Source organism: Canis lupus, chromosome 25 (assembly GCF_048164855.1).
Source record: "Canis lupus baileyi chromosome 25, mCanLup2.hap1, whole genome shotgun sequence".
In the NCBI taxonomy this organism is placed as follows: domain Eukaryota; kingdom Metazoa; phylum Chordata; class Mammalia; order Carnivora; family Canidae; genus Canis; species Canis lupus.
In genome coordinates this window covers 43,048,320-43,924,461 of record NC_132862.1, presented here as the reverse complement: position 1 = coordinate 43,924,461, position 876,142 = coordinate 43,048,320, and the positions used below count along the sequence as shown (strand labels likewise).

The 876,142-nt window shown below is 37.6% G+C and overlaps 4 protein-coding genes, 2 long non-coding RNA genes, 2 other non-coding genes and 4 pseudogenes across 83 annotated transcripts in view; 8 read left to right on the top strand and 4 right to left on the bottom strand.

The window, feature by feature from the left end:
- Positions 1–4,433: 4,433 nt before the first annotated feature.
- ERC1 (ELKS/RAB6-interacting/CAST family member 1) lies at positions 4,434–549,611 on the bottom strand. Of its 34 annotated transcripts, none has more exons than XR_012017870.1 (21): positions 549,335–549,600; positions 514,221–515,041; positions 457,059–457,475; positions 438,005–438,079; positions 431,464–431,619; positions 430,123–430,215; positions 426,413–426,580; positions 402,585–402,752; positions 378,611–378,748; positions 376,947–377,087; positions 375,437–375,577; positions 364,408–364,601; positions 350,845–350,856; positions 320,152–320,287; positions 304,864–304,995; positions 271,036–271,196; positions 159,470–159,614; positions 96,408–96,506; positions 94,827–94,893; positions 49,621–49,809; positions 4,434–9,898 (listed from the first exon to the last, which is right to left on the bottom strand). XR_012017870.1 is itself a non-coding variant. In XM_072799507.1 (20 exons), exons 2-20 carry the CDS (start codon positions 514,887–514,889, stop codon positions 9,761–9,763), a joined length of 3,372 nt encoding a protein of 1,123 aa, XP_072655608.1. In that variant the 5' UTR covers positions 514,890–515,041; positions 549,496–549,611; the 3' UTR covers positions 4,434–9,760. The 34 variants fall into 34 exon arrangements, 21 of the variants coding, with proteins under 21 accessions (XP_072655608.1, XP_072655613.1, XP_072655607.1 ...); XR_012017872.1 differs by lacking the exon at positions 350,845–350,856 and adding an exon at positions 93,279–93,316; XR_012017874.1 differs by lacking the exon at positions 350,845–350,856 and adding an exon at positions 46,570–46,675.
- Positions 10,697–11,244, top strand: LOC140617686 (small ribosomal subunit protein eS19 pseudogene; annotated as a pseudogene).
- On the top strand, positions 71,797–72,217 carry LOC140616918 (small ribosomal subunit protein eS26 pseudogene; annotated as a pseudogene).
- LOC140617695 (uncharacterized) lies at positions 295,128–311,627 on the top strand. Its single transcript, XR_012017885.1, has 4 exons — positions 295,128–295,384; positions 295,649–295,799; positions 309,909–309,997; positions 311,241–311,627. It is a non-coding gene; the product is annotated as an uncharacterized lncRNA (long non-coding RNA).
- On the bottom strand, positions 333,760–333,864 carry LOC140617765 (U6 spliceosomal RNA). The gene has a single exon (XR_012017933.1). It is a non-coding gene; the product is annotated as a U6 spliceosomal RNA (small nuclear RNA).
- RAD52 (RAD52 homolog, DNA repair protein) lies at positions 521,259–640,713 on the top strand. 17 transcript variants are annotated; one of them, XM_072799529.1, is made up of 15 exons: positions 602,377–602,414; positions 602,968–603,002; positions 609,175–609,337; positions 616,745–616,846; positions 617,944–618,045; positions 618,676–618,769; positions 618,949–619,016; positions 621,370–621,488; positions 631,826–631,959; positions 632,600–632,640; positions 634,539–634,735; positions 634,917–635,059; positions 636,078–636,161; positions 636,548–636,736; positions 637,595–640,713. In XM_072799529.1, the coding sequence occupies exons 4-15, from the start codon at positions 616,763–616,765 to the stop codon at positions 637,654–637,656; spliced, it is 1,317 nt and encodes a 438-aa protein (XP_072655630.1). In that variant the 5' UTR covers positions 602,377–602,414; positions 602,968–603,002; positions 609,175–609,337; positions 616,745–616,762; the 3' UTR covers positions 637,657–640,713. The 17 variants fall into 17 exon arrangements, 16 of the variants coding, with proteins under 16 accessions (XP_072655635.1, XP_072655634.1, XP_072655631.1 ...); XM_072799534.1 differs by lacking the exons at positions 602,377–602,414; positions 602,968–603,002; positions 609,175–609,337 and adding exons at positions 521,259–521,461; positions 521,630–521,713; XM_072799530.1 differs by lacking the exons at positions 602,377–602,414; positions 602,968–603,002 and adding an exon at positions 521,260–521,461.
- LOC140617778 (U6 spliceosomal RNA) lies at positions 551,847–551,943 on the top strand (annotated as a pseudogene).
- On the top strand, positions 564,281–566,380 carry LOC140616900 (WD repeat-containing protein 31 pseudogene; annotated as a pseudogene).
- On the bottom strand, positions 639,057–789,588 carry WNK1 (WNK lysine deficient protein kinase 1). Of its 26 annotated transcripts, none has more exons than XM_072799477.1 (31): positions 787,819–789,588; positions 726,639–726,811; positions 711,705–711,925; positions 709,333–709,490; positions 689,718–689,806; positions 687,499–687,718; positions 685,321–685,654; positions 684,247–684,434; positions 676,137–676,214; positions 669,418–669,567; positions 667,683–668,141; positions 666,657–666,938; positions 666,465–666,518; positions 665,880–665,968; positions 665,621–665,783; positions 664,880–664,996; positions 664,394–664,567; positions 664,119–664,176; positions 663,865–663,987; positions 661,548–662,992; positions 660,354–660,437; positions 658,220–658,303; positions 657,522–657,582; positions 654,475–654,548; positions 651,896–652,557; positions 650,994–651,196; positions 649,042–649,236; positions 647,816–647,908; positions 645,518–645,559; positions 642,417–642,604; positions 639,057–642,034 (listed from the first exon to the last, which is right to left on the bottom strand). In XM_072799477.1, the coding sequence occupies exons 1-31, from the start codon at positions 788,590–788,592 to the stop codon at positions 641,717–641,719; spliced, it is 7,353 nt and encodes a 2,450-aa protein (XP_072655578.1). In that variant the 5' UTR covers positions 788,593–789,588; the 3' UTR covers positions 639,057–641,716. The 26 variants fall into 26 exon arrangements, with proteins under 26 accessions (XP_072655578.1, XP_072655581.1, XP_072655580.1 ...); XM_072799480.1 differs by having other exon boundaries at positions 647,837–647,908; XM_072799479.1 differs by having other exon boundaries at positions 669,418–669,564.
- Positions 778,759–787,657, bottom strand: LOC140617685 (uncharacterized). Its single transcript, XR_012017866.1, has 2 exons — positions 784,749–787,657; positions 778,759–783,973 (listed from the first exon to the last, which is right to left on the bottom strand). It is a non-coding gene; the product is annotated as an uncharacterized lncRNA (long non-coding RNA).
- Positions 789,589–828,579: 38,991 nt separating the features above from the next.
- Positions 828,580–828,765, top strand: LOC140617747 (U2 spliceosomal RNA). The gene has a single exon (XR_012017926.1). It is a non-coding gene; the product is annotated as a U2 spliceosomal RNA (small nuclear RNA).
- A 38,384-nt stretch (positions 828,766–867,149) lies between these two features.
- Positions 867,150–876,142, top strand: part of NINJ2 (ninjurin 2) — an 84,943-nt gene continuing 75,950 nt past the window's right edge. The window contains exon 1 of one of the 2 annotated variants that reach the window (XM_072799469.1): positions 867,150–867,297. In XM_072799469.1, coding sequence (XP_072655570.1) covers positions 867,265–867,297 — 33 coding nt within the window. In that variant the 5' untranslated portion in view covers positions 867,150–867,264. The remainder of the gene's footprint in view (positions 867,298–876,142) is intronic. The other variant, XM_072799475.1, reaches the window with a different exon arrangement.

Below are 876,142 nucleotides of genomic sequence, written 5' to 3'. Positions count from 1 at the left end.
CCCCTGGGCACTATTATTTCTATTTTTATTTTGTTTTACTTATTTATTTGAGAAAGAGAGAGTGAGAGGGAGTGTGAGTACACAAGCAGGGGCAGGGGCAGAGGGAGAGGTGGGGCTCCATCCCGGGACCCCGGGGTCGTGACCTGAGCTGAAGGCAGACGCTCAACTGACTGAGCCACCCAGGCGCCCCTGGGCACTATTATTTCTATTTTTAAAATGAGAAAACTGAAGGTCAAAGATGTCCAGTGAATTCTCCGAGGCCTCACAGCTCATGCATAAGCAGTGAAGACGAGACGAGAACGTAGGCCCCCCTCGCTCTTCAGGGCCCGGGCTCCCACGCCCAGCTCTGGCCGTTCAGCGGGCGGGGCACCCTGTCCCCTGCCCCCGGGAGCCGGGCGGCCTGCAGACAGCCGGCCTGAGAGGGTACAGCCCCTCCGACCGGTGTCCCCGGCCGGCTTCTTGAGTTTTCGCCGGAGGCGGGTGACTCCTAAAAGCTGTGGGACCTTCCTGACGTCAGCACTTGTGATAATGGCCAAGGGAGGCAGAGCCCTCCAGTCACTCGGTCGTCCTGGGGCCCACCGTGCTTGAGGCCCCCCGTGCCCTGGGAGGCGCGCATGGCAGGAGGGTCACACCGAGGCCCCAGGATGGCCCGACCCACACGTGTCCCTGCAGGGCCGCCCTGGTGGGGCGCGGGGCCTGCACACAGACTCCCCACAAAGCCTCACTTGCCACAGTCCGGAGGAACAAAATCATCACAACAAGAAAACTCAAGCCCAGGCCAGAGGAGGTGGGAGCTCTGGCTCGGAGTGTGAATTCCAGCAGGGCCCAGGCTTCGGTGGTCGGGGTCGACGGAGGACTTTCTCCCCACGCAGCCCGCGCTCCCTCTTATTGAACGTGGGTCAGTTATTCACCCTCACAAGCAAGCCTGAAGCGCGGGGGCCACTGGGGAGGCACTGGGCCGGACAGACAGACAGACAGACACATACAGGGAGGAGCAGCCGCTCAGGGAGGAAGAGGGGAAGGTGGGCTCAGTGTGGGAACAGCTGACCTGCCTGCGGATCCCTCAGATCCCCTGTGAGCAGGAGCATCGCTGCTTCCTCACACCGTGTGACGAGGAAACGTCCGGGAGGCCCGAGGCGGCATCACTGCCGCTTTACACCTCACGACTTTCTCACCAGGGGCTGGAGAGAGCCTGCACAGTGCGCCATCCCTCATCCTTGGGGAACAGATGGCCCCCAGGGCCGGCGCACACGCGCCTGGCGTGACAGCCTGCAGCGGACAAGGCGGCGTGTCCCTGCTGTCCCTAGGCTGGCCTGGATGCCTCATGCCCTGCAGGCCGGCAGCAAGTCTCCTCAGAGTCCCAGCTCACAGGGAGCCTCCCATCTGGCTTCAAGCTCTGATGGTGCCCGGGGTTAGTGAAAGGAACCGCCGAGAAACACCAGCAAACAGATGGCCCCAGCTTTGACCCCGGGCCCAATCGCTTCCTGGCCTTGTAATGTGGAGCGACTCTTCCACGGCTCCAGCCATGGCCTGCTCTTTACTACCTCCAGCAGCCCCCTGGTCCCTGGGCCTGGACACTTTCCAGAGTTGACACACACAGGTGCTTTTCTTTTTCTTTTTTTTTGGGGGGGGTGGTGATCAGCCTCTCATGGCGGCTGTGGTTAGGTCACTGGTGGTGTGGCTTAGGCTCCCCCAAGTTGGCCTTCTTCTCCGGTGCATTAGAGATCTTTCACAGTGTGGACTCATCCAACCTCCTTTTAAGCTATGTTTGCGGCCACCATGTCTTCTCCTCCATGGTCTTTTTTCTTTTTAAAGATTTTATTTATTCATTTATTTGGAAGGGAGAGAGCACAAGTGGGAGTGGGGTGGGGCAGAGGGAGAAACAGACTCCCTGCTGAGCAGGGAGCCTGCAGTGGGGCTTGATCCCAGGACCCCAGGATCATGACCTGAGCCGAAGGCAGATGATCAACCACTGAGCCACCCAGGTGCCGCACTCTCCTCGAGGGTCTTAAGCCAAGATCTTGACATTAGACTGCTTGCAATCCCCAAATACCCTACGGCCTTTGCCCCCTCCCTGTTTTTGCTCAGGCCTTTTCTGCCTTCCCCATCCTTGAACCCCTTTGCTGGCAAAATTCAGTTTGCCATTCAAGGTCAAACTTGTAGGTCTATGAAGAGCATTGCCTGCTCTTCTGTGCTCCCAGATTTTATTGGGATACCTTTCTTCCACTGGACTGAGGTCTCTAACAGAAGTGGCCACAGTCGTGGCTTGAAGAGCCCGAGCCCTGGAGACGGAGCTGGGTTTAACCTCGGGCCCTACCACTTATGAGCTACAGGACCAGGAGAAAGGTGTTTCATTGCCCCGTGCTTCATCTGTAAAATGGGAACAATAGCACCTGCTTCATAGGATTGCTATGACAATGAAATGAGATAAACATGGGAAGTGCTGACACCTGAGCCTGACACCTGGAAGGCATGCCCAAACTGCTGTTTGCATCTCTGGAGCCCAGAACACAGAAGAGTCTGAATACTGAACTGAGGGCTCTGGTGGCAGTTTGAGTGGGCAGATTACTTGGATCCTGGAGAAGAAGGTCCATGCGTGATGACTGGGCCAGCAAATTGAAGGATGTGAATATTTAACTCAGAGAAATTTCAAACATTCACGATAATGGAACAGTATAACGAACCCCGTGCATCTGAACCCGTTTCAACAGGTACCAATTCACGGCCCATCTTTCCATATGTATGACTGGCCCCTCGCCACCTCCCCAGCACACATACTGGTTTATCCTAAAGCAAATGGCAGATGTGAAAAAAGCAATTTTGTTTTACACTTTTAAAGGAGTTTTCAAAAAGGAAACACATAATCATATATTATTCCTCATGGGTTACGGCTTGTGACTAGTAGAAGGTGGCCTTATTTTCAAGGGAAAGGTTGAGGAGAGGCTGAGAGGTCAAGGGGTAGCCGAAGGCTCCCGCTGGGAGTCCAGGGCTCTTTCCAGGACATCTAGGAAAGCTTGTGGATCCCAGAACACTCTCTCACCCCAGACTCTAACTAGTTTTGTTTTTGAGAGAGAGAAGGAGGGGTAGGGGGTGGGGGAGGGAGGGGAGAGACAGAATCTTGAGCAGACTCCACACCCAGCATGGACCTGGTGTGGGGCTCGATCTTACAACCCCGAGATGGTGACCTGAGCTAAAATCCAGTTGAGTGCTTAATGGGCTAGGCACCCAGGCACCCCGAGGCTAATGAGTTCTTAAACATCTTTTAGCCAGCCTGAGATATTCCACCTCAAAAAATTAAATAATAGCAGTCTTTTCCTAATTCAGAGGAAAAAACAAGTTAATGGATGAAATTCTCAATTGCAAATTCTCCTCTCAAATATTTTTCCTTAAACCTTGTGGTCTCTGTGTCCATTTGTCTGCAATTGAGTGCTGGTAGACCATAGAGTGAATAAACAAATAGTGAAATGAGATTAATGGAAACCCTGGAAACAGCTGACCAGTGTAATCTGACAGTTTTCTGTGGACACATCTGCTTGTGATTTTATATTTTGCAGTATGATACATGTTCTGCAAGTGAAATTGTTCCTGCTTCATGGTGACAAAACGAGCAACATTGGGTTCCCAGGCCTGTAAACAGCACCGTCTCCCAGGTGTTCCTCCACCTGGCACGACTTCGCAGCAGCTGCTCGGGCTGAGGCAGGCAGGGCTAGAGCCCAGGTGTGGGGGAACCTGTCAGCAGGGGCCACATCGGACTTGCCTGCCTCCGAGTGCCAACACACAGTGGACAGGAATCTCCACAGGAGGGGGGCAGGGGAGCCAGCAGGTTGATCTCACCCGGGGTGGATGCAGAAATGGAGAGAGGCAGAAAACGCATTCTCATACACGTCCACCCAGAATAATTTCTTATTGAGCATAAGGCCCAAGAGAGACACCCAAACTGGGAATTTTCTTTTCTTTTTTTTTTCCAAACTGGGAATTTTCAAGCACAGGTTCTCTGGTTCCTTTATTTTTGGTATTTGCACTTCCTGTCGGCTGCTACAGCTCCCACATCCCTGAGCTAATACATCGGGTACACCCCAATGAAGCCCAAGGAGTCCCGAGTGGAGGCCCCTCGGCCACACCCTGGCTGCTCCCCCACCTGAGCTCAAGCTCCAGAAACGCAGCTAGATGTAATGGGGACCTGGCTCAGGGCCTAACAGGGCAGGAGGGAGGAGGCAGGTGGGAAGCGACTCTAGAGAGCTGTAAGGGGGCTGCCAGTGCAGGGCTTGCGCGGGACCTGCAGGAGGCCCACTCCTGAGCACACGCCCGCCAGGCCCGAGCCAGCCTTGGCTCCTCCGCCCCCGCCTTCACCGGGGCAACGCCGTGCTGGCATCTGAGGACTCCTCTCGCTTGCATCAGCAGACTGGATGAGGCTCAAAGAAAGACAAGGCACACAACTTTTAAATAACTTTATAATTTCCTGATGGATTTAGTTTGTGAATAAAAAAGAAAAAATGGACAAAGTGTTTACAATAATTATCAAGGCAAAGTTGACCATAACACAATTTGTTTGTAATGTCATTATCCTGTCAGTAACACGACTCCGGCCGTCACACACACACACACACACACACACACACACACACACTTGAAGGCAGCGGGTGCATTTGCATCACAGACATGATCATTGCAGCTGCTACTGTCACCACAAGGAACTCAAGCTAGAAGGAGTCGTGCCGTGCGTTGAGAGAGGGGAGCAGGTCCTGGGGACATCAGGCCTGCACCCCGGCCGCCCTGAGCGCTCAGTGGGGTCCCGGGCAGGCGAGCCGGGGGTGCCCGCCACACCACGGCGGATCGCAGTTACTGGCGGGCGCGGGAAGGAGAGCTGGGCTCACAGCCGGAGGCCGAATTCTCTGGCTTGGCCGCGTTCCTGTCCTTGCCCCACCGGGGTCCAGAGAGGCGGCCCTGGCCAGGGTGGCGGGCGGCCTGAAAAGCTTTAAGGGAAAGCATCTGGGGACCGAAGGCAGAAGGAAGTGAGCCGTGAGTGCGGCCCTTCGGCCTGCGTGCCAGGGGTGGGGTGTCGCTGGCTGCTATAGCACCTACTGGCAGGAAAGAGGCTGGGGGAGCGTGGTGGGGGGGCTCCCACACAGGATCAGGCACACTGACATGGGACCCAGGCAGGTCTGAGGGTGGTTACAGGCTCACACCCTCCGAAACCTCTACCCCGAGGTCCCGAGGATGTACAGGAGATCTCTGGCACAAATGGGACCCTCAGAGCCCCAGATTCCAATTCCTTTGACTCAGCAGTTGTCTCTGTCTCCCAGGCAGTCCTACCTACCTGGAGAGTGTTTCCAAGTGGGGAGCCCGGCTGTCACCTCAGCCCAGCTTGGGAGAAGGGGTAGGAGTTCGACTGCCCCGTAGCTTGAATTCCTTTATTAACATGATATCGCTTTGCATTTTTTAAAAACACAGCTCTTTAACTGTTCAGTTCTACAAACTACTTTTTAATATCTTAATCATCTCAACAATGGACACAATGTAACTGCCCCAATGCTCTGAACCACACAGACAATATTGACAAGCAGAGAAACAAAAGAGGTGGGATGGGTCAAAGATCCGCTCCCCCCAAATCAATCCTAAAACCACCTTTCCCCCAAAAGAGTCAGGAGAAGAAATACCTACAAGAGGGTCACAGCACTCACTAAACACATTGGGGAAAAAATCAGGAGACACTTGGTTACAGTTTTGACACTAAAAAGTCTGGAAACAGTTTTTGATTAAAAAGAGTAAGTGAAGACAGCCATTTTGTTCAGAAGGATTTCCCTGTAATGTGTGTGTGTTTTTTCTTGCCCAGACATTCCCTTAGTCCACGTGGGGAAAACTCCAGATTCTTTTAAAAACAATTCTTTGACCAGTTCAAGTCGTTGTCCTGAGAAGCACTGGCAGTGATGGAGGGTTGGCCTTGCAGGCTTGGCAAAGGGTGGGATGCCCTACTGCATCTACTCTCTGTCCTCACCTGCTTTTCCACAGCTCTGAACTCTTGTGGGTGGGAGGTAAGGCTGGAGAGGCAGACATGGAAGTTACTGATATGACGGACACAGGGCCCACCATGACTCAGGAAGCGCCATGTGAAGGTCACATTCCAAGTAGCAACGTATTCCTTGATTTGCTCTTTCCTCAAAACCCCTGAGGGTAGCTGGTGGGCTTGTGCTTCACTACTGGGGTCAAAGGGGAGGACAGGATGGTTCTGGGATCAGCAGGACTTTCTAGCAGCAAATCCAAATGCCAATCCTGAACGTCATAGGGGAGGGATCAGCTCAGCAGTTGACTAAAACTTTGTGATGATTTCCTCTTCCTCTTCTGAGGAGTGGGTGAGCCAACAAGCTCCTTGTGGAAAACCAAACAGATTTTCAGTGACAAAAGGTGAAAAAGGTGCCAGGTCACACTGACACTGTCAACACTGAAGGCAGTCTTGGGTCCCATCTGCTTTACTAGTATTTCTAAAGATCAACTGTAAGGGAGAGAAGCATTTAGCTTTTCATTAGACTAGAAGATACCAGGTTAAAGGTTAGAGCTGAGATGGATTTGGGGATTCTCATTCATATTTCTTAATATATTAAAGCCCATTTACAATCTTTTCCATTTCAAATGGTACCCAAGTCCTTGTAAATCTCAATTGAGATACTTCATCAAGGACTCAATGAGTACCTGGGATAGAGGTATATGAAAAGATGAAAAAAAATCACATTGTATTTTTTTAGTCACGAGCCCTGCATTGGATCCCACCCACTCTTCTTCCTGTCCCCTTTTATGATGACCTTGATTTGGGGCACAGATCTCTAGGTGCTAAGGGGCAACTAGACTTGCCAAAGGAATAGATGAGTTTGGTGAAAGGAATAGGCAACGTGCAGTGAGTTTTCAAGGCTACAGACCTTCGCCAGCAGTTGAGTGACTTTGTGAAACCATGAAAATCAGAGGAGTGTCATGCAATGATAAGTCTTTGTGTGATGGAAACTGCACATTTAGTAAAAGTTGGCTTGATGAATGAGCTCAACTTGGTAAGATGCTCTATGTACTAGACACTGTATTAATTTTGCCCCTATAATATAAAGTCAGGTCATGTTTGTTATTAAAGTTTGGCCAGAGCCTACTTTCATCAAGAACCAAACAGTCCCCAGAACCATTTGAGATGCTAGGATGACCACCCAAGAGGAATCAAGGTGCTTCCCTGGTACGGTTCACAGATACCAGACATATGATGTTTGTCCCAGGAGTTGTTCTTCTTAGAAACACTGCCAGAGGTCTTCCATAAGGTTTTGGAGGGGAAGCAACAGGAAGGATTGGAATGAAAAGGGGACGAAAGGAAGTGCAGTGAGAGTCACACAGCAGGTGGGTGAGTGTGGCAGATACTGTATTTGAGAGTAGAGACAGAATGCGCAGGATCTAGTGAGACCTGACTGATGCCCTCCCCTGCCAAACCTGCTGGAGAATGGCAGCCAGGGCCACATCACTTCTCCGGGCATGGCCTCCTGCCTGCCTGCTCTGGCCTGCTGTAGTCCTGTGAAGGGTATCATCATACCTCAGTTCTCTGCATTATGGTAGATAAAGTGACGTTCCAATACTTCAGGCCTAAGTACTGGGGACTTTCTATATGATTTACGGGCAGCGCAATAAATAAACAGAATTGAGGTGACTGAGCACAAACGACCACTACTTACTATCTAATCCCTACATCTCCCACCTCCCCCACTTCTGGGCAGCCTGGCTATCAGGAAGCATCTCAGTAAGAAGTTTATGAGCAGAGCCCACTTAACCTTCGATAAGAAACAGTCTACAGCTTCTCACAGGACAGACTGTTTTACACCAGGGAATTAGGGCAGCTGGAGATATGACCATATAAGTTAATGGGACAGTCGAGGGCTGCTGGTGGGAAGATACTGGGCTGATGGCCGTGGTCACTTTACAGGCAGCACCAGATTCTCTGGAGGAATAACTGGGGAGGGGGAAGGGGGAGAGTGCAAGGGAAGCACATCTAGCCCAGCAACTCTTATCAGAAGATGTGAGTGTCTGGTGGGCATCTGGCCAGAGAGGTGGTCAAAGGGCTAGATTTGGGTTAAGTAGTCTCTTTCTTGGTGCCTGATTATTTATGACTGCCACTGTCTAAGCTTGGGAAGAATGCCCTTCAAGATGTCAATACCTTCAATGGGATTTGCAATGTTAGGGTCAATTTTCTGATCTGTGACACGGAGCTGGCCAGGTTCCATGCAGTGTGCGCAGACGTGTTAAGAAAACACTATCCACTGCTGTAGCCACCCCCCACCAAACGCTACACTCTTGTAGAGTAACAGCAACAACAACAAAAATCCTGAACCATCAACTAAGATCCTGCAGGCAAGTAAGCAACTCAGCTTCGTGCTCCCCAGACTCATCAATTCCATTACAGTGAGCAATGAGAAAGGCTCATTTGTGAAAGATTCTTCTGGAAAAGAGGACTTCTACTAAGATAAAAGGAGTGGGGAGGGGAGGGGCAGGCCTTCTGCTGCTTTGATTCAATCAGGTATGTCTCATGGAATCCTTTATACTTCTCCATCCCTGGAGAGAGACTTTTTTCAAGGATGGGTACCTAACAGTGACTTACACACAGTAGGCATTTCATAAATATTCTTTGCATGAAAGAATGGAGAAAGGAATGTGTGTGGGATGAGAAATATTCACTTGTGCCAGAGGAGGTTCTAGACAATGCACAAGCCATGGTTCTGCGGGAAGGGAGGAAGGCCGGTCATGAACATCAGCAAACACTGGGCTGCAAGAATAGGGAACGTGGGTGGTGGGTAGCATCAAGGGTCTATCTAGCATGCCAATGAAGAGGAGCTTTAGAAGAAACCAGCCTGGCCCCACAGAACGGTCATCTTCTAAAGAAGCAGAGCTGCGGGTGGTGACGGCAGGGCCTCAGGTCAAACCCTTCTTCTCTTTCAGATCGAGATATATGATCTGACAGACTAAATAGAATAGGGTCAAAGGTCTTAAGCAAGAGGGACCACGGGGAGAACTGTCCACACTATCCTCTTGTTAACTGGCTGAGGAGGGCAAGGATAAGTGAGATAAACAGGGCTGGATAAAGACTCCAAACTTGGGGTATTAGTGTTCACTAAGCCATCATGAAGCCTTGCAGCTCCCCTGCATGAAACATTACATGTGAAAGCAAGCAAAAGAGACAGTAAAAAGAAGAGTCAGTTTCTCTTTGTCTCTGTTCTCTTTTCCCCTCTCTTTTTTAAAGATTTTTTTTTTAAATTTTTAACCCTTTTAGGAGAAAGCACCTATTGTAATATTAGAACACTCAGCTCTCTTAGTCCATTGGGAAGTTTCTTTCAATATGCTGAACTCCAAGGAGATTCCAGATTTACTTTTCACGTCAAGGACAGAAGGAAAAAGGGCTCTCTGCTCCATGTCCCTCTGTTAAGGGCAGAACCACCAGCTTCCACAGTAGTCCACTGCTGATGACTGGATGGCAGTTCTTCACGGAAATCTGGCCACTTACCAACCTGGACATCAAGAAAATTAGTGTAGAGACAATATCCAAAGTAGAAAGGCAGAGTTAAGCGGTCAACTGTAGAAAGGGTGCTGGAATCACACTTGAAGGACCAACCAAGATAGGATACAGTTTGTAGTGTTTGTTGGGTGCCAAGAAGTTTCTGGGTGCCCGTTCCTTATAGCTCTTCTTTCTTGGCTCCCGGATTTACTATAGCAGGCTGCTGGGCTGGCCACTCCCCATGAAGCAGGGTCAGGAAGACTCTTCTAATGCGTTGACCACTTGCTCCAGGATATCGGGGCAATGATCTGCTATCTGCTGGAGAATGGCATTGGCAAACTCCTGTAGTTCTGCATTGTCCCGTTCACCTTTTTCTAACTCATTCTGAAGCTGAAAGGGAAAGGAAAGATGGGCTTCAGATAAAATTAAATGATCCTGTTTGCACTGGGTTAAGAATTATTGTTCATGAACAAAGAAATGGCATTTCTAACAACAAGAGGGAATGGAGGGCATTATGCTAAGTGAAACAAACCAGAAAGACAAATACTGCATGGTATTGCTTGTAAGTGGAATCCGGGGCGGGAAGGAGTCGCATTCACAGAAACACAAAGTAGAACAGTAGCTACCAAGGGCTGGGGAGTTGGGGGAAATGGAGACAGGTTGGTAAAAGGGTACAAACTTTCAGTTATAACATGAACAAGGTCTGAGGATCTACTGTATAATATGACTACAGTTGATAACATTGTACTGCATTATTACATATGCTAAAAGAGGGGCGCCTGGGTGGCTCAGTTGGTCAAGTGTCCAGACTCTTGGTTTCAGCTCAGGTCATGATCTCAGGGTTGTTGGAATGAGCCCCATGTCGGGCTCTGCACCAAGCATAGACCCCGCTTGGGATTCTCTCTCTCCCTTTCCTTCTTCCTCCACGTTAAAAAAAAAAAAAAAAAAAACATCCTAAGAGAGTAAAAAAGTGTTCTCATAAGGAAAAAAAGAAGGAAATATTTGAGATGATATATGTGTTCTCTCGACTGTGGGAATCTTCATAATGTGAATCAAATCATCATGTCGTACACTTATATCACAGTTTTGTCAATTAAACCTTAATAAGCTGAAAATGAAAAAAGAAATGACCAAAAAAGTAGAGGCTTCTATGGGAAGTCTTCCTGCAACAAAGTCAACAACCAGGAAGTGGCCCTTTCCCCTGGCTGGCAGTGCGGAGGCCGCACGATGCCTGGAGTTACTGTAAAAGACGTGAACCAGCAGGAGTTCGTCAGAGCTCTGGCAGCCTTCCTCAAAAAGTCTGGGAAGCTGAAAGTCCCTGAATGAGTGGACACTGTCAAGCTGGCCAAGCATAAAGAGCTTGCTCCCTACGATGAGAGCTGGTTCTACACACAAGCTGCTTCCACAGCACGGCACCTGTACCTCCGGGGTTGCGTTGGGGTCGGCTCCATGACTAAGATCTACGGGGGACGTCAGAGAAACGGGGTCACGCCCAGCCCCTTCAGCAGAGGCTCCAAAAGCGTGGCCTGCAGGGTCTTCCAAGACCTAGAGGGGCTGAAAATGGTGGAAAAGGACCAAGATGGGGGCCACAAACTGACACCTCAGGGACAGCGGGATCTGAACAGAATCGCCGGACAGGTGGCAGCTGCCAACAAGAAGCATTAGAACAAATGCTGGGTTAATAAATTGCCTCATTCGTAAAAAAACAAAACAAAACAAAACAAAACAAAACAAAACAACCAGGAAGTGTACATGTTAACATCAAATGTTTGTTCATGAAGGTGTGACTAGTCTGAGTCCCAAAGATGGTAATCCAGCCCCAGAGCTCTCACGCCAGATGGAATATTCTCCCCGCTGTGTCACAGTATCACAACCATGCCCAGCATGAGGAGAGGGGTACAGGCATGATCTCAGGATCTTAGTCTTGCATAATGGTCCTTGTCCTAGGCAAACTTATATTTAAAAGACCTATCATCCTGTTTGCTATGTACCACTTGTATTCAGTATGTTGGACTATCTGCTAATTTAGCTAAAGATTATGCTGAGAAACACAGAAGACAGTCCTCTGTTTAGGAGTAAGTATAATTCTAACTTCTTATTGTTTCAAACACCGTCCTGGACATTCCTTCAAGCATTAAACCAGCATTTGGTAAGGGCCTACTGTGTGCTAGGTGCTGAAAGGTGAATGGATTTGGTCCTTGCCCTGGAGATAACCATTTAGGTTAATGGAAGAGACAAACACAGAAATGGATAATTAATTGGCACACAGTTTGGTGAGCGCCACAACCAAGGCCTACACATGTGCTCCAGGGGAAGAACAGGAATCGCTGTGCATCCTGGAGGGGTCTGGGAAGATGTTACTGCGGGCAATATCTGATGTAGCTCTCAAGAGCGGGGTAGGAGTCTGTAGGGGAGATCAAAGAAGAGGGTCTCAAGTAGATGAAAGAAATGCAGATGTGCAGAGCTAGGGAAGGGCTTGGCATAGAGCTAGGGAAGATGGAACCCTTCCATGTGGCTGGAGTGTAAGGTAAGGGGACTGGGGAGGGGATGGCAGGAAATGAAGCTGAAGAGGCAGAGTGGGGCCAGACTGCAGCTTTATAGCTAAGCAGTTCAGAGTTAATCTGGCAAACAAACAAACAAACAAACAAACGAACAAACAAGGAAGTCTACTAAGAGTTTTTAAATAGAGCGGGGACGGGATCAGCTTCATGTTCTGAGAAGGGAACTGTGAAGATACATGCACATTAGACTAAATGGAAGGAAGAATAAGCTGAGGGAGGTTCCTGTGGCAGGGGATATGGAGCAGGGCCAGGGGACATGGAGGGCAACAGATGGGTGGGCTTCCCAAAGGTAGGCTGATAGGAGTTGAAGTTCAGTGAGAGGGGATGGAGGATCATTTTGACAGTTCTGGCTGGGGACATGAGGCAAATAAGACTGAAAATACAGAAGGCAGAGCAGTTTTAGGAAAGGAGAGAGATAAACGCTGAATTTCAAGTGTATTAAGGATGTGGGCTTTGGAGTTAGGCTACCTCGATCTCAGTGTCAGCTGGCACTTACTAGTTTGTAGGACCTGGACCTTTCTGAGCCTCAGTCTTCTCATTTATAAAATGGGGCAAATACATTTATAGGGTTGCTTTAAGGATTTAATGAGATATTCATATAAAGTGTAGTACAATGCCCGACATAGAATGTTAGATGTTGTTATAATTATTGTTAAATTGGTAAGATTACCTTGACAGAGCATGTAGATTAAAGAGCAAACAGAACCCAATTTTAATTACACTGCTGACAGAAGCTACATGCTATGAGCCAAGAATTAGCATGCTGCTTCTTCAAATATATCAAAGAGTTGGGAATAGATTTTGCAATCTTCTTTCTGTTAAATGAGGACATGCAAGGACCAGATTTAGACTACACTAAGTCTCCCTCTCTCTCTTTTTTAAATATTTTACTTATTTGAGAACGAGAGCGAGAGTGAGAGAGAGAGAGAGAGAGAATGCAGGGGGAAAGGCATGAGCAGGGGAAAGGCAGAGAGGGAGAAGTAGACTCCCCGCTAAGTAGGGAGCCTGACTCAGGGCTCAATCCCAACACCCTGGGATCATTACCTGAACTGAAGGCAGACACTTAAACAACTGAGCCACCCAGGCACTCCTAGACTACACTAAGTCTTTTTTTTTTTAAACTAATGAATTTTATTTTAATTTTTATTTATTTATGATAGTCACAGAGAGAGAGAGAGAGGCAGAGACACAGGCAGAGGGAGAAGCAGGCTCCATGCACCGGGAGCCTGATGTGGGATTTGATCCCGGGTCTCCAGGATCGCGCCCTGGGCCAAAGGCAGGCGCCAAACTGCTGCGCCACCCAGGGATCCCTACACTAAGTCTTAACGCATTCTCAAGGTCTGGCTGTCATGTGAAAGAAGCCAAAGAAGCCAGGTGTCTTTTTAAATACAGCTGCACAGACTATAACCCAGAAAGACTGCCAGGTGAAGAGGCTACTAATCTCAAATGTCTCGAACGGAACTGAAGTCAACCATGCAAAGTAACGGAGGAGGGTTACCAGATTATAAAACATACTGTAAAAAGACACTAATTAGCAGAGTATAATACTGATAAAATTAGATCACAGGGATTTAGAATATGATCAGGAGGCATTTGAAATCGATGAATTATATTAGGTCAACTAGGCCTCATGGTTGGATTCCTGCTCATACCATATGTAAGCATAAATTTAAAATTATCTAAAGATCTAAATTTAAAAATTATGCCACGAGTATATATTCTTCTCATGCCCACACAAAGCATTCTCTAGGATATCATATGTAAAGCCATAAAACAAATCTTAATAAATTTAAGATTGAAATCACATCAAGAGGGACACCTGGGTGGTTCAGTGGTTGAGCATCTGGCTTCAGCTTAGAGTGTGACCCCGGGGGTCCTGGGATGGAGTCTCGCACTGGGCTCCCTGCAAGGAGCCTGTTTCTCCCTCTGCCTTATGTCTCTGCCTCTCTCTCTGTCTCTCATGAATAAATGAAAATGGAAATACAATATACCAAATCTATGGGATACAGGAAAAGCAGTTTTTAAAAAAAGATTTATTTATTTATTTGAGAGAGGGGAGTAGAGGGGTGGAGGGAGAGGGAGAGAGGGAATCTCAAGCAGACTCCCCACTGAGTGTGGAGCCCAACACAGGGCAGGGCTTGATCCCACGAACCTGAGATCATGACCTGAGCTAAAACTGAGAGTTGGAGGTTTGCTCGACTGAGCCACCCAGGTGCCCCTAAAAGCAGTTCTTAAGAGGGATGCTCTTATTATTATTATTTTTAAAGGTTTTATTTATTTATGAGACACAGGCAGAGGGAGAAGCAGAAGGGGGGGCGGATAGCCTGGGTGGCTTAGCGGTTTAGCGCTGCTCCGGCCCAGGGTGTCATCATGGAGACCCAGGATTGAGTCCTGCATCGTGCTCCCTGCCTGGAGCTTGCTTTGCCCTCTGCTTGTGTCTCTGCCTCTCTCTCTCTCTCTCTCTCTCTGTCTCTCAGGAATAAATAAATGGAATCTTAAAAAAAAAAAAAAAAGGCAGAAGAGGGAAGCTCTTAGTAATAAATGCCTACAGTAAGAAGCAAGACAGAGCTCCATCTAACTTTGTTTCTCGAGGATCCCTGGGTGGCTCAGTGGTTTGGCGCCTGCCTTTGGCCCAGGGCATGATCCTGGAGTCCCGGGATCGAGTCCCACGTCGGGTTCCCGGCATGGAGCCTGCTTCTCCCTCCTCCTATGTCTCTGCCCCTCTCTCTCTTTCTCTCTCTCTTTGCCTATCATAAATAAATAAATCTTCAAAAAGATAACTTTGTATCTCAAGAAAAAAATATCTATAAGAGAGTAAATATGATACACCACATTAACAAAATGAAGAATAGAAATCATTCTATTTGATGACCTTTTCAACAGATGCAGAAAAAGCATTTGACAAAATTCAACATCCATGTATGATAACTCAACAAAGAGGGTACAGAGAGAATATACCTCAACATAAAATAAAGGAAAAAAAAAGACAAAAGGACAAGGATTGGTATCACTGATTATGGAAGCGGTACTACAAGCCTAATAACTTAATAGAAAAATAGTCAGAGGATATGAACAAAAACTCACTGAAGAAATGCAAATGGCTAGTAAGCACATAAAAAATACTCAACTTCGATTAGTAATTAAAGAAATACAAATTAAACAAGATAGGGTTTTGTTCTCTCTATCACACTGGCACAAGTCTTTTAAAGACTGTTAACAATCAGGGCACCTGGGTGGCTCAGTGGTTGAGCGTCTGCCTTCGGCCCAGGGCGTGATCCTGGGATCCTGGGATCAAGTCCCACATCGGGCTCCCTGCATAGAGCCTGCTTCTCCCTCTGCCTGTGTCTCTGCCTCTCTCTCTCTCTCTCTCTCATGAATAAATAAATAAAATATTAAAAAAATATTGTTAACAATCAGTGTTGGGGAAGTGGGTACTTTTATACTACTACGGGAATACGGTGAGCAATTTGGACTCATTAACCAAATTTAAACACAAATATCCTTTGACCAAATAATTCCACTCTTAAAAGTCTACTCTATAGAAATATCAGTAAGAAATTCAAGAACAGATATACAAGTTTGTTTGCCAAGACAATTTGTAAGAACAAAAATTTACTAACAACCTCAGTGTCAAACAAGAGATGAGAGAGATTGATATGTTTGGAGAGATATATACACGTAATAAAAGTGAAATCCAAAACTATTAAGAATGGCTAGATTGAGTGGATGGAAGGGACTTTTCAATTTTACCCGATCTGTTTTTTTTTTTTTAATTCTTTTTAAAAACACTGAAGTATAGTTGACACACAATATCACCTTAGTTTCAGGTGTACAATACAGTGACTTAACAAATCTGCATGTTATGCTATGTTCACCATATGTGTAGTTACCATCTGTCACCATATGACACTATTACAATACCATTGACTATATTCCCTATGCTGGACCTTTTATTCTCATGACTTATTCATTTTATAACTGGAAGCCTGTATTCCTCATTTCCCTATCCATTTTGCCCAGCCACCTACCCTGCTTCCTTTGGTACCAGCCAGTTTATTGTATTTATGGATCTCTTTCTGCTTTATGTTTATTCATTTTTTTTAATTCCACATATAAGTGAGATCATATGGTGTTTGTCTTTCTCTAATTTCACTTTGCATAATACCCTATAGGTCCATCCATATTATTACAAGTGGCAAGACCTCATTCCTTTTTTATTTTTACTTATTTTTATTTATTTATTTTTAAAGATTTTATTTACTTATGAGAGACACGGAGACATAGGCAGAGGGAGAAGCAGACTCCCTGTAAGGAGCCTGATGTGGGACTCGATACCAGATCCTGAGATCACGCCCTGAGCTGAAGCAGACGCTCAACCGCTGAGCCACCCAGGCGTCCCTCATTACTTTTTTTATAGCTAAGTAATATTCTATTGTATATTTGTATGTGTATAGATCTATCTGTCTCTCACATATCACATCATCTTCATCATTCCTCTATTGACAGTCATCACCTGAGTTGCTTCCATAATTTGGCTGTTGTAAATAATGCTGCAATAAACATAGGGGTACATATATCTTTTCTAATCTAATCAGTGCTTTCATTTGCTTTAGGTAATTGGCCGTAGAGGAATTACTGGATCATATGTTACTTCAAGTTTTAATTTTTTGAGGAATTTCCAATACTGTTTTCCAGTAGCTGCACTGATTTACATTCTTGCCAAGAGTGCACAAGGGTTTCCCTTTCCCCACATCCTCACCAACACTTATTACTTCTTTTCTTAGTCTAGCCATTCTGACAGGTGTGAAGTGACATCTCATCACGGTTTAATTTGCATTTCCTTAATGATCAGTGATGTTAAGCATCTTTTCATGTCTTTTGGCCATCGGTATGTCTTCTTTGGAAAAATGTCTATTCAAGTCCTCTGTCCATTTTTAACTGGATTAGTTTTTTTTTATTTTCTTCTTTTTTTTGGTGATGAGTGGTATAAGTTTTTAAAATATATTTTTGATATTAACCTCTTACTGGATGTATCAGTTGCAGATATTTTCCCCCATTCAGTAGGTTACCTTTTTGTTTTGTTGATGGTTTCCTTTACTGTGCAAAAGCTTTTTATTTTGGTATAATTCCAATAGTTCATTATTATTATTATTTTATTTTTTATTTTTTTATTTTTTTTCCCCTCACCCAAGGAGACAAATCTGGAAAAATGTGGCCAAGGCAAATGGCAAAAGAAATTACCATGTTTTCTCCTAGGATTTTTATGGTTTCAGGTCTCAATTTAGATCTTTAATCCATTTTGTTTATATACTTCTGTACTGTTTGATTTCATGTCACAAGCAGCATCAATGTAATAAGAAATATGGATAAAAATATATAATATAAATATTCAAAGCTGCATGGATTTTTAACATGTAATCCTGTAATTCTGATATTGACACCGAAAAGGGACAAATAAAAATGTATAAAATATTCATTCAAAAAGTACTGACTGTTTGCCAGTGAAAAGGAATTTAGTTCTGATACATGGTATGAGATGAACCATGAATACCTATGCTAAATGAAAGAAGCTAGTCACAAAAGACCACATATTATAGGATTCTATTTTTATTTTATGTCCAGAATAGGCAAATCAAAAGTCAGAAAGTAGATTAGAAGCTGCCTAGAACTGAAGCAGGATAGGGTAATTGGGAGTGATTGCAAATAAGTATAGGTTTCTTTTTAGAATGATGGAAATATTTGAAAATTGATGTGCTGATGGTTGTACAGTTCTGAGAATGTACTAAACCTACTGAATTGTGCACTTTAAACAGGTTAAGTGTATGGTGTATGGATTATGGCTCAATAAAACTGTAAAAAAATACTGAGTAATCAGTGCACAATGTAGTAAATGCCCACAGACAGGTATAAAGTGCTACTGTCTTCAGTTTGGACAGAAAAAAGGAGAGAAGGGAGGGGAAGTTTCCTGAGGAATATGGCTGTTAGATATGAGAGGATAGACGAGAGGGTTGCTCTAAATGGAGGAACAGTATGAGCTCACAAGGCACAGAGGAGGAGGATGTGCACTTGGCTGCTTGCTGAAGTTCAGGAATACAGGAATCACTGGGTCTTGACAGAAGCAATACCAGTTCCTGAGGATGATAAAAGGCTGGCGAGGCTTGGGCACAATCCCTGAGGACCCTCATTCTGTTAGGTGGTTTCAGTGAGGCCACACCTAGGGCACTGCATTCCATTTCAGGCACCTCATTACCCGAAAAATGGAGACAAACTGGAATAAGTTCAAAGGAAAATGGCAGGTATGACTAAGAAGCTGAAATGATCACTTTATGAGGCAGTATTAGAAGAACTAAGCAGGAGGCCTGAACTAAGTGAAAACTAAGGGAAGGGGATGCGATTCTGACCTGCAAATGTCAGGAGGATGTACACGAGAAGCAGAGGACTGACTGCTAACAGGAGGAAGTATAACTACAAGTAACAGAAAAAGATTAAGGGGAAAAAACCAGAGGTGGACTGTAAGACTAGGCTTTTTCCAAGGGCTAAATGAATGGTTGGCCCCGGAAAAAGGTGTTTAAAAAGGGAGGGGATCAGAAGAATCAAAAAGTTTAGAGAAGGGACCACCCGGGGGGTGGGAGGGTGGTGGGGTGGTGGAGGTGGGTGGGGGTGGGGGCGTGGCTCAGCGGTTTAGTCGCCTTCAGCCCAGGGCATGATCCTGGAGTCCCACATCAGGCTCCCTGTACAGGGCCTGCTTTTCCCTCTGCCTGTGTCTCTGCCTCTGTCTCTCTCTCTCTGTATGTCATGAATAAAAAAAAAAAAAGTTTAGAGAAGGAAGTGTTCCTTTATTAGCTGGAGTTGCTTTCCCTCTGGTGGGGCTTTCTCTGTTCTCCAGGGATCGTGCATGGTTTGAGTTTTATCTGCAAGCAGTATTAGATGTGGACATGGCTGAGCAGGGGGAGAGTTCACTGGCACTCAATCCATTATATGCTAACATTTCCCGTCTTGAAAAAAAAATCTCAAAGATCAACTTTTCTTGTGAAACTGGAATTACATTTAAAATGAGGATTTTTATATTGACTTTGAAACGCAAAGCTTTAGTCATTCTGAATTCAAAGGAGTACAGGAATGTATGAAAGAAAAAAAAAAGACCACTTAGGAAAGAAAGGCAACGTGAAGTAAATCAAACTAAAAATGTAGACAGATGTGTTATACAGCACAGGTGTGGAAACAAACCTTAAAATGTGTTAGTACCTCGTTATTTTAAAATACTTCTTTAGCATGCGTATCACATGTTAAAAAAGGAAGTTTTTGTACAGTATCAGTATGCAGCAGGTCCTATGGTTAAATTGGGAAAAGGGTGTTCTAGCTTCTGAAGTGTAATTTACCAGATCTCACTCAAGATATTCTGGCTCCCTCTACCCTCTGCCCACTGCCCATACCCTGCCCCCCACGCTTGCCTATTCAACACTTACCTCCTCCTCAAAGAAAGACCCCTTTAGACTTCACATCAGAAAAGAATTTCCCAAAAAAGTACAAACATGTAATATTTGGGATTTAATGAAAATGCTTATTATATCCTAGCTGCAATGAATTAAATCCGTTTCTCTCCTTCTTTCCCTCCCTTGTTAAAGCTACATATCCAAACTTAGTGGATTTAAGACTGAGTAATCCAAAAAGATCTTCCACTTCCTATTCTCTATAATATTGGTGGGCTAATCTGCCACTGCAAGAATTGCAGTGAAAAATACTGCCTTCTTGGTTTACTTTCTTAAAAATAGCATAATTATAATGTAGCACGTAAATTCACACGATGCCCTCTATAGATAGAAAGATGCAATTTTCTGTGCATGTATTGAAAGCTTTGCATCTAAAGCAAACAACAAACTTAAAAACACTTCCAAAGTAAAATAATTTCCATGAAACTGCAAAACAGATTTGTTCCCATGAATCCTGCAAGCTCCTTCTAGAACTTAAACATTAAATCCCTTATCTCAGCACCCTCGTTTTCCCCATATTTAAAGTCTCTACTACAAAATCTTCCTCAAGTCTCTTGGGCACCTCAAGATTTAGTGGAAAGGGACCCCTGGGTGGCTCAGCAGTTGAGCGTCTGCCTTCGGCTCAGGGCATGATCCTGGAGTCCTGGGATTGAGTCCCACGTCGAGATCCCTGCATGGAGCCTGCTTCTCCTTCTGCCGATGTCTCTGCTTCTCTCTCTCTCTCTCTCTCTCTCTCTCTGTGTCTCTCATGAATAAATAAATATTTTTTTTTAATTTTTATTTATTTATGATAGTCACACAGAGAGAGAGAGAGGCAGAGACACAGGCAGAGGGAGAAGCAGGCTCCATGCACCGGGAGCCCGACGTGGGATTCGATCCGGGGTCTCCAGGATCGCGCCCTGGGCCAAAGGCAGGCGCTAAACCGCTGCGCCACCCAGGGATCCCTAAATAAATATTTTTTAAAAAGATTTAGTGGAAAAGCCCATACATACTAAACCTTAATTTAACTAAGATACTCTGGAAGAAGGGATTAATGGAACAACAGATGAATAGGTATGCACAGTAGAGAGAATATAAAATGATGTGCTTTGCACAAAGAAACAGAAATTTGAAAGTGTGGATTAGGGATGACTGTGAGGGTAGCAAGTCCTGCTGAGCCAAACATCCTGCATGTGGGATCTGGTGCCATTAGTGACAAAGGGCACAGCACTCAGGATGGCTCAGTACTGTTCATTGTGTAAGCAACCAGTGAATCTGTGGAAATTGCTACTAAGGTAATTGCAGACATTAAATACACTACCTCAAAATAACCTCACAACACTCCTTGTTCCTAATTTCTTCTCCAGGCTAACTTGAGCAACCCTTGCATGCCCCGTCTCTTGAATGAACTCTGTACTTCTAGTCTCTCCTCTCCCGGTCTTTACTGTGGCTTCAGAGGGCACTCTCATCCTGAAACTTTTTTATTTTTTTATTTTTTTTTCTGAAACTTTTTAAATCTGCTTCTCTCATAAGCTAGCACCCATTTTTCTCTCCTTTCACCATCAAACATCTCAATGGAATAGTCTATATTTGCTACCTCTGTTTCCCATTTCCCTCCTTAGCATCTAAGAATTTACTTTCTGCTATTCACTGAAACTGCTCTCTCAAAAGGTTACTAAACCAAGACTTCTACATTGAAAACTATAAAACATTATTTAAAGAAATAAAGATATCTTAACGGCAGGAATACAACATGACCATGCCTCGGAAGAATCAGAAGTATAAAGTGTTGATTCTGCCCAAACTGATTTACAGATTCAATGCAGTCCAAATAAAAACCTTGGCAGGTGCATGTACACATGAGTGTAAACTGACAAACTAATTTAAGGTGTAAGTGGAAATGTAAAGAGCCAAGAATAGCCAAAGCAATATCAAGGAACAAAGTTATAAGAACATGAAGAACAATCATGAAGAAAGGTATTACCATTAAAGCTACAGTTATTAACAGAGCTTGCTACAGGCACAAGAACAAGCATAAAGACCAATGGAACAGGGACTGTTGGAGAAGGGACTCCAGAAAAACAGCCCCAGCCTGGGAATAACCCCAATGTCCTTCAACAACTAGGTGACAAATAATGGTATATTCATTCACACAATGGATTATCACACAGCAATGAGAATGAACTATACCTATGCATATCATAATGGACACATTTCATAAACATGATGTTGAATGAAAGAAGCAAGACGTAAAAGGGTTCACACTATAGGATTCCAGGTATATAAAGTCAAAAAACAGGCAAGGCTAATCTCCAGTGTTAGAAGTCAGTTACCCACAGAGGGTAGAGCAGTGGCATGACAAGAGGTTACTGAGGTACTGGTCACTTTCTGCTTCTTGTTCCAGATATTACATGAGTGTGTAAAAATTCACTGATACTCCACACTAAGCCACCCAGGCACCCCCCATCTGTATTTTTTTGGATGCATGTTATAAAAGAAACACAAAGACCAAAACTCTAACAGCACAATCCAATGGCTGTAACTGCCTTCAACCTACTTGAGCTCCTCTGTGATATCTGTTCTGGTAACATCTTTGAAAATCTCTCTCCCTCTTGGCTCTCTGGCTCTCCTCTGCCTGTCCCTGTATTTCTACTCTGTCCTGTTGCTGTTTCTCTTTCCTTCTGCTTCTTCCCACACATGCAGGGGTTTCCTGGGCTCAAGGTAGACATTCCTCTGTTCTTCCTCTTTTGTCCTCTGCTTGGGTCATACCATCTATCTTTAGCTTTATAAAGTGGTAATAAAACCAGGAAGTAACTTAGTGGACATTTATTATGGGCCAGGTATTATTCTAAGTACTTTAGTGTACTAACACATTCAATCAATCAATTTTCTTTGCCAACTTAATTATTTCTTTTGAGGTGGGTTTTTGTGTGTTTTGTGGAGTTTGAATAACTATTAGCATAGAAAGCTTCACACGTATACAAGTGAAAGTAGTAAACTAACCTGTACATGACCTAAACTTAAGGAGTACCAAGGTATGTCAATGTAATTATAACTCTGACTCCCTTCTCTGAGTTTGACTCACATTTTTCAAATGCTTAATAAACACTTCTTTGTGAATGTTCACAAAGAAAACACATCAATTCACAGGTTCATATTGTTTAATGAACTATTGTTTTCACTTAGTGATTATGACAGTTTTTCACGTAATTAAATATTCTTCTAAAACACAATTTTTATTTTTAAAAATATTTTATTTATTTATTCATGAGAGACACAGAGAGAGAGAGAGAGAGAGAGAGAGAGGCAGAGACATAGGCAGAGGGAGAAGCAGGGACACAGGCAGAGGGAGAAGCAGGCTCCCTGCAGGGAGCCTGATGTGGGACTTGATCCTGGGACTCCAGGATCACACCCTGGGCCAAAGGCAAGTGCTAAACTGCTGAGCCACCCAGGGATCCCCATAAAACACAATTTTAAAATGGGTTATACATGATCCATTTTATGGATGTATTATAATTCAAGTAATTCCATTAGGAGAAATTTAGTTTGTTTTCAATTTCTCATTACTACCAATAGTAGTATGTTGAGTTTTCTAATACATAAATCTTTGCATATTCATAATTTTCCTAAAATTTCTGGGTCAAAGGGCATATACCTCTTTAAGCTTTTGACATGTTACCAAACTGTTCCAGAAGAGTTGTACTAATTGTCAGCCCACTGGCAACAAATAAGGGAGCTCATTTCCCCACCACTCAATACACTGGGCAACACACACACACACACACACACACACACACACACACACCAACCCTGCTGCTATGACGGGGCTATTTTCATTTGTAATTCTTTTCATTTGTAGCGAAGCCAAAATCAAGGCAAAACATTTATAAATATATTTATTGGCCATTTCTTCTTCTGGGAAATTCCTGTTAATGCCCTTTTCAGGCTGGTTTTTTGTTTGTTTGTTTGTTTGTTTTTGTTTAGTTTCTTCCTTGCTGATCTCCTGGTCACAGCTCTCTTATTCTAGTATTTTTGCTTATTGAAATAGCTTCACAAGCACATCAACCTTGGTTTGTAAAAGCACTCTTTCTAAAAACAGGTTGGATTAGGTTCCCTCCTCCTCTTACAATATTTTAAATGATCTCCTACCTATAAAACAGAGTCTAATCTCTTTGGCATGGCAGCCACAATCTGACTCCATCCTACTTTCCCAATTTCAGGTCCTGTATATAGCCTTGTCATGTGCATAGAGCCTCCTGGTATTTGCCCTCATCTTTGCTTTTATTTTGATGTGTTTCCTTCATCTACAATGCGGACAGTCTTCCCTCCTACAAATCTCTCTTCCCTGTCTTACTCATCCATCATGACTCAGCACAATTGGCTCTTCTCTCTGAGCCTTCTCTGTTCATACCTTGCTGGAAAATTAATTTGGTTTGGTGTTTCGAGAGTTGGCTATTTGTTTAATTCCCCAACTCTTCAAATTCCTTACGAAGCAGGAATACCAATGCTGCTTTGCAAAATACCCTGCACAAAACTGGTGATCGATCGAGAAGTGACTGGTGCATAAACTGAAGGAACATATGCTAATCCTGGAGGAAAAACACTGATAACTTTCCAAAGAGCCTTTAAGATAAAATGTGAAGCATCTCAGAATCAAGGTGGTATGACGATGCAGATGTTATAGCAGAGCACATAAACTGTATACTGTGGCATCTCACTTGTTTTAAGGTTCTCAAAAAATGGAAATGGGACAAGTAAAGGATACTAAGGTGGTCTCTGGCAGGAATTTTCTGGCTTTGTCTGCTGAATGTTATTATAATGTATTCTGTTCTTAGTAGCTATTCCAGCCCTCCCTGAACTCAGAGTAGTAATATGATTTCTAGAGGGACTCAAGCCAAGAATCACAAATGCAAAAGCAACTCCATCTGAATGCTTGAAGCAACACATACTAGAAGTGTGTGAACCCAAGGGAAGGAGAGAATGCTTCAGCCTCCACCACTGCTCAGGGGACAAGTAGACAGAGGAACTCAGAAAGAAACTGAGGTATTAAAAAAAAAAAAAAAAAAAAGAAACTGAGGTATTTCAGAGATGATGTTTTACAACTTCATACCCATCCAAAATATTGTTATAAAAGGCTAGCAGTAAGGGAAGGCACCCAAGTTCCCTTCCTGCTTTCAGTGTTAGGATGGTTCTCTTTCAGAGCACAGAGCTGATGCATGTTATCATGGTGTGAAGAATAATAAGGAGCATAGCTGGGCTGGATGGAGGAACAGAAGTACAGTGGGGGTAAGGATGGGCCAATTGGTTCAGGGAAATTTCCCCAGAACATTTACTGCTCAGGACAGGTCATGATTTCAGAATAGCTACTATATATCTCCATAGCCAAGTAAAGACATAGAGAGGGCTAACAGAGGTTCACAAAATTAGTCTTAAGGGAGCGAAAATAGCTTTATTTCAATATAAAGAGTTCTATTCATAGTCACTGGAGATGAAGTGAAAGAAGAGGATGTATGGATGGATATGAAGAAGGGATGGTTATAAGAGATGTAACTGAATGAATTCAGTTGTGTTTGGCAGTGACTCAGACTAATTCTTTTCTGTGGATGGTTTTGTGGTAGGCAGGAAATTATACAGAGATGCCTAGTTTGGTTGAAGCAGACAAGAATCTGAACTGGCAACTGGCATGATAATTGGAGCCTCTCGAAGGTAATGGATCAAGCTGAAATGGCTGACTACCCTGGCCAGATCTGGGCTGGAGCCTTCCAGTCCAAATCAGCAGGCCATTCAACCACATCTGCTGAGGAGATATGAAGACATTTAACTTTTGAGTTTGGATTTTCAAAAAACTAGAATAAAATGAAATGCCTTTTGCCATAATATCTGTTGATAAAACACAAAATGCATGTGGTCAGAGGGATCTGAGTACATGGTGGCTATTTCTTGCCTAGTCATTCACTTTTCAACAGGTATTCGGCCACTTTTTCACTCTGTAGAATCCCTTTAGCATTTAATACCAGAAAAAGCTAAAGTTCCTCTTGAAGTATGTTCTATGATTATGTCCCACAGATTAAGACTAACTCCCAAATCCTTTCTTCCTTGGTATTTCAAGTCTGAGCTTGCAGCTTGAATCTCCTAGTTTTCTTTCTGAAGTCTCCATCTGCCCCAGTAGCTTGTCAAGTAGAGCCTGAAGCAACTGTCACCATGGCCTGAGGTTCTGTGCCATGCTGAGTGGAAGTGGTCATGATCTTGAGGTTGCTACTGGTTCTGCTCCTCCTCTCTAACTTGTAATGAACTCCTTTGTCAGGCAATGTCTGATTTTGTTCTCATAAGAAGGCAAGGGTAGGAGTGCCAGGGTGGCTCAGACAGATGGTGGCTGACTCGATTTTAGCTGGGGTCATGGGATTGAACCCTGCACTGGACTCATCACGAAGTCTGCTTGTCCCTCTGTCGTGTTCTCTCTCAAATAAATAATAAAGAAAAGAAAAGAAAGAGAAGGAAAGGCTATTTATTGTCTTAGACCAAAAGTAAATACGATGTTGCTATTCCATGACTAATCTTCAACGAAACGGCATAATAAAAACAAGAGTTTAGCACCATTCCACCAAGGGGGCCTGTAGATACATGATCCACACTCAAAATTCCACTGCTGAACAGTTTGATAGTCCAGTGATCTCCTCAAGGTTCATTAGGTTTTATATCACTAAAGGGACTTCCTCCTTTCATTCCCTCAGGACAAAAGCATCAAGGTAGGAAGGAACCCCAGGTACTTGAGCCTCTCAAAGCAAGAAAATCATAAATTACTTTCTAGTATTTTCTAGTACTTTCAAGAACATGTTATGCCTGGCATAGAGTAGGTGCTCCCCAAATAGTAATTGAATGAATGCATGCCATATGCCTTGGTGTAGCTAGATTTCTCTATGTATTTTTACCTTTAGTTTTCAAAGGTTAAAAAGAAAACAAAAACAAAAGCAACTCAGGAGCTGCTCTCTTTCTTTACTACAGCTCTGAAAATTCACAGTGCCACACTGGCAGCTCCCTAGCTCTGAAAGAAATAAGTAGTTAAGATTTTTAGTCAACCTGTATCAACACAAAGCATATAACTTAGTTTTTTGTGTTTTTTTTTTGAAGATTTTATTTACTTGAGAGAGAGCGAGTGAGAGAGCATGAGCAGGGGTAGAGCAGAGGGAGGGAACAGCAGACTCCCCGCTGAGCAGGGAGCCTGACCTGGGGATCTATCCCAGGGCCCTGAGATCACCACCTGGGCCAAAGGCAGATGCTTAACTGACTGAGCCCACCAGGTGCCCCATAAAGTTTTCTTTTTTTTTTTTTCCATAAAGTTTTCTACACTAATCTCCTCCCCAACAAAATATCAAATAGTAGAACTACTGATTCTGAAATTGAGAATCATTAACCACAAGAGAGCTGAGAACTATCAGTTCAACTCTCATAGTCCTTCAAGTAAGACAACCAAGGCCTAAGGAGGTGCAGTGGCCAGTAGAGTTCAGACTGACAGAAGTGCCTGCCTTAGGAACACCTGTGTATTATCCTTCAAGCCCAACTACCAGTAGCTAGGGGATCAAACTACTCTCTCCAGAAGCACAAGATCTCCAGAGAAGAAAGGAAGTCCCCCCCTGCTTCAGAGGAAAGTTCTACAAGAAATCTGGTCTCGCTAGTTAACTTCTAGATCTCTTAAGACTTGTCATATTGGGGCACCTGGCTGGTGCAGTTGGTTAGGTATCTGACTCTTGGTTTCAGCTCAGGTCATCTGGTCTCAGGGTTGTGGGACTGAGCTCCGCACTGGGCTCCATGCTTGACACAGACTCTGCTTTAGATTCTCTCTCCCTCTCTCTCTGCTCCTCTTGCTTGTGCTCTGTTTTTCCCTCTAAGGTAAATAAATACATCTTAAAAAAAAAGTTGTCATATTGCTCACTATTGCTTTTCTTTTCAAAGTCAGTCAGTCATGAATTTGAGAAAGGCAACAACTGAGAGGTCAAGTAACCCAAGTCAAAATGGTAAAATGAGTCAGGGTTAGTGGCACCAAAACACATCCTGCCACTCTAAATTAACCTCCTTACATACAGCAGGGGCTGGAACCAGGCAAGTAAAATGGATGTAACAATCCAGATTTAGATTGTTATCTGTACATAAACCAGCACAAACTTTTGCTTTCTGATAACTCTATTTTGTATTTGCAGATGTCACTAACAGTTTAATTTCTAAGCTACTTCTGTCTAGACACCTCAAAAACACTGGCTGCTGCTTTCTGCCTATATCATTCTTCCTTCACTGAGATAATGTGAATGTTTTCTGTGTAGCATTCTGTGCCTAGGAGAACCTCTCAGGTACTGTCTTTCTAAAAGACTGTATCTTGATATAGGTGTTATACCTTCTCTGAGCAAGTGAAGGAGTGAACAGAGGAGTATAGCAAGAAAGCAGAAGGCATGACTGCAAAAGATAAAGTGGGAATAGAAAACCCTCATAACACCCAGTAAGAGATTTACATTGGTCTGTCTGGTCCCCGCTACAAGAGAACAGGGAATCATCTTTAGTGTAAAAATGTCCCTGGAACATTGAGGGAACTGTGATGCATCATCCTACTCAAAGAACAAGACTACAGTTGGTGACACTGTACTGTATAATTGAACTATAACTGAAATTTGCTAAGAGAGTAGAAGTTAAAAAAAAGGGAACTATGTGAGGTGATGGGTGTGTTAACTCAATGGCGTTGGGGGGATCCTTCCACAATGTAGATCAAGTCATCACACTGTACACTTTAAAAATCTTACAATTTTATTTGTCGATTATACCTCAGTAAAGCTGAAAAGAACCAGCCAGTTACCCATTTGGGTGGGGTGCTCACATGAAGCATGCACTTGAGGCAGAGAAATGGATGGCATTGTCTCCAATGGCTTTGCCAGTCCAAAGACTTGCTGAGTTAGTACATGACTTGCTGAGTTAGTACATGAGGCTTGAGAGAGTTAGAACCATATTTCTAGCTAGGCAGAATTTCATATGGTTGCCTAAGTTGGTCTGGTAGTATCTCACATTATCTCTTACAAATCTGTTAACTGACATAAATAGAGACATTAAAATTAAGGGCCTGTCATTATCAAAATGGAGAAAAATTTCCTTCCTTGCCAAAGAGATCCATCAGGACAGCAGCAGAGTTCTGGGAATCGCAGACACAGACAAGCTAGCTCGCCAGCCCAGTGTATTTGGTTTGGCTCTCATAAAAGAAAAGTGTCAAAAGGGAGAGGATGAAACAACAACAAAAAAACCCCAAACCCAAACAACTAATAAGAAATCTAATGCTGAAACTGTCAGGGCAGTGAGAACAAGGCTTGCTGCAGCTGAGATTTTAGTGCTAAACCAGTACAAAGCCTGATCCAGTCCTACCTCATTTCTCTGACCAAGCAGGAGGAGAGAAGGTAATTTCCTCCATCACAGTGGCATGTGCTCAAAACACACCCTATGCCCAGGACTGGTGCCTGCTATTTCTAGCACCTGGGTCTGATTCTGGGGTGAGTGTGGCAGGGAGAGACTGGAAAACCTCCCATAGGGAACTATGGATCCTGCTTGAGGTTTTCTGTTTTCACTGCCAACCTGACATATTCCTGGAGTGGTGTCTCCTGACTCCTTGGTGGATGACAGAAGACCCCTCAATGTGGTACAAGTTCCTGGCTCAATAATTCAGAAGGGCCTTGGGAGGGGTGCTCTGGAATCACGTGGGCTGTTCTGAGTGATTCCCCTGGGTATGCGTGGCCATCTTACAGAGGACCATGAGCAGCTGTGAGGGGCAAGCATAATACAATGATGTAGTATTACCTTTCTATATGTGACATGGACAAGGCTGGGGATGAGGTAGGTGTCTGGAGTTCTGTGTAACTAATTCAGATTGCTAAAGGGAAGAAAATATGTGATGTGATTTGAAAGTTCTTGGGGATGGTTGAGGTTCAAAGGATATTCTCATAGTCCCTAATGCTCAGAATTTTGCAGTCAGTGTTGAGAATGAGAGGCTCCAGGGACATTTCTAGTCCAGCCTGACTCAATGAATGTTAAGGCTTACCACACTCATAGCATAGTTCCCCAGAAAGTATGGGCAAAGCCATGGCAGTCCAGAGCTCAAATGGCCTCACCCAGCTTTATTTCCACATGGAAAGAGTGACCAAAGCTTGAGAAGGCAAGTCCACAGCAAAGCAAGTACTTCTGTGAAGTTTCATGTAGCTTATGGAGGGAAGGATCACCAGATCTTTTCTCTCTGAGGAAGCAGCTGGAGCTGGAGGTGAACTGAACCTTAAGAAGTTGCCAAGTGAGAATGTGCTCTTCCAGAAGAAGAAGTCATGGGATCATCCCACTGCACACAACCCAAGGAGGCCAAATAAACACCCCAGCAACTCCTGCATGTGGCTCTTTCCAGTTATGCCTGGCACCTATAGGATGGTTGCCTGTGGGCTGCAATACACTAGCTGGTACATAAGGGCCTAACACTGAGGGTTCAACTGAGTGTGTACGGAGCAAGAGAGGTGCTGGCAAAGCTGCAGCCCTGAGGTTCCAGAAACTTCTTCATAGATACTTTAAATGATCTACCATGAACTTTTCTCCCCTGAAGAAAGTCACAGTACTTGGTCTGTGCACAATGCAGGTGCACAGCACCTCTCTGCTGTGATCCATTACTGACACACACTCTGCTTGGGTTAGAAGGCAAGTGGCCTTGCAGCATCATGTGGATTATAACATTAACCAAAAGAGAATACTGTTATTACTAGAGCCTCCTCTGACCAGCCAAGAGGATTTTCTTCCAGAGGGGTTTTCGATGTGCAGTAGTGGGGAGAGGTCTGAAATAGAAGGAAATGTCCTGTCCCAACTGTGCCACTTAGCTTCATCATCTTGGGCAGGTCGCTTTACCTCTGTGGCCTCAGCCTCCTTGTATGCAAAAGTGCAAAAGAAAAAAAAAGGGAAGTGGAGATTCAAAGATCTCTAAATTCTCTCCAGCTTTAATTATCAATGTATGAATAAACATAGCTCATTCCTGATAAAATACCATTAGAACAGTGATCCCCAAATGAGAGCCTGCAGCCTATTTCTAGTTAGAGGAGTTCTTTAGATCTCATGAAGACTTCTCATTGTGCCTTCCCTGTGTCTCATCATAGGATGCTAGAGAAAATCTAGTTAGGTAACTTTTCAATGATTCCCTACCTTCCTGCTAGGTGCATCCTAACATGCCTCTGTGTTAAACATACTTTTAGGAGTAGTATCTACTGATTCAAATTTAGGCTAAAGACTTGCAAAATGTTGGTATGATTTCCCATATACTCTTGATGCATCAAATAGCCTAAAACCAGAGAATCTGAAGTATAATGATGTTTTATCACCAGGCCTGGTTTACACTGAGAAGATTAATCTGGTTTTTAATCTGGCAATGTGGCCTTTTTTTTTTTTTTTTAAAGATTTTATTTATTTATTCATGAGAGACACAGAGAGAGAAAGAGGTAGACACACAGGCAGAGGGAGAAACAGGCTCCATGCAGGGAGCTCGATGTAGGACTTGATCCTGGGACTCCGGGATCACACCCTGGACCAAAGGCAGGCACTAAACCGCTGAGCCACCCAGGGATCCCTTATGTGGCTCTTTTTTGTACTTTCCCAGTTACTCACTGTTCTTAACATTCTGGTGTTCAGGTACCCCAGGCATGCAAAGGTGATGATGCCAATGTGCTATCCTTCCTAAATATCTGCATTTAAAAAGGCAGTGTCTTGGAGGGATAACTGATTCAAAGGAATAAACTGAACAGTGCAATTTCAGGCATATAGGAAGGAGCTTTATCAAACATCCCATCCTACTACTTTTCCTTCTAAAAGATTTATTTTATTTGTGAAAGACACACAGAGAGAGAGAGGTGGAGACACAGGCAGAGGGAGAAGCAGGCTCCCCGCAGAAAGCCCGGGACTCGATCCAGGATCCTGGGATCACACCCTGAGCCGAAGACAGACAATCGCTGAGCCACCCAGGTGTCCCACATCCTACTACTTTTAAGCCACTACTATCATGCTTTTCTGTTAGGCTGGCAAAAGGATGTTAGTGTCTGGCCTTTTGGCTTAGGTTTACACTAGAAAACGGTATGATTAGGGGGTGCCTGGGTGGCTCAGTCGGGTAAGTGTCTGCCTTCAGCTCTGGTCATAATCCTGGAGTCCAGGGATTGAGCCCTGCATCAAGCTCCCTGCTCAGTGGGGAGTCTGCTTTTCCCTCTCCCTCTGCTCCTACTCACGCACCCCTGGTTCATGCTCTCTCCCTCTCTCTCTCTCTCTCTCTCTCGCTCACCCTAATAAATAAATAAACTCTTAAAAAAATAAAAGGGTAACATTAAGGGGTCTTGCTGGCTCAATCAGTGGAACATGTGACTCTTGATCTTGGGGTTGTGAGTTTGAGCCCCACATTGGGTACAGAGATTACCTAAGAATAAAATCTTTAAAAAAAAAAAAAAAGGTAAGATTTTTAAAGTCTGATAATATTAAAACCTAATTCATCAACCAAAACCTAATTTATAGTACTACTAAGTATCACTGCAATTTAAAACAAGATCTGTTAAGTGTTAAAATTAAAGGCTCCCTTTCACTAGGAGAACATAGGCCAGGTAGGGAGATTTTCTTTTGTGCCTAAGTGGTCTTTTATATAAAAATTAGTAGGCAGAGCAATAAAGGGGCATTCATACAGTATAGAAGAATACCTCTAGAAAATTCCTGATTTCATTCATTCACTAAACAAGTATCAGCTTCAAGTTTTATGTGCCTTTATGTCGATTACACAGCTTTTTTGAGGAAGGTCCAATGACTAACTTCTTTTCACATAGCATTTTGGACTGAAGTCACCAGCACACCCTGCAACTCCCCTGGGGGGAGTATTCTGTAATTAGTGGATGTGAGTAACAGATTGTGCAGTAGTGCAGTACCCCCCCTCCACCTTTTAATAAGCAGGGCCCCATGATTTATTTGGAATGCTGTTTCCAGAGTTTGTTTGAAAGTCAGTTGTTTGAAACCCAGAAACAATTACCTAAGTGGTAGTTAGGTTCCCAAGCAGTCCCCATGAGATACTGACCCATAATGCTTGCTCTGGGCTGAATCATGCTCCCTCCCCCAACTCACATATTGAAGCTCTAATCCCATATCCTCAGAATGCAGATAATTAAAGGAGCAATATCTACTTTAAAGATCTAAAGAGTAACTAACTGAGTTAAGATGAGGCTGTTAGGGGGCGTCCTATTGCAATGACTGGTGTCCTTGTGAAGAAGGGGAGGCAATCTGGACACAGGGACACCAGGGATGCATGTATATGAAGGAAAGGCCATGTGAGGATACAGTGAGGAGGCGGCCATCTGCAAGCCAAGGACGAGGCCTCAGGAGGAACCAACCGTGCCAATGTCTCAGTCTTGAACTGCTAGCTTCCAGAACTGTAAGAAATAAATTACTGTTGTTCAAGCCACCCAGTCTGTGGTATTTTGTTATGGCAGCCTTGCAAACTAATACAATATTGTTGGTATATGATGTCATAGAACTTAACCGCCATTCGTAACATTTTACATATTGGAAGATGCCTTCTGGGCTCTAACTCCGGACTTTAGAAAAACATTTTCGCTTGCCTCAGTGGCGGGTGAGTGTGGTCCAGTCCCATCTCTCCTACTTAGCAGAAAACCTCACTTCTATGGAGTAGCTCCAGCAGCAGGATGTTCTTAAAAGGGGTACAGGAGGTTCTCTTAGAGACTCAGGGAGTAAAAGCTACAACAGCTAGAACAGTAACTAGTGGCTGCTGTGAAGGGCTAGGTCATTCAAGTAGCAGGGACTCTTCAGACTGCAGGAAGGGAGGTCTGTGGCAGTATTTCCCCATACTGTCTGGAAGCAGGGCTTTAGGTTGTGGGGCACAGGAGAGCCAAGTCAGGAATGGTAGTACAGCCTGTATGTAGACTGAAGATTGCTTTTATTTTTTTTTAAATTTTTATTTATTTATGATAGTCACACAGAGAGAGAGAGGCAGAGACATAGGCAGAGGGAGAAGCAGAGGGAGAAGCAGGCTCTATGCACCGGGAGTCCGACGTGGGATTCGATCCCGGGTCTCCAGGATCGCGCCCTGGGCCAAAGGCAGGTGCTAAACCACTGCGCCACCCAGGGATCCCTGAAGATTGCTTTTATTTCAAGGTATCCTTTTGATTTTACACCTAAAAGGTTCTGTCCCATTGGAAGAGAGGTGTACTCCCCCACTTTTGTCTTTTCTTAAGTTTATATAAGTTTCCCTTAGAGAATGACTGTTGCACCTAGCCACTGTTACCACAGGAGCTTTGTATCCTTCTGGTGTGCTGGGGTAGAAATACGGTGGAGCCCCTGGCATACACCATAGGAGATAATGCCTATAGAAAATCTATTTCTAGACTGTCCCACCAAACATTTGGTAAAGAAATAGTTTGGAAGAAAGCTTAGGGCCATTTATTTCAAATGTTCTGACTAGACCAAAAACCTGTCATTTCCAAAGTTTCTAAGTTCTACTGGCTTTAAGTTTGCAGTGCTTATGCTGGTCATGACTTTTTTTTTTTTTTGTATCCACAGGATTAATTTTCTTCTTTGCTTCATTGTGGGAGCACTATCTGTGTAAGATGACATTGGAGATGACAGAGCCGTGTTTAATGTACTGGACTGTAGCAATTGTCAAGACTCATTAAAATACCAAGATGGTAAATAATTGCTCCTGCAGGAGCTCTAGGGAATCACGAGTGTTAACCTCTTCTCCCACGGGAATACTTTAAACACAAAAGGAAAAATGCAGTTAGGGAAGCTAGAAAACATTAAGATCTCTATAAACACAGAGCTTTGTAATTAACAAAACATTCCATATTCATACTTTAGAACTCTAAAGAGTCCAGTGCAAGACCAAGCTAATAAAAACTAGACTAAAAAAAGGTTCTTGCATTTTTCGTTGCAAAGTTAAGGACATGAGACCTGAATTCAGAATAGGTGTTTTATGTTCACTTTTATTTGGTACAGGCTAGTTGGAGGTAGGCACCAGTAATGAGGACCAAGAGCTATCCTAGTCAAGAAGTGGAGGGAAAGACCTGCAGACAAAACAGAAAAAGGAGAATTCCCCTTCTCTGAGAGAAGTAAGAAAGGAAATGGTTGGAGGGATCTTGATCTTTTCTATCAAAAAAAGTTCTGGTCTAGCTAAGCCTTTTAATATTCTCTCTCCACAAGCAAGATTATACTCCATTCTGCACCAAGCCTGTAGCTCTGTCCCCATTTAAGTGCATCCTTTCATGGGTGCACCATAAGGCTACTCTCACACTGGGAGTGAGTGCAAATAAAGCTTAATATCTGTGTAATTTCAGCTATGTAAGAGGTCCTTATTGTCTTTATATTCAAATCCTCATTTCCTCATCCTTTCCCCAACTCAGCTTTTGGAGGTTTTATCAGAAGACAACAGCAGGGTGTTCTATGGCCCAGCTTAGCACCCTGTCAGCCCCCATCCTCTCTTGTGGTGTCTGCCCAGCTCTTCCCTATCTTCCTCCCCCTTTTTTTTGAACAAGCTTTTCTCTGACAGATTTTCAACATCCAACTGGCAAGATACTCTGCTCTTTGCAGAAAAAGGTTAATGGCAGCTGTCAGAGGGAGGAGAAAGTGCCAGACTGTATGAGAGCAGCAGAGGGAGAGAAGCAGTGAGGCTACTCCACAGGGTTTTTCTCATAAATTTGTTCACACACACACACACACACACACACACACACACACTATTCAAGCCCAGTTCTGATACAGACACACATTTATCTTCACAGCTCTGCAGTTATTTTTGCTGGATTGCTGGTCTTGCCTCTCTCTCAGCCTCTCAAACTCTGCTGCTCTTAGTTTTTTGGATAAGGAGTTCAAACATCACAAAAAGGAGAAAGCCAGATCAGAAACAGTCAGGCTGGGAACCAGAACAAAGTTTGTTGCCCCACAAAGAACTATTCTTTTTCTTTTCTTATGTTCTCTTCCTGCTGTCCCCTATCCCTTGCCCCCCAACAGCTCATAAGTCCATTTGGCTCACTCGTGTGGGACAACAATCTGTGCAAATGCATTCAAGAGAGAAGAATGAAACGTTATGTTGTGACTGATAATTGATGCATTCCCTGAGTGAGGGTAGAGGACTTTTAGGTTCTGTGCCCAATACTGCCCCAGCATTACACACCCCTGATTCACCATCTTGAAAAGAGAGGGATACAAGCCAAAGAGTGATTGATCAAAATCAAGAAAACAAATGAAGAAGGAATCCAAGGAGATGACAAGGTCTGAGCCAAGTTTTGGAACAATACTTCCCTGGAAATTAAAAAATGGGACGGAGTGCTGGGAAAGGGAGCTGGAATTCAAAGCTCCATGACCCACAGAGCAGGCTGGCTGATACAAGTTCATTCCAGTGTGTTTGGGCCCCTGATTGGAGGCTGGCATTCATGGTGGAAAAAAAGAATTTGTTTTCTAAGGAGAAATTCCATTTTTAGCTTTTTAGCAACTGTTGCTTATCAGTCTAACTGCTTCAAAAAGTTAAAAAGAGACTAGTTGTGGGATATGATTTCTCTGTTTTCATATTTTACTAAAGTTTTTTTTTTTTTAAAGTTTACTTATTTTTTAAAAGTAGGCTCCATGCCCAATTTGGGGCTCAAACTCATGACCCCGAGATCAAGAGTCACATGCTCTTCCGGTTGAGCCAGCCAAACACCACTCTGTTTTCATTTTAACTATCATCGACATATTGTGAAATGCATAGATCTTTAAGTGTACAATTTGATGAATTTTGGTAAATCCATTTACCCACATAACTGTCTCCCTAGCCAAATTATAGAACATTTCCAACATTCCAGAAAGTCTCTTGTATTCTTTTTCTCAGTCAATTCCTTTGGTAACCAGTGTACTAATTTTTACCACCACGGATTAGTTTACCCTGTTCATAAATGTCATACAAATGAAATCATACATTAATTACATTTTATTTTGTATCTGGCTTTTTTGATATAGTGTTTTTGAGGTTCATTTGTAAAGTTACTTGTATTACTAGTTCATTGTTGCTTACTGCTTAGTAGTATTCCATTACATGATACATAATAGTTAAAAATATCTATTTTGTTAATGACATGTGGACTGTTTCCAGTTTGGGGCTTTTAAAAATAAAGTTATTATGAACACTCTAGTACACATCTTTTTGTGCACACTTCTCTTTAGTAAGAAGGGAACTGCTGGATTATATAATAGGAGTATATCTAATTTAGTAAGAAACTGCCTAACGGTTCCCCAAAGTCTTGTACCACATTAAATTCTTACCAGCAATGTAGCTGAGTTCTAGGGGCTGCATATCCTTACTAACAACTGTATTACCAGTTTTGTTAATTTCAACCATTTTTTTGTGAGATTGTAGTACAATCTTATTGTGGCTTTCATTTGTGCATTTTTTCATATGTTTAATTTGTGTATTTTCATCTTGTGAAATGTCTATTCAAGTCTTCTGTCTGCTTAAAAATTACGTTGTTTTGTCTTTTTGTTATTGACTTTTATTTATTTTTAAAATTTTAAAAAACATTTTATTTATTTATTCATGAGAGACACACAGAGAGAGAGAGGCAGAGACACAGGCAAAGGGAGAAGCAGGCTCCATGCAAGGAGCCCGATGTGGGACTCGATCCCGGGACCCCAGGGTCACGACCTGAGCCAAAGGCAGATGCTCAACCACTGAGCCACCCAGGTTGACTTTTAAAACTTATCTTCTCAATGGAAGTCCTTTGTTCAACACACACACAAACACACACACACACATACACACACACAAAAAATATTTTCTCCCAGCATTTTGATGAACACAAGCTTAAAGTTTTGATAAAGTCCAATTTTTTTTCATTTTTTCTCTTATGTTTAGTGTTTTATGTTTCTATGCCTGCTAAATTTGGGGCATTTTTAGCTATATACCTGCCATTTACCTAATATCTGAAATTAAAACACATTTCTTTATTAAGGCCTAAAACCAACTACCCATTGCTAACCCTTGTTTACGACGGCACAATTTTAGAACCAAAAACACTGGCTTTACCTAAAATTCCAGGGCTATTAAAGTTGCAGAAATGAAAGCTGCATTTTCAAAAATATTCAATCATTCAACATATAGGCTAAATATATTTATGGATAGCATGAGATGATTTGTATCAAATGGGCAAAATATTGACAACTATGATGGGGTTAGGGTGGGGGCACTAAAGGTCTGGGACTCAATGTTAGTTTTTAAATCTCTGAAAGCAAATTCTATCATATCCCTTTGAAATTTATTCCATGTTCACAGATTCTTCCCTGTTTAACCGGAATGTTTCTTTTTGTAATTTAATATACTCTCTCATTCTGTCCTCAGAAGAAACAGAAAAAAAAGGAGAAACATGGGCCTTCTTACCATTTAGAAAAAACCCTTCACCCTATAACTGAGCTCTGTGCCTTTAATTGTTCTATATAAGCTGCCCTTTTGAATAAATTATTTTAACAATATTTCTGTCTTCCTCTTAAGTCTTCTACTTATTTTATTTTTTGTTTGAGCTACAATGTCATATTCAAATACAGTCCTAAAATTTTGAGAGGCAATATTTACATTCCCTTTACACTAGAACAATAGACAATCAGGGTTGGGGTGAAAAAAACAACCTTAAAAATAATCTGATTCAAATCATCTCCCAATGCTGAATCCTTTCTACAACCCCAAGTGAACAGCATCTCATCCAATGAAAAACAGATTTCATATATGGCTATCCATTTGCTTGCTTACAGATCTAGTAAGCTTTTCTTTCTGTTGAACTAAAAACTACCTTCTTAAAATGTCTACCCACAGGTCATGGGGTAACACTGCATTAGTCAATATACAAATATACAATATACAGTTACAGTTCATTCTGTAACTGATTGTATCATCTTGTTGCTGCCTATAAGTAATATTTTGGAGTTGTCTATACTAGTACACTTCTTCATATTTTTAATACTCTTAGGCATCTCTATTTTCACAAGATGATGAAAATCTGAACCTCATATTTACTGACCTAAGTTTAAAATTTTTTTAAATTTTGAAATAATTTCAAACTTACAGAAAAGTTGCAAGAATATAAAGACCTGTCCAACTCTTCATCCAGAATACTTGATAACATTTTACTATCTTTGCTTTATCATTCATTTGTTGTATCTACATATAAATTCATAAATACTTCCTAATTGTTAAATTTAGATTACATATTATTTGGTAGAAGTATATCTTTGTTCTTCTTGTGCATATTATCAGAAAATATATAATGCTGATTTGTCCTACTAATGGTGATGTTAATTTACTTCAGTCACTTGGTTTAAATGGTATCTTTTAGGTTTTTCCAATATAAATTAACTAAAAGAGTTTTGTGTTATTGAGTGGAATACCTTATTTATGAAGAGATACTTTCACTATGCAAATACAAACTTTTACCTACTGGTTTCCACATTTATTGATGATTCTTGCCCAAAGCAGTTATTACTATGATGGTTGCCAAATAGTGATTCTCTTATTCCATCATTCCTTCCACTTTTATTAGCCCACACTCTTCTATAGGATACAGATTTCCTTTCTCTCCTATTCGCTTATTCATTCATTTCTTTATACCAGTATAGATTCATAGATTTCCATTTTATTCAATGGGCTACTATCTATTATCAATATTGATTTTGCTGCTCAAATTCTTCAAAATTTTTCATTGAGAGTTCCATGTCCTTTTGACATACCTACCACTCTTGAACACTTCCTTACTTTCTGATATAATAAGATGTTCTGGATTTATGTTGTACTATGCCATACACAGCCTTAGACTCAGATATGACTCTAAGGAGTCCTGAATATCTGAATACTTGGGCAGTAATATTTAGGGTCTCCTTAAAATCATGTCTATTTAAATGAACTCTGGTGTTGTTATACTGTTGAGATGTTAAAAAAAAGAAAAAGCCTATGGAAACTCACTGTATATACTGGAAGGATATTGAAGACGTGACTTATAATTTGATTCTAGATGAGGACCCATGGGGACTCCTCATTGGGTTTTATCTGTTACACAAACTCCATAACTAATCAAATTTCTCTCTTGACACTGCCTGAGAGCTCACTTCTGGATTCACCTTATTTTTCTCTAACTTCATTTCCCCTTGATTATTAGAATCATGAAAATTGGAACAAAGAATAGAGGACATTTCTTTAAGAGATTCTGAAACTCTCTATCCCTCTAGGGAGGCACTGGTTCCAGAACTACTCACTCAATTCAGATATTGTAAGATTTAGAACTGAGTTGCTGATTATTCATTTCATCCTTTTGGAATATGCTTCCCTTTAACCTCAAAGCTAACTGAATACAATTCTATGAATATAACTTCTTAATTTTATGATAAGTAAAAATAATGTAATGTGAGCTTGAAAAAATTATCTCAAAGATAAAATAATGGTTCTTTTGTATATAAAGATGTTTAAAAACAAGCTTTCTTTGGCCATAAGCTATCTGAAATATGACCTATTCAAAATTTAATTGGTTGTCGGACCTTAACAAGATTGCAGCTAGAGATGAAGTAGCCTTAAATTCACTATTTGAACAATGTATCCCTGGTGAAGTGTAGAGATAGAAAACTAAAGGAGGGCAGCCCCGGTGGCTCAGCGGTTTAGAGCCGCCTGCAGCCCAGGGTGTGATCCTGGAGACCCTGGATCGAGTCCCACGTCAGGCTCCCTGCATGAAGCCTGCTTCTCCCTCTGCCTGTGTCTCTGCCTCTCTCTCCTCTCTGTGTATTCTCATGAATAAATAAATAAAATCTTAAAAAAAAAAAAAAAGAAAACCAAAGGAATAGGACCCAAATACCAAGTCTTTAAAATATAATCTGCATGTATCCATTTACCTGCATACCAAAATGCTTAAAGTGTAATCAACTAACTATAGGTATTCCCAAATGAATCTGTTTAGTGTTTGGTGACTATATTGACTCTGGCCAGTGTGTGTAAATCACAATACATACAATTTCTTTAAATCAGGGTACTTTGACCCATGAACGATATTATGCTCCAACCTTGTTTCTACATTCACTTTCTATGAACCATTGTGCTGGTGACAAGTTGAAAAGTTGTTCATTGTTGTAGGGAAATCATGTTATACAACACAAAAGTGTATAAATAGGAGAGCCATAGACTTATAAATGTTTCCTCACCTCATTGTAAAATTGAATACAATCACTTGCAGCTATGAGAAAGGTTACACATAGGGGTGTGGTATTTCTAGTATCTGCATCTGCAAATATCTAGAGTAACCCACCTTATTGTATCTTCCTGAAATCAAGGAGATAATATGTAGCATATGTTTGACATAACCTTTTAAAGACATACCTAACACTTAGGTTAAACTCATTTTTATCCCTCCCAAATACACCAAGACCCAAATTCATGAGCTCAATGAAAATAAGTCTGAAAATTTAAAGCCTCTAATTGCCTGCATATACTGACAAGTTTTATTTGAAAATTTCCCACAATTTTCACATAGTTCTATTAATACTTGCCCCAAGAACCAATGACTCAACTCCTTGAAGAGATGTTAGTTGTATGTTATCTAGTGTCAATGCTGGATTCATGGAGACACTAACAAGATTTCCCACCCGAGAGCTGGCAAGAGGGTTTGGCAAAGAAACGAAGGCATCTCATGTAGGAGAAGCATGTATAAGTGTAGTGTGGGAAATACAGACCTGGAATTTCTGCTATAAGCTGTGATTCTGGAAAATAACAGACAGTGGTCAAATATGGGACTAAAATACATGTAGAAGATGTTCAAATCTAAAACTGAACTTAATAAGACTTTTTCTTAATGCTAGCCACTTTGTACGATAACAGCATTCTACTCTGACACTACCTTGATCTGTTTTTTCAAAGAAGCTTCTTTAGAGGTCCAGAAATACATGTAAAATGGTATAAGATTTATACATATTTGGAAAAAATTTCAACAATGTCTCTTTTTCCAATACTAAGTGACTAGAGGGCCTGGGTTCAGTATATATAAAGAACAGAAAGATAGCCTAAGTGGTTTGATACCATTTATTTCAAATTTATATCACACTCAACAGTATTGCATATTGTTTATGGAAACAAATATGTGCTTTTTATTAAAAAGGTACAAATGTAGACTGCAAAATGCACACCAGTTCTGGATAGCGATTGCCACTACAGATGATAAAGGAAAAATGCAATTGAGAAGGTTGAGAAGGAGTACGAGGACTTTATATTTAGCATTAAAAAAACCTCAAACCTTGAAGCAGTTATAACATAGTAATATTTTTTAATTCTGAGTATAAATCTGATGTTACATTAATCTCTATACTTTTTCTGAATGCTTAAAGTATTTCATTAAAAATAAGTTGGTACAACCACACACAAAGAAGAACATATGGACCCATACTGCAACTAAATATATATAATATAAAAAAAAAGGCAAGTATAGGTTTTCTCAATCTTTTGCAAAAACCTTTTGTGATTCCTGAGACATATATATACTTAAGGCTGCTCTCTTAGATAACAACATGGATATAGAATGATAGGAAGCCTGAGATTAAGAAAGCCCAGATAGAACTAGAGATATAGGGTCAGAATTTGTCATGCTCAAGATTTTAGAATAAGCCTAATGCCAAGGCTGATGGGGGCTCATCAGCTACAGTCTTAGTAAAATATTCACTGAAAATAATGAGGACTATCATCTACTATTTATCATCTCTCAAGAGGGTGACACCAGCAGCACATGACACTAATGTATATGCTTGCCTATTATCTATGTACCCACCTAACAAGTCCAATCCAATCAAAACTAATATATCGTCCCCCAAAACAGCTCCAGAGAGTAAAAAATTTGGGGGCAGACTCACAGAACTTAGAAATTAAGAGTCACTGCTATGAATAGTTTCAAGGCAGAGCCTAGAAAGAATTCATCACATTCTGCCATCTAGCTATCCTATAATTACCATTAAGGAATCAACCTATTAAGTTTGATAGGTTGAAAAAAAATCTTAATAGTTCTATGCGTCTACATAATCTTCTATCTTTCAAAAAAGGGATGTTTTTATTAGAGTAAGTGAATGCCAGTTTTGTCAATTTTATACAGCACCAGGAATAAAAACAGTATCAGTTCTTGTTTCCTAAGTGGATTCTTACAGAATTCTACACAATGATAAGACTTTATTTCCCAATTCTATTAGATGTCATAGTATGTTTGTTAGAAAGATTAGGGGCAGAACAGGAATCCTGAGAGTTCTCCCTCTGTGGTTCAGGTATTTGGGGTCTGGCAAGGTTTGAAGGTAGAGAAATCTATCAATACTCTAGGCCCTGTTTGAGCACAAGTGGTGATGGCAGCCACAATAAGACAGGCATACAAGATTCACTTGCACTCGGGATTCTTCTTTGATACAAAGCAAAAATCATGTGTTGGAGAAGGCAAGAAACCCTTCAGTGCCTACAGCCTGACCTTGCTTTGACAAGAAAAGCTATGTGCTGCTGGGGCCAGGGCAAGAAACTCTCATGACCCCTGTTCCTAGGCAAAGATTGGCCACTAAAACAGTAAAAAAAAATCTATCCTACCTTCTGCATTGACACTAGACAAAGAAATCCATCACCAGAGAAGAGACAGTAAATCCACTATGCCCCCATATTCTGAACTATCTTAAAGCAGAAGTCTTCTGGTACTAGGGAAGAGCAGGAAGTCTTTCTGTAGTCTAGACCTTGCACTAAAGAAGAGGGAGAATTGTCTGTCACTGGGGATGGGGCAGAAACACTGAAACCAGGGCTGCCTAAGACTGAGCCTGGAGCAGAAAAATGAAAAAACCTCCCCTGACCGGACCATGAGTACTGGACTGAGAAACAAAAGCAGTCTGCTACTTGAAGGGAAAGAGCATACAGAAAGAGCCTTCCATGACAAAGGCATGGGGAACCTACTGAAAGCTGAGAACACAGTGGAAAAACAAAAAAATCAGGGATCCCTGGGTGGCGCAGCAGTTTGGCGCCTGCCTTTGGCCCAGGGCACGATCCTGGAGACCCGGGATCGAATCCCACATCGGGCTCCCGGTGCATGGAGCCTGCTTCTCCCTCTGCCTATGTCTCTGCCTCTCTCTCTCTGTGTGTGTGACTATCATAAATTAAAAAAAAAAAATCAATACTCTAGAATTTATATTAAAGACATGATAGTGGTGGGACGCCTGGGTGGCTCAGCAGTTGGGTGTCTGTCTTTGGTTTAGGGCGTGATCCCAGGATTTCAGTATATGTGCTGCCGAAGCGAGCACTGTGTTGCCGAAGCGAGCACGATCCCAGGATTTCAGAACTGAGTTCTGCATTGGGCTCCCTGCATAGAGCCTGCTTTTCCCTCATGTCTCTACCTCTCTCTGGGTCTTTCATGAGTAAAATAAATAAAATCTTAAAAAAAAAAAAAAAAACATGATAGTGGTAGCTCACTGGAAAATTTGAAGCCTGTGGTGCACTAAAGGTAACTATAGCAAAAACAAGACTCAAATCCAGCTCAATTACTGACTTATGGAAGAGGAATGCCTATTTCCAGACATAAATATTACTGACCTCAGTTCCAATTGTTCTTTTTTTTTTTGTTTTTGTTTTTTTGTTTTTTTTCCAATTGTTCTTTTACATATAATATTTACCATTTAATAAAAAAATTATGAGGCACACAAAAAAACACAAGCGAACTTGAAGACGCTTGAGGATCAATGGAAAACTTGAGGCACACAAAAAAACACAATCAATGGAAAATTATGAGGCACACAAAAAAACACAATCAATGGAAAATTATGAGGCACACAAAAACTTGAGGCACACAAAAAAACACAATCAATGGAAAATTATGAGGCACACAAAAAAACACAAGCGAACTTGAAGACGCTTGAAGATCAATGGAAATTATCCAGATTGATAGTAGGAATCATGAAATATAACATGAAAGATAAAAAAAAACAGACATCCAAAAGATATGGGACAAGATCAAATAATTGAATAAATATGTAGGTGTAGTCATAGAAGAAGAGAGAAAGGGGCAAAAAATATTTGAAGAGATAATAGCCAAGAATTTTCTAAAATTAATGAAAGCCAACAAAACACAGATCCAAGAGATTCAGAGATCCAAACCAGGATTTTAGTCCAAACAGGAAATATAAAGAAAAACACAAGTAGGCAGATTATTTTCAAATGGCTGAAAACAAAAGATAAAAAGAGAATCTTGAAAGTAGTCAGAGAAAAAAGAAACATGACCAAGGAAAAAATATGTACATGAATATAAAAGACTTTTTATCTGAAACTATGGAAGCCAGGTAAAAATATAACAGCATCTCTAAAATATTAAAAAATGAAACAGTCAACCTAGGATTCTATATCCAGAGAAGAGTATCTTTCAAAAAGAAGGCATTATTAGCTTGCAAGGCTGCTATATAAAGTACAACAGACTGGGTGTATTTTGACAACAGAAATGTATTTTCTCACAGTTCTGGAACTTAGAAGTCCAAGATCAAGGTGTTGGCAGGGTTGATTTCTACTGAGGTCTCTCCTTGGCTTTCAGATGACTGCCTTCCTCACATGTTTTTTTTCCTTCTGTGATTACGTACTCCTAGCATCTCTCTGTAGGTTCTAATCTCTTCTTTTATGGACACCAGTTATATTGGATTAGGGCCCACCCTATCAGCCTCATTTTAACTTAATTACCTCGTTGAAGGCTCTATCTGCAAATACAGTCACATTTTGGGAGTTAGGGATTCAATATACAAATTTGGTGGGACATAATTCAGCTTGTAATACCCCACCTCCACTCCCCCAAGATTCCTGTGCTTCTCACATGCAAAACACATTTATTCTCATCCCAACACCCCAAAAGTCTTAACTCATTTCAGCCTCAATTCTAAATTCCAAATCTCATCTAAATCAAATGTGGATGAGACTCAAGGTATGATTCATCCTAAGGCAAAAATTCCTCTCTAGATATGAACCTGTTGAAACCAGACAACTTATCTACTTCTAAAATACAGTAGTAGTAGGACAGTTAGACATTCCTATTCCAGGAGGGGTCATGGGTCTCAAGCAAGTTCAAAACCTTGCAAGGTAAATTCTATTAGATTTTAAGGCTTAAGAATAATCCTCTTTGGCAGGATGCTCTGTCCTCCAGGTCCTCTGGGGTGGCAACTCCACCCCTCTAGCCCTAGGTGATAACCTGGCCTACTGAAACCTAGGAGGTAGCCCTGCCCTGTGGAACCAAGGAGGAAGAAATAGCCTTGCCTGCTAGACCTGTGCCTGGTGCTGGTGGAATATATGCTGTCTTCAAGAAACTTTTTTTTACATATAAAGACCCAGATAGCTTAAAAGCAAATATATGGAAAAAGATATACCACACACACATTAACCTAAAGAAAACTAGAATGGTTATGCGAATGTCAGGCAAAACACATTTCAGAGCATGGAATACCACTAGTTTTCAAGGGAGACATTACATAATAATAAATCAATTCATCAAGAACACATACCAATTGTTAATGTGTATGTACTCAATAACAGAGCTTTAGGATACATAAAGCAAAAAAACAATAAATAATAAAAAAAAGCAAATCTGTAAGTTTAGTTGGTGTGATAGCCAGCCTCTAAAAAGGCAAAGGAAATAAAACAATTCTGTGAAATCTTCTGATATAAGTTTCTGTTTCTATAGGCTGAGCAGTTGCAGATTATAGGGTTATGACTCAGGATGAGTCTGAATGGTTACTAACATCAATAGTAAGCTTATCCAAAGCTACTGAATGGCACTGAGGAAACTGTCTTGGGTTGCCCAATGGATAAATAATCAGCTAAGTATATACTAAACATTCTCTACACATATAATACTGTGCTAGGCACTTAAAAAATACAAGATGGTTCTGGCAGTGAAGAGGCTTCCCTAATTGGAGAAATAAGAATCTCAAATATGAAATACAAACTAATAAACTATGCAGAACTCACCAGAATTCACTTGCTCATTTAAGTTATTGAGAAAGTGGTACTTGTTGATGTGGTGCTAATTTTAAGATGAAAATTTTGTAGTTCAGGTCTTTAACAGACAGGAAGGCTAGAATAGGAAGATGGATATGAAAACAAATATAAGTGTTGTAGTACTACAGAAACCCTAAAGAGGGAGTGGCACATTCTGCCTAGGGTTTCAGGAATGGATACATAGAAGAAATGATGTCTGAGCTGAGCTTAAAAACTCAGATTCCTATTTAGGTATTGCCCAGGGAGACAAGGTAGGGAAGGGCATATTAGGCAGAAGGAACATGAGCAAAAGGGCAGAAGTATAAAAACTGTAGGTATAAAACTAAGTGCTTGAGTATGCTTCAAGGCTTAGATGAGAAGAGATGTGTATTTAATAAATAGGCCAAATGAAAGAAAGCCTTGTAGCATATGATAAGGAGTATGGGATTTATCCAATCTCTCTTCTTCTCTTATTCATTCAACAAACATTTATTTATTTACTTATTTATTTATTTATTTAATTTTTTTTAAAAAAGATTTTATTTATTTATTCATGATAGACACACACAGAGAGAGGCAGAGACACAGGCAGAGGGAGAAGCAGACTCCCTGCAGGGAGCCCAACGTGGGACTCAATCCCGGGACTCCAGGATCATGCCCTGGGCTGAAGGCAGGCGCCAAACAACTGAGCCACCCAGGGATCTCCTCATTCAACAAATATTTATTGAGCAGATACTATATGCTAGGCATTATTCTTGGGACAAGGCTCCTGTCCTGTCCCATGAGGGTGTTACTGGGCGGTGGGGATGGTAGCGGTGAATGGCACTGGACATACACAGTTGGCTAACACAAATGTTAGCTGCAGAGGGCTCTTCATCCCCCAAAACAAATATGTAAACACACTACACACACACACACACACACACACAAAATCGATGTGCATATTTGGCAATGATTTGGGTCTTACATTTCTTGGGCTTCAAAAAAACTAAGGTAAACCTTGATCGTAATACTTTCACAGACCAATCATTTTGAGTATTAGGGGTCATCTTTCTCAAAAACCTGCACTGTTCCCTTAAATTCTTACTTGCAGTGAGGTAGCAGAAAATTGTTTGGTTTCTCTGCCAATCTTTAGCAGCCAAGGAGAAGCTTATAGAAGGTAGTGTTAGTTGCTGTATTCCTTTATGGATGACCTAAATCTCCTGTTTCTCAGGATTCTCAGGGAAGCCTGCTAAAGACACAACTTCACACACCTCAGGCAGTAACTTCAGTGACTGAGCATATTCTCAATCAAGAAAAAACTTATAGGGGAGATCCCTGGGTGGCTCAGTGGTTTAGCACCTGCCTTTGGCCCAGGGTGTGATCCTGGAGTCCTGGGATCGAGTCCCACATCAGGCTCCCTGCGAGGAGCCTGCTTCTCCCTCTGCCTGTGTCTCTGCCTCTCTCTCTCTGTGTCTCACATAAGTAAATGAATAAAATCTTAAAAAAAAAAAAAAAAAGAAGAAGAAGAAACTTATAACACAGTTCATAAATGTGAACAAAACTCTTTTGATGATTACAATAGCCTGATTGTAACATAATGTATCATGACAAGCCTATTAATGAATTCTTGGTTTCATTCACTTAAAACTTTCAGAAAAATTCCTAGTTTGAAATTTCCTGTTTTGGTCTCAGCCTGGAGATATTTTTTTTCCCTTAGAAAAACTGAGTTAAAAAAAAAAAAAAAAAAAGAAAAACTGAGTTAAGTCCATTTCAGCATATTTGAAAAAGAGAACTAAGCAAAAATACTTTTTCATTTCAAAGACAAGCTGTTATACAAAGAAATAGTTTAATGTCAGTTCAGTTTTGATATAGCAGTATGTCAGTGCTTTAAGAAGCACTGTTCTTCTGTAAAATTTTGAAGTGAAAGTTTTTAAAATTAACTAGGCATGCATTCTGCTTCCAGTGGGCTTTTAGTTGCATTTTCACTATATGGCTATTAATATCCAAAGGAGCTATTAGGAATCCAATTTCATTCTCTTCTTTAGATTCTTCCCTCCTTCAAAAAGAGAGAAGTTAAATTTTCTATGGCAATATGCTAAATTTGAACGGTAGGCCTTATCTTTACTCATCAAATAAGTAGATAACTAAATCAGCTACAATGTCTACTATGAGGCAATATCCATATCATGGAGAAGTAAATACAGCTCTAAGACTCCAGTGTGCATTTCTTGATCTATGGGTTGACATTGCTGTCTTTAACATTATACCATGGAAATGTCTGTATGTAACAAAATTTTCCATCACACATTATGAGGAAACAAACAGTGTTTAACAAACAGCAAGGATTTAACTGGAAAATAGCACATAACTTCAAAATTCTGGAGAATTTTCTAAATTTACAACATGAATGCAATTAAGTCTCTCAGTTGGTATGACCATAGCCTAGGTAGGGATATCATCAACCCCTCTGTAAACTAAGAACAAAAGGAGCTAAGAGTTTATATTTTAAAAACGGTTCTATTTCTCTTTTTCTGTGTTCATTCAATTTTTCTTTTGTTCACTTTCCATGTCTGTTCTCTATAGCTATCCTCATTTCCATTTTTATCTTTCCTTTTTTTCCATAAAGATTTATTTGAAAGAAAGCATGTGCGCACATGCACAAGTGTAAGCATCAGTGGCAGGGGCCAGAGGTAGGTGGAGGCAGCAGGAGAGAGAGAAGGAGACTCTCCACTGAGCAGAAAGCCCAATGTGGGGCTTGATTCCAGGATCCTGAGGTCATGACCTGAGGTGAAGGCAAATGCTTAACTGACTGAGCCACTCAAGTGCCCCAACTCTCTCCTTTCTAAGCAGCCCTTTCTAATAACGGAGCAAGTCACACTGAGGGAAGAATAAAGTGGTACTTCTTGCAAAAGGTTATTTCTATTATCTGTTGAAGAACTGCTCATTGCTAAGAATCTTCAATCTGAACACTGAACTTCCCAAGAGAGCTCCTCTTATACCAATCTAAGTAGCAGCTGAATTTTACCAGTGTCTTGTCAAAAGTTCAAGTGAGAGACAGACCTGTTCCTGGGTCATCTTCTGCAGCTCATTCTCCCAAGCTGCCTGGTCATCGTCCAAGTTATAGGAAGCTGGTGGAGTAAGTCCACGGAGGATCAGGGGGTCTCGGTCATGGCAGAGGGCTGTCAGGTGTCCAATATACAACTTTAATTTGCTTCTATTTTGGTCAAGTTCTAAGAGGGGCTGGATGATCTGAAGTGAAAAAATTGAGGAAAGTCAAGGTCATTCTGAAACAAGAAGTTCAAATATCTTTATGCCTCCCAAGTCAAAGACAACTAAAGCTCCTCTAATCACCATTGACATCTTCAGGATTATAAAGAGATACAGTGCTGAGTGAAGTAAGTCAGTCGGAGAAGGACAAACATTATATGTTCTCATTCATTTGGGGAATATAAATAATAGTGAAAGGGAATATAAGGGAAGGGAGAAGAAATGTGTGGGAAATATCAGAAAGGGAGACAGAACGTAGACTGCTAACTCTGGGAAACGAACTAGAGGTGGTAGAAGGGGAGGAGGGCGGGGGGTGGGAGTGAATGGGTGATGGGCACTGGGGGTTATTCTGTATGTTAGTAAATTGAACACCAATAAAAAATAAATTAAAAAAAATAAAATAAAGAGATACAGTTCCACACACTCGAACATTTGCACTGTCCCACCCAACCACTTCTGTGAGACAGGTAGAGAGTGCTGGCTTAGTCTATCAATGCGAAACTGAGAGTTCCGTATTTAGGCAGGGGATTAAACACAGGACTAACTTGTTTTTAAAGAGATGACATTCCTGATATAGGAAGACTCCAGTTACCTCACAGTTTGTCTTCCCATTTATTTATGAGTGGTTACAAAAAACTGCTAGTGAAATCTGCTCACTGAAATCTGGACAACATATATTTCATGTGTTCCTTCACCTCCTGGAATGGAAGAAAAATTCTGTCTCTGGAGAAAGGGGCATGTTTTTCTTGGCCATGAGATGTGATGAGTGAACTCATTACTAAATCTGCCTCATCCTGGCTTAAGCTCCCCTCATTCATTTCACAGAGCTATCCGATATTCTTTTTAAACAGTGATTAATAAATTCTTATATAACACCAAACACCTGACTCACAGCCAAGGACTCTGAAATTCTCTCAGTTGTAACAATGGTTTGATGTTTTTCTTGAAAAAACAGTCCTGAATTAAAAATTTTTTTGTATTTCCTTTACTCTGGATGAATAACTATCCCTTGACTCCCTTTGGAAGCACATTAAATGACAGATGGCTTCTGCTCCAGAATTTCATCTGACAGCCCTCATGACAACACCCTGGTCAGGTACTTGGTAGTTGGTCAAAGCCTGGTGTACTTAGGAAGAATCCGTCCCAATCTCACATCTCAGAATGCTGAAATGTTAGAGCAGCATCTGCTTGATATATAGCAGCTGTGAGAGCTGTGAAGCCCCATCAAAATGCTGGCAATTCTCACAATGTTCCCAGGGCATACAAGGCAGAGGTCTACACCTACTGCATGTCACTAGGCTGGCATTTTCGATGCACAGGACACCTCTGGCCCACCTCATGAATAAGGAGCTCAATAATCTTCATTTACAGAAACAAGGACTGGCATTACTTTCAAAAGTGACACTGATTTCTCCCTGGCCTTCTCAGAGGCCTGCTCTTGATTCTTTGTGTCTTTCAGAATTCTTGAAATGAACAAAGTTTTATATTTTTCATTATGAAATCAATACATGTTTTATTCTGAAAAATATGGTGAAAAAGTATAAAAGTAGTAAAATAGTAATAAAGTAATAAAATAGGCTATCAGTGCTCCAACAAGACTACCATTTGCAACATTGGTGATTTTCTTGTATGTCTTTTTATAAACTTTTATACATTAGCTTTTAACAATTTGCTTGATACACTGTTTATCTGTTCAGTGCTGTATTATAAATACTATTCCAACATCATGTATTCCTGGAAAACATGGTTTTTAATGGTTGCTTTATAAATATACCACATTTCCTCTTTCTGGTATTATTTCCATGAAATAATTAAGAGAGGGAACAGCCAGGGCTTAATGGCTAAAATAATCTTTAGCTTACTAAAGAGATCAGAGTTCAGAGTTTAGGCCTATTTAATATTACATATGATAGAAATCGAAGCCTGGATATACAAACCAGAGAAAGTAAATCAACTTAGCATTATTTTACTTTTTAAACTCACATACACAATTCTTTAAGATAAAGGTTAAACACTTGGGTGCTGGTGTGGAAGGCTCTTGGGTTTTATAAGAGAACCCTAGTCAGCAGGCTCATGGCACCAGTTTTATCTGACATTTCCTACCAATGATAGACATATTAACACTGTCAATCACAGAAGGAAGGGATTGTTTCAATTAAAGCAGAGGATTTGGAAAGTTGGATGAGTTTTCACAAACATCACCAATCTCTTGAAAAGAGTTGCGTTTTATTTCTTTTTTTTTTTTAATTTTTATTTATTTATGATAGTCATAGAGAGAGAGAGAGAGAGGCAGAGACACAGGCAGAGGGAGAAGCAGGCTCCATGCACCGGGAGCCCGATGTGGGATTCGATCCCAGGTCTCCAGGATCGCACCCTGGGCCACAGGCAGGCGCCAAACAGCTGCGCCACCCAGGGATCCCTGCATTTTATTTCTGACCACAAATGCATACTCACTGCAGAAAGTTTTGTAAGGAATTCCAAAGCATAATCTTTAAAAGCAGTTTAAAAGCAGTATTTCTTTTTTTTTTTTTTAAACAATTTTATTTATTCATGAGAGGCACAGAGAGAGAGAGGCAGAGACACAGGCAGAGGGAGAAGCAGGCTCCATGCAGGGAGCCCGACTCGGGAACTGATCCCGGGTCTTCAGGATCACGCCCTGGGCTGAAGACAGCGCCAAACTGCTGAGCCACCCGGGCTGCCCTAAAAGCAGTATTTCTTTAAATGCATGCACACTTTGCACTTCAGTAACTAAACTGCCTAGTCATGGTTCTATTACCACACACCCAATCCTTAAGGCCTCCACACAATGCATCCCTATTTCATTTTACTTTTTTTTTTTTTTAAACTTGGCCTTTTCTTTCATAGACACACTGATAACAAATTTGGGGGTGGGAGTTCTCTTTTGGGATTTCCACTTATTCCTATTCTGTGTGTGTGTCTATAGTTGTTATCACATCTGGGCTACAAGGCTGAATAAGCTGGTATCTCAGATAATTAATGTTTGAATGCGAAAACTGGCATAGAAATGACCACAGAGAAAGGGGACAATGTGATAAATGGTAGTATTGGAGAAGTCAAATTTCTTATAAGTAATGGAATTTAGAAAGACACTACCTCACCACTATATGACTTGAGATGAAAAAATTTTTCGTTTTAGGGATTCCTGGGTGGCTCAGAGGTTTAGTGCCTGCCTTTGGCCCAGGGCGTGATCCTGGAGTCCCGAGATCAAGTCCCGCATCGGGCTCCGGGCATGGAGTCTGCTTCTCCCTCTGCCTGTGTCTCTGCCTCTCTCTCTCTCTCTCTCCCTCTATGTCTATCATGAATAAATAAAATCTTAAAAAAAATTTTTTTTTCATTTTAGGTCCTTGCTCTTAAAGATAAATTTCAAGTTGATTTAAATGCATTTCATGCTGAAGTGCTAACTGATTAAAAAACATGAGAGTCAAAACAAAAACAAAAACAAAACCATGAGAGTCTTTTGCACTCTAGAATTTTTCAAAGTCAAAATTAAAAAGTCAAAAAATGATGGAATTTGACATATTTTCCATTGATAAAAATTCATTCCGTTGTAATAGCCCAGATGTCTGTCCTTTCTTTCTATGTTAAAGGAAATCACTTAAAAAAAAAAACAAAAAAACAAAAAGAAAAAAACTCCATAGAGTTTACTATGTGAAAGCATAGGAAACAGCCCAAATAGCATATTCCCAAATCTACCACTAGAAAAAAAAAAAGAAAAAAAAAAAAAAAAAAGGAAAAAAGAAAAAATCACTTTGACCTCTCTGGGACACATTTTAACCATGTCAATCATGTAGGAAATGCCCTTATCTCTTCCTTTTCCCTTCTATCTGACTTGGGCAGGCCACTTAGAAAAGAAATCACATTTCCCACAAGGTGGAACTGCCACTGTCTAATCTCAAGAGGGAAGAGGGACACTTGCCAAGTAGAATGAGGGTGCCTTATAGCATCCATTAATTATGTCTTCTGTCCACATGTAACCTCAATATACTGCCAAGAAGTCTTACCAAAAACTATCAGAAATGTGGTCAGGCCACATTAATTCTATAGTTATGCAGAACAATAGTTATACACCTTTTTTGGAAAAAAGAAATTAAAAAGTGAACTTGTCGAGACAACTTCTGCTTATATAAAATATAATGCCAAATGGCAATATTCCCCCAATCCTATATTTACCAAATTGTTAAGGAAAAGAATTTAAATTGTAAAAAGGAATGAGAGACTTTTTGGTTGACATACAGATAGCTTTGCTTTGTTTCTTCTCGCAAGGATTTATTTGCTTACGTACTAGATTCTCAAACTGACTTCACAGGCCAGCATTTGATGACATATGCTGACAGAGGACAGTGATCTTCTGCAGTGTTTTTTTTAACCTCCTTTCCACTTAAGTGAGATTAGATGGGTAAAGGTTTCTGAGAAGACAGATGAGTTGCTCCTGTATTGTTCGATGTAGATTGTAACTGAAAATTCCAGAGTACTCCATTTCTGCAACCCATTTACCTCTGATATCTAAACATACTTTCTTAGACCATTTGGCTCTTCATACCAAGAGGGAATGTGCGGAGTGAGACTCCTAATTAGTCCAGTATATAGCCTGCTTTTCTCTTCCCACTCTGTTTTCTGTGTCAGACATGTACTCTAAGTATAGGTTAATCTGTTGTAACACATTCTAGGAATTCATTTTGAAAGGAATGGGGTATCTTCACGATAAAGACTGAATGAATAGGTACTGAATATTATTTGGGACTTAGGCATTTGCTCTTGGGTAACTCATATTTTGTTGTTTGGAAGATACCATTTAAAAAAAAATTTGGAAGATACCATTTTTTTAAAAAACTAATATTTATTGATCATTTACTGTGTTCCTGGTAACTTATTTTTAAATTTACTATGATTCTTCTGTAGTTAACTCACTGCCCTTAATTGGCTACAAAATTTTTTTGTTCCTCTTTCTCTCTGCTGCTGAAGCTTTCAGAGGCAGGTTCAAACGTCCACATGTTAACAGCATAAATGCTAGTGGTAGTTTTGATTTCTCACTGGGTTACCATTATACTTCTGTCCCCCAAAGTAGGTACATCAAGAAGTCCCAGAACAAGTAACATATTAACTTCCCAGAGACATTACTCTCTTAATTGAATTCTTGTCCAGAGGCCCAGCAGAGAGCTAATTCTGAAAAGTAAAAAATGAAACAAGAAAATAAAATTCATCAATCTAGTCTCAAAGCCTTTTTCCCCTCAATAACTAAGCTTATCTTCTTGGTCAAAAAAGGACTTCAGCTTCAGAAAGATGAAGGATAGTGTAAGTCTCTTCACAAAGGTTTGGAGCTTTGTATTACGTTTTCACTTAAGTGCAGCTATTCGGTGAAAGGATAGAGTTCTTAAAAAAATATAGTAATCCTCATAAATATTTTTGCTACATTGATTAGATATGCTGCATATCAAATGACATATAGTGAACCTAAAGTTATATAATTCACTTAACTTTTAGTAAATGCCTTTGTGCCGTGCATTTCATATTTGGTTTTAGCGAATTTAAAATAGGTGTGGTTCTAGTATACATTAAAAAAAATCATGAAATAATGGAACAAATGGTTGATTGTATATAAAAATTGAAATGCATTAAATTCATGATTTATTTTTAAGTTTACTTTTGAAGTTTACTTCAGGAAAACACTTAAATTGCTAAATAAACTTGGCCTCGATTGATTTCTTAAAGATTTTATTTATTGCATCAAGATTTTTTTTTTTTAATTTTTTTTAATTTTTATTTATTTATGATAGTCACAGAGACAGAGAGAGAGAGAGAGAGAGAGAGAGAGGCAGAGACACAGGCAGAGGGAGAAGCAGGCTCCATGCACCGGGAGCCCGATGTGGGATTCGATCTGGGGTCTCCAGGATCGCGCCCTGGGCCAAAGGCAGGCGCCAAACCGCTGCGCCACCCAGGGATCCCTGCATCAAGATTTTATTTATTCATGAGAGACGCAGTGAGAGAGGCAGAGACATAGGCAGAGGGAGAAGCAGGCTCCCTATGGGGAGCCTGATGCCGAACTCAGTCCTAGGAACTCAGGATCACGACTTGAGCCAAAGGCTGACGTTCAACCATTGAGCAACCCAAGTGCCCTGAGATTTTATTTATTTGAGACAGAGAGAGGGGAAGAAAGGGGCGGGGGGAGAGAATGAGCAGGTGGTGAGCAGCAGAGGGAGAGGGAGAAGCAGACTCCTCCCTGAGCAGGGAGCCCGATGCAGGCTCAATCCCACGACCCCTGGGATCATGACTTGAGCTGAAGGTAGATGCTTACCTCACTGAGCCACGCAGACACCCTCTATTTGCCTTGATTTAAAGCTTAGCTTAACTTAGTCTTCATGTAAAAAGTTATAAAATTCAAGTTTTTAAAAAATTTTAATAGTCCCTGAGATCTAACCTCTTTTTTTTTTTTTTTTTTTCTTTTGGGAGGCAGAATAAGAATCTTAAGCAGGCCCCACACCCAGCATGGAGTCCACCATGGGGCTTGATCTCATGACCCTGATATCATGACCTCAGCCAAAATCAAGAGTTGGATGCTTAATTGACTGAACCACACAGGCACCCCTGAGTTCCAACTTCTTAATTAACTTTCCTATTTGAAGTTCAAACGGAAGGACATTAATGGATTCTCTAAATATTTTTGGTGTTACAGTCCTTACCCATTTTTAATCCTACCAAATAGAAAAAAAATACATACATTTGAGAATGGCCTCATTTGATACTTCTCCTGCAAGAGGTACACTGAACAAAGATATGCCTACCAGGTCTGCACTCTCAAAATAACCCATAAAAAGTCAAAACTTCATATCACTTTATGAGATAGACCTATATGGCCCCCACCAAAAACCAAACCTTATTGTTAAAATTGAGAATTTGAGGAATTTTAATAGCTTTTGACTTAGTTTTAGAGGACTAGTCATTGAAAATCAATTCTATAGTAGCACAGCTGCTTTTCTTATAGTCAATAAACCTCCAAAATTTCAGGAAAAATTTACACATAACCCAAAATTAAAGGCAAGTAACTTAAAGGCTCCAAATCCTGACCCTCACTTCATAACTATTTTTCACATTTATCTACTATTTTATAGAATGTGACCATCTTACATTTATCTTCCAAGCCAAAAATAAAGATCATGACAAAAGGAAAACAATATAGAATATTCCTTGTGTTAGAAATATTTATTAAGTAACTCAAATATGAATTCTGTAGCAAAGCAGAATCCTTTCTTCAGCCTCCCTTACAGAAGACCTGCTATTATTACGACAGTTAATGAAAAATTTAGACCAGCTCAATTAACATTCTCAGGACTATATCTATATACTGGTGACAAAAATTCTCTCTTTAACCTAACTTTAGTTATGCTTCCCTGAACTCTCTTCTCAACTGCACCTTAAATTTGTGGCTTCTGTGTTCATCTCTACATTGCCCAGCCCTAGCAAGAATTCTGCTAAATTGGTTTATTAAGAATCTCCCATTCTTGCTATTTGATCGCCATAAATGTCAGATCAGGTTCCTCATCCTGCACCATTCCCCAGGTTGATATCCGGCCTGCCTTTAGCATGGATCCTATAGGGTCAGTTTAGCCAGAATGCACTTCGCCCTGATGTGTCCTCTCAGTAAGCGACCATCCACTGATCCCCACCCTGCTCCCTACCTAACCATTTCCATTATTTTTGTTGTATTCACTTCAAAGATTATTAAGCACAATCTTTCTCTCCACTGAAAAACTCCATTGCAGTGGTCCCTATACCTATCACAATGGTCCTGAATAAAGTCTGTCTTACTGTTTTTAAATGAGAATGGATATTTTTTTTTTCTTTAACACTGGGTAAAGGAGAGGAATAGTAAATACTCAGCTATCACTAGGAGTTCAGATCCAAGGACCACTGGGGTCACTGAGATGAATAAATGTTAATCAGAAATCTTACCACAGGGGATCCCTGGGTGGCTCAGTGGTTTAGCGCCTGCCTTTGGCCCAGGGCGTGATTCTGGAGTCCCGGAAATGAGTCCCGCATCAGGCTCCCTGCATGGAGCCTGCTTCTCCCTCTGCCTGTATCTCTGCCTCTCTGCCTCTCTCTCTCTCTCTCTCTCTCTCTCTCTGTGTCTCTCATGAATAAATCAATAAAATCTTAAAAAAAAAAAAAAAACAAATGACTTCCCCATTCTATAGTCAAGTTCCACGGCTATTTACTTAGGAATGAGAAATTATGAGGAAAAAATTCTAGGAATGGGGGAGAAAAATGAGGCAGAAGAGAGGCTCCTACTCTTTGAGTAGGGGAGCCAAATGAAAGCTGATGCTATGTTTAAAAGGAAAAAACTAGCTAGGCAGTTGGCCACAGGCAAAAATGGCAGCTTCAACTCCTTGCATGCCTGTGCACATACCTGAGTACTGAAATTGGAACTCATGCTTTATTTGATCCTTTGAGATCTGGTGCCTAAAGTACCCCTGCTATAACTGTTTGCTACAGTCAAGTACAACAACACTTCCTGGCATGATTACATGACTGCTAGACAGATGGATTTGAAAAACAGTAACATACTTGTTGCCTGCTGGGCAAACCACAATAACAACCTATCACAACATCTCATTTTCTTCTCTTTCTAATGAAATGTACCAACTGCACTGGAAGTGGAAGAGAAGACCAAGTGGAACCTTCTAACCTTGCCAGTACGTCAACAAACAAGGAATGACATAAGAAAGGATGTGAAAATACATTATAGGGAGCACATCCATTGGCTCCTTCTCAGTTTATAGGAACACAGAAAAGAGTCAAGTGTGATTATCTAGTAACTATGAGATTGGATAGTTTATCTGTATAAGCACTCCCAAACAGAGGCTAGTGTCCAGAGGGGACTGTTTTGTGATTAGCTTATTTCAAGGTCAGTTTAAAGGTGTGTATGCGTACATCTTAAAGAGTTGAAGGGGTAGACAAAGATAGTTTGCCATTAGTCATTATTATTTCAACTCTAGTGTCAAATCAAATGCAATAGGACTATGTAGATATTTAGAAGTCCACTGTGGAATGCTCACAGAGAGGCTGTGGCCACTGAGGGGCTCATTCTAGCATAGCAAGAGATCATTTAATATTTTCTCTGTCAATATGGCTCCTCATTAAATGGTGCTTAACAAGAACATGGCCAAGGCAGGTGTAAGTGGGAGAGAAGGAGTGTCTATCACTTGGAATGCATGGGATAACATAAATGTATCTGGAGCTATGTACAGATATCAGAAATGGGTGTCTGTGCTATTTAGAGAAAGATTATTTACATATAAGAATTTGATCTCTTAAAGTTAAAATCAGAAATAACCAGGAAACAAACTGACAGGTTAGAGACACATGATTTGGTGTGTATGAGAAGGCACAATTATGTGCTTGCAGTGGCAGGAGGGTGACAAGGAAAAGATCAAAGGAAAGATCTGAGCAAAATGGCCCTTAGCCATTTTATTTCATTTATTTTCAGCTTGAGCACAACTCTGCCAACTGAAAGGATAGGTGTGTTTCTGGATATTATAAAAGAGCACTTCAAGAACTGAAACCAGTACCATGACAAGAGGCACAAAGGGTGACTCCTTAACTTCTTTTTCTCATTACTATAGATTGAAATAAAGCTAGGATCCTACTGAGGTCACAGTGAATTCCAGGAGAGGTTAGGGTATGCATCCCCTACTTTCACCCAAGCAGCATCACTATGCTGCTCTTCCTTTCCTCTCTACCTCTCTCCTCCTGACCTACCAGCATGAAGAATCTTTATTTCCATTCAAAACATACATATCAAAAAATATCATATATCTGAGAATATAGGAAGGGATCTTGGCTGCTCTGACAGAGGTATCCTTGGATTTATGTCTGCCATAGTCAATCAGGAAATCATATTCATTTATTTATTTTTTATTTATTTATTTTTTTAAAATTTTATTTATTTATGATAGTCACAGAGAGAGAGAGAGGCGCAGAGACACAGGCAGAGGGAGAAGCAGGCTCCATGCACCGGGAGCCCGATGTGGGATTCGATCCCGGGTCTCCAGGATCACGCCCTGGGCCAAAGGCAGGCGCCAAACCGCTGCGCCACCCAGGGGTCCCCATTTATTTATTTTTTAAAAGATTTTATTTATTTATTCATGAAAGACACACACACACACACACACACAGAGTGGCAGAGACACAGGCAGAGGGAGAAGCAGGCTCCATGCACGGAGCCTGACATGGGACTCGATCCCAGGTCTCCAGGATCAGGTCCTGGGTTGAAGGCCGCGCTAAACCGCTGAGCCACCCGGGCTGCCGTAGGAAATCATATTTAAAAAGCAAATTCTTTCTGAAAATTTTATACACCATGAACAACAAATCCCACGGATTAACGATTTCTAAACATTACCTCTTTCACCTTTGGAGTCATCCAGGCTTTGGGTGGAAGAAAAAAAAAATTTGGGGAAAACAAAAATTAGGAAGATGGTTTTCTCTACTCATTTTCTTTGAGAATAAAACCTCCCATATAGTCACTGAATTAATCTCCTCCCTCTAAAAGTTAAAATTGCTTAGCAAAACACAAACTCTGATGGATATCACCATTTCAGTATTACTAGTAGGCTGATGCTAAGCAAAGCTTTATTATTTGAGGATAAAAATATTACTATGACAAAATAGGCTCATCATAAAAATACCAGAAATCCTACAAATTGTGACTGATGTTACTTACATAAGTTAACAGCTAGGGGGAATTCAGGATTAAGGAACCTGGGGCAGGCCAAGCCTTTTTGTGTATGTATGACTCAATTTTTGGAAGAAGGATCCATGTGCCCTGATTCCCTCTGATCTAAGACAGGGCTTATTAAGTATTGATTAATGATCAACTCTGAAGTCTATGGCAGAGTACAGCAGTCCCAAAAGAATGCAAGGAACAGAGTGGTCAGAAAGAACAACACAAGTGCTCTGACAGAGCTGACAGATGCTGAGGGAAAAATGGCAGAGTTCCTGGCAAGTAAAAAAATGCCAGCAGACCAAAGGAGAAAGCTCCAAGGATCCAGAAATGGGAGTCCGTCTAGGCTGAAGCAGGTGAAGTTATGATATTCAACAGAGTAGGGAGGTTCCTAGTATAGCTGTAAAGTCACTTGATAGTGGGGGGAAAAGGTTATGTTTGTACAGAATCTTCACATTTCTTTTATCTACCAGGCTCTAGCCCCAGCTTTTAGTCGTCATGAAAAAGTTACCAAACCTATGGACCCACATTCAAATTTTTAACAGTTTTAGTGAGGAAATACAAAAGACATAAACCATGTTTCCGATATAATCAGAATACCTAACACATTATGGGTGTTTAGAAAATAGGAAACAGAATGAAAAAGTGAAGTAGAAATTCCAACTCTAAAGATGAAGCAAAGTGGAAAAGCAACAAGAGAATACATCTTCGCTTCACCATGTTAACCTGCTGATGTCATTAGTGCTCTTCTTGGTCTCCTTCCAGAGAGTATACTTTCAGTGTCACTCACAGCAACTAACAGAAAGAATAGCTCTCTCCATGCTTTAAGCAATCTGCTCAAATACAATTTGAGGGGTTTCTTCATACTCTCTTGCTTTGTAGGCTTCAGCAGCTGAAACCTTATATATTGAGCTGTTAATGCTGATAAGAAATAGAAAGCCTTAGATCATCCACAGGAAGCAAAGTCTTTGCCATCTTCATCTAAGCAGTAAGGTCTCATTTGGTTTGGTGTACTTCTGTATTTGTCTATCTTATAACAATATTCACATTATTCCCAGATGTATCATTTCAAAGAATACTGCAAAGCCATTCTAAGCCTGACATTTGTGTCTCAGACTATCTTGTGAGTTCAGTGGTGTATGTTTTATGTACCCGACAGTTTTCAGATTTCCCTGGTTTCATTAACATGCCCATCTAAACGATCATATTTTTCTGTGCAGAAGAATAAAACATCAGGTTCATGTATTACTTAACAACCCCCTCCCCGCCCCCATACTGTATGGTTTCATTGGAAGGCATCAGGCTCCTCTGAGCTGGAAATCCTGCATCCCAGTGTCTCTTGGAGCAATTACAACTTGTACCTTCCAGGAAACCACATTTGTTTGCCTGGCTGCTTGCCTTATCTGCTTTCCTGTTAGTTACTTCACTCATGAAATTTTTTGCTAGTTAACTATGGAATTAAAGTAATGTAGATGGTCCTCTGTATCTTATGATCTTACTTAGAATCTTACTGACTTGAATATTTGGCAAAAGCTGCTGTGGCATCTCACACCTTACAGCACCACACTCCAAGCAGACACAGTAGCCTCCATTCTTTAGTGCCAAGGAAGGCAATGTGGCTAGCTGTGGCCATAAACATAACTCATTCAAACATGGTAGCCATAAGCAGGCAGGGCCTTGGCTGGTAATCATGTTAATTACTGGGCATCTAGTTTCAAAGACCGGTGAAGAAAGGCTTTTTCACCCAGAGGCTGCCCTTACCAGAGTCCGATTTATATCACTGATGTTATCTGCTATAGAACATTTGCACTGTATTGGTAGCTCTGTGAGGAAGTGAAAAACTCTACAGCAATACTGTGGAGTAGTTAAGAACATTGGCTCTGGAAATTGGTTTAATTCCAGGCTCTGCAACATTCTCACTATGAGACCTAGGACAGTTACTTTGGGGACAGTGTATTTTACGGGGTTGTAATAGTCCTGTGTCTACTATATAGAAAACTCCTTCAAAAATTATTAACTATTATTTTCAAGAATCTATTTCATCATCTATAAAATGCATTCAAGTCCATGTAAAATATAAGTAATTCTTCATAGCTTTAGCTGACAATTTTTTAAAAAGATTTTATTTATTTATTCATGAGAGACAGAGAGAGAGTGGCAGAGACAAAGGCAGAGGGAGAAGCAGGCTCTATGCAGGGAGCCTGATGTGGGACTCGATCCAGGCATCCCAGGATCACACCCCGAGCTGAAGGCAGACGCCCACCACTGAGCCACCCAGACGTCCCTGACATTCTTTAAAAAAAAAAAAAAAAAAGATTTTATTTATTTATTTGAGAGAGCAAGTGAGTGAGAGAAGATGAAGGGGAAGGGGCAGAGGGAGAAGGAGCAGCAGACCTCCTGCTGCGCAAGGAGCCTGACATGGGGCTCCATCTTGGGGTTCTGGGACCATGACCTGAGCCGAAGGAAGGTACCCAACTGACTGAACCACCTGAGTGCTCCTTTAGCTGACATTCTGACCCTGAGGACATTTTAACCCTATCATCTGTATTTAGCTCCGCCAACTACTGTGGACAGTGAGATAACAACATGGGAAATGTTGAGCAATAGGCCAGAGGTTGGTAAATTACAGTCCATGAACCAAATTTAACAGCACTGCCTGTTTTCTATAATCCATCATCTAAGAATGGTTTTTATGTTTTCAAAGGGTTGAAAAGAGAGAAAAGAATATTTGATAACATGTAGAAATTATATAAAAATCAAATTTCAGCACCCATAAATAAAGTTGTATTAGATCAGAGTCATGCTCATTTATTTACACATTGCTTTCACACTGCAGCAGCAGAGCTGAATAGTGATAACAGAGTGCAGAGTTCATAAAATATAAACTATTGACTGTATGAATCTTTATAAAAAAATCTGCCAATCCCCACAATGGATCAATTGCAGATGATAGGGTTAAGTGTAATATTAAGAAATTCTTATAATTTTCTCAAAGACTAGTTAAGATAAGTAATAATTACCATTAAAAAGTTCAATTCATAACTACAATGAGATTATTACCTTACTCCTGTCAGAATGGCTAAAATAAAAAACACAAGACACAAAAGTTTTGGCGAGGATGTGGAGAAAAAGGAACCTTATGCACTGTTGGTGGGAATGCAAACTGGTACAGTCACTGTGAAAACAGATGGCGGTTCCTCAAAAAAATTAAAAATAGAACTACCCTATGATCTAGTAATTGCATTACTGGCTACTTATTAAGAATACAAAAACACTAATTCAAAGTGATACAGGCACCCCTATGTTTATTGCAGCATGATCTATAATAGCCAAACTATGGAGGCAGCTCAAGTGTCCATCGATAGATGAATGGATAAAGAAGATGCAGTCTACATATACAATGGAATATTATTCATCCATAAAAAAGAGTGAAATCTTGCCATTTGCAATGACATGGATGGAGCCAGAGTATTATGCTAAGTGAAATAAGTCAGAGAAAGGCAAACATCATATGATTTCACTCATATATGGAATTTAAGAAAGAAAACAAATGAGTAAAATAAAGGAAAGGTAAACCAAAAACCACACTATTAACTATAAAGAACATGCTAATGGTTACCAGAGGGGAGGTAGGTAGTAGGATGGAGAAAATAGAGGATGAAGATTAAAGAGAATACATTTTTCATGATTAAAAAAAAATGAAATGAAAGAAAAATCAATTCACAATGAATATTATTTGCATCAAGAGTAATATCGAGGGATCCCTGGGTGGCGCAGCGGTTTGGCGCCTGCCTTTGGCCTGGGGCGCGATCCTGGAGACCCGGGATCGAATTCCACGTCGGGCTCCCGGCGCATGGAGCCTGCTTCTTCCTCTGCCTGTGTCTCTCTGCCTCTCTCTCTCTCTGTGTGACTATCATAAATTAAAAAAAAAAAAAAAAAAAGGAGTAATATCGAAACAAAACAAAACAATGGTGAAATAGAAAAATGAATTTGGCAATAAGCATAGAAAGAAAATTCAGTTGCAGAAAGTTATAATTAGTAAAATCTGATATGGGCAAAACTCTGAATGATAAATAAAATCATTATACATTATATATGGAAAAGAACCGATACTAAAATGGTTCAGTAGAATAAGAATATTGAAAAAATTGGATGTTTTCAATTACACATATGGAAAATTCATAAAATTAAATGGAATTAACTTGGTTTAAGCTCCAGCAAATATTCAGTGAAAATTCCCTGACAGTGGGTCTATCTTGATTTAAATGTTTGTGAATACATCAAATATTTCTTTCGAGTCAAACATTCTCAAGGTTAAACAAAAATTAAACATTAATGGGATCAAAACAGCATCCTGTACTAATTTTCAGGACAGAACATAACAGATGGGAGGGATTTTAGAGATCATGTAGGTCATCTACTCCCCTTCTCCTCACTCTACTTTCTAAATGAAAATTTCAAGACCTGAAGAGGTAACATGACCTGTAAATATGGGTAGGAGCTATGTTGCTCAGTTAGTGGCCATACATCACAGCTTGATGCTTCTCACCTTGAACAATTATAGAACATGCAGGCTTTATTAACTGCTTTTTATCTGAATAGTCCCTGTGGACAAGGTAACTTTCTGAATGGTAACCGGGCTTTCAGACTGTGTTCTCTATTTTCTTTTCTTTTTTTTTTTTTTAAAGATTTTATTTATTCATGAGAGACACAGAAAGAGAGAGGCAGAGACACAGGCAGAGAGAGAAGCAGGCTCCATGCAGGGAGCCCAGTGTGGGACTCGATCCTGGGACTCCAGGATCACGCCCTGGGCCGAAGGCAGACGCCAAACTGCTGAGCCACCTAGGGATCCCCCGTTCTCTATTTTCTGAACCAAAGAAGATTAGAAACAATCTGGGACATTTCTTAGAAGAATTAATGTTTCTTGATACTGAATATATTTCTGCTTCACTAACTCTTCCACCACTGCATCCATTCTGGCTTTCAGCATTACTCTCTAGGACAAAATAAGAAATGAATCTTAATTGGCCTTCTTGTTTCCAGTATTCCTTTTATGTCCATCCTGTACAGACTGCAAAGGCACACTAAGGTCTTCATGATCTACCTGCTGACTGCATCAGCCTCATGGCTTGTCATCCCCCTATCCTGACACGTGGGGTATTTTAATATAAGCCCATGAATTCTAGGACACACCTCTTTTCAAAAAGGAGAGCCTAAAATACTCTGCTCCATTAAATGTGGGATGGTCTTAGTGACCTGCTTCTAAGGAACAGAATATGGTAAGAGTGATGGTATGTAACTTTTGATTCTAGGTCACAGAAACCATTTGTGGCTTCATCCTTATTCTCTTCTCCTGAATCATTTATTTGGGGTGAAGTTAGCCACCTTGTGGGGGAGAAATCCATTTGGCGAGGAACCGAAGGATCTTGCCAAGAACCAGCATGAACTGTGGATGAGCCATCTTAAAACTGGATGCTCCAGGGCAGCCCCGGTGGTGCAGCGGTTTAGCGCCGCCTGCAGCCCAGGGTGTGATCCTGGAAACCTGGGATCAAGTCCCAAGTCAGGCTCCTGCATGGAGCCTGCTTCTCCCTTCTCCTGTGTCTCTGCCTCTCTCTCTATGTCTATCATAAATAAGTAAATCTTAAAAAAAAATCTTTAAAACTGGATGCTCCATTCCTATCCCAGTCAAGTTTTTGGATAACTGCAGTCCCAACTGACATCTTGACTGTAACCCCACGAGACATTCTAAGTAAGGACTATGCTGTTCAGAGGTTCCGGAATTCCTGACCCACAGAAACCACTGAGACAATAAAGGCTTACTGTTTTCTTTATGCTGCCAAGTTCGGGTTAATATGTTATGTAGAAATAATATACACCTTGAGCACTATCCATCGTAAACTAAGAGCATACTGAATTTGTTATGCTGTTTATGCTTCTATGACATTGTCTAAAATCATATCTGCTGGGGAAATGCCAACTGCTCCTTTAAGAGGCAGCTCAAGTGTCACCTTCTCTGTGAAAATTTGAGTCTCTTGTGGAGGCCTGGGCGGGCTTTCCTATTGTACCTTGTATAATTCTTTTCTGAGAAAATGTAGTTTAGTATTTGGTTGTCTAGTCTTGAAACATATATTTTAATCCATATACCTAAAGCAGTATATGGATTGGGAGTAGACTCCCAATAAATATTTTAGAGCTAGTTTTCTCATTTCAGTCAGTTTTAAATAAAATGATAAAAATCTCAAACTACACTTACAGAATTATTCTATGTGAAGTTAGGACTCAGATGTCAATGATAAAGGATTGTGGAGAATGGGGCTTTCAGTTTGTTAAAACACAAAGTGAGGAAATCAACATCCTGGTTCAATTTCTGGAAGATAAAACAATATGAATGCTAGATTTTAAAGAGTGACCCACCAACAAAATGACTATGAAAATCTAAACATTTAAGGTATTTTCATTTAATACCCAAAATGCCAAAAGCAAAATTTGAATTATTTTATATTGACATGAAAAGGGACCCAGACAGTCCAAGTGCTTTCTAGTTTTGCCAAATCCCTTCTCATGCAAAAAGTCTGTGATTCTACTCTTAAAACTGAGGAAGAAAGAGTAGTATATGTTCAATGTTGACTATTCTTTCAATGAAAAGAAATGAAGTCTTGCTAACAAGTGGTTTGCCTTAAAATCTGAATTTTCACCAAAAAGAACCAGCCATCTGTTTTGAATATTTTAAAGACTAACCCCCATTTTGTGCTCTGCTTTGATCTCCCAGGATAATAGGAAGACAGTGATACAGTCCAGCTACACCTCAATCAAGTGTGCTCATTTAATTTATCCCAGAAATGCTGACTGCCAGATCCGGCTGGAAACTTTAGCCTCATCATCCTCACATCAGGAAGAAGAAGACACATCAATGGAGAATAACTCTTTTGTTTTGGTTGATGATGCATTTTTGTATCCAAGAAAATATTCCTTTAACCCAAAACAGATAGTAATATTAAAGACAGGGAGAATGTATAGAAAATAACAAATTAGTGAGAAGCTGAGGACAAGTTAATGAAAGGAATACTTTAGAACCCTATTGTAACAAGGTTGTCTAATAGTTCAGATAAATCATATGATTCAAATCATATCCTCCAGGGATGCCTGGGTGGCTCAGCAGGTTGAGCTGATCCTGGAGTTGCAGGATCGAGTCACACATCGGGCTCCTGCCTGAAGCCTGCTTCTCCTCCCTCTCTGCCTGTGTCTCTGCCTCTCTCTGTGTCTCTCATGAATAAATAAATAAAATCTTAAAAAAACAACAACAAATCATATTTTCCAAAACATAACTCTATAAAATAAAAACGTGATATAATAGGCAACTGCTAGGCCGGTCTTCCAAAATGATTAAAAAGGGGTCCTATCATATGTTCGCTGGTAGGTGTGGGTGGTGAACTTAATGATGTTATTCTAGAAGGTACCTAGATATTGACTGGAGCTAAAATCAAGCTGAGAAACTGATACACATGAATGGTGTCAGATTATAGGATAAATAACTTATTAAGATGAAATTAAAACATTAAAAATATCTACTTAAAATACATAAAACCTTAAATAAAATATAAGCAACTTTCTGGGATGCCTGGCTGGCTCAGTCAGTAGAGCATGCAACTCTTGATTTTGGGGTTGTGAGTTCAAGCCTGACGCGTACCACTGTGCAAGGTGTATACCCTACCTTAAAAAAGAAAAAAAAAAAAAAAAACCATGTAACTTTCCTTTAGGGTAAAAACTCACCAGCTTTTTCATTCAATAAATATATATTGAACACTGCAGGGTCCTCATGTTTTCAGATGACGTGAAAATTATGTAAGATGTGAAGAATTTTATTTTACACAAAGTGCAAGGATATTTTAAAGATTTATTTATTTGAGAGAGACAGTGTGTGTGCACTAGCAGGGGGTGGGGCAGAGGAAGAGGGAGGACCCTGGAGCAGACTTCCTGCTGAATGGAGTGCCCTACATGAGGCTTGAACCCAGGACCCTGAGGATCATAACTTGAGCAGAAATCAAGAGCTGGATGCTTAACTGAGCCTAAACTGCAAGGATATTTTTATTGCCCAGGATAAATGAATGTCTCAATCACAAATTATATCCCAAAGAGGAAAAAGATAGCTTTTCCTCATTAGTCAAATGGTCATAATCATTAAGAACCAATGGATCTGAGAGCATATATTCCACAGACATTTAAAACACTGTAATTTTGAATCAGAGAAATAAATCATATGAGTCACAAGATAATGTCACCTTAAATTATTTAGCAAAAACTACAAAAATGTAGGATGTATACCTGTGGAACACTATAACCATGTATTCAGAAAACATAAGAGAAAAGTCTCTCTCGCAAAATACTTACAACTTTCTCATGTAGTCTAAGAGGTCTCTATGTCTGTTAATAAGCCCATGTAATCATTATGCCTGTCCAGAATTACTTTAGAAGCACAGTGCAAGGTGGTAGCTTCTACTTCTTACTATTGCCTGAAAATCATTCTCAGGTCAGAAAATTCCAGAAGAAGAAATCACCTGCCATCATGGGGTGCTTCTGAAAGGTAATTAGGTCTGATTTAATGTGTGTGGCTAATTTCCCATGACTTGAGGCCTTGGAGAGGTACCGATATAGTTGCTCAGGAATACTGGTAAACTTGAACAATTCAATTAGAGATTCAGGAAAGAAGATTAATTTCTATTGCTGCGGGAAAAATTAATTACTAGGATTGTGGGTTCCTTGTGCAATTAATGTTAGGAGAGAGGAGAAATCTGTAAAATAAACCATAGCATCAATGATCTCATAAATATTCTGGGGTTGTATCACAACCACTAAAACTGTCATTGCCACTATCATTTATTGAGCACTTCCTGTGTGCCAGGCAAAGGGCTAAGTGCACTAAATATCTTACATATTTAATCTGCACAATAGCCTTTGTTGCAGGTTTTATTATTGCCGTTTAACAAATGAGGAACCTGATGCTGAGAAAAGAGGTTAAGTGATTTGTGGGAGAGTATATAGCTACTAAGCAACATTCAAATTGGGTCTAAAGACAAATCATGCTATTTACCATCAAGCTAAAAGGCTGTAAAAATAATATAACTGCCTCATAAAGGACACAAAAGAAAAAATATTTTGGCAGTTTCATAGATGGGAGGTTACTACATTTTTAAGAAAGTAGAAACCTGTAAGTGCACAACTGTGCATGTATCACAATTATGACAAGAACACACATCAGAAAGACAGTAACAGTGGACTGTGAGACAATGAATATTAACTGAGGTTGTATCAGGGTGGTGGGATTATGGCTAATTCTTTTCCTTTTTTCTTTTTCCTTTTCTATTTTCCAAGTTAAGTGGTTAGTGTTGACTACAAATTCTCCTTTTCTCAATCCCCTTTCCTATAGCCCACCTGGCTTGTCCACTGGCCTCTTCAGGACTTGGGGCTCTACTCTTCACTCCTCTGCAACACGCTGCAGCCCCCACACCTCAGGGCCAGGGTAGCTGGGGGAGCAGCAGAGTGGACAGTAGGTGTGGGAAAGTTGGTGGTCCAGCTGCTACCCCCCATTAAAATACAAAAAAAAAAAAAATCAGCATCTAAAGTGAAATAATCATAAAGTGAAAATATATGCTCAAACAGCCCCCAAGATCCCCACAGGGGTAAGCAGCATCAGGTGGGAGGCAGGTGAGGCTGGCTGGGCCACCGCCCCTCCCTACCACCCAACCCAGGGGCTCCAGGACTGTGAGTGCCAACAGCCCAGGCAGCCCCTGGCTCAGAAAACAGTGACTTGGGCCCTGGCAGGAGGGGAGGGGATCCGAGAAGGTAGGGTGGTCAGGACACCAGTATAGGGCTTGGTCTGGCCAGCCATGCTTGGCAAAGGGACACATGATGACATGTGCATGCGAATGCACACACCCTGGAAGCATCTGCCTTGCCTCGGTCCCTTCCTTTGATCACCACTTCCTCAGGAGGCTCACCAGACGTGGGACAGGGCAGGGATACAAAAGCCTTTGGAGAGTGGCTTCCTCCTTCAAGGCCAGCCTCCCTGGATGGGGACCATTATTGCTTTAAAGGAATAGGGAAGGGACAAGAGCTTCAGCCTAGGTTAGGATCCTGAAGGATAAGGGCTGACCCTCTTCACTCTGCTGGGAACACCAGCTGGGGCCTGGACCTCGGAAAGCTGCCCTGAAGGTTCTGTTCCTTTCTCCAGACAACAGAGGTCCTGGAGGTAGGGTGAGGCCCTCCCCTGCCCCCTAAGTTGGTCCTGGGGCCCAATCTTCCTCAGCCAAGTGGCCTGAAGGTAGGGTGGGAAGGCAGTCTCTGACCCTCTTGCCTCCCAGCTGGGGTCCAAACCCAGTCCCAAGACAGAAAAATATTTTGATGAATTAAAAAGTGCCCAAGGAGGGAATGGGCTCAAAGGAGCAGGCAGCAGGTGATGTCAAAGGGTGCTCTGGTCTTTGATAAAGGCAGCCATTTGGCCCTGGCCCTCATCCTTTTCTGAGTCAGATGGGCACTCTTCTTGTCAGGCTTTGGGGGGCAGCCACTTACAGGAGATGGCAGGAGGGGAGGGGATCCGAGAAGGTAGGGTGGTCCATGGTGTACACCTTCACCCCCCGGAAGCTGAAGCCTGACTACAGCTGCAGGACCAGGAAAACAGTGACAAAGACTAGCATGATGAAGGTGTAGCTGAGGCTGGCCACCACCTTGGGCAGGTCTTATATAAAAGCTCAGATATGCATCAAGACACCAAGGTTTCACATAAAGGAAGTCCTTGCATAGTTACTTATGCACTGTGTGTGCATTCTGACAGGTAGAGAGGAGAGAGTGTACACACACACACACACACACACACCTGGGAGATACAGTGAGGCCTACTCCTTTCCTGCTTCTGGAATGGAAAATGGAACTGGGTATGGCTTTATCTTCATGGTAATCCAGTTCTAGAGGACTCTGTCCAGGTTTTAAGAAAAAAAGTAGTGAAAAGGGGTTTGAGATATTTCTAGGCTAGTGACCCGTTACCAGAGAAATCCTAGTTGGGAATAAGATAAGTAAATTCACCTGGAGTTGTGGCTCCTGGTGGCCTAAATGTTCTAGTGGGCTATTAGAAGAAGGGCAGAGGCAGTCATCTTGAAGGAATCCCAACACTTACAACACCTCTACAGCGCAAAAAATGTTTTTCTAAAAAAAAGTGGAACCCTTGGGTGCTTGCTTCCAATATGACCAAGAAAAGAAGGAATAATTACCATGAAGAAAAGGGCTGCCAACCATGTGCAGCTTATTCATTGCACCAACTGTGCCTGATGTGAGCTCTAGCAGTAGGCCATTAAGACGTTCATTGTTTGAAACACAGTAGAGGATGCAGCCATCAGGACATTTCTGAAGCAGGGGTCTTTGACACCTTTATGCTTCTCAAGCTGTAAACGAAACTTCTCAAGCTGTTATTGCAGGAATTATGCTATTCACAGCAAGGCAGTCAGGAATGGTATTCGTGAAGCCCAGAAGGACCAAACACCCTTATCCTGATTTAGACTTGCAGGTGCTGCCCTATCACCTTTGCCAAAGCCAATGTATGGAGCTAAATTTTTAAGTCTGATGAAAAGCTATCCTCTGGGGGGAAAAATGGAAATTATACTTTAAAAGAAAAGGAAAGAAAAAGAAAAAAGTTGGAGATAAAATCTGGTTCAATCACAGACGTTCTAAATTATGAAAGGATAAAGAAAGGTAAGTTGAATTTGGAAGTATAAAGGTAGGGACGCCTGGGTGGCTCAGTGGTTGAGCATCTGCCTTTGGCCCAGGGCATGATCCTGGAGTTCCGGGATCGAGTCCCACATCAGGCTCCCTGTATGGAGTCTGCTTCTCCCTCTGCCTCTTTCTCTGTGTCTCTCATGAATAAATAAATAAAATCTTAAAAAAAAAAAAAGAAGAAGTACAAAGGTAGACAAAACATGGTGAAAAAAATCGAGGCATGATTATCATTAGGAAATAGAAGCAGTATTCTATTTCTGTGATATGTTTATAGAGCATTCAAATCTCACCAGCATGTACTACTTTATCTTACTCTATCAACTATTATAGTCCACAAAACATATAGTTGTAGTTTGAATTTGGCAAAAAACTGCAGCCTAGAGCAAAGGTTCTAGAATTCTGAGAATATCTGCAAATTATCACAAAGCATGTGGGCTTCAGAAAATGTTGATTTTTTGGAAGAGTGACTAATCCAGAAATATTGAAAGATGGTGTTAAACAGAGATTTGGTGTCAAACAACTATATCCCGCTCCCATCAGGATTCCCTTGATGTATTAAAAGGAACATTAAACATGTTCTAAAAACTAAAAACAAGGACTACTTGTGTATACTTCAAGTGCCACGCAAAAGCTGTAGAGGAGGGTGTGCTAGTAGTGTGCAGGTCACCAAATACCTATTGTTTGTATAGCAAATTATGAATTTACAAACAACTTTCACAGTCATACTGCCTTAAGAGAAATACAATAGTTATCATCACACTCATTTTAGAGATGAATAAACTGAGGTTCTAAGAGGTTTATGAATTACTTAAAGTCTTTGACCTTCATTCAATACTTTTTTAATTATATCAAACAGCTGTCTCCATTTTTCTTGGATAGTTCATATGAAACAGAAAAACAGACATATTTGAACTTTGAGGAATTTAATATCTTAGTGCATTAGGGCCAGAAAAATGATAGTTGATTCTAATTCTGAGTCTGTCAGAGAAAAACAACTTTGGCAGTTGAAAGGTTGTGCTAAAAGCTAAAAGTTCTGTTCGAGTCATGTAAACAGATCAACATTGTCCTGCAGTTATTCTGGAAAGCCCAAAAGACATCAAGAAGGAATGATGTGCATGAGAGCTTTGTTCATAGAGGAATAATTATTTTTGTAACCAATACCTTTTCTGTCTCTTCCTTGCTGTGAGATAAGGCTGAATAGATACAGATAACTGGCACTTTCTTAGTTGAATGAGATTCAGGATCTGGTGAAGCTGGTGAGAATGCTGATGAACAATGCTTGTTTCTGTGCTCTGTTTATCAAGGACTGTTAGCAGTTTGGGGGAAAGAGGAAAACAGAAAGTAGAAAAGGATATCATCCACTGTTGCAGGAAAATATTACTGTCCCCCCAGGAGATGTAGCAAAGTCACATACCAAAAAGTACTCTCACTTCCAACTATTAAACACAATCCAGCACAAGTGTCTTAACAACATTACACATGTACCCTTTATATAACAGAAATACAAATTTGAAAGAAATAATTCCTGGTAGAAAAGAATCCTAACTTTCTTCTAGTCTAAGCAGCAAAGTGCTATTCCAAAGTTAAAAAGATTAACAACCAATTGAACAGAAAGAAAAGAGAAAAAAAAGTTTCTTAGGTTTTAAAGATTCAAATAAAAGCTTCTTGAGGTCCCAAGCCATTCTGATATTTTCCCTGGTTATGAGTTAGTGAAGTATATATATCATCATCTCTTCTCAAGACATAGTATTTCAGCAGAGAGCCGGTAAAGAAAACCAGAAGGGACTACTTCACTGTTTACTTTATTTCTCTTTAAAATGTCAAGACCAATCTAAGAGGGAAGTTCATAGCAATAAATGCCTACCTCAAAAAACAAGAAAAGTCTCAAATAAACAATGTAACTTTACACCTCAAGGAACTAGAAAAAGGAAAAATGAAGTCCAAAGGAAGTAGTACGAGGAAACACCAAAGATTAGAGCAGAAATAAATGAAACAGAAAAAAGACAATAGAAAAAAAAAAATCAGTGAAACTAAGCTGGTTTTTTGAAAAGATAAACAAAATTGACAAACAATAGCTAGACTCCCCAAGAAAGAAAGGAGAGAGGATTCAAATAAATAAAATCAGAAATAAAAGAGATGTTACAACTGATACCAGAGAAATACCAAGATCATGAGATTACTGGGCATAATTATATGCCAAAAAATTGGACAACCCAGAAGAAAAGTATGAATTCCTATAAACATACAACCTACCAAGTTTGAATCATGAAGAAATAGAAAATCTAAATGGACTAATTCTGAGTAAGGAGATTGAATCAGTAATCAAAACCCTCCCCAAACAGAAAAGCCCAGAACCAGATGGTTTCACTGGTGAATTCTATCAAACATTTAAAGAATTAACAGCTGGGCAGCCTGGGTGGCTCAGGGGTTTAGCGCTGCCTTCAGCCCAGGGCCTGGTCCTGAAGACCTGGGATGAAGTCCCACTTTGGGCTCCCTGCATGGAGCGTGCTTCTCTCTCTGCCTGTGTCTCTGCCTCTCTCTCTCTGTTTCTCATGAATAAATGGATAGGGTCTTTAAAAATAAATAAAGAATTAACAGCAATTCTTCTCCCACTTTTTAAAAACAAATAGAAGAGGGAGAACTCTTCCAAGCTCATTTTATGATACCAAAATCAGAAAAAAAAAAAAAAAAGCCAAAGGAAAAGAATAATTACAGGCCAATATCCCTGATGAATACAGACACAAAAATACTCAAGAATATACGAGCAAACTGAATTCAACAATACATAAAAGGATCATACCTCTGATTGGGATTCATTCCAATGATGGAAGGATGATTCAACATTTGCAAAATTAGTCAACACAATACATCACACTAACAAAATGAAGGATAAAAATCATATGATCATCTCAATAGAGGCATAAAAAGCATTTGACAAAACTAAACATCCCCATGTATGATATAAACTCTCAACCAAGGAGGCAGAGAGGGACCATACCTCAACATAATAAAGGCTACAGTTAACATATTTCAATAACAAAAAACTGGGAGTGCTTCCTCTCAGATTAGGACAAAACAAGAATGTCTATTTTTACATTTTTCCAGCATAGTATTGGAAGTCCTAGCCAGAGCAATTAAGCAAGAAAAAGACAAAAAAAAAAAAAAAAAAAAAAAGGCTTAAAAGCCATCCACATCAGAAAGGAAGATATAAAACTGACACTGTTTGCAGATGACATAATATTATATAGAGAGAACCTTAAACACTATAATAAAAACTGTTAACAACTAATAAATGAATTCTATAAAGTTGTAGGATACAAAGTCAATACACGAAAACTTTGTGTTTCTACACACACAATAATAAAATATCAGAAAGAGAAATTAAGGAAACAATTCTGTTAACAATAACATCAAAAAGAGTAACATACCTAGGAATAAATTTAACCAAGGAGGTAAAAGACCTGTATATTGAATTTATAGTAAAACATTAACCAAAGAAGACACAAATAAATGGAAAGATATTCCAAGCTCATGGATTGGAAGAAATGACATTGTTAAAATGTCCATACTACACAAAGCAATCCAATCTAGGATTCAGTATAATCCTTATCAAATTTCCAATGACATTTTTCACAAAAAGAAATAATCATAAAATATATAATGGAACCATGAATAGTCAAAAAAATAATCCTGAGATAAACTAAAGCTGGAGAAAGTCAATATTCAAGAAGTATTTACTGAAGGCCTATTATTTGCCAGACAACATTTAAGTGTCCTCTACTGTCACTCTATATTGCTCCTTGTTGATTTAAGACTAATAAAATATTTTCAAGACAAAAGGCATTCTTAGAAATAAAGATATTTCATAAAGACAAGAAGAACAGGTTAATAAGAGTACAAAACAATCATAAATGGGTATACAAATATAACAGCTTCCAAATGCATGAAGCAACAATTGAAGAATTCAAAGAATGAATTAAAAAATTCCAAGGGATCCCTGGGTGGCACAGTGGTTTAGCGCCTGCCTTTGGCCCAGGGCGCGATCCTGGAGACCCAGGATCGAATCCCACGTCGGGCTCCCGGTGCATGGAGCCTGCTTCTCCCTCTGCCTATGTCTCTGCCTCTCTCTCTCTCTCTCTCTCTCTCTGTGTGACTATCATAAATAAATAAAAATTTAAAAAAATTCCAATCATACTCAAAGATTTTAATAATTCTTTCTCAGCAACTAATAGATTGGGCTTCCCCACCCTGTAAGTTTTTTAGTAAAGTCATGGAATATCTGAACAAGTACCTATACCTAACTGATATTTATAGAACACTGTATGTAATAACTAAAGAATACCATTCCTTTCAAGAGTACATAGTGGACTCACCACTTTTGGGTTCACCAAAGTGGGCCATATTCTGGACCATAAAACAGAAGTCTCAGAAAATGTAAAATATTAAAATAATACAAAGTATACTCTCTGATCACAATGGGATTAACATAGAAATCAATAACAATACAACAACAAAAAAAACCCTCCCAAATTTAAAACTAGATACTTTTGCAAATCTACAGGAAAAAAAGAAGATATTTTAAAATAATAATAATTAGGATAGGGGCGGCTGGGTGGCTCAGTCGCTTAAGAGTGCCTTTAGCTTGTATCATGATCCCAGAGTTCTGGGATATCAAGCCCCATGTCGGATTCCTTGCTCAGTAGAGAGCCTGCTTCTCCCTTTCCCTCTGCTGCTCCCCCCTTGTGCTTTCTCTCTGTCAAATAAATAAATAAAATCTTTTTTTTTTAAAACTACTAGGATAAGTGATGTTAGCAAAGTTGTAAGATATTTCAATAAAAAAAAGTCACCTGTATTTTATATATTAGCAAACAATTGAAATTAAACATCATAGATAAAAAGTTACCGATCTAATTAAATGGAGAAATATACCGTGTTCATGATTTGAAAGACTTATTTTTTTTTTTTTTTTTTTATTTTTTATTTTTTATTGGTGTTCAATTTACTAACATACAGAATAACACCCAGTGCCCGTCACCCATTCACTCCCACCCCCCGCCCTCCTCCCCTTCTACCACCCCTAGTTCGTTTCCCAGAGTTAGCAGTCTTTATGTTCTGTCTCCCTTTCTGATATTTCCCACACATTTCTTCTCCCTTCCCTTATTTTCCCTTTCACTATTATTTATATTCCCCAAATGAATGAGAACATATAATGTTTGTCCTTCTCCGACTGACTTACTTCACTCAGCATAATACCCTCCAGTTCCATCCACGTTGAAGCAAATGGTGGGTATTTGTCATTTCTAATAGCTGAGTAATATTCCATTGTATACATAAACCACATCTTCTTTATCCATTCATCTTTCGTTGGACACCGAGGCTCCTTCCACAGTTTGGCTATCGTGGCCATTGCTGCTAGAAACATCGAGGTGCAGGTGTCCCAGCGTTTCATTGCATTTGTATCTTTGGGGTAAATCCCCAACAGTGCAATTGCTGGGTCGTAGGGCAGGTATATTTTTAACTGTTTGAGGAACCTCCACACAGTTTTCCACAGTGGCTGCACCAGTTCACATTCCCACCAACAGTGTAAGAGGGTTCCCTTTTCTCCACATCCTCTCCAACATTTGTTGTTTCCTGCCTTGTTAATTTTTCCCATTCTCACTGGTGTGAGGTGGTATCTCATTGTGGTTTTGATTTGTATTTCCCTGATGGCAAGTGATGCAGAGCATTTTCTCATGTGCATGTTGGCCATGTCTATGTCTTCTTCTGTGAGATTTCTGTTCATGTCTTTTGCCCATTTCATGATTGGATTGTTTGTTTCTTTGGTGTTGAGTTTAATAAGTTCTTTATAGATCTTGGAAACTAGCCCTTTATCTGATATGTCATTTGCAAATATCTTCTCCCATTCTGTAGGTTGTCTTTGAGTTTTGTTGACTGTATCCTTTGCTGTGCAAAAGCTTCTTATCTTGATGAAGTCCCAATAGTTCATTTTTGCTTTTGTTTCTTTTGCCTTCGTGGATGTATCTTGCAAGAAGTTACTATGGCCGAGTTCAAAAAGGGTGTTGCCTGTGTTCTTCTCTAGGATTTTGATGGAATCTTGTCTCACATTTAGATCTTTCATCCATTTTGAGTTTATCTTTGTGTATGGTGAAAGAGAGTGGTCTAGTTTCATTCTTCTGCATGTGGATGTCCAATTTTCCCAGCACCATTTATTGAAGAGACTGTCTTTCTTCCAATGGATAGTCTTTCCTCCTTTATCGAATATTAGTTGCCCATAAAGTTCAGGGTCCACTTCTGGATTCTCTATTCTGTTCCACTGATCTATGCGTCTGTTTTTGTGCCAGTACCACACTGTCTTGATGACCACAGCTTTGTAGTACAACCTGAAATCTGGCATTGTGATGCCCCCAGATATGGTTTCCTTTTTTAAAATTCCCCTGGCTATTCGGGGTCTTTTCTGATTCCACACAAATCTTAAAATAATTTGTTCTAACTCTCTGAAGAAAGTCCATGGTATTTTGATAGGGATTGCATTAAACGTGTATATTGCCCTGGGTAACATTGACATTTTCACAATATTAATTCTGCCAATCCATGAGCATGGAATATTTTTCCATCTCTTTGTGTCTTCCTCAATTTCTTTCAGAAGTGTTCTATAGTTTTGAGGGTATAGATCCTTTACATCTTTGGTGAGGTTTATTCCTAGGTATCTTATGCTTTTGGGTGCAATTGTAAATGGGATTGACTCCTTAATTTCTCTTTCTTCAGTCTCATTGTTAGTGTATAGAAATGCCACTGACTTCTGGGCATTGATCTTGTATCCTGCCACGCTACCGAATTGCTGTATGAGTTCTAGCAATCTTGGGGTGGAGACTTTTGGGTTTTCTATGTAGAGTATCATGTCATCGGCGAAGAGGGAGAGTTTGACTTCTTCTTTGCCAATTTGAATGCCTTTAATGTCTTTTTGTTGTCTGATTGCTGAGGCTAGGACTTCCAGTACTATGTTGAATAGCAGTGGTGAGAGTGGACATCCCTGTCTTGTTCCTGATCTTAGGGGAAAGGCTCCCAGTGCTTCCCCATTGAGAATGATATTTGCTGTGGGCTTTTCATAGATGGCTTTTAAGATGTCGAGGAATGTTCCCTCTATCCCTACACTCTGAAGAGTTTTGATCAGGAATGGATGCTGTATTTTGTCAAATGCTTTCTCTGCATCCAATGAGAGGATCATATGGTTCTTGGTTTTTCTCTTGCTGATATGATGAATCACATTGATTGTTTTACGGGTGTTGAACCAGCCTTGTGTCCCAGGGATAAATCCTACTTGGTCATGGTGAATAATTTTCTTAATGTACTGTTGGATCCTATTGGCCAGTATCTTGTTGAGAATTTTTGCATCCATGTTCATCAGGGATATTGGTCTGTAATTCTCCTTTTTGGCGGGGTCTTTGTCTGGCTTTGGAATTAAGGTGATGCTGGCTTCATAGAACGAATTTGGAAGTACTCCATCTCTTTCTATCTTTCCAAACAGCTTTAGGAGAATAGGTATGATTTCTTCTTTAAACGTTTGATAAAATTCTCCTGGGAAGCCATCTGGCCCTGGACTCTTGTGTCTTGGGAGGTTTTTGATGACTGCTTCAATTTCCTCCCTGGTTATTGGCCTGTTCAGGTTTTCTATTTCTTCCTGTTCCAGTTTTGGTAGTTTGTGGCTTTCCAGGAATGCGTCCATTTCTTCTAGATTGCCTAATTTATTGGCGTATAGCTGTTCATAATATGTTTTTAAAATCGTTTGTATTTCCTTGGTGTTGGTAGTGATCTCTCCTTTCTCATTCATGATTTTATTAATTTGAGTCTTCTCTCTCTTCTTTTTAATAAGGCTGGCTAATGGTTTATCTATCTTATTAATTCTTTCAAAGAACCAACTCCTGGTTCTGTTGATCTGTTCCACAGTTCTTCTGGTCTCGATTTCGTTGAGTTCTGCTCGAATCTTTATTAGCTCCCTTCTTCTCTTGGGTGTAGGATCTATTTGCTGTTTTTTCTCTAGCTCCTTTATGTGTAAGGTTAGCTTTTGTATTTGAGTTCTTTCCAGTTTTTGAATGGATGCTTGTATTGCGATGTATTTCCCCCTTAGGACTGCTTTTGCTGCATCCCAAAGATTTTGAACGGTTGTATCTTCATTCTCATTAGTTTCCATGAATCTTTTTAATTCTTCCTTAATTTCCTGGTTGACCCTTTTATCTTTTAGCAGGATGGTCCTTAACCTCCATGTGTTTGAGGTCTTTCCAAACTTCTTGTTGTGATTTAGTTCTAATTTCAAGGCATTATGATCCGAGAATATGCAGGGGACAATCCCAATCTTTTGGTATCGGTTCAGACCCGATTTGTGACCCAATATGTGGTCTATTCTGGAGAAAGTTCCATGTGCGCTTGAGAAGAATGTGTATTCAGTTGAGTTTGGATGTAAAGTTCTGTAGATATCTGTGAAATCCATCTGGTCCAGTGTATCATTTAAAGCTCTCGTTTCTTTGGAGATGTTTTGCTTAGAAGACCTATCAAGTATAGAAAGAGCTAGATTGAAGTCACCAAGTATAAGTGTATTATTATCTAAGTATTTCTTCACTTTGGTTAATAATTGATTTATATATTTGGCAGCTCCCACATTCGGAGCATATATATTGAGGATTGTTAAGTCCTCTTGTTGAATAGATCCTTTAAGTATGATATAGTGTCCCTCTTCATCTCTCACTACAGTCTTTGGGGTAAATTTTAGTTTATCTGATATAAGGATGGCTACCCCTGCTTTCTTTTGAGGACCATTCGAATGGTAAATGGTTCTCCAACCTTTTATTTTCAGGCTGTAGGTGTCCTTCTGTCTAAAATGAGTCTCTTGTAGACAGCAAATAGATGGGTCCTGCTTTTTTATCCAGTCTGAAACCCTGCGCCTTTTGATGGGGTCATTAAGCCCGTTCACATTCAGAGTTACTATTGAGAGATATGAGTTTAGTGTCATCATGATATCTATTCAGTCTTTGTTTTTGTGGACTGTTCCACTGAACTTCTTCTTAAAGGGGAATTTTAAGAGGCCCCCTTAAAATTTCTTGCAGAGCTGGTTTGGAGGTCACATATTCTTTTAGTTGCTGCCTGTCTTGGAAGCTCTTTATCTCTCCTTCCATTTTGAATGAGAGCCTTGCTGGATAAAGTATTCTTGGTTGCATGTTCTTTTCATTTAGGACCCTGAATATATCCTGCCAGCCCTTTCTGGCCTGCCAGGTCTCTGTGGAGAGGTCTGCTGTTACCCTAATACTCCTCCCCATAAAAGTCAGGGATTTCTTGTCTCTTGCTGCTTTAAGGATCTTCTCCTTATCTTTGGAATTTGCAAGCTTCACAATTAAATGTCGAGGTGTTGAACGGTTTTTATTGATTTTAGGGGGGGATCTCTCTATTTCCTGGATCTGAATGCCTGTTTCCCTTCCCAGATTAGGAAAGTTTTCAGCTAGAATTTGTTCAAATACATATTCTGGCCCTCTGTCCCTTTCGGCGCCCTCGGGAACCCCAATTAAACGTAGGTTTTTCTTCCTCAGGCTGTCGTTTATTTCCCTTAATCTATCTTCATGGTCTTTTAATTGTTTGTCTCTTTTTTCCTCAGTTTCCCTCTTTGCTGTCAACTTGTCTTCTAGGTCACTCACTCGTTCTTCCACCTCGTTAACCCTCGTCGTTAGGACTTCTAGTTTGGATTGCATCTCATTCAATTGGTTTTTAATTTCTGCCTGATTAGCTCTAAATTCTGCAGTCATGAAGTCTCTTGAGTCCTTTATACTTTTTTCTAGAGCCACCAGTAGCTGTATAATAGTGCTTCTGAATTGGCTTTCTGACATTGAATTGTAATCCAGATTTTGTAACTCTGTGGGAGAGAGGACTGTTTCTGATTCTTTCTTTTGAGGTGAGGTTTTCCTTCTAGTCATTTTGCTCAGTGCAGAGTGGCCAAAAGCAAGTTGTATTGGGAAAAAGAGAAAAAGAGAGGAGAGAAAGAAGGAAAGAAAAGAGAAAGAGAAAAAAAAAGGGAAGAAAAAGAAAAAAAAAAACGAAAAAAAAAAAAAAGAAGAAAAAGAGAAAGAAAAAGAAAGGAGAAAAAAAGGGGGTGGGGGAAGGAAACAAATCAAAAAGCAAAACAAAACAAAAACAAAAACAAAAACAAAAACAAACAAACAAAAAAAGAACCACCGGGAAGTATCTTCTGATTCTGTGTACTTTAAGTCCCTTGGCTTCTCCTGGAAGTTGTCAGTCTAGCTGGTGTTCTGGGGGAGGGGCCTGTTGTGCTGATTTTCAGGTGTTAGCAGTTGGGGGAGCTGCTGTGCCCCTGCCTGGTGCAGGGCTCGGTGGGGGTTGTTTACCCCGTGAGGCCGCAGGAGGAACAGCCCCAGTGGCGGGGCAGCTCTGGAAACCTGGATTCAGCTCCGGCAGGAACTCCGTCTGCAGGGCCTGGAGGCTCCGGGGCGGGGCCGCTGATCTGCTCAGCTGGGGCAGGAGCGTCCTTGCTGTCCTGGGCCCTCCCGGCCTCTGCCTGTCCCGGGGGAGGCGGGATCCTGGGCTGTGTCCCGGCGCCCTGTGCTCCGGAGCCTGCGCTGGTGGATTCGCGCTCCCGGGCCGCGCAACCCCCTCCGCGGAGCTGCCGCCCGAGCCCCTCCGAGCTGCTCCTGGAACCGCGCAGCCCCCACCGCACGGAGCCTCTTCTTCTGCCCGAGCCCCTCCGAGCTGCTCCCGGGGCCCCGCAGCCCCCTCCGCGGAGCCGCCGCCCGAGCCCCTTCAGCTGCTCCGGGTCCCGCCGGGTCCCGCCGTGCGCGCTGCAGCCCTTAGGGAGCTCGGCGCACTCTCCTGGGTGCGCAGTTGCTGTTACTGTCCCCGGGAGCCCGAGGGCATCCTCGCCCTCCTGGGTCCTGCTCCAACTCCCCGCGAGCCCCTTTCCGCCCGGGAAGGTCGGTGCAGCTCCTGCTCCTCCGGGACGGGGCTCTCCTGTCCTGGGGACACTCGCCCCGGCCTCAGCCCGGCTCCTCGCGGGGCCCCTCCCCCTTGGAGGCCTTTGTTCCTTTATGTCTTTTTCCCCGTCTTCCTACCTTGATAGATGCGCGAACTCTTCTCACTGTAGCATTCCAGCTGGTCTCTCTTTGAATCTCAGGCCGAATTCATAGATTTTCAGGATAATTTGAAGGTTTTCTAGGTAGTTTGGTGGAGACAGGTGATTTGGAGACCCTACTCCTCCGCCATCTTGCTCCTCCCCCTGATTTGAAAGACTTAAAGTTAAGATGTCAACTGTTCCCAAATTGATTTACAGAATCAATACAACCTCAATACCCCTCCTGCAGGATTTGTCATAGAAACTGACAAATTGAAATTTATATGAAAATACAAACAACCTGAAATAACTAAAACACCTTTAAAAAGATTAACAATTGGGGGATCCCTGGGTGGTGCAGCGGTTTAGCGCCTGCCTTTGGCCCAGGGCGCGATCCTGGAGACCCGGGATCAAATCCCACGTCAGGCTCCCGGTGCATGGAGCCTGCTTCTCTCTCTGCCTGTGTCTCTGCCTCTCTCTCTCTGTGTGACTATCATAAATAAATAAAAAAAATTAAAAAAAAATTAACAATTGGAAAGAGACTATCTGACTTTAACACGTTATAAAACTATAATGGTTAAGACAGTGTGGTAATATAGATCAAATTAAATGATGAAAGAAAATAGAAGGCACAAACATAGATACATATTTATATCTTTTTTTTTTTTTTTTTTTTTTTTTTTTTTACAAAGGTGCACAGAAATCCATGGAGACAGGACGGTATTTAAGAACAATTGGATATACATTCGGGAAAAAAAGAACCTTGACTCCTACCTTAATATACACCAAAATTAATTTGAGATGGGTTATAGAAATAAACATGGAAACAAAACAATAGTGTCTGGAAAAAGGAAAAAAACAGGGGGAAATATTTTAGCTCTTACATGTTATGCAAAAGTTTCTTAGAACCCAGAAAGCAATAACCATTAAAAACTTCAACAGATTAAAGACTTCTGATAATGAAAAGGCACCACTGAAAAACTGAATACACAAGCCACAGACTAGGAGAAAATATTTGCAAAATATTTTTCTCAAAAAGGACTGGTAGCTAAGCCATATAAAGAATGCCTATAACTTAATATTAAGATAAAATCCAATTAAAAATACACATCGGAGCAGATGCTTCAGAAAGGACTACATACAAACAGCCACTCAACACACAGTGATGACAAAGTGTTCATCACTAATCAGTAGCAGAATTAAAATGAAAACCACAATGAAATACCTCTACACAGCCATAAAAATGGTCAAAATTAAAAATATGGAAAGTATCAAATGTTAGAAAGATATGAAGCAACCAGAACTCCTATTTGTTGCTGATGGGAGCATTAAATGATATAACCACTTTGAAAAAGTAGCAGTTTCTTATAAAACTCAATACATAACTATGATGTAACTAAGGCAAGTCTATTTGTAGGTAGTTACCCCAAAAAATAAAAGCATATGTCCGCCAAAAGACATGTGTAAGAATGTTCATAGTAGCTTTATCCATAATTGTCCCAAACTGAAAACAGGCCAGATTATTCAAGAGATCCAAATAAACTGTGATCAGTCATCACACAATGGGATACTACTCAGCAATAAAAATGAATGAGTTTAATTCCAGTATAGTTAACATACAGTGTTATAATAGTTTTAGGTGTACAATATAGTGATTCAACAATTCTATGCATTACTCACTGCTCATCATAAGTGTGTACTCTTAATCTCCTTTTATTTCACCCATCCCCTACCCATCTCCTCTCATAATCATCAGAGTGTTTTCTGTAGTTCAGAGTCTGTTTTTTGGTTTCTCTCTTTTTCTTTATTCATTTTTTGTTTCTTAAATTTATACATATTAGTGAAATTATATGGTATCTGTCTTTCTCTGACTGGCTTTTTAAGCTTAGCCTTATACTCTCTAGTTTCATCCATGTTGCTGCAAATGACAAGATTTCATTCTTTTTTATGGCTGAATAATATTCTGTCACACACACATATCTTCTGTATCTATTCATCTTTTGATGGACACTTGGGTTGCTTCCATAATTTAGCCATGGTAAATAATGCTGCAATAAACAGAAGGACACATATATCCCTTCAAATTAGTGTTTCTGTATTCTTTGGCTAAATACCTAGTAGTATGATTACTGGATCATAGGGCAGTTATATATATTTTTTCCATGCCCAGCATTGAGCGTAAGGTGGGGCTTGAACTCATGACCCTGATATTAAGACCTAGCTGAGATCAAGAATCAGATGCTCAACTGACTGAGCCACTCAGGAGCTCCTGGTGGTTCTGTTTTTAGTTTTTGAGAAATCTCCAATACTGTCTTCCACATTGGCTGCACAAGTTTGCATTCCCACCAAGAGAGCATCAGGTTTCCTTTTTTCCCCATATTCTCATCAACACTTGTTATTTTCTGACCTTTTGATTTTAGTCATCCTGGCAGGTGTGAGGTGATATCTCACTGTGGTTTTGATTTGCATTTTCCTCATAATGAGAGATGTTGAATATCTTTTCATGTGTCTGTGGGCTATCTGGATGTCTTCTTTGGAGAAATATCTATTCATGTCTTCTGCCATCTTTTAATTGGATTATTTGTTTTTTTGGTGTTGAGTTAGGTCTAAGTTCTTTACATATTTTGGATATGTAACACTTTATCAGATATGTCATTTGCAAATATCTTCTTCTTCTATTCAGTAGGTTGTATCTTAGTTTTGTTGGCTGTTTCCTTTGCTGTGCAGAAACTTTTAATTTTGATGTAGTCCCAATAGTTATTTTTGCTTTTGTTTCCTTTGCTTCAGGAGACATATCTAGAAAGATGTTGGTACAGCTGATGTCAGAGAAATTACTGCCTGTGCTCTCTTAGTGGATTTTTATGGTTTTGGGTCTCACATTTAGGTCTTTAATAAAAAAAAAAAAAAAAAAAAAGAATGAATTTTAAATGTAAAAGTAGTTTTACACAAGAGTACAGACTATACGATTCCATTTATATGGGGTTCTAGAACAGAAAACTAATTTATGTCAAACAAACAAAAACATTAACTGTGTCTGTAGGTGTAAGAGTAGGTACAGACTGGGAAAAGGCAAGAGAAAATTTTCTTGGGAGATGTTAATGTTCTGTATCAGGAGTGGGCAAACTTCAATGGGCAAAAGCTGCCATCGTTTTTTGTATGCCTACCGGCGAAGAATAGTTTTTGCATTTTCTAATGGTTGGAAAAAACTATTTTATGATATATGAAAATTCTTCTTTTTTTTTAAAGATTTTATTTTTTATTTATTCATGAGAGACACAGAACGAGAGAGAGAGGCAGAGACACAGGCAGAGGGAGAAGCAGGCCCCATGCAGGGAGCCCGATATGGGACTCAATCCCGGGTGTCCAGGATCACACCCCGGGCTGCAGGCGGCACTAAACCGCTGTGCCACCGGGGCTGCCCGATATATGAAATTCTATGAAATAAATCTCAGTAGCTATAAATAAAGCTTTACTGGAACAGAGCCATTCTTAATAATCACTTATTGTCCACTGATGCTTTCTCACTCCAGTGACAGACTAGGACCCTACAACATCAGAACTAGATGTAGTTGCTACAGAGACCTTAATATTTACTATGTGACTTTTTTTTTTAAGTAGGCTCCATTACCAGTGTGGAGTCCAATGCAGGGCTCAAACTTACAACTATGAGATCAAGACCTGAACCAAGATCAGGAGTCAGATACTCAACAACTGAGCCACCCAGGTACCCATCCTATGTGATTCTTAAAAAAAAAGTTTGCCTACTCCTTCTTTATTCAATAGGGGTTTAGGTTACATAAGTATGCATATATATTTGTAAAAAATCATAGAATAGTATAACTTAAGACTTGAGCATTTCAATTAAAAAAAATCCATAAACTTATTTTGGACTTTATTATTTATTTATTTATTTCTTAAGATTTTATTTATTTATTCATGAGAATACACAGAGAGGAGACAGAGAGAGGCAGAGACACAGGCAGAGGGAGAAGCAGGCTCCATACAGGGAGCCCAACATGGGACTCGATCCCGGGTCTCCAGGATTAGGCCCTGGGCTGAAGGCAGCGCTAAACCGCTAAGCCACCCGAGCTGCCCTATTTTGGACTTTAATTAATACTCAGGGGGTGATGTATATAAGTGTTTCTTTTTTTTTTTTTTTTTTTTGTAAAGATTTATTTATTTATTCATGACAGAGAGAGAGAGAGGCAGAGACACAGGAGGAGGGAGAAGCAGGCTCCATGCTGGGAGCCCGACGCGGGACTCGATCCCAGGACTCCAGGATCACGCCCTGGGCCAAAGGCAGGCGCCAAACCGCCGAGCCACCCAGGGATCCCCATGTTTCTTAACTTACTTTGAAGTAATGAAAAAATGATATCAACTGACGTGTAAGATGGAAAGATATATGATACATACAACAAAATCTTAGAGACTAGTTTTTTTTTTTTTTAAAGATTATTTATTTATTTATTCATGAGAGACACAGAAAGAGAGGCAAAGAGAAAGGCAGCAAGAGAAGCAGGCTCCATGCAGGGAGCCTGATGTGGGCCCAGGCCCTGGGCTCAAGGCAGATAAGGTCAGCTTCATTAAAATAAAACTTCTATGTGAAAGACAATCTCAAGATTTAAGACAAGCTACACTTTGGGAGAAGATACCTGCAAAAGACATATTTGATAAGGAACTATTGTCCAAAATATACAAATAATTCTTGAAACCCAACAATAAGAAAACAACACTTTAAAAAAAATTGGGTCAAAGACAAAACCTTAACATGTACCTCACCAAAGAAGATATACAGATGGAAAATAAGCACGTGAAAAGATGCTTCACATAATACGTCTTCAGAGAAATACAAAACTAGTGAGATGCCACTACACATCTATTAAAATGACCAAAATCCAGATAACACCAAATGCTGCCAAGAATAACACAGACTCATTCACTGTTGGTGGGTATGCAAATCCTAATAGTCACACTTTAGAAGACTATGGCAGTTTCTTGTTTATAAAATGAAACCTAGGGATCCCTGGGTGGCGCAGCGGTTTAGCGCCTGCCTTTGGCCCAGGGCGTGATCCTGGAGACCCGGGATCGAATCCCACGTCGGGCTCCCGGTGCATGGAGCCTGCTTCTCCCTCTGCCTGTGTCTCTGCCTCTCTCTCTCTCTCTCTCACTGTGTGCCTATCATAAATAAAAAAAAAAAAAAAAAAAAAAAAAAAAAAAAAAAAGAAACCTACTCTTACTATATAATCCTGTAATCTGTGATCCTTGGTATTTATCTAAAGGAGGTGAAAATTTACATCCACACAAAAACCTGCAACACAGAAAGTAGGCAGTATACCTAGGACAAAGAAGGAACTAGCTAAGACATTTCTGAGGAGAGTATACACGAAATGCTATCTATTAAACTGGAGTTTACCTGGTGTAAGTATAGTTTGAATCCTTCTCACCCAATTCCCTATTTAAAGGAACAAGAGAACTAAGAGGAAAAAAAGAGAATGCAGTAAGAGAGGAAGGGAGGCAGAAAGGGAGATGGGTATTATGCTGTAAACTGTCAACATGTGTCTTCATTATGTAAACTTCATGTAAAGTTTATGTAACTTACATGCCTTCATGTAAACTTCAACGCAACTTCAACAGGTTGCAGACATTAATGATTAACATTAATCAAGCAACCATGACATACGGAGACAGTTTTAAAGGCTTTTTATTATATCATTTAATCACCCAATTAATCATTTTATTTATATTATATCATGTAATTACCCAATAACCCAACGAGGTAGGTATATTGTTCCCATTTTACAAATGAATAAAGTAGATACACAGAGGTTTGGAACCAGGCAATCTGGTCCAAAAGCCTACATTCTGACTAGGACCCTACAACATCAGAACTAGATGAAGAGGCAATCAACTCAGAACACAGGGATTCAGACAATGTCCAGAGGAAGCTGACTGCTATTTTATTCTTTTGTAAAATTCAATATGAATTGTTCTTGTGAGATACTCATATTTGCAGGTTTTTAAAATTTGAATTATGGCTACTCTATATTAAAACAGAAATGCGGGTGGGACATAACCATGAAAAAATAAAGGGACAATGACACCCTCTATTCTAGCAAGTCTGGGTTTCTTTTCTTTTCTTTCTTTTTTTTTTTTTAATTGAGGATCAGAGATACTTCATTTTTCTTTTTTAAAGATTTTATTTATTTATTCATGAGAGACACACACAAAGGGGATCCCTGGGTGGCACAGCGGTTTGGCGCCTGCCTTTGGCCCAGGGCGCGATCCTGGAGATCTGGGATCGAATCCCATGTCGGGCTCCCGGTGCATGGAGCCTGCTTCTCCCTCTGCCTGTGTCTCTGCCTCTCTCTCTCTCTCTCTCTCTCTCTCTCTCTCTGTGTGTCTCTCTCTCTCTCTCTCTCTCTCTGTGTGTCTCTCTCTCTCTCTTTTTATATATATATATATTTTTTTCTTTATTTATTTATGATAGTCACACACACAGAGAGAGAGAGAGAGAGGCAGAGACACAGGCAGAGGGAGAAACAGGCTCCATGCAGGAAGCCCGACGCGGGACTTGATCCCAGGTCTCCAGGATCATGCCCTGGCTGAAGGCGGCGCTAAACTGCTGAGCCACCCCGGCTGCCCAAAGGCTGGGTTTCTACACTGACCGCTTCTTCTTTTTAGGGTCTTCCTTCAAATTGGTTCCCATCTAAAATTCTTTTTTCAGAAGCCTTCCATCCACCTCAACTTTATCCAACCTTCAAGATCCACTTCTTGTTCCTAATCTCTACAGTTCCAAATTTGTCACCAGATTTCTGGGTAGTTATATTTATAAAAAAAAAATATCAGTAAAGTGAGGTCAGAAATCCACTTAAGTTCCTTTTATAAAGGAAATCCCTTACTGTTTTGTTATTTTCCTACACAGGAATACAATTCAATTCAACACACTTCTACCAAGTGTCTATTATGTCCAAAGAACTTTAAAGTAGAATATTCCTTCTTTTTTAATTATGGTATAATGTAAAGGGCACGGGATCTGATGTCAGTCCTGGGTTTAAATGTTTTCCACCTGTTACCTGTGAATCTTGGAAAATTACTTAACTTCCATGAACTCTGTTTCCTCATTTATAAACATCTTAGAGTGGTTGTGAAAACTAAATATGGGGTAAGAGATATGAAAGTGGCCCATAGTGTTTAACAGATGTTACTTTCCTCTGCAATTAGGATCCTCCCGCTTGCTAAATTCTAATGGCTTTTCCAGGGTTTTAAAGAAAGAAGCATTTTGCTAAAATCTCTGATCCACTTCTGAAAATACAAGGTCAAATTCTTTCTTGCCTGTTAAGTCAAAAACTGATCCTGGTATTGGTCCAAACTGTTTAAACAGCTGGTCCAATAAACAATTTGGACCACACTGACAAAACATTCTAATTCACTACACCAATCAATTTTGTAACATCTTAATCTAATACTTCCCTTCTAGAGACATATTCTCTGGAGATTTAAGAGATTTCCACTGTAGTACTAATCAAGAGAATACTTTCAGGATGTTTCAAGCTGATAAGATTATGTGGACAACCCAACTAGGACACACCATAAGGAAAAGGAAATGCCAAAAGAAAAAGAGACTTGTTTTTAAAACACTTGTTGTAAAAGCTTAACACTGATATCATCTCTAATTAAAAAAGAAAAGGTTCATAACACACTGGTTCAAATCATGTTTTGAGAGCTTTAGTGCTGATCTAATAGTCCTGCAACTCATTTCCAGATTTTAGTCAGTGGGATGGTGTGATACCAAGACCAACTGTTAAACCTCGTGACAAGTACATCCTTTATTGGAGGGGTCTGGTGCTAGTCTACAAAGTGCTTCCACAGAATGAGGTCCACAAAGAACACATGGCCATGGTACCTCTTCTTGATGGCTATGTACCACACACTACTAGCAGAAAAGTTTCCACCTGAAAGATGTTCAGTTTTCAAGTAGAAAAAATTTCTGAATTATACTCTTTTTTTATTTAGCATGAAATTACAGAAGCTAGATTCTCTGACTTACTTATGACTTTCCTTTGAATTTTTAACATTTCTCTCTACAAGTCTTTTGTTTCTAGACACTTCCTATCTTCCCTTTCAAAACTTCCCTTTCTTGTACTAGTAATATTTATATTAAAGCTAACAGCTAATTCAATGCTCCTAGTTTCAATATAAACATTACTGTTTCTTCTCTGGATCTCATGAATTTAGAAGTTAATTAATTCAATATATACTTAGGAGGGCCTACTGGATACCAGGCATTGTTCTAGATGATAGAAATATAAAAGCAAACATATTAAAGTCCCTGTTCCCAATGGGCCTACATTCTACTATTAAAGGAACACAGAAAGAAAAAAAAAAACAACAAAAAACAGGGACGCATGTGTGGCTCAGTCAGTCAAGCATCTGCCTTCAGCTCAGGTCATGATCTCAGGATCCTGGGATTGAGCTTCTGGCTTCGGGCTCCCTGCTTGATGGGGAGTCTGTTTCTCCTTCTCCCTCTGCTCCTCCCCCTGCTCATGTCCTTGCTCTGTCTCTCTCTCTCTCTCTCACAAATAAATAAATACATACAATTAAAAAAAAAAGAAAACAGATTAAAAGGATAGACAGTAGCAGGGACACATTTCACATGGATTTTCTATAGGTTGAGGGGAGAGAGAAGGGACTCTCATGCTTTCTAACTGGAGGTAACACTCGCTTTATTCTGTGTGTCTCAGGAGGGTTACCTGACAGCAAATTCTTTCAAAGAAAGTTTCAATGAATACATTTCTTTTATAGAAAAATTCAAGGTGTTTCTTAAGGAAAAAAATTCCTCAGCATATAAGAGATTAAAATTTTGGTGATTAAAAAGGAGATAAAATCATCAATATGTCTTAGATCAGCTACTAGTTCCTCTTTTCAGACCACAGAAATGCCTGGGGGCCTTAACATCACATCTAAATCCTCTTATTTATTTATTTATTTATTTATTTATTTATTACACCCTTACCTACAGAATGGGGGCACTGGACTAGATATTAATAGTCCTTCTCCCTCTCTGTCCTTCCTCCTTCTCACACTCTCTCTCAAAATAAAATAAAATAAAATAAAATAAAATAAAATAAAATAAAATAAAATAAACCCATTTTTACAAAAAACTGGGGTTCAAAGATTGAGTTAATTTCCCTAGGCCACAAAGAATGTGGAGGAGTCGAGATGCAAAGTTATATGTGGTCTGGCTCCAGAGTTTATGCCTCTAACAAACAATTCATCTACTTCTCACAACAACCTCCATTTGAAAGATGAAGAAATTGAAGTATGAGGAGGCTAAATACTTTGTTCAAAGTCACAAGCTAATACACTGGGGTGGTATGATCCCACCAGAGGCATTCTGCTCCAAAGCCTAGACTCTTAACCATTATGTTCTCCCACTTCTTGTGAAATTGCCTAGACCCTTTTAGCTCTATACTTCTAGGATTCAATTCCTGTCTCAGTATTGATTATATCCAGTAAGACTGCTTTGCTGACATATATATATATATACTGTGTTACAAAATGTTTTAGATGTAAAACATTATTTATATTCTTAAGTTTGATAAGGTAAATCATCAATTTCAAAAATTTGAAATTTTCTTAGAATTCTGCAATGTTTTAGGAGTCACTCATGCATTTAAGGTAAAACCCTTATGATATTATGACATTTATAGCACATTTTAAAAACGTGAAAGATCATATCATAGGAACTCCAGTTAAGGCCAGCTAATTACAACTGCACTGTGTTAAATCCATGGCAGTTAATATTTTCGTGCAATAAGCTCAATAGTGCAATAATTGAAAAAAACCCACCCAAATCAATAGCATTTGAACTCTTGATAGGAGTCACTCTATTAGGGAAGAAGAGAAAATAAAATGGAGACTTTAGGAACAAGTCTATGTGTAGGTTTGTTCATTTTTCAGTCTCCTGGTGAAGTTATCTATGGGCCTTCTTTCCTGTAACATTAACCTGTTTCTTCTGATTGGCTAGAAACGGTATACAACCAATATAATTACTTCCAACTAAGGCATGCCAAGAAGCTCCTATGTTCTGCCAAAATAGACAAGGCAGGTTCTTTTAGCAGGAAGGGACTGGTATTCTCTATACAACTACTGTATAGCCTGCACATCCTTCATGATGATAAATAACTACCCTTGCAGAGGGGAGTGTAAATAAAGAGAATTAACACATGAACTTGCTCAGCTTTAGCTTTGGCATGCAATGCTTTAACCCAAATAGCTTTTTGGCTGGTATACATTTTGCCTTGTACACCGTCAGGATAAAGTCATTTGGAAAGAATCCCATCTTCACAGTATATGCCCCTTTGTACAACTTACCTCATCATCCTTCTTGGCTGTGTTTGCTAGTGAGAGATCTACACATGTCCTCATCATTTTAAGAAGTATAACACCAAGATACAGACTTTTCAGGGAGAACTGACTCCAAAAGAGTGAGATCACCAATAAGCAAGGGCAGTGAATCCAGGGAGTGCAAGGCCACCAATATGTGTGAACTTATTAATTGTAATTATTATTTTTTCTAAGAAAAGGATTTCCTTAGTCAAACCTCCAGGGCATCAGATCAAAGGGAGATACTGCCACAGCTGGACTATATTTTCTAGCCAATTGGCCTGGAAAGGAGAATCTAGACAGTGTCCTGGCAACTGTTTAACACAGCAGCAATCCATAAAAGAGAGGATAAAGAATTCTTTAGACTGACTTTTTAAAAGGTCTTCCTTTACTTCTTTACTTTTTATTTTTAAGGATAGTTTGAGAGTAATGCCAAAGCCCTAGGGGATGTCCTTAGTAGGCACTCTATAAGAACCACTGACCTTGAGAATTCAGAGAATCCTTTTATAGATAGAATCCAAAGGTTTCAGTTCACAGTACAATTTTTTTAAAGACATATATTTATAATTAATTATCATGAAAAGTAGACCTCAAGCCTACTGGCAGAATATTTGAACAATTTTCTAGTTCCAGTTTGATGCAAGTCACTATAAACCTTACCAGGACACTGTAATATAACACTAGATAAGGTAGTTTATAAATAAGATCAAAACAGGACAAATTTAAATATATGCCCTGGAAGTTCTCCCAAAAATGTAAAAAAAGAAATTATAAAAGTGACTATTAACACACAAAAAGAAAAAAAAAAAAAAGGCCATAAAACCCAACCCCACTATGTCAGAAGCATAGCAATACACACAGGAATCAGGTGAAAATCAGAAAACAGAAAGCACACCAAACAATTTCATGAATTACAGAGAAACAGGATGTGAGAATGATTGTGTAAAAAAAAAAAAAAAAATTGAAAGCAAACAATAAACATTTCTAGAGTTAAGGAAAGGTGTTTCTCACCGTTCTGAACAAAATGGCTGAACTAAGAGCATCTGATTGGCTATGCCCATATACCCTCCTCCTCATCCTAGGGAAGAGAGATGACAAAGGGAACAATGCCCCAGAGCAGCATGGGAATGAAAAAGAGTTGGTTAGTATTTAAAACAAAGACATAAGCATAATGTAGTAGAAGAAAATGGTCTCTAACTTCTTGACTCTTTTATATTAGATTCGAATTCCCTAAATTCACTAACCTACCCAAATTAGTAATTAGTTTGCCATTACACTTCTACTCTTCCTACCTTTCCAAGACACTATCTCTAATCCAGGGCTGGATCTGGGCAAAATTACAAGGTTGGAGGCTTTTCTTTATTTTGCCTTTTCTTCAAACTTTCCTTGGTTTTTTTTTTTTTTTTTTCTTTTTTTTTCTTCCCACTACTCCCAGGCATCTGATTCCTTATATTTATTCATTATCAAAACCTGTTTCAAGGTTAGGATCTAATACTCATCTTATGTACACTGGCATAAATTTACTTCTGAGTATCAGGAACAGGCACAGACAGCAAAATGATTTCTTGGCAAAGAAAGACTCCTGACATCAGGTAGACAGTTCTGCATTCTGCCTACATTAAGACTGGTATTGTTTTTCCCTTTTTAAAATGTAAGGCTTGCCTCAACTGGCATAGTAAATGTCATAATACTGTGACTATACCTTCTGAATCTTGGAAAAAATTGCAATTTGGATATTGTTGCTGCTCTCATCTGCAATATTTCTTCTTCTAAGACAATGCCATGGCTATCATTCAGTGGAGATATTTAGTGGGGGAGTTGCCCTTGACTCTTTAGTCATATGGATGTAATTACTTAACTATTATTTTTTCCCCTTCAGCTATATATTTTAAGATTGAGTGTGATGGAGATGTTGAAATTTGATTTTTGGCAATGGGATATGAGGTAATCTGTTCACCACTCTCCCCATCCATCATTTTCAAGATCTTGGGAGAGTTCCCTTCTTCCAAAAGATTGGAGTTGAATATGGTTCCCTTCAGACTCATCAATGCCTTTTTTGCATTGACGAAAAGTTGAAGGCTACAATTTTCCTTGAGAATAATAAACACTGCAGGGATCAATCAAGGAAATGGGAAAGAAGAAATTTTCACTCTTCATAACAGGTGATGATCAGAGATTTAAAATTCTGCAACCAAACAACAGTTATCTCTAAACAGAGCTGTGTCTTATTGAGCTCACAATGAAAGAGTCTTTTTTTTTTTTTTTAATAAGGCATTGTTTTAACAGGAAAAGTAGGACACTTACAAATTAGTATGTATTTCTGAGGTTAATTGTTTTTTCTCAACCCAATTCAAGGATTCCTTATAGTCCTCAAATCTTTTGAGTATCTCCTCTTAAAATAATCAGAATCGTCTAGCACCACCTTCCTGTACAGAAATTAAATCTGTGTTTAAAAACACGAGTAAGGAGACTTCAGAAACGGATTATTTTTATTTTTCTAAACTTATAGTCTGGAATCTGTAACATGCTAGCATAAAATACATGAAAATAAAAGCACATTTATTTTTATAAAACATTCAAGAGCAGTCTTACCTGGTCTGGGGAGGGTTTATGATTGGTTTGATTGGAATGGGAGGATTTGAAGTGGTCATCCTCATAATTGTCAGCCATTAGCTTCATGCGATTTTGTGTCTAAGAGGAAAAGATTTATGAAATTAAACTGCGATAAAATTTCTGTGATACACTGTAAAGTAACAAGTGCCTTAAACTAATTCTGTCTGAAACAAAATTAAACAGGATTTCTGAAGAATCAGGGGAAAAAATGTAGGCACTGCTTTGAACAGAATTGTGTACTACCCCCCGCCCCTTCATGTTCAAGCCCTAATCCTCAGTGTAAATATATGGGGCTAGAGACTTTAGGAGGCAATTAAGGTTAAATGAGGCCATAGGATGGGGCTCTAATCTGATAGGACTGTGGCCTTTTAAGAAGAGGAAGAGAGATCATTCTCATTCTCTCTCATTCTCATTCATTTAAGCTCTCTCTCTTTTTTTCTCTCTTTGATATGGGAGGAGACAATAAGAAGTTGGCTTCTGCAAGCTCGGAAGAGAGCTCACATCAGGAACTGAATCACCTGGCACCTTGATCTTGGACTTCTCAGCCTCCAGAAATTCCTGTTGTTTAAGCCATCCAGTCTATGTTATTTTGTTATGGCAGCCCAAGCAAACTAAGACAGGCACTTAAATTAGTACAGAATTTTTGAGGGAAAGAGTAATCTCCCCCAATCAAGCCCTCTATGCAGTGTTTGCTTTATTTTTAAAAATAGAGACAGAATTATTTTTTAAAATAAAGACAAAATTATTGCATACATAGGATAGGACTCTGTAACTCTATTTTTTCACTTCATGATATGCAGGACTCGTATTTCCACATTACTACGGGAACTACTCATTTTTTAAACAACTATTCCATTTTGGGAGATGTTATATAACATACAGACCATAAATATTGGAGGAAAAAGTTATTACCTGTAAATGAAATGATTATACACCTAGAAAATCTAAGAGAATTAACTGAAAAACTATTACAACTTATAATAAAGTTGAGTAAAATGGTGAGATGCTACAACGATAAAATTCAATAATTTTTCTGTACATCATCTATAAACATTCAGGTTTCCAAAATAAGTCAGAGGTTCTGAAATTCTCTTCAACCCTAGGCTAGAAGATTATTATCCCATTGTCTTTTCTCCACGCTTACCAAAAGGAGAACTGGATTGGTGATTTTGTATGATCTGTTAATACAAGGCCTGAATAAATGAATGAAATATATATATATATATATATATATATATATATATACACACACACACACACACACACACACAATGTATATACATACATAAATGTATTATATAAATATAAAAATAAATGTAGAGGCTGCTTTTAGGCAACAGGCTTGGGCAATGGAACTTGAGTGAGACGAATGGCACACAGCAAGGGCCCATAGCGACCACCCATCACTGGGTTGATGCAAACTGGCTCATTAAGCAACCCACCTTGAAATAGCCACAGGCCATAACTAACCATGGGCTACTTATAACCAGGCACAGTTATCAAAAAGGAGAAAATCCAATACATTTCCATACCTCCTCACTCTGCCCTATAACTTATCCCTCATCACTGCCTTGTTACAGTCTCTCCTTTGCTGTTCTGCTGCAGTATATTCAATAAATTTCTTTCTTTGTACTGCTTCGGGTGAATTCTTTTACTGCCTATGCCACTGGCCCTTCATCTGATTGGGATGCCCTACAATTCATATATGCATAAACCAAATAGCAACATATATATTGCACTAACAAAATATTGCCAAAACTGAAAGTTTTAAAAAGCACTGAAAATAAACTTGCTAATATTAGGTGATTTACAAATGCTCACTGTTGGGACGCCTGGGTGGCTCAGCAGTTGAGCATCTGCCTTCAGCCTAGGGCGTGATCCTGGGGACCCGGGATCGAGTCCCGCATCGGGTTCCCTGCATGGAGCCTGCTTCTCCCTCTGCCTGTGTCTCTGCCTCCCTCTCTCTGTGTCTCTAATGAATAAATAAGTAAAATATTAAAAAAAATGCTCACTGTAGATAATTGAAAAATTAGAAAAAAATCACCTGTAAATCCCTCTCTGAAAATAATCACTCTTACTATTTAGGTGTATCCATTCAGCCTCTTCCTTATGAACATAAAAAGTTGCATATTCTTCTGATTTTTTTCCTCTATTTGTTCCCTATTTCTACTACAATATGATATTTTTTAAAAAAGATTTATTTATTTTAGAGAAAGAGAGCAAGCAAGCAGGAAAGAGACACAGAGGGAGAGGGAGAGAGTCTTAAGCAGAATCTATGCTGAGCATGCAGCCCAATGTGGGACTTGATCTCTTGACCCAGAGATCACAACCTGAGCCGAAACCAAGAGTTGGATGCTTAACTGACTATGCCACCTATGTGCCCCAATACGGTATTTTAAAAATTACTATATTTTATAGTGTATTTTGATAGCTGGTACAACAAGTTGTCCTTCTCCTCTACCAATTCTGCTTTGTCAAAATTTGATTGGGTATTTTTAACACATTTTCTTCCCTAGATTAAAAGCACTTTGCTTAGTTCCATGAGAAAGTTTATAGAAATTTTTCTTTGGTATTTTTTCATGTAATAATGCATGAGTAAGGGTTTAAGAGGCAAACGGCCTGGGTCTGAATTTTAGTTCTGCTCTTACCAGATATCTAAGTTTGGGGAAGCTACTTAAGTGCTCTGAGCTTTAGTTTATTTACTTTTAAAATGAGGATAACAATACTTTATAAGACAGTTATGAGGATCAACTGAGTTAATGCAAACACTTAGAAAGGTGCCTAGCATAAAATACACACTAATTTAGCATCATCATTACTATGAACATTCTTTATCATGTCATTATTATTCTAGAGTCTGTTGAAAATGGCAGAATAGGAGGACCTGAAGCTCACCTTGTCCCAGGAACACAAATAGATAACTATCAAATCCTCCTAAATACCCTAAAAATCAACCTGAAGACTAAGAGAACAAACTTCACAAATAAAGGGAGAAAAGAGGCCATCCTAAAGAATGTAGGAGGTACAGAGATGTGGTTTAGGGGAGAAAGGGATTGCAGGTGCTGCAGAGTGAAGGGAGAGGGAGAAAGAGAGAGAGAGAGAGAGAGAGAGGGAAAAATAAACAAAGAGAATGTTTCCCAAAGCCATTGGCTTGGAAAATGAGGGACTGAATTTTTGAGTTCTTACAACCAGCAGGGCTTACAGCCTGGAGTTTTAAATGTCAGCAGGCTTGCTCAGGATAGAGCCCCAAGGGCATTTCACTGCTCCTGGAGAGAAGCAAACAACCTGGGGGCAGACAGCCTAGAAACCACAATCTGAAAAACACCTGGGGTGCACAGGGGCCCGATTATAGAGTGCATCCCTGGGAGCAGCATTCAGAGGAAGCCCCTCTGGGAACAAAGAAGCTGGCTGGTGCCATTTTCCTTCCTGGCCCCTCCACATAAAACAGAACCACCTGTGAGAAGCAGCACAGGGCCTATACTGGTTGCCTAACTTGCTTACTAGTGTAAGCCCCACCAACCTGTGCTCTGTGGCAGGACTGCCCTTCTCAGTCATGCTTGCCCCAGTCCTAGTGCAGTGGGTTCCTCTCCCAAAAATCCATGCCCACATCACATCTCATAACTAGAGAATTTTGTAGGGCCTCAGTTCTGGTGGAGTTGGTGTCGGATCTCATTTCACAAGCAGACTACCATAGAGCTGGTTAAAACTTGCCATATTCAGGCCAGGAACCAAACATTGCTCACAGCAAGCAAGGAGAGCCTCTGCAGACCATGGGCCTGAAGGATAGAGGAGCCAAAACACAAGAGCAGAGTACATGCAGCAGGTACCAGAGACAGTCCCTGAAGTTCCAGGCCTGGGGCACTATACGGCCTCTTTTTCATAAGGCCATTACTCTCAGGAGCAAGAGATATAACTAGCTTTTCTAACACAGAGAAGAAAGCAGAGACTTAGACAAAAATGTCAAGACAGAGAAATTTATCCCAAATGAAAGAACAAGATAAGGCCATGGCCAGAAATCTAGGTGAAACAGATATAAGTAACTGGTCTAATGGAGAACTTAAAGCAATAGTCATAAGGACATAGGATACTCACTAGGTTCGAGAAAAGAATAGAGGACATCAGTGAAACCCTTATCACAGAGATAAAAGAGTTAAAAAAAATCAGTCAGAGATGAAGAATGCAACAAACAAAATTGGAAACAGGCTAATGCAATGACTAACAGGCTGAAAGAATCAAAGTAACGAACTAGTGACCTAGAAGACAAAGCAGCGGAAAATAATGAAGTGGAACAAAAGAGAGAAAGAAAAATTATGCCACATGAGAACAGACTTAGGGAACTCAGTTATCCTATCAAATGTAGTAACATTCATATTATAGAATAAATACAAGAAAAAGAGTGAGAAAAAGGGCAGAAAATTTATTTCAAGAAATAATAGGAAAAAAACAAAGAATAGTAGGAATCTCCCTTAATCTGGGGAAGGAAACAGACATCCAGATCCAGGAGGTTCAGTGATCTTCTATCAAAATCAACAAAAGCAGGCCAACACCAACATATAATTAAATTGCAAAATATGGTGGTAAAGAAAAATTTTAAAAGCAGCAAGACAAAAGATGCCCTTAACTTACAAGGGAAAACTCATAAAGCTAGCTGGAGATTTCTTAACAGAACATACCAAGTCAGAGGGATTGGCATCATATATTCAAAATGCTGAAAGGCAGATACGTGGGTGGCTCAGTCAGTTAAGCATCTGCCTTCGGCTCAAGTCATGATTCCAGGGTTCCTGGGATCGAGTCCTGCACTGGGCTCCCTGCCTGGTATGGAGTCTGTTTCTTCCTCTGCCACTCCCCATGGCTCATGCTCATTCTCTCTCTCTTTCTCATTCAAAAGTAAATAAATAAAATCTTTAAAACAACAACAACAACAAAGTACTGAATAGGAAAAATCTGTAGCCAAGAATACTCTCTCTCCAAGGCTGTCATTCAGAATAGAAGGACAGATAGCTTCCCAGAGAAATAAAAACTAAAGGAGTTAGTAACAACTAAACCAGCCCTGCAAGAAATATTAAAGGAGACTGAGTGCAAAGGAAAGACCAAATATGACAAAGACAGGAAAAGACAGAGAAAATCTCCAGAAACAATAAAACAAGCAATATAATGGCAATAAATACATATTTGTCAATAACTGAATGTAAACAGACTACACACTCCAATCAAAAGGCATAGGGTATGCCCTAGGAATGGATAAAAAAAAATAAGACCTACCTATATGCTGCCTACAAGAGACTCATTTTATTTGTATTTTTATATATTTTTTAAAGATTTTATTTACTTAATCATGATAGAGAGAGAGAGGGGGAGGGGGGTAGAGACACAGGCAGAGAGAGAAGCAGGCTCCATGCCGGGAGCCCGATGCGGGACTCGATCCTGGGACTCCAGGATCACGCCCTGGGCCAAAGGCAGGCACTAAACCGCTGAGCCACCCAGGGATCCCCAAGATCCCCAAGAGACTCATTTTAGACTTACAGACACCTGCAGATTGAGAATGAAGGGGTGGAGAAACATTTATCATGCAAACGGATGTCAAAAGAAAACTTGAGTAGCAATACTTGTATCAGACAAACTAGATTACTTTGTTCTTGTATTATTTTTGTCCTGCCTTGATATGAGTGATGCAGGCCTCATAGAATTTTTTTTTTTTTTTAAGATCTGAGTGAGAGTAAGCAAGTGTATGTGAGCGAGAGAGCACAAGTAGGGAGTAGCAGAGGAGAAGGAGAAGCAGGGTCCCACTGAGCAGCAAGCTTGATGCAGGGCTTGATCCTAGGACCCTGGAATCATAACCTGAGCTAAAGCAGACGCTTAACCAACTGAGCCACCCAGGAGCCCTCACAGATTTTGAGTGTATTTTCTCTATTCTGTTATTTGTAAGGTTTTGATAAAGATTGTCACTATTTTTTAAAATGTTTGCTAGAATTCACCAATGATGCCATATAGTTCTTGGGCTTTTGTGTGCTGGGAGATTTATTTTTTTATTTTTATTTTTAAAAAGGTTTTATTTATTCATTCATTCATTCATTCATTCATTCATGAGAGACACAGAGAGAGAGAGAGGCAGAGACACAGGCAGAGGGAGAAGCAGGCTCCATGCAGGGAGCCTGATGTGGGACTCGATCCTGGGACTCCAGGATCATGCCCTCGGCTGAAGGCAGGTGCTAAACTGCTGAGCCACCCAGGGATCCCTGAGATTTTTTATTTTTAATTCAATTTTCATTCTTCCATTTCTTTCATGTTATTGGTCTGAGAAGATTTCTAAATTCTTAGATTAAAAATTCATGATTCAATCTTGGTAACTTGTGTGTTTTTAGGAATTACCTGTTTTTTTCTAAGCTATTTGATTTGTTAGTGTATAATTGCTTACTGTAATCTGTTATCAGACCATGTATTTCTGTGGTTATCTCTTATATTATTTTCTCTTTCTCAGATTTTGGCATTTGAGTCTTCTCTCTTTGTTTTAGTGAATGTCGTTAAAGCATTATCAGTTATATATATTTTTTAAACTCGCCATTATTTTCAATGTTATATTATTGTTTATTCTGGTCTCTATTTTATTTATCCTGATTTTCTTTGTTATTTCATTCCTATACTAAATTTCAGTCAAGTTTCTTCTTTTTCTAGTTCCTTGTGGTGTAATGTATGTTGTTTATTTGAACTTTTTTTCTTAATATAAGCATTTGTAGCATAACTTTCACTGCTTTTGCTTCATCTCCCCTAAAGGAGTACATTATTGCGATGAGCATTGACTGATGTACAGAATTATCACCACTTTTTAAAAGATTTATTTTAAAGAAAGAGGGTGGGGCAAAAGGGGAGTCAGGGGGAGTAGGGGCAAAAGGAGAGGGAGAAGGAGAAAAGCAGATTCTCTGCTAAGCATGAAGCACAGATGTGGGGTTCCATCTCATGATCCTGAGATCATGACCTGAACTGAAATCACAAGTCAGATGCTTAACCAACTGAGCCACCCAGGTGCCCCTGTATAGAACTATTAAATCATAATATTGCATCTGAAACTAATGTAACACTGTATGTTTATTAGAATTTAATAAAATAAATAATAGAAAAGGAAAACTGAACATTAAAAAAAATTAAAGAATATATTTTAAAAGTAACTTATGAATTAAAGGAGAGAAAACTGAAGTGTCTGGATGGCTTAATTAGTTAAGCACCTGCCTTCGGCCCAGGTCATGATCCCAGGGTCCTGGGATTGAGCTCCACACCTGGCTCTCTGCTCAGCAGGGAGTCTGCTTCTCCCTCTTCCTGCCACTCTGCCTACTTGTGTTCTCTGTCAAATAAATAAATAATATCTTTTAAAAAAATAAAGTAGAGGAAATCATAATGGAAACTGTAAGCTATTTATAATCAACAACAAAAATGTAAAATACAACATACCAAAACTTGAGAATCTAACTTAGTCTCAGATGAACATTTATAACCTCAAACAAACTTTGAATATGCTTATTTTAAAAAACAGTGAAGGAGTGCCTGAATGGCACAGTTGGTTAAGCGTCAGACTCTTGGTTTTGGCTCAGATTGTGATCTCAGGGTTGTGAGATGGGAGTCCCATGGTAGGGCTCTGCACTCAGTGTGGAGTCTACTTGAGTTTCTCTCTCCATCTCCTTCGGCCCCTCCCCCACATGCTCACACTCACTCTAAAATAAATAAATAAATCTTTAAAAAATAAAGTCAAGGGATCCCTGGGTGGCGCAGCGGTTTGGCGCCTGCCTTTGGCTCAGGGCGCGATCCTGGAGACCCGGGATCGAATCCCACGTCGGGCTCCCGGTGCATGGGGCCTGCTTCTCCCTCTGCCTGTGTCTCTGCCTCTCTCTCTCTCTCTCTCTCTGTGACTATCATAAATAAATTAAAATAAATAAATAAATAAAGTCAAGACAAAATAAGTTAAGCCTAAAGTAAACTGAAGAAAAAAGATAAAGGCAAATATTAGTGAACTTTAAAAGACAGAGATAAAAAAAAGAGATAACTAACAACATAAAAATCAGGTTCTTTGAAATTAGAAATAAATGTCCAGCAAAATAAATAAGACATAAACACATAGTAAAAGGAATCAAAATAGGAGAGCATAACTATAGACAGCTATTTAAAAAATCATCAAATACTATATGTATGCCAATACATTTGAATACTTAGGTAAAGGGGATACTTTTCTTAAAAAACAACTTAACAAAAATGATGTCAAAAGAAGTATCAAATAAATCAACAGTTAATGAAGAACTTGCTCTTCATTTCACTAGAGAGTAATCATTCTGTGTAATGGTGAAAGTCTGAAATGAAAACATTAAATTGAGGGACAAGAGAGGGTTATCTTTACCACTGCTCTTATTCAACATTATAATGAAAGTTCCAGCCTGGGAAATAACGATATCAAATAAAATCAAAGATATAGAAATAGTAAAGGAAAAGATAAAACAAAACTTTCAATATTTGCATTTGTTCACTGTCTAAAGTATCCATGACATCTATATGCTATGAGACAAATGACTGTTAAATCTAAGTATTAACCAATTAAAAATGTAACATGAGAAAATAAAACACAACAATAGCTGGTAGGATGTGAAGAACTTAAAAAAGTACATATTTTTCTATATGTAAATTTTCTGTGCATGAAATCACAAACTATTACTTAAGAGCACTAAAGAATAACTTCAAAATGGGAGAGATAGAACATGGTCTTAGAATCCATGATGCCATTCACATAAGTCTTAAAAGCATAGGAAGCAATGGTAGTGGTTGCTTTGGAATATATACATACACAGTACAAGTGTCCATAAAAGTAGAAGTTAGTGGTATGGAAGGTGGGAAAGGGGAAAGGATTGATGTATGTGATTTGGAATGGGTGACACAGTTATCTCTAGCAATTTTGTATTTGTTTCTTAATCTGTTTGGTGAGTATATGGATAGATATTACCATTCTCATTAAATACTATGAGTCCTATTTCCTTTTATGAATCTTATGTTCTCCAAGCTACTATTATTATTTCATTATTTTATAATTCAAAAATAATCATGGGAACCATATGTTCCTTCTACAGGCTTTAAAATTACAAGCAAAAATGTTAGTTATAAAAATTTTAAAAGTCAACAGGCTGACATGCTGTATATATTAAACTTATTCTTGCAATTAAGGGGGGGAAAGAAGAGAGTGAAAGAGACAAATAAGAACAGACTATTTAAAAAAAAAGACTATTTGAGAGAGAGAGAGAGAGAGAGAGAGTGATGAGTGATAGGGAGAGAGAGAGAGAAAGAGAGAAGCAGACTCCCTGCTGAGCAGGGAGCACTATGCAGGGATTGATCCCAGGACCTAGAGATCATGACCTGAGCTGAAGGCAGATGGTTAACTGACTGAGCCACCCCAAGAAACAGACTTTTTTTTTTAAAGATTGTATTTATTTATTCATGAGAGAGAGATACACACACACAGAGGCAGAAACACAGGCAGAGGGAGAAGCAGGCTCCATGCAGGGAGCCAGATGTGGGACTCAATACCAGGTCTCGAGGATCAAGCCCTGGGCTGAAGGCGGCACTAAACCGCTGAGCCACCTGGGCTGCCCATGACTCTGGTGTCTTAAGGAGCTCCATACTATGCTCTTCTTAAGATAAGACCAACAAACAAAAGGAGTAAATCCTCAAGTTTTACTGACATGAAAGGTACTTTATATCCAGATATTTTCCTTCTTAAACCATGCCATGTGCATGTGCAGGTAACTGAATTCTGCTGGTCATTGGGGAAAGAAAGAGAGGGAAAGAAAAAGGAAGAAATTTACTAAAATAAACTTCTTTAGTTGTAAGCGTATATCTATGCATAAAGGTATACATACCCTTTCAGAGGAAAAGGAGTTCATTGTTTATTCTGTAATCTTTTCTTTTAAGACTGAGATGTCAGTGCTCAAACAAGGTATTAGAGAAACTGTATTGGACAGAAAAATACTTAAGGTAAGAAATGGTGTATGTTAGTTATCCAAACCTAGGTATTAAAAGAATAGTGCAAGGGAACCACAAGGGAAGGAGGAGAAACTGAATGGGGCAAAATAAGAGAGGAAGACAAACCATGAGAAACTCTCAAATCTGGGAAACAAACTGAAGGTTGCTGACGGGGAGGTGGGTGGGAGGATGGAGTAACTGGGTGATGGACATTAAAGAGGGCACGTGATGTGATGTGCGCTGAGTGTTTTATAATACACTGGCAAATTTAATTTAAATTTAAAAAAAAATGAAAAGAAAAGGTTTGAATTCCAGAGTTCTCTAGTTCACTAATCTTTGCTTTTCAGTCTGTGATTATCTTACTAACCTAAATAAGTTTTAGAAATAATAATACTTGGAAATCTTCTGAGATATTTTAGAAAACATATTCTTTTTTTTTTTTTAATTTTTATTTTTTTATTTTTTAGAAAACATATTCTAAATAAATTTTACCCTTATTAGTAAACTTGGGTTATTTACAATTATCTTCAGGAAGATATTAAAATTACTTCTGCCTATATTTGCTAAATCTTGGAAATAATTTTATCATAATTAATTTTATAATTACATTCTATTTTTTTTAAAGATTTTATTTATTTATTCATGAGAGACATACACACACAGAGAGAGAGGCACAGACACAGGCAGAGGGAGAAGCAGGCTCCATGCAAGGAACCTGACATGGGACACAATCCCGGTAATTTTATAATTAAACTTTAATTAGTTATACTGGTATTTGATATGCAAAATGAAAAAAACATAATCCCCATCAATTTCAGTGAGATGTATTAGATTCTGTGCTTGTTATACATTTAACAAAATATCAACAAATTATTTCTGAGCTTTTTTTAAAACTTCATATCATGAAAAACTATAAATTAGTCATTAATTCTTTTTTTTAAGATTTTATTATTTTTTTTTAGTAATCTTTATATCCAACATGGGGATTAAACTTACAACCCCGAGATCAAGGGTTGCATGCTCTACTGATGGAGCCAGTCAGGTGCCCCAGTCATTACTTATTCTTGAGTTGTGCTATGTATTTGTCTTTTTTTTTTTTTAAAGATTGATTGATTGATTTATGTTGGACAGAGAGAGAGAGAGAGGCAGAGACACAGGCAGAGGGAGAAGCAGGCTCCAGGCAGGGAGCCTGATGTGGGACTCAATCCCGGGACTCCAGGATCGCACCCTGGGTCAAAGGCAGGCACAAACTGCTGAGCCACCCAGGGATCTGCCTGTATTTGTCTTTTTTATACACAAATGATTGAACATTATTACTGTAGTCAGGAAAATTTGTTTTCCACTGGTTGAACAGCTTTCAGAAAAACAATGTGAGGCAGTAAAGTATGATGAGGGTGGTAGCAAGATTAGAAGGAATATCTGTGCTGAATTTAGCCTAACAGCTGTCATGGTAATATTACCTTTACATTCTATTTTATTTTCTCAACTGGTGCTTAAGTTCTATAACAGAAAAGTATATCTTCCACTGATTTTGTTTTGATTCTTAAATAAATCAATTTCGTAGTTTAATTTTGGTCCTGATTAGTACTTTTGGTTTTTAGATGGAATCCTGAAGCTTATTATCCTGCAAACACTTTCTATTACACACCAAGAAAAGTGAAGCCATAAAGAATCTTAGCTGCAGCAACCCAAACTAATTCTTCCCATTACTATGTTATTTTTAAAAATGTAATTATTATCTTTTGAATATTCTTATACATATATGTGGCACAAGAATTTGTGACAGTAAAAGTAAGTCTATCTTCTGCTCGTGACGGTTCCTTTTCAAGGAGCTACCACAGGGATACCTCGGTGGGTCAGCGGTTGAGTGTCTGCCTTCCGCCCAGGTCATGATCTGGAGACCCAGGATCAAGTCCCACATCAGGCTTCCTACATGGAGCCTGCTTCTCCCTTTGCCTGTGTCTCTGCCTCTCTCTCTATGTGTCTCTCATGAGTAAATAAAATAAAATCTTAAAAAAAAAGGGCGGGGGGGCTACCACAGTTACCAGTTTCTTGTGTGTAATGCCAAAGATTTCCCGACATTCCATGGCTATGTAACTGTGTAGCCACATGCACACACACACACATTTCCCTCCAACAAATGGTAGCATATTTGATTCACTGTTCTTAGCTATTTTTTCCTAATTATCTTGAACAGCCTTCTGTATCAGTAAAGAGCTGCCTCGTTCTCTTTGCTGACTTGTTGATGTAGATTTAGATTATTTCTAATATTTTGCTGTTACAAATAATGTTGTAAAGAATAATCTTATGACAACTGACAAATTTAAATTGTTTAAACTATCTATCATTAGGTTTTACATCATCTTCCTCCAAATAACAGCTTTCCTCTTAAGGTAAAAAGCCTAAATTTGTTTGGTCATATGGCTGGAATGTTAGATAGTCCAGGTTCCTAAGATACATACCTGGTTTTACACAAAGGTAAGGAGAGGTAAGAATAGATAAACACACCCATATATTTGGTGGGCTTTTACTTAATTTATATAAAGACCAATGAATAATGATGGCATCAAAAAATGTATACCACCTGTTAGAAAAATGTATTCCTATTTAGTATGGAAGGGTCAATATATTCAAGTAGCATATTTGCCCTCATTTTATTATTTCTGAGGTTTATGGAAATAATGACATAAGTGTATATTATGTTTTCATTACTGATAAAGCATCTAAGATTTATAGTTGCAGGCTCTGTTTACCAGCCTAAAAAAATTTCTTAATCCTTCCGCAGAGTTGTAAAGGGCATCAGATGAAATCACTGTTAAAAGTATACTTGTGACAAATAGGAGTATGATAGAGCTCCTTACGAATAGAAATTATTCTTCCATACTGCTATGTTATTTCCTTTACACCTTGTTTCCTCATATCAGTGTGGCAATTTCATGATGAAGACACATAAAGGATAGTGTATGTCAAACATATCACCATGTAGAAGCACTATGAGCTTCCCGCTCCTTCCCCAGGCTTCTCACCATTCCACGTGTAACTCTCTACTTGGTGTTTCTCATCTCCATGAATGTAGTCATTATTCACTGAGTTGCTCAATCTAAAAATTTCAGAATCACTCTAGACTCCTCCTTTTCCACTAATGTCTATATCCGATTAAGCCACAAAGCCCTGGTGATCCTGTTTCCAAATATTTCTCCTATAAATATTTCCCCTGTAATTGACTGTACAGTTTCATCTACATTACCTTTGATGTACTATTTTATTGCTTCTTCTAAATTGCTGTCGCAGTTTTATAGACTATTTGATTCTGATACTATCCTGCTTAAAAAAAAAAAAAAACAAAAAACCTATCCACTGACAGCAGGCAACCACCAGAGTCCAACCTTCTCAGTGAACACACTAAAGGCCTTCACTATCAGACCACATCATACAACTCTAGCTTCATTTTCATAATATGTTGAGATTATCCTTTTTTCTCCTTTTCTCTGAATCTAAATATTAATCCATCCCCAAATTCCTAAGATAAATTTTGTTAACTGTGTAATATTTTTACACATTGTTGAATTTGCTCATATTTTATTTAGAATTTTTGATTCAATATCCATAGGTAATACTGGTCTATGATTTGTTTTTTGTATTTGTCTGTAGTTTCAGCATCCAAGTTATGCTAAACTCATGAAATGTATCAAGGAGCTTTCCCTTTTTTGTATTCTTTGGAATAGTTGTGTTTTTTAAGATTAAAAAAATATATATATATTTTTATTTACAAGAGAGCACAAGAGGTAGAGCAGGTAGAGCAGCCGTTAGAGGGAGAAGCAGGCTCCCTGCTGAGCAAGGAGCCCAATGTGGGACTCAGTCCCAGGATCCTGGGATCATGACCTGAGCCACCCAGACATCTCTGGAATAGTTGTTTTAAGGTAGAAATTATTTGCTGTTTGCTGTCTGCTGGAACTTACCTCTAAAAACAACTAGGCTGGGATCCCTGGGTGGCGCAGCGGTTTGGCGCCTGCCTTTGGCCCAGGGCGCGATCCTGGAGACCCAGGATCGAATCCCATGTTGGGCTCCCTGCATGGAGCCTGCTTCTCCCTCTGCCTGTGTCTCTGTCTCTCTCTCTCTGTGTGACTATCATGAATAAATAAATAAATAAAATCTTAAAAAAAAAAACAAAAAACAACTAGGCTTTGTATCTACTACTAGGAAGATTTTAAGCTGAATCTAAATTTGTTGGCTTCAAGAACTGCTCAGAGGAAGACGGAGAAAGAGAAAGAGAGAGAGTGAGAGAGAGAGAGAGAGACACTAAGAAATAGACTCTTACTGTAAGAGAACAAACTGCTGGTTACCAGAGGGGGGATGGGCCGTGAGATGTCTGAAACAGGTGATGAAGATTAAAGAGGACACTTATCATGATGGGCACCAGGTATGGTATGGAAGTACTGGGTCACTATATTGTACACCTGAAACTGATATAACACTGTACTAACAACTATATTAGAAAATAAAAAACTTCAAAAAACCCAAAACTGCTCAGATTTGGTGAGTTACAGAGATTGTCATGAAGTTTATCTTATTTTCCTATTATTTTAAGTCTCTTTTCTAGATGTAGAGGTGTCTCCTTTGCCTTTCTCAAATATTGTTTATCTATATCTGGTCTTTTTCATAAACAATCTGTCCCCCTATCTTTCATTTCTAATTAAGTCATTAAATTCTATTTTGTAAGTCTTCTCCAAGAATGAGCTCTTATTTTCATTAACTTTCTCTATGGTTTGTTTTCTGTTTCATTAATTTCTGCTTTTATTTCTTGCCTCTCCTCCCCCTTCCCTTTCTCCTCCTCCTACTCCTTGTGTGTGAAAATGGGGAATTTGCTCTGATGTCTTTTTATTTTTTATTTTAAATTTTTTAGTAGTATTTTCACTGTTGCTCTATTCTGCATTTCCCTTAAGATTTATACTTTGACTCATGATTAAAATGAGCTTTAAAATTTCCAAATGCATATATTTATTGTTATCATTGTTTTTTTTAAATTTTTATTTATTTATGATAGTCACACAGAGAGAGAGAGAGAGAGAGGCAGAGACATAGGCAGAGGGAGAAGCAGGCTCCATGCACCGGGAGCCCGATGTGGGACTCGATCCCGGGTCTCCAGGATCACGCCCCGGGCCAAAGGCAGGCGCCAAACCGCTGCGCCACCCAGGGATCCCGTTATCATTGATTTTTAACATTATTGCATTATATTCAGAGAACTTGGTCAGAATAGTTTAAACTCACAGGCATATGATGGTCTTGTTCTAAGATTTAGTATGAGATCACTTTTAATAAATGTTTCGTGTGTGCTTCTAAAGAATGCATATCGTCTAATTGTTGGGTCCAGGGCTCTATATGTATACACAGATAAAGACTGTCAATAATGTCTTTTATGTCCTTCTTAGTTTTTTCATGTTTGATCTGTTAAATTTCTCAACATGGGTATAAACTTGTGAATTTCTCTTTTTAGGCAATGTCGTTCTTAGATCCATAGAGCTTCATGTCTGTTATATCATTCAGGTGAATTACTCCATTTGCAATTATAATGAATATTTTTATGCCTAATTTGCTTTTCGGCTTTAAAGCCTGTTTTGTCCAATAATCAGAGCTCTAATGGCTTTCTTTTGGTCAGTATCTGCCTGGCATATTTTTAAAAAATCATTTAACTCTCTTTCATTCTGTATCATTTTGTTTTAGGTATGTTTCTCAAAAATATCATATTCATTCATTCAACAAATACCAGGTGCTGTGATAAATGAACAAAGCTTCTTCCCTCATGGAGCTTACATTTTAAAGAATATTAGCTAAAGTTAAAAACAGCCTAGAGGTAGATTTTGTATTTTTCCATCTGTCTTCAATAAAATTTAATTCATTAACTGTAAATAAATTAATATATTACTGATATATTTAGATTTATTCTTAATATTATTTTGGATAATATATGGTATTTTTCCTACTACCTTTTTCATAACTTTAGGTGAATGGATGAAGAAAATTTTTATTCAATGTTTTTCCTCATTATTTTGAAGTTTCACATTCTATTTCTTTTACTTTACTGCTTACCTATAATATCAGCGTATACTTGACAAGTATCACAAAGTTATCACATCTTTATTCTTCTTTCTTAATAATATGAAGACTTGGGGCAATCTGTCATTGTTATTAAATTAACGTTTTATGCTCAATGCTTATTTAGATTTGCAACATTCATTCTTCCCACCCCCCAGCACTGCTTTTGGCATATCACCTAATTTCTTCCTTACTGAAGCAGTTCATTTTTAAATGAGAGAGAGAGCATGAGTGATAAACTCACTCAGTGTTTGTTTGAAAATATTATTTCACCCATACTTGTGGATGCAGAATTTTAGATTTGCAGTTATTTTCGTTAACACTTTGAAGATACTTATCACCTCACGTTCTCATGCTTTTTTATTGATTCTATTGAATCTACTGACAAATTCTTGTATCCTTGTACATGATCTGTCCTTTTTGGTGGCTTGTAATTGGTCTCTTTGATGTTCTGCAGTTTCACTGAAAGATTTGTATAATTATGTCTTTCTCAAGACTTCAAGTGCTTCTTCAGTTTGATCTTACATCAATAATAAAAATGTTTTATCCATTTTAATATTGTCTCTCCTGAATTTTTCTTTTTTTTTTCCTGATTTTTTTTCTATCATTTTTCTTAAAACTCCTATTGGATGGATGCTGTACCTTTTTAGTCTATTTCCCATGTATCTTATTTTCTATCCCAGTTTATCTCTCTCTTCTGTATTTTGGGTAATTTTTGCAATGTTATCCTTCAAATCATTAATTTTCTTTTTAGATGTGTTAATTGGCTCACTAAAGTTTTAATTAAATGGCTAGATTTTTTGTTTCATTTCATATTATTTGGCAAATATATATGTACTTTTTTAATAGTCCTCCCAGACCCCCCTGGCCAGCCCAATGCTTACTATGTGTCAAGCACTACTGTAAGAGCTTTAGGTAACTTAACTAATTTAATCCTCATAGCAACAATATGAAGCTAGACTGTTTGTATTTGATTCTAGCTCTGTGTATTCATCCTATGAACTCTATTATATCACTTAGGCTCTCTGTACTCCAGTTTCTTCATATATAAAATTGGGATAATTGCACCTATGTCTCTGCCTCTCTCTCTCTGTCTCTCACAAATGAGTAAATAAAACCTTATTCATGAGAGACACACTGAGAAAGGCAGAGACATATGCAGAGGGAGAAGCAGGCTCCATGCAGGGAGCCTGACATGGGACTTGATCCTGGGACTTCAGGATCACGACCTGAGCCAAAGGCAGACGCTCAACTGCTGAGCCACCCAGACGTTCCCCAATAAAGTCTTAAAAAAAAAAGAAAAAAAAAAAAAAAAGGTAAAGGATATGAACCAATGTTTCTCCAAAGAAAACATACAAATAAGCAAAACGCACACTAATGATGTTCAGCATCATTAGTCATTAGGGAAATGTATATGAAAACCATGATGAGATAACACAATAATCAGGATAGCTATAATAAACAATAACAAGTGCTGGTGAGAATGTGGAGGAATGCTAATATAATGATAGTGGGATTGTAAAATGGTATTACTCCTTGGAAAACACTTTCAGTTCTTCAAGAGGTTAAACATAAAGTTACCATATGACCTAGCAACTCCAGTCATATGTGTATACTCAGGATAAGTGAAAATACATTTGACACAAAAAACTGTATACAAATGTTCACAGTAGATTATAGTAAAAAAGAAATAATAATTATTTAGCAACTTATGAATGGGTAAATAAAATGAGGTTTATCCATAATGAAATATTAGTCAGTCACAAAAGGTATCAAGTACTGATACAACAAACGTGGATGAAACTTGAAAATACTTTGCTAAGTAAAATAAGCCACACAAAAAGGCACATGTAGATGATTCCATTTATATGAAATGCCTAGAATAGGCAAATTCATCTACATTTCTTCCCTATGACCTTTCATTCCTATCCTTTAAATATTTTTCCTCTATTAAATTATTTCCTCAATTTTTAGGAATGCTTTTTATTAGGGACATTAGGTGTTTGTGACATAATTTCCTTTTTGTAGTCTCACATTTGTTTTAATTTTAAGAGCCCATACTCTTAACTACCACACTACACTGCATCCCTTGTTCTTTCCTTACACTGTTATCTCTTAGGTTATTTTAAAATTATTTAAAAATATTGCTCCTGAGGTGCCTGGGTGGTATAGTCAGTTAAGTGTCCGACTCTTGGTTTCACCTCAGGTTGTGATCTCATGAGTTCTGGGATTAAGCCCCAAGTTGGGCTTTGAGCTCAGCACGGAGTCTGCTTAAGACTTTCTCTCCTCCCTCTGCATGAGTGTGTGTTCTCTCTCAAATCAATCAATTTAAAAAAACAAAAATAAAAATACTGCTCTTCTATAATCTCAAGTCTTTAAAAGATGTGGTCTTTCTGTTACATCTTTCTCATGGTGGACTGATTGTGAACTCATCTTAAGGGGCACCTATTTTTTTTTTTTTCCTCTATGGGAATACTGTGAAATTTGGGATCTTACAGTGATACTGGGGTTACTTTATTTTTTAAAGATTTTATTTATTTATTCATGAGACACAGAGAAAGAGGCAGGGACATAGGCAGAGGGAGAAGCTGGCTCCATGCAGGGAGTCCGACATGGGACTCAATCCCGGGACTCCAGGATCACGCCCTGGACCGAAGGCAGATGCTCAACTGCTGAGCCACCCAGGCACCCCCTGTGATTGCTTTAAAGAGGCATATACGTCTGGGATAAATTTTTATACTAATATTTCAGGTAGAAACTTCCCACACATAAGAGTAAATTTGCACTCTGAATCTGCAGGAGGTACAGGCTTCAAATTTTTGACATCTTATAGGAGATTTTGGGTTCCTTTCCAGAGGCATGACAGAGAAAAAGCTTCTTTGTTACCTACCAGTTGTAAAAGTTTGACTGAATTAGTCTTTCTTTCCCTTATATTTCTCTGACTGTTCTGTCCTGTAGCAAAGGTTCAACTCCAACTCCTCACCTCATGTAATCCTAATGTGTCTCTCCTCCTTTCTCTATATAGGCATGGAAATCCAAGCTCCTAGTTATACCTGGGTTATAACCAATTGTAACTTCCAGGGCTGCTGCTTCATCTGTTCACCTCCACCTCTGCATTTCAATCCCCTCTTTGCTTCTGACACCTGAGACTTTCCTTTTTCTCAATGAGCTCAATCATGCATCACACATTTTGAGAGGCGGTTAAGGCTTGCTAGCATCTTTAGGTTTGGAACAAAAGCATTTCAGTGTTATCTGGAACCTCTGTCAGACTGCAATAATCTATTTAAATATATTTTCTTCCAATAGATCATGAGTTTATGAGGGCTGGGACAAAGACTCACTCACCTTTGTATCAACCCAGTTCCTAGCAAAATTGTCAGCATTTATAAGATCTTTGATATGTTTGCCAATTCAAGAGTCTATTTTTCATGGTTGATACAAAATGAAAATAAGTTAGTAGTTCCCACTTTTCTCATCCTTTAGGACTATATTTTATTATTTTTCCAGCAATGAGATTCATATTTTGAAAGCTTTTCTACTGAATTATTTTTATTAAGTAATGTACTTTTCCACTTACATTAATTAAAAATAGATACACCAAACAGAATTTCTCATGACTATGAAAAATCTAGCATTACCACAATGAGTTATCTAAGCAAAAAGGAGAGAAAATGGACATTTTTACTAACTAGCATTTTATCCCCCCAAAACCTATAGTTGCTATTACTTGTACTAGTTTCAAAAAAACCTCCAGAATCCAGGGACTCTGGTTTATAAGTATTTATGAAGTTTTTTTCTTTGATTTTCTCATACACATACAGATTCATTTAAGAAAAGGAAAACTTTTGACTACAGATATTCGTGTATTTATTTTAGTGCTCAGTGGACTTTTTAAAAAAGTTCTCATGTAATTTTCCTCTCTTAATCTCAAGAGTACTCTTAGGGAAAAAAAGTACTCTTGGGTACATCGCCATTTATGGCATTAAGCTCACAGGATATCTGTTCTTTTAATATTCTCTATTTCCTACCAAAACCCTTTCTTTTTTCTCGTGGTAGAAAGCAAAACAAGTAAATATATAAAACACAAAAAACCCCAAAACAACAACAAATACACACAAAACTGTCTATCTGCTTGTTTGCAGGAGGCTAACCTCTTCCATCTCATTACAATCATTCCTTACAATACCTTACAATCATTCCTCTTAGAGAGGCTTGCATGTGAGTCTTTGCTTCTATAACAGAGACACATAATACAGCTAGGAGAATTTTTAAATATAGTTAATAGATTTCACTAAACTGAAGATAATCCATCTTAGCTGCCAGAAAGAATATATTAATGGTCCATCCTGATTATCATATATATCTAACAGTTTCCTATATGCCATGCAGATATTAGCTTTCAATGACAGAAGCCTATACTTTCCTTTGTCCAAAAAAAAAAATATTAACATGATGATAAAGACATAACAGCATTTTTAAATTAAAGAAATTTTAATAAAAATTTTTATTCTACATAAAAAAAAGATTTTATTTATTCATGAGAGAAACACAGAGAGAGGCGGAGATATAGGCAGAGGGAGAAGCAGGCTCCCTGAGGGGAGCCCAATGCAGGACTCGATTCCAGGACCCTGGGATCACACCCTGAGACAAAGGCAGATGCTCAATCACTGAGCCACCCCGGTGTTCCTCTATTCTACTCTTAATTTTGAAAGCTGTCATGTTTTCTGGCAAGGCCTAGTGTGTAACTGCTATACACTAGAGTGATAAAGTCAGAGTCAGATCCATAAAATCATTCCTAAAACTAAGTCACAAACTTAAGTTCCAAGAAATAAAATATATTGCATGCCAACTTGCCTACACTGACCCAACCTAATAACTAAAATGATACTGTTCAAAAACAAAGTACAACTGAAATTTTATTCCTGATCACCACCTTACTTTCTAGCATATATTTCCTCATCCTTGCAAGAAGCCTAGCATAAACCTATTCCAGTATTATTATCATCAGGATAATTTCTGCCAGCTTTATCTCTTTTCAAAGAAATGGACACCCTACATTCTGGAAAGCAACCAGAACATTTAAGAGGAATCCTGTGAGAATCACTATCATACCTAAGGAAAGAAGAAAATGCAGGCAGGTGTTTTCTGTTATTCTAGAAATCAAACAAAGGCCAGGATCTGAGAACATTTACCACAGAGTTTTTGTCTATGGCTAAGGCTATCTGGATAGTTGAGTATACAATTAAAGTTTTACCAATACAGAAGGCGGCCAGGAAAAAGTGACACTAAACTTCTTTACATGTAAGATACCTTAAGAAAAAAATCTTGAATGGTATTAAATACAAGTTAAAAAAATCATTTTCTGGGGCAACCCCAGTGGCTCTGTGGTTTGGCGCCTGCCTTCGGCCCAGGGTGTAATCCTGAAGACCTGGGATCGAGTCCCACATCTGGCTCCCTGCATGGAGTCTGCTTCTCCCTCTGCCTGTGTCTCTGCCTCTCTTTCTCATGAATGAATAAATTAAAAAAATCTAAAAAAAAACACAACTTTTTTCTCAAGGACAGTAGTACAAACCATAGGTATTGGTTACAACACACCCCCCACCAAACAATTTAGTGTTGGAAAGCAGAAAAATTTAGTATTATCCCTTCAAATAAAGCCTTTTCCTTAGTAAATACATAGAAATCAACTTAATGACTTTTATTTTTAAAAAGATTTTATTCATTCATTCATTCATTCATTCAGTCATTCATGAGAGACATAGAGAAAGAGGCAGAGGGAGAACCAGGCTCCCTGAAGGGAGCCAGATGCAGGACTCGATCCCTAGGCCCAGGGATCACAACCTGAGCCAAAGGCAGACGCTCAACCACTGAGCCACCCAGGCGTCCCTATGTAATGCTTTTGATTAAAAAAAAAAAAATACTTATGTTGTTTGAGAATAACTAAGCAGGCAGAGGAGTGACCTTCAAGAATTCTGAGCATTTTAAATACATGTATACACAAAGAAAAAAAAAAAACACTTTAGATGACATGAATCAAAAAATCCTTAAAGTAAGAAGTTTTGAGGAAATTTTATCTTTTCACAAAATCACGGTGCATGTGTGGGAAAAGAAAGAATGAAACTGGCACAAAACATAAGTTAGCTACAAATTGTACAACCAAGTGCATGTACACTGAAGTATCTTTAAATAAATCCAGGGGATAGGAAAGCATTCAGATTTTTATTGAAAACCATTCACACTGAAAGCAACTGACATACAAACTCTGCAATCCCACCTTTTCTTCCTGTTCTATGAGAATTCAATATAAAAGGACTTCTCTGTTCTTACGTGACTGTACAAACTTTTATATGTGGGTAAATCATTAGAACTGGCATACCATGACCAGTGCATTCTTGGTGTTTTCTCCATTCCCCAGTTACCTCTTAAATTATAGAAAAGTACTTTAAATGATCTTATATATTTATGGTTGTTGAAATAATTCACTTACCATTTGATAAACTCAAGTATCTTAAAAACTTTGATTTCTAGGGATGGCTCAGTCAGTAAAGCATGAGACACTTGTAAGCCTGAGCCTCACGTTGGGTGTAGAGATTACTTAAAATCTTTAAAAAAGACACTTTGAGTTTTAGAAATCAACAAGAAGCAGTAAGTATAGACAGATTCTAATAAGGAATACATACCCATTAAGGGCCATTTAAAAGAAATTAGAGAGGTGCCTGGGTGGCTCAATTGGTTAAGCATCTGCTTCTTGATTCTGAGTCAGGTCATGATCTCAGGGTCGTGGGATTGGACTCTACATTTGGCATGGAACCTGCTTAAGATTCTCTCTCCCTCCCCCCACTCCTTGTTCATGTATGCTCTCTCTCTAAAAAAAAAAGAAAAATAAATAAATAAATATAAAATAAACAAAATTAGAGACTGAATATATTAATGATACTAGACAGTAAAATTTGTCTGCTACTGGAGGCAACATTTTCTAAAACACATTTATATGTGACTGGGGTTGGGGGAATGGTAATGACTGAAAATTATGATTTAAAAAATTGGGTTATTGGGATGCCTGGGTGGCTCAGCGGTTTAGCACCTGCTTTCGGCCCAGGGTGTGATCCTGGAGACCTGGGATCTAGTCCCACATCGGGCTCCCTGCATGGAGCCTGCTACTCCCTCCGCCTGTGTCTCTGTCTCTGTCTCTCTCTCTCTGTGTCTCTCATGAATAAATAAAATCTTTAAAAAAATAAATAAATAAAAATAAAAAATTGGGTTATTGGGCAGCCCGGGTGGCTCAGTGGTTTAGCACTGCCTTTGGCCTGGGGTGTGATCCTGGAGTCCCGGGATCAAGTCCTACGTCAGGCTCCCTGCATGCAGCTTGCTTCTCCCTCTGCCTGTGTCTCTGCCTCTCTCTCTCCTCTCTGTTTCTCATGAATAAGTAAATAAAATCTTAAAAAAAAAAATTGGGTTATCTAAAATATAAGCAGTAAAATTTAGCCTATTGATTGCTTAGATATCTAAACTCAAGATACGCTTTTTGTTTTCCTAAATAGAAAAGGCAGTTTTGCCTGTCTTGCTTTAAGAATAAATGTTAGCTTTAATTTCTACTTCCAGAAGATGGAGCAGATATACTTTTCCCTAATCCTTCCAAAAAATACAAAAATACCGCTAAAAAAAAAAAAAAAGTAAAACTAAATACTGTATATAAGCTATGTATATATCTATATAAAACTACATTCAGGGGCCCCTGTGTGGAACAGCTGGTTAAGCATCTGACTCTTGGTTTCAGCTCAGGTCTGATCTCAGGGTTGCAAGATCAAGTCCCAGGTCTGGCTCCACAAACAGTGGGGATTCTGCCTGAGTTTCTCTCTTTTTCTTCCTCTGCCCCCTCCCCAATTTGGTCTCTCTGTTACTGAAATAAATAAATCTTTATCCCCTCCCCGCCAAAACTATATCCACACATAAACTCACATCCATACAAACATAAAAAGGATGGTGAAAAGACAGGAGACTGATTAGAGAAACTGGGGCCGAAAGCATGATACAAATGGTAAATTCCCTAGATTTCCTTTTTGCTTCGTATGTCCAGACTTGAGCTGAATAACCCAGCAGCCTGGAAATGCCTATAGTGACAAACTACAAACACCTCTGTTCTCCAGCCACAGAAGTCTAGAAAGGGAAGCGTCAGCATAGCAAGACAGAAACTAGACAATCACTGGACTCCAAATGCCACAAAAAAAACCCCTGTGGTCTAGTGATGCAACTGGGTTCATCTAATCACCCATAATTCATGTTTGACATCTGATTCATTTCAGAAGTAATTAAATACTCTCCATATGCTTCCAGAAGAACTGATAATATCTCTGGATTTCCTAAGCATGTTCAGATAGGAACTTCCAATTTTCCTTCCTGTTTTAGGTAAAAAAAAAAAAAAAGTTCCTTCTTTGTCACACATGTAGCTCCTTCCCATTTAGATTAATGACAATAAGTACTAATTTTATTAGCTCAGCAATTTGTCAATAAATTAATATTTACTTTTATCAACTTGAAAAATTAATTTTTAAAGTTGCTGATTTACCAGTATTCATGGACATTTGGTATTCATTGTATAATTGATTTTTAAAAACTCTAAATTTATGTTACAGGGGATTATACTGTTCTATAAATACACAGAAATATACTGGCTAAGGATCAGTTCAATGATATCAAGAGATAGATTTATCACCAAACAGGCTGATTTGTTTCCATTAAAATGTTTTTTATAAGGTAATTACTATTTATAATATAGAATTTTTGTTACTATGATTGGAAGGAAATAATTTCCCAAAATTAAAAAAAAAATCATACTTCTACTGGTATTTTGAAGCTCAACTGACTAGTCAAATATATGAAAGAACTAAATGGCAATTAAAATGAATAGGTTAACCTATCCAAGAGTATAAACAAACAAAAGGTCACTACACAGTTTTGCTAAGGAATTGAAAGCATTAAAGATTGAAAACCTCAGATGCTTTAAGGGAAATAGAGAAAACCACCTGCAATTGATAGGATTCAGACTGAATTATTTTCTTTAAGGAATTTTTTTTGGACTGCATTTATTTTACCTCTTCAAAATATTAGTGTAGCATTTATACCCCCCATCCTCCTTGTTTCCAGGAATATATTTAAATTTGCAATGTTAAAACAGTAAAATGGCTGTGGGGTACATGATATCACAACTGCCTGTGATATACTGTGCCATAAATGCTTAAAGGATTTTTAAGACCTACAACATGGAAAAAAGATCTTAAAAACCCTGAAACTTCATTAAAAAACTTGTAGCAGCTCATATCCAATAAGGCAAATTCTGAAATTAGTTAACAGTAAGTTGTATTGAGAGCATATATTCATTATGTAACGATGAAAAGAATGGCATGTATTAATATTTTAATATGTCTCAGAAACAGTAAACAAAACTTACCTATATTTTCTCTTAAGGTAATCTATTTTTGTGATTTCAATTATAGGCACTTCTGTTTTGATGACTCCAAAATCAGTATTTCTAGCTCTCACTTTTATCTGAAACATCATACATATTAGACTTAATGGCCTTCTTGACATCTCTACCTAAGGATATGCCACAAATACCTTCAATCAACTTTAGGAAAGAGGAATGTTCTACCTTCTCCAAATATGGTATTTCTTCTGGAATAATTGTCTCAACTAGTGTAACTACCTCCACTCACTCACCCAAAATGGATAATCTGGCCAACGGTCTGTGGGTAGAAGTGACCTTGGGCCCCAGCATAGAAGAAACTGCACAGAACCCTCTAGCTGTCCCTTCCTTCTGCAATGACTAAGGAGACTTCATAGTGACAGAGTTAAGCTATAAAAATGTAAATAGATCGAGATCATTGCACTATGGCACAGAGAACAATTCCTCAGAGTCACCAAGACATGTAGCAGATTCTGCATAATTGAGAAATTAACTTTTACAGTGTTACACCACTGAGATTATGGGGTGTTTGCTATCACATTAGAGCCTACGATACATACTATCTCTTGGTCTCAACAGCCCTTTATTTTTTAAAAAATTTAACTTAAAACCTTTTTCTTTTTTTTCTAAATTGTGGTAAAACATACATAAAATTTGCCATTTTGATGATTTTTACATGTACAGTTTAGTGGTATCAAATACATTCACTGTTGTGCAACCATCACTACCATCTAATTTTATGGCTCCTTGTATCCTGTGACTCTGAAATTCTATACCTTTTAGACAGTAAGTCTCCAATCTCTCCTCTCCCTAGTGCCTAGCAACCACCATTATATTTTCTGTCTTTATTATTTTGATTCCTCTGAACACCCCATATAAGTGCATTCATACAGTATTTGATTTTTTGTGACTGGTTATTTTTATTTTGCGTAATGACTCAAGTTTCATTCATGTTGCAGCATACTGCAAAATTTCCTTCCATTTTAAGGCCAAAGAATATTTCATTGTATGTGCAGTTGCCCCTTGAACAACATGGAAGTTATAGGCACTAACCTACCATGCAGCTGAAAATCTGCATATTACTTTTGGCTCCCTCAAAAATTAACTACTAGGGCAGCCCGGGTGGCTCAGCGGTTTAGCACTGCCTTCAGCCCAGGGTGTGATCCTGGAGACCCGGGATCAAGTCCCACATCTGGCTCCCTGCATGGAGTCTGCTTTTCCCTCTGCCTGTATCTTTGCCTCTCTCTCTCTCTCTCTCTCTCTCTCTCTCTGTGTCTCTCATGAATAAATAAATAAAATATTAAAAAAAAATTATATAAAAAAAATTAACTACTAGTAACCTACTGTTGTTTTAAAGCCATACTGGTAACATAAACAGTTGATTAACCCATATCTTATATGTTATATGTATCATATACCTCAGTCTTACAGTAAAGGAAACTAGAAAAAATATTAAGGGGAATACATTCATAGTACCCTATTTTTTGAAAATAAAAAAAAAAAATCCATGTATAAGTGGACCCATGCAGTTCAAACCTATGTTGTTGAAGAGTCATCAGTATACTTATCCATTCACATTTTACTTAGCCATTCATTCTTTGATTGGGTAAGACATTAAGGTTGCTTCTACATTTTAGCTATTACGAATAATGCTGCTATAAACATGGGCATACAAATGTCTCTTTGAGACTCTGTTTTCAATTCTTTTGGGTATATACCCCAAGGTGGAAATTCTGGATATGATAACTCTATTTTTAACTTTGTGAGGGACTGCCATATTGTTTCTCACAGCAGCTATATCATTTCACATTCCCACCAATATGGCACAAAGGTTCTAATTTATCCACATCCTTGGGAACACCTGTTTTCTATTTTTTTGATAGTAATCATCCTAATTGCTGTGCTATGATATTTCATTGTACTTTTAATTTGCATTTCCCTAATGATTAGTAATGTTGACATCTTTTCATGTTTTTATTGGCCATTTGTCTATCTTCAGAGAAATTTCTACTCAAGTCGTTTGCACATTTTTTAATTGGGCTGTTTACTGTTGTTGAGTTTTAGGAGTTCTCTATATATTCTGGATACTAATTCCTTACCAAACATATGATCCGCAAATTTTCCCCATTCTGTTAGTTGCCATTTTACTCTTTGGATAGTGTCTTTTGGTATACAAATTTTAAAATTTTCATTAAGTCTAATTTGTCTACTTTTTTCCTTTTGTTATCTGTGTTTTTGGAGTCATATCCAAGAAATTATCACCAAATCCAATTTCATAAAGCTTTTACAAGAATTCTATTGTTTTAGGTCTTACATTTAGGTCCTTGACCTATTTTATTTTTTAAAAAGATTTTATTTACTTATTCATGAGAGACAGACTGAGAGAGAGAGAGGTAGAGACATAGGCAGAGGGAGAAACAGACTCCACGCAGGGAGCCCGATGTGGGACTTGATCCTGGGATTCTGGGATCATGCCCTGAGCTGAAGGCAGATGCTCAACTGCTTAGCCACCCAGGCATCCCAGTCCTTGATCTATTTTAAATTACATTTTTTGTATATATTGCTTTAAGTAAGGGTCCAACTTCATTCTTTTGCATGTGGCTATCTGGTCTTCCCAGTATCATTTGTTGAAAAGATAGTTCTTTCCTCATTGAATGATCCTGGCACCTTTGTTAAAAATCATTTGATCATATATGTGAAGGTTTATTTCTGGGCTCCATATCCCACTGGTCTGTATGTCTATCTGTATGCCAATTAGCATACTGTTTTGATGACTATTGCATTGTAATAAGTTTTGAAATCAGAAAGTGTGGGTCTTCTAGTTTTGTTCTTTTTAAAAATTGTTTTGGTTATTTGAGGCCCCTTGAGATTCCAGATGAATTTTTGAATAGATTTCTCTATTTCCACAAAGGCATCACTGGAATTTATAAAACATTGAATGGACTCTTTAGGTTGCTTTGGATACTACTGACATTTTAACAATATTGTCTTTTTTTTTTTTTAAGATTTATTTATTCAGAGAGAGAGCATGTGTGCAAGAAGGGGGATGAGCAGAGGGAGAAGGAGACACATAGACTCCCTGAGTGGGGAGCCCCATGTGGGGCTTGATCTCAGGCCTCTGAGAATCATAGCCTGAGTTGAAATCAAGGGTTGGACGCTCAACCGACTTAGCCACCCAGGCACCCCAAACAGTAAGTCTTCAAATTCATGAACATGGGACATGTTTCCATTTATTTATGTCTTTTTCAATTTCTTTTAGCAGTATTGTTTGTAGTTTTCAGTTTTTAAGTTTCCCTGGTTAATTCCTAATATTTTATTCTTCTTAAAAATTATATTCCTTTTTTTTCTTGTTTAAAATTGAAGTATACTTAATGTACAATGTTATATTATTTTCAATATATTCATTCAACATATACAATATATTCATTCAACAATTCTATACATTACTCAGTGTTCATAGTAAGTATAGTCACTATCTCTCACTAAACATCATTATTACAATATTACTGACTATATTCTCTATATTGCACTTTTCATCTTTATGAGTTATTTATTTTATAATTGGAAGTTTTTACTTCTTAATCCCCATTATTTATTTATTTTACCAATACCCCCATTTACCTACCTTCTGGCAACCATCAGTTTGTTCTATAAATTTAGGAGTATACTTATTTGTTTTAAATTCCACATACATGAAATCATATGGTATTTCTCTTTCTCTCTTATTTCATTTAGTCTAATACCCTCTCCCATCCATGTTGCCACAAATGACAAATCTCATTCTTTATAGCTGAGTAATATTTCATTGTTTTTATATACCACCTTTTCCGTATTGATTTGTCTACTGATAGACACTTGGGTTGCTTCCATAATCTGGCTATTGTAAATAATGCTTCGATAACCAAAGGGTTGCATATTTTTTCTAATTAGTGTTTTTGTTTTCTTTAGGTAAATTTTTTTGATGCTATTGTAAATGGAATTGTTTTGTAATTTCCTTTTCAGACTATTCATTGTTGGCGTATAGAAATATAACTGATTTTTCTATGTTGACTTTTTAAAAAAGTAGCATCTTGCTACTTTGCTGAATTCATTTTTAAGTTTAACAGGTTTCTTTTGTGTGGAATCTTTAGGGTTTTCTGCATAAAAGATCATATCATCTACACAAAGACATAATCTTCCTTTCCAATTTGGATATTTCATTTTTTTGCCTATATAGTCTTAGCTAGGACTCCCAGTACTATATTGAATAGAAATGGTGAAAGTGGGCATTCTTTCCTTGTTCTTCATCTGAAAAGAAAGCTTTCATTTCAGTCTTTCACACTGAGGATGATGCTTGCTGCAGGTTTTTCATATATGGCTTTTATTACGTGAAGGTAGCTTCCTTTTATTCCTACTTTGTTGAGTGTTTTTATAATGAAAATGTGTTACATTTTGACAAATACTTGTTATTCATCAATTGAGATGATCATGTAGTTTCTCCCTCACTTCTTTCTGTTGATGTGGTGTATTACATCGTTAAATTTTTGCATATGGAATCATTCTTGCGTTCCAGGAATAAATCCTGACATGGTGTATAATCTTTTTAATATACTGAGGAATTTTGTATGTTAGTATTTTGCTGAGGATTTCTGCAGGAATGTTCAAAAGGGATAGTGGTCTGTGGTTTTCTTGTAGTCTCTGGCTTTGGTATCAGGTAATGCTGGCCTTACAGAATGAGTTAGGGAATATTTCCTGGACTTCATATTTTTGGAAAAGTTTGAGAAAGATAGGCATTCGTAAATGTCTGGTAAATTTCATAAGAAGGGATCCCTGGGTGGCGCAGCGGTTTGGCGCCTGCCTTTGGCCCAGGGAGTGATCCTGGAGACCCGGGATCGAATCCCACGTCAGGCTCCCGGTGCATGGAGCCTGCTTCTCCCTCTGCCTATGTCTCTGCCTCTCTCTCCTCTATGTGACTATCATAAAAAAAAAAAATAAAAAAAAAAAAAAAATTTTCAGGGATCCCTGGGTGGCGCAGCGGTTTGGCACCTGCCTTTGGCCCAGGGCGCGATCCTGGAGACCCGGGATCGAATCCCACATCGGGCTCCTGGTGCATGGAGCCTGCTTCTCCCTCTGCCTGTGTCTCTGCCTCTCTTTCTCTCTGTGTGACTATCATAAATAAATAAAAATTAGAAAAAAAAAAATAAAAAAAAAATTTCATAAGAAAAGCCATCAGGACCAGGGCTTTCTTTATTGAGATATTTTTGATTATTGGTTCAATCTTCTTACTAGTTAGAAAAGCTAAAAAAAAAAAATTCTGAGTAGACCTATAACTATTTCTTTGTGATTTAGTCTTGGTAGGTTTTGTATTTTTAGGAATTTGTCCATTTCATGCATGCTGGCATACAATTTTCACAGTACTCTCTTATAATTACTTTTATTTCTATAGAATCACTAGTAATGTCTGCACTTACATTTCTGATTTTAGGAGTATTCTTATTCCCTCTAGCTAAAGGTTTACCAATTTAGTGGACTTTTTCAAAGAATCAACTTTTGGTTTCATTGATTTTTTTCTTTCTATTCTCTACTTCATTTATCTATTCACATAAAGTCTTTATTCACTTCTGCTCACTTTGGATTAGTTTGTTCTACTTCTGTAAGTTGTGAGAGGGCAGGCTGTGGACTTGAGATCTTTGCTTTTTAAAGTAAGCATTTACAGCTGTGAATTTCCCTTTTAGCATTGCTTTCACTTTATCCCATAAGTTTTAGCATGTTGTATCTACATTTTCATTCATCTCTGTTTTCTAATTTCACCTGTGATTTTTTGATCTATTGTTTAAATGTATATTAATTTTCACGGTTTGTAATTTTTTCAGTTTTACTTTTGTTATTGATTTCTATCTTCATCTTGTGGTCAGGTAAGATATTTTGTATGATATCTTTTTAAATCTACAGAGACTGAATTTGTGATCTAACATACATTCTGTGGTGGAAAATGTGTCCTGTTCACAAGAGAAGAATGTATATGCCGCTGTTGTTGGGTAGAATGCACTTGATGTATCTGTGGTCTAGTTGGTTCACTGTGTTGTTTAAATCCTTTGTTTATAATCTGTCTGATTGTTATATCCATAATTGTGAGTGGGATACTGAAGTCTCCAACTATTACTGTAGAACTATTTCTCCTATCACTTGTCAGGTTTTGCTTCATATATTTTAAAGTCAACAGGCATGTAAATGTTTATAGTTCTTATATATTTTCTTGCTGTGTTGAACCGTTTATTAATATATAATATCCTTCATTGTCTTTTGTAAGTTTTTGATTTTAAAGTCTCTGTCCGTTATTAGTAGAGCCACTCCTGCTCTTTTTGATTATTGTTTGTATGTAACATTTTCCCCATCCTTTCATTTTTAACTGTTTTTGTCTTTTGATCTCAAGAGAGTCTCTTGCAGACAGCATCTAGTTGGATCCTGTGTTTTGCACCATTCTGCCAATATGCCTTTTGGAGAGTTTAATCCATTACATTTAAAGTACTTACTGGGGCAGCCCAGGTGGCTCAGTGGTTTAGTGCTTGCCTTCAGCCCGGGGCATGATCCTGGAGACCTGGGATCGAGTCCCATGTCAGGCTCCCTGCATGGAGCCTGCTTCTCCCTCTGCCTCTCTTGTTCTGTGTCTTTCATGAATGGATGAATAAAATCTTAAAAAAAAAAAATTATTGATAAGGAGGGACTTACTCTTGTTATTGTGCTATTGGTTTCTTTATATGCTTTATAGTTTTTTTATCCCTGATTTCTTACATTACTGTCTTATTTTGTGTTTCATTTATTTTGTTTTGTAGTGGAATGTTTAAATTCTTTCCTCATTCTTTTTCTGTATATTCTATAGCTATTTTGTTGATGTTACCATAAGAATTACATTTAACAACCTAAGGTTGTAACATGCTAATTTGAATTTATATCAGCTTAACTGCAATAACATTAAAACTCTGCTCCTTTTCAGCTATGTCCTTTATGTTTTTAGTTTTTAATGTACAAAATTATGTCTTTATACACTGTGTACCTGAAACCATAAACTAGTAATCCTTTTAAATTACTCATCTCCTAAACAGAAAATGAGATGTGGACTTATAAACCAAAGTTAGACTAATATGAGCTTTTATGTTAATAATTGTTTTTGAAAGTATATTAGCCTCTTAAATCACACAGAAAACAAAAAATAAAGTCACAAACCATTCGAACAATAAGTAACAAAAGTGCCATTTGTTTACCTATATTGAAATCTTTATTTCTCCATAGGGTTTCAAGTTACTGTCAAGTTACTATACTAGTAACTTGAGACCAGTAACTTATCTCTCATTTTATGGCAGGACTCCCTTTAATTGGGAATGTCTTATTTTTTTCCTCATTTTTGAAGGCCAGTTTTATCAGATAGAGGATTCCTTTTGTTTGTGTTTTCTTTTTCTTTTAGGGCTCTGAATATATTGGCCCACTATCTTCTGGCTTCAAAGTTTCTGATGATAAATCTGCTGAAAATCATTTGAAAACTTGTATGTGATGATTCACTTCACTTCTCTTTTTGCTTTTCAAGTTCACTCTTTATCTTTTGAAATTATGTTTAGGTGTGGATCTCTTTAAATTCATTCTACTTGGAGTTTGTTGAGATTCTTGAATGTTTATGTTGATGTCTTTCATCAAACTTGGGAAGTCTTAAGCCTTTATTTCTTCAATTATTCTCTCTAATCCTTTCTCCTCTTCTTTGGAAATTCCTTTAATACATATATGTTTATCCACTTGTTGATATCTCTTAGGCTATGCTCACTTTTTTTTAATCTTTTTTCTTTCTCCTTGACAATTTCCATTATCCTACCTCAAGCACACTGATTCTTCTGCCTTACTGTACTTTTTATACTAGAAAAGCTATTGTACTTTTCAACTTCGAAATTTCTTTGGTTTATTACATTTTCTATTTATTGATTGATATTTCCACTTTATTCCCACATTTTTTTCTTAACTTTTCCCACATCTTGTTAGTTCTTTGACCATCTTGAAGACTGTTGTTTTAATGTCTGTGTCTAATAATTCTGCCATTAAATCTTTTTTAGAGACAGTTTCTCTTGATTTTTTTTCCCCTTTAAACAGCACAAACTTGGGGGATCCCTGGGTGGCTCAGCGGTTTAGCGCCTGCCTTTGGTCCAGGGCGCGATCCTGAAGTCCCCGGATCGAGTCCCACGTCAGGCTCCCTGCATGGAGCCTGCTTCTCCCTCTGCCTGTGTGTCTCTGCACCCCCCTCTCATGGCTATCGTGAATAAATAAATAAAATCTTAAAAAAAAAAAAAAAACAGCACAAACTTTTACCTATTTCTTAAAATGCCTTGGGATTTTTTTGTTGAATACTGGACATCTGAATTTGCTAATATGGTAATTTTGGAAATCAAATTCTCCGTCTTCCCTAGGGTTTGCTTTTTTTTTTTTTAAGATTTTATTTATTCATGAGAGACAGAGAGAGAGAGAGTGAGAGACAGAGACACAGGAAGAGGGAGAAGCAGGCTCCCTGTGGGGAGCCCAATGCAGGACTCAATCCCAGGACCCTGGGATCATGACCTGAGCCAAAGGCAGATGCTTAACCACTGAGCTACCCAGGCACTCAGGTTTCTTTTTATTTAAAAATTAAAAAAAAATTTTTAAATTGATTTAATTTAATTTAATTGATTGATTGAATGTTGTAGGTTCTCTGCTGAGGATCAGCCTGAGGTATAAACTTAGTCTTTTCAGGTCTTTTCTGAGCCTTTCCCTGAGCATACATGGTCATTTTCTAATTTTCCTTGTATATACAACTGTTTTTGAATGTCCTGGTCTTTAAAGCTTGGCTCTCAATAGGGGAAAATGCAAAGAATGAAGGGGGAGAAAATGGGGCTAGCCCTATAAGTCCCTTGGAAGTCTTTCCAGCTAGAGGAGGAACTGCCTTACAACAATTGGGGGAAGGGAGGGACAACAACAATGGCTACCTGCTTCTTTGCACCTCCATGATCAGAAGCAGCAATCAGTGATTAGAGAGCACAGATTCCCAGAATTTGGAGGACAGGGCTCTTTTTGCCAATTCTGCCTCCTGCAAGCTGTGTGCAAGCTGCTGTAGGAACACATGCACAGCTGCCTGCCACATGGCTCCTGGTGGAGGATGGGTAGCTGTTACTTTGCTAAGAGCTGAAATTGACTATAATTAACCATAATTTACCAACGAAGTCCTCCCCCTGGAAACTGCAAGCCTTCAACAGACTCCAGAGTTCCAAAAAATTTACATCAGACAGATTCTGCCAGAGCAACTGTTTTGATGGGGATTCCTGGTGCCTCCTACTATGCCACTTTACCAGAATCAAGATCTTCTTGATTCTGCCCTGTATTCTCAGCTTCATCATTTCCTACCTAGATAATTGGAACAGACTCTAAATCATCCTGTCTTTAACCTTACCATCCTCTTATCACTCCAGGCCCCCTCAAACTTCTATTAACTGCCAGAGTTATTTACCTAAAAGAACACTCTGAAAACATCAGTGAGACTAAAAACCTCTCCAGAGCTTGGCATTACCTACACGATCAATTCCAAACTGACCTCAGCATTGTGAATACAAGGCTTTCTATGATATTCTTTTCCAGCTCTAGGATCTCATCTTATGTCACTCCCACATAAGCAGTATATATTTGGTAATAACCTCTTGTAGTCCTCTGATCTTATGATGCTTCATGCTTTTAGCACTCCCTATTGATGTTGACGGCTCTGCCTAAGAAGAATTCTTTACCAGTTTTTTTCATGAGGCAACCTCGTATTAGTCTTTTTAGGATTCTCCTTTCTCAGAAAATATTATTTCACCTCAGTTGCTTCCTGGCTGTCTCAACAATGCCTGTTGATAGAATGCATTCATCTATATTAATGAATGCTAATCATTACATAGAAATGATTTATATTTCTCTTTCAAATAAAGAGCAAGCCTGACACATTCAAAGGCAACAAATTTGTCCCATTCGTCCTCTTATTCCAATACCTAGAAAAATACTTGGCACAAAATAAAAGGTTAAACTGAATTCCTACCCCACATCCCAAAGTAAACTTGAGACAAAACAATATTCAGAATATTGGTGTAAAAAGTTATGTATTTTTATAACAAGTTCTATTTATATATTATGGAATCCTGAAGATATAGGAGAATGAAACTGTTAGGATGAAGGAATCAAGAAGTTATATCATCTTCACCCACATAGTAGTTTCCTAAATCTGTCATAACAAATTACCACAAACTTAGTGGCTTAAAACAACATACATATATTTTCTCACAGTTCTAGAGGCAAGAAGTCCAAAAGTTGGCAGGGCTTACTCCCTCAGAAGACTCTAGGGGGAGAATTCTTCCTCACCTCTTTCAGCTTCTGGTGGCTATTGGTATTCCTTGGCTAATGGCCACATCACTCCAAGCTCTGCCTCTGCCTTCACACTGCCTTCTCCTCTGTGTCTGTCTTCTCTTCTGAGTCTTACTGGATTTGGGACCAATCCAGATAATCCAGAATGATCCCATCTTGAGATCTTTAACTTAATTCCTTCTGCAAAGATTGCTTTTCCAATTATTTGAAAATTATTTGGACCTCATGGTCATTTACAGATTCTAGGGATTTGGACATGGACATAGACTTTCAGAGCCCACCATTCAGCCCACTATAGCATGTTCTCTATCCCCCCAAATTCATATCCTCATATGCAAAATTAATTCACTCTAACCCAACATTCCCCAAAGTCTTAGCCTACTACAGCATCAACTCTTAATTTAAAATCTCATCTAAATACTAGCAGCTCAAAAGTTTCAAATCTCATCATCAAAATCGGGTTAAGAACACTCTGGGTATGATCCATTCTGGGGAAGATTCCTCTCTGTTTGTTGACATGTGGAACTAGAAAACAAATGATCTAAACTACAATGCTGGGACAGGTATAGACAGGATAGACATTTCCATTCCAAAAGAGAAAAAACTGGAAATAACAAAGAGGTCATCAGTCCCAAGCAAGTTTGCAAACCAGCAGAACAAATTCCATTAAGTTTCAAGACTTTTGACTAAGCCTGTGTGGCTCTACCCTCTGGCCATGTGCTGGCTCCACTGGCCTCTGCCTCTGGGCCTCCTTACCCGCAGCAGCTCCATTAACATAATATCTTAAATTTTAAAGTCTTGATTTTAAGGTAAAACTAATCAATACTGTTGGAAGTCAAGAGACCAGTTACTCTTTCAAGACTGGGTATAGTGCCTGAAAGGCAGCATGAGGGCTAGTTTTTGGAGGTGTTGGTAATTAATGATCTGCTTTTTAGATGTGCATGTTGGCTACATGAATATGTTCCCTTTGGGATCCCTGGGTGGCGCAGCGGTTTGGCGCCTGCCTTTGGCCCAGGGCACGATCCTGGAGACCCGGGATCGGATCCCACATCGGGCTCCCGGTGCATGGAGCCTGCTTCTCCCTCTGCCTGTGTCTCTGCCCCTCTCTCTCTCTGTGACTATCATGAATAAATAAATAAAATCTTTAAAAAAAAAAAAAAAAAAAAAAGAATATGTTCCCTTTGTGAACATTCACTGATATGTATACTTATGATATAAATTTTCTATGTGTAAGTTATAATTTAATAAAAAAGATGTTTTCAAAAGGTTAAATCACAAAAAACTTCAAGCAACAGAGGTAATGATCTCTGATGGAAACTCATTTCCTTCAATTATAGCCCATATTTTGTTTTTCTATAATTATAATATTATGGCAATGAAAAGATATTAAGTTATGAGTGCTCTCACCAGATGACATAAAAGTGGGAAACTCAGTCTCAGATTAAATGATATAATTTAGCTATCTTTTCTATTACATATAAGATAAACATTTATTTCAGTGCACACCATAAGAATAGCTGCAAGGTGGCAGAACTGGTAATATCATTCAAGACAATAATTTGGATTACGAAATATTGCTACTATTTGTTTTGATGTCTAAATACAAATATAGTCAATAATGGCAATCAGCTGAAGTAGACCCAGCATTGAAAACTGGTTTCCTGTGCCATATAATTCCAGTTGGCTATTTTTTCTAAATAATAAAGCAAATACACAGTTGTGGGAAAACCAATATGATCTGGAAATAAAAGGCATCCAAATTGGTAAGGAAGAAGTAAAACTTTATTTGCAGATGACAGTATACTATACATTAGAAAACCCTAGGAGGGAGGGGCATGGAGGAAGAGTAGGGTCCCCAAATCACCTGTCCCCACCACATTACCTAGATAACCTTCAAATTATCCTGAAAATCTACAAATTCGGCCTGAGGTTTAAAGAGAGAAAGCTGGAACGCTACAGTGAGAAGAGTTCGCGCTTCTATCAAGGTAGGAAGACGGGGGGGGGGGGGGGGGGGGGGGGGGGAGAAAGAAATAAAGAAACAAAAGGCCTCCAAGGGGGAGGGGCCCCGCGAGGAGCCGGGCTGAGGCCGGGGCGAGTGTCCCCAGGACAGGAGAGCCCCGACCCGGAGAAGCAGGAGCTGCACCAACCTTCCCGGGCGGAAAGGCCTCGCAGGGAGTTGGAGCAGGACCCCAGGAGGGCGGGGATGCCCTCAGGCTCCCTGGGGCAGTAAGAGACACCTGTGCCCCGGGAGGAGAGTGTCCCGAGCTCCCTGAAGGGCTGCAGCGTGCACGGCGGGGTCCACGAGGGGCCCGGGAGCAGCTCGGAAGGGCTCGGGCGGCGGCTCCGTGGAGAGGGCTTTGCGGCTCCGGGAGCAGCTCGGAGGGGCTCGGGCAGAGGAAGACCTTCCTGCGGAGGGGGCTGCGAGGCCCGGGAGCAGCTCGGAGGGGCTCTGGCGGCGGCTCCGCGGAGGGGGTGGGGAGCACAATCCAACAGCGCAGGCCCCGGAGCACTGGGAGCCGGGACACAGCCCAGGATCCGGCCTCCCCCGGGGACAGGCAGAGGCCAGGAGGGCCCAGGACCGCAAGGACACTCCTGCCCCGAGCTGAGCAGATCAGCGGCCCTGCCCTGGAGCCTCCAGGCCCTGCAGACAGAGAGCTCTGGAGCTACTGCGGGAGCTGAATACAGGACTCCAGAGCTGGCCGCCTCCACTGCGGTTGTTCCTCCTGGGGCCTCACGGGGTAAACAACCCCCACTGAGCCCTGCACCAGGCAGGGGGCAGAGCAGCTCCCCCAAGTGCTAACACCTGAAAATCAGCACAACAGGCCCCTCCCCCAGAAGACCAACTAGATGGACAAGTTCCAGGGGGAAGTCAAGGGACTTAAAGTATACAGAATCAGAAGATACAACCCCCCCCCCCAAAAAAAAAGATACTCCCCCGTGGTTTGTTTTGTATTTTTTTCTTTTTTGCTTTTTGATTTGTTTGCTTCCCCCACCCCCTTTTCCCCCTTTCTTTCTTTTTCTTTCTCTTTTTCTTCCTTTTTTCTTTTTTCTTTTTCTCTTTTCTTTTCTTCTTTCTCTCCTCTCTTTTTCTCCTTTTCCCAATACAACTTGTTTTTGGCCACTCTGCACTGAGCAAAATGACTAGAAGGAAAACCTCACCTCAAAAGAAAGAATCAGAAATAATCCTCTCTCCCACAGAGTACAAAATCTGGATTACAATTCAATGTCAGAAAGCCAATTCAGAAGCACTATTATACAGCTACTGGTGGCTCTAGAAAAAAGCATAAACGACTCAAGAGACTTCATGACTGCGGAATTTAGATCCAATCAGGCAGAAATTAAAAATCAATTGAATGAGATGCAATCCAAACTAGAAGTCCTAACGACGAGGGTTAACGAGGTGGAAGAACGAGTGAGTGACATAGAAGACAAGTTGATGGCAAAGAGGGAAACTGAGGAAAAAAGAGACAAACAATTAAAAGGCCATGAAGATAGATTAAGGGAAATAAACGACAGCCTGAGGAAGAAAAACCTACGTTTAATTGGGGCTCCCGAGAGCGCCGAAAGGGCCAGAGGGCCAGAATATGTATTTGAACAAATCCTAGCTGAAAACTTTCCTAATCTGGGAAGGGAAACAGGCATTCAGATCCAGGAAATAGAGAGATCCCCCTCTAAAATCAATAAAAACCGTTCAACACCTCGACATTTAATAGTGAAGCTTGCAAATTCCAAAGATAGAAGATCCTTAAAGCAGCAAGAGACAAGAAATCCCTGACTTTTATGGGGAGGAGTATTAGGGTAACAGCAGACCTCTCCACAGAGACCTGGCAGGCCAGAAAGGGCTGGCAGGATATATTCAGGGTCCTAAATGAAAAGAACATGCAACCAAGAATACTTTATCCAGCAAGGCTCTCATTCAAAATGGAAGGAGAGATAAAGAGCTTCCAAGACAGGCAGGAACTGAAAGAATATGTGACCTCCAAACCAGCTCTGCAAGAAATTTTAAGGGGGACTCTTAAAATTCCCCTTTAAGAAGAAGTTCAGTGGAACAATCCACAAAAACAAGGACTGAATAGATATCATGATGACACTAAACTCATATCTGTCAAAAGTAACTCTGAATGTGAACGGGCTTAATGACCCCATCAAAAGGCGCAGGGTTTCAGACTGGATAAAAAAGCAGGACCCATGTATTTGCTGTCTACAAGAGACTCATTTTAGACAGAAGGACACCTACAGCCTGAAAATAAAAGGTGGGAGAACCATTTACCATTCAAATGGTCCTCAAAAGAAAGCAGGGGTAGCCATCCTTATATCAGATAAACTAAAATTTACCCCGAAGACTGTAGTGAGAGATGAAGAGGGACACTATCTCATACTTAAAGGATCTATCCAACAAGAGGACTTAACAATCCTCAATATATATGCCCCGATTGTGGGAGCTGCCAAATATTTAAATCAATTAATAACCAAAGTGAAGAAATACTTAGATAATAATACACTTATACTTGGTGACTTCAATCTAGCTCTTTCTATACTCGATAGGTCTTCTAAGCACAAATCTCTAAAGAAACGAGAGCTTTAAATGATACACTGGACCAGATGGATTTCACAGATATCTACAGAACTTTACATCCAAACTCAACTGAATACACATTCTTCTCAAGTGCACATGGAACTTTCTCCAGAATAGACCACATACTGGGTCACAAATCGGGTCTGAACCGATACCAAAAGATTGGGATCGTCCCCTACATATTCTCAGACCGTAATGCCTTGAAATTAGAACTAAATCACAAGAAGAAGTTTGGAAGGACCTCAAACACGTGGAGGTTAAGGACCATCCTGCTAAAAGATGAAAGGGTCAACCAGGAAATTAAGGAAGAATTAAAAAGATTCATGGAAACTAATGAGAATGAAGATACAACCGTTCACAATCTTTGGGATGCAGCAAAAGCAGTCCTAAGGGGGAAATACATCTCAATACAAGCATCCATTCAAAAACTGGAAAGAACTAAAATACAGAAGCTAACCTTACACATAAAGGAGCTAGAGAAAAAACAGCAAATAGATCCTACACCCAGCAGAAGAAGAGAGTTAATATGGATTCGAGCAGAACTCAACGAAATCGAGACCAGAAGAACTGTGGAACAGATCAACAGAACCAGGAGTTGGTTCTTTGAAAGAATTAATAAGATAGATAAACCATTAGCCAGCCTTATTAAAAAGAAGAGAGAGAAGACTCAAATTAATAAAATCATGAATGAGAAAGGAGAGATCACTACCAACACCAAGGAAATACAAACGATTTTAAAAACATATTATGAACAGCTATACGCCAATAAATTAGGCAATCTAGAAGAAATGGACGCATTTCTGGAAAGCCACAAACTACCAAAACTGGAACAGGAAGAAATAGAAAACCTGAACAGGCCAATAACCAGGGAGGAAATTGAAGCAGTCATCAAAAACCTCCCAAGACACAAGAGTCCAGGGCCAGATGGCTTCCCAGGGGAATTCTATCAAACGTTTAAAGAAGAAACCATACGTATTCTACTAAAGCTGTTTGGAAAGATAGAAAGAGATGGAGTACTTCCAAATTCGTTCTATGAGGCCAGCATCACCTTAATTCCAAACCAGACAAAGACCCCACCAAAAAGGAGAATTACAGACCAATATCCCTGATGAACATGGATGCAAAAATTCTCAACAAGATACTAGCCAATAGGATCCAACAATACATTAAGAAAATTATTCACCATGACCAAGTAGGATTTATCCCCGGGACACAAGGCTGGTTCAACACTCGTAAAACAATCAATGTGATTCATCATATCAGCAAGAGAAAAACCAAGAGCCATATGATCCTCTCATTAGATGCAGAGAAAGCATTTGACAAAATACAGCATCCATTCCTGATCAAAACTCTTCAGAGTGTAGGGATAGAGGGAACATCCCTCAACATCTTAAAAGCCATCTACAAAAAGCCCACAGCAAATATCATTTTCAATGGGGAAGCACTGGGAGCCTTTCCCCTAAGATCGGGAACAAGACAGGGATGTCCACTCTCACCACTGCTATTCAACATAGTACTGGAAGTCCTAGCCTCAGCAATCAGACAACAAAAAGACATTAAAGGCATTCGAATTGGCAAAGAAGAAGTCAAACTCTCCCTCTTCACCGATGACATGATACTCTATTTAGAAAACCCAAAAAGCCTCCACCCCAAGATTGCTAGAACTCATATAGCAATTTGGTAGTGTGGCAGGATACAAAATCAATGCCCAGAAATCAGTGGCATTTCTATACACTAACAATGAGACTGAAGAAAGAGAAATTAAGGAATCAATCCCATTTACAATTGCACCCAAAAGCATAAGATATCTAGGAATAAACCTAACCAAAGAGGTAAAGGATCTATACCCTAAAAACTATAGAACACTTCTGAAGGAAATTGAGGAAGACACAAAGAGATGGAAAAATATTCCATGCTCATGGATTGGCAGAATTAATATTGTGAAAATGTCAATGTTACCCAGGGCAATTTACACGTTTAATGCAATCCCTATCAAAATACCATGGACTTTCTTCAGAGAGTTAGAACAAATTATTTTAAGATTTGTGTGGAATCAGAAAAGACCCCGAATAGCCAGAGGAATTTTAAAAAAGAAAACCATAGCTGCGGGCATCACAATGCCAGATTTCAGGTTGTACTACAAAGCTGTGGTCATCAAGACAGTGTGGTACTGGCACAAAAACAGACACATAGATCAATGGAACAGAATAGAGAACCCAGAAGTGGACCCTCAACTTTATGGTCAACTAATATTCGATAAAGGAGGAAAGACTATCCACTGGGAGAAAGACAGTCTCTTCAATAGATGGTGCTGGGAAAATTGGACATCCACATGCAGAAGAATGAAACTAGACCACTCCCTTGCACCATACACAAAGATAAACTCAAAATGGATGAAAGATCTAAATGTGAGACAAGATTCCATCAAAATCCTAGAGGAGAACACAGGCAACACCCTTTTTGAACTCGGCCACAGTAACTTCTTGCAAGATACATCCATGAAGGCAAAAGAAACAAAAGCAAAAATGAACTATTGGGACTTCATCAAGATAAGAAGCTTTTGCACAGCAAAGGATACAGTCAACAAAACTAAAAGACAACCTACAGAATGGGAGAAGATATTTGCAAATGACGCATCAGATAAAGGGCTAGTTTCCAAGATCTATAAAGAACTTCTTAAACTCAACACCAAAGAAACAAACAATCCAATAATGACATGGGCAAAAGACATGAACAGAAATCTCACAGAGGAAGACATAGACATGGCCAACATGCACATGAGAAAATGCTCTGCATCACTTGCCATCAGGGAAATACAAATCAAAACCACAATGGGATACCACCTCACACCAGTGAGAATGGGGAAAATTAACAAGGCAGGAAACCACAAATGTTGGAGAGGATGTGGAGAAAAGGGAACTCTCTTACACTGTTGGTGGGAATGTGAACTGGTGCAGCCACTCTGGAAAACTGTGTGGCGGTTCCTCAAAGAGTTAAAAATAGACCTGCCCTACGACCCAGCAATTGCACTGTTGGGGATTTACCCCAAAGATACAGATGCAATGAAACGCCGGGACACCTGCACCCTGATGTTTCTAGAAGCAATGTCCACAATAGCCAAACTGTGGAAGGAGCCTCGGTGTCCATCGAAAGATGAATGGATAAAGAAGATGTGGTTTATGTATACAATAGAATATTACTCAGCCGTTAGAATGACAAATACCCACCACTTGCTTCAACGTGGATGGAACTGGAGGGTATTATGCTGAGTGAATAAGTCAATCGCAGAAGGACAAACATTATATGTTCTCATTTGGGGAATATAAATAATAGTGAAAGGGAATATAAGGGAAGGGAGAAGAAATGTGTGGGAAATATCAGAAAGGGAGACAGAACGTAAAGACTCCTAACTCTGGGAAACGAACTAGGGGTGGTGGAAGGGCAGGAGGTGGGGGGTGGGGGTGAATGGGTGAGGGGCGCTGAGGGGGGCACCTGACGGGATGAGCACTGGGTGTTATTCTGTATGTTGGTAAATTGAACACCAATAAAAAATAAATTTATTTAAAAAAAAAAAGAAAACCCTAAAGATTCCACCACAAAACTACTAGAACCTGTAAACAAATTCAGTAAAGTCACAAGATACAAAATGAACATATAGAGACCTGTTCCATCTGTTGTATTTCCATACACTAATAATGAAGTTGCATAGAAAGAGAAATTAATAAAACAATCCTATTTCAATTACACTAAAATAATAAAATACCTACAAATAAACTTAAAGGGTGAAAGACATGTACTCTGAAAAGTATAAAATGCTGATGAAAGAAATTGAAGACACACAAATAAATGGAAATATATTCTATGATCATGGATTGGAAGAAAAAATATTGTTAAAATGTCTGTATTATCCAAAGCAATCTATAGATTCAATGCAATCCCTATCAAAATACCAACAGCATTTTTCACATAACTAGAACAAACAATCCTAAAATTTGTATGGAATCACACAAGACTCTGAATAGCCAAAGCTATCTTGAAAAAGAACAAAACAAGGTATCACAATCCTGGATATCAAAATATACTACAAACCCATAGTAAATAAAACAGTATGGTATTGGCACTACAAGAGACCCAAGATCAGTGGAAGAGAAGAGAGACCCCAGATATAAACCATATGGCGAATTAATCTTTGACAAAAGAGGAAAGAATATGCAATAGGAAAAAGTTTCTTCAACAAATGGTGATGGGAAAACTGGAGTTACATGCAAAAGAATGAAACTGGACCACTTTCTTACACCATTCACAAAATAAATTCAAAATGGATTAAAGAGCTAAATGTGACACTTGAAACCATAAAAATCCTAGAAGAGTGCACAGTCAGTAATTTTTCTGACATCAGTGTCAGCAACATTTTTCTAGATGTTTCCTAAGACAAGAGAAACAAAGGCAAAAATTAACTATTTGGGACTACATCAAAATTAAAAGCTTCTGTACAGCCACGGAAATAAAACCAAAAGACAATTTATGGAATTGGAGAAGATATTTGTAAATGGCATACTCAATAAAGGGTTAGTATCCAAATTATATAAAGAACTTACACAATCCAACACCAAAAAAAACCAAATAATCCTATTAAAAAATGAGCAGAAGACATGAACAGACATTTCCTCAAAGAATACATCCAGATGATCAACAGATTCATGAAAAGGATCAGGGAAATACATATCAAAACCACAATGAGATACTACCTCATACCTGTCAGAATGGCTAAAATCAGCAACACAAGAAACAATAGGTATTGGCAAGAATGTGGAGAAAAAGGGTGCACTGTTGGTAGGAATGCCACGGTGGAAAATAATATGGAGATTTCTCAAAAAGTAAAAATAAAACTACCATATCATCCAGTAATCACACTATGGGGTATTTACCCAAAGAATACAAAAACACTAATTTGAAGGCATATATGCACTCCCAGGTTTACTGCAGCATTATTTACAATAGACAAATTAAGAAAACAGCCCAAATGCCCATTTACTGATGAATGGATGAAGAAAGTATGGTATATATACACAATTGAATACAACTCAGTCATAAAAAAGAATGAAATCTTACCATTTGGAACATGGATAGATCTAGAGGGCAAAATACTAAGGGAAATAAATCGATCAGAGAAAGACAAACATCATATGATTTCACTCGTATGTGAAATTTAAGAAACAAATGAAAAAAGAAAACAGACTCTTCAATATAGAAAACAAACTGGTGGTTGCCAGAAAGTGGGGGGGCAAGGGTGAAATAAGCGAAATGGATTAAGAATACACTTATTATGATGAACACTGAGACATATATAGAATTATTGAATCACCATACTGTACATGTGAAACCAATATAACACTGTATATTAATTACACTGGAATATAAACAAACAAGTACATAAGAGATTATTAAAGTACTATTTATCACAAGACAGAATTACAGGATGAATACAGGATCATTCAAAATGGCTGAAGGCTACTGAAATCTCTAACCAAAAGCACAGAGTGATGGCAACATATTTTGGTATAGTGATTAGCAGTGTCAGCACTGGAATGATAGGTTGTTATGATTTCTAGCCCAGTCACTGACTAGCCATGTGACCCGGGGCAAATTACTTAATGTCTCTCTCTGAGCATCTCCTTAGTAAAATGAAGAATTTCTACTTCACAGGGTTGTTGTAAGGATTAATTAATTCATGTGAAGCACTTGAAATAAGGCTTATAGGTAAAAAAATGTTAGATAAAAAAAATGTTAGATATTATTACTGTGAGATGACTAATGGCATGAGTACTGTTTTCTAGAGAGCCGTGTAACAGTATAGATAATTTAATCTGGTTATGTAAACTGCCCATGTAAAGGGCACTCTGTGATACCAAATGCTATAGTTTACCTAATATCACTCTTTTTGTTCTTTTTTTTGTTAAAGATTTATTTATTTATTTATTTTTCATGAGAGACACAGAGAGAGAGAGAGAGTCAGAGACACAGGCAGAGGGAGAAGTAGGAACCCGACGTGGGACTCAATCCCGGGACTCTAGGATCAGGCCCTGGGCCGAAGGCAGGCGCAAAACCGCTGAGCCACCAGGGCTGCCCACTCTTTTTGTTCTTTTTTTTTTTTTTTTTTAATTTTTATTTATTTATGATAGTCACACAGAGAGAGAGAGGCAGAGACACAGGCAGAGGGAGAAGCAGGCTCCATGCACCGGGAGCCCAACGTGGGATTTGATCCCGGGTCTCCGGGATCGCGCCCTGGGCCAAAGGCAGGCGCCAAACCGCTGCGCCACCCAGGGATTCCCCACTCTTTTTGTTCTTAAATGTAAATATCATTTAATTCTATATTCACTTTTAATAAGTATCCACATTAGTTCTAAAGAGACCAAAAGAGGCAGTAGGAATAAACTCTATGGAATATACTAGTCTGACTGATTCCTACCAAGAGAAGTTTAGTGGGGGAAAGGGGAAATAACCCTCAAACCAATCTTTCTAGTTTTACTTATGCTTAATGAGTTCCTCAGACCTCTCAATGAGTCTAAGAGACACAATGATAGATCATGCCACCTAACAGACACAAAAGTAAGCAGGAATGGGAGGGGTACAAGCATGGGGGCAGGAAATCTAGGATGATTTATTTGCATTGAGACAATTCAAGAGGGATCAGGAAACTCAGATTTAGAAATTCCCTGTTGTTGGGATGCCTGGGTGGCTCAGCGGCTGAGCATCTGCCTTTGGCTCAGGGCATGATCCCGGGATCCAGGATCTAGTCGTCCATCGGGCTCCCTGTGGCAAGCCTGCCTCTCTCTGTGTCTCTCATGAAGAAGTAAATAAATCTTAAAAAAAAAAAAAAAAAAAAAAATTCCCTGTTGCATCGTAAAAGGCAGCATCCTGATAACAGCAAGGGCAAGTTAGATTTGATGCTAGAAAAGAAGGGAAGAAAAGAGTCTTATCAATTTTTGGGAAGAATTTTCCTACATCTGGAATTGATGACAGAAACAATGGAACAGATGGATGAAAGGAGACTGGGAGGAATCCAGATTTCCCCCATATCTCCCAACCTCTGGACTTCACTTAACTCCAAACAAGCAAACTCATTAAAGGATGATCTATTTCTTTGTATAATACAAAAAAGGTTTTGAAAGGGATACTAAGTAACCGGGATTTATTTTTTTAACTTCAAAATGCAATACTTACTACATGCATAAAATAAGCAAATTCCTATAGATGGACTTAAACAATCCTTACATACATGTTTTCTTATGCTTTAGAATTGCTTTTTTTAAACAATCCCGAATGTCAAAAATTAGCAGGTAAATAGCTATAAGTAAATATTTGTCAAAACATGGAAAATAAAGAACTTTAGACTTCAAAATTCCTTTTCTCTATCCATTCAATATTACAGATGAAGAAGATAAAACTCAGAGAGGTAAGTTAGTTAGGTAGCTTGTGGTCTGGCTTTATATAAAAAACAAAAAATAAATTAGATGCCAATATTTAGGTATCAAGAGATTTAAAGGGGAAGAGGGTCAAAAAATACAAACTTCCAGTTACAGGATAAATAAATCCCAAGAATGTCATGGATAGCAAATTGGCCATTGTTAACAATACTGTTCTGGATATTTGTAAGTTGAGAATAGCAGATCTTAGAGTTCTCATCACAAGAAAAAATGTGTGTGTGTGATGATGTTAATGACACTTATCATAGCAATCATTTCATAGTACATACATATATCAAATTATGCTGCACACTTAAAACTAATACAGTGTTGTATGTTGATTATATCTCAATTAAGAGAAGAAATTTATTTAAAATTGTGGATTTTCTGAAAAGAAAAAAAAAAGAAATGATGTCTGTGTAACATGAAGCTCACATCATGTATGGTCACGAGTTGGAATTAAAATTGGCTGCTTTCATAAGAAAAGCATGTGGCCCCCAGTAATCACAGTTTCTCTCTCTGTCTTACACATTTCACTCAGTTCTTTAACTTATGATATCTGCCTGGCTCATTCAGCCACAGTGTTAGATGCTATAAAGTATCTGAATAGAACTTTGTAAATTCTGAACTGTATGTGTTAGCTGACTGTGTTATTACTGCTTAAGATTACACACTTAGTTATCAACAGAGTTGGAACTAGACTCAGGTCTCTTGACACTCAGTTTTATGCTATTTCTACTATACCACATGGCTTCACACATACAATAAAACCAGACAGCAATAGTTACAGAATGGGAATTTCTACATCTGAAAAAACAGCCATGCTGATGAGAATAATTTGGCCTACAATAAATAGAATTAACAACTGTAGTACAATCAGTGAATAATTTCTCTTTTTCTTTCTTCCTCTCTTCTCATGTTTCAATTTATCCCCAAAAGAGGATAAATGTGTGAATGGAAAAGGGCACAGAATGACTTTGCTAATGCTTAAAAAAAAAAAAAAAAAGAAAGAAAGAAAAAGAAAAAAAAACCCCACCCAAACAAACCAGATTTCATGGCTAGGAAATTCCAAACTACAAAGATGAGTCTTGAAGTGAAGATTAAAGTAGAGATTAAGATGAGGAAGTAGGAGGCAATTCCAGAGGTGAGGACAGTGAATGGGAAATGCTTTGCATCCAGTTCCTTTCAAATAAATCTGGATACCATCAGCAGAAAAAATCTAGCTGATCCTAACGTTTGTAGTGGTTTCGAGAAGGAAGTATGTATACTGAATAGTTAACACATAAAAATCTAAATTGAAGGGAGATAGGATAATTAAAAATAGATTAACATTTTCATCTCACCCAGTCAATAAGAGCTGTTAAATCATTAAATACTGATTGAATTGCAATCTTCTAGTCTGGCAACTTCTGAATATTGTGTATTTTAGCGTCTATAGACAAAAGGTTTTCACATGTTCTGTGATCACTCTCAGGAGACAATGTCAGGACTGCCCAGAGGTGGACATGTGCATATCGCAAATAAAGGAGAAAGTGGGCATAGTCAAGTGCAACAACAGGGGGTTGTCTAGCAGTGCCTGCATGTATGTCTTCTCGAAGAACGTCTGCCCCATCAAGTAAAAGATACCTGGCACTATATATGTGTGGTGGACAAATGGATATATGAATGCTCTCCAGGGATGGTTTCGTTATCAGGATTGTTTAATTGTTTAATTGTTTAAATTGTTTAGTGAGAACAGAGGACTACCAAATTTTACTTTCTATCAACAGCTTCTGTACTACTCAAGGTACTTCAACACTTGCTATTTATTTTCCCCTTTGTTCATTAACAACTCAGGAGCTCTTTGTAGCTTTCCCTGATTAATGTTCTCTGTCTAAAGGATGTAACATAGTTTTACTGTTCTCTCTCCAATTTTGTTTTTTTTTTTCTCTCTCCAATTTTGAAGGTCACTTTTAAACTAGTTCTAACACTATGATGAATAGAGTTTTATATGTGTTCCTGAGCTGTTTCTAAACAAGCCATTTTATAAAGAGAGCTTACTGAGAGGTGGCAGAAAAGGCACTACTGCCCACTAGTCCAACACATCAGCACATGCCTTTTTAGCTTGAGACTGCTATGGGGGTGATGCTAGGACTGGGAGAGGAATCTTGATGGCACAGGAATTCATGCACATGAGGGTCCCTCTGTCTGAGCTGAGTGGGAGAGCTCAAACACAAGTCAAGCCTAAGTCCTAGTGTATTCAATCCTAAACACTGGGTGAGAGTAAAAGGAAAGGAAACTGGCATCTCATTCCTGTGTTGGTACTTACTTGGGCATCAGACTTATTGATGTGCCCTGTGCTTAGCTGAGAAGGAAAAAGGACGACTGATGGGGTGCCTGCGTGGCTCAGTCGGTTAAGCGTTATAGAGGGCTGGTTTACGTGATCAATAGAATAAGGTTCAGGCAATGGTATGTCACTTCTGAGATTAGATTATGAAAGACATTGTAGCTTCCATCTTCATTGCTCTCTTCCTCTCTCTTGGATCACACACTCAGGGGAAGCCAGCTGTCATGTACTAAGTAACATTACAGAGGAGACTACATGGTGTAGAGCCAAGAATCATATGAGTGAATCTGGAAATGAATCTTGTAGCTCCAGTCAAGCATTCAGATAACTGTAGACCTAGCCAATAGCCTGACTGCACACTCACCAGGGACCCTGAATCAGAACAATGAGCTAAGCTGGTCTCGATTCCTGACACTCAGAAACTATGTGAGATAATAAATGTTTATGTGTATGTTTTTTTTTCTAAGATTTTATTTATTTATTCATGAGAGACACACAGAGAGAGACAGAGACATAGGCAGAGGGAGAAGCAGGCTCCATGCAAACCCCGATAAGGGGCTCAATCCCAGGACTCCAGGACATTGTCCTGAGCCAAAGGCAGACACTTAACCACTGAGCTACCCAGGCGTCCCTATGTGTATGTTTTTTTAAAGATTTTCTTTTTAAGTAATCTCTATACCCACTGTGGGGCTTGAACCTACAACCCAGAGATCAAGAGTCACATGCTCCACTGACTGAGCCAGTCAGCCCTAAATAAATGTTTATTTTAAGATACTAAATTTAAGGTAATTTTTATGCAGTGATAGATAATAAATTTTGGTAACTGCCATGACAAAAAATGTGGGAGTGGCTTTGGCATTGGGCAGTGGGGTGGAAGCTGCAAGAGCTGAAAGATTTTGAAGACAAGTGTTAGTGAAATTGAAACATGCCCTGAATAGGCTGTTAGTACAGACAGGCTTCGAGGAGGCTACCAATGGGGCCCTCAAGAGAAGTGAGCAGCATGTAAAACAGGGCATCCTTCTTAAGTAGTAACAGAAAGTTCAACAACATTACCAGCTGTAATATGGAAGGTAAAAAAAAATTGCACTTGATGAACTGAATGATTTAGTTAGGAGACCTCTGGCTAGAGGCCAGAAGGTGTGTGTCCTGGTTCCTTCTTGCTTCTTATACGAGAGGGAAAAAAAAGCACTAATGTGTCCACCTCTAGGACAGCTTAGCCTGGTCCTTTTATGTGTTTATGGGAACTTAACAAATAATAAACTTACTGGCAACACACTTCCCATGAAGAATTTCATTCAAAAGGAAAAGGCTTTAAATGAGTAACTCAGCCTTTGAAATATCTATTTTCTTGAGTAGTTAAAAGAGTTTTTGTAAATTTTTTTCTGCTTAGGAAAAAGAAGAAAAGATAAATCCAAAGTCATGACTTTCAGTATACTGGGTTCATACTGGTGTATTATTAGTATGTCCTCACACTATTTTAGCTCTGCTCAGAAGAAAAATCTATGCATACTACAGAGAATCAACAATAAGTTTAGCAAGTAAGAATTCAATTATTTATCATGCTCCAACTTGGTAGTTTTAAATGTTACTTTAATAAGTGGGTCGGGGGGATCCCTGGGTGGCACAGTGGTTTAGCGCCTGCCTTTGGCCCAGGGCGCGATCCTGGAGACCCGGGATCGAATCCCACATCGGGCTCCCGGTGCATGGAGCCTGCTTCTCCCTCTGCCTATGTCTCTGCCTCTCTCTCTCTCTCTCTCTCTCTGTGTGAGACTATCATAAATAAATAAAAATTAAAAAAAATAATAAGTGGGTCAGGGCCTGGGGCCAAGAATATGAATAACAAATGTGAGTTGTGTTTAATGTATCTGACCTACAGTTTCATTTTTCAGAACAAAGTTGCACCAGTTCTTCCCAAAACTTAGCAAATAAGAACCAATCACATTTTTACATACAAAACAATAGCTCTTTACATTCTCTACTCAAAACTATGAGACAGGTAGAAGAAGACACTTGAAACAAAATAAAATGATTTGAGTTTGGCCTACTTAGAATCAATATTGAAACAGTATTTTTGGGATGCCTGGGTGGCTCAGCAGTTAAACGTCTGCCTTCAGCTTTGGGCATGATCCTGGAGTCCCAGAACCAAGTCCCACATCAGGCTCCCTGCATGGAGCCTGCTTCTCCCTCTGCCTGTGTCTCTGCCTCTCCCTCTCTGTGTCTCTCATGAATAAATAAACAAAATCTTAAAAAAAAATGAAATAAAAAAAAGAAACAGCATTTTCTTTCATCAAAACTGTGATAAAAAAGCATGTGCACCAAAGTTGGGATTTGGAATAAATGATATTTTGTTGCACCCTAACCCTCAGTACCAAACAAAAGGAATTTACTGAACTTTCAGAAATTTATTCTCCTTTGGACCATGAATAAGCATGAGAAATTTTAGTCCAAAGGATAATTTATTTGCAAAGTTCCAAGTGCTTGGAGTGATTATGGTAAGTGCCTTTTCAACTATAACTTCACAGTTAGCATATCATGCTACATAATATTAGCCTTCACTGCTATGAGGAGGAAAAGAGAGATGACGGATTTCTCTTTAAATGGTCAGCCTTAGGACATGTGAGAAAAGGGGTCTAAGTCAAAATAAGAAGGGCATTAAAAATAAATTATAAAAAAAAAGAAAAAATAAGAAGGGCATTAACTTATTTACACATTCTGCTCACTATTAACAAGGGTATAACGTAATCCAAAATAAAGGAAGCAAAAGAGAACAAGTTCATATTATAGACTAGGTTATTTCTGAGATATGGGGATACTGCACACTGAATACTGTCATTCTCAGTAACCAGCATGATCCTAGGGATGAGGAAGTCTGAAAGAATATACAGAAGCGGGTTTATGGATGAGTGAAGGTATGCTAAGCTGGACTACAGTTAAGTGCCAACAGAAAGCAGAGGCCAGGTTCCTGGGCCTAATCAGAAGCTGTCAAAGTCCTCAGCTCTACCTGATAAAGCATTAATGAAAGTATCATATATGTTATATGTAGTTCCTTGCAAGAGACTAAAAAACTAGAGAGTGGGCAGAACCTAATAAAAGACAATTAAAGTATACTTCAGGTATTTTTCATATTGTACTTATTGAAAATACTTGGAGCAACACTGAAGCAACCCACTTCCATCAAGAATTTAGAGATTAGGGAAATAAAGTGGTCTTATGAGGGTTAAAAAATTAAAATACACGCAACACAAAAGAAAACTAAGAAAGCATACAGTAACACTTGACTGAAGAGTAGAGGTTATCCCTAGTACCAATCAGAATCACCTGAGTGTAAGAAAGCAGAACTGGGACAACTGGGAAAGACCATGTGAACAGAAAGGTGTTGTTCAGACTGAACAGGACAAAGACATGGGGGGCAGGCTCTGGGTAGCTGAGCACTGTGCAGATGAAGTTTGGCATTAGTATCTGACAGTTGACCAGCTTCCCCACGTGACAACCTTTCTGCAGAATATACACCAGGAGATCCTGACACATCACACAGCTCTGTACTTATATACTACATACAGATTTTCTTCTCTAGGAGAGCTTGGTTCTTGTTTTGTTTTCAAGATTTTATTTATTTAGAAAGAGAGCTTGAGCAAGTGGGGGGCAGGACAGAGGGAGAGAGAAAATCTCAAGCAGACTCCCCCGCTGAGTGTGGAGCCTCACATGGGGCTCGATCTCACAACCCCAAGATCATTACCCCAGCCGAAATCAAGAGTTGGATGCTCAACCAACTGAGCCACCCAGATGCCTCAAGAAGATCTTGGTTCTAACTGATCTTCAAACTTCCTGAACAGAAACAGGAGAGGGGTAATACTGACTTTGTTGGGGGGAAATGAAGCACAGATACATAGCAACTTACCAAGGTTTTTCTGTATTCACCAAACTACATATATGTACTATTTATCATTCTTCAGGCTCACTCAGCTAGTAAATTTAGCTACCCTGAATCTATTTATAGTTCTTCTATTTGAGCATTTTGGAAACTGACAATTTGTTCAGAATATATAAATATGGGCAAATTAAAATTAGTTTAGAATTCTTACAATGAGACAGACTGAGCAATCTGAAATTGTGTGACAAATCACTAATAAATATTTTTGCTCAATTTTCTTATGTAGTATGAAAGAAGTATAACTTCTATGCCAAACTAGGTAACCTGAAAATTCTTATGTAACAAATTACCTAGAAATGCTAGATAAAGTAGTTGAATGTGCAATAGAGAGAAGTTTCCCAGGGCAGCCTGGGTGGCTCAGCGGTTTAGTGCTGCCTTCACAGCCCAGGGTGTGATCCTGGGGACCCGGGATTGAGTCCCACGTTGGGTTCCTTGCATGGAGCCTGCTTCTCCCTCTGCCTGTGTCTCTGCCTCTCTCTCTCTCTCTCATGAATAAATAAAATCTTAAAAAAAAAAAAGAAGTTTCCCAGAGCCCTGCTTAACCTTCACCTAGGAGAGGGCTTGGTATATAGTAAGCATTAAATAATAATTGGTGAATTATTATCAATTTAGATGGGGGTCTGGAAGAATCTGTTAACAGTAAAGATGTGGATCAAGGAAGAAGGGATTCCTGTACAGCAGGGGAAATGTGAAGGCTGTCTTGAATTATAGCCGCAGAATTACAATTAGGAACAGTGATGGGATAGTGAATGCCATCTGTGCTTAAATATGACCTTCTTTGATATTTATAGCTGATTTGTGCTGTCAGTGGCCTTGATCAGTGGCCTTGATTTTACCTTCTGTGAAATGGAACTACATTATTAATAACCTGTTTCCCTCAAAGGAGGTGTTGTTAGAAGATGATGACAAAATTTTGCAAACACACCAAAGGGAAGCAAGACAAATGCTCAACATTACAGATAGCCAAGTATGTGTATGTAATGAAAGATATGAGGCCATCCTGACTTTATAAAGATCTTTTTGAAACTCAACTGATTTTTGAGGTCAGTATCATCACAGAAGAGAGTTCCTGATAGTCGTCTTAATGGTTCTTTGAGAATAGTTCATTGGAAGAGGAGGAGAATGGGAATATAGAAGGTATGAAGAATCACAGGTTTAATGCTGACAATAATTTTCATAATAAATTATAAATAAATTAATATTGAGAAGAAAAGGTTAAAGCCTAAAACATTTTATGTGATATAATTCAAAAAGTGATTGATTTAAAAACAAAAAAAGAGTAACCAATCAAAATTTTGGGCTTCTCATAAGTGAATTGACTTTTCTACTTATCTTACTTAGACCTAATTTAGCATTATTCTATTATAGAAAGTAGAAGCATTTGCCTACAGAACTCAAGAGTTGAAAAGTTCACAGTGAATAACATCATCAAGAATTAAGTTTCCAGGGTAATGTGATTATGAAAAATTAGTATTTTAGAGGTAGTTACTTGAGATTATTTTTTAAAAGCATAATGATTTTCTAATTTTTGTTCTCTTAAAAAAAAAACAACTCATCCTAAAAAAACAACTAAATTAATTCAGTCTAAATCTCAAGTGAGTGGTCAGCTAAATATTCTTTAAGAACAATAGTCTTAAACCTGTAGGACCCTGGAACGACTACTCTGATTGCCTGCTCTCAGAAGGAGACTATAACTACTCTTTATTTAATTCATGCACATCATGCTCACAGGTGATCAAGGTTCAGGTACCAAAGTTTAGGTGGGCAATTTTCTTGACCCCATGTAAAGGCCACACAAACTGGCCTTACAGGCTACCTGCTGAGTACCTACAGGGTTAGAGTATCTCTTCACCACCATATATAGGTTGGGGATCCAGGGAACCAAATACTCCTCTATAATCACTCTGAAGTTTTCAGGTCTCCATTTACTCAAGATGGTCAAAGTCTCTGGCAGGCTGGCTCCCAGCTGGTGCTTTTAGGAGTTGTTTGCAGATAGTTCAAAGAAGGCAGACTGTGAAGGCGCACTGTTAGAGCAGCAGCATGTGTAGTTCTGATATAGTACTGCCATCTCCAAAGACATAAAAGAAGCTAAATTATACTTCACTGTAATTTTATAGCTTTGAGTTTCTATCACTTCTCAGTAATTTGGAGAAGAGGGACAAATTCATCATTTCTTTTTTGTTTCCGGTCCTTCGGAGGCAGAGAAGGGAGGGACTGGAATATAAATAAATACCCTTTCTTATCTCTCAGGGGGAACAAATGATTGTCAGAAAGACTTGAAATAGCATTGTTTGTATTATTCTAATTCCAATATAACTTTTCGAATTACCAATTGTCTGAAATTTCCATATAAAGATGGTAGAAATAAGAACAAAATCAGCTCTTTTCTACCACTTAGTCCTTATGGAAATTTACCCAAGAAATTTAATCTTTTGGAGTCTCAGGTACTTCATCTACCTAATAGAGATAATAATTGTGGTAAGGATTAAATATGATGTATACAAAACTGTGCCCAGCATATTATAGTCAACTGTTAAGTGGTAGTCATTTTTGCAGTTTTCCTATTTTCACATATTTCTGAAAAGTCATAGAAGAGGGATGTATGCAAGCAAAAAGTCACAAAACTAGAACGTGAGTGAAGCAAAATATAAGTTCTAATATTCCTAATGCTGATAATTAAAGGCACGCTGGCATTTCAACAATGCTCTTTGATGATGAAAATGTTTAAGACTTAAGAAAGACATATTAATTATTTTTGAGGGCACCTGGGTTGTTTAGCCAGTAAGGTGTCTGCCGTTGTTGGCTCAGGTCACGATCCCAGGGTTCTGGGATGGAGCCCTGAATCGGGCTCCTTGTATAGCAGGGAGTGTGCTTCTCCCTCTGTCCCTTCCCCTTGCTCATGCATGGGTGGGCCCTCTCAAATAAATAAAGTCTTGGGCAGCCTGGGTGGCTCAGTGGCTTAGCGCCACCTTCAGCCCAGGGTGTGATCCTGGAGACCTGGGATCGAGTCCCACAGGCTCCCTGTGTGGAGCCTGCTTCTACCTCTGCCTGTGTCTCTGCATCTCTCTCTCTCTGTGTGTGTGTGTGTCTCATGAATAAATAAATAAAATCTTAAAAATAAATAAAGTCTTAAATTAATTTTGAAAAATGCTGTATTACAGTTGTATCATTATAAAACAGGTAAAAGAAAGGAAGGATAAAATGCACACCACTTACTATCCTCACTGCTCTGAGAAATACGTTCTTCCTCACAGGAGTAGAACACAATGTGCTGATTGTATAATTCTAAATACTACAGTCATACTGAGGGGCACCTGGCTGGCTCAGTCAGTAGAGCATGTGACTCTTGATCTTGGTTGTGAATTCAAGTCCCACATTGGGTACAGAGAGTACTTAAACACAAAATCTTAAAAAAAATACTATAGTCATATTGAAAAGTAAATAGTTATTATAGATGACTGAGAATGAGAGCCATAGTTACTGAAGTCCCCCCTTCTCTTAATGTAGCATGTATCACCCATAGCACTGTTATCATTGTGAAACAGAAATCTTTGAAAGGGAATAGAAGTGGGAGTCTAAGTGCTTTGGATTTGCTGTATTACTTAATTTCACACTAATCCTGTGAGGTAGGTAAGTAACATTATCCAAATGCTATAGAGGAGGAATATGAATCTCAGAGAAGTAATTTGTCTAACTGGTAGAAGAGACAGCTAGAGGTATAACCTAGGTTTGATTAGCTGCCAGGCTGTTAACTAGGAAGAAAGACATTCATTTTCCAATAATACAATATCTGACACACAGTAGATACTCAAAAAACCTGAAATGAATGGGCAAATAAATCAATGCAGGGATGTAATGCTGAGTAATGCAGGGATGATTTGCTGAGGCTGTCAGCAGGAAAAGATGGTAAAGCTACCTTCTATAGAATGGTTTTGTCACATGTTTAGAAAAACTAGGATTTTAAGCACTATAGTGTGAGCTTCTTTTTTAAGGCAAGAACTCTCTCTTTATGTCTCTCATGCCTAGACAATGGTGGAATAAAGGAATATATAGTCTGACTTTTCATCCTAATGCAGAAGATTCTAAAATTGTACTTGTAGTTGTCTAGAATCGAACCAAATCAGTTTAAGTTCATAGTCTTTCCTCTTACAATGTTATAGAGGACCTTTAAAAACCAGAAAAAAAAAAAAAAAACTAAAACCAAATCACATAGGTTTGAAATCCCAATCGGCCCATTACACATCTGTAGAGAGCACACAGGGGCAGAGCCAGACTTCACACTAACAGCAAATACAATATGGAGGTTGTAAAATTCTTGAGGTGAAAAGAAGAAAATAATGCTGAGAGAAAGGCCATTTTGTGACAGCTGCTGTGGCTAAATAGATTGTGTTAATGCTTTCCAGGGTTCCATGTGAGAGTTTACATTAAATCCAGCGTGGGGGCTTGACAATCACAGCAGGGGCTTCTTCATGACTTATAATCTGAACACACTGGTTGGCACCCACCACAGCACATCTGGAGTTTGTTAGACAACCTTTATTTTTTATTGGCTCTGGCCCCTTCCTCCAATGAAGGCTCTCCAAGTGCTGCTTTGCCACGAATGAGTCAAGGAGACAAGTTACCCAGGGGTGGGTATGTAAATTGGGACCATCTTAGAGGGTGATCCCCAAATCTGTAAATCCCTTGTCGCTTCACCTCTTTCTGACAATAGGAACTCCACATGCATGCCAAAGCTCATCAGGCAGTGGCAGTTCCACTTACTGGAAAGCCTGGTCAACGATAACTGCTTTCCTTGTTAGGAAATGGCCTTTAGATTGAGGTACATTCCAGCAATCCAAGGACTAGAAGCTTTAAATTAAAACAATATTGATGCCATATCCTCTTTCCAAAGGCCTCTCCCTTGTCTAAAAGTTAGTACACACACTTAGAAAAATTAAAGAATCAAATATCTTTGGCAAGACTAGTTCCTTCTTGGGACGCCTGGGTGGCTCAGCGGTTGAGCGTCTGCTTTTGGCTCAGGACATGATCCTGGGTCCTGGGATCCAGTCCCACATCGGGCTCCCTGCATGGAGCCTGCATCTCCCTCTGCCTGTGTCTCTGCCTCTCTCTCTGTGTCTCTCATGAATAAATAAATAAATAAAATCTTAAAAAAAAAAAAGACTAGTTCCTTCTTGCTCACAGCATCTTAGATACTCTTTTAGAGGGCAGGAATGTGAAACTCTACATGGAAAGGAAACAGGAAAATACTGTTAGGAAGGACTCCCAAGAACTACATTTATTTTTCTCTTTACATAGATCACATCACTACAGAATATTCAGGGCATATAGTTAGATGGAAGGACATTAAGCTGGTCTTTTTTAAGCTTATAAATTTATAGATTAATTAATATCCTTAACTTTCACCTATTGAAAACATGTAAGTCTTGAGAACCAAGTAATCAAAAGCCACTGTGAATGAGATGCAGTACTCTAGTCTGCTAGATATTTTATTCTCTTTGGTGTCTGAAAGTAGAGGAATCATGAGCTACTTAAATCTTATGCCTGTACATTCAGGCTTGTCTACTTAGGAGAACCTATATTGCTAAATATACAGACTCACAAAACAGTGAATGCCTTTTCTCAATAATACCCTTCTTTTTTATATATCAGCACCACTCCCAATGAAGTATTAACTGACGGATATAAGCTATACATTTAAGGTATACAACATAATGTTTTAATATGTTTATATCATGAAATCATTATCACAATAAAGCTAATTAACACTTCTGTCACTTCACAGTTACCTTTATAAAGAACACTTTAAATCTACTCTTAGCATATTCCAAATATACAATATGATATTAACTATAGTTACCATGATGTATATTAGATCCCCAGAACTTATCATCGTGCATAACTGAAACTCTGTACTCTGGACCAACACCTTCCCATTTCTCCCCACCCTCCTCGGCCATGGCAACCACTATTCAACTCATATTATCAGCTTTGATAAGCCAAATTTCAGTTTTGAACTACTGGACAGATGTCTTTAATATTAAGCACATTCTTCTTGTTTTACCTAACAGGTATCCAAATACTGGATGATCTCTTCTTATGACAAAATCTTTTAGGACACTGGAAAAGATTCTTTTGCTTATAAATGAGTAATGGGGTTGATTTTTGCTGGTCATCCCTCTATCCTGTAGAAAAGGGACATCTTTTGGTATTTTCCCTTTTTTATAGGTTGTTTATTCTTTAAGATTTTATTTATTTCCCCTTTCACGAAGATGGCGCCGAAGGTGAAGAAGGAAGCCCCTGCCCCTCCCAAAGCCGAAGCCAAAGCAAAGGCTTTGAAAGCTAAGAAAGCGGTGCTGAAAGGCGTGCACAGTCACAAAAAAAAGAAGATCCGCACGTCACCTACATTCCGACGACCCAAGACCCTGCGTCTCCGAAGGCAGCCCAAATATCCTCGAAAGAGCGCCCCCAGGAGAAACAAGATCACTATGCCATCATCAAGTTCCCCTTAACTACTGAGTCAGCCATGAAGAAAATAGAAGACAACAACACACTTGTGTTCATTGTGGATGTCAAGGCCAATAAGCACTAGATCAAACAGGCTGTGAAGAAGCTCTATGACATTGATGTGGCCAAGGTCAACACCTTGATCAGGCCTGACGGAGAGAAGAAAGCATACATTCGACTGGCTCCTGACTATGATGCTTTGGATGTTGCCAACAAAATTGGGATCATCTAAACTGAGTCCAGCTGGCTATAAATCTAAATATAAATTTTTTCAACATAAAAAAAAAGATTTTATTTATTTATTCCTCAGAGACACACAGAGAGAGACAGAGACACAGGCAGAGGGAGAAGCAGGCTCCATGCAGGGAGCCCAACGTGGGACTCAATCCCGGGTCTCCAGGATCACACTCTGGACTGAAGGTGGCGCTAAACCGCTGAGCCACCCAGGCTGCCCCTTTTGGTACTTTCTCAGCAAAGTGGGCCACATAAATAGAATAAAAATCTATTTCTAAGCAGTTTTTAAAAAAGATTTTATTTATTTATTCATGAGACACACAGAGAGAGGCAGAGATACAGGCAGAGGAAGAGGGAGAAGCAGGCTCCATGCTGGGAGCCCGATATGGGACTTGATCCTGGCACTCCAGGATCACGCCCTGGGCTGAAGGCAGATGCTCAACCACTGAGCCACCCAGGAGTCCCTCTAAGCAGTTTTAATGCTGGTCTACAAACAAATATATTTATTGTGTCAATACTGATTCTTGTTAATTTGAACATTAAATATTATACCAAAAATGCCATCAATTGGGATGCCTGGGTGGCTCAGCAGTTGAGCATCTGACTTTGATCAGAGTGTGATCCTGGAGACTTGGGATTGAGTCCCACATGGGGCTCCCTGCATGGAGCCTGTTTCTTTCTCTGCCTGTGTCTCTGCCTCCCTCTCTCTCTCTCTGTGTTTCTCATGAATAAATAAAATCTTTTTTTAAAAAAGGCCATCAATTGATGACTGATCTGCCAGAATAGAAAAGAAGTTTCTTCACTTGAAAAACTCCCAATCTTATTACTTCAGGCAGAAGAGCAAACCTTGGCAGACATGACGCACAGAAAATGTGACTAAGAATGCAAGAGATGATATTAGAAAAGAAGATTTAAGGACACTGCAAATAGTACAGGAATGGCCAGTGAAGAGCACTGAAGGTAAAGAAGCAGACTTAAAGATTCAGGTTTCTCTTTATTTTATTTAAATTTTTTTATTTTTAATTTTTAAAGATTTTATTTATTTATTCTTGAGAGACAGAGGGAGAGAGGCAGAGACACAGGCAGAGAGGGAGAAGCAGGCTCCTTACAGGGAGCCCGATGTGGGACTCGATCCCAGGCTTCCAGGATCAGGCTCTGGGCTGAAGGCGGCGCTAAACCGCTGAGCCATTCGGGCTGCCCCTTCTCTTTATTTTAAAAGATTTCTTCCCTCAAGTTTTAAAATTTTAAGATATATATAACATAAAATTTATCATTTTAACTATTTTTAAGTGTATATTCTTTCCATTAAGCACATTTACATTGTTGTCCAACCATTAACAAAGGGAAAATGATTAGCTTTTATTTTCACAGGTCTTATATAAATATAAAACATTAAATTTGGGGGGATTAGGTTGGAAAAGCAAAGGGCAAAACTTTGCTCTTATCTTCAGAGCCTACTCATCTCTGAGTAGCTAGAAATTAAGTAAAGATATACTGAGTGCCTTCCATAGTAGGGCTTTGGTTAGATGTAAAAAGTCAGCCTTTTTCATTTTAAGTGTGCAGAATTTTGCTAATTTCATCCAGCTAACTTAAAAAGAAAAAAAAAAAAAACCTTTTCATAGAAGACTTATAAATAACATCTTCTAAACCAGTGCTCTTACCAAGAACACTCCAATTCCTAGATATAGTCAGAAACTTGTGAAGAAGATTAAAGTCTCTGCTTATGAAAACTAACTAGAGGGACTCTTGGGTGGCTCAGCTGGTTAAGCGACCAATTCTAGATTTGGGCTCAGATCATGATCTGGGGGCTGTGAGATGGAGCCATGCAGCGGCTTCTGCTGGGTGTGGAGCTTGCCTAGGATTCTCTCTCTCCCTCTCCCTCTTCCTCTGTTTTTTTCCCCCTCCTCCCTCTCCCTCTGGAGAAAAGAAAACAACAATCTAATAGATACAAAGATCAGATGTCTAACATGAGACGCAAGACCTTAAAGTACAAACTGGCAAAGACAAAAGTAGGGACTGGTGTGAAAGCTAGTCCCGTTGCCCCTCCACCATGGGCCCTCCCTAGCATTTTAGTATACCTGCTGCTTGAGTTGCTGCACCAGACGATCCTTCTCCCGCTTCAGGGCAGCCACTTCCTCTTGGGTCTTTTTCTTAGAGGATGAAAGCTCCAGAAGAGCTATGTTGGCATCTTTTTCACTAATGGCAGCCAGAAGAGCTTCTTGCCTACAAAATAAAGAAAATTCCAGGACTTTCATTTATCCTCAAAACAATCCTTTGAAGTTATTATTATCACCCCCATTTTATGGGTGATGAAACCGAGGCTGAGAGAGTTTATATACCTTGCTCAAATTCACACTTGAAGTAAATAGTGCAGCTAGGAATCCCACACAGTTTTCTCTGACTCTAAATGCTTTTATCAATGTTATATGGACATGTTAATAAAGAGTTCCTATAGTTAAATGAAAAAGCAAACAAAATTAAGGCTTTTTATTTGTTTTTTTTATTTTTTTAAGATTTTTTAAAATTTATTTATTCATGAGAGACACAGAGAGAGAGAGAGAGAGAGAGGCAGAGACGCAGGCAGAGGGAGAAGCAGGCTCCATGCAGGGAGCCTGATGCGGGACTCCATCCTGGGTCTCCAGGATCACACCCCAGGCTGCAGGCGGCGCTAAACCGCTGCGCCACCGGGGCTGCCCTTAAGGCTTTTTAAAAACCAAGAATAATACTAATGATGGGGGAACACAGGGCTAGCTGAGGACAAGGCACGAGCTTGGGGCAACACACTGACAAGTCCTTGAAACAGGCAGAGGGACATTCCTCTACGGACTCAACTGCCTCAATGTTAATACTTTGCTAAGGGCAAAAGACAATCTTAGCGAGAACCTCAGGAGCCTTTAAGTTTACTTTAAAATATAAAAATTCCTGGGATCCCTGGGTGGCGCAGCGGTTTGGCGCCTGCCTTTGGCCCAGGGCGCGATCCTGGAGACCCGGGATCGAATCCCATGTCGGGCTCCTGGTGCATGGAGCCTGCTTCTCCCTCTGCCTGTGTCTCTGCCTCTCTCTCTCTCTCTCTGTGACTATCATAAATAAATAAATTAAAAAAAAAAAAAAGTATATAGTTGGGCAGCCCCGGTGGCGCAGCGGTTTAGCGCCGCCTGCAGCCGGGGGCATGATCCTGGAGACCCGGGATCGAGCCCCACATTGGGCTCCCTGCATGGAGCCTGCTTCTCCCTCTGCCTGTGTCTCTGCCTCTCTCTTTAGCTGTGTCTCTATGAATAAATAAATAAAATCTTTAAAAAAAAATAAAATATAAAAATTCCTTAAAAAATTTTCTTTATCTCTAAACCCCCAAGATATGTGTTGGCAGTCATTCCCCAAGCACATGGCCCACCAACATACATCTGAAGGGTCTTATGACTCAGGTTTTATTAGACAGTAATAAGTGACCTTTTCCCAAAGATAGCCAGCCCCCTCAAGGTCCTGGAAACCTTGCTTCCAAAATTCCTTAGAGAGTACGCTATCCTTAAACCCCTCTCAACTCCCAGGTATATCAGCCACCCCTCACAGGCCTAAGGGTGGGGGTGTGGGGGTGGGGGGCAGCTGGTCTTCCTGCCCACAGGTCCTGTCCCTCTGCTTTAACAAAACCATTTTGCACCAAAGATGTCTCAAGAATTCTTTCTTGGTCGTCGGCTCCAGATCTCACCTATGATCCCAAAACTTCATCACTTACACTTATACATTCTACCCATTTAATTCATTCTTTTGATAAGCATTCTGTACCATCCAGGCAAATTGAAGCATTACTGAAACTGAAAACATTCTTATGAACAGAGTGTACAACAAACTGTAAACATTAGGAAATAGGATTTAGAAAATCATCCATCTGTTCTTGGGGCATTCTAAACATCTACAGTTCTCTTTCTCTCATCGATGCAAGTAAGTTTCCAGTTGTGGCTTTATTTGGCAATGATCTGTGCACTTAGAAACAATAACTTAAATCTTACAGATTCCTTGTAGTTTAGCTAACTACTTTTTGGTTCACATCCAGAAGGAAAAGAAGGTGGGATTAGGAAAGAGGTGAACACAAGAAATTTACAAAATAATCTGAAGGAAGTTGGTGAACAATTAGTCTCCTCGGCAAAAATGCATTCCTCAATAGCTCATCTATTATTTAAGACATCTGTAAGAATGCAGGTTTGATTTATAGGAACTAACTATTAGTGGTGGCCTGAGCTTTTGACCTGAGGAAATGCTGAATCTGAGAATGAACTGCCCAAGTTTAACCTTGCTTCTGTCTTTTGTTAAGATAATTATGCTTCAATAGCAGTCATCTGGAAGAGTTTTAGTTTAGCCACAAACTGGAAGACTATCTTTTGCATATCCTGACAAGGATTTTCTGTTTTCTGGATGGGCAGGTCTGGAGAACTCTGACCAAGCAGTACTAACAAATGGAGGAGATAGATCAGCTTACATCATGGAAATAAAGATTTGTTTAACCAGTCTTTGCTGCTGGAAAGGAAGAAGATTCTCATTGACCCCAGTGTAATTTTCCACTGTCCCCACACTCAATATAATTCTAAAAAATGGCAGATGGCTTATCCCATGATGCTTTAGTCAACAGCAAAGGGATAACAATAGTCTAAATATATCCACTGATCACTTGAAAGAAATATGTTAAGTGGCGAAATGAGCTTAAAGGTGAAGGAGTTCAAGTTGGTCTCACTATGCACAATTTCCTGCTGATTGCTGTCATCTGTTCCCTTTGGGGAAGCTCAAAGACTGACAACGCTGGAATGAGAAATGTGTTTTCTTAATAAGGGTGCTGAAGCATTTCTGTGCACCAATAGTCAGAATTACGTGTTTAGCAGCAGGCAAATAACAGAATATGAATGAAATATAAATCACTCTATCTAATTAGATCAAATAAATGAACACCTTTGCAAAATGCAAGATACAAAGGTGATGGGATCGGAGCTCCATTGTGTGCTTAAGGAAATCATCATAATGTGAAAAAGTAAAAGGATTCTATGTTGGTGAAGCATCTTGACTGAATTCCAAATTCTTTTATAAATGATATGCTTGGCCAGCTAGTGTGGTATAGTTAATCTCTGGGGTAAAATGTCACATTCCTAAACTGCAATATAACAGGTGACAATTCAGATTCTAAATTTTAAAATAAAGGATGTAGTATTAGACTCTGAGCCACTGGAATAATGATGCCTTTTTACCAAAATGTATCATTTTAAGTCTTTTGTTCTTTTTATATAAAATTCAAATATTTTATTATGTTGGTTATGTTATTTTTTATTGAGCATTGATAATATACTACAAACTGCACAGAATCAAACTTTTTCTCCCATACCCATCGTTCCCAACTTCTAAAAATTCCGTAACTTAACATACCACTGTCTTTTCCATTTTAAAAGCATACTTTTTTTTTTTAATTTTTTTTATTTATTTATGATAGGCACACAGTGAGAGAGAGAGAGGCAGAGACACAGGCAGAGGGAGAAGCAGGCTCCATGCACCGGGAGCCCGACGTGGGACTCGATCCCGGGTCTCCAGGATCGCGCCCCGGGCCAAAGGCAGGCGCCAAACCGCTGCGCCACCCAGGGATCCCTTAAAAGCATACTCTTGATACTGATTTCTACAGGTGTATGTGGCTAAAAAGGGCAATTGATAGTCAAGAGAATAAAATGTTATGATCACATATTGTGTGGAGGCTGAGAAAAATCAAGGCCATCCCACCTAAAGTTTAGCATTAGCACAAGTACAGCCATCTTAGGCCCCTGTGAATAAGAGCTGAACTTATGGGAAAAACTGCAGAATGTCCTCAATGTCCTCGGCAGGTAATCCCATATCAGAAAGACAACAGAGCTCAGAATTGCCCTTGGCAGAGAATCCCATATCAGAAACACAACAGAGCCCACACCCACGGTAGAAAGTCCCATATTAGAATGAGAACAGAGCTCAATGCCCTTGAAAGCCCCACATCAAAATGTAAACAGAACTTGAGAAATTCCTCCATCCCTTCTGAAAATCCCCTAGACCAGCCTATAAAAAAACCAGCTGTAACCCACTTCGGGGTCCAAGTCCCTGCTCTGCTATGTCGGGTATACTTGGACCCAAGCTCGAGCTTGTAAATAAACCCTCGTGTGTTTGCATCGGTGTCGGCTCCTTGGTGGTTTCTCGGATTCGCAATCTTGGGCACAACACTGCACATATAAACATATAAACTTTGGGCAATGTCAGTATCTTTTATTGGGTATATTAGCAGTTATGTTTTCCTTTTGTTTTGAAAGAAAGAGAGATAGTATTGTTCTCTTATCTGCAATTTTGTTAAATCTGAAATGGACAACCATAGGAGAGAGCAACCTCTTAAAAAATTTGGAAGATAGGCAAGAAGATTAAAGCTAATAAACAGGGCAGCCTGGGTGGGTCAGCGGTCCCAGGGTGTGATCCTGAAGACCCGGGATTGAGTCCCACGTCCGGCTCCTTGCATGGGGCCTGCTTCTCCCTCTGCCTGTATCTCTGCCTCTCTGTGTCTCTCATAAATTTAAAAAAAAAAAAAAAAAAAAAAAAAAAAAAAAGCTAAGGTTGTTTAGCCCTCTACCAAAGCATTAAAATTAAAAAAAAAAAAACATAAAGCTAATAAACAGTCACAGTCATCTAACTTTTGAGAATAAGAAAAACTGTTGTTCCCTCAATACATCTGATATAAAAGACTATGGAGGATGCTTGAGTGGCTCAGCAGTTGGCGGCTATCTTCGGCTCAGGGCATAGTCCAGGAGTTCTGGGATGAGTCCTACATCAGGCTTCCTGCATGGAGCCTGCTTCTTCCTCTGCCTTTGTCTCTGTCTCTCTCTCATGAATAAATAAATAAAATCTTAAAAAAAAAGAAAAAAGAAAAGAAAAGACTGTATGGTATAGTTGAGCTTGGGCAGTTAAGTTTTATAGAGAGCACTCAAAAGTGTCAAAACTAAAAAATTTTAAAGAGCACTCTGCTTTTCAGAGGGTAATGGAATTCAGGGTGAAATTTTAAAAAAGCAAATTACAAAAAGAATCTTATTTTAGTAGCCATTTAACACTTAATAAAATTGGTTCTTTGAAAAAAGAAAGGTGTTTTCTGATAAAAGTAATATCCATTTATGGAAGAAAAACTGGAGATCCAGAAAAGTAAACAGAAGAAAACAGAGGTATCAAAAATGGTTCCTTTTCAATGAGTCTTGAGATGTGGAAGTCACCTATTCTAAGTCTAATATGGCTATTTTAAAGAAAGTGAACCTTGATGGGGATTAGTAATGGACTTTATGAGCTTTACTAACTAAAGTCTATTTGCAGAAGAGGAAGACTTCTAGTGAGGCACATTCTGATTTCATTTCCCATGAGCCCCAAGGGAGCAATACAAGCACGTATAATATGAAAGGTAATGTATGTATGCCACAAGCACAGAGCAAAATAAGAACTGCAATGCTCTTCCTGCTAAATTACTCTCCTAGTTCTGTTAATGTCTTTCCTCAGTTAAAAAAAAAAAGAAGAGAAAGAGAAAGAAAATGTATACACAGACATTTCAAAGTGATTGGTGACCCCCTACAGCTTGACTAAGATGCCAAATTACTGCATAATGAGTAGGTAGTAGCAGAAATCCAACTTTTAAGTCATTAAAGAGGTCTTTTCACTCCATCCCTGGTGCTTTAAACTACATACAGTTGAACCTGCCCTTTGACCTGAAAATTTTAATAGCATCAAGATGTCACTAAAAGTACTCTACTGTGTCATTTGAGCTTTAAGAAATAGTAAGACCGGGGATCCCTGGGTGGCGCAGTGGTTTAGCGCCTGCCTTTGGCCCAGGGCGCGATCCTGGAGACCCGGGATCGAATCCCATGTCAGGCTCCCGGTGCATGGAGCCTGCTTCTCCCTCTGCCTGTGTCTCTGCCTCTCTCTCTCTCTCTGTGACTATCATAAATAAATAAAAATTAAAAAAAAAATTAAAAAAAAAAAAAGAAATAGTAAGACCACCTCTCCCTTCTGAGAACATTTGGAAACAGGAGGCAAATATCCAAGGCAAATGGAGCTCAAAATCTTTCTGATAATGCCTGAATTTTTGAGAACACTACCACATTAGCCTGCAATCGCTAGTAAATAAGAAATACAATCATTGTTGGAGTGATGGTGGTTAACAATTTAAGAGTGAGCCCTAAATATGTGAGTGTTTTTAATAGAAATTTCACACAGAAAAGGGGGTATGCATGAAGGGATGCCACCAAGGTTTACTTTTCCCCCTCCTCCTCCAACTGGGTATTTCAAATTCAATGATTATACAATCATGTAGTGCTCACTTCGGCAGCACATATACGCAATCATGTTTCATAAATATCGTAATACTGAAAACAACAGGAGACAGATCAGATGAAAGTGAGAATAAGGTCAGTTGCTTTAGATGTATTATTGTCATGGACATGCAAGCACAGTTTAATTTTAAGATAAATTTGGAATCTAGATTCTCTTATTGATGCTTCCTTGATTCTGATGCCTCCTTTACTTCTTATTTAACCATTTGACTATCCACAGTGAGCAGTAAATTACTAGGATATCTCTTCCACTCTTTTATCTCATTTCCTGAAGAAATCTTTCTGATTATTATTTTCTCTAACTTCATTTACAGAGGTCTCAGAGTATGTTAGACTTACTACCTTTTTTTTTTTTTTTTTTAATTTTTATTTATTTATGATAGTCACACAGAGAGAGAGAGAGAGGCAGAGACACAGGCAGAGGGAGAAGCAGGCTCCATGCACCGGGAGCCCGATGTGGGATTCGATCCCGGGTCTCCAGGATCACGCCCTGGGCCAAAGGCAGGCGCTAAACCGCTGCGCCACCCAGAGATCCCCTAGACTTACTACCTTAATTAAGCTCAGTGAAAACCAGTCTGTGGGCGAGCCTACTTGGGCATGTCTGACCTTGCAAGTTTCCGTCACCTATTGTCTTATTATCTCTGTTTTAGGTACTCCAAAATATCTTCTTCGATGTAGAATGTCAACACTTAATAAAACTTTTCACCTATCATAATAAATTTCTTTTTCAATATCAATTAAATCACCACATTCCTAGATCCACAGGCTGACAACATCTAAATAATTTGACTTCTTTGCACCCCATAACCAATATTCACATTTTGTCGGTTTTTCCTTTCTAATGGTTTTTAATGAACCTGTGGCTTTGTATCTGCATGTTCACTATAATAGTCACTACCATCCTTTGATCATGGGTCTATATTATTCTTAAACCCATTCTGATTTCCCCATCCTTCTACAATGTCCTCTCCTAATTCACTTTCATCTGGTTTCTTACCACTCTACCTGAAATGCCTGTAGCTTTCTCTTTAAACTTGGCTGCTGGGATCCCTGGGTGGTGCAGCGGTTTGGTGCCTGCCTTTGGCCCAGGGGCGATCCTGGAGACCCGGGATCGAATCCCACATCGGGCTCTCGGTGCATGGAGCCTGCTTCTCCCTCTGCCTGTGTCTCTGCCTCTCTCTCTCTCTCTGTGACTATCATTATAAAATAAAATAAACTTGGCTGCTAATTTTTCTCTGTTCAGCATTTCTGTTCAGTATGTTCACAGTTTAAGTGATATTAATAAGCATGTGCCCTGTAAATGTCCTTCAATTGTTCTACACATTCAGGGTCTGCTTCCTCAACTGTGTTATGTTTATGGCTTATGTCTTTAAGTTTTTCTTTTAATGTTTCTATGTATTTATTGGTCGGTCTTCCAATTTATTAGCTCACTAATTTAAAAATATTTTTGAACTTTTTATTCTTTTTTTTTTTTTGAACTTTTTATTCTTAATTGTGGTAAAATACATATAACAACGTTTACCATTTTAACCATTTTTAACTGTACATTCAGTAGTGTTAAGTTCATTCATACTGCTGTGCAACCAATCTCTAGAACTCTTTATCTTGCAAAACTCAAACTGTAACTATTAATAACTCGCTATTCTTCCTTTCTGCCTCCAACCTTTGGCAACCATCATTTACTTTCTGTCTCTATGATTTTGATTACTCTAGGAATCTCACATAAAGGGAATCGCACAGTTATTTGTCTTATTGTGTCTGGTTTATTCACTTAACATAATGTCTTCAAGGTTCATCTGTGTGGTAGCATGTGTGTCAGAATTTCCTTCTTTTTCAAGGCTGAATAACATTCCACTGTATATATACACCACACTGTTTATCCATTCATCAATTTGAGTTGCTTCTGCCTCTGCCTATTGTAAATAATATCCCATTTTTAAATTTAAAATATAGTGTTTTCTTTCTAGAGTCTTATTCATGGCTTTCCACACCAGAAGCTTATAAATATTATTAATTCTATGCATTGCATATGCCTAAACTATTTTCTTTTATTTGTTATGAATTACTCTCAGTACTCTATATATTCTGGTATTATTTGCCAGTCTTCCTTTTCTGTCTAAAGCCTTTGCTTGAAAAATAGCTGGAATATAAGCTCCACAAAAGAAGGATCTTCATCTGTTCTGTTCACTAAGGTATTCCAAATTCCAAGAATAGTTCCTGGCATGGAGTAGGCACTTCACAAATGTATCTTCAACTAATAACTCCTCCAATTATGACTCCATTTCTATCCAATGTGGTGGTAGTTTGGTTTCCCAACTATTCCAACATATTCCCTTATTGAAGCTTCTCCCTTACTTCACTTTATTATTTTTTAAAAAAATATTTTATTTATTTATTCATGAGATACACACAGAGAGAGATAGAGAGAGGCAGAGACACAGGCAGAGGCAGAGGGAGAAGCAGGCTCCATGCAGGGAACCTGATGCGGGACTTGATCCTGGGTCTCCAGGATCACACCCTGGGCTGAAGGCGGTGCTAAACCGCTGAGCCACCCAGGCTGCCGTCACTTTATTTTTAAAGGTCCCTCCCACCCCCCCGCCCAGTAGCATGCTGGAAGGCAAGTGTATAGAGGGAATGGAAAAAATTTGAAAACATGAAGAAAATCAAGACTGCAAAAGAGACCACTAACTTTGGCTAATTTATAATTCATTTAAAGAGTTCTGATTTTCTCTAAGTAGAGAGATGACAACTGGAATCATAGGTTCAATTCTAGATGTCATAATTTAAGAGACAAAGTAAAGGGTATACAAGGGAAGGTGACATGATGGGGTTATAAAAGGGCATGTTAATCCAAAAAGATTTATCCATATAACATGGTAATTGCTCTCAGAATAGCAGGAACAGGAAGAGCAGAAATAAATAAGACATTTAATCTATGTTCCTCTAGAGGGCACAAATGGCATTAAAAGGAATAAAGTCACAAATATTTCAGTTTACATGATGAACATCTAATGTATTAACTCTTGTTAACAAGTAAAATTGAGGGCAGCCCCAGTGGCGCAGTGGTTTAGCGCCGCCTGCAGCCCGGGGCGTGATCCTGGAGACCCGGGATCGAGTCCCACGTCAGGCTCCGCGCATGGAGCCTGCTTCTCCCTCTGCCTGTGTCTCTGTCTCTCTCTGTCTCTCTGTGTGTCTCTATGAATAAATAAAAAAACAAAACAAAACAAAAGAACAACAACAAAAAAAACAAGTAGAATTGGGAAGTCCAAAAACTGGTAGAGCTTTCCATGAGTGGGTATTTAAAGAGATTATTAAAGATACTATATAAATTGTTTTGTTTTTGAGTATTATGTCTATCTTCTTTAACTGTAATATTTCAATAAAAACTAATGAGATGAGACAATAAGGAATAAGAAACTGAAAAGATGGCTTTGAATCAGAGTAGAGATGGTCTGGAATATCAGTAAGGAATACAGAGATTAGGAAATCCTTGAGGGTTCTGACCCAAACTTGACAAACAGAGGTTACTCAAAATACAGAATGATTTGATTTTGATAATACAGTAGCATTAGAAGTTCCAGAAAAGTAAAGCAAGGGTTTAGAAAGATTGATTTAAAGGCAAAGAGGGGGAGATTGGATGATTCTTAAAACAGGAAGGTCAGGATGCTACCTCTGGAAATGTATTATGAATAGAATTATCATATTATAAAAATTATTTTTAAGGAATGAAGGATAAAATGATGCTGTCTGAATTTTGGATTTAAGAGTCACAGGTGGGGGCACCTGGGTGGCTCAGTAGTTGAGCATCTGCCTTTGGCTTGGGTCATGATCCTGAAGCCCAGGATTGAGTCCCACATCAGGCTGTCTGTGAGGAGCCTCCTTCTCCCTCTGCCTATGTCCCTGCCTCTTTCTCTGTATCTCTCATGAATAAACAAATAAAATATTAAAAAAAAAAAAAAAAGAGTCACAGGTGGAGTATAATAAACTGCTATATAATTCAATGAATATTAAATTATAAAATATATCACATTTCTGTTTTGATGCTGGAAAGTAACTTCATTTTTAAAAATTTTTTTATTTATTTATGACAGAGAAAGCACATGTGTGTGCGGGGGGCGGGGGGGGGGGAGGAGCAGAGGCCTGACATGGTGGCCAATCTTAGGACCCTAAGGTCATGACCTGAGCAGAAACCAAGAGTCGGACACTTAATCCACTGAGCCACCCAGGAGCCCATGTAAAGTAACTTCCAAATGTCATCAAATACAGATTATCGTAAGGCCTTTGATCCAATAATAAATGCATGCTGGGGCCCTGCCTCATAGAACCTTCTTGCAGCACAGTAGCAAGGCAAACTTTGCCCAGAATAATCTGGAATCTTCTCGACCTTCTCTTGCTTTATGTCTGTCTCCTGAAATAAGGGAAGAAAATTGATTTATATTAAGATTTACACTGACATAAGTATGGGTAGAGAAGTTTATCCCAACTTGGGCTGGTTTATTTTTCAGAAGTCCTTGAAAAGAATCAAAGTTAACACAATAAAAACAGAAACTGCTGGTAGTTACAGCTCAGTAAGTGAGGTTGATTAAACAAAATTTAGCATGGAAAACCTGTATTCATTCTTCTCTTCACTTTTTATGAAATATGAGCATTTTGGTATTCCCAAACAGTAGAGGTTATGACACATTTGGAAAACAGTTCTACTGTGATATTGACACTTCTGTTATGAAGCTTCTGCCTGCTTCTCAGACTGGCAAAAACTTGATGTTTGTATCTAAATTTGTAAGAAAAAACAAAAGTTTGTATCTTTTCCATTTGTTTTAAAAAATAAAAATTAATTGAAATCTAATCCACAAAGAGACATAAAGCAAATCAGCGGTTGCCAGCAAATTAGACCTGGGGTTGAAGAAAGACAGGACAGGGAAGCAACAGAGCTTTCTGGAAATGTACTACAGCTTGACTATGGTGGCTGTAACACAGTGTATATGTTTGTCAAAACTCACAATACTGTACCCTTAACATGTATACATTTTATTGTATTGATAAAAGTCAATAAATTTTAAAATCATAAGAATTTTCTGAATGAGGAATGTTACATAGCAAACATGACAACAATAAGGACAATGCATTTTTAAATTATGGTAAAATATACATAACACTAAATTTATTATTTTAATCATTTTTTAGTATATCGTTCTGTGGCACCATATATTGACAATGTCGTGCAACCATCAAAATCACGATCTTTCTCCAGAACTTGTTTTCTCCAACTAAAACTCTATACCCATAAAATACTAACTCCTCATTCTCTCCTCCCCCAACCCAGGGCAACCACCATTCTAATTTCCCTCTTCTTTTTTTTTTTTTTTTTTTTAATTTATTTATTTATTAATGAGAGACACAGAGAGAGAGAGAGAGGCAGAGACACAGGCAGAGGGAGAAGCAGGCTCCATGCAGAGAGCCTGACATGGGACTCGATCCAGGGTCTCCAGATCACGCCCTGGGCTGGAGGCGGTGCTAAACCGCTGCACCACCTGGGCTGCCCTAATTTCCCTCTTCTTGAATTTAACTACCCTAGTTACCAGATACGTAAAACTATATAGTATTTGTCCTTTTGTATCTGGCTTATTTCATTTAGCATAATGTCTAAAATTATAATGTATTTTTATTCTTCCAAATTTAAATGCCCTTTAAAATATACCCTATAAGTATTTTTCCTAAGCTTTTCACACTTTTTATCTAAAGAAAAAAGAAAATTAGATCTTTAAAAATCTATGCCTTTTATTCAGTTATAGTTGGACTAGGTGGTGGTGGTGGGAAGAGCCATGATCAGATGAGCTGAGCAGAAGAGGAAAGGTCTGAGGCAGAAGCACTGACAGAACTTAGTGATGACACTGGCCTCCTTGGGGTCCGGATGCTTTCCCTAATTAAATCTACTTCAAAGGTATAATACAGAAGCATGGTTTCAGTGTTGCTAGACTGTACATAATTTAGAATTTCTGCAAACAATTTGTTTTCTGTCAGCATTAAATATCATTTATAGTCACACTGAGTACCTGGTTAAAACTGAAGGTGATTTTTATTATAGTCCTAATATTTGGTTAAACTTGAAATAAATATTTGATTATACAAAAGCTTGTCCAATCTTCTCTAGAGCTATATAGAGTATAAAAAGTACTAGCAACAGAATAAAGCAATCTGGAGATAAAAGGTCTAAAATAAAGAACTTCATGCAAAAATAGAAAGGCTTGGGCAGCCCCAGTGGCGCAGCGGTTTGGCGCCGCCTGCAGCCTGGGGTGTGATCCTGGAGACCTGGGATCGAGTCCCACATCAGGCTTCCTGCATGGAGCCTGCTTCTCCTCCTCCCTCTCCCTCTGCCTCTGTCTCTGCCTCTCTCTCTGTGTCTATGAATAAATAAATAAAATCTTAAAAAAAAAATAGAAAGGCTTTCTTTTAAGAAACAGGAATCCAGCTGCTCTTCCATGAATACTTTAAATAAAATTTAGCTTCCCTAACTATAAATAAGATCCCAATAAACTCTGGACATCCTTTTTACTCTTTTCCCCTATGTTTCATACAAAGAGTCATCTATTTGTTTCATCCTTTCTGGGCTGACTAGCTGACAATTAAGTAAAAAGCTTTCAAAAACTACACCTCAGCCCTCGGGATAATCAATAGTCTTATAAATGATACATTATGTGGTCCAATGTCCCAGAGTTTTGCTTTCCTGAAAACACTTTTATAAAAACCAATTTCAGGAGAGATTTTCATGGCATATTGATGACTGCAGAATGTTTAGATCTAGATCTTGCTTATGGTGCTCAAGATTAAGAAGGCAGCAGAGATCTGGCATTTAAGTAGAGTACCAAGCTTCCCTAAAGAGAAAGTGAGGTTGTTATGCAAAACAGACCAAAGCACAGATTTCCATAAGTTCTTTATTAGCTTAATACAGACATGCAAATTTTTTTCAAGCCAGCGACTAAAATCGCATCAACTTAATTATTAAATAATTTAATTAATTAATTAATTTTTATTAGATTATCTTACTTAAATTCCATTAGTTGACATATATCATTAATTTCAGATGTAGAATTTGGTGATTCCATCAGTTGCATATAACAACTCTCTCTCTATCATTAAAAAAAAAAAAAGTTTTACTTTTAAAGGACTTTTTAAATTTTTAATTTATTTATGATAGTCACACAGAGAGAAAGAGAGAGAGGCAGAGACACAGGCAGAGGGAAAGCAGGCTCCATGCACCGGGAGCCCGATGTGGGATTCGATCCTGGGTCTCCAGGATCGCGCCCTGGGCCAAAGGCAGGCGCCAAACCACTGTGCCACCCAGGGATCCCAAAGTAAAACTTTCTTGAAGAAGCCCCAGTACATTAAATGTGGGTAGAGCCCTACAGAAAACAGCATCCCTTTCTGACTCTAGTTAAGAAACATCTACCATAAAAACTGAATAGGATTGTAGAGGGAAAGCATGGTATGGTTTTTAAGGAAGAGACACTTTGGCATTATGCCAGATCCTTTAAGATTTTTGAATGTGAGGCTTTTGACTCAAGCTACTCCGCAAAATTGAATGACTTCAAGGGTTCTTCAGAGGAAAAAATGTAATTCCAGTTTGTCAAAAAACACATAAGAAATTTATACCATTCTTATTCTATTGAATAAGAATTATTATTCCAATTGTTATTGGTTGAACAAACAGGAAAGACATCTTTAAGAAAATGCATACAGCAAAATGAAAAGATTAAGGGAGAAAATGTTTTAGTTACTACAGACTAATTACAGATATTTTATTTAAACAACTAAAAAAGGGATCCCTGGGTGGCGCAGTGGTTTGGCGCCTGCCTTTGGCGTGATCCTGGAGACCCGGGATCGAATCCCACGTCGGGCTCCCGGTGCATGGAGCCTGCTTCTCCCTCTGCCTGTGTCTCTGCCTCTCTCTCTCTCTCTGTGTGACTATCATAAATAATAAATAAACAACTAAAAAATAATCTCCACACATGACATGGGACTCAAACTCACGACCCCAAGATCAAGAGTAGCAATGTCCTTCGGAGTGAGCCAGCCAGCTGTCCCTAAACATAGACATTTTAGTCAGATGTAAAAATGGGTGTGCAACATGAAAAACTCAAACATAAAAAACAAATTATTAAAAATGGAAGTCTGTGCTCTACTGTTGACTTACTATATCTGAATTTCAGAGGATGAGCATCTCTAACTTTTTAAGAAGCAGTCCAGGTAACTTGAGATTCACTACTTTACAGAAAGATGAACTGATTTAAAAAGACCAACAGTAAGATATTATAGGTATCCCTGATTCCCCACATCCTTGTCAAGACTGAGTTTGCTGTTGTTTTCTTTTTCTAAAGATTTTATTTATTCATTCATGAGAGACACAGAGAAAGAGGCAGAGACATAGACAATGGACCAAGAGAAGCAGGCTCCCCCCTCTCGTCCCTCCCCCGCAGGGAGCTCGGACCCGGGATCAGGAAGCTCAACTGCTGAGCCACCCAGGCATCCCGCCAAGACTGAGTTTTTATTTGGGATTTGCATTTACTGTTCCAAATTCAATAAATACATAGAAAATCTTCCAATTCTATAGTGAAAATGACCTGTTTTTTTAACTCTTAAATTCTGATGATACTGCAGACACTTAATAATATTGACCATTACTGGATTTAGAAATATCATGCAGAGAGGACTTCTGTAGTGTAACTCTACCAGCAGATTGTTTGAAAAAAAGTTTACGGAACATCTCCTAATACATTCATACGTAAATTTCCTCCTTTCTTTTTGGCGAGGGCCATCACAAGACAGGTGAATTTAGGATCTTCTGTTTTCTAAATCTCTGCCTTTAACAAGAGCTGGCAGCCACAGGAGTTTTTGTTGGGGATTATTCAAATCCTATCAAAATCCCTAGTGAATTATGTTCTTAAACCCACTGATTTCTGTTGGAGATGGTGGGGGGTGGGTAGAGGGATAGCTTAGCATGAGCCTCAAGAGATGAAGCTAAGTGGTGGGTTCACAGTAACATCTGGGGATGATGTATACAAAAAGATTTATACTGGTCTTCCTTTCATTTTTTCTTTACTATTTCATAATAGTATGTCTGTTCTGCCTCAAGTTTAATGGTATAATATGAACAGAAAATATCAGAATATAAACCTCCCTTATAAAGATATAGTCCCTTCAAAATAAGGCACACCTGTTATTGTTTTACTCACACTTTCGGGCTATACCACTTGTTATGTCTTTTAAGGAAGTCTCTGTTTCCAAAGGAAAATAAAGTCTTACACTGTTTCTCAGAATTCAAACTCCAGAAACCTCCATTTATTTAGTTGTCTGTTTTAAGAATTATTGAACGCTTTAAGCAATTAATCCCTGCACTTTGTCACTGTCCCACTGTTTAGTTAACCTTTCCCAGTCATAGATGGATAACATGTCCATACCAGCTGTCCACACTGTGCTACCATAGAGGTTTGCTTGCCTGTTTTTAAAGCTCCTATTGCATTCCAAGCCTGTTTGCTATGACATTTGTTAGAAGAATGCCAGTGGTATCATGGTACTCATTTCTCCATCCTGCAGTATAATCAAGAACTAAGTGTGCCTTGATTTAAAAAATTATCCAACATTACACAGAACATGTAATGTTTGAATTGGTTGGTATACTGCCTGAAAAAAAGTGGGTAATGTTCCAATAACTAAATATCCATAATATTCTTCAGGCTATATATGAAACATAAAAAAATCTATAGGGATATATGTAACTGTGGATGGTCTGAGAGGGGACTAGAGATACTAGGGTTCCTGAGATCTTAAAGGTCACCAAAAGCACTTGGTGGCCAAAATAGATGAAAACAAATTCAGTAGTTTATTACCTTCCTCTACTAATGATTCAACAATTCTATCCATCTGCTATCAATTTGTTGGCAAAAATGATAACAACTCCTCTCCTACACAGCTTTGGAATGAAACATCTGGTGGGGAAATTCTATAGGAATGGGCAAGGGGCTGTGCTTGCATTTGGCAGATGAATTATTATTGTTGTCAGCTTGGATGATCCTACCTTCTCTGCATTTTTCTTAGGTTCTAGCTACTTGTAAAATGCCAAACACAATTTGGAAAGCATGGTTATCACACCTATTCTTCCTTTGCATGTATATAAGGAGCACATGGTTACAGCAGGCATAAAACAACGAGAAATGCAAAACCTTCTGGTAAGTGTGTGGTTTTTAAAAAAAAATTTAAGTTTCCCTGTATAGCAATGGTATTATTTTTATTAGAGAAAATATGCTCAAAAGTAGTAAAGCAATAACCATCACTCCCTTCTACGTCACACATTTACTTCTTGAAGACACAGGAAAATGACAGGTAAAATAATATTTCAGGGGCAGCTTGGGTGGCTCAGATGTTTAGCGCTGCCTTCAGTCCATGGCCTAATCCTGGAAACCTGGGATCGAGTCCCATGTTGGGCTCCCTGCGTAGAGCCTGCTTCTTCCTCTGCCTGTGGCTCTGCCTCTCTCTCTCTCATGAATGAATAAATAAAATCTTTAAAAAATATATTTCAGAACAAGTTTTAGAATTTTACTGTATGTATAATTTTTAAAAAATACTTTATTTATTTATTTATTTATTTGCTATATATAGAGAGAGCACAAGCAGGAGTGGCAAAGGGAGAGGGAGAAGCAGGCCCCCTGCTGAGCAGGGAGCCCAACTGGGGGTGGGGTGGGCAGCTGGATCCCAGGACCTTGAGATTATGACCTGAGCTGAAGGCAGACACTTAACTGACTGAGCTACCCAAGGGCTGCTGTAAACTAAAAGTTTTTAAAAATCTTTTAGAAGTGTCGGGCTACTCAGTCAGTGGAATGTGCAACTTTTGATCTCGGGGTTCTAAGTTTGTGCCCCATATTGGTAAAGAGATTACTTAAAAATACAATAAACTTTTAAACTTTATTACTCTAAAAAGAATAGTAAAGTTTTTAAAGCTAGAGAAAATGATAACTATTATTGATTACATTTTGTTTGGGGCCTCTGGTTATCTTCGTCCTCAACTATTTTATCTTAGAGTACCTCTATTTTGTCATACACCATAGCAATGTACGCATTTTCCCTATTTCTGAAAGCTGATTGACGGCAGGAATGTTATCAAGTCTACTTTTGACTCAGCCAATCTGCTCAGCTGTAGTGTCTAACTGGTGCCTTCCTTGCAGGGGTAAATTCCATTTTCCAAAGTATATTCTCTCTATGTCTAGTTACCTCACCTGGTCAGAGGAGTAGTAAAGACAAGATAGTTTTCTGTTACTTCTAGTCTGTTCCACAGCCCAAAATTTCACTGCTAGCACACACAGTTATTCTCTAGGTCGGCATTTCTCAAAAGTATATTCCACAGAAGTATGGAAAGAGATATCAACAAATGTCCCATGAAAAAAAGATTTCCATGGTCAAATATATGGTATAGATTACATATCTTTAAAAAGATGCTATATTTTAAAGCAGGGGTAGCCAAACTACTGCCCACAGGCCAACCCTGACAAACCACCTGTTGATGTAGAGCCTGTGTGCAAAAAATGGCTTTTACATTTTTAAGCAGTGGAAAAATGAAAAAGAAAAATATTTTTGTGACATATTATGTATGAAATATATGACTTATAATATATGAGAATATATAAAATACAGCATTTTATAAAGATTTGAAATGCAAAATTTCAATGTCTATAAACAAAATATGAATGGGGCAAAACATACACATTTGTTTATGTATTTTCTTTTCTCTTCTTTTTTTTTTGAATTGTTTATGTATTTTCTATGGCAACAGAAAATCTGGGTGGGGGCAGCCCCGGTGGCGCAGCGGTTTAGCGCCGCCTGCAGCCCAGGGTGTTATCCTGGAGACCCGGGATCGAGTCCCATGTCGGGCTCCCTGCATGGAGCCTGCTTCTCCCTCTGCCTGTGTCTCTGCCTCTCTCTGTGTCTCTCATGAATAAATAAAATCTTTAAAAAAAAAAAAAAAAAGAAAAAGAAAATCTGGGTGGTTGTGGCAGACATCAAATTGTCCCCAAAGCTCAACATACTTACTATTTGGCTCTTCACAGAAAAAGTTTGCCAACCCTTTTGTAAACTATTTTCCTTTTTTTTTTTTTTCTAAAGATTTATTTATTTATTCAGAGAGAGCGAAAGAGAGGCAGAAACACAGGCAGAGAGAGAAGCAGGCTCCATGCAGGGAGCCCAATGTGGGACTTGATCCCCGGTCTCCAGGATCACACCCTGGGCTGCAGGCGGCGCCAAACCGCTGCGCCACCGTGGCTGCCCCTGTAAACTATTTTCCAAACTTAATGACCATGGAACCCTACCTTCCTCAGTTTTCTGGGGAACACCAATTAACACCTGGAAACATACTAATATTCTAAGAAAACAGTTTGGAAAGTGATGACTTAACAATAAGTCAGTGGATCTCAAAAGAATGAATAAAAGAGCATGAACATCTGGGAAAAAATTGACTGTAATCAATAGTGCCAACATGACTACTACAGAGCCGGCTACTCTGCTAAACATTTTACATGGATTAAGTAATTTAATCTTTATTATAAAAACCCTATGAATTTGGGAAAGGAGGTATCTAATAGGCAGTTGTATTGATGGGCATGGAGCCAGGCCCTGAATTATAAATAGATGTGGAAATGATGAGCATAGAAGGTAGGTGAAACAACAGGAGTGCATGAAACCACCACGATTAGAAGAGAGGCACATAGCACTGTTGGAATAAAAGTCTGTAAAGGACTGAGGAGAGAATAGTCTTAGGAGTAGAAGAAAACAAGGAGACAATGTATCTTGAAAGCTAAAGAAAGTGAATTTCAAGAAATAAGTGATCAAATACTTTGAAGGGCTTATAGACAAAGTCAAAACAAAGAATGCAAAATTTTCGTTTGGTTTAGCTTTTAGAAGGTTTCCAGTTATCATGGAAAGCAGTTTCAGGGCTGGTAGCATAAGCCATATTGGAAAAGGTTGAGGAAACACACACAGTGATATACTGTTCAGCCATGAAAAAGGAATGAAATCTTGCCATTTGCAACAATATGAATGTACTTTGAAGATACTATGCTAAGTGAAATAAGTCAGAGAAAGACAGATATTGTATGATTTTCACCTGTATGTATAATCTAAAATATCAAAACAAATGAACAAACAAAACAAAATATATAGAGATAACAGATTGGTAGTAACCAGAGAGGAAGGGGAGGGGGGTGAAAGGTGGGCAAATGAGTGAAGGGATTATTTGTGTGTTTGTATGTCTCTCTGTGTGTGTTTATATAGATACACACATACACAATATTTTCTTTATCCATTAACCCATTAAGGAACATTTAGGTTGTTACCATTCCTTGGTTATTGTAAATAATGCTACAATAAACATATCTCTTTTTAATATATCTTTTCAAATCAGCATTTTTTTTTAATTCTTTGAATAAATACCCACAGGAGGAAGGGCTGGTTCATATGGTAGTTCTATTCTTAATTTTTTCATTAATCTCTATACTGCTTTCTCTAGTGGCTGTACCCATTCTACATTCCCCCCAAGAGTACATGAGAGATCCTTTTTCTCCACATCCTCTTCAATGCTTGTTATTTCTAGTCTTTTTGATATCAGTGATAATAGCCATTCTAACTGGTATGAGGCAATACTGCATTACAGCTTTAATTTGCAATTCCCTAATTATTAGTGATGCTGAACAACTTTTCACGTCCCTGTTGGCCACCTGTGTCTTCTTTGGAAAAATACCTTTTTAGAAACTCTGTCCATTTTTAATTGGGTTGGTTTTTGTTGGTGTTGTGATGTGTTGTACAAGTTCTTTATATATTTTAGATATTAATCCCTGGTTGGATATATGATTTGCAAAATTCTTTTCCCATTCAGTAGGTTTCCTGTTTTGATGATGATTTCTTTCACTGTGTAGCTTTGTAGTTTTGATATAATCCATTTATTTTTTTTGTTTCCCTTGCCTCTGGAGTCAGATCTACAAAAAAGCACTAAGACCAATATCAACAGTTATCACCTATATTTTATTCCAGCTATTTTATGTTTTGAGGCCTAACTTTCAAGACTTTAATCCATTTTGAGTTAATTTTTGTATATGGTGTAAAATAGTGGTCTAGTTTCACTCTTTTGCATATGGCTGTCCAGTTTTCCCAATGTCATTTATTGAAAAGACTGTCCTTTCTCCACTATGTGTTCTTGGCTCCTTTCTTGTAAATTAGTTGTCTGTATGTATTTGAATTTAGTTCTGGGATCTCAATTCTTTTTTTTTTTTTTTAAAGATTTTATTTATTTATTCATGAGAGAGAGAGAGGCAGAGACACAGGTAGACAGAGAAACAGGCTGCATGCAAGGAGCCTGATGTGGGACTTGAACCTGGGAATCCAGGATCACACATTGAGCCAAAGGCAGGCACTCAACCGCTGAGCCACCCAGGCGTCCCTGGGATCTCAATTCTGTTCTATTGATTTGTGTACTTGTTTTTATCCCCAATATCACACTATTTTGATTACTATAGCTTTGTAGTATAGTTTAAAACCAGAGAGAGCACGATTTCTTCAGCTTTACTATTCTTTCTCAAGCTTGCTTTGATGATTTAGGATCTTTTGTGTTTCCAAATTTTAGGATTACTTATTTTATTTTTTTAAAAAGATTTTATTTATTTATTCATGAGAGACACAGAGAGAGAGGCACAGACACAGGCAGAGGGAGATGCAGGCTCCATGCAAGGAGCCTGACATGGGACTCGATCCCGGGTCTCCAGGACCAGGCCCTGGGCTGAAGGCGGCGCTAAACCCCTAAGTCACCCGGGCCGCTCAAGGATTACTTATTATAGTTCTGTGGAAAATGCCCTTGGAATTTACATAGGGATTACATGGAATCTATAGATTCCTTTGGGTAGTATGGACATTTTAACAATATTCCTGTAATCTATAAACATAGAATATCTATTATTCGTGTCTTCTTCAATCTCTTTCATCAGTGTCTTATAGTTTCACTGTACAGATCTTTCACCTCCTTGGTTAAATTTTCCTTGGGTATTTTATTCTTTTTGATGTAACTGTAAATAGGATTGCTTTCCTAATTTCCTGTTAATTCACTATTCGTGTATAGAAATGCCACTGATTTCGGTATATTGATTTTGTATACTGCTACCTTGCTGAATTAATTTATTGGTTTTAACAGTTGTTTGGTGAAGTCTTTGGGTTTTTAATATATAGTATTATGTCATCTGCAAATAGTCACACTTTTACTTTTTCCTCTCAGATTTGGATCCATTTTATTTCTTTTTTAGCCTAATTGGTAACAGCTACGATTTCCAATACTATGCTGAATAAAAGTGGTAAGAGTGGACATCCTTGTCTTGTTCCAGATCGGAGAAGAAAAGTGTTCAGTTATTTACCAGAGTTTGATGTTAGCTGTTGGTCACATGTGGCCTTTATTATGTTGATATATGTTCACTTGATACAGTTTGTTGAATTTTTACCATAAATGGATGTTGAAATTTTGTCAAATGTTTTTTCTGTATCTATTGAGATGATCACATGATATTTTCTCTTCATTTTGTTACTGTGGTGTATCAAGTTGATTGACTTGTGGCTACCGAACCATCCTTACATCCCTGGAATAAATCCCACTTGATTATGGTATTTAGTCCTCTTAACTTATTATTACTAAGTTTGGTTTTCTAATATTCTGTTGAGAATTTTTCCATCAATGTTCATCAGTGATATTTACCTGTAATTGTGTGTGTGTATCCTTACCAGGTTTTGATATCACATAATGCTGGCCTCATAAAATGAGTTGGGAAGTGTTCTCTCCTCTTCTATTTTTTGGAACAGTTTGAGAAGAATAAGTATTAAATCTTTGAATGTTCAGTAGAGTTCAACATTAAAGCTGTGTGGTCCTAGATTCTTGTTTGTTGGGTTTTTTGATTACTGATTCAATCTCCTTACTGGTATTCAGGTTTCTATTTCTTCATGATTTAGGCTTGGAAAATTGTATGTTTGTAGGAATTTACCAATTTCTTTAAGGTTGTCTAATTGTTTTGGCATATAATTGTTCATAATAGTCTTTTAAAATTCTTTGCATTTCTGTGGTGTCAGTTTAACTTTTCCTCTATCATTTCTGATTTTATTAAAGCTTGTCTTTTCTTCTTGATTAGTGTAGCCAAAGGTGTGTCAATTTTGTTTATCTTTCAAAGAACCACCTCATAATTTCACTGATCTTTTCGTTCATTTTGGTCTCTATTTCATGCATTTCTGTCTGATCTTTATTATTTCCTTCCTTTCACTGACTTTAGACTTCATTTGTTCTTTTTTTTTTTTAAAGATTGATTGATTTATGACAGACAGAGAGAGAGAGAGAGAGAGAGAGAGAGAGAGGCAGAGACACAGGAGGAGGGAGAAGCAGGCTCCATGCTGGGAGCCTGACGTGGGACTCGATCCCGGGACTCCAGGATCACACCCTGGGCCAAAGGCAGGCGCTAAACCGCTGAGCCACCCAGGGATCCCCCAGACTTAATTTGTTCTTTTTCTTCCTAGGTGTAGAGTTAGATTGTTTGATATTTATCCTGTTTCTTGCTATGATCTTCTTTATAAGAACCACTTCTGCTGCATTTCAAAGATTTTTATATGTTTTTATATTTTCATTTGTCTCTAGCTATTTTTTATCTCTTTGATTTCTTTGGTGACCCATCAGTAGTTCAGTAGAATGTTGTTTAATCTCCACATTTCTGTGTTTTTTTCTACATTTCTTCTTGTAATTGGTTTTTAGATTCACACCATTTTGTTCAGAGAAGATTCTAATTTTAATCTTTTGGGATTTATTGAGACTTGTTCTGTGGCCTAACATGCGATCTATCTTGGAGAATGTTCCACATGTACCTGAGAAAAATATGCCTTCTGTTGTTTTGGGATAGAATGTTCTGTATGTATCTATTAGTCCATTTGGTCTAATGTGTCATTTACGGCCAATGATTCTCTTTAATCAAATTTGTTTGAATGATCTACCCATTGATCTAAGGGAGTGTTAAAGTCCTCTACTGTTCTATTGCTGTCAGTTTCTACCCTTTGGTCCCTTAATATTTGCTTTATATATCTCGGTGCTATGTTGGATGCATATATATTTATAAATGTTACGTCTTCTTGTTGGATTGATCCCTTTATCATTATGTAATGACCTTTTTTGTCTATTATGACAGTCTTATTTTAAAAACTTAGTATGCTATAAGTATAGATACACCAGATTTCATTTCCATTTGCATGGTTTCTATATCCTTTCACTTTCCGTCTCTGTGTCCTTACTTCTGAAGTGAGACTCTTGTAGGCAGTATATAGATGGGTCTTGTTTTAATTTATCCATTCAGCACTCAATTTCTTGATTGGAGTTTAGTCTCTTTACATTTAAAGTAATTATTGATAGGTATGTACTTATTACCATTTTGTTAATTGCTTTCTGTCTGTCCTTTTTCATGTACTTTCCAGTATTTATTTATGTTTTTGTTTTGTGGTTACCAAGAGGTTCACATACAGCTTCTTATGTATAGAATGAGCTATTTTGAGTTGATAGCAACTTAATTCTTTTTTAAAAGATTTTATTTATTTATTCATGAGAGACAGAGAGAGAGAGAGAGGCAGAGACACAGGCAGAGGGAGAAGCAGGCTCCAGGCAGGGAGCCTAACACGGGACTTGATCCTGGGTCTCCAGGATCAGGCCCTGGAATGAAGGCAGTGCCAAACCACTGAGCCACTCGGGCTGCCCGATAGCAACTTAATTTGAATACACTTCAAAATTTTACATTCCTGCCTTCCTGCCCAAGTAATCTATTATTTATGTTTCGTTTTATATCTTTTCATTTTAGGCATCTCTTAGTGTCTAAACTTAACTACTTATTGTAGTTTTAGTTAATTTTTCTTTTGTCTTTTAACCTTCCTGTTTGATTTATAAGTGATTGGTCTACTACCTTTACTATTACCTTTTCCAGTGAGATTTTTATTTCCATATGTTTTCTTGTAACTAATTAGTGCTTTCCCCTCCAGTTTAGAGAGGTTCCTTTATCATTTTTTGCTAAGGTTGGTTAAGTAGTGAAGAACTCCTTTAACTTTTGTTTGGAAAACTTTTTTTTTCAATTTTGTTTATTTAATAGGCAGTAATTAGTCTCAGAAATCATTTATTTATTTATTTATTTATTTATTTATTTATTTATTTAGGTCGGGGGGGAGAGGCAGAGACACAGGCAGAGGGAGAAGCAGGCTCCATGCACCGGGAGCCCGATGTGGGATTCGATCCCGGGTCTCCAGGATCGCGCCCTGGGCCAAAGGCAGGCGCCAAACCGCTGTGTCACCCAGGGATCCCAGAAATCTTCTTCTTCATCAGATATTTGATATCTCCTTGCAAAGCTTTGGTTTTGAACTTGAAAGTGAAGCTTTACTCCAACAATACGATATTCTTGTGCATGCTGAAGTTCTTCTGAAGAAAACTGAATTCAATCCATACTTCTATGAAATCCAGTCTCTGTGTCAGAAGGTACATTGTACTTTTGTACATGGCCAAACTGTGCAAGGTGTTTGCTCAGCTTGAGACTGCAGTCCAGGGAATTTTTCTGACAAAAGCCACAGGTTGGTTTGTACTCATGTATAGCACCAGAGAGTCCCAAGCTGCGAAAGCTGTCATCTTTAGATCTGTCGGGAAAACTCTTAATTTCTCCAAGTCTGAATGATAATCTTGCTAGGTTGAGAATTATTTTTTTTTTTCCCTTCCACTTTCAGCCCTTTGAGTATGATGTACCACTCTTTCCTGGTTTGCAAAGTCTCTGCTGAAAAATTTGCTGATAGTCTTAAGGAGTTTCCCTTGTACGTATTAACTTGTTTTTATCTTGTTGCTTTTAAGATTTACTCTTTAGCTTGTTACCATTTTAATTATAATATATCTGGTGTGGATTTCTTTGTGTTAATCTTTTCTGGAGCTCTCTGGGTTTTCTGGACCTGTATGTCTGCTTCCTTTCTGAGATTAGGTAAGTTTTTAGGCGTTATTTCTTCAAATAAGTTTTCTGGCCCTTATTCTTTCTTTTTTCTTCTGGAAGCCCTATAATGTAAATGTTATTCCACTTCACATCGTCCCCAAAATGAATTTATCTTCATTTTTAAAAATTCCTTTTTTCTTTATTTTCTTATTTTGCTGTTTTATTTAGGTAAATTCTATTGCTTTGTCTTCCAGTTTGTTAATCTAATCTTCAGGTTCATCCAGTCTGCTAGTGATCTCTTCTAATGTATTTTTGAGTTCAGTTATATTCTTCAGCTCTATAAACTCTGTCTGAAACTTTCTTAAGTTTTCTATCTCTTATGTTAAGGATCTCACTGTGTTCATTCATTCTTCTACTGAGTTTGGTGAGTTTATGAGGATTGCTTTGAACACTTTACAAGGTGAATTGCTTATCTCCATTTCATTAATGTCTTTCTCTGATGTTTTGTCATGTTCTTTCATTTGGGACATTATTTTCTGTCTCCTCATTTTGCCTGCCTCTGTTTGTTTTTATGTGTTAGGCAAAAGAACTACCTCTCCCACTCTAAAAGGAGTCAGCCACCTTTTTAAGGAAATGGTACATGGATCCCAGAAGTGCAACCCCCTCTGACCACCAGAGCTAGGCACTCAAGTCCTGTGTGGGCTGTGTAATCCCATCTGTTATGACGGGGCATATCTGTTGTGTGCGGGTTGGCAGGGCTGTCACTCAACCTGGCTGTGACACATACTTGCACCAAGGAAGTGGAGCACTGACAATGGAAAGGTAGGATGAAATCTCAAACATGGCATATGCCAATGTCCCCATCCATGGAGAAAGTTCCAACGGTTTCCTTCCTCTCCAGTAGGCGCTTTAAGATTAGTAAGTGGGACTTCTCCACATGTGGTCTATGTGCTTTTCAAATTGGTGTTTTTGCATTAGGTCACAGGGAGAATGAGTCTGTGAGTGAGCTCTCTAATGGAGGGGGGAGTAGGGTTCTCTGTTCCCTACAGATCTATAGTTTTTCTGGGCATACTCCTTACTGTTTTTGCAAAACCTGGCATTTAGGGGTCTTATCTCTAGTGTAGGATTCAAGGGTTGGCATGCCTGATGTGGAGCAGAAACTGCTCATTCACCAGGGAATAGTTCAGTATTTTTGAGATCTTTGATGATGATTAACTGCTGCAAATGGGATGGGTCTTTTTTGGCAAGACAGTGTCTCTCCCTTTGCCTACTCATCTCAATGCTCTCTCTTTTTTGTAGCATCTCTGCTCATCCAGTTTTCTGGTCTTTTTCAGAGGAAATTATTCCATATATAGTTGCATTCTCCTTGGATCCATGGGAGGGAGTGAGTTTATGAACTTCATAAGCTGCCATCTTGAACCTAAACCCTAATATTTTATTTAAAGCAGTCTGTAAGCTGGTACACATGAGTAAAGTATATTCTTACAATCTCAGTTAAACGAAGAGTTAGTTGACATTGGAACTCCTGCTTTGATTATTTTGGAGAACAAAATAAACCTTAAGAAACTACTATAAAGAGTACAAACAACACATGTACATCTTCCATGGCTTTTTCATGATTAGAGTGATACTATTAAATTTTATAGGGATTAGAATGTAACATTATCATAGAATGTTCTTTTTTGAGTCAGATGAGGCCAAATGAAATAACTTCCTGGGAATTATATCACAGCTGACAAAGGGGCTTATTATTATTATCTATTGATTGGCTGGGAGTTCTGTTATCTTCCCTATGGTAGGTTTTATGACACTCTCTGCAGAGCAGTAATTCTTTTTTTTTTTTTTAACTTTATTTATTTATTCTGATGTACAGAGAGAGAGAGAGAAAGAGAGAGAGAGAGAGGCAGAGACACAGGCAGAGGAAGAAGCAGGCTCCATACAGGGAGCCGGACATGGGACTTGATCTCGGGACTCCAGGATCATGCCCTGGGGTGAAGGCAGGCGCTTAAACCACTGAGCCACCCAGGCTGCCCCTGGAGCAGTAATTCTTTTTTTTTTTTTTTTTTTTTAAGATTTTATTTATTTATTCATGAGAAACAGAGAGAGAGAGAGAGAGAGAGAGAGAGGCAGAGACACAGACAGAGGGAGAAGCAGGCTCCATGCAGGGAGCCCGACATCGGACTCGATCCTGGGACTCCAGGATCACACCCTGGGCTGAAGGCAGCACTAAACTGCTAGGTCACCAGGGCTGCCCTGAAGCAGTAATTCTTAATACACCTTAGCTCTGCTACTATTCTAGCAAGCTAAGAAAATTAAAAGCTTTTTATGAAGGTAAAAACAACACAACATTTTATACTAATTTATAAAGCTGATTATTTGATTTGTCCAAACACACGTTTGGGTAAGAGGACTTGATTTCTTATTATACCCGAGAATTTTATCACAATGAAAACTAAGAGACTGGATTGAGTACACATCCTGACTGGCATTTAATGTTATATTTGTAAAAGAAGAAAGGAATATCAAACTTAAAATAGTCCTATTGTAGAGTAAACATACATATGTCTTACATAGAAGATTATGAATATAAGAAGTTGTATTTGGATGTACTTTGAAAGAAACAAAAAGAAAGCAACAGAAAGAATAAAAGCAAGTTTCAAAAAACACCCCAGATCATCTCTGATTATGTGTGTTAGTTTTTGCAAATTTTTCTGAATTCTAGTTGCTTGTGCCAGTATACTTGAGGATACCTGCTTTAAGACTGAGGTATAGGAGAATGAGAAATTATTTGAGAATCTATTGAAAGATTGCAATTTGATGTTTTTTGGATTAAGAACATAAAATCGAAGTACTTTTTATCTATAAAAAGTCACCATTCTATGTAAAAGATAAGTATATCAATTTACAAAGTACAGAACAGTCAAACCATTCACAGTTTGGCTTCAACCCAAATTTTCCAGCCTGATGCTTTAGTTATTTGAAAATTTTCATGTTTCCCAAATATATACTTTCTTTTATTAGTACCTTTTATTTAAATCTTTTTCACTTAAAATTCAGTCTTCTAATCCATTTTGCTCCTGCTGGTTCAGCTCAGTTCAGTACACATTCATTAAATGTCTTGTAAAAGTGACAAAGGTCACAATGAGGATTAAGCCAAGATAAGGCCTCAATCTTAAAATGTTATCCTGAGAAATCTAGGTGACTAGAACATGGGTGCATTATGAAGTTTGGTGTAGACTGAGCCTGGAGTGCCCTACAAACCCTCTGAGGCAATAAGGTAGGTGAAACCTTTGGCCTTTTGAACCTCTGAGGAGAATAGTATGTTATTCTGGGTGGAAACTGGTGGCCTAATGGATTCTGGGGCCTTCTGAGGCAGTATATACTAAATAGTTAATTTATTTTTCAACTGTTTAATTTTGTTTTAAAAAGGAATTGGTTATTTCCATCTAAAAAGTTATTTGTAAATGACACTTGTAAACCTGGAAAATAATCCCTCTACTATTTGGTTGGTTAACATGTATATCAAAAAATTATTTCCCCTACATTAATAATGTCTTCCCATTAAAAGAAAAGAATCTTAAGTTGTTAATGTAAGCATAGAAGTCTTTTAATCTGGGACTTCTGTTGTAAAACAAACATATACCATTATTCCATTAAACATACGTGTTTAAAAATTTCAGGTATCAAGAGACTGAGAAGACAAGCCTTAGACTGGGAGAAAATATATACAAAAGGTACAACTGATAAAGGACTGTTACCCAGAATATACAAAAACCTCTCAAAACTCAATAATAATAAAATGAATAACCTGATTTAAAGATGGGCAAAAAACCTGGACATCTCTCCAAAAAGACACATAAATGAAAAAAAGTTCAACATCATATATCGCTAGGAACTGCAAATTAAAACAACGAGATATCACTATACACGAATTAGAATGGCCAAAATCCAAAACACAGACGTCAAATGCTGGTGAGAATAAATGACTCTCATCATTGCTGGCAATGCAAAACAGTACAGGCACTTTATAAAACAGTTTGGTGGTTTCTGCTCAAAAAACTAACTCTTACTCTTCCCATACAATCTAACAATCACACTCTTTGGTATTTACCCAAATGAACTAAAAACTTCTGTTCATGGAAACCTTATGTCCAAAAATCTGGACAGTGAAGTTTATAGCAGCCTTATTCATAATTGCCAAAAATTGGAAACAAGCAAGATATCCTTCAGTAGGCGAATGGATAAGCTATGGTACATCAAGACAATGGAATATTTTTTGGTGCTAAAAAGAAATGAGCTATAAAAGCCATAAAAAAAGATTTGAAAGAAACTCAAGTATGAATTACTAAGTGAAAGAGCCATTTTGAAAAAGATACATAGTATAAAATTCCAGCTATACAACATTTTGGAAAAGGCAAAACTGTGGAGACAGTAAAAAGATAGATGGCTTCCAGGGGTTAGGGAGTGGGAGAGATAAGTGAGAGCACAGAGTATTTTTAGGGCACAAAACTTCTATATGATACTACAACGGTTGATACATGATATTATACATTTTTCAAAATCAAAAGAATGTAAAAAACTGTTAGTGAACTCTAATATAAACTACAGGCTTTGGCTAACACTGATGTAATATAGATTCACTGATTGTAATAAATATACTATCCTGGTACCTACAGTTGATAGTGGGGGATATTGTGATTATATGGGGGAAGATTGTGTATATAAGGGGGATGGCAGTGTATGAGGGCTCTTTGTAATTTCTATTTGATTTTCTTATTAACCTAAAACTGCCCTATTGGGAGGGGCAAGATGTCAGAAAAGTAGGGGTCCTCAACTTACCTGGTCCCACAAACTTACTGAGATAACTGAAAGCTTGGGGCAGGAAAGCCAGCCCTGGAGAAGTGGAAACTTTAAAAATCCATGCCAGAGTTTTCCCTGATGGAAAACTGCTTAGCAGAGACATTGGGCAGAATCGCTGGAGGGGCAGTGAAGCCTCAAGATTCCTGGAGTCACTATAAGAGGAGGAGCACCTAGGGGAAAGCTCACCACAAACTGCTGTCTGATCTGGTAAATGGCTGGAGTGCTGCAGCCCTCAGGGCATTTGGGAGAAGCACTGGAGGTGGCTATTACCTCGTTCCCTTCAGAAGAGGCGGTCCCTGGGAGCATGGGTTCACTGGCACAGGGTCCTGGATTCCAGGACACCAAGTGGACAAAGCTGGCAATCCTGTGTTCCCCCTGGGACAGGTGGAAGCAGGGAGAGCACAGAACATTGAGAACTCCCCTGCTGCTGGGCACCTTGCAAGCTGTGCAGACCAGTGCACCCGTGCCTGCCCCCAGGAGCATCTAGAGGCCAGTGTGGACTGGGAGCCTGTGGTTAGTTGCTAGTGGAGAGCTGACTCCAGAGTTGGAAATCTGGCCGCTGCCATTGTTGTTTTTCCTCTTTGTTTCACCCTGTACCTGGGAGAGGCAGGGCCTCTAGGGAACAAAGGCCTTGCAGGATAAACAGCTCACACTGAACCCCGGACCTGGGAAAGGGTGGGACATCTCTGCCCAGGAATAGACACCTGAGAGTCAGTACAGCAGACCCCGCCCCCAGAAGACCAGCTGGAAGAACAAGGGAAGAGCAAGTTTACTGACCAAGCAGCACGGAAAGCTCCAGGACGGAGGGAAAATAGTATATAGACTAGAGGGTCCTTTTCTTTTCTTTTTGTTCTTTTTCCATTATTTTTATATCAGACTAATTATCTTCCAATACTTTTTCTCTTTTCCCACCTTAATTACAATATTTTACCAGCTCTTCATTTTTAAGCTTTTTCCTTTTTGACATTCATATTTCTAAATTACAGGTCTTAGATATGTTTTCCACTTCTGGATTCCCTTCAACACATTCAATTTAATTTAATTAATCCCGTAGATATACGGGATACAGGTTTTTGTTTTTTGTGACTTGTTTGGTTTACAACAGTGGAAGTCAGTACCTTCTAAAACACAACGAACATATACCCAGAACCAAGTGGAACACCATGTTGGTTCATTCTGTGAGACTATATTCTCTCTTTCTTCCCATTATGCCCCTTCTTTTATCTTGTTTATGTTTTGGTGGTCAATATTGGGGCTTTATATAAGTATTGCCGGTTTATATAAATTTGGGATTGAGCATCTCTAACATACAGAACAAAATACACTCAGAACCAAGAGGATCACCCTCTAGGACCCCTCAGGTAGACGACATTCTCTCTCCACTACCATTTCTTCTTCACCATCACCCCCCCTCCTTTTTTTCCTCTTTACTTTTTTATTCTTTTTTTCTTCTTTGTTTTTGGCTTTTTATTTTTACTACTTTGTTTTAAAATTTGTTTTTCACTTTAGTGGTCCTTTTATTTTGTTCTCTTCTTTTATTTTCTGGTCTCTGACCTCTTCGGAATCATCTAGGGTATATTTTACTTAGGTTGTGGTTGATATTTTTGACTCAGCTTGCTCACAGAGCCACTCTGCACTGGACAAAATGACTAGAAGGAAGAATTCACGACAAAGAAAGAACCAGAATCAGAACTCTCTGCCACAGAGTTACAGAATTTGGATTTCAATACAATGTCAGAAATTCATTTCCGAAGTACAATTATAAAGCTACTGGTGACTCTGGGGAAAAGCCCAGGAACAAAGTCTAAGACTTTGTTCCTGCAGAATTGAGATGTAATCAGGCCGAAATTAAAAACAGATTAAATGAGATGTAATCCAAACTGGATGTTCTAACTGCTAGGGTTAATGAGGTGGAAGAGAGAGTGAGAGACATAGAAGACAAGTTGATGGTAAGGGAGGAAGCTGAGGAAAAAAGAGAAAAACAATTAAGAGCCCATGAGGAAAGGCTTAGGAAAATAAATGGTAGCTTGAGAAGGAAGAATATACATCTACCTGGGATCCCAGAAAAGGCTGATAGAAAGAACTACAAAGTATATTTGAACAAATCATAGTTGAGAACTTCCCCAAATCTGGGGAAGGAAACAGGCATTCAGATCCAAGAGATAGAGAGACCCTCCCCACCCAAAAAAAAATCAATAAAAACTGTTCAACACTTCGACATTTAATAGTGAAACCTGCAAATTTCAGAGATAAAGAGAAAGTTCTTTTTTTTTTTTTAAAGATTTTATTTATTTATTCATGATAGACACACAGAGAGAGGCAGAGGGAGAAGCAGGCTCCATGCAGGGAGCCCGATGTGGGACTCGATCCCGGGACTCCAGGATCATGTCTGGACCGAAGGCAGGCGCCAAACCGCTGAGCCACCCAGGGATCCCCAAGAGAAAGTTCTTTTTTTTTTTTTTTTCCAAGAGAAAGTTCTTAAAACGACAAGAAACAAGGGGATCTTAACCTATATGGGGAGAGATGTCAGATTAACAGCGACCTCTCTACAGAGACCTGGCAGGCCAGAGAGCTGGCAGGCCAGAAAGGGCTGGCATGATATATACAGGGTACTAAATGAGAACAACATGCAACCAAGAATACTTTATCCAGCAAAGCTGTCATTCAGAATAGGAGGAGAGATAAAGAGCTTCCAGGATAGGGAGAAACTGAAAGAATATGTGACTACCAAACTGGGTCTGCAATAAATATTAAGGGGGACCCTGTAAAAGAAAGGAGTCCAAACAAACAATCCACAAAAACAGGGACTGAATAGGTAATACGATGACACTATATTTATATCTTTCAATAGTTACTTTGGACATGAATGGGCTAAATGATCACATCAAAAGACGCAGAGTACTGGACTGGATAAAACAGCAAGACCCATCTATATACTGTCTACAAGAGACTCATTTTAGACTTAAGGACACCTCCCAGCCTGAAATTGAAGGGGATAGAGAACCATTTACCACTCAAATGGTCCTCAAAAGAGCTGGGGTAGCAATCCTCATATCAGATAAATTAAAGTTTATACCAAAGGCCGTAGTAAGAGATGAAGAGGGACACTATATCATACGTAAAGGATCTATCCAACAAGAAGACCTAAAAATCATTATTTATGCCCCCAATGTGGGAGCTGCCAAGTATATCAATCAATTAATAACCAAAGTAAAGATACTTAGATAATAGTACACTAATAATAGGAGACGTCAACGTGGCACTTTCAGCAAATGACACATCTTCTAAGCAGAACATTGCCAAAGAAACAAGGGCCTTAAATGATACACCGGACCAAATAGATTTCACAGATATATAAAGAACTTTCCATCTGAACATGACTGAATACACATTCTTCTTAGGTGCATATGGAACTTTCTCCAGAATAGATCACATACTGGGTCACAAATCAGGTCTCAACTGACACCAAAACATTGGGATTGTCCCTGCATATTTCAGACCACAGTGCTTTGAAACTAGAACTCAATCACAAGAAGAAATTTGGAAGAAACTCAAACAGGAGTTTAAAGAGCATCCTACTAAAAGATGAATGGGTCAACTAGGAAATTAGAGAAGAGTTAAAAAGATTAATGGAAACTAATGAAAATGAAGATACAACCATTCAAAATCTTTGGGATACAGCAAAAGCAGTCCTAAGAGGGAAATACATCACAATACAAGCCTCCCTCAAAAAATCGGAAAAAACTCAAATACACAAGCTAATCTCGCACCTAAAGGAACTGGTGAAAGAACAACAAATAAAGTCTTGCAAGTCTTCTTCTTGCTTCTACCAAGCAGAAGAAGAGAGATAATGAAAATTTGAGCAGAACTCAGTGAAATAGAGACTAGAAGAATTGTAGAAGAGATCAACAAAACTAGGAGTTGGTTCTTTGAAAGAATTAATAAGATAGATAAACCCCTAGCCAGCCTTATTAAAAAGAAAAGAGACTCAAATTAATAAATCATGACGAAAGAGAGATCACCACCAATACCAAGGAAATACAAATGATTTTAAAAACGTAATATGAGCAAGTATATGCCAACAAATTAGGCAATCTAGAAATGGATGCATTTCTGGAAAACCACAAATTACCAAAACTGGAATAGGAAGGAACAGAAAAACCTGAACAGGGCAATAGCCAGCAAGGAAATTGAAGCAGTCATCAAAAACCTCCCAAGACACAAAAGTCCAGGGCCAGATGGCTTCCCAGGGGAATTCTATCAAACGTTTAAAGAATAAAAAATACCTATTCTATTGAAGCTGTTTTGAAGGGTGGAAAGGGACGGAATACTTCTAAATGCATTTTATGAGGCCAGTATTATCTTGATTCCAAAACCAGACTAAGACCCCATCAAAAAGGAGAACTACAGACTAATATCCCTGATGAACACAGATGCAAAAATTCTCTAAAAGATACTAGCCAATAGGATCCAACAGTACATTAAGATTATTCACCATGACCAAGTGGGATGTATCCCTGGGATGCAACGGTGGTTCAACACTTATAAAACAATCAACGTGATAGATCATATCAACAAGAGAAAAACAAGAACCATATGATCCTCTCAATAGATGCAGAGAAATCATTTGACAAAATACAGCATCCATTCCTGATTAAAATTCTGCAAAGTATAGGGAAACAGGGAACATTCTTCAGCATCTTAAAAGCCATTTATGAAAAGCCCATAGCAAGTATCATTCTCAATGGGGAAAAACTGACAGCCTTTCCCCTAAGATCAGGAACATGATAGGGATGTCCACTCTCATCACTGTTATTCAACATAGTACTAGAAGTCCTAGCCTTAGCAATCAGACAGCAAAAAGAAATAAAAGCTATTCAAATTGGCAAAGAAAAAGTAAAAATCTCCCTCTTTGGAGATGACATGATACTATATATAGAAAACCCAAGGGGATCCCTGGGTAGCTCAGTGGTTGAGCACCTGCCTTTGGCCCGGGGCATGATCCTGGAGACCTGGGATCGAGTCCCACATTGGGCTCCCTGCATGGAGCCTACTTCTCACTCTGTGTCTCTGCCTCTCTCTCTCTCTCTCTCTCTGTGTCTCTCATGAATAAATAAATAAATAAAAATCTTAAAAAAATAATAATAAAAAAGAAAACCCAAAAGACTCCACCTTAAGATTGCTACAATTCATAAAGCAATTCGGCAATGTGGCAGGATACAAAATCAATACCAAGAAATCAGTGGCATCTCTATACACTAACAATGAGTCTGAAGAAAGCAAAATTAAGGAATTGATCCTATTTATAATTGCACCAAAACTATGAGATACCTAGGAATAAACATAACCAAAGAGATAAAAGATCTGTATTCTAAAAACTACATAACACTTACGAAAGAAATTGACGAAGACACAAAGAGATGGAAAACCATTCCATCTCATGGATTGGAAGAATAAACATTGTCAAAATGTCTATGCTACCCAGGGCAATGTACACATTCAATGCAATCCCTACCAAAATACCATGGACTTTCTCCACAGAGTTGGAACAAATAATCTTAAGATTTCTGTGGAATCAGAAAAGACTCCGAATAGCCAGGGGGATAATGAAAAAGAAAATCAATGCTGGGGCATTACAATGCTGGATTTCAAGCTGTATTACAAAGCTGTGATCATCAAGACTGTATGGTAGTGGAACAAAAACAGACACATGGATCAATGGAACAGAATAGAGAACCCAGAAATCGGCACTCAATTCTATGGTCAACTAATATTCACAAAGCAGGAAAGAATATCCACTGGAAAAAGGACAATCTCTTCAATAAATGGTGTTGGGAAAATTGGACAGCCACATGCAGAAGAATGAAGAAACTAGACCATTGTCTTGCACCAGACAAAAAGATAAACTCAAAATGGTTGAAAGATCTAAATGTGAGACAAGAATCCATCAAAATCCTAGAGATGAACACAGGCAACAACATTTCTGAACTTGGCCACAGTAACTTCTTTCAAGATACATCTATGAAGGCAAGGAAAACAAAACCAAAAATGAACTATTGGTACTTAATCAAGTAAAAAGCTTCTGCACAGCAAAATAAACAGTCAACAAAACTAAAAGACAGCCTCTAGAATGGGAGAAGATATTTGCAAATGACATATCAGATAAAGGGCTAGTATCCAAAAATCTATAAAGAACTTATCAAACTCAACACCCAAGAAACCAAAAATCCAATCGTGAAATGGGCAGAAGACATGAACAGGAATTTCACCAAACAAATACACATGGCCAACAAGCACATGAGAAAATGCTCCACATCACTTGCCATCAGGGAAATACAAATCAAAACCACAATGACATACCACCTCACACCAGTGAGAATGGTGAAAATTAACAAGATAGGAAACAACCAATGTTGGAAAGGATGTGGAGAAGGGGGAACCCTCTTGCATTGTTAATGGGAATGCAAACTGGTGCAGCCACTCTGGAAAACTGTGTGGAGCATCCTCAAAAAGTTCAAAATAGGGCTACCCTAGTAGCAATTGCACTACTGGGGATTTACCCCAAAGATACAGATGTAGTGAAACGCTGGGAAACCTTATCCCAATGTTCATAGCAGCAATGTCCCTAATAGCCAAACTGTGGAAGGAGCCTTGGTGTCCATCAAAACATGAATGGATAAAGAAGATGTGGTTTGGGATCCCTGGGTGGCACAGCAGTTTAGCGCCTGCCTTTGGCCCAGGGCGCGATCCTGGAGACCTGGGATCAAATCCCACTTTGGGCTCCTGGTGCATGGAGCCTGCTTCTCCCTCTGCCTGTGTCTCTGCCTCTCTCTCTCTCTGTGTGACTATCATAAAAAAATAAAAAATTAAAATTAAAAAAAAAAAGAAGATGTGGTCTATATATACAATGGAATATTACTCAGCCATCAGAAAGGATGATTACCCACCATTTGCTTTGACATGTTTAGTGAAATAAGTCAATCGGAGAAGGACAATCATATTGTTTCACTCATACAGGGAATATAAGAAATAGTAAAAGTGATTATAAGGGAAAGGAGGGGAACTGAGTGGGAAAAGTTAGAGAGGGACACAAACCAGAGATTCCTAACTCTGGGAAATGAACAAAGGGTTGTGGAAGGGGAAGTGGGCGGGAGGTTGGGGTAACTGGGTGATGGGCAATGAGGAGGCCACTTGATGGGATGAGCACCGGGTGTTATACTATATGTTGGCAAATCGAACTTCAATAAAAATAAATAAATAAAACTGCCCTAAAAAATAAAATTAATTTAAAAGATATACTGAATTACTAAAGACATAGTTAAGAGTCTGTTTAGAGGGATCCCTGGGTGGCGCAGTGGTTTGGCGCCTGCCTTTGGCCCAGGGCGCGATCCTGGAGACCTGGGATCGAATCCCACGTCGGGCTCCCGGTGCATGGAGCCTGCTTCTCCCTCTGCCTATGTCTTTGCCTCTCTCTCTCTCTCTCTCTGTATGACTATCATAAATAAATAAAAATTAAAAAAAAAGAGTCTGTTTAGAGGACACTTAAGTCTGTCTGTCTAGAGGATGAAAAGATAAGATACAGACTGGGGGAAAATATTTACAAACTACATATTTGACAAAAGACTAATATTCAGAGTAAAGAATTATTAAAATTCAACAATAAACAAACACTCTAATTAGAAAGTGGAAAGAAAACATGAAGAGATATTTCAGTAAAAAGAATATATATGTAACAAATAAGCACATGAAAAGACAGTCAACGTCATTCTCCTTCAGAGAAACACAAAGTAAAAACTACAATGAGATATGATTATACAATTATCAGAACTGCTGAAATAAAAATAGAGACAAAATCAAATGCTAGCAAGGATGTGGAAAGATAGGACCCCTTACACACTGTAAGAATGTAATATGGTGCTACCAGTTTGGAAAACAGTTTGGCAGTTTCTTTTTTCCTTTTTTAAGATTTCTTTATTTACTTGAGAAAGAGAGAGAGAAGGAGCATGTGTGTGTGAGACAGTGTGAGTGTGGGGAGAAAGAGAGGGAGAGAATCTTCTAGCAGATTCTCCAGTGACAGGCTCTATCTCATGATCCCTGAGGTCATGACCTGAGCCAAATCCAAGAGTCAGACACTTAACTGACTGAGCCACCCAGGTGCCCCCGGTTGGACAGTTTCCTAAAATATTAAACATGCAACTACTCTACGGTCCAGCAACTGTACAACTGGGCATTAATTCCAGAAAAGTGGAAATTTAAGTTACAAAAAAACATGTACACAAATGTTTGCAACTGGGCTTTTTTGTAACAGACATAAACGAAACAATTCTGGTGTCCTCCTACAGGTGACTGGTTATCATAGTACGGAATATCACTCAGTAATAAAAAGGAATGAAATATAGATGGGACAATCTGGATAAATCTCCAGATAATTGTCAGAGTGAAAAAATCATCTGAAAAGATTATATACTGCATGATTCCATTTATATAATGTTCTTAAAATGATAAAAATGGAGAATAGATTAGTGGCTGCCAAGATATAAGGAAGGTAGGATGAGAGGAGTGCATGTGACATAAAAGGGGATCTCTGTAGTGACAGAAATGTTCTGTATTTTTTTAAAATAGATTTTATTTATTTATTCATGATAGACATAGAGAGAGGCAGAGACACAGGCAGAGGGAGAAGCAGGCTCCATGCCAGGAGCCTGACATGGGACTCGATCCCAGGACTCCAGGATCGTGCCCTGGGCCAAAGGCAGGCGCCAAACTGCTGAGCCACCCAGGGATCCCTCTGTATTTTGACCATATCAACGTCCATATCCTGGATGTGCTACTGTATACAGTATCTTGTTATTGCAAGATGTTGCCACTGGGGAAAATGCCTGTAGAGTACAATGGGATCTCTTTGTATTATTTCTCACAACTACATGTGAATCTACAAAATCTATAATTATCTCAAAAGAAAAAGTTTATTAAAATAGAGATTTCGTTCAGATTAAAATGAAAAATTATTATCTTGTCCATTTTGGCTCAATATTTGAATAGCCTAAGACTAGCCTAAATCCTAAGTGCAATTCTTTTTTTTTTTTTAAAGATTTTATTTATTCATGAGACACACACACACACACACACACACACACACACACACACACAGGCAGAGACACAAGCAGAGGGAGAGGCAGGCTCCATACAGGGAGCCTAATGTGGGACTCGATCCCAGGTCTCCAGGATCATGCCCTGGCTGGAGGCGGCGCTAAACCACTGAGCCACCCGGGCTGCCCTCTAAGTGCAATTCTAAGAGAATCTATTAGTGCTGGGAATCAAATGAAGTTCAAACACAAGGTAAAATTCTAATCTTACTGTAATACTGGCAATCACAAGATTAGATACAAGAGATGATTAAAGTAATGAATCCAAGAGTGGGCAGACTAAAACATAGTATACAAAAAGCCCATGGACACATTACAAGAAGAATATTAAAGTCAACCAGTTTTATATATAAATAAATAAATATTAAAGTCAACCAGTTTTATATATATATAAAATAGGAAGAGATCTCTTGGATATGAGCTGTGGCTGGCTCTACCCTGTCTCACTTTATGGATTTATGGCAGTTTTCCTGTTAAGGAACCATCCCAGAAACCATGTGTGCCTTACATATTTGCCATTCCTACTATGGTATGACATAAATAAATCATGGGGCTTGGGTCAGTACAGCCAGTCTGTAAAGTGATTCATGAGGCCAGCAGTATCATCCCCTAGGACTGTGTACTTTATTACAGTAAACCTCAGAACAAGATACAATTTCCTGACTCAAGAAGCAGCCTTTAAATCAGGACACCTGGACAGCCCTGGAATCACTTAAAAAAAATACAATAGGTCTCAATCCAGCATTGTTACTTAGTGCTGGCCTGCACTTGCCCCAGCTCTGTTCCTTTTAACATTAAATATTAAATTCAAAATGAATTCCTTTTGAGTGAATTATGGTAACAGAACTAGAGAATAAATTTAAATACATCCCATCCTTTTATGTTCTTTGTTCCCTGTTTTTCCTAACTTTATTTAGCCACTCAAAAAAATAATATTCCTCATGTCAAATTTCCCAGTCTTTAAAACTCATAAATCAAGAAGAGCATCTTTTGGTGCCTAAAATAAAAAGCAAATTATTTTGAACCTGGTTTCCCTCTAGTTAACTCATTAAGGAGCACCATGTTAGAGCAATCTTGGAGACAAAGTCATCTGGGCATTCTTTGGGCTTAGAGACCTATTACTGCAATCATTGTGATTTATGTAGGTATCATACATACTTTAAGCCAAGACTTGCAATAGTTCCATACTCTTGTTCAGGAAAACTGGAAATCTACCCAGTTGTAAAAGTTGTTTGTTGAACTCCTACATTACATTAGGATCTAATGAAGTTATCTTTTTATGTACTCAAAATTTTTTAATAAAACGCTTAAAGCCACTAAAACAAACAAAATCACATTCCTAGTTATCAAAAAGAACTGCTTTTAAGCCAAAATGTGAGTTTATAGCTAGATAATTAATATCGCTTTATGAATTTACTGAAGCCTCCAAGCCAAAGGCCCATCACATACTAATATTATTTTATACTTCTTGAAGAAACCCTGGAGAAAAAGTGTTGGGATTCTCCATTATGACCATAGAACTAACCCCAATACCTGATCTTTTGGGAAACAACTGATACAAATTTACTTTTATTCAATAAAGACTCACTTGATTGAATAGGTTTTGGCTCACATGCAGCCAAAGATACACAAAGCTAGGAGGATGCCTGGGTGGCTCAGTGGTTGAGACCTGCCTTTGGCCCAGGGTGTGATCCTAGAGTCCCGGGATCGAGTTCCACATTGGGCTCCCTGCATGGAGCCTGCTTCTCTCTGTGCCTATGTCTCTGCATCTCTCTCTCTGTGTCTCCCATGAATAAATAAATAAAATCTTAAAAAAAAAAAAAAAAAAAAGACTGTTCTAGTCTAAAAAAAAAAAGGAAAAGAAAAGAAAAAAAGAAACACAAAGCTGCAGTACTTTACTACATTCCTTTGCAGTAAGAAACTGGCCAAGAGAAAAGATGGACATTAGCTCCTTAGACTCTTCACACTCAAGTCATTAAAGTCGCTGGACTTACACATGCATGAGGTGTTCAAAAAATTTGAGCATGGCAACTGAGGATGAAGGCAAACTATAATAACTGAATCATAGGCCTATAAAGACAAATGCTTTCCAGTGAGTCAAAAGAGAAAAGAAATGACTATAGGAATTCTCAGCAACTACAAACAGACTACATGTTGATGACAATGGGATTGATCACATAAATCTCAAGGGACACAGATTTTTGTAAATCTTGTCATACTATGTTTTAGGGCATTTTAGGGACCCCTGGGTGGTGCAGTTGTTGAGTGTGTCTGCCTTTGGGAAAGGACATGATCCTGGTCTGAGGATCGAATCCCACATCAGGCTTTCTCCGGGGAAACTGCTTCTCCCTCTGTCTAATACTCTGCCCCTCTCTCTTTCATGAATAAATAAATAAAATCTTAAAAAAAAAAAAAGACATTTTACATTTTTTTTCTCTTAAAAGCGGATTCTTTACCATTGACCATACGGTCCAACAAGTTTCCTAAAAAAAGAATTCAGTAACAACAGTTTTTAATTAATAAATACTAAAACTTCTATTAAAGCTTCTGTAAACAAGAGGGGCAGATATAGTTCTTCTTAATGAGCTTTGGCTCACTTCCTGCATTTGTGTCTTGCTAGAAAAGATACCCAAATCAGGAAGAGGCAGTTGGCAAATCATTTACATTGGTCATGGAGTTGTTTTTCTCTAGGAAATGCCATAAGCCTTAAGGCACAGCCTGCCAGAGAGTGTAAATAAACACTGCAGAAAAGCTTTAAAATGGATGACATTCTAAAGAATCAACACATTGGAGAGATATATGGAAAACTAGCATGAAAAAAATGCTCTTTTCTAGAGAAGCCTTCAATTCTTAACCTGACAACAAAAGAATACTTTTTTGGGCTCATGTGAAAACTGATACCAATCACAAAATTTATTTAGTATTCTGCAGGAAATATAGCTAAGGACCATCAAAATAGACATGTTTGAGTTTTACAGAATTCCTCTACATAGAAATCACTATATTATTTCAGTTTTTCCATTCTAGGTAATTACTTTTGATTTGAATGCATTTTACATTTACTAAGCAGTTTCAAAAAGTAAACTGTGGCACTAGTACTGGCACTAAAATATATCCTAGTATTTCAGTGACACATTTCAAGAAGATACATAAGAAAATTTCCAAGAATCTTAATTCTACTTTTCTTTTTTTTTTTAAAGATTTTATTTATTTATTCATGAGAGACACACAGAGAGAGGCAGAGATACAGGCAGAGGGAGAAGCAGCCTCCATGCAGGGAGCCCGACGTGGGACTCTATCCTGGGTCTCTAGGATCACACCCTGGACTGAAGGCGGCACTAAATCGCTGAGGCAGCCGGGCTGCCCCAACTCAATTCTACTTAAACAATGAACTAGAAAATACCATCTTCTATTGATTCTCTGACTCCCAAGTCTAAAAAGAAAACAAAAAATCAAAAAGAGGGCAGCCCCGGTGGCTCAGCGGTTTAGCGCTGCCTTCAGCCTCAGGCGTGATCCTGGAGACCCAGGATCCAGTCCCACATTAGGCTCCCTGCATGGAGCCTGCTTCTCCCTCTGCCTGTGTCTCTGCTTCTCTCTCTCTCTCTCTCTCTCTCTCTGTCTCTTTCTCTCATGAATAAATAAAATCTTAAAAACAAAAAAACAAAAAAAGGCTTCCATTTAAAAAAAAACAAAAACCCCACACAACAAGAAACCAGAAAGCAAACACTTCAAAACCATCTATCTACTAAATAAACAAATGTCACAACATACTCTGTTTCCTACACAGTACAATAGCTGATTGATAATATCTACTTACTCTGTTAGGGTCAATCAAGTGATTTTCCTAGAAACGAAAGGAAGGTTGTCAATTTCTTCAGTTGGACCATAGCTAAGGTTCTTTTTTTTTTTCAAGGTTTTTTTTTTTTTTTTTAATTTATTTATCCACGAAAGACAGAGAGAGAGAGAGGGAGAGGCAGAAACACAGGCAGAGGGAGAAGCAGGCTCCATGCAGGGAGCCCGACATGGGACTCGATCCCGGGTCTCCAGGATCAGGCCCTGGGCTGAAGGCAGCACCAAACCGCTGAGCCACCCGGACTGCGCCACCCCACCCCTTTTTTTTTAAAGGTTCTTAATTGAAACATAAAGATTCTTCCTGTCAGTAAGGGCTATGATCCTCTTTACAGTTTATGAAGCTTTATTCTGTTTCCTCCTTTGTAACGAGGAACCTATATTAAAAAATATGAACATTAATAAATATTTGTAAATAGCTCTGAAGAAAGGTAAATGATATAATGTAATGTGAAAAAAGTATAGGGCACTTGGGTGGCTCAGTCAGTTAATGTCTGCCTTGGGTTCAGGTCATGATCTCAGGGTCCTGGGGTCTAGCCCTCCATCAGATTCCCTGCTCAGCAGAGAATCTGCTTCTCCTTTTCCCTCTACTCCTCCCCACTGCTAATGCTCTCTCTCTCTCAAATACATAAATCTTTAAAAGATAAGAAAAAGAAAAAGAGAAACTGGTTAGATATTTTCTCCAGTAAGTGGTTTCTGTAGCTTGATATGCAGCTACACAGAAAGACAAAAGCTACTCTTGTCACTCAGGTCTACTTCTCACCCAAATTTATTATCACAGATTCTACCATAAAGATAAGCCAGTTACTGTGCAAAATCTAAGGCTGTTATTTACATGTGCAAAGAGAAAATGTAAACATTTGAGTATCATATAAGTTTATTAGAATTTATATATATATTTTAAAAGATTCTATTTATTTACTTGAGAGAGAGAGCAAGCAGGAGAGAGAGCACTGAGGGGGAGAAGAGGAAGCAGACTCCCAGCAGAGAAGAGAGCCTGATTCAGAGCTTGATTCCAGGACCCCGAGATCATGACCTGAGCCAAAGGCAGATGCTTAACCAACTGAGCCACCTAGGTGCCTGAAGAACTGATATTTTTCAAAATTGTATGGAGAAGATTATAGTCATTTAATGTTTTTTTTTTTTTTTTTAGGATTTTATTTATTTGAGACAGAGAGCAATGAGAGTGAGAGCACGCACAAGTTGGGAGGAGAGTCAGAGGGAGAAGGAGTAGACTCTCCACTGAGCAGAGAGCCAAATGCGGGGCTCAATCCCAGGACCCTGAGATAATGACCCAAGCTGAAGGTAGATGCTTAACTGACTGAGCCACCCAGGCACCCCAAGTCATTTAATGTTTAATGATAAAAATATATTTTCTTTTTTCTCCTGTGATCTTAAGACATCATAGAGTAAATGTGTTCAATGTACAATAAAAAATTAAGTACTAAACATTAAACAGATTATGAAAATAAATAATCAAGTAAAAAATAAAGATCCAAATTCTTTTTTTTTTAAGATCCAAATTCTTAATTTCATTTGGCTATGTTGAGCTTCTGTACATCTTCAGTCAAACAGCTGTGTCAGTTAGAAGCTAAGTTGAAAGAAACACAATCTCTGTACTCAAGAGTTTATAGTTCAGAGACTGGTAAACTATAACCCAGGAGCCAAATTTATCCTACTGCCTATTTTATGATTATTGTTGGTATTGTTAATTGTAGTAAAATATACAGAAAATTTACCAGTTTAACCATTAAGTGCACAAGTAGGTGGCATTAAGTACATCACAGTGTTATATAACTATCACCACTATTCATTTCTGGAACTTGTTCATAATTTTAAACAGAAATTCTGTACCAGCGAAACAATAACTCACCATTTTTTTTTTAAGATTTATTTATTTATGATGAGAGAGAGAGAGAGAGAGAGAGAGGGGCAGAGTCACAGGCAGAGGGAGAACCAGGATCCATGTAGGAAGCCTGATGTGGGACTCGATCCCGAGACTCCAGGATCACGCCCTGGGCCAAAGGCAGGCGCTAAACCGCTGAGCCACCCAGGGATCCCCTAACTCACCATTTCCCACTTGCCCAGTCCCTGGTTAACGTCTAGTCTACTTTCTCTCTACATGAATTTGCCTATTCTATGTACCTCAGTAAGTAGAACTATATAATATTTGTTCTTCTGTGTCCAGCTTCTTTCACTTATCATATGATTGCGAGGTTCATCCATATGGTAGCATATGCCAGAATTTCATTTCTTTTCAAGGCTGAAATATATTGTGTATATACATATACATACCACATTTTGTTCATCTGCTTATTTGCTGATGAATACTTAGGTGCTTCCACCTTTTGGCTATTGTAAATAATGCTACTAAAAACAATGGTGTCCAAATATCTGAGTTCCTGCTTTCAATTCTTTTGGGTACATACGTAGGAGTAAAACTGCTGTGCCACTTGGTTTTGTAAATAAAGCTGTACTGTTACTCAGCCACATGTATTTATTTATGTATTGTCTATGATTGCTCTTATACTGTAGTGACACATTTGAGTAGTTGTAAAAGAGACTATAACATCTTTTCTATCTGGCTCTTTATGGAAAAAAGTTTGCTGTCTCCTTTTATTGTCCGTTACAGTAAGATATGGAAGGGGTGTAGAAGAAGCTAATTTTGTCTTATAAAGTTATGTGGGCTCTATGTGTGTGGGAGGGTGGGTGCAAATGTGCAAGCATGTTATGTGTGTGTACGTGTGAGTATGTGTATTTTGGAGGGGGTAATGGAAAGGGGATCATTAGATCCTAACACTACAACCTTGAAAAAATTATTTATATTTTGTTTTCACACCGAGGTTAGGGTCACATACCAACTAATTTTAATTTAGGCTTTTCAAACTATACTTCAGAGCTTCACTGAGCTTTACATTTTAATGATTATAGGTTAGCTATACTTCCTTATTTTCTCAACACTGTATTCTCCCTTGGCTTCCATAAAATCATGCTTTGCTGGTTTACTACCTAGCTCCTAACATCTCTTCTTTATCTCCTTTGCAGGATGATTTCCCCCTCATCCATGTGTTGAATTCCCTAGTGATCTATGCAGGCCCTCTTCTCATTTTATCTGACTATTCACTCCCTTCTGTTTGAGTTTCAGACCTAAAGATATTCAAATGTATATTGGATAGATCTATTTTATCATCCTGCATCTCAGTGGGTCACACGAACAACCACTTAGTTTCTCAACCCAGACACCCGATAGTCATCCTTAACTCCTCCTACTCTACTTCCTAACTCACCATATAAATTCAGCAACCAATAAATTATGCCTTTTCTATCTTTTAAATATTTCTCAAAAATCTCTTAAAGCTCAGAAGTGCTTTTTTTTTCATAAATGCTACTTTATTTCAGCATCTCAAGAACTCTAGACTACTAGTGTTTTCATGATTAATTTTGTCCCCTACACTTCATTTTCCACAGCAGAATCATATATATGAAATGCAAATATAAATGTCACCTCTATACTCAAAACATTTAATAGCTCTTTATTGCTTCCAGGATAGGATAGTCAGCCTCCAGCATGGTCTCCACTGACCTCCCACAATCTGGTATTCATACCATTTATAGACTCTCTTTCTATATTATACCAGTGGTGGGATCCCTGGGTGGCGCAGCGGTTTGGCGCCTGCCTTTGGCCCAGGGCGCGATCCTGGAGACCTGGGATCGAATCCCACGTCGGGCTCCCGGTGCATGGAGCCTGCTTCTCCCTCTGCCTGTGTCTCTGCCTCTCTCTCTCTCTCTCTCTCTCTCTCTCTGTGACTATCATAAATAAATAAAAATAAAAAAAAATAAAAAAATATATTATACCAGTGGTGATCTGTGTGGTCAATATAAGACAAGATGGTTGAAGTGATTTACATATTGTATTATAAAAAATACTGTAGGTTTTGTCTTCAGCATCCTCTCACCCTGGGATCACTCACTCTATGGGAAGCTAGCTGCCATGCTGCGAACAGCCCTATAGAGAGGCCCATTCTGTGAGGAAGTAAAATCTCCTGCAAATAGCCAGTGAAAAAATGAGGACTCTTCTCAATAGCTAGGTGAGTTAGCCATCCTGGCCATAGCTCTTGAACCCACAATCAACCTTCAGATGACTGCAACCTGAACTGACATCTTAACTACAGTCTCATGAGAGGTCTGGGGTCAGAAGCACACAGATAAGGGGTTCCCAAATTCCTGACCATCAGAAGCTGAGATACTAATTTTTGTTTTAGGTGACTAAATATGGGATAAAACTTGTTATGTAGATATATATAAGTAATAAAAGATAAAGGCTATATTCCTTACCATAGCACATGAGCTAGGATTATGGTTTTCTCTCTTCCATTATCCATTTTAATTTATGCTTCAATATTACTCAATTACTCACAATTTTCCATGCCTTATCAATTGCTATCCAGCTTTTCTTCCTCTCTTTTTTTAAGATTTCATTTATTAATGAGAGGCACAGAAAGGCAGAGACATAGGAAGAAGGAGAAGCAGGCTCCTCATGGGAAGCCTAATGTGGGACTTGATCCCAGGACCCTGGGATCATGGCCTGGGCCGAAGGCAGATGCTTAACCACTGAGCCACCTAGGCACTTGCTATCCAGCTTTTCTGATATCACAACCTCCTAGAAGCTGTCCCTGTTCATCAATTCCTTAATGACTCATATAATTTGATGACCAGTGCCAGAATTGTGTGCCACTTTTATACATGGCCAATTGCATAGCACAACCTGAGTTGTAGTTAATATGTGAATGATAGAGTGTGACCACACACACATGGTTTTATGTATACACTCCCATTTTTTATTTTGATCATGCTTTAATATATTTGTTTATACATCCCTCCTAGCATTTGAAATAGGTATTCAATAAGCTCGTATTGAATTAACAGACTTGTGTTAAATTTTCAATATAACCAGATTATATGAACATTTAAAATATGTAATTTTACTGATAAAGGATTAACATCCAAAATATATAAAGAACTCATTAAACTAAATTTTAAAAAATATTTAAAAATGGGCACAAGAGCAAAAAAAAGGGGGGGGGGTAGAAGAAAAGATGCTTAACATCACTAACCATCAGGAAAATGCAAATCAAAACCTCACACCTGTCAGAATGGCTACTATCAAAAGACTAGAAATAACAAGTCTTGGTGAGGATGTGGACAAAAGGGAACCCCCATGGATTGTTAGTGGGAATGGAAATTTGGTGCAGCCATTATGGAAAATAGTAATGGAGGGGCGCCTGGGTTGCTCAGTCGGTTAAGTTTCTGACTCATGGTTTCAGCTCAGGTCATGATCACAGGGTCATCGGATCAGGCCCACCCACACTGGGCTCCATGCTCAGTGCAGAGTCTTCTTGAGATTCCCTTTATCCTCTCTTGGCCCCTCCCTCTGCTCATGCTTTCTCTCTCTCTCTAAAAATAAAGAAAATCTTTTTTTTTTTTTTAAAGATTTTATTTATTCATGAGACACACACACACACAGAGAGAGAGAGAGAGAGAGGCAGAGACACAGGCAGAGGGAGAAGCAGGCTCCATGCACTGGGAGCCCGACGTGGGACTTGATCCTGGGTCTCCAGGATCACGCCCTGGGCCAAAGGCAGGCGCTAAACCGCTGCGCCACCCAGGGATCCCTTCCCCTAAATTAAAAACAGAACTACCATATGACCCAGCAATTCCACTTTTAGGCATTTATCCATAGAAAATGAAAACATTAATTCCAAAAGACACATGCACTCCTATGTTTCTCACAGTATTATTTACAACAGTCATGATACAGAAGCAACCTAAGTATCCATGAATAGATGAATGGCTAAAGAAAATATACACAATGGGAAATGTATACAATGTGATATTATTACCCAGCCATTAAACAAAAAAGAAGAGGAATCTTGTCATTTGCAACATGGATGGACAAGATGGACAACAGGGTACTATGTTAAGTGAAATAAATCAGATAGAGATGAACAAATACCTTATGACTTCACTTACATGTGAAATCTGAAAAACAAAACAAATGAACAAACAGAAGCAGACTCATAAATATACAGAACTGATGGTTGTCAACACAGGTGGGTGGCGGATGAAATAGAAAGAGGGAATTAAAAGGTACAGCATTCCAGTTTTAAAGTAAGTAACACACAGAGATATAATGTACAGCATACAGTCAACAATATTGTAACAACTACCTGTGGTAATATAAGGTAACCAGACTTCCTGTGGTGACCATTTTATAATGTATACAAATACTGAATCACTATGTTGTACATCTGAAACCAATATTGTATATCAATTATTCTGATAAAAAATATACAACTTTAAAAAACAAGAATTGTGCAGAACCAATAATTAGAATTCTCATCTATTTTTAATTATTCTAACTACAGACCAAAACTTTTTATCCTAGAAAAGAAATAGCCTACAGAGATATGGAGAATGTATCTTAGGTAATCCATATCCAAAACAAAACAAAAATTTTGTTGTTGTTAAAAGAACTAAACATGTAGATTTCAGGTCCTTAGTTTATTTTATTTTTTTATTTTTTTATTTTTTAAAAGATTTTATTTATTTATGCATTAGAGACACACACACAGAGAGGCAGAGACACAGGCAGAGGGAGAATCAGGCTCCATGCAGGGAGCCCGACGCGGGACTTGATCCCAGGACTCCAGGATCACGCCCCGGGCCAAAGGCAGGCGCCAAACCACTGAGCCACCCAGGGATCCCCAGGTCCTGAGTTTAGATCAGTGTTTCCTAATCTTTTTCAGATCATGGAATGAACACAAGGAAGTGATATTTGTTTTCATTTTTTTAAAGATTGTATTTATTTATTCATGAGAGGCAGAGAGAGAGGCAGAGACACAGGCAGAGGGAGAAGCAGGCTCCCCTTGGGGAGCCCACTGTGGGACTTGATCCCTGAACTCCAGGATCATGCCACGCCCTGAGCCAAAAGCAGAGCTCAACTGCTGAGCCATCCAGGGATCCCAAGGAAGTGATATTTGTTCAGAAAACTGAGATAATAAAATGAGGCTGCTCTTGGCCCACACCTGACACAGCAGTCTGTTGTAGCACCCTGCTTAAATTGTATTCTTTTTAAAAACACTTTAATTGAAGTACAGTTGATATATTATGTTTCAGGTATACAACATATTGATTTTGACAATTCTATACATCACTCAATGCTCACCAAGATAAGTGTAGTCATCACACAATGTTATTGCACTATTACTGGTGATATTCCCTATGCTGGACTTTTCATCTCCATGATTTATTTTATAACAAGAAGTCTGTACTTCTTATTCTCTTTCACCTATTTTGCCCTTCTCCCTACCACCCATCCCTCTGGCAACCATCAGTTTGTTCTCTGTATTTATGAATCTGTTTCTATTCGTTTATTCATTTTTTTCTTTAGATTCCACATTAAATGAGATCATATAGATTGCCTTTAAATTAAATTTTAAATTAAAGTTAAATTTTAGGCAATTTTGCCTAAAGGTGACAGATCTCAGAATGTCTTCTCCAATACTTAGAAGAAATACATAAAACACTGTAAAAGCCTGCAAAATATTCACTTGCAGGAACCAAATAAGACAAAGGACAAAACCTTAATTTGAGGTGCAGATAAGGAAATGAAAACAAAAATGCTGGTGTGGAATGGAGGAATTCTTAACTATGGCCAGAAACAATACCAAAGTTGGAAGTGAGGTTACAAAATGGTGAGGATTCTGAGTAATAACCCCAAATTTGGAGAAAATAAGATTGAAGTGTGAATTGACAGCTCACAAAATGAAAGTGAGGAGAAATACTTATGTACAGAAGCCTCAGGGCAAAAAGAAATGAGGGGGATAAGAGTTATTATCTGAGGGTCATTAAAGAATTTCACAAATGATCTGAACCCTACTCATTCCTACCAGGATGAACATGTAACATTTTATCAAATTTCAGAACACAAAAATAATGAGCCCAGGTTCTACAACAAAGACTGCATGGCTCTACTTGAGTACTGTCCCTTCTCCTTACCTCCCTCAGACTATAGAAAAACAGACCAAAATCATTTCAGCCCTACACTACTGTCTAAAAGGAGGAAGAAACCAGGTTTCAGTTAAGGTGGGAGTAGGAAAGATATCAGAGAATATTCATTCATTCTACATTAGAAGAAACACATCTGAGAATTTTATAATCAGCTAAGTAGTTCTTCAAGTATAATGGCAAAATGAACATCAGACATGCAAAAGTAAAAAAATGAAAAGAATTCAATACCCATTAATCTTTCCTGAAAAAGCCAATTAAAGATAAATTTTAAGAAGTGCTTGGGTAGCTCAGTCCTTCAAGCTGTTGCCTTTAGATCAGGTCATGATCTCATTAGGGAGTCTGCTTCTCCCTCTCCCTCTACCCCTCCCCACCGCTCATCCTCGTGTGTGCATGTTCTCTCTTACAAATGAATAAAATCTTTAAAAAAATTAAAAATTAAAAAAAGGTAACATTCAATAAACAAAAAAGAAACAAAGCAAAGAATTCAGGAAAGTAAAGAGAAAATGTAATAAAGGACAATGATAAGCACTGAATTTAAATGTAGAACCTAGACTAAGTAAATTTGAGAATTATAGTTAAAAAATAAAATGTAAATGATACAAACCTCAGCAAAGCTGTGATGACAAAAATGTCTTTAAATATTGGTAAAAAGTGTTAATTTCTAATTTTTTAGAGCAAAGGGTGAATTAACACTGATAGAATATTGTTGAAAAACATGACCCTAATCTCATTAATCTTTTTTCTTATCCTTGAGAGGAAGTCTTGGAAATTCTTCTCCTGTACAGTAAAGAAATATTCAGTTTAAATTCCATTTGATTTGTTCATGGCTAAAATTAAAAAGAGAGGAAACAACAAATGATGGCAATGATGTGAAGAAAGGGGAACCCTCTTGTACTGTTGGTGGGAATGCAAGCTGGTACAGTCACTCTGGAAAATAGTGTGGGGGTTTCTCAAGAAGCTAAAAATAGAGGCACCCTATGACCCAGCAATTGCACTACTGGGTATTTACCCCCAGGATACAGATGTAGTGAAACGACGGTATACCTGCACCCCAATGTTCATAGTAGCCCTGTCCACAATAGCTCAACTGCAGAAGGACCAAAATGTCCTTCAACAGATGAATGGATAAAGAAGATGTGGTATACATATAAAGTGGAATATTACTCAACCTTCAGAAAGGATGAATACCTATCTTTACATCGACATGGATGGAACTAGAGGGTATGATGCTGAGTGAAATAAGTCAATCGGAGAAAGACAATTATTATATGGTTTCAGTCATATGTGGAATATAAGAAATAGTGAAAGGGACCGTAAGGGAGGAGGGGAAAATGAGTGAGGAAAAATAAGAGGAAGACAAACCATAAGAGACTCCTGACTCTGGGAAACAAAGGGTTGTAGAGGGGGTGGGGGAATAGGGTAACTGGGTGATGGGCATTAAAAAAGGCACATGAGGGGATGAGCAGTAGATATTATACTGTATGTTGGCAAAGTGAATTTAAATAAAAAGATTTTAAAAATTCCATTTGTTCATTCTGTTAAAATCAAGTAAAATTAAATTAAATTTTTACTCAAAATGGCATGCTGTTATGAGTGAATTATCTACCCCCTATTTTCCCTTTTGTATATGTGCACAGAAAAATGACAGGAATCAATACTGACTCCAAATGATTATTTCCTAAGCACTTAACTTTTGAGCTTTTTTTTTTTGTTTTATTCTGCTTTTATTGCTTAAATTTTTAAAGATTTATTTATTTATTTTAGAGAGAAAGAGACCGTGTGTGTGTGTGGGGGGGGGCAGGGGAGACAGGAACAGAGACAGAATCTCAAGTAGACTCTCCACTGAGAGCCCAATGTGGGGCTTGATCCCAGGATTCTGAGATCATGACCTGGGCCAAATCCAAGAGTTAGATGCTTAACTGATGACTGAGCTACCAGGTCCCCCTGCTATTTTTTTAAAGTTTTAAAAAGAAAAGTATAACAAATAGATAAAGACTTCTGACTTGAGCTGTATTATCAGACATAAGAGCATGTGCTTTGGACTTCAAAGTTGCCATATACTTACTACCTGTGTGACCTGAGAACAGGTGATTTCTTGAATTTCATTTTTCTTATATATATAGTGGTAGTGCAAAGTCTTAAACTTCCCAAGATTGAGACATAAATAATATACCTCATTACAGCTGTGAATCTGGCACATGGAAAGTACTTAACAAATACTAATTTTCCTTAGGGAGCTCAGGTTTTGAGAACAGAAATAGAAAGAAGAAATTCAATTATACCCTGGGTTTTATATTTCCTCTCCAATTATATATTAAACCTCTAGTCAAGAGTCCTTTAGTCATGAGTCTTACCTCCCTAGATTCGTGTGGCTAACTAAGTTCTGTTTGCTTTGTTAACAACATGACTAAAATGCAGTGTAAAGGGGTTTCACAATATAAACTATTGTGTAGTTCTAGAATCTCTTCCTGCTGAGAAATCAGTATCTTCTTGACTCAATGCAAAAATATTATATTTAAAGCATATTAAACATCTCTTTTCCCCATTGAGATGCTGACAGGATCTATTGCCAACTGAAAGTAAGGTCGTGATTAGCAAAGAAAAACAACATGGGAATGATCAGTGATCTTAAAAAAAAAATAGAAAGAAGTAAAATAACTCTCCACAAAGTGGACACTACCCTGCCTTCAGTTCTATAAAACTACAGTTACATGCTTTGTTTATAAGGAAAATGTTTTTACAATGAAATCCGTAATTTAAAAGATAAGCCTCAGGATACAGTTTATTTAAATTAGCATGTAGGGAAGCCTTATTTAATAAGGGAAGCCCAGCACTACCAATTATATAGGTGCTGATCTTTACAGGACTGCAGAGAATGAAGTAAAAGCATCTGAGAACTGAGTTAAGAAGGGAAAGAGTGAAGAAGATGCATAACACAGATGTTCTGAGAGCATAGGAAGGGTAAGTCACTGGTTGTTAAAGTGATGAGTTGACAGTAACCACATAACTTCCTAAAAATGACCCAATATCAATACCAACAGAACTAAACTCCAAAGTTACAATCTGCTTCGAGGAAGAGACGTGTAGTTTTTACCCTAGGTACAGTATTTCTTTTCTTTTCTTTTTTTTTTTTTCTCTTTTTCTTTTCAGTATTTCTGATGTAGTTAAGAACAACCTTTTAAATTAAAAGCACCATGATGACTGCACGGGATACTTTCATGCCAAAATGATGAGAAGCAGAATTCTGAAACTGTAAAATACAAAGACTGATATCAAAGCTGCTATAATTTAAATGTCCCATGAAATATTTTAAAATCAGTGATCCAGGTAAAAGGGGAAAAACTAGTTTAACAAATGGTGCTTTCTTTTGGAGGAATGGAATCTGTAACAGAAAAAAATGGTCATTTGCTTATAAAGCTTACTTGCACAGAGCTCTGTTGATCCCATGTTGCCTACTTGGGAAATCCCCAGGGGAGCTATAAAGTCTGTTGTAAATCCAGGTGCTACTACTCTTGTCTGTCAAAACAGGGACATTTTCTTAATAAACATTTCAAAGCTCCCTACCATCAGGATTGACTAGTTTAGGGGCTGGAAGGAGGTGTAGACAGCATGAGTGACAGGCAAAAAAGACAGATTACATATATATTGATATTTATTTCATTCAAGTTCTAAGAGTATGCTTAATTCTTAAATTTACTCTAAATTCCCTTCTGGATACATCTAATGGATTCTTTACTGGTCTTGTGATCTAGTCTCTCAATTGTTAACAGAGCCAGCATTATCTTCCTGAATATGGATCGGATCATGTCACTTTCCTGTTCCCTATACCTACAGAATAAAAATTTTAATTAGCAGCATAGCATCAGAGATCCTTCTAGCTTTATCCTTCAGAATTCACCTAGAATATTATTAGTTCCAACAATACTAAATTTCAGGTAGTTTCTCAAATATACCTTAATATTTCACACCATTATGACTTTTCATATTTCATTTTCTCTACTAAGAATACTTCCAATGCTTTCTTGTCTTAGTTCTTTTCTTCTTCTTCTTAGTTCTTTGTAAGAAATAGCGAAAGGGTCTATGACGCCTACCTTAATTCCAGGTAGACTTGGGTGCCTCCCACTCTTAAGCTCCCATTGAATCCTGTTCATATCTCCATTATATCTACCATTACAATACATTATGATTTCTTGTTTTCCATGGCTTTCATCTATGAATTTTCCCAAAAGACCAGTAACGGGCACAAACTGCTTAACATTTAGTGAAATATAAAAAGTTCTTATAAATATTTTTCCAAAGTTCCAAATTTTGAATATCCATTCTGTGATTCAGAAATAAACTTGTCAACAGAATTACCTAAAGTATGCCAAACTAATCTCAAAGTCTCAAATTCCTGGCCTATAAAAAAAATAAGTCCTGTCATACATATGCTACAACATGGATGAATCTTGAGGATACTATGCTAAGTGACATACGACAACCACAAAAACCCAAATACTGTAAGATTCCACTTACATTTACCTAAAGTAGTCAAATTCATAGAAACAGAAAGTAGAATGGTAGTTACCAGGGGCAGAGGGGAAAGGGTAAAGAATAAATGTTTAATGCAAGATAAAGATCTGGAGATCAGTTTTACAGCAGTGTAAAATACATAACACTAGGGAACTATACATTTAAAAACTTGTTGAAATGGTAAATTTAATGTCTGTGGTTTTATCTCTAAAAAAAAAATCCTTGAGTTAATAAGAAAACTGCAAGTTAAAACATAATGACTATGATTAAGTCTGCTTTAGCAGTGCTTGATATATAGTAGACATTCAAATAGTTTTAATCATTGGATATGTTAAATAACTAATTTCTCTAGCAGGTAATGTGTATTTCTGGGATATAGTTTATGTCTCTGCGAATCTTCATTCAACCTCCAAATTGTGTCTGGTATTTTGTATAGTACAGAATGAACAGAATTTCAAGGGAAAATAGGAATGTTATTATCTAATGCTTTAAACCATTATGTATTTGTTCCTCTGGAAGAACAGTAAACACGGAGATGCAGTAAAGTGACAACATACTACTTACAGTTAAAATATTAGGAAATGAAAAACACCATATTCTTAACAAAAGGGGGCCAGAAAAATAATTTATGCTATATCATTTACAGGAATATTATGTTACCATTGAAAATAATGATAAAGATCAGTATTGGTTGATTTTAAAAGATTTGCATACTTTTTTTTTTTTTTTTTTGGTAAAGATTTTATTTATTTATCCACAAGAGACAGAAAGAGAGAGAGACACAGAGAGAGACATAGGCAAAGGGAAAAGCAGGCGCCCTACAAGGAGCCCAATGTGGGACTTGATCCCGGATCCCAGGATCACGCCCTGAGGCGAAGGCAGACACTCAACTGCTGAGCCACTCAAGCATCCCAAAATATTTTCATACTTATTGCTAAACTGGAAAATTCTTTTTCTTGAAGATACAGAGAATGAAGTCTGACCAGTTATATAATGACTAGTTAGCTCTAATGAGGATTGCAAGTGATTTTCATTTCCTTTAAAAATATTTATCACTGAATTTAAATATATCAGCACTCTTTTATAAGGAGAAAAATTAATAGCATTATAGTTATCATGTTGTACATTACATCCCCAATACTTACCAATTTTATAACTGGAAGTTTGTACCTTCTGAATTATCTTAACCCAACCCAATTTCCCATTCCCCATCTTTGGAAACCACATATTTTATTTCTTTTCCATGAGTTTGGTCTTTTTAGATTTAACATGTAAGTGAAATCATAGAGTTTATGTCTAGCTCTGACTTAGTATAATGCTCTCAGGCTCCATTTATGTTGTTACAAATGACAGAATTTCCATATTTTTTATGGCTGAATAACATTCCATTGTGTATATCTAATATGTTTTCTTCATCTATTCATCTATTCTGTCGATGGACACTTAGGTTGTTTCTATGTCTTGGCTACAGAAAATAATATCACAATGAACATGGAGGTGCAGATATTTTTGAGATAGTGACTTTGGTTTTTTTTTTTTCGGATATATACCCAGACATTAAATTGCTAGATGATATAGTAGGTTCTATTTTTAATTTTTTGAGGAACTCCATACTGTTTTCGATAGTGCCTATATCACTTTGCATTCCTAATAACAGTGCACAAGACTTTCCTTTTCTCCACATCCTCCCCACCACTTGCTATTTCTTGTCCTTTTGATGAAAGCCATTCTCATAGGCAGGAGGTGACTGCTATCTTATTTGTGGTCTTGATGTGCATTTTTCTGATGATTAGTGATGCTAAGCACCTTTTCATATAAGTGTTGGCTGTTTGGATATCTTTTTTGGAACAATGCCTATTCAGATCCTGTGCCCATTTTTTTTTTTTTTTTAAGATTTTATCTATTCATGAGAGACGGGGAGAGAGAGAGAGAGAGAGAGAGAGAGAGAGAGAGAGAGGCAGAGACACAGGCAGAGGGAGAAGCAGGCTCCATGCAGGGAGCCTGACATGGGACTCGATCCCAGGTCCCCAGGATCAGGCCCTGGGCTGAAGGCGGCGCTAAACCACTGAGCCACCCGGGCTGCCCCATTTTTTTTTTTTTTTTTTTTAAGATTCTGTTTATTTTTGAGAGTGGGTGTGTGCACACAAGCAGTGGGTAGGGGCAGAGGGAGAGGGAGAAGCAGACTTCCTGTTGAGCACGGAGCTGGACATGGGGCTTGATCTCAGGACCCTAGGATCATGACCTGAGCCAAAGGTAAATGCTTAATGGACTGAGCCACCCAGGCACCCCCAGGTGCCCATTTTTAATTGGATTATCCGGGGAGTTCTTTTGCAATTAAATTGTAGGAGTTCTTTATATATTTTAGAAATTAACATACTATCAGATATATGATTTGCAAATATTTTCTCTCATTCCATGGGTTGTTTTTCATTTTACTTAGACTTTCCTCTGCCGTACAAAAGCTTTTCAGTTTGATATAGTCCTATTTATTGATTTCTGCTTTTGTTTCCTTTGCTTTTATTATCAAATTCAAAAAAACATCTTGAAGACTGACATTAAAGAGCTTACACCTGTTATCTACCCAGGAGTTTTCATGGTTTCAGGTTTTATGTTTAAGTCTTTAATCTATTTTGATCTGAGTTTTGTGTATGGTAAATGATAGTGGTCCAGTGTTCTCAAAACCATTTGTTAATTATACTTTCCCACTGAATATTTTTGACTCTTTTGTCATAAATTAATTGACTGTATATGTGTAGGTTTATATATGGGCTCTCAGTTCTGTTCCACTAATACATATGTCTTTTTGTATGCCTATACCATACTGTTTTACCACAGCTTTGTAATATCATCTGAAATCAAGGAATGTGATACTTCCAGCTCTGTTCTTCTTTCTCAGGATTGCTTTGGCTATTCAGGGTCTTTTGGGATTCCATACAAATTTTAGGATTTTTTTCTGCTTCTGTATAAAATGTCATCAGAATATTGGTAGGGATTACACTGATGTATAGATTGCTCTGGATAGTATGGACATTTAACAACATTAATTCTTCCAATCTATGAACAAAGGATATCTTTTAATGTATTTATGTTTTCTTCAATTTCATTCATAAATGTCTGGTAGTTTACACTGTAGAGATTTTTCACCTCCTTGGTTAAATTTATTCTTAACTATTTTATTGTCTAGATGCTATTGCAAATGTGATTATTTCTTTTTCAGAAAACTCACTGTTAGTGACAGAAATGCAACTAATTTTATATGTTGATTTTCCATCTTGCAACTTTACTGAATTCACTGATTAGATCTAACAGGCTTCTGGTGGTATTTTTAGGATTTTCTATATATAAAACTATATTTCTACTAATAAAGACTCTTTTACTTCATCCTTTCTGATGTCTTTAATTTCTATTTCTTGTCTAATTGTTTGGGCTAGGATTTTCAGTACTATGTTGAATAGAAAGGAGAGGACTTCTTAAAGTTGATTTTGTTGGGTGACTTAAAAGCTTCATGAACTTGGATATCCAAATCTCTCAACAGATTTGGGAAGTCCTTTTTTAATTTCATTTCATAGACTTTCTGTCCCCTTCTCATTCTCTTCTCCTTCTGGAACTCCAACAATTCACAAATTGGTCCTTTTGTTAGTATCACTTATCATCACTTAGACTTTCTTTTTCCTGTGTTCTCCTCTGACTGGATAATTTCAAAGTTCCTGTCTTCATTCTCACTGATTCCTTCTTCAGCTTGATCAAGTCGGCTACTGAGGCATTTTTAATTTACTTCACTGAATTCTTCAGCACCAGAGTTTCTGTTTCGTTCCACTTCACAATGTCTATCTCATCATGAAACTTTTTGTTTTAGTCATACAGTGTTTTCAGGGTTTTGTTGAATTGTCTTTCTGTGTTTTCTTGCATTTTTCTTGTTCATTGAATTTCCTTAAAATAGTTATTTGGAACTCATTAAAGTATAAATTGTAGATTCCCATGTTTTGGGGGTTTGATAATTGGAAGATTATGATCCTGTGGTGGTGTCATGTTTCTTTGATTTCTGGTGTTCCTTTGAATTTTGTGTTGTCTTCACATTTGAAGTAGGAGCCACAACCCACTCCAGGATGTCCAAATTCATATTCTGTTTGCTCCAATAGAGTGCTGCATCCTCTGTGCACCTAGAGTTTCACAAAGGCTTTCTTCTTTGTTGGTGACTAAGTAAGTGTTCCCCAGAGGTTCACAGACCTCAGTCAAGAGCTGATTTATGGATCACTTCAGTGTCCACAGACAGGAACAAGGTCTGTCTCCCTACTATATGTTGCACGGGTGGGCACAATTCTTGCCATTCTTCCCGTGGTGTATAGTGGGAAATCCCACAGTTCCCACAAAGGCACTTCTGTTTGCATATGGATGCCAAGTATTTATTGTTAGGAGTATGTGGGAAGGACTAAAATGAGAAACATCTTATATAGCCACAAAGCTGACATCACTTCCCTGTCTTTCCACTCCACCCCTCTCCCACTTTAAGAACTGAAAAAAATTATAGAGAGATGTAAGAAATTGCTTCCCTCAGTATAAATATGGTTTACTATATTTTTATTTATCTCCATGCCATTTGTTTTGCTTTTCAGTGAAGTTGAGTGCCTTAGGCTGTCCTACTTCAATCATTATATTACATCTCATTTCAATTAATTTATATTACCTATTTGGTCTCTGAATACATCGGAATTTGCTTCTATAGGTGTACAAGATTGAAAAACCAGAGCAAACAGCTAAGGTGGAATCCTCCTACTTAAGTCGACTTAACAGCACACTCCTCACATTCATGTAGTTTCTTTAAAATTTAGAGTTGTCTCATAAATTCAAAAACATGACACCTTGGTGGGAGAGGACTAGTTCCAGTACAGCATTTTGCTAAGCTCATAAGTCTTTCTGATTTTACCCACCTTAGATATGCCAAATAAATGTCTGAGCATTTGAGTGTAAATTAGAAACCTTAGAACCTAAGTAGGGGTCACCACTGTGGCCATTGCAGAAATGTGAGCCACCCAAGGCACAGCACCATATCAAAACAGGAGTATCCCTAGAACTAAGCAGGATCAACTATTCAAGCCAAAAACAAATGAGTCATTCTTGATCTCTGTTTCCTTAACCTCAATATTTAATCCATGAGAATGCCAAAAGCTCAACCTACAAAGTATATTCTAGATGTGTAAGCTTTAAAACCATTAATTGGACCAGGGCAATACCTCTTTAAGTACTTCAAAGGCTTCATACTTCATTTAGAATAAAACTCAAACTCCTTTAAAGTCTTAAATGACCTGGGTCTTTTCAACCTCTTTGGGCACATTTCCTATGAATCTCTTCTTTTATTATACTCAAAGGTGTCTTTTTTTCTATTTTCCTATTTTTTTTTTTCTATTTTCCAAGCTCAATTCTGCCTCGAGACTCTGTATTCGCACTCTCTTCTGCCAGGAATGCTCTTATCCTAGATATTCACATGGTTAATTTTCAATATTAAGGAGATAAATTCAAGAAAGACCTAAAAGATGGTTCAATATCTGCAAATCAATCGATGCAATACATCACATTATAAAAGGAAAGATAAGAACCATATAATCATTTCAATAGAGGCAGAAAAAGCATTTAACAAAGTACAATATCCATTCATGATAAAAACCCTCAACAGGGGATCCCTGGGTAGCTCAGCGGTTTAGCGCCTGCCTTCAGCCCAAGGCGTGATCCTGGAGACCTGGGATCGAGTCCCGCATCGGGCTCCCTGCACGGAGCCTGCTTCTCCCTCTGCCTGTGTCTCTGCCTCTCTCTCTGTGTGTCTCTCATAAATAAATAAAATCTAAAAAAAACCCAAAAAACCCTCAACAAAGTAGCTTTAGAGGAAACACACCTCAATGTAATAAAGGACATATAGGAAAAATCCACAGCTAATATCCTCAATGGGGAAAAACTGAGAGCGTTTCCTCTATGGTCAGGAAATAATAGGGATGTCCACTCTCACTACTTCTATTCCACATGGTACTCGAAGTCCTAGCCACAGCAATCAGATTAAAAAAGAAATAAAAGGCATTCAAATTGGCAAGGAAGTGAAACACTGACTATTTGCAAATGACATGATACTGTATATAGAAAATCTGGAAGACACCACCCAAAAATTGCTAGAACTAATCAACAAATTCAGGAAAGTTGCAGGATATAAAATCAATGTACAGAAATCTGTTGCATTTCTATATACCAATAGTGAAGCAGGAGAAAGAGAAATTAGGCAATCAATTCCATTTACAATTGCACCAAAATCAGTAAAATACCTAGGGATAAACCTAATTAAAGGGATGGAATACCTGTACTCTGAAAAACTGCAAAACACTGGTAAAAGAAATTATAGGTGACGCAAAGAAATGCAAAGACATTCCATGCTCATGGATTAGAGGAACAAATATTGTTAAAATGTCTATACTACCCAAAGCAATCCCTATCAAAATACAAAGAGCAGTTTCCATAGACCAAGAAGAAGCAATCCTAAAATTTGTACAGGACCAAAAAAGACCCTCAATAGCCAAAGCAAATCAAAGAAAAAGAAAATCAAAATAAAGTAAAGCTGGAGGCATCACAATTCTGGATTTCAAGTTATATTACAAAGTTGTAATATCAAAACAGTATGGTACTGGCACAAAAACAGACACACAGATCAACGGAACAGAATAGAAAACCTAGACATTAACCCATAAGTATATGGTCAATTAATCTTCAACAAGGCAGGAAAGAATATGCAATGGGAAAAAGACTATCTCTTCAATAAATGGTGTTGGGAAAACTGGACAGCAACATGCAAAAGAATGAAACTGAATCACTTTCTTATGGTATACACAAAAACGAATTCAAAATGGATTAAAAACCTCAATGTGAGACCTGAAACTACAGAAATCCTTGAAAAGCGCACAAGCAGCAACTCTTTTCTAGATACATCTCCTGAGGGAAGGGAAATAAAATAAACTACTGGGACTACATTAAAAAAAAAAAGTTTCTACACAGTGAAGGAAAAAAAAAACTAAAAGGCAACTTATGGAATGGGAAAAGGTATCTGCAAATGACATATCTGTTAAAGGGTTAGTATCCAAAATATATATATAACTTTAAAAACTCAACACACACAAAACAGAATAATCTAAAAATGGGCAGACCTGGATAGAAACTTTTCCAAAGAAGACATAGAGATGGCCAACAGATACATGAAAAGATGCTCAACACCACTTATCATAAAGGAAATGGAAATCAAAACTATAATGAGATATCACCTCACATTTCTCAGAATAGCTAAAATCAACAGTATAAGAAAAATAGGCTTTGGAGAGGACATAGAGAAAGGGGAACCCTCTTGTACTGTTAATGGGAATGCAAATTGGTGCAGTCATTCTGGAAAAAAGTATGGAGGCCCTCAAAAAGTTAAAAATACAGAACACTACTATGATCCAGCAATTGCACTACTAGGTATTTAGACAAAGTACACAAAAATATTAATTCAAAGGGATACGTGAGCCCTGATGTTAACAGCAGCAGTGTCAATAGCAAAATTATAAAAACAGCCCAAGTGTCCACTGACTGATGAATGGATAAAGAATACATGATGTATACACACAACCACACACACACACAATTAAGGATCATCAGATACATGTGATAAACCTCTAAAATGAGAGAGGGCCAATTGGGTGGCTTAGTTGTTAAGCATCCAATTCTCACTTTTGGCTCAAGTCACGATCTCACAGATTAGGCGATTGAGCCCTGTGTGGGGCTCCACACTTAGCAGGGAGTCTGCTTGAGATTTTCTCCCTCCGCTCTACCCCTCCCCAACCCTGCCGCTGGCATGTGCATGTATTCTCTCAAATAATACATAAATCTTAAAAAAATAAGATGAGAAATTTTTAAATCTTAATAATTGAGGTAGAAGGAAAAACAATTCAGAAAACAAAAAAAAATGTTTTTAAAAAGATCTAATTTTCTCAGAGAAATTCAAGAAGATATAAAAGCTACAAAACAAGATTTAAGAGGTCATGAAAAAGAACATTCAGAATATGAGAAAGTTAGAATCTCATTACCAAAATAAAAAAATTCAGAAGGACTGAAGATAAAGTCAAGAAAATAACCCCAGAGCTGGAGGAAAGAAAGAAGTTAAAATGTAAAAGAAACTGAAGATTAATCTAGTGAGATCGTAAATCCAACTATTAGAGATTTTAGAAGGTAAGACCAATGAAATGGAGAAAAGAAAATGATCAAAGAACTAATTCTAGAATTTTTCTGAGCTTAAACAAAGGGGGAAAGAGAGACAATATATTCCTAAACCCAGGAGTCTTCATAAAAAGACTCTGGTCAAGATGTTTTAGTAAATTCATGTTTTGAGGCATATAATGTACAGCAGTGACAGAGCACTCTAAAAAGCTACAGCTGGGATTAAATACAATCTAAACATATTTGTGGATCAGAATGGAACACAAGTATAAAGTCAGATGCAGGGCTGGATACAGAGCCTGCCTGTAATTTGGATCAGCAAGTAAACTGGGGTGGTTAGAATTTGACTTTCAAAGAATGATGAGACTAAAAGCAGTTTATAAGATATATAAGCTCATTACTTAAAACTAGAAGCCAAATTTCCCTACCTTTATCCTTCCCAATAATTAATTGCTCTCTAGGATTAGGGCACAGAGAATCAGGAAGATAGCCTCAAGAACAGAAACAGAAACAAGGCATTTACTGGCTCTACGGGTTGATCTTTGTAAAAGCTTCAGTATCATGGTGGGTCAGAAACTACCATTAAACTGAAAATATTCATGGTACCACTATTTTTAAGTGCTCTTAACTAAAAAAATCTGTGTCTCCATCAACAATACAGAAATTATTAGATAGATAAATGCTAAATAAATAAGTGATGTAGTCACATGCAATACAAATAGCACAAGACTGAAAGAAAATGTATTAAGTGGAACAAAAACAAAGTGCAAGAACCCAGACACAGTATTTACTTTATAACTCCATTTAATGTAATTAAAAAACAGGTAAAATCAATATATGCTTTTAGAAGTCAGAATTCTGGTTACTGAAAGGAGGGGAACTCAAAGATGGCTTCTGAAGATAGTTATTACTGTATTTCTTAAACTAGGATCAACTTACAATACATTTTTCAGTTTCTGAAAATGTAGTGAACTGAACAAAATACATTCTCCTGTAAGAGTGGTGTACTTGAGTAAAGAACTTAACAAATAAGTTACTGAAATTAAAAAGAAAAACTAAACAAGTGTGAGACTTACCACTGAACATAGTTGAAGACAGTAAATAAATTGGAAGATAGTATCAGGAACTCAGAACACAGAAAAGACAGATAAGGAGATAAAGACAGAGAAATTAAGAGATATGGAAGAAAGATTTGAGAGACTTTAGTATAGGTCTACCAGGAGTTGCAAAAGAAAACAACTCTAGAGAGACTGGGGATAGGATACTTGAAGAGGTAATTGTTGCTAATTTCTCTAAAATAGGGGGAAAAATGAGTTTTCAACTTTAAAGCACTGCTGCATATCTTGTATAAAATGAATAAAAATAAAAGTTCTACTGTAAACATTTAGGAGCTCAAGCTAAAGGGGAAAAAAACAGGGAGAAGAATAGAGGTACTGACAAACTCATTTTGCATAGTAGCTCATCAGAGAGCCTATGAGACATTGACAGAACAGCAATTACAGTTTTAAATGTATGATTCAAAGTCACAAGTAACAAACAGGAGTTCTGGGAGAGTGAGGGAAGGCAAGGAGCAGTTTAAGTGAGCTAAATCTTAACCTGTGTAGCAAAGAGTCAATAAAAAAAAAAAAAAAAAAAAAAAACCAGTATTGAGGCTAGAGTAATGAAGAAACTTCAAAAAGAAAAAATAATGTACTATAGGAGGTGGAACTGAAAGCAGGAAAGATAGTAATGTTGCCTTTCTTTTTAAGTCCTTTTGTACTATTTGATTTCGCACCATGGTCATGTAGTATGTTAATTATATATCTCACAAAATAGGATAACAGAAAATGTTGGGCCTACAAAAAGTGAAGTTGCTGTTCCTAGCTACATAATAGAGGATGCTGATTCTCAGTCATTAAACAAAAGATATTACTTAAAATTTTAGCATTAAGTCCCCTGCTGCTGGCTCTAGGATTTAAATATCCCCATCTCAGAAACATGCACCCCTATGTTTAGAGCAGCATTATTTACAGTAGCCAAATTATGAAAGCAGCCTAAGTGTCTATCGATAGATGAATGGATAAAGAAGATGTGATACACACACATACTCTTATTATTCAGCCATAGAAAAGAATGAAGTCCTGGCATTTGCAAGAATGTGGATGGAGCTAGAGTGTACAATGCTAAGTGAAACAAGTCAGAGAAAAACAAATACCATGTAATTTCACTCACATATGGAATTTAAGAAACAAAACAAGTGAGCAAAGGGAAAAAGGGAAAGACAAACCAAGAGACTGACTCTTAACTATAGAGAACAAACTGATGTTACCAGAGGGGAGGTCAGCGGCAGGAGGCGGGGGTGAGGGGGGTGGGGGTGGGGAGATGAGTGAAATGGATGATGGGGTTTAAGGAGTGTGATTGTCATGATGAGCACCAGGTGATTAAAATAAAAACTTAAAAAAAAATTACATATAGGGATGTCTCGGTGGCTCAGCAGCTGAACGTCTGCCTTCGGCTCAGGGTGTGATCCTGGAGTCCTGGGATCGAGTCCTGCATCGGGCTCCCTGCATGGAGCCTGCTTCTCCTTCTGCCTATGTCTCTCTCTCTCTCTCTCTCTCTCTGTCTGTCTCTTGTGAATAATAAGTAAATAGAATCTTTAAAAAATTTACATATACAAAGAGACAGAGTAAAACACAGTTTACATAAAATTTCAATACTTGGTATCTGTTGTAATCTTGCTACTAAACAGTGACTGCTGGATTAAATGTAATAGATATTAAGGCAAAAGACAAGAATTAGGACCTTGGGGTTGGAGGAAGCAGAAAAAGGTATCAAACTAGGTTTTCCAGAAATGGCTGACATCCAAACTGAGTCTTAATGGAAAAAGAGTGTTAAGTAGGCCAAACAAGGGTACATTAACATTTAGAAGAGGACAGAAGCATATGGAAAGACAGGGAAAAGGGAGCTTAATATACTAAAGAACAGCAATATCCACTAGAACTTTTACATCATGTTAGAAACGTTCTTTATCTGTGCTGTCCAATATAGGAGTTGAGGAATAGATTTTAAATTTTTATTTAGTCTAATTAATTCAGTTTTGGGGGTGGGGGAGAACAACAAGAGAGGGTGAGAGAAAATCTCAAGCAGGCTCCATGCCCAGTGAGGAACCCAACATAGGGTTTGATCCCATGACCCTGAGACCATCATCTGAGTAGAAATCAAGAGTCAGACACTTAACTGACTGAGCCCCCAGGTACCCCCAGTTTTAATTAATTTAAACAGCCAAGTCTAGAGGCACCTGACTGGCTCAGTTGGTAGAGTGGGCAACTCTTGGTTGTGAATTCAAGCCCCATGTTGGGCGTAGAGCTTACTTAGAAATAAGTAACTAAATAAAAAAGTAAGATAAGGGACACCTGGGTGGATCAGCAGTTGAGCGTCTGCCTTTGGTTCAGGGTGTGATCCTGGAGTCCCAGGATCGAGTTTCACATCAAGCTCCCTCCATGGAGCCTGCCTCTCTCTCTCTCCATGTCTCTCATGAATAAATAAATAAAATCTTTAAAAAAAAAAGGTAAATAAATGAAATGTGAGGATATTTAAAAATAAATATGGGGTACCTGGACAGCTCAGTAGTTGAGTGTCTGCCTTTGGCTCAGGTTGTGATCCCAGGGTCCTAGGATTGAGTCCTGTATCAGGTTTTCTCTATATGTCTCTCATGAATAAATAAATAAAATCTGGGCAGCCTGGGTGGCTCAGAGGTTTAGCGCCACCTTCACCCAGGGTGTGATCCTGGAGACCTGGGATCGAGTCCCACGTCAGGCTCCCTGCATAGAGCCTGCTTCTCCCTCTGCCTGTGTCTGTGCCTCTCTCTCTGTGTCTCTCATGAATCAATAAATAAAATCTTAAAAAAATTAAATAAAATCTTAAAAATAAATAAATAACCATGTCTAGAAATTGAAAAAGAATGGCAAAAATAAGGAACATGATATGAAGAAAGGACAATGTGAAAGGCTGAGATATGAGCACAAGGCAGATAATGAAGGGCCCAGCATGTGTTGCCACATTGTTAATTTTTATTTATTTATTTTTAAAAGATTTTATTTATTTATTCATGAGAGACAGAGAGGCAGAGGCACAGGTAGAGGGACAAGCAGGCTCCCTGCAGGGAGCCTGATGTGGGACTTGATCCCGGCACTCCGGGATCATGCCCTGAGCCAAAAGCAGACACTCAACCGCTAAGCCACACAGGCATCCCTGTTAATTTTTATCTTGAAAGTCAGAATGAAACATGTGAGGCCTCTAAGTAGTCAAGAGACAGGATTAGCTTTATACTGAGAAAAGAGCACTGAAGCTGCAAGTGGCATACAGAACAAATAGGGAAAGAATAAAGACACATGGGTAGAAAACCTGCAGAAACAGTGGAGAAAGAACAAGAAGATAAGTTTATGCAGAAGTTGACCTAAGAAGTATGGGATGGTTTTGAGTGATATAATACAATTAAATATAAATAATGATTAAATAGAGACATAGCTTCATCATTTTGAGAAGAATACAGATTTCTGGCTTGAAAAACTGAATGAATTAAACATTCACTGAGACAGAAAAAACAAAAATAAATAAGTAGCTCCATCTCAGCTTTTATAATTTGTTTCCAGTGGGAATTGTTAAACTATTCTCCAGTCTCTTTAAAGGAGAAACCAAGCATACCAGAAAATTGAGGTCAAAAGTCTTGGGAGCTTTTAGCTTAAATCACTGTTGACTATTCCCTTTCCTTCAGAGTCCACATATCCCTTTGTCATTAAATCTTCTGTTCATTCTACCTCCTCAAATTTTCTTCATTGTCTAACCCTAATTCATTATTTCTTCCCTGGATTACTTTAATGTCTCTTTTTAGTACCTTAATTATTCACATTTTCCCATTCCTAAATCAGGTAAGATTTATAAGAGTAGCATTAGGTGACAAAAGGAAACCAAAGTTTCAGATCTGTTCCTTCCCATTAGTATATTAGTATAACTGGCAAAATTACTCACTTTATTAGAACCTCAGTCTCCTCAATTATATGAGTACATTGAAGACAACTTTCTCACAGGCAGCTGAGAGGCTTTCATAAATTAACCCAGTATGTATTCAGAATACGTGAAACAATCTAATAATAATTTTATTATTGGTGGTGGTGTATTTATTGTAACTTTCTGTATATCAAATAGGATTGCATTCACAGAAGGCGATCATTAAATATTTGTGTGACGTGCAGTTGGTTTGGTTTAGGCTGTTATAAAATTACTTTTGAGATATTAGATGTATATAGAGAAATTGAAAAATACAACTTTTTCTAAGATTTAATAAAAGCTACCTTTTAAAGAGACATCTATTCATTTGTCAAATGAACTCTTTAGGACTCCAAGAATGAAAAAGATGAGAGCCCTCCTTTCTTCCTTGAGAACAGAGACTGTGTCTTACAGTTATACTGCCAGGATGTAAAACAGCTCCTAATATAGCTTCAGGATGCTTATAATTTAATAGAAAAGAAAACATGCACACAGATCATTTCGACTGGTGGTAGAAAATGACAAGCAGTTAAGAGAAGTTCAGATTAAACTCAGAGAAAGTGGTGACTATTCCCTGCTGTGATAACAAACTGACAGAGAAAGACGGGGGAAGAGATAAAAAAAAAAAAAAAAAAAAAGAAAAACAGAAGGAGAGAAGTTAGGAAGGGAAGAAATGAGATGAAAGTGAGGTACAAGGGCCAGGGAACAGTGAACAGAAGGAAAGGGCCAGATAAAGAATCTTGAATAATATGCTAAGGAGCCTGAATTTTATCATGAAAACAATGAATAACCTTTGGAAAATTTGAAGGGGAAATGACATGGTCATATATGTGTTTTAAAAAGTATTAATCAGGAAGAAATAGAATAAAAAGACTAGCAAAGGACAAAACTAGCCAGAGGGTCAATTATTTAAGATAGTGTTGCAAAAAGAAAAAATGCTACAAGGAGAAAATATGTTGCAGAGATATAATTCTAAAGATGAGTAAGATGTGATTGAAAATGCTGTGGTGGTGGTGGTGGGGGGACAAGAGAAAGTAAGCCATTAGTAATTATTTACTGGTTTCTGCCTTGACCAACTGAGTAAATGGATCACATCTATTACTTAGATATAGTGGTATAAAAAGGGTTTTGTTTTTGATTCCGAAGTAATCTCTACACCCAACATGGCTCAAACTCAGAACCCTGATATCAAGTCACACTTGGATTCTTAACCTAAAACATTTCCTTATATGCAGTTTCTATTAAAACTCACGGGGGAGTTTTTGCTCTATATCTAAATTTCATTTACAAAGATTTCACATTTGAAATTTTTCACATTTCAAACACAAAGAATTATGGCACCTAGTCAGGCCTAAGTTCTTTTTGCATATAATCTTTCTGGTTTTGATAAAAAAAAGTTTTAACAAAGTTCAATGTGGAAACAGTATTATCATGCAGGATCAAAACTTAGTTTGCATCCTTTTTGGTCATAGATTAATTGCTCTTCTGCTTCAAAGGCAATATATTAAAAAATATATTACTCCTTTTGTTAGGAGTACTTTCAGTTTTATAGATTCAGGATTATCCTAAGGCTGTCTAGAAGTTTTCAGCTGATGATTAGGTAATTTAGGTGGAATAATGGATTTAACGCAGTTAGTTCTTCAATCTAATTTGTCAGGCCAAGGACTGTTAGGGCAGACTCTGACTTACCCCTTAACTAATAGGCTTTGAGTAAAATGTCTTGCTTCTAACCTTGTTTCACTTTGCCATAGGTTACAGATCAGTATAGTGAGGCTCTTTCTACCTTACTTTCATAAAATAAGGATTCATAGCACATATATAAAATAGTCTGAAATTCTTTAAGAAATCAGAATGCATTTTCAGGACTACTAACACCATACTAACTTTGGCTCATTTTCTCAAAAAAAAAAAAAAAAAAAAAAAAGTTTTCCATCATAAATATCAAAATAGAAGAGTGATGGTTTTGTATTGCAAGCAGGTCCCTGAAAATAATAAGGTTTATTTGACTTCAGTATGAATATTACAAAATTAAAAAAAATATCAAATTGAAGTAACTGTGTCCTGTGGTAACAATTAATAACCAAAAAAAGAAATAAGACACAAAGAAGCAAGCAGGCATGGGGAAGTGAAGAGCAATCAGTAGACAAATTATTCCATATCTTTTGTTATGAAAAAGGTTAAGAGATAAGATATACTGATGAAAGAAGAAATGCTGAGTCAAAATTGTTATCCTTAGATTATTCTTTAATGTCTACATATTTTTGTTTATTCTTTTTTTTCTCAAGAAAAAGGGATAAGTGATTGGTAAGGTCAAGTATCAGAATAGCAATCTTTAAAAATCAAATCTGAAAAGTAAATGGAATGAAGAAAGTTAAAATTATAATATTCTTTTTACTGAATTAACTTCCTCAACTTAGGTCCTTCTAATGTTAAATTTATAGAATTCTGTGAAACGTGCCTTCATCCATATGCTTACAATAAAATCAGTTGTCTTGGCTTCTGAGGGTTGTTTTCCTATGGCAGAAAATGCTAGTTAAAAAGAATAAGAAACAAAGCCAAACTGAGGGGTTATTGGACAAGATCAGCAATTTTGACCAAACCTCCAGACATAATCAGTTGGCATTTTTTTCAACCTCTAATCTAGCTTAAAACAGTACATTGTAAGTTCCTTGAAATTAATCAATGGAAGTTAAACAAGAAAGACTTGACATTTTGGAAACATGCATCAGACTCCTCTAACACTGAAGCAAACTGCTTTTATTTATAATCTTTCCTTTTTAAAAATGTGATTTTCTCTTTCCTCCTTATCAATCTCTTAAACTGCTAGACTACTACTGCAGATTAAAGGATAAAGGGACACCTAGATGGGTATTAATGAGATAATTTTTAGAAATTTTCCAAATTTCACGTTCTACCTAAAACTGAAAAGGGGAAGCCAAAGAACTTATGAATACCAAAACAACAAGCTTTTCATTACATAGTAGGACATTGTTCTATCAAATATTTCTTGAAATCAGTGGACTACTTTCAAGCCATTGATTAATCTTTGATTACTATGATCATGAATGCCACAACCACAACCAATAATGATAATAATTTAATTTTCACAACCCCAAAAGGTAAATGTATCTTCATTTTAGAGATAGTTAAGATACAGAGAAGTTAATTAACTTGTTCAAATTTACAAAACAGTGGCAGAGATTTTATCTCTAGTTTTGACCTATGTATTTTTTTAAAAAGATTTACTTATTCATGAGAGACACAGAGAGAGGTAGAGGCATAGGTGGAGGGAGAAGCAGGCTCCATGGAAGGAGCCCAATGTGGGACTCGATCCTGGGACTCCAGGATCACGCCCTGAGCCAAAGGCAGATGCTTAACTGCTGAACCACCTTTAAAAATATTTAAATTTTTACTACATACAATTATTTTTAAATTTCAGAGACTTTCAAAGACCACCAATATTCCATGTTCAGTACACAACCAGCAATCAACTTAAAAAAATTTTTGTACATTTACATCAAGTTGAGTACTGTGCTAAAAAGCGTATGTGTACAAGGGGGTGTTTACCAGCAGAGGCACAGTATGTAAAGAGGGGAAGAGATGCATAAGGTATTAAATACTCCATTGTTGTGAAACCTGAAAAAGAAAAAGGTATCAATGGAAGTATAAACTGAATTTGGGATTACAAGAGATTCATCAGCATAATGTTTCATAATGAAAACAAAACTGGAAGTCTTTTTTTTTTTTTTTTTTAAACATTTTTATTTATTTATGATAGTCACAGAGAGAGAGAGAGAGAGGCAGGGACATAGGCAGAGGGAGAAGCAGGCTCCATGCACCGAGAGCCCGACGTGGGATTCGATCTCGGGTCTCCAGGATCGCGCCCTGGGCCAAAGGCAGGCGCCAAACCGCTGCGCCACCCAGGGATCCCAAAACTGGAAGTCTTAAACTTTAAATATTGACATTGTTTTCAACTGATTTTGAGATTATTAGAAAACATTTTCAGAAATCAAATAGAGGTAGCTAAGGCACCGGGGTGGTACAGCCAGTTAAGCGTCTTTCCGCTCAAGTCATGATTTCAGGATCACGGATCAAACCCCATGTTGGGTTCTGCACTCAGTACAGAGTCTGCTTAAGACTCTCTCTTCCTGGGATGCCTGGGTGGCTTGGTGGTTGGGTGTCTGCCTTTGGCTCAGGGCCTGATCCCAGATTCCCAGGATCGAGTCCCATGTCGGGCTCCCTGCATGGAGCCTGCTTCTCCCTCTGCCTGTGTCTCTGCCTCTCTTTGTCTCTTATGAATAAATAAATAAAATCTTAAAAAAAAAAAAAAAAAAAAAAAAGACTCTCTCTTCCCTGGGACGCCTGGGTGGCTCAATGGTTGGGCATCTGTCTTCAGCTCAAGGTGTGATCCCGGAGTCCCGGGATTGAGTCCCACATTGGGCTCCCTGCATGGAGCCTGCTTCTCCCTCTGCCTATGTCTCTGCCTCTCTCTGTGTGTCTTGCATGAATAAATAAATGAAAATCTTAAAAAAAAAACAAAACTCTCTCTGCCCCTCCCCTCCATGCACCAGTTCTTTCAAATAATCTTAAAAAAAAAAAAGGACATCAAATACAAGTAGCTCATAATTCTGATGTAGCACACAATATGTACCAGATAATTTTTTAATGGAAGGAAAAGATATTTAGAGATTTATACATATAATATCTTTTAAAGGAATGTATGAGATACTGTATGGAAGCTCAAAGGAACAGTCAGCTCACTGGGAATCTGAAGAGGGGGAGATCACCAAGGAGATGATATATATATATATTTATCCCAAACACCCTGTAAAATGTGGCCATTGTTAATTCTCTGCAAATAATTCTCTCTCTCTCACACACACACTCATGCCTGCACATGTGTGTACACACGCAGAGACTCTGTATTCAAATCCTACTTCCAATGCTTTCTCTGTGACTAAGATTTCTGACTTGCTACGTTCAGAGTAAGATAACATACATTCCTCTTTGGTACCCATTAATGACATGTTACACTTCTGACAAGTATCCAAGAATACATAACCTTGAAATGTATTCTATTAAAAAGTAAAAAATCTTGGCAGGCTCCAGTGAGGCATGTCTAGGTTCCTTTCCCACTCAGTCACTGGTGAGACTTTTGAGTTTATTATCACCTCATCAGTATGTTTGTCAGCTGCTAATGGTGAGAGAAGACTAAGCCACTTACTAACAGAACTTTCTGACTTTTCTAAAGCAAAAGTAAACCCATGACAGATGGATACTTTTTAGGCCTACCATACCCATTTATTCATTTTAATTTATTGGATCAATTAACTCAATTCTGAATAGGCAACAACTAACACTAGATATGTGATTAAATGGGCACCATTCAAATACTCTATTGTCACTAAGAGCAAAAAAGTTATGATGTAAGCTGGCAGAGTTAAAAGCACTAAACCTACCTTTGATATAATGCTAATACTTGGGTTTAAGTCTGGCAGAGACTGAGAGAAGAAATTCAGAAGGTAAAACAGCAGAAGTGAAATCCTGGTAAAGGCAGTGAAGTGTCCTAGGAAACAGAAAAGCTAACAATATAGGCTTTAAGATATTAAGTAGTTACATGTTGCAACTGTAAATGAGGGATATGTGTGGTTTTTTGGTTTGTTTGTTTTCAGAGAGGACAACAACAGCAATCATTCCTTCTAAGCAAAATATTTTCCCAATGCCTTTTTTATTTTGGAATGTGGGTTCAGGTCTTCAATTTTTCTCTGGGTAAAATGTGGCCACAGTTAAATCTCTAACAAATCTAATCACTAACTAATTTGTTACATTTTCTGTCCATACTCAGAAAGAAAATTTACTTGAAGAATACTGAGAAAACAGATTTTAGACATAAACATAAGAGAATATATTCTAGACAGGGCTGTGTTTTCCCTACTGCATTTGATTCCCTACATACAGTTTATAGTATGCATAGAACAACAAGCTTTGAAGTCTTCTTCAAATGGTGTGACAGTAAAAGAATCATAAACATTGACCATTTCTTTACATTGAAATATAGTTTTATTCATTTACATATACATCATTAGTATACAAATGTGCTTTGAAAAGTTACAATATGTAAATGTAAGTAGATTTTATCTTCAAAATTAATAGCTTACCATGGCAGGAGGGAAAGCTGATACTCAAAGTGAAGGCAGAATACATTGTAAGGAACTGTAACTGTGGTACCGCTGGTTGTAAGTTTTTGTTTCTCCTATTACCAGCCTCATAATTCAAGCCATCAAGTGTGCTGACATTCAAATTAGAAATCTTCTACACTCCATACTTATGTCCAAAATTATTTTTCAAAGTTAAATATTCATATTCTTCATTATATATATATATCAACTTGGGCTCTTGTTTTTAAGATACAAAATTATGTTACAAATGTAATTTTCCTATTGTGATGCTGAAGAAGCAATAAGAAGAAAGATGCAAGAGCTAGTAGGTTTCTCAATTCCTAGAGTTTTCATCAATCTACTACTAAGGCATACAAACTTAATATTTAATCAGCAAGACTAAGGAAAATTAGATGTGAAAAATGAAGTCAGAGATTACTGAATTAATCTAGCAAAATCATAGATAGTATGGCTGTTCTAAAATGGGCAAACTGGGTGCCTGGGTGGCTCAGTTGGTTAAGTGTCTGACTCTTAGGTTTTAGCTGATCTCAGAGTCATAGAATCAAGACCCACATTGGGCTCCATGCTCAGCAGGGAGTCTGCTTGAGGATTCTTTCTCCCCCCTCCCTTTGCCTCTAAAATAAATAAATAAATCTTAAAAATCTTGAAAAATAAAATGGGTAAACTGAGTTTGGCAAACTGGAAACTGGAAAACAAAGTTAGAAATAAAAATTTAGAAAACATAAATATACTCAAAATGGAAAAATGTGTTGAGGCAAGATGTAGCAGCTTTCTTAATGAAAAAAATTCAGATATGGAAAACTTTATCAGTTGAGAAGAGGCGAACCTAAAAGTAACTGCTGAGAATTGTGGAATTAACATTAGTAAAGATGATTATACTGGAACTCAACACCCATCTTTCTGGAAGGGGGTTAGTATAATGAGTGCTTAATTCTTAGCAATTTCTACAAGTACTAGATCTTATAAAGAGGGGAAAAAAGATAAACCAGTAGTTTTGTTTTTTTCTCACTGAAAACTGTACACATGAGGATAAATGAATATGGATGTTGCTTGACATGTTGGAAAGAATCCATGGGCAATTCTAGTTACAGATCTAGTTCCAGTTCTGTCACTAAATTGGCCTTTTGACTATGCACAAATTACTTAGCCATTCTGAATGCCTCTTTCCTTAAATGTAAATTAAAAGAATGGAAAGGAAGAGAGGAAGCCAACATGTGCTGAAGAGTCCACTATGTACACTACACATTCTTATTTTCACATGTTGATGATCCTCAACGTTATGTTTACAGTATCTTTGTGAATTAGTTAGTATTCTATTTTCATAAGTGATGAAAGTCGATTGAAGGAGACTAATCTGCCCAAAGTCACACCTATAGAATAGGCAAGAGAGAATATGTGCTCAGCTCTATGTGCCTCTGAAGTCCACGATTTAAAAAAAAAAAAAAAAAAGAATGCATTAACAGCTTCAAAAGGTGTCAGTAACCTTAATTCTCCATGGGTTTCTAATTAGAAACAAGCCATCCCTTTTGCCTTTTTCTTACTGAAGACCTTTCTTCTGACATACTGACCTAGCTCCCTGACAGGTTCTTCCTGCCCCAATTTCTCTTCTCCCTCATCTACTTACCATTTTGTGACCAGAGTGATCTGCCAAAGAGATACAAACTTGCTTTTATATTCTTGCATAAAGGCTCAAAATATAGGGCCAAAAACTTCGGAATGTTTTCCGTGTTGCTTCCAACTTCCGCTCCTAACCTCATTATTCCAGTCATAATAAGCTACTCACTATTGCCCATTATCAAAAGATTAAAAGGACTAGTAGAAGACAAATAAGTACAAGAGTGAGGTATCACACAGCCAAAGGGAGGAGATAGCTTTAAGGGAAAAAAGGAATGGTGGGAATTAGTAGGGTAGCAAATACTACAGAGCATCTATATAGAATGAGGACAGTTTGCTCCTTAACTTCTGTTAAGTAAACAAATTCTGCAATTTCATTTTTTAAAATATTTTTTTATTTTATTTTTATTTATTTATGATAGTCATACAGAGAGAGAGAGAGAGAGGCAGAGACACAGGCAGAGGGAGAGGGAGAAGCAGGCTCCATGCACCAGGAGCCCGACGTGGGATTCGATCCCGGGTCTCCAGGATCGCGCCCTGGGCCAAAGGCAGGCACCAAACCGCTGCGCCACCCAGGGATCCCAATTCTGCAATTTCATACTGAAAAGGGTGTATTTCCAGTTAGGTATTTTCCCCCAAATGTAGATTAGAAATTCCTATAATTCCAAACACTGTATATGACAAATTCAAGTATCAAAAACTTTAACAGTTGAGACCTAAGCCCCTCACTACATCAAACAGGTAGACAGGGACATTTATTTACTCTCCCAATAACAAACTTGGAAGAAGAGGACTGGCTTCTTCTCAAAGCATTAAAACACAGAAACTTCTCTGATCATTGGTTCTAAAAAGATTAGCATTGCTGAACATGATATGGAAAGAACCCCTTATTTGTAGGAATATACTATTAATGTAGTAATGATTCTTAGTCTTTAATTTTATTAGCAAAAAATGAGAGAAGTGCTTAGTACCATCTCGTTGGGGCAGTGAATTCAATAAACTTATGGAAGAGAAGTAGGAACTGTTAAAGGAAGATAAATATTTATTATGTAAATACACAAGTGTTATTTATAAAATCTTCTAAAGCAACTACATACTTTCCCAGTGTATCACCTAAAGCCACGGGCAAAAGATATTCTATTTAAAGTGCCCATAGAGAATATTCATGCTTTACAACATGCTTTAGAGGTCTTAAGTTTCTAGGAATAAAGGTGCTTTACCTTTATTTATTTTTTTAAAGATTTTATTTATTTATTGAGACATAGAGAGAGAGAGAGGCAGAGAGAGAAGCAGGCTCCATGCAGGGAGCCTGACGCGGAACTCGATCCTGGGTCCCCAGGATCACGCCCGGGCTGCACAGGTGGCACTAAACCGCTGCACCACCGGGGCTGCCCGGTGCTTTACCTTTAAATTATACTCTAAAGTGAACCAGATAATTCAAAGCAGAAGCGGCATTTACTACACCGACAATTTGATGTATAACTGATGAAATAAAAACCATCACTGACAATCAAGTTCCACTGGGTATATGTGTAGTAGGCAACTGCTACTTTCACAAGGGATACCTGTCTCATATAAGAATATGTAGCAAAAGAAATTTAAGCTTGAGATAAAGTTACATATGTTTACAGCCAAGTGAAGGTCAACTGTTTTGTATTAAGTGTTAGAGGAAAAAGGACTGAGAAAATAGCAATAAATTTAGCTTGATAACAGTAGGTATAAAAGGCAATCAAGTAGAGTTAGTACTTCTTATTTGTGGTAGTTAGATTATATAAAGTAGTTGCAAATACTGAATTAGCAAATACTGAACTTCTGCTTCTAAGGGAAGTACCGTGTTAAGTTTGGGTAAGTATCCAGTTACAAGATTTTCATCAACCAATCAATACATAACTATATTTTATGTGTGTTCTTGTTAAAAGGTATCTTATTAGGGATGCCTGGGTGGCTCAGCGGTTGAGCATCTGCCTTTGGCTTAGGGAGTGATCCCAGGGTCCTGGGATCAAGTCCCACATTGGGCTCCCTATATGGAGCTGGCTACTCCCTCTCCCTATGGCTCTGCCCCTTTTTCTCTCTGTCTCTCATGAATAAATAAGTAAAATCTTTTTAAAAAGAGATATCTTATTAAATATATATTATTAATCTGTTAACATCAAACTCATCACCAACAACACTGTATCTCATGCCTGAACGGAGGTTCACTAACACACGTAGTTTCTCCATAAGGTCCATCACAGCCTTGTGTCTTAGGAACACTGAATGACACTTTGTGCAAAAATGGGAAACATGTGGCTAAAATAGAGTGTGCAAAGGATACCAGTTTACAGTTTGGGAGCTAAAACAAGAAGGCAAAACATCACCTTGTTCAACCTCAGCTGGTGATGGGCATGTAGGGTGAGTCAAAAGTTTTGCCACTCTGCCAATGTCCAAAAATGACTGTAAAAGTGTCATGAAAACTGATATCAGAGTTATAAGTAAATTTTAGCAGGTAGGTGAATTTGCAGAATCATGAATAAAGAAGGTTGATTATACTGGTTTCTCAAATTTATTAAATGAAAACAAACCTTAATTTCCTACCCAGTTAGTCAATCCTGATTCCTCTTAGAGTGACTATGATCTGAAAGGGGTCACTTTTTCACTTTCAGTGAAGTTTCCACTTTTAGTTTAGAAAATAAGCAGGTTATGTAACTGCACATCAAGAAACTAAATGGATAACAAAATACCTATTCACTATGCTTCAATCACGTCACTATAACTTCCTGAATCAGAACATGTAAATAAAACTGTAGATAAAATCAGTAAATACTGAGTTTAAGAACAGATCCGAAGAAGAAATTGGAATTTGTGATTTTTACCTCCTTGAATTATAATCTATGATAAGGATTCCCTTTTGCCAATTGTTTTCTTTTTTTTTAAGATTTTATTTACTTATTCATGACAGACACACAGAGCGAGAGAGAGGCAGAGACACAGGCAGAGGGAGAAGCAGGCTCCATGCAAGGAGCCTAATGTGGGAATCGATCCCAGGTCTCCAGGATCACACCCCGGGCTGAAGGTGGCACTAAACCACTGGGCCATTGGGGATGCCCCCCTTTTGCCAATTGCAAGGTGGAATCATTCTTAGAGGATTCTTAAGATGGAAAGGCTCAGAAAGGTATTGGTTTGATTCCTTGTCATCCATATTCTTCCAGCAACTATAACAGTTTGACTATATATATGAATACTCTACCACTGATTTCATGTAGACAACATCGTCTCTAAGAGAACTAAAAAAACTACTGTGCTCAGTAGTCAGAGAAGGAGAAGAATTTACTAAGTAGAGATATGGAGAAGTGGCATCTTAATAAATTCCTAAAGTTTTGTTTCTTTTTTTTTTAATTTTTATTTATTTATGATAGTCAGAGAGAGAGAGAGAGGCAGAGACACAGGCAGAGGGAGAAGCAGGCTCCATGCACCGGGAGCCCGATGTGGGATTTGATCCGGGGTCTCCAGGATCGCGCCCTGGGCCAAAGGCAGGCGCCAAACCGCTGTGCCACCCAGGGATCCCAAATTTCTAAAGTTTTGAAAAGAGATACTGAGAGTTTGCTTTTCTATTACAAAGTCCTATGAGTGAACACAGCTATAGTAAGGAGTCTGAGAAATATAGGGCAGATTTTTTTTTTTTTTTAATTACCATTCTAAGGGCAATGGGTATTATCAGTAGTGGTAAAAAAACAGTAGAGTAACATTTCCGCTCCTTCTCTCCATTCTTTCAAAAACACTTATATGCCATGCAATATCTTAGCAATGTACTGGAAATTAGAGAATAAAACGATATGCAGCATTAATAAATTCAGGATCTATATGGAAGAGACTATAGGTAAAGAAGCAAATAAAATACAATGTGTTCCATCTGTAATATCTCTAAACTGGAAACAACCCAAATTTCTATGGTTGAATGGATAAATTGTGGTATAGTCATGGACTGGAATACTACATAGCAGTGAGAATAAATGAACTCGAGCTGTATGTAGATGTAACAGTAAGCAAGAAAGAGATTGTGAAGATCTAAACATACTGTACTAAGAAAAATATTTTTGTGTAGGAGTGATATGAAGAAAGGAAATACAGACACTGAAGGATTTTGCGTCGAAGATTCACCATATCCAAACTATATGCCAAGCATTATGGTGGGCATTATGAAGCATGTATTATAATGAGGCAAGGCCACTTAGGAGGCAATTAAGGAAATTCAAGCAAAAATAATCATGAAGGTACAAATTATAGTAGTGACAGTTGCGCTAAAAAGAAAAGGACACGGGAAATCAAGTATTTTAGAGTGAAAAGGACTGGGTGCTAAAATGGTTGTGAGCAACGGAGGAGTCAAAGATGAGCCCTAGAATCATTCCAGAAGGAGCAGAAAGCATTTTTTTCTTTGTAGTATCTGTGTCACATTACACAGTATGTGTGTCCTTTCTGTAAGGACAGAAAACAAAATAAACTTACTCTTTAGTGTTAGCCAAGCCTTGCAGCCACATAAAAAAATTCTGAACTAGAAATTATAAGAGTTGCCAAAAATATTTTTGAATATTCTATAAATTGGCTAGTTCTTCCATATCACATAGGTAGAATGGGATACAAATAGAACACTGCAGACCTGCTGCATAATTGTGTATGTTGCAATCTACATGTAGAAACTATGTTTATAGATAAGGCAGTATTATGGGCAGGCTGACCTTATAAGGAAAATACTTGAAAACCACCCAGGTGTTATAATATCTTCAAAGGGTTAGAAATGCTGGTCACCAGAACTCATGATAAACAACCTAAAGAACATAGTAATATATCCATTAATTTAGTGCTGCTCTAACTATAGTAAACAAGTGAAATAATATAAAAGAATGTTCTACATTTGAAGAAGTATTATTAAATGAAACTCTTTTCAGTAAGACAGAATGCAATGTGTGTATGTGTATATTACATGTTTAGATATTTTGCTAAATTGAGCAAAGGGGGCAGCCCCGGTGGCGCAGCAGTTTAGCACCGCCTGCAGCCCAGGGCGTGATCCTGGAGGCCCTGGATCGAGTCCCACGTCGGGCTCTCTGTATGATGCCTGCTTCTCCCTCTGCCTGTGTCTCTGCCTCTCTCTGTCTCTATGAATAAATAAATAAAATCTTTAAAATAAATAAATAAATTGAGCAAAGGTCATCCAAAAACTCATGGGAGAAATAGGTAGCAAGTTAGCTCTAGAATAACTTACACTGCTTGAGTATGCTTCTGAATATGAATTCTTACGACATTTCAAGAAAAGTCTAGAGAATAATTAGATCAATATCTTACCAAGTTAATTTAAATTGCCTAAAATGATGTTCAATTCTCTTAGATATAAAAAGAGGGACTTTCATAGCTACACCTTTGGTTGTGTTAGTAAGTAATTTCTCTTTTATAATTGCTGGCCATCCAAAGTGGCAGAGAGTAGATTGGGTAATCTGAAGTACTCCCAAGGAAACTGATAGAAAAAAGATGAAAATTAGTATAGAGGATATAAAATTTTATTTTATTAATTTTTAAAAAGATTTTGTTTATTTATTCATGAGAGAGAGAGAGAGAGGCAGAGACACAGGCAGAGGGAAAAGCAGGCTCCATGCAGGGAGCCCAATGTGGGACTTGATCCCAGGACCCCAGGATCACGCCCTGAGCTGAAGGCAGACACTTAACAGCTGAGCCACCCAGGCGTCCCAGGATATAAAATTTTAGAAGGCAAAAAAAAGAATTGCATTTCGTTCGGATCTCTTCAATTCTTTGGACTTGGAGCCCTATGCCCAAGGCACAGAAAACTCTAAGGACAAACTTGCCAAAGCAGTCTTTTCTAATTTGGCATCTTTGACAAAAAAAGTTTCATGAAATCTTTGAGGTACAAATGATTTAGAAGTAAAACCTAGTGAAGTGAATTTGTAAGAAACATGAAACATTTAAATATATTGTAGTGATGGACTCGTTATTTTATTTATTTTCTCATATTTTAGTTTTTTAAGTAATCTCTATACCCAATGTTGGACTCGAACTCATAACTCTGAGGTCAAGACTTGCATGCTCTACTAACTGGGCCAGCCAGGTACTCTTGTATTTGTTATTTTAAAAAGCTAATATTCCTTTGTATAAATAAATAAATAAATATATATATAAATATATATAACAATTCAAAATATCTTTACAGAATTTCCCAGAAGCTATCACTGGCTAAATTTTAGTGGCTTTTAAGGACATCCCATTGACTGACACACAAACATACACACACCCCAATGCAAGACTGCAAAAGACATGCCTGACAACATATGAACCTGGCCAAAGGACTGCTTGAATCAGCCATAGCTTCTGAATAAGTGTTTTGTTCAAAGAAGCACTATAACAGCTCCTGTGTGTGTGTATATACAGATACATATTAGTTTCCAACTCATGTTCATTTTTTTCACTGTCTGGTAACATAAGAGAAGTCACTGTCACAAAAATCAGGCCAGGATAAAGGCCTCCTTCCTGGTAAACTAAATGGTTCACCTCTGCCTCTATATTCACATTTACATAGAGTGGAATAGATAACAGACATTTTGTAACTAAGTTTTATCCCTCTAACATTACCTCTCAGGATTTCATAGTACAGAAGTAACTCTGGCAGAAAGAATGAAAGAAATCTAAAAGAACTTATTATTTACAAAAATGTGTCAAATGCTGGCCACTGTGTATATGCTTTTCCATACAATTTCTTATTTCAGTTTCCTAAATCTACAAAACAGCATTTACCAGTTTCATATACATACATGAGGAAATTGAGATCCAGAGTAAACTAAATATTGAAGGTCACACAGGGCACATTAAATTTAGTTTTATCACAACATTAAGGAAATACTTAAAATATTATATAGAAGTAATACATTCTCATGGTTAAATTTTTTAAAAATTATTTTTATGTATGTAGAGTGAAAAATATCCCTCTAACCCTTGTCCATCATTTTGTACCTTCACTGATCCAGAAAACAGCAAGTGTGTGTGTGTCTGCATATGTACATTCCCATGCTTCCCTCTTTTCAACAAATGGCAGCATACTATACACATTGTTTTCCATTTTGCTTTTTTCATTTAATAATATCAGCTAGCATTTCAGATGCATATGCTATCTAACCCTACAATTCTACTTCTGGGCCTTTATTCTACAGATACACTTGCATACATGCAAAATACTTTTGTATAGGGGTATTTGTATCTTTATACAAATTTTATATTATTACAAATTTATTACTGTTTTGTAGCACTGTATTTAAAATAGCTAAGTATTAGAAGTGACTTAAATGCCCAACAATGGAGAACTCATTGAATATAGTACCATGGAATACTCTTCTGCTGGAGTAGAAAGAGTAATGATATGGAAAGATATCTCAAATATAAAACTAGGTCAGCAAAAGTTTAGAAGATGGGTAATGTACAGTATGCCTGATAGTGTGAGGAAGTATACTCTCTCATATACAGCTGGTGAAAGCATATGTGGTAAAACCTTTGTTGAGAACAATTTAACAACAAGGTACTAAAATAAAATACACATTATGTTTTGAGTCAAATTCCATTAAAGAATCTAGCCTAGAGAAATATGCTTACATGTGAAAAGATGCACATAAAATAATGTTCTCTGAAGTTTGGCTGCAATACTGCAAAACTGGAAATGATCTAAATGGCCTTCAACAGAGAAATAATTTTTAAAATAGTATAACATCTATATAATGGAACACTAACCAGTTGCTAAACAGAATATAACAGATCTTTATGTTGACATTAAAAAATAACCATGATATATTCTTCAGTTAAAATACAAATTGCAGAACAATCTAATATTTCATTTACATACATAAAATCAGAAAAACACATGTAAAATGAAATAAGAACCCTACCCCCACTACAAACATACGAACAGACACACAAGTATTCTATATGCTTTCCCATTTCTACTGAATAAAGACCTGCTACTTTGAAAATGAAAATTTGTTATAGTTAAGTAAAAACATGCAGATTTAAACACACCAAGAATATCTCTGTGGTGGCCACAAGTTTAAACACAATAATCACATTAATAAAATTCCAAGTCCTTTATTTTCTAACATTAAAACTCAATTTGTGATGTTTCAGTGGTGATATGAAAATGTCATATGTAGGAACCTAAATGGAAGATGAAACCTGAAATAATACCTCATTACAATAAATGCTTGTGATAAAATCCAAGTGATACTTTTAGTAACATAAATATATAGGACTAACTAGCTATATGTATGCATGGACACTAATTGGTAAATTCCTTGAGAAAAGAACAGGTATCCCATAAAGCACCAGAGACTGTTCTGCATACCTAAAGGACTTAGAACATAAATGGCAAAAAAACAATGTTAAGAAACAGAAATTCTGTAATACAGAAACTCAATCTGAGTCATGTAATAAGAAGCAATCATCTGTTTGGGGTTTTTGTTTGTTTGTTTGTTTGGGGGGTTTTGAACCAGTAACCAGATCAGAGATGGGGTAAATGATTTAAATTTTTTCTTTTCTGGGTAAAGCAAAGCAGAAAGCTAACAAATAAAGACGCAATGCTATCCTTAAAGCACACATGCAAAACTACACCCATATATAACATAAACAATATGGGATAAATTAAACATCAAAATTGTTTCTTAAATTATAATCTTAGCATAACTGGATAATATCACTGTTGACTTTTAGAAATAGGCAAACAGATACTAACCTGACATTAAGGGATGAAAAATGAAGAAAATCATCATGATGGAATAGAAAATAGCAGAAATAATAAGACAGCAATCATAAAGCCAGCATTAGTAAGTTCAAAAGTCAGGAACACGGAAGAAACATGGGCTTAAAATTCTTTTCTTTGGGAATTCTCCTCTTTTTTGTTGGGAAGGACATATTCTGACAATTATTCCCACAGAGGAAATGCTTTTCTATAAAGTCTTTCTCAAAATTATAAAGAGATGAGAATTACACAGTAAATGTTTGGCAGTTAACCTTGGAGAGACTGTTGCTTGAAGCAGCTATACCCAAACACTAAGCTTCTCAGCAAACAGGGCCTGCTGTGGCCCATAAACTAATCTCTGTGGAGGGCCCCACTGAGAATACCCACATGTTCTACAGCTAGTGCTAACACCCCTTTCAATCCTCCAAAGGGTCACTTGCAACTCTGTAGAAATTGCCAGTTTCTCTTGGCTCCAGAGACAGCTTCACCTGCAGGGTTTCATTTTTCTGTTTGACACCTTAACGTTGATTTTCCTATATAATACAAAAGAGCCCTCTCCAGTGCTTCTCACACAATTACACAATCACTCCATTGTAACTTGGGAGAGGATTAATGATTGGGTTTTATTTGATTGTAGTTTTGATTAATCCTGACTTTAATTTGTGACCTTTGCTGGAATCCCAAGGGCTGAGAATTAGAAAATGCACACTGTACCACTGTACTCTGAGTAGTCTAAGCGTGCCAATTTATTTCATGCCTCATTAGCCACAAAAGCTATGAAATTTTAGTCCAAAACAGCTTCACATTTTTTCAGGGTATGGGTACAAAATTCTGTAAGCTTTTCATTCTGATTTGAATATAGCAAGCCAATAATTAAGTCTATCCTGATTATACTCATAGGGTCTTAATTCCAATTGGCAGTTATCTCAGTAAAATATCAAACAAAGGCAAGTCATATCATGAAGCAGCTGTCTTGACTTCCTAAGGATTAGAATTAGTTTTTGTGAAGGCTGAAAAGAAAATTACATTTTAGAATGTAAAAATTAAAATATTTGTTGATAAAGTTGTCTTTGGAATTCAAACCAAATCCATATGAAAAGATTTAACCCAGTTTGTATTATATCTTAAAGATATTACATCATAGAAAAGGTGCTGTAGGTTTTAGTTATGTATCATTTGAGAATCAGGTATTTATAACATTTTTATAAATAATTTATACTACACAATACTCTCTATAAAAATTTTCTCTTTTGAGGTTCCCAGAACTTCAACAAATTATGTATAAGAAATTACAGAAGATGCTCTTTTTATGACACTCAATTCTGCTAGTTGATTAACTTTAAAAAAAGGTGACTAAAGAATGGGAAAATTACATATACAACTGTACATTGTTTCTCCAATTCTTGTTGCAGGTGAGGTCCAAAGCTCACCATATGATCCATTGACTTAAATTGTACATTTTTTTTGTATCTTGTCCAGTTTTTGTTAAAGTAGGATTAGAATAGAATTAAAAGATTTCTGAAAACGATGAGTCTAAAACACCTTTAGATTTAAAAAATTCCCCCAATATTTAATAATTATCTTACTCTTCATTCAACAATGATTTTTAAATGACTTCCTTGTATCCTTTTCAACAACATTCAGCTTCATCAAAATATTTGGTCTTTCAAATGTCACTGGTTTCATATAATCATAAAAATACTTATGCCACTTATTCTTAGTATTGTAATTAACAACATAATTATATTCTTGATATATATGAAAACAAACATAACAAACAGCTAATCATAAAACTCAAAAAGTTAACTGAGATGGGCAGGGTATATTTGAGAGTAGTCTACTAGCTGTTCTAGCATTCTACTAGGATCTTTAACAGAGTGAAAATAAAGCCTCAATTAATCTAACAAGTATCTTAGGGGTTAAAGAGAAATTCTGTAAATCCCATTATACCATTTGTCTCTTATTTTTCTGTCTCTCAAAGTACTGAGTCTAGAAGGTAAATGAACAGAATACTGTGTAGGTAGAATAGTACTAGGAAAGGAAAAACCCTATCTTATTATATATGACATATATATTCTTACTGTAATGAATGGTGTATTATCTCTGCTATATGTTTAAGAAAGGCATCTTTTAAATTAAATGTTCTTTTGTCATAAAAACTGAGGCTTCATATTTTTTTAATATATTTTTTTAAGATTTTATTTTTTTATTCATGAGAGACACACACAGAGAGAGAGAAAGGCAAAGACACAGGCAGAGGGAGAAGCAGGCTCCATGCAGGGAGCCCGATGTGGGACTTGATCTGGGGTCTTCAGGATCACACCCTGGGCTGAAGGCAGCGCTAAACCGCTGAGCCACCTGGGCTGCCCGAGGCTTCATATTTTTTAAAATAATTCTACTGGCCAAATGCATTCCTACTTTTTTATGCAGCTTATTTATATTTTTTGCCTACTTTTCTATTGGGACCAATGTTCTCATTTCATAGATGATGAAACAGAGGTCCTGACAGATTAACTTCCTTAAGGCTCTAAAGTGAATTAATCATATCCCTGGAGTTAACATTTGGGTATCTTTCTAACACAATTGGTATACAGGAAATACTGAGGAAATACTGAATGGCAGTAAGCTTGGCATATAGGGTCGGGACACCTCTAGCCCACGACCACCAAAAACAAGAAAACAAAAATGTTTTAAAAATAACATTTGTTATTTTTGAAAAAATACTGAAACAGTAATGGAAAACATCAGAATGTTTTTGATCTTCTTTATATGTATTTTGTTCAGTTGGTGATAAAGTTTGAATTACATATAGGAGGCAACTAACCTCTTTTTGCAGAGTGGTTTAGGGTCTCTAAATACCTGATTCTGGTTTTATCATTCTAGCTCAGCTGAAGAGTCTCATACTCTAGGCAAAATGGAATTCTTTTTCTAAACAGGAGACCTTGGTAGACACTGTTAGCTATTATTCAATATCTATTCCATCCTTCCTCCTTCGCTCTCTGTTTCTTTCTTTTTTAAAGATTTTATGTATTTCAGAGAGAGAGAGAAAGCACACTTCCAGTGGGGAGGGGCAGATGGAGGAAGAAAGAATCTGAAGCCAACTCCACACTGAGCGGGGAGCCTGGTGTGGGCTGGATCCTATAACCACAAGATCATGACCTGAGCTGAAACCAAGAGTCAGACACTTAACCCACTGAACCACCCAGGTGCCCTTCCATTTTCCTTGTTTTCTAATGGAATCTATATTTTGAATCAGGGAATCCCCGCCCAACTAAAGCAGGATTTTCTAAGCTCTTTTGTCAGTAAGAAATAAAAGGCAATCTAGTGGGTGGGTCTTTAATAAAAGAGTTAGACTCATTTGGCAAATACCTTTTGCCCCTTGTATGTGTCTTTGTAATATGCCTGCAAAGCTGCAATACCCAGACATTTTGAGAAAAGCCATGTACTAAAGAAACAGCGGGGGAAAAAATGAACCCAGACCCTTTTTGTATCACGGAACCACAAAAGTTGTTCTAGATTGCCTTCCTCCACACTTCTTGTTAGGTGAGAAAAATAAAACCCTGTCCTACTAATATTTTCTTATACTTTTATTGGAATAAGGGCATGATTTGGATTTTCATTAAAAATGAAAACAATGCTAAATTATATTAAAATAACCTGTCAAAAGTAATTACTGAGAAAAATCGTTCTAGCATTTACAGGTCAGTTTAGAGCTGAGAAAAGAGGAAGATGGACTGCAGTTACTCAGGGATAACTCACTAAATGCTAACATATAAGTGGCTGTAGCAGAAACAGAAAAGATATGAAATGTAAAAGATTTTGCAAGTAAAATATCTGAAAACAAATTCAATTCATGTGAAAGAATGGACCAATTCATAAATTTGGTAGATAATTCAAGCCTAAAAATAAACGTAATTTAAAAGAGAGAGGGAATTATTTTAGGAGTGAGCAAAGAACTGCCTTTGTTTAAAGGCAATATATAAATGTTTGTGGATTACAATCAAACATACACTCCCCCCACCCCCAACTGTTTTTTTTTTTTTTTCTATCACCTTTCATGCTTAAGGACAGGGGTCAAGCTCAAGGTACTGAAAGTATATTCAGCTGTATACTAATTTTTTAAAAGATTGTGTTTATTTATTCGACAGAGAGAGGGAGTATGCACAACTAGGCAGAGTGGCAGGCAGAGGGAGAGGGAGAAGCAGGCTTCCCACTGAGCAGACAGCTGGATGTGGGATACGGGGCTCAATCCCAGGAACCTGGGATCATGACCAGAGCTGAAGGCAGACATTTAACCAACTGAGCCACCCAGGTGCCCCAGCAGTATACTGCATCTTTAACAGAAATTATATATGGAGTGTGCAGTCATACCTGATTACAAATAAAGAGCCCCACTTATACCTGTTGAAATAATACAAACAGTAGCCACAGACAGGAGAAAATGCACTGCTAAGAAAAGAAAATATGCTATCCAACCCCTGAATTGAGATGCAAAAAAATACCCCTAAATTATGTTCTTGGGGGAAAAAAGGGTATACAGTTTTCGAAAAATATAATTATATATTTTGGGAAGCATACATAATACCTGGCTTAATTTTCCAGAGTACAAATTCAATCTTACAATCTTACAATCTTACAAATGAAAAAGTATTCAAATTACTCAGATCTAATGGAATACCATTCCATTTCGCTTATTTAGCCATAAGTGAAAACACTTATTTTTGACTATATATCTCCACAGGAAAAAGGAAAGCATGGCGAGCTTAAGTGAAATAGCCAGAAGGATAATTGATAACTCTATACAAGAAAGCAACTGCTCTTTTTTAAGAAGAAGAAGAAAAAAAAAAAAAGACACAGCAGTGCTTGTAAATTTTCTGCCATGGATAGCAATCATTTCTAGGAATTTCTAGTCTAAAATAAGATCATCTGCAAATCAATAAACTTTAAGAATCTAATTCTTTCCAAATAAAACCAAAGACCTCTAATTGTGTTTCTTAAAGAACAAAGTCTCAATGGGAGAATGGGAAAGGAAATAAAAAACCATTCAAAATAGTTCATCCATGTAAGTCAACACATTATATTAAATCAGAATTATAAAATTCAACATTAAAGATGGGATAGAAATTTAAAATTAAGCAAATCATCTTAGGATTTATGTGTAAAATTCTTGATCTATGCTAAAAGATCCTTTATGATGTAAGTCCTGCCATCCTCACATATCTTGAATACTTTTACCCCATTTTCTATATACTTAACCACCCTCACTTTCTTTCAGATATTTGAATAAACTAAGCTCTTTGCCACCACTGGACCTCTGTTATGTTGGTTCCTCTGCTTGGAATATTCTTCTCCTCTCCTGACCCCTAACTGGCATCCTTAGTCAGATGGCACTCCTATTCATTCTTCAAGTCTTTTTAATCTAAATCTTTAGAAATATAAATATTTTCTTCAGCTTACTGAGATACTGGTATACAACTAATGTAAGTTTAAGGTATACTACAATGTATGTACTGTAAAATGATTACCACAATACAGTTAGCTAACACCTCCATTCCATTACATAATTATGATTTTTATTCTTGGTGATAACATTTAAGACATATTCTCTTTAATAACTTTCAAGCATATAACAGAGCACTATAAATTACACTCACCATACCATATCTTAGATTCTCAAAACTTAATTTATAGCTCAAAGTTTATACCCCTGTACCAATATCTACCTCTTCATTTCACAAACCCAAAGCCCCTGGCAAACACGATTCTACTCTCATTTCTATGAGCTCAGCTCTTTTAAGAGTCCACAAAAAAATGAGAATATACAGTATTTGTCTTTCTCTGACTTATTTCCCCAAAGTCCATACGTAAGAGTCATAAAGGAGAGAACCCCTTTTTCTGGCTGAATAATATTCTACTGTATATACTATACCACATTTCCTGTATCTATTCATCCACTCTAGACATTAACCTGGTCTTCCACATGTTGATTACTGTAAATAGCACTGCAATGAATATAAGGGTACAGATATCTCTTTGAAATAGTGTCATTTCCTTCAGATATATGCAAAGAAGTCAGACTGATGGCTGATATGGCAGTTTTGTATTTAATATTTGGGGGAAACTCCATATTGCTCTCTGGTGGCTGTACCAATTTACATTCCTATTCAGAGTATAAAAGGGTTCACTTTTCTCCACAGACTGGTGAACACTTGCTAATGTCTTTTCTTGTCTTTTTGTTAGTAGCCACTTTAGAAAATGTGAGGGGATATCTCATAGTGGCTTTTATTTGCATTTTCCTGATGATTAGTAAAGCTGAGTGTCTTTTCATGTACCTGTTGGCCATCTGTATGTCTTCCTTGAACACATTTACTTCAACTCCTTTGCCACTTAAAAAATCAGGTTGTTTTGTTGCTGCTGTTTTACTGTTGAGTTATATAAATTCCTATGTATTTTGGATATTAAGACCTTATTAGATAGATGGTTTGCAATATTTTCTTCCATTTTGTAGGTTGCCTTTTCATTTTGCTGATTGTCTCTTTAGCCACGAAGAAACTTTTTAGGTTGATGTAGTCCCAACTGTTTATTTTTGCTTTTGTTGAGTTTTTGCTGTCACATTAAAAAAAAAATCACTGCCAAGACGATTCCCTCCCTATTTCCCAACCCTGTTTTCTACTAGTAGTTTTACACTTTATAGCCTTGTATTTAAGTCTTTAATTCATTTTGAATTATTTTTGTGTTCTATACGGCAGATGTCCAATTTCATTCTTTTGCATGAGAATATCCAGTTTTCTCAACCACATTTACTGAAGAGACAAACCTCTATTGATTATCTGTAGCTCCCTTGTCAAATATTCTCGACTGTATGTACAGGGGTTTATTTTTGGGCTCTCAATTCTGTTCTACTGTTCTGTGTGTCTGCTTTTATGCAAGTTTCATAGTGCTGTGATTACTATAGCTTTACAATGAGGTTTGATGCCAGGGATTGTGATGCATACAGCCTTGTTTTTCTTTCTTGGGATTACTTTGGCTATTTGGGAGCCTTTGCAGTTTCAGAAGTATTTCAGGATTGTTTTCTCTGAGAAAAATGCTGCTCTAATCTTAACAGGGATTGTACCGATTCTATAGATGGTTTTGAGTAATATGGACATTTGAACAATATTAATTCTTATAATCCATAAACATGGGATATCCTTCCACTTATTTTTCTTCAAATTCTTTCCTCAATGTCATCATTTGTAGTGTAGAGAGCTTTTACCTCCTTGGTTAAATTTTTTCCAGGTATTTCATTATTTCTAACGCTATTATTAATGGGGTCGTTTTATTTCTTTTTCAGAGTACACTGTTAGTATATGGAAACACAACTGACTTGTACATTGATTTTTTATCCTGAAATTTTACAGAATTTGTTTCATAGTTCTGATTTTTGGTATAGTCTTTAGGATTTTCTATATAAGTGATCACGTCCTCTCTGCAAACAGAGACAAGGTAACTAACTTATCCCTTTCTAATTCAGATACTTTTTATTTTTTATTCTCACCTAACTATTCTAGCTAGGACTTTCAGGACTATGTTGACTATGAGTGGTGCAAGTGGGCACACTTGTCTTTTTCCTGATTCCATTGAGAAATCTTTCAACCTTTCACCATTCAGCATGATATTGACTGTGGGTTTGGCATATATGGACTTTATTATGTTGTGGTAGATTCTTTCTATACCCAGTATGTTGAGAAATCTTATCATGAAAGGATGCTTAAGTTTATCAAATCCTTTTTCTGCATCTACTGAGATGATAATATGATTTTTATTATAAATGTGGTGAATGACATTGGCTGATTTGCCTATGTTGTTATATTCAGTTTGTTTGAGGATTTTTATGTCTATGTTTATCAGGGATATTGGACTGTAATTTTCTTTTCCTGTGGTGTCCTTATCTGACTTTGGTACCAGGAAATATTGGCTTTGTAAAATGAGTTTGTGAGTGTTCTTCCTCTTCACTTTTTTTGAAGTGTTTCAGAAAGACGTGTTACATCTTTAAATGTTTGGTAGAATTCACATCGGTGAAATGATCTGGTCCTCAGCTTTGCTTCACTGAGAGGTTTGTGATTGCAGATTTTTATTGTAGGTCAATAACAAGCAAACATTAGTAAATTTAAAAGTGTATGAATGGAACAGGGAAGAGAAGTGAGTGGTCAATTTTTCTGACAAAGCAGCTGGATCTCTTTTAAGGCTCCTCAAAATTCTAGGTTGCCCAAGCCAGTACAATTAAATGAGACTGGCAAGATTCAAATCTTGATGTGTCTATCCTTAAAGTTCATACTAGCAAAGATACCTAATTGCTAAAAGTTATGAAATACAAACTTGATCATGGGCTTCCTATATCCCTGCAAGATATTCCCATTGTTAGGGTAATATTACTCACTCTTCATATTTCTATGTCTCTGTTCCCAATCTCACTCCCTTGAGAGCTGACTGGCAAGTCTTAAACAAAGAGATACACATGCTTGTTTCGCCTCTAATGCTCTCCTTTCCTCTGATTTGTCTATGTAGAAAGTACATCCTGTTCTCTCTGCCATGTAGTAAAACATCTACAGTTAACTGGCTGTGCTAGTGTGTAGATCTGTCTAATTCAGGAGTAAAATATTAGAAAGGCCACTTGGTTGCAAATATAAAGTCATTTATGCTCATCAGCTTTAACAGTATAAAAATAACATTTCCATCTCCCTTGATCTGACTTCTCTATCTCTTAACTGGATCCAAATTCAGAAGTATAAATCCAGAAAATCTAAAATAAATAAATTAATCAATTTTAAAAATCCAGAAAATCTTTGTCAAGGGATACCAAATTTATCTGCCTGGGAGTAAAAATCCAGAAAAAAATGTGGCCCTTTAACTACATATACAGTGCCACTTTTAGAGGTTGAAATTATTGTTTTTTCCCCAATTCCCAAAAGTCCTAACCTCATTAGGATATTTGGGGATTATTTGTTGGGATTATTCAATTAAGATTCTAATAATAAATAATACAGTGGAAGTTAATAGCCAAAGTCTGTTTTAAGTGTTTCATATGTATTTGTTTATTTAATTCCCTCAACACTGTAATTTTTTTTTAAAGATTTTATTTATTCATAAAATACACAGAGAGAGGCAGAGACAGAAGCAGAGGGAGAAGCCGGCTCAATGCAAGGGAGGCCGTATGTGGGACTCGAACCCTGGGACCGCGGGATCACGCCCTGAGCCGAAGGCAGATGCCACTGAGCTACCCAGGCATCCCAACACTGTATTTTATTAATTCCCATTTTGTAAATGAGAAAATTCACTGTTAAATCATGTTTCACTTATGTGTATATGTGTGCATGAGAGTGAAAGAAGAGAGAGGAGCAGAGAAGAGGGAAAGAAGAGAGAGAGAACGGGAAAGGGAGAAGATGTAAAATGTTTTTCTTACTGGAGTCAAAGTCAAAGGGAGTTTGAAAGACACTGTTCTTAATATGTTGAGCTGTCTCCCTACAGGTAGATGAAGAGTCTATTAATTGCCTCATATACAATTTACTCACTTCCTTTATAGTTTGATAGAGCAATAATTAATGTTGAACTAAGATGCCACCGATACTTATTATTAGCTAATCTTATTAACTCTATGATACTACCACAGTTCCTGAATGGCCCAGAGAACTCACAAGGGCACTACAGAATATTTTAATTTTTTTTAAATTTTTATTTATTTATGATAGTCACACAGAGAGAGAGAGAGAGAGGCAGAGACATAGGCAGAGGGAGAAGCAGGCTCCATGCACCGGGAGCCCGACGTGGGATTCGATCCCGGGTCTCCAGGATCGCGCTCTGGGCCAAAGGCAGGCGCTAAACCGCTGCGCCACCCAGGGATCCCAAGAATATTTTAAATTTGTGGGGGAAACTTAGCGATTATCTGTCAGATGTGAAAATTACTAGCTGATGCTAACCCCCTGAGCCACCGGGGCTGCCCGGTTCTTATTTTTCATTACCAATTCCTCACTTTAATATAATTGCAAGTGAGGCTTTTAAAATCTCAAGGTCTTTATCTGCTTCAAATCTGCTATAATACTCTAGGGCCCAAGGGAAAACTGCCTATGAAGTGATCACTACTCTTCATGCAAAAAAGCTTATATAGCTGGGCAGCCTGGGTGGCTCAGCAGTCTAGTGCTGCCTTCGGCCCGGGGCATGGTTCTGGAGACCCGGGATCGGGATCGAGTCCTGCGTTAGGCTCCCTGCATGGAGCCTGCTTCTCCCTCTGCCTGTCTCTGCCTCTCTCTCTCTGTGTCTCTCATGAATTAAAAAAAAAAAAAAAAAAAAAAAAAATATATATATATATATATATATATATATATATATGCTTATAGCTAAAACACAAAAAGAATCTCAAATGCACTGAGCATTGTAATTCAGCAGCCACTCACCTTTCATGTTACCTCTATCCCTGCCGCAGCCTACAATACTGCCCTATACTGTAAGAGCAATACTGCTGTTCTTTAAATAATGAAATAAGGTCTTACATATGTCAATAAGCATTCCCACAAATGTGACCTCTGGGATTTATCTCCTGATATTTTTAACCATGTTGTCAGTATTCAGATGGGATTTACAATGAATCAAAGCTAGTCTGTTCACACTACATTACACCTACAATAGAATGCAATAAGATACCATAATATTTTCATTTGGTACTTTTTATTAGCTTATAGTTCAGTTTAGTTCTAGTCAATGAAAATACACAGTGCTTTCGAAGTTGAAAGCCTCTATTTATAGCACTTCTTTAAGAAGCTGAGATGAAAAAGGAATACCACAGAGGACATGAGTCCTCTGACCTAAAAACCAAGCAAAAAATGCTTGAGCAAATTTTATTTTATTTTTTAAAAAAATTTTGTGGTCTGTGTTTTTTTTTTTTTTTTAATTTATTTATTCATGAGAGACAGAGAGAGAGAGACAGACAGACAGAGAGAGAGAAAGAGGCAGAGGGAAAAGCAGGCTCCATGCAGGGAGCCTGATGTGGGACTGGATCCCAGGACTCCAGTATCATGCCCTGGGCCAAAGGCAGGTGCTAAACCACTGAGCCACCCAGGGATCCCCAAATTTTAAATAAAAAATCTTAGGTAGCATAAAGGCATCACTAACTTAGCAAAACAGTGATTGGTGACCACAGAGGTACTCCAGTATTAGTTTAAAATAAAGACAAAACACAGCTCTAAAACAATCTTAGTCTTTACAAATGAAAACAAAGATGTAATTATTAGAAAGATACAAGAGGTAAGCACCAAAGCTAAAAAGTGGTAGGATGAGAAGAAACTCCTTCAAATTGCTGACACCCAGAGCTAACTTCAAAGGGAGTAAATTCTATTCAATCCCAAGTACTAAAACGTGACAAACATGATTCCTGGGCCTGTGGCTCACTAAAGCATTCTGTTGAAAACCTCAAAGTAAGGGGTGGGAGATGGAAGGATTTTGGGGGTTGACAAAAGGGAAGAAAATACCTTAACTCAGGAGTCAAATCACAAAGAATTTATTTTATGCAACACTTAGGAAACTTTACTATTCCTTCTGTATTTACTGGCTCAAAATTAACTGATGTGATTAACTATCTGCATGACAAAAACAGAATTAATTTATTTTCAGTCTGAAGAAACTGACAACAGCTGCCATTTGCTAAAATAGCTCTCAAATCAGTGATAAAAGAGATGGGTTATAAATGGTCTCTAGGGCCATTCTTGCTCTGGAGTCCATCAGTACTTACCAGGATGGTGACTGGGAAGAAGGGGGTATTTACCCACACTATTCCCAGATGAAACCTCCCCAAAACAACCGTCAATATATTTCTATTGTTTGCGTGTGACAAATGCATAAAAGTTTGTGTTTAGTGCAATTATTTGGATATTTTCTAACAAATGGAATAACGACAAAATGAGGGGAAAACACTCTTTTAATTAGCACAGCCTCAACTGGAATATGTGTATTTGTTTTGATGAAGAAACACTGCTTACACTCTCTTTCACATCTGGAAATTATCGACATCTTTAAACAATATTACTTCATCATAATAGGGCTTTATGTCTAGTAAGAAGAGTTATAGAGTCTATTTCATAATATAACAACAATTTAATCTACCTCCTGGTGTCTTAGAATTTTAGTACTGAAGGTTTTAATTACATTAAGCCTGCCAATAAAATAAAAATAAAATGAATTAAAATATCAGACCTAGAAATAACAAGAATCCTTAAATACAATTTTACATGGAGAGCTGGAAATACACAAGCACAGTGTGACTGTCTTATCTCTTCAGGAAACTGGTAGCAAAAAAAGGTTCATTCCTTCAGTTTCTACTTCAATATTACCACATGGAACAAGCCCCTTTAATACCACCTGGTCTATTCCCAGCAGTAAATTCCACTCCCAGGCTTGTCATGGCTCATTTAGATAATACAGTAAGTTTCCTCTAAAAGTCTGCTTGGAGAGCTTACAGAGTTTAAGTTATAATGAGATACGAAGGTGTTTATCATGAGGTAGAATGAACTGTGAGCCAAAGCAACAGGAGCTGGATATCATGAGTAGGCTGAGAACAGAAAGGTTTTTTTTTCTCCCTCTATAGTATATTGGAAAAATAAACTATTCCATAAGACACACAAAGTGTGGGTAAAGATGAACATTTTTAAGCAGAAGTAAATCTCTACTTTACAAAAACTTAAACAAAATAACAATTCAGAAATACAGATGAAGAGGGGCAAGCACGTATTTCATCACTGTTTCTTCTACCTTCCCACATAAAATTTGGTTTAAGAGTTGTGATTTACCCCATACCTTAAGAAACAGCAAACTTTTTGAAACACATACTCTGACTTATAAGTAGCAATCAATTTTAAAAAAGTAGCAATCAAAACCCTTGTTATGGATTTTGAAGCATTCAGGAAAGAAAAATATGTATACAAAAATAAAGGCCACCAAAAATTAGGAGAGAAGGAGAAAAAGCTAACATACTGAAAATAAATTTGGTTTAAATGGAACTTATAATTCTGATAAATATTTATGAACTAAGCCAACATAAAAAGACACTCCCCTCCTGCTTGAGACTCATGAAAATACTGTATAAAACAGAAAGTAACAATGAGGTATCAAGCATGAGCTAGACCAGAAGTGTCAAGAATGAACATAGAACGCAAAGTCAGAGCACTGATGAGAGCTTAAGTGAAAATAGTGTGAGAGGTACAAAACTGGGTTACAGACCTGAAAAGCTAAGGAAAGACAAGGGAGGAGATTCCAGGATTCAGGCTTAAGAAGAGATGGAAATGATCTACATATATGAAGCTAGAAAAAAGTCACAAAGGTTGGCTCCTTCTGTAAAGTGGGGACCAGAAGAAAAACTTTGCCTACCAGGTCAGTGGAACAGCAAAGAGTATACAGTTACCGGTGGGAAAATAATCATCTATGGAAATCATTAGGTTCATGAGATACACAGAATTCTAAGCACAGAGATTCATATAAATATTGATCCAGAAACAACAAATGTATTTGGTCCCTGCACAAACTCAAAGCTGATCTGAATAAGACTTCCAAGAAAAGCAGTCCCACAGAAGATGAGCTCATTATTAAAAATTACAAATCATGTAAGAAAAATCCTTAAGAGAAAAAGCTAAAAGTTAACAAAAATCTGGAGAACTAATATTGTAAAAACTGGAAATAACTGAACTGTATTAAAGGACATTTACACAGAAATAACAGAAGTTCTCTTAATATAAGGGCATGTATCAAATTCTCCAGATGAATCGACATCCTTTTTCTCCCTTCCAGTAACTTTAGTGATGCTCAAGGCATACTGAAATATGGCAACTAGGAGGCAACTGTAGAAGACTATACTGGGCTGTCAAACCAACATCCATACTCCTACCCTCCTGTCTTCTTCCTTCCAAAAGTTTTCATGTATTCAATCCTTCCACAGTGTGACTCAAAGATAAAGACCCTTTCTCCAGACCTCAGGGGTAGATAGATACTAATTAAAACAATGCAAAAATGGTAAGCCCCTTTTCTCTTCCCAATCATTAGGCATGTAATTCAGGCTGGCCACATGAATTTGAAGGGAAGCCTATTATGGGAGGAGAGAGGAGAAGACTTCTGAGAAAGCTGTTCTTATATCTAAGGAGGAGTCTCAAGAGCACCTAGAAATGGTGGCATCATCTTGATAATAGCCTGAAGATATAATCAACATACAGTCTAAGGCCAGTATATTCAGTCAATGGATAATTTTAAACATTTCTATATTAAACTTAGCTATTTTTGCACCTCTTTGGCTTACTTTTTATAGACTATGTTTTCTTACTACAGTGTAATACTGTGAAATCAACACTGAGTACTCTCCCAATTTCATGAAAAGAAACCACCACACCTTGGATAGATTAAGGAGATTAAGGAGAAAAGCTCAGGAAACCAAAAGACTTTTATAATACACAAGGATGTACCCTACTCATACTGGCCATTTATTTTTAAAGATTTTATTTATTTATTTGAGAGTGAACAAGACAGAGCACGAGCAGGGGGAGGGGCTATGGGAGAGGGAGAAGCTGGATCCCTGCTGAGCAGCAGGGATCCTGATGTGTGGCTCAATCCTAGGACCCTGGGATCATGACCTGAGCTAAGGGCATAATCTACCAAGGTTACTGAGCCACCCAGGCACCTCCATTTTTATACTCACCCATGGAACCCTATGCTTCATTTTACAAAAAAACTGTGTTTAGGTCTATGAGCTCTGTGAAGGTAAGGAATTGGCAAGATTTAGGCAGGTTTCTCTATAGCCGATATGATTTGGTGTGAACTGTGAGAATAAAGTGTAACCACAAAAGGAAGAATTATGAAGAAAGCATTTAAGACAGAAGAATGCTTTTAGCAAAAGCACTGGGAAGGAGAATATAAAATAACTATGAATAGTTAGATGTTTCTGGAGAATGAATATAAAAAGTATAAAAGGATACATAGCCAGAAATTTATCTAGGGACAAAATTACAAAGGTTTGATTGAAATATGGGCCTTCTAAAGGTTTGTAAACGGAAGTACAACATAATCAGATTAATGTTATCATTGAAAGTAGGAACTGGTTATAAATAAATGTTTCAAATAGAAGCCTGGATATTAGAAAGGTCATGATAGTATTTAATCTGTTTCATATTTAATTTAGTGATATATCAGGATTACACTGCTCACTCCCAAAGATAAAAAAAGATCAAAGTAACATGAGACTTTATTATATTTCATGTTATGGGAAATGGAACCATGATATGAAATTAATAATTCTAATGTCTGCCTTTCAACAACAAAAAAAGAATAGTGAATAGAAATCTTGATTATTTTTAACATATAAATAATATCCATAAACATATCTGAATCAAATACATTTTTATGACAGAAGAGAATCATCTTATTTTCACCACCTTGCTCTTTTTACAATCTTAAACCCCAGCTCCAGATTTAACCATTTCATAATTCTGAGTGCTGCAAATGTTTTATACTTGAGCTAAGAAAAAGCAAACACAAAGAAAAAGAAACGAGATGGGCAGCCGGGGTGGCTCTGCGGTTTAGTGCCGCCTTCAGCCCAGGGCCTGATCCTGGAGACCAGGGATCGAGTACCATGTCAGGCTCCCTGCATGGAGCCTGCTTCTCCCTCTGCCTGTCTCTCCATCTCTCTTTCTTTTTTTCTCTCTCTCTCCTCTCTGTGTCTCTCATGAATAAAAAAATCTTAAAAAAAAAAGAGAGCAAAACAAAACTCCAAAATCCCCAAAAACGCAAAAAACAAACAAACAAAAAAACAAGAAATAATCAAAGAAAAGGTAAGTTATATGAGGTAGATGTACCCAAAGACAAAGGAATATCAAAAAAGACTGCTATATATTTGTGGGTACGCTGAACTTGAAAGGTAACACCAAACATGATGCCAGATTCCTGAATTGGGAGATATATTCTGGTAAGTCCACTCCAGATGTGTACACTACCACCTGTGAAACTAAAGCTTAATTTCAAGACCAGAAGTATTTGCTATCTCTAGTAGCTAATAACCAGCCACTTTGCTCTAAAAAGCAACAGTATCTCTAATAAGAAACTGCATGACCACAAATAAACAGAAAGAATAACTTCATTCTAGGCGGAAAATTATACCAGTGTTGATGGGGTATTATAAGAATATCACTATGTGGAAGAAAAGACAAAGAAGAAAAAGAGTGAGTCCAGCCACAATTACTTTCACACACACAGCAAGATATTCTGTTAAAATGAGAGGTTCATCTTTTTTCCCTCTGAGAAGGACTTATGTGTAAAATTGATGTGTATATCACACATATTTTCCATATCAACAGTTCCTAGCCAAATTAGCATCTTATATTTAATTTCCTAAATTATTAAACCAGAGAGAAAAGGTGAACTCTGGGCCTAAACAATATTCAATGTGTTGTAAAGACCAAACATGTAAAAAAAGACAAACACAAAGGCTTTTTAAAAAAAGTTATTTGGCTTTATATTCTCTTAAAATACTTACTTTCACTTTGAAGATAAAAATAATTCAGTACAATTCAAAAAATATTTACTGAGTGCCAGTTATATGTTGGGTACTAGGCACAGATTCAAGATGAGCAACACTTCTAAATGTCAGGTGTCCGGAGGAAGGAAATAAAGCTTGCAAATAAATGACTGTAACACAATGGGGTAAATCCTATAGAAACATATATGTAATAGATATTTATCATTTGAAAGTTCTATACAAAATATTTTTCACATAAACATCTTTTATCTTTGACAATTATTTTCATTTTCTTAGTGGTGTCTTTTGAAGAACAGTTGCTTTTAATTTTGGTCAAATCCAGTTCATCAATATTTTCTTTTGTGGTTAACATATTTTATATACCAAGAAATCTTTGTCTACTCCAAAGTTCCCAATTTGCCAGGTTTGCCAGGTTAAGACCTGGCAAATTAGTTGGCATATATAGAAAAAATTTTTTCTTCTCATACTCTACTTAAAAGACAACTATTTTTTTTAAATGCATTTATTAATGAGAGAGAGAGAGAGAGAGAGAGAGGCAGAGACACAGGCAGAGGGAGAAGCAGGCTCCATGCAGGAAGCCTGACGTGGGACTCGATCCCGGGTCTCCAGGATCATGCCCTGGGCTGAAGGCAGAGCTAAACCACTGAGCCACCTGGGCTGCCCTCTCCCCAGTATTTTAAAAGATGTTCCATTTTCTTCTGATCTCCAATGTTTTTGATAAGAACTCAGCTATCATGTTTTCTATGTAGTATGTCGTTTTCTCCTTGCTGCTTTTGTTTTTCTCCTTATGTTTTGTTTCCACAATTGAATTACAAGGTCAACAGATGTGGTTTTCTTTCTATTTATCCTGCTAGGTTTCACTAAGTTTCTGGGATCTGTAAATACATGTGTGTTATTTCTAAAAGATTTTTATTTTATTATTTTTTAAGATTTTATTTATTTATTCATGAGAGACACAGAAAGAGAGAGAGAGAGAGAGAGGCAGAGACACAGGCAGAGGGAGAAGCAGGCTCCATGCAGGGAGCCTGATGTGGGACTCGATCCCGGGTCTCCAGGATCATGCCCCGGGCCGAAGGCAGGCGCTAAACCGCTGAGCCACCCAGGGATCCCCTCTAAAAGATTTTTAGAGCAGTTATAAGGTTTATAAAAAAATTGATAAGGAGATACACAGATTTCCTATAGACTTCCTTATATTTATGTATTTGGAATCAAATTAGAGAAATACTTCAGCCATTATTTTTTCAAAATTTTTTTCTGCCTCTTTCTTACTCTTTTATCTTTTTTGTGTGTAGTTATCTGTATGTTAGTATATCTCTACGGCTCCATTCATTGTTTAACACTCCTCATTCTCCCCATTCTTCAAATTGACTATCTACTGATCTCTTTTAAAATTTATGGACTGTTTTCAGCTCTAGTCTGTTACTAGGACCATTCAATGAACTTTTCATTAAATTTCAGTTTCCAAATTTCTACTTCTCAGTAGTTTTCCTTAGTTGGCTAAGATTTCCTGTATCATCGATAAGGCATTTTCTTTTAAGTTCTTGACACATATTTATAATAGTGACTTTAAAGTCTTTATCTGTTAAATATGATTCTTAGGACTTCTTGGAGTTGATGTCTACTGCATGCTTTTCTTCATTAGGAGTTATATGTTACTGTTTCTTTCCATGTCTGACAAATTTTGAAACCCAATACAGTATGTTGTAGTTGATACACTGTAAAGGCTCTGGATTCTGTTATGTTATTCTGAAGAGCACTAATTTTTATTCCAGTAGGTAATTTTTTTTTTTTTTAAGATTTTGTTTATTCATGAGAGACACAGAGAGGCACAAAGACATAGGCAGAGGGAGAAACAGGCTCCCTGTGGTGAGCCTGGTGTCGAACTTGATCCCAGGATCCTGGGATCATGACCCGGGCCGAAGGTGGATACTCAACCACTGGGTCAACCAGGTGTCCCTATTCTAGTAGGTAATTTAGTTAATAGCTGACCTCCTTGTACTTTTGTAGTCTTACATTTATCCTTTGTTAGTCTGATCTGCTGAAAGCTCAGGGTACTTCCCAAACCTCTCTTGGTAAGACTTATCCTCCAAATTCAATCTTCCCTGACTTTCTTGGAACTTTAAGTTTTGTTGGTCTGGCTCTACAGCAGGCTTTATCGTAGGTCATGATCCCTATTCTTAAAACCTAGCTTTCTGTTACTTCAGCAAGATGCCAGAAGTTTTAACAAGCATTTTGCCACTCTGAATGGACTGGAACTTCAAATTCCCTAGCACTACTCTACCTTTAGTATCACAATTCCACTTTCATCCCCATAGTGGTTAGTCTCTGGTAAACCCTGGGTAGTCTCCTGTCAATGTGCAGCCTAGTCCTCAGCCAAGAAATCATGGACATCTGACTCCCAACTTCTTTTCAGTATACTGTTTATTCATAAGTTATTTCCAAGATTTACTCAGAGCATTTACAACTACAGAATCAAGACATCTCAGAAGGTCACTCAAAGAACTATACAATTTTTAAATGATAGAGATATTAGAGATTTAAGAAACCCTTTCATTTCTGAATAAAAGAACTGCAGACCTAAGAAGTTAAGTACAGAGTGGATCTTCCATTCTGAATATCTTGCTTTGCAAATATTCAGCTTCACTAATTTCAGAGGGTTTCCATTACTTTACCTCATTTGATCCTCACAACAATATCATGAGGTGGGTCTAAGTATTACTATACCGGTTTTATATAATGTAAGCAAACTGGTTCAAATGTAAATACATTCTTTGCTGCAGGGAGCATCTTTGATACTCCTACTTGGATCTTCTAAGGAAAATCTTATGGTTAAATGGATGGATTACTACCATCTACATCCAAAGCTCAACAGAAATTTTATCCATTCACAGAATGAGTAATTACCTCTACGGTACTTTCTGAGGGCATTGTAAAGGAAGGTCTTGAAAGGAAAAGTTCGCTTTGTTTTAACTCCCAAACCAAAAAAGTTCTCATCCTGGTATATTATATAACAGATTTTCTCAAAATGATATTGCAATTAGGTTAAGGCTTACCTAGCTGCATCAGTTAGCTCTTTAGCTGATACATTCCCACACCTCCAGTAGAGAAGAAAATGAAAAGAAGTAGGACAATAATCCTATTCCTTTCCTCTTTGGGAGAAAGAAGATAACCTATATTCTTGATTTCATCCTTGCACAGTACGGACATTCTTACACACAAACCACATATATTGATGGGGCAGAGAAAGCAAAATAAAACCTGAAAAAGAAAGGTACTTTGGGGCCCTTCATCTGAAATGTTTTATTTGCTACGTAGAGATTATTCCAGCCATTTGAGGGTCTTTACATGAAAAGATGATTAAAAAGAATGATTTTTTGAAGAATACGGTTTCTTCTATTTGGAAAGTATATGTGGCTCTAAATGGCTAAAAGGTAGATTAAAGTTTTAAGGGAGGAGAAAGGCATGGGATTATTTGCAATTGATTCCAATTCAGGTTTCAAGAAAATAAAAAGGTTTGAGAAAAACATAATACACATGCCGTATCTCTTGTGAAAAGCAGAGATCATGGTCAAAGTTTAGGAGCAGAAAGGGGTAAAAAATTCTAACAATTACTATATTTAATTCATTTCTTCCATTGTTCTATAACAACTCAGAGCCCCAAGTAAACTATTAGTCTAATAAGGGAAGATGCTAGTAACAGTTAAGATCACACATTCTATAAGGTGGATACATAAGCGAGCTGGAGATAATGGTAGAAAAAAGGGGGCAGAATCAAGGAGTTAAGCAAGACTAGAAAGGAAGACCCTAAGTCCCAAGGGATAGTTGATATAGACACAAACTCTGCTCTGTGTCTATACAAAGGACCAGTTCCACCAGTGTTACTTGTTTATAGTTATGCTATATAGCATACTTTGTTTTCTTTTTCAAGTATAGGAATTTTAAAAATTAATTTATATGATTTCCTACAGAATATTTAAAATTTAATATTTTAGGCTTCCAAGTTCACTATAAGACCTTTATTATATGTCTACTGCCTCTAATAAGGGCATTTGATGGAGGTATAAATAAATGTGGCTTTGCAAAAAGTATATAAGTTCTTATGTAACTTAGAAAACACCTCAATTTGTTACTAGGGTATAACTGTTCCTAGGATATATTTGTATAACTTTTTAATTTTCTGGTTAATTTGGAAGGTTGTCATAAATCCTTAGTTGGGATTTCTTTTCTTTTTTTGTTTTTTTAAAGATTTTTAAGGGATCCCTGGGTGGCTCAGCGGTTCAGTGCCTGCCTTTGGCCCAGGGCATGATCCTGGAGTCCTGGGATCGAGTCCCGTGTTGGGCTCCCAGCGTGGAGCCTGCTTCTCCCTCTGCCTGTGTCTCTGTCTCTCTCTGTGTTTATCATAAAATAAAATAAAAAAATAAAATAAAATAAAATAAATAAAATAAATAAAATAAATAAAATAAAATAATAAATAAAATAAAATAAAATAAAATAAAATAAAATAAAATAAATAAAATAATAAAATAAAATAAAATAAAATAAAATAAAATAAAATAATTATTTATTTATTCATGAGAGACAGAGAGAGAGAGAGAGAGAGGGGCAGAGACACAGAGGAAGAAGCAGGCTCCATACCAGGATCCGGCCGGACATGGGACTCGACGCTGGGTCTCCAGGATCAAATCCTGGGCTGAAGGTGGTGCTAAACCGCTGAGCCACCCAGCTGCTCAGGATTTCTTTCTTTCTTTCTTTTTTTTTTTTTTTTTTAATATCAGTAACTTTAAAATAAATTTCAAAATGAAATACTACAGGATATCAGAAGATAAAATAATTTAAAATACAGACTCTTTGGGCACCTGGGTGGCTCAGTTGGTTAAGTGTCTGCCTTCAGCTTGGGTCATGATCCCAGGGTCCTAGGTTGGAGCTCAGCATTGGGCTCCCTGTTCCTGCTTCTCCCTCTCCTTTTGCCCCTCCTCCCATTAGTGTTTGCTCTCTTGCTCTTTCTTGCACTCTCTCAAATAAATCTGAAAAAAAAAAAAATACAGACTCATTTTAACTATTCAAGGTGTAACAGATTGACATCTAACCTATACTATCCCCAAATAGCCTGAACTTTTTCAAGTAATCATTTTCAACTGCTTTCTTAATTCTAAACATATTCTATTTTTCTTAGAAGATTCTTTAAATTTCAGAATTTAGATTATATTCCTGGACTCTCCTAGGTACACATGAAAATTTACTGTTTCGTGAAGTTAGAACTTTCTTTAGCCAAAAGGCATCTCAAGAGTATATAATTTAGCCCACAGAGGATTTGAAATCTTTGCCAACTTTACTAGTGGAATGCTACTTAACAAAAAGTTCTGGAATCTCAAAGAAACAAAAGAGCTCTTCCATCACTTTCTCAAACATACTTGTTTTCAGGATAGTGAAATTCATAGCTTCATAAAAATTTTTATTAAGCATGAAAAATGAGTCCTTTTATTCATAGTGCCAACATAGGGTGGGATGGCAGTAGGAGTGTGAATGCAAGGCAGTGGAGAATGAACCAGCTATTCTAGAAATTGTACTACTCAAACTCATGACCTGAATTGATACTTAAAATTTACTATGGTTATTATAACTGTTATTTTATTATTTTGTCCCCTTCTCCAATACACCCTTTCTTTCTTAGGGAAGGAGAGTAATATAAAAGTGGAATAAGAAAATAATGGCTAACAAAACCACAGCATAAGGAAAGGAAGAACCAACATGGGATCTGCCAATAAAAATGTTCCTTTGAGAATGGCTAATCAACTCAAGCATTTCTACTGACTAACATGCTACCAAGTGAACAGTTTCACAGGTCTTCAAACGCAGGATCACCATTTGTTTGTTGCAGATGCTCAAAAATTACAATTATAAATGGTAGGGTTAGAGAAAAATGATTAGGTCATTCCTTTTGGTCTGACTTGGTCAGGATTATTGCAGAAAACTAGACTATTCCAGTGCTTTGCTAAAACAAAGTCTGTATTTTTTAGATATATAGGTCAGTTCTGCCTTTTCCTCGGGGAGACTTTTCTTATTCTAGATTCTTTAAATATGCATGTTTCATTTCTCTTGCAGAGTGCATTCCTCCCATATTTCTTCAACATTTCAAATTATCTGGTTAAAATGAAAAATTCCTTTTACTTATTCAATTATCCATAATTAAACAATGTAAACATTTAAAATATGGCAGGTTCTGCCATGATTAGAGTGAAGAACCTGGTCGTCACAGTCAATATCCAAAAGAAAGATAATATCTTTTTCCATTGTAATTTATTTTATTGTCATGAAAATTCTATGAAGCAGAAATAATTATTACTATTTTAAAAATGAGCAGACTGAGGCAGAGAGTGGTTAAAGAACTTGCTGAAGTCACAGAGCTAATAAATTCAGATTCAGGCTCTTTTATTCCAGGAAGTATGTTCCTACTAATTGTCATAAGTAACTAGAGGCAGGTATCACATACAACTAGTTGGAAGGAATAAACCCTTACAAATTAACAAAAGAATGAAGTGAATTCTGAGCAAACTGTAGAAATTGAGAACCCCCAACTGAGGACAGTTATAATAACAATAGTAAATTTTAAGTATCAATTCAGGTCATGAGTTTGAGTAGTACAATTTCTAGAATAGCTGGTTCATTCTCCACTGCCTTGCATTCACACTCCAATGCCAGCTCACCCTATGTTGGCACTATGAATAAAAAGACTCATTTTTCATGCTTAATAAAAATTTTTATGAAACTATGATTTTCATAGAACTTGCTCAACCTATGGAAAATAGGTACAGAATATAGCAGAAGAAAGACTATTCTCTTGTTCAGTTTCATAGTGAAAAGGAATCGAAAGGGATTGTATTAGAACCCACAATATATCATTCATAGTATTTTGTGTATAATTAAGTTTAGGTTACAGTTTTCAATGGAGGTTTTATGAATCATTACTTTTTTATTTGTATGGCATACTTTGGAAATCTACATTTTTTAAAAAACAGGGAATTTAATTCACTGTTCCAGAGGTAAAAATAAGGTAAAAACTGTTCCTTCTTTGACTTGGTAGTGCCATGTGGGTTGGCCTACAGGGCAGTGCAAACAGAGAGGGCCAGTTAAAGAATGACCACTCTCTCAACAGATTATCTAGGTAGAGGATTATTTCTAAAGTGCTGAGATAACTTATTAAAAGAAAGGTATTAAATGACCACTTTACTAAGATATGAAACTGAAAGACAGGAACAAGGGGAAATTTAAAAGGAAATTAAAGCAAGGACTACTTTTAAAACTTTATGTTGCTAAATCTGTATGACATAAAACTTGTGAAAAATAGAACTAAGAACATCATGGTGCCACAGAATATATTCTGAGCAACTGAAGAAAGTGATTTGAGAGACAAGGTCATCTATCAGAGCCAGATTTTAGCACTTTATTTCTAAAACTTTCGTTTAATATTTACTAAATTTCTACACTACTTACAAATTTCTCTTACATACTTGAATAATTTATCCCATGCCTTGTGTGAGTGCTTGATGTCACCAAAAATAGTTTTGCTAATTGTAGTAGTCTTCAGAAATGTAATCTCTGACCTGGTTGGAAAGGGAAGTCCCAATAGAGTGTAGCACTGTGATACCAAAAAGGAAAAACAATTACACACAACTCCCTTTCCATGGCTTGAAGTCAAGCATTCGTTTAAAACTTCTTCCATATCTTCCCAAAGTTCTAATGATAAAGGAAAATTCCCACACAAATACAGCACTATTCTGTTATACACAGATACTTGTACTTAGCAGGAAAGATGTGACAGGTAAAAATCAAAATATTGGTGCATGGAGAAAACAAAACAAAACTTATCAATACTGTGACTTTAGTGAGGGAGGCCTGTTTCTGCTTCAGAACATCACATGGGGATACTTTATTTTCCACAACATGATATCCATCCTTCTTCCATTTTCTTAAATCCTCTGGGCTCTGATTTAACTTGCTTCTCAGCTCTGTCCCCTACCGTGTTTTAGGAATGGTTCCCAGACCTCTCCCATTCAAATAATTTTGCTTTATCACTCAAAAGTTAACTCTACTACTCCATTTCCAAAATATCAAGCTTTTAATTTCACCTACCAGTGACAAAAAACTTGTCTTACACCTCTTTCACTAACTGCACATATTAACAAATTTTATCCTGATGATACTCAGAACACTAATTTCTCCCTATTTTTCCAGCATATAAATTTATTTCTGGCTTCACATACTCATCACTTCCAAGAGTAGATCATCTGTAATGCTTTTCCAAAAGGTTAGAATCTCTTAACCTTGCACTGTGGCCTAATAATCTATACATGCAGGTGACAACTCAACAACTGCTTCCTTCCTCTGTTCTTAGGTAGCTGTCAGGATATCACATGTGCCATGAAAACAACTCACACTAAGGTATCATGGCAAGATCCTCTTCTAGTCTGTAATCTGGGAACTCAACATTTATTGATAGTTCAAAGCAGTAGAAAAGAAAAGGTGATGTTAGCCTGAAGCACTACCTGAGCTGAGAAGTCTGGTTATTCTAAGTCAGAGAGACTCAGTATTTATGCAGAGAAGAAACTAATAGAAAGTGAGCAGAGATTATATGAGAGAAAACTAACAGATGAAGATTGCAGAGAAGAGGACCTGTGCTTCAAATATGTGGTAGAGATCAGAAGCTAGCCTTATGATGGAGAGAGAATATTTCTTCTGAAACTGAAGAAAAGACAACAAAAATATAGATAACTGCTAAAGTAAAGAAGGGTCACTGAGCTATCCCAGGATAAATCTGTCTTCATAAAACCTGAGGCAGGATAATTATGTAGGGTTGAGAGCTGGGCATGGTGCCACAATAAAGAAAAAGCAGCATCTATTATGGACTAGCTGACCTGCATATGCTCACAACAGATTATCTCAGGGAGCTACAAGATGTGGGACTAGTGGGAAAATGATGTACAGCAAGCTTCTACTAATATTGACAATTTGTAAAAACTGACTAGAGAGTGTAGCAAAACATTAATTGTTACATATGGGGAATATGTACATAGGGTCTCATTATACTACTCTCTCTACTTTTGCATACCTTTGAAGTGTTTATAAGAAAAAATGCTTTAAAAAAAGTGCCTCGCTATCACACGGTCTCAGGACCAACAGTCATGTCCCTCACTAAGCTCAACAATATGGCTGAACTTTCCATAAGATTTTAAAAATTTCAGAGATGCAATTGGATATAGTTATACACACACACACACACACACACACACACACTCACACAAACTCTCCCTCACTTGGATTTCAAAATTCAATAAAGAGGCAAAAATAATTCTATTTGACCAGAATTTGTTCCAAATTTGTTCTAAGGAGTGAGAAATACAAATCTGCATTAAAATTAAGCTAAATGTTTTGGTGATAATAAACTGGGTCAGATGATAAAAACAATGAGAAAAAGATTTTCTACTAAGCACATGCTTAAAAAATAAGATTATAAACACTTACTTCATCTCCAGAACTTCCTCTAAGTGTTTCCTTCTCTCTGCCCGAAGATTGGTCAAATGAGTTTCCTTTTCTGCTAGAGACTGTTGAGTGGAGGACAGCTTTGCTTTCATGGACTCCAGTTCTTGCTTTACTTTCTCCATGGCCATCAGTAATTCCTCCACCTATGATAAGTATAGAAAAGAGAAAAACTGAGCATTTTGATCAATTAAAGACAGAGGAGCTAGGTAATGGGCAAAGATTAAAAGCGCATACACACATCAAAAATCCTGTACTCTTCTTGCTGGATCAAACATATGTATCAAGACAATACACCAGATAAAGAAATAAAATGGCCTTCCCACCACTATAATTCTTCTCAGGTTATGCCAAAAAGAACTTCATTTCCTTGTTGATAAACACAAGTGCATGAAGGGCATCAGTTCAAGAAGTCACACTTTGCTATAGTCTGCCCCTTTTAGAGAATTTATTTGGAAATGGTTGACAAATTTCCATGGAAATAACAACATAACACACATAAAAACATAAGGAACAAAATCATAGTAAATATCTCTATAAGGATTTTAGGAAATAAAAAACATAAACTTGACTAATAACATTCAACATAAACACAAAGAAGTAATTTTCATTCATCCAAAGATTTTTCTGTTTACACCATTAAAAAGAATTTTTTTTGGAGAAAACAGCTAAAATTCAATCAGATAGTTTCTTGTTCTAAAGCCAGGTAGGTAGAGTTAACATGACCTCATAGAGAGGAGAGAGAAAAGACTTGAAAAAAATTCTGAGGGAAAGGAAACAGAACTCAAAAACACAAGGAACGAAGAGAACACAGTATGTACTTCATCAGTCACTTCCACTTATTCTAGGTGGTGTTCAAACTAGAATTACTTAAATAAACATATTCATTTTAATTCTGAAGCAAAATATATGTTGGCAAAAATGTGTTAATACCAAAACCAATCTGAACCAGGTAATCAACCAGCCAACTGAACCTTTCACAAGAGCTTACATCAGGTTGCTGCTTGCCAAAAGGTAATTTTGGTGACAACAAGCTTTTTCAGAGGAAGAGACGAGGGATTTGCCATTCAATGACTTCTACATAAATAAAACCAATCTGTATGATACTAAAACTGAGAACAATTTAGAAACAAAAATGCAATAGAACAAAAATCAGAGTTGTTAATAGATCCCAGAATGTTAGCACCTTAGACCTAACCAAAGCTTCCATGTTGATTGGGAACAGCTGTTAAACACTGATAATAAACAGATACATTTAGTGTTTTGGCACCTAAATCACTTTACTTTGTGTATCTTTTCAGAAGTGATCCAGTTAATGTTCTCCGTTAATAGCTGTGAGAACACTGCTATGAGAGTATATATTATTATACAGCTCTCCTTGGATATGTATTCACATATTTACAAGCTTTACTTATTAAACATGTATCACTACCCACCCCTTCGAAAACTGCAAATAAGTATGATTCCATTTTAATCAGTTTAATTCATGTAAAATCTTATTTAAAACTAAGTTGAAATGATATACCAAGGTATGCTGTTATAACACGAAATCAGTAATGGACAGCATCATTTATAAAAGCTCTAATAGAATATGGGATTATGCCCATCTTTTATGAACTCATCTTAAATCTCAAAAAAAAATCTCCCTCCCAACTTTTTTTTCACTACCTCAAGCAAGTTATGGTATCAGTTTCTTACATAACATAGATATTAATTAATTAATTAATTAATTAATTAATTATTTCATATTCTATACATACTTAAGCAAGCATGTATAAATAACTTATTCCTCCTTTTTCTACAACAAAAGGAAGCCCACTTTATATATACATGTATACATCTAAAATTTTTGGTGAATGTTTTATTGAAATACAACATAAACACAGAAAAATACACAAATGATAAATGTGCCACTTAAATAATTTTCTCTAAGTTGAACACACCAATGTAATGAGAACACAGACCAATAAATGAAACATTAAAGTCCCCAAGAAACGCATCTCAAATCCCCTTCCCAGATGAAGAGTTACACATTACTCTAGCATTCTACATTAGTTTCTCCTATTTAACTTCGTACAAATGGAATTACATAGTATATAATTTGAAGTACAGCTTTTCTTCACTCAGTGTTATATCCGTGAGAGCCTTGTTGGGTATAATTATAGTTCTACAATTCTCTTAACTGTGTAGACTGTGTGAAAATAACAAAATTTACTGAAGGCACTTTCGACAATAGGAATGAAAATTTTTTTTTCTAGTTTTACCAAGAAATAACTGACATACATTACTGTGTAATTTTAAGGTGTACAGTACAATAGTTAGAGTTACACATATTGTGAAATGATTACTACCATAGGGTCAGCTAACATGCATCTTCTCCCACAAACACAATAAAAAGAATGAAGAGAAAAACCCGATTTCCTTCTTTTGATGGCAAATCTTAGGATATGCTCTCTTAACAACATTCCTATACCACAGAGCACTATTGTTACGGTTGCCTACTACTACAGTTGCCTACTACTTATCTTGTAACTGGAAGTTTGTACTTTTTGACCACCTTCCTCCAAATCCCACATGACCCACCCCTTACGTCTGGTAATAAGACTGATCTCTTTTTCTATGAGTTTTTATTTGTTTTGTTTTGTCTTAGATTCCATATATAAGTAACATCATACATTATTCGTCTTTCTCTTAACTTCTTTCACTTAGCATGATACCTTCAAGATCCATCCACATTTTAATTTTTTAAGTTAAAAACTAGGGAAGCTTTTATTAATTTTAGTGGGCTAACTAGTTTTTTCATTTCTATTTCTTTTATGATTAGAGCTTCTTGTATACTAGATAAGAAAATTTTTTTGTCTACCACAAAGTCATGGAAATATCCTATTCTTCTAAATCTTTTATTTAATAACTCATTTCACATTTAGATCTACAATATAAATACAACTGAATAAATATAGTGTAATGGTCAAAATTCATTTTTATCAAAATGGATATTCAACTAAGCACTATAAATTGCAGAAGGACTTTAATAGGCATGGTAGGAAGGCACTTTTGGTCTACTCAGCAAACGATCAGAAATAATCTATTTTTTAAGGATTATTTATTTTTAGAGGGAGGGGAAGAGACAGCATGCAAAAGAAAAGGAGGAGCAGAGGGAGAGAGAGAGAATCTCTAGTAGACTCCCTGCTGAGCACTGAGCCCAACACAGGGCTTGATCTCATAACCCTGAGATCATGACCTGAGCCAAAACCAAAAGTCAGATGCTCAACTGCATCCAGAAGCCCAAGACCAGAAATTAAAGTCTACTTACAAATTGTAGGAAAGATAATTTCACAATGCTTCCTATTATACATACTTTTAAATTTCATAAATAAGCAATGTAATATATACATACTTTTAAATTTCATAAATAAGCAATGTGAAATAGTACATATATATAAAAGGAATATGTATATATTCCAGAACCAAGAACAATCCACACATCTATATACTCACTAACCATAAGCTTTTTGAGTGCAATTATCCAATTGTATGCCCTCAGTACACCTTGATAGGTCATCACCATTCTAAATTTGTTACTTAAACCCTTCCTTCCACTTCTTTGTTTTTGCCTTTGATACATATATTCCAAAATAAATAACTTTCATTCTATCAGTTTATGAACATTGTATAAATGGAATCTTCTGACCTTATTTCATCCAACATTATGATTTTTCGTGCATGTAAAAAAAGGGCCTACCCTATGTATATATTCAAGAACCAAAAGGAAAACATCACCTACATACTCACTACATAGGAGTTAAAAGCAATGAGAGCCAACAACTTTGAGCACCTCAGCACCCAGATTATAGTTTCCTACTAAAGTGAATGGGCTTCTTAAAAACAGAGCTCATTCCAGATGTAGGGGAAGAAATGTACAAAAGATGAACTTTGAACAATTTATGCCAGAAAGCAAGAGAAATGGGAATCGTGGCAAACAAGGATCACAATGCAGAAAGCCTGATAACAAAACCAGAAAAAATATATCACGAGAAAGAAAAAAAGGAAATTATACAGGAATATTCCTTCTGATTATAGGAACAAATAAATACTAGAAAATCAAACAGAGGGAGATTAAAAAATTGAGATTTATCCTAAGACTGCAAGGTTTGTTTAATACATAAAAATATATTTCCAACAACCTTTCATGATAGAAACAGTCAAGAAAGTAGAGAAAAAGAAAAATGTTCTCAACGTTATAAAGGGCATTTATGAAAAACCCACAGCTAATATAATCTTTAATGATGAAAGATGGAATCCTTTCCTTCTAAGACCAGCACCAAGAACAAGATTAGAATGTCCCTTCTCACCATGTTTACTTAATATTGTACCAGAAGCAATAGCCAGGAAAATTAGAATATACAAAAAGTTAAAAGGTATCCACACTGGAAAGGAAGACAAAACTTTACCTAATTGAAAATGACATGATTTTATATAGTGAAAAACGCTAAGAAATCTACTAAAAAAATTATAATCAACAAGTATACAAAGGTTGCATGATATAAGGTCAATATACAAAATCAACTGTCAATACACAAGCAAAGCACATTCCAAAAATGAAACTAAGAAAATAATTCCATTTAAAATAGCATCAAAAATAAAGAAATAGCTAGGTATAAATTTAATTTAAAAAATACATAACATGTATACTAAAAAATTGTAAGATTACTGAAAGAAATTAACAAAGATTTAAATAAATGGCAAAACATCATCTTCACAGATTGAAAGTCCAAAGTGATCTACAGGTTTAATGTAATCCCTATAAAGACTCACTATTTATGGAACATGGGGTTTTTATTACTTTTGGCTAAAGACATATCTTTTTTTTTTTAAAGACATATCTTTTTAGTAACAATAAATATGTTTTAAAAGAAGCCTCCTTTTTCTTAATACACCTTGAAAGGTCTTTAAATTTTTTCATATCTCGTCAAGTTGAGATTTTTAAAAGCCTCATTTTTATTTGGAATAAAAGTTTACAACTTGATTTTTTTTTTAAAAAGTCAACAAACGGCAAGCACCTATTAATAGAGGTCTTAAATACTTGTCAGAAAACACACACACAGAAGAAATTGTCACAGCCACCCCCACTTTCAGCAACCACAACCCAGACCAGTCACAGCCATCAACATGGAAGAATCTCCACCAGCAAAAATATTACAACTTGCTGAAAGCTCAGATGCTAGTCAGCATTTTTTAGCAATAAAATATTTTTTAATTAAGGCATGTACATTGTTTTTTTTAGACATAATGCTATTGCACACCTAATAAACTACAATATAGTGTAAACATAACACACACATACACGGAAACCAAAAAATTCATTTGACTCACTTTATTGCCATATTCGATTTATTGTAGTGGTCTGGAACCAAACTGGCAAGGTCTCCAAGGTATACCTGTATACGCATGTATATGCAAACACATAGCACACACATACACACTGTATTCAATATATACTCAATTGGTTTTGTTTCTCTCGGGAAACCTAACCAATAAATAACAAATATATAATACTGTTAAATTAATACAACTAATTATATTAATATAACCTCATATAGCAATTATATTAACATATAAAACATATTACATATGTTAAATGTACATTTTATAAGAAACTATATATAATATATAATGCACAATATAGATTATAAAATACATATATGTTTCATATATGTGTGTGTTTTTTTTTTGTGTGTGTGTGTGTGTGTGTGTTTTATATAAGTAGCTGGCTCATGTGATTATGGAATCTGACAGGTGCCAAGGCCTGTAAACTGAATGGGCATGTTCAAGACCCAAGAGAGGCAATAGTGAAGTTCTGGTTCAAAGATTGGCCGACTCAAGACTCAGGAAGAGCCAGTATTCCAGTTAGAATCCAAAAGCAGGCAAAAGCCAACATCCCACTTCAAACACAGTCAGGATTTACTCTTATAGTCAGGGAAGAGGAATCAACTGACTGGAAAGCCTGAAATGAACAGGATGAGGGCCACTCACCTTACAGAAAGCAATGTGATTGATTCAAATGTTAATCTCATTGATTTAAATGTTAATCTCATCCAAAACACCCTCACAAAAACACCTAAAATAAAGTCTGACCAAGTATCTGGGCACCCTGTTGCCAGGGAAGTTGACACATAAAATTAACCATCACAGTTTACTGATATTTTGTAGTTGTTATATAATACCTGACTGAAAAGCTATCTAAGAGTTTGTTAAGTATTGTGTTTGACATCTGATCTTTAACTACCTGGAATTGCTTTTTTGTGTATCGTGTGAGGTAGGGAGCCAATTTCATTTTTCCCCAGAAGAACATCCAATATCTCAGTATAATTTATTAAAAATCCATTCTATCCTAACCTTTGACATTCATCAAGTATCTTCATAAGCATGGGTAAGTGTCTGTGCTTTCTATTATAATCCACTAGTTTGCCTATTCTTAAAAAACTACAGTCTTAATTGTTATAGCTTTATATCTAGTAGAACAAATCTTCTCTTTTCAAAAGAATCTTTGCTATTTTTGAATTTTTGCAAAAAATATTTACTAAGTCTACCATAGTCTGCACTGCTTCAGTCTACCACAATGTTGAACAGAAATAATGACAGCATGTATTCTATTTTATTTTTCATCCTAAAAGAATTGCTTTAACAGTTTTATCTGTAAGTAGTATAACTTTTTAAAAAAAGATTTATGTGTTTATTTGAGAGAGAGCAAGCCTAACTGGGAGGGGCGAGGAAGAGAGAATCTCAAACAGATTCCATGCTAAACATGGAGACTGATGTGAGTCTCAATCTCCTGACCCTGAGATCACGACCTGAGTGAAAGCCAAGAATCAGATGCTCAAATGACTTCACCACCTAGGTGCACAAGTAGTATAATTTTTAATAGATATTCTTTATCAGGATAAGGAAATTTCCTTCTTAGATATTGTCCCAAAGAAGACATATAGATGGGGATGCCTGGGTGGCTCAGCGGTTGAGCAGCTGCCTTTGGCTCAGGTCAGGATCTCAGGGTCATGGGATTGAGTCCCGCATTGGGCTCCCCACAGGGAGCCTGCTTCTCCCTCTGCCTATGCCTCTGCCTTTCTCTCTGTGTCTCTCATGAATAAATAAAAAATCTTTAAAAAAATTTTTTAAAAAGACATATAGATGGCCAACAGACACATGAAAAGATTCTATTCATCACTTATCATAAAGGAAAGGCAATTCAAAATTACAATGACATATCACCTTACATCTCTTAGAATGGTAAAAATCAGTATACAAGAAACTGGTGTTGGCAAGGATGTGGACAAAGGGGAACCCTCTTGTACTACTGGTGGGAATGCAAACTGGTGCAGCCATTCTGGAAAACAGTATGGAGTTTCTTAAAAAAGTTAAAAATAGATGATCCAGCAACTGCACTACTAGATATTTACCCAAATAATACAAAAATACTAATTCAAAGGGACACATGAACTCCAATGTTTATAGCAGCATTATCTACAATAGCCAAATTAAATTATAGAAAGAGCCCAAGTGTCCACCAACTGATGAACGGATTAAGAAGATGTGGTGTGTGTATACATGTGTATAAACATACACAGACACATGTGCACACAACAGATTATTCAATCATAAAAAAGAATGAAATCTTGCCATTTGCAGCTAAATGGATAGAGCTAGAGAGTATTATGCTGAGTAAAATAGAGAAAGACATGTGGTTTCACTCATATGCAGAATTTAAGGAAAAAAAAACAAGCAAGCAAAGGGGGAAAAAAAAAGAGAGAGAGAGGAAAACCAGGAAAGAGCCTCTTAACTACAGAGAACAAACTGATGGGTTACCGAATAGGGTAGGGGTTGGGGGGAGATGGGGCTCAGTAGGTGATGTATCGGTGTTGAATCATTATATTATACACCTGAAACTAATATTACACTGTAGTTAATTAACCGTAATTTAAATAAAAACTTCAAAAAAATTCCTTCTTGCCAATTAAAAAAATTAAAGTTTCTACATTTATTGAGATGATATGACTTTTTCCCTATCATTTAAAAAAAATTTTTCCCTACTACCTTTTAATGTTGCAGACTATAGTAATGAATTTCTTAAAGACATCAATCTTGACTCCTGGAATAGGCCAAAAACAAATGTCTTCATGCTTATTTTTCTCTTTGATATACGCTAACTTTATTTATTTATTTATTTATTTATTTATTTATTTATTTATTTATTTATTTTTTAGTCATTTATTCATTGGGGGGCGGGGGGGAGGGGCAGAGACATAGGCAGAGGGAGAAGCAGGCTCCATGCAGGGAGCCTGACATGGGATTCGATCTCCGGACTCCAGGATCACGCCCTGGGCTGAAGGCAGTGAAGGCTGCTAAGCCATCTAGGGATCCCGCATACACACTAACTTTAAATTGGCAATATTTTATTTAGGAATTTTTGCATTTATGTTCATGGTTGAGATAGACCTAAACTTTACCTTTCCTGTATTAACTTTGTCAAGTTTTGTTTTGTTTTAAAGATTTTATTTATTTATTCATCAAAGACACAGAGACATAGATGGAGGGAGAAGCAGGCTCCCTGTAGGGAGCCTGATATGGGACCTGATCCCAAGACCCCAGGATCACGACCTGAGCCAAAGGTAGACGCTCAACTGCTAAGCCACCCAGGTACCACAACTTTTCAAGTTTTAATATGAAGTTATGCTTATCTTATAAAATATGTTGGTGATTATTTCCTCTTTTTTTACTTTCTGGAATTGTTTCTGTAAGACTAAGATTATTTGTTCCTTTTACATTTATTACAAAATCACCATTGTAACTCTCTAGGCTTGAAATCTGTAGGAAAAAAATTATTACTGACAAAATTTTTTCAAGTTTTCTTTTTCAGATTTAGCTAGTACTGTTAAATTTTTTTTTTTGCATTTGCTCATTTAGTCTATATTTGATATGTACTGGCAAAATATTCTTGTATCTTTTTAATACTTATAGGACTTGTAGTTATAAGTCCTGTATCGCTTCAAACATTGTTCACTGTGACGACTTTTTTTTTTTTAGTATGACCAAAGGCCAGTCAATTTTCTTAATTTTTCAAAGGACCAATTTTGGGCATTGTGAGTCTCTTTTAAATAGGGTGAGAAGGGGTGCCTGGGTGGTTCTGTTCATTAAGCATCAGACTCTTGATCTCAGCTCAGGGGCTTGATCATGAGTCCAGGCCTTGTGTTGAGCTCCATTAAAAATAATAATAATAAATAAAATAAAATAAAAAGGTTGGGGAAGTTGGTTGTCCATTAGATTCTCCATCTTGGGCTGCCATGGACCTTTTTTCTTCTAAGATGTTCAAGTTTAACAGCTACTGTTCAAGTTTAACAGCTCATTAAGTACCTATATTTGAATTCCCTGTCTATTCATCTCCTGATAATTTATTTTCTTTCCAACTTATGATACATATTTCATTAACACTCTTCAATTGTTTCTGTGGAAATTATTTTCCTAACATCTAGTCTTCTGTGTTGACAGACATGTTTTAACTTTCATTCTATACTTCTACTTACAGGATTTTGCTGTTAGTAAAATTTAATTTTCTTCACAATTGCCTTATTTTTCCATCCATTTTAGTGCCAGATACTCAAGGTATTCCTACCTCAGATTATACATACAACCAAATAAGTTTTATTTTTTTAATTTTAATTTTTTTTAATTTTTATTTATTTATGATAGTCACAGAGAGAGAGAGAGAGAGAGAGAGAGAGAGAGAGAGAGAGAGGCAGAGATATAGGCAGAGCAAGAAGCAGGCTCCATGCACCGGGAGCCCGACATGGGATTTGATCCCGGGTCTCCAGGATCGCGCCCTGGGCCAAAGGCAGGCGCCAAAGCGCTGCGCCACCCAGGGATCCCCCAAGTAAGTTTTAAAGCCTTTTTGTATTTAAGGCTAGAATGGTACCACAGGCCAGGATTTCCAAATAACTATCTCATTTGTGCTTGGGCTCTAGCCAGGGAAACAGTTTCAAGGTCAAACTGAAATACTCTGTTACTTTTCTACAACCCCAGCAAACACATCCAACTATCTCCATTTGGATAATCTATTCCATCACATGCCTACCACACAGCAGTTATTACAATTTTAGGTATAGTCACTGAGAGATGGAGGTAATGAAAGTTGAGGAGAAGAAACGAAGAGATATATTACACATTAAACAATGAAGAAATTCTCCACCATTTAAAAATGTGCTCCAGGTCACAGTATGATCTTCAGAAACATATGTTTCAAGACAAAAAAAGCCCAGGCCAGAGCTGGATTCAAGTATGCAACTTAACTACCTCCAGTAACATATTAAGAGAAAGCACAGGGCTTGATAGTGTGCATTGCCAGCAGGACCAGATGGTTTGCTTAAATCATAAGCTAATAAACTTTTACTCAGAATAAGGAGGAACAAATTATGACTTTACCACAGACCCATTTTCCTTAAGAAAGCAAAGCAATTAGGTGCTTCAGGTGCTGGCAAGAATGTGTTTTCAAGTTTCCCACCTTCTTCTGTTCCCCAATCGAGAACAAAATACTTTTTTGTAGTTGCCAAGATGCTTATGGAAAATCTTGTTACAGTTTCTTAGGGGGGTAAGAAGCATAAGCCTCCAAAGGAATAAAATGATTAGAAAAAAAAAGAAGTGTACAAAGGGAAGATTACCTGGAGGTAAAGCATTCATCATAGAAGTCAGATTTTCATTTGAGAAGTCCACTAGTTCTTTTGATTTCAAAGAAATTCTAGATTAGGAACCACTCTGTTATATAATTACCAAAATTTTAAAAAAATTGCCATGTTCCTGAGTTGAGCATTTTTGAAGTATTAGTGAGTACTTACACACATACATACCTTCTACTGTCCTCTCCCAACAAACTCCTTTAGGTATCACACAACACTACTGAGAATTTAAATTTATGGAATTTCTAAAACATGTATCCTAGTATTTATACTAGAAATATTCTCTTTTCCCATTATGCTATTTTTGTCAACACATGGTAATTCTTTGACAAGATATACGCCAATCATACAGCATTTTATGAATAGAAAATAGCTATAGCTATTATAACAATAGTAACAACACAATAGCAACTTACCTTGTTTGAATACTTTGTTCAAAGCACTTTACAGGTATCATTTGTTAAATGCTCAAAATGATCCTATGAGGCTGGATATTAGGTATTATTATTATTTCACTTTTACAGAAGACAATACAGGTTTGGAGGGTTGAAGTGCCTTATTCAAGGTCATAATATCTAGAGAGGATAGAATCAGGATTGCAACCTAGGCAGTGAGACGCCACTGTATTCAGAGTTAATGTGGCTTTGCTAGAGTATGTCAGTATTCCACAACAGCTTTCCACAATTATATCTAATAAGTCACCCTGTGGAGTGTTCCCATCCCAATTTTGCATCTTTCCATCTTTCCTTTCTCTCCCTTTTCTCCTACTCCCTAAATATTAATTCCTACCCTGTGCTAGGTATTATGTGTAAGCACTGAAGATATAACAGAAACAAAACAGAAATAGTTCTCTATAGCTCTTGAGCTTTCAGTCCATATAAAAATAGTCATTAATAAAATTCATAAATATTTAATTATAAACTGTGTATAGTGCTATGTAGAATGTACATAATGCCATGAGAGTAACATGAGGCTTTGATCTGTTTTGGGGGCCTGGAGAGTTTCCCCAAGAAAGTAAGAAGCAGATGGGGAGGAAAGGGGCATTCTGACTTGTATAATAGCCCTAAAGAGGGAAAATAAAGTGAGAAGATAAAAGATACAAGCCCTGAGAACAAGGAGAAGGATGCAAATGTGGTAGGAAAGGGAGAAAGGGGCTAGATATAGAAGGATCTTTATAGGCCGTATGAGAGATTTGGGCTTTTATTGCAAATACAATAGGAAGATACCAAAGGGATCTGACTAAATAAAGGAGCAAGAGGATTCAGAATGTGAAAATTAGAATTACTAAAATAATGGAACAAGGATTCTAGGCTGAACAAAGAGAGAAACAAAGATAGGGACTACAGAGGGAAGGAAAGACAGGGCTAATGGATTAGGATGAAGCAAAAGGAGAAAAAGAGGTTCAAATGACATGGAAAGATAGTTCAAATGAACAAGAATGCTAAAATAATATGCAGTTGTGTGTGTGTGTTTTTTAAGATTTTATTTATTTATTCATCAGAGACACAGAAAGAGAGACAAAGAAACAGGCAGAGGGAGAAGCAGGCTCCATGCAGGGATCCTGATGTGGGACTTGATCCTGGAACTCCAGGATCACGCCCTGGGCCAAAGGCAGGAGCTAAACCGCTGAGCCACCCAGGGATCCCTGCAGTTGTGTTTAAAGAGGAAGATAATATAATGAGTGAATGTGGAGGTAGGCTAGATTACAACAAAATTTAGAATGCCAAATATGGGATGAAGAAAGTCAATGGAGACAAAGGTCAAGAAACCGAAAGAACAAGGTAACAAATGAATTAATCCATGCAGATTCTAAAGTCAATGGGATAACAATCTTTAATGAAGACCTTCATTGCTCTATCTGAATGGCATGAGACTTGAAGAAGTAGGGGTTCTCATAAGAATGTCATATATTAATAGTCTGAAGGTATAAAAGAAAACAAGAAGGCTGAAAGTCCCACCTCTAACCCTGTGGTTCAGAAGAAAGTTGTATTTGTCACCAGAAAGAGTTGCTGGAAGTCATAAAGGAAAGGCCAAATTATACTTCAGGCAAAGAAGGTGAAAGCTTGTTCAAGAAGAAAAAGAGAAGTTCAAATATGGCATGATTTCACTAATATGTGAAATTCAAGAAACAAACAAACAAACAAAAATGAACAAACACAAAAGAGACAAAGAAACAAACTCTTCAATACAGAGAACCAACTGATGGTTACCAGAGGAGAGGTGGGTGGGCATATGGGTGAAATAAAGGGGATTAAGACAAATGAATCTGTGATCACAAAGTAGGAAGATGTAGAAGGAATAAGGAGAATATTCTGAGCCAAGAAAGTACTGAACAGATAGGGATAATGATGTGGTACAGATGATTGGGGGCTTATTTTCTGGATGAAGTCTAATGAAATTTAGAATGAAAAGTGCAGTAAAATTAACTCTACTAGATTCTTTGAAAAGGGTGGGCACTGGTCCCATTGTACCATGACTTCGAAACAAAGATGTTACCAAAGTAAGAATTAATAATTATTTTCTTAATGCATATGACTTATATGATAGGATTGATTTAATTTACTGTTTTGTTTATTGAAAATAAGATATTATAAGTCAGTCCTGAAGTAACTTAATGTTAACAGATACCACGGAACTCGGCAGTATATTCAACTTAGGAATTGTAAGATACTACTGCTTTCTTTTCCTCCTGATTTAATGAAGAACCCAAATATGAGTCGGAGTCACATATATATAGCACTGAGAAAGAAACCAAAGAAACCAAAGAAAACACATTTCTCCAATTCAACTTTGAGACACATTAGATTTCCTGACTTTTTTATTTATTTATTTGAGAGAGACACAGATAGCAAGAGAGAACATAAGCACAGAGAAAAGGGAGAAGCAGGCTCTACTGAGCAGGGCACCTGACATGGGGCTCAATCCCAGGACCTGGGAATCATAACCTGAGCTGAAGACAGATGCTCTACTGATTGGGCCACCCAGGTGCCCTGATTTCTTGACCTTTTAAGTAGTGTCCCATTTACCTAATAAGTAAACATTGTCAAAGGTTTGTGAATGTAAATAAAATTAGCAATGAGACTTTAAATAATTAAAGTGCTCCACTGGTAAGCAATTTACAAAATGTTTTTACCATCCCTCATAGCTCACATTCCCACTGGGCACTTAATGATGTTGGGTATTGCTATAAAAGCATATGGTTTATAAGAATCTACAGTTAAGACTGACTTGTAGAAGATGTCTTACAATGTAAATGCACATTGACTGGCTGTGTTTTTTCATCAGCAACTGCCTTTAAGTTTCTAGTAATATTATGCTGTGGTAACAAATCTTTAGCTGAAGATAAATTTTTTTAATTGAATTATAATTGATATACAATACCCTTTTAGTTTGAGGTGTACATCATGGTGATTTAATATCTTTATACATTATGAAATGATCCCCACAATATGTCTAGTTACCATCTGTCATATTCCATATGCTGTATATTACATCCCCATGACTAATTTATTTTATTTATTTTTTTGACTAATTTATTTTATAACTGGATGTTTGTACCTCTTAATCCCCTTCATCTATTTCACCCATCCCCCAAATCTTCTCTACTCTAATAACCAATAGTCTGTTCTCTATAAGTCTCTTCCTGTTTTCTTTGATCATGTTCTTTTTTTATATTCCACATATAAGTAAAATCATATAGTATTTGTCTTTCTCTGACTTATTTCACACAGCATAATACCTTCTAGGTCCATCCATGTTGTTGCAAATGGCAAGATTTCATTGTTTTCAAAAGTTTAAAGAGTGGAAACAAAACAATGGAAAGATCAAGCCATCTCAATTTTTCTTTTTTCTTTATCAACCTAGAGGGCTTGGGTAGATAAATCCTATAAAAAAGCCTCATCATTCCTAAGCGGGGCTTTAAAAATCAGACAACAATAAAATGTGGGTGCACATTTTCAAAGCAAAGCAAATGTTTTCCTGCTACTATGAATCTCATCATTTGAGTCACTGAGGCTGGAAAGCATCTTTAGGAAGGGCTAATGTTTTTCTCACTGCCCATTCCACTTAGGTGATTTTTTGGTAACAAAGCATCAAAACTAAAAACTAAAAATCTGAATTAAAGCACTCAAAACCAGTTTTTTTTGTTTCTTCCTTCCTTCCTTCCTTCCTTCCTTCCTTCCTTCCTTCCTTTCTTCCTTTCTTTCTCTCTCTCTCTCTTTCTTTCTTTCTTTCTTTTTTTTTTTTTTTTTATGATAGTCACACACACAGAGAGAGAGAGGCAGAGACACAGGCAGAGGGAGAAGCAGGCTCCATGCACCGGGAGCCCGACGTGGGATTCGATCCCAGGTCTGCAGGATCGCGCCCTGGGCCAAAGGCAGGCGCTAAACCGCTGCGCCACCCAGGGATCCCCGTTCGTTTCTTTTTTCAGAAGAGTGTTACTTGATTAAGATCTCCTATAATTTGCTTACTTCAGCCACCAAGCAGTTCATACCAGAATCAAGTAAAACAAAAATTTAGTAATTGCCTGGGTTCACATACACTCCATGGCTCTTCTCTAGAAAAGGATAGAAATAATCTAAGTAACATCACATTTTCTTTCTCTAGCATCAGTAACAAAGATGTGGTAACCATAATTTTACACTCTTCTGCATCTGGGTTTGAAAGCTCTTTATATCTCATTAGAGTTTGTGACAAACAAGTAATTCAGGGAAATATAAACAGAGGTGGAAAGACAAGACTTCCCTTGAACTTTGAGCTCTAGCAAATTCTCTTCTAAAAAAAAATTTTGAGGGGGGGAATCTCTAGGAAGTCAAGACATCAGGCTAAAGTACATGCTAGGAGAGTTGTACAAGCTGTCCAGCTTTTGAGAAGAAATTTCCTTTGTAATTGTAATCATTTGGCCATTTCATATGGAAAAAACATTAATTTCTTTTCATCACAGAGAACAGCAATCCCCTGACTAGCATAAAGTTACAGAGAACAAAGCATTAGAATTTGAGCTGCTTTTCTAAGATCAAATGAACAATTTGAATAAAACAGCTTCATACTCTTCCCTTAGGTTTTCAACAATGTAAGTTTACAGGCACTTTAATGGAAATTTTTAATCCCTCATATTTGCATTGCTGGAAAAAAGTCAGTTACCTAAAAGTAAAAAGAGTGATATTTCATCTATTGCAGATACATTTTTGTGGAGAAAACATGATTTCAATATAACCTCTGGAAAATGGTTACCAAAAAAATACTAACAAATGAAATGACAGTTATATGACCTTATCAAAAATTTATTAGTCAAAGAAGAAAAATAAAAGGGTAGGATTTAAGATCTGCAACCCAAGAATACCAGAGAGAACTCATAAGCATCCCGTAAGTGTGTATGTACACACACACACATACACACATGTACATACACAATCATTCTGGCCACAGTAATAACAAAGCTCAACATTTGTCTTTATAGGCCACTAAAACACTTGTGGGGCTAATAATTTAGTTCACTCCACTACAGAGGCTTAGAAAGATTATGAACCGTACCCTAAATCATAGCTAGTAAACAGAAGAGCTAGAAGCCACATCATTAACTTCTGGTTCACTGCACTAGCCCTTATTACCCCTTTATTCATTCATTAAAGAGAGTGGAGATAAGAGGTAGGGACAAATGAGTGCCAAAATAGAGCATGGGCCATGCCACACATAGATACTATCTGTTATGTAGGATAAATCCTGCTGTGCATATTTCTCTAGGAAAATATGTTTTATTGAAAATATCCAGGAAGGTGCAGCCAAGGAGAACATAAACTGCATATAAAAATCAGTGGGAAGCCATCTGACTCTCATGACTTCACCTTCAGCGATACCTTGGATGACTGCCTCTACCGTGAGTAACTTGGTTTATCAAACTTCTCAGTAGGAGATAATAGAATAAGGGCCAAACACCCTGAGAACTCATTACAAGCAAACTAAATATCATCTGTTACAGATCCGCCACATAGATTCCAAAAGTGCTTCCCAGTGCAGTAGTGGTTATACAGTTTAGTCAGAAGTACAAAAACATGTCTACTTTGAAAACCAATATTGGGCAACCCGGGTGGCTCAGCTGTTAAGCGCCGTCTTCAGCCCGGGGCGTGATCCTGAAGACCCAGGATCGAGTCTCACATCGGGCTCCCTGCATGGAGCCTGCTTCTCCCTCTGCCTGTGTCTCTGCCTCTCTCTGTCTCTGTCTCTCTCGAATGAATGAATGAATGAATGAATGAATGAATGAATACATAAATAAAATCCTTAAGAAAAAAAAAGAATGAAAGAAAACCAGTATCTACAGATTTTGCCACTCATCTCTGTAGTTCAGTTTTGGGGTATGCCAAGGCTTTTTTATTTCTTTTCCACTGCAGTTAATTTTTCATTTGATTATAACTTTTGAAAACACAGATGTGGTCCTTTTATTGAATGAAAAGGAAAAATCAAGCCAAAATTTAGAAACATAGATATTTCCTGAACTTCCATAATAATATAATCATATACTATTTTATCAAAAAATTTTCAAGAGCAAAAAACTATAATAAAAAAGGCAAACCAGGGATGCCTGGGTGGCTCAGCGCCCTCAGCTCAGTGCGTGATCTCCAGTGCAGGGATCAAGTCCCATACTGGGCTCCCTGTGAGGAGCCTGCTTCTCCCTCTATGTCTCTGTCTGTCTCTGTGTCTCTCATGAATAAATAAAATCTTTTTTTTTTTTAAGGCAAACTCAAATGCATTTACTTTAAGAATTACTGTTACAAACCACTTGTGTAAAAAGATTTAAAAAAAAAAAAATGTTTTTTTGGTCATACCATCGCATTTGGTTATTTCTTGGGAGCTCCAGTTTCCCCTTCAGAATTTCTTTACTTGTTGTCTACTGACCCCATCTGGCAAAATTATAGAGGAAGTCATAGTCCCTAAAGCTTCTGCCAAAGTCAGCCCTTTTGAGAAAGAGAGATATATATATACACATAGAAATTTTAAGGGGGAAAAAAACCCCCAAGATCAGGGGACAAAATAATATAAGGATTCTTAGCTTTATCCTTCTATAATAGATGATGAGAAGGAAAACACTGTAATTTTAAAAAGGTCATGCCACTGACTTGTAATAATTTTAAATTCCAGGCTGAGCCCTACTCTCACTGCATGCCACATATAAAATCTCCGTATTTTTACTGCCCTGTTATTTATAAAGTTTCCTGTCTTCTTTTTCAAGTATACTACACATGACTCCATCAAATGATTATCTTTTAGGGCTGTCAGTATTCTAAATCAAAGAATTCATGTTCCTGCCTTTTCCTTGTTACTCTTCAAGATGCTTGTTAGTATTTTGATCTTTTATTGGAAGAGTTTTATTAAAACCCTAAGCTCCTTTCTTTGTTTAACACAATGATGAGGAAATTATTTCAAAATTGTATTCAGCATACCTGGGTGAATAACATTTTAAACAGTGTAAGGTAGCTTAAATTTCAAGTACAGAGTTACTAAAAGGGGAGAAAGAGAAATGTCTGTTTAAACCATGCAAATTGGACTTGAACCTACAGGCTTTAGTTGTCTGCCATTCCTACTATCTACTAAAGGGGATAAAAATTATGAGGAAAAATTAAAGGAGAGTTTTAAGAACACACTGAAAACTCCATTTTATTCACCATCTGACTTACTGCACATTTGTGAAAGTGGCTACAATATTAACATGAAATTTCAATTCTTCTTTTGAAAATTCATCCTCTGGGTCATTTGAGTTTTTAGCCCTACAGTTATTTGAAGATATCTGGGTAATTTCCATTAATAAGTGAATTGAAATGCAGAATAATATCGGGTTGCCATTGCTACAGAATCTATCATTCCTTTAACTTAAAGCCCATTTCATACATCTTTCTAAGATCAAAAGAAGAAGAAGTCTCAACATGAAGATTTCTGCTATGGCAGGGTACAGCCATTTACTTCTTCTTTCAACAAGCCATAGATGGCAGAATTCTCTTTGAAGTGGCAGCCCTGTTGGCCTTTGAAGTCCCTTGTCAATTGCAGAATGGCTCTGGTGGGGTTTGTTTTGTAGCCAGCTGTCACCATGAAGACAGACATGACGTATTTCCAGCAGTCTCACTTCAGGGTCTGTCAAGTGACTGATTTCATAACCAGTCACCATAACAAAGGAGATTCAAACTCATTGACATTAGAACAAGAGTCTACAATGAAACTAAGTTCCTCTTGACAGAGCTTGATTTAAATATTGAAATGATTACACAATGGCAAAGAGAAAATGATTGTGAATTTAACTGTCACCATTTCAGACTCTTGGAATATTAAAAATGTACTATGTGTTTACCAATAAAATGTTTCATAATAACTTATTTTTTTTAAATGAAGTATCTCTGAACAAAATACCTTCAATCTTCGCACTGACCAAAAACAATGGACTTCTGCAGACATCAGTAATCTGTTTTAAAAGGACAGCTTATACTGCTAATTTACAACTGGATTTTCTTCCAAGACTGAATGATTCCACATAGTTCTGAGAAACATGCTTGTCTTTCTACTACTTTTAGACTGCTCACCTCAAAAATCCCTATCACTACCAACATAAAAATAGGTTTAAGATATAAAAGGATAGTGAAAAAAACGATAAACTTCTACAAACTATATAGATAGCCCATTAGAGTACTGTATACAAGGAAACAATCTTAATAGTACAAATCTAGCTAGCTTTAAGGTAGGAGATGGGACACAAATCCTGAAAAACCTAAAGTCAAATTTACCAATGATGATCAGAAGTATCAGTCCTACTGGAAGGAAATAAAGTAGGATCAAAAACATTTTCATCCTAATTTGATCACATCTGTTCTGTAGAATGTTCTGAATTTTTACATGTTTGTATAACATGGCTTACTGCTATTTCAGAGTTGAAGACTAGGTGATACATAACACCACTCTTTGCTAGCACCCACTATCTGCTAGGTGGGATAGAGTGCTATGCATTTACTGCATGAGACATAAGTCTTCTTACTTCCCACCATAAGGGTTAGTCAAGGATAATGAGGATTTCTAAATTTTATTTTTCCATTATAGCTAACCATGCTCTAAAATCAAACACTCTACACCACAAAAAAAATAAGCCTTCAAATAATAATATCTAATTCATTAAATCTACAATTATGAAATCTTTCTTGTTTCTCTGGCAGATGACAAAGTACTTCATCAAATCTCATGAAGAGGAACTGCAGGGGCACCTACGTGGCTCAGGGGTTGAGTGTCTGCCTTTGGCTCAGGTAGTGATCCTGGGGTCCTGAGATTGAGTCCCTGCAGGGAGCCTGCTTCTCCCTCTGCCTATGTCTCTGGCTCTTTCTCTGAGTCTCTCATGAATAAATAAATAAAATCTTAAAAAAACAAAAAAAGGGGGGCAGCCTGGATGGCTCAGCGGTTTAGCACCGCCTTCAGTCCAGGGTGTGATCCCAGAGACCCAGGATCGAGTTCCACATTGGGCTCCCTGCATGGAGCCTGCTTTTCCCTCTGCCTGTGTTTCTGCCTCTCTCTCTCTGTCTCTATGAATAAATAAATAAATAAAATGTTTAAAAAAAGAAGAAGAATTGCAAGAAAGAATAAAAAGAACTCAAAGTATTTTTGTAATAACTCAAAATATTTTTTGGTAACTAATATAAATCTCATAAAATTGCCATTGAACTTTTACATCGTTTAGTATATAAAGTGAGGCTTCTGTTACCAGGAGTGCAAAGATTCAGGAGGTCAGAATAAAATTTCATTCATTCACTCCCTATTAATTCATACACTCAACAAATATTCACTGAATGCCACTATGTACCAGACATGATGGTAGGTCCTAAGGATACGACAGTAAACAATACAGCCTCTGCCCTCAAGGAGCTTTCATTCTAATAGAGAAGATGGAGATACTCTCTTAAAGTAACAGACAGTAAATAAGTAATAATAACACAATGTTGTCCAACAAATAGTACAGAATGCTGCTGAGAAACATGGGAGAGACATATAACTCAGTCTTAGGAAGTAAGAGAAGGTTTTATGGAAAGAGAATTAAGATTTATCCAGACAAGAGAATGGAATAAAGGGAGGGAACATAAAGTTCAATAAATGCAAACCATTCTTCATTCTTCTGCAAAAGGACCCAATAAGCCCTGATGTTCTTTTTCTCTCTAGGAAACATTTCTATATCTAATAATTTAAGTGATTAAATACTATTAAGTATTTCTCATGATTACCAGCAGTTAATAGGTAATCAATAAATGTCAATATCTCAAGCCCTTTCATTGTATTAAAGAGTAAGATGCTATATACTCTCAGTATGTCACATTTTCTAGCAATAATAGAGAGTAAAGAGGTACTTTCTCAATTTATGTGCATTAGAGAGTAACTGAAGTCTATATTTTTAGCTTACAGCACATTTCTGAGCTAAAGCCATATATCGAAATCCCTAGGTAACAACTCCTTCAGGAGAAAGAAGGCAAGGTAACCAAAAATTGATATACACATAACTGAATCCCTACCCTAAACTCTTCTTCCTCCAGTTTTCCCCATAGTTCAATAAACACCACCACCAACAACTTAGCTTTCATGGCAGAAAATATGGCCATCAGCCTTGCCCCCTCCCTCTCCCTGATCTTCACATGGAAAAATCAGCAAATCCTAAAGAAATCTCCAAAGAAATCTCTCCATCTCAACTGCCAACACTCTACCATGTTCCTGGATTATGCAAGATCTTCCTAACAGGTACTCCCCATTGTGCCCTTGTTTATTTATTTTTTCCCTACTTATCCTCTATTTATTTTTCATATAATTGCCAGGAATAATTTATAACATAAAATGGATTTTTATCATTCTTCTGCTTAAAATGATTTAAATGCTAACCATTACAATTAAGATAAAATCTAAAATCACTGATATGACCATTCTACATAATCAGGTTCCTGCCTACCTCTCCAGTTTCATGTCATACCATCTGTTCTTTTATTCCTTTATTCACTCACTCACTCACCTACCTACCCACTCAGCCACCAACTCACTTCTACTCAGCATTCTCCACTAACTGGTAGTTTTCTTTTAGTTCTATAGCATAACTGTGCCATGCTCTTCCCATTATTAGGGTGTTCACACATGTGGTCTCTCTCCACTGAAGTAAATTCCTCAGCATTCTAAATCTCACCCATTCCTATTAACTTTTCATGTGTCAATTTAAGTATCAATGTCTTAGAGATGCCTTCTCTGGCCATTTATTCTAAATAAGTTCCCTTTGTTATACTTTTTTTATAATTCTATACTTCCATTTATTTGCCTGTATCACAATCCTAAAGAATATGTTTATGTCTGTGATCATGTGATTAATCTCCCTAGCATAGAAGCACCAAGAGGAAAGGGACCATATTTGGTTTGTTCACTAATATATTCTCAGTTTCTAGCACATAGTAGACTCTCAATAAGCATTACTTGGAATGAATAACAGAGTAATGGAAGAAATGGTAACTCCGAAGCCATTAAATTCTTAACAACACTAGGGCGGCATATTCTATGGACAGACACCTCTTTCTCACTTCTATAATTTTTCTGCTTTTCCTACTTGAATTCCATCATGCATGCTATTAACTGAAGTATCTGATATTGTATGAACACTGGGTAATCCACACACACACACACAATTATGATATCTCTTGAAAGTGACCTAGTCCTTTACTAACCTAGTCTTTTCAACATTATTTCTTAAAGGAATAATTATTTTTGACAAATAGGTTTTTAGACCGCAGATGTTTTTCCAAAAAGAAAAAAAAAGGATCAACAACATCAGGAAAGTGCTTGTCCTTATATTTATCAGTACAACAACTCTGTCAGGCTCAGGAGGAAAAACTAAATGGTAGTTGCTCTATGTGTATGTGTAAGTATCCATCCATCTAACACAGTATTCATTACAGAAGCCACTAGTCAGAGATGGTCATTTAAATTTAATTAACATTAAAAAATGTAAAAATTCAGTTTTTAGAGGTTTTAGACACATTTTAAGTATTCAACAGCAATGTGTGGCTAGGAGCTGCCATACTGAACAGAAGAGGTATAAAACATTTCCACTGTGTAAAAGTTATATTGAGTAGTGCTGCTAATAAAGACTACAGAGGCTTTGGTCACAATAAGCACTTGTGAAGAAAAAATGTATACTCCTAGAATTCACTTTATGTCAAAAGAAAAAAGTAACTTCTGTTTGGAACTCAAATCCTTTTAATACAGAATGGTATTTGGATACCATACCTGGGCACTAGGAGGGTACACTACAACTGGAATTAATTTTTTAAGGTATTTTTGGGACACAGGAAATGTGTGTTTGTGTGTGTGTCTGTGAGCCCGCGCATGCCTGCACATCTGAGTGTTTAAGAGAAAAAAACCATGACTATCCAAACAGGTATTTCCAATTTAAGATTATGCTGATCAAACACAAATTTTTTTTAATCTTAAATTTTCTATATCTTCCTACTTCTACAAATAAGGTCTAAGCATAATGTTCTCAAATCCTTATTTTGTTTTAAATTGTGTTAAAGAAAGTATTATTTTTCTTTCCTTCTCTGCTTTCCTTCCTAAAGGAAATCACAGAATAACACATGACTTTGTAACTGAAGGATAGCATCAGAATTGGATTTTACAGCATACATTTGTAGCCATTTACTAAAACTATTTTTATGAGAGAGATCTTAAATAAAATTGGAAAATAATGGATAGACTAAGATCCTGTGTTAACCTAAGATAGACTCTCAGAGAATGAATAACTCAACAATAAGAACGATACTCATCTGACTGACCTATTAGTTGGTTGTGGTATTCTCAGCTGATACACATACTCTACATTCTAGGCTGGGAAATGGCAGGGAACAAGATTTTCTCAAGTCAAAAGAATTAAAACTTCATATATGAAAATGGGAACTTTGAACAAAAAGCAGATTATCACTTGTGCTGAATTGACCAGGTGGTGTCTGTAGATACGAAGTTTCTCTCGGGCATTTTGCTAATCAGTACAACCCCTTTCCCCTCCAGCTATCAAGAGCCATAGTAACAAAAGCTCAGGAGTAGCTAATGTTTACTGGGTGCTTACTATATGCCAACTCTGTTATAAGTGCTTTGTACATATGACCTCTCTTTAGTGTGGCAGTTACGGTAAGTATCATCAACAGCTCTGGGAACTGACACAGAAGTAACCTGCCTGCAATTATAATTTTGAAGGGATGGAACCATATTCCAATCAAGGATTCTAACCCAGAACCCACTTTCTAAGCCATGATGTAATATAGCTCTCCTAAAATTCTGGAATAGCTTTCTCAACTAGAGAACCATAGTTTACAATCTTTGTTGTTGTTGTTGTTTTCTAAGATTTTATTTATTTATTCATTAGAGACAGAGACAGAGGCAGGCTCCATGCAGGGAGCCCAATGTGGGACTCGATCCCAAGTCTCCAGGATCAGGTCCTGGGCTAAAGGCTGCGCTAAACCGCTGAGCCACCAGGGCTCCCCAGCTTACAATTTTGTACCTAATCTATCACTTCTGCCTTCCTTGGACTTGCTTCTCCTAACACTCACCATGACTAATTTCAGCTTTTTAGGGTAAGCGTTTTCTCACTTAAGATGAAAAAGCCTGGGGGAAGAAAATTGATTTGAGGCAAGGAATATAGAGTTCTGGATATGGATGGTTTCAGGTTGAGATGTCAATGAAATATCTAAAAAAAGGTATGAAGGAGACATGAAACAGATTACCATCTACTTCACTGGTTTGGATCTCAAAAGAGAATATTGGGTTGACATACACATTTGATGCGGTAAAACTCTACTACTACTACTAATGCAGGTATCTTTTTTTTTTTTTTTAAGATTTTATTTATTTATTCATGAAAGACACAGAGAGACAGAGGCAGAGACATATGCAGAGGAAGAAGCAGGAAGAAGCCTGATGCGGGACTTGATCCCGGGACTCTGGGCCAAAGGCAGGCGCTCAACTGCAGAGCCACCCAAGAGTCCCCAGGTATCATTTTTTAGCACAATTTCTTGATTCTTATCCTCAAATAAGTTTTTCCCTTAGGATTTCTCATCTTAGAAAATGAAACCACTGTCTGCTCAGTTGCCTAACGAAATTGGAGAATCATCTTTGTTCTTCTCCTTCATCTTTACCCATACATGCAATTCACCAAGTCTTTTAGTTTTATTTGCAAATGACATTCTAAATCCATCTACTTGTCTCTATCCCCACTGCCGCTATGTAATTTACCTATTTCTTAATTTACAGATTCTTGCCTGGACCAGGAATCCACATAATTTTGCTTGCATGCTTCCTCAAAGACTTTATATAATTCTAACTTGATATTTATTTTTTTAACATTATAAGTTTAAAGAGTTGCAAAGAATATGATTTCTTAGGTATCTAAAAAATTGTTTTTAAAAAATAAAGCATCACTCTTTTTTAAAAAAGTATCCAATTAAATATAAAATACTAGGATGACAATATTCACTTTTATCTATTTAAAAACTGTAAAGACAAACTATTCTTTTTTTCCAAGATTTTATTTATTTATTTATTTATTCATAATAGACAGACAGAGAGAGAGAGAGGCAGAGACACAGGCAGAGGGAGAAGCAGGCTCCATGCAGGGAGCCCGATGTGGGACTTGATCCCGGGTCTCCAGGATCATGCCCTGGGCTAAAGGCAGATGCTGTACTGCTGGGCCACCCAGGGATCCCAAGACAAATTATTCTTAAGTAATTAAGAATTTTATGTGTTCCTTTTTCACTTTGACTTGGTATTTATGTTACATTTCTTCCTAAAATTTTATACTGATGTAATTTATTTTATGCTAGACTGTTTATATAAATCCTCTACTGTAATTTTACGAATCAAAGATATAAGTTTAAATTTCATATTTACAAAATTTCCTGTGGTCATAATCTATTAAGAAATTCAAATTGAGGGCAGGCCCAGTGGCGCAGAGGTTTAGCGCCGCCTGCGGCCCGGGGTGTGATCCTGGAGACCTGGGATCCAGTCCCACATCCCATGTCAGGCTCCCTGCATGGAGCCTGCTTCTCCCTCTGCCTGTGTCTCTGCCTCTCTCTCTGTGTCTCTATGAATAAATTAAAAAAAAAAAAGAAATTCAAATTGAGTGATCATGACAATTAATAACAATCAAAACATTTTATATTTTGAAAGAATACTATTAAATATGAAAAGTAAAATTGTATTAAACTGTGTCTTAACATTAAACATATTTACCTTAATGAAATTTATGGTATTTTTATTTTATTAGTTTATATATTCCTTGATGAATATTACTTATTCAGGGTTCAGTATCCATTCTATCATATGCTTCATTTTTACAGGTGTAAGCACTAAGTAACCTTTATAAAAAAATACATAGATAAGAGGGCAGCCCTGGTGGTGCAGCAGTTTAGCGCCGCCTGCAGCCCAGGGCATGATCCTGGAGACCCTGGATCGAGTCCCACGTCAGGCTCTCTGTATGATGCCTGCTTCTCCCTCTGCCTGTGTCTCTACCTCTCTCTCTGTCTCTATGAATAAATAAATAAAATCTTAAAAAAAAAAAAAAAAAGAACGGAAGGAGCTTTGTTATAGCAATATATCTCAATTTTTTGCACTCCTTCAGAATTATATGCCCCAAGTCACACAGTAGCTTATCGTTAAAAATTACTTAAAATCATCAGCTGGTAACTTAACCAAGCTATCCTTCAATTCTATTGAAAAGAAAGAATTATAAACAATCTAACTTTCCGATCCATCTTCTTAATACCAATATTTGGATCTATCTGTTTGTAATTGCTCCACAGAGGTTTTTTTTCCTTCCCTACAAGAATAAAATATTAAGATTCAGGAGAGGCATGCCTATTGTAAAGTGAGGGGTGCACACTGTGAAAAGGGAAGTAAAAAAAGAATCTGCTCATCTTAGGTGCCTTCTGAGGCAGATCAATTTTATTTTATTTTTTATTTTATTTTTAAATATTTTATTTATTTATTCATGAGAGACACAGAATGAGAGAGAGAGAGGCAGAGACACAGGCAGAGGGAGAAGCAGGTTCCATACAAGGAGCCCGATGTGGGACTCAATCCTGGGTCTCCAGGATCACACCCCAGGCTGCAGGCAGCGCTAAACCGCTGCGCCACCGGGGCTGCCCTAGGCAGATCAATTTTAGAAGCTGAGGACCTGTGGCAGTGCACTCTTTTGGAAAATGTTTGTGCATCTCCGGGTATATGTGTATCTCAATTTAAATACCTTTGGCCTAGGCTACTCTAATAACTCATCTGATCTTGCTTCCACTATAAGCCTCGTGGAATCCATTTTCCAACTAGTGGCCAGATGGTCTTTTAAAAACACAAATCAGCAGATGTTATGCACTGATTAAACCTCTTTAATGGCTTCCACCATTCTTAAACATAAACTCCTGGCCACCCCTTACTAAAGCCCTGCATGCCTTTCACTGCTCCAATCCCCCTCCTCCTGCCCCCTCATACCAGTTGTCCTCACACATGCCCAGTTCTTCCCACCTTACTATCGTCAAAAACACTGATTCCTCCCTACTCCTCACATGGCATGCTTCTTAGCCTTCAAGACCCAGGTAAATGTTACTTTCTCAGAGGACCCTCTCTGAGCAATCAAAAATAGGTTCTAACCTCCCCCAAATTCCACCAAATAATATATTGTCTTTTGCAGAAAACCTGTTCCTATTCTTTATAGCACTTTTGGTAACATGTAATTAGATGACTTTTTTTTTGTTGGATTAGTGTCTGTGATCCTCTGCAGACTGGAAGCTCTCTTAGGGGAGAAACCACAGCTGCTTTACTCATCACAATATATTACTCCAGACTACCACAGCACCACTGGATACTCGATAAAGATCTGATGAATGATTGTGCAAGCAAACTCATGAAAAAATTTAGTTATTTGCTTAAAATGCTTCAATAGTTCTCCACTGCCTTGAACATAAAATTAAATGCTGGAGTACAACATGAGACTAAATGATCAGACTGTGTGCAATTCCCACTCCCTTCCCTCCACCCTCCCATTCCTAGCTCGTGCCAAACATATTTATCCTGAACTATAGCTATTAACCACTACTTAAAGTTTCCTGGATATTTCCAGCATTCACATATGCTGGCCCCTCTATATGGAATATGGTGAATATCCTTCCACCTTCTTTTTGCTTATTTCCTTTTAAGACTCACCTCATGCATTATCCATCTCTTCCAAGAGGTCTTCGATGCACCTCTCCGATCTGGATTACATGCCTGTCCTTCCTCTTCTACTCTTTTTTTTCTTTTTTTAAGATTTTATTTATTTACTCATGAGAGAGAGAGAGAGGCAGAGACACAAGCAGAGGGAGAAGCAGGCTCCATGCAGGGAGTCCGACGTGGGACTCGATCCTGATCCCGGGTCTCCAGGATCAGGCCCTGGGCTGAAGGTGGTGCTAAACCACTGAGCCACCCGGGCTGCCCCTTCCTCTTCTACTCTTAAAGCTCTCTATTCAGATCACAACCATGACACTTATCAAACTGAACCATATTTTAGGTTCATTTTTCAGTGTTTCCATATAAACTATGAACTTCTTGAGACAGAGGTTGTCTTTATTACCTATTTCCAGTGCCTAGTGTAATATCTGGGAAACTACAAGATATTCAATAAATGTTTGTCAAAAGAGTAGGATTACTAAAAGGGTCATTATTTATTTTCTGAGCATCACTACCATTTAATTTACAAAATGAGAAATATAACTTACTATAAGTATTCAGATCAGTACAGGACTATGTTATATGGCCAGATAATAAGCTATCAACTCTGGGAACAATTAAAAGAAGGCAAGCACACACACACACACACACACACACACACACAAAAGTAAGAGGGCAACAGAAAGGATTGGAGGGTACAATTATAACTTTATTAACACACATTACCGTCTATAGGCTACTCAGTTACTAGTGATGCTTCACTAGTGGCGACTTGTTTTGTTTGAGAAAGTATTTGGGCATCCTGGTGATAAATGACATGTAACCAACTGGGTAGATTCACAGCCAATAGAGAATTTAATAAATCTTTAAAGAGTAAAAAGATGGGACACTTGGTGATTGCCAATTGTAGTCTGCACCCCACTCACTCATGTACTTTGCTCCACTTCCTCCACAAGTGTGTCTGACAAACCAGATGTGGCTGAGGATAAGAAATTTGACTAAGCTGAAATGAAGAAGACAGAAACACAAGAAAATAATCCACTGTCTTCAAAACGAACAATGGAATAGGAGAAGCAGGAAGCGAATCATGATGAAGCATGTGCCACCAATATGCATTCCATTAGCACTGCCTTCTTATTTTACTTTTTTTTAGCTATTTAACTTTGTAAGATGCAAAGAGGCTGGATCAAGTTTAAATGACTATACTACCCATTTTCACAGTAAAGAATCAAGAACTACAGAAAGTAAAGGCCAAGTCTGGCTCTCCCACCTGCCCATCTGGCTGGCAGGGAAGGAAAAGAACTTGAATGCTGAAGAAAGAAGTTGGGTACTCTGTGAGATCCAGAGTAAAAACCAAGTGAGTCCAACGTGTCCTGTTAGGCTGTAAAATGCCATTTAATTAGAGTGCCATTTTTTGTTGTTGCTCAAGTGATTTTAATTATTAAATGCACAATATTTAATATGCAAGTATCTGGGGAAAAATCTTTAGGATATAATCCTAAAAAATGCTCAGTGATCTAAAACTACCTGTAAATCATAGGTAAAACCTTATGATCTTCTGGGTCAAAATTTATAAGTAACATACAAGCCAAATAACAACAAAATAGTAATTTAAAAAATGAGTACCACTATGAAAAATGAATGTTGAAAAATAAAAGAATTCATGAGCAAATTTTAGTTATATTGAAAGGATATGTCTTTATCACTGCTCAAAACACTAAGAAATACTCTTTAGGAACAGATACAAATCCAGCTTATTGAGCCATAAGAAAATGTCTTATTACTTTAGAGGCATTTTTTAAACTTTTAGTTAGCAATGTAGTTGCAAAAGACTTCAAAGAATAAGTTTACTCTTAGTGAAGATATTTAAAACATTCTTTTCTAGTAAAAAGAAAAAAGCATTTCAAAAATTTAAGTTTATAGCAGCACTGCTGAACTAATGATACTGCTTCCTACCTCCTCACAATTCTGAGACATAAAAGAATGAATTTTACTCTAGTCTCATTTTAAGAAAATGGGACTCACATTCAACAAAACACAAAACCTGCTAAAACTTGAGCAGAGACAAGTTTCAGAAGAAGAAAGTCCACATAGAAAAGTAGAAAGCGGGCAGCCCCGGTGGCGCAGCGGTTTGGCGCCGCCTGCAGCCTGGGGTGTGATCCTGGAGACCCCGGATCGAGTCCCACATCAGGCTCCCTGTGTGGAGCCTGCTTCTCCCTCTGCCTGTGTCTCTGCCTCTCTCTCTCTGTGTCTATGACTAAATAAATAAAATCTTTAAAAAAAAAAAAAAAAGAAAAGAAAAGTAAAAGGAGCCCTTGGGCTTCCCCTGAAGGGATTATCCACTTTCATCTATTTGCCCACACAGGTTATAGAACATCTTCCCTCCTTTTTTTTTAAAGATTTATTTATTTATTCATAATAGAGAGAGAGGCAGTGGTATAGACAGAGGGAGAAGCAGGCTCCATGCCAGGAGCCCGATGCAGGACTCGATCCCAGGACTCCAGGATTGCGCCCTGGGCCAAAGGCAGGCGCTAAACCGCTGAGCCACCCAGGGATCCCCGAACATCTTCCCTCATGAGATCATTATACAATTTCTTTATATTTTGGGCATGAGCTCAATATGGAGCAGCATATATTGGAAATAAAGAAACTATAAGGGGATCCTATAAGAAGAAATGTTTTCTTTTGTGAGTTTTTCCTCTCAAACTTTAAAAGGCGATGTTTTTTATTTTAGTAAGAGAGATTATTCCCAAACAATTTTACTTTGCTCTTTAAGAAATCAAGAGATACAGATATCCTTCCCTTCTAACAGAGGGAGTTATTTCTTCTCAGAGGCTAAATTTAGGTAAGAAGACAGATAATTTCTGGACCTGAGTAAGATAGTAAGAATAATGTCCCTAGCCAAAAAAAACTTTACCCATTTAAGATACTTCAAATGAATATGTGTAGATTACCTTGGTATTACAATATACAATTAATACATATAAGTAAAATTAACAGTGGAGTTAGAAGACAGAAAAACATAAAAATAAGAAAAGAGAACAGAAGATGACAGAAAGAGGGGACAGTGATGAAGGTCACATGGCCTCAGAAATACAAACATAAAAGCAGCTTTTTCATAGCTTAAACCAATTAGGACCCAAATGACTGGTCTCATGCAATATTTCACTCAACAGCTTCAGATAGGCAGTAAGTAGCAGAATGGTAGAAAGATAAACAGGAAGAGAGAAAGAAAAAAGCATGCAAATAAAAGCAAATTATATATAGCTACTTTGGAAGACAGTTTCACAGTTTCTTACAAAGCTAAATATAGTCTTACCATACAATCCAGCAATTCTCAGGTATTTACCTAAATGAGTTGATAATTTATGTTCATACAAAAACCTACACATAAATGTTTATAGAAAGGCTTTATCCTTTATTGCCAAACATTGGAAGTAATCAAGATGTTCTTCAATAGGTGAAGGAATAAACAAATTGTGGCATGTCTATACAATGAAATATTATTCAGAAGTAAAACAAAATGAGTTATCAGGCCACAAAAAACCATGGAAGAACCTAAAAATGCATATGCTAAATGAAAGAAGCCAGTCAAAAAAGGCTACCCACTGTGTGATTCCACCTACAGGACATTGGAGAAAAAGAGAAACTATGGAGACAGCAAAAAGATCAAGGATTGGGGAGATAAAGGAAGGATGAATAGCTGGAGTACAGGGGAACTTTGGGGCAAACTATTCTAAATAATACTGCAATGGTGAATACATAACACAATACATTTGAATACAATACATTTGGCAAAACCCACAGAACTGTATGAGATGAAAGTGAACCAAAATGTAAGCTATGGACCAGTTAATAATGTATCAATATTGGCTCATCAATTCTAATAAATCTAGCACAGCAATCCAATATGTTGACAATATGGAAAACTTAGGTGAAGGAAGGAATATATGGGAATTCCATGTAGTTTCTGCTCAACTTTTCTGTAAACTAAAAAACAAAACTGATCTAAAGTAAGTCTATTATAAATAAATAACACATAAATATATTAAAATCTACCACCAAGAAAGCAAATGATAACTACTTCACACAATAGTACATTTTTAAATGTGTACTATCAATTTATATGTCATAGTTACAAGATGTATTATTGCCAACATTTCTATATGATCCCCAATATGTCAAGCAGAAAGAACTCTGTACAGAAAGAAAAAATAGGGACATTTTGAAAATGAAGGTAAGAATACAAAAAAGGTAAAATCAAGATAAAAAAATACCTCTTCACCTTGGAACAATGACTGTAACTATCCCTTTTCTGAAGCTCTCTACTACTACCCAATCTCTATTTAACCGTGTCTCAGGAAGTATTCAAGTAAGAAGTGGACAAGGCATTTATATAGGAACAGGGCACTAAAAGACACTACAGACTGTGAAAAGTTCCATTTTTCTTCAGTTTCACTAGTAAATGTCAGTTTGTCTTTCTATACTAAGCACTAAAGAAATCATATCCTCATACTAACACAGTTATGGAGGGACTCCCTTACGGCACATATTACAACATGTCTGCTTTAAAATGTACCCTTCGGGGACCTCCGGGTGGCTCAGAAGTTTGGCACCTGCCTTCAGCCCAGGGCATGATCCTGGAGTCCTGGGATCGAGTCCCACATCAGGCTCCCTGCATGGAGCCTGCTTCTCCTCTGTGTCTCTGCCTCTCTCTGTGTGTGTGTCTCTCATGAATAAATAAATAAAAATAAAAAAAATAAAAAAAATAAAAATAAAAAAATAAAATGCACCCTTTCTTGCAATGCAACTACCTTAACACATAAGACCACAGGGTCTCATCTTGGGGGTTTCCCAAAAGATTCAGGTTGCCCTCTCATTGAATTTTTCACCCTTTTGGCATGTATATTTCTCCAACAAAGAAATGTAAAGGAAACAATACCTGAAAAAATTAAATGTCATGAATCTCTGTAAGGGAGATTCAAAACCTCAAATCAGGGCAACCCTGATGGTCCAGCGGTTTGGTGCCGCCTTCAGCCCAGGGTATGATCTTGGAGACCCGGGATCGAGTCCCACGTCAGGCTCCCTCCATGGAGTCTGCTTCTCCCTCTGCCTATGTCTCTGCCTCTCTCTCTCTCTCTCTGTCATGAATAAATAAGTAAAATCTTAAAAAAAAAAAAAAGCAAAACCTCAAATCATACTCATATGAATTGAGATTAGAGCCTTCACTTGTTGAAACCATTTTTTCCATTAACATTTCCTATCTTTAGTTATCCTTCCTAACAAAATGTTAAAAGCAAGAGTAGAGGAATCTAAAAGACACAGAAAAATATGTAAAACAAACACCACACACAGCAGCAGTAAAACTCTTCAACAAGTCACTTTGGGGATGAGGCATGCCACTCTGGTGCTCTCAAGTGCCATGATAACTATGTCTGTCATACTTATTATTAACCTTGTTAATACCTTGTTATAATTTTAACTGCTCTTTCCAATAAGGCAGGGTATAAAATAAACTATCTGATATTTAAAATTAACATTTTAACTCAGAAATGTTTGGCTTTCCCATTCAAATTAAAAGCAGGATTGTGACCAGTTTTGCAATAAACAGACAAGTTCCATTTCATCTCACCAGATACATGAGCATATAGCATATACATTTTACTAACGCAGAGACTTTCAACATGAGTCATTCTTATGCAATTACATTTCAATTCTTATTTAAGTCTTGATACTTACACCTGATGAAGTGCTTCTGAAACCCTATAAACACATGTACAGTTCACCTAAACTATACTGGTTGGGTTTTTACCTTTGGTTTAACCAGCAGCATTGCCAGTAACTGTATAAAATTGCAGACCTGTTTTTCAGCACTGGTCCTGGCTGACTCCTCTTGTGCTAGCACCATTTCTCGCTCTGCAGTTATCTGTACACTCTCTCTTAGTGCTTCTTCCAGCTCTTCAATCCTGTCATCCTTCTTACGGAGACTGTCCTAGAAAACGATGGAAGACTAAGTGAAGTAGACTAATTTGTTAGCCCAGGAGAGCCTATTTATCAAGAAAGGATTATTTGCTTATTAAATATTCTTCCTTCAGAAAAATCCAGGCCAGAAAAATATCTTCACAGAGGAAAGAACAAGGGAAGAAAAGAAGTATAATAAGAGGTTGAAAAAGAATATTACTAAGAGCAAAAGGTCGAGTTAGTTAAGCAAGACAAGTTTGTGATGGATTTGTTCTCTGTAACAGAGAGAATAAAACTGTGTTAAGCAGCATAGGCAGCAAGAGCACGATTACTTAAAAACACAAAGCTGTTTTGAACTACTTTCTAAACTGGGCTTTAAGCCAGCTTTGATGAAGCCTAAGTAATAAGACTCAATACCAAAACATTCTCTCTCTCTCCAAAGTTCAGCCTCGATGAAAAAGTTAAATAAATAGCATGATTTTTTAGGTTATATTCTTCATACAGACAATTGTTAGCAAACTAATTTAGAAATGAAAAAGAAAGTGATTTTCTAAATGATTTCAAGATAGCAGAGTTTTCTCTTAATCTCATATGAGGAAACTAAAAATGGATATAAGTGGTTGTGCTAAGCATGAATAATTTATAGTCAGCCAACCAATTCCCACTATCCTTGATATTTTAAATAAGCTTAAAAATTAACTCCTGGGAATGTAAATATGGATTTCTAGCAGAAAGACAATCCTACAGAACTTTAAGAACATGTAAGAAAGGAAAGATCTTAGAATAGAAAGGATACATGAAGCAGAATTCAAACAGTATTAAAAATAGATTCATCAGGTTACTATAAGCATTTCCTCTTGAAATTCTTCTAGAATGCAAAGATTAAAAATAAAATGCTGCCTTTTATTAATATAATTAAATTAAAAACAACAGAACAAGAGTTGATAAAGCATTCTCCAACTTTCAGAATACTTGTATCAGTAAAAGATTTATCAAAGGATTTTGTCTTTCATCTATGCAACTCTCATTTAATTAGACTGCAGTTCACTTTTATAAGTGCAAGGCACAGAAAGTCCTTTCTAACTCTGTCTTCAGAAATCCAGACTGGAAATCTGTCAAAGTTAAGTCAGTTTTTCCTTTGAGCACTGAAAGAATGACATCTTGCTATTTAATATCTTTCATAATAAAAAGTTGACACAACTTTTTTTCTCTCTGTTTTCTCAACTAAAAAAAAATGAGGTTTAAAAAAAAGAATATTAAAAAAAAGAATATTCACATTTCAGTAATATATGTCATGTTCATTTTTTTTAAAGTGTTCACTCTTCTAGGAGAAAATGTTATAAAATACTGTGATTTAACCCTATAAGTAAGGTTCTATCTTCTACAGGGCAGTTTATCTATATAAAAAAAAAATACTCTTTCTTGAAATCTTAATGCTTCCAGGTGGCTTGCCATGAGCATGAGTGCAGCTTCCAAAACGGAAGTCACTGCTCAGGGTTTCTAAAACAATGTCAAGCAGAAAGGGACATGAAATGATTCTTGTAAAAACAAAGATTTCTTTTGATTCAAAGAAAATGAAAGGTAACAGAAGGATCCCGTGGAAAGCGACAGATGCAATCATCAGTGAGTTCAGTCCTCTCAAAATCTCTGATGAATAACTATTTGTAGTACCGTGGGATTCTGAATTACAGACTACTATAAGCGAAAAGAAACATGAATGTTTCCCATTACCAACTGGTTGTGAATAACTCAGTATGATGTTTTTGTCCAGTCTGCTGTATTCTTTACTCTTAAACTGTCTTTGGGAGATCTCGCAAGAGGTTTTTGTTATTCTAACCGAAATTGAGGCCAAAAAACATATCCCAAATAACTTCCCAAAACCTATTTCAAACAAACAGGTTTATCTGCATTTCTGCATGGCTGAAAACCAGCTCTGTGGCTTTATCAGTAAAACTTCTTTAGAGAGAGGATACTTGGTAATTTGTCATAATGCAGATAATCACTACAGGTTTTCATACTGAAAGTTTTATCAAAACCAGTAGTAAAATCAGAGGTGGTTTTTTTTGTTTTTTTTTTTTTTTACTATTTAAGAAAAGTTTATTTTTTACTATTTAAGAAAAGTTTTCTGGACTTAATGGTAAAGCCTGGCTCAAAATCGGTGTGTATAATAAGGACAAAGAACAAAAGCCAACAAATACCAAAAATAAAAAGCAGAAAACTGTTAAATGATATTTATTAAATACTATAAATTACATAATTATAATACAGTCGAAAATCAATGTAAAACTAAGTGTGGAGCCATATGCTCTAAGAAAGCTGTATCAAACCAGGGTGGTAACAAGAGAAATGAAGACAGTGAATACTCTTATCACCTTCAACACCAACAAAGTTCGTAACTACTTAATCCATCTAGTGAGAAAATTTGGCTCCAGTTTTATTTTCAGAATCTTAATATCTCAGATATCTGCTAAGGTAAACCAAGGAAGTTTCCTTTATATTGAATTCCACACCTTGAATTTGTTTCATTTAATAAAATCCTGAGCCAATGCCAGAAATGAATAGAATCTTTTAGTTTTACAAATACTGGGGTTCTAAGCACACTACTAGATCATTATTTATAATTATCCTTTCTTGTTTTTATACTTTCAATGAAGACTAAGTACATTTTTCTATACTTAGACTATAACATGGGTATTCTATGTTTTTCAGTTTAGAATACTAGAGAAAAGATTTTAAGTTTTAGAAAGGCCAAAAATGATCACCCACAAAGAATAAAGTATAGGAAGGCACTGGAATTTTTTATGGAACACAAGGAATTAGAAGTCAACTGAAGTAATGCCTTCAAAATTCCGAAGGCAAGATGCTTTCTGATCTAGAACTCTATATCCAAACTATCAATCAAATGTAAGGGAAGAATGCAAAGTCCTAAAAAATTTACCTCACATCACAGATTCTCTCAGAAAGCTACTAGGGATGTGCTCCATCACTTTAAGAAGTCAACCTAGAAAGAGGAAGACATGGGACCCAGAAAAAAAGGGATCTACCACAAACAAACGGGAAAGGGAACCTTGAGGTTAATGGTAAGCCTAGAGAGTAAGTACAATTCAGAGGAAAGGGCAGAAGCTCAAGGTAAGATGTTTCCAAGAAAAAAAAAAGTGGATGAATAGATTATAAGGTTAATAAAATAAGGGATGATGTATTCTCTAACAGTACCAACATCGAGAGAAATGTTATAGTAGGAGAAAGGAACTTGGGAATAAACTGGTGATATGTATACACATAAAAAATCCAAAGCTATTATTGCACCAGGAAAAACTATAAGTACGGGAAAGGAAATGTAAGCATAATATACTATATGCCTGAGACATAATAATGTAAAACTTGTATTAGAAAGATGGAAGAAAGAGGAAAGTGTGTGTGGTAACTTGCATTGAAAGGCTAATTCCTCATCATTCAAAGTAAGAAATCATTAGATAACTATCTAAATAAAAAAATAAGAAAACAGCAGTATAAAAATGTCATTTGGAGAGGTGGAAGTAAACTGCAGAAGAAACAACCAAAAAAGGTGAAAGCATCTTATCTTAGGGGAGCAGGAATCCAGGTAAGACAATGAGATAGAGGACTAGCACTATTTATTATAAGCCCTATAGTATCACATCACTTCGTAAATGATAATAATTATTGTTCAGAAAAAAATTCAAAATCAAATTTTAAAATGTTAAAGGAAAAAGCACATACTGCAAAATAATTAATAAGAATACATGAATTTCTGGAGGGCCCCTGGGTGGCTCAGTGGGCTAAATGTCTGCCTTCAGCTCATGTCATGATCCCAGCATCCTGGGATCGAGCCCCAGATCGGGCTCCCTGCTCGGGGGTGGGGGGAGGGGGTCTGCTTCTCCTTCCCCCCTGCTCTTGTGCTCACTCTATCTTGCTCTCCCCACTTCTCAAATAAATAAATAAATAAAGTTTTAAAAAATAATACATGAATTTCTGGAAATAATTATAAATGCAGTGACTATTTCAGGTATGGATACTCTATAAACACATGGGTTAACTATTTACTGGAAAGAGAATAGACTGGACAAATACATCTCAAGACAGGGCAAATGGCGAAAAAAATACATGAATTTTAAGTCACTTTTCCTCAGTTTTTTATTCAAAAGTTGAAGTTCTTTATGCCAATAATTTGCATAGCAGGTCAAAATTATGAGAAATTCTTTTCAGTCTTTAGGAAACCAGGTAATATTCTAAATAACATTTTTTAAAGAGATAAAATATTGCAATAAGTTCTGCTATTATTCTGAAAATACCTAAAGCTTAAATATCTCAATAGCATATGTGTAAGACGAAGTACCAAGCCAAGAGCTTTGAAAACTGTCCCCTATCTCCCCTCCTTTGCAAATAGTTTTTTTTTTTTTTTAATACCTATGAATATAGTACTGAGTAGATTTCAGTGATAGTTTGACAAAATTCTACAGACAACATAGCTCATTTACATTGAACTTACTGGTGTATTTGGGTTTGAAGGAAGAGAAAAATCTCGTAATCAATTCGATGCCAATACATGGTTACTACCCAAATTCTCTGAATGTATGTGAGCCAAAAAAATATCAGTTAGTAAAGAAGTATAGGACTTCAGAAACTGCAAAACACAAAAGAGTCGGTATACTTCTACTCTTGGTAAATAGAGGCTAGAGAAAGTAAGGGGATGTGCTGAAATGCCCGGGAAGTGTTTCAGTGGCTCCAGTAGTGACAGTGGTTACACCAGCTATGTCCTAAGGCTCCAGATATATGCTGTACACATTTAATTATACGCTCTCTTTTAAAAAGACCACATTCACCAGTCTTCAAGATAAATCATGAGGTAGTCCTGCCATTCTAAGTCTGTAATCCCAGAGAAAAGTACACAGAACCTCTAATATCCCTAAATCCTTCTATTCTTAGGATATTCCACAGCTTCGAAGGATCTGAAGTATTCAGAAAATAGAGGGTGACTTACTGGAAACTAACTATAGACAGAGATTAAAGTTAAGGTATGACTGGCACACTTTAGTTTGTGAAAATCATTCCTGTTGCTTATATGTATTAATGACTTCTTGCTTTAGCTTGGAAAAAAATCCTAACTTCTCCAACTAAATATACTATTTGTACTTCCCAATACAGTAGCCACTAGTACATGTGGCTACTGAGCACTTAAATTGTGGCTAGACTATATTGAAATGAGCTATAAATACACACTAAATTTTGAAGAAAGTACAAAAAAAGTGAAACATTTAATCAATAATCTTCACATTGATTATATGTTGAAATGATAATATTTTAGACATACTGGATTACATACAGCATGTTACTAAAATTATGTTCCCTTTTGGTTTTTTAAGTGAAGCTATTAGAAAATTCAAAATTATATACATTATTATTTATTCTGGATAACACAGCAATAACTAGAACATGGTATAAATTTATCCCTTGGGGCACCTGGGTGGCTCAGTCAGACTCAGCGTCTGCCTTTGGCTCAGGTCATAATCCCAGGGTACTGGGATCAAGCTCCACATCTAGTTCCCTGCTAGTGCTCAACTCACTCGCTCTCTGTTAAATAAATAAATAAAATATTAAAAATAAATAAATCATCTCTTTTCTTAGCTTACAGCCTATTTGCATACAGGTATGAGTTACATGGGTGAGAATTCTTATGGTAAACTGCCTCAAGTTCTAACAATCCAAAGCACTGACAATTACTGCAGTGATAATATTAATAAAACAAATTCATATAGCATTAACTCTTCTGCCAACAGAGAAAACCAAACTGGATTTTGGAAAAAAAAAAAAAATCAACATATGACATATCGCTTTAATACCTAAGATATAAAGTGCCTGTATTCGTTGTTCACTGTTATATAACAAGTTGCCTCAAAACACAGCAGCCTAAAACAATAGTGAACATTTTTTATCTCATACAGTTTCTGTGGGTCCGGAACTAAAAAACAGCTTAGCCAAACAGTTCTTGTTACAGGGGATCTCATGGTGTTACAGTCAAGATGCTAGTCAGGATTCAGTCCTCTGCTTCCACTTACACGGTTGGCAAGTTAGTGATAGCTACTGGCTAGGGGCCCCTGTTCCTCTCCACAGGGCTACTTGAGTGTCATTATGATATGGCACCTGGCTTTCCTCAAAGCAAGTGATCCAAGAGAACGAGGCAGACACATCAACATCTTTTATGATCTATCTTCAGAAGTCACATACTACCACTTCTGACATTTTCTATTGTTCATACAGACTAATCCTGATACAATGTGGGAGCAGACTACACAAGGGCTCAAACACCAGGAGGTAAGGATGATCTGGGGCCATCTTGGAAGATGATTATCATAGCACCCTAGAGTATACTTCCAGCCTAAGAAAACTGAACTATCAATGAAGCAATGAGGCATGAAAACAGTGATTATCAAAACTGCTACTGAGAGAAAAATACCTGTTAGGATAACAGGGTCTTTACCAGAAAGACACAGCTTTTTTAATGAGATTATATTAAGGTGGAACTGAATAACCCTAGATTTCCTGAAATAAATGTAAAAGGCAGACATTAAAGATACTTCACAAAATTAGGATATCCAATGGATATGAGATCAGCAAAATATACATTTTTTCAAAAATTATTCAGAATAAAACCTGCAATTGGATTGAGGTCTAATGAAATATTTTATGATTGATTCTGGTAGAAATGAAGAGTAATCCAACTTAATTTGTTAGTAGTTCAGTACTAAAGAATACTCAACAATATGCCAATCAATCAAAGGTGAACTGAAAAAAATCACTGGGTGGATGTTTAAAGAGCTATACATAATAGATGTTATTAATAAGTTTAGTCCTCACATTCTAGTGAAGTTCCTTTCTTTTGGGAATAAACACAGTTTTTAGGAAATATGAGAATAAAGTATTCCTGGTCCTATTGGCCCCCATGGACTAAAGACTCTCCTCCTTAAATTCTGTTCCCTTATGCATTTTCATTATAATTGATTTTACTCTTAAGGGGGAAAAATCACAAAATTTAGTGAAAAATAACAGCCTAATTTAAAATTACAAAGAGGGGGCCGGCGGCCGGAGCCAGCACAGCAAGAACTATGTTGCTTCTGAACACCTGCTCACTGGTACACCAGGGGTTGGAAAAATCACACTAGGCAAAGAACTTGCATCAAGATGAGGACTGAAATACATTAATGTGGGTGATTTAGCTCAAGAAGGGCAATTATATAAAGGTTACGATGAAGAGTATGATTGCCCCATTTTAGATGAAGACAGAGTAGTTGATGAATTAGAAAACCAAATGAGTGAAGGTGGAGTTATTGTTGATTACCATGGTTGTGATTTCTTCCCTGAACGCTGGTTCCATATAGTTTTTGTGCTGCAAGCAGATAACAGTGTACTGTACAAAAGACTTTAAACAAGGGGTTATAATGAAAAGAAACTAAAAGACAATATTCAGTGTGAAATTTTTCAAGTTCTTTATGAGGAAGCATTAGCATCCTACAAAGAAGAAATAGTACATCAGCTGCCCAGCAATAAACCAGACATACTGTGTGCCATTGACAACTCACTCAAAAGCCTCTGGTGTGACAGGAAAAGAGCCTGCTTTATAATTTTAAATAGTTCATATCACTTAAAATGAAAGCAGTATCTTTAGAATTTTACTTCAACTGCTATAAACTGTTTGCACTCATCTCAACTAACAAAGACCAGTTTTCCTACCACTAGATCAGGTGCTGAAACCTACGTACTATGCCAACTACACTTATCAAATGAGGTCGCATTAGACCACTTCATTTGCAGAGTATAGGGTTCAAAGCAGGGGGTTTGTGTGACTAGTTTTGGGGGAATGCGGGAAGCTATCAAAGAATTCTTCATATCCTTGAATAAGAAGATTCCTAGAGTCGAATGAGATTAGGGCAAAAGCTGTGACAGCTGTAACATCAGGAAAATTAAGAGTTTGACTGGATTATAGCAAATCCTATACTACTACTAACTCTTTTAATACACTCATCTGAACTTTGCTTCCTGACATCAGCTCTGTCAACATCAACTACACAGCACTGCAGCTGTAAAACTCTAAGTCTCCACAGCTTTTCCTTCAAATCAAACATTCAATAAGAACAGCAAAGGCAAAACAAACAAAAAACCTAGAAATTTAAAAGTAATTTTTTGTTCTCTTCAAATATCACTCACAAAAGTAAAAGGAAAAAAGGTTCAATACTACAATAACAGAAAAAGAAATCACTTGACAATGACAGATCTTCATAAGCTTTTTTATTTGTCAGCAGCAGAAGGAAAGTCACTGCAGATCTCACATAGATTATCCAAAGTAACCCAGCCTCTCCTGTTCACCTGTCCCTTTTCAACTTGACTCTGCCTTGGTTATGGAGGTCATTTCTTTGGGTTAATATTAAGAGCTGCTTCCTTTGGAGTAACCCGTACTTACCAAAGAGGCTTTAACATGTTCTGAAAGATACTGATATTTTCCTTAATATAAAGAGACAGTAATTCTTTATTACCCTCCACCCTACTGCTTATTCTTCCTCCTTTTTCCCCGTCCCCCAAGCATACACACACATGCAGATTTTATGAAAATCATTCAACATGGCAGAATTCAATTTCCAACTACTCATATGTTTACTGGGGGGAAAAATTGAAGCCAGATGCACTGATGAAGTCAATTTTAAGAAAAGAAAGCTAGCCTAACACAGAGACAGAATTTGGTTATATGCACAACTACTTTTTATTTTAAAGAGATGTTTTGGGTTAAAGTTTAAATATATTTTCTTCCTCCTTCTGTCCAAAGTCCCTCAAATATCTCCGCTATTTAGAGAACTCTGTTACAAACCTTAACTTAAAAATCAAACAAGAGTAGATGGATTTTATGAAAGAAATGGACATATATACATATAAAATGGTGCTCTACATAAATAACTTTTACAGAGCATATAGTACCAATAACCCTTGCAGTGAGCCAGGTTCTTATCTTAAAAATTCTGGGAGCTGGGTATCAGAAACTTGAGCAAGGACATAGGGTTTTTTCCTAATCTTACTGCATGTCTCCTCTGATCGATAATGCTTATAAAAAGAACAAGCAAAACTTTTCCAAGTCTTTACCAAAAATTCCAAAGATAACCTTTTACTTAAAATAATAAACAACTGATGTGGTCTATAAGAGGATGACTTTTCCCTTGAGGTCTTGGTAAAGGGAATAATAACGCCTTCTAATGCTCTCTCTTAAAAACAAAAAGAATCTTCTCAGAGACTTCACTTTCCAAATATAAAGGGGAAGTTTCCACAACAACATAAAGGATTAAACCATTCATTTCATTGAGGTGAGGACATAGTACTAAAAATTTTGGTGCCAAATGTAACTTTAACCACTTATTATTCTTTTTTAAAGATTTTATTTTTTTATTCATGAGACACACACACACACAGAGGCAGAGACACAGGCAGAGGGAGAAGCAGGCTCCATGCCGGTGCCTGACGTGGGACTCGATCCTGGGTCTCAAGGATCACACCGAGGGCTGAAGGCAGCGCTAAATCGCTGAGCCAGCTGGGCTGTCCCCACTTATTATTTCATGGGGAGTATTCTTGTATTAAGCTAAAAGGATTTGGCTTAACAGTTCCCATAGAATAGGGCTAACCTAACAGTAGGAAGTAGCTTTGTTAGGCTACCTACACATTAATATTATCAGTAAACATTCTTTCAGTACATTTCACTGGCTGTCAAAAAGAACTGAATTTTGGCCAGAGAGAAAAGTATCTAAAGAGTCCATTTCAACCACTGCTGAGCCTTAAAATGATTATGACTTGTTTTGCTTTTTTCTAAATGGTAAAAAGCAGCACAGTTTAGGCTAAAAGCTTTAGAAAATCGCACAGGCCAATAATTTGGGTAGGTGCTTCATCTGCAGGAAAATCAAATTTTTGAAGTTAATTTCAGCATATTTGCACAAGGTTGTTAAAATGGATGCTAATTTGTATGTATATTTTTCCAGTATAATCCCTAGCTCCATTTAATATTTGTCCGTAACATCCTAAAAATCTACCTATGTCCATAGTCTAGACAGAAAAAAGACCTGTCTTGCCAAGAAAAAAAAAATTAATTAAAGAAGAAAAGATGACATAGGATTAAATCTTTCAACAGGTCAAGGAAAATATCTGTTAAGAAACCAAAATTGATTTTTACAAGAAAGTCATTAATATATCAGAGGTATCTAATCAGGTGACACATCACATACTATTTCTAGAAAAGACATCAGATAATCTTAATTTATTTTTAAAGTTTTCTTAAATAATTATCCTCATGGCCAATGTGAAAACCAAAGATAAGTAATTCTCATTTCAGAAAGGAAAACAAAATTTCTTACCAAAATGGAAGAATTTTCATTTTTGATAGAGTAAATCCAAGCAAATTTTAAAGATAAACACAAACATTTCACTGATAAGTCATCTAAAAAGAGAATATGCCTAAATATATGTAAAGTTTCCCTATCTCTATTTCTATTGTTTTCATTCTCTTTGAACTTTATTCTTAATATTCATTGGTCTCAGAAGAGCTGACTCACAAGAACCACAGTGTTCTTCCAGCAATCCCATTAATCTCTTTGACAGTACCCTTTCTCAAGGTTAAATTCAAATACTTATCTTTGTTATAAATAAAAACAAAGCACCAAACCACTGTTGATATGAGGTTCTTTCCCCACCAACCTTCAGTCTACTTTGTCTTATTAGAATATGACTAAAACTTATAGTTTCATCCAAAGACAAAGTGAGTGTTACTGCTTAAAGAATAAAAATATGTAAGGTAAATATTCTCAGCTAACTGAAGACCTGACATTTTCTTTGTTAAAATATGCAAACTCCTTAAAGGGTAACCTATAAAATTTTAGAGAATATTAGAATGCTAAATGTAGCATCAGGCAAAGATTTTTTTAAATTTGTAACTAAACCTTTAAATTTTATTTTATTACTTATAACAATGATTTTTAGCTACACTTAATGAACGGCTACCTATGTAAAACAATATTTCAATATATCTGAAATGTTTAAAACAGCCCTTAATCTAAGGCAGATATAAACTGGTTGAGAAGGGAAAGTGATTAAATCACACAGGCTCAATTATAAAATAATATATTAAAAAGCAGAAAACGATAAAGTATAATTAAACATACAGGCCCAGGAACAGGGATAAGACAATAACAAAACAGGGTGTAGAGATCAACAGCAAAGGCTAATTTTAAGCCAGAATCTTTAGGTGGTAATAATAGAAATCCAAAGAAAAAAGATCCTGTGTAAGAAAAAGATCATAGATCAGAAAATCAATTTACTATATTTACGAAACACCAACACTATCAACTTCTCTAGAATATAGTAGCTATGCTAAGTAAGTATCTCACCTAAAGATGAGGTTAGAAATACTTAAAGGTTTGGCTGATGAAAGACTCCAAAGGCCATGCTAAAATGCTTGTGAATGAGAGTTCTGGACATCTACTGAAATGCCACTGAAATAAATAAACACTTTTAGAAAGAACCAACTATGTACCATATACCAAGACCTGGTTCACAAATTCAAATATGCGGGGGAAACAACATACAAATTATGAGTATATAATACAAAGCAAGAGAAAATAAGCTCTGAAAAATTTTTTTAAAAGATTTTATTTATTTATTCATGAGAGGCACACACACAGAGAGAGAGGCAGAGGAGACACAGGCAGAGGGAGAAGCAGGCTCCATGCAGGGAGCCTGAAGTGGGACTGGATCCCGGGGCTCCAGGACCATGCCCTGGGCCGAAGGCAGTGCTAAACTGCTGACAGCCACCAGGGCTGCCCAGCTTTGAAATTTTTAAAGCAGAAACAAAGTCTAATGGAATTAAAACGGGCTGATTAATTCCAACTGTGAGGATTCAGGCATGCTGCACAAGGGAGGGAAGGGAACATTTGATCTGAATTTTGGAAGATGGGCAGGCTTTCAACAGAGAGCTTTTCTAATTGCAACATCACCATCAGTCAAATCAGCTAAGATTATGCTTTCATATACCATTTATTTAGGAGGTCCTTATTGCTGGGATTTGCCTAATTTCAGTTTTTTATACAGCAATTACTTATGAATTGCACAATAACACCCTTTTGGACATATCCAGCATATCCCAGTACTCAGCCTAGTGACTAGTCCATAATAGGCACTCAATACATGTTTACTGAAGACAGCTACAGATTATCCTGAAATATTATTAGCCAATTAAAAAAAATATGGCTTACAAAAAATATTAATGAAACAACTCAGAACTAAATTTAATACAGAGTTAAGTTCTTGAGTAAGGAAAACAAAGTTCGGCAAAATTAAATGCTGAATATCAAGAGAAGAGGCACTATAATTAAAGAAAAAGATAATAGGAAAGGCTCATCACCAATGTGCCTCATTGTTTTTGTCATTCATGTCCAAATTCATGAATATCAAGCAGAATTGTAAAATAGTTTAGATGTATGGATCATGCTTGAAACACTTTAAATAACCACTGTATAATCAAGTCTTAATACTAGTCAAATATATGCCTAAGAAAAGCATTACAAAGACTTTGTTATAAAGGCAGTGAATTTTGATAAGTGTGTGACAGAAAAATTGGCCAAGGCAAGGGTCTGCATCAATACAGAATTTTCCATCTCCAAAGTCAGTAAGGTATAATAGAAGACATCTATCCACCTTAACCCAGGGAGATCACTGCTCTTTCTTGACCATTCTAAATACAATGGATCACATCACTCATCTCTATGCTGTCCTCTTAGCCTCTCAGCACCACTAATATGACGTACTTCCTCCCCTTCTCTGAAGACAATCTTCTCTCTTGCCTTCTATAATGCCACACTCTCCTTTTTCTCTCCCACCCCTCAATTGATCTTTCCATTTTAGTTTCTTTTCAAACACCACATTCTACCCAACCCCATTTCTACAGGCTCAACTCTAACTCCAATGTTCTTCTGTCAGTATTTTACTTCCAGATGTTATCACTGATTCTTATGGACTTCCGTATGATTTTTAAACTCAAGTCCCCAAAATTACTTATTCTAATTTCAACAGCTTTTCCCTAATGTCTTATATCTGTTCCAGGATTCAATGCAGGATCTCACATTTCATTTAGTTAACATTTCTTCTAAGTTCTTGCCAATCCACCTATAACAGTGTTCAGTCTTTGTCTTTCACTATCTTGATACTTTTAAAGTATACTGTGCAGTTATTTTATAAAATGTCAGAATTTGGATTTGTCTGATATTTTCTGATGACTGGAATAAGATTATACATTTTGAAGAAAAAAAGCAACACAAAAATGATATTGTATCCTCAGTATCTCATACTACTGGTAATGTTACAACCTTCATTTTATTAAGGTGGTGTCTGCTAGGTCTATTCATTGAACAGTAACATTCTTCCCTTTATAATTAGTAAACATCCCAAGGTATATATTCTGAGACTATGTCTGTCTAATTATTTCTCAAAAGTTCACTAACTTTCACAACTATCTGCTCTATAACAATTATTACTGAGTTGTTTGTTTCATGGTGATTATTTAAAATCTACTTCCTGGGGATCTCTGGGTGGCTCAGCGGTTTGGCGCCTGCCTTTGGTCCAGGGCATGATCCTGGAGTCCCGGGTTCGAGTCCCACATCAGGCTCCTGGCATGGAGCCTGCTTCTCCCTCTGCCTGTATCTCTGCCTCTCTCTCTATGTCTATTGTGAATAAATAAATCTTAAAAAAATAAAAATAAAAATAAAAATAAAAATAAAATAATATCTACTTCCTTCTATACTTATTAATTTGAAATCTTCTTCAGGAAAAAGCTGTCCTTACCAATACATTTGATTATTTATATCAGTATGGACTCATGAATATTTATTTCATTCTATGGATTAAATTAAAATACTATTATTTATTTTTTTACTCCAATTGTTTTAGCATGAGACATCAGGTGCTCCTTTAGGTTGGCTCCTCTGTGCTTTCCACAAGCCCCCATTCTTTTGTTGAGCACTTTCCCATTTTCTGGAAACACAAGGTTATCACTGTATTTTCCAAGCCCCAGCCCTGGAATCAACCACTTCTCCAAGATGCCTTGGTCCATTTCACTGGAGACAGGTGCATAGAAACCAAAATCTGGGTGTTAGTTATGCTTACTGCTTCTAAGCCTTCTTAATGGACATTTAGGAAATACAAGCATGTATAATAACCATATATATATATATATATATATATATATTTCTTATATACATATCAATATTATTTCTAATATTTCTTATGATATTCTTCTTTAAAATTTAAACCTTCATTCTGACAGTCAGAAAGTCTCAGTTAAAACCATGGCTGAGCCACTTAGAAAACTGTGTGGAACAAAAAAAAAGAAAGAAAACTGTGTGCATTTAGGTAAATAATTCAATTTCTCTGGGTCTATTTCCTTATCTATAAAATGTGCACAAAACCATCTGCTCCACAAGAGCAATGTAAAGGTTAGAAACAATGAATTACCAGGGCCTACGGCCAAAAGTATTGGGCACATATGGTCACTTATCATACCGTCACTATTCCTATTGTTATGGAGTCTAGTTTCACCTAATTTGTGAATAGTTAGGGTTACACATCAATTATCACACCACTGAAGTGAAAGTTTATACATCATATAAGACCAAGAAATATGCTCTCTGAATTGAATATTTAAAAAGAAGGGAAAGAAAGAAGGAGGGCAAAAAGGAAAAGGCAGGGGAAAGGGCAAAAGAAGAATGAAACACACAGAATGAAGTTAAACAGATACGAACCAAGTTTAGCAATGCAGTTTGATGAAGGAAAATGGCAAACAGTAACACCGACACCCTGGAACTTAAAAGAACCCACTCATTAAACTGACATTAAACTTACCAATGAAATGTGATCAACTTGAAGCAAGATGAACTTTCTCCTATGCTGAGGTGTCCTCACAAAGCTGTGGAATAAAACTTGCCTTTTCTATTTAAAGCCATTCCTTTATTGCTAACCAGTTGGTCTCAGAGGAAGGCAGCAAGCAGGGTTAGAAAGAGAAAAAAGAGGAGGATAAAGATGAAGAGGAAAACAACATGCAATTACGGATCAAATCTCTTCACCCAATCTTTTCAGACTGTCCTCGAGTTCTAACCTGTAGTTGTTGGGAGCTGTCATTGAGATTGTCCTCCCTTCGTCGAGCCTCCTCAAGCATCTGTGCACTCTTCTTCTTTTCCACCTGTTCCTTGTGCTTCAGATTTGCTACCTTCTTATTCTGGTCCTTCACTTGCCTATTGATAAAAGTGAGAAAAGCAAAGCTTTTCACATATATATATGCACAGAGAAGAATATTTTCATTTACAAATTTATACCGCTGACACCAGGGAACAGCTGAAAACCAACAAAGAAGTCTTGCTGCAAGATTTTTCTAACAATTCAAAATTCTTTCCTACTAAGGGTAGCAAATTGGTATTTAAGCATGTACTTTACGAAGCACAAAACCATAAAACAAAAGAAAGGCATGGGATAGTCTGAAATGACAGGAGAAATCAGTTCAGAGATTTATGTTGGATATAGGAAAAGTCTAGTACTGGCATCAAGGCTATGAAACAGTAGATCAGCTGATTAAGAAAAGTTTGGAAACCTAACTCTAATTTTACTATTATTAAATATTTCAAACTTTCAAAAGACTATAAATAATATATATGAATATGAAAATAATGATATAGTCTGCTTCTATTTTTCTGTGTACTCGCATGCTCATAAATAAACAAATAAATCTTTTTTTTTTTTTTTTAAGAGGGGGTGCCACATGGGTGGCTCATTCAGTCAAGCATCTGCCTTCAGCTCAGGTCATGATCTCAGGGTCCTGGGATCCCTGCTCAATGGGGAGTCTGCTTCTCCCTCTCCCTCTACATGCTCACCCAGTCTCTTGCTCCCAAATAAATAAATCAATAAATCTTAAAAAAAGAAAAGAAAAGAAAAGAAAAGAAAAGAAAAGAAAAGAAAAGAAAAGAAAAGAAAAGAAAAGAAAAGAATGATATAACAATCTGGGAACCTAACTTAAGCAACAGAACATCTTACCTAATTCAGAAGTTCCCAATTATATTCCACTACCTCCATACTAAAATAAGGATGACTTAAATCTAAATGATGTGTTTAAAAATCCCTTTGCTTTTATTATAGTATGCTACATATAAAGGATATTTCACTTAGTTTGCATACTTTGAAATTCATATGCAGTTTATTAAGAAATGATTTTTTCTTTTCCATACATGTCTTGAGATTCACACTAAACAATGAGTGTTAATGAAGTTTTTTCAATCCCCTCAATTTTCACTAAAGTATAAATATAAAAAAATTGTATCAACCCATTCCCAAAGTGATGAACAGTGCAGTTCGTTTTTCTTACTATTATATACAGTGCTGCTAGATATACTCTGATAGATCTATGCAAGAGTTTCTCCAAGGCATGGGCCCAGACACTGAAATGCTAGGCCGTACAATAGGTATACCTTCCAATTCACTATTTTCCAAAAAAATTGTATTAACTTGTATTTTCACTATAGTACACAGCAATATCTGTTACACTTCTAGGAAATGAGTGACACTTGGTACTATCTGACTTTCTAAATATTAACAACCTGATAGATATAAATAGTATCTTGTCATAGTTTTAAAATGCATGTAGCTTAGGATCCCTGGGTGGCTCAGCAGTTTGGCGCCTGCTTTTGGCCCAGGGCGTGATCCTGGAGTCCCAGGATCGAGTCCCACGTCGGGCTCCCTGCATGAAGCCTGCTTCTCCCTCTGCCCCTCTCTCTCTCTCTCTCTCTCTCTTTCTCTGTGTCTCTCACGAATGAATAAATAAAAATCTTTAAAAAAAAATAAAAAATAAAATGCATGTAGCTGACTATTTAAGTTGAATATCTTTTATTATTTCTCTTTTCTTAAATTTTAACTCTAGTACAGTTAACATACTAGTTATATTAGTTTCAGGTGTACAATACAGTGATCCAACAATTCTATACATTATTCAGTGCTCATCATGGTAAGTGTACTCTTAATCCCCTTCACCTATTTTATCCATCCCCAACTCTCCTCCCCTCTGGTAACCATCTGTTTGTTCTCTAGTTAAGAGTCTGTTTTTTGGCTTGTCTCTTTTTTTCTTCATTTGTTCTATTTCTTAAATTCCATATTGTGGAATCATATGGTATTTGTCTTTCTCTGACATATTTCACTCAGCAGGATACTCTCTACCTCCAATTTACACTGTGGGAAAAAGGCAAGATTTCATTCTTTTTACAGCTGAATAATATTCTTGTGTGTGTGTGTGAGACCTTCCATTCATCTATCCATAAACATTAGGGCTGCTTCCATAATCTGGCTATTTAATGCTGCACTAAACATAGGAGTACATACATCTTCTGGTTTTGATCATATCCATTCTGACAGTTGTGAGGTGATACTTCATTTTGGTTTTCATTTGTTTCCCTGATGATGAGTGGTATTGACCAATTTTTGTGTGTCTGTCAGCATACTGTATATCTTCCTTGGAGAAATGTCTGTTCACATCTTCTGCCTTTTTTTAAATTGGACTATTTGATTTTTTTTTTTCATGTTGAGTTGTGTAAGTTCTTTATATATTTTGGGTACTAACCCTTTAGCAGATATGTTATTTGCAAATATCCTCTCCCGTTCACTGGTTCTCTTGTTTTGTTGACTGCTTCTTATGCTGTGCAGAAGCTTTTTATTTTACTCTGGTCCCAGTAGTTTATTTTTGCTTTTGTTTCCCTTGCCTCAGGAAACATAGCTAGAAAAATGTTATTACAGCTGATGTTAGAGAAATTACTGCCTGTGCTCTCTTTCAGGATTTTTAAGGTTTCAAGTATCACATTTAGGTTTTAGGTCAATTTTGAATTTATTTTTGTGTCTGGTGTAAGAAAGTGGTCCAGTTTCATTCATTTGCACATAGCTATATCATTTTCCCAACACCATTTGTTAAACAGACTTTTTCCTCATGAATTCTTGTGTATTCTTGCCTCCTTTGTCGAAGATTAACTGACCATGTAATTGTGGGTTTATTTCTGGGTTTTTATTCTGTTCCATTGATCTATGTGTCTATTCTTATGCCAGCATCATACTGTTTTGATTACTACAGCTTTGTAACCGCATCTTGAAATCTGGGATTATCTGTGTTATCTCTAGTTTTGTTCTTTTTCAAGATTGCTTTGGCTGGCTATTCAGGATCTTGTGTGTTCCATAGATATTTTAGAATGATTTGTTCTAATTCTGTGAAAAATGCTATGAATATTTTCATAGGGACTGCATTAAATCTATACATTACTTCAGTTGTATGGACACTTTCACAGTGTTTGCTCTTCCAACCTGTGAGCATGGAATATCTTCCCATTTCTTACTGTTGTCTTCCCATTTTCTTCATCAATATTTTATAGTTTTCAGAGTACAGGTTTTTTACTTCTTTGGTTAAATTTATTTCTAGGTATTATACTTTAGGAGCAATTGTATATGGAATTATTTTCTTAATTTCTCTTTCTGTTGCTTCAATATCAGTGTATAGAAAAGTAACAGATTTCTATATATTGGTTTTGTATACTGCAACCTTACTGAATTCATTTATCAATTCTAGTAGGCTTTTGGTGGAATCTTTAGGGTTTTTTGTATACAGTATCATGCCATTTTCAAATAATGAAAGCTTTTCTTCCTTGCCAATCTGAATGCTTTATATTTCTTTTTGTCTGATGGCTATGGCTAGAACTTCCAGTACCATGCTGAATGAAGGTGGTGAGAGTAGATATCCTTATCTTGTTCCTGATCATAGGGGGGAAAACTCTCACTTTTTCCCCTTTGAGGACGATGTTTGTTGTTTCATATACGGCCTTTATTATGTTTAAGAATGGTCCCCCTACCCTGTTGAGGGCTTTTATCATGAATGGATGTTATACTTTGTCAAAAGCTTCTTCTCTATCTTTTGAAATGATCATGTAGGTTTTTTTTTTATCCTTTCTCTTATGGATGTGACATATGGTATAATTTATGACTACTGAACTACTCTTGCATCCCAGGTATAAATCTTGCTTGGTGATGTTGAATGATTTTTTTAAAATGTATTGTTGAATTTGGTTTGATAGCATTTTGCTGAGGATTTCTGCATATACAGTCATCAGAGATATTGGCCTGCAGTTCTCTTTTTAAGTGGAGTCTTTAACTGGTTTTGGTATCAGGGTAGTGCTGGCCTCACAGAATGAATTTGGAAGCTTCCTTTCTTTCTTTTTTTTTTTTTTTTTTATGCTAGTCACACACACAGAGAGAGACAGAGAGACAGAGAGGCAGAGACACAGGCAGAGGGAGAAGCAGGCTCCATGCACCAGGAGCCCAACGTGGGATTCGATCCCGGGTCTCCAGGATCGCGCCCTGGGCCAAAGGCAGGCGCTAAACCGCTGCGCCACCCAGGGATCCCCTTTCTTTCTATTTGAATAGTTGGAGAATAATAACTATTGATTCTTTTTATTTATTTATTTATTTTTAAAAGATTTTATTTATTCATGAGAGACACAGAGAGAGAGGCAGAGACATAGGCAAAGGGAGAAGCAGGCGCTTTGCAGGGAGCCTGATATGGGACTGGATCCTGGGATTCTGAAGGCAGGTGCTCAACCACTGAGCCACCTAGGCGTCCCGGTCTCTTCTTTAAAAATTTGGTAGAATTCATTTTCCTAAACTTCTTGTTTTGTTTATCTGAGTCCTCTCTTTTTTACTGGGGAGTTTGGCTATAGGTTTATTAATATTGTTGATCTTTAAAAAAAAAAAAAAACAGCTCCTGGTTTCATTGACTTCTTCTATTGGTTCCTTTTCTCTTTTCTTTTCTTTTTTCTTTTCTTTTTAGTTTCTATTTATTTCTGCTCTACTCTTTATTATTTCCTTCCTTCTATGGCTTTCGTTTGTTCTTCTCTCCCTAGCTCCTTTAGGAGGTTTATTTGAGGTTTCCCTTGCTTCTTGAGGTTGGCATGTATTGCTGGAATCTTCCTTCTAGAACTGCTTTTGCTACAGCCTAAAGGTTTTGGACCACTGTCTTTTCATTTTCATTTGTCTCCATATATTTTTTTATTTCCTCTTTGGTTTCATTGTTTAGTAGCATGTTATTTAGTCTCCGCTTATTTGTGGTCTTTCTAGATTTTTTCTTATGGCTGATTTCTAGTTTCATAGTGTTGTGGTTGGAAATGACATTGCAGGACTTTGACCTTTTTGAATTTGTTGAGACTTGCCTTGTAGCCTAATATGTGATCTATTCTGGAGAATGTACCAATATGCACGTAGAAAAAAAGGTGTATTCTACTATTTTAAAATGGAATGTTCTGAATGTATCTGTCAGATCCACCTGGTCCAATGTGTCTTTCACAGGCACTGTTTCCTTGTTATCTTCTGTTTAGATGATCTGTCCATTGATGTGAGGTATTAAAGTCCCTACTATTATTATATTACAACCAATTACTTCCTTTATGTTCGTTATTAGCTGTTTTATGTATCTGGGTGCTGCCCTGTTTGGTACATACGTATCTATAATTGCTATACTTTCTTGTTGAATTGTTCCCTTGATATAGTGTCCTTGTCTCGTTACAGCCTTAGTTCTAAAGTCTATTTTGTTCAATATAAGTATTTCTACTCCAGGTTTCTTTTCACTTTAATTTGCATAATAGATGATTTTACAACCCATCACTCTCAATCTTTAGGTCTGAAATGAGTCTCTTGTAGGTAGCAGAGAGATGGGTCTTTTTTATCGGTCACCATATACGTCTTTTGATTGAAGCATTTAGCCCATTTATATTGAAAGTTATTTTTGATAGGTATGTATTTATTGCTATTTTGTTGCCTCTTTTATGGCTGTTTTTGTAGTTCTTCTCTTTTCTTCTCCACTGTCTCAGTTTGTTGACTTTCTTTAGTGATTTACTTGGATTTCTTTCTCTTTATATTTAGCATATTACCAGTTTTTGATTTGTGATTACCATTAGGTTTATATAGAACATCTTATGCATGTAGCAGTCTATAGTAAGTTGATGATAGCTTAAGTTTGAGCTCATTCTTTACTCCTCCCCCGACGCCCACCACATTTTAGGTATATGGTGTCATACCTTACATCTCATTGAATCCTGTGGATGATTTTTACAGATTTACTTAATTTCATTGCTTCTGTGCTTCATACTTTCCTTACTCCTGCTTATGGTCTTTCTTTTCCATTCCAGAGAACCTCCTTTAACATTTCTTGTAGAACTGGGTTAGTGGTCATGAATTCCCTAACTTTTGTTTGGGAAAAACTCTTTCTCTCTCCTATTTTGAATGATAGCCCTGCTGGACAGAGTATGCTTATTCACAGGATTTTTTCCTTCAGCACTTTGAATATATCATGCCACACCCTTCTGGTCCACAAAGTTTCTACTAAAAGTTAGCTGATAGTCTTATGGGGTTTCCCTTTTATTTAACTGTTCTCCTTTCTCTTGCTGCTTTTAAAATTCTCTATCACTACTTTCTGCCATTTTAATTACTATGTGTCTTTCTGTGCCCCTCCTTGGGTTGATTTTGTTATGGGCTCTCTGTGCTTGCTGGATCTGGATTTTTGTTTCTTTCCTGATATTTGGGAAGTTATCTTTTTTTTTTTAAGATTTTATTTATTTATTCATGAGAGAGAGAGAGAGGCAGAGACACAGGCAGAGGGAGAAGTACGCTCCACGCAGGAAGCCCGACATGGGACTCGATCCCAGGTCTCCAGGATCAGGCCCTGGGCCGAAGATGGCGCTAAACTGCTGAGCCACCAGACCAGGGCTGCCCGGGAAGTTTTCATCAGCTATTACTTCTTCAAATAAATTTTCTACCTCATTTTCTCTCTCCTTTTTCTAGGATCCCTATAATATAAATGTTTTACACTTGATGGTGTTAATGAGTTCCCTAAGTCTATTTTCATGTATTATATTTTTTTTTCTCTCTCCTGTTCAGCTTGATTGCTTTCCATTACTCTGTCCTGCAGGTTGCTGATCCATTCTTCCATGTCCTCTAGTCTATTTGTTCCATACTGTATTTTTTAAAAATAGATTTATTTGTTTATTCCATAGAGAGACAGGGCAGAAAGGGCAGAGGGAGAGAAACCCAAGCAGACTCCTCAGTGAGTACTGAGCCCAACACAGGGCTCGATCCCACAACCCATGAATAATGACCCGAGCCAAAATCTTCAGTTGGATGCTCAACCAACTGAGCCACCCAGGCGCCCCATATAGTGTATTTTAATTTCTGTCATTGAGTTTATCTCTGATTTTTTCTAATGTTTTCTATCTGTTAAGGGTCCCACTCTTTTCTCAAGTCCAGTGAGTATCTTTTTAACCACTATTTAAATCTCTATCAGTCATATTACTTATCTCCATTTTGTTTAGGTCTCTTACTGTGATTTGGTCCTGTTCTATCATTTGGGATATATTCCTTAGTGTCCTCATTTTGTCTAACTCTCTGTGATTGTTTCTATATGTTAGGAAGTCAGCTACATCTCCTGTTATTGAAATAATGGCCTTATGAAGAGGTCCTGTGGTGTCCTGGACACAATGTCCCCTGTTCACCAGAACCAGGTGCTTCAGGAATGTATCCTTGCATGCTTCTTGTGCCCTGCTACTGTGGTTAAGCCACTTTTGCCTTCAGTTCAGTCATCTGCAATGGCTATCTTTGTCTTTTATGGGTAGGATTTTGTCCCTCTGTTGTTAGTGCACTAGTCCAGGGATCGCTTGGGCTTTAACGGAGTCAGACCAGGCATTTGCCAGAGATATTGGGGCAGGGCATGAGGTGCCAGCAACATCCATGCTGGTGGGAGGGGACCTGTAGCAGACTGGGACTAAGCTAGATTAGAAGGAATAGATCCACAGAAATGCTGCAGGGATGAGATGCACAGTGTCAGCAAGGTTTGCATGGATCTGCTGAGGGAGAGTAGCTGGTGTCCAGGCCTGGCTGGAGGGGGCATGTCCACTGTCAGTAAGTTAGGTAGCAAGTATGGGTACAGTGCTTGTTCCCACAGGAAGTCATGTGTTTACACTTGTGGGCCCAGAAGGGAAATGGTGCCCAAGAGCTTCTTTATTCCTGGAGAAATCTCACCAGGATGGCTCACTCCCCTTCCAGCACACACTCTGAGACTAGTAAACAAACCTCTCTCCAATACACCCCAGGTGTTTTTCAAACTGCTTCTTCTACCCTGAATCTCTAGGGAGCTATTTGTTGTGCTTTCTCTTTAAAAGTGGGAGCTGAGTTTCCTTTTACTCTCCTGGCTCTCCTGTGAGCCTGATTTTCAAATTTCCAGGTTTTAGGCCCCATTGATATATTAAGAATTCAAGAAATTCAGCACCTCTGGTTTTTCAAAGACAAATGTCACCGGAATTCCTCTTCCCCACCCAGGCTCCATAGTGTGAGTGTCTATTTCTTTAACCTCTGCATGTCCAAGGCATCTCTCCCCTCCACAGAAAATCCTGGGTCCACTGAGCTCCTTACTACTTTTCCACCCCTCCTACTCTCTTCAATGTTGCCTCTTCTCTACATTTAGCTAAGGAGAGTCTATTCTGCGAGTCTTTGGGTCCTTTTCTGGGTTGTTTTGAGTTATGTGGCTGTTATCTAGTTGTATCCACGGGATGAGGTACACTTAGGTTACTCCTATTCTGTCATCTCCCCCAGTAGTTCTGAACATTTTTTATATGGTATTTGGCCATTCTTGTTTCCACACTTGCAAAGCAGCTATTTATGTATTTTGCTAATTTTAAAATTAGGTATCTTTTTCTTAATGACTTACAAGTATTCTTTATATATTCTGTATAATAATCTCTTATCTATTATATGTTATACAAATATTTTCTTCCAATCTACAAATTATTTATTTTATAGCTGCATGGTATGTTTTCAAATATAAAATTTTAAGTTTTTAATGGGGGACGCCTGGGTGGCTCAGTGGTTAGGTGCATCTGCCTTCAGCTCAGGGCGTGATCCCAGAGTCCCAGGATTGAGTCCCACATAGGGCTCCCTGCATGGAGCCTGCTTCTCCCTCTGCCTCTCTCTCTCTCTGTCTCTCATGAATAAATAAATGAAATCTTATAAAAATTAATTAAAAATAAATCAAAAAAATAAAAATTTTAATGGTATCAAATGTACCAATCTTCATTGTGGTTTGCAATTCTATGACTTTTTCACAATATCTTCCCTATTCCAAGCTCATAAAGATATTCTCTTTAAAATTTTGTAACTTTGTCTTTCATACTGAAGTCATTAATCCATCTGACACTGATAGTATATATGGTATAAGCTAAAGATATAATTTCATTTTTGGGGTATGATATAAGGTAAGAATAAAATTTCACTTTTTACATATATATAGATAATTCATTGTCCCAGCAATACTAACATGCATTGTCACAACTGTCATATATAAAGTTTCTGAAACATGTGTGCCTATCTTGTGGCTCTCTGGTATCTTTGTGTATTTCTGTGTCAAATCTATACCTCCTTAATTAGTATACCTTTATAAGACATCTCAATAGTTATTTCAGGCAAGCCTGCTTACCTTGTTCTTATCAGGACTATGTTGGTGCTTCCTGACCTTTTCAACTTCTCATATAAATTTCAGAACCAGACTGTCAAGTTCCACAAAACCAGCCAATCAACCAATCAACCAACCAATCAACAACAGCAATCTAAACTCAGCAGCAGCCTTTTGGGATTTTTATTGAAACTTCACTGAATCTATTTAGGAAGAACAGACACCTTCCTGCTCTTGAATCTTTCTATTCATTGACAAAGTATGTCTCTCTAGTTAGTTATCTTTAAAAGGTTTTCAAAAAATGTTATAATTTCTTCAAATAGAAGACTTCCATTTATTTTATTCCTAGGCACCTTAAATGTTTTGTAGTCATTTTAAATTCCAGACACCATGTCGTTACACACAGTTCCTTATACAAAATAATCTCTCAAAAGTAGTTTTCAACAATGTAGGTATTGACAAAATTAACAATTCATTGTTATCTAGTATCCAGTACATATTCAATGTTCCCTAGTTATCTCAAAAGAAATCTTTTCACAGTTGGTTTGTTTGAATCAAAATCCATAAAAGGTCTACAGCATTCTTTGTTAAATCCTTGAAGCCTTTATTAATCTAAAGAAAAGTCCCTTACTTTTTCCTCCACCTCCTTTTGTTTAATACTAACTTCTTAAACTGATTCGGTTGTTCTGTAAAATGACTTACATTTTGGGTTGTCTGTTTCTTCATGGACTCATTTAACTCATTTCCTGCTTTTTCTTTTTTCACTCTTAGACATTAAGAGTTAGCTTTAAAGATTTGACCAGAATCAGTTTCAACTTTCTAAGTCATATTAAACAATCGTGTTGTATACTTCATATTGCCTCACATTGGAAAGCATATAATGTCTGGTTTTCCCACCTCAATGAAGCTAGGATTCATCAGTGGATTAAGGTAATGACAGCCTTCTCTTCTGTGTGTAAAACTCATCTTTCATCAACTTTTCACCTAATGGCCCTAAACATTTATGAACTTTTCCTGAATAAATTATTCCAGTGATGTATTTTATTACATTAACTTTATTCTAATGTTTTCTTGCTAGCATGTAGACATGCAGTTGATTTCTATATGTAGGCTTGTATGTAAACCAACTTGGTAAATACTTCTGCTAATAATTTTTCTGCAGATTCTTTTGGGTATTTCAGGGATATATTTTATGTGTGTGTGTGTGTGTATATATATATATACACACACACACACACAATATTCATATTATAATCATTTTACAATCTTTACATTCTTTTTATCTTTTCTATTGAACTTCCTAGAATTTCCAGAACCATGAAAACCATCTCTGTCCTTCTCCTGATTCAAGGAAATGCTTTTTTACAATTCATAATTGACTAGAATATTTCTTAATTTTTTCTGTGGAAAGTTTTTATCTTTCTTTGTCTGCCAAAAGTTGTCATTTTAGTTGTGAATGAGTGAATGCTTATTTTACTGAACATGTCAATGAGATTTTCCAATGTTAAACCAATTTTGTCAAAGAACAAACCCTATCTTTGAGATTTTGTACATTTACCTCTATAAATTTCTTTACTTTCCTCTAGCTCAACTATACATTTAAAAAATTAATGAAAAAATTCTGGCATTTTTAATGTTTTCTGTAATGAAGGTTTTTCAGAGAATACAGTTAATGATACCATCAAAAACAAAACTGGAATCCTCTTTATAAGATTTTGAAAACACAAATTCTCTTTTAGATTGAGTTGAATATGATTCCACTTACAGGCAACAGAATTTTTAAAAAATAATTTCTAGGGCATCCCTGGTAGTGCAGCGGTTTGGCGCCGCCTGCAGCCTGGGGTGTGATCCTGGAGACCTGGGATCAAGTCCCACATCGGGATCCCTGCATGGAGCCTGCTTCTCCCTCTCCCTGTGTCTCTGCCTCTCTCTCTATGAATAAATAAATAAAATCTTAAAATAAAATAAAATAAAAAATAATTTCTAAATGCTTCCTCAGCATAGAATTTTAATTATAAAAAATAATTCAAAATCCAATAGTAAATTAATGACATAGATGGTAAGACAAAAAGTCATTCTAATGTAAGTGCACAGTAATAAGCTATGCCAAGGCATTTCAGATCTGTACTTTCTGCCATCTTGAATATTCACAGAAAGATTCAATGACAGAGGTTATAATAAAAATAGTTACCAGCAGAAGAAGTAAAAATGTAAGGCATGTTTATATTTGATTCTCCTCACTACATAATTTTCTGTGCTAATATTTCTATTTTTATTAATCTGATACCATTCATATCGACTAATGGAAAAAACAGATTGGGCTCTTTGCATTAGAAAAGACCAAAAAATGGAGCAAGATTTTTTCATGATCAAATTGCTCTTTCTCAAAATTAAATTCCTAATAATAGTGGTTTACTAGGTACAAATATTCTGCTATTTTAGAGAGAAAATAATTTCAGATGATGTATAATTATTTTCACTCTGTATCTGTTGAATTCTGGACAGTGCTAGCAACCACTAATGCCTGTAGCAGTAACCTGGTTAACTTGGAACATAATGACAAATAGAGTAGGAAACCTAATTAAAATCGCCTATGTGTTTTTGGGTTTGAGGGCCAACTTTACAGGTTTAACTTTTGATCCAATCAAAATCCATTTCATTCTTCAGCACTTTTTATCATAATTATCTGAGAGTGAGTGATTTTTTATTACTCCTGACTTTACCTTCAAGTCATAGTAGGTCAGGGTGTTTTTAATTGTAGTTCAGAAAAAAGAATAAAACAAATCCTATTGTCCCTATCCTATTCCAACCACCATTCCATTCTAACTTTTAGTCTGTTTAAAAACCAAAAATGTTTATTTTGATTTTCAAAATATTAGTCATACCATTTTAATGATTATCTACATTAACTCCAAAGAGACATGATAAAATGCTAAGTACAAATACAGAATACCAAGCTGAATTCAAAGCATAATTCTAAACATGTGTGTACACATGCATAACCAAAAATTAAAATAATAAAAAGGAATAAACTTAGGATGTTATACTTTTTTTTCCCTAATGGTTTTCTGTAGTTTCTAAATTTCTAAAATAAAATATTTTTTACGGATTTTATTTATTTTACACAGAGAGAGAGAGTGGGGGGGGTGCGGGGAGCAGAGAGGGAGGGAAGAGGTGGGAGAAAGAAGCCCAAGCAGACTCCAAGCTGAGCGTAAAGCCTTACTTGGAGCTCAATCTCACAACTGCAAGACCATGAAATGAGGTACCCAGGTGCCCCAACAGACAAAATATATTTTTTAAAGATTTTATTTATTTATTCATAGAGACACAGAGAGAGAGAGAGAGAGAGAGACAGAGGCAGAGACACAGGCAGAGGGAGAAGCAGGTTCCATGCAGAGAGCCTGACGTGGGATTCAATCCCAGGTCTCCAGATCATACCCTGGGCTGTAGGCGGCACCAAACTGCTGCGCCACTGGGGCTGCCCAAAACAAAATATTTTTTAAAAACATTTTAAAGTTATGTTTTTAAAAAATGAGACATGGGGCACTTGGGTGGCTCAGTTGGTTAAGCAGTGGACTCTTGATTTCAGCTCAGGTCATGATCTCAGGGTCATAAGATCCAAACCCCATCAGGCTCTGAGCTCTACACAGAGTCAGCTTGAGATTTTCTCTCCCTCTCCCTTGGCCCTTCCTCTGCTCACAACATGTACATGTGTTCTCTCTCTAAAATAACTAACTAGGGCAGCCTGGGTGGCTCAGCAGTTTAGCACCGCCTTTGGTCCAGAGCATGATCCTGGAGACCCAGGATCAAGTTGAGTCCCACGTCGGGCTCTCTGCATGGAACCTGCTTCTCTTTCTGCCTGTGTCTCTGTGTCTCTCTCTCTGTATGTCTCTCATGAATGAATGAATGAATAAATAAATAAATAGATCTACAAATTTCATATGATATCATCCCCAAAAGTACACAAGAAACTAAATTAATAGTTTTACATGTTATACATCTAATTACAATGTTTTTGGATTATTTAAGAGCTGCTTTAAGGAGGGATTTCTATTTTTACGGCACTGTATCTATAACAATCTTAAGATAACAAGCCATAATGAAAAAGATTTCAACAGAGAATATAAAATCATTAACAAAGTGGAGCTTTTACATAAACATGCTTTAAATGATCAACAGTTTTTGTTTGTTTGTTTTTTTAATGTGGGACACTTCATAAATTCACCTGTCATCCTTTTGCAGGGGCTATGCTAATCTTCTCCGTATTGTTCCAAGTTTAGTATAGGCACTGCCGAAGTGAGCATCAATTCAAGGGTTTTTAATCAGCAAGGGAAGAGCATAGGGTGGGATAATTAGTCTCACCTTACATTTAATTTCACTCATTTCCATGTTTGTTCTCACTATCACACTGGTCTCCATGTTATATTATATTATATTATATTATATTATATTATATTATATTATATTATATTATATTATATTATATTATATTATATTATATTCTCCACAGATCGGAGGGGCAAGGCCTCTCATAGCAAGTTACTCAAAGTTAACTGAATTGAAGTGTTTTGACCGAAAGCTCTTTTTATAATTTTGGTTCTCAGAATAACTCTAATCCATTACCATTAATCCATGAATATTTCATGAAGCTTCTATGTACTAGGTATTATCTTGGGAATATGGCAGTGAAGAAAAAGACAAAAACCTCAGCATTCATTTATAGTCTATGAAAAGAGAGAGAATATAAGTAAAACACACTATATGTCAATGTTGTAAATCCAATGGAAAAATAATAAAAGAGGAAAAGGGGTTTGCGAATGGGGGTGAAATTGCAACTTTTTTTTTTTTTTTGAAGATTTTATTTATTTGAGAGAGACCAAGAGCAAGGGAGATCTCAGAGGGAGAGGGAGCAGGAGAAGCAGACTTGCCACTGAGCAGAGAGCCCAGTGTGGGACTTGATCCCAAAACCCTGGGAACATGACCTGGGCTGAAGGCAGATGCTCAACTGACTGAGCCACACAGGTTCCCCTGAAATTGCAGTTTTAAATGAAGTGCTCAGGAAAAGCCATACTGTGAATGTAACATTTAAGTAAAGATGTAAAGGAAAAAGAGGAAATAAGCCACACTGTGCATGTATTAAGGAGAAAGTGTTCCACACAGGGCAAACGGTGGATGCAAAGATCCCAATTTAAGAGCGTGCCTGGCAGACATGATCAAAGTAGATGGAGACACATCATAACTGGTAGATGAGGACATACAGGAAATGAAGGGCCAGACCCTCCAACAAGGGTGAACAAAAAAAAATTTTTTTTTTTTTGTAAAAGGCCAGATAGTAAATGTTTTACACTTTGTAAACCATTTATAATCCAGGTCACCTATTCTTTTGTTGTCTTTAACTGTTTTAAATATGTGAAAGCCAGTCTTAGCTTGCAGGCTATATAAAGGGTACAGGAAACTATAGTTTGCTAATCCTTGTTGCAGAGTTTTGTAGGTCACTGAAAAGTCTTTTGCATCTTTTTAAAAGATTTATTTATTTATTTGGGGGGCTGGGAAGAGGGAGAGGGAGTAGAATCTCAAGCCTCCCAGCTGAGTGGTGAGCCTGATACAGGGCTTGATTCCATGACTGTAAAATCATGACTTGAGCCAAAATCAAGAGTTGGACACTTAATCAACTGAACCACCCAGGCACTCCACCTTTTGCTTTAGGAAATAATTCCCTGGTATCATAAAGTACAAAAGAGTATCTCATAAAAACTAATAAAAATAACCTGATAAAAATTCAAGTTTCTATCAACTAAGGTAAAGCTACACATTTGTCTATAATTTAAAACCAGCATGCATTCTGGGACACGCAGGTGGCTCAGTTGGTGGAGCATCTGAATGGTGATTTCAGCTCACGTCATGATCTCATGGGTAGTGAGATGGAGCCGCAAATTGGGCTCTGTGCTCAGCAGGGAGTCTGCCCCTTTCCCAATGCCCCTCCCTTCACTCGTGTTTTCTTTCTCTCTCTCTCAAATAAATAAATCTTAAAACAAACAAACAAAAAAACATGCATTCTAAACCTGTCAAATTTTTCAGAAGAGTTATCCTTCACTTACTTACTTAGCAAATATTTATTGAATGCCAACCAAGCACTGCACAGTTTTAAGGAAGAAAATAGAATATAACCTCATTGCCCTAATAGAACTTATTTTTGAAAGAGGCAAAACAACATAAACTAATAAAGAAGCATCTCATAGCACAGTGGCATGTACTATGGGGAAAATAAAGCTGAGCAATGTAATAGAAATACTGAATGTGATAGCACAGTTTATTTAGCTACAATGGACAGGGTAGACATCATTGAGGAGCAGTCACAGAGATGTGAAGAAAGAGCCATATAAAAGAACCGGGGAAAGAGGTAGAGACAACATAAGTACAATTGCTTTGAGAATAGTAAAAGCTTGGCTCATTTTTTTAAAAGTTGATATGGTGGTATATAACAAAGGGAAAATAGAGGTGGCGAGAAGTCAGATGACCAAGAGCCTTATAAGCCATGGTAAGGAGACTGAGTTTTATTCAGAGCATACGGAGAGAGCACACTAAAAAGTCTTAAGCAAGGAGTGACAGCATTTACTCTAAGTTTTAAGAGTCAGTCTAGCTGCTATAGGGAAGAGACTAGTAGAGAACCAAAATGTAGAAGTAAAGGTACCAGTCAGAAAGCTAATCTGGGTAGTTTGAGCAAGAGATAATGCTTCATAGGAGGGCATGAAGAGAAATGGTTGAATTTCCGATATATTTGTGATGTGTGATAGGACTTACTGACAGATTTAATGGGGAGTGGAAAGAGAGAAGAATTAGGACTTAGTTGGTGATTTATCACCTAAGCAATGGGTGAATGACAATATTATTTATTGAACTGGAGAACACTGGGGATGAAGTTTTGAAAAGGATGGGCAAAATGAAGAGATCTGTTCTGGGCAAAGTTTGATATCTAATTAAAGACATCATAGAGAAATTATCTCCACAATATATTATTCTGGACGTGTGTGTGTGTGCATGTGTACACATATCTATATACATGACACATATGTCCCATATACACAAGAGATGAGAGCCATAAATATATGATTAATATTGAAAGTCATGAGACTTGAAGACATTTTCTGAGAAATGTATATGTAAAAAGGACAACAGGGCTGAGAATGGAGCCCTTTGAGTTCTAGGGGAATATGGGAGAGTCAAAATGACAACAGAGAAGAAATGACAAGTGAAGGACAGAGAAAATAAATAGAAAAGCCAAAAGAAAACAGTGTTTCAAGGAAGGGAGAGTACAAAATGATGCTGAAAGGAAAAGTAAGGTGACAGAAAGTGACTTTCAGACCTGGCACTGGAAATATACCATGAAAAACCCTGGCAAAAGCAGTTTTAAGGAAGTGATAAAAATAGATTAAAAAAATAGATAAAAGAGAAGCCTGACTTGATGAATTTGAAGAAAGGTAAGAAAATATAGATAGCAATTATACACAATTTTTTTTTAACAATATTTACTGAGCAGGAAAAGAGAAAAAGCATGTGTCAGCTAGAAAAGACTATCATGTTAAGGGAAGTACTTTCAAAGATGGAGGGTGGAAATATTAAAGCAGGTTTATGATAAGCTAGGAAAGAGCAAATTTTTAAAATAAAGGAAAGAATCATCCTTAAACTGGGGAACTACAATGGGATTAAGAGGAAAAGTAGTAGAGCCAAACTCAGAACAGTGACACTACTGTAAAAGAACACGCAAAACACACCAGTACAGATGCATGGAAGCTGGGGGATCTAATGCTGGGAAGATGCATTAGGTAGCATCTGATTCTCATTTTCTCAATGTAATATGAAATGAAGTCAGCAGCTCTGAGGTACGGGATAGGGATTTTGAGGATTGGGACAAGGGAAGACAAAGTAGGATATAATCATCTCTGAAAAATGTAAAATCAAATTTATTTATTTATTTATTTATTTTAAAGATTCGTTTTTATTTATGATAGACATAGAGAGAGAGAGAGAGAGGCAGAGACACAGGCAGAGGGAGAAGCAGGCTCCATGCCGGGAACCCGACGCGGGACTCGATCCCAGGACTCCAGGATCGCGTCCTGGGCCAAAGGCAGATGCGAAATTGCTGAGCCACCCAGGGATCCCCTGTAAAATCAAATTTAATAGATATCTGCATTAGAACTGCCTATATAATTGGGAGCACATTTGAAATATGTGGCCATAAATCTGAAATGAAACCTGTCATGACTGTAGTGTGACTTTTTTTTCCAACTACCATGCAGCATCTCTGTGCAAAGGCAGTAAAGGACAGGAAGTAGTGGTCAGAACTGCACTATTATTTTGCTGCAGCACTTAGCCAAGGTGTAGAATTCCAACAGATAATCATCAACTCCACATATTTAAATACACAGGAAAGGAAAGAGGGAAGTTTTAGGCTGGCCAGAAGAGGCACACAATCCCCCAAATCCAAGAAAGACACTGCTTAGGAATAGCACCAGAACAGAGAAAAAGAAAAGCAGAGAACCCATTCTCACATTTCTTAGTATAACTTGTAGAGCTGTTTTACTACAATGGATGGTGCTTGTTACCCAAACTATATAAAGAATCCAGCACTGTTGGTATATTCAAGATCAATTAAAAAGTCTGAGAAAAAAAACACACGAAGGGTATGACACAATGCTACAGTTGTACTGTGCCAAGAAATCTGAATATGTGCCAGAGAAACAGAGAACCAAAGAAAATTCCTGTCTTAAAATAATGACTTGACTTTTTGGATCTGTGGCAGAATAAATACACCATCATTTGTTTTCATTCTTTAAAGAAAGCTGGTCTGTGTTGTTCACTCTGGATTTCTCCTTGATTTACCGATAAAGATATCAGGAAAGCACAAGCACTGTATGGGGAATATCCCCATTTATTTTATGCATCATCATAATTTCTATCATTGTCTAAAACAAGACATATAACCTTAGACTTTTGAGCAAAATTTTGGTACTCAGGCCTCACCTCTATTTTTCCTCCCTTTTCAATTTTATTCTTCTTCTCCAACACTCCTACTTCATTTAATTTTCTTCTCCCTTTCCTATTTTTCTGTTTCTACGCTTCAGGCCTCACAGAATAAACCAGAGATCCAAGCCTTCTTGGTAGAAGTCAGACCTAGGAGATGGCTGGCCCCATGACCTAGGAAAAGTAACATTCTAGCATGAACAGGACAATGAAACACATATAGCTTTTTTAGTTTGTTACCTTGTTTCCCCACTTTCCAATCTGAAAAGTGCTTTGTGGATATTAAGGCATTTACTTTCATTGCCCCAAGGCTCTGTCAATGCCACAGTTTAATCATACCACACAATAGTGTATTAAGTTGGGTGTGCAGAAAGAACACACCACTCATACGGTTCAACTTAAAATCTTGAACATTTTTCTCTAATACGCACAGGGAGAGCTGGAAGCTACTGTGAGAATCAAGGCATTTTAATATAGCATTAATAAAAAGTAGATATATTAAGTAGGTAATGGTAACATTTTTTTCCTCTGGTGAAAACAAAAGCTAGGGATGAACAAATCCCAGAAGTGGTTTTCTTCATAACTTTTGGGTAAAACACAATGAAAATGATCAAGTCAATATTAACCACCATAGCATTCCACTGAAATGGAAGGAAAGAATAAAATGTAAAGTTTCTGATTTCATTAATACAGGATGGGCCTAGAGGAAGAAAAGGAGGCAAAAAAAAAAATTTGTAACTTATGAATCTAAAGATTTTCACTATATTTTCATCACAAAGACATTTAAATTCAACCTCCAAGGGGTCTTTGGCCAATAGAGTTCTGACTGCAAACAAAATATGATTTAATTTATAAAAACTCAGTATTCCACAATTGAATTATAGAAGTTTAATGTACACTCCTCTCTTGCTTTTTACTTTTGTTAGAAATATACTGACCTCATACTAAAATTCAAACCCCTTTAATTAGCACCAAAGGTCCTTAACAATCATCTATATTTCTAGTCTATATTTCTACTCCTTTTTTTTTTTTAAAGATTTTATTTATTTATTCATGAGAGACATAGAGAGAGGCAGAGAGAGAGGCAGAGACACAGGCAGAGGGAGAAGCAGGCTACACGCAGGGAGCCCAACGCGGGACTCGATCCTGGGTCTCCGGGATCATGCCCTGGACTGAAGGCGGCGCTAAACCGCTGAACCACCCGGGCTGCCCTCTACTCCCTTTTGCACTAAGATTTTTGTTTTGGGGTGTTTTTGTTTGTGCTTCTTCACATGTCTCTCTCTGCCTAGCATATAAGTAGTCATCCTTCAAAGAGAAGTTCAAATGGCAGCATTTGGCAAAGCTTTCTAACACTCCCCTGAACCGATCTGCTTCATCCCCATGTCTGCACCTGGACTACAGGTATATTATAGCATACGTAAAGGGAAATATTTTCTAGATTCTCTGTTCATAAATTATAATACTTAAAATACAAAAATATTAACTCTAGAGTTACAGATTAAATATAAGAAAAGCTAAAATATACAGTGAAATTCAAATTGCCAATATTGATTTAATATGCAGGCAAATCACTGCTCACAGTATATGTATGGAACTTACTACTATGGTCCAAGTGCTTCTGAGTAATAAGAAGATTAAATTGTCCCCAAACTTTTGTTTGTCAAAGTGGTTAAAGACAAGTTTTCTTCCTACAGTGCATTATAACATCATTTAAACTTTGCCTGAAATAAAAGCCACTTTCTTTTCTTATTGGTCCATTGCAATTATATCAGTAATATTTGGTAACAATTAGATCATAACCACAAAATGAATACGGATAAATATGCTAATTACAGGATTTCACCCAGATGACCCAAAATACGTACATAATTGTGTTTTAGACTGTCAATGAAATGAAAATACAAAATCAAAACATCAGCATGGTAAACTCATCAATCTCAAAACATGTTCAAGGTCCCCAGGGATGTGAGAGCCCCTGATGGGAATATAATGATAAGAGAGAACTATGGATTAAATATTGGTTTACAATTCATTACTTATGTGATCATTAGGCTTTCTAAGCTTCAGGGTTGATTTTGTTTGTTTAGCTTTTAATTTATGATACAGAGTGGTTATGTGGGAAAATAATGTATGAAAAATGCACAGCAAAGGATTTGGCAAAGAGCAAGAAGCTAGTGACATTCACTGTCACACATGCCCACAAACATGGATATCTAACTTATTATATTTTAATACATAAATTTAAATACCTAAATTCCCCATACATTAACCTGCAGAGAATCACAGAATATGCTTTTCCTATTTTGCAGGTGGTAGGAAGGGTGTGTATATGACTGAATGTTCTGTGTTTGAATGTTAGTCTAGCATTATGTCAGATAAAATTCTATAAAAAACATCTTTATGAGGATCCCTGAGTGGCTCAGTGGTTTGGCGCCTGCCTTCAGCCCAGGGCCGCGATCCAGTCCCACGTCGGGCTCCTTGCGCTTCTCCCTCTCCCTGTGTCCCTGTCTCTTACTCTCTCTCTCTCTGTCTCTTGTCTCTCATGAATAAATGAAGAAAATCTTAAAAAAAAAAAATCTTTATAAGTTTCTCATCATATATCAAGTACCTAAATGTTTATCATCAATCTTTTCTTTTGTGACCTATTCAAAACACTTTCATGAGGTTTTATTAATTCAACTTCATAGACAAAAAGCCCAGACCTTCAATAAAGTTTAGTAATTAGCCCCAAATCACAATTTTACACATTATGGAAATGGTACTCAACTCCAGTCTGTCTGACCGCAACTACCTTATACTCACTCTCTCTGCTATAGTAATTATAAGTGAAAATTGCTTATTTCATAATGTTTCTGAAACCAAATATTGATTGAATATGTCTTACATGATACATACAAAAATCAATGAGAAGGTGGAAAGTCATTGCTTTATAGAGCTGTTATCTTCCATGGCTTCCTTTGTTCTGAAGAAATTCATCCTTCATTCTTTTTATCCTCTTTCCAAAAGAGCACATATTGACTCATTTCATCTTTTTAATTGAACTCTTCAGCCCTAAGGTTGGGAGCATTGCTATGCAGTTCTGCCTTTTAAAAACTATATGTTCCCTCCGTTTGAAATGATGAGTGTAAAAAATAATACTTTATTCTACCATAGATTTGTCTCTTCATTTATATTAGATGGTAGATGTGAAAGTGTACTGTAAACTTAGAAACTAAATATATGTAAAACATTTTAACTTTTTAACTTTATGTAGACAGCCCAAAAAGGAGCCAAAGGCTTCAGGCAGAAAGAGTCAGGGAATAATTCTACATCTATAAGAAATTACTTCAGGGCACCTGGGTGGCTCAGTCTGTTAAGCGTGTGCCTTTAGCTCAGGTCATGATCTTAGGGTCCTGGGATGGAGCCCTGCATCGGGCTCCCTGCTCAGTGGGAAGCCTGCTTCTCCCTCTCCCCGCCCCCAACTCATCTGCTCACTGGCTCTATGTGTACGTGCGAGCTCTCTCTCTCTTAAATAAATAAACAATATTTTTTAAAAGATTTTATTTATTCATGAGAGACACACAGAGAGAGAGAGGCAGAGAAACAGGCAGAGGGAGAAGCAGGCTCCATGCAGGGAGCCCGATGTGGGACTTGATCTGGGGTCTCCAGGATCAGGCCCTGGGCTGAAGGCGGCGCTAAACCACTGAGCCACCGGGCTGCCCATAAACAATATTTTTAAAAATTTTACCTCAAGGTCATATGGTTGCCAAAAAACTAAACCAAATACCAGGTCACAGGTAAAGGTCAATCTCACCAAAGGGTAGAACCCACATTACCAATTAATTAAAAAAAAATATGTCTAAGGCATTGCTTGGGAGGAAATGGGCTGTGGAATGTAAGATTGTCTATGTTTCTCTAAGCTTTAATAGCCTGCAAAGTTCTTTACATTTCATTACTCATCAAATCAACAAGTATTTGGTTAAACAACACCATCAGCTGTCAAAAACTAGGGATATAAATCCATGAATAAAAATAATCCCTGTTCTCAAAAACCTCCCAGGCATCCAGGCAAATACAGTATATATACTGAGTACTACAAGAGTATACAGAGGAAAGGGACCTAACCTTATCTGGAAGTAGGCATGATAGTGATAATCAGGAAACACTTTCTGAAAAGTCATACAAGAACTTCCTTAAGGGATCACTCCAGGTTACTAAGCAGAGGATATAGTAATAGGTAAAGAGAACTGTACCAATAGAGCCCTGATGAAAAGGGAAATGAGTTATGTTGGGGGAAAACCATACTCAGTATGACTACAGCTTATTTTTTTTTTTTTACTACAGCTTAAAATTGGAGGAGAGTAGAGAAAAAGGAAGCTAAACTTAACAAAAAACAAATAACTATTTTATGCTAAGCAAGGAACTGGTATTTATCCCAAATGCGTAAGACTTTATGTAGAGAAATGATATAATCAGATTTCCAAAATTTAGAAAACACACTGAAGGGGAATCATAATTTGGGGGACAAAGGGACAATTAAATAGCTTTTATAGCAATGCAAAAAAAAAAAAATCAATTTGACTTTGCCCTGAAGTTACATTGATAAACTGAACTAGTAATGATAACAGATAAGCTACTATGCTTTATACTAACCTCTTTTATTTTTTTATTTTTTTATTTTTTTTTACTAACCTCTTTTAAATCAGGTAATGATAGACTGAGCTGATAGACTTTTCCTCTTACAATACATTCTATAAAAGTTTTCTGATTATTTCCAAACTAAATTATCATGATCACTTCTCCAAACCCATTATTCCTTGCTTCTAGTTCTCTTAGAAAATTATCTGCAAAGAACTCTCCTTTCTACATCTCAATTCAAAGATCACATATGAGGGGCACCTGGGTGGCTCAGCTGGTTAAATGTCTGCCTTCAGCTCAGGTCATGATCCCAGGGGCCTGGGATCGAGCCCCACGTAGGGCTCCTCACTCAGTGGGGAGTCTGCTTCTCCTCCTCCCTCTGCCTCAGCCACTCCCTCTCTGTCTGTGCTCACCTGCTCTCTCTCTCTCTCTGTCAAATAAAGAAACAAAATCTTTAAAAATAAAATAATAAGATATGAAGGGAATCAATTTTTGCTACCACTTTGAAAATAGTTAAGTTTTACAAGCTTAAGTGATTTTTGAATTTAGAAACTCATAACTAACATTGAAATGCTTAATACAGAGACCAAATAGCTAGCTACAGCATCTTAATGTCTTTTGTGGCCAGTGGGGGCATCCCAAACACAACAGAAACAAAATAATCGCACCTTAAGAAAAACAAAGTAAAGAAAATTAAAGCAGATACATTTCTTCCTGCCTATGACAAAGGTCAAGTTCTTCCATTCCACTAGACTTGTATTGTCTTCACTGACAAAGACCAACACAAATCACCAAACATCAACAATGGATAAACACTGCAGCTTAATTTTTTTTTAAAGAGAGCGTAGTATCAATGTGTATGCAAATAAACCAAATCACCTTAAAACTGACCATTAAGATTACTAATTTCCTCATCTTCATCTCCCAGTCTACAATCTCAAATTCTGAGATCTCGAAGTCATATAGGTTATAGAAACTGGAGGTTGGAAAGAAAGTTTCTGCAAAAGTGTAATCTGTACCCAAGCAGCTAACTGTCCTGAAGTTTTGTGATTCACTCCCTTCCCCTTGCTACACTCTCAATTCCCTGTTACTCTGTTATACTGCTCAACATGTTTTTGTACATAAAATGACAAGGTAACAGGGGCCAATGAAAACAATGCTTTTTAGTATCCTAAAAAGTTTAACTTGCCTCTGTACCCATGCCAATATGACGCTTCAGATGGTCTTTAACAGAGGCAATGGGTGGGGTGATACTGCCATCCTGAAATCAATGGAAAATGGATTTTTTATAAGTTCAAAATATGAGCTGATATAGAGAAATCAACAGGGATAATGTTAAACGTTGGTGAAAATGTTTTAAAAAGGATAAAGATCAATTCCAAAAATATTCTTTCATAGATAACCACTGTTCTAAAGCCTTGCCAGTCAAAGCATTCTCCTTAGCTGCTTTGACTGTTAGGGCTGTTAGAAATGTAAAAAGCCCAGGCCTTATCCAAACCCACATCAGAACTACATTTTAACAAACTCCAATACAATTTGTACATTAAAATTTGAGAAGCACAGTTCTAAATTACCTTACCAAATAAATCATATTATCTAAAACGTTAAGCTGTTGTGGCCCCCCCCCACCCCCCCACCCCCCCCCCACCCCCGCAGCAAGGCTTAAAGTATTGTGTGAATCATCAGGGCAACACCCAGAAATAATCTTGTCACTACTAGGGTGGATACAAGCAGGCTACAACTGGCAAAAGAGTGGCAATTCTCACCAAAGTATAACACATTCAATCCAACTTCTGACCTTCACACTCAGAGGAGCTAAAAAACATAAACTAAAAAATCTATCAATCTACATATTGCATCTAGACCTCACAAGGACATACAAAACAAGAAATAGAGGAAAGTTAAGGTATATGGTAAACATGAAATCTGAGAAACTGAATTTGTACTGAAGACTGTGCCATAAAGTGGCAATGACCCTGATGAGCAAGTCCACTAATGCTGAACCTCAATTTTCTCATTTGTAAAACAGGAAAATATCATCCATTTCTTACAGTTGTTATGATCTGAAGTGAGATAAAGAATGAGATTGGGAGGTACAAGGTTTTTCAGATAAAATACTAAACTCCACTCAAATTTATATTTCAGATATGTGACAATGTTTTAGTATAAGTATGTCCTGGTACTTACAAGACATCAAATACTAAAAAAAAAATAGTCATTGTTTATGTGAAATACAAATTTAACTGATATCGCAAATGTGAATTTGCTAAATCTGGCAACCACATAAAATTCAAATTTTAACTAACTGTAAATTTAGCCTTCCTCCCTTCTCTATTGAATTTACCATCTTTAGCTCATGTACAGAATGCCAGGTAACTGTCTACAGCTGCTACCAAGAAAAAATACCTTTGCCACTTCTCGATGCATGATAGCACAAAACTCAATACTTCTCAATAGAACAGTTAGGTAGATCAGTACAAGTATGTGCTCACATATATATATAGTAACACTATATTTCAGGAGTAGTTAATGGGAGGGTGTGGCAACCCACCACCCTTGTGTGACCCAATCCAAAAACACTAGGCAATATTCTTGCTTGAAAGGAAAGAAAATGAGGAAAACTCTCTTGAACAATAAGGATGTTTTAAAAAGTCAAAAGAATGGCAAATAGGTGCAAAAAATGCAATTAACAACAGATCATTCTCCTAGATTATAAACTCTTGTCTACAAATCAAACTCTCTGAAACAGAACAAAGTCAGAAATACTCTTGGGCCTATAAAATCCTGAACACTACAGCTAGAAAACAAAAAGGAAAAGAATGAAGCCTTCAAAATACAGACATATCTCTTCTTTGTAAATGATACCTTATGAGATTTTAGTGCCTAGTCAGACAATAATGGAAAAAACCTCTAAGATGTGCAATCAGAGAAATGGCAGGTTGACAAAGTCAGATTTTAGAAATTAATGTAGAACTCTTTTATCAAATTAGATGAAAGTAACAAGTAACTATAACAACAGGAATACATCTGAGCAACACATCAAGTATTTAGCTTTTATTATGTAATAATATAGGCACTCTGGTCTAAATGCAGTTGATAGAAAGTATCCCACAGACTTCAAACATTTGAAGACCAGCCTGCAATAGGCACTGCTAAATAAAATGGGGTAATAATAATATTGAGCCCAATTTGTGTATACCTGAAAGTGTGTAAAAGAGATATTTATAGGCTTAACTTATTGAATGTCTTGCCTTTAGCCAAAGTTGCTGCTAAATAAAAAGTAACAATGATTCTGAATCAAATCATATATTTTCATCTATTCATGGAATCATTTCTTTGCATTCCTTCTCTGGAGATAATGTCATTGAATAGTAACGAAAGACATGTATATATGTTTAAGGATAGAGATCGTGAATCTTCAGTCATCACTCTAAAAATCTCTCTGCTCTGTATTAAATGGAAACAGGGACAGAGGAAAACAGGAGAGAACAAGAGAGGAAGAGAGAAAGCAAATAAATCTATTCAAATCAGAAATGCTTAGTGGAGGACACTAAAAAACAAATACTACGGTTAAGGTTAAGTGTCACTACTAACTCAAAACAGGTGGTTAAAACATACATTTAAGAGTTAAGTATCTTGCCCAAGGTCCCATAATGAAGTTATCCAAATATCTAATCTAATCTTAAACTATCAATACTCTCTTGATGATCTGCTCAATTGGACTTGACAAAACAATAACTAAAATGGTGAAATGCTTCTGTATAGAAAAATACTGCAAAAAATAATTTCAAACTGGAACAAAAAAGGCTTTATTACACACTACAACCAAAATTATCTTTGCTACTAGAAAAATAAATAAAGATCATTGCCCCTGGGGCACCTGGGTGGCTCGGTGGGTTAAGCCTCTGCCTTTGGTTCAGGTTGTGACTGATCCCTGAGTCCTGGGATCGAGTCCCTCATGGGGCTCCCTGGTCAGTGGGGAGCCTGCTTCTGCCCCTCCCCCTGCTTATGCCTTTTTTCTCTCTCAAGTAAATAAATAACATCTTAAAAAAATCATTGCCACTGTTTTATTTTGTATTCCTTGGAAAATAAACTTATTTAGAAATAAGTATACTTCAATGGCATTTATTGCTAGAGTAAAAACTACTAAAATGAACCAGCTAACAATATTATAATTAACATAACTTATAACTCAGAGAATTATGTATACAGTAATGGCTTCCACAGACAAATTATTCCAGGGCAGAGTTTTGTTTAGAGATATTTAGATCAAAACCTGTCATACAAAAGACACAGTGATAAGACCTCCCTGTAAAAATATGTCCACTTGATGCTTAAGTCAGAGATGAAAGTTCTCCAAAGACAAGGCTTCAATGGTATTTTGTTACTAAAGCTGAACTGTGTTCAGACTATGCCATACTTGGAATTACATAAGGAGAAAAACATTTACAGTAGAAAATGGGAAAAATCACTTTTTAAATACAGTATTTGGGCTTGCTATTTTTATTGCAAACAATGTAAGATTTGTTCTGTAATAAATATGGTTTGAAATAGAAGTTCCATAAAAACTTAAACAAAATAAATAAAACTGGGAGTAGTAAGGCAGGTTAACCAATAATGTAAGTGAAAATGAAATTTCTTACAAGAACATGAGAAAGCCCAAAAGTTAAGGAACATGTATAAAGAAGAAAAGGAGCAGTGCCTGGGTGGCTCAGTTGTTTAAGTGTCTGACTTCAGTTTGGTCATGATCTTGGGGTCCTGAGATTGAGCCCTGCATCAGGCTCTGTGCTCAATGGGGCATCTACTTGTCTTTCTCCCTCTACCCCTCCCTCTGCTTATGCACACACACACTCTCTCTAATGAATAGGTAAAATCTTTAAAAAAAGAAGAAGAAAAGCAAAACAGACTGGAAAATGTCAATGAGGTGTTAAGAGAGCTAGCAGAAAACAATGTCACATAAACTACAAAGAAGAGTTTCTAAAGGAAAAGAGATTATAATATTTAAAACCCCAAAAAGGTCAGTAGGCCCAAGACAAAGTCACTCAGTTTGGCAACCAGTATATCACTGAAGCCATTTTAGCACAGCAGTGAGAGAAGAATCCAGATTACATTTGGAAAACAAAGATAGGGCAGCCCGGGTGGCTCAGCGGTTTACGCCTGCCTTCAGCCCAGGGCGTGATCCTGGAGATCCGGAATCGAGTCCCACATCGGGCTCCCTGCATGGAGCCTGCTTCTCCCACTGCCTGTGTCTCTGCCTCTCTCTCTCTCTCTCTCTCTCAAGTAAATAAATAAAATCTTAAAAAATAAAATAAAAAAAGGAAAACAAAGATAAATGTGGAAGTGGTGGCAGGGAGCATAAATGATTATTTCAAAAACTGTGCAAGCCTGCAGAAAAAGAAAGATAAAAGTAAGGTACTGTACTGAATTGAGGCCAAGGAAAAGATACTTAGATTATTTCCATTTCTTTTTAAGGATGGGAATATGTTTTATATTTGGAAGAATCTGTGGAAAGGAAGAGAATATAAGTAAGGAGAAGTTCATTTATAGAGCAAGGGTCTAAAAACTGAGAATAGGGTAAGAATAAAAAAGAATAGGAAAATTTAGCCTTGGAAAAGAGCTGGGGCATGAGATGCACTGAAATAAAAGGAAGATTAACATGAGTGAAATCAAAACCCAGGACTGTGGATACCCTAAAACTCTATTTACCAGGTAAAGGAAGGGAAGATGGGGGAGGTCATCTGCTAAGAGAGGAGGAGGAGGACAGTGTAAATCTGACTGGAGAAGCCTCTTTATAAACTAGATTAGTATAAGTAATATGAAAGAAGAGCTTACTGTGTTTCTTACTGTATTTACAACTCACACAAATTGATTTTCTCTTAAATGAATCAAAAGTAAGGGGACTTTTTCAAAAATATCATTTAGGTTATCAATTTAAACACTGAGAAGAAATACCAGGGAGTAGAAATGGGAAAGGGAATCTTTTTTCCTAAAATGCTTCAACATCTTATCTTTCTACCTATATAGAAATATAGCAACTGAAAAGGTAAGTCAAGTCTTAAAATACCATTACAGAAGAAATATGTTTCCTTTTCTCATTTTCTACACATACACAACTTTGCACTGGGATTGTACTTTGCACTAGGATTCTACTTTGCATTTTCTATTAATAGTGGTAAAAACCAATAAGAACAGTATAGTGTTTTAAAGAATCTGAAATATATCACCTTATGCTATCATATGCCGGATCAAATAGGACTCGATGAAAAATGCAGAGGAGCTCTATATATCGACTGTTTACCCTGTATCAGATACTGTTCTAAGTGCTATTTATATGAACTCATTCAATGTTTACATCAACCCTTTAGATTAGGTAATTATCCCAATTCTACAGATGAAAAATCTACCTAAGAAAATTTAAGCCATCTGGAGCTCTATGGCTCATACTCTAATTCTGACAGTAGAGTACATAAAATACATAAAGTCCTGAGGTTGAAATGAGAAGATCTGGCTTCAGATCTAAGTTCCACCACTTACTAGTCGGTTGACCCTAGGGAAATCATGTTCCCTACTCTTAGTTCCTCATCAGAATGATAATCTGTCCTGTGTAACCCATATGCTATCTGTGAGACTCCAAGATAGGAAGGAGGCTTTTATAAACAGTAATATATATGATACCATTACTATTAGAAAACAGCTGCTAGGTTAAGCACATACAGTCATATCATTTTTGGAACCATATCAGAAATTCTCATGCCTTCATTTACATTTCCATGCTCACATGCAAAAGAAATAACTTCTAAAATTCATGTTTCAGGGGTGCTTGGGTAGCTCAGTTAAGTGTATCTTATTTTTTCAGCTTGTCATGATCTCACAGTTATGAGATCAAGAACCACATCGGGCTCCACACTGGGCATGGAACCTGCCTGGGATTCTCACTCTCTCCCTCTGCACCCACCTCAAAAAAAAATTCATGTTTTCAATTGTGCTGTTAGCTTTTCTTCCTAATAAAGATGGACAAATAACTTAATGGGCTTGGAAACTGTGGTATTGACCTCAAGAGTGGAAATAATAAATCTCTACATATTTGCTGGGAAGATCATTTGAAATAAAATATGTAAAGGATCTATTATAGTGCCTCTGGCACTTATAAATCAAAGTAGCACTGGCTGCTTCATTATCATTTGTTCTACCATTCAGCAGAATCACAAAACAAAACCAAAATTTCAAGGGTGCATTGGTTTATGTATAGTAAAATAATTTCAAGATTCTTCTAAAAATCCACAGACTATGGCAACTTTCCCTCCAACATTCACTCTGCATTTTCTGTCTCTGATGAAATTTTAATTAAATTAAAGCAATTTTTCTTCTCATTCCCCTGGTGACTCCTCCTTTCATCTTCGTTTCGCTCTGAGTCAAAACCTGCTCAGTCTGATTCTTGCTTTCTGACTACTTTATCTTTTGAAGCACAGAACTTTGAATCCACTCTTCGGTAAACCTAAAACTTCTGACATTTTATGCAGTCATAACTAGATTTCTAGACATATCTTTCCTGGAGTAAGTGCTATCATTTCAGTTCCTCATTAGAGTTCAAGATAATGTTAGTATACCATGCTCTTATCTTTGTTAAAGTACAAGCATACTGACCTTGAGGTGAGACTGAAGAAACAGCAAATCCAGGGAGAAAATGTGAAAGAGAAAGTTAGAAAGAATTAATAAGGACAATATTCAGGAAATAATGTTATTTATAGACACAAACAAAACATAAAAGCACAGGATTAGAGAAGGGAAAGGTGTAACAGATTCTGCACAGGCACTAAAAATTAGTAATTTCAGATTTTCAACTCTCAAAAAGTGTATTTTCACATTAGATTACACCATCATACCTTAACGTAAGTTTGAAAGAAAATTTTTTGTCTAGAATTCACCATTTCTTAAAGGAGGGGAAAAAAGACAATTTATTAAACACAAAGGAAGAGAAGGTCAGCACTTCCCCTTTTTCATTTAAGTAGCTAACTGTGATTTCACAATTTAAATCATCTTAATTTTATACATATCCACCTTATAACTATTCCTTTAACCCACCCCACTCCATTTCTTGAATCCAAGTTATCCATAACAAAAGCAGAAAAACATTTAGAGCTTTAATCATTCTGTAGAATACAGACAGAATTCTAATTGATGAGGAAGAACTTGAAATAATGGTCCCAAATGTGAAAACAATAATAATTTTTTCCTAATTAGACCTAATTTTTTTCTCACTCCAAATCTACCAAACTCTCTCAAATGGTGCAATCTAAAAGCAATAATGAACAAGAACATATAGCTCTATAAATATCACTCCATTTCCAATACTGCTCAGCAGTTAGAGATGCAAAGTTGCCATGCTCAATATTCCTACATTGCATGAAGCCCCAGTGGTTCATTATTGCTTTTTATAGTAACAAGCAGTTTTCCCTTTTAAAACATTAATCAATTTCACTGAAGTTAGTATTATCCTCCAAATACTTAAGACTTCTTATGGCCAGTGCCATCCAGATTGTGTTCAGGATCTAAATTTTACTTTAAGAATCTAAAACAAACGGTTTATTTCTTGAATGCAAGCACCATTTCAATTTGTACTTTAATATTTTCTTATGTTTCAGTATTTAAAACCAGGATTTTTAAGTCATTGTGAAAATAACAAAAGATAAGGATGACAAGATTTATTACTTCCATTATATAAGATAAAGAGAAATGAAAAACAGATTAAAAATGACTCCCCTCAATCACACACTGAGTAAGTGGCAGATCCAGGATAAAAATGGGGGTCTTTGACATCTCCCTGGGCATATTTTACATGTTCTACGATGCTTACAAATTCTTTTTTTTAAATAGTTCTTTTTTTTTTTAATATTGTATTTATTCATTCATGACAGAGAGAGAGAGAGAGGCAGAGACACAGGCAGAGGAGAAGCAGGCTCCATACAGGGAGCCTGATGTGGGACTCGATCCCAGGACTCCAGGATCACACCCTGGGTCAAAGGCAGGCACTAAACCACTGAGCCACCCAGGGATCCCATGCTTACAGATTCTTAAGGGGGAATGTATAAAATAAATCCATGCATCTTTGGCATATATAAAACAGTAGAGAATGCAGATAACAATCAAAGGCAAACACAGGCCAATCTCTAAATGACTGTTCCCAATTATCTTTTCTATCTTTGTTAGTTATGACACAATAAATTAGAATAATTTTAGATCAACAATGACACTAACTGAAATTTCCGATAGTTGCAAGGCTTTAAATAAGACTTGGATGGGGCACCTGGGTGGCTCAAGGGTTGAGCATCTGCCTTTGGCTCAGGTCATGATTCTGGGATTCTGAGATCAAGTCCCACATCAGGCTCCCCACAGGGAGCCTGCTTTTCCCTCTGCCTGTGTCTCTGCCGCTATCTCTCTGTGTCTCTCATGAATGAATAAATAAAATATTTTTAAAATAAAATAATTAAGACTTGGGTAAATCTGTAGGGAAAAAAATTAAGCTTACTGCTATCAACAGTGAGCAACTTTTTATCTATTTTATTGTTCTGGGTCATATTTCACTTTGGCATCAAACTATAGCTCTTGGGAAATTAATGTGGAAGAAAAAATCTACATATAGAATAATCCTATAAAATTCTAATGTTTGCACTTTCAAGTAAAAATTTAAGGTGATCACTAAACAAAAATTCCTATAAAGACTGTACTAACAAATTACAAGGTGCTGTGCCACAAGAAATTTTGGCAAGATGACCTAATATAATTGACTATGCAAAGCTGTGTAATTTATTCTTCTTTTACATGAAATCAGTGAAATTCATCAAGGAGGAAAAGAAAGAAACAAGCAGCTTCCTGAGAAAGCAAGCTGAAGCAAGCAGGATCAGATAAAGAACCAGTCATCTTCAGTTATTCATAGTCTTAGTATCTTTTCTCTTTTTTTTTTTTTTTAAACACTATCATTCTCCCTCAATCAAGAACACACAACTTCCACAGCAGTGGTCACTTCTCTTCTCCTCAAACTATAGGAAGACCACAATCTCTGACACTGAACTTCATGAGTCAAAAATACATAACCACAAATCTAAAAGTAAGGAAATTCTTCTCTAAGGAACCATTTTCCTTATGAATTGTTTACTAGTTTATACCACAGCTATATACAGCTTAACATTAATTTTTAGACAGAAGATCTCTGCAGATCTTAAACTGAGTATCATTTTGGCATTTCTTTACAAAAAAAATTATAAATATGAAGACTAAGTATGTAGGTTTGCATTTTTAGGTTATACTGTATAGATGTCTAAATATACAGTGATACCAATATGAAGCAATCACAAACATAAAGCCCATGTTCACAATGAAGGGGTTCAAAAATAATTTTTAGGTCAACTTACATAAATAAACAAGGAGGTAGGTAAAACAGTCAAATATCTTATTATAATAGTATATTTATTCATTTGGTTATACACACATTTAAAATAGGATACATTAGAAAATAAAGTTAATTTGGAAATATTTCTTCTCCTCCCACATTCTCTGAAACAGTTTTATCTACTCTCTTTACGTGCATCTTCAATATCAATTCTCCAAGGACAGAATATTACCATTACTTTATGTATCACTAAGAAAGAAAAAAGTATATATACTAATTAAATTATGTTATGCCATTATTTATACATGTATCCCAGATTTAGAGATGTTAAAACGTAAAAATAAAAGTTATAATTGGTATTTCATTGTGATAAAAGAGGGAGGAGGTTATCTATATTTCTATCTAATCTACAGATCAAAAATAATCCCACAGGATCATATTAAATTATATAAAAATATTTTATAGATATGAATTTACTTACACTTTGTTACAGAGGGAAAAGGATAGGTGCATGTATAAACACATTACAAACATATAGAAGAAATGAATATAAAAATATCTAAAAAATAATAATATCTAAAAAATATATATAACAAGTGTATAAGGAACTAAAATCTCCATATGTTTGATTGATGAAAGGTCTGAATTCATAGGTGATGGAAAGATAAAAAGGAAGAAATATGGGATGATTAGATAGTGAAACAAGAAAGGCATTCTCCTTGTATTAACATATTATGTAGTTATTAGGCCCTCAATAATGTAGAGTCATAGGACAGAACATGGTAAACACCATAAAAAAATAGCACATATAAAGGAAACAGAAATTACTACTTCAGGGAGGTCAGGAAAGCTGGCTTTCTTTTCCAAAAAGATAACAGTTAAACAGAGTCAAATTCCCACAAATGAAAGTAGAAAAACAAAATTTTAATAAAAGAGAAAAAAATAAGAAAAAGCAGATAAAAAAGGACTCATCTTCTAATTTTGAGGTCCATTTTTTTTTTTTACAAAAAGATGTAATTCTACAAAGACTACCAAACCAAAAACTGAAAATATCATCCTGTAAACTAGTTCACATTTCCCAACACATTTTAGAGGATTTATGAAAAATAAAGACAACTCCATTTTCATTACATAAAATTTCAGACACTAGTAATCTTTAAAAGCAAATCAAAAATTCAAAAGGCCAAATCCTTGAGCCATGGGATTTAAGCCTACCAACTATCTTCCCTAATTTCTCCAAGTACCACCAGAAAAGTGCTTTCTCTTATACAGACACACATGCAAATAACACCTAGATTATATCTCACTCCTGGCAGGATAGGAAAATGACCCCAATCTTTGTGTTCAAGCTCAGTTCAGTACATTGATTTTGATCTATAGAAGTACAGACTTATCTCACTTACCAAATGAGATTAAGTTACTACTTTAGCGGCTCAGACAGCTAATTCAGGGGTTAATTACCTTGAGCCTAAATTCTGAGCAAAGTGAGAACACTCCTGCTTTAAAAAAAAAAAAAAAAAAATCAGGGTGGGGGGAGGTGGCAAAATCAACGAAAGTGGCTCCAAATCTTACTAGATACAGTCCACTTTAAATAAAGCCAGTTGTTTATAAATCAGAATGTAATTCCTGGGCAGCCTGGGTGGCTCAGGGGTTTAAGCGCCTGTCTTCCGCCCAGCGCGTGATCCTGGAGACCCGGGATCAAGTCCCACATCGGGCTCCCTGCATGGAGCCTGCTTCTCCCTCTGCCTGAGTCTCTGTCTCTCTGTGTCTATCATGAATAAATAAATAAAATCTTAAAAAAAAAAAAAAAAAAAAGGAATGTAATTCCCTTGGAAATAATATTATAGATGCAGTTTAGGTATTTTTGCTGGCCCACAAAATTTAAGTTTAGGCATGATGCAAATGCCTAGAACTCACAGTTCAAGATGAAGTCTAAAAAAGATGGTTAGCAGGGAAAATAAAATTAACCATCAAAAAGTGGAAAAACTAAGTGTCCTCTATTAGAAGTACTTACAGGACTGGCCTAGTAATATACGTGAGTGTGAATGAATAAATAAAGCGTGTCTTGGCTTCTCTTGCTTCCTTACCATAGTAGCAGCAGCATCCTGGCTTCCCCTTGTCTCTATGTACATCTGAGTTCACAGACCTGAAATTAAAAGTCTACAGTCCAGAACTACCTACTAACGCTCCAACTAACAACCTCGCAAGACATCATGACTGAATATTGGTCTTAGAAATTAAAAGACCATACTGAAGAGTACAAAGTTCAAAAAGTCTCATATTCAGGGGCACATATTAACTGGGTACCTTGAGTAGTACTTCTCAGGAGAGCTCAACCAAACCTTAATTGAAACCTTATCACTGAAATTTCCATCCATTACACAAGCCATGGAAAGATGCTCTGCTAGCACCATCACAAAGGAAAAGACAACAGCTGCTTTCTGTTGAAGTCTTAGTCTTCTGGGGCCAGAAATATCTCTTTATTGAGTCTAGACTGACAGGAAGGCTGAGTCAGACATGGAGAAACTGGCACCAGGCAACAAAGCGACCCACATTTCAATTCCAAAGTACCTGTCCTCTAAGATAGCATTCTAGAATGTGGGAAAAACCTTTGGCCTCAGCAAGATCTTCAAGTGAACAGCCTCTGAATCATCCAATTGTCTTCATCTTCCTCTTCTAGAAGATAAGCTCATTAATAAAATCTAGAACATAGGATTGGAGGGGGGAGGAAGGGAAAGACTCTGGAATTTTAGAATTCTTAGGCATAACTTTATTACCACCCACCTACTTATGTGATACAGGACCAGCCATCTAATCTCTGTGCCTCAGCCTCCTTATCTGTATTTTAAAAATCTATATAAGAACCCTTTTCAAAAACAAACAAAAAGGTCACTATGCAAGAAGGGGCAACTAAAATCAACAAATACAACTACTAAACAAATTATATTAAAAATCTGGGGCATCTTTCTTAGAAAAATAAGATGTACCTGATAAATATCAAAAGGAAGACATGTAAGGTTTGCAGAGTTCCTACAGGAAATCTTCACCCAAAATATGTGCCATTTTGCTTTTTAATGTTTCCACTAAAGGACAGAAAAAGAATTGATAGTCGAATATAAATGAGGGGGGTGCCTGCGTGGCTCAGTCAGTTAAGCAGTTAAGAGTCTGCCTTCAGCTCAGGTTAAGATCCCAGGTCCTGGGATCCAGCCATGCCCTGGGATTAGGCTTCCTGCTCAACAGGGAGCCTGCTTCACCCTCTTTCTCTGCCCCTCCCACCAACTTCCCAACCCTCCACTCCCCCCCACCATGCTCTCTCTCTGCACTTTCTCTCTCAAATACATAAATAAAATCTTAAAAAAAAAATACAAATGAGGTAAGAGTAATGCCCACATCTGTCACACTGAAACTTTGTTTTTAAAATGTCAAAATATATGCTTCTTTAAAATAGTTGCCTGAGAGCAAAAATCTCCTGTATAAGGAATAAATACACTTTCAAAAAGTGAAGGGATGGGACACCTCAGTGGCTCAGTGGTTGAGCTTCCGCCTTTGGCTCAGAGCATAATCCCGGAGTCCCAGGATCCAGTCCTGCATCAGGCTTCCTGTATAGAGCCTACTTCTCCCTCTGCCTATGTTGCTGCCTTTCTCTCTCTGTCTCTCATGAATAAAGAGGGGAGGGGGGGGAAGGGGAGGGGAGGGGAGGGGAGGGGAGGGGAGGGGAGGGGAGGAGAAGAGGAGGAAAGAAAAGAAAAGAAAAGAAAGAAAAGAAAAGAAAAGAAAAAAGAAAGAAAAGAAGAAAGAAAAAAGAAGAAAAGAAAAGAAAAGAAAAGAAAAGAAAAGAAAAGAAAAGAAAAGAAAAGAAAAGAAAAGAAAAGGGATGAGATCTGTTCCAGGCATTTGGGTGGAGATAAAGTGAGAAGAGACAGAGAGAGGACTAAAACAAAGGTAAAGGAGCACTGGCCTCTGTGTGGATGTCTGAACATCAGCATAGTAGAATCATTTGCAACCGCTTTGACGAGTATCCTCAAATTACTGACTTATTTAAAAGAATCAAAATTGGCATAACAAGGGAATCACTCATGATTTCAGGCAATAATTAAAAGGAAGTTAACTGTTTTATTCATAAAGTATTAGGTAGACAAAGATAGCCCAACCTTGGTCAAGGCCTCTAAGCTACTTCTGTTCTAGCACCTTCAAACCTTGTTTAACTTCCCAAAACTTTAAATCTTTTCAAAATGGTTGCTTCTACTATAGAAACACTTATAAAAGAAAACAAAAAAGAGAGAAATAAGTTTGTAATTACTATAATGGTTTGAATGCTTTGGTGGCAAATTATAAAAAATCTTGTTTCAAAAAAAAAAAAAAAATCTTGTTTCAAAATAGCTTAAACTGTAAGAAAATGTACTATATAACGTAACAGGAAGTCTAGTTTCAGGAATACTTCCAAAATGAGTTCAAGAATACTCCCAAATTGGCAGCCCCGGTGGCTCAGCAGTTTAGCGCTGCCTTCAGCCCAGGGCAGGATCCCAAAGACCCAGGATCGAGTCCCATGTCAGGCTTCCTGCATGGAGCCTGCTTCTCCCCCTGCCTGTGTCTCTGCCTCTGTCTCTCTGTGTCTTTCATGAATAAATAAATAAAATCTTTTTTAAAAAAAAGAAAAGAATACTACCAAATTGAAGATGACACAAACAAATGAAAGCACGTATTATGCTCATGGGCTGGAAGAATATTGTTAAAATGTCCATGCTATCCAAAGCAATCTACATTCAACGCAATTTTTATCAAAATACCAATATGTTTTGCACAGTACTAGAACAATCCTAAAATTTGTATTAAAACACAAAAGAGGGATCCCTGGGTGGCGCAGCGGTTTGGCGCCTGCCTTTGGCCCAGGGCACGATCCTGGAGACCCAGGATCGAGTCCCACGTCGGGCTCCCGGTGCATGGAGCCTGCTTCTCCCTCTGCCTGTGTCTCTGCCTCTCTCTCTCTGTGTCTATCATGAATAAATAAATAAAATCTTTAAAAAAAAAAAAAAACACACAAAAGACCCTCAACAGCAAAAGTAATCAAGAGAGAAGAAGAAAGCTGGAAGTATCACAATTTCAGATTTTAAACTATACTACAAAGTAATGAAAACAGTACAGAACTGGAACAAAACAGACACAGAGATCAATGAAACAGGACAAAGAGCCATGAAATAAATGCACACTTACACAGTCAGTCTACAACAAAGGACGCAAGAATATACAATGAGGAAAAGACAGTCTCTTCAGGAAGTGGTGTTGGGAACACTAAACAGCTACATACAGAAGAATAAAACCAGACTACTTTCTATCATTGTATGTTTTTAAAAACTCACAAAACTCCTAGAAGAAACCATAAGCAATAAATACTTAGACATCAGTTTTAGCAATATTTTCTGGCTCAGACTCCTCAAAGTTAACAAAAGTGAAAAAAAACTATTGAGACTACACCAAATCAAAGAGCTTTTACATAGCAAAGAAAACCATCAACAAAATGAAAAGGCAACTTACTGAATAGAAGATATATGCAAAAGATATATCTGATAAGGGTTAATATCCAAAACATATAAAGAATTCATACAACTGAACAACAAACAACTAAAAAATGGGCAGAGGATAGAACAGATTTCCAAAGAAGACATAAAGATGGCCAATTGACAAAAGATGCTCAAAACAATCAAGGAAAAGCAAATCAAAACCACAGTTGAGATATTACCTCACATCAGTCAGAATGTCCAATATCAAAAAAGGCAAGAAATAACAAGTATTGGTAAAGATGTGGAGAAAAGAGAACCCTGGGGGCACTGCTGGTGGGAATGTAAACTGGTGCAGCCACTAAGGAAAACAGTATGGAGGTTCCTCAAAAAATTAAAAATAGAAATTCTGTAAGACCCAGTAATCAAGGTTCACCCAAAGAAAGCAAAGACACAAATTCAGAAAGATATATGCATCCCATGTTTACTGCAGCATTATATATAATAGCCAAGATATGGAAGCTAGCTAAGTGCCCACTGATGGATAAAGAAGATGTGGTATATACATTTATAATGGAATATCACTCATTCATAAAAAGTTAAAAAAAAAAAAAAGAATGAAATTGTTGCCATTTGGGACAACTGGATGGACCTAGATGCTAAATGAGTTAAGTCAAACAAACAAAAAAAGACAAATGCCAGAATAAAAACCATAACAAATACCAAAAACAAAACAAACAAAAACAGAAATAGACTCATAAATACAGAGAACAAACTGGTGGTTGTCAGAAAGGAGGGGAAAGGAGGAATAGGTGAAATAGGTGAAAGGGTAGAAAAAGGTACAAACGTCCAGCATAAATGAATTAGGTCACGGGGATGAAACGTACAGTATAGAGAATACAGTCAGCAATGTTATAATAACTTTGTACGACAGATGGTCACCACACTTATTGTGGTGAGCATTTCATAATGTATATAAATGTCAAATCATTATGTTGTCTACCTGAAACTAATATAATATTGTATGTCAACTCTACTTCAATTAAAATATATATACAAAATAACCCAAAATGAATTCATAGACACAGAAAACAGACAAGCGGTTGCCAGAAGCATGGGTTGAGGGGGTGTGGAATGGGTGAAAGCTGTCAAAAGGTATACATTTCCTGGGATGTAATGCTGAGCATAGTGATTATAATTAACAATACTGTAAGATATATCTGAAAGTTACTAAGAGAATAGATCTTTAAAGTTCTTATCACGTGAAAAAATATTTCTGTAACTGCGTATGGTAACAGATATTAACTACAGTATGGTGTTGATCATTTTGCAACCTACACAAATACTGAATCATTATGCTGCATACAGAAATTAATATAATGTCATATGCCAATTATATCTCAAAAAAAACCCAATTTCTTTAATTAAAAAAAATTTTTACATAACTGTTGAAGTCTGAAAAGATATTAAATCAGAATTCTTTCAGCTTACATTACTCTTCTCTCAATATTTTAAACATTATGCCAAAGATAAGCCTCTTAGAAACTCTACTATGATCATTTTAGAAGAGAAACTCTTAACTACAATGTTTCTGAGCTAATCTAAATTGATCTACTTATAGGATAGGTAAAGCTCTAGGGTTTTTTTATTTTTGTTTTTGTTCTTCCTTAAATTGATCTATGAAGACTCCAAAAATCACCACGTAATAACTTTTTAAAATGTCAGCTTGGCTAGGCTAAAGTGCTCAGTTACATAACCAAACTCTAATTTAGATGTTGCTATGAAGGTATTTTGTAGATATAATTAAATCCTCTAATCCATTTAAGTAAAGGAGATTATCCCAGATAATCAGAGTGGGCATAACTGAATCCTCTGGAACGCCTCTAAAAGCAGGCTGAGGTTTCCCCAGGAGGGAAAAAAAACTCTGCCTGTGGACTTGGCAGAATTTTTGCCTGTACCCATGAAATTTCTACCCTGGTGATCTTCTCTTCCTGTCAGCTAGACATCCTGATTTCAGACTTCTTTTGTCAGTCCCCCACAATCATGCAAAACAACTCCTTGTAATAAATTTCTGAAGAGATACAGATATATATACATACATATATATATATCTCCTACTCCCTCTGCCTCTTTGGTTGCACTCCCAAATTACATACACTTCAGTATAAAATATGAATTCAGAAGTAGTATTTCTTACATTCAATTGGGAAAAAATTTAAATGTGCAGACATATGGATGGGCTTACATAATCCTTTTAAAATCTGCAATAAGTCACTGATAAACAATGGTACAACACTAAATCATCTAACAGGAGCTACTATTGTTCTACAAGAGCAATGCAAAGGACTAATCATTTGTATCTAGATCACAAAGAATAGGTCTGGAAATTCTTTATGAATTCTTTAAACCTTTTAACGTTGGCGATCCTTATATAAGAAGCACTAGGACACACACAAAGACTACTATGAATTTTCTCTAGTACAATGATCATAACAGTCCACTTTTTTCTCTTTTTTTTTTTTTTTTTTTCATTTGGAAGGTTGCTGAACACCCTTTAAAAATGAATTCTGTATCCTGAGTAATGGGGTAGCACTACCATCATACTAGTTAAGGGGCTACTACCTAAAGGGCATTTCAGCATTAGAGCCACATACAAGATGGTCTAGAAACAAAGATGAAGACAATCATAATCAACAATATCAGAATCTTACCAGAGAGAACACACACTTTTTCCACACAATAAGGTACCCAAGAGGTGCATTTCAACTTGACACATACTGGCTGTTCTTTAATTCTGATCAAGCAAAATTCCCGCAAGCCTCAGCAGTAGCAAGAGCAGCAGTAGCAATTCAGTCTAGTACAGAACTGTAGCCTTACATAACACTCACTTTCCCAGGAAGTCCCAAACAAACCCCCCTGACGGTGCAGGGACAGAAACCTGGCGTGGAAGGTACAGACTGCGGGATACTGGCTTTCTGAGAAACAGCATGGCCAAGAGGGGACACACACAGAAACACACAGAGACCAAAACCCCAATGGATTAGGACCATGGTAAGACAAATCAAAAGAAAGGTGACAAAATTCAAATGATAAATTATGGGGAGACAGACACCCACACACAGGAAATAGTGGAATGGCAACACAAGAAGCAAATGGTTAGTAAAAAACACAGCAGCCACACACATGCACCTCAGTAGTACATATGGGAACACAATATAATCTTAACTGTCATTAACTATTATTCATATCTTAAATAGTATAGCTGGTCAACAAATTACAAAGCAGATAGCAAAATGGAGTTTTAAACTTTCTCCTTTTTGGTAGCCAAGAAACTTTGTGCCAAATCCTAAAACAAAATTACAATGCTACTGGCCAGAGGCTAAAACTGTAGAGCGCTTTTCAACCTTCTCAGTTAACATTCCATGGAAAGAATAGATCCCTTAGAACTTTTTCAAAAATGTGAGAAATACAGTGGTTAATAAAAGCACTTGGTTGTGCTTTGGGTATCATATATAGATTTAATCCCATTTCTTAGTCTCTTTTAAGTCACAACCAACTCAAAAAATCAGTAGTAGGTCCAAAAATGAATCGAAAAGTTTTTCAAACAAGCTGCCTGGAATGACAAGCAATAATTTCAATGAAGACTTCTAATATAAGAAAACAAACTAAAAAATGAAACTTGATCAAGGAATTTCTCTTCAGGATTCCTGGGTGGCGCAGCGGTTTGGCGCCTGCCTTTGGCCCAGGGCGTGATCCTGGAGACCCGGGATCGAATCCCACCAAGGGCTCCCGGTGCATGGAGCCTGCTTCTCCCTCTGCCTATGTCTCTGCCTCTCTCTCTCTCTCTGTGACTATCATAAATAAATAAAAAATTTAAAAAAAAGGAATTTCTCTTCTAAAATATTAAAATATTTGGCAGGAAGTCACTAATTCATCAAAAATATTACATTTTAAAACTACTACAGCACTGCCGCTGATTTCAGGCCAACACAAATGCAGAAATGCATGTGTTCATGTGAATATGCAAGTGTGTTTGTGTGCATGCGTGCACGCATGTGCGTGCTAGAGGGAAAACTGAAGCACAAACATGAGAAAAGGCATACAAAAATATAATAATCTAATCTTGAGATTGGTAGTTTCTTAAGTCTAACCTAAAGAAGTCTATCCATTCATCTTATCCAGAACCAGAAAATGTTGTTCATATGAACTCTGTTCGAGTTCATATCAAAGTAAGAGCAATCTAGTATGTGGTCAGTCTACATTATTCACACTTTCACTATAGTGAAGAAAACCTGTGAGGGTTAGACTTCCTTGTTTTAGTTTCTTGCAATCAAAATTCTATGGGTACAGAAAAGGAGAAAAATCAATTCCAGAGGGGAGTATCAAGTCTACTTGTCACCCCAAAATTTTAAACTTAATAAACTTATGAAAGTCATCTCATATCTCCTAATCCTCAAGAACATAAAAATAAAATATTCCTAGGAATCAGCTCCAAGGAACCACATAGGCTAATGATTTCATTCTGTCACTGTTGTCTCTGATTATTTAGAAGAATATAGGTGATTGATGAAGTTCTACTAGAACTACTTCAATGTACTTGTAAATTTATGTTAAATACATGCTCTAAAAGAAGAGGTCAAAAGACACATAATATTTAGTATAAAACATTCTAATTAAAAAAAAAAAAACAAAAACAGAAAATTCAAAGAGTCGTCTGGCTACATCTGTAAACACAGCTCATTTTATAGAATTCAAAGTCAGAGACCCATAATATATAACCAAGTCTCTTAAATTATCCCCACAATGTCCCTTCTTCTAAATTTGACCTGTGCACTGATGTAACAGCCTGCTTCTCCACAATACAAACTGTGTGAAGTCTAAAAATTCATAGCCAAAAGGAGCATCGGGCTCAATGAAAAAGGTCTAAGCCAATGAAAAAACATTACCTCCTTGAAGTTGAGGTTCATTTGCTCTGTAGATAATAAGTAATTAGAGAGCAAGTAGCTATTTGTACCCTCCTGATTAGCTAGTAGAAAGCTTTAATTTCTCCACTGATGAATACTTTCTCACTTTCCAATCAATGATGTTGATGTCCACAGCTTCCTAATACATCCCCATTCTATGCTGCCTTTCAAATGTTACAGCAATGCATTTACAATGACTTAGAATAAAAAGTCTATTAAAAAAATAACATAAGCATTCTAGAATCTAAATCCCAAGAAGCAGATACACTAAACAAGTATGCCCCCAAAAGTATACAGTTTTAAAACCATACTTTAACCTTTCTAACATAGTAAGTCCACCATTCAGCTATCCTATCCTTACCTTTCCAACTCTGCAATCTTCTTATCTTTGTCATTCTTCTCATTTTCCACCTCCTTCAAGATTTCCAAGAGACGGTCAACTTCTGCCTGGGCCTTGCTAGATTCATCTTTGTACCTGGAAATCTCTCTCTCCAATTGCTGTATTCGGTCACTCATCTCTGGACTGGCTCTGGCTTCCAATGTTGCCTCATGTGCCTACAAAGAAAAGTGATCAAATTCTATCAGATACATATACTGGCAGTGGGCAAATCATGTCCCAAAGGACTATCTGTATTTCAAATTAAATAGATCATTATCAAATATGTACTAGCTAGTCTTTAATTTATGAAGTTTTTCTCTACTTAAATATTACATAGACAAAACATTAGTAATAAAATGAGAATAAAATGAGAAAAGTTATCATGGATTTCAAACGGATTTGTGTTTAGATGTATAACTCTGAATATCAGGCCAAAAATCATCATATAACAAGACATGTTTTTCTGAGTCTGAGACATACAAACAAGCCATGAGACTATTATTGATCTACTATTGATCTCTTCAATCTTTCTAAAAAAGGCATCACCAGAAATTCCCTGCTCCTGTTACTATAACCCATGCCAATGCTGAAATCAATTCCCACTTGATCCTTCCCTTCCCTTTTCTTATATACTGCTTTACCAAGCATGTATGAATCACATGGCCTGGAGCAGACAATCATATAGATATGACAAATGTGACGCCATAAAAAAGAAGGTACGTTATGGGACACCTGGGTGGCTCCGTCAGTTAAGCACCTAACTCTTGGCTTCAGCTCAGATCGTGATCTCAGGGTCATGAGATTAAGACCCACATCCAGGTCCACACTCAGCATGGAATCAGCTTAAGATTCTCTCCCTCTGCCACTCCTCCACTCTCTCTCAATCTCTCTAATGACTAACTAAATCTTAAAAAAAAAAAAAAAAAAGAATTTGGGCTAAGAAAATGGCTATCCGCACATAGGTACCTTACTAAGATAAGGATTCAGTATTTTACAAGATACAAAGTCAGAAATCAACAATCCCATTTAGAACCAGGAAAAAATTTTTATTCAGATTCCTGTTGCAAGGTGGCTCAGTGGTTGAGCGTCTACCTTTGGCTCAGGTTGTGATCCCGGGGTCCCGGATCAAGTCCCACATCGGAGTCCCTGCAGGGAGCCTGCTTCTCCCTCTGCCTGTGTCTCTGCCTCTCTCATAAATAAACAAACAAATAAACAAACAAACAAACAAATAAACCTTTAAAAAAAAGAATCCTGTTGCAAATGTAACTAATACCTTCAATGTATTCTGGAATGCAAAGCAATTTCAATAATTAAAAACTATCAAGTCTTCAATTTTCCTCCTGAATCTCTAAAACCATGCATGTATAATATATTTAAAGAGAAGGCAGAGGTGAAGATGTTTTATTTTCCTTTATTTAACAGGCAATAATACTACTTAGTTCTTTAAAATGGTTTGAAAAACATTAAAGGAGTAAAAATATATTATTAGGAAATATTTCAGAAAGCTCTGATGCAAAATGCCTAGAGTATAAGAGAAATGTTTCCATAAACTGAGCTAAAAAATTAAAGCTGAACTTCTAAGATCAAGACCTTTACAAACATCTTTTGTTTCAGGTTTAATCAATTATGAAAATCCAGTTAATAATAGTGGCCTTTAAAAAAGATTCCACTGGCAGATCTGTATTTTAATGTATTAGCAAAATTCTAACCTAAACTGGTATGGTTAACAGCCATAACAAAGTAAAATCAAGAGGAAAGAGAGCAACCTGGAATGCATTAACTCATTAAGAATAAAAAACAAGGGAAAAGCAGTGGAAATGCAGACACTTTCCAATGCTTGGGAGGGGGGGGATTTTGATCTCACAAAACCTTTTCCACATTGGATGAACCCCAATATACTTTAGAAAGAAGTAAAATTCTTTTCAAAGTATAGAGAGTTCCTACTTGAGGAAGGGAGAGATAAGGTCAAGTGCATTCACTTTCTACAGAGTAGTAAAAAAAACACTCATACAAAATAAAGAAAAAACACCAACCAGGGCTTTATGGCACTACTCTGTCACATCATTTACTGGTTTGAATGGGTGAGTTAACACTATTTCAGGATCCTGAAGAGAGAAGAGACAGGAAGAAGGAAAAAAGGTAGAAGGAAATGGTATAAGAAGAGAACAAGAAAGAAAAAGAAAAGTAAAAGAACAAAAAATGTAATTTTTTAAAACTCGCAATAAAAAAAATTTCTCCAGGAGGAAGACCAAAAAAAAAAAAAAAAGAAAAAAAGAATTTAGCACTTCCTACAATTTCAATAATTCAGAAGTTGAATTTGAATGTTTTCCTTAAGAATTCTGAGATTATAATCTCATGCTTAAAACACAAAATATGGAAAATCATGTACAGGGTGTAAATTCATAAGCTAGAAGTATTTCTGTTCCATTTCTATTCTGTTGTATTTTTTTGCTGGCACCATAACTGTTTTTTGATGATACAGCTTTGTAATACAACTTTAAGTCCAGAATTGTGATGCCTCCAGCTTTGCTTTTCTTTTTCAAGATTACTTTGGCTATTCAGGGTATTCTGTGGTTCCATACAAATTTCAGGATTGCTTGTTCTAGCTCTATGAAAAATGCTGGTGGTATTTTTTTTTTTTTAAATATTTTACACTTCTTTATTTAAGAGAGAGTCTGGGTGGGGGGCGGGGGAGGAGCGGTGCATGGGGAAAGAGCAGAAGCAGAGGCAGAAGCAGGCTCTTGCTGAGCAGAGTCTGACTTGGGGCTCTATCCCAGGACCCTGAAATCATGACCTGAGCTGAAGGCAGATGCTTAACCGACTGAGTCACCCATGCTGGTGGTATTGTGACAGATACTGCATTAAATGTATTGATTACTTTGGGTAGTATAGACATTTTAATAGTGTTTGTTCTTCCAATCCATAAGCATGGGGTGTCTTTTCATTTCTTTGTGTCTCCTTCATTTTCTTTCATCAGTGTTATTTTACAGTTCTTGGAGTATGAGTCTTTTACCTCGTTGGTTAGGTTAATTCCTAGGCTTATTGCTTTTGGTACAACTGTGCTGCTTCACTATTAGTATATAAAAATGCAATGAATTTCTCAACATTTATATTGTATCCTTGTGACTTTACTGAATTCGTTGATCAGTTCTAACAGTTTTTTCATGGAGTCTTTGGGGTTTTCTATACAAAGTATCACATCTGCAAATATTGAGAGTTTGTCTTTTTCCTTGCCAATCTGGATGCCTTCTATTTCTTTTTGTTGTCTGATTGCTGACAATTGTTAAAGTGTTAAATAACTGTGGTGAGAGGAGACATCCCTGTAATGTTCCTGACCATAGAGGAAAAGCTCTCAGTTTTTCTCCAATGAAGATGACATTAGTTGTGGGTTTTTTGTATATGGCCTTTATTATGTTGAGGTATATGCCCTCTAGACCTACTTTGTTGAGGGTTTTTATCATGAATGGATGTTATACTTTATCAAATGCTTTCTCTCCATCTACTGATATGATCATATGGTTCTTTTCTTTCATTAATGTGGTGTATCACATTGATTGATCTGTGAATACTGAACCACTGCTGCAACCCAGGAATAAATTCTACTTGACTGTGATAAATGATTTTTTTTAAATATATTGTTGTGTTCAGTTTGCTATTATTTTATTAAGAATTTCTGCAGCCATAGTCATCAGGGATCTTGGCTTGCAGTTCCCTTTTTTAATGGAGTCTTTATCTAGTTTTGGTATCAGGGTAATGCTGGCCTCATAAATGAATTTGGAAGTTTTCCTCCCTTTTCTATTTTTTAGAATAGTTTGAGAAGAAAAAAAAGAAATAACAAGTATGGTGGGGATGTACAGAAAAGAGAACAATTATACACTGTTAGTGGGAATGAATTTGATACAGACACTACAGAAAACAGTACGAAGTTTCCTCAAAAATTTAAAAATAGAAGTACCATACAATTCAGGAACTCTGCTTCAGGGTATATATCCAAAGGAAACACAATCACTATTTCGAAAAGACTACCTGTACCCCCATACTCACTGTAGTATTATAGTAGCCAAGACAGGAATCAACCTAAGTGTCCACTGATGTATGAATGCATAAAAAAGTCATACAGAATAGAATACTATTTACCCATTTAAAAAAAAAAAAGAAGAAATTCCTTCCATTTGTAACAATATGGACGAAGCTTGAGGGCATTATGCAAAATTAAATATGTCAGAGAACGAGAAATACTATATGATCTCACCTATATGTGAAATATAAAAAACTGAACTCAGACCAACACAAAACAAATGGCTGGTTGCCAGGAGCAGAGAGAAGTGTGTGTCATGCCCCATGTCAATGGGCAAAAGTGGTCAAAGAGTACAAACTTCCAATTATAAGATGAGTAAGTTCTCAGAATATACTACATAGTATGGTGACTAGGATTAAGTATCGTTTTGTATGTTTGAAAACTGTTGAGAAGTAGGTTTTACAAGTTCCCACAAATAGGGCAGCCCTGGTGGCGCAGCGGTTTGGTGCCGCCTGCAGCCTGGGGTGTGATCCTGGAGACCCGGGATCAAGTCCCACTTCGGGCTCCCTGCATGGAGCCTGCTTCTCCCTCTCCCTGTGTCTCTGCCTCTCTCTGTGTGTGTGTCTATGAATAAATAAATAAAATCTTAAAAAAAAAAAATTCCCACAAATAGAAAAATTGTATCCACATAAAAAACTAAACAAAAATAAACTTACAAATACACTATAAAACAAAGCAAAAAAAATGCTAATATAGAAAACAAAGACAACAAAATCCTAGACCTAATAAACTACTAAGAATTAAAATTGTAACAAATAACAAACCGAAATACCATCTGACAGTATTTGGTTCTATTTATTTATTTACTTTAGATACAACTGACATATAACATTATATTAGTTCCAGGTGTACACCATAATGATTTGACATATGTATAGTTACTGTAAAATGATCATAATATATCTAATTAACATCTATTACTACAAAATTACAAATAATTTTCTTCTTGTGATAAGAACTTTTAAGATCTACTCTCTTAGCAATTTTCAAATGTATGATAAAGTAATATTAACTATAGTCACCATGCTGTACATTATATCCCAGGACTTATTTTATAACTGGAAATTTTTACCTTTTGACTCCCTTTGCTCATTTCACCTGCTAACCACCACACTCCCCACCCTCTCTGGCAACCACCAATCTGTTCACTGTATCTATGGGTTCAGGTTTTTATTTTTGTTTTTATAATCCACATATAAGTGAGATCATATGGTATTTGTCTTTCTCTATTTCACTGCCCTGTTTTTAAAATGTAATAATGCTAGGGAAGTATTTTATGTCATTTACTAGAATGAGATAAAATCTGAAGTATAATATTTAACAATTGTTATGAATCTTATTACATCTTATTGCTTAACTCTTATTTCAATCTTACATTAGGAAATACATTTTCATTTATTCTAGGATATATTTTAAAGTCAAAGGTTTTTTTCTTCTTTCTTGAGAAGTAATTTCCAATATAAATTAATGAGTTTAAAAACATTCAATAATATAAAATACTCAAATTCACTTGACATCTAGAACTAAAAAAGCTATATAAGACATGTACATTGGGGCGCCTGGGTGGCTCAGTCACATAAGCCTCCAACTCTTCATTTCAACTCAAGTACTGATTTCAGGGTCCTGAGAAAGAGCCCCACATCAGCTGTGAGTCTGTTTATCTCCCTCTGTCCCTCCCCCCCATTCACACACATGCACGTTCATGTTCTCTCATTTTCTCTCTGTCTCTCTCTCTCTCTTTCTCTCTGAAATAAATAGCCATGTATATTTTTAATTCAGACCTCTGTGATATACTCTCAAATTCCTTGGGATAGACAACCTATTGATTCCATAAATATTTATGTGTTAATAAAACTAAAGCTGATTCCCAAAAATAGGCAAAAACTGTTTTTTTTTATTTTAGGTTTTAGATGTTATTCTAAACAGCAAAATTCACATATGTATCTTCACAAAACAAAAATGCATAGGTCTGTTCCAAATGGAAAACTGCTATAACTTCAGCTCCAACATGTAAAAAGTTTGGAAATCATGACCCATTCTTAAAACAAGAACAAGTTAAAAAACTGAAAATCAACTACTTTTCTTGGACCTATCGGAGAACTGAGGTCAAAAGGCAAACTACAACTCCAAAATGAAGAGACACAGACAAATCCAGAGAGTCATAGTTGAGATCTACCCACCTGGAGCAAAGCTGTTGGGAAAAACACTTCAATGGTGACTTTGAGGAGTTACTAGAGGCTGAATGTGGACAAACATGAAAGTGAAAAAGTCTTAGAAGCTGCAGTTTTGGGCAGACCCACCTTACTTTCACAGGCTTTCCCCTGAGGAACCCCACCAGATTCTGACAGTGAAGAACTGACAAAAACCCCCTTGTGGTTCTTGCAAGGGTGGGAGGCGAGGGTAGTAATTGTGAAATATGCCCAAAGTATACTCTCCCCAAAGGCAGATTCTCCAGGAATAAATATTTTAACAGAATTTTATCCCACCTGACAGATAGGGATTTCTCCCATTCAAGCCCCCGCTAGCTAAGGGGGAAAGCCTTTGTGAAGATCACAGCCAAGGACACAGGCTCATAAAAGGCCAAGACTTAATCACTAGACTATAGAAAGTTTATCTTCGCTCACACCTTACTACCACACCACTCCAGTAAAATAACAAAGGATAACAGTTGAAAAAGCTATAGGATGCAGACTCTCTCTGAAGAGAAAAACCCAAAGTCAACATAGAACACTAGAGGAATTTGAAGCCTCTGGCACCTACAGCTACAGCAAACATTAAATACAGCTCAACTTCTAGCCAGATTAAAACCTCACATATACACTTATTTACCTGCTATCTGATACAACATATCTGGCTTTCAACAAAAAATTACAAAGTATGCTAAAAAGCAAGAAAAGACACAGTCTGAAGAGAAGAAGAAACATAGCAAGCATCAAAATTAGACTCAGATATCTGACATTGATGTTGGAATTAATCAGTCAGGGAATTTAAAATAACTGATTAATATTTAAGGTCCCTAATGGGAAAAGTAGCCGATATCCAAGAACAGATGGGTGATATAGTCAGAGAGGTGGACATTCTAAGAGAGAATCAAAAGGAAATTCTAGGTGTAAAAAACATGTAAGAATAATTAATGCTTAAAAAATAATTAATGCTTTTGATAGACTCATTAATAGACCAGATGTGGCTGAAGAAATAATCAGTAAGCTTAAAGACAGGTCAATAGAAACTTAACAAAATGGGGGCACCTGGGTGAGCATTTGCCTTTGGCTCAGGTCATGATTTCAGGGTTCTGAGATCAAGCCCCGCATCAGGCTCCCTGCTCAGCAAGGAGTCTGCTTCTCCCACTCCCTCTGCCCCTTCCCTCTCTACTTGTGCTCTCTCTCTCCCACACCAAAATAAATAAATAAAATCTTTAAAAAAAAAAAAACTTCCCAAAATGAAAAGAGAAAAAAAATAATAAATAGAACAGTACAGGACATGGAGAAATTTCAAAAGGTGCAACATACATATAATTGGAATACCAACAGGAAAGGAAAGGAGAAGAAATATTATACGTAATAATGGCTGAAAATTTTCCAATGATAATGATACACACCAAATCAAGGAGCTCAGAACACCAGGAAATACAAATTTTAAACACCCATACATAGGCACATCATATCAAAACTATAGAAAATGAAAGACAAAGAAAAAAGTTTAAGGGAAGCCAGAGGGGAAAAAACACCTTACCTATAGAATAATGTTAAGAACTACAGTAACTTCTCATCAGAAGTCATATAAGAAGACAGCTGAGTAAAACATTTAAAGTGTTACAGAGAAAATAATCTCATCAATCTAGAAATCCATACCCAGTGTTATTATCTTTCAAAAGTGAACAAGAAATAAAGACTTTAATCTTAAACAAAAACCAAGAAATTCATAGCCAGGAGACCTACCCTGCAAAAATATATTAAACGAAGTTCTTCAGTGGGCACCTGAGCAGCTCAGTCAATTAAGCATATAACTCTTGATTTCAGCTCAGGTCATGATCTCAGGGATGTGAGACCGAACCACGTGCTGGGAGTGGAGCCTGCTTCAGATTCTGTCTCTCATCTGCCCCTCCCACCTGCCCCTGCTCATGCTCTCTCTCAAAAAAAAAAAAAAAAAAAGTTCTTCAGGCAGAAGCAAATTATATAGGTCAAAAATTCACATTTACATAAAGAGAACTAGAGAAGGAATGAAGCTTAAATTACATCTTTTATTATTCTTCTTCACTTAAAAGATAATACTTTAAAGTAATAACAGTAATGTACTGGGTGATTATCAGATATGGATAAGTGAAATGAATGATAACAATGTCATCAGGGAAGAGAGGAAGGAATTGGGAGGATTCTGTTGTATGGTACCTGCATGATACATAAAGTGGGATAACATTTTTTGAAAGTGAATTTAGTTTAAAAATACTTACTACATGATTTTTTGATATGACACCAAAAGCACAGGCAACAAAAGCAAAAACAGGAAGACTACATCAAACTAAAAAGCTTCTATACAACAAAGAAAATTATCAACAAAATGAAAAGGCAACCTACAGAATAGATGACAGTATTTGTAAACCTTATAGCTAACAACAGATTAATATTCAAAATATGTAAGGAATCACACAACTTGATAGCACAAACACAAATAATCCTATTAAAACAGGGAAAGGACCTGAATAGATACTCTTCCAAAGAAGGCACACACATTGAAGTGTTTTTCCCAACAGCTACACAAAAAGAAGCTCAACATCACTAACCACCAAGAAAATGCAAATCAAAACCAACATGAGATAACAACTAACCCCTGTTAGAACAGCAATCATCAAAAAGACTAGAAATAAGAGTTGGCAGTAGTATAGAGATGAGGGAGCCTTTTTATCCTGCTGGTGGGAATGCAAATTCAAACAGCCATTATGGTAAACAGTAAGAAGCTTCCTCAGAAATTCTTACATGGAGCTACTATATGATCCAGCAATCTCATTCCTGGATATACATCCAAAAGAAATGAAATCAGTATTTTAAAGAGATGTCTACACTCTCATGTTCATTGCAGCATTATTCACAAGACCCAATATATGGAAAGAATCAAACTGTCCAACAACAGATGAATGGATAAAGGAAATATGATGTGTATGTGTGTCTGTGTATACTGAAATATTAATCACAAAAAGAAAGGAAATCTTGCCATTTGTGACAACATGGAGTACATTATGCTAAGTGAAACAAGCTAGAAACAGAAAGATAAATACTGTAAGATCTCACTTATATGCAGAATCTAAAACAGCTGAACTTAGAATGGTGGGTGTCAAGGGCTGGAGGGTGGAGAAATGAAGAGATGCTACTCAAAGGAAGGGTATAAACTTTCAGTTATATAAGATGAATAAGCTCTGGGGATCTAACATAAAGGATAGTGACCACACTTAATAATACTATCCTGTATACTTGAAATTTGCTGAAAGAGTATATTTTAAAAAGTGCTCTCACCACAAAAAAATAAAATGGTAATTATGAGAGGTAATGAATGTGCTAACTAGCTTGACTGTGGTAATCATTCCACAATGTTACACAAATCATCATCTTGTACCCCTTAAATATATACAATTATTACTTGTTAATTATATCTCAATAAAGTTGGGGAGACAAGTAAAAAATGTATACAGCAAACTCTAAGGCAATTACTTGAAAACTATAACAAATATAACTGATATGCTAAAAGGAACGAGAAAATGGAATTACATAAAATGCTCAATTAAAAGGGGATAAAAAGCAAAACACAGATGAAACATATGGAAAACTACAGTAACAACCTCCTTTTTGGATTTAGGTGTTGAAGGCAATATATAGGAAAACATCAGTAATGAATTAAAATGAAAGAAACAATAATCCAGAATGAAACAAGGGAAAATATGAAGAGAAAAATGTCCATTAGTAAAACAGGTAATTGAAATAACAGTAGAGGAAAGCCCTCAACCTCCTCTACCCAAAGATAACTTTATTTTTTCTCATAAACCTAAATATAAAGCCCAAGATATAAGAGAGTATGTAACAAAGAGATAAAAAATAAGGGGTGCCTGGGTGGCTCAGTCAGTTAAGTGTCTGTCTTCAGCTAAGGTCATGATCTTGGGGTACTGGGATTGAGCCCTGCATTGGGATTCCTGCTCAGCAGAGACCCTGCTGCTTCTCCCTCTCCCTCCACTGCTCCCCCTGCCTGTGCACATGTTCACGCGTATATGTTCATGTGCTCTCTCTCTCCCCCCCAACCTTCCTGGTTGAATAAGTAAATAAAATCTTTAAAAAAAAAAAAAAAAAAAAACCAATATATGGAAAGAGAATGAGATTTAAAGTGTCAAGACGAGGCCATACGCTTTCTCATTAGTCATCAATATGAAATGAACTCAGTTAATGTAACTGCTCAAAAGTCATAGCTCCAATTCTCACCGAGTTGATAGCTCAGAGATTATAAATATGATAGTGTTTTTGAAAACTACAAATTGCCATATAAATCTTAGAGGGAAATAAAAGAAATGGAAAATAAATATCCATACCATATCCTAATATTCACCAGTATGGGTGACTATCACTGTTAAGTTATCTTAAGGAAGCTCAATATTAATGGAAGGAAAATATCACATAATTAAGATTTCTACACTGTATTCTTATACAGTTTGTCCATAAAGGAGCTGCATTTTTTCATCTTCCTCTGATCTGTCAATTTTCTAAGAGCTTAAGAATTCTCAGTAGCAAGATAAAATAGGACAAGAACATTAAGAGAACTGATGAAGGTATAAATGATATTTTGAACTTCAGGGATTATTACATCATTGGTAATTTATTACACAATGAGCACTATAGAGCTCTACTATATTCTTATCTAAAGCAAAGTAAGAAAAGTGGAAAATTTTTCTTTAACCTTTTTCAAATGTGATTCCATTTTCAGACACTCCTCCTTCTTCTGTTCCAAAGCAATTTCCAGTGTCTTAAGCCGTGAGTCCTTTTTGAGTCCTGAGGAAGCCAGGGAAGAGGCATGCTCTTTCAGATCCAAGAGTGAAGCCTGAAAAAAGTCACACACATGTAGAATAAATACTAACTACAAACAAAGTGGAAATGTAAATGTTAAAATTTATTATCTTGGTGGCTTGTAGTTTCTGTTTATTACTATTAGCTAACATTTCCATCTCAAGAACATTCATGAAATACAAAACAAAGCCAGCTTTAGCTTTCAAGGTCCTACTAAAGTTGAATTCCCAAGGAATATCAATTGAATTATAATTTAAGGAGTTCTATCAATACATATCCATTTCCATAAAATAAATGGAAGTAGATCAAGCTTTGTGAATATAAGTAGTCACTAGCAGTAGTAGTCACTACTTATTACCGTAGTAGCTACACTGACTTAAATACAAAATACTTTTCCCTTTTAAAAGGAAAGTTGATGGGATCCCTGGGTGGCGCAGCAGTTTGGCGCCTGCCTTTGGCCCAGGGCGCGATCCTGGAGACCCGGGATCGAATCCCACATCAGGCTCCCGGTGCATGGAGCCTGCTTCTTCCTCTGCCTGTGTCTCTGCCTCTCTCTCTCTCTCTCTGTGTGACTATCATAAAAAAAAATAATAATAAATAAATAAATAAATAAATAAATGGAAAGTTGACTAGAAACTTAAATTTCCACATATTGTCTTAAAGATATTAAAAAGAAAATCTGAGAGTGTCCCTAAAGCTCAGGTATTATTACATGATCACAAGGCATTAGGTATTTTTACTGTTTAGGTCACATTAACAGGATATTCCAAAAGCAAGACCAAAGTATACTAACTCATCTAATTGGTCAGCAATTACTTTAAGATTTCTCTGCCAATATTGAAATGCATTTTAAGAGCTAGTGTAGGGATACTGGGGTGGCTCAGCGGTTGAGCATCTGCCTTGGTCTCAGGGTATAATCCTGGATCTGAGGATCAAGTCCCACATCGGGCTCTGTGAGGAGCCTGCTTCTCCCTCTGTCTGTCTCTGCCTCTCTCTCTGTGTCTCTCATGAATAAATAAATAAAATCTTAAAAAAAAAAAAAAGAGCTAGTGTAAATAAGCTAGCCTCCATTTGCATATTCTTTTCATCTATCACCTTTCTTACCATTAGCACTGTATTTTTCCATTTAAAACTGCTTCATTTATTTTAGGATCTATGAGAATGTCATTAACAAGTAATAAATCAACTCATAACATATTGAAAGAGCTAAAGACTTAGGAAATGAATGATCTATTACATTTCTGCAAAGCTTCCCAAAATACCCCTTAAGGTCTTCTAAAAAAGCCTGCTATTAAGAAAATCTCGGTCAAATACATTTTTATAAGCATTATGTAAACACCAACAACAACATATACATACAATGCACTAAGCAAACCAAATCATTCTATTTTGGTAATCTTAACCTCTTTTTCTGAGAGGTCGCCTTGCAATAAGCTGACTTTTTCTTTCAAGTCTTTAAGATCTTTTTTGTAGTTATCAATTTCCTCTTGCTTCTCTCTCTCATCTCTGTCTCGCTGCTCCTTTAAGCGTTCAATTGTCCGCTCCTGATGAGAGAGCACATCAATATGTAAGAAAATTCCTTCCATACTTATCTCATATGACTAATTCAGCTTTTAACTGATAAAATTTCACACTTTCATGCTCCATTCAAAAGACAGTGGTAGGTTGTTAATAATCTACTTTTCATGGAATTCATCCTTCCTACCACTCTTGCAATAACAAAGATGTGGCTTTGTTCTTCTGATTCCTCTAGTTTTCTTTTCCTATAATAATCTCATATAGAACTGAAAGTCCTTATAGTATTCTATTGGAAAAATTACATTTATTCCAAGTATCCAGAAACTTTACACACACAAACACACACACACACACACACACACACACACACACACACAGCTCTAAGGGCGGTAACAGATATTTCTTTTTTATACGTAATTCACATGTTGTCCACAAGGCAATGGAAAACAATTCACACACCAAAAATGGAGGAGATTTGAGAGATTATGATATGCTGAGTTTAAAGCATAAAAAGGAGAGGGGGAGAGAACCCATTAAAATTTCTGTCAACAGATACTCAGGCAGTCTAAAAGTTTAACCAATTCAGGTACATTTCTGGGTATTATTTCTGACTATATTCAGGGATCAAGCCTTTATCCCTGGCACATAGCCGATAGTATTGTGAGTCCAAGAGGCTTAAGGAACAGTGATCCTGTTCCTTTAAAAAATCCAATTAAAATGCCCTACCAAAATTCCTTAAACTTCCTTTCAAGACATTAACACCTATCCAACTGGGCCACTTATTGAGTTAACCACTCCTAAAAATCGGGTTTGCTCATAAACATAAAATGAAGTAGCAAGGCCAAGAGTAGAAAAATACCAAGTATATTATGTTAATAACTAAACCCCAGGACTATACTAGGTACCAATATGGTACAGTAAAGAAGAACTAATTATATATTGCTTCCTGGTGGTCAATGTCTGATATTCTCATATCCTCAAATTCTAGTCGATGAGATAAATAAAAAGAACTTTTCTTTTTCTTCAGAAGATAGTAAATGAGAATATATGGCTTAATCTTTAAAAATTTTAGCCACTGGAGGTGCTTGGGTGGTAGTTAGTTAAGTGACTGACTGACTCTTGGTTTTGGCTCGGTCACAATCTCAGGGTGGTGAGATCGAGCCCTAGGTTGGGCTCCTACCTCAGTGTCGAGTCCGCTTGAGTTTCTTTCCCCCTTTCCCTCTGCCGTCCCTACCCTCTCTCTAAAATAAATCTTTAAAAAAGAAAGGAAAAAGGAAAGGAAAGGAGAAAAGGAAAACTTTCAGCCACTACCCTCTAGTGTGGAATCCATCTTGCCTAACAACAGATGCTTACAATGACAAAAACAAAATAAAAACAAAATGAATTTTCTATCCCCTTATACTATGTCAGAAATAGTACAGAAAGCTCTTTTCTCTTTTGCCCTAAGATATTCCTTTTGCCTTTTATATCCAAGTCTCATTGCCAGAGAAAATTTTAGATTAATGAGAAAGCAGAGGAAATGTGTCTAGAAAGAAGCCAAATCACTCACTTTCTCTGCAAGGGCCTCCTCCAAAGTCGTCAAGGCAGTGTCAGTGTTGGTAGTGTCAGCCTGCAAGGATTTGACTCGTTCTTTCAAGCTGCTCATTTGCTTTTCCTTATCTCTAAGTTGCTCTTGAAGATTTTCAATCTGAGTATGGAGGAAAAAAGGAAATTAACAGAAATACATATAATCACAATAAAAATCATTTTTAGTTGGAAACAAGTAGATTAGGGTTGTTCTGAGTGTGTGTTTCATAGAAATTCAGTGCTAAAGGCTTCATAACTTCATTGCAAAATTTTAAAGCCAGAATTTATAGCCAGAACAGAGAAAGGACACACATATAGCTATGGACATGTGTGCATAAATAAATCTCTAAAAAAAAAAAAAAATAAGGAAAACAGCTAGAGAGAAAAGACTCAACATATAGAGATGAGATTGAGAGAGGAAAGACATGAGAAATGGGATTACCTCAATAATGACACTGTAAATCATTTCACAGTGAATTGAGGATTAGAATAACAAGACAGTAAGAAAGACAAATCAGCTGTATAAAGAAAAATTATTCTTAAATGCTTGTTTAAAAAAATATATTTTATATCACCTTTTATCTAAGCAGAAAGCATTTTTCAATGAAATTCCCAAACAAAACAAAAAACAAAACAAAAAAAAAATCAATGAAATTCCTTATTGCAGTCATTCATTTCTTCATACACATTTGTATGCATTCATTTACTCAAAGAAGTATTTACTCAATTCTTTATTATATTACCAGGCACTAGTGGTACAAAGAAAAATGAATACACCGATTTTTATTATGTTATAAGATAAGAGAACTTACCATTATGTAGCTGAATCCAAGCTATGGATGGCCCCATGTATGATCTAAAGAGCACAGATTTTATTCTAGACAGATGGGAACCATTAGGTATTTAAGCTAAGAAATGGTCTGGTCAGTATTTTAGATGGGTAATTCTGATGGCTGTGGAGAAAAAATTTAAGGGGACTTGCATAGAGACATGGAAAATAATTAGAGCTTATCAATTCAGGTAAGTGATACTGAAGATTAAATGAGCTAAGAGAGATGGAAAAGAGGGGATGGGTTTGAGAAACATTATAAAGATAGCATGTTATCTGGGAGATTCAAAGTACACATAATGAAAAATATTGAGCAAAAAATATGAAGGAACTAGAGAAAGATAGTCTTAATAAATGAAAAGAAAATAAGGCAATTACTGTAGAACTCACAAACTTCATTCACTCACTCAACACATACTTGAGCTCTTGCTATATGTCAGAAACTTTTCTAGGTGTTGAGAATATAGAAGTAATCAAAACAGATAAAAATCCCTATCCTCAAAGAGATTACATCCTAATACAGAAGACAACAAATGAATGAAATAAACAGTATGTAGGATGGTAATAAGTTCTATAGAGAAAACTCAAACAGAATAGTCTCCTCTTGAGCTAATACTAAAGCTAACTAGTACATTTTACATGGCTTTCAAAAAGCAACATAAATGTCATCTCCTTTGAAAAGATTTTCTTGCTCCATGAGAACAAAATGCTCTTTGTACTCTATCACAATACACGTTATATATACATACACACTCTCCATTCCTTCATCTATCTATATGTTTATCACCTTTATTACTATTTATCCAATCTATATACATATTATAACACTAATCCCTGATCATATTGTAATTCTTTGTTTGATTCATATCTCCACAAGGGGACTGGATCCTGCCCCTCCCTGTTTTCTATCTTCATATCTGGCACACAGTAGGTATATAATAAATATTGCTTCACTAATCAGTAAATGAATAATATAGATGCTTGCACTTTTAAAAACTGTATTTAGGCATACACATAAACTCCTGAAACGAATTGAACTACAAAAGAAGCCTAGATATTGGCTAACAGACACATGAAAAGATGCTCAATATCACTCATCATCAGAGAAATACAAATCAAAACTACAATAAGATACCACCTCACACTGGTCAGAATGGCTAAAATTAACACAAGAACAACAGATGTTGGCAAGGATGCAGAGAAAGGGAAACTCTCTTACATTATTGGTGGGAATGCAAACTGATGCAGACACTTTGGAGAAGAGTATGGAAGTTCCTGAAAAAGTTAAAAATAGAACTACCCTACAACCCAACAACTGCACTACTAGGTATTTACCCAAAGGATACAAAAATACTGATTCAAAGGGGCACCTGCACCCCAATGTTTATAAGTATTATAAGTTTATAAGCATTATAAGTAGCCAAATTATGGAAGAAGCCCAAATGTCCATCAACCGATGAATGGATAAAGAAGATGTGGAGGGCAGCCCCGGTGGCTTAGTGGTTTAGCGCCGCCTTCCACCCAGGGCATGATCCTGGAGATCCAGGATCAAGTCCCATGTCAGGCTCCCTGCATGGAGACTGCTTCTCCCTCTGCCTGTTTCTCTCTCTCTTTCTATACCTCTCTGTCTAATAAATAAATAAATAATCTTAAAAAAAAAAAGATGTGGTGTGTGTGTATACACACACACACACACAAACACGAGAGGAATATTATTCAGCCATCAAAAAGAATGAAATCTTGCCATTTACAACAACTTGGATGGAATGAGAGGGTACTAAGCTAAGAGAAATAAGTCAGAGAAAGACAAGTACCATATGATTTCACTCATATGTGAAATTTAGGAAACAAAACAGATGGCTATAAGGGAAAGGAAAAAAAGAGACAAACCATAAAAGAGACTCTTAACTATAGAGAACAAATTGATGGTTACCAGGGAGGAGGCAGGTGGGGGGATGAGCTAAATGGGAAATGGATATTAAGGAGGGCAGTATGCTATAAGTGATGAATTACTAAATTCTACACCTGAAAATAATATTACACTATATGTTAACTAACCAGAATTTAAATAAAAATTTGAAACAAAACAAACATCAAAACAAAAGAAGCCTAGATACAATGTTCAGATAACTTTCTGCTTTTATCAATTTAGTATAAACTCGTTAAGGAACTGTCTGATTCTATAGGGAAAGAAACATCTTCTCTAGAGTCAATGAGAATTCCACAAGCAGAACAAACAAGCTATGCAAAAAGATCTGGTAAATTCAGAATAAAGTACTGTAAATACTGTGTAAGGCTTAGATTTTTATTTTTTAACAAAGAAATAATCATACAGGTAAAACCACTAAAATGTCTGAAATGGGCTCCAGTCTTTTCCGTGCCATTAAAAGTACAAAAGCTACTGTCAGAGAAAAGACCATCTCAGGTAAAAATCACTTGTCTTCCTTTAATCAGACACTACTATTAAAATCTCATATGGATCAATACTTAGGTTAAATTCACAATCAATAAAAAGAATTTTCCCACTTAAAAATCTAATACTCCATATACAAAGAGAATGCAATGCCCTGACAAGTTTAACCAGCTATGCATGTCATTCCAGTTGCTAACATATAAACTTTAATCTTTTCTTTGGTATAATTACACTGCCAATGAGACTTTCTTGTCAAGAAAGGACAGTACAAGAGCCATTATTTAAAATGAAATTTCACAGAATCAACCAAGTTTTACATATAAGAAAACAGCCCACCTAAAATACAAATAGCGCTTACATGCATCATAGACATAACCACCCTTCTTTCTCCCCCATCATGAGAATTTAAGAAAGAAATTAAGTTAAACTGCTAACAATACCAGTCATATAATTTAAATGTAGTCACACTATTATAGGAATCCACTATTCTTTGCTGGTCAAAACTTTTTACAATATACTCAGGTGCAAAAGCTACTAAACTTGGTAAAATCCTCATTAACTACTTTTCCCTAAGCTATGTTCTGTTTCAATTACCCAGATGTCTAAACAGAGTGTTGAGTTGGAGGGGAGGAAAAGGATGCCTATTCACTTCTAAAGAGGAGGAATAAACATTCCATAAAGAAAAGAACTGACGAAATGAAAGACAGTGGACAGTAAAACTGTCTCCTTTGGGCAAGTTTCCATCAGCAAGGAAGACCTGAAATAGACACAGTTATGTACAAACTAGCTGGGTAAGCAGAATAAACCCAAAGATGCTGTGGGGGGGTACATGGGAGAAGGTGTATATACAAAACTACTTCTCGTTTGTTTACCTAGCAACATGATGGATAACATGAACCCTACTGAAAGCTGCTGGGTTTTTTTCTTTTCTTTTTTTTTTTTTTTTTTTGAAAGCTGCTGTTATACATCCTCACTTTGGTTGAGATTCAAAATCATGTTCTCACCTGATGTTGAAGATGTAAAAGCTGATCACCCAGGTGGTGTCATATCATGGCATTTCAGTATTAATTATGCAATTTCTTTCTTTCTTTCTTTCTTTTTTTTTTTTTTTAAGATTTTACTGGGACACCTGGGTGGTTCAGTGGTTAAGCATCTGCCTTTGGCTCAGGGCGTGATCCCAGGGTCCTGGGATCAAGTCCTGCATCAGGCTACCTGCAAAGAGTCTGCTTCTCCCTCTGCCTGTGTTTCTGCCCTGCTCCCCCTCTCTCTTTCTCTCCCCCTTTGTGTGTCTCTCATGAATAAATAAAATCTTTCAAAAAAAAAGAAAAGAAAAGAAAAATACTCCGTTAAATATACTCAGACTACCTGCAAAAACAGAAACAAAAACAAACACAAAAACAAAACCACCTCTCCATTTTGTAGGAATAGAAACCACAGAATCCCTAAAATAACAATGTAACAATAACAAAAAATAATAATAATGGTGGTGATGGTAATAACAGGTAATAACTAACACTTAAAAAGAACAGTTTTCTTTTTAAGTCAGGCATTGTTGTAAAAACTTTATACATAACAACTATTTAAGTATCACCAGAAGACTATGAGATAATTACTAGGCAATCTACCTCTAGAATCCTACTCTTTTCTTTTTTTTAGGATTTCATTTTATTTATTTATTTATATTCATTCATTCATTCATTCATTCATTCATTCATTCATGAGAGACACAGAGAGAGAGAGAGAGAGAGAAAGGCAGAGATACAGGCAGAGGGAGAAGCAGGCTCCACACAGGGAGCCCGATGTAGGACTTGATCCCAGGTCTCCAGGATCAGGCTCTGGGCTGAAGGCAGCACTAAACCGCTGAGCCACCCAGGCTGCCCTAGAATCCTATTCTTAATCACTATGCTATAAATAAGTTCTGTGATGAAAAACAAACAAACAGGAAAAAGAGTCATATAAATGACTCAAGCATCTTTACATTAACCATCCCTTATTTTTAAATAGTGTTTACTAATAAACATAGTACATTATTACTATGGTCACTTATATGTTATCCTCTACTGAAGGAATGAAGGGTAGAGGAGGTAGCAAACCACTGCAAATGCAAAAGTACATCTGCCACGAACATATGTCCAAACTCAATACACTCAAGCTAGTGGGCAAAGCCAAACACACTTGATGTTCAGGATTTCAGTATCATGAACCTAATTAAAACAGTCTGTGTAGCCTGACTTCCAAGGCCTAAAAAGCAGCTAGCATGGACTAGAACACACTTGACAATGAAACTGTTAAAAAGATTTTCTCTTACTGTTTTTAATCATATTGAAAATTAGTGACTGCTGCAGAAAATGACATATTTTATATTCTTATGGGCTTTTTTCCTACTTTCCAGAAACCCTGATACAGAAAGAGATCATGACGTAACTACTAGCATATATTCAATATTTGCATGAATATAATTTTATAGAGATCAAAGGAATTGGTGTTCATTCTCTATGTCTATATCCGTGATGATAAATAGGAGGGGAATCAATCAGGTTTACACATATAGTTTATTATCAGAACTAATTAAGAATTCACAATTTTTTAAAAGGACTACTTACAGAAAGATGACATTTCCTTCTCTAATCATAGTATAGTTTAGTTAACTGGGTTGTAAAAAAAAAGAAAGCAGAAATAACATAATTATTATATAAAGCCTTTTTCTCCTCAATTTTTATTTTACGAAGAGAGAGAAAATGTATAAAACAAGAGGAAGACTAAGGCCAAATGCATGCTACTTGTGAATTTATCAAAGCTGCATACCAATTCCACAATGGCACAGATTTCTTGACATCTTTTGTTTTGGTTTTATCAGGCTTGCCAGTTGTCAGAACTATCATGTTTCAACGTGGGTGATTTATTCTTAGTCAAGTGGAACTGATTACTCCGTTTTTGAGGTTCTAATCACTGAGTAAAGGTAAAAGAGACTTCCTCTAGGATACAGTTCTAAGGACAAGGAATCCTAAAACACTTCTTGCAATCACCTAGCTACTTTAAACATCATTTCAAGAAAATGTTTAATGCTGTCTCCACAGTTGTTCTAAGTCATCAGCATCAACTTACTGTGTGAAGCAAGTTACTCTGGCTCTGACCATTGCCTACTTTGTTAATGGTACCTTCCAGTATCAATTATGTATGCATGAACTATCATAATATCAAGAGAAAAAAGGAATCTACAATAATTAATAAAATATAAAAAGAAAAAATTCACCAAGTACCCTAATTTCTAGGCAAATGTTTATCTACTACCCTATGCTCTGGCAAAAAGTATCAAGTGGGCACAACTATAATTTACCAAAATGAGTTTTTCCATTTATATTGGCTTTTAGATGTTACTTGTCCAATCATGTGGTTCCAGGGATTAGAAGACAAGAACAAAATCATAAGAAACCCTAAGCAATGTTTTAAACTGTTTAAAATGTTTAAGTTGTGAAAGGCTTCCATATCTATACTGGCAATTACTATTTATGGTCTTTAATAAGCCCAGCAAAGATTCTGGTGGATAACCAATTATTTCTTTGGTTGAGTTTCCTGCTCAACTGTGCTACTCTCTCATCATGTAAGTTATGGAACAGATTACTGTAATGAAAAAATAGCTGGCTATGTCACCTTGGGCAAGTTACTTGATCTAATTACTATAAAACAACACTAACGTTGCTTTTAATTCTAAAATACAACTGTATTCTTGGCGGGGGGGAGCTGAAAACATTAAAAAAGTAATAAATTTCATAGAGTACCACTATATTTTATCTTAAAAACTGTTCAGTTTGGGACAGCCCAGATGGCTCAGCGGTTTAGTGCCGCCTTCAGCCCAGGGACTGATCCTAGAGACTCGGGATAAAGTCCCACGTGGGACTCCCTGCATGGAGCCTGCTTCTGCTTCTCCCTCTGGCTGTCTCTCTCTCTCTCTCTCACTCCTCTCTCTCTCTCTCTCTCTCTCTCTCTCATGAATAAGAAAATCTTTGAAAAGAAAAAACACTGTTCAGTTTGAACTATACAAAAAGTGTAGGTATGACCTTTAGGAAAAGACACTAAGAGTCTACTGCTCCTGACATTTTATTAATTGCTGAGAGGGAAAGTTAAGCTTCCTGATACATTTGCTTATGGAACAGATAATGGAACTAGGGACCTCTTGAGTTAAAATAACTGGATAATGTGAAGCAAAATCTGAGGAGACCAAAGGTCACTGCTAGTGAAGCTCTGCTTGGTAAACAATTCTATAAATGTCTTAAATACTATTTTACTATGCCTGAGCTTCTGGTGCTAAAAACCAAAGAAGATCTATAAATGCACGATGACAGGCAATCATTCTGAGGCAGTGACACTGGTGACATTGCACTTAGGAACTCAACTCACGTCATCTGTATAAACGATATCCCTTTACGTTGCACAATAAAAATGGCTATCTAGATAGAACAGTCTTACATCTAATGGTTCAGTACATCTTAGTGATGAAAGAACCTAGTATTTTTAAATAACAAATTAAAGCAGACATACTAGGCTTAGTTTTGAAGAAAAAAGCAATCATGATTTTTGTTATTAACAATAACAAAGCCGAAAAAAATCAAAGACAAAACATCAGGTGGCTAGCTAAGTTACACCTGTTCTACCCACTGAATGGAATATTATGCAACCATTACAACCCATATACTTAAGGATTAATTGGGGATATGGAAACCTATTTATGATATACTATAACACGAAAAAGAAAAGTTACCAAAAAGTATGTACAGTATTATCCCAATTTGAAGGAAGGAAAAGTTTATTTTTACATAGTTTTCCTTGTCATAGGGTTCTCATCTTTTTCAAATATTTAGAATAGACATACATCACTTTGATAATAATAACAAAAGCAATAATTTTCTAAATGCTATCCAAAAAAGACATCTTAGGATTTGTGATAAGTAATTCAATTAGGATTATGACAAGACGAGTTTTCTTATCATATGTACTTATCAGCATGTGCAATCTCTAGGGATTTCTGCAGGACGTGTAAGCAACTCTTCATTTAACCTACACCTTCCTAGGTTCATACTGTGTGACCAAACAAATCAAGTTTTGGGTGGTTTCTGCAAAGCTAAAACAAGACTGGGAGACCACTAAAAAGTTCAAAGAAATTCAGATTTCCAAAAACCACTGGAAATATCAGGTCTGAAGGGAATACTAATGAGATGCTTCACATATTTTCAGTTTAAATTCAAGTTCATCTCATTGAACTTTTATGTTAGCTAAGCCAATTTTTATGGCCTGAAGTAAGCTAACTTGTACTAATAATCAACCCTAGTGTGAGAAGGATGGGTTTTCCAAGAAGCAGACCTTGAGACAGATTTCACTATGCAAGAAGTTTATTAAAGGGTGCACTTTGGATCACTAAAAGTGGAAAGGAAGGGGGTTGGGGGACAACAGGATTGTGCAGGGGGAGAAATTCAACTGCCACAAAGTTCCAAAGAATTCAGACAACCCTTGAGGAGCTCTGAATCTGGGATGATCTTTCAGAGTTGTCTCAAGTCAGGACAATAGATTCAATTCCTTGTAGCCTACAGAGATCAACCACTGGGACTTCTATGCCCTTATGCAAGGGAAGTCTCTAGCCAAGGCAACCTCCACAGGGGCTAACAACTAAGGACTGTGTCAACAGCACTTCCAGCACCGGGGCAATTACATCCTCAACCCTCAGGGGGCCTGAGGATACTCATCACAGTATCCATCATACCCAGCAGCTATCCTCTTTCTAGTTAAATTACAGTTAACATGAAATTGTTTGTATTTGAACAATTGATCTTGTATTTGAACCACACACATAATTTTATGTTACAAAACACAGAAGCCTTTTTTCCAAACTTGTTTGTTTCACAAATGGTGGACATTTTTAATCAGGAGTCCATGGTTGGCAGGGATGTATGATATCCCAGTCCACATAAATGAGCTATATACATTTTTATATGGAAAGAGCCCACAGCTTTCATCAGATTGTCAAAAAGGTAGGGGGAGTTAAAAATCATTCATCAGTGGCATTCTTTTCAAATATCCAGAATACTGTTTAAAATGAACAGCCATCTCACTTAAAATTGTTCACTTAGTTACTTTATAAAAATACTGTGTTACCAAATTTGCTGAGTCTAAAATAAGAGTCTGGCCTGAGAGAGATGTAGGGAGAATGGATCCAAACAACAGTTCTTTGTCTATATACAATGGAAATCTAAGGATCTTATCAAATTTAGTAAATTTTCCTTGGTAGATTTGGATAAATTTTCTAATCCAAAAAAATTCCTTTAGGAAAAACAGGGGTAGGAGAAAAAAGCAAGCAAGTCTGACAATTACAGGAAGATAAAGTAGATAAAGAACAAAATACATGTATGATACTTGAAGCTATTTTCTGGTTAGGGTGCACATACTGGTGCAGAAAGAAAAAACAGCATGAAAAGTTATTCCATCGAAGTCTGATTTAATAGCTTCTTCAGGTAGTTAATTATTTCAACTTCTTAATCAGAGTTGACAGGTAACTGGGCATATATCCAAATGGCTATTCCCACAGGTGAGAATGCAATGCAAGTTAATTCATGTCAAATTAAAAGCAGTTTCTAAGCAAAAGAAAATACTGACTATGCTTCAAAACTTTGATCCAGTATTTTTTTAAATCCTTTGTCCCTTTCTAGATACCTACCTATATATTTATTACTCTGACAAGTTCCTGCTACAAGAAACCTCTAAGAACAACCTTTATCACAATAGGGATCTGACCCTTCCTATTTGCTTGCTAAGTACCATTTTCAAGTTTAAAATGTGTGCTTGGTCAAAATAGAAATCAGGGCACTATGAACTAGAGCTTGCAAAACTATATGGCATTATATGGCACTCTATCAATAGAAAATGGACCCTGATAAACATAAACTCTCAAGTTATTCACTAATTACTCAAACAGAGTTAAAAATCCAAGGAAATGATGTTTTAATAAGGGTCAAAATTATTTCTATGTTGTACATAGCATTACAATATAAGCCTCTGAATGGTTCTTATTTATATTATACCTTAGCACTTAAAAATAAGGCATTTATCCAAAGGCTATGTTCTCTCAGGTCCATTCCTATTGCCAACATGATAATGTTGACAGAACAAGTTTCCACATTTCTCCAGATGAAAACTGCAAGGCTTGATCCCTATCCCAGGAATGCAAGGTTGGTTCAACATACAAAAATGAATCAATATAATGTACCATATTAATAAAGAACAAAACCACACAACCATCTCAATAAATCTAGAAAAACCATCTGACAAAGTACAACACTTTTTCATGATAAAAACACTTGATTTAAAAAAAAAAAACACTCGATAAACTAGGAATAAAAGGGAACTTCCTCAACCTAATAAAGGACTTCTATGAAAAATCTACACTGAACATCCTACTTAATGGTGAAAGCCTTTTTCCTAAGATAAAGAACAAGACAAGGGGGCACCTGGCTGGCTCAGCCAACAGAGTATGTAACTCTTAATCTCAAAGTTGTGAGTTCAAGCCCCATGTTGGGTACAGAGATCTCTCACAAAAATAATAAATAAATAAAAAACAAATAAAAATAAAAAATAAGGATACAGGCTTTCCCTAGCTCTATTCACCATTGTACTAGACATTTGGGAATAGCAATTGAGGAAGAAAAAATAATAAAAGACAGCCACATTGAAAAAGAAGTATAAATATCTCTTTGCAGATGGCATAATCTTATATACAGAAATTATTTAAAAATCCACTCAAACACTATTAGAGCTAATAAGTTTATTAGCAAAGTTGCAAAACACAAAACCAATATACAAAAATCAGTTGTATATCTGTATACTAAAAATTAATCTGATAATGAAGAAAACAATTTCATTTATAATAGCATCAAAAAGAATAAAATATTCAGGAATAAATGTAAAGAAGTTCATGACTTACAAATTGAAAACTACAAAACACTGAAAAAGGAAATTAACAACAGAAATGGATACACTGATCTCAAAATTCATATAGAATTACAAGAGACCCCCAAAAGCTAAAACAATCTTAAAAAGGAACACAGAGGATTCACAATTCCCAATACACAAACCTACAAAAATCTACAGTAATCAAGACAGGGTGGGATGACACATAGAGAGGCATATACATTGATGGAACAGAATTAGGAGTTCAGAATGAACACAGGTGTCTATAACCAATGGAGTTTTAGCAAGGGTCCCAAGACCATTCAATGAGAAAAGATTTGTCTTTCAACAAATGGTGCAAGGACAACTGGATACCCACATACAAAATATCAAAGTTGGACTCCTACCTCACATCAAAAATTAACTTGGAATTGAGTAAAGATCTAAACGTAAAATCTAAAGCTACAAAACTCATAGGAGAAAATGTAGGAGGAAATCTTTGTGATCTTCAATTAAGCAATGGTTTATTTGCTACAACACCAAAAGCAGAAGAAACCAAGAAAAAAAAAGATAAAGTGGCCTTCATCAAAATTTAAATCTCTTGCGTGTGCACCAAAGGATGCTATCAAGAAAGTGAAAAGATAACCAGAGACTAGGAGAAATATCTGCAAATCTGTTATGAGTGGAGTCTCCAATATATAAAGACTTTCCAGAACTCAATCATAAGAAAACAAATAATTGAAAAGTAAACAAAAAAAACATGAATAGGCATTTCTCTAAAGAAGATATACAAATGGCCAAGTATATGAAAAGATGTTCAACATCATTAGTCATGGAAATTCAAATGAAAACAACGAAAAGATACTACTGCATACCCATTAGAATGACTATTTTAAAAAGAAAAATACCACATGTTGATAGGAATCCAAAATCATAGAGCTGCTTTAGAAATAGTTTGGCAGTTTCTCAAAAAGTTAAACATGAAGTTAACATCAATTCCATTCTTAAGATATATACACAAGAGGATGAAAACATACAAGTTCATACAAAAACTTGTACATCATTATTCATAGTAGGCAAAAACTGTAAACAACCCAAATGTCCATAAACTGATGAAAGGATACACAAAATATGCTATATTCATCCTAATGAAATATTATTCGGACATAAAAAGGAATGAAGTACTGACACTTGAGTGAAGTATTACAACATGATGAACCTTGAAAACACTTCAAAAAACCAGACACAAAAAGCTGCATGTGATATGATTGTCCAGAACAGGCAAATCCATAGAGATAAAAAATAGATTAGAAGTTGCCAGAGGATAAGGAGTTATGACTGTTGACAGGTTCTTAAAAATGCTCTGTAATTGAATAGTGGTGATGGTTGCACAAATGTGTACGTATACACAAAACAATGAATTCTACAGCTTAAAATGGTAAATTCTATGATATGTGGATTATAGCTCAATTAGGAAAAAAAATCTAATTAACCCCTAGTGCTAGCTTAAATGTCAAAGTTCCACAATATCCATCAATGAAGTGTGAAAGTACTCTAAGCCTAAGATTTATCCTATTTTATTCCCCAAATTAACACAAAACAATTTAGCCGTATTTCTCTGTTCTTTAGACTTTAAAATTTTGATTAAAAAAAATTCTTTTGAATCTATGCAATACTCAGTCCAATTATCTTCCAGATGGCAATCTCTTCCACTTAGAGCACCAATATACAAAGTTTTCATCTAGACAAGTGTGCTTCTCACCTAAGGTGAATCTCTCTCAAGTAAATACGTAGCTACGCTAACTCACCTTCTGTTGTTAGGCCATCCTTTGTATCCCTTCTTTACACCTTAATCCCTTGCACTTTTTTAAAAAATATTTTTATACCCTGTGATAATTCCTGAAGTGGGTAAAACAATTTTAGACTGTTTGGAATTCCTTCTGATTTGAGGTGACTTCTGTTGGGAACAGTGGATGACAGCAGAAGCTCTATGAATAATAACAGATTAAAACACTGAGTAACAGAGAAATAGAAAAATCCCTCTTCCATTCTGATTAATAAGGTTGCAACATCATAAGAAAACAAAAAAGGGACCTAAAGCTATATCACCTATCACACACACACACAAAAAAAGGACTTCATATTCTCAACCCCTTATTCAACATTTTTATTGAACTGGAGCAGATATTTTCCAAAGATGGCCACAATAATACCTCCCACGTACAGATTCTTGTGCAATGTGACTTTGCCATGCCTCCATTAAGAAGTGAAGTCTATTTCTTGACCCCAACCCGGAATCAAGGTAAGTCCTATGACTATGACAGAGTACAAAGGAATACAAAGGAACCTTCTGCCACTTCCAAACCCACTCATAGCATAACCCATAAACAGTCAGACAGCTTCTGCTTCTAACATCTATGACTGTGGAGTCAGGTGCCACATAAGAAGTGTGACAACTCTCATCATGCTATGGGATACCCAGGACATATGCAGAAGCCCTGAGGCAAAAAACACCATGTAGCCATTTAGCCAGAGGCCAACGAGTACCTAGACAGAATGTAGGCAAATGAAAAGGCCAGCTTGGCAGTGGATCATCCAACTGCTGACACCCCCAGCTGTCACCAAACAAAGCAAGGACAAACTACCCAGGAGAGCCCTCCCTGAATTCATGACTCACAAATAAATGAGCATTCAAAAATGGTTTTTTAAGCTTCTAAGCTTTAGAAATACTTCATTATGCAGCAATAGGATTTTCTCCAACTACTATTAAGCAGTGCTATTGTTGCTTTAATCACTTATATCTGAAGTTTATTGTTTTTAGATGATCAGAATGTAGGGGTGAGGGGTTTTATAGTTTTTATTTTTTTGGAGAGAACTGTTTTGGAAGTAGAAGGGATGGTGAACAGGAATACATCATAATTAAAACAATTTATAATGAGGTAAACTTTTCCTAGGGAATAACTGATGAGTTATTACACTCATTACAAAATATCACTTGTATAAGACCAACATTATTAACAAACTAGAAGTTAAATCAGACTTTCCAAGTTCAGATATCAACCTCCTTAAGGTTTACTTGAAAAAGCGAGGGTGGGGGAAATGAGACAGAGGAAAGTTATATGAAGCCAAGTAAATTCATACAGAGTATATTCCCCAACAAAAATACCATCATCAGATTTCATCTACTATCCATTCTGCCTTTTGATAAAATATTTCAAGAATTTAGCTGTACATGTTCTCCATAAACAAAAAAAAATTTTTTAATAATAAATTTATTTTTTATTGGTGTTCAATTTGCCAACATACAGAATAACACCCAGTGCTTATCCCGTCAAGTGCCCCCCTCAGTGCCCGTCACCCATTCACCCCCACCTCCCGCCCTCCTACCCTTCCACCACCCCTAGTTCGTTTCCCAGAGTTAGGAGTCTTTATGTTCTGTCTCCCTTTCTGATATTTCCTACCCATTTCTTCTCCCTTCCCTTCTATTTCCTTTCACTATTATTTATATTCCCCAAATGAATGAGAACATATAATGTTTGTCCTTCTCTGATTGACTTATTTCACTCAGCATAATACCCTCCAGTTTAAACAAAAAAAAATTTTTTTAAACAAAAAATTTTAATTAAACTGTGTTCTATTAGAAAAAGAAGTAAAAAAAATGAAAAAAGAAAATTCTAATGTCTAAGTATATTAAGTTTTCAACTTAATGTCCAATTAGACTGACTTGGTCATCTCTAGCTTCATTAATAGCTGGGCTGTGACTTTAAAATAGTAACATTTAGAAAACATTGCAATGAATCCTTATTAAAAGTAAAATATGACAATTTTTTAAAATACTAATTTTCTGAGTAAAATACTAAATACTGTTTTTTAGCGATAAAAGATAATATTCTTCTATTTTATGATATTGGAAAAGTGAAGAAAGTAGCACTACCTTAGCCTAGACTCCAGAGAAAACAAATAGAACATATTAAAAAACCTATTCTTTGACTTCCTACCCAAAACAAAATAACAGAGGTGACTTAAAGAGCCAATCTAGGATCAAACAAACCAACTGCAACCTTCTAATTCTATATATCAATCAACTTTCTGCTACTGTTAAATCTAAACTCTAAATACCCAAGCCTAGGAAACTGGAGAAGTAAGCAAGGGGAAACCAACAGAAGTTACAGAAGCATAGAAGGGAATGATGGTAACATCTGTGTCACCAAATTAAACTCCAAGCTACATTATCATTTATAATCAATCAAGCAAGAAGCTGTACAATTTTAACACAGATTTTTGATGCAGCTCAGATTCAAATGCTCAATTACATTTTCCAGGTCAGTGATTTATTATAAAGATAAGAAATTTACTGTAACACAAAACTACTTAAAACCATAGGGGAGAACCCTCGGAAGGAGAAGACCAATGCTAATCCCATTGTACAGCATGCTTGGCCATCTGCTATTGTCCCATTCTGTTTTCTGAGCACAGCGTTATCTTAATACCCCACGGTAGGTAAATTTCTAGTTTCTGACAGAAAATCCTTAGGGCCAGAGAAAAGAAAAGCTGAATTCTCTTATTAATTTCCTAAATAAACTAAACAGAAAATAAAGATGAGAGTATTCACTGAAAACTTTCTCAGTATGTAAGAACTGGAAATAATTTTCCCAGAGACCCGGTAATAAGAGAGTTCACAATAAGAAAGAAAACAGTTTTGGACAGGGGTCTGCCAGAAATTTTTAAGAATTCCTGTTACAAAATGTTTAAAAAGCAAAGGCAGAATTCTAAAGCATAACACTGTGTAAAGGAACACTATTCCCATATTTTCATTCACACTGCTCTCTTGGCTTGGGATGTCTCACTCCTTCCCCATCTGCTCAGCAAAGTTTCAAGAGCTCCTTTTACACAAGTTCAAATAAAAAAAAAAAAAAAAAACCTCCTCGCTTTGTACCTCACTATACACCAGGTGTATCCCCACTTCTTTAACTCCCAGAAATTCATAACTATGAGAGAAGAAGCCACATCTTATTTAATTATCTTTGTACTTAGCACAATGCCTACTATATAGGAGAAGGCTCTATACCAAATGGATGAATGAAGGCAGTTTAGAGGGATGGGGGAGCCACAAAACACAATTTGACCATGCAGCTACAAATGTACTCAGTGAGAGAGAAAAAGAAGAAACAGCAAACAATACTCTAGTGTATATAAATATACACATTGCTTAGAAAGCTAGGAAAATGTGGGGGTAGTGGTCCTGAAAAAGCCCAAAACAGCTGAGTATATCACTGGCTCATGACCAAGGCATCACTGTAAAAGAATTATACAGAGTGATCTCTCCAACTGACTCAGATTTTTAAGACAGGTTTATAAGGATCTGAATGAAGAACACAGAGAAATAAAATTTTTTAAAAAGACTAGACCTGAAAACAAACTGTTACAAAAAAAAATTCTACAGACAACAAAAAGAGCTTTAAGAATTGCTTTAATAAATAATCAATTTGAAAGAGGTAGAATATATCACAAAAGTCTTTTCTGGGTCTACTAAATATTTTATCACTTATATGAAAGTATAAAGAATACGCTCATAAATAGGTAGAAGGCATAAAGCTGAAGATCCTCAAAGATTAACTGGCTGGATTCAGCAAAGTAAAATTTAAATTTAGTTGAGAATGAACAATATTAAGGTGTGCCTAGGTGGCTCAGTCGGTTAAGCATCTGCCTTCCGTTCAGGTCATAATCTCACAGTCCTGGGATCGTTCACATCAGGCTTAGTATAGAGTTGCCTTGCCGCTCTCCCTCTGCACCCCCTCCCACTTGTGTGTGCTCTCTCTGAAGTAAATAAATAAAAATCTTTTTAAAAAGAATAAACAATATTAACACCTTATAGCCACAGTGTGCAACACCTTACAGGTTCCAAGACACTTTAATACACATTACATCATTTAACAAAAACCTCCCGAGATAACTATTATGCCCTGTCTATAGATGAAAAAACTGAAGACTAATCAGTTTTACTGAGTTTCCCAATATCACATTTCATCTAGGGCCAAGAATATTAATATTGTTCTAATCATCTCTCTTGCAATTAGGTCCAAAGTTCCAATTGAAAAAGTAAAGTATGGAAGAAAAATGAGTTAAGACAAATAACTGCCATTAGAAAAATTAACCAGGGCAAATGAGAACACTGGGAGGAAGAGAAATATTTCATGTAGGAAAATATGATTTGAGGGTTGTCAAATGGCAAGTTCCCAATACCTAAAAAGTCATTCTACAGGAAGAGGATTATACTTGTTCAATATGACCCCAAGTCAATCTCAATCAGCAAATACTATTAAGTAGCTGAATTCTGATTCAAGGAAAGAAGGTCAAACTGTCCAAGTCATTAATTCATCGTAAGTGGACATATTTGATCATAAGCTGAATAAACCCTTTGCCAGAGAATTTACACGAAATTTTTTATCAGACAGTAAAATTTTATCAAGTAAGACTGTACATCTGTATCAGACATTGTTTCAAAATGTACAAATGAACTTCTAGGGAAAAGTAATTCTGATTTTAGAATTATAAAAATGTACCATGCAAATTTAACAAAACTTAACCTGCCTCATTATTTTAAGTTATGTTAAATAATATTTAATACATACATATTATGAAGGATAATAAATACACACAAACTCATTACCCATCTTAAGATACTTACATATCCCTCCTTATGCATCTCTCTGCCTTCCCTATTTCTAAAAGAAATGACAAAAAAATAAAAATAAAAAATAAAAAAAATAAAAGAAATGACTGTGTTGAATTTTTATCCTAAACATTTCTTTCCCTTAAAATAATAGGTTCCATTGTGTGACTATACCAAAGTTACCTACTCATTCTTCTCTTAAGAACATTTATATAGGGATCCCTGGGTGGCGCAGCGGTTTGGCGCCTGCCTTTGGCCCAGGGCGTGATCCTGGAGACCCGGGATCGAGTCCCGCGTCGGGCTCCCGGCATGGAGCCTGCTTCTCCCTCTGACTGTGTCTCTGCCTCTCTCTCTCTCTGTGTGACTATCATAAATAAATAAAAATTTATTAAAAAAAAAAAGAACATTTATATAATATTTCCTCAGTTTTGTTATGTTTTTATTCCAAATAAGACTACTATGAACATTCCTATACATGTCTTAGAGTTCATCTACAGTATCTGTATCCGGAAGGTTATGTTTATGTTTAATTTTATAACTACTTTCCAAAGTAGTTGTACCAATTTAAAAATCCAACAGCACTGTTCAAGAAATCCAGTTGCCATATTTATCAACACTTGATACTGCCACAGACTTCATAATGTTTGCCAACAGAACATAAAAGGATAGGTATAAAATTGCTTCTAAATCTGGTTTTATTTTACAGTCCCCTGATTACAGTCAGGGTAAATTGCTCGTATCTATTTGTAAGATGTATTTCCCCATATTTTACATATATATATATTTCATTAATAGGTACATAGTTATAAAAGTATAAAAACATGTATCCTTCTCTAATATATGTGGTATGCATAAACATCAAAATTAAGTGTTCAACTCTGGAATAGAATGGAGGACAATACTATCAAGTAAATCTATGCCAAGGAATGTCAACTGTATTTGAAATTTTACTTCTTACTAAGCTGAATAATTACCATTACTTATACTATTCCCTATATTCTTTGTATCTTTGAAACAATTAGTTATAAAATTTGAAAGACAATATAAACATATAATCAATAAGCAAGAACTTAGGAAACATAGCACCTATGACTTTTCTGGAAAAAATTTCAAAGGAATTCTAGAACAACCAAGAATTAAATAAAAATTTAAATTGGGATGCCTGGGTGGCTCAGTGGTTAAGCATCTACCTTTGGCTCAGGGCGTGATCCCTGATCCTGGGATCGAGTCCCACATCAGGCTCCCTGTGGGGAGTCTGCTTCTCCCTCTGCCTATGTCTCTGCCTCTCTCTCTCTCTCTCTCTTTCTCTCTGTGTGTCTCTTATGAATAAATAAAAAATCCTTAAAAAAGAAAACTATAAAGCTTGCAGTATGAAGCAGGAAGATGGTGGCAGAGTAGGAGGACCCAAGGCTCACCTTGTCCTACTAACACAACTCGGTAACTATAAAATTTTCCTAAATACCTCTGAAATCAGCCTCATGATGGACAGAACAAACTCTACAACTAAAGGGAGAGAAGAAACCACATGGAAGAAGGTAGGAAGTATGGAGACATGGTTTCAGGGAGACAAAGATCTCAGGTACTGTGGGGGAAGGGTCAGAGAGAAGGGCAAGAAAGAGAGAGGGGAGCACACAGGGGAAAGCACAAGGAAAACATTTCCCCAAAGCCACTGACTTGGAAAATGAGAGGAGCCGAATTTCATCAGTTCTTGCAAGCAATGGAGACTAAAGCCTAGAGTTTAAAGGTCAGCGGGCTTGGCTGGGATAGAGTCCTGGAGAGACAGCAGGCAAACAACCTGGGGGCAGACAATGCAGAAACACCTGGGGCACACAGTGGGGAAATTACACACTCTTCTCAGAGCACTCCCTTCAGAGATAGCATTCACAAAGACACCTCTCTGGAAACAATGGAGCTTGCCAGCACCATTTCTTTCCCTGCCCCTCAGCATAAATACAAGGCCACCAGTGGGAAGCAGCACAGCACCCACAATGGGCTGCTTAACTTGCTTACACTAAGCCCCACCCCCCTGGGCTCCAGTGGAACTGCCCTTCTCAGTCACACCTGCCTCAGTCTCAGGGCAGTGGGACCCTGTCCCAGAAGATCAGTACATATCCCTCCATACCACGTCTTCAGACCAGAGTTTTTTGAAGGGCCTCAATTACAGTGGAGATGGTGGCAGGTCTCATTTCACAAGCAGAGCAGAGTATACCAAGCTAAAACTTGCCACATTCAAGCCAGGAAGCAAACACTGCTGACAGCAGGCAAGGAGGGCCTCTATCAATGACTGGATGAAGGGCAGAGCAGCCAGAACACAAAAGCAGAGCACATGCAGCATACACAGGAGACACTAACACTCCCCTGCTTGGACAATACATGACCTCTCTTTCCTCATAAGGCCTGACTTTTCTAACACCTAGAAGAAGGCAGACACTTAGATAAAATGTAAAGACAGAGGAATTTATCTCAAATGAAAGATCAAGATAAGGCCAGAGATCTTTGAAACAGATATAAGGAACATACCTGATGAAGAATTTAAAGCAATGATGATAAGGATACTCACTGGCCTTGAGAAAAGAAGCCATTGGTGAGACCCTTACCACAGAGATAAAAGAGTTAAAACCGAATCAGTGATGAAGAGTGCAATAAATGAGATCAGAACCACACTTGATGCAATGAACAGCAGGCAAGAAGAAGCAGAGGAACAAATTAATGACCTAGGAGACAAAATAATGATAAGCAATGAGGCTGAACAAAAGAGAGAAAGAAGAATTATGCCACAGGAGAATAGACTTAGGGAATTCAGTGACTCCATCAAACATAGTTTAACATTCGTGTTATAGGAGTCCCAGAATAAAAAGAGAAAGGGGGGCAGAAAATTTATTTCAAGAAATAATAGCTGAAAACTTACTTCACGGGGGAAGTAAACAGACATACACCTCCAGAAAGCACAGGGCACTCTGCTCAAGATCAGTAACAGCAGGCCAACACGAAAACATATTGTAATCACATTTGCAAAATAGAGTGATAAAGTCTTAAAAGCAGCTACACAAAAGAAGTCATTAACTTACAAAGGAAAACCCATAAGGCTAGCTGGAGATTTCTCAACAAACTTGGCAAGCCAGAAGGAAATGGCACGATATATTCAAAGTACTGAACAAGAAAAATCTGCAACCAAGAATACTCTATAAGGCAAGGCTGTCATTCAGAATAGGAGAGAGGGTTTTCCAGGCAAAGAAGAACTAAAGGACCACTAAACCCGCCCTGCAAGAAATATTAAAGGGGACTCTTTGAGTGGAAAGGAGAGATCAAAAGTGACCACTAAACCCGCCCTGCAAGAAATATTAAAGGGGACTCTTTGAGTGGAAAAGAGATATCAAAAGTGACAGTATAAAGGTAGGAAAAACAAAAACAGTGTAATTAAATATTTCACTAAAAACCAATATAGGAACTCACACACCAAAAGGATATAAGTAAAATAACATCTACCTAAAATGGGAGAGGAGAGGAAGAAAGAATGGATACAAACTTGAACAACCATCAACTTAATATAGACTGATATTTGGGGGCACCTGAGTGGCTCAGTCAGTTAAGCGTCCTGACTTCATTTGGGCTCAGGTCATGATCTCAAGGTCATGAAATGGAGCCCTCTGTCAAGCTCCACGCTAGCAAGAAGTCTGCTAAAAGTCTCTCTCTCCCTCTCCCCCTGCTCATCCCCCTTTACGTGCTCTAAAAATAAAAAAAATAAATCTTTAAAATGTGTGTGTGTGTGTGTATAGCCTGATATTGCAGAAGAGATTATATGCAAACCTAATGGTAACCATGTAACAAAAGCACTAATAAACCTGCAAAGAATAAAGAAAGAAATCCAAATATATCACTATAGAAAATCAGCAAAAACATGAAAAAGGATGAGAAAATCTCCAGAAACTACCACAAAACAAGTAATAAAATGGCAATAAATACATATCAATAATTACTCCAAATGTAAATAAATTATATGCTCCAATCAAAAGACATAGGGTTGACAGAGTAGATGAAAAAACCAACACCATCTATATGCGGCCTACAAGAGACTCATTTTAGATCTAAGACACCTAGAGATTGAAAGGGAAGAGATGGAAAAACAATCACCACACAAATGGATGTCAAAAGAAAGCTGAATACCAGTACTTTATCAGACAAACTAAACTTCAAAGACGGTAACAAGAGACAAAGAAAGGCATTATAAAATAACAAAGGGGAAAATTCAACAAGAAGATACAACAATTGTAAATATTTATGTACCCAACATAGAAGCACCCAAATATATAAAACAATTAATAACAAACATAAAGGAACTAATTGATAATAAAATAATAGTAGGGAATTTTAACACCCTACTTACATCAATGGACAGATCATCTAAGCAGAAATCAGTAAGAAGACAATGGCTTTGAATGACACACTGGACCAGATGGACTTAACAGATATATTCAGAACTTTCCATTCTAAAATAGCAGAATACACATTCTTTTCAAGTGCATATGGAACATTCTCCTAGAACACGTATTAGATCATAATACAGGACTCAATAAATACAAAATGACTGAAGTCATACTACACACCTTTTCTAACCACAGTGCTATGAAACTAGAAGTCAACCACAAGGAAAAGTCTAGAAAGACCACAAATACATGGAAGTTAAACACCATGTCAAGTAAGAAATCAAAGAAGAAATTTTAAAAGTACATGGAAACAAATGAAAACGAAAATACAATGGTCCAAAACCTCTGGGATGCAGCAAAAGCTGTTCTAAGAGGGAAGTTAATAGCAATTCAGGGCTATCCCAAGAAGCAACAGAAACCTCAAAGAACCTAAACTTATGGCTAAAAGAGCTAGAAAAAGACCAACAAAGCCTATAGCCAGCAGAAGAAAGGAAATAAAGATTAGAGCAGAAATAAAATGATATTTAAAAAAAAACAGATCGGTGAAACCAGGAGGAGCTGATTCTTTGAAAAAATTAATAAAATTGATAAACCCCTACCCAGACTTACCAAAAAGAAGAAAGGACCCAAATAAATAAAATCACAAATGAGAGAAGAGAAATAACCAACATCACAAAAATACAAACAACTGTACAAGAATATTATAAAAAACTATATGCCAACAAATTGGACAACCAAAAGAAATGAATAAATTCCAGGACATATAAACTATCAAAACTGAAACAAGAAGAAATAGGAATTGAATAGACCAATTACCAGCAAAGCAACTGAATCAGTAATCAAAAATCTGCCAACAAAAAAGTCCAGGACCAGATAGCTTCACGAGGGTGATTTCTAACAAATATTTAATTACTATTTTTTTTTAATTTTTTTTTAAATTTATGATAGTCACAGAGAGAGAGAGATCGAGAGAGAGAGAGAGAGGCAGAGACATAGGCAGAGGGAGAAGCAGGCTCCATGCACCAGGAGCCTGACGTGGGATTCGATCCCGGGTCTCCAGGATCCGGTGCGATCCGGTGCTAAACCGCTGCGCCACCGAGGGATCCCTCTAACAAATATTTAAATGAGTTATTATGTATTCTTCTCAAACTATCCCAAATAAACAAAAAAAGGAAGGAAAACCTTCAAATTCATTCTATAAGGCCAGCATTACCCTGATACCAAAATCAGATAAAGAAATCACAATAGAAGAGAATTACAAGGGCACCTACATGGCTCAGTAGGTTAAGCATCTGATTCTTGATCTCAGAATCATGAGTTCAAGCCCCATGTTGGGCTCCATTCTGGGTATAGAGCCTACATTAGAAAAGAGAGACAGAGAGAACTAGAGGCCAACGTCCCTGATGAGTACAGCATACTTAATAATGAGCACTGAGTAATGTATAGAATTCCTGAATCACTATACTGTACATCTAAAACTAATAGAACACTGTATGTTAACTATACTAGAATTAAAATTTAAAAAAACAACAACAACAAAATTTTTTAAGAGAGCATTTTAGGAGAAAGGGTGAGGAGGAGATATATATACACATAGGCATACACACACACACACACACACACACAGTAAGAATGAGATATAGCCAGATGTAGGAAACTAAATTCCAAACACCTGCACCTCACCTTCTTCTGAAGAACATTAACCTTCCTCTCCTTCACATCCAGCATGTCCTTGAGGTCATGTATCTCTCCAGCTTGTGTCCCCTTCTCCTCCGCCATATCCTGAATTTGTTTTGTCTTCTTATTCAGCATGGTTTCCTTTTCTTCCAAACGCAATCGGAGAGCATCCACCTAAGAATTTTTTTTTACAAATGATTAATTGAAAGAAAGGAATGTAATCCCTTCCAAATACATGTGTATAGTTGCCCAAATGAAATTAAATAGAGTGGTATTCTATTATTGGTAAATATAATTATTGCTATTTAGAAATTAAACCCTAAAACTTTATGAGCGCTTTTGTAATAAAAATAAAATTTACATCAGTTAAGTAAACAATGATATCAGGATAAATAGATCTGAATCAAAGACAATATGAAGAACTATTATAAAGAGATCGAGTTTTGGCAATTCTATTGAAGAGTTTCAGCAGATTCCTGGGCCCAGTCACAAGAGTTTCTGATTCAATGGGTTTGGGGCTCAAGAATTAAGTTTTTCTAACAAGTTCCCAAGTGATGCTACACTGCTTTAGAAAATCTAAAATTAGAAAGAAAACCATAAACATCCCAAAGCATGACTCTTGCTGTATCACAAAATAGGAACTAGAGGTAGAATATGATGCTTTTTAGACTAACAATCCCATAATGCACTGAAACATCTGTGCAAAGGAAAGCAAGGTCTACTTTCAGGCCCAAAGACTAGTCTGCTAAAGTCTAGCATCCAATTACCTTTATCCCCCAAGTTTAACAGTTTTCTCTAAATATAACTTTCAAATAACTAGAAATCTAATGACAGTACTTATTTTTAAATCCATTCAAACCAAATTTCACTAAGCAAACTCATACACCAAAATTATTTTGGGTTTTTTTTTTTTTTTTTTTTTTTGCTTTTCCACTAAGGATTTATAATTCAGCAAACAGTTACCTACTTATTATAGCAGAACAGGGAGGTGGATTTCTTTCATCTTAAGAAAGAAATATAATGTGAAATATAATGTGAGTCATATGCAAGCCACATATGAAATTTTAAACTTTCTAGCAGCTACATTAAAAAATAAAAAATAGATAAAATTAATTTTAATAATATATCCTGTTTAATCTATATTATCATTCCAAACATGTAATCCTTAATAAAAACTATTAATGAGCTCTTTTATTTTACATTCTTTATTTCATACTACATCTTAAAAGTCCAATGCATATTTTATATACCATATTTCAAGTGCTCAATAGCCATACATGGCTGGTGGCTACCACAGTGAAAATACAAATCTAAGATATCAAGTATGTTTCTATAAAACTTCCTTACCTTGAACATATCGTGTATTATTTTTCCTGGCTGTCTGAGGATTAACCAATCCACAAAGAAAAATTAGTTAACATAGGTAATGACTCACATTTAGAGTATACCAAAATTATCAGGAAAAATCTAATATTGTATCTAAACTATAAGGTATCTGAGAACCAGTACTGTGTGTATGGTAGTACTTACTGCTTAGTAAGTACTATGGAAAATTTCCTACAAGACTAATCTCACTTGAGACTCTATAGTTAAGTCATTATGCACTTATAAATTATCTTAGACTATGTTGGAAAGGAAAAATATGTAAATAAACTAGATTTCACTCTGCTAAACTGAATTTCTACCAACCATGTCAATGCCACTAATTCCACCAAGCCAGTAATTGGGGAGTAGTCTTTTTAGTGTCCATTTGTAATTCTTCAAAGTTCTACCATGCCCCCTCAATAAACACTTTTCACTTCTGATTTCCTTCTATTCTATTTTAATAAATGATATATTGTAACCTTATTATATTCTGGAAAGGTCCACCTAAGAACTTTCAAACTCTTAAACTCTTATTTCTGAAATCTGTTTTCTTTCTTCTACACCTACTAAATCTATTCTTTATGCATAGCATAACCTTTGATATATCATCTCTTTTTTCATCATTCATCCCTATTCTGGTTTATCTTGTTTTTCTCCCAGCCTGAGCAATCCTTTCAAACAGCCTCTTATCATTTCAAATGGTTTTCTTCATTCTACCCTCAAGATTTCTGAACCTTTCTGCATATGGTCATGTATATGCTCGCCAACCATATATACAGTATATTAAAAATTCTCCCAATTCTATCCTCAAGCATATCTTCACTTGTATTCTCCCTATGTAAAATTTCACTTTCCCATGGCAATCTGGGAAACCAGGACTTAGAAAAGATAGTTATAAATAAGCAATAGAGGAAGAATTTAAGATTAACTGGTCTATCTCCAGATCCTATAATCTTAACCAATTATATAATACGCTACCCCTCTAAGAGCTAGACAAATATATATATATATTTCATTTAAGTAAAATTCTAGAAAATGTACACTAATTACAGTAATAGAAAAGAATAGTAATAGATCAAGAATTCCCTGGAAAGAGGATGAAAGGGGGAGCAGTGAAGAATATCAGGCAAAAGCAAAAGAAAGGGATTACAAAGAGGTATGAGAAATATGGGGAGCATGTTCATTATCTTCACTGAGGTACTGGAAGGAAATATAGGAAAATACTTTTAAGACATTGAGGCATGGAAGGCTTCATTTTTAAAGACACAGAAAGTATACACCATAAAGAAAACATACTGTTAAATCTAACTGTGCTAAAATTTAAACTTTCACATCATGATACCATTTTACAGTGTTGTTTTCCTTTTATCTATACTTTATGTGCCTGAAATAGTTCTTAATAACAGTAATATTAAAGAACATTGGTGAATGTTTATACTTGCTTTAAAAATGTCAATATTTTATAAATGAATAAAATTAAATGTGATCCAATATTGAATTTCAATTTTTTAAATTTATGACCATTTATAATCACTCTGAAAAAATTTAAATTATCTAGGTATAAATCTAACAAAACATGTAAAGGATCTATATACTGAAAATTACAACTAATAAAAGAAATCAAAGAAGATCTAAACATGTTCTTCCCTTGACTATCTTATAAAATGTCATGTGTCAAGATAGCCAGCCTACTTAAAATTTTCCTCAGAGACCTGGAAAAAGAAAAGATTAAAGTAATTTTTAAAAATGTTTTGCTAAAAAAAAAAAAAAAAAAAATGTTTTGCTAACAAACAGTAGAACTACAATAAATCAAGGCCAATGAATCCAAGAGAGATCACCAACAAAAATGTGCAAGTTTTGCTGCCTGCATAGAGTACTAAAGATCTCAGAGCAAGAATTAAAATCCAATACAAAACAATGATGAATTAGGTGATTTCCAGAGTTCCCCAACAGTCCTTTCTAAAGTGCAAGATGACAAAAGTCTTTACACTTCCTTGGTTTTCCGTCACCAACCTATTCAAATCACAAACACTCTACCATGCAAAGAAACAAAAAGATCTACAAGACAAATGTCAGAATTGAATACTGATTCAATTTGGAGAAAAGGATTGCCACCACAGAGCAAAGCCCTTTGTGGAATATGAAATTCAACAACCAGCCTGCTTAAGATGCCAAAAGAGCCCATTGACCCTTATCCACTTGGCATTCAGGCACAGCTCAAGCTGGCCTGTGTGGCTACTAATCCTATTTGACAGTATCAGATTTGGTTCCAATTAGCTGAATCCATTACAGAGCATCAGTCACGGTTAATTCAAGAGGGTACTTATTGAACCCACGGACTCTTCTGCACAGTTAAAGAGGTCAAAGTCTTAGAAAAGTATACATGTCAGAAATTTTTAAAATACATAAATTATATGCTAAATCATTTGCACCTAATTTCTACGTTCTAATTTGTATTCTGTATACTCTATATTCTACTTCTAACCATATACCACATATCCCAATAACCACAAGCAAAAAAACAAAGTAAATCACCTAAAGACGTTTCACACAATATTCCCAAAATACATTAAATTCTTTTTATAAGGGCAAAAGCCCAGACATTTAAACTTATAGATAAGTCTTAACTGCCGAATTTCCTTGTCTCTCAATTCTTCTCTACATTAATTTCAGAAAAATGAAATGTTTTCCACCTATGGGTAAGGAATCAGAATACAACACGAATACATCTCTTAGCATTTCTAAATGTTTCTCATCCTGATAGTAACAAAGTCCCACAGAACAATAACTGTAAGACCTCATATTGCTATTCTTTACCAAGAGTCCCTAGATGTCGTCGCTGCATTTTTACATTATCCCTCACTCACTTAACTGACTCGTCAACGTGCCAGTGCTACCAAGTCATAAATACCTGCATGCCATTTTGGGAGAATGTCAGGTATGAGACCCACAGGAATTGATGACTGAAAAGGTAAAAAATGGAAACTCTCGTAATAAACATACAAATCTTTGGTGTAAGAGTAGCTGGAAATGCAGGCTTTCATATAAAAAGTATCTCAATCACAAATATTATGTACTCAAGTCCATTCTCTAATCACTAAGTGATCTTTTCTTTACTAAGTATTCAGTTCAAATTACCAAATACACTTTCTCTTGGTCTGCTTTTCTCATGCAATGCAGAATTTAAATGTGCTGGTCTGGATATCTAAGATAAAAATAACCACAAAAACCACTCTGCTACTACTAGATTGATTGCTCTGAATTCTACACTGATCTTTTTGGTTAGTAGTGAGTACATAGTACAATTTTGCGTGAGGTCCATATTTTGCAAACCACAAAAAAACATATTCAGGAAAGCCCCTCAGAGACTAGCGGGACACACGTCATCACACTAATACTATGGCTGGTAGGAGGGATAAGACACTGTTTATTCTACCAAATGCACTGGAGGAACAGCATCCATCTAGCTTGCCAAGAGTCAAGGTCTGTGGCAAACAGGTTATGCCAACTTCAACAAAAACAGGTTTTTCTCTACAAGATTTTCTCTACCAATGGACATGAACAGAAAAATAGCTACCTTGCTCTTTTGGTCTCTCACCAATGATCACAAAACTATTAATTATCTTAAGCTATCTTAACCTTCTTTCATTTTACATCAATAAATACATCTATTTAAATATACATGAGCAGTAAGACTTGCACGGATACAATGACTTGTTTCCTAAAACTCCTATCTTGGCTTTGCCAATGATTTACATCTTTCTAACTCTCTGACCCCATCTCTTCCATTTTTTTCCACTGAATCCTCTGTCATTTTCCCCTTCTTACATCTCTACTTTATAAAACTTCCTCTGTAGAAATCAATTCAATCTTAGGCTTTAACCACCATCTCCAATTAGCAATAACCATGCCTCAGATAAACCTCACTGGCTACGTACGATAGATACTGCCACTGTACAAAGCTAACCACTATCTCCATAACAGCTTCCAAATCTTTATTCCTAACCCCAACCAGTTCTAAAATCCTGAGATTCTAACAAAATATTCTTTTTAACCCAGAACTCTCACTGAATATTTAGTTTAGAATGAGAGTTTCTAAAGAACCTTTTATTTTAAAGATCACCTACTATGGTCAAACATTAACATAAGTTAAATCTTATGGTGTTTATTATTACTTTCTGCATTTTTTCCGGTATTTGGCAGTATTTCACAAATGTTTTAGAAATTAATAATCTAAACTCCTAATTTTAAAACCAATGAACTCAAAGCCCAAACTAAGTGATTTGCCCAAGATCACTAAGTATAATTTCCTATCATTACATTTCCCATTGTTCTCATCTAACAAAGAGGCTGAATGAAGAGCACTGGGCCATGGGATTGACAACATCCACAAGAAAGCATTTTATGTATTTCTTTTTTAAGATTTTATGTATTTGTTCATGAGAGACACAGAGAGAGAGAGGCAGAGACACAGGAACAGGGAGAAGCAGGCTCCATGCAGGGAGCCTGACGTGGGACTGGATCCCAGGTCTCCAGGATCATGCCCTGGGCCGAAGGTGGCGCTAAACCGCTGAGCCACCGGGGCTGCCCCAGGAAGCATTTTAAAAGGCTATTTTGACAAACTGCATTGAGCTCTGCTTAAAGCCTTATACATGACAAAAAGGCTGAAGAGCTCAGAGAAACATCAAAAAGACCAAGGGTATAGATGTGCCATTCCATGGTACACAGTACATAGTACCCAGTACACAGTACTTTGCTCACACACACAAAAGGCTGCAAATTTAGTCTGAAAAAACCAATGTCAATATTGTTTCCATGCACTTTACCCTGAAAACTCATAATCTTCATAACAATCATGGTGATTCATAGACAATGATGTTGTTTTAAAGACAATATGGTAACAACTATACAAACTATACAAAGAATAAAATACAAAGCCGTATTCAGCTACGTAACTACAGTAGAAATGTTAATGTTGGTCTCGGCAAATATGATAAAGCAAAGCAGTCAGCCAACCTAGTTCTTCTACCCCGACCCCTCTAAGCTAACACATCTGTTAATGCTTCCTTATTCTGGTATCAGACTAACATTTAAGTAAACCTTAGAGCCCTAGCCCTCTCTGCATGGAACTCAAAATCACAGAAAGAGACAATTTCCCCATTGGAAGGACCTTAACAGTCACCTGATTCCATCTCTAATCTAAATTCTGGGTCTCTATATCTCCAATAAACAGTCTTCTCTAGTATTTGAACACCTCCAGTAAAATCCAGGTACATAGTTCCCCTCTAGAGGCTGCCCATGCTCTGCTTTTACCAGGCATAAAAGCAATTTCTGATCTAGAAGTTTAAAAATATTTTTCTTTCTGTAATTTTATCCACTGCCGCAGTTCAATCCCTTAGGCTAGATGTTCTTCCATGTAACATCCATTCAGACACATGCAGAATATCATGGACTCCCAAAGCATTTCTTTTCCAAGCTACCCTTCAACTATTCCTTAATATGCCGTGGTTTCAGACTCTTTCCATCTAAACACACTTAAAAGTGCCAACAACCTTTAAATCATTATACCCAGAACTCAATACATCACGGCTGATTCTCTCACCCTTACTTCTGGACACTTTGAAAACAACTGAAGATTGCATATGATTTTTTGGTTTTGAGGGGGTTTTCTGGCAGTCACTACACAGATATTGAAGGATTACTAAAGTAGATTGTTTTTGCTTTTGTCAGTGTTTATGGGTTTGGTTATTATTATTTTTTTTTTTAAGAATTATTTATTTAGTCATGAGAGACACAGAGAGAGAGAGAGAGAGAGAGGCAGAGACACAGGCAGAGGGAGAAGCAGGTTCCATGCAGGGATCCTGGGTCTCCAGGATCAGGCCCTGGGCTGAAGGTGGCGCTAAACCACCGAGCCACCCAGGCTGCCCATATTTTTATTTTATTTGCTAGCTTTTTAAAAAAGATTTATTGGGATCCCTGGGTGGCGCAGCGGTTTGGCGCCTGCCTTTGGCCCAGGGCGCGATCCTGGAGACCCCGGATCGAATCCCACGTTGGGCTCCCGGTGCATGGAGCCTGCTTCTCCCTCTGCCTATGCCTCTGCCTCTCTCTCTCTCTCTCTCTGTGTGACTATCATAAATAAATAAAAAATTTTTTTAAAAAGTGATAAAAAAGATTTATTTATTGAAAGAGAGAACATGCATGAGTTGGGGGAAGGGCAGAGAGAGAAGCAAACTCCCTGCTGAGTGGGGAGCCCAAACCACAGCTTGATCCCAGGACCAGATCATGTCTTAAGCCAAAATCAAGAGACAGGTACTCAACCAGACTGAGCCACCTAGGCACCCCTACTGGCCCCTACTGACTTTTTTTGGAGAAAGGGAGGGATAGAAAACTAAAGATTTTTATAGGCATTCTATTAAATTTTTATCCTACTTGGTTTAGCCCATTACTCTGCTCTAAAGATCTTTTGGAATGCTGAAATTTTTTTAAAGATTTTATTTATTTATTCATGAGAGACGCAGAGACAGGAAGACAGAGACATAGGTAGAGGGAGAAGCAGGCTGCCTACGGTGAGCCTGATGTGGGACTCGATCCCAGGACCCCGGGCTCACAACTTAAGCCAAAGGCAGATTCTCAATCACTGAGTCACACAGGGGTCCCTGGAATGCTGAATTTCTTATCTAACATGCACATTAGCCATCCCTCCTCCATATTTTGTTCCATCCAATTCATTAATAAAAATATTTAACACAAGAAGAGTCAAGGTTAGAGAGATACATAATCCCACCACAAACTTTTATGTAGGTTAACATAAACCATTAAACACCACCTTTGGGAAAAGTCATTTTATAGTTATGAAGTAACCTAATTATCATCTTATCTTACATTTCTTCCTCTTATTTACGCTCCCTTCCTTGCCAGTGCCTTGAAGAGGTATAGGTCTACTCCCCACTTCCCTCTGGCTGGCCCACCCCTGCACCCCTTCTCATCGCTGCCACCACCACCATCACCTGTCTCTTCGCCAGCTGACGTGCCCTCTTGCCCCCTGCACAGCACCATCCCTGCATTCCACAGGGGACTTGGGCAAGGGTGCCGAAGGTAGGCGAGAGGCACACAGAAACAAACCAACTGGCAGCCAGGCAGCCCCTGAGGAGAGACATTCAAAGTCTCCCTGCCCCCCATTCCTTCCAAGATCAGAAAAACTTGTCACCCCGCCTCCACAATGATGCTGGGGAGGTGGGAGGAAGAAGTGGGAATTCCCCTTCCCAGTACCCCAAGAATGTCTGAGCCTTCAATGTTTTTTTCTTTATTAAAATGTACTTTTATCTTATAAAATCAACCAATCCAAAATGATGTAGACGATAGCAGTGGCTCTGTGAAGGCGGCATCTCTGGTTTGGGAGTAGACAGGCCATGGGGACAGAGGGGGCACAAAGATGTGGTTACTGTCTCTTGCCTCCAGCTCTGTGGAGGTGGGTAGGGTCTACAGTGCAAGCCGGGGTGGGGGCAGGGGGCAAGTGTCTTGTGGGCTTTGGACAATGAGACTCTGACCTTGCTGCATTCCTACTGCTTCCACACCACTACCACTGCCACCACCACTACCACTGCTACCACCACTACCACTGCCACCACCACCACCACTTTCACCACTACCACTGGGTCTCTTCGGAATCTTGGGGTGGGGGGCACCTTTGAGGATCATGGCTACTACCGCCCAGGATTTGAGCGTGGGGAGTGGGCGTAGCCTCAGCAGATGGGACACCCGTGCCCTGCAGGTGTTGACAAGATACACCATCTGTAATGTCCTTGGCACAATAAAACCGAATGTCAGTTTCAAAAAAAAAACAAAAACAAAAAACCCTCTTCCACACTGGAAATCCTACCAAAAAATAATGTAAAATTCACCTTAGATGGCCTAGTTTTAATGCTGACTTTTAGTGACCACCATTTCCAATGAAAAAGTCCAATGGTGACTTTTGGTGATCACCATTTCCAATGAAAAAGATTAGGTGCACAAATGCGGCAATCCTCTTTGTACTCACTTGAAAATCAAAGTGACATTTACTCAAAGCCAATCTCAAAAACCCCTCTCATCTTCATGATTCCTAAATGATGATCAATAACAGATTAGTAATTTTATTTGCATGTGGCCCTAGCCAAAAAACAAAACATTTCATAGCACTTCCCAGACTAAGGAAACTTAAAATGTAGACTCTGATTCAACAGGTCTAAAACATAACTCAAGATTTTGTTTCCACATTTAATGCAATGCCTATCAAAATACCACAGCACTTTTCACAGAGCTAGAATAAACAATCCTAAAATTTTTATGAAACCACAATAGACCCCCACTAGCCAAAGCAATCTTGAAAAAGAAAAAAATTAAAGGCATCATAATTCCAGATTTTAAACTATATTAGAAAGTTATAATCATCAAGACTGGCACAAAAACAGACATATTAAATCAATGGAGCAGAACAGAAAACTCAGAAATGGGCCCACAACCATATGGTCAATTAATCAACAAAGCAGTAAAGAATATTCAATGGAAAAAAGTCTCTTTAACAAATGGTGTTGGAAAAACTGGGCAGCAACATGCAGAAGAATGAAATTGGACCACTTTCTTATATCATACATGAAAACAAATTCAAAATGGATGAAAGACCTAAACATGAGGCAGGAAACCATCAAAATCCTAGAGGAAAACATAGGCAGAACCTCTCTGACCTCAGACATTGCAACTTCTTACTAGACAGGCGCATCACCAGAGGCAAGGGAAACAAAAGCAAAAATAAACTACTGGGACCATCAAGATAAAAAGCTTCTACATAGCAAAGGAAACAATCAACAAAACTAAAAGGCAGCCTACAGAATGGCAGAAGATATTTGCAAATAATATATCTGATAAAGGGTTAATATTCAAAATCTAAAAGAAACTTATCAAGCTCAACACTCAAAAATAAAAAAATCCAGTTAAGAAATGGGCATAAGATATGAATAGCCATTGTTTCAAAGAAGACATCCAGATAGCTAACAGACACATGAAGCTATGCTCAACATAATTCATCATCAGGGACACACAAATCAAAACTACAATGAAGTATCATCTCACACCTGTCAGAATGGCTAACATTAACAACACAAGAAACCATGGATGTTGGTAAGGATGCAGAGAAAGGGGAACTCTCTTACATTACTGGTGGGGATGCCAACTGGTGCAGCCTCTCTGGAGAACAGTATGGAGGTTCCTCAAAAAGTTAAAAATAGAACTAGCCTACAATCCAGCAATTGCACTACCAGGTCTTTACTCAAAGAATACAAAGATACAGATTCGAAAGGGTACAGTCACCCCAATGTTTACAGTAGCATTATCAATAATAGCCAAACTATGGAGAGAGCCCATATGTCCACCAACTGATGAATGGATAAAGAAGATGTGGTGTGTATACACACACACACACACACACACACAAATATTATTCAGCCATAAAAAAGAATGAAATCTTGCCATTTGCAATGATGTGGATAGAGCTAGAGTGTATTATGCGAAGTGAAATAAGTCAGTCAGAGAAAGACAAATACCATGATTTCACTCATATGTGGAATTTAAGAAACAAAACAGATGAACATATGGGGAGGGGGAAAAGAGAAAAAGAGGAAAACAAAAGAGAGAGACAAACCATAAAAGACTCTTAATGACAGAAAACAGAGGGTTGATGGAAGGATGTGGATAAGGAATAGGCTACATGGGTGATGGGTATTAAGGAATGCACTTGTTGTGATGAATCACTGAATGCTACTCCAAAACCAATAATGCATTGTATGTTAACTAGAATTTAAATAAAAAAATTTTTAAACAGGGCACCTGGGGGGCTCTGTCAGTTAAGCATCTGTCTTCAGCTCAGGTCACGTCGTCAGGGTTCTGAGATTGAGCCCCACATTGGGCTCCCTGCTCGGCCTCTCTCCCTCTAACTCTGCTCCCATTCGTGCATGCATTCTCTCTCTCTCTCAAATAAATAAAATCTTTTAAAAAATAAGATGATTTTGTGTTTCCAGTAAGTTCTTAAGTGAGTGGATGCTGCTGGTCTTTGAAGCACATTTTGAATAGATCTCTTGGATGCTTTAGCATAATTTGTTTTTACACATCTTAGGCTTTCATTTTCATTTTTCATGATTAAATTATGCAAGGTACTCTTTTCAGTCCTATGATGGAGAAGACAACAACTATACGCAGAATTTCACTTGCTCTATCATGTAACATGATACCCATGATGGGCACCTGGGTGGTTCTGTGGTTGAGCAGGCCTCTACCTTTGGCTTGGGTCATGATCCCAGACTCCTAGGATCAAGTCCCACATCGGGCTCCTCGTAAAGAGCCTGCTTCTCCCTCTGTTTGTCTCCACCTCTCTCTCTGTGTCTCTCTGACTAAATAAAATCTTAAAAAAAAAATTGTACCAATGAGTATATACAAACTGGAGAAGCTCTACTTTTTATGATCTTACTCCAAAAGTCTTTACTTTTATCGGATAACCTCAATTATTTTGGAGTTTTGGTATTAATGCCACTGTTCTTACATGGGTCTGTGCCAAATTCTTACATTGATATTTGACTTTTTATTCCTGTCACATTAATATCCCTTTTCTACTACTTTTTTTTGCATCTCACTCCTTCCTTGTAGAGACAATTTTGTTCTTTTTAGCAGTTCTTTCTATGTGATCCATAGGTGGTAAACTCTCAGTTTGCATTAGTCTAGGGAAAAAAAAGTCTTTATTCTACCTCCATTGATGAATGATGGTTTCACTGGGTTCAGAATTATGAACTTCTTAAGTTTTTCACTAAATTTGAAGATTTTTACTCTTATTCTCTCTTGTTCCGTTGATGTTGTTGAAAAGCCTGCTGCTGGCCTGTTAATCCTTTTTAGGTAAACTATTATTTCCTCTCTGGTAGCTTTTAAAATCAGTTTATCTATGGTTTCATTGTGATTTATGGTAAGTGTGGATATCCTCCTATTCAAGAATTATTTGCTCCTAAAATGAAGATCTATTCCTATTATCTAGTCAGAAATAATCTCAGTGGGATGCCTGGGTGGCTCAGAGGTTGAGCATCTACCTTTGGCTCAAGGCATGATCCCGGGGTCCTGGGATCAAGTCCCATTATCAGGCTCCCTGAGAGGAGCCTGCTTCTCCCTCTGCCTATGTCTCTGCCTCTCTCTGTGTGTGTCTCTCATGAATAAATAAACAAAATCTTAAAAAGAAAAAAAATGAAATATTCTCAGCAATTACCTCTTCTAAAATTGCCTATTTCCTCTATCCTACCCTTTTGAAACTCCCATAGATGTTAGATTTCTATTTCAACAGACTTCGCTTTAATCCCTATCTTTTCTTGTTTCTTACTGCTCTCTTCATAAGAGACTTCTCCCTCAGACTCCTCACATGTATCTTCCAATTCACTAACTGTACCTGCAGCATTCTCTAGTCTGCAGTTTAACCACTATATTTTTCCTTCAGTTTAGTTATTATGTATTTCATATCTAAAACCCTGCTTTGTTCTTTAACAACCTGCCTGGTATTATTTATAGTGTTTTGCCCTTTCCTGTTTTAAATCCTTCATGTGTTTCATAATGGTACTATTTACTGAGTGTTGTATGTACATGCATTAACTCATTTAACTCTCACAATACTCTATTGTAATGCTATTATTATTCTCATAAATGCTATTTATTCTTCTCATGGTACTGCTATTACTCTTCTCATAAATAAGGAAATTGAAGCACAAAACGTATAAACTTACAAACAAGTAAGTGGCAAAGCCAAGATTAAAAGACATTAAACAACAACAAAAAAAAAGACATTAAACAATTATAGCTAGTGCTACCCTTTATTACACTTAAAAGCTTCAGCTTTTACTCTTAACCATACTGAAATAACAGCCCAATAAGTTTTATCTTCTCCTCTATCCTAAAGAGTGCTCCTATGCTTACTACTCCATTCTTTATTTCTAATCATTTCATTTATGGTCTCATTCTACTACCCAATGTTCCTAAGGGTCTAATCACTCTATTGGATTAGAGTTCTTACTTCTGATATTGGTTTGGAGTAGGTTAAATTCCACAGATGATTTAGTAATTTGGGATTGTAAATTCATTCTAAGCAGAGCTCTCATCTGTGGGTATCTGTAGAGACCAGGCTAAAATCAGTGTTGACAGCACTGTACTTACTCAACTCAAAGCTCATCAGAAGATACTTTCTTCTAACTCTAAGACCAGGTAAGTCAGTTTCTCATGTTGTCAACTGATACCGGAAAGAGGAATTTTTTCTAGTCCACTTTTTCCCAGGGTTTATGAAGGAGTCTCGGTTTCAAATCTCTACACCATTTAGTGTCTGCTATCCACACATCACCATTAAAATCCAAACCCCTGGGATTCCTGGATGGCTCAGGGTTTAGCGCCTGCCTTTGGCCCAGGGCACGATCCCAGAGGCCCGGGATTGAGTTCCGAGTCGGGCTGCAGGCATGGAGCCTGCTTCTCCCTCTGCCTGTGTCTCTGCCTCTCTCTGTCTATCATGAATGAATAAATAAAATCTTTTAAAAAATAATAAATAAAATAAAATATACAATACAATAAAATATAAAATACAATAAAATAAAATAAAATCCAAGCCCCTTAGTTACCAAAAAGAATAACCCTTCTAAACCTTAGTTAGAATCCTTGCTGACAGATGACTGTGTTGGAAGGGACGATAAGAAACAGGTACATCTGCCCTGCCATAGAGGTCTGCCAAAACAACTCTTGAGAATCAATATGGTAAATACACTATATTCAACATACCTTACAGTAGTTACACAGTCAGAATTACTGCTTTCAAACTTCTATCAAGTTGAAGAAGGAACTAAATTGCTCTTAATCCTCAATTCATTTAAAACTATCCAAGCACAGTTTTATTGTTATTTTATTATTTTTCCATCGACATTCAATATCCATTCCTCATTCAGTATGTAGCCATTCTAATGTGTGATGTTATTGAATATGCATGTAACTTAGAAAGAGGCTTATTTTTATATGCATATATTTTTAATTTATATGAATGTTATATACATCATTTTGTTCTCTTACTTTTTAAAAAATATATACCCATGGCCCTACGAATACTTCTAGATCATTGCTTTTGACTTTTCTATAGTATTATTACATGATATATTACCCACTGTAGTTTACTCATCTAACTCCTCTAGTAAAAAACATTTGGGCTGCCTTCAATTCCTTATTCTATAGTGAACATCCTTATGCATGTCCTCCTGTGGACCAATGGTAAATTTTCTCTAGGGAACATACCCAGGAATGGCATTACTGGAGCCAACTATGCCGTCTATGTTCCTTTAGGCCAAATCCTTACAAGCACTGAATATTAACTTATTTGCTCATTTTTACCAATTTGATCAATGGAGTATAGCATTTCATCATTTCTGAAATTTGCATTTCTTTATTTACTAATGAGGTTGAGGATCCTATGCTATATTTATTTGCTAACCACTTAGGTTTCCTTATCAGTTAATTGCCTATTTAAACCCTTCTCTCCTTCCCTCCCACAGGGAAGTGGAGGGTTAGGTAAATTGGGGAAGGGGAGTGAGAGATATGGGTTTCCAGTTATGGAATAAGTAAGTCATGGGAACAAATGCACAGCATTAAGAATACAATGATATTGTACATGGCAATATTACAGTATACATGCTAGCTTTTCCTGTGGTGAACACAGCATAATGTATAAACTTTCTTACAGTTTTGCAAGCATCTCTTTTTTATTCTGTATCTCAATCTTTGTTATTTTGGGAGGTGGTGAAAATATCTTCTCCCAGTTACACATTTGTTAACTCTGTCAATAGTGTTCTTTCTTGAACAGAAATCCTTAAATTTGATGGTGTCACTTAAAATATTCTACCTAAGATACATTTTTATTGATTAGTTTTATAGTTTTCTCTTTCACATTGAGATCTTTAATTGATATGGAGTTCACTGTTATATCTGGCACCAGGTAGGTAGCCAATTTTATTCTTCCTATAGTATATCAGTTTCCTAACAGTTAATTAGCACTAGTTTATGATGATCCCAACTACATACATAGCTAACTCTCTATATTTATTTATTTACTTTTAGTGCTCTATCTGCCCAATTCCAGTACCAGTACTATACCAATCTGGGATATACTGTTTGGTTTGGTTAAGTTTATGGGTCTGTAGTATATTTTCAGATGTGTTAAGGCAGATCTCCCACTTATTTTCTTTTTCTTCACTTTAATGTTAGAAAAGCTTTACTTATCTATATATTTAAAATTTTTCAATTGTGGTAAAATACACAAAACATAAAATTAGCCATCTTAACCATTTTTTTTTAATTTTTATTTATTTATGATAGTCACACAGAGAGAGAGAGAGAGGCAGAGACACAGGCAGAGGGAGAAGCAGGCTCCATGCACCGGGAGCCCGACATGGGACTCGATCCCGGGTCTCCAGGATCGTGCCCTGGGCCAAAGGCAGGCGCCAAACCGCTGCGCCACCCAGGGATCCCATCTTAACCATTTTTAAGTGTACAGTTCAGTGAATTTCTAAAAAATTACTGCTAGGAATTTTCATTGGAATTGATGTATATACTAACTTAGGGAGAACTGATATCCTTACGGTATTAAATTATACCATCTACTGATATCAACAGATATCTCTGAATTTCTTTTTCCTCATATCCTCCTATTGTCTTGGGCTTTCTTACTTTCTCTGTTTTTTGGAAAAACCTCAACATAAAAATAATTATTTTTGAACTTTTGATAAAGAGCCATCTGAACCATGGAATTTAAGAAGAGGCTGATTAGCAATTTAATTTTCATAATGATTGTTGTTCATGTTTTCTATTATCTCTTCAACCTTCTTTGTCATATTTTCCAGAAATCTATTTATTTGTTCTATCTTTTCAAGCTTATTAGAATATAACTGTTTATAATTGTCCTTTATTATTTTTTAAGAGTAGTTTTAGCTCTTAAGAGAAGACGGTATAGAGGTTTCCCATATACCTCTTGCCCCTACAGACGAACAGCCTCCCCCTATTATTGACATCATTTATCAGAGTGGTACTTTCTTTTATCAAGATGAAATTCATTTTACTTTAAGTTTTTGTGGGCAAGTCACAAAAAGACATATCATTTCACTTTTAGTAAGTACTTAAGTTAAATTCATAAAGATAGAAGTAGAATGGTGGTTGCTATGACCTAGGAGGAATGACGAGGTTTTTTGTTGTTGTTGTTGTTGTTTTAATGGTACGGAGTGTTTGTTTTGCAAAATGAAGGGAGTTCTGGAGATTGGATATACAACAATGTGAATATACTAAACACCAGTGTTCAGTCTTTTCAATCTTTTCAGATTGGCTTCTTTCATAAAGGAATATCGATTTAAGATTTCTCCATGTCTTTCACAGCTTGATGGCTGTTTTTAGCACTGAATAATACTCCATTGTCTAGATGTACCACAGTTTATCCATTCACCAACTGAAGAAAATCTTTTATTATTTTTAAATTGTATGGTACTGGTAGTCACTTCTTTACCATTTTGTAAGAGACGATCCTGTCTGATTAATGTTTTTAAAACAACTAACTCACCTTACTGTTTCCTGTATATTGATTGCTGATTTAGTTAGTATCTATTACCCTCCATCTTACTATTCCTTTGGTTTTGATTCTAGTTTTTTTCTTCCTAGTTTCCTGATTTGTATACTCAGCTTATTTGCTTTCATTTATTGTTTTCTGATAAATATAAGAATAAGACATTTCCCTCTAAATGCTAGAGGATTAATTATATCCCACAGATTTTCTTTTGCTTTCTAGTCTTTTTTTTTTTTTTTTTTTTTTTTTAAGTAGGCTACAAACCCAGTGCTGTGCCCAACATGGGGCTTGAATTCACAATCCTGAGATCAAGATCTGGGCTGAGATCAAGAGTTGGATGCTTAACTGATTGTGCCACCCAGGCACCGCTATTCTAGTCTCCTTTAACCCGAAGGCCATTAAGTAGTATATTTTCAAAACAAATCCAAAAGTATGTGTATCCCTATGTTTATTGCAGCATTATTTCCGACAGCCAAGATATGGAAGTAATATAAGTGCCCATTAATAGACAAAGAAAACATGGTATATGTGTATACACACACACACACACTGAAATATTACACAGCTATAAAAGGGATGAGGTCATGCCTTTGAAATAACATGGATGGACCTAGAGAGCACTATGCTTAGTGAAGTAAGTCAGAGAAAGACAAGTACCATATCATTCCATTCATAAGTGGCAATCAAAACAACAAATAAACAAACAAAAAGGAGAATTAGACCTATAAATTCAGAGAACAAACTGATGGGTACCGAGAGCAGGGGAGTGGAGGGTTAGGCAAATTGGGGAAGGGGAGTGAGAGGTACAGGTTTTCAGTTATGGAATAAGTAAGTCACGGGAATAAATGCATAGCATTAAGAATACAATGATATTGTAATGGCAATATTACGGGACACATGCGGGCTTTTCCTGTGGTGAACACAACATAATGTATAAACTTGGTAAGTCACTAAGCTATATACCCAAAACTAAATGTAACACTGTGTCAACTAAACTAAAAACAAACAAACAAAAAAACCACCCACCACCACCACCACCACCACCACCTAAATTTTCAGATTCCAGACTTTAGTTTTATGTTGCAATTCTTCATTACCGATTTCTAATTTTGCCACATTAGGGAGTCAAAGAACATAGTCCATGTAACTTGAATTCTTGGGAATTCTGACATTTACTCTGTGGCCTAGGACATTTGATTTTTATGACTATTCAGTAAGTTCTCAAGAACACTGAACATTCTCCATTTGTTAGTGCAATATTCTACAGAATACCTGTTTATGCTTATTGATGTTCTGGAAATTTTCTAAATTATTTTTGTTTTTTGTTTTTTTTTTACAGATTTATTTGTTCACGATAGAGAGAGAGAGAGAGAGAGAGAGGCAGAGACACAGGCAGAGGGAGAAGCAGGCTCCATGACAGGAGCCCGACGCAGGACTCGATCCCGGAACTCCAGGATTGCGCCCTGAGCCAAAGGCAGGCGGTAAACTGCTGAGCCACCCAAGGATCCCCTTATTTTTGTTTCTTTGATCAAGTTCTGAAAGGAACATGTACTAATGACCAGCTAATTGTTGATATACCTATTTCTCTCCATTACTGTTTTATACACTTGAAGGCAAATGCAATGTTGTTAGATGCATAAATGTCCACAATCATTGTATTTCTTGATCTACTGTTCTTTTTATTAATATATAATATTGCTCTGTATGCTTTATAACTGCTTTGCTCAGTCTGTTAACTTGATTTCGGCTCAAGTCACAATCTCAAGACCTCACAATTGAGCTGCATGTCAGGCTCCCATGTCAGGCTCCATGCTCAGCACAGTCTGCTTTTCCCTCTTCCTCTGCTCCCCACACACTCCCCACCAGTGTGCTCTTTAAAAAAAAAAAAAAAAAAGATAATTAGTGGCACCTGGGTGGCTCAGTCAGCTCAGTGTCTGACTCTTGTTCTCAGCTCAGGTCTTGATCTCAGGGTCATGAGTTCAAGCCCCTCATTGTGCCCACACTCAGCGTGGAGCCTACTTAAAATATATATATATAAATAATTTAACTAATGTTAAAATAAATCAGATTGGGAAGACATTTTCTTGATCCTTTTATTTTTTTAAATCTTTCTATTCTTTTATTTTTAATTCTGTTATTTTTTTGTTCTATGCTTAACTCTTATTGACAATATATTCTGTATCTTATTTTCTAATGCAACTGAGATTTGTATTTTAATCTAAATTTAACTTATTTGCACATACTGCCTTTACCATTATTCATACATACCATTTTGGCCAACATTTTTCATAGCATCCACATACCTCTTGTTTTTCCCCACCCCCTCCTCCCCAATTCTTTCTGTTCTCCACTAGATAAATTGAGTGTTATACTTAAGATCTGAAACTTAAAACATTGTATTGATCCTAGTGTATTAACAGCCATACTTACACTTCTATTTTCCTGTCATTTTCTCAAGTTTATCATTATCTGCATCTCCTCAAATAAGGCACTGCCCCATCACTACTGTGAATGGTGCCAACTTACCCTTTGGAGTTGGAGGACTGGTGGTGGTGGGCAGGAAGCCCCAAAATCTGAGAACCTCTGATGTAATAATATGAACTTCTACTCTACCAACACTCTTTCTGAAGTGATCTTCTACTCAGGTATAGGTAATGTGGAGGGAAAAGGGGGTGCTCAGAAGCTAATCAGGCCATCTTCACAAGCCAGCTTGAATACTACATCAATGTTATACTACAAGAACTGCCCCCCCTACTACCCCGTGGTTCATACCAGGCTAAACACTGCTCAGAGTAGTAATGGAGCAATGATCCACCTAGAGCAATGAGAAAGAAACAGTTACTGAAAAATATCCCAAAACACCTCTTCATGCCAAGTCCTCTTTTATTCTGAAAAACTGTTCCATATATACACACATATATTCAGATTCCACACAGGGAAGCATTATAGCATTATGTCAAGAACATAAACTCTGGAGTTTCAACTGATCAAATTCTGAATCCCAGGTAATCATGCAATAACTCACATAACCTCAATCTCTCCAAGCTTCAGTATGCCATCTTTAAAATGTTATGACAATTCTTATTTCTTAGAAGATTACTGCAAGGATTAACTGAGAAAATGAAAGAAAGTATATGCTCCTGCATGACACAGAAAGCATTCAATGTTAGACTTTATCAAATATGTTCTATAAATTATGGAAAAATTAGATGATCTCTAAAATGCACTCAGTCCTAAGGATATACTACTAACTCTAAGTATCCTGAGGAAGTCAAAACTCTAACTTGAAAAGCACAGCATACTGGGGCACTGGGTTAGGAAAGCAAGCAGAAGGTGCACGTCAAACAACATTCAGGTTCCACTGCCTAAACATCCTACAGCCATGGCAGCTCTTTATTTTGTGCTAAATGCTGATTCCCTGATTCAGCTATGAAAGAACTACTCCCTATAAACTGTCAGTAAGATACAGATGATAATATTCACCTATAATAAATAGAATTCTAAAATTCAATATCTGGGAGAAGAAAAAATTATACTAATTTGAAGCAGTAAGGTCTCCATTATTTTAATTTATTGATAAAATCGGTTCTACACATGAAGAACTCAAACAGAAAATAAATTCACTAGAACGTCCACAGTATGTATCAAGAATTAGAAACAAGAAAGTGACCATAAAATAGAAAATTTTCTGAAAATCTTATAACCAGTATTGAAAGTCCCAGGGTACCAGTGAGATTAGACCAAGGACCAACCAAAAGTCATATGGTAATTAAAAACTTCATATAATTCCCCACAATGAAAGCAAAAAAAACCAATATTTATCTTGCTTAATCCATAAAATTAATCTGAGGATCACATGAAACAACAGAGATCAAATAAACAATGCTTATAAACTTTAAGGTAGGTAAAAAAATTTGAAACCCATTGATATTTAATATTTCCCTCTAAATTCAGATAAGAGCTACATAATTAAACATCTATTCTAGCCACAACCACCTTAGGAAGTTGGTACTATTAATTATTCCCACTTACAAATGAGGAAATGAAGGATTATAGAGATAAAGGTAAATCATCCAAGGTCATATAACTGATAAACATAGATAGTTGCATTCAAATTTAGATCTGACTCCAAAGCTCATGCTTTTAACCACTATGTTACTAAATCCAGACCACCTCTGTAAAGATCAACAGATTAAAAGAAATGTTCATAAAATAGGAACCATTCCAGAGATACTATATATTGTACACCGCCCAACACAAAAGGGCCTCATTCCCTAGACCATGAATAGAAAGAAAATCAGTTCTTTTCCCATATCCTATTTTTCTTTAATGGATTTTTTAAAACTCCCTGATGCATGTTCTTTCTCAGACATACTTGAATTTAGTGATGTGACAGATCAAAGTCTAGGACAGCTGCAGAGATGAGGACAATATCAGTTAAGAGCAAATTATAAAAAATATGTGACAATTTTACAGAGCTGGCTCAAAGTGCCTCTTATTGGGCTCTAACATAAGAGGATACCTTAGAAAAAGTGACCCTGGTCAAATGTCACCAGAATAATTTGAGAAAAAAAACACATGCTAATAAATCGGCATATAATTTTCATGTAATTATCTTAGACTCAAAAGATTGTTAGCTTTTACACTGTTATCTTTTAGGATGAGATGGTCATGTTTCAGGCGGCTGTCCTAGTAACTTATAAGGGTAATCACTGAAACTCAGTTACTCCCACAATGGCTAAAAACAAATATAAAAACTATTCAAGAATGACACAAATACAGTCTTTACTCTCTATGGTACAAGAAATCAATCACAAGCCCATCTGTGTGAGACCTAGCGAATAAGAACACTATATGAGAGGGGTACGAAGAAAAGGATGGATTGCCAAGAGGAAAAAAGTCATTTATTAGACTGTGACAAGCTTTTCAATGTTTGTATTATCATTAACCAACTGCCTGGTTCTCTTAATTTATACACCTGTCACCTCTAGCCAATGCTATCATAGCAGTAAACTTGGAAATCGGCTCACCTCTAAAACACTGGCACCCTCTTCTGACCCTTTTGTAGTACTGCATGCACACCAGTTACTGGGGTGAAAACTTTTTTTGGGGGGGGGGTGAAAACTCTTAATAAGCCGTAAGTTAGTAACTTTGCAGGTAACATTTTCCAGATAATTTTATATTTGCAATTTCCTGGTTGAACATAAAATCAGCTTAATAAAACTATAAAACAAATCTTCTAAATAAAATGTATGCCAATGAAAAGAAAACCGTATTCTTTTAATATTTTCAGTTTATATATATAAGCTGATTTTAATATAATAGCTATAATGATGACAGTAAGGCTTTATACTGTATGCAATAAACTAGTTTAATCCTAACAACCTGATGAAGCAGACACATCTTACAGATGTAGGAAAAGTGAGGCACAGTGAAGTTAAATAACATGTCCAGGATCACATTCTTGGTAGGTAACTAGTAAAGCTGAATTTCAAACTCAGTAACTATGACCCCAGAGCCAAAACTAATTTTTATCTAAAATATCCCTGTGAGGAAGAATGAGGTTGATATCCTGCTAATATGAAACGTGATTGATAAAAAAAAAAAAAAAAAGTTCAAGTTGTAAGGAAAATTACAAATTCATCATCCAAATCTCTCATTTTCAGCAAAGTCCCAAACTGTACAAAAATCAAATATTACATGAAAGAGTTTTGGTGATTTCCCCATTCCTCCACACTTGATGATTCTCATCTTCTGTCATCTATATTGTTTTTATGCGTTCTTTTTAATCCTCATTCCTCTTTTCCATCTAAGTATGCCCTTATTTACCTATTTGATTCTTTAAAAGAAAAAGGAAAAAAAAACTAATCCACATCGTATGCTTTATTTTTCTTCTATACAGCAGAACTACTTATCTAATTCTACCTAAATTCCCTATTTCACTAGGCCTTTTAAAAAATACTTAAGACAATAAATTCATATAGCATCATCAATTCCTTCTCTTGGATCATTACAGATATGATAGATTCTCATCTGTATAGAATTATTTAAGGTACTCCTACCTATAAATAGGGCTGACAGACTAATCTCCTAAGGTTTCTAAAAATATTAACTTCATTTTTTTCCAAAGATTTTATTTATTCATGAGAGACAGAGAGAGAGAGAGAGAGAGAGAGAGAAAGGCAGAGACATACGAAGAGGGAGAAGCAAGCTCCATGCAGGGAGTCTGATGCAGAACTCGATCCCGGGACTTCAGGAGAATGCCCCTAAGCCATAGGCAGATGCTCAACCACTGAACCACCCAGGCATCCCCTAACTTCACTTTCAAACAAGATATGAGGGCACATTGTCTCATGATCTGTAGTTCAAAACAAGATCTACCTAGAACATTTCTAGATTCTGCAGTTTGCCTACATAAAGCTATTCATAATATCAGAAATTAAGAACACAATAATCTCAACAGAGAGTAACCACCCTCACTGCCTTTCATGACTAGAAGATTCACCATGGGTGAAAGCAAAAGATTCCTTTGGATTTCTTTTTTACAACTATCTTTTCATTTCAAAATGTTAAAGTATACTTGGAAGTACAAACTTGGGGAATGTTCAAAGAATTAAAAAACACACATAAACTACACCAAATTTAATTAGTTAGATCTAAGAACAATTGAAACAAGACAGTTATATTTTAGTATAGGAAGTGATCACATTGCTAAAGAATCATTTTATTATTCCTATCTCCCAAATCTAAGTATAACAAAAACAGCACAGGTGATATACATGAAAAGGTGTCAAGGAACTGATTTCCCTGCAAATGCCAGAATTCTTTTTACCTCAGTCTGTAGGATGGCAGCCCGTTGTTCTTTAGCAGTCAAGGACTCCTTCAGCACTTCAATGTGTTGCTTACTGTCTGAGAACTGGTTTGTGAGTGTTTCTAGCTTTGTCTGTAGGGCTAGTAGTTCTGTGTCCTTTCTGGACAGCTCCTGCTTCACCTGACCAATCTAGAGAAGAAAATAAAACACTGTAAGGAACAAAGAAATGAAACAACCACGTTTGATCTAGATCTTTGACAGATCTTAGTCACAAAATCTGAAACTAAATATAGTACTATTAGTTTTATGACAAAACATAATTAATTCATCCTTTTGCATCATCTAATCTTGGATAACAACCCATCACAAAAAAAAAAAAAAAAGTTTGTCAACAAATAGGGAAATTCCAGTTTTCATTTATTATATCTCCTAAATACTCTTCAAAATCCCTTAGATAAAGAACAGAAGGAGAAAAATTCCAAATTCAATTAGATTACTATGAAATAGCAAGAAGCATCTGAATATCACTGTGCTAATCAGTTTTCATTTTATTAAGTCAGACCTCTTAAAACATAAAGCAGGATTAGTGTAGAGGTAAAACAGAAGGGAAAAAGAAAACCTCCTAGCATTGCTATTTAAAGTTAAATTCGAAAGGTGCTGCTGGTATACTTTTTATTTTTTCATTTGCAAACAAAAGTTCACATAAAATCATCTTAAAAAGCCCACTTTCGTGTTATGTGGCATTATCAACCCATGCCTTTTAGAAATCATTTAATTTTGATGAGTTAGAGATATTGACCTAAGAAAAGATTCCACCTACAAAGTCCCATCAGCTACAACATGTCATATCAACTAAATTGATAAAAGTATATGACTTAAATGCATAAAGGCTCATTCTTTAAGAATCTACATGTGTAATTTGAATCTGAATTACTGACAGAGTAATCCGTAAGTCAAGAGGTGCCATTCACTCTCCCATAAATTTTTCCCCTCTTAAAAAAAATTTTTATGTAATACCTCATTTACATTTCTGTTTCTAAGAATTTTCTAAATAGTCTCTCATTCTAAATGTACACCAAATAAACAAAAATCAGACTTGCTTTTACCTTCTGTCTCCTGCCTAGTAAAGTAGCTGTGCACTAACAGATTAATTATTGGAAGTATAAATCTGGTAAGTCACTAATTTCAATATTACTGATGAAATGGAAAGTCCTTTGTTATTTTTTTCATTGAACATATCTACAGTATTTTCACTATAATAATCTTTGGTATAAAGGACAATTTTGAGAACAATTTCTCATGAGGAAATATGAAATAAATATTATTTTAAATAAAATTAGGCTTTTAAGAAGCCCTAAAAATATACTTCTGATTTACTCTTCTTGTTTAGCAAGAAGACAAGCATTTTTTCATATGCATGAAAATTCTATTTGTAGATTTAGTTATTCATTAACCCCACAAATATTTCTATTTGCTTACTGTATGCAAACTACTGAGGATACTAAGAACATCAGTGGAAGAAGACTATACATGGCAGCTATCTTCACCCTGTAATATGAGTATGTACCCTGGAACTACCACATACTATAATGCAGGGTATCTCCACCCTGTAATATGAATACATACCCTGGAGCTACCATGTACTATAGTGCTGGGGCATCTTCACCCTGTAATATGAATATGTGCCCTCGAACTACCACGAACTGAATGCTAGGGCATCTTTCATGACATCCCCTCTCCAACAAAAAAACACCTATTTATAGCATTCCATCCTTAACATACAGGTTACACTAAAAACACACTTGCTGTATGAATGAACATACGGGAGAAATGTTTAAAATGGTATCACTCCCTCAACTAAAGAACTGCTACAATTTAAAGATTATTCATATTTCCAATTACCTCCAATCACATGGTTAAAAATAATTATAAAATCCCTGTTTTCTCATCATCTACTTTATTTATCTATTTCATCTATTTTTATCTATAATTATTAAATAATTATAAAATCCCTGTTTTCTCATCCTCAAATAATGCTATATTGGCCATAAAGACTGAGAAGGGAAAGAAAATATTCTAATGGAAAGCAGAGTTTAGAATTAGAAGTACACATTTTCCAGAAAAGCTTGGAGCATGAGGCTTTGCAATCACTCACACCTGAGGATAAGTGTGTCTTTTAGTATTTACTTCTCTAAGCTTTGCTTTCCCAATCAATAAAATGGGAACAGGAAACCAATACTACTGTACTGTTTGGAGATTAAATAAAATAATGTCTGGACTGCGCTTAGCCTGTTGTCTGACACAACAAAGAAATATTTATAATAGCTAAGGGGAAAATAGTAAACTTACACATCAGCTAGTCCTCTAGACAATAGTTACCATAAACCAAATGAGTTCCTTCTAGATAAAATATTTCACTTTACTAGCTGTACTATAAAGGGGTCCATAAACAATAAAAACATCAAATTACCACAAGTTTTTATTTTTTAATGCTGCATTCCTGTCTTATCCCACAATTATTTTCAGTAGCAGTTTTTTCCTGACTTTGTGCAACATATGTGCACATGGCCTAGGACAGGCTAGAATACTGAAGAGCTCACCAGCACAGGTTCTGGAACCAGATTGCTTGACTTTAAAAAAAAAAAATCAAGCTCTGCCTCTTACCAGCTATTACCTGAGCATCATTCTGCTACCTTGGTTTCCACATCTATAAATTGGGCTTAGATGATATACCAACCTTAGCAGGTTGTAAGTGCTTGAGTGTTAGCTATTTTATTATCTTTTTATATTTTGAAATGGAATTTTAAGTTCTTTAGACAGAAGATTAAACTAAATTGAGAGACTTTATGTTTCATGCTAATTCTAATCTACTAGATAACTCTAATCAAATCACTTTCTGTTCTAAAATAAGTAACATTTGTTGGAAAATCACCTAATGGAGAGTTAATACATATGAAGCTAAAGCACTTTACTCATGAATATCAAATTCTAGGAAAGCTGATCTTAAAAGTTCTCAGCACAAGAAGAAAAAAATTTCGAGGAAGCCCTGGTGGCACAGCGGTTTAGTGCCACCTTCAGCCCAGGGCCTGATCCTGGAGACCCGGGATTGAGTCCCATGTCGGGCACCCTGCATGGAGCCTGCTTCTCCCTCTGCCTGTGTCTCTGCCTTTCTCTCTCACTCTCTGTGTCTCTCATGAATAAATAAATAAAATCTTTAAAAAAAAAAAAAAGAAAAGAAAAGAAAAAAAATTTGGACTATGTATGGTGATGGATGTTAACTAGACTTATTGTGGAGATTTCACTATATATAAATATCTTGTTACAAATCTGAAACTAATATAAAGATACATCAATTATACTTTACTTCATTAAAAAAAAAGAATTTCAAATTCAGATAATCTCAGAACCTAGAACATCTGCAGAAATAAATCACCATTCACGTAAATAACAAGTATCTACAAAAAGAAAAGAGAAAAAAACACACTTTGAAGTACCATCCATAGAGTGAAAAAAGCAACAATAAAGAACCAGAACAAGTGAGGGCTCACTGCACACAAAGTGACATATGGGTCAAACTGGTGAACAGGAGTCGGTTAAAGAGCAGAGCAGGCTGGTTAGTGCTAGTATTGGGCAAAGCTGCCAACCAAAGAGAATGAAAGTATAAGCCACCCAGAAGCCAGAGCTAGCAGGGTCCCACTGTGGGATCGCTGCACACACAGAGTAAATCTTACGGCAAAGACCTCAGCCTGAAGACCAGCCGCTCTCTTTTTCAGCTCCTCCCCTTGAGCCTCTTTCGAACTTAGTTCCTCCTTCAGTTGCTCTACCTGTCACGACATTGTTATTCTTTTTCACTTATGTGTCAACTTTGGTCTTATTATCTGCTTTTCAGCCAGATATAACAATAACCTATATAACACAATCAAACTTGTTTCCCTAGTTCCCTCTTGAAAGCACCCTAGATAATTTCTCTATTTTCAAGGGTTTTTTTAAATGGATTTAAATGTGCCAATCAGCAAGTGGAAAGCACAGATTATACTGTAAGCATATTTTATTATCAAATTGGGGTGAAAAATACAAACTAATAGAACATTGGATATGTGAATTTTTAGGTTCTAAAATTAACATAAATTGTCAGTAGTCACTGATAACAGATTCTTAAAATAATAAAGGAATATTCTACTGACTTTTATGCCAGGTATGGGCACCAAAGCAAGAAGCCAGAAACTGGAAAGGAAATTAGAATAATCGTGTATCATTCCTTTACAGTTTTCCGCTCTGAGAAACTGGAAAACTAACACAAGTGAGACGCAAGAGTTATTTTCTAGCTAATATTTCATAATCACAATTATGATTTTTAATTAAACCAAAACAAAGCTAGCTAATTTATAACTATGATAAACTAGACCCTTCAAGTTGCCTACATAGTTCATAGACTCAAACTAAATGGCTTTGGATCTAAGGAAAAACTACTGTGACTGAGTTTCTAAATATGGACTGACACGTCTTGCTGATATGTATTCCACTGTAGATATATCTGAATGCACATGGGAAACCTGATACAAATGGATCTTCTCCAAGGGACAGAGCATAGGGCTTCCCTTTATGGAACTTTCCCTTTCCCTTTATGAAGGGAAAATAATATATGATCTAAGTCATTTCAGGGAAAAAAAAAGGTGGAGGGACTGGGTTCAGCCTCTTAGGGTTTTGACTTTTAAAATACTACACAAGAGTTGCAGAACTTGGTTGGTATCTCATGTAGTGAGAAAAACTCAATTTGGATATAATTCTACTAAATCACCTCAGAAGTACTGATAGATATAAATATTAAACTGTGACAATACATATCAGCCTCACAGGAATAATTTTCTTTTAAGTGAAAACTTGAAGTAACTATACATCAGTAATTCTGACTTCAGTTTTAGGAAAGTTCCATTTGAAAGAATTCTAAGAATTCTATCTTTCCCTGAAGTCTGACAAAACAATGTGAAGTTCTTCATTATCACTAAGGAAATAGAGATATGCATCAGGTTTCTTAAACCTCTTTTAAAAATTACAGTATCACACACCATTACCTTATTTTTCATAAATTTAGAATGGCTCCGATAGACCTCCATTTGTTTCATTTCTTCCTCCCGTTCTTCAGTACTCAAGGCCCCATTTGATTTCAGCATCTGAATTTCCTCTTCCAAGTCTCGGAGCCCACGCTCCATAGAGGAAATTTTTGAATCCTGAAGACAATGGAAGATTTAGACATTAAAGTATTCACAAAGAATCAGAGAAGCTGAAAAACTCAGTCTTTACAGATAGTGAATTTAATAAAGATAAACAACTATCCAGGAAAACTGCTGTCTAGCAATTGGTGCCTTGCTTCTAAATTATATCTTTATGGCCACTTGAGTGAAAGGAGAAGAGTTCATATCTAGAATATGATTTTTCTTCTGTCTCTTCCTCTAGTCTGTGCCCTTTCATTAAAGAAGTAGAAGCAAAGGAAAGTTAAAGTTTCTTTGTACTTCATGGTCAATAAACTTCTAGGAAAAAATTTTATAATATTAACAGCAAAACCATTCCTAGCTACTCTATCATTCTACTCTGTGACCCCTAAAAGGTTTATTTCTGTTCCCAAAGGAAGAAGAAGAAGAGTAAAAATGTCTCAAAGATTTATGTAATAATACTCTCAATAATATTCTATAAGCATCCTACTGTAAGAATAACAAAGGGATGAATAATTATGCTAACAATTACAGTTTATCATATTATTTATTCTCTATAGTTCTCTACACATTTGAATAGTTCTCTACATATTTGAAGTATTTTGCATAACTTTTTTCAAATCACTATCCTTATAAACCATCATCTCCACAAATATCACCTCTCAGTAGAACATTCTTCTATGTTCAATTTCTTGGTTTGGTTTGTCACAGTATCTAGTTTATCCACAGATTACTTTAGATGTTATCAATTACAGGAAGATCATTTTAGATGTCAATTACAGAAAAATTCCTACATAGAATGAACACTTTTATATCTAGAGTTGTATATGTTTATTCACCTAAGAAATAAAGTAGAAGAAGCATAAATTAAGTACAGTTTTGTTTTATTTGGAATTTTAGAGAAATCAATCCTTTAGAAAGAAAGCAATTTTAAAATTACTTCCTTTTGTACTTTACTTCAAAGATTTCTTGATTGACATTCTTGCCTACCAGAATTCTTAGAGCATGCAGATGAAAGTTAAAGCATTTATCATGAGACAACTACAACTAGCAATTTTTAGGTTCAAGAGAGAGAAAGGAGATGGGATGTATTCCCTGTTTTGCATTGTATTACCTTTAAAAATATAACAAAAATTTTCCTTTATCAATCTATTCAAATTAAACTTACATTTGGTTCAAAAATTGTTTTTAATATTTTATTTATTTATTCATGAGAGACACAGAGAGAGGGGCAGAGACATAGACAGGGCTTCATGCAGGGAGCCCAATGTGGGACTCAATCCCGGAACTCCAAGATCACACCCTGAGCCAAAGGCAGATGCTCAACCACTGAGCAACCCAGGCATTCCCATTTGGTTCAAAATTAAATGCACTGAATTAATACTCTAACCCTAAATTCTCAATTACTTGTTTAAAATTAGTGGGTGCATCCCATTTCTATCACAGCCCCCCAAAAATAAAATTTAGTGGGCCACAATTAATCTCCTGGCCTATAAAGAATAAATACAGGCATAACTTGAAGATACTGTGGGCTGGCTCCAGATCACTGCAGTAAAGTAAATATCACAATAAAGCAAATCAAATAAATGTTTTGGTTTCCCACTGCATATAAAAAAATTATGTTTCCACGAACATAATTTTTAATGAAAAAAGTATATAACTTAATCTAAAAATAACTTATTGCTAAAAAATACTATCATTTGAGCTTTCAGCAAGTCATAACCTTTTTTGCTGTTAGAGGGTCTTGCCTACATGTTGATAGGTGCTGCTGACTGGTCAGGGTGGTGGTTGCTAAATTTGGGGTGACTGTGACAATTTCTTAAATAAGGCAACAAAGAAGCTTGCTGCATTAATTAAAACTTTTCCTTTCACGAACAATTTCTCTATAGCATGTGATACTGTCTAACAGTATTTTACCCACAGGAGAAATTATTTCAGAACTGGAGTCAATCCTCTCAAACCCTGCTGCTGCTGCTGCTACTTTACCAACTAAGATTATATAATATTCTAAAGCCTTGGTTGTCATTTCAACAATCTTCACAGCATCTTCACCAGGAGTAGATCCCATCTTAAGAAACCACTTTTTTTTGCTCATCCATAAAAAGCAACTCCTCGCCTATTCAAGTTTTAGCATAAGATTCAAGAAATTCAGCCACACCTCAAGTTCTACTCCTAATTCTAGTTCTCTTGCTCTTTCCACCACATCTGCAGCTCTTCCTCCACTAAAGTCCTAAACCCCTCAAAGTCATCCAGGAGGTTGGAATCAACTTCTTTCAAACTCCTATTCAGGTTGATATTTTTACCTCTTCCCATGAATCACAAATGTTCTTATTGGCATCTAGAGTGGTGAATTCTTTCCAAAAGGTTTTTGATTTACTTGGCCGAGAGATCCTTCAGAAGCATAAATTAAGTATAGTTTTATTTGGAATTTAACAAATTTTACAGCTGCTCTCTATGGCAGCTATAGCCTTATAAATATATTTCTTAAATAATAAGACCTGAAAGTCAAGGGGCACTTAGGTGGCTCAGTCAGTTAAGCATCTGCCTTCAGCTCAGGTCATGACCCCAGGATCCTGGGATCGAGCCCCACGTCGGGCTCCCTGCTCAGCACAGAGTCTGCTTCTCTCTCTCTCTCTCTCTCCCACTTCCCCTGCTTGTGCTCACTCTCTTTCTCTGTCAAACAAATAAATAAAATCTTAAAAAAAAAAAAAAAAAGGCCGAGAAGTCAAAATGACTCCCTGATCCATGGGCTGCAGAATGAATGTTTTGTTATTAGGCACAAAAACAACAATAATCTCTTTGTATACCTCTATCAGAGCTCTTCAGTGAACAGGTGCATTGTCAATGAACAGCCATATTTTGAAAGGAATCTCTTTTTCTCTGTAGTGGGTCCCATCAGTGGCCTTAAAATATTTAGTAAACCATGCTACAAACAGATGCACTGCCATCTAGGCTTTGTTTATAGAGTACAGGCAGCAGAGACTAAGCATAATTCTTAAGGCCCTAGGATTTCTGGAATGGTAAATGAGTACTGGCTTCAACTTAAGGCCCTAGGATTTCTGGAATGGTAAATGAGTACTGGCTTCAACTTAAAGTCATCAGCGCATTAGCTCCTAACAAGAGATTCAGCCTATCTTTTCAAGCTTTGAAGCCAGGCACTGACTTCTTTAGGTATTAAAGTCCTAGATGGGGATCCCTGGGTGGCGCAGTGGTTTGGCGCCTGCCTTTGGCCCAGGGCGCAATCCTGGAGACCAGGGATCGAATCCCACGTCGGGCTCCCAGAGCATGGAGCCTGCTTCTCCCTCTGCCTGTGTCTCTGCCTCTCTCTCTCTCTCTCTGGTTGACTATCATAAAAAAAAAAAAAAAAAAAAAAGTCCTAGATGGCATCTCCTTCCAATAGAAAGTTGTTTCATCTACACTGAAAATCTGTTGTTTAGTGAAGCCACTCTCATAATGATCCTTCTAGATCTTCTGGGTAACTTGCTGCACTGTCTCCATCAGTACCTGCTATTTTACCCTACACTTTTACGTCATGGAGATGGTTTCTTTCCTTAAACCTCATGAACCAACCTCTGCTAGCTTCAAGCACTTCTTCTGCTGCTTCCTTACCTCTTTCAGCCTTCACAGAATTGAGAGACTTAGAGCCTTGCCCTAGATTAGGCTTTGGCTCAAGAGAATATTGTGGCTGGTTTAATCTTCTATCCAGACCACTAAAACTTTCTCCATGTGAGCAATAAGGCTGTTTCACTTTTTATCATTCATATGTTTACTAGAGTAGCCGCTTTTAATTTCCTTCAAGAGTTTTCCCTTTGCATTCATAATTTGGCTGTTTGGTGCAAGAGGCCTGGCTTTCAAGCCTATCTTAGCTTTGGACATGCCTTCCTCACTAAGCTTAATCATTCCTAGTTTTTCATTTAAAACGAGAGACATGTGACTCTTTTCACTTGAACATGTAGAGACCACTGTAGGGTTATTAGTTGGCCTAACTTTAACATTATTGTGTCTCAGGGAACAGGGAGGCCTGAGGAGAGGGGGAGTTAGTTCTAGGGGAATGGCAGGTCAGTGAGGCAGGCAGAACACACAGATTTATCAAGTGGTGCCATTTATCAGTGGCACCCAAAACAACTACAACAGTAACATCAAAGATCACAGATCACCATAACAAATAGAATAATAATGAAAAAGTGTGAAATATTGCAAGAATTACTAAAATGTGACACATAGACATGAAGTGGGCAAATGCTGTTGAAAAAATAGCATCAAAAGATATGCCTGATGCAAGGTTGCCACAAACCTTCAATTTTTAAAATACGGTATCTGCAAAACACAGTAAAGTGAAGCAGAGTAAAACAAGGTTATGCCTCTAAACTATTTTCATTGTACTATCTGAAAATTCACTTTTAAGATTACTATACATCTTACTGGAAATATCAGGATGTAGTCCCTTAAGAATAACTAAGATACTAGGCATTTGCATGTGACTATCCAATAAATGAAATGTGGCTTACTTCTGACATTAGTTGGGGGTCTTGGGGGGATGAAAAGGGGCCAATGAAAGAGGGACTGGTGCTCCACACAAGACAAATCACCTCCAGCTATGAACTCAAGTTCTGTTCATCACATAGCCTACAAAGCCCCCACAAGGCCCCAAGAAACATTATCCATCTTAAGAAGAAATCATTTAAATTCAGAGAAAAGTTCTTATAACTATACTTAAGAAGCATCTATTTGCATAAAACCATATACCAATAAACTAAATATTCTTGTCATATCACCAAATATTAAATAAAGGCCCACAAAGTAAAAACAGTGTCAAACTTTCAAGGGAATATGAAGAGGCTAAAAAAAGAGAAAGAGAGAGGTTCTTATCTATAAGAGTCTTTCCACTTTTGTAAGAAAGAATATGATGTTCATAAAAATAACAGCAGTAGCAGCTAACAGTTTACAATATACCAGGTATTATTCAAAATATTTTACTTGCTATAACTAATTTAAAACTCAAAACCACCTATAGGATGGTGGTTTATCATCGCCTTCTATCAATAAAGAAATTGAGGCATAGGGAGAGGTTAGGTAACTTGCTCTGTGTCATACAACTGATTCAAGTAAAGCCAAATTTTGAATCCAAGGAATTTAGAAGACAAGCTCTTGATCAACGTAACACAGAGCCTAAAGATTTCTAACTATTCATTAACTTAAGGCATAGTTTTTCAAAGTATGGTCCATGTTCTATGTTCTGGATCCCCCAGACTTTTTCAAGACATCTACATAGTCAAAACTATTTTCATAATAATATTATGACTTTATTTGCCTTCTCCACTATGTTAACATTTGTACTAAAGGTATATAATGGTGGAAAAACTGCTAGTGTATCAGGACAACAGGAAGTAGCACCAAACCACACCAGCAGTCATTGTACTTTACAGGTCAGGCACTCACAGAAAAAAAAGAAAAATATATTAAGGGGAAAAAAAAAAGAATTAAGTAAGCTCTAGGCCCAATGTGGGGTTTACAATCATGACCCCGAGGTAAGAGTCACATGCTCTGCCAATTGAGCTAGCAAGGCACCCCTAGAAATAAAATTTTTGGAAGACTGCTTCCCTTGAGAATGTCCCTAATGAAGCAGTAAAAATTATTACTTTTAATTAATCGCAACCCTTAGGAATGCATCTTTTTACTATTCTTTGTGATGAAATGGGAAGGAGCTAGGCATCTCTGCCCATTGAAGTATGACAGACAGTTGTTCCTTAGAAATAGCACTTATGTGCCTCTTTGAGTTGCAAGCCACATTAGATACTATTTTTATAGAACATCATTTTTACCTGAAAGAACAATTGACAAATCATAGTTTCTAGGCTATTAGGCGGACATTTTCTAAAAACGAATGAATGAGCTTGTCTTAACAGAATAGAAGAGGGTCCCTGGGTGGCTCAGCGGTTTGGCGCCTGCCTTGGGCCCCAGGGTGTGATCCTGGAGACCCAGGATCGAGTCCCACATCGGGCTCCCTGCATGGACCCTGCTTCTCCCTCTGCCCGTGTCTCTGCCTCTCTCTCTCTCTCTCTCTCTGTGTCTCTCATGAGTAAATAAATAAAATATTTTAAAAAGAAAAAAAGAGAATAGAAGAGTCCTGAGATCAAAAGGTTTAAGCAGAGCTGATTTAAAGAAATTCTGGACAAGTCTTTTTGGTCCCATTTGAGTTATGATCTATAACTAAAAGGGAATAAAACTGAAGTTCTTTTACAGTGTCATTTTCATTGTCTTACTATTTCTTCTCAATCTACAAAGTAAGTGAAATATTATCACATACCACTTTCTAAAACACACATGGAAGTGTGTAATCATTTAGAAGTTTAAAAATCACTTAAAACTGACTCTGAAGATTTTTTCATAGATTCTTACTTACCTTCATTTCAATAACAGTTTGCAGAGCTTTTGTTTTGGCAGAATCAGGAGCATTCTCAAATCTCCGGTGCATCTCCTATACAAGAGAAGCAAAAGAGAGAGTAAGTGTCTTCCTTTTCGCTCTTCTTTTGTCTTAAATAGAGGTTAGAGAAAGACGGGGAGAGAGAGTAATTGTGTAAAAAAGATATTATACCATCCTTGTAAGACTGATCCCTGTGTACCAGACCTTCCTAGTGGATCAGAGAAACCACAGACTGCATCCAGGCTAAGGAACTCTAAGGGTCAAGCACACAGGGATAGAGTCCCTGTCTATGAACACCTAGTTATTTAAAATTAGTCAAACAGATAAAATCAGTATGACAGATGGAAACTACAGCACAAACCCAGATTGGTCTGTCGATTTTCCACATGATTCTAAGACATATAAATCAGAACTCCAAGATCCAAAAGGTAGACTAGAAATATTCCCTTTTTAAAAGAGAAATAAAAGCAGTCACAATCAGCCCGCACTGCACAAAGCTACTAAAAGCATTTGTGTTAACCACATCCTTTCTCTAACATCTACCCTGGAGTAACAACCTGGCTACCTATAATGAAAATCTCTCTCCAGTGGGGTGACAAGTAGAAAGACAAAAGAAAATAAGGTTGTTGGGCAAGTTTCCTCATAGTTCATTTTTATAAAATGTCAGAAAAGCACAGCTATTCTTTTTAATCTCAATTTTAGTGAGTTCAGAATCATGAAGAAAGGAAGCAATGGTAGTAATATCACAATTAGGGTCTTCGAGGGTCACAGTAAGGTTATCAGTCCACCTCAGGATATTTCCTGTCAGATTTTGTGAATGTCTCTGACTTAATCAGTCAATATTTCCAAAGTACCCTGGCATAGCTTTCTAGTGATCCCAGAGAATATGCAGTTGAATACTTTCCATCTGAACCATACTTAACCATAAGAAAAGGAATGTATACTTTTTCGCAACGGGTTTGCCGCCAGAACACAGGTGTCGTGAAAACCACCGCTAAACCTAAACCAAAATGGGAAAGGAGAAGACTCACATCAACATCGTCGTCATTGGACACGTAGATTCGGGCAAGTCTACCACTACTGGCCATCTGATCTACAAATGTGGCGGGATCGACAAAAGAACTATCGAAAAATTTGAGAAGGAGGCTGCTGAGATGGGAAAAGGCTCCTTCAAGTATGCCTGGGTCTTGGATAAACTGAAAGCTGAACGTGAACGTGGTATCACCATTGATATCTCCCTGTGGAAATTCGAGACCAGCAAGTATTATGTGACCATCATTGATGCCCCAGGACACAGAGACTTTATCAAAAACATGATTACAGGCACATCTCAGGCTGACTGTGCTGTCCTGATTGTTGCTGCTGGTGTTGGTGAATTTGAAGCCGGTATATCTCCAAGAATGGGCAGACCCGTGAGCATGCCCTTCTGGCTTACACACTGGGTGTAAAACAACTAACTGTTGGTGTTAACAAAATGGATTCCACTGAACCACCCTACAGCCAGAAGAGATACGAGGAAATCGTTAAGGAAGTCAGCACCTACATTAAGAAAATTGGCTACAACCCCGACACAGTAGCATTTGTGCCAATTTCTGGTTGGAATGGTGACAACATGCTGGAGCCAAGTGCTAACATGCCTTGGTTCAAGGGATGGAAAGTCACCCGTAAAGATGGGAATGCCAGCGGAACCACACTGCTTGAAGCCCTGGATTGCATTCTGCCACCAACTCGTCCAACTGATAAGCCCTTGCGTCTGCCTCTCCAAGACGTCTACAAAATTGGTGGTATTGGTACTGTCCCAGTGGGTCGAGTGGAGACTGGTGTTCTTAAGCCTGGTATGGTGGTCACCTTTGCTCCAGTCAATGTTACAACTGAAGTAAAGTCTGTTGAAATGCACCATGAAGCTTTGAGTGAGGCTCTTCCTGGGGACAATGTGGGCTTCAATGTCAAGAACGTATCTGTCAAAGATGTTCGTCGTGGCAACGTGGCTGGTGACAGCAAAAATGACCCACCAATGGAAGCAGCTGGCTTCACAGCTCAGGTGATTATCCTGAACCATCCAGGCCAAATCAGTGCTGGATATGCACCTGTGCTGGATTGTCACACAGCTCACATTGCTTGCAAGTTTGCTGAGCTGAAGGAAAAGATAGATCGTCGTTCTGGAAAGAAGCTGGAAGATGGTCCCAAGTTCTTGAAATCTGGGGATGCTGCCATTATTGATATGGTTCCTGGCAAACCTATGTGTGTTGAGAGCTTCTCTGACTATCCTCCTCTGGGCCGTTTTGCTGTTCGTGACATGAGACAGACAGTTGCTGTGGGTGTCATCAAAGCAGTGGACAAGGCAGCTGGAGCTGGCAAAGTCACCAAGTCTGCCCAGAAAGCTCAGAAGGCTAAATGAATATTATCCCCAATACCTGCCACCCCAGTCTTAATCAGTGGTGGAAGAACGGTCTCAGAACTGTTTGTGTCAATTGGCCATTTAAGTTTAATAGTAAAAGACTGGTTAATGATAATAATGCATCGTAAAACCTTCAGAAGGAAAGGAGAATGTTTTGTGGACCATTTGGTTTTTTTTGTGTGTGTGTGCGTGTGTGGCAGTTTTAAGTTATTAGTTTTTAAAATCAGTACTTTTTAATGGAAACAACTTGACCAAAAATCTGTCACAGAATTTTGAGACCCATTAAAACAAAAGTTTAATGAGAAAAAAAAAAAAAAAGAAAGAAAAGGAATGTATAATACTTTAATTATACCTTTCACCTAATTTATTCATTCCTGTCTGACCAGGAAGAATGGTTTAAAAGAAACAGAAAATAGAACTGCGCAATTCACCAAATTACCTCTTCCTGGAAGAACTGTCCTGAACTGACAAAAGTTCTAAATTATAAACAGTCAACAGTTTAAAAACCAGTAACTTCTGAACATCCACATTTACCAGCTGGTTGCTGAAACTACAGTGCAAACCACTATTAATACATACCACCCTTTCTGCTACTTTTCTCCCTGACTCTAGCCTTAAATATTCAAACAAGGTATCCCATCTGTATGTTTAACAAATATCTCAAACTCTTCATGCCCAAGAGTAAATTAAATTCTTGGTGGTACTCTAAAACCTGCTCCATCCTTCCAGTTACTCAGGTGAAAAACCTAATTCTTAATGCCTTCCTTTCTCTTTCAAGCCACAGTCAATCAGGAAATCCAGTTAACTCAACGTTCAAAATATATCCAAAACGCAAACACTCTTACCTTTGGAGTGAGCCACTAACAAAAATGTATCTTTTAGGGGTGGCTGGGTGACGCAGTTGGTTAAGCATTCGACTCTTGGTTTTCTGCTCAGAGTGTGATCTCAAGGTCCTGAGATCCAGCCCTGCACCAGGTCTACTTGGGACTCTCTCTCCCTCTCTCTCTGCCCATCCCCCCATATTTTCTATCTCTCCCCCTCCCTCTCTCCCAAATAAATCAATCTTAATATATACGTGTGTGTGCCTATATATGTAGATATATATACACATATATCTCTATATCTATATAGATATAGATATATATCTTTTTTAAATCTAACAACAAGCTCCTAACTAGGCTCCTCACTTTTTATGTTGCTCCCCTACAGTCTATTCTCAACAGAGCACTCAGAGTGACCTTTTAGAGTATGAATTTAATCTTGTCACTCTTCTGCTTGAAACTCTTATCATGGTTCCCTATGTGACTCAAAGCAAGCCAAAGTCCCCTCAGTAGTCTACAAGACCTCATGTTTTATCACTCTTCCCTCAGTCACCATGCTTTAACTACACTGGACTCCCTGCTGTTCCTCAAATATGCTAGGCATTCTCCCATTCCTTAGGACTTTACACCAGATGTTTCCATTACCTAAACTCTTTTTCATCAATCAGCTCACGGAGAGGATTTTCTCTCCTTCAAATCTTGACTCAAATGTCTCTTCTAGATTATTAGGTTTATGAGTTGTGATAATCACATTGTGGTTATACAAAAAAAAAAAAGTCCAAATGTTTTGGCGGTGCATACCAAAGTCTATAGAGGTAAGTTACATCATGTCAGGAATTTGTTTTAAAATCTTTGGTGAGGGTGATGGAAGGGGAGGAGGGCCGGGGGTCGGGGTGAATGGGTGATGGGCACTGAGGGGGGCACTTGACAGGATGAGCACTGGGTGTTATTCTGTATGTTGGCAAATTGAACACCAATAAAAAATAAATTTATTATTTAAAAAAATAATAACTTAAAAAAAAGAAAAGACATTTCTCCAAAGAAGACAAATGCCCAGCAATACATGAAAAGATGATCAACATCATTTGGGATCAGGGAAATACAATTCAAACCCATGAGGAGTTACCAACTCACACTAGTCAGAATAGCTAAGATCAACACCTCAGGAAACAACAGATGCTGGTGAAGATGCAGAGAAATGGGACCTTCTGTTGGTGGGAAGGCAGCTGGTGCAGCCATTCTGGAAATTAAAATATTTTAAAAAATAAAAATAAAAATAAAAATAAATAAAATCTTTGGTGGTGAAAAAAGAAGGAAAGGGAAAAAATAGGACACTGAAACAAAGTATGGCAAAATTTTGGTAATTGGTGTATCTGAGTGATAAATAAGTATAGGTTTGAAATTTTTCATTAAAAAATTAATGTTTAATGTAGCACAGCATATCTTATTTTAAAACTTAAAACTGACAAAAAAAAATCCACATGTCCCTTCCCCTTTACCTTACTCTGCTTTTCCTACTCATAGCATGTACCTTCTAACCTATACATGAATGATGAGTGAATGAAAACAAATGACTACCAAACTTTCAAGACTTAAGGGAACCTATGAACCCCTTTCTATCCCTGTGCTGAGTTACATACACCTCCTCTTACTTCCAGATAATCTTCCTCAACACTTACTACATTATATTTGGAATAATCTTCTCTAATATACCAGACTGTAAACTCCTTCAGGGAAAAACTGTCCTTTGTATTCCTTAAACACTGTGAGACATGTAAGTAATCATTAAAAATTATTTCTCCTCCATATCCATTCCTCTTTTGTTGGATGAAGGAAAGACTGAAAAAATGAATAAATCGTCAGCTAGTGTTAATCTTCACCTCTCTATTGGACCACTCTCTCTACTATATCAAATAAAGAAAGGTCTTCTTGTTTCTAAATCTTATAGCTGTTGTCAGTCCACATCCTTTCTGAACTCATTTAATAGTTTTCTTTTGTTTGTTTGTTTTTTAATGAGAGAGACAGTTAAGGGAGGAACATCTTTAAAATTTTCAACTGCCTTCCATTAAAGAATTATCCTAGCTCTAAAGACTTGTTCTCTGTCCTTTCCCCTATCATAACGACAGAGAGACATTTTCTAAATTCAATCCTCAGAACTCTTCTCAGTTCTATATCCCCAATCCAGGGACTCCACTAGCCCACATAGAAACTTACTAGGAATAGGAAAAAAACAACCCCTGTAGAGTAGAAGCAACCTCAGCATGAAACACTGGTTGAGTTTTAGGCCCCACTTGCTCCATCAGCAGGAAGCTCTTGTTTGGCTGAACAACAGGCACACCAACAATACAGGGTAGCCCTTCTCCCAAATCCCACAAATTCAACTACAGTTGACCCTTGAACAACATGGGTTTGAACTGTGCTGGTCCACTTAAACAAGTATTATTCTTTTTTTTTTTTTTTAAGATTTTATAATTTTTATTTGTTAGAGAGAGAGAGAGAGAAAACATGAGCAGGGGGAGGGGCAGAGGGAGAGGGAGAAGCAGATTCCTGGCTGAGTGGGGAGCCCACCTGGGGCTCCATCCCAGGACCTCAGGACCATGACCTAAGCTGGAAGGCAGACACTTAACCGACTGAGCCATCCAGGCACCCCTACATGTGTTATTTTTTCAATAAATATAGTACAGTACTATAAATGTGTTTTCTCTTATAATTTTTAAATAACATTTGCTTTTCTCTAGCTCACTTAAAGAATATGGTAAATAATACATATGACATACAAACTACATGTAAATCAACCATTTATGTTATCAGTAAGGCTTGCAGTCAACAGTAAGTTATCAGTAGTTAAGTTCTGGGAGAGTCAGACACTCTATACAGATTTTCAACTAAACAGGGGTCATCAAAAAAAATAAAAAATAAAAAAAAATAAAAATAAAAATAAACAGGGGTCAGCTTCCAACCCCGTCATTATCCAAAAGTCAACTATATTACATTTCCATCAATAACCTGCAAAATCTATTTCTCTAGCCTTGTAGTGGACATCTATTACTCTTTCTTGCCATGGTATCTAATCTCCCTTCTATGTTTGGGGATTCCACATTTTTTTTTAATTTTTATTTATTTTTGATAGTCACATAGAGAGAGAGAGAGGCAGAGACATAGGCAGAGGGAGAAGCAGGCTCCATGCACCAGGAGCCTGACATGGGATTCGAACCCGGGTCTCCAGGATCGTGTCCTGGGCCAAAGGAAGGCGCTAAACTGCTGCGCCACCCAGGGATCCCCGGATTCCACATTTTAAGACAGTCTTCCTTCCACAACAGAAGCTAAGGATGCCACATACTTTTTCCTCAGCCTTTCTGGCAGTTAAAATCCAAACACAAGACCTAATCTCCCCAGTCAGACACATGTATCACTTTGATTCAGAACCTTTTAACAGAAGAATCAGGGACCTGAATAGAGACAAGTCTGACAATGAGTGGCAGAGGAAGCAGTTACCTCAAGCTCCCAGTCTCAGGAATGGCAGAGGTTCCAAGGGTAGTGAGCAGTGTCAGTGATGTCAGCCAAACAGTGATGTCTTGGTGCTGTGTTTGTACCCTGTACCAAGAAAAGCACTGTCTACGACTAAACCAATAAAGGAGCATGATGGATTTGAAACTGTTTTTGGCTATATAACTTCTGTACCCAGCATTTCTAACCCTCCTAGAAATTCTGGGACTGGGACAGCTGGATAGCTCAGTAGTTGAGTGTCTGTCCTCAGCTCAGGTAATGATCACGCACGGGGTCCTGGGATCGAGTCCCTGCAGGGAGCTGGGAGCCTGCTTCTCCTTCTGCCTATATCTCTGTCCCACTCCCTCTGTCATTCATATTTCATTATAAAGAAATAATCTTTAAAAAAAAAGAAAAAAAGAAGAAGTTCTGGAACCATCATCTGTCTGGATTATAGCAATAGGCTCCCAAAATCAATCTCCCTAGTAACACACTGTAAGACTATTGCTTTAATTTATTTTAATTCTTTCTCTACTTCTCCATTCAAGCAATTCAGCCACATTACCAGTGAATTCCAGGGTGCCAAATCTAGTGGACACCTTTCTGTCCTCATCTTCCTAAAACTCTCAGAGGCCTTCAAAGCAGTGGGTCACTCCCTCCTATACACGTATTTTCTCTTGACTGTTATTATGAGACTACACTCTCTTCTTCTTTCTCTCCAAGTGCTCCTTCTGTTTCTTTTGCAGTTTCTTCCTTCTAAATTAGACCCCTAAATACTATAATGACCAGGTATCAAGTCCTAAACCCTCTTCTCTTTTCTTGCTAAACTCTCTATTCCGTAACATTGCTTAAAATTCAACTGAAACACTAGTGAATTCCTAGGCCCTCTGCTCTGATTTCACTCATTTATCCAACTGCCCATTTGACATCTCTGTTTAGATGTCTAATAGGTAATTTAACCTATACACTGTCCATAACAAATCTCTTAATTTTTATTTTCCTTAATAGAGCCCCTGATCTGATGAGTGTGATGAGAAAGGAGTCTTCTCCATCTCATTAAATGGCACTACCTTCCCAGTGGCTCAAGCCAAACACCAATGTCTCATTTTTCCCAGATCTTTATTTCCCACAACAATTCAAACTGCGTGCAGTGATTGTTCTAGCTTCAAAATATGTCTTGAATTATTCCACTTCATTCCATTTCCAGTTCAGTTTAACCCTGGATTACTACAACTGCCCCTAGTTTCCTTCCACTTCCTCTGTCCATTCTCAAGAGAGCACCAGGGTAATCTTCATAAAGCATCAACAAATCATTTAACAGTTTAGTCTGCTTTGAATCCTTCACAGAATTTCCCATTCACTTCTCACTCTCTACCAAAGCAACATGTTCTGACCATAATGGATAGAAAACTGGCCCTCCTGTTGTAAACTATTTTAAAATTAGGTAAAATGCATGAAATAACTTTTCAGACGCTGGAAAACAAGCACATAGGTCTATGGTACTTGAAAGAAGGGAAACAAACACTGATGGTTCAGACTTACTATCCCATCTATGATGCAAGGAGAGGAAGCCCAAACAGAAAAGAGCAGTCATACAAATCTCAGAAGACAGATCAATGGATAAGACTCCTGAGACAGTGGAAACGTACAAAGCAGACTATCACAGAGAAGGAAGCCAGCCATAAAAGCAACAGTGTCTAATCTGACAGGGGTCCCCTTTGAGTCTCTGGCCAAACACTAAGTGTGTGCGCACAGGGCAAGATTCCACAATGTCAGACAAAGAACAATTGCTAGCAACAGAACTACCAGAGAGCTATGAGTTGAGCAACTACCTGAATTCACATGGGCCTGGGAAAAATTCTAGTTCCAAATAGCCAAAATAAGGAGAACATCATAGGAACCAGACAGGCCAAGTCTTAAAAGTTAACTAATTTATTCCTGAAAGAGGAAAGGCTATCTACATCAACCCTAATCGCATTTACAAGCCGGTCTTCTAAAGATCAAGTTAATCCACAATTTCACAAGGCAAAACCTTCATTAAGAGAGTAAAATCCAGAACACACTAATCCAGAAGAAAATCTCAACACATTAGTTCAAGCCATAATAATCTCTCACTTACATTAAAACAACAAACTCATCAGTTTCCTCTGAGCCTCTAGTTTGTCCACATTTAATCTATTCTCCATATTGTAAGCAAGAGATCAATTGGGCACACAGCAGATATTTAATAAAATTTATTCAGTAAAATGAGTGTAAAACTTTAAAAAGTATAAGCAAAAATAAAATGAATCCCTCTAATTGCAAATAATCTTCATCTCTTAATAAAATTCTATAACCTATACATTTTTCATTTGCTATTTCTTTTAAATTTTTTTAAAGATTTTATTTATTCATGAGAGACACAGAGAGAGAGAGAGAGACAGAGACAGAGACAGAGACAGAGAGGCAGAGACACAGGCAGAGAGAGAAGCAGCTCCCTGCGGGGAGCCTGATGTGGGACTCAATCCCAGGACCTCAGGATCATGACCTGAGCCAAAGGCAGATGCTCAACTGAGCCAGCCACCCAGGTGTCCCTCATTTGGTATTTCTGTATCAACTTGAAAATATTAAAACTGCATTTCTTTGAAATACCTCACAATTCAGGTAGTGAGGTAATTTTATCTGACTTCTTTCCCATTACCTAACTCCAAATAAGATAGATTTGCAAATGTGTTATGGTTAAACAATAAATTTCATTTTGAATCCTAGCAAGCATGTAAGTAAAACATAAAGAAAACAAATCCATTTGAACAAAAAAAATCCTCCTTTGCTAAGCAGGAACTAGGATGCATTTTAAACCATTCACAGGCATAAAGTTTTCCTGGTAAGACATCTGTAAAGCATATCACTTGTAACAAATTTCCATTCAGAGGGCTGCACCTTAAAACTCATTATGAACACACCTGGCAGTTGGTGAGATGACAAGCTCCCTTTCCCACTGAGTACATCAAGCCTCTGATTCTTGCACTATTAATAAAGAGAGGAGACTGGAAATAGAAATGAATGTACTATTCACATAAAAATAACAACTAGAATATTCTATTTGTTTGTTCTACTTCACTCCTTTGGCCTGAAATTTTTCTTTCAGAAACAATGAGAGTACAGGCAGAATTATCTGGATCTTGTTAAACTGTCCACTGTGGTAGACAACAGAAAATACGCTCACTTTCTCTCATTATTTTACCAAAGAGTAATGACTAATCTAGAGTTAGAAGACAAGTTAGGAATTTTCATATTTTTCTCTCTTTAGTAATTTCTTTTAAAAAGTCAGTCAACTTTTACTTACACAACAGAGAGAAAGGGGAATTTGTGACTGAATAGTAGTATTTATGTCTGAAAAAAATTGTTTTTCAAGTTTTAGGTTTTAGCCTCCAGCACTCTTGGCTCAAGGGTAGAAGCTCCAGATTCTGACACTCCTTCACAGATTCAATCCTCCCCACAAGTTCTGGGTTTACTGTACTCAAAACACAGAGGAGACAGAAATAAAAATGAGGAGGAGAATAAGCAGAAAGAATCCTCGCTATTGTGTCTGTCAGACACCATTATACTTTAACCCTTTACCATCTCTAATGGCATTACTCTAGAAAACGTGATTTTCTTGTCAAAATGGAAATGGGCACAAATGACACAAGGAAAGAGGGAAGAATAACCTAAAAAAGGTATGCAACTATCTATATTTCCCAAAATCACTTTCAGAGCAACAAACTTCGGATCCCCTCTTTTTTTTAATTCTTCCTATGCTTTGTCTACTGTTTCTATTTTTTCTCTTCTCTCTTTTCTCTATCTTCTCTTACACTTTACACAACTGCCAATGATAACAATAGGTATTCCTCAGATATATTAGTTAGATTCAGAATTCCTAGCATAGAACCTTGTCAAATATTAGTGCTTTCAACTTCAAAGATTCCTGTAAACTCCAACATCATAGCAGTTATGCTTAACAAGGTTTGTTGATTGAAATATTAGAGACAAAAACTAGCATGAATATAATGTTTTAAAACAAATTTATACTTTATTTACCACATCTACATTTTTAAAATTCAGAGCATATACAGGCATCAAATATATTATTTATTTGGCCTGTTGGGTATGTACATGGAATGCAGATGCAAAAAATTCCATTGCCAACTTGGTATGTTCTGCCAATAGACTGAGAACCCAAACTCGGGTCTCAAATTTTGGTGTATAACAGAATTACCTATAAAGCTTGTTAAAACTCTGTATGCTAAAGCCCCAAGAAGTGGCCAAGACAAGTCCTGACTATGGTTCAATATTTGTCCAATAAATGTCTTCACTCTTCTATCAACCAAAGGAAAAGTATTACAGTAAACAATATAAAATTTAACAATCAGCAGTCCCATAAAAATGTAATTTCAGTACAAACAAAATACGATGCTTAAACTTATTTTTTTCTTCTTTGGCTTTTATTTGGGGGAATTATTATCTGTTATCTACAGAACCATTTTCATAAACAAAATGGAAATCTAATCACAAAAACTATCAGATATGAATGCCATTATAATGTTACTGTATTTCATCAAATCTAAGATGCCATTGATTGTAGTAGATACCACTGTTTTATGTAATGGAAAGAAAGGGAAAAAAATACTTCCAAATAAATCATGACACAAAGCTTTATCATTCAAAATTTTTATTTTATACTGACTGTGAATTCTCTTCTACTTATTTAACTACAGTTTAATTATATATCATTTTGAACTGTTTTTATAACTTTCTCCATGCCAGTAACCTTGGTTTCAATGCCAATTCACCGCATATTACTGATGACATGTTGACCAACAATTAAAGCTAACATGAGAAATACCAACAATGTTCACACCCTCAACTAAAGTGGTAACAAAAGGAACAGGTACTGTCTGTGAAAGTACAAACAAATCCAGCACAACTACTGCCTCGCTGACAGACTGTGAGATGCCATCAAGGGTAAGATTTAACTCAATTCCATATTATTTAAATAAGAAAAACAGTGAGTCTTAGAATTGAAGAAATACTGATTTTTTTTTAAAAGATGGACAATAAGTCCAATAAATAACAAAACCTATGGACATCCTGGTGTTGCCAGCTCCCAATTCTTTTTGACTTTCTTGATATAATGTGCAATGGTCATTTCTTTTTTTTTTTTTTAAAGATTTTATTTATTTATTCATAGAGACACAGCTAGAGAGAGGCAGAGACACAGGCAGAGGGAGGAGCAGGCTCCATGCAGGGAGCCCGACGTGGGACTCGATCCAGGGTCTCCAGGATCACGCCCTGAGCTGCAGGCGGCGCTAAACCGCTGCGCCACGGGGGCTGCCCATGCAATGGTCATTTCAAGTCGCCACTCACCTAACCTAGATGAGAGCTGTTAAGTTTGTATTAGACTATCCTATTCACATTTGACTCTCCCTCCCCCACTCATTCTCAACACAACCAGAGTAAACTATAAAAGGCAAACTAGATCTTAACATTCCCCTGATTAAACACCGGAATGGATTCTTCTTGCACTTTGAGTATAACAGATGCATTTACCTGCAAGGATCATGAAGGCAAGTGCTTGCCTCCTAGAGGGCAGGTTTCCTTCACTATTTCCCAACTGCTCTGCACCTGGTTAGTGCCCAGTAAACATTGATGAATGAAAGGAATGTACTTGGCCCTGGCTACCTCTTCAACCTGTCATCTGATGCCAGCCTTCACCTTATACAATTTGCTTTTGCCCTCCAGCCATCTTGTTGAGCCCTCAAAATTCCTTCCTATCAGACCTTCTGAAACTGTTAACCTTTCTTCATGAAATTATTTTATCCAAATGCTCAGCAAGAGTTTCTCATTGTCTTTCTTCAGTTCTCCCTTATGGAGCACCACCTCAAAAATGCTTATTCTATTTACAGAAATGCCCTCCCCCAAACATAATTAGACTCCACCCAATCATGTAGTTCATCTCATAATTATCAGTTAACTGTCTCCCACCAGATTTTTAAATTCTAAGAAGGCAGAGTCCATGTGTGCTGACATGAAAAATGTATACCCCATGCTTATCCCTAGATCAAACACCTATCAGAAGCTCAACAGATATTTGTTGAATAATGAGAAAGGAAACACGGTACCAAGGGCCTCTTATTGTTTTAGAAACAATCTTTAGAAACAATCTTTATGTATTAGTTTAGCCAAGCTTTACTCCAAATTATCACTTTAACTTTTGTTAACTGTATTTTCTAACATACACAAATTTAATTCTTTAAGGTTTCTTACTATGGCAATGAAAGATTCTTTCCTATCTCAAGATTATATTAAAAGCTTTTGACTTAGGGATGCCTGGGTGGCTCAGTGGTTGAGCACCTACCTTCAGCCCAGGGTGTGATCCCAGAGTCCGTGGATCAAGTCCCACATCGGGCTCCCTGCATGGAGCCCACTTCTCTCTCTCTCTGCCTATATCTCAGCCTCTCCCTCTGCATCTCTCATGAGTAAATAATAAAATCTTTAAAAAAGAAAAAGCTTTTGACCTATATTTTCTTTTTCTTTTTTTATTTTTATTTAAAAAAATTTTTTTTTACTTCGTCTAAAATTTAATTTGAAAGTATGACGCAATAACTATTTTCCAAATGGATGGCCGCTATTTCAAAACATCCATCATATACTGAAAACTGCATTACTTCTGGATTCCATTCTATTTCATTGATCTAGGTATCTATTGCTTTGCCAGTGCCACACATTTTAATAACATCGGGTTTAAAATATGTGCATCATGATCTGTTTAAGCAAGTGTTCCTACACTGTTCTTCTTGCAAATAAACAACAGTATCATTAGGACATGTTTCAAAATCATTCCCAACTGTGATTATGTTAAATTTACAGATTTAGGGTAAAGTGACATCTTTATATTAATATTTCTATCTATACTATAATGAAAACTTAGCCCAGCCTCTCCATTACCATTACTGATATTATGTATTCCATTTCCTTATCTAATTTCATGACCTAATACTTCCAAAATAATGTTAAACACTAATGAACAGTCATCTTTGATCTCTAACTTCAATGGGCATGAAGTATGTCCAGTATGTCACAGTAAGCTTGATGCTGTTAGTTTGAAATATGTTTATAAGATATCTGTATTATGTTATTATTTATTTAAATCTTATCATAAAAGTAACATTCAATTATTTTTAGTTCATTTTATTTTCAAAGAAAATGAAAATGTCAGCAACGTTTTTTTTTTTTTTTGTCTGCAACATTTTATCTAATACCCTTGAAACAGTCATCAAATACCACAAGGTTCACTATTCCTTTTACCTAATACAAATTATAACTGTGTATGATATATTGAGGCATTCTGGTATTCCAGGAATAAACTCCTTTTGATTGGAGTCTTATCATTTTATCATAATGCTCACTCTATCTGCTAATATTTTATTTATAATACATATAACTGAATTCATAAGCAAAACTAGCTTTGGGATTTAATTTGTTTTGAAACCTTCATCAGTTTTTAGTACCTAGTGGTCACACCACGGGGGAAAAACCTCAAAACACTATACTTCCTATAAGTTTCAGGTTTAACTTTTTTACCTACATTTCAACTTACACAACTAACATTTCTTGAGTACCCACTATGTATTTGTTAGACACAAGCAAAATAAAGGTTTTTATAAAACATTTATCTTTGGTGGGATGCCTGAATGGTTCAGTCAGTTAAGTGTCTGACTGGATTTTGGCTCAGGTCATGATCTCAAGGCCCCGAGATTAAGCCCCACATCAGGCTCCATGCTTAAGGTTCTCTCTGCCACTTCACCTATCCTCAACCCCCCAAACTCACACACTCTCCTCCCAAAAAATAAAAATAAATAAAATCTTTTTAAAAATTTATCTTTGATGTAAAAGATTAAGTGAATGAGGTAGAAGCATACATGTAAATATAAATACATTATAATATGTTTGGTTCATCTACATATATGTATAGAGCTGCACAAGGAAAACTTTACAGAAGAACTGAAATTTGATCTAAGTCTTGAAGGTAAATAGAAACAGAAAAGAAAACAAGAATGCTAAACATTTTTATTTTTTCTTTTTCTTTTTTTTTTTTTTTCTTTTTTTTTGACATTTGGTTCCAGGGGTACCTGGGAGGCTCAGCCAGTTAAGTATCTGATTCTTGATTTTGCTCAGGTCATAAACTCAGGGTTGTGAGATCAAGCCCTGCTTAGGGCCTCGTGCTCAATAGGGAGTCTGCTTCTTTCCCTCTCTCTACTTCTCATTCTGCCTCCCCCACTCATGCTCTCTTTCTCTAAAATAAGTAAATAAATCTTTAAGAAAAAGAATAACATTTGTTTCTGAAGCAGTCATTTCCACTTGCTCTTAAATAATTTTAATTCACATGACTGTTTCTCCTATAAAATGATGCTATTACTAATGGCAACTGGAATTGTGTGTTGGTATGACTGACAAGGCCTATATTTCTTTCTACATTACATACATAAGCGGGACTTAATATTTGTAGAGCTTGTTATTTGAAAATTGGTCTTAAATTCATTTTTCCTTCCCACTAGTTTTTCAAATTCATCATATCTGATTGTTCTCTGCCAGAATACTAATGTAGCTTTTTACAATCCTTAACTATTCACCACCTATTAACTCCAAAACTCAAAATTAAATACAATAAAAAAGAATGTGATCTCGCCACTTATGACAACATGGTTAGACCTTGAGGGTATTATGCTAAGTGAGATAAAGTGAGACAAATGCCATATGATCTTACTTATCTGTGGAATCTAAAAAACAAAATAAATGAAAAAGCAAAAAGCAGAAACAGTCCTGTAAATATAGACAACAAATTGATGGTTGCAAGAGGGGAGATGGGTCAGGGGGATAGGCAAAATGGGTAAAAGGGAGTGGAAGATACAGGCTTCCAGTTATGAAATGAATAAATCACAAGGATAAAAGATACAGCATAGGAAGTATAGTCAATAGTATTGTAATAGCATTGTACATTGACAAATGGTAGCTACACTCGTTGGTGAGCATAGCTCATTATATATAGAACTATCAAATCATCAATATTGTACGCTTGAAAATAGCATGACATTGTATGTCAACTCTACTTCAGTTTAAAATTTTAAATAAATAACGGTGCCTGATGGCTCAGTCAGTGAAGCCTCCAACTCTTGGTTTCAGCTTACATTATGATCTCAGGGTCATAAGATCGGGCCCCACATGAAGCTTGTACTCCGTGCAGAGCCTGCTTCAGATTCTCACTCCCTCTCCCTCTGCCCATCCTGCTCATGTGCTCTCTCAAATAAATAATCTTTTTTTTAAGATTTTATTTATTTACTCATGAGAGACATAGAGAAAGAGCAGAGACATAGGCAGAGAGAGAGGCAGGCTCCCTGTGGGGAGCCTGATACAGGACTCAATCCTGGTATCCTGGGATCACGCCCTGAGCCAAAAGCAGATGCTCAACACTGACCTACCCAGATGTCCCTAAATAAATAAATCTTTAAAGAAAAGAAAAGAAATAAAATAAAAATTTAAATAAAATAAATAATATAATAAAATTTTAAATAAATAAATGGGCATATCTCAAGATATTCAGAACAGAAGCACTATAAACATAATATTCAAAATTCACAATACTGACATAGATTTCATATTGCATGCTAAGATTATTACAACTTCTCTAACAGTGTTCTATGGCCAGGCCATAAAGTAAAGTAAACACATTCTATGCTGCTGGGAAGATAAACTGATCCAATCACTCTGGAAGTTAAGATTATTCCGTTTCAAAATGTACACACACTTTAAGCAAATTCATTTCTAGGAATTTATCCTAAACACAAAATTTAATGTACAGAGATGAATGACATTCAGTGACATACAGTTTTATAATACTAAAAATATAATATGGTCTAAATTTTCAACATTAAAAGGTATTCAAATAAATATAATGGAACTTTATAAATTCATCTGAAATTATAAAATTCCACATGTACCTGACAAAAGAAAGGTGGTCAAAACAAATTATTAAGAAAAGTGGGTGACATTGCATTATGCATACATGCACTAATATAGTAGCCACTAGCTGCATGTAGATAATTTAAAATTGATTAATTATATTTAAATAGAATTTAAAATTCAGTTCCTCAGTCATAGCCACATTTCAAGGGCTCAATAGGCACATGTGACTAGTGGCTACCATAATGAACAAACAGATACAAAACATTTTCATCATCACAGAAAGTAATATCAGATAATACTAATGGATAGCATTCTATCTTTTTAAGATTTACTTATTCATTTGAGAGAGAGAGAGAGCACAAGCAAGCACATGCAAGGTGGGATGGGGTAGAAAGAGAGAATCCCAAGCAGACTCCCCACCAAGCGCACAATCCTGAGATCATGACCTGAGCCAAAAACAAGAGTCAGATGCTTGGGGCACCTGGGTGGCTCAGTGGTTGAGCATCTGCCTTTGGCTCAGCGAGTGATCCCGAGGCTCTTGGATCGAATCCTGCATCAGGCTGCATGCAGGGAGCCTGCTTCTCCCTCTGCCTGTGTCTCTGCCTCTTTCTGTGTATCTCTCATGAATAAATAAATAAAATCTTAAAAAAAAAAAAAAAAAGACAGTCAACCTTCTGAGCCACCCAGGCGCCCCTAGTATTCTATCTTTCTAAAGAAAAGAAAGATAGAATGTATACATAATAAAAATGATCACTTATACATATATAGTATATATATTGCACATATGTATATTATGCATTATAAGTATGAACATATACATACAACATACAATTATATACATTGTATATATATGTATATATATGCATGTGTGTATATGTATATATACACACACAATAGTTATCACTAGGTAATGATACCTGGGGTTTTTATTTTTCCCTAATCTATTTTCTAATTTTACTACAATAACCTACAGTGATTTTACTGTGTAACAAAATCATGTTTTTAAAAAATTCAGAATTTCCCCTTTATCAAAACTAAAATGTCCTCACTGTTAATAAATATTTCAGATTTTTTAAAAAATATTTTATTTATTTATTCATGAGAGACACAGACTGAGAGAGAGGCAGAGACACAGGCAGAGGGAGAAGCAGGCTCCATGCAGGGAGCCCGATGTGGGACCTGATCCCGGGACTCCAGGATCACACCCTGGACCCAAGGCAGGCACTAAACAGCTGAGCCACCTAGGGATCCCCGAAACATTCCAGACTTTTTACAAAAGGAAAAGTTATAGAACTTCAAAATTAGAAATATCCTCTTAAAGTTGCTATTTTGCTATTCTGGGAATATTCCATTTTTTTAACTCTTTCCTCATATTTCATTTAGTCTGGTACTAACACGTTCTGAGATTTTTTTTCCTTACCCAAATGGTTGAAGTCTCTGATCACACATAGAGAATTATAGCTGTCAACTTTTTAATGCAAGATGAATTTTTCATTTTTAATTTCTTAAAATCAATCATTATCTAAAAAAGTGAAAAATTATCAACAGTCACAGTGGTCAGCTAAAGTCTGAGTTTCCTCTACAAAAAGCAAATGCAGTGTGTCTCTATATCATTCTTTCTCACTGTGCCTCCGTGGCAGCAAATGATTTTTACTATATATCTTTAATAGCAAAACAAGTCTCCATGGAAACCACAGGGCAAACATCCATTACTACTGTCAAGGACTATACAAGCACACCTAAACTGAGGTAACCACTTACTTTCTCGTAGAAATATTCTAAAATTGGGCAGCCCCGGTGGTGCAGCGGTTCGGCGCCGCCTGCAGCCCGGGGCGTGATCCTGGATACCCTGGATCAAGTCCCATGTCGGGCTCTCTGCATGGAGCCTGCTTCTCCCTCTGCCTGTGTCTCTGCCTCTCATACTCTCTCTGTGTCTCTATAAATAAATAAATAAAATCTTAAAAAAAAAAAAAAGAAATATTCTAAAATTAAATAATAGATACTCTGATTCTGGTTTTGTTCATAAAATTCTGGTTTTATGAACACATCAAGAAGTGAGTAACAACGAACATTCTGTGCCCCTCTCGCAACAAAGTGAGTATACAGAAACCAAATGGGGGCTGGTGGAGACCCAGAAAGTTAGTAAGCCAGTATATATACCAGTCAATGCCATTTCGTGCAAGAGAGCAAATCAGAATAGAAATCAGTGAAGCACTTAAATACCAAAGAAGAAATTCTCTCCACTAACTCAGTAGAACATATAAATTTATCTAAGCCAAGATGCTGACTAATCAGTGGGAAAAAAAGACAATCAGTAAGTCTTAACACCAAAAACTCAGTCACTCACCTCTCTCAACATACTGTTCTCTTTTTCCTTCTGCTCTAAAAGGCTCTCTAGGTGGTGCACGTGCATCTCTGCCTCTGCCAGTCGTCTTGTTCTCTCGTGGTCTTCTTCAGTAGCCTTAGCAGAAAGCCCTTTGCTCTGCAACATCTCCAGAAGTTTCTTGATGGATTCATCCCGAGCATTTAGGGTTTGCTTCTGAGTCTCAATACGCAGCTCCATTTCCTCCAAAGTCTTTCGAAGGAGGAACAGCTCTTTAGCCTGCCGCTCGTGCTCAGCATGTAGCCTCTGAAAGTTCTCCTCAGTCAGTTCTGTCACACAAGGTTCACCAGTCCTACTGCTACTATCTTGCTGAAAGAGCTGGTTCAAGTCCCTCTGGATCCGCAATTCATCCTGGAGAGCCTGGATTGTCATTTGCATGTGCTAGAACCAAGACAAAAGAGAAAAACCCAAATCAGCTTTCCATCTCAAGTAGAAAAAAAAGAAGCAGATTGGGAAAGCCACAAAGTAGCTACCACAGCTCTCAGAAACATGAATAAATTAGGATTCACATTATTCTGTTTTACACTGTCTTAAAAAATGATTGAGATAATCTATAAAATCTCAGTTACTTAACATGTGTTTACTCCCAACAGGAAATAAGATAAGTATGGCAGCTCCTCCTTTTGCATAAGCCATGACAAAATATATTATTCCAAATCAATAGAATGTATTACATAGAATTAAAGGGGAGGGGAGGAAAGAAGAAGAGGAAATCTACAGGAATACAAATACATCATATAAAAGTTTAATCGAAATGGGTGTCTGGATGGCTCAACTGACCATCCAACTCAGGTCATGGAACTCAGGGTTGTGAGATCCACTTAAGATAACCCACTCAGCAAGGAGTCTGCTTGAAATTCTCTCTCTCTCTCCCTCTCCCTCTGTCTCATGTTTGTGTATGCTTTGTCTCAAATTTTTTTAAAACGTTTCATCAGGGATCCCTGGGTGGCTCAACGGTTTGGCGCCTGCCTTTGACCCAGGGTGTGATCCTGGAGACCCAGGTTCAAGTCCCACATTGGGCTCCCTGCATGGAGCCTGCTTCTCCCTCTGCCTGTGTCTCTGCCTCTCTCTCTCTCTGTCTCTCATGAATAAATAAATAAAATCTTAAAAATAAATGAACAAATAATAAAAAAATTAAAAGTTTAAAAAAAGTTTCATCAAAAAATACAAAGGATATCAAAACACAAAATGACTTTTAAGGACTTAAATTCACACATTAAATAATTCTAATGTTTAATGAGTAGTATCTACATGCCAAATTGTGCCAAGCACTTTTTGTGTGTTAATTCATTTAATCTTCATGACACATGTACTATTATTTTGATTTTATGGATGATGACACTAGTCTTACAGAGATTTAAGTAACTTGCCCAAGATCACACAGTAAATGATGGAGCTGTCACTGAAACCAAAGCTATTCTCCCAGCCCAACTGAAACTAGTACTACCCAGAGAAAATAACTTCAAGCTTTCAAAAGGTGCGGGGAGGGGAAGAGGACAGACTACAGAATTTTTTTTTTTTCTGAGCTTTTCATACAAAGATAATGATATAGATGAACAATTACATGAAGATGTTAATGCAGATAAACTACAAAATGTCTGGGAGGGCATATCTTTAGCCTGTACTCCCCAATGAAGGTATATGAACCTTTAATCTGAATGGAAAACTGCAGCACATTATACAAGGATTCTAAAAGTGTATCACAAGAATCATATTTTTAAAAATGAAGAAGCAACAACAAAATCACTCCTTGTATTGAAGGTATTTAAGGACTGGCAGTGTGCCACAGTGGAAAAAACACTAACCTACAATCAGAAGACATGAGTTTTAGTGCCAGCTCTCACACTAACTGCTATGCAATGTTAGACGCAATGCCACTTTCTGCATTTCAGATTTCCTCATATTTAAAAGTAAATAAGGATTTAAACACCTGCACCATCTTTTCAGAGTTAATAATATTGTGGAAATCTTTGTAGTTTATATTTTAAAACACATATTGAAAAAATTTGGCAGACTGCAAAATAGCAGGGTAGTAAACATCTCAAATTATCTGGCAAGGGTACAAAGGTGTACATACAAAGATACTCATTCTTGTTTATCATAGTGACAAAATTAGATAAAACCTAAACAGATATTAATAGATGATGAGTAAATGAGAAATGCCCACATAGTTTAATACTATGCAACCGTAAAAAAAATAAAATAAAATAACAATGCAGATTTATATTTACTGCTTGAAAACTATGGTCATAATATATTAAGTGTAAAAAAGCAGACTTCACAATATCAAGTTTAGGATGATCTCAATTCTAATTTTTAAAAGAGTATATATACATGCAGAGAAAAGTGTAAAAGAATATAAACAATTAGCAATAACTATCTCTGGGTATGGATAGCTCTTACATTTCTCTTCATACTTTTCTATACTAACTAACCATGTAATCCTTTTATAATTTAAAGAAAAAAACCTTTTTACCAAAAAATAAAAGAAACAGACCTCAGAGATGTCTGCTTTGGTGCAGAACACCATGTTCAATTTACTATCACTTACATTAAAAGGGAGGAATATTTACTATTTACTATAAATAAAAAATGACTTATAAGAAATAAAAATATTTCTGAAAAGATACACAAGAAATAATTTTTTAAAAAATGTAAAACTGGGGACGCCTGGGTGGCTCAGTGGTTGAGCATCCGCCTTTGGCTCAAGTCATGATCCTGGGATCTGGGACCGAGTCCCGAATCAGGCTCCCCACAGGGAGACTGCTTCTCCCTCTGCCTGTATTCTGGTCTCTCTCTCTCTCTCTCTCTCTCTCTGTCTCTCAGGAGTAAATAAAATCTTTCTTTTTTTAAAAGATTTTATTTATTTATTCCTGACAGACACGGGGGGCGGGGGCAGAGACACAAGGTAGAGGGAGGAACAGGCTCCATGTGGGGAGCCTGATGTGGGACTCGATCCTGATCCCAGGTCTCCAGGATCAGGCCCTGGGCTGAAGGCGGCACTCAACCACTGAGCCACCCGGGTTGCCAATAAAATCTTTAAAAAACAACAAAAAAAGCAAAACTAGAGGGCCGGTGGGTGACTCGGTTGGGCATCTAACTCTTTTTTTTGGGGGGGGGGGGGCATCTAACTCTTACTTTCAGTTTGGGTCATGATCTCAGGATAATGAGATCGAGCCCTGCAATTAGCTCTATGTTGGGTGTGGAGCCTGCCTGGGATTCTCTCTCTTCCTCTCCCTCTGCCCTTCCCTATCTAACTCTCTAATAAAAAAACAAATTTTTTTTTAAAAAAAAGTAAAACTAGAGTAGTTGAGAGACAACTTGTAAAAACACTTTACTAGAAATTTATTCTATTCCTTTGTAAATTCAGTTAATTTTTTTTAACTGTAATATAATTGACATTAAAATTTTTTTAGTAACAGCTTTACTGAAATACAATTCACATACCATAGAGTTCACCTGTTTTAAGTGTACAATTCAGTGGTTTTCAACATAGTGAAAGTTCTACATCAAACACTACTGATTCTAGAACACTTCCATCACCCCTTAGAGAAATCCTATGCAATTAGCAATCGCTTCCCATCTTCTCTCCTCCCAACCTTCCTCTTGAATTTGAACTAAACAGAAGTACTACCCACTCAAAAATTAAATTTAAAAAATGTCTATAATATATTTCAAACTTAAAAAAGAGTGAAATTCTAATATGCTACAACACGGAGGAAACTTGATCGTGCTAAATAAATCAGCCACAAAAGACAAATATTATATGATTCCACTTACATGAGGTATCTAGAGTAGTCAAATTTATAGATGCAGAAAGTAGAAGAGAAGCTGCCAGGACCTGGAAAAAGTGGGGGTTGGGGATGGGTAGTCACTGTTTAACAGATATGAAGATTCATGTTCTACAGGATGAAATGAGTTCTAGAGATGGATGGTGGTAATGTTTGCACAACAACATATGTACTTTATGCCACTGACTATACATCTGAAAAATAGTTAAGATGGTAAATGTAAGATGTATTTTACAACAATTAAAAAATGAGGAAAAAATTAGGCCTGCCATAAAATTCCAATGTATAGATATTGAATAATTTATTTATGACTACTGATAAATATTTAGGTCGGTTTTCACTATTAGAACAGGTACCTTCATGTGTATCTTTGTACATGTATCCCAATTTTTCCTGGGGATAAATTCTCAAAGGCAGAACTGCTAAATTGGAGGATATGCAATTATAATTTTGATATATATTACAAATTATCTCTAAAAGTGTCTGTATACACTTAAACTTACACCAAATGACACCTGGGAATGCCCATTTCCCACACATTTGAAAATTCTGGGTACTTCTTTTACTGGTATTTCTTGAATTATAAGCATGGTTGACTATCCACATATTTACCAGCACCTTATATTCCTTCCCTTGTGACTCATCTGTTCTTGTTCTTTGCCCATTTTGTTATTTTTCTAAGTGGATTAAATAACTGTTGCCTGCTGTGTATGTTACAAATATATTGCCAAGTCTGTCATTTTTCTTTTAACAAAGTTTATGCTGACTATTACAGATTTTTTTTTTAAGTGCAAATATATCAGCTGTTTCTTTCATCATTCCTGGTTTTTCTATTATGTTTAGGAAATAGTGAATTTTCAACTCTGGTAATCTTCAAACTTTTGAAAAGCTTTCTTTCTTACCAAGAATAAACTTATAATAAAATTATCATTGGATGCCTGGGTGGCTCAGCGGTTTGGCGCCTGCCTTCAGCCCAGGGCATAATCCTGGAGCACCAAGATCGAGTCCCACATTGGGCTCCCTGCATGGAGCCTGCTTCTCCCTCTGCCTGTGTCTCTACCTCCTCTCTCTCTGTCTCTCATGAATAAATAAATAAAATCTTTAAGAAAACAAAATAAAATTGTCAGATACTTTCATTCAGGAACTAGATTTTTTAAATGCATTTAACTGTCAGAATCTGTAAAGATTCTTAACAGTTGTTAAGAGCTCAAAATCCAGGGATCCCTGGGTGGCTCAGCGGTTTAGCGCCTGCCTTTGGCCCAGGGCGTGATCCTGGAGTCCCGGGATCGAGTCCCGCGTCAGGCTCCCGGCATGAAGCCTGCTTCTCCCTCTGCCTGTGTCTCTCTCTCTCTCTCTCTCTCTGTCTATCATAAATAAATAAATAAATCTTTAGGCGAAAAAAAAAGAGCTCAAAATCCTTAATAAAAAGATATGCAAAGTGTTAATAATTATCTGAGGACTATGATCAATCCTAGTTTCCTTCTTTACTTCTGGAAGTCAAAAAACCCAGATAAAGTCTGAGTAAATTTATCCCAATGGAAATTATCAGAAGTCAAAGTCAACAATGAACCTGATTTCTAGGTACAACTGTTCTTCCTTTCCTTCCTTTCCTTCCTCCTTCCTCCTTTCAAGTCAGGAGAAACAGATGCTGACTACAGATAACAGCCTCACATATACTTCAGCACTTATGGTTAAATTTACTGTGGCAATTATCATTTTGGAGAATAAATACAGCTACTACTTCTTCACCTCTGCTTGCACCCATTGTACTATGAAACAAACAAAACGATGGTCTAACTGGTAGCCTACAAAGCTACACAGCAATTTTCTCCACTGAAATAGGAATCAACATCCCTACTTTAGACTACATTCAAACTAGCTTTACTTTATAAAAAATTCTTGCCAACTCCCTTGGGAGAAGAAAGAAGCAGCGGGCTAGAAGCCAGGCTACTCCTTCTCCAGCATAATCATACAGATGATAAAATGAGTAAACCTGCACATCTCAGACATTTATAATGATTAACCAAAAACAGATATATTGAATTTAGTGGAAAGATCTTGGTTGTAAGACATTAGCAGAATTTCTATTTGAGAATTCTGCTAATGACACTCTCCAAAACAATCTCACACTTCTCACATTCCAAATGCTAGACCAACACTTACCATTTTCACTCTGACATTCAGTTGATCTGGAAAGACTGGTAAAGTAACTGCTTAAAATTTACTCCAAGGATTGTGCTATAATTATGCCACGCTATATCTCAATGAAATGAGAGGATACTGTGAACAACAGTAATGAAAATTCTTTTTTTAAAAAGATTTTATTTATTCATGAGAGAGGCAGAGACACAGGCAGAGGGAGAAGGTTCCCCGCAGGGAGCCTGATGCAGAACTCGATCCCAGGATCACGACCTCAGCCAAAGGCAGACACTCAACCACTGAGCCACTCAGATGCCCCTAGTAATGAAAATTCTTAAATCTCTGACAGGGACTATGTCTTTTATTAGAAAAAATACATCTATATGCAAAAACTACAAAGAGATCACAACCCTTCATACAATATATTTTAGATAAATATCAAAAACTCCCATGAGGCAGAACTTCCCAAATATAATCTTCAGTTTCTTGGAACAACAGAACACTTTAGTACAGTTTATCCTGATTTCTAAAATGACAGAACTTTGTAGTCTAGAGCTATTTTTACTTAGAAAAAAAATACAGTAGTCCCCCCACTTTTCCACAAGGAATATGTTCCAAGACCCTCAGTGGATGCCTAAAACTATGGATAGTACCAAATCCTATATACCCTATGTTTTTTTCCAATAATACATACCCATGTTAAAATTTAATTTACAAATTAGGCATAGTAAGAGATTAACAAAAAAAACTACAATAAAATATGCTGTAATAAAAGTTATGTGACTGTGATCTCTCTCGCTCTCAAAACACTTCATTGTACTGTATTCAACCTTTTGGTGATGATGTGAGATGATAAAATGCCTATGTGACAACCTAAAGTAAGGTAAATGACTCAGGCACTGTGAGGTAGTGTTAGGCTATTAAGTGACCTTCCAACAGTAAGTTAGAAGGAAAAAGAGGTCTGCTTCTGGACTGCCAGTGAGCACCAGTAACTGAAACCACAGAAAGCAAAACCATATAAAGGGGGTACCACTGTATTATGGGTACAAGAACATGGTCATCATTACAAACAATACATCATGGAGAACTCTATGCACTATTTGTCAAGATGACCAGTTAGAAAAAGTGCCAGTATTGCACCATATTATGTTAAATTAAGAACATTTTTTTCTGAATCATGTAAATGTATACATTAAGTAACTTTACCCATGTAAGATGCAAAACAGCTTATGATTACTCTTACTGAAGTCATCTGAGTAAAGCTTACAGCTTCCTTAGGCTATATGAAGTTCTACTCTGTACCATCACATTACTATCCAAAATACATAACACAATCCTAACAAAAAATGTTAACTATATACCCTAGATTTATTCGTGTTGTGTCTGTTATTTTTTTTTAAGTAATCTCTACACCCAATGTGGCATTTGAACACACAATCCTGAGATCAAGAGTCACATGCTCCACTGACTGAGCCAGGCAAGCACCCCTAGATTTATTCATGTTTGATCCAAAGCAAAGCATATTCAGATAATCAAGAGTCAACAAGAATCTTTCATACTTTTAGTTCTATACAAAGCACATAGAGTTCTTGTCCAAAAATAAAGCTTAGAAATTGATAAAACACAATAGTTACACAGACACACTCACTCACTGGCACTACCCTGTTACAAATTTTAAATTAAGAACAATATGCAGGATGCTTGAGTGGTTCAGTGGTTGAACGTCTTCCATCAGCTCAGGGCATGCTTCCGGGATCCTGGGATGGAGTCTCATATCCGGCTCCCCCACAGGGAACCTGCTTCTCCCTCTGCCTGTGTCTCTGCCTCTCTCTGTGTGTCTCTTATGAATAAATAAATAAAATCTTAAAAAAAAATTAAGAACAATATGCAACATGGTTCTGTCAGCTCTGTAATGTTTGCTTGACCTTATTATGAGAGGTATGAATTCACATAGCTTCTTTCCTGGCAAGTTGGCCTACAATAAACCATGTACACTTGAGAGGATGTGGATAAACAACAATTTATTACTGTGGATTTGTTCCTTGGTAATTGTTTTGTGTATCTTCCCATAAATATAGTAATCTGTTTATATCCTTTTGTATATGACAGACACTAAATTGGGTAGAAAAATAAATGGACAGTTTTTCTGAACAGGACTACTGATTTAAAAAAAAAAACAATATTCAGGAGAGAAGTGGAACACATACATGTAAAGCACTCATTCTACATGCAATATATTCAAATGAAATTTGGAACCTATTAGAGAGGACTATGAATAGATTCATGAATCTTTAATATGAAAAGATAGTATTCTAATTTCTATCATTTTAGAAGGAAGTTGGTGAGTAATTTAATCAGTCTGAATCTCAGACACTGAGACAGTGGGAGAGTCTCTAAGGTAATTCATTTTTTCTAATCATCAACTTACTATTCTTTCAGTTGATGATAAGGATTTATTTTCTGTGTAGCAAATATTAAACCAAAACCAAGTTCTCAGGCTAACACCAGCAAAAGATACACTACAATGCAAGAAACAACCACATAGAATTCAAATGGATATATTAAAATTGTTTAACCTTCTTACCCACTTACTTTGAGCTGATTCTCCTCTAAAAAAAAAGACAGTCAAGAAAATGAACGGGCAATTATACTAAAAGTCTAGCAGCTACTCTTTGCTACTGAATCCAGGAAATATTAGAACATCTATCTTTACCCTAGTACAACCTAGACTGGAAGTTAAAGAATAAGTGAAAATGCTATCAAAACAGAGAAATCCTAAGGTCAAAATATAGTTGACCCTTGAATGAACAACATGGGTTTGAACAGCCTGGGTCCACTTATACATGGATTATTTTCAATGAACAGAACAGTACTATAAATATAAACACATTTTCTCTTCTTCATGATTTCCTTAATAATATTTTCTCTTCTCTTCCTTGCTTTAAGAACACGGTGTATAAAACATACAACATACAAAAAATATGTAATTGACTTTTTATTTATCAGTACAGCTTCTAGTCAACAGAAGGCTATTAATAGTTAATTCTGGTGGGAGTCCAAAGTTATATGCAGATTTTCAACTATACAGGGAACTGTGCTCCTAACCCCCACATTCCTCAAGGGTCAACTGTACATTTTATATCTTATGGCCCCAATAATTCAAGTAACAATAAATCGTTTTTAGTACAAGTCCTAGAAATTCCAAATAACCTTAAGTTACGTAAATTGCCATACTATTTATTATCTAGCCCTTCATCTCTATTTACGTGTAGTCTCTTCTGCCGTTTCCCTCTTTCACTCCCAGTTAAATCCTACCTGTCCTTTCATTCTTAGCTCAGGCATTATTCTATCCTCTAGAAATCCTGTTCTGACTTGCCAAACTGAACGACAGAAAAGGGTAAGAAGGAATTGGTAAAGGAAGTACAGAAAGGGTAGTACCCCAAACCAGAAATTATAACAGTAAAAATGTCATGCTAAGCAATATCGGGACTGGAGAGATTCATTTCATTATAAATAACATCCAAATAATTTTTTTTTAAAAATCTCAAAAGTAAAATTGACCAACAAAGGGATCCTATAACAAACACTTCCATAAATGTTTAACTTGAGAACACGCAGCAGTTAATCCAATGACAGAACTACAAGAGACCAAAAAGATACTGTTCATTCCAGCAGCATTTCAAGTATCAAATTCACTTCTTTATTCATTCTCTACAACACAACCCAAAAGTTGCAAACACCTGCAAAAAAGGTAAATGAGGTTAACAAACTCCTCAAATTTAGTCACTGAAATACTGGTATGTGAATCAAAAAGAAAGAAAAAAAGAACAAAGAGTCAGGTGATATCTATCAGCTATGAAAGTGATAACAGCTAATCCTGGCAATGCTGCTTTGGGGAGTAGATTTTGCTGAATGAATGAGGCGACCAGCTTGGTGATCTGAAGGGAGTCCCTGCTGACATTCAGCTGCAGCACACAACATAAAGCTGACAGGGCTGATGTCTGTGTCCCACAGAGCTATGTCAACACTGAAGTCACTATGTACCCACAGCTGATCAGAAACTATAGAATTTCTCTCTCCCCCCCCCACCTTCTTTTCTAGAGAAAGAAAAGCAGCAAGGAAGACTGATACTGAGTACGGAGATCACGACTTTAGTCTTACAGAAAAACATTCATGTACATTGCTATTGCTTAAGATGCTATCACATACACCATCACCAAAAAATTTTAAATTGAGAGGAAGCTCAAAAATTATTTACATAATTAATAATTAATTCTCTCTGGAGAAAACAACATAAAACATATACAAAGAACATCAGTAAACCAGAATAAACCAACCAAAATCATTCACATCTTATTTCAATACTTAGATTTTTACTAAACGTGCTTCCCTACAAAAATCAAACTATTAAGCAAATCAGAATGAAACTGACTACACTAGGCAGCACTCTACTACAGAAATACTAAAAACAAGTGTAATCAGATGAGAAGATGAAAGGTATCAGAATTAGAAAAAATGAACAGTCATTATACAAAACTATACGATGAAAACAGAAAAAAATACAAGATACCAGTATCATTAAGAGTTCAGCAACCTGGTAAATGTAAGATTAACATGTAAAATTTAACTGCATTTCTCTACACAAGAACAAATCTTTCAAAAGTGTAATTAAAAAGAGAAAGAGAAACTTGATAAGAACAAAAGGCATCTGGGAATAAAAATACGAACAATAACAACTGTATAAAAATACAAAGCTTTTATAGATAAAATCATAAATCTTTACTGAAAAGTAACTGAGATATATTTACTGCTCACGATCTTTTAATATTCTCCATGGCAATCATCAAATAAGGTATGACTAAGATTCTTACACGTGCTTCTGTAAAAATAGAATAAAACAGGATAAAAAAATCTTTAAAAATTAATGAAAACTTTTTGAAAAATGACGAAAGAAATGAATTGGGTAGTAAACAGCATAAAAATTGCTTCATGATTTAGCAGCACTGTGACGTACAAATAAGAACACCAGATAGATCTTCATGGGGTATTTAAAGGGAAATAAATTTGTTTTCCTGACTCCCATCAATTCTATCATATAAACCCCAAAACATACATTTGTTACCATTATTTTCAAACAAGTATTTAACTCCTGTATCCATATTTGCAGAAAGTTTACTTACGACATATTTTCAATTCAAATACTTAGGCCTATATTTACAAAATCTTTCATCATCACATCGACTGCATACATTTAGCTAAAAGATATTTAGACACTATGTTAGAAAGCACACTTGATAAAATTAAAACCTGACACATTGGACTTAATCAAAATTACAATTTTATCAAAATTTTTATCAAAGTGACCATTATAAAAATAAACTGGCAAGCCACATACTGGGAGAAATACCAACTGTCAAAGGACTCATACCCTGAATATATAAACAACTCCTATAACACAAATAAAAACACACAGGCTAATGCCTTAAAAATAATGAGTGAACGTGGGATGCCTGGGTGGCTCGGTGATTGAGAGTCTGCCTTCAGCTCAGGGCATGATCCCAGGTCTGGGGATGGAGTCCCACATCCGGCTCCCTGCGAGAAGCCCACTTCTCCCTCTACCTATGTCTCCTGCTTCTCTTTCTGTGCCTCTCATGAATGAATAAATAAAATCTTAAAAAAAAAAAAAAAAGAGTGAAAGATACACTTTAAAAAAGGAAGATATGTAACTAGCCAACATACAAATGAAAAAGTGACCAATATCATTAGTAATTACAAAAATGAAAAAATCAGAATGAGATACCATCACACACCCACTAGAATAGCTCAAATGTAAATACCACCAATGTTAGCAAGATGTAAAGTGACCAGAATGTGAAATTATACCAATACTCTGGAAATCAGTATGCCAGTTTCTCATGAAGTTTTTTTCTTTTTTTTTTTTTAATGTATTTATTTGAGAGGCAGAGCATGAGCCAGGGGGAGGGGCAGAGGGAGAAGGAAAAGCAGACTCCCCATTGAGCAGGGTGCCCAATGTGGGGCTCAGTCCCACGACCTTGAGACCTGAAGGACCTGAACTGAAGGCAGATGCTTAACTGACAGAGTCACCCAGGTGCCCCAGCCAGTTTCTCATAAAGTTAAACATGTATCAGGATGCCTGGGTGGCTCAGTGGTTGAGCATCTGCCTTTGGCTCGAGGTGTGATCCCACAGTCCAGGATTGAGTCTGCATTGGGCTTCTCGCAGGGAGCCTACTTATCCCTTTGCCTCTGTCTCTCTCTCTCTGTGTATCTCTTGGGGGGGTAAAAAAAAAAAACTTAAAAAAAAAATTAAACATGTATCTATCCTGTGACCCAACAGTTACCGTCCTAGATATCTCCCTAAGAGAAGTGAAAACATGTCTACAAGCACACGTGTATAAAAATGTATACGGGGACCCCAGGTGACAGAGTCTGTTAAGCTCAGGTCATGATCTTAGGGTCCTGAGATGCAGCATCACAACAAGTTCTGAGTTCAGCAAGGAGTCTGCTAAAGTGTCTCTCTCCCTCCTCCCTGCTTGCCTTCATACTCTCTCTAAAATAAAATAAATAAATCTTAAATAAATAGTTTATAACAGGGGCACCTGGGTGGTGATGTTGTTAGTTAAGTGACTGACTCGTGGTTTTCGCTCAGGTCTGATTTCAGGGTGGTAGGGTAGAGCCTTGCATCAGACTCCCTGCTCACAGAGCAGAATCTGCTTGAGTTTCTCTTTCCCACTTCCTCTGCCCCTATCCCTTCCTAATGCACATGTGCTCGCTCGCTCTCTCTCTCAAATAAATAAATCTCTTTAAAAAATGTTATAACAGGTTCATTCATAACAGCCAAAAACTGGAAACACTCCAACAACTTGAAAATGGATAAGCTGATTACGCAATATCCATATAAATAAGACTACTCGATATTAAGAAGGATAACTACAGATACATGCAACAAGTCGAATAAATGTAAAACACAATATGTTGAGCAAAAGAAGCCAAACACAACAGAAAACAGAGTAGATAATTCCATTTACATGAAGTTCCAGAACAGGCAAAATTAATCTAAGGTGGAGGAAATTAGAACATTATTTGTTGGAGGGCAGGGAAGATAAGATAGTAAGTGAGAACGGGTACAGGGAACCTTATGGGATGATGAAAATGTATCTTGATAAGACTGCAGATTATATTGGTATTGGCATTTGTCAAAATTCTATGATGCTTAAGATCTATGTATTTCACTGTATGTAAACTACATTTCAACAAAAAAAAATCAAAAGAGAAAGTTACAGCTATAAATTTGAGAATGAAAAACTAAATATTTAAAAACTGGTAATGACTTCGCTTGAAAAAAAGGACAATAATTTAGTAAATTTAATAACTCTTCCAGTTCTAACATGCTCTGCAGGATGCTCTATCACCTAATTCAATGGTAACATTACATTCTTAAAAAGATAAAAGAGAGAAAGGCAGAAGCTTAGGGTTATAAAGACTCATGCAGGGGTTCTGGGGTGGCTCAGTCAAGTTGAGCATCCAACTCCTGGTTTTGGCTCAGGTCAACATCTTGGAGTCATGAGATTGCAAGGCTGTTACTCAACCTAATGTGTCTGAGAATGAAAATGGGGTAGTCACTATTGGGAAAGAGTAGGGAGCTCCTCAAAAATATAAAAATAGAACTATGGAGATGCCTAGGTAGCTCAGTCAGGTAAGCATCTGGCTCTTGATTTCAGCTCTGGTCATGATCTCAGGGTGGTGGGATCAAGCCCTGAATTGGGCTCCACACTGAGCATGGAGCCTAGTTGGGATTCACTCTCTCCCTCTCCTTCTGACTTCCCCTCCCACCACTTACTCTTTCTAAAATAAAATTTAAAAAAATAAAATTAAATTAAAAATAAAAATAAAAATAGAACTGCCATATGATACAAGTCCTCAACTGTTTAGGCTCTTTGCCATCTCTTTATCCAATTTAATGTGAATACACCCAAGCTACACTACAGATACAGTAGTATGCTTGATTGCTCAGTGCTGCCAAATACAAAATTGTATTTATATATATATTTATACACACATGCACACACACACACACACACACACACACACACACACTGGATTATCTTTCAAAATCTGAAACAATCTAAATTCCAAAATACATCTGCCATAAGTATTTCAGCAGAAGGGATTTTGTATCTATATCCCATTTATGAGTAAATACCAATTTATCTACTCACCTACTAAGAAGCAGTTAGGTATCCACCTTCTATTATAATAAACACATGTACCTCTATCTCCTCATACACATGTGTAAAAGTTTCTTAAGCAGACATACTAAGGTGGAACTGCTAGATAGTAGAGTATGTTCTTACGACTCATTTAAACTTAACTTTTTCAACTTAGTATACAATAAGGTACATAATACAGATGATGAAAGGGGACAGATTACCAAGCTTAGAATGTTCTTATCTATAGAGCCATTAATCATATAACACCTTCCATTAATCATATAAACATTTTCCTAAGAGGAAACTTTTGATAGAAATGGACTGATTTGCTATTTGGAAAAAACACAAAACACAAAACAAAAAGCCAAATGATTATGTATTCAATTCCATCCATATGAAAAAAAATGCAGAGTATTTTTTCTTTTTTTTTTTTAATTTCTATTTATTTATGATAGTCACACAGAGAGAGAGAGAGAGAGAGAGGCAGAGACACAGGCAGAGGAAGAAGCAGGCCCCATGCACCGGGAGCCCGACGTGGGACTCGATCCCAGGTCTCCAGGATCGCGCCCTGGGCCAAAGGCAGGCGCCAAACCACTGCACCACCCAGGGATCCCGCAGAGTATTTTCAAAGAAAGTTTTTAATTATGAAGCTGCTTTAGAAGAACCCTAGCTTCATTCTGAGGCATGAGAATTCTTATAAAAAAAAAGTTCTACCCATAGAATCCTCTGTCTCTGGAAGAAAAAATGAGAAAATAGAAGAGATTGGGAAGAATTCTAATTTCTCTCCTCCTCTCACACTACTTCTGCAAATGACATCTTTCTTTGAGAATCCCCATGCCATGAAACTAAGTTAATCCTCACATCAAAACTTTTATCTCAAAGATGCCTATAAAATTATCTTCAACATGAGGACCCTGGAAATTTGAAAGCAAAAATAATCAACAATTTCCCTTCTGTCCCATTCATATTGATTGAAAAAATAAACATACAGGTTTCCTTTTTGTATCATGTATTTGAAAAAAAAAAGTCATACGGAGATACCTATTATTAATATCAAAAATATTTTTAAACTAAAAATATGAACTAGGTTACCTATAATTCTTTTATTCTGACAGATTTTAATAACAAATTCTTTGATCCTCCTATTAAAGGGAAAATTGGCATGCTGAGTAAAGCTACTTGTTTAACCTAAAATATCTAAACAAGAAAAAAAAACAGTAACAAGGAAAATTGTTAAAATATTTTTTATATTTAATTTCAGTATAATTAACATACAGCATTATACGTTTCAGATGTACAATGCAGTGATTCAACAATTATATACATCACTCAGTGCTCAACATGGTAAGTGTATTCTTTAATCCCCATCACCTATTTCACCCATCTCACCACCCACATTCCCTCTTGAAACCATCACTTGTTCTCTCTATAGTTAAGAATCTGTTTCCTGGTTTGCCTTTCTTTTTCTCCTTGCTCATTTGTTTTATTTCTTAAACTCCACATGAGTGAAAAATTTTGGTATTTATCTTTCTTTGACTTATTTCACTTAGCATTATAGTCCCTAGTTCCATCCATGTCATTGCAAATGGCAATGATTTGTTCTTTATGGCTGAATTGTATTGTATCATATGTATGTATGTGTACATATGTATGTGTATAATATACACATCTTCTTTATCCATTCACCTATTGATAGACACTCTGGCTGCTTCCATACTTTGGCTATAATAAATAATGCTGCAATTAACATAGGAGTGCATATAACCTTTAGAATTAGTGTTTTCATATTTTGGGAGAAAATACATAGAAGTGTGATTGGTGGATCATAGCATACCTCTATTTTTAATTTTCTGAGTAACCTCCAAACTGTTTTGCACAGTGGCTGCATCAGTTTGCATTCCCACCAACAGTGCATGAAGGCTCCTTTTTCTCCACATCCTCGTCAACACTTTATTTCTTATCTTTGATTTTAGCCTTTCTAACAGGTGTGAGGTTTGATTTGCATTTCCCTGATGATAAGTGATGTTGAGCATCTTTTCATGTGTTTGTTGGTCAGCTGTATATCTTCTCTAGAGAAATGTCTGTTCGTGTCTTCTGCCTATTCTTTAATTGGATTATTTGGTTTTTGAGCTATTGAGTTATAGAAGTTATATATTTTGGATACTAATCCTTTATCAGATATGTCATTTGCAGATACCTTCTCCCATTCCACAGGTTCCTTTTAGCTTTGTTGATTGTTTCCTTCAAGTGCAGAAGCTTTTTATTTTAATGCAGTCCAAATAGTTTATTTTTGCCTTTATTTCCCTTGTCTCAAGAAAATACCTATAAAAATGTTGCTATAGCCAATGTCAGAGAAATTACTGTCTGTGTTCTCTTCTGGGATTTTTACAGTTTCAGGTCTTGCAATGTCTTTAATCCATTTTGAATGTACTTTTATATGGTATAAGAAAGTGGTCTGGTTTCATTTTGCACATAGCTCTCCAGGTTTCCCAAAACCATTTGTTGAAGGGACTACCTTTATCCCACTGCATATCCTTGTTTCCTTTGTCAAAAATTAATTGACCACATAAATGTAGGTTTATTTCTGGGTTTTTAATTCTGTTCTGTTAATCTATGTGTCTATTTTCATACACATACTGTCTTGATTACAACAGCTTTGTAATAACTTGAAGTCTAGAATGTGATACCTCCAGTTTTTTTCTTTTCCAGGATTGCTTTAGCTATTTGGGGATATTTTAGTTCCTTGCAAATTTTAGGACTGTTTCTTCTAATTCTGTAAAAAATGCCATTGGTATTTTGATAGGGATTGCATTAAATCTGTAGATTGCTTTAAGCAGTATAGGCATTTCCACAATATTTGTTCTTCTAATCCATAAGCATGAAATGTCTTTCCATTTCTTATTGTCTTCTTCAATTCCTTTCATAAATGTTTTATATTTTTCAGAGCACAAGTCTTTCACTCCTTTCTAAGTTTATTTGTAAGTAGTTTATCATTTTTGGTAAAACTATAAATCGAATTGTTTTCTTAATTTCTCTTTCTGCTGCTTTATTATATAGAAGTGCATCTTTGTATCCTGTGACTTTACTGAACTGATTCATCAGTTCTAGCAGTTCTTTGAGGGGAGTCTTTTCAGTTTTCTATATAGTATCATGTCATCTGCAAATAAAGTTTTATTTTTTCCTTGTCAATTTGGGGGCTATTACTTTTTGTATTCTGATTGCTGTGGCTAAGACTTCCAGCACTACTTAATAAAAGTGGTGGAGTGCGGGGATGCCTGGATGGCTCAGTCAGTAAAGTGTCTGCCTTCAGCTCAGGTCACGATCCCAGGGACCTGGGATCAAGACCCACACATCAGGCTCCTTACTCGGCAGGGAGCCTGTTTCTTCCTCTCCTCTCCACACCCCCCCGCCCCCCCCCCCAGCTTGTGCTCTCTTGCTTTGTCAAATAAAAAAAGTCTTAACAACAACAAAAAAAAAATCTTCCTGATCTAAGGGAAAAACTCTGTTTTTCATAATTGAGCATGATGTTCACTGTAGGTTTTTCCTATGTCTTTATTATGTTGAGGTATGGCCCTTCTAAATCTACTTTATTGAGGGTTTTTATCACAAATGGATGTGGCACTTTGTGAAATGCTTTTTCTGCATCTATTGAAATGATCATATGGTTTTTATCCTTTCTCTTATTGATGTGATACATGTTGATTGACTTCTAAATATTGAACCATCTCTGCACCCCTGGAATAAATCCCACTTGATCATGGAGATGGTTTCTTTAACGTAGTGGTGAATCGGTTTGCTAGTATCTTGTTGAGAATTCTTGCATCTATAGTCATCAGAGATATGTAGTCCTTTCTTTTTTACTGGTGTCTTCATCTGGTTTTGGTGTTGGGCTGATACTGGCCTCACTGAATGAATTTGGAAGTTTTCCCTCCTGTTCTATTTTTTGGAATAGTCTGAGAATAGGTACTGACTCTTCTTTAAATGTTTGGTAGATCTCACCTGTGAGGATGTCTAGTCCTAGACTTTAGTTTGTTGGGAGCCTTTTGATTACTGATTCAATTTCACTTTTGGTAATCGATCTATTCAAACTTTCTCTTTCTTCCCAATTCAGTTTTGGAATATTTTATGTTTCTAGGAATGTATCCATTTCTTCTAGGTTGCCCAATTTGTTGGCATAACATTTTTCAAAATATTCTCATAATTGTTTGTGCTTCTGTAGTATCCATTGTTATTTTTCCTCTTTCATTCTGATTTTGTTTACTTGAGTCCTCTTGGATTTTTTATGAATCTGGCTAGAGGTTTATTAGTTTAGCCAATCTTTTCAAAGAACCAGCTCCTGGTTTCATTGGTCTGTTCTATTGGGTGTTTTAGTTTCTGAATCATTTATTTCTGCTCTAATCTTTATTATTTCCTACCTCTGTTGGTTTGGGGTTTTGATTATTGTTTTTTCTAGCTCCTTTAGGTGTAAAGTTAAATTGTTTGATCTTGAGATAGGCCTATATTGCTATAAACTTCCCTCTTAGAACTGTTTTTGCTGCATCCCAAGGTTTTGGGCCACTGTGTTTCATTTTAATTTGTTCCCAGGTAATTTTTAATTTCTTTGATTTCTTGGTTGACCCATTCATTATTTAGTAGCATGTTATTTAGTCTTCATGTATTTGTGGTCTTTCCAGATTTTTTCTTCCGGTTGATTTCTGGTTTCATAGCATTGGGTCAGAAAACATGCATGGTATGACTTCAATCTTTTAAAATTTGTTTAAACTTGTTCTGTGGCCTAATATATGATCTATTCTCAAGAATGTGGCATGTGCACTTGAAAAGAATGTGTATTCTACTGCTTTAGGATGGACTGTTCTGAATATATGTTAGATATATCTGATTCAGTGTGTCATTCAAAGCCACCATTTCCTTGTTGATTTTTAAAATTTATTTTTCAGTAATTTCTACACCCAACATAGGGCTTAAAGCCACAACCCTGAGATTAAGAGTCACATGCTCCCCCTACTGTGCCAGCCAGCCACCCCTACTTTGCTGATTTTCTGTTTGGATGATCTGTCCACTGATGTTAAGTGGGGTAGTAGAAGTCCCCTACTATTATTGTATTACAATTGACTAGTTCTTTTATACTTGTTATTAACTGTTTTATGAGAGCTCCCATGGTGAGTGCATAAATATTTACAATTGTTATAGCTTCTTGTCCCCTTTATTATTATGTAGTATCCTTCTTAGTCTCTTCTTACAACTTTAGTTTAAGGAGGACACAGAGATATTTGCAAATATTATTATGCTTGATGAAATCATTGAATCTCTAAGTCTATTCTCATTTTGAATAGTTTTTCTTCTCTTATTTCCTCAGCTTGATTACTTTCCATTACTCTGTCTTCCAGGTCATTAATCTGTTCCTCTGCTTCCTTTATCCTGCTATTAATTCCATCAAGTGCATTCTTAATTTCAATTGTTGTGTTCATCTCTGATTGGTTCTTTTTTATCTCTGTGTTAAGGGTCTCACTGATGTCCTCTACTCTCTTCTCAAGTCCAGTCAATGTATTACTTGAAATTCTCCATCAGCTATATTACTTACTGTCTCACTCAGGTCTCTTGGTGTGATTTTGTCCTGTTCTTTCATTTGGGACATATTACTCTGTCTCCTCATTTTGCCTAACTCTGTTTCTGTGTGTTAGGAAGTCAACTACATCTCTTGCTCTTGAAAGGAGTGGGCAGGCACACATTTTTAACAAGGTGGTGCTGGTCCTCTTCCACAGGGGATATGTAGCTGCTATTGAGACCAGGCCACAGGGATCTGCCCCCCAAAGGATGTACACAGGCTGGGTGCAACTTCAACAAAGCATGAGCATCCTCTGCAGGAGGTCAAGAGAAGAAGTGTTGGCAAGGTTTGTGTTGGTCTTCTCTGGGAGTGGACCCACAGGCCGGGTGTAGGGGGCAGGGTGTAGTGTAAGCAAGTTAGGTAATGAATGCCAGTACTGTACGAGTTTTAGCAGGCAGCTGTGTGATTATGCTAGGGGCAGAGGAAGGAAACTACAAGTCAGTTCCCTTCTTCCTAGAGAAGTGTCTCAGCAAAAGGAATTTATAAAGTAACTAACTCTCCCTCCCTCCTATATGCCCCGAGCATTTTTTCAAACTGCTGTTTCTAAGCAATCTCTCCAAGGGCTATTCGTCATGCTGTCTCTTTAAGAGTGAAGACTCAGGAACCTGAGTGGCTCAATCAATTAAGTGTCAGACTCTTGATTTTGGCTAAGTCATGATCTCAGGTTTAGGAGTTCGAGCCTCTCATCAGGCTCCACATTCAGCGTGCTTAAAATTCTCCCTCTCCCTCTGTCCCTCCCTCCCACCCTGCTCACACACACCCCCTCCCTCTCTTTCTCAAAAAAAAAACAAAACAAAACAAAAGGGAGGGAGTGAGGACTCAGCTTCCTATCACCCTCCAGGTTTCTCCTGGAGGCAAGCCTGCTGATTTTTTTAAAGTTCCAAGCTTAAAGTCCTCTGGTTTTTGTTTTTTTTTTTTAAGATTTTATTTATTTTATTCATTAGAATACACAGAGAGGAGAGAGAGAGAGAGAGAGAGAGGCGCAGAGACACCGGCAGAGGAAGAAGCAGGCTCCATGCAGGGAGTCTGACGTGGGACTCGATCCTGAGTCTCCAGGATCACGCCCTGGGCTGAAGGTGGCGCTAAACCACTGAGCCACCCGAGCTGCCCAAGTCCTCTGGTTTTAACTCATGAAATATCCCCCTCTGACTGTCAAAACCAAATGCTTTGGAGATTCGCCTTCCCCATGCAGGCTCGTCAGTGTGCTAGTCTGTTTCTTGCCCCTCTCTGCATCCACGGCTCCCCATCTCCGGAGATTAGTCCCATTAGGTTTCCACTGAGTCCTCAACCTTTCTACCCTTTTCAATGTGGCCTCTCCTCTATATTTAGTTGTGGAATTTCCTTGACCAGTCTTCAGGTTGTTTTCTAGATTATTTGTACTGATGGAGAGTACTACCTAGTTGTATGCATGGGACGAGGTAAGTTTAGGGTCCTCATACTCCGCTATCTTCCCCAAAAGTCAAAAACAAAAACATTTAAAATGAGATGTGTTCAAATATAAGGAATATTTAATGACTTCAATTAAACCTAAAATATTTCACATTCGTTTCTTTTTTTTTTTTTTAATTTTTATTTATTTATGATAGTCACACAGAGAGAGAGAAAGGCAGAGACATACGCAGAGGGAGAAGCAAGCTCCAGGCACCGGGAGCCCGACATGGGATTCGATCCCGGGTCTCCAGGATCGCGCCCTGGGCGAAAGGCAGGCGCCAAACCACTGTGCCACCCAGGGATTCCTTCACATTCGTTTCTAATATAGACTTAAGCAAAAGAAAATTTGAATTCCAACCTACTGACCAGCCCCACAAAAACAGGAAAGCCCCAACAACTCAAGACCAGCACTTTATCCTAGGAGAAAAAAACTAACTCCTGCCCTATTTCAATACCAAAAGAATAACAAAGATGAGATGAATAACTCTGGCCACCCTGGTAGATCTCCCCATTAATAACAAAAGCTAAGAATTAACATGAATGGATCTACTTCAGTCAGCTTTAAAGATAAGGAATCAGTGGAGTTGAAAAAAAAAAAAACTTAACCAAATATTGAAGAATAAAAGAAAAAATACTAAAGTTAATCCCTCACTGACGGAAAAAATATTTTTAGTAGCTACTATGTATCTGTTCCTTGTGAAAGAACACAACGGTAGGCAGGCATAATAAACATGGTCTGTGTCCACATAAAGATAGGTAAGATAGGTATTAATCAAAATACATGCATGCATGCACATACACAATTTTAACTGCAAAAAGGGATAAAAGCTACAAATCTAAGAAAGTAAGAGAATAAAGAACAAAAAGACCTGACCTACCTTGGGAGAGTCTCAACAAGTTCACCCAAAAAAGGTGATCTGGGGACTAAATGAGATTTGAAAAGTTAACTTCTATTAGCTAATTAAAGAAATGACACTTATTCTCTGAAGAGAGGACAATTTATATGAAGATACTAAAAGAGTAGGAGGCATGACACATTTGAGGAATTAAGGAGACTGAAGCACCAAGAACTTAAAGGAAGCATGTCAAGTTTTAATAGACTTTAAGGGCAGACTTTAAGGAAGTCACTGAAAAGTTCTGAGCAGAGTATTATCATTACCATCATCATCATCACTAATGTATCAATTGCTTATCAAATACATATTAAATTACAACAACCACATGAGATAAGAATTATTAGAACCATTTTATAGGTGAGGAAACTAAGATTTGAAGAAATCAAGCAACTTGACCAAAGTCACATAATTAGTGAGTGAAACCACTAATACATAAACAGCATAAACAGGACATAAACAGCACTAAAAGCTAAAACTTGCTCCAGTGTGGCTGCACATTAAGGGGAAGAAGGAGAAAGACAAGAAAACTGGGAGACTATTGCAAAAATCTAAGCTAACAATGAAGATGACCAAACTATGACGGTTGTAGCAGCGGGGGTAGAAAAAATAGAGGGCTTAGGGAAATACTTAAGACGGAAAAGAAAATATATCAGGATTTGATTGACCAGGTAAGAAATGAGGGAGTGAGGGAATCAAGGAAGATTCTAAAGTTTCTGACTTAAACACCCTGGATGAGTGGTGGTACCATAAATAAAAATGGGGGAAAAATCAGGAACTGAATTTAAGGGGTCTTTGAGATATTGATAAAAGGTTTCAAGACAGTAAACTGAATATGTGGGTCTAGAGCTTGGAAGAATGACATGAGCCAAAGATAACAACTGTGGAGGCTTTGATACACAGATGTTAACTGAAGCCACAGTAGTGAATAAGCATAGCTAAGAAAAAAAGAGTAAAACAGGATACTCATACCACTAAGCAGCCTACACTAAATGGCAGGTACAATATGAGAGATAGACAAAGGAGACAAGAGAAGCAGCCAAAAAATGGGGGGGAAGTCAAGAAAACACACTGTCACAGAAACTAAAAGAAGTGATAGGGGCACGTGGGTGGCTCAGTCGGTTACGGGTCTGCCTTCTGCTCAGGTCATGATCTGGGATTCTGAGATGGAGCCCTCCATCGTGATCCTCATTCCTCTCCCTCTGCCTCTCTCCTCTGCATATGTGCTAGCTCTCTCTCTCTCTCTTTCTCTCTCTAATAAATAAATAAAATGAAGGAGAAGGGCAGCCTGGGTGGCTTCGTGGTTTAGAGCCACCGCCTTCGGCCCAGGGCATGATCCTGGAGACCCAGAATGGAGTCCCCCGTTGGGCTCCCTGCATGGAGCCTACTTCTCCCTCTGCCTGTGTCTGCCTGTCTCTCTGTTTCTCATTAATTAAATAAGTAAAATCTTAAAAAAAAAAAAAAAAAAAAAATGAAGAAGGAGAAGGAAGAAGGGAGAAGGAGAAGGAAGAAGGAGGGAGGAGAAGGAAGAAGGAAGAAGGGGTAGTAGTTGTAGTAGTAGTAGTAGTGATAGGATCTCCTAAAAAGAAAACCACAGGCCCAAAATGGAATCACTTAGGGCAAGATCAAGTCACCAAAACAGGACTTAACACCTACCTTAACTGCAGTTTCAACCTCCTCCAGAAAGTCTTATTAACCCATCAATCTTCTGGTCAGCACCAAGGAGGTAGTCTGTCGCATGGGTGATCTTTAACCCCCAAAGGAAGATGAGGAAATGCATCTAATAAGACCCCCTGCCTGTCCCTAAGAAAAGTGACCTTATCGAAACAGTCCTTTTTTTCCTTTTGCTAACTGAGCCACCCATTTCTAACTTAAGATGCTTTTACTTTATACAGTTCCCAGAGTTTGCCTCTACTTATTAGATGGGATGCTGTCTGATTTATGAATTAATTAATAAAACCAATTTAGATCTTTAAAATTAATTTGGTTGAATTTTGCTATTTAAAAGACCCTTTCTCTAGGTTAAGGGGAAAACACAGACCAAGAAAGATTTGGCTCTGTGTTTAATTCCTGGTTTTATTAGGATGACATTAGCAAATTTACTTAAACATTCTGAACCTTAATTTATTAATCTATACTAAGAACATTATGAAATTTAACCTGCAGGATTATTATAATTAGCAATTAATATATAATAAATGGTAATTACTATTTGTATTTGTTCGTAAAATCAAAAAGTTGTTAGTTGGGTTATCAAACCAGACTCTGTGAAGTCCTGGGCTTCTGGAGATCATCTTCAGGAAATGCCTGGCAGGGCAATACTGGGAGGTATGGACAACCACATGTTCCCCATTATTAGGTGAATTGTTAAAATGAAGACAACTACTGATCCACTATGAGCTCCTACTTGATTGCTCAAAATGTCCTTCACAAGCTAGGTTATAAGAATTCCAACAGCAATTCAAAAGCATACAATTTTGAAACACACAAAAACAAAGACATGATTAAAGCCTTAAAAAAAAAAAATACAACAAACTACATATTTGATCATGTCCTAAATGAAAAGGACAGCCAGTGTCTGGGACAAAGCCAGCGTCTGGGACACAAAATCTCCAAGGCTCTGTTAAACCTTTGTCCCATTTTACAACAAAGTGCAAGGATGTTTGTGCCATAGTTTCAAACTAAGTGTCCCTGAGAATTTTTCACTGCACCTGAGAAGCAACTGTTCTACAGAGTAAACTGAAGAGTATGTGGGATAATTACTCAAAGAGGACCAGACATGATGATTACCTGAAAAGTAATTAATTATAAGTAATCAACAGCATAAGAAAAAGATACTAAAAGAAGAGGGTTTTTTTAAAGATGTTATTTATTTATTCATGAGAGAGGCAGAGACAGAGTCAAGAGGGAAAAGCAGGCTCCATGCAAGGATCCCAATGTGGGACTAGAATCACACCTTGAGCCGAAGGCAGAGGCTCAACCACTGAGCCACACAAGCATCCCTAAGAGAAGGTTTTTAAAGATAATAATTTCAGGGGCACATGGGTAGCTCAGTTGGTTAAGCATCTGACTTTTGATTTCAGGTCAGGTCATGATCTCAGGGTCGCAAGATCAAGCACTGAGTCGGACTCCGTGCTGGGCATGGAGCTTGCTTAGGGCCCTAGAAAATAAAAATGTAATAATTTCAGTAATAAAAAGCTGCAACACTTCTTTGATGCTCTACCCAGGTGTTTTCCTTCACATAGGCATATCAAAAAGAAAACTACAAGTAATCTGAACATTTTAACCAACTTTATTTTTCATGAAAAAGAAAGCCCTATGTCATTTTAATTAAATTTAACTCTTCAGTGTTCAGGCATTTGCAATCTTAAGCAAATGAACAAAAAAAAAAAATGCTGATTATAAGCTATGATGCTTCAATGGTAGTAATGGCACTGACTCTAGTGCAATTAACATTTTATTCTCAAATGCAAAGATAATAGAAATATCAATAAGCAACAAACTGCAGGAGTAATAGAAACTCAGTTATCTCTAAGCTTTTGAGTTAAGAAACTTATTAGGGTTAGGCCAAAATCAGCAATTACAACAAAACATTTAGGAGGGTGAGAAGTCTGGAAAGAAGAAAAGCCAATGATATGCTAAAGAACTGAGTTAATAAGATATAGAACAGTATTTCCTTACTCAAGTAATTTTAAATCCTTAGATTCTTTCATTATTCCCACACTACAAAAAAAGAAAAAGCATATAGACATACGTGTGTATTAGTAAGGGGACACTGTGTACTAGGAAATTATATTTCAGCTTCATCATATTTAAAACTCACTGTGTCAGCAATTTTAAGCTTAGAATTTTGTTTTTGTTGATAAAACAAATTTTATAGTTTGTGGTATAACATGCAGACATACTGGGGTGAGGGGCTCAGCAGAGATGGGACACTGTCACATACAGACTGATAAAATACACAAATACATTAAGGAGAATAGCAGCCAAGTTCCTCACTGTAAGTAAGGGATTTACAAATACAGAAATTAAAAAAAAAAAAAGTAACTAGAATGAATCCTATGGTATTGGACTGGAATTTAAAGCATGAAGTACTCATGCTTTTCAATATACAGAGCTAAATATATTCATGTGCACGCACACAAATATATGCCTTAGCTCTGTCCACTGAGATGGACTGGGAGCAGTAAAGTCTCAACAGCAATGGGCACACCTAAAGTTCAGATGTTGGCTTCTAAATATTTTCCACTAAAAGGAACCAAGGCTCCTTAAAGAAATGGTTGATTCTAGGTGAAGCATGGAAAGTACAAGGTGAGTCTGGCATCTCCAGTTATGCCAGAAAAATAGTACTCACAGAATAATGGAAACATGTCAAATAAACAGGAACTAGCTTGAGTGGACTCTGGGACAAAATGAGCATCAAAATAAATAATGAAGGCTGTATACAACCTACATGATGGAGAATGGGCTATTTACATAAGTCTCAAAGTATGTCCTTACAAAATATTTATTACAAAGGGAAAGAATAACTGCAGAGTGGAGAAGCCTGACAGACATGACCTTACATGGGTGGTAACCAAAGAGATTATCATCAGTAATGGGACAAATCAAAATCAGGTGCCACCTGAAAGGATGTAATGACAAAGCATAACTTCTGTGCTATTCTTTCCAATAATACAACCTGAATATATAATGAGGAAACCACGAAACAAATCCAAACTGTAGTCTATAAAATTATGGGTCTGTAATCTTTAAGTGTCAAGGTCATGGCAAGGTCATAAAAGACAAAGGGACAGCCCTAAACTGAAAGAGACATGCAACCTGTGATTCTAAACTGCATCTTCTCCTGTAAAGATCATTAGGACTACTAATGAAATCTGAGTGGGGTCTAAGGAAGAGATGGGAGCAGTGTATTAACACTAATTTTGTGAATTTGATGGCTAAACAGTGGTTATGTAGAAGGAGATCCTTGTTTGTGAACCTTTTCTCCAAGTTTGAGGTTATGTTTTTTTAATTACTTAAAAAATATGATGGGGAAAAAATTCCAAAGTAGAAAAAAAAATTTACAAATTACACAGCAATAACCTTGACAAGAAATGTACATGACTTAAATGAACAATAAAATTTTGCTGAAAAATGTAGTAAGTTTTAGTCAATAGAGAAATAAGCCATACATCAAATTATTTCCAAAATAATTTGTAGGTTTGACACAACACTGATAGTGGTTGAAATAGAAAAAATGTTTCTAAAGTACATTTGGAATTTATTCAGTAAGTCAAAAAATATTTATCAAGTGCTTACTACATGTCAGGTGCTAAAGATACAGCAATAAGCACGTTAATTAAGATACCCTCACAGAACTGATACTCCAGTGAAAGAGAGAGTAAATGAAGAGGTAAGCATGTTATTTACCAATTGTGATTAACACTACTGAAGAAACAGGATAGGGGCACTTGGCTGGCTCAGTCAATGGAGTGTGCAACTCTCAATTTCAGGGTCATGAATTCAAGCCCCATGTTGGAGAGAGAGAGAAGGGGGGAGGGAGGGAGGGAGGACGTGGCAGATCAGGAGCAGGTGGTCCTATTCTAGATAGAATGGATAGGAAAGGTCCCTTTGGAAAACATTTAAGCTGAGACCTGAGGCAGCTAGCATATAAAAAGAGTGGGGTAAGAATATCTGGTACCACACAAGAATAAAGAGTTGAGAACAGCAAATAATTATATAAAGGAAATTTTTTCAATGCCCAATAGGTTATTAGTACAATGTTCTAGAAAAATAATACCAACAGATTAATGGAATAGCTCTTACAATAATTAAGCACTTAATAAAAAGGAAATGCCACAATCAAAAGGAAAGGGATTAATCATTCCACATAGTGTTCAGAATACTTTTCAATTATTAGGAAAACATCAAAATAAGTATGCTGTCCTCACACAAAATTATAAGCTAAACTTCAGGAAGATTAAAAAAAGTTTATTTTAGAAAATGATAAGATAAAGACATATATAATGATATTCAGACAAAGGAGGACTTTCTAAATAAAAAAAGAATTGTAAGAAATTACAAAGAAAAGTGTGGAACATTTTATTGCTTGGAAATTGAGAAATCTGTATTTCAAAAAACAGTAACTGGATGTGAGGGCGATCTGGCTGCAACATGTGACCCCTCTGATGGCCAGGTTTCATTCGGCTGATCCAACCAGCTAGGTGAGTGTCCCCTTCCTCCCTCACCACTCCATGTGCATCCCTCCTGAAGCTGTGCACTTGGTCAAAGAGGACAACCATCCCCAATTGAGGAGGACCGTTCCTTGGTCAAGGGTATAAGAGTAGCTGCGCTCCCCTGCTAGAACCTTCAAACAAGCTCTCAAAAAAACAAAAACTAAGGAGCAAATAACAAAGACTAAAAATTATTTACAACAAATAAAAGAACTATATTTTCACTATATAAAGTGCCCATACAATTCAATGAACCTTCCTCTACCTAAGAAAAATTTAAAAATTGGAACACACAATTCAGGTAATATGCAAATGGCCAATAAATATAGGAAATGTAAACAAATACAAATTAAAACAAAATAGGGGGATCCCTGGGTGGTGCAGCGGTTTAGCGCCTGCCTTTGGCCCAGGGCGCGATCCTGGAGACCCGGGATCGAATCCCACGTCGGGCTCCCGGTGCATGGAGCCTGTTTCTCCCTCTGCCTATGTCTCTGCCTCTCTCTCTCTCTCTCTCTGTGTGACTATCATAAATAAATAAAAATTAAAAAAATAAAATAAAACAAAATAGGATAATACTTTTTAACTTATAAGACAGGCAAAAGACTTTTTTTTCAGGGAAGAGATTTTTATAAACATAAAATTATATAAATAAGAGAGAGAGACAAGCATTCTTATACGCTGCTGGTGATCACCTAAAGTGGTCCAGTATTTCTGGACAACAAGTGTCAAGAAGGCATATTCATCTCTTTTATTTTATAAGCACTAGGGTGTCATCCTTAGGATGCAGAGGCTGTTTTAGAAATGTTGCATTTCTCTCCAAATATAAGATAGACAATATGGTAATTTGTAGAGTCATTTTTGTAACAATTTCTCATTACAAAGTAATACGTGGGGATCCCTGGGTGGCTCAGCGGTTTAGCGCCTGCCTTTGGCCCAGGGCGCAATCCTGGAGTTCTGGGATCGAGTCCCAGGTCGGGTTCCCTGCATGGGGCCTGCTTCTCCCTCTGCCTGTCTCTTTGCCTCTCTCTCTCTCTATCTCTATCTCTATCTGTGTGTGTGTGTGTGTCTCATGAATAGATAAATAAAATCTTAAATAAGATAATAAAATATAAAATAAAATAAAATAAAATAAAATAAAATAAAATAAAATAAATAAAATAAAATAAAATAAAATAAAATAAAATAAAATAAAATAAAATAATAAAATAAAATAAAATCTACATTAACTAGCTGCCTGGCTGGCTCAGTTGGAAAAGCATGTGCCTCTTGATGTCCAGATTGTGAGTTCAAGCCCCCTGGTGGGTGTAGAGTTTACTTATATACATACACCTTTTCAAAAAAAATTTAAAAGCTACATTAAGCAATACTTTTCCTTGAGATTTGGCCTATATGTAAAATCTGCTTGCTATGAAAATCTATTCCCCACCTAGTGTCATCAAGTTTTCTAACCAAGTTCAAAACTCACAGAAGTGTAAAACTTAGCAAATAACCTAAAGTCAAAATATAAAAATTTCACTAGGCAATATAAATGTAATCTCTAGACTCAAGTGACTCTCGTTTAAGCAATACACATAGAATTTACAGATACAGAAACAAAGAAACTGTAAAATCATCTAATGCTCTAACAAAGCATTAGTAAGAGTCTGTGCCTATGGCATTCTGAACAAGACTATGTAAGATCTTTGAAATCAAAATGTCATGCTAACACAACCAGCTACAGCAATCTCTCTAAAAAGCAGTGGCTAAAACGGAATACAGTCGAAGTGGCAAACTCCAAAGGGACATATATACAGTCTGTTTTGCTATAAAGTGTGTTTTTTTATTATGTATTAGCTCATACATAATCACAATAAATAGAGAACTATCATCACATCAAAGCTGTGCTGATTCATAAGTAATTTCTCCTAGGCAAAGAAACAACAAAGGCCAGAAAAACAATTACAGCCTTCAGCAGAAAGGAAAATGCCCTTAGCTTGGCTGTTGCATAAACAGGAATTCTTTCAGCTCTATTTTAGGAAAATTAAAAATGAGCACCTACAGCCAGGGCACTCCCTTCCCACAGGAGCACACCCCTAAGCATGCATGGCTCTCTGTTCAAGGCAGGCTGCACTTCCTCCTGGGCTTAGAAATCCACTTCCATCTGCACTGTCTCAGCACTGCAAGCAAGCATTTCTACTCTATTATTTTTATGAATTTTTAGTATCTGCTGGAGCAGCCTCAAGCCGAAATGACCTGCCACCCTGGAGCTATCCAAGTTATCTCCTGAGGTACCATTTATTATTTCATTAACTGTCATGGTTATAAAGTTGCATATATTTTAGTAGTCTCCCCCAAACCATAACCTTCCTATAGTGAAATTTTTCAGAACCTGGTGGTGCCTACATGACACAAGAAATATGACACTAACAATTTTCAAGCTGACTTGTTATGAGTTGTAAAATAAATTTAGAGGTTGACAACCAAAATTTTCTCAGAAAAAATAAAATTTAAAATATCTAAGTACAACTCCCATAGATGGCAAGTGTTTTATCATGAAACGCGTATGTTGATTATTTAGGCATATACATATTACATGACATATTTCTACAAGTTATGATCAAAAAGCATTTAGGTTAAAAAAAAAAAAAGCATTTAGGTTATGCCAAATTAAAATATATATTGCTAAAATAATTTCAAATTTTATTTTTTTAAAGATTTTATTTATTTATTCATGAGAGACAGAGAGAAAGGCAGACATAGGCAGAGGGAGAAGCAGGCTCCATGCAGGGAGCCTGAAGTGGGACCCCAAGATCACATCCTGGGCCAAAGGCAGGCACTAAACCGCTGAGCCACCCAAGGATCCCCATAATTCAAACTTTTAGATGTCAGTAAATGGCTTAAAAGAAAATATTAGTGTTAACTACTAAATGTTACAAAAATTTTGTAATAAATGACCACCAGGGGGCGCCAGGCTGATTCAGTCCGTAGAGCATTTAAAGAGATCTCAGTCTTGAGTTCAAGCGCACCTTGCACCCAGAGCTTACTTTAAAATTAAAAAAAAAAAAAAAAAAAATGTAAAAATGACTAGCAGTTTTTAAGTTCCAAGTGCTACTGAAGGAGGCAAACCTTCATTCATATAGTGTTCTCAATGGACCGACCAGTCGTGCCTAAAACATCAGTATCTGGCAAACACAAAAAAGTATATTTAACCAGGATTTAGAACTAGGTACAAACAAACAAAATGGACTATCAAAAAGGAAATTCCTTTCTTAGTTTAAAAAATAATAATTTACTCTTTCTTTTAAACAAATCACACAACACATATATTTTTACCAAGTTTTTAACTATGATTTTCGTAGTTTCTTTTAAATAAAGAGTATCCTGGGTGGCTCAGCGGTTGGGCACCTGCCTTCGGCGCAGTCGTGATCTCAGGATCCGGGATTGAGTCCCACATAGGGCTCCCTGCAAGGAGCCTGCTTCTCCCTTGCCTATTATCTCTGCCTCTCTCTCTCAGTCTGTGTCTCTCCCGAATAAATAAATAAATCTTTAAAAAATAAAGAATATCATGCTTTAAATCCTGAAGTTGCAAATATACCTCTTCTATGAAAAAAAAGAAAGAGAGAAAGAAAGAGAGAAAGAAAGAGAGAGAGAGAGAGAAAGAAAGAAAGAGAGAGAGAGAGAGAGAGAGAGAGAGAGAGAGAAAGAAAGAAAGAAAGAAAGAAAGAAAGAAAGAAAGAAAGAAAGAAAGAAAGAAAAGCAGCTTTTTAACAATACTGAAAACTGGAAGATAAAACACAACTCAAAGAACTACAAGTTCAATGCTTCCAGCTGGCAATTTCCAAACTATCAACTTCATACAACAAACCTAAATTTATGATATAAGGTGCTCTAAACATAATCAGAGCAAGGTTAAGTAACAAGAGTGCTCCCTACAGATCAGTCTTTGATTAGATCTCAAAACCTCACTTAATTTGATAAAACAGTTTTAAAGTGATTCAAAGTCAGTATTTTAAACTGTAAAGATTTTTTTAACCCACTAATACATAGTTCTTTGTTTTCTTGTCCCTAATACTTATCTTGCAATGTTGCCATAAGCATCAGAATCAATGTGAAGCCTTATAGACTACAGTAAATAAATTATCATCTTCATAGTGAACATGTTTTATTAATGGCTACTTGTAAACTTTTTGAAAAATAATTTAGAGGTGAAATTCGCATAACATAAAATCAACCACTTCAAAGTGCACAACTCAGTGGCATTTAGTATATGCACAATGTTGTGCAACCACCACCTTTATTCTAGTTACAAAATACTTTCATCCCTCTCAAGTAAACCTCCTTACTCCTAATCAGTTTCCATCCACTCCTCCTTCCCCACAGACCAACTACCAACTACTGTTCTAGCTCCATAAATCTATTCTAGATATTTCATAAAAATAGAATGAAACAATATATGATCTTTTTTATCTGCCTTCTTTCACTTAATATAACGTTTTGGAGGTACTCCCACATAATATGTATCAGAACCTCATTCCTTCTTATGCCTGAATAATATTGTTGTATGTATATATCACAGTTTGTTTATCCACTATCCACTGATGAATATGTGGAATGTTTCCAAACTTTGCTTATCGTGAATTATGCTACTATAAACATATATATACTTGTACTTGGTGGAGTGTCAGTTCTTATTTCTTTGGGGTATATACCTAGGAGTGAAACTGCATGGTCATATGGTAATTCTATATTTAACTTTTTCAGGACCTGCCAAATGGATTTCCACAGCAGATGAACCATGTACCTTCCCACCAGCAATGTAAAAGCGTTCCAATTTCTCTACATCCTCAACACTTGTTATTTCCTCTTTTTTCTATTACTCGTATTATACCCATCCTAGTGGATGGTTTTGATTTACATTTCCCTAATGACTAACACTGTAGAACATCTTTTCCTGTGCTTGTGCTCATAATCTTTTAATTAGTCTTTCTACATGTGAAGAAATCCCTTTGTTATGAATCCTGCTTCCCTAGGGTAGAAATAAAAACTCAAAATTCCCATATTCACCTGTAGCCAGACCCAGGCATGTGACCCAGACTCAGCCAATCAGATATATGCATAGAAGACTACCTTGGAATTGAGTACAGAAAGAGGCTTTATTTCCATTTTTACTGGTGCAGATTGTGACAGATGAATCTTGCTCTGGGAGATGGGAATACCAGCAGTTTCCCAGAGATTACGAGGTCAATTTTTGACTATTAGTGATATCGAAGCGTCAACTATAGAATGACACCCAGGATCCAACGAAGCAATAAGGTTTCTTCATCGCCACAGTAAAGAACATTGTGGAAGCTAAACCTCACCAGCCTAACAGCAATTCTGTAAGCTACTCAATATCCATTTGGTAAACTCCTTTTCTATTATATCATTAACCTGGAAGAAGCATTACACAGAGGCAGGTCTACTTCAATCTAAGAAAATTTCCTGACATTTATATGTCTTATCAAAAAACTTTTTTTAAGTTGAATAAATTACCTCAAAATAGAGTAAACAATGAGTCACTGCAAATTTAATGTTGATAATGCATGTCAGGGACACTGAAAGAGGTGGATAGAGAGTTGAACAAGACTACCTTTAGAACTTCTTCCCCTCTGTATTCCTACCATGTTTCTTATACTACATTGTGAATTTAAAGATAATATCATACCTTCGTAGCCCATTCAATACCAAATACTCAAATACTTACTAATTTACTAGCAAATGATTGCCCATTCATCACCATTTACTAATTCCTAGCAATTAATTCTAGCTTCTGTCATATAACAACTCATATAAACATTCTGACTAAATCTTATTATCTTTTACTTCATTATATAAGAAAAGCATGCCCATAAGAGAACAAAAGGAATTACAAACAAAAAGAAAAAAATCCATAATCCTACTCATCTGAGAAAATTGCTGAAAATGCCCTGCTGAGTACCCTTCAAAACATTTTTTCCTATGTTGAATTTCACCCTTCAAAGTGATTATAATAAAAATAGGGGCACCTGGGTGGCTCAGTGGTTGAGTGGCTGCCTTTGGCTCAGGTAGTGATCCTGGGGTCCTGGGATGAGTCCCACATCAGGCTCCCCTGCAGGGAATCTACTTCTCTTTCTGCCTTTGTCTCTGTCTCTCTGTGTGTGTCTCTCATAAATAAATAAATAAAATCTTAAAAAATAAAACAGCTAACATTTAATTTAATTAGCGCCACTTCATATTTTAAATGCTCTATATATTTTTAATTTATATAAATCTCACGTAATTCCCCATGATGCACAATTATTATTTTCATTTTACAAATGAGGAAACCAAGACACAAAGAAGAAAAGTAACCAGCCCTAAGTCATCTTCATAAGAACCACCCAGCATCCTGACTCCATATAGTTTGTGTGCTTTTAACACTATATTAGAACTCTATACTTCCTCCAAAAACTTGACCATAGTATATATACCATATGAATATCTTTCTACTTCAATAACTTTTTTAAAGCTTGAAATTGTGGTAAGTACACTATATATTTTAAGAAATAATGATTTTTTAAAAATCTATAAACACCAAATTTAAAGAAATTCTTAACATTAAATAATATTCCACTTACATGAACAAGTTGTATGCACCTTAGTGAGGAAACAGTTTACTCTTATGAATAATTCAAATCTTGAAGCTAGTCTAAGCCAAAACACTCTAGAATTCTACCATTTCTGAAATTCATCTTTATGAAGCCACAGAGCATATATACATCATGACAACATGGTTTTAAACTCCTCACAAGCACGTCTGTTCCTCTTTCTCCCCCCGCCCCTTTTCTTAATCACTCAAAGCACCCAGCATATTACTGGGCATTTACAGTAGGCACTCAATAAATATTTATTGACAGACTAGTTAGACAATGCTATGTTGAAATAGAGAATATGCAGAAACAAAGGTCGTCTTGTGACAGTGAATGCAACTGGACCAGCTTTCTCTCATTAGGAAACCACAGGAGACCCACAAAGCATTCCATCCCAGACAATGCATAGTGACATACCAGAGAAACAGTTAACTTTGCCACCCACTTGCCTAAATGCTGAACTTTGACTGTATCATCTAAGGTCAGGTAAATATACAAACAGGCAAAGTACAAACTAAGTGAATTATTTTTAAAAGGGGGCAAGAATCCCAGTGACACATGAATGACAGGCAAAAACGAAAATCCTAAAGGGTTTAGAACGTGCTATTCCTAACCAACTGCAATTGTTTTGTGATGTTCATCATACCACATAGTATGCCCAGGTCCTGAAAAATCATCTGGTTTAGAGAAGCCCCCTACAAGGAGGGCAGTCAGCTAATGATTGGCCTTAGATTTCAAAGTTTGGCTAATTCTCGTGATCCTAAAGTTGTGATAGTTCAAACTTTGAATACTTGATTCTTTATAGCATATAATATGCAAAATAATGTATTTTGTGAATTTTCAGATCCTTACCCATAAATATGAGAAATTCAGTTAAGAAAAAAACAATAACCTATTTTTCTCTGAATCTAGAAGACCCAACATCAGAAATAACATAGGTAGTGTGCTTTGACATGTTGGTTCTAATTACTGCAAACATTTGAAAGACAATCAAATACTAACTAGAAAGTCAAGGCTGGGGGCTGTCTGGGTGGCTTAGCAGTTTTGCGCCGCCTTCAGCCCAGGCAGGGCCTGATACTGGAGACCCAGAATCAAGTCACATGTCGCCTTCAGCCCAGGGCCTGATACTGGAGACCCAGAATCAAGTCACATGTCGGGCTTCCTGCATGGAGCCTGCTTCTTCCTCTGCCTGTGTCTCTCCCTCTCTCCCTCTCTCTCTCTCCCCCTCTCTCTCTCTCTCAATCTGTGTGTCTCTCATGAATAAATAAATAGAATCTTAAAAAAAAAAAAAAAGTCAAGGCTGCCTTAAAGACCATGCTCCCATTTGCAAAGGAAGGAAAGAGAGGGAGGGAGTAGAAAGGAAGGAAGGAAGAAAACGAAAGGAAAGGAAAATGGAGGGAGAGAGGAAGGGAGGGAGGGAGGGAGGGAGGGAGGGAGGGAGGGAGGAAGGAAGGAAGGAAGGAAGGAAGGAAGGAAGGAAGGAAGGAAGGAAGGACAGTTTCCAAAGAGGAGAAAGAAAATCCCCAGACTGAATGAAAACTGGAGAAAACATCTCAATAATTTGTATGGTCTCTGCATTTATCCATCTTCCACTGCTTGTACATCCTTACTATGTGAACTGCAAATATAAGCTGGCTTCCTTGTTAAAAGAAAAAATGGAAAGGGTTATCTTCCTAAGGTCTACTTGTGACTGATGATACACGGGAGGGATGCCTGCATGGCTCAGTAGTTGAGTGTCTGCCTTCAGCTCAGGTCATGATCCCCGGGTCCTGGGATCAAGTCCCACATCAGGCTCCCCACAGGTAGCCTATTTCTCCCTCTACCTATGTCTCTGCCTCTCTGTGTGTCTGTCATGAATAAATAAAATCTTAAAAAAAAAAAAATTCTAGCAAGAGGGAACAAATACTCCCAGAAGGAAAGCAAACAGAAGAGTCTAAAAAGAAAGAAACAAGTGTACCAAGACAATAATTACAGGAAATACTATGATATGAAGAATGAATGGAGAGACAGATGCATGGATGAGAGGAAAGGAAGAAGAAAAGGATGGAAAGAGGAAGACAAACTGAAGCAATACAAGGATTTTCATCAGACAGTAAGTCCATACTTTATAAAGCCATGCATCATAAAATCTTCACTTCAAAAAGTGGTGAGAGGCACCTGGGTGGGTCAGTTGGTTTAAGCGTCTGACTCTTGGTTTTGGCACTCTCTCTCCCTCTGCCCCTACCAACCCCCCTAAAAAAGTTTAATTTTAAATTTAAATTTTTTAAATGGTGAGGAAAATTCAGAGTCTAGCGAGTTCAGGGAATCCTGACATCAGCTCCAAGATTTTTTTAAAAATACATAGAAGTGATTAATAATGTCCTTCAGAAGAATATAAAAATAGCATCATGCCTATCTCCAAAACTAAATTGGCTGGAGAGATCTGTACTAAAATGAAGCAACTATTTAAAGCATGACAAAAAGCTAGGCAATCAAAACTACCTCAACTGTTGCAGAATCAAGTTGATGGCACTGATTATGAATTCAGTGTTAATTAAATAAATTATATCCGTCAGTACTCTTACCCCCTCAACCCATATGTTTGTACAGAATGTCAGTTATCCACAGGGAGAACATGCTGTTTTAAAACCGAACAAATGATGTAGTTATTCCTTCAGGTTCTAAGTTCCTATGTTTTCACCACACTGTCAAACTGTTTATACCACCACACATAACAGCTTACTCTTTCTCCTCCCAAGTTTCTAGCGTGTAAATAAATACAGCTTATTAATTCTGTGAACTATTTGAATAAGAAATTATTTAAATGGAAAAATATAGTTTAACCTAAAGATCACTGATCTTAAACCCAGAAAAGTTAACATGTTTTATTCCTTGTACTCAAAAGTGTGAAATAGGATACCTATTTCCTAAAACGACCAAAACGTGAATATGAATTCATAATGAATATTTCTCCACACATTAACATTGGTAATTCTAGGTAATGGAAACAAGGGTTTATGTTTATCATTTTTTAAGTTTTCTGGATATTTAGAGAAAAAAATAAATCTAAGTTTAATGTTCTAGGTTTCTAGACCAGATGGATCAGCAATATAAGTATCACCTGGGAAACTGTTGGTACAAAAATCTTGGTCCTCAACCCAGCCTACTCAATTAGAAATTATGAGGGTAAGTCCCAACAATTTGTGCTTTAACAAACCCTCCCCATGTATTCTGATGCATACTCAAGTTTGACTACCTGACTAGATTAAAAAATCTTAATCATTCTTCAAGAACAGAAAACAGGAGAAGCAGGTTGAGGCAGAGGAGATAATAAGGATAAAGAGTGTTGGTGCTTTACCTTCTTTGACCTCCTTCCTGACAGACCCCTACGTGGCCACTGTCTTCCTTATTTTTCTAATTCTACCCAGATATATTTAGCACTCATGAATTTACTTCTTAGTCTATTTACATTGTATTTTTTTAATCTCTAAATTCTCAGCCCAAAATATATATTACAATTACCTAAGGGAATGTTTTTAAAAACTGATGACCAGTTCCTATCCCATACCAATTAAATCAGATTTTGGGGGGACGGGGACCGGCCAAAAGTATCTTAAAAGCACCCTGGGCAACTTTAGTGTGCAATCAGAGCTGAAAACCACTCAGTCTAAATGAAAGTTCTTGTCTCTATTTGCTATATTTCCGAGTATAATGAGAAAACTACTGTATCAGAATCACTAGAGAGATAATCAAAATTATATTCAAGATAATCTTCAGTGATAATATACATATATGAAACCTTTTTAAATAGCTATGTATTCTCTTATACAGTTTTTTGTTAATTGCAAGAGATATGTTTTCCATGGGTGTCAGTAAGGACTTCTAGTAAGATTCCATTTTTTAATGTCAATTTTTAAATTTTTTTTTAAATAATTACGAACAGTACAAGAAATAAGGCAAACATTGTGAAGACAACAGTAAACAAACAAAAACATCTGGTAACTCTGACCAAGGTGCTTAATAAAAATACAGATTTTGAGCCCTACCCCAGCAGTCCTAAACCATGAAGGCTGGAAGCAGCACCTATAAATGTTAAGGTGATTCTTATTCACGAAAGCTTGAGAAATGCTCCAATAATAGGTTGTTCGGCCTTTTGCCACAGGGCAGAGAACAAGTCTGGATGTAAAAAAAGAGCCCTTTCATTCCATTTATTTCACTAGCATCACTTCCTGGTTTCTTAGAAGGGTGAGCCCCAGCTACACCTGCCTAGTGAGAAAGAAGTACAGTTTCTACTTCCTACTTCAAGACTTAGATTCCATCCTGTCTTCTCAGTCCATCCTCCCTAATTACAAGTCTCCAGAAGCCAGAGCTCATTCTTACTTTACTCCTTTTCACCCTTCTCATCTTCCTTACAAGAGCCCCATGCTTGCTCTGAGTATTCCCACTCCTATATGACCACCTTTTGTTCCACGCTCATTCACCTTTCCAACTATCCTGTGAAGCTAATTCTTTTAAAATATCACAAAATATTGGCACCAGTTAATCATCCTCAGGTTATATTTGTACTCTCAATTTCCAACAACAAACATTCTCTGTACCCCTTCAAATTGAAAATTGTTTTTAAATGTTCATAGATTATGCCATGTTTATAAACCACCTCACTAGACAGAGGATTGAAAAATAGATTTCAGTTCAAGTACTGACTCTTACCCGTTAATAGTAACCAGTTTCTCAATCTTTAAAAAAAAAAAAAAAAGATTTTATTTATTTATTCATGAGAGACACAGAGAAAGAGAGGCAGAGACACAGAAGGAGAGGCAGGCTCCTTTCTGGAAGCCCGATGTGGGACTCGATCCTGGGACTCCAGGATCACGCCCTGAGCCAAAGGCAGACACTCAACCGCTGAGCCACCTAGGCATCCCAAGAGTTCCTCAATCTTAACCAAACACTGGAATTATCCAGGGAACTTTTAAAAATCTCCACATGGCGGCCACACTCCAGCCCCAATTAAATCAGAAATTAAATTGGATGAGGAAGAGTAGGCATCTTTTTCTTTTTTTATAAGCTCCTCAGGTAATACTAACACACAACCAAGATTGAAAACCACTGAGCTAGAAAAGATTAACAAGATAGATTTAGATGCTGTCGGCCATGGGTGGGCAATACTTTTACCATTACTACGCTAGATGCACTTAGCCAAATACAGGAGACTCTTGAGAGAATAGTGACTTCAGAGGAGAGAAATCCCATATTCCAACACTAATAAGAGTAATATGCAAGTATTTGTTTGTAGTTCTTTTTTGTCAAGAAATACCTTCTATTTATTTAATCTATTTGTTTAATCTAGTTTTAAAGGCAAACACCATACATCCAAATATGAATAGAATTTTTACAGAACTAAACTAGTTCAGATTTAGACTTACAACTTTCTTCAGTGCCTACAATGATATCATTTATATCCACCAATAAAGAAGATACTGAGCAAGAAAGTTAAAATGAACAGATATTAGTGCCCACATGTACCACAAAGCATATTCACCTATATTTGAATATGCTTTCATATTTCAATACCATACACCACAAACAATTTCAATTGTTTTTGGAGTCTCTATGATATAAATCCCTTTCAAGATTATATTTACTATACTCAGTAAATTAAATCTATTCAGTATCTTGTACAGACAGCAATCTCATACACCATAAATCTTTGAGTATGTGAAATTCAGGTTTAAAAACCTATTTTTGTAATAAATATGCCACCAAAAAATATTTACTATGTATCATCAAGTAAAAAGCATATTCGAAAAAAAAGTAATCAAATTCACTTTACTGTTTTTTCCGACTTTACTCTTGGTATGACAAAGAAATAATGTTTAATTTTAGGAAGCTACAATTCTTCTAATAAATGAACACCTGGCAAAGAGAGTCGCGGTTGTATTAACTTCCTGCCATAAATACCAGCAGCAAGTACATCCAATTTCAAATTCCTCTGAAGCCAATGAGTGGGCAGAAGACAATCACAGCCAAAATGGAGAACACATGGTATTCATTCTTTGAAAAAAATCAGTTGATTACAACCAGGAGGGGTAGCCATCTGTCACAAGAAAAAGAGGTGGCAGTAGCTGTCAAGGACTGTGACGTGCCCCTTAACCCGGGCAGTTAAGACTTAGGTTTAAATTCCAGATAACTCTTATAATAAACATTTATTCAAACTTATTAGCGTCAAATTATGAATGGAATGGGTAAGAGGAAGAAAAACCACCAAAACTGTAATTCTTCCAACACTGACTCTTATCTCCCTACTACGAACAGCAACTACAGAGCAGGCAAAAACCACACATGGAAAAATTCACAAACAAGTAAACACCCGGACAAATTCAATTGCCTCTACAGAAAGCACTGGCTGTTTTATCTGCATTACATTTCCTGCCTATGCATTTACCTAAAATTAAAAAAAAAAAAAAAAAACACACACAGAAAGCAACTTCCCAAATATGAAGGTAAAGTGAACCACAAGTCAAAAATCAACCTTTACTATGGCCCTACCCTTCACTAACACTCCTCCAACCACCCTAATCATTCCCAGCCCCTGCAAAACAATTTAATGCTACATTTTGAAGCTCAGTGGAGTAAATAATGTGAGCAAAGCATCCTTTTTAGTGACATTTACTTATGTAATATTTCAGCTTAAAAAAACACATAAAGCACAGAAATTAATAGTTTAAAATAAACATAATGAAGAAGTAAGCATTCTGTGTTGCCTGTTTTTAAGAAATCTCCACTGCCTTGTGAAGGTTAAGGCTTCTTCATACAAAGGTACATAGTTTAAATTATTTGCGGAGAGTTTTAGGTCCAACTAACCAGCCAGGAACTCCTTGCCACAGAAAGAAAATAGAGCAGTGAAAAAATTATTTCCAGCAATATTACATTCCTTTTGGGAAAGCACTCTATAATTCATGGATGAGTCATTGTGGAAATATAAATGTTAAATAATGGATATGACTGTAACTGAAAATTCTGAGAGCTAATTACACTACTCAAAGTTCCTGGTAACTCCTTCAGGAATATTAAGGCTACACTGGTAGTGATTAGTTATCCAAATGAAACTTATTATCCATTGTGACCCACTTTCCAGAAAAACTATATAGATCCCATGCTCCTGTTTTCCTTCTCAGAGCAGATTACAAGGTACATTGCATACTTCAAAAAATGTTATACAATATTATCTGCATTTACGAAATATTTGACTCAATTAACATCTTGTAGTGCATACCTATTATGTCAAGTAGCCTTGTCCATAATTTTATGCCTATGATCTCCTTTAATTTCATTTACTATCACAACAACCATAAATAACAGCATCTTCCCAAATTGACAAGTGACAAAACTCACATGAAAGCTCTCTGCTCTTTATATACAAACATCGATTTTGTGCTGTCTGTGCTCACTTCGGCAGCACATACACTAAAGATTTTGTGCTATCTACCTTAGAAAGAACAACAGTCAAGAATTTCTCATTCCTAGAAGTGCTAACTTGATTATATGAATCAGTAATTAGGGCATTATAATCAAGGTGAAGAGACTACTAGAGAACTCCATTAGAATAACTGACAAAACTAAAATCAGATCATTTTTTTTAAGATTTTATTTATTTATTCATGGCGGGGGAGGGGCAGAGACACAGGTAGAGGGAGAAACAGGCTCCACACAAGGAGCCTGATATGGGACTCAATCCTGGGACTCCAGTATCACGCCCTTAGCCAAAGGCAGACAGACACTCAACCGCTGAGCCACCCAGGTAACTGCTGAGCCACCCAAGTGTTCCAAATCAGATCATTTTAGAAGGAATCTCCAAAGACCACCTTGTCCAACATTCTGGGTTTTATAGATGAAAAGCCTGGGTTCAAAGATTGAACAATGTGCTCATGATCACACACCTGTTACTGATTAGCAAGGCCAGGACCAAAACGAGAACCCAAGTCTCCCTTTTAAAAAAAAATTCAGTATCCACTACGTCAGTGATTTCAAACTCATCAGACTCAAAACCACCCCTCCCCTTTTTATAACAAATATTTTGTAATGTGCCCTTTACTATTCTGAAATGAAGTTCACAGATAATAAGCCTACCCTCAGATGTAATCAAAAACCTACTGTAATGGTCTATTTTTTTAAAAAGAAGATTATGTAATAAAATGTGTGTGAATATGCTAAATATATGTGTGTGTGCATATGTAAATGCTATGGCACAGCTACACCCAAAGACACATGCACTCCCAGATAGGGGCTGAATAAATGGGTTGCATCCAATAAGCAATGCTGCTATTAAAGTGACTTGGTAAGGCTCTAAACAAAATCCAATCTTCCATCAATTTACACAGCATTCCCACTGCTACAAAACTCAGCATATATTGAAGCCATTCAAAAAATGCTATTGTACTTATGCATATTTACGTAGTTAGGATCTTATACACAGATATCTTACCTACACAAATTTCCAGCAAGACATGTGAAAATCATGGAACATGGGAGAACCTTTAAATACTCAGGGCCATCCTAAACATTGCAAGTTAACTAGCAACCCTAAGCACTCTCTACCCGAAATCCAAAAAATACCTTCTGCCTCTAAGCTCTTCTAGCAACCAATATTGTTAGCACAACTTCCCAATAAATGAGAAACAATGCACTTCACCTTGAAAATTAGTACCTGTCATCAGATATACCGAGAAAATCTGGAATTTATCTGCCATCATATACATAGATTTTCTTTTATTTGTTTCATCTGTTGAAAATGCTCTGCAGCATGGATAACATGCTTTCATAGAGAACCAAGAAATGTACTCCAGGAAAGGAGAGAAAATGATGGAAATATCAGAGAGGGTGACAGAACATGAGAGACTCCTAACTCTGGGAAATGAACAAGGAATAGTGAAAGGGGAGGTGGGCGGGGGGAATGGGGTGACTGGGTGATGGGGGGCACTTGACAGGATGAGCGCTGGGTGCTATATGTTGGCAAATCAAACTCCAATAAAAAAAATACAAAAAAAAAAAAAAAAGAAATGTACCCCAGGAAATTACAGGAAAAGACTAGAAGTACTCATTAAGGCACGCTTCTCTCCTAAGAATCTTGCACCTATTATTACATTCCTGTGTCCATTAAGAAGAGCTACGTGGCAAGAATAATTTACTAATTATTCAGGTTATCAAATCTATGAAAGATAATCAAAATTAAGAATTTTTCTGAATATATTCTTCCAATATCTCAGATTTTCAGTCCTATACAACTATCCCTTCACTTTGCTCCCAATAAGTTTATAATGTAAACACACATGATGCAACAATGTAAGAACATTTTTTAAATACCATACTTAAACAAATATTTATCTGTGAACAGATAATCAAAGCAGTTTTGCTTTCATTTTAATACGATTATCTCAGACCAACAACAGCAATGACACACACACACACTTTTTTTCTTTTATTTTTTATTAAAGATTTTATTTATTCATTCATGAGAGACACGGAGAGAGAGAGAGGCAGAGACACAGGCAGAGGGAGAAGCAGGCTCCACGCAGAAAGCCTGATGTGGGACTCGATCCCGGGACTCCAGGATCATGCCCTGGGCCAAAGGCAGGCGCTAAATCACTGAGCCACCCAGGGATCCCCTCTTTCTCTTTTAAAAAGAAAGAGAGAGTAAGGAGAGAGAGGAGGAAAGAGAGAGGAGCCAAGAAACAGACTCTTTACAGAGAACTGATGGTTTACCAGAGGGAAGATGGGTGGGGGGACGGGTGAACTAGGTGAAGAGGATAGAGTACATTTATCTTGACAAGCACTGAGTAATATGTGGAACTGTTGGTTCACTATATTGCACACCTGAAACTAATATAACATTGTATGTTAAATACATCAGAATTAAAATGTTTTAAAAATATATTTAACTGCATAAAAGTTACATAAAATTTTCCATGAGACTGATTAATATGCATTCCCTGCCAATATTCTTAGTCTTTAAAACTGAGCTCTCTCTTTCAGAATTTTACCATGCTTTCTAATAGTTAAGCAATGATAATATAGATTCCTAATGTCAAGATATTCTAGATGATTTGCTCTCTTCTTTTTCAAGGCAATGAATTATAGTGCTCAAGCACTGCTAATGAGATAATTTGGGGGACTTGTCTATGGTTTTTGCCATACCCTGCCAGTCCCAGATTGCAATTCTCTGCTATTCCCAAATAAACCCTTCTTTTGCTGGTTTAAAAAAAAAAAAAAGATATTTTTAGAGCATATGATTCTTGAAAAATTTAAGTCCTCCTTCTTTTAGGGCTATGGATATGGTTATTTTAAACAGCTCCCAGAGAGTGGGAGAACAAAATTAAGTATTAGTGAGAACACAAAAGCAATCAAAATAGATCAATATATCCTTTCTTTTTTTTAATTTCTTCACAGTAAAAACTGAGTAATTGACGAGACAAAGTGGAATTCTTACTACAAAACACTCAATAAGAATACTAGTTAGACAACTGTAACTACTGGCTATTTAAAAGCCTCCCAAGGAAACTCTAGGACAGAAATACATGCTATCAACAAACAAGAAAAAAAAGTACTGGTTCTTTTGGTCTTTTCACATTGTTGCTCTTGCTTTCACTGATGCCTTTTCTAAGGGTTATTATATATTTATAGGAGTCTAGTATCTCCATATCCATTTTGCCCTACAAAATAAGACTGTTCAAAAAATCCAAGAGAAAATGTATGTATTCTTTGCACATATTCTCTAAATCACTAAAATTACTTTAATTTTAATGTTAATTCAGGAGTCCAAAAACTCAAGGATACAAGTTACTACCTTGTAACGTTTTCACATTGTTTTCAGCTTTATTTCTACTTAGGGCAGTTCACCAGAAAAAAATAATGATTAAAAGAAGGTACTCAATATTTGTTATCAAAAATAAATAATAAATAATAAATAATAAACATTAAAGCTAGTAATTAATAATAGATGAACCCTTTCATAGCTTGCCAGGAAAAGGGTGGCCTCTCTAATCAGTTAATATCTGATATCTGATACACAATCAAAAAACATTATCAAAAAAGAAAAAAAAACATTATCAATAGACCTCAAAGCAGGATTTTTTATTCAATGTGCATAGATAATCTCACTCCAAAACTTTAAAAAAATACTTTTGGGGCATCTGGGTGGCTCAGTCGGTTGAGTGTCTGACTCTGGATTTCAGCTCAGGTTGTGACCTCAAGATCATGAGATCAAGTTCCGCCTTGGACTCCACACTCACCATGGAGTTTGCTTGAGATTCTCCCTCTCTATAACTGCCCCTCCCTCCACTAGTGCTGCCTATAAATAAATAAATAAGATCTTAGAAAATAAAAGTACTGTTTTGGCTTTCTACAACAGTGAAGCTTTCTCCTTTTATTTAACATTGGGCTAAATTTTGGCCTATTAGGTTTAAGCCAGTGTTTTCCCATTACTGAAGAAATAGTATACCCTCCTAAATCACGGTAAAGAAGCAAAAGCCTTGTTGATGTCAAAGACTATAACATCTTATTATAATACCAAATAGACAGGAGAAGAGGAACATTATTAGCTAAAGAATAATCTAGTTAAGACCCTTAGTGACAACGTCTTATCATAGTCAAAAGATCCTAAGGATTTTGGACTGTTAGTCCCTTCTGCCTGGAATATATTACCCTAGTCACATCACTCAGGTCTCTGCTCAAGCAACATTTTCAAAGAGGCATAAAACACTTTTGCTGCATATTGAAATTCAATGATTATCTCAATGATTATCTCATTTTAATTTAAAAGATTGAACTGATAACCTATGATTACTCAAATTCATGTATAACTACATTTTTCTCAAAAATTAACAAAACATGTTACTTCAAAAACCATAACAGACAATACTTCCTGCCAATGATAAAACTTGTATTTTCAAGGAAAAAAAAATCAGAATTTTGGAAAATCTGTATCTCCTATCTGGTGAGCTTGATAGACTACCAAAACTTAAAAGACTTTTCTGATGAGCTATGAATTAATATTAATGAATGCAAATTTTAAAAATTTGTCTAATGAAATACGGCAACATTTGGAAGATATGCATACTTCAACCAACCAAAATACTTTCCAAAAGACCAATACACAATGTTACAAACGTTGGAGAAAGCATATGTATTCATGTACATCCTCTACATGTAAAAGATCTGCTCAAAGTACAAGACAGACCAATTCATTTTAATGTAAAAAATTATGGAAAACTCATTGGTAATATTTCAGATTCCACATTGAATCTACCATTTGCTAATTAAAATGTTCTAAAAATATTATGGTTATGATTGCACACCTCAGTAAATTTACTAAAAAAAACAAATCATTGAACTGTATGTACAGTTCATCAATGAGTCTTATAGCATATAAAACATACCTCAATGAAATGTCAAAAAAAAATCTGGGTATGGTTTCAAAATATATCCATGATTGATTATCTAAAGAGGCTTTTAAAACACTCCTGCTTTGGGGATACCTGGGTGGCTCAGTGGTTTAGCACCTGCCTTGGGCCCAGGGCATGATGCTGGAGTCCCGGGATCAAGTCCCACATCGGGCTCCCTTCATGGAGCTTGCTTCTCCCTTTGCCTATGTCTCTGCCTCTCTCTCTCTCTCTGTCTCTCATGAATAAATAAATAAAATCTTAAAAAAAAAAAAAAAAAAGCTTAAAAAAAAACACTCCTGCTTTTTGCAACTACATATTTACTTGAGGCCTGATTTTCTTCAAATATTTCATCCAAAACAAAAAACTGCAATAGATCATTGAAAGCAGCAATTATGATAATCAGCTGTCTTCTATTAAGCCAGACATGAGACTTAAAACTATTTTCCATTTAAAATGTTATTTTTGTTAATATTTAATGGGTTTATTATTAAATATATTAATAAATTGTTTTAAATTTTTATTTTAGCCTCTAATATAACAAATATTGAAGCCCACATAAACAAAAGCTGCTTTGGGATCAACAATTTTTACAAGTGTACAACATCCTAAGGCAAAAAAAACTGAGAATTGCTGCTAAAGGGAATCACACAAGTGCCTGAGGGCTCACCAAAGACTAGAAGAGTTATCCCAGGGTGATTTCAAAGTAAAATAGGTCTCTGAGTATCACAATCTCTGGAAGTATATAAGCCACCACACTGTTAAAGGATGGTACAGTATGCCATCGAAGTTGAACTATTTCTCACCTTCTCAGCCCACAAGGTCTCCACAGATAAAATGAAGCTACACAGGTATCACTTCAACCCATTATTCTCTCTTTTTTTTTTAATATTTTATTTATTTATTCATGAGAGACACAGACTGAGAGAGAGAGGCAGAGACACAGGCAGAGGGAGAAGCAGGCTCCATGCATGGAGCCTGATGTGGGAACGTGATCCCGGGACTCCAGGATCACACCCTGGACCAAAGGCAGGCGCCAAACCGCTGAGCCACCCAGGGATGCCCCCACTATTCTCCATCAATTGTCAAAATGTAACAGAATTTACCATGAGCTTATCAGATAGGAAAGACTGCCAGAACAAAGAGAAAGGGATGTAGTTCCAATAAGCATTATTGATAATAATATGAAAAAAAATAAAGGAACAGATCTGTGTTAAAAACTTCCAAACTCCAGGAAGAAAAACTAGTATTTTGAGAGATACATATGGCAACAGAGAAAAAGAAAAATACAGCTCAAAAAAGTACTTCTAATCTTGTCCATAAGGAAGAACAGAACATTTTTAATACAAAGCTAATCATTTCCTTACTGAAAGCACATTTTCTGCAATGTGTTTTTGACAAATTCACTCCAAATTCATCATGCAAAGGTACATGATGATCTTCAATGAACTTGTTAACTAAAATAAAACAAAAGACATCTATTATCAAAGTTCATTTATCACAAAAATATAAACCATTATTACCCTTTTTTAATGAATAGTGACTTTCAGGAATTGAGAGACTCAAGCTGTCTGACTTCAAAGATGTATACCACAACAGCAGCTCAGTGGTTTAGCACCTGCCTTTTGCTCAGAGCGTGATCCTGGAGTCCTGGGATCGAGTCCCACATTGGGCTTCCTGCATGGAGCCTGCTTCTCCCTCTGCCTATGTCTCTGCCTCTCTCTCTCTCTCTCTGTCTCTCATGAATAAATAAATAAGATCTTAAAAAAAAAAAAAAAAAAGAGGGATCCCTGGGTGGCGCAGCGGTTTGGCGCCTGCCTTTGGCCCAGGGCGTGATCCTGGAGACCAGGATCAAATCCCACGTCGGGATCCCGGTGCATGGAGCCTGCTTCTCCCTCTGCCTGTGTCTCTGCCTCTCTCTCTCTCTGTGTGTGTGACTATCATAAATAAATAAATAAATTTAAAAAAAAAAAAAGATATATACCACAACAAAGATGGCTAAAACACAAAAACAGGTGAGAAAATACACACAAAACATGTACCATTTAATGGCTTCTCTCTCCTTCTCCAGTCCTTACTCCCATAAGCAGAGACATGTAGGTGGGATACTGAACTAACTAGACCTGTGAATTTACCAACGTTAACAAGCATACATCTATGTGCATGTTACTAAGGTCACAATCATTAGTCTCTTATTTCCAATACTTATGCATTCTAGTTCCACTTCCACTCTCCATCAATGACCAAAACATTTCCCCTATCTCATTACCATGGTTCATCACAGTATTCTCTCTTGATATCATAGTCTATATTCAAATATTTCTTTGAAAATATCTCATGATTGTGCACCATCCTCTTCATTCCTATTACCCACATTAACCCAAGCCTTCTTCTTCCAATTGACACAAAGTCAATTGCTTTCCCCCCTTCCTTGCTCGACCCATTCTGCTGAGAGCAATAAAAGCTGTTCCTGGGATGCCTGGGTGGCTCAGTGGTTTGGCACCTGCCTTCGGCCCAGGGCGTGATCCAGGAGTCCCGGGATCGAGTCCCACGTCGGGCTCCCTGCATGGAGCCTGCTTCTCCCTCTGCCTGTGTCTCTGCCTCTCTCTATCTCTGTGTCTCTCATGAATAAATAAATAAAATCTTTAAAAAAAAAATAAAAAAATAAAAAAAAAAAGCTGTTCCTAAATAGTATTTTTTATTATGTCATTCATTTCCTTGTTCAAGAAATCCCTAGGGCAACTTCCTACTATTCAAATTCTTCTTCAAATAAATTCCAGACTAAGAAATAAAAAATTACTCTTAAAGGATGAACTGAATTATATCTAGATAAAGCTGTCAAGAAGAGAGAGAGGAAGCAAGGGAGGGCAGGGAAAAAGGGAGTGGAAGGGGGGGACAACTCCCCAAATGGTTCTCTACAAAAGTTCCACTTTACTCCACACCATTTCCAACATTCTGAAAAGCTAAAAGATTTAGAACACCCATACCAGAGGCATTCTGGCCTCCCCGTAACCAATTCTAGTGATGATCAAGCATTACTTTCTGGAACTGACTCTTTCATCAAATGGATATAGCTTTGTTAGAAAATACAGTATATTTCCTCCATGGAGCCAAAATCTGTAACCCTATTTTCTGCACTCATTTTTCTAGCATTGGCCTTTCCCCAAAAAAAATAATGAAAAAGAAAAAAAAACTTCCTTCTATATGGCTGCCCATCAAATACAGAGTATAACTAAAATGTCACAAGTCTCCTCTTCTTTAGTTCCCTCAACCACTCCTTATGAAGCATGGTTTCTAGCCACCCCCTCCCTCCCTGGGCACCCATAACATGATGTCAAGTTCTAGGAGCATACGATTTTAAAAAGTGAAATGCAACTCTGTCCTCCCTTAATAGAACCAAAAACTAAGTTCATTTTCTGGTTTCCTTGCACAATAAAATAAAAACTGGGTTTCCCAACTCATATTTAAGCTACTATCTGCAAAGCTGCTGTAAATTAGCAAATCTCTAAAAACTATTCTGTCACTGAGATGAAATCACACACTAGACTACAGTGTGAAATGCAAGAAGGGAGAGTGGAGGGAAGAAGCTGCAATCCTCTGGCAAATCCTTATTTCCTCACAAATAAGCCCTGTCAGATATTTGCACATTTTTTATTAGATTCAATGAATAATTTTTCATAGCATTCCACTACATTCCAACTGAAGCAAATTTACCAACTCTACAAGCAGCCAATTTCTCATACCCACCTACATTACCTCTGTATGTGACAAAGTCCAATGGATAGGTAGCTTAAATTTGTAGAAGACAAACATGAACAAATTTCCTTCTCAAAATGATTGTTAACTCACCAAAAGGAACATATCTATTTTAGATCTGACTTTATATTTCTCAGGACATTCTGATAGTTCCTTTAACACATCCCATTTCTGAAACACCTAAAAAGATCACATCTATCTGTAAAATAAATTAGGATATTGATTTATCTACCATACTCTGCTTTATTATTCATAATCTATTATTTCTATGTTAAAACAGAATTATCAAAAAGAAAAGTTAAAACAGTCCAAGACATAGATTCCAGATTTTAATATCAGACTTAAATAACAGTAAAACAATTAGCAACCTCATGATAAAGCTTACTTAAATTCAAAGAATGATAGCTTTCACCATATGACAAATGAAGATACAACCTAAAACTGTAAAAATGTTAATAGCCACCAGTGTCCTAACAGAACAAATGACAAAGATTTTTATAAATTTATCTTTTTTTATTTCTGAACTTGGAAATTCTCTTGATCCCTAAACAAAATCAAAATTCAAAAATCAAAATCCTGAATAAGGGGATCCCTAGATGGCTCAGCGGTTTAGCGCCTGCCTTCAGCTCAGGGTGTGGTCCTGGAGTCCTGGGATGGAGTCCCACATCGGGCTCTCTGCATGAAGCCTGCTTCTCCCTCTGACTGTGTCTCTGCCTCTGTGTGTGTGTGTGTCTTTCATGAATAAATAAATAAAATCTTTAAAAAAAAAAAATGCTCCAAAATCCTGAATAAAATCAGACTCTAAAAACAAAAAAATACACAAAACATTAAACTCACTTGCCACACTACAATACTGGATTTTGACCACACAAAATCCCAATGAAAGTGCTTTAGAACTGTTATTGTTTAAATTAAGCTTCCAACTAAACTCAACATATAAAAATATAACAAAGCATATATCAAAAAAAAAAAAAAAAAGTATGACAGTATCTTGTTAAGTGTTGGTTAGAATAAAATAAAACAGAAATCATCCAAAGCCATAGCTTTGCAATTCAAACAAGCTCACAGCTGGACTTTTATTCTTACCAAACCGTACACTAAAAACCTTCCTCATTTTCAATTTAAGAAGAGAAAAAGAAAAGGTCTTTCCTGGTAAAACATGTATCGTTCCATATCTCCAACCATTAGTATTTGAAAGTTCAATAACAAAAAGGAGTATTGAGACATAAAAACAGCTGGGTATTTATTTTAGAAACAATTTTTTTAAAAGGACTCTATAATAATGAACCATACACATTGGCAATTCTAAGCAAATGTGTTTTTACGTTTGATATGATTCTAGAACAGACCTCTGTGGCCCAATCAGATCAAACATTTAGAATGCATCTAAATCCCCAGTCTCAAACTGGAATGGGGAAATCTATTTAATTACTGTAAATCCTATTAAACCAATCTTCTTTGTAAAGTGGAAAATGTCTGACCTCTGAGGGCTCTGGAGGGTATAATGAATGCAGAGTTTAATTAGGGCCCACTGTTGGCTCACTATAATCTATTAATTAGCATTCTCAGTCCTCTCAGTATCTCATTGCAGTGTCTCACTTTACTTTAAAATTGCACCCTATGCTTTTTGGACCAAAGTTACACAATTTTAGGATTGTGTGGTAATTATAGTGGGTGCAGGAAGAATATATTCCTGCCAGCACTGGTGCTTAATTAGGGCAAGGGGCGGAATCTAGATAAGGCTGTGTTCACCCTCCTTCAGTGCATGTGGTTTTTTTTGGCATCACACGCCTGTGGACTATTTCACTTCCATTGGACTTCAGTGCTGACTCCTCACCTCACTCTTTACAGAAGATTCAAATACTTTGCCTTTAAATGTAGTTTGATAATTACAAAGGATATTGTCATTGCTTTTTATCCATATAGCTTTCGCAATATAGGCACAATTAGCTGCCTCAATTATTTGAAAATAAAGACATATATCAGTAATTTTTTCCTTGTTAAAATGGACATTTCCAAGTTGCTTGATAATAAAAATCATCTTTGTGAAAGGCATATTTTCAGTATCATCAGAAAGGTATACAAAAAAAAAAAAAAAAGAGAAAGGTATACTAGAGGCCAGCTAATTCAATGTAAATCTAGTAGTCTTAATTCAACTTCTACCAAAATCCACTTTAAATTATATATAAGCTTATATTTATACATATTACATTTATACACACACAAATGTAGTGTCAATATACTCTTGAAAGGTAGAAACTTTAAAGGGAATTGTTTACTCATGTGTAATCTTTACACAATATTTATCACAAGAAGTTATAGCTCAGCCATTGATTTTTATTAACAATAATTTGAGACTGAATAATATTTAAGTACGACGTACTATGTTAATGCCTGTCTAAATACATATACAAAGTACCTCATATTTGAGCACTGAAACACCATCAGTATGTACTCCAATTTATCAATCTGATTTTTACAAATTAAAAAACCTAATATTGGGCAGCCTGGGTGGCTCAGCAGTTTAGCGCGGCCTTCGGCCCAGTGATCCTGGGGTCTTGGGATCGAGTCCCACATCAGGCTCCCTGCATGTAACCTGCTTCTCCCTCTGCCTGTGTCTCTGCCTCTCTCTGTGTCTCTCATGAATAAATAAATAAAATCTTTAAATAAATAAATAAATAACCTAATATTCTTGACATACAGATACATAATGATTTTTTTAAAGATTTTATTTATTTATTTATTTATTTATTTATTTACTTACTTACTTACTTACTTATTTATGAGAAACAGAAAGAGAGAGAGGGCAGAGACACAGGCAGAAGGAGAAGCAGACTCACTGTGGGGAGCCTGATGCGAACCTCGATCCCAGGACCCCAGGATCATGACCTGAACCAAGGGCAGATGCTCAACCACTGAGCCACCCAGGTGCCCCCAGATACAATCTTTAAGACATTATGCTAAAAAAAAAAAAAAAAAAAAAAAGACATTATGCTACATTGATACCTTACCACAAGACTAAATAAAGCAAATTCTTTTTTTCTGTCTTGAAATTTACAATTCAACACCAATTGTAAAAACTTTCAGAATGTATCCAGGAATGATAAACTTTTGGTGTTGTACTTCACCTTCTGAGAACAAAACTGTGAACTGAGGAAAACACATTCTCTCCCCCACCCCATGTCATATGTCATCTGAATATTTTATCTATACATCCATGATTTCAAGGTGAGGAGATACCAAAATCACCAGGATGGGCTTTTTTGTTTAAACATATCTAAGATTTTAAACACTTTTTCCTAAACATACATTCCTTCTACCAAGGGTCACTGTCACAGTTAACAATCATTATGTACAGGAGTCTGTCACTATCCTGAAGTGCAGTAGGCAGAAAAAAGGTTGAGAAGCGCTGAGCCAACCGTGCTTTGTTTTCCCTTCTGTCACAACTGAGCTCAAAGAATCATCATGAATTCCCTACGGCAGATGAGCAATACACTGGTTTAAGAATTAGATGTACCACATTCTAAAGATCCCAAAATTGGCTTATCTCAGAACCACCAGGGAAGCTGGACTCCATCTCCAAACATTTATAAAGTGAGACCTGGAAATCTATATTTTAAATAAATGTATCAGAACCAACATTTAGGAGCCTCGTCCTTACTTTTAAGATCTAACACTGGGGTCTATTTTAGTTTTTCTCTTTCTTTTCACATTTTTGTTTTTAAAGTCTTAAAGATTAAATCCCAAAAACTTCCTAAGGAATACCTTTTAAAGGACATTTCTTCTTTTTTAATCTCTAAGAGACTTAGAGATTTAACTATACTAATAAGACATTCCAAGTCTGTGTAATAACAGATTATATTTAATTGCTGGTTAAAAAGTAAATGCAAAGTAGTATGAGGCTATAATATATCTGAGAAGAGAAAATTATCATAATTTCTAATTATTTTGAAATCTCTGATTCAAAAGAATTAAACATTTAGGCATTTTTTTAAAGATTTATTTATTTGAGAGAGAGGAGGTGCAGAGGGAGAGGGAGAGACAATCTTAAGCAGACTCTGCACTGAGTGTGGAGACCCATGCTAGACCTGATCCCACAACCCTTAGATCATAGCCTGAGCTGAAACCAAGAGTTGGATTCTTAACCAACTGACCCACCCAGGTGCTCCAATATTTAGTTTTTGGGTTTTTTTTTGTTTTTTTTTTTTTAATTTTTATTTATTTATGATAGTCAGAGAGAGAGAGAGAGGCGCTGAGACACAGGCAGAGGGAGAAGCAGGCTCCATGCACTGGGAGCCCGACGTGGGATTCGATCCCGGGTCTCCAGGATCAGCCCTGGGCCAAAGGCAGGCGCCAAACCGCTGCGCCACCCAGGGATCCCTAATATTTAGTTTTTAATTCATATTGTACTATCAAGTAAATTTGAAGATTTTTAACTCTGTGATGTTAAATTAAGTAGTTCAGAGAATAGTAAATAGGCATTAAAATAATGATTCAGACATAGGGCTTTAATATACAGCAGATGTGTTAGCTACAAAAGATAATAAAAATAAATAAATAAAAATTAAAAAGATCACAATATAATACCTATAATATTCCTTTGTATAAATTATATCTGTGTGTATGCACAGAGATGTTCATTAGGGAGAAACAACAAAATGTTAACCATGGAATAGCAAAGTTACCATATATGGGAGGATCTAGAGCAAATTTTGATTTCATATCTATGTTTTTCAGTATTATTTTTATGATCAGAGAAAAGAAGCTATTTTTACTACTAGAAAATTAAGTCTGGGGCTTTAACATACAAAACAATATAACTAGCAATCTTCTTCAAGTAACCAAAACAGTAGACATGAATGCCTGAATTAAGTGTTAGTTAATAGAATGGTAAAACAATCAACAAATCTTAGATTTACTTCACCAAAGACATCACTTCTAACTCCTTCTTTCTTAGCATTATTCAAGAATGCTAAAGAAATCCAAGTAAGTTTATTACTTTCTTCATAATTTTTATTAACCAAACTCCAAAACAAAGTATAATATTAATAAGGTAGCTACTTTAAAATTTTTCTTTAAGAGTAGAATTTTTTAAGGAGGCAAATAATTCAAACTCGTAAGTTTAAGAAAATTTGTAAAAGTCTCAAATAAAAAGTATGATTAAGATTTTAGTTGCTGGGGTGCCTGGGTTCTCAGTTGGTTTAGCATCTGCCTTCAGCTCAGGTCATGATCCCAGGGTCCTGGGATCTAGCAGCATTCGGCTCCCTGCTCAGTGGGGAGTCTGTTTCTCCCTCTCCCTCTGCCCCTCCCCTGTGTTCATGCTTGCTATCTCTCTCAAATAAATAAATAAAATCTTTAAAAATGTATTTTTTAATTGCTGGAAGCATGAATAGGATTTGTTCACATCTCTGGAGTCATGTTACTCAATGTGACATGACAGTGGCCAAAACATCAACTATAACTTGGGAGAGGAAAAAAAAAAAAATGTCTCATATATCTAATAAAATAGCATTTAGCTCTCAAACTGCAAAGCCCTAAGTATAATGCCTAGTTACCTCATTTATTTTCTAGAAGCAATCAATCTACCAAATTGCCTTTCTTCCACTGTAAGTTAGTATGTGGTACCAAAGTAAGCACCATGGTAAATCTTATTCCTATCCCTCACACTTAAGATATGTAGCCTGAGTAATTCTGTTAACGCATCTTAGAGCACATGGCAAAATTATACTCTCTCGAGAACTGGAGAAAGGTAATACAGGGTTAAAGAAAAGACAGGAAGAGAAAGAGAAGCAGGGAAATGCAAGCAGGAAAGCAAGCAAGAACAGCGAGCAAAGAGACATGGCAACCAGAAAAAAACTACAGCACCGGGCAAAAAAGGTTAAGAAAAGGACAGAAAATAGTCAGATAAATAGGAAAAAGATAAATGAACCAAGAAGAAGAAAACCTAAGGAAGAAAAGAAAGAGAATAGCTCATTTCATTCATACACACGATTTCAGTCAAAAAAGGTAAGCATACATATAACACTAACCTGGTTTTCCTCCTGCACCACTCTATACTGTTCCTTCCAAATAGTGATTTTGGAAGCTTCATCTTTTCTCAGGGCTCGTTCTTTCTTCAGCTCTGGGCTCCAGAAAGTCTTGATGCTATTCATTGAAGAACTTAATTTGCTCTCCTTTACTTCCACATCCTTCCGCAAGAGATCATTTTCTCTTAACACTTCTTTCAGCTGTGTCTGCAGATCCATGATTGTATTATCTCTTGCCTGACGAAGAGAGTGAGGAACAGTGGATGCCATACTCACAGGAGGGAGGTGATGCTCTCCAAATGCTATGGTGTCACTAGCTACCCCACTGCTAGCTATATTGGGGCTACTGCCCATAGCAGTCATCCTGACACCATACGGCAGACGTCCCCCAGAACGCCCAAGCGTCATGGTGCTTTTAGGGGTTTCTGAACCCACATTTTCATGGTCACTTAGATACATAGGTCCAGATGTAGCATAAGCAGCATTTAAGGATTGGATATTCTCCATTGAAAGGGTTTTTCCACCGCCACCACCAACACTGCTTCCAGAACTCCCTCCTGTACTATTGGTTCGACGATGACCCAAGCGAGGGGAACGAGGAAGCCTAGGTGAACGCCCAGGGCTCTGGTTGCTTGGTTCCACCTTCCCAACTGAGCGAGCACTTCCATACATGGTTGCAAGATGAACTTCGGTGCCAAGTTGTAAAGCAGAAAGCAAAGTACGAAATTCCGTGAGGTTTCTCAATGGCTGTAAGTCTGCTTAAGGCTACTCAGAAATAACAGGTCTCCAGCTGTTCAGTCTTGAAGAAATGCCTAACACCATATCTGTAATGAAAAGATCACACATTAAATCCTCCCTCTCAGAAAATTTTTCATTACCCCCACATAAGAAAGATCTCCCTGTCATCTATTTATTCATGCATTCAAAATCTGTCTACAGCACATTTCACTTTAAACATCATTTTAACAGTATTTTGCATGTCTCAAAACTAAATACTGAAACCATGCCACACAAATGGAAAAAAAGAAATAAGAGGTATAAAGACTAACAATAAAAGGATAAAACTCTATGTTTGAACCTAAGATTTTCTAACTGGAAAACCCAGGATCACTCACAGTTATTAAAAATAACAGGATTCTACAAATCGGTTAGATATAAAATAAATACATAAATACCAGTATCTTCCTATACATTAGTAACACAATTAGAAGACACAATTTTTTACTCACATATAGCAACAAAATCATAAAAACACTTTAAGTACAAATCTAACAAAAAGGTGCAAGCATGAAATACTTCATATCCTAAAGAAAATCCCTACAGGATTCTCCAAATAATCCAACAAGCTGACCCTAAAATTCAAATAGAAGAGTTAAGGTATAAGAATAACGTAAACAATTTGTAACACAAGAACAAAGAAGGAAGCTGTTCCCTAAATACCAAGATAAGTTACAGGTCCATGATTCCTCCTCACTTTCAATGCCAAAATCAAAAGAGCTATACGTTTTGTTTCTTCTTAACTCATTTAACAGCAAAACCTGACCTGATCTGGTATGAGGTCATTTATTATTTATAGGTATTATTCACACACTTACTGAGAAAACAATGTATATGATTACAGGATACTGCATAATGTCCACTGGGTATCACGGGGGAAAAAATCTGGACTTCAAGCCAAATAAGACCCCCCAGAATTTCTCGTAAGAACTCAGAGCTTTGGGGAGCCCGGGTGGGTCAGCGGTTTAGCACCGCCTTCAGCCCAGGGTGTGATCCTGGAGACCTGGGATGGAGTCCCAAGTTGGGCTCACTGCATGGAGCCTGCTTCTCCCTCTGCCTGTGTCTCTGCCTCTCTTTCTCTCTGTGTTTCTCATGAATAAATAAAATCTTTAAAAAAAAAAAAAAAAAAAAAGAACTCAGAGCCTTTTAAAACCACAGTATTTAAAATTGTATAGTACTGGCACAGGAACATAGTCTAAAGTGTATATGTAAGTTAGTATATGCTAAAAGTAACATTTCAAAAGAATGAGGAAAAGACAAATCATTTCAATAAATGAGGTTTGAACAACTGGTGCTCTTGGAAAAATAAATTACATCCCTACTTCACACAGTACACAAAAAATAAATTCTATGTACATTAAAGATACAAATTTAGTTGTTTTTTTCTTTGAGAATGTGTGTATGCATATGCTTATGTGAGCAGGGGGTGTGGGTAGGGGAAAGAGAAAGAGAAGACCAAGCAGCCTCTGTTCCAGCATGGAGCCCAACTTTGACATGAGATGAAATCAAGAGTTGGATGCTTGACTCACTGAGCCATCTAGGTAGGTGCCCCAAAGATACAAATTTTAAAACTATCAAAAGTACTAGAAGAAAACTTAGGAGAATACCCTTGTACCCTTGTGAACTTGAGTTAAGGTAGGATCTCTTACAGTAAGAAACAAAAAGCAAAACTATAAAGAAACACAATGTATTTAAATATGCTAAAATGGCATATTAAGTATTACATCAAAAAATACTATAAGTAAAATTAAAAGAGAAACCAAAAACTAGGTGATATATATCTAACATAGGTATATAGATATATACAGCCTGTATAAAGAATTCCTACACGGAAATGCCAAATTTCAAAGAGCAATGGTATAGGGGGAAGGGAGCTTGTATTGTAAGAGGAAGTTGGGGGCAAAAAATCTAAAGTGAACTTTAGGTTCACTTTACATTCATAAAGCTTGAATTCTTTTTATTTATTTTTTTAAAGATTTTACTTATTTATTCATGAGAAACACAGAGAAAGAGAGAGAGGCAGAGACACAGGCAGAGGGAGAAGCAAGCTCCACGTAGGAAGCCTGACGTGGGACTCAATCCCGGGTCTCCAGGATCAGGCCCTGGACTGAAGGCGACGCTAAACCGCTGAGCCACCCAGGCTGCCCAAGCTTGAATTTTTTAAAAGCAAAGTATGTTCATATTCCACAAGCATAATAAAAACCAATTTTAAAAACATTTATCACAACTATCTACTTTCAATTCTCTCAAAAAATAAATCAACTAGATCTCCATGGTACTCCAATACAGTACCAAAAGAACTGGCTCAGGTCAAGTAACAGGGATCAGCACATTAAATAATATTTTCCAAAAATCCACTGTTATGTAGAAGTCTTAAGTGTTTCTTCACCAGGGCACCTAGGTGGCTCAGCTGGTTAAGCATCCGACTCTTGATTTCGGCCCTTGATTTCTCCTTGGGTCATGATCTCAGGGTCATAAGATCATCATCGTTATCTGCTCCTCCCTCAGTGGAGAGTCTGCTTGTCCTTCTTCCCTCCCCTTCTTGCCCCCCCCCCAAGAGTCTGCGTCTCCCTCTCCCTCCCCTTCTTGCCCCTCCAAGAGTCTGCTTGTCCCTCTCCCTCCCCTTCTTGCCCCCCCCCAATTCACATGCACACTTTGTCTCTAAATTTTTTTAAATGTTTCTTCCTGAAAACACTACCCAAGGGAACCCTGGGTGGCGCAGCGGTTTAGCACCTGCCTTTGGCCCAGGGCGCAATCCTGGAGACCCGGGATCGAATCCCACGTCGGGCTCCCGGTGCATGGAGCCTGCTTCTCCCTCTGCCTATGTCTCTGCCTCTCTCTCTCTCTCTCTGTGACTATCATAAATAAATTTTTTAAAAAATTTAAAAATTTAAAAAAAACACTACCCAAGTAACTCACATAGTCAAAATTAGGAATTTAAAGAATCCATATACTTCACTCAAACTCAAAGAGGTTATTTTTCAGAAATATAAATTCACTGGCAGTCTCACCTTAACATTAGTAAAGCCCTAGGGTAATAGCAAGCAGAACAGAAAGTACATAGAGCCTGAATCTTTAAGGTTCCATCTCAGAAATAGCAATAGTTGGATGCCTGGGTGGCTCAGGGGTTGAGGATGTGCCTTCAGCTTAGGTCATGATCCTCCCTACAGGGAGCCTGCTTCTCCCTCTGCCTATGTCTCTGCCTCTTTCTCTGTGTCTCTCATGAATAAATAAATAAAGAAATCCTTTAAAAAAGAAATAGCAATAGTACATCAAGTTCAGAAATTACAATACTCTACTAGTAATGTTTGGAAATTCCTCTCTGGGAATAACCTAGATTAAGAAGTAAAAATTTCTTGGGATGCCTGGGTGGCTCAGTGGTAGAGCATCTATCTGCCTTCAGCTCAGGGCATGGTCCCAAGGTCCTGCATCAGGTTCCCCACAGGGAGCCTGCTTCTCCCTCTGCCTGTGTCTCTGCTTCTCTCTGTGTGTTTCTCATGATTAAAATTAAAAAAAGAAAAAAAAAAAAAGGTAAAAATTCCATGTTTTGTTTTGTTTTGTTTTTTAGGTAAACTCTATGCCTAACATGTGGCTTGAACTCAGAACCCAAGATCAAAATTCACATGCTCTACCAAGTGAGCCAGCCAGCACCCTTCCTTTTCATGATTAATCTGGACTGTGAGGTAGGTGACAATAACCTACATATTGCTGTTTGAATGAATTCTATTTCAAGATCAAAGAGGAATGCAAAGTTTTTCTCTTTTTAAGTAAGATGAATTGCTTAAAATAAGAGCCATTCATTATCCAGAATCCCTTGAACGATAACAAAAGCTAACATTTAGTATTTACCATATGTCAGGCATTGTGCTAAAAATTTTATAATATCTAATATATTTTTTTAAGATTTTATTTATTCATTCATAAGAGACACAGAAAGAGGGGCAAAGACATAGCCATAAGGAAAAGCAGGCTCCCCACAGGGAACCCCATGCGAGACTCAATCCCAGGACCCCAAAATCAACACCTGAGCCAAAGGCAGACACTCAACCACAAGCCACCCAAGTGCCCCTCTAATGTAATATTTAAAAGCCTCCCATAACATAGGTACTGTTATTGTCTCCATTTTAGAGATGATGAAAGTAGGCTTATAGGTGTTAAGTGACATCTGAAGTCACATACCCATTAAGTGGTAGGGTCAAGATTTGAATTAGGGCACCTAATTCCACAGCTCTGGAGGCTCTTAACTACTGTGCTTTAGCCACAGTCATCTGCTGAGAACGTCTCAACTCACCATAGGGTATTAAAGGCTTCCACAGTTTTAAGGCAGTGTGTGCTGCTAATCTAGTACTTAGGCCTTCCAGATATAAAGCTTAAATAATCACATTTACCTTTCTATTAAGGAGAAAGTCTTTTTTAAAAGATGATGGGCAAAAGAACAAAGTAAGTCAGACTAACAAAATAAGGAGTAATAAGTCAAGAGTCTCAAGAATCATGCCATGAGAACAATACCCTGCCACATTCAAGAAAAAAATTCTCAACTGTGCTTTTGTGCAGAATTCTATTTTCATGTAGTCAAGTAACTAAATCACACTGAATAGGCTAAGATCCAATAACAAAAATTCCAATCAAGTTTTCAACATTAGCAGGTGCACTCTAATGTTCAAGTCACTTTCATATCCAAAATGGCACTGGCATGTGGAGTCTTTATTATTATCAGAACTATATTCATTTACACAACAAAAGAAAAAAATTTACTAGCTCTGAATTCTTCACACTAGCTTTTTAATCTCAGGAGCTTCAGGGAAGATAGTGTTCCAAAAAAAAAAATCTTTTAAAAATATTCCAGGGCAGCCTGAGTGGCTCAGCCATTTGGCCCCACCTTCAGCTCAGGGCCAAATCCTGGAGACCCCGGATCGAGTCTCACATTGGGCTCCCCGCTTCTCCCTCCACCTGTGTCTCTGCCTCTCTCTCTCTCTCATGAATGAATGAATGAATAAATAAATAAAACCTTTAAAAATAAATATTCCAGATATACAACCACAAAATATTAATTCTTGCACTTTAAACAACTGACAAAAAAGAACATGCAGTATGATTCCATGTATGTAAAATTCTAGAACTTATTATGACAGGAATCAGTGTGCCTGGGGATGTGGTTGGGAAAGGCATGATCAAAAAGGAAGAGGAAACTTTCTCGGGGTGATGCAAATGTTCATTATCTTGACTGGGGTAATGGTTTCATGGGTGTATACATGTCAAAATTCATCAAATTATATATTTTTTAAAGTTTCTTTTTTTTTTTTTTAAAGAAATCTCTACACCTAACATGGGGCTCGAACTTACAACTACGATATCAAGAACCACATGCTTTACTTACTGAGTGAGCCAGGCTCCCCTCATCAAACTATATACTTTAAATACATTCAGTTTATTGTTACATTAATTATACTACAAAAGTTTGGGGAAAAAATTTCACACTCCAAACTGCCTTGTCCTTGATTAATCCAAAAAAAACACCTTCACTGATTATACAACTGGAATACTAATTGCCCGTGAAAAAAATCATACAGCTATACAGTTTGAGCCCATAATGTTACTCCCAGGGTCCTTCAGTTAGCTTCCTATTCAAATTTTGTAGCTCCCTATCTACTTAATCTGTTGTGGTTACTTCAAATCTTCCCCCTCTGCCTATCAGACAGAATACATGAGTCTCCTGGGTCAGAGACAAAAAACTTTATTACTCACAGGACAGCAGAGAGTATGAGCATCATGTCTGCATTGGGTCCTTGTTACCCTCAAGTCCCACAGGTAACAAGAGAGGTCCAGATAGATACTATACATGCAGCGGGTCTGCATCGTAGCTGAGGATAGTGAGTTTAGGGAATCCACCACTTTTATAACAAGCAGTAAGCCTGCTCTGTCCCAATGGGAAACATCACCTCAAGGTGGCTTGCTGCAAACACAATCCTGAGAAATGGCCCAGGTTAAGAGTACTCAGGGCCTTGAATTCTTAGCATACCCAGCAAGCCTTGCAGGAAAGAAAAGACCCATGGATGACTCACCCTCCTGACAAGTATTTGTGGTAGTTTTTAAGGTATCTCCATAAATTCTTTGATACTGCTCCCTTCAAGAGGGAAAGCAAAATTCCTCTTTCTCTGAATGTGAACTGGACTTAGTGATTTGCTTCTGATGATGCATCACTTCCAAGACAACTCATAAAGGACAATGGGCCTTCTGTCTTGGTCACTCTCTTGGATCTCTCATTTTGTGATGAGCTAGTTACCATCTGTAAGCATATTCAGCTAACCTACAAGAGAGCCATACAGTGAGAATTTGAAGCCTCCTGCCAACAGTCATGTGAGATAGCTTCAAAAAAGATCTTCCAACCCCAATCAAGCCTTCAGATGACTGCAACCTCATGAAATACCTTGAGCCAGAAACCTGAGTCAGCTGTGCTCTGCATAACAGTAAGATGTTTGTTTTTTTAATTTAGGTTTTTTTTTTTTTTTTTTTTTTTACTTTTAATACCACAAGAAACTAATACAGAGTTGTTCCTGAAATCTTTGCTTCAGAGGGGGCATATACCCACACATGTACATACTGTATCACATTTAAAAACGTGTTTCTTTTTGCAGGTTCTAAAAAATTCAACACCATTGCCAAAATGATCTTCTAATACAGAGTCAGGAACCCCCAAGACTCTAAGATCCTTTCAGGAGGTCTGTGAGAGCAAAACTATTTTCATAGTACAATGATATCATTTGCCTTTTCCACTGTACACCCTTACAAATGTATAGTAGTGTCTTCCAGAGGCCACATAATATGTAGTATATCCCACTGACAACTAATGGAATTATGCTCAGGTACTCTTAGGCTTTAAATTTTTCAGTTTTACTTTTTTCAGTTTTACTTTCCAAAATAGTAAACAGTAATAGATATAACCTACATAAACAAAAGCTATTTATAGTCCTCACTGATATTCAAAAGCGTATAGGGATGGTGGAACAAAAAAGTTTAAGAACCACTGCTCTAAAATATATTTAAATATAACATGAGCACACATACATACTTCCTTTGATGGCTTCCCAAAATAAAAATCTAAATTCCTTGGCAGTGCATGTAAGATTTTCATGGCTTCAGTCTTGCCTTCCTCCCTACAGCAGTTTACTTAACCACTCTCCTTTTCCATGTGACAACCATTAACAAGTACCTACAATTTCCTAAAATATCATGCCCTCTTCTTGTTTCTATGACCCTCCTCTTCCCCCATCAACTGGCTAACTACCTACTGCTCATTCTTCCAAACTGTTGGAAGAATAGTCACAGTTCTACATAGACCCTTAAACCCTTCAATCATAATTTAGGTACCCCCTCATGGAACCAAGGGCTTTCAAAATAATGTACTTACTCTGTTTTAGTTAATTAATTGCATCCTTAAAGGAATGTCTTATTTCCAAAACCTAGCATAATACCTATTACAAATCAAATATGCAATGTTTGCTGAATCTACAAGCTGATCTGAATACAATTCATTAAAATAGTTCCTATATTGAGAAGGTTGTAGCAAGCTTGAAATTAGTTTAAGGAAACTGCAACTAAATGCAACGTAAGGGGCAGCCCCAGTGGCCCAGCAGTTTAGTGCTGCCTTCGACCTGAGGTGTGATCCTGGAGACCAGGGGTCGACTCTCATGTTCGGGCTCCCTACATAGAGCCTGCTTCTCCCTCTGCGCCTGTGTCTGTGCCTCTGTGTGTGTGTGTGTGTGTGTGTGTGTGTCTGTCATGAATAAATAAATAAAATCTTTTAAAAAATTAAAATAAAAAAATGCAATGTAAGAAATATAATAAAAGTCCTTTTTTCACTTCTTTCAAGTTAATAAACTTTATTTTTAAATTGTAACCAAATTCCATAAATTTGACAACCTCCTTCTCTATATGTATTGCTATGTATTTCTGTCCTCTAATATTATGCCCTGAAAATCACAGAAATGTTCTAAACAGTCAAGACTTAAATTTTTTAAAAACAAACTGCTTTTCTTAGATAAATAAAAATAGGAAATTCGCTAGCTACATTTTAATTCCAAAAAGACATCATTAAGCTCAATAAGAACAGACTAATTCCTCTCGTTTTATAAGAAAAAAAATTTTAAATTCTGTCCTCTCTCTCTCTCTCTCTCTCTCTCTCACACACACACACACACACACAGCAACCACGTGTAAAAAATATGCCTATGGATACAACACTGCTTTTAATACTGAACAGTCTATTAAATTATCTGGCAAGTTAATATTATAGCCTAAGACCTATCAAGTACTTCAAATGAGTATTCTTACCCTATATTTTGAGTTTTTAAAAATACTAAAAAATATCAGCACAGCATTTAAAACTCTGCAAGTTTATCCAGAGTTATGTTTAGAAAAATTTCCTAAAATCTCCTTCTGATAAGAACATTACTAAAAATCTGGTTTATCTTAGATTTGGTGTTTATTAATGACATAGTTTCACCATCAAATCATATTTCCATGTTCCCACAAAAAAAATTATAATTTTTACAGCATTTCTATTTTTCACCAAAGCATTCTTAACTCAAAAATAGCCTAAAAGGCTCAAAACAGTGGGTTTCCCTATCAGGATAAATTTCAATGTGTTCTCAGAAAATAAAGTCAAGCAACCTAAAATTGGGGTGCCTGGGTGGCTCATCAGTTAAGCATCTGCCTTTGGCTCAGGTCATGATCTCAGGGTCCTGGGATTGAGCCCCACATCAGGCCCCAACGTCGGTGGGGAGTCTGCTTGTCCCTTGCTCTCTGCCCCTCCCCCTGCTTACATTTTCTCTCTCAAATAAATAAAATCTTTAAAGAAAATACCTAAAATTAATCCAGTTTTGGTGGTATACACTTATAAGCAAGGAAATTAATAGTTTTAGTGGTACACACTTAGCAAAGAATTTTTTTAAAGGTATAAAAGACTATCAACATTCATAATGATTAGGTTTATTTTTTAAAGTCATTTTTTAAATTTTTAAGTCATTTTTTTAAAGTTCCCTAAATGAAATGGAATGGCAAAAATTAAAAATACAATTCCAAATCATGAAGCCACAGTGCTCAGAATACAGAGATGTAATTTTTATAGTATCCTCCTTAACACTGTTGCTCTTTGTACTAAAGCATATTAATAACACTGTGCTCAAGTATGAAACCAAAAGCATGACCTAAAATCTTTTCTGGGGAGCAAGTATAAAAATGTGCAGTAACAAAAATGTAATTCTAGACCTTACATACATTTCATCCCAACAAGCTCCCTGTGAATTAATTCTTACCGGACTCCTGAGGCTTAGTCATGTAGTAGGAAAGGCTTGCGCTTGCACTGGTTGGTTCAGCTCCATGATTTAAACGTGTAACATTAAACAAATGAATCTGTCAGAGCCTCAGTATTTTCATCTATAAAAATGGACAGAGTATATTCCTCAAAAGATAGCTAAAAGAATCAAATCAGTGAATAAGTATAAAATATCTATCTAGGGACACCTGGTGGCTCAGCCATTGAGCATCTGCCTTTGGCTCAGGTTGTGGTCCTGGGATCAAGTCCAGCATCAGGCTCCCTGCAGGGAACCTGCTTCTCCCTCTGCCTGTGCCTCTGCCTCTCTCTCTGTGTCTCACATGAATAAAAAAAATCTTTAAAAAAAAAAATCTATCTAGTTCTAAGTTTTCAATAAATGTTAGTCATTACATTTCTAGGAATTCATCTTACACATACTTTCACACAAGTGGGAAAACTGGTAAGAATAAACTAAATTCTTTGAAATAACAAGACTCAGGAGCACCTAGGTGGCTCAGTCAGTTAAGAGTCCTCCAGCTCAGGTCATGATCCTGGGGTCCTGGGACTGAGCCCTGTATTGGGCTCCCTGCTCAGAGGGGAGTCTACTTCTCCTTCTCTCTGTCTCCCTCCCTGCTGTGCTCTCTTGCTCTCTCTCTCAAATAAATAAAATCTTAAAAAAAAAAAAAAAGACTCTGGTAATAGTCTAAAATTATGGTAATACTATTAAAAAGAATAAGTCTGGGATGCCTGCAGTGATCAGTCAGTTAAGCATCTGACTCTTGATTTTGGCTCTGGTCATGATCTCAGGGTTGTGAGATCAAACCCCACATCGGGCTCCACACTGGGCTTTGGAGCCGGCTTAGGATCCTCCCTCTCCTTTTGCTCCCTCCCAACCGCTCTCAAAAAAAAAAAAAAAAAAGAAAGAAAGAAAGAAAAGAAAAAGAATGTAAGTCTGTGAGTAATAAGAGACACAAGATACATTTTTTTCAATTTATAAGAAAAATACAAGAAATCATGAGGAGAGGTGGGTTTTTACATTTTTTCATTTCTACACTGATTCAGGTTTTAACATAAATATGAATTACTTTCCTAATTTAAAAAGTAAAATACACCCACACATATATGGACGACTTATTTTTGACAAAAGTACAAAGGCAATAAAAGTAGGAAAAGTGAGGCAATTCTGGGCAGCCCCGGTGGCTCAGAGGTTTAGCACCACCTTCAGCCAGGGGCGTGATCCTGGAGACCCAGGATCGAGTCCCACATCAGGCTCCCTGCATGGAGCCTGCTTCTCCCTCTGCCTGTGTCTCTGCCTCTTTCTCTCTCTGTCTCTCATCAATCAATAAATAAAATATTTTAAAAAAAAAAAAAGTGAGGCAATTCTGCTCCCCACAACAGGAGATCTGAACAGTACATTTGTGTGGCTGCACAATCCACCCCTTGCACTGCAGGATCACTTCCCCACCCAGGAACAGGAAGCAGCTTCTCCATGATTCTCGTAGCCCTCTATTCTTGAGGGGTTCACAGACGAGGAAGGTTACTGGAAACAAACTACAGATTGTAGTCTCTCAAGAACATAAATGGTACTCATCTTTTCCCTCCTCCACTAATTTCATCCTGTTTACAGGTCTCAGTGGCTTATCTGATGGCAACCCAAACTATCATTCCCAAGGAGCCTAAGCTCTTGATGATCATATTCATCTTAGGCCAAGATTGCTGCATATGTCCATCCAGTTAAGATGGGGCAAGGGAGTGGCCAGCTAGATCACCGACTACATATATTATTCCATCTCCATTATGTTAAGAGGGAAAAATTACAATCTAAATGTCCAACAATGGGGCATTGGCTATGTAAGTTAAGGCAAAACTATAAAATGAATTACTATCTGCAATAGGTTGAATAGTGTCACCCCTAAGTTCACGTCAATTAGGAACCTCTGGATGTGATCTCATTTGGAAAAAGAGTCTGCAGATGTAACCAAGTGATGATGAGTTCACACTGGATTATGGTAGGTTCTAAATCCAATGACTGGTGTCCTATGAGAAAAGAGATTCAGTTGTAGACACACATGTAGAAGATGGAGGCAGAGACTAGAATAGTACAGCTATGAGCCACACAGCACACCAAGGACTGCCAAGAGCCACCAGAAGCCAGGAAGAGGAAACCAGGAATTCTCTCTTGTGCCTTCATAGGGAGCAAGGTCTGCCCATACTGACTTTGGATTTCTAGCCTCCAAGACTGAAACAGAATAAATTTCTGGTTTTTTACTTCACCAAGTCTGTGGCAATTATGTTACAGCAAACCTAGAAAACTAATATACCATCTCATAATAAATGATGATGTAGCTCTATACTCAATGACAGAGAAAGATGTTTGTGATCTATTGTCAAACGAAAGAGAAAAAAGAAAAAGTTATAAACACAGACTCTACATGAGATTGTTGTTGTTTTTGTTGTTACTGTTTTGGGGTTGTTGTTTTTTTTTTCTTTTTTGAAGTTTCAGCAGGATGTACAATTCTAGGTAGTAAGATTTCTGGTGGTTATCGCACTTTCTTGTCAAACCACAGATTTTTTTCAAGCACGTACTATTTTTTATAATCAGGACAAAAAAAAACTTTTTCAGGAATGGTTGGTATAAAGATATCCAACAGAAATGGTATATTGGCATAAAATAAAGGTCTAGGCACTAAAACTCCCACTAACACTTCTAGAGTAAAGCCAGAATGGTTTCCTTATAAGCCAAAATCAACAGATTCTCTTTACTTTTACTGCATTTGACACTACTGACCACTTTTATCTTGAAACCCTTACTTGAGTGTCTCTAATACTACTCTTCTGCTTCTACTATCTAAGACAATCCCTCTTTCATACATTTTATTGGCTCTTCTTCCTCTGCCTATCCTTAAAACACTGGTACACGTACCTTATACCTCTATCCCCAAACATGTTGGTGTCTCCTGCTTAATTTTATCTTCCTAGCCCAACATACTTAAGGGATAGGACATGCTACCATTAATAATAGTTCATTTTGATAGACATTATCAAATTAAGGGTGGGAGACATATTAAAAATGCCAAATGGTCATTCTTCATTTAATAAAAGCCCCATATTCTAATACTAATACTCTTTTTTCCTCTCCATGCCCCACCGAGAATCAATATACTTTTCTTTGTATGCCTTTTCATTTTTGCTTCAATATTTAACTGAGCTATAATTCACATATCAAAAAATTCACCATTTAAAGTGTACAATTCAGTCATTTTTAGTATATTCACCAGGTTGTACAATTATACCACCAATTGCAGAATATTTTCATCATTGCGAAAAGAAATCCCACAAACCCATAAGATTCATTCCCCATTTCCCAGGCCCTGATAACCACTGTCTCCATATATTTGTCTACTGTGAATATTTCATATAAATGGAATCATATAATATGAGGCCTTTTGTGTCTCTTCAATTCAGCATAACGTTTTCAAGGTTCATTCATGGCGCAGTATGTATCATTATTTCATTCCATATAATGGCTAAATAATATTTTGTTGTATGGAAATTCCACATTTTGCTCATCCATTCATTAGTTGGTGGACATTTGGGTTCCTTCCCTTATTAATAATCCTACTATGAACATTCATGTACAAATTTTTGGTATAGACATGTATTTGTAATTCTCTTAGGTATATACCTCAGAGTAAAATTATTTGAGCAATATGAAAACTCTACGTAACATTTGAAGAAAATGTCAAACTGTCTTCCAAAGTATCTGCAACAGTTTACATTCTCAGTAGCAATGTATGAGAGTTCTAATCTGTCCACACCTTCATGGACACTTGTTACTGTCCATCTAGCCATCCTACCTGATGTGAAGTGTTAACTTACTGTGAACTTGATGTTATGACTTTTTATTTAAATAATAATCTTCAAAAAATTATAAGCATGTTTGGAGTCAAATATATTTAGTGTCCATTTTGGTAATATATGTTTTTAATATATTTATACCTATGACATTAACTATTACTATTAAACAAGTAATATATACACGTAGAAATAAAAATTCAAATAATAAAAATTAAACTCTCTTCCCTTCAGTCATTACAAATAACCACTTCTGACCATTCTGCTTTTAAGTCTAGTCTAGTTACCTCCATAACTCTAAATTATTCAACTTTTTCTTCATAGCTTTTATTACCATATAATATGCAATTTGTTTCATTTCTTCATTTTGATATTGCCAGCCTCCTTCACTGGAATTAAAGCTCTAAGAGGATAGTAAATGTTCCCTTTTTTGTTCACTGCTGTAACTCACCATTTAGAATGGGGCCTAGCACATAAAAGGTAGATGATAAATACATTAAATGGGGATGCCTGGGTGGCTCAGTGGTTGAGCATCTATCTGCCTTTGGCCCAGGGTGTGATCCTGGAGTCCTGGGATCGAGTCCCACGTCAGGCTCCCTGTATGGAGCCTGCCTCTCCCTCTGCCTATGTCTCTGACTCCCACTGTGTGTCTCTCATGAAGAAATAAATAAAATGTTTTTTAAAAAAATGAACATTTCTTTCTTGATTTATCTAAACTTCAAATATATTTTCTTGAGTCTCTCCTCATAAAAGGTGAGGAAATTTGTTCATAATCATTTTTTCCCCAATTTTTGTTGGGCTACAGTTTAGTTTCAGTATCTTTAATGGTTATCTTTATCATTTTAACTAATATGCTTTGTTTTTTTTCCTCCATCAAATTTAAACTCTTAGCCTCCTACTACCTATTTAAGCATAAGATGAGAAATCCAGGTTTCCTGTACATCCAACTACCTCCCATGAATCTTTTCTTCTCTTTTCTTTTCTTTTTTTTTTTTTTAATTTTTTTTTTAATTTTTATTTATTTATGATAGTCACAGAGAGAGAGAGAGAGAGAGAGAGAGGCAGAGACACAGGCAGAGGGAGAAGCAGGCTCCATGCACCGGGAGCCCGACGTGGGATTCGATCCCGGGTCTCCAGGATCGCGCCCTGAGCCAAAGGCAGGCGCCAAACCGCTGCGCCACCCAGGGATCCCTTTTCTTTTCTTTTAAAGTAAGCTCCACACCCAGTGTGGATCCCAACCCAGGGCCTGAACTTACAATCAAGATGTGAGCTAAAACCAAGAGCTGGATGCTTCACCAACTGAGCCATCCAGGTGCCCCTCACATGAATCACCTTTACTGTTATTTTTACACTGTATAGGTCCATAATATTTATTTTCCGATCTATAACTGTCTTTTGTCTACAAATCAATTCTAAAAACAGAAAGCCAAAAAAGTTTAAAATATGATGATATGTAAACATTACTCACTGCAGAACCAAGTAGTAGTAGGAACTACAGAGAAAATGTGATGCTGCTTGCTCCCTTCTTAAGATGCATTAGAATTTAGGAATACTTTATGTGTTGTCTATATTTCTTACTACACTATACACTCTATGAAAATAGGATCTTAATACACACACACGTTACTCGTTAGTATATCATAGCATGTGTTCAGTCACTACATGTTTATAAGCATATGGACAGAGTGGTGGAAAGAAGGGAAGGGGAGAAAAGAAGTGGGAAGGCATCAAGGCCATCAAGAATGTGAAAGCCAATCTACTTCAGACATTATGTGTCTTTATATGATATACATCCCTAGCATCAATGTGAGACAATTAAGGTGAAAGGAAATTAATGTATATATCCTATAAGCTCTACCAGCCTAGGAAATGTCAACTAAAGGTTAAGTGAGAATAAGAAAGTAGTATCCTGGGTGCCTGGGTGGCTCAGTCAGTTAAGTGACTGCCTTTGATTCAGGTGGATCCCAGAGTCTTGGGGCTGAGTCCTGCATCTGGCTCCCTGCTCAGTGGGGAGTCTGCTTCTCTCTCAGCCCCTCACCACATTCATGCTGGCTCTCCCTCACTCTCTCAAATAAAATCTTTTTTTAAAAAAGGCCAAAAAAAAAGTAGTATCCTGCTGTAAATTTTATAATTTTTACAATAAACACATACTACTTTAAATAACCCATTTCTCTTATTTTTAAAACGCTCTATAAAAGTGGGGGGGACAAGGGTAGCCCAGGTGGCTTAGCGGTTTAGTGCTGCCTTCAGCCCAGGGCGTGATCCTGGAAACCCAGGATCAAGTCCCATGTCAGGCTCCCTGCATGGAGCCTGCTTCTCCTTCTGCCTGTGTCTCTGCCTCTCTCTCTCTCTCTGTGTCTCATGAATAAATAAATAAAATCTTAAAAAAAAAAAAGTGGGGAGCAGGTGAGATTTGGGGTTTTACTCCCTTAGTTCTTTAGTAAAGTTCCTTCTGGAAAACTCCAATTTAAGCTCCTACAGGAAAAGTGTTTTTTGTATCCCTTAACCAGAATATACAGATGGCCATACAAGAAGTAGTAATTATGAGAAAAATCTACTTCAAAGCTTCTAAAAGGAACCAAAATGCTGCTGAAACAAAACGGAAGGTGAGAGAGGCATAGCTGTGGAGGTCAATTCTTTATGATCTAATGTTTTTCTTAACATCCTAAATCCTACTTCCCATATTCATTACCAAATCTCCTTGAGGTCTTCAAGTAAAACAACAAAATTCAGTTCAGACCTGGCCACTACTATATATTCACCACACAAAGTTTGTCAACTAGGTTAGGAAAACCATTAAGAGAATACCAGAAAATTCCAGAATCCTAATTCCCTGCAAGAAGAGCATTTGTACCAACACCTATATGCATACTGCGAAAAACATACCCTCGCGGGCCCCACCCCGCACACACCCATATACAGCTTCTCAGAATCCTGAAATACACCCAGAGGCCTAAAAATAAAAAGGCTTCAACACACAATGATTGTATGTCAGCCTTTAATTCTCACTCTTGGGATCCCTGGGTGGCGCAGCGGTTTGGCGCCTGCCTTTGGCCCAGGGAGCGATCCTGGAGACCCGGGATCGAATCCCACATCGGGCTTCCGGTGCATGGGGCCTGCTTCTCCCTCTGCCTGTGTCTCTGCCTCTCTCTCTTTCTCTCTCTGTGACTATCATAAATAAATAAACATTTAAAAAAATAATAATAATAATTCTCACTCTTCCCACAAATAGCTACAAGCATAACATGAAAATGCAAACAGTAGTCTCAACTCTTTCTTCACAGATTAGAAGGATAATAATAGCTCTCTACAACCTAAATCTCCAAAGAACACCAAAAATTCATAAATCTAGGGAAAGCAGAAAATCTTTCAATAGCAATCTACTTCAAATTAATTGCAACTGGACAGGCTGCCATAGATGTGCTCTGAGATATGTGCAAGGTGAACTAGAAAATATATCACCTATTAGCTATTTAAAACACGGTATGTGGGGATCCCTGGGTGGCTCGGCGGTTTAGCGCCTCCTTTTGGCCCAGAGCGTGATCCTGGAGTCCAGGGATCGAGTCCCACGTTGGGCTCCCTGCATGGAGCCTGCTTCTCCCTCTGCCTGTGTCTCTGTCTCTCAATCTCTCTCTCTCTCTCTCTCTCCCTCCCCGTGTGTGTCTCTCATGAATAAATAAATAAAATTTTTTAAAAATTAAAAAAAATAAAACATGGTATGTGAAATTGTGACTAAATCTCAAAATTACTAGTCCAACCTGCTGTGATGAGTTATATTTATCGGTATTAGCATTTATTATCAGAAAATGAACTGAATATTTTAAACACTATTTCAACATTTTTAAGATGCTGTTCATTTTGTTAAAGGGTTATAAATGTTACGAGGGGCAAGAAACATGCTGCTTTCTTAAGCACTCCATGCAAAGATTAACAGACCAAATTTTAAAATTCCATTCAAGTACAATTTGGCAGAATCTATCACATCCATTTCAAGTGTGCATGCCCTCTGACCTTAGAATTCTCACTTTTAAAATTTCACAGATTTAAGGATATATGTGCAAGGATGTTCAATTATTTTATGATTTGTACCAGCAAAAAGGGAGAGAACTTGAATTTTCATCAACAGATTAAATAATGGTATCTCCAAACTATAAAATAAAATTCTATTAAAAATTTTTCTTAAATCTGTATCTGACCTCTATAAAGACATCAATGATATCTTTTGAAAGATGAAAGAAAGCAAGTTATAGAAGAATTGTATAATATGTATAATACAATCCCATCAGTATACAAAAGGTTACACATATGTATGTATGTATGTATACACACAGGAATTATCTGGAGAGTAAGCAACTATTTCTGAAAACTCAGATGGAATCACTTTTTCCCTTGCACAGATACTTTTCTTTTTAATCCTTTAACAGTACATATTACTTTTATACACACACAAGCACGCACGCGCACACACACACACACACACTTCTCACTATAAACTAATGGCTTAAAAAAGGCCTCAACCATTCACAGCACTACTATATGGTAATTAACAGGCTAGGCTCCTAGCTGATAAAGTCTCTCAGTAGTAGGTTAAACACACACACACACACACACACACCCCTACCAGTTAAAACACAGATGTGTCTGCTTCCACTCTCAGTACACAGCTTATCAGGTTTGCTAACACTGTGCATCACGTTGCATGACCTTAATCTGATTCTCGCAGAAACCAAAAATTACAGAATTATATGGCAACAGTAGCAGTGTTTTGGTGACATTCTTACCAGAAAAAGCCCCTCTGCTAGGACCAGCAATAATACTTAACATTTGTCATCAGTGCCATTACATTCTTCTTTATGGAAGGTTAACTCTATAGTCAAGGTAATCATGGTTTTTAGTAATTCTTATCAATCAGTTAATCAAGTTAATTGTAAGGTCTATCAAAGTTCTCACTATGACAAACATCTTGTCAAGCAGATACTTAGAAGCAAATACAAGGTTATTAATCATAGTTGTTCCTAATTATATCACAATCTGTGCCACTTAGTGTAATGGAGTCCAGCTGGAAGCTGTACAGACCTTCCCAACCACTCCAGTCCTCGCTGATACCCTGATATCTTAAAATCCTAAAATATGAAATTGTTTGAATTGTAGATATATAACCTTTCACTTTACACATCTCATACTAAACTATTATCAGTTCAACAGAAAGATGAACATATCCTACCAGATTAAACTGAACAAATCCAGTGAATAGATGCACATGTTCACAAGCCATTATCCTCAAATCTGAATTCTAAAAATCTCTGAAAACCAAAACCTTTTATAACCAATTTGGTGGCAAAACCACACCTAAATTGATTCAGAAATACCTCCGTGTTTGATGAAGGAATTGGAAGATGCCCTTCAATCCTGCTTGGAAAGTTAGATTCATATGGTATATGCATCATACCATCTTTCTAAAATCTGAGAATTTCTGAATTCTGACCCAAAAAATCTGGGACTTAGACTTGTATAATTCTTCAATTATTCTAAATTCTAAATATCCACATCATTGTTTATCAAGACATTTATAATCAAGGAAAGTTACACAAGGAGATTTTAGCCCTACAATATTTTATTTCTTAAGCTAGGTGGTGGGTATACAAGTATTAATTATATAATTCTATCCCTTTGCATGTCTGAAACATTTCATAAACTTTAAAAGTTTAAGTGAAAAAAGTGAAAAATTGTAGGTACTCAATGTTTAATTTTTTCCCTAAAATAATAAAAGCATTTGTATTCAAAGCATTTGTTTCCTTCTTTAAAATGTAAAAGCATTTGGGAAGCAGCAAATCTGACAATGGTTATGCTTAGGGTCTTAAAAACATTCGTATTTTTTAATACAATAATTCCATACACAAGAATCCTATCTACTTAAATGACCTAAAATGTACAAAGATCCATTACATTACGAATTATGATATGCCAGCCTTATTAGTAATCATTCGAGAAATATTTAAGTAAAATCTTTATGATTTAATATACCATCTACAAAAAAATACATTTATAACTAATGCCTGATATAAAAAATATTTACAACACAGTGAACAAAAATGGATATACATTTAACAGTATATTCTAGATTTTGCAAATTTCCATATAAGCAAAACAAAAAGAATGGGAGGAAATGCGTTTACTTTGTTCTTAGTAGTTGCCAAAATTTTCCAAATGGGTATATAACACTTGTTAAAAAAGAACAAATGTTTACAAGTTTTAAACAGAAACAAAAGGGAAAAGCCACCTTAAATTACATTAAGATGAGCAATTCCTCCTTTTGAACCTGGTCTCAAAATCCTTCCCAACACAGGAATGTAATACCAAACCTATCTGCTGGCCCTAAAGGCATCATACCTTTTTTTCATGATTTGCAATAATACAGATGTAAGACATCTAATATTATTTCAGACCTGAGTGAGTATACAGAACTACTAAGAAGAAGACATCAAGATTTCTTAACACATATGAGGTATTCAACACATGGGATAAGCATTATAAAAATGTTTGTCTTCTCCAGTACACTTAAAAAATGGCACACTGCCAGATAAAAGGTTAAGATGGGACTTAAGAAAAAGACTTGAAAAAAATCATTTGTGGAGCCAGTAAAAATTATAATTCCTTTCTCTTTGAGAGACCATTTTTCTCCTGTTACCATGGTTCTCTAAATAAACTCTATCAAGGGTATTTCTTTTAATCATAATTCTTTACATGTATATACACAAATGTAGAATTACAGACTCTTTAAGTTCTATAGATTGAGCCTAGAGTGCTACAAAATCATAAATTTAAGACAGCCAAAGAGATTCAAGCAGAATTCAATGGTTCCTGGACTAACTTAAAAAAGACTTAGACCATCATACATCTCAAAGTTTCAAAATTAAAATAGACTTTCAATTACAAAAATCTGCTTATGTGAAACTTTACAATAGAAACGGGCTACACCACACCTTTAAAAAAAAAAAACCTTTCTATCATGTAAAGCATTTAACATAATATGTGGATCATAATGAACACTCATCAGTACAAGCAATAAGTATATTTCTTCTATTTTAAGATAAACATGCTTTCATAATATGAAGTTTCTAAAGTTGGAATTCAGCTTATATCAAGATGTATAATTTTTTAAAACAAATTATTTTTTTTTAAGATTTATTTATTTATTTATTCATAGAGATGCAGAGACAGAGGCAGAGACACAGGCAGAGGGAGAAGCAGGCTCCATGCAGAGAGCCCGACGCAGGACTCGATCCAGGGTCTCCAGGATCACGCCCTGGGCTGCAGGCGGAGCTAAACTGCTGCGCCACCGGGGCTGCCCTTTTAAAACAAATTATTAAGGAGTGCCTGGGTGGTATAATCAGTTGGGCATCCAACTCTTGGTTTCTGCTCAGATGGTAATCTTAGGGTTGTGGGATCGGCCTCCCCGCATCAGGCTCTGCACTCAATGCAGTGTCTGCTTGAGTTTCTCTCTCCATTTCCCTTTGCCCCCACTTGCACTGTCACACTCTCTCTCAAATGGATAAATCTTTAAAAAATAAAGAAATTATTAAATTGATGGTATACTCCAAAAGAATTAAATGGTAACTTAGAAATGAGACATGTATTATATGTGATAAATACTCACAAATTTTTCCTATAACCCTCCCAGCAAAGCTTTCAGGGAAAAAGATTTTATTATCCCATTTCTAGATGAGGAAATTTAGGCTTAGAAAAGCTCAGTAAAGGGCACCTGGGTGGCTCAGAGTTGAGCATCTGCCTTTGGCTCAGGTCATGGTCCCAGCATCCCGGGATCGATTCCCATATCTGGCTCCCCACAGGGAGCCTGCTTCTCCCTCTGCCTGTGTCTCTGCCTCTCTGTGTCTCTCATGAATAAATAAAATCTTTTTTTAAAAAAACTCAGTAAGTGCCCATGATCACACATCTGACTCTAAAGTCACACTCTTAACCACTACCATACACTGCATACTCATCTACTATTTTAACTCATATCAGATACATTTATGGGTTTTTTTAATGAAACATTAAAAAGTTAATATTAGTTTGTCCTAAAACACAAACTATTTATCTCCCCATTCCTCAGTCTCTGCCATCTAGCTGGTCTATTTCTATACCTCTTTCCTGAGATCCAGACCGGAATTTCCAAATATCAAGTGAATGCACTTGGTTATTCCAGAGCTGCACTGCCCAAGATGGTAGTCACTAACCATATGTAGTTGCTAAGCGCTTATTATATGACTAGTGAAACCAAGGAATTGAATTTTTAATTTTATGTCACTGTAGTTAAAAGTTAAATTTAGGGGCACCTGGGTGGCTCAGCTGGAAGAGCACTGAGGCTCTTGATTGGGGTTGTAAATTCAGGCCCCACATTGGGTGCAGAGATTACTCAAAAAGTTAATTAATTTTAAAAACAAAAACAGACATGCTACCAAAAAAAGTATACAGATGATTTCGAAAACTTAGTATGAAAAAATAACGTAGAATTGCCCATTTAAAGTTTTTTTTTTTTTTTTCCATTTAAAGTTTTTTTAATGTATGTTTTAACACGTTGAAAATGGTTATTTTGGATGTATTGATTTAAATAAGGTATTATAAAAATTATAAGATCTAATATTTTCTCTTTATAATGTGAATTACTACAATTTTAATTAATATGTGGCTTACATTATATTTCTATTGGACAGTACCGCCCAGAGGTTCCTATTGCCCTCACTGTAGTAATCAATAGTTCAATGAATGGCATCACTGTCCCTCTAGCTCAGTGCTCCAACACAACCTTCTCTATTATAGAAGTGTTCTAAACCTGATGATGATTGGTGCTGGTGGTGATGGTGATGACGGTGTGAGACTCAGAGAATCCCTTAAATATCGTGAAGCCAGAATTCCTAGGAGACTTAGGCAAACACCATCTATTATTCTGACTTTCCTCTGGGGAAAAGGTACTAGGTACAAAAACTGCAGACCAGTGTTGTGCAACAGAACTTTCTGTCACAATAAAGATGTTCTGTATCTGCACTTTCCAATACAGAGGTCACTAGTCCCATTTGGCTATTAAGCACATGAAATATGGCTACTACAACTGAAGAACTTTTACATTTTACTTCATTTAAATCACTTTAAATAGCCATGTACAGATAGTAGCTACTAATTAGACAGCACTATTGTACTTGCTGCATCTGAAAGTCTGGAAGTCATCTTAGTCTCCTCCTTCCCCATCAACTGTCCTTTCCCCTACATCTAAAAACGTAAACACACACACACACACACACAGATTCTGAATTACCTAGTCCTGTATTCTTTAAAGCTTTCAATTCTGTCTGCATCCCTATTTCCACTTCTACTACTTTGGTGTTCAAGCTTTGATGGATTAAGGCCACAACCTCCTAGTTAGCCTCCTCACTTAGCTTCCTCCTATCTACTCTTCATAAAATGTAAATATAAACTTATTTCCTTTATTCAAAAGTCTCCAAGTCTTGCCATTGCCCCAAGGTAAAATTCCAGACTCTACGTGATTTACAAAACCTTTCATGATTCAAACCCAATCTCCAGCCTCATCTTTCACCACTCCCTTCCACTCCAGCTCTTAACCCATATCATTAACACGTATCAGGCTCTACTAACATTGCCTATTTACTTGTCCTCCTTAGCAGGCACTATCATCCTGAGGGCAGAGACAATGTTTCAAACATCATAGTTAAGACAGAACACAATATACAGTCACAGTACAGGAACAAGGTATACTAGATTTTCCATAAATCTTTTTTGAATGAGGGAAGAAAAGGAAAAAAAAAAAAAAAGGAAATAGATATATACTATTCTTGAACAACTATGAAAATAAAAGTTTGGCAAAGTAGATATTTTTGTTACACTATTTGAAAGAATTTTAATGTGAATTTGTTAAGAATCAACCTATTTTGATTTTTCCAAGGAAATCTTGATACTTTAAAAAATATATATATACCTGCTATGTAAAAATGAAAACCTATTTACCTATATTTGTGAGTATAAATCTAAAGAATTTATATCCATTTTCCATTATTTTTAACTGAAGTATAATTAACATACAGTGTTATATTAGTTTCAAGTGTACAACATATTGATTCAACAATTCTATACACTACTCAGTGCTCATCATGATAAACATAGTCACCATCTCTCACCAAATGTTATTACAACATTATTGCTTATATTCCCTACCCTGTACTTTTCATCTCCATGAGTTACTTATTTTATAACTGGAAGTTTTTCCCTCTTAATCCCCACTATCTATTTCCCCCATCCCTCCACCCACCTCTCCTCTGGCAATCAGCAGTTTGTTCTCCCCATTTAAGAGTCTGTTTTCAGTTAACTTATTGTTAATAACAAGCAGGTAAACAGATAAAAACTGCTGCTCTATTAACATTTAAAAATACCAACCCATAAGCATAACCAAACAATTTCAAAATGGATTCAGAAATGTGGCAAAAAAAAAAAAAAGGCAATACTATAAAATTAACTACCATCAGACCATTAGAAAAGCCACCAGAACAAACTGAGTGAAATGTTCAACAACTCTATTTTCAATCATTCTTTCTACTTAATAAACTTTCTACTTATTCAGGAAAAAAAACATCAAGCAAAGGTTTGATCTAAATTTAATAGAATAGTTTAGAAAAGGAATGGAAAACTATTTGAAATATTCAAAATTATCTGCCACTAATGAAAGTGAAGTCAATATTGCCAGGAAGGTAGAAAAGTCACCTGTGTGGTATACATAAGGATGTATACTAAAAGATCTGAAGGGATATACTCAAAAAGATGTCAAACATAGCTACTTCTTGTATCAGAAGAATTCTAAGAATCTCTTAGATCACTAATAACTTACTGACCAATTTTAAGTTCAAATCAATCTTTTTTCCTTGAAAAGGTCAGCAACAGTAAATTCTATATGTACAATAAATGTACAAGGACAAAGTTCTATGTATACTCAAGGGGAGAAAAAAAGGCAGGCAGTCAGAGAAAATAAAGTCTCTATCAATAGTTTTTTTCCAAATAAGTGAAAGCTTAGAAAGGAAAACAAATGTTAAGAAACTCTATCCTGGGGCACCTGGGTGGCTCAACGGTTGAGCGTCTGCCTTTGGCTCAGAGCATGATCCCGGGATCCGGGACTGAGTCCCACACTGGGCTTCCTGCAAGGAGTCTGCTTCTCCCTCTGCCTGTGTCTCTCTCTGCCTCTCTGTCTGTGTCTCTCATGAATAAATAAAATCATTTAAAAATAAAAAATAAAAAAACTCTATCCAGTAGAAATTCTGCTTCAAAAATCCATGTGATAAGCCATATTAACAGGTTAAAAAATTCTGATTCTCTCAATAGATATGAAAATGCATCAGGTAGATTTTTAGCATTTGTTAATGATCAAAAACCTTACATTAGGGACACCTGGGTGGCTCAGCAGTTGAGTCTGCCTTCGGCTTAGGGCATGATCCCAGGGTACTGGGATTGAGTCCCACTTCAGGCTCCCTGCAGAGAACCTGCTTCTCCCTCTACCTATGTCTCCACCTCTCTCTGTGTGTCTCTCATGAATAAATACAATCTTTTAAAAATAAAATAAAAATAAAAAATTTACATTAGGAACAGAAAGAAACTTTGTTAATCTAATAAAGGATATATGCAAAAGCAAGTAAGTTCTGTAGAGGAACTGCTCTGCTGTACCATATTTGGCAACTTGTAGCTTATCTGAGTCTGGGCAGAATGCCTTGTGATCCCCCCCAGAACAGGAAAGGATGGGCGGCCCATAAGGAGCTGCTCCCAGGCCATTTTCCACTGCTTTTCTATCTCCCTTGGAGGATAACATATGACAGCTTCTCATCACTGGATACTGATGAGGCATGTGACTTTCAGGCTGCCCATTTCAGAACTGAGCTATAGACCACAAAACTGGTTTGGGGCAAATTAGAATGGGCTCCTTCATCAATAGAGAGTGTCCCACAACTTAAGACTGTAGTCATTAGCAAGGCTTTTGTTCTGATGTTGACTTTTTTGATGTGTGGGACAAGGGTCACATGGAGCTGGCACCTTTGGCTTATTCACCTTTCCACTGCCCATGTAAGTGATAAACTGCTTAAACCTAAAGGGTTCATTGTATCCATACCAGTCAAATCAGTCAGGCCTTGTCTTGCCTTACGTGTGTATACTTCACAATATCATACTTTATAGTGAAAAGTTAAAAAATTTCCCTTTGAGATGGGAAAATAACATGGATCTCTATCACCAGTCCATTCAACAACACACCACAGATCCTAGCCAAAAGACAAGAAAAAGGTATAAGAATTGCAAGGAAAAACACAAAACAGTAATTATCCACAAATGACATGATTATACAGGTGGAAAATCCAAGAGAATCTACTGATAAAATTATTAGAATTTATCAGACTTGGTCAAAATCTGGCAAAATAGAGCCAATACTTAAATTCAATTTTATTCCTTATACCAACAATAGAAAATAAAATTTATTTTAAAACCCCACTTAAAATACCATCAGAAACCTAAGATTAATCTACAAAAGATATATACAAACACTGTACAGAAAACATCAGCTAACCATACAGGAAAAATATAAACCATAACTCCTACCTCACAGCATACACAAAAAAATCAATTATAGACAGACCATGGTGCTATATAGAAAGGTGTAACAGTGACACTTTCAGAATACAGTAAAAGAAAATAACTTCATAACCTTAGGGTAGGGAATAATCCCAATGTCGACATAAAAAACACTAACCATAAAGGAAAACATTAATTGGACTACACTAAAATTAAGAATCTTGTTCTTCAAGTGACCCGTGAGTGGTTCAGTCAGTTAAGAATCGGCCTACAGAGGGATGCCTGGGTGGCTCAGTGGTTGGGCCCCTGCCTTTGGCTCAGATCTGATCCCGGAGACTCAGGATGGGGTCCCACACCGGGCTCCCTGCATAGAGCTTGCTTCACCCTCTGCCTGTGTCTCTGCCTTTCTCTGTCTCTCATGAATAAACAAATAAAAATATATTTTTTAAATATTAAAAAAAAAAAAGGAATCTGCCTTCGGCTCAGGTCAAGATCCCAGGGTCCTGGGATTGAGCCCTGTATTGTCTGGCACCCTGCTCAGCGGGAAGTCAGCTTCTTCCTCTTTCTCTGTCCCTCCCCCCTGCTTGTGCTCTCTCTCAAATAAATAAAATCATTTTTAAAGAAAAAGGGAATCTCCTTTCTTCAAAAGACACCATTAAGAAAGCAAAATATCAACCAACAGATTAGAGTGGAATATTTGCAACACAAATAACAAAGGGCTCATACCCAAAGTATGTAATCCTATAAATTAATTAAAACAGGGACACCTGGGTGGCTCAGCGGTTAAACATCTGCCTTTGGCTTGGGGTTTGATCCTGGAGTCCTGGGTTCGAGTCCCACACTGGGCTCCCTGCATGGAGCCTACTTCTCCCTTTATGTCTCTGCCTCTTTCTCTCTGTCGCTCATGAATAAATTTTAAAAATATATATTTTAGGGGATCCCTGGGTGGCTCAGTGGTTTAGTGCCTGCCTTTGGCCCAGGGCGCGGTCCTGGAGACCCAGGCTGGAATCCCGCGTCGGGCTCCCTGCATGGAGCCTGCTTCTCCCTCTGCCTGTGTCTCTGCCTCTCTCTCTCTCTCTCTCTCTCTCTCTCTAAGACTCTCATGAATGAATAAATAAAATCTTTAAAAAGACACCTAGCAGACAGTAACTTAAAGTATGAAGTTGGGAGAAGAGTTTTTTGTTAAGACAAGAGAGACGTTTTAAAGTTTAAGTCATGGGGCACCTACCTGGCTCAGTCTGAAGAATACGTGATCTCCGAGTCATGAGTTCAAGCCCCATACTGGGTGTAAAGATTACATACATACATATATACGTTTTAAAAATAGTTTAAGTGATGAGGAGTGCCTGGCTGGTTCAGTCAGTAGCAGAGCCTACTTTTTCTTTTTTTTAATTTTTATTTATTTATGATAGTCACAGAGAGAGAGAGAAAGAGACAGAGACACAGGCAGAGGGAGAAGCAGGCTCCATGCACCGGGAGCCCGATGTGGGACTCGATCCCGGGTCTCCAGGATCGCGCCCTGGGCCGAAGGCAGGCGCCAAACCGCTGCGCCACCCAGGGATCCCCCAGCAGAGCCTACTTTAAAAAAAATAATAAAGTTTAAGTGATGATAAGAAGCCAGTAAGGTAGAAAAATACTCTCAAGGAATTTTATTCCATTATGAAGAAATTCTTCTGAAAGTTCTCACTGCCTCTCTGCCTTAACTAAAAACTGATTTTCCTAGGACACTTCTTCCCAAGCAGCCCTTTCAAGGAGGCTCTCAGGTCTCTCACACTCTACACCCAATGTTGGGAAATGAGACTGGTACCCTTCTTTCTTCCAATGCCACCTCTAGACCATGTAAAATCCTGAACCCCCATGTAAAATCTTTGTTATTATGATACTCATGTTTTTCAGCAACACAGTCTTCTATTTTCTCCCTTTTCACTATCAGCTAATGACCACCTGGACATCCTCCACAAGCAGTGAGGAGATACTGGCAACCAATTCACACTGCCATTGTCTTTTATACCACCATTCCATTCCTGGGTTATTTCTTTTATATATATATATTTTTTTTTTTTTTTTTTTTTTATTCGTGAGAGACACACAGAGAAAGAGAGGCAGAGACACAGGCAGAGGGAGAAGCAGGCTCCATGCAGGGAGCCCGATGTGGGACTCGACCCCAGGACCACGCCCTGGGCCAAAGGCAGGCGCCAAACCGCTGAGCCACCCAGGGATCCTGTCCTGGGCTATTTCAATACACCCATGGATGAGTCATCTAATACCAGTTCCTCAAATCCATTATCCTCAGTAAGCAACTCTATTCTCTGGGTATATCCATTCACAGCCAGTTGGGAATTCACTTAATTGTCTTATCAAACATTCATTCATCAAATATTTAACAAGTACCTACTATTTGCTCAGTAGAGAACACATGACAGTCCCTGCCCTCATAAAAGATCTCATATTTTCTGCAAAGACAGCATGAAAAGATCTAGCTGAAGTCTAAATACAACTACTACATTTCCTTTACAGTTTAGGAACCATGTCAACTCTAGAAAACTGAAATTATTACCTGAAATGACCTCATGAATCCATACTATATCCCAGTGATCAATGTATCACTTGACAAGGCTTCTAAAGCTACTTTTTTTTTAAAGATAGACTTATTTACTTATTTTAGAGAGAGACTGAGCGCGCGCACACACACACACACACACACACACACACACACACACACGAGTGCAGGGTGAAAGGCAGAGGGAATCTCAGGCCAACTTTGAGCTGAACTCAGAGCTCAAAGCAGGGCTTAATCCCATGACCCGAGACCATGACCTCAGCTAAAATAGTAAATCGGATGCTTAACCAACTGAGCCCCCCTAGAATCCCTAAAACTACCTTTTAAATAATGTATGCTAAAATACTGCCAGAGTTCAGTATCAGATTCATCAGTCTATGACCATATTGCCGTGCTGCCCAATACACTAAATCACCAGTTACAGTGCCTATTTAATTTTTAAAAAACTAATAATTTTAATTATTTCTCAACAATTATACTAGCCACATTTTTTTTAAAGATTTTACTTATTTATTCATGAGACACAGAGAGAGAGAGAGAGAGAGAGAGAGAGAGAGAGGCAGAGACACAGGCAGAGGAAGAAGCAGGCTCTATGCAGGGAGCCCAACATGGGACTCGATTCCGGGTCTCCAGGATCACGCCCTGAGCTGAAGGTGGTGCTAAACCTGTGAGCTACCTGGGCTGAAGTGGCTACTTATCAAATGGTATATAGAACATTTCTATCATCACAGTTCTATTGAACAGTGCTGGCCTAAAGTTTTTAGTATTCACTTCATCCCTCCCAGAAAAAAAATTTAAAGGACAGGTATCATTTTCCAGTCTCCTGAGAACTCCCTGGGGTTCCACAACATCCTAAGGAATTCCACAAATCAGGTATCATTATCAACATCACCACACTCTATCATCACCATGAGAATGTTGATTTTTATTGAGTACCTACTCTATTCCAAGCACTTTATTAAAAGCTTTATTAATATATTTCATTTGTTCTTCATAACAATCACATGAGATAGGACTATTTTTCCCATTTTACAGGTGAGAAAATTAACTGAGTTTTAGACAGTAAAGTAACTCATTCAAAGCTATACAACTACAAAATGACAGCAATCCATAGAGTTTAAGCAAATTAAAAATGTAATAATTTTGCCTTTTCAAGACAACACGCTATTTAATATAAAGGAGGACTGACACAAACCTCACACTAGCACTCAACATTCCAGCAGACCAAACCATTTTCAGATGGTTCAATTTGCCCTACAGCTTTCTGGTATTTGGGCTCTGCAAACTCTGTTCCTTCTACTTGCATCCTTTTCATTCAGCCAAATCCTACGTATCCTTAAGATCCCATTGCAGATCTTCCAACAATTCAGTTTAGAAATCCAATATGTGTGCTGATGTAGAACCCTAAAGTTACCTATTGAAGCACAGCAGCCCACAAACTCCTATTAATGTTTCCTCTTCTCTCACTAGAATAAAACTCCTTAAGAATAAGGGACCCTGTCCACTATTCATCATGGATTCCATCTGGGCTACCCTAGGATTTAGGACATTAAAAGTACTCAACAAATATGTGATAAATGAAGGAATAATGAAAAGACACTTAAGCAGTCAAATCATTTCACAAGCATGTACTCAACCAAAAAAAATGCTAAGTTGACTTACACAAACCTATGTTTCTATTCAATCAAAGAATATTAAAAATACACACTAAATGGCTTACTTGCCATTTTAGTTGGTAAACAAGTATTTTACAAACATTATCTCCCACAGAAATACAAAAGAAAACTGAAAAACTGGGATCCCTGGGTGGCGCAGTGGTTTAGCGCCTGCCTTTGGGCCCAGGGCATGATCCTGGAGACCAGGGATCGAATCCCACGTCAGGCTCCTGGTGCATGGAGCCTGCTTCTCCCTCTGCCTATGTCTCTGCCTCTCTCTCTCTCTCTGTGGCTATCATAAATAAATAAAATTTTTTTTAAAAAACTGAAAAACTAAAGGTCAAGAAAGTAACTGCTAATGGGTTTAGGGTTTCTCTTGAGGGTGAATTCAGAAAACATTGCAAAATTGATTGTGGTGATAGTTATACACACCAAAAAAAATTGAATTATACACTTTACATGAGTGAACTGTGTGGTGTATGAATTATTTCTCAATAAAGCTCTTATAAATTTTTTTAAAAAGGACTACAGGTAGCTAGGCTTAAATTATGAAAATACTAAACCTGAAAAAAAAAAAAGACCTAGAAAAGAAAATGTTATATTTATGCAATTTTAAAATAGCTAAACCATATTATTGCACAAAATTTCACTGGTTAGGAAAAACAACAACTTGGAAACAGTGACTGCCTTCAGGAATAACATGATGGGACAGGAGACTTACTTTTCCACATGTACTCTTGCATACCTTCTGACTTGGTACATGTCTTACCTATTTTTTTTTTTTTTGTAAAGATTTATTTATTTATTTATTCATGATAGACATAGAAAGAAAGAGAGACGCTGAGACACTGGCAGAGGGAGAAGCAGGCCCCATGCCGGGAGCCCGATGTGGGACCCAATCCCGGGACCTCAGGATCGTGCCCCAGGGCCAAAGGCAGGCGCCAAACCACTGAGCCACCCAGGGATCCCCCAATGTCTTACCTATTTCTTAAATGAGTATAACGGTTATTAATATATTTTTAAATAACAAAAATGTCGTATCTGTCCTTAGTCTAAGTATACTTTCATTGACTGTCTATTTTGTTCTGAGAAGAATAAAAACTGAACTATATGTTTCTAAAAAATCAGTCCAGGGAGGGCAGCCTGGGTGGCTCAGCAGTTTAGCGCCACCTTCAGCCCAGGGTGTGATCCTGCAGACCCGGGATCAAGTCCCACGTTGGGCTCCCTACATGGAGCCTGTTTCTCCCTCTGCCTGTGTCTCTGCCTGCCTCTGTGTGTGTGTGTGTGTGTGTGTGTGTGTCATGAATAAATAAATAAATAAATAAATAAATAAATAAATAAATAAATAAATAAATAAAATCTTTTAAAAAAATAAAATAAATCAATCTAGGGAAGTAAAAAACTGACATATTCTTACATCTATTTCATCTCACACTAAGAAGCATTTACTCATTTTCTGGTATTAGACATTATAATCATATAAATTCTCCCTTACCCAACACTCTGACACCTCTTTAAACAATGACACACGCTTAATCATTCCCTCCTCCCTGAAAACTTCCTTTTCTTCACTTCTAGTACATCACACTCTCCTGGTTTTCCTAACCCAATAACCTTTTATCAATCTCCTTTGCCAGGTTTCTCTTCATCTCCCCAAAAGGTATCCAGAAAGTAAGTTCCATGAAGGCAGGGATCTTTGTCAGTTTTGTTCACTACCCCAATAAGCTAAAAAAGCACCCAGAACCATACTCAATAAATAACCATTGATTGAATCAGTGCCCCAAGGCTCAGATGTTGAAGAGCTACAGAAATAAACTATATTCTATATAACCTGAATGCTGTTTACTTCATTCCATTTTGTCAAACTTGATAATGAATGTATGTACTGATTATTTGGTTAACCAAAATACTTCATTCCCTGGTCTTCCTCCATTGATGTTTTGGTATGGTTATGTGTAAAATACACATTTAACAGCTCTTTTTTTTTTTTTTCTTCTACTACTCCTAAAAGCATAAACTTAGAGCAGAAAAAGAGCTATAGAACTATAAGAACTATCACTTTTATCTTGCTTCGAGGACTATAGTTGAATTAACAGACATACTTATCTAACTAGAAATGAGGGCGGGGGGGGGTCTCAGTAAATTCCACAAGAACATCACAGTAATGACTAGCAAGCAACATTCTTGAAAAATAAAATGTAGTAATTTTTTCAGGCATAAGAAATTCTAAAGAGAAACAGACCACTCCTACCTTAACCTTTCTCCCAAATCCCATGATTTCATTCCCACAAAATCACATCCCACTGTCAGCCATTCAAATGTAATTTTAGCAATATACAAAGTTTCACTCGATATTTTAGTTCACATTTGTCTTCATGAGTACCCAATTAAATCAAAGTATAATTTAAAAACCAAAACTAGATATGTGAATTTTAATTTTTCCTTCTAAGTAATCCAAAATCAAAACTTCTAATTTGATCTGAATACATTTAATCTTTTAGAATTACAAATTGTGGACACACCCTTTCTCACTTAGTAACTATTGTATCATCTGTTGCCTAAAAGTCTCTCCAAACAGAAGTATCTTTTAAAAGATAACAGTCTGCTCATTAATTAGGCATGTTAAAAAAGGCAATGATCTGCAACTACTGACACTCATATCTGTGTATTTCTCTCTTGGGTTACAGGAAAGCATTTCTCTGGCTACGTTCCCAAAAAAAATGAGTAAGCCTTGGGAAAGTCACTGCTTAAATTCCATTTCATGACGGTTTCTCTTCCTCCACAAATGAATTATTGAGAGTCATGCCTACTTCCATCCATTACATAATACATGTCCATCACAGGACCTGTCTTCTGAGCAAGAAACAGCTTAAATGACACTAACTGATAGGTAAGGTCAGTGAATACTGTGATCTAATAGGGAGCAGGAATCAAGAAAAGATTCTGATTTAATGTGCAAAGTTGTGAAACGCTGATGTTTTGAACACTGAACACCGTTTACTCTGCCGCCCCTATGAAGTGAGTTACATGCCCCCAAAATGTTATTAAAGAGCATTTTAAAAGCACTTGACTCCAGGAACGTATCTCAGAAATCGAAGGACCTACCGAAAAAAATTAATTCCACTTCATTTTTTAAAGGGTCTAATAACATTAGCAATTGAGAAATAGGGATCCCTGGGTGGCGCAGCGGTTTGGCGCCTGCCTTTGGCCCGGGGCGCGATCCTGGAGGCCTGGGATCGAATCCCACGTCGGGCTCCCTGCATGGAGCCTGCTTCTCCCTCTGCCTGTGTCTCTGCCTCTCTGTCTCTCTCTGTGTAACTATCATGAATAAATAAATAAAATCTTTAAAAAAAAAAAAAAAAAGCAATTGAGAAATAAAAATAATCTCCAATAATTGTGTTGAACACAAAGAGTCTAAATGTTAAGGTCTGTTGAAAAACGAGCTGTAAAAGACAACTGTGCTTTAAAACATTTTTCATATAATTAGCTCCAACAGAACTGTTCAAATTATCCATCCAAAGCAGTGAACCACAGCCACCTGCAACTATTAGTCAGAAATGTGTCTTCCAAAGCAACCACCTGATTTTCAGGCCTTCCCTTAAGGGGACAGGATAAAGCTTGTAAGTGAGATGGTACAGAGAGATCTTTCAGGCACAGAAAAAAGACTGGAAGATAACACCTTTAAGGAACTAGGTGTAATGGGACCTACACCCTTATGTTGTTGCCAGAATGAAGTTGTCTTAGCCCAAGATCTCGCTCTTCTTGAAGGGAGTAAAACTTTAAACCCAGCCACCCTCACAATTTACCCACCTGCGCCAAAAGCAGAGGGCTTCTCTTCCCTCTCGACCCATCCCGCCAGGAGGGAAATAATACTCATCAAACACCAAAGCAGAAATGTGAGACCCAGTGCAACAGCTTCTCCAACTGCCTCAAAGGCAGCATCCACAGCTCCTCTCCCTTTTGAAATAGTCCTTCATCTCCTATCTTACCATTTCACAGAAAAAAAATCCTCCTCTCTTTCAACATTTGACAACAGTCGCCTGGACACACAGATCCACCCCGACCGCACCCCAACCTCCTCAGGGCTCCCCGTTCTCCACCTCGCCACCACCTCGCCCGCACCACCACGCCTCAGAAAGCCTCGCTCTCCAAGCACCGGGAACCCCTCCTCGCGTCTCCCACCTCGGGCTCCCCGCGTCCGCCGCCTCAGCTCCCGCCCAGCCCCGGAGCTGGCGGGGTGGAGCCCGCGGGGGGCTGGGGTGGGCTGGGGTGGGGTCCGCCCCTCCCCGGACGGTCCCATCCCCCCGGCGGGGAGAGGGGGGAGGGGGTCCTGAAGCCTCACCTACGGCTCCGCCCCTCCCCGGGGGCGCGCTGCCCAGCCCTAGCCAGGGCCGTGAGGAAGCAGCAGGCTAAGAAAAGGCAAAAAAGCCTCAGCGCCAGCGGCAGGCGGGAAGCTCTCAGTCCCGCCCGACTTCCGAGCTGCCTACACGGCGGCCGTCTCACCCTCCTCAGGCGGGCTGCTGCTGCTGCTGTTGCCGCTGCTGCCGCCCGGGCGCCGCCGCCGCCGCCGCCGCCGCCGCCACTACCGCCGCCGCCGTCGCCGCCGCCACAGCCACAGCACGGCCCCAGCGCCCGCCGACGTCACCGCGCCCCGCCCCCTGCGCGAGACACCTAGCCCCGCCCCGGCCCGGCCCGGCCGCGAGACCTCGCGAGCTCCGCCCCCTCCTGTCCCAGCCACCTAGGCTGCCCGCACCCTCCTGGGAGTGCGCGTGGCAGCCCGCCCGCCTCCGGTGCCTTCCAGACGGAGGTGGGTCAGGGTGACGAGTGGGGTGACTCAAGATTCCGGCGGCGATCGCGCGCTCGAGCACAGCAACGGGCGCGGGGCGTCCACACCCCCACGCGCGGCCCCTGCGGCCACGGGAAGGGAGAGCCGGACTCGGCTCCGGGAAGCGGCGGTAGGTGGGAACGCGGCCAGGCGGCGTTTGTCTCCTTGGGCTTGCCGTAGGAAGCGGGCTGGCAGGGCCCGAGGAGCGGAGTCGTAGCTTTCCCGAACCCCAGGGTCGCCCCACCCCCTGCTCCGGGGGGCCGTCCGCCAGCCCCGGGACCGCCGCCGCCGCGGAGTGGGTCTGAGGTCGTCGTGCGTTCCGGGCTGCGCTCCCACGGCTGCAGTGGCAGCCCTTTGTCCGGGGAAATTGTATTTTCCTCCACCCTTTGCTTCTGCGAATGTGGCCGCGGGGCTGCCCACGAGACCTCAGGGAAAAACAGGCGTCGCAGAAGACCTACAACGGGGTGCTTGGTTTTTCTGTGGGAGCTCCGCGGGGCGGAAGAGCGCCGGCGGGATTTAAGGTGCACGTTCAGCTGTGCCCTGTGCCCCTTGCGGTGCTACGTTGTCTTCGTCGGTCCTCGGAGCATCTAGGCGAGTCCGCTGGGCAAATGGTACTTCATTTCAGGAAACCCAATTTTCTTGTCCTGAATTGCAGTCGATTTTCTTCCATCGGAGTCACGCAAAGAGGGCAACTGCACCTATTATTTAAGAATGTAGGTAAACTATCCCTTAACCAAGAAGGTAGGAGTGCTGTGAATTACATTGGCCCCAGCGTTTTCCGTTGCGTCGAATAATTTAAAATGGCCTTACAAGGAGTAGACTCGTCATTTTACCCCTACTTATTCTCCACCACAGTTAACCAATTTGCACTCCATAATTCCACTAACATTTTCCCGTCCCTCTTCAATGTTAACATTCATTCATTCACCAAATTCTACTGTTTCATCCCGCCCAGACTCTCTTCCCTCCCAGATCACCACGCACTTGGATTATTGCAGTTCCCCGTCCCGCTGTAGAGTCGCCCCCTTCAGTACATTCAACATATGCCTACCATTTGTTAAGACTGTGCTTGCTGCCAGAGAAGGTTGTATAGCTGCCAAATAAGCATCCTAAAATACTTCAGTTTTTTAGACATCTGGCCTTCCCCTCCCCCCCCCCCAGAATAAAGCCATCCTTCTTCCACTATTTTTCAAGATCTTTCTCATCTAACTGCTGATTTACTCATCCTGTTACTCCCCAGCAGGGTGGTGAGGTAAAAGAAAAGTGGGAGGCCCATCCTAGTTTCCATTATGCCACTTTCTACTTGTATGATCCAGGGAAAATCACTTTATTTCTGGGTTCTACTTTTCTTAACTGTAAAATGGGATGTGAACTAGACGTCTGAGATCCAACATATCACTAAAATGTGTGGGTTAGTATGCTAAGCACTAAGTTATACATACAACAGGGTGCTAGCAATATCACAGACTCAGAATTTTGGCAGCTTGTTTTCTTATGTTTTGGGAGGGGGTTTGTTTTTTGTGGGGTTCTTTTTTTCCCTCCCATTGGTTGTTTTTTCTTATTCCCGACTCTGCCCCAGATTTTTTTTTTTTTAAACTTACGTTTAGGGATCCCTGGGTGGCGCAGCGGTTTGGCGCCTGCCTTTGGCCCAGGGCGCGATCCTGGAGACCCGGGATCGAATCCCACGTCGGGCTCCCGGTGCATGGAGCCTGCTTCTCCCTCTGCCTATGTCTCTGCCTCTCTCTCTCTCTCTGTGTGACTATCATAAAAAAAAAAAAAAAAAAAAAAACTTACGTTTAGTATTTTTTTAATTAAAGCCAGCTGAGTGCTCCCTTCGGCAGCACATATACTAAAATTGAAATGTAGGACGCCTGGGTGGCTCAGCGGTTAAGCGTCTGCCTTCAGCCCAGGGTGTGATCCTGGAGACCCGGCATCCAGTCCCGCATCGTGCTCCCTGCATGGAGCCTGCTTCTCCTTCTGCCTGTGTCTCTGCCTCTGTGTGTGTCTCTCATGAATAAGTAACTAAAAATCTTAAAAAAAAAAAAAACTAAAATTGAAATGTTAGAAGATTAGTATAGCTCCTGTGCAAGGATGACACTCAAATTAATGAAGCATTCCATAATTTGCAACTAATGTAACATTGGTTGTCAACTATACTTCAGTATATACTTTTTTATATACTTAAATAAGCTGGGAGAGCCTAGGTGGCTCAGTTGGTTAAGTGTCTGCCTTTGGCTCAGGTCATGATCCCAGCGCAAGTCATGATGCCAGGTCCTGGGATCCAGGCCCCTGTCAGGTTCCTTGTTGGGGTGGGGGAGGGTTCTGCTTCTCCCTCCCCTGCTCTTGCCCCCTTGCTCGCATTCTCCGTCTCTCTCCCTCTCAAATAAAATCTTTTAAAATTTAAAAATAATAATTTTTTTAAAAGCTAGCTAACTAAGCACATGCATTCATTACCTCTTCTTCCTGAGACCCGTTAAAATGATACGAAACTCATACATAATAGAAAGTGGGAAGAGACCACCAAGACATAATTTTTTCTTAATTTACACACCAAGTGAGTACAGTCTGACTAAACAAAATGAAAGAAACTGTAATGTGTAATAGGTGCAGGAGGTGCTACAGCCAATAGGGAAGTGAAATAAACATTTCTATATAGAACAGAAGAACCCTTCCTTATCTTGGATACAGTACCCTAGGCATTTATTCCAGGCTAAAAATCAAGAGTTCTCATAATCTCTGGGGAGGAGCTAGGTGGCTATTTGAGCATTTAATGTCTAAGAGTAAAGCAGTCTTCATTCTGGCACAATAGCTATTTCTCTACCCACTCACCCCTGAGTGAAGTTGTACAAGTTGGCAGGACCCTCCCAAGTTCACAAGGTTTCTAATCAGCATTCCAATTACTTCATCTTAAACATAAACAGACAACCAAGGATTAGATTATTTGATATTTAAAAGCAGTTTCAATTTAGGGGGAGGGAAGAAAGATAAACAGAAAAAGTGGCCATAGAGGAAATAGAGAAACTTCACAGAACTTGAAAAATAATTAGGATACTCATGGACTTTCATTACACCTGTGAACAAGAATATCATATTCAGTATACTTAGATGAAGTATTTTATTTATTTATTTATCCATGAATAAAAGGTAGGTCTTGAAATCATAAATAAGAAATCGCCAAAATTATAAATTCACTTGAACTGTTAAAAGAGTAAGTGAATGAAATTTTTTAAAATAGGAGAAATACAGGGGTACCTAGATAGCTCAGTCAAAAAAGCACACGATTCTTGATCTCCCAATCATGAGTTTGAGCCCCATGTTGGATGTAGAGATTACATAAATAAATAAATAGACTTTAAAAGAAGAAGAAGGGACACCTGGGTGGCTCAGCAGTTGAGCATCTGCCTTTGGCTTAGGGTGTGATCCTGGGCCTGGGAATTAAGTCCCGCATCAGTGGACACCGAACCTATACATATACAATGGAATATTACTCAGCCATTAGAAACTACAAATACCCACCATTTGCTTCAACGTGGATGGAACTGGAGGGTATTATGCTGAGGAAGTAAGTCAATCGGAGAAGGATAAACAGTGTATGGTCTCATTCATTTGGGGAATATAAAAAATAGTGAAAGGAAATAAAGGGGAAAGAAGAGAAAATGGGAAATATCAGTGAGGGTGACAGAACATGAGAGACTCCTAACTCTGGGAAACGAACAAGGGGGGGTGGAAGGGGAGGTGGGCGGGGGGTTGGGGTGACTGGGTGATGGGCACTGAGGGGGACACTTGACGGGATGAGCACTGGGTGTTATGCTATCCGTTGGCAAATCAAACTCCAATAAAAAAATTATATACAGGGGCAGCCTGGGTGGCTCAGCGGTTTAGCGCCGCCTGCAGCCCAGGCCCTGATCCGGGAGACCCGGGATCCAGTCCCACGTCAGGCTCCCTGCATGGAGCCTGCTTCTCCCTCTGCCTGTGTCTCTGCCTCTCTCTGTGTCTCTCATGAATAAATAAAATCATAAAAAAAAAAGTAATTCTACGTCTGTGATTAAATCTTCCTTTTAAAAAAAAATATATATATACAAAAAAAAAAAAAGGAAAAAAGAGATCTGTAGATCAGACCTACTTGGAGTGCTTGTTGAAACTAAAAATGCCCTACCCCCATCCCCACTCACCTCACCACCAATTTTGATTCATTAGATATGGAATAAAATTGGAAAATATGCATTTAAATAAAAAAGTCCCGCATCGGGCTCTATGTAAGAAGCCTGCTTCTCCTGCCTATGTCTCTGCTTCTCTCTGTGTCTCTCACGAATAAGTAAATAAAATATTTTTTAAAATAAAAAAATAATAAAAGAAGACATACACAAAGAGATGGAAATTGCAAAAGAAAGTATAAGAAAATCAATCCAAGAGGACTAATATTACAGGAGAAAGAGAAAGCAAAGTAAATAAAAGATGGAAAATTACTAAAAAAAAATAGTGGAAGAAAACTTCCCAGAGCTTAAAGTGTCTACTAGTGCAGAGCAATAACAAAGAAAAAACAACCTTGTAAAATGTTGAAGTTCAAACATTATACCATTATTGATATAAAGGTAAAAATAGAGTGGACAGTTAAAGATGTGGAACTTAGGGAGAAAAAGATACAAGTAAAGATAAAAGTATTCAAGAGATTATTATTGGCAGAACTTTTCTGGTTTTAAAATGCATGTTAGAAGTAGAAAAAGTAACCAATGGAGGAACAAGGAATTGTTAGTCTATTTTGAGAGGTAGGAAGACACAAGGAACAGGATTTATAAGTAAGCTAAATCATCATTAATCTAGGTAGTTCATCAAGATATGGTAGCAGAAGACTTAAAGTATTATAATGGCAATACTCCCCTATTCTTCTGCAGATTCTATGCAATACTATTAAAATCTCAGCTGCCTTTTTTTTTTTTTTTCCAAAAATTGGCAAGCTGAGTCCCTCACATGGAAATATAAGGGATGCAAGATAGGCAAAATAATCCTTAAAAGAAAACACTTATTCTTCCTGATTTCAAAACTGACTACAAAACCACAGTGATCTAGGGATGTCTGGGTGGCTCAGCGGTTGGGCATCTGCCTTCGGCTCAGTGCGTGATCCTGGACTTCTGGGATCAAGTCCCACATCAGGGTCCCTGCATGTAGCCTGCTTCTCTGCCTGTGTCTCTCATGAATGAATGAATGAATGAATGAATGAATAAATAAATAAATAAATAAATAAATAAATAAATAAATACCACAGTGATCTAGATAATGTAATACTGGAAAAGTGGTGGACATATATACCAGTGAAATAGAATTTAGTATTAAGAAATAACGCATTTATGAACAATTTTTAATAACATCGACAGGTCAATGAGAAAAGAATAGTCTTTTCAACAAAGAGTGTTGTAACAGTTGTATATCTAAGTGCAAAAGAATGAAACTGGACCCTGCCTCATCCATACAAAATTTAATTCAAAATGGACCATAGGGGATGCCTCGTTGGCTCAGCAGTTAAGCGTCCACCTTCAGCTCAGGGTATGATCCTGGAGTCCTGGGATCAAGTCCCACATCGGGCTCCCTGCATAGAGCCTGCTTCTCCCTCTGCCTGTGTCTCTGCCTCTCGCTCTCCATGTCTCTCATGAATAAATAAGTAAAATTTAAAAAATAAAAAATAAATCATTTAAAAAATTTTTTAAATAAAAAATAAGTAAAATCTTTTTTAAAAAATGGACCATAGATCTAAATATAAATGTTAAAACTATAGTACTGGGCAGCCCTGGTGGCTCAGCGGTTTAGCACCACCTTCAGCCCAGGGCAGGATCCTGGAGACCCAGGATCGAGTCCCACGTCAGGCTCCCTGCATGAAGCCTGCTTCTCCCTCTCCCTGTGTCTCTGCCTCTCTCTCTCCCTCTGTCTCCCATGAATAAATAAATAAAATATTTTTAAAAAATAAAAATAAAACTATAGTACTTTCAGAGAAAATATAGGTATATTTCTGTGTGACCTTGGATTAGGCAATAGTTTTTTTAGCTATAAAACCAAACATACAAGTGACAAAAAAAAAATAGGAAAATTAGACTTCACCAAAATGGAAAACTTTTGTATTATTCAGCCTTAAAAAGGAAGGAAATCCTAGCATATTACAATGTAGTGCTCATTTCGACAGCATATATACATGTTACAATATGAATGAATCTTGGAGACCTTATGCCAAGTGAAATCACCCACCCACAGAAGGCCTGTATATTGTACAGTTCCATCTATATAAGATACCTAGAGTACTCAAATTCATAGAGTCAGAAAGTAAAAAGGTGATTGCCAGGGGCTTGGGGGAGGAAGAATATGGAGTTAGTGTTTAGGAATTAGAGTACTTTGCATACTTCAGTTTGGAAAGATGAAGTTCTGGATATGATGGTGGTGATGATTGCATCTCAATACGAATGCACTTAATGCCATACAATTGTACACTTAAAAATGGTTAAAATGGTAAATTTTATGTTGTATATATTTTACCACAATAAAAAAATTTATCTCTTGTACTTCAAGTACACTGGTTTGGACTGAATTGTGTTCCTTCAAAGTTCCTCACTCTTTCCCAAACCCTCAACATATTTGAAGAAAGGCCTTCCAAAGGTAATTAAATTTAAATGAACTTGTAAGAGTGAAACCTTAATCCAATAGGACTAGTGTCCTTGTAGGAAGAGGAAGAGACACTTGGGGGATAAGCATAAAGCAAAGGCTTCATGAGGACACAACCAGAAGATGGCCATCTGCAAGCTGGCCAAACCTACTAGCACCTTGATCTTGGATACCCAGCCTCCAGAACTGAGAAATAAATTTTTGCTGTTGAATGAGATTTTGTTATGATATCCCTACCAGACTAATGCAGATTTTTATACTGAGAAGTGAGGTGTTGCTCCAATAGTTTAAAAATGTGGAAGTAGGGCAGCCCCAGTGGCTCAGCGGTTAGCGCTGCCTTCAGTCGAGGACGTGATCCTGGGGTCCTGGGATCGAGTCCCATGTCCCCATGTCCGGCTCCCTGCATGGAGCCTGCTTCTCCCTCTGCCTCAACCTCTCTCTCTCTCTGTCTCTCATGAATAAGTAAATAAAATCTTTTTTTTTTTTTTTTTTTTAATGTGGAAGTAGCTTTGGAATTGGTTTGTGAATAGAGGCTGGAAGATTTTTGAGGTTCATGTTAGAAAAGGCCCAGATTGCCTTTGAAGAGAGACTGTTGTTTCAAAAATGGATATTTAGGGCAGCCCGGGTGGCTCAGCAGTTTAGCACCACCTTCAGCCCAGGGCGTGATCCTGGAGATCAGGGATCAAATCCCATGTTGGGCTCCCTGCATGGAGTCTGCTTCTCCCTCTGCCTATGTCTCTGCTGCCTGTCTCTTTGTGTCTCTCACGAATATATATAGTTTTTTTTTTAATTTTTTTTTTAATTTCTATTTATTTATGATAGTCACACAGAGAGAGAGAGAGAACCTCTGATTTACAGCCAACTGCTCAGAAGTACAGATAACAATCTGAACTTGCAGATGGCATCCTGAGTTGGAGGGGATCACTGGAACCTCCAATTTGTAGCCAGTTGGCCAGAGACACAGGTAATAACATAGGCTTGCATCTGGCATATGAAGGAGCAGGGAAAAGAGTAGTAGGACAGCACTCTTGTGGGACTGAGCCCTTAATCTGTGGAATCTGATATTATCTCTGGGTAGACACTGTCAGAATTGAATTGAATTGTAAGATATCCAACAGGTTTCTGGAAAATTGCTCCTTGGTGATGTGGGAAACCCCCCCACACACACACACATGTTGCAATTGGGCATGGTACCTAATTACTATCCATATTACAAAAAGAAAAGGTATATTCTAGAAAGCACACCAAAGGGGTGGCTGGAAAATCGTATGATAAAGAGTTCATAGGTGCTGTAGGGTCCAAGGGCAGGCTGCCTGAGGGCAGGCTGCCTGAAGACAGGCCACTTTGGCATGAACACTGTTTTGAATTAAACACAATGGAAACCCAGTAGATTCATAAAAAGCTTTTCACCTCCCCCTCAACTGACTCTTTGAACCAGGAAAAGAGCTATTAATAGAGACTTCTCTTTACCTAAGAAACTTACCTACATAATAAGGTAACCTTGGTTTTTCAAGCATCTTTCAACTTCCTGCTAATGGTCTTTCCCCACTTTGGATCCTCAGATACCTTCCCTTTGTTCATACAAGCATCATATTGCTTCACTGTCTTTGGAAAATCCATGTCTATGTGGATTCCCTGTATGTATGCTATTAAATTTGATTTTCCTTTGTTAATCTGTCTCCTATCAATTTGATTCTTAGCCCAGCCAAAAGGACATTAAAGGTAGAGAAAATTCTTCCTCCTGATAGTGTGATTCATAGATTTAATCAGCCATCTCAGAAGTATCTAGGAATAGCGATGGAACTATAACAGCAGAAGCACTGCCAGCTTGGAATAAAGGGGACAGAGTCAACAAAATAAAGGAATCCTGTTGGACTTCTGGGATTCCACAGAATAAAAAAATTGAACTATGTGGCTGCCAGTCCCCATTATCCTTAAAGAAAAGGGAAGAATAGCACCAAAAGCTGTTCAGAAATAAGCATAACTGTCACTCCTACCATGAGTCTGGAGGATACAGGCCTAGGGGGTCAAGGCTGTATCTTCAGTTTTAGTGGGTCAGGCTGCTACCAACCAGTCCCTCAGGAACAAAGTTATTGCCCAGAAACAAGAAGATGATGCTGCCACCCCTGGAGCTCCAGAGGCAAAGCATTGAGCCAAACGAGATTACTCTTGAGCCTTAAAATCTAATGGAATTATCTTGCTAAATTTTGGACTTCCTTTGGATCCACACCTCCCCCTTTCTTCTTTCTGATTTCTCTCTTTTATTATTATTACTTTTTAAGATTTTGTTTATTTGTCAGAGAGAAAGAGTGTAAGCAGGCAGAAGAGCAGGCAGAGGGAGAAGCAGGCTCCCTGATGAGCAAGAAGCTGGATGCTGGACTCTGGACTCAATCTCAAGAGCCTGGGATCATGACCTGAGCCGAAGGCTGATGCTTAACTGACTGAGCCACGCAGGCATCCTGATTTCTCTTTTAAAATATGAATGTTGTAGTAGCAAATTAGTTCTGAATTATGAAACATTTGCTATTTAGCAAGCTAGCAAATGATGCACATATTTTGTTTTTCATGTACTGGGCAATATAAGTGAAATTAAATCTGTCCCTTTTCCCCTCTCGAATGAGGTTTCCATTTGGAAAAAAGACTTGCACTGTTGCATATGTTCTGGGGACATAGACTTCTCATAATTTCCACTTAGGGGCACTTAAAGATTTTTTCCTATTGGAACACTTTTACACTTTCTGATGTATAGTACTTGAAGTTCTTGCCAGAAAATTGCTTTTGAGTTTTGAAGGCTTTATTCAAACTACTTTTAAATAAGTGGTTTATTGTCAGTGCTGTGTTTCATTTTGTTTTATAGAATATTTTTCCTCTACCCTTTTATTTATTTCCTTCCCATTTTAAACATATATATAATTTCCAATCCAGGATATTGCCTTGCCACCCATGAAAACTGTTCTGGCACCAAAAGTAATGAGAAATGTTCAGTGTATTAGAAAATTAGAGTAAAGAGCCACTCAGCTTCAGTTTTTACATACCATGAATAAAACATTAAAACATCACATGGAGAAGTTTACATGGTGATTGTTCACCTGCAGTACTGCAGACTTTTAACATTTTGTATCCTTTTCAGTGAACCAGAATAAAAATATTCATTGACCATTATGGTTATTTGCTGATTTTTTTTTTTTGATGGTAATCTATCCTTATGACACTATGGCAACCAAACTGGCTTTACCATCTTCGCTTTAGCAGTTATCGAAGACAATGGATTATCATCTTTATTACTATCTGTCTTAAGCATTATATGCTAGTGGAATCTAGTTTAATTGTTTCAGATGGAAAAGTATTTGAATTTCCATTTTGAATGTGTTTGGACTAAACAAACAATAAACTACTGATGTCTGCAGCATTTATCTATGTCCCTAATTTAATCTGTAGGTTTGTGTTCCAAAGTATTTTCTCCCAATTGCATTTCATACAACCTAAGTAAAAATAAGTAATTGTTCTAAAACAAAAACAATAAACACACAAAAAATTTTTTAAATAAAATGCAGGTGCCTGAGTGGCTCAGTCAGTTAAGCATCTGCCTTGGGTTAAGGTCATGATCCCAGGGCCCTGGGATTGAGTCCAAATCCCCATTTGGGCTCCCGGCTCAGTAGAGAGTCTACTCCTCCCTCTCCCAACCTTCCTGCCTGTGTGCACTTGCTCTCTCTCTTTCTAATAAAAATAAATAAATAAATCTTGAAAAAAATAAAATGGAAATGTCTATGCATGCCTATCTCGCCATTCTATCTTGGAAGCACAGAATTTCTGTTTCACAGGCTCAAAGCTGAAAGAAGAATTTTGCCTCAATATCAATCATATTTCAAGTCTCATCCATACCTGGTTGAGATAATATTTAGATGAGGCTTTTGACATAGAGCTGCTTCTGGGTTAAGAATTTGGTATTGGGGTGAATGTATTTCGCATTTTAAAAAGATATAAATTTTGGGTACCCAGAAGGTAGAGTTGTTTAGGACAGAACTGTGTTCTCCTAATATTTATATGTGGAAGCTTTAACCCACAATGTGGCTGTATTTGGAGACAGGGCCTTTTAAAAGGTGATAAAGGGGCACCCCCGGTGGTGCAGCGGTTTAGCGTCGCCTGCAGCCCGGGGTCTGATCCTGGAGACCCAGGATGGAGTCGCGCGTCGGGCTCCCTGCATGGAGCCTGCTTCTCCCTCTGCCTGTGTCTCTGCCTCTCAGTCTCTCTCTCTCTCTCTGAATAAATAAAAATTTAAATAAATAATTAATTAATAATTAATAATTAATAATTAATAAATAAAAGGTGATAAAGGGGGCAGCCTCGGTGGCGCAGCAGTTTAGCGCCGCCTGCAGCCCAGGGCGTGATCCTGGAGACCCTGGATCGATACCCACGTCAGGCTCTCTGTATGATGCCTGCTTCTCCCTCTGCCTGTGTCTCTGCCTCTCTCTCTCTGTCTCTATGAATAAATGAATAAAATCTTTAAAAAAAAAAATAAGAGGTGATAAAGGTTAAATTAGGTCATATCCAGTCTGTAGTATTTTGTTATGGCAGCCCTAGTAGACTAACTCAGACACTACCAGGAAAGTGAAATGACAGCACACAGAATGGGAAAAAATTTTACAAACCGTGTATCTGATATAATATCTAGAATATATAAGTAACTCTTAAAATTCAATGATAAAAAGACAACCCCATTTTAAAAAATGGGTACAAAATGTGAATAGATATTTCTCCAAATAAGATATACAAACAGGCAAAAAGGAAACTTTGTGAAAATTATGCACACCATTTCTTTTCTTTTTTTTTTTTTTTCCTATTTTTAACTGTGCACACCATTTCTGCTTGTATACCACAGTCAGTGTTTGCTCAAGCAAACTGGAAATACTGGAAATACAGCTTTTATTGTGAATGATCATGGATCCATCAAAATTAAGAAGTTTTATAATTGAATATGGAGAAAGTGACTAAGGAATGACAATTATCCATCTATGCCACAAACCTCTACCTAGAAAGCAGCACAGAGACACAAAGAGATGAAAATATGACAGGCCAAGGACATGAGGCAGTTCCCTAATTTAAATCTACTTAGAGGGGATGCCTGTGTGGCTCAGCAGTTGATCTTCTGCCTTTGGCTCAGAGTGTGATCCTGGAGTCCCAGGATCAAGTCTCATATTGGGCTCCCCTGCAGGAAGCCTGCTTCTCACTCTGCCTGTGTCTCTGCCTCTCTCTGTGTCTCTCATGAATAAATAAATAAAATCTTTAAAAAAAAATCTACTTAAAGTCCCAGAAGGAGAATCAAGAGAATGGAGGAGAAAAAAAAAAAGAGAGAGAGAGAGAATGGAGGTGAGCTTATATCCATATAATGAATGAGGATTTTCCATATTGATAAAAAACATAAATCCACACATCAGAAGTCACTAAGAATACGAAGTAAAAAGAAAATCTAACCCAGAAAATTCCAGCGAAACTGACAACATAAAAGACAATACTTTTTCTTTCTTTCTTCCTTTTTTTTTTTTGACAACATATTTTTTTGCATATTTTTTTATTGGAGTTCAATTTGCCAACATATAACACCCAGTGCTCAGCCTGTCCAGTGGCCCACTCAGTGCCCGTCACCCAGTCACCCCATCTCCCCGCCCACCTCCTTTTCCACTACCCCTTGTTTGTTTCCCAGAGTTAGGAGTCTCTCATGTTCTGTCACCCTTTCTGACATTTTCCACTCATTTTCTCTCCTGTCCCCTGACAAAATATTTTAAAATTAATTTCATTTCTTTTCCTAAGGGCTGCTGTAACACAGTGCCACAAACCAGGTGGCTTAATATAACAGAAACTTATTGTTTCACAGTTTTGAAGTCTAGAAGTCCAAAAACAAGGTGTCACAAGGTCATGCTTCCTCTGAACTGATAGGAGAAAATCCTTCCTTGTTTCTGATGATTTGCTAGCAATCTTTGGATCACAGCTGCAAAACCTCAATCTCTGCCTCCATCAACATGTGTTATCTCTTCATACATCTGTGTCTCTGCATCTCTTTTCCTCTCCTAAAAGGACACCAGTCATATTGGATTAATGGACTACTCATCCAATATGACCTTATCTTAACTAATTATATCTTCAATTGTCTATCTCAAAGTAAGGTCACATTCTTAGGTACTAGGGCTTAAGGCTTTAATATACCTTTTTGAGTGATACAATTCAACCCATAACATCAGACCAAAAAAAAAAAAAATCAGCTTATTTACAAAGTCATAGTAATTAGAATAACAGCAGACTTGTTAACACAAAAGGGAAGCCAGAAGCCAGGATAATATCTTCAAGTGCTGAGATAAAATAACTGTCATCTAGTAACACTACTTTTTAATTTTTTTAAAGTTAAATTCAATTAGCCAACATATAGTACATCATTAGTTTCAGAGGTAGAGCTCAGTAATTCATGAGTTGTGCATAACACCCAGTGTTCATCACATCACATGCCCTCCTTAAGTAACACTATTTTATTTTATAAGACTAAGGACAAAATAAAGACATTTCAAATAAACAAGAGCACAGGGTTTATTACTAGTTGATCTTCACTGAAGGGAAGGATAAATGATACTTCAGAAAAAAATAATCCTAGAAAAAGTTCTGAAAGACAGGAATATGGTGATCAAAGAAATTAGTGAACACGTGGAGATATCTAAATACACATAGTTTGTAACTTTCCAAAGCTGATAGAAGAAGAAATAGTAAGCCTGACTGTTTCTATAACAAAGAAATTTGAGGGGTACCTGGGTGGCTCGGTCGGTTGAGTGTCTGCCCCGGCAACGGGCTCCCTGTTCAGCAGAGAGCCTGCTTCTCTCTCCACCTCTGCTTGTGCTCTCTCTCTTTCTCTCCCTCTCTCAAATAAATAAATAAAATAAATCTTAAAAAAAAAAAAAAAAGAAATTTGATTGGTAGTAAAAACTCTTTCATTTAAGAGAAAAAGTCCACAAGTTTTTACAAATCAGTTCTACAAAATATTTAAGGAACAAAGCATTTTAAACTTATTTTCAACTCTTCCAGAGAATTTATAAAAAACAGAATTAGAAAAAAAAAAAAAAAAAAAAAAACAGAATTAGAGAGAAAATGCCCAGTCCCACTCATTTACTGAAGTTAATAAAATATTAATACCAAAGCCCTACAAGGGCAGTATAAGAACATTAAATTATAGAGCAATACTCATGAAGAAGGGTACAAAAAAATAAGTTAGTAGCAAACCAGATATGACAATATATTTAAAAGATAATGTATTATACCTAGGTTGAGTTTACCCAAGTGTACAAATATATTTTAATATTTGAAAATTAATGTAATTTACCACATTAAGATATTAAAGAAAAAAATCTATCAATAGGTACACAAAATAATATTTGGTAAAATCCAATACACATTTCTGATAAAAAAAAATTCTAGCAAAACATCTCCTGTCCTAGCAATATACCTCCCTGCTGGGGCCTAAGAAGCACGAGAGGCTGTGGAGTATGTAGCTGTGGATGCCCTCCACTCTGTGTCCTACTGGCCTCAGCTCCCTCCCTGGTCAGCCCTCCATAATCACAGAGATTAGAAAGCAGCTGCCTGAACTATTTTCCAAAGGATAAACATTACAAGGTGTTGAGATTGAGTATGGCAGCTCATCAAGAAAATCCTATTTAAAAAAAATATATTTTTTTAAGTAATCTCTACACCCAGGCTCACAATCTCTACACCCAGACTCACAATTCTGAGTTCAAGAGTCTCATGCTCTACCAACTGAGTCATCCAGGTGCCCCAAGAAAATCCTATTGGTCTGTGGGGAGCACAACTTTCAGCAGCCACTAGGGATGCTGCTGTTCAGGTGCCATCTGAAATCAATTCTTTCTCAGAAGGTTTTGTGTCTTTTCTCTGCAGTAAACTGCAAAGTAAACTCAAACACAGCACTTCTGAATACAGCCCAATGGAAATATACAAGAGGGAATTCTAACTAAAGCTTGTTGGGAGTATAGCCCAGCCCACGTGGACACTGTCTCTGTTGTTGCTGCTCTGAACTCAGACCTGTGTGTCTCCAGAGGAAAAGATAAGACAGTTGTGGCCAAAACTGGAAAATCGGAAATGTGATCAAAGGCTCAGAGGACATTAATGAAAGAAATCACTAAGGTAGCCTGTATTCACAAATCAAGCCAGTTCTTCAGCATCTGTTGTGACAGGATGGTCATGATGTGGAACTTGTGTGGTCTTTCACAACCAAGGCAACAGTTTTCCGTAATGCCACGGTGGTCACTGGATTGGCTGTGAGTCCAGGCGTGTCACACCTGGGCCCTGGCTTTTGGGACAACACCCTGCTTCTGTGGGATGTTGGGACGGGACGGTGCACAGAGAGAGCCTCCATTTCCAGGAACCTGCTCACTTACCTGTGCTGGGTCCCCTAAGAACCACAGACTTCTAAGGATAAAACCATCAGATTATGGGACAGTTGGGGCTGCAGATACCTCATACATTTCCTGCAAAGCAGCATATTCAGACTTACTTTGAGGTCAGTGAGGACAAACACAAGTGTATCTCCTGCAGCAATGGCTTTGGAGGGAAGGCTGTGAAGCCACATTGTGGAACCTAAGGCAGACGTGGAACAGAATATGAGAATATAAGAGGCATTTTCAGATTGTTGCATCCTGTGTCTTTCTACCAAGCCTGTTGGCCTTCATGCCTATCATTGCTACTTCATCATATGACTGCAAAGTGACAATTGGGAACCAGTATACTGGAGCCTGCCTGTTCACCTTGTCTCTGGATAGATTAGGACCTTTGACTTCCCTGGTTGTTGGTGACACTGTCTCCTTATGATATGCAAGTTTCAGCAGGGGAATTCATCTACTCAGAGGGGACCACAGCTGAGGGCTGGAACTGTGGGAAGTGGCAGCCTTGTGAGGCCAAAAGATGTTTCACTGAACAATATCAACCATGGCAAGTCAAAAACAAAAACAAAGGCAAAGAAACCTCTTAGCAAAACAATTACAGAGGAGAAATTTAATCTAATATAAAGCTATTTTGGGGGTACCTGGGTGGCTTAGTCGGTTAAGCATTCAATTCTTGGTATCAGCTCAGGTCTTGGTCTCAGGGTTTTGAGTCCAAGCCCCATGTTGGGCTCCACGCTCAGTGTGGAGCCTACTTAGGAAAAAGACCAATTATTTTTTAAAATGCTTAAAGTAAAAAATAATAATTTAAAAACAAATAAAAATGCTCATAGCAAACATTACGTTTAGTGGGAAAACATTAAAATCATTCTCTTTAAAATCAGGAACAAGACAAAGCCACTATTGTCTCTTCCACTTAACATTATATCATTGTTCTAAATAGCATACTAACGTATGAACAGAAATAAAGTTTAAATATATATATTCTAATAACTACAAAGAAATTTTTAAAATTTTTATTTATTTATTCATGAGACAGAGAGAAAGAGAGGCAGAGACACAGGTAGAGGGAGAAGCAGGCTCCATGCACAGAGCCTGATGTGGGACTTGATCCCAGGACTCCAGGATCATGTCCTGGGCTGAAGGGAGGTGCTTAACTGCTGAGCCACCCAGGCTCAGCAAAGAAATTTTGAAAAAAAAAAAAAAAAGAAAAGAAAAGATATTTTGAAAATTACTTAGATTTTTTGTTGATGGCATCAATGGAATAGTAATTCTGAAATTATTTTGTCTTTGTTGTAGGATAGAGAAAACAAATAAATATATTATTATGAGGAATGGTGCTTTATACTATTGGACAGCAATAATAGTAATCACAGAGTCATTCTCTTGTGCCAGTTTCCCAAGCCCCAGTTCCTCCAGGATGATACAAGAGCTAGGTAATACCTGCACGTAATATATGTTGTTACGGGAGAGGAATCCTAAACTCAAGGAGCCCAAATTTTTTATAATGGGCTGCAAGCAAACATGCCTAACTTTTGCCTTAGAGAGATATTTACTTTATTAAACTATGGTTATAATAAACAAGCCTGTCTTGATGGGAGACATTAGCTTCCAAGGCTGTTCACTATCCAAATATCTTTGGATTAGGTAATCCAGAGCAGAAGGACAGTTAGTGCTTCTTCTCACAAGTCACAAAGAAGTGTGAGACCATGGAACACTATCTCACAGCAGCCAGTATATAGAACATTCTACAAAATAATTGTTCTGGAGAGGCGCCTGGCAGGCTTAGCCAGTGAAATGTGCAACTCTTGATTTCAGGGTTGTAAATTTGGGACCCACATTGGGCATAGAGATTACTTAAAATCTTTAAACAGTAACAACAAGAACAATACAATAAACAATTGTCCTGGAATCATTAAAATATTAATGTCCTAGCAAATGCTGTTAGAGTCCTGCTCATATTTCCTCAATTTACCCACTTCAGTGTGCACCCCACTCCCAGGATTATCATTTCTTTGCCTGAGGGCTTTTTTCTTAAACCTCTGCCTACAGCTGATTTCAGGGAATTCACTTCCCCAGGAGCAGCCCTCAACCAGTGACTCACACAAGTTAGCATGTTCCAGTTCCCTTGCCCTCTGAGTGTGAAAACTATGAGAGACATGTTTTACATTAATTCTCCGAGTTTCCCAATAGCATGAAGCAGTTTTCTTCGGTGATAATTGGCTTAATAACACACCCATTATTCTCAGCCTTCTCTCTCATCTCACTTCCCCTCTCCTCTGCTGGTGTTTCTTGAGATCACCTCCGGGTGAAGCTACTTGCATCTGAATCCTCATCTTGGAGTCTGCTTCTGGTAGAATCCCAAATAAGACATATCCAAGTGGAAATGTCAGATATGCAATTAAATATGGAATTCAGGTGAGGCATTCAGGCAATTGTGGGTCATCAGCAAAAAAGATGATTCTCTCTTCTGATTATCTATCGCAACAAGAAAGGCCAACCTGGGACGCCTGGGTGGCTTAGTGGTTGAGCACCTGCCTTTGGCTCAGGTTGGGATCCCAGAGTCCTGGGACTGAGTCCCACATTGGGCTCCCCACAGGAAGCCTACTTCTCCCTCTGCCTGTGTCTCTGCCTCTCTGTCTCTCTCTCTGTCTCTGTCTCTCATGAATGAATAAATAAAATCTTTAAAAAAAAGAGAGAAAGAGAGAGGTTAACCTAAAATTTAGTCTCTGAAATAACTTTTTTTTTTAGCTCACAATTTTGAGAATCGGAAATTTAAGCCTGTCTCAAATGGGCAATTATTCTCTTTCACATGGCATCACCTGAGGTTACTCACTGCATGATATTCAACTGCCAGATGATTTTTAATCCACCAAAGCGCATGAAACTGAGCCAAGATGAGAACACCAAAGGCATGAGTGGAAATGAAGTCCAAACACTGAAACTTCCACCGTGGAGACCAGTGAACTGAAGAACCAGCCACAGAGGCTGAGGACTATGCCATATGCTGCTGATAAATTAATAAGATGAGGATTAACAATAGATGTTGGGGGAGGCACCTGGCTGGCTCAGTGGTCATGTGGTTAAGGCCTCATGTTGGGCTTAGAGCTTACTTTAAAAAAAAAAAAAAATATATATATATATATAATAGACATTGGATTAGTGATGTAAACATCAAGATGACAAGAACAGTTTATTCAGGTGGTTAAGTTGAAAGTTTGATCGGCTCAAGAGAGAATGGAAATGGAGTAGCAATGTAAGTTGTGAGAACTAGCAATTCTTTTTAAAAATTTTTTAAAAGATCTTGTTTATTTATTCATGAGAGAGAGAGAGAGAGAGAGGCAGAGACACAAGCAGAGGGAAAAGCAGGCTCCAAGCAGGGAGCCTGATGTGGGACTCAATCCCAGGACTCCAGGAGGAGGCAGATGCTCAACCAGAGCTACCCAGGAATCCTGAGAACTAGCAATTCGTTAGAGAATTTCTGCTATAAACAGGAGTGAGGAAATGCATCAGAGGCCAGTGGGAAAAGTGAGGTCAACCTTAGGTTCCTATGTATCTTTCTCCTATCCCCAAATTCCATTTGACATCATTCACTTCTGGTGACTTCTGGTTTGGGACTTGTAGGTAAAGGATGCATACTGGCTGGTTGAATAGCTTGAAATCCTCCTTTATTACCTATTTCATGTGCATAATGATAAGATAACTAAACTTGCTTTAAGTATATCCTAAAGCATTTAAATTTTTTAAAGATTTTTTTTTTATTTTTATTTATTTATGATAGTCACAGAGAGAGAGAGAGAGGCTCAGAGACACAGGCAGAGGGAGAAGCAGGCTCCATGCACCGGGAGCCCGACGTGGGATTCGATCCCGGGTCTCCAGGATCGCGCCCTGGGCCAAAGGCAGGCGCCAAACCGCTGCGCCACCCAGGGATCCCAATTTTTTAAAGATTTTTTAAAAAATTTATTTGAGAGAGAGAAAGAGAGACGGCATGAGCAGGGGGAGGGGCAGAGGGAGAAGCAGACTCCCTGCTGAACAGGGATGTAGGGCTCAGTCCCAGGACCCCAAGATCATGACCTGAGCCAAAGGCAGATGCTTCCTGACTGAACATTTTAAATCCAAAATTGCAGAGAAGAGTATGAGAATTTTGAGTCACTATTTGGCTGCAGATCTAACTTTACCCTCTATATTTGAAGCTTTTTATACTTGATAAATGTCCATATTGTAAGTATAAAAAAAAACTTGCCACAGTAACGTTTATGGTTATAGTTTTATGTCAGATTATAGAACCACAAGTACTAGAAGGTAGTATAGCAGAGTAGTTTTGGGCAAGGGCTCTGGAATCAGACTGCCTGGGTTCACATTATGCCTTAATTCTCCATGCTTCAATATCCTTATCTGAAGTGGAGATAATAATAGTAACTACTTCACCGCCTGAGTGGCACAATCAGCTAAGCCTCTGACTCTTGATTTCAGCTCAGGTCATGATCTCGGGGTGGTGAGATGGAGCACCCCATGAGGCTTCATATTCAGCGGGGAGTCTGCTTGAGATTCTTTCTCTCTCCTTCTCCCTCTGCCCTTCCCATTCCTGTATGCATGTGCACTCATTCTCTCTCTCTTTCTCCCTAAAATAAATGAATACATCTTTTAAAGAAATCATAGTAACTATCTCACAAAGTTATTATAAGGATTAAATGAGACAATACATGTAAAGTGCTTAGACTAGTACTTGATCACGTTAGCTAGATTATATTTACGATCATTATGCATCAGTTAGGAATGCTTTCAACTGTTAAGTAAGAAAATACCTGATTTACAGTGGCTTAAATACAAAGAGTTTGTTTCTCTCACATTGCAGGCACCCTGGAGATAAGTGGTTGCTAAAATTGGTTTATTTCTACAATGCCAGAGCTTGGCTTCTCTTCCATTCCCTTGGAATTTCTCTGATGATTGCAATACCACCAATCATCATATTTCCAAACAAATATATTCTAAAGCAGAAAGCAGGGAGCAAGGAAGGGCAAAGAGATTTCTCCACGTGTGCCTTTCTCTTATTAAAGAGGAAGTCTGTGTATTGTATTGTTCTGTATTGAGTTGTGCTGTGTAGTGTTTTTCAAGAATGTCTTAGTCTGAGAAAGCCCCCTGGCCAAGAAATGGAGGTGCAGGCAGTGGGTCAGGCTGTCCTAAGTGCACAATGGTGGTATAGCCAAAGGGGGGTAGGAGTGAGGCATCAACCTGCTGTTACAGCTGTCTACATGGCGTCTGAAATCTTACATGATCAAAAACAAACTTCTGCTTTCTACCCCCAAATCCATTCTCCCCACCTCTTCCCCATCTCAGTAGAGGCAACTCCATCCTTCCAGCTACTTAGACCAAAGGCTGGCATCCTCCTAAATTCCTTTCTCTTGTCCGTCACATTTAATCTACTTTCAGAATCCAACCTCATTCATCACCCTATTATCACCACCGTGACCCAACCCACTGTGGTTTCTTGTTAGGATTATTTAAATAGTTCCCTGACTGCTCTCTGTACTTTCTTTCCCCCTCTTCACCATCCTTTTAAAACTTAGATCATATTATATCACCTTTGTACTCAAAATACTCCAATGGCTTCCAGCCTTATTGATAGTAAAATCCAAATTCTTATAAGGCCTATCATTCCTATACAATTTGGTCCTCTCTCTTTGACCTTAATCCACTACTACTCTCCTTCTAGTTCATTCTGCTCCAGTTGCACTGAGTTCTTTGCTATTTCTCAATAATGCCAAGCATGCTTTTGCTTCAAGACTTGCTCCTTCTGATGGGCACATCTTCTGCCAGATACCTTCAAGGCTTGTTTCCTCACTTCCTTCAGATCTCAGATGTCACCATCCCTGAAGCCTCCCTGATTCCCTATACAGAACAGCCAGCTCTCTACATGCAGGGACAATAAAAAAAAAAAAAAAAAAAAAAAAAACCACAAACAAGCAAACAAGTGAACAGCCATCTTTTCATCTATTCTGTGTCCCCCTTATTGTTTCATTTTTCTCCATCCGATATACTTAAATAGTATATATATATATATATATATATATATATATATATATATATAATGTTTGTTTATTTTCCTTTCTTTTAAGATTTTATTTATTTATTCATGAGAGACACAGAGAGAGAGAGGCAGAGACACAGGCATAGAGAGAAGCAGGCTCCATGCAGGGAGCCTGACATGGGACTCGATCCCAGACCCCAGGATCACGCCCTGAGCCAAAGGCAGACGCTTAACCGTTGAGCCACCCAGTCATCCTTGTTTATTTTCTTTTTTTATGATTTATTTTATTTTATTTTATTTTATTTTATTTTATTTCTTTGAGACAGAGTACACAGCATGAGCGGCAGAAAGAGAGGAGAAGCAGACTCCTCTCTGTGCAGGGAGCCCAATACTAGCTCCATTCCAGGACCCTGAGATCATGACCTGAGCCAAAGGTGGATGCTTAACTGACAGAGCCACCCAGGTGTCCCTTCTTTGTTTATTTTCTATCTCCTCTGAAATGTAATTTCTGTGAGGAGAGGAACTTTCTTTTTAGTCCCTGTTTTACCCCTAGTGCTTGGAACATAGTTGGTACTTAGAAAAAAATTGCTTAAAGAATAAATGAATGAGCAAATAAGATTTGGACATTTGGGTTGCTTCAAGCTTTATGTGTACCAAGTTTTATTTATTTATTTATTTATTTGTTATTTATTTATTTATTTAAATTTATTTGTGATAGTCACGCAGAGAGAGAGAGAGAGGCAGAGATATAGGCAGAAGGGGAAGCAGGCTCCATGCACCGGGAGCCCGACGTGGGATTCGATCCCGGGTCTCCAGGATCGCACCCTGGGCCAAAGGCAGGTGCCAAACCGCTGCGCCACCCAGGGATCCCATGTACCAAGTTTTATGTATATTACTTCCATATTTTATGATTAATTCCTTTGTATTTATTTCCAAAATGAGAGTATTGAAAAAAAAGCATTTTTTGGCTTTTTAATATGTTATCAAATTGCTTCCCAAAATAATTAATACAATTAGATAGAGGGTACTAGTTATAAGATGCTCCTGCTAGGCATTATACTTTGAAACTTTCCCACAAATTTCACAGAAAAGACTAGCAGATGTGATTATTTTTCCATAAATTTTTAAAGTTTATTTTTTTTTAGTAATCCCTACACCCAATGTGAGGCTCGAATCCATGACCCGAGATCAAGAGTCTCATATGGGCAGCCTGGGTGGCTCAGCAGTTTAGTGCAGCCTTCGGCCTAGGGCCTGATCCTGGAGACCCGGGATTGAGTCCCGCGTTGGGCTCCCTGCATGGAGCCTGCTTCTCCCTCTTCTCTTCTCCCTCTTCTCCCTGTGTCTCTGTCTCTGTCTCTGTCTCTCTCTCTCTGTCTCTCATGAGTAAATAAATAAAATCTTAAAAAAAACAAAAACGAGTCACATGCTCTACTGACTGAGCCAGCCAGGTGACCTCCATATTTATTTATAACCATCAATAGTATGTTTAAATAAACTAATATAATATAATAAAAATAGTACTTTAAAAAAAATTAAAATCTCATCCACAGGCTTTCTCAGGTTTATTCACCTTTATGGCTCTGACCTAATCTTGGCTAACTATAATTAAAAGTGAACTTAATAACCTATTCTAAACACTGCTTTCTACTTTCCTCTATTAAGTGTCGTACTGGCCCCCACAAGTGTAGGATTCTAAGTCCTACTTATTAGTTTTTATCTTAGTTAAAGAGTCTCACACTAGAGGGAGAGGCCATTTTTCTGCCTTCATAACTATGCCTTATTAAAAAAAATATCATGCCTCTCCTCACAATGTCTTTTGTATCCTGTAATTTATGAATGTATACATATGGATTATATGTCTCTGCTTGAGTAACTTCATATAATTATATTTTCATAGGATGAGAGTAGTTCGATACAGCCATATATATATATATATATATATATGAATAACCCAAAGTCTCAGCAAGGAATATGCCTGGCTTTGATTATCGATGAGAAAAGTAGTTAATATAACATTAAAATTGCTATGATACCCTATCCAAACTCAGTTACTAGTTCACTTTCTTCAGATACCACCTTATCTCATGAGTCACCTACTCCTAAATGTTACTTTAAATTACCATTTGCAACCACTTCTTCCTAATGCCTGCTCCCAACTGCCTCTCTAAATCAACGTTTCATAGTTCCTACATTGTTGCTATTCTTTGTCATTTTTTAAAAATATTTTATTTTTTAAGTAATCCCTACATACAACATGGAACTCAAATTTACAACCCCAAGATCAACATCACCCCTCCAGTTGTTATTTTAATCCAACAGCTAATTATCTTTGTCAATCACCATTCCTAATAGGCCAAACTATAAGAATTTCAGGAAAAATTTTGGTTAAGGTATGCCTGGGTGGCTCAGTGGTTTAGAGTGTCTGCCTTCGGCTCAGGGTGTGATCCTGGAGTCCCGCGATCGAGTCCCACATTGGGCTCCCTACATGGAGCCTGCTTCTCCTCCCTCTGCCTATGTCTCGGCCCTTTCTCTCTCTGTGTTTCTCATGAATAAATAAATAAAATCTTTAAAATATATATATAACAATACATACTAATAATAGTTGTTAATAATACAGACCCTGAGACATCAAGAAAATGTTAAATTAGGTGTACCAATCTTCTGTAAAGAAAGCAAAGGTGTATATGGGGATCCCTGGGTGGCGCAGCGGTTTGGCACCTGCCTTTGGCCCAGGGCGCGATCCTGGAGACCCGGGATCGAATCCCACGTCGGGCTCCCGGTGCATGGAGCCTGCTTCTCCCTCTGCCTATGTCTCTGCCTCTCTCTCTCTCTCTCTCTCTGTGTGACTATCATAAATAAATAAAAATTATTAAAAAAAAGGTGTATATGATACATTTTCTGTAGATGTCTATCCAAAATATCAAATATTTAAAAATTGGGCATGTAGGTAAAAACTAGTAATCTATGTAGTTCACATTGTGCTAAAATGCACTAATATTTTTTCTTTTTTCCTTTTATTTTTTAAGTAGCCTCTACTCCCAACCTGGGGTTTGAACTCATGACCCCAAGATCAAAAGCTGAATGCTCTACCAACTGAGCCAGCCAGGTACCCCTAATGTGCTAATATCTTCAAAAAAGAGATTGATGAGAAACTTTTACTCAGAATTTGCTCAATCCTACTTTTCAAAGCAACTATATTTAATCCTTTCAGGAATCATTTGTAGGAAACAATGGAAAAGATGGGAAAACCTGTTTTTGCCCAAAAAGAGGTCAACTTAACATAGTGGCCATAGGAAAATTAATTTAATAAAAAAATAAATTTAGTTTAACAACTTTGTTTAGACTGATTTGGACATTTCTCTCAAAGGCCAATAATCAGTACATTTTGTAGAACAGATAGCATATCCCTCAGTGAATCCTTGTGTTTATTAATGAAAAAAAAAAACCTTTGGCTTCTTTTTTTAAGATTCATTAATTTGAGAGAGAGACAGCATATGCAGGTGTGTGTGCACACACAAGTTGGGGAGGGGCAGAAGGAAAGAATCTTCAAACAGACTTCCTGCTGAGCACGGAGCCCAATGCAGGGCTCCATCTCAGGACCTGTGAAATCATGACCTGAGCCAAAACCAAGAGTCAGACGCTCAACTGACTAAGCCATCTAGGTGCCCCAACCCTTTGTCTTTGTAAATAGTAAATGCAAACATTATTTCAGAGGCTCAAAAGTAGAAACAAGTGCTAATACATATGTAATAAGTTTGACTACATTGCTTTATTTATTTATTTATTTATTTTTTACTACATTGCTTTAATTCTAGTCACTGAATAACCCACTCAACAATTAAGAGTAATATTTATGATTAAAACAAAAGTCACTCTGAAAATTTTATAAAGTTAAAGAAAAATTCTCGACTTCTTTTGCTCCCAGCCTGTATCCAATGCGTCAGTAAATCTTTGAGTTATACCTTCAGAAGAAATAGTTCTGTCCAACTCTTCCATTTCCAGCTCAGGTCACTATCATCTGTCATCCAGATTCTTGAAATAAGCTTCTAACTAGTCTCTGGTATAACATCATTGCCCCCTTTAGTTTGAACATAGCAGCAAGTAAGATCTTTTAAAATTTATAATTTAAAAATTTTGTAAGTAATATCACTCTTCTGATTAAAATCCTTCCATGGCTTTCCTTCTTATGTGGAATAAATAAAACTACCATATGATCCAGCAATTCTATTTCTGGGTATTTATCCAAAGGAAGAGACGACACTAACGTGAAAAGATACCGTGCACCGCTGTGCTCATTGCAGCATTATTTTCAGCTGCCAAGACATGGAATCGACTCAGGGCTGCTGATAGCCTCGGAGGCTTCCCCATGTACCCAGAGGGCAGCAGGCCTGACCTCTGTGCCAGTCACCTACAATTTGATCCTTTGGAGACAATTGTAAATAAATGTCTCATGCCTTTTGCTCTCAAGTCTTTAAAAAAAAATCCGGGTGAAAATAAATGAAACCATGCAGCTCAAACCCATGTTGTTCAAGGTCAGCTGTATAAATAAAATAGAATATTATTCAGCTACAAATAAGGAAATCCTGCAATCTGTGACAACACAGATAGATCTTGAGGTCATTATGCTAGTAAAATAAGTCAGACAGAAAAAGACAAATACTATATCATCTGATTTAGGTGTGGAATGTAAAACCAAAAACAAAAACAAAAAACCCAAAAAACTAAATTCATGGAAACAATGTAGATTGGTGGCAAAGGGGAGAAGGGGAAGGATGGCTGAGGGTGGTCAAAGGGTACAGTCTTCCAGTTATAAGATAAATAAGTTCTAGAGGCATAATATATAGCATGGTGATTCTAGTTAATACTACACTGTATACTTGAAAATTGCTAAGAGAGTACATCTTAAAAGTTCTCATCACACACACACAAAAGATAACTATGTGAGATGATGAATGTGTTAACCAGCCTTTCGGTGGTAATCATTTCACAGCATATCAAATTATCACATTATACGTGTTAAATGTGTACAATGGGATAAAGATAGGGGAAAAAAAGAAAGAAAAAAACATAAATATATATTGGTTTTTGTTCTCGGTTCCCAGGACAGAAATCCTAAAACCACTGTATTTTCCTAAGTGACAAGACCACCAGCAGTATCCTTCGTTCTAATACTTGATGCTTGAGTGGCCCTGGTGGTGCAGCGGTTTAGCGCTGCCTGCAGACCAGGGCGTGATCTGGAGACCCTGGATCGAGTCCCACATCAGGCTCTCTGCATGGAGCCTGCTTGTGTCTCTGCCTCTCTTTCTCTCCCTGCATCTCTATGAACAAATAAATAAAGTCTTTAAAAAAAAAATACTTCATCTTTGACTCTGGGTTCCTGACACAGAGATTTAGAAAACATGATATTTCCTGGGTAATAGGAGTATCTTTTTTTTTTTTTAGGGCTTTATTTTTAAGTAATCTCTATACCAAATGTGCTGCTCAAACTTAGAACCCTGAGGTCAAGGGTCGCATGCTCTACTGACTGAGCCAGCCAGGCACCCCAGGAACGTCTTTTGTTTTAACTGGGTAACTCTTGGTGGGCTTCTGAATAGTTTCAGAATGGAGGCTCATCACCAGAAAGATCTGTCATTCCACCCCTCATCCTCTGGGAAGGGGAGAGGGACTGGAGATTGACTTAATGATCATTGTATATACCTACATGAGGAAGTCTTCATATAAAGCTCAAAAGTGGTGTTTGGAGAGCTTCTGGGTTGGTGCACACATCCATGTGTCGGGGTGGTGGCACATCCCAAGTTCATGAGGACCTAAGCTCCTGTGCTTGGGACTCTTCCAAACCTCTTTGTATGTAATTCTTCATCTAGCTGTTCATCAGTATCCTTTATCATAGCCTTTATTATTTAATAAAGTAGTAAACATAAGTGTTTCCCTGATTTCTGTTGAGCTGTTCTAGAAAATGATTTAATCCAAAGAGGGGATCATGGGAACCCCTGGTTTTGCAGCCAACTTGGGAAAGATGGTGAGTAACCTGGGGACCTTCTACTTGCAATAGGAGTTTGAAGTGATGAGCAATCTCACAGGACTGAGCCCTTAACTGTGGAGTCTGCCTAACTCAGTTTAGTGTCAGAAATGACTTGAGTTGTAGAACACCCAGCTGGTGTTGCAGAGAATTGCTTGATGTGTGGAAAACCCGCACATCTGTTATCAGAAGCAAGTATGACAGCTTTATGGGAGTAAAGGAGATATGCAACAGGAGGAAGAGTGCAGTTTTCCCTATACTAATACTCATTTTATTTAGTTCTTTGCAAATGTCACCTTATCAGATGCCTTTCCCAAGAAATCACTCCATCTAAAAAAGCACCATTTTAGGGCGCCTGACTGGCTCAGGTGGTGGAGCATGTGACTCTCCATCTCAAGGTCATGGTTTGGGCCCCACATCAGGTATAGAGATTACTTTTTTAAAAACTTTAAAAAATAAATAAATAAAATGTTACCATTTTTGTCATCACTTTCTAGCTTCAGCCTTATTTTTTTAATAGCACTTACTTCTACCAGCCATACTACATATTTATTTGTTTACTTGTTTATTATGTTTCTGCCTTCTAAAATACAAGCTCCATGAGAGCCTGGACTTTGTTCTTTGCTCTGTCCTCAGTGCCTAGATTAGGGCCTTTCACAAAGGAGTATCTTAATATGTATTTATTTGATGAAACATGAATAAAAGAATTAATGATACATATTAGCTATTACTAAATACTATAGGAGCCCTTAGCTGGTAAAATATTCAGAACTGGCATTTTATACAACATTGTCTGCAAAACAGAAAGAACCCACACATTTCACATGGAAGCATAAGACGATTTAAACTAACTAAATAAATTTTTTTCTTTAAAAAAAATTTGCTTCTTTATTTTTGTTCCAGTCTCATTAATGTTCCTTAAATCTAGTAAGAATAAGTCCAGACAAACATGCTCAAGTAACTGCCTTAAATAAGTCTTCCTTGATTCTACATTTCCTTCCATTGACACCCATTTCTCTGATCACTTTTCTGACCCTTCTTGAGAGTGTGGCCTCTAGGAACCATTTCTACTTCCTCATTTCCCATTCTCTCAATTCTACTTAGGCTTCCACAGAACTGCTCCTTTCAGAGTCATCAAGGTATCTGCCTGACCATTTCTTCATCCTTATTTCATTCCATCTCTTGTCAGCAACCTACACAGCTGAACATTCCCTCCTTCTGAAACATTTTCCTCTCTTTATTTCTGGAATAAAATGCCATGTTGCTTTGCTGGAGCTGGCTGCCATAACAAAAAAAAAAACCATAGACTGGGTGACTTAATTGACAGAATTGAATTTTCTCACAGTTGTGGAGGCTAGAAGTATAAGATCAAGGTGTGAGCAGTTTTGGTCTCTCCTGGAGCCTCTCTCCTCGGTTCACAAGATGGCCTCCCTCCTGCCGTGCCCTCATCTGCTCTTTCCTCTATGCTGGTGCATCCCTGGTATCCCTCTGTGCATCTCAATTTCTTCTTCTTATAAGGACACCAAGCAAACTGAATGAGTGCCCACACTAAGAGTTTCCTTTTAACTTAATTGCCTCTTTGAAGGCTTATCTCACATTCTGAGACACTGGTGTTTCAGGCTTCAACCTACACATTTTGGAACACAAATCAGCTTAAAAGAAATAACTTCCCGGCTTTTTTCCTTTCCTCACTGGTCATTCTTTTTTTTTTTTTTTCTTGGTTTATTCATTTTCTGTCTTGTCTCTCCATGTCAGAGTACTCAGGATTCAGTCTTGGGGTTCCTTCTCTTCCTTAAATAAACTTTATTCTTATATTATCTCATCCACTCCCACAGCTTTAAATATTATATGTGTATACCAATGATACCTCTTGCTTTCCTCCAAACCTGCTCCACCCTCTGTCTTCCCATTTCAGTAAATTGCCCTACCACCTACTCAGTTACTCAAGCCAAGAACCAAGTATTATTATTCTTAAAACTTCTTTCTTTACCCTATCTCCATCATCCAAACTGATGTCAACTGCTATCACCTGGAAATTTGGATTGTCTATAGATTCTCAATAAACACATTTCCCAACTCTGTTCTCTTTTCTACAGCGTCACTAAGCCACCATCTATCAGTTCCAAATCAGCACCCCCTCCATCCTCAGTTATTCTGCTACAATCTGTTCTCCACACAACAAGCAGAATGATGTTTTCACCCAGATCATATTTCTTAAAATTTCTGAAGGACTTCCCATAACACTTAAGATAGAGTGCAAAATCTTTATCCTGCTTTTAAAGCTGAGGTGATCTGACCTCTGTGCCTTCATTCTCTATATCTTGTGCTAATTTCCCTTTGGATTCCCCAAACTCCTTCCCACCTCTGGACCTTTGTATTTGCTCTTCCCAGCCAGAATTGCTCATTCCCCAAATTTAGCCATGCCTGCGTTCTTCCTGTTACTCAGATAGACATCAAGTTGTTACCAGACATTGCCCTCATTTAATATTATCTTAACACTTCCCTCGATATGTGATCATTCTCTGTCCACTAGAAGGAAGTTCCATGACAAAATAGACTTTATCTGCTTCATTGGCAGGTGAATTCTTGTGCCTAGGACAATGCTAAGTCACCATAGGGCCTAACAAATGTGTTAAATGCTTATGTGTCTGTGTATGCATATATTTAATGATTTTATTTATTTATTTGAGAGAGAGAGAGAGAAAGAGAGAGAAGGAACAAGGGGAGGGGGGATAAGGGGAGGGAGAAGCGGAGTCCCTGCAGAGCAGGGAGCCTGATGTGGGACTTGATCCCAAGACCCCAGGATCATGACCTAAGCTGAAGGCAGACACTTAACCGACTGAGCCACCCCAGGTGCCCCCAAAGTATATATTTAAATATAATAGTATAGTAGAGTTTAGAGTTCCTATTTTGATACTCCTTAACCTTGCCAATTACCTCACCTCTCTAAAATGCACTTTCCATAACTATGAAATAGCAATGATAACAGTACCCAGTTCTCAGAGAAATATTGAAAATTAAATGAGCTAATGAGTGTTGAACACTTAGCATACTGTTGAGTAAATAATTAATGTTAACCTTTTTATTTCTTTCAGAATTTCTCTGAAAACATATTAAACCATAGGCCTAAATACATCTTTTTCTGGTAAATAGAGTGGCAGTGACTTGATAAGCAGTACATCTTCCATCATACAATAGACAAGGACAGGAAATAAAAAGAATACTCTATTCCCTGGGGATAATGGCAAATTGAAAGAAACTGAATGGGGGACAGCCTGGTTGGCTTAGTGGTTTGGCACCGCCTTCAGCCTAGGGCCTGATACTGGAGACCCGGGATTGAGTCCCACGTCAGGCTCCCTGCATGGAGCCTGCTTCTCCCTCTGCCTGTGTCTCTGCCTCTGCGTGTGTGTGTGTGTGTGTGTGTGTGTGTGTGTGTGTGATTAGTAAAATAAATACAATCTTTTAAAAGAAAGAAAGAAAGAAAGAAAGAAAGAAAGAAAGAAAGAAAGAAAGAAAGAAAGAAAGAAAAAGAAGGAAGGAAGGAAGGAAGGAAGGAAGGAAGGAAGGAAGGAAGGAAGGAAGGAAGGAAGGAAGGAAGAATGTTATTACTAGATTTGGAACCTAGCCAAGTTACTAATACCTACATAGTGATGTTTGAGGAAAATGCCACCCAATCTCCTGAAGCCAGACTCTATCCTATCACCCCACCTACCTCCATTTTATATAAAATAAAAGGAGGTCTGAATCCCTACATCAATTCTATACCACCCAGGTCCTTCCAATTTCAGCCTGCATTAAATGGAAAGTACATGATGGGCTTACCAACCACTTCATGTCCTGGCCCAAACTGCTAGTATCCTGTGGCAGATAGTATTTGCCAAAAATGGAATATGTTCCATTTTGCATATTCTTCTTACACTGTGACTTTGCCACTCTCTCGTTAAGAAGTAAGGCTGTATTTTCTCCCCTTTAATCTGGGTGTGCTTATGGTTTTCAGGTGGGTGTTAAGTGACTTCTAAAGCTATGTCATAAAAAGCAAAACACCTTATGCTGTTCTGGAATGCTTGCTCTTAGAGTCCAGTCATAGGCTATGAGAAATCCCAAGCAGTCTGTGGAAAGGCCCTATGTAGACCCCTATCTACAACAGAAATCTAAGCTAAGACTTAGCACTTACCTGCCAGCCATGTGATGGCTTAAAAAGCAAGATGGCTTGAAAAGCAGGTCCTACAGCCCCCAGTCAAGACCCCAGCTGATGCACAAAGAGGAGAAATGAAGCTGCCTTGCCTGCCACTCACTGCCCAAAAGGAGAGATGTGAGCAAAACGAGTGATGGATCCCTCTCCAAGCAAATATTTATAACAGGAGAAAATGAGTATGGATAAAGCCCATTTTTGCCAATGTCTACACCAAAATGGTAATTCTTTTTTTTCTTTCTTTTTAAAGATTTTTATTTATTTATTCATGAGAGAGACACACAGAGAGAGACACAGAGACACAGGCAGAGGGAGAAGCAGGCTTCATGCAGGGAGCCCAATGTGGGACTTGATCCTGAGACCCCAGGATCATGCCCTGGGCTGAAGGCAGATGCTAAACCGCTGAGCCACCCAGGCATCCCTCCTTTTTTATTTTATTTTATTTTATTTTATTTATTTATTCATGAGAGACTCAGACAGAGGCAGAGACACAGGCAGAGAGAGAAACAGCCTCAAATTCTATCTGATCCCAGGACCCCGGGATCACTACCTGAGCCAAAGGCAGACACTCAACCCCTGAGCCACCCAGGTGTCCCCAAAATGATAATTCTTTTTTTTTTAGAGATTTTATTTATTTATTCATGAGAGACACAGAGAGAGAGAGAGAGAGAGAGAGAGATTGGGGCAGAGACCCAGGCAGAAGGAGAAGCAGGCTCCATGCAGGGAGCCTGATGTGGGCTTGATCTAGGACTCCAGGATCATTACCTGGGCCAAAGGCAGGCACTAAACAGCTGAGCCATCTGGGAGTCCCCAAAATGATAATTCTTTTTTTTTTTTTTAATTTTTTTTTTTTTTTTTATGATAGTCCTACAGAGAGAGAGAGAGAGAGAGGCAGAGACAGAGGCAGAGGGAGAAGCAGGCTCCATGCACCGGGAGCCCGACGTGGGATTCGATCCCGGGTCTCCAGGATCGCGCCCTGGGCCAAAGGCAGGCGCCAAACCGCTGCGCCACCCAGGGATCCCCAAAATGATAATTCTTAATAATTAAAAATTGCATTTCCTTCTTCAGATTCTTTTAATTCTTCAATTTAAACAATGTTATCTACTTGTTAATCTCTGAAATGTTTTATTATTATTATTATTATTATTATTATTTACTGAGACCTGAAGGTAATTTCCCAAGCAAGGACTTTCGTCCATGGAATACTTATGCTTCTCTCCTTTTATTCAGTGGGCTTATTATAAGATGTAGAATTGAGAATGAATGCAACAAACATTTCTGGAACATCTTTTAAATATCAGATACTAACCTGTGTGCTTTATACATCAACTTATTTAATTCTGCAATCTGATTAGAGTTGATGATTTCCATTTTAAGAGAAAGGAAGCTGATGTTCAGGAGCATAGAGCAAAATGTTCAAGTTGTAGTGCTGCCTGAATCCAAAATTCATGATCTTTTTTTTTTTTAAGATTTTATTTATTTATTCATGAGAGACACAGAGAGAGAAAGACAGAGACAGAAGCAGGCTTCTTGCAGGTACCCTGATGTGGGACTCTATTTCCGGATCCTGGGATCATGACCTGACCCTAAGGCAGGTGCTCAGCCACTGAGCCACCCAGGTGCCCCAACAAAAAAAGTTTTTAAGTAAACTCTACCCCCAGCATGGCACTTAAACTCACAACACCAAAATCAACAGTAGCTGGCTCCACCCACTAAGCCAGCCAGGTACCCCAGGGAATCCAGAGATTTTATAGGGAACGTTGTTATAGGTGAATCTTGCCTCAGTTTTATGTATTGTGTCAGAATGTGATTGGCTACAAGTAACAGAAAACCCCAAAACGGTATGCTCATCCAGAAGGATACTTACTGTTAACAGGAAGTTTGGAAATAGGAGATTCCAGAATTTATATTGTTACCCTAATAAGGACTTGCTGCATAATTTATGAGGCCCAGTGCAAAATGGTGATGCAAGATCCCTTCTTAAAAATTATTCCTAATTTTGGGATCCCTGGGTGGCGCAGCGGTTTGGCGCCTGCCTTTGGCCCAGGGCGCGATCCTGGAGATCCGGGATCGAATCCCACGTCAGGCTCCCGGTACATGGAGCCTGCTTCTCCCTCTGCCTGTGTCTCTGCCTCTCTCTCTCTCTCTCTCTCTGTGACTATCATAAATAAATAAAAATGTAAAAAAAAAAAAATTTTTTTCCTAATTTTAGGACAGTGACAACAGAGTGCTAAACCAAGTGTAAGGTTGTTCTAGGTGCTGAGGCCTGTGCAACTGCTCCCATGAAGCTGAATCTGGTTCTGATGATGTCAGGACTCTGGGTTTCCATCTGCAATTTTCTTGTCCTTTCCCATTTGGACACAAGATGCCAAATAGAAGTGAATGGACAGGGAAAGATCTGGGAGATATTCACTTGCATTTTGTTGGCCAGAACTGAGTTATATGGCTACCTCTTGTTGAAGGGAGTCTAGGAAAGTGGGTATCAGGCAAAGGGGAACTGAATTGCCACCACAGACTTAGATAAATCAAGATCCATTGCCATCCGAAATCAGGGTTCTGTGAGCAAAGATGAAGGGTTGAGGTAGTTGCCATTGGGCAATTTGTCCTCTACGAAGACCTTTTCAGAGTGTCAGAACATGCTAAACTTTTTTGTATTCTATGATCCAGACAAATTTGGCATGTTTGTCCAATTTCGATACAATCCTAATTTCTTGCCCTTGCATTTTTGTTATGCTTTTTCCTCTAATTAAAAGTCACTACACATGTAGTTTCTTATGGGTCTTAATCTTACCCACACACTTAGTCCATTGAAAATGTCATTTCTGGGGTCTCAATCAGTTGAGTATCTGCCTTCGGCTCAGGTTGTGATTCCAGGGTCCTGCCTGGGATCAAGCCCTGTGTTGGGCTCTCTCCTCAGTAGGAAGTCAGCTTCTCCCTCTCCCTGTGCCCCCTCCCCAGCTTGTGCTTCCTCTCTCTCCCTCTAATAAATAAATAAAATCTTAAAGAGAAAAAGAAAGTGTCATTTCTGTCATGAAAAATTTTCTGGTTTCCCCACTAGGGTGTGATTGTTCCTATATCTGAAGTCTTAAGAACTTTTAACTTTAAATTCTAATTAATAGGTATATTTATCTTATCACTTCTTTTTTTAAGATTTATTAATTTATTTTAGAGAGAGAGAACATGAGCAGGGGGAGGGGCAGAGAGACAGAGAATCCTTAAGCAGACTCCCCACGGAGCATGGAGTGTGGAGCCCAGGGCCCATTAAGCCCTGGATGCCAGAACCCTGAGATCACGACCTGAGCCAAAATCAAGAGTTGGCCGCTTAACCAACTAAGCCACCCAGGCACCCCTGTTATCACTCCTATAGTGACTATTGTTTTGTTTGCCTAGCACTTGGTAAGGTATCTTGGTAATCAGGCCATAGTAATGGGTATGTGACTCAAGCTAGTCAATCCTTCTCTATAATTTTTCAAATTGAATCTAGAGAAAAGAATCCCTTGCCCTATTGTGACAGAATTAAGCTGCAAATCTGGAATGCTTCAGTAATATCCCTCATGGATCCCTAACCAATACCACATTTAAAGGAAAATTCTAGATTAATAGCCTAAAAACAAAAGATTACACTATCTATATTTAATTTATAATTTTAATGGATACGTAAGATAATAATAGCCCCGAAGGGATTTTTAGATATTTTAAAAATACAAGCCAAAAAAGAAAAATATCTGTGAATGTTATTACATAAAATTTAAGGGTTTGTGGTGAAGAAAAGGCACCATGTACAAAGAGGCAGCTAACAGAATAAAAGCAGATATTTACACAATCAAAATCTACCAAGAGATTAACATCCAGCATTTCAATAATACCCTCAAATCAACAAGAAAAAGTCATTGCCATGTAGAAAAAGAAACATATCAATAGAAGAATGATATGAACAGCCAATTTAAAGAATAAAAAACCAAAAAACTTATGCAGGGCATGCATACATGCATAGGAAAAAATGCTTAAAATCACTAGTAATTAGAAATATAATTTTAAACAATAAAGTATCTTTTGACACCTATTAGACTACCAAAGGTTGGAAAGCTAGATAATATGAAGTATATAAACACCAAGGGATAGAAAAATATAGGAAACTTCTCATGCATTGCAGCTATTGTGGAGTATAATCTGTCATTGCTCAGGCAAATAAAACATATGTCTATGACTCAAGCATTTAGTGATAAAATAATGTCTATTCTATGTAAAACATTTCAGAAAATCAAGGAAGGAATACTTTCTAGATAATTTTGTGTAAGAAGCTTTAACCTAGGGCAGCCCCGGGTGGCTCAGCGGTTTAGCGCCGCCTTCGGCCCAGGGCCTGATCCTAGAGACCGGGGATCCAGTCCCACATGGGGCTCCTTGCATGGAGCCTGCTTCTTCCTCTGCCTGTGTCTCTGCCTCTCTCTCTCTCTCTCTCTCTCTCTCTCTCTCTCTCTCTCACTCTCTCTGTGTGTCTCTCCTGAATAAATAAATAAAATCTTAAAAAAAAAAAAACAAAAAAAAAACCAAGAAGCTTTAACCTGATGCCAAAACCAGACAAATGTATGAGTAAAATTACAAGAGTGCCTGGGTTGCTCACTTGGTTAAGCCTCTGCCTTTAGCTCAGGGATCCTAGGATGGAGCCCTGCATCGAGCTTCCTGCTCGGTGGAAAGTCTGCTTCTCCCTATTCCTCTGCCTACTGTTCCCCCTGCGTGTATTCTCTCTCTCTGTCAAATAAATAAATAAAGCCTTAAAAAGAAAAGAAAAGAAAAGAAAGAAAAGAAAAGAAAAGAAAAGAAAAAGAAAAGAAACGAAACTACAGACCAATATCTCATGAATATAAATGCAAAAATCTCTAATAAGTTTTAGCAAGCCAAATCTGGCAATACAAAAACCATCATGACTCAGTGAGGTTTTTCCCAGAAATGAAATATTGATTTAACATAGGAACATAAATCAATGTAATTCATACTAACAGACTAAAAAAGAAAAGTCATATGATTATCTTAATAGCTGCAATAAAAGCATTTGGCAACATTCAACATAATTAAAACTCTCAGCAAAGTAGTAATAGAAAGGAACTTTCTGGATCTGATAAAGTACATCTATTAAAAAAGAACAACCGGGCAATCCCAGTGGTTCAGCAGTTTGGCGTTACCTTCAGCCCAGGGTGTGATCCTGGAGCCTCAGAATTGAGTCCGATGTCGGGCTCCTTGCATGGAGCCTGCTTCTCCCTCTATCTGTGTCTCTGCCTCTCTCTCTCTGTGTCTCTCATGAATAAATAAATACAATCTTTAAAAAAAATAAGTAAATAGAAAAGAACAACCAACCTACAGCTAATTTTATGTTTAATGATGAAAGACTGAATGCTTTTACTCTAAGATTGTGAAAATTTTAAGGATGTTTGATTTTATCATGTCTATTCAACAATCTAATAGGAATCTTAGTACAAGAGGTCAGATACAAACAAACATAGAGGTTGAAAAGTAAACATAAAGTAGTTTTTATTCAGAAGTGTGACATAATAATCTATGTCAAAATTTTGAAAGAACTACAAAAAACTATTAATAAGTGAGTTTAACAGGACAAAGGATTAAAACAAATTTTTTTAAATTTTTGATTACATATTATGTAGGCTAGTAACAATCTGAAACCAGATAAATACCATTGAAAGCATCAAAAAAATAAAAAGCTATTCAGGAATAAATTTAACAAATGCAAATATTACTGAGAGAAATTAAAGAATACCTGAATAAATGGAGAGCTGTACCATATTCATGGACCAGAAGTATTATTAGGATAGTCTCCCTCAAATTGATCTATAGATTCAATATAATCCAAAGTGAATTTCTGGCAGGATTTTTTTATTTTTTATTTTTTGGTAGAAATTGACAAGCTTATCTTAAAATTTATGAAATGCAAACAACCTAGAGGAGGTAAAATTTTTGAAAAAAATTGAAGAATTTAAGCTGCTTATTTCGGAACTTACTACAAGGCTACAATAATCAATACAGTAATACAGTGGAATATTAGTGTAAAAATAAGCATATAGACCCTAGAACAGAATATAAAGTCCAGAAATACACTCTCATATACTTTGTCAATTATTTTGTTTTGTGTTTGACAAAGATTTCAAGACAATTCAATGAGGAAAGAATAATCTATTTAATAAATGGTGCTAGAACAATTGAATATATGTATGCCCCCCAAAAAGAATCTTGATGTTTACCCACACCGTGTACAAAAACTAACTTGAAAAGGAACATAGACCTAATACAAGAACCAACACTACAGGGTTCTTGAAGAAAACATAGGAAGAAATCTTTCTGACATTGAATTGACCAAAGATTTTTAAAATAGATATAAAAGCACAAACTATTAAAAATTGATAACACTTAATCAAAATTAAAAACTATTTTTCTTGGGGTGTCTGGGTAGCTCAGTCAGTTAAGTGCCTAACTCTTGATTTCAGCTCAGGTCATGATTTCAGGATCATGATTCTCTCTCTCTCTCTCTTTCCCTCTGCCTCTCTCCCTACCCCCATGTGCCCACTCTCTTTCTCTCTTAAAATGAAAATCTATTGCTCTCAAAAGACACTGTTAATGAATAAAAGGCAAACCACAGTCTAGGAGAAAATGCTTACAAAACATATGTCTGACCAAGAAGTTATATAGAAAATATATAAAGAACTCTTGCACTTCAATAATAATAAGACCATCTGATTTTTTAAAAATGGACAAGTAATTTTAGGGACACCTCACCACAGAATATATAAAAGTGGGAAATAAACACATGAGAAGATGATCACCATTATTAATCATTAGGGGAAAATAAGTTAAAATTACAGTTAGAGGGGCACCTAGGTGGCTCAGTTGATTGAGTGTCTGCCTTTGGCTGATGTCATGATCCTGGAGTCCTGAGATCAAGCCTGGCTTCAGGCTCCTTTCTCAGCAGGGAGCATGCTTCTCTCTCTCCTCCACTTGTGCTATCTTGGTCACTATTCCTGTCGCTCTCTCTCAAATAAATAAATAAAATCTTAAAAAAGAAAATCCCCTACTAGAATGGCTAAATTTTGAATTTTTTATTTTTTAGAGAGAGAGAAAAAGAGTGGCAGGGTGGGACAGAGGGAGAGGAAGAGAAAGAATCTTAAGCAGGCTCTACACGGAGCAGAGAGCCCTACTCTGGGCTCTATGTGGGGCTTGATCCCATGACCCTGAGGTCATGATCTGTTCCTAAATCAGGAGTTGGACATTTAACTGACTGAGCCACCCAAGCACCTCTAGAATGGCTGAACTTAAGAAGATTGGTAGTACCTAGTGTTTATGAGAATGTGAAACAAGAACAAGCTTAACTTCTATATATCGCTACTAGGAAACCAAACTAACTTCCATGCTACTAGTACAACTATTCTGGGAAATAGTTTGGCAGTTCTTATAAAGTTGTAAAGTTATAATTGTTGTATCATTCCAATGAAATAAATCAAATTGATTCTTTTCATTTTCTTATTGAGATATACTTGAAATATAACATTATGAAGGTGCCTGGCTGGCACCCTCTACTCAGTAGAGCATGTGACTCTTCATCTCAGGGTTGTGAGTTCAAGCCCCACGTTGAGCATGGAGCCTACTTAAACAAGATAGAATGAAATATAATATTATGTAAGTTTAAGGTATACAATATGTTGATTTGATACACATATATTGAGATATGATTATCATTGTAGCATTAGCTAACACCTCTATCACATCACATTATTATCATTTCTTTTTTCTTTTTTTTTTTTTTTTAATTTTTATTTATTTATGATAGTCACAGAGAGAGAGAGAGAGGCAGAGACATAGGCAGAGGGAGAAGCAGGCTCCATGCACCGGGAGCCTGATGTGGGATTCGATCCTGGGTCTCCAGGATCGCGCCCTGGGCCAAAGGCAGGCGCCAAACCGCTGCGCCACCCAGGGATCCCTCATTTCTTTTTTCTGATGAGAACATTTATGATGGAATCTCATAGCAACTTTAATGTATATTATAACTATAACGCTGTGCATTAGATCCCCAAAACTTATTCATCTTCTAACTACAAATCTGTACCCTTTGAGGAACATCTCCCTAATTCTACCCCCATCCTCAGTGCCTGGTAATCACCATTCTACTCTCTATTTCTACAGATTCAAGTTTTTTTCAAATCCAAATATAAGTGATATCATACAGTATTTGTTTTTCTCTGTCTGACTTATCTCACTCAGTATAATGTCCTCAAAGTCCATTTGATTGTTCATTTTTCTTTCTATCTATCTATCTATCTATCTATCTATCTATCTATCACCTATCTATCTAATTATCTGTCCATCACATGTTCTTTATCCATTCATCCCTCAAGGGACACTTAGGTTATTTCCATATCTTGGCTATTATGAATAATGCTGCAATAAATATGGAAGTTCAGATATCTTTTCAATATTCTATTTTCATTTCTTTTGGATAGATACCCAGAACTGGCAATACTGGATTATATGTTAATACTATTTTTATTTTTTTGAGGAATTTCCATACTGTTTTTATAGTGGCTGTGTCAGTTTTCAATCCCATCAACAGGGCACAAGGATTCCCTTTTTTCCATATCCTTTCCAAAACTTGTGATTCCTTATCGTCTTGATACTGGCCATTCTAACAGGTATGAGGTGATATCTCATTGTGGTTTTGATTTGCATTTCTTGATAATTAGTGGTGTCCATCATCTTTTCATGTATCTGTTGGCTATATGTATGTCTTCTTTTGGAAAAAGGTCCTCTACTCATTTTCTAACTGATTTTTTCTAGTGAATTGTATAAATTATTTATAATTTTGGATATTAATTCCCTATCAGACATATGATGGGCAAATAATTTCTTCCATTCTATAGGTTGCCTTTTAACTTTGTTTCTTTTGCTGCTTAGAAGCTTTTTAAGTTTGATGTAGTCCCATTGGTCTATTTTTGCTTTTATTGCTTTTGTTTTTGGAAGTTGATTCTTTAAATGAAACATAACAACTAAGGCATTAAAGCGATAATTGATGGGGGCTCCTTAAGATTCTAGATTGAGAGATAAAAATAGTCACATTAATTCATCAATCTCCCCAAACCCCCCCTTCTCCCTACAACCGTTTATGGGTCACCTGCTCTGTGCCTAGCACCATACAAGATTTCTATCAGGAATTCACAGTCTTAAGGAGGATACATACAACTAAACAGATAAATTACAGTAACAACACAGTGAAAGCCTTATATAGATAAAAAAATTTGTCAATAAGGAAGACTGAAATGATACCAGGCAGAGAGCCCAGATTCTTGCAGAAGATTTCTTTCACAATTTAAACAATGGTGCCTGTTTTTATTTCTGCCATTGATATGCAAATAATTTCCTCCCAGACTTTCATTAGCTTAGGAACAATTGCATATAAACCAACTTCTGATTTTACTTGACAACAGAGGAAACTGATATTTCTTTTTTTTTAAAGTAATTTTCTTTTCCTTTTTTAAAATTTTTATTTATTATTTATGATAGTCACAGAGAGAGAGAGAGAGGCAGAGACACAGGCAGAGGGAGAAGCAGGCTCCATGCACCAGGAGCCCGACGTGGGATTCGATTCCGGGTCTCCAGGATCGCGCCCTGGGCCAAAGGCAGGCGCCAAATCGCTTCGCCACCCAGGGATCCCAGAAACTGATTATTTCATGAACAACTAGAATCTACAAGAATTCTCAGGTTACATTGAAGGCAATAATCTCAACCTAATTTGCCTAGTATTTTACCAGAACTGCTATAGCAAAATAGGTTGTAGTTGTTAATAAGTTGTGAAAAGACCAGACTGTAGTCATTCAGAAGGGAAGGGAAGGGAAGCAAGCAGTCTGAATAATCCAACACTACATATCTATTAGTGTCAGAATAAATAAATAAGGAACACCTCTTAATATATATGTAATAGGTTAGCTCAACCATAGGTTTTTTTTTTTTTTAAAGATTTTATTTATTTATTCATTAGAGACACACAGAGAGAGAGGCAGAGACACAGGCAGAGGGAGAAGCAGGCTCCATGCAAGGAGCCCCATGTGGGACTCAATCCCAGGTCTCCAGGATCACACCCTGGCTGCAGGTGGTGCTAAATGGCTGAGACACCTGGGCTGCCCAACCATAGGTTTAAAAGATAAGAAATTGCTGATATTCAACCATTTTGGACATATAAAAATGGCTACTTCTTATGGTTCTAACTAATATGTCAAGCAAAAGAAAAAATATGTCAGAAATAGGGAACAAAAATGGGCTAGATCAAATTTACAGAAGCTCTTTCCTTTGCCTTTTAGTGTTCATTTATATATATATATATGCACTGAGCACCTACTATGTGCCAGCCTGCCACAGTTCAGTCAATTAGTACATAGAGTCAAAAAAAGATAGCATTGTGGCCCAGCCATGGAATGATACAAGCACCAGTCCTCCCATGGATAGCTTTTCTGAATTGCTTCTGTTAAATCATGAAATTCCAGTGTTGGAAAGGGACGTTGGAGGACATTTAGTTTCAGGCAGTAAATACAGAAGAGACAATTTCTCAGGATATAGATTTTTTTTGCAATAAACGAGGTAATAAAATTACTGTTGATCACTGATCCTCTAAAATAATGAAACCAAAGGGCAACGCTTTTGACTTTAAAAAATCTTCTCTCAGAGGAACAATAATTGAGTTAATGGATACAGAACTAGACTTATTCTCTGTAGAAGCTATAAAAATGCAATAAAAATAATTGTTTTACATTTGTAGAGAGCCCTATAGCTTATAAAGCTCTTTTCAGTAGCAATAATTATGTTCTACATTTGTAGGGAGACTTATAGTTTAAAAAGCTCTTTTGTAAAGATCAAAAATCAAAGATTTTATTTGATCTTTCTCAAAATTATATGAAGTGCATAAGCAGGTATTATTTTCATTGTAAAAAGCATTTCTTTTTGACATAATTACAGTCTTAAAGAAAAGTTTCAATAGCACAAAAATTTTGCATATACTCCACTTTCAGATTTTCCAACTGTTGACATTTAACCACATTTGCTTTATAGCTGTTCGTTTTTTTCTGAATTGTTTGAAAATTATAGCCCTTTCTCTCTAAATATTTCAATGTGAATATTCTAGAAACAAGAGTATTTTTTACATGACCACGACATAATTTTCAAAATCAGGAAATTAACATTAATATGATTCGTTTAGCCAGTTTACAGACATTACTCAAATATTGACAATTGTTCCATACTGCCATTCATAGAAAAAGAACATTTGAAATCATAGATTTCATTCAGTTTTCCTATCTCAAGTCTTCAAGTCCTCAGTTTTTCTTATCTTTCATGACCCTGGCATTTTTATGAGTACAGGCTAGTTATTTTGTACAATGTCTCTCAGTCTGAGTTTTTCTGTTTCATTTCCATTTTTTAGGTGAGGAAAATAAGAACCGAAGTTTGAAAGATGGATAATAAATGGAGAAGACTCAAATTTCAGTCTTTTGACTACAATATAATTGTCCTATGCCTCCAAAATAACAACTTAATTCACTTATATGTATAACTTACTTTTGCAAATATTATAATAATCTGTCAAGACAGATGTTCAAATGCCAGCTGCTTGACTATTTGCCATTTAAATTCAACCTTTGAATGGGGAGTTGGTAGTGATTGTTCTGCAGAGGCGCTTTAAGGTTAAGAGCGCAGGGCTTCATGTTCCTGTACCAATTTCATCAGGACAGAACCACTACATTTTCTCTGTTGGTTGTATCTACAATTTCATTCTTTTTAAAAAGCATACTTTCTCGAAGATTTTGAAAAATATTAAGTGGGCTGATCCTTAAGCTGATTTCAAGTAGTGCTGAATAGAAGAATGGAAGAATAGGTAAGAGTAGAGGTAGAGACCTATACAGGCAAGAGGAAGAAAAAGAAAAACAAAACCCAAATTACTGAAATTACTTTAGAAAAAGCAATTTCTAAAAATTCAACAAACTTTCAAATAATATCCCTAAGATATCATTAGATATAATGTCTATCTTTCTATAGCCTAAGTTCTGATATTTGTTCAGGCAGATACTAAATCTCAGTTCACACGCTGCTCCCTCTATGAAGTCTTCCTGCTGACTCTTTAGAAGTAGCATCTTCATTCACTTCAAATTCCATTATCTGAACTTCTTATCATATAACATTTTAAAACTGTGTTGTAAAAAAAAAAAATTAAAACTGTGTTGTAGTTATTTCTGTATATGTCTTATTTCTCTACTATATTGTTAAGTTCTTAAGAGTAGGTACTGTCTTTCATTCTCTTTGTATTTTTTGTAGTTCCTTGCATGGTATTTTGCACATAATAAATGCTCAATAAATACGTGTTGCATGAATGCAATACAACCAGTCCCCTCATTATTTGGGAAAATAAAATGAAAATATTGTCATATGATAGAGGCATTCAACTTGTTCTTTGTGGTCTCAAAGGGTGAATCAAGAAGGGCAGAAGTTTGATACTGATGCATTTTCTTTTTTAAGATTTTATTTATTTATTCATGAGAGACACAGAGAGAGGCAGAGACATAGGCAGAGGGAGAAGAAGGCTCCCTGCAGGGAGCTCGATGAGAGACTTGATCCCAGGACCCTAGAGTCATGCCCTGAGCTGAAGGCAGATGCTCAGCCACTGAGCCACCCAGATGCCTCTCACTTCATTTTTTAAAAAAGATTTATTTATTTATTTTAGAGAGAGAGATCATGAGCCAGAGCAGGGACAGAGGGAAACGGAGAGAATCTCAAGCAGACTCCCCGCTAAGCAGAGAGCCCAACCTGGGGCTTGATCCCATGACCCTGATATCTCCACCAGGGCTGAAACCAAGAGCCATAGGCCCAACTGACTGAGCCACCAAGGCACCCCTAGACTTGTTTCATTTTAAACACTTACTGATACTTCAGTGATAGGAAGAGAGCAGTACATCTCCAAACTTCCTTGCCTGCCACTGCCTCAAGTCCAGCTAAAATAGCTTCTTCCAGGGAGTAGATTAACAGGGAAAAGATGTTTTGCACTGAGGCAGGGTAGTTCTGATCCTAACTGGTGCTACCTCAGAACCATTTGTTTGGATATTCAGCCCAAGGTGGACTTTGTGGAATGAAAAACATTGAAAGAATGCAGGATGGAGATTTCCATATAATATCTGATAGTTTGAGTTCTAAAGCTTCTTATTTCCTTGTTAAGAAACAGGTAGTAGAATGTATGGGAAATGAAGAACTAAGTGGGTATACTCTACAGCTGAGCCCCACACCCATGTATTAAGTCTCTCCCAGGATTGTCAGCTGCTGCTTTTCTTTCTTTCTTAAAAGATTTTATTTATTTATTCATGAGAGACACACGGAGAGAGAGGCAGAGACACAGGCGGACGGGGAAGCAGGTCCCATGCAGGGAGCCCAACGCAGGACTCGATCCTGGGTCTCCAGGATCAGGCGCTGAGCCAAAGGCAGCGCTAAACCGCTGAGCCACCTGGGCTGCCCGGCTGCTGCTTTTCAACACACAATAGTTAGCCACTCATCTACTAAAGTTTCACTGGTGTTATTCCAGGGATCAGGTTTACTTCTGCCATCACCTTAGTAGGGTCAAGCAATGGGGGAAGGAACTGAGGGGCTAGGAGGATCCGTAAGCTCGGGAAAATATGCTAGATTGCTGTTCTGTCTTCTCCACATCCCCTCTTTCTGGCCCTAGAAACATAAAGATTCAGTTTTCCTTACGATGGGGTGACAACTCAGGAAGGAAAGATTATTTTTCATATGTCTGGTTTAAGTGTTGCTTGGAGGCAGTTACAGAATCCATCAGCAGTAGTGGAAGAGAGTAGAATGCACAACTCACAGGAGAGTCTCTAAGGTTGTGGAGTAATGTCCTTGTTATGAGGTATGACTCAACCCGTCTCTACCCCAAAGAATTATGCTCGGGGGAGAGGATAAAAATAAAAAAAGAATTATGCTCAGGATAAAGCAGAATTTTAAAATCATGGAACATGTTAGAAGGAGCGTGTTCGAGGAACTCCAGGTATTTTAATTAATTAATTTAAAGTAGGTTCTGTGTCCAATGTGGGGGTTAAACTTATGACTCTGAGATCAACAGTCTTTTTTTTTTTAAGATTTTATTTATTTATTCATGAGAGACACACACACACACACAGAGAGAGAAAGAGAGAGAGAGAGGCAGAGACACAGGCAGAGGGAGAAGCAGGCTCCATGCAGGGACTCCATCCCAGGCCTCCAGGATCCCACCCTGGGCTGAAGGCAGTATTAAACCACTGAGCCACCAGGGCTGCCCACATCAGACGTATTAATATGAATAATTTGATTGTTGTGAGGCAACTTGAGGAAGTATCAGAATGTCAATCTGCTCTGCAGTGGTGCAGGTGGGGGTGAAGGAATATACCAAGAAAAACAAAGAGAATTCAGCGGCCATTTAAGCAATATATTTTTTCTCTTTGTTGGGGATAGGGGAAACAGAAATGTGTAAGTTTATATATATATAAAAAAAAAGATAAAATCACCTCTTGTCCTATTGACCAGAAAAATCTGTTGTTTCCTTTTAGTCTTTTTTTAAAAACAAATACAGGGCCCCTGGGTGCCTCAGTGATTGAGCATCTGCCTTTGGCTCAGGGCATGATCCCAGGGTCCTGGGACCAAGGGTCCTGGGGTCGAGTTCCACATCGGGCTCCCCCAGGGAGCTGGCTTCTCTCTCTGTCTATGTCTCTGTGTCTCTCATGAATAAATTTTTAAAAATAAAAATTAAGAAATGAATACATATACAACATATATGATCCAAAATTAGTATCATATTGCATTTACAGTATTTTATTTATTCAGAAATAGTTGCAAACTCAAAAAAGTTACAAAAATAAAAATAGCATACAAAAATACCTGTCTACCCTTCACTCAGATACAGTTTCTAGTTAACATTTTACTCCATCTGCTTTGTCATTTCTTTGTCATCTGTCCGTATCTATATATGTAGAATGTAAGGATGAGTTACATACATCATGGCTCTCTTACCCCTGAATGCTTCAGTGTGTATTCCCCAAGTCTAAGGATTTTTCTCCTACATAACCACAATTGTCAGCAATATAAACTTATAAATTTACATTAGTTTAAGAATTTTATCCTATCGGGATGCCTGCATAGCTCAGTTGGTTAAGCATTTGCCTTCAGCTCTGGTCATGATCCCAGGATCCTGGGATCTAGCCCCACATTGGGCTCCCTGCTTGGTGGCGAGCCTGGCTTCTCCCTCTCCCACTTCCCCGCTTGTGCTTGCTCTCTCTCTTTCTTTGATAAATAAAATCTTTTAAAAAAGGAATTTTATTTTTATCTACCATCCATATTCCGATGTTATCAAATGAGCCAAAAATGTCCTTTATAGCATTTCCCCTGTCCAGCACAGGATCCAGTATAGGGTCAGGTATTACACTTCGTTGTCAAATCTCTTTAGCCTCCTTTATTCTGGCACCTTTTCATAGCCTTTATCTTTTCTGACATTGACGTTTTGAAGAATGTGGTGCCTCATGCCCCTGCCCCTAACACATACCCTTTTCCTTGTAATTGAATGCTCATTTTATTTGTCTGATGTTGCTTTGCAATTAGATCGAGGTTATGCATTCTTTACAGAACACTTGCACAAGTGATGGTGTGTCTTTCTCAGGATATCACATCTGGAGACAATGTCCTGCTACTCTTCATTGGTAATGTTAATTTGATCACCTGGTCAAATTTTGCCCAGTTGCTCCACTATACCCTTACTGTTTTTCCCCTCCTTTGCAACTTATAAGTTTATGGGGAGATCATTTAGGGTCATGCAAATATTCCACTCCTCATCAAAATTTCCCCTTAGATTTAGCATCCATTGATGATGCTTGCCTGCTTCCATCTTTACTGATGAATGCCAAATGACAATTTTCCAACTCTGGCATTTGACTTTTGCCAGTTAGCCTTTGTCTTTCTGCTATAACAAGAGACCCCTCTTTTATTATTGTGTTTTAACTGGGAAGGACTCATTATTCTCACTTTTTCCACATGTCAAAAAAGTCAGGTTGTCTATTGTCACTATCCCCCCACCCCATCCTGTAGACATTCCATCTGCATTGATGGGCCTCTAATCTGCTGTACAGCTAGCCTTCCTGAGATTTTTACTTCTTACCATCTCAGAAATTTCACAGCCTTTCTTCTGTGTTGGATCCTGTTTCCCTGGTTCCTAAATCCTGTGACTTCCTTTTTCTTAGGTTTTGTTTTGTTTTTGATTTTAGTAGGTTCCACACCCAGCATGGAGACCAATGCAGGGCTTGAACTCATGTCCCAGAGATCAAGACCTGACCTGAGACCAAGAGTTGGAACCTCAACTGCCTGAGCCACCCAGGCACCCCCTTCTTCCTTAGTTTGTTTCACATTTTGATACATTTCTCTCACCTTCTGAGAAAATGTGGGCGATATAATTTTTTTTTTCTGAGGACATATTTGTCCACCCACTTTCACTCTCACTTTATTGATAGTTTAGGTATTGAATTCTAGGTTGGAAATTGTTTTCCCTCAGAGTTTTGAAGGCATTGCTTTCGTGTCTTTTAGCTTCTATTGCTGTGCTGGGGAAGCCCAAGGCCATCCTGATTCCTGATACCTTTGATGTAACTGGATACTCTGTATGTAATGATACTTTTTAGGTATTCATTTTGGATGTTTTCATTTAAGATATTTCCACCACCTCTTATGATCTAAAATTTCTCAGCATAGCTTCTTTTAAATTAATCATACCAAGCTGTAGTATGGGTCCCTTCAATATGAAGATTTTTATCTTTCAGTTCTTAAAAGTTATTTGTGTGTTTTTTCTTTGTTAATTTCTTCCTAGTGTTTTGCTATTCTCTTTTTCCAGAATAGTTATTTGTCAGATATTGGACTTCCTTGACTGATATATTAATTTTCTTATTATTTCTCTTTTGTTATCCACCATTTTGATCAACTCTCTGGGATAGTTTCTTGGCTTTATCTTCCAAACCTATTACTGAGATGTTTGTTAGATATGTTAGATATCATATTTTTAATTTCTAAGAGCTTTTTAAAAATGTATTTTTCTTTTTATTAGAACATATTATTCATGAATAGAATACGATATCTTGTTGCCTGAGAATATTATTTATGTTTTCTTTGAAAAAATGTTTTCCTGTCTGCCTTGTCTCCTGGGTTACTTTTTTATTTGTTTTCATAGCTTTGATGTCAAAGATATGCCTTGGATCCTTTACTGCCCTTTAAGAATGAACTATTAAGGGCAGCCCCGGTGGTGCAGCGGTTTAGCGCTGCCTGCGGCCTGGAGTGTGATCCTGGGGACCCGGGATGGAGTCCCACGTCGGGCTTCCTGCATGGAGCCTGCTTCTCCTTCTGCCTGTGTCTCTGCCTCTCTCTTCGCTCTCTCTGAATGAATGAATGAATAAAATCCTTAAAAAAAATTGAACTATTAATTAGTTATTGGGGACTTAAAAAAAGATTTTATTTATTTATTTGAGAGAGTGTATGGGCATGAGCAGGGGGGAGGAGTAGAGGGAGAGGGAGAGACAGACTCCTGGCTGAGCAGGGAGTCCAACACAGGGCTGTATCCCAGGACCCTGAGATCATAATCTGAGCCAAGGGCAGATACTTAACTGACTCAGTCACCCACGTGCCCCTCATTGGAGACTTATGAGGGTATGGAAGCTCTTGATTTACTTCATTCTAGGCAAGCTTTTAAAACTTACTCTAAAAAATAAACAAACAAACAAACAAAAAAACCCCAAAAAACGTACTCTAATTTAAAAATGTTTGTGTTAAAATACATATAATATAAAATTTGCCAGCTTAACCATTTTTAAGTGTACAGCTCAGTAGTATTAAGTACATTGACATTGGCTGTTGTGCAGCCAATCTCCAGAACTCTTTTCCTCTTGCACAACTGAAACTCGAGGTGCAGCAAATAACAACTCTCTATTTCCCCTTCCTTTAGGCCCTGGTAACACTCTTCTACTCTTGGTCTTTATGAATTTGACTACTTTAAGTATCTCCTATAAGCAGAATTGTACAGTATTTGTCTTTCTGTGATGGCCTTACTTCACTTGGCCTAATGTTCTTAAATTTTATCCACATTGTACCAGGTGTCAGAATTTACTTCCTTCTTCCCTTTTTTTTTTTTTTGAAAGATTTTATTTAATTATTTATGAAAGACTCAGAGCGAGAGGTAGAGATATAGGGAGAGGGAGAAGCAGGCTCCTTGTGGGAAGCCTGATGAGGAACTCCCTCAGGACCCTGGGATCATGCCCTAAGCCAAAGGCAGATGCTCAACCACTGAGCCACCTAGGCCTCTCCACTATTAGCCATCCTAATAGACGTAGGCAAGCTGTTTTATTTAGATAGTTTTGGACTCTGCTTCTTCCACAGAAAATGATCTTGAACATTTTTGCATGTCAGTGGACATTTCTCTAAACATGATTTTTTAATGGCGGTATTATTGAACAGATCCCATAATGTGGTATTTTATTTTGTTTCCAGTAATTTTTAGGGTATCTTTGTATACATCTTTGTATACAGGGATGTATCTTTGTATACATCCCTGATATTTTCTTTAGTTGACAAGGTCCTGGAGGTTGAATTTCTGGGTCAGAGTGTATATATATATATATATATATATATATATTTGTTTTTTTAAGATTTTTATTTTATTTATTCATGAGATACACAGAGAGAGAGGGAGAGAGAGAGGCAGAGACACAGGCAGAGGGAGAAGCAGGCTCCACTCAGGGAGCCCAACGTGGGACTCGATCCCGGGTTTCCAGGATCACACCCCGGGCTGCAGGCAGTGGAGCCTGCTTCTCCCTCTGTGTCTGTGTCTCTGTCTCTCTCTCTGGGTCTCTCATGAATAAATAAATAAAATCTTTAAAAAATGTAAATCATGTGATAGTTTATGAAATACTTTAATTTCCTAATTTAAAATGGAAATGAGTGAAATTATATACTTATTTTTATTATTTTTAAAAGATTTTATTTATTTATTCATGAGAGAGAGAGAGAGAGAGGCAGAGACACAGGCAGAGGGAGAAGCAGGCTCCATGCAGGCAGCCAGATGTGGGACTGGATTCCATGACTCCAGGATCACGCCTTGGGCAGAAGGCAGGTGCTAAACCACTGACCCACCCAGGGATCCCTATATACTTACTTTAATATTCATGATTTCTAAATTTTTACTAAAGTTAAACTTTTTCTCATATTTATTGTATTCACCCTTTTGTGAAATATCTACTCATTTCATTTGCCTGTTATTCTTGAGATGTTAGAACTTTATATATATGAGTTCTTTTAAAAAATATTTTATTTATTTATTTGAGAGAGAGAGAGAGAGAAAAAGTGTGAACACAGGAGGGGGAGCAGCAGAGGGAGAAGGAGAAACAGTACTCCACCCCAGGAGGGAGCCAAAAGCAGGGTTTGATATCAGGACCCTGGGATCATGATCTGACCAGAAGGCAGACACTTAACCAACCGAGCCACCCCTATATAATGTTTTTTACCATTCATGATATTCCCCTTTTTTCTTGTTTACTTCTAAAGTTTATTTTATTTTCAGGAGGCTTGAGCGCTCAGTGGTTGAGCCTTTCGCTCAGGGTGTGAGGCTCAGGGTGTGAGGCTCAGGGTGTGATTCGGAGATTCTGGATGAGTCTTGCAGCTGGTTAGCAGCGCGGAGCCCACTTCTCCCTCTGCCTGTGTCTCTGCCTCTAGGTCTCTCATGAATAAATGAATAAAATCTTTTTAAAAAGTTTATTTTATTTTCAACTTCCAGAAGTTTAAAAAGTTTTATGTACCTTGTTACATTTGTCCCTCTTTTACAATTTATGTCCCATTTTTATACTGAGAAAGTCCTTCTCCATTCTGAGGTTGGGTACTCATCTGTGTATTTTTTGCTTTGTTTTATGTGTATCCCTGTGTTTTACATTTCACTCTTGAAGTCCATTGTAATTTTAGTATGTATTTTGATAGGAATCTAACTCGAATGGTTAACTAATGGTCCCAGCATCATTTAAAAAGTAAACCATTCCTTTATTGTTTGATTTGAAAAGGAGCCTTTACCAAATAAATTGTTCATGCATAGGGTCTGATTCTCAGCTTCCCACGGGGTTCCCGGGAAGAGTGAGTAGTCTTCCAGGAAATGACTTGCTCTGGAGCATTACTGCTCAGATAGTAAGCTGTCTGGTTAAAAGGATGTCTTGGAACAATGAATTTGAGAAAGAGAATGATTTTGTTGAAGTTCTTAAAGCACTTAAGACAGGGTTGTGAACGACTACACATTTTAATCTTCTTTTTGATCACTAATAGGACGCTAATACTGCTAATAGGATGTGCAGTCATCTCCCAGTTGCAAGTCACCGTTCCAAGGGCCATTCTTTTTTTTTTTTTTAATTTTTATTTATGATAGTCACACACACAGAGAGAGAGAGAGAGAGAGAGAGAGAGGCAGAGACACAGGCAGAGGGAGAAGCAGGCTCCATGCCGGGAGCCCGACGTGGGATTGGATCCCGGGTCTCCAAGGGCCATTCTAAGGAACGCCCTTCCTCCAGGTCGCCACACTCACTTCCCTGGGGTCCAGCTGATCGAAGAGGCCATCAGCTGACGGGCGGGTGCGTGCGGCCACGGCGGGGCCGGAGGGGAAGAACGTCCCTCTGCCTCGGTTCGCAGTGCCTGTCTGGGGTGGGATCTAGGAAGGACTCGGATGACTGTTCTCAAGACTTACATGGATGGTTTCTGGGAAGTTCCTACCCGGCCCCAACGCCGCATTCCATCTGGGGATTGGGCTTACTAGGCCTTTCAGGAATGCGCCAGAATGCCCCGCCTGAGCTCGCCCAGCCCGCCGGGGGGCAGCAGAGACCTGAGCGGCCGCAGAGCCAGAAGGAGCGCCGGGGAAGACGGAGCCAGGGAGTGACGCGGCAAGACTGGCCTTGGCGGATCCAAGGCCCCGCCGCACTGCCAGCTTGCTTTACGGCTTTCGGCGATTTGCTTTGCGGCGGCCCTTCTCCCTTTCCGACTTGATTTTCGGCTCCTCCTCCTGTACTTCCCGCCGGTCCCTGGCCCGCTCTGGGTTATGACCTTCTTCCCAGGGTTCTCTTCCCCTTCCTTCCCAGGCTCCCCTGCGCGGCTCTATCTAAACTCCCTTCCCCAAGTGCTTAGTGTAGACCGAGCTCCCTGCGTGCACCGCGCGCTGCCCGAGGCGCGTAAGTGGGGAGGGAGGCCCAGGGGGGTGGTTCCAGGCGGGGCTGCGGGGCGCGGGCCGCGCCTTCCGAGTGGCTCGCTGGCGGCGGGAGTTGGGCTCGTCGTGTGGGCCCCCGCACAGTGACCCTGAGTCCGGGGCGTAGCGGTTCGGGATCAGGGCCTCCCGAGGATTTGGTAGGGGGGACGGGTGCAGGAGACCTGGACCCCACGCGGAGCCCCGGGTCGGTGCGCAGGTGCGCGGTGCTCGAGCGGCGGTCCTGGCGCTCCTGGCGCTCCTGGCGCTCCGGCCGCTCCGGCCGCTCCGGCCGCTCCGGCGTCAGGCCTCCAGGGCGCCGTCTGCGCGGGGCCGAGGGGGCTCGGGTGTGTGTCTGCAGCCAGGCGGGGTCAGGCGGAAAGGCCGTGGTTGGGGAGCAGTTACCCGTTTCAAAGGAAGTAGACATTCACGTGTAGCCGCGTATTTAGCCTTCATAGGGGTGTTTGTTTTCAATCGAGATACAATTCATGTACGATTACATTCGTCCATTGAAGAGTTGGGTGGTTTTCGTATATTCACAGGGTTGTGCAGCCATCGTCGTTATCGAGTCCCATAGGTTTGTATCACCCACAGCTGGTTAGCAGGCACTTCTCGTTTGCCCCTGTCCCCACCCCACTAATTTACTTTTTGTTTCTGAATTCACTAATTCTAGATATTTCACATACGGGGAATCCTACAGTGTTTGTTTCTATGTGTTGGGCTTATTTCACCGAGCATAACGTTTTCAAGGCTCATGCATGCTGTAGCATTGTCAGTACTTCACTCCTTTTAATGGCAGAATAACAAGCCATGGTAGGGGCATTTGGGTGGTTTCTACTTGTGGCTTCGAAGAGCTTTTAAGATCTGTTCACAGAACTCACAGTCTGAGACACATTTTTTTAATTTTAATTTTTTATTTATTTATGATAGTCACAGAGAGAGAGAGAAAGAGGCAGAGACACAGGCAGAGGGAGAAGCAGGCTCCATGCAGGGAGCCCGACGTGGGACTCGATCCCGGGTCTCCGGGATCGCGCCCTGGGCCACAGGCAGGCGCTAAACCGCTGCGCCACCCAGGGATCCCACATTTTTTTAAAAAAGAGATTTTAATTATTTATTTGAGAGACAAAATGAGCAGGAGGAGGGCAGAGGGAGAGGGAGAAGCAGCAGCAGACTTCCCCAGGTGGAGCAGGCAGCCTGACTCCTGCTCGGATCATGACCTGAGCCCTGGCAGTTGCCCCCCCCCCCCCCCCAGGCGCATTTTTAAGGGAAATTTCTTATAAGCCAGCATTTAACTCTGAGACTGGCTTAGATATTTTAGTGTCCTCAGGTCTGGTATCTTTTGGGGAAGTTTGTCTTTTTCAAGTCCTCTCCTGGATCATTAATTGTAGTGATAACCGGCAGAGAAATAGTTGTACTGCTGCGTTATGTGTGCCATGACCTGTTTCTCTTGTGATATGAACTGGGTGTAGCTGGAGATAAGTGTATGAAAACGTGGCTGAGAGAGCTGTGGGAGAGGTTTTATTGAAAACAAAACAAAACAAAAACCTGTAGTGTATTGTCATTATTCATGGAATCTGCTTTGAGAATGTACCTATTCACAGATTTCTTTGTAACCCCTAAATCAACACTCATGGTGCTTTTAGGTATATTTAGTGTCACATTTTTCTCATTTTTGTACTTTTTGTTAGTGATCTTGCAGTTTGGAACAGCCTTTCTCTTCTTGAATGGCTGGGTGTGGATTATGGTGTGTAATATGTGCTTTGATGTGTGTCTAAAATGCTAGGGAAACATAGGATTAATTCTATTTAGAGTGTAAGCTCCATAGCACTTCAAAGAGGACATGACATCTGAAGTTTCACAAATGTTACAGCAGCATGTACTTGAAAAGAAAGGAACTCAGTTTGCTGTCCTGCTGTTTTTGATCCTTGCAATCAGATCCATGCCCGCACTGACGTCTCTCAGTTCTGCCCTGTAATATATCCAGAGTCCATTCTTCCTCCACGTGGCCTTGGTATTTCTTTATCATTTTCTCTCTGGACTGTTGTAACAGACTTCTAACTGATCCCTCCATCAATTATTCTCTGTTGACAAAGAGCCTTTTGAGACAGTATAATCTCATCATTCTCAGCTTAAAATTTCCATTGGACTCATACTAAAGTTTCATATTTTTTAAGGTGGACAATATTATTCTTCATAATCATGCCCTGCCTGTGCTTTGTTTTTTCTTTCAATTTTTAAAAAAAAAGATTTATTTATTTATTTATTCATGATAGACACAGAGATTGAGAGAGAGAGGCAGAGACACAGGAGGAGGGAGAAGCAGGCTCCATGCCGGGAGCCCGATGTGGGACTCAGATCCCGGGACTCCAAGATCGTGCCCTGGGCCAAAGGCAGGCGCCAAACCGCTGAGCCACCCAGGGATCCCCTCCTGTGCTGTCTTTAACAAAGATAAAAGAAAGGTCAGATGAAAGAGGAAAATTGCCATATGCAACATGCCTCATTCCCTCTTCTTCCTCCTCCCTTCTTCCACATATAATTAGAAATGCTTTATGTGAAAAGGAAGTGGATAAAAATAAAAACAATTTTGTCAGTCTTGTTTATCTTAATGTCTCTCAAATTCATCCATTTGCTCACAGCCCTGCTCTGGTTCAGGCTCTTTCCCTTTCTATCCCACATTTTTTTTTTTTTTTGGTAAGAGAGGGTGGTGGTAGAAAGGGAGAGGGAGAGAGAGAATCTTAAACAGGCTCCATGCCCAGCGCAGAGTCCAATGGGGGGCTTGATCACAATCCTGAGATCATGGCCTGAGCCAAAATCAAGAGTCGAAGCTTAACCAACTGAACCAGGTTGGTGCCACCTGTTCTACAAATCTTTTCTTGGTCATATGTTTTTTTTCCTCTGAGAAAATACTTAGAAGAATTCTTGGGTCATATGGCAGTTGCATGTTTAATTTCTAAGGAAATTATCAGTTTTATTTACAAATTAAAAAACATAAGGCTTCTAGAAGAAAATATAAAAATATGTTCATGACCTGGGGGTGTGCAGAGATTTCTTTCTTTCTTTCTTTCTTTTTTTTTTTTTTGTGCAGAGATTTCTTAGACAAGATTTAGAAAGCAATACCCACTTAAAATGAGATTACATCAAATTTAAAACTCATCAAAGACAGCTCTCTAAGAAAACAAATAGGCAAGCAAGCACCAACACCTACCTCACAAAGGACTGATCTCCAGGGTGTAAAAAGTGCCATTAGGGTTCAAGGCCTGGGGATAATCCTCTGTGGCCTGCTGTTCTATCCTCTGAACCTATGCTATGGTTCTATGCTGTGCTATCTTCTAGTCATTATTATTTTTTCATGGAGGATAGCATGTGCTTACAACTGAATAGTTTTATCAGTTTGTTTCCAGCCAATGGTGTATGAGAATTCTAGTTGCTTCACGTCCTTGCCAAATTTTGGTGCTGTAGTCTTTATTTTTAGCCATTCTGGAGGGTTTAGAAGGGTATGTCATTACGGTTTTAATTTAAGTTCTTGATTACTAATGAAGTTGAACTTTCCTGTGCTTTTTGACATTTGTGTATCTTCCTTTAAGTGCCTCTTCAGATGTTTGACTACTTAAAATTAGATTGTCTTTATTGAGTTGTAGGAGTTAAATCTTTTTTATATCCTGGGTATCACCTTTGGTGTTGCATATTCATTTTCATAGAGTGCTCTTTAATAAGCAAAGTATTACATATTGATGTAGTCATATTTATCATTTTTTTCTTGTATTACTGCTTTCTGAGTCCTAAGAAATCTTGACCACCTCTAGGATGTGAAGATATAATTCTATATTTTCTTTTAGAAAATTTGTAATTGTAGCTTTTATTTTAGGCCTATGATCCATCTCTAGTTTTTGTGAATTGTGTAAAAAATATTTTGTGGAAAATTTAAAAATTTTTTCTCCATATAGATATCCTGTTATCCAGAATCATCTGTTGAGAATGCCATTGCATTATATTTGTACCTTTGCAATTCACATTGCCATTCAGACGACTGTATAAATGGTGGTTGGTTTCTAGGCTTTTTTTCCTGTTCCACTGATCAATTCTTTTTAATTAAAGATTTATTTATTTATTTGAGAGAGACAGAGAGAGAGCAAGAGTAGAGGGAGGGGCAGAAGGAGATAGAGAGGATCTCCAGCAGACTCCTTTGGTGAGCACAGAGCCCGATGTTGATACCTCATCCCCAAGACCATGACCCAGAGACCACGACCTGAGCTGAAACTGAGAGTCGGTCACCTAACTGATTCAGCCACCCAGGCACCCCACCAATAATAAATTCTTATGTCAGTTTTAGTTACTTCTGTTTTAATTATGATAGCTGTAGAGTAAGTCGGGAAGTCACATAGTGTAGGTCCTTCAACTTGTTTTTCGTGATTGATCTGGACAGTCTAGTTTCTTTGCATTTTCCATATAAATATTAGAATCATTTTATCAATTTCTTTTTTTTATTTTATCAATTTCTATAAAAAGTCTGTTAAGATTATGACTGAGATGACATTTAATCTTTAGATTAATTTGGGAAAAATTAACATCTTAATAGTATTGACTCTTGAAATTTATGAACATGGTACATCTTTTTTACTAGGTCTAATTTCTTTTAGTGCTGTTTGTGGTTTTCAGTGGGGACGTCTTATACTATCTTTTGTTAAATTTGTTTCTAAGTATGCCTTTTTTAACTCTATTGTAAGGTGGAGTCATCATTTTTATCGTTATTTTATATATAATGGGCCATTTTTCTTTGACAGCTTCCCAGATTTTCTCTTTATTTTTGTTTTCAGCAGTTTGCCTATAGTGTGTGTCTGGGTGTGATTGGTTTTCTTTATATTTATCTTGCTTGAGGTTTGTTGACCTTTAATCTGTAAATTTATGCCTATCACCCAATTTAGGAGATTTCAAGTCATTAATTTTTTTTTCTATTTTCTTTAACTTCTTTTGTGCCTTCAGTTGTATTTGTGTTAGCTGTTTTTATATTATTCTACAGGATTCTGAGGCTTTTGCTTATTTTCAGTCTGTCTTTTCCTCTTCGGGTTATATAATTTCTATTGAACTATCTTCAAGTTCACTGACTTTTTATCTTCAATTTTGCATTTTGTGAACAGGATTGATAGATAATTTATGAGTTTCCTAGGTTGAGAATAGTTTCTCTTCTGTAAGTATAGTGAGTATGGTTTCTTTATTAGACGCAAAAAGCCAAAAAAGGGGAAATGGTTCTATATCCTTTGACTTTTAAATTTTCTCTTGTCTTATAGGATCTATACTGCCTTTTTTGTCCTTTACAGCACAGTTTCGAAGGCACCTCTTATTCCTTTTGCCCTCTTTTCCCCAGAAACACTGACTTTTCAAGACTGCCTCCTTGAGTTGTATATATACTTTTTTCCTGGATGGCTCTGACCTGCCAGAACTCTTTGTCAGTATCTTCATACTTAGTGTGAGTATGCTTTTCCTGGGAGCAATTTTAGTTCCATTTTAGGCTCTCTATCCTCCTCTGCTCTCTTTTACATATTTCTCTTCCCTTCTATGTCCCACCTTACTCTCCTTGAAGAGTTAGGATGAACATTTGAGAGCTATCTCCACCAGAAGTTGATGTTTGTTTTTTCTAATTCCAGGCGATTTGAAGCCTGTAGTATTTTCAGTTTTCTAGTTATATTAGTAGTTATGGGGTATTTGTGATTATATTTGTTCCTCTTTTTGATCTACGTTGGATGAATTGGGATATTTAGATTTATGTAACTGCCATAAGTGGCTGTGGAGGAAGTCTTTCCTAACACTTTATTTTGAAACACTTGAAGCCTTCAGAAAAGTTACACAAGGGATGTCTGCATATCCTTCACCAAGATTCATAAATTTGTTACTTTGCTTTATCTTCTTCTCCTCCTCTTTGCATTTACCCACACACATATTTTGTTAGTTGAATGATCTGAGAGTAAGTTGCAGAAAACATGACCGTTCACTTCACTCCATCATGTATCTCCTAGTGACAAGATTGTTCTCTTATATAACTGTGATAGGACCTTAACAACAATGCAATACCATCGAATAATATTCAGTCCATCATTAAAATCCCCCCTTGTTCCCATACTAGCCTTTACAGCTTTTTTTTTCCTGATCTAAAACCCTCTCAAGGACCACACTGTAGTTGTAGTTGTGTGTTGTGTATCTTTAGTCTCTTGATCTAGAAGAGTTCACGAGCCTTTTTGTTTTGCTTTATTTTTTGAGACATTGATACGATTTGAGTCTAACCCTTATAGGTTTCAACTTGTCTGTTTCCTCTTGATCAGAGTCATAATTAAATTCGTAGAAATACTCCCTAAGTGATGTTGTGACCTTTTCAGTATATCCATCAGGAAGCTTATGATGAGAATATTATTGATGACATTATGTTTAATTACCTGATTAAGGTAGCATCTGCTAGATTTCTCCATTGCTAGGGTATTTTTTGCTCTCCCTACATTTTTCTCCAAGCATTAAGTAGCTTATCTGAGAGAAGAGCCCAGGATGTCTTGGTAGAGGTGAGGGAAGTGAGATGGGGAAGAAAAGGCAGTCAACAGAGGGTGCATAGCCAAGCCAGTTAACACTAGTGGGCAACCAAACCTAATTTCACTGGAGAACTCAAGCCAATGTGGGACTCACAGCTCAGTGTTATTTCACAAAGTGGGTAAGAAATCTGGCCACCCCTTGGTGACAAGTACAACTAACTGCTTGATCTCCTTAAGCTGTTTCTCAGGAGCATGTATGAAGTACTATATCCCAGGACAACCCACCCAAAGGAAGAAAGGAGAAGAATTTACCCTTTAAAGCTACTGTGTCTCATTGGTAAAAAGTTTGCCTCATGGTGTATTAACTCCCTCAGACTTCCCGGTTGTGCATGGGCTTCAGGTGGGTCCTACAGGTTCTTATACTTCCAAGGCAAGAGGGAACCCAGGGGTGGGAGCAAGAGGCATCTAGCATGACTAGGAAGTAAGGGACCGGTGGTGGTGCCTCTGTGCATTCACTCAACTCATGCATATTTAGTTGACCTAATAATGGCAGCTGGGGTAGAAAAGTGGTCAAGGGCCTCAGAGACTGACGAGGCCAAGAAGATTTGAGGTGCTGCATAAGATATGCGTGCTAAATTAGGATTCTACTCTTGTTTAGCAAATATGCTCATACATATATACACATAAAACATACATACATAAACTCAATCTTTTTTTAAAAAAGAGTTATCTGGGGATCCCTGGGTGGCTCAGCGCTTTAGCCCCTGCCTTCGGCCCAGGGCGTGATCCTGGAGTCTCAGGATCGAGTCCCACATTGGGCTCCCTGCATGGAGCCTGCTTCTCCCTCCGCCTGTGTCTCTGCCTCTCTCTGTGTCTCTCATGAATAAATAAATAAAATCTTAAAAAAAAAATAAAAATAAAAAAGAGTACCTGTTGCGGTTGGTGATCCAGCCAAATTTTACTTCCATATTTTTTGATAAATGTTTAAAGCTTTCTACAGTAAATATATTTTAATTTCATAATGGGAAAATGGTCGTGGACAGTTTTAAAAGGAAGATAGCTGTTTTTCAAAGTAGTAACTGGCAAAAAAAAAAAAAATGATTCCATGTTTTACTTTTTATAGGGCAGAGATGAAGTTATCCTTTTCTGTGATGAAAGGTTGACTCTTCTAAGATATTGTTTAGAAAAGTAGAAAGTTGCTTTTTAAGTGTGAGAAATATAACTCTTGCCTTATAAAATGAGTTTTTAAATAATTAAAAAATAAACTTAGTATCCTACGCTATGTATTTCATTCATCCATCCATCCATTCATTCATTTAATCACTCACCACTTTCCTCCCTGACCCATTACTATGAGCCAGGTACCATGCTACTCACTGGGTGCCAAGAAGAATCAAGAATCTCCTGTCTTCTAGGGGGTTACATTGGAGTGGGGAACATGGATATAAAAGAGACAGCACTCACCAAATGCTTTCTTACATTTTCTAACCTCCATTGCAATTAAGCTGGGGCCTTGTGACAAGTTCTGTCCCGTGAACTGTGACCAGAAGTGATGCATATCACTTCTGGCCTAAGGCAGCTATGAACTGGTGTGACTTTTCCAACTTTCTCCCCACTGTAGTGGTGACCTTGGAGGTCACATATCTTAGATGTACAGCCACAGGATGGGCAGAGCCACCAGACTGCATTAGATCTTGCATGAAAGATGTAAACCTTTATTGTATTATTTTTCCTCTTTTTTTTATTGTTGCAAAATATACATACTTAAATTTCAACCACTTCAACTATTTTTTTTTAAGATTTTATTTATTTGACAGAGAGAGAGAGAGAACACAATCAGGGTAAGTAACAGGAGAAGGAGAAGCAGGATCCCCACCAAGCAGGAAGCCTGACGTGGGGCTCCATCCCAGGACCTGGGATCATGATCTGACCTGAAGGCAGACAATGCTTTACTGATTCAGCCACCCAGGTGCCCCAACTTCAACCATTTTTAAGTGTACAACTCAGTAGTATTAGGTATATTCCCAATGTATACCCCTTTATTTTAACAAATAAGTGGACAAGTGCTCATTTGAGACTTTGTAAATATCCTCCACAACTTTCTAGTATCCATTGGTGATTTTTACTGGATACTGTTATCACATCATTTTCTTTTAATTTATTTATTCGTGAGAGATGAGAGAGAGGCAGAGACATAGGCAGAGGGAGAAGCAGGCCTCCTGAGCCATCCAAGTGTCCCACATCATTTTTTTTTTTTTTAAGATTTTATTTATTTATTTATGAGAGACACAGAGAGAGGCAGAGACATAGGCAGAGGGAGAAGCAGGCTCTCCGCAGGGAGCCTGATGGGAGAGTCCATCCCAGGACCCCAGGATCATGACCTGAGCCAAAGGCAGCTGCTCAGCCATTGAACCACCCAGGTGTCCCTCACATCATTATTTATTTATTTATTTGTTTGTTTGTTTGTCTGTTTATTTATTTAAAAAATTTTTTTTAAAGATTTATTTATTTATTCATGAGAGACACAGACTGAGAGAGAGGCAGAGACACAGGCAGAGGGAGAAACAGGTTCCTCCCAGGGAGCCCAAGGTGGGACCCCATCCCAGATCCTGGGATCACGACCTGAACCGAAGGCAGCCGCCCAACCGCTGAGCCACCCAGGCATCCCATCATTTTAATATGATAAATTTATGAGGTTGATTTTACTAATATTCCCCTTTAGAGATGAGGAAATTGGAGTGCAGAAAGTTTAAGTAATTGCCCAATTTATTTTATTTTATTATTATTTTTTAATTTAATTTTATTTATTTATGATAGTCACAGAGAGAGAGAGAGGGAGAGGCAGAGACACAGGCAGAGGGAGAAGCAGGCTCCGTGCACCGGGAGCCCGACGTGGGATTCGATCCCCGGTCTCCAGGATCGCGCCCTGGGCCAAAGGCAGGAGCCAAACAGCTGCGCCACCCAGTGATCCCAATTGCCCAATTTAAATACCTGGTTGGGTGGAGCTGGATATTGATCAGCATTTTGACTGTAATATTCAAAGCATGCTTTATAGCAGTGATTGGCACACTATGGCTTGTGGACCGAATCTGCCACCTCTTTTTGTAATAAAATTTTATTGGGATACAACCATGTCCATTTGTTTATGTATTATCTATGGTTGCTTTCACATTAAAATGCCAGGGTTGTATAGTTGTGACAGAGACCATGTAGCCTGCAAAACCTAAAATATTTACCATCTGGCACTTGACAGAAAAAGTTGCTGACCTCTGCTTTATGTAGTAGGTCTTTCTTTAAATTTTTTATTTTAATTTTTATTAAAATAATACATGCACATATTTGGAGAATGAAATAGTGCTAAAAGTTTTATTTGGAAAAAGTAGATGCCTGCTACATTGTTCTCCACCCCAGTCCCACCCCTTGGAGACAGATCTGCTGTATTCTTTTTTTTTTAAAGTAGGCTTCACACCCAGTGTGGATCTCATTTTGGGGCTCAAACTCAGGACCCTGAGATCAAGACCTGAGTTGAGATCAAGAGTTGGACACCTAACCGACTGAGCCAACCAGGCACCCCTGCTTCATTCTTTTAAGTGTTTTTTTTTTGGCATTTATAGTTGCATTTTTTTTTTTTTAAGATTTTTATTTATTCATGAGAGACACACAGAGGCAGAGGCAGAGACAGGCAGGCTCCCCACAGGGAGCCTGATGTGGGACTAGATTCCGGTACCTCAGGATCACAACCTGAACCAAAGGCAGATGCTTAACCACTGAGCCACCCAGGTGCCCTATAGTTGCATTCTAAATACCATCCTTATTCCACTATATCTTTTTGTAACAATTTTAAGTTTGTTTTGTTTTTTAGGTAATCTCTGTGCTTAATGTAGGGCTTGATCTCACAACCCTAGATCAAGAGTTGAGTGCTCTATCAGCTGAGTCAGGCAGGCACACAACCTGTTTTAACAGATTTTGTGTGTGTGTGTGTGTGTGTGTGTTCCAGTTTTTCCACATCTTCACTAATGTTGGTTATCCACTGTCTTTTATTGTAGCCATCCCTGTGTGTGTGAAGTGTTTTGTACTTTTTAAAAGTTTTTATTTAAATTCCAGTTAACATACAGTGTAATATATATTTTTTAAGATTATTTATTTATTCATAGAAACACAGAGAGAGAGAGGCAGAGACACAGGCAGAGGGAGAAGCAGGCACCATGCAGAGAGCCTGATGTGGGACTCGATCCAGGGTCTCCAGGATCACGCCCTGGGCTGCAGGCGGCACTAAACCGCTGCGCCACCGGGGCTGCCCCATACAGTGTAATATTAGTTTCAAGTGTGTAATATAGTGATTCTGTTTTAACAATTTAATTTTTTATTTTATTTTTTTAAAGTTTATTTATTTATTTAAATAATCTCTACCCCTAGCATGGGGCTTGAACTCATGACCTCAAGATCAAGAGTCACATGCTCTTCAGACTGAGCCATCCAGGCATCCCCATTATAACAATTTTAGACACTAATTATTGACTATCCTAGTTTAGGCCACTCTTCTACTTATTTGGTGCCAGATTAGAATAATTTATCATTCTTAGCTGAAATACAATGTTTTATGATCATTTTTTTTTGTTTTATGATCATTTAAATAGTTTTTTGCATTTTCATCATATTTTAGAAAATTGAGACACCCTTAGCAATAGCTAACCTTTTAGTACTTCATGTGTGCATTCTTTTTTTTTTTTTTAAGATTTTGTTCATTCATGAGAGACAGAGAGAAAGGCAGAGACATAGGCAGAGGGAGAAGCAGCCTCCCCTCAGGGATCCCAATGTGGGACTTGATCCCTGAACTCCAGGATCACGCCCTGAGCAAAAGCAGAGCTTATCTGCTGAGCCATCTAGGCATCCCCATGTTGCACAATTCTAATGCAGTTTCATGCAATATCATGTTAATCTTGATAGAACCCCTAGGAAATGTAGGTATTATGTCCATTTTCTAGATGAGAGAACATCATTTGGTAGAGGTTATGTGATTTTTCCCGTGGTCAAGCACCTAGTGAATGATAGAGCCAGAAACTGACATTTAGAACTTGAGCCCCTAAATGCTGTATTGTAATGACACATGGAGCGTCCTGCCACTTGACATTCCCAGGTCTGTAGTTTTACTGTCTGCAAATAACCTGAAGACTACAGCTTGGAAGTTTGCTGAGGCACAGCTTTCTTTTTCCCCCAGAACTGTTTTATCTTTATTTTGCACACGCCCACAGCCAGTTAGTTTGCACACACCCACTGAGTAATTTCATTTTACAAAAGGGGCAGAAGTTGGGTGATATCAAGAAGAGTGACATGGGATCCCTGGGTGGCGCAGCGGTTTAGCGCCTGCCTTTGGCCCAGGGCGTGATCCTGGAGACCCGGGATCGAATCCCACGTCGGGCTCCTGGTGCATGGAGACTGCTTCTCCCTCTGCCTATGTCTCTGCCTCTCTCTCTCTCTCTCTGTGACTATCATAAATAAATAAAAAAAATTTATAAAAAAAAGAAGAGTGACATGTAGAAAAGAACAGGAAGGCAAACGTGGGAAGCAAATAATTTTTAATTTTTTTAAAACACAGCAAAGAATCATGCAGTGTTGCCAATAGTGGACGCAGGTATGCACATTTGTTTGCAACCGGTCCTGTGAAAGCAGCACCTTTCATTTCACCTTTTCTGTTTACCATGACCCCTGCGTTATCTTCAAAACAGAGAAACACACCAGCTTTTCTCCTGTAGGACTTTTGTTGTCCAGTTATCACTGCTGGATGTACCTTTCCTTTCCTTTTCTTTTTTTTCTTTTCTTTCTTTTCTCTTTCTTTCACACACAGAGAGAGAGACAGAGACACAGGCAGAGGGAGAAGCAGGCTCCATGCAGGGAGCCTGAAGGGGGACTCGATCCCGGGTCTCCAGGATCACGCCCTGGGCTGAAGGCAGCACCAAACTGCTGAGCCATACATGGTGCCCCTGTACCTTCTTTCTGAGCTCTGGTTTGTCATCTTCACTGTGGCCATCACCATATCACCCCCACCAGCAGCAGGAAGTCTGTTCAGTCCCTGATCCTCTTTCTTTGAGGAGATGATCTACAGATTTTTGGCTCCTGTGCTGAGCACAATTGATCACGGCTCCTATTGGAAGACCCAGGAAGTCCTAGAATTTTACACTGGAGGACCTACCATGTCCTTGTTTCTGGATCTTGAGTGTTGGAAAGGGACAGAAAGGCTGGGCACAATACTGAATCCATCTGATCTGAGACAGGTGTAGGGGTAGTCAGGTAGTGGGTCAGCCAGTTGCAGGTGCTTCTTCTGAGGGTAATTCTGTTTTCTCATGGACTATATATTTACATAGTCTCAGTATAATACATTGGCTCCCAAACTTGAGTTTGTGTTAGAATCACCTGGTAGGCTTGGGCAACCATTGACTTCTGGAGCTCACCTCTAGTTTCTGAGGTCCACAAGGTCTAGGGTAGGACTTGAGGATTTGCATTTCTGTTTTTTTTTTTTTTTAAGATTTTATTTATTTATTCATAAGAGACAGGCAGAGAGAGGAGCAATCGTCATGCAAGGAGCCTAATGTGGGACTTGATCCTGGGACTCTGGGATCACACCCTGAGGCAAAGGCAGACACTCAACCACTGAGCCACCCAGGGGTCCTGAGGATTTGCATTTCTAATAAGCTCCCAGGTGATGCTGATGCTGCAAGAGACCTCACTGGTCTAATGCTTTATTCCTGAATGTTAGGGTCACCGTATTGCCTTCTCTTGCTTTTTATTTTTTTTAAAGATTTTATTTATTTATTTGAGAGAGAGACAGCATAAGGGGGAAAGGGAGAAGCAGAGGGAGAGGGAGAAGCAGACTCCTTGCTAAAGGGGAGCCTCTCCAGGGGCTGATGTGGGACTTGATCCCAGGACCTTAGGATCATGACCTGAAGGCAGATGCTAAACCAACTAAGCCACCCAGGTGCCCCTTCTCTTGCTCTTTAATTTTCCTGTCTATGAGTCTTCTACCAGCTAGCTTGTTAGGTCCTGGAAAGCAGATCAGTTATTGTGGCTTTTAGTTTTTTTGTTGTTTATGTATATTTTATTTATTTGAGAGAGAGAGCATGAGTGAGCATGAATTGGGGGGAGGGGTAGAAGGAGAGGGAGAAGCAGACTCTGTATTGAGCAGGGAGCCAGCCAGGGGACTCTATCCTAGCATCCTGAGATCATGACCTGAGCTAAAGACAGACACTTCACTGACTGAGCCACCCAGGTGCCCCTGGCTTATACTTCTTTTATGACCTCACCGAGGCCAAGGTCATGTTGCTCATATGATAGGGAGTAATCAGTTGGTTGGTTACTCTCCCTTGGTGTGTTTTGTAATTTTGACTTTTCCAATTATAAACATTACAGTTATACATTCTGATTATAAAAATCACCTTTACAATTGCCCTTACAATACAATTGCCCTAGCAAAATTTTTATTGTGTATTTAAGAAGGCTATATACCCAGCATGAGGCTTGAACTCATGACCCTGAGATCAGGCTTCCCATGCTCTACTGACTCAGCCAGCCAGGTGCCCCAACTCTAGAAAAATTTTAACAAAGATGGAAGTGGATTCTAAAGGATCTTCAGTGATTGCTAAGCACTGAGGAACTTAGTCTGATTGGGGCAGTGCTTATAAATAAAGCGTTAAGTAAATAAAAAACTTGTAGAATACTGCATATGGATGCTTTAATCTGATTTTAAGTGGAGGTTCTTGTTTTTTACCTTTACCATTCTTTGAGATCTTTTTTAATCTTCTGTTTTTATTAGAGGTTACTCAAAATCAACATGTTTGGGGCTGAGGAAGCAGTTCTTGGAGGCCGTGGCAGCCATCCTTCTGCTGGTGGCAACTCTGTATTATGCTTTGGACAGGTAACTGTGTTTATCATACCTGGAAAGAATGAGGTTAAGTGAAAAGGTAGGAGAATGTAATTTGTAGAGCATTGTCATAGATGTAGAAGCTATTTATTGTCAGTGGTTTTCCTGTTAGGTGCAGTATTTTGTGAGTCTGATGAACTCTCAGGCCATTTTGGAACTTTGACATCAAAAGACAAATAGTACTGGAGATTACATTTAGATTTATATTTTGTTTATTTTTTTGGCTAGATTACATATTCATATGGTATAACACTCAAAATGAAACGTAGACTGTGAATGAAAAATCTCATTTATTTCCCCATCACTCCTGTTCACATTTCACCCAGTTCGTTTTATTGGAGGCATCCAAAGATTCCCATGTCATATTCTTTGTGGAGATAGTCTGTGCTTATCAAAGAGATTCTTGCTTTGTCCACTCAAATTCTGTCTTTACCAGAGATCTGTTGATGTAGATTTATTTCATTTAAATAGGGAAGGAAAAAATTACTAAGGGGACAAAAATCAAAACTAGTAGCAGTATATTTAGCTACATATACAGGGTGGGAAATTGTTGAAGCAGAGAAGAGGTATACAACTTTGGAGAGGACGGTGGGTCTCCCCTACTCCCTCGCAGGCATAAATGTCACACACAGACTCTGAAGCAGGAAGTTTCAGTTTACCAGTTGTGGCTTGAGGAAGTTTTGTAAGGATGGTAGTGACACCTAAGGCGATGCCTGTCTACATGTGGCCCTGTGACCCCTGGGAGTCCCCAAGACCTTTTCTGAGTCCATGAGGTCAAGAAGAGTTCCATAATAATACTAAAGTACTTCTTGCCTTTTCCTTTTCCTTTTCACACGAGTGAAGAATGGGACTTGCCAGGCCATGCGCAGCCTGTTGTGATACTGCTAGGATGGCTGATGGAAGAAGGTGTGCCTTAAAGGTTTCTCAGTTTCAATTCCTAACATTGGTAGTTATAACCCACATAAACAAAAGCTCTTAGGGTCCTCAATACTTTTTGAGAGTGTAAAAGGGTCTGGAGACCAAAAAATTGGAGATTTGCTGATGTAGGAATGGGAGAAATGTCAATTTAATTTTTCCTTTCTGAATTGCAGTATCAGTACACAGCAGAAGAGTACCAGGCCATCCAGAATGCTCTGAGGCAGAGGCTGGGCCCAGAATACATCAGTAGCCGCATGTCTGGAGGAGGCCAGAGGGTAGGAGAATTGATATGCTTGAAAAGTGGGTGCTCCTAATAGCTGGCTACTCAGATGATCTCAACAGCTCCCTCTCTGGGTCCTCATGGATTCAGGTCTCTTGCTCACTGTTGCTAGATGTTCCCTCGTGTCTTTGGGAGAGGATGGGTTCCAGCCAGCATTGTCATTTGAAGTGACCCAAGTCTTGTCTTGAGACTTCCATGCCTGCCTTCTTGGGATTTTTATACCATCTTTTAAAAATGTTTCTTTTGCCTTTTGCTTCTAAATTTAACTTCTGTGTATATTTTTGGTCTTCTGTAATGTATATCAACCTGAGACTTGTACTTTTTTGGAAACTGCTAAGTGAGTGGATATCTTTCCCCTCTGAGTCTAGTCCCTCCCCTGAGACAAACATTAGTTCTAACTGGTTCCTTCTGGAAGATCTTTGAAATAAGTTCACTGAGAATTTCCCTGGAATGTTAAAGGGCAGTTTTGCCAAAAAAACAAAACAAAACAAAAAAACCCAAAAAACAAAACAAAAACAAAAAACTGGTAAGGAATAAATTAAGTGAATTTTGATTCTTATTTAAATATGGCAAGGAATTTTAACAAGCTTTTTTTTTTTTCTTCCCCTTAACTTTCTTGTTCCAGGTATGTTACATCGAGGGTCACAGGGTAATTAATTTGGCCAATGAAATGTTTGGTTATAATGGCTGGGCACACTCTATCACACAGCAGAATGTGGGTAAGTATATTTCCTGGCAATGGTGACTTCTTCATTTCCCTTACTTTTATACTAATTTCTGATGAGAGTATTTTGTGGGTGAGGATGTAGGGTAGGTATGTTTGGTTGGCAATAGGAAGAATATGGGTGAGGCACAGGGATCAGTATCCTCTTCAACTGGTTCTCTTTCCCACTCCTAGATTTTGTTGACCTTAACAATGGCAAGTTCTACGTGGGAGTCTGTGCATTTGTGAGAGTCCAGTTGAAGGTGAGGGTGATGGAATAGACCTGCTACCTCCAAGGATTGGGTGGGTGGTAAGAGAGAATGAGCAGGTAGAGAATTCTCTGGACTGTAGCACAGCCATGCTAGAGATCTAGGCTCAGAGCTGGGACTCAGCCAGTGTTCCTTAGGATGGTGGTATCCAAAGATTCTTACTCATGTGGCCTCTAAATGAATTCTGAAAAACTCACATTTTCTTTCCCATTTTAAGTTGACACCTGAAAGTTTTTACCATAAGTATAAATGAGATCCTCTGTGTTTCAAAAAGTTTGCGTTACACTGCTTTGCTTTTATGAAAGACCTATACTGGTACCTGTTTTCGCTTAACTGAAAGAAATCCGGAGAGGATTTTCACTTTTACGATAAACGGCATACGCTGGCAGCAAGAGTGGCACTGCCAGTCCATCCCTGGGAACTCCCCTCAGCATCTCGGCATCAAGCTGCCAGAGCTTTGAACTGTATTTGTGAACAATTTGCTTTATCTGGATTTATTGTTTGCATCTTTAGCAAGATGTGTCCTAAGGTGTCAGAAAAGCATAACAAGTTATTTTCCAGATCTGGGAATGCTCAAAAATTTTTCCATATAAATTAATGGTAATTGCTTCTTTGCTTTACACCATTTTGGCTTAAGAAAGTTTTCATAAGAATGTTCTACTTTCAGATAGTGGGGTAAGCCTGTACTTGCAACGATATGTTTTTAGCATATTGTAGAATTTGACACTCTAAAATAAATGTTACATCTTTCTCTTTCTTTTTTTATTCTAGTATAATGAACATACAGTGCTATATTAGTGTCAGGTGTACAATGTAGTGATTCAACACTTCTGTACATCTCTCATAGCTCCTCAGGATAAGTGTGTTCTTCATCCCTTTTAGTCCATGCATCTTTTTTTGTTACATCATTTTTAAATGAAGCAATGGATTTTAAATATAAATGATTAAATACCGTCATCCACTTAATACATGAGCAAACTATTCTCTAATCATGAGAAATTTTACATTGTTTCTTCTCAAACCCCTATTTCCCTTATATCTCTCCATTGGCTTTTGTCCATATATACGTGTGCATGTATAAATATCTGTGTGTATATGTATATATAAATAAAATGTATTATTTATAAATAAATATGTTTAGAATATATATATGTTTGGAGTATGTACTATATATGTTATATATATTCAGAACATTTTAATGAAACCTTAACATATTCCTCTGTGTGTGTATATATGTGTATATAAAAGTAATAATTTTGGGGGGTAAATATTCAGTGATCTTAAGGCTCTAAATTATAAAAAAATTTTTCTGGATTGAGTTACCATTACAGATATTATTAACACACAATTGATCAGTCAGTTGTGTCTGTGAGGAGGACAAAATAACTACATCAAAATTTATATACTTAATAAAAATAAATTTTTGTGGAAAATGCATTTCTTAATGAGATGGATGAAGCTTTTTTTGTTGTTTTAAAGATTTTTTATTTATTTGAGACAGAGCGAGGGTGCACACAAGAGCAGGGGGGAGGGGCAGAAGGAGAGGGAGAAGCAGACTGGCAGCTGAGCAGGGAGCCCGATGTGGGACTCCATCCCAGGGCCCCGGGATCATGACCTGAGCTGAAGGCAGACGCTTAGCTGACTGAGCCACTCAGGCGTCCCATAGCTCTTTTTTCTTTTTGGGTAGTTTATATGTTCATAGTTTCATACTACTTTTTCTTAGACGTTCAGCATTAATTCTATTCTAACTTCTTATTTTTATAAATAGTACTGAAAAACCTTGTTCATATAAACTGGGAATAGAGTTTTGTTACAGTGTCACTCATTTCTTTGAATAAGCTTTCTGAGTTATATCTCAAAAATCAGAGTGCTATCATCCAAAATTACATTTGGTTCTTTACCAGGTACTAACTTGATCAGGTGAACCTTCATTTTTGGCGAAAGCCAAGAAATGGATACCACCTGACCTGTGAGATTTGCTATTCAATCATTAGAATCTGTTAAATATAATATTTCATCTTTTCCTTTTGTTCACTGTCCCAGAGGTTTTTAGACCTTGGAGTAATGCACCTTAGGAAGATTTACGGTAGGTTAGTTGTGTGCCTTTTTTATGTGAAAGAGGAAGAGGGAAGGGAAAATTGTCTCACACATTCCCAGGCGGATGAGGTCTAGAATGCAGTACTGGAAATGAGTTCTGTTACAGTTCTCGGTGCCCATGTGTCCTGAAGCAAGGTGCCTGGGTCCTCTTCGCCCAGTGCGAACGCCCTTGAGGGTGAGAAGAGCTGTGGAACCAGGGAGAGGCCTGCAGCTTTTCACGTTGGACTCTGAGCTCTTTTTCTACCTGTAGGATGGCTCGTATCATGAAGACGTGGGCTACGGTGTCAGTGAGGGCCTCAAGTCCAAAGCCTTGTCTTTGGAGAAGGCCCGGAAGGAGGCCGTGACTGATGGGCTGAAGCGGGCACTGAGGTAAGCGCAAGAGCTGGAGTCTAACCTGCTTCCGTTTGGCTCTGCTTTCAGAGCAGTTGTGATTTCTGTTCATTTGTTTAAAAGTTAAAATAACCCAAGTCTCACGTGTCCCCCTGCTCCCATCAGCCCTGCCTCCTCCTTCTCGTATTTCTCTCATGCTTTGTTATGCCTACGTCTCCCTTCTTTGGGAACAGGTGTAGAATACCATGTTCTCTATTCTGTCCTTGATTTTGCACACCCCCATCCCCGTCTTGAATCCTGAGACCTTTCCACACGAGTACAGAGATAGCTTTCCTATTCTGTCAAAACACCTGAACAGTTCTCATTGTGTATGTACAACTTAGTTACGTAGAACAGGTTTTGTTCAGTTTTACTTTTCTGGGGGTCATACATGGCCTTCGAGAATCAAAGTGAATTGAATCCCCAGAAAAACGTGTTTGAACATACATGAAAAACTTATAGTACTGTAACCTGTGCATGAGGCCAGATGTCTCAAGCAAAGTGCTTCAGTCATAGAGACAGATTGTGCTCTAAGCATGTGTCACCCACTGTTATTGGGGGAATTAGAACAGTCCTTAGAAAAAAAAAATCTCTGCTCTGGAATTAGTGCTTCATGGCAGGAGGTAGCTAATGGTGTTTTCTTAGTCTTTTTGTACTCCCTGCCTCTTGTTGAGGGCAGAGACTGGCAACGGCTGTGCCCAGTGCTGTATTCTGAGAGCCTGATACAGTGTATGAACATGGCAGGTACTCAAGAAACATTTCTGGATGTATATTAGGGTCCATCTCCTTTGCCGCAGTTGGGAAGCACTGTGCACAAAGGTCGTAACTCTGTTCTCTGATATTTACATGTAATCATTCTCAACCTGTTGCACTCTTTTTTTCCTTATCCTTAGAAGTTTCGGGAATGCACTTGGAAATTGTATTCTGGACAAAGACTATCTGAGGTCACTAAATAAGCTTCCACGCCAGGTATGTTAGAAGTGGATGAATGGACTGCCATCATAGGAAAGCTAGAGCCAGTTCCCTGGTGGCATGGGTTGAGTATTCCTGGAAGGAGAGAGAAGAAGGGGAGACCCAACCCTTTCAAGGTCTGGAATGTGTATTTCAGACTTGCTGGACGACCAGAGGCAACAGGAACCAATCACCTTATTTTCCAGCTGAAGGGATTGAAGCCTAGAGAATCTGTGCCACTTGTTTTCTTCTCCATGGAGAACTACGTTCAGGAATGGTCTGTGAAACCTCAAAAGGAGCACAGAGCCCCCTGCAGTACCCCTGTCATTCTTTAAAAACACTCAAAGAACCTCAGCTCTTCAATCTTGCTGCTCCTGCTGTTTAGGGGTCTAGAATCATGCATCCCTGGAGTCACTCTTGGCCAGGACTGAGTCAGGCAGAGGAGCCTTCCTGTTGTCTGGGTGGAGTGGCTGCTGTCTCCAGGGTGGTCTCGAGGCCCCCTGCAGTGCTGCCGCCCAGGGCGGCAGTCCCTTACTTGTCCTGGAGGGGTTCTTCTTGTGGAGACCCCCTCCAGAGCAGGGGGCACTTGGCATCTGTCAAAATGCCACACTTTCCCTTGTTAAAATCCTTTTCATATGTTACTGGACTCCATTTGCTTTATCTTGGTAAGGCTTTTTGCATCTGTGTTTATGAGGTATATTAGTCATGTTTTTTTTTCTTATGGTAAAAAACACATAACATAAAATTTAACATTTTAGCCATTTTTAAGTGTACAGTTCACTGATGAAACAGATTTCCAGAACTTTTTAGTCTTGGGATCCTGCAACTCTACCCATAGGACAACTCCCCTTCCCCCCTTCTAACAGCACCTGTTTATCACCATTCTACGTACTGTTACTCTGAATTTGACTACTTTAGATGCCTCGTGTAAGTGAAATCATCCTGGGTTTTTACTTTTTTGGTGACTTATTTCACTTAGCATAAAGTCCTCAAGTTTCATCTATGTTGAGCCTATGGCAGAATTATCTTCCCTTATTTTGGTGCACTTGACTGGCTTAGTCAGTTGAGCACGCGGCTCTTGTAAGTTTGAGCCCTGTGTTGGGTGTAGAGATTACTTACGCATAAAATCCTTTAAAAAAAAAGAATTACCGTCTTTTTTAAGGCTGAACAATATTCCACTGAATGTATACACTGCATTTTCTTTTTTCCTTTTTTCCATCAATGGACATTTGGGTGGCTTTCATCTCTTGATTTGGGAATAGTGCTGTTAGGAACATGGGTTTGCAAATACCTCTTCAAGATCCTGCTTTCAGTTATTTTGGATAAATATCTAGGTGGGATTGCTGGATCATATGGTAGGGTTTATTTATTTATTTATTTATTTATTTATTTATTTATTTATTTTTACACAGAGCTTGAGCTCATCTGAGCTCAAAACCTGAGCTGAGATCAAGAGTCATGCACATGGGACACCTGGGTGGCTAAGCCGTTGAGCCTTTGGCTCAGGGCTTGATCCCAGAATCCGGAATTTAGTCCCACATCGGGCTCCCTGCATGGAGCCTGTTTCTCCCTCTGCCTGTGTCTCTGCCTCTCTCTCTCTCTCTCTCTGTCTCTCATGAATAAATAAATAAAATCTTAAAAAAACAAAAAAAAAAGAGTCAGGCACTTAACCAAATGAGCCACCCAGACACCTTCATATGGTAGTTTTTTGAGGAACTTCGGCACTGTTTTCTATAACAGCCACATCATTTTATAGTTCAACCAACAGTGCACAAGTGTTCCAATTTCTTTGTATCTTCAACACTTACTATTTTCTGTGTTTTTTGATAGCAGCCATTCTAGTGGGTATGAAGTACTATATCTTCTTGTGGGTTTGATTTACATTTCTCTGATGATGAGTTTCAATATTGAACATCTTTTCGTATGCTTTTTGGCCATTTGTACATCATCTTTGGAAAAATGACTATTCAAGTTTCTTGCCCATTTTTTAAAATTTATTTTTATTTATTTATTTATTTTTTAAAAGTTTTTAATTATTTATTCATGAGAATGCACAGAGAGGAGAGAGAGAGAGAGCCAGAGACACAGGCAGAAGGAGAAGCAGGCTCCATGCGGGGAGCCTGACGTGGGACTCTATCCAGGGTCTCCAGGATCACACGCTGGGCTGCAGGCGGCGCTAAACCGCTGAGCCACCAGGGCTGCCCTTGCCCATTTTTTTTTTTAAATGGGCTATCTAGTTTTTTGTTATTGGGTTATAGGAATTCTGTATATATTCTGAATATTAACCCCTTTTCAGAGACAGGATTGCAAATTTTTCTATTTCATAGGTTGCATTTAAAGTGTTTAAGTTTGACATTGTCCCATTTGTATATTTTTTGCTTTGGTTGCCTGTGGTTTTGGTGTCATATGTAAGAAATCATTGTCAAATCCAATGTCCTGAAGCTTTTCCCCTAACTTTTCTTCTATGAGTTTTATAGTTTGAGGTCTTTAATCTGTCTTGAATTTATTTTTGTTTATGTTGTAAGACACAGGTCTAACTTCATTCTTTTGCATGTGGATATCCAGTTTTCCCAGCATCATTTTTTTTTTTTTTTTTTTTTTTCCAGCATCATTTGTTGAAAAGACTTTCCTTTACCTCATTGAGTGGTCTTGGCACACTTGCTGATACTCACTTGATCATATATGCAAAGTTTTATGTCTGGATTCTCTATTCCAATGGACTGTGTGTCTTTATTTATGGCAGTATCATACCATTTTGATCACTGTATCTTTGCAGTATGTTTTGAAATCAGAAGGTATGAGTCCTTTAATTTTGTTCTTTTTCAATACTGTTTTCATTATTTGAAGTCTTTTGAGGTTCTATATGAAATTTTAGGGTGAATTTTTTTGTTTATGCAAATGATGCTATGAGAATTTGATAGGGTTTGTGTTGAATCAGTAGGCCTCTTAACCATGTCAAGTCTTCCAATTTATGAACATGGGATGTCTTTCCATTTATTTGTGGCTTCTTTAATTACTTTCAGCAGTGTTTTGTAGTTTTCTGTGTACAGGTCTTTCCCATTCTTGGTTAGGTTTATTCCTGAGTATTTTATTCTTTTTGATGCTATTATAAATGGATTGTTTTCTTCATTTTCTTTTTGGGTTGTTCATTACTAGTATATAGACAGAACTAATTTTTGTGTATTGATTTTTGTATCCTTCAATTTTGCTGAATTTGTTTATTCTAACAATTTTTTTTGTAGTCTTTAGGTTTTTCTGCATATGAGATCATGTAATCTACATCTAGAGATACTTTTCTTTTCCACTTTGGATTCCTTTTATTTCTTTTTCTTGCTGAATTGCTCTGGCTAGGACTTCCAGTATGCTGAGTATAAGTTGTGAGAGTGGGCATCCTTGCCTCATTCCTTATATTATAGAAAAGCTTTCAGTCTTTCACCATTGAGTATGATGTTAGCTGTGGGCTTTTCATATATGGCCTTTATTATGTTGAGGTATATTCCTTCTATTTCTAGTTTGTTGAATATTTTTATCATGAAAAGGTATTGAGTCTTAATTGAATGCTTTTTCTGCATTAATAGAGATTACCATGTGCTTTTGTTCCTTCTTCGTGTTACTCTGGTATATCACATTGATTGATTTGTGGAGTTGAACCATCTTTGCCTCCTATGAATAAATCCCCCTTGGTTGTGGTATATAATTCTTTTAAGGTGCTATTGAATTCAGTATGCTAGTATTTGGAGGGTCTTTTTTTTTTTTTTTTAAGATTTATTTATTTATTTGAGAGAGAGAAAGAGTGCATATGCATGAGCCAGGAGAGGGGCAGAGGGAAAGAAGCAGACTCCTTGCTAAGCATGGTGTCCGATGACCTGGAGCTCAGTCCCATGACCCTGAGATCATGACCTGAGCTGAAATCAAGAGTCAGCCGCTTATCCAACTGGGCCACCCAGGTGCCCCCAGATCTTTGTATCAATATTCATCAAGGATATTGTTCTATAGTTATATTGTTCTATAGTTTTCTCACAGTTTTTTTTTTTTTTCCCTTCTTGTAGTGTCATTGGTTTTGTTTTGTTTTCGTTTTATTAAGTTTCTTATTTTAGTTCCAGTCTAGTTAATATGCAGTGTTATATTAGTTTCAGGGGTATGATATAGTCGATTCAACAATTCTATATATTACTCAGTGCTCATCATGATCAATGTATGTAGTGTCATTGTTTGACTTTGGTCTTACAAAATGAATTGGAAATGTTCCTCTGCTTTAGCTTTTGGAAGAGTTTGAGTACTGGTGTTAATTCTTTAAATGGTTGAATTGTCCCACGAAGCCATCTAGTTCTGGGCTTTGTTGTTGGTAGGTTTTGGACTAGTGATTTAATCTCTTAACTAGTTACTGATCTCTTCAGGTATTTGCTTCTTCATGTTTAAGTCTGGGAAGGTTGTATGTTTCTAGGAATTTGTCCATTTCTTCTAGGTTGTCTGATTTGTTGTATAAGAAATTATAAGAAATAATTTTATTTCTGTGGCATTTGTTATAATGTCCCTACTTTCTGATTTTAGTTATTTGAGTCTTCTCCCTTTTTTCCTTAGTTAATCTAGCTAAGGGTTTATCAATTTTGTTGATCTTTTTAAAAAAGTTAAAAAAAACCTAATTCTTAGTTTTGTTTCATTTCTTTTCTTTAAGATAGATAGATAGATAGATAGATTTATTTATTTATTTATTTATTTATTTATTTATTTATTTATTTATTTATTTATTTATTTATTTATGATAGAGAGAGAGACAGGCAGAGACCCAGGAGAAGGGAGAAGCAGGTTCCATGCTAGGAGCCCGACGTGGGACTCGATCCCGGGACTCCAGGATCGCGCCCCAGGCCAAAGGCAGGCGCCAAACCGCTGAGCCACCCAGGGATCCCCTAATTCTTAGTTTTGTCAGTTTTTTGTCTATTGCTTTTCTATTCTGTATGTCATGTATCTCTGCTCAAGCTTTATTTCATTTTATCACTAGCTTATGTCAGCTATAAACTTTTCTGTTAGCACTGCTTTTGCTGCAAACCATAAGTTTTGATATGTTGTGTTTCATTTTCATTGCCTCAAGATATTTTCTAATTTCCCCTGTGACTTGTTCTTTGACCCACTGGTTAAGAGTGTACTGTTTAATTTACACATGTTTGTGGATTTTCCACTTTTTTCTTCTGCTATTGATTTCTGGTTTCATTCCACTGTGATCAGTAAGCATACTTTTGTATGATTTCTGTATTCTTCAACTGGTTAAGACTTGTTTTGTTGCCTAACATGTGGTCTCTCCTAGAGAATATTTCATGTATATTGAGAAGAACTTATATTCTGTTTTTGGGTAGTATTGGGTATATGTCTGTTAGGTCCAGCTGGCTTTATAATGTTCAAATCCTCTATTTCCTTATTGATCTCCTATTTGGTTATTCTACCCACTATTGGAAGTACAATTTGACAACTCCTACTATTATTGTATTGTGTTGCTATTTATTTCTCTTTCCAGTTCTGTCAGTTTCCTTTATGTATTTAGGAGCTCTGGTGTTTGGTACACAAAGATTTATAATTGTTATACCTATTCAGTGAATTGACCCTTTAATCGTTATATAATGTCCTCCTTTGTCTCTTGTAACAGTTTTTGACTTAAAGTCTGTTTTGTCTGGTATTAGTATAACCTGCCTTGCTCGTTTTTTGTATCAGTTATATGGAATATCTTTTTTCATCCTTTCACCTTTACCATGTGTCCTTAGATATAAAGTGAGTCTCTCATAAGAAGCATATAGTTGTATCTTGTTTTTTTAAATCTGACTAGCCAATCTGTCACTTGATTGGGGTGTTTAATCCATTTACATTTGAAGTATTGATAGGGAAGGACTTACTATTGCCATTTTATTGTTTTCTGTATTTTGTAGCTTTTTTGTTCCTCCTTTCCCTCTTACTGCCTTCATTTGTGTTCTATTGACTTTTGGGTAGTGACATGATTTGATTCCCTTCTTATTTCCTTTTGTGTATATTCTATAGCTATTTCCCTTGTGGTTATCATTGCAATTTTAAAACATCTTAAAGTTGTAGCATTCTAACTTGATAAGTTCAGTTGCATACAACAACTCTATTCCTTTACAACTCCACCCCTGTTCCACTTTATCTCATTGATGTTACATCTTTATATATTATATACCCCGTATCCGAGATTTGCTGTTATAAAAACTGTGATTTTTTTTAAATTGTAATTGTTTTTAAAAATTCTATATTCATGGAGCACCTGGGTGGCTCAGTGGTTGAGTGTCTGCCTTTGGCTCAGGTCATGATCCTGGGGTCTTGGGATCGAGTTCTGCATCAGGCTCCCTATGGGGAGCCTGCTTCTCCCTCTGCCTGTGTCTCTGCCTCTCTCTGTGTGTCTCTCATGAATGAATAAAAAAAAAATTCTGTGCATCAAAAGTACAATAATATAGGCTACTATGTTTACTGGAGAATTTATTATTTTTCATATAGCTTTGTGTTGGTGTCTAGCATCCTTTTGTTTCAGTTTGAAGAACTCCTTTTACCATTTCTTGCTCTGCAAGAAATGGTACTCCCTCTGCTTTTGTTTTTATAATAGTCTTAATTTCTCTATTTTTGAAAGATAGTTTTGCTGGATACAGTATTCTTGACTGAGTCTTTTTCTTTCAGCACTTTGAATATTTCATCCCACTCTGTTCTGGCCAATAAGGAGAAACCTAATAATCTTATGGAGGCTCTCTTGTATGTGATAATTTGTTTTTCTCTTGCTGCTTTCAAGATTTCTTTTTGTCTTTGACTTTTTAAAAATTGAGATATAATTGAATATAACATTATTTTAGTTTTAGGATACAGCATAATTTGATATTTGATAGATTATTAAATTATCAACATAATAAGTCTAGATAACATCTGTCACCATACCTACAGTTCTTTTTTAAATGATAACTTTTAAGATTTACTCTTTTAGCAATTTTCAAATATACAGTATTATTAACTTTAGTCACTATGCTGTGCATTATATTCCCATGACTTATTTTATAACTGGAAGTTTGTGCTTTTTCATACACCCTCCCACCTCCTATTTTGCCTGCCACCTGCCTGTTCCTGGCAACTACTGATCTGTTCTCTGTACCTATGAGCTCCCTCTCCCCCATGAGATTCCACATGTAAGTGAGATGATACAGTGTTTGTCTTTCTCTGTCTCACTTCAGTAGCATAATGCCCTCAAGGTGCATCCACATTGTGGAAAATAGCAAGAATTCCTTCTTCTTTATGGCTGAATAATATTCCAATGCATATTTATTACATTTTCTTTATCCATTCATCCATGGTTGGACACTTAGGTTATTTCCATACCTTGGCTATTGTAAATAATGCAATAATGCTGCAGTGGACATGGGGTGCAGTTATCTTTCTGAGTTAGTAGTTTTGTTTTCTTTGGATAAATACCCAGAAGTGGAATTGATGGATCACATGGTAGTTCTATTTTTAATTATTTGAGGACCCTCCATACTGTTTTCCACAGTGGCTATACCAGTTTGTATTCCCACCAGCAGTGCATAAGGGTTCATCTTTCTCTACATCCTTGCCAACGCTTTTTTTTTTTTTTTTTTGGGATAATTGCCATTTTGACAGGTGTGAAGTGGTATCTCATTTTGGTTTTGATTTGTCTTTCCCTGATGATTGGTGATGTTGAGCATCCTTTCAAACATCTGTTGACCATTTGTGTATCTTTGGAAAAATGCCCATTTTTAAGAAAGAAATTATTTAGGTTTTTTTTTTTTTTTTTTTTTTTTTTTTTTGCGCTATTGAGTTGTCAGTTCTTTACATATTTTGGGATTAACTCCCTATCATTTACAAATATTTCATCCCATTCACTAGGTTACTTTCTCATGTTTATAGTTTCTGTTGCTCTGCAGAAGCATTTTAGTTTGATGTAGTCACGCTTGTTTATTTTTGCTTTTGTTGGCTTTGCTTTGGTGTCAGATCCAAAAAGTCATCACCAAAACCAATATTAAGGGCTTATCTCCTGTGTTTTCTTCTAGGAGTTTTATGGTTTCAAGTCTTACACTCAAGTCTGTTCTTCATTTTGAGTATATTTCTGCATTGCGTCAGATAGTGGTCTAGTTTCATTCGTTAGCATATACTGTCCAGTTTTCCCAACATTTATTTATTGAAGAGATTGTCCTTTCTACATTGTACATTCTTGGCTTCTTTGTCATAAATTTGCTGATTGTATAAACATGGGTTATTTCTGAGCTCTCTATTCTGTTCCATTATTCTAGGTGTCTGTATTTATGTCAGTACCACACTGTTTTGATTACAATAGCTTTTTAATACAGTTTGAAATCAGGTAGCAGGATGCCTTCAGCTTTGTTCTCAAGTTGGCTTCGACTATTTGGGGTCTTTTGTGATTCATGACAAATTTAATATTGTTTGTTCTATTTCTGTAGAAAATGCCATTGGAATTTTGATAGGAATTGTCCTGAATCTATAGATTGTTTTGGTTTGTTTGGACATTCTATATTAATTCTTCCAGTCCACAGCATGGAATATGTTTCTATTTATTCTTCAGTTTCTTTCATCAGTGTCTTACAGTTTTCACTATACAGGTATTTTACCTCCTTGGTTCATTTGTTGCTAAAAGTGTTTTATTCTTTTTGTTGAAATTATAAATGGATTTGTTAATTTCTCTTTCTGGTATTCTGTTATTAATGTACTGTCTCTGACTTCTGGCAGTTTGATTTTTTTTTTTTTTTTAATTTATGATAGTCACACACAGAGAGAGAGAGAGAGAGGCAGAGACACAGGCAGAGGGAGAAGCAGGCTCCATGCACCGGGAGCCCGACGTGGGATTCGATCCTGGGTCTCCAGGATCGCGCCCTGGGCCAAAGGCAGGCGCCAAACCGCTGCGCCACCCAGGGATCCCTGGCAGTTTGATTATAATGTGCCTTGGTGTGTGCCTCTTTGGGTTTATTCTAGAAGTAGTTTTATGAGCTTCTTGAATTTATCCTTCCTTTTGCTCAGATATTGGCCATTATTTCTTTAGATAATCTTTCTGCCCCTTTCTCTTTTTCTTCTTCTGAGACTCTTTTAGTATACAGTGTGACAGGTGTCCTATAGGCCCTGTAGGCTCTGTCATGTTTCTTCATTCTTTTTTTGTTTCTCTGATGAGATGATTTCAAATAACCTGTTTCCATGTTGCTGATTCTTTCTTCTGTGAGATCAAGTCTGCTGTAAAACCCCTCTAGTGAATTTTTCAGCTGTTATTATATTTAAAAATTTTTTATATTGTTAGCTGCTTTTTTATAGCTTTTTAAAAAATATTTATTTATTTATTTATTTATTTATTTATTTATTTATTTATTAATTATTTATGATAGACACAGAGAGAGGCAGAGACACAGGAGGAGGGAGAAGCAGGCTCCATGCCGGGAGCCCAATGCGGTACTCGATCCCGGGACTTCAGGATCGTGCCCTGGGCCAAAGGCAGGCGCCAAACCACTGAGCCACCCAGGTACCCCTATGACAGTTATTTTGTTAATATTCTTCCATGGTATTCATGCATCACTGTCCTGGTTTCATTTAGCTATCTGTGTTCTCTCTTACTGATTGAGCATCTTTATGACAGTTATTTTATTTTATTTATGTATTTTAAAGATTTTATTTATTTGACAGAGAGAGCACAAGCAGTAGGAGCTGGAGGGAGAGGGAGAAGCAGACTCCCGGCTGAGCAGGGAGCCCAACATGGGGCTCGATCTCAGGACTCTGGGATCATGACCTGAGCCAAAGGCAGACACCCTACCAACTGAGCCACCTAGGTACCCCTATGACAGTTATTTTAAATTTGTTGTTAGCTCATAGATTGTGGTTTTTTTAAGGTCATTTTTTGGAGTTTCATTTTGTTCCTTTGGGCCACATTTCCCTGTTTTTCTTTTTTTGTTTTGTTTTGTTTTGTTTTGTTTTGTTTTGTTTTTTTGAGAAAACAGCCATCTGTCCCAGTCTTTATGTATTGGTTTGGTGCAGGGGAAGACCTTCACCAGTCAGCCCAGCTAGAGGTTCTAGTACTGCTCAAACCTTTTGTGATTCCCCTCTTCCTGGCATCTCACTTTGTAACTGTAGCTCTAATGTGTTCTGGTGCTCATCTCTGTTTTTAGGGCTTTCAAACTCTGCTGACCCCATCAGCATGCTGAGTCAGGTGAGACAAAAACCAATGCCTTGGGCAGCCCCCAGACAAACTACAACACTGGATGCACAGTTTACTCTTGTTTCCATCCCAGTGGAAGAGCCCAGGATGGGAAGTATTGCTGGTTGTATTGCTCTATGCTGGGTGAGGGCAGGGGCAGAGGCATGAGTGGGCATGCAAAATGCCATGAATTTTCCTACCTCTTCTGTTGGAATCTTGTCTTGGTTTTATGCTGGCCTGAGTCCTATAGCTTCTCAGCTGGTCACTGGAGCGCTCACAAAGGTACTCTAGTCTGTATGTTGTTAACTCAGTGTCTATAGGAGAAGGGGTGGGGACCTTGGAGCTTCAGAGTCTACCATTCTGATAACATCCTTCTCCTTTTCTTTTTCACTTTTATTTTTTTCAAGATTTTAAAAAATGAAGTGCAACATATACACAGAAAACTGTGTAATTCATAATGTCACAGCCTGATGAATTTTTAGAAGTGAACAGAGCTATTTATCTCCCAGATAAGAAAATTACCATTACCAGCACCCCTCAGCACCATCTCATTCACTACTTGACTTCTTTGAAAAGTAACTATTGTCCTGACATCCTTATTCTGACTTTTATTTAGCCTCATAGATTTTTTTCTTTCTTTCTTTCTTTCTTTCTTTCTTTTTTAAAAAAAATAATCTCTACACTCAGTGTGGGGCTCAAACTCACAACCCTGAGATAAAGAGTTGGATGCTATACCGACTGAGCCAGCCAGGTGCACCAGCCTTGTAGATTTTTTTTCTTGTTTTAGAACTTTATGTAAATGAAATTGTACTTTATAAAAATTGATTGTGCTTGCTTCGGCAGCACATGTACTATAAAAATTGATTGAAGTATGAAAATGTACCTATAAACATGTAGAAAAGTATATGCATCATAAACGTTCAGCTTGATGAAGACATCCACTTAACTAGCATCTAAATCAAGAAAAAACTTTACCAGTGTCCTAGAAGTCGCAGTAGTGTCCCTTGCAGTCACTGCCAAGTCGTCCTCCCCTTCTCTTTACTACTAAGCAACTAAGAAACCACTTTTAGCAACATAGATTAGTGTAGACTCTTTGTACTTCTGGGAACCAAACAGTATGGACTGTTTTGTGTTTGGCTTTCATTTGGTGTTAGTTCTCACAGATGGTGAGATGCAGGAACGGCCCCAGGTTGGGAGATTGCCTGTGGCCTTGGCTAGCAGCTTACATCCGTGCTTTGCCGGTTTTCCTCTTCCTGTGTTTTGAAGGACACTGAGCTGTGCCATAGCAGCCTGAGGCTTCTTCAGTGGTATGGGGTATTTTAGGGGGAGGTCCTGGAAGAAAGGGCTGGGAAAGGGCAGGCCTCCAAAAAGACTATGTGTGATCATTTCCATGAAAAAGAAAAAGTCCACAGCATCAGACAGATCCAGCTGCCAATGAAGGATTCAAATTAGAGCTTACAGACCATTTGCCTTGAATCATAAAGTAAGATCCCTTTTTATCAAAACTTATTAATACAGAACGATGTAAAGTAAAAAATAGTTTTACTTCTTCTCTTGTAATTAAAAATATTAGTTGAAGTGTGGATCCTTTGTCTCAGCTTTTTTAAATTTAATTTATTTATTCATGAGAGACATAGAGACAGAGACACAGGCAGAGGGAGAAGCAGGCTGCATGCAAGGAGCCTGATGTGGGACTCGAACCCGGGAATCTGGGATCATGCCCTGACCCAAATGCAGGCATTCAAACGCTGAGCCACCCAGGTGTCCCCTTTGTCTCAGCTTCTGAGGACCAAGAGGGGTGATGGATGAGGACTGTCAGATACTGCTCTCCAGGAACCCAGGTCGTCAGGCTGGGACAAGGGAGGGAAGTGCAGCTGGAGGGTTATTTACCCCCTCTCTTCCCTTCTTAGTTGCCTCTTGAAGTGGATTTAACCAAAGCCAAGAGACAAGATTTTGAACCATCTGTGGAACAAGCAAGATATAGCAGCTGCCGGCAGAACGTGGTCCTGGGACCCCCCAAAGCACAGAAGGTGACCTCCCCTTGCAGACTGAGCCTCTCAGAGGATCCCCCCTGTGTGGTGCAGGAAGAGAAGGCTGGCAGCTCCCGGTGAGGCCACGGTTCCCAGTTTCCTCCCTTTCCACTCTTCCTCCTCAGGTGGTCCAAGGGACCTTCATTCTTTACCCACTGAGCCAGCCAGTTGGTCTGTGCACAACCCCAGGAATCACACATGGGTTACTACTCCCTTAGCTCAGGACCTCACGCCTGCCTTGTGGCTCTTGTGCTGCAGGAGCCTGACTTCTGTCATGGAGAGCGATGCCACATACCAGCGGAAGCTCCGGCAGAAACAGCTGCAGCAGAAGTTCCGGGAGGAGATGGAGAAACAGCAGCAAGCCCAACTACTTGCCTTGTCAGTTGAAAAGAAGAATCTGGGTGTGTGAGAAGGACGGAGTGGAGGCGGTGGGGAGCTGTCCCAAGGGGCCTGCCCGACCCCCGGCCAGCGGGAACCCCATGGCACTTGCCCCAGGTTCCACGCAGGAGAGGAGTCTAGGTGATTGAGAGAACGAAGTCCTATTTTAAAAGACACTGCTCTGTTTTAAGGGAAGGCAACAGGCCTTGACATCATCTAGAACTAGATACTGCAGCGGATAGAACTTTTCTCCCTTCCAGGTACCGTGGCCACCTCTGCTAGGAGGCCTAAGTGGTCTGCAAATATCAGGCAGACTTCCTGGAAGATAACGCTTCATCCTAAGCTTTGGTTTACTCGAGTTTAGACTCTGTGGTACTGGGACAGATTCCTGGGGAGTCTTGCTCGGATAATAGAAACAAAGGGCTTATCTCAGACCAATGGGATCTTTGTCTAGCTTCTCCCGAAGAATTATAAAGATTTAGAGGACCTTCTTTGGGTTAACTCATTAGTATTCCCCTCAGCACCGACAGGCTTAAATTAATGTAGGGGGAAAACACATCTTACTGTGCTGGACCTGGAGTTTCCGACCACTGCAGAAACTCCTGGTGGGGAAGGGTGTGCGGAGTGTCCCCACCCTGACCACACAACCAGAGCCACTGTTTCTATTGGTTTTACATACTGAATTTCTGCTTAAGATTTTTTTGGAACAAGGGTTATAGCTTTAAAAAGTAAAAAAAATGGACCAGAGAGCTTCTCACAACCCCTCTATTTTATATGCTGGTTAAAGAGAAATGAACCCCAATTTGGTGAGAAGAAAAAAAGAATACAGTCTTTCTGATCTCTTGTAGATCTGCAGGTAGGGACGGGCAGTCAGGAAGCTTGACTTGGCTGCTGGCTGTGCCAGGAGCCGGTGTAACTCTAGGCGGCTTTGCACTTCTGAGGCTCTCCTGCAGTTCAGTGATTGTGTGCATTTGTCTCACTCCTTGCTCCTCCTCGCTGCCTCGTCTTGCTCCTCGCTCGCTGCTTGCGTGGGAACTGTAGCAGCGCCGCCAGCACCTCCTCTGAGGCAGAGCACTCCTGTGATTGCTGTTTCGGAGCCAGCCACGGACAATGACTTCCTTACAGGTAAGAGCCACGTGAATGACAGTGAGTACCTACGAAATGCACCTTTGGTTGTCACTAACACATTTTGTTTTTTAATTTTTATTTATTCATTTATTTTTGTCACTAACACATTTTAAAAGAGGCATAAAAATCCTCATTTTTATCTGTTTTATGGCCCCGAAGGTTTTGGGACAAAAGAAGACCCATAACTGGCTGATGGCAGTTCTGCTAGCACACACTCAGCTCCTCTGTTGTCCTAAGAGAAGCTCTGCTGTACTTTTGGGTGGGGGACAGAGCAGTCCCAGAATCTGTCATAGTCCACTCGTGACGTGGAATTTCCTATGACCAGTGCTTTGTATGAGAATGCTTGTTTGATTCTGCATTTCCCATGATCCTGGTCCTCACAGACAGCCTTGGAATGTGGGATGTGGATCCAGAAGCAGGCGAGAGTGATACCAAGGCCTTGTATAAACCAGAGCCGCTCCAGATCCCTGACACCGCAGTCCTGAAGAACCAGGTGGTGACCTGGAACCTCTGCCAGCAGAATCCACAAGCAAAGTCTGGACCCTTGCACGGCATCAACCAAGATATCACAGGTAGTAATGTGTTTAGGGACAAAAATTGAAAGAACTTGGGTTTAATTCTATGCATTTTAGAGGAAGAATGCCATTTCATTTTAAGAAGTTGGGTGATAGTATGCTGGAGGAACAGCAGTCTGAGAAAATGAAAGAGAACTGGCTTATGAGCCAGAACCCTTCTTTTGCAGTCCTGACCAGAGCTGTAGCCCTTGTAACCCTTGCTTGCAGTAGGGAGCTTACATGACAGAATGGAGAGCTTTTCCATTGCGTTTGGTTATTGTAACTTGGTTTAGTGTTAATAGAGTGATCTGCCCTAATAGTTTTCACTCTTAGCCTTTTTGTTTATGTTAGGGTTTTTAACTAACATCAGAAATTATTCATGGTCAGTTTGTTCCTCATTTGAAAATCACAGCAGCCATATATATATATATATATATTAAATTATATATATTTAATTTTATTTATTTATTCATGAGAGATACAGAGAGAGGCAGAGACACACACAGAGGGGGAAACAGGCTCCATGCAGGGAGCCTGACGCGGGACTCGTCCCGGGACTCTGGGATCATGCCCTGAGCCGAAGGGAGATGCTCAACCACTGAGCCACCCAGGGATCCCCACAGCAGCCATATTTAAATTTATTTTTTATTTATTTTTTATTTTTTAAATTTTTTTATTTATGATAGTCACACAGAGAGAGAGAGAGAGGCAGAGACACAGGCAGAGAGAGAAGCAGGCTCCATGCACCGGGAGCCTGACGTGGGATTCGATCCCGGGTCTCCCGGATCGCGCCCTGGGCCAAAGGCAGGCGCCAAACCGCTGTGCCACCCAGGGATCTCCACAGCAGCCATATTTAAATGATTTTTTCTTCCACAGGAAACTGTGATATCTATAGGAAGAACCAGGACTTGAAGAAAAGGAAATTGGATCCATCCTGAGGCTCAGGTCACATCCTTGGACTTTGTCACAAAGGGACTTTCTAAAGCTACTTTTTGGTCATAATATTGTTCATCATTCCTAGGGACTGAGCTTATTTCCAAGGATTTACCTTGCTTCATTCTGAACTTAACCCAGATCTATTGGAGCCTTCTGCAGATAAAGCTGAGCAGTGAGAAGACAAGTGCTTTAAGAAAGCTCGTCACACACCGCAGGGGGAGGCGTGGAGATTAAAATCCTTTTCTTTGGCTCTTGATGTTCTTCACTATTTATTCCTAAGCTACTGTGTTAATATGGATAGAAATTTTAGGGATCCTCAGTGGCTTCCTGCATTCAAGCAATATAAGCTATACTACTAAGTACCTGCAACTGCCTCCACGAAATTATTGTAATGTCTGCCTCCTTTCACTTTGGGTGGGGCTCAGTGTTTAGCGATGTCCACACCATACTGCGTATCCTTCTGAGAACAAAAGCTACAGTGTTTTACTACTTTGCAGCAATCCAGGTTACGTTTTTCATCTGTGATACACATCTCTGATTTATAGGTTCACGGTGTCACTATCCTGCAGTTTTTTCCTAATGGAGGAAATAACCTAAGAAGACCAAAGAAAAGTCATTTTAAGAAAGCAAAATAAATTACTTTGTAACAAAAAATGTGAATAGGTGTTTGTATTTCTCCTTTTTAGGTGGGAGATAGAACTCAACGTAAATGGATTTTTCCCAGTTTCAGACGTTCATAATTCTACCCCCAGCCAATAATGAGTTTACAAGTTTACTTTTTAAGATGCGTCTTGGGCAGCTGTGCCTTTTACCTAATCTTCAAGCTGTGGCTTTTATTAATTTTTGGATCACAGATCCATTTGTGGGAAGCTATAGACCCGAGGCAAGGTACTTTTTAAAGATTTTATTTTTTCATGAGACACAGCAGAGACACAGGCAGAGGGAGAAGCAGGCTCTGTGCTGGGAGCCTGATGTGGGGCTCTGTCCCAGGACCGCAGGATCATGACCTGAGCTGAAGGCAGATGCTCAACCGCTAAGCCACCCAGGTGCCCCCCAAGGCAAGGAACTCTTGAAGTACAAGGCGGCAGCCGGCCATTTCTATTCCTATGGAAGATGAAGAGGCCATAGCTTACCCTGATTTCTCCTTTATCTTACCAACTTCATTAATGGATTTGGTCATATGTTCATCTTTTGGTTCTGACCATTTTTTTCAGAAAAAAATCTCTCCCTTGTCTCAAGCATAATCTTAGTTTAGTTCAGATCTTTTGCTTTAAAGTCCCCAGAGTGAGGAATCCAGTTATAAATTGTACACAACTCAAAACATGAGCTAATGAGATCATGAAAAAGGAAATTCTAATGAGATCATGAAAAAGGAAATTTTCTGGAAATGAAACCCCACAGCTCAACAAAAGCAAGTTTGGTTTATTTGAATGGTTTCATTAAATAAGTCTACAAAGGTAACAAACTGAAGCACAGAGCGCAATCTTACAAGAAGCGCAACACCCAGAGTTAGTGCAAAATGTACAATTAACGGCTGCTGAGAAACCCCCACGGTTTGAATTCAGTTTATTTGTTTTTTAAACAGTGTACATTGTTAAATAATGTAAGGAAAACATTTATAATCCAGAAAAGATTTTTGTAATGTGGAAAAAGATACTCAAAGTGTACTATTAACACAAAAATAATTTAAACAGTTCAGTAGCACTAGTTCATTCCTCTAGGCTTCAGTTACTTCATCCACAGGAGGGGAAAAAAAAAATCAACAGTAAATAAAACCAGTTCTTATTTTTTGTGTGTAAGTGAAGAGATCTCAAAATTAAACCAAAATAACAAAAAATAATGTGCTGCATTTGGTTCCCTCGTTCCTCTGGTAGAAAGTATGGTTTCATTCATCTTAGGTCTGTTTCTCATTTACTTGGCACCTTCTTTGTTCTATCCTTACTCTTACCATCTCCCCAAGGATCTTAAGCAGAGAATAAATAAGTAAACAACCTTGTAGCAGGGCTTGGAACCCCTGTCCTTTTCATTTCTACTTTGCTAAACCTTCGGCTTTTGTTTGCATCTTTGGGACCTAGGTTAACTTACTAAAGAAAACTGGACCCACGAAGGAACAACAGCTTAGGACAGCCAACCAGGCTCCCCTTCTGGTGATTCCTGGGATGTGCCATTGAGGTGGGTAAGAGATTGGAAACGTGTTAATTTCCCAACTCAAGAGTCAAGAGAAGAAGCACCCAAAAAATCAGGTCCTAGCTTCTTTCTCCATCTTTGGAGATAATAGATATCCCAAACATAGCCAATTAGAGTATTTTCTGAAAGCTCTGAAAATAACAGAACTGCCCATTAGGACTAGGCATAGCACTAAATAATACTGGTTGGTTGCAGTTACTGAAGGGGAGTATTTATATCAGAATGTGAGAATATCAGTTGCAATTCTAGAAACAGGTGGCACAACAGATTTAAGATCCTGCAACCATGTGGACATCACAGAGGAAATGAGTAGGAATAAGCACTCTTTCTTAAAATGCTCAATTCAGATGTGGGTCCACTTTCCACAAAATACAGCACCCCAAGCTGAGAAATGCAGGATACATTTGCAACAAGAGGAAAGCAATCCAAAGTTCTTAGAGCAACTTTCTCCATCTGTGACTTTTCCAATCAACGTTTCCCAACTTAAAAACTAGCCCCCACCCCCTTCCCTTTATATTCAACCATTTCCACTAGGTGTTGTCTGTCCAAACCTGGCTTGAGTAAGTAAGGCTCATGGCACCTGCAGGCCAGGCAGCACATATTTTCCTGACAAGTTTGTTCTCTCGTTCTTAGTCTTTCTTTTTCTTTCATTTATCACAACCACCCTTAATCTTTTAAATTGCTCAATTTTGTTACCACACCCCTCCTTACTGTTCCTGAAACAGAACTTTCTGCTTTCAACCACTGATGTCAACTTAACTTCTCACCCTGCTCATCTTACACCTGCTCTAGACAAAATTGAATGACTTAAAAAAAAAAAAATACTCTTTCAGTTTCCCTTTGGCATAATCCTCTGCTGGGGTCACATGGACCTAATATCCTTCCATACGCCCTCTGCTGATCTGGGGTCTGATGAGAAGTTGGTGCTAATGGCAGAAGCAGTAGAGTCCAAGGCACTAAAATATCCAGCCAGCAATACTGGGAGAACAGAAGTATTCAAGTACAGTAATTTATACAATCTTACATTCACATTTATTTATCTACTACAATGGAAATACAAAGGAAAAAGCTAAAGTGTCTCAATAAGTAAAGGACAGAGCTTGCTTTTTTTGCAACTTTTTAAACCTTTCATATCTTACTCTTAAAACTACTGTTGTCCAACAACATTTATATATCACAGTGTTTCCACATCAAAACTGATGGCAAAGTTACATGTCCGCAGGGGACTTAATTTTTTTCCTAATTGCTAATGCTGCAGTCAAAGCTGCTAATATCATTTGCTTAAAGCACTAATGACCTATCATAAGAAAGGGTTGAAACCTCAGTCCCCTGGTGTTTTTCCACTGGTTCTAAAGCAAAAAGAAAGAACCAAAGAAGAAACAGAAAAAAAGGGGGGAGGGGAAACAGGGTAGGAGAGACCCCAATAGTTTTTGTTTTTTTTGTCTTGTGGTTTAGATTCTTGAGGAAATAAGGGATTTGGGGTAGGTACCAAAATTAAGAGCTCCACCCACTTGAAAATACTGATGGGTTTGGTTTTACACTGAGCTCTCTCATAGTTTTCTGATAAATGATTCTCTTTTCTAGCCCTCACTATTGGGTGTAGAGAAATAGGAAAGCATGGTTTGAAGCTGCCCCATCACAAGAAAGCTGCTCTTTCCTTCTTGTTCCACTCCAATAAATGGTGAAGGGGAGGGAGAGTCTCAATTCTGAGGGCTCTAAGCGGTATTAAAAAACATTCCTTTCTGGCAAGAAATAACCAGTTAAATGCAGCACTAGTAGTTAGTATATAGGCTACTTTCCCATTCCCCCCCCTCCCACCCACCCCTCAGCATTCCATCTCCTGCCCCCAAATCTACTCAGTTAAAGTCTCTAGGTCTAAGTGGTCCGCAGGTTGGAACCTGGGGGGTTGCTGATGGATTTCTGCAAATTGCTGATGTTGAAATTCTGTAAGGAGGCAGTTCCCACAGGCTGGAACTGGCCAAGTGGCTGTGGTGCCGGGCCACCCGTCCCACTCCACTGAGTGCCAAAGGGGGGAGCTGGAAAACCGTACTGCTGTGGGGGGCACATAGACTTGGTGAAGTGACCTAGAGAGGTAGCTGATGCTGCAGAGATGGGGGCAGAACCACCCAGATTTGAGGTCATGGAGATGCACAGCTGACCAGGTGCGGAGAACTTTCTTGCCATTCCAGGGCCCTGAAAAGAAAACAGCTACATGTAAAGTTTGGTGTGGGTATAACTCAAAGGTGAAATGGGTGCTACTGAAATCTAATTCTAGAATCAGGGCTGTTCAAATCTTATGGAGTATAGTGAAACCCGAACCATACCTTTTTAAATATGTGTATGCAATTAAGGGTGGTGAAAGAAAAGGGGAGAAAAAAACGAGTTGACACCTAGGGATTCAAAAACAGAGTAACTGGATGATTTTGTTTTTTCTAAAAGTGTTTAAATTTATTAGCTACAGAAGGCTATGGCATGAAATGCTAAGCACTAGCTAGGCAGTTGATATCACCTCTGATTCAGATGTGTGCTAAGTGATACTCTGCTGGTCAGCAAATGACAAAAAGGGAAGACTTGCCTCATAATTCATGTGTCCTTTGCTTCCTCTTCTGCCTGAGAGATTCATGGCATCTCGGGCCCAATTGTCTACCAACTTGTGTAGGTCATCTGTGAATGTGCCCTTCCTGCTGGATGTCATGGCAGGAGGCTGAGCTGGGGCAGCTTGGCTGTTCACTGTTCCCCCGACAGTGTTTGTGCTGCTGGTCCCTAAAATTAGAGGAAGCAACAGAATACAACCATTAAAAGGAGTTTGAGTTAGAACTTCAGGAAGAGGGAAAACTTCACAGGATGACAAATGGCAAGCCACTGAATGAGGAGAGGATAAGCTGAGAAGGCATGCAAGAAGGGAAGGTCCCATAGGTTTGTTTAGCCATGTTTGGGCAGGGCAGGGTAATGAAAACAGATTCTCTTTAGGAGCTACGGATGACGCTAAATAACTCCGGATAATGGTAGGGCACAAAGTGGAGGGACCTCTTTCAGCCCATTCACATGGTATCAGAGTACTGAAACTTACTTTCAGTACCCTATTCCCAGCATCACGTTGATGAAGGAGGTGCGTTAAGGTTATTGAGGCTCTAGACTGCTGCAGAATGCAGGGTAAAAGAGGATTTCTAGAGCCCCGAGGCAGGATTAAAAGTAGGAGTGTTAAAGGGATACAAAGGTAGATGCTTGGCCCAGAAAAGATGGGGTTCTGAAACCATGTGGATATTGTGCCACAGTCTTTAGCCATTCTTTAACAGAAAGAGGTGACAGGAGAGAGAGCATGCTCTGTTCAAAACCTTTTTCACCTGGACCCATATACACAAATTTATAAACATAAACTTGGGAGGAATGGAAGCTTCAACCTCTCCCAATTGCCTATGAGTTAAGAACCAAGATTATTCCTGAGCAAGGTTCTCTGTCGTATGCCTGAATCACTCAACTCCAGGAAGACATGGTTTTCCTGAAGATGACCTCAGTTTCAACTGGTTCGTGGATTCTCACTAACACATCCCTCACCCCCCAAAGAGCAAGCACTTGCATGTGGAAGCAACAGGAACATTCAGCTGAGGTAGGAGAGCAAAAGGAAGGAGGAAGCTTTGAGGTTATGATGAAGGAATTCTATTTCTATGGTTTGATGAGAAAGGAAGAAGGGGTCTGTGTCCTGCCTGATTTCGGCTCTGCTGGAGGGCACACTGAAGATTATTCGAAGAGGCAAGTTTTAGGGAAGAGGGAAAGAAAAGTCATGATCTTGTTTTTCTTCCCTCACCCCCCACTTTCTTACCAGATCTCACATTTGCTGCAGAATAAATAAAAGCTTCTAAGATAAGTTGTCAGCCACTAGGCCTTCAGATATCTAAGTAATGCTTGGGGGCTAAATAAATGCATACATATTCCTGCTTTCCAGGTCCAAGCGGCACCAGAGCATAGCAGCATGCCCAAAGCAACTCTGCCATTTAAAAGCCCTTTATAATCCATTGCTGGTCTCATGTCAAGTTTAAACCCCACCGCCCTGGGAATGGCACACACAAGCATGTCTGTAGTAGAGTGAGCTAATTCTGAGGTGAAGCTGCAGAGTGAGGAAGGTCACATGCTTCTTACCCTCAAGGCAAGACATGGATCTACTACAGTGTATATTTAGCTCACTTTTTATGCCCACTGGAACCACGAGGGGTAGCTACTGCACATACAGCATAAAGGAAGAGTAAGTTCCCCTAAGGTATGGGAAACCAAAGTGGAAAAGGAGAAGAGCACAGGAAACAGCCTTCCTCGAAAAGCAAGAGAGACAGTGGTGGGGGAAGTACAGAGCAGGAAGCGCAAGCAATGAGTGTGGCAGTCATGATAGTGATAAAATCCAGAGAGCAAGCATATCACATGCATGAGGACTATTTTCCTGTTTGAATAATAATTGCTTGGTAAGCTTGATGATGAGTGAGACAATCAAAATGAAAACCGGAAACAATCACATGTGAGCAGAACTGTCAAAAGCCAAATACAAGAAGCTCAGTAGAGGCAAACACTGCTTATTCACAAAGAGCTCATGCTGGGAGTTACATCTCTCTAGTCTCCTGCTAGTCGCCTCTGATGCTGTGAGGCTCCTTTACAACCACATTTCATTTTTCATTTTAATCTGTCTTACACACTACTGGATTCTCAAGTAGGGTTTATACACCCAAGGCGGCAGGGGTCAATCACATAGTTAACCTTCTTACTCTGGCTTCTGCAAACAGACTTTCCCATTAAAGAAGGAAACAAACACACTCCTCTCTGACTGGAAATTAACGCCTGGAAAAAGGTGACTTGACTATGAAAGCTGGGAGAACGGATGGCACGTTTAGTCCACCTTAGTAGTAAATGGTTTAAGAACATTGCTTGTAAATGCAGATATTTCTGAGACTGCTGCTTGCCTTCCAGAGAGTTATACTGAATAATCTTGAGACCTTTCTGAGTTCTGCTGCAAAGCTCTAAGAGGTAGTGTTTTACTACCCCAAATCCATTTTTAAATTTTCTCCTGGCATAAGACATTTCCCTGACCCCACACCACCAGATCCTAGCCACAATACCTTACTCTGAGTCATACGTAGCTCATTGCCCAGTATCGCAAATACGTGTGTTTTCTGATTGGCCCTGTAGGGGGCCTGTTGGGCAGTTGGAACTATCTGTACATTAAGAAGCCACCAGACTAAGAACCCAAACTCTAGTAAGTAGTGTTTCTCTCTTCACCAACCTAGCAGACATCTCCCACTATGATGTGTGTATATGGACTTTTCTACATTTTGATCAGTGCTGATCTCCCAGCAGGTAGAACAGTGGCCGGCACGTATCTGTTGACTAAAGAACTCTCCTCAAGGAGCCAGGCATCCCCAATCTCTCTAAATATATCATGGGCATTATCAATCCATAATTGTCACAAAGCCAGGCTCACAGGGGGTCATCTTGTGAGAGAAGACTATGAGGTGATTTCTTAATCTGCCAGTAGTCAGCAATTAAGCATGTTGAAAAGTATCTTAGATAAGGGTGCAGAATTAGACAGATGGAAGTTGGGAATGAGGACGTTGTGAAGCTTCAGGGTTCCAAGAACTCATGGATAACAGGCTTTGCAATCAAGGACCAAAAGTAAGAGAAAGAAAAGATAATTACTACAGAGCTGGTTGCAAGGACAGACTTTTTTCACCATCTTCCCTGAAGCACAAAGAGAGAGCAACATGTTAAAGATAAAGAAACATCAGTGTAAAATACTTAGAATCTCCAAACAGCACACAAAGTCCCAGCAAGAGAAAGCAGAATGAGAGACAGACTGGTGGTACCCGGGAGCCGCTGCCATAGGTAAAGTTCTATGGGACATAGATCTTACTGGCTGTTAGCCTTCACATGGTTTTCTGATGGCTGACAGCTGAGCTTCCACATCCAATTCTTTGTATCTAAGAGTGCTTGGCACTGAGGTTCTGGGATGGGGGAGGAACTCCAACACAGTCTCTCAGGTCTTACTGCTTGAATTTCAAATACTCAAGCAGTCTTTCCACTGACCCCGTCCCACTTTCTATTTCTCCTGCTGGGTTGTTAAAAAGCACTTAATTAAATGCATTAGTAATTCTACTCCAGTAGACTGACAGGACCACTATTACAGTTTTGAGTATATTTAAATTGGCTAATATATTTCCAAATCCTAGATATACACACTAATCCCTTCCCCTCCAGAAAAATCCTTAAAAGTATGTGGAAAATAAGCAACTTTTAAACATAAATAAAGCATTAAGCCAAGCCGTGCTTCCAAACCGGAATCTATTTTGAGAGCACAGAATAACGCATCCAAAACTAGAAAGACCCCACGCCTGTTACGTATGTTTTCTCTTCCATATTTGCTTTAAATCTGCCTCTTGCAATTTGTTCACCAAGGCTTAAAAGATGTATAATCAAGTGCCTTCAACAGATCTAAGGCTTCTCTTTTTAGACCCAAAAGGAAGTAAGATTTAAGATCTCTAACATTTGATGTTACAAGTGTGCCACCACCTACCTTTAAGAGTATGTGAGAATTTAATTAATTAATTAATCTGAAGTGTAGTTCTCACATTACGCTTCACAAAAAAGCCTTGGTTCTTTTTCTTCCCTCTCAGACATCTCAGGCTATATGATATAGGCCTGACATGTTATATACCACTTTACAACACTTGTCTCCTACGTGTCTTTTCACTTTGCCAGCTGGACATAGAAATTAAATGCTTATTTAAGTGTCAAGGTGCTAATAACATATCTGGTCCAGCCTGGTCTAACCTGTAAAGTTATCAATCTCAGTACCCAAAAACCACACATGCTTTGGAAAACTGCCACACTGGATAACACCGTCCACCTCTTTTGTTTAAAAGTCCTGGGCTGGTGATATGTGAGGCCCAAGAACCTCTGGACCATACTCAGAAACAATGATGACTTTTGCACATGCATTTAAAAAGCACTTCAATAACCACATCAGAAGTTTGAGGCCTCAACAAAGAAGGTCTTTAACCGAACTCTAACAGGTTTTCTACCTGAGCCTTATTTTTGTTTTTTTGATTTTTTATTTCAATATACATTTATGGACCATCTACTATGTGGCAGGCAGGTACTGACTAATTAGAAGGAAATGATGTGTGCTTCCCAATGCTGCCCGTGTCTGTGCACACCATCTTACTTGATTTGTACAAGAGCCCTAGGAGATAGGCATCATCTTCATTTCACATATGGGAAAAACAGGCTGGGGAAGTTGGGTGATCTGCCATTGTACCTTACTTTTAAGAAGAGAGCAGAGAAATCCTAGATATTATGTTCAAAAAGACCATTTTCATTGGCAGGTGCTGGGCTTTGGTCCTTAAAAAAATTAATGCTTAATCAGAGTAACTATACTGAAACCCTTTTTGAACTACCGATTTTATGGAGTTAGAGGGTGAGGGGGGAAGTGAAAGGATCCAATGAAGAGACTCTAACATCATTTCAACTGATAGGCTTAACTGAGAAGAAAAATAATTTCAATCTACTCTGATAAAGAATAAAAAATAGGGTGTAATTCTCCCCTGCTGCCAGGATCAAAGTACATCAGTGGTCAAGACGCTCTCTGTCACTTCTAATGCCAGAGACAAGGGGGGCGTACGTGACTATGGACTTCAGTCTTCATTTATTCCAAATGGCCCAGCAGTCTCTATAGCATAGCCATCTTTTCTACTCTCTGTCACGGATCTATGAAGAAGCACTTCTACCAGAAAATTATTTTGAAGTTTATGGAAACCTAATTATTATCTCTATATTTTTTATCATAATTAACAAAGAGACCCAAACTTCTGAGGTTAATAGTTCAGCCAAGCCACTGAGTAGATGATATACAAAGAGACAATGAAAATGGACTGCATGAAACATCAGATCCAAGCAGCAGAAAAACAAGGACAAGGAAGGAGTAAAGGTGTTACACACAAAGAGCCAAGCAGGGCGTACTCAGAAATCGGGTCCTCCTGCCACCAGGTTTGAATGTCACCTGCTCAGATGCACAGTTAAACTTCGCACAGCCTGTGAGAGGGGAAAAACAGGGAAGAACAGAGAGAGAAGAGACAGAACACAACTACAAGATGTTAGAAACTTGAGGCTGGAGTGGTGAAATGCGCTAAGATGGCACACAGAAGAACAAGCTTCCAGGAAAAGGTTAGATATCTAGGCCAGGAAATATCAGGTCTCAATTCCCACCCTCTGCCAAATGCTGAAGCTCTTCCCAGTGGGAATAATGCCAGCTAGCTTACGGTCCTAGTGAATAAGTACACTCCTCTTATGAAGAGACAGTCTCATCTTTATTTTGTTAAAATTATTTTTATTTTTATATTTTTTTAAGATTTTATTTGTTTATTCAGGAGGGACACGAGAGAGAGAGAGGCAGAGAGAGAAGCAGGCTCCATGCAGGTAGCCTGACGTGGGACTCGATCCCGGGGCTCCAGGGTCACACCCTGGGCTGAAGGTGGCGCTATTATCGTTGAACCACCCATGCTGCCCTGATCTCCTCTTTAATTTCCGTGATATTGTGGCAAAAGCACCTATGCGAGTTACCTGTAACTTCTCTTACTCTTTTCCACCCAGATGATACCTAAGTCCTTCCAGTTCTCGTTCTACTATTGCTAGCAGCTCTTTCCTCGACAGGAAAGTTCTGAATGATCATTAGTAAATAAAACTATATTTAGGAAGTAGATTACAGATACTTGTACGGCTATTTATCTTAGTATGCTACTCCCATACTTAAAAGTTTAAAAAATCTGCACTGGCTAAGCAAATGTATTAGCTCTTCAGAAACTGCTACAACTCCTTCAATTTTGGTTCAGGAAATTTCAGTCTAGTATTAAAGCATATGTTCCAATCCCAAATGAGTTATTAATTTGATTAAAGTCCTCACATAAGTCACAAATGCAACTTTTTGCTGTAATCCTTTGAAAAAGGCAATTTCATCTGATAGAAGCAATGAGCTCACCTAATCTAATCATTGCCCAACTGCCCCTTCCAGCTCAGAATCTGTAGGTATACAACAGATAGGTTGTGTTCTGGCCAGCTGGTTTTCCAACTGACCTTAACAACAGGTTACTCTTCAGGCTTTTGTGGCAGGTATGACAGCTTCTCCGTTTTAATGTTTTTAGAAGATGATGGTTGCTTTGATTGCCTACCTTGACCTGGAGCAGAAAGGCTTGGGACTGAAATGGCACCATCACTGGTAAAGGCTGAGTAGAGGTTGTCACTGGAGGGAGATGGCTTAAGGGGCTGTAACAGCTGATTTGGCCCAGTCTCAGGGATGTTGCCAGGAGGGTGGAGGGTCTGCTGAGCGTGCAAAACTGAAGCAGCACTCTGACCAGACAGGTTACCTGTCAAAAGATAAAGCGGCATGAAGAAACATGTACAGCTTTCCCAACACCCTAAATGGCACTATTCTTATTCCTATAATGTGTCCCATTAAGTGACTAATCACAGGTCAGAAGCTATAAATGATGAAAGAACAAAAAGCCTCCCTCATGGGAGGGGAAGTGAGAGAATCAACAGGCAATAGGGCTACAGATAGCTTTAGATATCCGAGATGGTACCCAAGTGTCATCTGGATAGAACATGAAGAGGGTATGACCGAATTCCACAATCGCTTTCCTAAACCCTATTATAAAACACTGAGTCAGAGCACAACATCAATAGGCTTGATGGGCAGTCTCTGCTTAGTCTTTATTCTTAGCATGTGTCAGATCAAGTAAAAAGTGGTGTCAAAACAGACACAAGTGACTACAGAGTAATGCAAATTTAAAATTTGTGGCAGGTGGCTTTTATTTTCTAATCAATTGTCTTTAAATTGACAAACGTGTCTGTTTCCTACTAACTGGTGGAATAGAAGGCCACTCAAAAAGTCAAAATTGGGGTCAGGATCTAAATTAGCTGATATCCCTTATAATCACATTTCCACTACTGAATTGGTTCTAATGTGCTAGAGAAAAAGTCTGGGTTTCTGAAAGCTTCCAGAGAATGGAAAGCTGCTATGAAATTTGAACTGTTTTCCAACATATTTATATTAGATCTGGAGAGCAAATATGGGTAACAAGCTTATTTCAGTTATTTTTTTTTTTTTACTTTTCAACTTTTTTTAAAAAAAGATTTTATTTATTCATGAGAGATACAGAAGAGAGAGAGAGAGGCAGAGGGAGAAGCAGACTCCATGCAGGGAGCCCAATGTAGGACTCGATCCCAGGACCCCAGGATCATGCCCTGAGCCAAAGGCAGATGCTCAACCCCTGAGCTACCCAGGTGTCCCTACTTTTCAACTAATTATCTGTTAACATCGCAATTTCACCAAAGGGTAAAAATTCTATCACAATTAAAATAGACAAACTATAGTTCATTATAAGATATTGTGATTTAACTATTTTTTTTATTACACCACAAACAAGTTTTTTCTTTCTTTCTTTTTTTTTTTTTTTTAAAGAATTTATTTATTTATTCATAGAGACGGGGGGCGAGGTGGGGGGGGAGAGGGGCAGAGGCACAGGCAGAGGGAGAAGCAGGCTCCATGCAGGGAGCCCGATGTGGGACTCGATCCAGGGTCCCCAGGATCAAATCCCGGGCTGCAGGCGGCACTAAACCGCTGCGCCACTGGGGCTCCCCGTTTTTTTATTTCAATACAGAAATAAAAACTTGAATCAAGAAAATTACTACCTGTGACATATATGAAATTTACATTCCTCCTAGCTGCAATTATGAATAATTCATGCATTGAAAAGAAAAATCTACCTGAACTTTACTAAAATAGAGTACAGTTGCTTATGAGTTTGGTGAAATGTGAATTATATGAGTAACCAGGCATTGCTACATTGTTTATCCTTTAGAACAACTGTAAGTGGCTACCAGTAGAGAGTCATATGGATCACAATGGAATAAGGCATTGTACTCACCCAGTCTACTTTCATAGACTCAACAAAAGAGATACTATAAACATAGGGAGTAGAAAAGTCAAGGAAGCAAGAATATTAGGAAAGTCAAACTCCTTTAAATTTAACAAAACCAACAAATGTTCATATGTTACATATAGAGTTGGAGACAGAAAAAGATGGGACAGCCAAAGCTGACCTGGACCATGGCTTTTTACCTGAAAGCTGGGGACTTTTATTCCCCAAGGAACTGCTGCGACTAGACTTGCTGCCTTTGCTTTTAGTGGGTCGCCTTCTTCTCCCTGAAAGGGGGGCAGCTGGGGGGATAATGACAGCAGGGGGAACCTTTCCCAGTTTGGTATACAAAGATTCAATTTCATGCTTCTGGCGACTCTGCAGGTCTTGAATCTCTTTAAGATGTCTATGAAAGATAACCAAACATAGTTCAAAAACATTATGTTTTTGTTCAACATTGTTCAACATTTGTTCAATTTGTTCAATTGTTCAATTTGTTCAACAACATTTTTGTTCAAATGAGATTTAATAACATATTCTTTAACCTCCATTCAAGTATTTACTTATTTATTTTTCCCCCAATATACTTAACCCAATTTCTACTATCTTGAAATTCTAGTTTGTCATCTCATATTGCTGGCCTCCATTACCCAAGCCAAATTCCAATCAGCTCCTAACCAACAACAGATAGTTGATGATGTGTGAGGAGAAAAGGTTTCCTGACTTTTGAGACTACACACAGGAGTACTGAATTTGCTACTCTGATCCAGTTTATTAACTATGATCTATAAAACCTGCCCACATAATCTACATCCCAGTGCCATTACTGGATTCATTTGGTAGACTAGTAAGTAGATTAATAATGATAAAGAGTACTATTAACAAAAACAACCATATAATAACAAAAGGTAAAGAAGTAGAAATGCTATGGGTCCTTATAAGAGACCTAATGAGAACATTCAGATAACTAGCTTTTGCCTACCACTCTCTCTTGAAAAGAAATGAGGTATAAGCATTTTGCATTGAAAAAACACTATCTAGGCACCAGTAGCTAGATCTTAATACAGTTCTGCCATTATTCTTTCATAGAAGAAAATATACTTACTTTTCTCGTAGTCTTCGCAGCTCTAATTTTAAATCTTCATCTTCAATATCTGACTCATTGTCACTACTCATGTAAGAGGAGTTGAATGAATTACTAAGGCTTTGACTTAGATTCTGGATAGGCAGGCTCTTTGAGCTCAGCTGATGGGGGGAGTGTGGACTACCTGAACCATCATCCACATCCCTGCTCAGGAAGGCAGCCTCCAGGTCAGAAGATGGTCCGTTCAGATGTGAAGGCTCTGACAGTTCAGGCTTTTCTTTCTTTGGTATCACAGCTGGAAGAACACCTTGTTCCAAATCCATAAAAGGAGGAGACGCTATTGGTCCCTCTTTCTTTGCCTCAATGAGCTTGTCTTCAGTTCTTGACACAGAGAAACGACCTACTTTGTTTGCTGTAGTTGTCACCTGAAAACGTCCAACCTTGGTAGGCTGCCCAGTTTCTGACTTTGCTTCTGAGGCAGGAGTTTTGTGGGCACTATCTGGCATATCTGATGAGATGCCAGGGATGGTTATCCCATTAGGCTCTGTCTTCACCAGGGTACTTTCTGGACTACTACTTGATAGCACTGAGGACTCTGAAGTGCTGGATTCAAAATGAACAGACTTTCCATCTTCTAACTTATTTTTACCCTCCTTTTGAACATCATCCATTGCAACTGAAACCTGACAGAAAGAAACCAAAGTGAGATTAAAAAACAAAGTCCCTAATAATCAATTTTTAAAATGGACCCCTCTCAAAAAATTGAGGGGGGGCCTGGCTGGCTCAGTCAGTAGAGCGTGTGACTGTTGATCTCAGGATTGTGAGTTTGAGCTCCGCACTGGATGTAGAGATTACTAACAAAATCTTTTTAAAAAGTGCATTACTTTGTTTCCCAGTGAATAGGCTGAGTATGTCTTTACTTAAGTCCCTCTATTTTCACTGTGAAAATAAATGGAATACCATTATAGAGAAAAATATATCTGTACTGAGATGTACACATTAGATACATAGATTCTCAGTGGCTGGCAAAGCTTACTAAGTAAATAATTGCTTTCATATCTCATGTTATACACAGGACTTAGATTTATGTCTTTGTGGAAATATAATTAACAAGGAATGGAATCTTTTTTTTTTTTTTAAAGATTTTATTTATTTATTCATGAGAGACACACGCAGAGAGAGGCAGAGACACAGGCAGAGGGAGAAGCAGGCTCCATGCAGGGAGCCCGACATGGGACTCGATCCCGGGTCTCTAGGATCATGCACTGGGCTGAAGGCAGTGCTAAACTGCTGAGCCACCCGGGCTGCCCTAAGGAATGGAATCTTGAAGGTTGCTTGTGAATATAAAAACTACAAAGATTAAATCCAGTAATGTTAAATGCCAGCTAAGCTTCAAGAATCAACAAAACTAAATGGGACTATGAGGATTCGCATCCTTATTCTAATTTGCCCATGTGTTATAAACTCAGCTCAGCTACAAACTCTCAGAACCTCAGTTTACAAACATCACCTACCAACCCCAACTCCCAATGGTATCCTGAGAATAACTGGAAAGCAATTCTAAAAAGCAGTAAAAAAAAAACAAAAACAAAAGAAAGAAGAAAGAAAGAAAGAAAGAAGAAAGAAAGAAAGAAAGAAAGAAAGAAAGAAAGAAAGAAAGAAAGAAAGAAAGAAAGGAAGGAAGGAAGGAAGGAAGGAAGGAAGGAAGAGAGAGAGAAAGAGAAAGAAAGAAAGAAAGAAAGAAAGAAAGAAAGAAAGAAAGAAAGAAAGAAAGAAAGAAAGAAAGAAAGGGAAAGAAAGAAAGAAAGAAAGAAAGAAAGAAAGAAAGAAAGAAAGAAAGAAAGAAAGAAAGAAAGAAAGAAAGAAAGAAAGGGAAAAATTCACTGGTTGGATCAGCTGGGAAAATATAATGATATGGTATCACACTTGATGCTCAGTAAGTAGTTTCACTTCAGAAATTAATCCTAAAAAATTATCCTAAACACGCAAAGTATTTGTACATACAAAAATGTTTCCTGTTACTTTACTATGTTGGAAAAATTAGAAACAATGTAATGACTAACAATAGGAGAATGAGTTAGGTAAATAAAAAAGACGGGGCGGGGGAGCCACAAAATATCATTCAAAGAAGCAGCAGGGTCAACTGTAGATACACCCATGGCATAGAAAAATCAATGGAAGGGAACACAACCCTATAAAGTAATCCTGGATGGGGAAGGGAGGTGGTGGGGATGGGCAGATAGTTCATTGTTTCTCTACTAAGTATTCTATATTTTCTTTGAGATGTGTTATTATTATTTTTTAAAGTTTACTTATCTACTTATTTTTAGTAATTTCTTTGTCCAAAGTGGGGCTCGAACTCATGACCCCAAGACTAAGGCACATGCTCTTCCGACTGAGCCAGCCAGGCACCGCAGCATGTTTTTTTTTTTTTTTTTTTTTTTGCATGTATTATTTTTAAGAGGGGAAAATGACAAAGAGCTATAAAAAAGAAATATATCATTAAATTGGCAATTACGTCCCAAAGGTAAGTAATAATTTTATTATATACCTATTCACCCCAAAGAGGAATTCACGGCAAGGAAAAGTGGTTGTCTTACCTGAAATCTTCCCATCTTAAAAACACCAGTTCCCGAACTAGTCGCTAGGACAGGACCTTCTGTGATCTGAGAAACTGAAGTAAGTACATGGAGGAGAAAAATAACTTAAATTAGCATTTCTGTTTAGCTAGCTTCTTTTCCCTTTGGCCAGAAATACAGCAAAATAAAACTATGTGTCAGGTGAGGAAAACTGTTCAAGGCAGGGAAAATTTCCTTACCTCCTCTTCCCCTTAAGTTTTGTCCAACAATGGAAAAGTTATTATTATTTACTTTCCTACTAGATATCTCTAGTCTGAAAAATTATATTGTTTGTGAAACACTGTCAAAATCTGAAAATTAACCCTTTACTTTTCCTTATACACATGTACAGCTGATATGGTATTATTTGGAGGAATAAAACAGCTTCACAGCTTAACTACAACCTAAAAGAGATACTACAAAAACTATGGTTAACAGACAGTAAGAATTCAATTACTCATTCTTTAACTCAAAGATAGCTATAAATAAATGAAGAGAAAGGATGAGATTTTACCAAGGACATTAAAGACCCATTTTTTTGTTTTTTAAAGATTCTATTCATTTGACAGAGAGAGAGAGAGAGAGAGAGAGAGAGAGAGAGAGAATGCACCCCTACATGTGCAGAGGGAGCTGAAGGCAGAGGGAGAAGCAGGCTCCATGAGGAGCAGGGAGCCTGATGCAGAGCTTTGATCCCAGGATCATGACCTGAGCCAAAGGTAGACCTTCAACTGACTGAGTCACCCAGGGGCCCTAAAGACCCATTTTAAAATGAAAATCAACTATGATAAATTGGTTTAGGCAATACTTAGGCAAAATCCTAAAACAGCAAGTACAGGTATCAGAATCACTGTTAAGTAGTTTTGAGCAACTTTAAAGCCACCTAGGTCCCCCTCTCTAGGGACAATCATTTGTTTGAAGTTTTTTTTTCTGGAGATAATGTAGAACTATACCAGCATTTTCTTTATTTTGCAAAACTAATAAGTTGTGTTTTATATAAATACATATATAATATATATATGTATTTATATAAAACACTGGTTTTGATTTTTTTAAAGATTTTATTTGAGATAGAGTGTGAGCGAGTGAGCGAGAGCACAAGCAAGGGGGAGGGGCAGAGGGAGAGGGAGAAGCAGGCTCTCCACAGAGCAGGGAGCCCGATGTGGGGCTTGATCCCAGGACCCCAGGATCATGCTCTGAGCTGAAGGCAGGTGCCTAACTGAGCCACCCAGGTGTCCCTGATTTTGATATTTTAACCATATATCTTAGAGAACATTCCATATCGATGTCTCATTCTTTTTAATGGCTGCACAGTATTTTATGTTTGTCTGTATACTATATGTATGCAAAGGTAATGTAATTTAAGCAGACTTCTGCTGATGGACATTCAAGTTTTTTAGAACTGGCTATTATAAAAGTGCTTTAAATATTTTCTTACAGATCTGTGTAATAAATACCTAAGAGTGGACATGCTAAACCATACCCATTTAAAATTCTGATAGATATTACTAAATCGATCTCCAAGGAGGTTGTATCAAGTCACCAGTGGCTATTAAACTTCTTAATTTACCAGTAAGAGGTAAGAAATGTTATCACTTAGTAGTCTTTTTTGTGATATGAATACACCCCTCTAACCCAGTTTTTTTTATTATCTTTGGCATTTTTTTTTCCATGCAGAAAACTCATTAATGTCTATGTTGCTTTGGGGCTACAGTAGGAGATTTGAGTAATGGTGACAGACTATATGGCCCGCAAAGCCTGTAATGTATACTTTCTGGCCTTTTACAGAAAGTTTGTTGACCCTGCTTTCTACAGAAAAAGAAGAAGAAAAGGATTCCTTTTATGTTTTGTTACAGTACTATCTTTAGTATCATTTTCTATCTTTGGGCCATTTGGAATTTATTTTGGTTGAGGTTGGTGATCTATCTTTGCTTTTTTCCAGATGGCTGTCTAGTTGTCACAAAGCATTTACTGAAATATCCCAGCATTTTCTCACTGATTTGCAAGCCCATCTTTTTCATATTCTACATTCTCTTATAGTTTGTCCATTTCTAGACTTTCCTGGTCCACTAATTTTCAAGTCACTCCTTTAAGAGAGAGCTTTGAAGTAAAATTTAGAATTTAATGAAGAGAGAAAGCTGAGCATTCCAGGTAATCTTATTAATAGTTACACAGGGGAAACTATATCTATGTAGGTGGTAGTGAGGAGAATGGATAAACTATAAAGAGGAAATGTATTAAGCAAGTGCTCTAACAAAATCACGTTGAGTAAGTACAGCTCACATTGAATTATATCCACCTTTGAACATAAATGGTTCTAAGGGAAAAGCTAACAGAAAATAAACGCTTTAAATTTCCTAGCTTTTGGGGGACCAGTGATGTGGTGAAAAGAGATTCACAACAAAACTTTAGAAAAGAAGTACTTAATGTGAACTTATGACCACATGCATGCTCATAAAAGTTCTCATTGTTGGTATGGATTATTTTTACAAAATTAAGTTGGAAATATACCTTTCTCAGGAGACTATATGTATGATCATGCCAATTCTTTTTTAACACAATTCTAAAGACTCTAGAAATAGATAAAAGTGTTTTTAAACTGATTAAAATCTTATATTTGTATTTCTACCATTCATGCTATTCAAGATTATCTAGTGTCACAAAATCCAAGAAGTTAAGGTAAAATTTTTTGTAAGTATGCCTGAATTTCCTTATCTCTTTTAGTCAAGTATCTGACCCAGCTAATAACAAAGGGTCTTATTCTGAGAATCGACCCTTTGCATGCCCCTCTTGCAAAAAAACAAAACAAAAAACCCAAAACAACAAACAAAACATAAAAGATTTATTAATTTGCTAATATGACATGTTCTAGATACTAGTATTGATGCTCCTCAATCATGAAATACATAAAAATGTTCCTTAGAACGGTCTCAAATACACCTACATTCTTAAGAAAGTCTTTCAAATAGTAACCTCTATATCAATTATGGAGAGGACTTGAAATGATAACATAAAAGAAGGATGCTTCTCACCATCCTTCTGAGGCTGTGCTCCTGCTTCTGTGACTGCTGTTGGAGCCACCACGGACACAGGCTGCAAAACACATACGCAAAGATACCACAAAATCTTTAGCTTCAGTTACTTTTAAAGTTTTGCCATGCTGCCTTCTCTCTTTTGCCCTTATAATGGCCAAATAAATGCAGTATATACATATGTGAAGAAACACTTATGTCCATAAGAGTTTTCTATTTTTTTCAGCATAAAAATAAGTCTGATGTAAAAAAGATTTTTAAAAGGAAGAAATTCTGAGCTGTTTCTATATTGCTTTCTTTACTTTCCTCATGGGATACTTGGATATTCATAGAAATAGAGTTTTAATCAGAACACTATTGTGTGACAAACTTAAAAGGAAGAAGTTAAAACTTTTAAAATATAGCTTCCTCCAAAGCATAAATGCAAAATCCATAGGATTAATCTATGGTATAATTCTATGGTAAAACAAGAAAAGTATCTTTCAAAAAAATAAAAATAATCTTTTCCACAATTACACCAAGGGGTCAGTTGTTAATCTTACATTATTCATGTGCCTTATTTCTGCTTGCTGGGACAAGCAAAGATTGAATTAATACTTTTAACTCTGTAGGTGTTAAACATATTAATAGGTTACAGTATGCTCTGAGAATATAGATTAGAATTATTGAAAGACATCATCAAGATTTTCAAAACTTACACCAATTGTAGATGTCACCGCAATAGTCTCTGGACTAAGTGTTCTTCTCAACTGAGCATCAAGATCTTCCAGAGGTTGCTGGGACTGAACGAAAATAAGTACAATAAGGAGAGGTCTTTGGCATAGTCAGAGCCACTATATATAGCTAATCTATACAGAATACTGTTTGGTGCTTTAGGTTAACACAACATAACATCTATTCACTGAGTATAAAACTCAATACACTAAATTTACATTGCCTGAATGATTTCTGTCAATTTCCCAAACCTTGGAGAAATTTAGTTACATTAATGTTTTTATAGTTTTGAAGTCTTCTTACCTTCTATGTTTGATGTCACTTGAAGTGATAGAAAAGTTTCTATTTGTCCTCTCTTTAAAAAATTCTGTCCTCTGTTCTCTCTTTAAAACATTCTGATAACTGTATCAAGATCTACCAGTAGATTATTGTATCACATGTTCCCTCTTTTCCTTTTTAGTTTAGGTCCGTCTGACAACTTGACCTTATGAATTGCATTAATACATCCTGTCACTATCAAGGGATATTACTCTTTTCTTTAGGTCTTAATAATCTATACTTCTTATACCCTACAGATGACAGCAAGAAGGAACTGGAGGTTTGGACATTCCATCCTGTTAACCAGGTCTTAACTATCATCCACCCCAAGGCCATAACTTTTTACCTTTGAAACAGACCATAATTCCATATCTATCTTAGCTTCTGTCAACCTGTTCTTCTGCAGCCTTCATTTATACTTCTCCTTCTATATGTAGGCATTATCCACTTACCCTCACATCAACCACCCCTATCTTATTTGCTGTTTCTCATCTCATTTGCACCCTCTCAAAAGTCTGAATGGATTGTTTTTAATCAGAAAATAGGGGTAAAACCCCTTATTTACAGAGTTTCACAATGAATTTTTTTCCAAAATTTAGTGGCTGATGGAGTTCTTTTTGGAATTATTATTTTTTTTAAATTATTTATTTATTTATGATAGTCAGAGAGAGAGAGAGAGAGGCAGAGACATAGGCAGAGGGAGAAGCAGGCTCCATGCCCCGGGAGCCCAACGCGGGATTCGATCCCAGGTCTCCAGGATCGCGCCCTGGGCCAAAGGCAGGCCCCAAACCGCTGCGCCACCCAGGGATACCTCTTTTTCAAATTATTACTTTACTCTAGCAAGTTCTTAAAGTTATGTTCTACTGTACACCTGAGATTAAAGAAGTAGGGACAAGTTTAGACTTCTCAAGTTAGAGATTTATATTTTCCTTAGACACAATTTTAAAATAAAGCACACAACTGTAAAGTCAAATCTAATCATGATTTAGTTTCATTGTTTACTGCTTTGTCTCAGGGCAGAAGCTTTTTTACAGTTATAATGAATTCATAATAAGTACTTTCCTTATGGGAATTCAATTAAATGTGTGGAGTGGTGGGGTATGGTGGGAAAGGGAAATGATAATTTAAATATTGCAGGCAGTTTTACCCTCTGGTCAGAACTGATCGTGACATAGGAAATTAACATTCATGTCACTGGTCTGAGCTGTGTAGGTTTTCTATTGAAGGATATAATACATATTTGTTCATGAAGCATGACCATCCATACATAAACCAATTACTTTTATTAGGTGATCAGTGAAAGAAATGTTAAATATTCAAGAAAACACTGGTTGACTGAACTCACAGAAAAGGGGCATTATCAGTTATCAGTGTGGTATCTTTTCCTAAGGAACTTTCAAAGTTAATTTTGATTACTTATTTTTACTTCCACAATAGTTTAGAACCTAGTTCTCATTCCTTAGGTGTAATTTTACTCTACAAAACTCTGAATGATAGGAGGTGTATTTGTCCGGTAATAGGTAAACTTTGCTATTTTCTTCCTTCATAAAATATGAAAAAGTATTAATATTAAATGTTTTCTAGATGACTTGAAGTAATAATAAAAACAAAAGAACTATGAAGCTTCTTACTTTAAGTAGGGCCTGGATAATTAGCTACACTGTTTTAATAGAAAGTTGTTACTAAGTCAAAACCAAAGAGGAGCCAGAAGCCAAGATCATGCAATGGAGAATTTAAAAAAGTAAGCTTTGTGAAAGAAAAGTAAGGGTACAAAAAGACATCTGCCAAGTCTTAGGGCACCTGAGTTAGTGAAGGTCCTGGAAAAGGTGGCAGCTGCTCGCTGGGTGGAGTACCAGCTGGAAGTTCAGTACCCACTGGCAGCACCTGAGACAATGAAGGGAAATTCAAGTCCATGAGACACCGAGAGTACAGAATGCGTACTGGAGAGCAAATCAACTAATTCCAATGTAGAAATATAAGAGTAAAATATATAAGTAAGACATGCTGTCACCTGGCTTATATTCTGGTATCTATCTTAAATAAAGGACATTATAACCATGATACTATTATAGGGGTTACTACTACATGGCAATAAAATAAATAGTAAAATTTAGTAAAAGGTTTTTCCCTAGGGAAAACAGAATCAAAGTCTGTCTGGACAGGAGAGGCCAAGTCCAGATATTCTTGAGCCACTGTTTTAGTACAGTATCATTAGGCTTTTCTGAGAAAACAGTATAGTTCAGAAATAACCAAGGGTCGGTCTGAGAACAAAAGTCACCAGAAATCTAGTACTATTAAGCAATTTGTACAAAGCCTCTACTGTTACCCTACTATAAAAAAAAATTTGCGATCAATGGCAAAGCAGAAAAGATGAGTGAAGCACAGAATATAGTAGGAAAAACACAGCCTTGTTATTTGGAAAAGATTTCAGAGACTAAAGATGGCAGAATGAGAGGAAATCCACCATTGCAGAATCAGAAAACACATTTTAGTTATTTTATTCCTAGGATTAGATTCTTTCTTCCTCTTTACAAAATTCATCACCAACTTTCAGTTTTATAAGCCTCATATTTTACATCTTGGAATCTAAGCAAAGCAGAAAATTTGCTTCATCCTCACTGAAACAAAGGCTGTTAACTGCTATATTACTATGTATAATTGCTAGCAGAGGCATTTAGCTTCCTTTTAGGATAAAGATTTCTTTAGCTGGTACCAATTATTAAGAAATGTCTATTTTACCTATCATACAACCTTAGAAAATCATGTAGTATAATCCTGCTATATTTCAAAAGAAAAAAGTATCTTGTGTTCAATATACATATATCCTAAAGTCATTTTCAATTTATTTAATAAATACAGAATGCTACTATATGCCAGGGTATCTTTATAACTGCATTTCTAATTTGCAAAGCTGAGCTGAAAAAAATGCTCTTATGGGAGTGGGGGGGGGAGAATGATCATATTTATCAAATTATTTTAAAACAAGAATCTTACTGGAGCTTTAGTCAAAGGTGGCTTTGATGGAGCAGTTCCAGCTTTCACTCCTGATGTAGTGCTGCCTGGGGCTGACACATAGCTGACTGGGGTAGAAACCTGCCCAGGCGTGACCACTGGTATAACTGACAAACCAGATGTTCCTAATTGCAAACTGGTTGGTGGTAAGCATGTACTTGTAGTAGATGTCATGAGCTTGCTTGGTGCAATAGCAGTGGTTGGGATACCTGGCGTGACAGTGGTCTCTACTACCAGTGAAGTCTCTAGTGAGACCGATGTATGTTGGGCTCCAGATGAGCTCGGTTCACTAAAGAGAGACCGCAGCTTTTCCTCTAGAGTCTTTATGTCATCAATTCCAGGAGCTTTGGGCTGTAAGTCAGCATCTATTTCAGGACAGTGAGTGTGGGGCTGGTTGGGAAGTAAAGCTGGTTGAGGCTGACTATGAATTAGTGTCTGCTGCACAGCAGGCACACTGGCAACAGGTTGTACCAAGGGTGGGATACTAAGTACTTGGGGCAATAAAGGTGTAGAAGTAGGTCCTGCTGTTTGAGGAAGGGCAGGAATAGAAGCCATAGCTGATGGGGTAACCAAAGGATGCACCCCACCAGGCTGAGAAATAGAACTAGATAATCCTGCTCCAGGGGAGGAAGATGATGCAGACAGGGACAAAGCCAATCCAGTTGTACTGCTATGAGATGTTTTATCTAGTGAGTGTGCACTAACCACCACTGTTTCAGCTAGAGTTGGAGCAGAGGTGCTGCTGCTAAGCTGAAGAGATGGCTGTGAAGCTATGCTTGGGAACGGAGTGATGGCAGGAACGGATGTTAATGTGGCTGCCCCAGTAGTACTGCCTGCTGCCTGCTGTGATAGTACAGGTGGAGGCTTAGCACCTGGGATAGCAACACTGCCCACTGCAGAGGCTAAAGCTGTTGAAACTGGTATAGAAGGCAAAGTTCCTATGCTAGAAACAGTGCTCCCAGATGTGGGAGCTTGAACTGGCTGGGATGTTGCTGATATTGAGACAACTGTAGGTACTGTGATGCTTGAAACCATAGTGGAAAATATTGGCGATTCAGATATGGGTGGTACAGGGAGACCACTTGAAGGCATTACACTTGTGCAGGTGGGAACTCCACCAACCCCTGTTTCAGTGGGCACTGGAATCTCAGATTGAATTACTGATGTGGAACTGTCATTTAGAGGGCTGCTAGTTGCAGGGACTGATACTGAAGGTGTGGCTACTGCTGTGGTTGGGACTCCAGCAATGCTACTCATGGAAGGAGGAACAACTGGAAATGTTGGTCCTGTATGACTGAAGTTGGGAGGTGCTGTGCTGGGCCCTTCTGTCATCTGCACATGTCTAAGTTCAGAAAAGGCTTGCTGTAGGCTAAGGGATGAAGCAGAGTGAGACAAGTTCATTCCAGCGCTGTGAGTAGAGGCAGCAACTGTAAAGGAAAATACAAAATTCAGAATCAGTCCATTTTATTATTTTATTTTATTGTAAAAGATTTTATTTATTTATTCATGAGACACACAGAAAGAGAAAGAGAGAGGCAAAGACATAGGCAGAGGGAGAAGCAGGCTCCATGCAGGAAGCCCAATGTGGGGCTCGATTCCAGGACTCTGGGATCATGCTCTCAGCCAAAGGCAAATGCTCAACCACTGAGCCACCCAGGAATCTCAAGAATCAGTCCATTTTAAAAGGGTCGACTCTCAGCCAAAGGCAAATGCTCAACCACTGAGCCACCCAGGAATCTCAAGAATCAGTCCATTTTAAAAGGGTCGATTCAAAACAGTCCTAACAATCTATTTTTGGATTACCAATATTGCCACGTACCAACAAGGTTTAAAACTTCTCCTAAGGAAATGACAGGATCTAAAGCAGCAAAGTAAAAGAGCTGTTTGATCAAAATAAGTTAGCTTCTATGAGTATCTATTTCTAGGGGCAAAAAAAAAATTAATAGAAAGGAAAAAAGGGAAAAAAAAAGTCACCACAAAACACCTACAATAAAGACAAAACAAAACAAAACACCTACAATAGTCCTAAATAGAGAAACGAACACATACTATTGTAGGTATACAGTATCTATTACACAGGCTGCATCTAGTGCAGTTGTCTTTTCTGCCTCTTATCTTTTAGTCTCCTATTCATCATCTATTTCCCTTCCCCAATATTTATCCATTGATTATAATCTCAACTTTCTACTCTTCTTTACTGTCTATGTCATCATTTGAACTACTGTTTGATAACCAGCCTTCCAATATAGCAGAGATGCTGTAAGATTAATAGAAGTTTGTGGTAGAAGCAATTTCTTACCTGTATCTGGTATTTCACTAGTGAAAACTTTTGATTCTCGTAATCGACTTTCTGGCACAGGACTCACTATAAACCGTCTTCCAGCAGAATGAACAACTTGAGTTAAAGAACTGGTAGGAATGCCTGGTAAAAAAGAAACAAACCACTTAATTGTGTTACTTATATACTGTCATATGAAGCTTCAAGATTTCATTATTAGTATTCAACTTCTTAGGTCAAAGGTAAAAGGAAACATGGAAAGAAAAGAAATTCACCTATTTGCTGTGGCATGGAAGACGCAGGAACTGGTTGTTTGAATTCTCCTTCCAATTTCTACAACAAACAAAAGTGATCAAATTCATTCTCAAACACAATCTTTATCATTGAGCACAGCAAAGGTCACGTGCAAAGAGAACTTAAAGAGAACTTAAATGTTTGATAATCTTAATCACAGATGTAATGTGGTATCACTGAACATTTTGCATGGCAGATTTAACACCACAGCAATATTTCAAGTAAACAAACTTCTCTATGGGGATGATGATCTTACTTGAGAACCTGTAAAGCCATAGTCATCCTTTCCCTGCAGACTCTCCAATCCCTGGTCACCCTCTGGTTCCACACTGACATCCTCACTGAGCATTTCATCAGCCTTTTCAATAATTTCTCGTACTTGATCCACAAAGGACTCTCTCTCCATTGCTAGAATAAAGTCATTGTTCACCTGTAAAAGAAATGTGATGTCAGTCTGATTAGTAGAGTGTTACTCATGTTTTAAGTTATTCCAATTACCACTTGTTCATGACTTTTGTCTGACAAATCTGCATATCACCTGTATCATTATTTATTTGATATGTAAATTAGTTCTTCAATACCCAGAATTGGACATGTCCTAGACAAAATAAGTCACAGGTAATTCATATTGAAATAAACACATAGCTATCAAAATAGATTACAAAATGCTGCACATTTTCATAGGGCAGTGGATACTGAAAAAGTACTAAAGCAAAATCTGGAACTCCAAATGCAGACATACCATAATTGTTGCTATCTCCTCAGGATTGTCACCATCTAAATCAAATTTGAATGTAACCATTTTCCGATTATGAGTCTCTAGTTGACATTCTACTACTCGGTCTCCTTTATTTGAAACCTAAAAAGAAAAAGAAAAGGAACTTAATATTGCAGAAGCCATATTCAGCACTGTTACTGAATTTGAGAAAGTAATGCAGACTATCACTTGAACTTAAGCCTGCCTGGCGTTACCACTATTCCTTGAAGATTTGTTGGTACTTTATCTCTTAAATTGGTAGCAAGAAAACGTTAAGAATATCGGCCTTTGTGCTACTTCCTCACCTTCCACTGAAGAGTCTGGAAGGAATGTAATAAAGTATCCATTCTACAAATTAAAACTCTTTTTCTAGAAGGCAAATTATGCATTACTATAAAAATATGGAATTTAATAATATTATTGGGGGATTAGAAAATTCCAAATCATCAATACACCTGAGCCTTAGAAATATTTAAAGATTATTTATTTATTTGACAGAGAGAGAAAGAGTGCACACATGTGCGCATGAGCATGAGCAGAGAAGAGGGGAAAAGCAGACTCCTTAATGAGCAGGGAGCTGGATTCAGGACTCAATCCCAGGACTCCGGGATCATGACCTGAGCTGAAGGCAGATGCTCAACCAGCTGAGCCACCCAGGCACCCGCCTTAGAAATAATTAAATGACATTAAGTAATTATATGAAACCCATAAGTTGGCAAAACTTACATTCAAAATTCTTAATTTTGGACGCGAAGTCTTTTCATGACGAGAGCGACTTCTTACAGATTTTCGGTAATGTCGTTTTGTAGCTCTCCCTTCATGCCTTCCACTGGAGGACGGGACATTCTCATTGCCATCACTCATTCCTGAAGCAACATCTGAATGTGCACTTAAAAAAAAATAGTTCAGTGTTTAAAAATTTGATATTTTGAAGTTTTCTATCATCCTTCCCTATCAGTCAAGGTAGAACTTTACTTTTACATACCTGTCTATAGAGGAGACCAAAGTGGTAGGCTGTGCCTGTGCCACTGGAACTGGCTCTGGAGGAGCAACTTGAGAGACTCCCTGAGTGCTCTGTAAATAGAAAGGATGATGCAGATCTTGGCAGTAATATATTTTATCTATTATTCAGCATCTCCAAAAAGCTACTTTTTTTTTCCTTTACCCCTCCACCCCCAAGTCCTAGAAGCACTAAATGTACTAGTAATTCCCAGTATTCAGCATCTAGAGACAGTGGTCTTAAAATTCCAAAGGAAGTCTCTAAAGCTAAATCTCATATAGACTGCATGGTGTGACGTCAGCCGACATAACTGCTACGTAGTGAGAAAGTACAACTTGCATGCAGCCAGCATCTTCCTAGAAGTGTGCAACAGGGCAGGCAGAGCAGAGTGCAAAGATGATTCAGATCTTTCTCCTAGTAGGGCAAAAATGATTATTGGGAGCACAGCAGGACAAGATACTTTCATGACTGCCAATGGCAAGAATTTGTGAAAGGATAAGAATAATGGCTAAAGTACTAGCTAGAGAAGTGAAGTGCTAATAGGGTTAATCTTCTCCAAGGCACACTCACTTCCCAACAGAACAGCCAGTGGCAACAAGGCCCCCACATTGGCATTTCATTCTGCTGGAAGAAAAAGTGATTTAGAAGTTAGTTTGAAAATAGTCTCCAAATGAGTTCTAAAACAGGGGAACCTTTGTTTCTTGTCATTTTTATCCCACTGTGTAGACGTTTTATATATAAACATGCAGTAATTCCATTTACCTCCAGAGCTGCTTGCTGGGAGGATGTAGTGGGGGCTTGTTGTGCTAAACTCACTGCTGGCTGGGACACTTGAACCTGTCCTCCTATACTGCCCACAGGAACCAAAAGGTTAGATTCCACAAAAGGCTGCACCACTGTAGGAAAGTAACCCGGTGTAGCCAGTGCTTCTGTGGGCATGGGAGGGGATAGGACTGTAGAAGGGATGCAAATAGAAGCCACGCTGGAAGAAGGAGCAATATTTGAATCTCCTGGGTACTGTGGTGGCAGTCGAGATGGAAAGCCCTGTGACAGAAATGAGGGAGGTGAGTTAGTGCAGCTTGGGTCATCAAATTAGCAAAAACAGTAAGACATGCACACACAAAAAAAACAAATGAAAAAAACAACCAGACAAAAACACCAAAAAAACCCCAAACCCCAACAAAAAAAGAAAGTACACAGCAAAGAATAGTAGCCCAATGTCTTTCTAATAATTTAAAAATGATTCTTGAAATGGTAGACTGGTTTCAAATTTAGGGGACAGGACTCTACAACTATAAATTGCTGAGTTTTCTCCTCTTGGAGAGTAAAGAGGAGGAATAAACATAATTCCTTTTAGAAAAATATCAACTTTCTAGCCAATCTTAAGTGGAAGAATGCAAAAATTCTTCAAGGTATCAGTCATTCTAGTCATATGATGACAGGATAATCTAAGGCTTTTTATTGATACCATGTTGGCTACTCTATTTATCCCACCTATAAAAAAAAAGTACCCTGATATACTCTATCATTAGCTATATCTAGCATTTAGTCAGCTTACATCAAATAGAGAGAAGCATCTTTCTCCTAAGAAGTATCTTGAGAAAAAATGGAAATTTCTATCTTTTCTCTGAATTTTACTATATTAGCTTCCCTAGTTGAGACCAGCTACACCTTTATTATTGCTAAATATTCTGATATTCACCTATTAGTTTTCAAGTCCTTTGATGGTCTACTATTAGAACCAAGCCCTCTGTCTAGTGTCTTCCTTTTTGCTAGCCAACACAATACCTGGTACAGAACATCTCCAGAGGGAAGTGGAACCTCAGCAGCTTGTCCAAGGTTAGCTGGTATTCCCATGGACTGAACTGCTGGTTGCAGGAGTTGTGGGTGAACCTGACTTGGCAGCTGAGTCACAGGCTGCAGAAGGGTTGGAAGCTGACTAGGAACCACAGTTGGTCCCCCTGGGATCGCAGCTGCTGTAGCAGATGAAGCCAAGGTGAGCAGAGGCTGATTAATGCCAGCTGCCATTGTAATGGGAAGGGATGAAAAACCTGTCTGGGGCGCAGACGCATGAGGAGTTGATATGGGAATTTGAGAGACCGGGTACTGAGGGAGTAAGGAAGTAGAGAGTGGCTGTCCCACAGGGAGGAAATGAGCACCAGAGTGGACTGGAACAACTGAGGGTTGTGCCGCAACTGGGATCTGAGGTTCGCCTTGGATAGTTGGTACTGGCTGGGAAACTGGAAGCTGGGAAGGTAAAGAAAAACAAAACAGACAGACTTTAAAAAAAAAAAAAAGGAAAAAAAAAAAAAAGAGCAAGGCTGCCAAAAGCAAGAGTTATGTATTAGCCAAAAAGAAGGAAAATCCTCCCCAAACCTCCGCACACATTAGTGTGGGTTAGTGTGCCACAAGAGAACAGGAAAGTATAATAGGAGACAAAGAGGCTGACAGACTGGCTGTTTCAAATCTTTTGCTGTAAAAAATTCTGCTCATGCTTCATCATTTAACAACAGAAAGAGGACACTTTCATAGGCAAAGTCTGTTTCTTACAGTTTTATTTAGATAGATTTCACATATCCTAATCCTTTGGCATATGTGTTGTCACTACATCTATGACTGCTATTATAGTAGTTACTGGAATTCAAGTGAATTCCTTCTCACTGGAGTTAGATTTCAGTTCATATTGCTTCTACAATTCTGAAGTCTCACACTGGCCTATGAAAGTAGGTATAAGTACCGTATTTTCACTGATTCCAGGATACAATCATCCCTCTCTACAATCTGCTCTTTGTAACCTTTGTGAAACGGAGATGTATCTTACAATTAATGGTGTGCCAGTACCTGGTTAGATAAAATAACAGTGCATCTGATAATTACAGTATCTCAGATGCAATGAAATACGAGAGAAACAATACACTATGCCAAAATACAAGGACAACAAGTCCCAATGTTAAAGTTAAAAAAAAGTCATTCAGTAAAATATACCTTCCAAAGGGCACTTTTCAAGTGATTAGAAGGATGACTTAGAACAAACACCACTCCATATAAGGAGGTTTTATGACCTACTGTCAGGAGGCAATGAAGGAGGAAGCAATGCATAATCTACATGAAAAATACAGCAGAAATAAACATCTGCATTAAAGGGAATTAAAGCAATTAAAAAAAATACAGCAGAGCTGTAAAACTAGAATGTTGGATAGAGCTGACGCAATTCTAGAAAATGTCCAGGTTCAAGTACCAAAGTACTGTTATTTAATCTACCAGTTCAAATGCCTGTTACAATGGACTTTAGACTGATAAACCTAAAAGTCAGTTTGGATTATGGATGCTGTTAATATGTACCTATTTACATTAACCAATGCGTGTGCACAAAAGGAACAATTGTCAATTCATTTCTGTGAATGAATTTCTGTGGTGAAAATAACCAACTTCAGTGTTTCACTATTACAGAAGATAAAAACCTTCCATGAGAAAGTTATATGGAGATTCTTCTTTATCATCTATTTAGAAATTAAGAACGTACCTGTTTTCCAGCTGATATTTGAGGCAAGACCTGTGGAGCCTGAGACTGACTGACTGGTTGTGCAATAGTGGCCTCACTGGAGGCTGATGTCTGTGGAAGCGAATACTGCGCTGTCTGTTGTGGAGGGGCTGTCTGCTGTACTCCCTGCTGCTGAAAATAAAATAGAATAATTCAGTTTTATTTCAAATCATTAATCACATGGTTCTAAGGAAGTATATTTGCCTAAGGCCTTCTGTATCTGTAAATGACAGTATTAGGAATTAAGACATGCATAAACCCAGATTAATCAATTCCCTTTTACATTTACTTCTCTTTTTCCTCTGGTGTTCTTCATGATGGTACAACCAAGAGCAATTAGCCAATGTTTCAAAATTTGAGTCACCACTGGTTCTTCACCTATTATCCCTCTGACCCCAACAGGAGGTCATTCACAAACACCTTTAGATCACATACCCAAATAAATACTCCCTCCTCCAAAACTGCCCTCCCCATTTTTCCACCCTATTTCTTGGTATCACCTCTCGTTTTGGTCCTATATTAAACAAATCTAATCTCCTCCTTTAATCTCTTTCTCTTATTGTATTTTATCAACTGTATAATTAATTTCCTTGAAGAATAGCTCTGATTATAGCCACAAAATAGTGAGAAAAGCATTGAATGTGGAATTTTAGCTCTATCATTTGCTAGTTGTAATACCTTAGAGACTGCTCATTTTACTGCCAAAAAGGTATTTCCTTCTTTGAAAAGGACACTATCACTCAATTCAAAGTAGGGCAAAGGGAATAAGTGACATTTAGTAATCAACCATGTGCTAGGCATTTTTTTTTAATTCTGCGTTGGCTTTTATTTAATGAAAAAAGCTAATTTCAAATCTACGTTAAGCTAAGCTAAATACAAAGTCTTAGTGACCAATGTCTAGGCACTGTGGTATAATACACCTAAATTTAAAGCATGGAGCATAAATGTACTCTCAATACTAAATTTTATAATAAATAAATGGCTCTCTCTAGCCTAACAAAAATCTGAACTTCATACCAGATTTTCAAAATTCTCTAATACCTATAATTTAAAATTCTTATTAATATAAAACAGCTGTTTATAATAAAAAATTTAACCAACCTATTGGAATATCAAGTTGAATGAAATAGCCTACCTCACACCAATTCTCCAGAGGCAACTACTATTAGTGGTTTGGTTATCATTTTTGCGATTTTTTCCCCTATATTTAAGTGGTCATTTACAAAAAATGACATATTTGTTTTCTGAAACAAAAGCATGCCCATTCTGTAAATACTGTTCTCTAACATGCTATTTTCATATAATTTATCAAGGGCATCAATATCCTAATGATGAACATTTAAGCTGATTGTTTTTTTGCTACTTAATGCTGCAACCAGTAGCTTTTTACATATATCCCGGTCTATACAACTAATTAGTTACTGCTGGTAAAAAAGATAAGCTATTTGTTTATATGTGTGGGTATATATTAAAACAGATTTAATTGACATATAATGATTCAATATATGCACATATTGTGAAATGATCACCACAGTAAATCTAGTTAACATCCATTACGACACAGTTAAAATTTTTTTCTTGCAATAACATTTAAGATCTACTCTCTTAGTAACTTTCAAATACACAATACTATAGCAACTGTAGTCACTATGCTATATACTGCATCCCTAGGACTTATTTATTTTTGTTTTATATATATATTGAACCTGGCCACCTTCATGAACATCCTAGATTTTGTTAGATGACAATCTGCAAATAATAGTTTTGCTCTCCTGATATTTTTATTTTTTTAAATATTTGTTTATTCATGAGAGATACAGAGAGAGAGAGGCAGAGACATAGGCAGAAGGAGAAGCAGACTCCCTGCAGGGAGCCTGAAGTGGGACTTGATCCCAGGACCCTAGGTTCACAACCTGAACCAAAGCATATGCTCAACCACTGAGCCAACCAGGTGCCTCTCTCCTGTTATTTCTTACTTTGTTCTTATTGTATCAATTAAAATTACCTCCTCCAAAATGCTGGAACACAATGGTAGTCATGTTTGTTTTATTCTTCTTTCTGATAATGTATTCTTTTTTTAACTTAAATCAGGAGCAGATGGCTACTGAATTATGTAATATGTCTTTTCAGCAACTAAGACATATCATATATATCCAAATTTAAGGCAACTCTGAATATAAAATAATTTTCCATATTTCCACTGAGAAAGAACCATAAAAAATCCAGAAAATCTTTTTGGTCAACTTGAATATATTTTGACTTTAAGGAATTTACACACCTAAATAAGATGGCACATTACATAAATATATTAATTTAGAAATATTGTTCTGCCTCTCCTTCAAACTCTTCCCACATAATAAACCAGTCTCCTTTACTGGAGCTATACTATGAAGGCTCTAGTTTTCTGGAACATAGCAAATACTTTCTCTGTAAGTTGTGTCTTGAGGTAGAATCTGCAGTAACAAGCATCTTGAGTAATATTAGGACAGTTGTTGGGGAGCCTGAATGGTTCAGTTGGTTAAGTGTCCAACACTTAATTTCAGCTCAAGTCATGATCTCAGGGTCATGGGATCAAGCCCCACAGTGGGATCTGCACTCAGCAGGGAGTCTCCTTGAGATTCTCTCTTTCTCAAATAAATCTTAAAAAAAATTAGGACAGCTGGGGTTTTTGTGGTTTTGTCTTAACAGGTTTATATTTGTGTGATCTTTGTATTAACTCCTTACAGTGATCTTTAAACAAATTGTTTACAATGACATACAGAACCTGGATAGTTAAGTCGTTTTCCTAAGAATAAGGACCAAATCTATGTTTAACTTCCTATCTTTTATTTTAAAAGCAACTCGGTCAGATATGCTCTATAAACATTTCCAACTACATATACTACTTTAAGATCCTTATAGGCACATGTGTTTTCACCAGTTCTGTTTTATTCCATTAACATCTTTTTGGTTATTTCAAAATAAAGGAAGTGAAAGTCTGTAATATGGAAATATTATAAAGGTTTAAGTTTATGTTGATTTCCTTCTTTACTGAGGGAAAGAGGAAAATTTGAGGAAAAAATCCCTACCTTATATATGGGCATATGATTACCTCTCACTCACCCTTAGTAATGCAGAACTATGCTTACATCTAGATTTGCCCTCAACCAGCTCTTCTATGAACCTATACATTCATTTATTTGTATTCTAGCTAAACTGAACTACAGGTGTTTCTGTCTCACGTTTTCCTACCTTTGTGCTTTTACTTTTGCTTACACTGCCCTCCACTTTCCTTTTGGCCTAGAATATTCTTTATTCTTACATCTGAGTCTAACTCAGATTCCAGTCCAAATGCTCTTTCATAAAGCCTTCCTGATATTCCCTGCCCCCGCCCCCCCACTTGAAGGTGATGTTAATTTCTCTCCTTTCATGGCATAATTGGCATGTAGTTAACTGGTGAGTTGTGGAGTAAGACAACTGGATTTAAATTCTGTTTCTACCTCTTCTAAGTTGTGTAAGCTTGGATAAGTTACTTAGGTTTTCCAGATCTCATCTCAGCCTTCCCACCTGTACAATGAAAATGACAGTATACATACAGGGTTCATATAAGAATTAAATAAAAATACAGGTAAAGTGCTTTGCACATTGTATGAAATCTTAATTTATTATGCTTATTTGTTTTGTAGGAGTTGACAGATATGTTTAGATTATTTAGAATCCTTTGAAAGTAGTCCTATCTGGTCCACCTTGATAGACCCTCAGTGCCTACCTAGCACATAGTCCTTGGGAACATGAACTCAATTATGAAAAAAATCTGTTTAATTGGTGTGTGTGTGTGTGTGTGTGTGTGAGAGAGAGAGAGAGAGAGAGAGAGAGAGAGAGAGCGAGCTGTCAAGAAACAAGTTTTTAGACATATACCAGCACTTTGTGCTTAACATATGAATGAGAAGCACATATACCAATTATACCTTAAGAGTATTTAGGGAAAAGTGGCACCTCTGGGTAGGCCAGGAGAATATGGTGATCTTTTTGTGCACAATCCTACTGGCTAACACTCAGTGCTTCAGCCAAACAAGTATTGTGTGTAGCAACTTGAAATCATGTTTTTTTATTAACTTGCCTCATGAAACCAGTTCAAATAGCCTATATGGACTATGTACTATCTGTTGGACAAGGAATGGTGCTTGATGAAAAAAAATGTTCATGAGCCTCAGTTGAACAGAAAGTGAAATACCTGAAGATTCTACATGGTCCTACGAAGAAATTAAGTAAGCTGGGTTATGGCCTATATGGCGTATGGCAAAGAACTACTAAGTTTTCTAGTAGAAGGAAGGTATTTTTGGTACATTAAGATACAGCATACCACTAGAAGGGACTCTTGATAAAAACATGAAAAAAGCAATCCCTTATTGGTTACATTCCAGAAACCCATGAAATAAAGTAAATTTTAGCTAAAGTACATTTCTTTCCTCATTCTAGTAAAACCAGAGATACGGTTTCCTAAGATGGGGTTGGAAACTGATAGTATGTAAAGTGAAACTCACATCTAAAAAACTTCACCCATATAGTAAAGAGGGCTCAAAACCTTTTAAAAAAAAAATACATGAAACCGCAGATCCCTGGGTGACTCAGTGGTTTAGTGCCTGCCTTCAGACCAGGGCATGATCCCGAAGTCCCGGGATTGAGTCCCACATCAGGCTCCCTGCATGGAGCCTGCTTCTCCCTCTGTGTCTCTGCCTTCCCCCCCTCCCCCATGTCTCTCATGAAAAAATAAATAAAATCTTAAAAAAAAAAAATACATGAAACCCCAGTAGCTGAAGCCAATAAATGCAGCTTCTTAAGCACATCTGCAGAATCAGAAGTCCCTGATATAGAACCTTAATATAGGAAAAAAAAACCCTCAATATTCTAGAAATGTTGAATTCTGACTTGTAATTTTTAGTTCTCTTCATTTACTGGCTATGTAACCCTGAAAAGGTTAAGTATTCTAGACTATATACACGTACATAAACTGAGGGCTCCGTTTTATGATTCTACGTAACTTAAATACCACTCTATATTTAAAGCAATTCACAAAATAAAACTATCTTAAAAAAAGCATCACTGACACATAAATTTTTTAGTATGACAATAGCCATATTTTAGCTACATTTTTTTCCCCAGGAGAGTCAACTACCTGATTCTTTTAACCTGACATTTATCGAATTGCCCTCCTTTACCCCCACATATTTTTCTTATCGATGACCTGAATGGTTTCACTATCTTCATTTGCTCATAAATGCCCACATATAAGATATATGAAAAATTCCTTTGGAAAAGGAAAAACAGTGCACACACTTAAATTTGCTCAGTTTATTGGTGTTGGCCTCTGTCCAAAGACACAGGAGAGTGGTATCCATTATAGTCCTTCTGTCCTCAAATATCTTTATGTACTTTTTAATTTGTACTTTTTGGCAAAAATATGACTACTCAAATTTATAATTATATACAGATTCTGCTGCTTTTCTGAAAGAAAGGACAGAAGCAAGACAAAGCAAATTCTGTGACAGGGCTGTTGGTCACCAAATAAATGTACATATGAACAAACTAATTTTGAACAAGGAACATCTAATCTTAAACTAGTATCAAATGATTGTATGAACATGCTGGACTAGAAGAAGAACATTTGTAATAAGAACTAAAAGTTTTGTTTAAAAAATTAATAGGAACAGAAACCAATTTATGATTTGGTGGTTGGAAAACACATGTCATAGGGAACTATCAATGAAATAGTTCATCAGAAAGTTTTTAGGACATATGTAGTGTCACATATAAATTTTATTGAAACAGTTAATAAATATTTGATAGTGCCAAAAAACCCACTTATTCCTATGCAAATAATTGCTATTAACTAATATCAGTAAATGAACTACAGATATTTAATTTTAGAATTAGTAGTTTTGCTATTGAATACATCAACACTGTACTAATAATCTTTTTAGCTCCTTGAACATTGGGGGCTTAAACTCCTCAAATCAAAAGTTTAAAAAAAAAAAAAAAAGTTTAAAAAAACGTTTAAGGGGCAGCCTGGGTGGCTCAGTGGTTTAGCGCTGCCTTCAGCCCAAGGCCTGATCCTGGAGACCCAGGATCGAGTCCCACGTCAGGCTCCCTGCATGGAGCCTGCTTCTCCCTCTGCCTGTGTCTCTCTGCCTCTCTCTCTCTCTTTCTCTGTGTCTCTCATGAATAAATAAAATCTTAAACAAACAAACAACAAAAAAAAAGTTTAAGAAGTTCCTAAAATAGCTGTTCAGTTTCTTTTAGCATAAAATCTGATATCCCACTCCACAAATTAGAAATAATTAAGTTGTTTAGCATTATTAGAGTTAAATACAATGAAGGCAATGGCAAAATGCTCATAAAATAAGTCACATTATAAAAACGAAACTGACATTCTTTGTATTGTTAAATTATGTGTAGAATCATCTATTTTAGAAGGCAGATGAATAATGTTATAAGTTAACAATGATTCTTTTGAATTTCAACATTATGTTTAACTTTAATAGTTTAAAAATACATTAAAAGACTTTCTAGAATGTTACTAAACACAAGAAATGTTATGCCTCTTGATTTTTCTTTCAAAAACATAGCAAGCCTATTTATATCAGGAATCTAATTCATGAAAAGATGTTAAATGGTGTTTGGCTACTGTTAATCCATAAAATGTAGCAATGAGTTGTTCTCACCTGCTGAGAATGTTGTATGGGGAGGGAAGATGGAATCCCTGTTAAGCTACTTGAGGATGGCTGACCCTGGCTTTGCCCCTGTGCGTGATGGAAAGAAGTGAATACAACAAATTAGCAAAGCCCCAGATAAGTATATAGAAAGGTCAGGCTTTTGTAATAAATATTTAAACTCCTGCAAGTTTGCCTAAGCAAAATAAAACATTAGTTTGATTGTATGGGAGAGATCACTGAGGTATCTTTTGTAAGAAAAGGTTGGAGGATTATATCACAGAACATATCCTGATTCCATGCAAAAACCACTCATGGTTAAAACTACTACTGCTATGCTCTGGCTATAATTTTAGCTATTCAAAATACTAAGATTCATAATAAAATTCTTACTGAAAATATAATAATCAGGAAAATAGTACAATTACTGATGTGAAAAACTCCTATATCTGAACAATTAAAGACAAAAGGGTATTTGATAGTGCTAATTTGGTTCCTTTTGTTGCTACTTCTAGTGCCATGGTGACTTTTACCAAAAATGTAAAAAAGTCTGTTATCATCACTGACCTAGAGCAACAGTTGTCAAAACTAGAAGTGAATTTGCCCTCCCAGGGATCATTTAGTTGTCACAACTGGGGGAAGCGGCTGCTACAGGCATCTAGTGATTAGAAGCCAAGGATGCTGCTAAACATCCTACAATGCAAAGAACCATGACCCACAACAAAGAATATGTCCAACCTAAAACATCAATAGTGATGAATTTGAGAAACCTTGACCTAGAAGTCACCTAAGTTAAGATAAATGAGAAGGTGAAAAATGAATACAAGATTTTATACAGTAAGTTAAGGAAATGAAAATGCCCACTTTTGGTGTTCCATTTCAGTTTCTTTGAAGCTTACTTGGATTTGATACCACATTCTGCTCCATCTTAACCTTGTTTAAAGAATAAAAATTTACATAGTATGCATTCTTCGGGCAGTATGTCTATAAATTAACCACCTGATATTTTACTTTGAAAAGCTTAAAGAATGGCTGGCAGTGCAGTAAGATTTATAGTATAGGCTAACAACTAGTACATTAATGTGAGTACACTGCATGCCCATGAAGCATAATTTTCAAGTTTCTGGATCTTTTTGCTTCTTAGAACTATTCTAAATAACTGATACTTTATGTATACTTTTGGAGTTGTTTACGCCCCTGAGGGAAAAACATAGGAAACAAGTATTAAGAACATGTGATACTTTATAAGAATGGAATATTAAGAAGATCCAAATGATGCCCTGAAAATATAATTGGAAAGTCTCCTATACAGATTTTATGTAAGACTTATACATGGATAAATATGATAAAATATACAGAATATATCAAATAGTTAATACTGACTCCACTTGTTGAATTCTATTATGTCCATTACTTTGTTTTTACTCACAAGGGAGTACATATGCCCATATGTATAAATAAAATTTAATTTGTTGAGGAAAGAACCAAGGCCTGAGATACCTGTTTTTTAGTTTGCAACATATATCACAAATTCTTAAAAAAAAACAACAAAGCAAAAAATCCACCACCCACACTAGATTATAACATTGTTGCTAAAAATTAGAATCAATTTTATGGTTAACATTTGGACATATAATACAAAGTGACTTGTTCAAATGATGCCATTTTAAAATGCATTTTCATTTTTTCCTAAATTCTTAAGATGTTTCCTTTCTCTTTTAAGATTCTTCCACGTTAATGAAAATTTTGGGTATTCTTAATACCCTTTTAAAATTTTTTCCTATTTTCCATTCTTTTCATTTTACAGAAAAAATATTATCCTGTTTTTTAAAAAACTAGTCCTGTTTGTTTCTAGGGAGAAATACTTCACATTAGCATTTATAAATAGTCAATGCTGAGTCAACTTTACATTACAGACATTTACATTTTCACTACAAGTTGAAATTATTCTACATACAGATAGAAGTAACTGATTTTGATGAGGGACTAAAATTCTAGTTTTTGTGTTCTCTTTTTCAAGGATTTGCACATATCATAGGTAAATGAGGCAGCTTCTCTCGTATTTTGTTCTTATATACAAGTAGTTTGTAATCCCCCCAAAGGAGAAACTCTACTAATAAAAGTAAAAATAATCCTTATAAATGTAAAGAAGTGATAGAAAACTTAAATGTAATGATGCATAGTAGGGTAGTTTAAAAGAATTGTGGAAGTTTTCCTATAACCTGTGGATGGAGTGCAGATCCTCCTGAAGAAAATGAGGCAGATAAAACCTGCTGAGATGTGGTTCCTTGGGGGAAACAGAAGAAAAGTGGGGATTCTTGTAACACTGTCTGAGGCAGATGGATAAAGGGTAATGAGACGTCAGAGCCAAATGGTACAGCTGCTCCCCCTGTAGGGGGAGGTGATTGAAAATCACTGGGGTCTGAAGAAGTAATTTGTGAGGAATCACTGGAGTATTCTGGGCTTCCTATTGGCCAGGTCTGTCCGATAGGCTCTACCACAGAAATGGTCAAATCTGGGGCATGGTAATTACGCTGTTCTTCAGTCACAGGCTGTAGGCGGCCGTGTAATCCAACTGATTGAGGAGGTGGTTCTTCCTGATTCAAGTCCACTGCAACCTGCCGATTTCGGTAAACACGCTGAGGTAAAATTCCTCCTCCTTCTCCTGAAGAGGAGCTTGGAGTATGAACATGAAACTCAAATACACAATTGCTTCTGCTCTCATTGTTATGAGTTAACACAGCAGGCGCAGAATGAGGAACAAAGACAGGGTGAAATTTCAAACATGTAGCATCTGTACTGATAGGTGCAGAAATACTAGAGAGGGGAGATCCTGGACTCAATCCAGAACCTAACCTTAGATTTTGAAGGTGTCCTACCAGGAAAGCCTGTCCAGATGGAAATTCAAAGACAGAACTTGAAGTAGGGCCCCCTTGTACTGGCTTCTGTTCAGGTATCTGTTTCATAGGACTTGACGGTACTGGTGAGTTGTATGGAATACCCTCATACTGTTCTGTCACCTGGGCCTGGTAAGCTACATACATTGCTTCCTGAGGAATAAAATAGTGAGCTTCTTCTGGAAGTACCAGTCCAGGTCTATAGTCACTGTGAACTTGAGTTGGTTCAAACATAGGATGGACCTGTATCTCACATGGCTCTCCAGTTATTCTACTGGCTGTAGTGCCCAACATAACTACAGCCTCTGGTGTCCAGTTAGTTGGGCTGCCACCAGGTGGAAGAAGATTTTGGCCAACAGTCCTCAGCAGGGGTTGGAAATGGCGAGTTTGGGCTTCCAAGAAGGAGGTGCTCTTACGTCGCTGGGAAATGGCCACCTTCGGTGGACAGGTGGGAGGTGGTGAAAAAGAAACTGGACGTTCATGAATAGTTGGGAAAAATATCTGTGATTCTGGGTATGTTGGGGTCCCCCCACACGGATGCGCCATGGACTGAGGCTGTATCAACATGAATAAGACAAGTAATTCATACATTCATATGTGAAATTACATTAGACATGCAAAACTGGGTAGCTTTGTGTAACACTATGAAATGGTTACACCAAATTTATAATTAAGAAATAACAATGCTTTTGTTATCATGAAATTATGTGCATAGTAAAAATCCATTAAATACATCCAGGGTCAATAAGTTATTCTGTGGGACTTTTTGCATTAGATAAGAGCTACTTTTCCACAACAATCTTTCTCAAAGGAGATGGAAGAATTTTTTAAGTGTCTGTTCTGTTTTTACCTCCAATAAATATGCTCACTCTTAAGATTTAATATAAATTACATCAGTGGAAAAAGAGTTAAAATAATAAGGGAAGACAACATGACAATCAATATAAGCCCAGCTTTTTAAAAACGTAAGACGCTTCAATTAAAGCTGCAATACAAAGTTTTCCTATACTGTCTTATCCTGTGCTGTATCAGAGGCTCCGTATTATTTTTCTTATCAACTAATATATGCCTTCTAACTAGAAATCAAAAGAGCTATTTTTTGTGGACAGAAAAAAACACTACTGACTGCTGACAGTAATGTCCTTCATCCATCAATCCCAAACTGATGCAGTTAATTTTACTACATGAGACATGTTACAGATGCCACATCACTGAAAGTCCACTTTTCTGATCCTAGTTAAGAGCTGAATAATTTGGTGTTCAAATCAAGTGAAAAGGATAAAATAATAACACTGACTTAACAGCACTTTTTGTTGTGGCAGAGGCAGTTCTAGGCATAAGACTCTAAATTTAGAACCTACCTTGCCAAATGCAATCAGTGTACACCGTAATAATGCACTTTCATGGACTCTTTTTAAAAATAATAGATTGGTCTCATTCTTTCAGTAGGGATGGTCCCCATCAAGTTAATAAAATGGCTCAACTGTTACTTCTTCATAACAGCTAAAAGAGCACCTCTATTTCAAAGCAGAATGCTCCATTTTACTGTTTATTCAAGGAGTATCCCAAAGCCATTATATACTATATGGTTAATAATTATCCTAAGTAAAAATTTGAAGATTTTGGTATCGCTAAACTGGAATGTTAACTATATTCTCTCTCTGGAAAAGCAGCAGCAAGGTCCCACAGTGTTTAACATAACTTTAAAAGACAGATTTTTTATAGATATAAGTGGGGCCAAAGGAAATCTTATGCACTATATGTGTATCTAATGTATTCATTAGGGTCAAGATTCAACCTTATTCAATCTCAGAGAAAAATTTTCACAAGGGAACATGAGGCCTTTTAGTCATCAATACACTTTTTTAAACAGCTAATAAACTAAAACCAACTTTCTCTCTTCAATTACTCTTCACTATGGGGAAAAATGGGACTAATCCAGCTTCATGAATGTCTCTTTAGAATAAAGTGAAGAGAAAATATACTTGGGTTAATTTTTGATAAAGAGAAAATTTGCTTTTGATTAAGCCAATGAATTTAAAAATGAAGTAATACATACTCATTATTAATGTATGAAAATACAAGGATCTGTATAGGTCATTGGGATAGAAGAATATAATAGAAGCTAAATTTTATTGTGTACATATTGTGCCCAGAGCGTTATGAGCATTCTCTCTCTACCTCCTTGCTTTTTTAATTTTCTCCCCTTAAAGTTTTATAACAAAAAGTTTCCTATAGGAAGAACTGGTACCCTAAAAGCATAATATATTACGTAATATATTAATCCTTTTATTTAATTTTTATGAAAATTCTTGATGCCTGGATGTATTCACTGGCAATAAATTTTCATTTGTCAGGAAGTTTATGGTTACATACAGTACTGACAAAGAGGGAAGGCAGGCTGGAGCGTCGGTGCTTGCGCTGACAGGCAGAGTGCATAGGCAGGACACTCTCCAATGCTTTAGAAAGCTTTTCGGCAAAAGTTTCCTCAGGGGCAATCCGAAGGAGGGAAGGAGAAAGAGGTGCAGACAGCACTGGTGGTGGGGTGGAAGGAGCACTGGGAGAGATGCGGGACAGAGAGGGAACAGCAGAAAGATGGGGAACGCAAACTGACATGCTACGGCCACGACGAGGCTAAACAGAAAACAAACACACACATGAAAACACAGTACTGTGAACACAAAATAACCAAATGTACAATGAAAACAGGGCATAGCTGACATAAAGTATTCCATCCTCCCCCAATCCCACAAATTCAATTTTTTTGAGGATAGGTATAATTCCACAAAACAAATCTGGTAGATCATAACTATTCTCTCTATACCATTGGTCAAGTACAGGTTTTTTATAAACTATGAAAATGATCAATTCTCTTCCTAAATATCCTAAAATAACATTAATTGTTATTAATGTATGAATAAGAATGGCCGACTGAGGTAGTATAATAGGGAAAACAATGAACACTGGCTTGCAGTTTTCTGCAAACTTATTAAGATTAAACAAGAATGAATTCTATTAGTTTAATGTACATTATAAGGTGTAGATTTTAAGACTCAATTAGTTTGCAGGAATTCTGGAAACCTCAAAAAAGGTTTCTCAATTCTATTTTAGAAGGCATCAGACTAAAAAAAGTTTGTTGGCTCAGAGTATTTTATTTATTACACTTCCTATCTTTATAAAGGGTAGAAAGTCATTTTCTAGTAGGAAAAGCATTAGATTTGTAGAGTTAATTCATGATATAGACACATTCTGCAGTTTTACTAAAGTAGTCAATGGAAAAACATCTTAAATGTGAATCTCTAAAGAGTAACTAACAATTTTCCAACATATCAGAGATTCAACCTAAGTTTATAAAGTTTGAGGTGTCTTAACATGAAAATTTTAATATAGCTAGAAAGCAGTACACCTAATACTGTAGTAAGGTTGTCTTGAGCAAGTTCGTTACTTACTTTTAGGTATTGTGAACTGTGTTGCTAATTATATTTCCTTTTCCAAAATTGGCTGCAGAGAATGCACTGAGCCAAATTTGTGGCCTACCAGTAGCAAGTACAAGATCATCATACTTAGTTCATTCCTAGTTCTATTTTTCTCCACCCTTGTTTCTTTTTTACCCTAATTTTTTTATTCCATATTGATACATTGTTGTAAGCCATAATAAATTCTTTCTGTGGTAAGAAAGAAACAGAATCATAAAATTTAAAAAAATCCTCAATATTTAGTAACCCTTCATGCTACCTCTACAGAATACTGTCATTAAAAGGCAAGACCGTCAGTAACAGTCTACTTTTAGAGCATCAACCAATACAGCTATGTTTGCGGCTCAAATATTTAAAATCTTCATAAATGATCATTCTGTTTCCTTCTCTCAGTAGAGACACCTAATGTTCATTACCCTGTGATGCAGGAAGCCAAGATATTAAAAATAGTTTTAAAAAATCTAGTTATTATGATCCACAAAAAAATCAATGTAAACAATAGAAATGAACATAAATGCTGACAAAAAATATATATCAGAACAAAGAAACATCTACATAGTCTTTATAAATTCTTCTACCTTACTTAATGATTTTAAAGGTCAGAAAAGTAGACTGTTAAAACAGTGTATTAGTAGTTTATGTTACTGTGGCCATTCATCTTGAGACCTAGCCACTGCAGGACTGATGAATGGACTCTGAAACAATACAAACATCTTTTATTCCAAGTTGTAGGATAAAAGAACAGAGCAAGCAGAAGTATTTTCTTAAAGAGAGAAAGATTTTCATTTAATGCAGAGCAGAAGTTCCATAAAATTCAGATTTAAAAGCTTTCTGCGAAAGAGAAAATATGTCTAAAGATCTCACTAAACAAGTGCTATACAGTGTCCAGTTGTTCTCCAATTCTTCCCTGAGGCAGATGATATCCTTTATTTACCTCTGAAGACTTCACGCAGGGCCAAAAAAAGAAATGAGGTATTACCTGATGATCTATTTAAACATTTTATCTATGAGAAGAGTGGCTAATATAAAACAGGGGCTGTGTCTGTATGTCTATATAAATGCATAAAATATTTCAGGAAATAATCTCCATAAATTGATTCTGAAAATAAATCTGTAATTAAACAATACCAAATAAAGAGAAAAAGCAATGAACATATACTGGGGAAGGAATTTGTGTCCAACACAGACTTTAAGGCAGGAACACGCATAGCAACTGATGGTTAACTAAACACAAGCGCTAAATTAAATGGTCATACAAATAAAGGATTCCTTCACTCTGAAGTATTAACATGCAGCATTCTATAATTGTTTGAACATCTTACCTGTGTTTTATACAGTAAGAAATCTTACAAGAAATGCTCAGTAATACTTTTAGTAAGAAAGCTTTTGAAAACTCTCCTTGTGCCCATCCCCAAATCATTCCTATGTCCAACTTATGCTGCTTTGAACAGTTTCAACTCTAAAATGCTAAAGAGAGCATTATCTTTAATAAATGCAGATTAGTCTAAGTCTTGTACATAGTTTCTTCACATACAAAGTTCAGCTAATTCTCACATGTTAATGTTATGTCCTAACCTGCCTGAACTACTCTCATTGTACTCTGTAAGAAACCTACTCCCTTCAGAAATACACCATTTACGTTTTCTACTTCAGATTCATGCTATTGTTTGGATAGTAGAAAGAATGTGAATTTAACATGTATCTATCGGCTTTTATTATAGGCTTACACTCTCTTATGCAGTTACTTACCACACTTGAGGGTGGATAGACCCCATGGGGCTGAGATTGTGCCTGGACAACAGAAGCTGTATGCCCTGGGAGTGTGCCAGTAGAATGTGCCTGTTCATGCTGGGACCCATATGAAACTGTCTGTTGGCTGCTCACTCGAGATTCTGTGAAGACAGAAGATCCTTGACCACTGTCAACAGTCCCGTCAGCTGAAGAAGAAATAAATTGTGAAAAAACAGAGAAAAATCACAAAAAGGAGGTTTATATTTTCCCATCACAAACCCAGACTTTCTTTTTCTTTGGGGTTAGATCTTCTTTGCAAAGATCTGACCTAAATAAAAAATAAATACTAGTTTTTAATAAGTAGGGGTCTATGCTTAAAAACATGAAGGATCCATATGGGAAAAAAGTTTTGATGTCTTAAAAAAAAACAACTTCATAGCTATCATAGAATTTTATTATCTGAAGAATAAGGAAAATAAAATGGAATGCTGTTAGCTGTAAGTTTGACACACCTTTCAAAGTCTTAACTTTGGGGACCAGTGCATTTTTTGTGTTAAGCAGGTAGTTTAATCAAAAACTAGTAACCTCATTAGTTTCTACTTTATATGTTATTGAGCTTTGCTAAAAAAGCTGAACCTGGCTAATGGGTTCAGTTACAAATAGCTAAGATAAACTTGTTCATTTTTCATTATTAGTTACATTTCATTTTATTTATTTTTTGTAGATGTAAGTTTTAAAAAAGTTTTAATTTAAATTCCAGTTAACATACAGTGTAGTATTAGTTTCATAATTATATTTTATTTTAAAGAATTGTGAAAGTAGAAATCTACAAATTGGAATTTTCAAGATGTTGGAACCTGTAAAATTATTTTACACTCTAATCACATTTTCTTATCTTTTTAGTCTATTAGTGATAGATGGAGGTGATAATCATTTGACACATGGGAAAAGGTAGGGTGGTAATCATTTCAAATTTCTTATATGATTGATTTATGATTCAAACCAAGAGGCCAGTGCAAAATGATGAACAAGAAGTTGAAAAGTCAATTAGGGGTATCCTTAGCATACCTGTGCACATCACAAAATACTTACATAATACAGATATACTAGTTTGTTGGTACTGTAGCTGTTGATGTTGATCTGCCTCAGGTTCTTCAGGTTCTACTTGCGTAGAAACTGAAGCTGAAGTGGTAGAAGCAGTAGGCACGCCAGTGCTGACAGAAGGGATCTGCTTGACTCCTGCCTGGGAAGTACTTGATTGTTGTTCTACCTGCTGTTTGAGACTGCCCTCTTCCTGCTTTCTTTTTTCTTGCTCCTCTCGAACCAACTGCCGCTGTTCTCGTTTTCTCTTAATTAATGATACTCTATCTTTGATGGCTTTTGCCATGGTCTTGTGATCACCTTCACAGACGTACCCAGACTCTACCTACAAGATACAAGAGTGCATTAGGAAGCAGAAGAAAACAAACAGAAAACAAAAAAGGCACCTTTAGGGGAAAAAAAATAAGAAAGGGGAAAGAGAAAGACCTCTCCAAGGACTGGCCTTAACCAAACTGTGAAATTACTTGTCTGCATCATGCATTTCTCCATTTTTTTTGTAGATACTCATGGGGTGGGTGCCATCATCTCTGTAGAAACTCTTAGGGTAGGTGTACCTTCACTTCTTACAACAACAAAACAATGGGGAACCTAAAACCAAAGTTTTTTTTTTTTTAATTTTTCTTACAGATTTTATTTATTCATGAGACATAGAGAGAAAGGGGGTGAGGGGCAGGGACACAGGCAGAGGGAGAAGCAGGCTCCATGCAGGAAGCCCAACGTGGGACTCGATCCCGGGTCTCCAGGATCATGCCCTGGACTGAAGGTGGCGCTACACTGCTGAGCCACCTGGGCTGCCCCCCAAAGTTTTTAAACCAAGTAAGGCTCTTCTACTCTAGTCAATCTATTTTCCCCTTACATGTAACTATTAATGTTAACTTGTGTTGTTTTTACTTCTTTTCCCTAGGCAATAACTTAACCAGATAAAACAATTTTGATAAATACATGAAAGTTAAAAATACACACACACACAGACACAAATCTCTAAAGGTATAAAAAACTAACAATTAAAATAAGTATCTCTTTCATACCTGACCCCTTCTCAGAAGCAACTTCTATCAAATGGTTCTGATAAATTCTGGTAGAGAGTCTATGAGTATCTCTGCATATTAACAGTTTAGACACTATGGCGAGCCTAAAATTGGTAGTGCTTCCTTTCTGAAAAATGACCTTTTAGACATACTTCAAAAGATGATTCACCAAAGGCTGCCTACTAATAATTGATCTTAAAAATTCCCTCAAAGTAAAAACAATTCATGATATATTTATAGGGTTTATCCAGATGACTGATCAGATGTTATCAGTATTTAGAAAATATAACTTGTCATTCTAACTCAGTAGGTTTATATAAATTAGGAGTCATTCAACCTCACAAATGTTCGCATTACTTCAGAATGCATTCTAGATCTACTCATCCATCCATCTATCCATCCTAATATATCTTCTATGTATCTTTTCCTCAAATAAAAAGAACTTTGGGGGCCACCAATCAACACAATTTTATATCTATGAGATCTTCCACCCACAATGCTTCAGAAACTTTTTTGCTCAACATTACTGTTTACTTATTTTATTTTTAAAAAATATTTATTTATTTATCTATTCGTGAGAGACAGAGAGTGAGGCAGAGACATAGGCAGAGGGAGAAGCAAGCTCCATGCAGGGAGCCTGATGTGGGACTTGCTGCCAGGTCTCCAGGATCACGCCCTGGGTGTGCGCTAAGCTGCTGAGCCACCCAGGCATCCCAACATTAATGTTTATAAATCTACATCAATTTTTAAATAGTGGATCAACACTAATTTACTATTTCTTTAAAAAATTTTTTAAATTTAAATTCAATTTAATTAACATATTAGTTAATAATTAACATTATTAGTTTCAGAGGAAGAATTTAGAGATTCATCAATCACATATAACACCTACTGCTCGTTCCATCAAGTGTTCTCCCTAACAGTTAAGAGTCTCTTATTGTTTTAGAGATTTTGTTTCCTACAGTTAAGAGTCTCTTATGGTTTATCTCCCTCTGTTTCCATCTTATTTTTCCTTCCCTTCCCCTGTGTACAACAGTTTTGTTTCTTAAATTTCACATATGAATGAAATCATATGATATTTGTCTTTCCTGACTGACTTATTTAGCTTAGCATAATACCCTCTAGTTCCATCCACATTTACCATTTCTTGAGCAACATCTTCCGGCACATCTCTTTCCAAGTCAAAGGAAAACTCAATAGCTTCATTGTCTTTGTATTTTCCCTTTAATTTCTTAATATCTTCAATACGTAGCCATAACTTAATGGCTATCTTTTCTCCATCATCTTCTTCTGCTAATTCTACCCGTACCCCTGTTTCCTCCTGGAAGAAGGCATGGTTCAAAAGGTCTTTGATAGAATACCTTCCAAAGAGAGAGAAATGAAACAAAAAAACAAACAAAATGTCATTAGATTGAAAATATAATTTTCATGTGCGGCTGATTATTGTTATGCTTGGAATAATATAGGCAGACTATATTGAAAAAAAGGAAACTTTATAACTCATTACTACATGAGTTCCATGTGAATAGTCATTATAGTTTTACTCTGAAATTATACAACATCAGAACAATTTCATTTATAAATAAGAGCTGAAAGCTAATACTTTTTAATCTAAGTGATCTAATCTCTTATTGGTTAACAAATAGCAAGTAATACACAAAATATCATAGCTTCAAAATACATACATAACTTATGCAGAATTTATAGTTAGCAAATATTCCTCTTATTTATGATCCCCTCTGATCTTTGACCAACATCCAATGAGGTATTTTCTGATTACTAGGAAATAGAGGCTTAGAGAAAGTGAAAATCTTGCTCACAGTTATAAACCTCAACTGGTTGAATCAAAATTTGAAACTAGGTTTTGTGATTTCTAGTTCTTTACCTTCTACTACAACTTTGTTTACTGATATAAATTCTCTCAATTCCTTGGTCAACAATTTGTGTACTAGGTAAGAAGTCTGATTATGGAATAATCTTCTTTAGATAAATGGTTTCAAAGAACCAGTACTCTAGTAAACTGCACCATCCAGAAAAGAAACAGAGTAATATGTTCTAAGACTGGAAACAAATATTCCTTTGTTTATAGTAAAAACAAAGAAACAAATAAACAAAAAATTCTTAAATTAAGGACTCTCCTTTCCAAATGTATATAAAATTAGAAACCCAAACTAAAGTTCTACTAAACAGCCTTACAGATCATGATGTTAAGCTCTTCCAAATAACAATGTTATGAAAAGAATATGAGACTGGCAAAGTGAAGATCCTGAATTCTTTAATTTGGCTGATATACTTGATCACTCACATTTTTTAGGAACTGGATTACACTCAACTTACAATTTATATTTATACTGGCTGGTCTACTTTTTCTTTCTTGGAGGGTGAGGGTAGATTATTTTTAAAAAGCAGACACTGGATCTTTGCCATGCCTAACGGGTGATGAATCAGCTATGACAGATCAGATACTTGCCACTCCTCTGAGAAGAGTCCTGTTAGTACAAATGACTAAGCCAAAATCTCCTCCTAAGCTTTGGGCAAAGTTGTCTCTTTTTACTGAAAGGCATTTTGATGTTTGTTCTTCAATTCTGGCATAATGAAAGCAAATTAAGATGTGTAGAGTTGAGCTGATTTTAAAGAGCCAAGATTTTATTTCACCTTTTAGAATTCAATTGGTAAAAAAGTAAGGAACAAATCTGCTGGTTAGAGAGAAACTGAACCCTACTGGTTTCATAAGTCATGTGGACGCTACAAGTAATTAATTCTTACTGAATGTAGCAGCTATGTTTAAGGTGGTTCTGGTTTATGTAAACTCTACCATACCACATTTTAATAACATTCAGTGTATCAAATCTCAACACTGCCTTAAATGGACAGAACTCTACTTTTTTTTAAAAAAAAAGATTTAAAAAAATTTTTATATTATTTTTTAAGTAATCTCTACATCCAACATGGGGCTTAAATTCACCATCCCGAGATCAAGAGTAGCATGCTCTACTGACCGAGCCAACCAGGCAGCCCCAGAACTTTTTTTTTTTTTTTTGAAGATTTTATTTATTTATTCATGAGACAGAGAGAGAGAAAGAGAGAGAGGCAGGCCGAGACACAGGCAGAGGAAGAAGCAGGTTCCACACAGGGAGCCCAATGTGGGACTTGATCCCGGAACCTCGGGATCATGCCCTGAGTCAAAGGCAGATGCTCAACAACTAGCCATCCAGGCTTCCCTAGAACTCTACTTTTAAAGATATTATGTAAGTAGAGAAATTAATCACAAGTATTAAGTAGTTTGGATTGAGTACTGTATTCAGAGCACATCATATTTTAGGTTTTTAAGCAACACCTAAATCAAAAGTGGAAACTTACCTTTCATCTTTGTTTTGCCTTATGCATCCTTCAATAATTTCCTTCACTTCAGGAATTGCTACTTTGTCAAAACTGGCTGGCTTTACTCCCTGAGAAACATAAAAATAGCAAAGGAAACACATTAATAAAGGCAGGTTCTTTGAACTTTGATTTTGAATTGCCTCTTAAGGTTCTATTAGATTGCCTTCTCACCATCCTGGCTTTTTTCTGATTTGCCTGAAGGAGCTGGTCCATTGCAGGGTCAGAATTGGGTAGTGGCAATTTAGCTCCCACAAGAAAACAACAAGGAACAGTCAGACAGTGGGATCACTTACTTCCATGGCCTCTATATGTAGCTAAGGAAAAATTTAAGCTGTTGTCAATATCTTCTGCTGTTTCAGGTAAAGGAAATTACTGGCTCAAGAGAAGGGCCAAATGTTCTAACTGGTTAGAAGATCTTTTGTGCAGCCTTGTTCCCTAACACATTAATCAACACAGTATTTAACCATTTTAAACAGTGAATCCATGAATGGGCATGAATTCACATGCTTAATTTGGCAGGTATTCTATTACCATAGTACTCTTTAACAAACTCAACAGAGGAGGTAAGGATTTGGGTTGGTTTGGCATGATAACAGAAGAACAAATTGTCTTGTACATATGAAACATAAAATGAAAAGTGATAAACCAGGCCCATATAAAAGACAAGGTTTCTAATTAATTTCAGAAGAAAATTCAATACCACTATTTTAGGTAATACTATACAGTATCCTAGTAGCATTTTAGAACCTTCGTAACATGTAAATTTTTTGCAAACAAAAATTTCAGCCATGTGTGGAAAATATACGTAAGATGTAACAAAATACCCCTGCTGAAAGGTGGAGAAAACCATTTCATTTTCTCTTCCCATCGTGTCTAAGTAACCACATGGATTGATGCATCTGCACTGATACACTGTCCAAGTGGCAGTGTTAAGTCTATAAACACATAAAACGCAGAGAACGGGAAATAAGGGAAAGGGACTAGAAAAGTCAGAATATAGCATATAAATTTTAATCACCTATTGTCTCAGTGACAAGACAGATTAAAAGAGAATTAGTGATCATTTGATAAATCACAGAAATGCATGTAACCTCTCAGAGATTGAAATGAAATGCATCCAATGGTTAGCACTTTGTCTTTAAATACTGGAGTTGTGATTGGGTAAGTCTCATCAATTACTCAACTGTGTTATTCAAAACTCCTGATTTGGAGGATTCTACCTCTCCCTCTAGGGATAACCTTCCACACCAAGGAACTGTAAGTAGGGCTGACCCTAAAGTTAAATCCATGCATTTATGCCCCAACATATCTCAGCACTACCTGGGTCTTTTACCACAATCTAGGACACTGATACATATATAAGAGACTTGTGAAATATTTATGTCCAAATATAACATGTATTATGTATATTTAAATGAAATATATAACTTTCTCTTTTAGCATTTGACAAAATTTTGACGGTAGAATGAGTAAAGTGGGCAGATGGATGATGGGATCTTTCTGTAGTGCTTTCACCACCTCAAACAGCAACTGGAAGAGATGTATATAAACAACATGACCCAACCATTAGATTTTCTTATAAATAAAAACTGCAACACATATTCTAAATGATAATATAGAAAACATAAAAGGTTGCTTAACTGATTTTAATAACATGACATAAAGCCCCTACAATTGATAGAATCCTATACAAAATATAGGTGAATACTGTCTTCTTTTAAAAATATAAAATAGGACGTGAAAATAGGCAAGTTTCCATTAAATAAATGAAGAAAATTAAATCAATCAATCAATCCATGCATTTAAAAGGTTAGTTTCTAAATACTGACTAAAAGTTTGTATTTTCCTCAATTTTCTTATTTTTCAAAAACAGCTTAGCTTTCCCAACTGGTCTTTGTCTTCATATAATAATTCTAATGAGAACAAGAAAATAATGTTGCTGAAGCAAAAAGCTGCTTTACTTCAGCAAGCTGGTTGGGTATTTCAGACTAAGGCTTAAGAAAATAGGAACTGTTTTAAGAAAAAAAAGAAAAATGATGACATACCCTAAAAGTTCTCTGATAGTGGAAACACGGAGATTTTGTTTTATGTTTGTTTTTAATGTTGTGTAACAAACATGTATAACTGTATAAAAGCAAATTTTAAAGATGCTATTTATAAACAATGTAGAGAACAATCTAAAATATATTAAGTTTGTAGAACATTCACTATTAGCAGAAAATTATCTAAAAGAATGTTCTTTGGTAAAACTGGACACTAAATACATATTTGGCCTTTGCATGTAAAGACAATCCAAATATTACAGGAAACTGGATAAAGAGAATATAGAATATGATTAGGAGAAATGCTTCTTCATCTATAAACATGTATTTTAGGGAAATGTAGTTTCACCTGCTGTCAGTAAAACTACATATTAATAAGACACACATACACTGATTATATTAAAAGACTCTTCTATTCCAATTTAGCACAGACATCTTGGAAAGATGATTTCAGATTCCTTGTCTATCAAGTAGGGATAGTATCTGTCCAACTTCACGGCAGCTAGAATCAGATGTATTATCCAGACTGAAAGCTCTTTGAATTACTAAGTTTGCTTTTGAATTCAGAGGCAATCACTGAAGATAATAAAGCTTAGGTCTAAAAGGAAGCAAAGAATTCTCTTGAAAAATAATCACCACAATCTATAGTGAACCTACTTTCATTCTTGGTTGTCTTTATTTTTTTTTAAATTTTTATTTATTTATGATAGTCACACAGAGAGAGAGAGAGAGAGAGAGAGAGAGAGAGAGAGAGGCAGAGACACAGGCAGAGGGAGAAGCAGGCTCCATGCACCGGGAGCCTGATGTGGGATTCGATCCCGGGTCCCCAGGATTGCGTCCTCGGCCAAAGGGAGGCGCTAAACTGCTGCACCACCCAGGGATCCCTCTTGGTTGTCTTTAAATAATACTCTTGTTAATCCTACCCATGCAAACATACACACACACACACACACACACACACACACTACTTTACAAATAGGAATTCCTATTTACAAATAGAAATACTAGTTGAACAAATGAGCTATGTAAGGTTATAACAGCAAAACCAGCAACTGTGAGTCATAAACGCCTAGAATCTACTAGGTTAAGCTGCTTTCTCAACCTATTTAAGATTCAAATAGAGAAGACTCCATACCAACGCTATCTAACATTCTGACACCACTACCAACTTAAAAAAATGTATTGCAGGTACCAAGGGAGCCAATAAAACTGAGATATACCTTACTAGTCCAGTAGCTGATATTAAAAGATTAATGCAGTTTATGGCTACCCACTTAGATAATGAAAAAGGTAGAAGAAATTTCAGCTACCAGTCAGCTACTATCAAGCCAGCCAGGATTATCAAAACACCTAGCAGAAGTATTCTGAAACATTTTGAGAAGAATATATGGGGTTGTATACTGAAAATGATCCCCAAAATGTAAAAATGAGCATGAAACTTCACCCCCGAAAGTGACCTTACAAAAAAGTCATCTGGGACAGACATATCATAGAAAGCTGCTTAAAATAAACAAGTACAGGTTTTGATACTTTCATCATACTTACAGGTTTAAGAAATGAAAGAACTCAATATATTTTAAAATATTTTTGGTAACTGTTGACTTTTTAAATTAAAAAAAAAAAAAAAGATCCAGATTATTCTAAAACATGGTTTTAAGCACCAGACAGAACAAAGTACTGATGAGAAAATATTTGACAAGATTTCATTTTCATCTTTTTCCCTTTCATATACTTCAACAAAGATAATCAACTTTAAAATCCTCTTAATGTAACCCCTTACTTCCTGATTTAACTTCACTAAGTACTACTCTAGTCCAGTTTCAACCAGTAAAGGCAAAGTTCTGCTCACTTCTTCTGAATGAGGGTTAAAAACCCAAAACAGAAGAGTACTAAGGTAGACAAATTGGGCTAATACATTACACATAAGAAAAATCTGGTTAGAGACACTCCCTCTTATTCCATTTTTCTACAGCCAGCAACCCACTGGCTCTAGAAATATTCTTGCTTAACTTTTGTAATTCACAGGATCCCTCTTTAGGCAAATAGTGCTATGTTATGTTTTTTTGACATGGGAGAGTAGCATGTTTCCCTCCATTAAACAAAAGTACTTCTTGAATATTTAATGTATATATCCATTTACTTCTGGGTTTATACAAAATTATATGTTCTCTTATTTTTTTTCTAAGATTTTATTTATTTATTCATGAGAGACACACACAGAGAGAAAGGCAGAGACACACAGGCAGAGGGAGAAGCAGGCTCCCTGTAAGGAGCCAGATGTGGGACTAGATCCCGGATCCCGGGATCATGCCCTGAGCTGAAGGCAGATGCTCAACCACTGAGCCACCTAGGCGTCCCTATATGTTCTCTTAAAACAAAAACAAAGACTACTTTTGTGCAATTTTAGAGTACAAAAAACAAAACAAAAAAACCCAAAGACAAACAAAAAAAACCAACAATTGTGACTCCCCCCAAAGTTACATTAAGAGTTGATATGCTTATAAAATGTTGATTTGAACCAAGAAAAATGAAAAACACATACATGCATTTTATAGACTCAGTTTTCCTTTGAATTCTATTTACTTATAGCTTGCCAACTAGCCTGCTTGAAAAATGATTCATAATATAGTATTTTCTGGTTCAATATTCTAGCTCTTAAAACTGTCAGTACTTGCTTCTTGCTTATTAAAAGCTCAGGTTTCAAATGTGTTAGGGTAACATTTATCTATACTTTCATAAAAGTAAAACTCTTCCTATCTATCTATCATCTATCTATTTTTTCTTCCTAACAATTTAGAATTGAGAAAAGCCTCCTTCCCCCTCTACAAAATGTAGTGGAAGTTAACTAAACCACAAAACTTCAAGTGTTTTAAAAGCCATTCTAAAATAAATAATTTCACATTGCTACATATATTACCAAATGGCTACAATACACCTTTTGTATATATCAGAAATTCTTACCCACCTCATTTACACAATCCTTTTGAGGGCAGCAGCAGCAATGAGAATTTATGATGACAAACACTGAGCAGAAGTCTTTCTTTGTAAAATCCATCACAAAAGACAAAACAAACTTGTTACAGTTAGAGGAAAAGGGAGGAAATTGATAAAAATGGAAATTAACAGTAAATTAGCCTACAGCATAAGCAAGGCAGACATCAAAGTCAGACTGAAGCATAGTTTCTTGTTTAACACTAGCCATGCTTCTCCAACTTTCAGACATGAGTGCTCTGCTCAGCCAATTATCTACTTATTCTCGATCAGCCCTTTAAACAATTCTACATGCTGAAAAGCAGGGACACTGTTCTGCTACTGCTCCTCCTGCTTTTCCTCTAAAAGCAACAGAGCCCAAGGCAAGCAAAAGGAGATTTTTACTTGCTCAAAGCTCCACCCATTATATCCACAGGATCTGCCTCCTTGACATCAAAACCCACACTAGAAATCTATTTATCTAAACACACTCCCTCACCCCTAATCATGTTGGAACTATGCTTTTAAAAGAAAAGGGGATTAAGCTCAACAACCAAAATGTAAACTCTGAATATGAAGCCAAAAGAAACACTGTTCAGGGAAATCACAATACCAGAGTTGGGTTCTCCAGTTGACTTCTCATATACCAAGTCTATGTGTCACCTGAGCCATATCCCTTAAACTCACTTGAAAACTATAGATAATAGTTTATCTAAATTATGTGATTGAAATATTTACCTAACTTAAAAAGAGGTGATATTAAAGCCTTACTACTCTCTCATGACATTAAAAATAAACAAACAGCTGTGACTTAGTACACAGAATCGTTAAGAATTTACTCTTCTCCCTTCCCTTCTATTAAAAGCCTCAATATGCATTTATAACTAAAGATATTTGCATTTGACAAGATCATCTCATGAACCCAAATAAATACTACTTTGACTTTAGTGATTAAGGAAAGGTTTTTCTTCATGGCATTAACAAAGATGGCAGAAAAAGCACTGTTCAATGCACTGTCGTAATAGGTAACCCAAGTCTATCCCTTTTAATTTGGTAAGCTGGAATCCCCATCAAGGAAGCAGGTATTTAGTCTTTACTCAATTAACAGTAACATACGATAAGAGCTTAGAAGCTAGGGAATGGTAGGAATACTTCTCTAAAGGCTAAAAATGACTATTAATTCTAACAACCTATCTCAAAGTAACTGCCGTTGATCTTGGACTCAACACAATTCATCACTACTAAGTAAGTAGTCTAGAATGTCAGGTATTGGTCAGAAATACAGTAATGTGTGCAGCATTACCTTAAACTTAAATGTCTGAGTAAGCCTGCTTAGGACTATGCTTAACCAAATGAAAATAAGAGTTAGAAAACAGGTGATTTGTTGCCTGGCTTTTAAAATTCTGCTAGGCAACACACAAAACTACAGTGAGATCACTTTTTTTTTTTTGGATAAAGGTATAATGTAGGCACTAATATCTAAATCTATAAAGACCAGTCTTTTCTATATATCAAGATAAGAATTTTCAACATATACAATAAAAATACCATTCACATATGGACAAAAGTTTACATACCTAAGCTCTAATTCCTCTTAGAGTCAGTGCTTTTCTCTACATTTCCTCATTTCTTTCAATGCTATCATCTCTATTTCCATGATTCAGAGTAGAAAACTAGTCACTCTTATATGATACTTCTCCCAAAATAGTTAAGTACTATTATTCTCTATGAGCTCTTTAAACAAAGATAAATGTTTAAAGCAACGGTAAACACTTCTGCTACTAGTATTCCGACTGTTCCTGCAACAAAGATCTCTGGACAGGCAAAACGAGATTTTTACTAATTTTTTTGTTCCCTCTCAAAATCATTGCTTCTTTTGTATAACTGTAACCATCAAAGTCCAAATTATCAACACCTCATCTCCATTTAAAAAAATTTTGGGGGGGAAGATTTTTATTTATTCATGAGAGACAGAGAGAGAGAGAAGCAGACACATATGTAGAGGGAGAAACACGCTCCCTTTGGGCCTGGAGAGCCTGCTCTCTCCAAAGGGAGCCTGATGCAGGACTTGATCCCACAAACCCGGGATCTAGTCATTATCATTATTAGATAACTGCCAAATACACTGTACTATCTTCAGCACCTAGAATAAAACAGCCTGTTTTTGTGGGTAAGGGCCTGTTGGTAAGGGCCTCATCAACATAAAGCAAAATATAGAAACGAGATTCCACAATGTCTAGTTCAATGTTACTTCTAGTCTGTGTGTTATAGTCCTTTTAATTTCCTTAATCTGATGTTTTTGAAAAATCCTCAAAATCTAATTTCCACCGTTTTCTCTACTCTTATCTCCCCAATAAGTCCAATGAAATTGGTTATTTGTTGACCAAATACTTAGTGCACATTTTCACTGACAAGAATAATTTCTACTCTCCTTTTTAGCCACTGAGTTTCACATTTTTTTCAAGATATACCATGAATATATATATATAATATATATATAATACATATATATATAATACATATATAATGAGAAGGCAGCAACTACAAAGCATCTATATATCAATCTTTTGGCACAGAAGTTATTTGTAAGATACCAGGAAACTCATTATTGCTATAATATACTTAAATATAGAAACCATTATTTATATACCACAAGTTTTTATTCTATAGTCTAATGCTTTATGAATTATAGATCAACATTCAGTGAGTATAAAAAAACAAAACTCAGTCTTGAGAAATTCTGAAAAAAGGATTTCACAATTGTTCTTTAGTACCTAAAACATTAAGAATGATACCCAGAACTGTCTGGTTTAAGATTAACAGTCTGATTAAGAACCTTTAATATTAACCAAATCACAGAATAATGGAATGCCTCTGAAAATCATGCAAAATGTTACCAAGATATAGCCCATGATACACAAAGTTTTCTTTTACAGGTAGAATCCAAATTTATTGGATGAGAACAGGAACAAAACTTATAAAGCAATAATTTTCAGCTAATTCCAGTGTGTTTAGGTCTCTGGGATAGTACAAAAAATCCTAGCTGCTAAAGAAAAAAATACAAAGTTTTCCTCAATTTTTCAAACACTAATCAGGAATTAGCCTTATTTCTGTAAAAAAAAAAAAAAAAAAGTGAACTGTAATCTGTTATATAAAAAAACTAAAAGGAATTTCACCCTAACTGCTTTAATTCTGTTTTTCCCAGACAGAATGTTCAAACCTTGCAATCCAATAGCTAATGGAATCAGTGACAAAGTCAAATTACACAAACAAAGTAATTAAAAATCCCCATTATTTCTAACTTGGTTGTTATGAGGCTGGATTCAGCCAGATTCTTATTGGTATGAACCATTAGTTTACAGGAATTTGAACATACCTTATGATCCCACTGGAAAACAAACCTCTTCAAACTCCCTACCAAATCCAGTAGCTCTATCAAAAGAAATTAGTTTACCTCATGATTCTCCAAGGCTCATTACTCTCTGGATACACGAAAGCTTGTGTGTGGCTCCAACCTCAAGCATACTATCCTTCAAATAGTAAATTGATGCCATTGCTTCCTATAGTTTCTATCCTTTTAAGACCAGACAAAAAATTGTGCTAAGGACATTACTACTGTTATTTGGATTCTCTCATTACCAATGGCAGATTTTCAAGATAACTGAAGTTTTTTCTCCTTTAAACAGCAATCATGAACCCTCTACACTGGGCTCAAACCTGTAATACCAGTCTTACACTATCCTTGTACCATAATTTTATTTTAAATTCGGACTTTTTTTCTCTTGAGGTCTTAAAAAAAAGTTAAAAAACCAAAAAAGGCAAAGAAAAAATTTTAAGGTTTGTATTAATATCATGTTAGAGATGCTTGATTTCTGACACCACCATCACCACCACTATTATTTATTTATTTACTTACTTACTTATTTATTTATTTATTTATTTATTTATTTATTTATTTAATGATAGTCACAGAGAGAGAGAGAGAGAGAGAGAGAGAGAGAGAGAGGCAGAAACATAGGCAGAGGGAGAAGCAGGCTCCATGCACTGGGAGCCTGATGTGGGATTCGATCCTGGGTCTCCAGGATCGCGCCCTGGGCCAAAGGCAGGCGCCAAACCGCTGCGCCACCCAGGGATCCCCACCACCACTATTATTATTATCAATACTATTTCTCCTGCATGTCCTTAGGACAAAATGCTTAACCTTTGATTCCATTTTCATTTCATTTATCTGTGAAATGAAGATATTATCTACTTACCAGGACAAAAATAAGAGAGTATATGTAAAGCACTTTCAAAGGTTATTGGCAAGAAGGATTACATTATATAAATGTTAGCTCCTTTACTCTAAAACTTGACTTTTAATAACTGCAAATTACCAGACACCACTGGATAAAGAATGGAACAAGAGACAACGTATTTCACTATTAAGCATGTCATAATGATGTTAACAGTAACAACAGCAATACCTACTAAGTAGTGAATGATAACTGCATGTCAGACACTTGGCTGTGTTCTACATGCATTTCTCCTTTATTCTTCATAAACCGGTTAGGTTCAGATAAGTTAAATAACTTGCCCAAGGTATCCTGGCTAGGAAATGACTAAGCAGACCCAACCCAACTCCAGAGTTCCTCCAGAGGCAACATAAAATTGAGTTTCACTCCCTAAGTTCTGTATTCATTTCACAAAAACTGAGTGCCTATGACTTGTCAGTCTCTAAACTCTAGGAATACAGCAAAGAGTAAGTCAAATAAAACCCCCAGCCCACAGAATTTGCATTCTAATTGGGGCTTCAGATGAATACTGGAAAGCTGCGATAAAAGCCATGAAGAAAAATAAAACCATAAAGGAATAGAAGTGTGTGCACACTAAAAAATATTTTAGAGGGTAAGCATGGAAAGACCCTCTGAGCAAGTAACATTTCAAGTACAGACCTGAATAAACTGCATTATGGAACAATGACATATAGCAATTTATTCTCAGTGCAGTGTAGAATGTAATTGTTAAACCAGTTTACATCTACCTCCTCCACATTAACACATTCACAGATATGTTTAAATACCCTTAGGCTACAGATTGACACTGTAATTGACAGTTATAAATACAGTATTGTATTTTGATATAAGCATGGGATCTGGGATCAGATAATAACAGAAATAACAGAATGCACTGTTACCTTCTAGATATGTAATTTTGGCCTGCTTTCCTGGGCTTCAGACCTTTATTTACAAAATGTTGATTAAGAGCAGCATTTACCCACTTCCCACCCCAAGTTGTTGGAAAAATTAAATTATGTAACATATGCAAAGTGTTTAATGCAATGTCTGGCACAAAAGATTGTATATTAATATTTACATTGCTATCACTCACTATTTGTATGACAGTGCACCACTGCAGGGTCAGACATGTAGTAGTGAATTAATCTACAGAGGAAAAAAGAAACCTTTCCTTGAGGGGCTCAGTTCTAATGGGGGGGACAATAGTTAATATGAATATAATAATTATTATATTAATAAAACAGAGGTAGAGTATGATGAGAACATAGAAGAGGGAATGATACTGGCATGGCTTTCTTCCAAGAATCCTAAAATATTTCTGGTAGAGAGTACCAAGAGGCTGAAGCTACTAATGATTACTTCATATAAAATTTGCCTCACCCCTTCTGTGACAGGAGGTCAATAAAGTTCTCAACTTAAACACGCTTTTTCATGAATACGGTCTTTGACCCTCTGAAGGAGATCAAAATCCCCCACTTCTTTAGGTCTATAAAATCCATCTGCTTCAGTGCAATTACTACTTCAATGTTTATTGATTACTGACAGAATGATATACATAGTAGATCTGGGATGGAAACCAGAAATACGGGAGTGGTAAGGACACTGGCTGGGCAATGTCAAACTCCATCCCCTGGAAGTTACATTTAGCATCCAGATACCATAGCTCTGAATTGTGCTTATGAACACCTGTGCTTTATATTGACTTATTTTAGGAGTCTGTTAGCAGGATATGTCCTAAGGTATTAGAAAAGCCTGAAAGTAGTTATTTTGGGGGTTTGAGAGTACTTAAAATTTTTTAATATAAATGTAAGCTAATACTAATTATTCTTTCACTTTATTCCTTTTCAGGTTACAAAAGATTTCACAGGACTGTTCTGCTTGAAAATGGTGGGTTCTCAATGAGAAAGGACTCATGAATTAGGAATTGTCCTGAAAGGGCACCTGAGTGGCTCAGGTGGTTAAGTGTCTGCCTTTGGCTTAGGTCACGATCCCAGGTCCCGGGGACCAAGCCACATCAGGATTCCTACTCAGTGGGGAGTCTGCTTCTCCCTCTCCTCCCTGCTCATGCTCTCTTGTTCTCTCTCTCTCCTATAATAAATTAAAAAAAATTTTAAAGGAATTGTCCTAAAACATCTGAGGTATTAACAAGTGAAATCATGATTTGGTTTTCCCTATGAAATCTCAGAGAATAATGTCAGAGTCATCAGAGGGTAAAAATTATGGTGAAATGCTTCAATATAGACCTAGCCTCACAATAGAAAGAGTTACTTATAAAATAGTTGTTTAGACATTACAGCTATGAGGGGCACCTAGTTGGCACAGTCAGTTAGGCATCCAACTCTTGGTTTGGGCTCAGGTTGTGATCTCATAGCCCTGGGATGAGCCCTGCATCGGGCTCCACACTCAGTGCAGAGTCTATTTGAAATTCTCTCTTTCTTCTGCCCCTCCTGCTTGTGCTCTTTCTCTCAAATAAATAATTAAATCTTAAAAAAAAAATCACAAATACGAAATTTTTAGGAACAATGGAAATGTATATAGATGACTTTCTTGAATGCACTTCTTATCCTGGAGTTTTGACTCTAACTGGTAAAGTCATTGTTTCCAGCTCTATTTGTACCAAGTGGTTTTACTCCCCCTATAAAATGTATTGCTTTTATATGGGTATCAGTTCCTACTTACTACAATTCATTTTCATTTTAGGATAATTTTGTTAATATTTCAGAGGTTGCCTTAAGTTTCATTCCTCTTTTGCAAGGTAAATTCAACCTCCCAAATTTACATAATGTCTAACTGACTATATTTGGGATTCCTTTAATTAAAAGTCATTTATTCTTCAAAATATTACTAAGTGCCTAGAATGTGCTATGCTATCAACACAATATGTATAAACAAAGACTTGATAAATCAGGCTACAGGACAATATCTTTTAAGACACTATGTATTTCATTCTTTGTGTTCTCAGTCCCTCTCCACAAGGGAAGCTGGCTATAGGTTCAAACAGTTTAACAAGAGGAGGAAGAAATACAATTTGTTGAACGTAATAAATGTGGTATATCAACACAACGGAATATTATTCAGTTATAAAAAAGAATGAAATGCTTATACATGCTACAACATGGATAAACCCTAAGAACATTATGCTAAGTCAAAGCATAACACAAAAGGTATAATGGAAAACAAAGTATAATGCAAAAGGTCATATATCACATGATTCCATTTGTATGAAATGTCCACCACAACAGGCAAATCAAATCCAGACACATAAAGTAGATTAGTAGTTGCCAGGGGCTCTGTGGAAAGGGAAATGGAGAGTGAATGCCAATAGGTATGGGATTTCTTTTTGGGGGTGATGGAAAGGTTCAGTATGAATATATTTTTAAAAAACTGAATTGTATACCTTAAATTATTTAAATGATGAATTTTATGGTATGTGAATTTTACCTTAAAGACTGGTGAAAAACTGGGGCACCTTGGTGGCTAATTAAATGTCTGCCTTCATCTCACATCATGATCCCAAGGTCCTGGGTTGAGCCCACATTGGGTTCCCTGCTCAGTGGGAAGCCTGCTTCTCCCTCTCCCTCTGCCTGCTACTCCCCCTGCTTGTGTGCTCTAACAACAACAACAACAACAACAACAACAACAACAACACGTTTTAAAAAAAGGAACAAAAAACAGTGAAAAAGTGAAAACAGGTAGATACTATACTAAGAATATGGAAAAGTGACTGGCCTTTCTTGGTTCTATTAAATTAACATGAAAAACTTCTCTCATTTAAGAGGATTTTGAGCTTGAATCTGCATTTGCAAATAAAGATATATCTATTAGTGTAGTGTCTCAAATTGTCTTTTATTAAATATTGAAGTAATTTGTTTTTTTATTTTTATAAAATAATTGCTTATATAAATTTTTATCTGATCTTATGGTGGTTCTTAATAGTCTGAAGCCAAAGAACTCTGAAACACTGGTTTTAGCTCTAAGCTTCTAGTGAACTTCTGAATTAACAGTGTTTGAGCAACTTTTGAATCAACAGTGTTTAGCTATGTTTTTCCCCTACTCAGCCTACGAGTCAATATTTTTCATCATTTAATCATATTTGCTGGGTTAAATAAAGAACAAGGATAAAATTTAGTATTGGTCACCTATATAATTTGCATTTAAGAAAACTAGTACTAGGGTACCTGGGTGGTTCAGTGGTTGAGCATCTATCTGCCTTTGGGCTCAAGTCGTGGTCCTAGTATCCTGGGATCGAGTCCCAAATTGGGCTCCCCACGGAGAGCCTGCCTCTCCCTCTGCCTGTGTGTGTCTCTGCCTCTATGTCTTTCATGAATAAATAACTAAAATCTTAAAAAAAAAAAAAAAACTGGTACTACCATATAATTTATAACTTGAGTTCTCTAAGTAGCAGTTATTTTTATACTTCATTTTATATATAGAAACCTAAAATTCCGGGCAGCCCGACTGGCTTGACGGTTTAGTGCCGCCTTTGGCTCAGGGTGTGATCCTGGAGACCCTGGATTGAGTCCCACATTGGGCTCCCTGCATAGAGCCTGCTTCTCCCTCTGCCTGTGTCTCTGCCTCTCTCTCTCTCTCTCTCTCTCTCTCTCTTTGTGGGTCTCTCATGAATAAATAAAAAAATCTTTAAAAAAAGGAAAGAGGGATCCCTGGGTGGCGCAGCGGTTTGGCGCCTGCCTTTGGCCCAGGGCGCGATCCTGGAGACCTGGGATCGAATCCCACATCGGGCTCCTGGTGCATGGAGCCTGCGCTTCTCCCTCTGCCTGTGTCTCTGCCTCTCTCTCTCTCTGTAACTATCATAAATAAATAAAAAAATTAAAAAAAAAAAAAAGGAAAGAAACCTAAAATTTCATGATCCCTTGAGACATTTAAACACCAACTTGGATTTAGAGAAATAAGAATGTGAATTAGCAAGATTAATCAGACTAATAGAGACAACACAGTTGAGTGTCTCCAACAGCAGCGCCATTGTCTGCTGGTACGTAACAAAATTTCCCCATCTCAAAATAGAAATATTAACTAATAATACTAACAAAGGAAACTGGTATGACTGAGAGAGAGCAGAGAATGCTCAAATATATGGCTATAGCTATTTGATGTGTATATTGCATCTATCTAGTCTGTTTGATATTAAAAAAACATTCAGCACTGCTTTCAAGTAAATAAAGGATACTGGTTCATAAACCCTTTAAAATCCAGAATGATCACCTCAAGCAGTAATACTGGGTTTCAGATGTTATTTCTTAGGCCAGTACCAGTATTAAGTATGGCCACTGAAAAAAACTGTTATATATTAAAACCTCTTATGTTTTCATCATAGAATTAAAGTAATAGTTCTACTTTTGACAGAAAAGTGCCCACAAATTTTCAGAGCTAAAAATTTAACTTGCATGCACTGAGATTCTCAGGTCTACTGTAAGTGCAGAGGCAAACAGAATTCCAACAGAGGAACATTTTATCACTACTTTTACAGATGAGTAATTACTTACACAGAACTCTTCAGTGGAGAATTTTTTTTAAAGAAGTTCTGGTGACCTGTGTTTAGAATAGCAGTCTAAAGCTATTTCTGTTAAAAGCCCAAATAGTACATATTTTAAGCTTTTGGGACAACATAGTCTTCCAGTTATTCACTCTGCCACTGTAATACGTGAATACAAAGATAATACAGAAACAAATCAGCGTGGCTGTGATTTATTACTTTATTTATGGACACTGAAAGGTTCACATGACATGACATATTTTTCTTCTTTTTCCCCAATCACTTAAAATGTAATAACTGTTCTTAGTCCTTTACCACAATCTGACTGGTGTCTTTATAAGAGAAGACACAGATGAGAGAAGACCATCATGTGAGACAGAGAATGAAGTGCTGCAGGTGCAAGCTATGGAATGCTAAGGATTGCTAGCAAACCATCAGAAGGTAAGAGGCAATGGAAAGTTCTCCCCTCCATGTGTTAGAGAGAACATGACCTTGCTAAAATCTTGATTTGGGACTTCTGGCCTCAGAATTGTGAGACAATAAATTTCTGCTGGTTTAAATCACCCAGTTTGTGGTTCTTTGTTACAACAGCCCCTGAAAACTACGCTCAAATACTTGGACCAATGATGGTTTCCTGTGTCTCTCTATACACCAAATCTTAACTTTTCCTTGAAAGTTAGGTTAAAAAAATGTAATCAATATGAGTGCACATGGTGAGTTAACTTTACTGTAATAGGATATGATAGAATAAATGATTAAATTCACATATTTGGATTCAAACAAGGATCTGAACCTATCAAAACAACTGGGTAGTTCAGATTTGTTTTAATTCAATATTTTAATTTGTCAACCATTCTATCATTTCTAGCATAATCAGGAGAGTTAATGAAACAAAATAAAATCCAAGACAACTTTTTAAAAAATGGCAAATTACCCTTAAGTAAAAAAAATAAAAGTAATGCAAAATTAAAAGTAAATAAAGTTTTACTTATTCCTGTAGTTAACTTTTAAAAATAAACTCTTACTGGTTATTTTCCTGAAAATGTTGAGAATTACATGTTAATCTTCTCACATACACAAACTGTATAAATTACAATGGGAGTGGACCTGACATATCAGGAGACAGGTCTCTTTTTTCTCACCAGAAAATTCCCAGAAGCCAACCACACAGAGTCTTTTGTTTTTTTTTTTTTCAACTTTATCCCTAAATTCTATTCATTAAACCAAAAGTCATTTTGTTTTTCAATTCTTTCTTTACAAGAATTCTTTCTTACAAGCATACACCCACACTGCCAAGTCTTATGTTTGCTTGATTGTTTTAAAAGATTTTATTTATTCATGAAAGACACGGAGAGAAAGGCAAAGACACAGATGGAGGGAGAAGCAGGCTCCTCTCTGAGAGCCCGACGTGGGATTCATCGCTGGACCACGCCCTGAGCCCAAAGCAGACACCCAACCACTGAGGCACCTAGGTGTCCCAAGTCTTAAGTTCTTTTAATAACTATGTTTGCAGATTAAATTAGCTTGTATATAGGGATCCCTGGGTGGTGCAGCGGTTTGACGCCTGCCTTTGGCCCAGGGCGCGATCCTGGAGACCGGGGATCGAATCCCACGTAGGGCTCCCGGTGCATGGAGCCTGCTTCTCCCTCTGCCTATGTCTCTGCCTCTCTCTCTGTGTGACTATCATAGATAAATAAATAAAAAAAATTTAAAAAAAAATAAATTAGCTTGTATATAGAAAATCCTAAGGAATCTACTAAAGAACTATTAAAACTAATAAATTCAGTAAGTTTGTGAGTCAAAATCAATATGTAAAAACCAGTGGTATTTGTAATCAACAATCAAAAATTGAAATAAACTCAATTCCATGTATAATAGAATCTCTCCCAAAAATATATTACTTAGAATAAACTTAATTAAAGAAGTACAAGACTTATACTCTGAAAACTATAAAACACGACTGAAGTAAATTACAGATCTAAATAAATGGAAAAACATTCCATGTTCATGAACTAGAAGATTCAGTATGGTTAAGATGGCAAGTCTCCAAACTGATCTATGGATTCAATGCCATATGTATCAAGATTCCAGCTGAACTGTAAAAATTGACAAGCGGAATCTAAAATTTATATAGAGTTGCAAAGGACCAAGAAGAGTCAAAACTTGAAGAATAATTAGAAGGACTCACACTTCCCAATTCAAAACTTACTACAAAACAATGGTAATCAAGACATATAGATCCACGGAACAGAACTGAGAGTCCAGGAATAAACTCATGTGCCTATGCTCAACTGATGATCAGCAAGGGGGAAATCTTTCAATCGAGAAGTAATGGTCTTTTCAATAAATGGTGCTGGGACAGCTGGATAGTTGTCACAAGCAAAAGAATCAAGTTAAAACCCTTACCTCACACCACATATAAAAATTATCTCAAAATAAATCAAAGATCTAATTACAAGAACTAAAACAAAACTCCTGAAAGAAAACACACCTGATCTGAGGTTTGGAAATAGATTTATTGATATTACCAAAAGCATGAGAAAAACAAGATAAACTATGTAAACTTGGACTCATCAAAATGAAAAACTTTTGTGTTAAAGGGCAATAATAATATATCGACACTCTTAAGAAAAGACAACTCGGGTGTTTGGGGTATCTGAGTCAATTAAGCATCCAACTCTTGATTTTGGCTCAGGTCATGATCTTGGGGTTGAGAGATTAAGCCCTGTGTTGGGCTCCGCACTTAGTGTGTGGAGTCTACTTGAAATTCTCTGATTCTCTCTTCCTCTCTCTCAAATAAATAAATCTTTAAAAAAAAAAAAAAAAGGACAACTGACAGAATGGGAGAAAATAATTCAGAACCATCTATCTCATAAAGGATTTCTATCTAGAATATACAAAGAACTTGCTCAACCCAATAATAAAAAGAAAACCCAATTAAAAAACAAGCAAAGGATATGAATAGGCATTTTTCCAAAGGAAAAAAAAAAACCCTGCCAATAAGCCATCATACTGTAATTACAACTGTTTGCTTACACATTTATTTTCTATGTTAGAGTTAGTTTTCTGAAGACAGGGAATATGCATGTTACCCATCTTTAATTTACCTAATGTCAGGCTCTGGACTTGGCATGTAGCAGGGATTAAGAAAATGTTGCATGTATTTGCACTTGAGACTTATTTTAAAATTCTTTAGGATTAATTCAATTTTTGAACTCTTAAGTAAAAATCAATTACAAATAAAATGCTATGATTCAGGGGATCCCTGGGTGGCTCAGCAGTTTGGCGTCTGCCTTTGGCCCAGGGTGCAATCCTGGAGTCCTGGATCGAGTCCCGCATCAGGCTCCCTGCATGGAGCCTGCTTCTCCCTCTGCCTGTGTCTCTGCCTCTCTCTCTCTCTTAGTCTATCATGAATAAATAAATAAATAAATCTTAAAAAAAAAAAAAAAAAAAAGCTATGATTCAGACCAGTTAGGAAGCTCAGCTCAGAGAAGGCAAAAATCATTATGTAGTGAAGCCCATGAAATAAAATTTTGTGGGGAAGTCTGTTAAATCCAGTATAAAAACTGACTGGATAGTAGAAGCGCATGCACAAAAGGTAAATAGTGTGTACAAATGGAGAGGGAAAAAAGGAAAGGATGTGGCATGTGTGCAAGATGATAAAGAGGACGAGCTTGACTAAAAAAAGGTGTGTAGATAAAATGAGGAACAGCAAACATTATAATAAGAACCTGTACATGCTTTCATAAGCAAACTGATTTTATATAAGTTCCCTATAACAAAAAGAAATAGCAAGAAATTTCAACTAGTTCAAGTGAAGCAGAGAAACAAATTCATAATGTTAACTACTTCAGGATGATAGTGTAAGGAATGAAGCCAGGAAGACGTGAAATCAGAGTTCTGACAATGGGAATGAAGTCTATTTCTAAGAATTATTCTGAACCAAGAATCTGATAAACAGAAAATGTGAATAAAAAACAAGGAATCAAACATACTTCTTGAGGTTTCAGGAATTCTAAATAAAATACAAGGAGGAATTATCCAGTGAATAATCCATCTACTCCATCCTACCCCAAAGAAAAAAATGATAATGTAAATTATTAGGCATTGGGGGAAGAATGGAGAGTACTGAATACTTGTCAGAATTACCCGAAGGCTAAACAAACTACATTTATGACACTTCTCCTGCCCTCACCTAGCCTGAGAAAAAGAAAGTAGGGGGCAACAGTTGTAGATTAAGAGACATAAAAATAAAGTATCTTCTGTGGACTCTGATGCATCCTATTTTGAACACTGACTATAAACAGACATCTCTGAAACAACAGGGCAAATATCTTAATAGGTTAGGGTATATAGATGATCCAGAAACTATTGTTATGCCTTAAACCCTGTGGTACTTATAAATGATTTAATAAATTCATAAATCAATTTTAAACCACTTAGGGAAAGGTCTGTGAACAAAGCAACTTGAGTTAAGAGCATTATTTTTAACTCAGATAATATGTTTTATGGTTGGAGGGAATGAGAACTTCGATGAATAAATAGAGGTTTGAAAGGTAGTAATGAGAGCATTTTTAAACATAATATATCTCAAAGATTTAAATGAATGCAAGGAGGACCCAGAACATACTGGTATTTCTTTGATCTTTATTTTTGTGCTCACTAAATCAGGAGCAATAAAATCTTTCAACTCCCTCTTCCCCCAACACCTGAGTATGCTTTCTACTATTGTTTCCTTTTGCATGGTTTGATGATATCCAGCTTGGCATTCCTTCTTTGGTGTGACTTAAGCTCACAGTTAAGGGAAGACTTACACTGGTCACTCGACGGTAGATCTGCGCAGCATTTTGGCACTCTGAGTAAGGGTATTCAGATGTGGCCATCTCAAGCATGCACATTCCAAAAGCGTAAACGTCAACAGATTCATCATATTTTTCCTCATACATCTCAGGGGCCATGAACTCTGGGGTACCTTAAATTAAAAGAACAATTCAGACTCAACGTGAACAGAGTAACAAATATTACTCACTTTGGGGAGAAGCCAAGGGGATGACTAGTAAAATAGAAGAAAGTGAAAGTGGGGGAAAAGAAGAGAGAAGAGAAGAGTGGCAGGGAAGAGAAAAAAAATCTTAGTCTCTTCCACCAAATATCTTATAGATCTTCTGCTGCATGGCCTTCATGAAAGAAACTGAACAGGGTCTAGTGTCTATTTATTTGCTATTTCAAATGGATTACTGTTATACAATGTCAAAATAGAGACTTGGTTAGGAGAGAAACTGATATAACTCATAATGAAAACAAATGGAAGAAAAAGTAAGGGATTAGCCAGAAATATAAAGGCATCTACCAATAAGACAGGATGGGTTAAAAAAGATCAAAATACTTGTCTGCCCCCTACTGTATGGTAGCTGTAAGATTAATATTTATAGCTAGTCTTTGGCCATTAACCTGATCAGTTTTACTTTTAGGAAAGCCTTGCAGTGGAAAATCCAACATTCAATATGTTTTTAAAATAGTAATAAAGTGTAATTGTCTATAAAGGCCACTCCCCAGAGCCCCTTTCTTCACATACTTACCATACTACCTGCAGTACACAAATAAGCCTACTGCAGATACAAGAAATATAGTGAAGGACATTTTACAGATCTTGCAGACAAAAAATGCACACAGAGAACTCAAATACAGACTGAATTATGAGTGTGTGATCCTATAGACCAGGTTTTCCAAGGTTTCCAAAGAAATTAAGTTTGGATACCTCATATTGTGGGACATTTCCAAGAATGGAAAAATAAATAGATCCTAGTATGTAATATGATCTAAACAAAAAAGTGGGGGCGGGGGGAGAGCCACCTTTCTTAGGTTAGAGATTTTTAAGGAGCCAAAGGAGATCAAAGAAATGTTTCCTTTTCCTGTAAGGAAGGCAAAAAGGAAACTGAACTTTAAATAATTCTTCTCCAATTTTTCTTGTTAATCTATTGTAAGAAAATTGAAAACTAGCATTCTGAATCCAAGTTACATAATATTCTAAGGAGGACACTATAAGAATGTACAAATTACTGGTGTTCTATGGTTTTCTATTAATACATAAAATTCTAGGGATCCCTGGGTGGCGCAGCGGTTTGGCGTCTGCCTTTGGCCCAGGGTGCGATCCTGGAGACCCGGGATCGAATCCCACATCGGGCTCCCGGTGCATGGAGCCTGCTTCTCCCTCTGCCTATGTCTCTGCCTCTCTCTCTCTCTCTGTGACTATCATAAATAAATAAAAATTAAAAAAAAAAAAGATATTTAAAATTCTAGTGCACTTAAAAACTAATGGTTTCCTTGTTGTAACCACCTTTGTGGGGAGATCAGAGTATTTGTGAAGATTTCACGTTTTAAAATTGTCATAGCCTCTTCAGAGAGTGAAAGTTTATCAAAATAATAAGCATTAAATTATTTTTCCAGCTGCAACTTTCTAACACATAGCTGAAAGTCTGAAAGGCTAGCCTTGTTTTTTAGATCAGCAATTCTCAATAAGGGGTTGATTTTGTTATCCGGGAACATCTAGCAATGTTCAGAGATCTTTTTGGTTTTAACAACTGGGGGAGAACTAGAAAGGGGATGTGCTCTTGGCATCTAAATAATCTTACAATGCACAAGAAAGCCCTTACAACAAAGAACTATTCAACTCCAAATGCCAAATAATACTAGGGTTGAAAAGCCCTGTTTGAGATATATCTTCTGAAGGGTAGGAGTAAGAAAAGTTAAAACCAAGCTTTCATAATAAACTCATATTTTCACTTTTTAAAATAAAGTCTTAACAGGTAATTACTTTTGAATACTTTTTGAATACATATTTAACACGTTTTTATAAACTAAACTACATATAAATTCAATTTCTTTTATAAGAAAGTAACTGTATATCTATTATACAAATAAGTATATAATACTAAATATCAACAGGATGATCCAATAAGATTGATAGTTACATAAGGTTTTGTCAACAAAGTTCACCTTACTTCTCTTCATATGATTCTAAAAGCATATAGAGAACTCCACATCTCATAAGTAAAACTGATCACTTCCTGAGTTCAAGCTATGAATTTCTGAAGGCTTATTTCACATAATAAAGGCTCTGACAGGGTCAGGTTTCTAAGTAAAGAGTATCAGAAAACCAGTTAGGATGCAAGGTACACCTGAAACATACCTATCACACTCTTGGCAAAAGAAGCCCGCTTCAGGGTTGCCAGACCTAGGTCTCCAATCTTGACTGAGCCTGTAGGGCCAGTGATAAAGATATTGTCACACTTAAGATCTCGGTGAATAATAGGTGGAGTTCGAGTATGAAGAAACTGAAGTCCTTTAAGGATCTGACGGCACCAGCTTCTTAGAACTTTGATCTTCATCACCTTAAACCTTTTCAGGTACCTAGAAAAGGCAAAGTACACCAAACAGGTTATCAATGATATGTGTTTACTGCTTTGAAGAATTCCATTAAATTCTAGCATATCTGAGATGGGAATATCAAATTCACAGTATTAAGATTCAGTAACCTTAAAGGTTAGTGATACTTTTAGCAAGGTTAAAGGGGAAAGGATAATAGGTGGTTGGCAAATGAATTTTAATAACAAAGCACAAAAAAATGAATTCCTTAAAATTGGGTCAGTGCTAAAATAATTTAGAAGTTAAGAGGTAGAAAAATAAACAAAAATAAAAAATAAAGTGTGGAGTTTGACTTCTGATTAAGTGGAGTAATTCTTACTGGACACAAATATAATTATAAACTATAGTAAAAAAATATAAGAACAACTACTTCAGGTCTCTGGAGAGCAACCAAAATTATGCATAAATTGGAAGGGAGGGAAAAAAAAGAGTACTGCTTGAGGTTCCCAGTTTCTAAATCATTACACAGTTGAGGGAAGGCTCCAGCTTGACTGCACCAATCAGCTTAATTCTAAATAAAAGCCTCTAGCCTTATTATTAGCTGAGAAATAGGAAGACAGAGGTCAAGATGACCACAGAAGCTACGACAGTGCTGTCCAAAAGAACTTTCTTTAATGATAGTCTATTCAATATAGTATTCACTAGACAAATATGAATATATTTAAATATAAATTAAAATTTAAAATTCCATTTTTTAGCTGCACTAGCCACATTTCAAGTGTTCAAAAGCCACATGTATTAAGTAGCTACCATTTTGGATAGTACAGATTATAAAATATTTCCATCACCAGAGAGTTCCAGTGAACAAGCAGAGATCTAGAAACAAAAGGAAATTCCAGAAGGGGTAAAGAAGGGGACCCTCAAATCCTGCATATTCATTCTGCCCAAATCTCTGGTTGACCTTTGAAATATGTATATGTGGAACAGAATCCAAGTTGCCCAGCTAATGCTAAAAAAACAGAACAGAGATTTCTGATGCTACCCACTGCAGGAAAGATAAAGTTTGTGGATTGGCTTCAGGTGAGTATTTTATCTGAAAATATTCAGCAATATGAAGATATAAAAAATTATATTAGCCTCTTAGTATCTTTAAAATATGCAAGCCTAATTAAAGAACAACATAGAACACTGTATTAGGACCTACAGAATACACAAATATAACATACATAAAAATTATAGCACAAAGAGCAAGTATTAGGGACACCTGAAATTTTATCTGTGCAAGGTTCCTTTACATGAAATTATACAGGATCAACCTAAAGTTTATTATGAAAAGTTAAAGATTTTAACAATTGCTCCAAAGCAATTGCTTAAAAAACAAAAAACAAACAAACAAAAAAACAACACAAGGAAGCTTTAACTGAAAAGCTAAAACAGGAATTAAAATGAACTACCTCTGGAGGGTGAGGGAAGGGCTGCCTAGGAAGAGCCATAAGGGTATTTTTACTAAGATAAAAATGTTCTATACTTTAACAGAATTTTGATTACATGAGTGAATGCCTTTGTCAAAACTCATAGAATGATACCACTATGATTACACTTTTCATTGTATTTAAATTTTATTGTAAGGAAAAACAAAGCATATAAATATGAGAATTTTAATGAAACCAGCATTACACATGAAGCATTACTGAGGTCTACAACTTATTTTGGAATGAATAAAATTAAGATAGATAGGTGAATGATTAGATGGACTATTTGGTAAAGTAAATGCAGCGAAAGTTAATAAATTACAGAACCTAGGCAGTGATTATGTGTATGTTCATTGTGTGGTTCTTATAACTTCTCTGTATAATTGAAAAATTCTATAATAAAAATTTGGGGAAAAGTTGAGTCTGGCTTGTATCTCTTTCACATTTATAAAATGATCAAGTATATAAAATATGATAGATAACTATATATTAACCTTGTATAACTTCATTAAATTTGTTTAGAATCATTGAAATTTTTCTATGTGAACAATTACATAATCTGCAAACAAGGACAATGGTATTTCTTCCTTTCCAATCTTTATGCCTTTTACTAGTTTTCCCTGCGTTTATGCCTTATTGCAACGAGTGGCCCTCTGAAACAATAATGAATGTAAGTGGTTAAAACAAGCATTTTTGCTTTGTTCCTAATCTCAGGGAGCAGTGGTTAAGTTTGACATTAGCTATAGGTTGGTGGATGTTGTTTATCAGTTGGAAGGAGTTCCCTACTATTCCTCGTTTGGCTAAGAGTTTTTAGCCATGAACAGATACTGAATTGTCAAATACTTTTCAACATATTTTGAAATAATCATATGGCTTTTCTCCTTTATTGTTAATGTGATGAATAACACTGATTCATTCAATTTTAAACCAACTTTGTAATCCTGGGATAAACCCTCTCTGGTACTGATGTATTGTGATTGCTGGATCCAATCTGCTATTATTATTCTGTAAATGATTTCTGCATCAATATTCACGAAGGACACTGTTCTTTAACAATTTCTTTTTTAGGGTGTCTGGGGGGCTCAGTTGGTTAGGCAGTTAAGCATCTGCCTTTGGCTCAGGTCCTCATCCCAGGGTCCTGGGATCAAGCCCCACACTGGACTGCTCAGTGGGGAGCTTGCTTCTCCCTCTTCCTCTGCCTGCCACTCCCCCTGCTTGTAGTCTCCCTCTCTCTCTCGGTCAAATAAATAAATCTTTAAAAAATTATTTTTTTATAATATTTTAGGTTTTGGTATTAGTGTTATGCTGGCTTCATAAAAAGGGACACACTATTCTACCTTTATTTTTGAGAAAACTCAACACAGTGGATTTTCCCATTTTGTATTAAGATAAGATATACATAAAATTTACCATTTTAAAGTTCACACAATTATGAAATCATTGCCACCAACTATCTCCAGAACTCTTTTCATCTTGAAAAACTGAAATGACATACCCATTACACAGTAACTCCCAAGGCCCCCTCCCTCCTTGGGTTCTGGCAACCAGCATTCTACTTTCTGTTTCTATGAACTGACTACTCTTGGTATCTCAAAGAAAGTGAAATCAAACAGTATCTGTATGTGACTTATTGTTACTGGCTTATTTCTCTTTGCATAATGTCCTCAAGGTTCACTCACATTACAGCATGTGTTAGAATTTCCTTACCATTTAAGGCTGAAAAATATTCTACTGTGCGTGTATATTCATAATACCCCCCCATATTTTGCTTATTCATTCTTTCCTTGATGGACATTTGGGCTGCTTCCACCTTTTAGCTATTGTAAATAATGCTGCTATAAATAGGAGTATGCAAATATCTCTTCAAGACCGAGCTTTCAATTCTTTGGGTATGAACCCACAAGTGGAAGTCTTGGATCATGTGGTAATTGAGATATAACTGACATGTAACATATTTGTCTCAGATGTACAATGATTCAAAATGATCTGTATACATTGCAAAATGATCATCACAGTAAGTCTAGTTAACATCTATCACCATACAGTTACAGGTTTTTCTCTTGTGATGAGAATTTTTAAGATCTATTCTTAGCAACTTTAAAATACATAATATAGTTTTGTTAACTATAGTCACTATGCTGTACATTACATCCCAGGATTTATTATTTTATAAATAAAAGTTTGTACCTTTTGACCACTGTCATCCATTACACACACTCAACCGCTGTCCCCTCCATGTTGGTCAATCACCAATCTGTTCTCTGTGTTTATGAGTTCTGTGTTTTGTTTTAGTTGGGTATTTTTAGTTTTTTTTAGAGGTCACATATAAATGAGATCATAAAGTATTTGTCTTGCTCTGACTTATTTAACTTAGCACAATGTCTTCAAAATCCATCCACATTGTTACAAATGGCAAATTTTCCTTCTTTTTATGGAAGAACAATATTAATAATACATTGTATATATACACCACATGTTCTTTATCCATTCATCCACTGATGGTCACTTAGGGTACTTCTATGGTTTGGCTGTAAATAAAGCTGTAATGAACAGGGGGTACATATATCTTTTCAATTAGTGTTTTTATTTTCTTCAAGTAAACATCCAGAAGTCAAATTGTTGGATCATATGGTAGTTCTATTTTTAATGTTTTGAGGAACCCCCATATAGTTTTTCTGCAATGGCTGCACCAATTTACATGTCCACTAACAGTACACAAGAGTTCCTTTTTTTCCACATGCTTGCAAACATTTGCTTTCCTCATCTTTTTGCTAATAGCCTTTCTGAAAGGTATGAGGTATCTCAGTATGATTTTGATTTGTGTTTCCCTAACGACTAATGATGATGATAATCTTTTTCATGTATTTGTTGGCCATTTGTATATCTTTTTTGGAGAAATGTCTATCCAGGTCTTTTGCACATTTTCGAATAGGATTGTTTGTTTTTAATGTTGTTGAATTTGGGGAGTTCTCTATCTGTTCCAAATGTTAATCCCGTTTGAGTTATATGACCTGCAAATATTTTCTCCCTTTCTGTGAATTGCCTTTTTACTCTATTAATATATCTTTCATTGTACATAAGGTTTTAATTTTCAAAAGTCCAATTTTAAAGACATTAGATTTTAAAAACTTTTGATATATAGCATACATTTCAGGCGATGCTAATAACAAAGTCACTTCTAGGGCAGCCCGGGTGGCTCAGGTGGCTCAGCAGTTTAGTGCCGCCTTTGGCCCAGGGCCTGATTGATCCTGAGACCCGGGATTGAGTCCCACCGTCAGGCTCCCTGCAAGGAGCCTGCTTCTCCCTCTGCCTGTCTCTGCCTCTCTCACTCTGTGTGTCTCTCATGAATAAATAAATAAATAAAATATTTTAAAAAAAGTCACTTCTACTTTCTGATACTGAGTACTCAGTTTTCTTTTTATTGATGAAGACAGTGAGCCCAAAGTTATGCAACTACGACAAGACAGAGATGGCAAAGGAATTCTTAGGCTTGAACTACTGCTACCGCCTGACTGGCTACACAGTTGCTAATCTGTTATGTATTCATTTAATTAAATTAATATATGCATTTAATTAAAAAGCAAAATATATGTGGCACCTAGGTGGCTCAGTGGTTGAGAGTCTGCCTTTGGCTCAGGTCATGATCCCAGGACCCAGAGTCTGGCACTGGGCTCCCCAGAGGGAGCCTGCTTCTCCCTCTCTCCGTGTCTCTAATGAATAAATAAAATCTTTTAAAAAAATAAAATAAATAAAATAAAATATTTAAAATTTCACATATACTTTGAGTTACATTTTTGGAAACCTATTTCTATTGATATAAATAAGGACATAGGTATATACATGATTACTGTAGCATTGTCTAAAAGAGGAGAATGTGGACAAGAAGAGATCTGACTTGTCCATACAAACACAAATGGGACATTTACAAACCTGAAAACCTAAATATGGTGAGAATGAGAAGTGGTGCTAAAGATAGGGATATTAGTCAATAATCACCATAACCAAACAAGAAAAGTGACAACCAAGTACCATCAGTACAGATGACTGACTAAATAAAGGGTCTCTGTGATACAGCATCTTTTAGTCCTTCATTATGGCTGACTCATGTCCAATCACTTTGAAGAAAAGTCTAGTAGCTGAGAAGTCCTACCCTCAAAACTATAGCTCCTAATCAGCTCTTAAATGCTGAATTATTTAATATAAACTGACAACCAATTCATGGTTAAATAGGGTTAATTACGTACTCATCCCACAAAACTGGAAGACTAAAAGCTAAGAACAATGGCTGCCAAAAACTAGAGTGCAGGAAGTTTTAGCTCAACAGAGAATTATCAATAAAGAAATTATTATAAAGACCAAAACAGAAGTTCTGTCACTGAAAAAATAACTGGAATGAAAAATTCACTAAGAGATTTTAACATCAAATGATGCAAGCAGAAAAAAGCTGCAAACCTGAAAACACAACTGAAATTAAGTAGTCTGAAGAGCAGAAAGTAAAACAAAAATAAAGAAAACTCAATAGAGCCTAACAGTCCTGTGGGATACCATCAAATTGATCAATATATGCATAATGGGAGCCTCAAATAAGAAGAAATGAGCAGAAAGTGTATTTGATAAAATAATGGTGACAAACTTTCTAAATCTGATGAAAGACATGAATCTATGTATCTGAGAAAGTCAACTAACTCCAAGAAGGATATAAGTATGAGATTCATACTGATATATTACATTCAAACTGTTGAAAACCAAAGCTGAGAGAATCTTTAAGATTTCATTTTATTTGAGACAGAGAATGGGCAGTGCAGGGCAGGGGCAGAGAGAGAGGGAAAGAGAAGCCGACTCCCTGCTGAGCAGGAAGCCCGATATGGGGCTCAATTACAGGATATGGAAATCATGACCTGAGCTGAAAGGCAGACACTTAACCAACTGAGAGCCACCCAGCATCCCAACAAGAGAAGATCTTGAAAACGAGAGAAGCAACTTATCATGATCAAGAGATCCTCAGTAAGATTATCAGCCAACTTCTCAGCAGAAACCACAGACGCATGACATATTTAAAGTGCTGGGGCGGGGGGGGGGGGGGGGGAGGCAGGGGAATCTGTGAACCAAGAATTTTGTATCTAGCAAACATATCCTTCAAAAATGAAGGCAAAATGAAGACATACCCAGATGAACAAAAGCTGAGGGAGTTTGCTGTTAGTAAGTCCTTGAGGCTGAAATGAAATGATACCAGACAGTAACTTGAAAGCCACAGGAAGAAATAAAATCTCTGGTAAAGGTAACTACATAGCTAAATATAAAAATCGGTATTAATGTTTTTTTTTGGCTTATAACTTCTCTGATCATTTCCTACATGATTTAAAAGGCAAACACATAATCGATAATTATAAATCTGTATTAATGGGAACACAATGTATAAAGATGCAAATTGCATATTTGCAAAATCTACAAAAACAAAAGAGGTACAAAGCTGTATAGGAGCAAGGATTTTGAAGCTACTGAAGCTAAGTTGGTAAACATTTCAAACCAGACTGTTAAAAATGTATGGTTTTAATTGTAATTCTTAAGGTAACCACTAAGAAAATATTTTAAAAATATATACAAGGGAGTTGAATGTCTGGGTGGCTCAGCGGTTGGGCATCTGTCTTCAGTTCAGGGAATGGTCCCAGAGTCCCAGGATCAAGTCCTGAATCAGGCTCCCCTCCAGGAGCCTGCTTCCCCCTCTGCCTATGTCTCTGCCTCTCTGTCTTTCATGAATAAATAAATAAAATCTTAAATACACACACACACACACACACACACACACACGAGAAATGAGAAGGGCATTAAAATGGTACACTCAAAAAAAAAAAAAACCCACACAATTAAAAAAAAAAAGCAGTAATGAAGACAGGAACAAAAAAAGGTGTTAAAATACACACACACACACACACCCCCAAAAGATTCCTTATCACCAATTACTTCAACTATAAATGAATTAAATTTTCTAATCAAAAGACAGGAGAGATGGCAGAATGGAGATATATGTGATCCAACTAAATGCTTACTTCAGATTCAAAGATCCACACAGGTTGAAAATCAAAGGACAGAAAAAGATACTCCATGCAAATAGTAACCAAAAGAGAAAGAACGAGGTGGCTATATTAACATCAGACAAAACAGACTATATCAAAAACTGATAAAAGAGATAAAGAACATTATATATTGATAAAGGGGTCAATTTATTAAGATCATAACAATTATAAACATAATACACATCAAACAGAGATCCTAAATACATGAAGCAAATATTGACAGAATGGAGTACACAGTTCCATAGTAATAGCTGGAGATTTAATAGCCCACTTTCAAAAATGGATAGACCATCTAGACAGAAGACCATTAAGGCAGGAGAGGATTTGAACACTATAAATCACCTAAACATAAGAGAAATATATGGAACATGACACCCAACAACAGATGAATACATATTCTTAAGAATACATGGAAATATCCCCTTAAGAAACTTCCCAATAAAGAAAAATCCAGGACGACATGGTTTCACTGATGAGTTCTACCAAACATTTACAGGAAAAACACTCTTCCAAAAAGTAGAAAAGGAGGAAACACTTCACAAGTCATTCATTTGCCCTTACAGCAAAGACACCACAAGAAAATTCCATACAATATTTTTTATGAATATAGATGTAAAAGTCATCAAGAAGCCTTTCTGCCCCTGGACGCCGCTGAGTAAGCATCATTAGTCTCCCCTCCCACCATCGTCAGGTCTAAGTCAGAGTCTCCCAAAGAGCCTGAGCAGCTGCGGAAGCTCTTCATCGGAGGTTTGAGCTTTGAAACAACTGATGAGAGTCTGAAGAGCCATTCTGAGCAATGGGGAACACTTCCGAACTGTGTGGTAATGAGAGATCCAATCACCAAGCGCTCCAGAGGCTTTGGGTTTGTCACGTATGCCACCATGGAGGAGGTGGATGCAGCCATGAATGCAAGGCCACACACGGTGGATGGAAGAGTTATGGAACCGAAGAGGGCTATCTCAAGAGAAGACTCTCAAAGACCTGGTGCCCACTGAACTGTGAAAAAGATTTTTGTTGGTGGCACTAAAGAAGACACTGAAGAACATCATCTAAGAGGTTATTTTGAACAGTATGGGAAAATTGAAGTGATTGAGATCATAACTGACTGAGGCACTGGCAAAGAGAGGTTTTGCTTTTGTGATGTTTGATGACCATGACTCTGTAGACAAGATTGTTATTCAAAAATACCATACTGTGGTGGGCAGCCCCAGTGGCTCAGTGGTTTAGTGCCACCTTCAGGCCTGGGTATGATCCTGGAGACCCGGGATCAGTCCCACGTTGGGCTCCCTGCATGGAGCCTGCTTCTTCCTTTGCCTGTGTCTCTGCTCCCCCCCCTCCCCCCGTGCCTCTCATGAATAAAATAAAATCTTAAAAAAAAAAAAAAAACATACTGTGAATGGCCACAACTGTGAAGTAAGGAAAGTCCTATAGAAGCAAGAGATGGCTAGTGCTTCATCCAGCCAAAGAGGCCGAAGTGGTTCTGGAAACTTTGGTGGTGGTCGTGGAGGTGGTTTTGGTAGGAATGACAACTTTGGTCGTGGAGGGAACTTCAGTGGTTGAGGTAGCTTTGGTGGCAGTCGAGGTGGTGGTGGGATATGGTGGAAGTGGGGATGGCTATAACGGATTTGGTAATGATGGAAGCAACTTTGGAGGTGGTGGAAGCTATAATGATTTTGGCAATTACAACAACCAATCCTCAATTTTGGACCCATGAAAGGAGGAAATTTTGGAGGCAGAAGCTCTGGCCCCTATGGTGGTGGAGGCCAATACTTTGCCAAACCACGAAATCAAGGTGGCTATGGCGGTTCCAGAAGCAGCAGCAGCTATGGCAGTGACAGAACGTTTTAATTACTGCCAGGAAACAAAGCTTAGCAGGAGAGGAAAGCCAGAGAAGTGACAGGGAAGCTACAGGTTACAACAAATTTGTGAACTCAGCCAAGCACAGTGGTGGCAGGGCCTAGCTGCTACAAAGAAGACATGTTTTAGATAATACTCATGTGTATGAGCAAAAAACTTGAGGACTGTATTTGTGACTAATTGTATAACAGGTTATTTTAGTTTCTGTTCTGTGGAAAGTGTAAAGCATTACAACAAAGGGTTTTAATGTAGATTTTTTTTTTTGCACCCATGCTGTTGATTGCTAAATGTAATAGTCTGATCATGACGCTGAATGTGTCAAATTTGTCAAAAAAAAAAAAAAAAAAAGTCATCAAGAAAACATTAGCTAACTGAATCCAACAGCACAGTAAAAAGATTATACACCAAGTGCAATTTATCTATGAAATGGAAGTATCCCTCAACATTAGAAAATCAGTCAACATAATACATATTAATAGAACAAAGTTTAAAAAAAACCCACAATCATCTCAATTGATGTAGAAAAAAGCATTAGACAAATTCCAATACCTTTCCATGATAAAAATACTCAAACTAGAAATAACAGAGAATATATGATAAAGAACAATTATGAAAAACCCAAACCTTACATCATACTCAATAATGAAACACTAAAAGCTTTCTCACTAGTATTAGGAATAAGACAACAATAACCACTGTTATTCAACATTGTACTAGAAATTCTAGCCAGAACAATTAAGAAAAAGAAATAAAAGTATCCAAATTGGAAAGCAAGTAAGACTTTATTTGTAGATGTCAAGATCATATATATAGAAAATACCAAAGAACACACACACACTCTCGCAATTAGAGTTAATAAAAGAATTCATCAGTTTCAAGAGCGCAAGATCAACAAACACAAATCAGTTGTATTCTATACCCCAACAATTAACAAACTGAAAAGGAAATTAAGAAAACAATCCCACTTTGTGAAAGCATCAAAAAGAATAAAATACACTGTAATAAATTTAGCCAAGGAAGTGAAAGACTTATATGCTGGAAACTAGAAAACACTGTTGAAAATTTAATAAAATATAAAAACATCTTGTGTTCATGGATCAGAAAACTTAATATAGTTAGTTAGATGGCAATACTACCTAAAGTGACTTACAGATTCAATGTATAAATATATTTTATTCTATCTACAGATATAATCAAAATTCAATCAGCCTTCTGTAGAAATGGAAAACTGATTCTCAAATTCTTATGGAATTACAAGGGTCTCAAATAACCAAAACAATATTGAAAAAGAAGGACAATATTGGAGAACTCACACCCGATTTGAAAACATATTACAAAAAGCTACAAAATCAAAACAGTGTGGTACATATCTGCTAGGGACAGATATGCAGACCAAAAGCATAGTACCAAGAGTCCAGAAATAAACCCATACATCTATGCTTAAATGATTTTTGACAGGAATACTAAGACCATTCAATACAGAAAGAACAGTCTCTTCAACAAATGGTGCTGAGTAACTGGCTATCCCCATACAACTGAATGAAGTTGGGACCCACAGCTCACAGCTATACAAAAGTTAACTCAAAATGAAACAACAACCTAAATATAAGAGACAAACCTGTAGAAGTTTTAGAAGAAAATTTGGGGACAAATCTGCATGACCTTGGGTTTTGGCAAAAAAAATTCTTAGATATAATACCAAAAAAAGTACAAGCAACAAGAAAAAACAAGTAAACTGAACTTCATCAACATTAAAAATTTTACACATCACAGGACATTATCAAGGAAGTTAAAAGACAACCTATAGAATGTGAGACAGTATTTGCAAATCATGTATCTGAGAAAGGCTTACAGAATATATAAAGAACTCTTTCTTATAACTCAAAAATGAATTTAAAAAATTTAAAATGTGCAAAAGACCTGAACAGACATTTGTACAAAAACATGATGGAACAGACATTTCTTCAAAGATAGATAAATGGTCAACATGCACATGACAAGATGCTCAACATCATTAGTCACTAGGAAAATGCAAATAAAAATAAAATGAAATAAAAATAAAAACAAGTGTTGGCAAGAATTTGGAGAAACGGAAACTCTTACACACTGTTGGTGGGAATGTAAAATGGTTCAGCCACTGTGGAAAATGCTTGGTGGTTCCTCAAAAAGTTAAACAGAATTACCATGACTTAGCTATTCTACTTGTAGGCATACGTCCAAAAGAAATGAAAATATATACTCAAAACTTATACACAAGTTATATACACAAGTTATAAAGCAGGACTATACGATAGCTAAAAGGTGGAAATAGATCGAATGTCTATCAAGAAATAAATGGATAAACAAATTGTGATATATCTACAAACAAAATATTATGTAGTCACAAAAAGGAATAAAGTACTGGTATGTGCAACATCATGAACCTTGAAAAATTATGCTAAGTGAAAGCCAAATACAAAAGGCCTCATTATTTTAGGATTCCATTTACATGAAATACCTTGATCAGATAAAACTAGAGAGAAAAAGCAGTTAGTATTTGCCAAAGCCTGGGATAAGGGGAAAATGGGGAGTTGTGTAATAGGTTTCAGTTTTGTAGAACTGAAGAGTGCTGGAGAATGGTTGCACAGAAATGTGAATGTACTTAACATTACTGAACTGCACATTTAAAAATGATTAAGATGGTAAATTTTATGCTATATATATTTTTTAAGATTTTATTTATTTGCAAGAGCGATAATGAGAGAGAACACGAGCAAGGGTGGGGAGGGGGCAGAGGGAGAGGCAGAAGCAGACTCCCTGCTGAGGAGGGAGACCGACGTGGGGCTCGATCCCAGGACCCTGAGATCATGACCTGAGCCAAAGGCAGATGCTTAACTGACTAAACCACCCAGGTGCCCCAGTGTATGTTTTTTTTTATCACAGTAAAAAAATTCCTCTCCATAAATCCTAAAAGTCAGTACAATCCTTTATTTTTGCACATGAAGAACTGAGGCCTAGACATAGGGAGCTACTTGACCCAAATCAGAGCTGGGCAGAAGCAGAGCTGGGAGTAGAACTCACTACTCTTACTCTGTTCTAAGTGCTCTTTCTACTATATCGTCTAGCTCCTCTAGCTCTGAGGCTCAGAAACAGAAACAAAGATGGAGAAAGAGAACTTTAAGCTTAGTAAAAAGCCAAGAACTTAGATGGCATGCAATTAAAGAGTAAATACATTTTACGTGGGAAGAAAAATGGGTAATAAATAATGAGTACAGTGTTCCTTTGAGGTGATGAAAATGTTTAGGAACTTGATAGATGTAGTGGTTATACAACACTGTGTAGGTACAAAAATGCCACTGAATTATACACTTTAAAAATGTTAATTTTGGGATGCCTGGGTGGCTCAGCGGTTGGGTGCCTGCCTTTGGCTCAGGTCACGATTCTGGGATCCGGAATCGAGTCCTGCATCGGGCTCCCTGTGAGGAGCCTGTTTGTCCCTCTGCCTATGTCTCTGTCTCTCTCTGTCTTCTGGGTCTCTCATGGATACATAAATAAATCTTAAAAAAAAAAAAAAAGTTAATTTTGTGTTCTGTGAATTTCATCTCAATTTAAAAAAAAAAAAATCTAGCTTTATTTCCATTTCCTGAACCAAATTTTCTAACCAATATCTACTATACTACCCAAAGTCTCTCAATAAACTTTTTAAAACAAACTGTTGTAGGGAACTTGTAGGGCATGCCTGACAGATTACTGACAGTCCACTAACGTATCCAAACTGGCATACAGATATTCACATAACTACTACCACACAATTTTCCTTAATTCATTTAAATACTTCTTAAGTTTCAGGCATAGTGCTAGGGAGCACAATCTAGTAGAAGAAACAGACAGATGAATAACAAGCAGCTTGCATGACTAGGATAAAGGTGTTGCCATAAATATAGAGAAGCTGGGTGGGGAAACTAGAATTTGCAGGAGGGAAATAATATGTTGGTTTTTCAATGTGTTAATCTTGAGCATCCAAGAGCACATGCAAGTGATTATATCCAGGAGATATAAAACTATGTTTCAAAGATCTGGGATGAATCAGCTCTGTAGTATTCACTAAAGAAAGTAGTAAGGAATGAATACATACTAAAGAGACAATTTTTAAAAATCAAATTCCTCCACAATAAAAAAAAAAAAAAAAAAAAAACATGTAATTCATACTACATTTGACCCTTGAACAACACAGGTTTGAACTGTGTGGGTCTACTTATATGCAGATTTTTAAAAGTATATTATAAATGTATTTTCTCATCATTTTATTTTTTCTAGCTTACTTCATTATAAGAATACAGTATATAATACATACAATATATAAATATGTGTTAATAGAGTATGTATGTTATCAGTAAGGTTTCCAGTCAACAGTAGACTACTCAGTAATTCAGTTTGCAGGATTCAAAAGTTATAATCGGATTTTCAACTACATGGAGGGTCAATTCCCCTAACCCCCATGTTACTTGAGGGAAACTGATTCCCCCAGTTTCCTCTTTGAATACAAACAGATACCTGAGAGACCTGGGATTCCAAAGGCAAACTCCCACTCTTTAAAGCTCTTCTAGGGGGCGCCTGGGTGGTTCAGTGATTAAGAGTCTACCTTCTGCTCAGGATGTGGTCCTGAAGTCCTGGGATCTGAGTCCCACCACTGGCTCCCTGCAGGGAGCCTGCCTCTCTCTCTGCCTATGTCTCTGCCTCTCTCATGAATATATAAATAAAATCTTTTATAAATCAATCTCTATCTACCTATCTAATCTCTTTTTAGGGGAAGAGGAAATACCTTGTCAGGAATTGTTTTAATAGGAACAAGAAATTTCTACATTTGACCTGTTTTCCTGAAAGAAATGATAAGTCTAACTATTTCGGCTTTAATTTCTGATACTATGGCAAATGGATTTATCTAGTAAAAATTGTCACAGTACAATTTGAATTTGATATAATAGTTGCAGCAAATACTGTCCAATACAAGGTGATAAAATAAATGGGGAAACCTTCTCACTAAGCTTCAACCACGTTTTAACCACTAGAGGGCTACCTTGTCATGATTTCGTGATCCTTTAGCCATTCAATTTCAGAACTGCGAATCAACAGGATTTAAAATAACCAGGTTTACTCTGTAATAACTTTTTATTTTAATATTACCACTAAATAATTATCAAATCACTTTATACACCAGAGGACTTTGTGGGCAGGAAAATGTGCTATCAAGAATTGAAGGGGCTGTTCCCTCCTTGGTATACTGGGTAACAAAACCAAAACTGATAAAAAATGATGTAAGACGACTCAAGTTCTTTCATACTTCTTGGTCAACTTTTATAATATAGATAGACTTACGTTTTAAGTGTTCCAGATGTCATAAGTTCCGTCACCAAAACAATGCACTTCTTTCCTTTTACTGTGGACTCCCAGGAATCATAGAATCGAACAATATTGGGATGCTGAAGGCCCTTTAACATTTCAGCCTCTTCTTTAAATCTCTGCCTCTCAGACTTTGTTAATTTGCGATCCTAAAATCAAGAACCCAAACAGAAGGTGGTTTAAAAGAACAGAACACCAAGTTACACAGTCAAATTTAAATGTTAAGAGTAACTTATCTTGATGAGCCTGGAGAAATGTATAGAACTGCTGAATCATAACGCAAACCTGAAACTAATATAGCACTGTATGCTAATTATACTTAAATAAAAATAAAATAGTTCAAATAGAAAAAAAACCCACAAAAATAAATTCAAATGCTAAACGTGTACTAAACTGTACATGTTTAAAGGGAAACAGGAACACTGTAACATTAATGTTACTAATAATTTCTTCAGCCTTTCATTCATGAGTGTGGGACAGGCTAAAGCATATTTAAGAAAACTGGATTATAATGTCATGCTTGAGATTATTTCAGTGTCTTTACTGTTAATATGTGCCTCAGATACAGTCTCATTTTGTGGGTACAGTTAACTTACCACTTCTAAAATATGTCATTTATTTCTAGATATGCAATTTAACAACATGGAACAGGCATATGATTTTGGAGGCAAAAGGATCTAAATATAAGTTCTAGTTCCATCTTTGATTAGAATTTTCTTTCTTACTATATTAAATAATCTACTAGATATGCTTTCACATGTTTAAAGCACCTGACACTTCATAGGTTAATTCACTTCTGAGATGAACTAGGGAAAAGCACTTAATTTGCTGATCTTTCCTTGACAAGATCCAATATACACAAACTATTCTATATATTAAAATTGAAACTATCTCTGTCATATTAATATTCTGTCAAATCATGCAATACGTATTTTTAACAACATATTCCAGGCATACAATAATGTGCCCATTATACTGTTAAAGAAAACATAGATATAATTAAAAGCCCCCTATGTAGCTAGATTATCCTTTCCATCACTACTTATCCTTGAATAACTACTAGACTAAATTTGGACATCACTCCCATATAGATTTTTACACTTTGTGTTAAAATGTTAAAATTTCATAAAATGTTAGAGTATGTTTTCTTTGAAAACTTGCTTTTTTCACTCAATATTGTTTGAAGTCACCTGTGATGATATACAAGGAGACACTACAAGATATCTACCATATTACTGTAATTTGGCTTTGTTCATTATCACTGTTAGTTATTAGCTGATACCTAAATATATCACATTTAAATCATCTATTAACTAATCTTTAGGCTGATCCCCATTTTTTGCTACTACAATATTGCAGTGGTGTTACAATATTTAATCTCTTTGGATACACATTTAAATGTATCTCTAGTACACGGGTTCTTAAATTATTACAAAGCTATCATAATCAAAACAGTGTGGTATTGGCATAAGAATAGATATATATACCAAGGAATAGCATTAGAAGTCTAGAAATGAGCCCATACATCACTTATGAATATATATACCTGAGAGCATTCAGTAATCCTTGTGATTTTTGTCACCAACAACCCTAGATATTTTGACACTACATAGAAGTGGTTATAGATTATCTCAAAGTATCGTTTACATTAATCATTACTTTGAAATTCAGAGTTATTACATCTTTCAATTGATCTGATTAGTATGTACTAACAATGCATACTATATCACAAATCTGAAAATTTTTAGAACTATTTTAATTAGTTTTCATTATAATCCTATGTATTTTATATAGACTTAAAAACACTAGTTCTAGCCTTCAAAACAGGCACAAAAAATACTAACATCTATTTAGGATACATGTCTAGAATAACTGAATCATAAAAAATAACAGGCACCTTCAATTTTCACAGGTATCAACAAACTGCTTTTCAAGGGGACTGTACCAATGTACACTCTCTTAATAGCATTGTATGAAGGTTGCCATTGCTGTACAGGGTCACCAGCAATTGGTATAATCAGATATTAATTTTTATCCATTTGATGGGTATAAACTCCTATCCTGTTGTTTAATTTATATTTTTAGAGGCAATAGTAAGAAAAAACTTTTGTTTTCTTTGCAGACTTGAGATTCTTCTTCTGTGAGATGCCCAACCATATCATTTGTTACTTTTCTCCTTTGTAGAAGTTCTCAGTATATTCTGGATACAAATCTTTTATTAGTTTTATGTTAGAAACATGTTTTCTCAACTTGTGGTTTGCATCTCCACCTTACTTATGATGTCTTTTGATTTTGATGTTTTTATTTCACTGTACTTCATCTTTTACTCTGTGGTAGGGTGGGCTTTATCTCTTTAGTAAGTTTTCCAGACACCGAGACCCTACCTTTTCTTTTCCTTTTTAAGATATAAATCTGTTTTGTTTGCCACACTTGGGAATTTATTCACTGAGGAATTTATTTAGTTGCATTCAAGAAGGATTGGTTGCTTTTCTATATCAACCAATAACCCAATACCATCTGATGAACAAATCCATCCTTTCCATGAAAGTGTGATTTTATTTCTGGATTCTATATTGTCTTCCAATGGTCTGTCTATTCTGCACTAATACCACATTTTCTTAATCATTATAGTTTTAAAATAACTCATTCTTGGTAGAACCACTTCCTGTAACACCTTCTTCAACTTTATTCTCCAAATTATCTTGGTTATTTTTTCCAATAAGATTTTTATTTTTAATGTATAATTTTATATATATTTATAATGTAGACATTATTATTTTTGTAATATAGGAATTATAGCATAGACCAACTAAAACTATCAGAATATTATCAAGAATTTTAATTAAATGCATATAATTTGTAATGGTATAGAGACTGTATAGATAATCTGTTCAACAACTTTTTCCCCAAGCAGTATATATTTTAAGTTTTTATTGTAAATTTACACCCATTAAAAAAAAAAAAACACTATTCTCATCACCCCTCCCCATCTTATACATTATTTTCTCTATTACTTTAATTCTCTCTCATCCTATCACTTCTTAAGATAATATTATAATTGTTATTTAACAGTTTATGCTTACTTAAATATACCCATGTATCTTTTTATTCACCTTTCCATTTTGCTCCTTATTCTCTTATCTGGGCTAATTTTTCTTCTTTTGTAAAATATATTTTTCTAAATTCTTTCAGTAAATGTTCCATTAGTGGTATAATCCTAGGTTGTTTGAAATGTTTACTTCTAATCAGTCTTGAATGATAGTTTTTAGATGGATGCAGAATTCTAGGCCAGCTTATTTTTCTTTTAGGATTTTTTTTTTGAGATTTTTTTATTGATTTATTCTTGAGAGACAGTGAGAGAGAGACACAGAGACAGAGACATAAGCAGAGGGAGAAGCAGGCTCCACGCAAGCCTGACGTGGGACTCCAACACATAGGTTTTGAATGAGACATGAAAACTGGCAGCTCAATTTGCAAAGAACCCCTTTCCAGCCTCCCTCCAATTCCCTGTTTCATGAACATTTAAGATTTCCCAGTACCTTACTTGGAATCTCCTCTCTCCCAGAATCCTGTTCCATCTCCAAATTATCACAAGCTTGACTCTTCTCAAAGTTCCATAAAAGCCCCCTTTCATAGCCCATAGTCACTTCTACTCCCAATCTCAACTAGAGGCTGCAATCAACCATAAGTCATATACCCTGTCAACCGAGACTCAGATCCATAGCAGCAGAGCTATTGTATCCTGGGTTATTCTCCAAAAATGTTCCTGCTCTGGAGAGAACAGACCGTGAAAGGACGAAGTCAAAATATCTAAAACCGGGTGACTGAGGAAAGAAGCACTTGTTATTTAGTTTTTAATTACAATGCACTTTCATTTCTTGAATCTCTTTTTGAATCTATATTAAATCAGTCATACACTATCCCTTCTCCAACACTAACTTGACATTATTAGCCCTTTAACTCTTTTATATTTAACTATTTTATATTTTTAAATAACTTACTTTAAAGGCTCAATTCAATACCACTCTTCTCTGAGTTACTGGGGCTCTAATTGTACCTATTGCTTTGTTTTACCTGTGGTGGTTTGTTTCTTCATGTGATTTACAATACTGAATAAAATGGTTATCTTAAACTTTGATTTGTCTGTTGGAATATCTTCAGTTACAGGTATATTCCTGTAGATGGCCTGGAGTTTGTTTAGGCCTAGTGCCCTAGGAATATTACTAGCCTTGGTCATTAACTCCATGCAATCAGTTCCAATTCCATGCAATCAGTTTAAAATCAAACTCTATGCGATCAGTTCAAAACCATAATCATCTGTGTGAATACAGGTCCTTGTTTATAAACTTCCAGGGTCAACTTTTCTTTCACCTGACCTGAAGAAGCTTGTCTTTTCTTGTCTTAGAAACAGAATTTCTCTTTAGCCTGTATTTTCATTAAAGGTATAGGTCTCCGGGTTCCCTGTATGGAGCCTGCTTCTCCCTCTGCCTGTGTCTCTGCCTCTCTCTCTCTCTCTCTCTCTTCTCCCTCTGCCTGTGTCTCTGCCTCTCTCTCTCTCTCTCTGTCTCTCTCTGTCTCTCTCATGAATAAATAAACAAAATCTTTGAGGAAAAAAAAAAAGGTATAGGTCTCTTTAAGGAACAACTTTATTGCATCTCGATTCCACTTACCTGCTTGGGTTTAAGACTTCATCTATCATTAGATGATAAAACCATGCCTCTTAGTTATTAACAAGATTGGTAACTGTCCCAGAAAAGTCCTTGCGTCAGTTCACACTTCTCCCACTCTGGTTTTTTTGTTTCTTCTTAGTTTTTAGACCTTAGAAGGATTATTCTTACATTCTTACAAGGTTAATCATGCTTAAAAAGAAAGGTTTTTATTTTTCTTTTTTTTTTAATTTTTATTTATTTATGATAGTCACACAGAGAGAGAGAGAGAGAGAGAGAGGCAGAGACACAGGCAGAGGGAGAAGCAGGCTCTATGCAGGGAGCCCAATGTGGGACTCGATCCCGGGACCCCAAGATCACACCCTGGGCCAAAGGCGCTAAACCACTGAGCCACCCAGGGATCCCACTTTTTTATCTTTTTAAAGATTTATTTATGGAGAGAAGAGGAGAGAGGTTTAAGCATACTCCATGCTGAGTACAGAGCCCAATGCAGGGCTCAATCCCAGGACCCTAAGATCACAATCTGAGCCAAAACCAAGAGTCCAACACTTAACTGACTGCACTGAACGTTTGCTTAATTTTAACAAATATTTGGGTACCCTCTATCAGACAACAGGATATGATGAATATCAGAGAAAAAGTTCTGCTACCATAGACTTTCAAGGATTAAGAGGCAAAGGCATTAATTTTATTATGATAAAGAGGAAAAAACTGGGTACTCTGAGAACATATCACAAAAGACCCAATTCTGTGTATTTGAATGTGCACAAGCTAGAGTTAACCATGTAAGAAGAGAAGAACCTCTATCAGCAGGATACTCTAAGGATTAAGTGATATCATGGGCATGAAAGTACCCATAGTTCCGGTCATGTAATACTTGAATAGAAGAAATAGATTAGGGGCAAGGAGACTCAAAACTCTAATAACAGTGAACTCTGAAACTAAAACGTTTTATTTAAATTTTATTCACCAACAGTTTAAAACTGCTGGAAAATCTATCACTTACAGTAGACCACTGAAGCAGAAACTTAGAATGAATATACACTATACAGGATAAGGGAGAATAATGCTTAAGAGTAATAGTTTAAATATAAATTGCATAAATATGATCACTGTTGTACAAATAGAGAGTTAATTTTAAGTCTGAATAATCCTCTGTAAAGGGTTTTCACAAAATCTTTAGTTTAAAATACACACTGAACCTTCAATTGGGCAGTGTTTTCTCTCAACTGATATGTAATTTTAGATCAAAATTGTTACTAGATGTAAAATAGGACATTAACAAAAATCATTCTACTTTGTTACTTAAATTGTATTTAAAATCTAAAGACTCGGGGGATCCCTGGGTGGCGCAGCGGTTTGGCGCCTGCCTTTGGCCTAGGGCGTGATCCTGGAGACCCAGGATCAAATCCCACGTCGGGCTCCTGGTGCATGGAGCCTGCTTCTCCCTCTGCCTGTGTCTCTGCCTCTCTCTCTCTCTCTCTCTGTGACTATCATAAATAAATAAAAAATTTAAAAAAAAAAAAAAAAAAAAAAATCTAAAGACTCGGGCAGCCCCGGTGCCCCAGCAGTTTAGCGCCGTCTTCAGCCTGGGGTATGATCCTGGAGACCTGGGATCAAGTCCCATGTCAGGCTCCCTGCACGGAACCTGCTTCTCCCTCTGCCTGTCTCTCTCTCTGTCATGAATAAATAAATAAAATCTTAAAAAAAAAAAAAATCTAAAGACTCTTCTATCTATAATTCAGAGTTTTCAATAATGTTTTAAAGCACACAAAGCTTGGTAAATTTTCTGTTGAAATTCACTCAAAGTAATTCACTTATGTCTTTCTCTACTACCACTCTTATTTCAAGCCATCATGATCTCCTCTGAATCCTATAATAACCTATGAAGTTGTTTCCCAAATCTAATCTTAACCTTATATAATCTCTTTTCCATTTTGTCCATATACAGCCAGAATGTTTTTAGTGCCAATTTAATCAATTCTGAAGTATGTCTACATAATTTTTAGAAATATCCTTTTTCACATTTTTAATATACCTGAAATTAGAATGTGTCATGCTATTGGAGTTTTAGATCCAATGAAATATTTTACATCATAATCCTGATTAAACTGCTAAATAACTTTCTACAGCTTTTAGGACAATGGAGAAAATCACTGTGACCTATGAGGTCCCAAAATTTATGGTCCTTGCCTACTCTTCAAGCCTAATTTCTTATCACTCTAAACTTTCCCATTCTCAAGCATATTATGCTTCTTCCCATACAGGTCTTTCATACATTGTTTCCTCTATAACTAAGACAGCCTTCGATCAACCTTTTTTGCCTAGTTAATGCCCGACCATCTTTCAAAGATCAATTTAAGTCATTTCCTCAGGGACACCTCCCCTGACTGTCCCTTACTCTAGGTCATCATACCCCCTACACACACACCTTTTACAAACTATGTATATGCCTCTTGTATAGTACTTAATCAGTAGTCATTTTACATTGAGACTTATTCTAAAAGCAGTGACAAACTGCTTTTTTCAGTGTTCTATCTTTAGCATTTGACAATCTCGCATAATGACTTACTCAATAGCCATGTATTGAATGAATCCATGGAAGTGCTTGCCAAGAAAAAAAAAAGTACACATATATCCTTAACAAGCAGTTAGCATTTCCCCAGGAATAAAATAAATTTCAATGACTTAAAAGAAAGGTAAGAATTGAAATTGGGCCTCTGATTCTCAGTAAGTCTAATATAATGACTGCCGCTGCCATTTTCATTTTTTAAAATAATTTGTAAAAGCTCATTGTAAAAGGTGCCAACTACTTATTTATAGCAAAGTACAAAAAAAGGAGGGGGGGACCTCAAACAGGGATTTCTTCCTCACCAAAAAAAACTAGAACCAATTTTCCTTGTGAACACAATAAATCTGCCAAATCTTAAAATTCTATCAAAATACTTTTATCTAATTTTGCCTACAAGTCATCTATATTGTAATAGAGGGTATTTTAGATATCTGTAAATTTTTTTCCTCCCTGAAAATTACTGGTGATTTATTTAAAGAGGTCTGAGAAAATCTTTAAAATTGGAAATATAAAATTACATGAATATAGATTATCAACTAGTGGGGGAAAAAACCCAAATAAGTAATCTGGTGCTTCTTTCAATAATTTGTCAACTTGGTCTACCTATAACTAAGTCTTCTATTTTTTAATCTAGGAGCAATTCATAAAATATCTCAGAACGATATTATTTTAGCACCCCTAAATTTTTTAAAGACAACAGTAAAATATATCAAAACCAACAAGCACACAGACCAGTAACAGGGTTTTAAAAATACTTGCCAATTGTTTGCTACTTTATAGCTGGTTGATTATTCTGTTCTCATTAATTCTCAGAAAAACCTTGTGACTTATTAGGTAATATGACTTTAACAGATAAGCAGATTGAGAAAAAAATTTAACATATCCCTTAAGTTCACAGGAAAAGCAGAACCAAGAATTCAATGAAGATTTGATTCAAAGCTCATGTTTCACTTATTATACTAGAACAAGTATCTTAGATTTTTTGTGAAGCTTCTAAAACAATGTTCTCATGTTCAACATCAACCATGTTATTTCTATTAACTAGGGATCACTGAAAAGAACTAGTCACTTTTACTAAATTATAATTGAAGGCCAAGTAAGAGGAATATATATTATTTAAATATTACCGTCAATCAAATATTCAGGATGACAATGATAAAATTTTTAAATAATCAAATGAGATTTAGAACAGATGAGCTACTCTACTGCTTTTTAGTAACTTCTCACCACCATTACCAAGCTGGATATTCCTGGGGGCTTGGTACATACACTACCATTCATTACCTTCAGTGTAAACTAGAGCTGATGCAGCTAACCCACTCTATTCATTTCATTCATTTCTTTCCACCTACATAAAATTGTTTGGACAGGCTAAATGAACAAAATCAAGGATCACTGTCACATGACCTCCCATAATATGCATAGTTCCAGGCTGCTGAGGGGTGGAGGTGGGGAGCTGGTCAACAACTAAAACAATCGTCCATCTCAGTACCATTCAAATAACAGTACTCAGTAGATTATTTGCTGATGCAATTTCTTCTTGGGTAAAAAACACAATGTTAATATTTGGTACAATGGCCTTACAGCAATTTGTACATCATCGTTTGCTGTTTTTTTGTTGTTGTTGTTAAGATTTCTTTCTTTATTTATGATAGACAAAGAGAGAGAGAGAGGCAGAGACACAGGAGGAGAGAGAAGCAGGCTCCATGCCGGAGCCCGACGTGGGACTCGATCCCAGGACTCCAGGATTGCACCCTGGGCCAAAGGCAGCCGCCAAACCGCAGAGCCACCCAGGAATCCCTTCGTTTGCTTCTTTTAAGAAGCTATTTTATTATTATTTTTAAAGATTTTATTTATTTATTCATGAGAGACACACACAGAGAGTGGCAGAGACACAGGCAGAGGAAGAAGCAGGCTCCACGCAGGGAGCCTGATGCAGGACTCAATCCCGGGACTCCAGGATCACCCTCTGGGCCACAGGCAGGTGCTAGATTGCTGAGCCACCCAAGGATCCCCTCATTAATTAATTTTATTGGCTAACATCTGTACCCCCAAAATATCTGGTTCTCAAGTCTTATTAGCATTCAAGCTTCTACAGCATTTTATTTTTAGCAATATTCAAAGTTTTACTGCTAAATTAAGACCACAGACATATCAAAATATGGGTGGAGAGAAGTGCCTGGAATTCTGTGATTAAAATATTTTAGGTCAATATTGGAGTCCTCCCTCCTTATCATTTTTTTGCACCACACTGACTTAGCAAAGACCTGGGCATCTACTACATCTTTTAAAGTGACACTTAATTGTGGGTTTTGGGATAAAGAAATAAAAACTTGTCTTTAGGTAGAAAGCAGTTTGAAACTTTCCAGTGCAGCATGGGTTTCAGTTACCATTGAGTAAAGAAGTAATTCAAACAAACAAACAAAAAACCAACTATTCTGTATTTTGAAAGAAAGGAATCATATAAGTAATTAAGTTTGACATATCACTTATAGGTCTACATAGTCTAATAATAATTCCAAGATGATAAAAGTATTTTGTACTTCTAAATATACTTCTACACTAAAATATTTTGCTTTTTAAGCTGTATAGGTAACTTGTATTCTTTTCTTGAAAATTTCAGAATAGAGATTGAAGGCCTGGGGAAAGGTGGGAAAATAACTAGAAGGAAAATAGTTCTCATGCAAAAACTCTTAAATGTTATAACAACAAAAATGACTAATAGGGCCGTTAAGGTGTTTTGAAATACAATATGAAATTTTTTTTTTTTTTTTTTTTTTTTACAATATGAAAATTAAACCTGGATTTTAAGTGGCCAAATCTACAGAGTAAATTTCTACTACAAATTTCTTTATGGCCTTCTATCAGGTACCCTTAGAATGGAATTGGGTCTGTCCCATAGAGAAGAGTTTAATTTTACTCAGTAGGTCAATATATGTGATAATTACTGGGGCGAGGGAGGGTAGAAGGATTATTTTTAAAATGAACTGTGTCACCTGCTTCTCCATTGAGTCTGTTTTGTTTTCAAAGATTTTATTTATTTATTTGAGAGAGAGCAGAAAACACAAGCAGGAAGTTGGGGGGGTGCGCAGAGGGAGAAGCAGACTCCCTGTGGAGCAGAGGTGGGGGAGAGGGGGTGCTGTGGGGCTCCAGGATCAAGACCTGAGCCAAAGGCAGATGCTTAACCCACTGAGCCACCCAGCCACCCCCCTCCACAGTCTTTTAAGAACTATTTTGAAAGAGTTGAGTACCAGTTTTGGGGACCAAAGAAGAAAAAAAGGGTCATGAAAAGAATAGTAAAAAACAAAACCAAAAAAGCCCTGGTTTTTCTAACTCCCAATCAGACCCTTCTTCCCAATGTGGCTCATTTTTATTTGCATTTCATTTATTTACAAAAAGGTTCTCTGTTTCAAAGCAGCAAGAAAAAAATGATCTACTTAAACAAAAATCAAGAGTGCTTTCTCAAACCAGACTAATTTATATAGTTCTATCCTTAAGCATCCTCCAATTCATCCCCAGTCTGGGCCACAAATATGTAAATCTGGAGTCTAAGAGATTCTCTCCACCCATCTCCTTGTAGGGGGAGGGGGGCAGGCACAAAAGCCAAATAATTCAAACATATCTAGAACCTGGCACAAATAGAAAGCTTTATGTTAATGCTACAAATATAGCAGATACTTATAAATAGCTAAACCACAAAATGAAAGTAAACACATTCAATCCTATTAAAAAATAGCAATTTTCACTAAATGACTTGCAATATCCACTATAATAGCAAAACTCAGAACACTACTTAGCCATCCACATAAATTCAAAAGTTTTTACTGAAATAGATTCGATTCATTTGAATGTGAAGGCAATGAACTGAGAGAGCTAAACCCCAACTGTTACAGGTAGAGCCTTATACAAAAACTTCCTAAAGAAAGCAAAAAGAGTTGAGAAGGGGACAAAGAAGGGACGCTGAATGTGGACAGAAAGATAAAAAAAAATTCTTGTTCATTATAAGGAAATTTTATACTTCAGAGACAAATGATACCCTGCAGTGGCTATGAAAAAGTTTCCAAAGTTTTTTGAATGGGGAATGAAGGGTTGCCAAAGGTGAGATCAACAATATATAACTGGGGCATCAGTGGTTTAGCGTCATCTTCGGCCCAGGGCGTGATCCTGGAGACCTGGGATCGAGTCCCAGGTCAGGCTTCCTGCATGGAGCCTGCTTCTCCCTCTGTCTCTGTCTGTGCCTCTCTCTCTGTGTGTGTCTCTAATGAATAAATAAAAATCTTAAACAACAACAACAACAACAACATATAACTGAAAACTCCCCACGGAGTTATTAGCACTGAAACTCAGTAGATCATCCTGTTAAGAATCCGCCACCACAGGAAAGCTACATGCCATAGCTGCACATTGCAAAGCAAGAATCTCATCAAAGAATTCCCTGAGCTTTATTCCCAAAACTGGTCTCATTTAGTCCAGGAGGAAAATCAATAAAATTAAGTCCAGTACATAAGAACACAATGCATTAGCTTTTCAATAGGCATAATCTAAGGAAATAAGACCGAAGTAAAACTTTTAAAAACCTCCTAAAAGAGGGAAGACAACACACACACACACACACACACACACACACACACACACACGAGGATTCTGAGTATATACTCATTCATATTAAATACTTGTGTATCACTTCTTCTGGGATCCCCTCCTTATCAGCTCAATCTTAACCCCTCCCTTCTCATATCCACTTGGGGGACAGGGAATAAATATTTCCACTTTACAAGGAGTCCCAGAAATACAGAAAACAGTAAGATGTGAAGAGTAAAGAAAAAAAAAACAAAAAACTAAAAGCCCAATTTGCACAAGTGCACCTGCCTTAATGAAGTTTTATGTTCATGTTCAGTAGGGTGTATTTTAATGTAATGCTTTACTAATTCTGGAATTCAAATTACTATTTACAAAGGTCTAGTGCACAGTTTATGACCCAAGACTCAATATATCTCCAACCCTACAAAGTTTCTTCCATAAATTAGCTCATTATCAATTTCAATTTCCCAATTTCTCTTTGTCTTCCCAGGCAATAGGCTGAAACTTTTTTAATCCTTATAATTCCATAATTCCATCATTCTTCATATCTCATTTCCACTGCTGCACACTAGTAAAACATACAACTAATTCATATCAAAACAACTATTAAACTTTTCCTACATCAATCTATCCTTTTAATGGCAGATGTTCTCCAAAACACTAATTTTATCATGCCAACTCCCTTGCTCAAAAATAGTGAGTGTAAAATTAGCCAACTTTGCCCAACGCTAAGAATTTTCTGGGGCATCTGTCAACTAAGTGTTCTAGGGGCATTACCGTAAAACCAATCACCAGGGGAAGGACCTCTTACGCTCAGTATGTTTGAAAAGTACTCTATTACATTAAAATCCAAATTCAAAAGCCATTCAGATTCATCCTTTTTTCCCCAACACTTTCCAAAATAACCCAACCACATATAGGAAGGATTCCTACATTCTCACACGCCATGTTCATCTCTTCTTTTGTACTCCTATAACTAAAGTAATTGACATGAGTCTTATTTTCCTTGCCTGTAAAATGGAAACATCATCTTTCTTGACTAAGAATTATTTTGAGAATTTAACATACTGCGTGCAAGTTTTCAAAACTATGACAATAATTACATAAAGAACATTTTTAAAAGATTTATTTATTGGAAGGAGAGAGAGAGAGAGATAGAGAAAGAAAATGTGAACACCTGGTGTGGAGGAACAGAGGGAAAGAATCTTTCAAGCAAACTCCTGCTGAGCACATAGCTCAATCTTGCCACCCATGAGATCACTACTCGAAACCAGGAGTCAGATGCTTAACTGACTGAGCCACCCAGGCACCCTAAGAACATTATTTTTATGGCAGCTACTCCATTCACAGGGATTTATTATCACATACGAATTCCTGAAAATAATTCACATTTGGCCATTTTACACTGCAGCGTAAGAGACTGATGAGAAAGTCATCAGAAGTCATCTCCCATTTCCTTAATTTGGGACTACAGACATATCAGGAATTGGTAAAAGAATTCTATGCTCTTAGACAATTAAATACAAATTTATATACGTATATTCTGACTCAACTAGTTGACCAAAAGATTTCACGAGGAAGTTTATTTTTTTAATTACATTAGCAATCAAATGATAAGCTAAGTGGCAATTTATAAATCCCATGTATTGCTAATTTTGCTAAAAGATTTTGGCTGCAGATAGATTGGCATGTCATAATGTCACCTAATTTCCTGTCAACTATTTACTCTAAATTCCTTTACTATTTAAAGATAAAATTGCTGCAGTTATAATTTGTAACTGAAAAAGACATTCTTTTAAGACTAACTTACTTATAAAAGAAGACTAACTGCAACAATTTGATTCAGACTACGAAGTAAACACTAATTTGGTTTTAGTTAATTTGCATTTAAATCCAAAGTGTGTTTTATTTTATAGTTGGGTATAACCTAAAAGCACAAGAATTGTGTATTTTGTTGTCTATTCACATATGTAACATTTCAATAATTAAGTAATATTAAGGGTAATATTGCTTTTTCCTTTAAAACACATCTGACAATGAGATACCACTTTAAATGCATTAGGTTGACTATTAAAAAAACAAACAAACAAACAAACAAACAAACAGAGGCACCTGGGTGGCTGTCAGTTAAGCCTCTGCCTTTGGCTCAAGTCCTAATCCCAGGGTCCTGAACCAGAATCAGGTTCCCTGCTCAATAGGGAGTCTGCTTCTCCCTTTCCCTCTGGGCTTGCTCTCTCACTCTCTCTTGCTCTCAAATAAGTAAATAAAATCTTTAACAAAACAAAACAATGTTACCAAGGATACAGAGTAATTGGCACCCTTGTGCAATACTGGTAGGAATGTAAAATGATATAACCACTATGGAAAAACAGTATGGCACTTCTCCAAAAAACTAAACACAGAATTACGTACGACCCAGTAGGTCCACTCCTCCCATATATCCAAAAGCATTAAGAGCAGGGACTTTATTCGCAACAGCCATGGGTAAAAACAACGCAAGTGCCTATCAACAGATGAATGGAAAACAAAACATGGCAAATATGTACAGCAGAATACTATTCAGCCTTTAAAAGGAAATTCTGACACATGTTATGACATGGATGAACCATAAGGACATTATACTAAGTAAAATAATCCAAGATGTAAAAGGACAAATATTGTATGATTCCATTTCTATGAGGTACGTAGAATAGACAAATTCAGAGACAAAGAGTAGAAAAGAGGTTACAAGAGGTTGGGGGAAGGGTAGAATGGTAAGTAAATGTTTAATGAATTTAGATTTTCAGTTTGGGATGAAGAAAAGTTCTAGATATGGATGGTGGTGATGAATGTACGTCACTAAGAGTATAATTAATATCACTGAACTCATATACACTTACAAAGTGTTACATTTTTGTAAATCAATGTTATGTATATTTTACCACCTAAACAAAAAAGTCTATTAAGATTTCTAGATTTTGAGGAACTCTGCTCTTAATGCTTAAGAAAATGAAATGCAAAATTCAGGACAGGGGAGGCCAGGGGATGCCACTGGGGAGAATCACACGGAAAGCTTCAAAGTTATAGATAATGTTCTACTTCCTACATTAGGATATATACTAGATGAATATCTTGAAATAAATGAGATACTGTATATGATCCTTTTACACTTAAGAGAAAAATGCCTACTAGTTATCTTATCAACTCTCTAAATAAGAAAAAAGATAAGTTACAAATCTCACATTTTCTTATTTTCAAGGCAAGGAATTAATTCTACCTCAATACTGACCTCTTGATAAGTTTAACTAGGAACTAGACTAGTTTTCATTATTATTAAAACCTAAACCAAGTGTCATTTCACCCAATGAATTGGTTTTAACATACCTTTTAAAAAAATCAGTTACAGTATGATCAGTGGGTATGTGGGGAATTTAAATATTTTGAAACCTTAGATGAACTTTTTCGGCATAGAGAAATGTAGTATATGTGTGTGTGTATATATATATATGCCCTGTTTTTGTCACATCTTCATATTTTGCCATATTTGTTTTAGATTATTTTATATGAAATAAAAATGTCATTTCCTTCTCTTCCTCCCCATACCTATACCCACTGTCTGAAATTTGTCACTCTACTGTATATTTTAACAATTTTACAACATATGTACACATTCATGAATGATACTGCTTTATATGTTTTGACTTTTATATAAATGCTATTTCTGAACTTTTTCCTGGCTTTTTTGCTTGTGATTTTTTTTTTTTACGATTTTATTTATTTATTCATAGAGATGCAGAGAGAGAGAGAGAGAGGCAGAGACACAGAGAGAGAAGCAAGCTCCATGCAGAGAGCCTGACGTGGGACTCGATCCAGGGTCTCCAGGATCACGCCCTGGGCTGCAGGCGGCGCTAAACTGCTGCGCCACCGGGGCTGCCCCTGCTTGTGATCTTTTTAATGAACTAATTTCCTATCCCAACAGAGAAGGCCATCCTTCAAGTATATAATATATATATTGAAATATAATTAACCATATTATAAAATTGAACCAAATAAAATTGTCTTTTGTCAGTCATCATGGGTGATGTACAGGCTATATCATATAATTCATGGTTGTACTGTACAGTACAACCTGTACCTGTACTCATGGTTAAGTACAGGCTATATCATATAATTCAACCTAACACAGGATGGAATTATTTTCATTTTTCTCCCAGTGGTTTAGAAGATACCTTATTTAATTCTACTAGTGCTTACTTTTTAAGTTGTCCAACAACATTCTTTAACTTATATCTAGGATCAGGATCTTTGGAGTATCTTACATTTGAATTCAAAACATGTTTACCACCTTCCTTACCTACTTCTTAGTTGTTAAAGTAATCTAAAGATTGATTGATTATGGCTTCCTTTTTGATGCCAGGTTAATTTTATTTAAAAATAAAATTATGCTGGTCACATGGCATTTATATTTCCTGTATAGTCATGTTTACAATTTTAGCCATTTCATATATATTGTCAGTCATTATAAAATGAATTCAATCTTTGATACCCTAATTCTTGCTTTAATACTCTAGTCCCTTTAACAAAGTTGATGCCATGGTCTTCTAGCACCTAATATTGGAGTGAAGAATCTGATTTTAGATCTTTAATAAATAATAGCACTGCTCTACATGGATATTTAGAAGTTGCCCTTTCCCCATACTTTATAGTTCAATTATTTTACTAGAATGTGCCTAAGATGTAGGTCTCTTTTCTTGTTTTGTTTTGTTTTGTTTTGTTTTAAAGAAGGGAGTTCTTCCTGTGTACAAAGAACTTCTTTTTCAAAACTCAGGAAAGTTTTATTCTAGTCTATCAATTATTGGTCCTTTAGGAATGGGTAAGTCATGGGAATAAAAGGGACAGCACAGATGTTCCAGAGTTTATGGTCTGTTACACATGTAACAGAAGAAGTAGTCAAATTCCCTTCTCATATTCATATTGTGATATACATAAATAGCAATACCATTACCAGTTCCTAGTAAGCTTTTAACTAGTGGAGATGTTTCTCAAACTTCTGTCATTTGCCTATCATTTTCACGGTATTTTTCCAAAACCAATACTAGCTATAATATTTACTTGATATTTTTATTTACAATGTATCACTTTATTTAATACCTAATTTGGCATCCTCTTAATCAATTAGTATTGCATTGCTGGTGATTAAAACAAATTTATAAGTGGGGTGCCTAGGTGGCTCAGTTGATTAAGTGTCATACTCTTGCTTTTGGCTTAGGTCATGATCTCAAGATTGTGCAACTGAGCTGCAACAAAAGCACCAGAATCAGACTGCACTGAGCAGGGAGCCTGCTTAAGATTTTCTCTCTCTTTCTGCCCCACTTCCCCCTTAAAAAATTTTAAGAATTAAAATGTTTTTCTTTCATATATCACCTGAAAATATCTCTTATGTCTAGAAGTATATACACCATACTTTGGATAACAATCCCCAATACACTACATGTACAACAGAATTACCACCAAGTATTCCTCTCTCCCTACCACCTCATTTACTGATATGCTTCCATACAGAAAATTTGTGAGGGGCACACACTAACGACACTGAAAAAGACACAAAAAGACAGTCAGTTCATCTCATGGAACAGTGGGTGAAGTTGATGGTGGATTAACTTTGTGGTTAGCTCAGGCCCCAGGTCAGACTTTTTAACAAATAATAGGGATAGATAAGGATTTTTTTTTTTTCTCTGCCTGTGGTGATCTTCATTTCAAAAAACAGTCAATATAAATTCCATGTGCTGAAATCTACATAGTATTCCTCTATCTGGCTGAATCTGCCTTATTATTAATACTTATTCCCACTTCTGTCTTTATGTTTATCAATTTTCATTTCTATTAATATTAGGAGTTTTCATTCATTCTTGATTTCATGATTATTTTCATGAGAAAAATAAGAAAGCCTGTCTTTGCAATTGTTAGCCATCATTTTAAAACTTCCCCACCCCTATACACCAGTTTTTAAGTTCTGCTAACCAAATAACCAACTAACACCAAGGAACAAGCTTGTCACTCCATATAAAAAGGTGATTAACATCATTTTAGAAGTTGGCAGGAGTTTCCAACTGAAATGGTAGAATAAACATCTTATCTTACTTTCCCTCCAGACCCCATTAACATAGTAACCCAAGGAAGCTCAAGAAATAAATACTAAATGCAAAATGATAAAAGATGGAGGGGAGTTTCAGCAGAAGATGTCTGGCAAACACTAACATTTTTTTTAAGATTTTATTTATTTATTTATTCATAAGAGACAAAGAGAGAGGCAGAGACACAGGCAGAGGGAGAAGAAGGCTCCATACAGGGAGCCCAATGTGGGACTCGATCCCGGGTCTCCAGGATCACGCCCTGCGCTGAAGGCAGGCGCTAAACTGCTGAGCCACCCAGGGATCCCAAACACTGACATTCTGAACCAAGAAGTAACATTATTCTAGAATATAGAAAGCACCTAAAAAGGGAGGCAATCTTTTCCTGAAAAATGATGAGGCTCAGTAAAGCAGAAATGAAATATTGAATTTAAAAAAAAAAAAATTGTAAGGCAGACTAATCAATGCCCCTTCCCTTCCTGTACTCAGCAAAATGCTCAGTCAAGAGCTTACCTTTGGGTGGTAGGAAAAAAATTAAGGTTTATTCTAAAGAAATTAAAGCAACTAGTGGAGCAATTAAAGTAGAAGTTGGTACCCCTAAACAAAACCCATTACCGGTAGTTCTACCATTTTAGGAGCTCCCTGACTGTTCTGGGAGAGTGACAGTTAAAAAGTCCACCCATTTTCAGAGCTCACAGTAAGCCTTATTCTTAAATATCAACAGACAATCACCACACTTGAGAGAATCTGTAAAGGAAAAATTCCACACCCTGCCAGCCAAAAAGGAAGAGAAAAAGCAGGATTAACAAAAAAACAAAACAAATTCAGGAACTAGAGTAAACCAAAACAAATAAACAAATCTTTTGTTTAATGAATACAGAGTTTCTGTTTGGGATAATGAAAAGTTCTGGAAATTGGTAATGGTAAGGGTTTCAAATATTGTGAATGTATTTAAAACCACTGAATTGTACATATAAAAATATTGAAATGGTAAGCTTTATGTTATATTTTTAATCACAAAAAATATTACTACGAGTGAAATGGAAAAACGGAAACAATGTAGCAAGAAACTTGAATGCTAGAGGAAAGCTGAATGATCTTGTGGTATTGTATCACAAATTCTTTGCCAAATAAAAATGTGATCAAAGAGAATGAAGCCCAAAAATGCAGGGGGAGAAAAGGATTTAGAGCTAAGTATGGAAGTTAATAAATTTTTTTCTGTATTTTGTGATATTTTTGGTATTAGCTTTTTTAAGTTTGTAATTTGTTGTGATTTCTCATTACACATAAATATTCATTTTCATAATTTCTTTAAAAAATTTATAGAGTACCTTAAAAATATTAGGACTATAAAACAATCACAGAAAATGATGGGGGGGGAGGGAGGGACCAGAAGGAACTCACAGAAATTAAAGATATGCTCACCAAAAGAAAAATTCGATAAAAGCATGCAAGAATAATGCCAAACCAAAAAAAAAAAGAAAAAAAAAAAAAGGCAGACAAAAAGGTTGGGGGCGAAGCTGGGGAGGTGCAAGTAGGGGAGAGTACAGTCTGCAAGAGTTTCAACATATAAATAAATATGCCCCAGAAAAACAAACAAACAGAAAACAGGAAAAATAGAAGAGTGGAAATTATCCAAGAATGAAAACATTTCCCAAAGCATAAAAACATACAAGGAAAAAAAAAAAAAAACATACAAGGGCTGTTAACAACCAAACACAATGGATGGTAGTGAAAATGAAAAAAAAAAAAAAAAAAAAAAGAGACCCATTTCTGTAAGACAACTTTCCAAAACCAAAAGAATTTAGGGGAGGGACACCTGGGTGGCTCAGGGGTTTAGCGTCTGCCTTTGGCCCAGGGTATGATCCTAGAGTCCCGGGATCAAGTCCCACGTCGAGCTCCCTGCATGGAGCCTGCTTCTCCCTCTGCCTGTGTCTCTGCCTCTCTCTCTCTCTCTCTCTCTCTCTCTCTCTGTGTGTCTCTCATGAATAAATAAATAAAATCTTTAAAAAAAAAAAGTATTTAGGGGATAGGAAGGGATTAACAGCAGAACTGTGGAAAGAAAATAATATAAACAGAATCCTAAATAAATCCAGAATTAAAAAAAAAAAAGGAGAAGTATTTCATATATGGAAGCACTCAAAGTTTACCATACATGCATACTTTCTTATTAGCAATAGGCTTATGACGTTTTCACAAATTAAATTTTCAAAAAGTGGTGGGGAGGGGACACAAGGGATTCAGGAAACAGGAGATAGTAGATTCAATCCATGAAAGAAAACAAGCAAACAAACAAGACAGTTGTGCAGTATACTTAAAGAGAATATAGAAAGATCAAGTCCAGAACAGGGGCATAGAGAATTCTGAAAGTTTTCTCTGGGAGTGAGACAACTCAATATATTTGATGGGATTAAAAAAAAAAAAAAAAAAAAAAAAGACCTGAAAATATGGTAAGAAAAACATAAAGGTAACTGAAAACTGTAAGAAAAACAGCAGTACAAGGCAAAGGAACTGTGCCCATACTGTTTGGCTCAAAGATAAATACTGGCAATCATTAACACTTGATTTTCACTTTTAGATACTGTTAAAGGATAGAAAACAGAATGTTAATATTAATCATGTTGCTAGTTTAAAATACATATAATGGGGGATCCCTGGGTGGCACAGCGGTTTGGCGCCTGCCTTTGGCCCAGGGCGCGATCCTGGAGACCCAGGATCGAATCCCACGTAAGGCTCCCGGTGCATGGAGCCTGCTTCTCCCTCTGCCTATGTCTCTGCCTCTCTCCCTCTCTCTCTGTGTGACTATCATAAATAAATAAAAATTAAAAAAAATAAAATAAAATAAAATAAAATTACATATAATGGAGGTTTAACAGAATTGAAGAATAGAATAAGAATGATATTATCTTCATCTTACAAAGCAGAAAATAGAAACTGCTTGGAATTGATGGAATTCCAATATTCCACTATTCCAATTGATGGAATATTGATGGAATAAATAAAGGTTTGGCATGGGTAGATTATGTAAAGTTGCAAATGAGTTAAACTCCAATCATTTCAATATCACCATTAGAACTGCAACTGTATTATGACTTTAACTTTCAAAAATCTATCTTTTTATAAAACAAATTTATGGATAAAAGGAAATTTTACATTATTGCTGACTGAAAACCAATTATATTATTTGCCTTATATAAAAGGTAATTATAAAATTGGGAAAATATTACCAAATTTTAGCTAAACTGTTCAATCTATATTCAGTACATGTGCTCTAAAGATGAGAATCAAAAGTCTCAAAGAATCTACTATGTACTGAGGGTAGGAAATAATCTCTATAAGGATACAACCAATACTAGAATACCCAAGTATAGCAAAGAGACAGAAAAAAAGATCAATTTAGATAAAGTAATGACAATATAAGCAGGGAAATGAAAAAAAATACCTATATAGATAACATCAAAATAAAAAGTTCAGGCACTGTTTAAACATATAATTTTAGAATGGAAATGGTAAGGAGTTAAACGTTAGTAAAACCTTAGGAGAACTTTATACTCCAATAAGGAGATTTATATTTTGTAATATATTTATATTATAAATTCACATTATAGAGAATAGAACACCAATGAAAATTTTTAAATATGTGATCAAATTTGCATCTTCAAAAGATCACACTGGCATTGATGTGAATCACATATTAGAGAAATGTATCTAGGCTTCTTAGGGAAATCATTTTTGGTGACAACTGCATTGATACAGAAACGACAGAATCAAGGTGACAAAGTGGTTGATTATAAATGGGAAGTAGATATGGAAGAAGATATAAAGGAAAAAGAAATCTAAGATGATTCTCAGGATTTTTTGCAACCATTTAAAAAATATCAAAACCAAAACACTTATTAAGCCAATGATGGAGATAAAATAGACATGATCAACCCAAATGCAGAAAGATTTTAAAAAATAATAATAACTGGAACAAAGAGAAAACAACTAGCAACATTATTAGTAATCTTATGAAGTTTAAATGACCTGTTATAAGGGAATTCTATGGAAAACTATATAGCAACAAATTAGATAATCTAGATGAAACAGAAAAAGTTCCTAGAAGGACACAAATTGTAGAAATGGACACAAGAAGAAATAATCTGACTAGATGTATAACAAGTAAGGAGACTGAATTGGTAATTTTTAAAAACTTCTCTCAATGAAAAACTCAGACATAGATGGCTTCACTAGTAAACACTATCAAAAGTTTAAAGAAGTAATACCAATCCTTCACAAACTCTTCCAAAAAATAGAAGAGAAATTCTAGGATGCCAGTATTAACCTAATACCAAAACTAGATAAAGACATAACAGGAAAACTACAAACAATATATTTTATGAATATAGATACAAAAATCCTCACCAAAATACAAGCAAACTAAATCCAGCAACAAATAAAAAGAACTCTATCCCATGATCAAGTGAGATTTATCCCAAGAATGCAAGGTGATTTAACATCTGAAAATCAGTTAATGCAATATATACCACATTAACAGAGTGCAAAAAGCCCACAAGTTCATCTCAGTAGATACAAAAGAAGCACTGAACAAAATTAAATACACTTCCATAAAAAAAAATTCAACAACCTAGAGTACAAGTGAACAAATTCAATCTAACAAAGGGCATCTACAGAAAACCCCACACCTAACCATATTTAACCTTAATGGTGAAAGACTAAATGCTTTTCTCCAAGATTAGGAACAATCTCCAAGAAAGGATGCCTGGTCTCACTACTTCTATTTAACATTGTTCTGAAAATTCTAAGTAGGGCCATTAAAGGGTAAAAAAAAAAATTTAAGACATCTAGAAAACTATCTTTATTTGCAGATGACATGATCTTGTATGTAAAAAATCCTAAGGCATCTACAAAAACACTTAGAGCTAATAAATGAGTTCAGTAAGGTTGCAAGATACAAGATCAATATACAAAATCTATTATATTTCTATAGACTTGCAGTGTTTCTATACACTAACAATTCAAAATTAAACAAAATTTCATTTATAATAGCATCAAAAAGAATAATATTTCATGATAAATTTAACCAAAGAAGCATTAAGACTTACATGCTGGAAAGCAAAAAACATTGTTGAAGAAATCAAAGATGACCCAAATAGATGAAAAGATATTCATGCTCATAGTTCAGAAAACTTAATATTGTTAAGATGATGATACTCATCAAATTGATCTACAGATTCAATGAAGTCCTTACCAAAACTCCCCCTGAAGTCTGTCATTTTTGGCATAAATGGACAAACTGATCATCTGTAAATGTAAGGCACTCAAGTCAAACAATCTTAAAAAAAAAAAAAAAAAAAAGAACAAGATTTGAGAACTCCTACTTTCTGATTTTAGAATTTACTACAAAGAATTACTGCAGTAATCAAAACAGTGTGGGACTGGCATTAAGGCAAGACATACATAGATAAACAGAATGGATTAGAGTCCAGAAATAAGCCCTAGTATCTATGGTCAACTGATTTTCAACAAGGGTACCAAGACAATTCAACAGGGGAAAAAAATGTCTTTGAAAAAAAAAAAAAAAGTTGCTGGGACAACTGGATACTATTTTTTTGCAAAAGAATGAAATTGGAGCCCTCAACTCACACCATATAGAAAAACCAACTCAAATGGATTAGGACCTAAATGTAAGAATTAAAACTACCAAACAGTCAGAAGAAAACATAGGAGTCAATCTTTGTGACCTTCGGTTGGGCATGGCTTATTAGATATACAACCACAAGAACAAGTGACAAAATAAAAATCAACTAGACTCCACTGAAATGCAAACTTTTCTTGCTTAGAGAACACTACCAAGAAAGTGAAAAGACAATCAACAAAATGGGAGAAAACCTTTGCAAATCCAATCTCTGAGAAAGGACTTGTATCCAGTCTATAGAACTCTTAGAACTTGACAGTAAAAGAACCCAATATAAAAATGTACAAGGGATCTGAACAGATCTGCAAATGGATACAAAGATGCCCAACATCACAAATCACTGGAAAAATACAATCAAAATCACAATAAGACACCATACCCACTTTTAAAATAAAAAAGTGTTGCTAAGGATGCAGAGAAAGAACTCTCATTCATTGCAGTCAGAATGTAAAATGGTGCAGCCAATTTGGAAAACAGGCTGGCAGATCCTCAAAAGATTCAATGTTAAGCTACCATATTACCTAGCAGTTCTTATCTTCAGTATCTGCCCAAGAGAAATGAAAGTATATGTCCATATGAAAGCCAGTGCATTAATGTTCACAGCAACATTATTCACGAGAACTTAAAAAAATGGGAAACATAAATGCCAATCAACTGATGAATAAACAAAATGTAGTATAATCCATACAATGAAACATTACTCAAAAAAAAAAAAAAGAAACATTACTCAACCATAAAAAAAAAAAAAAATGAAGTACTGATACATGCTACAACATAAATAAATCTTGAAAACATGCTAAGGCAAAGAAGCCAGAAAAGCCCATATACTGTATTATGTCGTTTGTATAAAATGTCCAGAATAGGCAAATCTATGGAGAACAGAAAATAAGTCAGTGGTTTCTTAAAGCCAGAAGGGTTACAGAGAAATGGGGGAAATGGGTTTCTTTGGCAGGTGATGAGAAGTTCTAAAACTGTTACAATGGCTACACCAACTCTGACTGTATTACTTAAAAAAATCACTAAAATTGTATACTTTAACAGGTAAAACATAATATATGTTTATGATCTCAAGAAAGTTGTTTTTAAAAATGCAAATGTCAAGCTAATAAAATAATACAAACCATCAGATTTTAGAATTGCCATATTTAGTCAAATTCATGGTCTCTCTAATCCAGTGTTCTTAGATAATAATATAAATACTGTACAGTGAGAAGAAATGGCTTGTTTCCTTCTGAAAGGATTGTAGAGAGATTCCTAAAACAATACCGTCACTCAATATGAATCTCTATTATCTAAATCCTTATCATCTTCTCTTTTTACTTAAAATAATTAGTTCCAGGGGCATGTGGGTAGCTCAGGTCGTGATCCCAGATCCTGAGATCAAGTCCCCTAAGGGAGCCTGCTTCTCCCTCTGCCTAGGTCTCTGCCTCTCTTTGTCTCTCATGAATAAATAAATAAAATCTTAATAATAATTAGTTCCAATGTTTACTATCCATCAAATAGGCAACTATAATCCTTATTTTTGTCCTAAATTTACTATTTAGCTCTTTTGTGGGTGTCCCTTATTTTAACATATGATAATTAGGAAAACCAATATGTTTACTCTTCTATCATTTTATAGACTTTTCAGATCATCAAACTTTGGTAACCTTGGCTTTATAAAGTTCTTCCATAAACAGCTAACAATTTCATATCTGAACGGTTCTAAAAACTACAGAGAAAGGCCTGGTTTTTCTTCATGAAACAATCCTTTAATCTTACCTGGTAAAGTCATCACTGCCACATTGGTAGGCCCCATAAAGACTTTATTCTCTAGATTTAGAGGTAGACTGATGGAGCTTTACTGCTACAAGTTCATTTAAGTATAGGAGGATAATACAGAAATGTACTGGTCTTGTGTATTAGTAATAGTAGCTACCACAGGTTAGTTTACCAAGAACTACCATGCTAAAGAGCCCATAGAGAGTTTCATTTAGTCTTTGTAATAATCCTAAAAGGTAGATGCTATCATTACTCTCATTTCACAAATGAAGAAAACAGAGGCTTAATGGTTAGTGGTATTTGAATCCAAATCATGTCTCTCTTCCTCAGAGTTCTACAGAACCTGATAAGAGCTCAAGGGGTTAGAGCTAATGAAAAGAAAAAGCATGTAAAAAAAACATATTTATGGGGTTTTTTTGTTTGTTTTCTTTAAGATTTTATTTACTTGATAGAGAGAGAGAGAGAAAGAGAGACAGCACAAGCAGGGGGAGCAGCAGGCAGATGCAGAGGGTGCAGGAGAAGCAGGCTCCCAGCTGAGCAAGGAGTCTGATGCGGGGCTGGACCCCAAGACCCTGGGATCAAGATCTAAGTGAAGGCAGACGCTTAATTGACTGAGCCACCAGGCACCCCAGTTTTGTTTTTTTTAATGGGAACATATACTGGTGTAAATATATGGAGAACTGGAAGCACCCACAAATATATGGGTACCTCTGGGCAAAGTGAAAGCAGTAAGGCAGGATCAAGTAGAAACTCTCAGGTTCTGCTGTAAACATTTACATATGGCTTTAATATTAAACAATGTAAATTCTTTCCTATTTGCATGTTTCTTCTAAGAATATTAAAAAATGAAAAAATAGTTTTATTAATCAGAACTAATACACATAATACTGTAGTTCTGTGGCAAGTTCTCTCATTTTTAGACTTCCGTTCTTCCTAGTCTACAATATACATTATCAACATACATTATTTCCCTTCCCCAAATCTATGTAGCTAATTTCTCCCTCCAGAAAACTTTAATGAACTCTCTCATCTCTCACTCTGAGGAGCCTGAGGATACAGGAGTACCAGTGTTTAGGTCTAGGTGGGGAAAAAAAGCAGTTTGATGTAATGAGGAATCCTCTAACTTCCCTCCCCCATTGTGGGCACTCTAACTATAGGTCTTGAGTAAAATAAAACTTCTGGAGGTGAGAACATGAGTAATATGAAGTGTTTTTATTTTTTTAAGATTTCATTTATTCATTCATGAGAGACACAGAGAGAGAGAGGCAGAGACATAGGTAGAGGGAGAAGCAGGCTCCCTGCAGGGAGCCCAATGTGGGACTTGATCCTGGGACCTGGGATCACAACCTGAGCCAAAGGCAGATGCTCAACCACTGAGCCACCCAGGTGCCTTTATGAAGTGCTTTAAACCTGGACTAATAAATGTTTCTTTTATCACTCTATGTATTTTAAGTTTAAAAAAGCAAACATCATCCCTCCCCCAATTTAAGATTAGAAATGGACAGAAAGGGCATCTGGGTAGCTCAGTCAGTTAAGGGTCTCCCTAATCCAGGTATCAGGGTCCTGGGGATGGAGCCAGATGGTGGGCTCCCTGCTCAGCAGGGAGTCTGCTTCTGCCCCTCCCACCCTGCTTATGTGTACACTCTCTCTCAAATAAATAAAATCTTAAAAAAAAAAAGAAAGAAAATTATCAGAAAAAAATGTATCAATCATATTAATAAACTTCAAGTACAACGTCCTGTGCTAAGTAAGCTGTAAACACAGACAATTTTATCTGCTCTCCTTAGGATCTTTCACCAAGTAAATCATTAATAAATACCTGATGAACTAAAATAAAATGGCTTACCATGTTAGGGTGGCAGGTTACCTATGAAATGTAATATTTGTTGTTGTTGTTTTAAAAAGAAGCTCTCCAAGCAAAGTACCTCTTCTCAGGTCAAATTTTTTTTTTTTTTTTTTGGTCAAGTATAAACTTAAACCAAGAATATAGAAAAGCAGAGATCTAGGTTTTAGGTAAGTTAAGGACCATGTTGTAGAAAAAGTTCTTATCAGGTGATAAGAACCAATATTTATAACAGCATTCCAGTATCCCTAAAATTTTGTGTATGCACAGAAAATTCCCAGAAGAGCCTCATTATTCACGTAATTATCTATTTTTCTCACAGTTACAAGAAAGACCTTTTTCAGATTTCATAATTTTAAAATGGTAAAATTCTGCTCCTGACATTTCTAAGGGTGCTACTTAATTACTATATCCTGTGGTACTATGACATCCACAAAATTATAATAACTCACCAATCCTAACAGTTTTATACCCCTTTTTAAAATATCAGGCTCTCTTGATTATATAGACAACTGTCTATATAGATTATAAAGATAAGACAATTGTCTCTAGAATCTTTACAGGGCATATTTCCCCTAGTTTTCCATTACAGCTGCATTTCATTTCCCTAAACAACCTGACTTCTAAGCCTAGCTCTACTAGCCAAATGATCTCATACAAATCATTTAATCTTTTTGGATTTCTACATTTTCATCTCTAAAATCAAAAGGACAAGATCAAGCAGAGAGAGCCAAAAGATAGTACTCAAGGCCCATTCCAAAAAGAATCTTGGAAGGGAAAAAGAGGGAGGCAAGGAAGAAAGGGAGACAGAATAAACACTAAAACAAAATAACACTTAGGCTGTAAACTCTTAATATCTTCCAAAGCTTAAAAAAAAAAAAAAAAAAGTTAACTTTAAGGTTTGAGAATCAATATTTTTTTGTTATTTTAAAACAATGATTAGCACTTTTCCTACAAAGCCTTTATCCTACAGAATGTATTTTATTCAACTGAACCAGCTACTACATATTCCTTTTAAATAAATCCACAATATAACTCATACATATATACACAGAAGGTCATGATACATTCCTAGAGAAATATGTTAAACAGGTTTGCTATTCTTAAAAAGAAAACACAAGTACAACTGGCTTAGAAGAATAAGGAAAGGTCTCTCTATTGATCTTCCCTTGTTCACAAAACTCAGCTTAGAAATCACTTTATCGAAAAGGTTGTTTCCAAAAAAAAAAAAAGAAAAGGTTGTTTCCTTCTTCTATTTCCTCCTCACTCCTTAAGACTGAATTAAGTAGCAGGCATTGTCAATTGTCTGCCAGCCATTCCCAAGCCCCCTTCTCTTTGCTAGCCATCATCATTTATCTGGTTCAAGTACCTACCCTGTGCTAAAAGAAGGGTAGGCCCAATCTCCAGTGCAAGGGAATGTCGGCATGTGACCACAACTCTGGCCAGTGAAGTATGAGATAATCCAAAGTAACTGTTACTTCTGGTGTTGAATGCTGTTCATGATGCTGAGACACTTGGGAATGGGACCATAGGAACACTGGTCTGAGATACATGCTGAGAATGGCAAAGAGATCATTAATGACACAACTGAGTCAAACTATCTGGAAATGCCCTACCTCTTATGAAAAATTATAAATCTTTACTGATGAAAGTTGGATATTCTGCTACTATAGCCAAAAACATCCTAAAAGTTCCTAGTCCTTTCAGAAGACACTATCAAGCAGAAGTATCACAGAAAATGCTACTACAGGACTTTTTACAAAGAATATTTGCAACTTGAGAACAAAAAAAATGGCTTCTTAATCCCTACAATGTCTTGAGAGTATCTCCTCAGTATGCATTCCTTGAATGTGTGTATAAGATAGAAAAGATATAAAGCTAAAAATATTGGTTGGAGCAAGACTAAAAACCTCACCAAGCCAAGGAATTTAGGCTTTATCTTGTAATAGGCCAGGACTTCCCGAAAATGGTGTCACAGAACACTGTTCTGAAATGATAAAAGACATGCCCACAAGAGTATGCATGGGGAAAATGTTGGCAAAGCTAAGTTAAACTGGTTTCTTCAATGCAGGACTTATGAACTTACAATATAAATTCTCAATTTCCAAATTTCAGTCAGGAAAATTAAATTTTAGGCAAATTTTAGGCAAAACATGAAGTCTTGAGTCTGATAGCAGTAATAGGAAATTAAAGATCTGTATGTATGAGTGGGAGGGGTAGTGTGGGTACCTGCACAGGGATGATGCAGCTGGATGCTGACAGTTTACCAAAACATCAAGATGACATGATGGTCTAAATTAAAGCAATGGGGACAGAAGGAGAGAACAGAAAAAAGGCATTTCTCAGATAGAATGCCTTTAGGTAAGGTTTAATGAAGAATTGAGATGTAATCACACAGTTTCTACCTCAGAGAAATGTAGGTGAAAGTGATACAATTAACATGAGCATTGAATAGAGAAACAAGGACTAATATAGGATATAACTGAGAAGAGAATGTAAATGTACAACTGGTATTATACATCCTTTACCACAACATACTATACTTTAACAGTTATGTTTTAATTTTAAAAGCAAAATATTCTGTGGCCTTATGTTATTCTTTAATGTTATCTATACATAGTATACTGTCATGCTTCTCAATAACTAGAATGGAAAACCATTGAGGTTTTGTGCTACAGCTTTTCTCTAATTATGACTCTTCTCATAAATTAGCAGCCCTGTGAGGTGCCTGGGTGGCTCAGTCAATTAAGCGGTTGACGACTTGATTTTAGCTCAGGTTGTGATTGAGCTCCATTTTGGCTCTGCACTGGGGGGTGAAGCCTGCTTAAGATTCTCTCTCCCCTCTCCCTCTGCCCCTCTGTTCTCTTAAGCTTATACATAAGCTACCATAAAGCTACCATAAAACTCCAAAAGGATGGGGTTTGGAGAGCTTTAGGTTTGGTGAACACGTGGAGATTCAGGGTGAGTGTAGTACCTGGAGAAGACATGAAAGCTACATGCCGCCTCCCACATATCTTGTCCTGTGTATCTCTTCCATTTGGCTGTTCCTGAGTCCTACCATTTTATAAATAAACCAGTAACATAATAACTAAGATGTTTCTGGAGTTCAATAAGTTGCCCTGGCAAATTAACTGAACCAGAGAAGGGAGTTGTTGTCTGATCTATAGCCAGTCAGAAGCACAGAGAACAATCCGGACTTGTGATTAGTGTCCAAAGTGGGACCAGCAGCAGTTTTGTAGGATACTATCTCCAGGTAGAAAGTGTCTAAATTGAGTTGAGCTGTAGGATACCCAACACTCAGCTAGTGTCAAAAATTGTTTGGTGGTATGGAAAAAACACACATACAATAAATATCTCCTAGCAGTTCTGTTTTCTCTGGAGAACCCTGACTGACAAACTATCTCTCACACCCAAATTACACATACACACACAAATATACAGAATGTATAATTAAAGGTGGCTCAGCCAGTTGAGTGTGGGATTCTTGGATTTAGCTATGGTCATGATCTCATGGGTCCTGGGATCTAATCCCGGGTGGGGCTCAGCAGAGGAGTCGCTTTAAGATTCTCTCCCTTTGCCTCTCCCCCCACTCATGTGTACATTCTCTCTCAAATGGATAAATAAATCTTAAAAAAAAAAAAAAAAAAGCAACTAAAATCAGTAAAGGAATGGAAAAAGCAGAAGCTATAAAAAGATCTGAAAATGTCAGAAAAAAAAAAGATTCTAAAATGAGAAAATCTTATATACATAAAATAAGATGCTTTTTTTTTCCTTAAGATTTCTTGGAAGTTAAAAAATATGATAGAAAACACACACACACACACACACACACACACACACAATAGCATGGTCAAGTCAAGATCATCCAAGAAGAAACCTAGAGAACAGAATTAAAAAATAAAGATATGAAAAATAAGAGAAGGAATGCCTTGGGTGGCCCAGTGGTTGAGCATCTGCCTTTGGCTCAGGTTGTGATCTCAGAGTCCTGGGATCGAGTTTCACATCAGGATTACCTCAGGGAGCCTGCTTCTCCCTTTGCTTATGTGTCTTCCTGTCTCCTGAATAAATACATAAAATCTTAAAAAAAAGAAAGAAAGAAAAGAAAAGAAAAGGAAATTAGACCACTGGTTTAAGAGAAACAACATACATATAACAGGAGCACCAGATGAAGCAACAGAGAAAACAGAGAGTAAGAAATAAAGCAACAGAAGGAAAATTAATTATCTGAGTTAATGACCAATGAATTTCCAGATACAAAGAGCCACAATGGGAAAAATAATAAAGAAAGACAGCAAGGCATATCACTTAAGTTTCAAAACACAGGTCATGTAGAGAGTCTAAAAACTTCCAAAGGGGAAAAAAAAAAAAAAAAAAAAGGTTATAGGGAACAGAGATTCCTATTAGCATCAGACTTTAACAGTAACCCTACAAGTTAGAAGAAAATAGAGCAAGGTCTTTAAAATTCTGAAGGAAAATTGATTCTTATCTAGAATTCCGTATCCAAACTCCCAAATAAGGAGGGGAATAAAAGAATGGTGAAGGAAGATATTTTCATAAATCCAAGACCTTAAAAAAAACTCTCTCCCAAATGCCTTTTCTCAAACAGCTACTAGGGTATACCTTCAAAAATGAGGGAAGAGATCAAGAAAGAAATGGAATTCTAGAAACAAGACCCAACATCAGCTAGAGATAAAAGGACTTCCTGAAATGAGTGATACAAGACCCCTAACCTGGGCATCAATGAAAGCAATCAGTATAGACTGGTGAAAGTTACAACTAAGTCCTTAAAAGAGGCATCTTCAAAATGGAAGAAGATACAGAAGTTTCAAAGTATTGACAAAAGATTTAAACAACTAGGGAAGAATTCAGCAAAAATACTTAATAAATACACAGGAAACTAAGCAAAAACTCAACATAAACTCCAGAGAAAGCAAAAGTTTGTATGATAAAATAAACATATTTATTACTAGGCTCAGTTTTGTACAGCACTTATAGAATCATAATGATATAAACACTAAATATTTCAACTTCATTGGGGAAATGACAGAGGAAAGTATGCATGAAAGACATGGTAATTAATCAATAGGGAGAATTTAAAACAATGTTGAGAACTGAAAAACTAAGAACTGTAGTTTGTTACATAAATAAATGGAAGTAAATACCAAAAGAAATAACTAAAAAAAATTGCAAGTAGGTACTTCCAGGGACTAGGAAGTAGGAAGAAGGTGGAAAGAGAACAGAGGCATTGCTATTTTCTGTAGTTAGCTTCAAAGAACTACTTACCTCTTCAAATTATGTAAGCATACAACCTATTATAAAATCAATAACATAAGTAATAAATGTGCATTATCTAGCTCCTTAGCAATTCAAATGGGGATCCATCCTACACAAGCATGTTTACACTAAGCAAGGATATTTAATTTTTTATATTGCTAGGAAGGTATAAATCTGAATATATAGCCTAAATGTCCCCTCAAAATATGACATAGTACTTTATGACATAGCCACACTATTAAAAGATACAAAACTGTCAGAGACTACTATCAGTGTGATATAAAATATTATCAAAGTTTAAAATTTGGGCAGCTAGGGGCAGGGGCAATAACATTTTGACTTTTGCAAAAAGTTACTAATTTATGCAAAAGTTCATTAGTGAGTACTAACACATACAACAGTATCTTTTGGGGGTGATAAAAACTGATTGTGGTAATGGTTGCACAACTCAGTGAAGACACTAAAAGCCAACTAATTATACATTTAATAGGCGAATTTTATATCTCATGAATATCTCAAAAAAGCTGACCAAAAAATAAATGAGAAACTAGAGACCTGGGTGGTTTAGTCAATTAAGCATCTGACTCTTGATCTCAGCTCAGGTCCTGGGATCAAGCCCCACATGGGGCTCCCTGCTCAGCTAGGAGCGTGCTTCTCCTTCTCCCTCTCCCTTTGTCCTTCCCCCCTTTCCTGCACTCACTCTCTCAAATAAATAAATAATTTTTTAAAGAAAGGGGGAAAAATGAATGAGGGACAACTGATTTTCAAAGGAAGTATAAAAACTCAGTGAAGTTTCAATAAACAGTGCTGTAACAATTAGATATTCATATGCAAAAATAATGAACTTCAATCTATACCTCATACCATATGCAAATATTAACTCCTAGACCTAAATGCAAACCCAAAACTATATAAAACTTTTAGAAAATCTCTGTGATGTTGGGTTATGCAAAGAAAGCTTTTTTAGATATGTCACCCAAAGGATAATCTATAAAAAAACAAATTGATAAATTAAGACTTCATCGAAATTAAAAACTACTGCTCTTTGAAAGGCATGTGAAGAAAATGCAAAGACACTCTATGGATGTTAAGAAAATTTAAAGATTCATACGGCTGTCAAAGGAATTCTATCCAGAATATATAAAGGATTTGCAAAACCCAGTAATGAAACAAACCAATAAAAAAGTGGGAAAAATATTTGAACAGACATACATATAGATATAGAGATGGTAAATAAGCACATGAAAAGATGCCAAAATACATTATTCATTAGGGAAATGCAAATTAAAACCACGTCTAAAATTAAAAAGACTGAACATACCATGTATTAGTGAACATGTGTATCAACTAGACTCTCATACACTGCATGCAGAAATGTAAAATGGTATTATAATACTTTAGAAAACTGTTTGACAGTATTCCAAAAAACTAAACATTTGACCCTGCCTTTTCCATTCATGGTATTTACCCAAGAGAAATGAAAGCACATATTCATACAAAGACTTGCACACAAATATATGTATCACACCTCTATCTGAAATAGCAGAAATTATAAAAACTCAAATGTTCATGGGCAAGTAAAAATCAATAAACAGATTTAATACATCCATTCAGTGGAATACTCCTCAGTCATAAAAAAGACACTAAAACATGGATGATACTCTAAAACTGAGTGAAAAAAGCCAAACAAAAGGGGCACAAGGGAAGTTTTTGGAGGTGATAAATATGTTATCTTGACTGTGGTGATGGTTTCACAGACTTGTACATATATCAAAACTTATGAAATTGTACACTTTAAACACATGCAGCTTTTTTGTATCAAATGTACTTTAAACTTTTAAAAATAAAAATGTCATAAAAATATTCAAGTTACATGCTAAACTATGTATTACAAAGCAAGACACTAATAATCACATGAAAAGCAAAAATAAACCAAACCATTGGATGAAAATTCACTAAAATACTGGCAGTAATATTTCTGGATGGTGGGAACAGTTTTAGGTTTGTTTTTTTGTTGTTGTTTTTTTGGGGTTTTATTTTACTGAAGTATAATTGACACATAACATCCTCCAAATTTTAGGTGTATATAGTGTCACGATTCTGTATGTGTATAAACTGTGAAATGATCAGTCTAGCTAGCTAATGTCTAGTTAACATCCTTCACCATACATAATTATATTTTTCTTCTGATGAGAACTTTTAAGATCTATTCTTTTTACAAGTTTCAAATATGTAACATAATGTTATTAACTAGAGTCACCATGCTATATATTACATCCCCAGGACTTATTTATTTTGGGAGTTTTTTACCTTTTGACCTCTTTCACCCATTTTTACCATCCCTTCTCCTTCCCCTCTGGCAACAACCAATCTGTTCTCTAAGAGCTCTGTTGATGTTCTGTTTCAGATTCCACATACAAGTGAGATCATAAGGTAATTATCTATCAGTCTTATTTCACTTAAGATAACACTCTCAAGGTCTATCCATGTTGTTATTATAAGTGGCAAGATTTCCTTCTTTTTTGAATGGCTGGATAATATTCCACTGTTAATATATAAGAAAAACAGGTAGTTTTTCTTTTCCATCTGTAGATCTTCCAAAATACGCATAATGAGCCAGGATTAATACTCTAATCATGATGAAGGGGTGCCTGGGTGGCTCAGTCCGTTGAGCACCCAACTCTTGATTTCAGCACAGATCATCATCTAGGGGTCCTGGAATTGAGCTCTGAGTTGGGCTCCACACTCAGCGGGGGAGCCTGCATAAGATTCTCTCTCTCTCTCTCTGTTTTGCTCCCCGCCCCAGGCTCACACTCTAAAATAAATAAATTAAAAAAAAAATCTAATAATGAAAACCTTTAAAAATTAATTTATTTTCTTAAACTTGAAACGGGGGAGAACTCAGACACTCTTATTTCATCTATGCCTGCAACCACAGCCTCACTACTGATACGGCATAATTTAAAACTATCACTAACTTCTTGAGATGGTAGGAAAAGGTTACTTAAGAAAGTCTAATGAAGGGCACATGGGTGGCTCAGTTGGTTAAGTGTCTGCCTTCAGCTCAGGTCCCGATCCCCAAGTCCTGGGATGGAGCCCCCACACACACTTCCTGCTCAGCGGGGGTTCCATTTCTCCTTCTGCCCCTCATCATTTGTGTTCTCTTTCTCATTTACTCTCTCTCTCTGCCTCTCAAAACAAATAAAATATTTACACAATATTTTGTGTAAAAAAAAAGAATAGTTTAATGAGGTTCTTAGCATTCAGAAATTAAAAAAAAAAAAAAAAAAGACACCACAGAACTGAGTTATATCAGTTATGGTACTTACTAGCCAGATACAACAATTGAGTACTTCATTGAAATGTTGCTGGTGTGAACTTAGTTAAGTGTAAAATATGGATTTTGAAGATTTAATAGAAAAAAGGAATACAAAACATCATTTTAATATTTATACTAATCACATGTTGAAATGACACTTAGTATAGTGGGCTATATAATGTTTAATTCCACCTGTTTGGGGGTTTTTTGTGTGAAAATGTAAAGAAAATTTAAACTACATCTGTACACACTATATATTTCTATTTAGGACAATGCTGATTTAAGACATTTATTTTCTAAGCTATTTAACTTGTCACTGATAAATATAGGTAGATAAAATCTCTCACTAGTATTTTCTTCCCATCATGTTTTTCCTTGGATTTAGATTTCTAAATTCTAATTAACGTCAAAGACTTAGGAACTCCAAAGTGATATATTCAATTATACACTACTAAGTCTCATGGGAGGATTCCTGATTTTACAAACATATTCCACCAAAAAGTTCCCTTGATTTTCTCATCTATGAAAGAAGGATGACAACATACTATGTATGGGTTACTGAAAGAATTAAATGAGATGAAGTACTACAGAAGAACTAACTGGCATTGTTCTAGACTTCCTAGATTAAATAGTCAGCTACTTAGCTACTTCTGTACTATTTTCTCTCAGAATTCAGGATTCGAATTCAAATTTCAATAAAATGATAATTAGGTCACGAACTTTCAGGATCGCTTTAGAACAAAAAACTCAGAAGTTAATTCCCAAAGTCAAGTCTACCATAGTGACTTACAATTTGTATAAACTTTCACCTTTACTGTGAATGTACTATATTTTTTCATTATTTGTTATTTAAAATAATCCAGTCAAGTACACAAAATTATCACTTTCAAATAAGGAAAAGGATCTTAAGGGAGTGGAATGTCCAGGATCATACAAATATTAATACTCTAGAAAACTTTATTTTAATCCTTAGAACAAGTAAGCTACAAATCCTGTAAGGCGATAGGGAAAAGAGATAAAATAATTTGACAGAACTACAACATTGGCAAGTTCAAGGTTTAAAAACAATGTATCTTTAGGGACTCTTTGGTGGCTCAGCAGTTTAGCACCTGCCTTCCTCTCAGGGTGTGATCCTGGGAGTTCCCAGGATCAAGTCCCACATTGGGCTCCCTGCATGGAGCCTGCTTCTCCCTCTGCCTGTGTCTCTGCCTCTCTCTCTCTCTGTCTCTCTCTCTCTGGGTTTCTCATGAATAAATAAATAAAATGTTTAAAACAAACAAACAGACAATGTATCTTTATGGTTAAAACACAAAAGCAAAAAACTCACTTAAAATAACAGCACAAGTATGCCTAAAGATTAGTGCGTTTGCCACAAAATACCTTCCAAAAACTCAAATCCCAAAAGGTGCTAAAGATTTTTATTGCCACTGATTTTGCCAATGCTAGTAGTATTGTGCCTACAATTCTGAATTTCCTATTTTGGTTTCTAATAACCAAAAGAAATTGCAGCTTAACACATGCAACTGTTTCCTCAAATACTATTCTAACAGATTAATGACCTCACCAGCTCTCCCATTAAAAGTTTTTTCCAGCTAGTTACTTGGTACTTAGCTTTTTATGGCACTTTTCTTTTCCCATTATGCTCAGCAGTGCATGCAAATACAGTGGTTAAGAATGCAACACACTGCTTTTGAAAAATGCATGACCAGGGCCATAACATAACTGAAATTTTCCTCAATTTCTACATTCTGTCCAAATTTTTGAAGCAAAGTACAACTTTAATTAAATCAGACCATATTTTTTGTGATCTGTATACCTCACTATATTCAAACGCTATAAATATCTTAAGAGGTCTCCTTTAGAGTGAGTAACATATGCAAAATACTTCGTTTCCATCTCCTGACAAATCTTCAACAACAAAGTCAGTAAGAGAAGAAAACAAGTAAGGACTGAAGTCTAAACATAAGGGATATCTCTACAAAGAGCTAAAAAGTTTAAACCCTGAAAACAGGAGGCAGATCATCACCACTTCATCCTACAAGCAAAGACCTATTTCTACATCCTCTCCCAATACCCATAACTCTTGCAAAGAACACCGCACCAATTCCTCAAATTACTTCTCTAAAGAACATTCATTGTTTACACTTAAACAATTGTTGATGATTACCAACAAAATGAAGATTTTAAAAACTGCTAACTCTATAGCAGAGATATAAAGTTTATTTCTTCTGACTTCTGAGCCTTATAGAACTACATAGAAATTTCAAACAAATACAGGAAAGGGGGAACTGACTGAGGCACAATGTCGGTCCTTCACACCCAAACAATAAGAAATGTCCTTTCTTTGATTTTTTTTTTTTTTAAGATTTTATTTATTCATGAGAGACACAGAGAGAGAGAGGCAGAGATACAGGCAGAGGGAGAAGCAGGCTCCATGCAGGGAGCCTGACGTAGGACTTGATCCCGGGTCTCCAGGATCTCACCTTGGGCCGAAGGCAGGTGCTAAACCACTGAGCCACCCAGGGATCCCCCTCTTCTTTATTTTTTAAACCTGTACTGTAGTGGTAGAAACATTAAAAAATTCAACATTTTTAACCCATGGTCCCAGCTAATTTGCAAGATTAAATGTGAAATTTTCTCTTAGAAGATTAAAGAAATGGAAATTTATAAATATGCGTGTGTGTATGCATAAATTATACCCCCAGCAACATAACCGAGATTATTTTCCCAACAGGGACTTCTAAAAGTGAGTACCACTCACAAGCCAAATATAGGAGCTGCCAAAGTTCATTTACTCATTTTTCTAAAATAAAATGGAGCAGTGATATGCTGGCAGGGCGCTGGAGCCAACAGCGCCCAGCCCAGGGTATAGGGTTGAGAGACAATGATGTAGATGGCAGAGCTCAGGGAGATTTGTTGGCGGGAGAGGAGTAGAGTAAAATAAATTTTTAAAAGTCATAATCACAGGTATGAAAAATCTAAATATGAAATACGATTAGACAATAGTCCTGTTCTGGTTTTCCATAGCTCAACTAAAGAGTTTAAACAAAATTTAACCCTAATTTATAAGCAATGGCATGAAATCACTTGGGCTTGGAAGGGAATTCCTCTTAGATGAAAATATAATTTAAATCATTAGGAAACCAGGAGCCACCTACTACTTACAGATTTCTAGATATGGCACTAAGTGAAGCTTAACGTCCTCCTAAATCAACTATCACCAAAACTTCTGAAATATGTTTGAGTCCTATTTACCTGTCACTACAACTCAAAATTAAATACTACTAAAAGTTTAAGTTTAATAGTAAAATCCTGCCATATCTCAACAAAACACAAAGATGAAAAATACTGTAAATTTTTAGGAGCCAAACATCTAGTTTCCTGAGTGTGTAGTAAATTGTTTTTAAAAGAGCTACATATAACATTAACATTTGTTTCCTTGAGTAGCTACAAAGCACTTTGATACTAAATATTTACCATTTATCATTTCAAAAGAAATACCATACTTATAAGCAAGCTTTGCTTTCACTGTTGGCTCTTCAAATGCTTCCTAGATCAGAATAATAATGAGAAATTATACAGCTGGCAAGAACAGTTCCATGGTAGACCATATCTAGCTATATCTCAAAATTCTAGCAGACTATGCTTAGCTCAAAGTAACAGAAGCATCTACCTCTATGACAAAATCTTGTCTTTCACAAAGAAACCAATCTAACTCTTTAGCTATTTAAAAACTGCAGAAGAGGCGTGCCTGGGTGGCTCAGCTGGTTAAGCATCTGCTTTCAGCTGGGGTCAAGATCTCAGGGTCCTGGGATAGAGCCCCATATGAGGCTCTTGTTCCTCGATGGAGGTGTCCTCTGTTTCTCCTTTTGCCCCTCCCCCTCCCCCCCCCCCCCCCCGGCTCCTGTGCTCCCTCTCTCATGCTCTCTCAAGTAAGTAAAATATTTTTTTAAATAATTAAAAATAAAAAAATTAAAATGCAAATGAAAAGCACAGACGCTAACTGATTTTATCCATTGAGAATAATTAAAAGTCACACTGCACATCATGGAATGAGTTTAACATATGCACATAATTCTCAATAAATCACAGAATAGTAGTAATAAGAGGGACCAAGGTCATCTGTCCAGTCTTTGTCTCAAAACTTCTGTATACGCACCCACTTCTGTGAGGCATTTGTAAACATTCTAGTCAACAATTATGACTCCAGAGTTTATTGGTTAATTTCCTTCAGTTCATATTCTTACCTAGATCCCTATTTTATTTTACCGCCTCTTGGAAGTTGTTGGAAAACCATACAACTTCTTTCTCAAAGCACCAGATCAGTTACAAATGCCATACACAGGATGAACATAATGAGACCCAATTTTAACTTCATATAACTTCAAACGCCAGATTAAAAACTGAAAAATTATCAATTTGGTCTTTAAATCACAAACAACCTGAACTATTCCTTTTTAGTGTGCAGTATAAGATAGTTACAAAGTCTGAAGAGAAGCACCCTAGCTTTGAAAACACAAATGAAAAGGAAACAAAGGAAAGAGACGAGAAAGATCCATTCTCAATTCCACTTCTACCATTTGCTAGTTTCAGTGATCTTCGCAAAATATTTAACTTTTACAGCCTCTTCGCCTATAAAATGGTGATTGAGTTTTACCTGTTACAAGAATTAAATGTAAAACACAGGACCTTCCCCCTTCCCAAGTCCTTTAAACACAGACGCGCATACACTTCAAGTTTCTGATCAAATGTCATTAGATCTCAGAAGTTTATAATAAAAATACAGTTTGTCACTGGGACACCTGGGTGGTTTAGTCAGAAAAGTACGAGACTCTTAATCTCAGAGTTGTGAGTTTGAACCTCTCTCTGGTGTAGAGATTACTTAAATAAACTTAAAAAAAATTCCAACCACCATTTAAAAAAAAAAAAAAAGGCCACAGGAACACCTGGGTGGCTCACTGGTTGAGCATCTATGCCTTCAGCACTGGGTGTGATCCCGGGATCCTGGGAGTTCCAAATTGGGCTTCCTGCAAAAAGCCTGCTTCTCCCTCTGCCTGTGTCTCTGCCTCTCTATCTCTCTCTCTCTGTGTCTCTCATTAATAAATAAATCAAATCTTTAAAGAAAAGATTTATTATTTGTCATAATAATTTATTTATTATTTGTCATAAGACAGAAATTTAAAGACAACTAAATTAAAAACTGTTGTGTCATAAGAAACCATCTTACTCAATAAGCCATTTACCTCATCACAGTAAGTAATCTCTTAATTTACTCTCTAAATAATAAAAAAAAAACATAAAAATGAGAGAATACCACTAATTTTTAAAACACTGATGAGGAGCTAGAAAAATAAAACTAAAAATAAACATTAAAAAATCTATTTGTGTTAAATTAAAATTTGGATAATACTCTAGCATAAATATGCTCAAAAAGACAAGCCACCTTTTTTTCTTTAAAGATTTTATTTATTTATTCACTGAGCCACCCAGGTGCCCTGAAAAGCCACTTTTTTAATACCAAGATCGGGAAGATGAGAAATTAGAAATTCACTTATTACCTTTAGAGTGAAGACTCACTATAATCAAAAGTAATGAAAACAGAATCAATGAATACAAAAGAACAGGAAGACATGCCACAGATAAGTTATTTGTAAAAGGTACATCTAAATAAAGGACTATTATCCAAAATATACCAAGAATTCTGAAAACTCAACAATAAGAGGGACGTCTGGGTGGTTCAGTCGGTTAAGCATCTGCCTTCAGCTCAGGTCGTGATCCTGGGGTCCTGGGATTGAGCCCACCACCCCTTCTCCGGTTCCCTGCTCATAGGGAGTCAGCTTCTCCCTCTCTCTGCGCCTCAATTTGTGCACTCTCTATCAAATTACTAAATAAAATATTTAAAAAACCCTCAACAAGGGGTCCCTGGGTGGCGCAGCGGTTTGGCGCCTGCCTTTGGCCCAGGGCGCAGTCCTGGAGACCCGGGATCGAATCCCACGTCAAGCTCCTGGTGCATGGAGCCTGCTTCTCCCTCTGCCTACGTCTTTGCCTCTCTCTCTCTCTCTCTCTGTGTGACTATCATAAATAAATAAAAAATTTAAAACCCTCAACAAGAAGAAAACAAATAACCTGATTTTAAAATGGGCCAAAGACTTAACACCTCACCGAAGAAGAGATACAAAGGGGAAATAAGCATATGAAATGATACTCTACTGTCATCAGGAAAATGCAAATTAAAACAACAATGAGATACCACTACACATCCACTAGAATGACCAAAATCTGGATCACCTATAATACCAAATGACTGCCAGCATGTGGAGCAACAGGAACTCTCATTCATTGCTAGTGGGAATACAAAATGATACAGCCACTTTGGAAAAGTCTGGCAGTTTCTTCCAAAAACTAAACATAGTCCCACCATCCAATTCAGCAACTGTGCTCCTTGGCATTTACCCAAAGGAGTTGAAAACACAAAAACCTACAACAGGTTTTTATAGCAGTATAAAGCAATTACAGATAAACCGTAATTGTCAAAACCAGGAAGCAACCAAGATGTCCTTTAGTAAATAAAAGGATAAACTGGTATACTCACACAATGAAATATGATCCAGCCCTAAAAAGACATGAGCTAAAGGGCCCACGGAATAACCATAAGCGCATATTATTAAGTGTAAGAAGCCAATGTGAAAAGATGTGTACTCTATCATTCCAAGTATGCGACATTCGGGGAAAAAAAAACTGGAGACAGTGAAATGATCTGCAGTTGCTAGGAGTGAGGGTGACACAAAGATGATTAAGGACAACCCCAAGGATTTCTTGAGCAGTGAAGATACTCTGAATGATATAATAATAATGGGTAAATGTTATTACACATTTGTCGAAACCAACAGAATGTACAACATTCTAAGAAAAAAAGCCCTAAGGAAAACCATGGACATTGGGTGGTTAATGATGTGTCAGTTTTGGTTCATCCTTAGTTAAAAAAAAAAAAAAAAAGAAAAGAAAAAGGTACCACTCTGGTCAGTAATGTTGACTGATAGAGGGAGGCAATGAATGTGTGGGGGCAGGGAGGTATATGGAAAATCTCTATACCTCTCTCTCAATTTTGTTCTAAATCTAAAACTGCTCTAAAAAACAATTAACTCTAATGAAGGAAAAAAGAGAGTATCATATTGACACTCGATTCCCAGCATTGAAAAACATTTTCCAAAAATATAACAAAGGATTATTAATTTTGCTTTGAAAACTGATTAGGGGAGTAAAGCACCTGAAAGTAGGCAAAATATCAAAACACAAAAGATAATATACAATTTGTTATCAAGTATACGGGGAAAGTTCTTAAGAAATAAAATATAAAACAATGAGAAAGTTTTAAGATTATAGTATTGATAAATAAAAGAGCTCTCACTTGGGGCACTGAAAATATACACGAGTTTATACCTTATGGAAACAATCTGATTGTAGAAAATATTTAAATGTTCATAACCTTAGAAACCAATAATTACATTCTGAAATTTAATCCTAAAAAAAAAACAGGTCTAAATAGTGAAATCTCAAGTATTAATTTGTGTTTTTTTCACAAGGCAATAGGTAAATTCCTTTCCCCCACTCCAAAATCTTTTGTGTTATTTCAGAACCAGCAATTAGAAGACAATCTCCTCATCTGGCTTGTTTGAAAAACTCCAGGCCCAAAAAGAGAAGTTCAGCTAGTTATACTAGAAGTTATACTAGACTAGACTATACTAGAGAGGGAGGGGATGGAAAGAATGACGGTAGAAACTGGGGGAAAAGAAGGGACTGGACTCAGAGGATTCATCCAGATCAAGATGAATACCCCTGCCCCTAATCCCACTGGAAGTGGCATGTGGAAGAAGAGGATGGGGGTGTGGTGGGGTTAAGAGAGAGACAAAGACAGCAAGAACTTTGTTTTAGAAAATTCTGCATAGGATACTCACTGTTCTCCATAAGTTGGCCTTGGAAAGAACTTTTCAGGCATGCTATAAATAGCATGTCATTGACAAGCAGTGTAGGTAGCAGACTGGAAAGCCCTTTCCTGATAAATGTTCTAGAATATATGAATATATGAAGCTATCCAAAGACTGGGGGGAGGAGTAATTGTACAGGGGAATAATGATGAACACAATTAGGTAAGGTCACAATAGATTAAATTTTAGTAAAATGAGAATATATTTCACAGTTACAATCTTACAGATAAGACTCATGCCTACTGTATTTATAAGAGAAAATATAACTTAATAACAATTGGTAAATTATGGTGTTTCTGCATAAGGAACTATCACGCAGCTGCTAAAATGTTTATACTAATTCCTACATTCCAATGAATTATAAAATTATCATTAATAAAATTATACATACACACACGCCCATGATCCCAGCAGAAACATAAGTTCTCTGAGGGCAGGGTTTTTTCCTCTACTTGCCAACTAAGACAGTACCATGCACATAGACTTTAATAAATATTGGTTGAATAAATATAAAACCCATTTTAGGGGAGAGAGAAAAGGAAAATATTCCCAACTGATACACTAGCATTGTCTTTTAGTGACAGAACTTTAGTGGGCTTATTTTGGTTTCTATTCTTCTGTCTTTTAAGATGTCCCTAAGTATATATTGCTTCTGGAACGGGGTAAAAAACAACTAGGAAGTAACTCCCTTTAAATGCATTAAGAATTTCCTATATTTTAAAAACATCTTTGGCATGCTCTAGAATAGACTTAACACAATTTAAATAAAGGAAGAAGATTTAAGTTATCTTGCCCTAGTCCCTTGACCTCTTGCAGTGACAGACAACTCCAGCTAAAGGTGTTTGGTGTTCTTAGCTTCATCCTTTTTCCCACTTTGCTTATCCTCATCCTCAGACAGAAGCCTCTTGCTTTTACAAGTCGGATGTAACTCTATGACTTTGGGTTCTCAGTCTCTGTAAAGGGAGAGACTGGAGAAAAGGAACTGAGCCAGTTGCTCTCCTGGTGAGCCATTTGGATGAATCCACCAGAGGCTCAGTAGTGTGGCCAGTAACTCTGAGTCTTCCCAGCTCTTGAGGCAGTATGTGGATGTGTGTGCGTGGATATTTATATACGTACCCTGCACTTGTGAATGTAGGAACTGGAGGAAGTTACTACAGTGGAGGGGTTCTTAATAACAAGGTCTGCCTAGTATGAAGTATTTAACAATCTCCCACCCCTTTAAAAATATACATTTTTATAAATGAAAACCATAATAAATATTTTGAATATTAAAAAAATTAACCTACAGAAGTAAATTAATGGAGAGAGCTATTTGCCTTGTACTTTTTCCACAACTGCTGCTGCTAGTTGAACACATCTCTAGTTCAGCTCTTGCCCATGGGACACTCATCAATTAGGTATAATCTTTATTTCTCTCCTTTATCCCCAAAAACAAGCCTGTTAATTTTTTTTTCCTTCTCCTCTGGCAACTGTGTGGTGAATCATTTCTTGTGTGATCAGGTTGCGGATAGTCTTGCAAGGGTGTTTACTGCATACAGTATAAGTATTGTGACTGCCAACAGACTTCAATGGTTTCTACTGGGGGGGGAGGGGGGTCTTCCTAGGGGTAGGAAGTAGAAAAAGCACACTAAGGCATTTTCTCTTGTAGTTTAGTCAATATACAAAATCAACCTTCCTCAAAGAATTTTCGATGTACTAATACTTGGCTCTTTAAAACTGTACCAGTACAGTAACACTGTTCTAAAAGCAAACTACTGATTTAAAATATTCTGACCGGGGCCAGCCCCGGTGGCTCAGCAGTTTAGCACCGTCTTCTGAGGTCCTGGGATCGAGTCTCACGTCAGGCTCCCTGCATGGAGCCTGGTTCTCCCTCTGCCTGTGTCTCTGCCCCTCTCTCTCTCTCTCTCTCATGAATAAATAAATAAATCTTTAAAATATATATAAAATAAAATATAAAAAATAATAAAATAAAATAATAAAATAAGATAAAATAAAATAAAATAATAAAATAAAATAATAAAATAAAATAAAATAAAATAAAATAAAATAAAATAAAATAAAATAAAATAAAATAAAAATATTCTGACCGGGAGGCTGGGTGGCTCAGCGGTTGAGTGTCTGCATTGGGCCCAGGGTGTGGTCCCAGGGTCCTGGGATCAAGTCCTACATCAGGCTCCCTGCAGGGAGCCTACTTCTCCCTCTACTTATGTCTCTGCCTTTCTGTCTCTCTGCCTCTCTCATGAATAAATAAAATCTTTTAAAAATGATAAAATAAAATATTCTGACCATCCCAAAATCATGAGAGGTAGTGAATGAACTTTCTGCAAATTTCTGAACAAAGGGTGAGAGTGAAAAAAATCAGTTTTGCAATATATCAACCATGACTTTTAAACTTCTGTTGATAATCACCAAATGCATCAATGACCAATTTACTAGACAGTTGTAACTAATTGTTAGCAATTTGTGGGCCAAACATTCTAACTGATTTTTCTCTTGAGAATTAAAAATACATAGTCAAGTAGGAATTCAAGTGTTACACACTCTAAGATCAAAATGTTAGTTCTGAAACTGATGTCACAACTGCATGTGTAGTAGTAGTACAAAGTCTCAAAAAACAATTACAAAAAATAATACATATTTTTATCTAAAATTTCTTATTTTTAACATAAGAAATGTGTTTTTCTGTGAGGTAAATCAGGCAAATTATGCCACTATACAGAACAATCAAAACTAGGGGAACACATACCCCAATTAGGATTAAAGAATACAAACAGTATTTGTTGTTTTGATCTAAATAGGTCAAATTTTTAAATAGGAAAATGCTTTTGCTATGCAGTAAAACAGGCAAACTATCACCATACAATATGATCACACTATAAAAACAAAAATCACGAAGAGAAATTAGACTGTTAGAAATGGTAACAAGACTTATCTCCAGTTACAGGGATTCAATGCAGGTCATTTATTTAGATTTCTTTTCCTCTAATTTCCTAATTAGAGGAAAAGAATTATTTTACAATGAGAATATATTACTTCTATAAAGTTCTTTCTTCAAAATTATTTTGTGTGATTTAAGGATAGTTACAAAACCTAAGGTAGAAATAAGTTACGACTCCAGTAACAGAGTCAAAATCAAATTAGCATTTTCTAAACAATGACTATCAAACAAACCTTATACAAAAAGGGAAGGAAGCTTCTGTGATTATTACTATTTAGATTTTGAAAAGCACTGCTAAAAAAGAAAAAGAAAAAGAAAAAGAAAAAGAAAGAGGAGAGAGGAGAGAAGAGAGAAGAGAGAAGAGAGAAGAGAGAAGAGAGAAGAGAGAAGAGAGGAGAGAGGAGAGAAGAAAAGCACAGCTTTGGCATCTCCGCTATTTTACAACTTGGGACGCCTGGATGGCTCAGCAGTTCAGGATCACGCCCTGGAGTCCTGGGATTGAGTCCCTCATTAGGCTTCCTGCATGGTGCCTGCTTCTCCCTCTGCCTATGTCTCTGCCTCTCTCTGTGTCTCTCATGAATAAATAAATAAAATCTTAAAAAAAAAAAAGGTATTTTACAGCTTTATGAAAATTAAGCAATTAGAGATGTTTTCATTGATCTTTTCACCTTTATTGTACACCCCTATTTACTGTACCCTTTTCACTAATCTTTTCACCCTTATTCACCGTGGCCATGAATCAACTCTTTAGGGAAAAAGTTAACACAAATAGTTGAACTACAAATACTATCTCTTTCATAAGCAAAAGATATCAAAAATCAACTTAACCTTTTTCTCACTTTCATTAAAATATGAATATGGGCACTAAGTTGGTTAACAAGTTTAAGGAGACACAATGGCCAGAAATAATTTAAAAATATAAATAAAGCAGCAAGTTTACACATTCAGTATACATCTAAACATGTATTAGCAGTTTATGCAAAATAGACAAAAGTATTTACCAAATATTTCAAGATATTTGCAATAAAAACTGACTTCTAACATTCTTAGCAACAACTAAAATACTCAAAGAACAAGACCACAAGAAGTATTTCTGATACAGACATTTAGTAAATAACAAAATACAAGATAAAATTTTAAAGGACTAAAATGCCAATTTCATAAAATAATCAGATATTAAAAGCACCACAGAAAAGACTTTAAAAACCCAAATTTCTCTGTTCAGCAACAGCAAAAGAATTATGGTTTGTAAAGGGTACTAATAAAAGAAACCACAAAAAGGAAGGTGCTAACATTTTTTTAAAGGAAGTAATATACTTAATTTACTATAGCATGAGCTCTTTTACAGCATTTTATTTTAACACATAGTCTAGGTCAGAGGTGGCCAAGAGAAACAATGTGAACTATACATGCAATGTTAAATTGTCAAGTAGCCACATTTAAAAAAGTAAAAAGAATCAGATGAAATATATTTACCCAATATATCCAAATATGATTGTTTCAACATGTAATCATTTTTTTAATTGGAATATTTTAACTTTGTTTTTTACTAAGTCTTCAAAATCCAGTGTGTAACTTACACCTGCACATCTCAGTCTGGATGCTAAATTTTTTTTCCTTCACTAATTACCTTGGTACCTTTATTGAAAATCAATTAATCAGGGGCACCTGCGTGGCTCAGTTGGTTAAGCGTCTGCCTTTGGCTTAGGTCATGATCCCAGGATTCTGGGATCCCTGCTAAAATGGGGAGCATGCTTCTCCCTCTCCCTTTGCCTCTCCCCCCTGGCTCCTGTGCTCTTTCTCTTGCACTGCTCTCTCTCTCAAATAAAATATTTAAAATATATACATATGCATACATATACACAGAGGCACACGCACTCATGTATACATATAAATACTTCCTAACTCTTCACTTAAAAATCTGGAAACTGTGATGCCCCAGTATCCATGAGTACATCCAAACTCAGACATTGCTTTCTGAATTCCATTCTATACTATAAGGGACCTGCCTCCTTGGAGAAACGGCTGGTCCAGGGCCAGGGTGGGGAAAGAACATCTTGTGCAGAAAATAAGGACATCATCCAAAACGACAGGGACATGTTAATAAAAAGGACACAAAAGGCAGCTTCTGGCCCAATCTGGAACAACTGTTAAGTATTTCATAGTAAAAAGGTTTTTTTGAGGTTTTAGTATATCTATCACATAAAGAGGAAAAAAGTTCCTATTGTGTAATAGCTAAGTACTGGTTGTTAAGTCATTTTTACATATTGAAGAGGGTTAAGGATGATAGATGTTTAAAACATTAAAATAAAATACTCAAGTAGAGTATTATTCAGTAAGATCTGTGAAAGCCATTATGTAATAGTGGCATTTTTGGCAAATATGGACGCTTGACTTCTGTCCTTATAAAAGGGATAGAAAATGGTCAAGATTCTCCCCAGCAGAGTATCATTATGCCCTGCCCCCTCCACTTATGTTACCAAAAGTAATATCTAAACTAGCACCTCTATGTAATAGGATGCTTGGTCAGGCAGAACAAATATTTAAGTTGAGAGTCTACCATTAAAAAATTGCTGGTGGCTTTTTTTTTTTGTCTAGGCAGAAAAGAGCAATGCACCTAGGCATCACCTACTTTGTTCTGGGAAGAATCACTTGAGTGATGCTTCTCAGTAATGTAATTGAAACGAACAGAGAAGGTACAGAGCAGACTCTGTTTTTGACTTGATAAAAGTATCCCTACCAATGATATTAAGTGGGATTGACCTAAGAGAAAGTGTGTAGAAGTATGCAAAAAAAAGGCTTTTGGTAAGTGTGGAGATTCCAAGACCTTCCCTTTTAAGTTTACTGTTATTCGAAATTCTGACAGACTTAAAATAAATGGCCCTGAATGAGGGCCACTGGCTGGAAAGTCTCCCCCATCCTGAACAACCAAAATAATGCAACTTACCTTAAAGGAAAAGAGAATGAAAGCCTAAATCTATGCTTGGGATGAAAGACGGATGGGTGATTTGTACTCTATATAGCTGAAGCTGAAAACCCCTACAGACCCAGTTACTCTAAACAAAACAAGAATATTTTGAACAATCTGCCATACTTTGAGGCAAGATCTTATGTGCCTAAGCATGGATTACTCCTGGTATAACAGGCTGCGGAACTGACTGACTTCAAAGAACCATTTTAGTCTAAAGAACATACAGGGATCCAGGCTGATGGCATGATATGCTTATTAGTCTGTGCTGGTGTATTACACAGGCAAATAATATCAAGTGATACACTTCAAGTGTTTTACTAAATTAATACAAAGTCTTGATACTTCAGGAAGAAAATCTCATTTATCTGGAAATCTTACTGGAGGTAAGCTAACATCTTATTCCCATAACAATGCTGATTAAACATTCCAGAAGATTTCAAAACATAATTATGTAATTTAAATGAGCTTTCTATCTGTAGCTCATACATGAGAGCCAAATCCTTCTCAAGAGCATATGTAATATGTCAAACTACACAGTGAAGAAAAAAAAGTAACAAGATTCTTTTTTAAATCAAGGAAAAAGGTCAATTCATATCATCAGTATCAAGAACTAAACTAGTTAAAACTTCAATCTCCACAAATAAAACTAAGTCCTCTGTTAATTATACAGTAACAACATGTTGATCTATTCATTAAGTACTCCAATATCCTTTAATTCTGCTTTCCTGGTTAAGTAAAAAGTAGCATCGGTACCTAACAACTTTAGGAATTTAGAAATTTAATTTTTACATACAATGTAATACTTGAAAATGAACAATATTTATACATAGAAGTTGTTAAAGAGCACTGACAAAAATCGTCCTAACACTACAGCCACTCAATTTGTCTCTATTAGGAAATCTGATACACATAGACCACAGAAATATTGCTTCACCTTAAATACTTAAATGTAAACAGAACATCCTGTGATAGCCAATGGATGAAAATAGCATCTAAAAAACTCTGAACACACAATAAAAGTTAATTTAAAAAGCCCTGCCATCTCCCCCTCCTTATAGTATCTACATATAAATACTGGCTAAAAGAACATTTAAATAAAGATTTATTTCATGAAGTCAAAGTAAAGGTATAAGATGCTCAAGAATTAGTTATAATTGCTAAATAGAGCAAAAGGACTTAGAATTCCACAATAATTCAAACTCTTCTTCCTGGTTTAACTGAAGCATTCTGCAGTGGAAAAAATAAAATATGCCATGATCTTAATTAAATAAGTTATTAAAACTGAGTTAGTTTCTTCAGATATAAAATTAAGAAAACATATGCCTTATACTATTATGAGAATTACAAATAATTCTTTAATAATTAAATTATTAATAAGTAAAACAGCACTGTGCCTGTTGCAAAAAAAAAAAAAAGGCTCTTATTAGCTAGGTATTAGTGATTTTTTTTTTTAAGATTTCATTTATTTATTCATGAGAGACAGAGAGAGAGGCAGAGACATAGGCAGAGGGAGAAGCAGGCTCCTTGCAGGGATCCCAAAATGAAACTCAATCCCAGGATTCCAAGATCATGCCCTGAGCCAAAGGCAGACACTCACACTGAGCCACCAAGGCGTTCCGGTATTAGTGATTATTAACACTTTTCCAGATTAATTAGCAAGGAACATTTTGCAAAAAAAAAAGGGGGGGGGCTGAAGAAAGGTACGCAGTATTTAGGGCTTTTGTTATAGAAAAGCGCATTTTTACCACATCCTAGAAACAGTATAGTAACTCAGAATCTTTCCTATGATAAAATTTTATTTTAAATCTGGCTGTTTGGGATCCCTGGGTGGCGCAGCGGTTTGGCGCCTGCCTTTGGCCCAGGGCGTGATCCTGGAGACCCGGGATCGAATCCCACATCAGGCTCCCGGTGCATGGAGCCTGCTTCTCCCTCTGCCTGTGTCTCTGCCTCTCTCTCTCTCTCTCTCTGTGACTATCATAAATAAATAAAAAATTTAAAAAAATAAATAAATAAATAAATAAATCTGGCTGTTTCCTCAAGTGACAAAGATGGTTATTTCAGAGATGCTCACTTATAAAGTAAAGTATATATCACCACACTATTACATAAATGTAACAAGAAAGCCAGAGATTATAGAAGGGAAACACTTTAATCAAAACATTACTTTCAAAGAGTATTCTGGTAAGTATTCATCTGGACACTAGTTAATAAATAGCATGAAGTATGAAAACTTATTTGGACTAAACCTAACTATTCATAAAGAATAACCAAAAATAAAACAATTAGCTTAGAACAGAACCTTAACACAGATAATGAAGTAGAGTAAGCAAATACTATATTTCAGTGTTTCAAGTTTTAAAGACCTTTTCCTTATCTATCCATCTCATCCTTGATCATACCTTCTACTTAGCCAATCTTTCTTGACCCATACTCATTCAAACTTGTCTAAAGAAATAGCCTACTCTTATTATCTCTAGTTCTTAACCTTCCTCAGCCACTCCCTTAAATCCACCACAAATTTTCCTCTATTCTGAAATTGTAAGATCACCAAATATCTGGAGCATAACGTGATATATGTAAATCTGTTAATTCTGCACATATATTTGAGTTTGTGATAACATCCTTTGCATATCTTTTCCCCCAAAAAAAATTTTTTATTAATACAGAATACATACATCTTTAAAATATGTAACTTAAGCTATAAAAGCACTATGCTGTGTGTGTATTTTGGGAGGGAGGGGGCGCAGCAGAGGGGCAAAGGAAGAGAGAGTATCTCACAACCCTGAGATCATGATGACCTGAGCCAAAATCGAGTCAGATGCTTAACTGAGCCACCCAGGTGCCCCACACTGTTATATTCTTTATGATGTGCAAATTATATCTCAATCAAGCTATTGAAAAAAAACACAACTCTACCCAAGATCTAGATACAGCATGTTCCAATAGAACTCCCCACAATGATGGAAATGCTCTATATCTGTACCATCCAATATGGTACACTCACATGGCTTTTGAGTACCTGAAATGTGGCTAGTGCAAAGAATTGAGTTTTAAAATTTTATTTTAATTAAGTTAAATAGCCACAGGAGGCTAGCAAACAGTACATATATCTAGGATGTTATCGGTGACTTACATCTACCCTTGCTCATATCTCCTCTTAGATAATCCTGAATTTCGCTGTTAATGACTTAATACCCAAATGCAATAAACAATTTCCAAAGCCTAACTAATCTCTATAATTCTTTTCTAGTCCTTCTAAAATCTATTCTCCAAAATTACTACTATGCAAATTGGATTTCTCTACTATAATCGTTTCTTAAAATTTTATTCCCTTGATATTGCCATTCTTCCAGTGTTCTAGTTAGCCCAACCCCTGGTCTCTTTTTATCCTCTGTCCACTTGTTAATTATTCCTATTTTGCCCTGGGAAAATTATCATCCTCTCTCTCTTCCTCCATCTCTATGTATTTAGATATATCCTCTCCCTGGATGATTTCATGTACTTGCATTATTTCAGCTATGACTAACAGACATTTGGGAATCTATAGCTTTACCTTGAACCTATTCTTTGAGGTTCAGTAATGTAATGAGCTTCAGTAATGTTCCTCTCATGAAGAATATCAAATAATCAATCTTTTAGAAAGTACACACAATATTAAGTAAGCCACCTGATAAAGACAATTGCCTATTGAACTTCTTTCTGGAGGTATCCCAAGTACCTCAGACTTAACATGTCAACTGAATAGATCTCCATAGCCTTTCCCCTCCCCCAAAACAAAACCCCTAATTCTTATTCTCTCAGTTAACAGCACAATCATCTATCTCTACCCTTTTATCTGTGCTTTATTTTTCCTCCAAATGCCAATTCATCACTAAACTCTGCATATTTTATCTCCAAAATACTTAAAGATTCTTTTAACCACTACTGCCCTCATTCAGGCTGCAGAGGTCTCATATTCGTACCCCTAACTAAACTCTACATATCCCTTGTACACCTTAAATCCATTCTCCACTATTATTACTATGCAAATCTACCTAAAATCCTTTTGTTTACTCTCCGTTTCCTATAGTTGAGTATTTGTGTGGGAGAGGTGTGTGAAGCATTCAAAGAGCATGTAAATATAAATATGATAATGATGTCTAGGATATCTTCAGCATGTCAAAGAGATGACCTGTGAATTTCCCAAATTTACTTTCATCCACAATGACTTACCAGTCCAAATAAGGAGAGTATCCACACAGAGATGGATATATCAGGTTATTTAACACAAAACTATTAGCCATTAAAGTGATCTTATTATCCCAAGCATATCAATAACGATTTGATCTACTAATTAGTTTCACCTCTCACTGCTTAGTTTATATATTAGTTTGTGTTTAAGTAACACAAGACCATCCACCATGCACATACTGACAAAAAAGAAATCACTTGTCTCTGAGAAGCTGAACCTTGGCTGCATAAAAGCAATTATTTCTACAGAAATAATTAGTGTGGTTTTTCTTCACTAATCTGATGATTGTACCAAGTAGATTTCTAAACACTCTTTCTTAAATTAATCCTAAATTCTTAAATTTCTTAAGAATTCTTGAATTCCTCGAAAAACTGTATCTGCTTGTGATGACAGTTTAACTGAGGATTCTTTCCTAAAAATTATTAAGCACATTTAGTATAGCACACCTAATATGTCAATCTTACAATACCAAGATTCACGTCACAATGTCAAAAAATAAAATCTTTATGAAACCTCATCTGAAATGTGCCTGGATGGCTCAGTTGGTTAAGCGTCCAACTGGTGATTTCAGCTCAGGTCATGATCTCAGGATTGTGAGGTCAGTTGTGTACTGGGCATGGACTCTGCTTAAGATTCTTTCCCTCTGTCCCCACCTCTTTAAAAAAAAAAAAAAAAAGAAAAAAAAAAAAGACTATCTGAAAAATCTAAATTAATATAAATTAAGGTGGAGATATGATCGAGTAAGTCAATTACAGAACAAAGCAAATTAATGACATCATTCCACTCATGTAGAATATCAAATAACCAATCTTTTAATAAGTACACACAATATTAAGTAAGCCACCTGATAAAGACACCACCCTCTCCCAAATAATAAAACTCTTAAGAAGAGCTTCTGGCAACTTCTCTTCAATCTGCTCCCCTTTTTCTTAAGATTTGATAAAATTCCTAAAACTGAAAAACCAAAAAGTTCCTAAAAACCAATTTTTTTTTCTAACTAGGAACTTTATTTCTTTACTGATTTTTATTTGGATTAATCCAGTTGAGATCAATTAGGAAAAGGTGGGGATAGAAAGAATCTATGTCAATACTAGAATATGAATGAGTGCTATTCTCTTCCAGATTTTTAAAATTTTGCTTTTTAACTTTCCCAGAGCTAAACAAAGTTGTGAGCAAAGCAATTTATCTTTCTAATGTAGCTTATTAACTCAAACATTATAATTCCAGTGCCTTTTCCCTAATTTTCTCTTGCATGTCCTAAAACCCAACTTTAAGAAGTTCAAAATAGACAACCCAATTTGTAACAAGTGACAACATAAACCTTTTCAAAATGGATTTTTTTTTAAAGCACCATTATCCTTTCATTATCTGTAACACTTCACAAAGTACCCTCACACAGTTTTTCAGTTATCTTCAACAATCTAGTTAAGTCGGGGTGCCTGGGTGTCTGTCTTCTAAGTGACTACCCTTACCCCAGGTCATGATCCCAGGATCCTGGGATCGAGCCCCACATCAAGCTCCCTGCTCAGTGGGGAATCTGCTGCTCTCTCTCCCTCTGTATGTGCTTGTACTCTCTCTCTCACTCTAGCTCTCACTCTTTCTCAAATAAATAAAATCTTAAAAAAAAAAAAAAATCCAGTTAGGTCATATTACTAATAAATCAGCATTACAAATTAAATTCCTTACTCAGGGTCAGAAAACGGAGTACCAGAGAACTCAAATGTTCTGCCTTAGAGGTCTTTTCCATTACATAGTATTGTGTTATACTACAGTGAACTCTCCAAATACAAGATTAGAAAATCTGCTGTGGACCAAAGAGAGGAAAAGAGTATGGATAAAACAACTCTAAGATCTACAACTACTTCTAACTTAGAAAAGAACGTAGTATTTATTAAAGTACACTGAGAATCTACTTATATCTTCAAAGTGCTCAAGGACTAGTTAAAGTAGCCAAAGAATATAAACAGTTTCCAATTATTTTGAAGAATATTATAAGAATGATCCCAAAAGGAAAAACATCTTAGCAAATTCAAAAAGTCTGGCATCTGAGATAGTGACAGGTCATGAAATTACAAAGTTAGGCCAGAATACAGGCAAAGCTAAAGAATTTCAAAGCACTGATGATAATATGTTCCAACTCCAAAGTTCCCCCTAAAAATGATAAGCAACAATAAGAGTTTTGCTACATGAATTTTCAAGAATATAGACAAATCAAACAAAATGTTCACAGCCTCAAAAAAAAAAAAAAAAAACAGTCTAAAAACCTGATGTATCATCATAGTTAACACTTATGTGCCAGGCCCTGTCCTAAATGTTTTATATTTATGTAATTCATTTAATAGTCACAACTCTATGAAGTAGGTACTCTTATTACATTCCATTTTATCTATAGGAAACTAGCACAGATGTTTCCCAAAGTGACAGAATCATTAGCTGAGTCAGCATTTGAATTCAGGCAGTTAAGTTCTTAATGACTGTTACACTGCAGAAAAATAAAGCCCTCTTCAAATCTAAATTCAGGTCACGCATGGTAAGTCTCACCTATTCCTGCACATTACAGTGGTCCTGTTTAAAAAAAAAAAAAAAGAAAGAAAGAAAAATAAAATGCAAGATGCTACATAAGTAAATATAAAGAGCTGTTACCACAAAACCTAATAGCTATTATGAATTTTTTCATGTTATACTAACATTTTCAGGAAGTATAATTTGAACATAACCACTCTTGCTACTTTTACAGCTTTATCTAAAACACTGAGAAGCTATTAGAAAACCTAAACAACAGGTTTAGAATAATTGCTAAAAATGAGAGCCCAGTTTTAGTTGAATGTTTCCATAGAGATTAAGTAGAATGACTTTCAAATGACCAGGATCTTGCACTAAAACCTAGATAATCAAGAAATGAACTCAATCACCATACAACAGATTCCCCATTTGTTTTACACAAAAAACACCCTTCACTAGGAACAGCTGTGATACTTATCATGAGAGAAAAAAAGTAAATAGAAAACATTTAAACCTTTGACACCAAGTAAGAAAAAATCATTGAAAAATCAACTTTGATATAATTCTCATTATCTCTGCCCCAAAGGTTACTTCCTACAGCAATAAATTTATGTATATTTTAAATCATTATATTACCTAACCAAAATTATCCTGTCTTTACACTGTCTTGTTAGTAGGAAAAAAGGATTACTTCAAGCAAGTTACCAATCATTCTTTAATTTGCATAGCAGTTACACTTGTGTTATCTCAATGTTGCCCATACTCATCATTAACTCTGAGACTTTAAAACAAAAAAAAACCTGCAGACTATTCCGGGAAATCTTGTTCCTGGGACTGAAAATTACTGAAGATTCTCATCCTGAAAAACAAGGAATTTGGCACAATTGTAAAAAATAAAGGCAAAAAAAGCTATCAATATTCAAATGGAAGATTCAGTTCAAGGAGTTATTTTAAGAACTAAAGCAAAGAAAGAAGTTACGGTTTCTTAATCACAGAACCACATCACATTTCTGCAGCACTGCTAAACTTTTTATGAAAACATTAATTTAAACCTGTGCACCTGAAACTAATGTAACATTGTGCGTCAACTATACTTCAACTTAAAAATAAAAAAAAAAAAAAAGGAAATTAAGTCCCAAAAATATATCCTATGCTCTTGATGAGATATGACCCTTAATTTACTTAGGGGGTGGGGGAGAAAGCCAGAGCCAAGCACTAGGAATATTGCAGGTTAAACAAAATTTGACTTTCCCTTCCAAACTGGAAACAATCTTATCAATGTACAAAGCGAATATATCAAGTTACCATGTGAACTTTATTTAGAAGCAATTTGGGAGAAAAGTACTAAAGAAAGTAAAATCATTTACAAATCTCAGTATAAATACATTTTCTTAAGAAAATTATGCTACATTTCTTAAATCTCCTTCCACAGAACAGCAATATAAACTCTGCAAAATCCAGCACTAACATTTTCTGAACAAAGAAACTGAGTATTAAAATTAAGGCATGTCATTTGCCTAACAAAATCAAGCAAAGAAATCTGTATCTTAAAGGATTAAAGTTAGTACTTAAGATCCTTGGTATCTTAGGTATTAAGTATTACTTAATATTATTTATTAGGAATTAATACTTACTTTAATAGTTATGCATATTGTGACTCTAAAAATTAGCTTGATGGAAACAAGTTTGATTTGTATACCACATTCACTCATTCTCCGTCCCAAAAAGTCTATTTATATACTTGAATTGATAAAATCAACATCCAAACCAAAGAATAGAATTTGCTATGGTTACAGAATTCTAAAGAAATCTGACAGTGACTTTCACACCAAAATACAATAGCCTCATTTGAGAAGCACTAATTAGCCATGTACGAGACTAACAAATGCTTTAACATTTCCCAAATCATCAGATCCTAACCAGTTTAAAATTTGTTCTTTACGATTCTAAGCAAGTCATTTACCTGCTCTGTAATTTCAAGTTCTTTATCAAGTAGTCAGGCAGAATAATTTCTTCCAATTTTAATACACTAAGGTTTTTAACTCAATAACTGAATATTTCTTTCTTCCTATAGAAAAATATGTATATTAGATATATACTTTTAGTGAAAAAGCTTTCCTTTCTTTTCAATGTTTCAGTAATCCGTTGACTAGTCCTTTAATTTGTATCCAAAAACTCAGTCACCTAATGAATAGGTTATTAGGCAAATATCCTGGTCAAGAAACCAAAAATACTACCCGACATACTGCTATAAAGGCTAGGAAAATCATATTTCAAAAAACAAAATGAAAAATTGTACAAACAGGGTCAAATGACATATGGAAGTTCCTAAACTAGGGTACCATTCAATGAGCTAGGATGTATTTGGTTCTGCTGTCAAATCCTGAACTGCTTTAAAAATAATATGGTGATATGATAAGGTATCAGATACTCTTTAATTTGACCATGCCATGCCTAGACAGAGAAAAGCCATGAGTTCAAAGAAAAACTGAGAAGCTTAGACAAAATTATTATGACATCAGACAAACTGATTTCTTCCACTGTATCATTAATTTCAAGATAAATAAACTATCAAAAAATTCCAGGTGAGGGGTGCCTGGGTGGCTCAGTTGGTTAAGTGCCTGCCTTTGGCTCAAGTCTTGATCTCAGGATCCTGGGATGGAGCCCCAAGACTAAGTTCCCTGCTGGGGGAGCAGGGTAGTCTGCTTGTCTTCCTCTCTCTGCCCCTCCCCCACACCTTGTGTCCTGGCACACTCTCTCTCAAATAAATCAATAAAATCATAAAAAAAAAAAAATCCAGGTGATTAAGGAAAACACACATTATATTCTGTAAGTCTTCAAAGTTAAATAATTGAAACTAACACAATCCATAAAGTGCTCAACATTTACTTGGGTCCAGTCTTAAGAAAGTAAGGTAACCAAATAAAATTTATCTAAAAAGCACCTATTCAAATAAAACCTTAACAGAAGAATAAAATCCAAGATCAGCAGCAATAGGCACCCCTGTACCAAGAAAAAAGAAAAAAGTGTATAAATGGAATTTTTGCCTGTAAACCAAAAGGAATCAGTTTTTGAGGACTGTCCAATAAGAATAAGGCTATGGCTTGACGAGACTTTTTAAAAAACGTCTGCACCCAATATAAACTGCCATAAAATAGTTTTTATTTCACAATGCCTTAGTAGTTCTACATCATTTGCTGTAAAACTTAAGAAATTATTATGTTCCTAAAGAACTTGTCAGTCTTTAAGTTCACTTCCTTCCACATGCTAACTTCCCTTCACATTTGATATGGCCCTGGTCATTTGTAGGGTGACAGTCAAAGTACTGACATATTAGTTTATGGATAAAATAAACTAGAATATTCAGTAACGTTCATATCCTATTTTAGTCCATTCAGGTCCATTTTCTTGACAAGAATATCAGCATTTTTCGTCTATAATGTAACTGACTTTTTCAGTGGAACTCTGCTTCTTCCAATAATCTCCGTTCACTTCTGGATGAGGACAACATTCAATCAAGCTGCTATAGGTCAAGCAACAAGTTACCCAAACCTAGCTATTTAAACGTAGAATATACTTGTCAACCAGAATGACACACCATTATTTACACCATGAAAACCTCCCCGAGACGTTAAAAAAGCAAAGCATTTGAGTCCTTTGGACTCCTGGAAAAAGTCTGGCTTAAAAACCTTTCATAACAATAACCGTAGTGATGTTACAACTCTCAAACCACTTACAGAAGTTTACATGGGCTCGTGTACTATTCAGGGGATAGTGAATGGGCTGAAGACATACTAGTTTTTTTGTTTTGTTTTATTTTGTTTTTTTAAGATTTTATTTATTTAGTCACAAGAGACACAGAGAGAGAAAGAGAGAGAGGCAGAGACACAGGCAGAGGGAGAAGCAGGCCCCATGCAGGGAGCCCGATGTGGGTGGGACTCGATCCCGGGTCTCCAGGATCAGGCCCTGGACCGAAGGCAGGCTCTAAACCGCTGAGCCACCCAGGGATCCCCAAGACATACTAGTTTTAATTAACGCTGTCAGAAAACTACCAGCTACCAACAGGCTTAATTAAGCATCATTAGGTAGAACAATATCAAACACTTATTGTACCTTTCTAGTCCCAAAGCATTTATCGAGAGAAGAAAGTCTTTTCTATGGTTTATGTTAAATGCCTGTGCAATCACCAACTAAGATATATCCCAAGTAAGGTCACTGAGGAACGAAGTCGTTCCTATTTGAAAAGTACAGCCTGATCTCGGGGATGGAAACTCGCATGTAACACACCAGCAGCTCAAAAGTGCAGAGCCTCTGCTAAGACTGAAACGCACGGGGCAAGAAGACTGTACTTTCCTAACTCAGAAACTTTCCCACTAATTCCGGGTTTCCTGCCAGACACTAAAACAATAACAAGTAGGTAACGCGTTTGTACTAAGATGATTTTCACCACTCCTTCCCTAAGTGGCAAGCCTCTTTGGTTACCAGTAACTCTTATCCTACGTAGGTACATGCCCCAAATTCTAGTTTCAATCTCTTTTCAAAGTTGGCCTCCACACCCCCCCCCCCACCCCTCACTCCCCTCCACCCCTGCCCGCCGCGGGAGCGAACGGTTAAAAGAACGACTTTAAAGGAGGAATTGGAGTAACTGGCTTAGTCGAGCCAAACGTAGCTCCAAACCACCGTAAGCGATGGGGCCATCCATACCTGCAGTTCACACCAGGCGACCTCCACCGTGGTTTCAGTGTCCAGACCTTTGTAGACGGTCTTAAAGGAGCCTCTGCCAATTTCGATGTCGAACTTGAGAAAGCGGCCGTCGTTGGACATTCCCACGGCCTTGGTCTCCAGCTCTTCGATATCATCCTGCTGCTGGCTGCGTTCCTCCTGTGGTTCCTTGGCGCTGCCGCCGCCGCTGCCGCTCCTGGCCGCCGAAGGCTCCTCTTTGCTCCCCACATGGTTGGGCTGGGACGCCTGCCGATCTCTGCCGGCACTGCTGGGGGCGGCGGCGGCAGCGGCAGCGGCAGGGCCTGAGCTGACTGGCTCCCCGGGGCCGGCAGCGGCGGGGGGCGGCTGGGCTACCTGCACGGCGGCGGCGGCCGTCAAGGTCTCCTCACGCGGCGGCTCCGGCGGGGCGCTCTGCGGCGCAGCCACCGACACCCCCACCGCGGGCTGGGGCAGAGGCAGAGGGAGGCCGGGCAGCTCCAGCGCCGTGGCGTTGGAGTCGCAGATGACGCTGCGGCGGAAGAAGCGGTGCTCGGTGGTGGTGGTGGTCGCCGCCGCGCCACGGCTGTCCTTGTCCATGGTGTGGCGGCGACGCCGGTACTCCTCCGTGCGGCCGGCCCCAGCGTCGGGCGCCGCGCCGCCCAGTTTCTCCCCCACCGAGGAGTCGGAGCTGGAGCCATTCTTGGGGGAGGGCGCCGGTGGCGAGAGGAACAGGGAGCTCGGAGTGCTGCTCTGCTTCTCTGCGGCGCCACCAGACATGGTCGGTCCGCAGGAGCGAGGCGAGCGGGCTCGAACTTGTGAACGAAGGGAGGGCGAGGGGCCGCGCCCGGCGGACGGCGAGGCGTGCGGGTCCCGCTGCGGGGCTCCCGGCGGGCTCCGGTGCACCCGGACGGCTCCTCACTCAGCACTGACAAGCCGACCCGACGGCGACGCGGGCCCCGGGACCCAGTTGCGGCGGCTGCTGCGGCTCACGAGGCGGGCTCGTCGGCGGGCGGGCGGGGGTTAGCGCCTCACGGTCCGCATCCATCCTGCGGCGAGCGGCGGCCCGGAAGGCGGGAGCGGCAGGGGCGCCGCAGTCATGAGGGGCAGGGCGGGCAGCCGGCACTGGGACGAGGCGGATGCGGCGGCGGCTCCAGGTCCCCGCCGCCGCCGCTGCCCAAGCCGGGCGGGTTAGGCCCCGGGGCGGCGGCGACGCCTAGAACGGACGAGCACCGACTGCCGGGCGGCGGCGGCCCGGGAGCCGAGCAGAGTGGGAGGGGCCGAGAGAGGCGAGGAGGGCCGGCCGGGGATCCGGTCGGTCAGTCGGTCGGTCGGTCGCTTCCTCCCACACGCGCCCCCAGCTCGGGGGACAGTCTCACAGGGCGCCCATCGCCCGGACGGAAAGGGCCGAAGCGACGAAGCCTCGGTGCCTGAGGAGCGGGCCCCCCCTTCCCCGAGGCCTCCCCGCCCGCCCCGGGCCTGGCAAACCCCCGTCTCCTCCCGGGCCGGTGCCGGGGGCTGACTGAGGGAGGGAACGGTGGGGAGGGGAGGGCCGCTCACCGCGGGGCCCGAGCTCCGCTGCTTCTCTGGGCCGAGAGTCGGGGAGACCGAGAGGACTGGGTGAAGGGAGTCAGGGAGTGGAAAGAGTAGTCACCCCCACCAGGCGCCTTCTGTCACCGAAGATGGGGGGTGCAGAGTGACCGAGGGTGAAGAGCCGCGTCCGCCGGGGAAACTCTCCGCGCTAAATGGCGCCGGGACTCCGAAGCCTCCACACAGCCCTCTCCGACCCCGCCCCCCGCCGCCGGGGCGCCCCACCCCCACCCCGCTCTCGGGGCTCTTGCGCAGGCGTGCTCGTATTGGGGCTCCCTGGGATTTGTAGTCTTCGCCTTTGAAGAATGAAAGGGATTGTGGAGAAGGGAGCCTACGACTTCCGTGATGCTCTGTGGTTGCTTTAGCCTGATGCCTCATGGGAGCTGTAGTTTTCTTTGGAAACCGCCCCTTCTGGGAGGCTGATGGGAGCGTCGCCGTGGGTCGCTAAACCCCATCCTTAAGTCAACCCTAGCTAGGAAGATCTTCATTTAGGGTTTAATTGTGGAAAAGGGGACGAGAGAAAAAAAAAAAGAAGACGGAGGCAGGACCAGAGGAGAGACTCCCGTCATGCTTTGCAGAGGGGAGATAGAGCTAAGAGGTTGCCATGCGATGAAAGATGATCCGTTGTTCATCTTTAATGGAGAGAGCCGCAGTAGTGTTGAGTGATTTTAGCGTGATGGGGGTGGAGAAAAGGAGAGCAGAAAGAACCAGAACCTGGGCTCAGAGAGCCAGAGGGACTGAAGGACTCCTTCCATAGGGTTAAGGAAATTTTGTGAAGATTGGCCAATGGGAAGGAGACACGGACTATTTATTACCTCTTCTCCTCTTCCCTTCCATAACAATTAAGGCCACACTCTCAGCTCCAGCCTCAAGATAGATATTCTGGCTCTCGAAGATGGTTTGCCCTCCTGAAATCAGGATCATAGCGAATCTTTTGTTTTGCCAGAAAAAATTAACGGCGCGGTGAGCGAGGATTCGAGAAAAGAGAAGGTCCACGTATCTGTGCATCTTTTACCACAAACTTGTGAGAGTGGAGTTGAATTTTGCTATATAGTTGGTTAAGTTTAATTTCCATCGTTCATTTGCCCGAGGGCTTAGAGAGAGGCCATCCCCTTTCTCCAGAGGTGCATGAATGCGCGCACGTAGTTTTTACCGTGGCTTTGGACATAGAGGAAATCTAGATCCATGCAGTTCACAGTGATGGAAGGCTTTCCTTGAAAGCATCCTTACACTCTCTGGACCCCTTCGCTCCTCGCAGGACTCAAGATTGTACAGGTGGTGAGCACCAGGGGGCATCAGAGTGGGAAGCCAGGCCAGTTAGACGGCAGTTAGAAGTCTTAAGAGCGGGAAGATCTTAAAGGTACGCTGCTAGTTCATCAGAGCGTCCTCAGGCTCCTGCCTCTGATCAGCGCCCGCTATAGAACAAACTCAGAAGCACACTCCCTAGCCCAGCGCCACAATAAGAGGATGAGTCGTTTGGAAGCAACTTGACCAGAGTCGTTAACCACCAGTTTCCTAGAAAATACCCACAATTTATCAGGATGAACTCCACATAGAGAACATTTGCTATATAATTCATATTAATTCATCTAATGTGTAAAATACACTTTTTCAATTTTTTCTCAAAAAAAATTTTCTCTACACTTTCAGGTTTACAAAAAAGCTGGGTTTAAAAACAAAGGTTGTTAGGTTTCATGAAGCTAATAGATTATGAACACTTTAAAATATAAATTCAGTGAAGAGGTGGGTGGGGATGGGGTACCTGGGTAATGGGAATTAAGGAGGGCACATGATGTGATAAGCACTGAGTGTTATACACAGCTGATGAATTATTGAAAACTACATCTGAAACTAATGATGTACTATATGTTGGCTAATTGAATTTAAGTTAAATAAAAATATATAAATTCAGTGGGGGCAACTGGAATACACACAGTCAAGGCCCTTGATAATCATGCCTTATCAACATGATTTTTTCAACAACAAACTACTAAATTTGTTGTAAATAATTTAATTAACTGTCAAGGTAAAGCCCCCCCCTTGCCCACCTGACAGCTTTTCCTACTTGTCTAACATTAACTTTGTTATAAAAACAAGTACAACTTTACTTTTTTAAAAGATTTTATTTATTTATCCATGAGAGATAGGCATAGGCAGAGGAGAAGCAGACTCCCCACAGGGAGCCCAATGCAGGACTCGATCCCAGGATCCCGGAATCACGACCTGAGCCAAAGGTAGACGCTCAACCACAGAGCCATCCAGGTGCCCCTGGGCACAATTTTATATTGAATATAACCATATTGTGTACAATGGTTCAATTTAAGTTTGATGTCTACCTCCCACCCTTCACAAAACTAACGTCCATATAATTTAAAGAAAAATTTCAAAATAAGCTCTAAGAATTTTTAGAATCTCAGAAAACATGGGAGAGGAAGGGACATCAAAGAACAACCCATGAGCCATAAAGAAAAATACTTGGCTATTTCAAAATTAACAATTCTGTTCAATAGAACACAAATGATGAGCTGACAGAAAAATTTTGAAACCTGTATAACAAAAGACTAATATTCAGAATATGTAAATAACACCTTAAATCACAAAGGGTAATACAAGGACACCTGATCATGATCCCGGAGTCCTGGGATTGAGTCCCTCCTCATCCAGCTCCCTGTGGGGAGCCTGCTTCTCTCTCTGCCTATGTCTCTGCTTCTCTGTGTGTCTCTCATGAATAAATAAATAAAATATTTAAAAAAACAAAACAAAACAAAAGGATAATACAATCCTATAGAAAAAGGAGACCATTGAAACAGGAGGAAATCCAAATGACAAAAATAAGCTTTAAAAAATGGTGAAATTCAGTAACAAAGGAAGTGCAAATTAAAACAAGATATATGCTTTTCCCTTACAAAATTGGCAAAATTTGTAAGCATTTATAATATCAAGCGTAAACAAGAATGTGGAGAAACATGTGCTATTAGTGATAACATAAATTAGAAAAACCTTTTTTTGCGTGTAATTTGTTAGTACTTAATGAAATGTACAACTTGCAAAGCCTTGGAGCTAGCAGTTTCCCTTCTTGGTAGCTGCTTTCTACAAATACTTGGCATACATGCACCAATAAACATCTATAAGAAGATCCACTGCAGCTTTGCCTGTAACAAGAATTTGAAACAATCTGCATGTACCCTATAATAGTTAAACTATAATATATTTAATTTTGGGAACATCATGCAACAGGAGAAGAGAAGGAGGTAGATATATATGTGGTGGCATAAAAAATAGTTGTTGAGTAGTATGTACTTGATCATATGTTGTATTTTTAAAATTGTGTTTCTATATGTATCTCAATGCACAGAGTAAAAGTATGGTCAGTACATGCCAAAATGAGAAGTGCGAGGTTACTTCTAGGGAGTACTCTGATCTATATTGTATGAATTTCTTAATATATTCTCACTTATTGCAGACAATTTGAAAAATACAGTAGAATATGAAAGTACAAATCCTCAGCAACTCTACTAGCCTTTGAGATATCAGCTTTTGCATTTGACAAAATACAGCATTGGACATTACATTGGACAGCATTATATTGGATATAATACAGCATTACATTGGACAAAATCTGTTATTGATAAAAACTCTCAACAGAGTAGGGATAGAGGGAACATACCTCAACATCATAAAGGCCATGTATGAAAGAGCCACAGCTAATATCCTTAATGGGGATGAGAGCAGGAATTGAAACAGGGATGCTACCCTGAACATTGTTAATTTAACATAGTACTGGAAGTCATGGCCTCAGCAATCAGACAACAGAAATAAAAGGCATCCATGCCAGCAAGAAAGAAATCAGACGTTCACTATTTGCAGACACATGATACTCTATGTAGAAAACCTGAAAAACTCCAGCAAAAAAATTCTAAGAACTGATACATGAATTCAGGAACATCACAGGACATAAAATCAATGTATAGGAATCTGTGCTGTTTCCCTACACCAATAATTAAGCAGCAGAAAGAGAAATTAAGGAATCAATCCCATTTACAATTGCACCAAAAACCGTAAGATACCTAGGAAGAAACCTAATCAAAGAGGTAAGTGATCTGTACTCTGAAAACTATAGGAAACTTATGAAAGAAATTGACACAAAGAAATGGAAAAACATTCCAGGCTCATGATTTGGAAGAACAGATACTATTAAAATGTCTATTCTACCCAAAATAATCTACACATTTAATATATCCCTATCAAAATACCATCAGCATTTTTCACAGAACTATAACAAACAATCCTAAACCACAAAGACCCCCAAATAGCCAAAGCAATTTGAAAAAGGAAAACAAAGCTGGAGGCTTCAAAATTCTGTACTTCAAGCTATATTACAAAGCTGTAATCACCAAGACAGTATACTACTAGCACAGAAACGGATGCATATACCAATGGAACAGAATAGAAAACCCAGAAATGGATCCATAACCCTATGGTCAACTAATCTTCAACAAAGGAGGAAACTATGCAATGGGGAAAAAAAGCCAGACTCTTCAACAAATGATATTGGGAAAACTGGACAACAACATGCAAAAGAATGAAACTGGGCCGCTTTCTTACACCATACACAAAAACAAACTCAAAATGGATGAAAGACCTAAATGTGAGATGGGAATCCATCAAAATCCTAGAGGAGAACATAGGCAGCAACCTCTTTGACATTGACTGTAGCAACTTCTTACTAGACATGTCTTCGGAGGTAAGGGAAACAAAAGCAAAAATTAACTATTGGGACTTAATCAAAGTAAAAAGCTTCTATACAGAGAAGGAAACAACAAAACTAAAAGGCAGCCTACAGAATGGGGGAAGATATTTGCAAATGTCATATCTGATAAAGGGTTAATATCCAAAATCTATAAAGAACTTATCAAATTCAACACCCAAAAAACAAATAATCCAGTTGATAGGAAGAAAACATGAATAGATAGCTGTCTAAAGAAGACATCCAGATGACTAATAGGCACATGAAAAGATGCTCAACATCACTTATTATCAGGGAAATACAAATCAAAACCACAATGAGATACCACTTCACATCTGTCAGAATAGCTAAAATTAACAACATAGGAAACAACAGATGTTGGCAAGGATGCAGAGAAAGGGAACCCTCTTACACTGTTGGTGGGAATGCAAACTGGTGCAGCCACTCTGGGAAACAATATGGATGTTCTTCAAAAAGTTAAAAATAGAATACCCTATGATTCAGCAATTGCACTACTAGGTATTACCCAAAAGATACAAAAATGTAGATTTGAAGGGGCACATTCACTCTGATATTTATAAGCATTATCAACTGTAGCCAAACTGTGGAGAGAGAGAGAGCCCAAATGTCCATCAACTGACGAATGAATAAAGACATGAGGGATCCCTGGGTGGCGCAGCGGTTTAGCGCCTGCCTTTGGCCCAGGGGCGATCCTGGAGACCAGGGATCGAATCCCACGTCGGGCTCCCGGTGCATGGAGCCTGCTTCTCCCTCTGCCTGTGTCTCTGCCTCTCTCTCTCTCTCTCTGTGACTATCATAAATAAATAAAAATTAAAACGAAAAAGACATGATACACATACACACACACGAATATTATTCAGCCATCAAAAAGAATGACATTTTGCCATTTGCAATGACATGGATGGAACTAGAGGGTATCATACTAAGTGATAAGTCAGTCAGAGGAAAACAAATACCACACGATGTCATTCATTTGTAGAATTTAAGAAACAAAATAGATGAACATAGAGGAAGTGGGAGAAATGAGGGAAGAAGGCAAACCATAGAGATTCTTAACTATAGAAAATAAACAGGGTTGCTGGAGGGGCGGTGGGTGGGGGATGGGCTAAATGGGTGATGGACATTAAGGAGGGCACTTGTGATGAGCACTGGGTGTTATATGGAAGTGATGAATCACTAAATTCTATTCCTAAAACCAATATTACACTAATATGTTAACCAGAATTTAAATAAAAACTTGAAACAAAAAAACTGAATATAAGAAAGAAGGACTAAAAGAATATATACTACATCATTCCATTTTTAAAATTTTCAAAAATTTCTAATAAAATGATGGCATGATTATGAAATGAGATATCATGCAGCTTTTGAAACATTTAAGTATATTGGAAAATGTTCATAATTTAATGAATGGCAGTAATATTTTGAAAAAGAGAGATATCAGCCTTTGATATTTAGGTATCATTCTTTCCAGAATGATAAAAAGATTGATAATTATAAGCATTTACAAGGTTATTAAACATTTTTTAGAAACATCATTTAAAAAAATTTTTTTTGTTATCTATTCATGAGAGACAGAGAGAGGGAGGCAGAGACACAGGCAGAGGAAGAAGCAGGCTCCACACAGGGAGCCTGATGCAGGATTCAATCCCGGGACTCCAGGATCATGCCCCAGGCCGAAGGCAGGTGCCAAACCACTGAGCCACCCTGGGATCCCCTAGAAACATCATTTTTAATGGCTGCATAGGATTCCATCATATGGCATTATCAAATATAAGTTTATTATATCATTTAGAAAGAACATAGGGAAAAATATTTATAAAAATAGGAATCCCTATCATGTTTAGGCCTCATAGGAAGAGACTTATCAGAATCACCTAGGAAGCCATTACAAAATATACCTATTGGAGTGTTTTATCAACACTACTCCACCCAACTCAGGTGTATATTTGATGAGAGAATCCATTGCAAGTAGACCTGCACTATAAGAAGTGTTATTTTTTTAAGTCTTCGGAAAAAGAAAATATTAGTAGAATTAGTAAATTAGGATTTTCTTAAATTTAGGAAAAATAAATATGTTGTGAAATAGAAAAGACATTTTTTAGTTATATCATTTATTTTATTTATTTATTTATTTTTTATTTATGATAGTCACACAGAGAGAGAGAGAGGCAGAGACATAGGCAGAGGGAGAAGCAGGTTCCATGCACCGGGAGCCCGACGTGGGATTCGATCCCGGTTCTCCAGGATCGCGCCCTGGGCCAAACGCAGGCGCCAAACCGCTGCGCCACCCAGGGATCCCCTTTTTAGTTATATCTTAATAGATGCAGAAAAAGCATGCAACAAGACTCAACAAATATTCATTAAAAAAAAAAACACAAAAATTTCAACTGACCATAGGTAAAAGGGAACTTTCTCAACATAATTAAGTATATCTATTAGAAAAAACAAAAAACAAAAAAACCCCACCTAGAGTAACATTATACTTAAAGGTAAAAGAACAAATGCTTTCTAAAATGGCAGACAAGGGGGGAACTGAGGGCTCAGTGGTTGAGTGTCTGCTTTCGGCTCAGGTCGTGATCACAGGATCCTGGGATCGAGTCCCGTATCAGATCTCCCGCAGGGAGCCTGCTTCTCCCTCTGCATATGTCTTTGCATCTCTGTGTCTCTCATGAATAAATAAATAAAATCTTAAAAATAAAAATAAAATGGAAGACAAGGTAAGAATATTCACTCTTGGGGTGCCTGGGTGGTGCAGTTGGTTAAGTGTCCGACTGCCAGTTTCAGCTCAGGTCTGATTTCAGGGTCATGAGATCAAACCCCCCCATCTGTGCTTAGTGGGGTGTCTCCCTGAGTTTCTCTCTCCCTCTTCCTCTGCACCCTCATGCGTGCTCTCTCTCTTATTGAAATAAGTAAATTAAAAAAAGAGTATTCACTCTTGCCATTTCTCATAACATGGTACTGGCTGTCCTACTTGACACAATAAGAGAAGGAAGAAGATGAGTGACATGCAGACTACAAAGAAGGAAGTAAAACTACCTTTAATTCATAGACCTCATGATGATTATATATATAGGATACCCTAAGGAAGCTCAAAAATAAACCCTACTAAAACTAATAAGTGATTTAACAATGACACTAGATACAAAGTTAATATACAAAAAATCTATTGCATTTGCATATATAAGCAATGGACAATTTAAAATTTAAAAATCTATCATTTGACTCTCAGACATGAGCAAGTTGACACCTCACAGAAATAACAGTTTGAACAAATATCTATACATGAAAATACCATCACAAGAACTCAGGATTCCAGGTGGAAATTATGGCACCTGGCTGGAGCAAAGAATAAGAAAGGATGCATTGAGAGGGTAGAAAATACAGTTTCACATGACTCCTGTCATTCCTTCCTCAACACCAAGTAGTCTTGACCCTAAAGAAATGGAGATGTATGAACTATCTGACAAAGAATTGAGAATAATCCTCTAAAAGAAATTCAGTGAACTACAAGAAAACACAAAGAGGGGCATCTGGGTAGCTTAGCTGGTTAAGCATCCATCTCTTGGTTTTGACTCAGGTCATGATCTCATGGGTTGTGAGATCAAGCCCTTCATGGGGCTTCCCACTCAGCATGGAGTCCGCTTGAAGATTCTCTCCCTCTACCCCTCCCCACATTCTCTCTCAAATAAATAAATAAAACTTAAAAAAAAAAACCACAGATAGACAACAAAATTAGTGATTTCCTGGATATAAACCAAAAGCACAAGCACCAAAAGCAAAAATGAATGAGACTTAACAACAAACTAAAAAGCTTCTGCAAAGCAAAGAAACAATTAGTAAAATGAAAAGGCAATCTACAAAATGGAGAAAATACTTGGAAACCATATAGCTGATAAGGAGTTACTATGCTACATGTGTAAGGAACTCCTACAATTCAGTAGCAAAGAAAAAAATTAAAATTAAGAAATGGGCAAAGGATCTGAATAGATATATTTCAAAAGAAGACATCCAAGGGATCCCTGGGTGGCGCAGCGGTTTAGCGCCTGCCTTTGGCCCAGGGCGCGATCCTAGAGACTCGGGATCCAATCCCACGTCGGGTTCCCGGTGCATGGAGCCTGCTTCTCCCTCTGCCTATGCCTATGCCTCTGCCTCTCTCTCTCTCTCTCTCTCTGTGTGACTATCATAAATAAATAAATAAATAAATAAATAAATAAATAAATAAATAAAGACATCCAAATGGCACACATCCAAAAGGTGCCCAACGTCATTAATTATCAGGGAAATGCAAGTCAATACCTCAATGAGGTAACACCTCACCCATTTAAGAATGGCTATTATCAAAAAAAAAAAAAAAAGAATGGCTATTATCAAAAAAGACAAAAAGATAACATGTTGAGGAGTTGTGGAGAAAAGAGAATCCTTGTACACTCTTGGTGGGAATGTAAATCGGTGCAGCCATTATGAAAACAGTATGGAAATTTCTCAAAAAATTAAAAATAGAACCATATGATCTAGCAATTGCAATTCAGGAAAGGAAATGATATCCAAAGGAAATAAAAAATAAGATCTGGAAGAGACATTTGCACTCCCATGTTTATTGCAGTATTATTCACAACAGCCAAGATATAGAAACGATCTAAGTGACCATTGACAAAACGAGTGGATAAAGAAGATGTAGTATATACAGTGAAATATTATTCAGCCACGAGATAGAAGGAAATCCTGCCATTTGTGACAACATGGATGAAACTTGAAAACAGTATGCTAAGTGAAACAAGCCAGATAGAGAAAGACAAATATCATATGATCTAAGTCATATGTGGATCTAAAAGAAGAAGAAGAAGAAGAAGAAGAAGAAGAAGAAGAAGAAGAAGAAGAAGAAGAAGAAGAAGAAGAAGAAGAAGAAGAAGAAGAAGAAAGAAGAAGAAGAAAAGTCAAACTCATAGAATCAGAGAGTAGTTGTGGTTACCAGAGGCAGTAGCAATAGAGAAATGAGGAGATGTTGGCTAAAGGGTACCAAATCATAGTTATGTAGGATGAGTTGTCTAGAGAGCTAATGTATAGGCATGATGACTATACTTAATTATACTGTATTGAATACTTGAAATGTGCTAAGAGAGTAGATTTCAGGTGCACTCACCACACACAAAAATTGGTAATTATGTGAAGAGATGCTATATGTTCATTAGCCTGACTATATCATCATTTCATTATGGATATGTATATCAAATCGTCATGTTGTACTCAAAAAACTTAGATGTATGTAACTTTTCTTTTTTAATGTAAATAATTTTAAATATCATTTAAGATAGTGTCAAAAAACATGCTTGAGGAAAAATTTAACAAACTATGTACAAGATTTATATGTCAAAAGCCACAAAATATAACTGAGAGAAATTAAAAACCCAAATAAATTCAGAGATATGCCCTGTTATGGATCAGAACACTCAATATCATTAAGGTCAGCTCTCCCCAAACTAATATATAGATGCAACACAATCTCAGTTAAAATCCCAGAAATCTGTTTAAAAACAGAAATTGACAAACTGGCTCTAAATGTACATAGAAAATCGAAGAACTTAGTATAGCCAAAATAGTTTGCAAAAAGAACATAGTTGAAAGACTTATACTACCTGATTTCAAGACTTAACTATAAAGCTGTGATCATCAAGACAGTGGGGTAGGGACATAAAGATTAACAAATGATCATTGGACCAAAATAGGGTGCCAAGACACAAGGCAAATGTGCTAAGGTAATTCAACAGGGAAAGGAAATAACTTTACAACAAATAATGCTGGAACAATTGGATGGTCATATAGAAAAAAAATAACCTTGATCCTTTCCTCACAATAGCCACAAAAAATTAACTCAAAATGAATTATATGCTTAAATATGAATTAAGTCTATGAAACTTCCAGAAGAAAACACAGCAGAAAACCCTTGTGAGTTTGGGTTAAGTAAAGAGTTTCTAGGGCACAGGAAGCACAAACTTTATAAAAGAAAAAATTATTAAAGTGGGCTTCATCAAAATAAAAAATAATTTGTTCTTTAAAAAGAATATTTAAAAAATGAAAAGGCCAGAGACTGAGAGTAAATATTATAAACAAATACCTGGAAAAACATTTGTAAACAGAATACATGTAAGACTCTTACAATTCAACAGTAGAATAAATAGTACCCCCAAAAAGTATGCAAAAGATTTGAACAGGTACTTTACCAAAGAAGATAAATGAAAGACAAACAAACATATGAAAAGATGCACAACATCATTAGCCATTAAGGAAGTGAAAATTAAAACCACTATGAAATATTACCACATACTCACTAGAATGGCTAAAATGAAAAAGAGATCACCAAGTGTTGACAAGGATGTAGAACATCTGGTTCTCTAATATGTTGCTAAGGGGAATACAATGGTAGATCCAATTTGGAAAATAGACTTTCTAACAAAGTCGAATGTACACTTAAGATATGATCCAGCAAATCCACTGCTAGGCATTTACCCAAAGGAAATGGAAACATTTGTCCACACAAAGACTTACATGAAAGATTTCATAGTGTTTTTTCATAATAGCTCAAAACCAGAAGCAAACCAAATACCTATCAACAGGTAAGGGGGTAAGTAAATTGTGGTGTTCCCATATAATGCAATGCTACTCAGCAATAAAAAGAAATAAACTACTGATATGTCCAATACTATGGATAAATCTCAAAAGCTTAATGTAAGTGAAAGAAGCCAGACACAAAGACTACCGATTTCATTTAAATGTCAATCTAGAAAAGGCAAAACTATACTAATAGAAAGATTAGTTCCAGGGTCAGAGGATGAGGAGGCTGACTGCAAAGGAGCATAAGGGAACTTTCTGAGTGATGGAAATGTTTTTTATCTTGATTTTGGTAGTGGTCCCATGACTGTGTTCATTCAAAATTCACCAAACAGTACCCTTTAAATGGGCAATTTTTATCTTACATAAGTTTACCCCAATAAAGTAGATTTGTAAAGTGGTAGATAATTCTGCCAAGATCATTGAAACATAAATACTCTACAGAGCATTCTATTGTGTTTATAATTAAACAAAATACTCAAAGTCTACATGAACTTTCTGAATAAAAATGAAATTACTGGTTCAGTTAGATAAACCCCTGAGCAGTGGTCATGTTCATCCATCTCCATTGGTTGGAAGGACAGGAATACCTGTGAAGAAAAATACTGAAGAGAATGATGAACATAATCACTGCTCATCTTCTGAGTACCTTCTTACCAATAAATTGTAAGATAAGCTTTCCAGCTCCATATGGTCTCTCCTGCTTGCATTATTTAGTCATCTATGACCAAGGGAAATCCTATGTACTACTTCAGTATCAATAAATTAACATTCAGCAATAATTTTCTGCATCTAAAGATGATGATTTTGCTGAATGTATTTTGCTTAATAACCCTCACAGTCTGGTTCACTCTGTGACTATAAAAAGTATTTGGTGGGCGGAGGGGGGGTGGTACTGGGTGGCTCAGGTCCTGGGATCAAGCCCCACATAGGGTTCCCCACAGGGAGCCTGCTTCTCCTTCTGCCTATATCTCTGCCTCTCTCTCTCTCTCTCTCTCTCTCTGTGTGTGTGTGTGTGTCTCTCATGAATAAATACATAAAATCTTTAAAAAAAATAAAAAGTGAGTATTTGGTAATTTTTTAAAAGATTTTATTCATCTATTCATGAAAGACACAGAGAGAGAAAGAGAGAGAGAGAGAGAGAGAGAGAGAGAGGCAGAGACACAGGCAGAGGGAGAAGCAGGCTCCATGCAGGGAGCCCGATATGGGACTCGATTCCGAGACTCCAGGATCACGCCCTGGGCCTAAGGCTCAAACCGCTGAGCCACCCAGGCTGCCCAATATTTGGTAAATTTAATAAACAACAGCAATAATATTTTCATCTTCCCAATGTCTGTATGTGTTGAGGCCAATTGAAGATATCATTGTAAATGTGCTTTCTTAGAATAGCTGAGAATTAGGAAAAGAGCTCCAACTTCTACATTGGGTAACACTCTATAGTAGACAGAAGTATACATTCTAAAACAGTAATAATAGTCTTTGAAATAGTAGTCTCATTTTTCTTCTACTTAATCACAAAGCTCATAAAATTATACACGATACAAGGAAACAATAGAGGAAGAAGATGAAGAAAAAAAAAAAAGGAACCTGGGCCATTCAGGTTAGTAATGGATGAGACCTTAGCAGAGCTAGACCTTTCATTAAACTGAATTAATAATAAGCTGGTATTCCATTGTCAGAGTGTCAGGTGACCTCAGTCTCCTCCCTTTGGGACTTCCTGTAAAGTTCCTTTATACTTTCTCTAGGAAAATCCTAAAACGATTATTACTTTGCCTTCCCTCTTCCCTCTCTCTTAAGATAGTTCTAAATTTCTTTTGTGTGTGTATCTAGATTAGGTTCTCTTGGGAGAGGAAGCATATTGAACTTCACATTTTGTATGTAGTGCAATTTTAATTCTTTGATAAGGGTGCTAAGTAATAATAACAGTCATGATGATAATAGGGGCCAGGTTAGATAAGCATGTGGAATCTAAATTTGGAATGTAGGGGTTTCCTAGAGAAAGACAAGATAATGTTGCCGTACAGCTTAGTACGTGTTGTGAGTAGCTTCTCAAAGTAGATATTTGCAACTGTCGGACTGATTTTAGCTCTCTATCTGTGCATCTTTACAGCCCTTATCACTGAGCTTTGACAGAGGTATTAAGCTATGACAGAACAGGTTTGGAGAATCTTATCACTTGTCTCTGCCTATAACAAACCAGAATACGTTGAACTGTTGGATTAGCTACCCAAGTTCTAGGTCTTGATTAGAAAAAATAAAGTCACACGTGCTAATTAGGAGACCCAAAAGGCTGAACCCTGACCTAAAAAGAAACTTAGAGTCCTGTAAAGGCTTGGCCCCTATCTTATGCTGAATCAATTTCAATTCAAAAAATTCTTAAAGATTTTATTTATTTGAGAAAAAAAAGAGAGCTTGAGCAGGGGGAGAGGCAGAGGGAGAGGGAGAGGGAGAAGCAAACTCTCCACTGAGCAGGAAGCCTAATGTGAGGCTTGATTCCAGGACCCTGGGATCATGACCTGAGCCAAAGGCAGACACTTAACCAACTGAGCCACCCAGGTACCCCTTGATTCAATTTTTTAATAGAAAAAAATGTCCTTCCTCTTCAGATTCCTATGATACATGATTATTACCTAAAGATAGATAATATTCCCAAAAAAGATAGACTAAGATGTTTTCAAGAGGCATCTTCCAGTCATCGAGTTACATGCATGAAACATCATGTAATGACTCATGGAAAAACACATCAGCTAGTCATGGGGATTATTATTGATATTTCTGCTGCCTTAAGCCTTGTTTCAACAGCCAGATGTAAGCCTTCTATAAACAAGGTCGATGCCTCATAAGAATTCTGTCCTCTACAATATCTGTGAAGGCACCCTGTTCCTAGCAGGTGTGAACTATTGATTATTTCAAAATATTAAATTTAACTTTGTTTATCCAACACCACTCCTATACATACATTCATACAACAAACTAGGTTTTTAATAAATATTCTGTTTATTATAACAGCAAAAGCCATACTTTATAAATTACATTATTTTATCTCTTTAAAGGCAAGAAACCTCTTTATTTGTTGCAGTTTTTAAAAAATGTTGTTGTTTTATTAGTCCAACAGTATATATGTTTTTCAAAAATTTAGAAAATAGGGATGCCTGGGTGGCTCAGCGTTGTCTTTGGCTCAGGTTGTGATCCCAGGGTCCCGGAATTGAGTCCCACATCAGGCTCCCTGCAGGGAGCCTGCTTCTCCCTCTGCCTCTCTCTCTCTCTCATGAATAAATAAATAAAATCTTTTTTAAAAATTTAGAAAATAAGGGGATCCCTGGGTGGCTCAGTGGTTTAGCAGGGTGTGCTTCTGGAGTCCCGGAATCGAGTCCTACGTCAGGCTCCCTGCATGGAGGCTGCTTCTCCCTCTGCCTGTGTCTCTGCCTCTCTCTCTCTTTCTGTATCTCATGAATGAATAAATAAAATCTTAAATAAATTTAGAAATTAAAAATAAGCAAAAAAAAGTAAAACTCACTCATAATTCTACCACAGAGAAATAACCACATTATCTGACATTTTCCAAAAATATTTCCCAGTATTTTTCTATTCTTTTATTTTTATACTTTTTACATATTACTTTATTTTTACCTAACAATATAATAATATTTGTATATTTCAATAAAAATTATCACTAATTTTTACTTACAATATTATTTTAAATGACAGCATAGTCTAAATCAAGACTTATTTAAACTCTACTTCATTACAGGACTTTTAACTTGTTACTAATATTTCACTATTATATATAATATGCTTTTGGACGATTTGTCTCTAAAATGGAAGCTGTGAACAGTAGGAAATAGAAATCGAGTATAATGTGAACCAACTTCACTTCCCCAGAGGCCTTCTTTTCACTCAGGCCTGACCCATCAACAGAACTTCTTTAAGAAATATTTTTTAATTATTATTTAAATACCAAATATAAGATGACCTAGAGCTTAATTTGCTTTCCCTCTCCGTGCCAGTTGGACTCACCCAGTCATCTGATTTACCCTAATTCATCGTTATACTCATTTCTCCTTCCCAAAATTTGATTTCTCTCTTCACACTAATACAATGACAGTTAACTTCATAAGAAGACCCCTTCAAAGTCTATGCAATCTGATAATGCTGTTGCATTTTACTCACATGTAGAAAATATACATTTGGACTAGATAGTATCACTAAAACATTCTCTTGAGGGGGAAGATCAAAATGAACATCTTGATGAGATTCTGTTTGTTGGTACAAGCTTTGTGTTAAAGGCTCTTATTCTTACTATTAGAAGCTCTGTAATGAGCCCAAATGAAATACATCAGTAAACGTATATTAACTAAACTTATGGTGATCATTCTGTAATATATACAAATATAGAATCATTGTGTTATACATCTGAAACTAATATAATGTTGTATGTCAATTATACCTTAAAAAAAAAGAAATATTTTAATAAGGAGGAGAGATGACCTGCCAGTCTGTGTTGTTCTGGTCGCACTAAGACTCTCAAACTAATATATTTTTCCATGACCATTGAGAATAACAAGAGTTGACAATGGGGAAAAGGTGGGGAAGGAAATAAGTAGGAAATTGTGACAAATAGACATGAGAGCCAAGCTCCAATTTAAAGGTCAACAAATCCATTTAGATATTACGATACCTTGTCAGTTTCTAACACATTACAAGCTTTCGGTATTTATTTAATATTAACTGGGATTTTTAAAAGACCTTCCCACTCAGTTTTTATATAAACTTTTTTCATGTAAAAATAAAGCCATGAGAGACCGTCAATGTTGCGTCAAATAAAATTTGATCTGTCTAATCCTGACAACAGTCCATTCCACAGTTAAAATCCCTCATCAACAATAATCCCTAAACAAGCAGCTGACAAATTATGTAACTAAAGATTTTATTAATTTATGTAATTAATTTAAATGAAGACAGCAGTCCTAATCCTCACGTTTAGTTTAGGATTAAATAGTTTTCTAAGTGGAGGTACCTGAGGGGTTTTTTTTTGTTTTTTTAAGGATTTTATTTATTTATTCATGAGAGACACACAGAGAGAGGCAGAGACACATAGAGAGAGAAGGCAGAGAGAAAAGCAGGCTCCACATAGGGAGCCTGATGTGGGACTCGATCCTGGGACTCCAGGACCATGCCCTGGGCCGAAGGCAGGCACTAAACCGCTGAGCCATCCAGGGATCCCCCGGACTGAGTTTTTAAAAGGTGATGATGTAACGGGATACTCAAACTATATATAGTTATATATATAAACTATATATAGTTACTATAGTTCTAATTCTTAGAGCGTGATAATTGGTCTTTTTTAAAAAAAGATTTATTTATTTATTCATGACAGACACAGAGAGAGACAGTCAGAGACATAGGCAGTGGGAGAAGCAGGCTCTCTGCAGAGAGCCGGATAAGGACTCGATCCCAGTATCTGGGATCACACCCTGAGCCAAAGGCAGATGTCCAACCACTGAGCCACCCAGGCATCCCGTGATAATTGGTCTTTAAGTGGTTGTTGTTCAGGACAGATCAATTTTAACAACATCTTGTATTTTCCTGATATCTTTCAAACTCAAAGCTCTTCACATAGTCATACTCTTATTTCCATTTTCCCAAAGTCCCTTTGAGGAAGAGAAAAGAATGGGATAAAGCAGACGAGAATACTGCAACACAGAATAGGAAAAGTTTGACCCTAACCACCCAGCCAGTGGTTAAACTGGTCTAGTATATTGTCTGGTGTCCACATTAGAGCTTCCATGTAGCCCCAGCCACTGGATCTTACTGAATCTTCACACGTTTCCTCTTCATATCTACTGGTTAGAAAGAAACTTGCCTATCTTAAAGCCTACTTCTCTGGGCAAATAGCAAGTGCTAAGTAAGGGTGCTCTATTCATTCTCTTTGACTCATATGTGCTAAGGAAGCAGGGCAGAAATCAGGAGAGAAGAAGCTAAAATTTTCATGTGAATTCTCAAAAAACCCTCAGTTCAAACTCTGTCACTTAATAGCAATTTATTTATTTTTAAAGATTTTATTTATTTTTTCATGAGAGACAGGGAGAGAGAGGGAGAGAGAGAGAGAGAGAGAGAGAGAGAGAGAGAGAGAGAGGCAGAGACACAGACAGAGGGAGAAGCAGGCTCCATGCGGGGAGCCCGATGGGGTACTCTATCCCGGGACTCCAGGATCATGCCCTGGGCCAAAGGCGGCGCTAAACTGCCGAGCCACCCGGGCTGCCTTAATAGCAATTTAACTTGTACAAGTTCCTGAGCTTCCCTCAGCCTTCTTTCTCATCTATGAGATGGGGATGACAACAGTACCCACCTCAGAAGTTGTTTGGTCAAGCAGGTAAGTAGATACAAACAAATTTAAAACAGTCACAGGCTTTTAGTTGTCATTAATATATTATTTGCATAAATCTTCTAAGGGGATGGGCGCCTGAGTGGCTCAGTCAGTTTGGCATCTGCCTTTGGCTCAGGTTATGATCCTTGGGGTCCTGGGACGGAGCCCCTGCTTCAGGCTCCCTGCCCAGCGGGGAGTCTGCTTCTCCCTCTCCCTCTGCTCCTCCCCCCCACTTGTGTGCTCTTTCTCTCTCTTTAATAAATAAATAAAATCTTTAGGGGCATCTGGGTGGCTCAGTGGCTGTGTGTCTGCCTTTAGCTCAGGTCATGATCCCGGGGTGCTGGGATCGAGTCCCTCATAAGGCTTCCTTCAGGGAGTCTGCTTCTCCCTCTGCTTGTGTCTCTGCCTCTCCTTTTGTATCTCATGAATAGGTGAATAAAATCTTTTTAAAAAATTAAAATTAAAAAAATTTTAATAAAATATTTTTTAAAAAATCAATGTCTTCTATAAACACTAAAAGAAATGTGAACTAAATGTTCAGATGACCTGATGCTTGGAGATATTGCTGATTAATATTGTGAGTATCAAACCAATATTTTAAAAGATCTCAGTGGGCTTGGACAATGAGTCAAAATGGTCAAAATAAAATTTTATGGTGATAAACACAAAAGATCTAAACTTACACTTAAATAATCATCTGTACAAGTAAGTTTTGGAGATATTTCATTAACAACAAAAAAGAAAAGGAAGGAAGAAAGGAAGTCTACTATTTGCCAAAAGTGACAAACTAAATATTCAAATGAACAAACATGAAATAAAAGAAACCTTAGAATTTATCGATTACTCAGTTCAGGAAAGTAATAGATCTATTATACTCCATAGATACCATTTAAAACCTGTGGCCTATGAATATAGGCTTTAGACAATCCTTAAACTCTCTATACAGCCTATGTAAATAATGAGTTTTTTGTCTACATTTTTTTAAAGGAGAGTATGCATAGTTTTCAATGGATTCCCACAGGTATGCCTTTGACTTCTCCCCCATCAAAGAAAAAGAGCTGAAGAATCACTAATCTATAATATGGTGTTCAGTTCTGAGCACTATTTTTAAAGAAATTGATAAAATAAGTCCCAGTTAATAGATCCCAGGATAGCAAAAGTCTTGGAAATCATGTTCTGCAAAAACAGTGGAAACCTAGGAAACAGCATGGGTAAGAGAATTGCGGCGGGGGGACATGATAACATTCTTCAAATGTCTGAAAGGACTTGTGTGTGTAAAATAGATTAGATTTATTCTGTGTGGCTCCAAAGGGCAAAAGGGTAGAAGTTACTAGGAGACAGATTTCAGCTTAACATAAGCAAGAATTTGGTAATGATTAAAGCTGCCCTAAATTAGAATCAACTGTCCTGTGAGCCAGTGAACTCCTTGTTACAGGAAATGTTCAAGCAGAAGCTGGATGACTGATCTTTAGTCTGTGATACGGAAGGGAATTTCCACATTGGTTGGTCTGGATGACCACTAAGGACTCTCAACTCTAAGATTCTTTGATTCACTGATCATTGTCAATGTTAGACAAATTCCGTAACACCTCTCTTTACTATTCCCAAATAAAAAGGAAAATTGTTTTTATCTACACTGTGGGTTTTTTGGTTATATTTAATGGGACATATAAAATATTACCTTCCTAGAGGAAAAAAATTGACTTAAATAGAATCATAAAACAGATAAACTATGACCTAAGGAAACTAAATTATTTGTCCCAAGATTCTGACAGTCTTTCTAGCCAGGCATGTTAAATCTATAATATTATTTTTATTTATTTATTTATTTTTAAGATTTTAATTTATTTATTCATGAGAGACACACAGAGAGGGACAGAGACAAGGGAGAGGGAGAAGCAGGCTCCTTGAAGAGAGCCTGATATGGGACTCGATCCCAGGACCCCGGGATCACAACCTGAGCCCAAGGCAGATGCTCAACCACTGAGCCACCCCAGGTGTCACTATAATATTCTTTTTAAACTGACAGATGCTTGTTCAATACAGAAGGTTCCCCAGTCCCAACAGGGAATTAATTTTCCTGATGATAAGAATTCATTGTAAACCAGAGTATTGTATTACCAACTCCTTTTCATAATTCAGGTTCAAATGAGAATGTTTGTGAATTATTCAGCCTTTCTCCTCTCTTGGCCTGCCTATTTTTTAGGCTATTTATAGATGATAAAGGAGACAAAAGAATAAAGAAACTTAGGGAAAAAATTGTGGGGAGGGATGCTGGGATAAAAAATACTGTCTAAAACTAGAATTTTGGATTATCTTTGGATTTTATTTTTCTATGTTATTCCTTTTCCCATTATCAGTTAACCTGCAACAACACATCATTTATTTATTTATTGAGAACCTACTATGGGCAAGACATTGTGATCATCCAAATAGCTATTAAAGGGATTATTAAAACTGTGCTATGCCTCCACCATATTTGCATTAAGCTTAATAGAGTCTTTTTTTGTTTTGTTTTGTTTTGTTTTGTTTTTTTAGCTTAATAGAGTCTTAAAGAAAGTTAATGTTATGGTCAAAATATCTGTTGCTGTTGTTGTGACTGCCAGCACGAAATGGAAGTAAACTGGTACCTGGATTCAAGTGTTTGTAACAACACATACTGAGAATAGAATTAACTCTGTTCATTCTAAATATTCAACAGGTGATTGAGAAATTAGTACATTTCACAGCTATGTGTAAAATATTGGTGGAAGACCAGGATGAATTTAGCAAGATGCTTAGTTAGAAAAAATAAACATAATGCAGACCCATAGCTAACATCATAATGCAGCATGGTGAGAGGCTAAGTGCTTTGCTTTAAGATCTGAAACAATGTCTAAGATCTAAAAATGTCTGCTCTTGTCAGTTCTGTTCAACATTGTACTGGAGGTTCAAGCCAGGGCAATTAAACGGGAATGGATTGGAAAGGAAAACTAGGGATCCCTGGGTGGCGCAGCGGTTTGGCGCCTGCCTTTGGCCCGGGGCGTGATCCTGGAGACCCGGGATCGAATCCCACATCGGGCTCCCGGTGCATGGAGCCTGCTTCTCCCTCTGCCTGTGTCTCTGCCTCTCTGTCTCTCTCTCTGTGACTATCATGAATAAATAAATAAAATCTTTAAAAAAAAAAAAAAAAAGGAAAGGAAAACTATGTCTGTTTGTAGATGACATGATCGTATATATAAAAAAATTCTAAGGAATCTACGAAAAAACTATGAGAACAAATATCAAGTTTAGCAAATTTACAGGATATAAAATCCATATAGAAAAAAAATGTTTAAAGGCTATTATTGCATTCTCCCTCTAGAACTAGTCAAGGTTCAATCCAAGAATTGTGATAATTTTTCAGAAAGCTGAGCCTTGGCAAGAGCTAAAATAACTTTGAGCTATCTGACTTTAACTTTATAGACATTTCCTTCTGAGAATATGCAGAGGGAAAGAAGGGTCTAAGGAAACTCTGGCTTGCTTCCAAATAATGTCTGGGGAACAGGCTGAAGGTAAAACCATGATCCACTCTTCCTTCAGAGAGAGTTCTGATTGTGACATTTGTTTCCTTTTTTGGTCTTTCTCTTGGTTAGAGGAGGAAGAAGTGGAAAGTAATTTTGAATATTGGTTCATATTACCTCCTTCTTGGTTATTGTTTTTGTTTTTTGCCCTCCCATTATTAGGGCAGTAGCCCTTGGGTATGAGGTGGGCTAGGTCCAACAGGTACTGTGAAGGGATAGACTAACTCCTTTCTTTTCTGAAATGTGACTGCTCCCTACCATATCGTTGACAGTGGTTAGGAATTCTCTCTTTCCCTACCTATCTTCCTTCTAACAGCAGAATTCCTATTCTCCCTTCCTCAATTAAGTATATTGATCACCCTGTAATTCTATTCTGTATCAGTGTGTGTGTGTGTGGGGGGAAGGGGTTCTTTACAAATTTTTGTGATTTGTGAATTTTCCTTCCATATATTAGTTCCCACCACTCCTGTCCAGCAGCCATTGCCTGGCATTATCACGTGCTGGGATCATTCGGAAAGTGTAGTGAAGCTCATCACTGTCCTTTGTTTTAGAGGTTATTATTTTTGCAAAAGTAGTTCATCCTATACAGATTGCTAGCTAACTGTATATTCCCCTTGCTCCTATGGCTGCTGGTGTAAATAAATTGCATTTCCCCATTGGTAAACAGGACTCATTAAAATCTTTTAATGATTTTATTTTTTATTTCAGGTTTTTATTTAAATTCTAATTAGTTAACATATACTGTAATATTAGTTTCAGGAGTAGAATTTAGTGATTCATCACTTACATACAATACCCAGTGCTCATCACAGGTGCCCTCCTTAATACTCATCACTCATTTAACCCATTCTCCTGCCCACCTCCCCTCCAGCAACCTTTAGTTTGTTCTCTATAGTTAAGAGTCTGTCTTATGGTTTGCCTCTCTCTTTTAAAATATTTATTTATTTATTTTTAGAGAGAGAGACCGTGCAAGTGTGTGAACCAGGGGTGGGGGGTAGGGGTGGGAAGGGGCAGAATCTTCAAGCAGATTCCCTGCTGAGCATAGAGCCCAACACAGGGTTTGATCTCACAACCTATGAGATCATGACCTGAGCCAAAACCAAGAATTGGACACTTAACTGACTGAGCTACCCCAGCACCCCTGCCTTCCTCTTTTTAAAATGACTTTTAAAAAAGATCAATATAGAAAAATCAATTGCATTTCTGTACAATAACAGTGAACAAACTTAGGAAACAATTTCATTTTCAGCAGCATCTAAAAGAATAAAATAATTAGGAATAAATTTAGCAAAGAAGTGCAAAACTTATACACTAAAAATTACAAAACACTGTGAAAAGAAACCAAGGGAGACTTAAACAGAAAAGCATCCCATGTTCATTGATTGGAAGATTTAATATTGTTAAGATGCAATACTCTCCAATTAAACTACAGTTTTGCCATCATCCTTATCAAAATCTCAGCTGGCTTCTTTGCAAAAACTGACAAGCTGATCTTAAAATTTGTATGCAATCTCAAGAGAATAGCAAATGATCTTGAATAGCAAAGCTAAAGCACTTGCTGATTCCCAAAACATACTAAACAGGTACAGTAATCAACATAGGGTGGAGCTGGCATGCAGATAAACATATAGATCAATGGAATTGAATTGAGAGTCCAAAAAATAATCTCTCACATTTATGATTAGTTGATTTTCAACAAGAATACCAAGACCAGGGTGCTTGGGTGACTCAGTCAGTTAAGTGTCTGCCTTTGGCTCAGGTCCTGGGATCGAGTCTCCCATCAGGCTCCCTGCTCAGCAGGGAGTCTACTTCTCCCTCTACTCCTCCCCCCTGCTTGTGCTCTATTTCTCTTTCATGCTTGTTCTCTTTCTCTCTTTCTCAAATGAAAAAAAAATATTTAAAAATGCCAAGACCAGAGTGCCTGGGTAGCTCAGTCTTCAGTTTGGCTCCAGTCATGATCTCAGGGTCCTGAGATGGAACCCCACATCAGGCTCCATGCTGGGTGTGGAGGCTGCTTAAGAGTCTCCCTCTACCTCTTCCCCCCCACCCCCACATACACACTCTCTTTCTCAAAAAAAAAAAAAAGAAAAAGAAAAAAGAATGCTAAAACCACTCAATGGGAAAGAATGGTCTTTTCAATGAATGTCCTGAAACAATTGGATAGCCACAGGCAAAAGGATGAAATTGAATATCTACTTCATACCACACACACAAATTAAATCAAAATGGACCATAGACCCTAATGGAAGAGCTAAATCTATAAAACACTTATTAAAAGAAAACATAGGAGTGAATCTTTGTGACCTCTAGTTAGGCAAAGATTTCTTACATAGGACACCAAAAGCATAAGCAATAACAACAAAATTAGGTATATTGGACCTCACTGTTGATAGGAATGTAAAGTAGTGTACCTGCTTTCGAAAACTGTCATTTCCTTAAAAAGTTACACACAGAGTTATGACGCAATTCCTGCAATTTCAGGTGCAACTAGGCTATTTATATATTTGATAAATGGAAATCAGAAGGATAAAGAAGTTTATAAAAATTCCACTTCAAAGTACATAGCCAAGAGAAATAAAACTTATGTGCACACAAAAACTTGTACATGAATGTCCATAGCAGCATTATTCATAACAGCCAACAAGTAGAAATAATCCAAATGTCCATCAACTATGAATGGATAAATGAAATGTGGCCTATCCATACACTGAAATCTTATTCAGGCATAAAAAAAAAGGATAAAGTACTAATACATATACAATATGGATGAACATTATGGATAATATACCATTAATTCCATCCAGTGTAATAATCATCTCATACATTATAGTTTTCATTTCTAAAAGTTCAATTTGGGTCTTTAAAAATATCTTTCAAATCTCTACTTGATATACCTGATTTTTCCTCTAGCCTTTTGAACCTATGGATAGAGTTATACTAACTACTGTAATGTTCTTGCCTGCTAATTTCTTTTTTTTTTTTAAGATTTTATGTATTTTTTTTATTTTAGAGAGAGAAGGAGAGAGTGTGAGTGTGGGTCGGGAGAGAGGGAAAGGAAGAGAATCTATCTCTAGCAGACTCAGTACTGAGCACAGAGATTGTTGTGGGGCCCAATCCCATGACCCTGTGATCATGACCTGAACTGAAACTGAGTTGGACGCTCAACTGACTGAGCTGGCCAGGCACCCCATTGCCTGCTAATCCTAACATCTGCATCACTTCTGGGTCAGTTTGACTAATTACTTTCCTCATTATGGTTCATATTTTCCTGCTTCTGTGTGTGTCCAGTAATTTTTTATTAACGCCATTCTTTGTGAATTTACCTTGTTGAGTGCTAGATATTTTTGTAGTTCCATAAATATTCTTAAGTTTGTTCTGGAGCACAGTTACTTAGAAAGTTTGATCCTTTCAAGTCTTGCTTTTAAAATTTTTAGGGAGGACCAGAGCAGCATTTACTCTAGGGCCAATTTTGATCTACAACTTAGATAAGATCCTTCTGGGTACATTACTTAATGCCCTGTGAATTACGAAATTTCCAATCTGGCTGGTGGAAACAGGCACTATTCTGTCTCTGAGAAGTTCTAGTTACTGTTCCCACACTACTTTCAGGTGATTCTTTACCTGGCCTTAAACAATTTCCTCACAAAAATCATGTGTTAGTGAGTATTCTGAACCCTCTGGAGATCTCTAGATTTTTGTTGCTGTTAGTCATTTTTCTCTCTGTATATAGCTGTCTCCTATCTGGTATTCTACGTGACAAACTCTAGCTGTCATGATCTTCCTAGGCTCTCTGCTCCATCTCCTCACCCAGGGAATCTGCCAGGCTCCACCTACATTCTACTTTTCTGTCCCATCATCTGGAAATTCTCTCAAGGCAATAAGCTGGACAATCATAGGTCTTACTTCATTTGTTTCCCATCTCTCAGGGATCATTATTCTTCATGGTCCGATGTTCAATGTCCTGAAAATAGTCATTTGAAAAAACATTCTGGGATCCCTGGGTGGCGCAGTGGTTTAGCGCCTGCCTTTGGCCCAGGGCGCGATCCTGGAGACCCGGAATCGAATCCCACGTCAGGCTCCCGGTGCATGGAGCCTGCTTCTCCCTCTGCCTGTGTCTCTGCCTTTCTCTCTCTCTCTCTGTGACTATCATAAATAAATAAAAATTAAAAAAAAAAAAAACAAAAACATTCTGTCTAGGTTTTTAGTTGTTTGGGGTGAAAGGATAAATTTGGCCCCTATTATTCCACCTTCATAGAAAATGGAAGTCCATGCTCATGCTAATTTAGCAAAAACATAGAATTAATTGGCTCACATAATGTAACTACAGAAATGAAGAATCTATATTAGCCTTAGCGTTGACTGGATCTATTGGCTCATATTATACCAGAATACTTTCTCTTTCTCCTTCCCTCCCTCCATCTTTCTTTTTTTAAAATTTTATTTATTTATTCATAAGAGACACACAGAGAGGCAGAGACACAGGCAGAGGGAGGAGAAGCAGGCTCCATGCAGGAGCCTGATGTAGCACTTGATCCTGGGACTTTGGAATCATGTCCCAAGCCGAAGGCAGACGCTCAACTACTGAGCTACCCAGGCATCCCTCCCTCCCTCCATCTTTCAATCTCAGTTCTACTTCCATATGTTGACCACATTCTAGTGGAAGATATGGTCACTGTCAGCTCTAGAGCTGACCCTGACAGCCAGCAAGCCAAGGACCAAGAGAAAACTCCTTTTCCATCTCCAACTTGGATAATTCTGTGAAAGGAGTGGCCTGACTTGGTTGCATCCTGTGTCTATGTACCAACTACTAAGCTCTGGAGGGTAAATTATAAAGAATAACCCCAAAAGCAAGAAGAAATACATACCATCTATCTTACCGTTGTATATACATATTTGGGCATTTCAAAGAATTCCTTGGAACAACTTGTTAGAAATTGCTGTTTTAAATAAATAAATAAATAAATAAATAAATAAATAAATAAATAAATAAATTATTTTTAAAAAGTAGGGGGCACCTGGGTGGCTCAGTTACTTAAGCCTCTGACTCTTGATTTCAGCTCAGGTCATGATCTTGTGGTGGTGGGATCTAGCTCCCTGTTGAGCTCTGCACTCTGTGGAGAGTTTGCTTCAGATTCCCTCTCCCTCCACCTCCTATTCTCTCTCTCAAATAAATAAATAAATAAATAAATAAATAAATAAATAAAATCTTTTTTAAAAAAGAAATTGCTGTGTCAAAGTTTCAGACAAAAAAAAAAAAAAGTTTCAGACAAAGCTTTTTTCATATTGTGAACTTTCCCAGCAAAAAGTTTTTATCACTACCCTTCCATCAACACTGGATGCCATTAGTTTTCATTGTTGCAAAGCTAACAGGTGAAAATGGTATCTTAATATTCTTTAAATTTGCAGTTCTTTGCTGAAGTCAAATACTTTTTAATAGGTATTCATTCATGTTGGTTATTTACTGAGTGCCAACTATGTGACAGGTACTATTCTAGACACTAAATGTTTATTAGCCTTTTGTATTTTTGTGTTGTGACTTGCTTATCCTTTAGTCATTTTTCTACTGAGGCATTTGTTTTTTCCTTACTGATCTGTAAGAATTCTTTTTTTAAGATTTTATTTATTCATTTGACAGAGAGAGAGAAAGAGAGCGAGCACACAAGCAGAAGGACTCTCCATCCCAGGGCCCTGGGATCATGATGTGAGTCAAGGTAACCAACCAAGCTACCCAGGTGCCCTGATTTGTAAGAACTTCATACCTACTAATGATATTGAGTCTGTCACATAGGTAACAATATTTTGAAATGTAAGTCATCTGTCTTTAATTTTGTTTTTGACAATTTTTTGATGTACAGCTTTTAATATGTTTGTGTCAGATTCTTTATGGTTTCTCCCTTTGATGATGGCACAGTCTTCTCACTTTTTAGCTGGTTACATCTTGCTTGTTAGCCAGTTTCTGCTAAAGATTCACTAAATCATATGTAAAAATCAGCCTTTGGTATGGATCTCTTCTAGAGATTAATCTTAGCTTGCTTTGTATAAGACTCCCAGGGCTGCTGGCAACAATTCAAAACATGGTTTCTCCCAAAAGGCTAATTAAGAGAGAGAGTACCTCTGTTGTGTTCACCAAATTCATCACAGACTTGGGTTATAAACTGATGTTCTGGCTGAGGATATTCTCTGATTATTAATTTAGAAAATCTATAAATATTTATATTAATAAGTCAGGTGGCAACACATTCATTTTCCATCTAGAACTTTTTAAATTTTGGTTTGCTCTGATCTGATAGCTAACTTATTTCATAGGAGTCCCAGGAGAAAAGCAAGAACAACTGCAACCATAAATAAACTGCAAGAGCTGCTTCTCTTATGTAGACTCATTTAGCTCAAACAAAGATCTTTTTACCTTTTAATAAATTAACCTGCATATTCAGTAATAATAATAGCTGGAACATGAAGACTATGGCTTCTTGGCTGTGTTAGAAGGGGCTAGTTGGAGTGTGCTGGCAGTTTTCCAGCCCCAAATATAATTTTTTATAACCTATAAAAACATAAAACTTTCCTTCTATCCTTTGGCAAAAGTGGAGTGTGATTGAAACTTTCTGCAATAATGAAATGCTCTGTATCTATAATGCTCAAAATGGTAACCATTAACCACATGTGTGGCTATTGAGCTCTTGAAATGTGCCTAGTAAGACTGAGAAACTAAAGTTTAAAATTTTTATTGAAGTTTAAATTTAGATAGTCAAATGTTCAGGGTTATAGATTTAGAAAACAAATGTATAGGATGTCCAGCTAATTATTTTTTTAAGACTTATTTATTCATTTATTCTAAGGAGAGAGAGCCAGCACAAGTAAGAGGAGAGGCAGAGGGAGAGACACAGGGAAAAGGAGAGAAACAGACTCCCCACTGAGTGTGGAGCCGAACACTGGGCCTGGCCCCATGACCTTGAGATCACTATCCGGAGCCAAAATTGAGTCAGATGCCCACCATCTGAGCCACCTGGGCACCCCAGGATATCCAGTTAATTATTAATTTCAGATTAGCAACAGATAATTTTATAGTTTTTATCCCAAATAATGCATGGGACACACATTACAAAATGATTCTCTATTTTTCTGAAATTCAAATTTAAATAGGTGTCCTATATTTTATTTATCAACTTTATACATGATTAGTGGCTACCATATTAGACAATGCAGATAAGTTCTTCAATATTACTCAAAGACTCCTATAGGATTAAATCAAGGAAGAAAAATGGTTATGGCTGTGTTTTCACAAGAAAAGATAGCCAAACATTTTTTTGTTAATTGAAGTGCAATTGACATACAGCATTATATCAGTTTCATGTGTACAACATAATAATTTGACATTTATATACATTGTGAAATGATCACCACAATAAATGTAGTTACCATACAAAGTTCCAAAAAATTTTTTTCATGTAATGAGAACTTTTAAGATTTACTTTCTTAGCAACTCTTTTTTAAAGACTGTATTTATTTATTTGAGAGAGAGTGAGGGAGACAGAGAGAGTGAGCACACACATAGCAGGGGGAGGAGCAGAGGGAGATGGGGAAGCAGACTCCCTGCTGAGCACAGAGCCTGATGGAGGACTCAATCCCAGAACCACAGAATCATGACCTGAGCTGAAGGCAGATGCTTAACCAACTGAGGCAGCCAGGCCCCCTTTCTTAGCAACCTTCAAATTTGCAATACAATATTATTTACTATAATCCCCATGGTATACATTACATCCTCTGACTTATTTATTTTATAACTGCAAGTTTGTGTCTTTGATCCCCTTCATCCATTTTGTCTATTCCCTCATCCCCTCCCCTCTGGCAACCAATCTGTACTCTGATTCTGTGAGTTTTTAAATTTTGTTTTCAGATTCCATATATAAGTGAAATCATATGGTTTTTGCCTTTCTCTGACTTATATCCCTTAGCATAATGCCCTCAAGTTCCATATGTTGTTGCAAATGGCAAGATGTCATTCTCTTTTATGGCTGAGTACTATTTCATTATATATATTTATTCCCCATCTCCATCTGCTTCATCATTATTTATATCTATCTATCTAATCTATCCATATATATATAATGTGATATATATAATATAATGTGATATATCTAAAAAATGTGATATATCTCACACACATGTGTATATTAATCACCTTTCCTTTTTTTTTTTTTTTTTTTAAAGATTTCACTTATCTATTCATGAGAGATGCAGAGAGAGTAGCGGAGACATAGGCAGAAGGAGAAGCTGGCTCCCCCCAGGGACCTGGGATCACAACCTGAGCCAAAGGCAGATGCTCAGCTACTGAGTCACCTAGGTGTCCCTAATCACCTTTTCTTTGTCTATTTATCAGTGAACATGTAGGTTGTTTCCATATCTTGGCCCTGATAAGTAATGCTATAATGACCATGGGGGTTCATATATCTTTTCAAATTAATGTTTTCATTTTTTTTGAATATCCAGAAATGGAATTGCTGAATCAAATGGTAGTTCTGTTTTTAATTTTTTGAGGAATCTCCATACTATATTAGATAGTGGCTGTGCCAATTTACATTCCCACCAACAGTGCACAGGGGTTCCCTTTTCACCACATCCTCATCAACACTTGTTATTTCTTGTCTTTTCGATAACAGCCATTCTGATAGATGTTAGGTGATATCTCACTGGTTTTGATTTACGTTTCTCTGATGATTAGTAATGTTGATCATCTTTTCATGTGCCTGTTGGCCATCTGTATATCTTCTTTGGAAAAATGTTTATTCAGATACTCTGCCCATATTTTAACCAATTTTTTTGTTCCTTTGTTATTGGGTGTATGAGTTCTTTATACATTTTGGATATTAATTTCTTGATGGATATATGATTTGCAAGTATGTACTCCCATTCAGTAGGTTGCCTTTTCAATTCATTGATGGTTTCCTTTACTATGTAGAATCTTTTTAGTTTGATGCAGTCCCAGTTGTTTATTTTTGCTTTTGTCGCCACTGTCTTTGGAGTCAGATCCAAAAATATCTATCATCCAGAGCGATGTCAAGGAACTTGCTGTCTGTTTTCTTCTAGGAGTTTTATGGTTTATGATCTTACATTCCAATTTTTTATTTTAATTTTTAATTTTTTTATGATAGTCACAGAGAGAGAGAGAGAGAGAGGCAGAGACACAGGCAGAGGGAGAAGCAGGCTCCATGCACCGGGAGCCCGATGTGGGATTCGATCCTGGGTCTCCAGGACCGCGCCCTGGGCCAAAGGCAGGCGCTAAACCGCTGCGCCACCCAGGGATCCCTATTTTTATTTTTAAAAATTTTTAATAAATATTTTCATTTATTTATTCATAAGAGACACAGAGAGAAAGAGAGGCAGAGACACAGGCAGAGGGAGAAGCAGGCTCCATGCAGGGAGCCCAATGTGGGACTCGATTCCAGGTCTCCAGGATCACGCCCTGGGCTGAAGGCAGGTGCTAAACCACTGAGCCACCTGGCTACCCCAAATTTTTTAAATCTATTTTGAGGGACACTTGGGTGGCTCAGGAGTTAAACGCCTGCATTCAGCTCAGGGCGTGATCCTGGAGTGCCGGGATCGAGTCTCACGTCGGGCTTCCTGCATGGAGCCTGCTTCTCCCTCTGCCTATGTCTCTGCCTCTCCTTCTCTGTGTCTCTCATGAGTAAGTAAATAAAATCTTTAAAAATAAATAAATAAAATTTATTTTGAATTAACTTTTGTGTTTGGTGTAAGATGTTGGTCCAATTTTCTTCTTTTGCATGTGGTTTCCAGTTTTCCAAATACCATTTATTGAAGAGGCTGTCCTTTCTCCATTGTATATTCTTGCCTCTTGTGTCATAAATTAATTGACCATATATGGTTGGGTTTCTTCTGGGCACTCTCTTCTGTTCCATTGATCTATGTGTCTGTTTTTATGTCAATACTGCACTGTTTTGATTATTGTAACTTTATTTATTTTAAGATTTTATTTATTTATTCATGAGAGACACAGAGAGATAGAGAGAGGCAGAGACACAGGCAGAGGGAGAAGCAGGCTCCATGCAGGGAGCCCTACGTGGGACTAGATCCCAGGTCTCCAGGATCACACCCTGGGCCACCCGGGCTGCCCTGATTACTATAACTTTATAATACAGTAAATCAGGGAAGATGATGCCTTTGTTGTTCTTCCTCAAAGATTACTTTGGCTACAAACCATGAGAGACTCCTACTCTGGGAAACAAACAAAACGTTGTGGAAGGGGAGATGGGTGGGGGTATGGGGCAACTTAGGTGACGGGCCCTAAGGAGGGCACTTGATGGGATGAGCACTGGGTGTTATAACATGTTGGCAAATTGAATTTAAATAAAACATTTTTAAAAAGATTACATTGGCTATTTGAAATTTTTTTGTGGTTCCATATACATTTTAGAATTGTTTTATTTCTGTGAAAAATGCTATTGGACTTTTGATAGGGATAGCATTGAATTGAATTATAGGCTACTTTGGGTAATACGTCATTTTTACAAAATTAGTTCTTCTTTTTTTTTATTTATTTATGATAGTCACATCAGAGAGAGAGAGAGAGAGAGAGAGAGAGAGAGGCAGAAGCAGGCAGGCTCCATGCACCGGGAGCCCGACGTGGGATTCGATTCCGGGTCTCCAGGATCGCGCCCTGGGCCAAAGGCAGGCACTAAACCGCTGCGCCACCCAGGGATCCCCAAAATTAGTTCTTCTAATCCATGAGCATAAGATACCTTTCCATTTATTTGTGACTTTTTAAATTTCTTTCATCAATGTCTTATTAGCAATGTATACCTTTTGCCTCCTTGGTTAAATTTATTCCTGTTATTTTATTCTTTTTAATGTAATTGTAAATGGGATTGTTTTCTTATTTTCTCTTTCTGCTAGCTTATTGTTAGTGTGTAAAAATGCAACTGGGGGTGCCTGGGTGGCTCAGTTAGTTAAGCATCTGCCTTCAGCTCAGGTCATGATCCCAGGGTCCTGGCATCAAGTGCTGCACCAGATTCCCTGCTCTACAGGAAGCCTGCTTCTCCCTCTCCCTCTGCCTGCCATTCCCCCAGCTCATGCTCTGTCTCAAATAAAAAAATAAAATCTTTTTAAAAATGCAACTGATTTTTGCATATTGATTTTGTACCCTGCAGCTTTTTTTTTTAAAAAGATCTTATTTCAGAGAGAGAGCATAAGTGGGGGGCAAGGGAAGGTGGAGAGGGAGAGGGAGAAGCAGACACTCTGCTGAGTAGGGAGCCCAACAAGGGGCTTGATGCCAGGCCCCAAGATCATCACCTGAGCTGAAGGTAGACATTCAACCAACTGAACCACCCAGGTGCCCCTGTACCCTGCAGTTTTACTGAATTTATTACCTTTAACAATTTTTTGGTAGAGTCTTTAAGGTTTTCTACATATAAAATCATGTCACCTGCAAATAGTGATCGTTTTATTTCTTCCTTTCCAATTTGGATGGCTTTTATTTATTTTTCCTGCTTAATTGCTCTGGCTAAGACTTCTGATATTATGTTGAATGAAAGTGGAAAGATTGGGTATCCTTGCCTTGTTCCTAATCTTAAGGGAAAAGCTTTCAGCTTTTTGCTGTTGAGTGTGACATTAGCAGTGGGCTTGTCATGTGTGGTCTTTATTATGTTGAAATACATTCCATCTATATCCACTTTGTTAAGAGTTTTTATCATAAAAAAGGGCTATCATAAATTTATGTTGAATATTGTCACATGCTTTTTATGCATTAATTGAAACGATCATATGACTTTTATCCTTTGTTTAGTTAATTTGATATATCATATGGATTGATTTGTGGATGTTCAATCATCTTTGAATCCCTGGAATAAGTCTCATTTGATCATAATGTTTGAACCTCTGAATTTATTGTTGAATTCAGTTTACTAATATTTTGTTGAGGGCTTTTTCATTTATGTTGATTAGGGATATTGGCCTGTAATTCTCTTTTTTCTTTTTCTTCCTTCCTTCTTTCCTTTCTTCCTTCCTTCCCTGTGGTGTCCTTGTCTGGTTTTGGTATCAGGGTACTATTTCCCTCATAAGATGAGTTTGGAAGCATTCCTTCTCTTCAGGTTTTTGGAAGAGTTTGAAAAAAGGCTAGGTATTACATTTTCTTTAAATGTTTTGTAGAATTCACCAGGGAAGCCTTCTGGCCCTGGACTTTTGTTTGTTGAAGGTTCTTGATTACTGATTCAATCTCCTCACTGGTAATTGATCTATTCAGATTTTTTACATCGTTATGATTCAGTCTTGGAAGATTGCACATTTTTAGGAATTTATCCGCTTCTAGGTTGTCCAGTTTATTGTCATACAATTGTTTATAGTTTATAGTTTCTTGTGATCCCTTGTATTTCTTTGGTCTCAGTTGTAATTTCCCCTTTCAATCTGTTTCTAGGGAACCTTTCCAAAAACATAGGTTGCTGAAATATCTCATAAGTAATCTTCTCGATTTTGAAGACAAAGTTCTAGCTTTGTTGAGAAAGGCTTTTTCTATTGCTTGGGAAAAATGTGGTATGAACTGCCTTTTTTGAGACAGATGAGCAAACTTCATTGAAGCAAGAGACTGAGCAGTTTCTGGAATGTGAGAGGACTTTCCAGGGCTTGGTTGCATTAAGTGGGATGACCAGACTAGCAGGTGCCTGCAATTAATCTTTCTATTCTTCAGTAAAATGCAGATGACCCAATGAGATACATAGATCTCTAAATACCCTCAGGCTAATCCAATCCTGGCCAACAAAATAGCCACTACTTATAGTGAAGGAATCCCAAGGACCAATTTCACCCTCTGCTATGAATAATTACTTCCTCTTTCTTCCAGCAGGCTCTCACTTATCCCTCTCTTCACCAACTTTTCTTTCAAGACTAAAAGTTGCTCTTTGGAATCTTGGGAGTGGACCTGACACCTCTGATTCACAACCATTTAATCCTGTGGAATTTGACTAACATCTCTCTTATTGCCAGCTGTCATCCATTCATCTTTCCTTTGGTTTTGTGCCTTCTTTCAGCTTAGCTACAAAGTAGGAAATGAGAGTAGAGCAGAAGGTAGTGCTTATATGCCTGGAGTTCTTACTATGTACTAAGCATTGTATTGGACACTTCACATGATCTCATCAAACCTCACAGTGACACAGTGATAGGTAGGTAGGTAGGTAGGTAGATAGATAGATAGATAGATAGAGAGAAAGAGATAGACAGATCTTATAAACCAGTAAGTGCTATCTGAAGTTTAAAATAATACCGTATGACAGACTGGTGCAAAGTCCTGGAATATAGCATTGTGAGGCTGGGTGCCCATTGGGCATGATAACGTGACTTGGAGATCAGTATAGAATAATACACATCTAACTCACAGATTCTGCTCTCAGACAGTTCCTCAAGAATCATTCTGACCCAGACAAGACTTACTGTGCCTAGGTGACTTGAATCAGACTAGTTCTGGAAAAGACTCCAAATTAATGACAATCAATCACAGTTTACATGCCTATCATGAGTCCTAAAATATAGGTATGGGGAAGGATAAAAAAAAAATGTGTCCCTCTCTCAGAGAATTTATATAGTCTAGTTAGGAAGATTAGATTAACATACACTTTTTATGACATTTAATGTTCTTTCTCCTATTTACAAAAGCAATATACATTCACTATATAAAATATAAAAAATCAAATAGAAGAAAATAAAAACCATCCCAAATCTCACTACCCAAATTAACCAGAGTCAAAATCCCAAATTATAACTCTTTACACACACACCTCCCTCACCAGCCCTCCACAAATGGGCATACTACTTGTACTCTAACCTCACACCGTCATACAAGGAGGTTCTTGTGCAAATGGAACACAAATTTTCCATCTCCTCTTTCCCTCCTAGGGATGTCTGCCTAGGAATATGACTTGGCTTATGGTACAGAAAGAGTTGGTTTTTTTTTTTTTTTTTTTTTTAAGCTACTTTAAGTTCTCAGTGTATCCATCAATCAACTGATAGCTCTGTAAAGTTTCCTGTTTCTTGTGCAGGTAGGCCTCTTAGGCTTATATTACCGTTTGAGGTGAGGGGGGAAAGGAAGTGATTGTCCTAGCTCTGTACCAACAATGTAAAGAATGTAAAACTATTCCCCTTTGGGCAGAGAAGGGCCAATAAATACTATATCACATATGGGAAAATGGTTTTCTTCCATAATGTAGCTACAAACTATATTTGAGAGTTAATAGTTGGTTGTGCATGCATGCATGTCTGTGAGAGAGAGAGATTCTGGGAGGATTTCTTCTCAGAAATGGCACTTCTCAATGGCAGCAAGATCTTAAAATAGTCTGACAGCCCACATTGGACTCATCTGCTAAAGGGAAGGTCCCCTGTGGTGGCAATCTAGGCTAGAGGTCCTAAACTAGCAGCACACAGTGTTTAAAATTTAAATTAGTATTCTGGGGATCCCTGGGTGGCTCAGTGGTTTGGCACCTGCCTTTGGCCCAGAGCATGATCCTGGAGTCCCGGGATCGAGTCCCACATCAGGTTCCCTGCATGGAGCCTGCTTCTCTCTCTCTGCCTGTGTCTCTGCCCCTGTGTGTGTGTGTGTCTCTCGTGAATATATAAATAAAATCTTTAAAAAATTTTTTAAAATTAGTATTCAGTGTGAAACCACCAGGAGATATCACGTGACTTAGGATTTCTGGCTTTTGTTGAAAGAAAGAGAAGTAAGTAAATAAAAATAGATATAGCAATCCTGGGCTCTTTTCTTTCTTCTTCTTTTTTTTAATCAAGGAGATTAGCTGTTCTGGGTATTATATTTTTTTCCCCAGCTTGTTGTGTTTTTAATTTGTGGGGGGGGGGGCTTTTTAATGTTTTTTTTTAAGATTTTATTTGCTTATTCATGAGAGACACAGAAAAGGCAGAGACAGGTAGAGGGAGAAGCAGACTCTTCACAAGGAGCCTGATGGGGAACTCGATCCTGGAACCCCAGGATCACACCTGAGCTGAAGGCAGACATTCAACCATTGAGCCAACCAGGCGTCCCAATTGTTGTTGTTTTTATTTCTGTACAGAAATTTTAAATAGTGATGTAGTCCAACTTACTAATCATTTCTTTTATGGCTTCTGAATTTCATATCTTGATGAGAAAAATTTTAGTACCTGTATTAATTGACTAGGGCTATCATAACAAAATACCAGACTGTGTGGCTTAAACAACAAAAATTTCTTTCCTCCCAGGTCTGGAGCCCAGAAATCTAAGATCAAGGTGTCGGCAGGGCTGGTTTCTTCTGAGGCCTCTCTCCTTGGCTTGTCACCACCTTGGTCGCCACCTCCCTGTGTCTTCACATGACCTTTCTTGTCTCTGTGTCCTAACCTCCTTTTCTTCTATGGACACCAGTCAGATTGCATTAGGGCCCACCGCAATGAACTTATTTTAACTTAATTACCTCTTTAAAAACCCTACCTCCAAAAATAGGATCCGATTTTATTTTCTAGATAGTAAGCTAAGTGTTCCAACTTTATTTATTAGTCATCTTTTCCATGCAAATTTTGAAATTCTTCCTTTATCTTACAGTCAATTTCCGTGTATACTTGGGTCTATTTCTGGATACTATTTTTTTTTTTTTAAAGATTTGAGAGAGAGCAAGCCAGCGTGAGCCAGAGACAGCACAAGCTGGAGGAGAGGCAGAGAGACAGGCCCTACTGAGCAGGGAGCCTGACGTGGGGCTCAATCCCAGGACCCCCAAGATCACGATCTGAGCCAAAGGCAGACGCTTAACTGACTGAGCCCCCTAGGCACCCCTGGATACTATTTTATACCACCAATCTTTCTATTCCTGTGCCACTACCAAACTTCTAATGAGTGATTTTATAATATATTTTAATTTTCTAGGGCTAATTTTACCCTGTAATTTTTCTCTTTCAGAATTTTCACCACTATTTTTGCATATTTGCTTTCAGCATTTACTTTAGCATTGCTTTACCTTGTAAAAAATAAAATAAAATCTGACAGCATTTTTATTGTGATAGGGTCAAATAGGTAGATGAATTTAGGAAAGACCTTACATGTTCATATTATTGAGACTTTACATGTCTATATTATTTCTTATTTCTTAGCATTGTATACTTTTTTGTACTGTTTAAATTTTTGACCCCATACATGTATTACTTTTTATAACCAGAAAAAATTCATTTCCATTCTAAAATAAATTAAAAATAAAAGAGTGCAAAAAGGGTAAACAATGATTAGTAGAGATAAATTTATCTAGATAAGCCATTTTGGAGTTCCTTAAATTCTAAACCCCACAATTATATCTTCTTTTCTGTTTGTGGATGTTTTACTTTCTCACAGTGGGAACAGAATAGATTCAGCGACATATTTTGACATTATCTGCTTGTTATACTAATGAGAAATGTTGGTTCTCCCTTCTGCTTCATCTCATTTTTTCAAATTCAAAAGATATGCTACTCTCTCAAAGGTTGTGTAGACTGAGAGAGGCAGCCTGTAAACTTGGCAGGCTTCCCTAACATTCCCCAGCCAAGGCCCTCATTGTCTGACCAAACTGAAAGGGGTCAGGTTTCCAGTGACAAAGGGGGCTGCTTCAGGTCCTGCTCCAGCCTCACCAGCAACCAGCTGCTTTTCTCTCCCGAGCTCAAGTGTCTTCCTCACCCCTCCAGAAGATAGGCAAGCCCAAGGAGAGACCTGTAGCTAGGGATCAAGCACCTCAAGTGGGTCGTTATGCCTTTAATGTGGTGAAAAAGTGATCAGGTGTTGTTACACTTCTTTTTAAGAGATTGTTTCTAGCATTGTTTCTTGGATTTCAGGTTAAGTGAAGGCCTACTAGTTCTATTTTCTTTCTTGCTCCATTTTCTTTCATTCATGCATTCACTCATTTCAGCACACATGTGAGAGAAGCCATTCTAAAGTGTAAGAATCGTGTCAGTCTTTTTTTTTAAAGATTTTACTTATTTGAGAGCAAGAACATGGGGTGGGGGAAAGAGGGACAGAGGGAGAGGGAGAGAGAGAGAGAAGCAGACTCCCTGCTGAGCAGGGAGCCAGCTGCGGGGAACAATCCCGGTTGGTTCCCCAGGATCATGACCTGAAGGCAGACACTTAACCCCTGTGCCACCCAGGCACCCCTCACATCATTCTTCTGCTCTCAGCCTCCACTGACTTTGCACTTCACCCAGAGTAAATACCAAGTCTTTATAATGGCCTACTTCGGGCTTTCCCTGATCTATCCACTGATTCCCAACATCTGTGATTTCATCTCCAACTTTTCTACCATTCACTCTACTCCAGCCCTACTGGCCTCCTTGCCATCCCTTTAATGCTGGAACTTTCTTACCTCAGCCAGCTACCTGGGTTACTCCCTCACCTCCCTCAGTGCTTTATGCAAATGTCACCATATCAGTGAGGCCTTGTCTGGTCACCCTAGCTAAAATTGTAAGCCTGTACTCTCTACCCCTCATCCTGGCTTAATTTTTCTTCCTAGAGCTTATCACTATTAACATATTACAAAATTAGTTTCTTACCATCTATCTTCCCTTACTAGAATATAAGCTCTATGAGGACAGGAATTTTTGCCTGTTTGTTTTATTTTATCTCCAGAGCCTAGAATAATGCCTGCTATTCATAAACATTTGCCAAATGAATAAACAAGTGGATCATCACTCTAGGTTGGGATCAGGGCATTCATCCATCTTCTAGCTACCTTTCCTCAAAGCCAGAGGTTTTGGGGTGTCTGGTTCTCTCTCCTAGAGCAAGAGTTTTAACTTTCACAGAGTTATTATATTAAGATGTAGGGTTTCCCAGATGCACCACAATCCTTAGAACTTTTTTCCTCAGGTTAATTGCTTTATTGGCAGAATAAATAATCAAGATCTCTTAAGAAAGATATATCACATTTTGGCCTTTTGGCTAAGATTAAGTGTAGAATCTGTTCTTATCAGTTTAATATCTGATACATTCTCTATCTGAGGACAATATATTAAATGGATTTTTGGAATTAGGAGATGGAGTAGAAGCTTGCTCCCTCCATGCATCGACCTGGTATCGCAGTACTTCTAGGAACGGTGCACCCCCCTCAAGGGAAATAAAGGTTGCTTAACATTTTTAAAAAAGTAAAATAACAAACTGAATCTAATTTTGCCTACATTTGAAACTTTCTTTGGTTAATGGGAAAGAATCTCTTCTAACCATAATGTATTTATTTATCATGCATTTATTGTCATTTGATACACAGCACTACTGAAATCAATTTGTTTCTTAGTTCCCTTAATGAGGGTGCAGGGGAGGGTGCAGACCTTCATTTATTCAACAAATATTTATTGATTGCCAGCTAGAGCCAGAATTGGTATATAGTACTGGAGATAATTCTGTCCTTCATAAAATTTACAGTCTAACAGAAGATAGACAATAAACTGATTGGTAAATATATAATCACAAGCTGAAGAAAGCACACTGAGGGTAATAAGCAGAGTACTGTAGATAAATGGTAACTAGATGGACCTTTTTAGAGACAGGTAGGGCAGGCTTCTCTGAGGAAATACTATTTTAGCTGTCATTTAAGGATAAGGAGGAGCCAGCCAAGACATATATGGAGATGGAGAGTTGGTGCATTCTCAAAACTGAAAGGAGACCAAGGTGGCTGAAGCAAAATGAACAGAAACAGAGCCCAAGGATGTTGCAGATATTGAAAAGATGTGGAGAGATCATGGTGAGGAGCTTAGGTTTTATTCCAAGTGTGCTATGAAACCATTGAGGAGTTACTGAGCAGGTGATTACTTAACCCAACTTACTTTTGGGGCACGGCCCAGTCGGTTAAGCATCTCCCTTCAGCGCAGGTCCTGGGTCCTGGGATCGAGCTCCACATTGGGCTCCCTGCTCAGCGGGGAGTCTGCTTTTCCCTCTCCTTCTGCCTGCTGCTCTGCCTGCCTGTGCTCTCTCTCTGTGTATCAAATAAATAAATAAAATATTTAACCCAACTTACTTTTAAAAAGATCACTCTGCCTCTTTGAAGTGTGATAGTCACTAGCCACATGTGGCTGTTAAGTGCTTGAATTATGGCAAGTCAGAATTGAGATGCACTATAAGTGTAGAATATACATTATTTTGTGTATTTAAAATGTTTCGGGATCCCTGGGTGGCGCAGCGGTTTGGCGCCTGCCTTTGGCCCAGGGCGCGGTCCTGGAGACCCGGGATCGAATCCCACGTCGGGCTCCCGGTGCATGGAGCCTGCTTCTCCCTCTGCCTGTGTCTCTGCCTCTCTCTCTCTCTCACTGTGTGCCTATCATAAATAAATAAAAATTTTAAAAAAATGTTTCATTTAAAATTATATTAAAATGTAGGGCAGCCCCGGTGGCGCAGCGGTTTGGCGCCGCCTGCAGCCCGGGGCCTGATCCTGGAGACCCGAGATGGAGTCCCACGTCGGGCTCCCTGCATGGAGCCTCCTTCTCCCTCTGCCTGTGTCTCTGCCTCTCTCTCTCTGTCTCTCTCTCTCTGTGTTGCTCATGAATAAATGAATAAAATCTTTAAAAAAAAAAACATTAAAAAATAAAATTATATTAAAATGTAAAATATCTCACTAATCTTTATATCGATTACATGTTGACATATTTGAATACGTTTGGTTAATAAAGCATATTATCAAAATTATTTTCACCTGTTTCTCTTTAGTTTAATGTGGCTACTAGAAAATTTTAAATTACATATGTGGTCATGTTATATTTCTATGGGACAGTGTTGCTCTGGCTATATATGAAAAATGGATCGGAGGGAGAGCAACAGAAGAAGTGAGAAGACCCAGGGCTGAGACTATTGGAATGAATTTAGAACTGATGGACTAGTTGAGTTAATGTGTTATCGTGAGAAATAGTTAGTAGCAAATACATCTGAGATAGGATTTTTGGTGAGAGTTTCTATAAAATTTACTGATAAATTGAGGATGGTTTCCACATTTCTGAATTGAGCAAGAGCTTACATGATAGTTCTAGATACTGAGATGAGTAAAGCTAGGGAAGGACTGGCTTTGGGGTGGTAAAGGAATGTCAAGCCCAGTTTTGGACATATTAAGTTTGAGCGGCCTGAGTCATTCCAATGGATAAGCCACACTGACAGAGAGTGATTTGGGACTGGAGCTCAAGGGAGAGGTTTGGCCTAGACTAAAGAGAAAATTCTGAGTGCTCAGCACCTACATGGTATGTAGGGTTAGGAAGATAGTGTAGACAGAGAAGATAAGAGGGCCCAAAGATTGAGTCCTGTGTATGTTAGTTAGCTTATATGCCATAGTAACTGTTGGGGTGTGACTAGCAGACTAGGGGTCTGCAAAGGAGAGCAAGAACAGAAACCTGAGAGCAATACAAGGAAGTGATGGTGTCATTAAACTAAGATATGAGCTTGGAGAAAGAAGAGTTCCCAGCTATGACAAATGCTGCAGAGAGGTCAGAGAGATAAGTACTGAGCAATACTCATGGATTCAAGCAACAAGGAAGCCATATACTATGAAAAAGCCCGACCAAATCCGGTTGTCCATAGCAGGTGGGAAAGGAAGCAAGGTAGTAAATGGAAGGTAAAGCAGCAGTGTGTGAAGACATTCTCTTTAAAGGAGTGTGACTCTGAAGAGATCAGAGAGAAGGAAATCACCCGGAGAGAGATAAGGAATCAAAGAGGAGACAGGGCTTATCAGAGGAACCCCAGGAACTTGTTTCCCAGTTTGAGAATCACTGATCACATACCCGATTTGGAAACATGAATCTGAGATCTGTGTCTGGCTTCACCTATACCATGTGTGTGGCTGGCTTCATGGTATCACGTTGAGCCACATGCTTAAAAGGACCTTGTGCTTGCGCTGGTGCTCTACTGTCACCATCTTGAAATTCCTCATAATATTTGAACAAAGAGTCCCACATTTTTCTTTTGTACTGGGCCCTAAAAATTATGTAACTGCTTCTGGTCAAATGGTGATATATGACTTTTTTTAAAAAAAATTGAGATGTAATTCACATACCAGGGCAGCCTGGGTGGCTCAGTGGTTTAGCGCTGCCTTCAGCCGAGGGCTTGATCCTGGAGACCTGGGATCAAGTCCCACGTCGGGCTCCCTGCGTAGAGCTGGTTTCTCCCTCTGCCTGTGTCTCTGCCTCTCTTTCTCTCTGAGTGTCTCATGAATAAATAAATAAAATCTTTAAAAATAATAACAATTCACATACCATAAGTACTTGACTTACTTGTGCCTTGATTTCCTCATCTTCAAATAACCAAAATAAATCTTACCTCTTAGGTAGGTGGTATGAAACTGAATGCAAAGTTCTGTAAGTTCCTCCAATAAAGTGACTTTTTCTGTTAGGTGAGCTGTCATACTTGTTTTGTATTCCACTACTTATTGTTCCTTGGTTTCTTGCAGCTGCAGCTGAGGCTTCCTATCCTTAACCAATACTGATAGAATTCTTTTCTTCCATTTCACACCAACAACATTTTCCAAATAAGATTTAAACATATTGATCACAGCATCCTCTTTCTGAAACTCTCTCTACTTGGTGGGGTTTAGATCTATCAATGATTGTCCTCTGAAGGCACAAGTAGATACAAATATAAGACTTGGCTGAGCAAAATCAAGGCTTTAATTTCTGTCTTATGAAGGTGCTCACGATAGCAGTTAGTGAGCAGCTAAGTTAGTGAGAAAACAGAAAAAGAGAGGTTGGTCTGTCTCTGACATTTGCTGGGCCCAAGGCACAAATACAGGCAAGGAAACAAACTATAGACTTAATATTTAAAATTTATAATTTATGGGGCACTTGGATGGCTCAGTGGTTGAGCAACTACCTTTGGCGCAGGTCGTGATCCCAGGGTCCTGGGGTCAAGTCCCACATCAGGCTCCCCGTGGGAGCCTGCTTCTCCCTCTGCCTATGTCTCTGCCTCTCTCGCTGTATCTCTCTCATGAATAAACAAAATCTTTAATAAATAAATAAATAAATTTTATAATTTACGGTAACAAAACTCATATCTCCTTCTACCTTGACAAATATATTTTTGTAATGTTGGCTTGGTTTAAATAGAAAATTTGGACTCCTTGGATTCTTGCTGGAGCACAACAGTGTGAGGTGAGTCAGCCTCCAGTCCTCCCCATGTTTTCTTCCTATTTCTGGCTCAGAAAGTTTTAGGGACTGATGGAGCAGTAACTACAGAGGGACTAAAGGCTGAGGGCACAGAGAACTTTGAAATCTCACCCTTGAGGTGAGCTGGGCATGTGAGGACATCCTAGTTTTTATTATCATTATAGAGATTCATTTCTCAGAATTGGAAAAGATGTAGGAATGTTAGGGTCAACTGAGGGAAGAGCTCACGTTGTGTGTCCTAACCAATGCCCTGAGCACCATTGGGTTTAACCTCACCTGTCACTTGAGGTCCTCTCCCACGAATAGCTGTTCAGTGGTACCAGGCCCCTTTCCATTGGGGTTGACAAGACCAAATCAAAGGTGCAAGCAGAAATGGAAAGGCATGGCAAGAAGTTTTAAAGAATGGGGGCTGAGACACTTTATTTTCCAATCATCCTATAGCTGGTATCAGCATCTGTTTTTTTTACAAGCACAGGATTCAGTACTTGCTCTCTGAACATGAGGTACAAGTTGGTACACCAAACATTTCTGGAGGAGGTGGTGGTGGGGAGAAGTAGTGGACACTATTATGATAGGTGGATATCTAGACTCTGAGAGTATCTCCAGAGTTTCTATCCAAATAAGAAAATAATTCAGCCTGATGTTATGTTCCTTTGTCACTAGTAGGATGGTGAATTGAATTTGTCCAAGCTCTTGCCTTGCTTTCTTGTATTTATGTCAAAGAAATAGTGAGAAGCAAGGGAAGCTGCTAGGGGACATGCCAGATAGAAAGAGTCTTTCTAAAAATAAATAAATAAACAGATAAAACAGAGCCAACAGACTCAGGAAGACAGTGAGCATTAGCAAACAATGTTATGACCATGGACCCATCCTTACCCAAAGCTTAGGAACTAAACTCACAGCCAATAAATTTTTCCTCCTTTTTCCTTTCATTTCCTTCCCTTTCTTCTTTTCTTTCTTTCTTTTTTTGCATGAGTTGCTTTAAGTTGATTTCCTATCATTCACAACTGAAAGAGTCCTGACTAACCTCTGGAGTAAGGCCTTATAGTCATGAAGAGAGAGTTGAGATGAGTTGATTAGCGTAAGGAAAATATTTCCAGATTACTTCCAGTCCATAAGTATGGCTTCAATTGGATACATTACTTTGAGTCAGAACTGATAAACATTCTCTGGGAATCTGTATAAGCACTTGACCAGAAGTTTTGGGTAAGCCATTCTTTCTAACCCCACTCCTTACACACAACAACAGTTGCCTGAATTTCTCCAGAGTAGAAGGTAAAGAAAGCAAAGAAAGCCATCTACATTTATATAGATCTATCTATATCTATCTCCAACAACCAGCTGACAATAAGATACTATATCATATAACCATACATATTGTATAACTATATAGTATAACCAGATACAATAAGATACAGTCAGTTACCGACTCCCATGATAAAGGCCATATTGTCTTAATTAAGTGATCATACACAAATACTTACTGAGTTCCTACTAAGTGCAGAGCATTAGGATCAATATTGTGGCAGATGCAGGGAGGTAGAAAACATTAGTCCTTTCTAGGAGTTTCTAAAGTTAATGGAGAGATAAAACCTAAATAGTGTACATCAAAAATTAAAAAAAAAAAAAAAATAGAGCCCTGCATCAGGCTGCCTGCTCTGCAAGGAGTCTACTTCTCCCTCTCCCTCTGTGTGTGCTCCCCCTCTCTCTTTCTCTCTCAAATAAATAAGTAAATCTTTAAGAAGACAAGAAAAGAAAGTTTAAAAAAATATGAGTGTTTGGAAAAGAGTACTGGAGTTTGACAGTTCCTCTAAAAGTTAAATATGGAGTTACCATTTGATTCAGCAACTCAATTTCTAGGTATTTACCCAAGAGGAAAGAAAACATATGTCCACACAAAGATTGTACGTGAATGTTCACCGTGGTACTATTCATAATAGCCAGAGGTGGAAACAACCCAAATGTCCACCCACAGAGGACTAGATAAACAAATGTGGTGTATCCATAAACTGGGCTATTATTCAGCCATAAAAGGAAATAAAGTATTATGGCACAAAAAGAAATATATATTTGGTCTTTGTTCCTGTTTCCTGGCACAGAGCTCCATAATGCCATTTGAATCTCCTATGTGATGGGGTGATAAGAAGGTCTTTTGTTATTCATACCTGAGTTCACACTAGTGGAGTGACTCTTGGTGGGCCCAAAAGCTTCACAATGGGAGTTGGTTGCAAGCAAGATCAGCCAGGAAGTTTTGGTCCTACTCCCAAAATCCAAGGAAGAAAGAGAGACAGAAGATTGAGTTCAATCACCAATAGCTAATGATCTAATCAATTATGAATGAAACCTCCATAAAAATCCCCTAAACAGCAGGGCTCAGAGGGCTTCCAGGTTAGTGAACACATCAAAGTGCTGGGAGGGTGGCATGCGTTGAGAGGGCATGGTAGTCCTGTGCCTCCTCTCCAGACTTTCCCCATGCATCTCTTTGATTTGGCTCTTCCTGAGTTATATCTTTATAATAAACTGATAACAATAAGTAAAGTGCTTTCTTGAGTTCTGTGAGTTGAAGTTATTCCAGTGAATCATCAAACCTAAGATGTGGGTTCATGGAAACCCCTAAATATGTAGTTGTCTGGGCAGAAATGTGGGTAAGCTAGGCACCCCATCAGCAGCTGGGGTCTGAAGTGGGTTCAGTCTTGTGGGACTGATCCCTTAACCTTGTGGGATCTGATGCTAACTCCAGGAACTAGTGGTGGAATTGAACTGTAGGACAGCCCAGCTGGTAGCAAGGAATTGGTCCATGTCAAGAAGAAAGAACATTGACACATGGTACAACATGGATGAACCTTGAAAACATTATGGTAGGTAAAAGAATCCAGACAGAGAAGGTCACGTATTATATGATTCCATTAATATTAATATTAAATGACTAGAGTAGACCAGTTACTTTCTACCAGAGAGTAGATTCCCGGCTGGCAAGGACTTGGAGGAGAGGGAGAACTGGGAATGGCTGTTAATGGGCTTCTATTTGGAGGGATAAAAATGTTTGGGAGTTAGACAGTGGTAATGATTGCATAACTTGGTGGGTATGCTGAAAACGACTGAATTGTACACTTTAAAAATAAACAAACTTTTTGTTTAAAAAAGCAAAAGGAAGGAGTGTGACACAGTTATATGGGAGAAATCATCAAACCAGCTCTCCTTGCATAGAGCAATGCATTGTGAAGAAGACACTATAATGACACACAGGACAAATTATAGCTTCCAGTCAACTGACAGTGACTTCAAAATAGCTGATTCCATAATGGCTATTTTCAGGCTATTGCCTTAGCCTAATACAGAAACCAAATGTTTCTATCTTAATCACATAGCCAAATCTTTGCTGACTCCCAACATCTACTTTCCTCTTACTCTTTTTAAACTGGTTATAAGAAATCATTTGTTATTTTCAGCTAAAAATAATTACAATATGTATCAAAAGACTGAGGTTGTTGTATTAGCCTGTGTTCTTCCTGGAAAGCAAGGAAGACCAAGCCTTGAGTAAAAGTATTTGGAGGTGGGGGACAGTAATCCCATAGAGGTAGGGAGAGTAACACAGGAAAGAAGAGAAAACCAATACAAAAGTGTAATCTCAAAATAGTCATTATAGGAAATTGCATCTCTATCTTCTTAGGGCTTTTTGAGGAGCTACGTGGAATGGCCTCAGAATTATCCACCTTAGATCAGGAAGGATTGATTCTTAATCACATTTGTCAAGATTTGCTTTGTGAGGCATGGGCTCGCCTGCATTTCTAGGTTGTGCATGCATGAGTACTGGGTGGATTTTGCAGAAATTCCCTCACCTTGGTCTCTGAGTTCTGGGTTAGAACAGAAGAATTATGCCAGAGAGAAATTGGTTGCTTCTGCATGGGACTTACATCATTAGTTTCCCTGGTTTTCAGGCCTTTAGATCTGGACTTGAACTATAATATTAACTTTCCTGGACCCCATCCTGTAGACAGTAGATCATGAGAAGCAGGCCTCCCCCTCCCCCAGCAGAGAGCTCAATGCAGGGCTCAATCTCAGAACTCTGGGATCATGATCTGAGCCAAAGACAGATGCTTAACCAACTGAGCCACCCAGGTGCCCCAAATTTACACAATGTTAACATCAAATAGATTTCAGTAAAAAAAAAAAAAAAAAAAAAAAAATTCATGCAAAAAAAATATTGTAGAAAATGAAGGCTAAAAGATCAATAAGGGGAAGAATTATTCCAGCCTGCAGATGTAGGGATTATAACAGAGGTGAAACTTGGATTTGTAACATTAACATAATTCTGTCATAGTTATCTGATTGTGTTACCATATTTACTTAAATATAATATATTTTACTTATATATTGCTTGCAATTTAAGTAGTTCTCACTTTTCTTACCATGCCTAAAATGTGTAAACATAAAATAAGACTGGGGAAGGACAATCTTTTCAACAAATGGTACTGGGAAAATTAAATATACACAAGCAAAAGAATGAAGTTGGACCTTTACCTTACACCATATATAAGAACTAAAAAAAAAAAAAAAAAAAAAAAAAGGATCAAAGACCTACATATAAATGGTAAAAGTATAAAGTGCTTAGAAAAAAACTTAAGAGAAATTTTCATGACATTGGATTTAGCAATGGTTTCTTGCATTTGAAACTGAAAGTACAGGCAGCAAAAGAAAAAGCAAATAAATTGGACTGCATCAAAATTAAAACATCTATGCCTCAAAGAACAATATCAAGAGAGTCAAGAGACAACCTACAGAATGGAAGAAAATATTTGCAAATCATTTATCTAAAAGGGATTAGTATCCAGAATATACAAAGAACTCCTACTTTCCAACAACAATAAGACACTACCAAATACAAAAGTGGGCAAAAGACTTGAATAGATATTACTCTAAGACAGATAAACAGATAGCCAATAACCACATTAAAAAATTATCAATATCACCAGTCATTAGAAAAATACAAACCATATTAAGATACCACTTCATACCCATTAGGAAAGCTACTATTAAATAAAACCCAAACAGCTGAAAATAACAAAAGTTAGTAAGAATGTAGAGAAATTGAAAACATTATACTTTGCTGATTGTGAATGTATAATAGTGCAACCATTATGAAAAAACGTTTTGAAACAAAACAAAACAGTTTGGCGGTTCCTCAAAAGCTAAATATAGAATTACCATATGATCCAGCAATTCCACTTCTGCGAATACATTCAAAGAATTGAAAGCAGCAACTCAAATAGATATTTTACATCCATGTTATAGCAGGATTATTCACAATAGCCAAAAGATAGAAAGAACCATGTGTTTAAAAGATGAATGGAAGAAAAAAATATGATATACTTTTGATGAAATAGTATTTATTCAGTCTTATAAAAAAAAGGAAGTTGGTACAAAAAGAATGAATCTTAAGGACATACTATGTGAGCTAACCCAGACCCAAAGGGATAGATATTGTATAAATCCACTTACATGAGGTGCCTACAGTAGGCAAATTCATGGAGACAGAAAATAGATTAGAGGTTACCAAGGTCTGAGGAGGGAGACATGTGGAGTTGTTGTTTAACGGGTATAGAGATTCTTCGTGGGGTCACAAAAACATTTTGGAAATAGATACTGGTAATAGTTATACAACATTGTGAATGTAATTAATGTCACTGAATTGTCCACTTTAAGATGCTTAATATGGTGAATTTTATATTACATGTCCTTTGCCATAATAAAAAAAGTCCTGGAAAGCAGAAAAGAAGGAAGGAAGGGAGAGAAGGAGAAAGGAGGAAGGAGGGAAGGAGAGAAAGGACAGGGGGAGGGAGGGAGAAAATAATGCTTAAAAATTCTTCAAAGGGGCAGCCCGGGTGGCTCAGCGGTTTAGTGCTGCCTTCAGCCCAGGGCCTGATCCTGTAGACCCGGGATCGAGTCCCATGTTGGGCTCCCTGCATGGAGCCTGCTTCTCCCTCTGCCTGTGTCTCTGCCTCTCTCTCTCTCTCTCTGTGTGTGTCTCATTAATAAATAAAATCTTTTTAAAAATTTTTTAAATAAAAATTCTTCAAAGGAACCCCTTCAGCAACATCCAGAGCAAATCTATACCATCTTAAATTAATAAAACAATTTTGCAGGGGTCTCTGGGAAAGACAATAAGGTGAATTTTTAGCAGGACAGGTAATTCCCACCTGTGTGTCAAGTAGGGCATCTATAAGGGCAGTGCCTGTAGTGACAATCCTTTGAGAAAAGTAGCTTCAGCCTGGGCAGTTGGCTAGAGTTACTCTGAAATAGAACCCCTACAAGGTTTAACTTTCCTTTCCCCTATTTGTTTGGCTCCTCTTTCCTTATCATGAGCTGAGGCCAAGGCCATGGCCCAAAAGCCACCTGGCACCCAAGGATTCCATGAAGACTGATGCAGAATCACCCTGTCGCTTCAGCTTCTGCCACAGGCTGCCAGAATCCTCCATCTGATACCCTATCTGTCCTGCGCTGCCATCTTGGCTTTTAAAATGTCAGTGCTGAATCCTTCCAGGCATTTTTCTCCAGATTTGCTGAATGGGACTCAAGAACTGTTTTTCTGGTTCTTCCTGTTTAGCACCTGCTATTGTGATTGTCCTGAGATTCACAACAAAAGGTTTTTCCTAGCAGTTTCCTTTAGCTGTGGTATACAACCAGCCCCAGGTGGTTAGGAGCCATGAACCCATGCACTCTCTCCACTCTCTTCCTTATTCTGGCTTCAGATCTCCTTTGTGGAACCCAAGAAGTGCCTGTCCCCGCAGCCACTGTGTGTCAAAGCTTGTGGTGGTTGCTCCTGGATTTGGCACTATTTCCTCTAAGAACTTCCTGCTCGTTCTTCAAGCCTTTGTCTTTCTCTGCTTGTATCCTGTAGGATAAGATTTACCTCTCTCCTTCAAAGACACTGGGCAGGATTTCAGATCTATGACCATGTTCAGAGAATTGTGTACCTGGGAAAAGTTTGAGCAATGTTCTCTTAAATGCTCCCTCACCGAAATTTAACTTTTACATCATATCACATAAACGTTTTCTTTAACTGACATAAAATTTACCATAAAAGTTACCATTTTCAGGGTGCCTGGGTGGCGCAGTCTGTTACACATCTGACTCTTGGTTTTGGCTCAGGTCATGACCTGAAGGTTGTGAGATGGAACCCCATGTCCGCTCCGGGCTCAGTGCAGAGTCTGCTTAAGATTCTTTCTTTCTCTCTCCCTCTGCCCTTCCCCCTCTCCACTCTCCAAAATAAGTAAATCAGTCTTTTAAAAAAATTACCATCTTAAAAAAAAAAACAAAAACAAAAAAAAATTACCATCTTAGTCATTTTTTCAGGGTATAATTCAGTAGTGTTGAGTATGTTTACATTGCTGTGCAATCTCTAGAACTCATTTCATTTGGTAAAACTGAGACTCTACCCATTAGACAGTGACTCCCCTTTTGTCCTCCCCACCCTCAACCCCTTGCAGCCACCATTCTACTTTCAGTCTTTATGAATTTGACTACTCAAGGTACCTTGTATTTTTTTAAGATTTTATTTGTTTCTTTGAGAGAGAGCATGAATGGGGACAGGGGGAGATTAGAGGGAGGAGAAGCAGACTCCGTGCTGAGCAAGGAGACTCACATGGGGCTCCATCTCAGGACCCCAGGATTATCACCTGAGCCAGAGGCAGAAGCTTAACCCACTGAACCACCCAGGTATCCCTCTAGGTACCTCATACAAGCGGAATCACACAATATTTGTCTTTTGTCATTGGCTTACTTTGCTTAGCATAATGTTTTCAAGGTTCATTCTTTTTGGTAGCATAAGTCAGAATTTCTTTCCTTTCTAAGGCTGAATAATATTCCATTGTATGCATATACTCCATTTTGTTTATTCATCCATCAATTTTGGGTATTGTGAATAATACTGCTATGAACATGGGTGTATAGACACCTCCCTGAGATCCTGTTTTTACTTCTTTTAGATAAATACCCAGAAGCAGGACTGCTGGATCATATGGTAATTCCGTTTTTAATTTTTTGAGGAATTGCGATCTTGTTACATAAAAGTTTTAAGAGTATAACAAAATCACCCAGAAATGATAAATGGAAGAAACTGGACTAAAGTGATGCAAGATGAATACTGTCTGGGTAGCTCAGTAGGTTGAGCAACCGACTCTTGATTTCAGCTCAGGTCATTATCTCAGGGTCGTGGCATCAAGCTCCATGTTGGGCTCCAAGCTGGGCATGGAGCCTACTTGGGACTCTCTCTCCCCCTCTGCCCCTCCCCACCCTCCCACTGTTCATGTGCATGTGTGCTCTCTCCCCCCTCCCCAAAAGAAGTGATGCAAGATGATAAATCTGGAATGTTTAAAATTTAACACCAATATTTTCTTTGTTTTTAAATTTTCCATATATCTGTCTCTTTCCTTTCATCTTAGTCTACAGAGTGAAGATTAATATTCTTTTTTGTGTGCCTGAGGCTTGCAGTAAGTCTCAGTTTATTAGAGCGTCTTTGGGATCCAGAACTGAAGTTCTTCTTCAGTTCCCTCTTTCTTAGGAGAAGGAAGTAAAATAAAGTAGAAGGAGAAGCTGAGCTGCATGTAGGCCTGATCACAGCCTCATCCCAACCCATGGGGAAGTGAAGAACTAAGATGGCTCATCAAATAATTCCATGATTGGTCAAAAGAGCAATCTTTATACCCACCTTGGTCATTGGATATGGGCTATCTTGGGAAGAACATGACCTTGAGCTAAGCTCTCTCAGTTGAGATTAAGCTTTGAAACCTATAGCTGTCAGCTGCATTCCCAATAGCTGGGGCCATCCCTAAAGACAGGTCTGGGTAGCATACCACCATATTCATCCCAGTGGTTTTTGTGGAAACCTGTGAAGGAAGCTTCAGAAGCATAAAAATCATGTGCCCCAAGCATCAGTGAGAATGTGGTAGTGCTAGTAGAAGGTAATATTATTCACTGTAAGAGGCCCTATGTGTTCTGGTGAAGAGCATGGACTCTAGAGCCAGAATACCTGGTTTGAATCCTTGGTCCAATACTTCCCAGCTGGGTGAACTTGATCAGGTTACTTGACCTCCCTGTGCTTCAGTTTTCTCCTGGGACTAAGGTTTTTTGTTTGTTTGTTTGTTTGTTTGTTTTTGGGACTAAGGTTCCTACTAGAATCTATCTCATACAGGGATTATAAGAATTAAATGAGTTAATGTGTATAAAGTGCTGAGGATAATGTCATGCCCAGAACAAGCACTCTCTGTGTAACTATTATTATAGATATACAAAGTTTTATGAAAGTGAAGGCAGGAGTTTTAGAACCAGCAAGGATAATGGGAAAGTTGAGGGATTCAGAGAACTGGTCAAAAGAATTTAAAGAATGAGCAAGGAAGAACCAGAGGATGAGAAATGAGATACGCAGAGAAAATAATAAAAATGGGGAAAAAATTGTCCGATTGAATATTAAAATCAAAGGGCAAAAAGTAAACAATATGAGAACATGATTAAAGAGTTGGTTCTCTGAAGACTGAATATTTAAAGGATCCTACTTTCAGCAAAATTGCTTCTGATTCCCACTCCCTCTTTCCAAACATCCCACAGTGTTTTACCTTCCTCCACTTTTCGAGCCCTAACCCCCTCCTGACCAATTACTAGGAACAGTTATTGTAGGACTATTTCAAATTCAAACACAGTACACTCTATTAATAGAATGTGAATGTTGCCCCTAAGCAGGTCAAGCAAAAGAGACAAGACCAACACACAAAAGATGAGTGTAAGCATATCATTCTATCAAGGGGTGGCTAAAGGCAAAGCACATGTACACTAAGAGAAAACGGAGTTTAAACCCATGAGCACAGGGATGCCTGGCTGGCTCAGTTTGGTGGAGTGTGCAGTTCTTGATCTCGGGGTTGTGGGTTTGAGCCCCATGTTGGGTGTAGAGATTACTTAAAGTCTTAAAAAAATCAAATAAAAATAAACCCAAGAGCATAATATTGAGGAAATAGGCACTCCGGTCCCTTTCACACTGTGCCATCAAATATCCCAGAGCAAAAATTGTACCTAGTAGGAGTGTAATAGAACTACCAATAGCACACTAGCACACGGAATATGTCTTAATTCTGTGACAGACTGAAGATTGATGATGTATATAAAGATCACACATTTTTCAAGCTAAAACATTAAAAAAGAATACTTTGTATCCTTAACTGACAGTGATCTTTAATTGTTCTGACTCAGTGACAGTCCTGTCACTGTCTCATCCATGTGTTTGGACCTCTCTCTCCTCCCTGAATATTTCAGGTCTGCCATACATATGCAGAGGACCATGGGATAACATAGAGTTAATCCCACCCAAACGTCTGAGAAGTGAGTTCCCTTGGTTAAGTATGGTCTGAATTTTAGGCCAATTATTTGCATCTTTCATATGTGTATGAATGATTCTGTGTTGTATTGGACCGTAGATTTCTCTCCTGGCTTCCTAGCATAACAGAACATCTTTGAAAAGTGGCTAAGCACCTGAGAAAACCCAGAACCAAAGGACAGGAGCAGGAACTCCTCATGCCCAAGTTCAGGGCTCTGTCTTTTGCTACTCTGGCAACAATGGAAGTGTTATTCTCACCCCTCCATCAGCAGGATCCATTGTTCTCTGGTTACAAGAGTGAGATAAATAGCAGCTGGGAGGCCCCTGCCCTTCCTCCTCCAGGCCTGGGTACTGAATGTGAGAAGCCTGGCATGAATATAAGGGTTCTGATAGTTCTCGAAAGCAGAGTTGATGAAGATGTGGGCATAAGATTCACTCTTTAAACATCATATATTATTTGCAAAGAAACAGAAGGAGAAGGCTGAGAAGTTGCAATAACTATCATCACTAATATTTTCCTATATTCCACATATGAAATAACTGGAGAAACAACACAATTTTGCCTATAATTTATATACACCTATTTGCATTTGCCAAGCCTTTACATAGTCTTTGAGCCAATTTTCAAGTTTTTTTCCTTTTTTTTCTTGTCTTGATTTTTATGGTTACTTCCTGCACTTTACTGCCTCAGATTCCTTATAATATACACTCAATTCTCATTTCTCATGGTAGTTGTATTCTATAAAGTCGCTGTGAACACTGAATTAATGAATACTGAAATATCACTCCTAGGGGACATAGAGAGTTCAGTTCCTACAAGACTCTAGTTTCAACATTTGCACTAACTGATCAGTCATAGGTGTTTCTGTTTAAAGACATCTAATACATATTGTTGATTCATTAACATTGAACTTACTGCCAACAGCCCACTATAATTCATGCCTGAATAAAGTTTATCTAACACATTTTCTCTGTAAGGCAAGTCATATTCTTCTTGCACGTAAGAACACTAGCAGCACTTTAGCACTATACATGGAGGCCTTTTAAAACAGCAAAGTCATCAAGAAAAAGTACAGAACTGTGAAAAACATGGCACTAAATGGACCTTGAGTAGGACATTTGTTTACAGAATAAGAGCTGACACAAGAAGGCAGAGCATCACATCATTTGACCTCAGCTGCAAACATGCATGTGCTTTGGGCAACTCACAATTTCCACAGCTCTACAAATGTGTACATATGAACTCCAAATCATTGCTGGAGAGCTGCCTGGCTAGCTCTGTCAGTAAAGCGTGTGACTCTTGAGTTCAAGGTTTTGGGTTTGAGCCCCACACTGGGTGTGGGGATTGTTCAAAAATAAAATCTTTCTTTTTTTTTTCTTTTAAGATTCATTTATTTATAAGAGAGAGAGAGAGAGAGAGAGAGCAAGGGGGAGGGGCAAAGGGAGAGGGAAAAAGAAACTCAAGTTGACTCTTCACCAATCATGGAACCCCACACTCCATCTCAAAACCTAAAAATCAGACCTGAGCCGAAACCAAGAGTCAAACACTTAACTGACTGTACCACTCAGGTACCTCCAAAATAAAATCTTAAAAACAAACAAACAAACATCACTAGAGGGGTGTGGGGCTGACTCAGTCAGTAGAGCATGTAACTCTTGATTTCAAGGTCATGAATTCAAGTCCCATGTTGGGTGTGGAGCCTACTCAAAAAAAACAGAAAGAAAGAAAGAAAGAAGAAAGAAAGAAAGAAAGAAAGAAAGAAGAAAGAAAGAAAGAAAGAAAGAAAGAAAGAAAGAAAGAAAGAAAGAAAGAAAGAACCACCAGAATTGATCTAGGGGTTACAAATAAATTTTAGCAGATAGACAAATTCACAAGGACACAATCCTGTAACTGTACACATTATGAATGAGAATGTTTTGTTGGTGAAATCTTGTCATGGAATCAGAAATCAAGAAAACATGGTTCTATAAGCTTTCAGAATGTGAAGAACTCTATTTTAAGTCCACTTAGAGATGTGTCAGCCTTCCTTTTTTTTTTTTTTTTAAAGATTTTATTTATTTCTTTGAGAGAGAGAGAGAGAATACAAGCAAGGGAAGCAAGGCAGAGGAGAGGGGAAGCAGACTCTCCAGTGAGCAGAGAGCCTGATGTGGGGTTCAATCCCAGGACCCTGAGATCATGACCTGAGCCAAAGGCAGATGCTTAACCGGCTAAGACACTCAGGGGCTACATCAGCCTTCTTCTATAAGAATGACACTGGCACATTCCCTAAGTCCTCTGTCATTAGAACACATACTGGGAGATGCTTTTCCACTATTGGACATGTCTTAGCCCTAAACCAGTGATTCTCAAGTATTGCCCTGGATGACCTAGAGGCAGCAGCAGCTCCTGAGAATTGGTTAGAAATGAAAATTCTTGGGCCCCACCCAGATCTGCAGAATCAGAATCTTTGGGGGAAAGGTTTAGCAAGCAGGGTTTTAACAGGCCCTCCAGGAAACTCAGCTGCACCCTCGAGTTTGAGAATGCTGCTCTATGTCATGCAATTTATCTGGTCCCCCTAGTGGCTATGGCCTACAGTATAGGCACCATCGTTGTCCTTTGGCGTAGAAAGAGCCAGGGCTTCATAGAAAAACCGGGGTCAAATACCACTTCTGCCTTTCATTGCCAGAAAACCTGAAGTCACTTAAATACTCTGCCCCTCCAGTCTCCTCATCTGTAAAAATGTGGAGATTAAAAGAAACAGTAGTATATGAGAAAGCGCCTAGCACACAAAAGGCCCTCAGTAAATGTTAGCCTTCTTCTATTTCGCTCCCTTTATTGTTCATTCCTAAACAAGACATGAAGGGTGAAGAAAGAAAAAAAAGAATCCCAGAGAGACAACTTTCTTTCTTTAGAATAGAATAGAGCTTGGGGTTTTAGCTTTTCAATGATCATTTTCACCATTCTCTATCCTCCATCTCTCTGCCCTGCCTCCTCCCTCTCTTCTCTCTCCTTCTTCCAGAAGGAGAGCTGGTACCCTGGTCTCAGTGTAGCTACAGGGGGGAAACACACTGGAAGAAGGAGAGCTGGTACCCTGGTCTCAGTGTAGCTACAGGGGGGAAACACACTAAAGTCCTTCAAAGAGAACCCAGAAGAATTTAACTGAATTCCTGTACAGTTAAAAATTAAGTCCTTCAGACTCATTACATCCTTCTATTCCCCTTCTGTCTTCTTCCTTCCCCTGCTGACTTTTCATTCTGCTTTCTTTTAGCCTAAGACACTAAGGTTTCCTTCCAGTTGGTCTGGTAGGAGCCCCTAAAGACTTCCTTTGGAAAACGGGTGAGTATGGGCCATTGCCAACCGCCTCTCCAACTCCCGCTGGATATAGCTGAGGGACTACTTGTGGCTCCACCTGCCAGCCCCTCATCTTGAGTCATCCAGTCATTAAAATCCAAACAGAGCCTAGCAAATTGTTGTGTTTGGAGATTATAATTCTGCATATTGGAAGAATTTTTTCTTGATAATTGCTTGTTTCATTTCCTCCCTAGAATTGTAGTTCATCTTCTTTGGCTGCTGGCAGTGACATTATCTTTCTGTAGTTAAGGTCTATGGGAGTCATTTGGTAGACCTGCTGTTGTTGCCAATGCATAAGAGTTCGTCCTCATCTTGATTCCTTTCCCCTGAGCAATCGGTAATGTTCAATGGCTTGATCAACATTCACAATGAGAAAGAGAGGGCACCCATATAGGAATTTTAATGGGAAAAACCAAGGAAAATTTAATGGTAACAACCCATTGCTCTGTTCCACGTCAGGGAAATTCCTTAATATGGGTTTCAAGATATCTCACTCCAACCCACCTTAATTTTTTAAAATAATCAATTCAGACTGTTTCAGCTAGACAAACCTGATTGCCATTTCCTTCCCTGTGCAACTTTCTTCTTTGAAAAATAGAGCTGGAAGAAGATGAGACCCAGAAAAGAGAAATGATTTATCCAGATCATATTTTGGTCCAGGAGTCTTTTTTCAGCATTATACTTCATATTCCTACTCCTAAGCCATTATTTAGGCCTTCCTTATTACCCTAAACCTTGCTTTTTCCTTTCTACCAAAGCCTGTGTTCAAACCTTTCAAATCTCTCTGAAAATTAATCTTCTCTAAAAAACTAGACTTTTCTAGGGACACCTGAGTGGTTGAGCATCTGCCTTTGGCTCAGAGCCTGATCCTGGGGTCCCGGAATTAAGTCCTGCATCAGATTCCTCACAGGGAGCCTGCTTCTCCCTCTGCCTATGTCTCTGCCTCTCTCTGTGTGTCTCTCATTCATAAATAAATCTTTTAAATCTTAAAAAAAAGGGAACTAGACCTTTCTTTAAAAAAAAAAAAAAAAAGATTTTATTTATTTAGTCATAAGAGACCCAGAGAGAGAGAGGCAGAGACACAGGCAGAGGAAGAAGCAGGCTCCATGCAGTGAGCCTAACGTGGGACTTGATCCCAGGACTCCAGGATCACACCCCAGGCTGAAGACAGACACCAAACCACTGAGCCACCCAGGTGTCCCTAAACTAGACCATTCTGATCTTCATCTGGCTCTAATCACCCCATTTACTCCAAGATTTTTTTTCTCCTGCAGGTACAGAATCATAGACTGTAGGGCCATAGGAATTTCTGACTTAGAGGGCCATCCCAATTTTTACAGATAAGGACCCAAACTAGCTAAGTCATTAGTCTGAGATTACTAAGCTAGTTACAGAACAAAGCCAAGTCTTTGAGGCTTTAGTTTAAAAGTCTTCTTTACTACATGATAATATCTACTTATGCTTCTCTATCCATAATCTTATGTCTTTTCATAAGGTTCATGCTTCTAATTTCTTTTGTCACCATTACTATCATCATCATTATAATCATCATGGCTCAGCAGTTCCCCAGAACTCCTTGCAAAGTGCCAGTGGGTGCTCTATACCCATTACTGATATTCTAACCCCTTAACTCTTTTTCCTTGTATCCCAGATGCTTATAGCTTTATCACCCTGTGAGTGTCCATCACCTTCATGCCTCAAGGAAACCGGAGTTAGTACAATGAAAGAAACATTACTACTGATGCAGGAAATCCAGTTACTTATTGGAAATACCAAGTATCGAAATAGAACTAGCTGAACTGAAAGCAGCAAAGATGGGGACTACATAATTTCATGGAAATGCACCCAAGTCTCATCTATTAGAATTCACAGGTCCAATATCAACTAGTGAGGAGATGCTGGGTTTCAGAAGAACCCGTTATACCTTGGCAGCAATGAATACACTGGTCATACTGGGAAGCAATGGATTCCTGACTCAGGCAGAGCTGATCCCATTCTCTTATGGCAATTTAGAATTAAGTAAGACCTAGAATCACTGATACTTATCCTTTAAGAGAAAGAACTATGAAGTGATGTAAGGCTAGAGCCCAGATGGTCATGTCTGATGATGCTCTGAAAAAGACAGAGGATGAAGCAGACCCTCAGAGAAACAGAGATGAGATGCTCAAAGAAACAGATAGCAATCTTGAGTCCTGATCCGCACTCTTGGTCCACACTCCTGGTTCCACTTCTTTGTGGTCTCTAAGAAACCCAGTAAATCTACCATGTCCTATCTGCTTACACTTCTTCCTCTTTTCCCCCTTGGCTTGAACCAGTTGAGTGGGTTTCTTTTGCAACCAAGAAGTCTTAACTAAGGGTTCTTAGACACAACTGCTCATAGTTGGGAGGTCTGCCAGGCACCTGCACATAGTTGGGAGGTCAGGGTGAGGGTTGCCAAGGATTCGAAAGCACTGTTTCCTTCTCTGTAGGAGGCAGTACTTGTCAGTGCCTTGACCCACCCCCACCCACATCCAGGTAAACACAGCAACCATTGCCATCCTTCAGCATTCACAGAACTTCATTTCCTCCCATGCACTTCTGTCTGTAGAACCTACAGGACCACTTTGTTTGTGTGGAGACAGAAACAGGCTCAAAGCCTTTTTACAGTGAATCCAACTGGTCTTTGGCTTTTTGCCTCTAATGTCTCTGTTGGGAGGTAGAAGGGGATATTGCAGAGATTCTCTAACTTCCAGTCAGTAGAACACTATCTTTATGATTTCTGACATTTCCACATACCATCTATAATTTTCTTAATATTTTAAAATATATACTTTTTGTTTTTTTTAATACATACTTTTTGAATTTTTTGCTTATCCTTGCCTATAATTCTCATTAAAGATATCATGGATTTGCTATGCATATTATATTTTTTAATGCACATTAAAATGCAAAACCATTACAATAAAAAATATTTTTTAGTGCATAAGATCATCCCATGTGTACCACTTTAGGAGACATTAGTGAAGCGTGGGCTCTGGAGTCAAACAGGCCTACTTTAGGTTTTAGCTCTGCCACTTAATACCTGTATGACTTTGGACAAGTCACTTAATCTTCTTAAACTTCAATTTTGTCATAAGGATTTTGGTATGGATTAAATGAGAAACTATATTTAAAAGTTTAAATATAGTTGGTTTCAACTGCATAGCACAATACCTAGCACATGGTAAGTACTCAGCAGATGTTCATCTTCTGGCTGTTGCTGTACCCTGTACTTACTTCTTGACTTTGTCTCCCCCTCTTTATTTCCCATTTCTTCTCTTCTCAATATATGTTTGAAACAGGCACCAGCATGAGATGGGTTTGCTTACTGAAGTGTGTGGAATTTACATAAATCCCTTCAGAGACCAGGATGGAAAGTTAAGTGTGGAGCATCTGCTAGGTCCAGATTTGCTGTGTCTAATGATCTGACTTATTATCCTATCTTGCCAGGATGGCTGAGATAATGGCATTGTTTCTATAGAACTTAGTTTCCAGGGTGTTCAAAGCTCTCATGGACATTATCTAACTTTTCCCAAGTGTTATCTTCCTCAATTTTCAGGTGGAAGAATATAGACCCCCAACAGGCCTGGCCCAGTTACTCAGCAATACTTTGACAGACCACACAACAGAGTCCAGGACTCCTAGTTCAAAGGCCCAGATATTGCCTTAAGGCGGCATTCCCCATGTTGACATGGAAGATGTTAAAAGAGCACAGAACACTTTCTTTCTTTTTTTTTTTTTCAAGGTTAAAATGAAGTTTATTATTTATTTGTTTGTTTGTTTGCTTGTTTGTTTGTTTTTTAAATAAAACTGTTTGTGAAACAGCTATTTTATCCCCATGGCAGAGTGACCCCTGAAAGATGCACTAACCCCTTCTTAAGGCCTTAACAAGAATTTTTTTTGTACTTTTTTCTTCTTTTTTTAAAACTCAGATATTTAAAAATTATACAATTTACAAAACAAAACAAAACAATACAACATAAAGAATCATGTAGCGTGGGGCTGCTCACCTGACAGGCCCCCTTTCCTTTATAAAAACGAAAGCAAAAAAAAGGGTTAACTGGGTATTCCTGGTCAGCGTAACCCACACTGGCCACGCTCGGCACAGTCCCTCCCCGGTGTCGATTCCTACAGCTTAGACTTCCTGTCCTGGCCTTCTGTCCGGCGGCAGGGCTCGGTGGCCAGGAGCGCGCAGGACGTGGGCCACCCGCGACCCCGCCTGCCGCGTGCTTAGTGGGGCGCTCAGGTTCTCACCGGCCACGGTGATCCAGGGCATAGCTGTGACCTTGGGACATCTGCCAATTTCACCCCCCAAAAAGATAAAAATTTTAAAAATAATAAATAAATAGTGTTTCTGGAAATGAAAAAAAATTTTTTTGTGTGTTTAAACATCATTCCCCCACTCTTGAAAACACGGACCATCCCCACATCACCCCCCCCCCACCGCCCCGGCCCCCAAACCTTACCACTTTGAGACAAATTAATGACAAAGGATGGTTCTGGTGTGGTTTGTCTGCTTTCAGCCCTGTGTCTACAGCTCTCTGAACCAGTGTGAGACGCCGGTGCACTTTCTGCACCTTCTTTTCTGCAGGACTTGTCAACATTTAATGCTCTAATATGCGTTATGATTCTCCAGCACAGATGCAGAGAATACTTACTTTTCAGGATCAACCACTAGGCATACCTACTTAGCAATTCATTTTTTCCCCAAGATTTTATTTATTTATTTATTTGACAAAGAGAGAGAGAGAAAAAACACAAGCAGAAGGAGCAGCAGGCAGAGGGAGAAGCAGATTCCCCTGTGAGCAGGAAGCACAATGCTGGGCTCATACCCACCACCCTGGGCTCATGACCTGAGCCAAAGGCAGATGCTTAACCAACTGACTGAGCCACCCAGGTGCCCCTTACTTAGCAATTCTTAAGACAGTTTTCTTCAGAGTACTAGTTTGGAAACTGCCTTCGTTGATCCTATTGGCTTGAATTCTACTCCACTAATTCCTTTCCATTATAAAATCAGGCTGCTCTTGGAATGCTGAAAAATAACCTTGTCTGAAATTATTATGTCCCCACATCACCCTTGTCCCACCCTGGAGACTAAGATTTCATTCCTTTATCACAAGTCATAAAAAAAAACAAAAACAAAAACAAAAAACAAGTCATTACATGCCCGAGGAACTGATTCTACAGGCTCTCCGATCACATGCTTGCTAATACTCTGTGGAAAGGAAAGGAAGGGATATCTATTACTAATAGAAACATCTGCTTTAGAAATATGAAATAGACCCCAAAATATCTATCCACAGAGAGAACCCACTTATTTTTTTTTTAATTTTTATTTATTTATGATAGTCACACAGAGAGAGAGAGAGAGGCAGAGACACAGGCAGAGGGAGAAGCAGGCTCCATGCACCGGGAGCCCGACATGGGATTCGATCCCGGGTCTCCAGGATCGCGCCCTGGGCCAAAGGCAGGTGCCAAACCGCTGCGCCACCCAGGGATCCCCGAGAACCCACTTATTATATCAAAGTGGGAGACCAGAACGAATCCCAGGTGACAGGTTCACCATGGTTATATTGGGCTTTTACTTAGCATAGTAGTTGTGCGAGGATTGATGAGCAGATTTCTCCTGCAATTGGGGTTCCCTTGCTGTAGGAGAGATAAAACACAGTCAACAGAAAGAGCCCAAAAAGGAGGCAATCTGACAAAGAGAAGATTTGTGCTTTATTCATTTTTTTCTGATGAGGTTTGAGATAGCTTAAGCAAAGGATATGCAATAAAGTTATTATCAGAATTGTTTAAAGTAAGAGAAATGCTTACTTTAAAAAACCAGGCAGCCTCATGCTTGGGTGGCTCAGTTGGTTAAGCGTCTGCCTTCAGCTCAGGTCATGGTCCCAGGGTCCTGGGATCGAGCCCTGCACTGGGGAGTCTGCTACTCCCTCTCCCTCTGCTCCTCCCCTCCATTCCTGCTCTCTCCCTTTCAAATAAATAAATAAAATCTTTAAAACAAAACAAAATAAAAAACAAACAAACAAAAAAAAACCAGGAAGGCTACCATGCATATGGAGGACACATTTGTCTCTGAGTCTCCCGGCAGCCCCAATGAAAAGGGAAAAGATTAAAAAGAAAGGTGGATGCCTGCCAATTATCCATAATAGAAAAAGATTTTCCTGGAACCAAATTTTAAAAAAATTTTTTTCTCATTTGAACCTTATTTTAGGGGCAATCTAATGGGTGATGTCCTAGATAGTAGCTTTATAACAAATGCAGAAAATCTTCACAGGAGGACTATTTCCTGTAATAAGCTTGGATTGGAATCAAGATTATTATAGCAAGACATAATGGCTATGGCATTAGATTGATCTTTTTTTTTAAGTTAAAGTTTTTATTTAAATTCCAGTTGACATACAGTGTAATATTTGTTTCAAGTGTAGGATTCATTGATTCAACACTAATATACAACACCCAGTGCTCATCACAGCAAGGGCACTCCTTAATCCCCATCATCCATTTAAACCATCCTCCTGCCCACCTCTCTTCTGGTAACCATCAGTGTGTTCTCTTCTCTATAGTTAAGAGTCTGTTTTCTGGTTTGCCCTCTTTGCTCCCCACCCCCCGTTCATTTGTTTTGTTACTTAAATTCCACACATGAGTAAAATCATATAGTATTTGTCCTTCTCTGACTGACTTATTTTGCTTAGTATAATACCCTCTAGTTTCATCCACATGGTTGCAAATGGCAAGATTTTGTTATTTTTGATGACTGACTCAATATGACTGAGTACATATTGTGTGTGTATAAATATATATACACATATATATCAGATTTTTTAATAAGATTTTATTTATTCATTCATGAGAGGTACAGAGAGAATGTGAGATAGACATAGAGGGAGAAGCAGGTTCCTCCAAGAAACCCAATGTGGGACTTGATCCCCAGAGCCAGGATCACGCCCTGAGCGGAAGGCAGATGCCCAACCACTGAGCCACTGAGCCACTCAGGTGTCCCTATATATTAGATCTTTATCCATTCATCAGTCAGTGGACATTTGGGTTCTTCCCATAAGTTGGCTATTGTTGATAATGCTGCGAAGAGCAAGATACTTGGCCTGAGTTTCCCCTCCTATAAAAAGAAGGAACTGCCTTATAGATCAGAGGAGAGGTAGGGAAGCATTATCAAATTATCTGGGGAGTTTTTTCAAAAAAAGTGATGCCTTCTACATCTTCCCTACCCCATGTGTATCAAATGTCTTCTGAAAAATTATTCCAGATGACTTTTTTTAATACCAAAAAATAATGAGGGTAACAGTAACACTCATACTCTCCACTCAAAATAAGTAACTGTTAACATTTAGTTACATGTTCTTTAGACCTTAAAAGTAAGAAGAGGAATAAAACATTATAGATAAAGATGAAGTACCTGTACCCATTAGGATGGCCTAAGCCATACTGCAGTAACATACAATCTTACACTGTTAGTGCCTGAAAACAATGAAGCTTTATTTCTCAATTGTGCTTCATGTTCACTGTGGATCATGTGGGAACCCTGCTATGCATTGTTCTCACTCCAGGACCCAGGCTGATGAAGTAGCCTGAAACAATGAAATCTGAAATATCACTGGTTATCTCAGCAAAAGGGAAAAAGAACAAAGCAAATTCTATATGTGGTTCTTAAATCTTCCACCTGCAAGTAACACTCTACTCACATTTTATTGGTCATGTCCAACTCCAAAGACTATGAGGAAGTACATCCTGTGGTGTGCATAGTAGCAAAGCCAGAACATTCAGGAACAGACCCAATGACTGTAGTAGTTCCCCTGTGCTTCTCTCCCCAGACTGACTTCCCTCTCCACTCAGAGGTGGCCACCATCATAAATTTGGTGCATATCTAGACCTTATTTTGTATTTTTACTATGAAATAAGCACTTATAAATAATATATAGTATTAGTTTGTGCATTTTATAAAATATTTGTTAATGAAATTATACTTTTATAAAGTCCTATAATTTTTAAAAAATATTTTATTTATTTATGAGAGACCCAGAGATAGAGAGGCAGACACAAGCAGAGAGAGAAGCAGGCTCCCTGCAGGGAGCCCGAAGTGGGACTTGATCTTGGGACTCCAGGATTACACCCTGGGCCAAAGGCAGGCGCCAAACCACTGAGCCACCCAGCATCCCAGTCCTATAATTTTTTTAAATCAAGTTTTTGTTTCCAAGATTTACCTATGCTGAATGATATACCTGGGTTCATTTATTCAAACTGCTGCATAGAACTCTATACTGTAAATATGCTGATTTATGTATCTATTCATTTACACATGAACAAACCATTTCCAATTTTTTATTATTACTGGTAGTGTGGTACTGTAAATATGTTTGAGAGATTCTTTCAATCTTTCTCAATTGGATTTAACAAGACTAATTCTAATATCATAATACAAACATAATATATAATGAATTTACTTCTCTCCCATGCATTTAGAATACTAGTTATGTCCTGTCCTTGGGAGAGTTGGTAAAATTGTTACTCAAATAACTACCTAGGTTCTGTAGTTCATATGAAGGCTCTCATTTAAGAAAGGATGCTTGGAGTATAACCTAGAAGTAGATCGCAAAGTTTTAAAATGTGGGCATTTTGGGCAGCCCAGGTGGCTCAGTGGCTTAGCCGCTGCCTTCAGCCCAGGGCGTGATCCTGGAGGCTGGGAATCGAGTCCCACATCGGGCTCCCCGCATGGAGCCTGCTTCTCCCTCTGCCTGTGTCTCTGCCTCTCTCTCTGTGTGTGTCTCTCATAAATAAATAAATAAACAAAATCTTTAAAAATAAAATAAAATATGGACATTTTCAACTTTCCTAGATATTGCCAAATTATTCTCCAAAACATACCTTGAAATTTCCATCAGATGTGAATGAGAGCTCCTCTCTCCCTACATCTTTATCAGCACTTGCTATTGTCAAACATTTTACTTTTGGCCAATCCCATGGGTGTGAAAGAATATCTTGTTTTTGTTTTAAGTTGCATGTCCCTGATTATCAGTGAAATGGACTGGTTTTTTTCATAGGTAGCACCTAACTTTCTTTTTCTGTGCACATCTATTGAAATTCTGTGCCCATTTACTTTCTGGGTTGTTTGTATTTTTCCTGTTCATTTATGGTAGTTCTTTATACATTTTTAATCTAATGATCTATTACATACACAGCCATATGTCATCTGGATAATCCTAGTATATCTTCCACTTACATATCCCCCTGCCACCACCGCCACTAATGTCATTTCTATCTCTAACATTTTACGTATCCATGTCATGACTTAACACAAATATAAATATACACCCAAACCTAGGAAATTTCAAGCCAAGCTAGGAAGAGTTCTACTAAATCTATACATGCATTCTAAATAGACCTCTATCCCTAAGTAACCCCTTCCATGAACAAAAGACATATTCTGAATTTACTTAAATTGTAAAGAACCTTTGAATGGTGAAGTCTGGACAAGGCTATGTTTGGGTAAACATAGTTATTGTTACCCAAAGTTCAGCCAGTCCAAACGGTCTCCTCAGAGAGGCCTTCTTTGACCTAGTGGGCAATGGAACTGTTTAAAATAAGCTGACAAAAAAAAAAAAAAAAAAAAAAGCTGACCAGTGTTTTAAATGAAACTGGATTTGTGGTTACTCTCTGACAGACCAAGTCAGAGCAGTCAACAGTGCCCTGTGCCCGTGAATCGGCAGTAGTGTATTGAAAAGGGAACATCAGCTTAAAAGACATTCTAAGTGCAAAAAAAAAAAAAAATGTAGTAATTATAGGAGTAAATGGAGAGTCAAATTTTTCCTAAAACACTATCATTATTAAAATAACCTACATGCAGGAGTGTCTTAAGATCGTGAAGTTATTTATGGTTATTCCCCCCGCCTTGCCTCTAGTGTCTCAATATTCTGTAATAGAATTATACCATATTAATAATTCAAAAATCATGAGAACCAAAATCAAAATGTAACCCCCTGTGATTACAAGGATTCTCATTTTCTTAAGTAGGTGTTCACCTCAAGTGGGGGGAAACATCGAAGTCAGAAAAGTTTAAGGGTCTTTCCTATTTGCAAGCTTTTCAGAGTAAATTTGAAAGTACTAGAAAACCACAGGCTTATCTAGGATCAGGGGAGGAAGTGGCCCAATGCTTTGACTGAGGAATGTAGAGAAAAAAGTACTGGTGATGGAGTGGGGTACAGATTGAAGCAAGGAAGGAAAATGGTGGCTCAGCCAAGTTCGGGGTAGGGAGCTCACCCTTCTGCACATGGTCTTCCTTTTAATCATGTGGTTCACATGTGGGAGGAAGTGTAATAGGCCTTACTCCTTTCCCAGTTCCTGATCTCAGGGACCACACACATGATTGAAGTTTTCATTGAGGAATTAAGGCATCCAAAGAAATTCTAATTGGCTCTCGGCTTAGAAATCCCTGAGATTCTGAGAAAGACCTACCTACTAGGCCCTTTCTTACAATGTTGAAGTAGCTCTTGAGCTCCATGTTGCAGATGTGGCTTCTGAGGCCTAGTAAGAGTAAGTAAATCTCCAAGAATATGGAGCAGTATATAATAAGGTTGTTAATATTAAGTTCAGAACTGGCTCTTTTTACATGTAGCTCAGTGATTGTTGAAGGGGAGAGGGTGAATGCACACTCCCTATAAGGATATTTGAGTGAATGTGGGTGTGTGTCTAAGAAGGAGGTTGAAATATGCAAAGAAATCTTCTTTAAGGAGGAGGACATTCAGAGCAAGGGGAATGAGGTGTGTATATTCCATTTATCAGATGGAGGATGTAGGTTAAGCCTCTATGGCCGCATGTTCCTCCTTGGGCCATTGGTGCTTTATATTTAATATATAATCTTGAAGTGGAATTATTGTCAGCACTTTGTCATCTGGAACTTCACTATTTCTCACAAGTAGCCACTATTTTTCTTTTGTATTTAATGTCATAGTCTGTGATCTGAATGTTGGTGTCCCTCACCAAATTCATACGTTGAAATCCTAACCCCTCAAAGTTGATGGTATTAGTAGATGGGGCCTTTGGGAGGTGATCAGTTCATGAGGATGAAGCCCTTATGCATGGGATTGGTGCTCTTCTAAAAGCACAAAGCTCCCTAGCCCCTTCTGCCACATGAAGCTACAAAAAGAACTCTGTGACCCAGAAGAAAGGCCCCTACCCAACCCCACTGGCACCCTGATCTCAGACTTCCTGCCTCCATAACAGTGAGCAATAAATTTCTCTTGTTTGTAAGCTGCCTAGTCTGTGGTGTTTCCTTAGAGCAGCCCAAGAAGACAGAGAGGCATAAGGCAAAAAAAAGCACTCATGGTATAAAATGGAAAATAATGCAATATAAGAGTTTATTTATGTTATAATCCCAATTTTGTTAGGATTTTTTTTTTTTTTACTAATTTATGTTAGTACCAGAAGCTGTACTTGAAGAAAGCATGGGCTTGCAGTCAGAAAGACTAAGGCATGAGAGTGATCTCTGCTAGTTACTAAGCAATATAAATTCAGCAAGTCTTATCTGCGAAATAGAGGGTGTGGGGCAAGAATTTACATTTATTTTAGGGAAGCTGAATTAAATTAAAACTAATTCAAGTAAAATACCTGGCACATAGAAAGACTCAAATGATTTGATGTTTTTTATTTAAATATACAAATTATTCTTTTTTTTAAAGATTTATTTTTTTTATTTATTTATTCAGGAGACAGAGAGAGAGAGAGAGAGGGAGAGAGAGGCAGAGACACAGGCAGAGGGAGAAGCAGGCCTCTTGCGAGGAGCCCAATGCAGGACTTGATCACGGATTCGGGGATCATACCCTGAGCCGAAGGCAGATGCTCAACCCCTGAGCCACCCAGGCATCCCAATGATTTGATTTCTATTTTGAGGAGGGAGTATAACAAGCTAGCTTCATGGTTGTATGATTGTGTAGTCACACAAGATGTAAAGCAAATTGCCTGCCTGGTCCTTGGAAGGGCTCTGTACTTTGGTTGAATGCCCTGCTGTTGCCACCTTAAAATTCATAATAACTTTTGAACAAGGGGATCTACATTTTCATTTTGCAATGGGCCCTGTAAATTATGTAGCTTGTTCGGGGAAAACATACACACACACACACACACACACACACACAGAGAGAGAAGAGATTGAAAAACAATAAAGCAAAATGTTAACAGTGTTGATCATTGGGTGGTTTTACAGGTTCTTTATATTTCATCCTTTATTTTTCTGTGTATCCTACATTTTTCATAATGAGCATATATTACTTCTTCAATCAGAAAAAAGTAAATACATGTTCCTTTAAAAAATTGTTCTCCCCATTTCTCAGATGAGTGAAACCAAGGTAACAGATAGGAAATGAGTCACCAAAGATCACAAAGATATCAATGTTACATTATGACAAGTGCTCAGGAAACTGCACTTCCAGGTCTGCGCCCCACTGACTAGAGTCTTAGTTATCCAGTGTTTTTCTAACAAGAATCTCTTTGGGCATCACCTTGGCTTGGGGAACCAGCACCACCTTCTGCAGAAAGGGCCCCCTTGGAAGCCCAGGGTCACCCACTCCACTCTCATCTGCATGGGCTGACTGCTCTGGGAGGTTCAGAAGTAGAAGCCACCATCCCCATTCTCAAAAGGCTTACAGACTAGTTGTATCGGAAATAGTAGTATCAATACTGTTGTGCAGACTCTAAATGTTAAGACACAAGGGGAAGGGGAGGGGCAGGAACTGGTTGTCAGAGGAGAAGCTTAGCACAAATTCTTATCAGAAAGCAAAAATGAGACATGCTGGAGTTTTGCTCCTTTTGATCCCCCCCCCTCCAGCTACCCTCTGTAGGAGTTTCCAAAGGTAAACAGTATGAAGAAGAGGATCTAAATGCACAGAATAATTCAGTTCATTTGTTTCATAGTTCACAGTATTAAAGGTCTCTTTGACAAATGCCCACTGAAAAGGTGTCTTCATGTCATATTCACAGTAGCTCAAGCAACAGCTCACCCTGCATTTCGATTTTTCCCCTCTGCACTTTCTCTTCCCCTTCTGCTTCTCCCTATCAGAACCTATTTGTTCTGCGGCCTTTTTTTTTTTTAAAGACTTTATTTATTTACTCATGAGAGACACACACAGAGCGAGGCAGAGACCTAGGCAGAGGGAGAAGCAGGCTCCCCGTGGGGAGCCCAATGTGGGGCTCTTTGTGGGGCTCAATCCCGGGGACTCCAGGATCATACCCTGGGCCATAGGCAGGTGCTCAACCGCTGGGCCACCCAGGAGTCCCTTCTGCGGCCTTCCTTAGGGTTCTGTGAACCTAAGCATTCCAAGCATTCTATCTCCACTTTGCTTAACCCTGCCTCCTCCAAGAACCAAACTTATCACTTAAGTTCCTCTCAGCAGCAGAGGGAATATTCCTAGGTGAATATCTTCTACCAACCTCTAGAACTCATCTGCAACAGAATTATGTAAGCCAGACTAGAGGTTCTGGGCTGAGTTAAAGGAGCTCAAGACGAAAAACTCAGAAGAGTTATATTGCCAGGCTTATCATATTGATATTCATATGAAATTTATTATTAGCTCCATTTTTCAAAAATATTTTTACATTTAAGTAATCTCTACACCCAACGTGGGACTCAAACTCACAACTCCAATATCAAGAGTCACATGCCATATCTACTAAGCCAGCCTGGTGCCCCAATATTAGCTCCATTTAATGAGTCTTCCTTACTCTGGGCCAGACAGGCAATTTGCTTTACACCCATGATCTGATCTATTTTAATCCTCACAATGATCCTCATAAATTAGATACCAAGGTCCCCATTTTTACAGGGGAAAGGAGGCCAAGTGACTTGTTCAAAAACACAGCTCCTCAAAAGCCACAGAATGCACAACACCAAAAGCAAATCCTAATGTACACTCTGGACTTTGGGTGATACCAATGTATCAGTGTAGATTCCTGAATTATAACAAATGTACCATTCTGGGCCCCCTGTTGATAGTGGGGGAAGCTGTGCATGTGTAGGGGCATGGGGTATTTGGGAACTCTCTGTATTGTCTGCTCAATTTTGCTGTGAACCTAAAACTCCTCTATAAAATAAAGCCTATATTTTAAAACACACATACAACTGGTAGATAACAAGGCTGGGAGCAAAAACCAGGTCTGTCTCCCTGGGTTGATGATGAGTTTCTGTCATCAACAACCTACTTAGCCCCATGGCACTGGCACCAAAAGCAATAGGGTATGTGTGTGTGTGTGTGTGTGTGTGTGTGTGTGTGACATCCATTGTTTATCATGCTGGCGTGTCTCTGTGTCTCTGTGTGTGGCAGGAGTTGGGAGGCCTGGTGTTAAGTAGTACCATGTGGAGGAAAAAGAAGAAATCTTGAGTCTTTGCTACATCACGCATCACGTGGTAGCTGAGTGATCTTGGGCAGGTCAATTTGGTTTCAGTTTCCTCAACTGTAAATTGCAGCTGGGTCATTGTGAGGGTTAAATGAAATCAAATATGCACAGAGCACCTTGAAATTATAAGCAACTATTTCCATGTCAGTTGTCACACACACACACATATATATACATACTCACAGGTACGCACCCTTGTGATTAAAGGGGTAACCAGGAAATTTAGTTTCTATTTCTCTAATTTCACCTTCACCACTAAGCTGCCTCTGTCATCTGTAAGATGAAGTGGAGGACTGAGACCTCCATCTCAGAGGGTTTGTTCTGTCTCTGAGCTCTGATTTTCATACTACTCAGAACCCCACTACTGGGCCGCCTGCCCTTGCTCCTTCCCTCAGTCTTAAGAGCTGTGTGTGCTGTTCTTATGCCCCTTCCCCATGGCATCTTCCAGCCTTCATCCTCCTTGAAGCTGAAGTCCTTTGTGCCCTTTGGGAAATGGTGCAACAGTGACTTTTAGACTTCACCGCAGAACATTCTGTCCAGGGGATCCCTGGGTGGCTTAGTGGTTTGGTGTCTGCCTTTGGCCCAGGGTGTGATCCTGGAGTCCCGGATCAAATCCCACATCCGGCCCCAGCATGGAGCCTGCTTCTCCCTCTGCCTATGTCTCTGCCTCTCCCTCTCTATGTCTATCATGAATAAATAAATAAATCTTAAAAAAGAACATTCTGTCCATAATTTTGACTGTGTTTTTAAATCTTCTTCTTTTGTTTTTCTTTAATATGTCATTTCATGAGACTTATGATTGCTTAGCCCTAACACACCCAAAGGCCTTTAGAGGTTTATAAGCTATGCTACCTGCCCAAGAATACCAGTGGTGCCCAAGAGGTCCCTTAAGGGATAACTTGAGAAATAGTGGGTGGGATAGAAGTGAACATGACTCCACGATCCAAGCAGCTTCATTTTAACTTGTCTTTCTTTCTTTTCTTCTTTCTTTTTTTTTCTTTCTTTTTTTTTTTTAGGGGCGGGAGTTGCAGAGACAAAAGAAGAGAGAGAATCTTAAGCAGACTCCATGCTTGATCACATAATCCTGAGATCAGGACCTGAGCCAAAATCTAGAGTTGAATGCTTAACTGACTGAGCCACCCAGGTGCCCCTAACTTGCTTTATATTAACTTCTGCATAAGATTTCACTCTTAGGGATCCCTGGGTGGCAGCGGTTTAGCGCCTGCCTTTGGCCCAGGGCGCGATCCTGGAGACACAGGATCGAATCCCACGTCAGGCTCCCGGTGCATGGAGCCTGCTTCTCCCTCTGCCTGTGTCTCTGCCTCTCTCTCTCTCTCTCTCTCTCTCTCTCTGTGACTATCATGAATAAATAAATAAAATCCTAAAAAAAAAAAAAAAAGATTTCACTCTTAAAAAATGCAAAAGATTGCCTTGCTTTGAAAAGTTTAAAACCATGAATGGGGCCGCCCAAGTGGCTCAGCGGCTTAGCGCCGCCTTCAGCCCAGGACTTGATCCTGGAGACCCGGGAGGGAGTCCCACGTCAGGCTCCCTGCATGGAGCCTGCTTCTTCCTCTGCCTGTGTCTCTGCCTCTCTCTCTCTCTCTCTCTCTCTCTCTCTCTCGCTCATGAATAAATAAATAAAATCTTTAAAAAAAGAAACATGAATGTCTCTCTCTTGTTACAAAGAAGAGATCAACTAGTACCCTCCCTTATGCCACCAAGAGAGTGCCAGGCACTTTTTAATTTCATCACAGAGGTGAGAGGTGGCAAGTGTTCCATATCAACATGAAGAGACTCTGTTATTAATCATTCATCGAACAGTGAGTCACAGTTAAAATCCCCCTACCCTGAATGCAAAAGAACAGAGGGGAATTTTACTCACCACAACCAAGAGCATCCCTGGGGTTCAAGGGGGCATTCCCATGAGAGCTGTGTGACCTGAGTTCCTATTTATGTCAAATCAGGCTTTTGCTCAATGAACATCTATCAAGAGATGAGGGGCCAGAATGGGAGCATTAATTATGTAGTGGCCAGTGCTAAATAATATTTTAAATATACTGAATTTTGGTCTAGATATCCATTGTCCAATATGGTAGCTGCTGGCTATTTAAATGTAAATCTATTAAAATTAAATGAAAGTTAAAATTTAGATCTTCAGCCACACTACCACATTTCATGGGCTCCATACCTACATATGGTTAATAGCTGCTGGGCTGAATAGTGAGGACAGAAATGTTCTTTAACACTTTGGTCATTGCAGAAAGTTCTAGGAGACAGGGCTACATGTAATCTAATCTAATTCTGAATTACCATGTGGCCAATCTAGGCCTTTTATCAATCCTTGAACTGGTAACTCCCTCTCTAAGCACCCCAGAAGTTTCCCTTTCCATCTATCCAGGCCCTGGGATTCCTGGAGCAGTGAGTCTGGAAGTGGGTGAATTAATGGGTAAATGAGCATAAAGGAGTTTGTAAGCATATTCTGAAGTATGCCTTTCTTCTCACTTCTGTATCTTAGTTCTGTGCCTGCCCTGCCTGGTCTCACTAGCAGGGGTAACAGGGATCATTTTTCCTAAAAACTTTCTTATTACATAAATATTCTATTAGGGATCCTTGTACATATTGAAATTTAGACCTGAATCTGAGATGTTATACTGTCATGCAGGAAGTACTTAATAGAAACACACACTAGAAACAGACTTTAAGAGCTGAAGGCATCTTAGGAATCATCTTTTTTTGACAGCTTCACTTTTCACAAAGGACAAATATAAGACCCAGAGAAGTTGAGCGACTTGCCTAAGAACATGCAGTACCGCAGCAGACACAGAGGAACCTAGGTCACCTGGTTTTCACCCTGGGGTTTTCCTCACCACCCACCATTAATGGATCTTCTTATTGCTGGCATCTTCAGTACACTGCAACTCTGCTCCTCCTACCTAGCAAGATACCCCTAGTGTCTCATTGCAGGCTGCACATTCCATGACCACTTTCTGAGTCGCTCTGAGTGTTTATGCATCTATAACTTCAAGCATATCCTTAGAAATATACTGCCAAGAGGCAGTTTCCCTAAAAATGCCCCTTGGGCTTCACATTGCAAAAGTCACCCTAGCAGTAAGGAGAAACAGAAACCTTTCCCCTCTAGATTGGATAACCTCCAGGTAGGGATAGTTTCAGTATCACAGCCTGTCAGAGCACACACACTTCACAAAGGTTAACTTTCCATGCCTGTGTCTCACAAGGGCATGTAGTTTGTGATTTTATGTCCCCATAATTGGTGTTTAACATATTATCCTTATAGTAGGGGCTCAGCTGTGCCCTCTCAAGTGGGAATTAGGTTCAAAAGATGTGGACTGGAAAATTGGACATGATTATGCTAATTAGAACTCCAGATTCTCTTTCTGTGTAAATTCTAGAAGTCAGCAGACTATGACCTGTGGGGTCTAATCTGGTCCAGTACCGGTTTTTGTAAATAAAGTTTTGTTGGAACATAGCCATACTCCTTTGTTTATATACTGTCTATGGCTGCTTTCATGGTACAATAGCAGAGTTGAGTAATTGCAACAGAAACCATTTGACCTCCAAGACTAAAAGGTATTTGTTCTCTGGACCTTTACAGAAAAAGTTTGCTGACCCCTTTTCCAGAGTCACAGTAGACAAACCACTTTCCAAATCCAAATTTACTTCCAAATGATGCTCAAGAGGTAGGGAAAGATCCAAATCTGGAAAGGTCTTACCAAACCAAAACCATTATTATAGCTAACTAGAGATAGATGTTTCCTTTCAAAATCAATAGGATATTTAGGGGAGGTGGGGGTAGGATGGGAATACATTCAGGTGTTTTTCTGGCTCTGACTTCCTCTCTATTTAGCCAGATGCATCCATATTATCTAAAGGATGGTTGGGATTGTCACAACGGGAATGCAAAGAGAAATAGTTGGTATTTTGCTTCTAACATCCAAAATGAGGTTTTCCAGCAAGATGGTATTTTTGTTGTGTCTTGTCGAGAATGAGAAATTTGCCAGGTTTTGCTGAGAATGGGGATGTTCTAAATTTGTTTCCTCTTAGAATTATTATCATAAAATTCCATGTAAGGCACGTGCCAGGAAGAGAAAGAAGACAAAGCCCGCCTTTTCTGATTCTGGATTATGGGAATTATGGGAAATACTCAAGTAGAGAAAGAGAAAGCAGGTATTCAGACACAGGTCTCAACCTCTCTTCTCTGAGCCAATGTCGTGGATAAGAGCATGGACTCTGCTTTCTAATTGTCTAGGTTTGAATCTCCGTTCAACTTTGGGCAACTTAACCCCTTTATGCTTCTGTTCCTCATCTGTAAAACAGGAGTAATAATATTACCTGTCTTGCAGAAATGCTATGGGAACTAAGTGAGTGTGTGTTAAAGTGCTTAGAACAGCTCTTGACCCCTGGTGTAGTTTTGGCAGTTGGGAGTGATGGATATCACCAGTAGATCTTTGAAGGAATGCCAAGAAGAGAGTTGACTCCATCTGTCACTCCTATTTTGGAGTCTAGAAAGAGATCACCTGAAAGGCTACCCTCACACTAGCTAGAGCAGCCACATGAAAGCAATTCTTTCCCAGAAATTGGCCTGAGCTTGCCTCTAGTCCGTGACTTCACAGTCGCTCTTAGTTCCCGTGTATCTAAGGGAGAAGAGGAGCTGTAGCCAAGTGTCTGGTAGGACAGTTTAGAGGGGGCCACCTTAGAAGGGTGGGCCATTGAGCTGGTACCTTAGGGATGGGAACACATATGACTCATAGACTCATGGGGTCTCAGGATGGTTCACATCATCACAAAAGCTAAGATGGGCAAAGTCAGTGAGGGAGCCCATGGGGTCCTTGAAGAGCAAAGCAACAATGGACCATGAGTTATCCTGGCCACAGCCATCAGCCACCAATAGTAGTAGGAGGCCCTGGAACACACCCAGTCTCTCCCCAGCAGTCACCGTCTCAGCCCCACCCAGCAACTCCATAGCAGAAATTAGCAGAGGCTCCAGGGTACATCGAAGAGCCATCCACCTCCAAGAGCTACCCCTCCACCTCCAAGCATTTATAAACCAATCCCCTCTCCCATGCACATTGATGCCATCTTTGGGGGGAGAGAAGTGGAAATTGGAAAGCCTAAGCATTCTATCTAAACTGGACTGTTTACCATTTAAATTAAATCCAACTGTGTTTATTAGACTAGACTGAAATGTGATCCTCATCCCATTGACCAACCCTCCCACTCACCACATGTCTAGCAGGGTGGGGACGTTACATCATTTAATAGAAATGAAGAATTGCCCCCCAAACACACACACACACACACACACACACACACACACACACCCATCTCGGGCGGTACATTTAAGTGTGGTGAGAGTAAATTTGTGACACTGCTACTCTCTTCACTCCTTTTAAGCTCTGAATTGGATTACTCCCATTTCCTGCTGCCCCCATTATGCACGCATCATGCATACCCATGCCCACACAAGCTGGTGTCTAAAACTAGCTTCAGGAAGAAGCCAGAAGAGTTTTAGGCTCTAAGGTAAACAAGAGAAAAGAAAACCTTTCCAAAAAAAGACTCACTCCTGGTAGCTTTAATTTGAAAGTAGGGAAAATGCAACTACTTGCATAAACAGAATGTGAAGGTATAACTTTTTCCTGCTCTCTTCCTGTCCAATCAAGGGAGAAAATGAGGACATCAAATAATCTGTCAATAAAAGTTTATTGCTTACTCACTTTGTAGAATAAGGCTTATGTTTCAGGACCTATTAGGTAAGCTGCTTTTTTTTTTTTTTTTAAACTTTTAGGGATAGAGGGAACAAGAGACCGAAGTCTGTCAGCCTGCATCTTGGAAATATGCTGGAGTCCACCCACCCTTGATGACTGGGGACCTTATTCGGCTCCACTAATGTGAAGTCAGACACCATCCTCAGGCTGTTTTTCAATTTCCTTGATAAATCCACAGGGTTTCTATGCCAGTGGTAAAGCTAACTCAAAGCAGGCTGAGTGACCTTGGCTGGCCCCTCTGGGACTAGAGGGGCACTGGCGCCGGTAAAGAAAACGATGCTGTCACTACCAACTCAAAAAGCCACCTAGCAATGTGCCACACATCATCCTCTGGAGTGCATATGTGTTCACACACACGCAGACGCACACAAGCGTATGCATGTGTACACTTCCCCCAGGGGCTGAGGCTAGGACAGGCATCCCACATCAGATGGATAAATAGCAGGTCTGTCCTGCCAGCTGTGTGCTCTCTCCCACCCAAAGAAAGCAGTAGAGACTCAGACAGCTGAGCCTGGAGTAGCCCACACAGTCTGTTACCAGAACCAGTGTGTGTGAGGCACTTGGGGGCAGCAAGATGGAATCAGAAAGAGAAATCATCAACCTCCAAGTAAGTTCTCTCTGGGACAGGGGAAGGAGGGTGGAGAGGGAGAGAAGAGGTAAAGTTGAGGGAAGGAAGGATTAATATTTCGGTCACTTGATATTCCCCCCCTCCTCTCCCTTTCCTTCTTACTCACCCCCTTCTCCAAATGTTCCCTAGGTTTTGTCTCTTTATTATCTTTCCATTTCCTTGTCTGGTTCTTTTCTTGTTTTGAAATATGTGAGAATGGGGTTGTTTAAATCCCTCTTGGCCTCTGCTTCCTCTTGTCAGTCAAAGAGCTAATTAGATTCGTATTACCAGAAGATGATTTCACATTCGGCACAGCTCTTTCCTCCAAACCCCAGGACAGAGAGACTTATTTGGGAGCTGCCGGGCAGTTCTCTGGAGACAAGGAAAGATATGAGTTTTAGAGTTAAGAAGAGAGACAGCTGGCCAACTTTGCATTTTACAGGTTGGAAAAAACTGGAGCCACTCCTCAGCTGTCTCCACAAAGCTCTCCTGTGTAGGACAGAGTGTCTTATTTGGACAGGGGTAAAAAGGAAGCCAGTATAATCTGCTAGGAGGAGGCAGAGACATGCGTCTCTCCCTACCTGGGACAGGCTGAGAGGGCATCAGAGGTTCCAATCCACCAATGTACGGGAAGGGGATGGGATGATCTGGTGAGAAGACAGCCAGGTCCCTGGAACTGACACTCTCTGACTCTGTCTAGTGAATAAAGTCAATCCTTCTGTAGGAATCATACGGGTTGTATGATAAAGTTTCATAGAGTTGGACAATTACAGAGGGAGAAGAACTCTGAGACCAAGATTTTTTATCATGACATCTGTTCTTCAGATAAAAGCTTCAACAGCGTCCTGGTATATGCTTCTGATAAACAAGGAGCTGCTGTGTGTGTTGGGCATGGTGATGCAGGCCTGCAGAGCCTCCGCCCTCAGCCCCACCACCCCTGAGACATGACCAGGGAAGTTCTAGGGTCACCTGGACTACTGTGTCAAGGCCGTCGATCTAGTACAACAGCCAAATAGAGTTGTCATACAGCCCCAAACATGTTCCCAATCCAGGGTTTGCTGGTCCTTCTGCTGGACTATTCTTTCCCTTGGCTGGCTCCTTTCTAGTATGCTCAGATCTCAGCTCAAATGTTACTGCCTCAGGGAGACCTTCCCTTCACCCTCTATAGGGGAACCCTCCTTCCAATTTGTCTTTATTACTTGTTTTATTTCTTCCATAGCACTGCTCACTATGAAGCCACATTGTTTGATTACTTATCCAACTGAATCAACCTCATGAAAACATAAATGCCATTAAAGCAGGACCTCCCCTGTTGCTTCCATTACTGTAGCCCTAGTGCCCAAGGCACTGCTTTGTACACAGTAGTTGCTCAGAAAATATGTGTAAGGGAATGACTTAAAGAAATAATGAAGTAGAGGGGATCAATAATACATATAAGGTCACTTAACCCAACCCTGACAGAGTCAGGATCTCAACACAAGTCTTCTGACCCTGGGGTGTATTTTTTTTAAGATTTTATTTATTTATTTATTTATTTATTTATTTGAGAGAAAGAGAGCAAAAGCACAAGCAAGGAGAAGGACCAAGGGAGAGGAAGAAGCAGACTCCCCACTGAGTGGAGAGACAAATGCAGGGATCACCCCATGATCCCACCCCGAGATCATGACCTGAGCCAAAATCAGATGCTTAACTGACTGAACCACCCAGATGCCTCCCTGGGGTGTATTTTCTTATTACTTCTTCTAGTTCTTGCCTCCACTGGATCCTTAGTAGCTAAGGGAACGGTATTGCTCATTTTTAGTCTCTGAAGAACAAGTTTCTTATGTGCTGGTGAGTTAAACTATCCTGAGTTATGGGCTTAAGAATTCTACATTTGAAAGATGGTTCAGAAGGAAAGAGGTAGGTAGAACTAAGGAGGAGAAAATTATTGGCCAGGCCTTGATAAGTGTCACTATTTCTAGCAGATAACTGAAGTGTTAGGGTGGCTTTCTTTCCTTTACTAGAGTCATTCCCTCTTCTCCTATTGTACTCTTTTATTCTGGTATCTTATTCACATATTCCTTTGGCCATTTATTTTTTGGTCAGCCAGAAGGTCATCCATGAGTTTCCACATCTTCCTGTGGATCCAGCTCTCTGGATCCAATAAGGTTTCGGAACCTTTCTGGAAACAATCACTGGGGTCTTCTGAGAAGAAGGCAAGTTTGGATTAAGGACAGACAGAAATACCTGTCCCCTTGTAGTATGATTTTACCCTCTCCTCATGTGGCTGCTAACCACAGGAAATCCAGAGGCAAGATATATATATAAAGACCCTAGAATATTATGTACTGAATAAATATTAGTTCCTCTGTTTCTGAGAATGGTTTTCCAGGAACGGTAAAGTGATATTGACTGTAGCTAAGCCATTTCATCTATTAACAAATACTTATTAATCAATAACTCTATATTTCCCTCTGTACTTGTTAGGTATGGAAAAGTGTTCTTTATTTTATGAGGTCATTATAGTGGGTTGAATTTCTGTGTGAACCATATAGTGTTACTCTATTTTATAGCCCCAAGACTCATTTTTAAACTTGCAAAAGTATTATTTACCCCAGGAAAGACAGCTAGAAAGTATGTGAATAATTTACTGTTTTCCAGCCTGAACACCTCAAAGCCCACGTCCAAATAATGATGGCACAGTATTTAAACAGAGGCAACTCTCTTTACCATATAAATGTCGGTCTCCCCCTTATAATCCTGATCTTGAAGACTTCATTTTTGTTAAGTATGTAAATGAATTCCTATTCATCACTACCCCATTACCAAAACAAGCCAAACCAAAGGGAGAACAAATATTAAGTGAGCGTCAAAACTGTACTAAGCACAGTACAAATGCTTTCTCTGTTCTAACTTGTCTATACTATGATACCTGACCTTAGAAAGCTTATGATGTGGAAGAAATCTACACAACTACAATTACAAAGAAGCTGTTCAATTAAAACTGTATTTCCCAAAAATGTGGTACAATACCACTAATGGGTAGTAAAGGGACAACCAATGGCTGAGAATTTTTTATTGTAATGACAAGCTTTATAGTTTTAGTATGTATTACAAAAAAAAAAGGTAACTAATCCATCAAACCTGTGATTTCAAAATTTTTATTGCTCAGAATGAGGCTAAAGTAAGTGGTGTGATATGTTTTAAGACCTTATTCAGACCTTATGTATGTCATGGGCACACCCTGAACATTTGAATAATTGTATCTGTCTTAACTGTTCAGAAATGTGGCTGGTCTGGATGATATAAATCACAGGGGGGTATGTGTGTGTGTGTGTTCTTTCTTCTCATTAGAAAATTGCAAACAAGGTGCAACTGAAATTTGGAAAACTTTAATTTAAAAAACCTTATTGAAGCCTCTCTAATCAGTGCTGCAGGTATTTCCCAAGGTCAAAACCTGTGAGACCGAGATGGCTAGTAGGGGTCTCTCTCTTTCTACACCCAAGCATCTGTCCTCTCCCCGCCCTTAGTGGCAGCCCTGCCAGGGAACTAAAGTGACTCCTTTTCCAAGACTCTACCCTTGACTAGTTTTCCATCTCTCCTCCACTCCCAGAGCCTGGATGTATAAAAGGTGGAGGACAATCACTTTCTTCCCCTTCAATTGATGTTGCAAAGTATCGAGTTCAAGCCACTCTCCTTGCTTCTTCCCCAAATGGAGCTCCTCTTCTGCTTACAGATTACCTATGTAGACTCAGTCCACTGGCCCCTTTCTTCTACCTATGCTAGGTGTTGAGAGACACATGAAGATGGTCAAAGAGACTCTTAGTAAGAGAAAGAAGATTTATACACAGTGAATGCAAATTCAAGGCAGAAAGGGTTAAGTACAGCAAGAGACAGAATGGAGGGGAGGTAAAAATTACTTATGAGTAGGAGGGCTATAGATTAAGTACTCTGGAAGTATTTCCAAATGGAAATTCCAGAAAAGAGTTTGGTAGTATGTATCAAGAGACTTAAAAATCACCCAGGTGGCTCCTGGGTGGCTCAGTTGGTTAAGCGTCTGCCTTGGGCTCAGATCCTGGCGCCCCGGGATTGAGCCCCACATCCACCTGGCTCCCTGCTCAGCGGGGAGCCTGCTGGCTGGCTCAGTAGATATAAAATGTGACTCTTGATCTCCGGGTTGTGAGTTCAAGCCCCACTTTGGGTGAGAGATTACTTAAAAAGACACAAACTTTAAAAAAGAAAAATGACTCAGTAACCCCACTTCTAGAATCAGCTTAAGAAAATAATCAGACATGTGTTCAGATATGTAAGATGGGGTCACTGAAGTATTGTGCAGAGCAAAAAAAAAAGGAGTATCCAAAAATGAGGGGATGATTAAATAAATTTTGGTGCATCTGTAAGTGGACATCATGAAATAATTTTTTTCCAGTGTTTGGGGATAATATTTAAAGAAATAGCAAAATGCTATTCCTATGTAAATCAAGAAAGTAGGATACAGAAGTGTATAAACATTTTACCCCAATTTTCTTAAAAAATCATACAGAAGAAATACGTGCAGGAAAACTACTCACAAGCAATACACCAAAATGTTAATACTGGTTATTTTGGGGTTATGAATGACTTACTTTCTTCTTTTACTTTACTTTTATTCTTACTTTTTATTTCCTTTACACATTTTTACCAATGCATATATTTAGAATAAAAAAAAACCCTTTAGTTTAAAAAAGAAAATTAGAGAAGCAGATGTGCCTATATGCAAATCTGTGAATTTGAGCAGATCTACACACACATATATATTTATTCTCGACTCTGACTACCATAGAAAATAAACAGCTGACTAATCTTTTGTGTAAGTAGGCATCTCCTTGTAAGTGGCCATCATCGCTCTTTTTAAAAGTTTTACGTGGTGTCTCCACTCTTGTTTTTTAATGTGTCAGTATTCTTCAAGAACAGATTTTAGGAATGTGAAATCCAGGGACAGACCTGCAGACTACTGAGTTTCTATTCAGCTCCTTCAGAGGGACATCAGACATGAGTAGGGAGGGGTGAGGTAGTTACATCCTGATTTAATTAGATCTTATACCTGACAACTTCAGTAACTTGAGCTTCTATCACCTAAAGGCAAATATAAAATCCTATATATTAAGTAGAAAGACAGATAACATAGATGATAGCTAGCTAGGTAGACAAACAGACAGATGGCAGAAGGATTTGGGACGATTTCTTGGAAGAGATAGTCATTGCTTAAACTTTGGAGAATGAATAGGACTTTGACCAGCAGAAGATATTCCAGTGGTAAGAACAAAGGTTGGAAGCAGGCAGGGCATCACAGGGTATATTTTGGGAAGGACAAGTAGTCTGATTTGTCTATGCTCTAAGGTGAATGGAGGAAAAACAGAGGGAAATATAGTTATAAAGGTAGGTTGGAACCGATTGTGATGGACAGTGAAGGCCATCTCCTTGAGGATGTGTTGACCAGTCACTCTGGTGACTGATGTTTTTTGCTCTGCAGAAGCACCTGAGCTCACAGGTGGAGTCTTAAAAAGGGGTGGGCAAGGAAAAGGAATGTGGCTAGGTCTTCCAAGACCTAAGGCCCCTCCCAGAGTTGAGCTTCTTTCTAAATGGGACTGGGAGGGGCTGTTAGTCTACTAGACCAAAGGCCTTGTTTATAGAAGAGAAAACTGAGTCTGGAGCTATGTGATGTTTAACTAGGTCTTAGAATCCTCACATACGATCTGCCCAAAGTCAGCCACGGCAGCATATCCAATGGACCACTAAAATACTCAATATATACTATAATTGTTGACTAATTCATAATTCAATTTGCCATGCACAATGAAAGCCTCTTCTAAATACATGATGAAATCTAATCCTCCCAACCATCCTGGCTGTCATTCTTCCATCTTTAATGGAAGAGGAAATGAAGCTCAGAAAGGTCAAGTACAAGACAGCAGAGTGAGAAAACGGCAGGGTGAGGACTCAGACCTAGGTCTTCTATTTGCTATATACTCTAGTTCAGTGGTTTTCAAATGCGATCACTGGAGCAGCAGTATCCCATCACTTGGGAATGTGTTAGAAATGCAAATTCTCAGCTCCCTCTCCAGACCTACTAAATCAGAAACTCTGGTGACTGGGCCCAGCAATCTGTATTTTAACCAGTCCTTCAGTAATTTTGATGCTCTCTAAAGTTTCAGAACCACTGCCCAGATACATTGCTGATTGATGAGGGGGTTGGTATGGAGGCTGCAAGCCTGGCCTCCTTTCTTTTTTTTTTTTTTTTTAATTTTTTTAAAAATAAATTTATCTTTTATTGGTGTTCAATTTACCAACAACAGAATAACACCCAGTGCTCATCCCATCAAGTACCCCCCTCAGTGCCCATCACCCATTCACCCCCACCCCCCACCCTCCTCCCCTTCCACCACCCCTAGTTCGTTTCCCAGAGTTAGGAGTCTTTATGTTCTGTCTCCATTTCTGATATTTCCCACACAATCCTTCTCCATTCCGTTATATTCCCTTTCACTATTATTTATATTCCCCAAATGAATGAGAACATACAATGTTTGTCCTTCTCCAATTGACTTACTTCACTCAGCATAATACCCTCCAGTTCCATCCACTTTGAAGCAAATGGTGGGTATTTGTCGTTTCTAATGGCTGAGGAATATTCCATTGTATACATAGACCACATCTTCTTTATCCATTCATCTTTCGATGCACACCGAGGCTCCTTCCACATTTTGGCTGTTGTGGACATTGCTGCTAGAAACATCGGGGTGCAGGTGTCCCGGCGTTTCATTGCATCTGTATCTTTGGGGTAAATCCCCAACAGTGTAATTGCTGGGTCATAGGGCAGGTCTATTTTTAACTCTTTGAGGAACCTCCACACAGTTTTCCAGAGTGGCTGCACCAGTTCACATTCCCACCAACAGTGTAAGAGGGTTCCCTTTTCTCCGCATCCTCTCCAACATTTGTGGTTTCCTGCCTTGTTAATTTTCCCCATTCTCACTGGTGTGAGGTGGGATCTCATTGTGGTTTTGATTTGTATTTCCCTGATGGCAAGTGATGCAGAGCATTTTCTCATGTGCATGTTGGCCATGTCTATGTCTTCCTCTGTGAGATTTCTGTTCATGTCTTTTGCCCATTTCATGATTGGATTGTTTGTTTCTTTGGTGTTGAGTTTAATAAGTTCTTTATAGATCTGGGAAACTAGCCCTTTATCTGATATGTCATTTGCAAATATCTTCTCCCATTCTGTAGGTTGTCTTTTAGTTTTGTTGACTGTATCCTTTGCTGTGCAAAACCTTCTTATCTTGATGAAGTCCCAATGGTTCATTTTTGCTTTTGTTTCTTTTGCCTTCGTGGATGTATCTTGTAAGAAGTTACTGTGGCCGAGTTCAAAAAGGGTGTTGCCTGTGTTCTCCTCTAGGATTTTGATGGAATCTTGTCTCACATTTAGATCTTTCATCCATTTTGAGTTTATCTTTGTGTCTGGTGCAAGAGAGTGGTCTAGTTTCATTCTTCTGCATGTGGATGTCCAATTTTCCCAGCATCATTTATTGAAGAGACTGTCTTTCTTCCAATGGATAGTCTTTCCTCCTTTATCGAATATTAGTTAACCATAAAGTTGAGGGTCCACCTCTGGGATCTCTATTCTGTTCCATTGATCTGTGTGTCTGTTTTTGTGCCAGTACCACACTGTCTTGATGACCACAGCTTTGTAGTACAACCTGAAATCTGGCATTGTGAGGCCCCCGCTATGGTTTTCTTTTTTAATATTCCCCTGGCTATTCGGGGTCTTTTCTGATTCCACACAAATCTTGAAATAATTTGTTCTAACTCTCTGAAGAAAGTCCATGGTATTTTGATAGGGATTGCATTAAACGTGTATATTGCCCTGGGTAACATTGACATTTTCACAATATTAATTCTGCCAATCCATGAGCATGGAATATTTTTCCATCTCTTTGTGTCTTCCTCAATTTTTTCAGAAGTGTTCTATAGTTTTTAGGGTATAGATCCTCTACCTCTTGGTTAGGTTTATTCCTAGGTATCTTATGCTTTTGGGTGCAATTGTAAATGGGATTGACTCCTTAATTTCTCTTTCTTCAGTCTCATTGTTAGGGTATAGAAATGCCACTGACTTCTGGGCATTGATTTTGTATCCTGCCATGCTGCCAAATTGCTGTATGAGTTCTAGCAATCTTGGGGTGGAGGCTTTTGGGTTTTAAGTAGAGTATCATGTCATCGGCAAAGAGGGAGAGTTTGACTTCTTCTTTGCCAATTTGAATGCCTTTAATGTCTTTTTGTTGTCTGATTGCTGAGGCTAGGACTTCCAGTACTATGTTGAATAGCAGTGGTGAGAGTGGACATCCCTGTCTTGTTCCTGATCTTAGGGGAAAGGCTCCCAGTGCTTCCCCATTGAGAATGATATTTGCTGTGGGCTTTTCGTAGATGGCTTTTAAGATGTTGAGGAATGTTCCCTCTATCCCTACACTCTGAAGAGTTTTGATCAGGAATGGATGCTGTATTTTGTCAAATGCTTTCTCTGCATCTAATGAGAGGATCATATGGCTCTTGGTTTTTCTCTTGCTGATATGATGAATCACATTGATTGTTTTACGAGTGTTGAACCAGCCTTGTGTCCCGGGGATAAATCCTACTTGGTCATGGTGAATAATTTTCTTAATGTACTATTGGATCCTATTGGCTAGTATCTTGTTGAGAATTTTTGCATCCATGTTCATCAGGGCTATTGGTCTGTAATTCTCCTTTTTGGTGGGGTCTTTGCCTGGTTTTAGAATTAAGGTGATGCTGGCCTCATAGAACGAATTTGGAAGTACTCCATCTCTTTCTATCTTTCCAA

Excerpts from the sequence above, each read along its gene's own strand:
- WNK1 (XM_072799504.1), bottom strand. The coding sequence starts at position 788,592 with ATGTCTGGTGGCGCCGCAGAGAAGCAGAGCAGCACTCCGAGCTCCCTG. Across the intron at positions 726,812-787,818 it reads TCGCCTGGTGTGAACTGCAG|GATCGCAAATTAACAAAGTC; the intron begins GTATGGATGGCC and ends TCTTGATTTTAG. Across the intron at positions 652,558-654,474 it reads TTAAGATGGGAAGATTTCAG|GTTTCAGTTGCAATGGATGA; the intron begins GTAAGACAACCA and ends TCTTTCTGTCAG.
- RAD52 (XM_072799533.1), top strand. The coding sequence starts at position 616,763 with ATGTTTGGGGCTGAGGAAGCAGTTCTTGGAGGCCGTGGCAGCCATCCT. Across the intron at positions 618,046-618,675 it reads TGTCTGGAGGAGGCCAGAGG|GTATGTTACATCGAGGGTCA; the intron begins GTAGGAGAATTG and ends TTCTTGTTCCAG. Across the intron at positions 636,162-636,547 it reads GGACAATGACTTCCTTACAG|ACAGCCTTGGAATGTGGGAT; the intron begins GTAAGAGCCACG and ends TGGTCCTCACAG.
- ERC1 (XM_072799507.1), bottom strand. The coding sequence starts at position 514,889 with ATGTATGGAAGTGCTCGCTCAGTTGGGAAGGTGGAACCAAGCAACCAG. Across the intron at positions 378,749-402,584 it reads TTAATGTTCTTCAGAAGAAG|ATTGAAAATCTTCAAGAGCA; the intron begins GTGAGGTGCAGG and ends CTCCATACTCAG. Across the intron at positions 364,602-375,436 it reads TGGAATCACATTTGAAAAAG|GCACATGAGGCAACATTGGA; the intron begins GTTAAAGAAAAA and ends TTTTCTTTGTAG.